At 35.2% G+C, this 1,075,800-nt stretch overlaps 68 protein-coding genes, 7 long non-coding RNA genes and 4 other non-coding genes across 152 annotated transcripts; 38 read left to right on the plus strand and 41 right to left on the minus strand.

Annotated features, from left to right (window-relative positions):
* The first annotated feature begins 1,262 nt into the window (after positions 1-1,262).
* On the plus strand, positions 1,263-3,287 carry LOC117205728 (dehydrogenase/reductase SDR family member 11-like). Its single transcript, XM_033444431.1, has 4 exons — positions 1,263-1,676; positions 2,065-2,329; positions 2,423-2,595; positions 2,680-3,287. The coding sequence occupies exons 1-4, from the start codon at positions 1,542-1,544 to the stop codon at positions 2,851-2,853; spliced, it is 747 nt and encodes a 248-aa protein (XP_033300322.1). The 5' UTR covers positions 1,263-1,541; the 3' UTR covers positions 2,854-3,287.
* A 478-nt stretch (positions 3,288-3,765) lies between these two features.
* Positions 3,766-6,828, minus strand: LOC117205730. The gene is made up of 2 exons (XR_004487283.1): positions 4,682-6,828; positions 3,766-4,576 (listed from the first exon to the last, which is right to left on the minus strand). It is a non-coding gene; the product is annotated as an uncharacterized LOC117205730 (long non-coding RNA).
* A 1,394-nt stretch (positions 6,829-8,222) lies between these two features.
* On the minus strand, positions 8,223-10,451 carry LOC117205727 (serine/arginine-rich splicing factor 1B). The gene is made up of 3 exons (XM_033444430.1): positions 10,029-10,451; positions 9,350-9,734; positions 8,223-8,485 (listed from the first exon to the last, which is right to left on the minus strand). Exons 1-3 carry the CDS (start codon positions 10,196-10,198, stop codon positions 8,294-8,296), a joined length of 747 nt encoding a protein of 248 aa, XP_033300321.1. The 5' UTR covers positions 10,199-10,451; the 3' UTR covers positions 8,223-8,293.
* Positions 10,452-10,878: 427 nt separating this feature from the next.
* LOC117205597 (uncharacterized protein MAL13P1.304) lies at positions 10,879-16,323 on the plus strand. Of its 2 annotated transcripts, none has more exons than XM_033444179.1 (9): positions 10,879-11,254; positions 11,342-11,706; positions 11,826-12,194; positions 12,302-12,418; positions 12,481-13,605; positions 13,686-13,863; positions 13,932-14,454; positions 14,544-14,664; positions 14,740-16,323. In XM_033444179.1, exons 1-9 carry the CDS (start codon positions 11,134-11,136, stop codon positions 15,037-15,039), a joined length of 3,219 nt encoding a protein of 1,072 aa, XP_033300070.1. In that variant the 5' UTR covers positions 10,879-11,133; the 3' UTR covers positions 15,040-16,323. The 2 variants fall into 2 exon arrangements, with proteins under 2 accessions (XP_033300070.1, XP_033300071.1); XM_033444180.1 differs by having other exon boundaries at positions 11,342-11,643.
* On the plus strand, positions 16,308-18,843 carry LOC117205598 (zinc finger protein 226-like). Its single transcript, XM_033444181.1, has 5 exons — positions 16,308-16,987; positions 17,075-17,251; positions 17,340-17,761; positions 17,827-18,014; positions 18,077-18,843. Exons 1-5 carry the CDS (start codon positions 16,336-16,338, stop codon positions 18,492-18,494), a joined length of 1,857 nt encoding a protein of 618 aa, XP_033300072.1. The 5' UTR covers positions 16,308-16,335; the 3' UTR covers positions 18,495-18,843.
* Positions 18,749-23,518, minus strand: LOC117205752 (leucine-rich repeat and guanylate kinase domain-containing protein-like). Its single transcript, XM_033444461.1, has 15 exons — positions 23,304-23,518; positions 22,983-23,210; positions 22,619-22,906; positions 22,252-22,550; positions 21,978-22,182; positions 21,709-21,912; positions 21,430-21,645; positions 21,222-21,375; positions 20,883-21,154; positions 20,426-20,812; positions 19,790-19,870; positions 19,562-19,726; positions 19,330-19,446; positions 19,076-19,242; positions 18,749-19,010 (listed from the first exon to the last, which is right to left on the minus strand). The coding sequence occupies exons 1-15, from the start codon at positions 23,316-23,318 to the stop codon at positions 18,893-18,895; spliced, it is 2,916 nt and encodes a 971-aa protein (XP_033300352.1). The 5' UTR covers positions 23,319-23,518; the 3' UTR covers positions 18,749-18,892.
* Positions 23,519-24,141: 623 nt separating this feature from the next.
* LOC117205609 (protein kinase 4-like) lies at positions 24,142-28,752 on the plus strand. Its single transcript, XM_033444215.1, has 5 exons — positions 24,142-24,335; positions 27,022-27,611; positions 27,688-27,854; positions 28,007-28,193; positions 28,303-28,752. The coding sequence occupies exons 1-5, from the start codon at positions 24,299-24,301 to the stop codon at positions 28,492-28,494; spliced, it is 1,173 nt and encodes a 390-aa protein (XP_033300106.1). The 5' UTR covers positions 24,142-24,298; the 3' UTR covers positions 28,495-28,752.
* Positions 28,753-29,034: 282 nt separating this feature from the next.
* LOC117205604 (succinate--CoA ligase [ADP-forming] subunit beta, mitochondrial-like) lies at positions 29,035-32,076 on the plus strand. Of its 2 annotated transcripts, none has more exons than XM_033444196.1 (6): positions 29,035-30,365; positions 30,439-30,601; positions 30,864-31,131; positions 31,212-31,516; positions 31,617-31,736; positions 31,808-32,076. In XM_033444196.1, exons 1-6 carry the CDS (start codon positions 29,986-29,988, stop codon positions 32,009-32,011), a joined length of 1,440 nt encoding a protein of 479 aa, XP_033300087.1. In that variant the 5' UTR covers positions 29,035-29,985; the 3' UTR covers positions 32,012-32,076. The 2 variants fall into 2 exon arrangements, with proteins under 2 accessions (XP_033300087.1, XP_033300088.1); XM_033444197.1 differs by having other exon boundaries at positions 31,790-31,941.
* Positions 32,077-32,721: 645 nt separating this feature from the next.
* LOC117205605 (succinate--CoA ligase [ADP-forming] subunit beta, mitochondrial-like) lies at positions 32,722-36,109 on the plus strand. Its single transcript, XM_033444198.1, has 7 exons — positions 32,722-32,881; positions 33,679-33,938; positions 34,011-34,173; positions 34,247-34,511; positions 34,592-34,896; positions 34,976-35,095; positions 35,177-36,109. The coding sequence occupies exons 1-7, from the start codon at positions 32,816-32,818 to the stop codon at positions 35,345-35,347; spliced, it is 1,350 nt and encodes a 449-aa protein (XP_033300089.1). The 5' UTR covers positions 32,722-32,815; the 3' UTR covers positions 35,348-36,109.
* A 625-nt stretch (positions 36,110-36,734) lies between these two features.
* On the plus strand, positions 36,735-37,570 carry LOC117205603 (PCNA-associated factor-like). The gene is made up of 4 exons (XM_033444194.1): positions 36,735-36,880; positions 37,110-37,181; positions 37,247-37,368; positions 37,434-37,570. Exons 1-4 carry the CDS (start codon positions 36,844-36,846, stop codon positions 37,482-37,484), a joined length of 282 nt encoding a protein of 93 aa, XP_033300085.1. The 5' UTR covers positions 36,735-36,843; the 3' UTR covers positions 37,485-37,570.
* Positions 37,571-38,059: 489 nt separating this feature from the next.
* On the plus strand, positions 38,060-44,146 carry LOC117205610 (cullin-associated NEDD8-dissociated protein 1). Of its 2 annotated transcripts, XM_033444216.1 has the most exons (17): positions 38,060-38,354; positions 38,924-39,093; positions 39,290-39,503; positions 39,606-39,898; positions 39,970-40,132; positions 40,219-40,492; positions 40,575-41,081; positions 41,160-41,443; positions 41,560-41,691; positions 41,756-41,924; positions 42,015-42,303; positions 42,367-42,565; positions 42,637-42,894; positions 42,960-43,148; positions 43,242-43,485; positions 43,551-43,697; positions 43,771-44,146. In XM_033444216.1, the coding sequence occupies exons 1-17, from the start codon at positions 38,313-38,315 to the stop codon at positions 43,902-43,904; spliced, it is 3,708 nt and encodes a 1,235-aa protein (XP_033300107.1). In that variant the 5' UTR covers positions 38,060-38,312; the 3' UTR covers positions 43,905-44,146. The 2 variants fall into 2 exon arrangements, with proteins under 2 accessions (XP_033300107.1, XP_033300108.1); XM_033444217.1 differs by lacking the exon at positions 38,060-38,354 and having other exon boundaries at positions 38,955-39,093; positions 39,272-39,503.
* A 1,211-nt stretch (positions 44,147-45,357) lies between these two features.
* LOC117205613 lies at positions 45,358-47,351 on the minus strand. Its single transcript, XR_004487260.1, has 3 exons — positions 47,205-47,351; positions 46,914-47,076; positions 45,358-46,382 (listed from the first exon to the last, which is right to left on the minus strand). It is a non-coding gene; the product is annotated as an uncharacterized LOC117205613 (long non-coding RNA).
* Positions 47,352-47,435: 84 nt separating this feature from the next.
* On the plus strand, positions 47,436-64,562 carry LOC117205612 (transmembrane protein 205). Its single transcript, XM_033444220.1, has 4 exons — positions 47,436-47,877; positions 63,052-63,242; positions 63,328-63,491; positions 63,923-64,562. Exons 1-4 carry the CDS (start codon positions 47,603-47,605, stop codon positions 64,208-64,210), a joined length of 918 nt encoding a protein of 305 aa, XP_033300111.1. The 5' UTR covers positions 47,436-47,602; the 3' UTR covers positions 64,211-64,562.
* A 584-nt stretch (positions 64,563-65,146) lies between these two features.
* Positions 65,147-68,244, minus strand: LOC117205611 (DDB1- and CUL4-associated factor 7). Its single transcript, XM_033444218.1, has 4 exons — positions 68,049-68,244; positions 67,538-67,812; positions 66,896-67,448; positions 65,147-66,800 (listed from the first exon to the last, which is right to left on the minus strand). The coding sequence occupies exons 2-4, from the start codon at positions 67,788-67,790 to the stop codon at positions 66,566-66,568; spliced, it is 1,041 nt and encodes a 346-aa protein (XP_033300109.1). The 5' UTR covers positions 67,791-67,812; positions 68,049-68,244; the 3' UTR covers positions 65,147-66,565.
* Positions 68,245-68,699: 455 nt separating this feature from the next.
* On the plus strand, positions 68,700-72,794 carry LOC117205694 (ribonucleoside-diphosphate reductase subunit M2). 3 transcript variants are annotated; one of them, XM_033444372.1, is made up of 8 exons: positions 68,700-68,919; positions 69,123-69,403; positions 70,456-70,515; positions 70,595-70,783; positions 70,855-71,090; positions 71,184-71,412; positions 71,609-71,827; positions 71,908-72,794. In XM_033444372.1, exons 2-8 carry the CDS (start codon positions 69,335-69,337, stop codon positions 72,058-72,060), a joined length of 1,155 nt encoding a protein of 384 aa, XP_033300263.1. In that variant the 5' UTR covers positions 68,700-68,919; positions 69,123-69,334; the 3' UTR covers positions 72,061-72,794. The 3 variants fall into 3 exon arrangements, with proteins under 3 accessions (XP_033300263.1, XP_033300265.1, XP_033300266.1); XM_033444374.1 differs by lacking the exons at positions 68,700-68,919; positions 69,123-69,403 and adding an exon at positions 69,858-69,901; XM_033444375.1 differs by lacking the exons at positions 68,700-68,919; positions 69,123-69,403 and adding an exon at positions 70,311-70,346.
* On the minus strand, positions 72,700-74,092 carry LOC117205696 (1,2-dihydroxy-3-keto-5-methylthiopentene dioxygenase). The gene is made up of 4 exons (XM_033444377.1): positions 73,744-74,092; positions 73,391-73,510; positions 73,126-73,305; positions 72,700-73,066 (listed from the first exon to the last, which is right to left on the minus strand). Exons 1-4 carry the CDS (start codon positions 73,864-73,866, stop codon positions 72,932-72,934), a joined length of 558 nt encoding a protein of 185 aa, XP_033300268.1. The 5' UTR covers positions 73,867-74,092; the 3' UTR covers positions 72,700-72,931.
* Positions 74,093-74,250: 158 nt separating this feature from the next.
* LOC117205692 lies at positions 74,251-77,272 on the plus strand. Its single transcript, XM_033444368.1, has one exon. It carries the CDS (start codon positions 74,396-74,398, stop codon positions 77,240-77,242), a length of 2,847 nt encoding a protein of 948 aa, XP_033300259.1. The 5' UTR covers positions 74,251-74,395; the 3' UTR covers positions 77,243-77,272.
* Positions 77,273-80,533: 3,261 nt separating this feature from the next.
* On the minus strand, positions 80,534-84,750 carry LOC117205697 (ras-related protein Rap-2a). Its single transcript, XM_033444378.1, has 2 exons — positions 84,518-84,750; positions 80,534-84,377 (listed from the first exon to the last, which is right to left on the minus strand). Exon 2 carries the CDS (start codon positions 84,243-84,245, stop codon positions 83,700-83,702), a length of 546 nt encoding a protein of 181 aa, XP_033300269.1. The 5' UTR covers positions 84,246-84,377; positions 84,518-84,750; the 3' UTR covers positions 80,534-83,699.
* A 235-nt stretch (positions 84,751-84,985) lies between these two features.
* Positions 84,986-98,477, plus strand: LOC117205693 (phospholipid scramblase 3-like). 3 transcript variants are annotated; one of them, XM_033444370.1, is made up of 8 exons: positions 84,999-85,122; positions 85,793-85,873; positions 89,599-90,346; positions 94,090-94,188; positions 94,299-94,516; positions 96,355-96,510; positions 96,617-96,778; positions 96,857-98,477. In XM_033444370.1, the coding sequence occupies exons 3-8, from the start codon at positions 89,674-89,676 to the stop codon at positions 96,899-96,901; spliced, it is 1,353 nt and encodes a 450-aa protein (XP_033300261.1). In that variant the 5' UTR covers positions 84,999-85,122; positions 85,793-85,873; positions 89,599-89,673; the 3' UTR covers positions 96,902-98,477. The 3 variants fall into 3 exon arrangements, with proteins under 3 accessions (XP_033300260.1, XP_033300261.1, XP_033300262.1); XM_033444369.1 differs by lacking the exon at positions 85,793-85,873 and having other exon boundaries at positions 84,986-85,122; XM_033444371.1 differs by lacking the exons at positions 84,999-85,122; positions 85,793-85,873 and adding an exon at positions 88,833-89,346.
* Positions 98,478-99,891: 1,414 nt separating this feature from the next.
* LOC117205695 (arginine kinase) lies at positions 99,892-111,529 on the minus strand. Its single transcript, XM_033444376.1, has 5 exons — positions 111,076-111,529; positions 109,784-110,258; positions 101,099-101,459; positions 100,467-100,841; positions 99,892-100,338 (listed from the first exon to the last, which is right to left on the minus strand). Exons 2-5 carry the CDS (start codon positions 109,822-109,824, stop codon positions 99,991-99,993), a joined length of 1,125 nt encoding a protein of 374 aa, XP_033300267.1. The 5' UTR covers positions 109,825-110,258; positions 111,076-111,529; the 3' UTR covers positions 99,892-99,990.
* A 14,621-nt stretch (positions 111,530-126,150) lies between these two features.
* On the minus strand, positions 126,151-128,230 carry LOC117205698. Its single transcript, XR_004487273.1, has 2 exons — positions 128,073-128,230; positions 126,151-126,231 (listed from the first exon to the last, which is right to left on the minus strand). It is a non-coding gene; the product is annotated as an uncharacterized LOC117205698 (long non-coding RNA).
* An 8,842-nt stretch (positions 128,231-137,072) lies between these two features.
* LOC117205823 lies at positions 137,073-149,294 on the minus strand. 2 transcript variants are annotated; one of them, XR_004487293.1, is made up of 2 exons: positions 148,242-149,294; positions 137,073-138,803 (listed from the first exon to the last, which is right to left on the minus strand). It is a non-coding gene; the product is annotated as an uncharacterized LOC117205823 (long non-coding RNA). The 2 variants fall into 2 exon arrangements; XR_004487292.1 differs by lacking the exon at positions 137,073-138,803 and adding an exon at positions 142,954-143,178.
* A 443-nt stretch (positions 149,295-149,737) lies between these two features.
* On the plus strand, positions 149,738-152,931 carry LOC117205822. Its single transcript, XM_033444587.1, has 2 exons — positions 149,738-150,614; positions 151,525-152,931. Exons 1-2 carry the CDS (start codon positions 150,503-150,505, stop codon positions 152,106-152,108), a joined length of 696 nt encoding a protein of 231 aa, XP_033300478.1. The 5' UTR covers positions 149,738-150,502; the 3' UTR covers positions 152,109-152,931.
* A 230-nt stretch (positions 152,932-153,161) lies between these two features.
* Positions 153,162-156,824, plus strand: LOC117205821 (retinal homeobox protein Rx2-like). Its single transcript, XM_033444586.1, has 4 exons — positions 153,162-153,884; positions 154,248-154,326; positions 154,590-154,813; positions 155,495-156,824. Exons 1-4 carry the CDS (start codon positions 153,485-153,487, stop codon positions 156,109-156,111), a joined length of 1,320 nt encoding a protein of 439 aa, XP_033300477.1. The 5' UTR covers positions 153,162-153,484; the 3' UTR covers positions 156,112-156,824.
* Positions 156,825-159,076: 2,252 nt separating this feature from the next.
* Positions 159,077-161,847, minus strand: LOC117205819 (transcription termination factor 5, mitochondrial). Of its 2 annotated transcripts, XM_033444585.1 has the most exons (7): positions 161,727-161,847; positions 161,276-161,563; positions 161,065-161,198; positions 160,639-160,957; positions 160,138-160,565; positions 159,825-160,046; positions 159,460-159,745 (listed from the first exon to the last, which is right to left on the minus strand). In XM_033444585.1, exons 2-7 carry the CDS (start codon positions 161,486-161,488, stop codon positions 159,460-159,462), a joined length of 1,602 nt encoding a protein of 533 aa, XP_033300476.1. In that variant the 5' UTR covers positions 161,489-161,563; positions 161,727-161,847. The 2 variants fall into 2 exon arrangements, with proteins under 2 accessions (XP_033300475.1, XP_033300476.1); XM_033444584.1 differs by having other exon boundaries at positions 159,077-159,745; positions 161,276-161,846.
* Positions 161,848-162,118: 271 nt separating this feature from the next.
* Positions 162,119-165,140, minus strand: LOC117205818 (translation initiation factor eIF-2B subunit delta). 2 transcript variants are annotated; one of them, XM_033444583.1, is made up of 7 exons: positions 165,014-165,140; positions 164,505-164,564; positions 163,419-164,368; positions 163,210-163,337; positions 162,953-163,130; positions 162,693-162,873; positions 162,119-162,572 (listed from the first exon to the last, which is right to left on the minus strand). In XM_033444583.1, exons 3-7 carry the CDS (start codon positions 164,325-164,327, stop codon positions 162,364-162,366), a joined length of 1,605 nt encoding a protein of 534 aa, XP_033300474.1. In that variant the 5' UTR covers positions 164,328-164,368; positions 164,505-164,564; positions 165,014-165,140; the 3' UTR covers positions 162,119-162,363. The 2 variants fall into 2 exon arrangements, with proteins under 2 accessions (XP_033300474.1, XP_033300473.1); XM_033444582.1 differs by having other exon boundaries at positions 164,442-164,564.
* A 492-nt stretch (positions 165,141-165,632) lies between these two features.
* On the minus strand, positions 165,633-166,915 carry LOC117205746 (60S ribosomal protein L19). Its single transcript, XM_033444457.1, has 4 exons — positions 166,817-166,915; positions 166,363-166,469; positions 166,121-166,284; positions 165,633-166,018 (listed from the first exon to the last, which is right to left on the minus strand). Exons 1-4 carry the CDS (start codon positions 166,819-166,821, stop codon positions 165,692-165,694), a joined length of 603 nt encoding a protein of 200 aa, XP_033300348.1. The 5' UTR covers positions 166,822-166,915; the 3' UTR covers positions 165,633-165,691.
* Positions 166,916-167,572: 657 nt separating this feature from the next.
* LOC117205742 (probable peroxisomal acyl-coenzyme A oxidase 1) lies at positions 167,573-174,851 on the plus strand. Its single transcript, XM_033444452.1, has 12 exons — positions 167,573-167,798; positions 168,288-168,441; positions 171,314-171,473; positions 171,755-171,923; positions 172,016-172,139; positions 172,221-172,340; positions 172,523-172,638; positions 172,792-172,961; positions 173,112-173,274; positions 173,343-173,686; positions 173,756-174,011; positions 174,131-174,851. Exons 2-12 carry the CDS (start codon positions 168,312-168,314, stop codon positions 174,389-174,391), a joined length of 2,013 nt encoding a protein of 670 aa, XP_033300343.1. The 5' UTR covers positions 167,573-167,798; positions 168,288-168,311; the 3' UTR covers positions 174,392-174,851.
* Positions 174,852-176,813: 1,962 nt separating this feature from the next.
* On the plus strand, positions 176,814-183,117 carry LOC117205743 (probable peroxisomal acyl-coenzyme A oxidase 1). The gene is made up of 12 exons (XM_033444454.1): positions 176,814-177,059; positions 178,444-178,603; positions 178,878-179,046; positions 179,139-179,262; positions 179,344-179,463; positions 179,657-179,772; positions 179,926-180,095; positions 180,310-180,472; positions 180,545-180,888; positions 180,958-181,213; positions 181,333-181,630; positions 183,105-183,117. The coding sequence occupies exons 1-11, from the start codon at positions 176,930-176,932 to the stop codon at positions 181,591-181,593; spliced, it is 2,013 nt and encodes a 670-aa protein (XP_033300345.1). The 5' UTR covers positions 176,814-176,929; the 3' UTR covers positions 181,594-181,630; positions 183,105-183,117.
* Positions 183,118-183,994: 877 nt separating this feature from the next.
* On the plus strand, positions 183,995-185,145 carry LOC117205747 (probable peroxisomal acyl-coenzyme A oxidase 1). The gene is given in 6 exon segments (XM_033444458.1): positions 183,995-184,099; positions 184,192-184,315; positions 184,397-184,516; positions 184,710-184,825; positions 184,979-185,063; positions 185,066-185,145. Coding segments are annotated over 6 exon segments (624 nt in total). The 5' UTR covers positions 183,995-184,000.
* A 4,626-nt stretch (positions 185,146-189,771) lies between these two features.
* On the plus strand, positions 189,772-195,442 carry LOC117205744 (probable peroxisomal acyl-coenzyme A oxidase 1). The gene is made up of 11 exons (XM_033444455.1): positions 189,772-189,927; positions 191,969-192,128; positions 192,366-192,534; positions 192,627-192,750; positions 192,832-192,951; positions 193,108-193,223; positions 193,520-193,689; positions 193,824-193,986; positions 194,059-194,402; positions 194,490-194,745; positions 194,865-195,442. The coding sequence occupies exons 1-11, from the start codon at positions 189,798-189,800 to the stop codon at positions 195,123-195,125; spliced, it is 2,013 nt and encodes a 670-aa protein (XP_033300346.1). The 5' UTR covers positions 189,772-189,797; the 3' UTR covers positions 195,126-195,442.
* Positions 195,443-196,363: 921 nt separating this feature from the next.
* Positions 196,364-437,316, minus strand: LOC117205745 (syndecan). The gene is made up of 5 exons (XM_033444456.1): positions 437,053-437,316; positions 206,199-206,382; positions 204,837-204,940; positions 203,958-204,126; positions 196,364-202,746 (listed from the first exon to the last, which is right to left on the minus strand). The coding sequence occupies exons 1-5, from the start codon at positions 437,122-437,124 to the stop codon at positions 202,565-202,567; spliced, it is 711 nt and encodes a 236-aa protein (XP_033300347.1). The 5' UTR covers positions 437,125-437,316; the 3' UTR covers positions 196,364-202,564.
* Positions 296,922-342,599, minus strand: LOC117205749. The gene is made up of 2 exons (XR_004487287.1): positions 342,525-342,599; positions 296,922-297,049 (listed from the first exon to the last, which is right to left on the minus strand). It is a non-coding gene; the product is annotated as an uncharacterized LOC117205749 (long non-coding RNA).
* Positions 372,918-373,834, minus strand: LOC117205748. The gene is made up of 3 exons (XR_004487286.1): positions 373,617-373,834; positions 373,392-373,527; positions 372,918-373,315 (listed from the first exon to the last, which is right to left on the minus strand). It is a non-coding gene; the product is annotated as an uncharacterized LOC117205748 (long non-coding RNA).
* A 795-nt stretch (positions 437,317-438,111) lies between the features above and the next one.
* LOC117205652 (protein scarlet-like) lies at positions 438,112-458,677 on the plus strand. Of its 7 annotated transcripts, none has more exons than XM_033444289.1 (14): positions 438,112-438,206; positions 448,247-448,412; positions 448,527-448,575; positions 449,991-450,040; positions 450,752-450,885; positions 452,589-452,741; positions 453,008-453,246; positions 453,516-453,612; positions 453,882-454,124; positions 455,854-456,087; positions 456,598-456,733; positions 457,317-457,422; positions 457,658-457,758; positions 458,153-458,677. In XM_033444289.1, exons 1-14 carry the CDS (start codon positions 438,204-438,206, stop codon positions 458,332-458,334), a joined length of 1,893 nt encoding a protein of 630 aa, XP_033300180.1. In that variant the 5' UTR covers positions 438,112-438,203; the 3' UTR covers positions 458,335-458,677. The 7 variants fall into 7 exon arrangements, with proteins under 7 accessions (XP_033300180.1, XP_033300177.1, XP_033300181.1 ...); XM_033444286.1 differs by lacking the exon at positions 438,112-438,206 and adding an exon at positions 445,978-446,533; XM_033444290.1 differs by lacking the exon at positions 438,112-438,206 and adding an exon at positions 445,978-446,135.
* Positions 438,344-438,930, minus strand: LOC117205656. Its single transcript, XM_033444296.1, has 3 exons — positions 438,875-438,930; positions 438,685-438,778; positions 438,344-438,622 (listed from the first exon to the last, which is right to left on the minus strand). The coding sequence occupies exons 1-3, from the start codon at positions 438,913-438,915 to the stop codon at positions 438,449-438,451; spliced, it is 309 nt and encodes a 102-aa protein (XP_033300187.1). The 5' UTR covers positions 438,916-438,930; the 3' UTR covers positions 438,344-438,448.
* LOC117205655 (ATPase inhibitor mai-2, mitochondrial) lies at positions 439,129-440,402 on the minus strand. Its single transcript, XM_033444294.1, has 3 exons — positions 440,260-440,402; positions 439,588-439,720; positions 439,129-439,450 (listed from the first exon to the last, which is right to left on the minus strand). Exons 1-3 carry the CDS (start codon positions 440,304-440,306, stop codon positions 439,319-439,321), a joined length of 312 nt encoding a protein of 103 aa, XP_033300185.1. The 5' UTR covers positions 440,307-440,402; the 3' UTR covers positions 439,129-439,318.
* On the minus strand, positions 458,614-464,963 carry LOC117205654 (protein brown-like). Of its 2 annotated transcripts, none has more exons than XM_033444292.1 (11): positions 464,720-464,936; positions 464,533-464,581; positions 463,993-464,173; positions 463,513-463,705; positions 462,967-463,156; positions 462,167-462,382; positions 461,962-462,064; positions 461,272-461,499; positions 460,358-460,599; positions 459,472-459,572; positions 458,614-458,866 (listed from the first exon to the last, which is right to left on the minus strand). In XM_033444292.1, the coding sequence occupies exons 1-11, from the start codon at positions 464,934-464,936 to the stop codon at positions 458,685-458,687; spliced, it is 1,902 nt and encodes a 633-aa protein (XP_033300183.1). In that variant the 3' UTR covers positions 458,614-458,684. The 2 variants fall into 2 exon arrangements, with proteins under 2 accessions (XP_033300183.1, XP_033300184.1); XM_033444293.1 differs by having other exon boundaries at positions 458,685-458,866; positions 461,278-461,499; positions 464,720-464,963.
* Positions 464,964-467,953: 2,990 nt separating this feature from the next.
* On the minus strand, positions 467,954-525,810 carry LOC117205620 (ras-related protein Rab-32). 3 transcript variants are annotated; one of them, XM_033444228.1, is made up of 6 exons: positions 485,242-485,941; positions 482,176-482,631; positions 479,124-479,695; positions 473,495-473,723; positions 471,459-471,784; positions 467,954-470,184 (listed from the first exon to the last, which is right to left on the minus strand). In XM_033444228.1, exons 1-6 carry the CDS (start codon positions 485,579-485,581, stop codon positions 470,071-470,073), a joined length of 2,037 nt encoding a protein of 678 aa, XP_033300119.1. In that variant the 5' UTR covers positions 485,582-485,941; the 3' UTR covers positions 467,954-470,070. The 3 variants fall into 3 exon arrangements, with proteins under 3 accessions (XP_033300119.1, XP_033300121.1, XP_033300120.1); XM_033444230.1 differs by lacking the exons at positions 479,124-479,695; positions 482,176-482,631; positions 485,242-485,941 and adding an exon at positions 525,493-525,810; XM_033444229.1 differs by lacking the exons at positions 479,124-479,695; positions 482,176-482,631; positions 485,242-485,941 and adding an exon at positions 501,902-502,111.
* Positions 525,811-526,885: 1,075 nt separating this feature from the next.
* Positions 526,886-640,141, minus strand: LOC117205540 (conserved oligomeric Golgi complex subunit 1). 4 transcript variants are annotated; one of them, XM_033444042.1, is made up of 12 exons: positions 593,599-593,709; positions 593,487-593,524; positions 593,186-593,340; positions 530,661-530,883; positions 530,299-530,466; positions 529,939-530,224; positions 529,662-529,863; positions 529,165-529,581; positions 528,181-529,084; positions 527,828-528,107; positions 527,533-527,742; positions 526,886-527,151 (listed from the first exon to the last, which is right to left on the minus strand). In XM_033444042.1, the coding sequence occupies exons 4-12, from the start codon at positions 530,792-530,794 to the stop codon at positions 527,035-527,037; spliced, it is 2,718 nt and encodes a 905-aa protein (XP_033299933.1). In that variant the 5' UTR covers positions 530,795-530,883; positions 593,186-593,340; positions 593,487-593,524; positions 593,599-593,709; the 3' UTR covers positions 526,886-527,034. The 4 variants fall into 4 exon arrangements, with proteins under 4 accessions (XP_033299933.1, XP_033299935.1, XP_033299934.1 ...); XM_033444044.1 differs by lacking the exons at positions 593,487-593,524; positions 593,599-593,709 and adding an exon at positions 639,962-640,141; XM_033444043.1 differs by lacking the exon at positions 593,487-593,524 and having other exon boundaries at positions 593,599-593,732.
* Positions 531,353-541,582, plus strand: LOC117205539. 5 transcript variants are annotated; one of them, XR_004487250.1, is made up of 19 exons: positions 531,353-531,764; positions 531,839-532,026; positions 532,102-532,278; positions 532,352-532,491; positions 532,579-532,775; positions 532,859-532,989; positions 533,102-533,212; positions 533,296-533,610; positions 533,682-533,775; positions 533,851-533,926; positions 534,004-534,267; positions 534,342-534,524; positions 534,987-535,139; positions 535,239-535,372; positions 535,446-535,781; positions 535,866-537,591; positions 537,724-538,449; positions 538,778-538,940; positions 540,055-540,186. XR_004487250.1 is itself a non-coding variant. In XM_033444039.1 (18 exons), exons 1-18 carry the CDS (start codon positions 531,507-531,509, stop codon positions 540,267-540,269), a joined length of 5,424 nt encoding a protein of 1,807 aa, XP_033299930.1. In that variant the 5' UTR covers positions 531,353-531,506; the 3' UTR covers positions 540,270-541,582. The 5 variants fall into 5 exon arrangements, 3 of the variants coding, with proteins under 3 accessions (XP_033299930.1, XP_033299932.1, XP_033299931.1); XR_004487251.1 differs by lacking the exon at positions 540,055-540,186 and adding an exon at positions 539,201-540,033; XM_033444039.1 differs by lacking the exon at positions 538,778-538,940 and having other exon boundaries at positions 540,055-541,582.
* On the plus strand, positions 583,824-587,997 carry LOC117205542 (E3 ubiquitin-protein ligase MARCH3-like). 2 transcript variants are annotated; one of them, XM_033444046.1, is made up of 6 exons: positions 583,824-584,051; positions 584,134-584,292; positions 584,689-584,860; positions 585,704-585,878; positions 586,312-586,502; positions 587,353-587,997. In XM_033444046.1, exons 1-6 carry the CDS (start codon positions 584,009-584,011, stop codon positions 587,546-587,548), a joined length of 936 nt encoding a protein of 311 aa, XP_033299937.1. In that variant the 5' UTR covers positions 583,824-584,008; the 3' UTR covers positions 587,549-587,997. The 2 variants fall into 2 exon arrangements, with proteins under 2 accessions (XP_033299937.1, XP_033299939.1); XM_033444048.1 differs by having other exon boundaries at positions 587,368-587,997.
* Trnah-gug lies at positions 603,823-603,894 on the minus strand. Its single transcript has one exon. It is a non-coding gene; the product is annotated as a tRNA-His (tRNA).
* Positions 640,142-700,165: 60,024 nt separating the features above from the next.
* LOC117205543 (fibroblast growth factor receptor homolog 1-like) lies at positions 700,166-813,801 on the plus strand. 7 transcript variants are annotated; one of them, XM_033444053.1, is made up of 12 exons: positions 700,166-701,494; positions 739,016-739,067; positions 778,122-778,260; positions 805,130-805,468; positions 806,050-806,442; positions 808,792-808,979; positions 809,603-809,735; positions 810,070-810,558; positions 810,774-811,272; positions 811,448-811,588; positions 811,677-811,782; positions 812,007-813,801. In XM_033444053.1, exons 3-12 carry the CDS (start codon positions 778,158-778,160, stop codon positions 812,112-812,114), a joined length of 2,499 nt encoding a protein of 832 aa, XP_033299944.1. In that variant the 5' UTR covers positions 700,166-701,494; positions 739,016-739,067; positions 778,122-778,157; the 3' UTR covers positions 812,115-813,801. The 7 variants fall into 7 exon arrangements, with proteins under 7 accessions (XP_033299944.1, XP_033299942.1, XP_033299945.1 ...); XM_033444051.1 differs by lacking the exon at positions 739,016-739,067; XM_033444054.1 differs by lacking the exons at positions 700,166-701,494; positions 739,016-739,067 and adding an exon at positions 735,592-735,696.
* A 642-nt stretch (positions 813,802-814,443) lies between these two features.
* Positions 814,444-817,164, plus strand: LOC117205661 (polycomb group RING finger protein 3). Its single transcript, XM_033444302.1, has 5 exons — positions 814,444-814,664; positions 815,012-815,302; positions 815,396-815,541; positions 815,617-815,760; positions 815,831-817,164. The coding sequence occupies exons 2-5, from the start codon at positions 815,026-815,028 to the stop codon at positions 815,954-815,956; spliced, it is 693 nt and encodes a 230-aa protein (XP_033300193.1). The 5' UTR covers positions 814,444-814,664; positions 815,012-815,025; the 3' UTR covers positions 815,957-817,164.
* Positions 817,165-818,489: 1,325 nt separating this feature from the next.
* Positions 818,490-827,495, plus strand: LOC117205562 (R3H and coiled-coil domain-containing protein 1). 6 transcript variants are annotated; one of them, XM_033444097.1, is made up of 9 exons: positions 818,543-818,696; positions 821,679-821,817; positions 822,913-823,059; positions 824,425-824,558; positions 824,640-824,760; positions 824,849-825,782; positions 825,865-826,105; positions 826,177-826,413; positions 826,506-827,495. In XM_033444097.1, exons 4-9 carry the CDS (start codon positions 824,495-824,497, stop codon positions 826,568-826,570), a joined length of 1,662 nt encoding a protein of 553 aa, XP_033299988.1. In that variant the 5' UTR covers positions 818,543-818,696; positions 821,679-821,817; positions 822,913-823,059; positions 824,425-824,494; the 3' UTR covers positions 826,571-827,495. The 6 variants fall into 6 exon arrangements, with proteins under 6 accessions (XP_033299986.1, XP_033299985.1, XP_033299988.1 ...); XM_033444096.1 differs by having other exon boundaries at positions 818,549-818,696; positions 821,555-821,817; XM_033444094.1 differs by lacking the exon at positions 821,679-821,817 and having other exon boundaries at positions 818,494-818,696.
* Positions 827,496-827,602: 107 nt separating this feature from the next.
* LOC117205561 (signal recognition particle subunit SRP72) lies at positions 827,603-830,511 on the minus strand. Its single transcript, XM_033444093.1, has 8 exons — positions 830,351-830,511; positions 830,121-830,238; positions 829,769-830,024; positions 829,214-829,693; positions 828,773-829,135; positions 828,398-828,702; positions 828,109-828,321; positions 827,603-828,026 (listed from the first exon to the last, which is right to left on the minus strand). The coding sequence occupies exons 1-8, from the start codon at positions 830,448-830,450 to the stop codon at positions 827,891-827,893; spliced, it is 1,971 nt and encodes a 656-aa protein (XP_033299984.1). The 5' UTR covers positions 830,451-830,511; the 3' UTR covers positions 827,603-827,890.
* Positions 830,512-831,402: 891 nt separating this feature from the next.
* LOC117205566 (general odorant-binding protein 56h-like) lies at positions 831,403-833,440 on the minus strand. The gene is made up of 5 exons (XM_033444103.1): positions 833,246-833,440; positions 832,609-832,684; positions 832,449-832,540; positions 831,777-831,885; positions 831,403-831,656 (listed from the first exon to the last, which is right to left on the minus strand). The coding sequence occupies exons 1-5, from the start codon at positions 833,291-833,293 to the stop codon at positions 831,580-831,582; spliced, it is 402 nt and encodes a 133-aa protein (XP_033299994.1). The 5' UTR covers positions 833,294-833,440; the 3' UTR covers positions 831,403-831,579.
* Positions 833,441-833,866: 426 nt separating this feature from the next.
* LOC117205565 lies at positions 833,867-837,615 on the minus strand. 2 transcript variants are annotated; one of them, XM_033444102.1, is made up of 6 exons: positions 837,485-837,615; positions 836,670-836,745; positions 836,504-836,595; positions 835,167-835,281; positions 834,805-834,947; positions 833,867-834,324 (listed from the first exon to the last, which is right to left on the minus strand). In XM_033444102.1, the coding sequence occupies exons 1-5, from the start codon at positions 837,530-837,532 to the stop codon at positions 834,835-834,837; spliced, it is 444 nt and encodes a 147-aa protein (XP_033299993.1). In that variant the 5' UTR covers positions 837,533-837,615; the 3' UTR covers positions 833,867-834,324; positions 834,805-834,834. The 2 variants fall into 2 exon arrangements, with proteins under 2 accessions (XP_033299993.1, XP_033299992.1); XM_033444101.1 differs by lacking the exon at positions 833,867-834,324 and having other exon boundaries at positions 834,639-834,947; positions 837,485-837,614.
* Positions 837,616-839,579: 1,964 nt separating this feature from the next.
* On the plus strand, positions 839,580-843,279 carry LOC117205629 (UPF0687 protein C20orf27 homolog). 2 transcript variants are annotated; one of them, XM_033444241.1, is made up of 5 exons: positions 839,580-839,807; positions 841,674-841,791; positions 841,908-842,045; positions 842,162-842,348; positions 842,420-843,279. In XM_033444241.1, the coding sequence occupies exons 1-5, from the start codon at positions 839,795-839,797 to the stop codon at positions 842,474-842,476; spliced, it is 513 nt and encodes a 170-aa protein (XP_033300132.1). In that variant the 5' UTR covers positions 839,580-839,794; the 3' UTR covers positions 842,477-843,279. The 2 variants fall into 2 exon arrangements, with proteins under 2 accessions (XP_033300132.1, XP_033300133.1); XM_033444242.1 differs by lacking the exon at positions 839,580-839,807 and adding an exon at positions 840,596-840,614.
* LOC117205628 lies at positions 842,824-849,440 on the minus strand. 3 transcript variants are annotated; one of them, XM_033444238.1, is made up of 6 exons: positions 848,838-849,440; positions 845,304-845,438; positions 844,897-845,174; positions 844,740-844,787; positions 844,431-844,664; positions 842,824-844,141 (listed from the first exon to the last, which is right to left on the minus strand). In XM_033444238.1, the coding sequence occupies exons 1-6, from the start codon at positions 848,908-848,910 to the stop codon at positions 843,671-843,673; spliced, it is 1,239 nt and encodes a 412-aa protein (XP_033300129.1). In that variant the 5' UTR covers positions 848,911-849,440; the 3' UTR covers positions 842,824-843,670. The 3 variants fall into 3 exon arrangements, with proteins under 3 accessions (XP_033300129.1, XP_033300131.1, XP_033300130.1); XM_033444240.1 differs by lacking the exon at positions 848,838-849,440 and adding an exon at positions 846,258-846,355; XM_033444239.1 differs by lacking the exon at positions 844,740-844,787 and having other exon boundaries at positions 848,838-849,439.
* A 2,310-nt stretch (positions 849,441-851,750) lies between these two features.
* LOC117205657 (RING finger protein 141-like) lies at positions 851,751-853,236 on the minus strand. Its single transcript, XM_033444297.1, has 3 exons — positions 852,804-853,236; positions 852,556-852,694; positions 851,751-852,447 (listed from the first exon to the last, which is right to left on the minus strand). Exons 1-3 carry the CDS (start codon positions 852,932-852,934, stop codon positions 852,406-852,408), a joined length of 312 nt encoding a protein of 103 aa, XP_033300188.1. The 5' UTR covers positions 852,935-853,236; the 3' UTR covers positions 851,751-852,405.
* A 619-nt stretch (positions 853,237-853,855) lies between these two features.
* On the minus strand, positions 853,856-857,661 carry LOC117205717 (cell death specification protein 2). 3 transcript variants are annotated; one of them, XM_033444411.1, is made up of 5 exons: positions 856,885-857,661; positions 856,589-856,701; positions 855,068-855,292; positions 854,591-854,772; positions 853,856-854,511 (listed from the first exon to the last, which is right to left on the minus strand). In XM_033444411.1, the coding sequence occupies exons 2-5, from the start codon at positions 856,695-856,697 to the stop codon at positions 854,302-854,304; spliced, it is 726 nt and encodes a 241-aa protein (XP_033300302.1). In that variant the 5' UTR covers positions 856,698-856,701; positions 856,885-857,661; the 3' UTR covers positions 853,856-854,301. The 3 variants fall into 3 exon arrangements, with proteins under 3 accessions (XP_033300302.1, XP_033300304.1, XP_033300303.1); XM_033444413.1 differs by lacking the exon at positions 856,885-857,661 and adding an exon at positions 856,072-856,292; XM_033444412.1 differs by lacking the exon at positions 856,885-857,661 and adding an exon at positions 856,066-856,292.
* Positions 854,903-854,975, minus strand: Trnam-cau. Its single transcript has one exon. It is a non-coding gene; the product is annotated as a tRNA-Met (tRNA).
* Trnar-ccu lies at positions 855,557-855,629 on the plus strand. Its single transcript has one exon. It is a non-coding gene; the product is annotated as a tRNA-Arg (tRNA).
* Trnah-gug lies at positions 856,097-856,168 on the minus strand. The gene has a single exon. It is a non-coding gene; the product is annotated as a tRNA-His (tRNA).
* Positions 857,662-863,898: 6,237 nt separating the features above from the next.
* Positions 863,899-866,607, minus strand: LOC117205763. Its single transcript, XM_033444470.1, has 4 exons — positions 866,440-866,607; positions 866,124-866,338; positions 865,873-866,032; positions 863,899-864,491 (listed from the first exon to the last, which is right to left on the minus strand). Exons 1-4 carry the CDS (start codon positions 866,502-866,504, stop codon positions 864,437-864,439), a joined length of 495 nt encoding a protein of 164 aa, XP_033300361.1. The 5' UTR covers positions 866,505-866,607; the 3' UTR covers positions 863,899-864,436.
* A 369-nt stretch (positions 866,608-866,976) lies between these two features.
* On the plus strand, positions 866,977-871,783 carry LOC117205524 (WD repeat-containing protein 60). The gene is made up of 16 exons (XM_033443996.1): positions 866,977-867,078; positions 867,403-868,131; positions 868,192-868,311; positions 868,390-868,559; positions 868,716-868,863; positions 868,933-869,073; positions 869,144-869,284; positions 869,343-869,654; positions 869,721-869,893; positions 869,966-870,182; positions 870,301-870,452; positions 870,524-870,672; positions 870,742-870,800; positions 870,869-871,023; positions 871,101-871,233; positions 871,295-871,783. The coding sequence occupies exons 1-16, from the start codon at positions 867,067-867,069 to the stop codon at positions 871,415-871,417; spliced, it is 2,934 nt and encodes a 977-aa protein (XP_033299887.1). The 5' UTR covers positions 866,977-867,066; the 3' UTR covers positions 871,418-871,783.
* Positions 871,782-880,998, minus strand: LOC117205526 (transferrin). Of its 6 annotated transcripts, none has more exons than XM_033443998.1 (16): positions 880,530-880,998; positions 879,564-879,715; positions 879,111-879,219; positions 878,308-878,441; positions 878,075-878,202; positions 877,070-877,214; positions 876,835-876,992; positions 876,211-876,332; positions 875,987-876,132; positions 875,280-875,526; positions 875,056-875,204; positions 874,576-874,737; positions 874,393-874,491; positions 874,193-874,296; positions 873,958-874,113; positions 871,869-872,054 (listed from the first exon to the last, which is right to left on the minus strand). In XM_033443998.1, the coding sequence occupies exons 2-16, from the start codon at positions 879,655-879,657 to the stop codon at positions 871,869-871,871; spliced, it is 2,139 nt and encodes a 712-aa protein (XP_033299889.1). In that variant the 5' UTR covers positions 879,658-879,715; positions 880,530-880,998. The 6 variants fall into 6 exon arrangements, with proteins under 6 accessions (XP_033299890.1, XP_033299892.1, XP_033299893.1 ...); XM_033444000.1 differs by lacking the exon at positions 871,869-872,054 and adding an exon at positions 873,190-873,487 and having other exon boundaries at positions 880,530-880,994; XM_033443999.1 differs by lacking the exon at positions 880,530-880,998 and having other exon boundaries at positions 871,782-872,054; positions 879,564-879,657.
* On the plus strand, positions 879,573-885,922 carry LOC117205530 (major facilitator superfamily domain-containing protein 6). Of its 4 annotated transcripts, none has more exons than XM_033444017.1 (11): positions 882,751-882,927; positions 883,016-883,215; positions 883,419-883,567; positions 883,641-883,939; positions 884,021-884,351; positions 884,426-884,616; positions 884,705-884,841; positions 884,959-885,074; positions 885,150-885,395; positions 885,550-885,696; positions 885,770-885,922. In XM_033444017.1, the coding sequence occupies exons 3-11, from the start codon at positions 883,510-883,512 to the stop codon at positions 885,838-885,840; spliced, it is 1,596 nt and encodes a 531-aa protein (XP_033299908.1). In that variant the 5' UTR covers positions 882,751-882,927; positions 883,016-883,215; positions 883,419-883,509; the 3' UTR covers positions 885,841-885,922. The 4 variants fall into 4 exon arrangements, with proteins under 4 accessions (XP_033299909.1, XP_033299908.1, XP_033299911.1 ...); XM_033444020.1 differs by having other exon boundaries at positions 882,773-882,927; positions 885,033-885,052; XM_033444018.1 differs by lacking the exons at positions 882,751-882,927; positions 883,016-883,215 and adding an exon at positions 879,573-879,675.
* A 120-nt stretch (positions 885,923-886,042) lies between these two features.
* Positions 886,043-889,130, plus strand: LOC117205531 (F-box/WD repeat-containing protein 4). Its single transcript, XM_033444021.1, has 7 exons — positions 886,043-886,315; positions 886,797-887,075; positions 887,166-887,316; positions 887,472-887,635; positions 887,714-887,842; positions 887,911-888,058; positions 888,165-889,130. The coding sequence occupies exons 1-7, from the start codon at positions 886,116-886,118 to the stop codon at positions 888,345-888,347; spliced, it is 1,254 nt and encodes a 417-aa protein (XP_033299912.1). The 5' UTR covers positions 886,043-886,115; the 3' UTR covers positions 888,348-889,130.
* LOC117205525 (cytoplasmic aconitate hydratase-like) lies at positions 888,883-899,932 on the minus strand. The gene is given in 16 exon segments (XM_033443997.1): positions 888,883-889,581; positions 889,691-889,857; positions 889,928-890,075; positions 890,165-890,301; positions 891,366-891,601; positions 891,669-891,825; positions 891,908-892,128; positions 892,587-892,746; positions 897,349-897,566; positions 897,646-897,792; positions 897,795-897,816; positions 897,916-898,309; positions 898,568-898,713; positions 898,787-898,953; positions 899,030-899,122; positions 899,801-899,932. Coding segments are annotated over 16 exon segments (2,673 nt in total). The 5' UTR covers positions 899,808-899,932; the 3' UTR covers positions 888,883-889,328.
* Positions 899,933-900,303: 371 nt separating this feature from the next.
* Positions 900,304-901,547, plus strand: LOC117205538. Its single transcript, XM_033444038.1, has 4 exons — positions 900,304-900,526; positions 900,873-900,934; positions 901,011-901,125; positions 901,290-901,547. Exons 1-4 carry the CDS (start codon positions 900,492-900,494, stop codon positions 901,351-901,353), a joined length of 276 nt encoding a protein of 91 aa, XP_033299929.1. The 5' UTR covers positions 900,304-900,491; the 3' UTR covers positions 901,354-901,547.
* LOC117205529 (protein RFT1 homolog) lies at positions 901,183-904,381 on the minus strand. 4 transcript variants are annotated; one of them, XM_033444014.1, is made up of 9 exons: positions 904,291-904,381; positions 903,904-904,060; positions 903,453-903,655; positions 903,191-903,377; positions 902,841-903,125; positions 902,655-902,786; positions 902,437-902,568; positions 901,865-902,365; positions 901,183-901,786 (listed from the first exon to the last, which is right to left on the minus strand). In XM_033444014.1, exons 2-9 carry the CDS (start codon positions 903,961-903,963, stop codon positions 901,628-901,630), a joined length of 1,659 nt encoding a protein of 552 aa, XP_033299905.1. In that variant the 5' UTR covers positions 903,964-904,060; positions 904,291-904,381; the 3' UTR covers positions 901,183-901,627. The 4 variants fall into 4 exon arrangements, with proteins under 4 accessions (XP_033299905.1, XP_033299904.1, XP_033299903.1 ...); XM_033444013.1 differs by having other exon boundaries at positions 904,155-904,291; XM_033444012.1 differs by lacking the exon at positions 904,291-904,381 and having other exon boundaries at positions 903,904-904,251.
* On the plus strand, positions 904,351-906,508 carry LOC117205534 (S-adenosylmethionine mitochondrial carrier protein-like). The gene is made up of 6 exons (XM_033444027.1): positions 904,351-904,750; positions 905,218-905,374; positions 905,451-905,560; positions 905,792-906,032; positions 906,117-906,255; positions 906,334-906,508. The coding sequence occupies exons 1-6, from the start codon at positions 904,685-904,687 to the stop codon at positions 906,443-906,445; spliced, it is 825 nt and encodes a 274-aa protein (XP_033299918.1). The 5' UTR covers positions 904,351-904,684; the 3' UTR covers positions 906,446-906,508.
* Positions 906,509-906,970: 462 nt separating this feature from the next.
* Positions 906,971-908,597, minus strand: LOC117205537 (ras-related protein Rab-24-like). 2 transcript variants are annotated; one of them, XM_033444037.1, is made up of 4 exons: positions 908,153-908,597; positions 907,686-907,774; positions 907,352-907,622; positions 906,971-907,279 (listed from the first exon to the last, which is right to left on the minus strand). In XM_033444037.1, exons 1-4 carry the CDS (start codon positions 908,264-908,266, stop codon positions 907,208-907,210), a joined length of 546 nt encoding a protein of 181 aa, XP_033299928.1. In that variant the 5' UTR covers positions 908,267-908,597; the 3' UTR covers positions 906,971-907,207. The 2 variants fall into 2 exon arrangements, with proteins under 2 accessions (XP_033299928.1, XP_033299927.1); XM_033444036.1 differs by having other exon boundaries at positions 907,348-907,622; positions 908,153-908,564.
* Positions 908,598-908,687: 90 nt separating this feature from the next.
* LOC117205532 (phosphoglycerate mutase 2) lies at positions 908,688-910,501 on the minus strand. Its single transcript, XM_033444022.1, has 3 exons — positions 910,213-910,501; positions 909,181-909,678; positions 908,688-909,104 (listed from the first exon to the last, which is right to left on the minus strand). Exons 1-3 carry the CDS (start codon positions 910,478-910,480, stop codon positions 908,938-908,940), a joined length of 933 nt encoding a protein of 310 aa, XP_033299913.1. The 5' UTR covers positions 910,481-910,501; the 3' UTR covers positions 908,688-908,937.
* Positions 910,502-910,603: 102 nt separating this feature from the next.
* On the plus strand, positions 910,604-912,197 carry LOC117205533. 3 transcript variants are annotated; one of them, XM_033444024.1, is made up of 4 exons: positions 910,604-910,707; positions 910,970-911,126; positions 911,386-911,662; positions 911,731-912,197. In XM_033444024.1, exons 2-4 carry the CDS (start codon positions 910,981-910,983, stop codon positions 912,160-912,162), a joined length of 855 nt encoding a protein of 284 aa, XP_033299915.1. In that variant the 5' UTR covers positions 910,604-910,707; positions 910,970-910,980; the 3' UTR covers positions 912,163-912,197. The 3 variants fall into 3 exon arrangements, with proteins under 3 accessions (XP_033299915.1, XP_033299914.1, XP_033299917.1); XM_033444023.1 differs by having other exon boundaries at positions 910,610-910,728; XM_033444026.1 differs by having other exon boundaries at positions 910,613-910,659.
* A 78-nt stretch (positions 912,198-912,275) lies between these two features.
* LOC117205535 (histone RNA hairpin-binding protein) lies at positions 912,276-913,898 on the minus strand. 3 transcript variants are annotated; one of them, XM_033444030.1, is made up of 3 exons: positions 913,672-913,898; positions 912,817-913,387; positions 912,276-912,740 (listed from the first exon to the last, which is right to left on the minus strand). In XM_033444030.1, exons 2-3 carry the CDS (start codon positions 913,350-913,352, stop codon positions 912,599-912,601), a joined length of 678 nt encoding a protein of 225 aa, XP_033299921.1. In that variant the 5' UTR covers positions 913,353-913,387; positions 913,672-913,898; the 3' UTR covers positions 912,276-912,598. The 3 variants fall into 3 exon arrangements, with proteins under 3 accessions (XP_033299921.1, XP_033299919.1, XP_033299920.1); XM_033444028.1 differs by having other exon boundaries at positions 913,472-913,898; XM_033444029.1 differs by lacking the exon at positions 913,672-913,898 and having other exon boundaries at positions 912,817-913,400.
* Positions 913,899-913,988: 90 nt separating this feature from the next.
* LOC117205536 lies at positions 913,989-922,377 on the plus strand. Of its 4 annotated transcripts, none has more exons than XM_033444032.1 (5): positions 913,989-914,366; positions 916,284-916,396; positions 919,079-919,116; positions 920,013-920,261; positions 921,857-922,377. In XM_033444032.1, the coding sequence occupies exons 1-5, from the start codon at positions 914,281-914,283 to the stop codon at positions 921,971-921,973; spliced, it is 603 nt and encodes a 200-aa protein (XP_033299923.1). In that variant the 5' UTR covers positions 913,989-914,280; the 3' UTR covers positions 921,974-922,377. The 4 variants fall into 4 exon arrangements, with proteins under 4 accessions (XP_033299923.1, XP_033299926.1, XP_033299922.1 ...); XM_033444035.1 differs by lacking the exon at positions 913,989-914,366 and adding an exon at positions 915,106-915,196; XM_033444031.1 differs by lacking the exon at positions 913,989-914,366 and adding an exon at positions 915,656-916,001.
* Positions 922,378-923,655: 1,278 nt separating this feature from the next.
* Positions 923,656-939,042, minus strand: LOC117205523 (myb-like protein O). 3 transcript variants are annotated; one of them, XM_033443993.1, is made up of 11 exons: positions 935,298-935,397; positions 929,349-929,473; positions 929,146-929,285; positions 928,846-928,975; positions 928,538-928,675; positions 928,215-928,391; positions 926,851-928,131; positions 926,632-926,780; positions 925,987-926,315; positions 925,626-925,892; positions 923,656-925,431 (listed from the first exon to the last, which is right to left on the minus strand). In XM_033443993.1, exons 1-11 carry the CDS (start codon positions 935,308-935,310, stop codon positions 924,053-924,055), a joined length of 4,128 nt encoding a protein of 1,375 aa, XP_033299884.1. In that variant the 5' UTR covers positions 935,311-935,397; the 3' UTR covers positions 923,656-924,052. The 3 variants fall into 3 exon arrangements, with proteins under 3 accessions (XP_033299884.1, XP_033299883.1, XP_033299885.1); XM_033443992.1 differs by having other exon boundaries at positions 925,987-926,318; XM_033443994.1 differs by lacking the exon at positions 935,298-935,397 and adding an exon at positions 938,863-939,042 and having other exon boundaries at positions 924,053-925,431; positions 925,987-926,318.
* LOC117205527 (pickpocket protein 28) lies at positions 930,427-938,136 on the plus strand. Of its 3 annotated transcripts, none has more exons than XM_033444007.1 (14): positions 930,427-930,735; positions 932,101-932,162; positions 932,764-933,040; positions 933,374-933,486; positions 933,555-933,671; positions 933,992-934,195; positions 934,422-934,539; positions 934,871-935,019; positions 935,215-935,416; positions 935,837-936,107; positions 936,316-936,436; positions 936,497-936,622; positions 936,761-936,852; positions 937,753-937,940. In XM_033444007.1, exons 3-14 carry the CDS (start codon positions 932,765-932,767, stop codon positions 937,938-937,940), a joined length of 1,977 nt encoding a protein of 658 aa, XP_033299898.1. In that variant the 5' UTR covers positions 930,427-930,735; positions 932,101-932,162; position 932,764. The 3 variants fall into 3 exon arrangements, with proteins under 3 accessions (XP_033299898.1, XP_033299899.1, XP_033299895.1); XM_033444008.1 differs by having other exon boundaries at positions 930,432-930,735; positions 932,881-933,040; positions 937,753-938,136; XM_033444004.1 differs by lacking the exons at positions 930,427-930,735; positions 932,101-932,162 and having other exon boundaries at positions 932,765-933,040; positions 937,753-938,136.
* A 3,759-nt stretch (positions 939,043-942,801) lies between the features above and the next one.
* LOC117205528 (zinc finger protein 665-like) lies at positions 942,802-950,307 on the minus strand. 3 transcript variants are annotated; one of them, XM_033444009.1, is made up of 9 exons: positions 949,594-950,307; positions 949,317-949,404; positions 949,001-949,111; positions 948,131-948,761; positions 947,838-947,930; positions 947,511-947,597; positions 946,343-946,501; positions 945,933-946,236; positions 942,802-945,852 (listed from the first exon to the last, which is right to left on the minus strand). In XM_033444009.1, coding segments are annotated over exons 1-9 (1,785 nt in total). In that variant the 5' UTR covers positions 949,596-950,307; the 3' UTR covers positions 942,802-945,542. The 3 variants fall into 3 exon arrangements, with proteins under 3 accessions (XP_033299900.1, XP_033299901.1, XP_033299902.1); XM_033444010.1 differs by lacking the exon at positions 947,511-947,597 and having other exon boundaries at positions 949,594-950,304; XM_033444011.1 differs by lacking the exon at positions 949,594-950,307 and having other exon boundaries at positions 949,263-949,403.
* A 25,327-nt stretch (positions 950,308-975,634) lies between these two features.
* On the plus strand, positions 975,635-985,880 carry LOC117205802. 2 transcript variants are annotated; one of them, XM_033444546.1, is made up of 6 exons: positions 975,635-977,673; positions 979,055-979,257; positions 979,602-979,949; positions 980,756-980,758; positions 980,997-981,077; positions 982,371-985,880. In XM_033444546.1, exons 1-6 carry the CDS (start codon positions 975,921-975,923, stop codon positions 982,569-982,571), a joined length of 2,589 nt encoding a protein of 862 aa, XP_033300437.1. In that variant the 5' UTR covers positions 975,635-975,920; the 3' UTR covers positions 982,572-985,880. The 2 variants fall into 2 exon arrangements, with proteins under 2 accessions (XP_033300437.1, XP_033300438.1); XM_033444547.1 differs by lacking the exon at positions 980,756-980,758 and having other exon boundaries at positions 975,636-977,673.
* A 2,978-nt stretch (positions 985,881-988,858) lies between these two features.
* Positions 988,859-1,040,709, minus strand: LOC117205803 (decaprenyl-diphosphate synthase subunit 1). Its single transcript, XM_033444548.1, has 8 exons — positions 1,040,449-1,040,709; positions 1,004,522-1,004,674; positions 999,717-999,850; positions 997,743-997,884; positions 990,213-990,302; positions 989,874-990,005; positions 989,527-989,721; positions 988,859-989,284 (listed from the first exon to the last, which is right to left on the minus strand). The coding sequence occupies exons 1-8, from the start codon at positions 1,040,602-1,040,604 to the stop codon at positions 989,063-989,065; spliced, it is 1,224 nt and encodes a 407-aa protein (XP_033300439.1). The 5' UTR covers positions 1,040,605-1,040,709; the 3' UTR covers positions 988,859-989,062.
* Positions 990,003-990,481, plus strand: LOC117205806. Its single transcript, XR_004487291.1, has 2 exons — positions 990,003-990,117; positions 990,193-990,481. It is a non-coding gene; the product is annotated as an uncharacterized LOC117205806 (long non-coding RNA).
* Positions 1,040,710-1,041,224: 515 nt separating the features above from the next.
* On the plus strand, positions 1,041,225-1,042,347 carry LOC117205805 (39S ribosomal protein L32, mitochondrial). Its single transcript, XM_033444552.1, has 4 exons — positions 1,041,225-1,041,360; positions 1,041,584-1,041,829; positions 1,041,912-1,042,054; positions 1,042,141-1,042,347. Exons 1-4 carry the CDS (start codon positions 1,041,243-1,041,245, stop codon positions 1,042,279-1,042,281), a joined length of 648 nt encoding a protein of 215 aa, XP_033300443.1. The 5' UTR covers positions 1,041,225-1,041,242; the 3' UTR covers positions 1,042,282-1,042,347.
* A 42-nt stretch (positions 1,042,348-1,042,389) lies between these two features.
* LOC117205804 (protein spindle-F) lies at positions 1,042,390-1,044,816 on the minus strand. Of its 3 annotated transcripts, none has more exons than XM_033444549.1 (6): positions 1,044,510-1,044,816; positions 1,044,150-1,044,432; positions 1,043,798-1,044,077; positions 1,043,633-1,043,724; positions 1,043,360-1,043,549; positions 1,042,390-1,043,031 (listed from the first exon to the last, which is right to left on the minus strand). In XM_033444549.1, the coding sequence occupies exons 2-6, from the start codon at positions 1,044,375-1,044,377 to the stop codon at positions 1,042,733-1,042,735; spliced, it is 1,089 nt and encodes a 362-aa protein (XP_033300440.1). In that variant the 5' UTR covers positions 1,044,378-1,044,432; positions 1,044,510-1,044,816; the 3' UTR covers positions 1,042,390-1,042,732. The 3 variants fall into 3 exon arrangements, with proteins under 3 accessions (XP_033300440.1, XP_033300441.1, XP_033300442.1); XM_033444550.1 differs by having other exon boundaries at positions 1,044,771-1,044,812; XM_033444551.1 differs by having other exon boundaries at positions 1,042,393-1,043,031; positions 1,043,798-1,044,065; positions 1,044,510-1,044,812.
* A 2,499-nt stretch (positions 1,044,817-1,047,315) lies between these two features.
* On the plus strand, positions 1,047,316-1,059,764 carry LOC117205576 (dnaJ homolog subfamily C member 9-like). Of its 2 annotated transcripts, XM_033444130.1 has the most exons (4): positions 1,047,316-1,047,519; positions 1,047,651-1,047,965; positions 1,048,048-1,048,214; positions 1,059,207-1,059,764. In XM_033444130.1, the coding sequence occupies exons 1-4, from the start codon at positions 1,047,426-1,047,428 to the stop codon at positions 1,059,462-1,059,464; spliced, it is 834 nt and encodes a 277-aa protein (XP_033300021.1). In that variant the 5' UTR covers positions 1,047,316-1,047,425; the 3' UTR covers positions 1,059,465-1,059,764. The 2 variants fall into 2 exon arrangements, with proteins under 2 accessions (XP_033300021.1, XP_033300020.1); XM_033444129.1 differs by lacking the exons at positions 1,047,316-1,047,519; positions 1,047,651-1,047,965; positions 1,048,048-1,048,214 and adding an exon at positions 1,048,891-1,051,160.
* Positions 1,059,765-1,075,800: the final 16,036 nt, after the last annotated feature.

Genomic DNA, 1,075,800 nt, shown 5'->3' on the forward strand with positions numbered 1-1,075,800 from the left:
ACTCCATTTATAGATACGATATGGCGATGCAATGCATGTTGGACGATAAACTCGACGCAGCAGTACGAATTGTATATAAAAGTAACCTAGCCAAGCACTATGCGGAGCCGTATATATTATTAGGCGATTACTTTCTGAAAAATAAGGATATCGATACAGCACTGAAGTCATACTTAAAATGCCGCGAAAAGATACGCGAGATGGAGTATCCGGTATCTCAAAAGACGATTGATCTGACAAAACGAATAATCGATATTCTAAACGATAAAGCAGAAATGGCGGTAAATAAGGGACATTCGAATCAGGCTATAGATATAACTACGCAAGCGCTTCAAATACTCGAGGAAGATAAAATACCATTGCAAGAATTACGCTTACAGCGTGGTCGTATCCTTCTTTATAAAGCTCGTGCCCTATTTCAGATCGAGAATAAACAGAATAAGCGAAAGAAACGAAGCTGTGAAATTGCAGCTGATAGTATGCGATTTGTTCGCGAACTAAATGCAGATCTATATCAAACTTTGTATAACGATAGAGATATCGAAAGTGTCATCGATCGATTTGCACCAACTCGGAAGCTACCGCGATCCTTGAAAATCCTTATGCAATTTTCTTAAGAAATATTGTTATATGAATATATTTTAAAAGAATTTTAAAGAAAGGTAAACTTAGAATATTTCAATGATTTGGAAGTATTATTTCGAGGCTAATAAATTACGGAGACGGCTAATAAATTAATGAAACAGAATGAAGCGATATTAAAAATACTCATCTGATGCAATATTTTGAAAACGTTACTCTCGAAGAAGATACCTGTATCTCCTTTTATCAGTATCCTTGATTGTATTATAGTAAACACATAGCACGTATTTAAAAAAAAAACATTCACATTAATGTATTTTCTTTGCACAAAATTAAAATCGTATCTGCAATTGTATGCTCTCAATAAAAAAGATTGCATAAAATAATATTGTATATCTATAATAATGTTTCTTATTCTTTATAACTAAACTATTAAAAAACTATTCCTCTTTTTATTCATAAATTTCTAATATCTCATGCAGTATAACATTCGATAAAGACATTATCACCGGTAAGATCACCGTTATTTTGTCAATTCATATATTTTGCTTTTCCAATTTATATATATTAAAAGAAACAAAGTTAAGTACTACAGATAATTACGCAAAATTTATTTCTCAAGGAAAGTGTCTTATATCAAAACACATCCTATCTGTAATAAACTGTCTAGCATCATAAAAGTATCAATATCCTGCATGATTTATTATTACAGTTTCCTGCAAATAATGCAATATCGTTTCAAATGTCAATATAAGAACAACCTACATAGTACCCATGATCGAAGAAAAGCTGACTGATATATTTCTGTCTGTCTGAAGATTAACGCGACCTCGGTAATCTTGGGCCACAATTTTACTCCGGTATAAAAAGAGGCGCCAGTGCTTTAAAATGCAGATACATTTTGTAACTTCAATTCCACAGTTCTTTCTCGTATAATCACACAAATCAAACACATCATCATGGAAGAACGTTGGGCTGACAAAGTTGCTTTGATTACTGGAGCCAACTGTAGCAGTGGCAAATGCCTAGCAGAATGTCTGGTTGGCAAGGGAATGAAAGTTATTGGCATTGCCTCACAGGTTGACAAAGTAAAGGTATGCTTCTTGTAAAAATTATTCTTTGAACAAGTAACAAGTAATACAACTTCATAATAAATAAAATTTCATTACTATAAAAAAAAGTCATCTTCATTTCTCATTGTGAGCTTCAAAAATATTTCATCACCTATTTATTGTTAGTAGATTTAAGGCAACTTCACTCTTCATTCTATTCAGCATTTTTACCTTCTTCTACATAGAAGTACTGTGGTCCATGATCATATCTTCAATGTTCAATAGTGTTGTTTAATTTTACATAAATCGCAAAATGTTTCATTTAGATAAACGTAGATTTAAAACAGTTTCTTTTCTTTTGTATCTTTACGTTTTTGTTTATAGAATAATTATATAGAATTCAAATGTTATTAACCCTAATTCTAAACAGGCACTTGCTGAGGAACTAAAGTCGAAGCCTGGAAAACTGTTTCCTCTACAGTGTGACCTTTCCAATCAGAATGACATCCTGCGTGTTTTGGAATGGGTTGAAAAGAATTTAGGAGCCATAGACATCCTCATCAATAACGCTGCTAATAACATAGATATCTCACTACAGTCTGGTGAAATGGAAGACTGGAAGAAAATGTTTGATGTAAACTTTCTTGGATTGACTTGGATGACCAAGGAAGCTCTGAAGTTAATGAAGAAGAAGGGTAGGTATTTCTAAAATGTAAAGAAGTCAAAGAAGTATGCTTCAGTGTCCAGGATGCAAATTTTTCGTATTCTCTTATTATTTTATTCTACAGGAATTGACAATGGTATTATTGTAAACATTAATGATGCTTCTTGGTTGAAAGCACCAATTAATTGTGATCGTCCAATATCCCCAGCTTACATAGCCAGCAAATTTGCTTTGAATTTCTTGACAGAAAGCCTTAGATCTGAATTAGCACAACTTGAATCTAACATCAAAGTCATTGTAAGTGTCCTACTATGTTTATTCTTGCTTCTGCAGCTACTATCTTTGAAATTCTATTCTTGATGATATGTTTTTTTATTATAGTCAATTTGTCCTGGTTTGGTGGAGAGTGAGATGACTGCTCAATGGTTAAAGGAAAATCCTCGTATGGCTTTGAAACCCAAAGATGTGTCTGATTGTGTTCTCTTTGCGTTACAATCTCCTGACTCAGTACTCATCAAAGAAATAGTTGTCTCACCAATCCGTGAAGCGATGTAAAAGAAAGATATATCGATTATTTTACTAACTGTTTAATGTAAAACGTGATAATTAACACTTGTAAATATAACAAATAAAAAATTTTGCAGTATATACATACATACAAATCAGTCGTTCTTCATAAAGTTTAATATTGCTTCATAAGATATTTGTATTGATCAAAGGCTGTTACAAACAACTCAGAATCAAGAAGAAAAATAATTTATTCATTGATCGTGTAACAAAGATATGATAAGATATATGATAAGAAAGAAAATAAAATTACTATATTTATGAAATAATAAAATTAAATATATTAGATATATATATCTAATATATGTAGAATATTTGTAACAAATATTAATTGCAATAATATTAGATACAACCGATCTTACAAAACGATTACTTCATAAATCCAAGCAGCGGAACTCTGCCCTCCTATTGATCCTTGATGGATCATCTGAACAGAACTGACAATAGATTAATAATATCACATTTTCTTCTTTTTCGTATTACTTACCTAAATTTCTTTGTTATTATAGACATTGGGAAACATTTCTTCACACTTTGTTAGTACCAATCGATTTTTATTATGCGTAACAAATATTTAAATAAAATGTTCTTTTTTAACATAAAAAAAGTATACTTAGACCATTCTTATTAGAAAATATATTTTTTGCTTTTATTAAACTTGTAATATCATGTTTTTAATATCATGTATTTCATTTGAACTTTAGAAGAAAATAATTCGCGAAAGAGGGTGAATCCATACTCACGTATATTTCCCTCTTGCTTCCTTGTACAAATACATAAAAAGAAATGTAAGATCGATCAATATTAGTTGTGTACTAAATTATAAAAATATATTACTTTTTTAACAATAAACATTAGTTGAGGAAAGGAATTCAGGATATATCCAGAAACACTATCAGCAATAAAACAATCAAACATCTTTTATTCCTGCTTCCTGAAACAGACATTGACGATCAGGAGTTTTATAAAATTCCTCTTATCGTCGTGAAGTAACAAACGTAAATGCGAAGGTCTCTAATTGAACAGGGTGACTGGGTAACTGGGTAACTATTAAGGAATAGTTAATACTACTATCAGGAAACGGACATTCACTCTTGTCAATAATTTTGTGAGAGAAACTTCTGTTTTCAGGATTGAAAAATATCTGTGTCTATATACGTATATAGGTGTGTAAGCTGAACATAAGGATGGTGATGAATGATTAATGTAACCACACTAAAACAGATCTTTCAAACAGACGAAATATTATATCTGTTACACACATTTTAAGTTAGTCTCTCAAAAAGGTGGATCTCTCTAATATCATTTTTCTGATTCTTTGACAGGGCATTTTTGGTATCGTTTAGAAGAATTGCATGCAGAACAAATGTATATATATCGAAGGAACGTCAGAGATATTAAACTTGAACAAATACCTTACAGCGAGTGTGTGCGAATCATCCGTTTTCGATCATCCGTGTGTTATCCGAAAAATGAGATATCCGACTATTTTTATTTATTATTTATATATACTTTTTTTTTTAATTCCTGTATTGATCCCGACAAGTGCAAGTCCAAATCCCGTATCTGACCTAGGCGATTATAATCCATGAAACCTATTTGACGTATAAACGAGCGCAGCCACAAGTTTTGCTTTCTTTTTTTTTATATAATTTATCGACATTTCGATAATCCAACTCCATCCAAACGGCATGAACACGGCGTATATATTCTGTCCGGTCAAAAGATCCAAGTAATCCGTTTATTTATAGAATCCAAGTAGAATATTTCCAGCCAATTTATCCGTTTATCCAAAATATCCATCATGAACACTAACTTTATATCCTGTCAGCATCCTAATCCAACACACCGTATCTCTGCCGAATCCTGTCTTTCTGTTTTATCATTTATTTTTTGTTTTCGTCCCGGGAGATCCTCTACAACTAGGGAGAGCCAGGTTCTTGTTATAAGATGAAGTATTCGTCTTATTTTCCAACCCAAACGTTAATATCCTCTTGCACCGCGCATCAAGTCCCGACGAACAAGGTGAAGTTCTTACTATACATATGTAGCACACGTATACAAATTGTATATACACACGGTGTCACGATCAATCGAAATATGCAATAAAAAAATCGAAATAACCGAGAGGAAGAGCAATCGGACGATTTTCAATCACGAGGTAGAAGGCAAACCCGTGAGAACACACTATTTTTTGCAACGCGAATTTTTTCTCAGAGGACCACTTGTTCGTTCTCCATGATCCTGAGGAACGCTAATCACGGAGTTAGATAGTTCGATATGGTATACCGCCTATGCTAATGATTATATTTGCACAAGTCGAACAAGAAACGAGGAAAATTTCTCAACCGAATCGATTTTCTCGCGTTGAATCAGTCACCAAGTCTTATATTCTTTCCGTGTAAGTTATCGCGAATCATCGATCACTGAACGCCGATGGGTGAGAATTATGATATATTTCTGGTTAATAGAGTATCTCTTTGAGAATGAGAATCAAAGTTATCATGTCGGTAATAATAAAAATAATTCTCGACTTACGAACATCTGACATACGAAGCTATAAGCGAGTACTTTCATATAAAATAAAACTTTTGCAATGTTGACATTCCATTACCAGTTTGTTTGCTCTTTTTTAGATCGTACAGAACGTAATAAAAAAATTGCAAAAATCACTCTCTTTCTTTCTCGCTTTATGTACGCGTAATTGTAATAGAACTGAAACACTGAAACGATTAAGAAATCTATACTACAACCACGTAATATGTCGAAGATGTTCATTCTGCGTTTTTCAATTACGGTATTATTATCTTTTTTCCGTTTAGTTTGTCAACGCAGAAGCACTGCTATGTCACGATTAAATAATTTTTTTTACGTTTGTTTAACGATTCGAAAGAGAAAAATATATTGAATCCTTGTAATGGATTTGCCAACGTTTTCTGATGAAAATCCAGCTAATTGAGAATCCTTGAATGAAACGGATTGTGTCTTTCATCCAATTCCTTTCCTGAATTCCTGATCCTGAATTTCCTCTTGAAAGTATCCTTAATGCCTCATTATTTTTGCATTCTCTTAATCCTTTTTTATAATATATGCTCCATACATAAATCCATCCAAAACGCATTCCATCTCATCCCACCGTCAAGCGAATGTGTATTATATCCATCCAAGAAGTAAGATCGTGTCGATTTCAGTTTTTCATTCATTGTGTTACAATCCAATCCAATATACAAAAGAAGAAAAAATACATTAGTCCCTTATACAATATGCATTAATATTATATATAAAATTTATCACTGCAAATGTAATCCCTGTGACTTACAATATTTGAGTAGTGTTTTATAAATTGAGCAAATACTATACAAAACAATGCATATTTGCTTACATTAAATTTAAATTTTCACATTTTTATATTTAGTGAATGAATGTAAATAACATAAAAAGGACACAAATATCACAGGATCAATTTGCAATAATAATGTTCTCAAGAATACACGAAATCATTGTTTTCCTTCAACATCTTTAATTTATGATTGAAAATTCTATAGTTTAGGCATGTATTGCAAAATTTCAAGAATTAGTCTGTGTAATTTTTAAAAGGAAAACGTTAAACGAGAAATGTGTAACAAATTTCCAAATGACTCATTTCATCATAAAAACACATTTCTCTCCAGATATGTCGTGTATAACTTAAAATTTAATTCCATATTTCACAAACATCCAAATAATTGTAACAAACATATTGTTATGGTCTTAATAATAATTTCAGTATGAGTTGTTTGATTTTTCACTTTAAAGTGATACATAACACACAGTTCTTTTTATCAAACCAAACAAATGGCCCAATGATCGTCGTTAAAGAACACTCAAATACATAAAACATTTTAAGCTAATTATTATACCGAATGAACAATATCAGTGCATAATAAATGATAGATAGATAGATATATATATATATATATATATATATATATATATATATATACACGTCAGCTTTCCCCAAAGCAAATTGGTCTTATGAATATTAATCTATTAGTAAAAAATAAATCTTTTGCTTATATTTATTAAATATTATGTCCTATATGCACTATCCGTTGACGAGTATCGATGTATTACATTATCTACGTATTAAGTGTTATATTTTCAGCAAATATAATATTTTGTATTGTCATCACTAGATAGCCAAAATTATCGTACTTAAATTTGCGTGGTAACTTAAACGACGACGAGCCGTGCAGACAACTTTGATGTATTTATTCATACATTAATTGTTTGTAAGAATTTATACTTTTCAATAATTCCTTTTAATATATTTCATTAAATTAATGTTTTAAAATCCAAATCCATAAAATTTATAGGATAATAAATATCAAATGGAATTATATATGGCGGAAAAAAAAAATTTTAGAATTCCTATAGCAAATAATTACAATAAAAAATGTTTTGATCAAGTATTGAATACAATATCCATTATGCAATATACTGTATTTTATCTTGCATAACATATGTGAGTGTTAAAAATATACGTTTTCCTCATTATCTATTATTTAGCATTTTAATTTATATGCACAATAATTTTCAGCTGTTAACAATAAGAAAAATGTTAGCTTTATGAACTTATATGATAAGCATTCAGCATTAGAAGCTTAAAAAAATTCCATGTTACATATGCTATAAAATGTGCTGTATTTATCACTGCAAATGTGATTAAATAAATGTGAAAAAACAAAGGCTATGTTCACATCAAGTTTTATAGTAGAGCTACCAATGATAAATATCATACAGTACAATGTGAATGATCATGTGTTAAATCAATAAATGAAGGCATTCACATTGAACATAGATTATATTGGCAGCTGTACAACAAATACTATTCACCAATGTGAACATTGATTAAATCACTGAAGTAATATGAGTTACTTCCTCTTAGATCCTCATTTGTAATATTTCAAAATTGTTACATATTTTAAATATAGTTGTAGTGACAAAACAAATTGCAAAATATAAAGGAATGTATTTTTAAACATAAAAGTAACTCTAATCAGTATATCTTGAACAGTAATATGCAATTAATATGAGCACGATTCCCCTTTTTCAAGACAAAAAATTAAGATAAAACTTGGTTAATATTTACTGTTGAAAAATCTACTCTTTCAGGTTTACACAAGTTAGAAATCTTTGAATTGATAGCAACAAGGTCTTTGATAAAACAGTTTTAGTATATGTAAAATGAACCGTGCTCTAACTATACATTAGGTATAATACAATTATTAAATTCAAGCAACACAGGAATAATTTTGTAATTTATACAAAATTGGTTTGGATTGGAAGGTGTCTTTAAGTGAAATTCAAATCAGTAATAATGAAACATGGTAAAGCAAATATTGATAAGCCTTTACTTATATTACCATGTGAAACATATACGTACACACTACTCGTATGAACGAGATCTGGAACGAGATCTTGATCGCGAGTAATTACGTCGCAATGGTGAATAGGTAGGTGAACCACGACGCCGTGGGCTATAGCTTCGTGAATGACTCCGACCTCTCTCCCTATCTTCACTACGTCCCCTATCGCCACTGTTATGATCTTCTTTCACTCGAATATAAGCTACTTCACCCTATAAACAAAAATAAAGTCATGTAAAAATAGTGTACAAATATAAAAAGTATTAACCCTTTGCGCTCGAGACGCGATTTTCAGTCGCCACAGCGTTTCATGCGGTAACTCGAGAGATAAGTGAAAAGCGACAACCTCTGTTTATTCTAGATTTCGACATCTCTAATCGATGAAAATACAGTATTGGTTCATAAATAGGTTCCTTAACTCTTTATGTTCTTTATTAAGAAGTGTAAAGTGTTACACTTTAAAATGGAGGTAAAATATTTCATCTCAAATTCCTCCGAAACTATAATTCTGACAACATCTCCAACATTAGTTCGGATTCGACGATCATGGCAAAAGTATTATAGTTTATATATAGCTCAAAATCAAATCAATAAATATATAAATTTATATATAAATCAAAATCAAAAAGAGTACTTTAAAATTAGGACCAAAGCTGGACCCGTCAGCTTTACTTAATATTTACAGATATATGCAAATTGATATTGCTAAACTATTGTATAGCAATGTATTAGTTGAAGTCCATGGAATTCATTGAACCCAACAGGAATGATATAGCTTTTGTAATTTTGCTATAAATTGAGGTCAAAGTTGAAAAATTGCAATCGTGTTGAACAATCTAATCTGACGCTGCACCGCCCCACGAAGCAGACTGTGCATTCGGGCGCCACCTCACAGAGAAAACCCTGAATATCGACGCTGGCGTCAACGTGTTAATTTGTAGGCCATTTTAGTAAGACCATTTTATGTTACCTATAAGACACTTGTTACATATGCGCAATATCATTTCAAGTTGCTACTTTGTCCGACTGAAAAAATCGTTGAGCGCAAAGAGTTAAGGATAATGGCATCATTATACCTCATGAGACCTAAATCTTGAATCATCTAACTTCTTCACAGCATACTTCATATCTTCATACCGTAAGAATTCAACAACTCCAGTACCATCTTTATAAACATCAGCAAAGCACACATCACCAGCTTCACGCATATGATCCTTTAAATCTTGCCAACTACCAGAAGGAGGTAAACCAGTAACAAGGACCCTGTATTGAGACCTTCTAGCAGGTGGGCCACGTCCTCGAGAGTTACTCATTTCACCTCGACCACCTCTTCCACTGTCGCCTGCTCCACGACCACCGCGAAAATTATTACTGGGACCACCACCTCTTGGAAATTCAACACGTAGTCTATAACCATCATAATCATATCCATCTCTTGCATGTACTGCATCTTCAGCATCTCTGAAAGAGATTACTTATAGTAACAATTCTTGTGTAATTTTTATGTAACATTAAGATGTCAACATCAAGTTTCACATATATAATAAAAATCATATATTTCTTAATATGAAATTAATCATTTCTAACTTAATAAAATTACAAACTTGGAATTTTCAAACAAAGATATTTTCTCATTTAATGAAAAAAAAAGTATTATAGAACAATAAGGATATATATTACGGAACAATCCAGTATTGTATAACTACATCTAAAAAATAAAAAATTTTTTATAGAATCATAAGTTATGGAAGGTACCTTGGATCATCGAATTCAACGAAAGCGAACGGTGGTCCTCTGCGATTTTTTAAATCAACGAAAATAACTTTACCGAACTTGTAGAAAAGATCTTGAATGTCTTTCGTTCTTATATCAGGGGGTAAATTGCCCACGTAAATTCTACATTCATTTCTACCACCGTGAGACATATTCACAGTTTTTGTTACAATTTATTGTTTTCAAGACACAAATAAAAACCACTTTAAAAAATTTCTAATCGTCTTTTAAGTCTTACACTCTCTTCATTGATGAAATAAACAAGATGGTGGTACCAGTCGAAGAGGAGCGTAATCACGAAACACAGAAAACCACAAACACTAAAGAAACCTGAACGAACCAATCAAATATTTTTCTACAATTAACAATCAATTATATATCATATTCTATATATTATTTGCCTTTTTTCTCACCGATCAGTAATCTAATTTTTTAAAATATAGCTTTCTTCAATTATGTATTTCAAATATATAGAATTAGTTAAATTAATTTATTTCTTGATAAAACATATATGAATTTCTCAAGTATCTAGAAATAAAACATTATGTTTTATATATAATATTTCTTCGATCATTTCCCATTTTTTTAAATAAATCATATATTCCACTTAATATTTATTTAATTTCAAAATTTGTCAATCTAAAATTTTTTAGATATACAAATAATTTATTAGAATTTGAGTATGAAACAATTCTAATACTTTTAGTTGTATAATTAAATTATTTAAAAAATAATTTTATTTAAATATTTTATTTGAATATTTAATTCATTCCACACGTTTTGAAATTAAATCCCATTGAAAACATTTGATGTACAAATGAATGAAATCTATAGACATAACTGAAATAGATAGTACTCTCTAGATATATCATATCTGTTAAATTTTGTTTATGTTTTCTTCTAACCTCCAAGATGTATAAAAACAATAAGTAGTGTTATATATTTGTAAATACCAGAATCATGAAGTTAATGACACAATTTGCGTTTACCACTTTTTATAATATTGTATTTCTAATTAATTAATAGTTATGAAATAGTAGCTAGAAGTAATGTGTGAATAGGCATCAACAGACTTGTAAATACATTAATGGCATTTTCATTTCGTATTGGCACCAAATGGTGTCATGATTTTCCAAAATTGGCAAAAGAATCTGGATTTTATTTCAATATGCATAGATCCAGAACACGTGTAGATTGGAATCGTATAAGTACGCAGTATAACAAATATATTCTTTACCATTATGATTTGTAAACAGATATATTTAATCCATACTTAAAATTCCCTTTTATTCTAGGTAACATAGATATAGATCGAATTATAAGAGAAAGAGATTTCCATTCCATTGATGATAATATAAATAATGTAATAGATTATTGTTTAGAAAGTGAATACGATGTTAAAATCTTAGATCCCAACTTTGTAAAACTCTTTTGTCTTGCACAGTTAGCAGTTGAATATTTATTATATTGTAAACAATATTTAGATCATAGTGTAATTATACTAAAAGATGAACTAAGATCAAAAATTGAAGAAAATGTTAAATTGAAAAAAGAAATAACTGCTTTAGAAGAAGTAGTGAAACATATGAAAGAGAAAGTAAAGGAAAAAAGTAAATTAATAGAAACTAAAATTGGAGATACTAATGGCGAAATTTACAAAGTAATAAAATTATGAATATGTATTAATTCTTGTTGAAATAATTTTTGTAATAACATTTTGTCCACAGAAAAATAGCTTTAATCATGCAAAAATTTTATTAAACTATTTTATTTTTCTAGTGTCCACATTGTCCAAAATCTTTTATATCTCCTATGTTTGTAAGTGCACATATTATTCGTCGTCATGCTTATGCATCAGAGTTATACATGCCTGCTTCTCCCATACATGAGCACTATCGCAGTGAAACTGAGAAGTTGCATAATGAAATAAAGAATTTAAAAGAAAGATTAAATGAAACAGAAAAGGTGATAAGGAATGAGTCTGAAAGGATTCCAGAGGAAAAAATATTAAGTTATAATAGAAGGCAAGCTGAGAGTGAAAATGAAAATTTTAGATACAATAGTAACAAATCTAAAGAACATTCAGAGTATAAAGAATATCAAGAAGAAATAAAAAATTTGAAGACCATGCTTTTTGATGAAATACATGTATGTATAAAGTAAATAAATATGAAAACTTCTTACTAATGATTTAAATGATAATATAAATATTCATATATATGTATACATGTATACACACATCAATATTTCAACAGAATTTAAGGCAAAAGGAAAAAACCATGCATGAACACACATCTGAAACAAACGTCCAAACATTCATAAATCAGCAAGAGAAAGAATTTCAAAAGCTAAAGAATCAATTACTTGACAAGGTAAGTAAAGTATACTTTTCATGAAATGAATTTTATTAATTTGTTTTGTAAACATTTTACAGCTTACTCCAGACATAGAAAGTATGCGTGCAAAATTACAAGCTCAGGAAAATTATTGGAAATCAAAAATAGAACATTTGGAGAATCAACATCAAAAAGATATCGAGAGTCTTATCGCAGAATTAAAATTAACACAAAGTGCAGCTGATGATATGAAAGCCAAGTATGAAACGAAAGTTAACGATTTAGAACGCCAAACTGCGAATCAGTTGGATATCTTATTGGAACAAAGCAAACAATTACAATCTCTATCACAGGAAATAAATGTTTCACAATTGAATGAAAAAAATAAAGATTTTGAAAATAATTCACTGAGAAGACGTAGTCCACCTTTAATATTAGACAAACTTAATGAAATTTTAAAAGCATCAGATGAAACTAATTCAAAACAAAATGGCACAAATACAAAAACTGAGCAAATTGCTGTTGGAAATAGTGTGATAGACACTACAATAAGTTCAAGTTTATCAAGTAAAGTGCTTCCATTAACAGTAGAAAATACTCATTTAAAGAAAGTTTCGAATTCCAGAAACAAATCCACTATTCATGAAAATAGAAGAAATATTAAGCAAAAAGATATAAAAAATAGAAATAATACAATATTTAATCCTGTGAAAACTATTGAAAAGGATTTAGAGTATTACAGTTCAAGTAATATTTCAGACACAGAAATTTCAGTGCCTGAAAAAGGAAATAATTATGAACACACAAAATATAATCGCGTAATTATAAAAAGTGACGAACTTGGCACAAGTAAGCCACAGGATATTTTTAATAAAAGCATATCTGATGAGTGTTTATCTAACAGTAAAAATACGAAAACATCAAAATCCTTAGAGGACAATGTATCATTTGCATCAAATTCAGAATCATTTGTTTCTGACTCAAGCACAGAAAGTGTTACTGCAATTCACAATAACTCCCCATTTCATGAACATAAAACACATTTACCTAAAAAAATAACAGGACATAGTTCATTTTATAAAAGATTACGAACTAGTTTAATGGAAACTTTTGAACAGAAATTAAGAGATTTAGGAGTAGATCCGGAATGGCAAGGAATACCAAAAGCAACATTCAAACAGAAAATGGACATTTTAAAGCATCATCACAAATTAACTGCAAAAGTAAGACAAATGCATATTAAATTTTTTATGTAATTTGTTATGTAAAAAATATTAACATCATTTTTTTTAATTTAACACAGAAGACTCCAAAATATCATCAGATTAAATTAAGGATAATTGAAGAAGTTCTTAATAAAATATCTAAAAAGAAAAAGGTTACTGAAAATGTGAAACAATTTAAAAACTCACCTCTACATAAACCAATAATCACTGTTAAATCAATGGTTGCAAAAGACCTTAATCATCAACATGATCCTGGTAATTACTATTATTCATATATGAATAAATTTCTCTGAAAAGAAATAACTCCAATAATTTTTTTTTAGGGCAAGCAACAACATCAAATAAATTTCATTCTATACCAGAAGATAAGGATTTTGCTAGAAATATACTCGAAAATAAATCAATGCCTACAAAGGCTACAAAAATTGCAAATTACGAAAGTATAGAAAAATTATTACAATTTTCTCCCAATTCAAAATCTTTGGAAAATATACAACATACAACAAATTCTCAAGAGATTTCAATAAGAAGAGATTCTTTCAACAAAATGAAATCTTTATTTACTCTTGAAACTCTTAAGATAATACCAAATGATAAAGATTTAGCTAATAACAAATCTATTGAAAACAGTAGTATAGATAATTCAAATGTGCAACAGGATTTACAAAGTATTTTCATATCTCCAAAACATAATAAAAGTGTTCTAAAATCTACAACTGGTTCAGCAAGTAGTTTGACAAAAAAAAAAGTTATTTTTGATTTAACTAATAATGAAAGTATAAAATCATCTTCCGATGATGTTACGGACAAAGAAGAGTTAAATGACAGTAATTGGAATTCTTCAAGGTACGTAAATTATCTATGCTCAATGTAGGAAATAAATAATATAGTACTATAGTAATTTTATAAATAATTTTAATTTTGCGTTTATGCAGTATGTTTGACAAGCAAAAACATTTGTCTCAATCAGAAGATTATAAAGGTTCAAATAATATTGTATTAAGGACTGCACAAAGTGATAAAATTGCGGAAATATCAAAAAAGCTTGAAGCACAGGTAAGAAAACCAGGTATTACAAAACTTGTTGTATTTAATGATATTAAACTATACTTAAACTATATTTTCTTTCAGCTAAATATGGTAAGACAAAAGCCTGTAGGATCAGTTGAAACAATATTTTCTTCAACATACATGCAAAATAAAGAGAATCAAATTAAGAGCAACGAACAAATAAATTCTACTAGTATAAATTCTCTTTTAGTAAATCCATTCCAAGCATCTGTAACAAATTCTAAAGAAATGAATGATTCGCTACCACAACCAGCACCGCGTAATTTAAGAGATAAAATGTCTAATACCTTAGATGCAGAATCTATATCAGAAATATCAGATTTAGATTCTGATATAGATCAAATTTTAAAATTAGAATAATTTTAAATTAAAATTTATATAATTAAATATATAAATATACTTTCTTTTTAGCAAAAAAAAAGATATTTGAAAAATATGATATATGTAATAACTTTTTGTTTATTTATTATAATCTAATCTATTAGACCAGAAAGACAATCATTACATAATGTAGTTGATATTTTATGTACTGTGTACAGAATTTTTATTTATGAAATGAATAAAAATAGAAACATTTTCTGCATCAACAAATTTTATTGCAGAATTATAACACAGGTTAGTTCAGCTACATGGGATCACCCAGGTATCTGCCTTATTTATTGTTGTATGAAAACACTTTCCTGGATAAATTTACGGTATCTCAAGGACCATGTGCAATGGTGGAAATATTATTTATCAATGATCGTTGTTTCATGAGATTTCAAGTTCATTGCCACTTTTTTTAATGGAACCATGTATCTATTTTCCATTATCCTTATACAGCATAAAAAAACAAATTCACCGAAGTTAATAAACATACCGTTCTCAACATTTAATCTTAAAATATTTGCGCTTGAAATGTATATACATATGGAATTAATTATTTCGAATTAACAGCAAAATGAATAAACTTCTTGATTCCTAGGCAGCATTTTTTAACTTACGAGAGCTCAAACGGATGTTTAGAACCTGTAGAATTAATTGAAATTAATTTTATTTAAATAATCTCGCTGGTTACTTAGTTTTAAACAGATTTAAAAAATTGTCCAGTTGGCGGGCTACTAAACACTACAATCATCTAGCGGTGAAAAAATCAAATCTGTAAAAGTACCCTATTTTGGACATGGTGATGCCACCTACCAGCGAAAATTTTTACTGCGATTAGTATCGCTAATTTTGCCTAGGAATCAAGAAATTTGGATTTTTTAATTTTACCACATGTCGATTAGTTTTACTTTTTCACCGCTAAATGCTTATAGTGTTTCATGTCCCACTATGGAATAATATGAAGAATTATATTTTGTAATTTATAATTTATGACTTGTAGTTGAAGAAACAAACATTAAATATATTTTATCAATTGTATGAGACACAGCACGATATCAAAATTATCCCGTACATAAAATTATTATCGATATGTTATGTCGCGGAGTATAGTAAAGGTTATATTTAAGATGCGCTGTCAAAGAATAATACACGATTATCGTACAAAATGGTCATATTTATATCTGTTATTTATTATAAAGTAACAACATATACTATTAAAAAAGAGTTAAGTAAAAGTAAGAGTTTAATAATCAATTAAACGTTTTGATCAACTTTTAATGGTAAAACAAAATGATGCCAATGTCTAATATATTTTGCTCAATATGCGATATGAAAATTGATCCTTCATCTTCTGTAAATATATTTTCTACATCTTTTCCTCGTCAAGGAGAATTGTTAGTAAATTTTGTATCACAAGTACTTCGTATAGCTACTTTTGAATTACAAGACCCTTACATTTGTCTACAATGTTACAATTTGTTTCAAATGTTAGAACAAGCACAGAAAACTGTTTTAAACATACGTTGTGAGATTTTGAAAATATATCATGCTTGTGAAAGAAGAAAAAATGTTAAACGATCAATGTACGATGGTACAAAATTGAATATCAGTACAAACATAGCATTAGAAGCAAAAAAATTATATAATAGTAATGAGAACTTAAAGAAGGTATTGAATTTACAAAATGCTACTCAAGTAGAGGAAATAGTACAAGAACAATGTGTTCAAGATAATACAATACTGCAAAATATAAGTATTTCAAATACAAAAGCAAAGAAACACTTAAGAAAGGAAACAATCAATTATAATGAAGCAGATAGCACAAAATCATTTGATTATAATATTTATGATGACATAAAAGATGAAATTTTAAAAAATGATATATTTCACAATTCAGTGGCATTAACTAATAGTGGTAATACATGTAATATTAATTCACAAGGTAAAGAGAGATTATTTAAATCAATAAAAATAAATATAAAATTAATAACAGAAATATATAGAAATATTTGTTGATATTTGTTTGCAGGAAATACACATGCATTAAAAATTCATGTTGCAGAAAAAAGCTGTATTTCACTGACAGATCCTGAAAGTGAATCAAAAAATACTGTAAAAACAGAATCTACATTTTCTGACAATATATTACAAATACAAAATGTTGAAAATATTATAAAAATAACAGAAAATACTGTGAACACAACAGGTGATATTTTATTTATTATTCATAAGGTTCCTTTTTTAAAATTATCTATTTATTACTTATTGTTTAAATCTTTATAATACATATATAGTGTCAGCAGTTGACCCAATAAAAATACCTATAAAATCAATAAAGATACCAAAGTATGATTTAAAATCATTAAAATATTCTTGTCCTATTTGTGGTAAAGTATGGAAAACATCGACTGAATTAAAAACACACATGAAAACTCATTCAACATTAAGACCATACATGTGTGAAAAATGTGGTCAGGCATATAAACATAAACATGCATTGGAAATACATGTTGGAATGCATAATGGAATAAATCCATTTCAATGTAATTTTTGTAAAAAGTGCTTTACACAAAAAGGAGCACTTATGAGGCATTTACCAATGCATACCGGTGAAATGCCCTATCAATGTGAACTGTGTGGTAAAAGATTCATACACCATACATCATACAATATGCACAGATTATCACATAGTGGTAAAAAATCTTATAAGTGTCAAGTAAGTAATACTTACATAGCATAGAAACATGATATACAAAACAGTTAAGTATTTCTGTGTTTTAGATGTGTGATTTGTCTTTGCTTTCAACATCTCATTTGAAAAGGCATATGCGAGTTCATACAGGTGAAAAACCATATAGCTGTACAGTGTGTGGAAAACGTTTTGCAGAACGATATAATTTGCTTGCCCATCAAAAAATTCATGATCCACATGAAAATAAGGCAAAAAAAGTTAAAGAAACGCAATTCCAGTAAGTATATTTAAAAGCTTGTAATTCCTACATAATACTTATCCTAATAACTTCATTTTCAGATGTAATCATTGTAATTTGATATTTGAACAGAAAAAAAGCTTAAATGATCATATGAAGTATCATTCTAATGTGAATAGCGAATCTGATTTTAAACAATCACAATGTACACTTCTTCAAGTTGAACCAGAACATCATGAACTATCAAAAAAGGTAGATTCTGAACACAGTGTATTACAAGAAACTTGGATTCAAATGAATCGTTCTAAATTAGACATTATTGATAATCAAACAAGATTTGTACTTCTACAAAATTCTTTACCTCAGATTGACGAAAATTCCTTTGCAGTTACATTTAGTGACCAAAAAATATCCTTGGGAAGTACAAACTATAATACAAATTTACATGTAATCATAGAACCATCAGATATATCACTTTTAAGCAATAATCTTCCTTCTATTGATAAAATGCATATGTGATTGAGCATTAAAACAGAAACTTTAGATTTCTAACAAATAATTACTTTATTAGAATATACTTGAAAAACGCTTTAAACAAATTAATTATTTTTTATCATATACATGTGTAACTATTATCATATTTTTTAAACTTAGCAGGATAATATATAAATCAACTCTGCATAAATAAGTAAAGCCATTATAAATATGTATTCTTATGTCAATTAAGAGTTCCTTGTATGAAAGTATTTCTAAAAAAATGTGTTCACTTTTTGTAATATATATATTACTATTTAAAAACAGACTGTTATCAATAAAATACATTGTACAAGATAATCATATAACCAGTAAAATGAAAACTTTAAAAAATTAATTATGAGTGGATTAACTAGTTTTATAACTGAACATTTATCTTGTACCTAATCAGCAACATCAGTTAAATCTTCTACTATTTGACTGGGCATCAAATCCTTCCATGAAGTAACACCATACATTCTCAACAAAGTTCTTCTTTGTAATATAGGCGTTGATAAAGATCTACAAATCAATAAATCCAAATGATATTACACATAGCAATTGATATAAAAAAAATTGGAACTTACTGTTTTATTTCATCAATAATGGGATCAACCATTGCCGGAATAGCAATCTTTGAAAAATGATTAAGTTCTGCTAAAAATGTAGGTTCTTGAAAAGAATAATTTGTGTATAATTCATAAATAAAATTAATTAATTTGTTAAATGCTTTAAAATAATCATCTGATAGTAGCTGAAAAATGATGATTATACAAAAGTTTTTCTAATGATAAATTATGAATTTGGCATTCTTAATTTACTTTTATCGAAGACATGTTACCACTAAGGAAAAAAATCCAGGCTTATTCACATGTTGATCTAGATACATTTTTCTTGACTTTAATATCAAGTCGGTATAGAAATCTTTCATATCTTCTGGTTTTTCCATTTCTGGCGACTTAAAATAAATTACAGATTTGTATTATTTTATACCTATATAATCTTATACATATATTAATTGAAAACAATGACACCCTGCCCGTCGAAAGAAAAGTAAATTATTCAATACAAACTCTTCTTGTTAATAGTTCTTCACTTGATTCACTAAGTTCATCTGTAAATAAAGGTACTATTCCTCGAATTAATGTATTACGACGCTGCAAAAGTTTTGCTTGATGTCTTTTACGCCTTAATTGTTCATCTTCCACTATAACATTTGAATGCTCATCTAAAATTACCTAAAAAAGAAAAAAATAAAATTACTTACAACTATTATGTGTTAGATTGAGGTATGCAAGAACCAGAAAATGTATGAAACCCGATAGTTGGAATGAAACAGAAACACATCGGATTGGGTCGAGTTCGCGAAAGTATCGGATTTCCTAAAAATATCCGGTATTCTCAAAAAATCACCTATATCAAGACCCGTTTTAATGAATAAGACCGTGTTCAAATTTTCTATTTTTTAGGCGTTTTCGGAAATCATATTATGAAATTTATTTATTTAGTTATTTTTACTTATTTGATTTATTAATATAAAATTATGAAATGTGGAAGATTGAGTGGAAATAGTGCACCAAATAAGTAATATCTAAATATAATATTTTATTTTGAAATCGCATGTAAAAATGTCAGTTTCTCCACAATTTCAAACAGTAGTCTTATCCTGTTCAGTGTAACAGTATTATTACACAATACTGTCTGAAAACGTAGAAAAATCAGCTATTTTACATGCGAATTTAAAATAAAATATATTTAGATATTACTTATTTGGTGCACTATTTCTACTCAATCTTCCACATTTCATAATTTTATATTAATAAATTAAATAAGTAAAAATAACTAAATAAATATATTTCATAATGTGATTTTCGAAAACACCTAAAAAATCAAAAATTCGAATCCACGATAGTATTCATTAAAGCGAATTTTGAAACGGGCTCTTGGATTTTTCGAAAATTCCAAGCATTTTCGGAAATCCCAACACTTTCGGGAAACCCGGACGTTCTCGGGAAACTTGTCAATTTCGAGAATTCCGAAAATTTCAATAACCGGTCCCGGTATAAAAAAAAATGCCCATCCAGATCCTGCATACCTCTAGTGCTAGATAAACTCAATACTCGTAATCCTTTATCATCAAAATGTGAATTAGTGTCTTGTTCCTGAAATTTAATATAATTTGATGTTTTGTCTTTCATTTCTGTTGTACCCTGCACAGCTTCATCATCAAATATTGTTACATTCCCCAATGTATTATGAGTTGTTTTATCATCAGTCTCTGTTGCCAGTGGAATTTTGGGAAGCAATTTAAGATCTCTTATAATCTATAAGCAAGTTTAAAATAATATTTGTAGCACTATGAATGGTATAATAAAGATATGAAATTGTTCATACATCATTTAAAATTTCTTTAATAAAATTTATATCACTTCCTATGGGTATTGCTGAACTTTCTTCAGATAATAAATTTTCTTTACTATCTTTAGTACATGTATAAACATAAAACCTTTCTTGTATCCATTCACGGTGGATTTCTTCATTTTTTGGGAGCACAAGAACTGCTCTACTATTGGAATACCGGTTAAGCATTTGAATGGTTGCATGTAAATCCGTTTGTGTTATACCAATTTTATTTCTTAATTTTAAGGAAGTAATTTGATTGTGATCTATATAAATATAAATAAAAGCATCTTGGAAGATATTTTTATAGAAAATTTAATTTATCTAACTAACGAAATCCATAGCTGTATCCTAATCTCTCTTGAATTGCTAAAAATTCTCCATGACGAGACATATCATTAAATTCTTCTCTGTCTACAAAAATGTAAAATTGATTTTCACTTTCATCTTCTGAGCTTTTTGTTGTATACCACTGACAATATTGGACCTGTGATAAATTATTATTTTAATCCGACATATTAAAAATGAATTAGAATATTACTTTTTTTGATAATGTTTGGGTCGCATGAAGAGCCAAAGATAATTTTCTCACTGCACTTGGACCTGTGAGTATTATTATAGGTGGGCTCACTTCATCATATGGTGTTACATGAAGATCAATTTTAGGAATATTTAATTGCTCTAATAAAGTTAGCTTTGTTATAGTGCGAGCAGCTGTTAAATTTACTGGTGGTGCAAATAGAGCAACTGCAGCAATCTATTTAAATAAATTCTTTAATAATTTATATAAGTTGATAATTATCAATACTTGATTATATACCTTTTCTGAAGTAGATACATTAACACCATCAATAATCTGTATACTTGGTATGGAAAATAGAAGTACAGCTTTATAATTAGGCCACTTTGTGCAACTATTACCTCTAAAATCTACTTCTTGTATTAAACCAGTGAGATTTAATAATTCTAATAAATCATTGATTCTATTAAACTTTAAATCTATCACACGTAAACTATATGCATCCTATAATTTTAAACACATTGTTACAGTTTAAATATTCATCTAATTATTAAATATGGAATTATTACCTTAAAAAATTCTAAAGTAGACAATTTATTGTATCCTAAATATAATTTCCGCAAATCAGATAAAGTACTTATGCCATATCCAGGAATGGCGGATTTATATGACAGTATACAGTTGCCCTCTAAATTTAGTTCTTGAATATTTAATCTATCCAAATTTTCAATGTACTCAATTAAGTTATATGATAAATTTAAATATTTCAAATATCTAAAAATAAAATACGTAATGTATAAATGAAGTCGTATTTTATTTAATTACATGAAAAGGCATGCTAACTTCAAATTTTGCAAACCAGTAATGGTTTCAATTGCATTATGTGACAAATCCAAGTGAACAATACTCCAGAAATCACTGATATCATACATTTTTGATATATAATTGTATGATAAATTTACATATGTCAAATACCAAGGAGGTGAAAAATTTAGAATAGTATTCATTCTGTTATGTGCTACATTTAAATACATTAAGTAGGGGACTCCTCCCAGGGGTGATAAATTTGTAATATAATTATATGCAAGATCAATATATTGTAAATAACGGTGGTAACTTAACATTGTAATATTTGATAGTGACTGCAAAAAGGTTGTTTTCATCATATTTGTTTTATAAAATATTATGTTTTTCATATATAATAATATACCATATTTCTCATAATACATTTGCTTAATATATAAAGACTATTTTCAGGAGATTTAGTCAAAAATGATTTTCCAACTCCTATTAGTCTGTCAGTAAGATATCCACAGAATTCTATATCATCAAATGATGTTTCTTTAAGATTTCTTAATTTCATAACTGGTGCTCTACCATCATCCCATAAACTGATATCTAGAGCATAACTACTCCAGTTGTTTTCAGTTGCACATTGTATTATTTTTTGATCTATTGAAAGTGATATTTGATCAAGCAATGAAAATGAAAGATTCGACTGTGAAAACGAATAAATTATAATTATTTCAATTATATTATAAAATAAAATTAGTTTTATATTAAGCAAAATTTACATTGGATGAAGACTTTGAAGTAGTTGATATAGAATCATTAGATGCAATTTCAAATAACATATATCTATCCTCCATAGTTTCCCAACTCATATCACTATGTGATAGCAAATCTGTATCATCATTTTCAATAACTGTATCATCCTTCTGCAAAGGTGCCTTTGGTACAGAAATCCTACCAATTGCATTTTGAGAAAGTAGTGGTTCAGAGGTAGAGAACAAATAAGAAAACTGTAATTATAAGCATAGAAATTAATTTTTGTATGAATGATATCAATTTTAATTTTATAAAACTAATCAATTTGAGCAGAAATATAATTTTACTCTTTTTTCATCCATTATTCTGCTTGAAACATTAATTATTTATCTTTGTGATAAATTATTTTCATATAAACCACTAATATACAATTTTCTATTGTTTCTTAACAACTGAATATACACAGGGTTACCAAATTATGTAAAGAAACCGCAATTTGTTATAAAGTTTGTTCATAACAATGTTATTTATATAACAATAATACCCCTATACAAGGAATTAACTTCCCAACGAAAAGGAATTTTGAATGGTCTGGACTCTAGACAGAGCTGCAAATATCATAATTCCTTTCAAATTCCTAAGGTCCTTGCGCTAGCACGTAACATTGTGCACGCATCATCCAATCAGCATTAAATATAATTAAAATTTTCCTTCTTCATAGAAATATAGGGCAAAAAGTTAAAATGAAATAAAATTACCTAAATATGAAATAAGATTTATTTTATAATAAATTATACCTAAATTTTTTAATATGCATTTTTAAAATACAATCTTTTTTTTATTTTTTTTAAGATAATTCACTTGCTATACTCATAAAGTAAAATGTATTTTTCTTGAATAATTATTAAATTTCTAATGTAAATCAATTTCCCATAAAATTTTCAATTCTTCATTATTCACCTCTTCAAATAGCAACGATATTGACAAAGGTGCAACAAAATATTCAAAGTGTCATATTCAAATTTAGTCGTTTCCTTAATTATGTTCATAAAAATATCAAAATGTATAAAAATCCGCAGTGTATTAATAAGAAAATCATCGGTAGCAACCGACCCATTCGGAATTTTCGCGGTGCGAAAGAAGCGACATCTTCCGGTACGATTTGGCAATTACTTCCTGTGAGTGACCATTTATGTTCATTCGCGATCCGTGCGTCGTGTGATATTGTTGCGTGTGGTCTGTGGTGACGTTACGGTGATAGTATTCGGGTGATTTATTTGCGGTCCTCGTGTATTTTTCGCGTTTGAAAGAATAACAAAGACAAAAACAGAACGAACGAAATATGTCTGAGATTGATGCGAAAGTGAACATGTCGCTTGGTAAGTGGCCAGAGTCTCGAAAATCTAGCAGTTTTGCTGATAGTCCTGGGTGAGCGTACGGCAACTGTTTCTTCCTTTGCACGAATTCAAAATGGCGATGAAAATTATACAACGTAGATATATATCCACATTTATTTTCGTTCATTTAACATCCAAAATGGTAAATAGATCTCTAAGAAAATAAAACAAAGAAACGTATCTGTGTCAGACGATGAATCAACTTTTGATACAGGATCGTTTCGTCTCCCTAATTAATTATTAAGCAAAAAAAAGGCAGACATATTTTAATCGATGTTTACTTATGAGAGGATGTATGGTGTCTTTTCTAATCGCTGGAAGAAAAATGTCTCCGCTATTTATACCGATGATCGAATAACCAAGTATATATGAATTCCGGACTTTTTCAAAAGAACCAATTCAATTTCAACGAAATAGAAACGAAATAGATAACAGGCTTCTACTAACGACAGTGGTAGTAAAGAAGAAGAAAGATATATCCGCCATGAAGAATTTATACATTCTGAGAAAAATACTATGATTTACGTAGGATTGGCGGTGAGGGGATTTCTTACAATTTTTGACCAATTACTCGAGAAATTTGTCGAATGGAAAATTTACGTACCTGAACATTTTTGGATAATAACACAACCGAAGTTATGATTCATGATTTACGGAAAAGAAGTCAACTTTCTCATTACGTGGGATATACGTTTGCATAACTTTAGTCGTATTTTTATCTCTTCTATATCATATTTCTCGAGTTTCTCTTTGTTCATCTGATGAACTTGAGAGATGCTACATACTATACGTGAGATAAAAACACGCTGAAAATTTTCAAATCGATTTTATTTTTGAACGCATTACGCGTTCTATGAAAGTATATGGAATGTCTGCGACAAATAATAATCGCCGTTGAATTCGAGAATTTAACTAAATTCTAAATGAAAATGGTATTTATGTATGTTACAAGTGTGCAATCCAGAATAATTTAAGTTTAAGATTAAATATGTTCGCAATTTGTCAATTAAAAACATGCATTCTATATAAATGAATACTTCATGATATGTCAAATGTTATTTAGAATTAACAGAAGCATTTTTATTAAACAAATTATTAAAGATAAAAAGCCCGACAGAGTGCGATCGTTTAAACAACCAAGATGTATAAAACTGCAAGAAGAAGCAACTATGTGATTAAATGTTATATCTAAATCAGTTATTAAATGACTTATTAGATAACTGGATTTTATTAATTTGATGTAAGACTCGAAGGCATCTACTTCAACAAATGAGAGAAATTTTTATGTAATCTACAAACTTTTGTCTACAAGCAACACATCAATGGAAGCAATATAATATTGGTTTATGATGCTTATGTAGTGGAAAATTTTGTGGATAACATACTAATTGCATAAGAGAAGTCAACTGGAAAAACTTTACCTTCAACTGAAAGTAGATATCTATCAGAAATAATGCCACTATGTTATTGTAAAACATCAATAATGGATCTATTCAATTATAATTTTGTTTAAATATAATTGATATAATAACCAATATTAATAGCAATATAGATAGTCTGTTTCCTTTGTCAATGAACAATGAATGACATGTTTTTGTTAAATTGAGATTGAAATGGAAGAACAGACTAAAACAGACAATATAATATAAAAATTATATTTTGAAGATATTCGTTGAATCAAGAGAAAAACTGAAATATGATAAACATGCAGATATAGAAAGTGTGAAGAATTACAAAAGTATGAAGAATCTTCAGTATGCAAGAAAGTACACATGACATTTATGTATCAGTGTATAAATAATTGAAACACTCACGGAAGATCACAATGAAAATAACACAGAGAGAAAGGACATTTATTAAGTACAGAAATAAAATAAAATAAACAATTTAATATGCACGAAGATTTAGTTTTAGTTAAAAATATCTTAAAGAAAAGAAAATAAAGAATATAATACATATGGAAATTTATTATTATTAATTAAATTAGCCAATAATACCTTTTATGTAGCAACAAATACTTCCTTTTCATAAGATGAAATCTTTTGTTACAAATATAATTCTAAAGTAATGCATTATGAAAGAAAAATATATGAAAATCATCTGATTAAACTTATTCCTATATATATATTATTTATTTTTATTACTTATTTATTTATTTTATACAAAACAATGGTATTTTAAAGTGTCCTTGTCATCTGCAGAAATACAGTGTTTCACTATGTCTGTTATTTTTTATTTAATATAGAATATGTGATTTTTATTGTTATTTTTTATTTGATATAATTTAAGGAATTAGTAACACATTTTAAACTTAAAGGCTGATCTATAAACACAGAAATTCCAAGTTATATTCTACTTAAGTTTCATTGTAATTAATTGATAGATGTATGTGTATACATAGACCATATACAGTGAGATTATTTTGAAAGTATATACACATATTGGAAGAAAATCAGGGAAACAATTCACAAAAATAAATATCGAAAAAGATCGATATACTTAAAAGAATTAAATAGAAACTGAATTAGCCATATTGAGTTGTCCTTCAACATCATCCATACAAGAGGAAATTTTTCACATATTCCAGATTAAAGCTTAACACAAATTAACTTCATGCACTGATAAGACTGTACGCTCACTAAACCTTGTGAATTTTCTTCCTTTTAAGATGAAATCATAAAGATGGAGAAAAAGGAGAAAAAGAAAAAGGCCGGGGCTACTAATGGAAAAACTGGTGCTAAACGCACTCGAGGAAGTGTGCGAGGGCGAAGTGGACTCAGAGGTAGAGGTACCAGAGTAAAGCGTAATGTTGGAACTGCTAAAAAAGAGCAAACATGGCAAGCTGGGCAAAATAACAATAATAACAACAATAATAATAATGTGCGTGGTGGTTTTGTGAGAAAACGATATAAGAAAAACAGTGGTTTAACTAGATCACGAAGTAATTTAACATTAAATCAGAAACCTAATACACGAGGAGCTTTTAATGTTCGCCGTGGTCGTGGTAATAGATTTGGTCTGACTCGAAGTAGAAGTCGCACAAACTTGACTTTTACACAAGGAGGCTTTTTTACAAATAATAAGACTCCATTAAAACGAACGAACAGTTTACCAAATTTACGTGATCCAACTTCGGTTCATAATCGACTGGGATATCAAAGCCCTGCTCAAATTGCTTACCGAAATCGTGTTAAAAGAGCAAAACAATTGCTGCTACAAAGACAGAACCAGAGATTATCCTTACAAAACCAATTCAGAGTAAGTTAATATTGTAGATAATAAATCATAAACGTAATTAATTTGACATTAATTTAATTATGTTCTTCTCTTGTAGATTCCACAAGCTGGGAAATCATTATTATCACTCCAACAAAGATCCACAGATAGAAGACAACAAATTTTAACTTCTCAACGTCGCTTTACTACTGGTGGATTACGATCAGATCAAATTGCCCGTGCACAAAGACGTGCACAATATGAACAAAAATTAATGAGAATGAAGTATGCTTAAATGTCTTCACATTTATTGTTTTAAGTAGCTTACAATTAAGTTCATATAATTTGAAATACTTTTTAGTAAATTATTTTTTATTTTCAATTACAAAATCTTATACTTTATATTGGGATTTTATTGAAATTATACAATGTTGTAGTTCCTCGCGATTAAATACAAACTCAAATGTAAACTTCATGTATACATTGGGAAATGAGTACAGTCCTAGCACGCATCAACGCCCTCTTACTCTTACCCCAAGCAGAAACGGAAGTGCTGTGAACAGTTTGCGCCCATTACCAAGAGGAAGGTCTCCATTTAGACAAAGTGTACAAAATTTGAATATGGTATGATAATAAAAATGATTAATAAGATATTACTGGTAGTTATAATTTAAAAAAAATCAAGTTTTGTGTAATTTATATAATTTAATATGGTGGAATTTATAAATTTCAGGTTGGTCGATCACCTATGTTTGGTCGACAACGTTCAAGGTCAAGATCGCGTTCCCGTTCTCGTACACGCAACACTCCTTCATCAGACGCAAGACCAGATGTCGATGATCGTACTTTCAGCGAAGTCATGTATAGCTTGTCCGGAAATCTCGGCGTTACAGGAAGAACGCTTAATGATAGATTTAGTTTTTAAATTGAAGAAGGAAAGTTTGTTTTGTATTTAGAATATAAGACTGTTGAGGCCAGAAATTTTATGCTTGAAATAGATACTAGGTATAATGTTTTCTTATCAATTGCATTAATATTAAAGTTACATCAAGTAGAAATCAATTTATTTAACTCGAATGTTCCCCATTTTTTCGTTTGTATATTAAAACTATATGAAAATTATTTTGAAGTTTTAAAGCATAAAACATTTAAGTTTGAAATATATTCCAAAATATTAACTACATAATTCATGATAAAATGAATTCATAATAAATTCGATGTCTAATATTACCTCATCATTAACTCATTATTAACTCATATTTGAGATTAAAAGTTTAATATAAATTGATTTGCATATGAAGATGAAATTTATAGTAAATTTTTGTATGAAAAGATAATTTGCAATATTTTTAATATTATATTATATATATATATAATATATATATATTTAATATTAAAAATAAATTTTAACTTTTTATAGATATTTCATTCTTTGTTACTTTATAAATATTTTAGTAACATTTTTATTTCGTTTTTATGTATATATTTCTATGCTGTAATAATAATTCGGCAGATTTATTTTTTTATCACACTTAATATATTTTATTGAAAAATGTGGCCTCAATTACGCGAGTTTAGTACATCTAGAGACAAAGTATAATATTATTAAAAAGAATGAACGCTATAACTATATTCGAATTATAAAAATTGTAGAAATTTTATTAGGGATGTTTAATTAGTTCTCAAAATAAGTATAAGTCTGAGTCGTGGAATAAGTTTTTAATATAGGTACGAGGATTATTCACATTTCGAATATACTGAACATGATATATCAATGAAATATAAATATAATGTAGAATGAATTTCTTTTCTTTATTATACGTATTTAATAGTTGTTATATAAGTGCTTATAAGGAAATCATAATCAGAGTATATATAGTATATACATAGAAATACAATATAAATTGAACTTTTTTATTTTACTTTATTAACATAATTTATATATATATCTTCTATCTATACACATATAAAAAGTAGGAGGATTTTTATTACACTATGAAAGTTATATTTAATCAAACATAATTTTATAGTTTATTGAAATTTACCATCCAACTACAGCGACGTGGTTTAGAATATAAATGCATAATTTTTATAAGAGTTAAAGAATTTATTACTGAAATACTTTTTGATTGTAAAAATATTGCTTTATAATGTAGTATTATAATTATAAATACAGTGTCTCTCAGAATTCAACATTCATCGCCTACTCGACTTAACTGAATTCGTCACATTTTTTATATAAGTTTACAAATTCAAGGTATAATACTTTTACAAGAAAAACATCCTATAACGTTCTGTACATTTACAATAATTGTTTCACACCCCTCTTGGAAAGCCAAACAATTTTCAATGTGAATGTGTTAGAAAAACTCATTTTGTATAGCAATAAAATTGTTTAAAATTATTTGCCGGCAATATGTCCATTAGACTCTCGTCTTTTACATCATTTTGTGTTAGAAAAATAGGAAGACAGGTAACAGTATTTATTTTAAGTAGTCACATACAACAAATGCAAATATATCAAAGAAAATATTTTCAGTTTTTAAATCGTACTTCTGTCATTGTTCAACAAACTCGACATTTACAAGTTCATGAACATATCGCATATACTTTATTGAAAAATAGTGGAATTCCAACTCCGCCTTTTGGAGTAGCCAAAACTCCAGACGAGGCTGCCAAGATAGCAGCTGATCTTAAGACAAAAGATATTGTTCTGAAAGCTCAAGTTCTTGCTGGAGGACGTGGAATGGGGCACTTTAAAGATACCAACGTTAGCGGTGTAGTTATGTGTGAAACGTGAGTCAATTAAATCACCTCTATTATAATGTTATTATATTTATGATACACTGTATTTGACATATATTTTTAGGCCTGAACAAGCAAAGACTTTGACTAATAATATGATAGGTAAATTGTTAATAACTAAACAAACTGGAGAAGCTGGTAGAATTTGTAATTCAGTAATGGTGACAACACGTATGTTCCCACGTAAAGAATATTATATGGCAGTAATGTTGGAACAATCTTTTGATGTAAATTGCAACGTTTCATTATAACTAGACTGTGGATCTTTGTACAAATTCATATTTTTATTGGTACAGATAAAGAGTTTTAACTTGAAAGAAGGTTTTATTTTCTGAATGTCATAACATTTGTTTTCCTTTTGATAATTTATGTAATTTTGTGTTTGTGCACATTCTTGTATAGCTTTATATAAGTGCATAAATATCTGCAGTCTAATTGTAACTATCGTTGAATTTATTATTAAAAGTAAAAATTAAATATGATTTTTAGGGTCCTGTTGTAATTGTATCTAAACAGGGCGGTGTAAATATCGAAGACATCGCTGCCACGAATCCGGAAGCTATATCGTATACACCAGTGAATATCATGAAAGGTTTATCACTTGAACAAATAAATCAAGTTGTGGATAACTTAGGTATAGAAGGAGAGGAGAGGAAGATTACATCGTTAATTATTTGTAATCTCTACGAGTTGTTCATCGAGAAAGATGCATTATTACTTGAAATTAATCCATTTGCATTAGATATTTGCGGAGAATGTATGTTGTAAAAAAGAATTCAATGAATTCATTTTATTAAATTAAAGATAGTTAATAACATAAGTATTACGTATTTTCAGATTTTGCCTTAGATTGTAAATGTTCTTTTGACGACAGTTCAGAGTTCAGACAAAAGGAACTATTTGCACTGCAAGATTTCACACAACTAGATCCTAACGAAGTCCAAGCATCTAAGTTTAATTTAAGCTATATAGCTTTAGATGGAAATATAGGGTGTATGGTAAATGGTGCTGGATTGGCGATGGCTACTATGGATTTAATAAAATACAATGGCGGTATGCCAGCTAATTTTTTAGATGTGGGTGGTAGTGCCACTGAAGAAGCTGTGATGGAAGCTTTTAAAATAATAATTTCTGATCCGAAGGTACTTAAAATTTAAAACAAGTAATATTCGAATTATATCTTTTGCCAGTAAGTTTGAAAATACGTAATGTAAGGTTTAAAACCATTTTACCAATTTTTAGGTAGAAGCAATTTTCGTAAATATATTTGGTGGTATTATGAGGTGTGATATAATCGCGAAAGGTATTATCAATGCGTCCAAAGAGTTACAGTTGAATATTCCCGTAGTTGTAAGACTGCAGGTAATTTATCACTAGTACATGAGGAAAAATTATACACAATTTTTTTATACTAGTCTAATCTAATCATATAGGGAACTAACGTAGAAGAAGCTCATCGATTGATACGGGAAGCACAATTGAAAGTTATTTCCGTAGATGATTTTGCTCAAGCTGCTGAATCGGTTGTAAAATTATCTTTAATAATAAAAGCTGCAAATTCTATGAACTTGGACATTTCTTTCACATCCAAAGAAACATCGGCAGAAAAGTCTAAAGTCGGAAGCAAGAAGAAGTAAAAGTGAAATAAATTTTTATATTTTTAGACACAATTTGAAAGATATATTACATACATAGATATAATTATTATGTTCGTTTTATTTTATATTTATTATTTTATATCTGACAACAAAAGTTGGATATTATAAAATATTAGATGTCTTTCCTTTTTGACCTTTTTTATATTATATAAATTTATGTGGATGTAAATATGTTTGTAAAGAATAAATATTTTTTTCGAAATTTATAATATAATAATTTATTCTAGTTTCGAATATAATATATTATCTATATTATTTTGTATCATAATTTCTAAGAATTGTAATCATGAAATTGTTACTGCCAGTACTAAAAATGGTTTACTTTTCTTTAAATTTATATAGATTTAGGTATTTTATAATTATATGAATAACAAAGAATGCTTAATCTTGACTCAAGACTACTGAAAGATAAAATAGAATAATACTAGTGTTTAAATGGCGACAATAGAATTAAATTAACTATACAAAACAAACTAAATATATTTTTTTTCACATATAAATATAATAACTTTTACAGAACTTGTACAATGAACTTATTATTGAAATGTCATATCTATAATTAAAATGTCCCAAAATTGGAATACAGTAGTAGAGAGAAATCGAATGAGTAATTAAATCAAAAAAAATTCAAATAAACATAAAGAAGTGCTGCCATCGCGGCATCACCGTGGAGTTTGCGTCATGTTTTTACAGGAAACATCAAGGAAGGTGGGGACATGAAGGCGTAGACAGCGCAGCTTACATTTGGCACTTTTGGCAGTCCACTGCCACTGCTTTAGTAAGATGGCCACCATGTTGTCTCGGACTATCTCAATCGTTGAAAATTTTACCCGATTCAATGGGTCAAAGGTACATTAAATATTCTATTTTTCGTGTCGTACTATATTATTTGTTCACGATAATTCCTATTCATTTATGTCATTTTATTCCATTTTCACGAATCCATCGATATTTACGCCAATAATTTATAAGTGGTATAATCACCATATTAGATATCTGTAGTCTGCTAAATTGAGCGCCAGGGTCAAGCGATTCGAAGCCAAAGATTGTGGCCTTGCACTAAACCAAGTTTTTTTTACGAAATATGAATATGACAGTTGTGCAATATGAGCGTGGACATTTTCACAATCAACCTTTGATTCGTTGGTCATTGACTCTGTTCTGTACATTCGTATTTAATTAATATTTATTCAATTACGTGAAAAATGACACTACTTGTCAAACTATCAAGAACTGTCATTCTTTTTGAAAATTTGAAATTCGAATAATCGATTATCATCACTATTGATTACTTCGTTTTGTTACGAAGTTACTCTTTTTTTTTTAAAAAAAGTGTTTTGGCATTTTTTTTATCATCTTCAGTATTCAATTTTATATCATTTGTTTTCAATAACTATACTCACTGTTTGTTATTTTCTCTTGTTTTGATTAGTTAGAGTATTTCTTTACCAAAGACAAAATAAAGTACAAGTGCCAAGTATGTGATTAGAAGTATGTGGGTCATTACCATTGATTGATCTTTGTACTTCTTTGCTCTTCTTCTTTATGTTCTTCTGTATTAAACAATTAATGTCTATTATTATCATATATGTTACACAAGCTTTATTTATTGTTATTGATCCATTTTTGCTATTTCATTTATATAGATACTGGGATGCAAAACCAACTTAGTAAAGCAATCAGTCAGGAATTTGAATGTTCATGAACACATCAGTTACAGTTTATTAAATGAAGCTGGAGTTCCAACTCCTAAATTTGGAGTTGCTAAAACTGCAGATGAAGCTGCCAAACTTGCTGCTGATTTGAAGACTAAAGATATTGTTTTGAAGGCACAAGTCTTAGCTGGTGGTAGAGGAAAGGGACATTTTAAAGGAACTAGCATTAGTGGTGTAAAGATGTGTGAAACGTAAGTTATTATGCTCAGGTGATGATAGATATGTATGCTTTGCATTACATTAATTTTTCTTTTTTTTTATAGACCAGAAGAAGCAAAAAAATTAGCCAGTCAAATGTTAGGTAAATTGCTAATTACTAAACAGACAGGTGAAGCAGGTAGGATATGCAATGCAGTGATGGTTACACAACGTATGTTTCCTCGTAAAGAATACTATCTTGCAGTTATGATGGAAAGAGCCTTTGGTGTAAGTTGCTAAATAAATGTAATTTCAATGAATGGAAGAGCAGCTTATACAATTAAAAAATTTTTTATTTGAGGGTCCAGTCATAATAGCTTCAAGTCAAGGTGGTGTAAATATTGAGGAGGTTGCTGCAACAAATCCTAGTGCTATCATGTATGAGCCCATTGATATACATAAGGGTATTACGAAAGAGCAAGCAGATCGAATTGTTGTTAAACTTGGACTTCAGAATGTTAAAGATTATATTTCTAACATCATCATGAACCTGTATAAGATGTTTCTTAAGAAAGATGCTCTTTTATTAGAAGTGAATCCTTTAGCAGAAGATGTTAATGGAGAATGTAAGTTCAATCTTAAAAATTTATAATTCACTATACATTATAAAGAGTAACATTTAAAAATTGCATTCTTTAATATACAGATTTTGCTTTGGACTGCAAGTGCAGATTTGATGATAATGCTGAATTTAGGCAAAAAGAACTATTTTCCTTAAGAGATTGGAGTCAGGAAGATACTAAAGAAGTTGAAGCTGCTAAATATGATTTAAATTACATTGCACTTGATGGTAACATTGGTTGTATGGTAAATGGAGCTGGTTTAGCTATGGCTACTATGGACATCATAAAATTGCATGGAGGTGAACCAGCTAATTTCTTAGATGTAGGCGGTGGTGCGTCTACATCTGCTGTGAAAGAAGCATTTAAAATAATTACATCAGATTCACGAGTGGGTTCACATAACATAGATTCTATTATTTCTAATATTGATAAGAGTGATAAATATTCTTTTTTTATATCAATTATAGGTCCACGCTCTTTTGGTTAACATATTTGGTGGAATAATGAGATGTGATGTTATCGCAGAGGGAATTATTGCTGCAACTAAAGAACTTAGCTTAAAAATTCCTGTTGTTGTTCGATTACAGGTATAATTCTAAATACATATTAATACTTTATTGGAGTAATTGACATAAATTTAATTTTATATGATTTTGTTGCCATTTCAGGGTACAAATGTAGACGAAGCAAAAGCTCTTATTGCAAATGCAGGTTTAAAAATTGTACCAATAGATGATCTTGATGAAGCTGCCCGAGTTGCGGTTAAATTATCAACGATTGTTAAATTAGCACAATCTGAAAATCTTAGCGTTAATTTTGAAATACCTTCGATTTCATAAATATAGTAAAAATTGTTATTTGCATATTATCAAAAGAACTTCGAGGGTATATTCATATTGCTAAATGTTTGGAACAACATTTGAAAGTAATAACTAGATTAATAATTTCGAATGTCACATCTGTGTTGTCTTTAGAATTACATTTGAGTACTTCACATATGTTTTTATTATAAGTGGAATGGAAAGAAAGTTCATTGAAGCTTTTGTTTTGCTCGATGTTTGAAACATTTATATTCTCTTTAAAAAGAGATGAATGTGATCGTAATTTTTAATTACGGATTTGTACATTTGAGAAAAAAAACTAAACCTGTATTTAATTACGATCTTCTACATCTAAAATATTGCAAAAAATACTAGACAATTGGATTACTTCCTTCTCAATGCAAGCACAAATTCGTTCCCAAGAAGTACGCAGACTTCTTCAAGAATGTAATTTATTGCTTACCCAATTAACGGGGGTTTCTGTGATTCAGTATTAAAATTAAGTTATACAATATACACTTACTGACATAGCTATATCTTTTGCACGAAAGTGTACTCGATATTCTTTCACAACTTACATATATGTTAACAAAAAGTACATGACTACTGCTGTCCAAAAAAAGGAAACCTTTTATATAATCATCCACAAAAAATTGTTATAATTGAGATATTACGCGAGATATGATTGTCATATCTCATTTGAAAAGAAAAAAGGGCCTGTTTAATGTAATATAGACATATGTAGTTATATGTATACATATATAAATTATTTTACGTAATTTTGATTTGTTTTTATTTTATTAATGAATCGAAAATAAGATGATGCTCACGTTTCTTGCTTCCCTGAAACATAATATCATTGCGAAATAATCAGATTACAACGTATCAGTATTATGATATGATATGGTGATGATATAGTAATGAAATAATTATGATATAGTATTGTTGCATCTATGTTTACATATATATGTATATAAATATATATATATATATATATTACAAAATATATCTCATCGTTAAATAAATTATATTATTATTTAATTTATTGGAAGAAATTTGTACAAAAAAGAAAGTTATCGATTAGTAAATGTAATATTATTTTAAATATAACATAAAAATATTTCAAATAAAATTTATCATATTCCTTCAAGTGTGAAATCTTTTAAAAGTATTTTTGCTTAAATGCAACTATTATGATTGGTAATAATTATTTTCTTCAATAAAAATATGCTATTATTATAAGACGACTGTTCTTTTCATTTATCTACAAATTTAATTTAAAGTATTTGAAAAGAAATATCAGAGGAAATATATAGTAACATTCGTAGTTCGTTTTTAATTTAAGATCTTTTGAAGTTGGCCTTCCTGTTTGACGCTCAATTTATTTGCGATTGGTAGTAACAATCAGGGACAGGGGTTATTCATTTTGAATATCGTGTAATGTATTATAACGAAATCTTCTAAAGTCGCTTATTTTCTTATATTTTTCAATTTGTATCCTTAATATTTACAAAATGGTGAGAACAAAGGCGGATCGCGTCCCTACAAGAGGTAAAACAAATTGTTAAAAATTCACCTTTTTTCAGTAAATTATTTAAAAAATTTCTTTCGTTTCTTTATTATTTCATTTCAGTTGGTTTTGATTGTTAATTTAAACTTGTATTATTATGTTTGATAAATATTTTGTACTTTTATTCAAGTTATATTATTATTTTTAATTGTTAGAGTACCAGAAGATAATTAATTTTACGAAAGTTTCATTAATATTTATTATTTGTAGCTGTTGGTAGCAAAGCACCACATAAAACTACGAAAAGTACACCAGTTAAGAAATCAGGTAGCAGTAGCAAAGGTAAGATTTATAATTTTATTAAATTAAAGGTATAGTTTCAAAATTTAAAACAATCGTAATTTTAGGAAAGAGTTATTCAGGTGGTAATCCGTATCATCCAAGGGAAACTCCAGAATGGCAGAAGCCTATTACATGTTTTCTCAACCAAGTTTCTGTGAATCAATCCGAAAATTTGTCAAAAGCTCAGGTATATAATGATGGTATTACTAATAAATATATTTAGATAATAAAACACATTATTTTAAATAATAGGGAGCTGCTGATGGAGGTCCTAGCCAAGTAGTAAAAAATGAGTCGGACTAAAGATGTGCAACATTGTTGTTAAATTGTTATGGTATTATCATAGTGTTATTTGTCAGTACAAAAGGTTATTTATTTCTTTAAACCAGTTTGGGTATAAGTATTTTATATTTTATTACAATGAACAGCAAAGAATTTTTAATTTAAACTAACATGAGACAAGTAAAAAGATAAGAATGAGCAACACAAGCATCTAAATGCTGAAAGTAGAATTAAATTAAATAAATTAAATACAAAGCAGACTAAATATATTTTTTTACTCAACATTTGAAATGTGATCAATATCATAAGTATAGTATTTATAATTTAAAAGACAATATTGTAGTATGTCTAAATAAAATTATCATAAATGAAGGATCATTTATTTTACAACCTAATAGGATTAACCTTTTTTATTTAACTCTTTAGATCGCAGATACAATTATCGTCATTCGAACTTGTAAAAGAATATCAAAGTGTAAAAAACCATTTAAGCGAAGTAGAGAGAAATGAACCAATGAACCAAATGAAGTCAGAGAGAAATGAACCAATCGTGAAGCTATATTGCGATGTTTCTTTTCAGCGGTTATTATTTGATAGAGTTTAGGAACGCAATTTCCTATCAAAATTTTGGCAGTCCAAGTTGCGGTAAAGTTTCGCAGTATTGAAATGCTGCCGACAGTGAAATTTCATTAAAATACAGTTTCTAACGCGATTTTCTATCGAATAAACGTAACCAAGTTCAGTGTCGTCTGCTTCGACGGAACTTCGTAATTTTTTTTTCTTTTCGTTTTATTATAACGTAAAATATTGGAACGACAATTGTAACCGGCTGTAAAAAAGTTTTCAATCATGGCTAGTGTTTCCTATCAAATTGCAAACCTGCTAGAAAAGGTATTTGACATATTTTTTGAAATATATGCTGAAAATCCTATCGTTTTTTATTCTGAGATAAAATTGATGAGGATGTTAACACTTGATCCGGTGATGATATTGAAGTTCTACATAACCTCGCTTTATTGTTTAAAAAAATATGCAATTATTCTTATAAGCAATGATTTTCTAATTTTGAGTACGAATAACGATATTATGCTTGTTCAATATTATTTTTTTTTTAATTACAATATAATATTTTGTCATTATATACTTTACATGGCCAAAAATGTACAGATTCATGAATTCATTGTCAGCAAGAAACAAAGGTGTTTTCAGCTGTCACTAAGATAATATTATATATGTATTGTTTTTATCTTTCATTGGAATAATCCAAAGTTTTATATATGTATAATGATTATTAGTTGATATATTGTTTATTATTAGTAATTTGATTAGTTTAATATATATTTTATTATCAAATGGAACAATACATTCTTTGCTTATTTTTATAAGTAATTTTAATTGCAAAATATTATTCATTGTTTTGGTTTTATATCGATGTTTTAACTCATATTTTATTGTCTTAGATGACATCCACCGATAAGGACTTCAGATTTATGGCAACCAATGATTTAATGAGCGAACTCCAAAAAGACAATATTAAACTGGATGATGATTCAGAACGTAAAGTTGTGAAAATGCTTCTAAAACTGTTAGAGGATAAAAATGGAGAAGTACAAAATCTTGCTGTAAAATGGTACACTTATATTTAGATTTAGATGTGAATTTTTTGGTTTGAAATTTCATAATAATATTGTGTGTTAATTTTTAGCATTAGTTGTTTTTCTTTAAAAATTGAATATATGTAATTGCTTGTGTGTTCGAAACGCATATTATGTTTGCAAGATTTTCTTTGTATTTGGACACGATTACAGAAACGTGTCCGATTTCAGTTTGGGCCCACTAGTCAATAAGGTAAAGGAGTACCAGGTGGAAACTATTGTAGATGCCTTATGCATTAACATGGTATCAGATAAAGAACAATTAAGGGATATTTCCAGTATTGGATTGAAGACTGTAATATCTGAGCTTCCTTTGGGATCCAGTGCACTTGTCGCGAATGTTTGTAAACGAATAACCGGCCGACTAAGTAGTGCTATAGAAAAAGTAATTAATGTTTTCAAACTTATAATAACTCATCTCAAAGTCGTTAATAATATTTTATATAACATATTCAGAATAAAAGAAATAATTCTTTATTACATACAGCAGGAGGATGTATCCGTACAACTCGAAGCACTCGATATTATGGCCGATTTATTGTCTCGATTTGGTGCTTTGCTAATTACGTTCCATTCCACTATTTTGGCCGCATTGTTGCCGCAACTTTCTTCTCCTCGTCAAGCAGTTAGAAAGCGTACTATAATAGCATTGAGTCACCTCCTAACTTCAAGCAACAATTATCTGTACAATAAACTAGTAGATCATCTACTTGAAGGACTTTATACTCAAACAGCAAAAAATGTAATACGTACTTATATACAATGCATTGCTTCCATTTGGTAAGTATTTTTATGACTAATCACTATGCATTTTTTTCTATATAAATCCTATTTTTATTGTCAAATTTCAGTCGTCAAGCAGGTCACAGATTTGGAGAGCAAATAGAAAAAGTTATGCCATTAATTGTACAGTATAGTAACGAGGATGATGATGAGTTGAGAGAGTATTGTTTGCAAGCATTTGAATCTTTTGTATACAGATGCCCTAAAGAAATTACTCCACATATAAATAAAGTGCGGACACTTTCTTAAGTAATTTTAACATTTTAGATTCATTAGAATTATTCATAAATTTGCGTTAAATTCTATTTCTTTGCTAGATTATAGAAATCTGTTTGGTTTACATTACATATGACCCAAATTACAATTACGATGATGATATGAACGAAATGTCCGATGCAGAAGATATTATGATGGAAGTAGAAGAAGATGGAGAAGAGGACGCGGAAGACGAATATTCAGATGATGATGACATGAGTTGGAAAGTTCGTAGGGCAGCTGCAAAGTGCCTGGAAGCTGTTGTGTCTAGTAGACGGGAGCTTCTTCCCGAACTTTATAAAGTTGTTTCTCCGGCTTTGATTTCAAGATTTAAAGGTATCTTTCACATACAGTAAAAACAGTTCAATAGAAAATTAATGTTATTTAAATTGTTACTAATACAGCTATATTTTTGTAGAAAGGGAGGAAAATGTAAAGTCTGATATTTTCCATGCATACATTGCACTTCTAAGACAAACAAGACCAGCTACTGGTGTGGCTCTTGATCCAGATGCAATGGAAGATGATGATGGACCTATTGCATTGCTACAGCAACAAGTCCCATTAATTGTGAAAGCTGTTCATCGTCAAATGAAAGAAAAAAGTATTAAAACGAGACAAGATTGTTTCTCACTGCTGAAAGAATTAGTGCTCGTATTGCCCGGTGCTTTAAGTAATCATATACCTGCGTTGATACCTGGTATACAATATTCTTTGGGAGACAAAAATTCTTCATCCAATATGAAGATTGATACATTGGCATTTGTACATACGTTATTGATAACTCATCAACCAGAAGTGTTTCACGCTCATATGGCAGTTTTAGCGCCACCGATTATATTAGCTGTCGGAGATCCATTTTATAAAATTACAGCAGAAGCATTGTTGGTATTACAACAACTTGTGCAAGTAATCAGGCCACATGGTAAACAAATCTGTTTGACTATATATTTATAAATGAATCAATAAAAAATTTATTTCGTTGTCATAAATATTATTTCAGATAAAACATGTTACTTTGATTTTACATCATTATCTGGGGAAATATATCGTTGCACGTTAATGAGACTGAGAACAGCAGACATCGATCAAGAAGTAAAGGAAAGAGCAATCGCATGCATGGGTCAAATTCTCGCACATTTTGGAGATACTTTGTCTGATGAATTGCATGTATGCCTTCCTATATTCCTGGATAGACTACGTAATGAGATCACTCGACTTACGACGGTGAAAGCCTTGACATGTATAGCAGCGTCTCCTCTAAGAGTAGATCTTAATCAAATTATGGTATGTACGCTATATTGTCTTTTACAGATTAATACTTCAGATTTTGTTTTGATAAACATTTTTATACTATTTTGATATTATTGTATTTGCTTCATTTTACTGTATTTTTTTTACAGGAAGAAGCAATTCCAATTCTTGGATCTTTTCTGAGAAAAAATCAACGGGCTTTAAAATTATGTTCTCTTCCACTTCTGGATACCTTGGTTCGAAACTATAGCTCTACTCTTCATGCTGATTTATTGGATAAGGTAATAAATAGGAAAATATTATAATAGAATATTTTTTTCATATTATAATAGAATATTTTATTAGGTTACTACAGAATTACCAGCATTATTAAACGAGACTGATTTACATATTGCGCAATTAACCCTTAATCTTCTCACCACCATAGCGAAGTTACATCCAGTTGCTCTTACAAGGGTTTCTGATAACATCCTTCCAGAAATATTAGTTCTGGTGAAGTCTCCACTTTTACAAGGTAATGTATATTTAAATACTTAATTAAAAAATATGTAAGATATATATGTATAATAAAAATATTAATAATGAATTCTTCTTCATGTGTTAGGTGTGGCTTTGAATTCGATGTTGGAATTTTTCCAAGCACTAGTACAAGCAGATATACCAGGTCTTGGTTACAGAGAATTGCTCTCAATGTTGTTAGCTCCTGTCAGTCAATCTGTACTTCACAAACAAGCTTATCATTCCCTCGCAAAATGTGCAGCTGCATTAACAATCACATGGCATCAAGAAGCTCAAGCGGTGGTCGAGCAATTTCTGAAAGACGTTCAAAATCCTCAAAGTGATGCGCAGCATATTTTTGCATTATTGGTTATTGGTGAAATAGGTAGACATGTGTAAGTATATATTATTATGTCGATTTCAAATTGTTCACGTCACTTAAATTATTTTCTATTTAGGGATTTGAGTGAAATCAGTTCTCTGAAACATATAATTTTGAATTCATTCTCTTCCCATTCAGAGGAGGTAAAATCAGCAGCTAGTTATACATTGGGTAACATAGCTGTTGGTAATCTTCCAAAATACTTGCCATTCATTTTGAAAGAAATCGAGGCACAACCAAAGCGTCAATATCTTCTTTTACATTCGTTGAAAGAGGTAACCTTCATTAAATATTTTAAGCTTTGTTTTATTTTCATTTAAAACTTTGAAAATTTAATGGCTTGCAGATAATTACATGTCAATCTGCTAGTCCATCCGGGGTGTCTCATTTGCAAAATTTCGTGCCTTCGATTTGGATGCTTTTGTATAGGCATTGTGAATGCACGGAAGAAGGTACCCGTAACGTTGTAGCAGAGTGCCTAGGAAAACTTACATTGATCGATCCCGCTACTTTACTGCCAAGATTACAAGAGTCATTAAAATCAACATCTGCTCTTTTGAGAACTACTACAGTTACTGCTGTTAAATTTACTATTTCTGACCAGGTATTTCATACATCGGTTTTACTTGTTAAAATAAATTACTTAATTCTTTATGAAATTCTTTGCAGCCACAACAAATCGATGCTATGTTAAAACAACGTATGGATAGTTTCTTAGTTGCTTTGGAAGATCCCGATTTGAATGTCAGAAGGGTAGCTTTAGTTGCATTTAATTCAGCAGCACACAATAAACCAATGCTCATAAGAGATTTATTAGATTCTGTGTTACCACATCTTTACGCTGAAACTAAGATAAAGGTATTCGACAAGGAACAATTTAATTAATTATCATTATTTAATTAATTATTTATTGAATAATTATTTTACGTGTATGAAATAATTTAAATGTAGAAAGAACTAATAAGAGAGGTGGAAATGGGTCCCTTCAAACATACAGTAGATGATGGCTTAGATCTCAGAAAGGCAGCATTCGAGTGCATGTATACATTACTCGACTCTTGTTTGGATCGTCTCGATGTTTTCGAATTTTTAAATCACGTTGAGAATGGTCTCAGAGATCATTATGACATTAAGATGTTAACTTATCTAATGACTGCGAGACTTGCTCAATTATGTCCTACAGCAGTTTTGCAGAGTAAGTATGTAGTATAAATTATAAATTGATTGATTTTTATTAATGAAATATTGAATCATATGTAGGGTTAGAACGATTAGTTGAACCATTAAAAAGCACTTGTACACTGAAGGTAAAAGCAAATTCGGTCAAACAGGAATATGAAAAACAAGATGAACTTAAACGTTCGGCATTAAGAGCCGTGGCAGCATTGTTAACTATTCCAGATGCTGGTAAAAAATCATTTTTTTACGCATCAGTATTAATTTTGTTGTTTGATTCCTTAATCTTTTTCTCTTTTCTTAGATAAAAATCCATCATTGAGCGAGTTTGTAACGCAGATCAAATCGACGCCCGACTTACAACCACTTTTTGAGATAATCCAAAAAGATTGTACTGGTAGTAATATGAATGAAACCAATGTGATGGATCAGAGCTAAAATGTCTATGATTTACTTTTTGTATTTTGCATAGATCGCTGTTAGCTAAGCATTCACGGTCATATTATTCATAGTTTATTTCTATACGTTATTTTTTCATTATTATCTTCGATCTGAACTGTAGTTTGAGATGAATGTGATTTCATGTAATACGTCATGTATAAATTATAAAATAAATTTGCCAATTGTAAGCATCTTATAATAATGATCTTTCCTTTAACAATAAATAATATGAAAAACAATGTTTTGGCTTAATTAATTCTGCTTTTATGAAGAAAAGAACACCAAAGATTGTTTTCCAATTGCACAAACCGACGTAAAAATTTATGATTAATGTGCTATCTTCTTACGCACGTATATGTTGCATTTGCTGACCTACTTATATGATTCATTAATAAATTTATTAGCAAGGCTAACTACTACTTTCCCTCCAAATAAACATGCATTTGCGAGCTGCAAGTTAAGAATCTTTAATTTTGGTAATTTAAAAATACATCACAAATTAATTACAATTCTCGCGTTAAAAAGTATACTTTGTACAAATATTATGCATGCCCATATGTTTCATGTAATGTTGAGTCATGCTATTAATATTATGATCGAAATGGAACATCTTTAGTGTCAGTAAAGACGTTCCAAAAATAAATGAAGCTTAAGGAATACACACTTCGGGGGTGGTACTTTGCCAAATATTTTGCGGTCGACAGCTTTTAATCTTACGTTACAGCTGTAATAATATAAAGCTTGATAATTTTGTCTTTAAGACCTGATAATAGTTACATTGATGGATAGTCATTCGATTTACCTGACATAATTGAAACTTCTTAATTTAAATATAATATGTTGAATCTAAAAAATAACGAAGATAAATTCATTTTTATATTTCTTTCTGCAATTATCTTTATCCTTGTGTAGTTAGAATTTCTTATAAATTTTCCTATCATTGTAAATTTATAAAATGTATTTTGAAAATAATTAGAAAAGATTTGAGAATTGTTCGTTTCTAGATTATAAGAAGCTTGGGTCAGTATTGCTATGTACCATATGGTAACTGTGAAAGCTCGCTGTATCATTGATTATTGAATCATTTAACGCAAGAGTCCAGATTTGTTTTTCTTGCGAGCTCGTGCGATGATCCTCATGCGTATGTAAGCTTCGTAATCCTTCACCTAATTCCGAAACCTGTTGCTAATCACGTTTCCGAAAATATTTTATTATCTTTAGAACATGCTTTTAATTTAAACAATATATGGTAAATATGTAGTATCATTACAGAAAAGTCTTTTGTTTATACTGAAAAGATTAGATTAATAATAAATAGCAAGTGGATAACTAATTAATGTATGTTTAAACAATTAGCAATGAAAGGCTATCGTTATAATATGAAAAAGAAATTACTAAGAAGAATTAATTACGCAATTTTTTATCGTGAAATCTATATTGGGCCATTACTTGGTATTTATATACGTGAGAACTGTATGGACTAGATATAAAAAAATTCTCCGAATCATAAGGCACCGAAATTTCTAACGTTGCAGGGAATCACGTAGCAACTCTACGCTGAGCCGCTTTTAACTCGGATGACGATGCCTAGCGTGTTTGTGTGATGCTATAGCGCACGTAAATCCAACCTGATGAATACTTAACCATCAATTATCTATATACCTTCCCATGGAACGTTAGACGCTCTATATGAGGTTTGTTTTCAAATAATATAATCATCATTGACTCATTCATACCGAATCGCTTCAAATAGCTATTTAACTCCCTAAAATATTTCAGTATTAGAAATTTCATAATTTTATCTAAGTTTGTTTAAATATACTACAATTTTTATAACATTTAAGAGCTATAGAGCTACGGAGTAATAGAAAATGAGCAACTTAATTTTAAAGTACATAATCTTCTCTTATGAAAAGGAAAGATGTTGGTCCCTTGGCCTCACTGATAGTGGTCACGTTTCACATCCTTTTTTCTTTTAGCCGTTTGTATTAATTTGTATTGCACAACAACTTGTCTTGTGTAACAAATTTATTGATAACTGAAAAAAAAGAAACAAAATCGAATTATTCAAATTTTATTTCATAATTATATTTTGCTAATATTTCATACTGATTGAAATTTAGGAAAAAGCAGATGACGCCCTTAGATTTGAAAGTCAAACTATGGTTTCTCGTGAGTGTCGCCGACTAAGGGACAGCATGGAAACATGTCTATTGCTCGAATATCTTTCATCACTATGTAGTTCGCCGGTGGTACCCCTTCATTTGAAATCAAGCGAGTAAAAAAACAGCAATTGCCGGATAACGCTAGTGCGCAGTCGAAACACGCCATCCAGCTCGTCCATTTCCTCCTCTTCTTTTTCCACGATCATTTCTTCTTCTTTGTAACACTGTTCTTATTTCTTCCATTCGAATAATGCACCGCTTTCTTCCCGCGAAGTTATCCCCGAATTTATCTTGTAAATTCATATCGAATCTAATGAAACGTATCACATTCTTAAATATGCAATTATATTCATAACAAATATACGAAGGATATAAATATCACTTGATTGATAATAATATGAGATGAAAAAATCTGGAATGTTACACAAACGATAATATTGAACGTTAAATATTGTCCGTCAGATAATTATAATGTAAAAGGAAAAATGCTAAAAACAAACCTACTTAATGAAATTTTCCATTGAATTTTATGTGACCTATAAATTGATTGGCAAAATAAATGATAAAAGGACGTTAACTCTGTCTTGTAGAAACGCTGCATGATCGTATATGATAAATCGAGATTTTATCAACCAGTGGCAGTCAATTAAGTCCAACGAATTTTTATCTCCCGCGCTTTTATGTAATTGGGAGGATATTTACAATTTGAACCCCTGTTTGGTTTGTTCGCCAAACGAAATGGAAAACATCCATATAAAGTAAAATATGTCATATCACGGTAAAGATGTTATTGTACATTATATTCTCGATCTATGTTAATATCTATAGAACCATAAAATACTTTCGACACACTTCAAAGCATTTAGTCCATTCTTAATACTATTATGTGTTTCAAATTGGTTACAAAGTAATAATAGTACTTATTCGTTCTTGGCTTAAGGACATGATTATTTCAACTGTAATCGATTCTTTTGTGTCGATTAATGACGTCAACGAGTACAATGCTGCAAAAAAGACAAAATCTGCATGATGCATTATAATAAATAGGAAATGAATCTTATGTAAAAGAATGAAATGACAGAAATTCTATATTATAACTATAGTATAGAAACTTAATCTTAAAGATACAAACCATAGAAAGTAGTTCCTTGATTTTATTTCAATGAGATAATTAAACAATAAGGATTACATTAAATCTTCATCACAGATCAGTGAACTCATCCCTCGTAAATTCAGGGTTTCTCGAATGGCAAACCCTTTCGATTACATGATCTCGTGATTGGCCGATTGTCGATCATTGGTGGGGAGTTATAAAAGGGGGTTTACTTCCACGGAGCGGCGCACTGTGCGACAGTACAACTTCGTCTACGCGTGCATTCGCGTCGCGATTTCCAAATTATTTCTGAAACGTTTGAGTCAAATTCGACGAGCCCTTCGTGCGTAATTGGTGTAAACGATTCGGCACGTTTCGAAGACTAATTTATTATCTTTTTATCACGCATAGGCGGTTATCAAAAGAAAGGAAGAAACATGTGTGTACGTACGTTGGTTGGTACCGAAAGTAGCGAGCCGGTAGTGGTATACAATAATCAGAACAAGCTCCAAAAAGCAAAAGAGAAGTACATGAAGCTGCACGATGATCTGGTCACTAAGGAATTGGAGATGCTCAAACAGCGGAAGACTCAGACAGTCTTCATACCAGAACTTGCTGATGACATCTTGAGAGCAAGCACCATAAACTATAGCTCACTTTTGAAAGCCTTGTCCAACTACTATGAAGTTATACAACAAACTAAGATTTTCAAGTAAGTCATCTTGGTATTTTTAATTCATTTAAATGGAAGTCAAACTGATCAATTTGATTTCATTTCTGATAAAATAAAACCTAAATGATATGTATTTTGATACTAAAATTATGAAAATTTTAAAAAGTGGTTCAGTTTGACTTTTGAATACTTCAATTGATTCTCTAGTTGTACAATTTATCGCAAATACTCGATCGATTAAATGCGTAACTGTAAACAAATATTTCTCTCCAGATTTATCTCACTTTTTCATCAGTCAGTACGATGGTAAAAAGTCCCATGTTGATCATTGAGCACAAAAATGTAACTAGTTCAATGTCAAAACGGAGTTAAAACACCGGTTACAATTTATATAGCGGTATTCGTATATAAATGAATTTCCTTAAGTGAAAGTTAACGTTGACATTTCGTTATCTTTATATTTAATCATTTAAAGGTGACGTGAGGGAATTTTAACCCTTCTCCCTTTTTTTTTAGCAAGGCACTTTTATTTTATATTCAGTTTCCACTATGTGTTTAACAGTCTAACCTATTAGCGATACAAAATATTTATAGATGACGTTAAATGATATTTTCGTCCAGCTAGTTTTAAAACAGTTTTAAATTGTATTTTATCTTATTTTGCCAATTATAATACGACGCATTCTCTTATATAGCAAAGCTCAACAAAATACAGGAAAATCTATAACCTAGTAAATCGTAACCTGCTAAATCACTCAGCTCAGACGTTAAACGTAGTGCAAATATTTAATGTTAATTTGGCAGGTGATAATTAAAATCGTGTGGCTAGCCGATAAATGGTAGTTCTCTCATACATAACACGATAAATTCATTTTTTTATCTATAATGCTTACTCGAACAAGTTGTTAAGGTTTTGAGTAGTTGCCTATAATTTTTAAACATAAATTACAATTTCACGTGTGAAATTTCGCGAAGTTAATAAACCAACGTTTTTGCCATATAGATGAACATAATCGTTATCGCGTAATAGATAATAAAATCAAAATTGTTTCTCTATTTGCTTTGTCGATAACGATCTAAATCATAATGCCATTTGAGTAGGTAACGATTCGAGACTATAGAGTGTATACATACTTTACATCCACTTCTCGCGTTTTTAAATGAATTCGAGTACGTGATCGTCACGAATTTGTCATGGTTCCTTTTCGTACTATCTTTCAAAATATCCAGTATAGCACACTATCATAATTAGCATGTGATATAATATTGAAATTTAATGCAATGCAAGAAAAATTGATATGGTAGGTTTCGTAAGCAACGAAAAAGTTACCAACATTATCGAACAGAAAGATTGATAAAATTGCGAATGCGATAATGGTAAAAACTTAAACAATTTTTGATTCTACTGTTTTTCTAAATTTTTTGCCTTTTAAAATTCTAAAATAATAGATGTATAAATGAATTCTTTCCGAAAATGAAACTTCCATTTCACACAAAAATCGGAAAGAATGCATTTTTACATCTAACATAAATACAAAAAATGTGTAATCTTATTTTTGTGGAAATAAATCTAACTTTGGTTTTGCATAAATATACATATATTAATTACATACAAATATACAATATACATGTACAAACATATAAATGTAACCGGTATCACAGTATACAAGCAATTGACATTAGAATTTACGATGTAAAATACAGATTGAATAACATGTCACGTTCGCCTAAAAAAATATTACGGTAGCTGATGAATGGCCGTTCTCAAGATCCTTGGAAGCGGTATAAAAAGGACAAGGAGAAAGGCAAACGGTACTGTAACGTACGTAAGTCTGCTGATTAATTCAAGGATTGTTTGATGTTATCATTGTAATCATAACAAAGTGAAAAAGAAATGTTCTGCAAAACGGAACTTAAAAGATCATTACGTTCATGCTGCGTGACTATATGCACAAATAAAAATGGCACTGAATACATAATTATGATACTGATATACGCTCGATCTGTATTTGGCAGTTAAAGAAATATTTGCTGATATATTATAGTTACAACATTATAAATCGTTTCAGTGTTTGAGAAGTCCTAATAGCTTTGAGGTTAAATAGAACGTTGCAAATATTCGTCGCAACTTATTTCAGAACACTGAAGAATTTAGAAAAAGGTACTTTCTAAGGTGGAAGTTTGATGTAGTAGTTATTACACTTAGGTTTCTGTTTGTATTATGTAACTAGTGAATAGAAGGAGAAATCATGAGAATAAGTTATCCCTATTTGCTTCACTACCGCAGCTTCTGTATATTCAACAACACATTAGAATACACAATTTGTTAAACTTTTTAGCGTCATTTGCATAATTTTTCGTGAAATACGAAATTTCAAATTGTGGGAAAGCTTTACGTAGATATCATTAGACGCAAAATTTAATTTACGCGTAATATAATCTTCCAATATGGATTTTTGTACGAAAAAAATACAAATCATTGCATACAGAATAGTGTACGAGAAATGGAACATACTTAACTCTGTGATTGCATTTACAACTAGGCACTGTAATTAATATTAAATGTTAATTAACATAAATCAGTCTCCATTATATTTTTCATGTTTGGCATATAAACATAAAGTAGACTTAGAAGATCATAAATCATCATCTCATCCAATCTTCATACGCAATTTATTGATCCAAGCACAGTTTCTCATCCATTTCCGCGATCAGATAAAAATAACCTTGATTAACAGCCGTCTTTCGATACATTATTTCAAATTACATTTATTTTGTCGTTGGAAATATATTACGTGAATAATAACGATATTTAGAATTCATTAAATATTGAAATAGTTATATGAACTATTTTGAAATAGTTATATGAGTATTTTCGGAATGTAATAAATATGTCAATAATGAATATGAACAGATTCTCTGAAGCTGCCACTATTATTACTACGTTAACGTTTGAACGGCATAAGCGTGCGTACTTGTCCGATATAAATACATATATGTAATATAGTTATATTTATCACATTTTGTTATTTAAAGTGCATTCACTTCCGACTAAGATTAGCAGTCGTGATTAATAATTATGTGTTCACCGGTGATTCCCAGCACGTGCGCGCCAACTCTGAGGAATGTAATGTTTCGCGCATGCGTGGAAAAAACGAGACAGATTGACATACATGCATTCGTTGCACGTGCGAAATATTCGTAATAATTACATAAGAAGTATAATTTTGGTAACATGTAATTCTATTTTTCAATTAATGAAAAACAGAATTTAAATCGATCAGATGCCAGTTATGCACTAAATCTGCTGAATTCTTTTTATGCAGGTATTAAAAGGTTATCATCTTCTCAGTAATGATATACGCGTGACGTTACAACAGCAAATAGAAAATGTATGTCGTGTAATACAAGACATAGAAGAAGCACATAAAAAAGATCCATGCACGTCAGTCTTGTATTACAATGGAGGGAAGAGACATCAAACATCATTTACAAATGTGAAAGCAAATTTTTATGTTCTTCGTTATAAGGTTTATATTGATTGTACAATTTTTACTGCTATCTATGAGTTTATAACCTCACAATATCTTGGACATTTTCTTATACAAAATTCTACCATGCCATTGCCATCTAAATTACACGCATATGTATTTCTGCAACTTCATATCATAGTATAATGTTTATGGAAATAGAACATTTTTCATGAATATTATTTTAGAATGTTTTAAGACATGAAACATCCCAATATTTTGGCTGGTATTCAAGTTCGAAAATACCCGTTTTCATGTGAAACGCACTGAGGTGACGGGAGAGAATTTTGTTTGTCATGTCATTGAAGATGCTGGAAAATTAGTCCAAGGGCTTCGGCAACCTTTTTGCTATCAAGTTTGGTATCTTTTTTATATCAAAAAACCTGGCATGTCTTTTTTCTCCTTGATTAGAATGCGGCTCTTTTAATCTTTCGCATAAAAGTTGAATGTTAATGTCAATTGATTATGAATGACGAGGCAAGAAAGGTTAGCGGTCCTTAGACGAAGTGAAAGTACGCGATTAAGTCAAACCTACATTTACTATACGTTATTTTTATAGGTAAATTTTAAATATGTGTACGATTTAACTAACATTATTACTTTTAGTTGTAATATCACGCGAAATTAACTAATTCATAACAATTTGCGGAAGTTTTTTCCTAGAACTGATTTATAGTAACACACTTGTCAAAGGATTTTCTACTAATGGTTATCCACACAGATCTCTACCTTTCTGTGTTTCTCTTCTGTAAATCACCGTTCTTTGGACCGTTGTTACTTGGCAAACCCATTAGTAGGCCCAAAGCGGAACACCCTTCATCAACTTCTTTTATTTTATTTTCTCATGCTTTATTTTCTTCCAACAGTATCTTAGCTATGCAGGAGTATTAGCAATACAAGGAATATTGTATTACAGTCTGTTACCACTCTATTATGAACTTATAGTAATATATAAAAACATTTATTTCTTTATGACGAATAAAGGGATTCGGTGTCATTATATAAATAAAATACATATTACAAATTTTAATCAAAAATGCTAAATACACAATCGGGGACAGAACATTGCAAATATCTTGAAAACTCTGATTTATTCTGCGCATAATTCTAAAATATCAGTCAATCGATTCGATTCGCTGATTATTCGAGTTATCTGAGAATTCAATAAAAAGCGTCAGCGTGTCAGAAAAGAATAAGGATGCGCATCAATCATGCCGACGGCGCGCTTTAATTTGTTTTTGATCACAGACGACACTGATTCATGAAAAAGTACGTGCATCAGGACGACACGGACAGGAAATTTCAAGGACCGGAATTATTCATGAAATTCCGGACTGCCCAATACTTTTTTCGGTTGACTGCCATTTCGGAAGAAAAAGCAGGTAGTTGCTCGAGAATTTTAATGGAAGTAATCCCCGAGGCACATTTGACTTTGATGCAGTTATTTGGCGTTCGGTCAAAAGACACATCATGAAATTTACAAGAAGAGATGAAAGTGAACGCGTGACATTGCAATAGCCATGAACGTCTACGCAGTTCAAATAACCCGCCAAAAATTGTCGACCTAGAATACAGTCAGTTCCCTTTGCCAATATATATCGTCACACGCCCACGCAAACGCGTATGCCAACTTTTTGCGCTCAATTGGAACTGTTGAAATAAATTACGTCGATCTGTCAGGACTGTACATTATCGTGTAAAAAGCAAACAGGATTTGTCAACACTTTTTGTAAATAAGATATGATAGTATGTCTTGCAAAATAATCGTCACAGTGTTCGCTGTGCTGAATCTCGTCAAGTATATAATGTATTGGCACGCTTTGTTAATCTCGATTTGTCGAGAAATTATAATAAACGAAGACGCACTTCCGCAAGACGGTTAATCTTATCGAAATCTGTCTATGGCAATTTGATTTTGATCTCTGCGATTATAGAGAAGATAGAAATACGACTTTGTAGGGAAAGTGGAATTCTTCTGTAGTGCCAAGCACTTGATGCAACAGCAAAAAGTTGGTGCGCTAGAAGTTGATGACCCGATATAACAATTAGTGGGATTATACATATAATAAAACTCAATATTTTTACAATTCTCTAACAGACCGATTCCTTATTTAAATATTTCTATTTCTACGGTCATTGAGTTATTATTAAACAAATTCTTGAATGTTTCGCCTATTTTAGTTCTGAGAATTGAAGCGGCCAAAATGTTTAAGTTTCGAGTGCTCAGAGCTTTAGACTTCCGCATCTTTAGAGTTTCACGGGCTCAAAATTTTAACATTCCAGAGTATTAAAAACTTTCGAGTTCTTGGGCGCCCAAATCTTTAGATTTCTCGAATGCTTGCAATTTTTAAATTCCACAGTATGTACTCGAAACATTAGCGTTCCACAAAGCTTGGAATTTTAAAATTCCCGAAATCTTCCATGCATTCTAAGTAGTCGAGTTACCAGATGTATGTTCAGACCGATAACATCACTTCCACTTGACTCGTAAAAGTGAAGTGCCCTCTCATCCAGGGCGGGCGCCGTCAGTTTCAATGTATAGACATACAAACTAAGAGGGTATTGTTTGATCAACGCTCAAATCAGGAAGGTGAAATTGCAAAGTGGTTGCATATGTATGCGGCTAGCGCGTGCGTGTAGTCCAAGCCATGGGCTGCGTGCCATCTCGCACGTTTCCCTCTTGATAACTGGTTCATAATACCCGGCGATTCTATACCTGCAGGCTTATGCTTTAGAATACGAGCGGACAGCTCGTTGGCTGGTCACGCGTCGAATTACCTCCATTCGGTTCCCTTTCGTAACTCGATGACCCATCCCCTCTACACCTGGAAAAGGAAGAAATAGTTGGGCGTAATTACTATGGGCTGAAACCCTAATTGTAGCCGATTAGAGAAATTTACTCGAGCATCGCACACAGTACCTGTTGACTCTTTGCAGCAATATTTTTTGCCAGATACAAATTTCGAGCCACGAGTAGCGTTGGTAACCTGTTGCATACGCTGGGTACGAAACGTATACCACCGCGTTTACTGTTACATTTATATATCAGTTGATTATTAATTTGTAAGCCAATCGACGCTTTGCATTTGACAGGCAAAAATTATTAATAGATAATAGTTAATTGATTAGTAGTGTAATTATAATAATAATAATAAAAATAATATAATAGATCCAATTATTATAGATTTCGTCTCATTTTTTAGTATTTCAGTGTTTTCATATGACTACCAAAATTTCATACCGTGGAAATAAAATGTAAGATCTAAGAGATAAAAGGCTTCGTTGGAAAATAAGGGTATAGTTAGTACATAAGAGTATATAAGGGTACGTGAATGGTTTTTCTTGCCACTGTATATTCAGTCAGACGTAGACTATCCTTCTTTCGCTGTTTTTTATTTCGATTATGAAATATTTAGCGTCGAACGAAAAGAAAAATTTGACCTGTATTGAATGTAACATCGGAATGAAGAAATTAGTTATTTACGGGTAAGAAAAACAGAGAGGAAAATTTGCTATAGAGTGGAATAAAAATGCCTTTGACCGACCTCGAATCCAGTTGTAAATAATTGATGTGAGACAAAGCTGATGTTGGCGCACCGTGCAATGATCGTGAATGATTGATGTAATCACGAAACATGCAAGATAATGTGATCTGTCGCAGACGGTCCTTATCAGTGCTGTCTATGGAGTTTCATTGACATTTAGATTATCGTTATCCCATCGATGTCCCTTTATATGTATCTGAAAATATTTTGGCAATTTATCTTAGTTGATATTCAAATTAAAAATCGATAAACCAATGATCGCAATATAACATTTTTCAGGAGCGGAAATAACATTTTTCCCAAGGAAGGAAATTCCATCGAATATTTTAAACTTAAATCAATATTTGTTCGAACGGTAATACGATGATAATAATCATAAAAGTGATTATTTTATAAATCGTAATTGAAATCCGAGTAAAGAGAATTTGCTGAGTTATTCTAAATGCATGTGTGGAACGTGTACAAATTTTACAAGTACATAGTTCTTCGACAGGAAGGTTCTTGACCCGAATAACTCTTCGCATACTATATCTATAGGACGATTCTTGGAATTTCAAAACAGGATTACATGACTTTCCAATTCGCCCAAAAGTTACGTATCATTTGTTCGATATATCACGTTTCGTTCAGTATTTATATTATACTTTTTCAGAAGAAATCCACGTTGGTTAAGAAACCTGATAATCAATTGCTTCGCGTTTTCAACGTTATAAATGTCGAGTACATATAACACGTATATATGTACATAAGTGGGTAAAAATTCCACTACTACAGTCTCTAAATCCTCACATGAGATGTTTGATCTTTTTTTCGTTAGTGATTTTTTCTAAGCAAAAGTATGCATTACAAGATTTGTAACTGAGCTTCTTTTTTACAATTAGTACATTAAACGTTTGCTTACGACTCAGTGGTGTTATGTCGTAATTAGTTTGCATCGTTAATGGTGTCATTTTGTAAGTTATTGCATTATTTATATTTATACGCCGTCTTCGTCACATCAGATGTTGATATGCATACACTGAAAGAGTCAATGATCGTTTATAGAAAGGTTAAATATATAACTAGCGAGTAGCTACCTACGTGGTCCATGTTTCTCGTTATTTCAAGGAGCAAATGATACTATACTTATTAACCCACTGCTACGGTGGTCAGTTTGTCACGTAGACAGTATACGTACTACGATATATACCCACAGGATATGACTCTCCTATTTCTTGATTAAGCGATTAAACGAAAAAGGTAACGTACATTTTTAAACTAATCAAATTATATATAATGCATATACTTTACTATATAAATTACGTATTGAATTAGTAGTGGATATGTTAAAGTTGTCCTACATTAACACTTACAGATTAACGTTAATCGCGTTTAATTTCGTGGTCAGTTATTACATGCAGAAGGCGTGATAACCACAGAGTCATGAGATATAGCGTAACTAATGATGAAAGGAGTGGCAAACAAATAGGAAATGACACCCAAATCAGCCAGTTCTAAGACAAGTGACGCGAAAGACGGACGTCATAAGAGTAATTTGACCGGCTTGAAACGTGATGTAATTTTCTTACGACGTACAATTGGTGATGTACAAAGTACCACGTATATACTTTATGTTCCATTCACGTCGCGAAATACACGTGATTTCTGATCGTATGAGTAACCATTCAAACATGGGTTCCATGACCTGAAATGCGATAGAAGAAGAATATGACGCTACAAATTTCGCGTTATACGGGACTCAGAGCGTACAAAGTTATTTTTTTTTTTTTTTTAATACACATGATACGCATTCTATTTTATATTTTAATTATATTTTACTTAAAATTTTCGTTATTAAGTATTACGCTATATATAAATGACTTAAAGCGTATAGAAGCAAGTGAAGCTAAAATCTAATCGCTCTCAGAATCGTTTAAAAAATTAAGTTCCATCGACATTACTTTTTGGCTGCTGGTATAATATGTTTGTCGGTTGAATTTTCTTCAGCTCCGGAATTTCTATGTTCATTATTTGGTATTATTTCCTTAATATCTCACTTTCATTGTTATTTTCCAGATCTCGTTAGATCGTGTCCTATAGTATATTGTGTTCTCAAGAGACACCACTGATGTATTGTTTCGAATGCTGTGAGTTATATTTAGCGACTTCGAAACGAATTCATTGAACGCTTGCGGGAACACGAGCGATGATGCAACCCATTAATGATTTTGTCTTATCGTCGCGACCGTTTGCCATCTCGATTCTCGCGTTATTTCGACGGATTTATCCCTTTCCGATCATTTTTTTTAATTTCAGTGAAAATCTCGTTCTTGCGAAAAACGTTCGATTTTTTCGTCAGTCAGCTTACAACGCAGAATTCTTCATTAAGCCAGCAAATCTTGTATTATTATTTGAAATCATCATCTTACGAAAATATTTTGAAACACCGTGTATAATATCATGGAGACCATATGGTATTTTGGAGCACATTGCGCAAGAGTTCTTTGCTCCGTGCTATAAATATACACATATTTTTTGTAATCATTGCCTTTGTGACGCACAGAAAAGAATTTGTCAGCTTACTTTCACACCCAGCGTTACAATACTTAAAATAACATATTCAGCAGGAAGTTCATTCCAAAGTAACAACTCATTGGGAATAACACGAGCCTACCTACTTATCGTGTTAACGATTTTACATCATTTGCTATGTTACACGACACCGATAGATATTTGTTAAACGTAACTTCGCTTCAGTTAAATTTCGCTGCAATAATATCGACAAAAATATTAAATCATAGTTTACAAATAGCATAGTTTACAAAGGGACATAGGGAACATTTGTAGACACGATAAAGTGGTACAGCATCCACCGAATAGGAGATGTAATGGATATCAATGAGCAAAACCTCAGACATAACGTATAACAAGACACAAAACATCCATTTAAGTACACGCAAACCACGTGTACCAACATCCTCGTGGACAGTGGTGTGCCTTGCTTTTTATAGCGCCAACTTTCCACGAATATTGCTGTTACCGACAAAACCTCTTTTCTTGCCACATTATGCTCCACTTGGATTCTCTTCGTAACATAATATCTGTATGTTATATCCATACGTGAAAGAATCATTCAACGAAAAATCGAAATAGAAAGCAGACAGGGATATTTAAATATCAAAAGTGGTCTGATTAAAAGTAGCCGAAAAATGAGTCTGTGAAACGAAATGGAAAGTTGAATTAAATTGCTGCATGGGTAGTCTCAATTTCCAATTTCTTGATACGTATTAGCTCTGATATTATTAATGTGTTCCGCTGAATTTATTTGCATAGCAATTAGAGAGATTTGATTCAAGTTTTTTAGCAGACGGATAAGAGGGATAAATATTATCGAAAAATGCCTGAATCAAAGTTCAGAGGGAGAAAAAAAAGAGGATTAATGCCTATAATTGATATCGCTGGAAAATATCTAAGTAACTTTCTAATCTGCTCACTCCGACATCAAATCTCCTCGCGAAAAAATTCCAAGAATCCAAGAAATCTGTATGCAGTTATCGAGCATTTCGTAACTTGATAAAATTTTTAAATATCTGTCTCTTATCGAAAATCCATAATGCTTATCTTTTAATACAAGGAATGTTTCGGGTATCTAAACGATTCTCTTGCAACTTTGAAAAATATTCTGTAATTTAATTGTACATATCGAGTTGCCGCACGAGAAATATTCTTAATAAGAATTCAGGAAATCGTGTGTTTAGCCAGTTTCCCGCAATTTGTACGATCTCAGCAGGATATTAGAAAGATATATTTGCAGTCTCTAACGAAACATTGGAGCATAACGGGATACCGCTTCTATCGCCTACGTGCGAATTGATTACTTCGATATGGAGGCAAATGCATCGCATGCTCTCGAGTATCTGGTAGGAGAGGTAGGATGAAAGGGATAAGTATTGAAAGGATCGAAAGGGACATTGCAAATATTCAAAAGACGAGAGATTTGCTCGTGATGATAATTTTTTTTTTTATTTCCTAACACCATTATTGCGTGCAGAATCGCGTGCAGTTTCAAGTCGTTGTTATTTCAAGCGTAACAATAACGCACGATTGAATTTTTCCTGTGGTAGAAGTAAAAGTTTTGGCAGTTTACTGAAACGTCGTACTACGTTGTATTACGTTGCACCGCACGAAGTACTGCCATTAGCAAGCAGCTCCTTCAACCTGAAGTACTACATCAGAACAGGTGTTTGTCCAGAAATGGTAATATGAAATGTCCGGTACCTTAGGTTTAATGCTTTTCCTTAGATTTAGTAGCGCGACAAATGCTTATGAATGTATCATTTATGGTAATTCAAGATTGTCTGGCTTTATAAGCTTCGCTTGTTGACTTTTTAATTTTACTGCGAATTGATATTGTATGTTCTCGTTAATTTTGATTAGTTTAAGAATTTCACTTGTTATTCTTTAGTTTGATAATTATCTTCGTTTTTAAACAGGTACCTTAAATAGGTCAATGAAATAAATAAATTTTGTTATATTTGTATTGTGATTCTAATATCTAAAAAAACAACATTAATATTATCCTGTTTTATCAGGCTATCCTATTCAATACAGCCAGTATATGAAAAGTTCTAAACTTCTAAAGAACACTTTTTTAAGAAACAAGAAATAAATAGGTAAATATAGAGAAATGTTTAGTACTGCTACGTACAGTTATAGCCTGACAACTAAGCTTTTCAATGTTATCAATTAAAAGTGAAATTATCATTTAGTTTTTGTTATATCTTATTCGAAAGGGAAATGTCCCTTTCCTTTCCACCTCTCACTTTCATCTTTTCACAAATATGTACCTCTACTTGTACTTTATTCGCAATTTTATTCCTGTAATATATTACCGCATTTTTTAAGATAGCATGCCACTTATCTTCCTTGATCCATATATTTTCCAGTTTCATAAGACGTTATAACATATTACAATCGATCTTATCTAGATCGATACAATTGGCAAATTCGTCATTCATGGTAAGCTGGCATTTGTTTAAAAAAAGAACGTTCGTCAAAGTCTTACGAGATCGCAGTGTTATTATTTTAGTCACTTCTTCTCTTATCGCTTCATCCTGATTTGGCAATATAAAGATTTGTTCTTATTCAATAATGGAGCTTCTTGAAGCTTAATAATTGAGCTTCTTGATAACTACATGTATACACCTGTCGATATCTTATATAATCATTTTATTTAGAGCCTGTAGTATATTTTTTGTGAAACAGTCTGACAATTCCTCACGATTAACTTCATTATTTTTTATTATTAATCTCTATGCTTCTCTTTCCGCCACCAACGTTATTCTGTAAGCAGAGGATGACCCATGACACGATTCAATTTAGAAGTAGGCGATAAATGAATTTGACTTTCGTGAAACATCGTTTCGTCTGGTGCTCTGGTACTGTCTGGTGCCCGAGACGATGATGATACTGGGTGAGTCCTGTGACTCTAACTTAACGGAGAACCGGATCCGATAATAAGATGTGGTCACGCGAGTAGCGTAAACCATTTCGATGATGAGGCTGGCGCATTCGTTGTCTGTCGATTCTAGGACTCAACCTGATCGAAATTGTTTCTTCTTTTTCTAAGACTATGTATTTAGCGTGCACGAACCAGAACATATACGGAATGGAAGAACTATCCTTTTTATTCTTATTCTTTTTCATGTGGATATCTCTTCAAAGAGTGGATATATACATCTTTTGTTACGTTATAATTTACAGATAACTTATAACATATTACCTTATAAATTAGTTATTATGAATTATACAATTTTTTAATACTATTTCGACGTGCGTTACGAAAAATAACACATTTCACTTGTCTTAGAAAGACACTAACACTCTGCTCTTTCTGGCCAAGAAAAACAACGTTTCGACTTTCGTCTCGAAAAATAGTACGTTTTCGTTCATGGCCACGAATAATAGTACGTTACGCTGTTTCGCGAGGGAAAGTCGCATATTTCGGTAGCTCGCTAAGAAAGATAGCACGTTCGTAGGTTGCTTACGATTCTATTGGAAAAATAAAGAGACAAAGGCTCTTTTTAGTGAAATAAACGTGTGTGACGATACAAATGAAACTTGATCAAGCATAGATTCGCATAAACTAATTTATTTAACTACCAATATCATTATAACATTGACTATATTTACTCGGTATAAGAACTTTAGACGCCTTCTCAAGGATCAATTTCAACCGTTTAAAGGAAATCTGCGTTGCAAAAAAAATTATACGATATATACCTATATGTTCTCTACATATCCTAAAATTCCATAATTTGTTGAATTTGCTCATTGTGGATCTTCTTGTTGGAATTTCTCCATTGTAATCGATTTTTTCATATTTTTTAGAAGAAAGCAAAATAATATATAAGTCTTAAACTTGATATCTATCTTTTATAGCAATTTAGTTTTGAAACAAAAATAACCATATTTTCCTTGTTATAATGAGAAAAGAAACATGACACGTTTTTGGTATAATATTGACAAAGATATTTATCTATTATTCACCAGCAGAAACTAGCATTACAAGAGTACCTTCCTCCTATACTACGTAATTTTCAATATTATTTTCTAAAGGTGCTGGACGAGACATATTACGATAGTTTCATCAATTTGCTCGTAATCTATAATTGTTTCATTTATTTAGCTAAACTCGTTTAAAGTTGATCAACGATATTTTTAAGTTTTGATCATCACAATGAACGAGCAATAAGCGACAATAAGATAACAGAAGGTTAACGACATCTCTTTGGAATCTGAAATATTCTATTCTCTGATAAATAAATGAAACATGCTACTTTTCGCTACAGCGTTTGAAATAAACTACTGCTCGTGGCGAAATGTGAATCGCTTGCTATCGCGGTATATCTGAAACGTGCTTGTTATCAGCAGAAACAGTAAAATATGCCTCTTCTCACGGTAGATCGAGTTATGCTACCCTTCGTAAAACAAATGAAACATTCTACTTTTCGTAACGCGTGCCGATTTATATTGTAAATTTTATTACAATTATTTATTTCTATTTGATTAATTTACTTCAATTTGATTGTATTTATATAAATTACAAGTACAATAATTTTTGATATTTCTGAAGAATTAATTTTACAAAGATTTAATATTCCTTAATTACGATTTACACTATGTTACTGGACTATTTTACACTGTCAGTATAAATGTAATGTTTGCTATGGAATATAAAATACAAATGTTTCTAGCTGTTAACTAACAAAGCAGCCGTTGTTCGAGTTCCAATTAGAAATTTTACAAAGATTTAATATTCCTTAATTACGATTTACACTATGTTACATGACTATTTTACACTGTCAGTATAAATGTAATGTTTGCTATGGAATATAAAATACAAATGTTTCTAGCAGTTAACTAACAAAGCAGCCGTTGTTCGAGTTCCAATTAGAAATTTTACAAAGATTTAATATTCCTTAATTACGATTTACATTATGTTACTGGACTATTTTACACTGTCAGTATAAATGTAATGTTTGCTATGGAATATAAAATACAAATGTTTCTAGCAGTTAACTAACAAAGCAGCCGTTGTTCGAGTTCCAATTAGAAATGCTCGAGGCTGTCGTAATTAATGGCTTTCTACGAACGATAGCAATGATGCTAACGATCACCCTTGTATTCTGAAATTATAGGTCTTTAACTCGTGAAATGATGCATCGATCGGGCCGATGCTCGACTTGCCATACAAATCTTCTTATCACCTGAAAAGCGTCGAAACAAATTACACTTTGCCAGAGGACTGCTCATATTATTTCATATGTCTGAAACAGTAACTTAGAGAAACATATGATAAAATGAAATAATGCAATTGTCAAAATTAAATCATCAACTTTGTACTGTCCTTAAATCATTTTGCAAAATTGTTACATGATATAATAACTTAAAAGACGAATCTTCTAAATAAAAAATATAGTTTTCGAAAATAATAATAATAATAATAATAATATAATAGCTGAAAATTATCAACTAAGTAAATTGTCTAACTAAATTATCAACTACCGTTACCGTTTTGCTTTGTTTTTTGTCCAGGACCTGCTATATCTATGATTCCAGATTCTAATATTAATATAAGTGAATAATTTTTGTTACAGAATTCTATTTTACACGACGCAACCGGCTCATGTAATTATGATCGCAGCAGTCCTATGCGTGACATCGGCTCTTGTACCAACTACTGACAGAATACACGTTAGTCATCCTCAATCGAGAATAGCAGCCTTTATTTACCTAGCTTCATTCGTGATGCATCTTGGTGCGCAAATTTGGATGACTTTTGTATCAGGTAATCACCATAGATGAGATAGAACTGGAAGAAATAATCACAATAAGATGACCGAATATTAAGAAATTCTTGTTTCGATACACAGGTCTTACCTTGTACTTCGCATTACCAAGACATACGTTTGGGGAGGTGCAGCGTATCCTGTTTCCAAGATACTTCACCATTAATGCATGCCTTAGTCTCACTACACTTCTTATTTTCGTCAAACATCATCCTATACACACATGGAACACTGAAATTGCCATTCAGGTTTGTAAAACAATTAACTGAAAGTTCAGAACGGTTATTACGCCATATAAAACAGATTAAGAATCGCGTTTCTGGAGAGTTTAAAAATGTGAGTTACGTGTAGTGTTTCAAAGTACAAGAAGTGTATTTATTTTTAAATCTTGCGTTATAGTGAAGAGATAAAACATTACACGATACAATTAGGTGTTTCCTATTTATATACTCGCCATTGTACCTTTTTAAAATTCTTTTTATTTCATGATATTCACTTTTTCGGACCAAATGCTTTGTCTTTAAATATCTTTTCGTATCATTAAAAACAACGGAAATATTTTCGATTCTAGTCTTGGGTAATTCACTCTATATACCCGTATAGAAGAAAATCATATATTTCATTTTTATATTATTTTAATTATTTTGCTCAATAATATATATAAATATATATTTTTCAGGTAGGTGGTATGTCCAGTGCCTTTTTTCTGGAGCTATTGATACGACTCTACTTGACTCCGCCTCTTCTACGGCTAATAGTACAGAAGAATACTCTGGAACGTGCTGCTGGTGTCGGCAACGAGATTGGTGTTCACAATCCTGGTTCTCTGAAACACTGCCCCCACTATTTAAAGATTCATCAAGCATTTAGACGCGTCCATGTTTATATAGCAATGGGAAACATGTTGACTATGGGATGTACGGTGTTACATCTCCATTATATAGCTAGTAAATTATGCTTTATTTAAAGACACCGTTAGTCCCCTAAGTAATGAGTTTTACTGAATATATCTGTATTCAGAATCTTCTGAAGAGTACTAGTACACTAGTACATTAGCAAAGAAACGCTAATATGTACTGCTTTCAACGTCATATAGTGTTTGCTTCTCAATACAGAAGATATTTAATGAAAATATCCGATATGTTCTTTGAAAGAAAAAGAGCAATTCATAAGGCTGATGAATATGCTTGTAAAAGAACGAAGTGAGTATTCTAAAACGCGTTTAGAATTCTCTACATATCCAAAAGGATTGAAAATACTGAACTTGATCTATATCCCTGTAGAACGAGCGTTCAGTAATTTAGGCATGACAGTAAAATTTATACTTTCTAGAATTCTCAAAAAAGAACATGATCTATTAATTTACTGTTAACGCGATGCATTAATTATAATAAAAATGTAACGATATACGAATGACGATAAACGTAACTCTTCTACGTTTAACCGTGAGATAATTACTGTTTTGTCGTTAATCACCTAATCTCTTATTTGTTCCTCTTTTTCTCCGGAAGAGAAGTGGAATGTGCGTGTTTGTGGTTCGTACGTGTGCCTTCAGTTAAAATGCAAGAGAATCACTTGGCTAAAGAATGAATGAATCATGGAACTAGTGAAAAAAACAAAATATACACTTTACAGTGAGATAAATTACATGTCATTAGCCCTTATTTTTTACATATATATACATATATATGAAATTTAATGGAATATTCCCAGCGAGAACAAGATAAAATAGGTCTTGCCAAAGTTTAATGTAAATTATTGATAGGGATAATATCTTTAAAATTTATTCGACGTAGCTATATGTATAAATATGCCTTTTAACTATTGACGTTAAATTGAGAAAAAGGAAAGAAACGTAAGATCTTTGACTATATTAAATAAATAGATAGTAAAAGGCTTGCTCTGCATCAGAGTTAGTGATATTTATTGAAATAGCGATAGCATTATAATAGTTTAATCCTATGTCTGTGTAAAGTTATCGGATATTTAATGGAAAACGAACGGGAGATTATCGTGAAAAATTAATGTATTAATTGACTAATATTTTGTCTCGCACACACATTTCATTATTGTAAATAATGCATCTCGCTCATTATGTAGTTATAAATTATAGAACACTTGAATACCAATATAAATCGTACTTTTCTAAAACATAAATTGTACTAATTATGAATCCTATCAGGTTATTCGGAATAGAGATAGTATGATCCTTAATTAACGCCTCTGTTATTAATTATGTTAAAAACTATCGAATTAAATTAATAACATATAAAAAGACTTATCTTCGATCAGAATTTTGATCGATAATTTCGTAAGTAAATATTTTATTACTAATACTAATATCACGAACGCTACTGCTATAACTTTTTTCATTTTAATAAAAGAACTCGAAAATTTTTGTTCCTTTATTAAAGTACAAATATGTATTGCATTTTATGTTAATAATTTTTGCATACATTTTCCAACAATACATATTATGAATGTAGTGAAAAGGTGTATGAAAAATTGATAGTTATATATCCTAATTATATAATCTTTTTCTACAAAATCAAGTAAATATGTAAGTATAAACATATATACAATTGTATAATGTAATGGATATATTTTATTTTGTTGCATTTCATGTAAAATGGTTATTTGAACGTTTCTTGAGTATTCTAGGATCACTGTAAGAAACAGACTGATTCGTTATTCCTGGAACCTCACCATGTACATATCACCACAAAATAAGATACATCGATTAATTCATTATACATTAATATAAATATACACGTGGTTCATCATTATTTATATATCGCACCCAGTTTTATGATACTACTTAACTTTTAGTTATTCAATGAGCTTTTTTAAATTTGTATGATTGTAGTCGGTCGCATGACAATTATTCGACAAACCTGAGGATCCCAAACCTTAGATACGTAAAATATCAGTGACACAATGATAAACCATTGTATTAAATTAACATGTACACATACTGGATATTTTCAAACCACTTAAGCCTTATTTATTCCAATAATTAAAATTGATAGTATTAATGAAATCATTTCGAATGAATTCTTTAAAAAAGATTAAAATTCATACAGACTTTTGATTAAAAAATACGCGCTAATCTTTTCAGATACTTCCAATATTTTAAAAAATATCTAGTATTTATACACGTCTATTTTACAGGTACAAAAAGAAGTATAAAAAAATCTTATGGCATAGGCGAAATTCTGTACAAATACCAAAGTCAAACGCATTTAATAAATTTAAGTAGATAATTTGCAAGAAAAATTTTGCTACACGCAGAGTGGCATAAACCTAATAAAAAATACTTTTTTTACACCCTGAGAATTTCCGCCGCTTTGTTATAACAAATTGCAATCCAGTCGGGTTGTGTGGCGCCCCATTGAATTTGATTCACTTCTCCTTCGGCAGCTGTGTAGGCAAGAATCGGATCCTCGATGGCTCGTGGCATTTGTTGTATGTCCCAAATTAATGCCTGATGATCATCTCCCGCCGTACAAATGTGGCAAGACGAATGTGGTGCCCAAGCAATACCATTAACGCTTGCTCTAAAAAGGAATATTAAAATTAAAATTTAATATGAAATGTATAAAATATGAGATCCAAATAAATATAACTAATACAATAAATACACGTTACATACCTATGATTATTAAGTCTTGCAACTGGTGTACATGGCACACGGACGTCTAAAATAATTACTTCACACGCGTCCATTGCGACCGTTGCAAGATAATTAGGGTCCTGCTTATTCCATGCAAGTCTCAAAAGCGGTGTATGTTGCGGGTCTTCATATATTATCGTCGAATGTTCCAAATGTCGTAAATCAAACATTCTCACAGAACCATCCGCACCAACAGATGCAAACATGTCACGACCACCACCAGCGCGGCTAAATGCTATGTCATATACTTCTTTATCGTGAGCAATTAACTGTGTCTTAACATGGCCAGTGACCATATTAACTCTACCCAAAACTTGACCAGTTTCCAATCCCCAAATAGTACATGTCGTGTCTATACTAGAAGTACCAATTAAATTTGGATCTACTTCATTCCAGTCAAAAGATGTAAGAGGAGCACAAAAATCTGAATTTTTATTATTATTTAAAACACATTCTAAACGAGTTTCTGGTTCAGCTGCTCTCCAAACTCTTAGATAGTCTCCAGATGTAGCTAAAAGATCTGGAAACAAACCTATGAACACAATAAAATATGCAAATGAAGATAAAAATAAGAATAATATCAATATGTAATTAAGATTTATTTCAATAATGTAATAATACCTTTACTATCCGGTATCCACATAATTTTTGTAGTTGGATAAGGATGATCAAATGTACTTTTGGCACTAAATTCAGAAGTCTCTTCATCCAATGAAACTATTTGTACTTTATTGTTATATTCTTCCACAAAACTACCAAGAGCCAAACGAAATCGCTTATCAGGTCTTACTGACCAATTAATACTATACAAAGGCCATGGTGCCTCATATTTATAGATTTCTTTTCTTTTTGGCGGTACACTATGTAACGCCATATTTTCCTCCTACGTTTTTCACCTAAAATAATTCATATTAAATGTACATCAAACAATATAAATATATATATATATATATATATATATAATTTTTAAATTGATATTTTTATGTGAATTGCGATATAACAAAAAGGATGAAATTAATTATATTTCCTAGCAAAACAGTATTTATAATATAATAATTGTGCTTCTACGTATCTATTATGATATAATCTCATAATATATAAACAAACAGATTACTTAGATTACGACACTAACCTCAAAATCTGAAGTGTTCAGAACGTAATCGCTTTTTAATGCAATTTATATCCAAGTTCTGAAAATTTATTCTTTCATAGTAAACATATTATCAAAACGAATATTTAATGCTAAAAATATTAACGAAAGGAAGTCAATATTTAAATCACGATATTTCATAAAGATATAGACTTAACCAAATCTTTTATGGTAAGATAAAATGGCGCTCTTTTAAATTTGACATTTTATTGTTATCATAATTTAATAATAATTAACAATAACATTTGATCAATATTTTTCAAAAATATACGAGGTAATATCAACATAATCTTAAACAAATTTGTAATTGTTATATTAAAATGTATCTTTACTTTTAATTTCCCATTTGCATGAATTTTATAAACTTACGTATTAAAAATTACAAATTCATTCATAAATACAGAATACATTTTTAATATCAATAAATATGTACGTATCTAAATATTGAATAAATTTGTGTTTTATGTTGATATTTTATACTGCTGCGTATGCGTCTTGATATACTGCAGAACAAGAAGAGTGGCGATAAGAACGAAATGTAGAAATACACGCAATTATGACGTGTATACATGCATAAAACGCTTCGCACACTGTATTCATATAACACAATATTATATATCAGTGCTTCGCTCTCATTGTCACTCTTATCATTTATTGCAGGTCCAATGTAAACGGACTCTAATATTCATATAATTTTTTAATCATTCGTTATTAAGCATGAAGTGGCAAAATAAAATAATTTGGAGTTCGAGATGTATCATTAAGACAAATAAAATAATGATCGAAGATAATAATTAGCTAGGAAACGATGGCCGTATGCTTTGAATCTCTTTGAATGACAGCATAACTTCTGGTATTAGGCCTTTCGTTGAAGATTATGCCTTATATTGATAATAATATTTCTCTTCCATAACATATTAAGAAATACGCGGGAAAAGCCAATGTCAATATATTATAATTTTCACTCTTATTGTCATTGTAGAATGCAGGATAACTATTTTTAAATATTTTCAAACAAATATCATTCACAAATATGTGCCTTTTATGATATTGTAGATGTGAAAACGTTTTTGGCGGTAACAGGTAATTATTCGATTGGTTGCCAGTAATTTGGCGCGAAGCAGAAGGAAATTATGGGTAAAGAATGTATACTTCTGGAATACTTATAGTTTACTCTGAGCATTTGGTTGGTTTTCGTAGAGTGCTGACAACTTTTTGAAACTTGTATTCTTTATTCACTTTTCCTGTAAGATTCGTTGAATTTTACGATGCCACTTCAAATTTCAACAAAGGAAAATATTCGTAGACATCTTGAAAAGTTTTCTTTGGAAGATAACGTAAGTTTATTTGTACTTTACAATCCTACTTTATAATCCTAATTTATCTGAAATCTTATATTCTAGATTGATTATTGCTTAGTTTTCTTTGTCAGTTATTTATTTTTTCTTAATTCTTTCTCAAGTTCTTTCTGAATTATTACTAAAGAATTTTTATCTAAGTTAATTACTAAAACTGTTATCAAGAAGAGGTTTTATTTCTTTTTTTGGTTCCATTTTTATTAATTATAACTTATATTTATTAATTATAATAAAAAAATTCAAATTATATCATACTATTTGTAGATATTCTACATATATTGAGAAACTAATTCGGCATAAAAGATAGCTATGTCGATTTGTTAGATATAAGTTATTAATTTTATAGTGACTTGTTTTTATAACGAATTGTAAATTTTATTAGATAATGAAAATCAGAACTTACAATATTAAATTACATGATATATTAACATATTAAATTATTTTTCCACATGTCAGTTCCACATGTCTAACACAGATGTAAGACATACTTCTGCTTTATTTTTCCATAGAAAAATTGTGATTTGTTATATTCAGCTTGTTATAAACAGATAAACATAATTCTGTTAAATATAATCGATTGAAAAAACCAAAAAAATACTGTTAATAATTAAATATTTATATTATAATTTGTGTTATGTTCTATAAAATTTCTCAGATTTATAATAAATTATAATGTATGAATATTAGCATATTAGTATACATAATAAAAAGGTGGAATATTGTGATATTTTGTGGATTACTTATTGTTTATAGTATTCTGATTAATGTTTTGTTTGGTAAGAAATGAATTCATACATAGGTTATCATAGCTTTTCTTGAATTGTGTAAATACTATTACATGTAATTATGTAATACAATAATATTTGTCATTTCATGATTTTCTATGTATTTCTGTTCTTCAAAATGCTATTAAATCTAATAGGTATATGACAAACAAACTATTTTTACTTATAACTCTTATTATTTGATACTGTGACTGTTAATTTAGCAAAATATCTTCCATGTATTAACTTTTATATTTCTGTTTTTAGACTTCTCCGAAGAAATTATGTATTTCTCCAATTATTTCACAAGAGAATGGTATCAAAAATGTAATACATAATTGTTTTGCATTTATATGATTAAGATGATTAATTATAAGATTTTTATAATATTTTTATGTATTTTCAGGGAACTAAAGCCAAAGATGTAAAAATGACAATTTTAAAAGAAAATGGATTCAATCCAGAATTAGAACCATTACTGAAAGAAAATCCACGTAGATTCGTTGTCTTTCCTATTCAATGGCCTGACATTTGGCAAATGTATAAAAAAGCTGAAGCATCATTTTGGACTGTTGAGGAAGTGGATCTTTCTAAAGTATAATTCTTCAAATAGTTGGACTTAAAAAGGAGCATATAAGTTAATAATTATATTATATATCTTCACAGGATGTATTTGACTGGAATCATTTAACTAGTGATGAGAAACATTTCATATCTCATGTCTTAGCATTCTTTGCGGCTTCTGATGGAATCGTTAATGAGAATCTTGTCGAACGATTTAGTCAGGAAGTACAAGTAACCGAGGCACGTTGTTTCTATGGTTTTCAAGTCGCCATAGAAAATGTGCACTCAGAAATGTACTCTATGTTGATTGATACATATATCACAGATACCAAAGAGAGGTAAATAATAAAGTATCTTTTTTATCAATTATTGAATGTTATTGTACAACTTTTATTTAAAAACTTTTATTCATTGATATTGTTTGTTCATAGAGACTTTCTGTTCAATGCGATTGAAAATTTACCATGCGTTGCGAAAAAAGCTAACTGGGCATTAAATTGGATAAATCATGAGAGTGCCACATTTCCTGAACGTGTGGTTGCATTTGCTGCAGTGGAAGGTATTTTCTTTAGCGGTAGTTTTGCCGCTATTTTCTGGTTGAAAAAAAGAGGTTTAATGCCAGGACTTACATTTAGTAATGAGCTTATTTCTAGAGATGAGGTTAGTATACAATTGTTTTAATACATAGTAAAAAAATCTGTGATATGCAGAATTAGAAAGAAGACGAGTGAAAAGAATACGCGTCCAGTTGATTATATAATCCTGTCAATCTTCTTTCCAACTTTGCATAATATATATGTGGGATGAGTACAAAAGTTACAGTACTACATAAAATCAACTAGTTTACTTAATTTAGGGATTACATTGTGATTTCGCATGTTTGATGTTCAAACATATTGTACAAAAACCGTCTTGCGATCGGGTCACATCAATTATTAAAGATGCCGTCAAAATTGAACAAGAATTTTTAACGGAAGCTTTACCTGTTCAAATGATAGGAATGAACTGTACACTTATGTGTCAATATATCGAATTTGTTGCTGATAGATTACTTACAGAATTAGGCTGTGAAAAGGTTTGTAAAAGTATTATAATTTTAATGCTAATATTGACCAAATTAATATGTATATTAATTTTAAATATTTTTATTTTCAGATTTATATGTCCGAAAATCCGTTTGATTTTATGGAGCACATCTCTTTAGAAGGTAAAACAAACTTTTTTGAAAAGAAAGTAGGAGAGTATCAAAAATGGGGAGTAATGCAAGATAAAGTTGAAAGCAATTTTACAGTTAATGCTGAATTTTAATTTACTAGATGACAGTAATAAGAAAATTGACTATCTCTCTTTTCTTTTTTTTAACAATAACAAGTTTGATTTGATTGTGTTTTATTTGTGTATGAAGCAAGAATGTTATATATGCTTTACTTATCTACGTAGATGGGAAACAATTTTCGTTGTTTCTTTTCTTTTCTCGTTGATTAAGACTACATTGTATATTACTAGAACCAAGATTGATAATTGTATTTATTTTTTGCTACAATTTTTATATTTTGACAATGATATTTAGAGTTCAATAACAACTAGATCTACTTCATTTATCACATTTCTTATGAAGTTATGATGAAGTGTATTGTACATTTATTGTGACATTTATTTTGAGTCTTGTTATATATTATATTCAATTATAGAAATAATTTTGCTTTAAAACGTGTCATGTATTGGCAATCAAAAGCTTATTATTTCATAAAACGACATGCAAATGAAATTTGTATAGGAATATAAAAGTTCAAATGGACCACAAGAATATTTAACAATTGAGACAAAACAATTCAGTATTTATATGAAGTTTATGTATATAGTGTAAAAAATATAATAATCTTTATTACAAGTAACAGGGGTAGGTAATTATCATGAATATAAGATTACTATGCAATTATATATATATATATGAAAAGTTTATATCTTTAATAACAATTGATAAATTTTATGAAATTTATACATTCATTTTATAAAAATTGGATGTTTTAGTGATACAACAATCTCAGAAAAAAGTATTTTTCATAATAGGCAGGAATGTGAATATGAATTGTGTGATTGTATGCTGTCTAAATCTATGTAAATTTTGCACAATTAGAATTTGTATATGTCTTCTATTCTATAAAGTTTATAGCAAACATTAAAGAGACTTTATTTGAAAGCCATTGTTTAAACGATTTAGGTAATTTTTACGGCATTCCATGCCGTCAGCTGGTCTATTGTATGGTAACCAAACAGGTTCGCCCACGAAATAACGTTTTGCTTTGATGTAATTCTGGAAAACCATAATGATGTAATTTTTAATAAAACTTAAAAATGTAACAGAATACTTACTTTAATATCCAAGGTAAACCTATGATATATTCCACTTGGAATAATTATCAAATCTCCAGCTTTAACTTCAATACGTATCCATTGGTCATTTTTGTCTCTAACATCAAAATATCCTGATCCATCCAAAATTAACCTTATTTCTTCATCAGTATGGAGATGTTCGGTGAAGAAATTTTTTATCTAAAAATTTAAGAAATAATTTGTATTACTTTATTTTGATAAATTATCATGGAAATTTATCGAAAGAAATAGAAATTGCACTTACTTTTTCCTCGTAATTCGGGAGACATTCCTTTGAACATTCTATTTCGTCTTCGTATGTATAACCACGTTCTGCTTTCAATACCGTCAACGTATTATCATTTTGATAGTTTTTGTAATCAATCTACATTAACATCAAGTTAAATATATAAATAAAATATGAAAAATGGAACGTTAAAACAACGTAATTTTTTCAATAACATATGAAGGTCAAATTTGAAGATAATTTCTTTTTTACATAATTTTTATTCAATGCGCACGAGCATAAAACGGAAGTAATACGATTACAAAATCACAATCGAGCGATAGATGTCAATAATGAAAAAATTTTACTGAAGTATACAAATGTGACCTAACCTTAAAATATTCAACGCCTGTTTTCTTGAACAAATCCTCAAGAGAAATATATTCAGGTAGTTCTTTATGGTGTTCTAACCGTTGATCGGCATCACTGTTATCCATGTACCACGCACGAACCATTTTTCTTCTGTGAACAAATCTGATTAACTCAGTTGTAGCTTTTATAACTTGTTATTCGCTAATGTCGTAACCTTAATGATAAAATTATCTATTATAGATGTAGTATACATTTTTCACTGGATTTTAAAGAAACGTATAAACTTATCTGAGCAACTGATATTGAAGCATAATTTTAAATTAAAAATTATATGCCTTTATTGTAATTATGTTTAAATATAAAGAATGAGTATATTGTCTTATTATTCTACTTATGGTAATGTTAATATTTTATGTATTTTTTATATATTTTTTATTTTTATGTTATGCAAGTCATTTGTTCTAATGTAGTTTGGATTATTTCATATATCATATATCATAGTTATTTATGTATATTGAATTCATATTTACTAATGCCATTTTAGTAATTGATATATTTAATAGCAATTGTGTTTAATTTTCAGAGGTCTTTATGTAAAGATGTACATATGAATCTCTATCGATAAAGGAAAGGCTTTCATGAAACAATATAGTCCTAATTAATTATACTAAGATGGAATGGTCAGACAAACTAAATGAATTTTACAAAAAGATTCAAATGTATCTAATGAAAATGAGTCAAGAATGTGGAGAATTGAAATTACTTACTTTGTGCATTACAACTGAGAATAATAATCATATTGAACACATATGTAAATCAATGAACAATATATTTAAAATCTATAATATACCTATAGAGGAAAAGACTTCAATAAATAATGAAAGATGTATACAGTCATATAAATACTTATTATTAAATACTAATTTTGAGAATCAAGAACGTTTGGCAGAAGATCTTGTCAGTGGTCACTTGGTTGATATGTGTCCACCTTTATCTCCATATTTGCTTATACAAATATTATGGAGTCTTGAGTATGAGGAGGTTTTAATTGAATCTCTTTTATATATGCCACTTGATCTGTGTACAGAGGTAGTGAAAACAGTTACAAAATGTATAGACAGATTACCCTTTCAAAGATTAGTTAAAGCTATATATCAATTGATACTAATCATATACACTAAATTCTCTCAATTAAAGGAATGTAGTGTACAGTCCAAGAATGTCGAGGAAAGCGTACAAAATTTATTAATGAGTTTTGAAGAATTCTTACTATTGTTAACAAATCCAAAGTTACCTTATTTAATGGAAGCATCAGGCTTAAAGAAATGTGAACAACATGGTATCATGTTAAAGAAGTTAATTTGTACAATAAGAAAATGTTTGGAAAGCAAAAATAAAAAAATATTGATTTCTAGTGAACTTGAAAAATTGTATAACATTACGTTTGGGCGAGAGGCACTTGTAAAGTGTGAAAGTACATTGATAGAAAATACTATATCGACATTAAATCAACAATTGGTAAACTTATTGCTGACTAAAATCAAAGAAGTTGATTGTAATATTTACTTAAGCTGGGCAGAGTTGGATGATCAAGAGAACAATATGATCTCTTTACAACGTTCCATTGGAATTGAATGTTATTACTTTATAGATTTTGTATCAAATGATAAGGAAATATCGGAGAACACGCATTTGATAGAATGTTTACAGCAATTATCATGTAAATCAGATCCTAAACAGTCGAGCTTTGCTTTAAGTCTATCAGAACTCTGTTGTGCCATACATAGTGGTAAAAAGGAGCTCATGAGAGAATTACTATGTAGGTACAAAGAATGGGACCGCATGGTGCTTGATTTCATTTATGACAATAGATCATTACTAGAAAAAAAAGACTGTTTAACACTGTTAGAATATCTTACTTTTGTTCTTATGCAATCAACAGAGGAAGATTTGAAAGAATTCAGTTACACTTTAGTTATAAAAATATTATCATGTCAAAGTGTAACAAATATTTACGAGGTTATAACGATGTATTTAACGAAATATGATGGTAAAAGTTATTTAGATTGTCCGCACACAGATGAAGCATTTCACGAGTTTATTATGCGAAACACAAATTTACAAACTTCCACAAATTTAAAAACGGTTTTACTGTTTCTTTTAAAAAATCCTAAAATGGTACTAATAGTACTTTTGAAAATTACTATTGGTCATTCTCATTATAGAAATATCATGATTTCTCCTAATGATTTACTTTTATTATCACCATTTATGCAAATAAGAGAAGGCAATAATCAAATATTATTAACAAGTGTGCTAAGAATTATTTGTATAGAAAATACAGAATGGAATGCTAAGAAATTCATGGACCTCGTGAATATCATGTTAGACAATTCTGTAATTAAAGTACATGACTTGATAAATAACGTTTATATACCATATTTAAGGCAAGATACCTTTAATGCATCAAACATAAGTTCTGTTCTTAATAGTATTCGCAAACTGCAGGTGAAATGTACCAAAGATACGAATATTAAAGAGTTGATAATAGTTCTTTCAAGAAGAATGTCATTCCTTCGAAAAAATACAAGCATCTCCAAATATGTAAGCAATGAAATATTTATTCAGATAACAAGAATATTGCCATATTTTTTGGAAAACAAAATTTTTCCTGTTAAAATAAGAAAAGACATTATTGATGGGATTGATTCTGTCATTGAACCAATAGACAAGTTACATTTCAGTTCCATTTGGTATTTTATACAAAAAGGCGTCAGTGTAATTTATATAATCGAAGATTATCAAAGACGTTGTTTTTTTGTATTGAACAGATTAAAAGAAGATCCAAAAACTTCAGAAAAATTGCGACATTATTTGTCTAATTTAAGTTTATTAAGAGAAGATTTTCTGCGCCATTTGATCATTCGTTCGACCGAAGAAGAATATCAGAGAATATGTTCTGAGCTTACTATAATTTATTGGATCGTTTTTGGATGGAATGACGAAATGGATGCATTCGATCATATTCTACGTGTGACGATAGAGGCGTGTTGTTTATCTCTAGAATATCCATCTATCGGTGGATGTGATTTATTCACATTTTTACTTAAATCTCTCACGCGTTTCTGTAGAACTTTTATATCGCTTGAAGAAATGGAAAATTATGAGCAAGTATACCAAGCATTAATTAAAAATATCAACCAACTCGATGGAAGCATAAGACATAGTCCTTATGCGGATCTATTCACTACCTGTATTACGCATTTAAATGATCAGACAGAAAATGATTCTGCAAATTTTCTGCAAGATGTTTTAAACACTTTAGATCATTTCAGTGATCAGTGCTTTGAATATAATAAGTACAATAAATATAGTGAAGCAACATATAAAATACCTCATTCTCTGAAAGTTTCAAATTGTTATATGACTTACGAAATAATTTCTGCTTGTCTGAAAGTACCTGCAACAGAAGCTTATGAATGTATTAGGAGAATGAACGATCTATTTGTCCCGAAATAAATAAAAGTGGGAATGGATTATGAATATTGATTCTTTGTTGAATTTAAACTACTTATATTTTAAGTCTACATTTATGTAATCTATTTCATTTTTTTACTATTAATAGATCTAAGTTGGCCTTTATCGATACCATCCTGAAACTTCACAAAATGCTAAAGCAGAAATTTAATATACTTCATGATATGCCACAATAGTTGCATTAGGTAAAATATATTGTATTTATAATATTAATATTAATACACAGGCTGTGGCAATAACTCTGATCATCTTGAGTATTTCCGTTATTTTTAGAGATATGGAAAAATTTTGATTACAAAAGTTGCATAGTGTGAAGGGGGTCATAATATAGCAGTAATAATCTTTTTGTAGGTGAAGCATTTTCAAAGATTTCAAGGTCACGTCCGTTCTTTTAAATTACTTTTTTATGCTTGGTAAAATATAGGATGTTTAGACGATCTCAACAACCCTTAATACAATGTCGTTTAACAATAAATAAAAGACACAAATCAAGACAGCAACAAATATTACGTCATGATGAAGTGGTGCAAATTTTGAAATCATCGAATTGCCGAAGCCTGTTCACTTATCATTTTCAAATTGATTGAGTCTTTGTTTCATGCTTAATAGCATTGTTAGCTTTTTTTGGTACACAGTATTTTTTAATATTTCCCACAGAAATCGAATCGTGTTTTTAATCATTAATAAATATCAGGAAGATAAGCTAGCCACGAAACTGACCCATCACGTCCTATCCATCGATTGAGGAAGATTCTATCAAGTAGTTTTTACCGTGCATAATGCATGAGACAGTAGCGTTATTGGTTACAAATGTAAATATGTCCAACGACTAATACAGGGAGAATATTACAAGATATGAAACGAAGACTCATTGCAGTATGTGCTACAATCAATCCGGAAATGACAACAAGTACACGGGCTTTGACAATTCGACGATTTCAAAGCTGCATCGATTTAAATGGACACCACTTCGAACATTTATTATGACGTAAGGTTTGTTCCTTACTGTTTTATTTCTTGTTGAATGACATTGAATTAGGAGTCGTCGAAATCATTCTCTACTCTACCAGTCACACCAAAGTATGGCACGGAATTTTAAAAAACGGAGGTAAACTTCAGATGTTTTTAAGTGATCAGAGATATTGCCGCACCCTATATTTGTAAATATGTATATAAATATATATACTTACCACTAATTCGTTACGCTATTTGTTCTCTTCTTGTTTGAGCCTACAGATTTTAGTTTTTGTGCGATTTTTATCGAATTATAAAGTATTTAAAAAATTATTTCCATAATAAACGATAAAACAACTAACGCAAACGGATATTAAATATTTTCACGATCAATAAATTTCTAATTCGATTATTCTATTGCTGAATCACTTATGTAAAAGAATTTATTAAAAATTTTACAAGTTTAAAAATTATAGGGATTTTTTATATGTATTTTCAATCCTTGTAACGAAAATTTTTTTACATCTTATTAAAATTTCCAACTTTTTATCTTTACGTCCTAAAGGAGTTTTTTATAATCAGTACTAAAGTAGTTGATTGTTTTTATTCTATATTATATTTGTGCGATATTTCCAAAATGCCAGTACAATGGTTAGTAATAAAAAAATGTGAAAAAATTGCATACAAAGAAAAAATGTGCACCAGTATTGAGACAGGCAAAAATCAAGTGGGTAGCTTCCTCTGGATAGTCTCAATGCTTTCATGGAAAAAAATTTGGTCTGCAATATGAGACAAAATTGCTGTATCAGCCTATCGTCTTTGAAATTAAATTACGATTTCTATCTTTAATCCACAAATATTAGATCCATGCTACATTATTTAGACTATATCAAAAAATTAATATTTAAAATAATTTCAATATAAAGAATCGATTTTTCATTAATTAGACAATAGGGTAGTACAGTCATGCCTTTCATAATAAAACCATTATTTTCTCCAAGTTAAGAACCATACATTTTTTCCATGTCATTGAGTTACAAGATTTCTATAGTGACTAGATTCTTATGTTGGTAATATAAACGGAATACAATACAACATTTGATAATTGAAAGTAGATTTTTGACAAATGAAAACGAAATCAAGAATGAGAATATTTTGTCACAAAAAAAGATACTCGTTTATTTTCACTCGCATTTTTAAAAAGGGAAATATACGAGTGGTACGTACTCTTATGTTCTACCTCTTTTTTTTCTCTCTCGCCACTGGTAAAAAATAACGCATGTTTTCGTTTCGCCTATTTCTCCTGCCTCTTTTATCGACGCGATTAACAAACATCTCAGGTGGAGAAAGAAAAAAAAGAATTCGAAATACCAGCGAGCAATTTTTGCGGATGGTGTCGTTTACAATCGAGTGGTCTCGAGTATCTGTTTCTTGTCTACCCAAGTGATATTATCGCTCGAACAGTATAGTTAATCCGATCAAAGAACAACGAACCAAAGAAAGACGGGCTAAAACAACAAAGAACATAACTATATCTCGCGAAGGTTGTTTGTCAATGAAATGCACATTTTTTTACTGTAAGCCATTCTCATTGTTGTCTTTTCGAATGTCAGATCAGTATTCCTTCAAAATTTTTTTTCCTTCATTAATATTAATATTATTATTAATTATTATTAATATTATTATTATATATAATTCGACGCTATAATATTTACAGATTCTTCACATTGTAAAAAATATAACGTATTTCGTACTCAATATCATACGCAGGTAGTACTGAAAGGCCGATATACATCTAAATCGTGGTGTTTCTCGAATTAATGTGACCCAGTTGCGTAACAAATCTGCATGTATACATATATATTGTATGTATATATATATATTTATATATTTATATTTATATCATTTATTTATTCATTCATTTATTTATATCTAATTATAAAATCGTATGCGAATCGTTTTTTTATAGGTGGTGAATTCTTGTGCTTTCTCTTTTCCTAATCTTTTTCCTTCTTTCACTTTTGTTATAAAAGAAATAAAAAAAAAAAAGAAACGATAGATAATACTAAAAAATATTTGCTGGCTGAGAAACAAGGGAACGAAACGTACCTGGTCCTTGACACTTGATATGCTCACTCAGGCGAAGCTCGATTTTTTTTCTTTTTCTATTTCTTTTTTTTTCTAGTATTTTCTTAATGCTCGATAGCTTTCCAAGTAAGAGGACAGTTTTTTTTATCATTATTATTAGTAGTAGTACTTTATCATCTTTTTTTTGCATTTTTCGTTTTTTTGGGTTTCTCTTCATTTTTTCTCTCTCTCTCTCTCTCTCTCGTGTACAAAAGTTTTCAGTGCATTCTTTAGAAAAATATTCTTAAAACGCGATCCCACGCCGGAGAAACGTGTGCGTGTACGTTCAGAAGCGATACAAATATAGAAACTTCTTTTTTCCTTTATTCCGTTCTTTTTTTTCGTGCATTTAGTGTGTATATAATGTACTTAGAAAGCTATCCCGCGGGCAGTCAATGAGCGTCCTTTACTTTTCCCCCACCCCTGTGTCCAACCCCTCACTCTACCAGTTTTCTTTCCTTTTTTCGTTCTTTCTTTTTTTATTATTCTCTTTGCCAATCTATGGTTTTCGCGAAGCACAAAAAACCCAGGAGGGCGAAAAAACGTAACGATAATAGAGCGAGAGCGATTACACGTTTCACAAAGAGGCCCTTTGATTCGCCGTTGAAAGGCTTCTATACGCGGTTATTATCGTCGCCTTTTAATAGAAAAACTGCGGTTATAATCTACGGGATCACAGCGAGACTATGAATTTTCCGAGTGATAAAATAGAGGATACGAATAATTATATCTGTGTTGCCACCTCCTGTTCCCCCCTCCCACTCACTTTTCCCCCTTTTTTCTTCTTTGTCTGTGTTTATATTATTTGAGTACAATAACGAAATATATTAAATGGCCGATTCGCTACGTCGGTATACGCTTCACCAATCTTAAACTGACGAAACGTATTAGCACCCTTCATTAGACGAATACGCGAGGCTACTTCGGATTCTCCCTCTATATACTCTACTGTATATTCGAGTACTTCGTTCCCCTAATGCATATACATATACATATACATATACATATGTGATGTATAATGGTTTCTAAAGTATCAAATTATAAATACTAATATTTTGGAATGAGACTAAAATGTAAAAAATAACAAATAATCGTTTAAACTTATAATATATAATTATCTAACGTGAAACGTATAATTAAACTTATTATGAGAAATTAAAAAAAACATAGAAATTTCCGAACCATGTATAATAGTTATTAACGCACAAAGTTAAATGCTTTGCGATGTTAGAAAGAAGAACATCCAGCCCCGCATATTCGCTACGAAACGACATTTCTAAAAGTGCACCGACAATTGGAGAGAACGAATTAAGTGTACGATCGATAACTCTTCCCAAGAATTCTATATCGTTGGACTCATTTCTTTTTTGTCCTTTCTAACTACCAATGATAGAAATACTGTACATCAGTTCGTTTGAAACTTTTCAGTTCGATATCGCGGCCCTTCGACACATTCGAATACGGGAAGCGCTGTCGGTCGTGTACAATTCAACATTCGTAATCGATCCGAAAGACAGATAATTGAGACGAACAAGTAGATATTATACAAACTATAAATTCACATTTTCTTTTGTTTTTATAAAATCAGGATTTAATATCCTCCCATTAAAATTTGTAAAAAAGAAAAAAAGAGAAGATAATCAAATTGAACAACCCTCATTTTTTTTTTATTAAGGTACGTTATGCAGTGATCACACGGAAATTAATGACTTCGATGGTGGCATTAAATAATAATGTATCGAGCTAATGTAATGACTGTTATGGTATAAAAGCGGTATTTAACATCGGATAATATGATTTTTTTTTGATCACACGAGAAAAATTACACACGACCTACTACTACTTATAAGGGAGTCCATTGCTTCTTTTTTTTTTCTTTTTTGTTACATCTATCTGTTTACATTCACAAACTCAATGATAATCAGTTTCGAAAGGAGATTTTTTGTTCGTACAAAGCAATGGATATATTGATTATTATGAGTACCACATACGTATTTTGCAGTTGAAGGGATCAATGTACCAGCAAGCCTTCGTGAAAAAACATTGCAAAGTCTCACCTCTCTCCTCTTGCTGGTTTCTTTTGTTTCAAATTGGCCATAAAACTTTTTGGAATTGTATAAAGATCTTGTATTTTTGTTTCTATTGTACACACTTTACCATGTAAATCCTATAATTATGTTTACGATTGATGTTATGCACTACTGTCCTTCTGTAATATTACTGCAATTTTCTTTCCTCTTCTTTTCTTTTGTTCCTTTTCATTTCATGCTTTGATCGATTAAAGCACTGGGTGTTACGCTTTCAGTTTTTATTCTGATCAAGGTAATTCTTATTGAAATAAGAATACACACAATATCTGGTATACTATGAAATCTTTTTGATATTTATATTTTGGTCTTAAATATAAAATTCTATTCATTAGTGACCATTCTCAATACTCCATCATGTTCACCTCAATAAAATGTATTTCTAATATTGGAACTGTACAATCAATACCAGTACCATTAACGACACACCATTCAAGCCATCTATATAATGTACTGCAGCCTCTGACATTGAGCATAGGTAACATATCATTAATGGAAATCATTGCACAATGTATCTAAAACGACCTATCTTCTTTCCAATTCTTGACTGTACATTGTAAACAACATTTATTCTAATGTTTCCAATTCTTTTTAATATTTCAAATGGCTGACCATCACAGTGATTCCTTCAATATCTGCAAAGAGTTTGAATGCTTTGTTAATCTAACCTGCGAGTAATAGAGGTTCATGGACTGGAACAAATACGCAATGGGTGTATCTTTTAGATTGAGCAGAAAGCTAGACGTATCGAGTTTGGTTTTGCTGTTAACAAGTAACAACTACTGCAGGGCAGTTCTGTTATCACCCTCGATGGTATCTGTGTCCTTTCCTATTCCATTTGCTATTCCCTTTTCTCATTCTTTCTCTCTCGAGTATTGGTCCTTTGCTGACGGAGTTACCTCTTTCATTGCCCACTTATATCTACTATTATATATTACAATAATATTACACATAATACTATCCATGTATATTAAAATATTTAACAGCCAGCCAAATAGCAGGCTATGATTTTCCAATAGAAAAAGAACCAAGAGAGACGGCATGAGTCTTTGACGTATTTTGAATTCACAAAAATCCAGGCATTACAATCATAATATTAGTCTTACAGATTGGCGAATTCACAGCACAAGCCCAACATTGAGCCTAAGAGAGAGAGCGTAGCCACTGGATGAATGAAATTTTCACCAAGTGTACCGCGATCCAGCCACTATATGCATTTCCTTCACCTAACATGGCTCAATTAGCCCACGGTTCAGGATTTTGATTAATTATTAGAGGATGCTGCAACAACAGTAGCTTTTCTTCTCTTTCTCAGGGCTGACGTTCATCTCGCGTACAATCTCCGCAAACACGTCGTTCACATTCGTGCGATGTTTTGCAGATGCTTCGACGAATGGGCAACCCCAGAGTTGCGCCAGAGCGTTACCCTCGGCGGTATCCACTTCGCGTTGATGCTCGAGATCAAGCTTGTTCGCAACGAGTAATACAGGTACTCTTTCGGTACCTTTAACGCGCGTTATCAATTCCTTCATCGCCTTGATATCTTGGAAAGTTTGATGATTCGTCAGACTATAAACTACGACGAATCCTTGGCCGTTCTTTATGTATAGATCGCGCATACTCGCGAACTGTTCGGTACCGGCGGTATCGAGGATCTCGAGTACACACGGCGAGTTGTCCACTTCGATCTCCTTTCGATAAAAGTCCTCGATCGTCGGATCATACTTCTCCATAAAACATCCCGAAACAAATTGCACAGTAAGTGCACTCTTGCCTACCCCGCCCGAGCCGAGGACGACTACCTTGAACTCGCGCATCTCTTTGGCAGTTCGCCTCCGTCTCCTCCGTCTCCTCCTCCTCCTCGACGTGTCCAGGACCGAGAGGAAGGTTCTCTCTCTCTCGAGTACCTTTTAGCCGATTATCGTTGCACGTTTGTTCTTTCTCGAACACTACAAAAATTGACTGCCGCTATATTAACTCTGTCTTCTTCGTATCGTTGAGACGATCGCGTTAGAACTAGAACGATTCTTATTGCCGGACAAAGGCATTGATGATATTATTAAACGATGAATCGTGCACAAGATTTTACCGTGATCGAAACGTAGCCGTTCTTAAGGTCCGAAGAAGACATGACAGCACCCGTATTCACACTCTCTGTCACACACCGCAGTCCCCTGGCGACGTTCGCCTGGCCTGCCTCCTTCCTGTCTTTCCTCTACCCCTCACTTCTTCCCTAGATCTGACGTGCGTGACGCCATCTTATCACACTTGGATTTTCTTTTCGTACCTCCTGCGCCGAACATCGGACCACTGCCTGAACTGCCTCTATCCGCTTTCAACCTATAACTAGTTTACGTCTACTCAATATATATCTTTCCAAAACTTATCTCGTAAGGGACTGAAAAATTGTGCTTTAAGACCTGTTTCCAAATTTTCCGGCATGGCTCCTTTTTACTTGATCGCACTGTTCTACGATTGGTGAATACCGATCGGGTCGGAAAAGTCGTAACGAATCGGAGCGCTCGATGAGGGGACTGACTGTTCGCTCTTTCTTTGTGTATAATCGTACACCCGAGGAAAATAGTAAGAGAGGAATCACGGAAACTCCCTTTACCGGATGCAAGTGTCATTCTCTTATCTTCCAGACAGCACTATCCACGATCTCAAAAGCCACGAACTCCCAAGCATTCATCAGTGAGTTTTATTAATATCACAAATCATTCTGTAAAATTTTGTTTTTTGTTTATTTTTGGTTTTTAATAAATTTTATAATAACAAAATTTTTTGTTCTAAGATGAGAATTGGAATAATCGTTATTTATATTAACTTATAATCATAGTTATTATAGTAATACATATATATGTAATAAATTGAAAAGCAATCAAAGTTGTATTAAACGTACATATTTGTAAGCAAAGATTGTACTAAGTTTTAATCCCCGTTACAATAAACGCAAATAACAACAGTAATAATAATTTGTATTAGCATAAATTTGATTGTTTATTAAAAATCATCGGAATTGCATACTTCCTTCTATAGTGGTTAAATAAAGGTACAACGTTATACCGGGTTTGTTAAATGATTCATAGAACACGAACCACTTTTCGTTGATGGTATTTGCAATTTTAATTGCTTTTTTCGCAAAGTCAATCGTATTGCGTCATTGAGCAATAGAAAAATAAGCGTTGTCTATTCGTTTATACAGAGTTTCTCACTTACATGAAAACACCGCATAAATACGATATTCCTAAAATAGATCAATAAAAAAAACACCTAAAGAGATGTGCGTGACAAGAAAATTCGATTTCTATTGAGCTTGTTGCTTCGTATGTTTTTATTGAATATTTCCCTTTCTTTTGCATAGTGTTGAAAAAAAAGAAAGATAGGGTTAGGGAGGGAGAAACAGGGAGAACAAGAAAAAGAAAGAGATAACGAGAAACTACAAGTAAGTTCATGTTTCGTTTTTCATCGTTAAAGGGCGTAGCTAATACTTTTCTGAAAAACCGGAAGCGCATGTTGCTACCGTATCTTGCGGTTTACAGAGACCTCCCGTTTCTTTTGTACTGGTGTATCCCCATGTAGATATACGTCATTCCTATAGTCAAGCACTAACGACCTTGTGGTATGCGAACGCAGACACATGTGAGACACGATGACATCATCCGATGAAAGTGTACATAACTGAACAATGCATCACTTTACGTAGTATTTGGTGACGAATGGTGATAATTAGTTACTAAAGGTTAATACTCATTAATCTTTTGAAAAGTCCCATCCTTCTGCGTATTAGAAGAATTATAGTTTAGTTAATTTTTATCTTCAGTACAAGAATTTTCATTTCTTTTTTTTTTAGGAATTATTTAATATCTAAATAAAAATAATATAATAATTTGATAAAAATAATTATACTGCAGTCATATTTTAATAATTTCAAATATATTATAGGTAGGTTTTATTTGCAAAATAATAAATTATACTTTATTAGAAATCTGTACAAATATATAATAACACATGTTACACATTTTTATACAATATAAACATGTTATGAATGTCGGTGCTTGGTAATATAATAAATAAACAGAATGTAAGCTAGAATTGATAATTGTACGAGCAAGTAAATGATTTATTTGGAAATATCATCGAATCAGCTATCGTTGAATATACAGAACAATGCACATGGTTCTTGAAACGCACGTGCACTTATCGCCACGCTTATCGATGATTTTCAGTGTCATTAATTGGAGCATCACCGAAATGTGGTTCGCTCCGATCGTGTAACGCTAATTCGTATAATTTGTCGTTCGTTCACCGTGAAAAGCGTAATCAGTGCGTGTTACGAGCGCGCACATTGAAAAAAGATCGTACGAACGAAAAGTTATCGAGGTTGTTCGTAACAAACGAGGAAACCGTCGATTAGGTCTCATGAAATCTAATTCAAGGCTATTAAAAAGTAGCGCATTCAATGAGGTTGAAACTAGATTAAGGTGTTATTTTTCTTTTCAATTCGCACTACACTTTCCTGCCTATTTTGCTGCATGTGTATTTTACCAACTATTTTTTCCTTTTCTTTTTCTTTTTTAAATTATATCGTGTTACATTATAATTTAATAAGACATAAGAACTCATAAGAATTTTAATTTATCCCATATTAAATATATTATAACCGTAAAAATGTATGTACATAACCTAAATAGAGCGAATAAAAGTGGAAATATAGAGTCCTTAGAAAAATATACACTGTGTTTTATATATAACGATAGATAGCGGATGTTTGTACGATTTTATATTTTTATAAACCTGACTAAAGAAATAGAGTCTATATAAAAATTTGTTTTGTCCATTGAATGTCATAATATATATGTCGGAGACAGGTTAGAATTTTTGGGCGTTCGATGAATCTTTACTTACTTTACCGTCGCGGATGTAGCTAATATTTATCGGTACAAATGTGGACACTACAAGAGGCTATGAGTAATGGCGATAGAATGGTCGAGATGATGGTGATAACGAATTCAGGTTCGATAACGAATCCACGGTCCACGGGATGACGAGTACCAACTCAATCAGCAATTCGTCCAACGACTAACTAACTCACTCACTTACTAACTCACTCACTCACTAACTCACTAACTAACTAACTAACTAACTAACTAACTAACTAATTAACTAACTAATTAACTAACTAATTAATTAACTCGTAATCCAAATGAAACTGCCCTTACATATTCCTGTCCTCACTTCTCGGGTCAATCTTTGTTTTTAATCCCTCCCGTTCCTCCCGTGACCGTGGCTATGTCTAGTGACCCGCTATGTCACTTCGAGCCCGAACCCATCGTCATAAAGCCAAATTAGAACATTAGAACTATTTTTTATTTTTATTACTTAAGTGTAGCTATAGTAAAAGTCTGTACTAGGGTATTGGGGATTTTCCGAACATTCCGGATGGGAAATCTCGATGTTTTTTCATCTCCGACATATATGTCGGTTCCTTCGGACAAAATGAGTACCAGCTATTGATGCATCTACCTACCTGCAGACTCGCTATAAAACCTAGGTTTTTGTTAATTAAGGTTCTTCAAACGGACAGACAGTCTTTGTCCCAAATTAACCAATTGACAGCAACGTCAATTTCCCTTACTTCCTGAACGAGGGCTATACTCGACGAATCCGATGATCTCGTGTCCTTAGACACACCCCATCATAGTTTTCCTCTGTGGCATCATTGGAACGAAGGGTCATTTCTTCTTGCGATCTCATCGACGAAGAGACTAGCGTCTTACGATCTGTGAGTATTATACGTTTGAGTTAGATTTTGTGAGCAAGTATATCTATCATTCCGTTGACCGCGGATTCGTTATCGAGCATAAGACCAACGTCACTAGTGTCGCGAGCGCCCAACCGCCGCGGTTGATTGTCAAGTCGGTAATATCCATACTTGTGTTAACAAACCGTACCTTTGTTATACCACAACGATGGCCAATTCCAACGAAGATTTATCAAACGCCCACAACCTTATTCCTGACGCTTCTCCGACATATATTCTACTTTGGATGTCTTTCACATTCTTGTATATATTATATGTATTTTGTAGATTTTTGGAAATTTACAGAAATCTTGAAAATTAAATTTCCCAAAAATGCAAACATCCGCAGTCTAGTAATGAAGTTACAAAATATAATCTTGGAAATTGTTAAAGACAATAACAAATTTTTTTTTTTTTTTGAATAATCTGATTGAGTAATCTGATTTGAGTTCTACGATTTATTGGAATCTTTCATAGGATACTCTTAAGGATGTTTTTGAACTGAGACACCAAAAAAGAATTTTGCTGTTACCCTTAATAATTCTTGAGATAACTATAAATCAGTATGCAAAACAATGAAAACGTGATGAATAATGTTTAATTGATGTATGGATAATGATAATGAAAAGATAAAAACAAATGCTACTATCATGCAATTATATGCTAATTGAATTTGTAATAGTATAGTTTATACTATGATTGAATTGGTATCTGACCAGCAATATCCGTGTAATTTATCGATCATAGACATATCGAGAGACAAAGGATTGTTATCAATGAAAGAATGGAAATTTATCGACTATAGTTCATACAGTTCATATCCTCCCATAAGTTACAACGACCTTTACGAGCGGACAATGACCTGACAATTTCAATAACATAAACAGTATTATACGATTAGAGTTTCGTCACCGCACGATCTTTTTCGTAACTACACTCAGTGCAACCGCTCTGTTGATAAGAAAGGTCGTTATACGAACAGCATTACCGACTAGGGGATATACACAAACATAACCTAGATACCGAAACAAAAAGTAAACAAAGCGAAGAGAAATGCTTTGATTGTTACCTTTTTACATAGAATTATATCACTTAATGTTTGTATAATACATACAGTAAGTTCTTCACAAAATACACATGCAAATGCGTATTTTTGTATGCATGTAATAAAATTACTTACATACTAAGAATACCATATACATACATATGTTACTAAATTTTAAAAGAATTCGAATTGTATGTTTGCAGCTTCTTTACTAAAATGATAAAATTAGATATTAAGCTTGATTTTTGATTTAATTGATTTTAATTTTAATTTTAATTGATTTTTGATTAAGATTGATTTTTAATCATGATTTTCTTTTTAGTTTCAGGGAAGATAGGAGTTTAAGAAGTTTTATCTTGTCGTGGATTTTAAGAAAGTAATTTATTTAAACAAAAAAATGCCGACTTTTGCTACTGCACCATTACCTGATGCATTTTCAATACCTCAACCTGGAATCCCACAACCCGGGATAGTACCTGGGATACCACAACCCGGGATAGTACCTGGGATACCACAACCCGGGATAGTACCTGGGATACCACAACCCGGGATAGTGCCTGGGATATCACAACCCGGGATAGTACCTGGGATACCACAACCCGGGATAGTACCTGGGATACCGCAACCCGGGATGACATCTGGGATACCACAACCCGGGATGGCACCTGAGATACCACAACCCGGGACGGCACCTGGGATACCACAACCCGGGACGGCACCTGGGATACCACAACCCGGGATGGCACCTGGGATATCACAACCCGGGATGGCACCTGGGATACCACGATCCGGGATGGCACCTGGGATATCACAACCCGGGATGGCACCTGGGATACCACGATCCGGGATGGCACCTGGGATACCACAACCCGGGATGGCACCTGGGATACCACGATGCGGGATGGCACCTGGGATACCACAACCCGGGATGGCACCTGGGATACCACAACCCGGGATGGCACCTGGGATACCACGATCCGGGATGGCACCTGGGATATCACGACCTGCACCACCACCATATGGGATATCAATGCCAGGACCTGAAGCACCACAACCAATGATGCCACAAGGTAAAATTATTTAAAATTTATTTTTCTAGTTCCTGTATCTATAAATATGGTTACCTATTTGTAAATGTTTAACATATATTTCTATAGGTTTCCGTTATTTAACAAAAATTTTCTCTGCTCGAAAATTTCAAACGATTACTCGGGATAATATAAAATTGTTGACGAGGTAGATATAAAATTCTTGATTAAAGCACCCTTGAGATATTCGCGTCTTATCAGATTCCGTCAAGATTATTTTTTATGTAGAATGTCTTCGATAAAAGACTTGTTGGCACAAACTGTACTTATATTAATCAGAAATAGATTATTAAAACGTTAATTCGAATATTTGAATTATCAAGAAATAATTAATACACAAGTAATAATACATCAATACAGAAGTAAATTATAAAACTTTTTTAACTAACTATAAATACCGAAGTCTAATGTCATATTCTTCGTACATTTGGATTACATATCATTTGAACAAATAGATAGAACGATCTATACTCATGATCTATACTACTGATCCATATTCATAAAATTAAATATACAATATATAAACGTTATATTATGTTTTTATTAAAGATTAACTTTAGAGTAATACTATAAAATATAATCCTTTCATAACAATCCTGTAGCTTTTTAAATACTTGCAAAGCTTCTTCACCATGTTCAGGTAGTAACTCGACTTTGAATTTATCACTCACTAATATTATCTGGGTACATACATATAGTAAGAGAAGAGAGGTTCGTAAACGAAGCACGATACAGCCGCTGTTTGCCGAGTGACGATCAGTAAGTAGATAATAGTCGTCTTCGTTGATGGAAGCGTCACGTATGCAGGATAAGTGACATCCAGTTTCGTGTTTTCGCTCGCATCGTTCTCTTATCGCTAGTAAATACTATTTGTGATCTTGATCGATTCCTAAATCTTTCTAAAAAAAGGTACAACGTAAATCAATTAATATGGTTCATCTATAGATCGTGCGTGTCGATACTTTAAATCAGTTAATATTATTTGTGATCAAGAAAAAAAACATATTATGTAAATACCGGTAGAGCAGTTACTTATAAGTGTTAAATATTGACCAGCTACTAATTATAAGTGTTATCAGTGATAAGCGTTTAATAAGAATCGTGAAAAATAAACATATTCATTAGTGAAATGTTATCACAGCGATATTATAGTAAATAATTAATGACCAGAGTTGATTTATAATATCTGGTTATGGATGAATGTATAAATTTATATATAATTACAATCAGAGTTGCTATGTGACTATTGCAAGCACTTCGTATACTTACTTTTCTATTATTGTACTTCTTTACGATTCTTTCTTTTACTTTGCGTGTAACGCGATACTTTTATTTATCGCTACACTGTGGATCATTATGCAAAATGTAAATTAATACTTAAGTTCAATTAAAGAAGCGAAACATACATAAACATACATATAGAAATTCAAAATCTCAAATATTGAAATATAGCAATGAGTATTTTACTTTGAATATTTTGTATATTTTTAGAATATTACATACTTTCCATATACTTTTACATTTTTGCATATTTCATTTTCTCTGAAATGTACAAATATTTTCAATCTGTTTATCACTGACTTGCCACTTCTTTATGTCCTTCGAGCAGTTTCATCGAGCAGATAGTCACTAAGAAATAAGACTATTACAAAAATGAATAAACTATTAATGATGGAGTTAGTAATTGAAGATGTTAAAAATTAACATTTCTTTTGAACTCATTAATTCCTTACAATTATTTCTACCATAAACAATTTTCAATAACATGTGGTTTTGTGATTCTCGATAAAAGAAAAATTATTTTATCTAAACGAAACTTTCGAAATAACCTTTGATTCTCGTGATGGTCGAGTAGTAAAATGGCAGTTGTGTATTATGGTTGTGTGCTAAAGTGATTCATGGGTAATTTATGGTACGCAAAGGTTAAGGAATATTCTGGCTAATTTATGAAACAACGAGTCGGAAATGTGTCGTCGGATTGACAATCTGCTACCGACGAAGGGCTGGATAATTATGTTGCATAAAATTTCACTTCGTGGCGCTATAAACACCTTCAATTTTGCTGTTCCCTTCTCTAACGCGACGCTTCTATTGTAATACTTTCTCAGAGTTTTGGCATAATCAAAATTTCCAATCGCATTTATTTTACAAGACAATAAAAAGGTTATTTAAAGAACTCAGTTTATGATTGTACTTGGAAGAAACACTTTGTGCAAAAAATCACATAAAATTTGAAAAACAATCTAGGAATAAAACATGTATATAAACAGAATTATCTTAAGAAGGTAAATAATATATGGAATAATCCATGGAAGATAAAGAAATGCGGAAAAATAAATAGAGTATAGGGAAAAGATTGGGATTATTTTAAGATACTATATTAAACAGTTGGAAAAGTTTTAACTCAGGGGGAGCATTTATTGTTTTCTTTATCTAGAAAGATAACGTGAAAAAGCAAACCGTTCTAACTAAAACTATCTTAAGGAAAGTACATAAGTTTTATCATTTTGCTGAGCAGAGGAAACTTGAGAAAATAGCCGACATTAGTATATTGAGTGCTGTCAAAGTTTCGGTATTCCGTAACGCGGTTTCACGTATCGCATAAATTCGTCAAGTACATGTCCATTCTTTCGAACGTTTCAAAATGCGGAAAAATAGAAAATTATTCGAAAATAGTATACACTGACGTATAAGTAAACAATTTTTGCTGAGACTAATAAACAATCTTAAATTATTGTTTATAATTCTAAAAAAAAAATAAGAGTGGGAATTTTGTCTGTGAGATGCATTTTTTATTTATACAAACGCTTGTTAGAAAATGAGAAAGAGTTAAGGAATGATCACTAGAAAATAGTACATATTGTAATGTTGATAGGAAATTTTTAGTGGAGCTAATAAGCAAGTTAGAAATGTTTATTACAATTATGAAAAGCAAAAGGTGAAGATTTTGGTTGTGGAAAAAGTGTGTGAGTGATGGAGTCGGAATATATTGAAACTTCCTGGAAGGGAAAGATACAACAGATTCGAAAACGGCTTCGTGCTTTGGTTAGAAACACGTTAAAGAGATATAGATCAAAGAAGAAGGGCTATACCAGATTCCTTACGGATGAGGAAAAGAGGTGATTCTATTACACGCTTGGACTGCCGATTTAATGGCCTGAAATTAAATTTATGGAGATCCTTCACCCGATAGAAATAAATTTGAAAATTTGATGGTTACAGATCGACTGAGACTAACGATCATTTTGTTTTTAAATTGAAGTTAGAATTTAAATTAACCCTGCCACAGTCTTCGCATTTCAACGTTGCGTTCTTGTTCTCGTCTAAAGGAATAGGAAATTAGTATTTTAGTCTTTATATATTTTTATAAATATCTTTTATAATCGATATTTTCTATAAATACTTTGCTTAGATATTTTTTTATAACTATTACTTTTTATAAATATTGTTATGGAAAACTTTGTCGTAAAAGAGGAGACAAGAAATTATATAATATATCTATTTCTTGTTATAATAAATATAAATATAATATATTTGTATTCTCCTAAAAACTTAAGAATTTTTTAACGATTAAAAAAAAGGACAATTGGATCGAAAATGATTCAAACGATGTATAGCTAAATTGGATTAAATCAATTTTTTTTAATATATTAAAAAATGGCCTATAATTAGAAGAAAACATAAAAAAAGAGGTAACTTAAATTTTAATAAATCTTTCATTTTAGGTGGTTGGTCACCGCGGAATACGACTTGTCCACCCGGCTTGGAATACCTTATAGTCCTTGATCGTCTGTACATACGGCAACAACTTGAACTATTGGAAGGTTAGTATTGTATCGTTCGAAACACAACATGCTGTATCTCTCTACTAAACAATGCAAATGTCCGTTGTAACAGTTGTCAATTTGTCAATGAACCAATTAAATAATTACAGTTGTTGTTGGATGGGAGACTGAGAACAAATACTTTGTAACGAATGCTAATGGCCAGCCACTGTTTTATATCATGGAAGAGTCAAATATATGCGCGCGTATGTGCCTGGGTACTCTACGTAATTGTATATTACACGTGGATGACACCAATCACAGGGAAGTCCTACGTATGGTTCGACCCTGCAGGTGTTCAGGTTGCTGTTGCTTTTGTTGCATGCAGGTATTTCATCCTTTAATATCAATCTGAGAATACGATTGAATACGTACAATGAGTAATCATACGGATAAATAGAATTGAGGTGTTAATATTATATCTAAAATTTGATACCTGATCTTAAATAACTTTAAGTATTATAAATACTTCTCTGCAAAGCTAATCATTCTGACATATACCCTTTCGGTCGCCTACTGGAAATATACAGAATGTCCTAGTTTTTTTTCGGCCATACGTTGTCAGTATATTCTAAAGATCAGAATAAGCAAAGATTGTGATATAGCATATGTCATTGGAAGTATTATTATGATACAAAAGAGTTATAACACAAAAAGGAATACGATATACGAAATGGATGGTAACGAATATGTGTTACTATATTTACTATAAAGTATGAATAGACAACAAATATCTACATCTACATATTTATCTTAAACTTAGTATTTAAATGTTTAGCAGGAATTCATAGTAAACAATTCTATTTTAATACTACCATATGCAATGCAGGATATATTCATTTCACATGTTTCTTTGAAATAATACACCGTGACGATATATTATACAAGCTTCGTCATGAGTTAGCCAATCAGTTAACGAAGGACACGTCTGGCAAGTGCGTTACTGTAATTTATAGCGGGCAGTAGATACGGTTTGCAAAACGTACGTCTGAGTTTCTTCTCCAACATGCTGTGCACACAACGCGCGAACTTTCTTCGCACGTGCGCACCATCTGTGACGATTACCTTTGACGAAAAGTTATTCGGCACATTAGAAAAGCCGGTCACGATCGATACTCTTTGACCAGTACCGCTCGTTGAAGCCGCTTTTGGATACGTCGTTTCGGCCTCTAGTGAAGAACCTCACTCACTCGATCCCCGTAGAAGAGCTCCTGTAAATAGAACCCTTTAATACAAATACTCCTCGAACGCACAGTCGTTACAGAAGAAAGTCGAACGGATAACTTATAATACATAATAACAAATATTTTTACAGGGGTTCAAACATCTGTCACTTCATCCATTCTGATTTATAAAGAAAGATATTTTTATATTAACACATTGTACTGACAAGCAAATTTTGTATATTTTACTTTGGGAGCTGCAATAGAGTAAAATATACTAAACTGTAATATTTAATTTGTGCAAAATATTAGTATATTGTATTTGCGCATTTTTTTCTGGCAATGTTATGTAAGTCATTCACATTATTGAAAATTTGTTAGTCCATGAAATTTATCTTATTCCAATCATTTAAAAAATCTGGTAACGTGCATCACTGATGACCATGCCTGCCAACGTGTTGAAACATACTAATTTTGTGATACTTTTTTATATTTTCAAAATTACTATTTGTAAATTTGAAAGAACTAATGTTTTGGATATAACGAGCATAACGTGGTTAATTGTAATACTTTATTTTTAAATTATTCCATTAGTTATCGCGAATGTTATTTTGTAGCTTTCATTTATGATTAAAAAGAAACACGTTTGAATTATGCATAGAGCAAGCACGCTATGCCGATTTTTGTGCATCTACCTTGCGCAACCTTGTAGAAGATAGAAACAGTCAGCATGCTGACCAAACCTTTTTTCACATTCTTTATACTCATGAATTCTTTGATTCAGATTTATTAATAGCAACGTATGAATATTTAGCAAAACGATATTGGACGTACTTAAATATTAAAACTAGAATCAGATTTATTCCCTTCCTTCAATCATTCCTCATAGTTGTTTTGAATTTCGAAATTACCGCCATTCTTTTTCCTAAAAGGTTATATATTTAAATTATTTAATTAAATTTAATTTAATTTAATTTGCATTTGAATTTGAATTTATTTTCAGATGCTAGAGGTGTATTCTGGAGAAATGCTTCTCGGTTCTGTAATAGAAGATTGCCATATTTTTAGGGCTTCGTTTTCTATTCGCGATGCATCTGGGGAAACAGTTTTAAAGATTACGGGACCATACTTTAGATTTTGCGGAAACGCGACATATAAGGTAGAACATTAATTGTAGTATATATTAATTGTAATAATAGTTACAGAACATCTTTTTAAAGATCATTTAACTAGTATTTACATAACTCTTTTCTCCTTTCCCTTAGATAAAGTCTGCTGATGGGCTACATAGAGTTGGAGAAATTAAAAAGAAATGGAGTGGTTTTACTACAGAATTTTTTACAGACGCTGATAATTTCAGCCTACATTTTCCTACGGATTTAGATGTTAAAATTAAAGCTGTTTTACTCGGTGCCTGTATTCTCATCGTAAGTTATCATATAGACAGATTTGTACATATATTAATATCAATAAATTTATCGATTTTACAAATATTTATGTTTTAGGATTTCATGTATTTCGAAGGAAACACCAAAAGGAACTCTATATAGAATTCGTAAAATGCTTAAAGGAATATTTACTGATCTGAAATGAATAGTTTATTGTTGTGCTCTATTATAATATAAGGTAAACAGCTTGCAATGAAGAATCACTGTTGTTGAAAGCTGTCAACTTTACCTAAACTTTTTCAGCTTAAAATTTGTCATATTTTTTATATCAAATTATTAATGAATACGTGTAATACTGTTAACAAATATGATGTACAAGTACTATTAAGCTATCAGCATCATTGCTATTTCTGTATTCAATGTTGGAACGAATTTATCGTATATTTTTATATTTGTATATATATTGCTCATCTTCCTATAAAGGGTATGTTCAGAAGTTTTCGAACAAATACGTTTTACGACTTTTATTACGAGATTTTCGCAATATTTCTAATATAACACGAACACGAATTATTAGGTTATAAGTTTTTAATTTACTTTAATGCAAATATATGTACACAGTATACAAATATTATACAGGGTATTTTTGAAATTATGATATAACCAGAAAGGAGGTGATTCCTCATGTAAAAGTAAGTTGAAAATATAGAATGAAATTTGCTCATATCTGCCTATTTCACTCAATCTGGTTAGTTGCCGTTACTTTTACTCATTTTTATGAATATCAATCGGGATTTAGTATAATTGTAACTAATATAGTTACTTTTAATGACTTATTTAATTTAATAGTTTATAAATTATTGAAAATGTCTTTGTATCACAGATAGATATTATGTACTTCCTTGGCGAATTAAAGAAGCATGGACTAATGATAATATGTTAATTCCTATATCTCACATTTCATATTTTTAATTGGATGACCCCGCATTAATGAATATTCAAACTCGATTTTCTCGAAGACGAAGCTCTATACGAAAATATTTTAATTATTCATTATCATATTATTTATTATCATATTTTCGATTTAGTTCTACATAAGGAATCACTTGCTTTCTGTTTATACTACTATTTCGGAAACACTGTATATACATAAGTTTTTATAATTGCGGGTTATATATACTCTTTTTATATTTTTGTGCATTTGCTTAAGGGCATTAAATATTTGAACTGCCTTAATATTTATCGGACAAATGTAATTACTCATCATAAATAATGTTAATCTTTTTGATAAAAGACTTAATTCTGTTGTATGATTAAAAGATCTCCTAATTGTCATTTAAAGATATCAAAAGGAATCAAATTAAATAAAGAAGGACAATTATTGTGTATGTCTTTATTCGTGTTTTAAATTCACATCTTCATACATCTGATAGTGGAGCTGTTACCGCCTCAGCTGCAGCACATAGTATGCTATATTTGTCGCAGATGTTCTTGGTTTTAGTAAAAAATGAGAATGGAAAAACAATATGTGTGTAACATCCTTTCCTACACACGTTAGAAAACGGCCACCGAGATGCTGCAGATATTGCACTCGTTGCGTTTTTTTAACACATCAAGGACCGGATTCACGCGCTAAATTTAGGTTTCAAAATGGAGACTTCACACTTCTTTGTCATATCTTCCAGTTTTTTAACGCTCGAGAATCTTCTCTTATTATTTTTCGCAATTTTTATAAAAAGAAAGATAATAAAATTTATACGCACACTAAACTGTCGCAATGATTGAGCGTAAATTCTTCCACTTTTGGCGAAAGATGAGATAATATTAATTTTAAAACATAAAAGGTTGTTAAAGCCAATACTTTCAAAAGAGTTTTGACAGTTCTCAAAATGGCGGCAGTTCAGATGTAGAATTATATAATTAAATCCAGATACTGTAATACTCTCGACAAAACGTTTCTTGCCTTTTTTTCATCCATACAAATTCGTCTTTTATATTGATATCAAACGACGCGACTTATTTCGTCGAAAATAGGGTCAAAAAGGATCGATTTCTCGTATGGAACACCGTACAAAAATCCAGGGCGTCCTCAACGTGTTAAGCAAAAGGTCTCACGACCCGTTTGTAGTTTTCGATCAATGTAAACGTCATACATAACGATACATCTTGTTTTTTTCCTCGTCATTAGACGTTATTACAAATGTTGAATTATTTCCATCGCGAGACAACATGGTGCAGATACAACGATACTTCCGGTTCATAGTGGTAGAAAGAGAAAAGCAAAAGGTTCGAGGCAAAACGAAGAAAGGAATGATAGAGAAAATGAAAGAATACTGCGTGTATTTTTTCTACATGCTGGATATTACATGTCCTTAGAAAAAAAAAGAAAGAAGAAAACAGGGTGAAATAAAATTAAAATACTGTTAAAGATATAATATAATGCGTATTATATAGAACTTATAATACAAGCTTTTTCTTCTCTTTTCCATTTTCTTTTTGTTCGTACGGATTGATACAAAGGAACTTGAGTCAACGTAAGAGACAATAATATAATAATAATAATAATAATAATAATAATATAACGGTAATAATATTAATTAATAATAATAATAGTAATCATATCGCGTGTGTAAAGAGGGAGGTGGAGACCGTAGAGACGTGCAAAAGTTCACCGTTCACGACAATTCTAGATATTTTTTCAAAAATTTAGGATATTTAAGATTCGATCTTTAGATTTTGACTAGGCTAGCTAGAATCAATAGCTAGATCAGAATCAATATAGCTAGAAAGCTATAGAATCAATTTTTATCGCGAACGACGCTTACATCGTCTCCGTTTGGAACTCTAAGAACGCGCTTTATAGCTGCGTGAAGAGATCTTAGCACATCGAGGACCAAAACCATATTATACCACCATTATTATACCACGTGACAAAAAGCGTGGATCAGAAATCCCAGAAATGCCCCATTGTCTTTTAGAAATTGTTTCTTTTTTTAGGATATCCTCCTATTATTCTTTAATTTCCTTCCTCACGTTTGAAAACGTGAACAAACTATAATACATTTTTATCTTTCTCTTCGATATACGCGTTTCTTTCAGTTTATGCGGGAAACAGTATGGACATTTCTTAAAGATGTTTGAATTTCGTTTTCGTTTTCCGAAGGAAAGGAGATCCTCGATGTATCAAGAACGTCTAAAGGGCGAATAAAAGAGGGAAATGATCGCATGGTTGCTTTTTTCTGGCGCGCTGTTTAAAGTTCTTTCTCGAGCTTGATCAGCTCGGCGATTCCATCGTGCATCTCCTTCACAGCCTGATACTCGGTCAGACCGAGACGTCGTTTGTTGGAAATGTCGTAGATACCACCCTCGGCCTCGGTGTGCTCTCCGCGAGTACCACGGACCTGGAGATTGAACTTTCCAGCAATTTCTTCAAGCTTCTCCCTGTTAGCGGCCAATTTAGGCAGTTTGATGTGTACAGAGGCACGGACAGTAGTACCTAAGTTGGTAGGGCAGAAGGTCAAGAAACCAAGACGGTCGTGGTGGGAGAAAGGAAGTCGTTTTTCGATCTCGTTCACGGCGCTCACCAGACGACGGTAGACCTTCAAGGAAAAGAATGTTAATTACTTAACTTGAAAGGCTATAGACTTTTTTGTTCCTACGATCATTGATATAGTCATTAGATTGCGGATATTTGTTTAATCATACTTCATTTAATTATTTTTTGTACCTGTCCAAGATCACCGCCCATCTGCATGGAAATGATACGGAGATGATCTTCCTCGTTGCACCAGACCAAGAAGGTCTTGGCATCGTTGTGGTAGATACCACGGCCAGTGGGCCAGAAGCGGCAAGCATTGGCAGCTTGCAAGAAGCGATCACCCTCCTTGAACAGGAAGTGGTCGTCGATCAGTTTCTGCTGAACTTCTTTGCTCATACCAGTTAGAGGATAGAAAGTTCCCTTGAGTTCGCCCTCTAAGCCAGACAGAGTGCTAGAGACTTTCTCTTCCATTTCTTTGTACTGAGCTTCAGTCAGGCAGGGGTTGAATGGATAGCCTTCCAGAGAACGGCCGCATCTTACACGGGTGGAGACGATGAACTCACCCTGGGAAGAATAAAGGATTAATCAATACTTTATATTTATTAAATTCTTGAGAGGAATGGTTATCTTAGAAGTAGCCTAGGAATCATTCTTCCACTACTACTGAACGAGTATGAATTTATTATAATTATAGTTTTATAGTTATTACCGAATAAAAATAAATTTGCAATAATATTTGCTATATTAATCTTAATCCTGTATGTTATAATAAATACTGTGCGTTTCATTGCATCTAAACTACAATCTAACTCAATACTAACAGCTGGGTCAAGGTTGCCAAGGCTATCGACGTCTCCAAAGTCTTTTGGTGGATGCTTGTCAGTCTTCTTGAAGCCACCATGGTAGTCTTCGATGATGGGATCGAAGAGGTCAGCAAAAACTGTGTAAGAATCAGCATCAGGCGCGTAGATACCGACACCAGAGTCCAGATTCTCCACTCCAGACTGGATCACATCAAGGAGGGTGGATCCAAAGGAAGTCTTCTTTGTCTTCAGTTGATCGAAGACCTCTTTGGACAGATACTTCTTCAGCAGAGATTTGCTGTCAGAGCCAGCCACTTTGGAGAAGCCAGCTTCCAGTTTGTCCAAAACTGCCTGGTCAACCATATTGCTATTTTTCTTGCTATAAACAATTAAATTACACTATAAATTAAGTATTAAGAACATACGATATGGAAAATAATTTTTAAAACAATTTGAACATTTTTTTAATGTTCTTGACTACTTTTAAAAATATAGTAGATTGAACCTAGAAATTTTGTTCAAATTAATCAATACAAGAATAAGACAGTAAGATAGTAAAATCACGAATGCAAAATGTAAAGTAATGCAATGGATCTACAAACAGATTTTTACACTTATAAGATAACCGTATTTTACATGAAGCAAAAGAATATCAAATAGATTAATAGGACCAGGAGAATTAGTCTTTCCTTCTTTGCTATTCGATACATAATGTTTTCCACTTCAATGATAGATTGGAAATCAATTATAGCGTAGACGGGACTTTTGTAACAAGGTCGTTTAATTTCTTATCAGTGTCTCTTATCGTGAAAAATTACGTGTTTATTTGCACGTATTATTCGTACCAGATCGTCTACGATAGTCATAACTGTCTGCTATATTACGATATACGCGATAGTACAATGGAATATATTTCGAGATTTTAGAAAATCCGCTGTATCGATATGCATACATAGTATCTGCCTTGTATAAAAATTGGTTTAACAGTCGCATTTTTATGTACATATCATAAATGTAGAAGCTTTTTGAAATTGGTGATAAGCAGCAAGATAGCCAGTGCAAATATTGAAGTTCTTAATTGCGGTGAAACAGAATTTAACTTTGAATATTTGCGATGAAGTATACTCTTTATTTCCCTCTTTTTTATTAAATATATTTTGCTAATTGATACTTAACAAAAGTTGTATTGTAATTAATACATTTGAAATATATGAATATGATATATCTAAAAAATTCTATTATCACTAAAAAGTATTTGTATATTATATTATAATGAATGAGTTACAACCACTAACACATTCTTTACATTCCACTATTCATATGTGCAGATATAATAATCTCAAGCTAATTACGTCTAATTTTTTCTTCTGGAATTAATTCGAACAAACTATTTAAAGTAATAAACGTAACTTATCAAAACACGTAGTTTACTAATATTTAAAAATTTAATGTTAAATAATGTTATAGAATAAAAAGTGCGCTAATAAACTATAAACAATTTTTATTACAACCTAATGTTCTATAAAAATTAAATATTATGGTGTACTATTGAAATATTAACGCGTTAACGCAATGTTTTACTTCATTTTTTGTTCAACCAATTTACATCATACAATCCTGTTCTTTTTTAACATTGCGACTACGAAAAAGATTCAATTCATTTTTCGTATCTTAATAATGATATATAAATTATTTTCATTTTCTTTATTTTTATTCTTTAGTTTTTACGTACTATGTACTATTTCACTATTCTGTTCTTAATTTGTTAATAAAAATAAATAATATAAAAATATTTATGCAACTTCTACGAATTTAATTAAACAAACGAAAAGGAGTAAGATATTAGATAAAGGTACTTTGGATATTTTGTATATTTCTGCCTATTATATATATATTCTATGAATTTTTGCATATTTAAATTTCTCATAAACGCATAAAAATCCATAGTCTACATATTATCCATTCCTAAAACATCCCCCACTATTCTCATCATTTTCCTTTGAGACACCTTGTATGTTGTACATAACCCATATAACTTTTACGTAACATCACCCTCATCGTAATGCAACTTTCACAACCCTCTTGCAACTCCATGATTACAAAACAATCTCATCGACGATGACGATGCTTCAACAAATTTCCCCATACACGCTCTATATACTAATTATTGTAACCATAATTAATTACAAGTTTTCTAACTATCACGAAACATCTGATGAGTAACAATAAGAAAATATAGAAAAATATAAAAGAAACATTTATTAAAATGTCAGTCGAATTCTCAAAACATACTCAAAACTCATCAATGATAACGATGCTTCAACAAAGAATGATAGTCGGAAAGTGGCAAAGTACCCCTTCAAGCACATACAAAATTCTAGTAAGACATCATTCTATAAGTCCTAATTGTATCATAAAAAGTACAATTACTTATGGCAAAAAAATATGAATTGGAACTTTCTGATTTCAAATGATCATAACTTGGAAATGTAAAAAAAATGTAAAATTTCAAACGCTATTTTACAAAGAAAAGTTGATACTAATATTGTTACTTAATAACAATAACACGCGACAAATTAAGGTAAAACATTACAATATAAATGTCCTATGAAACATGTTTGTTATTATATTATAACTTACTTCGAAAACAAATGGAATGTATTGAATACGAAGAGTTATTGTTACGTTTCATCCTTCTCTTCTTCGAAGTATGCAATGTGTGATGCCTTGTTAGAATATTAGGTGCCTGAAGGGATACAAATTTGTCACTTTTTCGCCATTTTTCTTCTCCCATATAAGCTCTACGAGGTTATTTCAATCATAATAAATCACAAGTTTTCTAACTATCATGAAACATCTAATAATTAACAATATGGCGATGTACAAACAATAAGGAAACGTATAAAAGTATGAAAGAAAAATTTGTTAGAAGTCAACCGAATATCCTTGGCGCTACTCACCAAGTTCCAAATAGTTTAATAGTTTGTCGGGAGATGGGATTAGCAAAGAGGCGAGCCAATGGTCTCACAAAGGTATCCTTTGATGCGGAGAGGGCTTTAAGGAGTTTAAACGAGCCTGACATCGAGAATTCCAATAGCAACAGCTGTCTTGTCGGATCTCATGCACTTTTCTATTGCGCTACCTCGTGAATCGAAAGGGCTCATCGTTACTCGTGTTTGTTAGGTTAGAATCGAATGAGGATAGGGCGCGTTCTCGAAACATGGCGTCGATTTTATACATGAATATGGGAACGAATATATACAAAACATAGTTCAAGCAGTTATAATAAAGCAGTAATACAGAGAATACCATTAGGCATTAAGTGTTTAATAATTTTTATGAATTAAAACATTGAAAACGTCCATCGTTTATGAAAAAATTGAGATAATAATACGATAAATAATGATACATCGTTAAGGAGATAAGATTGTGACATAAGAGGATATTATATTAACAAAGTGTATTTCCTTATTAATGTTATGACTGTATTGCAAGGTGTCAGATATATTGCTCAAAATAAGAAAACATTTGAAATCACGATAAAGCAACTATTTTATACTTTATCATTTTTAAAAACATAGAGTTGCTCAGATTAATTATTTTGTGCAAAATTGCAAAATGTACCTATTACACGATTAGTGACGTAGGCGTGACTCGTCGTTGGTGCACATTTTGAAACACATTTTGATACACATAATATTTCGCTCGAACTTTTCTTCATAATAATAGTGGCAGATTATATTTGGATTAAATACAAAATTCACGTGATTCTTCATCATCAGATACTGATATAAGGGGATAATGATACTACTTGAAATAAGAAATTCATTATCAATATACTTAATGGTATTTCAACGTATCTTTATAAGAATCTGTAAATCTCATATTACATGTATGTGTATCTATGCTCATAGAATTTTATTTGTAATCGCGATATTCTACATCTCTTAGATAATAATATGGATTAATCGCTGTACAATAATCACATTTAATCTTGAGTGATATTTTTATATAAAATAAAACAATTCTTTCGATTCTCAAATTACTCCTCTTCCGTGTCTTTATTTCACAAAACGGAGGAATTCCAACCTCGTCCAATTTCCACAATAATTATTAATAACTTCTACTTTATTTTTAAAAATGAAAAATCTCACAATCACAAGCTAAATGTTTCTCCTCTTTCAGATCACTTTCAATTATATTCGCTCATTCGAGTTCACTTTCTTATTACCGCAAAAAATTGCATAAAAGAGAGAAAGAGAAAATAACAATAAATTAACGGAATCCTTCTGCCTTTTTATTCGAGAACAGTGGTAAGCTGTGGTGTTTTTGTTCTTACTGTAATAGAGCAGATTTCAAGGTAAATTTAAAAAAATAGCATTTGCAACACCATTATTTCCCTCTGCCTTACGATTTATAAAATTAATCGATGTAGCTCCTGTTTAATGATAATTGCAGAATTTGTATTGCTCAACCCTTGGGTTGAAATGTAAAATAGAGAAAGTTCGAGCGAGACTGCAGATATTCGGACAGATGGTGGCTTTTTAACCGAGTCGAAACACTGCTTGTGCCAACCAGCAATACGTACTCGTCCTCGACGTTCGTTTCATCCGACTCGCATATGCCCAGCGACGTGCATACGCCCATTGTCGACGATTATGCGCCGATTATGCCTCGATTATCGCCCCGGGTTATGCGTCTATTTATAAGCGACACGAACAGTTAACGGTCGATCCTCTCTTTCTCTTATGAAACCGTGCATCCGTCGACGACGACGACCACGAGACGATGAGAAGGAAGAACTCAGCCAGACGCTAATCACAACGATGTCACTCGACGTCGACCAGGATTAGGATGACGCGATCCCATCGCGTCTCCAAAGCTTCGCCTCTCTGTTTTTCCCCCGCTATGTGAAAACAGATTCTCAGACACGAGATTTTTCTTCTCTTCCGTATTTCTTCTTCAAACGAGATTTTACGACACCGAGGATTTTATGGCGAATTAACCATTTTAGTGATTGAGAATTGAGTGACGATTTTTGTGCTTGAATTTTTAGTGCGACACTGCGTGTTCTCTCATATTTCCTTCAGTGGTTTCATATTTTCTTGGACTCATGTTCTTTATCGATATCGCTATAATTTCTATAGCTGTTTTTTATCTGTGCGGTAATATCGATCGATTGAAAAGCATCTGCTGGATGATGTGCGTTTTTGGTAATAAATGATAAGTGATTATTATATTTGGAAGGAGCTATCAAAAGACTTCTACAAAAGCATTTCATCGTCAGGAGTAATATGAAAGTTTGATAAATCTAGAGATTTGTATATTTTATATTGACTGTTTTGTTTAAATATATACGTAGAAGAAGGAGACGCTGTCTAATAAAAATTAACGATTGTTACCACAGTAATATAATAAACCTAGATACGATTTCAATCGATCATTAATCTTCCATCGATTTAATAAAAAAAAAAAATTACGAATGATAATGAATGATAAGATAAGGTGCTAAACAACAGACATTTTAACTTACGATCTTAATCAACATTTATATATATTTATAGATATTTTAGAAAAGTGAAGAAATCCCTTTCGTAAATTGTGTTGATCAAAACATTATACACGAAAATTTTATTAATATTATTATATATAAATATATAATATATATAATTAATATATATAACATAAATATATAATATATATAATTATAATAAAATATTATTCCACAAGCTACCGATCTGCAATTCTGTTCTAAACAAATAATTTAAAAGATTGAAATATTTCACGTGCATTTTTTTTAAATACACCGTGATATTAAAAAAAAAAAAAGGGAGAATTGAGAATATAAAAATGAAAATTAATTTCGGTCACTAATATGAGAAATAATTATACGTTAGTAGTTAATTTATTAAATCTTCATAAATACACAAAAGTAATTTTACTCGTATATTCTGAGATAGTTAACGGACAGATCCACGTTGATTAAGACTACTCAATTAATTATAATTAATAATTACATTCTTGAAACATCTTTTTTAATAGTCTGTACACATATTTATTTATACTCTCATATATGCCAGTGGAAATGACTTGCACTCTTATGTTGTCAGATAATATCTTTACCCATACCAAGTCCGATCAATTGTTGTCTTAAGTTTCCTTCTGATATTTTACGAATACGACGGACAACAGCAAACGATAAGGATCAAATAATGATCTGACAGTATTTTTTAATTTATCTCATCACGATATCTTTATTGAAATAGATTGAAATACTCATTATGCCAATTAAACTTACACTTAGTCATTACTAATTTCAATCAAAGTTTCTTACATTTATCGTGTGGCTAATTAACAGAAAGAAGTGTTTCCTTGCTCTGAAAAAATTGGAGATTCTTGTCCTCGACAGGTAAATAGAATTTATAGCAAAATCTAGTACGATTTCGACATTCTAAATATTTTTTCTAAAAATTCTATTCATTCTAAATTTAGAAATAATATTTTCGTTAGGGCGTAACTCAGTCAAAAAATTATTTTAAATATTACACAGGAACGTTATCAAAGAATTGTTTAAATTGAAGAATAAAAAATAAAATAAAAATTAAAAAGTGGGAAAAAGATGTTTTAAACGTTTTCCATCGAGCGCATTCTCCTTCTCATTGTAAATAGATGGAAAATTCGTTTTCACAAAATAATAAATGGGATCTATAATAAAATTTATTGTTCTTTTAAATTGCTAAATATTTTATTATCATTCTGTTATTTTATAAATTAAAAAAGAATATTGTCACTAGAGCATAATTCGTAGAAAATAATACTTTAAATTCTAAACATTAGCAATTCCTAAAAAAATATTTTTACTGAATGAAACAGTATTCTACAAATTGCAATAAAATATTACCACAGAGCTCTTTAGTCATTCCTCGTAAATCGGAAAAAAGAGGGAGAATTAAAAATTGCAAAAAAAAAGCCTTTGAAATATTTTCCAGCGAGCATATTTCATTCGGAAAGTGTAACAACGGTAACAAGGTAGGCGAAGTGAACATAGGCCGATATATCGTGCGAAATGCAAATAAAATTTTTCAGTCGACCTGTTTCTCGTCCACGCCCCTGCGTAAGGGCAGAGGGTTAACCCTTTTGTGTGAACCAACAGGGGTAGTCCCTACCCCACTATAAACGTCGGCTACACACTCGACCAAGCTCCTTTATAAGGAACTTAAGAGAACGTCCAAACAACACATTTAATTCTAAACCAATAGAATGAAATAAAAAAAAGGTAGAAAAAAAAAGTTCCCATTTAATATTTCTCTGAGAAACAATACAACGCTAATTAATAAAAATAAGTTTTTCTTATGATCCAGTATCGAGTAAATGAATAACTATACACTAATTATAGACATAGATAAATGGAAAAGCAGTTTCTAATTAATTTGATATTGGCGAATGAAACTGCTCCCTAACTCTTAGAGTCTAAGATAATAGACGCTAAAAGTTTCAGTCGAGAGGGATCTTTGACCTGTACATCAAACTTCGGAGGACATAAACTCTGTTGACGGTTCGATACTTAAAGTGTGGGAAACACGAAGGATAATGAAGTCCTGAGTAACTTGTAAGCAAGGTTTAACGATCGAGCGATGGGAACTTCGATGCTTTGCTGACGAATAACTCGAATTAAATCTGTTTTTTTTTTTTTTTCATAATACCGATACTACGAGTTTTATACGTAAAGCTTGTGTTTTTACACGACAAGTGATATTTTAGTCTTATATCTTGCACTCATATTTTTTGGAGATTTTTTTTTGAAATAATTTTGAGTTTGTCTTATGTTATTATTAAATAGGGAGAATGTATTTTGTATTTATACTTGTTACCAATTTGTTTTTAGAGATTTTTCAAACCAGCCCTGGTTCCTTTTCATCTTGCTACTGAATAGACAGATTGTATTCTGTTTTACATATTCTTTTTAGTTTCTATCTCTGCCTCTACTTCGTGTATTCATACTACTGAATAGATGCAGTATGTTTTATTTTACCAATATTTGTAGAAGTCTTTTAAAAAGATCCTGGTTATCCTTTATAGCGCTATTCAATAGATAGGGTGCATTTTACTTTGACGATTCTTTTTCAAATATTTGTGACCCATTCAGTACCAAATTTTTTTTTTATAATCTGAGAAAAATTTGTTCTAAATAATTATTAAGAATAAAGTCGTATCTCTTTTATGTCTCTGTAAGACTTTGACAGAACGTATTAAAATACCATTCCTTGTATTAATAAAATTAAAAAGAAACAATAGAAATATCTCTCCCCAATAAGATCACAATTTTCCCATACATAATAACTACACACTTCTAGATGACTCACTCGAGTCTTCGATGCATCAATTACGAATTCCATGAATGTCTGATCTGACGTCCTGCTACGTCACTAGGCGGGCACCGAGCCAAGTGACGTCACCGATGAACCCCTAAACCGACTCACACACATAATACAGCATTCTCCCAAAAAACCTAAAAACCCCAAATAATCTATCTTAAAATTTTTTATCCAACAACAATACATACGCAACGGACCCAAAAAAAAAATACTCATACAAATGTACACATAATGCATCATAATATATCTTTCTCACAAAAGATCAAACAAATCCTAAAAGTAATCGTTCTTACAAATTGCTCGCCGTAAATATTCAAGGAATACGTACTCGTCGTTCGACGTGGTATCCTTAGAGGTACATCCGCCCATGACGACGACGACGACGACAACGATGACGACGCCCCGGCGAGAGAGACAGCGAGCGAGAAACTGACAGAGAGCGGTGAACCTCGTGTGTTCACCTCTCGATAATCGAACTTCACCTCTTCACCACGTTTCTCCTTCCCCAACGTCCTGTAGGAGGATCTTCGAGACCGGAAGTTCACGGGGGGGAACAAGAGAGGGTGTGGGTGGCGGCACACTTCCTCGACGAGGCAAGATGGACGGAAAACGAACGCGTGTTATACACGGGACACGCTATACTTGTGTATGTAGCGTGTACTTCGAAGCACTTCCGGTTGTCCTTGGCGTCGACGGGGGGTAGTCACCCCTGGCAGAGAGTCAAAGGTCCTGTGTCTTGCCGATCGTTGTCCCCTTTCACGGGATTATCCGTCGAAATATTCTTCTTCTCGCGAATAAACTTTCTAATGATGGTTTAAAAAAGCTGAGAAGTCGATTGTCAGTCTCTTCCCCTCTTTCTTTCCAATTTTTATTTTAGTTAACATCACCGGGCAATTTAGTTAGAGAATTATAAATCGCAACTAGTAGTAAATGATTCACTGGATACTGTTATATATTATGTAAATAATAATGTTGTATATATAATTATTTATATATAAATATTACTCTTTAAATGATAGGTTATTTTAATACTTCCGTCGATTTAGATTAGTGAACACATAAATTCTCTAACTGTTCTTGAACGGTGCAGTTCCGGTCACACTGGCTGACTAGCGTAGTACGGAAGGCGCTGACAGAATCGTACACCGGCTACGGTCGATTGGAAAATTGATTATTCGCGCTGGTACGCGATCCTCGATCGTAAAGAATTCGTATTAGAGTTAGAATCGGTCGTGGGAGATAAGGAACGTTTGAGAACCGGTAAGAAGGAAAAATCGGCGAATGGGCGTCTGTTACTGGTAGCAATCGCGATCAATGCGTCTACACTCTATTATTATGTCTTTCCTGGTCGCGGGTGAAAATGAAAGCGGATTGCGTGTGTCCCGGGGAACCCTGACGGCCGTCAATCGATATCGAGTACGCAAACGTGAAGAAATTCTCGCGACTTCCGGTTGTAAAACTTCGCGATCCTTTTTAGGACGTATATCGTTCATATAACGCGCCAAAAAATATTGCAGTATAAAAATGTAATAAATAGATGGTAAAATAATAATTTACTATTATGTAAGAAGATATTGAAAAGGATTAGCCAGTGCAATCGATGTATGGTCTCTTACTCACCGTCTCGAAAGAAGGAAAGAGAACGATCAGAGAGCGCGGTTCGGCGAGAAAAATCCTCGCAAAAAGAACGCCTTCTAAAAATTAGTCACAGTCGTTAGGAATGTGCGTATATGGTCGTTGTTCCTTCGAAGGTAGATAGTGTCTTTTTTATACGAGAGAAGTATCCTTTTCGCTGGTACTTTATCTCTCTGTTCGCGTGTCCTTCGAACGGTCTGTCTCCTGCGTTGTCCTGTGCGTACGTATTATATATGTGTGCGTTTTGTCGAGATGGTCGCGCGCTCGCGCTCTTCTATATAATATGTATATACACGTTAAGTGTGTGCGTTTTGTAACGTATCCAATTATCGTGTCGCGGAATAGAACGATAATACTTTGGGCGCGCGTCGAACTTGCGAAAAATTCTCGGCGTGTCGCGTGTGATGTGAACACTACAGTCTCTACGCTATCACTAAGCAGGAGGCATTTCTGCGTGCCGTGATCTCTCTCTGTCTCGCTCCCTCGCTATCTGTCTCGCTCACTACCTCCCTCTCCCTCACTAGCTATGTCCTTGTCTTTTCAGACTACTATTCTCTCTCTTTCTCTCTCCGCGACTCTCCGTCCCTTTCTTCCTTTCGTCCACACGAATCTCCGCTTGCCCTCTCTTTTTACTCCTGTCACTCTGTCATTACTTCGCTCCTTCTCTCCCCTTAAACGACTTTCCCCCTTTTCGCGAATTCACGCTCCTCCTCTCTCTCTTTTTCCCGCTTTTCCCATCGGATCCACTTTTATTTTCCTCTTCTAAAGCCATCTCTGTTTTTTCCCGGTTCCACGGTGCTCCTCTGTCCCTTTTGTTCTCGCTCGCTGCATCTCTCGCTTCTCTTCGCTCGTGATCGTCTGTCCTTTTTGAACCTACCACTCGTGGCGCTAGTTGTCCTCGTCTCACTCGCTACGTATAGCGCTCTCTCTTGCACGCTACTCACTTCAGGGTGGGGCACACCGGCGTCCAGCACAGAAGGATACCCGGTCGATAGCACGCACCTACACCTACACCAGCCAGCAGCCTCCCGTGTTACGTATGCGTGGAAAATCACGCATACGCGTTTAACTCATTTGTACAGACGAGAAACTATACGCGTAGGCATAGAATGTGTCAGAATGGCAGTTTTCGGCCCTGCTTAAAAACGTATGACGTTCAATGTAACACCGCAATGCGTTTTAAACTTAAGTATGTTGGTATTAATTCAGATGTATACAAACGTATTTGTAATATCTTCCTTTGTTCTTTCTTTGGAATCTAAGTTGAGTGTGTTAATTAAATCTTTTACTACTGTTAACTACTTTTAATACAATTCAATTTTTCCAAAAGGAATGTGAATAGTAATATGGAAATCGATGTTTAAAATTAGGTAGTTTGCAATATTCCTTCTGAAAGGGTAGTAGACATGTCTCGGTTAACCCTTTTATAGGCAATGGGATTTATATACTTTTCCCACCAACTAAAGTCAAACGTGTAGGCAATATGAAAATGTATTCCCGTTATGAAAGTGTGTTACCATAGAAAACTGGAACCGTACAAATAACCACAGAGAAATTAAGATCAAATTTTATTAAATATTTGTTTTATATTAAATCTTGATTTAATAAAATGTATCCAATATAGTCGATGGGAATCACACTGGCCGCTTATCCCCCTATTTGCAAAGCGCCATACAAAGCAAAAATGAATATAAAAATTTATAAAAATAAAAATTTGTATTTTATAAAAATGAATATTATTGCTTTACTAAAATAAATCTGTATTCGCTTTAATATGCTCTGTATCAACATTTTTGCTTTTTGAGAAAAATTTAAGTTGTGTCCACGACAGAATTACATAAATGTGTCTACATAGACAATGAATCTAGTCGATAATGTCAATCCCATTGATTTTTCTTTTACGATTTCGAGACGCGTTTCCATGATGTCTATAGCAAGCGCTACTTTCTACATTTTTCGCGGAGATCGGGAAACGACGGAGAACCGGTGTATCGAGAAATTCTGGATCGAGCTGAGCCAGTCGAATTCAGCGAAACTTCACCCGAGAACAAAAAAAGAGGAACGACACTCGGTCACGTTTACTCGACCAATTTGCTCTCTGCATATTAATCTTTCGTAACACTTCGATTTTCGCATGAGCACGACGTAATCGAAATTAAAGATTAACATATCGGAAAGTTACATTAATCCTAACAACTATCAGCCTGACAAAATGACGAATGTTCACATCTTTATCTTTAAAGCTATTAAAATCATGTTAAGTATTTGACAAAATTAATATTGTCCTTTAGCGAGCTAGAAATATTTGCCTATTTTTATCATACTACTTTAATTATAATACAGTTACAATAATCTATAATTCTTCTTTGTTATTTCTAAATTTATTAATATATTATCTCAAATGATTTCAAATATTCTCAATAAAAAGTGAAACTCAAATATACATCTACTATTTTATTAAAATAAATTGAAACATCAAAGTACAAAAATACAGTAGCGATCAAAGAATAATTGATAAAAAGCAATAGTACCGTTCTATACAGGCTCCTAAACGCATCATATAGAATAAACAGCGAAGAATCTCCTTGTATATTTTAAAGAGCAGACGAGACTCTATTCCCTGGAATTTAATATTCGTCTCTCGTTACATATATGAGACTCAAATTACTTTAGGCAAGTACATTATGAATGTGTGCACGTATCACGATGAACAGAGCGACGAAAACCGATAATACAGGGGAACCTAATAAATGGTTCGACGTTTACTCGGGCCAACTACTCAGAAGCTGATGGCAGATTATGAACGCGTGAAAAACTCATGCACGCGTATTATATCGTGTTTCGTGAAATTGCTTTCATGAAGTCATAAATGCCAAGGAAAGTATAACTCATTCAATTATTGACATAATTTTGGTATAAAGGCGTCTTCTAATTGTTATATATACAGGGTGCTTGGTAACTGGTGCTACAAGCGGAAAGGGGGTGATTCTACGCGAAAAAGGAAGTCGAAAATATAGAATAAAAAATTTTCGTTCGAGGCTTTGTTTTCGAGAAAATCGACTTTGAATTTTCGCTCGGTACGCGTGCACTTTATCGCGTCTCGTTATAACCGATCTCACTGTAGATCGTTGTTTCCATGGAAAAATGAAAAAAAAAGAAAAAATTTTATTCTACATTTTCGACTTCTTTTTTCGCGTAGAATCACCCTCCCCCCTTTCCGTTTGTACCACCAGTTACCAACCACCCTGTATATTATATAAAGTCAATTTAAACTTACTGTATAAATCTAACAGTTCTTTCCAAATTTTCTACTAGACATATGTATTTTCTGCTAAATATATTTTCCAACATTCTCAAAAAAAAAAAAAAAAACTCTGAATTTCAAGGAACTTCTCTCTAAACTCATATCTATACTTTAATAGATCAGCAAAATTCTAGAATTTTATCTCGATCTACTTCCCACGATCTCTATACCTATTTCCAATTAAATAATAACTCTGAAACATATCTGAATCCCCTAACACACCATCGTTCCCATTGCAGAGGCTGTTTAATCATGATCGAAGCTGACTAACAGTGAATAAAATACCGCAACGAGGGGTCGTCCGCCAAGAGTGGAGAATCGAGTCAAGGTGCATCATCTCCCATTGCGTGCCATGTCTCTGTGCGAATACGCAATTTCACAGGGCGGAGAGGGATGCGGATTACCCGCTAGTAAGTGCATGATTATCCTACGAGAGGAACACGGCCTCGTGCAATAATGGAGGTGTGAACGATCGTAAGATGTCATTTTCTTCATTCACTTGTGTAATATTATGCATGCACTGGTACCTATACGTCACAAGTGCGCGCATACATTCTACGGTGACGAGCTTGTGAATGAAAGCGGGTTAAAAAGCGCATTCACTATGAACGTGTGTACTAAATATGTACCATGAGCTTCTCTAGCGCGTATCGTGGTTACGCTGTATTGTTCGCGATCCTTGTAATTCTGTAGAGTAAATTAGTTGGTTGTTCAAAGAGAGATCATTTTTGAAGACAAATAATGTCTTGTTTGTTAAAATTAATTATTTGGTAATGTCAATCGTTGGCTAATATAAATTATATTCTTCAATGTTTTATTGATATTATAGTTTTAGTATTAGCTATAAGTAGACTGCTGACTCTCTCCTTAGTTCGAGTTTGATTAATTCTTTAATGATCTTTTTATGATGTTTTTATTTGGTAGCGTCAATCGTAGGATAATATAAATTACGTTGTTCATAGCTTCATTGGTGTTAATTACATTTGCTTATAAGCAGACTGCGGACTTTCTCTTTACTCTGACTTTGATTAATTCTCTGATGAGTCTTTCACGATTCTAAGACAAACCTATTCTCAGAGTTTCACACCTGTCGCACGCACATTCCTGCCACGTGCTGTCAAATTTCCACATGTATTCTCGGAACTGATCCTTATTCGTACGTGACAATCGAGCTTAAACAGCCGCTTGATTACCGGTTGTCTGTTCTATTATTCTAACAACGGATAAATAATAATGGTGTTGAATATATTTGAAATATGAAACTGGATGATAACATAGAAAGTCGACACAGTCATACTAAATCATTTACAATGAGAATACCTTTGTCTATTTTTGGAAAATTTAGGGGAAACTGAATTTTACTTCAGAGGAGAAGCTTCATTAAGAAATCTTGAATTTCGTGCCTCTGAATTCCTACTTTTATGGAAAAATAGCTTGGCACATTTAACGTAACGAATAAATGTATAATCCAATACAGGCAGCGATAAGAATCTGAAAATGTTTTCAAACTTTTTGAAAGCCTAGCGTAGTAAAAAAGTTAGGCCTCGATCCAAAGGACCTAATTTGCGTAAAGTTTGGGTCGATACAGAAGAATATCAATTATGAATTTACAAATACATCCAAAGATGAGTCTTAACGTAACAAATTAGTACGAATATAAAACACCTAAAACAGCACAGAAAAATGAATATAAAATTTTGTCTATTTTCTTCGTCTTTCCTCTTGAATACACCACAAAAGACATTTTACCTCAAACATGTTAAAAGTCTTCAATTAATTTTCAGTACTTATATCTCTCGATACCGTAACATAGAAATTTCATCCCCTGAAACCTAGAACCACTGATGCAATTTAAAATACAAACTCGAATCAAACGCGATGAAAGCAAAGAGTAACGACTCGTCTTTTGGCTGCCCTTTCGAAGTTTTTTGCGCTAGCCTGAAAAGCCTGGACGAAGATGAAAGAACGACGAAGGGTGCGAACAGAAGCGCAACATGCAGCCCAGAGTAAACGTGGATACTTTGTTTTCATTGTTTCGACTTGTTGGCCGACTTGCGGCCACTTGTATCCTCGCCCTAGGCCCTGTGTAATTTTATCTTCTCTTTTCTTTTTTTTGTTTCTCCATCGAGGAACCCGTGATCACCTCAACGGATCTTTTTGATTAATTTACTGTCAAGGGCATCAATTAAACATCGAGCAGCCCTTCTGTGCCGGTCACTGAATGTTTTCTGTTCTTTTGAGGCATTTCAAGGCAAATCGGGCAACAGGAGAATTATTGGGGATGAGATGCATATGAATAGAAAATTTAATTAACGTGAAGATAAGATGCGTAGACTTTGATATTTGAGCTGAGTTTTGAGCTAAAGTTTTGATCTGATTGAAATTGTTTTATACTTAAATTGAGTAACGAACTGTGTGAAAAATACAAATATTTTTATTAGCGGATTCATTATCTTTGAAGTGCTTGAGTAATCGAGGTACTTAGTTAAATTACTTAAAAATTTGTTTAATGTAAAAGAATTTATCGGGAACTGAACGAATTTACCTGGAAGTGTTATAAAAGGGATATTATGGGAAACGGGAATTAAAAATATAAAAAGGTCTTATAGAAAGTATAAGATGATAGAACTAATAATAAAAATTTCTCTGAGTATCTCAAATTTTAGAAATACCATTATCTGTCATTCGATAATTTTCAAAAACGATCGTCAATTTCTTGGTAAAAGGGATATTATGGGAAACGGCTTAAAAATATAAAAAGGTCTTGTAGAAAGTATAAGATGATAGAACTAATGATAAAAATTTCTCTGAGTGTCTCAAATTTTAGAAATACCATTATCTGTCATTCGATAATTTTCAAAAACGATCGTCAATTTCTTGGTAAAAGGGATATTATCGAAAACGGCTTAAAAATATAAAAAGGTCTTATAGAAAATATAAGATGATAGAACTAATAATAAAAATTTCTCTGAGTATCTCAAATTTTAGAAATACCATTATCTGTCATTCGATAATTTTCAAAAACGATCGTCAATTTGTTGGTTACATAATGGTGCTCACAGAGAAATTTCGAGATATTCTATCAGGTGTAACGCGATACAATTCGAGGCTATTTGCGGGGTACAAATGAATCAAAAAGGACAACGATACGAAATGCGATTACGATTTGTATCGAGTTTCGAGAACGTCTCATCGTCTTAACCGATAAAACAATCGTAACACACTGTATTTCGTTATCTTGTTATAATAATCAGATAAGACGGACTTCGCAACACATGATTTCATTATTCGTTTTCCTCTCTCCACGTTAGAAAATTATAACCGAACGTGATAACGATCGACGGCCTTCGTGAGATAATAGAGTCTTTGGTATTTTTCCTCTGATTGATCCTACTTTTTTGAAAAACCAAGTTCAGCAAAATTATTGTCATGATTCTGAAACTTATATTAAATATTTCTCTTTGATAATGATTCAGTAATTTATTTACGTAAATTTGTAAATTTGATGAAAAATTGATGCAAATTTTTGCAGTTAAAGGAAGTATCTTTCTGTTACTTAAGAAATAAATTAAAAATTCTAAAAGAATATTTTACGACTGTAAGTACAAATGAATACGAAAAGTATACAACTTGCGAATTTACTATCTTGTACAAGTAAGGAAGATAACATTCAAAGATCGATATCTTGTAATCGATAACATTGATAAAAACATATTGTTGTAAGAATATCTGATAGGAAATTAATTTCTCGTAATCATGATCGTTGTATAGAAATTTATTCGAAAAATTGCTAGATTATAGAAGAGCTAATTAAATGGTCCGGTTGATATTTACAGAGGAATTATACTTTTATGTAACCTACTACTCTTTCAGAAAATTTAATTCAGCCACTCTTTTCATTAAAGGTTTCAATTATTCTCAAAGAAGTATAATTAAATTTTAATACGAGGAATTTTATTAAAAGTAAGGGACTACGTACGTACACACAAAATCTACTCGATTCCATCTAACTGAGTATCATTTGATCTTGTACACATGTAATCACTAATTATGTAGTTTTTGTCACTAATGACTTTATAATATACAGGGTGGTTGGTAACTGGTGGTACAAGCGGAAAGGGGGTGATTCTACGCGAAAAAAGAAGTCGAAAATATAGAATAACAATTTTTCGTTCGAGGCTTTGTTTTCGAGAAAATCGACTTTGAATTTTCGCTCGGTACGCGTGCACTTTATCGCGTCTCGTTATAACCGATCTCACTGTAGATCGTTGTTTCGATGGAAAAATGAAAAAAAAAGAAAAAATTTTATTCTACATTTTCGACTTCTTTTTTCGCGTAGAATCACCCCCCACTCCCCTTTCCGTTTGTACCACCAGTTACCAACCACCCTGTATAAAGGACCACCTTAAAATAAATCAAATAAATAAAGAAGTAAAATTGGATGTTTAAATCGATACTGAAGAGAGGAAAAAAGAAGATTGTGCAACGTGAATCATGAAAATTATGCGCGGTAAACATGACGATACCCGAGAACGTCGCTGCAACATCCTGTTACGTCATTGTCGCATTATTTCTGCCTTGAATCCGTTCAGAATATAAATTCTACCCAAGTGAATCCAGACGATCGGGATCTATGGGATGGTCGAATTGCAAAATCGCGACCGACCTTCCATAGGTGCCAAACAAAAGTAAAACAAACGTAATTCTACGAAACTGAGCTTGTTAACATCTTCAACTCAAAGATGGAAGAATTTTCTAGTGGTAGACGCTCGTAAATGGCATGTATCACGTTGAATATCGAATCTTGGAAATTATATAAATCGGATATTTCAAATAAGTGTTATGTTAATTTATCGATGATATTTAAAAATGAATCACTCGAAATGAAAAAGCGTATTTATAAATCATAGGTTACAAGCTTTAAGATTATTTATAAATATATAAAAGAATTTTTAATTCGAACGTTTTGAATATCATATTCTTTTATGCAATTTAGCTGATTTACAATTATTGAACGATTTGTACGTCTGTAGATGTCGTTTCATAAATTGCTAATTACAAAAATCATGAGAAGTAACGTTAACATTTTTCAATTAGTATAAACTGGAATGTATTAGTTTACAACTTGTAACGCTTTAAATATACCGTTTGAACGAGAATTAATAAGATTTAACAATGTAAGAACTAAGAGTTACGTAATATAAAATAAATTCCATTTAGTATGGATCCTATGAAAATTTTGGAAATAAGTTTGTGCGTGTGTATGTGTGTTAAAGACTCATATGTAACAAATACAAATGTCAATTGGATAAATATTATATTTTAGAGGTGAGGAAGTTGAGAACCACTGTTAACCTATACAGACAGTTAACGCCACTTTCTCCAGGCCCCGGTTAATACGCTTTGTTGATTTACGAACTAGGAGAATTCCATGTGAGTGGAATGATACCGTTTCACTGTTCGTATTCTACTCAATTTGCGAAACCTCGAAGCAAATAAGTCAGTCAAGATGACGATGAATTTAAACGATTATTTTGAGCAATTAAACTTGCAGAAATAATCGCGCGGAATTATAAGAGCAAGGAGCATCACGATCAAGATTTGTTTGCACGTCTCGTTTTGTTATCAATTGACAAATTCCCATGTTTATAGCGAGACACGCGATGCCAATATGCGTATGACTGATTTTTATTTTCTGCGACTTTAAATAATCTCGAGAATTATTCGAATAAATGAAAAAAATAATTGTCCTCAAATAAACGTAATTAATAATCTGGAGGAAATTATTTGCAAATTGCTCGATACCTGTCATTTGTCCTAATTGACATGTATGCTATATGCGTCGATGCAATGTTGTTTGGGCTTGTTTTGTTGTAATTATTATTATTAGTTGCTTGAAATATATAGACTAGATTTTTATTGTACGAAAGTAACACAATGAATTATCCTTATTTTTTGCTACTAGAATGTTGAGAGATAACCTAAAAATTAATTAAATTTTAATGTTATAAATGAGAAACCGTTAGCAGGTATTCGGAAATATTAATTTTCTGATTTATAAAATCAGTTTGGAGTATAAATAAATAATTTCTTTAACGTTTTTTTTATTTTAATAATAACAATATTTGTTTTTCCCCTTGTTAAATAATTAAAATTTTAGTAATTAATAATAAATAATTTTTAATAAATAATTTTTTAATTTTTTATAAGAAGCGCTATAGTTCATTTCCTAATAAATATTTTTTTAATATTTACTATTCTACGTTTGTTGTAAATTAAGCAAACTTTACTTTAAACAAGTCAGATGAAGTTATACTGAACGTATTTAATAAGAATAAATAATACAACAAACCCGATGAAAAATTCATAAGGTGTTAGAAATAATCAGCTTACGTTTTCCTTCCTTCGGTTAACTACAAATGATTGTGAATGAAAATAGAAATAATTATTCCGTGAAAAGTGAATCGACGCGGTTTCCAGAAGCGTTCATCGTCACGGTATAAAGTCTGACAATGAGTAATTGCACACTAGAGATGAGTATTGTGCGACAGACTTGTAGCAGAAAGTAAATATCAAGTCCATTTAAAAGGAACACGGTTTTATAAATAATATCATCGTCAAACGAGTTACGACACGGTTTTACTACGATTAAATATTTGTCCAAGATATTTTATCTGCAAATATCGCGCGATTTCAATTATCTGCCATTTGAATTTTTTCAGTGACGCTACGCCATATAACTTTTCACTTAGTTCATGTTCAATCGACTTAGAACGATGAACTGATATACACGGTTAATTATAAAATGAAGAAAAAGATTTGCAGAAATTATTCAAATTAGTGTCAAATAATTTAAAAAGATTAATACTACTTTGGAAAATTGTTATACAAAATGCAAAGATGGGGTTCAATGATATACATAAACTAATTACGAATATATAGTTGACATGTGAAAAATTAAATGTCTGCGATATTTCTAAAAAATGTTCTTCTCTACTTGTCCTTAAAAATAAAATATTCAAAAAGTTGTAAAAATATTAAAACTACTAAAATCACCTCGTTCTAAAAAATTCTAACTTCCATTGTAACTGTACGAACTGTGGAATCTTAGGCACTTTTTAAGTGTCTAATTTCTATGCAAGCATGGAGAGCAGTTCAAGTAAAACGAGAGAACCGAGTAAGAAGATATATATGATTATAAGTGGCTAGAAAATGGATGGACAAGTCATACATACAATTAGCCGGATGCCGGTCGTTCTGGTCGACTGCGTTAATTCTGGTATGGAATCGCGTAGAATTCTGCGAATTCGTCGAATATTTATCACTTTTATGATAATTGGCTTCGTATCCCCAATATTATTACGTATCTCAGATTTTAGATGCACAAAATTGTACACCATTAGTTAATTTAAGCTTAGTTCAATTTTAGAAGTATTTTATATAAAACAATGATGTAGAAATTTATATTTCCAATTCATAATTTTCTTTCTATGATATTTTTATATAATTTCTTTTATAAATTATATATTTTTAAGATAATCGTTGAAAAATGTACGATATTTTATGGTATTCAGTTCTTCGACTGGAATGCATGTCAATATCATCAAAATGGCGACTTAAGCGCCACCCTCGCAAATTTCTACCGGCTCGTTTCTGTGATTAGACAGTGTCCGGTTTCATGTTATATGAAGATAAATTGCCTACGACGTGTATCATGTGAGAACGAGAACAGTACGTGCAATAAGTTAATTATTAAGATGCAATTCAGGTTCTTCAATCGCAGTCATAATTAAAAATATTTGTTTAAATAAAAAAATATCAATAAATGTTTTTTTATATACATATCTCGTCTCTTTTCTATTTAATCATCTTTACCGATGTATTGATCGTAATTATTCCACCCGCATCGATTAGTGTCGCAATCTGTCGGCAACAGCTCGAAGCTACTTCCCCGCAAAGTCAGCGCGCGGTAACTCAAACTACGTTAATCGATAATCTTAAAAATTTACGAATGTAAAAATATATTTTTACCAGATTTTACACATACATATCTATTTAGAAATATCTTTTTATATCTGCATAATATAACAAAATATTTAAAACCATACATTTACGTAAAAAAAAGTAGATTTAAATTAGTTATTTTTAAAATGTAAGATACTTATTTCCCTTGAAAGATTTCATTAATGTAATAAACTTAAAATTTCAACGCGAATCAGGCTCTATTATTCGGTTGGCAACTAAGTGATTGCGGATTTTGTCAGTGCCACCTAATGACAAAATCCGCAATCACTTAGTTGCCAAGCCAATAGTTCCAACACTGATGCGGACATTTGATATGTCAAGTACTCGCACGAACTAAATATCTAAAAGGAGACGACGAGCAAACCATTCGCTGGTCACAACAAGAGTTAGCCAATTTGTATTTTTAAACTCCATGTAACTTCATCGCTGGCCTCAATTATTAGACTCGAGATTTTAACTTCTATAGGCACGCTCATTGTCACTTCAACAGCAATTGCGCTTTAACTCTACGAGTTTTAGTCTGAATCAATCTCAACCATGTTATTATTCATAGTTACAAAGCAAACAAATTTGTCAAATAGGAAATTATCCTAACCTAAAAGTAATTAAAAAATACGAAATATTTCATCGTGATAAAGTATTACAAAATAAAAAATTACCTAAACTTATGTTTACGAGAACTTCCATTTAAAATTATATTTTATATTATAAAAAAACTATTTGAAATTATACCTTGTATTCGAAAAGAATTATGCCAAATGCAAGCGTTAGATAACGTTCGCGTAAATCTTTCTTTATTGACGCTATCTAAATGAAGAAAACGTACGTACTTACATTTCTCTATAAGCCGAGTGTCGAGTGTCGCTTCTTTCCGCGAATCTTTCTAATCATTAATTCCAACGTAAGTTCCAGATAGTTCTAGGCGACTTGCACGTGCGTGCACGGCTAATGTCAAGGAGAAACTGAAATCTAAAGAGCCTACATGAATTATTAGGACGCGCTATAGTCAGCGATGCAAGAACCTTCGAGATCATAATTACAACGAGTCTTTAGAGCAATGCACATCAATTTCTGTACAACAGACACAGCGAAATATTTACTCCGACCAAGGTTAATCGATAATACCACATATGTATTTTTATTTCCGTGTGATAAAAATCTTCTACTTTTAATAATTGTGAACTACGATTAATTTTTCATTTATTTATCAAAGGTCTATTTTCAATTAAAATAAAAATTCAAGTATTAGAAATATATTATTCAGAGAAAGGAAATGGTCTAAATACAAATAATAAAATGGATAAAGAAGAAGAAGGCACAGCTTTTTATAATGAGATAGAAAGTAAAATGATTTAGTAGAATGATTTAAAATATGAATATACAATGCTGGAACGTGAAGATCGACTAGAGGAGATCCGGAAGCGTCTCCTCGAGAGTTCAAAGACCTTTTGAACAGAAATAATTGCACTCTAAATGAGCGTCGGAAAGCAGTCCAAGACACGTTTATTGTGATTAATAGTGGACACTGGTTAAGCACTATACTGTATTTAGTGATCATGTGAACAGAGTGGTTTACTGAAGTCAATATGTAGAACGTCGAAGAAACTTACTATAATGATATAATAATAGTAAAATAATATTCTTCGAAATGGGAAGGTATATAGAAAATCATTATATCTATTATAGTTGAAGGAAACATAGTTAATTTTATCAAATCAACGTCACTCGATTAAATCTAAATTTATCTTCAACAGTTTCATTGATATTCTCTTATGCAAGTATAATAAGTCGTAAAAGGTTTCCTTTATCCGATTATACGAGGCAAAGCGTGATTTTCATTCACCGTGAAATGGTCGAGTAAAAGAGTTAAATATCACAAGAGCGCCACATGAGAAAGGAAGATAACGCAAATCGATATCGGCAGTCGCTGCCGTAGAGTTGATCGTAATCAACTGTGTCTATACGATGTTAATAGCATCGTCATTCGTCCAAACAAACCACATCTGGTGTTAAAGAAACGAGGAACATGTTACTCGATATCTAGAATTAAACTCAGCTTCGTGTCACTGAATTGAACAAAAGATGAAACAATTTAAAAGATCTGAATTTCTATCATTCATAACGTAATAAGAAAAAAATATTGAAAGATGAAGTTCTAGATCCTTTACCGTTATACAGTTGGCACCTATGAAACGTTTCTGCAAAGTTGAATTTGGCGGACCAATCATATCCATTAAATAAAACAATAGTATGAAAACTAATTAGTTATTGAAGAAGAATATTAATTATGTAGAATCATTGTAATTAAAAGAAACTATGTGCGCTTACTGTTCTACATAAATGTCTGAAAAAAACAACATTTCATACATATGTATATACCAATCTAATAAAAGAGAAAATTAAAAGAGTTCATTGTAATATGTACTTAAATTTACATTCACACATGCAAAAACTGCTAGCATTAAGTAATTATTACAGTAATTATGCTAATCGCGTTAATTATAGCATCTTCGGAGTTATTTAAAAACTCAACACGCGATCGAGCAAGAGATACAGGGTTGTACTTGTGTGTCGCGAAGAATCGATCAAAGAGAAACATCGCCGGCAGACAGGCGTGCATTCCGGTTCTGTAATTGTGTGTACACGTTCGTATATGCACGCAAACGAACGTTGCGACGCGTTCCTTGCACGCAGAGCTCCGATCGGGAGACCGCCAACTATCAATTTCCGTTTTGAATTACCAAACGCCATAACGCATGCACGCGCCGCTCAAACGAATCTCCGGTCTTCTCTGGCATAACGAGCCTCCTACTAAGAAACGCATCGATGCACTTTCCTTTGCTAATAAGACGCCTCCTTCTTCCTTCTGTACAACACGTTTTTCGACCGACGATAAACCAGTTTCGCACGCTGCAACGAAAATTTTTACCGTTCGCCACCTCTTAGTATCCCCTTGAATTCTTAAAGCAGGTAGGTTGGATTATACTGAACTATAGTATTTTAATGTAATAATGATTGAACATAAACGTTGCAGAAGATTTTCAATTAAATTTTAAACTTTTAAAGCTTTTAAAGTTTGATTGATGTTAATTGATGGTTATAAACGAACCTGTTCTTAAAAGTTTGATAAGTTTAAGGTTATGTATAATTTTATACGTTCGCTATTTAAGGATATATCCCGAATACTTTAACTACTTTAATTTACATAAAAAAGAATATGTTTAGATGTTTCTGCTTTGTTTTTTTACAATAGCTTTTAAGGTTATCCTATAGATAAAATAAAAATATATATATACATAATTTTAATCATGGTGTGTTACTAGATACATATATTGAATTTTTACGAAATCAATGATAAAGTAATGAAGTACTTTTACGAAATAAAATTTTTAAGTGGTCAGTCGTGGAAACTACTATACACATGTACTATGTTTGTGTCTGATTAATGAAAACAACACGTCATCGGTTGACTGTAATGATCAAATAAAAACACTATTCATTGCCAAAAAAACAATGTTTATTTTAACCAACCTAAATGAAATTAAAAATAAAACATATTCAAGTACTAATAGTTTCATACTATCATTTAAGGCATTTAATATACCGAATGAAAAATATAATTAAATTTTTATGCATTGAACTACGTTATCTTGATATTTTAAATAAAAGATCGAGAATTAAAAAGAAGTTCGTTAGAAGGAGGAAATTGAGAATCACTGTGCATCCATGGCCTTACGTAATCATGCTGCACCCACTCGTTTTACTGTATAGTGGTCTGACCGTAATCTGTCAATTTACTTTTGACAGTATCCCTGCAACGGAAATCCGATGTAACGCACCTTGTGATTTGCATATTCGATATATTTTCAAATCATCAAATTCGATGCTGTTCATCAAGGTTATAGGGTTGGAAAATTGCATAACGATTTAGTTTTAACCGGAAACAAAACCGCGGCGCACTCTCGAATCTTTCCTGAAAACGTTCGCCGGAAATTGAGCCGATCGATTCACATTTGTACAATAATTACTGCGAACTATTATGTTAATGTATCAATTCAATGGATATATTTCATTATTACTTATAAAATAAACAAAAATTATATAAAAAAATATTTTATAATTTTTTCTAATAAATTTTCATTTACAGATATACAATGAAAGATATGTACATATTTGGTTAGGAATTTTTTCCTCCTTTGGTATTTTGTATACAAATATACGATTGATAATGTTACATGATCGATACTTCTAAAAATCTACAGACATTAATCTTTCTCTGTCAAGAATGAAAGCCAATAATATCGAAGAATGGGAGTTTCGCATCAGAAGAAGAACCACGAAGATATAATATAGTATTATCGAAGCCGAAGAAATAAGATCGATAGTAATGCAGCTATGTATATATGTATGTAAGTGTGTATGTATGTACAAACATAGTAAACACTGTTGTTGAAGAACAACCTCGAATTTAATACCGTTGAATCTTTGGAATTTCTTAATTCCAAATAATTTAAATGCCTAGATTGATATAATTGATATACAATGAATGAATACAATTTTAAATATAGATTTTGAACTGCGAGTTTTTATCTTTCGTAGTGCAAAATAATACAAACTGCAAATTATTATTTTTCGTAGTGTAAAATAATACATAACCTTGAAACACGAGAAGGAGAGCCTCGTGTTTTTTAGCGAGTCTCAATTTTCACTGTCAGTTATGAATTCTGCGATGCTTCTCACAAAACGGAGGTTACTAATTTTATTGAAATGTACGTTCACACGGCACAGAGGCAACTATCATTATGTCATACTAACATATATATCATATATTCATTCACAGAAACAATATATATAGATTTTCATTAAATTTTTGAAAATGATACCAGAATTAATTATTATATAATTATCTCAGTAGATTAAACTTGGTTAAGACTACTTTCGCTGTAAGGTGAAAGGAATAATCATCCGCCATTTCAATGAAAGTACCATCATGCAACTGAATATGTACTTAAACTATTCCTATTTCCAATATTTGCAATTTAATGTATCGAAAATTTAATTAGTATTAAATGTTAGAAATAGCATTAATTATATTCTATAAGATTATTTCCAACCTAAAATTATAAGTAATTTGTTATAAGAGAATATATCTGATATACTTGGTCGATCTTCGTCTAACCTAAAAACCGGTATCTGTTCGATGTAACAAAGCGTAACAACGCATATTACTCCCGAGATAATCGATGATCGTTTGTAATGATGAATCATTTCCCAAATATGCGGTAGACTACGCAAAAATTTCTATCCTCCTTAAATCTCAACAATCGTACCGTGAGAACAAGTGCCGATCTCCAACGGTCGCGACAATTAATTCTTCCACTGTTTACTGGTAACCGAATCTCCCTAAAATATTTCTCACGTGATATACTGATATTTCCTTCATAATTATTCTCAACATTTAACTATGATGTAATGAAATAATATTCAAATGGTCACAGGAAATAATATCGTGTATGACCGGCGAGAATATATTTTTATTTCTTATCCTAATCGGTATAAGTTTCACAGCGTGCTTTGAGAACAACGTCCTATAGATGTGTAAGTACACATGTTCATGTGAAAATACGAAAATATGGTAATACATATTGCTTACCTTTAGCAGACAAAAGAAAATCGAAGGATTTGTTCTGAGAGATAGTCCTCGGAGCACGTCGTACGCGTACACGAGTCGGAAACGAAGTGGCGCGGAATCAACTCGCCTCGCGACAGCCGAGAACCTCTCCTCTCTGCTTCGGCCAATCACATCCCTCCTTTGTACATATCCCCTCCCCGCCTCCCGATCCTCTCCTAGGGACGGTCCGCGGTCCAGCCACGTTCCTTCGTTCCGTTGTTTCTACGAGGACTCCGGTTGCTACCTCGACTTTTTTCGTCCTAATTATTATCCTCCGCCACATTCTTGCGGAAACAAACGAAGAAGTCATTACATACAATCGAATATACGGCGGGTTTCAAGGTCTTAATTATCGAGCCCTAATAAAGCTCTTATAGTACATGGACTTACACGATATTCGAAGTTTACAAAAATTGTGGACCAGTAACTATAAGGCTACAGAATATATGATAATTTTATGGGAATATTTACAGTAGTTACAAAAAGTATTTGTACACCGTTGTATTTATTATAGTATTTATTTACTAATCAATTAAGTCCAAATATATTAAGTTTCTTATCATTTGGTAGTACTTTCATGTAACGACTAAAAACTTGATACTATGAAAATGAAATGTGGGATCTAGTAAAAAAATGCTTCATTGGAAAACACAGGTATGTACAAATATCTTTCGTAGTTACTGTAGATGTAACTTTTGACAGGCGATTGAGAATGAGTATCTTGAGTACATATAAGAATTATTCTTTAGTTGTTAAAGATGATTTCGAGAGAATAACTGTCGGTGATTAATATCGATACCCGAATCGATGAGATCGGATGTGGCTCGAGCCAAATTCAGTTGGCTGGCCTTTGAGCAAAGCACTACGCGAAGAGTTGAATGTTTATGAGTGTTTGAAAGAAATATAAAGTATGTGTGAGAATGTTTTATGAGAAATGTTTTATGAAAATTGGTGGAACGATAGAACTTTAAACAACTATCGATGAGTATGTATTTTTCTAATTTTTTTTATTGATGAAACTCATCACATGAAATATTTCTTGTTGAATGAATATTAATCTTTTTAAACGTTACTCCTTGTTTATTCTTTTTTCATGATGTCAACGTAAAGCAAAATATTTGCAATATTATTCAATAGACGATGCAGTACAATGTGCACAATCGATAATCGATCTCGTTTAATTACACGATCGGCATATCGAAGTCAATGGCCTCGAAACAAAGAACCGACATAAAAGGAAGATAACTATTCGATTGTTATCCACCTCGAAAGATACAATAGAAATTTCTTTGATGCTTGTTTTAATTCTATTATAGTTCATTTCAAATAGTAAAAATAAGAAAAAAGTAAATATTGAAATAATTAACATTCGCAGAGTATGTTATTACAGATAAAGACTATTTTCCAATTTAATCATAATTTAATTCAGATCAGGGATCAATGAAAATTTATATCTAGGAATCAAAAGAGAAAAAGAGGTAAAGAATGATTAATCTCGAACGATTTATAAACTATAAGAGGTTCAGCAAAGTAACGTAAGATCCTTCTACAGAGGACAAGGTCTGCTCTCGATCTTATGAATCATAGCGTTGCTAAAGCGTATTCAGACCGTTCTTTCACCGTTCGTGCAAAAACGAGCATTGAAGTTCAGTGATCTGAAAAATGATTTCGACCAACTTCCGTGGAATTTCGAAATGACCGAACTATAATCAGAAACACGTTTATGCATTATATCTATGTATGCTTTCTATGCTTATTTGATATTTTAATCAGACCCTTGTACAAGTGTAAATGTGACGGTCTATAAATAACGGATGCCATATTCTCACCTGAGCTTCTTTAGCCGATTATGACGTCGTGTTTGTCGTCCGTGACACAACACGCGTATAAAAACACGTAATCTACTTGTAACGTCTGCGTCCATTTAATTCTGCTATCTCCCTGCACTTTCTAAAACCATAAAAATGACGTCACCTGTTAACATCGTTCTCAATCCCCTTACCTAATCCTTCAAAGGGTTATGATGTATTCCTGTTTAAAAAGATCAGATGTTTTTGAATGAAAGTTTAATATTTTTAAGACGATTAATTTCTTAATTTGAATTTTAAATTAAATTTTAATTACACGTTTACGATGACAGAATTTTTATTAATATATTTTGCATCATTATAATTGGGTTTTAACTTTATAGGATTGTTGTTTTTCTGTAGGTAAATACTTCAGAGTAATTTGTTCACTTGGAGTGCATTGGAATTGTTCCAAGATATTTATCCTTTTCACATTTTAAATTCGAAATTAGCCTAAATTACTGTCATTGAAATTACTGTCGATTTTGATTCAGAGGAATATTCTTAATTTTTAGGTTTGTTTGCTGAACTTTTGGTATGCTTTGCTTGTGGACGGTCCGTTTCCGCGTTGTTCCTTGGATTCCCCAGAATATATAGATCATGAAGCGTTTCCGGAGAACGGTGGAACTCCGGGAGTGTCGCCTGGCCGTTACGAAATCAGCTGTGCGCCTGTCGGTGCTTGTTGTAGGTCGCGTTCAGGACTCCCCTCGGCCTCCCTTCTGCTCTGTTCCTCTCATTCCATCTAACAGGAGGGTTAGAGGAGAGGGGATATTAAAGGTCGCCTCAACGTGGAGATCAATACGAAACCTACATACCTACCTTCCCTATCGGACCAATGGGAATGCCCAAAATGATCCCTTTCGTAACTATTAATTATCTTTTTATGTTCAAGACAGTCAGTTTGATATAATTGCCCAATTTGCTTACTTTCTTAAACCTAAACAAATAATTATTCTTCTATAGCCTTATCAATTAAATCCTTCCTCTCAAATTGGACAATTTATTATAATTATATGTGTCCGATACACAATTATATGCAGTACTTCATTAGATTATAGATATTTCTAATGCAGCAAGTAATGAGAAAACTTTTGATTTTTGATACAGGGAAATCATGGAAGAGGTATTTATTCAAATACATTTATTTCTTAAGTACTCAACACGATAATCAGGCTTTGGGAGATTTAGAGTGATATACAATCTACACAAACATCTTGTTTTTTTCTGATAAAGCTATACAAAGAATATTCCAGGATTTTTAATTTTTTTCTTTCAATTAATGAACACATTTCTTCCGGATTAACTCATCCTTTTGTTAAATCCTATTAGAAGGTTTAAACATCTAACAAGGTCAAATTTATAATAGAGTTCATATTGTTTAATTGGGAGTGTGTAATATGCTCGAAAAGGTAACATTTGTTTTCATTTTCTGTCTAAATTTTAATTGCAGTTAATATGCGTATCAATCATCTCTAGTATGGACTTCTTGAAGAATGGAATTGAGCAACAGTTGATGGTTATAATTAGACAATACATATGTATGTGTTTTTTTAAATAAGTTTCACTTCTTCGACTTCACTTTCCACCCAGTTCACGTCGTCAATGTCAGTTAGTGGTGGACAGCACGGAAACTTATTACCTGTAATCGATATGGCTGAAAATCGATCGGTTTCAAGGAACGATTATTGTGTTCGGGGAAGAGGTAAGCGTGTAATTATCAGCGACGCGACGATATGAACGAGGAAGTTACCGATTGAAATCGAGTCTCGAAACGAAGACAACTTTGCACACCGTTATTATTAAAAACATTCTAAAAATTCTGTCCCTCTATAACGTATTATCGTCATTAGAAGAATTATGTAACGCTTTGAGCTGGCCAGTCTGGTTGAGTTGACGAGAAAAGTTACGTCAATGGCCGGGGGGAAATTACTTTTCCTCGCTTGCCCGTTATTTTTATCCTAAGAACTGTTTCATGCCGTTTCCACCGTTATGGTTTAACGAGAACCAGACTCTTCCATTCAGTTCTCTAGCAAACAATCCTTTGCTTGTTTTGCAAACTTCAGAATGTCTAATTGTATATTATATATTAAATATCAGGTTCATACCTGCTGATTCTAAAAAAATTGTCATGAAACAATCGAAAAACATGAAGTAGTTGATATTACAATAAAATATACTCAGTAGATTGATATGGTAACTGGAATGAATTATAAATATAACATCGCCTTGTTCATACGAAATCAGTATTCCTCTTCTCGTATTTATCTATTCACTACTCACCTTCGACAAGTGTCGCCACAATAATCGTAACATGATATTGTAAAAAAAAAATGCTTCGGAATTATCTTCATGGACTCTTAAAGTATTATATTATATAAAGACATTAATATATTATTACAATAAAAATTACGAAAATATTCTATTAATACTTAATCAAACTCTCTATCCACTTCTTTTTCTTCATAATGAAATGTTTAAGTGATAAAGTAAATAAATTATTGTTACGTCTTTATTACAGATTCAAGGATTTTCGAAGCAAGTAAAAAAGCAGCTATAAAGCTAACTTGGCTTTATAATAAAAAGTAATCAAAATAGAATAGATTAGATCAAGATATGGAACTAAAAATCATCAAAAGGAAAAAGCTGGAAGACCAGTATAAATAGAAGAACTTTAAGATAATTACTATTGACCTTAAATCGCAAACAGTGACCTTGAAAAAGAGACCTCCTTGAACCAAATACTATTTCTGTATTCTAGCACAATCGTCTTATTGCATTACACGAGTTATAACTGTAAATACTATACTACTAGTCTCAATTACATAATTACATTTAATATCCACATTAAATACATATTAAACCATTTTTCTTTTATCGTACATAGGAATTTGATACTCTGGTTTCGTTCCTCATATATTCAAGGATATAAATATAATACACATACATGTATTTGAAAGAACGAGGAATATAAGAAGACGTGTAATTCATTTTTAAGGGAAATCAGGTATATCGTAGGCTAAGCAATGAGAAAATTGTCATTTGAATCGCATACGTAAGAACGTCGCGCTGCTTTAAATACAATACCATTATAACGACATTAATTCGCCGATTTAACCGTCTCAAGAGGCAAGCGACTTTATCGCGTGACTGGCACCGAGCACGGCAAATATTTGTCGTCCAGTTTCTTCAGTCAGCGTCACACCTATCAGAAAGATGGCCGTTTTTTGCGAAGAGCAGCAAACGAAAAACAAAATTGTAAATCCTTCGTGATCCATAAATACGTAGTACGAAAATGGTGTGCGATGTTCGACCGTTGACTAAGGGCAGTTCTCAATGTCAATGTCTCAGCAACGATCGAGCACCACTGACTGCTTCGTAATTTCGACACGTTCGCCGGGAGCAAATCACCGGTGACCACCGTTGATGGCCACCTTGCTTGTTTGTTGCATAATATTGGCCGACGATTCTGCTACGCCAGATATACATACATACTTGCTTTCCGTGGAAATGTTCGCTCGTGCCAAGATTATCTGCTGGCATCTCGAGCATGGAAAACATCCCTGCCAGACCGCTTCCTTATCGATCTTTTGCCGCGCTTTTATCGTTTTCGCTGAATCAATGCCATTCGATGGCTTACGTAGTTCCTCATTTCGAAAATAGTAAAACTGTCGTATTTAGTGTATGACGAGGACTTTATTGGTGACTTGGTCTATCTCGTTGGTTTTAATTTTCATCTGAAGGTGGAGGGGGTTCTAGTAAAGTGACACTGGCGTGCTAATGATGAGAAAACAAATAGTTTCAGATTTTACTTACTTCTTTACATGTAGATCTTTTGTATATTTTGCATGTTTCGAAAATTTCGTGTATTTTCTTTTTTTATCTGAATATCTGATATTTACACAACTTATCGATGAAGCAATTGAACTTGAATCCGAAAATTTTAACGAAGCGAAGTCTTATAAGTGAACGTGACGATCGGCACGTAAGACTTTTTACGCCATCAAAACAATAAAGTAGTTACGTATGATAAATATGAGTAATAAATTCTGTTAATGCAGTTTTATCAGTTATGTAATTTAACAGACATAATTCCGATCGAAAAATTTTTCGATTTCGTTCGTGGAAATCATTAAGCTTACTTACATTGAAAAAATTATAAAGATTATGTAAAGCTATTATGATAAGCTATTTCCAAAATTTTAAAAAATTTTAATGCGTATATATATATTTCTTTATTCTTCTTTATTTTTTAAATAGCTTTCCTTGATTGTTAGGAAAGTATAATAAGATTCTTTACTGTGAAATCTGTCCGCGGCAACCCGGTGAACTCATTCAGATCAATTGACGAGACCGAGTTGATATGCTGCCAATGAAATTAGCCAGGAGGACAATTAAGCGCATCGTTGAACAAATCCTAGACAAACTTGTCGCCGTTGATGGACACAAACTGTTGCCTATGACTAAAGGAAATTCTACTTGGCTCCACATCTTTCATCGGCTTTCTTCTACATTAAGCAATATGTCAATAACATAATGATTTCAATTCTATTGTTACAATACAATTATTGGAGAATTATTGAACGTATTTTGATTGAATTTTTATGAGAATGGAAATCTGTATTAAAGAAGGAATATGAATCATTAAAGGCAAAATTACTGAAATTCATTCCATGTTTCAGCTCAAGTCCACCACAACATGAATAGAAGACCGATGTTGAGGAGGAAGGTACAATCTTGTGCTCCAATTAACTACAGATTGTCATCTACACCCTGTTGTTCAACACTGCAATAATATTATCATCAAAGACTCAATTGAATCGTTTAAAGGAACACCTTACCAATAATACCCTGATGAAAAATTGCAAGTAATCAGCTGCATACGATTCATTATTTTAAGAAGCTGCTATCTCTTATGCAAACTGCAATTATCTAGCGGTTCAGCAAGGCTTAAATTTAGCGAGGAATTTCGCTAAGTCGACGGGACGTAAAGGCTGGAGGGCCCTGCCGGTGCTGGGACCGAAATACACGACGATTATACCGGCGACTCCTCGAATTGTTTCTCTGCATGTGGCTTTTTTCCCCTCACCGTTACAGATACGCCTCTGCAAATGTAAATCTTCGTGGCCGTGGTACAGTCAGGCATACAATTCCATCGTAAAGATTCTCTGTAGTCTTAAGGACATCTTCCGAGAGCAGTTTTCCGCTTGTGGTTTCCTCTGTGTATTATATTAAATTAACAGGATAATCACGTGTAACACGGATACATATATCATAGATAAATAATTATAAATAATATAGGTAATTTCGATTAATTTTAATTAATATGAAGATTCTACTCATAGCATAAAGAATATGAAAAGTAGAATAGTTACTGTTAAAGTGACTTTAGTTGAATTATTTTAATTTTTGTAATAGAGAGATTCTTTCTTGGATTATATACATATAATAAATGGAATTAATCAGTGAAAATATAAGTACATTAAGTCCACTGTTACTCAACTTAAATAATTTTGACATTATGTATGTCATAAGTAATTCACATATGTTTCTGTTTTGAACTTTAGAAACACAGGCGTTTGTCTAATTCTGACTGGCTCATTATATGTTTCCTGAGAATCTGTGAAATTTTAAGCACGGTGAGCAAACAATAGAGTAAAATCCAGTGGATCAATAATTATTTCAAAATCAATATATTATTACAATAAACCATAAATAACATGTAAATTCTTTATCTAAAAGTTGCAGGTAAGAATTATAAGCAAATGATGGATAACACTGACTAAGCTATTTACGTATGAATGGAACCATCCGTATATATAGTCTTTAACATTTTATACATCTTTCAATTACTTTATCAAGATGTATAATGAGTGTTCAACTTCTCAAAAAACAAGTTGCTTTCATAAATCCATTTATGGCAAGATGATATAAATGATTATAAATTTCAAGGTAAATTTTGAAAAATAGCATTCTCAGGATCAAAGTTTCTCTGTATATTTTAATTTATAGAGTTGATTAGTATGAATTTTGAATTCCTATATTGAAGAATCGAGATTATCAAAAAGCCCCATAAACGATGTAAGAGAAGCGAAGGATGGAACGGACGGTCGCTGTATTTTAGTAGTAAGCTGGCTGCAATAGTTTAAGGCTTAAGGCAAGTCATTTATGTCGCAAGGGATCTCGCGTCTTAAGACATCGCTCCCTCACTGTATAGTGACGCGAGTGGCCGTGAAATCGGCTACGTCGGCCATTCTAAAATCGTGCCAGAATTTCTTGCCAAATTTAATTGGAGCTCCGTCCTGTTTACCTGTGCGAACCCACGATCTTGAGCGTTTATCCATCTTTCCTTCTCTCTCTTTTTTTTCTTTTCATGCCTTTGCTGGCAAATTTTCGATACGAGACAATCAGACGAAACAATGACTCCTTGACAACATGCCAAGGAACCTGATATTGCAGAGCTTAGCTCAGTTATTTAGTTATTTCTGCGATTAACATTTTCTTGCACAATTGCAATGTTCTCGAGAATCGTAAAATTAATCGTTTTATTGTTTTGTTTGAAGATCGACAAGACATGACGAATGGCTGGAGAGGAACAACGGAATATTTTGATTTGGAGCCATTTTATATCTATTTCTTCAGATTGTTAACGATATAGATTGTAAGGACGTGCGTATCTTTGTCGGTCCCGGATCGATGCTTGTTAATTTTCACAGATGTAGCCCACACCTGTGAATTTTGGTCGCTTATCGCTCCATTTTTTATCGTTTGATAAGCTTCAAATTTAGGCAAATGTTTCCTGTCTCGTGATAAATCTTCAAGTATTTTCTGTTTTTCTTTTCATCGCGTTATTTTAGAACTGTTGAAACAATTTGTGAAAGTATGGAACAAGGTGTTTATAGATGAAGATATTATAATGACAGAAACGCAATTTCTGAGAATGAAAATAATTTTATATGAACAAATATCCACTTGTCAAATTATTTTTTGAGAGGTATTGGTAATACCACTTTTCTCATTTTATTATAAAACTCGATAACTACTTTTAACTGTTTTATGGAAAGAAGTAGGCACTCCTAGCCTTATTTTCAATTTCGTCTTATGAGAGATTAAACAGAGAGAAATGAGAAAATCAACACTCATTGATATTTTTATTAAAACACATCTAATTCTAAATTCTTTTGTAATAAAGTGAGTCTCCTTGGGTATTGTTTCTTACGTTAAATTCTAATAACAGTTTAAAAATGAAAAAGCCTTTGTAAAACGAAGAATATGGAAGCTATACTATTTTTGTGCTGGTTAGAGAGCTTATAACAAGTTGAAGCGACTTCGAAAAATCGTTAAATCGTACACGTGCACCTACTTGTATTACGTCAGTAGTTCACGTAATAACTGCTAAACGATAATGATTTGTTAGTTTACAGGCTGATTGCAGCTTCTGTTACCAGGCGAATTATTGGCAAAATGATGATTTAATAACATCCAAATGTAGATTGAATTTTTTTCAAATAAACATTTCATATAAAATAATCTAAAATGCTTAAAATTCGAACCCACTTTTTTGTTTATAGATATATTGCAATTATGATATTTAACAAACAGTTCATCATCGTTTAAAATGCTATTCTTACTTTATATAAAATATATGCTAAAGAAAACTTTTTAAAGTCTCTAAAAAGTATATCACCATATGTAATAGCGTTTATCACTAATACGCAAGATAGGAGCTTCAGACTATATCTGTAAATCAAAAAGATACAAGATAAGTGGCATTAAAAATCCGGAAGCTTATTTTTCAAAGCTTTCGAACGCTTTGAAGGTTTACGTTACGCAATCGTACATCGCTCAAAATAATCAGAAACTACGGCTTAAAATTTTATTACACGTTAAAACATTCCTGATACTTGAGAGAATCTTATATGTATTATCAATCCAAACAGCTGTAGACCACATTATTCGCCCGTAAAACAAATTAATTTTGTAAAATTAACAACTTGTATCTTTTATAGTATTTTTTATGAATACTTTTATTAAATTAAAACTTTCAATTTAATCGAGATTCCACCCAATTACAATAGCTTTATACTCTATTAAAAATTTCTTTTAACTTTTACAGAACTAAAACAAAATTAATCTTCTAAAACATGTTAACAAACATTTTGACTGGAATACTTCTCTTATTCTGTTAAAGTATTTGTTTTACTATTGCAAAAAAGTCTTGTAAATACTCATATCATATTCATAAAAAATATTTTGTTTAAACTCAACTAAACTAAATTATATTCATAAACACAATTAATTTATCTCAACTCAATTATTTCCTCAAACACAGCGAATGACTACATTTGTAAAAATTTTAAATAACGTGTATAACAATACTTATTCAAAGAAAGTGAATGTTCCTATATTACATACAAAAAATTGTTTTATGTTATATTTAAATTAAATCTATACGAAGCCAAAATTCTCGTAATATTCCTCAGTTTGTATCTCTCGTATTTATGATTCGCATAATAAATGCAGATTTTATCGTGGCCTTGCACGTTGCTCTTTCGGTGAAACGTGCCAAATAATGTTGTCATGTGCGACCAGGGTTTTGCGGAATCTCTGGTGTTTATAAACGTTTAATTATCCGTGGCCAAGACTTTTCGGTGAGCAGCGGGCTTGCCTATTACGATACACGTCGTTTGAAGTGCCGGGAAAGCTATGCGATCTATTTTCGAGCTTGAGGATTCGCTGTTGTCGGGCGGACACGCTCCGTCACTCGATCTTCCTCTTTCGATTCGAAGAAAGCTCGTCTTTCGCCGACTGCCTTCCTTTGCCACCCGCGAAAATCCTCTGGTCTATCTTTAGCAGTGTCTTCAAGGTTCTGGGAGAAGAGTGATAAAAAGATAAATTAATTCTTTGCATGTAGTGGCTAAAATTAATAATTGAAGTGATTAAAGATAATTTTAATAATAAATCAGATAAAGATTGATGATTTGAAGAAAGAATAATTGTGATTTGGATTTCTAACAGGAAAACTTATTCCAAATATCTTTATTACACTGTAGCCTGTCTTTGTAATCTATCAGAATATGTTATATTCGACAGAATCGTGTCTCTGATTTTTTTAAGTAAAGATATTTATATTATCCTTGTTAGAAATGGTTCTTACTTGTACGTGTTTGTACAACATAATTAAAATGACTATATATATGTATCTTAATTTTCTTCCGATTTTGTATAACAGTAATATTCCAATATTTTTTAGCTTCTTCAAAATATGATTTTGTGTGTGGTTTACTTCATCTTGTTTTAAATAATTCATTATTTTTCATTCCTTCTATTTCCTACAAGCACGAGGTAAAGGTAACATTTCTTTCTGAAAAGAGGTTAGTTTCTATCGTTTATAAAAAGTCTATCGTATTATCAAATATTCATGCTATGAAATATTTTTGTAATTATGCGTTTACATTTGCATTCATGTTTTCTTTGACTTGAAGTAGAAAATATTTTTTCTCTAGAGATGAGAGTTAAAGAAGATAATTTTGTAGTGGCCTGTAGGTCGAGTCAGACTTTCATCAGTAAAGGATGCACCGTGCTCCTTTTATTCTGTTATGCCACATTCACTAGCTGCATTCTATTTCTCCCTCTTCAGCTAATTTCACGAGAGCTCGGTGGACTGACCTCACAAATGTTTGTCGACGATTGGCTGTGGTATTTTAAGCGATAGCTATGTTTCTGCTACACTATACTTTATATGTACTTTAAAATTTATGACACTTTATGAATTGTATGCCAATTTATTATATAGCGTTTTATACAATTAAAACTTTGTGTTGAATGAAATTACAGGTAATAAATTGTATAGATTGCTACTATTATACGCTTAAAATTTCATTTTTCGAGTAAACAATTACATTTTGTTCATCCTCAATTATTATTTTTATACTCATTAATCAAGTATTATAATGTGGTATAAGCTATGGTATATAATTTTATGTAGGTTTTGTTTTATAAGTTGTAGCAAAATTTCAACAATTATTTCGAACTGTGATTGAATGAGAGCTTCGATTGTAATTATATGTACTGCTTCCAATATTTCATTCAAGCAAAGAAATATTTGAGAATGTAATGCAATTGAATGCAATTTTGAAAATGAGTTCCATACGACTTTTATGCACCTTGAGAGTCTACGATTACGATACTTTCGAAAGAATCGGTAGATGTCTCCACCGAACATTTTATTTCATTAAGAGGGTAATATAGATTTCTTCACACACTAAATTCGAACTGATCATGATCTCGCAATAAAATTAAAAAATATGCCTTTAAAATAATTTAAATCGATAGATAATAAGATTAAATTCGTAGATTAAATTCGTAGATTCATAGATTAAATTCATGGATTAGTATCTAATTTACTGAACTATAAATACATAAAGATTTATTTATTTAATCAAAGATGCTTCGAAGAGTTTAGTGAAGACGAAGATTCCAGTGAAGATGTTGGTTCATATTGAAAATACAATGAATTTATATTTATATATTATTAAGCTATACTTATTTTAATGTTGTTATTTTTCTTTGTAATTACTATGTATTTTAACATTAATTTACATCCTGGATAGTTTCACTAGAATTTCCAACAAACCTTACACAATAAAAATCCCTTTCAGTACCATTCATATTTTGTACCATTATAAAAGGGCTATTAATTTCATGGTGTTGTCATTGTGAAAAAATCTGAAGAGAGAATCCCGGAGTGGACGATTCCACGAATATCATTCCCTCACCAAAATCGAATTGACAATTAAGTATTTAGGGTGGCTGCGGGTCGCGTGTCAGGAAGAGTCATCTTCGCCAGCATGAACATACGTAAAAACATATGGTTCCTCGATGGGGTTCAGAGTGCAGAGTCCCTAAAGACACTCGACGAAACAATTTTCTACGGAGTCCTCGACTGTCGCTGCTTTCAATAGAGCATATCGTATTACATTTAACAAATATAAACATTTATAATTTCTTACAGTTTTCGATAACAAGAAATTAAAAGAAACGCACGAGGATCTTAATTATAATAAAATTATAATACAAAGAAGTTCAAGTAATTCCATTCATTTTTCTATTAGAAAATTGGTAGAATTGGTTGGTTATATACCAAAATATTTACCCTGTTACGTTTTGTTTGGTTATGTTGCCGTTAATTTTTGAATTTAGATTAAATGGTAGCGTTGTCTGATGTTTAATGCGATTGGCAATTAAACTCCACGTTTCGACTAACCTGCTACGCGCAGGAGTACTGGCACGGGAGAGGATTAAGGTTGGTGAAAATAAATGTTCGTTCGATCCTATTATATTATTAGACAAATATTCTCCATAACAAATGTTTATTCTAATTCTAATTGGGTACTGACAGAATTGTCTCGTTGTTGAGATTTCGAATACTCGAAGTTACAATCGTTCGCGATACGTTTTCACTCTTATTAATTACAAGATTTTAATTTGATTGATTTTCAATAATTTACAAATTGACAAATACAAACACGTCGATTAACAAAACTGACAAGAACTGGGAACTAATGAAACAAAGAACTAAAAGCTAAAGAACTAAAGGACTAAAGAACTTAACAACTGAGAGAAAAAAACTAAGAGCTAAAGGAACTAAGAGCTGAAAAACTAAGGAACTAAAGAATTGAAAGGCAAAGGAACTGAGAAATTAAGAGCTAAAGGAATTGAGTACTAATCGCTATGAACAATGAAATTACTTGCCAAGAATTGGGGAACTGATCGCCAAGAACCAAGGAATTAATCACCAAGAACTGTGCAATTAATCACACAGAACTGAGCAATTAACTACTCTGAACTGGTCTAGCTTGGTTCTGGAGACCTCTTCTACTTAAAGTAACAGGTACAACAAGATCGTTACACTTATCCAGAATTCTTACATTAAATAAACTCTTTCTCGTGATTGTGCGATGCTTAATACACGCGACAAATAGAATTAATGAACAAAGATATCAATATAATAATTGCCACTTTTCCTGTTAAATTCTTCCAAATACACGAATTGGACCATCACGAAATAAGTTCTCGACTCTGAGAACTACGCTTCTATTCGAACAAAGATGTCGATTTGGAGAACGATCTCGGAGGAAGATTAATCTTGACAGCGGCACTTTTATGCGACATTTCTGGATATGGGCGCAGTTTTCCACCGGTTTCCTGAACACCCAAAATTTCGTGTAATCAGATCTAAAGACGTCCTCGTAAATTCCCACCCGCAGTCCTGCTGTTATATTATTGTACATAGATGATCTTATGCGGGATGATCTAAACCTCGTAGCATGTATCAGAGTCCGAATTTCTCGTTCTCACGAAATATGGGGGCATAGGTCCTCGACTAATTGCTCGTCAATGTGCACTGTACCTTTTCACAACGAACGTGTTCGCCCTCGTTTTGCGTGAGAATCTCTAACTACGTACTTTAATATTTCATCTGTTCTTTTATCCATGCAGAGCTGCTCCGTAGACCTTGGTATTAGCGATGTTGGCTCATATTGACAATACAATGAATTTGCACCTTATTGTTCGGTCGAACCTATTTTAAATTTGTTATCTCAGTATCTATTAATCCGTTTAATAATGTCTATATAATAATTGATTATTAATTAATTATAATGATTTAGTAATCTCTATTAATCCATCTTCTAGATAGCGTGAAGAGTTTAATATATTGAATTAGTATGTTACTGTATGAGTGGTGCATTTTTGAGAAATTTGAATAATAAAATAACATTCTTTCGGATAGAAGCAGATGCGACCAATTTTTTGCATAGCAATATCTATCTATATACGATAAGAGGAACGTTAGAAAATAATTTGATTCTCACCAAATTTCGCAGACGATCTTTGACTGATTTTATAAAGAGATATAGGAAGAGTTATGATATAATTGTATATACTATAAAACATTTATGTACAAGTATATCACGGTGAATTAGAAAATGTATGAAATTAAGAAAGAATAAGGTCGCCCAGCGTAAATTTGAAGGGTATGATTCGTATCAGAGAATTTTAAATTGAAGTACGTAACTCTATAGACTGGTTTCAATATGTAAATCAAAGTATCATTACGAGAAACACCCTGCACGTGAATACAGAACGGGACAGCGACGGATGTGACTACGTCGGGTTAATAAGGATGCGACGTCATCAGGCTGCGACGTTACATTTTCTCCTTTGAATCACGATCTCCAAATCTAAAAGTGCAATTAAATACCAGCTTAATTATCATTACAATCAAACGAGACAATTTATGAAAAATTTCAACTACGAAATTCTAACAAATAAGATTATCAACAATTTAATTTAGTACATTCTATAACATTCCGCGATATACATTCTATAGCGTATATTACATAGCATATATCGTACGCCCCCTCAACCTTCACGTTTCATAATTAATAATCTAATCAATCTCATTCTACAGTGTACATTTCACTCCCTTTAACTCTCAAATTCGACCCTTGTAAATATCTTCAATCCTTTCATCAATAATCTAATTTAGCTCGTTCTACACCCTTCAATTCTCAAATCCTACTCTCTTCAATTCCACGACATCCTAATTCAGCTGTATTTTACATTCTTCGCGCGTTACTCTACTTCATTAACTCTACATCTCTGACTGATCTACATTTCATTGCTCGGCCACGTGATTACCACTGTACTTCTCGAAGAAACAAATTACGTCTGCCTCCAGTGTGGGCTTATCCCGGTATTGCGAGAAGATGAGATAAATAAGCGAAAAATTCGGAAGAAATTTCATAAAAATTGCAACATCCAACGCACGTCTTTTCTTCCTTTTAATTTACAGAGTTAACGGGTATAACTTCCGGACAATATAGTTATTGAAAGCCTTAATTTACATCTACTCAACAGGTAGCCTTCTACGAGCGATATACACCTGTTGCATGCGCTCAAGCCACGTGGTCGCATCCAGCATATTTCAAACGAGGAATTCATCTTCTGTATGAATCGAATCTCAGGTAGAATCGCAGCAACCATTGAATAGACAGTGCGCGTATATCGAAAATATCCAAGCTCTTTGTGTCCGATCGAGGGTGGGGATCGAGCAGCAGTATTTCTCCTCAAAATACGTATAGCACATATAAAAAAAGTCTTCGTCGTTGGCCATCTCTCTACGCTTTGACCCGTGAAATATACCAGCATGATATAAAGTGACTAATATCAATGACTGTTGCTTGTTCGCCAACGTTCCATGGGGGTGAAAAAAAGGGAAAAAAGCGAGAAAGGAACGTTTATTGTGATCTCGATCGGGAATCTCGCGACGCTCATGTGGGCACGTTAATTCTTGGGTCACGGCTGTCATAATTGCCTCCTCTGATGGCCATTATCCTGGTACCGGTGACGTTGTAATTTGTTTTACTCGGGGGAAGCTCAGAGAACATAAAGAGGGTGGAATTTTTCTGTCCGATATAAGGGCTGCTTTTTTTCATTTTTCGTTCATTTTTGTAGAAGCGATGAAATGGTTTGTCAAGTAGTGAATTTTTTATCATTTTTATGATGAAGATACCTATTGCTTTGTATGTTTGATTTGTTGTTTGATAATATAGTAGATATTACATAGCATAACCGTGTTAATATTGCAGCCAAGAATTATCTACTATAATTATGAAGTTTAAATGCTTCGACATAAGAATCGCGTTAAACAGCATCAAACCTATTTTATCTTTGATATTCGATTTTACTGAGATCATACCTTTTGCTTTGCATGTTTGATTTGTTGTTTGATAATATAGTAGATATTATAGCCATACATAGCATAACCGCGTTAATATCGCAGCCAAGAATTATCTACTATAATTATGAAGTTTAAATGCTTCGACATAAGAATCGCGTTAAACAGCATCAAACCTATTTTATCTTTGATATTCGATTTTATCTGAGATCATAACTATTGCTTTGTATGTTTGATTTGTTGTTTGATAATATAGTAGATATTATAGCCATACATAGCATAACCGCGTTAATATTGCAGCCAAGAATTATCTACTATAATTATGAAGTTTAAATGCTTCGACATAAGAATCGCGTTAAACAGCATCAAACCTATTTTATCTTTGATATTCGATTTTATCTGAGATCATACTTTTGCTTTGTATGTTTGATTTGTCGTTTAATAATATAGTAGATATTATAGCCATACATAGCATAACCGCGTTAATATCGCAGCCAAGAATTATCTGCTATAATTATGAAGTTTAAATGCTTCGACATAAGAATCGCGTTAAACAGCATCAAACCTATTTTATCTTTGATATTCGATTTTATCTGAGATCATACCCATTGCTTTGTATGTTTGATTTGTTGTTTGATAATATAGTAGATATTACATAGCATAACCGCGTTAATATCGCAGCCAAGAATTATCTGCTATAATTATGAAGTTTAAATGCTTCGACATAAGAATCGCGTTAAACAGCATCAAACCTATTTTATCTTTGATATTCGATTTTATCTGAGATCATACCCATTGCTTTGTATGTTTGATTTGTTGTTTGATAATATAGTAGATATTACATAGCATAACCGCGTTAATATCGCAGCCAAGAATTATCTGCTATAATTATGAAGTTTAAATGCTTCGACATAAGAATCGCGTTAAACAGCATCAAACCTATTTTATCTTTGATATTCGATTTTATCTGAGATCATACCTATTGCTTTGTATGTTTGATTTGTTGTTTGATAATATAGTAGATATTATAGCCATACATAGCATAACCGCGTTAATATTGCAGCCAAGAATTATCTACTATAATTATGAAGTTTAAATGCTTCGACATAAGAATCGCGTTAAACAGCATCAAACCTATTTTATCTTTGATATTCGATTTTATCTGAGATCATAACTATTGCTTTGTATGTTTGATTTGTCGTTTAATAATATAGTAGATATTATAGCCATACATAGCATAACCGCGTTAATATCGCAGCCAAGAATTATCTACTATAATTATGAAGTCTAAATGCTTCGACATAAGAATCGCGTTAAACAGCATCAAACCTATTTTATCTTTGATATTCGATTTTATCTGAGATCAAAGCTTTTGCTTTGTATGTTTGATTTGTCGTTTAATAATATAGTAGATATTATAGCCATACATAGCATAACCGCGTTAATATTGCAGCCAAGAATTATCTGCTATAATTATGAAGTTTAAACGCTTCGACATAAGAATCGCGTTAAACAGCATCAAACCTATTTTATCTTTGATATTCGATTTTATCTGAGATCATACCCATTGCTTTGTATGTTTGATTTGTTGTTTGATAATATAGTAGATATTACATAGCATAACCGCGTTAATATCGCAGCCAAGAATTATCTGCTATAATTATGAAGTTTAAATGCTTCGACATAAGAATCGCGTTAAACAGCATCAAACCTATTTTATCTTTGATATTCGATTTTATCTGAGATCATTTAGTGAGAAATTAAACAACTAATTCTACGAGATTACAATTTAACGGCTCTAGAGAAACATGGTAAATCTAGATAAAATAACGTTTTACCTAAAATAGTCAGAAAACTACGTCCCAAAAAGACTGCATGCCCAAATATTATCCCCATGTAAAACCAGTGTTTTAAACAATCTATGTACGAAATCAGTCTTGTACAACATTCCTCGATTATATCGAACTTATGTTTGGACTGTACTTTGAAGGAAGTCCTGTGAATACGGCGATATCAGCGCGAAAAGAGAAACGCGAGCATGGCCGGCGAACAGAGAGCGAAGGTTCCCCGTCGCCTTCGCGCAATTACGTCCAATTGAACTAATTCAGCTCAATTGACGTTAACAGGCTCAATTGGTCGGCCCTGCCAGCCTGGCCACACGGCAATACTATCCGGTCGGCATACCTACGACGTAAAAAAGAGCGGCTCGCGTGCAAAAAGTCGCTTCCAAACCCTCCTCTTCACCTCGTTTCCCTGTGTCGTTCGATCTAAATATACTTCTCAACAAGAGAGACTGTTTCCCTTTGTCTGCTTGTTATCAGCTCGTTGCGTTCTCCATATATGTAAAAGCTTGTGTACATTATATATGTATATACGTGGATTATATTAGTCTGTTCTGATCTAAAAAATAAATATGAAAATAAAATATCGCATACCGTAAAATATATAATATAAGAATAAAATATAGTGTAGGAACAAAGTTAGGAAAACGTGAATATTGGAAAGTAGAGAGAGGTTTCTAACTTGAGATAAACATTCTAAGATTCTAAGATTCTAATTTCGATAAAATTTCGATTATAGTATAAGGGAAGATATTTTGGAAAAATTGCTCTACTACGTTCGTTAATTAATATCGAAAAATAATAGTATTGTGTATTTGAATTGTGAATTAACTTTAGGAATTATAGATCAATTTTGTAAAAATTGTAAGACTACAGAGGGTTGTTGGGAAATTACTTTCTGGGTGTATGAGAGATGTAAACAGAAGTCTTAGGGGGTTGAAGAGCGAGGTACCTAAGTACAGTAAGTCAGAGTCAAATCGTCATCCACCGTTGAAGGAGGGTATTATCGGAAGGGGAAGAGGTGGAGCCGAGAAACTCCTTCTATTCTGCTGGTAGATGTGGTGGGGACGGAACGTATCGTGTCCATTTCGTTCTTATCTTTCCTCCAGGTCTATGCCCCTCTCTTGTCGCTTCGAAGTGGTTGGTGGGAGATAATTAGTCTATCTTCTCTTTCTTTAACCGCTGATATCCCCCACTTCGATATCAAGTCTTTCTCAGTTTGTTCAATGTTACATTTAATACATTACAATACATTACAATATAACATTTTTTAACGAACATTTAGTGGTATATTAAAAATATTCAAATTTAATATTGTAAGAAATAATAATAGTAAAAGTTTGGTAGAAGATTTTTAACTAACTTGTGAATATTAAATACAATTTACATATAGAAAGTCTTTTATTATATAAAAATCATATCTTCATATAAAATCTTGATAAAATTAGCACTTAAGGAATTTATACATGTAAAATATTGTTAGTGAATGATATACAAGAAATCTCAACAAGATAAAAGAATCATAACTTCATGGCTTAGATTAAATCATATCACTTGAATTCAAGATACGAGTATGCTTTGTCATAAAAAGATAGTTCAATATGTAACTTACAACGAACCATATCAGTTTCAAGTTAAGATATGTACTTATTTTTATCATACACAACGTCCAACAAAGAATTCTTCAACAATCACTACACACTTATAAGAACATTTTACTCACACGAACAACGCGATTCTTCGATCTTCGTTTCAAATTTGGCGCGCTCCGAGCTGTCACTTTCACCGGGCGCACGTGTTTCCTGTTGCACAGTCAGGGTAGCGTTACGGCTCGGCCAGGATCGGGCAACATCGTCCGTCAGACCTCGTGTACATCGAGAATCGTCTGTTTCTTCCGAGAGACTTCACCTTCCACAAAGTTTCACAAAACTAACCTAAAAAATGATTTCGTAAACAACGACAAACGTAGCAATTATGCAGAATGAACGCGTTTCTATGATTTAGATACGGATAGATGACACAGGACACGAAATTCTTGATAGTGTGAACGAGAAAAAGGGGTCGAAAAGAAAGTCGTGCAGAGGGTCAGTGCAGGAGGCGACCCGTTACTGCAGCCCGGCACCACCGGACCTTCACTTATATCGTCTCTCGGCTAATAACGCTAGTAATGTGATATGATTAGCTTAGTTGAGTTCAGTTTAGTTCGTATTCGTTCAATTTAGTGGTTCGCCAGCAAAATCACATCGAGTTAAACCCATTTAGGCCAGTTAAGTTACCGACTTCTCGCTCTTGCGCGTTTGCCATCATCCTCCCGGTCAGCCGCCTCCTGCATCCGCGGATATCCTGCAAGCATGAGTGCGCGCACGCTCGATCACCCGCATTCAATCACCTTCAACTTCATTGAAGTTTGATCCAGTCGGCTCAGTCTGGATATAGAGGAAATTGAAGATTCTTGAAACTTCTGCTACTTGGTTCATGAATTCTGTTTGAAGGTAGTTTAAGGTTAGATGAATCTTAGGAAGTCTGTGACAGAGAATGTTGGTTAGTGGCAGAGATTTTGTGTGAGATGGTATGAGTATGAAGATTTAGGGATGTATATTATTAAGTGATAATTATTTTGCTAAGGATTGTACTCTAGAATGGTAAGATTGATTGGTTGAAGTAACATTTAAGAAATATGGTAATGTACAAATATAATGTAACAGATATTTATTGTAGTATATCAAGAAGTGTTGCCAGTGTACATTTATTTGTTAGAATAAAAAGAAACTGTCAGGATATAACCTGGTAGGTAGGTAGGTAAGTAGGTAGGTAGGAAATTATTACCATGTAGTGTGACCACAAAATAATAGATTACTAATATGCTGTTATATTTTATTAATGTATCATTAACAACTTTTTTATATGGAAAAGTTTCATATTATGTTAGAAAACTCTGATCAATTATAATTATCTTTTCCCATGATCAAACGAAATTAAGGTTACAGATTACTAAACAATCATACAATAATCTGACTAAATAGTGGAATCTATTTATGAAAACTTTACTCAACAAACTCAGACAAAACGAGATCTATATTGATTTCTATATCCATCCACTTCGCGCAAAACCATCCCTAACCTCCAAAATCGCTCTAAAATCGTCTTTACTTATTTAATTAAATTTCCTCCGTTCTTCTGTCCAATCTTGTCGTTTCTAAATAACATCTAGTCACAAAGGTAGTCACGAGATCCATCGATTTGGAGTAAACAAACTCATTGACGAAAACGAGGAGACCAGGCGGCTGAAATGATGGCGCGATCGGTTTCGCGCGGCGCAACGGAAAAGATGCACCGTAAGGATGGTAGGGGAGGAAGTAAAGAGTGTCCGCGAGAGTGCAATTAAATCAGCGCGTGACAGGCGCGCGCTCGCGCGCGCTAATTACCGCCGATGAAATTAGCAGTTAATATACGCGTGTACACACGGAATGGGGGTAGTTTGATTGGGCCAATTCGAGGCAATTCCTGGCGATTGCTGGTTTCATTGAGCCTGCGCTTAAGAGCTCAGTGCCACGCTGCCGGTCAACGGACATGGATCTCTTGGAAAGTATAGGTACTCTTACCTTTCTCGTCCTTCCGATCGATCATCTTCTCATAAATCGATCGATCGATTCTAATCCGTTTCTAACCTCTCGATCCAAGTATATACCGGATACAACTGATACGAGGACGAATCGAAACGGTGTGGATGTAAAATTGCGGGACAATTCGAATCATTGATAGTGCATGGGACGCAAATCGATGGGAGGATCGTGCATTCGGTAGACAGAGGATCGGTGACGCGATGTACGCAAGTCGATCGTCGCCGAGTGCGCTCTGTGATCTCTCAAACCGTTTGATCGAGGTTCAAGGTTCCGGTTCAAGGACTTCTGCGAACAGAGACACGAGATGGATAGCTGATATGTTCGATGTGACTGAGGCTAGGGTGGAAACTAAGTGGAATTTATGGGAGTTGGGTTAGGTGGTACTTACTCGATGATGTGTGATGTTCAAGAACATGAATTTCATAGAAGATACAGCGATTTTAGGAAATGGAAATACGTGGACAGCAATTCAGGTAATGTGTTAATTATATTTTTGTTTACGAAAATTTGATTTCAGTATTTTAAGACTGACTTGTGTTAAATTGTGCGAGATTGTCTAGTTCTTTTTCTAAATACTTTTGCTCCTCACCTTTGTAACCTTTGTAATTTATAGAAGTAATAATTGTTCGAGTTATGCCTCGATCTCTATTTTTATTGTTCACCTGCTTATCTGTAAGTGATAAATCAAGTGTGATTAAAAAAATTATAAATAAGAAGTACATGTTTGAAACATGAACTATCAATAACTTATGACTTGGATAATTTCATGTATAAATAACGTCATTGTCGGAGTATGTTGCGTAAGCTGCTCCAACTTTCTGCATAAAACTATACAATGACTCGTATTGTCTTAAACGCAAATCTATTATATTTTACATATCTTTTTATGCTGTTTAATTAACAAAAATTTAGCTGCTAATAGATTTTTATAAAAATTATTCTTCTTTAAGGTTTATTTATTTTTCTATACGATGTTCAATTTCATATCTCCAATATCTATTTCTTGAAGTTATAAAACCCTAAAAGGGACTCTAGATAAGTCCTTTTACCAATATTTTGAAACTTCTTCCGAAAAGAAGTAGAACATAAATAGCATAATTTTTCCTAAATCTAAAACTCCAATGGTGCCAACAACCAACCAACCAAACCGAGAACCTTTATTTCCAGTATTCTGCGCTTCATCTTCATCCACACAGTCCAAAAATGCGAGGTACTCTTTTTCTTGAATTTAGAACTATACCAAAGAAATTTACATCATTAATTAAACAAAAAGTGTATTCTACGATGCTGTAACAAAGAAACAGAAAGTAGACAAATTAGATCATTATTAAATTTACTTTAGAAGCAAATTTTTCCTAAAACCACCTTATTTCCTCTAAACAGCGCACATCCAGCATTCTCTTCACCATGATCTCCGTTCCAAGAAACATAGAGGTCGCAGCGGGTCAAGCGCAGGTCGTCCATATTCGAAGTGGAATCGTGATGTACACGATTTTCCCATCGCGGTGGACCGTGCACAAGCCAACCCGCTCCGATTCCCACATGCCCCTCCAAGCTCCTCTGCAACATCACCTAACACACATCATAATATCGAGGCGGCGTTCTCCAACTTCTTCGCCGGGGGGCGGTCGCAATGGCGTGGCAGTGGCCACGAGACCAAAGAGAGACTCTCGGACCCTAACTTCAGACAGAGGAAACATAAACGACAAAGATGCAACGCACATATACCTCTATATACGTTCAGCCAATACCATGACGAACCATTTTATTTGGAGTGGTGGAGTGGTACCAGGCCAGAGAAAAGGCAAGAAAGCGAAAAAAGAAAAAGAAAGAATCAAAGAGATGAAAGAGCACATACAGAGAGAGAGAGAGAGAGAGAGAGAGAAAGAGAGACTGAGAGGGGAGGGGTGGGAGGGGGAAGTGACTCTTCTGTACAAGGGGGATTAAAAAGAGAGACAGACGGATGACTCTGGTGCAGAATGGAAAGGGAGAAAAAGAGAAAGAAAGAGGAAGAAATACAGGAGAACAGTATATACCGCGCCCGCATAAAACGGCCGTCCTCTCGTGGAGCACGTAACGCGTAGTAGGTGCTACAGGATTGGTTGGTTTCTATGTGTGGGGGCGGCCTGGCCAGCAACCCGTTGAAAATATAAGCGTGTGTGAGTGTCGGTTGATTAGCCAGAGTCAGAACGGATCGTCGCTTAGTGCGACAGTGTCCGGTTAGTTAGGCGGCTCTTGTTGTTTCGCGCGATCAACTCACCCGGTTGTCGATATATAGAAAATACAGCAAAAATCCGTTCAGTCGCAAGAGAAACAATATACGTAAACATTTGGAAAATCATTCGCCCTCTATTTCTTTTGTTTTCTTCTTTTTTTATTGCTGCTCTTATTTTGGAAATGTTTTCAAATTAACATTTGAGTATAGTTCCTCCGGTTCTCGAAAGTATAATTCGGATCGACTGGTTCAATCTGTTCGTGTGCCGACGACACGATGCTTGGCTCTCGCTTCGTTAGCTTGTACTAATCAAAATTAATCATAACCCGGGCAACAATTGATCGCAATTGGCTCGGATTCCATTACGGAGGACGCGCGAACGCCGCGACCGCCATCCTGCGCACCGCGCACGCCTTTTTGCATAATTGGCCAACCGGAGGTCTTCACGAAGAACCCGAGGAATCGGCGGTAATAAAGGGAGCAGGAAGTGAATGGGACACAGTTGTCTAGGGTATTTTAAACCCTGGCTGGATCATCGATCGACGAATTTTCATTTGTTACTACCGAGAAGAGAAGAAGATACAGAACAAAGTTGAAGAAACATCGAGGAAGAGGAAACTCTCATATACCTTGTATCGGAAATCCAAGCGAGGCATTCAATATTTATTTACTAATAGAAAGAAATGGTTCCTGTCGAGTTGCTCTAATTTTAAGCCTGTGAAGATTGAAGAAGAGAGATAATTGAAGTCAAAAAACTGTTGAACAAGAAGTGTATATAATTAAGAGGAAAAGAAATTGTATTCAGCGCACGGTGATCGAAGAAGAGAAAACACAATTGCAGTTTGTGAAACTATTAAAGAAAAGGAGCTACGAATTTATATTAGAGATTGAAAGAATTTGATATTTATGATATTTTTATTAAAAAAGAAGAGAAGTTCCTATCTGATTTTGATAACGAAACCACGTGTTTTTAAAACGTCAAGAGTTATCAAAGAAATACCGTGCCAATAATTGCATTTCAATTATTATTTGACACTAGAAAAATAATCTAACGTTGTTATTCATTACTTGAAGAATCGAAAGGAGAAAATAATTGAAATTTTTCAATCCTAAAAAAATTTATAAAAGATGGACGGAGGTCCCTTCGATGACCCGATCTTCTCTGACTTCGGTGGTCGAGGAGGTTCCGGAGTCCACAGTATTCAAGTGATGCTTGGCCTTCATGGTGGGCACCATGGTGGCGATTTAATGCCCACTGGAGGTCATCTGCACAAATTGGACTCTTCCAACAGTCCACCGCCACATCATCAAACGTCTCACCATCATCTGCAACAACAACAACAACAACAGAAAGAGCTGAAGGAATTGGAATTAGCTGGAATGTACGCACCACTTCCTCAGACGCAGGATGTCACCACGTCGACGTCCACTGCTGCGACGCCGACCTCGACGACGTTGCAGCAGGGTCTGCAGCTTGGAAATCCTTTAAAAAGGAAGCCAGAAGACCCGATGAACACTCTTGCTCCAGGTTAGTATTGTGCTTTCAGTGAATATTTCAATATTTGAAGTATTTGATGTTGAAAATTTTACAGGAAAATTTGGCTTAATAATTCGATATCTGTGGTGACTAATTGAGAATAAGAGTGATTCTATTAATTTGTTAAAGTACTTGTAAAATTTATATTGATATGTATATAAAGTGAAGAAATCGTTGAAAAAGTTAGCTTAAAAAGTGTTGTGAGATTTTGGATTGATGAGTAAATTGGTTTAAGGAAAGAATCATTATAGAATTAAATAGAATTATTAATTATGATCTTTTCCTTTAAGTGAAATGAGATTTATAGAAGGAATAATTGTTGAAATTTTACGTTACATTAATTTATATTTGTAGTCAGTAGCGAGGCTCAGCCAGCTAAGAAAGATTCCAAGAAGAAGACCGACAACAATGGAATCAAAAAGAAGAAAACCAGGTATATATTTCTTTAAAATTACTTAAAATTAGATTAACTGTTTATTACTTCCTGATGTTTTCTTCTAACTTTAATTTTGATCATATCTTTTTAAATATTAACAACAGGATCTTTATAAAAGCCTAGTTTAAAGTTAAAAATACTATAATATCTTCAACATTAGTCACGTTCCGCTGAAAGAGAAAATTACACAGTCTGAAGCTTCAACTATTATTACTATTCGATGATTATTTTAATTTTATTGTGCAAATTAATTATTGCAGAACGACATTTACTGCTTATCAATTGGAAGAATTGGAAAGAGCATTTGAACGTGCACCGTATCCTGATGTCTTCGCGAGAGAAGAGCTAGCTCTAAAACTCGCTTTGTCGGAGTCAAGGGTTCAAGTTTGGTTCCAGAATCGGCGTGCAAAATGGCGGAAGAGAGAACCTCCACGTAAAACCGCTGGATACATGGCTGCTGGTTCAGCAAGTCCCGGTTTATCAGGTAATCACAACAAAAATGATAACCGTCTTCTACCTATATTGTTTATTGCTATTCGTCAGTTTTATTAGAAATTATTATATTATTAAACTGTTAAACTATAAATTATTATACTAATAAAATAGTAGTTGTAGTACTTTACTATTTTTTTTATCAAAACAAGTAACTATAACAGACAATATTTTAGAATAAATAAAAGAAATTATTAATACATTACACAGAGGAAATTATTTGCTCTTTTGAAGATTTTATCTATTATTGATCGAGTGAAATTATTTAGCAAAGTTTAAAATAAAGAAAGAAAAAACAAAAGAACCAACCGCAGTTAATTCTTCGAGTTCTCGTTCACATACATACATACATAGTTATAAAGAATATCAATGCTTTCTGCAAAAATAAGCCAACTGCATCGTATTACAAAAATCTATAAAATAATCCTATATATTTGCAATTAATACTAGTTTAAAATCCACATAGATTACTATATTATTTCTAAAGATTTTTATAAAATTATACTTACACTTGGTACATTGATATAAGTAATGTTCTTGTTTATAAAAACTATAAGAAATATCAAATGTTATCCTAACAGTAACTATCACACTAAATTTAAAAATTTGTTTAAATTATTAAAATTATTTTTATACTTAAAAAAATTAATACAAGCAATTCTCTTTCCACCAGGATCATTTACCTCGCTGAATAATACCCTCAACCCCTTCGCCTCTCCAACAACAGCGACAGCACCGCCGGATGCTTGGGCGTATTCTCCAGCGTATGACCTGGCGCCACACCTGAATCTACTTAGCCCATCTAATTCCCCTTATTCCACCTCTTTCGGTGGACCGAGCAACAACGGGTCAGCATACTCGTACGCGACAATGCTTCCGCAACATGATGCCTCGTTATTTTCTACACCATCAGGGAACACGATGCGCGTACACCAGGACTACATGAACGCCAGTAACAGTCCCCCACCTCCTCTAACCCGCAACGATTATCAGACTATGGTGACCACGCATTCGCCACCCACTCACCTAGCTAACTCCATGTCAGAGGAAGAACATCAGCAGAATAAGCAATTGGATTATGTCAGTGGTCTCAGTCCAGCGGATAAGTATCAGCACGAACAATCTGATTACACGCAGCAGCAGCAACAACAGCAACAACAACAGGATCAGAAACAAGAATACGGGATGCACTCACCACAAGGACGCCAAGGAATGAAGGAACAGGTGATGGTGAAGAGCGAGCCAACCAACCAACAGAGCTATGTGCAGTTGCCTCCTTTTCTGAACTGACTCGAAACCTCCAGTCTAGATTTACTCTAGAACAACTGGCGGTTCCAGTTTGGAATGGATCTTTCTTGCCAAAGGAATTTCAGGGCTGAACGTAAAGTCTTGATAAGTTGTGCTTAGGAAGATTTATTAGCATTTGGATTAAGTTAAGGATAATAATGCAAGGTTTTGAGTTAATTAGAGTTATTATAATTTGTTATTCTAAAGACAGAAAGAAGTTTGGGAATAGAAGTCTTCAATAGAGTCCTTTGAGAGACCTTGAAAGTTTCTTTTATTTATGAAGTTTATTCTGTTCTCAATGTAATTCTATTTTGTATTATATAACTTTAAAAGATTCATGAAATTCATTGGAATTACATTTGTAAAAGAAAGTTTAACACTAAGAATACGATAATCGTTGATTCTTCTTAGTAAGAAAGCAGCCCTGGAAAAAATATGTTTTTTAATAATAAACGTATATCTGTAAGAAATAAAATATTTTAAGGGAAGCAATTAATTGAATGAGAGCATTCTAGTGCCTTAAAGGTGTAAGTTCGTATGAGGTGTGAGTACTTTTGTATTATTTGTCCCTTGTTCGTAGTTATTAAGAAAAACCGAATGAAAATGAACGTGTTGTGTTGTATTTTATTCAAATACTCTGTAGTGTATACGAAATCATGTACATATATAGAGAGAGTATAAAACATCACCTGAACTTGTAAAGTCTTTTACAGAGATATTTCGTGTGTATTTTGTACTCTGCCCATCTTTTTATGACGTTTGTAATTACTCGCATTTAAATACACTTAAAAATGAAAACATGTAATCAATTATTTGACGATAACGTGCCTTAAATAATTAACTCCTTTTGAGATATCTAAAAAATTCGACACAACTTATTGTAATTTTGTATGTTAATATTAAATTTGTATGCGAAAGTAATTTTTAATAAATATTCAAAATATATCACGAGAGGAATCTTGTTTCGATATATAATCCATACTATTAGATTGGCAACTAAGTGATTGCAGATTTTGTCAATAGGTGGTCTTAGCACATTCTTTTGTTTTGTCAACGTGTTCAAAGCATCTAACCTAATCATTTTTATATTTTTTGATGATTTTGGTTAACTTCCTAGTTGCGTTGTTCAGTTTGCGTTTGTCATCCGGTGTTCTATTGATCTGCCATACTCTTCTTAGTCTACGTCTTTCTGCGATTTTTTTTTAATATGTAATGGGGATATTCATGTTTGCTGATAGAAGTCTTAGTAGGTAGCGTTTATTATGCTCGTGTTTAAATATTTCGTGGCTGTTTCGATATCTTCATTTGTTTTTAGTGAAATTGAGGCTGAAGTTGAGTGATTAAAGACTTCTCTAAAGAGCTGCCAGTTGGTGAGTTGGTTATGGATTCTCGATAATTGTTGAACTGACTGTTGCTATAACGGGGGAATGGTTAGAAGAGACATCCGCCGAGGAATTGATTTGGACATATCTTGGCGAGATATTTTTAGTTATGAAGAAGTCAAGTAAGTCAGGTATTTTGTTAGTATCAGTGGGCCAGTATGTGGATTCATATGTGGTGAGGTAATTGAGATTGTTGGTGATTATGCTATTCAAGAGATTTTTGCCTCTTACTGTGACAAGTCTGCTGCCCCATTGGGTATGTTTGGTGTTATAGTCTTCTCCAACTATGAATTTATTGCGCAGAGCATCAAGGAAGTTATCAAAGTCTTCTGTAGCAATGGAGTGTCTGGGAGGGCAATGTACTGCTGAAGTGGTGATTGTACCATGGCAGTCTTCTATTGCTACGTTTGTAGCTTGGAGGTAGTCTTTCTGGAATGATAGAAGCTCATAATACTTAATGCTGGATTTGATAATGATTGGTACATTTGAAAATATGGTAGAAGTTATAACCGTTTATTTTCAGATACTTTTTGTCGGTGAAGTGGGTTTCAGATATGAGCATTACGTCGATTAGCTGTTGTTTTAGGAAGAGTTCTAGTTTGAATTTGTGTTGAGCTAGACCGTTGGCATTCCAAAGAGCTATGCGTCTTGGTTTTATTTTGTGTCGGGCGTATTAATTTATCCATGATGAGTGTTAATAATGATAGTAAGTTATTTATTTGTTCTGATTGTTTTTCGATTAATTTTTCAAGTCTAGAGAAGTTGTCTGTGTTTTGTGGATTGGGAATACTATTTTGAGAATGGTCCCTATGGGTTTTCGGATTATTTTGATTTCCTTGTACTGCTTGGGCATAGGAGATTGAAGTAGTAGTGAATTTTGGAGGACTGGGTATTTGATTGGTTGTGTCTTTGGCTCTGAGTTTAGGATACTTTTTTATGTATAGGGTTTTGTAGGCTGAGCAACCTTTGTAGTTAGCAGGATGGTCTCCTTAACAGTGGATGCACTTCACTGGGGTTTCTGGTGATTTAGTGCACTGCTCAGTGAGATGTGTACCTGTACATTTAACGCAGCGGAAATTATGATTGCAGTATTTCTGCGTATGACCGTACTTTTGGCACCTTTTACATTGCACTATCTCTTTTTTTTATTAAAGCAGATTCGATTTTTACTACCGAGATCATTAGTCGAGTTATGTTATAGATTTGTTTGTTATTAGGTTTTTGTTTGATAATGCAAAACCCCACACATTTTTGGTCACTCGTCAAAAATTATTGGAACTAGGTTGGGGTGTGTTGTCATATCCACCATATAGCCCTGACCTTGCGCCTTCAAATTACTATTTATTTCGTTCCATGCAAAACTCCTCAAATGGTAAAATTTTTAATGACGCTGATAATGTAAAATCACATTTAATTCAGTTTTTTGCTGGCAAAAATCAGAAGTTTTATGAACATGGAATTATGACACTGCCTGAAAGATGGCAAAAGGTCATCGACAAAAACAGACAATACCTAATTGAATAAAGTTATATTTTTAAGCAAAAATTTTGAATTTTCCTTCTTATTTAAAATATGTAATCACTTAATGACCAATCCATTAATAGCAAATTTATTGTAATCCACATATACATAAATCACATAAAGCATGACAATTGAAAATATGTACAACTAAACTGCAAAGGTTAACAGGCAAAAATAAAATATTTTTAGGCAAATCTTTAAATCAGTTTGTTTTAGAATATGGATTATGATTCAATTAAAATGTATTTTGGATAAAAAAGTATATACTACGTTGTTTAAACAACGTCAGTAATCTTGTAAAATCCTTATGATACTATCGCATATAAAATTGTTGAACCAAAGAGTTAGTTTCTAATTTTGCCTATTAGCAGATTTTACATTACTCATATTTCTAGAAATATTTAATTGTTATGCTCTATGAAACCCTTTATATATCTTTTACACGCACTTAGTATTGTAGTAAATGTTCAAGCCATGCTGCTCCATTTAAATTGATCACTTCGTTGTAACCATCATTTATACGATCAACAAGTTGATCAAGCTCACATCCATCCTCCAAAACATTTGGTTTGAAAACCGACGTTTCGACTTGCCACACTCCGTCCCCACTGAAATGATGTTTTTGTTCTAACTTGTACACGCATAATGCCAAATATTGTGTAGGAGTATAATTATATCCATCTTGTAAGGAACATTCTTTGTACAACAAATTTAATGTATTATCAATTGTCGACCTATATTAATATAATATGTATTTTAATATTTATATATAATATATTTCAATATTTTTAAATAATGTAAATATTTTCTCACGTTGGATAAAGTATAATCTGAATATTTTTACATATATCATCTATTGAAAAATGTTTCTTCAAATATTGTATTGTTTTATTGATGCGTGTCAGTGAAACATATTTCCAATAAACATGTCGTTGAATAGAAGACAAAACATGAACCTTGTCATGCCCTAGTTCTTTCCTTAAAATATATGCTAAATATTTTCCTGTTGCTGCATAAGTATCTCCTTCCAAAAATCTGAAATTATGAATTACTGTTAAAGAGTTTAAACATACATCATACTACAATTATTAATAACATTTATGTCCTATCTGATCAGAATGATTACCTCGAAAAGAATTTCTTATCTGATAAATATGTGTTAATATTTGCATTGTTCGTAAGGTTTAAATGTTTCAAATATGTTAAACGATTTATGACCAATTTGTAGAAATAAATCATAAACAAGATTCGTGGATGCTTCAACCATACAGCTAACTCTAAGTTATTTTCCATAGAAATATACCGTCTTAAAAACGTGTCTTTCCTCATTTTCAAACCTATCAATGTAGTATATAGAGATTCATGTGGTATTTCGAAGTTCTGGAAAATTTGTAATAATTCTTTTATTTCACTTGTATCACGAAACAGGATTCGGGGATATATTCTTATTATTTCAATTATATTTTTATTTTCTATTTTTAGGTATTTAAATTCATTTAAAAATTGTTCAACGTTATCAACATCCACATTTAGAAGGTAAAGGTGTTGTTTTAACTGTAAAAAATATTGTATTAGATTAGGCTATTTATAAATTAATGTATTTTTTTCTCCAAATAATTATACTTACGAATTCTTTATCAAACTGACATTTATGTTGCAGCACATCTAGCGTTCTGGACATTTCTGCAAGACTTAAATATTTCATTCTCTTCTGTTTATAAAACAATTCATCATGCAATTTCATATGATATGTTTTATGGTATACCACACACAATTGATAATAACTACCAATTCGCATACGAGACTCTTTTTTTAGCATTTTTTGATCAGGTATATCAACTTTAACGCCTACATTAGAAAATAAAGTTCTCATAATACTTTGACTAGATGAAATGTCATGTAACTTTTTGAACTGGTGCACAGATTTGTGCATTAATGCTGAAAACCTAAAATAAAGAAATAATTGTATACTATAACTTAAAATATATAGTTGCAAAATATTATATTTGAGCTTTAAAGTGTGACCTTATTTAGCTAAAAACAATTGACACACCGTCTAATATGAGATAAATCTACAGAGTCTATGCCCACTTCTTTAAGCACAAGAATTCTATTCTTCAAGAGTTTAGGATCGAGCATTAAGCATTCTAGCAAATATTCGTTCTTTTCTAATCTTATATCAAAATCCTAGGAGAAATTAACGAGTTATTAATAATATACAGATTGTGTAACATTCAATAATATTATGAATAAATCATACTTACGCGCAATGTTATACAATTCCGAACAAGTCTGTTTTTCGATATTTTTGTAATTTTACTCTTCTTTTCGTATTCATGAAGTGTTTCAATAGTATTATTATCGAGTTTTAAATATGTAGTTAATACGTCATCAATTTTTATTTGTGTTGAAAAAGGGGAAATTAATTTTCCGAATTGTTTTATGACATATTTTGTTGCAAATCTTTGGCTAAGCATTTTGATTTACATTTATTTACAATAATTAGCTAGACATCAGAAGAGGGAAAACAATTAAAATATTTGAAGGTTAACCTACAAAACAAAAATATTATTTTTATTCATTTAAACTATAAAATTCAGCTCAATTAAACGCATATATGAATAATTCAGAGTCATTTTAGATGTCACTGATTTGTATGATTATAAAAAATAATAATTATAATGTATGATAAAATGTTTTTTTCTATGTTATTACTTCTATGATATTCTAAAAACCATCATGAGGTTAGATGGATCTGAATCTTATCCATAAAACAATACCATAAAATTACGCACAAGTCCATAAAATTAATGAATTATAAATGGACTTTAAAATATTATATCCTTTTGATTTTTACTCTAGTTCATGAAGTAATAGAAAAAAAAGGAAGTATTTTAATTATTTGAAAAAAGTAATTATTTGTTTAAAATTTATGTGAATAGTAATTTTACAAATATAGAGATATCACAAAATTACAATTTTTTAATGTGGAGATGCCTTTTTCTTTCAATAAATTTAGTAGTATGTTATATTGTATCTTTCAGTTATCTCTTACAATGCTCTATTCTAATAGCACAGAAATATACTAACAAAATATAATTATACAATTAAGGTTTCAGAAATTTATTTTAAGGTATACAACATAATATACAATAATAGTATGTAAAATAATTACTTTAAAGGCATGAGTAAAAAAGCAGGTCGCAGTGTATATTTCCCTGTTCTTGAAGTGTTACAATTTTGAAAATTCGACTAAAAACAAATTTATATACACGGGTATAGAGGACGCGGTAATTACACGTTTTATATTGATATTTGAACGCTATGTGAAATAATCGAGGCATAGTAAAATTTATATCTCCGATGGCTTAATACGTAAAATCACAGGAACACTAGTGCATGGTAGAATAGCTAATTCTGTAACAACAGCTGTCACTAAATTAGCTGGTGTAACATCGTACATAATATTTAAAAGATTCAACGACTTTCTTGTTCTCCAGTTCGTTAATAATGATTTTTGCGCACCATTTCCATAATCTTGTACTAGCTCATCTGCATTTCCTATGAATGAATCACCAATAGAGAAAAAAATAAAAATATATACATACATTATATTAATATAGAATAATTATGAATAAATAAATTGGTGATATAAAAACACGCATAAAGTCTTCTGCTTACCTAATTCATTATAGACAATAGAATCTGTCTGTACGCGTTCGCAAGACTTATGAGTTTCGCAAGCGACTAACACTGGAATATTAAACGCTCTGGCCATTAAGGCAACCTGAGCGGTACCAACTCTCGACATTACCGCACCATTCGCTAATATCGCATGAGCACCAAGAAACACTTTGCTCACCTATTCAGTAGTCTTATTATTGTCAATAATCTTAAAAAGTATTTAAGTAATATAAAAATCATCTTTCAGTTCTGCTTACTTCAGGCATCACGTAACTTAAAGCATTAATTAAAATGTAAGAGCATTCAATTTCATGTTTCGCTAAACGCCTAAGTTGTTCTTTCCCTTCTAACCATGGTCTTCCATCCACGACAATAACACGAAATTCTTTACCCGCAGTGTGCGCGTCTAACAATATTTTATGTATCAGAGATGAACTGTAAACAATATAAATTTTATTGCAAATGTTGAAAATATACAGAGGCTTTCTAAGATGTCTTCAAAATAAGAACTCACTAGCCATAAGTTAAGATAACATCTCCATTGGATATTTTAGTTTGTATAGTTATCGATATTGCCTTATCAGCAAGTTCTATTTGCTCCCGTATATAAGTATCTATTGCATTACTTAATTTATTTTTTGCCTAAAACATACGACATTTTTATTTCATTTCAAAAATATCATCAAACATATATCAAACGAAAATGTGTATAAAATTACTCACATCCTCATCAGACAATGAAGAGGGAAACTGTGCCATTTGCCATTTTAAGTGCCTTAATGCATTCTGCATTGAAACAGCCAATGGCCTACAATGATGCAAGTAGGCTACAGATTCTTGCAAATTTGCTTCGAAACCTCGGATAAAGTCAGCCTGTGGTGGTCTTTCAAAGTCCTGAATAAGTTGCTTAACAGCAGCTAAAAGAGCAACGCATCTTGCGTTGCTGCCTACAATTACTTTGCTTGCATATTGCGTACCTAATCTAATTATTGCCGGGTGTATATTCGAATTGACAAAGGATACATCAGCAATGGCCTGTTCTCTTTCGTGATATAAATGTTTGAACAGATTTATTTCATGAGTGTTAATTTTTTGAATGATTTTTTTTTGTGTTGATACTTTTTTCACTATATCTGTCACACTGGTAGTGTGTGTTACAGGTTTATTACTATTATTATTATTATTTTCTTCCTTACTTCTAATTTTACTTTTTTCTGATAAAATTTGTTGTTTGGCTGCTCTTTGTGCTTCTTGCTTTGCTCTTCTTTCAGCTCGTAATACCGCTTTGCTCTTCCCTTCACTACCGCTTTCTGGTACTATTTTCTCATTTTTTTCACATGTATTTGGGGTCTTACTGATTACTGGTACTGGTACTGGTTCTGGTACCGGTACTAGTACTTCATTAGGAGATTCAATATTTTTGTTAGTTACAGTTTCTGGTATACCATTGCTTTTTTTAATCTTAGTACTATTGGAAGGGATAGGTTTATTATTATCGGAAGGGTCTTTGTTTGACGTTTTAGTCGATTTAGCCTTTGCCTTAGCATTAGCTTTAGCAGCTTTCTTTGCTTCGCGTTCTGCTTTTATTTCCTCTCTTGATTTTTCTGGAACAGTTCCTTTTTTGTTGGTCATTTTGATTGATGTAACTGCTGATCTTTCAAATTCAGTATCCTCTGCAAACAAATTTCATCAATTTCATGAATTTGAATTAATAATCTTCTCAATTACATAGGAAAATAATCGTACAATACGAAAAGAAAGGAATTAGAAATTCTTGTACTAAGTTGAAACATATAAATATTTACGGACATGTTCCTCTTGCTCCATCATCAGTGTATCAGTTCTCAGTAAGACATGAGGAGAATACAGCTGTAAACAATAATTCAACTTTAAAAAATCATAAACTATTGATTAAAATATCATTTTTCTTTGGAAATATTTATTCATTTATTAAAATAATTATCGTTCATGTAATACAAAATATTAAATATATCTCTTATATTACTTTTTAAATATAGACATGACGATTCGTTATACAATTTACATTACTTAAAATGTATTACGAAATAATATTTATTATTGAATAAGCCTATTTATTAGAATATATAAATTGCTTCATACGGGTGCAGCATACATACAATTTTGTAAAAATGTTATTTACTTTGGCAAACGATATTTTATTATCTTTTTTATTTCAAGATTTTATTATTTCGTACGCCTTAATTTCATGTTCCTAACCTATTGTGAGTGCTTTATTTTTAATGGACATCAGAATAAAATAATTCTTCATTTGAATATTCGAATATTGACATAAATACCTTTTATATTGTAATATATATTTCTTAAAAGCGTGCGTCGTTGAAAGAATGGTGTTTCTTAACTTTTAGTCAAATTTTGGTTATATACTCGATACTTTTGCTATATCCTATGGCTTTAGGAAATAATAGTGCTTCCATCTGCAGGCACAATTATATATTAGCTTTAAAAACAAATCCTTACTTTATGCTATAATTTTTACGGGAATTAAATTTATAGAAATATTAAATAAATATTCAGATTTCGATATATAAATTTGAACTACATATATAATTGATAGTTTCATTTATAAATATATTAGCAGTAAATAAACATTTATTTGAAGGAAATGTGATTCTTAATGTAAAAAATTTCATTAAAATATAAAATTAAAAGCATGTCAAACAAAAATTAAATATTCAAAACACGACTAATATCCCACTTCAGGTTATTATGATGAACAATTGGAATAATTAAAATAAACAATAATGGTAATATTAATAATTACTTAAAAAACCGTTCCACTATTATTGAGTAAAATGTAATGTTATATGAATTTATCTTTATGCATGTATTATATATGCAAATTATATATGTATCTCATATCTTTACAAAGAATAAAAATGGTAACCAGCAATCAGATTAAAAGAAGTAAATGTTTTTTAGATTTTATTTATACAACAATCTGTAAAATTGTTAGATCACTTTTTTTGCGCTGCTGCGGCTTCATCTTCACGCTGGTATGACTGCAGTAATTCTTGTTTCTTTGTAGCAATACGTTCTGCTCTGCGTTTACGTGCTTCCCTAACTTTAGTACGACGCGCCTCTGCTTGATCCGAAAGCATCTCTGCTCTCGCTTTCTCAGCCTTCTTTTTATGGATGAATTCCATTAAAACTCTCTTATTCTTGAACACGTTACCCTTAGCCTTCATGTACAGGGAATGATAGAGATGTCTATCAATCTTTTTTGTTTCACGATATTTCTTCAGGAGTCTACGAAGAACTCTCATTCTTTGGATCCAAAGATCCTGGAAAGAAATAATATAATTTATTTTTAGTACACTATTATAATTTATGTATGTAACGAAGAAATGATTTTCTAAAGGATAATTATGAAAATTTATATTTACCTTTTGAGGTGTACGAGCATTTGCTGTACCTTTCCTTTTACCAAAACCACAATGACGCCCTTTACGTCTAGCTTCTGTATTTTTGCGAACTCGAGCTCTTGAATGAACAGCAACAGGTTTCTTAATAATAAGACCGTCCTTAATCAGCTTTCTAATGCTTTGCCCTTAAGAAGAAAAATAAGTAAATAAAAACTTATATACATCGATTGAAGTCAGAATTTAATTTTCACAGAAGAACGTACGAGAATTTGTGTTTGCAATTTCGTTAATTTCATTGGGATCTAACCAGACCTTCTTTTTACCACATCGCATAACAGAGGCTGCAAGCCTCTTCTGTAGTTTTAACGAACTGTAACATCAAAAAGTGAGGTTATGTTGTGATAACTAATTATTAATATCAAATACAGTTTTTATCGCTTTAAAACGTCATTTTGATATGATTTATATACACAACAATTACTACAATTTAATTGTAATTTTCTAGACATGAAATTATACACCTAAAATACACAAATCTCAATCATGAAACCATGTGGTCAGTCGTCAACAAACTATTCAATATAAAATGTGTAAAATATAATAATTTCAACTAAATACTAGTTAATACAGATCTTTCTATTGATGTTGTAAATAATATGAATTAAATTTGAGTGAATATTGTTAAAATGTAGTTATAAATTTCTGGACGGCCCGTACCTCATAACGAAGTGTACAAGTTCCTTTCAGCAAAGAATTGCAAGATGGCGGAATCAACATTTCCTACGTATCGACATTAAGCGGAAGTAATAGAGAAGGACAATATTATTTTGAATAATTTTACAAATTCAGTACTATTGTATCGGTGATTATGAAAATAGTCTAAATTAAAAAAGCATCATTTATCATTTTTTTTTCATAGTGAAAAATATTTTTTAATATATGCATGTATTTCTTTTATTTTATGGTAACTGAGATAATAAGCTGATCTGTAATTTGTAATGTGTATCAAAGCTGAAGTTGATGGGGCCCCGAAAGGTGAATTGGAATTCTAACTTCAAATGACGATAATTTCGAAATGAATACATGAAATGTAAAAATCCAAACACTATTTTATAGAGGAATGTCTACATTTATATAATATGTAAAACATATCGCTCAGATTATTAAATAATAACAATAAAATGCGACAAATTAAGTTAAGGCATTATGATGTAAATATTCAATGAAATATGTTTCCAATCTAACTTACTTCTAAAACACGTTGGAATATATTGAATATAAAGCCTTGTTGTTATATTTTTGTCTCCTCTTTTTCAGTCTGATAACTTGTAATTTCTTACTTGAAAAAGTTTCAGTAATAATATTAGTTCAATTGTGTAAAGGGGTCCTGACATATGACCTGATATATGATCGAGACATATTCGAAATTATAATTTCCCGCCAAAAAGAGGGTTGGTCAATAAGCAAAGATGTGATATAGAATAGGTTATATCCTTTTTATGTTGTTATGTCGAATGTAGGTACCGTTTTTGTATCGATAAGATTGCAAGTACAGCGCAAGTGCAGTAGTAAGTTCGAATATTAATCATGCTTCATTTATAAGATGGAGAAATTGGTGGGAACAGATAGACATGAGGGTACATAAGGACTTAGTACTTTGGCCAGGACCGTACAAAAAAATGTGTAATACAAAATCAAGGTACTGTGTATACGTATAAAATATTTTATATATAATTTCTCAAAATAATGATATGAAGCTTTTCTAGTTGTAAATAAGAGACTGTCAGTTAGAAGTTATTACAAGTAATTATTACAAGCAAGTAAATCTTAAAGTAATACAAGCTATTACATAGGGACGGTTAGTCTTAAAATGCTAGACGGTACTGTAACTGATTATTTATTTTACAATTTACGATTTTTCTGCATCGTATGAACATATATATGTCGTAGCCCGTATTATAGAGAAAGACGGTGAATCAGTTATATATAAAGGTTCCAAGCTGTTACATACACATATAATATACAATTGTAGTGGAAATTTTAACGGGAATAACTACCATTAATGACATTCAGTTCATCACTGTGACGTATAACTATATTTATATATAAAATCGTACATTTGAGTAGCAGATAATATTAAGATAGATAAGTGCGTTGATCGATCTGGCATTCACTTTTACATTTGTAGACGGTATAAAGTAATCTCTATAACATGAAGCAGCAGAAAATGAACATGAACAAGGATCTACAATATGAACGAAGTAGATGTACGTTTGACCCTGTGGAAGTTACATATCTTTTCGATGGCAGTCCAGAAAAGACGAAACGACGCCGTGATCAAGGTATACGCAGTTTAAATTATTTATCTTCTTAGTTTAACACCAATTATTAAACATGACAAAGTGATTTCTTTCTTTTTCGCAATTATTAAGAACTAGCATAATTAATATTTCCTATTTTAGCAAAATTAATATTTGCTTTTAACGAGATCGAAATATAATTATATATTACTATTTTATTTGTAAAAATATAGAGTTTTAATACTGAAAATAAATGGAAAGAATGTTATTAGTTAACGAAGTTGGTAATTAAGTCATTTCAAAGTTCATTTCAGATTAGAGATATAAATCGATTCCTATAATCTATAACCACCTATACGTCGCGATAAAGTAGCACATTCTATAAATATTTTGACAATTTGTACATATGTACTAAATGTATCATTTCCGCTCAAAGATTTTTTATTGTACTTATAAATTATACAAAAAAGTTTTTATACATGTTCGAAGATCAAAAGTAATTAAATACATATATATTATGTAGAAATTGTAAAAATATTAAATTTCTGGGAATATCTTGAATTTGTACGCTATTATTTCGTTATGGAACGTAAATTGTAACTATAATCAGTGATAAAATTTTCTTATATTATCACTAATAAATTTATTGATATCTTTATCAAATTTATGTAATATCAGATAGTATATAAAATCTGCATTGGTTTTTGTGAGAAAACTGAAGTTTCGTTGATAGAATGAATAGATGAGAATTCTTAATAGAAAAATCCCTAGGTGATGTTCTAGGGATAATAAGTGATCTATTCTGTTTTTTAATATAACTGATCTATCAAGTTGATTCATGTTAAACAGATGTATTATTTACATTTTTTACTGTTAAATAGGATTCAGATCTATTAATCATTGCTAATTCACACAATTCAGTCACTACTAATCATCAGAATCAACTGCATCTAATTCATAATGAAAATTCTTCATACAAACGATCTTTATATTATGTGCTTTAATGCTTCTCATAATATCTCATAATGCTTCTCATAATTTAATGGTATTGTAATAATACATTTACAATGTTTTCAGTACGAATTTCTAAATTACAGATTAAAATTGTGCCACAATAATAATGATGAAAAAAATATTAAATAATCGAATCCAAATGTCTTTTTCGGCTTTGAGAAAAATTAGTTTTTATTAAGTGTATCAGTAATATAATTACACTTTATTTGGTAGGTTTTTTTTAATATGATAGCATGTTTAGTTAATTAGTAATTTTGAAAAGTACAGTGTTGCGCGTACGCAACACCGAACGTAAAAGAAATAATTTTATAGATTTTTTCATAAAATTTAGAGAAATTATTCTTAAGATATGTGCTTCTCAGAGAATGTAAGAAAAAAATTTATTTTATCAAAGAATTACAGTATCGAATACTATTGGTACATTCTTTAAAACGCAATGACTTTTTAAAAATAGGACCGATCGTGGCTTGAGTTTTTCTGAGTTACAAGGATTTGTTTATTAGATGATGTGTAAAAAATTTTTGATGAAATTATGGTTACATTATTATTATTATGAAAATTATGGAAACAGTAAACGTCGCTTTTTACAACTCTTTTATCTGAGTCTATAATAAAAATTTAAAAAATAAATTTTGTAGATTTATGTCATTTATACATGAATATATATGCTGAAAATTTCATTGAAATTGGTAATCGTTGCTATGATCTACGAACGGTTAGAAGTCATGCAAATCGTATTTTTCCGCGACTTCGGGTGTGTAACTGCAATACATCTATATGTATATCTATCTATCTTTTTTCACGTATCAATGTCTGTCATTTGTTCCTGCATCAACCGATTCCAATGAAGTTTTCAGCATGGATATAACTGACACAAATTTACAAAACGTATTGTTTACATTTTCATTACAGATTAAAATATGAAAGTTATAAAAAAACGCCGCTATTTTTTCGCGATTCTGATTTTTTAAAAATTATTGGATAATGTTGTGAAAAACCAGTTCTCAAATATTTTATTTTATTTGGAACTCTAGTATATGATGTAAATTCTAACAACCGTGTGGTGAACGGTATAGTTGAATTTCATATCAATCCGCACGTTATAATCTAAAAATATTTTTATCATAATTATTTATGTATGTACTTGTGATATGTTTCATTTATATGTGAAATTGAATTATTATAAACCAAAATTATTGTAAGCGACTAATGAACAATAAATTATTAAATGAATAAATAATTAAGCAGTAAATTATTGCTATGTATTATTTATTAATTATCTATAAATTGATTGACATTATTCTTTTCATTGTATCCCATTACGTTTAATATTTTCTTACTTTGTTACTGTATCACTGACACAATAACATTTGTTTAAATATATTTATTACACAATAAAAGTAGAAATCAGTTCTGTTGTAAAATAATTTACATAGTCCATATATTTCTACTAAGAATACTACTAAATTTGCTAAGACATAAACATTGACTTTAAACATTGAGTTTATCTTCATCTACATTGGAATGTATCCATACATATTAAACATTAAACGAAGTTACAATATAATACAATACAAGTTGGTATGCATTTGCAACTTACAACATAATCATTATGCAGTATGTACTACATTACATTTCATATGTATGTTAAACGTGAATACATATCTATTATATTCCTTGTATTTAATTCTGCAACAGTTAATGAATAATAGTAACTGTTAGTTATATAGTTATATAACTGTTAATAGTAAATGTTAAAAATTTTATACATTTATAACGTTCCCTAATAAAAATTGCACACATGTTTAATTGTTGTATTTTATTCTACTAGTGTTTCCATTTTTCTATTTTCTTTTTCATTATTTTATATGTGCTTATATATGACAATTTTTATTTTCAGAACAATATTTTTTGGATGATCTGGCATTAAAAGAAAATGTAGCAATGAAATATAAGAGTCATAAAGAAATATATGAAGATTCTTTACAAATTGCCTGCAATGTTCTTCACAAAGTTAGAGAATTGCAATGTTCAGGAAAAGAAGATATTGATCTTCTCTTGTAAGCATTTTAAAGTTCATCTCAAGGAAACTGTTACATAACCAAGCAAGTTCCAACATTTCTTATGTGACAAAAGAAATATTCCTACATTTTTAGATAAAACGAAATATGCAATGTCATATTTCTCAATGTTATGGAATAAGGGGATAATTATACTAAAGATTAAATTAGCTTCTTTCTATATCATTTAGATATTTTCTTCCAGTGTTAAAGGATAATAGGACTTCCTTGGTTATACAATAGCAAAAACAGAAAACATCCTCAATGTAGTACCTTTGCAGACATATCTTTGGAGCAAGACTTGGGTCTGCACTGTTCGAAGGTGGAAATCCATTGGTCCTGCATTATGCTATGTTTCTACCCTCTATTCTGGGACAAGCAAATTCTGAACAGCAAGCATATTGGATAAACAGAGCTTGGGCTGGCGATGTTATTGGAACATATGCACAGGTAATACGTAAGGGAGAACATTCTTTTTAAACAAGATGGTCACAGATTCTAAAAGTTTCTCAAGTAAATTTAATCTTGCACTTCTGCCTTAGACCGAACTAGGCCATGGAACGTTTCTCAGGGGTTTGGAAACTACAGCAACGTACGATCCGGAAACGAAAGAGTTCGTTTTGAATAGTCCAACTTTGACGTCCTACAAATGGTGGCCAGGCGGACGTAAGTATATTGCAATTGTTTAACATAATAATAATGTTGTTCACCAAAACAGTATGATTTATTTACAATTAAAATTTTCAGTGGGACACACTGCAAACCATGCAATAGTTGTTGCGCAATTATACACCCAGGGAGAATGTAGGGGAATTCATCCATTTATTGTACAATTAAGAGATGTGGAGACACACGAACCTTTAAAGGGTATACAAATAAATGTCGTAATCGTTTGTAATTAATTATATATTATATTGCAATGTGTAGGAAAGAGAACAAACTGTTCACATTATCAAACAACAATTATGAAATTAAACAACTTCCTTGTTTATAATTTGCTGGACAATAGATATAGCAAACAGTAAATTTAATCTGTATGTAATTCTTAGGCATTATAATTGGAGAAATTGGTACAAAATTGGGGATGAACGGCGTTAACAATGGGTTTCTCGGATTTCACGACTTTAGGATACCACGGGAGAATATGTTGATGAAGAATTCCAAGGTAAATTTTCATAAAAGTGCTGTAAGAAGTGCAATATCATGTGGTGGTTGTGAACTTGAAAGGAAAATTATGTTCGTAATCTGTATAAACAGAACTGTTCAGACATTATAATAATCATTAGAACAAATTGTAAAGTTACATTTCTTGTTGTAGGTACTAGAGGATGGAACATACATAAAATCTATGAATGATAAGTTAACGTACGGTACGATGGTGTTCGTTCGAGTAATGTTGCTGCAGGACCTCCTACACTATTTAATGAAAGCTGTTACTATTGCGGTTCGATACAGCGTAGTAAGACGTCAAGGTCAAATAAATCCGGAGTATGTTATGTTAAAAACAATTTCCAGTAACATCGACTGCCCTATGTCCCTTTATTAAAAAAATGCCTCCATTGGAAATGTTTCTTTTAATTAAAATTAAATCTCTCCTGCTGATACCAAATTAGTATTTGTTTTATTCTTTCCTTTTAGACAACCAGAGGTACAGATTCTCGATTACGTAACGCAACAATACAAAATCTTCCCTCATATTGCCACATGTTTCGCAATAAAAGTTACTGCCAGTTGGGTTTGGGATATGTATAATACGGTACAAAGTCAATTGCACCAGGCAGATTATGAAAAACTACCGGAGGTTGGTTTATACCCTTTATAGTAATATATTTTTCTTCATATTTCTAGATCTATTAATTTCTTTTGCAGTTACATTCTTTGTCATGTTGCCTAAAAGCAGTTGTATCTGCAGATACAGCAGCTGGAATAGAGCAACTTCGGTTATCTTGTGGTGGACATGGATACATGACTGCCAGCAATCTGCCAGGACTTTACGGATTGGCCACTGCAGTCTGTACTTACGAAGGAGAAAACACAGTCCTACTTTTGCAAACAGCTAGGTACCTCGTAAAATCATGGAAACAAGCTATGAATGGTGAACCATTGCCAGATTCTGTAGAGTATCTTAACGAAGCAGCAAAAGGAGTAAAACATCGTCGTTGGAGTAACGATTTGGAATGTCTGATTGATGCCTATGACGCGGTAGCCGCAGGGTATAATGCATACATTAAATATTGCTAAGTAATTGCATAGGTATTCTTATTATTCTTACCATTCCGTAGATTTGTTCGTTCAGCAGCAGAACATTTGGATCGCAGAATACGTGACGGAGTTCCGACGGAGGAGGCGTGGAACCAAACGGGCATCGAACTAGCTCAGTGTGCGGAAGCCCACGCTCGAGTTTTCATTGTAAAGACATTTGCAAAAGCTGTTAAACAGTTAAACTCGAAGTCTGAAGAATTTCGTCAAGTAATGTTTCAACTCTGCGAACTGTATATCGTATATTGGGCTTTGAGGAACGTTGGTAATTTTCTTCGGGTAAGTATTGATTTTTTTCGAAACTAATCACAGAGAACTGCGAGAGAAGAAAAAATTTATTACTATATACAGTAGGATAATTTAAATTCAAGAGTGATTCATCTCTTTCTCTTTTTTAGTTTTCTTCTATGCAGAAAGAGCATGTGGAGACACTTCATTCACGCTTGGAATATTTGCTGACGACAATCCGTCGAAATGCTGTAGGTATCGTTGACGGTTTCGATTTCGATGACCATATTCTTTGCTCGGCTTTGGGTGCTTACGATGGTAACGTTTACGAACGTTTGTTTGAAGAAGCCATGAAGAGTCCTCTGAACCGTGAAGCTGTGAACATATCTTTTGAAAAATACTTAAAACCATTTCTTAAGAGTAATTTATAGTGCAATCTTTTTAAAGGAAATATTTAATCATAATTATTATCTCGTATTTGTTTTGTGGCGATTGGATTGTTTGGGATATGTTGCATTTAGTTGTTATGGTAAGACGTATTTTGCATTTGTTATTAAATAATCGATTGAATGGTTTGTTGGGTATTGATTTATAAGATGTAACAACTGCAATATATCATATGAGCGATACCGAAGAGAGATATGCGTGCTCACTTGTCCATTTTACTGAGAGTTTATATTGAACAAGAAAGGAAGGATCGGACGTATTTTTATATCATTTCTATTCGCTGTCATTGTAAATGTGTAATTTATACAAAGAAGCATCGCTGTAATAATTGTGAATGAGTGTTTGATAGAGATTTTATATTTATAAAAAGCTTTCTGGAAATATGCTATCATTCTGAGATGAGACGTCTTAAATATGTAATGGGAAATGGTATTTTCTATACAGTTTTTATAATTAATAAAATAATATCTTGAACTAGAAAAATGTATATTTTTATTGTTGAACCTATAACGCATCAAAGAAAATTACATTTTAGAATTGAAAGGCTTTGATATGGAACAGTATTTATTTACGGAATAGAAGTGGTGACATACATGTAGTATTGTTTCTTGTACTAACATACTACAATTATTGTTAATTTCCTATCGTAATGGAATTAATACTATTTGTACAGGAATATAATGCAATTTGTGAGATTCATTGGTACCACTGCGGTACCAAGGTCTTGAATTATGATATATATTCGCTTCGTATGTTACATCCAACGAGTATCAAGTACGTAATATTTTGAAATAGGAATCGATTTAGAAGCAACGTGTGTCTATTATTAAAATTCTTTGCCTGCACGAATTAGCTGGACAAAATCGGACTCAAGATGTCTTTCATAACACAAACCTCTCGGTACATGGAAAAGTAGCATCTACTAAAGTAAACTTGTAAAGTAGCTATACATACCTTTGCTGTAAACAATCATTTAATTCCTTTTCCTTTTCTCTATCGTCATCTTCTAATCGTCATTTTATATCGCTATGTTTTTCTATAATTAAACGCCTCACACGCTTTCTTATTGACACTCACGTTGTTATCACTAGAATCTTCTTCACTGCTTCCATATAGATCACTTATATTTTTCGTATTTTTCCTCCTTCATAACATTAAGTTCCAATTAAATTTAACTTATATATAAGTTCCATTTTTCGGATTGCCTACTGCCGTGATTGTTTAGAATTTAACCGTTATCTGTCCTATCAAACTTCAGTAGATATGGCCCGAACATCATGAATTTGAGTCCGATCTTAATTACTGAATTAGATTGCTTGAGTCAGACTCGTGATATACATGTTTGGTCCAAAATTGTTAGTAACCGGTTTCTTTTCTTTGTTACAATATTTTCGGCACATGAAAAACACCGCTCCGACATTGCTACGTCAGCCGTGCATCATTCAAATGAATTTAATTGAAGCGTGATTGTACCTGTCATATCTAAACATTCTGATATCTAATTAAAAATGAAATACGGTGCGGACTAATATACGTGAAATTCTATAATTTCTGTACACGTGTACCCATGAACTTCAGTACAGATATTAAGATCCGAGTATTTCAATACCTGTGTACCCGTGTATTAAGAAATACACGAATTGAAACACGCGGGTATTAGCTACACCTGTATTTTCAGTAAACGTTCAATATCAGAAACTCTATTTTGGGGTACGTTATGGAAATCAAAATTTCAATCTTTTGCGTACGCATATAACCCGGCGCTAGGCCTTAGATTTGGAGAAATTTGCTAAGAGCTGCCGGTTCCAGTCCAGTATATCTCTGTCTATAGTTATGCGTCAACAATGGCAATTATGCAAAGGTGCCCTGACACATAACCTGAAACATATGACCGAGGAATGTTCGAAATTATACTGACCTGCGAAAGAGATCAATTAACAAGGGGTTTATGTTCCCTTTATGTTATTATGCCGAATGTATTCTTGTTTGAAATGGAGAAACAGGTAGAATCGAGGGTGCATTAGTACTCTGTTTAAGATCGTATTAAGAAATTTGTAGTACGGAGTCAAGATATTTCATATATTTTATTTCATATGTAATTTATGAAAGCAGTCATTTGAAGTCTTTCTAGTGATAAACAAAACATTGTTAATTAGGAATTATCACAACTAATTATGCATAATTCTAGAATATGAGATTATAGTTTTACCTGATTACTCGTATCTCGCTATAAATACCTTGCGTTATGTTGCATTTCAGTTGTTTGTGTTTGTGTTTGGATTTGGATTAGAAATGGAAATGGTGAATTAGGTAGGTGCAAAGGTTTGAAGCTATTGTACGCGGCAATATAAGAAATCCGCAGTGTGAACATGACATTCATATTCCGATCGTGACGCAGTATCCCATATTTATGTATAAAAGTCGGGCGTTTGAAAAGAAATTTATCTAGATAGATACGTGCGGCTACAGATTAGACAACCACACTCCTTTGTCAGTGATTAGTTTAAAGTAATCTACACAATATGAAGCAACAGAAAATGGTGGTAAACAAGGATTTACAATATGAACGAAGTAGATGTACGTTCGATCCTGTGGAAGTCACGTATTTCTTCGATGGTAGTGCAGAAAAAACGAGAAAACGCCGTGATCAAGGTATAGGTAGTTTTTGTTTATCCTCTTAGTTTAACGCCAATTATCGAGAAAATAATTTCAGTTTCTTTCGTTTTCACTGTTATTAAGAACTAAATAATTCTGGCAAAATTAATATTTCCTTTCCACGAGAACGAAATATAATTGTATATTGTTATTATATATATTTTTTAATGTAATCATTAAAAAAAATATTTGGATACGCATTAGAAATGTTCTTGGCTTAGAGTTACTATAGGTTTCTCACCAAAGAGTAACTGATATCGATCCTGAAGGATGTGAATACCAGCAGTTAGAAAACCGTTTCTCATAACAAATTTACAGTATTATAGAGATGGCCAATATTTGCAATGCATGGAAAGAAAATTATTAGTGAATGTGGTCGATAATGAAGTCAACAATGTTCGTTTCTGATTAGAAATATCGGTGCATCGTAGATAAATCTAAAGAACTGATAACAAAACTAAAATATTCTTCTGGTTCATTGCCAGATGCACCAATTTAAACATGCAGAGTAAAATAGTGCTATATAAAGCCTTATTAAAACTTGTTTGGACTTATGGGATCCAGGTATGGGGAACAGCGAGTAATACCAACATAGAAACTCTCCAAAGATTCCAATCAAAAGCTCTAAGATTCTTAATAGATGCACCTTGGTATGTTACCAACGAAACAATACATCGCGACCTGAAGATACCCACAGTTAAAGAAGAAATATCCAAATTCAGAAACAGATATAATATAAGAGTTAACAACGAACAAAATCTATTAGTTACCTAATTACTTGTCACGTCGGTTCGGATCCGCAGACTAAAAAGACAATATCCTTTAGATTGAAGCATTAGATTCAACTAGAATCAAACATACTATAAACTCTTATAATCCAACTTACTGTAAGATAATAAATTATTAAATGAATAAAATATTAGGCAGTAAATTGTATTATTTAATAACTTTCTATAAATTAATTCAGACATTATTCTTTTAATTATTTTCCGATATGTTTAATATTTCTTTATTTTGTTAGTATATCACTGATACTACTGCTTATATTTCTACTAGGAGTACTAATAAATTACTAGGTCATAAATGTCGTATTTTAAAGTTCAATATCATTCACACGGAAAAATGCTAATATCATATTTATGAATCACATTGCGGTATTAATAAGGAAAAGACAGAATATATTGCATGCAGAAGGCAGTATAAGCACCTGCAGTTTATGACATTATTATTTACTTGTATCCTAAACGTGAATACATAATTTGCCCATTTATAAAGTTTATTAATAAAAACTACAGATACGTCTTATTATTTCATTTTATTCTTGCAATATTTTCATTTCTGTATTATGTTTTATTATTTTTTGTTCATATTTCATTTTCAGAACAATATTTTTTGGATGATCTGGTGTTAAAAGAAAATCTAGCAATGAAATATAAGAGCCATAAAGAATTATATGAAGATAATGTTCGAATTACCCGCAATGTTATTCACAAAATTAGAGAATTGCAACGCTCAGGAAAAGCAGATATTGATCTTATTACGTAAGTATTTTAAACTTCACCTCAAGAAAACTGTTGCATAATATATCTTCTTATGTGAAAAAAAGATATTACTAGCTTTTCAGATGCAAAGAAATATGCAAATATTTACTACTTGCTCTCAATGTCGTCGAATGAGAAGATAACTATTAAGAGGATAACGTTATTCTTAACGATGAAATTAGTTTTTTTTTTATATTATTTAGATGCTAAAGGATAATAAAACTTCCTTGATTATACAATAGCAAAAAATATCTTCAATGTAGTGTATTTGCAGAAATATCCTCGTAGAAAGACTTGGGACTGCGCTATTCGAAGATGGAACTCCAATGCTCCTGCATTATGCTATGTTTCTACCCGCTTTTGCGGGACAAGCAAATTCTGAACAGCAAGCATATTGGTTAAACAGAGCTTGGGCTGGCGATGTTATAGGAACATATGCGCAGGTAATACGCAAGGGAGAACATTCTTTTTAAACAGGATGGTCACAGATTCTAAAAGTTTCTCAAGTAAATTTAATCTTGCACTTCTGCCTTAGACCGAACTAGGCCATGGAACGTTTCTCAGAGGTTTGGAAACTACAGCAACGTACGATCCGGAAACGAAAGAGTTCGTTTTGAATAGTCCAACTTTGACGTCCTACAAATGGTGGCCAGGCGGACGTAAGTATATTGCAATTGTTTAACATAATAATAATGTTGTTCACTAAAACAGTATGATTTATTTACAATTAAAATTTTCAGTGGGTCACACTGCAAACCATGCAATAGTCGTTGCGCAATTATACACCCAGGGAGAATGTAGGGGTATTCATCTGTTTGTTGTACAGTTAAGAGACGTGGAGACACACGAACCTTTAAAGGGTACACAAATAAATGTCTTAATCTTTTGTAATTAGTTATATATTATATTGCAATGTGTAGAAAAGAGAACAGGCTGTTCACATTATCAAACAACAATTATGAAATTAAACAATTTTTCTGTTTATAATCTGGATCAAATTTGCTGAACAATGGATATAGCAAAGTGTAAATTTAATCTGTATGTAATTCTTAGGCATTGTAATTGGAGAAATTGGTACAAAATTGGGGATGAACGGCGTTAATAATGGGTTTCTCGGATTTCGTGACTTTAGGATACCACGGGAGAATATGTTGATGAAGAATTCCAAGGTAAATTTTCATAAAATTGCTGTAAGAAGTGCAATATCATTTTGTAGCTGTGAACTTGAAAGAAAAATTATGTGCGTAACCTGTGTAAACAGAACTGTTCAGGCATCGTAATAATCATTAGAACAAATTGTAAAGTTACATTTCTTGTTGTAGGTACTAGAAGATGGAACATACGTAAAATCTACAAATGATAAGTTAAAGTATGGTACGATGGTGTTCATTCGAGTGAGGTTGCTGCGACTCCTCTTAAACTATTTAACGAAAGCTGTTACTATTGCGGTTCGATACAGCGTAGTAAGACGTCAGGGTCAAATAAATCCTGAGTATGTTCTGTTAAAATCATCTCTAGTAACATCGACTGCTCTATATCCTTTTTTAAAAATATCGTTTCATGGGAAATGTTACTTTGAATTAGAGTTTTAACTCTGTAGATAAACCTCTAATCTGTATTAGAGTTAAAACTCTAATCTAATCTGATAATAATCTGTATTATCTCTCCTACTAGTATTAAATTATCCTTGCCTTTCTTTTTTTTAGTCAACCAGAGGTACAGATTCTCGATTACGCAACTCAACAATACAAAATCTTCCCTCATATTGCCACATGTTTTGCAATAAAAGCTACTGCTAGTTGGGTTTGGAATATGTTTTATACGGTACAAAAGCAATTGCGCCAGGCTAATCATGAAAAAATACCGGAGGTTGGTACTTTTATACCCTTTATAATAATATACTTTTTTTCATATTTCTAGCTCTATTAATTTCTTTTGCAGTTACATTCTTTGTCATGTTGCCTAAAAGCAGTTGTATCTGCAGATACAGCAGCTGGAATAGAGCAACTTCGGTTATCTTGTGGTGGACATGGATACATGACTGCCAGCAATCTGCCAGGACTTTACGGATTGGCCACTGCAGTCTGTACTTACGAAGGAGAAAACACAGTCCTACTTTTGCAAACAGCTAAGTACCTCGTAAAATCATGGAAACAAGCTATGAATGGTGAACCATTGCCAGATTCTGTAGAGTATCTTAACGAAGCAGCAAAAGGAGTAAAACATCGTCGTTGGAGTAACGATTTGGAATGTCTGATTGATGCCTATGACGCGGTAGCCGCAGGGTATAATGCATACATTAAATATTGCTAAGTAATTGCATAGGTATTCTTATTATTCTTACCATTCCGTAGATTTGTTCGTTCAGCAGCAGAACATTTGGATCGCAGAATACGTGATGGAGTTCCGATGGAGGAGGCGTGGAACCAAACGGGCATCGAACTAGCTCAGTGTGCGGAAGCCCACGCTCGAGTTTTCATTGTAAAGACATTTGCAAAAGCTGTTAAACAGTTAAACTCGAAGTCTGAAGAATTTCGTCAAGTAATGTTTCAACTCTGCGAACTGTATATCGTATATTGGGCTTTGAGAAACGTTGGTAATTTTCTTCGGGTAAGTATTGGTTTTTTTCGAAACTAATCACAGAGAACTGCGAAAGAAGAAAAAATTTATTACTATATACAGTAGGATAATTTAAATTCCAGAGTGATTCATCTCTTTCTCTTTTTTAGTTTTCTTCTATGCAGAAAGAGCATGTGGAGACACTTCATTCACGCTTGGAATATTTGCTGACGACAATCCGTCGAAATGCTGTAGGAATCGTTGACGGTTTCGATTTCGATGACCATATTCTTTGCTCGGCTTTGGGTGCTTACGATGGTAACGTTTACGAACGATTGTTCCAAGATGCCATGAAGAATCCTCTTAATCGTGAAACTGTGAACATATCTTTTGAAAAATACTTAAAACCATTTCTTAAGAGTAATTTATAGTGTAATCTTTCTACATTTTTAAAGGAAAATGTAAATCGTGGTTATCTATATTGTATATCGCATGTGGTGATTGAACTTTGAACATTTTACAGTTTAATATCTTATTAATCGATATCCCATAAATAACATGGTTGCTCATTTAAAAATACAATTGTAACAGTGTATCATATGGGCAATATCGAAAGAAGGTGTACGCGTTCATTTATCCACTTTGCTGAGAGTTTGTTTTTAATGAAAAGAAGAAATCTGGTTTTGTATCGTTCTTATGGCTTCTCATAGATATTTAATTTCTATAATGGACTATCGCTGTAATAATTTCGACTGGACGTTTGATAGTGATTTTATTTTTAAGAGAAACGTTTTAGGATTGTGTGATCATTCTCGGATAAGATGTTTTAAATATGTTGTGAAAAATGACAGTTTTTGTAATTAGCGAAGTGATATTTTCAAATACACAAGTGTCTATCTTTCCTGTAACGCTTCAAAGAAAATTACATTTTACGAAATAAAAGTGGTAAAATACAAGTAGTATTGTGCATGTTTTTATTAGCCATATTTATTATAAAATGTATACATTTTATGGCGGTCGGCAATAGTACAACAGCACGAAGTTTATACGTCGAAAAATATCTCAATAGGACTATACTTATCGCAAACATATTTTACAAAATAGGTCAATAAATTGCGGGATACCGATACGTTAAAACCTGAGAGATGTATACAAAAAATTCAAGAAGAAAAAATCTTCGATGATCAGCTGTTTTGGAAACAGGTGGATCCGTCGAGGAGAATCTGTGCTTTCGCCTGTTGATATTTTTACCGATTTTTAATTGTCAATAATTAAAAAACAAGGCCGAAAACGTAATTTTTCTTATTCTTGATTTTTGTCTTATTTCAGCGTCAAGAATCAGCTCTTAAATTATGTTGAAATAGTAGCCGAAACTCCTATATACGTATATGTATGTGTTGGATAAGTAACAGAGTTCGCAGTTGATTTAGCAAAATTGAGAACTGTACAGTCAGTTTGTTATTAAAGATAGAGCAATATTATTCTATCCATTTTACGCTTTGAACTAGTGTGTTCTTACAACCATGTAATTCTTACAACCATGTGCCTAACGGTATAGTTGAATTTCATATCAATCCGCACATTGTAATCTAAAAATATTTTTATTATAATTATTTATGTATAAACTTATGATATGTATCACTTATATGTGTGAAATTAAATTATTATAAACCAAAATTATTGTAAGCGACTAATGAACAATAAATTATTAAATGAATAAATAATTAAGTAATGTACTGTTTGCTAGTCTTCGTTATGATTACGTTACTCCCTTCATTATTTCCCATTATGTTTAATATCTTTTTATTTTGTTACCATATCATTGATACAATAATATATTCTTTAATATATGTATTACGTAACAAAAGTCGAAATCAGTTCTACTGCAAAATAATTTACTTAGTCCTCATATATCTACCATGAATATTACTAACTTTGCTAGAATATAAATGTAACATATTGAAATATAACTTCCTTTACATAGTAAGATATACATATGTATTAAGTTTTTTATCAATGACGTTTAAATGTTAATGAGAAAAAAGGAACATGAACGTATAAGAGAGAATGTTTATTATTGCATATTTGTATGTACAAACTGTAAATATTTGCATTCACATTTAAAAATATAATTATTACGTAGCATGTAGTATACTACGTTTTAGTTATATAATATATGTGAAAATAGATCAATGTTCTTCCTATTCAATGCTGAAAATTAACTATTATAACGTTTACTAATAAAAATTACACGCGCGTTTAATTGTTGTATTTTGGTCTTCTAGTGTCTCTATTTAAAAATTTTTTTCATTATTTTATACGTGCTCTAGTATGTCTAAATGTTTAATCTCGCAATAATATTTTTTGGATGTTCTAGCGTTAACAGAAAACATAGCAGTGAGATATAAAAGCCATAAAAATATATATGAAGACGTTTTATGGATGTGTTCTTCACAATGTTCTTCACAAAATTAAAGAAGACTGCAATTAGCGAATTGCAACTCTCAGACGAGGAAGATAATCATTTTTTTACTGCAAAATGTTTTACAGATCTTGTCAAAGTCTATATCCTGTCACATAACAAACCCAGTTCCATTATTTGACAAAGAAAGAGTCATTGCTTGTTTCTTTTAAAGAAGAAAAAAATGCAAATATTTCATCCTACTCTCAATAACATTACGTATGAGCATAATTATAACTATACTAATGAGTAATTTGGTTTTCCTCTACACTATCTTTTTTCCAATGTTAAATAAAAGTAGAACTTTCTTGCTTACCAGATAGCACAGTAGTACCTTCAACGTAACCTTTCAGTAGAGATTGGCCCTGCATTATGCTATGTTTCTACCTTCTATTCTGGAACAAGCAAATTCTGAACAGCAAGCACATTAGATAAACAGAGCTTGGGCTGGCGATGTTATAGGAACATATGCACAGGTAATACGCAAGGGAGAACATTCTTTTTAAACAGGATGGCCACAGATTCTAAAAGTTTCTCAAGTAAATTTAATCTTGCACTTCTGCCTTAGACCGAACTAGGCCATGGAACGTTTCTCAGAGGTTTGGAAACTACTGCAACGTACGATCCGGAAACGAAAGAGTTCGTTTTGAATAGTCCAACTTTGACGTCCTACAAATGGTGGCCAGGCGGACGTAAGTATATTGCAATTGTTTAACATAATAATAATGTTGTTCACTAAAACAGTATGATTTATTTACAATTAAAATTTTCAGTGGGTCACACTGCAAACCATGCAATAGTCGTTGCGCAATTATACACCCAGGGAGAATGTAGGGGTATTCATCTGTTTGTTGTACAGTTAAGAGACGTGGAGACACACGAACCTTTAAAGGGTACACAAATAAATGTCTTAATCGTTTGTAATTAGTTATATATTATATCGCAATGTGTAGAAAAGAGAACATGCTGTTCACATTATCAAACAACAATTATGAAATCAAACAATTTTTCTGTTTATAATCTGGATCAAATTTGCTGAACAATGGATACAGTAAAGTGTAAATTTAATCTGTATGTAATTCTTAGGCATTGTAATTGGAGAAATTGGTACGAAATTGGGGTTGAACGGTGTTGATAATGGGTTTCTCGGATTTCGTGACTTTAGGATACCACGGGAGAATATGTTGATGAAGAATTACAAGGTAAATTTTCATAAAATTGCTGTAAGAAGTGCAATATCATCTTGTGACTGTGAACTTGAAAGAAAAATTATGTGCGTAACCTGTGTAAACAGAACTATTCAGACATCGTAATTATCATTAGAACAAATTGTAAAGTTACATTTCTTGTTGTAGGTACTAGAGGATGGAACATACATAAAATCTATGAATGATAAATTAACGTATGGTACGATGGTGTTCGTTCGAGTGAGGTTGCTGCAGGACAAGGTCAATTAATTCCGGAGTATGTTCTGTTAAAAACAATCTTCAGTAATATCGACTGCTGTATGTCTCTTTCTTAAAAAGTCGTCTCATGGCAAATGTTACTTTGTACTAGAGTCTTAACTACAGATTATCTCTTCTATTGATACTAAATTATTCTCGCGTTTCTTTTTTTTAATCAACCAGAGGTACGGATTCTCGATTACGTTACGCAACAGTACAAAATTTTTCCTCATAATGCCACATGTTTCGCAATAAAAGTTACTGTCATTTGGGTGTGGGGTATATATATAATAAGGTACGAAGTCAATCACATCAGGCTGATTATGGAAAACTACCGTAGGTTGATACTCCCTATGGTAATATACTTTTCTTCATATTTCTAGCTCTATTAATTTCTTTTGTCAGCAATCTGCCAACATTCCACGGAGTAGCGATCGCAGTCTGTACTTAAGAGGGGGAAAATACAGTCCAACTTTTGCAAACAGCTAGGTACGTCGTAAAATCATGGAAACAAGCTATGAATGGTGAACCATTGCCAGAATCTGTAGAGTATCTTAACGAAGCAGCAAAAGTCTCATTGATGCTTATAATGCCGTAGCCGCAGGGTATACTGCTTCTGAATACATTAAACATTGGTAAATAATTACATAGTCAATAATTCATGATCGATTTTTGCAAGAAGTCACGGAGGCTCCTCTGAATCGTGAAATTGTGAAGACGTCTTTTGAAAAATACTTTAAACCATTCTTTAGGAGTAATGCATAGTGCAATTTTTTACGTTTTGAAAGAAATTCATAAAACAATATTTCCAACTAAAATTCTAAAACGTATCTTTATAAATTGCTATTGTAAATATGTAAATTATACAACGCAGTACCGTCATAATAGTTAAATTTTTGGCAGAGATTTTATTTTTACAAAGATACGCTTTCGGAATTACGATGAGATGTTTCGAATATGTTATGAAAATGATATATTGTGTATAGTTTTTGCAGTTAATAAAGTGATGTAATAAAGGAAGAGACAGGGAAGCAATGTTTCATGGATGTAACGAGAAGAATGGGTGGTAGGAATTATGGGGAAAAAAAAAGTATGATAGGCAGAGGAGGAGGAAAGGGAGTTAAATTGAAGGGAAATATAGTAGGTACAGCGAGGAAAATAGAGACGTAATGCTCGTAAAGGAAGGAACAGAGCGGGAGGGGATGATAACATCCCACCCTTGCAGGATTCCGCGCCGAAGGACGGCCCTGCGCCGCCCTGGGTGGTCATAGGGGCCGACACACCTAGGAGGATCTGGATCTCCTCGGCCCAGGGGATAGCGTTGAGAGGGGTGGTTCCTCCCAAGGCCCGAACTAAGGAACGACTGCCTCAAACAGGAGAAGATGCAGGAGTGCTCCGGCGGTAATTCGAAGGAGGTCCCGGGGCATCCCAGCTGAGCGTCAGGCGGTCCACTTTGGGGTTTGAGTTCAACACTACCCCGCCGCTTCCCAGAAGAGCGATGGGGGTTGTCTATGAGGATTTCTCCACGTATGAAGAAAGAAGCGAGGAAAATAGAGGGGGGCAAAGCAGAAGATTAGGATGAAGTTCGGAACGAATATTGAAATTTGAATGAAGTGGGAACAAAGAAATGAATTGCTGAACAGGTTCTGGAAAGACATGGGTTGACAAACATTGTCAATTGTGTCAGTGATTAAAAAGAGAAGGAAAATAAAGTATGTCATTATCGAGAATGGACTGTTCAAGGTGCACTTGAAATTTTAATGGCGAAGAGGTTGGCGGAGATAGAGGAGGAAGGAATGACGATATACAGTCAAACAGGTTTCAGTAAGAAGAATTGGCGATGTTTAAATAGTCCACTTGTTAGTTCATATGCAAGTATTTGGGTGAATCTATACATGAGTATGTCTCTTGAACTTACATTTGGCCTTAGATCCAGTAAAAAGATTCCTACTGTACTAAGAGTTACTGAAGTAAAGTGTGAAGTACGCGCTGATCGAAAGATCGAAAGAAATATACACAAAGTGAAGCAGTGTGGAAAGAAAGGTAAGTGAAATTTTCTGTACAGAGAGTAGGTTCGGGCGGGATTGCCCATTGAATCTGTTGTTCTTCAACCTGCTGATAATGTGGTGAGGTTCCTGAGATGAGTGATGGGGAATGGGTTTATCACGTAGAAGATACAAGAAATCACGAAATTAATAGATCACTGGCGATCCCCTCGTAGTTCGAACGTTTTGTAAGTGAGTTTTGTGTTAACGGTTCAAAATTTTCCAATGGAGTGTGCCCAGTGCGGATTCTGGGTAGGTTTGTGTGCTAGGGTTTCAGCTCTCTGCAGGGGTTGTCGCCGGGCGTCGTGACGTCGGGGTATATGATGAGCGAGGAGATGAAGAGATCTAAGATGAGGTTAAAAGGGCGTAGGTTAGGGTTAGGTTTAACACATTGACGCCGGCGCCGATATTAACGGTTCTATCTGTGAGGCGGCGCCTGTCTGCACAGTCTGCTTCGAGGGGCGGCGCAGCGCCAGATTACACTGTTCAACACGATCGCAATTTTTCAACTTTGACCTTAATTTATAGCAAAATTACAAAAGCTATCCTGTCGGGTTCAATGAATTTCATGGACTTCAACTAATACATTGATATACAATAATTTGGAAATGAGGCGGATGAAAAGAGAGAGAGTGCGTTTCGTCCCGGGACTACCGGTGGACTCGTCAGTAAGGCTGTGCCCGGTAGTCCCTGCCTTAGACGTAGAGGGAGTCTCGCTAGGTGCGGTATTTATATCAATCGCTCGTATATTCGACCGTTAGCGAGTTAGACAGACAGACTCGTTGTCGTCGTAGCCCTCTAGTGTTGGCGGTTAGTACCCGCGGATCGCCCGGGAGGTATTGCGCCGCTTTGATGCCTCGACCTGTCGGCGTCCTGTTGATACCGATCCGCCACAGAAATATCAATTTGCATATAACTGTAAATTTTAAATAAAGCTGACGGGATCAGCTAATTTTGGAGTACTCTTTTCGATTTTTCTCAAAAAGTAGAGGTCTGACGCGAATTCTGACCATCGCACGCAATTCTGTGAACATTTTTCTATAAGAAATGTTCATAGCGCGACGAGCGAAATAGGACGTAGTGTAAGTACTGACCAAAAAACATTCACATTTCCTGCAGTCGTACCAAGGGCCCGTGAGTAAAACGAGACGGCGGTGTAAGCAATGTTATAAACGCATTTGTGGAATAAAAGGTAGGGAGTATGCCGCGAATAAAGCCAAAAAAGTAACATCGTATTATGATCGATGTAAGGGCCAGCCGGCATTCTGTCTAACATGTTTTAAAAAATTGCATGAAAAAAGCAAATAATTATGCTAAGTTTATAATATTGACTTGTTATGTTTTTACTATCGAACGTCTGTTTATAATGTTGAGATAAAATAACATAAAGCTATTTTGCCTTGCCTATTTTGTGAAATACAAGTATGACTCACCGTGACGCACCCCGCCTCACGGAACAGGCACGTGTGAGCCACCGGTGGTACACGCCGGCGTCAATGTATCAAGAAGAGAGTACAACGTAGTAGTAGAGGAAGTAAAGTGGTCAGGAAGGTGTTTACAAGGGATATAACCTAACAAACAGGAAGATGGTACCTCGCTGGGGGTAGCCACCCACATGCTATATTATTATACCACTAAGCTATAATATTTTACCAAATGTCCTACTGGACAAATTGTAAAATTTAAATAAATAAATAAAAAAAAAGGAAGGTGTTGAGATAGGCGAAGGGAAGGGAAAGAATGGAGGAAGAACTGTCTGGGTGGGAGGAATGAAGCAAAAAGTTTAGGGAAGGAGGAGGAATGAGAGCTGGGGAGGAAGAGGAATTTAAGAGGGTAGAGGGATGTAAGGAGAAGAAACAAGCGGAAGAAAGAGATAAGAAGATCAGATATTGGAGATTGAACTGATGCTATAAGCTGGTAAGTGTGGAAGAGTTACCTCAGTACCTAAGGAAAGGAGGGAGGGAGAATAAATGGAGACACGTGGTAAGATTCAGCTTTAGGAATGAGTTGTAGGATGCAAGGTACTGGAAGGAGGAAAAAAGAAAATTGTGCGGGAAATACGGATGGGGGGTGGTCACCTGAGTGCTAAATATGTCGGGGCGAGTGTGGAAGATATGAAGAGGAGGAAAAGGACTGGCAGGGAAGGATAAGGCTAATGATGATGATAAGAATAATGATATTAGGGATGGAGGGAAATGAGGAGGCGTGGATGGAGGATCGAGAGTAAGAGCAGGAGTTAAAACCTGGTAAAATCATAGATACAAGCTATTGATGCAAAGATCTGTAGAGTATCTCAATGACGCAGTAAAAATCGCGGCGATGTAGAGCATACTGTCTCTATATATATGAAATATTAATGAATAGTAAATGAAGAAGATACGATACTAAAAAACTAGAATAAAAAGTAGTAGAGTTAAACAATAACGATTAACGCCAACATTAATAAATATTAAATCAGATAATAAAATACAATGTAATAAAATATAAAATTGAAGAGATTAGATCACTAATAGGATCAATGTGTATCCGTAGTGTCATATGTATCGAAAATAGTAATAACAAAGTTCACAACCATGACGTAACACTGTATATTTATATACGAAGCTGTGCGTTTCCGTAGCACATTAATACAGATAAGTGCGGTAACACGTTTAACTTTTCATATAGACGGTAATTTGTACCATATGAAGCAACAAAGAATGGCCGTGCACAAAGATCTACAATATGAACGAAATAGGTGTACGTTTGATCCTGTGGAAGTTACCTATTTTCTCGATGGTAGTCCAGAAAAAACGAAGCAACGCCGTGATCGAGGTATAGTTGGAATTCCTTGTCTTTAAATTATAGCAATTAGAGAAACATTTTTCGCAAAAAATTGACATTATCGGATTGGAAAATGCTTAAAATACGCGAAAAAAGATGTATTCGGTCAGTGAAGTTGGTAATGAAATGAACGAAGTTAATATTAACTTAACTATAATATTTCGTATTAGAAATATAAATAAATCTCTGTGACTTTTGATCACCTACGCCGCGTGATTAAACGATAGCACGCTCCGTAAATTTAAAGAATTTAAAGATTTTTATTATATTTATGTCATAAGTTGAACAAAAAAATATCTTATATATTTTATTTATTATTTATTTATTTATTTATTTATTCTTAGTCCATACGTTTCGGCTTTGGACGACTTTCGATTTACATCTCTTATATAATATCTTTACATCACATATATTTCTCTGACTCTAATACTTCTATAATTATATACAACTGCTTATACCTATCTATTGCACCTTACTTGATTTATCTCTATGTACTAACTTACAATTAACACTTATAACTAAGTGCTCATTCCGTCTTTGGCTTTTGCTTCCATGCTGTGCTCCCTTCCTGTCGTTCCTCTGCTTCTTCTGCTACTCTTCTCTTCTCTATTATCGCTTTCAGTTCTGCCAGTCCTTCTCCCGTTCCATTTAATATTTCTACCATGTTCCTTGCTCCTCCTGTTATCTCACATTCCTCTAATATGTGTTTCAAGTCCTCCTCTCCTTTTTCGCATAATCTGCATCCTCTTTCCAGTGTTCCCTTGCCCTGGTTTCGTTACCACATCTAAATCTTGCTACCATACCTCTGTCCTTCCATTTCATCTTTCCTTCTAGATACTTTGGTAGCCCTTCTTTTGCTATGTTTCTGTAATATCTGTTGTACTTAGATTCCCTTATCCTTTTCTCCCTCTCCTCTGTTTCTCTCTTCCCTCTTTCTTCTATGATTTGGTTAGCTGTCATCCTTTCTTGTCTATCTCCTGCCTCTCCACTTGTGTCCTTCCCTCTCTCGTCTCCTCTAACCTCATCTTTTTGTTCCTTGCTCTTTTCCCTTCTTGGCCCTTTCCCCAATTCCTTTCTCTCTCCTTTATACACTCCTTTACTAATTCCATCTTCGATTCTAAGGCTTTCTCCTCATACCTTACTGCTCTTTTCAGTGCCTTTTCTCTTATTTCCTCTATCTTGCACTCCTCTCTCAGAATGTAATTCGGCGTTGTTGTGTCTAAGCCTAGAATCCATCTTACGCATCTGCTTTTTATCCTGTTCAGTCTCTCCTCTACGTTCCATCCCCACACCTCCGCTCCAAACAGCGCTACGCTCTCTACCAGTGCTCCAAACCTCTCTTGTAGTCCTTTTTAAATATTCTTTCTCCTACGCTCCATGTCCTCTTCATCGCAATTGTTACCCTCTTTTTTCTGTCTTGAATATGCTTCTCATCACTCCCATTTTTCTGCAGTATGTACCCTAAATACCTTATTTCGTCCACTTCTTCTAGTTCTTGCTCACCCCATCACCATTTCCTTTGTCTCCTATTGTTCCTTCTCTTTTCAGACACTACTACTTTCGTCTTTTCCGTATTCAATTCCAGTTCCACTTCCTTTAGGAATGTTTTAAATCTCTTCATCATTTCCTTTAACTCCTCTTCTCTGTCCGCTATCAATACAATGTCATCTGCATATGATAGTGACCATACCTTTCTGTCTCCTACCACTATACCTCCTATTTGACCTTTCCTTATTTCCTCTTCCAGCCCTGCCACATAGATGTTAAATAGTGTTGGGCTCAGCGGGCACCCTTGTCTCACTCCCCTCACTGTCCAAAACTCTTCTGTGTTACGGATCTTATATATTTTTAGACGTTCTAAGTAAGCATATTTATTACATAAAAATTATGAAACTATTAAATTTTCTGGGATGTGCTATCATTTTGCCGTGTAATCTGTAATTGTAACTGAAATCTGCGATAAAATTTGCTCACATTATTACCAAATAATTTATCGATAACTTTGTCAACTTGCATGAATGTTTATTTTCAGAACAATATTTTTCGGATGTTCTGGCGTTAAAAGAAGATATGTCAATGAGATATAAGAGCCATAAAGAAGTATATGAAGATTCTCTACGAATTACCCGGGATGTTCTTTCCAAAATTAAAAAATTACAACTCTCGAGAATGGAGGAATATGAGTTTGTTCTGTAAGATTTTCACATAACTTTTCACGGAGGAAAAACATTCCGTTCTTTCTTCTTAGAGGGAAACAAATACGCAAATGTTTCCACCTACATTAAATTCCATTGAATATGAGGATAATTATATTAACAAATAAATACGATTTTTCCTACATTATTTGGATATTCTCTTTCAATTTTAAGAAATAGTAGTATTTTCTCGGTTACCTGGTAACATAGTAACAACATATAGTAATTTTGCAGGAGCATCTTTGCGGCAAGACTTGGATCTGCACTGTTCCAAGATGGAAATCCAGTGGTCCTGCATTATGCTATGTTTCTACCCGCTCTTATGGGACAAGCAAATTCTGAACAGCAAGCATATTGGTTAAACAGAGCTTGGGCTGGCGATGTTATAGGAACATATGCGCAGGTAATACGCAAGGGAGAACATTCTTTTTAAACAGGATGGTCACAGATTCTAAAAGTTTCTCAAGTAAATTTAATCTTGCACTTCTGCCTTAGACCGAACTAGGCCATGGAACGTTTCTCAGGGGTTTAGAAACTACTGCAACGTACGATCCGGAAACGAAAGAGTTTGTTTTGAATAGTCCAACTTTGACTTCCTACAAATGGTGGCCAGGCGGGCGTAAGTATATTGCAATTGTTTGACATAATAATAATGTTGTTCACTAAAACTGTATGACTTATTTACAATTAAAATTTTCAGTGGGTCAGACCGCAAACCATGCAATAGTCGTTGCGCAATTATACACCCAGGGAGAATGTAGGGGAATTCATCCGTTTGTTGTACAATTAAGAGACGTGGAGACACATAAACCTTTAAAGGGTATACAATAATATTACTTAATCGTTTATAATTTGTTATAAAAAAATTATTCACGTTATCAAATAACAATGATTAAATAAAACAGCTTTCTTCTTTATTATTATTCTCTAATAGTAGATAAGGAAAGAGCGAAATTAATCTGTGTTTGATTTTTAGACATTATAATTGGTGAGATTGGTAGAAAGTTAGGAATGAACACTGCGAACAATGGATTTCTCGGATTTCGTAACTTTAGAATACCACGGGAGAATATGTTGATGAAAAATTCTAAGGTAAGGTAAAAGTTTCTACAAGAAAAGCAAATAGTCCTACTTTTCATCGGCGAAATTATACCGTTGCATTTGATAATACAAATAACGATAGTTAATAAGTAAAAGACTAGGGAAATTTTGCAAATGATGGCTCAATCCAATCTTGATTAATCGATGAATATTTGCATTTTTGATAAATCATTTTCTTGTTGCACTGAACATGGAAGAAAAATTATGTCTCGGTAGATCTCGGTAGATGGAACAGTACAGATGTCATAATTGCTATAAAAATCGTAAAGATACATTTCTTGCTGTAGGTGTTGGAAGATGGAACATACGTAAAATCTACAAATGACAAGTTAACGTATGGTACGATGGTGTTCGTCCGAGTAATGTTGCTGCGGGACCTGCAACACTATTTATCCAAAGCCGTTACGATCGCGGTTCGATACAGCGTAGTAAGACGTCAGGGTCAATTAAAACTGGAGTATGTTCTGTTAAAAATATCGACTGCTCTATTTCTCTTTATCTAAAAATGTCTCCATTGCAAATGTTACTTTTAATTAAAATTAAATCTCTCCTGCTGATACCAAATTATTCCTTGCCTTTCTTTCTTTTTAGACAACCAGAGCTGCAGATTATCGATTACGTAACGCAACAATACAAAATTTTCCCTCATATTGCCACATGTTTCGCGATACACGTTACTGCTAGTTGGGTTTTGGATATGTATTATACGGTACAAAGTCAATTGCACCAGGCTAATTATGAGAAACTACCGGAGGTTGGTACCTTTATACCCTTTATAGTAATATACTTTACTTCATATTTTTAGCTCTATTAATTTCTTTTGCAGTTGCATTCATTGTCATGTTGCCTAAAAGCAGTTGTATCTGCAGATACAGCAGCTGGAATAGAGCAACTTCGGTTATCTTGTGGTGGACATGGATACATGACTGTCAGCAATCTGCCAACACTTTACGGATTAGCGACCGCAGTTTGTACTTACGAAGGGGAAAATACAGTCCTACTTTTGCAAACAGCTAGGTACCTAGTAAAGTCATGGAAACAAGCTATGAATGGTGAATCATTGCCAGAATCTGTAGAGTATCTTAACGAAGCAGCAAAAGGAGTAAAGCATCGTCCTTGGAGTAACGATTTGGAATGTCTGATTGATGCTTATAATGCCGTAGCCGCAGGGTATACTGCTTCTGAATACATTAAATATTGCTGAATAATCGCATAGACATTCATCAGAATGTTTACGATATTCTTATTATTTCGTAGATCTATTCGTTTAGCAGCAGAACATCTGGATCGCAGAATACGTGACGGAGTTCCGATGGAGGAGGCGTGGAACCAAACGGGCACCGAACTAGCTCAGTGTGCGGAAGCTCACGCTCGAGTCTTCATGGTAAAAACATTTGCAAAAGCTGTTAAACAGTTAAACTCGAAGTCTGAAGAATTTCGTCAAGTAATGTTTCAACTCTGCGAACTGTATATCGTATATTGGGCTTTGAGAAACGTTGGTAATTTTCTTCGGGTGAGTATTGATTTTTTTCGAAACTAATCACAGAGGAGAACGAAAGAAAAAGAAATTTATTACTATATGCTGTAGGATAATTTAAATTCAAGAGTGATTCATCTCTTTCTCTTTTTTAGTTTTCTTCTATGCAGAAAGAGCATGTGGAGACACTTCATTCACGCTTGGAATATTTGCTGACGACAATCCGTCGAAATGCTGTAGGAATCGTTGACGGTTTCGATTTCGATGACCATATTCTTTGCTCGGCTTTGGGTGCTTACGATGGTAACGTTTACGAACGATTGTTTCAAGAAGCCATGAAGAGTCCTCTGAACCGTGAAGCTATGAACATATCTTTCGAAAAATACTTAAAACCATTTCTTAAGAGTAATTTATAGTGTAATCTTTTTAAAGGAAATATTTAATCATAATTATTATCTCGTATTTGTTTTGTGGCGATTGGATTGTTTGGAATATGTTGCATTTAGTTGTTATGTTAAGACGTATTTTGCATTTGTTATTCAATAATCGATTGAATGGTTTGTTGGGTATTGATTTGTAAGATGTAACAACTGCAACATATCATATGAGCGATATCGAAGAGAGATATGCGTGCTCACTTGTCCATTTTACTGAGAGTTTATATTGAACAAGAAAGGAAGGATCGAACGTATTTTTGTACCATTTCTATTTGCTGTTATTGTAAATGTGTAATTTATATAAAGAAGCATCGCTGTAATAATTGTGAATGAATGTTTGATAGAGAATTTATATTTATAAAAAGCTTCCTGGAAATATGCGATAATTCTGAGATGAGATGTCTTAAATATGTTATGGGAAATGGTATTTTCTATACAGTTTCTAGAATTAATAAAATAATATCTTGAACTAGAAAAGTGTATATTTTTATTGTTGAACCTATAACGCCTCAAAGAAAATTACATTTTAGAATTGAAGGGCTTTGAAACTTACGATGCTTACGATGGTAACGTTTACGAATTGTTCCAAGATGCCATGAAGAATCCTCTTAATCGTGAAACTGTGAACATATCTTTTGAAAAATACTTAAAACCATTTCTTAAGAGTAATTTATAGTGTAATCTTTCTACATTTTTAAAGGAAAATGTAAATCGTAGTTATCTATATTGTATATCGTATGTGGTGATTGAACTTTGAATATTTTACAGTTTAATATTTTATAAATCGATATCCCATAAATAACATGATTGGTCATTGAAAAATACAATTGTAACATTATATCATATTAGCAATATCGAAAGAATGTGTACGTGTTCATTCGCTCATTTTGCTGCGAGTTCGTATTTAACAAAAAAGAGAAGAACAAACGTAGTTTTCTATTATTCTTATGGGCTCTCATTGTAGATATTTAATTTATATAATGGACCATCGTTGTAAGAATTTCGAATGGACGTTTGCTAGAGATTTTATTTTTAAGAGAAACGTTTTAGGATTGTGTGATCATTCTCGGATAAGATGTTTTAAGTATGTTGTGAAAAATGACATGTTCCATACAGTTTTTGTAATTCGCAAAGTGATATTTTCAAGTAAACAAGTGTCTGTCTTTCTTGTTTAACCTGTAACGCATCAAAGAAAATTACATTTTAAAATTGAAAGGTTCTCATACGGCACAGTGTTTATTTACAGAATAGGAGCGATGACATACATTATTGTTCGTTATACTAACATAGTGCAATTATTGTTAATTTCTGTTAATAATAACGTGTCTGGTTAACTTAAACGCCCACAATGGAAATAACGCGATTTTTTCGCGAATGAAATGTAATTTGTGAGATTCATTGGTACCGTTGCGGTACCATGATCTACAGCTTTGATCAATTCGTGTATGTATAGCACATCCAACAAGTATCAAGTACGTAATATTACGAAATAGAAATATTCCAAGAACGTTCATTTATTCGCTATTTTTATGAGATATGATTATTGCTCATATAAGTAACGGAATTTCGAATATAAATAATAGAATAAACAAAGTTACGAAACAAATTCTTGGTCATTAATCCCTGTTCATTTTGAAAGTCAACAGATAATTAACATTCGCTAGGCAATGGCTACATTTATCTTATTATCTTGTTTATTTGCACCGACTTGTTGGACATACTACGTGTAGATCATAGGTCCTAGGAACTTCATGGATGGACCGATAGAATCGTCATACTCGTGTGTATACGTAGACCAAGAATGTAAAACAGTAGAAAAGAAAAAACTATAATTTATTGTTTCACCGGCGAGCGATTATCTTTTTTTAAAAACAAATACATATACATGTATATACTTATATATGTGTGCACTGACCACGAGTATATATACACATATATGTAATATATATTTCACGGATCCTCGAGGGCGATCCAGAAGGGGAGGAGCGGAGGTTAGACAATACGCATTCTTAAAAAATAATATTGTTAATTATCGTTATCATTAAATATTAATTATATTCACTTTTAAAATTATTATTCATTTGTCCACCTGGCCTATGGGATTTTTGTCTAGTTTTAGACAGACTTCTCATTACTAGGATAGCATTTTTTTACGGAATACATCCTCTTATAAAATAAGATCTCATTACAATTATATTTCTCGTCGCATAGAACATAGACGGCGCATTTCAAGTATTAAATGAGCCACGTGGAAATGCAACGAGCATTTTTTACTTTCGTTCCTTTTGTTGTCTAGGGTTCTCGTGTCGAATATAATATGTTCTTTCAATCGCGTCTAAATGCAAGCTTCTGTAAAGACATTTCTTCGTCATTCACGAACAGAATATTTTTTTCTTTAATAGATTATATATCAGTAAACGATAAAGATAGATAAAAAATGTCTAATTTTCTTTTTCAATAAATTACATTTTATTTATAAATATTCACATTCGTGGAAGGAAGAAACCCAAAATTTTTGTTCATTAAAAAAACAACAGTTTCGCGTTTGTTCGCATCACCGCACGGAGGATTAATTACTATCTAACAAACAATCCTTTGTCTATGTTGCGTACGATTATTATTACAATAAAGATTATGATTCGATCTCCAGATTCCTTTTCGTCAGTGCCAGGAGAGGAGAAGAAATTCTCGAGAGAGAAATGTCGAATAGAAAGAGAGGAGAGGATAAGGGGAATGAAGATGTTTCCAAAAGGCGAAGAAACGGAATATGTATCTAAAAATTGGTAGAACCGGTTCGACGTAGGAAAACACGGATGGTATACTTACAATTAGTTATTTTGACTAATTTTGATAATAAAATTACGACGTTTTTATTAATACAACAAGGATAAATTTCCTTTCAAACGATTCTCGAGTTAAAGGCAAAGCATAAAATTTGTATATATACTGCACGATTGATTTTTAGGTACTGCGGTAGTATTCCACTAATCTTGGGAGAAATAGAAGAGAGAATTAATTTCCATTCTATTTATTGCAAGTAACTTACCCTAAACACAATCATTTTTTTTTTCCAACACGTTATCGTATCGTAGCTCTTCAGACAGCTTTCATGACTTTTGCTTAGATATCGATATTTATTTGTGATCTTTGCTTCTCACATAACCTGTACATCGAACAGCCGCTTACTTAGATAGTTCCGTCTTCCAAGTCGACCCTATCAATACACTTATTCTGTTTTATTACTACCTGTTACAGTATCGTGCGTGTAGAGACGTTTAGATACTTTATTATATAAATAAACTTAAAAAATAGCTTCCAGCCATTTTACAAATCGATAAGATCGATTTAGAAGCAACGAGCGCCCATTATCGAAATGCGCTAATCGATGGAATTATCGGAGTCGTCTCAATGAAAAGAACACGCGATACCTGAAAACATATAAATCGACGTCGCAAGAAATAATTTCCATGATTCACGACCAACGTACGACTTTCGTTCGTATTTTATTTTCCTTACAAGCAGTTCAAAGAAAATCGCTTCCAGAGACATCGGCTATAAATACGTCGATTAAATTTAAACGCTTCGCCCGTAACGTTCAATGGTCGTATCGAAGTGGGACGAGACAAAGCATAGATTAGCAACGAATTACTGTGAAAAACATCCGGGGAAAAATCGCCATGGCGAAAAAAGAAAATTACCAGAGTTATCGTAGGCAATTGGTGTTTCTTATGTAATTAGTACATGGCAGTATCGACATGATATATTTTAGTTTTAACCCGACACATCGGACTTTATAAAAATGGCGCCCGTGTTCCTCCTACGCAGGTAGAACACAGATTTATGGTCATCTTACTGCTTAAATAAAACTTTCGCACGTTAAAAAATAGGATCCTAATAATTTTTTATTTATTTACATGAGAAAATAGAAATTTCTCTGTGTTCGCTATTTTCTTTTTGTCCACTACAAATTAATTTCTTTGATATTTTCAATACTTCTGGCGTCAGATTCTGCTTGTTTTAAACGATCGTTGCTTTATTTTATTTGTATTGGTCGATTCGGGCGATAATAAATGCAACGGCTAGTGTACGTAAAATTCATATTATTATTGCACAGGGTATAATAATGACATAACGTTATATATAAGATATTATCAAAGCTGTAACATCGTATATATAAGATTATTTTACCAAGTGTAGAAATTATTCGACATTCATATTTCTTCATCGGAAAGATTTAACATCAATTAATATCGCGATCTAACAGGGTAGTAAAAGATAGCGCTAGATCCTACAAATTGTTATCATTCGAAAGTGGAGGGAACATGGTGGAACAATGTATTCTAAATGGCGCGATTAAGAATTCAGACTATTAACGCTATGTTTCAATAGTATTAATAATAATAATAATAATAATAATAATAATAATAACGTTACAATGATATCGTTTAATTCGCTATTTCCTGAATAATTCTTTTTGTTTCTTTTCTTTTAACAATCCTGTTCTCTCAATCAATAGCATAATCAAATATATCCTCTGGCTAACAATTTCATCTAACAAAATCATATATAAAATAGACAATTTTAACGTTATAGTCTGACGATTAAAACATTGATTGCGTTCTACCTGGAAAGAGGCGAACGAGACGCCGAAAAAATCTCAAATAACTGTGGAGAGACAGTTAACGATTCACAGGATCACCGGAAGTATGAAGGAGGGGAAATTAAAAGGAAAATGTACAGGAAAGTTAGGAGGTGGAGATAGGGGAAGAAAGGGGAGTCGCTTGGTCCTACGTGAAAAAGTTAATAAATTATTACAACGTATTTCGCGATGCTGATCGTCCATAGGATAAATACCGCGGATGAAAATCTTGGAACAAATAGATATACACTTGTACGTGTGTGTGTCTGCGTGTGTACCTTTCATTTTCATATCATTTTCTTTCTTTTTTTTTTACTTCGTTTTTCAATATGGCATACGCGTGTCTCTTTGTAGTCGGAGATGAAAACCGTGTTTACGTATATAAATCTATGCGTGTACGTACGTGTGTTTCTTTCAAGATCGGAAGATGTGACGTCCTTGCGTACACGCAGCAAATTTAAACGTCTTTCTTTGTTTTTTCTTTTTTTGTCCATGGCAAATAGAAGTCTCTCTCGACTAGCAGAAGAAGCTTTTTCTCTCCTTAAGATACAAAATGTTTCTTAGTTTCCTTAAGGTGGAAGAAGGGAATGATCGTGAGGATACGTTGTGCTCAATTTATTGATAAAATGCGATCGATAAGTGAATCTCTTCTTTCACAAATATCGTTCGTTTCGCTCTCACGGAAGATCGACCAATCGGTTGTGGAGAACGTCGTCACTTAAGGTGGCTTAAAATGGCACGCCTAGTTTTTTATCCATTAATCGTAAGTGCATGGCAATCGATACAACCGCGTTCGACGAAGACACATTCGCCTGGCGGCTTCGGCTTAACTCTTATCATGAGCCTAATGAAACATGCGTTTTATTAATAAAACAGATTCTCTGATTTTAAATTAGGATTCGCACTACTGGTTTTTGAGAGTTTTCGTAAGTGAATCAATAATTTAAATAATTCACACGTTCGACGAATAAATATGATAAAAATCTCGAGATTAAGATTGGAACTATCATATGAAATTTTAAGTCTAATTATTCACGGAGATATCGATTTTATGTTAGTAACTCAGAAATAAATAATTGTCATATATATTAGAGAAGTATCTTATTAGGAAAACATTGCGACTATATTTGTGCCATATGACGTTCAATGAAGAACTATATATGTATATTAGAAAAAACAGGAGAAAGATTGAACTGCAAATCGATCTGATGTGACCAAATACCGATATGTAAGATTAGGAGATAAATTGTACGATTAACGTGATTTAACATACAAACATTTGAATACGTACCTAATTTAAATTAATCGATTTAATATGTATTCAATTTCCTCTAAATTTTCTTTTAATTAATGGTTAACGTTGTTTGCCTTCGCCAAAATGCAAACACGTTATAGTCATTTATTATAAACAATCCATTTAACTTACTGGATTATCTATTTAATTATCCTACGACATATCTAGGTATATTAATGACTTTTAAAAAATTAAGAACCTTAAGTTATTTTTAGCGTCTTTACCTATCACTTTCCCCGAATAGTCATCGCCTATTTCCTAATTTTTTATTTTTCTTACTATTATTATAATTCTATTACTCTCAACCTAGCGATTAAAATAAGTTACAGAATTTCTAAGACAGAAATAAACCTTAAAAAACAAGGACAATCTCATATTTTATAGAGTAGTTTTCCTCTAGCGATTGTAATGGGCACTGCAATTCCATAGAACCGGACTCGAGAAATGGGAAATGCGACAATGGATCAAAGTCCCTTGTGCGGTCATACTGTTAAAAACGTTTCTGCAAATCTGGAATACGATCATTAAATAGAAAACAAGAAGAAAGTGGATGAAAAACAAAGAAGGGAGAAAAAAACTAAGGGGAGAACAGCAGAGGAAACGCTGATAAACGAGGTCGTGGTTCAAGGGATTGGCGTCGAAGAGAAATCACGGTGGCGCAACGATCCTTCTTCCTTTCCCTCCTTCCACCGAGCCAGAATGATTAACGACATACCAGCAGCGTTTATCGCCCACGAATTTTCGCGCTCTCAGTCCTGTACAGGGAGGCGTATACGTACGCCTGGATACGCATACGCTTTGAAATACACGTTGTGTAAATGCATCTGGAATTGGCGCGACCTTGCCGACGAGTACTCACGACGGGGCGGTTCATCAGTCATCGCCCTCTCTCTCTAGTTCTATCAGCACACGATAGTTACGGAAGAAAGACAAACATCCAACAATGAACACCGACTTCGTACGAAAGTATAAAATAAGTTAAGTCAAAACCATTCTACGATTCTACGTTTCTACCTTCTACTCTCGGAGGTGGACTAATGCTTAACCCAGGAGACTACTCGCAGCGTGAGAGGGCACACGAGTAGGAAAATAGAGTGCTGTGGGGTTAAGGGAGGTTCCACCTCAGAAAGTGATCGGTTCAAAATGAAAAAAAAGGACAGGCGCCTATGATAAAACGCAGAATATTATCGAAACGAACAGATCATTAAGAGAATGAAGGCGCGTTTACATGAAAGGAAACAGGAGTATTGGGCAAATCTTTGATCGAAAGGTCAGAAAGAGATTAAGGTGGTTGGCTTGTCCCCGACGTGAAGGAAGTCTCTCTGTGGTCAGTGAACGAGGTGTTTCGCAAGATCCTCGTGGGAGATTCCGGATGTATCGTATCGTCGGCGGTGGCGCTTAATTCGGTTGAAGGACATCGTCTTTCTCAGCATGGTATCGTGGGACAAAACTGGGCGGTGCCAAAGCCAGATAAGCTTTGTCGCCTCAAGCGTAGAATTCTCGATTGTGATGCGGCGCACCGGGCTTAGGGAACGCCTGCGCCGCTGGTGATCTTCTTGGCTCATCCAGGGCGTACGAGCCCTCGTCCTTCTTGCGCATCCTATACACGATGAACATTACCACCAGGATTGCGCAAAGCAGGCCAACTACCGCTCCACCAATCACCGCTGCAAAAGATGAATTTTGATTAGTATAGAATATTAAACAAATAAATTAGATAAAAGTTATATAAAATATATAGAGGATTGCTTAATACTATGCTTACATTTATAAGCTGATGAATTAGGGTCAGAGTAAGTGATTTAATTAAGTAATTATAATAGCTGTTTATATGAAAATATCTGTGTACAACATTTACAAATTAACAAATAGTATTTTAATAAGTTCCTCGAATTTTAAGATCAGATTACTCCAAACCTATTTATCTATTTTTTCTCCTCTGTTAACTTTCTCAAAATACTATTTTGATTGTCTTCTAGCTTATTTCTTTATGATAGTAAATCTAGTTTTAACTGACTTTAAAGAGCGTCTCAAATCTAAAATATCTTAGGTAGCCGTACAAGCAGGATCAATTCATTATTCAGCGACGTTAAACCATTCAGGATGTTAATTATGTAGGGCATTTATTATGCGTAGCTGCTGATAAGTTAACTTAACCCAGAATTTCGTCGGAATTACCGAGTTCTCCTGAATAAATACCGTTTCCATGGAATGTTGATCCGCGTATTGCCCTTATACTTCGAATTTAATATTGAGGCAACGCGTTAATAAATAATGCGACCCTCTCGCGTAGTTTCGGTTCTGTAAACCCGGATTCTGATTTTCAAAGCGACTGCGTTTAGCGAATTCTATCACGATTAATCGTACAATGGTATATTTAATTATTTCACTTGCGTACAGCAAAAATTTAGGAATGAAAAGTTCTGGATACATAATGCTAGCGATACTGCATGCATTTCTGTACTCATTATTTGGGAAAAATATGGAACTTCCAAGTGAAATATTCCAAAATTGGAAGATTTGAAAGAAGCTTTAATTCAAATTTAAACATAATTTTTAGTCCAGTAGTTATAAACTAAAATTCTCGCTACTTTATGTAATTAAATATTATGGAGAAAAGTAATCTAATAGCTAATTAATATTAATATAATATAAGATTTGATATAATTTATAATATTACAATAATGTATTTGAAAGTTCTTAGTCTCTTATTTAAATTTATACAGTTATTCAAATAAAAACTAAAAAGTAGTTAAAAAGCTGACATTAAAACAATCTCTCAAGTTCTTAACCACGAATAATGTACGCTTATATATTTCATTCTTGGCTGCTTACAATTGTAAAACCAGTTACAAGAGCATGAGAAAGATAGACTTACCTGCCAGCACACCTGGCTGAGCAAAGAAAGAGCTGGCACGGTCCTCGTGTTTCGGGTTCATGATGTATACGTCGTGGTGGTCGTCGGTGCTTTCCGAGTCGTCCTCGACATCTAAGGGCTCGATTACATCGACCTCGTTGTCGGGTCGGTTTACGGGCTCGATGATCGTCTGCAATGGTACACCGCTTAATCAGTTTAATCCATTTAATTCGCAGGCTCGCTAGGACGTGTGTTTTCGAACAAATCTAATAACCCGCCTTAACGTCCACGCGTCTCGGTGGGCTTTCCCTTTGCGTAAAATTGGGGGAGAGAAGGTGTATCTTTTCATTGTTAAAAGGATCAATGAATGACAGTGTGGGTTATAGTGAACCGAAAGTGTCGGATAGTATTTCATTACACTAATTATAACAAAATAACACTTAAACCTGCTACGTTCTTCGAGTCATTTTCACTATGTTTCGTTTCTCTATTGTCAACAGATCTTTTCAATTGTAAAAAAAAAAAAAAAAAAAATGATATAGAATCGTTATTAATTTCTTGTTTGCATTTTATGCTAAACTCTCCTTTGAGATATCAAAAGTTCTCTTATTCATTAAAACAAGGGTGAAATTGAAATATAAAAATCAAAGAATCGCAGTAGATTAAAATACACATTTTCGCATGATGATATATTATGTACTGTTTTGATTAATTACTTTGTATTTTATTTTTTGATAGTGTATGAAATTTCCATTTGTAATATGATAAATTTGATAAGTTTAGAAAGGTGGGCGATGTAATAGTTTAGGAACTATAATAATAAATTAGAAGATTTTTAATCTTACAAAGACACCTTGATAGGAGTTTGTAATTAATCATAAAAACTTCAGCCATATTCACCTGTTCCTTAGTTTTAACACTTGGTTCGTTGACGGAGTATGGTACTTTTGGTTGGTCTACCGGCCTTTGAAGAGGCGGTTCTATCCTGTTGTTGGTATTAAAATCTGTAAGAGAAAAGAGGAAACAGTAATTCGCTCCTTATATTACCGTTAAATATTCTAAATAAAAGACTATAAGCAATTATCTCGCCAATTAAATAAAAAGCAAGAGCAAGAAATTGCAATCGCATTCAATTATACTGTGGATGTTCATGCATTTTTGCCTTTATTTATTTATCAAAATATATAAATGCAAAAATATGTAAAATATCTAAAGTATTTGCACTCAGTGAGCGAAGTAAATATCTTTAATTTCTTTAAGAAAAATATAAGTTTGCATAAAAATCCGCATTCTAAACGTAACAATGGCAAAAGGAATACCAAATATGTGAGTAATAAAAAAATTGTGCGTCACTTTTTCCCAGTACTTTTGATGGTCAAAGATGATCATTGGAACGATCGAGGGATTTGAATGGGAAAACGATAAAACGTGAAGCGTTTCCAGCTTGGCAATTTTGAAAAATGGAGACAAAAAAGAGGAAACGTTTCTGGGAATCGCGTGACGCGCACCGTTGGTGTGCCGCATACAATGCATTCCGCGAGCCACGCTTTTATTGAAAAATTTTCAGCAAAATAGAAGGACGTGAACTCTTCGGTGCCGTCGATCTCTGGGTGGTGCTTTTCGATCGTCGATGGAATTCGCACGGATGAGTAGCTTTTTGAAAAAAGCCGGGATGATGCTCGATTGTTTCGCAGCCCAAATACTCCAATATCCTTTTTTTTTTTTTTTATTTGTCTCTAAACTGAAATACTCACAATGAAAGGTAATTACGTCCTAGTCTGATGTGAAGTTTATCGATATCGAATTTCTCGGAACTTTTGTACGGAAGAATTAAAAAATAATTGTTCTACTTCTCCATATTTCTCGGAGTGACAATTCTATTAGAACAATTCTATCGGAGTGATTGCACTTCCTATAACACCGAAGTTAATGATTAGTATCACACTTTTTTCAATGAAACTTTGATAGCTATAAAATATCTACATTTTTGTTGTCTTGTTATATCCTGAAGGACGAGAACTAATAAATAGACTACAGATTTTTATGCGTCTATGGAAAATTAAAAGATTCAAATATACAGAATGCATATTATAAAATATATTACATGTAAATAGAAAATATCCAAAGTATAATGTTTAATGAATGGAACAAATTTCTCTTTAGGTCTTATTCTTTTAGTTGTATTAATAAAATTATAAATTTGCGTAAATGTTCACAGTCCATTGACAAAGTAAGAAATAAATAAATAAAAAATATATTCACCGTGATCGTCGTCGCCGTCCTCGTCGTCCGGTCCAAGGCCACTTCCGGATGCTTCAGTATCGCGACCTTCGCTGCCTCCTCGACCAGATCCCTCTAAAAACTCCTGGTCGTCCAAATAGATGTCGTCCGACGTGTTGTACGTCGAACTTCCTCCCGCTGTCCTCTCTTTTTCGTTTTGATCCTTCTGCAATAAAAAGAACAAAATTTTTTACTCTTCTATTTAAGTATCTTCCTGATAATTATAGAAAGAACTTAGAACAATCTTATTTTATTTAATATGCCTCTAGTGTGAAACAATATTTTAAGAGTACATAAATTTCTTGTATAGGCAGAAGATTAAAGGATCACGAAGAAAGTGAAAACGAGAAAAACACAGGGGATCTGTGTTCTATAACGAAACCATATGGACAGGTTCGTTTAGTCTCTTTCCTGGACCCTTTTTATACTTGGACGACACTCTTTGTGCCCCCAAATAGAATCCATTCCTGTAGACAAGCTCGTCTGTTCTGCTATCGAGTTACCCTACGCAACGCCGATGTCGTGAAAACCCGATTTTGTTCTTTATGTGGCTCTTTAACGTAGAACATCGTGTCTAACAAGAAAAAGGTACAAAAAGGAACATGCCATTTTCGTATCCCATGCTTCAACCATTTGTATAACACGGCCTTACAGCGAGTTAAACAAGAGCCACTTAAAATTATTCCATCGGATATTTTTCTATTTTAATGATTTTTTCACATTAAACCCTAATTGGTACCATGAGTGAAAGAACTACAAATTGAAAACTATGATACGAAGTCTCATATTATCTTTATAACGTACCATTCCATAAGTATCTTTTTTCTGTATTTTCCTGTATTTTATATTTGTCTACGAATAAGTGAGCGTTTTGAAGGAAATGTAGCTTTTATTTTATTTCTAATTAAGAAGAAATAATTATAATCTGACAGTGAGTGTGAAAATTCACCCATAGTACCATCCACATTGAGTTAACAATGAAACACTTTACCACAACTAAGGCAATAGAATTGTAATATTGAGAATAATTAGAATTGTAATAATATGGTGACAATGGGGTATAATAAGATCGATATAAAATAAAACATTACTGAACGCAATGATTAATAACAGTAAGCCTGCGGAACACGTCAAGGAAACTTCAAGCGGTGGTTTCCGGTTACTCAACGTTAGTGGAATGCTACAGTGACGTGCAATAAAGTCCAGAATAATAAATGATGCGATTATCGTGATTGTTCCCTGATCGATTAGCGATGTGTCTTCCATCTATTCATTTCAAACAAATATTTTTTCAACGAACTGAAATTAATTCACATAATAAGAAATTACATGATAAATTTTTATATTCTACCATTGTCTCCTAGCTAATAATACAAATGAATTATATGTTCTTATTTATCTCAAAATAATAAGATAATAGATAAATAATAAAACACATTGTGGCTTTAGCACCCATTTTTAAAAGACTTCTTCGAATTTTTATCAGACTATCCTCTTCCTCGACAATTTCGTATTAAAATATCCCTTTCCAGGTACCAAGTGGTGTAAAAGTAACAAAATCAACAAAAATGGACTTATACCTTTTTCGTGTGGTCTTCGATCAGCTATCGATGAGCTTTTTCTCCTCTTTCCTTTCTAAGTAATCAAAATAGTCCACTGAATCGTTGTATCTCTTGGAAACAGTGACACAGCGGGGAACAATCGATTGAAAGAGAAACACAAGTGTGCATACAGAATGCAACGTTTACATACACGTTGTACAATCAAATAGGAACGAGCATTCAACCAAACTCTCGAATTCCGAAATTTCGAACGTTACTAAAAGAAACTAATCACAGCCGCTGCGAAGCAGCCATCTGGTACGTCCGTGTTTACATAGACCGGCCGTTCAGCTACTGAAAAGAGCATTTGTTGAATGCAGCGGAGTATTATAACATGTATTCGATCGTACAATAGATTTCCGATCGAAAAGTTATTCGTTTATTGGTCATTTTAATTCGTTTTTATTTTATTACAATCGACAATTTTGTTATTATAGAAATTGACAATTATTTGATCGATGATATAATCTATATTAGCTTCTATTACTTTCTTATTTTTTTCTATTACCTTTCATTATTTTCTAAAATAAATATTTATATCTCACTTATCGTAGAAAGCATATTTGAACGTTAAGAGATTATACAATTGTACGATTATGTAAATAGTAGATAACAGAGAGCGAAATTGTGCAATGATACAAAGTATAAAAACTTTCGGTTTCGGTGTTTGCGGATAATTTCAATTTTATAGCGACCACCTTTTTACTTTCTCAACTGAAAATATCGTGGATTTCGCCACAGTTGTGACATACCGACCTAGCGTTGACTGAAAGAAGGGGAAACATGAAATTCCTCGAAGATTTAATTCCGAAGTGTGTAATAATCGTGCAGACTGTTTTGACGGCGGAAGGTAAGCAAAATAAATGATGGAACAGAGAAACTGTTATAAACAAAATTATATGCTGCTTGAGAATGTGAACATTAAAAAGATTATTAGGTGGATACGTATAATATGTAATCATTTTAAAGATATTCATCTTAACTTTACTTTCGATCACTACTTTATTAAATTTTGAATTATTCTATATTACATAGAATTAAATCGAGCATTGGCAATGCAGAAATACCCGGGATTACTATATGAATATTATAAAATTAAAATCGATAACGAAATATATTAGTCCTTTTCATGACTAATTTCATGCATAGGTACGATTTTAAAGCGACAATCCAGTGAATGGATCAAACTGCTCTCTTATATAATAATTCACTAATTAACAATATTAATGAATTTTGAAATTACGATGTGCAAGTCATAGACGATTTTATACTTTTACATCAAATAGAATATGTAGCTTGTAATTTGTAAAAATTACTTGTAAAATTTTATTCGTTTCTTTTACTACCATTTGTTATTATTAGATATTATACAAGTGAATTTAGTAGTATTGGTAACTTCTAACTAGTAGCTTGTAAAATTTCATTAATATTCCACTTCAGCATTTAATAACATTAAATTCAAATATGTAAGAGGGCGTTATGACGGTAGAATCTACTGAAAGAATTTTCTAGTATAACCTTGGGCCACAATTTTCATACACTAACCTGAGATTATTTTACAGAATCTGAAACCAACCAATCGAAATATTTGTCTACCATTATATCAATCACAGTATCACCAAGCATCGGCACTTATTGTTAGGGTTGCACAAAGTTGCAAGAGCAACGTCCGCGACCGATGCACCGGGTGCAGGCGATTGTGCGTACGGATACATCGGCGAGCGTGTCCCTCGCAGCTGATCGATAACACGAAATTCTTCCTCGACCTGGGCCAGCTACTCACCACGTCAAAACAATTATACGTAACCGTTCGGTTTAGCCTGTTTCTGGGGGACACGGTTGATTTTCGGTGTGTTTCGCTGGCGATATTTCACGTAGTCTGGCCTCACGCACAAATCCGCTTTCTCTTCCACTTTTTTCGCCCGCTGTCTGCGGAAGAAACGCAAGAATTGCGCGGGCGCGCGATGTTATCGACCTCTTTCGCGCATTCTACCGCATTACGCGTTTTTTTTTACTTTCTATTTCCTTTATTTTTTCCCCTCGTTTATCTTATTGTCGCGGCTGGAAAAGCGAACAATGCGGCTACGTTTGCATGCAAATGACTAAAGGCTAAGGTCAAGGCTCTCGAGATCCACTTGTCCCGCCTTTTTTTTACACGATTTTCGCGGCAAACGTAATTAATAAGTTTTGATGAGGACCGACCTTAGTCGGAATCAACAAAGGACTACAAGGTTACTTACAAGACTGTAGATGGAGGTGATGACGAGTGTCCTCGAATTTAACGTTGGGAATCGAGCAGTTTTTGGTAGATAAGACACGATACGCTTTTGAGGCAAGTGGTGACTGCACTGACGTAGTACGGGCTCGGGCCTGTAGACGGCACTGCTCCGGGCTACGCTATATAGCTCCTTTACACGTATAAAACGGGAGGACCTGGCCAGGACCGTACCACCAGATACCCTACTTTTATTCGAATTTTTTACCCCGCCTGATGGTCAATACGGTAGTGCCATCTTAACTGGCCCTTGCTAACCCCTTCGGTTTTTGGAAGTAATTTGGTAAAGCGACTCTTTGGCGTCGGATATTACATAAACCAAACAAATTTGTCAGATACTTGTATCTCACTTGAGAAGTAATATACAAGGAAGATATTAGAAATTTCCTAAAACCTTTCTTGATAACTAGGTAACGTGATCAATTAACCTGACTCTACTCTAGTTCATACTTAATTATGAGTACGAAATTGTTTAAAGAATCAATCATTTGGAATATACTAAGAATATACTCTATATCTTCTATATTACATTTTATTTCCAACCGTTAATGCATTTTTATTTTTTACCTCCTTTTTATCTCTTTGTGCAGACTCAGACGCTGAAGGATTCTCAAAGTCGATACATGATAGAGTTCGAGATATACGGTAAGTCGCACGATAAGGTGATCCGTTCGATATTCGTTCGTTGTAGGACTGTAGGATATTGAAATCCACCTGTTCGGTCAGAGCGCGCAACTACACGTACTCTACGTATCTACATGTGTCGCGCTCCCACAGCCAGTACCGCGTATTTGAATAAAATCGGAATCTTTCATATTGAATCCGCATTCGTGGATCTTAACTCGTCATGTGCAGTTTCCTTAGAGATCCGTTCGTATATAGTAGTATATATACATTGCTCGGCGTCAGTCACGCTCTCACGTCTGCTTTGTTTTACATAGTTTACATACGGAGAAGATAACACCGGATGTTTGAAAGACGACAAGGCGATGAATTTCCGGCGAGACAGATACCGTACAACGAAATAAATCAAACATCCTACAACTATGCAATTCCTACGTTGGTAGGAGTGAGGGGGACCAAGTAATCGAATATATACGAAAAACATAACCTCCACCTTCAATTTTTCGAAGTGGAAGCAAAATCAATTATTGTTCGAGCACAGAAAAATTGCTGGTCGATCAAGTCAGTCAACAGCTGTAGATGAATGGAAACTCAAATTGCGACCATTATTTCCCAATAATCGATGTGTCGAAAGCAAACCACGCGGGCTTTATGCGCAAAGCATGAATACGGTGAGGATAATTGCAAACGCGTTCTTTCTAATCTTAAAATATTCGATCGTTAATTGAGACACCTTTTATGAATATTGTAAAGTTTCATTAGCACTGTAATAACGTTTGTTTGTCATTATTATATTGGGAAATTTTGAAACATGTCTGAAGTTATACAGTCGGGGACAAAAATAAGTGAACACATAGTAGAAGTATACTTTGGTATATAACACTAGTATTGACTCGACTAAACCTCATTCATACTTATTTCCACTACTAGTACCTGTTCACATATTTTTATCCTCGATTGTAGAAGAAAGAAATTACAAAGGCAGAAAGTGAGAAAAAAGATAGAAACTAAGAAAATAGAAATTACAAAATATTTAGTACAGGCTTTACAGAGATCACAAATATATTTCATATTTATATTTCATTTTAGATTAGCCTCATAATGTTAAAAACATTGATGAAACGCAACAGTGTCTTTTTAAAATGTAACAATAAGATTCAAATATTGATAACCATGGAATTTCTGCAACAAGAGAATATTTAAACTGGGCGATTGCCGATGAAGTTGGTTTACTCAGGGAAAGCAGAAGACTTGTTCGTACTTGCAGAGGAGTGTCTGGCGTGCTTCTCCAGCCGAACTTCCTGGACGAAATTTCAACCGATTAGATTTCGTTCGGTTCTGGTACGAGAGAGATCGAATCTCCGGCAAAGGGAGCAGAAACGGTTCATTAGGTGCGTAACAGAGCAAATACATACTTCGAGAAGGAGAGTGGAAGACAAAGTGTACCTGGGTAAATGAGAAAATAAGTGCGTTCGCATGAAAGAAGAAAGGAAGAGGCTGTAGTTCGAAGTGGTAGCTTGCTTTCGAATTTTGTTTTACGCTTGATAGATTGTGTCTGAATCGTATCACCGGAAAATTTGGCGGTAAGTTGCGCTTGGCGTTGTCGTCTCTTCCATGAGTTCTATAACTGTCCTTTTTGTCTCGCTTGATATGTTTGTAAGAATATGCTGCGTTTGAAGCTTTAAAGTCACTGTTTTCTTCTATTTTGTCTTTTAGATTCTCAATTTTTATTTCGTTCAGAAATATTCGTAAACGGACAAAGTATGTACATACATCAACCAGTAACTTCCTTCAAAATATTCCTATGCATGGTAAATTCTATCCCTTCAGCAATGAAAGAAGTCGATTTACTTTCTTCCGATTGAATCTTTGTAAGTATGTATGTATATTACATGTGTGCTTGTATCAGGATAAAGCTGCTCTTAAAATCTCATTTCCATGAAACTCAAATAGAAATTCTAATATCCTTTTTAATAAATACAAAACTACTATTACTATATATTTCAACTAAAGCAAATATCAATCAGAATTTACGATGGTGTCAGAATTTTTTTATTTCATCAAGATGTAATTGCGTTCGTTATCCATCGTTGGCTTTTATTCGTAGTCGTGTCGCTTTCATAGGAACACTTAACACGCGGTTCATTGTTTCTCCATGACATTAAAATCGCTCGACTGAACCAGTCGATTCAATTAACAGCTGACGATAACGAGAGGTGTGGAATTTGTTTGCTGCTTTTTCTATCGGGTTTCACTTTCCCAATTCCGAATACAGTTTCCGGTTGAACAAATCGGTGGAAACGCGCGAAACAACCACATAGATTATCGTTTCGCGCCTCGACATGTCGGTAAAGTAAGGTGTCAAGTGCACAACACACGACCATCGACACTACCGCCCCCTCCCCTATTGGTTGTAACCGAGGATAAAGACGCCATCATTTCCATTCCACGGAATTAGCTAGTTCAGCATGAAATACAATTTCGTGTTGGTTAATTTCGGAGCTGCTTTGAATCGGGAATCACAACGTTTAACGATTCGTCGAGTTCCTACTACTGTGTAACTTATTAGACTTGCTTTCATGTACGCGAATACACCGGATGTGAATAATGGATTTGTTTGTAATGGTAAATAACAGTCAGCAAGAATAACGAGGTTAGTAACAAAAGGTATGAATGATATTAGTGGAATTTTTGTCATCTTTTGCAGATTGTCATTTAACTACTTTCGTACAAACAACGAATTATATACATTACACACATATTACGTTATACATACTATAGATACAAATGTAGCATATGTATATGTCTATGTGGATATTATATTTATATATGTGTTAATCCTAGACAATTTCAAAACTTATAAATATAAGAGAAACGCACATCAAATTCTTGTTTCTCTGTTATATTTCATAAACTAGGACGTAGATTAAGAAAGTAAATAAAACGATCAATATTCTATTGTAAAAATCATTTCTGTTAAAAAAAGCATAACGTTTCGTAGCTAGCAACCTCATAATATCATTTTAGGGTTAGATATGTTCTCGATCAGTGTTATATTTACGACGAGAAACAATTGGTACCGATTAGATTTTCTAGTAATATCCCCTGTAAATCTTCAACACGTATAATTTTTTATGTAATTTGTTTGTGAAACCTAATTTTGCAATCTAAATATTAAAATTTCCTTTCTAATTTTGCTCTTCCGGTTATACTTTTTAGCTAATTGAGCATAGGATGAGCTAAATTTTATGGCATACTTCTAAAAATATATCTTTTGCAGAAACAATAGCAAATAATTAATCATTCTCGTTACGCATCTTTTCAGGTTAGGAATTCGAGAAATATCCAAGGAACCGCGATGCTCGATTAAATTTCACATCGTAATTAGAGGGATTTGTACTTGACATGACCGCGGAATATTTTGACGGCGAAAAGCTATGTTCTGTTGACAGATCGTGAAAACCGTCGCTCTTTTTTCGCGAATCCTGTCCGTGAAAATCGAACATGGCTAGGCAACCTTTGTTACTGGACGTCCGGCTGGCATCAAAGGACGCCGCAGAAATAATTCAAGTATAAATGAAAAGGGGCAAGGGGGAAGAAAGATCAGGGGTTGTCGTCGACAAAGAGCCGGTCGACAGAGATAGATGGATGACGGAACGGAGATCGATATAGGGGTCATCAACTGCGGTGTGAAAAAGGATGCGCTCTAACAATGAGAATTAGAAATCGAATTCGCAGTAGAGAAAGAGATATATTGCATAGCATAGAGATACGATATAATATGTAATATCTGTACGATGCTGTTCAAACATCAATCTTTTATTTAATGAGAGGCTAGTTTGATATTTTTAATGAAAAAAGTATGAATTAGAGGATTTATTCTTTTTAAATATTTAATTAGTATATATAGTTATAAAGAATAAGTTGGGTTATTGTTTACTGGTATTTAAAGAAATTGTTAAATTGAATTAATTTTTAAACGATGTGAGGAAATGGAATATTAAAAATCATGCAAAGTTAGATTTATGCAGTCTACCTGGAAATATTTTTGTGCAGGCACATTATAAAGCTTGTCAATAAAAGACAGGTATAATTTGGTGTATGGTACATTCAATCTACATATGTACATGTATATTCGTTATAAAGGCATATATTGTTTATTTTATTGATATGTACATTTTTTCTATACTTATGTAAAGGATCTCTATTTTATAGTATGCATATAATGCACATTTACATACATATCTTAATGATAAAAGATTAACAAATGATCAAATACGCATACCTACTCTTTATCTTTATTGTTGGTTACTTTTATGATCGTTATAAGTATCGTAACCCTTCGTTATCGATATTAACGATAGAACGTTTATTAAATTGCAATGATGAAATTTTAATAAATTTTGTAAGATTGGTTTTTAACATTTTTTAAAGAACCATTGATAATTTGATAGAAGCATAATACTAGGAGCTCCGCTAAAGGATTTGCAACTGTGTACAACGTTTCAAAGGATACTTGCTGATTTATCTGGTAATTTCAGCGTTCATATGACCTTCACGAACCGCTGAGACACGCTAGATATTCGAGATCGAAATGTCGAGGAGCTGAGTCGGAAACTGAGTGAAGATTAAGATATCTACACGCAAGAAGAAGGAAAGTGGTCGCGGAGAAGGCGAGATGAAAATTTTCAACGGGACAAAACAAACGAAAATATCACCGGAGACATTGTGAAACCGCGGGATAGGTATCCTTGAATAAAGAAAATATATAAAAGAAAGGAAAACAAGACGATAAAAGATAATAAAAGACGGCGACAGAAGTAAACGGAGTGAAGAAGAAGTCTAGGGAAACCGAAATCCTCCAGGAAATGGAAAAATCAAGAAAAATCAGCTGGCTCTGAACACCTGCCGAGACTGTGAACTTTAAAAGGAGGAAACTGCGGAGACAGGAAGCGACTGCTGCTTGGAAAAATCCAGCTGCACTCTGGAGATTAAGGAAAGGGGCTGCGAAGTCGAAAGATTGGGTGTAACGGGTGGAAGAAGAAATTAAGGGGAGAACAAACCCAGATGGAACTTTATATAATAGAGGAAGGACAGAAAGATCATTTTATTGTTAGAGATAGAAAATGTTAATACACGATACTTTGTGATAAGTTGAATATAAATTTTAGAAACGAGGAAGTTTCAGCTCTGAAATAAAATAAATATCTACTATTAATTACAATTTATTGGTTATTTTAAAAGAAGTAAAGTATCTGTATCTACTATTAAGAAAAAGAATTCTAAAACGACTTGAATTTTTATAATACATACATTGGACGTAATATTTTTAAAGAGAAGAAATAATTGTTCTGTGACAACGAGGAAGACGAATTTCAATATCTCAATAACTGTGAAGAAGAAGAAATAATTCTAACAAAAAAGAAGAAGAGGAATTTTAATATTACAAGATATATTAAACGCTATCAAAACTAATTTTCATTACGATTCACAGAAACATCCACTTAAACTTTTCTTGTGCAAATTTTATTCTAATCGGTCGATTCTAAACCACTCGATTAATTTTGCCGGTCGCTTAAGAGACCATTATTCTCGCGTACTTTCTGCGTACAGATATCCTCTGGAAAATATAACAAAACAATTCCAGAAGCACGCTATAAACTTGCTCCTATTGTGTCCCGGGCAAAGAGAAGAGGTGTGGCGCTTTTCGACGCGCAGGAATACCATGGATGCGTGAATGAACAAAGAGAAGAGCCAGGAAGAGAAGTTAGGAGAGCAAGGAGCAAACGAAAGCCCGGGGGAATCCAGAAAATCCGCATCCAATGCCGTAGGAGCCGCAGAGGAGACTGCGTTGTAAAAAAAAAGGAAAACACGAAGAGGAAAAAGAAGAAGAGAAAAAGGGGACAGGGAATGGAAAGGTGTAATAGTTGGCAGGAAGGAAAAAGAAACGCGTAGCGTAAGAGGGAAAAAAGCAAACAGACCGCGTGAAACGCGTCAGACTAGACTCCCGCAATCGCGGTCCACTTTGCTAACGAGCTTCTGGAGATGCGTCGAAACGCATAAAGCGCGGACACACCGCGTGTCTCGGCAATTATCGCGATAATTATACCGCTGTTACAATGCAACAGACCGGCTGGCTGCGACGCTTTGCCCGAGGACAAAAAAGGATAACAGTAGTTTGAAGCTGACATGTTTTAATCTTCAGTAATGGACGGTTGGATGGGACTGGAATGGCAATTCGGTGGCGAAGTGTTAGTCGAGATAAGGAACAGTAGCTGATCTTGATTTGATAGCGACTGACGCGAGAAATACCAGGGGAACAGAGCGTGAAGAATAATTGTTTTTCGAGAACTGGAAATGAGGATTCTTCTTGAGAAATTGGGGTGCAGTTGAGGGTGAAAAGCTATTTTCCGTTGAAGTTGAAGATTTATGGAATATTCAGGTGGATTTGATGGTAGAGAATTATCTTTCTAAAGATTGGCGATTTATTGGAAATGTTGTAAAAATGACAAAGTCGGTAATGGAGAATTCCTTTGTTAAATATTGCCGTCTTTCTATACGGTCGATTATATATTAATTATTACAAATTTCTTTCTTTCGTCGGAGAATACCAACTACCAGGTGAATCTTCCACCAAGATGATTCCAGTGTTATTGTAGACGTGACAGACTTGCATTAAAGGTTTCCAGTCGATAGACAGCCCCTAAAGATCATTCAAGACCTCTGCAACTAAAGGCATATGAAGCTAGCAGGTACAAAGACTCTTTCAAGTAGAAGCAGCTCTCTCAACATTCTACCATATTTAAAGTTTTCTATTTCATTAGTTAATTTCATCAAGCACCCGAAGGTTTCATCAAGGACTTCCTCTAGCCTTATCAAAGATTTTTTTGAGGACTCCCTGAGCATATTGGCTTCACTTCGGTTCTAACTACCAAAGATTCTCGGATGCAAGCCTCGCTGCTTAACTCAAAGGGTTTTCTACGGTTTCTCAAAGGGACGCGGCTTACACACACCTGGAAGCTTCCTATCGACCTTGACTGGAAAGATTTATTTCGAATTCACCGGTTAAAACGTTTATACGCTTCCTTGAAGATCGTGTGTCGAGAGGCTGAGATTTTTCTCGCAGACGAGGGACATTAGCCAGCTAAACATTAAGGGGAATTACGCTAATGAATATCTAACCAGAAACCCCAACGTTAAAGGGAATTATGCTAATGAGCTTGGAGAGACACAGAGGGGGATGAGGGAAAGGGAGACGCCTGTGCGTCTTGTTGCATTATCCACGAGATATTCGGAAGAGGAACGGAGACTTAATTCGAGAGAAATGCTGGAAGAAATAAGAGAAGGAAGAGGAAGATCCCCAACTCGACTCGAGTTTTCATCTTTTGGTTTCGTAGACTGTTTCCTTCATTTATTATGGCTGCTGGGCACTCTGCTTGCATGCAGTCTTCATAAATTTTGGTAAGTTGTTGGAATGCAATTTTGTTTCTTCTGTAAGTAAATTTGATTTGCATTGCAAATTTGTTTTATGTACTTGTGCTGTTTTCGGAAATACTTAAGGAATGAATGGTTGGAGCTGTGAGAATGTTTTAATGACTCCTTTAATGATTCTCAAATTTTATTGTTTCAATTCATGTGCTTTGTTAATCCTCAAAATTTTAATCTATATTTATTGATATCTAACTTGCTCTGATACTCGACTTTTAATTTGGAAAATAGGTTGACTGATACTAATATGATGCAATTAAATAAAGTTTCTTATAAGATGGAAAATTTATAACGCTAAGCAACGAATTCTTCTATATTTTCTCCAGATATAAACGTTTTCATAAAATACGATTTGGTTGAAAATTACTCGAAGAACGTGGATCAACATAAAAAAATTAAGAAGGGAAAAGATACGATTTATATCGTTAGGAAGTAAGGCTCGAAGGGAGGTCTCTGACTGAGAGCTGTGAAGGATGTGCAAGGTAGTTCGGAGAGAAAGGGTCGTCGATTCACGTCAAGTATAGCGAATGGATCCTTTTTTACGCGTGGCCGCCAGCAATGTGGGGAAATATTTGCCTAATTCGTCGCTTAGCATGCAGAGAAGCAGAGTTGGCCAGGGTGAACTTTCTTTGCGGCTCGATTCCGCTTTTTTCCCCTCAACCCCTTCCCAGTCAATTTCTCTTTTCGTCCCCCTTTTTTTTGAGGGATCTAGATTCTTTGACATACGGGGTAGATATTAGGGCGAGGGTGGAATTAATTTGGTAACTTTTTGCATGACTTTTGCATCCCTTTTCGCTCGCCAGGTTATGGATTTCTTGTTGAAGAACGATGACTGAAACCTGCCGCGTTCTTTCGGTTATTTTCCACCCAATTGTATACTTCTAACGTTAAAAAATATCGAATTTCAACAACACTGAAATATACAAATTCGAGGATCACAGTAGATTTGGCGTTTTAACGTGAACGTTATACGTTAATCTAATATTTAATACAAAATTATTTAATACAAATTGATTGGATCATATATATATATATTATATTACATTGGCAATCGAAACAGTTTGAGTTTAATTTCAGATGGCTATCTCAATTTTGGAGTACTTATTTTTAAGTGATTTCGAAGTGTATAACGTATATAAATGTACAGACACACATGCGTGTAATAGTAAGTTTCCTCTTGGCTTCTTTTCTCGTAAAAAATTGTGATTTTCTTGATGAAGAGTGGAAAGTTGGTTGAAGAAGCGAGCAGAGGGTGTAAATCTTGGGGGTTCGTGACGCGACACGGAAGCGTTCGTTGGATATCATAAATTTCATGGTTTCTTAGATGGCACCATGGGGTAATGGGAATCTTTTGATGAAAGTTCAATCCCCGGCGTGTGGCTGGGAATGCAATAATAATGCGGAACCGAGTTTCATCGGCGAATGCATACCGGAGTTTGTTTTGGGAATATTCGCGAACGAAGTGGAAAGAATTTTTAATTATTCTTAGAATTCCCTGGAGTTTCACTCATATTTCTAGCGAAAAATATTTTTCAAATATTTGAAAACGGAAGTGTAGTCTTAGGTATTTGTAGAAAGATATTCTTTAGTTTGCTTATAGTTATATCGTATTGTAATAAATGTCAATTTCATTTACGTCTATCAATAATTTCAAATATAATTCAAATTTCATTTACATATCGATAATATCAATTGTAATTTCGATTTCATTTGTATTTGAATAATTTCAAGATCCATACACGAAATTATACATTTCTCGGTGTTCTCATTCTTCAAATATTTGCAAATAAAAATATCAAATTTCTAAGAAACATATTCCATATTCATATATATATTTTCCTACAATTTCGAAACAATTATTCGCCTCTAATTTATTCTATTTTCTCAAAACCGTGATGCTTCTGCAACCCGAAATTCCCATAAATGACGAATAAATAATTCAACAGGCAAATAGCAATAATCGGAACAAATACGTCCGCTTTAAAATGCCATTAAATTTACATTTCGACTCTCCGTACAATATTCTAACGAACGTAACAATGCAAATATTGCAACGATTCGGAACGTGCCGCTTGTATTTTCGTTAACATAATTTCCGCGAGGCGCAGATCTTTCAAGGTTTTATCGTGCAGCGTAATTTATCACGAAAATGCCACTATGAAATATTTATATTTTAGCAAGCCAAAACTGCGAGTCAGTTGTTTTCCTCGCTTCTGTCTTCACCCTCGTTGATGAATTATTAATGATGTGTGCGTTTTTAATTAATTTTAATCCGATCGAACGAAGGCGAATCGATAACGATAATTTATGAAGGTTATAAAAGGGACTCGTAGGCGAATTGTTTTTCAATTCGCCGATACGAATTAATCGAATCAATTATAGTCGGACAATTTTACCTGTATATGTTTAATTTGTTTAATTCATCGTCGAACAAACGCCGGAATGCAAAGTGTAATGGGACAAACAGGGTCGCTATAATTTCACAAAAACGGGTCTGTTCCATAGAAAATTTATTAAAAGGATTTTCATATTTTACAAGGTAAAACTGATAATCTTAACATACTGGGTGCAATTTCGATTGTTCGAAATGATCGCAACGGAAGGCAATTAGCAATTTACCAAATGTACGCGTCGTTTGTTTCATTCAACTGTTTCTTCTGTACGTTGAATAGATCTACGAGTTCTTTTACGAAAAACAGGATATTTGTATCGATCGTAGTATCTCAATTTCCTCGATGAAATGAATTCGACAATTGGAAAAAGGAAAATAAAGTATAAGATTGATTTTGCAAGAAGTAATTTTTGCAGCAGGTTATTCCAATTTCTTCGAAGAAATACACTCGACAAATAAATCTGTCATTTGATAAAATGGGACGAGAAGGCAGACCGGTTGTTTCAACAACTTCCACAATTAAATAATTCCTTTAATGAAATAAATTCGTCAGTTTGAAAAAAAGGGGGAAACAAAAAGACAGGTTAATGGTTTTGGTAACTTCCACAATTGACTTTGCCACATATTATTTCAATTTCTGTAACGAGATAAATTCGTCAATCTTAAACAAGAAGCAACGAAAAGTCTGACTAACGATTTTAACAACTTCTACAATTGATTTTGCAGGATATATTATCGCAATCTCTTCAATGAAATAAATTCGCCAATCTAAAGAGAGCGAGAGAACAAAGGGACAGGCGAATTACTATTTTACCAATTTTCACAATTGATCAATTTCTTCGATGAAATAAACTCGTCAACATAAAAAAGGAAAGTAGCAAAAGGACAAACCGGTTATTTCAACAACTTCCGCAATTCCCCTCGGTTACCAAACGTGACTGTACGCTAATTCCCATCGTCTGAAGGCCTGGCTGCCCTTCAGAATGCTTCCAGGAGGATCCTCCAGGAGTTCCCTAGCTAAACGAGCGTCGCAGGACGAATAGGGGGCTCTCTAAATGAGTAGGAAAAGGGCCGCGGGAGAAAAAGAAAAGACGAGCATCGCGACGTCGAGTGTCCGGACAAATTGGTCGGCCGTGAAGAAAAGACGAGGAAGTAGGCGAACAACGAAGGAGGAAAAGAAAAGGGAAAGGAAGAAAGAAAGAGGCGGGTCCTTTGTTGGATAAAAGGAGAATAGGATGCCTTTCTGCTCGATGAAGCTAATCAATTCCGAGTGGCCGTAGTTCGTTGAGGACGTACGACATTCGTCAGGTGCTCGTGCACGCATTTAATCCGTTCGAGTTCGCGTAGAATTGAAGGAAGTAGCAACGATGAAAGGACGGAAAGAAAAAGTTTGAAACGTCGTCGACAGAGAGACGACGAAGAAAGTTTGCTCGGAGTTTAATGAGATTCGTGGACAATTTAATTGAAAGTAATACGGGCGAGGCAAATAGAATGAGGAGATACTCGCCCTTTTCTCGTTCTCCGGATGGCGGAAGAAATGGATTGAACAGAACGGCGGGATATTCGTGTTTTCTGTTAATTAAACTACATAATAACTGGAAGCACGGGACAAAGGGAATTCTGTTTAACTTCGAGGAAACAGACGTTCTTTAGCCTCCTTTTATGTATGTAGGACAGTTTTTGTTCTTCTTCTTTGAGATCGTTGAAAGGATCGAGGAAATAGGAAGATGAAGGAGGAAGACGGGTTATTCGTTTCGCGAAGCAATTCGTTCATAACAGTGAGTTTTCATCGATAAGGTTGACAAGAAAACCTTTGGTACGATACTTGTGCAGACGAGTTTGGTCAGATGCGGAAAGATTACAGAAATAGGTGTTACAGGAAAGAAAATTATTGTTACAGGAAGGACAACTCTTTGGAAGAATCTTTTTTTTAAGCTGGAGTGTAGCTGAACGATAGTTAGTATAATATAGTTAAAGTTATGCATGTATTTAAGAGTTCATTTGATACGGTAACACGTTCATAATTATGAAACCGTCCAGCAAATTTTTTGAATGTACTTCAAATCAACATAATCACGATGGTCGTGCTTCGTTGTAGCGTTGACGAAGTTTTAAAGAGTTCTCGTAACTTGATAATTTCTTCTTTCATAAGAACAAAACTTTGTAATCAATACTTTTCCTTTATCTCCTTTATCTCGCACGTAAACGAAAATAAGAAAAATCTAGTTAAACGATAGAGTTAAAAGAATATGTAGCTAAAAATCTAAAAATGTCGCAGGCCGAAGGTCGAGATTAAAAATTCCACGGAACATCGGACAAAGAGATTACCGAATTCTGAGCTGATACCCAGAGATGCTTTTTACCAGGGGGGAGGGGGATGGAAAAGAAGTCGTTGCACCGGATGACACTTGACCTTAATAAGCCTTCGAGCGTCTCGAATTCGAGTCAAGCCGCGTTGTGCTCCTTTCTTCTCTTTCTCTTGCACCTTGTTCCACCACAGCTTGGTTTTGCCCGGTCACTCGTTCGATGGCCAATAAAAGCTTCGACCGACTTCGATGGCCGCATTGTTTCGAGTTTGGTCTTGATACGTGGGGGTGGTCAGCGCACGAGATCGACGAGGCAGACAAGGAACGAAAGCGACGAAAACACGATCGAGGCCTGATTCCTCTCTATCGGTGAACCGTAATTACGTGGAAATAACTATGTAAGCAGAGACCATCCCACCCAGGTACGTGACGATACATTGAACGATGAAAATGCTGCACCGAGAGATTTTCGAGCGTGATAAAATTTGACGAAGTATGAGAGTGTTTGGCCGAGTTTGAAGCAAAGGAGTGATCAGATAGGATGATGAAAATTTGGGGGATTTTCGGTAGAAAAATACCGAGAAATTTTAGAGCGTGATAATGTTTGACGAAGTATGAGAATTTCTGATAAAGCTTGAAATAGTAAATGACGAGTGAAACGATAAAAACTTTCGCGTGCAATTTGTGATTTTAATCCATTGTATACGAGCTGCCATTTCTGCATGTTTGTATTTGGCGCAAGAACTTGTCCTATTTATATATTTTCCACTCTGTATATATATATACGGATTAATGATGAATACACTGTGGATGTTCATGTATTCATGGTAGATTTAAAAGTACAAAAATGCACACTATGTAGAAAATATGCAGTCATATAAAAATATTCAAAATACTATTGTAATGTATAATTAACAGTGTTTTATGCAATCTCTGGTTAATGCAAATATCTTCTTTCTTGCACAATTATCATTGCAATCAGCTCTCAATAATTCCCCATCAATTTTTTTAGGTTCATCCCATCCTCCTAATACTTATGAAGCAATTTACATGAAGTTATTGACAACGAGGAGGTGTATTTGGATACTTGTACCTCCCAGACAGGATATAATTTAATCAGAAAATTACGCTGGTCGTTGACCTACGGATTGGCCCGGTCTTGATCTCTGGTCTCGCGAGCAGAATGAAGAACCGGTTCGATTCACCGGTGCAACATATTTATCGGTTGTTCAGCGTGGCCGATTCGAGAGGTTTCGACGCGGATGAGCACATCGTCCCGGAGCAGCACGCTTCGACTAGTCGCGCCTAAACGCGTGCACACCCGGAACGAATTAAAGGCCGACTCTTTTTCTGGCCGAACAAACCGCTCGCGTTCGTTTTGCTCGATTGAACGCTCGTTTAACGCTCGATCGGACGGTCTTGTCTCCGTTTCTCCCTCGAAAACCCGAGGTTCTCACTGATTCAACCGTTTATGTCCTCACGGTGCGATACTTTTTATATGTATTGGTTTATACCAATACATGATCGTAAATAAAAGTAAGGAATTAGTAGATTTAATTGATAGATTTGTTGAAAATTTGGCCCGGAATACTCTATTGATAGGGATACAGTCATTTATGCGACACATTATTTATTTACATTAACTCTTTCACGTTATTGCAAAGATATTTATAAAATTGTCATGATGTGGATGAAACTAAGGAATTGGTAGGTTTAATTGGTAGATTTATTGAAAGTTTGCTTCGAAACATCTCAACAACGTTAGAGTCATCCAAATGGAATATGTTTTGTTTATTCTAGTTCTTTCACGTTATTGCAAATATATAGAATATTCTTCAAACAAAACTTCTCAACGGTGCAACTATCAGAGTGGTAAAAATGATTAACTGCTAGCATTTCATAGAGTTTTATGACCTTTTTAGAAAACAAAAAACTTATCTGAATTCCATTGATCTTAACGAAGTTTTAAGTAGCGCTTGATTCAATAAACTCCTGATCGAATCCACTTATTTGAACTTGTATTATATGTATAAATGAAAAATAAATAGCGAGGAGAACCAGTAAATTTCCATTAAGTGTGTATACTTATGCATATGAATCGTTTGTCCCTTAATAGGACCATACAAATGGAATTCTACCGTATATCATGATATACGGTACACGAGACAGATAAAGACGTATTAAAATTGCAAAACAAATAGCTCCATGGTCTCTCCAAGTAACCTTCTTTATGAAAACTTCTCCTGTATCTAACTTATACGCATATATCATAACATATATTATAATATTATACTTTATATTATATTATATATACTATATTATTATACTGTAATACTATATTATATTTATATTTTATATATTTTGTATTATATATACTATAACATTATATTATATTATAATATCTTCTAAAGTTACATCAGAACCGGTAGAGTAATAGACGAAAGAAAAGGAAAGAGGAAAGGAAGATGATAAAAGGAAACACAGAGGACAAATATTGCAATACTGAACTGCATGAAACCTTCTATATGCAACGCATACAAATTTTATGAAAACTAATAGAACAGTAAGAGAAAGGACCGGAGAAACAATAAAAACAATATTACAGAAAAAAGTGGTAAAAGAAGTAAGCAGAAAAAAAGAGGATTTTCCATGACATTTCTGCGGTATCGTTTGTAAACTCGTTTCCCGTTTTGCTGTTCCCAAGGACGCCGACGTTTCTCAGACAAAACAATTCGAACCGATAATTAGCGTCATTAGCGAAACGTCCCCTCGTTAAATCAGGAGGGTTGCGTGCAGGCTACAAGGAGAGAGAGAGCGTGGAGAAACGTCGTGTGGAAAGAGGGTCGAAAGGGGTGGCAGGCCCTCGAAATCCGCACGATAATTCCGCCCATTCCGGATTCGGCCCCTCTGACTAAATCCTTTTCCGATTCTCAATGCTACTTATCCTTCGTTGCAGAGTCACTGACGAGAGAGAGAGAGAGAGAGAGAGAGAGAGAGAGAGAGAAAGAGGAAAAAAAGGGGGCGCGGTTCCGAGGGGTTGAAACGCGTCGACCCCGACTAAGCTCTCAGTTGAAAATTTCTCGCGAAAATACCATAGGAAGGGAAGAAAAAGAGGCAGAGAAAAAGTCCAGCCGATATTCGATACTTTTTTCCCCTGGAGTTCAGCAGCCTTCGTGAGCTAAGACCATAAAGATATAAAGATAAAGTACACGAGTCATACGTTACCGTGTAAGTGGATGCGATATGGGAACAGAAAGAGAACGTTGCATTGAGGTCCCACGTGTCCTTGTCTAATCAGACATGCACACTGACTATTGCACACTGACTTTCGTTGATCGTTGTTGCTCAACATGTTACTGTACAAAATGTACACGCGTTGGGTGTTAGACGAGGACACAGGGTACCTTTATACAACGTTCTCTTTCTGTTCCTATTTTTCAGCTTTTTCAGCTCGCTCACCGACTCTATCTTTATATCTCTATGGCCAGGACAGAGGATTGCTGTACAGAGGTCGTTTAACGTTTCATATTTTGTAGCTGGTTCGATTGTTACGCTGGATCGATATGGACAGAATTGTGTGTAAGATTTTCGAGCAGATTAGAGAGGCAGACGGATGTTTGTTTGGAGATAGTATAGATTGTGTGTTTAAGAGGGATGAGGTTGTCTGGCGTGTCTAAGCGTTGTGTAATTTATTTCTCTAATTGTTCTTCGATAGCGTCGATCTCAAATAGAATCTTCTCCTACGGAAGGAGATTTCCCTAAATTTCGTAGCTGCCTTTGTCGTTTTACAGCGAAAATAATTTATCAACGTTAGGTATGATTGAAAAATTTCCCAAGTTGCTAAACTTTTACTGTTTCCTGACGGATTAGTAGAAGATGCCAAGTGTCTGAGGGTTTCAAATTTAAGATAATCTGTGAAAATAAAACGCGTATTGTTAAAAGATGTTTACAAGTCGTCGAAACCCCAATGTACCATATCGCGTAAGAAAAAGATCCAAAGCGTTTTCAGTTTATAATTAAAAATCACCTATCGATATTGTAAAAGAATTTGTCAAATTCTACGAAATTCTGCAGCTTCCTGTAACGATAAACAAGTCTTCGAAACTCGTTAGATATCTTTTGAATTATTTAAAAATTACTAAAGGCAAATATTATTAAGATATTTGCCAAATTCTTCGAGAGGCAGAATGAAAGTGTTTCAAGCTCGCAATTAAAAATACCTTAGCAAAGTCAACTATTATTAAAACAAATCTCTGAGATTGCCCAAAATTCTAGTGTTCCATATGACGTTAAAGATTCTAAGCGTCTTCAGCCCATCGCTGCAAGTAGCTGGTCGAGGGAGAGTGGACCTTGTATTGATTCACAACTTCGCCCCTCCTGTCTCTTTTGGTATCCCGTAGAGAAACGGGAGGTGGACGAACGAGAGGGAATAAGGGTGCAAGTGGTAAGGGAAGACGGCCGTCAGCCCCTAAACATTGGCGTGGGATGTCGAACTATCGCATAAATTAGTCTGCAACCCATTTTGTAGCTGGCAATTGTATCTCATTCCTACGTCTTCTTTCTTTTTCTCTACCCTTTTCCCCCCTTCTTTTTCATCTTTTTTACTCACTTTCTCACCTTTTTTTTTCTTCTTTTCAGTTGGCACTTTTTACTCTGAACGCAAGAACGGTAAAAGTTGTGGGGAGAAGTTCTGAAATGTATGTCGAGAGGCATAAGAATGGGAAGTTCTCTGCGTCGACGAAGATACAGCGGTTGGCGTAGGATTCTCTTTTACATTTGATATTTCATGATTTTATGATATTTCATGACGTTATTAATGTTACTCTTTAATTTAATTTTATTAAGTTCCACGTGCTTTCAAGTGAATATTTCTTATAGGTGTTGGAATCGTACATTGTATTTGTATATATATATATTTATTTATTTATTTATTTTCTATCCATATGTTATATGTTATAGCTTTTGGATACAATCAAAATCGTATTAAACCCTAAAGGTAAAACCTAGGACACCTACAGCCTATAAATAGGTAGCTAACCGGTGATAAAAATATTCTTCTACCTGTTAAAATTATATTATCATTTTAAAGGAGATTATTAATGTTGCACGCTCTTTGATTTAATTTTATAATTTTGATACTGATTCGAATCTTTCATAGTTCTTAAAATAATACTAGTATTATTGCGATTTGAAATGTTCCTTTTATTTCTGTGTGCTATTGTTTTTCTTATTACGTATATTGACACATGTACACTTTCATCTTTAGTTTACTAGCTAGTAGAGTAAGTAGTTTTACTATTTGATGTTATTTTTCTCTGAGTATTCTTCACTTTTCTTTAATAACATTCCTGTAGACACAAACAGATCCAAAACTAAAATTTCATTATCTGTATAATTTAGTCAATTTTATAATTGATTGATTTTCCAACGTTTTCGATCCATTGAAAACTTCTCAAAGCCTGTGGATAGTCACAATAGGATGGTCGTTTCTTACTTTCACTATGGTTTACGTAATAAGACGAAAAGGTTAACGTTCAGAGAAGACGAGGATAGAAGCTAGAAATACCAGCAACGATGCTCTTTCGCGATTAACATCCTGTCGCCAGGAATTTCTACCTTTTCTTCTATCATATTGGCCGCTATTATGTCATATTACATATTTTACCATTATTTTTCACTGTCGTATGATTACCAATTATTATTATTATTAAACCTAGACTAATTTTATTGCACAAATAAATCCCTTAAATAAATTCCCCTTAATGTGAAAAACTGTCTATCATAATCTTTCGAAATCTCCTCGTGACCGTGAAAATATGTAACGATAAACTGTGTAAAGAAATTAAAAGGCAAAATGAATTTGCAAATTTCTCCGCAATACTTTCAAATTTCGTTCGATTAATTAACTAATCGCGAGTACTTGTATTAATTCTTTCCAGGTCTGATTAACATGCATCAATAAATTGTGCAATTGAAAGATCACAGCACGTGTTCCACGATAATAAAATAGCTGGACATAAAGTTACGTGCAATTCTTGGAATCTCGGAGACGTGAAAAACGACATACGAAAGAAATGACGTCTCTATGGACGTCTTTATGTGTTAAATAAATATTTTCACGATTTCTTATCGTAGGTCTAACCACTTTTCGTATCAAAAACTCGTTCGAGAGACAAGTAGAGTTAGGTAATCGCTTTCAACTTTTCCATTGAGGATTCGATTATCGTTTCCTCCGATGGAAATTTGCATTGGCCGCGAGACAGATCTATTACAATATTACATGGATAAGCGTGATCTATCCTCGTCCATTTCGCTGACCCAGGCAAAGAAAAGACACGTTTCAGTGTCCTTGCATTCTGTTCAGCTTCACGATCCGGCTGACACGTCCGTCTTCCATTACGATAAGAAAAATATATGGCCCGGACCGCGGATACATCGGCGATTTATTTCGCGAAATAAGCAGAAAACCGCCCACCTCGTTCCTCGTAGAATCTCCTCTCCGATCGGCCGACATTCTCTGTGTTATCAAATTTAATGTCCTTAGTTTTAGGTCGATTTTCCGTCTAAGATTAGATGTTAATATTATGTTCTCTTCAATATTATTTTCGAATGAATATCCTTTCTCTTTATTTAGGATTTAAATGGAACGTATTAATTAAGTTGCTTTATTGCTGTTAGTTTTCAAGAAATAGCCATTCCAAGGATTATCGTGTGCTGTCGCAGAAATCGCCAGATACGTCTAAGAAAATTGCCTTTTAATTTTGCTTTTCAATGGTCGATAGGCTTATCTGTATATCAATTAAGTTATAGCATCGCTGTTAATTTTCAGACAGTAGCCACTCGCGGAAAGAAATCTCAAAAAATATAGTGAAATAAAATCAGCTCCTAATCAGTCTTTTGAAAGTTTGACAGGCATATCGCAATTAATACGAATATATTAATATATTTATCATTGGATTCTCCATTTAGTTTCTTTTAGTATAGTTATATTATTTGTCCATCTTAAACCTACTTTTGTCTATTAAAAGTTCCCCAATATGATAAGGAAAATTTTACATAGCTGTAGTATCTGAAATTTAATAAATATAATTTCCATTCTTTTTTCATCGTTCTTTACTTTTCGCGTCATTATTATTACTATTGCACGATCTAGCCTCGCGTCTCAACTTTCACGATTTTAACGATTACTTTCAATGCAAAGTTTAACGATTTCCTTTTTCAATTGGATTTTTTTTCGCAAACGACGTCAACCGATAAATTTCAATCATCGATTTGATAGAGCCGCAGCGCACAGGCCTCGAGATACGCAACGTTTACGCGCCCAACTCCCAATTTTAATGGAAACCGATGATTACGTTCGATGATTAAATTAATGATTCAGCCGCGTTTCAACGTTTAATCTTGTAACAGCAATTCCACCAGACTTCCACGCTACTGATAATCTAGCCAATACTGTTAGTATAATTCCACGAGTTATCTCTGCAAAATGTACCTTTTATTTCTTCGATGATTTGTCGAGTCGCGAATTTTCATCAATTTCGTCAATGAATAGTAACTAAACGTGTATTGCTACCTACCAGCTACTAATTTCTCGTTTATGCTTTAATATTCTCTATATTAGATAATGTACATACAATTATTCTAATTGAAACGAATTTAATACCTCTGCTTGATTATAACTGCCAAATGAAATTCTAGTACATATCGAAATTGATAATTCGAGCATCGTTAATTTCATTATTACAATGAATTTATTATTAATTTGTACGCCCAGCTGATATTACACCTAATTGTCTATTTTTCGGTTTGATATGCTATTATACTGTATAACATATTGTCTCGTTAAATTCAGATCTTCCCTCTTTTAGTATATTATTTGAAATATATTTGCTAAAAATAGAAGAATAATTATCAATTAAAAGATAGATCCTCTATTTCTACTTTATGTAGTCTTCTCTCAGTATTCAAATTAGCAAATACTATTTTCTAATAGCTTTTAATTTCGATAGACAATCACAACTTAAAAGTCGTATTAAATGTTCCAGTTACATTTTTCTATTCTCTGAACCAGCCTACAATACAAGAGACGTAGTGAAGGTATTCAGACTGTTACTTGGACACAGAAGACTAACGCGGAAATTTTTGCTACGAAGAGAAACAGCAGAGCGCGAACCTTGCGACCTATCGCTCACAGTTCAACGCGTAATTCTGAAATGCAGCAAATTAGATGAACCACGGAACAGATTCAAGATCCCCAAGGAACTCAAGGAAGCATTCAGTACGGAACAAAGCAGAGAAATCCTCCTGGAATTCATAAAATCAATAGACATATAGGACGAGATCTGCAGACAAGAAATACCGTCGCTAATGACCGTGTTGTCGACACGATGTTAAAGAATGGAAGAAGAAAAGGAAGAAGAAGAAGAAGAAGAAGAGGAGTTATTTTTTCACGTAGTTCTTTTAAAATCTGATTTTATCAGCAAAGAAGAGTAAAGCTAATACTTGTTTCTTTCTTATAAAAATATAGTACCAAATGTCAGTATTGCGATCACTGCTTTTTTAATGTTCAATATTGAAAATTTTCCATAACGTTAGAAATGTAAAATCATTTCTCCTCGCGATCATCAACTTTGTAAGAATGACGTTCCAGAGACAAAATGGTATTCCGCGTTTGGCTTCTTTCCTCTATTACATTTTTCCTGATATTCTTAACTCGTTTATTATCTGAGCTTGTAACGAGCAAAAGCCTAACGTAATAACAATAATAATATCGCAAGTGCATCTAACGTCGCCTACCAAATTTCAAATCCTTATCAAGTAAAGGATAAGAGACAATTTTATATCGAATTAATCTGAAACGAAAGAGACATCGTTTGTGTTTTACGTACATAAAATACATTTCTTTGTACATGTTTCACTACAACTTCGATGCGTTGCGGATTTCTGTCAATGCTTCCTTTCAAAATATTACAGGTAGACGACACTACAAACCAGACGATAATAGGAGCATTTACCCTAATCAATAAGCAAGTAAGTAAATAAATAAATAAATAAATGGTTTCTCATGTACAATTACCGATCACATTAAATTTTCCATATTTCTCTTTCCTCTCTCAGCATCGAGCAAATAAATATGCATCTCGACAAGTTTCAACAAAGGATCCTCTCTTCAAGTTCCACAAAACTTCTCCCAATTTAGCCAGACGAGGCAGAGCCATCCGAAAACATTCGTCTGCCTGACTCTGAACGCACTTTTCCAATTGCGGAACAAAGGGAAGGAATTGTCTGCCGGCGAAAGTCCTGCGAGGAGGAGCAATTATCGCAACGTATTCCAGACACTATCGTTCTCATCTTTTTAACGGGGCCAGACGCGAAACGAAGCCAAGGGAACCTTAGCCAAGAAGACGATGCTTTATACGTTGACTAGCCGAGCCAGGATCCGGTTTATAGCTCACGAGAAGTCTTCGTTGTATTCTTAAAACTGTTCCAAAGGAACGCAAGTAAGTACGAACCGATGTATTTGTAAATGTGGCTGCGAATGACCTCGAATATTGCCGCTATCCTTCATCTTTGCTTCCTCACGAGGCAATAAGAATATGATAAAAAGTGTTTCCTCTTGGAACGGTTACTGTTTTTTGATTTATGTAGGTTTCAGTTAAACGGGGCGGTTTTTGGAAACGGTTCGGTGCTTAAGTGAAATTATTGTGAGTATTCTGAGTTAATTCGTGGGCGTTGGGAAATTGTCTTTTCTTAAGGTCGATCATGTGTACTAATATTTTCTTTTTTATTTGGATGAATTTTACAATCAATTCTCGTTGAGAATTATAAGTAAAGTGTACTAATATTGGCTTGGAATTTTCTTTTCCAAGTTCTTTAAAGTTTGACGCGTTTGGAAATTGTGTGATCATTGAGAGAGATCATTAAGTGTTACTTGGAGGATACGAAAAAATTCCTTCCTTCGGCGTTGCTTCTTTTGGCGGATTATGCGAATTAATATTGTCTCGAGTTTCCATTTCAAAATGCAGATGCTTTTTTTACAATTAGTGATATTTCTTCGCTAATAATCTATCGACTCTTTTTTGCCTGTTTTATAGTAATTCGTTTATTTATTTATCTATATAGAGTATTTGTTAACGCTTGGAATTATTTTTAAATAAATGCTTTTTCTTCGATTATCGTGATTACACAGACCCGAGGTAATTAAAAATTGTTTATTATATTTGTCCTGAATCGTAGAGTATTATAAATTGCTGAGTAATTATAGTAATCTATTTGTACTTTAGGCTCATAGCCTGTTACAAGGAGGTTGTTGGGTTCTTATTTCCAATTTTATTACATTATATCATATTTTTACATTGATCCTTCAATTAACACCATGAAAATATTTCATGACATTTTAATACTTGTAATATTTCATCCAACGAAGCCAAATTAGTTTTAAATAAATTTTGCTGTCCCATTATCGACATTTCAGAATAATCAGACGATTGAAAATTGTTTATTATATTTTCCCTAAATTGTTAAAAATGATAGAACGCATCTATATATCGTGCAAAGACATTTTTCATGAAAAATATTTCACGACTTGCGTATTTTTTCGAAAAGTTAGACGCTGTAAACAGGTTTCCCGATCTAACACATTTTTATCCCCCATCCTTTCTTCCCTTTATGTCTCCACATTTTTCCTCCATGTCTCCATTTTTTTACTTTATTGTTTGACTTGCTCTATTCAGCTCACGAATCCCCTTTCATCTATCAAATCCTTAATTCTTATATTTCTTTGCTTTTTTCATCTTCTGTTACTGTGTGCTCTAAAGATATCATCCCCGGTACCTGCTCGTTTCTTCTCCTCTTTTCTCGAGGCTCGTTTCCCCTTTTGTTCGTTTGTTGGCTACGTAATTCCTAGATTTAAGTCTAGAAGACTTGAAAGTCGACTCGCGAAACGTAATATTCACGGGAAACCATCGTACAATAATAATTAAACGATACGGATGCCCCTCTTTAATTATTTTGTTACGCAAGCCGACTGATCGTTTACAGTCTGTAATGCATGGTAATAATCAATCTCGTAGAAATTAATAAAAAAAAAAGAATTATTCGTTCAAGTAATATATTAAAAATTTCAATTCTTTTCGTCAATGTTTATTCTGTATGAAAACTATAATTTTCATCTTAGAGCGAACAATTAATAGTTATTTATCTAGTGAAAGATCTACTAATAGATGCTGGAATTTTACTTAAACACGTGTAACGAATTTTTCTTATAGCTGAAATTTCTTTTCGATATTTCATTTCGTCTTTTAAAAGTTAAAGTTTCTCATTTTTCGAGCTTGTACACCGTTTTTATTGCTGAAATTCGATTGTTTTTCTGATTACTGGAATTCCTTTTCGGTAACCCCACATACTCTTCTACCGTCAAAATTCCTTTTTTCCATCTTTCATATCTTTCCCCGTTGCTGAAATTCTTTTCTTTCTAATTTGACTGCTTTTCTCGTTGCTGGAATTCCTATTTGCTACCTTACTATTGAAACATCCAGTTTTAACGAACAGTTGCAATAATTCATACGAATAGTTTTGCTTCTTTTTTCTTATGTTGAGATAGATCGCTTTCCTCATTGCTGGAATTTCTTTTTGGTATCTATCTACACCAACTGTATTTCATTATTACAATTCCATTTTTGTCAGCCTTTACATCTGTTTTGTTGCTGCAATTCCTACTTATCCCCATACTACCAAAGCATACAGAGTTTTAACGAACAGTTGCAATCATTTTCAGCAATATTTTTGCTTCTTTTTCTTATGTTGAGATAGATCGCTTTCCTCATTGCTGGAATTTCTTTTTGGTATCTATCTACACCAATTGTATTTCGTTATTACAATTTCATTTTTGTCAGCCTTTACATCTGTTTTGTTGCTGCAATTCCTACTTATCACCATACTACCAAAGCATACAGAATTTTAACGAACAGTTGCAATAATTTTCAGCAATATTTTTGCTTCTTTTTCTTGTGCTGAAATGGATCGCTCTCGTTATTGCTGGAATTCCTCTCTGATATCCTTAGTTTAATCGTATAAATTCCTTCCCGATCATTTTTTCCATCTATCTTACTACTGAAATTACTTTTTACGTTTTAATTGCTAAAACGTCCAGAATTTTAACGAACAGTCGCAATAATTCACAGCAATAAAAGGGCTAAACGCTTTAACACAATCCCAGACGTAAGATTTCCCTTCGAACGATCATCATTCCGTTTTCGCTCGTTGCAGATGTATGCATGCGGGAAGTTTGTCGCGCGAATAAAGCGATTCCACCCTGCCAAGGGATGAGGACGGGGGTGAAAAAAATGGCCGTGGACGGGGAAAAGTTTTAAAAGTGAACGGAAGGCGGAGGGCGTGGGGGAAAAATTGAGTTTCTACCGCGCAGACGGCGAAAAAACTTCCTGCAGACTGAACAGGATTTCGACGCGGAAAGGAAACAGAGACGGAGAATGGCTCGCTGAATTCGAGGTAAGTCGAGGATCATTCTGCCGTTTCTTTTCTCTGTTGAAACAACCGAGAGAGTTGTTAGAAGCTGTAAGTTTGTTGCTGAAGTTGATCGTGTATATTTTGTGCACATAGGTATTGTTTAAGTCTATACTGTGCGATTCTAGTTAGAGTATTCTTATCAAGCTTTCTCTTTTTCATTTTTCAAGATATGCTGAAACATTTGAAACTTCCGCGTGTTTGTTTCTCATCCGCTATGGCAAGTTTTGTTATGTAGACCAGTTAGCAAATAAGGACGTAGATATTCTTAATCGAATGAAGGGGAAGAAAGATGGTACAAAGAAAATGATAAAACTTCAGGCCTTGTAGAGTTGGAATCGTTAGAAGTAGATGTCTGTGAAAATTGGTGAACGAGGCTTTCAGCTACATAGAAATTATTTTACATGCTGCAACCATAAAGAACGTCCAAAGGATTTCACTGCGTAACATAAACATACGAACTGTTAGATCTCCGTGAATCCTTGAACACAGGAGAATGAGCGAAAATTGTACAACGTTTAAAATAAAAATTAGCAGATATTCCAAAAATTAAGGGTTGTTAATATTAGAATTCTTAATTTAATTTAGAATTCATCCCACGTAAATTGATTATACTCAAAGTCAAGATTATCTCAAATTCGAAGAAGAAGCAATTTTTATTCTCGGCGAACTTTAACGAGATTTAGTCTTCTGAACATCAAGAAATTGAAAATAAAGGGATCAATATTTCGTTTCGATTTTGATGAAACGGCAAGATATATTAATGCCAGCGTGGAAAATGTTCTAATTTTCGGAGGCAGGCGGTCCAGTGGACATTTTGTGGTCGGAAGTCCGTAAAACGGCACAAAATGCTGGCTGGTCGGAAGCACTGGAACTGAAATCGGCCGATTTGCGCCACTCTCGGCGTGACAAAAGCGTACGCAACGCTCTCGAAACAGTTTAGATTAAACGTAGATATTTGTGAATTATGCGGCTACCGGGGTGTCCGTGTGTTCGTTAACAGCGAGTAATAAGAGTTGGGGTGGGCGGCAGCTAGAGAAACATTTCTGCGAATTATAATTGGCATTTCGAGTGTGAAACGCGATACATAATGCGTGGTTTCGTGTTTAATTAATATATACAGTAGGATTTAATTACGTGCATTGAGAAACAATCTGTGAAGAGAGAACGTGAAATTTAGAAAAAGAATTATTGGTATTTCTTCTTTAATTTTATACAGGGTCTCATCTGTTATCCACACATTCTGATTTACACGTTCCTTTATTTTTAACTATTGTCACACGTAGCGAAAAATCGAGTCAACTTTGTCTCTGTAAACGAAATCGTATGCTAGCCCGTGTAGACTTACATTTTCTATTAAAAAAAAAAAAAAAAAGCTATTAACCTACATTCATGCGGAAGAACTGTTAGTTTGATAAATAGCTGAACTTTTACATTGTAAAAATTATCGTATGAAAGACATTCGCCGCATTTCATACGATAGCCTCTACGATAGAAAAGTTAAAATATCTTTTAAACTAATGAATCTTTTATATACAGGGGTTGGTACTTTTTTTTTGTTTTTATAAAGAATGACGAAATAGACAATTCCATTTAAGAAGACAGTACTGTCCTCCACATAACTTTTACGCGTTCACCTTACAAAAAAAAAAGAGGTAATAACATTAGAATATGGCCACCTCGAAACTGTTCGACTTTTATCTGAAACATTTTTCGCTACGGGCAATAACAGCGACATGAATCACGAGCTCTATATCAGGTTTATGATTTCCCTGTATATGATTTCTGTAAAGACGTGTATTTGAGGAGAGCCTCGTTGTGAAGGTTTTATGGTATAGATGTGAATATAAGAAAAAATATGCTGTATTGGTAAGATATCTGACGGTGATATAACGTAAGAATACGTAGAAATAGGGAGAAGCAATAAATCACACACGAACAGTATAGCGTGTCATTAATATTTTATCATTATGATCTTATATTCACTCCTTTGTAATATCTCCCATCTAATTTTTATATTCTCGTGCAAACCGTTAACAAAAATCAACATTTCATATTCCTCTAAGAATATAGTAATGATCAATTTCCGTGGTTCGTGAGAATTTTATTAGTGCAATTGTTCTTACCATAGTCTTCGCGACTTCTTCTATCTTCTCAATCCATTAAGAATATCTTTTATCGTAGCTTTATCACAAGGATTAGAAAGGGAAATTGCACCAGGATTTATCTATTTGCAGTGCACGTAATCGTTTACTCGTGTCTTTTAAGCAGTGAGGAAATAATCGCGTTATTTTTGACAGGATAAGCTTTGATATTGTGCAGCTGTAAATAAGGCAACGTGCAATGATTATTTTGCGGGCAATTTACCGAATCGGTTAGAACTACAAGAATTAAGAGAGTCGTAATCTTTAGAAAATCTAAATTGGCGATTTTACGTATAAAAACTTTGTAAATTTATCTCTTAATCAATTAATTGTTAGGGATTTGAATATGTGTTTAAATATATGGACAGATGATCGTTTCTCTCCTTTGATTGAAGTATTTCTTCGTATACCTCTCATTTTCGGAATTTTCATAGTCGTCGACAATTCCAGTCCCAATGAAAAGATATAATTTTATAAGTAAGTGGTCCATCATACCTGTAACAGAAAAGAAAACACGAATTAGAAATCGAAATTTTACCTACGTATTTCTTGCTTTCTGATAATTAAACATAATGTCGTACACTTTGGAAATATTTAAATAGCAGCTATTCTTTTTTTCTTTTTAGAATCAAAATTCTTCGATAATTATTTTATATTATTTTAGAAAATCACATTCTACGCGTATAATGAGAAAGTTATATATCCGTGAAACGTGAGAACGAAGAGCAAAAACAATATTTGATAGAATGGATGTTAAAACTAAATATTCTTTGTTCATTGAATTCACTTGGAAAATGGATAGAACGAGGAGATGGTGAATTTTGATTGTATTTTAATGACGGCGAGGTAAAAGAGCGGCAGCGAACAACTTTATGAAATGTGAATTAATGTGTAGAAATTAAAGGAAGAAATTATTATACATTTTACCGGATGAATGTTAAAACAGTGAAATGTAGATAATTTTTATTGTATTTTCATAACTATTCCATGCAACTTGGTGTTTCATCGTGCAAAAAGGGACGCGCCTGTTTGAAATTCATTAAAACTTTATTACGTTTGTATTAACATACGTTTATTATAATGTAATTATGACAATGTTCTCGTTAATACCGCGTATTGAATATTAACATGAGATCTTGCAGCAACAAAATCTCCGAATATGCAAATATATCATATTTAGTAACATCGAATAATATTAAGGTATAATTTTTTAATAAATATCGAAATATTATGATTCTTCATTATACAAACGTACCAAACATAACCCTAACCTTAATGAAAAAGCTAGTAAGTCAGTAAGTCCTAATTTTTCAAAAGCAACAATTTACATAACCTACAAACGTACCAAACCTAATCCTAACCTTAATAAAAAAAGTTAGTACGTCAATAAGTTCTAATTTTACAAATATAACAATTTCCATAACCTACAAACGTAGCAAACCTAACCCTAACCTTAATAAACAAGTTAGTAAGTCAATAAGTCCTAATTTTTCGAAAGCAACAATTTACATAACCTACAAACGTACCAAACCTAATCCTAACCTTAATAAAAAAAGTTAGTACGTCAATAAGTTCTAATTTTACAAATATAACAATTTCCATAACCTACAAACGTAGCAAACCTAACCCTAACCTTAATAAACAAGTTAGTAAGTCAATAAGTCCTAATTTTTCGAAAGCAACAATTTACATAACCTACAAACGTATCAAACCTAACCCTAACCTTAATAAAAAAGTTAGTAAGTCAATAAGTTCTAATTTTACAAATGTAACAATTTCCATAACCTACAAACGTAGCAAACCTAACCCTAACCTTAATGAAAAAGTTAGTAAGTCAGTAAATCCCAATTTTACAAAATATAACAATTTACATAACCTACAAACGTACCAAACCTAATCCTAACCTTAATAAAAAAAGTTAGTACGTCAATAAGTTCTAATTTTACAAATATAACAATTTCCATAACCTACAAACGTAGCAAACCTAACCCTAACCTTAATAAAAAAGTTAGTAAGTCAGTAAATCCCAATTTTACAAAATATAACAATTTACATAACCTACAAACGTACCAAACCTAACCCTAACCTTAATAAAAAAGTTAGTAAGTCAATAAGTTGTAATTTTACAAATATAACAATTTCCATAACCTACAAACGTAGCAAACCTAACCCTAAGCTTAATAATAATAAAAAAGTTAGGGAATGGATAAATTCTAATTTTCCAGAAATAGGAATTCATCAACTTGACATGAACCGTGAACCGTGACGGTATTCGTACAATCATAATAATATGCCTAACCTACAAAACAAACTATATGAGCTTCAGAAACCCGTATACTCGAGTCACGAACCGATAGCAGAACGAAATCTTGGCTTGGATTCATTCGGTTGTGAGCGTGAACGTCGACGTTGCATTATACTACGGAGAAGATACCGACGCGGGGATATTGCACTCATCCGAGGTTGCGATGGGCGACGTTTCATAAGACAAGTCCCGTGTCAAGTCGGCGTATCATGTTCCTCCATACGCTTACGTGTACCGGAATTTAGACCCGGGTGTAATGATATCACAACCATCCTATGGCACCCACCACCCTCTCCAGTGAAACTTCTCTCACGGATTTAACCCTCTGCTGTTCGCCTTTCTTCGGTGAGAATGCAGGCGTTCACCGTGTCGTTGTATATACAATGGTAGCAAGTTTTTAGTGGGTCAACGTTGAACAACTAAGAGATAGCGGTGACAAAGTTTACGAAACCATATCGCTTGACATGCACGATAGACGTTCTATAATATATTACTTTTGTTGCATTTAGGCACAGAATAGAAGAAAATCTGCCATATCGAGTATATAATACAACAGCAGAATAGAAGACAGAAATTAAGCAAGTGTACAAGCATGAATATCAAGCAAGTTTTTAGTGGGTCAACGTCGAACAAGCAAGGGATAGCGTGACAAAGTTTTCGAAATCGTATCGCTTGACATAGATCATAGACGTTCTATAAAACAATATTTTGTTCTATTTAAGCACAAAATGGAAGAGAGCCTGTCGAATGTATGGTACAGGAGCAGAATAGAAAACAGATATTAGATATTAAGCAAGTGTCCAATGTAGATGAAGGAATTACGTGAAGGATATTAGCAAAAATAATGAATGGCCAGACATGTCAAAACGTAAATGAAATATTACCAGACGTGCACTTATGCGAACAAAGACTGAGACTTTGAGGCTCACCACGATAAATGATCCACGATAAAAATAATTTTTCGTATTCCAATTTGATATTCTAAGTTCATTACTCTAACAAATTTTACTTCATTCTATTGGATTGGCAACTAAATGATCGCGGATTTTGTCATTAGATGGTATTGACAAAATCTGCAATCACTTAGTTGCCAACCCAACATACGTTACGATTTCAATTATATACGGGTGCTTGACGAACGAGAGGGTCGTAACGATTCTTAGCAACAATTTAGAACGATTTTCAAGTATTACATACACTACTGCAATTATCATAAAACTCTAACAAACTTTACTTCGTTCGACGTTTAACATTACGATTATTTAACATTGTACAAAATAATAAAACACTACGATAGAAACACTGGAAAGCATTGAATTTCATTGATTTGAGAAATATTAATATTTAGAAGTTAACATCGTGAAGCGTGTACATAATCGTTCTACGCGAAAAAATCATTATAAATTTTCGCTTATATTCGAATGAACGAGTCAAAGCCACTTTAACAACCGTACAAAATACACACACAGTATACACACGTAGAAATCTTTGAAATACCCTCAGAACTAGTTCTCGAGGACAGGCTTGCACACAATCGAGTTTATATGGGTGAGAAGTGACCCGGGTGTTTGAAAGGAATTTTGGGAAGTGGATCGGAGGTTGGAACGATAGCGGTGTTTTGGGGCGGTTTAGAAGGGTCGAGCGAGGTTTCGCTAGGGTATTCTGAATGGTAACTCGCTTGGGGAGCTCGAGAGAAGGGTTTGAGAGAAGGGTTTCGAAGAGAGGGTCGGGATGTTAAGAACTGATTACTATTGAATCCTCCAAGAGGAGTTGTTTCTGCGGTTTCAAATTCTCCTCTACGTAAACGCGTATATACACTTCGATCGAGATAACTTTTCGTGTTTGGTGGTGGTTTGTTATTTTTGTTCAACCTTCTGTAACGATCGTTTGGGTCTTGTTTCATATGTCAGCGTAGAAACCAACAACGAGCAAAAGTTTTTCGGTCATTGGGTATAAAATATAATTTTTAACTGACTTTTAATCTAACTTGAACAAGTTTAAAGCAAGGAAATTTGATATCAGAAAAAGAAGAATGACTACGTGGATATATCAAATTGATCAATCAAGTAAATCAAAGTAAGTTGAAAATTCAAGATCTTTAGGTTTTAGACTTACACCATTTTCATAATCGACAGCATATCTCAAATATCAGCCTGTACTTTTATCATTAGACTAGATGCTTATGCAAGTTTATCGTGAATTTATTATAAATCTATATATTTTGAATACAACTGGAGAACTAGGAAGCATAGTGCATGGTTTTAGTCGATGTTGAAAATTTATGCTATTCTTATTCTATCTTCTGTAACCATAGTTTTATCCATTTGTGTCTAGAGTGTACATTGCGCACGTCTATGCAAATTTATACAGGATGGTTGGTAACTGGTGGTACGAGCGGAAAGGGGGTGATTCTACGCGAAAAAAGAAGTCGAAAATATAGAATAAAAATTTTTCGTTCGAGGCTTTGTTTTCGAGAAAATCGACTTTGAATTTTCGCTCGGTACGCGTGCACTTTATCGCGTCTCGTTATAACCGATCTCACTGTAGATCGTTGTCTCGATGGAAAAATTAAAAAAAAATTTTTATTCTACATTTTCTACTTTTTTCACGTAGAATCACCCCCTTTCCGCTTGTACCACCAGTTGTCAACTACCCTGTATATCACGAGCATAATTGAAGGGCTGAGAATCGTGAAGTTATGCGTTCGTTATCGTATAAAATTCAATTATTCGAATTTTTATCGCGAGAAAGATCGCAGGTCGCTTATGGGAGACAGAGATTTTATCAGAATATTTTACTTTGATCTACAATTTCGTGACTCTACGATCCCCCTCAGAATCTACGAATTTCCTAACAAAATTAACTTACTCTTTCATCATTAGATTAGAAAATTCTTTGCTTAAAAATCCAGCAAAATCAACGTTAATTTACCGCGTCGAAGTCTATTCATCGAACCATAATTATCTTCGATCTTCTACTTCCTCGACGTCCATTTCGATTAATTGAAATAAATCCAATGAAGAAACGATTTCCTCGGCCGTAACGTGCAAAACGGAATTATTTTCAATTATATGTTTTCCCGGCCTTCGTTTCGGTTAATTGAATTAACAGAAGCAATTGGAACTCGTCCCTTAATATCTAAGTCAAATATCATCGAGCGGAAATTTCCTCAACTTAATTTCTCGCGCTCTTCAGTCGTAAAAGAGAGTCGCTAGATGATGCTCATCGTCGACAGGGAAACAAAGGCTCGCGAAATAATTCCACGGAACTTCGGCGAGTCTATGGTTACGCTGGTGCAACCCCCTCGACGCACCACCCTCCAGCCACCCCTCTAAGTCTCGACTCTATCACTTTGTCAATAAGTCAGTCGCCGTGCACAACATTGTACCAGGGGATCGATATACACGTTGCTCCGCAGCTCGGCGAACTTATGCAATTCCTTAGCTTCTGTTGTCTCTTCTAGCCGGCAAATTGATAAATACAAAGGCTGGGTATCCAAAACGTTTCTTATCGATTTAAATGTAAGTAGACTTTAGGAATAATTTAACGTTGCGATTATGGAAATTGACATTAAATGGAAAATGCGACTCTAATCGTAGGAATAAGTTTGGAAATGGTGCGTATTTGAAAAATATTGATATTCTAATATCTCGGACAGCTAAATTGGAAAACTTGCGCATTCATAGAAATTGACAAATACGAAGTTTCAGAATGGAAACGTTTCTTACAGATACAAAAGCTGGGTATCCAAACGTTTCTTATCGATTTAAATGTAAATAGACTTTAGGGATAATTTAATGTGGTGCAATTGTAAAAATCGGAATCGAATGCAAGGAAGATTTTAATTGCCGGAGTTATTGAGTTTGGAAAGTTGTATATATTTTTAGAATATTGATTTTATAATGTTTAAAAAGGTGGAAAGGTGGAGGGACTCATTTGCAGATGTATAAATAGGTTTTAGGAATAATTTAACGTTGCGATTATGGAAATTGACATTAAATGGAAAATGCGACTCTAATCGTAGGAATAAGTTTGGAAAATGGTGCGTATTTGGAAAATAGTGATATTCTAATATCTCGGACAGCTAAATAGGAAAACTTGCGCATTTATAGAAATTGACAAATACGAAGTTTCAGAATGGAAACGTTTCTTACAGATACAAAGGCTGGGTATCCAAACGTTTCTTATCGATTTAAATGTAAGTAGACTTTAAGGATAATTTAATGTGGTGCAATTGTAAAAATCGGAATCGAATGCAAGGAAGATTTTAATTGCCGGAGTTATTGAGTTTGGAAAGTTGTATATATTTTTAGAATATTGATTTTATAATATTTAAAAAGGTGGAAAGGTGGAGGGACTCATTTGCAGATGTATAAATAGGTTTTAGGAATAATTTAACGTTGCGATTATGGAAATTGACATTAAATGGAAAATGCGACTCTAATCGTAGGAATAAGTTTGGAAAATGGTGCGTATTTGAAAAATATTGATATTCTAATATCTCGGACAGCTAAATTGGAAAACTTGCGCATTCATAGAAATTGACAAATACGAAGTTTCAGAATGGAAACGTTTCTTATCGATTTACGGAAACGTAACTGGAGTTTAGGGACAATTTAATGTCCTATAGCGACAGAAATTGAAATTCAACGGAAGTAAGATTGTAATTATAAGGCTGAGTTCGAAGATTGTTACGTATTTCGAGAATATTGATATCTTGATATTTATGAAAACTAAATAGGAAAACTTCCTAATGGATTTTATCTTAAACTTATGGATGTATAAAAGTTGGTAAATATGAAGGCCGGTTGATCGAAAGATTTCTTATTGAGTTAGAGAAATATAAATTGATTTCAGAAATAATTTCACGTTGTAAAATTGAGAGAATCGTGGAAATTTTAATTTCATGCTAATTCGAATGTTACTTAATTCTACGCAGAGTACCGATTTCATGAGCGCGCAAAATCGTAAATAGTGTTAGTGTAAAATTGTAAATTTGGCAGGGTGCGCTTTAGAAACTCAATTTTCTAAAACTACCAGCAGATATTTTAGAGCAGCGAAATCATGCAAACTTCATTTCTTGAATATCAAAGAAATATTTCAAATACTCAAATATACAGGGTGGTTGGTAATTGGTGGTACAAGCGGAAAGGGGGTGATTCTACGCGAAAAAAGAAGTAGAAAATGTAGAATAATAATTTGTTTTAATTTTTTTTTTTTATTTTTCCATCGAGACAACGATCTACAGTGAGATCGGTTATAACGAGACGCGATAAAGTGCACGCGTACCGAGCGAAAATTCAAAGTCGATTTTCTCAAAAACAAAGCCTCGAACGAAAAATTTTTATTCTATATTTTCGACTCCTTTTTTCGCGTAGAATCACTCCCTTTCCGCTTGTACCACCAATTACCAACCACCCTGTATATACTTTAACTATTCTTCAAAACAGTGCGAGTAGAGTAATCTAACTTCCATTGTATGGGAAATCAGCTCTATCGAGACAAAATTCCATTTATGGAAATGAAAAGAAAAGAAGTTTTCAGTGGAATGAACATTTTTTAAGCTTTAGAGTTTCTCGCGCGATTCGCAATTTCCTCGAAACATTTACCGTTTCGAACATTGAATAGCGTGATCGGTGTTGCGAAAAGAGAATCTTTCATGATTCGGATTTTTCGGGGTCAAACGGTTCATTTGCCACGTCTGGCGAATTCCACGGATTCGAAGTAACTTTCGGTTGAAAAGAGAGTGGAAAAAATTGACCCGAAAAGTTACGGGCGTGCCACGATCTAAAATATTCAAGAGATTCGAGAACTACGAAAGTGGAAATGGGTCAATTTCTTTTATCAAACTGTCTCCCTGATCTCTTTCAAAGAAACAGAAACGTGTTACTCATCCTGTCGTTGGAGAAAGGCCACTAAACTTTCTTTCAAATACCTACGACGATCCTTCGCAAGTAGTCAAACAAGCGTCACCCGAATATGGGTGACGCGGTAGTCGACGCGTTAAGCAGTTAACTGCGTCCGACGAGCGTACACGTCAAACCGAAACTTTAATGACGCTTATACTCGTCGCCGCTTGTATTTATTTACGCGCTCGATCACCTGTACACGTACGAACACTCGTACGAAGTTTCATCAAAATCGACGCGTATCAGTCACCGAGGTCCCTTTGTTAGACAAAAGACACGGACGTGTACGACTTCAGGAATACGAGTTCTTCGTACAACTGAAAACACGCTCGAGCGTAGTTCGAACAACAGAAGCTCGGTTACGAGTTCATATAACTGACGGCGAAGGAAAACTTCGCAGTTCTACTGTGTGTTTGTAAACCATGTGCAATTCCTGGCTGTGAGACGGAATAGATAAATAAATATTGTAGTATCGTGGACGAGGGACCTGCGGGGTGTCGGGCGAATTATAAACAAACGGTTGCGGAGCATGTGGTGGGGCTAAGACGAAAGACAAGGGGTTGCTAAGGAACGATAAACGAATGAACAGTCAGTGTTAAGTTGAGAAGCCAAAGATTGTGAGTTGAGAAGTCAGAGAGTGTGAGAGTGTTGTCGAGAGAGTGTGGTCCGCGTGAGAGAGAGAGAGCGTTGGATCCGTGGTGACGACAGTTGCAAATTGACCATCTAGTCGTCTTAATTGTAGTACGTTATTGTGATTGGTTCACGTTAAACAACCATCGTTTCCTGTTTAACCGACATCTGTTTAATCCATTTATCGTAAATAAACTAATTGTAGTAAGGATCCTACAATATATACAGGGTGTTTCATGGCAAGTGGACACGCGAAACAAGTTCACCTAAACGAGTACCAACGGTCGAAGAAGAAATCGGCAAGTACGCAGAAAAATACAAAGAAAGAACGGCGACACGTCCAAACCAGCTGGCAGCCAAAGCGAGCAAAACTCTCGTAAAAAGAAGACTAAAAAGAAAACACCCCACTGACCTCAGTGAAGAAATAAAATAGTCAAATTCGAAGATGGTATCCCGCTGAGGATAGCCATCCACGTGTTATTTAGCAATTAAGTTAGAAAAATTTACGAAATATCCAGCTGGACAAATTGTAAAGTACAAATTAAATAATAATAAAAAATATAAATGAGTGCTATTCGAATTTGTTTCAACCACTTTCGTCTTACGATAATCCGCTGGAAGATGCTGGAACTGACGGTCCTTGGCTCGTATGCAAGCTTGCAGTCGTCGTGTCAAAGAATTTCGCAATTTCTCAGAAATTCCACAGGAATGTCGGCGATCTCGTTGTACACGCGCACCAAGTATTTCAACAATTGTTTTCAAATGCAGAAATAAAAGTCAAGTGGGTTCAATGGGCAGTAAAAAGCTAATGGGCCAAATCTGGAGAATCTGCAGCAAAGTTCGCCGAACTTGCGAGGAAATCGCGAAGGTGAACGGCCGCGGATTGTTCAAACACCAAGGAGGCTACAACTTTGCAACAAGATCAAATGGGACACGCGTTTACGTGATCTTGTTTCCACATGTGCCGTACGTTATGAGACACCCTGTATACGTTTATTCCGTCTCACAGCCAAAAATGGGATTTGCTTCACAAATACGATAGAACGAAGGTTCTGCCTGTGACTTTGAAGCAAAAGATTAAATAGGACACGTGTTTACGTGATCTTGTCTCCACACGTGCCACGTGTTACGAAGTATCCTGTACGGGTTTATCCCGCCTCAAAGCCAAAAAATTTCTCTCGATCTACGAATACAGTAGAACGAAGGCTCATCCTATAACTTTGAAACGAGATCAAGTGCGACGCATATTCGTACGAACCTCTTCCGCTGTTTTCGTGTCTCTTCTAAACTTCCGAATTGGGCGTCACGTGTTACGATACACCCTGTACGTTGTATTATATTTTTTTGACGGTGTTTTCAGCTGTTTACAGTTTTATGGACGAACGCGCAACTACCAGTTAGTCAGCTACGAGTTGTTCCAACGTGAATAATCCGAGAAACATTAAAAAGCGGATCATAGCCGCATCGTGGTATGGGAATAGGCTTTGGGAAGATCTCGTATCCGAAGAAACGATTAATTCACTGGCCACTTTCGTTAAACCCGTGCTAAGATCTTCGCACCGCTCTTTTTCACCACTCGAACCACTTAGCGAAATAACGTTGCGGGCAATTGCAAGCCGTTTTACAATCGGCACTAAGCAAAGTCGATTGTTTCATCCTTCATTTGCATTGTAGGGCGGGCAGGATGAAAGGTTGGGCGAGATGAAACTCGCGAGGGATCAATCCTTTCCGCAAAACCAGCTCTTTTCTCTTGAAAACGATTAATTCACGAGCCACTTGCGTTACACGTTCGCTATTGCTATCAATGTCATCATGGTTTTGAGTGTTTCTCGAGAATTGTAAAATACGATTGCGTATTTTAATTTCATTTTAACGAGGGGTTTCGCTCATGTCGCGTTTCCATCGAATATCGTTGGAATTCATTTGCAATTCTTAAGCTGAAGATTCTGCGTAGATCATCGTAGATCGTACAAATTGGAAAATTAACTGATCGATAATTAACTGATTAACGAGAAGATAAAAATTGTATTAGTTACACGACGTACTTGAACTTTTGTTAATTTTTTATTTGCTAATTGAAAACGTTTAATGCAATACTCAATATGGTTGGTAGATTCGGCTATAATCGAGTTCGTGAGAGAAATTGTCCTCGGGAAAATGTTTAATCTCTTAGATAAGAACGCGTTCTAATAGTCGGAGGGTAGATTTGTTGATAGCGGAATTGATATCGTGAAGAATGATCTATACTCGATGATTTAACTATGCATAATTATTCTACGATATAGTTACAAGTACGCTCATATAAATGTTTACTTAGTTTTTATTAATACGAAGGAAACTTTGTTAAAAAAAAAAAAGAATCGCAACGTACCGAGCAGAAACGAAAGATGCCAACGAGATCTCTCAAGTTAAGAGACAGCGAACATCGTAATAAACGTGCGCTTACGCAAACAAATATCGTAGCCTGACTACATTAAAAAACAAGTAACAAAAGAGTAAAGAAATGAGAGAAATTATCTTGCTAACGAGTCCTTTAATCGTTGTTTAATAATTGAACTATTTGTACTTGAAGGCTACAGCCTATTACCTCAAGCAGGTTGTTGCTTTTTGTATTTCTAGTTTCTTACGTTTTATTATTATTACGACGATATTTGTCGGAGAGGGACAGCGACCATAAAAATCATAAGCGCTCGGCAGGCGAAAAATACGCGAGTGCAAGTGCAAAAGACGCCGTTGAAATCGCAAACTTTGCAGCGCAGACGTTCGTCGCCATCCGAGGAATTGCTTAGCCCGCGAGATTCGAAGCTTCCAAGCGACACGTCCATTTCCCTAAACAGTTCACTTGCTTTTAGAAACGAGACGAAGGAGGACGAGGAGCGAAAGAACGAACAGAAAGCGATGATAGTAAAAATCTTGACAGACGAATTGAAGGGGCAAAGTCGCGAGAGTTTCTACCCGGATTCCATTCCATTCATCGTTCGAACATCCACGAGGTGCTCGTAAATTTTCAAAAGGAGCAACAACAGCTCTCCCCTAACCTGGATAGAATAAACGTCGTATTGTTTGCTTGGAAAGGAACTGCACCTTCCTGGCTACCTTCGACTTCGAATCGAGCAACGGGAAAACCGATACGCACAGGAAGCAGGGTGTAAATCTTGCTGGGAGCCCGTTATTGGTGGTACGGGCGAAAAGAGGGTAATTCTTCATGAAGAAACAGGAAATAGGTCTTCTATACGATTCTTACACGGAGACGTTTGTTTTCCAGGCAAAGGAAAAATAAAGCGTTCGATAAATTCAAGTTAATCCCGCGATTACAATAACTATGATTCTGTGTCGTTATTTTAAGGAGCAGGTGTTTGCCTTCGGGCAATACGAGAAATTGAACGTTTCATTTGAACGTTGAATTTTTAGAAAAAGATTAAATTAAATAATATGTGATCGTATGTAAAGTAAAGTGTAAATCAATTTTTCATTCAGAAAGTAAGAGAATAGAGGAAGATCTTCTGATTACCATGGTGAATCAGATGGTTAGTCAGATCTCTATATATTACAACGAAAGTCACGTCATAAAGTTTCTCTATTGACGCTAGAAGAAATTTTCTGAATACCTAATTTCTACCAATATAGTGTTCTACGATATTCCAACTCTTCTCAGAAAACGTGCCTTTACTGGATAGAATTAAACTTATCTTTGCTTCTCAGATAGCTTTCCCAGTAGAAGTCTCTTGATTCCGTTTCTAGCATAATGGACTTATCTCCTTGGAGATAAAATGAAGCAAATGACTAACCAATTCTCTTGAATTTCAATACGATAGAAATCTTACTGATCAATTTCTCATCTGTAACTTTATCTTTATATGATCATCATCCGCGACGAGTATCTCTGCATAAATGTTTCTCGATTCACACAAAAACAATCTCACAGAGCTCCCAATTCAGCGCAGTTTTATAATGTCGCAACTTTCTTAGAAACATTGCCTTTTCCTGCATAAGATTAAACGTATCTCTGTCAGAAACTGGTACGTTGGTCATATATGAACTTCTTATAATTGTAAAAATTGAACGAAAATCGACAGTTAGGGCGTTTTGAATATAACCGATAAATAGAAGATACTTTGAAATAAAAAGTGCCCCATTGAGCGATTAAACATTTTTATTAGAACATCGATAGAAAAAAATGAGAACAAATCTTGCATCTAACGGTGCACTGTGTTTGCGTCCATATCTTTGAGGGGTAATCTACGAATATTATTATAAACACAGCTTAGAAAATAATCGTAAATGCTGCTTTATAATCGTATAATTGAAGTTAGAAGCGTGCACATACCTTGCTATTATATATAGAACGAGCAAATACCGTTTACTAATATCTTCTACACGTTTCAACCATATATTCTGCACGTTTTGCTAACGACGAAACGACGAATGCGAATGGTTTGTCGAAATAAACGAAGCCTCGTTATAATACGTCGCTATCGACTGTTAGCAAGGCGCCACGGTGGTCACCCGTGACCACCAATACGATAAACGGTCCATTGGGGAAGAATGTTGTCTTACATCGTGAATTTATTATTATTTTGCCATTATATGCTTCGAATAATAAAAATACTCCCGTGGCGTCCTGAGCGAAACGTGTGATTTCGTCAAAGTGTTTAAACAGAACATTCCTTCGCCTCTATCTATAGCATAATGAGCCTATCCCTTAATGACAATTAATAACCAAATTTCTTGAGTTCTATCACGATGGAACCCTTACTGCCCGATTCATCATCGTCATCATCATGAACTAGAGATATCCTTAGCCTCAACCGTAACAAATATCATGCCATAAACGTGCTCGATCGACGTAGGAAGAAAAGATCTCGCGAATTCTCTGTCTACCGCTGTTTCGTTACATCCCAGCTCCGGCTAGAAACTTGCTTCTTCAGGTTGGTAGACCTGTACCTATTAAAGCGAACAGTAGAGATGAACTTTCTGGTTAATTTGAATACCGTAGCCGTGGGTGAGGCCTGTTCAGGGTGGCAGAAAAAGAGGGAGGAGAGGAGGAGGAGGAGGAGAGAGAGAGAGAGAGAGAGAGAGTGAGTGGCGATGGCCAGCAGTAGTAAACCTTGGCGAAGTTAGTGGATAATTTCCGCGGATGTTCGAAATTAAAAAAGTTTACTCTCCGACGAGAGGATTTCCACGCTTCTTGCACGAGGCCACGTTAATCGCTGACTGCTCCTTTATCTTTCACCCCTGTCCATCTCTTTTTCTTTTTTTCCCGCCCTTTCGCAACCCACCCACCCACTCCCTTTTCCCTTGACCGTCTCTTTCCTAACGGAGAACAGAGCGAAAGAGACCGAACGCGATCCAAGAGGAACAGAGTAATCTGAATTGCTTATCTGGCGCCCATTCGGTGGCTCTGAGATATTCTTCGGGGCTTAACGCGGTATAATTAAGCCGGCAGAATTGATGGAACGCGGAATTGAGAGAGTCGCCGAGGAAAAAATTCCCGTTGAAAGGATTTCACGAAGAAATAAAATAATAAAAGTTTCTTCGATCCTTTTCACACATTTTCCTCCCGTTTCTCTTTCGCCGTTTCTTCGCGCCATTTTTATAATACAAAGTGGCTTTATCGAGCGGTTTTATAGCATCGATGAATAATAGCACCGTGCAGGTTCGAATAATACGTTCAATCTTCATTAACACTGGCTAAGTTCTTCTCGACATTTTTAATCCGATTGTAGTATTCTTGTCTTCTTCGACGGAATTTGATATTTTATTATTAGATCATCTTTAGACGCTGTATTTGTTGGATACTTCTTCGATGGAAGACGAGTTTCGAAGCAACTGAAACTTCGAAAGAACAGAACAGATACGCTAAATCTGTATGTTTGTTCAGATTTATATCATCGTATCGTTCTTATTTTTAGACAATATTTCGATATTATAATATACCCGTTACATAGAATTACAATTTCATTGGAGGATAAATGCAGAGATCAGTTATGGTCTTTTTTTTTTAATATTTATTACTTTGATTAGATTAATTTATCTTTCAGGTATGGACAGCAAATCACATTTCAATGCGTAATTATAATATTTATAGGAACATCTCACTGTACGATTGCAATCATTTTCAGTTCAATACATTTTGATGCATCCTACATTTACCAGTTAGCTGTGTTTCACGAGTATACTCGTCATAGCTTACTTTCTTGGAACTACTTTTTTGGAATCTACGTTCCAACGTAATAATCGTAATTTTGATAGAAAAATTCCAATGTCGAACAAAAATTCCATCTTCAGACGACGGTATAAACGTTGTTTTAAAATATTCCTTTGCTCCAATCCATTCGCATTAGTTTCATTGAAATTCAATTAATTATAAAGTACACACTTGTCAAAGACACCGCCAAGCGAGACTTCGATTTTTAAACAAAAACTACACATTTTGTTTGAAAATATTCCATTCCTTCAGCCCTTCCGCGTCAACTGAATTTCTCGATTATCGGAAATTAATCAATTTCGAAACACGCGTTTCTCAAAGCCACCGTATTGCAACTTTTACAGAAAAATCCCAATTTCAAACAACACGTCAATTTTCCTACAAAACTGTGAATTTTGTTTCGAAATAATTCTCTTCTTGCATCCTTCCACGTTGACTCGCTTTCTCCACGATTATCTCAAGTTTTTTTTTTTATTATTCAATTTGTACTTTACAATTTGTCCAGCTGGACATTTGGTAAATTTTTCTAACTTAATTGCCAAATAACACGCGGATGGCTACCCCCAGCGGGATATCATCGATGATCCCGAATGATCACTCTTTTTAACACACGCATTTCTCAAAGACGCTGTAACGACACAATGCGAAAGAACAATGAGGATAATTGCGTCGCAAGTATGGCACATGGGACGCAGACTTATTGCCGCGCGGGAAATAAAGAATTTCTTTTGAAAGACACTGGCGTCAGTGCGAAGTCTCCCTTTTACGTCGAAAACAGATTAACCTTGAACTGAATTTGAATCGCCCGACGTCCCTAAAATCCTGCCTAGCGAAGAGACCGGGTTCTGTTTGAATCCCGCGTTCCTAAAAGCTTCTCTCCTCCTCTTACGTGGCGGTTCTTTATACCCTCGGCTAGTCGTTAAAAAAGTAACGCGGGGTGCGAGGTTTTACGAGAAAATAAAGTCGTGAAAAACGTCGGCTAAGGAGAGAGAGAGAGAAAAAAAAATGGAATAAATATTCGCAAAGAAAAATCGATGTGCTTGCTATCGCACTGTTTTAAATTAAATTCCGCAGGATAATATTAAAGAAGAACGGAAAATAATCGGCAAAGTTTTCCTGCATGTTATTGAAATTTATTGATTTCGAAAATCGCTAAAACCAATCTGCTGGATCAACCTTGAAAGAAAATATCGTGGGAAATTTTCTTTTTCAATCAGAAATTCCGCCGCTGTTTGCTGGATTAGGTGCACCGTATGACATACCATTATGCTTGCACCGTATAATATACTCGAAAATATATTAAAGTAAACGTAGAATATAACAAATAAATTATAATCAATTAGAAATTATTTGCAGATGAATAATTCGAAATAAATATAATAAGAAGAACAATATAATAAAATATGAGCGAAACCTCTGGTCTCGTTACTTTTTTTAGACACGTCTCGTGAAAACAACGGCTGAAGAAGAATATCCGAGGGAAGAAGGAAAAGGAGGCAGAGGCTAATTTCAAGAGAAAAATGCGGAAATGTATAAGAGGGAAATCGTTTCTGGTCGAAAGAGAGAGAGAGAGAGAGAGAGAGAAAAGGAAATTTATTTTCTGTAGTTTAGAGATAGCCACCTTAGAACGCTTATTAAACGACTGCTATTAGGTTAGATTCTAAGGGAGAAAAACGCAGTAGTTGGTAGGATAAGTGGAAGCTGCGATAAGCTGGTTAAGAGTTCTGGAAAAAAGGAAAGCGTTAGAATATAGGTAACCAAGTAACTTTAAGCCAAAGATACGGGTTAAGCACGGTGTATATAGGTTAAGGGAAATAAAGATATACAGGGTGTTCGCGCTGTTAGTTCGCAAAGCTTTTGTAGCTTAAAGTACGAGGAAAAGGTGGAAGAGGAAAAAGATGGTTCAAAGCGAACTACGTGTTGGCGATAATATTTTTCCGATAATTTCTAGGTGCGAGAATATAAGCGCATTTTACAGTTGTGCTAGTTTCGTTGGATGCAAACCTTCCTTTTCTTTTTGTCTACATCCTCTGGTTATTCTATCCACAATAGACAGATCCACCGAGATAGACCAGATTCCATTTTCTTTAATTAGATCGAAAACACGAATTTGCGTAAACATTCGCAGTTTATTAACTGTTGAAGCGGTCACCACTTCTAAGAAAACTCTACATCTGGTCTTTTTAGTTTTCTCAGGCACCGAAGCCATCGACAGCGTATGGACAAAAGACTGGGACGAAGACAGACCATAAACAGTAGACAGGCGACGTTGGCTTCTGGGTTTTCAGCTATAGGGTAACACTGCTAGCGTGAGGATCTGGACCAGTTCAAATTATATTTCTACTCGTAATTACACTTCTGTATTGAAATATATGTGGTATGGTGTGACGTCAGGGAAAGACGTGGCTGGTTGTTCATAAACGTTGTCGAGATATGTTAACGTTGTCAAGGAGTGTTGCGAGCGTTACCAAGGTTTGTTAAGGGAAAAATGAGCGTGGTATTGCTGTCAGAGTTGAATTAATCGTGGTCGAGAGAAGTGTTCATCGTGTTGCTGTGACGTAGAAATAGTGATAAGCGAATTCGTGAAACGCGATATTATATTCGATTTTGTGAGAGTGTAACAATATTGTGTTTATCATACTATCTTTTCTGTTAATTTATAATAAACATTCCTACATATATTTTCTACCTTACAATTTATCCGCGCGTTTCTCTGTTTATACACCTAATGACCTCAACATTAACATGTACATACGTATGAATAAACAGTCGGTCATTGCTACAATGCGACTGCGCATGGCGTATGCCATCGACTTGGAATCTGTTCATGCAGCACGCACAAGAATCGCAATGTTCATTGTTGAGTGTTATAACGCGATGTACCGAGGATTCCGTTAGGCCAGAATCACGCGACGGTCAAGGACAACCGTTATTTTTACGATGTAGATTTCTAGCGTTACGACCATCCGCGTGCCAGCACTCGGCTGATACGCCAGCGATTTAGCAAATTTGCCATTGCGTGTATTTTGAACTTCTCTGTACTTTTCTATGCTACTTTCCCATAGCTCGATAACCGAGACTCTGTCGCAAGCTTGGACTTTCCAGACAGGAACCTAACGGCTGCCGCAACATAACTTGCATCCTCTGGAACATACCACAGGGTTGTGCGTTCCACCACTTCGACGCACACCTTCACACGGCACTCAGACTCGGTTCCTCTTGCAAAGGCACAACGTGTAATAGAAGGGAGGATACGAGGTGTGAAGAAGGCGGAAATAGACGATTTTCGGGGATAGAATCGTACGGAGTTTGAAGTATCGACAAAGTCACATGTACGAGAACTCGGTCACACGAGAATCTCGTGTGGAATAAGCAGAATCAGTCAGAACGGTGATGTCTGACTGACTGCTGTTCACGAGTAAGTTATTCCCCTCTCGAGGTGTCCCCACTTACGTTGGCTCGAGATATTAAGTAATTGCTTTCGTTTTTTATATTATTTTATATTATTTTATCGAATTACGTATGATCCATTTTGCTCTATCAAAATAAAGATCACAACGTTCGACGGATTAGGTTTCATGTTTGTATGAAGATGCGTCGTTGTAAAAGACGGGTCTGTGAAGAAAAGACACTTTTCGGACAACCTAATAGATAAACGAAAAAGCTGCGGGTGTGGTGGGAAAGATGCGTCGTTCTTGTCCCATGGCTCCACTGTCAACCTGAACCTCGTAGTAGGGGTACATCGGGAGGAGGAGAATAATTTATCTATAGTATATCTAAGAGCCGTGCAACGAGTGCGAGATATCAGCTATAAACAAAAGTTTGTATAAACATTGCCAGATAAACAGCTGCTTTTCTTCGATCGTCTCCAAATCTTCTCCAATTGTCTCCAAATCTTTTTCAATTGTCTCCAACCGTCTCCAAATCTTCTCCAATCGTCTCTAAATTTTCTTTAATTGTCTCTAAATCTTCTCCAATCTTCTCTAATCGTCTCCAACCGTCTCCAAATCTTCTCCAATCTTCTCCAATCTTCTCCAAATCTTCTGCAATCGTCTCCAAATTTTCTCCAACCGTCTCCAAATCTTCTCCAACCGTCTCCAAATCTTCTCCAATCTTCTCCAATCTTCTCCAAATCTTCTGCAATCGTCTCCAAATCTTCTCCAACCGTCTCCAAATCTTCTCCAATCTTCTCCAATCTTCTCCAATCTTCTGCAAATCTTCTGCAATCGTCTCCAAATCTTCTCCAACCGTCTCCAAATCTTCTCCAATCTTCTCCAAATCTTCTGCAATCGTCTCCAATCCTTCTCCAACCGTTTCCAAATCTTCTCCAATTTTCTCCAATCGTCTCCAACCGTCTCCAAATCTTCTCCAATCTTCTCCAAATCTTCTGCAATCGTCTCCAAATCTTCTCCAATCTTCTCCAATCGTCTCCAAATCTTCTCCAATTGTCTCCAAATCTTCTCCAATCTTTTGCAATCGTCTCCAATCGTCTCCAAATCTTCTGCAATCGTACACCTTTGACCGGATCTCGCCATGCTTCTAGCATTTTACCATATTGCATACCATAAACAGTGAGTCTTCCCCTTAATAAACTCTATTGCTATTATTATTATTATTACTATCACTATCTTTATCATTATTATCATTCTACGAAAATCTCTCGAAAGGCCGATGAACCGAACACGTTTCAAGACAGCGACGCGTGGCGATAAATCGAAATTAAACGATCAGTGGTACAGCAGATCGAATGGTCTTGCATTTAATTACGCGTTGGTTTCCGGCTGTGGCTCTGCTGTCTTTGGTGAGTAACGCCGGAACATTTTATTCCGTGCTATTAATTCCGTTTCGTGGCGGAACAACCGGATTAACCAGAGGAACGATGGCGCCCGTTGAAATCACCGAATCGATCGACGAGTGTTACACGACTCGTCCGCCATTGATCCCCGTCCCGGTTTTGTTTCCCACTGCAGGGAAAACCGGCGGAAAGAGGATTAGTCTAGTTCGCCTCTCGTCTCTGATAGCGACAGTTGTCGGCTATTTCACGGACAGCCCTCCGGATAATTGATGATCGAATCCATTCAAACTTATTCTCCAATGTTATCCTCTTCTTTTCCCTCTGGTCACTCGAACGGCTTTTTACAGCTTGTTATGGCGTTATTGTGCTAATTATTCCTTTAGTTAGAGTTCTTTCTATCGTCGTAGAATTATCGTTTTAACGATGTTCCTTCCTGTTTTTAGCAGTTGAGTATATTTCACGCGTATTAAACGCATCCATTTCTCGATTCATCGAACTTTACCTTTGCTACTTCAATCAGAGGATTCTTCTTCTTATCGTTGCGGAATTATTGTTTTAATGTTATTTGCTTATTCTCTGTAGTTGGACATTTCAATTCATTTCATTTTTAATGAGTATACCTGTACCTATAGTAATTGTATATATCAAAATATATAGCTGTATCGATGATCGACCCGATACAGACTCATTCTCCGGTCTTGTCTTTTTCTTTCGCTTTTGTCACTTTAGTGGTTTTTCCTCCTCTTATTATTATTATTATTATTATTATCGTGGAATTATCGTCTTAACGAAGTTTTTATTCTTTGTGATTGAATATTTCACCTGTATGAAACGTATCCATTTTCCAATTCGTTGAATTCTTCTTTCCATGTTTGAGTCAGAGGATTCTTCTTACTATCATTGTAGAATTATTGCTTTTAACTATGTCCTTGGTTCTTCAGGCTTGAATATTTCACGTACACAAAGGTATCCATTTCTCAATCTAACAATATCTGAATGTACAGAAGGGGTACGAAGATCGAAGTCGCTTTCTAAAGAATTTTTTTCCAAGAATTCTAATTTTTCTGCCATATAAATAAACAACGTGAGGATAGGTGATGTACGTTGAAAAATCCATCGACTATTTGCAGGAAAGTCCCGAAGGATTTTTCATCGGCGATTTCTCTTCTCCTCGTCAGAAACTCGATTCCCTGATAATTGATTCGCCATTTTCATTAGTATCGTGGCAGCGAGTCGTGCCATCTTTTTGTGCGTCCATTGTCGTTTCTGAATCGAACGAAGCTCGCGGAAGATCGAAGATAACAATCGAACCGGGTGAACACGATCCAGGCGCGGAACGACTACGAGGATAGGCTGGAAAAGGGAAGAAAACGCGGAGTCGCTTTTATCTGAAAAGGGAGAGGCCTCTGCGAACGACACGCCGCGGACAAAAGAAACGAACTTCCTCCCTCTGGTTCCCGATGGAGTGGCGAAAAAGGGAAGCGCAAGAAAAATGCTTCGTCCCTGCTTCGACGAGCCCTCTGAGCGACGTGCAAAAAAAGGGAAGAGAAAAAGGTAAAAGGGACGAGGGACTTTAGCCTCCGATAACAATAAGGTGTTAATTAAGCAGCTGATAAAGAGAGGCGGCTCGATTAATTCCGGAAGTTGAATGGAAATGGTCGACGTACAAAAGAGCCGCGTGCCAACCCCCTGCCAGGACACGTTTCTTCCTTTCACATTCTTTATTACCTGGGTATCGTCCATTTTTCAACCTTTCTCAGTTTTTCGGTCTTTCCTTTTGTGCTCTTTTGCCTGGGATTGAATTGCTAACTGAAAATTTTGAGAGTTGAAAGAAGATTGCGGAGGTTTGAGACGGTCCAGTCATTCTGTGAGTGCTATTTACATTGCTCTTGCCATTATCTTTTCTTCGATCTTCCTGTTTTTTAGTTTACTTTGGCTTGGTTTAGGTTTTGGAATGGAATTTTTGGGGTTGAAAGAGGATTGTGGGAGTTTGAGACGATTGAGTCATTCTGTGAGAGCTATTTAGGTTGCTCTTGCCATTATCTTTTCTTCGATCTTCCTGTTTTTTAATTTACTTTGGCTTGGTTTAGGTTTTGGAATGGAATTTTTGGGGTTGGAGGAGGATTGCGGAGGTTTGAGACGATCGACTCATTCTGTTAGTGCTATTTAGGTTACTGTTGATATTATCCTTTCTTCGATCTTCCTGTTGTTTAGTTTCTTTTGCCTTGGTTTAGGTTTTGGAATGGAATGTTTGGGGTTGGAGGAGGATTGCGGAGGTTTGAGACGATCGACTCATTCTGTTAGTGCTATTTAGGTTGCTCTTACTATTATCCTTTCTTCGATCTTCCTGTTGTTTAGTTTCTTTTGCCTTGGTTTAGGTTTTGGAATGGAATTTTTGGGGTTGAAAGAGGATTGTGGGAGTTTGAGACGATTGAGTCATTCTGTGAGAGCTATTTAGGTTACTGTTGCTATTCTTTCTTTGATCTTCCTATTGTTTAGTTTTTTTCGGCTTGGCTTAGGTTTTAGAATGGAATTTTTTGGTTTGGAAGAGGATTGCAGGAGTTTGGAATCTTAATAATTGTCAATGTAATTAATTATAACATAGATTCGAAAGAACAAGATAATAAAATTCCTAATAAACATCGAGGTTTGTTTATGTTCACGCTTAATTTTTCTAGATGGTTGTAGGCTGTCGAAAAGTCTGACAAAATACACTTAATGGTGTCTTCGCTACATCATACAATCGATTTTTATATCAAATGCGAATGAAAATGTAAATCAGATTTAAGATAAATCTTGTAAAACCTATGACACGGAAATTGCGTTACTTCTCAAGAATTCTCAAATCCACCAAGAATTCATGGAAGTTATATTATTAATTTCCAGTCTTGAAATTTCTACGACGCGACGTCCCACCCGAGTTTCCTGCTTTCATCGTTTTCGAATTTTCCTTCCTCCGCCATATCAACGTTTGCCAAGCGAGCTACGGGTTTGGTTGGGCAAACGGGCGGAATTTCTCGAAGCTCTTAGCTCTCCGATTCTCCAATCTTCTCCCCTCGTCCCAATGATCGTAATTTAATTGAACGTCAAACACTGTGGAAACACGAATCCATCTTTACAATTGCGATCGATTCGAGAATTTGGAAACTAAAGTAGCGATTCGTCGCGACAGAAGTCGCCTCCCATTCCACGAATTCTGCAATATAAAGATCGATCTTCCAAACAACAATTATATTATAATTATATGTAATATATTATATCAAAGATTATAGAATAATATCATATAAATAATATATTAATATTCATTAAAAAAAAGATTCAATTTGGTAGCAGCAGGTAACAAAATAACGATAACATTGCAAAGTTAATGGAGCACTTTGATAACAAATTAATATTACGATAAACAGTATAACACGCAGGTAATTATACATACGCAGTAATTGATACGCTGACTGAAACGCGAATTTCGTACATTTTGTCCTATCAGCCGCGATACATTAAAATATCTTACCCCGTAACTTTTTCCACAATTTCTACAAAATATTATACTCGTGCCTATTTTTTTCCAACAATTTCCCAACTCCATAAAATCTAATTTGTCTGCGCAAAAATTCTAAAATCCGTCAAATTTGATAAAACGCGGGTCACCGTGACGATCAACGTGTTAAATGATTCTTAGGCAAAGGGCAGGAAGCTAAAAGTCAGAAAAATATCACAAATCGTGGCAAAACTACGAAATAAATCGCGCATGCTTTCCGAACGGAAGTTCCTTTACGTATCCCGCCGGAAGTGGATAAAACGAGGGCGCAAGATGGTCGAAGGAAAACCGAACGAGATCAGTGAGTTTCACAGCGACCAACGTGTTCATCCTTATCTCGTTTTAACCTTTCCAACCTTTTTAACTGGCCGGATTTTTCCCCGTTGAACGTTCGCGAAACTTTCTAATCGTCGGACGTTCGTTGGGTCGAGCAAATAAGAATCGTCGATCGGTTGCTTTCGATTTTTCCTTTTCGCTCATTGGCGAAACTTTCCGATTGTCGGACGTTGCTCCGAGAAAAAGGGAATCTGTACGTTTCTTTTGTTCCGCGATTCACCGATCGAATCATCGATACTCTTATAATTTCCACGATTGTCTTGTCAGCGTCAGCCTGACTTCTGAAGCTGAGTATATCGTGTTGCGTCGATGTTCTTCGACACTTTGATTGCCACGATGGTCATTGGTGAGCTTGGACTTCTTACAATTGTAAAAATTGAACGAAAATCGACAGTTAGGGCGTTTTGAATATAACCGATAAATAGAAGATACTTTGAAATAAAAAGTGCCCCATTGAACGATTAAACATTTTTATTAGAACATCGATAAAAAAAAATGAGAACAAATCTTGCACCTAACGGTGCACTGTGTTTGCGTCCATATCTTTGAGGGGCAATCTACGAATATTATTATAAACACAGCTTAGAAAATAATCGTAAATGCTGCTTTATAATCGTATAATTGAAGTTAGAAGCGTGCACATACCTTGCTATTATATATAGAACGAGCAAATACCGTTTACTAATATCTTCTACACGTTTCAACCATATATTCTGCACGTTTTGCTAACGACGAAACGACGAATGCGAATGGTTTGTCGAAATAAACGAAGCCTCGTTATAATACGTCGCTATCGACTGTTAGCAAGGCGCCACGGTGGTCACCCGTGACCACCAATACGATAAACGGTCCATTGGGGAAGACTGTTGTCTCACATCGTCAATTTATTATTATTTTGCCATTATATGCTTCGAATAATAAAAATACTCCCGTGGCGTCCTGAGCGAAACGTGTGATTTCGTCGTGGCAGTCAAAGTGTTAAGGTCCAAGCGTTGTTGCTTGTATACAGTTAGTTAGTGGGAATCGTGTTGTGATCGGTCGAGCCAGGAACAGGTGTCGAATAATTAGAGCCAGGAAGACGATCTGCCAGATCGAACTGGAACACCAGTAGATAGGACAATAGTACTCCTTGCAACTGTTAATGTGGTTGGTGATGTTTCACGATTTGTATTGTCTCGCGATACTTTCTTGGAAAATGGTATAGTGTCATTGCTTTAATCATGGCTTTTTCCAAGTGCACGTGGTGCGTCATGTTCCTATAAGCTGTTCCGCTACGGTCGATTCTGTGGAATATCCTGAAGAATTGATCTGTGACGTTCACGAAACATCGGCTCACGAAGCAACACTACCGACGAATTTGTAGCGGCACGCGAGCAGGACAAATTCAAATCCTGTTGTTGTTTTGTTTCGGAGTATCATGCCCGTTAGGTCACAGGTATTGCAAGGAGTAATGAACTTCGAGCAAAACAATGTCGCCGCTACGTTCAACCGTCAAACGCAGTCGAGTTCAAACTTTCCGACTGTCCCCCGACCAGTATAAATAAACAAACGAAATGACGAGCGAGAAAGTTCAGCGATCGCAGCATAAGCGTACAGACGCATCAGACGTATATACGAAGTTTCTTGAGACTGCGCGTATTTATTTCGCGAAAGTTATTATATCTGGACTTGTGCTTTGTGTCAAATCAATTTTATAGACAATATATTTATCTTAAATAAATTGCTCACAAACAGTAATCTGTATTTCGTGATATCTGATAAGATCAATCCTCTACAAATTCATCGATATTTTTATTTTCGGTTCTCGTCACAGTACAGAAGAATCTAAGGTAACGAGTTGCTTGTAACATTTTTTAGGAAAAGCGAGACAATTGTCTCGATTATTCCTGGATTTTTAGTACCATTTTTGATTGTCGTGTTTATTTACATTTTTTCATCTGGCTTGCCATGACAGAGAGAGAGAGAGAGAGAGAGAGAGGGGGAGAGAGTGAATTTTATTTTTATTTCGTGTACATGGGGTGAACCATGGAACAAATTCTGTTGTATGTAACCTAACTGCTCTGAAACGCCACTATTTGCACCAGGAGCAATTACCATCACCACATTATTCCACTTCGATAATTCTCACATTTATCTTCGCATGCACTCAACCTTCTGCACCTACCCTTATCATCCCCTAAACTTTCCCAAGCCCATTCACAATCCTCTTCCACCTCTCTGTAAACCATATTTACTTTCTATTTCGCTCACACTATCTTCTTCCACCCTCGCCCCATACCATTTCATTTACACGATACGTCTAATTTCAAACATTTTCCTAGCTTTAAGTATGTACATCTCTCTCTCTCTCTCCCTCTCTATGCATTCATATGTATTTCGTGGTAATTAATTTGCATTAATTAATTGTTTACAGTAACAATTACAAATTAACAACGTCTAACTATAGTATTATATTTATAATTTGTATATAGCCAAACTGTATAATAGCATAACTGTATATAGCTAAATTTAGAGAGAGAGAGAGAGAGAGAGAGTTCCAGGGATTTAAAGAAAATATCAACTGAGAATGTCGTTTCTTTATGAAACTATTTAACGACAGATCTATCAAAAGTGAAAGAATTAATTTCCAAACTATCGACAATATACCGCAACATTCTCTTTCAAGTTGCAGATTTAACAATAAGCAAACTGGAACCGCCGAGAGGACAAGTTCCTTGATATTTCCCTGAAACGAAACGTAGTTAAAATACGGTGATAAATTTCCCAACAAGTATAAAATAAATATTCTAAATAGCGTTGCGTAAGAGCCTGTAAGTTTGGCTATAACGTAAACCAAATTCTGCAAGCAAATTTCCAACATCGCGAGCTTCCGGATTATCCCATTCGACGAAAAACGATTAAATTTCGAAGAAATTTAGATTTGCAACAGAGTGGCGCGTATAACTCGAATCGGATCGAATTAAAACGCGATTCTTAAAATTACAAAGTCCAGTGGAAGGATGCGACTGAAAGGCATAAACATAGAATTGAGTCAGCTGCGAAACGAGTACAGTCACCAACGATAAATATAAACGTTTGTCTCTGCTCGTGATTACGGTAATTAGCCGGCGAGCTAATTGAAAACTTTGAGTTACGTAATCGCTATATAATTCAAGTACGACGTATAATTAAATGAACATATACGCGACTAAATTACACCACTCTAATTGAATTAGAGAAACTACGATCAGCAACTCATCCATTCGCCGCTATTCACCGATACTTACTACAATTTACTAATTTCTTTACTAATACCGTTGATTATTAAACGTCACGTTATTAAACCTACACAACACGTGTGAGGATTTTTGATCAACGAATCGACGACACCCCTCTATTTGCACAATACGTCTAATTTCACAGACCCGATCGTTTCCCAAGCTTCTCTACAAATTTCTCTTGGAAACTGTGTAGCTGTGTATCCGTCACTCTGTTTCCAGACAGGGTTCATCCCCCTGTTCCTGGTCGTCGCCGGCGTCGTCTGCCACGCTTTAATCCCCTTTCGGTCTCGTTCTCAAAGCGGCATCCATATTTACGAACGGGCAACAGTCGAAAAAGGAGGAAAGGGAAACGAGGAAGGTGCGGGCGGTCAAATATTTGCCAGCCACGTTTCAACCCTTTATCGACCTGTTGACACGTCGGCATCCGGCCATTTTTATCGACAATATTGTCTCGATATCAAAAGGCAGCCTTCCATCCAACCCTCCGATGCTCGTATAATCCAAGCCGCCTTTGAACATCTCGAATTTCGCAATAATCCAGGATCACCCGTGTCTTCTTTTTTACTTTGCTGTTCCCTTGCTCGCTTTCCCGAATTTCGTTCCTCCCTTTTGCTTTCTTTAGCGCAGCCTAAACACCGGCGATGATTCGTTTATTAAGCGCTTGCCGAACATTTTACGCTTCAGGCGACTCGCTTCATTTCGTTCGCAGGAATTTTACCTAAGTTTCCAGTTATGTCCAGGAGAAAGTTTGATTTGAAACAGTTCTTTGTCAGGAGAAATTTATGCTTACCCATGTACAACAACATAAATGTTGTGCGTTTATTGTTTTCTTATAAAACGAAAGAAGCTTTTGACACGATACGTAAGCTACGTTTAAATGTAAAGGAGGAAGAAACACGAAGGTAAAAGCACCGAGAAGTAGATTTTACGCGTAGGCGTCGGATGAAACGCGACCCCTGCAGAGAGCTAAACGAAAAGAATCGAAAGACGCGGTTGGGTTTCCGGGTGCAGCGGCCGGAAGTCCCTAAAAGACAGCCTTAGCAGTATCTCGCTGATCGAAAGAAACTGGCAGTGGACACGTTCCTCTCGTTATCCTCGCTGCTCCCTTTTCGAAGCCGCGTTTGTCCTTTCATTTCGGTCACGTCCGACGTTTCGCGTGGCCCCACGTGCTGCATTATTCACGAGACACGGTCCTTCGAGGCCTGGCGAGTCCTCTCGATCCCCTCGAGAACGACGTACTTTCGATCGGCACCGGTTTTACCTTCTCCTCCTCGGCATCGTTTCGTTCAGTTGACGGCCGCGATTTTAATGATTAATGGTTTCAGGGGGAGATATTCGAAGATTGCCCACGCCGCTTCCATGGAATTTCATCCGCGGAATTTCAGTCTCCATGAATTTGATTAATTTTCCAAGCCAGGTTTAACGACGATCGCGATGTTATTGAAATAGCGTTCGAACGCTATTGGAAAAAACGTATAATTCGTTTCATGCGACGCGAGAATAATTTTTCTATTAATCGTTGTTCGTTCGTTTGTTCATTTGACGGACGCAGGCCGTGAAGTATCGATTTGCGCGATTTCTTACGAGCTGTAACGCGCACGTTTCGAAGAAGGTTACGCGCGCGTGAGAAAACTCGACGATTTCGCCGAGTGTCGTTCGCAGTTGACCAAAGTCTATCGATATAATCTGTTAACATAATTATCATCTAGGTCAGTCCGGTATTTAGCGATACGAAAGAGTTGCCTGCTCATAATGGCTATGATAGGAGATGGGTTTCATAGTCTAAACGTTTGAAGAGTTTCTGCTCGATTGACTAACCGATTGAGAATTTTAAAAACCAAGGTACGCTGTGGCTCTGCGCTATTTAAGAGCCAGCATACTCAAAGCGTTTAGAATATTTTCATAGTTGTGGCAAGCTTTGGGTATCGGTTTGTTAATCTGGAAGACGACGTATGTTGATTTAATTTTGTTATGTTTCTTTCTGAAATGTTAATAGTTAAGAGAACCATCGATTAGACAGGTATTAATTAAGATATCTTGGGATTAGAGACGATTTTTATAGAATTTTCTCGAAATTTCTATGTATTTGAATTACCCTTTTGATATTTCTGAATGATTGGAAAAATTAATTAGGCTAATTAATGTAGTAGGACAGAAGCGAGATTTTTATTTAATTTCGCTGAGCTGCTTGAATCAATGTAAGTGGTTATATAAATCTCGTTATACAGACGATGTTTTAATGCGCAGCGTTGCTTTCGGATACGAACAATCTTAGCGAAGTTACAAATTTGAAACTCGAAACTGCTAATGTGAAATTTGAAATTCAGCGTTCCACGCAGAAAATTTGAAATTTGATTGGAGCGGAGCCGAGTTGATCAGTTTGACTAGCGAGTGGCTCAATTTAACCCCTTGATACCGTGCTACGTAGCTCGTATCTAATTCATTTCACGACTTACCCGACCAAAATTGAAATACCAGACCGTTTCAACGACTTCATTTACGATGTTTCGATTTAGCGTTGCATTAACCGTACAGTAATTACCGCGTCATCTATTTCATAATGGATTATCGCAATTTTAATATTAGGAAATTAATTTAATTCGATTGAACATAAATGAAAAAGGCCAAGTGCCATTATATAATTAATTCATAAACGAACAAGTTTAAATTTTCATCGTCATTCGTCATCGTGAATCGCCCGATCAAGTCATTGTCTGATACTTTACGAACGCGAAATTACATTGTCGCTTACGGTTTGAAATTTCCAAAAGAAATTCCCAAAATGAGAATTTCCAAGATAATCGGACAAACCTAATTTCTTTCCCAACCTTTATTTCAATTTCCTGCGTCGTTATTTCCAGTCTCACTGAACAAACGCACTGTATGCACACGATCGTTCTTCAAATAAAAAGCTGTACATCGTAGGTAGAGATTTTTGCCTCAAAGAAAGAGGATCGTAGCTACTCCGACGACGCGATCCATCAACGTTTCCACCCTTGGAAAACCAAGGAAAAGCGATGAGAAGGGTGGCAATACTCGACGCATGTCCTGTTCCTAGCGAAGAACGAGAGAAACACGACTTCATGACTGAAAACACGTCGTGTACCCTTCGTGTTTTAGATAGAAAACGATAGAAGACCGACAGAGACGAAACTTTAGAGCGAAAGAGGTTAGGAAGAAACGATTTAATGTATGACGGTAACTCGAAAAACTCTTGGGCCTGTCATTAAATGGAAATTTTCCTCCTTAGATCTATCGTTATACCAACGATTCTACAATTCTAACTATACAACGATTCTAAGTACCTTTAATCGCACGTTAGAACGAAATCTAAACCTAACCTAAAAGTCGCGTTGAATTTCGTCATGTTTATTTATAAATTTGCGTAGCGTGCAAGCAAGCGACGTTAATTTACGATATTTAAAGATATCGTTCAAAAAGATGTTGCGAACGATTGCATTTTTCCTTTCATATGAAAACTAAAGCTGAGCTAACCTAAAACTCACGTTGAATCTTGTCGTTTTATTGCAGTACAAGTGGCATTATCAAGGTTTGAAAAGGTAAAATATCGTTTAAAAAGACGTTGAAAACGATCGTATGTATCTTTTGTATTATATTGAAACTAAACCTAAATCTAACCTAAAACTGTAATATGGAAATTGATCAATTATCGTTTATCTAGGTATTTACTGATGGCGACGCAGATGCTTATTAAGTTCCATTTGTTTTTCACTTATTATCTGTTTATTACCTCTTGTTATTCAAATTTATCATTAATAAACATCAAACTAAACTTCTGCTTTACTCGTTTACGCTCTGCCATTTAATTTGCGTTTATGCATGCAGCTATTTTTAGGTTAGGGCTTTCGTACGAAACTGAAAGTATGTACGTACTTAGAATTGTTTTTGACGTATTTTCTAACGACATTTTCTCTGCTTAAATCGCCCTTTTCAACATATTGAAGTTTAAGAAAAAATCGTAAAGTATATTACCAAATAAATTATTATTATTGGTACTACTGACTGCCAGTTCGTTTAGAGAACGAAGCCACTACACGGCTAGTAAACTGGCTCTTAAAATATCGAATATGGTCATGTACCTTCTATTAAGTCCCACGACACGTCTACAATTTCATTAAAACAACTCGCCCTTAAAATGGTTTAATCGTGCACGATCTGTATGGTAGTACGAAACATACACACGGACAAGAGAAATCGTGGAAACGTGGATAGTTTCCTTTTGCTTTTTGGATGGTAATACTCTGCTCTGCTCTCTGTTTCGAGTTGTTCGGTCCACGGGTTTGAATGGCCGTTAAACACACCGGGGACAAGGAATACACGAGGCACGTGCGCTCTGAGACGATCTTCGACAACATCTGGCGAAGATCTTTCGATGGTTTAATTAGCTTGCCCAAGAAATTACAACATCGAGCGTTAATTACAATATTAAAGCGCCAATTGGGGATGCTAACGGTGATGTTCGTAGAGAGGAAAAACGAAGGAAATTGGGGCGGCACACGAAAGTGGAAAAATCGAATCCTGCAGGATGTTGATAAATTTTCCAATGAAATTGATATTTTAATATATTAAATATATATCGATATATTAAATTCGTATGTTTTAAAACATCGAGAGGGTTCCGTACTTCGTAATATTAAGTTTGAAACTCTCGAATTTCGGGTGGAAATTTAACTTTCAAATTTGTAATTTAATAAGATTCACGTGTATAGGTACTACTACATCAATTTCCTCAGAATATTCTATCATTGATTTCCTTCGTGCATATCATACCACAATGTAATCACACGGTCCGATCGCTGTTTGCTTTTTCTAGTTCGTCTAAGAATCGAACGAAACGAAATTCATCGGATCGCTACATTTCATCGTTACATTTTAATTCTTCAATATATTGGAAAGCAAAGTATCGCAGAAGCTTGCAATACGTCTATTCGACAACATTCCAATTTCCTATCGCTTCGTCCTTTAAAAATATTTCCCAATTCTCTTCCATATTAGAATGTAATTTAAAAGCTCCACCACTACACATATATTTTGCCAGTCTATTAAAAAATCGAACGAATCGAATTTTTCCGCTCTATTCCATTTTCCCGCCATTATAGAAACCCATATTTTAATCCTTCCATGTACGTACATATATTTCGCAAAAATAAAAATTCTTTCGCCCCTTGCGATGTTCTCTTTTAAAATTCTGAATTCCGTCTACCCGTGTTATACTGTTCCAACAATCTGTCGACCATCCGTTTCTTTAAACATACTTCTCCCTATTCGATATCTTGTATCCTAAATAATATTTACGTGTATGTTTTACATTATAAATACAGCAGAATTACAGGAAACTGTCCTGGGGACAAGTTTCTTCATATAACCAGGTCGTTCATGTAACAGTGTCAGAGCTGCGCAGAATTACAATCGAATTATACTGCATAAATTGTAATTACAAAATAATCTAATTACTGTTCCACTACATCGCAATTCGTAATTCTGATCAACGCGATACAACTGCGTCTATTTCTCTGCATCTATGGTTTTTCGTTCGGATAATAGGAGTTCATGTTCGTATAAGAGGATTTCACGAAACATCTGCCCTTAAATACGAAATAATGTTGCAAACCTATATCGACTGTGAAACACGAGAGCGTATCGCATAACGCGTGCCTCTACTGTTTAGAGTTTAGACGCGTCTTATCGTTAAACGTTCGTATAAGTGGATCGGTATCGTCTCAGTTTCGTATAGTAGTTTCGTATAGTTTCGTTTGTTGCTGAGAGATAACGGCGATCTATATTCCAGTAACCAGTTCGTTTCGCGTAATTTCGCGTCAACCTGTTCTCTTTCAGCGAGTTTACTAGGGTCGTTTTTAATATCTTTTTCGTCGCTGTTTCTTCCACCTAAATTCTACCACGATGTGTACGTAGTACAATGTAAAGCTCCCAGTAAGCGTCTTTGTGTTTCGGCTAGTTTCGAGAATCAGTGGGCGGATTTTGATGCGGTTTCCGCTATTTTAAAACAGCTTTTCTCGAGTAAAGTGTAGACGCGTGAAACGCGACAAACGGAAGCGGAAGTCGAGAATACGAACCAGAGACAGTTAATATTCGCAACGCAACAGCGACCTTCCTCGTTGCGATCGTGTTTTGTCTGGAATCGCTGCGACGATATAGCGCGGCAATATGACGCCGTCTCCCAGCAACGTTTTTCATTTTTCGGCGTGCGGCACGTCAGCAGAAGCTTCGCGACCATCGGTGTATCGAGATTATATCGTGGCAGACACAGTATCCAGGTACAGGACGTTTATCGAGTCAATAGAAATTCGGGAAATCGTCAGAAATATTATTGAAAAACATTATACGAGGTTGTTAGGGAAGTGATACATTTACACTGTACATGAGAGTGTGTGTGTAAGGGTTAGAGGGCGTCAAGGACTCAGTGGAGACAAAAGACTGTTGCCAGATGTTAGAAGAATCTAGGCTAGTCGGTTGGCAACCAGCGTGCGTGCAAGACGTTCTTAGAGAGGAATATAGATGTATAACTGTGGTATGGGAAATATAGTCAATAATTTGTATTCCCAAATCCTCCAATTTCCTTAACAGAGGTGCTGGGAAAACACCGGATGCATCAGCTATTTTTATAAAATTTCAAAAAGTAAGAAACGTAATCGCGTGCAAAAATTCTCCTACAGATAGAGGTTGTCCACTTTACGTTCGAAAAGCGTTATTTTCAAGAATATTAAATGACACGGGGTTTTAAGTAAATTCGGAAACTTCGTCAGGATTTTTATGCAATTTAATAGAATAATAAATTTTCCTTAGTACCTTTCCAGCGGAGAAATTGTTTCAAGCATATCACGTTAAAAAACGTTACTGGAAGTATCTTTGAATATGCTCATTGACGTTAAAAAAAAAATATTACACTCGTTAAATGCTGCTGGGAAAGTTCGTTCGGATTTTTAACTCTTTGGTCGATGTAAAAAATCATATCGAAAAGTTTTTCGCCGAGAAACCTGAGAGCTTCCGGAAGCATGGTATATTCAAGTTGCGTGAAAGACGGAGAAAGCTTTCGGAACAAAATCGCACCCATGTAATTCAATGAATTTTTTTTTTATTTATTAAAATTTACAATCAATTCTCGCATTGAGAATTTTCAGTAATTTTTTCTGGCGTGGCGCAGTGACATGGCTAATTATTTATAATAAGTTAATACTTATTATAGATAAGTATGATTTACAAGTAAGTAATTCAATGAATGTACATGAAATTGAAACGTAAATCGAAACCAACTATCCCAGCGTCCCTTTCAATCATCTTTTTAATCACTTCAAAAACAAATTCAAATTGGAAATTCAGGCTATTTCGCACATTATGGATTTCGATAATTAAATCTCAATCCGCGACGACAAAAGATTATTTAAAGATGGTTCGTGGCAAACAGGAGGTTAAAAGCCGCTGCTGGACTATACATCATGTACCATAAATCTTTCTGAAAAAAGAATCGAGAAAAATGCAATTCGCTCAATTCCATTTTTCCACCGCTATCTCTCCACTGCTGTTCGCCTAAACGATCCACGTCCACCACTGAAAAAAAAAAAAAAAAAAAAAAAAGAAAAAAGCCACCAACCGCCACGTTCTCAGTGACGTTCCTCCCCCTAACGTTAACTAACGGCTAGTGGTACTCGTGACAGATATAACACGATTACAGCACGCGTTGCGAGTCTGCGAATAAAATTAGTAGCCACCACGGTGAAATGAATTTGGCCAGGTCAGAAGCTGTCGCGTCGTCGGTCTACGTCGCAGACCAATCTCTCAGGATGAAAGAGAATTTGCCGGGCCGTGCGAAATCTCAAAATTGCCAATTTGAATTAGTGGTCTGCAGCGTCGCTTTTCCAACGACCCGAAACCTACCTCTCTCCATTCTACTCCAATCTTTGATGAGTGTGTCCTGTCTGTTGGTTTTTTCCCCCCTCCAACTCTGCCACTTCCAACGACCCTCAACCCTTCCGTCCAACGTTTTATCATCGGCTGTGTTGTATCGTTGCCTCGCCACAGTCCTTCCAACAGCTACCACCCCTTCCCTGTCCTGGTCCAATGAATTTGTACATCGAAAGGGACGAGTTTCCAACTCTGTCGCTTTTTTTTTGTTTCTGTCTTTTTCTTTTTTGTAGTTGCGAAGTGATGAGGTTTAGTCGCTTCATTTGCGAAAGGCTTTTTTGATTGGAACTGAGGCGCAGTCGAGGTGGTTTATTGGAATTCGAGGGTTGTTGTCTGTTAATGGACAGGGGATCAAGGGATGATTCGACGGTTCAAGAACTGCACGGCCGAATAGGTTCGAAAGAGGCGAAGATCGTCGAATTTTTTAAATTTAATAAACATCAGATTTTAAAGTGCAGATTAAGCGTGTTTGAAGCATCGAGTTTGTTGTACGGTTCGTTTCGTCGAAGGGGCGGTTTTGACATTTTTCGAATATTTATTCTGTTACTCGCTCCATGCGAGGCGTGCGCGAGCAACACGACAATTGTCGTCGTGAAATGAAATGAATGAAATGGTCGAACGAAGCAAGTTCCGATTGGCTTTTAAACAACAGTAGAGGGTTGTATTTGGGTTGAAAAGTTACGTTCGATTAAAAGCAGAAAGTTGACGTTCGATGCGTTCTACGTACATTAAACTATCAATAATATGACGAGAAGCATGGAATCTGATGTTCGATACTTTCTACGTACCTTAAACTGACAAGAGCGCGACAAGAACTGCGAAATCTCGAACGAGTTGGCCGTATGTGTTTTCTATGCTTTTAGGTTGATGGTAAAACAGTGCGAGAAGAATCTGAACGCAACATGGCCCTTTGTTTGTTTTTCGAGAAATTAATAAGCTGTTGCTAGTTAACTCATTTTCTAAATTCTTTTAACATCGTAATATTACGCTTTCCTTAGCATTAAATTTCTACAATTCATTTTGATATTAATTTTCCATTATTTTTATTTATTACAATATTCCTCGATAAATTGTAAGCCGGAATTGTAATAAAAACGTTTCAAACATAGAAAAGTGTGGAAACGCAATTTTTCGGAAACAAAGGTCCAAGTTGCATTGAGATTCTTTTCGCACTGTTTTACCATCAACCTAAAGCATCGAATATACAGTGCACATACAGACAACTCGTTCGAGTTCTCGCCATCCCCTTGCAAGTAGTTCAACATAACTTCCGAAATTCCACACGGTTCCAGACACAATTTCGTGGGGAAATGACCGTAAAATTTGTGGCAAATGAATGGAAAGCGACGAAATTGTGTCACACTGTTTCGAATTTCGCAAGTTACGCTCACGCTGACTGCCACCTTGGACTACATCATTCCACGAAGCGGTGATACAGAAACTGATGTCCCGTTTTCACAAGTGTCCCCACAATGGTTAAATCTACGTAGCAAAGTACGTACTTTAGCAACCTAACCGACGTCAAAGGATTTGCTAATAGATTTCTGCTTTTCTTTGATGGCCAATCGGAACATGTACTTTCCGGATACGCCTCGTAATTTTGGAAGCGCTGATTCGAAATCCTTCCAACACTGGAAATCCTTCCATCCTTCTATAATTTCTTCTTTTCAATCGTTTCACATTTATTTGCTTACATTGCTCTACGTTCTTCCAATCTACAAACTTCTTCTGTTTCGGTCGCTCTAGTTATTATTTTTTAACTATTCTTTAAACAAACATTCTTTAGCAATTTTTTAACTATTTGCTAACTCACGTCCTAATCGACGATCGCTTCGTTCCCTTTGATTTTGATTTTCTCAAAGTATCGCGATCTTGTTGTTTTCCCTATCGCAGTATAACGCAATTTCTTTCATCTGCCAGTTTGTGTTTCTTCTCGATGCGAAGTTTTATCCATTGCCCATTTGTCGTCTCAGTCCTTCTGCGTCTTTTATTTCCTCCCCATCTCTCCAATCGTACCATATACTTGCCATTTGTGACCTTTTTCCAAATTCCATTCTGTTATACGCTTCGTCATTCGTTTATACCACACACGGATAAACCAAGATACAGATGACGAAAATACAGATGCTGTACACGTTTCGGTAAAACGAAAGAGCGTCCCTTGTCTTTTCCCCTGATCCCACGAACAGGATTTTCAGAGGAGATCTAATTGCTTCGTTCGAAAAAGGTTCTTTTTTTATTCGCATCGAAATGGATTTCAGATTTATTGGAACTCGACGGTTATTGTCTGCTAATGGAATGGATTACAAGACGATTGCGGGCTTTTAGAACCGCTAAATAGAGGTGGAAGAGGCGGTTCGAAATTTATCCAACTTTTCAATGTAACGCGAGTAACTCGTATGCCAAATTGTAGGATACCTTTCAAATATTCCTTTTCTTATATTCTATGCTTCACGAACGAAATACGAGCGCTTTTGTGCAGGCAAAGAGGCCCAAATTTCACGCTGATCTCTCTCTCTTCTTCTTTTATCCAGAGAAGAAAGTCTTTCGATTGAAACCGAGATGAAGTTAAGCCGCTTTATTGAAATTCCACGGTTATTGCGTGTTAATGGCGTAGATTGATCGAGGATCTCTAGGTTTCTAGAGCCGAGAGTGGACAAACGGGGACGAAACGATTAAATCGACGAATTTCGAATTTTTAACGAAATTCACGAAACCCGGGCAAGAGTTTAATTGCTTCGTTAAAAGATTTTCCGGCTGGAATTATCAATGGTTTATTGTGCGTTAACGCGGAAGAAACGAAGAATCGAAAGAAATTGAGAATTGCGAATAAAATTACACGCGACGGAATGAATAAAATTCATTAGAATTTCCTACCAGTTATTTTATTTATCCCGATTCGTATCTACATATTTTATTCGCACGCCAATTACATTTCAATGGTATAAAATCGTATTGCAATGCGATTTTAATCGACGCCAGCACGTGCATATAAGCCAATTATTAATCGCGAATTTGCCTTGCTTTTTTGCTTGCCTCGTTCGAAAGGCACTGTGTTTTTTATCGGAGCCAAGGTTGGTTTGTTAAAATTCAATTTGTCGCATGGTAATGGAAGAAGAAATTTTACGGGATATGGTCTTTAGCACGGCACAAATTTAATACAACAAAATCCTGTTATATTCGTAATCATTACATTGTGATAATTTTGCAATGGATAATTTTGACGATTCGATAGCAGGATTTTAATTCTCCGTCAAAGGGAATCGAAAAACACGCGTCCGCCACGAAATTAATTATTCCGCGATTAATTATCGCGTTCCATTCTCATCGAGAGGCACCGGCACGGCTCTCTTGTTTGCCTATATTTTATATTTAATAAAATTCATACTTCGATTGTCTAGTATCCTTGATTATGGTCGTAGAACGATTTCAGTTGAACAGGATGGAAAATGTAGAAAATAACGTGGAACATCGACGTCATTAAATTTAATTAATTTTCAGATTTTATACCGGCAACACGATACACGAGGTTTCCCTGTCCTTTTTTTTTTCTTTTTTTTTTATATTCTCGTCTCCTCGGCTTCATTTTTTCGCTGTTACGCTGCGGCTGTTTTTTGCCAATTTCATACACTGCAGTTAGCAGGATCTAATTGGTCGGAAAAATTCGCGGCGAAATCCTGTGAACGAATGATGATAACTTTTGGCGCCAATTCAACGATGTTTCGACGCTTTTTTAGTTGTGAATTTTTAGATCGCCAATTTATTGGATTTATGATTCGTCGGGACAGGTTCCAGTTAAAGCACGAAGTCTCTAGCGTTTCGAAAGTTTCGCTTTAAAAACTCGATTCGTTCATTTAAATTTCTGTTTGTGAATCTTTTATTTAATTCCCTTCGTGTTTTATATTTTTCATTTCGATAAAGTACCAGCTTCACCGACGAATTCCAACGGTTCGGTTTCGAAATTCAACGTTCGAAGATTTAAATTCGCGTCCGAAGCGCAAGCTTTCAGCTTCGCAAGGTCCGCGATTCGGATCTCGCGTGCGAAAGATTTGCATCTCGGTAATTCGCACTTGAAATTTCGTTCGACTCAGAGTGCAACAATTCGAGTTTCAGATTTTAGCCTTCGAAAGGCGACTGACAAAAATTCGATTGGCAGCGTCGCGTCTCGCTTAGAAATTCTGTAGTTTGAAGATTTGAATTTACATCTAAGCATCGACTCGAACGTTAAATTCGAGCTTCACCGATCCGGATTTCGATTCTCGAAGCTTTCCATCTCGTCGAGACATTAACGCGCCCAAAGATTCCAAGTTCAGCGACTCGATCCATCAACTCGCGAGCGTTCGCCTTCCGCCGATTCGGATTTCGACTTCGAACGTCTCGAATCTCGCCTATTGGAATTTGAAATCTCGAACGCACAAGATCCATCCTTGGCCAGTTTCCAGCTTGCAACTTTCACCGACAGATATCAAGTTTCCGACTTCCACTCTCAAATTCCAAACTTCGAATTTCATTCGCCGCCAACGCGAACGTGGAGCTGCTTCTGTCGTTAAATACGCGAAAAACGAAACTTTATTAGGTCGACGCGTATAAACGTGGTTTCCTCTTCTGAAATTCCAACTCCATTTTCTTCAATTTCCTGCCCTTCGTACACGCAGTGTCTCATTTTACTCGATTAACGAAAGTATCTTCCAAACTACATATTATTCGAGTTATTATTAATTAATTATTATTCAAATGTTTCTAACAAAAGTTACTACTTTCCGAGAGGAACATCTTAAGAAACTCATTTGGCTGGACGCGTGTTCGAGATTTCAAGGTGACATCCGTTTTTTTTAACGAAACTATACATCTTTTTGTCTAGTATTTTGTCTAGTGCGTAGACATTCAACGTGGTTTTTAATTGTTTACAAGAAAGCATCAAGGTAGATGAGTCGAAAAATGATTAATTCTGAAAGATGTTTCTTAAGGTTAATCTTGCGAAGCTTATGACAAGAACAGATAACGCAATGCTTTTATTTATGTTACATTTGCCCTTGTATTTTGTACACTAAATACGACGAGATTAACCAGTTAGTTGTTTCTGACGAGTATACTCGTCACGAAGAAATGGCGATATTTTCTGATATGAGCAACCCTGTCGGTATAATTACAAAACTAATTTATTTTGTAATTTTATAACAGTCATTTCGTTACAACTTAATTTTATATTATAACAGCTACATGTAATCTGTGTTTCACGAGTATATTCGTCATCGTTTACATTTTCCGACACGTTTTAGGTACACACTTTCCAAAGAGGATGCAACAGCTGACTGGTTAACATTGAAATATCTTTTGAACCAATTTTGAACCATTTTCACATCCAAGTATTTCGATATTCTTCTTTTTTTTTTTTTTTTTGTAGAGGATTAAACACTCCATTAAAAAGAAACAAAAGTCATCTCGATATGTCGAAAACGCCTCCTTTTTTTGGCCATAAGAAGTTCCCCCCTTGAAACAATTTGACCATAATTTGAAATAATTGACATAATAATTTGACATAAGCTTAGGAGATATCTTCTTGGATCGATTAAGATAATATATATATTTATAAGCGATCTTATTATACGTCCATCGATTACATTGATTACAACGATCATTGGTTATGTTTGCATATTATGTTTATAAATTATCTTGTCATTTGCTGGTAATTAGATTTGCTACGTAAATTCTTGGTTATATTTGCATGAAATATACGCGTGACATTATTGACATTTCTGATATTCTACGATATTTTATTATTCATTAGCGGGTGTATTATTGTTATTGAATATACAATAGCCATTGTCTATGAATAATGCATGCCAATGATTAGAATGATAATACATTATTAATTATTCTAATTTATGAATATTTTACATTATTCTACAACAATATGGTAATTCTAATCGGCACATATTCTACGAATAATATACAACTTATCATTTACGCGACATATTACATCGACGATTGTATCCTCCGATTGTCAAGACGTTGTATATCCACATCATAAATCTGCACAAACTTCGTACGAAATACGATCAACCTGTTTCACTTCGCTGAAACAACTGTTCGTCGATACTTTTTAACACTTTACCGACCGATAGCCGATTAATTGGTTTTTTCACGCCGACACTTACCGACCGATAGTCTATTAATCGGCTTTTTATCGTCGACGCTTACCGACCGATAGCCTATTAATCGACTTTTTGTCGCCGACAGTCTTTCTCATTATTTGAGCGATAATTTGTTATTTAGTACAATCTTTTTCGTTATTTGAACAATAATTTGTTATTTAGTACTAAGGTACCTTGCTCAGTTGCGTCAGTTACGTTGCTTTGTAAGCTCCCACAGTTTTATACCAATTTGAAGTATCGGAGAGTCTAAATCGAAACAGAGCCGGTGCCAGGGAGAATCGGCGTCTGAGTTGCCGGTCGGACGCGCGTATACTGTCGAACCGCTAGCGGTCGGTAGTGTTAAGGTATCGTACGAATATTAACTACGATCATTTATAATTACACAGGCTACTAGGATCGACTGTAAACTGATTCTATGGAAACAGAAAGTTGAAAATATGGAGCAAAATCGTTTCATACGTTTCGTTTGCAAAAAAATCGAGCTTCAGAATCCGACTATTTAAGGGGGTATTCTGGTCTAGAAATTTGAAAAAATCGAAAATTTTTTGTTCGTATTTCCAAAGTTTAGACATTCGAGAATATGCCCTTAAAAGGATTTGTCAAAATTTCAATTATTTTATGAGTTACAGCTATTTTTGTGACGCAGCATCTGCTTCGGTCCGACCGAAACAAACGAACAGTAGACGGTAGACGTTGTCCAGGTAAACTTGTCTCAAAACTTTAAACGCGTTTTTCTCGAAACTACTTTTTTCGAGTTGGCGTGCACGATATCTCAAGTTCTAATGAACCGATTTATTTGAAATTTGGTCTGAATATTCCTTATATACTCCTCTATCGTCCGGACCACGCTCAGCTCAAAATCTTTAATATTACTATTTTTTAAACGTTCGGAATTGTCAAAAAAACCTGCGAAATAAGAAATTTTTTTCAAACGGCCGTCATTTTGTGAAAAAATGTTGTATTGACTTTTCCAAGATTCGGACGGTAGCGGCATCCATACTAATTAAGAATCTGTTCGCTTTTTTTGTTTCAAATGACCAGAAGGGTTGATATCATGCACGCCACGACACCCCATTTTTTTTTGGCAGCACCCACTTTGCCAGCTCGCAACTTTTTAAACATTGAGTTTTTTTTTCAGTGAATTTTTTACGTAATCTCGAAATATCAATAAACAAATGCTAAAATGGAGGATAGCAAAAATATTTTTTGTTTCGCTTGTACAGAGCTTCAAAAATCGCCCGAAATTCATGCCTCTAGACCAGAATACCCCCTTAAACTGTTTCAACTTTCGAGCTGAACAAGCATAATTAATCGACAGGAGGTTTCGATTACGCGCGAGAATAAGTCGAAAGTGTGGAATACAATTTTTTCGTCGGGCGCTCCCTCCTCAAGAAAAATAAATTTGACAACGCGTCACGCGCCATGTGTACCGCATCAGTTCTTGACTAAACACGTTCCAACTTCTTCCTGTCCTTCGCGGGTACGTAGGTTCCAACGTCGTCGATTATTAGCGACGACGCGCGTCTTTCAGAAAAGGCAAAACGCCCGAAACCTGACTTTCATCACGGACAGTTTTTCGCTTTAAAGTTCCTTTGATCTGGCGTTTGCTGCCAGAGTAATTGTATTCAGGATGCCAATTTGCTAGGACGTGTTTGACGGTCATTTGACAAATTGCACGGTCGCCGCGGATTCCTAGGTTCCGACATTAGAAACTTGGCTTTCCCAAAAACGAGACCTCGAACGATTTAAAATTTTACTCCGCTTTTTCGACTTATTTCCTCACGTTCGACGATCTGTCGCCGCTCGTTTATTCAAACTTTGTCTCTACCTAGCGATGTTTGCGCTACTCTCGATCAATTTTCAAACTCGATTTCCTCCGAAACAAAGTGTTTTAGTCTGTTGATTTTCTTTCATTAAATACAGTTTTACTTATCTTTTTACTCATTAACCTTATTATTATTATTTGCCTATTAATTATTAATCATCGATCTATTTCCTCACGTAGAACCACCCAATGTAACCAGTTACGAATTATTAGGTCGTCCTGAAAGTTTCGTTTTATAAGCAAATAATGGATGCACAACATTTTCCGTTTTATATTATTTTATCGAACTAAAGAAGATATTAAGGATCACAACGTTCGACAGATTGGGTTTCATGTTCGTATAAAGATGCATCGTCGTAGAAGACGCGTTTGTAAAAGAAAGACACTTTTACCTAACCTAATATCTCTTATATATATAATTAATTAATTAAAAAATATATATATAATTTCATTATAACAATAACGAAATTCACAAGTTCGTATAAAATACAAGCGATCGGTTGGACTTTTCAGAAACGAAAAATTAATGATACGCAAAGATAAATATGATATATTTGCAGGAATACGTTGGAGGATAGCTATCTGTTCAAAAGTTATTTTATCGAAGATGCCCAGAAACACGCGAATTTAGTTTTCTCGTGTCAGCTTGGAAACTAAGTGATTGCGGATTTTGTCAATACCACCTAATGACAAAATCCGCAATCACTTAGTTGCCAACCCAATATTACGTACAATGTTTCGAAGGAAATGTCCACGTTAGTGGTAAATGTTTTGTACAAAAACAACGTTTCCTAATAAATTACGTATCGTTAACCGTATAGACGAGCATCGGAGCTTGATAGAAAAAAAAAAAAAAAAAAAAGGAAAAAGAAAGCAAAGGGATCGCGTTCGCGGTCCAACGACATCCATTGTCTGACGATCGGCCCTCCTGTTCCTCGTTGCCCTACGCGATAAACTCGAATGGAACGGCGTAAGCTCGGCGAAACTGTTCGATCGACCCTTGTTTTACTCCTTTCGACGCGACCCTGCTGCACGGCATTCAATTAAACTGCAGGTCACTCGATTTACCAAGCAAAAGGAACAAAGAGAAGGAAAGAAAAGCTGAACATCGATCGAATGGTTGGTTGCTGCAAGTGTTCTCAAACGAGGCATTTTATTAAATCTTTCTGCGAGCTTTTCGTCGAGAGGTGCTAGCAGCTGCTGCATCTTTTTTCGGGGATGGGGAATAACACAGGTTGAGGCGGAGTAACACGTTGCAGGCGGTTACGAAGTGACTTTTTATGAAAAGGCAACAAGCGAAAACGTGGAATAAGATTTTTTCATAGCGCGTCGTTTTTGGTTCTCCGGGAAATCGAGTTTGAAAATTTCTCCACCGCCGACTTGCCTACACGATTATCCTACGCGCGGAAAAAACAATAAAAACGCGTGGAATCGAGAAGACAGAGTTTTTAAACGCGTTCGGTTAAGAATCCAACTCGTACGATAAATTTTCAAAATTTGCTTCTCTCGGAAACAGAGCGTCTTGGGTGGGAAAATTGTATTCCACGTTCTCGATTTATCTTCGCGCGTGGAATAACCCGCCGTCGATTATTTATTCCCGTCCAGTGCGGAATTAGCCACGTTCGAGTATAGTTGGTAAATTTTCAAACTCGATTCCCTCGAAAACCAGGCGTCGTACGAGTAAACGTCGTCGAATATTTTCCTCTTGTCTTTTCACGTGCTATCGCTTCGTGTTTGCTTGCATACGTGTTATTCAACCGGTATAATAGGAATATAGAAAAGGCTTAAGAATTTCGTCGTAACCCGAAGCCGATTCTCGCGAGACAACGCTGTCTCATCGGGCAAAAGTAAACTCTGCACGGTGGCCGCGTTCTCGAAAGAGCATAATACGACGCGGCTAAGCTATTGTTAGTTTTTATCATTATTGCCGAGCCGCGTCGGCTCAGAATCGAAACGAGAACGCTACTTTCAAGCATAGGTCGTCCGAAAAGTTTCTTTCGTTTCGTAAGGTGATAATAGATGAACAACAATTTCTGTTTTATATTATTTTATTGAATTAGCTATGATCCATTTCGTTCTGTTTCTATTATTATGTTCGTGCATAATTCAAGAAACCAATATAAAACAAAAAGCATCGTGCGTTTGTTATTTCCTTATAAAACGAAAGAAACTTTTCGGACGACCTAATAACTCGGTTCGGTTCTTTCTTCGTATCTGTGTGTGTATGGAAAATACAAGTCGAAATAACATTTCTTCTTCCATCGAATACGATCGAAACGAATCAACTGTAACGAATATCTTTCTCACTTTCGAACGTATTATAAGTCCCATTCTTTAAAAGAAAATAATTTTCAATGTTTTTGCTTCTAGTACTTAAAAGTACCGTGTAAAAATCATATTTATACCAGTAAATATAATCTCTGTTGTACAACAACGACGGCTAGTCCGAACGAAGATTCGTTACACGATATTTTTCTTTTAACTGTGTTTTTTCGTTGCTAACATACCAAGGTGCATCTATCAAGGATCTTAGAGTTTTCGATTGCAATCGTTGAAGAATTTCTATGTTGGAATTACTCGCTGTTCCCCATCGTTGGATCCCATAGGTCCAAGCAAGTTTTAATATGACCTTATGTAGCATTATTTATCTGCACGCTTAAGTTGGAACGTCTGCCAATGAGCCAGTAGAATTTTTTAAATTTTGCCCCAAATTGTTTGGATTTATGTGTCGTTTCCATGTCATTCTTCTGTCCACAATCACGCCCAGATATCTGACTGAATCTTTCTTTGGGATTGGAATATCATTTATGGTCACCTGTGGGCAGGATTGGAAGATGGTGAGACAAAGAAAGTACCGAGACGCGTGCAAATTCGTATCGACGAAGATCCTGCAAATCGTTTACTAAATAAATCTAAAACTATTTTGCTTCAAATTGTTTGGATTTATCTACGATGTGTCGTTTCCATGTCATTCTTCTGTCCACAATCACGCCCAGATATCTGACTGAATCTTTCTTTGGAATTCGAATATCGTTTATGGTCACCTGCGGGCAGGATTGGAAGATGGCGAGACAAAGAAAGTACCGAGACGCGTGCAAATTCGTATCGACGAAGATCCTGCAAATCGTTTACTAAATAAATCTAAAACTATTTTAATACGAATTCTAAGTGTACTCTTAGCATCGCTTTACTTTTATTTCTCCAATTAAGATGCACAACTCTCAACAGTTATAAATGGCTTTCTAACTCCGTGGAAATTCTCCTAACACTGTCTAACACGGATCCTTAAATGGATTAACGAGGTTGGATGTCGGGGGCGCGGTGATCGATCCGGCATATTGCGTCTAATTAAAGTCTAATGCGCGAGGCTTCGGTTCGATTTCCGGTAGCTCGGCGTCACGCGGAATCCCGCTAATTGCACCACCAAAGCCACGTTCCTCTCTCACCCTCCCGTTTCCATCCCCTCGACGGTCTAATATTCCCGTTCATTTAGTTCCAAGCGTATCCTATCTACCTACCTACCTTGGCTTCGTATCGTCCGCAATACACGAAAATTCCTTTTGAGAACCGTCCACGAAGTTGCCCTACGCGAAGTATCTCGATAATTCCATTCGGCAGCCTCCTACGATTAGGATGCTCTTTCTACTCGTCCGCGATTACACGTAGATTCTGCAAGTTCGAAGGAAATTCCTTCCAGCACACGGTTCGATCTTCGAGTTCTTACAGCTTCGAGCCGAGCTCTGCCATTTCGAATAACGTAAATTGAATTAATCCGTTTCAGACGTTTGAATGTGGCTCGGTACGCGACGCACTCTGCTGCAAAAGGCAGCTGAAACTGCGGAAAAGTGTATTTTCATTTTCTCGTGTTCTTTTTTTTTTTTTTGAACAGGCAAAAGCGTGCACTTCGCAACGTGACCGACCGCAGTTTCCTCGAAAAATTATCGATCGCGGCAAATTCGACCGAACGCTTTGTTCGAACGCTTCGACCTTCGAGTTTTCGCTCCAGTTTCGCAGCTGAATTTTCTTTCACATTTTTATTCCAACGTCCCAATCGTTCCAACTTGCGCAGTTCAATGTTCTTTCGTAAATGGTGCCACGTTTCTTTATGGAGAATTTTGTCTTACGGAAACGACGATTGCAGCTTTTTAGTGCATAGCGTAGCGTATCACATTGGGCTGGCAACTAAGTGATTGCGGATTTTGTCATTAGGTGGTAATGACAAACCCCGCAATCGCTTAGTTGCCAATCCAATAGAACGAAGAATCCTGTCGTTTAGAATGAAGAATTGTTAATGCAATGTAAGTGTAGACTGAGGAACTTGAAATTTGTTATATATGTTGCTTATGCTTTGGGAGAAATTAGCATAATTTTTTAGTTTGAACGCGTATAGTAGGGAATAGGAGAATTCTTAAACTTTGAAAATGAAGTATTTTTATATTTTCGAAGACGTCGTGGTTAGACAATTTTTAGGATGAAAAATTATTACGTAATTGCAGATTAACTAACTCGAGATTTCTTACATATTTCGTCGATATGTTATATCGTATTAAAATTAGGTTGTCCGAAAAGTTTCTTTCGTTTTATAAGGAAATAATAGGCGCACGATGTTTTTTGTTTTATTTTAGTTTATCGAATTATGCACGAACAGAATAATAGAAATAGAATCAATAAAATAATATAAAACAGAAATTGTTATTCGTCTGTTATCACATTTAAAACGAAAGAAACTTTTCGGACAACCTGATATCATATATCTTAGTCATATTAGAAAGCACAGCGTTATTTTTCAGATTGAATGTATTAAACAATGGTGGGTAAAAGAATTTTTAAACTTCAAAGGAGATTGTTCTTATTTAAAGGCATCACGATTAGACAATTTTTATGACGAATTTGTAGATTAACACTAGAACTATCGATAGTCAAAATGACTGGTCTTTAAAAAATTCGTAATAATAGAATATTTGTATATTTATTGATTTATTACTTTCTTACAGAAGGAATTCCATGTTATGTGGTACATTTTTGGTATTATTAATCCATCTGGGATCCCTAAACGAGGGTTGACACATTTATAAAATTGTAGAACCAGTCATTTTCACTGACGTGGTATTTCTAGCGTTAGCATCTAGCGATGTAGCGATCGATTCGGAATTTTCCCGATAACCGATATCGTCATATCGAATGATACGCGGTAAAAATTTGAAAACGTGTGGCAAGTTGTACAAAACGGGGAAATTGGTTAATTGAGGTTCGATAAACAGATCGCAGGATCCTTTTACACTTTGACAAGTAGCGGTCATTTCGACTGTTATTGGTATAACTAGCTTTGATACAAAATTATTTTCAGTTTGAATACACAAAAAGCAAATTAAAATTCATTATATTATTCCTTTAATTATCGTTACGAAAGTCATTACGTCATTGCCTAAAAAAAGAATATAACATGAAGTAGGAATTTTTAAATAAAATTGTAATACCAGTCAATTTGACCGGTGTAGTAGTAGTTCTAGTGTTAAGGGGCTCGAAACTTTTTGTATATATTTGACTATGTTGTGAGAGAATATAGCATAATTTTTATGTAATTATCTCTGGTATTATTCAAGTTATTATAATTTTCCATGCAATTTTCAACGATTTCTATGATTTCAATATTGTCGTATCCATTTGAAATAGAAAACATGCATATAATCCTTGTTGGAGTTACGCGAAAAAGATATATTTTTAACATTATTATTTTCGATATTACCCATCAATTCACTACTATTACTAAGAATAGTGAACACACGTATATGTAAAAGTAAACGCAGATAAAAATAAATTCGCGAATTTGTTTAATTTACAGAAACAATCATGCAGAGGTTGAAATTTTAGTCGAATAATCGTATTTGACCGGAAAAATCGCTGGCATAAAATCGTTCGCTAAACTTGTGCCATAAATCCCTTTAATTTGTATAAATAATCCTAATAAAAAAGCTACCATGACAAAACTTCCGATTTAAATGTATTTCATTTACACGTTGAATCGCACAAAGGTAAACTTTCAACCTATTTGTTCCTATCAAAAAATACCAGCGTGAAAATAAAATTGCCAAATTAGAATTAAAAAGTTCATTTAATCTACGCAATTGGTCGTACCAATGTAAAATAGTAAATATGAAAATAATAGAACTAATTTATCGCCGGCGCGCCATATAAAATTAAAAATCAGCTTTATGCAAATTACGACATAAAGATAAATTTTCCATTAAGTTCAAAATGTAACCAACAGGAAACTTCCGCAACGATCCCATTGGGCGGCGAGAAAGGTTGAAAGAAAGGGTTCTGAGGGTCAATAGGAGATAGGCTGGTACTGCACATGGGCTGTACAGGAAATCCTTAGGGACCGTGTTAGGATAAGCGGCTTAGTTATGCTTAACCTTAGGGAACTGTGACTACATTTCTGAATCTCTCAGCTACGATTCTCTCTCCATGGCAAATACTGACCAACGAGAATTCGACGCGAACGTGCTTTTGGTAGATCACTGGCTATCGACAGAATGCTATACTTGTGTTATTTCGCTGTTAAACTGTTAAATTGTTACACGATAAAAAACGATAGAATGACGAAAATTGTAATTCGTAGAAACTGCGAGTAGTAGGAAATTGATAGAGAGATCGACATGTTTCTTCGACTTTTTAAATGAAAATTCCGTTTATCAAAGTGAAGTTCCCGTTTAAATCAACGTGTTGGAATTTTTTATCACGCGTAGCTTCGATACAAAGGGTTGGCGATTTGTAGAGAAAATTTCTCAAGTAAATTCCATTGTATCGGATAGAAGATATATCGTCTGCAAATAAAGTTATTATTTTTCGATGGCAATAAACTAACTGCGATTTGTACGAGAAAGTTGCGTTATATCGTATAAGCAGTTGAATGTTACAAAGTGTGCATGGGTTCTGACTTCTGACGAACTTCTGCACGATGTTCTTAAAATCCGGGGAGAAAAGAGTTCTTAAAACTTATTGCTATAATATAACTTATTACTATACTGTAGGAAACTTATTGTGTGTATGCTGGCCAGAAGAGTACGGCGAACTTCTACAAGAAAAATTTCATAAAAGGAATTTCCCAAGGTAAAAGGCAAGGCGCCACGTTGCGAGTACGTTGCAGCTCTACAAAAGGCTGTACGCAATGAAAAAAGAAACGCGAGAAAATTTAACGTTCGATATTATTTTCTATTAAATTGCACAATGTGTCAAAATGCTATCCAACTAAACTATAATAAAGACACAGACAATTCTCCAATTTTTTTCCCCTGTTTTTATTGATTGTTGAAGGGTTTAATAGGTTTGACGACAATCGATCATACAACAAAATTTCACGGATAGTACCATTGAATTCCAACTAAAAAGCGACCATTCCATATACATACATGGCCAATGAAAGCGATATACAGTGGTATGAAATAAAACTTTGAGTGGTTACAACCCATTGATCTAGGCTGGCGCTGTACACAGACAGCGCTGTCAGTTTTTCGAAATTCGTCCCGTAAAAGCAGAATGTGCCAGGATGGAAATTAAGCTTTTTCACATTGCAAAGGAATTATTTCCCAGTTGGCGATGATCCAGTCCTAATCAAGCCCGGACTGTGCATCTTCGTGTATTTTTATATTTTTATCTTCTACCAGCATAATTAAAGAAAAACAAGCTACGTTACTCGCTCTATTCCACTGAATGTTATCATGAAAATTTAACTTTGAAAATTCTACACGTTCTTGTAGATTACGTTCATTGCGCGCATTTTATCAACACGAAATATTTACGAACGTAATTAAAGAAAAGAAACGTAAACTACTTTGATCTACTAAATATTATAATGAATATTCTACTTCGAAAATTCTACACGTTTTCGCCTGTTACACGCGCTGTATGCATTTTCGTAGCTTCGAATATCCCACGTGTAGCATACAGATCCCTGAGAATTTGTAAAACTGTAACTTCTGATCGACTTCACCTAACTCTTTAATATTCTTAAAAAAGACGGAATAAGGGACCTATTACCCAGCCAAATGCGTTTGAATCTCCAGCATCGCAGGGAAAACGGCAAACCAACCAAACATCGTGGAGAAGACACCGAACTCAATTACACCGGAGGCAAATAGAATTTTCCGTAACGTAGAAAGTCGCGAGTCCCCTCTGTGTCGATGGAAGAGGGCTGTGTAAAGTCGACGTTAAGTCGGCGAAGTCGGCCGATGTAAGAGAAGACTAACCCGTATTTGCTAACGCGCGAATACATCCTTCCTAACAGAACGCTCTATTTCACTCTATTTCCATAATATACGGGGTGACCTGTAAATGAGATCGCCTAAAACATACATCGTCAAGATATGGAACGAGTAAACAAATAAACCGATTGAAATCTTGTAAAAGAGATTAGAGAAAATTATGTTCACGGTCTTTTATCTTCCCTTCTTCTTTCTTCTTATCCGAGTCTACCCAAACCTCAAAGTGGTCCTTAACATACTTTCCAAGTACATTTTTGGTAACAACAATTATTATTATTGAATTACCCGGTAAGTGCGTCTATTTTAAAAGTTGCATATCGATCAAAATTTTTAGCTTTTTGACAAAAAATATACGGTGCCCCTACGCTGTGCAAGCAGATCGCCAGAAATTGTACAGATTAAAAGTATACGACGATTTACAGCGGCATGGTACCGTGAGAAGGACTTCCATACAACTATAAATAAGATAGATATTCGGATGATCCTCGTTTACTCTGGGTCACCCTGTATCTCTTTCCACGTTTTGCGCGCCACTTCTGCCTTATCCGTCGCCTAAGATTCAGGAGAAGCGACAGAACCCAATTTCCACGATCCATATTCGGCTTAAACACATTAACGGGTCTGCAGCGGAGCGCAGAGCAAATATACAGCGTCGAGTTTCCTCTCTGTCTAGCCTATGTTCACTGGTTCGCGACACTAGCTCCTCCTATGCCGCTTACTTCGTCTACCGCTCTCGGTGCTTCTTCCAGGTAACCTCCTCCGTGGAAATGGAAGCCGAGACACAGATTACGCTTCTTGCCTGGGCACGCTGCTTTGATTTTCTGCCGAGGATTAAGTGGAACGACGCGAATATTCGCCTGGCTCTGGCATCTCTGTGTCAGATGTTTTATTAGGCGTTGCGCAGCATGATGGAACGATTGCAGGTGACAGTGCTGGGAATGATGGAGTACCTTGAAATCTTCGAAATATCATTCTTTTAAGGCTTTTAAGCCATCGAGCGTTTCATTTATTTCTAAATAAAACAATACCCCGTCTTACAATATCGTATATGTCGTGTACAATATATTATATTGTAAAAAAATTGTTTGGTCAGGCGTTGTTTCGGAACACGATGAAATAATTGGCGATAACGGGGCAATTTTTTGAAACTTTTTTTTTTTTTTTTGAGGTTTTGCTGCTCGTTGAAGGCTTGGCTCGCACCGATATGGAACAATACCTACGTGTTCCCATGTATTTTTTTTTTTTTATCCACGTCATGTAGCACGACGATATGTTTGATAATAATGGGATAACTTTCAAATGTTCGGAACCCGGCTCTTTTAAGGTTTTTAGCTCATTAAGGGCTTAGTTCATATCGGGGTAGAACAATAGCCGCAGGTTGCCAGCGTTTTAGTGCAATTTCGTTTATTAGACGTCGTGCAGCACGATGGACTAATTGGAAGTAACAGTATTGGGAATGACGGAATATTTTGAAACCTTCGAAACGCGATGTTTTAACGTTTTCAATTCAAATGGAGCTTCTAGTGAACTAGAATACCAACTATACTACGCCATTAATACTAATAATACGAATAATACTATGAATATCAAGGTAGAAGAATATGAATTGGAAACATTGGTGGTTCGCTGGGACAGTATATCGTGGTGTCCACGTTATTATTACACAACTATCGATTTTCTCGCTGCCTACTATTTTTGCATCTCCGTCTCGGTTCTTTGATCTTCGTTAACCCTAGAGACACGAAGTTTCCCGTACCATTTACCTTCCTCTGGTAATATTTCAACCCTTTCGCTCTATTCCTTACGCGCTCTAAAACACGTTGTCACGTTTCACCAATCGAAACTTGATTGATTCTACCAAGAATGAAATGATCCAATACTCTGGAATTCCCAAAAACTAAAGAAACGATAAAAATAAAAAAAGGACGAGATATTAATGCGTCTTGCAACGTGCATATAATTTATTCGGAAATTGAACTAATCAATTTCTATAGCTCGTTACATTCTACGGCTCGGAAACGAAACGATTTATCTGCACGGCGTTGATTACACTTTGTCTTACCGTGTGTCTCGTTTGCACACATTTGTACGGATAAATCAAAAACACGGCACACCCCTTGTTTCACAATGTTATTCATTTCTGTCTGCAGATATCGTGATTTAGTTAGCAAAGTTCGCTGCTTTTTTCCCCTGTCTGTTGCGTATATGCTCATTTATAACCATAAATAAATAGCATAACTTTTGACGAGTACAAATGTTGATCCACGCAATATCTGCTCCTATCACTGGAGATATCGAACCCTTAACCACACACAGTAGCAGGAAAAAAATATTCCCGTACACGCTCGTTTTTCAACCGAGGGTACCTTTTTCGTTCGTCGACTTTTACATTTCATTTTCACGGTATCGAATTTCTGCAGTCGCGTGAGAACACTGGCGAATGGGTTGGCAACTAAGTGATTGCGGATTTTGTCAATACCACCTAATGACAAAATCCGCGATCACTTAGTTGCCAAGCCAATATACCATGCTTCGAACTACTTGTCGTTGTTAATTTCTTTATGTCGAAGCGATCACCACTTCTAAGAAAGCTCTACATCTGGTCTTTTTAGTTTTCTCAACTGAAGCCATCGACAGCGTATGGACAAAAGACTGGGACGTGGGCAGACCATAAACAGTAGACAGGCGACGTTGGCTTTTCAGTTATAGGGTGACACTACTAGCGTGCGGATCTGGACCAGCTGAAATTGTATAATATTCTTACTTATAATTACACTTCTGTATTAAAATATATTTTCTACCTTACAATTTATCCACGAGTTTCTCTGTTACACATACATCAAATAACCCCAACACTTTACATAAAGTCGCATCCACCACTGTCCATGCAATGACCACGGTCGTTAGCGACTATTTGTACATTCGGTGGCTCGTTAAATTCCGTTCTTGATACTTCAGTTTCTTTACGCAAGTCGATAACCTCTTGCTGGCACGGGATCGATGTGTGAGAACATCCTTGAGATTATTGTCCACGCTACGCTTTTTCCCTTCTTCGTTGTACAGAGGACATCCCATGACTATACGACTGATCGATAGTCTCACGTCGCACACGTCGCATTTAACAGCAATATTTTCCATTATGTACAACGTACGTACGCGTGAGTACGTTGATCTCATCCTGGTTATCGTGGTCTGCTCTTTACACTGCGGATACGTTTTCGAATCACACAAGCTGGCAGTTCATTTATGGAGCGAGTTGAAACTACTTAATTACTATATAACCGGCATAATAAATACAATGGCGTGCGCAAATAGCTGTTATAACCACTGTCTGTGCGTTACCGTGAAATCGAGGTAATTTTATCGCGCGATAAACATTTCAATTCGAACTTCACGAATTGTGTGATTAAGTAATCGTAATTGAAGATTATTGAGAGAAAGCAGATTTCGTAACGATGCTTTTGTAACGTTTGGATTAAAAATAATTCCAAGTCTGAGAAAGAGGATAGAGTGATACGAGGATTCGGAAATCGCAAGCAAAGTCGGCGACATGCTCTACTGAATCGAGAAATCGATAGGTTCGTTTCCAAGACCTGTCGTAGCTATGGACAAATCGTTAGGCGTTGGCCAAGAACCAAAATATGCCAACTATTTACGGATCGATATCCATGGGCCCACGATTCAGTGTTACGTCCCTGTGCTACATTCGTTTTACCCTCGTGGCGATGTTCTCCCACCACATGAAAATTTGGCTGCGTTATGGCCAACGAGGGTAAGTTTGTTGATAAATATTCAGGCTTGAAAATGTAAATGTAAATTTCAAAGTTTGCTCGTATTTTTCTCATGCGGTGAATTTATATTGTCGGTACATCGATAGAATTTTTTTTTTTTACGTGGATAATTTTTCATTGTATTCTTTTCAATTACGTGTAATCAGTTTTGATTGTAAAAATTCAGTAACGAAAATAATTGTTAATTATATATAATGGTAACTGTGTTTATGAGAGAATAAAGTTATGGTGTCTATATAGTTAGGGTAGTTGTCTGCAAGGGTGATTTTTGTGATATGGATATTTAAATTGGGGATGGTGACCGAACAATTCTATTATGTTCCACCAATAATTTTCTATGATTGAATAATAATTTTAATTCGATGTTTACTTTACGTCTGCTGTTTAAAAGTTAATTTACATTTTCAGTGGAACGTCATTTTTTCGACTGATTCCTCTGGAAACTACGTATTTTCCAAAAAAGAATCTCGATCTTCCTACATTATCAATCGTAATATTTCTTCTTCCTAAGTTTCTAATTGACGTTTTAAAATTCTATCAAACGTCTATAAAAACTAATTTCACAAGAGACCCCTCAAAATTGATTACACCGATACGATGATCCTTCTGCTTGCGGATATTCCGCGATATAACTAACAACAAAAGAAATCCATACAACCAGGCAATTACACGACTGAAATAAGAAATCTCCTCGTAAAATTAATTTCATTTAACACCGAATACCTACAAGTGGAATGCAAAATTCGACTCGTTCGATAAAGACATGAAATGGAGCATTGATTTTGCAATAATTCTACGTGTTTCAAGCGACCAATCAATTGTAAAATGCGGTTGCAGAGCGCTCGGAACGGCTCGTTTATTTTACAGCAATTCTATCTACCGTAGAAATATTTCATCAATTTCTGGATAATTATCTTTATTAGAAGTTGCTCAGGCGTATAACAATTCAGTCTCTGTTAATATTACGACTACGTTCTACCTGTCTAAAGTAGCTTAGACGTTTTGTAACAATTATTGGATTTCATTTGAACCGTGTTCCAAACTGTGAACAATTATAATAATTGTAGAAATATTACAATGCAGATAAATATATAGCTATATATATATATATATATATATATATATATATATATATATATATATATATATATATATATATATATATAGGTACAGAGAGTTTATACCTGAGTAATTATGAAATTTCTGCCTTATCAAGTTAATTATTGCGATGTAGAGATTTCAATTAAACGCATTCATCGCCACTATCATTCCACGAAAATTATGTTATAATTCATATAAGTGCCCTTGATAGAAACTTGCACAGTGATGCTATAGGAAACTTGTCTAAAATTTTGTCAATTGACGACCAGCTAATTGCGTTCTGATCGAATTGCAACCTTCGAATGTTCGTTGGAAACCGTTGATTCTAAATTTATGACAAAATGTGGTATGTTTCTTTCGTGAGCAAAATCGTGGTTGCAGACAGTCGTAAAAAGAAAGCCATGTAAGGAACCTCGTTCTCTTTACGCTTTAGATACTTTAGCTTTGTTTTTATTTAAAAAAGAGCTAACGAAACTTCGTGTCGCGTTACGAATTTCCATCGTCCTCAAACTAGGAATGGTAAGACATTTTCAAGTCATCGAAATGAGATTTTAGAAGGCTTTCTGACTTTTTACAGTTGTTGCTGATTGTTTATTAAGAATATTTTGAACAGTTCTAAACTGATGCATTTGTTATTCGATTTAAGTGTTAAGAAATAATGTACAATTAAAAAATTACCTTCACAATTGTAGGTTCTATTTTTGGAAAAGTATCGCAACCATAAATCGTACTCGTATCGTAGCAAAACTGATATCGCGATATGCCTAGAACGCGAATCTCTGTAGAGTCTAATTTTCAGAGATACACTTGAAAGATCACGCTGATCCAGCCATTGTGCATCGTATTAGGTCGTCCGAAAAGTTTCTTTCGTTTTATAAGATGATAATAGATGAACGACAATTTCTGTTTTATATTATTTTATATAATTTTTTTATTATCATTTTATTCGTGAATAATTCAATAAATTAATATAAAACAAAAAAACATTGTGCGTCTATTATTTCCTCATAAGACGAAAGAAACTTTTCGGACGACCTAATACTTGGAAAATTACATCAACTTTCACTGTCATCTTGATATGAAAATAAAAAGCCTGCCATTCAAACAGAATCTCATTTGGCTAATTTAATTCAACGTTATACAAATGAACAGTTCGTAAGAAATTACGCAAAACCTTAATTATTCCAAATTATGTCAAACGTTAAACATTCCACCACGCAAGGTAAATGTTAAAAAGCTCGAGTTGCGCGTAATTTCTCTATCGGTTCACGCGTTTACCTAATTGTTACAGTCAGTGCCAAGGCTGCAGAAAGATCGAAAGGATATCCATGGAACAATGTAACAGTCGCAACATTTAACAAAACTGATGATACACTGTCGTACCGCATAATACTCAACACGTGGATCAAAATGTCCTCGCTATTTCATATTACGTTGTCCCAAAAGCTTGTTTCCTTTTCTCAGAAGCAAATATTAAATGCACAACATTTATTGTTTCATATTATTTCGTTCTATCTACAGGGTGGTCGGTAACTGGTGGTACAAGCGGAAAGGGGGTGATTCTACGCGAAAAAAGAAGTCGAAAATATGGAATAAAAATTTAAAAAATTAAAAAAATAACGTCAATCGAGACAACGATCTACAGTGAGATCGGTTATAACGAGACGCGATAAAGTGCACGCGTACTGAGCGAAAATTCAAAGTCGATTTTCTCGAAAACAAAGCGTCGAACGAAAAATTGTTATTCTATATTTTCGACTTCTTTTTTCGCGTAGAATCACCCCCTGTACCACCAGTTACCAATCACCCTGTATATCTTTGTAACGAAAGAAACTTCGGGACAACCTAGCACATCTATTTCACATATATTTCTATCACGGATACTCTGCAACGTATCTATTTCCTAAAGTACAGGTACACGTATTTCCCGAACGAAAATAATTTGCATTGCGAAACGCGAGAAGGGCACACGGAGCATCGCTTGTTCGCATCAAACTTAACAATCGACCTGCGACTTAAAATTCCAAAGGGACGCTGGCCATTGAGCCGGAAGTAACGCGGCTATTTCGTTAACTCGCCGGTTAATGAACGGCCAACTAAAAGGCGGAGGGTGAACGGGGGTGTGGGGTGGATACAGTTACTAATGCCCGTAATTAAGTGCAAGATACGAGATAGTAGGAAGGAAAAGGAAGGGTGGGCGACGTTAGCAGTTGCAGGAGGAGGAAGCTGGGCGACAAATTACAAACTTGGGAAATACGATTCGCGAAGCAGCAGAAAGAGGGAACGCGCGCTGGGGAAAGGGGTAAAAGGGTTGCTCGCGCTCGCGAGTCTAACAAAGCGTTTGTTCCCGCATCCAGCCTTGATACCCAAATTAAATCATTCTGCAGAGAACCAGGTCTGTTCCCGCTTTATGCAAATCAACGACACACTGCAGCGCGTTAATGTACCGCGATATTTCATTACCATGCGCGCGCGCGTACACGCGCAAGCGACAAAGAGAGGAGAGAGAGAGAGAGAGAGAGAGAGAAATGGGGGTAGTTCTGCGGATGAAGTCGCGAATGTGGGCAGTTGGGAATTTTTGCAAATTACCGGCATACCCTCTGGGCAAAATAATTCGTTCCTTCTGGGAACGTTTATGGTGAATGGACGCGGATAGTGTTAGATACTTTGATATATGCGATCTTGCTGTTTTCTCGATTTTTTTTTTTTCGCCAAATGTCGGTGTCTTTTATGGGACCAGGAGGTTTGGTACAGGATGAAACGATTGGAATTTTTCACAGTCTTTCTTTCACAGTCGTTTTCTGTTCTTGTTATTTTTTTTTGGGCAAATTTTGCAGGTTTTTGTTGGATCAGGAGACACTCGATATTTGTGAATTCTCGAAAGGAATCGTAGATAATATAATTTTGATTCCTGTTGGATTTTGGCGCTTGGATTTAGCGAAGAATACGAGAAGAATACACATGTTCGACCGAGCTTTAAAAAGAAATTAAAAGATATATCAAATGGTGGACGAAGGAAACAGAAAACGTTGGTGCTAGAGGGGAAGGAAAGAAAAAGAGGAAAGTAGGAGGAGATAAAACGCGGCCACGAAGCTAATTTCGATGCTGCATCCTGAACGCCGATACACCAGAGTCAATATTGTACTTGGACTTTCTCCGGAAAGTAAGCTCAGTTTTAAGCCCGTAAGAAAATCTACCCGAGGGGGAAAGCTGCTTAACAGTTTGGAAGAGCCTTCGTGTTCCACCGGGAGAAATTTATCGATTTCTTTTCTCTTTTTTCTCTCTCTTTTTTTTTTTTTTTTTTTGACGAGTAATCGTTCGTGTACCTTTCAGCCGTGATCGCGTCGACAATTATTATCCGCGTTACTCATGAATCATCCGCTAAATCCGAGTTAATTAGTTTGGCGTTACGTTGATCCTTACCTGAAACAGAAGATAGAATTTTGGTTAGTGGAGGATGAACTTCGATTTTGGAATTTTTAATTCGTTTGCGAGAGCAATATCATTTGTAATTTCTTTTCAACTTTGTCGCGCGAGATCTTCCAGTTATTATATTTTTAATGTTGTCCTGGTTCTAGCAAAGTAGGAGATTTGTAATTGTTTGAACGAGGAAAATACTTGTCATATAAAATTGAAAATGTATATATTGTACATAATAGTAATAATTATTCGTATCTTGTCTAAACCCGGTAACTTGGAGGTAATTTTTAATGTTAGAAAAGTATGGTTGGATAAATGTAATTAAACAAATAAGAATTGCAATTATTCCTTTTATTTAAAGCACAGAAGTACCCCGTCTATATTTAACGACAAACATCGATGGAAAATTACGATGCCACGGTACAACTTTAAAATTGCGCATTAAACTAGAACGATCTTTTATTGCGATTGAACAAATAAGAATTTATCGCTATTAGAATATAGAAATCAAAATATTCGAGTAATAGGAAGTAACTTTGAAACAAACAAGAGTCAGCATTACCGAAGTCATTAAAAAAAAGCAAGTGATTTTAAAATCGCTCGTGAAAATAAAACAACCCTTTTCGACCATTAAACAAACAAGAATCTCCATTATTGAAGCCATTAAAAAAATAGAAAATAATTTTCCAACAAACAAGAATCACCATTACCGGACCCATTAAAGGAAAGAAGTGATTTTAAAATCACGCGGCAAAATAACAAAAAAAAAAAAAAAAAAAAAACCCTCTACTACCACTAAATAAGCAAGAACCATCGTTATTGTAGCCATTAAAATATAGAAAGTAACTTTCAAACAAACAAGAATCGCCATTACCGAAGCTGTTAAAACAAACAAGTGATTTTAAAATTACGCGCCAAAATAAAAAAGGAAAAAAAGAAAAAGAACCCTCTACTACCACTGAATAAACAAGAATCATCATTATTGGTACCGTTAAAAACAAAAAAAAAAAACAAACAAAAAATAAAATAAAAAAGAAAGAAGAAAGAACACGAAAAGAAAAAGAAATAGAAAAAAACTTTTAAATGACAACGCCAACACAAAACAACCTTTCACCATCGCTGAACGAATCAAAACCACCATTAACGATGGCGTTAAAAATAAAATATAATGATCACACGATCGACCTAAAATAAAAAAAAAAAAAAAAAAGAAGAAACGAAGTAGATAAAAGAAATTCACGAGCACGTAATTTCTAAATCACAGGACATTGGAGAGAATTGAACTCGATGATCGAAATCTGGCCGGGATCCAGGCTCGTTCTCCAAATTTATCGTTTAATTGGCTTTGCCGGACAAGCGGCCTCGATAAGGAGCGGACAAAGGCGAGGCTCTCGTCGAGATTGCCGTCACGTTTCTTGGTTACCCAATCCCCCAGGTTGCTTCGATTGCGAATCGAACTAATAGGACTAATCACGCCGCGATGTAATCGATGCTAATAACGCGTGCTTATGGCTTACGGGCCTTGATAATTGAACGCGCTCGCTTGACCCATACCACCATAACTATCGACTATGCTATTCTTCTGAAAATTCCAGGGAATCCGATGCTTTGGTGAAATTTCATTTTCTCGTTTTTACGCGAAGCGTCGTTGCTGATAATCGAATTTTCATTATGTTCGAACGTTGCGAAATGGGAGTTTTAATTAAAAGAAAAGGATGAGAATGGCAGATATTTTTTGGTCGTTGATTTTTTGGGACAGGGAGATCTTTGTTCGTTCGGGATGATTTTCCAAGTTGCACGCAGTTCTTATCTTTGAAGCTTGGTAGTGCGTTGATAATCATCGCTTCTAATTACGATCGTGAATATTTTGGATAATTGATAATGATAATTTTATGCTTCCGAGTTGGACTGATTTCTTTCCTCGACATATTGAAAACTTACATTTTTTTTTTGTAATAAAAAGAAAGCTGCACTTCTTCGCGCCTCGATTTTCTTCCCTTTGTTTGTTATTATTTTTCTGTTTTTTTAAGGTCACGTCTATTTCTTTTCTTTCTTATATCTACTTTTTCTTTTGTGTCCCTTATTTCTCTTTTTTTTTTAGATCACGTCTATTCCGTTTTCCTCCTGTATTTAATTTCTCTTTTTTCTTCTTCGATATCTTTCGTTCAAACATATTATCTAATTTCAAAAATTGCTCTAAACTAATAATGCTCTATATATATAACCAAAAAATATTTCATCGTTTCTAATAATAAACCAAATAAATAACATTCTATTCCGATTAATGATAATCCACGACCAAACCCCCGAAAATGGCCAATCTCCAAAAAAGTGAAAAACATGGACCAATTATAAACACTGCAAACAACATCTGACCACAATCCTAACTACTGCGAGCATGGTTTCTAAATTGCAAAAATTCCTCAGTTTCTTGCCCAAGAACAATAATTAGCGAAACCCGAAAAGAATGGTCATAAATTTTCAATCTCCAAAAAAGCGAAAAATATCTAACAATCATAAATACTCGAAACAAAGATCGATAATTCCAACTGCTTCAAACATGGTGTCTAAATTACAAAAATCTCTCAATTTCTTTCCCAGAAACGATAACTAACGACACCGCAATGGAACGGTCAAAAATCTGCCAAAAATTAAAAAAAAAAAAAGAAAAATCTGACAATCATAAATGCTGGAAACAAACTGCTTCAAACACACGCTATAAATTTCCCCCATTACAAAACTATCTGAATTCCTCGTTGTCCCTTGCAAAAACACAGCCAAAGGGAATGAGAACGACAGAGGATCAGAATCGGGATAAAAGGACGGCAGCCAGGGGACAATAGGGCGGACAATAATTCGTTAACGTGCGATCCGTTCGTGTATCCGCTCGCACATACGTTTCAACGCACATGTACGAGCCGACGAACGAATCGAGTTACGCGGACTTTGCATAATGACATTTTCGACGTGACCGATTTTGCGCTTCTTCGCGTTGCCTTTAATCTCAGCCGGCGATTTAAACTAACGAGGCGTGTCACGACTGCCACGGGACCCCGCGACACTCGCTTTACTTTCCATAGGAAAATCTCGCCAAAGAGGCGAGACGTACCAAGTTTGCTGAAACGACCTCTCGTCGCTTGAAACGAGCCTCGACTTTCGCCACTTTCGCAGAACGTAGGCCTTGCAACGTGACTGACAAAATTTTCCTGCTCCTCGCTAGCACTTATCGCTAAAATTATCTCGCCAGCTTCCTTTCTCGTCGATGGATATTGCTTTACTTTCTTTCATCTTTTGGCTTTGTTTCTTTTCTCTTCCATTTTTGTAAACGATATCTATATCATATAGAACCTGTATATTATAATATTCTGATGATTAACCATGGTTGTACAGTGACAAGTAAATAAAATGAGGTTTCAAGACCATGAGAGTACAGACGCGTGAGTAATTCCTAATTAACATGATCCCATAGAGGGCTAGAAACTCGGAGCAGAGTGTTGAAGTTCTAATTTTCGTTACACCAAAATGTTTCGTTCTATATATCAACTACGTAATTATACATCGTCGTTAAAAATTACAATTACGATTATCATACCGCAATGGTCGCAAGTATCGCGAGAATTGAAGCTCGCAGTTGGAATTTTACTTGAAGTGCATAACCTTCTCTGAAACCGTGTTAATTAGCAGCGTGGAAGCTACGATTGATACGATTAAAAGCTACAATAAGTTTAGGATTATTCAAGAAAAATACAGACGCGTGTCTGTGTGTATGACACAGGCTGAAGATCGTACGTTGGAAGAAAAAGAATTATTATCATCGCTGAAAAAATCACTATTAATATGATCAGTATATTAGATGAGAATATTAAATGATCAGAATTACTCAAAAGAGGAGAGTAAAACCTACAAAATGCCTGAAAACTTCGAAGCAACGATATCGATTCACGTCAATTTTACCATGAAACGCGCTGTTCGCATAATTCTTCTTTTACCTAAAGCTACTCCAAGTTCACAGATGCAGGATAAAACAAACTCGACGCTTGGAAATTGTGCCGCGCGTATTAAAGTATCGAAAAGGTTGTAGGTTGCTCGGAATAGTTTCGATTGGACGACAATGGCCCTGGAAGCGATCGGATTCCCAGCCGGCATTGGCCCGGCAAAGAGAGATCGTATGCAAATCTCGTGGCCGTCGAATTCGACTCGGTCGGATGGCCGAGGATTTTCCGGCAAATCCGCGATCGCCGCTCATTCCCAATCGTCTCACGGTGACCAGCTTAATGGCGAATTATGCGTGCCGGGGCCTCTGCAACACAGAGCGAGCTCTGCCACCCGGAAACCGGACAGTCCATCGAGTATGCAGTTTACGCGCGAATTTCCCGCCACTGATATCTCCTCATCCTCCTTCACCGAAACTTTCATATTCTAACGTTAAGTATATTGTAGGTTAACGTAAATATATTGTAGGTTACTTATAATAGTATATACAGGGTGTATCATAACACGTGGCACTTAATTTAACACTTTGACTGGCACGCCGAAATCACACGTTTCGCTCAGGACGCCACGGGAGTATTTTTATTATTCGAAGCATATAATGGCAAAATAATAATAAATTCACGATGTAAGACAACATTGTTCCCCAATGGACCGTTTATCTTGTTGGTGGTCACGGGTAACCATCATGGCGTCTTGGTAACAGCTGATAGCGACATATTATAACGAGACTTCGTTTATTTCGACAAACCATTCGCATTCGTTGTTTCGTCGTTAGCAAAACGTGCAGAATATATGGTTGAAACGTGTAGAAGATATTAGTAAACGGTATTTGCTCGTTCTATATATAATAGCAAGGTATGTGCACACTTCTAACCTCAATTATACGATTATAAAGCAGCATTTACGATTATTTTCTAAGCTGTGTTTATAATAATATTCGTAGATTAGCCCTCAAGGATATGGACGCAAACACAGTGCACCGTTAGATGCAAGATTTGTTCTCATTTTTTTTTTTATTGATGTTCTAATAAAAATGTTTAATCGTACAATGGGGCACTTTTTATTTCAAAGTATCTTCTATTTATCGGTTATATTCAAAATGCCCTAAATGTCGATTTTCATACAATTTTTACAATTGTAAGAAGTTCAACCGCTCCGGACATCAATGACCACCGTGACGTCACAGGAGAAACCGTGGCCAACGTGGCAGTCAAAGTGTTAAAAGCACAAGAGGCAGAGAAAAACAATAGAAGATTCGATCGTAAGATCGTACGAACTTACCAGAGCTTGTTTCAGAGTCATAGACATTTTTGTGTTTCAATGGCAAGCAACTGCTTTGCAATGGAGTCATGCAAGACCTACTGTCTGACCTGCTCGTTCCTCGGATTTAAATCCAGTAGATTTTTTTATTTCTGCAGCTACTTCGAAGCAATTGTGCATTCGATGGCCATTGCCAGTGTTGAAATAGTTCGTGCACGTATACAACAAGGTTGCCAACAGATTCAACGAATAGCTGGAATTTTTTTCAATGTTGTGAAATTCTTTGATACTGACGACTGCAGGTTTGCATACAGTGCCGAGTGTGGCAGTCATTTTGAGCAGCTGCGGATCATCGGGACATCGAAATGACTCCAACTTTGAAACGAGACCAGATAGAAGAGCATGTGAACATTTTCCCTCAGTTTCCGTACTTTCTGTTCTGTTAGTAAGAATTAATGAAACTCGAATCACGAGCAAATATTTACAATTCCCATTGGTGGTGGCAACGCATATCAAATGCTGCTAATGAAATGTCAATTAACGTCATTTAGCGAGAAATATTCGTAAGGGCGTTTATACGATGGTTCCTCGAATCGAGACAACTATGTCACTGTCGATAAATTTTCCACTATGTTGGTAATTAATGGGCAATACGAACTTGTCAAACGCAGTAGCTTTACACGTTTGCTAGAGAAAACTATCCCTGCTAAACGTTGTATAAATAGAGAAGCATTTCGATTTTCGATGGTTCGACTATACCAAAATTTCCCCCTTCGAAACTAAATTTCACACGCATATTCTATTTTGAAAGAAAAATATCGAATAATCGAACAGAAGGAAAAAATATTAAATTCAAGTAAATATCGAATCGGATTGAATTTAATCGAAGTAAAACGTAAAGGAAAGCTTCCTCGTTTCTAGAAACTACCGTTCCCAACATTTCTTAAAATATGTGACATCAGACAACGTAGTATCAAGAAACCTTAACGTGGAAAGGGATAAAGGAAAAAAGCAGGGAATATTGAAAGCATCTTCCGATCTCTAAAAACTAGCTACTTCTTCCAAAATTCTCTAAAACCTTGGAAAATATCGATTTCTACAATACTCCACGCTATAATACACTAATAATAATAATAATAATAATAATAATAATAATGTTGGTCCTCAATGGTTTAATAGATACGCTCCTAATTTCTAACTTGAGACCTTTCTAACTTGGGCGTTCGCTAATAAATAGACCGCGGATTTTTATGCAAGTTCATACCTTGAAGAATGTAACTAAAAGAAGTAGTAGGTGAATTAATTCCGTCTACAATGGAGGACGAAAGAAAGTTTAAGAGATAAGCGACACAGATTCACAGAAAAAAGGAAAGAGTTTTACAATCGACAGAAACAATTACATTATAGTTAACATAAAATACAGATGATTGCTATCAACAAGCTAAAGAATATCTAGTACAACGAAGCTACCGCCGACGACACGGTGTCGTTATTACAAAGAAATACGATCTTCAAATTCTCTTTTCGCCGCAATCGCAATTTTGAACTTTCCAATTCCCTACATACCTGATAACAATAGTGCAATTACGCAAGAGATTCCATCATCCGGAAAAATCTTCCAAAAGCCAAACATAAAGCCATTAATTCCGCCGATAATTCGCTGGCACCTTTCCGAGGTTTGGAACGCCTGCGTTCGTCATGAAAATGCAAAGAGACTGTGGAGATCCTGAATAGGACAATGCGTTCCCATCAGTGGAACTAATTAAATTCCGCAGCAACCAGGTTCGCTCTCGAGATGACGACGTGCTAGCTTCTCTCTCTCTATCTCTCTCTCTCTCTCTCTTTCTCTCTTTCTCTCTCGAGTCCTTTGGATCGAGATCCTTCTCGTTCGTAGGAAGGATGAGGGCGAAACCTTGGCTGCACCGGCTCTCGAGGACGCTTTTCCATTTCCTGACTGTATGCCACGATAAGCTATCTGACCCGCGGCGACGTTCGAGGACGTTTCCAAGGCCCTAAATCTCTACGTCAGAGCCACACTGGCGGCGACGTCTCGGTGACGTGGTATGCTGCACCGGTATATATGCTCGCTAGCCAAGCCAGGAAATTGGGGAAATGAAAAGTGGCGGGCCACTGTCATCGACCTCTGACACGATCCTCTGCGTGTCTTGATGGAATCGGAAACTGTCTTTGCCAGAATTTGGCTTACGATGGTTATAGGCTGGCTTTCGCGATTACGCTCAAGATGTATGGCTTTCGGGAGAAATTTCGACGAAGGCTAGTGAAGGAAATGGATAATAGGATATCGTATTATATTAAACGTTATCGTATATTTCCGTTGTTAGAATTTTCATTGCACATGCGATGGTCGTCTAAGTGGGTTTCGCGATTATCGTCGAGATACGATGGATTATTTGGAAATTGACCGGGTTCAGTTCACTTTTGCGTTACTGATGCATCGCCAGCAAATAACAGAGGTACAACGTTCGCGAGAATAGAGGGATGCTGTTACGGGCTGCAGCTTTTTCAAGGCTTTAAAGCTCGCGGAAATTTTTATCAAAGCAATCTATATTTTATTATAAAGCAATCTATATACAATAATAATAATGCTGGTCCTCAATGGTTCAATAGATACGCTACAAATTTCTTCTAACTCGAGACCTGTAATAAGTCTAATAAGTAGACTGCAGATTTTTGCAATTTTTATGTAAGTTCATATTTTGAAGAATGCAACCAAAAAAAAGTAGTAGGTGAATTAATTCTGTTTACAATGGAGGATATTATACATATGTACATTATATTATTAAAAACATAAGAAAATAGTTTAGATCAAATGTATTTATTAGGATATTTACCGATCTTCCACAAAATAGGATCATTGAATTTTAGAATTTCGTATCTTTTTAAATAAGACCTTGGAAACTCGGATGTCCAAGAGTTTTGCACAAAATCAACAAATTCGTTGCTATATTTGGCAGCGAAAAATGAGCCACAAAAGAACCACAGATCATTATTCGTTCGGTTGTGCTCTTCACAGTATTTAGTATTTACAGGTATCTTGTATCGGTTCGATAGCTAGCACTATACCGTGTTCTGTGCAGAAAAATTGATGGAAAAAAAAAAGAAGGAAAAAGAGAGGTGAAAGGTGTTCGTGGAAGGGGAAAAGAGGCCGATGGAAGCTATCTATTTTTTCCTCCTCTTTTTTTCAGCGAGGAAAGCTATCGAGCCTGTCGCCGGAATATGATTCATAAACGGATCCAGAGGAACGTTTGACCCGGGCCGAAACGGTTCAATAAATTCTTCTTCCCACCCTTTCGCGTACAATCTTCGTTGCAGCTTCGACAGCTCGTCCCATTTCCAACAGAACAAACAATTATTTCCTCTGTCTGATTCCATTTGGAAAAACGACTCATCGACCAGAGGATGTTCGATAAACATCCCTTTTTCCTGGCTTTATCTATCCACGATACAACGATCGACCATCTTTCGAACGTAAGCGAAGTCGATACGTTTATATCGTTGTTTTTAGAGAGAATTTCGTCGTTCGTTTCGTTGGCGAATGCGACGCAAAGGGTTAAGGGATGATTTACAAGGAAAGGGATGAACAGAGAGTGTCGAGAGAGTATCGAGGGGGTGAGTTTCGAAATGTCGAAATCACATCATCGTGACATCGATAGTACGAGGTTGTGAAAATTGTCTGGGAATTTTGGAAATGTTTTTCTTCGACGCTTTACGAATGTAAGATAAGATAGAGAAGATTATGCAACAGCGGTGAGAGAGTTTCTGGAATTTCCAAACTATCAGGATGACAGCGAAAGGTGGAAATTTGGAAATTTTTAATATCGTATCGTCTATGTTCGATATTGTTGTCTAGAATTTGAAAAATTATATCATCGACCACGAATATTAACTTTGTACGAATATCGAACACCGTATGAAAAGTTAAATCGTTCAGGTGACAAAGATTATTCGAAACTTCGTACCATTATATCAGGTTGTCCGAAAAGTTTCTTTCGTTTGCTAAGGTGATGATAGATGAACAACAATTTCTGTTTTATATTATTTTATTAAATTATCTATGATCCGTTTCCTTCTATTTCTATTATTATGTTCGTGCATAATTCGATAAACCAATATAAAACAAAAAAACATTGTGCGTCTATTGTTTCCTTATAAAACGAAGAAACATTTCATAACATTTATTTCATCCTATTTTCCAGTTCGATTTTAGTAATACTTGGTTGTATTACGAAGCAGACTAAATTTATGAGAATCTCCTGACAGAAGTATCAAACTAAAAATCAAATGAATTGCAATATTTTTGTTGTTGGAAACAGGGTAGAACATTCCAGTTATATAAGGTTAAACAACAAAGAAGGAACCGCGATACATTACCAGGATTAATGGGGAAAGGAAAGATTTACTGCATCGAGAATTTTGAGCGTTTAGCGAGAGATATATAGGGGTGTGGGAATCTGTATCGGAAAATCTGGGTCGTTGGAAAGCTAGTGCTCGACACGTTGAAAGAGAGAACGTAGAACGCGGCTCGGTCTAAAGCAACAGGGAATAAGAACTTTACTGCATCGAAACTTTTGAAATACTGAGAAGATAAAACTTGTAATGTCTCAAAGATTAATCATATTTAGAAAGTATCGACGTACGTGTATCTACAGGCCATAACTTTGCATTGTCATCTTGACTATTTGAAAACTATAAATCTTACGAAAACCTTCTGTCTCTAATTTTTCCTGCTTGTCTTTTATGCTTATAAAAGGAGGAAAAATATAATTTTTAACACTAGAACTAACTCAAATCGACTGGTCTTACAATTTTATTTGAAAATTCTTACTCCGTGTTATATTCTTTTTTCAGGCAATGACGTAATGACTTTCGTAACGATAACTAAAAGAACAATATAATGAATTTTAATTTGCTTTTTGCGTATTCAAACTGAAAATAATTTTGTATCAAAGCTAGTTATACCAATGCCAGTCGAAATGACCGCTACTTGTCAAAGTGTAAAAGGATCCTGCGATCTGTTTATCGAACCTCAATTAACCAATTTCCCCGTTTTGTACAACTTGCCACACGTTTTCAAATTTTTAACGCGTATCATTCGATGTCGGTTATCAGGAAAATTCCGGATCGATCGCTACATCGTTAGATGCTAACGCTAGAAATACCACAGCAGTGAAAATGACTGGTTCTACAATTTTATAAACGTGTTAACCCTCGTTTAGGGATCCCAGATGGATTAATAATACCAAAAATGTACCACATAACATGGAATTCCTTCTGTAAGAAAGTAATAAATCAATAAATATAAAAATATTCCATTATTACGTATTTTTTAAAGACCAGTCATTTTGGCTGGTTTTTGATAGAAATAGTTTCGTGTTAACTATCGGTAGTTCTAGCGTTAAGCTAATATGTCGCGTAATATTAAACGAAACTAGTAAACTATTTGAATATTTCCGATTTCCTAATAATAGTAGCGGCAGTAGTATATATAAATCTTTGGAAATAAAACTTGGAAGAAGTTCTTCTTTCAGTACCTACTTCTTTGAAAATCTCCAACTTTCAACATTCTACTCTGCAATTACTCTTCTTTTCTTCTTCTCAATAGTCTACAATCGTTATTATTCCGAAACTTCTCCTTTCACTTTTCGTTCTTTGCAAAATTCGAATAATTTCTCTCTCCTCATTTTACGCATCACTCTTGAACTTGACTTATTTACGATCCTCTTCTTCTTAAGGTATCTTACCCGTTCGATTTTAATTTCTACTACCTTTTATTCGACTTGTTTCTTCTACTGTGAAGTAAAAAGGGCAGTGTATATTAAAAATTATTTCCGACCAATGTACCTTGTCTTTTCAGAAGCATCGCTGTACAATTGGAAACTCTATTAGGAAAACAATTGGCAATCTCTTCAAGAACTAAAATTTAGCAAATATCATCGATCGAGATTACCCAAATTAAAAATAAAATAAGATTGTAAAATAAATTCAGAAACACATCCTTTTTATATACCGAAGATGCTTCGAAATTTCTTCAGAATCAGCTTCTAATAATCATTTACGTAACAATAATATACAATAATAATGTTTGAAGACTTAAGATTCGGTCATCGATATCAAAAAAAATATTTCCATAAATCAGATTGTTGGCTGTGACGATTACACTTGTAGACAAAATTCTTCTATACACTAAGAATGCTTCGAAATTTTGCTAAGATCCGAAAGCTCCTTAAAACCAGTTTCCACGAGCATCTAGTAGAATTTCGAAACTTAAAACTTCGTCATCGATATAAGAAGAATATTCTGCAAAGCCTGAAGCACCTCGAAATCCTCTCGAAATTTAAAAATGCCGAAGAGCAACCCTCCTCGATATCCCAAGAACCATCCTTTAAGATCCTTTAAAACCTTTCCTCGACCCCGAAACAAAAGAAAATTCGGTGTACAACGCAACCATCCGACCGCATCGACGATAGCCGTCGGTCTGATATCGATAATCGCACAACAACATCCCGAATCATCTATCCCCGTAATAATTTAAATTATTTAATAATTAATTAAATCCCCGTAGTTAGTAATTTAATTGAATTAAACGATTCCGTCTTCTCGAGAATTACAAACGGCTAACCGAATATCGCAGTCGAAATTTGGTCGCCGGTACACGAAGAATACTCTTGCGAATGCGAAACATTCGAAAATGCCTTTGAAATCGAGAAATTCTGGAAAACTAGCGTAACTTCTCTGTGTCCGAAAATCCCGCCTTCCAACAGCCTAAAGCCGTCTTTCAACGGTGCGACAAAAAGTTCCTGTATTCAGCGTGATCGTCTCAGCTGGTGGCATCGACGACAGCCGACAGGGTAATATCGAATTCCATGTGGCACGCGATCCTTTTATTATTCCGTGAAAGCGAAAAACTTGCCTGGTATAGCAGGGACGCGCCCCTTCCGTCGACCTCGCCCCTTTTCGCCACCCTTACATATCCTCTCGCCCTACCTGCGCCTCCTCCTCAGCCATCTCTTGTCCCCCTTTTTCCTTCGTGGCTCGTCGCCGTAACGACAACGATCGCCGAGGTTTCAAGGCTTTCCCGTGACCCCCGCTACGCCCCTCTTCACCCCCTTTGTGTTATCCGGGGCCGGTTTTTAATTAATCCATCCACGCCGCTTATAAACGATCGATGCCCGTTCCCGTTTTACGATCAACGCTTCCGTTCGCCTCTAATCGACGTCGACCACCACGGATTCTCACCCCTTTTTCACCCCGTGGCTAAACGGAGACCGGGTTTCTAGGGCGGATCGTTGCGCTTCATACAGATGGTGAATGTGATGGTTGGTTGGTTGGTTGGTTGGCTGGTGGTGGTGGTGGTGTGGCGATGCTTTTTAAGATCTGCTTCTTTCTTTTTGCTTCTTATTTTTTTGTTTCTTCTTCTTTTATTATTTCTTCTTTTTTTCTTCTTGCGGAGGAAGACGGAGGGTTTGTTCGTTTTTCTTCGCACGAGGATCGTGCCTTTCCTATAGGTTTCTGACTCTTTGCCTTTCTCTTTGTGCGCTTCTATATTGTGTGAAGAAGCATTTCTTCTTTTCTTCGCTGTTTGTCTCTTCTTTTGATTTTTAATCGAGTACTCTGTATCTTTGTCTTCTTTCTGATTCTTCTTCGTTTTTCTTTGTGGAATGTGGCGGTGGTGGTTGGTTGGTTAATGGGGCAATTGGCAACTGCTTCCCTCTTTTTGCTTCTTTTTTCTTCTTTTTGCTTGTAAACGCATTCTTTGTTTTCTTTGGAATAATCCGTTTCCCGCTCGAGGACTGTGGTTTTCTGATTCTTTGTTTCGCTATATGCGCGAGTACTTTCTCTTCTTTTTAATCGGCTTGCTTCTTCCTTCTCTCTTTAATCGATTACTTTGTATCCTTTTTCGCTTGTCGTTTTCCTTTTCCTTGTTTTCTGAATCTTCTTCTTTTTTCTTTGCGCAATACCCACGGTTGGTTGGTTAGGTGACAGTATCGGTGCTGATGCTATTTTTTTTTTTTTTTTGTGAGGATACTCTTCCTTTCCATTGGGTTTCTTCGTTTCTCTTTGATCGACGGATCTTCTCTATGGTTTTCCGATTCTGTGTTCTCCTCTTTGTGTTTGAGTACACGATAAAAATTGTTGGTTTTCTCTTTCTTTTTTCTTCGGTCAGCTGCTTTTTTCCCTTTTCCCCCTTTTTATTCGGACACCTTACCCTTTCTTTGATTTCTCGATTCTTCCCTTTTTCGTGTGCGAACATTTTTTTCCCTCTTTCTTCTTTGTGCACGAGGAACAGGTACTTTCTCTTCTTTTTCTTTTTCCTTCGTTTTTTCGGTTTTCTTCTTTTTTCATACATTAAACGAATTAATTATCCACCTTTTTTCGTTACGCGCGTTACAAGTACTTTTTCTTCTTCCTCTCTAGTGGTCTTGATCTTCCTTCTTCTCTCGTACAATAATTGAATTTTTTAACGTACATATACAGGGTGTTTCCGAAATCTACTGTTTCCGAAGAACAAGTCGAACGTATACAATATAATTCTTCCACTTTCTTCTAACATCCAACAGCGGGTATTAGACGTTGTGTACAGAACATAGATCATGCGAATAGCATGAGAAGCGCTGTAAGAATCGTAGAATCTAATATACAACTTTGGGACTATTAAGTATGCCAAATGGAATATTGGAGCAGGAAAGAAGAAGAAAAAGAAGATGGTCTAAATAACGACATATTTCTCAGTACATCGTAAAAATGTACTTTTCTTATACACACACACATATATAGTTACAATCTTTCTCTTTTTTTTTAATATATTTATCTTCGCTTATAGCTGTAACTAGAAATACGCGAGGTACAGGGTATTCCTCTTCGATCAAAAATTTCTCGCCAATTCCAAAAAATCAAAGAATCCATCGGCGTAATTACCGATAAGCGATCGATAAACGAAAACAGAGACGGAGATAGAGACAGAGAGAGAGAGAGAGAGAGAGAGAGAGAGAGAGAGAGAGAGAGAGAGAGAGAGAGAGTGAGTGGCGAGGTGAACCGCTAATTGCAAGCAAAATCGATTGTTTCCCCGTATCAGAAATTCATAGGCTAACTCGGCCAACTATCAACGAGCTTTGCCAACTTTCAGTTGCGCCGAGTTGAAATCCTGCAAATGTTGCATCCATCGTGTCGGCGGAATCCAATTATCGATGAACATCGAACGAAAATGGTTAAATGGAAACACGAGCCTGATAGTATCTATAACGTGATCGTTATCCCAACTTTGGTGAAAAGATGCTTGCAATCGTTAATAGCGATTCTTTCAGGAGTAAAATTTGGCTCGGTAAAAGGACGTTTATAACAGTAATAAGAAAACTTGATAAATAAATCTTTTTAACTAATTGTTTGTGTTTAATCGTTGTGTTTTAATTTGTTCGCTTGATGGTGTTTGATACGTTTGACGTTTAAATAAAATGTGATATTACTTATTGTTGTACAATTAATCGTCTTTCAATGTTGTACAATTTATCGTGCAGTATGCTGTTGTGAGCGTTCCTTCTTTTCTTTTTCTTTTTTTTATTTTAACATTCTCTCGTTTTACGAACGTTTTTAATTAATTTCTCACAGCCGGGTATTCTTATTTTTCGAATGGATTATCGAACAAAAGGTTAGAATCGCCTTGTTATTTATTTTCCTCGCCATTGTTAAATACCTTCTAAATTGCTCAGATTATTTCAGGCGAGTCTCATATTTTTTGCGGCGTGCTGAATTTTTCTCTCTGTAATACTCTTCTTTTCGTCGGAGTGAAATTTTTCTATCAAAAATATTTACTTTATCGGCAATCTCTTCACAGTACGTAGAACGTTCGTCGTAATTAAAATTCCATTTCTCTTCCATCAGCAGCATAATTAATGGTCTAAGACACTCGTCTGTTATCAAATAACATTTCTACTTTACAAAACCACGATATTACTTACAATTTTTGTCCCAAAATTATCTATAGAAACTATTTGTTAATTAAAATCCACCCTCGACATTTATACGTTCCAAATCTGTTGTCTTCGTCTTAATTAAAATTGTCAAATATTCATCTCTTTGTAGATTATATAATTTGCAATATCCCGAATCTTCCACCCTCGCAGCAATTAAAATAAAAATATCTTGGCTACTTACAGAATTATAATTCGAAAGCTTGTTAGGTATAACGATATAATTGTCATTAAAAAATTCCAGGATATTCATTTCTCTCAAAATCACAATCCACCCCTTCACAACGTCTTGAATCATTCACCATCGCAGTAATTAAAATTAAACAAGCTTGTCTTTTCGAGAATCGCAGACCCAATCGAAAATCACAATCAGCTCTTAACAATATCGCGAATCATTCATCGCCCAGAGTAATTAAACTTAAGCGAGTTTGTCCTTTGCAGAGTTACAACGTATACCGGAAAAAACTCGAAACTTTTCACTCTGCAAATGTCATTAAAATTCCAAAATATCCACTTGCCTGAGAATCGCAATCTACCCGTAACAATATCCCAAATCATTCTCAACCCCTGTAACGAAACTTCGCAAGGCTTCATCAGAATTAAAATGCTCGCCCCTAGCAGCCAGGTCTTAAAATAACGAAACAAAATGACCTAGAAGATATACCTGGTGTCTCGGCTAAATGAGATCACCTAAATACCTGCCTTATCTACGATTGTATGAAAAAATCTTTATTTCATGGGGCGCGTGAAACGGTGGAACGAATTTTTTCTCGTTCATTTTTTTTTTTTTTAAGGAGATTCCAAGGCCAACGGTATATTTACGAATAGAACTTAATATACTCCTTTGCATCGGTGGATATGACTTTTCATTTTGTACAGTGAAAAGTATCAAGGTGCTTTGCGTTTGAAAACGCTTCGTTTAAAATACACCTTAATTTCGTGAAACTGGTGAAAAGTTTTCCGAAGGTTTGAGTACAAATACTCTTGCATTTACGTTTCCCTTTATTTCCCTTGATATTTTCATTCATACAAAGTATACAGAGCTGTGTATAAAAAGATTGAAAAGACCTTGAAATCCCCTGAAAGAAACGAGGTGAAAAAATTCTTTCCACCGTTACGCGTGCCCCTCCAAATTAGCTTAACTTTGCCCCGAACAATCTTTTTCGCGCAATCGTAAATAAGGCAAGACAGATTTAATATACGCGGTTTCGTTTATCCGAGACATCCTCCATCGTAATCCGTCTAATAAATTACGCTACAGCTGGTAAACATTATATCAGATGGTAAATTAAGACGGAGCTTTAAGAAATAAACTATGGCAGAAGCAGAACGTATCAAACGTGCACATGCTGAGAAAGGACAGCAATGGGCATAAGCTTCGCTGCAACGAACAAACGTCCACAACATACATAACATATATAGTGTATTAAGATACCAATATAATCTAACATAATACAATTAATTGAGAATACGATTAAAATTCTATTCGACCGAACTTGACCCTTTAACAAGCCTTCTAACAACCCTGAAAAATCCTTCAAACTCATCCAGCTGAACGTCACTGGCGTCCTCAAAAACCATCCTCTCCATCTGTCGACGCGTCCATCCAACATAATGCAAAAGCTTTTGTCTACGAGAGCGAGAGAACGAGACAAGATTCGCGTGTGATTACTAAAAGTTCGTCTCTCGTCTTTGCTGCGTTCTCGGTGGCCTCGTCCGACGCCAGTTCCCTCTCGTTTCGCTTATTCAGGGTTCGCTGCGACGAGCAACTGGCGCGCTTCGTCTTCTTCTTTTGATTGGTTCGTTAGCAGAGAGACCGGCGCCCATTCTACGTTACGTCGTGGAATCATAAAACGAACAGAGTGTAAAGATCAGGGAGAAAGCGGAAGGGATGAAAAGGCAGAAAGCCGGAGAGACCGAGAGAGGCGAGGCGAAGAGTCTTCTTCCGCGTCCTTGACTCCTAGAGTCCTCGTCTCTTCTTGCGCGAAGAAACCAACAGAAATTACAGGGAACAGCGATGACGCGGCGCTCCGCCAACATCATGCGAATGAGAGAACGGGATAGACACGTTTTGTTGCTTGCCAAGGTATTCGAATTCCTCTAGACATTTTTCTTGTTTCCGTTTTTTGGGAATATGTTGCGCGTCTTGTACGCAACAGCTCGAAATTTCGCTCGCAATATTGAAATCGAGTATCGCGATCGCGTTAGTAGACTATACGCGAAAAAAGAAGTCGGAAATATCGAATAAAAACGTTTTTTTTAATTTTTCCATCGAGACAACGATCTACAGTGAGATCCGTTATAACGAGACGCGATAAAGTGCACGCGTACCGAGCGAAAATTCAAAGTCGATTTCCTCGAAAACAAAGCCTCGAACGAAAAAATTTTATTCTATATTTTCGACTTCTTTTTTCGCGTAGAATCACCCCCTTTCAGCTTGTACCACCAGTTATCAACCACCCTGTATATTAGGCTGCAAAAAGTTTCTTTGGTTTTATGAGGAAACATTTTATCAGAAGCACAAGATCTTTTCTTTTATATCGTTTTATTGAATTATGCACGATCCATTTTGTTCTGTTTAAGATAAAAATACATTTATACAAGATTATACGAAAATGTTTGTCTAAAGATGCATCGTTGTAATAGTCGTGTTTGCAAAAGAGAGACACTTTTGGTACAATTTAACATATGGACGTTCCAATATATCTGTTACAAGCATACATTCTGTATTATTTATTAAGACATTGTGAGTTTTATATGGAACATTTTGAAATTTCATTGGCGGTATCGAAAATCGAGTATCGTGATCGTGCTGGTAGGAAACGAGCCTGGAAAATTGGTTTACCTACCACGTGTTACAGAAAGCACTATACTTTGGATGCTTCGTGTATCTCTTCACATTACGTGCATTCTGTGCAATTTTGTCCGCGCAAATTTCCTATAAAAATCCACGATCTACTCGTGATATTACTATCTTCTGCTATTTATTTTCTGTATCTTCTATGAGACGCTCGATATTTAACGTGTCTTCGTTAATTCCACGAGATACTGATGCAACGGTATTTATCGCTGATTGCTTACTCTGCTAGACTCTATAAATTTTCTCTGGCAAGCGTTCAAATACTTTCGCGACCCACTGTGTACAGAACAAAACGAGAGAATCGTAGGAGTCCAAGAAGCAGTTCGACTCGTCTTTTCCATAATAAGAACACGGTGAGCGGATCCTCCTCGAAGCGCACTCTGTTAACCAGTTAGCCGCGTTTGACGAGTATACACGTCCGACAAAAACCTCGTTCCGCTGCGTTTCACGCGTATGCTTGTCGTCGCTTGTATTTATTCACGCACTCTGTGACCCAACACGACCCCCGTGACAGATTTCTAAAACTAAATTCCGCTGTTGACTGGTTAAACACTTAACATTTAACGTGTCTTCGGTGTTCATTAACTCGCCGATAAAACATACTAATAGAAGAAAATAAAACGAACAAGCAAAAGAATACAAATGATCATCACGAAGCAGCTGTATACAACGCGAACAAAGTAGTTGTCCTTTGCTTTCTAACGCATTTTAGGGACACACTTTTCAAAGAGATCGCAACAACTAACCGGTTGGTAGTTAGTAATCGATCGGAAATAAAACGTTGTCAATGGAAGGTCGCGCGTAACGAACGATCGTCGACTAATTCCACAAGATGACGTACCGATGCAACCATCAACATACTGATCTATCGACGAACGCTTGGCCTGCTTACCCTGCTGGACTCCCCGTCTCTGGCAAGCGTTCAAATACTTTCGTGACCCAGTGTGTACGCAACAAAACAATACAATGGCAGCAGCGGCTTCCCAAGAAACGTAGGAGCCCGAGGAACTCATCCTCTCGATAGCAAGAACACCGTGCACCCTCCTCGAAGCGCGTATGAATTATCATTACGGATGGTCAGACACGAATAAGAGGCTGTGGAATCTCGAGGAAAAAGCCTGGCCAGGCCACTGGTCGAGTGTTTTCATGTATAATGGATGAGAGACAGGCGCCAGCCGACCTATGAGCAGGCCCGCAACCATGATCGCTGCGACATCCCGGTCGACAGCTGGCCGATTATTCTCAGCCAGACACCGAATCGACCTTCCTTCGTACTTGTCCCAACTGGCTCATCCACTTTCTGCTTATTCCTCGGCATTCTAATTCGCGTCCGCTCTCCACCAGGCTTCGCTCAACGTCGATCCGGATATCCGCACGTGCGCAGCAACGCGACGAATTTCCCAGTTTTCTTCTCGAAGACTCGTGAAATCGAGGCTCGAGATACATTCGAGCAAATGGAAACTCAACGAGTTTTCGCTGCGTCGAATGGAGAGGAGGATGATGGTTTTAACGATCCTTAGAGATGGCAGACTGCCAGTCGATCGGTTGCTGGCGATGGGGATAAATGGTTTCTTGGATGATCTGACGCGGATCGACCCGGCTCGTTATAACGTGGCGCAGATGTTACATGTGTAATGAATCGGCTGATTATCTTCTGCTCTTAGGGGAAATGAATATGAACGATCAATTCTGCTCGCTTCTGCTTCGTCTTTGCATTGTATTTCCCCGGACGTCTTCCTTTTCCGAATATCTTGTTGCTGCAAGACCGCAATATGTATAGACGCTAATGAAATTATGTTGGATATTAAAAGCAAATACTTGAGAGCTGTATATATATATATTTCGATGATATCCGTCGAAATATAACGTCCATTTTCGGTCATTTAGATTCGAGAGGACAGGTTTAGGCAGAGCTAATATTTGCAATTGTTACTTGCAAGAACTGCAGTACGTAATTAACTTGACATTCTCGGAATATTGACTTACAAAACATTTGCATATACTGCGTTGTTGTTTATCGTTATTGCCAAATATATATCGTTGTGTGTATTTGTATACACTAATTGGCATATTTGTGTTGTTATATTATTCTTATTATATCATTATACATTACTGTTATTTAAAAGAAGCGCACTATAAAATTATCTTCTTGACTAAGAAGATCGTTCACTCTTCCCTGGTGTGTGTGCATCTCAGAAAATGTTATAAAAACTGCGTATAATTTCTTCTTTTTTGAATTGAAGATACGTGTTACGATTATTCCCTGATCAAATGAATATTTTTATACATATATCGTTGTGTGCGTTTGTATACACTAATTGGTATACTTGTGTTGTTATATTATTCTTATTATATCATTATACATTACTGTTATTTAAAAGAAGCGCACTATAAAATTATCTTCTCGAGTAAGAAGATCGTTCACTCTTCCCTGGTGTGTGTGCATCTCAGAAAATGTTATAAAAACTGCGTATAATTTCTTCTTTTTTGAATTGAAGATACGTGTTACGATTATTCCCTGATCAAATGAATATTTTTATACATATATCGTTGTGTGCGTTTGTATACACTAATTGGTATACTTGTGTTGTTATAGTATTCTTATTATATCATTATACATTACTGTTATTTAAAAGAAGCGCACTATAAAATTATCTTCTTGAGTAAGAAGATCGTTCATTCTTCCCTGGTGTGTGTGCATCTCAAAAAATATTATAAAAACTGCGTATAATTTCTTCTTTTTTGAATTGAAGATACGTGTTACGATTATTCCCTGATCAAATGAATATTTTTATACATATATCGTTGTGTGCGTTTGTATACACTAATTGGTATACTTGTGTTGTTATAGTATTCTTATTATATCATTATACATTACTGTTATTTAAAAGAAGCGCACTATAAAATTATCTTCTTGAGTAAGAAGATCGTTCATTCTTCCCTGGTGTGTGTGCATCTCAAAAAATATTATAAAAACTGCGTATAATTTCTTCTTTTTTGAATTGAAGATACGTGTTACGATTATTCCCTGATCAAATGAATATTTTTATACATATATCGTTGTGTGCGTTTGTATACACTAATTGGTATATTTGTGTTGTTATATTATTCTTATTATATCACTATATATATTACTGTTATTTAAAAGAAGCGCACTATAAAATTATCTTCTTGAGTAAGAAGATCGTTCACTCTTCCCCGGTGTGTGTGCATCTCAGAAAATGTTATAAAAACTGCGTATAATTTCTTCTTTTTTGAATTGAAGATACGTGTTACGATTATTCCCTGATCAAATGAATATTTTTATACATATATCGTTGTGTGCGTTTGTATACACTAATTGGTATACTTGTGTTGTTATATTATTCTTATTATATCATTATACATTACTGTTATTTAAAAGAAGCGCACTATAAAATTATCTTCTTGAGTAAGAAGATCGTTCACTCTTCCCTAGTGTGTGTGCATCTCAAAAAATATTATAAAAACTGCGTATAATTTCTTCTTTTTTGAATTGAAGATACGTGTTACGATTATTCCCTGATCAAATGAATATTTTTATACATATATCGTTGTGTGCGTTTGTATACACTAATTGGTATACTTGTGTTGTTATATATTCTTATTATATCATTATACATTACTGTTATTTAAAAGAAGCGCACTATAAAATTATCTTCTTGAGTAAGAAGATCGTTCACTCTTCCCTAGTGTGTGTGCATCTCAAAAAATATTATAAAAACTGCGTATAATTTCTTCTTTTTTGAATTGAAGATACGTGTTACGATTATTCCCTGATCAAATGAATATTTTTATACATATATCGTTGTGTGCGTTTGTATACACTAATTGGTATACTTGTGTTGTTATATTATTCTTATTATATCATTATACATTACTGTTATTTAAAAGAAGCGCACTATAAAATTATCTTCTCGAGTAAGAAGATCGTTCACTCTTCCCTGGTGTGTGTGCATCTCAGAAAATATTATAAAAACTGCGTATAATTTCTTCTTTTTTGAATTGAAGATACGTGTTACGATTATTCCCTGATCAAATGAATATTTTTATACATATATCGTTGTGTGCGTTTGTATACACTAATTGGTATACTTGTGTTGTTATATTATTCTTATTATATCACTATATATATTACTGTTATTTAAAAGAAGCGCACTATAAAATTATCTTCTTGAGTAAGAAGATCGTTCACTCTTCCCTGGTGTGTGTGCATCTCAGAAAATGTTATAAAAACTGCGTATAATTTCTTCTTTTTTGAGTTGAAGATAGGATTATTCCCTGATCAAATGAATATTTTTATACATATATCGTTGTGTGCGTTTGTATACACTAATTGGTATACTTGTGTTGTTATATTATTCTTATTATATCACTATATATATTACTGTTATTTAAAAGAAGCGCACTATAAAATTATCTTCTTGAGTAAGAAGATCGTTCACTCTTCCCTAGTGTGTGTGCATCTCAGAAAATATTATAAAAACTGCGTATAATTTTTTCTTTTTTGAATTGAAGATACGTTGAAGATACGATTATTCCCTGATCAAATGAATATTTTTATATAAAGGTAATAACACTTGTCGTGTCGTTCTATGCGACATGCTAGGGAAACGCGAATGGATTTATCGCTCAGCCTAACACGTCGTAATCAAAATCTGCAAAATCGTAGTTCTCCTCCAATTAGCCTTATCAAAATCCATTTGTGCCGACAAACAACTTTGTTTGGTATGCAATTAAGCTTGTTGGATCGTACGAAGCCCTTGCAGCCCTTCCAAAGAGGGCTATCTATCCCAGGGAGAGCTAAACAAGACCTCTCATCAAAAATACCCCATTCGCTCAAAGAACTCGCAAACGTATACTACCCTTAACAAAGAGCTACGTGATTCGTTTCTAAAAATAAGAAAGGGAAAAAAAAATAGAAGAAGGAGAAAATAAAATGGTCTCACAAGATTTTCGTACCAACGTACGAGGGAGCAGCAGAAGAAGAAGAAAAAGAAGAAGGGGAGGAAAAAGAGTGTAGGAAAGAAGAAAGGGGTTGGCAGGCTCTTAATTGGAATTTATTAGAACGAGTATTCGAGTTCTGTGAAGCTGGTGGTTGGTATCAACGAGAACAGCAAAGGAATACTTCTACGTGATTCTAACTGTTTCTGTCTTCCATGTAGAGTACTGTGCAAAAGTCCCACGGAACTCACTCGCTTGCCAAACGTACGTACTTTATTGTTATTTTGCACGTTAATTTCCAACGTTTGGAAAAATTAATGGAACAGAGGGCTGGATTATTCGAAGCTCGATTATCCGAACCGACGTCTCATCGTCGTTATCAGCACCGGTTCTTGGAACTGGCAAGATTATTACTTTAAACAATAAACTTTCTTAACGTTAAGCAGTATGCAATTACTATGTATCGTACATATTTGGTTTTTGTTCTTTATTCGTGTAAGAGGATATACGTATCTATGTAATAAATAAAATGATAGGTATATCGTTGCTTCAAAGAATTTCTTCAGAAATGAATTAATATTATATTAAACGTGTTTTTTACAACAGTGCGCCTTCATACAAACGTGAAAGCGAGTGTGTGAAATGTCGCGGTGTTTATCTCAACAGAACGAAATGGATCGTACGTAATTCGGCAAAATAATATAAAACAAAAAAAACGTTGTGCGTCTATTATTTTTCCTCATAAGACGAAAGAAACTTGTCGGACAACCTAATAATATTTCGCGTGATATATACAGCGGTGATAGTCTTTTTACGGTTAATTCCTATGACTATTCATCGGATAAATAGATACATGTTTCATTATCCGAACAATTCGATTTTCCGAACCACCTCGGCCCCAATTCATTCGGATAATTAACGTTTAACTGTACATTAATAAAGAATATGATTAACATTGAAATATTAGTATTAATAAAGATACTGAATATTACATAGTTAATAGACAGATTAGATGAACAGTAAAATAATTCATGGTTAATATTAAACAAATAGACAGTAGATATGTAACGATAAAATAAGGTTGTATGTATGTGTGTTTGTGTGTGTAGATGATGAAATAAGAATACAAGGAAATAAGGAAAATAATCGTAAACCTAAGTAAAAAAAAAAAAAACTAAATAAAAATGAACTGCTAGTGCTACTATCACTGAATATTATCTTTAATTCGTCGCATAATTAATTAAGAAGAGCTTCGTTGAAGAATCAGAATCGACATGGTGAAAAGTACGCGAATATGCAATATTTGCTTATTCGTCACGATGAATCGGGCTACGTTACAACGTATAAGTTTTCTCTTTCCCCTGGAAAATTCGTTTTTTCTCACCTACAGTGTTCTCTGCAAGAACCTCTCGATTTTATGTTTCATAGAACAAAGTTATAAAAATGTAATAAATCGTCAAGTTAATATACGACAGAGAATTGGTGTTTTTTTTTTTCATATTTGCAATAAAAACTATCGTACTCCGACCAGCTATGCGAGAATTTCTTTTTCCGTCGTTTTCAAGCGCCTACGAACCGATTGCCATTTAAATCTCTCGGTATCGCCAGATTGCACCAGATTTCACCGAGTCTATCTTTCGATCGATGGTTACAACTCTGCTAATTTTATTTTGTACGAAACGCTGGCTTATTTGACACGATAAGAGCACTTTATTTACAGTTTTATTGTATTTTATCGCAGCAGAAGAACCACCAACGTGCTGTCCCGGTCGATTTCGCTTTTTCATTCGGAAACCTGTTGTATTCGTTCGAAATTCAATCAAACTTCCTAGTTGGCTGGCCTTGAACATCAAGAGTGCGCAATTATCGAAGTTGAACTTCGAAACTCGATAAGTGGATCGTGGAAACAGCGCTGTAATAATGTATCGTGTAATTTCGTATTCGGTTTTCGTAAATATAGCCTATAGTGACACGACTAAAGCACTATGAAACTCTAGAATTTTCGTAATAGAAGTTGTACAGTTTTAAAGAGCATTTCTATCAAAAACTTCACAAAGAGAAAAAAAAAAAAAAATAAAAAGAAGAAAAGAAGAAGAAAGACAGAGCACTTTATGGTGAGCTGTAATTTCGTTTAAATAATTGTCCATCTAAATTGTTCGTAGAAAGTCAATCGAGCGTGTGAAATCGCGAAACACTAACAAGGAAGGCGTCTCTCGCTGATTTTCTCTCGTTTCGAAATACGTTATAGCGAATGGACTGAAAAATAACGTATTTTTTTTTTTTTTTTTTTCAATTTTGTCGGCGGAAAAACATTTTAAGGGAGTGGAGCAAACCAGCGAAAATAAAATCGTCAGGCGTCGATTTCATTGTTTCACCTATACGAGCGCGGTACTCTTTTCACATGAAATCACCCGGAAAAATTGTATCGCAACAAGAGATAAAAGACACGATTTTGTTGAGCAATTTTTTTAGCCTAATCCCACAGCTCAACGATGGCCATATAACAATTTGTAAACGCAGATGAAATTGAAGCTGAAAAGTCTACATCTAAATACGTGTACTTTATGTAATATTGGCTTGGCAACTAAGCGATTGCGGATTTTGTCAATACCACCTGATGACAAAAGCCGCAATCACTTAGTTGCCAACCTGACACGAGAAAACTAAATTCGCGTGTTTCCGAATAAATCTTCAATAAAATAACTTTTGAACAGATAGCTATCCTCCAACGTATTTCGTCTCGTTCAAACGAGAAAATATAATAATTTACGACTTTTTTTTACCATTATGTAGCGTCCGTTAACAAAAAGTATATTTATGACGATTCGTTATGAACTCATCGGTATAGTAACAGAATATCGCAAAATTTTAGATTTTTAATTCGGCGGAAAAGGTCCCTCTCACGATGGTCATCGAACGGGACATTTTCCATTTACTTAGAAATCCCGAATTGTTTCATTTTCCATCGTCATCGATGTGCCTATTTTTGTAATGATACCGATGATACGACGATAGATTTTTGTAAAATGCCAATAAACATACTTTGTATTAATACACGCGACAAGAGAATGGTCCATTTCACAATACCATCGCCTCGATATCACGACAGAGAATATAATTTGAATGATCGGACTGGACGTTTAATCCTGTTTCGACTAGTTGATATCGCGCGCGATCAATGGAACGACAGAGTAAGCGTATTCGCTGGCGAATTGGCATTTCGCAGTCTTCTCCGTGAACGTGTTTTCCATACACGCCATTCTTAAACGCAACGTGATCCGATTAGGAGCACTCGTGCCGCAGCGTTTCTATCGTATAATGGCACTTTTGTAACACTTTCCAACGAGATCTCTTGGCTGGCTATCGCTCGTTGTCGACGAGTTTCGAGTACGCGGAATGGATACGCAAATGGAAGGATCGCGCGGTGGAAAGTCAGAAAATTTGCCTTTTTATTACTCGAATCATAATATTGATTATTGATCGATTGATATTTCATCAAATTTTTATATCAAATGTTTATCAAAACGCATCGAACCGAGACTGGAAAAGTTAACAACGTACGAAAATGCTTTTTCATTTTTTTCATTTTTTAACCAACAATTTTCAAATTAACGAGGCTCGATACTTGTAAACAACGAAAGAAAGAGAAATTACGAAAAATAATGAGCGCAGCTGGAATGAAAAAAGGCGAATGAAGTCAGAGAGCTTTGGAATATGATTTCATAATTGGCATTTAATGTTCTTTTATTCGTGAAAATTAAACAACGAAAATAATGAAAGAGAGAGAGAGAGAGAGAAATTTCGAAAGATGAAAAGCACAGCACGCGTTACGATGTTTCTAGTCTCGTTCGAAAATTTAAGCAGCTCTGGAATATAATTTCATAATCGGAATTTAATATCCTTTAATTCGTAACCGATAATTAAAAACAATGAAAGAGAGTGAAATTTCGGAAGACGAAAAGCACAGCAAGAGCTACAATCTTTCCAGTGTCGTTCGAGAATTTAAAGAGCTTTAGAACATGATTTCATAATTCCAATTCGATCTTTCTTAATTTACACTCGATAAATACAAAGAACAAAAGAAAACAAAATATAAGAAGAGGAAGAAAGAGAAATTTCGGATGATAAAAAACACAGCACGAGCTACAATCTTTCCAGCGTCGTTCGAGAATTTAAAGAGCTTTAGAACATGATTTCATAATTCCAATTCGATCTTTCTTAATTTACACTCGATAAATACAAAGAACAAAAGAAAACAAAACATAAGAAGAGGAAGAAAGAGAAATTTCGGATGATAAAAAACACAGCACGAACTATAATCTTTCCAGTGTCATTCGAGAATTTAAAGAGCTTTAGAACATGATTTCACAATTCCAATTCGATCTTTCTTAATTTACACTCGATAAATACAAAGAACAAAAGAAAACAAAATATAAGAAGAGGAAGAAAGAGAAATTTCGGATGATAAAAAGCACGGTACGAGCAAATAATCTTTCCAGTGTCATTCGAGAATTGAAAGAGCTTTAGAACATAATAATTTCATAATTCCAATTCGATCTTTCTTAATTTACACTCGATAAATACAAAGAACAAAAGAAAACAAAATATAAGAAGAGGAAGAAAGAGAAATTTCGGATGATAAAAAGCACGGTACGAGCAAATAATCTTCTTAGTCCCGTTCAGAAATTGAAAAACCTTTAGCACATAACTTCATAATGGAAATTTAATCTTTTTTAACTTACTATCGATATAATTACAAAGAAAGAAAGCAAGGGAAATTGCAAGAGATAAAAAACATAGTAAGAGTCCTAATGTCTTTGGTCTTGTTAAAAATATAACACAAAGCTTTGACATTGCATACCGTGCTTTTGTTTTAGGATAGTTAGGAATTCCCAAAGATTTATACGACGTTGTTCGAATCCGCGCAAAGCTAATATCGGTCGAGCGTTTCGCAATCATTTCGCCATTACAAAAATTATCTCCGTTTTATGGCGAGGATCCGTATAACGATCTCATCGTTTCCACCTATAACGACCTAATCGCGGCAAGAAATTATTTTTAATAAAATTTCCCGATAAAATTATCTTTTGAATATATTTCGCTAAAAAAAAAAATCTGCAAACTACGTACGAATTTTTATAAAAAATGGAAATTACGAACGTTACAAAATTATTCCTTCAATTTTTCACAATTATCCCCACGCAACAGAATTTCTATTATTTAATCATTTTATTTAATCCGCAAATCTTTGCGCCATCAGAGAAAATCTGCAATATGGGAAATTATTATTTTAGGAAGTTTTATCGGGATTAAGCTTTCGCGAACGTATTTTTATCAATCTTTGCCAATGTTTTCATCTATCTGTCCATTTATATCGATTTAAACGGCGAGTCGTCGGCGAAACCCAATATTTCCAACGTTCTAGAATTATTTTTAATATTCCCGGTATTTCCAAAAATCTGCTGTTCCTAACCGAAACCTCGTGAAATTAATTTGTACCATTGATCGTGGGAAATTTCACGAACGCATTTGCACGAAACGGAAAAGCTGTACGAAGGCCAATAAGGTCGATATTAACCGTGAAAAGTATCGTCCTGTTAATCTTTACACTCGGTAAAACAACCAAAAAGACCACGTGGTGAAAGACGCGTTTGCAAAAGAAAGCCACTTTTGGAACAACCTGATGCGAAATGAAATGAAACGGGAAGTATACGTTTGAAATTCGCAAAAAGCTGTACGTGTTTGTCAAGAAATGAGAAAAAACGAGCTTTCCGCGTATCGAACGAAACACAATGATTGCACAGAAATAAATTTCTATTGAGGAACGTAAGCAACGGAAAGATGTAGAAAATGAGACTCGAAAAAGGAAAAAAGATAGAAACCGTGGAAATAGGTCTTCTTGTTCACGCGTTTGTTGCTCAGCAAGATTTGAATGCAGGGCTTGAAAATTTTGGGTAAAATATGGTGTTCGCAGTGAGAAAGAAGCGTGGTAAATTTTCGCTTGGAATTTTTGTTGCCTTTTGCACGAAGCTATTTATTTCTCTTAAAAGCGTCTCCGCAGAAGTTCATTTCTACAGCTTTGACAAGTTGCGCAGCAGGCTACGAGGCAGCTTTCCACTCTTCAAGAGTTGTACAGTATCCTGTACGCTTTCGAATGAAGTGACATTTTTTAATTCTACCGTCCGAAAATGGCCCTGCAAACTAAGCGTGTTTCCTTCTTCAAAGAGAGAAAAAAAAAAAAGGAAAAAAAGAAAAATGGAATCATCTCTTTAATTTTATATCGTAGTTGGCGTAAAGGCCAATCGATAGCTGATATTTTTATGTACAAATTTACAAGAAAATATTTTTTACTTGATATCGGTTTGAGCCCCGACGTGAGTATTTGACCTCGACCGATTAGCAATCGAAGGCAATCGAACAAGTCAGTTTAAAGAAAGGAAAAAAGGACGTGCTGATTCCAAAAAATCTCGCCTTGACGGGTTTCCTTTGGCCATAAACTAAAGGTCAAAGGTCGATTACTGAAGCTATTTGAAAAGACGCGATCGTGTTGTTGCGCGGCGACAAAAATCATTATTAAACCTAATACGAACATATGGATTACAGATGCGGGACGTGGCAGCCAAGAGAAACATCAAAAAAATGGCCAACCTTCGATGCATCGTCTTATGATACATCTTGCACGCACGGTGGTTTGCAAGAAACTACGATACAAGGAAAACGTGAAAAGTGGAACGTGAAACATGTCTACATACAAAAAAAAAAAAAAAAATATCATACAAAAATACAAAAATCGCGTGAACCCATTCGTTAAAAACTGCTACCAAGTGCAACTGCTATTGTGCTAAAACTCTAACAAACGTACCAAGAAGACTCGAGAGAGAACACTGCTCCGATTTACCCAGACTCATACACTAACTACGTGTACACGTACAGAAATAGAATAGTTGCAGTGACTGCTGGTAATCGAGGAATTATTTGAAAAATAATATCCGCTGGTATCGTGTTTCACAGACATTCAAAGATGAAACTTCCTTTCGTTTATAAATTGTCGCGATATTTAACATTTTATCGATCGCTAGCGATTCAACAGCATACGCCCGGCAACTCTGGCGCGGATTCTCCCTGGCGCCGGCTCTGTTTCGGTTTAGACTCTCCGATACCATTCTTCTTGTTCATCGCGAACGGTACGTTCTTCAAATTGGTATAAAATTGTGGCAGCTCACAAAGCAACGCAACTGACGCAATTGAGCAAGGTACCTTAGTACTAAATAACAAATTACTGTTCAAATAACGAGAAAAATTGTCGGCGACAAAAGGCCGATTAATAGGCTATCGGTCGGTAAGCGTTGGTTACAAAAAACCGATTAATCGGCTATCGGTCGGTAAGCGTTGGTTACAAAAAACCGATTAATCGGCTATCAATCGGTAAAGTGTTAAAAGCAGTCTGATAAAATCACTGGTACAGCCGATGAGTCTGATAAACTTCGTTTTTAGCTGTGGAATAAGACGAGACCAAGAAAGATGAATTATTTGCTTGCATTGGATTGGCAACTAAGTGATTGCGGATTTTATCCATACCGCCTAATGACAAAATCCGCAATCACTTAGTTGCCAAGCCAATAGTGAAAAGATGACGGAGCTTTAAAATGAGATATTCCCGGACGCTCTGTTCTCGAATATCGAGTTTGTTAATCTTGCGTCGGTAAATTCAGAGTACAATTACGCTATCTAATTAAGTTCTAATGTGCGGGATATCTTATTAAACGCGCGTTTAAACGGATACGCGGAAACGCAAAGGAAAATGTGAGAGCTTTTTAAAATGCAGATAAAAATTTCATGGAATAGAAAATAAATACGAGAAGGAGATTATATTTGTAAGTTAATTCGATTCGAAATTGTATCGATAATGGAACAGATATTTACAGATTCGTGTTTTACATATTGGAATTTAATTTTCAATAATTTCTTGTAATTCCACGGCGTCAATTCCATTCGTATAATCACCTACGAGTTATGTAAATGTAGTAATCGTTAATTCTTGTACAGAAAAAATCCTGAACGTGAATTGACAATGCATTATACATCGAAATTATTGATATCGTTAAAGGCAGAGAAACATAGACTGGAAGAAATAAATGTTTATTCAAAAGTATCAGAATGAGGATTGATAAAAATTCTCTGACAATTTGCACGCGCTAAAATTGTTTTTGGAAATGTCTTTCTTGCGGTTTGGAAAATATTAAACCAAAAAAGGGAGTTTCTCGAGAAATGCGCGTAAAGTTGCTCGATTATATCTGAGTCCGCGCGATTCTTTTTAAACCGTTGAAAAAATGTAATTAATTGTGCTCGACCATTAAGAATATTAATGAAGGAGATAGAAAGAGAAAAAAAATTAAGCTTCGCAGAAACCAACATGTTCTTATGCATACAACTATTATTCAACTTTTTTTTTTAAATGAATCCAATTTGATGTTTCACGTAGAAATGTTATTTATTTATTTATGGAATTATTTTATAATAAACTCATTAACGTTAACAATAAACTCATTTGATCGCAAAAAAAAAAAAATACATAATTTGCCACTACGTGTTTGCAAGATCGAATAATATTTAATTACACGGAATCGAGTAGGTTTGTCTGTTTAAAAAGACTCCAATGCATTAGAAACGTTCTACGTAGAGATGTTTTTCTTTGTCGCAATTAACATTCCGCGAGTATTTCTTCCCAGAAGGGAATACAGATCCGATGGAGAATGAAAAATCTCTGTTGGGGCCAGCGATAAATTTGAATCGGTTCCAATGGCGAGTCGGTGACCGCGACAACGAAAATCGTTTCGGGATTCGAAGCTGGCACGGCGACGTTGCATTTACATTAAGCCAGTTTGTCGAATCGAATCGAATGGACGCCGTGCAGATGATCGAGGGTTAATGGACCGAGAAAAGCCAAGAATTGGCTGGAAAATTATATACCGTTCTCTTGATTATAGATCTCGCGTCGTTATTTCTTATTTTCGTTTTAACGTTGCTGCTTTGAGATTATCGTTCTCGTCTCTGAATCTTCTCAAAAGAATATCAAAGCAAATTGGTAATTTTTTCTAAAATATTCCCTCTTTCTCGTTCTTTGCTCATGTAAACTTTTGCTTCCGATTTGTCAAGTCTGATTTTCACAGTAAAATAATCGAAAGTACTTGAGAATAATTACGTACTAATCTACAAGCCATAATCTATCAATTCACAGATGATACTGAATTTAGTGATCTTCCAAAGTAAACAGAATCAGCGCTGTTATTAAAGGAATTTAATATTATGGAGAATTTACAAAATAAGTTTGACTTTACAAATTATACACGCCTGTGTGTTTTCTATTTATTTCTATTTATACTATCAACGAGCCTACATCTATGAAGAAAAGACCTAATGGACACCCTATATATTAGGTTGTTCGAAAAGTCTCTTTCGTTTCAAAAGCTGATAATAAATGAACAACAATTTCTGTTTTATATTATTTTATTGTATTAGGTATGACCCATTTCGTTATATTTCTATTATCATCCTCCATTATTTTATATAATTTTTTGTATTATCACGTTCGTGCATAATTCAATAAACTAATATAAAACAAAAAACATTGCGCGTCTATTATTTCCGTATAAAACGAAAGAAACTTTTCGGACAACCTAATATGTACATACATACATACATACACACATACATAGCAACATACTCTACACCATAATATGCTCGTGTTACGTCCGGTGACTCTTTACGTTCGAGGCGGCCACCAGCTGTGCACATAGAATTAAACGGACCGCAATAATCCTAAGGAAATGTCATAAAACGAGGCTTTTTGATTTACCGTTAGGTCCGTCAATTGGCATAAAACATCTTCCAGTCAAGAGGTTCCTTATGGTTATTGCTCCATCAGTTAAAAATAGAAGTTTCCAGGATACCACCCGCAAGCGACCAGTGGTGGGGCGATCACCATCGAACGAGAGTTTTCCTTCGCAACAGCATCGTCACCGGATTTCACTGGATCTACGGCTACAGATCAGTCGACATCCGTTGACTGATTCACCGAATTTAGAACAGTCAACATCTCTTTACCGGGTTTCCACCTGTCAATCATTCACCTACTTCTCTCATGCCTAACGCAACAGCGTTTTTCTTTTTTTTTTTATTTGGTAGATTATTTACAATCAATTCTCGTCGAGAATTTTAAGTAACTTCATTTGGCGTGGTACAATAACTTGGTTTATAATAATTTATATTATGTTGATTCTAGTTGGATCTAATGCTTCGATCTAAAGGGTATTTTCTTTTGAGTCTGCGGATCTGGTCCGTCGTGTCAAGTAGTTGGGTGACTAATGGGTTGTGGTGGTTGTTGACTCTTGTGCTATATCTGCTTCTCAACTTGTATATTTCTTCTTTGACTGTGGGATATCTAACGCAACGGCGCAGCTATCTTCTCTACAAAGTTCTTGGAAACATATATTATAATCTGTTAATCTCAGCGCTATACTGATTCAACCACCTGTATTATCCTAACCGAAATAGGCGATCGATCTCTGTTCGTGGCGTAGGTTATTCCAATCGTAACGGGAATTTACGACTCCCGTTGACGCGCTTCCTCGCGATCGCGTCTCTCCGCGACTGGTCGAATAAACAACTCGTATGCATGTCAAGAGAACGAACAAGGAAGAGAGAAGAAGAAATCGAGGTGGAGATATAGTTGTGGGTGATAGTGCTATTGCTGGTGTAGAGGCCGAGATAGGTTCTGCTGTTGGTGTAGATGTTGCTAAGATACTGCTGCTTTTCTTCTTAATTTGATGCCGTGGAATGAAAAATCGGACTACGGTCGTCGGGATTTGAACCCGGGTCCCGAACGTTCGTAACCTAAGGCGCTAACCACTGCGCTGTTTTTTTTTTTATAACGTTTATTGACCAGTAAATGAGTATTACATTTGAATGTTGTTCACAATAAACAATGAACTTGGGTTGTGGGGTGGTTTAGGCAAACGTACCGATACGTGACGGTACGACATAGCCATACAACGTTTTGTGTGTCGAAATTACATTTTTCAGCTTACTATTTTGAAATTAGATTCAAGTCGATGTAGAGCGGTGCTTATACAGGGTAGTCTAAAATATAGAATTGTTGAGAATTGTGGATCTTTGAATAATGTTTAGGAACACTAATTTTATACTGAGGATTAATATTAAAATAGTAATGTATTTATTTCATGGACGATTTCTTATATATTCATCGATACACACTTGCACGCGTCTCGGCACTTTCTTCTATACCCGACTGTTAACCGACTGACTAGTTTACACACACATACCTCCGCACACTGATATTCACATACAAGTATCTCTACTACACAGTTAACCCAGTCCAGCACAGAAAATTATACATATCTCAACAAGAATAAAAATTTTTTTTTTAATTTTTCCATCGAGACAACGATCTACAATGAGATCTGTTATAACGTACCGCACGCGTACCGAGCGAAAATTCAAAGTCGATTTTCTCGAAAACAAAGCCTCGAACGAAAAATTGTTATTCTATATTTTCGACTTCTTTTTTCGCGTAGAATCACCGCTTTTCCGCTTGTACCACCGGTTACCAACCACCCTGTATACGATATTGTTTTTCTCTTCCTATCTGTGTTCTGAAAACCTGGTCGCAAAAACAGGACAGTTAAACCACTGTGCTGCTGTAACATCGCCCAGAAGCCAGGAATCCGCCGACCTCAGGATATGCATATAACACCTGGTCACGCGATAGCAGTGAGAATAGACAGTAGCCGGATTCCCATCCGTGAGATATGTGAATCATAGTGAGGAGGTAAAGATCCCAGTCCTTTAGTCAGTAAGTCAGTCTGTATTTTGCTATTGAAGTGTAACTTCGCCTTGTGAATAAAGTATACGAACGGGCTATTGTTCATTCGCCTTTTTTTTATGTTATATATATGTCGGAGATGAAAGGACACCGGAGCCTTCCCTTTGGAACTTCGGGCAAATCCGTAAAATTGTAATTAAAGTTTACAGTTGTAATTAAACAATTTTTATTCTTTCCAATTGCACTTGTTTGCGATTTGTGATACTAAACTTGTGCTCAAGGAGACCATCAGTCGCCGAACGTAGCCTTTCATCTCCGACATATATATTACCTCGTCATTTATTACGTTACACTGCCGTCGTGCGACAACGATTGCTGTCGAGTGCCGCGACAAAATTATGGAAGAAAGCATTGAACGCCATATATGTATCACGATGACGCTGTTATTTGTCACTGAGAAGAGTGGAAACGTGAAATCGGTTTCGCTGGCGTACATGACATGACAGCTGGCAAGTCAGATCTTGGCGATTGCCGGTCGTTGCCGGTTCAGGATCAGAATTATACAGACATGATTTCGCGACCAAGGGGCTTGTCCGCTATTAATTCAAATGCAGCTCGTGGTTGGCGCGCGAGCGCTTCCGCGACGACAGCCTGCGATTATTATTGTGCAACCGGCGTAATTTGCATCTGAAAAAGCGGTACGTGCCTTCGGTTCTCGTTCCTTCTCTTGGATCTCTCTCTTTCTCTTTCGTTCTAACGTTCCTCTTTGTGCGTGCATACGCGCGAGTTACGAATCAGGGAATGAAAGCAGAGAGATAAAAGACAAAGGTTTTGTTATTAGTTACGTTCTCTTTCGTTTCGTTATTAGTTATACCGTATCTGTTTTGGGAAATTTTCCTTCCAATTTCCAAGGAGTTTTTTCTTTTTATTGATATATTTTTATATTATATTTAGTAATAGTATTTTTAGTATTTAGTGGTAATAATAATAATAAAATTTTCATCTACCTATCGAATGATAAATAAAAAGTCGAAATAATATTTTCCAATGGGCAACATTCGATAGCGTAATTGTCAAGAGTATGATTCTCGGAGATAGGAATCTTCATTTTGAAACATTCTGGGTAATTACGACGACGGCTTTTAGTTTGGTTTCCCATTAATTATGCGTTTTCGATTTATATCGTGACTCGTTTGTTCGATGCGAATGCGATTAACTGTTAGAGAGTAATTAATCCGTTTGAACGCGCTCCGTTTGTTCAAACAAAACTGTAGTTAGCGGGACTAAGTAAATTTCTGGCCACTGAATTCACTTTTCCTAACGTGAACTACTATTATAAGAAGGCGAAATCGTAAGTAGTACGAACCTAAGTATCTGTCGAACGACAGGTTAAAAAGAAAAAGAAAAAAGAAACGGGATTTTTAGAATAAATATAAATTACAGACGTTGTTAAATAAAATAACGCGAGCAATTGAATCAGTGATCGGAGTAAAACAGTACGTGGATGTGATTTTACATTGGAAAGTGAAAGAAAGTTGTGTGCGCGAAAACGCATTAATTTTCTAAATTATCGTTTAGAGTGGAGCCTCGTTATCTGAACAAGATATCTTTCAATAACAAATGCCTTGTTTCGCCGGAATTTAACGAAAATAGCAAAAATGCTGCGGATGACTGTGGACGTTGGAAAATCCACAGACGTTAAAACACAAAAGCGCGATATTGAAAATTATCCGAAGCGTGTAAATGTCTCGGATACTGGCAACAGTGACGAGAAGCTGAAATAGTCTGATTGTAACGAGACGGTTTCGTCGTGATAAAAGCGATAATTACGACGATTTTCTACAAATGGAAACAGAAAACGAAAGTGGCAAAGGAGAGGCGGTGGCTTCTCATTTCGAATTATTCGCGGCGTTCGAAAAAAAAAAGGATGGTTGCAAGTAGAAAAAGGAATGTAACTGTGTTGTAACAGTCAGCTGTGTTTCAAAAATTACGCGACTTAGCAAGCAGAAAGATACGAGGTCCGTAAGTATTTCGAGAATCTGTCAATTAATCTCAGCATGTGTAAATGAAATTTCACATGAGAAAAGCGATCCTTCTATTATCAGAAAATTCCATTATCCGAACAGTTTTGTCTGACTATTGGTTCGGACAAGCTACGTACTTCGATTTCATACCACCATCTTCGTCGTTCGATCTTCGCAGATTTGTACACGTTGCTCGCGATTTTCAGGATTCAATGGACGATGAGACGAGACTCTTAATTTTCATTCCTTCATTTCTTAACATTCACAGGTTCCAGGCTTCGCATCGCTTCATTTTCTTCCTTTTTTTTCTATTAAATAATATCGATTCAATTCTTGCGTGTATTTTTAGCTTTTATAGGTAATCACAGTTGCCTGGATGTTTTCAGATAAGATTCTGAGGAACAGGAAGAGGAATGTTCGAGGTGCCATTTATTCCACATCTACGTGGCTTGGCAAATATTGAATCTGTGAGACAGCACGGCAGAAACACCAGGTTAGCTTCCTATCGAGAGTTTCGCGAGTTTCTCCTGAGCGACACCGGGTATCCATGGACTTGGGAATTTCGTATAAACCTTGCTGCCTTTGATACATCTTCTTCTCCATTTTCAATTAACTGATTAATTTCCAATTCCATCGACGATTCCATTCCTTTTTACCAATCTCCTTTGATCGAATCGTTTTTTCTCTACTTCCACTTTATTTTATCGTATATTTAAAATATCACGTATTGCGTTCAAATACTACATTTTCTTCTACAGGGTGTACAAAATGGTCCGAGCAAGGCTTGTATCTATCAACGAGATCAAACAGATAAGAACAGTTCGTACAAATGTTTTATCGAAGAGTTACGAGTGTTCAAAGATTATTATTAATTTATTCATTGTTTCAGTTATAATAAACTTAAATAAAATTAAAAGGGAATTTCTTCCCTCTGCAAGAATGCAGACTTCCCATTCGTCGAACTCTATCGAATATTCCTGCCGTTGTTACATTCGTTTCGAATATATTCGCAAAGCCGAGTGGATTCTTCCGTTTCTATCGCATTTTCATAAACCAAGAACAACTTCCAGGGAAATCTTCGAACGCTTATACCTGCTCAATAAAACATTTCCAAACATAAGTTTATGGGAACTTTCTTACCTGCTTAACATCATTAACAAGTGGTACAAGTTTCGTTCCGAGCTTCTCGGACACCTGCTATACTATTGCGCTTGTCATATATTCGTACGCTTATATTAAAATATATTTTATTACATATTAGAAATTTGTATTTTTCTAAACAGTATAATAAAATAATTTAGAAGATAGTAACGTTTAGGCAGAGAAATGTATGTATTGTGCAAAGAACTGTATGTACTTTGAATAATTTTTACATTACAACATTACGTACATTATGAATTTTTGTATTTCCAAATTTCTCGTTTATACGCGTAGAAATCTGTCTGCAGCGTACGTGTTACACGGTAAAGTTTCATTTCTAATTTAATTATCCCTCATCGATATTATTTCGATTGTAAATTGTCTGATCGACGTTTATATCTGCATCTTACACGAGCAAATTTAACTTTATATCAGTCCGATAATATTTTGATCTTCGATAGCTCGAGTATTCCGCGAGAATTTTAATTTTGCAAAATTGAAAAGTACGACTTTAGCGTTTGGCTCGGTGTTCTTTTTGTTAGAAATCGTTTCGTAGAACGTTGGCGAGTATCGTGGTACTTGCGCGTGTTTAATGGCTGGCCCGATTCACATAACTTTGTTTCTAACAATTTTAGTACCTCTATTGACTCGTGTGTGCGCGTAGTATGTTACTTTTATTGAGTAATTAAAAGCTGTATATTTAACATGGTAAACTTAGCAATTTATCTTCTACGGTATATGATACGAATAGAAGGGAAGAAAATATGATCCGAGCAAGCACGTCGTCTCCTTTCTATAAATTATGTCAAATGAAATAAATAGGTGGCAATTAAGTTGTAAAAAATGCCGATGGGAAAAGGAATTATTGGAATATCTTCTAAATACGCTGTAAAATAAATTATTCTACTTGCAATACCGGCAATCTATTCTTGTAATCGAGTGGCAAATTTAAAAGAGTTAAGAGGCTCCAACAAAAATTGTTCATTCGTTCCGTGACCATAATTTCTTATAGAAAGCACCTGCAGAAAACTAACCCGAAGACGATCTATATGAAGAGTACCACGAATTAATTTTCCAGTTAGCATCATCGTCGTTCTTGCTGAATCACAGTGTGAAGATCAAAAATGTTCTAATAATTCCTACATTACTTTCAATCTCTTTTTCGTTTACCTTTCTTCTTTTTGCTCTTTTTATTTCATTCATATTTTTAAAAAAGTCACGCAGCAATTCCCAACTATTCGATTTTCTCTCTAATATTCGTTAATCTTCTATTTACTTTTTCCAACCTAGCACACATCTTTCTAATTCCTACACTATTTTTCATTTAACCGGTTTCTTCTTTCCCCGATCGTATCTTCGAAATGATCTCAATAATTCCTACGCTATTCTTCATTTTATTACGAATTTAATCCGTCTCTGTCTCGCCTAGTTCATATTTTCAAAACGATCACAGCGATTCCTAACTATCTAACCGCCTTTGCTGTCACTTTATCAACCATTAATCTCCATTTTCCCTGCCTAACTTCGTTCGCTTCTTCAAAAAGCTCTTAATAATTCGCACAATTACGACTTCTTCTTTCTATCTGTTTCTTCTTCTTTTTAGCTCGTTTCTATCTTCAAGGAAACATCGTGCAACACTACCTACACCTATTACTACCACTACCATTGCTTGCTTTCTATTGCGTCTGCAAAAAGATCTCGTGATAATTCCCATTCTATCTTTCGGCCTATTTCTTCCTTCTTCTTACTTCGCTCGCATCTTCCAAAATATCATCCGACTTGCTACGCTATTTTCCACTCTATTATCCAATCTGCCTTTCCCTCTATCTCGCTTCGCATCTTCTAGCCCAAACCAAGATCGAATCCTCTGCCACGTCCGACAGATCTAATTATCCAATTATGGAAGAAGCGCGACAGTGGTACACGTTGTCACGGCGATTTAGAACACATTAGACACGATGATAGCCGGTACGGTTTTCCGTCGTTTCGTCGGGACGAAAGGCCGCGGACACGAAAGTGACCTTCGCTCGAGCCGCCTCTAAGTGTCCAATCACGGTAATACTGTCCGGTCGGTTGACGTCACGGCCTCTAATTCCAGCAATTTCCCAATTGCCGATCAAAGTCGCCGGAATCGCAGATTGCATCTGCTCGGTGAGCACACGCCGTTACGAGCAAGAACCAGCAACTCGTGCGCAACAGGGAGGGAAAACGCTCTCGATGACCGGCATCGGGGACAACTTCCGTCACGGATCGACTTCCGCCACGGATCGACTTCCGCGAAAACAGAGACATCGACTATTCCGCGAATGGGTTTGGCGTGCCGCGTACATACGTACTCTGCCAAGGAATTCGTTACCGGGATTTTCGCCGACGTGTCTTCTATGAATTGTCTTCTTTGAAATGCAAAAATCCAAGGAATCTTTTTTCTACCGAGGAGAAATTAGTAGATTTGTAGGTTACATTCTTTTCTTTATTTCTTTTTTACTTGGTATATTACGTTAGGTATTTTTTCTTCACTTTTTTTTTATCGAAGTGGATTAAAGAAGTGGGATTGGTCAGCATGATTTTTAAGTTACAAATTGTTTCTTTTTTTATTTATTGCGAAGAGTTTCTTCTGCATGGAGGATCGAGGAATTTCTTCTTTATGGAGGATTGAAGAATTTCTTCTTTTTGGAGGTTTGAAGAGTTTCTTCTGTATGGAGGATTGAAGAATTTCTTCTTTATGGAGGATTGAAGAATTGGGATTGATGAGGATGATTTTTAAGTTACGAATGGTTTTTTCTTCTTTTTTCATTTATTGGGAAGGTCCGAAGAGTTTCTTCTTTATCAAGGATTGAAGAATTGGGATTGGTCAACATGATTTTTAAGTTACGAATTGTTTCTTTTTTTATTTATTGCGAAGGTTTGAAGAGTTTCTTCTGCATGGAGGATCGAGGAATTTCTTCTTTATGGAGGATTGAAGAATTTCTTCTTTTTGGAGGTTTGAAGAGTTTCTTCTGTATGGAGGATTGAAGAATTTCTTCTTTATGGAGGATTGAAGAATTGGGATTGATGAGGATGATTTTTAAGTTACGAATGGTTTTTTCTTCTTTTTTCATTTATTGGGAAGGTTCGAAGAATTTCTTCTTTATCAAGGATTGAAGAATTGGGATTGGTCAACATGATTTTTAAGTTACGAATTGTTTCTTTTTTTATTTATTGCGAAGGTTTGAAGAGTTTCTTCTGCATGGAGGATCGAGGAATTTCTTCTTTATGGAGGATTGAAGAATTTCTTCTTTTTGGAGGTTTGAAGAGTTTCTTCTGTATGGAGGATTGAAGAATTTCTTCTTTATGGAGGATTGAAGAATTGGGATTGATGAGGATGATTTTTAAGTTACGAATGGTTTTTTCTTCTTTTTTCATTTATTGGGAAGGTTCGAAGAATTTCTTCTTTATCAAGGATTGAAGAATTGGGATTGGTCAACATGATTTTTAAGTTACGAATTGTTTCTTTTTTTATTTATTGCGAAGGTTTGAAGAGTTTCTTCTGCATGGAGGGTCGAGGAATTTCTTCTTTATGGAGGATTGAAGAATTTCTTCTGTATGGAGGATTGAAGAATTTCTTCTTTATGGAGGATTGAAGAATTGGGATTGATGAGGATGATTTTTAAGTTACGAATGGTTTTTTCTTCTTTTTTCATTTATTGGGAAGGTTCGAAGAGTTTCTTCTTTATCAAGGATTGAAGAATTGGGATTGGTCAACGTGATTTTTAAGTTACGAATTGTTTTTTTCTAAATTTTTATTTATTGGGAAGATCTAAGGAGTTTCTTCTTCATGGAGGATTGAAGAATTTCTTCTTTATGGAGAATTAAAGAATTGGGATTGATCAGGATGATTCTTAAGTTACGAATCGTTTTCCCTTTTTTTTTTTTTTGTTTATTCGGAAGGTTTGAAGAATTTCTTCTTTATCGAAGATTGAAGAATTGAGATTGATCAGGATGATTTTTAAGTTACGAATTGTCTTCTTTTTATTTATTGGGAAAGTTTGAAGAATTTCTTCTTTATGGAGGATTGAAGAGTTGGGATTGGTCAGAACGATCTGTAATATAGTTTTTTAGCGTAAGGAAGTTAAAGAAGATCGAGGAATCGCCATTTGTTCGTGTTTTTTTCTGATAATGAACAAGTTTCGTCTGAATCCTTTCTCACATTCTCTCCAAAATTTCTACTCTAATTACAGCATACAATGAATTGTTCATATCGCGGTAAGAATGATAACAAAATAATAATGACAACAACAACAACAAACACAGGTATAAGAAAGAAAAAAAAAACAAGTATACTGGAAGAAGAAGAACAACAAAACGAACAAGAAGATGAACCAAAAATAAAAGGAGAACAAGGGCAAGAAGACTAAAGATAAGAAAGACAAGAGTAAGACGAAGAAATAAAAGGAAGGCGACTACACTTGGATAATCCCGTCGATATCTGCGGAGGAAAGGAGGATTCGATTGGAGCCGGCGAGATCCGCATTAACGTGGTGGCGGAAGCGGAGGAAACGCGGAGGACAAACGAGGACAGGCGCATTAACGAAAGTAGGCGCGGAAAGAAAGCTTCTCGAACAGAGTCGAAAGGAAGCCGTAACTTCGATGAAGCTGGAGCGAGCGAGCGCGAGGGAGAAAGAGTGAGAGAGAGAGAGAGAGAGAGGGGGGGGGGAGAAAGAAGAAAAAGGAAAGGACGAGGACAGGAAAAGCCGTGTCACGGTTGAGTGACGTCGAAATCGATGAAAACGAGGAAAAGAGAAATGGGAACAGAGCTGAAAGGACGTTGGGAGACGAAGAAGAAGGAGAAGAAGGCGAATCGAAGGGATGAGAAGGAACAGCCTTTCCGCTTTTCTGCTCGTTGCCAAATTGAGAATCGATGTTTCGCGCTCGATTCGACGGCCTGGAAGCTCCTGCTAGGCTTAAAAGGTACCAAACATTCACGTGTGCATCTACACGAGAAGCTATTGTTTCCAGATGATTCTAGTCTGGTACAGTGTCGGTCAGAGACTTTTAAATAGAAGCAGTGCGATACAGGAAGACTTTTGTGAATGGAAAATCGCGAAAGATCGCAATATCTTCTTTTGGTGTGATATTAGTATCAGAATTGTCGATGTGATTCTGATCTAGTGGAATTTATAGCCAGTTGAATTTTTGATGGGTAGGAAGACTTTTGGAGATTGGAAATCGTAGCGAGCCATAAGATATTCTATAGGATTTTTTTTTTTAGAATTCTTATCGAAAAACACATATCTGTATGAATATTTGACTTCGGATGTTGTAGATTAAATCAAATTTAATGTCCAATAAAGATACGGGGCTGAATGGATGTAAGACACGGAGTGGCGCGAAGATATGTCGTAAAACGAAGTGGCAAAAATTCCGATTCTCTCAAATAGCCATATCTTTCTCCCAAACCAAGCCAATTCTACAATTAATTAAACTTCCTGACGATTCTCGTGATTATTTCTCAATTCTCAAAATCTCGAATAATTCTCACGATTATTTCACGATTCTCGAAATCTCTAACACTTGGGCGTAGAGCTATTTGATAATTTTCAAAGTCTTCGACGATTCCCACAATCGTCGCGCGATGCCTAAAACCCCTAACGACTCTCATAAATAATCCATAGAATCCGTTTATCTTCTCCATTTATCTTCGCAAATTATACTATTCTTATACTGTATTATACGCACGATGCTCTTACTTCACCCCTTTTCAGTAAAGACATTTCAAAAAATAAGAAGAAATAAATAATTCTTCCAATTATTTCGTGATTCCAAAAATCTGTAACGTTTTGCGCGCTCATTTCACGATTCTCAAAATCACCGACAACTCTCTTAATCGTTGCACGAATTCTCCAAATTCCTAACGACCCTCGGACGATAAACCGTACAACAGGCCATTCTTCGTCTACTCTTCGTCACCTGTAGCAGGTGGATAGTATCTCCGAGTAGCGTCGTGTAATCGCAAAAGCCTCGTTCTTCGATAATCGAAAGTTGGAACGAAGCGAAAAGGCTTCGTTTGCGCGTAGCGGAGCCGCGAAATAGCGTCGCGTGGTCGAAACTCAGGATCCGAGCGATCAGTGCGGCATATTTGCAGCGAACAACGCCCGGAGGCTCATAATTAAATCGCGTTTCCAGGACAATAACGACGGCCGCGGCTCGACGAAGGGCGCTGGGGAAAAAAAAGCCGGGCGGGGCGACTTCCTTTCGCCGGCGCTGAGGCTATTTCCGGTGTGCTCGCGAGTCGTCACACAAAACGAGCTAGACAAAAAACAGCTACCGTAAAAACGTCGAATTTATATTCGCTTGCTGCGAGTGAACGTTATTGTGTCGCTTCGATGGCTTTTTACATCGGGTTGGCTTGCCAACGAGATGAATTTCTTCGAGATATCTCGTTCGATTTCCGTTCCACGTTGTTGCTCGGTTCTCCCCTTTGTTTCACAAATTCTTTCTCTTTTTTTCTCTCTTTCGTTCGCCGATTTTTCTGCGTATTTTTCTTTGATCGTCTGTGACAATAGGTTCTTGCATTCTGTAAATTTGATCGAAAGGATCGTTCGATGCTGATCTCTCAACACTTTCGCCGTTGCAAATTTTCTCGTCTTTCGTTCTCGGCAAGAAAAATCATTCTGAACGAAAGGGCAAATCGAACAGTTTTACGTAATGGAACTATTTTATTTTTCCTCGCGATATTCTGTCTCGTCTTAAGTAGCTGATCGAATTTTTCAATTGCCATCTATTTTCTTATCCATTTACGCGACGATTAAATTACACGGTGATTAAGTAATTAACAGTTACAATCTATACAGGGTTGGTGGTAACTGGTGGTACAAGCGGAAAGGGGGTGATTCTACGCGAAAAAAGAAGTCGAAAATATAGAATAAAAAATTTTTTTTTTAAATTTTTCCATCGAGACAACGATCTACAGTGAGATCCATTATAACGTACCGCAGCGAAAATTCAAAGTCGATTTTCTCGAAAACAAAGCCTCAAACGAAAAATTTTTATTCTATATTTTCGACTTCCTTTTTCGCGTAGATTCACCCCCTTTCCGCTTGTACCACCAGTTACCAACCACCCTGTATATCTTTCATTTTTTCGTTATATTTATTTGTTTGTCATTATTATTTCTCTTTTAGTTACGATTAATTTTAGATAATTTTTAAACAATTACAATTACTACTGCAGGTTAATTTTTTTATTAATTACGTATTTTAAAAGACGCAAAAATTTTACCATCCTATTATTTATACAATCTGTTTGGAAATATTTCATTGGTGATTTATTCAAATCTGCGCCGCATGTAATTTTTAGTAGACGACGAGTTGATATAATTTTTTGAAACAAGAAAAAAATTAACAGTATATATATTTATATATAAAAGAAAAACCTGCATTTTGCGCTGCAACCTGTCACTGTCTTTGGTTATTGGTTAGTTGTTACGTTCCAAGTCAATTCTCTCCCATCTCTTACCTAAACAAACGAAAACAAACGATTTATTAGATACTTGTCCGATAATATAATTATAACAATATTATTATTATTTCTTAGAAGCTATGACTCAGTACGTTTTGGTTGTCAGAAATAATGCAGAGTACGAGGCAATGATAATATTGGGTTGGCAACTAAGTGATTGCGGATTTTGTCATCAGATGGTATTGACGATATCCGCAATCATTTAGTTGCCAATCCAATAGAATTTTATGGAACAGGTTGAAAAGACAACACGCATTGACCGATGAAACTACACAGGAACCAGATCGAAAGTGTTTTGACATTAATTTTTAATGATAATTAAATACACGTGTCCCAATGAAAAAGACAATTGACGTAATCAAAACTAAGACAATTTAAAATAATAATTACTAACAATAATTGAGAAATTGATTGATCGAATAACATAAGAATTTACATCGAGCTACGTCAAGTTAACAAAAGAAATAACAATTTGAAATTAAATGTTCAACTATCAAAATTACAACCTAAGTTTCGAATTTATTATTACGTTCATTCTTGCTAATTTCTCACGAAATGATCTCGAGCTTGTCCACACGATCCGATAAATCCTCTTTGCTATACATCTTCATAAATCACGACGAAGACAAAAACCCGAAAACATTTTTTCTAATTTAATGAAAAATTCCATTTTTGTCACTGGACGTCGTTTACCGTTTCGACTGGTTGATTCGCCAAATATTTTTTCAGCGAGCAGAATGAACGGTATCTGGCGAGGAGACGAGGATCAAAGAGCGCAGGCACATAATTATTTGAGCAAAACTCGGGATTAGCCGAGTGGAAAGGCTCCTTTTCGCGAAAGCGACCCTGCCCCTGCTTCTGCACACCTCCATCCCTTTCTCCGCCCTTTCTAATTAAAACCGTGGACGAACGCGTGGCTTTTCGAGGGAATTTCTCGGTGTACTAATTATTCAGCATTCTGTGGACACGTCTCGTGCGCACACAGACACGCGTCACGTGGATATCAATAACGTCGCCACCCTCGATTAGAGGGGTGATTTCATTTTTCACGGTCGACCAGATGAAACGTGGTGTTCGACCATGTTACGTAAGATAATAAAGTGAAATAGTAAAGAGAAATAATAAAGAGGCTGAGAGAGAGAGAGAAAAGAAAAAAGAAAAAACAATGTTGTTTGTTCGATGGGGTGGATGATTCAGGGGGTTGAAATGGGATTTCGAGAACTAAGGTATCGTTTAATTGTTAAGGATCATTTCCAAGCTTATCCACTCTGCTGTTTTTCTATTTAATTTTCCCTTTTCCTCTGTCTAATTTCGTTAATCTTCGTTTCTCTTTTGAATCTTTAACGCAGCAAACTGTGAATCCTTGACCCAGAAAAAAGAAGCTGGACTTCTCATCAACATCGGCGAGATCGTCTTGCGAAACTATGATGAACAGTACGTCATAAGCACGAAAGCCATTATTTACTCGCACGGTGTAATTAATTTTTAATTTTTCTAGCTTTATTCCGGCAGGATATTCCGCCCACGAGTTTCTGCCATACACGAACTTTTAACGCTGAACGGTTCGATTCAAACAACGAGGCAGAACTCTGCTGTTTAAGAAGAACAAGAGAAAGGCGATCATCCCCGTCGAAGATATTCATCTCCGATACAATAATCGATTTTTCCTTTCATTTTTATCGCACATACGAGTCTGTAACATATTTCGATTCTGAACGACTGGAACCAACGCGAACTACAACGCAATTCGACGCAATACGATCGGAAACACGTGGAAGCAAAAATAACTTCCCACGAGATCACGCGGTAAAACCATGGTGCAACACGTCATCGATGTAAAATACCGCGATCTTACGATAAACGACGTTCGATTTCCCTTCTTATCCCGTTATTTTGCTCCTATTTTCCCATTACCTGGGAATCTTTAATGCGTCAACTCGAAGAACGATGCAAAATTTCGCACGCGAAATAAATCGAGAAACAACGCGAAAAGAGTGATCGTTGTCTGAGTATAGGAATCTTCTATACCGGCGACTCTGAACCGCGGACAAGTGAAACTAAAATAGAATGCGAAGCTCTTAAACCGAGAAGGGCGAAAAACAATATCCACGGGGTTATCGTGGAAAACCACGGTGCAACACGTCATCGATAGAAAAGCCACCATTTATCCGCAATTTGATCGCACGCGTCCGCGTGTGTCGCAGTTAGCTCGAGAAGGTTTGTACGTGGCGACCCGGCCAACAATTAAACAAGCGACACCGAATTTATCGCGGTATCGATAACCTTCTACTCCTGACAAATCATAGCCGACGATCGTTCGAAAGAGATGGGGTTGGGCTGTATGGCGAGACGGTGAAATTTATTGGAAAGACCACGGTGACGCGAGGTCGAATCCAGGAGATTTCAATTCACCGCCAACGATATGATCGCGCCACATCGATCGAACAGAGAGACTTTTGTCCGATCGGTGGCAACGTTACATCAGCGACAATCGACGAACGCGAACCATCGTTACATCACTGTCGAATTTGATCGCGCGCCGCCTTTCAAATCCATTTCATGCATTATTTCCGATCTTTCTCGTTCAATACCGATCTCGCCTCTCTACGTATGAAATTTCTTTATCGTTCGTTACTCGCGTCGGTCTCTTTCATTTTTGTCTTGGTCAATGGGATCGTCGCTTCATGCGTCATACAGAGTGTCCAATTTTCTAGGAATTTTGTGTCTAATTTTGTACGAGTGTCTATTGCTTTTTCATGCGATCTTTCCAGAGGCTTTGGAGATTTACAGCGATCTTTTGAGGGATTTCAGAGTTTTTACGGGATATTTCGTACGGACGAGCTTCGTCGATTTTATATTCTCTGACGATCTCTTCGATGTAGCGTCTGTATAAATTTCGTCTAATTTTTGTTACTTCTTTTATTCCCTGAAACTTTTGTTTCCTATTTTCCAAAGGGACGAAACGAACGATTATCTAGCACGATGGAAATTCAAGAGGTGCAATCTGGTCTTGCACTTTGATAGGATTAGCATCAGGGTTTCTGGAGTTCAGAAGGATCTTTGGAAAAATTTGAGAGCTTTTAGCGGACCGTCCGCACAGTTCGGCTGAAAATTTTCATTATTTCTAACTTGGCTGTGACGTTGAAACAACGTTCAAAATCCTGCAAAGTACACTTTGATTTTCAACTTTTAGATAGATAGACTTTTAATTCCCAAGTTACACACTTTTGTACAACTACTTTTTCAAACTACGTTTTACTATTCCGATTTATTTCCTCGGCAATTTTAACGCTTTCGTTATTTCACTTAACCTAATTGGATGGTAAACGAATGTTTGGACAAAAAGAAAAAAAGGACGATCATGCTTTTTTTCTCAATTAGTAAACAAGACTGCTGCCCGAAAATCGAGTCAACGTCGCGGAAAATTACTCGCTGAGAAGCGAGAAAACATGGTTTTCGGAAAATTTCCGAGGGAAAGGAAAGCTCTGTGCGTGGTGGTCCGCCCGAGAAAATTATCGTTGCGGTTTCCAGCCGGACTCGCATTAAGTCCGACAACATTCTACGACTTAACTTTCGTCACTCTGAGGGCAACTTAAATTCCCACTAAATACCCGGCTCTCATTGTCCCGGTTCTCCCTGTTTATTTCAACTGTGTCGCGCCGTTCTCCTGAATTTTCACTCCCTGAAATTCACGTGCTGCGAGATATCGAGAAAATTAATCGAAGCGTATTTAGCTCTCGACCATAGAATGCAAAGTTTGTAACGCTGTGCATAATTTTAAGTATCTGCGAATTTTGTCAATCTTCGACGTATTGAGAAGGTCTGTTTAAAAAGGTAAAATGCCACTAAGAAAAAAGAAGAAAGAAAATCGTGGCAGAAAATTGCAACTATTTTTAATTTCACGTTAAAATGAAGACATGACATCTCTCCAGGATGGAATTAATCGCTTGCCTAAAACAGATGTATCGAAGTTACAGAAAACAACGGCAGATATTGTACTTTGATCGAACAACTTGCTGATTTCTCAAATAAATTATCAGCTTCACTGACACATTTGCATTATTCGCCTGTACAGATAGTACACGCTATATTTACTCGTTTGTACAGTTAACGTGTATTCCATTTATTGTTCTTATTAAATATAAATCTGTCGTCTTCCTGGACTTTCTCTTTCGCGGAAATTCTTTCGTCCACTACTGCTGTATTACATCATTTCCATACAATAATTTGACGAATTCCAAATTCGTTTGAATACACTCGCGCGCACGTGCATGAAATAGAAAGAAAAAGAAAAAAAGAAGAACACGAAGAGGGGGAAAAATAAAGAAAAGAGGGGAGACATGGCCATTATGAAGAAACGAGTGCAACGTCCATATTCGTCGAAACGACGCGTCCGCTCGTTATATTCCGCTGGTCGTTTAACGATGCCTGGGTCGTCGACGCGTTTAGAAACGAATCGATCAGACCTGCCCGGTCGTCGACCATTTTTCCTGTCTGCGTTCGATCCCCCGATCGTCCCAGATGTGAACGCGCCACGTTGAATAATAAATCGACGAACCAGTTGACAGGGAAAAGGAACGAGAGCAAACGGGAGAGCCGAAAGAGAAGCAACCGAGGGAGAAACAGAGAAGAAAAATGAAGTTTGAGCCTCGTTGAAGTGTCATCCGTGTTATCGTGCGAGGAAGATCACGTTTATCTGAACGAGTCAAAGGCGAACGTTGGATTACTTGATTTTTATATTACACACGTACGTACTTGTTTTCGTTTGTATTTCTTTTTTCTTTTTTTGCAGTACACGTATTGAAAAATTGATAGATGACGACGTGTCGAATAAAAATAGGAATTACTGGTAAATATTAAGAAATAATTTAATATTTTCCTCTTTCTCGAGGAACGTTCACTCTACTTTTCATAATTTTGATTTGTCTTGTTGTTTGTATCTCTTAGAATTGCCCGTATTTAATTCTAAATAGATGGAGATTTCTGGTTACGTGATAGTTTAATATCTTCTTCTTCCAGGAAGATTCGCTCCAGTTTTTGTAATTTTTAATTTTCTTATCGTTTGTGTCACTTGGAGTGGCTTGTACTTAGTTTTACTGTAAATAGATAGCGACACACGCCATTGATGATAATAATATGTCGAAGATATCTGGTCAAGTTTAACATTTTAATGTTTTCTTCTTCTTCCAGGAAGATTCGCTCCAATCTTTGTAATTTTTATTTTTCTTGTCGCTTGTGTCACTTGGAGTGACTTGTACTTAGTTTTACTGTAAATAGATAGCGACACACGCCATTGATGATAATAATATGACGAAGATTTCTGGTCAAGTTTAACATTTTAATGTTTTCTTCTTCTTTCAGGAAGATTCGGTCCAATCTCTGCAATTTTTAATTTTCTTGTCGCTTGTGTCACTTGGAATGGTTTGTACTTAGTTTTACTGTAAATAGATAGCGACACGCGCCATTGATGATAATAATATGACGAAGATTTCTGGTCAAGTTTAACATTTTATTGTTTTCTTCTTCTTTCAGGAAGATTCGGTCCAATCTCTGCAATTTTTAATTTTCTTGTCGCTTGTGTCACTTGGAATGGTTTGTACTTAGTTTTACTGTAAATAGATAGCGACACGCGCCATTGATGATAATAATATGACGAAGATTTCTGGTCAAGTTTAACATTTTATTGTTTTCTTCTTCTTTCAGGAAGATTCGGTCCAATCTCTGCAATTTTTAATTTTCTTGTCGCTTGTGTCACTTGGAATGGTTTGTACTTAGTTTTACTGTAAATAGATAGCGACACGCGCCATTGATGATAATAATATGACGAAGATTTCTGGTCAAGTTTAACATTTTATTGTTTTCTTCTTCTTTCAGGAAGATTCGGTCCAATCTCTGCAATTTTTAATTTTCTTGTCGCTTGTGTCACTTGGAATGGTTTGTACTTAGTTTTACTGTAAATAGATAGCGACACGCGCCATTGATGACAATAATATGACGAAGATTTCTGGTCAATTTTAATATTTAATTTCTTCTTCATCTTCTTCTTCTTCCAAGAAGATTCATCGCAGACTTTGTAATTTTTGTTTTTCTTCATCCTACGATGATATCTCCTGGTACGATCTTCTCTGGTTTTTAAAATAATTTAAAATAAAGTAACTAAGTCTTGTGTAGTTTTCAAAATAATTTCAGTCGGTAACGCGAGGAAGAGAATCATGGAACGACCATGTAAAAGTTACTCTCTTCGAACAAGAAATAATTGACTTTTGTACTTCTTAAAACAATTATAACGATATATATATTAATATTCAATTATAATTTCCAGCAACTGCGTAACTCAATCATTTTTCTCTTCTTTTCCTATGTTATCTCCCTGAAAATGAATAAACTTACCGAAGACTATCATTCGTTTCTTCAGAATTAAACGTTAATCGCGTATTAGATTATTCAACGAACTTAGAAATTAATAAAAGGTAGAGTTATTTCGTTCTATTAATTTTAACTTCCAAAGTTAAACATTCGTTTGACACGCGTCAAAAATTGTTCAATCTCAGAGAAATGAATTAATAAATTCCTATCAATCTTCCACCGGTTAATTATCAATGGCAATAATTCGGTAATTCTTCCAATTTGGGAAACAATCCGACCGCGAGAAATACGTATCTCCGTTTAATTACAGGATCCCTAATAAAGGCTATCAATTTGGAAGCTGTTTGTCAGCGATAAGGTTATCAGCATTATGCCGAAACCGGTGTATTTGGTCGTGCAGTGATTAGAACACATACGTAATGAGCATCATGCGCCATTTGCTGCATGTTTCCATTAAAAGAGTCGAACCCGCTGTGTATCATCTAGGAAATACAATTGATTAAAATAACGACGATTCAAATGATATTTTTATTCCGTAGATCGTACATGATCTATAGGTGTTTCTGGAATTTATCAATGCTGAAGTTTCTACTTTATATGAATACCTCTTTATACTTTTTAAATCGTCCACTTGAGATCGAATAAAAATGTCCAACGTCTTTCTATTATTATGACTATGGTATTCAAACTTCTTTTAAAGTCTTCATTGTTGCAGTAACTTTGTGTATATGTAGCAGCTTTATCATCGTCTAAGCAAAGTTTTCTCACACAGTCAACCAATGAATGTAACTTCAAACTTCCATATACAATACGAACACACACTATTGTCATAGACTTATTTGCGAACCGATTTCCTAATCCATAAAATTAAACGAAACCTTCTTTTTTCTCCAAAATGTACTACCTTGTGTAAATTACGAGTTTAACAAGCTACCGCACTATATTTATTATTTTAAACGATAAACCTTGGCTTTGAACTAATATCGTTTAATTTAATAATCGCTACAAACTCTGTCGTCATAACTTAATTTGACCTTTTATGCTTTACGTAATAAGCGTCATTAATAATGATAATGTCTACCGTGCAGAAGGTGAATATTAACGAGCAGAAGATTAAATGAAACTACAGACTCTAGCATTAAGTATTATAAGCCGCCAACAAACATCCTCGCGCAAAAATCTTACCACAGCCACATTATGTTTTGTTCGACATTGGAAGAAGTTGCGGGCGAATTATACATTCTAACAATTCGTTTAACTTCGTATTTTAAACGACGAAGGAAGCGCGTATGCGACGTGTCAATAGTTTTATGAAAAAATACATAAAACTTAGAATTAGACCAAATATCACAATTTTATTAACCTTTTCAATCCAGGAAACTTTGGCAAGAACAAAAATGTTCGAAAATAATATTTTCCCATCAATATTCATTAATTTGAGATAATTTAGGATCCACCGATCAGCGTCGGCAGTGTCCCAGTGTCGGCACGAGATCCAGTTCCCGCCTTTCGCTGATAAATAACAAAAATAAATAACTACGCAAATAAACTTTCCCCGGGCTCAGTGAAAATATACAAAACGTATATATACGTCGCCCGGAATCTATCGAAATACACAGACGTATATATACGTCGCCTGAATTCTACCGGAATATACAAGACGCATATATACGTCGCACGGATTCCATCGAAATACACAGAACGTATATATACGTCGCCTGAATTCTATCGGAATATACAAGACGCATATATACGTCACACGAATTCTATCGAAATACACAGACGTATATATACGTCGCCTGAATTCTATCGGAATATACAAGACGCATATATACGTCGCACTGATTCTATCGAAATACACAGACGTATATATACGTCACCTGAATTCTATCGGAATATACAAGACGCATATATACGTCGCACGGATTCCATTGAAATACACAGACGTATATATACGTCGCCTGAATTCTATCGGAATATACAAGACGTATATATACGTTGCCCGGATTCGAAGAGTTAGAAATAGAGGACGTTTTAAGATTTGTGTACCGAAGTGTACATCGTCTAGTTTCGTTAAATATAGCGTCCTATAGTTCATATTATTACTACAGTATCATAGTCATAATAATGCTGTTAATTATTATATACGCCCTAATTTCATATAGTCATATTTCTCCACTTGCAACGTTCCCTATTTCACACACACCAAAAAATTTTCGTCAAAAAATTTCATTCGATATGAATAACTACTCTAGAATTCCTGTGACGACGACTCATTTGTCAGGTTCTAGAAAGACGGATGAAATTGGCTAGGAAATGAAACACAAAGGTAGTTGGACAGGGGGGAGGAAGGGGATGGAAGGGGTTGGACGGCGCATTTAGAAAGCAAGTACTGTTACAGCGGTTACGGGGCCAATTCGAGCTGCAACTCGCAACAAAGTTTCGAAGTTCAAGGGTCAACTCGATTTGCCGCGGCTGCAACGAGAACCGAAGTAAGTAGGTTCTCTTAAGCGCGGCTATAAATCGCGCAATGGGACCGTCTTTTGTTCACCATAGGGTGGAACCATGAGAAATAAGGAGGAAGGAAAAAAGGGGAGAAAAGAAAATCTTCCTCCTGAAGGGACGTCTTTGACGTACGATCGAACGTACCCATTGTGAGTACGCCAAATCTTTGTTCAAGTTTGGTATAAAAATTAACGGTTTAACTGTGGCTACAAAAAGTATTGGCATGCACCCTTGTTTTTCAAGGAAGCGTTCTTTCTATCACGTTTCATATATCTCATTTTCTCGGTATTAAATTTTTGCAACTATACGAGAATACTATTAAACGATACGAAATTTGATATATTTAGGCCAAATCGATTAGTATGTAAATGTTATAATAAATACAACGGTGTGGCAATACTTTCTGTAACTACCGTATGTGGGATTTTAGGATTTTGAAATCAGGGATTTATACGTACAGTGAGAATACGATGTTCGATTATGTTATAGTTGCAATAGTAATAGAAGAGACCACAATAATCATATCTGCTAATCTATATATGTATGTAAAAGTATATAAAAGGTAAAAATAGCTGACTCATTTACGTTTTAATACTCGTTGATATAACCATATATATTTGATATGGATGTAACGATTCGACAGCACGATTCTCAAATGTGTATGTAAGCATGTAAGTCCTAACCGGGGTTTACAGAACTATTCGAGTACTTGTATCGACGTACGAAAGCCCTTTACGCGTAAATGTTCAGTATTACACGTATTACAAAAAACTGTTCGAAACTTGTCATATACGTACGTAATAATGGTGTCTAATTGTGCCAATGAAGTTGCAAAATGTTTCCTATAATACACATAATGTACCCCTCAAAGCTTCCCGTACGAAGTGTTCAAATACTTTCACGAGTCACCGAATCTTCCAAATTGTTTGTAAAATTTCAATATAGCGCTCAATGAAATACCAAGATGTTTCCTTCCTATGACACAGACTATATACATTTACACATAGCTGAAAATTTTCCAAAGTGTGCAATTTCATGGGTGGCTGTACGATTGTTCAAATTATCTGTCAACGTTAAATGTAAATTTTTACAACGACAATAATAATTTGCGTCGTTTAGATGTTTAGAATCGCGGAACTGGGGGACAACCGCGAACTACACATCCTCGCGCCATTTTGTGCGCGCGCCTCGACAAAATGGAATCGATAATTCCCGCGGCGGTCAGGAAACAATTTCTGAAACGCGGTCGCAATTTTTCGTCGGCGAAACAACATTTCTAGGTAGCAGGCTAATGCTCCAAACTACCGGCCATTAACGAGTTAATGCGAATAATTTTTCAAACAAGTTGCAAAGCCTTTCGGAGGCTCGTTTCCACCGAGAAAGGAGAGAGGGTAAAGGCGCGTACATACGCGCGGACGATTGTTCCGCGTTTCAAACGCGGAACGCCGATTTTTTTTACGCAAACTCGAAACGTGTGAATTCGATTGTTTGCGGAGAAAACGTTAAACGCGCGTTTGAAACCGCAACCGGCCGTGTTGCAAAGGTTTTGTCGGCAACAATCTCGGTAGAAATTTGGTTGGATCGATCGTTTCCGCGGTTTCTTGAACGTTGCACGGGAGATTGGGTCGCTTTGAATCTGAAACAGATTCGATAATTTTTCTTTTTTCTTTTTTTCTTCACTTTCACGTAACAATTCACAGGTCCACTGACATTCTCGACAATCGTTCGTTAATACGAGGAATCGGCGAGAAAATGCATCATCGTCTCGACATAGCTATCCATTTTTTTGGGAATCGAACATTTAAAAGTGATCCTAAAATTGTTGCAGTTGTTGCAAACGTTGCTTCGAAGTATCGTTTCAATGTATCGTATATTTAGTTTAGGAAATAATTTGCAAGAACTGTACGTATAAGACGATGCAGGTTTCTCCTTATTTTAACAACGACGATATACAGTCTGCCTGTATCGAATTGCCGCAGACGTCGTTTTGCGAATCATTCAGCCGTAACATTGTTAGCCTTAAATTGCGATAATTCGGAGGTTTTCATTGAAAAGGCGTAAATACGCGACAGACGGTGCTTCGTCATCAGCGGCATTCTCGATTCTCATCGCTATTTTAAAGCAATGGAACTTTGACAGTCTTTTAGCTATTTAAAAGCGAAATTTCGTATGATACGTGTTAACATATGAATAGAGCTAGATGACTTTTACAAGCGTCGTTTTATATGGCTTCTATACGTAAAGGCGTATCACTTTCTGCACGAACCTCCTAATTAACCGGTGCGCAGATTTTTATGGAATTACACAAAATTTAAAGCTACGAAAATGGACAGAACGTACATGATGTGCAAAAACATAGAAAATATTCAAACAACAGTGCTATTTGTCATATCTAATATTGGATTGGATATTGATAAAATCCGCAATCACTTAGTTGCCAACCCAATAGGTCCTACACCCTACTCCTTTAATCGTATCCATGAAAATATGAATTTTCATATCAATCTGCAGTCTAGTAATCGCAAATATATTTATAATTATCAGGCAATATTATTCGTTATTAATATAATTATATTCAAAATTAATATTGGAGATGCGACTCTGTTTTTCCTAAAATTCGTTTCCTCCAAGCTTGTTTTACACGCTTCCTTTGCACTGTTTACTATTTCTACGCTATGTTTCTACCTTATTTCATTGCATTACCTTTCCTCCATTTTCTCTCGTTTCGTTTTCACCGTCATCTATCATTACCCGCATCTCCCGTTGTCTCGAGCTGCTTCCTTCGACTGTCCTAGCTCTTTCTTCTTTTTAAAGAAGACACGCAACTTTGTTTCATTTTTATTTTCTTCCAACTCGTGTAGCTTTTTATCATCGCACGTACCGCGCGACTTTTTCATTTTTTTTTCTTTTTTAAATTTCTTCCTTCCCTTTCTGTAATTCTTGCCGAGAAGCAAAATTCTCCTTAGGAAAGGAACATCGATTATTTCTCAACAGTTTTGTCCATTTCGATCAGATATTGCTTCATCCATTTTCTACGCTCTTTCTACGCTATCTTCGCCCCTTTTACAACCCTCCGCTGTCCTTTATCCCTTTTATCAACTACAATGCTATCTTACCCCCGTTCTCACATCCTCTTATCTTCTTTCGCCCCTGTTTCTCTCTTTCACCCCTTTCCATCCTCTCTCATCTTCCAACCTCTTGAACTTTCCTAATGGATTACTGATCGCTGGAGGATAACAGGAAATTCACCGACGAATTCGTGAATTTCTCTCCGGTTAAATCGAACTGTAGAACGTCTCCTTTATCATATCCTTTTCGCTCCATCTCGTCCGCACTATCAAATTTTCTTCTCTGTTTAATCTGGCTTTTTAATAAGATTCTTCCTTGAGTTTTCGTTCCCCTGCATTGTGCTTCTTCTATGTCTTCTTAAGGAACAACGAAACGAACGAAGAGATACGCGACTGTAAATGATTCTCGAAGGTAAATATTTTGTAAATAATAATTATTACATTCGTAGGTCAAATTTAGCTTTATGGGTCACTGTTAAGTTTACAATCATAGATTATTAATTAGAGATCAAATTTATTGGTATAGATTGTTTATCGAAAGGGGTTAAAATTGTCTCGTTATAGATCGTAGATAAATCGTAGTAGGAACAATGGAGAAATATTTGTGAAACCTCTTCGAGTTTCTGCGAGGGAAAATTTCAAATTTCCTCGGACATTTTCTGTCAAACGATCGGGCACGATTTTAATCAAATTTCCACTGAGAAGTCTATCGATATTTTCAAACAAGTTGGCTACATGTCTCCGTTTTACAAATTGCACGCAGGGAAAAGATGGCTGGAAAACAATTTACAAATTGCCATTTCAATTAAAATTTCGCTGTCGTGTCTACAGCGTCGCGCAGATTGAACGCGCGGTTCCTTTTTTACAAACTACAAGGGCCAAACAAAATTCTACAAACGTACTATTCGCGAAGAAAATGAATTTTTCGAACAATTCGAAATAGCAAAAATGCAACATCGCGAAGCCAACTCTGCTCTTCTCCTCAACTTCTTCTCGTTCCTGTATCTCTTCTTTTTCTCGATCGTTTTATTCGCGAGAAGCATGGAATACATGCAGAGGTAATAGCAAGACCAAATACTTAAAAACTATGTGAAATTTACCAACGTCTATCGAAACGTAACATTCATTTGGGACAGAAGAATTAAAAATTAGAAGGACAGAAGGATTAAAAAAATAACGCACGACAATCTCTTCTTCTCGTATCTGCAGAAATATCTTCAACAATTTATAGACGACAATTCAATTCGCTCGATGGATATCGTCATTTCCTTTCTTTTTAACAATCGATAAATTATCTTCTCAGAATAATCCATGGCAAGCACCGAACGCGATACGTAAGACGACACGGTACGCTTCTCGACTCCGTACGCTTCGACGTGCAATTATATCGTAGCGATATTCGATGCACTTATCGGAATCGTTCGAGTTAACCCCGTTGAAACGCCATTGAGAGCCGGTAACTTCGCCCTCCGGATGCAAACTTATCGCGAACGTAAACCCCCTTTGCTATTATCCCTCGAAACATTAAGCCGATATCGAAGGGATTAGCCGTGACGTGTTCTTCGGAGGCAATGGCCGGTTGAAACTTTCATCCGTCAGACAGCTCTGCGTAGTTGTAGATTGATCTGAGGTTCGAGAGTGATCGATTTCTTTTCTCTTTGCTCTTTTATAGTTCGTTACGAAGTTGCGAAAAGTAACTACTAGCCCATTCTCTTTTCGACTGGTTGGTCGATCGGCGTTGCGGTTTTTCGAATCCGAAAATTTGCAAATTTTTGAACATTTTGAAGATTCCGAATTTTCAAGCCCAGAACGTTCGTATTTCTCGAATATCCAAACTGTTAAGAATTCAAGATTTTCGTACCTTCCCCACACGCTCCAAATGGAATATCGAAATTTCGCAACGAATTTGGCGTACTTTCTAAAGTTGGAATATTCGAATTTATTTCAAGATCTAAGTCTCGATATTTGGAAATATTTTATTATTAAGTCTAGAAATCGATCGTTTTCCAAACGTTGGAATTATCAAACTCAGAACGTAGAATCTTCCTCCTTTGCTAAAAATAATCCCAAAGGCTTAACAAACCGTAGCACGTACGATGCTATAGAGATTAAAAACAGAGGTAGCAAAAATAACGAAGATTAAGACAAAAATACTGCAAGTATCGTACGTAGAGGCATGAAATATATCGATAGACGCAGGTCGGGCTGACGGATATTTTCTGCCGTTCCACTTCTGTCAAAGTTCGTCAGAGAAGCACGTGCGCGATATTCCATTTATCGAGAACCTGTTCGATTTCATTTATTTCTTTGCCGACCTGGTCATTAATGGGACAACTTCGACGCCCCCGTAAATTTCTACGACGCCTACGAGAAAAGGCGGTGGAATGACGCCCCGTTGGGAATGACTCGCGTTTCGTACCGATCTCCATGTCGAAACTCTTTCTAATTATCGTGTCTCTCTTTTTCCTAACTTGCCACTCGCTACTGCCGCTAAATATTAAACTTGTTATCTTTTCGATCGATACGATTGCTGATATTGTTTCAGATGAACATACGACATGGAACAATACATTTTTAGTTTGTCAATATTTAAAGAATATCCTGTCGTGTTAACTGAAAATCGAAAGGTAGTTAAGTAAAAAGAAAGGACGTATCAGCAACTTTCGATTAAATCGAGTCGTTGTTGCTAGGTAGCGTAAAAATATTTGGTTGGCAACTAAGTGATTACGGGTTTTGTCGTTACCACCTAATGACAAATCACTTAGTTGCCAAGCCAATAATTTTTCTACATGTACATCGAATAAGAAAATCCTTTCTGCATTGAAATTCATCGTAATAGTTTGAAAGATGTAACGGCTGTCTTTCTTTTTTTAGTCTGACCAGATACGTGAAATCGATACCTGGTTATTAAATATTAAAAGTCAATTTTCTCGAAACCACCTTCTCCTGGCAGATACGTCTGTGTGAATTAACAGGACAATATCGTGAGATATAAATAAATGGGAGATACAATTTATCTTATTGGAAATATAAATTTTATCTTTTTTTTTCCAACTGATATTATATATTGCTTTCTGTGTTTCTTCCTCCGTCCTATGCCGAATATTAAATTATTCGTTCGACAAGCTTCGCAAGTGGTAATTTTACTTTGATTTCGTTTTTACAGTGCTCCGATCAAACAACGTGTTCCGTGAAATAAGATCTAAAATGCAAAACAGCTTCCTCGCGCGTGAATCTCAAACTATCTATTTCAGAATGCTTCTGAATATCCTAACCTCTGTTCCACAAACTCGTCATCGTATCAAGATAAACTTGCAACTAGTAATAGGGGGTTACGGTAATCGATATCTCGAATATCGATACTTCTCAATTCTAACAGCGATATTTTGTATCGGTGTGACGATATATCGCGGTATCGATAGCCGGCTCATAAATGTCGAAATGGACCGATCAAATAACTCACTTCTGAGCAAACTAGCGACAAAAACATTGCCCGGTATCTCGTTACACCACCGCGCAATCGTCTCATTTCCGAATCATCGATTTTCTAACGTGTTCTCGGAAGCATGATTCTCGACGACTTTTTTTTCATAAATATTAACCCACGGACAGCAGTAGTTTCCGAGATATTCGTTAAAAAAGAAAAAAAAAAAAACTGCCACTGCTCCATTTGCGATACACATCACGTGTATCGATACTCCGAGTATCAATAGCGGTATCGATAGCAAATATCGATACGATACAAACGTACCACCATTTCTAGTCACAGCTGTAAATTTTTCATTGTAGAAAAATACCAAGCAATCATTTTCAGTTAACCGTACGTACCGGATTTCGAGAAGCTTTTAAATATCAACCTCTTTGAGTCAAAATTGCCATGTAATTTTTGAATTATTCAACAAATGATTCAGGAGATTGAAGACAGTGTGTAACATTTAACGAGTGGAATATTTGATAATAATAATAATACAAATCTATGTTGTATGTTATATCTATATATATTATAAATAATAAAATATAGAGAGATGTTGGTCATCTTCTTCCTGGTAAAATCAATTTTACTCGCATTATCGCTGATATTATTTTATATTTTGTATTATTTACTTTCAGCATCACTTGCTACATCCGACAAACACAGGCGCACAAATTTCTGCGCTATACTCAACGGACCGATCTTTTCCATCTTTTCACTGTTTTCTTCTCGTTACTAGACAAAAGGTTCTCGAAGAGTTTCGAAAATATCGGTAACGGTTTCTCGTTATTCAAGCGTCCAATGTAAAAACACATTCGTAATTCTTTGAATTTAACTTTGTTTCTAGCATCCATTGCTTTTTTTTCTTTACTGTTTTATTTGACATTTTTCATATCCTTGAAAAGTATGTAAGACACGAATTAACGTGTCAAAGTAACGCTGTACCACTGTAAAGGACACGATTAAAGGATTCTATCAAAATGTAAGAGAAATCTAGAAACTTCAAAAGAATCCTTAGACGCAACATCGTTAGAGAACAAGGTAACCATCGTAAAAATTCTTTATACAACGTGCTCTGAAATAACGATTTCTTTATTAAGGAAGCCATAAACCCTTCCCCGGGAGAAGATACAACGGTTAAGATGAAACGGGAAACGGAAACCGCGCGACGGAGCAGCGACGAAGATAACGAAGCCGTTCGAGCCAGGTACCACGTAACAGCCACTTTCAAGCAAATGCATTTAAGGGAATAAATGGATGGTCAGCGTGATGAGGCGCGTTAAGTGCCGCTCGCCAGGCGTAGCACACGTGTCAAAAGCAAACTACGAGTACGGCTCGTATATCGAAAAAATTACGGGCCGAAAGGAATATCATCGGGTATCCTTGGCAAGTCGAAATATCGAAAGATCACATATTTTTCTTTTTTTCTTTTAATTTGTATTTTTAAAATAGAATGGACGAAAATTTCTGCAGGCAGAAGAACTGACCAAAAAAAAAAAGAAAAAAAGAAACAAAAGTAGATTCTCTTTATTAATATTGAATATGCTTTTGAATTTGAAATTTCCAAGAACAACGTAGAGAAATTTCTTGGAGGATTTGTCAGTAGAGATCTTTTGTTTCCTTTTTTTCAGAAATTCGTTTGCACTTTTGAGAGAAAACGGGCAAATTCTGTATAAAATTCTGACTAATTCGAAAACTTCCGCCGGCGTTTTGCGATTGTTTCCTGGCACATCGACACTGTTTCGTCACGAACGATGTACTTTTTACTTCTAAGGAATCATCGAGTCTCTGCTTGTATTTTCCACAGTTCTCGAAGCTGTACTACAGCGTTTTGTTGATCGAGATATTTGGAACATTTTTGCCGCTCATTTCCCCCTTGAAATTTCATTAGAAATACAAAATTATGTTCCTGCGTTCTATGGCACAACGGTATACGGTAAAAACGCCACGAAAATAAATTGCTTGCTACTTTAAGAAAGAAGAGGAGCTACCTCGAATTTATTGTAACGACCAACGACAACAACCAAGAAACAAAAATTGGCGGAGAAAAAGAGATTAAATCAAATAGCAATTCTGCGTATATCGTCAGAGAGAATATGGCACGGGGTAGAAGCTTGGGTACAGTGTACGTGCGCAATGTAATAGATGGGCACGCGAAAGTTGTACCGGCTGGGCAACACAAGAACTTAATCATTTTCGATGTTATCGTGGTTAATTTAGATTAGGTGTAATATCGCATAGCGTATACGTATTTTACCCACGTCATTGGGCAAAAAAGAAAAAAGAAAAAATAAAGAGAAATAAAAGAACAGAAAGAGAAAAATAGAAGAAGCTTTCGTTTTATTGTTACTAAAATAGAACGTTTTATTTCCTCTGCTTGTTGCACATTATGGAACCGTCGAATAAATACAATTTGGTTCGCACAATTTGCTTTGCTAATTAGAAAGTTGTGTAAACTTCCACAGTTAAGTAGGTTTCGTACAGGTTCGCTCTACGTAGAAATTACCGGACGACGAAAAGTTTGTCGATGAAAAGCAGATGATATGTTTCTTAATTTTGGGGAAAAATCCGTTGGAATTTGTGGACGACCAAAGGTTTGACGAAAGAAATGAAATAGTTAAAAAAAAAAAAAAGAATGGAAAAATAAATATGCAGAAAATTTGCCAAAGACCTTGCAAATGGGAAACGAATAATATTGCGTTTAATTTGCAATTGCGAAAGGAAACGAATGAAAATTTCTGGGAATGGAAATGAAAAATGTCGGCGAAAGGGAGAAATTTTGTTGCTTTAGAAAGAATGCAATCCTTTCTCCTTAATCCTTTCGCAACGACCAAGCTGGCTAAAAAATGTGCAGCGGAGCACTGTGTGCGATTCCTTCCCACGAATGAGACATTAACTTGCAATTCCGTGGGTTATCTAAATTGTTTTACAACGCGGCATTCCACCGTTTTATTTAGTAAACTTCCGCCTTAACGGATAACGCACACGTGTGCTGTGTGTTTTTGCTAGAACGACAACTATCTGTTCACCTAATTGAGTAACTTCAACGAATAAGCCAGATATTCCTATATTTTTACATAAACGATAAAAACTAATTAAAAAGTAGATAAAACGTAACTAGAAAAGGAACGTTATAAACGAAGAGGAATTTACACAGCGTAGAAAATGAAAACGATTGGACTTTCTATTGTCAGAAAGACTTCGTACAATTTTTCAAATGAACAATTATTAACTAGCAAAAATGTATAATTTACTAAAAATATATAGTCACGATTGTATAGAATATAAGAATCGATAATAGTAAAATTCTGATCCTATTAATCAATATATACCGTGTACATATGTTTTTAACATTTAAGAACGGAAATACTGTTGCTCAACGGGCGTAAACAACTACATACGTTGATTCGTGGGATCGAGACGATACAGAGGAAGGAGAAATAAGATGAAAGAGCCAATGCATCAGTGGGAGCACGCGTGTACCGTTATATCGTTCGAAAAGGTAAGGAAACGTGCGCCGTAAACGTGTACAAGAATGCCCACGCGTGCCTCTATTCCGGTACACGTGTCGTTCACCATGCATCCAGAAGTTCAACGCACCACAAGAATAATTAGAGCTGAAAGTATCCCTTGAGCGATGAATTTTTCTTTGAATAAATCCATCTAAAATATTAGGTGAAGTAAAAAGTTCTGAGCGCTTTTTCGCTTTATTTCGACGATGAAATTAACATAGTCAAGATTATTCGATTTAGATTAAATATGCGCCGTTTTGTTCGATTACTTTTGTCCATTTTGAAGGCAATTTCATAATTCCGCGGTTGAAGAAGTCCTCGTCCCTATTGGTAAAAAACTTGACCAGCTCATTTTCACAAGCCTCTCTTGAGGCCAGTTTTGTACCATCAAGAAAATTTTGCAAAAACTTAAAAAGGTGATAATCGCTTGGTGCCAGGTCTGGACTGTACGGCGGATGCGATAGAACCTCCCAGCCAAGCTCTCGGAGCTTCTGACGCGTCGTTAAAGATGTGTGCGGCCTGGCGTTGTCTTGATGGAACACAACACCTTTCCTATTGGCCAATTCTGGCCGCTTCTGGTCGATCGCCTGCTTCAGTCTGGTCAGTTGTTGACAATAGAGGTCCGAATTAAGTGTTTGCCCCGATGGGAGCAGCTCATAATGGATGATTCCCTTCCAATCCCACCAAACACACAATAAAACCTTCTTGGCCGTTAATCCACGCTTGGCGATCGTTTGGGCCGGCCCACCGCGATTGGACCACGATCTTTTTCGGCTGTTGTTCTCGTATGTGACCCATTTTTCATCGCCAGTCACCATCCGCTTCAAAAATGGGTCGATTTCGTTACGTCTCAACAAAGAATCGCAGGCATCAATTCGGTCCAAAAGGTTCTTTTGCGTCAATTCATGTGGCACCCATACGTCGAGCTTCTTCTTGAGACCAGCCTTATGCAAATGGTTCCAAACGGTTTTCTGGCTAATCTTCAGTTCCTGGGCAATGGAATAAGTGCTCACATGCCGGTCCGACTCGACGATTTCCATGATTTTATCCACATTTTCGACGATTGGCCTACCAGAGCGTGCCTCATCTTCGACGTCCATATTACCAGAACGGAATCGTTGGAACCACCGCTTTGCTGTTGCATTCGATACTGTACTGGGTCCATAAACAGCACAAATTTTTTTGGCCGCCTGCTCCGCCTTTTCACCTTGGTCGTAGTGGTACTGAAGAATGTATCGAATTTTCTCTTTTTTTATCTCCATTTTCGAACGCTGTAACACACAACTGGCTTCACCGAACACAAAACTGACAAAGAACCTTTTTGATGCGTAATATCACCTTGAAATCGGTGTATACTATGACTCGATGCGATGTGCACATCGTGAGATATGGCTCACTAAAGACATCTAGCGAAAAACGCTCAGAACTTTTTACTTAACCTAATATCAATTTCATCATTCTTGTATGATATTGTACGTGTCGCACCTACGAATAATGTGAATAATTTAGATATAAGATTTTTTTTAAAAAAGCAAAATATTTAGCAAATCCCTTCCTCTTCTTCTTCGTCTTGCATTCTTTAACACGTCGTATCGACAATACGGTGATTAGCGATGATTTTACTCGTATCTGGTCTCGCAAGTCTGTCGATTTGATAAATTTCCCGAGATTTTCTCCACCTTCTTCCAAATCGAATATTCGCTCGTGTTCTTCGATGATTCTAAATCCGTCTTCATCTAATCTTGTACATTTTAGAATTATACTGCTGTTCGTAGATGCACTGATACTTGTGTTGCCGTATACGTTCGTGTACATGCACACGTTTCCTCTTACCTACCTTACGAATTATCTTCATGATAATTTCATCGATACCGTTTGTTAATAAATATACGTTTTAGCATCGTCGAAAAATAATATGCAGATCGCAGAGCAACGTGATAAATCCACGAGAAAGAAAGTAAATTTACAAAAGAACGCAAAGTAATGTAATTAGGCGAAATCCGTAAATACGCGAGTCTGCGGATATTTCTGGATGAGCGTGTGCTGCACTGTAAGTGGTAGGTGGCAGAGTTCACATCACGGAACAGCTTTTCTTCGTAATAGAAATTTGTGCGTTGGTCCTGTGTGTGCAATTAGTATGTAGTCTGAATAGCTCGATCTCTGCTATTTTATGTTGGTTCGGCAAGGGAGACTGGGATATCGCTCTGTTATTTCGTGTGGTTCCTCTGTCCACTTTTCGCGTAATTAGAAAGCAGCGGATTTGATCTTCCTTTTAATCAGAAATCTAACCAAAGACGGTTTTAACGAAGAATAGTTAGAAACGCAGGATATAAGAAACGATATTTCTGTCATATTATTAGATGCTTCAATTATAATAAATATTACTATTACTAAAGGGGAGGAGGGTAAGGTTAATTCGTACAAAATAAAGCATATTTTTATGAATTATTTCTGACGACACAGTTAAAATCTCTTTATCAAAACCTACCTAACGAACGAACTTTGATTTTTTGATTTCAGACGATCCAGCATTAAGTTATGAGCAATTCTACTTTTTTCCCAGACACGTCCGAATAATTGCTGCCATTGCCGTATTTTTTAATATTTCTCCGTGAAAATTTTATACAATATTCTTCGAATGTCATACTTTGATGTACTATTGGTTTTAATAAAGAGATTTTAACTGTGTCGTCAGAAATAATTCATAAAAACATGCCTTATTTTGTACGAATTAAGCTTACCCTCCACCCCCTTAAGATATTCTTTCCACCCGAAAAAATCGACCCAAAGCCACTGGATTTTCCTTCGTTAGCGACACGAAGGAAAACTACGAATGTCTAAAAGGTCGATATGACCGAGCAAAATTCTGCAACATTTGCAATTTCCATTGATTCGTCGATTGATCCAGAGAACAATAGTCCACGACGTACAGAAAAATTTCAACTATCGAAAGTCTGGCCTTCTAAAACATCGATACGAACCTCGGCCAAGAACCGCGAAATTTGAAATCTTTCGAAGAACGTAACCCGTCTGAAACTTGCTGCGTGTTACCGCAGAAAATCCGATTGTCGCAAATTTCACGGTGACCTCAATCACTTATTTGTAACTTTAACGTTACAGTATGTATGTATATATTGCGATTATGGTGGTATCATAATTTTCAAGTGAAATTCAGTAATTTCCAAGTAGGATGACGAGGCACGCGTTTCTCGTTACGTGACTGCATTCACGCGGCTGTTTATCGTAATGGACACGATTCAAGGGGAGCAATGACGGAAAATGATTAATCGGACGCGGTTGTTTAACTATAACGAAAGTTCTCGGTCACGTCTCACGGTGCGACCTCCACCACGGAAATGAGACACAGTTCCCTTCTAACTGTTGGAAACGTGTCTCGATCTTCTCTTTGAATGTCCCCTTTCAGGCTACAAGAACAACGAAACTCGTTATTTTATTATTTTCTCATTGACAAGCTAAACGAAACCAGTATATATTTCAATTATATAGTTATATATTCAATTATATAATTATATTGTCATTTATATATTTTTTTTTCATCAATATATTAGATTGTCCAAAAAGTTTTTCTCGTTTTATAAGCGATAAACAACATTTCTTGTTTTATATTATTTTATCGAATTATGTATGATCTATTTTGTTGTATTTGAAACTTTGAAACTTTCTTTGAAACCTTTCTGGGCAAACTAATATTTTGCATGCATAGCTTTCGCATAAAATTAATTGTTTTAAAGCCAAGTTAGCTTTACATCATAAACGTGAAACCTATAGCCTGTATGAAAGACAAAGACAAACATGAACACAAGAACGCCTCTTCGCTTGTCTTTCATACGACGAAATTAAAGTTAAAATATCTGCTAAACTAAGTTTTTCTATATAAATAGATTAATACTTCTTTATGTATTAAAAAACATATGGTTCCATAAAAAAAAAAATAAAGTTGACCATAAAGTCTCTCGTATTACTGTAAACAAATAATTTGCATCGTATGATGTCCCTCTTCGAACCAAAGAACTTTCGTTAAAACATTTTTGTCACAACTTTAATTTCTCGCGAGATACTCTATCGTTTCCAGTTGAACGAAACACCCTGTATATACACGAATTTTCATTTCTGTATGTATAACTCGATGCATAGTTAACCAGTGGCAACGACGTTTCTTTGCTTATGTGCTATTTGTATAATTTAATTTTAATGTAAGAATTCTAACATCGCATAATTTCTGAAAAATTGTAGATAGGAAGATGAATCTTTTTGTTAGATTTTCTGAGTTCTGTGATTTGATTTATATGATAAATAATTCATCTTCCATACGATTCGATACAAGTTTTTAATCCCTCCATGATTCATTACAAATTTGTCAATATTCTACGACTCGTTATAACTTTTCCATCCCACCACGCAATTCATTATATTTACGATTTATTATAAATTGTTCATTCCCCCTATAAATTTATTATACATTTATTATTTCAACGATTTGTTGCAACGAATGTTGCATATCCGCTCTATCGTGTGTTACAAATTTTTAATCACTTTACGATTTATTATACATTTTTCCATTCTTCCATAATCCCTTGTAAATATTTTTATCCTATAAATTGTTAAAAGCTTGTCATCCCTCCGTGTCATCGCTGATTTCATTCAAATTTTTTATTCTGTCTACGCAAGGATTAAGCAATTTCCATTCATCGCGACCCTCGAACGATTCGAGTCTGCCAAACTACGCCAACTATTTATAATAAAATTTCCACACCATCTACCAATCATTACAGATTTCTCAACCCTCGTATGATTCATAACTTTCAACGATTTACTAGAAATTTCTCAGCCCACTACGAACCGTTGCAAATTTTTCAATCCTCGTACGACTGGTTACGGATATTTCTACCCTTCAAACGATTCGTTGCGGATTTTTCAATGTTCAAACGACTTGCAGTGAATTTTTCAATGTTCGAACGACTTGCAGTGAATTTTTCAATGTTCGAACGATTTACAGTGAATTTTTCAAACGTCCAACGATTCATCGCAAATTTTCCAACCCTTAAATGACTGACGCCAAAATTTCTGTCGTACCATTTATTATTACAAAGTTTTGAACTTTCATGGATGGATAACTTTATTCTCTTGCTTTTCGGCCTTGAAAATGGGGTTGCCGCGTGATCGTGTCTACAGTCTACATTAATACGATGCTTTAAAGACTATCACAACACTTGAAAGAATTGTTGAGTTTCATTTAGCTAGCTCCTTTCGACTTTCTACTATTTTCCTCGTCCATCCGCTACTCTCTACTCTTCTGGATAATTCCTTTTCTCTTTCAACTTCTCTGCATTCTTCTATGAAGCGTAACATCCTTTCTTCAGCTTATCCACGCAATTTACAGTTTGTCTTTGCTTTTACCGGCAACCTATTGAGTCTCTCCTCGTTAGCGCATCTGAATCTCGTTATCATCATCGACTGATCCAACTGAATGTTTAAAGCAGCTAAATTTCGTTTCGCATTGCCTAAGATTGGTCCACGTTTATCCAGGCAAAATTCTCTCAATTGCGAAAAATAAAGTTATCATCGCATGAAAAATTTCAAGTAACTGACAATCTTTGTTTGGTAGGACATTACGGTTGGACAGAGGTGGACATATCGTGAGCAAAGAAATAATATTTGGTTTCCTCGTCATCTTCTACTCAACTACATCGGGTCTTCTTCAAACACTCTTCTTTCCTCCCTTAATTCCCTGTATTTCTCGTTACACCTTCCTGTCGCTATCTCGTCACATTGCGACTAAACTGCCCTGCCAATTTGTACAGGACTCCTGCACACGTTGTCCCGACCTCCCTTTATTACGTTTATCCCATTCTTCTCGTAGCGTGGTTTTACATATTTCACAGCGTTTGTTCGAAACTTCTCAACTTCCAAACGCGAGTGAAAATTCCCAAAGCTGGAACGGCTCGTAACAAATTTTTCGTCGTCCGCTTCGTCCGGAAGAAATATGGTTCGAAGTTTGATCCGCGCAGAAGGCATGGAGAAGCGGAAGTGAGCAGTGGTTTAAAGAAACGTGGAAAGAACAGTATAAATACCGAGACAACCCTTCAGACGCAGATATTACTAATGGACCTTTTTATATCGACTCTCTTTCACTGGCTCCAGCCAGTCGCTCAAGGGTGACGTGTCCTTTCTTCCCTTTTTCCTTCGACCTCCGTTCCGCCGTTGCAACCCTGCTGCCATCGGTCGTTATACCGATAAAATTACGAAAAGCCAGCAGCATAGTTAACGAACCGCGGCAAGTCATCGTAGTGTGGCGCGAATTCAAGCGATCCAAGAGCGTGTGTCAATTAAGGTAAAATTATTTTCATGGTTCTTAGCTTAATGGCCAGCTTTTACGGTTCAGGTAGAAGTGGTACACGCAGTTAAAAGCTACAGAATGTGCACGTCAACTGTCGCTCGTATAACTCCTGTGCATTGTTCCTGGTTATTAAGTCAAGGGAATTACTTCTTTGCTCTTTTATCTGAGATTCTTTCGCTAACAGACTTTGTGAATTTCACTTTACTTCGTTGGATATTTCGAAGGTTCGTTTACCATCTCATCGGTAAGCGAAGGTTTCTACGGAAATCTTTCTTACTTCCTGTTGCGTGTAATTTGCCACATTGCGTGCACGACAAGTGTCCACATTTTGCAACGTAACGTAAACAAAAAATGATCCACGTGGATTACACCCAGTGTTCAGTTAAAATACCAGTAGCTTTTTGCATTAATACGCTTGCGTATAGATCCAGCAGAATAAAAGTTGTATAAAATAATAAATCGATGAATACAAACTATAAAATGAAAAAACGCTAAAGGATGTAAAATAAACAAAGCAAATATACCATAAGTAGACCGCAGATTCTCATGTTTTGTCGTTTATGTTTTATTTATGGGAACGTTTAAAGAATGGGCATTTGCAAGAAATTTAAAAGTGCGAGGTAGAACATTTATTGTAATATTTGGTAGGTGAAATGCATCTTCGTTTAGCTATCGTTTTTTTAACGCGTTTACAAAAACATAATTTTGCATGAATACCACGCGATCTGATTATAAAATAAATTCTGCGCGTAAATACAAAATACGACAAAGAAACTACAGCAAAGAGAGGAAATCGAAGGACATCTATTTTGTGTGCGCGAAGGCACCGACCATAAGAGAACAAAACAGCGATCAAAGACAAACAACGGGTTCAACGACGGATACCGAAACAAAGACTTTGCAACTTCCGCGTCATCCGGTCCGCAAATTTTTTTCTTTTTTTTTTTTTTTGTTCTCTCGATGTAACGAGGGAAACGATTTTCCTCTACACTCGCTTCTACATATACGTCCGAAGAGAGGAGAAAAAAGAATCGGCGAAGAAGAAGAAGGAAGAAGAAAAAAAGAATATCGTCGTGGCACTTAACCACTTCCGGAGCCAACTGCAACGATAATCCAATAAATCGACGTATCCGCGATCAGCGGCCCCGTAGCTACCAGGCAAACACGTTTATCGGTTTTTAAGGAAAGCAAAGAGTCTCGTTCGATGGACGAATGGAAACAAGTTGAAATAAGTTGAAGGATAGGGAACACGGAAGAGGAATTAATAATCCTTCGTCCTTACTGTGACCAAGTTTGTTCTACAAAGATTTTTTCACAATTCTACTGCAGCGTGCTTCTACTGGAAAAAGGTTTTAAAATGAACGAGCGTTGTAACGAATGTTTCTTTTTTTTTTTTTTTTACGAGTATTTTGTCGTGACGAACACTTTTTACAAATAATATCAGAATCAAGATGTTACGACGAATACGGAAAAATATCATCGATTTGCTATTGACTTTCTTATTGCATTTACGACGAAAGAGAATTTGTTAATTTTTCTAATTAATTATTAAATCGTCTTCGTTATCGTTGGTGAAATTGATCAGGAATTTCGTTGAAGTATTTAGCGATTGAATATTTCTCAACGCAAAAATATTTCTGTTAAATATTTCGCCACGTAACGTTCGCCATGAATTGACAAAATATAGTGAGAAAAATATTGCAATAAATATGGAATTCGTGAAAGGGAAGCTCGGTGTCGAGCAACCAAGCTTTCTTCCCACCCCCTCGCGCTCAAGCCCGCCCCTTTATACAGAAGCGGAACATGTATATAAATAAAATAGAATAAAACAGAATAAATAAAGCAATATACACTATGAATGTATAATATCTACATATTATAATACGCATATATTACGCAAAATCTATAGAACAACAGAGCATAAAATAAATATGTTGCTCTTGATGTCAACTTAGAATTGCAAAAGAAACAAAATAAATCAGTGTCTCGAAAATGTGTTTAAATTTGCATAAATTAACTGAACGAGCAAAACTACAATAAATATGAAATTTATCAAAGGGAAATTCGGCGTCGAGCGACGAAGCTTTCTTTCCACCCCTTCGTAATATTGGGAATATAAATAAAAAAGAATAAATAAATGTATACTATGAACGTATAATATATGCATATTATAATGTACATTATAAAATCCATAGAACAAGACGATATAAAATAAATGTATTGTTCGTAACGCTACCCCAGAGTTGCAAGAAATAAATGTCCCCAAAACGTGTCTAAATTTCCGCGAACTAACGAACGAACAAAATTGCGATAAATATGAAATTCGCGAAAGGGAAGCTGGACGTGTACCAACGTTGCTTTCTTTCCACCCCCTTGCGCTTGGGCTCGCCCATTCGTAACGTAGGCAGGCGCAGTGTATGTAAGTCAAAATGGAATAAATAAAGCATTATAAAACAAACATATGTATGGTTCCTAGCGTTAACTCCGAACTGTAACAAATAAATCACCGTCACTGGAACGTGTCTGCGGAAATTTCTGCCAACTAATTGAACCAACAAAATCGCAACAAATATGAAACTCGTGAAAGGGAAGCTCGACGTGGATCAACCAAGTTTCCTTCCCATCCTCTCGCGCTCCAACTCTTCACGCTAATATAGACTAATGGAATACGTACGTAAATAAAATGAAGTGAAACGAAACAAACAAAGCGATATATACTACGAATGTATGGCATGCGCATGATGTATATTACGGCACGTACATTGTGAAACATTTATACGATAACACGGTATAAAGTAAATATATATGACTCTTAATGCCAACAGGTGTAAGAAATAAATGTTGCGAAAACGTGTTTCAGTTTCTGCGAACTGAACTAATTGAACGAACAAAATTGCGACAAATATGAAATTGGTCAAAGGCAAGATCAATGTGTGGGAACATATATATCTATACATTACACGTATAGAGCTTGGTTTGCAACGCAGCAAACTGTTGGAAACTGCCCCTTCACACGAGATAATTCCCAGGCAGGGCCCCGGTGAATTCTGCTAAGCATCGCGACGGTTAGCTTGGCTGACTGCCGGGGGTGGAGGCTGGCCGGAAGTCGCTGGGAAAAATGCATCGTGTGCAGACTGGGTCACGCGAGCGCACGTACGTCCCGAATTATTACTGACCTGGAGAGTGGCTGCCTTTACGGGACGCGCTCACGTTCGACCCATTTTCTTCCCAAGCAATATAACACGGTCTGTCGCGAAAATAACCGAGCTTCTTAAGACTAGGAAAACGCCAGTAGCGGCATCGATAAGAGACCGTGTAAGGTAAAAACACCGTTCGTTATCGCGTTATCGTGGATTTTGTCATGGCGGTTAAATCACTCGAAGCCAAATTACACGAAACGATTAACATCGGAGCAGAGATCGTTAGCGCGTCGGAAAAGACGCGCTTTTGTCGTATGGTGATGCATCGTACGGTTGCCGTAGCAGTTTCTCTCGAAGACGAATTGGTTAAGATGTTGCACCAGCCGCTCTACTCGCCAAATTTAGAACCGCGCAATTGCCTTTTTTTGTCTCCGCGGCTTAAAATAACAACGAAGGGGAGATGTTATGACAGCAGTCGAGACACGCGGAAGTCTGTGGCGAACATCCTCGAAGGAATTCCACGGAAAAGCACGCGACCATCGAGGTTGACGCGTCGGTTGCTCGTGAAAATCGTTGCACTTACTTCGAATAAAATAAGACGTTTCTTTCGATAAATTGCCCGTGTTTTGCTATTTTCGAGCATTTCGGTTATTTCTACGACGGATCGTATACAGGGTGTTCCGCAATATGTGACACCTGTTTCAGCGATGGGCGAGGGAAACGTGTTTTCCTATTTGAGATTGTTTCTCAGTTGCAGACATTTCTGCGTGCAATGGAACCTTGTTTATGTGAACTATCTATTATCAAGATTGCCAGTAAGCGTACTTTCGTAATACGTATAAACGCTTAGTCTTGTAACAAGTATGTTGATGCGTGAAATCATTTATTTTTGTTCGAAATGAGCTGTACGCGTTTAAGAAGAAACGCAGTTAAATTCTAATACCGAAACTAGATTAGGAAAAGCATAATTTGTGTCAGATTACTGAATTTCAGAGTATTTTATCTTGCATCTTATAATACTCTCGATGGTATGGATTAAATTGGATCAATGAATAAAACTAGCTGAGATTCGAGCAAAAATTAAATAATCTAACACTCGAGCCTAGATCCCTATGATAAGTATAATTAGACACGCGTAACCATGAAGATTATAAAAATTCTACCAATTTACGGCGTTTAACGCGAATAGAAATTAGGACAAAATAGTTAGAACATTCTGAAGGGTTCTAGGCTAAATTAGGGTTAATAATAGGATTATTAAAAATCCTCCCAACTTATGACACTCGACGATAGTACGAATTAAGAAGAAAATAACTAAAATACTCGGCGAGATCCCAGCGTAAAGTTAGAATTAATAATAGGATTAAAAAACCCCTACGAATTCGTGGCATTCAACGTGAAATGAAAATTAGGATAGAGATTAAATAAGAATTGAGAAACTGGTTTCCGGTTAAACAGCGCATTCGAAGGGAAGAGAAACGGTGTAACAGATACTGGCAGTACAAACTGAGGGCTATTTTACTACACGCGAGAGACAATGAAGATAAGAGCATTGTGTAGAAACGAATGAAAGGAATCCAGAGACACAGAACTATACACCGAACACGCCTTTGCTTAAGTGCACGTATGCGTAATACCAAATAGCTGCAAATCTAACCTAACCCCAGATTATAAAGGTCAATAGAAACGGGTTACCATGTTTTTAATAAATGCAAGAAGTAAGTTCGTAGCAACGAGCGTTTTCTGAATAAATTTGTTTAACTGTGTGTAAGATTCAGCGTAAGGATAAAAATAAACTTAATCAACTGTATGAAATTAAGCTAAGCAGCCTTCAAGGTTAGAAAACGAAGGAAAGTAAGATAAAAGGGAGGAATGTAATCCGCTCAGCGATATATATACAGCATATAATTGACAAATTATCGGTGATAAACTCTACCGCAATAAAGAACACCTATTTACAGATATGCGTGCAAATCATGGGCTTAAATTACAATATTTTAGGAATAAAAATCGGAACGGTGAGCGCAATTTCCAATCTTGTCGAGCGAACATCACCGTCGACCCGCCTTTATTAACTCATTGCTATTCTAATATCGAAATGCCTGGATCCTGGTTCGAGTCGCATTGCACTGGCGAACGCAATCACCTGCATACGTGGCGTCGAATGCCTTCCAACCCAGAATCGCAGATATCCCGCCATAGGGATACCGCACAATGCGCCATTTCCGCCTCGGTGTGCGCGCGTTTATGCGTCGCATCGCGCTATAACGTGTCACGCGCGCTCCTGAAATTTATGCCGACGATAGCTCATCCAGAATATTTTATATCTTCGTTTGTCCCGCCGTAATTATTTCTCTTACTGCTCTTTTATCGGTCGTTAGCTGGCTATCGTTTCTCCTCGAGTAGCAAAGTTGGCCATCCTATTCTTTCCTTTCGACTCGGTGGCGATCTACACGATCGATCGATCTTCGGATTTTTTTCTGATTTTCCTGTGGACTGATCGACGTTGTCTCGTAAAGAACAAGAATACATATACATGTAGTAGGTTTTCATCAACTAGATTTTTTAATGAAACTTTTCGTTACTTTCTCTTCTACTTGGAATTGATGACTCGTGCCTCTCAGAATCTTTTGTCTGATCGTCTTGTGGACTGGTCGACGTTGTTTTCGTAAAGAGCACTTTTTCTAGAATACACATGTGGTAGGTTTCTATTAAACGGATCTTTCTTACGGAATTTTCAGTTACTTCTCCTTTCCTTGAAATTGGTGATTTGCCGATCTGAGGGTCTTTTGTGACTTTTCTGTGAACTGCTTAATATTGTTCCGTAAAGAATGGTTCTCAGAATTTATAAATATGTATTCTATACAGATATATATACTGAATAGTGAGTCTCTATTAGACAGGTCCTTTTTACGAAATTTTCAGTTATCTTTCTTCTTGGACTCGATGAATTATGCATCCTCTCGTGAAAGAACTTTTACTAGAGTCGAGGGGCAAAAAATTTGGAAAGAACGAATAATACTACGAATAAAACTTTATAATTCTAAATATATTAATACGTAATACGTAACACGCAATGAATATATAAGAAACAATTAAAAAACTGAAAGAGGAAAAATATATTTATTTATTAAAACGGCACTACAACAAACGATATAATAGTAATATTACAAATGAATAACTATCTATTCCCAAGATTCACGATTTCCAACAGAGAATTCTAACCTAAATACCAACCTCGTCGACATAACCTTCAAATTTTACTTTGCTTACGACGTATCTATTCCTGATGCAATGATAGAGCTTAAACAGCTATAATTAACGATAAGCGATCGATAGTCTAGGTTAGAGAAGCTCGTGCTACGTAAATTCTACTAGCCGCTATTAACATAGATAACGTTAAATAAGAATAAGCAAAATTTCTTGTTCGCTCTTTAATCGAGCAAGGCGATCGTATAATCGTGAATTTTCAAATACGCTCGACGATTAGATGACGCACGTATTCGCGACTATTTCATTTTCAATCATCGAGTTTCGATGCACACGCGACCCGATCCAGTGAACTGGAATGCCGTAACGTTAATCTTACGATTATCATACAATAATAATAATTAACATATGACACGCGTAATTTTCATTCTTTGCCCTTCTCGCTACCGGCTTATTTACTTACTTATCGTCGGGGAATTAATCACGCGACACTAGCGCCGCCAGGCCACAAATCGATATGCGACTTCTAAATATAACGAACGACGTTGCGAAAATAATAATATCCAGATAAGACGTATCGTCGATCCGCTCAATAGAACCTCCAATTGCGGTCCAATTAACGTTCGTCGATCACTCGAATCATCGACTTAATTGCACGTTAACCTCTATTTCGTAACGATTACGCGACTCCGTCTCTTATCGAAATTCTCTCGTTAATTGTTTACCATTTCGTGAAAGTATGTTCCGCGGTTTCTTTTTCTACGCGACAGATTAATTTCGTTGCATTATATGGAAAAATGAAAAGGATCGTGATAATTTAGTCTTCGATGGATCTTCCAAGCGCTGCTACATTATATTATAGGTTAGGATACACAGAATGCTTCGAATGAAAATCCTTCCCCGAATGTTGTTTCTATAAAATTGTACGTATATCTCGTCGAAGCGATATCAATATGATTCAATGTAATTTCGCAACGATTAATTATTACAGTTTCGTTATTCCATATTCGTGATCACAGTCATGAATTTAATGGCGCGTGGTTTCTACGAAACGTCATGTATTTCATCAAAGCAATCTCCACGTGCTTCAATGCGCTTTATGATGAGTTATAAGCTACGCGTTCATACATGTATTTATAAAGCTTCATTGTCCTCGATTAATAGGAGCGGTCAATTCTAGAATTCAAAATTTTCAGTCACCGGAACACCGTGTATAGCGACAATCGAGTATCTTTTCTCTCGTTAAGACGACAAAATTGGACCGAGATATAAAAATTCGAGCTTCTCAAGGGCAAGTATATTTCTAAACGCGATAAAACAAAACGAAACGATCTGCCAACTTGGAAATAGATCTCGACGAGCTACCCCGGGTTGGCAACTAAGTAATTGCGGATTCTGTCATTAAGTGGCATTGACAAAATCCGCAATCACTTAGTTGCCAAGCCAATAAAACTTGACTCGTAGCGATGAAAGAATCTCGAGATCGATGGAATTTTGTTTTTAAATAAACTATATCCCCTCCATTGATTCTTTCTTTTTTTTCGCCCCCTCTATTGATCGAATTAAAAAGTGCAATAAAACATAGAGGAGGAGAAGGAAGGAAGGAAAGCAATCAACGCGAGGGAAAAACGAACGACGATTTTCCAGCCGAAAGGCCGATTCGCAACGCGGCCTTCCATTCGGCGATGTTGGAATTTAAATCCGTAACAAACCCGGTAACCAGCCAGATATTCGAATAAAAGAGCGTTTCATCGAAATATTCCGCGGCGGATAAACATCCGGCTGGTTTAAGCCGCTGTTTTTAAGCGCGTTTTCGCGTATCGTCGTATCGTCCCGCCAGCCGGCGAGCATCACGCTTTTCCCTACGAAAAAAAAAGAAGAAAAAAAATCATTTTTGGTAGGATGTTTTTCTCGACAGAAATAATCCACCGTAAAATGGCCTCGCGGAATGTTTCTCGCGTTGCGAGTTTCCTCCGTTTTATGCTCGCATTTTTTCTATCGAAGTTGAAGAATAATAAATCGACGAATGAATGCTTTCACTTAGCTGATTTCGTATTTGCAAAATACCTGCGTACGGTATGTCCGTTTGAAACGGCTACACGCGATTGTTTCCGTAAGTGTCAGAAACGCGAAAAAAACATTTCTCATGGAGGTTGTTTAACCTCGCGGAGAAAATACAGATATTTCGATATTTCTTAATAAGATATTTCGCTTGACTTTTTGCGTTGTTTAATTAGACAGATTCACATATTTTTATTTATATAATTTCTATATTTATATATTCCTATATTGGAGAAATGTATTTGCAACTCTGACGAGTAAAGAATAATTTTCAATAAAGCAAAGCAATAGAATTTGCTTGATCCTTCGTTCGACGACTACAACATTCTGATAACGTAATTAGAATGGAAATCTGCGAACGTTAGAATTAAAGGAAGATTTGGAGAGGGTAATACAGGTTTTCGAATGGAACAACAGAGAAGCGCACGAAGCCTGGCATCGTCGTTTGACTTTCGACTTCTCAGCTCCCTTCACGGATCGGATTCACGGAGATGAGATTCAGACGAGGGTGTGCCCGGTCGTGAATTTGCATCGAGATTATTCCGGCGTTGGCTCGAGGAGAAGTTCGACTGCGAAGGTACGTTATATATTTCGCGTAGAAATGGGACGGACGATGGGAAATGGAGAAAGAGAGATGTATATACGATAACACAGAAAGGTGGAGGGGAGGTATTTGCAAAAAAAAAAAAAAAAAAAAACGGGGAAGGAAAGAAAAGGAGAAATAAAAAGGGGACGAAACGATGTCACATATATTATATGTAAAATAGAATGGCAGAACGAGATGTGAGCGACAGTAAAGGTGAAAATGTTGGGAGAAATGGCGGAGAGTATGCTGGAAGATGAAAAGAAGAAAATTGGTAAATAAGATAAAACGAATGTACGGAGACAACGAAATGAGAATAAACAATTGATAAAATAACAAAATCGAAGCTCCGAAGAGGGAACACGTCGATGAACAGCTGGATGAAAAAAGGGAGGAAAATTTAGTAAAAAAAAAAAAAAAAGAAAAAGAGAGAAAGAAGCAAGGAATGGAAAAGTAGAAAAAGGTTTATAGAAATTGAATGATACGCGAAGATCAGGAAACGAGGAAATGCACTGAGCGAATGGGAAATTAAAGGGGATGATTGGAAGAAAATGAAAGAATTTTTTAACAATAGTGAGAAGTATCAAGGGATCGGATTTTTAACTGAAATGAAACACCTAAAAATCCAATCGGAAAAACCAGTAACAAGTAACAGGATACGAAAGAACCCTAACCACAGAGTATTGAACGAAAGCTCGCTAGACTAGACAATCGAAAAATTTTAAAAAGCAATTAACGCAAGAGTTCTCTGAAAAAACCATTTCAAAAGTAAAAAAAACTGTGAAAAAAAGAAGAAAGTGATAGCATTGAAAAGCGGAGATTTCTCAAACGGGGAACAAAAACCGGATAACCAAACAACTCTAATTTCAAAGTTCCCAATCGATACTCGCCTCGGCAAATAAATGGAGAAGAAGAAAAAAGATAATTAACAGAGGAATTCTGTGGAAAAGTCACGAAGGACAATTTAAAAAACAAGATAAAAGAACCGAGGACAGAAGTGACGGTATTAAAAAAACAGAGGATTTTTCGACAAAGAGCAAAAACAGAATAACAGTGCAACTCCGATCTCAAAGTTTGGGATCAAATCTTAGCGCACTGAGAAAACAGAGGAAAATTTTACAAGCTAGTGATTAACTCAAAAAACGGAGAAGAGCGATTTAAAGAACAAAAGAAATAAAACAACTGGAAAATGCTATTAAAAGGCCGAAATTGTCCTACGACGAACCGAAACACAACGAGGAAACAACTCCAATGGCAAAGTTTGCGATCAAAACTTGTCACACTAAACGAATAAAGAGGAAGCTACGAGTTAGCGATTAAACCCTGCCAAGGCGGACGTGGAATGTGTATTGGAAAATAGACTTTTACATCACAATGATAAGGTTTCTTCTATTTGTATTTTCCTTATCTCTTATCACAAATTACGATAATACGCGACATACAAATATTCAAAACGAAAAGACAACAGCTCAGGTTTCCAAGCAACCCCAAGACGATGATAAATAAAAATGAAGAGATAAAACAGTTCTTACAATTCTTAGAAGGCACAAGACTTTTCCAACTGATCGGACAATGGTCACAGAAAAATAACGACATTCGTTGCGACTGGCACGTGTTATAATTATACAAGTGTGTCCATTAATACGATACAAATATCGTACATATTTGCGACTGAACAACAACCTGTTGGTATAACATAATATCGTACAAGTCTATGAAACACAATAGTACCACTGTGGTGGTAAATAAACGTCGGGGTTGCATTCGATTCTAAATAAATAAATTAAAGAAGATGATATGCAATAATTCAAGGGAAGATTATACGATATTGCTGCGCCTCTATGTACAATTTCTTCTGAAAGAAGTTTTCAGCTTAACTATGTGAACATTACGTATAAATGGACGACATTCTTCACATTTATTCGCCTGTTCGTTGTCGTTCTCAAGGCAGAACGTAACATAGACAAAACGCTGACAATTTAACGCAGCAATTGTGTGAAACAGGCACAAGCAACGATTAAACAAAGTTGAATAAAGGCACGGAAGAAGAAAGAGATGCTATTAAAAAAGCGGAATTCTTCGACAAAGAGCAGAAACGGAATAACGAAACTGAACATCGCGGATGGAAAGCAACGGAGAACGAAAGTAAAAACGAGGGTGAACGAGGGACGAGACTAGCCAGAGAAGGCAAGGAAACATGGGCGAAAAGCCAGGCGGCTTTCCGCGAACGAAAGAGAAAATCCGGAGAACGATAGTATGGTAGAATTGTGTGGGGGGTTGGTTGAGAATGGCGAAGTCGAAAAGCGCTCTTTAATTACGCTCAAGTTCAACGTTTCGTCGTAATTAAATGAGTAGCGCGATAAATGAACGAGCAACGTCCGCCCGTGTTAGCCAACGAAGGCCTTTTGTGAATGGAAAGTAATCGTCGATTCATAACCGGCAGCCCTTTCTCGTTATATTACTGAAACCCACGACCGCGCCATATCGCTGCCATACTCCGCAGGATGAATCGTGTTCGAAATGATTTTGTTGGTTCTGTTTATTACGGTAGAGGCAGGATTTTTCAAACGTTCTTAACGTTTTATTCAAACGTTCGTACCTTTTATGCGAAGTTCGACTCTTCGAAAAAGGTTTTATCCGAACGTTCGATCACGCGAATATGTCTTTTGTTTGAACTTCGATCGTCAGAACAGCTTTCAACCGAACGTTCGATTATGCGAATACAAAGGGACTTTTCTGATAAGTCTTTGCAATTTCGTCGATATATTCGACTTTTTTTTCAAATTTCGATATACTGAAAAAGGCTATTTAAAAAGGTAAAATGTTACTTTAAGAAATGTTGCAATCGATTTAAGTATTATTCATTGAACAAATTAAACTAAATTTATAGCCTAGAGCTGACTATAATAAACGCGCATCAAGTGACAGAAAGTAAGCGGTAAATAATTAAAGAAGAAGTTTGATTTTATGTTTATTGGTGATAAATTGAAATAAGAAAAAACAAAGAATAAAATTAAAAAATGGAACTCGGTAGTCGTTTGGCTCGCTATGAGCATTTAGTTCGTTGTCCGCGGTCGGTAGCTTTCCGAGAACGAGTTTCAAAATTGAACATGAGTTTTAGGTTAGGTTTACGTTTCATTGAAATTTGAAATTAAAAGTACCTAGAACTGTTTACAACACTTTTTCTTACGAATATTTTACCTTTTCAAACATCGATAGTGACACTTGTTTGCACACTAAATGAAAAGGGCAAAATTCAACGTGAGTTTTAGGTTAGGTCTAGCTTCAGTTTTGATATGCAATTAAAGGTACTTACGGTTGTTTGCCACACCTTTCACAATGATATTTTATCTTTTCAAACATCGATGATGGGGCATTTGCTTGTGCACTGAACGAATTTCTCAATAAAAACGACGAAATTCAATGTGAATTTTAGGTTAGGTTCGGATTCAATTTTAATTTCAAATTAAACCTACTTACAATTTAATTTAAGATTACATTTTATCTCTTTACATAGTCCTAAAAAATTATTGTAAAACGTTATCCTTTGTAACATTAAAACCTACCAATGTCGTTTTTGGCACGGACTCTCCGCTCAACTTAATATACCTAACCAAAGATCCTCCTCTTAGAATAGCAAATTGGTCGGTGAATTTCCGTAATACCAATTTCTCGTAATCTTGAAACTCGAAAAATTTGCAAAGGATCGTTCTTATCAGGTAACAACACACTATGTCTAAGTCCCCTGATTCGTAACTAAGCATTGAATATCGAAGTTATGGCATGTTTTAAAGATCCTTGAGAGACATCGATTGAAAATCTTAGCTGTACAGTATAGTCGTGTTATGCGTGCACCTGTATAGTTACATTAGTTACGTCCATACCATGTATATCTAGAACACTGTATACAGAAGTGCATTAATTCCAGCTAGGAACGAGGGCGAACCACGAGACGTTGGAATCGAAGCGGCTTTAATATATCGATCGATCGATCCTCCGGCCAGGAATTCCTCTGGAATCCGCCTGGGACGATCTTTAATTGACCTGGACGATATTTCGCGAGAATGTCTCGCGCGATTCTAATTAATGCTCTGCTCGTAGCCACGGGATGAGGTTCTTGCGGTCTGCGGTCGGTCTTCGAGGTTTTCGGAGAATAACGATGGCTGCGACAGCAACCCTCTCTTATGCTTCAGCTAGATTACGAATAATGTGAATATCGTTCGTTCCTTTCTTTTTTTTTTTTCTCTCCGTCCAAGTCTGACAATTGCAGAATGGAAATAAACGACACTCTAAATGCCAAAACTAAAGTTTTCCGAGGAACAGCGTTTTGCTTGGCAAAGTGTTATTCATTGACAAAATAGAACACCACTTATTTGTTATACTGCTTTATACTACTTTACAATATTTTTATTTCGACGTTTCAAGGACCTGTCGATTGACTACAGTTTTATATTTTAAGAAAGTATGTTAGCCCATCATGTGGTTTCCTCAGAAAACCTGTGCCATGGATTTTTCCATTTATCGTATAAATATTAAAGAAGCAGATTTATCCGCGCACGTGTTCAAACACGAGTTAATTTAGCAAAGAAATCTTGTAACAATCTTGAAATGCTCAAAGCCGTATGAATTCCGTGATGATACCACGTCCATATTTAATGACATCAGCCTTCGCACGAGCAACCTTCTTAAGGAAAATTTTTCTTAAGAAGAATGTCTTTTTTTAAATAGTACGTAAGTATGCAACCTTTTCTACTCCCTACTACTCGTCCATTTGTTTCATAAATCTTGCTGAATAAATGAACAGACAAATTTGCCCAAGTAAGGACATTCGGTAAATTGGTTCATTGGCGTAGATTCGCGTAACGCGTAGACATTTATCCCAATAGAAACACGTCAGCTTGAATCGCGTTAGTGCAATTATGTTAATTATACATCGTGGAATTTGTAGTGATTTAATTGAACGCGTAGTCAGGGAAGAAGGTCAGTCGAGTGCTTTTCCGCGATCTCCTAGATTGATCAGACGTGTAAGCTTTGTATTCGCCTGGATATTATTATTACGTCTGTGTTTCGTGTCTTCGTTGTCGTCGAGCAGTCTTTGAACATGGCGAAGCAAGTATCGAGCATTGTGTTCTGGTCTTTTGGCCTGGCTTCTAGCGTCGCTTTGACTCTCATCTCTGGAGATTTGTTTGCACCAGAATCACCGCAGCGATACAAAAATTGTATACAGCTCTTACAGAGCTACCAGAATGACAGGAATTTTACCTACAGATTTTTACAGAACTGGCGGAGCAAATGAAAAATTTTGGAAATTCTTTCAGCACTCGAATGTCTCTTTTCAAACTACAATAAATATATATATATATATATATATAACTACATACTGTTTCCTGCATTCGTTACTATTATTCACGTAATTCATTATTCACACAATTAAAATTCTACTAAAAAAAAAACGCGAATCAAAAAACCTAAAATATATCGCTTCGTCAATCATTTGTCTTATTCTCATCGATCGCTAGACGTTTCAATTCAGCAGAGGCTACTAAATGGAAGAACATCCAAGAGGAAGAGTCCAAACGTAAGTGGCCAAACTTCCTGTTCGTTGCTCACTCGTTGGTTAATTAATTGATAACATCTCGCGGCTCACCGAGGAATCTGGGTCAGGTCTATCCCGAGGGACGTTAGAACGCTCTCCATCTCAGCGACAACAGGCCGATTTCCGTTTGCAATATCGATCCGCGTGCTACTTTTAGGACACCAACAAACTTTCCAACTTCGACTCGACTGCGATGCAACGCGTGTGCAACGTGGAACCGTGGAAATGATCCGATGGCACCGTTAAGGGTTGCTGTTCGCGTGTCTCGGGGTAGTTTTGATTCGGTGCGTTCAATTTGCTCGCGCGATATAACGAAAATTCGGGATGAAGTTCAGCTTTGCAGAGAAAATTCACAGACTTCGGATGAAGTAGGCATATTAGCAAAAAATCAGAAGAAAGTTCAGTGTTTCAGGCGTTTACGTTGATACGCTGGCCATTCGCGATTTTGATAATCGTTTGAAATAATTTTGCAAGAAGGAAGAAGTTCGTACAAGTTTTGGAAAAAATATCAGAAACTCCGTAGACACGCGACGACATCGTTTAAGGTTCAAGTTCGTTGCGTGTTTGGGATGGAACGCGTGATTATTATTTTTCTAGAGAAGATACGAAATCTGTATAAGAGATTTTGAAATGGAAAATTCGTAATTTCATTTGGAAATGAATCATTCGATAAAATGCTGACACGTGTTGTTTGTTCAGCGAAATTCCATATTAATATTGTATTTTCTTGTCAAGTGATACGCCCTATGGAATGATTCAAACGATGGCAAAATTTTCGCTTCTACGTATCGTCAAAGAGAAATTTCAGTTTCTCATTTTAGTTTCCATTTACGATACTATATCGTATTATATAAAGTACATTTGCAACAGTACATCGTATCGCATGAGATATTTCTTTTATTTGTAATGTAAAGAATTTCTCTTTCTTTCTTTTTTCTTTTTTTTTTTTTTTTTTTGTTGTGTCCTCTGTTGGACCGTACTGAGTTTCATTTTCACAATCAATCGAGCGAAAAATGAACATCAATCCGTAAAAGTATTTTTACGAAACGAAACTGGAGCGCAGGGTAAACCGAAAAACCAATTAAATTCGGTATCCCTTGGTATTTTTTAACGTCCGCGGAAAATACGCGATTTCGATCATTGATTCTCTTCCGCTTGTGCAGCCACGTTAATTAATTGATAATATCTTGCGGATTAACTATACCAAGTACGCCGAAATAATTCGCTGCTCGAAATAACTCGATACCACGAAACGTGATTTCATTGAACGTCTATCGGCGATCGCCGATTCCATACGTTCTTTAAATAAACAATCCACGTATAACGTTCTAAAATCGTAACCAATTTTTTGATCATGTTAATACAAGCTGCGCTATAAAAAGTAATTTAGGGAGGATCCACTGTAACCTATCAAGAAAATTGCCTCTATAAATAGTGGTCGGCAGAAGTCATGAACATGGAGAGAAGATTGCAGATATATCAGCAGAGGCAGCAACATTTACAACAGCATGGCATCGAAAATAATATTTGTGTGTAGCATATGCATGTGACGACAAAGGTAGTTATGACAGAAAACACGATGCTGGCGCAGTTTGAGAGTATTAGGTTGTCCGAAAAGTGTCTTTCTTTTACAGACACGTCTTTTACGACGATGCATCTTTAAACCTAATCTGTCGAACATTGTGATCTTCATCTTGATAGAAGAAAATGGATCGTACGTAATTCGATAAAATGTTGTGCATTGTTTTCTTGTAAAAGGAAAGAAACTTTTCGGACGACCTAATATTTCGATTTGCCAACGACTAAAACAATATTTTTAGGCTTTTATATAAAAATATATTACTGTGAAAAAAAATGATTGATTTTCGTACCTGTCCTAACAATTTTTTAAATACTTCAGATTATCATAATTGTATATTGATTAAAAAAAAGTTTAATCTATGAAGGACAAAACGCTATAACCACTTAGCAATGAAAAGATGGAACTAATTTCTTCATGACGTAATTAAAAAATTAAATTTCTCAGTCTACAAAGAAAATTCTTCAACTGTTTAGGAATTAAATTAAATGAAAGCTGTAACTGTGAGAAACTTCTCTTTGTACTATTACGCGGAACATGAAACAAGATCAGCCTCGAATATCGTAAAGCAGAAATATTAAAAAATGGCACCTGACAAACGCGACTGCCAACAACTTTAAAAAGAATAAATGTTAAAGAAAGATCATCCGGTGTAAGTGACTGTCAAGAAAAAACTTTCGTCGTAACTAGTGCTCGATAAATAAAAGTTATTGATGTAAAACAAGGAAAACCAGCGCCAAATACTAAGACACGAATATCGAAAGACGCGCCAGCTGACTAGCAAACTCTTGCACATAAAACCGTTAAAAAAGAGCTTCTTCAAGAACTCTAAAAAGAATAAACATGTTAAAGAAAGCAATCCATCTACTATGCTTCCACGGAACAAACTTTCTCTACCGCTAGTTCTCGATAAAGATCGCCGATATGAAACAAACAAAATTATCCCCAAATACTAATATTAAAAGATACCATCTGACGAGTCGACTATTGCATATAAAATCACTGAAAGAAACGCAAACTTTCCCAAAAACCGTAAAAAGAACACAGATATTAAGAAGAATCCGTCTACTCTACCCTCTCCAGGAAGCTACAGAAAATGGATAAAAAGTTGCCCGAGAATGCTACGCAGAATAAATGAGAAAAAGAATTCGTATCAAGAAAAATTCTGCAACAATTCCACGGACCATTCAGCGTAATAAACCAAGTTGACCATTCGACCGAAGCCAGCCAACAAACAGCTCTGTTAGTCTTCCGCCCTCTCGCGATCTTCCATTTCTCTTCAGCTCGTTCAACTCTTTTCCCTTCTTCGTACTGGCATATACGTTTCTGCGGCAGTCGTAAAGTCGTTGTAGCCAAGTGGTTGACAACAGTTTACCGGCCGGGATCGTAAACGTTTCCATCGACGAGGGAGGAAAAGGCGGAAGTGGTGGCCGCGTTGCAGCCCCGTTGCATTCGATATCTCGAGACAGCAGCCACGCAACGCGATTATCCTTCCTCTTACGAGAAAAGGAACGTCGTCGTAGCGTGCTGTTCGGTCCCTGAGAGACCGGAAACGCGGCAAACTCGCGTCTTCTCGTCTCTTCTGTTCCGGTTTAACCGTGGAAATAGCTTCTACGGGCAATCTTCTATATTCCATGGCTTTTCCGCCAAGTTCGTCGTTATACGCTGGATGCGGACGACCGGCGTTTTACCGTACAACGTCGTTGCGACGCTGTTGGAGCAACAGACAAACCAAGTTCTTCTGTTGCACAAAGGAAAGGGGGTACATGGATACGCGTTTGCTTGTTCTTGCAATCCGCTGCGGTGGTTCGCCGCAAATCGCTCGTCTGCGTCGCGGGCAAATTGGCGTTTATGGCGGATACTGTGATCGACGTATGAACACACGGACTAGCGGCGAAATTATACCGCTACTTGCTAATGATTCCCATGATTTGACTGTCATAGAGTTATCTGTACGATCTTTAGGATCATCTTGCCATAAAATCGGCTGCACCGCGGTTATTAACCCTTTGCGCTGGGAATTTTATTTCAATTTCGTTAGCAGCAGCTCTCAACGCTTCCAAGTGTTTTATTTGAAATTTAACTACAAAATAAGACAATTGAAATAAATAAAGGAAGAAAGAAATTCACTTAAATACCAGTTTCGTTCACACTATTGTTGTATTTTCTCATTTTTAAGTGTATGATATATCTTGAAACAATGTCCAGGATGCAATCCTGCTTTTCTTTCGCACGAGAAAGATGGGATTGAAAGAATGTCGACTGGGACTCGACGAAGGAACTCCTCAGATAAAAGCTGATGTCCAGTCACACTCGACATAGCAGTGCAGAGGGTTAAACATATATTATGGAAATAATTGTTCGTATTCGTCGTTACTAGCTTTATTTGCAGCTTGGATAGGTGCTAAAATAAAAAGTACAATGGAAGGGAGAGCAACAGAGATCAGACGCAGCGTGGCTGCTCGGTAGCTGTATCAGCTTGATGGTCTATTTCGTATAAATCTACGGTCAGGTGTCCGCGAAACGTAGCTTCGTAGAAGCTTAAACGTGGTTTATTGGATGCGACGATACGTCTACGCCGGTGTTCAGTCTACGAAATGTACACAAGCATACATTTGGTCTCGTTATTAAAACGAAGAGCGACGAGAAAGACACTTTCACCGCCACGTCACTGCACATATTCGTTTATGGCTGCAACGTACGGCTCGCTACCGACGTTGTTAGCGCCAGTCGTCGCGACGAAAACGCTCCGTTGTTGTTTCGTCGACAGGTGCACAGGTGCGCGTTACTTTACAGTGACCGCTACATGGGAGCGTACTGTTAGCAGCAACGCACCTAATGCGCGTCCCTGAAGCGACGCTTCGCGGACAGCGGCTCTCTATGAGGTTGATTTATCTTTTGCTGCCTTGTCGTCACTTGCTTTGGCGTTCGTCGAGCTGCGTATAATCGCGGCCAAACAACGAACGATCAAATCGAAGAAAAGAATTTCGTAAGACAATCGAGAGATTTTTCTATTTTCTCTTTCTTTCGATGAATTTCTCGTCAAACAGAGGCTATTTATTTATTTATTTGTTGATCCAATTAACGAACCGGAGTCCCGTCGGTACAAAACAGACGTGGAAAAAGTAGAGAATTAATGGAAAACAAGATACGGATATAAAAGTAGAGGCAGAGAAGCGAGCACAGTTTACTGGAAGAGCAGCAGAGTCAGTTTTATAATCGCTCGTCCGCGTTTATTGATTTACCCAGAGGAGATATCAACTCTGGTCGGCGATATTATTCGCGTAGTTGCATGTTCCAATGAATCGATGATAAGTCGTAGTGGATGAATCCGAGCTGTTAAAAAATCCGACACGGTAAGCAGGAGCGTTGCGTAAAGAACGTGTTTGTACATTGAAACTAATCAGCCGAAGTAGCTGGCTACGGACAACTATTAAGTTATTTATAATTTTGACAAGCAATGAAATGTCAGCTAGCTTTCTCCGGTGCTCGAGTGTTGGAATGTCGAGTCTATGGAGCGCAGCGTCGTAACTGCGAATATGCCAGCCTATGGAACGTGATACGAAACGCAGGAATTTACGTTGCGATCTTTCAACAGCCTGGACGTATTTAGCGTAACGCGACGACTATATCGCTGCTTCACGTTTATAGTGACATAACTGAAAACAGTGTACGCTTTAGAGCAGAGGCTTTGTGAAATTTACGAAGAAATCTTCGCGACTCGTTTCGACATCGTAAGGCTGACATAACGCGAGATATGCCACTGTTCGCGAAAGCACTGTAACCTTCCACTTGCCGCGTCGCGAAACGACCGAACATGAGCCAGCAAAATTTCTTGCAAAACTATGGCCACCTCGATAGCGGCGAAAGTATAATAATTTCACACTCCCAGACAAAATCGATGGTATTATAAATAGATAGTTTTGTGTGATAAAACAATGGAAACATAACGTTGATCTTTTATTCGATAGAAGAAAATTTGAGACTTCGTCGTGTCTCTGTGAACGACAGGCAGCGATATGACTGGAAGAAGCAAATTTCCTCCTCTGATCAATCTTTGTCGTTAAGTGTTGCAATCTATATGAGGCAATTTAGAATAGAAATGCAGCTAGTTAAGTAACAGCAAAGCGGAAGGAATTCGTCGTTTCCAAGCGTCTTTTGTGACGCTTCGTTTGCTCGCGAGTAAGTGCGCTACGTTATTTCTTAATTATTTATTATTATCTTTTAATTTACTATTATTCTTAACATCCGTTTTCTTAAATATCACTTTTTAACATACGAAGTGGTAATTCGACATTTAGACTACCTAAAGTATAAAGCAAGCGATCTAAAGTATCTAAGTAATCCCGTCATTTATTTTTCACTATGTGTAGTATATTGTTTCCATTTTCATATCTCAAAGTGGCGATCTCGTTGTGCCACTGATCCATTACAACTGGCAATTGCGTGGAAAGATCGCTTTGTGCCTAAATTTCGTCACAGATGGCTGGAGACGAAATTAGAAACGTGTTCTTCAGGAGGAAATTCGAAATAGAAATTGGAAACAGAATCATCGAGATGAAAATGTGGTCTGCTTCGTACGTGGCAATCGATTTTCGAACGATCCGAGGGGAAGAAAGTGGGTTAGATGCACCGCATGCTTCAGACGGTGAAACGAGCTGTGCACATCCGCATCGCGAATTAAAAAATTTGCATGTGACTTTTGTATACATTCGTCATTTTTCCTATCTACACACAGTTCCATATATACTATGCAATAATCGAAATATATAGAACTATATACAGGGTGGTTAGTAACTGGTGGTACAAGCGGAAAAAAGAAGTCGGAAATATAGAATAAAAATTTTTCGTTCGAGGCCTTGTTTTCGAGAAAATCGAAATCGTAGATCGTTGCCTCGATGGAAAAATTAAAAAAACAAATTTTATTCTATATTTTCGACTTCTTTTTTCGCGTAGAATCACCCCCTTTCCGCTTGTACCGCCAGTTACCAACTACCCTGTATACGAGACAAATAATAGATCAAATAAGACAAAATAATAGACAGTTTAACAACAGAACATATTTAAAGCACATCGAGGCGAACAATATAATCATTTCCTCGCTAAAAACTAAAGGGGACGAAATTAGCAGCACTTCTTTCAACAACCGAAAAACGTGTCTCTTCGCATACATATTTTTTACTCTGTTTGTATGGACCTTCGCAAAACATCGATTACACCTGTTCGTTACTAAGCTTCCAAGGTAACCGTACAAATTTCGTGGAATAAAAAATCCATTTACTCTTGGATAAATGCCAAGGAAGCATCCGTGGGACGAAATTTAGCTACCTCATCCTACAGAAGGTCTAACAACCAGACAACTGTACTGAGAGTTTCCAGTGTCACAGGATTTCTGAATTTCTTGCAAAAGTCTAAAGATAAAATCAAGTGACCTGTTTGTAGCGTTGACGATAGTTCGTAATATGCGCTGCGGCGAGCTTTATAGAGTCGGTAAGTAGCGGCGGCTAAAGCATCCAAATTACTCGGTAAACGAGTTACGAACGCGAAGAAGCAGTGGACCGACAGCAAAATGAGTAGAGAAAGACCTGCTCTCCTTCTTCGGGAATTAAAATTCAGCGTTCTCCCTTAAACGCGCGACCCCGTATCTGGTGGCCCGGTTGCAGAGCAAATACGTTCCGAGGACCGGTATAAAAGGGCTGAAATATAGCCGTGGCCCAAGGCGAGTTAATTCCATGAAACGTAGCGTGGAAAGAGCGGTCAGAGAATGAACGGGAATCGGGGCGAATCGTAAAACCAGCAGCGGTTCTCACTGCATCTTCGCCATTTCTAATGTCGTAGAAGAAGAAGAAATAAATTTCAATGTATCGAGTTCTCGCGTCGATCTTTTTCGTTTCGTTACGATTATAAGTTAACATTTTTACTGCCACGCCGAAATCACATGTTTCGCTCAGGACGTCACGAGAGTATTTTTATTATTCGAAGCATATAATGGCAAAATAATAATAAATTCACGATGTAAGACAACATTCTTCCCCAGGTGGTCACGGGTGACCACCGTGGCGCCTTGCTAACAGTCGATAGCGACGTATTATAACGAGGCTTCGTTTATTTCGACAAACCATTCGCATTCGTCGTTTCGTCGTTAGCAAAACGTGTAGAATATATGGTTGAAACGTGTAGAAGATATTAGTAAACGGTATTCGCTCGTTCTATATATAATAGCAAGGTATGTGCACGCTTCTAACTTCAATTATACGATTATAAAGCAGCATTTACGATTATTTTCTAAGCTGTGTTTATAATAATATTCGTAGATTACCCCTCAAAGATATGGACGCAAACACAGTGCACCGTTAGATGCAAGAGTTGTTCTCATTTTTTTTATCGATGCTCTAATAAAAATGTTTAATCGTTCAATGGGGCACTGTTTATTTCAAAGTATCTTCTATTTATCGGTTATATTCAAAATGCCCTAAATGTCGATTTTCATACAATTTTTACAATTGTAAGAAGTTGAAGCGCTCCGGTCGTCTATGACCCACGTGGCAGTCAAAGTGTTAAGTTATAATTTATCTTTCTGAGAACATCTTTCAATAGTCTTCAAATCCAGTCAATCGAAGCAGTCTTCTTCGGTTCTTTCATAGTGTAACAGGAGAGTGACTCGAGAGACACCGTATGTAATACGTATACTACGAACATCACGCGTAGAGTAGGATGTTATAGATAATAAATTGAAAATTTACAAAATTGGACACCATATATAATGAATGGAAATTCCACGCTAAATATAACAACAAATATACCGTGTAATTACTATGAGCTTCGCGTAGGGACTGGAAGCTTAAACGTTAAAAACGTTGAAAGTACGCGTGTTTTTCATGGGATGAGAAAGGCGAGGAATCTTCGGAATAAGGAAACAATTGTTTTGTAAATTGCTCGGTCTGAATTGCTCGTCGCAGAATTACGAAAACACGAAAGACGGCCAGGCGTGACTTAATCCGATTAAGAATCAAATCAGAAACGATTGAAACAAACAACGTCGAAACTTTCCTCCAAGATTAACCTTTGTCCGAGATGAACTTTTTAATCCGCTGCCTCCTAATAACTGTGTCACGTTCACCAAGGAGTTCAAAGTTCGATTATGACAAAGATAAACCGCATTCTTGCTGCATAATTAATTTAGTATATCACTCGTACCTACGTCATATGTATTTGCGACACTTTATTACGATATTACGTTTGTCGTGATTGATTAAATAAACGTTTCAGAAGATATTCTCCGTATTTTGATATTAGTTCATCGGAGAAATAAACGACAGCTTTTAGATAGGAAAAACGTGACATAGTAGACACTATACACTTAAACCGTACAAAGGCTGCACAAGAAACAGTCATCGATTCAATCGAACAACTGATGTTGAAGAAACATATTATTCGCCATTAATTAATTAATTAAAAATAGCCCAAAAAAAGAAGAAGAAATGTAATTCGAAGGATGGACAGATTTCTCTACTGTTTCTTAAACAGCAGAAAAGGATTCAACGTCCTTTAAAAATGTCCTCTTACCCTCGGAAGAAACAAATTCAAAAGAAGCAAACTCTGTCAATTTCAAATATACTGTAGACTAAAAAGAAACAAAACGAACTACCAGATAATCGTCGTTCCATTCAACAATCTAATAAGACAAAAGCAAATAATGGTTAAAATTACCGAAATTCTCAGAGAAAATAAAAAAAAAAAATAGAGAAGAAAAATCGACTGATTCCTTAAAAAAAAAGAAAAGAAAAAGAAAAAAAAAGACCGCAGAATCTGAAAAACGTTCCAGCCCTTAGCGCAACGTTTCCAAGATTACCATCGACAACTGTGTCTACACATAGAAGAACCGCTTTATTTCCGCGAGAATGTTCCTCGAAACGAGCGAGCGAACAAGCGAGAGAAAGAGAGAGAGAGAGAGAGAGAGAGAGAGAGAAGACAATTCCCGGAGACTTCGCCTCGGTCCGGTTACGAGGAAAATTTTGCTGGAAACCAGCCACTGGGATCCGATTAAGGGAAGTTCCGAGTTCGAGAAGGAGAGCCAGCCAACCAGGTGAAATATGAACGAATAGTTCGTACTGCAATGGTAGAATGAAAATACTTTATGGCGTCGGTGAAAACGGCTGGGATTTTAACCCTTTGGGACCATATTCGATTAGTTAACAGAATTGGTTGGTTGGTTTTTGTTCAACTGGCCGATGCTTGATCGTTGCAAGATCGCGCGAAGAAGCTTCAGCCCAGATACTTCGGCCAGTCGACGGAATTTGTATTTGAAGGCGAGTCGAGATTCTTCTCGAGCATCAAGTGACTTTCGTTCGCGAATTATACAGTGGTATTTTTGTGATTTAGGTGAATTTACAATTTTACACTCGATACGGGTTATACTCGTGCAGAATGTAAATTGTACGGTACAGCAGCGGACGAAAGAAAGTTCATCAAGTCAGAGATACGAAAAGACCGCGTAACTTTAGAAAATCGAGTTACATTTAATAGGAGCAACGAAAAAATATATTATTGGGTTGGCAACTAAATGATTGCGGATTTTGTCGTTGCCATCTAATAACATAATATTTAGTTTAGTTTAGTTAAATAACATAATATTTAGTTGCCGACCCAATATATACCGTAGAATAGATGACTGTTCCTAGCACGATGAAAGATCTTTGGTATGAAAGTTACTAAAATTCGTGGTGGATTTCACACTTTCTTTTACCTGCCATTGTATCTATCGCATATTATAAATTGTTGTACGTATTTGTATGTAATTTGTACATGGTAAACTGTTTGTTGTTCAACCGCTTGGTTCGTGATCTTTCAGACACCTCAATGATTAGTCAAATACGAAATCTTGAAATATTACATGTGTATAAATTCGTGTTTTCTAATGATTAATAAAACAATCGAAGATAAAATTAAAGTTTGTAGCAAATGCGATACGGAAATTATAATCTGAATGGTAGAAATCATATCTTTAAGGAGGAATCATTGATCTGCATGGCGAGTGTGTTTCGATATTGTAAACCAAGGGCTTAATTCTGAATTTAAACGTCGAGTTGGGTCATATTTGGTTAGCATATGAATTGCATATTGCAGTACATTATACATTATAAATTATTCGAAATTATACTGTATTATTTTAACCCTGGACTGATAGCGACCATGATACAACAAATTACTAAGCACTGTAAATTATATATCGTGTATCGAGATTAACAGTAATTTATTGTTACAAATAGTTAGCTATAGTGTGCTATATTAACTATCAATTTGTGCCGGGTGGAAAGCAACCAAAACAATTAGCTTAGGATTATTTCATTTTAATTTGAAATGTCTGTCTCGGGCGATCGCAAAATTCTATCTACCATGCATGAGCTATAAAATACAAAAATTAATACGATTACGTTAAATTGTTTCGGATAAAAATGAAATAATCTACATAAATCTGCAATTCGAATTTCTGTAAACCTAGTCGAGGGTTAAACTAATATAACAACGATTTCCTGTAACTATTAAACCTTTGTGTAGGGATTTAATTTTAATCGTAAGATTCAAAGTTACAAGAGATTAACAACGCGTGATTTATTAATTTCAAAGTTAAGAAGAAATCTGCGATTTTCCAATTTAAAGTTTCGTACAAATATCCGATAAACGATCTTCTACTCACGCTCCTTTCTACCTAAGTTCGACCATGGTTCGTGTGACACATACCTGTAACAGGAAAAAAATATAATTTGTCACCTGTCCGAGATATCAAACATCTTCGCGTTTAAATTTAATCCAGATTAAATTAAACGCGTAAATGTAAATTATCGTATGATCTACAACGGAAAAACGATATTTAACGGAAGCTATTGAAGTGGAGAAAAAGATGGAAATTCTTAATTCTGCCACGAATTATTTTAATCAACGCTTTACTTCTTCATTTACTAATTTTTTCTCCATTTATTACTGAAACTGATCGAGCTTCTTTGTAATGAAAAGCAAACAACAAAGCAGGAGAATATACGGCATATTGTTTACAAAATGCATTATACGTATAAATATTAATATACAGGGTGGTTGGTAACTGGCGGAAAATATAGAATAAAAATTTTCTTTTTATTTTTCTATCGAGACAACGATCTACAGTGAGATCCGTTATAACGAGACGTGATAAAGTGCAGGCGTACCGAGCGAAAATTCAAAGTCGATTTTCTCGAAAACAAAGCCCCAAACGAAAAATTTTTATTCTATATTTTCGACTTCTTTTTTCGCGTAGAATCACCCTCTTTCCGCTTGTACCACCAGTTACCAACCACCCTATATATATTGTATTATACGAATATTAATAAATATATTAAAATATTAATACATATTAACATACACATATACAAAATCCAAATATTTTATTACATAAAACATCATAATCGTAAATCCATAAACTGCTACATAATCGTGCTAAGATAACCGATTAAATTAAATAAAAACCAATTTGTTCTGACGAGTATTTCCATATCACAAACATGTGTACTAAATGGTTCAAAGAATGTTATACTGAGAAATGTATACAGAATGTACACTCTCAGATCATTAACAGAAATGTGTGTTATCCGAATGCAACAAACAACGCGTGAGTTGGTCGAACGACTGAAATCAGCGACAAACCGCGGAAAGTTTGAGAAGAACGAGTCACCTAGAGGAAAGAAGAAATCCAGTAAAGTGTTGGATCAGCCGAAAATCCTAGAAGGTAGCAAGTTCCATCATCAGGATCGCCTCGATAGAGGCTAATCCAGCCACGAGCCAGGGATTAAACAACGACCGGCTCGTGGAAATTAAATCCTTGCTCGTGCCAACAATGGCCTCGCCTCTTCCCCTGTAGCGTAAGTGCAGCGAAAAGTGAAAAAAGAGCCATTCGATGAAAATGAGAAACAGGCTGACGAATCTGGTGGAAAAACGCCACAGCAGAATCCTCGTGCGGAATGATCAAGTCAACTGAACCTCAAGTTACTTCCAGTTCGAATCGAATAAATAATAAGTTTAAATCAATTTCGAGGAAACTCCAAGTGTCACCTGAATTAAAGTTTCCACGAGTTCAAATCGAACAAGCGAGAGAGAGATCTAACGACCAACTTACAGATTGTAGGAAATATGCCAAGCTATGCAAGTATGTCGTGTACGTAATGTTCTGGTTAAAATGGAATTAAAACAATTGTATCTAAGTCTGTATCTGGGTCGGATAAAGTCTTACGGGCGGTTTGGTCAAGTCGCTTGGATTCGACCGACGCGACTGCAAACGACAATGACTCGCATGATGATAGTTGTCCGGGATACAGTTCCGATACAGATCGTGCGAACGTTAACCGGTTAACTGCGTTCGACGTGTATCCAGAACTTTATTTCAATACTCGGCGTGTAAAATACAAAATTACCATTTACTACAGACGCTCAAAATTTTAGTAAAAAGTAACATAACTGATATTTAGCGGTATGTTTCTTTTGTACTTGCAGTAAAGCTATTATGCATTTTATAAAAGAGAGTTCGATTATTTGATTATTCTCTTTGGTATATCGGTTAGACTGCGTATAACGTGTTGCTTACATAATTTTTATAAATTGAGTCTTTTTGACTTTTTCATCAATTATTTTCCCCAACACACCCGAAATTTGTCTATTTCACTGACTATTCCCTGAATTGTTCCGCAGTATTTCTTGACAATCTTCAAGTTTCTTATAACGATAGCTTTTCCAACAACAAATTGTTAATTTTTGATCCAACAGAAACGTAAACCTTGCTCGTGTCGCTGTGTTTCATTCGTAAAATTTCCAACAGAGGCATTGGTCCTGCGTTCGACGTGTATACTCGTCGTTGCTTCGTTTTAATTACCCACCCCACCCAAGAGATTTTTAAAACAAAATTCCGCAGTTGACGACCATCGAAGAGCCAAAATTTTCCATTTTTCACGAACGTGTCGTGAAAATCCACGATCCGCCAGCAACATCGTACACAAGACGTGTGGCTCGTCTGGCGTCGGTTAAATCGTTAAATCGCACGTCAAGGGATGAACAATGCCACACGGCGGTCGTCGAATCGATCGGTTGGACCGGCGTGGAAATGTGGAGGACGCGCGAGAAAACGAAAGTAGTAGAAGCCAACAGCGGCAGCTGTTCTCGCGGCCATTTCCATACCAATTTCTATTCTATTTCCGTTGACGTGGCAATGGCGTTCGATTATAGACTGCAATATCGAGAGGCACGTTCACCTAATAACTGCACGCCGGTTCTATCGATATCTCGGCCGGCTACGCGGCTGCCATTGGCTTCCACGACGATTCTACCCGGTTGTTCCTACGTCTGTCCCTCTTCCGCTTCCTCTTGCCGCTGAGTTTCGTAATTATCTCGAGCGGTACACTTCAGACGATCGAGTGCTCCCGTGTAATCGCGAAGAGAATTTCGCGTGCATTGAGATTCTTCTTCTTCTTTTTTGCTCTTCTCTTACCCTTTTCTTACTTTTTTTCCCGTGGAGGTTTTATTTGGTGTCAGAGAAACCGAAGTGAGTAGAAAGACTGAAATATGCTGAACTATCTCGTAGCTGCACAAAATGAATTTTCTCGGGTAATCGTGAACAGCGTGCAACCCTATTAATTAATCTGAAAACGAAGAGCAGATCGCATACAGTTGTTCGAGTGCGTTCATTTCGAGTGCGTTCATTATGGAATTGCAATCGTAATGTTGATACGTCATCCTGTGTTTCGATTTACGAGTTGCCAGGCTAAAAAATCTGTATTACACTCTTTCTATTAGACGCACCTATCTAACGTGGTGAAGAGATCAAACGACTAATGAAAAGACTCTGCGTGGCCTAACCAGAGTACGAAAAAGAATTGCCAACAAAATCCAGAGTTCTGTTGGATCCCGTAACAATGTGACCGTATGGTTGGACAAGTTCGATGAACCTGTGAGATGTGGGCCAAAATCGTATCACTAAGTCGCTAAGTGTAGAATGTAATTTTCTTTCATTTGATATTATAAAATCGTCAAAGGTGGATGCTTATTTGTTATATAAAAATGAAGAATAAAATTCTAACAGTAATTTTGGTAGTTAATTATAATTAATAATTGAGTCGTTCAGAAGCAGCGTTGACCAACTGCATGGACTGAGAAGCAGAAAGATGTGACGATGTTGTGAATGCTATTTTGTAAATTTACCTTGCAATTTTCTGTTATTTACCTCATCTTCTAGCAACAAATAAACTCGACGAACCAGATAATATACTTTTCACTGCAAACGAGATTCTGTCTTCTCTTATTCTTTCAGAATAACTGCACCTCTCAGAAGGCACTTAATTAATTCCACGTTTGGCGAATTTCTCCATGTCACTAAGTGCAGTACGAAACACGATGACTTCTCGTTTTTCTTCTTCTATCATCTTGTGCGTTAGTCGTCGAGCTCGATCCTTTCGTATCTGTAGATTCATTCGTCGTGGATTCATCAAGGAAGAAAAGACGTTGATTTAGTGCAATAAATTGGATACTGGATAAGGTATCCAACAAACTTCGTCTATACGTACATATGTTTAACAGGTTATTAAACATCCAAGCAAACCTAACATTTTGAGTAATCGGTTAAACTTGCTGTAACGGCGGAGAACAGTAAATAAGCTTGAGTTTGGCTTAAATTTCACTACATTGGACTGGGTTTGCCTAATAAGTTGGGTTTAAGTTTAGTACATATTGGGTTACTTGGGTTATTAATCACTCTCTCAGGATCTATTTTACAGATTATCTGTTGACACGTATCGTTTTAAATAACGCGAATAGTATGGTTAACAGATAGAACCGAAATAATATGTATTTTTATTATTCGATGTTTCTAATAGGAACGTGAAACGTCTTTACTATCCAAACAGACGTTTTCAGTCTGGTCTCCTGAGGTTAGAAACGAGAAACGTGGAATATTATCTTGACGTTCTGCTGGCGTTGGAAATGCGATATGATAATGAAGATTATAATGTACTCGTAAGTGTAGCCATTACGTTCGAATAAATAAATTAAGAGAAGAAGAAAATTGATAAAATGATTGGCTGAAGTAAACAAACAAATAATTATATGTTTAGTTATATAAGGCGTATCACGTTAAATAATACTTTATAAACAGCCACGTCATTATTAAAGGAAGGGATAGTCATTTTACGTTGCAAAATCGATTAAATATGAAGCCAAGCGATGACGAGGAATATAGTATACTGCGAAATGTAGCTATGACGATACATAACATTCGAATACATAATTTGAGAAAATAGTGCAATTGACAGAATGAACAGTGTTTCAAGAAAACAGATAAATAACTATTTAATTATATATATAGAGAAGAAGGAAAAGAAGAAATAGTCGTTTTATACAGTTGTCAATTAAATACGAAGCCAAGTGGTTATAATACAGAGAAATACGAAGCAACCAGTGAAGTTTCTTCCCACTCGAAGGCCAACGAGATCCGTGAACGAGATCGTTGTTTCCGGACACCGAAACGCTAGTTTGTTAGACGTTTCAGTCATTAAATCTTGCGGAAAAGACTGATGAAATGAAACAGAGGCCAAATTGCAATGAGAAACGAGACGACTGTAATAAAATCCTCACGATAACCACGAACCAAGATACCATTCATTAAGTTCAAGATGTAACTTCTGCTTCTTTGATTCAAAAAAGAGACATCGTTTTACGTGCATCTGATGTCCATCAGTTTATTCTGGAAATATTACAATTATCTTCGTTATTCTATTTCTCCCGTTTATTCTAAGGATTAATTAACAACAGACTATCGTTTGCTAATATTTATCTTTGAATTTACGATTATTTATGCTACCTTATTACGTGATCAATTTTTTAGATTACGCATTTTTGCATATTACGTACATTCAGTGCACTCTTGATCCTTTCAATACTCTACAAATATCTAAAAATTCACAATCCATTTAGAATGAAACCGAGTGCGATAAAACCCAATCGAAATCAATTTTCCAAAGCCATTTCATTTCCCATGAATCTGTAAAAATCGACGCTCTGCTTATCTAAACTCAATCAAACCTAGTAAAACCTAAGTCAAATCAATTTCTTAAAACCTCTTTTATCTCTTTTTCATAAATCCCTGAGACTCTACAGGATCTACTTACGTAACTCAAACTTAGACGAAATCAAACCTAATAAAACTACCACTTAACGTTCCTAACCTGTTTATTATCCAACCTAAAGCAACCCGATAAAACGCAAGCCCATGTTTTCCAACTTTTCAACTTTCCACAGGTACCAAAAACTCCACAGTCTGTTAATTTCAGCCTAACCTAACCTAAATCGAACGCGATAAAAACCACCATCTAATGTTTCTAACCTACAAAGTTCTAACCTTTCAAACGTCATCATACCTAACCTAACCGAGCTCAAAGCCAATCAACTAAACCAAGAAACCCGTGCGATCTCTGACGAATCTTCGAATTACACGCTCGATACACAATCCGCGAGTGCGTTCTTTCGTACACAAATCCTTTTCGCGGGGTTGGCTTTCATTTGACGATGTTGGCAGCTCTACCGTCAAAGGACAGAGGGTGAAAGAGTCAAGGAACAATGCCTCTGCTGGCCCCGTTTCCCATCACACGCGCCAGATACACCGGAATTAATTATATCCATGCGACAAAGGGCGAAAAGGGTTGTGGATAAGAGAGAAAGGGAAAACATAGAAACGGAGAACGAAAGGCAAGGATAGACGGACGAAACGGGGGAATACGTTGGTCACGGAGGCGGAAGAAACGGGAACCGAGAACAGAAGCGTTACGGGGCGAGGAAAACAGCTGGCGACACGCTGTGAATTTACGAGGCTCATCCATGGTGCATGATGAAACTCGAGTGGCTGAAGGGGGTCTCGAGTTTTTTGCAACTGACATTTCGTAGTCGAAGAAGCGTGGGCGTTTGATAAATTTCGATTAGGGAAACGAGTTGTGTACATGGTCGGCAATTGCAACTTGTTTTGCACAGTTCCGTAGCGTCGTTACGAGCAGGCAGTTTCAACGCTGCAATTTTTAACCTTTTTAATCCTGTTCGCGAATAAATAATAAAGTATCGCTTTAGATAGCTTCTTTCCAAATTTTACGCGATTCTACGTAAAAGGATGAGAACGAGTGAAATTTTGTCACTCGAGGCTCCGTTTCTCGGAAGATCGAGTTACAGAATCTTTTGAATTTCACTGTAGACTGTGTTTGCTTTTGAAGACCACGGCGAACACCACCGGACCACCAGCCCGTAGGGATTTAATTAGAAGAACATAATTATATATGCAAAAGTACGGACATCATTTTCAACGGTTTCCGAGTTAATAAAATTCTTGAACGGTAAGCACTTTCTCTTAATCTATGCTCTCGTCGTTCTGGTCGTCTGAAACTGTTAACTATTATTAGGAACCTGTTACAGTGAAATCCACTGAGTCGAGGCCCGGCTGAGTGCACGCGTACCCAACACATCTTCCAACTTGATTTTCTCGAAAACCAGGCCTCAAATGAACAAATTTTATTCTTTCTTTTCCACTTATTTTTTCGTCTAGAATCATCCTCTGTCCTGTTATACTACCAGTTATCAGACACCAGGTATACGGAAATAAATAATATCTATGTGGTGAAATATTCGTTCGGACGAAATATCTGCGAAGTGATATAAGGAAATTAAATAAGTGTACATACTCATGTTGCTATTTTAATGAAAATTGAGGCCCATTTACATCTACGTACATAAGAGAATTAAAATATGAATTATACCAATAAGTATGTTCCAACGATGACAGGAAATATGCACTAGTGACTCATGGATACGTGTGCAGCACTAAAACGGGACAATTACGTGATTGGAAAATTTCTACTACGCAAATACATAGAACTTGACATTTTGAATATATACTGTGGACGGAAGTACTTAAGTAGCTTGTGACGTCGCGTCTCATTTAACTTGCCTGAAATCACTTTCCAATTGAATATAGTCATCTGGATCATCCTCGGAGTAACTAGACGAATTGCAATACGAATTCTTCTTAAGAATACCAATATCGTAGCTTTTAAGAAGATTCAGGTTGAATTCTAAGAAAATACGTAGCGTATTATGACGATAAGATTTTTAATCGAAAGATAAAAGCTCCGAGGCGGTTACAGTGTTCTCTTCCCGTGAGAAGAAATTAAGATTCGTCCAATATCGTCTGAAAATGGTAGCCACTGTGTCTTCGAGTGAAGAGTACCGGGTCTAAATCCTATCACGTGCATACTGTTATCTTCTTGTCTATAAGTTCTAACTTGTACCAGCTCCTGCTACCTCTCAAGTAGATTTGGTAGTGCATTTAACTTGACTGACGTTGGAATTTAGAGTAAAACTAGCTGTACAGTGTGACCACCGAATAAACCTAAGCTGCATTTTGAATTAACAAATCTTTGGAATAAAATTTCATTTAATTGCCAGGGAGAAAATTCTCGCTTCCCTTCTTTCCACAGATTTATCATTTATATTGTTTGAAATTTTTCACAATTTTATTTCTTATCTCTTTTTTTTTGGTAGATCCAGTCTCCATAATGTAAAATGGTATTAGTTCACTAAAATTTAATTCCACTTATTCGATCCATTTAACTGGTTCTTCACTGAGAACTTACTGGTTTTGCTTACTGGTTACTGTTTTCTTTCTTTCGAATCGTCTATTATCTATTTCTCGATCCTATTTGTTCTACATTTGCTCAACAAAAATCTCCTTTTTTTACCCTATTTTCATTTCTACTTCCACCCACATTTTCCCCCTAGCTTTTCGTTATATTCTATCTTCCAACTGTCGACGTCCGTACTCCACAATATTCCGCACTTTTTCTACCTATTCTCATTTCCGCGTTTCGTCAAAACATTTCTCATCTGCCTTTCCCTTTGTGCTTCTCCCGTTAGTTGATCTTACTCGCTTACGCCCTGCTTTCTCTCGATTTTGCTCGTTTAATTGTTTAAACTGTAAATCTTCTTCACCTCTTTAACCGCGTTCCTTTTCTTCGCCAACTAACGCGCGATATTTTTCAACAATTTTATACCGTCCGTTATTTGCCTTGTTTTCCACGTCCATTCGTTTTTTCGCAGAGAACCTTCCGCCACTGTGTTTTCGTATCGCGTCTGTGTATTCTATCCGCGATCCTCCTCTCTCGGTTACCACGGTATTTCAAATTCATCTCTCTCGTTTGTCCTTGTAATTGGTGTATTCCATTTTCTTCCGCTTCAATTTATCCGCCGACGTTTCGTATTTTAATTTCTCTTTGTTCCCTTTTTCCTCGCCTCCTCCATTTTTCCTTCGTATTCGCCGGGAATTTTTACCGTCTGTTGCGAATCCGCCACGGTTTCAAACATTTGCCGACGAATTTTTTGAAAAATATGTGGCCACAGAATGAAGCATAATGCGTTGTTTGATTAGGGCTGGGAATTCCGAATCGCAGGAGTCTCAATTTTATTTTTATTCGCGAGTTTCCATTGCTGGCACTCGATTCTTACGTGTTTCGTTGGGATTTCGAAATTCGTTCAAAGGTTTCCGTAGGACTGTGTTTTTTAAATGTGCGGCGAAACGAGGGATAAAATTAAATAGAATTATTTAGGCGTGAGAGCAATTTTGACACGTGGCCAGAAATTAAAGCCAGTTCCAATGCAACACGGTTCCGCTTCGCGGCATTTTATTATCATTAATAATGGATGATGCCTTCATTTTCTCTTCATAACTTTTATCCTTTTTTCACTTTTTCATTGTGATAACATTACATGATTCCATTATAAAAAAAAAAAACTCTTTTGTACTACCAAGAGAGATTCTTCTCCCACGTGTATCTGAATTTTGACACTAAAATTTTATATGACTTTATTAATCCTGTTCGCCGTTGTATCGTTATAGAATATCTCTTTAAATATTTTCTTTCGGAAATATGAAACACTTTATTCGTGGAAAGCGTGGAGTACAAAAAAAAAAAGTAGAAAAATATGACGATATTGATAAAATAAAAGCAAATATTCCAAAACTACCCTGAGAGGCGTGGAATATATAAAAAGTGTATAAAACGTGAATATACCTATTGAATAAAATAAAACCAAATATTTAAAGACTATTCATATTTTGATAACATATACTGAATTAATAAAATCTTCGTTTCGGCTCGATGATCCTATTAATATAAGGAAAATAATTGGCTGAAGATACTCACGTTCATAGGAGCTGAAGCAACCGATTTCATTCAATTACTCGATAAACGAGTTACGAACGCGAAGAAGTATGAACCGATAGCGAAGCGAACAGAGAGAAGCCCGACACTACTTCACTTCTACTCCACGAGAATTAAAATTCACCGTGGCTGAAGGTGGTCTCGAGCTTTTTGCAATTCATATATCGTATCATAATTGAATTATAAAAAAAGAAAAGAAGAAAACACTTGTCCCTGCGTGTGTCTGAATTTCAACGCTAGGATATTAGATGATTTTAATCCTGTTCGCGTTTGTATCGTCATGAAGCATCGCTTTATACACTTTCTTTGCCAATTTTGAAACTCTCTGTTCGTGAAGATTTCCGAATACAAAGAACGTACTAAAACGCGAATCCACCTACTGGATAAAATAGAAGCAAATACCTGAAAATTATCTACACACGTAGGATTCGATGATAACGTCTGTTGAATTATTAAAATACTCACGTTTAGCTCGTTAGTGCTACAGCCATTAATCTTGATGATTGATGCTAGTCGAATAATATAAGGAAAACAGGAGCTGAACGATCGATTTCATTCGATTACGAGGTAAACGAGTTAGGAACGCGACAGAAGTATGCAAGAAGACATCGACCTTGCTGTAATGTTACATCTTAATGGACGTTACTCGAATCAGAATAGTCTTTAAATATTTGGTTTTGCTATTCCATTGAATTCTTTATACCTTTCATGTATTGCACGCGTTTTACGAATAAAATAATTAACGAGAGACGAAGATATCCGAAGAGAGAAGAAGAAGCGAAGAGAACAGCAAGTCTGAAGCGAGAAGAAACAGCTGCGACTCTTCTCCACGGTGGAGAATTAAAATTCTTCGTGGCTGAGGGTGGTCTCGAGCTTCTTGTAATTGATATTTCCTATCATAATCCAATTATAGAAAAAAAAGCAGGGAGAAAGAAAAAAGAAACTGTTCGTGGCATCAAGAGAAGCTGTTGCCCAGACGCTGCTGAATTTTACTTCGATGAGGCCGGTTTCACGCGGAGATACGCGTACGATCATACTGAATATAAATGTACGCTAATGGAAGCGTTCACGCGACGATTCTCGTGAGACGCGGTATCGCGGTACTCGTTTCGTGTATCTTGGCAACGATACATTTCGTACGAAGCCGGCAGACGAAACATTAAACTAACTGTATCGTAAAATGATTTTCTTAATATTTCTTTCAAATTCTCACGATTATTTCGCGTATTGTATATACTATACACTATTCGATATTTACAGACCAATTTCTTAGCAAAACGGACATATTCATCTTGCAAATGAAGAGTTTTTAATCCCCGTAATAAGTCGTTGGAAAGATGACTTTTCCACTAATTACGGAAGAACCGTTCTTGCAAACTCGTTTAAGAAAAACTGATACGTTGCGCAAAATGCTTGGCAGAATCTTTTTGCAAAAGCATTCAGTTCCAACCTCGCCGGGGAAAGGTAACGCGTCCTTTTCGTACGAACGTAACGTGAAATATACAGGATGTCCCAGCTTTTTCTCAACCAAACGTTACAAGTACGTTCTACGAGTCAAGATAAGTCGTACGAACACACGTCGTTGCAGACATTGTTAAAGAGTCACGGTGTTCGGAATTTTGAGTGGCTCATTCCCTTCTTTGGAAAATTCCGAATTACCTGTCCTCCCCGAGCTGTAAACCTAAGGACTCAAAGGTCAACGGCTGGTAGGGAGGACCAGCAACGTACTTGGACAGTTCATCATCAGACATCGTATCGTGAAATATTTCACTCTCAACAAGATCTAACCATCGCCGTGTTCATAACATCATGCTTTACTTTTATACAACAAGTGCAAATACAGTGCTAGATTACTCTAACACTCCATCTATTAAACCTGCTCCACCTTGAACGTTAAGTCACTCGAGGTACGCGATATCGACCGATGGGTTTGACCTGACCAGTTGCTCCTTGGTCGAGAATTCGCATGGCAAACGTCCATCACTTGGTCAGAAGGTATCAGAATACTGCCAACTTCGACAAGTGATAAACGAGATCTTCGATGAGCAAACAAATCCAATTCTTTGCGAATCTTCTACTGACAGGAACATTTTGGAATGGAGTCGTCGTTGAAGTCGTATCATACCTTCTCACTACTGACAGATGTAAATATTCCTCATCTGCATAGATACGCATCATACTTTGTACAAACGCAAGTTTGCCGCTAGTTTGGTATGTCGTTTTCTCGTTACAAGGCTTTACCAATGCCTGCAATGACACGTATGTTCGTACGACATTTTTCTTCTTATCTCCGCCTGTAGAACGCACTGACAACATTCGATCGGAGAAAACTGCGTCACCCTGTACAATATCGGTAAATTCGTCGTCCAAAACGTCGTACATTATAACGCGAAGTTGTCGTTCTCTTCATTTCTGAATTGCTCGTTAGCGTACGCGCGTGCAAAGTACAAACAACCGGGGAATATCTTCCTAGAAAAAGAAAGAGAGAGAGAGAGAGAGAAGCTGAGAACTGCGCGAAGGATAAGGCTTTCGAGTCTCAGAGTGTTTTACCTCGGAGGGACACTGTCGCGCTACAGACACCTTAAGAAGATTACAATGCACGTGCAGTTAAAATTTAAGGAAGCTTACAGGTGCTGAAGTTGAGATATCGAGCTCAAGGTTTCCATATTTAACGCGTCATCTCTGCATCAAGCCGTCGGCAACACGACATTCTTCTTCGTTACAGGCAAAATGAATTTTTCAAAAACCGTGTAAGAGAAATCTTAGGATACTCAAAGATCGACAGACCTAGCGACGTGGGAGAGCTAAGATCTTCGAGTGTTACAGAGGTTTCTCGACTTATCGAAATCGTCAAACGAAAATTCGACGTACGAAAGGCGCAATTACATTCAGCTTTTTGGAGACAGCAAGTGTATTAGCATCTCCGCTAACATCCGCTTGAAACACGTTTTGTTCAACGCGCACGGACGCAAAAATCAAGAGAAAGCTACCATCGGATTAGCGTGTGATCATAAGACGAAGAACATCTGACGTTTTTCGTGTCCACGTTATTCGGCACGATTCTAACGGTTGAAACAATGGTGACGATATCGAGCGATCGGTTTTGTGATGTCTTGTGACAGGCGGCAACAAACTTGCAGCCTCGGAGCGACGGAACTTCGACTTGTAGTGGTCTGGCTGTTCTAAGTTCGAGTTACGCAAGTCGAATAACGCAGCTGGACACGTGACAAATAATTCGAGTCAAAGCGAGTTTTATTTCGATCTGTAGAGGTTTTCGCAGCGAAACGGACGAGTGTAAAGCACGCATGTGCACAGATATAACGGTGTCGCGCGTAAAGCTGGCTTTACGTTGGTCCATTGCAGCGCTGTATCGTAACTGCAATAAGATAAACAATATGGCCATTGCAGAACAGCGTCGCCATTCCAGTAAGCGATCCTACTACTTCTCGATTCACTGTTTATTACCATCCAGAACACAACATTCCAACGTTACTGCAATCATCTAAACGGTTCGATATCCAGCGCTGGCTGAAGCTTGGTACAGTCCGTTGCTACTACGGTCCACCATCTTCGATGATATCAAACCACGCTGAGAACCAACGCATACATCGACCAGTTTCTAGTCAAACAACAGAAATGTAATCGCTGTCCATTCCAGCGACTGGATTAACGTGAACCCGGCTTAAGAGGCGAGGGCTAGCGCGTTCAGTTTTTCCAAAGAAGTTTCTTCCTCTTCGGCATACGCTCACCTACTGACACGTGCACTCTCTCTCTCTCTCTCTCTGTCTCTCTTTCTCTTACGCCTTGGCATGGTATACTTTTGCCAACGACTGTACTCGCAGAAATACCTTAAAACCAGCGGTATTCCTGCGCCGTCGTTTTCCTCCGGAGGAATTTCCACGGGCGTTTTAAAGGGCTGGGAAGAGAGAGAGAGAGAGAGAGAGAGAGAGGGAGGAAGAGAGAAACTAGTAGGTAGAGCTCGCGGGATTTTAAGCCGGCGCGATTTGTTTTGACGAGAGACTAACGAGACTGTCTCTCGCATGTTCTGCCCACGCTTCACTTCCCCGCTTTTCCATGTCGTTTCCTGTCTGTCTTACCGTTACGGTTCACCCTCTTTCCTCGTCTTTCCAACCACCTTTCCGTCGGCTTGGCCCCTTTCCACCCTTCGATGTTCCCGCCACTTTGCTGCATCCTCGTCGCCCCAGTTTCACATCCACGGTGCCGTCTTCCTCTTCCACTTTCGTTCCACCTTTCTGCTCGATTCTCCCCGTTTAATTGCTTCCTCCCTTTTGTACCTCAGCTTCTGCCTTCCTCCTCCATTGTTTCTTTGCGCGGTTTTGTTCATTCCTTTCGGCTCGCCCCGTTTTTCTTCCTTTTCGCTTTTATGCCCGGGCTTTGCTTGTTGGTTGACGTTTAAACGGACTTTTAAAACGTTTTTAAGGGATCGAGGTGCAAAGGCAAGCTGGCAATGTCCATTTTTAGTGGTTTCACCGAGTGCAATGTGTTTCGGTGTCGAGCACGAGCGGAATTTACTCTATGGAATTATCGTGCAAGTCAGACTGCAAAGGATTCGGGCAAACGGAAAAGAAACTTGCGAGAAATTGCTCGTCAGGTTTTTCTCGATCGCTCGCATCAACTTTGTCCGATTATATTCACATTCGCTACGGATTAAACAGCGATCATTTCGCGCCTGATTGATCAATAAATGTTGCGCGCTGTATAGCGAAATGGCAGCCAATAAAGCAAAATGAGATCTGTTTAGAAATTCCAATACAGAATGATATTATAGTTAATATTACTACTATACCTTTACTATTATTATCATCGATGCGACTATATTTCTCAATTAGAAATTATTAGCAGTGAAATTATTACTGTGAGTGACCAATTCTTATTATTCGGATGAATTTGGAAAAATAATAATAAATTCATATTATTTCTATAGTTAGATATTACATGGTAGCATAATTATATTATAATATAGTAATATTATACTCTATAATAATTGGAGAATTATCCTGCAAGGAGACAATTTCTTCGCACGATATTTTCCATTCTTCCTTTTCCGGCCGGTGGAAATGAAGAACAGAGAGCGTTTCGTCTGCGAATTTTTCATAAAAAGTAAAAGAAGAAGATGAAGCGAGGTCATTTGGATCTTACGCGTAGGGAAAATTTTTGGTGCAGGAGAGCTACGCCAGACGAGGATTCCTCGTTGCTACTTTGCTATGGAATTTTGATAAAAAAAAAAAAAATAAATAAACGGAGAGAAAAAGGTAGAGCGCGAGGCGCTCATCTACCTGGAACTTTGATGGAGAAACAAAGAAAACGGGTGTTGTGTTTAGATGTGAGAGTAGACAGGGATGGCTTGCTTATCTTGCGGAAAATTCTGATTAGAGAAAAGGAGAAAATGAAAAGAAATCGCCTCTGGCCCTCTATACGTGCGAATAAATTTTGTTCCGATATTTATGTAGCATATAATTGGTTCTTTAAAATTCCATAGATAATAGCAGCTACTTTTCCTTACTTTTTTTTTAGCCTTTTAGAGAAGCTTCTTTATTTAAAAGTTTCGGGGAACACTGATGAAACTCTTCATCGTATGAAGAATTCCCTTTTGCCAGAATTTATAGAAAAGCATGTGCTGCTTAAAAATTCGAAAGGATAGTAAGAAGCATGAGATATAACGATCATGTAAGAGTTAATTGATTCTACAAAATTAATGTATAACCGCAGAATTTACTTTTTCTTCTTCTCGAATTATTTAGAATAATCAAAGATGAACTCTTTTCGTCTCCTCGAACAGTAATTTATAAGAAAGAAGGGGAATTATTATACTGACATAATTTAGGGATTTGAATAAAACCGAGAAGAAGGGAAATTAATTTTTCTACCATAGACCTAATTAACTTATTTCATATGTAAAACACTTATCAGCGTAGACGTATCAATCGAAAAAACCATAGATACACCAATGTGGTGTAACAACCAAGGAACGACGAAACGAATAGATGATCGCGTTTTAAGATTACCTTTTAGCCTGACGAGAAAACGATATCTCTATTTCCACGAATTTTCATAAAGGAGAAGATTAAAATGTGAAAATGGGGATGTGGAACGCGTACTTTGTAGGATTACACGTAAGATGCCAGCATGCTGGAAAATTATACATCGAAAATAGTTTTATGTTCGCCGCGTTCTTCTCGTAGAAGGGGATCCTGTTAGGCAACGAACGAGGCTCGTTTCCAAGTACGCGGAAACTCTTTGTAACCGGTCGTGAGCCTTCCAAGATTTCCTATAATAACTTTTACGACGCTCGAAACTTTCTCAAAAAGAATGCAACGGCTCGCTTATGAATGAAAAAAGTAAGGGAGAAAAGAGACGAAGAGGGAGAAAGGAAAAAGATTTATACAGAACGGAAGGGCGTAAGAGGAAATAACGAGCATCGATTGTTCGTTTTGCGAAGCACGCGCAACATTCCATGCATCGCTCGCTTCCGGTTAATAGGCTGATTCTCCAGTGAAGTATGAAATACTATTACATTTTTGTGTGTGTTGACGATCGGAAGCTTCACAGAGGAAAATGTCCACTTAAAAATATTTTTACATTACAATTCCGTTGTTTTAGTACAAATGTAAACAGAATGGAGGAAACATCGGGCTATTGCCGTTTTACATACGTTTTCAAATGGCTGAAAGGTTTAAAATGTAACGAAAAATATTTCGAAAAACGTCGGAAATCTCGTCGTGCGTAAAATTCCAACAGACAATTCGACGGTCGTCAAATTGAAAAAAACAAATGGGACAACAAAGTTTCCTAAAAATTGGACAGGAATTATTTAGCGAGCGAAATATCCATACGATACACGAAAAGGCCATCATATCGCCAACTAGAAGAATCGCGCTCGTAAACGAGCAAAGTCTACGAAAGATTGGCCGCATCCTTCGAAAGTCGATCGAACGATGCTGACTATGTAAAAATTCGCCGAACGCCAGTTACATTGAAATTAGGAAAATTCGCAAACGTGACGAGTCTGTAACAGATTCACAAGAACGGAAGAAAAATTTCAAGCTTCGAGAAAAGACAATAATGTTTCTTCTTTTTAAGTCATATATAAAATTCCACTGATCTATAAACGCACGTATCGAACAAAGCAAAAAGGAAGATTATTTTTAAAAAAATGTAGCGTAACGATTCCACTTAAAAAAACGGAAGATCGTCTTAATATCTTGGAAAATATAAAGTACGTTAAGAAGATCAAACTTTATATTACCTGACCCAACAGTTATTTTATTATCTACCTTTCTTTTTATTTTTTTTTTTTTTTTGTACTTTCATTATTAAGAACCTATTACCTAACCCAACCATAAACCTGATATCAGACTCTTCGAATACGATAAATTTTATTTCCGACATCCTTCGATACAGTCGATTTCTACTATCAACTCAACTTGCGCATACAAAAGAAGTAAATTTCAAACTTAGCCAAGAAATGGCGAATCAATCTTCTTGTGGCTCGCTCGTCTCATGAGAAGATTTCACCAAGTCTGAAGGTTCGCGTACGCTATACCAGCTCTATGTTACAGGATAATTTAAGGCAGTTTGAAATAATACGCGAGACACGGTTCCGCCACGTCCTGGTGCCGCGCCTCCTCTAATTTCCCATTATGCAAATGGTCTCGCGGTGCTCGCGATACGCGACGAGAAACCGGAATTAATTAACCCCGCGCAACGACTTCGACTTTGTCTTGGAGCAGGGGTCGCTATCGAGCTCGTTTAACGCTGATAAAGTAATAACTGCGACGAAGAAACCACAAGACGAAGATTTGTTTGCAATTTAATTTCGCGTGACCAAAGTGCTCGTCTCCGTTCCATCTCCTTTTTTTATTTCTCTCTTCTCTCTACGTTCCTTCCTCTTAATGGCCCTCGAATTTTTTATCTTTTAATCTCGGTATAGTTGCAAGCGGAAAGAAACGTTTTAACGTTTGAGGACAATTTTTACTGCGGAATGTTCGGACGATAAATCACATTAATATGGTTCTCGGCGCGTGTACACAAAGAACCATCAAAACGGTTGTTCCATGTTTTTCTTAAACTCGTGGATGAGTTGAAGTCGCCATGCCGAGGGAAAGAAAATTACAGCGAAAATGACGATGAAAGTTCTCGGTTTGAAATATGTTTATGGCACTGGAAAGAGGACTCGAGATTGGCATGGACTCAACACGCTTTCGGCCACGGATATAATTCAATCAATAGGAACATGATCCAAGAATACGATTCGAACAGGAAGAACATAATTCAATATAGTCGAATGTATTAACGGAATTTGCTATAGCATCGAAGCAGACGTACGGTCTACGGATAATTTAAAAAAGAAATTACGCTTACGTTAATATCGTGTACTCTGTAATTGTTCGTACATAATTGGTTTTTAAATATATATAGAAAAATATAAATAGAAGAACAGAGGCGACAATTAAATTAATTAAGCGAAAATTCCCTCGTTCCAACAGTTACGTCTTGCGCATTAACTCGAATTTATAAATTCGCCAAATGTGAAAATTACTAAGAAAAAGAAATCTTTATACCGAAATCTTCTATGACGATTCTTTTTTAAGGATAATTCTCAATAAACACCCCTTGAGGATGACCCTCGTTCCAACAGCTACGTCTTGCGCATTAACTCGAATTTATAAATTCGCCAAATGTGAAAATTACTAAGAAAAAGAAATCTTTATACCGAAATCTTCTATGACGATTATTTTTTAAGGATAATTCTCAATAAACACCCCTTGAGGATGGCCCTCGTTCCAGCAGTTACGTCTTGCGCATTAACTCGAATATATATAAATTCGCCAAATGTGAAAATTACTAAGAAAAAAAAGGAAAAAATCTTTATACCGAAATCTTCTGTGACGATTCCTTTTTAAAGATAATTCTCAATAAACACCCCTTGAGGATGGCCCTCGTTCCAGCAGTTACGTCTTGCGCATTAACTCGAATATATATAAATTCGCCAAATGTGAAAATTACTAAGAAAAAAAAGGAAAAAATCTTTATACCGAAATCTTCTGTGACGATTCCTTTTTAAAGATAATTCTCAATAAACACCCCTTGAGGATGGCCCTCGTTCCAGCAGTTACGTCTTGCGCATTAACTCGAATATATATAAATTCGCCAAATGTGAAAATTACTAAGAAAAAAGAGGAAAGAAATCTTTATACCGCAATCTTCTATGATGATTCTCGCTAAAGATAATTCTCAATGAACACCCCTTGACGAAGGAACAGCCTAATTTCTTCCTTCTTCTCTCCCTTATATTCTCCTTTTGCTCTGCCTTTTTATTCCTCGTCAAAGGTAAGGATTCGAGGGATTTCCTTGGAGGAAATTCCTCGTAGGCGATACACCTACGAACGAACCTTTCATTTCTCTCGTTAACTTCCGACACGAGTGCCAGAGGCGCGAACGAATCGATACGCGTATCAGAACTGGCTGCCTGCAATCTTCCCTCGACTTTCTACCCTTTCATCTCTATTTCGTACGCGTGCCACGCCGATCGGGAATACCTTCAAGTTCATACGCCCGTAATACGGTGAAAAATTTCTCGTTGGAAGGCGACGACGATTCACCTTTCACTTCGATAATTCCTCTGCCAGATATAGTGGTTCGTCCTTTCAATCGTTCTCTATCATCCTCCTCGTAATTGTTTTCGATTGGCGATTTTTATGGTTGGAAAGGAGGATGATGGAAAAAAAGCAGCGAATTTGTACGCGGACAAAGTGCGGGTTCTGCGATTTGTTTTGCCTCCGGATTGTTCCAATTTCGTGAATTACGAGGAGCTATGACTCGCGTAAAAGGCAGAAGGAAAGATCTGTTCGGTACACGTTGCACGAAATTACGTCTCTTAATCGTCCTCGTCTCAACGTTACGACGGTATTATGCGCCGTTTCGCAGAGAGGTAGTAACAATAAAAGAAACAGCAAGATATAAGAAAGAAACGTAAAAAGATTGGGGTTGGGTATAGATTAATATTAGGTTAAAGATTATAACAGAAAGAAAGTTCGAAGTCCTTTTCGCTCCACCGTCAATTATTCGAAATTCTTCGAAACAGAACTGGAAACGTTCAAAAAATCGTATGAAAAATTACTTATACGGCCCTTTTATGAACAACGCAATTTTAAAAAATTTGAATAATTTATTGTAATATCATATCACGTGGTCAGGAATCCTTTTAGTTGTATTTTCATTCTCTCTCCCTCTTTCTCCTCTTTTTTATATATTTGTAAGATATTTTTTAATAATTGTTTGTATATTTGTATATTTAACAATTGTTTGTATATTTATAAAATATACAATTTGTAAAATATACAAACAATTATTAAATATACAAATATACAAACAATTATTAAAAAATATTTTACGATATATAAAAAAGAGGAGAAAGAGAGGGGGGAAGGAAGAAAATACGACTAAAAGGGTGATATGATATTACAATAAATTATTCAAATAATTATTGAAAGAATCTCGTCACAATATTTGAAAAAAAAAAAGGATCTTCGATTTGTCGTTATCCCGAAGAAAATGTCTACGCGTTTTAAAAAGTCTCCTCTTACGGGCTCGCTATAATACGTCACAATTGAACCGTCGCAGCGGAAGGAAAAATCGAAAGAAGGAGGAAAATAGAGGGAAAGGAAGAGAGGGTAGATGGTAGGAAAGAAAAGAAGAAAAAGAAACTGAAACATGAGCAATTCATAGCGTATCAAGCACGAAGGCATGTATTCAACGTGGAAAATTCACTGGCTAACGAGAGGGGGGCATCGCGACGGCTGCTTATTAAGGCCGATTCGCGTTGAACGGCTTCCACGAAATTTCAATGTTCTGAAAAAGCTCGATTCCACGCCGGCCAACCTGGTTGCAGGACGTTTAACGACGCATCGCTCGCGGAATACTTCAATTTCGTCCGAAAATTACCCTCCAACGCCGATACCACCCTTTTCTACTCTTTCCCTCTGTTCCTCTCTCTCTCTCTCTCTCTCTCTTCCGATTTTATGTCCCTTTTCTTCCCTTATCGCGTGCCGCGCGAACTGCGACGATTATTCGCGATACAAATCGACCCACTTGCGATCTTTCGTTGCAAACCTATTTACACGTGTTCTCTTTTTATCTTACGTTTCGTCCCCAATTGCGCGGCTTTCTTCGCATATTTTTCATTCATCGTAATCTCTCATTTATCGTGATCTATCGTTTATCGCCTTACGGCACAGGGCAGCTTGCGATTCACGTCGTATTTTCATTTATCGCTACCTTACCTGTACTAATATCCTAGTTTTTTGTATTATCTTATCTAAGTAAATGCACTCGAGTTACTTTTACAATTTCCTCTGTATCGCTGTTACACGACTTTCCTCGCCAATAACAAAAACAATCATGAAATCCGTTGATAACTTGCGTGTCGCGAGTCACAAAATCTGCATCGTCGTTCTGTGTCCTTTTTAATTGCAAGACAAATTGGCAAAGCTCGTTTCTATGCTAAATATGAGAAATTGTCGATTAGCAGGAAAAGGATGGAAGAGTGTCGCAGTAAAATTGAGGATATCCGATGTCGAAAATCTGCAAAGATTATTTTGCATAGAAGAAAGAATAATCTTTACGGATTATTTTCTATAGATAATAAATATTTAATTAAAAGAACGAAACTTTTAGTATGGACACTTGCTCGAATTCGACTACGTATTTCTAAAGGAACCAGGATTTCCCAAATCTACATGTAAATTTTCCACATTGGACTGCGTATTTCTTTCTCAAAGAGCACTTTTTACATAGAACTTAAATTAACCTTCGACGATTTTTTTACATAGCAGAAGCACACGTGTATCGAATTAAAATCACTACATCTAATTGAAATAAAAGAACCAAAGAATAAAATAAATAGACAAAATAAAAGAACCAAAAGATTTTGCAGATTCGATTACACATATTTTTTTCTCTTTTTAACAACCTTATTTCTTTATATTCTTTTTAAAAAAAGCAAAGGACACGATTAGATTGAAAACGATAGGAGAAGCGTGCAGCCAGGTTAATCCTGAGAAAATTCATGATTTTTATTCCTTTCTCTTCTCTTCCTTAGTCTTGTTCGAAGGATCCTTTTATTCGTGAAACGACAAAGTAGAAAGTAAATTGCTTGTCCCCTGTGAGTCGTGTGACGAAGGAAATTGGAGCGACGCTTGACGAGCGATTTAGATCCGCGAAAATACTGCCAGCGAATAATTATCTGTCACGAACAGTAGTTAAAGCTTGCTTAGAGCTAAACTGGTACTCGGACGCGCTATTTTCCATTTACCTTCCTTTTTCTTTTACTTTTACCTGATTGATAATGTTTGACACGGTCGACCTAGAAACCAAAATCGATGGCTCTTAAAAGAAAACCAGTCTGCAAATCAATTAGTTTCTTCGGTTCAACTTTTGTTTCTCTCTTCCGCTCTTTCCCTTTTGTGTAAACGTAAAGTGTGTTTGTTTCGTTTCACTCTCGTAATCTTTTCGTCATCGTCGTATTACATCGATCGGTATATGCGTCAAGTAATTTTTAGTTTTTCAAAAATTAGAAGAACAGTCGATATACGTTCTTACGTTTCCTTCTGTTTTATAAATATTCGTTTTCCTTTGACCCTCTTTAGTTGTTAATAATCTCGGCGGTGGTGTATCCTTTCGATACATTTTCGCTTTAGAAATCGGAGAATCGTACGGATAAAGCAAGAGGGAAAAAGACAGAGCCTCGTGTTGGCAAATTTGAGAAAAAGCCACGATAAGAACGACGTACTCGATTATTTAACTTTTATCGGAAAGCTCGATTGTATTGGCGAATGTTTAATCGATGTCGTGCAAAGAAAAACCATCATGTCGATTATTGATATCTTATCGACGTGCTTGTCGACGAATGTATTGAACTTATCAGCTTGTCGATAGTAAAAGCGCAAACAGAGAGAAACTTCGAATTTGCCACTGTATAGATACTTAAAACTTTTTCACGTTCGTCATTATTTACAGACACGATAGCGAGATTTTCTTTCCAATCTATCGACGTGTCGATTTCACATTCGAAACTGCGCGAACTTCTCGTTGCGAATACTAGTCGACTATCAATCTAACTATCTATGTAACTTCATCGTCATTTATATCACTCGATTCTGTTTAATTTCGTCGTTGGTTTCTGTTTGTCAAAATAGCTTAATTATATTTCAGATTATATGAAATTATTTCAGCGGAGAAGAACGACAGCCAATGGAGAATTTTTGCGTAGCTCAGCTACCAAAAATATTCGTTCTATAAATTCCAAGCAACTACAAAAGCGCATACCGTGAAAAGCACAAAAGAAAATCATAGAAAGGGGTAGTTGAATTATAAACTATAATTATAAAAAACGGGGAGAATATTTAATTATAAATTATAAACGGAGAGAATATTTACAAATTGATGAGATTTAACAAATTCCAATCCATTTTGTAAATAGATATTGATATATAAATATACATAAGAAATTATTATCTTTTTATTTCATGGAACCTACAGAACGACGTGCTATAAATATTTTTGCTGCCTGAGCTACACGCCAACTGATCATTTGCTGGCATCCTCCTTGAACAAATGATCAAAGAATTCGTCGTTTGACCATTGCCCTTGCGATTTTATGAACGTTAGAAAGCTTGGAGAAGGGCGTGAACGTCCCCTGGAAATTGGCTCGTTATTTTCCAGTTTTCGCAACGAATCCCGGAGGCTTGGAAAAACTTTCATCCATCTTGGCAGGCTCGTCCCACGGGCGACAACTTTTCTCGTCGTACTTCCCCGTTCTATCGCTTTCCCCATCGTCGTACAACCCTGTCCGCACCAGAAGGGACTGGCGGAAATTTTTGTTATACTTTATGTTCCTCTGAATTCCAGTGTTTGGAATTCTCGTCGATTGTGTTGCTCGGTCTCGCGTGAAATTAGAATAAACGCGATCAATTGTCATCACGAGAATAAAAGAGAATAAAGAATTGTAGCGCAGTGGCGGACAGATTCTTCGTGAATTCACGGTGGAACTGCATCAAAATTTGAGCAGAGTCGCATCTCGCACGCGAAATAACAGCCAGTTCTTGCGACAGAAGAATTTTATTTTGAATGAAAAGGATTAGTTGTTTGAACGATCGATAAAGGAACAAGCTTTTTCTCGGCTGGCAAACATTTGGATGGCTCGATGTTTTAAATTGAACTTCTGAATTCGTGCTACTTAGCATGAACGCGTGTTCTGTACAAGATACAGAGCCCAGCGTTAAGAGATTAGCGCGTTGAGTGCCACACAAATATACAGGGTGTCCAGGGCTTAAACGACTAAACGGCGAAGGCTTAATGTAGAAGCAGGAGAAAGAAGGGAAAAATGTTACGTACAGTTAGCGAACAAACGCTTCGTTACAGAGTTGTGTAACAAATATCGTAGATAGCGTATGAAATAAATAACGATAATTGCCACTCATTCAGGAAAATTCTTAGCCACTTTGTAACGCAATTAATTCCATCTCTCATCGAGGTCAAAAACTTGTATCCGAACTTGTAAGTACAACGTTTAGAAACGAGGGATTAAAATTGCACTTTCTGGGCAATCATTTTTATTATATTTCCTAATTATCGACCACACGGAATTGTTATCGCGTGATAAAAAACGAACCATGTAACTACGCCGACACAATAACGCAGTCAGCTTGTACGCGCTGTAATGGAAAACGCGTTGCCTATTTCCTGTGCACGATATTTTTCGTTATAACTCGGTAAAAAAGCGTTAATTGGCAAGCTTTGTGTAACGCTCCTGTTTCTTTCCTCCTGTTTATTAACATTGGGATCTTGTAATTTACCAGTTTATTTCACTTAATTTTTACAAAATATTATAGCGTATTTGCGTACTTTTCTCCAACAGTCTGACTATCTAAAATCATTCACATTGTTGAAACTTCACCGGTCCATGCAATTTATCTTATTTTAATCATTCTACAACGTTCGTCAAGGTGTGTGATCGCCACCGTGTGGCAGTGAACGCGTTAAACAGGAAAATGAAGCTGAGGAGAAAAAGGGAGAGAACATCATGGAAATTTGCAGGAATGAAATTTCAAATCTCTGCCGCGTCCCTTGCTGCTTCGCAGAATCGTTGGGCGAATCGGCAGAACAATACGTGCAGGGCAGACATAATTAGAATGCGACGGGCGGTCGCCATTGAATCAATAGTCGGCCAGAATTTATCTGATTTCATTGTCGATTTAAATCAGGACCATCGGGAAGTGAAACAATCCGCGACCAGTCTCGGCTACAAATAATTCCGCTCGATAGAGGGGAAGCAAAGAAAAGAAAAACAAAAAGGAAAAAATGCCGGGACCAGGCCTCCTCTCTTAATGCATATTTATGCGCCATAAAATGGCGAGATCACATTTTGCGTAGTATCGTGCGCCAACGACGAATCCTCCAACTCTTTTCGCTCCAACTCTGCCCGATCTTCCCAAAGATCCGCGATATCGCGTTAATCGATCTTCTCGTTTTTCCCATGGGACATCTTTCGAGTTTCAGTTGGATTAGCGTTCACGGGGTAAAGCGTGCGAGAGGCGAGCGTAATGCGCGTTGGGAATTGAAAGTTTATATTTGCGAATAGAAAAGTATAGAAATTGACCTGATCGAGTTTTCAAACGACCATTTATACGAAGTGTCTATTATTGCGAAGAATACATTGAAAATGTTTCCTCGCTGTTTCACCGTTCTTCTTTTCCAAGTTTTGCAACTTGAACCTATACGTACAGATCGTTCGCTATGAATCGAGTTTATCGATACGCAGCGTCCATTATTGTTGCGAAGATCGCGTTGAAAATGTTTTTCCACTGTCTGTTCTGGCTGTCTGATTCGCGAATCAATTTTATCGAGAGGAAGTGTCAATTATTACAGTTGCAATGATTATGTTACGATCTTTATACTTAAGGCGATATTCTAGCGTGAACCTTGGAAAAGGATCGATTCGTTTGTTGCATTTTCTTAAAGAACGTGAAATATTATTTAGGTGTAAAAAGCTATGTCTGAACATGTGAAACTAGCGAAGTTACGATTGTTTGAAAGATTAGGCGAATAATTGTTACCGTTATGCGCGACACTTTAAGCACGTTTTTCTCGGATCTATTGGCTTGGCAACTAAGTGATTGCGGGTTTTCTCATGACTGCCTAATGATAAAATCCGCAATCACTTAGTTGCCAAACCAATATGTTTTATTCTTTCAACGTGGTGTCCATGACGTTCTAAAATCCAGTCGGCCAATCGAATAAACATTTTCTGCGTATGTAACACTAAAGCCTGAATTATCTTAGAATTAGCCTCTCTCTTTTCTATTCTTTTAAGCCGCCTAAAATTAAAGGAACATGTAGAAAGTCGATGATTAAGCTTCATAGTAGCGCCATTCTTTTAATCAGCTACCGACTTTTCTCAAACCGAACTCATTCTAATTAATCTTCATAATAGATCAGTTTCGATCAGTAACGTTAAATAATTGTTCATTCTCCTAGCATTAAAAAAAAAGAAGTTAAGGCAACAGGCAAGCGATAGAAAACTGCAAACTTGTAAGAATATTCAAGAACTTTTCTGGGTTCTTTAAAAGCCAACAACCTAAAGAGAAATACTGCGTGAATTTAAACGACCTGGAGAGTAAAATAAGATTGCAGACAAAGATTAACACTTTGACTGCCACGCCGAAATCACATGTTTCGCTCAGGACGTCACGAGAGTATTTTTATTATTCGAAGCATATAATGGCAAAATAATAATAAATTCACGATGTAAGACAACATTCTTCCCCAATGGACCGTTTATCTTATTGGTGGTCACGGGTGACCACCGTGGCGCCTTGCTAACAGTCGATAGCGACGTATTATAACGAGGCTTCGTTTATTTCGACAAACCATTCGCATTCGTCGTTTCGTCGTAAGCAAAACGTGCAGAATATATGGTTGAAACGTGTAGAAGATATTAGTAAACGGTACTCGCTCGTTCTATATATAATAGCAAGGTATGTGCACGCTTCTAACTTCAATTATACGATTATAAAGCAGCATTTACGATTATTTTCTAAGCTGTGTTTACAATAATATTCGTAGATTACCCCTCAAAGATATGGATGCAAACACAGTGCACCGTTAGATGCAAGATTTGTTCTCATATTTTTTTATCGATGCTCTAATAAAAATGTTTAATCGTTCAATGGGGCACTGTTTATTTCAAAGTATCTTCTATTTATCGGTTATATTCAAAATGCCCTAACTGTCGATGTTCGTTCAATTTTTGCAATTGTAAGAAGTTCAAGCGCTCTGGTCACCAATGACCCCGTAGCATGAAGGAGACGTGGCAGTCAAAGTGTTAAGGATCACCTTGGGCTCATTTGTGTGTCGATTTTGATCTTCTCCCGGGAAAAATGACAAACATTGTTAAAACATATATATAATAATATGTTGACAGCGCGAAAAGTGTTACTGCAGCTTCTTCGTGAAAAAGACTGCCCCAACAATCCAAAAATTCTGCGTTAGAATACTCGCTTAAGAAGAATGAAAAAAGAAGCCAAGGGAAGAGTCAGAGATTAAAGGAATCTTTTGATGAAAAGAAAGGAAGGGAAAAGAAAGAAAATTCTGGGATCCTGCAGAAATAATGAAATTCAATGGAAGTTATTGGAGGATAGTTTGGTGTTCCGGCTGGAAGTTTGGCTGCTCGCGTGCGAAGGTAATTCGTCGTCGGGATAAAGGAAGAATTTATCGCGTCGTTCGAATTCATCGGCGTTCGCCTATGGATCGTTATTGAAAGCGGAGGGAAAAGTATAATCCTGTTAAATCCGCCGCTCCTGATTCGGGGATCCGTAGATTAAATTGAACCCTGCCAATCGAATTCTAGCGCGGCTCGTCTAATTTAATCGAGAACTTAGCCAGGATTGCCAGTTTTAAAATATAAAAAGCCCGCGAAACGATAGAACGTTTCTGTCTGCGCGCACGTTATTGCCAAGCGTGTAGAATAAATATTTAAAGAATCGCGCGATAAGTGTACGTATTCGTTTAGATGGCCTCGGTAGCTGCAACGATTCGAAAACCTCTACAAGATTAGAAGTTTGTTCGTTCCATTGCGCCTAAACCTGCGTAAGAACCTCCGCAAATCGAAATAAATATAAGCTTGCTCCGATTCCAATTGTTTTCTCCGCGTTTTCTTTCCTTTCTTTATTAAAACTTTCGACTCTTATCGGGAAACTGCGCGCCCAGTATGAAACATCTGATTTTAAAAGCTTCCCAGAAGGAGAAACTGCTTTCTTTTTCCAATGAAACTAGCGTCGAGATATGACGTAAAAATTAACGTTAAAATAAAATTAGCAGATATTCGTGTGTTAATAGTTGACTGTGCAAAAGTTTAAGCGTCTTGAAATCGTGGCAGGGATTGTAAACGAGAGTCAAATGCGGCGAATCAGGAAAATGGTACCTAACACGGAACGTCCAGGAAATTTACAAAGAAATGTAAAAAAGAAAATGTATTTTTGCTGTGAGAAATGAATACTGGATTTGAAGGAAAACAGCCGATAAACAAATATCTTGCATCTTTTAAACTTACATCATATTAATTCTCTTTGTCTTGTACACGTTGAACACGCGAATGGCGCACCTGAAGCACATCCTCCGTCAATATCAATGGAAACAACGAGGTACATTGGACACATTGTTCATTATTGTCTCTTTTGTAACTGCCGCCGGAAAATGAATATAATTTTATAGCGTCATCGTCATCGTGAGTAGCAGCATCGTTAAAATGTCCTACGTTACATACACCCACAACGTTGCATTTCGTATTTCAAGAGAAAAATAATAATTATACTAAGGAGACAAACGTAACAGTGAATTTCTTTTAAACACTGAAAGCAAACATATTTAATAATAAATCACGCGAAACTCATACAAATATTTATTAACTTGCCTTCGTTAAAAAATTTCGTTATTTAATTAGCCTACTCCAACGATTTCATACGCTCTAACATACAACGATCGACTGTATTCGACGAAAGCTTGCCAAGTGAAGCTCAAATATGAATATGTTTGTCTCTTCTAACGAAATATTCTACGCTATTGATCGATTTTGTTATTTACTTGCCGAGATTTCGCAATGTTCAATATTGGACACAGTTACGACCCGCTACAAGTAAATAACTGTAATAAAATGTATCGGGTGTTTTGAATAAAAAGCACTATAAAAGAAATACGTAACATATTGGTACATTTCTTTGACCCTTTAGCTGGAAAATAGAATTAAGAAAAACGAATTTTACGTATAAGGACCATTTTTGTCTGGAAGACCTTAAATCCGAGAATCGAGAACCGCGTCAGCACCAAAGATATTTTTGAAATTGTTTTCTCGCGATTAATGTTTATTGCAACGTTAGCAGCGACAGGAATGCCTGGATAATTAATTCCTCCGCGTTCGATGCAGCCGCGTGACTCGTGGGACGCCGATTGGGCGACTGTTGTTCGCCGTTTAAGAACTCGCCTTATATGGTCGCGTTGCTCGCGCCCAAAGAATCTTAAATCAACCGGCTGCGTTCGACGAAACCGCGCCGACACGAATTTTTTCGTAATACGACTTATATGTACTTCCTTTTGAGGGAAACTCGATCGATTTTTCCCACAATTGCTTGAGAAGTCGGAGCAACAATTCGTTGACAGTTAGGGGAAAAATTCCTTCCACGTTCTATAATATTTTCGTAACACTTGTCTCGCTAAGTCTCCTAATTTAAGACATTTCGTTTTACGTTCAGTCTTTCTCAGCTTTCCTCAATTATTAGTCTTCGCTTTGAAATACGAGTCTTTCTTTTGCTATTTTCGTGATAGTTCAGATATATATTCATTTTTCGATATGACTAAAATATTAAATTTGCAAATATTCCAAATTACACTGAAGATATTGAACGAAGTGTAAAGAATCAAGATGGAAATACAATTCGTAAGATAAAAAGAGATTTTCTATGCGTCTAACGCTGCTTAATTTTCTCTGTTTTTAATTCGAGATATAGGTGTCTGATTGTTTTGGAAAGTACTCGTCAACGGAATTCTTTTTCCTTTTTTTTTTTTTTTTTTTGTAATCTCTCTGACAGTTAAAATGTGTATTCGTTTCTCGATATGAATAAAATATTCGATATGCAAATGTTCGCTATTTTTAACTTACATTATAAATATTAAACGCGCTATAATTATATATACTAATTTATTCTAGATATTCACTACCTATCATCGTGCCGATAGAATTGCATTACCATAACTTCCATTGAAATTTTCGAATTTTTTAGAAATTCCTTTAGGGTGATACACGGACGAAAGAGCATAGTTCTATGATATTTTGCGATAGTATGCCCGAGAGTCTATCTACATGTACCTATTATCCAGCGCGAAAGTACGTTGCCCCAACCTGACCTAAGCTTGCTCAAACGAGTCGTCGTAAAAGGCCATTAACGTCCGTCGTTTAATATTCGTCGCGGTGAATTGGTGCCATTTCGACACTAAACGAGTCTACTATAGCACGCCATCTCGCTATTCGGCAGACAAGGTCACGCGAATTCTCCAGGCTGATTGACAAATTCGGGCGTTGCCCATCTTTTTCGTTAAAAATTTACTCTCGCTCGGAATTTTAATTAAAATGCTTTTAAGAACTTCAGCACGATAATATGTATTTTAATTTTCGATTACATAAATACTACTTTCTGGTACGAAAAGATAATTACGAAAAAATTATATTTTTCTAATTCACTTTCTGCGGTGTAGTGTTTTACGTGTTCATAATTATCATTTATAATCTGCTTATTTTAACAACGATATTTATTTTAATTCGAAAGAAACGTGAATTTTTGATTGATAATCGCAAGAATTGTCCATTGTCTCTGTAATCTTATAATATGCATATAACATTTCACGTTTTAATCTATCGTTTTCTACAATTAGCGTAGCGTCGAACGAAAATTTTCCAAATTTTACTAAAAAAAAAACATAGGAAAAATTTGAAAATTTTGCCAAAAAAATGAGAAAAATTGATTTTAGTATACATATGTATATATCTATATATAATTATTAATTATTAACATGTATATTTATAAATATAGATATCTATATTTAATAAATATACAAATTTATATTTAAATATGTATATTTAAGGCATAAGTTGAAAAAACTAATTAATACATAATCAAATATTTCAATATAATAATTAATATAAAATATTATTATTTTACAGAATGCAAACGATTCTCGTCGAGATTGTTCCTGATTAAAGAGACAATCGACTAAAAGAGGGGACTCGAGTCGAAAGTTCGAGATGACTCGTTTGGATATTAGAATGTAAATCGTTCGAAGAACGTGAGTAACCGGCATCTCTCTGTGAACACGCCGGCTACATAGAATTTTGAATGACATTAGACATCAATGGGAAGTGTTACTACACCGCGTTTCTAATGTATTCCATTGTAAATTTCCAGACAATGACCCATTGTCCTTCGACACCATGACCATCTTAGGAAATATACCGTGCTCGAGTATTATGAATAAACATTAATACAAGGTTAGAATAAATCATGGATATCAGAATGACAGGAATTGTATTAGCTGATAAAAAGAGAAACTTTGAAGACGGAAGCAGAACAGGAGAAATTTTGACATTTTCATAAAGAAGATAATCGGAATATTAATAGAAGATGTATTTGTCAATTTTAATACTTATATCGTTTACAATTAAACTCACGATCAGGTAAGTATAACTAAATCCAACAGATTTTCTACTCAATGTATTTTATTATTTAAACGATAATCCTGTGGAATTAATAAGACGATACTTAGCTGAGAAAATACCTATTTCCAAACTGGTTTTTAAAAACGTTACTATTATTTGAGAGAAGTTTATAAGAATTGATAGTTACATTCGAAGAAAAAATACAAGCTCCAAGCATACATTGATAACGAATAAATACGATTAATTACATACATGTTAGAAATTAATTACAGATAATTAAGAAATGAATAGAATGAGAATACTAAAATTCAGTGTGACAGATATTCGAAGAGTTTTGTAGTTCTGATTGTAAATATCTGATTGTAAATTCTGACTGTAAACACGCTAATAATTTTTTAAATATATATCTTGTCAATATTAATACACTATAATTTTAGAACTCTGTAGAGTTCCGTATGAGAAATAAAAAATCTGAAGATATTGTTTCGTAGGAAAAATAAGAAATCGTAGATTGACAGTGAATGGTAACATGCACTGTACGTGCGTAGGTATTTCTGTAGTTTGTGAATGATTTAAAGGTATTTAAAACGATAATCTCTACGAGTAACACTGTGCCTTTGATTTACATGCTGATTCATGCAAGTTAAATGCTTGACAACAATGGATTATCCTCTAGTAGAGGCAAACTGTTAGATAATGAAGCTAGAAAACGAGGGTACATAATTCAATCACGTCTCTTTATGAATTAGGAGCACGCGTATAAACGTTAGTCAACTGAAAATTATCTTACGCTTAAAATTCCTAATAAACAGTCATCCGTTGCATGGTACGTTGATATTAATCTTTGTTAACAATAAATAATGAAGTGATCCGCGAGTAAACAACACCACGATTACCTAAAAATATTTTTCTTTTTTTTTTTTTTTTTGCTTCAAAAGTAAAATTTAAAAGAAATCTATGTAATTGAATGAAAGTATCAGAATAAAATCAAGAAATTGGATAATATACATTACGGTTTAGAGTTAGGTTGGAGGTAGAGTTATTGTTGGGAAATAATTGAAAAATACAGAGGAGAAGTAAACTTGAAACAGATCGATCAGATTTAATTACGAAGAGTGGAAATAATTAACGAAACGATCAGGCTAACACGGCGTTAATTATTATTCCTGTTGGAAGGTTTGCGATTAATCTAAAGGTTGTTCAAGCTTGATTAACTCTCTAGTTAGAAGCTAATAACGTGTCCAATTTATCCAATGGCGATGTATTAAACGATCCAATTAAACGATGCCCCATTAAAGAATCGACTGTAAACAATGTTTCTGCGAATTTAATGGAAACAAAACTCGGTAAACACAGTTTTGGCAAATGACAACAGACACATTTGACAAACTGTTATCCACCTTACCTGTCGATTCTCGCCAGAAGAAATAGTTCGAACAATTTCGATTTTGATATAAGTCTAGTAGTTTCAATGGTATTAATTTCAGGGAATTTTAAATGAACGCATTGTTTCAGCCTAAAAGTACAGAAACGTCATTTTACTTCCTCGAATAGAGTACTTTATCCAATCATTACAATTTTTCAATTTCGTATCGATCTCTGGCAATTTGAAACTAGCGAGCTAATGGAACCGAAAAAACGAGAACCGAACGAGGACAAAAATATTCTATACAATTTGCCTTTAATAATTCCGCGCGTTTCTACGCGATGTAGAATGAAAGTCACAGATGAAAATGAAATTTTGTTTGAAAGTACGGTCGTTAAATTTCATTCCCAAAATCCCGGCCAATATACATAATTGAATATCATAAGGCAGGGGATTAAATTTGAAAAAAGTAGAAAAAACGAAAGCTCAGTTTTTACGTGGTATTTCGCAACGACGGAATATTAAATGTATACAGAATTTAAACAAAAGATTTGAACGCGATACGATGCAACACGCGTTCAACAATAATCCAAGGCAACAAAGAAAAAACGAATAAAAAATTAACAATTTTAATCAAGAATTCGTGTCCGGTTATATACTCGGGGAGGGGGAGGGGGAGGGGAATACAAAATAGAATGAAACGATGCAAACGAAAAACGAATAAATTGCCAAATGACTACACGGTTCGATATTCACGCGTCATAGAGAAGAATTATCGAGCAGAATAACTTCGATACTCAATTTCCATGCAACAAAGTAAGGTAAATAAAGGGACGGAATATGAAAATTGTTCAAACACCGGTTACTATGTTCCGTTCAATGTTCAAATGTAATAACAAGGAATAACTAAATTAGAGAAATAAGAAAAAGAGAAAATCGTAGAGAAAATCAATGAAAAAAAATTATTCATTTAAACACACACCATCAACAGTCAGATCAAGTTTCGTTTGATTCTAAAAAAAAATGAATTATTCGCTCCCATAAGTCTGTTTATTGCAAGTAAAACTGGCTGAATAAGCGATTTAATTTATTGACTAATTGTGTCGAAGCGAAATTCTAATTGTAACTACTAATTATTATTGTGATAAATGATACAGTAAGACGACCTTTGAACTCCGTTTATGATACTAAAATATGTATTTCATACTTCGGGTAGAACTTTCCATTTATTTCATTCGAAAAAGGAATATTACAAGAATTCTATGAAAATTACAAAATTTCAAAAGACGAAGAAACGATTAAAAACTTCACGTATATTGTAACGTTGTAATCAGATATGAATAAATAACAAATAATATTGATCTATTTAAATGCAAAAGAAACTGAAACAGCCATTACCGTGAATTAATGACCAGCACATCTACGAAACGAAAATAATTATATACTGGAAACTATGAGAGTAATTACTATAATTGTATCGAAGTATTGGCAAACAATTTTTAAGCAATGCAACACCATTTCCAAGAAGATGAACTTTTGTATATCGAGTAACCTTCGTAATCGAAATTACCAGAAAGAAATTAAAAAGATGACAAATGAAAAATATTATCATCGAAATGACGACAAGATGACACAATACAATCCAATAAACAGACAGATTGCAAATGCAGGCAAACTCATAGATGAACCGTGGCACTGTGTATGTCGTTGAATTTAATACGCCAACGAAAACAAGATTGCGGCTCGATCTCGAGATTACAGCAACCAGAAGAGATTTCTTTTTCTTCTCGGGCGCGGTTACGCAACGAGAATGCGTGGCGATACGATACGAATATTTATAAGCTGTTCGTTCTCTGTTACACCAAATGGCCGACATAACATAGCACGAACAACTCGCGTTTTCCACGCGCGAAGACAGCGTCATTATCACCGGTGATATTTCACGCGGCGAGTCTAACACCCACAGGCCTTTTAAAAGCGTTCTCGTTGCCGCCAGTTAAATTAAGGATTGGTCGGCAATTGGAAAACGCGACTCGATGTTGGTCGACGTCCTCTAAACCGATTTATGACGACCATCGGGGCCCATTTCTCTCCGTTTCAATCGCTTTTCTTTTACCTCTTACATCCTGTAATTAACTTCTCCAATTATTCTTGGGGAGCTTCAATATTATAAGAAAAAAAAAAAGAAATCCTTTCGTTTCTCCTTTCGAAACCTCTCTTGCACTTTTTATCATTAGTATACTTATTACTGAAGATCTTTGCAACGAAAGAGAATTTCTCTAAGTATATTACTAAGAAGCCTCGATTTTATAACGTAAAACGAATTTTTTAGTCTCTATCCTCCTTTTTTTTATTATTACTAACACGTGAATCTTCCAAAAATTAAGATGATTAAGCATCTCTAAGGCGGAAAAATTGCAGAAACTCCTAAAGTCGAAAACTTGCAGAAATTCTACTTGCAAAGGTAAAAAGTTGCAAAAATAACGTCTCCGAAGTGGAAGAGTTACAGAATGACAGAACCTCCCTGAAATGTTTTATATTTTAATAAAAACGCTATATGAATACCCAATACAAAATGTAAAATAAAGAATGTTCAGAGAAATGGTTAATACCATACCACGTTTTTCCATAAACTCAAAACGTCGGAAACTGGAATATACAAGAGAAGCAAAGGAAGAACGCCTGAAAGAAAACATTGGAAACCACCGTAAAACGCGGTACCAGGGGCGAATGTGTGGTTCATCAGACGAATCCTCGTTTAAGCTACGCTCGCTAGTGAATATCAGCGAGGGAACGTAGACAAGGGTAGGTTGCATCGTTGTACAAACGTCGCCATGTGGCTTTCGCAGCACCCTAACGAGCAAAAGTCCCCCCTAACGAGCCAAAGCCTCCCCCACCCCTTGAGAGCAGCCTGGGGCCTAACCCAGGGCTGTTTCACGACCGACGTGACTCACGAATTTTACGAATCGAATCGGAACCAAGGAACCGGGTCATCGTACCATCCAGACTCGGTTTTGCTCTTCGACGAGACATTACTACGTTATGCTATATACCACGGAAATTCTAGGGAGACTCAAAAGCAAAAAAAACACCCTATACACGATGACGATGATGATGATGATGATGATGATAATAATAATAACAATAATAGCAACAACATTAATAATAATAATAATAATAACAACAACAATACCACACCGTGGTGCACACAGTAATTTTCACAGGAAAATTACTCATCCCGACGACACAAGCAGAAATAAATTTGCACGTGTAAAATTCAAAAATTAATCTACGTACCACGTACCCTTGTGGCAAATTGTCCACAGCAAGCTTACACATTAATGGGAAAAAAAGGAGATATCACGTGTTTGCAGAAATATTTTCTGTTCCATTTAATCCATGGTATTATGTATAGACACTATAGCATTGTTTTTTTATAGTTAATTAATTAGAATATGGTATGATGGTAGATGGAATGATGGATATAGGCACTGTAGTATTGTTTTTTTTTTTATAGTTAGTTAATTAGAATATGGTATGATGTTAGGAACGTATTATATCTATGGAGTATCGTAATATGTATAATTAATTAGAAATAGTATGGATATAGTAATAATGGTGTTATACTGTGTCCGTAAAAGATTATGTCTGTAATTAATTGATAATAATGAGGATACACTGTATCCATGGAGTGGTAAGGATGAATTATGTTTGAAGAATATTATAGTGATGTTTGAAGAATACACATTACAGAATGTAGCAGTTGATTAGAAATATTATGAACACGTTATGATATTTATGTAATATTCATTGCATTAACTAGAGATTTTATCGATACAGTAATAGCGATAGTGCCTTCTATGAGATATTATAATATCTATTAGGTTGTCCGAAAAATGTCTTTCTTTCGCAAACGCGTCTCCCACAACAATGAACCTTCGTACAAACGTGAAACCAAGTCTGTAGAACGTCGCGGTGTTCATCTCAACAGAACGAAATGGATCATACGCAATTCGACAAAATAATATAAAACAAAAAACGTTGCGCGTCCACTACTTCCTCACAAAACGAAAGAAACCCTTCGGATAATCTCATACAATTGATCGAAAATATATTTGATAGCAATTTTTATGCAACTTGTTCCACGATTTGATTCGATGTAAGATCGAAATGAAGCGGAACGAAAATACCATGAAGCATGAAAACAATTCGTATCTTATAATCAGACTAAAAAAACTGACCGAAATAACCAAAGGTGGCTCTAGGGTCCGTTTTCTGCATTGGCCGATCTCGAATGCCGACGCGGTAGGACAATGCCTGGCAGGACAATGGAAAATGACCGAGGCGAGGGCTTTTAGGGCTTCTTGCCGTCACATCTCACCCGTACAATGTACATCGATTGCATTATACGCTCGATCATCGATCAACGACCCTGATATATTCGTTCTTTAGTCACGTTTTATAAGGTTAATTCACGGAGAAGGACCTAGTGTGGTGGCATCTTAGAGGCTGAAAGATTTGATGGTTGGACGTCGTTCGAATGAACAAAAATGGCAGTAACTGTTGATTCGTATCCAAAATAATACAATTATGGTTGTACTAACTTCAATTTTCTACGTCGAACAATCCAATCTCGCATTGTTCAATTTCCATAATACTTCACAATCTCGTTACAACAACATTTTAGCGATCACAGCACACGTTTATTCCGAACACCAATATTCCCCTTCAAAGTTTCAAAGAGAAATCTCCTAACGACATAATCCTTCGATTATTCTAAAGAACATCAACCTTCTAAGGATCAGATAAGATTACAATCGACTAACATGTGGCTATTACTAAAGTTGCAAGCGCACAGAGCAAGAAAGAGAGAGAGAGAGACGGATACAGCAGCGTAAAGTTTACCATGAAATAACGATAGCTCAGGGAAATCTGATTCGTTGGTCGTCGATGTAACAGCGTGAACCATCGATGGGATTTCATTGTGGACCAAGTTCGACTGGATCTTGTGCTGAACAGTGAGCGTACAAGTGCTACAGGTTACGGCCTTGCGAAACGGCCAATGAACGGAACTGTAGGGACATCGTTCTTCCGTGTCCATTTCCAACATCCCTTCCGGCCCGATTTCTACGTTTCTTTCGCGTAAAAACTACTTCACGTTCGAATAAAAGCATTCCAGCTTTACGATATGGGGGAATTTTTGCCGTACCTATGTTTTTGTTTTGTTATCTTTAGGCCCTTTGGAAAAAGGATTAAATAACAATGTTCACTGAAATATCATTTTCTTTTTTGGTATAAATTTCTAAATAATATTATTTAAATATAATCTTCTACTAAATAATATACCTTATTGCAAATATAATCTGTTGCTAAATACAATTATTCTTTCTTATTGTCAATAACGATATTTATATTATTTGCAATATTAGTAAAAGATTAAATAATGTAAAACGCTTGATATGTTATCAATCGGAAGATGAAACGATTGTAAATATTGTATGGAGTAATGTATCTACTTTACCTAACAATGGCAATTTGTATAAGTTTCAATCGAAAAAAGAAATTATCTAGTCAAAAGCACAAAACCTATAGAATATTGAGGAATAGATAAGTTCACGACCTTCCAGTTCACTGACCTGACTACTTCGATATACTCTGCGGGCCATTTTCATGAAAAAGTTATCTTCAACGATAAAAACCACCTACGTATGTTTAACGTACACCGTAGTTCTACAATAATTCTTAACGAACTAACATAAAATAAACGTAAACATTATATTTACAGCGAAATCCATGTCTAAATTTTTCCTAACACATGCTGAAAGCGTTTCACAGGAACAGCTTGAACCAACCTAACTGCGTATCATATAACGTATCTAATTTCAGTGTTTTTAAAGCAATATCGAATAAATTACACACGACGATAAGAAAAAATAAAAAGAATGCTTATTCTCCTTTCGAAGAATTAGAAACGAAGCAAATTTAAACTAAGCTATGTATCATGTAACGTGTCTAAATTTAGTATTAAATATTCATGAATTATTTATTAGAAATATCAAATGAAGTACATTGACATAAGAATAATAAAAGTAACGTTTACGCGTAAATTTTCACTTCGAAAAATTACGGATGAAGCAAACAAATCGAACATATCGGTGGATTTATCGGCACCAACGAGATTTTCAGTCAGTAACGCATTGCTTCCGTACAATGCAGTAATACCTTTAAGTAATAATACACGTAACATTGCGTAAATAAAGGGCTTTATTAATTTCAGCGAATTATAGGAGCGCATGTGTGCGTGAATCTGATTCGAACGAGTCACAAGAGCAAAAGGATCGAAACTTTCGTTTGGACGATGACTGGGGAACCAACCAGGGGCTTTTCATTGTTTACACGCAATAATTAACTAAAATGAATTCAATTAATACCCGCGATCCCGTCCCGTCGTAAATCAACACATGTGTACCGTCATTAATTTTTCCATCGACGATACGTTCATGTCGTCCTCAGCCCCGTTTGCAATTAAGGACCATGAACAAATATGACGAGTCCATTTTTATTGATTTCTTATTTTTACGTTATTTAATAATCAAAAAGAGGCACGTTTTTTTTTATATGAAATATCGTATTTACGAATACAGAACGATTAACGAACAAGATTACCAGTGTTGTAAGATCAAGTTTAGTCGAGAGAAAACGCTTGGAGAGAATTTGAAAGATGAGAAGGAGTTCGAATTTTTAAATCGAAGATCGCAGGAGGAAGGCATGATAGGCATATTTTTGTTCATTTTCTAATTATGATGTTATCTTATCATCGAACAAGATGATTTCAATAGAACATAATCGAAAACCAATACCTGTTATGTCTAACGATGTCTGTCTTAATTAAGTCTTTATTGCGTGTCTATTAAGACATTCTTATTAATTTAGAGATTAATAAGAAAGATATAGAGAGATGTCTTATTAAAAGTAGGCAGTGAGTGTAAGTTTTAAAGACCAAGTATATATTTATACGTAACAGTATAATTATTGACAAACAATATTTTATAGCGAGTAATATATATTTCCAAAACATTAAAGAATATGACAAAAATATGCTTAAATTCAAAACGGAATGAAAACTACTCTACTGTAATACTATGTGCGTGACCGACGATATACTGAATATAAAAAAAAGTAGAAGACCTAAGTTACCATGTTCTTCTCCTGTAGTCCTTAATCACTTTTTTTATAAAAGGCAGAGATATGACGTCACGTTTTAGCTATTAATTACCCATTCGTTAAGAATATATTTGTTCGATGATAAATCTCAATGAAACATACGCGTAATGTTTTTGATATTTTTCAACCGTCGATAGGTTCAACGAAGGGCTTCGTTCACCACGGCACCAATGTTGCTACAGTCGCCCGAACGATAGTCGAGAGTCTTTGCGAAAAGCAAGCAAAAAAAAAAAAAAAACAATGTATACAGGCCTGATGGTGTTGGCAAAGTTTCGAATTACTCGTCAACATCGGACAGAATATTTCTGGTCTCACGTTTTTGCGCCTCGTGGTCCGATACCTCGTCCACCGTGCGAGACGAGAGGATAAACAACGGTCCGACCGATTATGGTGCGAGAGAAAAAAAAACATGGTACAGTTGCTCACGGAAGTATTTGAACACCTACCATAAGAAATTTTTATATATCGTATATTATGTGGAATATACATATATAATGAGTAGATTATCGGTTTTAGTGCAAATTTATATTTTTGTGAATATAATTAAAAAAAAGTAGAACCCCGATGGAAAATTGGTTTAGCTACCAAGTATTATAGAAAGCACTTTGAACGTTATATATATCTTTCCACATTACATATGTGAATTTTGTGCAATCTCGCGCTATCAAATTTTATAATTTTTATTTTTATTATAAATTCAAAATTCATTTATTATAAATTTTTATAATAAATATATAGCCTAATAACGAGACACGGTTGTCATGATTATATTGGTAAAATTTGAATGCAGTCTGGAAATACATACAGTAAGGGACAAAAGTATTCGCACAGTTGGGATGTAGAAATAAAAGAATCAATATTGCCTATATTATTAAATACATGTTGTCACGCATTATTTGAAAACATTAATAATAACGTCAATATTTCTGTACATTTATTACACAATTATATCGTTTATATAAACGTCTGTTACAACATACAATTACAGTGTATATTTATTATTTGTATAAATATTTCAATGTGTTTAATAATATAGAAAATATTATTCCTTTTTATTTCTACATTTCAACTGTACGAATATTTTTTGTCTTTCGCTGTATACAGAAGCTCTGCAAACATATATTTAATCAAAATTAATGCACAACAAAAATAGTCATCTTAAACGCATAATGAGCGTTAAAAACAATCCCACTTAGCACCGAAATTTATTGATATAATGGATAATTGATTGTTTAAACACTTTCGATATCTCTGCAAAATATATACTTGTATTAATTTTCATATAATTTCTATATATATTCAAATTCGTTTAATGTTTGATGTTTTATTTTCAAATTTGTTTAAACGCTAAATGTAATCATGATAATCGCCTTTCATTATAGTGCTGATAAATTTCAAAATGTTTCATATAACGCACATACCTAAAGTATTTATAAAAAAATTCCTACAAGTGTTCGTATACTTTCATAGCCACTATAATGATCGGCCATATACGAGTGTGCAGAAGAATTCCTGTCCTGTCCTGTCGTAACGTAGGCTATCGAAGAGAACGAGACACCTCGCCACCCGTGATACAGTAAAAGTTTCGAAATAATAGATTCGCGGCACGCACCGCGTAGGGGCGTGTAATATCCCGTGATTTACCCTATTATGTAATTACGCCAGGTAAAAATGTCTTATAAGGCACCGCGCCTTCCGAGAAACAATTTACAACGAACTATTAACGTTAACACTCGTACCACCCGTCTTGGGTCTTTTCGAATCCCAAAATCAATTTTTTATCGATTTATTTCCTGTTTTAATTCGTTAGAAAGCTAAAGATGGTATTCGACGAAATTATTATATGGATGTGTTGCATTCATATAATAATAAACTATGTATATATATAGTAATAAATTAATTAAAATAATATTTTAAAAAGAGACGTGTATTTTTCTCTTTCTTTTTTTTTTCTTATATTCCAATGACCAATTAATTAATACAAAACACGAATTTTCTATGAAAGAAGTAAAAACGAATGAAAAATGACCGAAATCGATAATATTATTTCAAAATGTCACTAACTAAACGATAAACGTATCTATTTTCGATGAAGCTATTCCCAATTTTAGTACGCTACTGTGTCTCTTGTTCATAAAGATCAGAAAATACGTGTCTCTAATGTTAATACCTAAAAAACAAAAATTATTTTCTAAAATCTAAAAAACATCTAGTTCTGCAAGAGTTAACATATTGGAAACAGATACTAAGCAAGTCACTAGTATGCAATGGACCTATAAATAAGCAATTTGCTTCGACTACAAATAAGAAAGTATCACTTGCAGGTACCTACGAAAATTCGAGTATTATCCTCGAATTTTTATACTTTAATCTTGCTCGTTTTACGAAACAGACCAAATTTCTAATAATTTCATAGAATGTTCTATATGAAATTGAAACGAGAAAGCACGCATATAGTGGTAACCAGACTGCGGAAGTTTATGCAAATTCATAGTTTTATCAACACGATGTAAAAAATGAGATCTAAATAAAGATTTGTTTTACCTACTAAATATTATAATATGTGCATTACTCTGGATATTTTATATATTTTTCATACTAAATGCATCCTGAAAATTTTTCTATTTTCAAATATTCCCTAATTGCATAAACATGCTAGCCCGTTATAACAATTTATCCATATTTTGCACAAATTTGAGATACTCTTTAACATTATAAGAGTACAATTGGATCGACAATAACAAGTTTAAATTGTCCTAGTATCGGAGCAAAACCGAGTTTTGTCCACACGAGCACGCCACGACGAAACGAGTAAACAAATTCGTGCAATTGGTAATGGAGCGTAAACAACCGCTGCCTGAGTCGCGTCGTGCGGCGTCTGTTTAGGATTTGAACGTACACAAACTGGAGGATACATGTCATGTAAGAACGCGACACATCGATTATATGACGCATTCAAGTACATATTCAGGATAGAAATTCCATAAGTGGAAGTATTTCTAAGAAACAGACTCGTTCTATGAAAACACAAGACAAACACAAAAGTGAAGGACAGAGGCGCAGCACGTTTCTTTTTAAAACTAGTTGTAACGTACGTTCAACGAATTTGTTAGATTTATTTTATTTTATTTCATTATATTAGCGGTGTAATCAGAATACAATGTTATGAAATAATTTGCTGGCTTAGATACTGTCTACAGTACCACTTATAACGTGCTAAGTACTCAGATAAAATATCCTTTTAAAATAAATGTTGTTGAGTGATGACAAGATACGAAGGAAAAGGGGATCGAACGATCGTCGAAGGAGTGACAGAAGGGAGAAACAAGGCTACGAAAGCAAGTACTCACCTCGGTAGCGGCGTTGCATCCCGCGAGAACGACGGCCGTACTGATCAGGATCCAGTATATCCTCGGTTGCATCTTTTCCTTTGTAATTGCCGCTGGGCCCGTTCAAGAGCCCCCTGACCGATCACCGCGTCGGTTCTACGAAACCAAACGAAAAAAATTACGCGTACGTCCCAGCCAGGAAGAAACCACCAAAAATCCACCGGAGCAACAACGCGACACACACCACACTGATCGATGAACCGCGAGACACTGAGGGCGCGTCGATCGGTCACTTCCACCGCCGAGCTGCCGCCATTTTGAAATGAACGCAAGCGCGACCTAGTGGTTGATATGGGAAGTCTCTCTTCGGCGATTTTACGACGATGCGCGAAGTATTTGAATTTTAAACCAGTTTAAATTCGTTTGTAGTAACTAAGTAGGAGTTTTAATAGAGGAAAAATAAAATGTGCGGTGCTAGGTAAGTTGATTAGTGTCTAAATGTTATGTTATCTAATAAATTCGTATTTTTATATAGGATATGATATTTAGTTAATGATGTGTGTAATCTTTTTCTAGATATGGAAGGCTGAAAAGCATAATGATATCAGCCATTGATAGTTATCAGAAAATATGTTTCTGTGTTTATCGTTATAAGGAATGTATTGCTTTTTCACATTATGGAAATGCATCGCGATAGAGAAAAAAGTTATTGTTTAATTACGAAACTAACGAGATGACACTTTTAAGAATTAAAGTTAAAAATGCAAATTGCAAAAATGTTGACTTACACTGTTATAATTTTCAACCTGCCATATTGTTCTTTGCAAGTGAGGTGAGTTAGCTTTTTGTTCTTTTATTGAAAAGTTTCGATATGTGTATCTTTATATTCTTTCAATTACTTAATGGTTACTTGAATACTATTCGTATTACTTATGATATGTTCGTTCACTGCGTTTAATATACATAACATTTTTATAATATAACACTAAAAACTAGACAAACTTATTACTCAACTTAACACATAGATAGTTAAAAATTAGAAATAAAATAGAATTAACAAAGATGGTAAAAATTTTTTCGTCCCTCGTGTTTAGCTAAACTGGCATAAGGAGTAAAGAATATTGATGGAGACGAAAAAATAATGAGCGGGAAAATTGTACAAGAACGCCATAATGGTGAGTTCCATCTTTAAACGAGTTCGTATTCGTTTCACATAGTGGTAATAATTCATAAAATAAAGATTCAAGAAAGAACTACCGTATTTGTCAACCAACCATTTTTTAATCATAAGATATAAAGATTTAAGCCTGCATTAAACTTTCTTGCTTCTTGAATATGTATTTTCAACATTAATAAGTATCATTAGTAACTAATTACAATGTGTTTCACATTTTCGGAGAGAACTATCACAATAAAGCTATTTCTTATCGCTAGCCGATAAATCTTTCTCGAGACCTTTTAAAAATCGAAGATTTTCATTGATGGTACGATTATATTCTTCAATTTTATTACGCATTGATGTCACCTCGTCTTGCATGCATTTCACTTCCTCTTGCATTTTTTGTTTTAACATTTCTAACAATTCTTTATCCTGGGAAGTAAGCAAACAAACATTTCTTGATCGTGATTACTTTATATACTGAAAATTATTACCTGTCTGTAATAATATTCAGCTTCGTATGCAATATCGTTGTTCGAAGTTTTGTTTTTATTAGAATCACTGTATCTCCTTGTGAAATATCTGGAACTATTGAAACTGTCGTATGATTCCGATAAAATTGATATAACCAATAAAAATAATCGAGATGGTTTAATACACAAAATTTTTAAATGTCATACTTACCAGCTTTCAGGCGATAATCTTTGTAAAATATATCGAAACATTGTCTTCAATAATTTATAATATCATCAATTTTCCGAAAAAAATTCTTTCATAAATTGAAACAGAAATTTTGCGACTTTCTGTCACGAACAATGAAACATTTGAATGCAAACGTTATCGAAATATGATCGATATAATCGTATTGATATTAATGTTTCTTGAGACATATAAATAAGAGCTTTTACACAAGTACAAGAAAATAATTATTAGTTTAGAGCTTTTATTCAATATATATATATGTGTATATATTATTCTATATTATATTTGTGTATAATATTTAAAAAAAAGTACTGACATAAATGTCTACTATAATTGCTATTAGTAATAATATAACAGTTACATCATTAGAAAGAGCAGCATCATTCTTAGAAAGTATGCAGATATATTGATGTAAGATGAATTAGTTTATTTATCATCCATATCTGTGATTCTTTTTTTGTGACGGTTTATGGCTTCTTGATGGCGTTTGATTTGTTCCTCATGGAAAGAGATCTCATCGTGAAGGTCCTCTTTCAGCTTTTGAATTTGTTGCTTTTGCTAGAATCAAAATATTGATATTTCTAAGCAAATCATTATAGATTATGATATATGGAAACACAATGGAATAAAATCTTCTAGCAACTTTATGAACACCATAAGAATTCAATTAGTGCAGAGAAATGGGAGTAACAAACCAGATTATAGAAATATTGATCTTCATGAGCTGCTTCCATTTTTCCAAAAGCTCCACCAGCATCACGGATGCTTCCACCACTACCACCTCCTTTACCAGCTCCAGATCCACGTTCACCAATCATTTTTACTTGGCTGTAATAATCGAATGATTGAATCTTAATTAGTCTCCTAATGATTGTTGGTGCTAAAAAAAGCTGTGACATAGCAGCAAGTGTTAAAAATACACATTGTCCATTTATATCAGCAATACAAATAAACAGCTGAATAAAGAACATCGATTCAAACCATTCTACGCTTCAATCACAAATACTATAAATAAAAATAAATACAGAACAATGAAAACAATATTACAAAAATATTATAAACAATATTTTATAAGAACACAACCTATTACAGACTATTACATAAGTTAAGTACATATACCAAAAAGTCAATAATTCTCTACAAACTTATATAGTTTACAAAAAACATATATCTTAATTAACTGAACGAAAGATTTATTTCGATTATTGCAGATACATTTAAAAAAAGAGTTAAAATGCAACGTACGTTGCCTTTAACTACGTTGTGTGCAAATACTATAAAGAAGCCGGGGTCTATTTAATCTACGCAGAGAAAGAAAATCTACATAATTAACATTAACCATCCCTATGGAAAACATTCTTTTGTACCTCAATGAAGCCATATTTCGAGAAAACGTAGTAATAACTCGCTGCATTGTTCTCTGTTAAAATTTCAAAGTATAGCAAGTGGTGAAGATTCTAGTAGAAACCATACACTACTGCGAAGTGGAACACCACGTCGTGCAGATTCGGTAGAATTTCCGCGAGATGGCTGTCGTGACTCTTATTTGGCGGCAATATTAATTCAGTTTTTCCATAGAATTAAGTAATTTATCTATTTTATCATAATCGTCAACGTAAAAATACAAATTGCCGATGCAGGCGATAGATGTATTGTCCAGGATCATCTGCAACCTATCGTTTTCTGACGTGTATTCGATGAAACGATCCATATCCTCTTCGCTTCTCCTCGCTTTTTCGATTACCTCCCATATGTCCATGAACAAGATCGATGGAGGATTTTTGCTTGATTCTCTAGGACTCAGAGTCCAACTAATTTGGATTGTTATTTGTTATTTTTGTGGAGAAATGTTTATTGTATGGAACACAGATGCTTTGAGGTATCTCAATTTTTACGTGTTTTATATGAGAATGGCAAACAAATCTTTATTTCATTATCTCGTGTATTTTCGTGATAATGCAGATTAACGCATTTTAAAATAACAAAGTTGTATTTCTCAGTATAGATAAAGTTAGGTTATGTGTTACAGTTGCGTATTAGTCTGATGTAAGAGTTAGTGAAAAAGATACTTGTTTTTGTGTTTGTATAAGAGTATACAATATTCTTTAACTAAATCCGAATTTTATTTTTATAATCATCGTCAGTAGATGAAATTATGGTTTTAAACGCTAGAGATCTTTGAGTATGATCTTTGTATCAAATACACATATACGTAGAATATAATCTCTGACTCAACAAAGCTAATTTAGACTTAAAACTTATTTTACTTTAAAATGGAGATATGTATCTACATTACATATACGCGTGAATTTAAATACAAATGAAATATATTTTCACTTGAAACCCTCCAATATCAAAAACACGCTCGATAACGTGTAATCGTCTTCCACACGCTCAATCGATCGTCATCGTTTCTAATCAAATCCATAAAACAAGTAAAACTCGACAAACGATTAACCGTCTTAGCAAACTTATGTATCCCTACTCTGTCCTGTTCTTTCATTCTCCTTCATTAATCAATGAAAACAGAGCGCCTGTTTCTTCCGGGGATCAGTTCTGTGTCGTCTCTCGTCTCTTTAAACACACAGTGGTCGAATTCGAACACATCTTCGTCTGATTTTGACTTTATAACTGGCGTCGAAGTTTCTAATGGAAATTGATTGCTCGTTTGGTAGGCGACTTAATGAATCTCAACCGAATTCCACGATAGAGAAACGCACGCCTGTCAACTCACGTCGCGATTAGGTGACGTTTCGCTCGTTCATTTGTTTAAACGCTGGTTTAACACAGTCAGTTGTTTTACCGACGTCTACGCGAATATTATGTAAAGACTGATTGCCACGCGTCAAGTTCTCTTTTATTTTTAGCGATTCTTTCGATCATCAGATTCCATCGGTGGGTTTCCTCGTTTTTTGGGAACCTTTTCAATAACTACGTTTTATCGATTTTATAGAAACTCGAAGGTTTATGATTGTTGATTATTAGCTTCGTATATTTTTCTCTTTTAGCATTTACGAGATATTTTTCGGGTCCTATTAACATCACCGACACAGATATCAACGACACTGTTTCTCGATAATAATAACAGTTTTGGTAATTTGTAAGTGGACATGTGTTAGATTTAAATATTTTAATATTTTATCTTTTCTTATTATTTAATTGTTTATTTTTCATTTCTTTCTATAGTTTGTATGTATATGTTCATGTCAAGGGGATAACAGTTTCGGTAATTTGTGAAGTGTTCATATTTTATCATAGTGTTCATATATGGTCGAATTAATTAATTTGTTGCCACTAATTTAACACTAATTTATTTCCAATAAAAATCTATATTCCGCATAAGTAAATTCTATCTGCTCAAGAATATAATCGGAAAAAGGACGTGGATCAAAATAAGCTAGTAAACATTCTTTTGAGCAAAACAGTCCTAATAAATCGAGTTTCATCGCATTGTAGATTTCCAAATATCCAATAAACGCGAATATAGTGGCCAAATATCATGGATCCAAAAGAAGCTAAAGTATTCCACATTACGAAACTTAACATTCGATAAGTCTAATAAATTACACGAATACCGGTAGATCGTAAACGAGACCAAAATATCTCACAGAGATCGTTACAACTAGCCAACCTCTAAATCACGCTACAGAATCCGCAATCTTCAAAGATTTCCTCTTTCAACCCCCATCCACGATTTGTGCGATTGGAAGATTTACGACGCGCAGCGTCCAATGCGAAAAAATGCCTAAAAATGAAAAAATTCCTACGACTAAATTCTCTTAGAGGACCTTGAAATCTTGAAAAATTGTTTATTCCACCCCCCTTTTCAACACGATTTCGAGAGCCGTTAAAACAGGTCGAATGACATAACAAACGAATTATCGCCTGTACTATACTAAAAGAATTAATGATTAAGAATTAATGATTCGCGTTCGTGGAATTACCCAGCGCGGTTGTACGTTCAGTTAAATCGGAACTAAGGGATGACTAAACGTCAGCCATTTTGGCACGGTACTAGCTAGGCGCTCGATATTAACAAATCCTCGATTCCCAGCCGGGATGAAAGCGGCGAACGAGAAACAGAGACCGAGACGAGGTGAGCCAGGAACGAATAGGGGATGGATAGAAAGGGCAAGGGAGATGGGGATGATAGAGGGTGGAAGAGAGTTCCGCGCAACGCAAACATTGTTTCGTTTCATTTCGCGATCCGTCGCGGAATCATATTGCGCCGATTCCAATATTTCCATCGTTTTATTGCGATTGCGGTCGTTTCTCCGCCGATTTTGGACTTTCCTTCATTTACGTTTCTGCCCTGTCGTTTTTCGATCGCGCGATCATTGTTTTCATCGATCCTCGCGCCTCCATGCTGTTCTTCTTGCTTCGTTTTAAGGAAGAGGGCGAAAGAATTGGTGAGAAAGGTTTGGAAAAGTTGGTTCGTAGATTCGATCAGGTCTTGGGGTTTAAGTCTTGTTTCTTTTTTCTGTCTTGAAGTAAAATGTGGGAGGAAGGATGGAAAGGGGTTGCAAGAGATTGATTTGTAATTTTGGTAGATTCCTGCAATCCGGGCTATTACTTTCGTTCACTTCTTTTCAAGAACGTCTTCTTACAAAGAATTTAACAAGCCTCTTTAAGAGAACGGCGAAAGAAAGGCTGAAGATAATTTTGAGAAGATTCATTCTCGTATTTTTCACTGATTCTTGGAATCCAACGTGTTACTTTTGTTTTTGTCTTTTTGTGTTTTAGAGGAAAGAGTGAGAAAAAGGGTGGTTGTGCTTAGTAACAGTGGTTACTGCATGATTGTTGCGGGTTTATAGAGATATTTAAGTCGTGAAAACGATAAATTACTGAGCATGCAAGAACAAGAAATTGAAAGGGTTGATTTACAATTTCGATCGATCTTCACAATTGATGGTGCTACTTCTGTTTTTCCCTTTTTAAAGAGAAATCCGAGAGAAGTTTGAAAGGGCTGATTTATAGTTCGAAATTTTACAATTATTCTTATTGTGTGGGACAGAGTTATGAGCGAAGAGATTGATATTTATACGATATTATTTGAAGGTAGTATGACTAATTCACAAAAATTTTGAACGTATAGGAATAATCAAATACTAGGGAAGATAAAAAACAAGGCACACTGCGAATAATCATATTACGAAGGATAAAAAGAAGAATAAAGCATCGCAGAATTATTAAGTAAAAGAATCGATTCATTTGTTTCTTCTCTCGTTAACTATTCAGGATTGACGTGTGCAATTCACGATATCTTTGACATTCGATATCATAAAACCAAATAGCACTCAAAACTGTTAATCACGCGGACGTTAACAGACGTTTTCACAGACAGGACGCTTTTTTCCCCATGACAGTATTTTATTTGAAATATTTTTTATTACTACACAGATACATACATGCAGGAAGTTGAAACATTAGTTTATCCACGTGTATGTTTCATATTTTGATTCGTTTTTTATTCTATACATAAAATCGTTTACAGAAGTTTCTTCTTTTATTGGGAAATTTGTATTTCGCAAATGAAATATGAAATAACTTTTCAAATTTCTCAATTTTGTCACCGTTTAATTTACCTGATTATTTTTCAACCCTTTAGGAAACAAACGACTTGCTTTCATTTTACTTTCGTATTCATTGCAAAGAAATAACAGAAATAATCGTACATCCTGAAGCAAATTCCAAAGTAGAGTGTCGATAATTATAAATTTCAAAATGAATTTTAAAAAAATATAGTATTTGTAAAATCGGAATTTTTCAATCTTCAATATATGAATTTGATCAGCGTAGCTTGCAAGCAGATCAAATATATGCACGTTAGTCGAACGCACAAATGGGAGGGCTCTTACCAACTAAAAATTGAAACGTTTATCATATATGGAATCAATACTCGTCCAACAGATTGCTTCATTAAACCGTTCAGTGTATTTTAACATTTCTGCAAACTTTTCTCTTTTTAGATACACATGTAAATATGTAAACAACGATATGTCGGGTTCACATGTATAAATAAACAAACTGCAACGTAGCTTCATTAAATATACAACCGTATGCATCAACTCCTCATTTTCAGACTTGATGTCTATAAATCATTATAATATCGTTTCACAGTGAATAAAGCCTTGTTGTGAATTACAATCAACGAACGATGTTAAGAAAATAATTTAAAATGTTCTACAATATAACAAAATAGCGACACAAAAGCTTCCAATTATTTCTTATTATAATTTATTCGTTCGTGATCCAGAATCTACATAAAATGATCTTGTTGAATTTATATTCATAAAGACAAGTTAGGGTGATATTTCTTTATGTAGATAAATTATAGATCAGCTTAATCTATTTATCAATAATATGATTTTCTTATTACTATACGTAATTAATAATTATGATTTGTATTTGAAACTATACTAGAAATAAATTTGTATATAGAACTATACTATCAACACCCATTTTTAATTTACAAGAAGACCCAAATCAACTTCACCAAATGTTATTTCTAATTTACAAAAAAAAACATTACTATTTGATACACTACCATTTTATATCTTTGAAAACCTTAGAACTTTTGTAATAACAGATTTTTAAAAATTCCCATCAATTATTGTTCTTAATCTGTTCAACAGGGAATTTTACCTCACCAATTATCATTTACAAGAAAGGAAGTAATATTATTTTACTCGCTGTTATTTTTAATTGTAACAAAAATTATTTTTAATTCGCGAAAAATATTCTACCTTGACAATTATCATTTTTGATTTTCAAAAGAAAAGAACATGAAACGTACTACTCCACGTTTAGTACTAGCATTTGAAATTTTCGCCGCGACACAGCGTCACGTTATATCAATCTTCTGAATATGAGAAAAAAATAGAGCATGTATAAATAAGAGAGCCATTAACCATCCAACACACCCCATGAAAAGCAGCTTTTAACTCAACGCAAGATCCGCCAATCCGCTGCGGAATGCGTTAAAGCTCCTTTCCGTCGCGTAATCCTGTCACTGTTTCCACCAGTGAGTTTGTCGTATCATAGTTCTCGTTGTGTAACGGCCTTCCGTTGCATATAAGACAACACGCTCGCCTATTCCTCCACAAAACCACTCGCGATAGTATCGTGTTGTCGCGAACAACATTCGCCTCTGGTTACCACAATCCAACCAGCTTCTCTACAGTCAACCGAAACGCCATAACCAGACCCACGTACATACACGTTACTCTACACATCTTCCTCGGTATTCCATACCTTCCCATAAAAACCAGCATACACTTATAACCTTCGTTGCTGGTGAACTTAACAAGAAGCGTTGCACATTACATTAAAACGATAATATTTCAAGTTATATTATATGCAACACTGTTTCAATAATAGTAGGAGATTATTTAAGATGAGTGATTCTTGCAATTTCTTCTTTCTGTGTGAAGGCGATATGTAATGATGGTTTTCACAATCTATTGAGCTTTAAATTAATTGGAATTGTTGATGGAGTTTGTGGTTACGTTAGGTTTGAGTATTTTATGGGTTTGTTGGTCAGTATACATACAGTGGATACTTCGTGAGTGAATCGATGGATGCCTGTGGATCTATTTGTTATAGTGATTCAGCGGGATGATTTTCTACGATACGGTTAGAGTGAGTATACGTATACCTTGAAATGAGGTTTAATTCGATGGATAAATAAATGATAACCGTATTGTCAGAGTGTTCTTTTCTTCGTTCTAGAATCTAAATGATTTAATTAGTGATCGTTAATTAACTCTTTGCAGTCCGACACTTTTTAAGACCAAGGATTTTAGTTGAAAAAGGAAAAGGTGTGGAATGTTCGTAAATTTATTTACACGATGGTCTTCTTCCTTCTTTTCTATTTTTTATCGCTTAAAGTAATGCAGGAAATAATTTTCACGTTATCACCGTGGTGCTAGTAGCGTCGGTTAACACTCAAAGGGTTAGGTCCTTTGATTAACCAATGCAGGGGCATGTTAAACTGTTCACACATTCACTTACTCCATCCAGTACATAATCCATTTAATCCTTTCCTTTAGAACGCGATTCTCCATAAATAAATCAGACGCGATGAACACAATTTCCTAAAATAACGCACTGTTTACAAGAAAATTGGTTTCGGAAATGTACCAAATATCGAAGCGGATTTTACTCTTTCATCTCTTTCTGTAGAATCTATTATCTTATCAATGCGAGGTAAACAGAAGTAGTAGCGAACAGGAGAAAATGTTTATTAATGAGAGATGCTACCAAGGTCTACCAATTTATTGCTTACAATTAGAAATTATACACGCATACTCGATACACTTTCAGAGGCAATTCTCTTACGAAAACAAGTTGTTGTATTTAAATACATTTTATTCTTCATTTTCAAGTTATTTTCTTTTATACCGCAATTCGCAGGCCACTGTATATTTTACTTCACTTTATTTTAATTTAGGAGCCTGCTTTTTTGATAAGATGCGAATGTTTAACGTTGGGGTGACTAATAGACCACAGAGTCTAGATATTTGTATCTGTTCTTTTCCTGTGCACGTAATAGCCGGGCTTTACTTTATGTACGTTTCTTCTGAATTTATGTAGGGAACATCTAACAATAAGTACGATTGTACAAACTTATATAAGTATGAACAACAGCTAGCTAGTTCGATATGACGACACACAAGCTGGACATGTGTTTTATGTAATCGAATCTGACCTATAGGCACTTTAATGAGACGCTGTTAGTGGAAAGGTTCATTACTTGTAACGACGATCCTTGAATAACCACAAGCTCATCACTCTAAGAAACTATTTATATCTTCTTCCTCGACGATTTTCTCGCATTCCATACCCTCCGATTCGCTGTAATTTCGAATAATTACGATTGATCATTTCGAACACGCCAGCGATATCCATTTTCTAAACACGAAAATCGCATTGGAAGTTGAATGAACGTTACATCGATTTCGTTTCTATCCCTTCGTTCGTTCGGTTTTTGCTAGTTTCCTGGATTTTCCTAACTACGCTCGGGATTTCAAATTTTCGATTCATGGTTTCCAATTCGAGACGGTTATCTGAAAATGTTGGTAGTAATTTTGGTAAATCAATTTTTTTAAGAAAGGAGAGCAGAATGTTAGATCTATTAAACAGCTTCCGTGTATTTAGGAAAACTTTTGGAGAACATTTTTCATTGCAATGGATTTCATTCGTATTTTTATTCGTTCAATTTTATTAATAATTAGATTTTCTTCTAACAAACAGTGAAAATGAGCAAAGCAACGCATCGATAATTGAAAAAATACCTAAAGAAGAATATATATTGATTATATAAATATAATTGGGATTGATCTATTTTTCCAGATGACACGCAGTCTGGGATTTCCAACATTGCAGTCGAGTATACGAAAAGATTTGTGTCTGACTTGGAGGAACATTTCATATACGGTTGAGAGGAAGGTCAATGGCGGTAGTCTTCGAGCAATTTTCGGTCTGCAGCACACTGAATTCATTCGACTGCTCAATGGAGGTATAACTTCTACTAAAAAGATCAAGGAAATAATACTGAATATATATAATCCGCAACTATATTCTCTGGTGCTTTTATAATCCAAAAAGTATTAATTCTCTGATTTACTTCTAGTCAGTGGTATAGTTAATTCAGGAATGTTGATGGCGATTATGGGACCAAGGTAATCATCGTGAAATTTCTTGGAACCCTGGAATACTAAATAAATTACAAATTATTAATTTACATAAAAACACCGGTATATGGCGAATATAAGATATACAGATAACTACAGACATACTGATAGGACATTCAATTCTCGTCACATGTTCTGCAGATCATTTTCAAATGGAAATATCATTTACATTTGCGATTCATTTTCGACTTCTTCTTCTTTATCCATTTTTTCAACTTCACCACCTGTGCAGTTACGTATACTTATTTTTATTTTCATTTCACTGCTCTAACATTCTATCTATGTATGATATATTAGGTTGAGTCACAATTTGTTCACACTTATTTAACAAAATGTGAAAAGATCTATCTAATCAAGAAGTAACTCTACAGATATGTACGTACCTTCATTCACATAGGCGTATTTTTAAGTTCCAATGATTTGTATAACATTTTTCCAAATCCATACGAATTTGTTGCCCAATAAACTATTATGTATTAATATTATTTCGTTATTTGTTACGATTAATAATCAGTTAGTTATACAGGGTGTATTGTAACACGTGAGACCTACTTCAGTCGTGGACAGACACAAAAACAATGGAAAAAGTTCACTCGAACATATGCTACGTCTGACCTTGTGCCAAAGTTACCTCAAGCTTTCAACCTAACTCCAATCTTCACAGAAGGCTATAGCTACGATTCGCGGTCTGTACGTAAGCTTGTTGTTGTTGTATCAGAGAATTTCGCAATCTTTCAACAATTCCAGGTGTATGTCAAACAATACAAACCGAGGGTAGCATCTGCTGTGAAGATAAACACTGTATGGATTATTGACTTACACAAAGATGACTATAAATTTGAAACAGAGTAAGACAGAACACATGTTCACATGAACTTCTTTCATGCTCCCTGTCAACTCTTGAAGTGAATACCACAAGTTACGATACACCCTGTACATTGAAGATTGCCAGCTTTAGCGTTAACGCACTCACCTGAAACTTTATCCAACCTATGCAACCCAATAAAACATCCAGCCCCATAAAAAAGTTGTTTACTATCCTCTTAACTGTGTGATCATTAGTAAACTTTACGGATCATTAAATTTTTAATCAGCTCGTTGTTAGTAGCATATCTTCACATGTAAAATTTACGGATTACAGATGTTGCTGCCGTTAAACTTGCCGTATTAAGATTTTAACGTTCGTTTCTACCCTCTTTATCCCCGGCTTGAAGAACAGTTTGCTGATGCGTTTAATATTACAGTCTGCACCGTGAGGAGGAAGGCAGAGACGGAAATAAAATTGGATGTTCAGAGCATGGCTGACGAAAATTACGAGTGCTTAGTATTCCGGGGTTAATTGTTCCCAACGCGGGGATGGAACGTTCTTCTCCCTCACTGAAAAGAACTTGTCGTTTTTGCAGCGGCGCTGGGAAAACTACGTTACTCGCGACGATCAGCCGCCGTGTGAAAGGTTCATAAGTTTATCTTCCTCCATTTTTCACAATTTAATCCACCGCGATCAGAATGAAACGGTATTGTTAATGGTAGAACTACCAACGAATGAAATTTGTATCAAAGAAGATCGAAATGATAGGTACCTATATGAAAAAATACGGCAAAAGTTTCAAATCATGTTCTTTGGCGTGCTTATATGTATATTATACTTATAACTGTTCTGTTAATACTTAGACTTCTGTTAATTTTCATTATTAATTCGAGATGGCCTGATAATTAACGATAGCAATAGTGATTTTCTTTATTTTGATAGATTTTTGACAAAATAATTTATTAAGGTAATAGAAGAATCTAATCTGATCAGATGTGTTCTAAAGACAGAATATGTTTCTAGTGTTACCTTAATAGTTCAATTTTGATATTGTTTTATATTTTGCATAATTCGATTTCTAACTTTATCAGGGAAACATAATCAATCTTTTATATATTACAATAACTATATTAATAAAATCAGTAATATAACATTACAAAATTTCTAGACCTTCGTTGCAGAAAATTTCTTCTCTTTTCTTTGTAGCTATAGTTTGAACAGTTCGCAGATGATTTACATTTAAATATATTTTTGCTGATATAGATAGAAATAAAAAGAGAAATATCCTCTGCCCTTTTACTATTTTTAAAATCAAAACGAGCAGATCACTGATCAGCGTGCATTTTTAATCGATAGGAGAAGCGACAGGTGACGTTCTGTTAAATGGCAAGCCTATCGATACCGACCAGATGATAAGGATATCTGGATTCGTTCCACAAATGGACCTGGCCATCGAATCGCTGACAATCCTAGAGCACATGGAATTCATGGTTCGTTCAATTACATTGCTCTAATTTACTTCAATCCTTCTATATCCAATCAAGTCTCTATTTCCTCCCAAAAATGTCTTGTTTCTTATTATGTTCTTATGATGTTTCTTATTATCTCTATTAATAAGTCACATTTTTCAAAGTTACAAGATTTTGGTATTTTAGAATTAAACGATTATGGACTTACAGAGTTACAGAACCATAAAACTATAGAATTATAGAATGAAAAAAAACTTTTTTCCTAATATGACTTAATAACAAATAAATATCGGTCCACCAGATAAAAATATAAATTTATTTTTCAATAATCTACATATGCAAACGCAAAATAAATTTTTCCATTGGCTCCCCGAATTCTTATTCCTTAAATTATATAGATCTTCCTCGCCACAAGAAATTTATGAACGTACCAAGAAACGAAATGAAAACTAGTGGATATATTATAACTATCATAACGTCGTTGAAAGCATTTGTTGGATATATTTTATCGTCGATGATAGATATCATGAATCGTTCTTGATTAATCATACTCGTTTCAATGGACGGCGGCAATCGATCTCTACTAACACCGATCGAATAATGGTTACCCAGTAGCTAGTAAAAGTTTATGGGGCAGTTCACGGTACAGTGAGCAGAATAATCGTTCGATAAACTCGCGTCGATTGGCAGTTGGCGGTTTTAAATAATTGCCTTTTATTCGCCATCAGTTTGTCAAGCTCGTAATCGAGATCGATAAACCGACTGATATCAGTACAGATTATCATTCTTGTGTAACGAGAAGGAGTTCTGTGTTTCGATAGATCAATTCTTAAATCGAATGAAACATAATGGAACGGTGATTTCTTTGTGAAACACCTGCTTTTACACTTTGTCCGATGTTTGATTGAAAATATTTATTGGGGATGGCTTATCATCGTTAGATATCAAATTGTAATCTAAGCCTTTCAGAGCTGATTTCTTCATAATCTATAAGAAAGATTATTTTTTGTTAATTATTTACTTAGAAAAAATATTATTTAATATGTGACACAAAATTGTGCGTGTAGACTGCACGCGTTTACGTAATTTCATATTCTTAACTTTCCAATTTTCAAGTTACTAATTTTCCATCTATGTATAAACGTTTCTTGTCCTTTTTGTGATGCTTATGATTCGTATTTGTACTATGACATTCATGGTTTTTATTTTTTACATCTTTCACGATATTTATGACTTTTACTATTTGTATTGTGATTTACACGATTTTTATGTTTCTTATGGTTTTCATGATTTGCATGTTTCTCTATTCTCTGATTTGCGTGACTTTTATCTTTATTACGACTTGCGTGATTGTTGTGGTTCTTATTCTATTAATTTTACTTTAACTTCCGTGATCTCCATATTATTCACGACCTTCGTAATTTTTATACGCGGTACGATTTCCATGTCCATCATAATTTATAATCTCGCCCCAATAATGCGACGCTGAGTTTCAAGCATGCAATCTGAAATCTGTTAAAAATCAATCTCGTATCTTTCATCAAAAGAACTACTCTTCAAAGGCTTATTTCGCGTTTAAGCGAAACCGAATCTCATTTCAAACTTTCGCTGAAAACGCTTTTCCAATGCGCATCTGACCGTCGACGTCGTGTAATTCGCTTAAACGTCGAATGATTGGGTTCCGCAGCCATTAAAACTTGGCGATTGTTCTTGATTTGATCAAGGCGTGCATGAAAATGGACAGGAGGCTGAGGGCCAACGTCAGAAGGCAACGCATAATGATGCTGCTTGGTGAACTTGGACTAGGAAAATGTATCACCACAAAATTATCTGCCCTTTCTGGCGGAGAGAGGAAACGCGTCACCCTGGCTGTTCAAGTAAGATCTTGAAACATTTTTCTTAAATAAAAACATATATAGACAAATGAATTTTTCAAGCTTTTTAACTATTTTTGATAATTCGTGTTTTAATTACACATGTTTTCGGTCATTGACTTGGTTGAAATTTTAAATACCGATAAATTTTGTCGTTCTATTGATAAAAATATATATCTTATGAGATATTATAATAATGACAATATTCATTTATTTTGACCCGTAATTTCTTTCATATGAGATACACATAGAGTAGAAAATCTTTCTAGTTGCTCACTGAACCGAGCATTCTCTTCTGCGACGAGCCAACTACAGGGTTGGATAGTTATGGGGCGATGACTGTGGTGAAGACGTTGAGGGACGTCGCGGCCAGCGGAAGGATAGTCATATGCACGTTGCATCAACCTGCTTCCGGTTTGTTAGACATCTTCCATGAAGTTCTGCTACTTTCCAGCGGCAGGGTCGCTTTTCAAGGTTCTTCTATCGACGCTATGAAATTCTTCGATAGGTTTGATTATTTATTTATTTATTTATTTATTTATTTATTTAGATACCGGCTCAACGCCTCATTTCATTTTTAATCAGATTTTGAGATAAATAAGGTTTATTTGTAATTCTATTTTATATTATTATTTACATTATCGTTCTATAATGTTTTTACACAAGATTTACAAATTTACATTCATGTATACAAGATTCCAAAGAATTCAAACTCCTTGCCATTCAACCAATACATGGTTCACACACCATTTCACAAAAATGGAACGCAACTTTCAGCTTGGACCTACGTTGTCCTCCAACTTTCAACAGCGCTGAGTTCTTCGTTTCTCAACTATCCATCGTCCGTGGCAGGGAAGCTGAAAGTTATAGAAAGGTACTGTAAACAAAATCTTTTGAAGAATTTTGAACGACGTGAATGATTTTGACAAACATGATATTTAGCCAAAAATTAAATGTTGTAGCGTAGTGTATTTCAATCTTTGTGGCTCTCAGGGCGAAATATATAAAACTCGTGGGGTAAAATATGTATTAAGTATATCAAATATATAAAATTTTGTCAACGTGTTAACAAAAGAAAAAAAAGAACAAAGAAAAGAGAAACGGAAACAGAACTTTCTGGACAAACTCGATGATCCTGCATAGGTAAATTGGATCTGCGATCAGTACGAGAAATCGAAACACAGCCAGAAGATGTCGAAACTGATCGACTACTCCTGCTTCATGGATTCCGGTGAGCTACCAGCAATATTCTCACAGATCTCCTTATCTCCGAAAGATTTCAAAAAAGCACGTACACTGACGCAGCTTCGCTGGCTCACGTGGCGAACTTACGTCGATTACAAGAGGAACTCAGCCTCTCTTCTCTTGCGATTCGCAACGTACATGGTGAGACATTGGACTCTGTCCTGCAACAAGCTTTTCCTTTGACCACGATAAGCTGTCTGATCCCCTTTCGCCTTGTTTCTCCTCCTTTGTGCTTTAATCGTTCCCGTATCGTAGCCGCACGGTCATTGTTTCATATGTTTCAGAGTTTCGGATGGTCGTGGATTAAATTGCAAGTTGTCGGGAAATTTGAAGGGAAAAGTTGCGAGATAAGATAGTTCGAAGTCAAATGGTTAGAGACGAATGTTGCATTCACACAATGTTTCACGTATACGTAATTTTCCTCTTTTATCCTTTCAGTTAATTTATATTATCTCTGGTTTCTTCTTTTTTCCAATCAATTTATATTATTGAATTTCGATTTTCGATACTAGGTTTACGAAAAGGAATTCGAAGGAATTTGATTTTGCATTTTTTTTCTTTTACCGAGATCCTGCAACTTTATAATGTTCGATCAAGATAGATTATTGTGATTCCTTGAATCCTATTTTCAATTAAATCTTTTTACAATTATTATATCTTGATGAGTATATTTTTACTAAGTTGAAATTTAGAATACCTTCTAGTCCATATAATTTAGCATTCTTCTAGGTAAATTAAATTGTCTTGATCTTCTTTGAAACTTTCCTCATTTCTAATAAACTTTTGTACTCGATATTCCATAACTTTCTCTTTTTAAGCTTTCTTTTTTCGAAATTCCAATTTTTCCCGAAGACATTCGATAATTTTATATACCTTAACTGTACTAACACCATGTAAATATTTTCTCCTTGCGATTCGTATCGCTTCTTAATGTTAGATTGTGAAATCGTTTGGGTACTTTTTAATCGTCTCCTCAGGATAGGCTGGCTGTGTAGATTATTTGCTAAAGTAATTGGACGGTTAGATAGCCTGTTTTCTTTTAACATGGTTTGCGATTACTTTCGAAACCGGTTCTATCTCCATGTCTTTTCTGAGCTCTTAATTTCTAATGTACCATGGAGCATGGACTATTGTCCATAAAGTGCTTGATTGTAATGCTTCGATCTTCTTGATGCGGCTGTTAGCTGCTGTACCCTAGAGCTCAATCCTATAAGTTCAGATTGGTCTCACAATTGTTGTACTTTGTAGATTAGAAGTTCGTTTTTCGCATTTATAGTTTTGAATTGCAATATACTTCCTGCTAGGTATCCCATGTTTCCTCTTTTGTTTCCAATTTCTTCTACCTTTTACCGAGTGCGATGCTTCCAAGCGAGTCTGCTACACAAGCGCATTCCCAAGTTCTTAACTGTATCGGTTTTATTGTTCGGTGATATTGCACGGGCTGCCTGTTTCCTTCGAGTGAAAGTTATGTGCTTGCATTTCTCCTCGTTCGCTATAATTTGTTACACTTCTCGAGTCACGATTCCAGTGTAATTAACTTTTTTCTTGTCATAGTTACTATAACTTTCGATTTCCAACACTGAACCCTGAGTCTCTCCTGATACTTTGCAATTTAGCATCGATCAATAGCCTCCAAATGTTCCCCAAAAAAAGCAGAATTTACTATCCTTTCTGGTATTTTTAAAATATAATATTCTCAAATTATATAAATTGCCATAAATTCTAATGTAATCAATGTTCTTGTCGACTCCACTGTGTCTCTGGCTCGATTTTGCTCCAACCAATCATCCGCTTTCTATTCGGTTTCCCACTTTTCCTAAATTTCATTAAACTCCAAATAATCCAAAAATCGACAAACGCGCGTCTAAAGTTTATAGGATTGCTGATAGCGTTGCCGTATATGAACATCACGGGACAAGCGTTGAATCAGGGTGGCATACAGAATATGCAAGGTCTCCTCTACTTGGTGGTCGTCGAAACTGTATTCACGTTCAATTATGCTGTTTTCTACACATTCCCGCGAGAACTGCCGCTTCTACTGCGCGACATCGCCAGTGGACTATATGACCCGACGCCGTATTACATGAGCAAGGTTATCGTCCTGGTGAGATAAGTTGATTATTAATAAGTCCTTTACCAGTACCGAAAATTGTATCTAATCTTGTTACAATCTCTGTATAGAATATTAATAGATGTGAAAGTACATTTTTCCTAACAACGAAATACACACAGATGAAATTTAAGGAAATAATATTTAGAAGATTTTGTTGCAGACATTGAAACTTTTGTGTCCACCTACTTTTGGTGAAGGTATTCTTATTAATTAAAAAATGAGAACATTTAAAGTAATGATTATGCTAATTAGTAACATTAACATCAAGATATTTGTTGAATTATTGGATTAGTAAAAAACGTTTTTATCTTGTTTCATTGTCGTTGGAAATTTTTCTGACCCAAGGAAAATAAGGTTTCGAAGCGATCGCACTCTGGCTATTATTTAATTGTATACTGGTTTTTATGCTTTCGAGATATATTACATTTCTGGATGAATAGCGGCGAAATCCAATCTCCAGTTTCAATGTACGGATATAGTGGATTCTGTGGAAATTTTCAGATACCCGGGGCGATAATACAGCCATTGCTGTACGCGGCTTTCATATTCGCAATCACGGGGCTGAAGGGTGGACTTTTAGGATTCGTTTACTTTGCGCTGCCTGTAGTTGTCTGCGCCGTTTCAGCCTCCGCTCTTGGTGAGGATCTTCCCAGTAGAAAAAATAAGACAGAAGAAAACAAAAATTCCCAACTATTATAAGAATACCATATATTTTTTGTTACTAAAACAGTATAACTGAAATTGTTGTAAGTCCCAGAGACACAGACGGACAAAGAGAAAATTATTAATTATATTTATTACATAATTGAAGGTAGATCGCCGATTTTTCTACATTTTTTCTACAAATTGCATACAGTACATAAAAATATATAAAATGTTCAGAACGGAATACTCTGTATAATTTTTACCAGATGGAACAAACTTCTATGTTCCATTCCCTTATCGTCAAATCTTAGTTTTTGTTCACAAATACATGAAATTACATAAAAATCAGCACTCTACGTAAAAGTATGGTAAAGGTAATCTTTGATTCACTGTAGTTTTATAAATTAACTATGGAACAGTAGAATGTCTCAGTAGCGTCAAAGAATCGCCGAAATTATTCAACAACGGGAGTCTTGCATTTTTTATTAAATTATCTCAATTTATTGGCTTCTCCGGGCGTGCAAAGGTGGATATTTTAAGTAGAAACACACAAGAACCGTCTGATTTCTCGACAGGTTTATTTCTATCGGCGTCGTTCCAATCGGTAAACACAGCCTCCCTATTTTCTGTGCCGTTGGACTTCCTTGGCCTGATGTTCTGCGGAATTTATTTGCATCTCGGGTGAGGAGAACGATTACAAGCTTCGATTAAATTTAACGTACTCATGGTCGAATGCTCATTCGCGAGTAGAAAATTAAATTCCACATTCAACAACACGCAGTTTAAAATAGCTTGTTTCTAAGTTCCTAAAATATTTGAAAAATACACTCACGGCGATCAAGAATATATATAGATATAAGTTTAATTAAAACGAGCGTGTATAGGTTCGATGCGTTCTCTTACAAATATTTTTCAGCTATCTAGCGCCTGGTATCGCGTGGCTCAAATATCTATCCCAGTTCTATTATGGCCTAGAGGCGGTTTCCTTGACGCAATGGCCTCTAATCGATCACATAAGTACGTAATTATCTGTTGAACTTGATCACATTTGTCTTCACATTTTATTCCATTACATGCATCGTTATACGTTCTAAGGAAATTAAACAGGAAGAAAGTGTTTCATTATTTTAAATTGCTTTTCGCAAATTGTATTTTTCATGCGAGAAAATACTTGAAATAAAAGTTGTTAGGTTTCTAGTTTTCTTTATGTTCGATGCAAGTTTGAAGTCCTTTCTAACTTCTTTCAATCTTTAGTCGGACTGTAAAGTCTTCTTTATTTTATTTTCTTTCTTTTTTAATGAAAAGTATAATACAATATCGAATTAAAAATTGTGAAATAAAATTGCAGAATATAAATAAAATCAGCAAACGTTCTTCCACGCTTTTTACATAAGAATCTTTCATGTTAAAGACTGTTCGCCGGATCCGGAAGAGCCGTGTGTCTCCAGCGGACGAGAAGTTTTGGAGAAGTACGGCTACTCACCAAACCATTACACCATGGATATAATCGGCCTCTTGGTCATTTTTGGGATTTGCCATTTCGCTGGTTTTCTGGTGATCAGACACAGAAGTCGCAAAGAACCTGTCTATTAAATTAATTTCCAGTTGTTAATTAAGTTAATCTCCAATTTCATTCATTTTACAACTTTTCTTTCTAAAAAAAAAAATCTAAATAAAAGAAAATCTATGCACAAATGTTTCCTTGCTACCGTTGTTTTTCAATTTGTAAACTTAAATATTTTGTTATCTCGGATCGATCGACGTAATCACCTTTGATCTCATGAAATTAACAATTCACAGATTCTCGATATTAACGCTAATATCAATAGATATTTAGGGAATACAAAGATAATATTAAGTTATACGAGTAACTTTAAGTAAGTTGATATGTATTATATGCTCGTTATAAATTCTGTTATGTAAACGAATGGTGGAATTGTTATTCACAAAAATGTTCTAATTTTCCTTCTCCTTTGTAGACCAAAGTATCCAAGAATATTCATTGCGATTGTTAAGGATAGAAGACCACTGAAGTCCCAGATGAGATTTGTCTTCTCGAATCCATATTCAGATAGCACTTGTTCTCCATTTCGTAGACAAGGAAAGTCACTGGATGCTAGACATTCTAAAAGACAAATTAATAATTAATTATATTTAAATCGTTGTAAAGTAAATTACATATATTAAATTTTTTCCGAGTCGAAATTTCAATCGATTTATCCGAAAGTAATTAGTTGTCGAAATAAATTACTAGATTTCCGATCTGTCAAAGGAAAACGCAGTCGCATAATGATTTTGATTTTACAACATTCATCTTGTTGAGAAACTTTATTAACTCGTTTAAAGTTCGTTCAATTAATATCTTACGTTTATTCTTTAATTCAGAGTTTATTTAATTAATATGTTGGGATTATTTGTACGAATTCTAAAATCCATTAATTTTACGATTAAATACTTTTATTTTAGTGAAGCTAAAATTTATATTCCACCAAAATGTAAAAAAAAAAGACAGAAAAAGGTAGAACTGATATTGGAGTTAGATTAAGGTTTTTACTGAACCACGTGAAAAACTGAATTAAATTTTCATCAGATCGATATCTCTGACTTCAGATACGTTCTTTCAAGAAGATTTTCAAAACTGATCTTCTACGTTTGCGATTGATTGTTCGACGGGTACTCGAGATATCGCTAGAAGTTGGTGCAATCTATTTAAGAAATCATTGTGCTCACCAATGTCCTCTATTCGTGACCAGTAAATTATGGAAAGAGCTTCGTTCAGGTAAAAGAATATCGAGAAATATTTAAAACACGTCAGATACTTGGGCAGCGACCTGAAACCGTCAAACACCCATTACTTTTATAGCCTGTTGACCCGTGAAGAAAATACAGCTCATTTCCGATCTGCTTCTAAAATATTTATGGTCTAGTTAAATTCGAACATTGCACTCGAGTAGATTTTACATTTTTGAATAACGTTTCTCCAATATACTTTAAATAAGAAAGTTAAATAAAAGATATAAATCTTATGTACAAAATTTGAGTGCCATTCTCTCTTTATTCTATTTAATTTTGAGCCATTATATTCTCAAAATTTAAAAATGTGTATTTTCGTTTAAGAAATTGTTTCTTTATTTTCTTTCGTTTCTGTGCCAGCCTATTCTCAATATATTGTGCCTTTTATTTTTTTTTTAATTCTTAAAGGCAATATTGACAATGTCTGAGTGATATTTCTCTCGTCTCATTTAATTTTAAGCGTACCAACCATTTATTTCAAGCAATTTCTTTGTTTTCTATGTCTTCTCATTTTTTTTTCATATTTTCTATTGTGCTTTTTATTCCGTTTAATTTTCATTGTCACCCCGATAAAATTTGAGCGGTATTTTCTTCGTTTCAGTCAAAATTTGAGCATTACAAGTGTCAATTTCAATTTTTCTTTCTTCCTTTTTTTTTTTTTTTTAATCTTGGGCTTTAAATACTATATACCCCCGATTAACTGAAGTTATAGCTATCTAATTAAATAATTTCCAAAAAATAAATACCAAATATTGTTTCAGTGTCGTTTACGAGGCTTTTAACGGCAAAGCTATAATTTGTATTTATTTAAAACATATAATACCTGAGATTATAGAACATCCCAGCAGTTAATAAGAAGAGCACGTCTATAGGTACCATGATTGACGTAATAACATCGACATTCTCGATCCAAATGGAAAACACTAGACCGTACGCTATGCTACAAATCGCAGCCACTGATGTTGTCAAGCAGTAAAATAAAAAATTGGACAAATTGATTTGAGTGATCAGGATGAAGTATATAACTGTTGTGAAGAGTATGGCCTTCAGGACTGCTATTGGTATCTGAAAAATATTTTTTTCTTTGTTAGTGACTCAGTTTTAAAATGTTTTTAATTGATAACAATAGAACAGAAAGAATTTCCATTTTTAGAGGACAAAGTTAAGTGCTGGTAGTTTTAGCTAAATTGAATTTTAAAATGCCAAAACTGACTGAAATGATTCTGTGACATTCCATATTTGTTCTTCTCATAACAACTTCGTAATTCTATAAGATTTACATTTGTACGAATATAATTGGAAAAGTGGAACTGAGATAGAAGCATCTTTGAAATATCAAATATTTTAAAGAGTATTATTCTTAGCATATTACGTGCATTTTTGCATCTTGAAATTTCTCACAAATGTACGAAAATACGCCATCTAATTATGACTATTATAAGACACTGCGATGTCAGTTTTCATGTGACAATGTTCCACGTTTACCATCATAAAGAGTTGACTATATTTCTTCGAATCACAGAAACGTACCAGGACGGAGGAAAATAATTTTTGTAACGTAATTAATTATGCAGCTAAAGCAGGATACTGGTTTAAAGCTTGATATACGCGAGTAAATAAAAATTCTCAAAATCTTGATGTTTGCGATCAGAAACATTTTGAGGTGCGTTAAAAGTTAGTTGCTTTAACGTTACACGAACTTAGGCCTGGTTAGAAAAGTTGAAAGCAAAATCATACTGTTACCAGACCGCAGAACGTGGCGACGTAATAGGGGCCGCTGCCATAAACGCCGTCCTCGCGAAGATAAATCAAAAGCTGGCTAGGAAATTCGTAAATCACGGAGTAGGCGACCGTGAACGAAATTTCAGAGCTCATCATGTACAACGCGCCTCTCGCGTTCTGCACACCCACCTGCGTGTGCGAATTAATCCCCGTGTAAAAAGTGGCCACCGCCGCCATGGAGAGCTGCGATTAATTTCAATTACAATAATTTTCCTTTTTTTTCGTAAAACTCGATAGAATTTGATGAGCAGTCGTCATTATCAATTGTCAGTTATTCAGAATAACGAACAAAAGTAAACACATAAATTTCTTATCTAGAACTCTTGAGACATTCCACAAAATGGAAAATTTGACGTTTCTTCTCTCAAAGGTCGTTTTCATCCCCTAAAATTGTACTACAGCACTGACAAAGGATAAATTCGTGTCATAAATATTTTCTTTGTACAGACAGTTTCACGATATCTCGCAAACTTTCCAAATTTTCTCAATTTCTAAATTTCTTTCGTTAGTGTACGCGCTTCACAAAAATTCTTATCAACGAGTGATTTCTACCCCAAATTTCCCATTAGTTACCTTTCGTTCGACACTTGAGTTAGTGTTTACCAATGTTGGTTACTAATGTTCAAATCGATTGAAATAACTCACGAAATAAGAAAGCCACGAAATCCATCCTTGAAAGATCTTCCTGCGACTTTCAACCCATATCCTCCACGTCAACCAAGAAAACTGTATCGCGCATCCGGGTTTTCTAAAAATTATTTCTATTGCAACAGAAGGATCTCTTCGTACATTTCAATAAACCACCTTTCTCCTTTTTTTCTGTTTTCCGTTCGAAAATATTTTTTATTACCTCTGCGGTTGGATCTCCAGGTCTTTGCTCTTGGTGATTTTGGGAATCCTCGAGAGAGGAGATCGCGAGAATGCCCGACATATCTTATCGATAAGTTCTTCGGCTCCAGCGTCCTCGCGATTCGGATTTGTCGTGGTCGTTTCGGTTTTTCGCCGAGATAAGAGCTTTACGTAGTACTCAGACTCGTCGAAACCAACTGGGCATTCGTAACCTAAACTGTGTTTGTTCCGCATTTAGAATTGTGTTATCTCAGATGAATTTTAATCGATTTTTCATATAATATTTCAGAGAAATTTTTATTCAATTTTATATAACATTATTCGAGCTTTATTTGATTTTATTGAAATTGCAAGCTAACAATGTTTCTGGAAATTTCAATTAGAAATGGTATTTTCAATTGAATTATTTATTTCAAGTATTCGTAGCTTAGACTGTGTTTGTTCGACATTTAGAATTTTATTAACCCTTCAGCCAAATTTTACTCGAAATTTCATGTAATATATGAAACATTTTTTTTTGTTTGATATTATGCAGTTTCATTTAAACGTTATTTGATTTTATTGGAGGCAGAATTTAATAATGTTTCAAGTGATTTCAGTCAGAAGTGAACATCTTTAATTAATTAGTTATTTGAAGCAACTTTGACTTTGATAGTATTTATTTAATTATTCCTGTGATTATAGGAAGAAGATTTATCTTCAAAGATTGTTGGTATTAATTTTTTGACGGTATAATTTCTGTTTCTTTTTGAAATAGAAAATATCATGGATAATAAAAGTTATCAGACGTTAATTAGCTACCTGAGGAAGAACTGTGTAGCGTTCTCCAAAGTCCCAAAGTAACCCGTTTTTCCATCAGACAGCAATAACACATGAGAAAAAAGATTGTATACGTCCATTCCTGGTTGATGAATAGTACAAAAGACTATAGATTCGTGACTTATAGTCGTCAATGCCTCTACCACTTGCTTCGCAGAGAATATGTCCAAACCTAGGATTTAATTATGGAAATTTTCATTACAGTTTCTACATTAAAACATTGAAAATTAATACGAGAAGAAATCCAAAAGTAAAAAAAAAAGAAAGAAATAAAACGCAGAAAAGTAGAAAAATAGGTGAAAGCAGTTTTAAATCCACGTTAAATAAAACAGTATAAAATTTTACGTTCCAAATATGCTAACAAAATAAAAAGAAGAAAAATAAAGAAATGTAGCATTGATAATTGAGAATTAAAAATTTCCAATTATATTTCAATAATATTCAATCACTGGAAAATATCATAATCATCCATAACGCTACTCTATTTCACGAACCCTTAAATCGATATATCCTGTAACTTTCTCTTACCAGTAGTCGGCTCGTCGAGGAAAAGTATCTTTGGCCTGGTAATCAATTCACCAGCCAAGGAAAGTCGTTTTCTCTGTCCACCAGACAAATTGGATATCAACACGTCTCTACAATCGATCAGGCCCATCTCCGTCGATAATTTCATTGACAAAAATTTCCTTTGTACACTGTTGACGTTCATCTTCAACGCGTACTGAACAAACCAACTGATTTATCGTGAATTATCTTCAGTATAAATAACGACGAGCGCACTTAAGTAAGATGATGAAAATTAATATTTATTCATTTATTATTAAATGCTGAATATTATTTGTAATGTAATAAATTTAATATATAATAAATGATAATATAGAATATGTAATAATTAAATTCGCAATATAATTATTTATAATATTAATTATATAATACAAACTAATGTTTATTTATTTCTCATAATTTTAGTTGAGTATCGTTAATTATCAAAGTAAAGCAACTAATCACCGAGAACAGTAAATATTCCTCCACGGTGAGAGACGTTGGCAGAGCATTAAATTGTGGCAGGTAACTGGATATCTTCGACATGATCATTTGTGAAACGATTTGCCCATTTATTGACACCGATCCAGCCGCCGGTTCAATTTTCCCAGCTAGAGCCGCTAAAAGCGTTGTTTTTCCAGCGCCACTGGAAAAGAATGATTGTTGTGGTCATTTTTAGGTTTGGCATTCTACGACGTTAGTGATTCGTGTCGATCATTTAATTCGTAATTGTACAGTTTCTTCTGTCGTGAAGATAAACCAATTTAATATTTTGAAAGCGTTCTAACACTTACTAGAATATACAATAAAAAATGTAAGTTCTTTCTTATAAATTTTCTCTTATCGATTAATTTCGTATGGATTAAAAAGTAAAAAAAAAAGTTAAATAATTAATTATAATCAACAGTTCTAAGCTTAAGAATTCGCGATTCCTCCTTCTTCAAATTTCATTACATCGAGTACTTTGTTCTTCCTATATTTATTTCTATGGTAACTTTTCTGTACCTTGGTCCCATTATGGCAATCAGATTCCCCGTCACAGCATAACCAGACACTATAATCCACACAGATTTCTGTTACTTCACATTTGATAAAAAAAGTTCCTTAAATAATCCGTAAATCAATTAAAGAAATAGAAATTTTTGTGAACAGGAAAGTAATAAACAAATGAAACATTTTCCTTCGATGTCACCTCCTTTCAAGATGGACAAATTTTCTTCGTAACGTCTTCTTCGAAACTTTTTCCATAAAATCTTCAAGAAATCTCTTTCCCGAGGGACGTTCACTGTCAAATTATCCCAAACAATTGTATCTGCAACATTTTTCAATTCTTCTAACATTGTCAGGTTGGATAGGTCGCGGGAAATCTGTATACTACGAAGACACGTAACAACTGCAATCAATTTCATGAACTGGTTCGCCTCTTCGTGACGCTTATCATCGTTATCTAAGCAGTTCCATGACGAAAATATCTCTTCAATAAATTCAGAATAATGATATCTTTGCATGCGTAGAAGGTAGAAGGCAAACTAATTAAGAGATTAAATTTCAGACTGCAATACATGCGATGCGTCTCTTTATTTTACGCTTCCTTTTCTGTTGCTCTATCAACAACTACTACTGTCAGGATTTTTCATTGGTAATAAACATTTCAGTGGGTGACAGTGACAACGAATTTGGTGGAGATTCCAGTAAATAGAAAATAAAGAAACGAAAATTAGTCATAGTTAACGATTGTCTGTGTTTTATAAATTTATGTATAATAATATCACGATATAATGTGATAATTCTAATAATTTTCAATGGTATTTAAATAACGCAATTTAAATACTATTTAAAGAAGTAGATTCTTCCAAATCTAATTTCACAGTGTTCTATAAACGACAAACTAGAATAGAGAATACTAAATAAACAATAAAACGCTAAAGAGTAAAATAGAAAATGGAACATGTACAGAACACTAATTAAATAATGGGATAATAAAATACTAAAATATAAAATGAAAAATAGCACGAGTTTGAGGTAGGAAAGAGGCATTAAAAAATTATTAAACAAATCCACTATCCGTTCGGAAAATGGAAGAAAATTTTCGGACAAGAAACAATGGCAATAAATTATTTCATTTCAAGTTACCGCGTTCTTTACGTAATCTTTACTTTTCTACGCTATTTTAAGAATATACTGCTTAATTTTTTAGAAACAAAGTCCACGAAGCATCAAATTAAAAAGCACTTCGGACAATGAACAGTTGAAAAAGAACTCCGGCTCGCTAGTGCCATTTACTCAACAACGTTTGCACGGTACGATGACTATGAAATCGCGAATGAGTGACCAAGGAGCAGAAGAGTTTCATCATGAAGAATTGTTCTCTGATGGCAATCAACCTTGAACAAAATTTCTTACGATGAATTTTCCGAGAAACGATACAAGAATTCTTTTTGCTATTTGTCATCTATCAGATTTGATGGTACATGGATTTGTAGTCTCACTGACGATGGAATTGATGCGCCTGTTCGTAGTAAGAACAAGATAACAATATGCGTAATTTATATCGATTTTATATCCTGATGATAGAAATTAATTTATACACGAATGACATAAATTTTTCAGTCGGATTTTTATGGAGAAGAAACTTAAGAAGATGCTGATTTCACGAAGATTATATAAATTCGAGGACTGCGACGTGATTGGATACTGGTTGATTGTAGTAGTGGACAGTTTAATAGCATCGCAGAAAGTGAGAGTACATTCTACGTAACGTTATGATAGTAGGATCGTCTAAGGACACCTGTGTCCTGCACTACGTAATATTCATTGTCTAATGCATAGTTGAGCAACTCGAGTGGGACAAGAGTGAAATTATTAAGCTATTTGCACTGCATCCAGTTATCTGTCTACAAATTGAATTTAATTAATTTAGGACAAATATGCGGATGTATATTTTCCAATATTTTCCTATCCTTTCTCGTCGGTATATGAATGAACGAAGTACGAGCGAAAGTTTCATTTAAACTATTATCAAATGATAGTCTCAAGAAACGAAGGAAAAATTATTTGTCTACGAATTGAATTTAATTAACTGGAGATACATTGAAACAGGGATATATGGATTTATATTTTTCTGTTAAAATATTTTTTTCTCCTTTTTCCTTTTTTCTCTCCGTGTGAATTAGTAAACCAAGAATGGAATTGCTCTAAAAATACGTGGCAGAAATGAAGGAAAAATAAAATGCTTTGCAACAGGCCATTATATTGAATCTCAATCACTTTACTATAAATTATATGTATATATAACATGCTTCTTATACATATAAATACAATCTGTATATAATATATAATACGTACGAACAACGTATTTTCGTCTTAATAAAAAAGGAGAAACGATAAAAGAGACAGGAAAACACGTGGCACCACGTCATTTTTCCATAGAAAAACGCAGAAACTCACGACATTTCCTCTGTTAAATACATATATCGTGGACATTAATAATTACTCGTATAAAAAACTCTACTTAGGTCGACGTTATTATATAGAAAATGAAACGTTTTCCAAGCAGTCAGGCTTTCAACGTGGAACACAGTTTTAGTTTTCATCGACGGACCAAAATTCGTTGAAGAACGATCAATAATGATCATACTACCCATTCATTAGTATCTGGACATTTAGACTTAGTACGTCAATTTTTGCTTGATAATAGACACACGAGTAATGAAATGTAGATCAATGGAAAAGATTTAATGAAATATTTATGAATTTAATGGAATTGTAAATCAATGGAGATTAGGTAAATCGAAATGATTCATTTAAAAACTTGCTAATGGTACGCATACTAGTAAATACCGATGAAAATTATTACTAATTTTATTAATGAGTACAGTTCTTTGTAAATATTGTAAATGTTGAAATAATAGCAAGCTTCTGTCAATTGACCTTTTACATAACTAATCGCTTACGTTTAAAAACAAAAACAAATAGAAACTTTGGTGCTTCTAATCTTTATATTATATCTATATTGTATCTTTGAATTTCCATAACATCTTATTTTCATATTTTGTTTATCTGACTTAAGAGACTTTTGACTTTGAAGATTAGTATCTAGAAATAAATTTGTCGTAGAATATTCTGCTTTTGGCAACTAACTTCATTGTAACGTTTTATAATATCATAACAGCGATTACAATAAAGAATTAAACCAACGTAAGCTTCTTCTTCGTCTTACGATTAAGTCGCAATCTATCAAGAGTACATAAATAAATGCCCAGATACTTTTGAGCGGTAATATATGTAAACTAGACTTATTATAGTAAGTGATCGATAGTCGGCTAACATAGTTTAGCTACCTTTTCAGTTCGATTAGAATAAGTCGCGGCCAGTGTCCATAAAGGTCAGTGTCGTCGTCACTCGTTAATTAAAAAAAGCAGGAAACTAGAAGTAAATTTGTTTTCTTAATTCTTAATGTTACATCTAACGATCGACAGGTTGTTAATTCGTTGTTTAATTCGTGAACGCTGTTAATCGTCGACGTGAATTGTCACTATATTCTTTTTTCTTAATAAAAAAACAAACAAACAAACAAACAAAAATAAAATAAAAATAAAGAGAAAACAGGTAGAACTTAAGATTTAGAATTGATATAAAAATCGCTGGAACGTCAGAGTGGTTTATTTCGTTAGGCTTACGTTAGCATAGTCTTCTAAGACCAAGAGGTGGAGACAGAAAACGAAGTACGAATGTAAAAATTACAGAAGAATAGTTACTGAATAAAAATGAACAAAAATCCAAGATACCTAACAAATGCAAATTACTTTACAGTCGAATTGTACATTTCAAGTATTCGTTAATCCACCTCTCAGACATTTATCCATTATGTCGAAATTATTTATTATAGCTGTCCTTATTCGTGTTTCTAAAACTTTCGCGTTCAATACTGTACAGCAATAACGAAATATAGAATTAAGGTAATGAAAACGATCTTTTGGAATGGTAAGAGTCGCAAAGTTCGAGCAGGAGCGTTTTCACAGGCTCTTTCAGCGACGGATACATCGATTATTCATCGTAGTAGTCTCGCGTTAACGAAAACGTCCTGTAAGCGGTGCTGGCTTTCGATCAACCTTCATCCGTTCACAATCTTCTTATCATTCTTTTGTTTCTTTCTGATGGAAGCCATAATTATGAAGATTTAGAAGAATGGTGAGCTCAGAATGCCGAGACGAATCACGTTCGCATAAAAGTTGAAACATTCCAAATTTTCTTTTTACAAAAGTAAGGAGCGATATAAGTGGACTATAAAATGATTGGAATCGAACAATGGATACTTGGAAAACATACAGAACACGTTGTAAGTAAAGACACGGAGGACGATAACGTTAAAATTGTTTAAAAGCAGATGAAGGAATTCAGTGTAGTTGGGTATTTAGTGTAGAACTCAAGGGAAGATGTTAAGTCTATCTTGAATGTTTAATTTGCTATTTGCTATTTACTATTCGTCTTATAAATGACACTCTCGATTGTCTACTCTTAACTTGTCTTCGATCTCAAAGGAATTAAAATGAGAAGTATAGGAAGAAACGTAACGCAAGGAAACAGAATACATTCATATACAGTAGAAAAAGAATCGTTCAAATCCCTTGAGAACTACAAAAGAAAATCTATAAAATCATTGTGAATTCTCAACACTTTGATGAAGAATTAGTCAGCCTGACTACGTCTAAGAATTCCAATATTTTAAAAACTCTACTTTCTCCACGCTTATTCAGCATTCCAAGTTTCACCTTCTTCGACAAACCCAGCCGAACCTCCGACAAACGTGAATCACAAACAGTTGTGATCAAAAGAAAGTTTAAAATTGCAACCTGTACACGCTTAGACTGGAGATTTTTATACAAATTAATATTGTTGAGGATATAATCAAAAGAGTGGAATCTCGATGGAAAAGTGTTATGCGAAGCACTATAGCGTGGATCATATTATGTGCATTCCGTGCAATTTTGCACCTTCCTATAAATGTATAAAAACCCTCAGTCCATGATATACGAGTATTGGTAACTTCGTACTGGATGCTTTTCACCATTTTGGTAACAATCACATTCTTTGAATATATATATCGCCTCTATTCATCGTACTCGTAAAATAGAATTCCGCTTTCTAAAACTCGAATAAAGTCATAATAAAACAGTATCGTTTAAACTTTCTTTCGTCCGTCATTGTATATATATATATATGTATGCATATTTACAAAGATCAAATGGAAGAATTATGCTCGATTTTCATAAATTCTCAATCAGTAACCATGTACGACGATGTACGAGGAAGCATCGAAATCTTACAAAAGATGACTTTGATCGATGGAATGATCGTTATTATGGTTCGTTTCTCAGGGAGGAAATTGGTTACACGATCGAGACGAGATCCAACGACGACGGCGATGGTCGACGTGGACCAAGCAGAACTGCACTCTCGTGTCATGGCACCGATGGCTAAACGGTGATGGCAGGACCACGATAACGGACCCGACGATCCTGCTATCGGTTGGTTACCGATTCGTCAGCAGGAACAGGATTTCTTTGAACTCGTTGGCGTTTGATTCAGTGCGAACCGCTCGCCATCTGTCTGATCCTGGGAGCCATTGCCTTTCATCATCTGGTCGTTCTGAAGTATCTGCAAGAAGAAAGCAAACAGGTTTGTTAACGAAGTTGAAGAGCAGATTTTCCCTGCGAATTTTATCGTTTCCCTCGTTTCGTACCACTTTTATACGAGCCATTCGCAGAGGCCATCTTTTTGACATTCTTTTCTGCGTCTTTTCAAATTATTGTCTCTCGTGTATCGCACCCACTATTATTATTTCAGCCATCTACGAATTAGAGTGATCGATAATTATGTTCTTTGACATTTGTTTAACGTACTTTCGCCTCGTTGCCTCCCCTTTTCGTACCATTTTTATATTCGCAGACCAAAGAAATTTATGAATGCATTTTTCGAAATTTTTCACTTGTGTCGATTGACGCTTATGTTTTATATATAAATTTCGACAATTTTCTTTAATTTTTGTTTTGCGAAGTTGAACGATGTGGAAGAAAGATGTCAAATAGACGCTGTCACGGCTTTGAATTAATTTCAGTTAACGAACAACAATTAAATATGCACCGTAAGACGATCACCCGGACGCGAAAATGCGTCATTGATAAATCCATCGAGCTTGTACGTATGTTAATGAGGAGGGCAATATGATATTCCATAAATAACTCGGGCGACGTATCTTCGTCAATTGAATTCCGCGGTTAGATGAAGGAAAACAACGGCAGAGAATATCCAATAGAGTATTTTCTTTCTCATGTTTAAGAGCTACACTCGTTTACTTAATTTCATTATTACGTTTTATTCATCGTATTATAATAAAATGATACTCTTCGAACGACGAATTTTTGTATTTTCATTTTGCAATGAAAAGTTTCCTTGAGCTTTCGACTGATTTCAATAAACAATCATTAATAAATTTGACTTGAATTTTATTAATGAAAAATCGTCTATCTTCGTAACAATATCGCGTGAAATTAGTGGTGAAACGTATGAAAAGAATATTGCATAAATAATCGACGATAAAAGTCTAATAAAAAATTACTAATTTTCTGTTCGATCTATTAACACGGAATGAAAGATAGTGTCAGTTTCTTTGCGACGATTCTTCAAAATTTGTTCATTTCAAAAAATAATTATAATTGCATAAAACAATTATTTCTTTAACCCTAATAACAACTAAATAATCCGTTAACCAATGATTTTTCTAATGATCTAACGAATCTTCAAAATCCTGGCTTAGTCTAGATAATAAAACAATTTCTTTAAATTAATCATTCGCTACAAAAAATGGAAAAAGTTAGCCTTGTAATCTCATTAACAAATAGATACAGAATCTGTCAATCATTTTTACTCACTTTATTGACAAGAAATCGTGCAGCCTCCTCGATATTAATATTCTCCTTGGCCGAAGTCTCGAACCATCCGGCGAAATTCTTCTCTTTACAGTATTCGTCCATTTTCGCTGGTGAATTCACTAGACCCTCCTTCTGCTGGTCACATTTGTTCGCAAGAAGGACGCAAGGTATTTGTGAACCGTCAGGAAGTTGCACTTTCGAGTCCAAATCTTGTTTCCATTTCACCACTGCGTCTAAGGTCGCGCTTCTCGTCACGTCGAATACTATAAACGCGCCCACTGCTTCTTTGTAATACACTCTCGTCATGTTGCCAAACCTCTCTTGACCTGGACAGTAGTAAACACAAGGTGGACGTAATTATTGGTTGGTGTACAACGCTAATTCAACAATTGGTTGTACAACACTGATTCAACAATTAGTTATACAACATTAATTCAGCCATTAAGTATACTATGCCAATTCGAGGATTAGTTATACGGTACTGATTCAACAATTACTTATACGATACTGGTTCGATAATTAGTTACACAGCACTACTACAACGATTAGGTATACAATACTAATTCGAGGATTAGTTATACGACACTGGTTCAACAATTAGTTATATGACATTAAGTCAAATCATTAGGTATACAATACTAATTCGAGGATTAGTTATGCGACACTGATTCAACAATCAGTTATACAACACTAATACAACTATCTCTTGACCTGGATAGTAGTAAACAATTAATTAATTGTTATAATTATTAGTTGGTGTACAACGCTACTTCAACAATTGGTTGTACAACACTGATTCAACAATTACTTGTACAACATTAATTCAACCATTAGGTATACAATACTAATTCGAGGATTAGTTATGCGACACTGATTCAACAATTAGTTATACAACACTAATACAACAATCTCTTGACCTGGACAGGAGTAAACAATTAATTGGTTGTTGTACAACGCTAGTTCAATTGGTTATACAACACTGATTCAACAATTAGTTATACAACATTGATTCAACCATTAGGTACACAATACTAATTCGAGGATTAGTTATACTACACTGATTCAACAATTAATTATACAACACTAATGCAACAATCTCTTGATTTGGACAGTAGCAAACAGGAAGGTAGGCTTGATTATCGTTGTTGCACTGATTCAATAATTAGTTCTACAACGCTAATAGCAATAATGACCAATTACTGTTGACCTGGTCAGTAGTAAACAGAAAGGTAGACTTGCTTAGTGTCGTTGTATAATGTTAAAGTTTACTCAAGTGTTTATATTGGAATGAATTTATTCAATGTGTTGCAACATGATGTCGTTCATACGACAAACGTTTTCTGCGCTTGTTTCTATTAGAAAAAAGAGACTTCGACGAAACTTCTGCATAGGCGGTGTGCTCAGTGGCGCCAAGTTTATTTTTACTAATATCTCATTTTACGAATTATTCTTCTACGAGCAATCTCAGTTAAACGACTGCATACGTCATAGATATATATAAATAATTTGATTGTTGTATTATATTTTATAATTAGGTATATGTACACGTATTTTAATTCAATGGCATACAATTTCACAATGGCAGAATATTTTTAACGAAATATTCTGTTGCTTTTTAACATGACATGGGATTTTATGAAAGAAACTAAATTCCGATGATCTTCATCATGCAACATTTCGTTAATATATTATTAGAAGATTATCCGACGTAAAATTTCGCTAATCAATTGCTTTTTTTAATATCACAAGATATATCCGATAAACGACTGGAATTCTAATTTATTCTTTCTCCATAACAATAATCATGCAAAATAAGTTCGTTTACCATTATCCAGTCATCGACTTTGAAGTTTTAAAGAAATAATTCATACGGCACGAAGAGTACAGAGATAAAGAAAACAAAAGGAAGAATAAAAAGACGTAAGAAGATCAAAGACGTAAGGATTAACAATTCACGAAAGAAACGAACAAGAAAAAGGGAAGAAGCTTAAAGAAACTAAATAAAGAAAAAAGAAAGAAAGAAGGAGAAGACTAACCTGCGATATCCCATAACTGCAGCCTTATGATCGTGTGCGGGTCCCAGTTCAACACTTTCAGTGCGAAGTCAACGCCAATCGTCGCGCGATAATGTTGCGAGAAGAATTGATGAACGTATCTCTTGATAATGGACGTCTTTCCAGCGCCCAGCTCGCCAATTACCAGGATTTTATACAAGTGTTCTCGTTTATCGCCTAATCCGGCATTCGGCGCATTGTTCTGTGACGACTGTGCAAACAGAAAGCAAAATTCCATTGCCATTAATCGCCAATTCTTCGACAATCTATCGTTTATAAACGATTTCTTGTTGTTTAATTTTTATTACTATGTTTCGATTATTATTAACACCAGACCTCATCATTAATATCATTCGTATCAATGTTGAACTTAAATTATAAAATGGTAACGTTGTTTCGAAGAGATAGAATCTTCTTCTATTATTATTCGAAACACGTTCCATTTTTGGAAAATTTATTACGAGGAGAAACTCCAAAATTTCTTTCTATTATTATTATATCGTCGTCGTAACGATTTTTTGACGTTTTAACGACATAAAGAATTTTTAGACCGACTATGTTATCTTATATCTTATTTATTATCAGTTATTCGAATAGCATCCTTGTTGTGTAAAATTCTATAAGTATTATAATTATTTCTTTTGGAAATTTATCCTGTTTGAAGTACGTTGAAGGCACCTAATTTCCTGCTCACTTAGTTGCCTGCTAACTGGCAACGTTGTTTAGTGATTTAAAAAAATTATCCAGGTCGAGTTATAAATAAAGGCTTATTATAGTACTTATCTCAAACACTCATTATTCTCTGTCTGATATTCTCAAACGAATAATACCATTTTTATTACTTTTCTCTTTCTCTTATCTTCGTTATGCAACTATTTTCTTCGCTATTTGACACAATTATACAATAATCATTATGCGTACTCGTGTAACAAAATTAGCATTCTAAAACGTACGAAAAGGAAAAAAGAAAGATTACAATTCACTGTAGTATTTTACTTCGATTCGAAATTAAGCTGATTCTTACGAATATCGCAGAATCTTTTAAACAATCGGTGAAATTTGAAATCGCATATACGTGGTGCATGTAACTTTCAAGTTTGCATTTGAATTGTAATTTCGACTTTACTTGTACGTCGTCATAGAAAGTTGAATACGCGTTAATTTATCTTAATATCGAGTATAATTCGTGAAGATGTTACGTTTCACGATTTCATGCAACCATGTTGCGTCTCTACGTTTTCTCGCAACTTTACTTATCTTATCGAGCTACGAGCAAAGAAGAAAGCGACAAGTAGCAAGTAAAGCACGTAATGGAAGCATAATAAAACGATCCAACAACTCCCAATGCAAATATTACCGAGTCTGATTTACGATGTTGTTTTCTCTTCTTAATTTACATTCGTCGTTGCTTTCACTGCACAATATTATTAACTAACTCTAGACACTAATAAACGAACACAATAATGATCAAACATCGAATCACATGATCAATAAAAAGGAAAAAAAGAAGAAGAAGAAAGAAATAGTTAAAGATAATTAAAGAACTAACCCTGCACCATCTCCAATTTTTCGAATTATCTTTCGATTCAGAGATATTCAGAAACGATACAGTCTTCTTGTTCTTCTTTTTCACGCCCATATTGCTTCTGATTAATGTTCTACTTAAAATGCTACTGCAAATGCGTTCAGCCTGACCGATGTTCACTCATTACCAGGTTCGTCTAAACTAACGAGAATCAAAGTTTCTTCGGCATTACGAACCGATCGATGAACTCTAAGCGGATGATTCACCGGTGATAATCATTTTAGAATGTAAATTCGTCAATAGAAAGCTACCGTGACGTACGACAATGTTTTATCAAACGCTAGTTAATTTAATTCTCACATTATTTATTTACATTTTTACTCCTTCAAAAATGTGTGAGCAGATGAGCGTAGCTTTGTTCGAATTATCGTAGTTTGTTATATACAAAAGTAATTTCTTATTTTATTTTTATAACAGATTTGAATTACGTTATAAGCGAGGATCATTTTGCTCTAAACGTTTACAAAAATATTCAATTTAGTTGAAATCGTTAGGGCTGTGCCAAAATTAACGATTGTAGTTTATCGGTACACCATAATGATATTAATCGATATATTTCTGAAAATCGCTAGTTGCTAAATTCTTCATAGCGATAGGATAGTATTGTAACAAATTATAATCTTTTCTGCAAGCAAATAATATCGTAATATGTTATAATCTCTTTCTGTCACGTTCTAATTGTAGATAATTACACATTTCATAAATAATACAGCGTGTTTCCATATTTTATTACTTTTAAGTATTACTTTTAGGAGTTACCATTCAGTATGCTTACACTAGCATAATTTGCTATTATGATATCGCCACCAATTTAATTAATAATAATATCAATTTATAATAAAGTATGCTTACACTACATACTATACTAGCATAATGTGCTATTATGATATTGCCATCAATTTAATTAATAATAATATCAATTTATAATATCATTAATATTAACAATATAATATAATATAAATATTAATGATATCATTAATTAATAATATAAATAATAATTTATTTGCAGCGGTTATTAATCTCTATTTCTGCTTATTAGAATTATAATAAATAAATATAATCAATCATAATCAACCATAATTTTCTTCTCTTACAAACAAGCAAAATTCTACGTCTTAATAAGTAAATTATTAATTGACCAAAAGATTCGAAATTGGAACAAAAAGAAACATCGCCTAATACTAATGTAGCATAAACAGAATCATCGTGTATTCTACAAAATAAAACGACTATTAGAAATATGATAGGTGTGACGTATGGTTACACTCAGCAGGATAATCTGCCATGGAAAATACCGCACGAAGCCGTAACCATAAACTATAGTGTGCTGTAAAGGTAGAAGCCATAACGTTGCCAGTTGTACAATGCTCCATAATGCAGCAACATCGCTATGGTACACTGCGTTTAATGGCAGCTAAGTTTCGTTTAAAAACAACATGCATTATCACACTTAGAAATTTCCTCACATCTGGCGATTTCGTAAGTTTGAAAATTATGTCATCGTAACATCACGTTCATCTTCATCTTCATCTTCAGTTACATCTTTAGATAATAACAAAATTTAATAACGAAACTTTTTGGAGAAATGTCGATGTTAAGATGGAAAGATTTACAGACTTGAACGTTAGAATTAGAATCACAAATTCTGTATAATTCTCTGTGTATAGAGCATGTGCTATAGAGCAAAATAAATATATATTAATTTTAGATAAATATTAATTTTCCAAGCTGAATTAAAAGCGCCAGGTTTTCGTTAGAAACATTTAAATTTTCTACTTGAAAAATTGTTTCGTGTTTTCGTTTAAATTACCCGGCATACGATGACAAATACCAATTTTGTATGCTAATCATAAATTATATTTGTACAGAATTGTAAATATTATCACAAGATCAAGTCACTATACGTGAAGTAACTAGGCAGTGGAATATTTAAGGGGCTAACTTGGCGCCTTTAAAGAAGATATCTTTATGTTTTGGAATTTTTGCCTGTTTACTAATCGTGAGTAACGTTGACGAGGAAGCCTTACTTCAAATTTTCCACAACACACCGATACAATATAATTTTCTTCGCGTAGAATTTGGAATTCTAAATTGAAATTTCAATTGGAATTCCACCACGGCGAAATGCTTGCACAAGATCCACAATCGTCGACACATTTTTCTATCTCTTGAAACTTTCATCCCATCCCATTTTTCTATCGTGTGCACTAACTGGAAGCGGATAACAGGTGAAGCGCGTTACATCGATCGGAACAGGTGGCAATCCAAAGGATTAATGTCTCTAAGGAATCAGCTGGTTGCCGCAGGACGTCCAAGACTCGTTACAAGCTCGTGTCTTTTGTCATAGAAGCAGCGTACGGCCTGGCGTTATCGCGCAGCAATTTCACGGATCGTCCTCCTTCGTCAAGTCCCTGACGATTGCAACTTGTCTAGAGACGCAACGTTATTCCGCGATGGAGTTGACCATTCGACGAATCAAAGTTACACGAATACTTTGAACGAACAACTTGCAGTATTTTCCCTTCGAATAAACACTTTGTGTTTCGCTAGCAAACTTGGATTATTCGTTTTTGCACCTGATAGCATCCTCGTGTAAGAAAATTTGATACGATGGAAATGAAACGATGTACAAAGCTGGAAATAGAAACGCTACATTGAAAACTTTCCGTATTTCCGTATTAAACATTCCATGAGAAACAGTCGATGAGAAATAATAAATCAGGTATTCGTTCGACTAATCGTCTTTTCAGCTCTCTATTACGCTATATAGAAGTTGAGATAGAAGACGCCACTGTTGAGATAAAGCACGGCAGGCGACGTAACTCGAGAGCATCGGTCGTTGCAGGGGTTGGTCGAGTGAAAAATACACGGGACAAAAGCGAAGAGAGCGGGTTCGACGCGCGGCAACCGCAAATCCTAACCGCAGAACGAGACTACCTTATGATTCCTGCGTCGTAGGATTACAGGTTTCTACGGGCGAACAGATGCAAAGAAACGTTCGCGGTGTTTTGAAATTGTGTCGGGTGTCGATATCGAGAAAGGGAAACCTGATTATGCAAATGACGACGGGAATCCAAAGAGAGAAAAATATTAGAGCCGAGTACACGAGTTTTAACGAGTATCGAGTTCGGTGTCTTTACTCCAAGTCGAAGAAAGATCTTGTATTTTTGCGGATGGTCGGTTCAGGTTGGGGCAGGTTAGGGGACTTGTTTACGGCCAAGTGGAGTAATTCGCTCCAATACTTTGTACGTTTTAAATATGCAAACGCTCTTTCATATTGTATATAATTGGACTAACGTGGCTAGTGAAATTTTGCAAAACCGCAAATTTTGCGAACTACAAGTCAGAAAAGAGCGAGAATGTGTTGAATGTTCAAAGAGAAAAGCTTCCTAGAAGGAGCGAAACATAAAGATATTTACTATAAAAATGTTTTAAAAATAAGAAAAAGATCATCAGCAACATTACTGCACCAAAGAAAGAAACCGAGTGAAATATTCCAAAGCAGAAGAGAAGTGAAAACTCAGAGAGAAATGCATCAAAGAAATCGTAGAGACAAAGATAGTAAGAAAAAAAGACACCCAATGCAATAAAACATTCAAACTTAAAAGAGAAAAACGCAGAAATGTTCCCTATAGTGTCACCAAAAAACCAGAAATAAACGAACGGATATAAAAATAAAAATAATAATAATAATAATAGGAATATACAGATAAATAAACTAAATATTGTAATAATAAATATAGACATGTATAAGAGAAAAAAAAACAGAAAAATTACGGTCACTATACAAGTTCTCACCGCATATCGAAGCCATATCAAAATAAATAAATATTATAATAAGAAAACTAAACCAAAGGAAGAGCCACAAGAAAATAAAGCAACTACGGTGACCACGCAAGTAGTTTCTCGCCATACTATCCATATTAAAGTACATAAATAAATAAATAAATATTACAATAATGGAAAATAAGAGAAGAGCCATTAAAAGACAGAAAAACTACGGTGGGTACACAAGTAGTTCCTCACCATGCTATCCTGACTGACGACCTTGCTCTTCTCCGCGTTGTCGGCCATCATCGACCCCACAGTAGCCAGGTAACTATCGTGCTGTCTATCGTAGCTCTCGGTATAATCCTCCTCGATACCAGCCAGATAGCCAACTCCAGTCTCCTCGTCGAACGTACCCTCGAACGTGGAGAACGTGTCGAACTTTTTCACACTGATATGCCTCGCCTTCTTCTTCGTTTGATTTTCCTCTCGTTTCTCCTTCTCCGTCACTGACGGCGATTTATCGTCGTCGTCGACGGTAACAGCGATCACTGTCTCGCCCGAATCCGTGTCACGAGTAGTTTCGAACAAACGACGCTGAAAAATCGCCCGTTTCTCCTCCAATAAGGACAATTTTCGTCTAACCTCGCGAGGGGACGATTTTGGTATTCCAGACTCGGACTCGGATTTCGTGTTCAATTTGGATTTTCTAGGTGGTTCGGTCGACGTTGGTTTCGGCGGCTTTTGCTCCGCCCATTTTGAAAGCGCATAGGGAAGCGCCGAGCTGCACCGAGCTTCCAGACGAGGAGATTTCTCCGAGGATTGGGAATCTGCGCACGCGGATAATCGCACCAGGTTCATTCGTCGGATTCGCAGGGTTCGTTCAATGGCAATTTCAGGTGATGATGGTGGTGATTGTCATGGTGGTGATGATGATGATGATGATGATGATGATGATGATGTGGCGGTCTTTGAGAGTCGAGACGACGACATCTTCGAACGTAGGTTACAGGATGTTAGTACGTAGCGGTTCAAGTTTCGTATTATGCGGTATGATGAGGATATAGTTGAATGTCAAAGAATAGTAGATGTTGAGGTTGAAATTCAATGGTTGAGTTAAAGCGTCAGGGCTGTAGAACAGCAAGCATGAACTAAACTTCAACTTTGATGGTTGAGTTAGAGCGTGTAAAAAGATAAGACTCAAGATGGATGTTGAACAGTGATGTGGTTGTGGATGTTGAAGTTGATATTCAACGGTCGAGTTAAAGTGTGAGTGTTGTAAAAAGATGAGACTCAAGATGGATGTTGAACAGTGATGTGGTTGTGGATGTTGAAGTTGATATTCAACGGTCGAGTTAAAGTGTGAGTGTTGTAAAAAGATGAGACTCAAGATGGATGTTGAACAGTGATGTGGTTGTGGATGTTGAAGTTGATATTCAACGGTCGAGTTAAAGTGTGAGTGTTGTAAAAAGATGAGACTCAAGATGGATGTTGAACAGTGATGTGGTTGTGGATGTTGAAGTTGATATTCAACGGTCGAGTTAAAGTGTGAGTGTTGTAAAAAGATGAGACTCAAGATGGATGTTGAATAGTGATGGGGTTGTGGATGTTGAAGTTGATATTCAACGGACGAGTTAAAGTGTGAGTGTTGTTAGAAAATACGATTCAAGATGGATGTTGAACAGCGATGTGGTTGTGGATGTTGAGGTTGAAATCGGATGGTTAAATTAAATAAAATGTTAGTGTAATGTAAAACAGTAAAAATAAAAGTGGATGTTGAAGTTATCAGAACTAAGTATTTAATTATCCTGAAGCCTAGATCGAGTACTTGAGTCAGATAGAATAACTCGTTGTAACTTGAGCCGACTTATTCCACGTTAATTATATTTCCTAGTATTGGAAATTCAGTTGAGTTAATTAAAGAGTGGCTGCTCATTGAACTGAAACTAATTAGCTAATAAATCCTATTAAAGTTAAATCGTATTTGGATCAGAGCAGTTAAGTTAATTATTCTTAACACCTCGAATCATGCACTCGAGTGCTAATGGTATTACATGGCGTTAATTAATTTAAAAGATTTGGAAAAATACAAAATAATTAACAAGTAGAAAAACCAAAACCGAAACTAAAACCGCTTGTCGCAGTCTGATGATTTACATTACAACACGTAAATTAATTCCAAGATATTAAGAGAATGTCCGTTTATCATATTATAATGAATTTTCTAGAACTTTCTAGAATTTTCTAGAATTTACGAGCACAATAATGAAACGACGATTACTATAATGTGTATAATACTATCAGTGTCTGTCAGATTTATTAAAACCTGACATAAAGCAGAACCAATTGAATCATATTATTTTAATCCGTGCCATTCATCAGTGACTAACAGTGACATTAATCAAATCCCTCGATCAAAATAGAACCAACCACCATAAAGAACCATAATGCAAAGAGATCTCATAAACTTCTAAAAAGCATTATTTTACCAATTACAAGTTATAGACTCCACTTGATCATCAGTCATAGAGTAACCGTAAATCATTCCATATTATAATGTATCATACATATATGTATATAAATATAATTATATGATTCAATACATGTATGAATGATTGATAGACTATAATACAGAATTTTTATGTACCTACAATAATTGGCAATTACTATTTGATTGACGATTTCAATGTATAGAATGTAAATTTTGTACTTAAAATTCAGTACATTCCGCATGCTACACGTTCAATGTGCAGCACAAATTCCATGTCAATTCTATGGATTTTATACGCGTACAATTCAAGTTCCATATAAATTTCATACACAAAATTCTATGTATTAGACATAGAACGTAGATATTCCACGCATTCTATACAATAACTTTTACATAATATAAGATTCTATTTATATGTAGAATAGAAATTCCATGTAATCTTTGTAAGTAAGTAAAATTCTATTCACCCAGAGTACAAATCCCATATAACTCCATATATAAAATTCTCTATGCAGACTAGAAATTCCACGTAAACTTTACACGTAGAATACAAATTCCACGTAAACTCTACGCAAAATTCTCCACATAATGTAAAATGCAAACCCTTCTCGCATCCCCCATCCAACATTCCGTACACGTAACTCGCAACTCAACAACCATCAATTTTTCCACGATCCTAACCCAAATCAGGAACCAACCCCAAGCCAGGAATCAATGGACTAAGAAAAAATGAGTGACAGTGAAAGAGAGTGCATGTATGTGTGAGTGCGAGAGAGAGAGAGAGAGAGAGAGAGAGAGAGAGAGAGGGGGATCGCTCACCGTACTGACTCTTCGTGGAAAAGCTCCTGATGGTTAACGACGGCGACTTGCGCTGCACTACGGTCACCGTGCTCACCGGTTTCTCCGTCGGTTTCTCCGGTTTCCTCGGCTCTCCCTTCTCCCTGTCCACGTCGTATAACGTGTCAGGCTGCTCGTCGGCCTCGTATCCGTCGCGATGGCCAAGCCTCTCGATCTCTTGCCCCTTCCTCGCGGTCTTCGACGGGCTGTCGGAGAGGCTAGACAATTCCTGCGACGATTGGCTCTGTGATCGACTGCTGTCACCACCCTCGGGCGTGTGCCTCGGCTCCTGCTCCGTCGACAGACGAAATTTGTTCAGGCTCAGTTTGCGCACCAACGAGTTCGACTTTTTCTTCTTCTTCTTCAAGACCGTCGATGGACCAACGACGACCTTGCGGTCGTCCTCCTCCTCCACTGAACTCCGCTTCCGACCCGTTTCTGTCGCGTGAGACAGACAGAGGATCTTTGGTCAGAGAATAGATTTTCTTCCGGGGGGATTTTTTCCCTTTTTTCTCTTTTTTTTTCTTTCTTTCTTTCTTTATGGAGTTTATGATAGAGCTCGATGGAAGTGGAAGCTTAAGCTTGATGGTTTATCGGTGAGCGATGGGTTTATTAAAGATCATTACAGGATTTTCGGGGATGTCGAATCGATGATTATTAGACTGCGAACTTTTATGCAAACGAATATTTTTGTAAGCGTTATAAGCGTGGTAGATGTTATAATTATCGTAAGATTTATTCTGTGTCGGATATTTCAGGTATTTTTCTATTTTGAATTTCGTGTATTACGAGTGCATAAAAATCAGCGATCTAGTGCATATAGTTTGTTATGGATTTTATTCAGCTACGATAAGCATGATAAATGTGGTTGCTATGGTAAATGTAGCAGATACGATTGATCGATTAAATAATGCAATCGAGTAGAGTAACAGATACACCGGATACAGTACGTGTAACAGTAGCAGATTACAATAAAATGTTTAAAATGAATACAACAGAGATATCACGTGCATAAATCCTACAAAAGCGATACAGTAGAGGCGCGGTGGTTGCAGTAAGTAGAACAGGGCAGATGTAAGTCAGCCTTGTGAATATCATGAATATATCATAATATATATCACAAATAAATAGCAAAAATATAATAGTTACAGTAGATGTACCAAATATAAAGAAAGAAGGTATAGTAAATATCATTTCCATAGAAGCGAGTACATAAAAATATAGAAAACTATAATTAGCATAGGACATACAGTTGGTATACGAATATAACAAATACAGCAGCTCATCGAACAGATGAGTTGAATACACTTCTAACTGTAGTAACTTAGAATATGTCTAGCTGTCATAGTATATTAGGAGGCGTGGTCCCTCCTGACGGCCAAATCGACAGGAAGGGCTCCCCAGAATACCCGGGGAGTAGACGAAGGAGTGCCCCGGCAGTAATTCGAAGGAGGCCCCAGGACACTCCTGCCAAACGTCAGGATAGCCACCGTGGGGTTTTAGTCGGTTTGTGTCCGACACTGAACACGTGTCCAGCGTGGATTTCCCCACGATAAAAAAAAAGAGCTGTTATAGTATACGATAGATACATAAAAAGTATTGAATATAATGAATATCATTGGTATAGAAAATATTGTTTAAAATAAATCAAATTGAAAAGACAAGTATTTCATGTGTAATCAATTTAAAATGATTTTGTGGATTTATAAGGGAGAAAAACAATCTTTTATAAAGATAGACTTGTCTATCTTTACAAAGATCTTTCAGTAAAGCACGTAATGTGTACATATGTCAAAAGATTTAGTAGCATGTGTCTTTCGTTTTAGCAAGACGTAAATACGTTGAAGAATTTGATAACTGAATGCCAAGTCACCCGAAGTTAATTGAGATTGAGATAGGCCATGAATTACGATGACGACGAAATTCAAGGAGGATCTCTGAATTTGTTACACATAGTCATCTATTCGAATGATCGAAATCGTGGTTCTCACGGTTATTATAACTTTCGCGTGTCAGATTCGTATCAGACGTTATGTAAATTGGTCTTGAAAGGACGAGCTGGTTCTATAAATCCTTTGTAATTAACGAGAGCTCGTTGGCTTTCAGTAATTGGCCAGCTACCGTGTAGCTATTAAGAAGATTAACATCTTAAGGAATCTGTTCATAGATCCAGAACAGTGTCCTGCCGATTACTTTACGTGTCGAGTATCACAGCGATTAAAATCAGTGTCTGAACAACGGGCAGGAAACTCTATAATCTATTGTTGCTAAGATAAGGCAATTTTATTTTAAAAATCAATAAAGTAGAATACAAATAGAGTAGAGTGTAAACTGTAAAAAGGCACATACGGAAGACTTCGAATATTTTTACCAATAAGTTCATAGAAATCTATCGATAAAAGTAAAGATCGACGATTAAGAGAAACAAGTAGAATGAAGTAGAAAAAGAAACCACATACCGCTCGTGAATAATCATTCGACGAAGCCTTAGAACAACCGTAACCAGTCACCACCAGTTATCTCAATACTAATCGGCATAACCTCGATAGAAACCAATAAAACAACGTCTACGAATTCTAATTTCTCCAAACTTTGCCAAACTTTGTTAACAAAATCGAGATTTTGAAAGAAACACGAGCTGAGAACACGTCGAGTAGATTAATCCTTAACCAAACAGACGTTTCTATTTTTATCATTACTACAAACAATTTTCTACGTTGCTTGGCGATCTACTGCTCTTAAATCACTGTGTGATAAAAGTTAATCTATCAGTTCGATAAAGATTATCGAAATTATTGCAAATTTGCAAACTCTCCTCTACGTAAATACCAATTACAGTCGATGTGTGTCTAACGCAGAGAGACACGACCCTGAGAAAAACAACCCTTCGAACAACACGTAACCTAAAACCAGGAAGAAAAGAAGAAGAACTTCAGCAACCACAAGAATAAACTTCCCATAACCACAATCCTGTTCGAGCGCAAACAACTCAAAGAGAGAGAGAGAGAGAGAGAGAGAGAGAAAGAGGCACAAGCCAAATAAATAAACCTTTTTCCTCGACATCCAGCTCAGGCTCGGCAGCCGATTCGTCCAGCTGCCTGTTCTTCCTCCTAATCTTGAACAATCCTCCCTCCTTCCGGAAGCTGCTCTTCAAAGCTCCGAATCTTCCCTTTTTCTTATCGTCTACGGCCGGTGGGTCACCGGTGGCCACGTTCGTCGTCGTTCCAACGCTCGTGACCGTGTCTACGCTGGAGCTGCTGTCACCTACGGTCACGTATTCGCCGGAAGTGCTACACGCGAACCTGTTCCGCTCCTCTTCGGACGAGGAGCGCGCGATCACCGTGTCCGGCGAGCTTCCGCCCTCGTTTGCGCTCTCGTTACGATCCATCCTCGTAGAAGGGGCGAAGAAAGTGGTAGGAGTATAACGTATGTAGCGTACGTTTGCACACCGGTGTCGATTTTTAACGACGTTTAACGATCCACAACGACGGATTCTTGGCCTGATGATTTTGTGTCTCACTCTGTCAAGGCACGAGCCAGTCCACGGGCTGGCTTCCTACGCCAAACGCGGAAACCTTAGAACAACCGCCTTTCTAGGTCCGATCAGGCCGGCCGCCGGATAATCCGACACGTTTCCCCCTCCTTTCTCTATTCTTTTCATATGTTGCTGTTTCAAAGAACGAATACGATGTCTGTTCAGGGAGGAGCTATGGCGAAAAAGTAAGAGAGGGAGAGACAGTGAGATTTGTAGGTTGAGATTCATTCGCCTTTTCATAAAAGAACGAGAACCACGTTAGATTGATTAATAAGTTAGTTAATTCATTAATTTTCGTAAGAGAATCTACTGTTAAATATTCCAAAATCTTTCCCTTTTTATCCCATTTCTTTGTTTCACATTTTTCGTTCGAAAATTTGCATACAAGTCTCTTTACATTTTTTAAACAATGGGTTTCCCTTTTAGTCGTCTTTTACGACACGCAGGGATTACGTTGGTTCTGTTCTTGTTCCGAAACCGCAGACGATGTTATTAATATATATTAGAAACGTAATCATACATTGTGGGCAAACTATGTATAGTTTAATTAAGGAGAGTAAAAGAGAATGTTTTCAATGAAAATTCTATATAGGAAGGGGAAATATCGGGAACCTAACTGCTACCATATTGGCATTTGTTTGAATTTTATTTTTCCCAATTCCATATGATAGAATAAAATTCCATACGATACAACTCTATTTATCGAAACGAAATTTTAGTCAGCGTCTGATTGTATGTCGACCGAATCTACTTGTTCGAACGTGGTGCCGACTGAATCTACTTATCTGAATGTAAACTATTGACTGTTCTACTTATCTGAATGTAAACTACCCACTGAATCTACTTATCTGAATGTGAATTCCTACTGCACGAACTAAACGTTGTAGATACAATGCAACTTTACCTATTCGCACGAAATTCTAGTTTCTGTCCGATTATGTATCGATTGAATCTACTTGTCTGAACGTGGATCGCTGTCTGAATTTTCTCCTGCACGAACGACAAATTATAGGTACAAAATGAAACTCTACTTACATATCGAACAAAATGTTATTTAGTGTCTGACTAAACGATTTCCTGTGTACCGAATCTACTTATCTGAACGTGAATTCCCATTACGTGAGAAAATTTGAGGCAATGCAGACAGTCGGTCGATGCTTATACTACGTGAATTATGTGCATTTTATTGTTTGTTCCCTAACGTGGTCAGATGAATGTAATTATACGCACGGATACGAGTTGAAGTTTCCTATTATTTTCCTTTGTTATTTCGTACATATCTGTTCTGACTGTAATTTCAAGTTTCTACTTTCTTGCTCTGTCACTTGAATGATTAATAGAAAAGCTATGGGTGTTGGTTGAAAGCAACGCCTTGTAGGTTCGATAAACCGTACAGTCGAATGGAGATGAAAGATAGATACCAAGTGAAACGGAGAAGCCTGGGAATCGCAGGATGAAGTAGAATTCGTGATTTGTTTTCTGAGCACAGTGGTAGAGGGTTTCTGGGTTCTTCGACACACTGTGTGACATTCCAGGAGAGGTCATTGATCGGACATTGTGTATGAAATATTCAAATCGACCACTGTCTTGGTACATGTATCTCAACACGTGAAATCAATATTTTATCCTCTGAAGTTAAATTCCAACTTTCAGGATTTTAGTCCTCTGTTGTGGCTAAGTTTCCAAAATCGAGTGAAAACAGAAAGTAAATTTGTTGAAGATATCGTAGCAGAACTTTCGTTTTACGATTGTTACATTATTCCAAACGTTCAAAATTAATTTTAGATCTTTACAACTATAACTATTATGAAACATCTTTAGTAAAATTAAAACTCAGAACTTTCTTACTGTTGGCTAAATGTTTCAAGTATATCAGCGGAGATTTTAGCTTCGAAAAAAAATACTTGCAGAGGTTCTTCTCCAGAATCCAGCGTTCGAATATTGAATACTGTACCGTATACAGTTTCCCCGAATGGAAAATTGATTGGAGGAATCTTGACCCCTATCTCTATGTAAAAGTTAAGGGGCTGTAAATGAGTCGAAATATTGCTCGGTCCTTTTTACACGGAACAGGAACTGAAGAGTCTGTTTGAAGAGTCGGAGGAATAATAAATGAATGAATCTATAATGAAACATCTGATATCTGTCCGTGTCATAGATTCTACGAGAATCTTGCCATCGTTTTTCCTTACGAAATTTAATCATCCAGTTAGAGAGATATTAATACTTCGCGCATTACAAGACCACGTGTTTCGTAAGTGATATGTCTACGTCTAGATTTCTTGTTTATTTCGTATCAATTCACCATTGTATCGCTGTATTTTATTGCTCTATATTCTAGTTGTATCTCTATGGATCGCTGGTGCCAAATATTCTACCCGTATCGATCAATAATTTCAAACTCCGAAGAAACAGGGACAAGCCAAAATTTCTTTCCTCGTAACCAAATGAAATTCCAGTTACGCGTAAAGAGGATGACAAACCGACGATCCAGTCACCCAGCTCGATCCACGAAGCTTCGATGGTACGCAACAACCTTCCTCGAAGGTGTCCACCGATGGAAATCGTTCAGGAATTCGATCGGTTCGATCATTCATCGTCGCGCGCACTTCTCATCTCGCAAGCGCGTGTACGCGTGCGCCCGCACTTGGAAAGCTTGGCGAAAGCACTTCAAAAGAATGAAACTTGGGAAGAAAGAAAAATTCGCTACTCGAAAGGGGAAGGAAAACGAAAAATAAAAATATTGAGAAAAAGAAATTGAGGATAAAAAAGGATCGATATTTAGAGGAAATAAAAATGAAAGCACATGAGAGATGAAAGAAGTCACTGTTTGGGAGAAATTAAGACGAACAGGTAGAAGATAAGACGAATCGCTACGTATGCAAAAAGGATAGAAATAAAAAGACGTGAAAGGGAAATCGAAAGAGATTCACGACACTGCTGGTTGTATGCGCGGAACCACACTAAAAGCTCGCGTAAAAATGCCTAAAGGAGGACAATACACGGAGGAGGAGCATGATGGTGCCCCTCCACTTGTACGCGAGAACGCATTTGTTCGCGCGTTAACCAGCCTCGAGACGAGTTTTCCGCGCGTTTCTTGCTCTCTTCCTCTCTGGCTAGACGAGATCCATGGTACCGTGACAACACGTAGGCGTAACACGAGCGCCGAGTTGGGACCTAGCGCGCGGTTAGCCGCAAGACCCCGTCATGCCAGCATCGTCCCCTCACTGCTTACGGTTCGGCTCCACCTCGACGAACAACTAGCACGTTACGTAACCGCTCGATTTTGTAGAATTAATTGTTTTGGGTTACATGGAGCGTGATTTGCCTTTTGGTTGCTGGCAGGTCCTGTTTACGTGGAGGAATTTTCTCCAAGTAGAATGGGTACAATGCGAGGCAGACAGACATTAGGAAAATTGTGTTCAAACTGCGAAAAGTATCGTGTCAGATTCGGAGGATGCGAAATTGAAGTTTCGTGAATCTTGGTTGCTGGTAAATTTTGCTTGTGGTACACGGTGGAATCGAGAAAAAGTAGAATAGATACGACGTAAGGCAGACAGAAATTAAGAATTTCGAATTGTGAAAAATATCGTATTGGATTTGGAGCACGTGAAATCTATATTTTGCAATATAATTCAAGGATTTTGATCGATGGTGGCTTCTGTTCGACAGCGGAATGTAGCGAAAGTAGAATAGGCGCGACGCGAGCCAGACACAAATAAATCAGGATTTCTGGAAACTACTACATTGGATTCGAAGCATGTGAAATTTCAGTTTTGTAATAAATTTCCTGAATTTTGGTTGACAGTAGCTTCCGTTTGGCACATTGGTACCATTTCGTTCGTTTGGTACACAACGGTCGGAGTAGAATAGGTACAACGTAAGGCAAACAGAAATTAAACGCTTGAAATTGTACGAACCTTAGATTTGCAGCACGCGAAGTTGATATTTCCAATGAATTTTGTGGATGTTGATAGATAGTGCGAGTATGATTTATTGTAACAGTGTACAGATTTTTAGATGTTTATCATTGTTGATTTGTAGGAAGATCATTGCTATTTTATGAATGGCGATAGGAGGAACCGGTTTGAAGCTTTTGGACAGTTTGTTCGTGTTAAGTAAGTTGATGTTTTTGAGCAGTTTGTTCGTGATAAATGGAAGAATTATTGACAGTGGAATAATTGTTGAGGTTTGTGGATTCCAATAGGTGGGTTTCGGTATGTCTGGTATTCTTGAATATGTTCGTGTTAAAACAATCATTGGTGTATGATAGGTAACTGGAAGAGAATCAAGTGAAAAGGTATGATATTGGTAATGCGACAGGATTGCTGATCGAATTTATTCATCAAAACTATAGGGAGAAAAGATTGAAATTCGAAAAATCTAAAATTTGTTGACGAAGAAGAGTTAGACTGCCTTAATGGAATTTAACGTTTGAAATTTATTTAACTTATATTCTAGAGGTTAAAGATGGTTGTCCATTCAGATTAAGATTGTTTTGAATAAATGAAGCAATTCTTAGAACTGATTGATACAATAGGAAGATAAGATACATGAAGTAGACTACGTATTGGAAAGATATAAAGAGAATATGAGTCAGTTGATCAAATTGATAGCGAGGTATTGAGTAACCGAGCTATTCAATCGACCATGGCTATCTTCTCTCTGAATCTGTAATCTCGTGACTGTGACTACACACTGAACTTGATATCTAAATGCTAAAAATATATCGATTGCTTTTTCAAGCAAATATACTCATCTTTCAGCAATAAAATTCGCTAAAACAGATATATCTGATACAAACGTCTAAGATGAACACGTTTACACGATGTTCACGATTAAACGAAACATTCTTTTGGATGCGTAACACCCAAGGATTAAGAATGATTAAATAAGCTTCGCAAGTGTATTAACTTTTGAATGATTATTTCCCTTTAAATGCGATAAAAATAGTATCATAAGTCTATGTTTATCTTTGTTTATCAAAATATTCATGATAATAAGATAAGGAAATCAACGTTCTCGATATAAAAATTTTCTGATAATCTCATCTTAACTTAATCTCGCCAAACGTTAAACCTTCCTTGGGTGCTGGTAATTACTTTAAAATTACAGCAAAAGCAAATATCAAAATCATATTGTACTTTCGTAAAGCTTACACGTAACGAAAATATCAACAAATTTCCTGCCGCGATATAATCGCTACGGCAAACATTTGCATTTTGTTTTGTATCTCGGACGACGATCAATGATTTTCTTTATAGAATAATAGTTCTGCTCTGTTTAATGCACAGACACAGAGACGATAATAGAACCCGTCTTATGCGAAACAGCATCTTGCAGTCACTTTTCATGCACTAATTACGTGTCGCCGGCTGGCGTGCTGCAGGCCACTGGTAATTCCATTAATTAATTAACAGCGAACCAGGGATGAGCCAGTGATAAAGTTCAAAATCGAGCTCGCAACAAAATGGACGAGTTCGGATCTAACCAGAGGGAGATTAAAACTGATTTCTCTTCCCCTAATCTTAATTGACAAACGCACGCCAATCTTTCTAATTGACCAAAAGCATTATCTGCTTTCTTCTTCAGATTTATTATTTCGTTATACAATAGTCGTCAACTATATTGATAAATTTTTTAACGTAACTGCTGGAGGATTTGTTTCTATGGATGTTTTGTACGCTATTTTATATTGTACACTATTTTTGCATCTTTCGAAATCTTTCAATTTCTTACAAATCTGCATACGTGTACATCCACCATCTCGTTTCCAGTTTTCTCCTTCTCTCCATGTTGACGTGTATACTCGTCGTAGCTTGTATTTATTTACGCACTCCATGACCTAACCCCACGACCAAAGACACGCTCTAAGACTAAATTCCCCAATTAACTGGTTAATAACAATAATAAGAAAAAAATAACACTCAATTGTTGAAAATAATTTTGACAAGAATAAATCAGATTATTGCCGCTGAAACAAACCGAATCCCACTGAACCGGATACCACGAAAGGGACATTCGGCGCGTAAAGCCATCACCGGATCACGAGATTGCAGATCCTCCGTGAATCCGCGTGGAATTCGCGGGTTACATAAGTTTCTAAGCGTGCCACATACCATCGTGTATCCTCTCACCGCGCTTATGTAAACCGCTCTTAAGCGCAACCGGTGTAAGACGGAGCTGTACACGTTATTATCAAGTCGGATCGTAATTTTCTGGCCACGGTTGCCCATTATCGGCCAAGGTCGTGGTCGTTTGTCAACATGTTCGTCGTAATTACTGCGGAAGACTTTAGCCCATTAACCGAGGAAGATCAATGAACTCGCTTTACCTGTACAAACCAGTGGTTGGTGTTACAACTATTGGGATGGCAACTAAGTGATTGCGGATTTTGTCAATACCATCTAATGACAAAATCCGCAATCACTTAGTTGCCAACCCAATAGATACTTGGCTATTCGATTCTTCGCTTTCCGAAGCCGGTATACAAATTCAAGCAAATCTGAGAAATTTACTTGATCATTCGTGTCCTCGAAATTATATAACGATTTAATAGGAAACGCAGTATTTGCAGGCAAAGGTACGAAAGCAGGTTTAGTCAACGTATTTTTACGATCCGGTCAGCCTGTTTTTCCCATTCGAGTCATGTAATTAGCTTCATCGATTAGCGATCGTTTGCTTGGTCTGTGCGACGTATCAAGGACGATGGAGCATCGTACATCCTTTAAGGACGACCTCGATGTCTACGATTCTCCCGTCATCGTCATCATTATGTCGTCGTTCTCTCGTGGGGTGCTTTATGTAAGATACTGGTTTTCTTCGCGGTTCTGAAAAATTCGCACGGCCTCTATGGTCGCCACGCCATATGAATTCTGCGATTATCACGCGACAGCCAGGACGAATTTTTCTCTTTTTTTCTTTTCGATTCTTTTCTTTCAATTGCCTTGGATCTGATTTATAAATCGAAGTGGATGCTGAGATTTTAACGATAATTTGCCATTTGTTTATTTACGAAAAGAAGCTTATATTGTAAAATAAAAAGTACAGAAAGACACCATGATTTTATAAATTTACATTTAGTAAGAGCAATATCGTGTACGAAATATTATAAATATCGCATGTATTGCATATAAATAATTGTAAATATTGTATATATCACAGGACAAATGTTATCAACATGGTAAAACATTTATAATACAAATGTTACTAAAATTCACAGTTTTTTTTTTTATTTAGTTGTTTACATTCACAATTTGTCCGATTTGGACATTTGGTAGAATAAAATTCACAGTGTATCAATTTTACACTTTCTTTCATTCGCCACTGTATTTTCATACGAATTTAAATTGCGTTTTTCTTGCTTTCTATGGATTAATCGATTATTTGACTTTCACGTAGTTTTTCATCTTTTAAAATTCATTTTTGTAAACGTGAGAGGATTTTGTAATTTCAGGTTGAAAGTGTTCGATCTTCTATATTTTGAATGTAGTCCATATTTTTACTTCATACGTAGCTCAGTCGTACATTGCTCAAGCTTCACATGCTTTTTAACTTTTAACGCAAGGAAAACGCCATTAGGTCAATAATAAAAGACAACAATAATAAAAGAACTTGCAGGATTAATAATCGTGCTATCTTCTTAAAATGTTCGCAGTTCCTTGAGCCATATAATAATCGACATATTAATCAACACCGTATATAGATCAATTTTGTTAATTTTCAGAGTTTCTAACTGTCCTTTTACAATGACAAATGATTTTGTCGATGCTAACAAATTCTCTTGATAAACTAATACGAATTTTTATATCAACTTGTGATTGTAAGTTAAGATAGTAGAAACTAGAGTTTCTACATTTAAAGAGCAACTTTTTTATTGCACCAAGCTAGAAAACATCGAAGGACGAAATTAAAACTTATAATTTCCAGTCTGTTTACGGGAAATCCTTTTTCCACGTTAATCACGAAGATATGAATTTTAATTTGCCTTCGTAACGAAGATCGAACAACGTGTCACGTAAACGATTATGCAAATCGACACAGAAACAACAATCTTCCATCCCCATATGAAGATGTTTGTCAACGATCCATCGACAGCGTACTAATGGCAGAAGCTTATTTCTACGTGAAAAACAACGATCGTTTTTAAGATTACAGACAAGTTGATCGATCAAATGGTAAAATTATGCGACGCATAATATGCATATTACATGGAAAATGAACATATTAAATCTCGAAATGCCGCGTGTTCCTTTGAATTTGATTTCAATTGTAAAACAGTATGCCTTGCGAATAGAATTCCTAGTTAGTCGTGAAACATCGTACACAACTATGAATTATTGTTAGATAATTATGAATATGTGAATCGTAGGTAATTACGGATAATGTGTTTATCGTTTACGTTGTTATTTATTTTTAATGAAAATAAATGTCAGATTTATTCAATCGAAGACTTTTGATATGAAGTTACAAAGCATTTTCGTATTTGAAAAATGAAATAATTATTATTATTATTACTGTCAATTATTATTATCATTATCTGTTTATCGTAGTGAGCCTTAAAGACTGGCACAGTCTATGCTACAAATGTGTACATTTAATATAATTCAAAAAAATAAAATGACAGATATTTCAATTTCACGAAATTGAAGCATTGTCCTGTAAACTTAAAAAAAGGACATACGAGCACTATAGTTTGTACACTATGTCAAATCAAAAATATCGTGTTTGAGACAAGATAGAGAGAGCTCGTAACTTCCTAAAGTATGTGAAACATGCAAGATAATATTTTACAAATTTCAAGATACGCGTTTTTCAGTACACAGTTACAGAAGTTAGAAAGTTCGTTTATAAAGCAAAGAATCATGGAAATTTGTCAAAAGAATCGCAAGATATTAATAAGAATAATTATCGCAGATGTCGACGATGCTAGAGACATTTTCGACAGTTGATTAATTTATCGTCAAGAGAGAAGGTTTCCAAGTCAACGCGCTTGAAATGAAGAAAAGAAATGTTCTAAGGAACAAACGATCGATAGACCACGATGATCGCCACATGGTCCATTAATTCGCCGTGTTATGTCGATCAAAAGAAGAATTTCGAGCCTGACGATATTAATTAGACGGTAAACTAGAGTAATTATGGATTTATACGAGAAAACAGAGTTCCCTTTCTCTTCGTGAAACCGTTCGTGATCAACAGTGAAAATTACGATTCGAGAAAGAACTAAAGTCTTAAAAGTCTATATTTTGTGATATCCAGAAAATTCGAATTTTTATGTTTGAAATCCAAAATTCTACGAAATGTCGTGCAAAAGTTTCCATTCCATGAAATCAGTGCGTATGGAACAGCGGCTCTTTTCGTTCGATTTAGAGAATTTTGTATTTGAATCGAAATCCTGTGTGACTATGAAACAAATTATCGAAGAAAATATTGAGATTGCGAATAAAATGGACACAAACAGCTGAATAGAAAAGAATACGTTTCACTTGGTTTAACAACCGTTATACCACTTATCGATCCATCCAAACCATTTGACCTTTTAAGGCTTATTAGCTTTGAAACCCTGACCCGAAGAAATCTTTGATCCAGATTCGCAAGTCTCACGAAACTTGGAACACTATTAGGTATTAATGCTGTCTACCTGCAATCAGCCTGCCATTTGCATCGGCGCAATTTCACTTATAACAGTTGCAAATTACACTCCTCGAAATATATTCTTTTGGTTCTACGAATTACGAGCAGTATACAGTTGGTTATACAACTTTTCTAAAATTAAAATCTAGACTCTTTAAGTAAGAATGTAAACGTAAATATTTTCCAAATTTTCATTGGACTTAATTTTATTATTACTAAAAATTTCAGCCAACGTCCGTACGATATTTTTTTTATACTTTAAACATTTTATTTATTATTTATCATGTATCATCTATTTATTTCTATTTTTATTAAATAACAATATTTTATTAATCTTAACGATAAGGAGAACTTGTATCGTATATTTCTTTTAAGTAAGCAAAATCACTGAAGTTATTTAATTGAAAATAAGTCAATGTTGTCGTTCTTTTCTTTCGTTTATTTTGCAAAATTAATATCGTTTCCTCAAAGAAAAATTATAATCGCAAATCCTGTTTTTCAAAGTCGGGAGGCAAAAAAAAAAAAAAAATACACGGCTCAGTTTAAACTTTCGGTCATACAAAAACACAATGAAACTTATTTTCATGGCTTTACTTTATTATATTTACCAATTTTAATTAACAGACTGTAATAGGTATAAGCCTCGATAGAATACAATACAATACAATACGCTACAAATTTTAATGAATCATTAGCTCGTTACTAAAGTTTCACTCCATATAAGAAAATATTAAAGTGAATTTTGCAAACTTATAATTATAATATCAAACAAATTATAATATCTATATTTCCATCACATTTTCACCTGACTTTGCTACGACAAACTTTTACCGCGACGATTACAAAGCAAATGATAAAAATGATTTTGGAAATCGGTCGATTGAAATCTAATTGTGGACGCAATTCCCTCGCGACAGCAATGTCAGGGAATTATCTCCAGGGAACAGGGACGAGTGTTGTAATCGCAAATTAACGAGGATTAACACTCGCAAGAACCTACACCTACGTTACGTATGTATTGGAACGTACGATGTACGATTGACGTTCTACAAGTTGAATAAAATGACGAATTCTCTATAAAAAAAAATCTATGCGATTCAAAGTATACGTGATTGATGAGAAAAACAGATGAAAAGGGCAATGTTGTTCAAATTTTCGATTTCAATTCACTTAATTGTGTATTTTTCTTCAATAATTTAACGAATAAAGCGAATACTATAATGTTTTTCCAGTAAATACAAATGCACATGGAATAATAAAAATATGATTTTTCATGGAATTAACTTTTTTTTTTAGCTTGTTTTTTGATAGAAGCCGAAGAAAAGATAGTGGTTTTATAAATACATATATGACGTAACGTTTCATCAGAATTATGATTAGACCATTTTGTCCGATTAATCTGACGAGAAAGATTCTGTAAGTAATCTCCGAATTGAAGAACGTAAGCATGCAAAAAAGAAAGAGTGTAGCAGAAATAAAGAACTACGAGCGATTATTTACGAACGAGTTTATGTAATTTTGATATCCGGCTGCATATCTTGGAAACAGCAGCAAATAAAATTATGCAACATTCAGATAACGTTATCAAATAGATTGAATTAAGGTGATAGCTTTAATTCGAAGAAGATTCGTGAGATTTCGTTAATCGCACGATGTCCGATGCTAATTTCATAATAAAACTCAAATTAGTTCTCTCGTTGTCAATCGCCGAAGAAATTATTAAAAATAGTTTCACGATTATTTATCATAAATTTAAGAAAATATCTCTACAACAGCCTAATTTCATTCGCCACTCGGCATCTACGTTCTCGCAATGACACCTCAGCGCACCGTACAATTCCAATTCTCAATGAAACCTTAAAATTCTATTTTTTTTTTTTTTTTTTTGTTTTTAATGTAATTTTAGGAATCTCAAGAATTTAAGAAACCTTAGGAATTTTATGTCAATCGCGCTTTACCGCAGAATTAAAAAAGAAACAATTAGATCGCTAGATTTACTCGGAAATAAATACCTGCGCATCTCGCACACCATAGTTTCAAATTAATCAGCGAAGAAATTATTAAAAATAGTCTCTCGATTATTTATCATAAATTTAAGAAAATATCTCTACAACAGCCTAATTTCATTCGCCACTCGGCATCTACGTTCTCGCAATGACATCTCAGCGCACCGTACGATTCCAATTCTCAATGAAACCTTAAAATTCTATTTTTTTTTGTTTCTAATGTAATTTTAGGAATCTCAAGAATTTAAGAAACCTTAGGAATTTTATGTCAATCGCGCTTTACCGCAGAATTAAAAAAGAAACAATTAGATCGTTAGATTTACTCGGAAATAAATACCTGAGCATCTCGCACACCAAAGTTTCAAATTAATCAGCGAAGAAATTATTAAAAATAGTCTCTCGATTATTTATCATAAATTTAAGAAAATATCTCTACAACAGCCTAATTTCATTCGCCACTCGGCATCTACGTTCTCGCAATGACATCTCAGCGCACCGTACGATTCCAATTCTCAATAAAACCTTAAAATTCTATTTTTTTTTTTTGTTTCTAATGTAATTTTAGGAATCTCAAGAATTTAAGAAACCTTAGGAATTTTACGTCAATCGCGCTTTACCGCAAAATTAAAAAAGAAACAATTAGATCGTTAGATTTACTCGGAAATAAATACCTGAGCATCTCGCACACCAAAGTTTCAAATTAACCATGTCGTAGTGACTCTCCACGTTTATCTGACACGTGTTGACGCTATATTTTACCCTATATTTCTACGAACACAAAGCGTCTTAGAACAGACAGATGAATTTTTGCAGAATGAACTACGTACAGTCACGGTGAAAACTTACATTCTCGCGACGATAATGGCGATTCGTCTGTTCGCGGTTCGACAGCAACCAAGAGAGAAGGATGGCTGGCGGTGAAAGCTCTGCTAAAAGGTTGACAGTAAGCCAAATTACGAGCGACGTGCAGCCTCGTTGCTTCCAAGGGGAGAATCCTATGAATATCTGAGACTGTTGACTGACGAGACATCCTACAAGTTCTGTCTCGTTACTCTACGCTACTGTCCTTTTCTCCAGGCACACGCATTCTTATACAGGGTGTCTCAAAGTAAATCAGATCACCTAAATATCTGCCTTATTTACGATTGTACGAAGAACCTTCTCCGGGAAAAGTGAAGCAATCTCAAGGTTATCGGTGTTTCTTTAAAGGAAATCTTACATTTTCTTATCCATCGATTGATGTGTCTTTTCTTCATTGTCAAAAGTATCAAGGTACTTGTTGTGCGTGAAGACAATTCGTTCGAAAGATACTTCGATCTCAATTTTGTGAAGTTTGACGTACGAAGAGGACGTATGAAAAAGACGTATGAAAGGAAAGACGGAAAACGATAGTCCTGCGTTCATTTGGTGAAATTAAAATGGAAATATTTCTCTTAAATTATCCATTCGTAATATTTTTGTATTTTTGTATAGACAATAACTTTCTTTTTGTGAAATACGAACAAGGATTTTCATAGAATAAAAATAAATGATACTATAAGATTCCTTTCGAGGAAATATGAAATTTCAATTTCTGGATTCTATGAAATTTGTAAAATTCTAGATTCTTAAAAATCTTATAAAATCTTATAAAAGCTTTAAAAAACCATATAATGTCTACAAAATCCCAGATTTTACAAAATGTCCTACAAAAATCTCTTCTATAAAATGAACCTAAGAATCGATTCGATTGCAGGACGTTCTGGACTTATTGTGTCTCGTGGTTCTATCGTTAACACATATTTTATAAACCACATTTATAAATTATATTACAATTTAGAAAGCTATTTTCGAAGCATAATTTCAAGACTAATGAAACATAACGTCCTAAAGTAGCATTGAAAAGGCAATTTTCAAGGCAATTTGCTTGGTCCACTTTTTTCCTTCAACTTTAAGTGCATTACGATCATTATCATCATATTACTGCGTACGTTCATTTACAAAAAGAAAAGAAAACCCTATCTCGAAGGAATTAGAAATAATTCACTGGAAAAATAAAAATTCGCCCAAAATATTTAACCACACAAAAATTTCACAAAAACAACTTGAATATTCAGAATTTATGTACGCTAAATGAAAGTAAAATCCCAATTCTATAAAGCAGCTACGTGTACAACTGTCGTTTATTAAAAAAATCGACAATTTGTAAGTAGCAATTATTTTCACGAAGAAAATAAACGAGGAAGCTTTTCCGGTTGAACAGTTAGTCCTCGATAATTTACGTTTGATTTATTGGCAATTATCGCGATAAATGTTTGACAAGGCGGTTAATTACCGGCGGTAGACGAATAATGGCACCGGAAAGAGATGTCAAATTGTCGCTGTTACGAAACGAATTATATCGTTTCCGGTATTCTCCGGCTGCGCCTCTAAACCTAATTATTTTCGCTCGGTTTCATTGAACCGAGATTCTCTCACGGCGATACTAAGTCGGAGAAAGTGAAATAACTCGGTCTTAGAGAACACATCTATGATACTCTTCTTCTCACGCATCCTATTTATCCATGGGATCAAGTTTATTCACTCTGTCGTCTATTCTTCTCTTAAAGTTCATTGTATTTCCAAAAGCACAATTTTCATAATCTATATACATTTTAATATATTCGATAACCGTACACTTATAACGAATTTATAATTCTCATATTTCAATAAATTTATTATCGTCTCAAAACGATCATCGTCAAAGAAATTTTTGTTACCTTCAGATAAAAAATATTAATAATCTATGCATTTTAGTATATTCGATAACTGTATATTAATAACGAATTTATAATTCACATATTTCAATAAATTTATTATCGTCTCAAAACGATCACCCTCAAAGAAATGTTTGTTACCTTCAGATAAAAAATATTAATAATCTATACATTTTAGTATATTCGATAACTGTACATTAATAACGAATTTATAATTCACATATTTCAATAAATTTATTATCGTCTCAAAACGATCACCCTCAAAGAAATGTTTGTTACCTTCAGATAAAAAATATTAATAATCTATACATTTTAGTATATTCGATAACTGTACGTTAATAACGAATTTATAATTCACATATTTCAATAAATTTATTATCGTCTCAAAACGATCATCGTCAAAGAAATTTTTGTTACCTTCAGATAAAAAATATTAATAATCTATGCATTTTAGTATATTCGATAACTGTATATTAATAACGAATTTATAATTCACATATTTCAATAAATTTATTATCGTCTCAAAACGATCACCCTCAAAGAAATGTTTGTTACCTTCAGATAAAAAATATTAATAATCTATACATTTTAGTATATTCGATAACTGTACGTTAATAACGAATTTATAATTCAATATTTCAATAAATTTATTATCGTCTCAAAACGATCACCCTCAAAGAAATGTTTGTTACCTTCAGATAAAAAATATTAATAATCTATACATTTTAGTATATTCGATAACTGTACGTTAATAACGAATTTATAATTCACATATTTCAATAAATTTATTATCGTCTCAAAACGATCACCCTCAAAGAAATGTTTGTTACCTTCAGATAAAAAATATTAATAATCTATACATTTTAGTATATTCGATAACTGTACGTTAATAACGAATTTATAATTCACATATTTCAATAAATTTATTATCGTCTCAAAGCGATCACCCTCAAAGAAATGTTTGTTACCTTCAGATAAAAAATATTAATAATCTATGCATTTTAGTATATTCGACAACCGTACACTTATAACGAATTTATAATTCTCATATTTCTATAAATTTATTATCGTCTCAAAGCGATCACCCTCAAAGAAATGTTTGTTACCTTCAGATAAAAAATATTAATAATCTATACATTTTAGTATATTCGACAACCGTACACTTATAACGAATTTATAATTCTCATATTTCAATAAATTTATTATCATCTCAAAACGATCACCCTCAAAGAAATGTTTGTTACCTTCAGATAAAAAATATTAATAATCTATACATTTTAGTATATTCGATAACTGTACGTTAATAACGAATTTATAATTCAATATTTCAATAAATTTATTATCGTCTCAAAACGATCACCCTCAAAGAAATGTTTGTTACCTTCAGATAAAAAATATTAATAATCTATACATTTTAGTATATTCGATAACTGTACGTTAATAACGAATTTATAATTCAATATTTCAATAAATTTATTATCGTCTCAAAGCGATCACCCTCAAAGAAATGTTTGTTACCTTCAGATAAAAAATATTAATAATCTATGCATTTTAGTATATTCGACAACCGTACACTTATAACGAATTTATAATTCTCATATTTCAATAAATTTATTATCATCTCAAAACGATCACCCTCAAAGAAATGTTTGTTACCTTCAGATAAAAAATATTCTTTTCTAAATATCAATCCTTCTCCTAATCAGCGCAAGAAACGAATTGATATTCCAACAAAGACAGACGAAAGTCTGAAGATTTTGACGAGAGTAGCAGTAACAATACCAAAAAAAGCCTACCTTTCTCGTTCTGGTGGGCTGTTGCTTAGTGTTCTCGCTGAAGTTCATGTTCAGATCGATGTACAGGTAATTGTTATTGAGCAACTGCGGCGGTGGTTCCATCGGTGGCGGATTCGCCTCCTTTTTGTGTCTCAAACGTCTTTCAGTCCTGTCTTGTCTGGTTCGAAGAACCAACACCACGTTACGATCCAACATTTTCAAAAACGAGGAACTTTACGTCCCAATACTGTCGATGGATATCTCGTTACGTTCAATCTGTTGCGAATAATCAACTTGGTAACCAGTGGCTCGAGAAGGCCACGAAAATCTCAATATTTTTTATCGTTCGATGTGCGCAGATATTTTCAATTGGCTTCTACGTCGATGCAGAATTCTATGATCTTTAGAATTACGACATTTACGACGGTCTGTGTATATTTAAAGAGATTCTAATTAGTTTCTGTCGTATACCGATAAGATTCGATTTCTGTAGAATTTCTCTTTAATACACGTTTTCTTGACTCTTCTTCGATAAAGTATTATCGATAACTTTGAATATCTGTTACTTTGATTGGAGCTGTGCAATATTTAGAGTGGCTCTAACCGGTTTTTACTGTATCGATAATAAGTTTCGATACTGCTAGAATATTTGTTCTTCTTTAACTTTTCTTTTTTGTAAAATATTATTAATAATTTGGAATATGTGTAAGTTTGATCAAAGCATCGTATCTGGAGAGGCTCCGATTTTAATATACTGTCCAATTTTATTTGCTAGAGTTTCGATATTTAATTCAACTCTTTACTAGTACACAAAATTACCTTTTCAATTATCTAGTAAAAAGATTGCACTTTCAATATTTTATATCTGCCACTTTGCTCGATTCTCAATTATTTTCTACTACAATTATAAGCGAGACTTACTCTCGAGGAAGCAATACAACCTTTCAATATGGTCTTCTTAGAAAACTTCCTGAAAACAAGCTCGGAACAAAACCTTCCTCGACTTTCATCTTCCGCAGAGCACCGGTGATCATTCGAACAGCTTCAAGGTTCAAGTTATTATACTATAGCGTCTACTATCGCTTCTAAACACGACAGTTCTCCAGCTTGCTCGAGCAACGCTATCAATCCAACAATATTTGGGAAACTCACTTTGGAACAGTACAAAGTTGATCATTCGATATTAGCTGATTGTCTCTGCGCTCTGAACGCTAATTATTTAGTAACTGATATCAAATAACAAAACAACACAAAATCTCCATAAACAGCACTTCTCTCGTTTCTGTTAAAAGTACCATACAAATTCTGAAAATACTCACAGATCGTCTTCCATTAATAAATCACCGAAATTCACAGAATGTTCATGAAAAATCTTGTAATCCGCACCAACAGCCACCAACGCCGGTTCAATTCGATACAACGTTCAGACGACACTACTCGTTCAGCAAATTAAATTACTTGGTAATTATGTATAATTCGTGCATTTTACAAATATCGATAATATCTTCGAATAGAAAAATCTTCCGGGATTGCTTCATATTTGGCTTCGAAGGTCTACGTTCCAGTCGATGATGGAACGAGCTGGATCCGATCGGAATTGAAGAAGAGGCAAAAGAAGATGAGTGGGAGAAGCGTGAATTTGTGAAACGACCGCGTGGATTGTGCGCTACTCGGAGGCAAAGTCCCAGCATTTATTGGTCCCGGGGTTAGTCTGGGAAACGTTATCGTTGGCGACACGTTATCGTCTGTTGACGATAGAAAAAAATGATGGTGCCTAGGCGTCGTCGTGCAGCCACAGTTTCTTTTCGATGCGCGGAAATACAAGACGCACAAATCGGTCGCGTGGCCATTCTTATCTTATTATTAAATCTTCTTCTTCAGTGTATAGAATAGCGATATCTCTCGTAGAATATTCTGGGTTTTGGGAGGAGCAACGTATATTTGTAACGCGTTTCGCGAGACCACGTTCGTCAGAGTATCGTCGATGTTGAATTTTAACATCGGAGAAAATTCCGAATGTGAGGAAAGTCGTGAATTTTGAAGGCGATGAAAGCTCTAGATCGAAGATGGCCTGAATTTTTTAAAGATCTGCAGGAATTTCTGCGATTCGTGAGAAAATCTGTAGGAAGAGCCTGTATTTCAGAAGCTCTGAATTTTTGTCGAGATTCGTAGAATGATCCGAATTGGAGGGGTCCTGGATTTTTCTGAAATTTAGAAGAAGCGAAGAAGTCTTAGATCCCGACGGAAGGAAGAACTCGTGAATTTAACAAGTGCTGAATTTTAGCGAAACTTGGAGGAAATTCTGAACCAAACAGGTCATGAATTTTTGTAACATTTGAAGATTTGTTGTAGTCATTCCATCGAATTAAATCCTGACTTTTGAGCTTTTTCAAACTTTGAAAGCGAAAGAAAGTATTGATTCTTAGACTTCAGCAAGGTTTGGAGATTGAATGGGGTTCCGATTCTTGAATTTTAGTGAAACTTCAAACATCTTCTTTGGAATTCTGTCTTAAATTTCGATGAAATTTGGAGGAGATTGATCAGACTCCTGACTAATCTTCTAATTCTAAGAATTGAGATTTTGGGGGGAAAACAATAAGATTTGAAACTTCAAGTTGTCAATTGATTAAAAAGTTACTAATAAATTAATTACTAAAGTTACTAATAAATTAGTCAGAAAATAAGTATCAACAAAAGATAGGTGAAACTTTCAGTAAGACAGTTTAAAACAAAACCAGGCAGCAATCATTCTAAACATTGACTAGATATAAAAAAGTACTAGAAGCAAGAAGATGAAAATAAAAGTGTGGATCGCGAGTTTCAGTCTAACTCACGTTGACGAAATAACGCTGCAAGTGCCAGACTTGTCCGACGAACCTTTGAACGCTTAAAATCGCTGTAGCTTAAAAGCTCTCTTCCCCAAGGCAAGTAGTATACAGAAACGCAGTGACTTTTTTGTTCTCGTAAGCAGTCGTCGTGTCTCCATTTTTAAGGGATAAGAAAAATTCAATGTCATAATTTCGAAAATAACGAGAACTCGGTCGAACAACTTCGCACGTTTTGACGAGACTTTGTGATTTTTTATTGTTTGTGATAAATCAGGAAATTCTTCGAAAATTTTACATTTTTCTGTGTTTTAAAAATTTCACAAACATTGGCAGAAAATCGTGTCGAGCTACGACTAAAAATACTAATCACCAAGCGATAATTTCACAATTCACTTATTTATCAATTTACGCTAACATTTGATGTGTTATGAATTCAGCCTTGTAAAATTGTTTAGTGATTTGAAAAACAGATATTCATGAAAATAAAATTCTCTTGACGTAAGCAGCTTCTGTCTTGTCATTCGTTCATTTTATCTGTTTCCTGTTTTTTATCACTGTCATCACATTTCCTATGCAGTCCTCTATTTTCACTGATTCTTTACTGTTCTGAATGACTCGTCAACTTCCATTCACAATCCTTGTCCTAACCGATATTTTACCGCGAAACAATTATGAAAGAATTTATTTTAATTTATATATTAATATATATATATGTGAGTGTGCGTTTATTCAGCCTCACGGTCAAGAAATATTTTACCTACAGAAGATTATTCAAACCTCGTTGTTCCGCAAGTTGCGGAATTAAACTTCGATCGAAGTAAATAAATTCCATAAAGCAAATTGCAAGTCCAACTTTAACTTTGAAATTCAACTCTGTACCGTTCGTCTTTTATTATACTTTAACTCTGAAAGTGAACACACACAAGTGACTGAATTGCATAAAGGTGTGTAAATGAAGATATTAATTTCTATAGAAAACTATTACTTAGCCTGGCACGATAAACTCTGTTGTTAATATAATTAAATCGTGGATTCGTGAAATTCTATGCATTCTTGCGTAGCATGTATTTAATATGCAAAACACATACAAAGTACAGTACTTTTTACAATATTCAGTACATAGCACAACATTTTCTGCTCAAGATCCACTCTTTTATTCTTCTCATAAGAATCCGAAGTTTTGCATAAATATTCACGATCTAATTATAATATTTCGCCCCTGAACGTGTGCACAGTACACACACGAAAATACTCGCTTTAGGCGCGCGTGCAATTAAAAAACAAATTCTTCTCGTCATTTTAAGATACCAATTTTTGTACCTGTATATTCACCATCTAATTATAATAATTCAACCGCAAAACGTGTACACAGTACACGCCAGACCACTTGCTCTACATACGCATGTAATTAAAAAACAAATTTTTCCATCTGAAAGTTCTATTTTCTCGTCATTTTAAGGTACGAATTTTTGCACCTGTATAGTCACCATCTAATATTATAATACAATAATTCAATGCTAAACGTGTGCACAGTACACACCACTATACTTGCTCTGCACAGTCGTACAATTAAAAAAACAAATTTTTGTATACCGAGACATCTAATCGAACAGCATCAAGCTCGTTCCACAAACAAATCGCAAATTTCCTCATTCTCGTGACGTATATGCGTATCAGCGTGGAACATCGACACGGATCGCGATTCGTGTCAGTAAATTTCAACTCGATTGCAGAGTGCTTTTCTCATGGCAGCGCTTCGCGTACGCAGTTGTTAAACCATCGCGTCGGTTCATTGCGACGAGTATCGATTGTAGCTTGATCCAAGTACCGGAAGCCTTACTCGTTGCATCCTTACCTGTGTCGTCCGTACACGAATCGGACAATTGAGTTTCAGCTCGTCGACAAATCAGCTACACGTCGTATGGTGGTGGCTTATCGTATGGTGAAAAAATGTTAAAGATATTCAACGAACGAGAGTCTCGATTCCAGATGCTTTCACATGGCCTGGGTTATCGCTAGATTACGGATTTTTCGTCAAATTCCTATTTTTATAAACACAGGATGAAGAAATAGAACTGAACGTCGTTACGATCGTCGATTTTTTACGCGCCAGTCTTGCTCTTATTTCAGCAAATATTGGTAATATTTTTGCAAGGTGATCGATTAAAAGCGAAGAATCAAGCGCACGAACAGGAATCTTCTCATATTTTATTCAAATCTGAGATATCTTCGAGATGTTGGAAAAATCAGAATAATTTAAATTTGTTTAAATCAGAATAAATTTGTTTAATTTATTTGGAATTATAACAAATACTCTGTTTCGAATATTCTATATAGTTTTCAATATCATATGCATTTTGTACATTTTTGCATCTTGTCCTCCTTCATTCTAAAGGTTTTTTTCAATTTAAATTCGACTATGTATTTCTATGCTAATACCAATACTAATTAATTGCATCCAAATATATTAGATTACCCGTTGTTTAATAATGCTTTCATACGACCGCAGGAATTTTTGCAAAACTCCATTCGTCTAAACTTCTAAGGAAACAAACAGTTTATACATATAACTGGAGATGATCAATTTTCCTCGATAAATATTATTTTTTGTTCGCGATTGACTGGAGCTCGCGTTCGTACAAGCGACTTCAACCGGTAAAAGCTATCAATTAAAATTTCATCTCAATAAACGCGATTGAGATAAATAGAGTTACGCTGTGCTACGAGAGTGAAATATAGAACCTCGTGAAAAAAATACTTCATTGGAAAATAGGAATATATGTGGTGTCATGATATGTTTGTAGTATACTTGATGATATCTTTGTAGTATACTTTTGTGCTTTATATTACGTGATATATTACGGAATATATGTGGTGTCATGATATATTTGTAGTATACTTGATGATATTTTTGTAATATACTTTTGTGCCTTATATTACGTGATATATTACGGAATATATGTGGTGTCATGATATATTTGTAGTATACTTGATGATATTTTTGTAGTATATTATATTTTGTGTCTTATATTACGTGATATATAACGGAATATATGTGGTGTCATGATATGTTTGTAGTATACTTGATGATATCTTTGTAGTATACTTTTGTGCTTTATATTACGTGATATATTACGGAATATATGTGGTGTCATAATATATTTGTAGTATACTTGATGATATCTTTGTAGTATACTTTTGTGCTTTATATTACGTGATATATTACGGAATATATGTGGTGTCATAATATATTTGTAGTATACTTGATGATATTCTTGTAGTATACTTGCTGTGCCTTATATTACGTGATATATTACGGAATATGTGTGGTGTCATGATATATTTGTAGTATACTTGATGATATTTTTGTAGTATATTATATTTTGTGTTTTATATTATGTGATATATAACGGAATATATGCGATGTCATGATATATTTGTAGTATACTTGATGATATTCTTGTAGTATACTTTTATGCCTTATATAACGTGATATATTACGGAATATATGTAGTTTCATGATATATTTGTAGTATACTTGATGGTATACTTGATGGTATTCTTGTAATATACTTTTGTGCCTTATATTATGTGATATATTACGGAATATATGTGGTATCATAATATATTTGAAGTATACTTGATGATATTCTTGTAGTATACTTTTGTGCCTTATATTACGTGATATATTACGGAATATATGTGGTGTCATGATATATTTGTAGTATATTTTTGTGCCTTATATTACGTGACAGTATAATGTCATAATACAGCAAACAATGATAGAGTAACACGGTTCTGTAGGTGCACGAAAATTGAATCTCATGCTGGTATAGCAATCTAAAATCGAGCCATCTCGAACCGTAATTTAAAATATAATATTGGAACTAGAAACTAGTCGAAAGAGATAAATAATTCTATTGGGATTTGGTCAATCACAGAAGATGCTCGAAACTAAAACAATGATCGTTATTTAGGATTTTTAATCAAAACAGGAAGACAAATATAGACGCATATTATCGCATTGGTTAACATTAATGATAATAAAACTCTTGGATGATAATAAATCATTCGTGATAACGAAAACGCGGATTTTAACCGGATCGATCGCGATTTCTCTTAACCCAGAAACGACCCGTGATAACATTTCCACGCGACGATTCTCAGATTAGACTTTTTCTAGACAAAATAGTATGAAATAGACTTAGAAATAATTTTGATTTCGTTGCTTGTACTTCACTGTCCCTTTTGAAGTTTCTTGAAGTTTCCTAAATCTTCCATTTCGAATTAGATTTTGCAGTATCTTTAAACGTATTTAGGTTACTCTAAACTTTTGCAATTCCTTAACCCTCTTAATTATGAGCTTTAACGATGCATTGTTGCAAGTATCTGTCGTTGTTGCGAGAAGAAATTTCCTCCTATTTTCATTTAAAACAGTTCTAGTTTCCCTAGTTTATCTGTGTGTTACTAAAGTCTCAGTTTTTTTTTTTTTTCAAATCTTCTATTACAGAAAAATAAATGAATCGATTAATTTTAACTAATTCATCTATTAAAGTAATAATATTACTCGTATTCGCTCAAATTTCAATTTATTCAACGCAACAAAGTGAAAAAGCTTAACTACGTGATCGTTACATGTATTTAACAAACCCATTGTTAATTTCAATGAAGCATTTCCCATAAATGGTCAAGAAGGCATCGCTGTACCGAAAAGTGATTAAAACTGAAACCAAAAAAACATTGAAAAAGCGAAAAAGAATAGAGAAACAAAGAACACGATCTTGATTGAATAATCGTATTCCGATTGAACAAACGGAATAAACATGATCGAACAGCGACGATCGAAAACAAACTGTATTCATGTATTCAGAGTTTCGATTGATCGCGAGTATCGCAGTTTTGTAAAACAAAGATTGCCTTCCGCCTGTAAAGATAGCCAACAAAACTTTGGACGATTATTTTCATGTTTTATCTGCGGTACACGGTTCAACAGTCGTGCGCGTGTAACCGAAACATAAAAAGACGGGAAAAATAAAAATTCACGGATTCGATAAAAAAAGACAAAAGAAGAAAAAGAATAGGAGAAAATATACGAAAGAATTTTCGTTTCAAAGTTTCTACCGATTATCAGTGGCGTTCAATGACATTTTTCGGCTGGCTGTTGTCGTTTTGTGGGAAGGGAAAAGGATGGAAGAAGAACGATTGAACGTTTCTCGCGAATTTACGATGCAACGCCTGCCATAAATCGGCAAATTGGCGTTGCAGAACAAATTGAAACTCGTCTCGATATATGGAAATTGAACGGGCCACGTTTATTTCGCGAAACGCGTATTTCTTTCTTCGCGAGCAAGATTTACAGATGTTCTCTGTAGAAACAGAATATTTTCTCTGAATATTTTCCTGATGAAATGATGTTCGATGCGACGTGTAGCATACAATCGCGTTTTACTTTCTTGAACATTCAGAAATGTTCCCAGAGAAACAGAGTGTTTTCGTGATGAAACTACATTTAACGTGATATTTTATTTTTTTCTTTTTTTTAAATTTACAATTACTTGTTTTACGAATTTAGAGACTTAACATGTTGACTGTAAAGTCCAAGTCCAATGGACATTCGACGTGACTGAGGGTTCTGTTTTCTTAATACGTTGAGTACTGGTGACTCCACTGTGGAGTCATTCGATCAATGATTTTTCAAAATCAATTTTACTCTACCCATAACTGTTTTATAGACGCAGAATGTTTTCTAGAAATATTTCTATAATAACTGCCTATGAAATCTGCGAAATCTATGAAATTTATAATGTTTTAAATTATGTTTAAATAATTAACGTATATATTGTACGATGAATATCTATGAAATATCTGTGAAATTTATAATCTTTGAAATTTTCACTTAATCATCTACACACACACACATCCATCCACTCATACAGGTAACTTTATTTTACCTTTATTTTACTGTTACACATCTATTGTTTATGATCAATCTAATTACCGACTATTATTACAAAACAGAGTATTTGTTATAATATCTGGCAAATGAAACAAATCTCCATTTGAATTTCATTTCTGTAGGCGTGTCCAGAAAGATATAAAAATATATAAAAATCCACAGATCATTTTATTATCTAATTTGAAGATAGAAATTTATTTAGCAACGAATATTTGTTAGCTTCTTCCCCAGCACCCTTCGCCTTCATGACTACACATTTTCATTGACATTCCATGACTAAGAACAATTTAAAGACGCGAAAAATACGTAGAACGCGCATCATATACAAGAATATAAAAAAAAAAATACCCAAAGTAGAGTATTTGTTATGATAAACACATTTGCGAATAAGATCGATTTTGTCTGTGCTTCTACTCAACATTTTTATAGATATCAAGCTATACGCACTGTTTAGATCATGTTTTTAGTTGTCGTATTTTTGTCGTTGCGTTATATTTTTATTTCACGTTGCTTAATATCTATCGCTCTTTTTCTCCTTTCTCGTTGCTTTTCTCCTTTTATTTATGTTCTTGTTTTTCACGTATATATACGTATGGACATTTATTTCGTATGTATATGTTGTATTATATTTAGTATTGTATTACATATAAAGAAGTCGAAAATATAGAATAAAAATTTTTCGTTCGAGGCTTTGTTTTCGAGAAAATCGACTTTGAATTTTCGCTCGGTACGCGTGCACTTTATCGCGTCTCGTTATAACCGATCTCACTGTAGATCCTTGTCTCGATTGAGGTTATTTTTTTAATTTTTTAAATTTTTATTCTATATTTTCGACTTCTTTTTTCGCGTAGAATCACCCCCTTTCCACGTCTACCACCAGTTACCAACCACCCTGTATATATACATTGGACTTATATCTTTTCTATCATATAATAAATAGTAATTAATATTAACAAATAATCATTCTCAATGGATAAAACGAATCCCTATTTAAAAGTTCTAATTGCTCCCATAAATATGTCAATTTGCATAAAATCCGCACTCTATTCATGATGAACCATCGATCGTTTGCCATTTGATACAACGCAACGTTGACCGCTGTTATTTGCAAACGAAATTGCAACAGCGAAAAACAGTAATTACCATTTCTCATTCTCTTGTTTCCTCGTTCTCAGTCTCGTCGTTATTATCCCCGTCGTGTTTTTCGCTAAAAATTCATCTCGTTATCGACGTAATTAGCGTGTGGCTTATCGATCGGAAGTCGCGAAAGGTCGAGACTAATTCCGTGAAGTCATTAGGTTCGTCCGCTTTTTAAATCGTCTTATCGATCGTTTAATTTCTGAACGTCGCAAATTTGGTTAATTAAGGTAGATAGCGAGTTCGATTTTGATTAATCGTTCAGACGCTACCATGTTTTGCATGTTAAGAGGACGTTTTTTGTAGTTCGTTTAATTGCTCGATTGCGAAATTGCTTGTTGACAGCGTAACGAGATTAAACGCGGCGCCTATGTTATTTGGGTTTCTAAGAAACAGCGAACGATCTGACTCCGATTTGAACGAAACTTTTCAAAAAAACAGCCGATAATCGTAGATTTCTCTTTTCTAGACGCGCTCCTTTTTAGCTCCGCTGACACAGATTTAAGGGGTGAAACCACCCTCCCGAGTTCCATTCCTTAAGAGCTATCTTGGTAACTGTTACAGATGGGAAAAATTTCGTCAACAAAAGTTGAACGATTGTTGACATATTGGAAGAAAATACTGGTCAACGAGCAATTTTCATATTAAAATTTCGTATAAAAAGATTTGCGACCTTCGCGTTCGTTCGAAAAAATCAACGAATGTGCACACCAATGAATTTATCGAAAACTAATGAAAATGTACATTTTGTTTATCTGTAACTCGTTGTAAATCAAATTAGATCTAAAATTTTGCTGATTGTAAAAATTTCGTTAGAGACGTGCAGTATCAGCGATCAGGATTTCAATTGAATTTAAACCACAATTAAAAAAGAAAAGATTATATACTTTTTGAAACAAAATCCTCGTTATCTGGATAATTAATTTTTCCAAATTTAATAACAAATCTCGTGGATGATGAAACGGTGGTCGTACAAATTGTACCAAATTTCAGATTGGTTTATCTCGAAGATTCTTGCGTCAGAGCTTCCTACATTACATTTTTAAGAAGAAAATGCCGTAAATCTTTTATCGGTTAGTAACAGAGGACCGATGGTGTTTTACTGATAAATCATGGTTATAAGAAACGGATTCGTGATTACACCATTAAGCGGGGTCAAGCTTGATAGCGAGTGATAACGAACACGTCGATAATCTTCGAGAACCGAGAAACAGAACACGAAAATTTACGCCGTTCGAAAGTTTCGATTGATCGGCTTTCGACCAAATCGTATCTTTTCGAGCGGAAGGTACGCTGTGCGTATTTTTGTTTTATTTAATTTTTAAGATGGTTCAATCTTTTCCTTTGAAAATTTCCTTCTGCACTTGGGCCTTGGAAAATAATAATTTCATGTTTCAGACCGATCATTAGCAATTAGAAATTGGAAACTGATAAAAGGATGAGGCAATTGGTAGTTGATACTTTATAAACCGAATCTGGTAAAGAAAAACTGATAGTTGAAGTTAAAAGTATAAACATTTTACAGTACAAAGACTAACGGAATATTAGATAGTGATGAGATCGCACACCGAACGATCGAATTAAAGTTTCAAGTTAAAAATCGTAAACCTCGACACAATTGCATCGCGCTGAAGTTCCAATTCTTGGAAAGTGCTTTCGATGCAACGAAAATCGGCAGTCAATTGCGCTGCAGGTTTCTTGCGAATCGACGTGTCACGCGATTGCATTCTACTCGAGAAATACGTGTTTCCTTGGCGTGTTTCGAGTGGAAACGGCTGCGTTGGTCGTTCGTCGGTGTTTGCTCTCCATTCACTATCGTGAATTTTATCTGGTCGCTGCACCGCCTTGATATCAGTGACGATTTCCGATTTTTCATTTCGAAACACAAAAACGTCAAGAACTACGAGTTATGATTCAAGATGATTGATTCAAGAATCAAGATTAATTTCGATTTATTTATGAAGAACGAATCTATTAAAACATGCAATATTATGTTTCTTATTATAAGTTGCAAAATATTTATTATAAATTACGTTCACATATACATATTACACATATATATTAATACAATTATTATACAGTTAATACAATTAATACAAATACGCACAGCATGTCATTATAGTAATTGTTGAGATACAAATGTATGCTGGAGAATGATAAATAAATTTTTGTAGAAAGCTTACTGTAACGATTAGGATATTTCGTATTGATTATGATACACGTGTATGTGAATTTCACATACATTTCATGGACATTCCAATATTGCAAGGCCAAGAGTGGACAGTATGAACCGATGACATGTAAAAAGAATGGATCTACCATAGTGTTTGGTGAAACAACAATTAACATCAACTACTACACGCTACAATCAGTGTTATGATAATTATTAATTTTCTCGTCTTTGATCTTGTCGTTTCAGAAAATTTTCTGATTTTTATTCATGCGACTGTTAATATTGGCAATTTTTCACACGTTCAAGATCTCTGTGCTTTGGAGCAATTTCTTGAAAGCCTAAATCTCGTATTTTTGGAACATCTTTAACTATCGATTAGAAGCATAAATAACGTGTAATTCGGGTTAATCGTTTTTTTTATAGTTTAAGGACTTTTGTGATTTAGAACGATTTCTTGAAAGTCTAAATCTCGTATTTTGGAACCTCGTTTGATTATTTCGAGATATTTTGATTATTACGAATTCTGATTAGAAGTGGAATTTGTCTAAATTCAAGCTAATAATTTTTCATATTTTAAGGAGCTTTGTGCTTCTAAAAACATTTCTCGAAGTCCAGAATTTACGTACACTGTGGCCAATGCTATTGGATTCTCGTTGCGTTACCTTTGATGACGATATACAGTGGCTTAAACAAGCACAGCCCAACTAATCATCATTGAAGTGGGATGTGCTAACAGTTACACGTTACACGCCTCGTTAAACATATTTATCGGATTACAACGTTATAATAAGTGCTTTATTATTGGCACACGTGTTTCTTGCTTCGACAATGTGCCTGTGGACGTCAATGGACATCCATCGATCGACTTACATAATAGAAATCCAAAAATAAAGATCGATATCCAATTAGAAGAATCGAATAGATTCTATTTTAAAAGCAAAAATTCCGAATAAAAATTTTCTTTGCAATTTTAATCAACACGTTACTGTTAAATTAAAATTTTGACTGAAAGCTAAAAAGTGTAAATTAAAAGCTGGAAATTAAAATTGACGAAAAATATCTGATCGAAACTTCGAGACGTTTTCGACGAAATAAATGACAAATAAATATTGGAGTTACAGTGAAATTAAGAGGAGCTAAATATCGGTGGTAAAATTTCATTTCAATCAAAATTTCACATCGATGCACGCGGTCGGGTTCATTTAATTCGATTTAAAATCACTGCGGAACTTTCCAGTAGTATTACCCGCGTGTGTGATCAGACTGTCTGGAATCAATTGGCTCGGACTAACGGAGCGAACAAACGATGCTTCGTGATTCAATTTGTTTCATTTCTCTGTGTTAAACGAAAAGTAACGATGTGCAAATATTATCAAGCATTCATTTCAATGTTTAACAATTGCTGTTAATACTTGTCAGGATATAAAGCACAGTTGTTACATAGGATTAAAGTTATTTGTAATACCGGTTGATATTTGCCTTTTTACGTATTTTCCAAATTTTCCTTAAGTCACAAAGGCAATCTTACAATTGATTTCATTGTCTTTGTGGATCTTTCAACATTCTTTTCGTACAACTTTTGATGTCAGTTTCTTCGCGTATATCGATTCCTCTTCGATGTTCTTTAAACGAATCTAAGGTACAATGTCCGAAGAAAAATAAGAAAATTAAAATTAAAAAATCGAGTAATAAAACAACGTGCAACGAATAAACTTTCCTAACTGTAAAATTATTGAACAACGTAAATAAGATAACGTATACGTATATCGTTTTTTGAAGTCAAAGGAGAATCTCTTTCGCAGAGGGTGAGCTGGAAAAATCGATAGAAATGAAGGAAACGCGGCAGGAAATAGAAAAGTCGAAAGCATTGAAACTTTGAATGGTTCGAAGAGCAGACAAGATGTGCAAAAATCAGGAATAAGGATGAATCAGAAGCATTGACACGATAACAAATACTCGATGATCAAACGGTAGCAAGGCTGGTCGAGTGATAACGATAAGGATCCGGTCGAAATGTTTATTTGACGAAATAGTTTTGCAATTGTCTCTTTTGTGAGTCACTGGATGCTATTTGTGCGATTATTGGATCAATTGAGAAATTCTTACGCCACTGCTTGCAGGTTGGCAATTTCATTTGCAAACTTTCACTAATCAAGAACTTGAATTCTATTTTGATCATGGAAAAACGATGCAATTTTTCCACTGAAAATTTGAACACCAAATTGTTCTATAATAAATATATCAAGTGTCAGTGGAATTAAAAAATTGTTAAATTTTTAATAACTTTCTAAATAGATATTTTAACGAATATTTTTTCCATCATTTTTTTAAATAAATACATTTACGAAGCATAGTTTCTTCTTTCTATGGAATATTTTTCGACAATCGGACGTGCTTCAATTTCCCGGCTGCATCCGTCTGATAAATTTTTCAAATCGACAAATCGATAGGTAGCTTTACTTCACGGCGCTGTACGAGTGTTTTACCTCTCGTGCTTTTAAAGTCTACTTTTAAAATATTAAACCCGGCAGCGCAATAACGCACAGTCGGTTACATGTAAATGTACATCCATTTACATAAATATATATTATACGTAGTATCTGCAAACATCGATATTTCAGCGGTTCGATCACCAGCGATACGACCACTCGAATATTTCAATATCTCAACATTTTATAACACACCATTGAAAAACTATAATATCTACGCTCGTATAAAATATTAAAAATTGCAGTTTTTCAAATATATTTCCATTTTGTTACTATATAACAAAGATCTATAAAAGTATTTCGTGAAATAGAATCTCTTCCGTATGACCCTAATCGTTTCACGATTAATTCAAATGAAATTTTCTCCGCGGATATTTTTAAGAGGGGCGGTTTCGCGTCGTCGACACGTCGAAATAACCACAAACCCGATTCGATCTGGGTCAGTCGACGTCGTTCACGACGAAACTCGATCGCTTTTCGTATTCTCGCGACACCTTCGATCCGGTCGACTTTAATCCGACCGGCTGGAATAGAGGCGCGACAAAAAGAAACAAGCAGCGGTTATGCAAGCCTTTCTTTTTTAAGCCTGTTCCTCGCGTCTAGCCGATAATATCGCGATTAACGTCGAAGAATCGTAGCTAATCGCTGTGACAACTCATGAAAAAGATTCTGTAAAATCCATCTTGACGGTCCTCTGTTACTACAACTTATTAATTTCACTAATTCCATTGTTTGATCACGTTCTTTACGCGATACTCTGGCCTTCCGCGTTGACTTCTCGGTTTGGTCTCAGATTTTGTGATCCCATCGCCGGAATATGCAAAATAATATTTGCGAACGAGACGATCTCTCCTCTGGATCTTGCCATTAAGCCAAGGCGATCGACGTCGCAGTTCCTTATTTTCTAACGTGTCGTTATAATACAATTTTCTTTATTCTTCTCTTTTCCCCTTTTTCTGTTTCTTACACGAAGTATCAGCGAAATCACTGTACAAGCGATCGGGTGATGATTCTACGTGGAAGAATAAGTCGATAAAAAAGAGTAACGTTTCTTCGTTTAAGGCTTCGTTTTCGAGAAAAATGTGTTTGAAGATCCGCCAGGTACACGCGTACTAAGTCTCGAGATATCCGACTTCTCTTTCTGTTCAAGTTGATAATAATCTGATTAGACGAGCAGAGCGAAGAACGTAGGCAACATTTTGAACACTCGTTACGTTAACGAAATGAATTTTTAAATATATATCCTCATTTTTAAATAGTAAACTCGTTATCCTTATTTATGAAACCATTCCAAATATGGACACTGTGGACGTAAGATAACGGTAATGATAGGAAGCAAATGCTGACATTGTCCATGTTTATAAATATCAACACGAGCAAAAAGAGAAGTCGGATAGCTCGAAACTTAGAATCAGTACACGTGCACCTGACGGATCTTCAGGCTCTTTTTTCTCGGAAAAGAAACCTCGAACGAAAAAATGTTATTCTTTTTTTTTCCACTTATTTTTCCACACGACAACGCGTGCCACGCTTTTCGGAGACACCCTGTATACTTACGCGTTTTTTTTTACCTTTGTTATATATTTATATTCCTTTTTTTTATTTTCGTCTTTTTTGTTTCACATTTATTACTTTCACTGCGGTAACAACTTTTCTTCCTCGTGCCATACGGCTCGTGTTCGTGATTTGCTAAATAAATAGATAAATAAATCAAGCCTCTGCGTGAAATTAACTGATTACTCAAGAAACATTATACCGAGTGAGAGATTGTACAAAGTATAAATAAGGAAAATATTGTAACTGTACGGATTCTCAGAGATTAAGAAGCTTCTTTCGTGAAATTAAACTTTAAATTACACAGCTGATGATTAATCAATAATAATTTCTATTTAGGACTTGCTCTACTCCATTTAGGAAGTTTTCTATTGAGGATTGGCTAATTTCTTTAAAGTCTGTAATATACAGATCAAAGAGAGGATAAGAGTGTTAAAGGGGAAATTTTGCATAATTTTTTAATGAACAACTTTGCGATAAATTTCCAGTGTCTTCTATTGAATGTTTGCTAATTTTGATATGGAAACGGTAACATGGATGGAGAAAAAGATAGGAGTGTAAGAGAGGGAATTTTGAAATTATTTATCTTCAAGTAACTTCAAAGTAACTGTGTCTGAAATGTTTTATCTTAATTTCCAAAGTCTATTAACCATCGATCATATCAGCTACAATATACTTGTATTCTTTAGAAGATGAAGGAATTTGTAATTATTGTACAATTGGAAGAACACAAAGGGCCAGTGTAAAAATGAAATGTTTCATACTAAGTAAATGGAGGCAAACAATTATTTGTATGGCTGGAAACAAAGACAGGCAATACTGGCGAAAACAAGTGGCGATAAGCCGAGAACGGATCATAATAAATTAAAAAGGCAGCCTTGATAGAACATAAAACTGGCTATAGCTGGAAGAGATACAGATTGAAACAATTTAACTCGTAAGCCTTCAGAAACCAATGAGAAAAGACTAAAAAAGATAATCAACCATTAATTACACTATAAAAAGAAGGAAAAATGTTAAATGTTCGAGATAAAACATCCTCCCATTCTTCGTTCGCAAGTAACAAAATTAAAAATTTCAAAGGGGGCTGAACCAAAATAGAGAAAGGTAAAAAATTCATTTTTATCAAATTCGTCCCCCATTTCTTGATTGTGAAGAGAAAAAAACGAAAGGAAGACCCAGAGATGAAAACAAGAGAGAAAGTAAAATTTCCAAGAATCAAAAGTATCTTTCCATTCGTCTTCCAGGAATTTTCATCAAATTAAAAGGAATCGATCCATCAAACTGTTCAGTCAATACTCACTTGACCAATCGTCGAACGATACGAGGGAGTCATCGATAAGTTAGTCATCGATAATCTCAATTTCTAATCGTTTATCAAACGCTGCAAACTCTCATTCTCTCTCTCTCTCTCTCTCTCTCTATCTATCTATCTTCTCAAGACTTTTCAATTCATCCTATCACGTTCCACGGTATTCGAATACGGCAACAATCTACCGACCGATTAGATAAAACAAAGCCACCTCGGGAATTATCGAGACGAAACATCGTCACGATATAAAACTTTCTCGGCCAGGTATTAAGCCTGTGGCTACCGGTGAAAGTTCGATCGATCGTCGAGTTCAGTTTTCTTCATCTGGAAACCATAGAAATCCGCAATGTGTTCGTACGAAGGTGTGAACAATTCAAGCGGTGTTTCTACGAGATCAGATCGAAGGAAAATGACAAAACTAACTACGCTTCAGGCTCTTTGTACGTTAGATATTGACATCTGAAGATCAAGTAAAATGTCGAGACGCAGAATGAGGGAGAATGACGCTTAAAAATAATTCGAGAAATTGACATTAAAAATAGACAAATGCTTGCTTAACTTTGATCTTCCACAGCCATCGAAGCAATAACCAGATAGTAACAGAATAGCCGCGTCTGATATACAGTCGACGATAACCTCTCCAGAGGGACCAAACCTTAGTATAAAAACTGCCAAATCAGCACTCAACACATTTTTTGTTATAACACTCTGAACCGTCACTCTGTTGGATTCGTAGAATAAATTTTACTATCATATCTAATTTTCTGATTTCCTGTGTTACCTGAATTCGAATAACTTGAATTCAAATTCGCCCTCGTACAAGTCAAGTTATTTCTAAGTTCAAGCTCAAGTTACTTTCCTTGTCGCGAGTCCAGCCTTTAAGCTCAGGTAATCTGACTTCGACTAAGTATTTCGTTTAAGATACATATCTAAGAGTGCCATGGGTCGATCAATAATCGTCATAATATAATATCGACAATATCGTATCGACGATACATATTCATCATTTTAGGTGAAAACCTTGAAATATCATATATTAGATGTATATGGGTATAATGTTCAAATAATTAAAATGTGAAGAAAACATGCAACAGTTGCCACTCTTTCACAAAGATCACCAAGCTTTCTTTAAAACTAAGATGAGAAGCCTCGGAAAAGATCTTTGGAAAAAAGCATCTCCATGCAACATACGCGAGACACGTACAAATATATTTGACAAAATTCCGGCAATTATTTTTAATAAAAAATAACAAGTTCTTCATTCTCACTTGACTTAGAATTGGACACATTAAACTGACACGCTGTCATCTTCTAAGATATGAGCCAAATAAGTGCAATAACTTAGTAAAAAGTAACAGTATTCTAGTCTATATACATCGTGTTATTTAATTATAGTAACGTCTCGCAATAAAAAATTAAATTCCGTCTTTCAAATAAGATTCAGACGTGTTTAAATAGTGAAACACATCGCGAAAATCTTCTCTAGAAATCTTTCTCAAACATATTAATTTCTATCGCCAAATTATGACATTGTAAACTACCGACTGTGTCTCAACATACACCGTATCATACTAATTTTGAATTTAAGTTAACCGTACTGTATTGTACGGTAATTGCACTATATATGATATATGTTCAAGATATACAGATACTGTTATCTAAGCTTGTAATTTACCTTACTGTACTTTGCACTTTGTATTTTACATATCCTATTTTTGTATTATGTTAATCGCGGCAGCTAATGATCATAGGAAATAATTGACGCGACTTTAACTGAAATCAAGAATAATAATAATAATAATAATAATAATAATAATAATAATAATAATAATAATAATAATATATGTGTGTGACGCGTGTTAGTCCTGAACAATATAATTGTATTATTAATTAAACTCAGGTACGTGTATAATCCGAAATGTAATTAAAAGGAAAGGTAGGGCAGATTTATAACAGCGACGATGTTTGTTTGAGCAGATTAGGTTTCGTTTTCCATTAGACAGTTACACGATGATTGGTTTTTAGGGGTGGTTTTATTGGTTCTACAATATAGCGATAATGGAACGAAAATTAACAGTAGATTGGATTCCTTGCTACACTATACTGATTAATACGAATCTCTCTCATATAGTTACTTTAATTAATTAATATATATATCAATAAATCTTTTAATTTTGTGTCACGTAAATCATCTTCATCAATTATTAGTTAATGATAGGACGATCCTTTTTACGATTACAATAATATGCATATACATAAATCAATAATAAAACAATAAGTAATTTCAGATATAGAAATTGGAATAATTAACACGGATAACTGCTCCCTTCCAGGTCCATTCAATATCATTCAATCTGCCATCTAACATCATATCTTCGAGCTAACATCTTATCTTCCATGTAAGATAGTACCACAATTAATTAAACCTAACTTCATAATAACTCAGGAAACGAAGATAACAGATTCACAATAAATAACAGAAATGTCCACGTGCGACCACGACACAAGTAAAACAAACTTTTAGGTAAATTTACAGGGCAAATTTGTTAATAATGATATGTATATGGACAAACTGTGAGGTAATAAAATTAGCTGTTGACCCGGTGATTTTCTTCAGCGATAAGCAAATAAGCTACAATCTGAACTGCGACCAATGAGAATGGCTCCATCTAATAGAAATCCTCTGTAACCGATCATTTTCTGTAATGATACGCCATGGAAATCGTCGTTCCATGGGGAAACTAAATTACACCTGTTCGTACTTTATAATGGTAACATTATAGGAAACGTCCCATCGGACGGATTTTTATGCTCGATAATGCGCAAGTAAATACACTATCATTGAAAAGTATCTGAACACTTACTTATCTTCGGCAGGACGTAATTCAATTACGAAATTATAGATTCGATATTTTATTCTTTATTCCTGCGATGGCTATATCTCATCGGATATTACGATGGAGTCAAATTAGACCTGCTTTTGTTGGAAATTTCAAATTCACGTCAGATATTACGTATTATAGTTTCGGCTACAGATACGGGCAATTGCAGTTCGTTCTAAGCTCGATATTTTATTATCTTTATTTTTCTGATCACCGCGTTTAATGAAATATCACGAAGGGGTGAAAAGGTAGGTCTGGTTTTGTTGAAGATGTAAAATTAACACCAGATTTCACGTATTATAGGTAGATGTGGGTCATAATATAGTTGTTTTTGAGGTTCTTCCTAAGCTTGTTATTTCATTATTTATTTGTATGATTGCTATATTTATTGGAATATTCCGATAGCGTCAAGTATTGTTTACTTTTGTTGGAAATGTAAGATTGACGTCAGATATTTTGTGTAGATATTATAATTTTGTCAGATACGAGATACAGTTTAGTTACTATTGGAGTTCTTTCTAAGCTCTGTGATCTAGATATAAGAATTTTTCTAATCTGACAGCGATTAGTTGAGAGAGGGACGCCGAATTGTGTATTTACTTTTGATAAGAATCGAGAAAGGTTTTGGAGAACTGATTTACAAATATTTAAAAACTCTCGATAAATAATTCGTAAATTAATATTGCTTTTAGTTAACTTATTTATTTATACATTCCACTAATTTCAAATCGATGACGGTATTCTGATTCTTATGGACAGAGATGTGGAAAAAAGTGGTTAATAAATTTAAAAATGTATTCCCTAGGAATTATCACAAATTTTTAGCAACGCGTCATTTGAATGAAAAATTACAGTGGAAGATTATCTGAAAAGGTAGGATAAATAAGATCATTTTTTAAGAGATTACTCAATTCTGCATAAGTGTTTTAACGTAATTGCAAACGTAACAGAAATTTCAAAATTGATACCTCGTCGAGTCAGCTCTCGTTTCCGTAAATCGACACTAAAAACTCGACGATGCAACAGGTGATTTCGATAAAACGATTTTTTCCTGACTACGGAATCATATTTCAAACAATTGGGCGAAGAGAAAATCTAGTAAAATGAAAAATAGTGTTTTCAATCATCAGACTTAAATACTAAAAGAAACAAAAAAAAAAAAGATGTGTTATTTTTGACTAATGAAAATAATTTTACAACTTGTACATTGTTAACTAAATTTCCTCGATCAATTTCTTACAACAATCTCCGTCAGACTGTCTTTTTTCTCAACCATCCTGTGCAACGCAACTGAAGGAAAAGAAGATTAATGTACTACTTGTTTGTGGTAAACGTTGCCAAGTGGAAAGAAAAATACTCTAGAGTTGGTCTTCGCAGTCTATTTTTCTAGAAGCGATTAAAGAAGTTGAAGAACCGGAGCTGGTCAATTTACAATGGAGATAAAAAAGAGAAACGATTATGATAACAATTTGCAAATGAAAATCCTATACATACGTATACATACACGTACAAATGTATCTATCTCTCTATAAATTTGTGCTCACCATGTACTTTATTGGGGCGTAAAAAGTAGGATTATAAGATTCTTTAACGAAATCTCGTGTTATTTAATTTTAATTTAGGAGACTTATAATGAAATATTTGTAGAACTATTTCAGTAGATTATTGCAATAAAGTGAAAGATATGTCATATCTACTTTGTTTTACAGTGAGAAATAAAACGTACTATCAATGAGAAAAGTATATCTAGAAATATTTATTTGCATTACACAAATGTATCAGAAAAATATTTTTTCCGTAATATTTATATCCAATAAAATCATATTTCTTTATACTATGATATAGAAACTTATCGGTTAATTAGCAAACAGCAAAGAGATTACGTTTCACAAAAGATAATATTAAAACAAACTTCTTATATGCATACGTATAAATGCATAGCAGCGTAAGCAGAAAAACAGAATAATAAAAAGACAAATGGAGATCTGCTATTAAAATCTACCACGCGATTCAATGGACGTACTTCCTTTTTCTCAGACGGCAAAGGTGAAATGTAACGTTTCACCGGGGAAACGACCGCGCGCTGCCGCATCGCGACTGTTTCCGCTCAATATCACAAGTGCAAAGAGTTTTTTGTTCTCGCGATGCAGCCTACCGTGGAGTTGGCCTTTGTCCAATCTGCCGTCATTTGTTTTGATGGCGATTTTTGCCATCCCGTGTTAAGAAAAATCGTCAGCCGGCCTAAACGTTTCTTATCGGTCAGGTTTTTAACCCCACACGCCATAAATCAGCGCAAAAGCTTCCAGATTAATTACAACTTATCATACGACACCAAATTTTTTCTTGATGAAGAGCTATTAAAAGAAGCAAACAATACATTTTATTCTACGACTACTACAAGAAGGACTTCACTTGTTTGTCTTAAGAGAAATAAAAAAAAAAAAAACAATCTCTTAAGAATGCACTCCAAGGAATTTTAAATATTTATAATTTATTGCGAAATAAATTTTGATCACGCAACAAGAACCACGCGCGAAGTTAATCCGGAAATTCTGTTCAAACGGTTCCTACTTTAAGTTTGGAACGATATTAATGCATACGTATCAATCTCCTGCACGCGTATCACATTCCACAGATGGTACATCATCATTTACATAAATCATAATCCGGCGAAAAATTCTTGATGGACTCGTGGCCGATGTGAAAATAAATCTACGAGAAAGCTGTATTACAGTTCTGCACAAATTAACCAAGAGAGTAAACGATAAAACACGTTGATCAAAACATTACGACTTTAACTTATCGCCGCCTCAAAACATTTAAACAACCTTAATCTTACGTAAGCACGCTACTCTACGAGATTAACAATTTCTCATTTCTTATAAATGATCTCCGGCCATCGTACTTTATTCTTTTTATATATTAATTTATACATTAACTGATTTAACTGATTTCATATTCGACTAATTTGTATCTTATTTATTTATATTTTAAATATACCTATATATGTACGGAATAATTTTAAGTTTTCAGAGAAGAGCACTCGAGGGTTTTCAAGGCGGTTCAGCGATTCAAAGTCGATAATTATTTCATGGCGATTTTCAACTTTAACGTGTAATTTCATATGGTGGAACCACCATATAGCAGACGACCCTCGGAACACAGCGAATTCCCGGGTAGTCTGCTAGAGTTTGAAAAACAGCGCGCGAAACGTCGCACGCATCAAGCCGCGTGTATTTCCAGCGAGCGGCAAACGGGAATTAAAAAGTATTTTCACTTACCATTTGATGTATATAAGGGTTTTGCTTGTCCCAGCGGTACTCCTGAAGTTGAACGGTTTCGTATCGTTGTTTTTTCTTCAAGTGCGAACGAGAACGTCTCACGACCGATATCACCACAGCTGGGCCCATCCAGCCATCTTGCCGTATACCAAAACGTGTACTACACTGCGCTGGCGTATTTTGCTACTCGTCTTTCCCTCTCGCCCCCTCGTTCAGGGTAATTGCGTAACTGCCGCGAATGCCCGCGACACTGTCAGTCACGGTCGTATACACAGATCTGGCAACTGGCGTGGTAGGGGTAAGACTCTTAATGTCATAAGGTGTGCTTTACAAATCGGCCGCCAGCCATAGAGCGCTGCGATCTCTGGAACATGAAAACAATAAATAGTTATGCACCACAGTCGTATTCCACATGTACATATGTATACGACTATATAACTTGCGCATGCAACTCATATCTAATGATTGGAAGCGCTTTACTACTCAGTGGACAAACTGAGAAACTTTTGCCGTTCGCTAGGAGCTTTACCCCACCACGGGAGTTGTTAGACATGTGTATACGAGCGTACTTCCAATCGTGCTGTTTATCTTCTTCCAATTACTGTAACGCCCTCTCTTCTCTGTCTTTATCACTGTTGGCGGCGCCAGCGACGCTACAGAAATTTGAAACGACGCGTTGCGCTGGACGATCAAAATGGTACTGAGCTCACGTGTCGCGCGGAGCATAATCACCTGGTCGAATTTATGTTCGATCGGGAAATTTCAACTGCTTCGTTCGTTTTTCTCATTCAAGAAGATGAACAACTTTTATTCGTCTCTATCGTATAGGCTGTTATATCTGAAATTACTTCGGCATATGTAAGGTACGATAAAGTCGTGTTTGTTGATGTTTATTGGGTGTGAACTGATATTTCTTGTACGTTACTTACGGGATATTGAATAGTTGGATAGTTGTTTGTGGTTTTATGATGTTTTTGTTGGGTGAAAGTTGGACGATCTCGGGTATCGGTCGGTGACATTTAAATGTTAGTACGAGGGCGCGACGCCTGTGGTGCTAGTGTGCAGTGTTACCTATGTGTATCTGAACAAACGTTTTCAAATCAGATAGGCGGAATTTTATAAAATTTCAGTAGGTAAGACTTGCTCTTACATTACGAATATTTATGCATTTAAAACAGATTTAAAGGTACAAATGCATACAAGCTATATATAGTATTCGTTACAACATCTGATGAGTGAAACATTCTATTTCTTTGGGCATATTAATAAAGATATAAAATAGCATAAACATTCGTAGTTTATTTATTATTTAATATCTTACTATTGTTTACAAAATCTGAATATATAATAAACAATCGTACGATTAAAATTGCCTAAGAAACCGTAATAAGAATTTAAAGATTGTATAAAATATTTTATTCAATACTGACAACACTGTCAAAAAGGCAATTCAATATTATAGTATTTACATGAACATACCTAGCGCGTATATACATATACAGTAAAGTATTTACAATTTTTATATCGAATTAAATAAATAAATTAACTACTACCAAACCAATCCGAGCCCATCGCTCCGAAAAATGCCGCTGCGCCAGATTTGATCGTAGCCCCAGTTGAATCACTTTTCGTATTTTCTTTGCTAGTGGTCTTTTTACGCTATATCAACACATATGAAAAATTGAATTAAATCTTGATACTATTTATGTGGAAAACTAAAAAATTAAATACATTATTATATTATATCAACCTATATATATGAACTTCAACTAATATATATTATATTCTACAACATTATATTATTTGCTATAACAAAAGCTACATTTCATATAATTAACACATCACAAGCATGTGCTTGGTTAATCTGTTAATTAAAAAACCATATAAGCGGAAAACGTAACATCGTTTCCTTACCGGGATCAAATGCACGAACTATCTTATCTGAATACCCTGGCAATCTAAGGCTACATACGCATTTAAATGGAATTTAAAGAGATATATTTAGAAAGTTTTTAAATTTAAAGGTAAGATCCCCCCTACCTGTGTCTTTTCTGGCATGGGTACGGTAACAAGTGGCAAATTTCTTGCTGGAGCAGTTACTGTTAAAGGCGGGAACCATGGCGCTCCCGTACATAAAGCCAGGACTGAAGGCAAATCTGATTTCACGCCTTCAGCGTTATTGTATTCGCTTCGTGCTCCTAAAATTGTGTGTAACTGTTCCAAATGAGGTACTAGATTTCCTAATATGAGCTAATATCAAGAAATAAAATGATTATAATGTGTTTATATACATATATTGATTAGTAAAATATTTTCGAATTAGACAAATATTCACCAGTGATCTTTGAACACTTTTCTTTACGTTAGTATGAATGAAAGGGTTGAAAACATCGTAATCGAATGGATCGATTTTTGATAACACACTGTCACAAGCTTTGGTTGATAAATCTGACAGAATTTTATTTTCACGGGGTATCATAAGCAGACTAGAATATTTTATATCAAATAATACTTGAAGGGCTTGCTTTTGTGAAAGTCTAGCATTGCCAGGTGCAGTTAGATAATAATTTAATAATTCCGTCACAACGTCCTCTATAATTTCATGCAGCACTTTCCTATGACAAAAAATTAAAATTTTAGAAATGTATAGAATTCAATTTATATAAATTTCAATAACACAGGACTTACTTTGGAAGAGTGTGCGGTATTACTTTATTTAAATCTTTATTAATAGCAGTTAAAAACTTCTGCAGTTGTATAGATGGTTGATATGGTACTAAAATTTCTGACTTTATTCTTCTCCCCTCTCCAGAGTCCTCTTCGATGATCACTTTCTCCCATTCTGATATAACTAAATGTATTGGATAACCATCTAGAGATTCCTTAGATATAAACCTTTCCCTATGCTCACTTATCTTAATTTTATACGTTTTAGCCCAAATTGACCAAACAAAAGTACTTTCTTCTTTCAATTTATCACAAACCGACTGCCATCTGGCATTTGTAATAGTCAATCCCGACACTTTTGAGAGTGTGAAACATTTATTTAAGTTTGAACTTAACGTTGTCAATGCTAAAAGAAACCTTGCTGTTATAACAGCATTTATATCACGTTGACCATATTCAGGCTTATTATTTGTACACGTCTTTGCAAAATTGATAAAATCTTCGATCATACTGATACTGACAGTTTGCAAATGTTCTTGAATCTCTGCGCGATCAGAGAATGAATCCGAAATTAAATATATATTTGTAGATAATAAATTGTCCTTGATAGACATTACGCGTTCTGTTTCATATAAGTATTGTTCAAGATCTTCGAGCAAAGCGTGTAAACTTGAGTCAAAATTTTCGCACAATTTGAGAATATTCGGCGAATATCCTTTGGTTTTCATTAATAGGGATCTTTTATTATCTAGGCCACCATTTTTGGTGAGCTTCTGAGGAATATCACTTGGAGAGTCTTTCCAGACAAACCATCGCAAATCGTGTTCTGGATACTCAAATTTATCATGAATCACTTTCCCCAATAGTTCGATTATGTCAGATTTTAACGCAATAGTAGTTTCCATCCATTTGTCGTCTATGATACCTAATAAAATATTAACAGTGTTACTACTTTCAATTCAGTAACAATAAATATATTTTATATTGTTTGTTTGTGTTACATACGTTTTACTCTGTGAGATATTAAAGGTTGAAAAAATTCCACCCAAAAGGTTATTCTTGGAAGAGAAAGCTCCTCCCATATCGAATTCCAATTCTCAGGCAGATTAATGCTAACAGCTTCTTCACGAACGTAATACAAGCCTTTTATGGATATTATTAAATCGAGAAGTTTCGTAATCTCGTGATTGCAAAACTCAGCTACCCATTCGAGCCAAGATTTGATACTTTTTTGAAGATCTGGTACACAAAAGTTTTCAAAACTGTTTGCGGCAAATGGTTTGTGCTGTTTAGTCACAAGAGGAAGAAATTCCTTTAATAATTCTTGATTGAAGTCCAACTGGGAGAGCAAAGAGTATGCTTCTTGATCTTGAATTTTTGTTAAATATTGTGAAACAAGACCACCTGATTTTCCGTCTGAATCTGTAATTAATTAATATTTAATACTGTATCATAGCACAATATGTTCTATATTTATATATCATTTATATATCATTACATACTTATGAAGCAAGAATAAATTAAACTAATTGTTTGAATCAATATTTCAATACATGATTTTATTTTCTTTTTAACACTGTTGTCATTTTCGTCTGTAACAATAGATTTAACTGCATGGTTACGCAATGATATTAATTTATCCAACAAATCTGAGAATGAAGATCCATTTAACAATACAAGTGCTGCCAGACAATTTGCTATGCTCTAAAATGAAATTTAATACCTTATTAGAAGGATAAATTGTATAATGGAACAAAATTTTATAATAGGTATACTAACCCCTGATTCTACACTTAATGATTGTAACACATTATTACATTCAGTAAATATGATATTCTTGAATTGACTAATAACATCCCATTGCTTAGACACAATTGGGTACTTAAGTGCTAAATCTGTATTTCCCACTTCAAATAACAGGCTATAATTTATATGTTGAGCTACCAAATACAATTGTGTAGCAAATAATAAATCCTTGTTTTCAATATTCGACCAGATATATTGGGGTATGTCCATCAAGATTTTTATTTGAATGATGACAGAATTCTGACTTGTTTCAATATTTCTGTAAAAGAATATAAATATTATAAACAAGAAAATTATGTACTTTATTTTTAAAAAGTTACTATAGAGAAATACCTATCATCTTCATTCTGAACCGAATCTATTTTAAATCCAATAAGGTACTTTTTCTGTAATTCCCTAAATTTGTCCTCAATGTTAGTTATCCTTGAAATAACTCTCTCAGAAGTTATCTTCATTTTCCCAATTGTGTCTGCAGCCAATATAAGATCACGGTACCTTTCCCTAAAAGTATTTAATCGCCTAATAAGTACACTAGTAGATCAGATTAATAACCTTTTAGCAACAATAGATATACATATAAAACTCTCTTGTTTAACAACTGTTTAACAACTAAGCAGATACATGAATATCAATTTATATAGAAAATAAAGGACAGTAACAAGCAATTACTTTAAGTCATTAAAACAGAACTTTACCCAACCAAAGTTCTAAGCTCGATTTTTTTCCTGTCACTCTCATGTTGAATCTTCTTCTGGATCCCCTCGATCTCCTTTATTGTGTACTCCTCGAACAATTTGTTAATGTCCAAATCCAAGTAATTCGTTGTCATTTTCTTGACAATTCTCCTCCACGTATCTTGATGTTCCCACGTAGCAAGGAATCGGCTCGTATTTACATCGCATTCTTATCTGCAGTGTTCTACAAAACATTGTCAATTATTAATCGGATACCAGATGGCGCCACATACAGTTTCCTCCTTGTCTCAAGCGATAATGTAATGCACATACCTTGCCCCCTCTTTTTTCAATTCTATAATATACAATCAAAGAAATTACTGAGATAACTCCCATTTATTTTACTCTATTATGCAAACAACTATACATTTCAAGCCATTAACGAGAATCATTCGTAGAGAAATATATTAATAAATATATTAACATTATCGAAAACAAATATTCGACTGCACCTAATTTGCTTTCGTATTTAAATTCCTTACGATGTGCCTGAATGTCTAGTTTTTTTCATTTTAACGAAATGCTCGTTTTTAGCGAAGGTTTTAAGAAAAGATCTAGTCGATCGAGAACGTGTTATGGCGAACACGTTCGCACGCAATCGCCGAAGCACGTCACCTCACGACGAGACGTTGAACTATGGGATGAGCACGCGAGACGCCATATTGAGCGAATGTTGATTGAATGCAGCTTAGGTGTTTACGCGGTTCCAAGAAAAACCCGTGAATATACGCATCAATTATCGTTCAGCCCGATTTAGGTATCGGCAAACGATAGGTCGGTGTGGCAGCGGTATCACGCGAAGACAGAATGAGCGGCAGCGACGGCGAGGGCGGTCAGTGCAACGGGACGATAGAAAGCAACGTAGTAGCGATGGATGACGTTCTTGTTAAGAAACACACTGACGACATTCTCTGCGATGGATGTGTTACCGTCGAAGGCGATTTCACGCGACAGGGAAGCAAACGGACTATTAATTACACAGAGGATGCTGTTAGCTCTCCCGTTGTTGCGGACTCGATCCCTGTCGCGGACTCGATCCCAGTCGCGGACTCGGTTCCTGTCGCGGTATGTTTTCTTCTAGCGAACACCGTTTCATCCCGCATCAACAATCGTCAACCACGAACACGTTCTACTTGCAGAGCGTGACACTTGACGAAAGCGTAGTGGATGAGTTTATCAAGGGCGCGAGGGTTTCCCATAGCATGGAACTGAATGCGATGCAAACGAGGCCTGAGTCGCTTGTCGAAAGTCCAAGTACCGCTGTGAACATAGACAACCCTTTCAGGGGTAAGGAAATGTGTTCATGCGATGTATGCAAAGCAAAAAGGTAATTGTTGTATTGTCAATGAATGGGGAGTGATCCGGTACTGGTGGATGGCATTAACGGTTGGCTTTAACGCAGAGAACTACTTAGAGAGGAGTTACATAAAGCGATGAAGTTCCAAAATTTATGGGCAGAGTTACGTCAACATATAAGGGGTTCCTTTAATGTTGCCTTAGAAGCTTCTTGTTTCCTTGGAGGTTTAGAGTTTCAACAAACTCCATTTTCAGCGGATGATACGCACAAGATCGTTTTGCAGTAAGTTTAATAGTTGATGTGAGAACAATTACTGAGTGTGATTTATGAAGCTAAATATAGAATTTTTTTTCAGACTGTGTAAAAGGAATCCTCATCAATTATTTATGAGACTAGTAAGCCTGGCACAGGAGTTTGTTGTAGAAATAAAAGTTCGATTATTAAATCTTTTACAACATCTTAGTGTAAATAATTTACCAGAAATTTTTCTTATAGGTTAATATAAATATAATACTATACCGGTAATTAAATAATTTGTCTCTGCTAGTTGATGCAAATAGTTCCATGTATCTCTTTTTATAGGCCTTTTAGATGATTATGATGCATTAATAACAACAGCTGTGAAAATTTCTGAATTTGTAAAACTTTTAAAAGATCATTTGGGCAAGTTCAATTATAAATTTCCTTTACCATGGGCTGCTTTTATTAAGAAATTGTATCAGATTTATATATATGATGATCCATTTATACAAAACAGTTTGTCACCTTTTATTGGCCAGGTAAAGGAACTTATAGTGTTTTCATATTTTAATTTATTTATAATGTCCAATAGATGCTAAAATACATATCTTATGTTTTACAGTTAAAGAAAGTTTTGCCCTTAAAAAGCTCGGAATACCAGCGTCTTTTCCATCGGTATTTATGGTTTGAGAAAGAAATGACAGTAATTAGAGATCTATGGGCAGAAACTGAATCGTGGATGGACAAGTACAAGTAAGTGATTATATGAATTATATTTTAACAATAACACAACTATATATCAACTGATCACAATCCCAGGAAAGAAAATCTATGAACAAAGTTTCATAAGCGGTGCGTATTTCAGTGCAGAACAAGCATGTCGAATGACCCATCTTAGGCAAGTAAGGGAAGTGTTCACAGCAACTAGGAAACTTATGGAACCACGTATGTTAAATAAATGGACCGACGTTGAAAAGTATGTTCATATAAAAATAAAATACTGCATATTGCCTTGTATATATTTACGAATCAATGGTTTGATGTCTTCTTTTATTGCAGTGAATTGCATGAAGCGAATGGCCAACTTTCGACGATTACTTCACAAGAAAAAGTTGGCGTATCAGAGGTGGATAGCAGGCCTTTAAGTCCTACACCGGATTTAAGTTTGGATTCACCCATTATGCCTCCAAGTATCGAGATATTACAAATTTTATTGGATGACTGGAGCAAGGTTGTAAAGTCTTTACGTCAGAAATTATCTGATGTAACAGACGCACAACCGACCACGGACATTTATACTAATGGGCAGGAAGATTTCTTTGATTATGCTTGCGCAACTTGCCATTTAGTACAGTCTGCAATGAGATCAGTCAGGTACTTCTTATTATATCTATGAGAATTATAAGCATTTTGAATTCTTATTAATCTATGGATTCTTTTTAAAGGGCTCATATTGAAGGAACTTGTTTAGAAAATAATATAGAAGAAGAAAAAAGCTGTGAATGTCATATGTGTATAGGACCTGCGATATCTTCTAGTGTAAGACTATTTTTGTTTCTTTATTGTTACTTTTTTATTAATATAACATCAATAATTAACCGAATTAACTTACAGATTAATAAAAGTGACACAGAAAATATACTATTACCATTAGAAAATCCTTTTCCACAACTTACAAATGGATTCTTAGGTAAAAATCCTTACAACATGGAAAATAGTGGAATTTATGCCAAATATATTATTTAATATCATTTATTTTTATTTTAGAAGATACAGCTAATTTTTCGGCAACGCAAGTAAAGAAAAAAATAGAGGATCTGGAGATAAAGGAAATAAAGAGCGACGGCAATGAAATAAGAAACGAAAATGAAGATGTTGATTTAAGGGCGCCCGATCCACAACTTTGTTCATGTGTATATCAGCACGTGAAAGAAATAACAGAGAGAAAAGTGGTGCTAGAAAATCCACCTTGTTTGTGTTTACTAAACTCCAAACGGAAGATATGGGACACTTGTCCATGCCTAACAAAATGTAAGAGCAATAAAGTAAAAAGAATCTTATTTTTTATTGCGATAAAAATCTTGATATGTTTTATAATATTATAGCTGTACCTGAACCAGTTGCACTGAATGATCATCCAAAGCCACCGTCGCCTTCTATCGTGAAGGCTAATCAGGAACCAAATAAACCTGCAGTAAAAACTGGTTCTACGCAGTCTGCTCAAACACAGACGAGACATTCTACAACGCAGACACCGAACACCGCTCACAATCATACAACGCATCAGGGTAAATATACATAATGAGTCATTACAGCTTGTAGAGTCAAAATTAAAAATTTTTGTTTTTTCTATTGGAAAATGTTTACATACCAATGAAAATACTGTGGTACAGAATTTAAGTGCCATTTCCCTTTCTAAATAGTTATTAATATTGCTAGAAAATGTAGAGAAAAATATAAATGCCAATAAATTCAACATTTAATTTTTTTTATAATTAACAAGTGGCACATACAGGGTTGTTCTACAAATGTACTTTTCTTTTCCATGAACTTGGACTACATTAGTCTCCATATTCTTCCTTTGCCTCTTAAAAATTTTTTTCTTGGCACTCAGTGTTTTCTACAAACATTTTTCAATTAATAATCATTTAGTGTTCAACTTTTTAAGTACTCGTCGAAATTTAAATAATTTATTTTTTTTAATCTCATGAGCTTATATGTATATACGTGTATTTTTTGGACTTCTATAGGTACCACTCATTCACACACACATGGGTCCCTTCCAGACTTGGTAAAAAACACGGGTCCTACCCATAGATCTCATAGTCACAGCAATCATTCGTCGCACGCCTGTCACAAACAAGCTAATGTCGAGCACATTAAAAGAGTCTCATGCAACGACTGTCAGTATTTGTTGAACTATTTTTAAAGATTTTTATTTCATGATTATTTTTTCATTTTACCAGAAAAATAATGTATATGAAATTTCTGCATCATTTTAGTAAGTTCCGGAGATGGGGATTGTTCGGATTCCGGGAGTAGTCAGGAAGACTCTTGTTCTACCAGCAGTTCCGCGCAAAGGGATTCCAGTAGACATTGCGACTGTTGTTATTGCGAAGTATTTGGCCATGGAGTTGTAAGTAGTCTTTGTTATTTGGAGTTAACATATAACCTACTGCGTTATATTATGAATGAATATTTTTCTTCAGCCTTCGGTAGCACCAGTTAGTAGAAATTATAATGAAATGAGAGAACGGTTACGGCAATTACTAACCAAGAAAAAAGCTAGGAAGTGTAAATCAACGTGTAGCCCTTCAAAAAGTCCCTCAGAATCGGTGGTATCTGATACAAGTACAGAAACGAAGGCAGCGACAAATGCAGCCCCGAGATTGAATACTCCAATTTCGACTGTTCCTGCGATACAAGTGGATCAACGAGATCAAAGAGATCTGGAAGAGTTGCTTGAGTTCATTGAGGGCAATCAGAATGGAAAGAAAGATAATAATAAAAAAGCCGAGAAAAAAGCTAGGCAGAAGCAACGTAAGGTGAATATAAACAGAGGTTAACGTTTTATTTTCTTTGGATATTTGCGTAAGATTAATCAACTTTTGATCATTTATTTGTTACAGCTGGAAGAAAAGCTTAAAAGAGATAGGCAAGAAGCAGAAAAATTGAAACTGATAGAGCTACAAAAAAAGACACCGGAAGTAACGATCACCGTCGTAGACCCGCAAAAACCTGTTCCACAAAGATTATTACCTCAGTGTAACCTACCCGAAGTATCTATTTTACCTACGTCACCCCCAGTAACATTGCCGACTGTAAAGCAATTAAGTAATAAAAAGAAAGACAAACAAGAAGTCTGTAGCAATAGTAGTAACACTAGTAGCAGTAGCTGTAGCAGCAGTAGTAGTAGTACCAGTAGTATAAATAGTAAAACGAAGACTGCACCTGTGAATACCAATGTAAAGAACAAAAGTATTAGTAAAGCGGAGAAATTGATGATCTCTGGTCAGGTGAACAATAAAGCGGCGATCAAAAGCGATAAAGCTGAAGTTAGCAATAAAAGTAACAAAATACAGACAAACAATAGCAATAGCACAAATGTGAAAAATAACGCAATGGACAAATCACTGACTGTCGACTTGGATGATAAAAACTTGACGAAGAAAGAAAGGAAAAAATTGAAAAAGAAAATGAAAAAAATGGAGGAGGTGAAGGCAAAAGAGGAGACAAAGAAACCGGTTCAGACGGAGACTCAACCGCAGATCGTAACAATTAAGAGAGTCATGGAGTCTAATAGCGCGGAACCGACAGTCACGATCACGTTGAAAGGTCAAACACCGGCTGAAGATAAAGTTCTATTCACTTTGGTGAATGGTCAGACGAAAGAAGTAACCGGCTTGAAACTGGAGAACGAACAAAGTCAGAACGTCTACGGGAAGAAAAAGAAAACCAAAGCAAATAATAATAATAACAACAATAATAATACTAGTAATAATAACAATAATTCGTTGCAACAGGGAAACAAGCAGCAGCAAACGAACAATTCGAAACAGCAAACGCAGAATAAAATTTGTGACAGCAAGAACAATATGAAACAACAGTCGAACAATGAAAAGAGCAAAGGGAAGCAAGTAGACGAGAAAAAGATTCAACAGCAGAATATTACTGAAATAAAAACGAAGTCTAAGAAAGATAAGAAAAATATAGAAAACAAGGAGAATGTGCTGCAACAGAACGTCGTAAATAAGAATAAGAATCAATCACAGAACGTAAGTGGAAAGAAACAGAATAAAGTTAATACCCCACCTCAAACTCCAGTTTCGCAAAAGCCATCACAGAACTTCAATATCAATATTGACAACAAAAAAGCGAAGATACAGTCACAAGAGAGAAATGGGCAATTGAGTTCCAACAAAAGCAGTAAGAACACATCTGCTAGTATTACTATTAAACAAATGAAAGGCGACAACCAAAAAATTCAAAGTAAATTAATAAATCAGACGACGATTAAACAACGACAGGAATTGCATTCGGCATCCACGGAAAGAATTAATTCGCCATTGAGCAGTCAGTTCAAAGATATTGGCGCAAATTCGAAGATTAACATAGAGAATTTAAAACTGCCACCTGGTATTACGATAACTAAAGTTGACGCTCCTGCGAAACCCTTGCCAATCAGATCAGCGCCACTGCCTAAACCAGTAAATCCGCCTAAGCAAACTACGATAATTGCAGCACCGATGAGCGGCGTTCAATCAAGTTACGCGAGTTCTCAGGCGGGTGGTAATGTAATAGTAGTGGACACTGGAAAATTGAAGCAGGATCTATTACCTAAACCGGCAGAAAAAGGTGAGATAATAAATATTCTATATTCTATTTCTAATATTTCATCTAACTTTACTAGTTGTTTCATAGTATTTAATAATAGCTTATAATAATATAATTATATATCTTCGTAATAATAACGATATCTTATCCTAGATGTTGCTAAAGAAACGCAACAAAGTCAGAGCACTACCAACAAGAAGAAGAAAAAGAAGAATAAAAACGGATTAAATTCTAGCAACACGTCACATCAACCAACAATGCAAAATAATGATCCTTTCGTGAACGATCATGTTGATGAGCCTGCCAGAATACTTCACAACCCAAGTACCAATATGGTAACCATAAGGAACCCGGCGTTTGGCCCGATGAAGGTGCCACCTACCCAACAGGCGGCAATCATAAAAGTATCAGAGAATGGTATGGTCACCATTAGGAGTCCTGCGTTGCAACAGGCGATCAACGCAGGCCTTACATCCCCTCCAAAACCAGATTACATCGTGAAAGGTGATCTGTCGTCGAAAACGTCGATGGAAAACTCAAGCTTGAAACACACTAATGGCATTATCCCGTCGAGTTTGGCGGAGCTGAGGAGTAGACTGACGCCAGACTGTACAACTCTAAGTGGTTTGGCTAATATACAAATCAGTAAAGTAACGAATGGTCAACCTATACCGGAGAACGGAATCAACCTAAAGGGGACTAGCGTGACGTTGACGAAAGTGAGGACGGAACCGTGCATGGAGGATGTGCAGTGCGCAAAAACGGCGGTTCGTGAAGCGATAAACGCCTCGATAGCGGCATCGTCTAGCGGCAAGAGCAAGAAAAAGAAGAAGCGCGGTACCGGCACAAGACAATGCGGAGATGACTGGAACCTCGTTGGTGAGAAACAACAATAATCAGAATTTAACATGTAAATTTGCTTCTTTCATTTTTTTGTTTTCCTTAACACACACCCGGGCTGCATTTCTCGCTCCCGGTATGAGACAAAACTGTTCTCTTTTTGTTTATTTTTATTTTCTTCTTTGTCTTCTGTTTCTATCTAAAGAATGAAAGATTAGCATATACTATAAGGAAACATTGATTAGAGATAATATGTATATATCGTACATAGCCGACATGTAAAAAGTATTTTAAACAATTGGACGTGTAAGATCGTTAGGCTAAGTCAAACTGACGACGGTTTTTCTTTCGTTTCGTTTTCCGTCAGGAGTGGACAGTGTACCGCGTTAGGACCCAAGTCTCGGTCGCAGGCTATAGTTCGAAAGAGAGAAAATTTAATCGAATGTACCGGGGATGTGTACACTTCGGGATCTCCTCAAATTGGCCGCCACGAATTTCTCGGGGGATTGTCCGGAAGAGAACTTTAGCCAGTGAGCACTATCTTTTCTTTATTTTCCTTCGCGCGCCCCAACTTCATGTTTTCTGTTTGACCAATCAGGTGACTACTGATCCATCGAACTTTGTATTGTAGTGATCACATCCGCCACATAACAAACTACTACTATTTGATCTTAGGATAGTTTGTAGTCCTTTCTTCTCTTTATATTTTAGAGACGTCTCGTTTACATACATCTTTTGTATTATACTTCCTCTGGTATTGTATTATATTTTTTCTTTGTTTCCTTTCTAGTTACGTATCCTCGAACGATGTAATAAGTCGCGAGACACATTTCGATGCTGAGTATGACGTTTTTAGAGAGAATACGTTGCGCGTATTAGACGATTAGATGCGAACGGAAGCTTTTAATTGATCTTGTATTAGGAAACAGAGAAAAGGAAAAAGGTGAAAGATAAAGAAAAGATACGTAGATCACTCGAGAGATTGACGATCTGTCAAGTTCGTTGACCATGACAACGAGTTCTACATATGACTACTATTTATCTAAAATTACAAATTGTGGTATGTTTGACTAATCCTAAGTGATCGATAACAAAGTATACGAAATCGTTTTTTGATAACGCATTTCAATAAAATTATGATATTTTTCCAATATCACGATCTCTTATTTCTTGTTGTGTTTCGAGAACCGCTATGTTACCAAACAATCGAAAACAAGCCGTTGGCATGCTTATGGATCACGTGAAGCGTTCTCTTTTGTCATCGCCGACAACGATGTCTTTAGAAATTGACTGGTCTCTTCAGTTCTTGCTACGTTTCCTCTCAAATCTTTAATCGAAATTTGCCTCTTGCTCTATTTCATACGTCTTATCGTAATTCCATCAAGATTCTATCTATTTTTAAGTTAAGTTTCTTTACTTTTATTCTATTCAAGTGTTATCGCTATTTATTTATATCTTTATTGCATACCTACAATTTGTCACGGTTCAAATACATTGAAATCAATAGTTATTAGAAAAGAAAGATAACTTGAAATGCGAGAAATTCCAAAGAAACAGCCAAAATAAAAAAAAAAAACAGACTTTTTCTCCATTACCCTGCGTTAGGTCCATCAATGTCTAGTATTCAGAGCGTGTCTTTTGCAGAGAGCGTATTCACGCCCAAAGATATAGACCTCGAGGACGGGGAAATGGACGACGCGGAGCGTGAACTAGAGGCGTTCAAGAGGTTTTGCCTGCAGTCAGTGCCGCCGCCGCGCAAGGAGAAGGTCAATCTCAACATCAAGGACATCGTACTAAAGAAGAAGTCATCCTCGTCGTCGTCCTCCTCGGCGGCTGCCGCTGTGATAGCCGCGAATTGATTTCTCTTTCGACTAACATTAGATGTCCCCTATCACTACCACTATCGCCACTACCATTATCACGGCTGCTATGGTCGCGCAAGCGCGTGTGCGTGTGTTGTTGACCTCACACGGAATTAAAGAGAGATTTTGAAAGCCGCTGGATTCTTCTTTTCTTTGGATAAAACAAAAGGAAACTTTATTATAGATCAGACAATAATATATTATACTATATTGTTAAATTGTCTGCTGATTATCTTCTTTGAGGATGTACAACCTCTGCGCGACGAACATTGGTCTTAGTTCTGAAGAGATATTCGTATCAACGCGTTATCCGTTTACGCAGCACGGTTGATTTTAACTCGTGGGTGCGCACGCCGGTGTACACGCGTAGAGCCGATCTCGAGGCCGCGATTTACCATAAAAAATAGTTGTATCGCGTTTTTCATGCATCACAAGTAAGAAAGAACACGTAACGTGTTCTTTCGCGTGATTAGCCGTTAAGAGAATTCCGCTATTTTTGCCACGGCCGATGCGCGTGAACACACGACGAACCGGAATCAATCGACGACAGAGTTGCGCCTAATTGTTACGAACGATCATCATACGACAAAAAAAGATATGCTACGAGACGAACGAATAATACAAGGACAGCCACAGTAGTTCGGCAACGACGTTGGCAACGTTGTAACGAGGAGGAGTGTCGGCGCCTAGTCGACTACGTATTTTTAATATATTACTTCACGGGCGTACTATGTTCGTGTTTCTCCTCTTCGGTATACGGAACAGACGAACAGCGAAAAATTGATACTAATAGGTAGAATGTTCGCGAGAGAGAAAGAGTGAGAGTGAGAGTGAGAGAGTGAGGGGTGGATGACGCGTGGCATTTTTCTCGAGACACAGCGAGCCGTAGATATATAATATGTTATATAAATATAAAGTGTATGTATGTATATGTATATCTATAAATATAGTAGGAACGAATTTTCCCGTCGAAGAGGTCGATATTGTAAAAACAATGGCCCAACGACACGTAATCGCGAGAACGATCATGGCGGCTGTGACGCACATAGTGCCCGACGCAAATACCTGCCCGAATCATGGATCGATCAACCGAATCGTTTTCTCTGTGTGACCCAGTAAAGATCGATAATGACGCGAGACGTTTCTCGTCGCATCGCGTCGCCACGATCGTCATCGCCAGCTTAAGAGCACAGTTCTTGATCGACGATCTTTATTGTCTGATAAGCGATACCATATTACACACGGAGACACCTTTTCTCTTTGAATCTTTTTTTTTTTTTCAATAAAAGCAGATATGCATTTTTACCAAAGATCTTGCTTTTTTATGTCCTTCCTTGTCTTTATAGAAGAAACGGTATTTTTCTAACGAATTTCAAGCAATTTGTCTCAGTAGCGTTGGAGATTTCATAAAAATGGAGGGGTACTAGCTTGGAAACTGAAAAGTGGTTTATTAGATAATTTGTTACATCGTGTGTTGCGTACGATTACCAAAGATAGAATTAATTTAAATATATTTCCAGAAACTGGTACCTTCGCCGCTTTCTCTTTAGTATAATACTCTGTTCTAAATAATTACAAGTATGTTCGAGAGTTTCGATAGTTTACAACGTTCCAACTTATTTCACTTTACTTTTCTTTCGCTGTTAAGGCGCTCACCAAATCGTCCAAAATCACATGTAGACCCCGATAGTGCTGCCTTATAGCATCCTAAAAAGATTATTCAAACAGTTGATTAAGAAATCACGTACATATATATTTTCATTTATCCAAACATCAAATAAACGAGGATCGTTCTAAACATATGTTCTTTCAATTATGTATATTGATGTAAGAGCGTGTAAGAAACGATGGACACCAAGGAAATCGACGTAATTACTAGAGACGTTACTAGAGACATGCCATTAGGAATAAACAAAGAGACTATACAGGGATTTCGTGTAGTCACGATCCGTACAATTTGTATGCATCGCGGAACAGATCGATCTGACATATTCTCGATGATCAGGCGCCAGATCGGCGGCGCTGCGATTTCTCATGCCAGCGCCGTTGCCGCTATCCTCAGGTGCATGAATTATTTCACAGGGCGGGACGCTCGCTCGTCGATGGATCGAATCGAGGCGACACGCTATACCGGGTTTCCGGTTTCGCGGAAAATGCGACTCTCGTAGCAGTGTTGCATAACTACGAATGAGGTCGCTGCTCTCGATCTGTCGTACGATTTTGAAACCAACTTAATTCGACATTTTCGTACACGCGTCGATATTTGGGACGCAATTTAAAATTGTAAAACACGATTCGCATTTTATTTCAATGTCTACTGGATTTAACTGCCTCTGATAACGAGCAATTTACGAAGTCGATTTGATTTAAATTACGATACTAATTATTGTATTTCACCATCTCTGTAATTCTATAATTGCTAGGAATTTATTAATCTCTACGTAAAGTAATTCAGAGGTATATATCCGGTGTAACTATATTTATTTGCCATTTATGAGGATCACTAGCTCTTGGAATGGTAATCAATGTACTTTCATAAAGCAAATAAAGATATTGATTACAGAAGATTAAATTATTTGTAGTGACATATTTCACGGACTATTTAGCTATAAACAAAACAGACGAGAAATATAGACGAGATTGTCGAAACGTAGCAACTATTAGAATGTTAAGTAACTGTTAAGTAAACTTGATCGTCGAAATTACCGTTAGAAACTGTTACTTCACTTTGAATTATGATTAGATAACGCCAAGTCCGAATTCGAGCCGCTGAATCCAATGATTGCATAAAATTTCGAAGGTACAAGGATCTCCAACGGAAGTTAGCACATTGTAACGAGCTAGCGCCGGAAAGGAGATCAACGATGCGTGGAATATTAGACATTGGCATGCACCTTAGCGTAGATATTCGCATCGCGTGCAACCGCCATGCACCCACGCGCATTACGCATTACGAATTTACGTCAGTCGGAAGACACGTTAAGTCGTTGACTTATCGGACACTGTTGGACTAACCCTTGGGCTACTTCGGTAATTGTTTGTAATTTTAAAAGAGAAGAGGACAATTTCGAAAAACATGTATTAACCTCTTTTCTTTTTTCTTTTTTTTTTTATGAAAGAGTAGTTTCCGAATTTTAAATTGAAATAATTAATATAATTAATAAATTGAGTTCTTTGAAAAATTATAGCTCGTTGGAAGATTCTAAGAAAAGTATGAAGCTTCTTATATTTCTCAAAATTATTTTTTATTCGCGAAAGTTCCTTTTTATATCGATACAATTTAGGTAATGGAGAAAGTGCTGTATCTTGCGAAAAGGATATAGTTGGAATTCTAAAATAAAATGTTTGCTATTAGATAAGAAAAATCGATGATGCGTAAACCGAGTCTATATAGCGGCACGTTCGTGGTTTTAATTACGGTTATCTATGCACTCTATAAGCCTGTCATACATATATGACGTATGGTAATATGTAGCGGTCTTTCTAGTTAACATCCGCTGCCGCTAGATGGTGCAACTGTTTCTATAATTCACGCGCTAAACACATCTAACGGATGTTCAAAAACTTCCCACTCCTACTTCAATAAGGCTTACTTTAAAGAACTTATTTTACCATTCAAGATCGATACAATTAAATGAAACGACGCATATATTACAGCTGAATCATAAATCTCCAATTACTAGAAATTTCAACATACAAACACAATACATAATACTTTCCTCAACATTCACAGTTCATATGAATAATTCCTTTCCAATAAATGAATTTCTATAAAGAAAAAGAAAAAGACCAGGTTTTAAATTTCCACAAAATGTTCATTTTAAGAGACTTATCTTACCACTGAAAATTAATGCATATATACAAATTAATACATATATAACATATTATACAAACACGATACATATTACTTCTCCAAACACCCAAAGTCCATATGAATAGTTCCTTTCCAACGAAACAATTTCTTTAAAAAAAAAGTGCTCCGAATTAATTTCTACATAATTTGAATCAATTCCGACGTACGAAAATCCAACGATAAATAGATTAAAATGATATGCAACAATTTATACAAGCACACGGATATTAAAAGATACCTCTCGTTCCGCCCAAACCACTAAACAACGTTCGCGTTTAAAAGTACAATTAACGACTGCTCGTCGCGAGATCAAAACTTCGTTGGAGAAGAGGCGCAATGAAAAAAATGCAGAGGAGAGAAGAAAGAGAGCATCGCGAATGGCGTGCGGCCTTACTATTTCAAGCGAGATCAAACGAGCCAGATTTGTGTGCCCATCGGCATTTCTGCAGCACTGGCAAAGAGAAAGAACGGCGTATTATTCGTAGAATGACGAACCGTCGCACTTTATATCGACTTTTCTCCTCTGTTCCTTTGCGAACACTCTGAGAGGAACAACCACTTCTGTTCCTCGTCTTTCTTAGGAACTTTCCCATCTATGTGTTTCTACATTTATCATTAATCATGTTAGGTTGTCGAAAAAATGTTTCTTTCGTTTTATAAGAAAATAATAGACGCAGAATGTTTTTCGTTTTATAGCAATTTATTGAATTATGCACGAACATAATAATAGAAATAGAACGAAATGGATCTCATACCTAATTCAATAAAATAATACAAAACAGAAATTGTTGTTCGTCTATCATCACCTTATGAAACGAAAGAAACTTTTCGGACAACCTAATACATCTCATTTTGGCGATTTTCTGTCCAGAGAAGGTTAATTTAGTGTGTGACATGTTTGTTTCACACAATTTCAGTGAAAATTCTTCTTAAAGAGGTTGCGACAATTCGAGTTGGAGGAGAATTCTGTATAGGCACATATATAGTATGCAGTGATAAATTAAAAGTTACTAGATCTAGAGAATTCCTTTTGTAATAATACGTAGATCGCAGATTATTATGGAAATTTATATTTCTGTGATCATAATAACGGAATTAATTGCCTGATTTATGAAACGTTACGGAGGCTTTCACACTCTGCATATTTTATATATTTTTGTAAATTATGGATTTGCGCGATTTCAAATATCTCATAAATGAATACAAAAGGCCGCAATGTTGCGATATGTTATCTGTTCGTACGACGCACGACAAAAAGATACTCCTTCCAAAATCGAAGTTTTACGCTTCTAGATCACGCTACTTCTTTATTCCTTTAACGTACCATTGATTATTTACTGTTGAGGTTGACCGACGAAAGAACGAGTGGACGAATTTCTAATAGAAAAATATTGAAATAAATAAAGGTATAAGTATAAGTATAATGTATAAGTTTATGCTGATCCAGATCCTTACTCTTTTAGTGTTACAATACAATAGAATCGATCAGGAGCACGTTCATATATTCATAGCAGAAGGACATTAGCGAAAAAGTTAAGCTTATAGATCTAGCTAAAGATTACAAGGAACATAAATAGAAAACTATTTATTATTTCCCATGTTCCTATACGTTGTAACATAATTTATATTTCAAAACATAATTTATATTCAAGGGCACAATATTATGGACCTCTCCTTATTTACAATATTTTTGTCTCACTAAATTCTATTTTCCGCGTAATCGAGGTCTCCAGGTCGCGGATATACATAAATAAAGATGTAGAGTTTTTCTTCAAGTAATTACTTCGACATTTAGAAATAATTATTCGTCAATCTTTCGTTTGCCGAATCGAGCTGAATAGAACGTTCAATTTTACCCTTCAATTGATCCTCATCTATTAACGTAAATTGCAAAGAGCATAAGAAAATAATCACGAGGAAACAATTCAATTGATCAACCAACCAATGTAACTCATCAAAGAAACTTTTCTAGTAACTTCCACGCGTTCATTGGAGGGGAAAAAAACCTGTTGCGGAGCAACGTTTCTCCGATTCAAGATTCATAACGAAACGACGACCGGTTGCTTGGTAACAACTGGATTTAAACCGATGCACTCCGCTGCGCATTGCAATGCACTATTGCGGAAGAACAATTAACGAGTTCATTTAACCTGGCTGCAGTGTTCCGCGGCTCTATTAGCCAGTTCTCAACGGAGACTTGTGGAATCATCGTATTCCGAGCTATCCGAACGAAAAGCCACGTGTTTCGCCAGCTTTTTTCCACCCTGACATTCCTCCGTTTCTTTCCGCGAGTCGTGAGCGCGACGAAACGGTTTTGCCAGCATCGGCAATTTACTCTTGTTTCGACGTAATCGTTGGAATGCAGGTGATGCATGAAGTGAAGAGCAATCTTGTGAATTCCAGATAACTATCGGACTTGAAATTTCTCTGGATAATGGACGAATAGCGTAATCGTTAATAAGAATGGTCAAATAACTTGTAATTTGTAAAATGTATCGGCAAAATTTTATCTCTCTTCATTATCGAAATAGTTTCTTTTTCTCGAGGATTGGTAACTTGGAGTTAGTCACTTGTAAAGTTTCAATAATAATATTGGTAAATATGCAAGATGACAATTATGCGAAAGAGAGAGAGAGAGAAAGAGAAAGAGATGTTATTAAATAGAACGATCGAATAACTCGCAATTTGCAAAATGCATCAGCAAAGTTTTATATTTTTTTGGTTGGTTGTAACTAGCAATTTATTCTCCGTGACTTGTAAAATTTCTGTTAATGTATACTAGTATACAATCCTGTAAGAGATGCCGACATTATCCTTTTATTGTTCTATTAAAAAATCAATAATTACAAATTTCCATGAAAAACATTAAAAAGCTTGAGTTTAACGCTTTGTAATAATTTTATGCTAAATCTTACGTACTTTAAAAAAATCAAGTAACGAATTATTGAATCATATTGATTTGAACCGAAGTTTACAAAAAAGAAAAAAAAAAAAAAAAAGAAAAAGAAACCTAAGCTGAAAGATCTCCTAGAAATCCGCGTATGAATAAAAAATTTCACTTCCAAGGAACGTTAATACAGTTAATGATCGCCGTGGATAAACATCTGTTGGGAATTTAAACAGATAATTTCTCCGACGACAACCTCGGCAAATATCAGTGAACATTTGACAATTTTACGTGAAAGCGGCTCGCGTTTTATCTTCTTCTATCATCCGTGACATTCCTACGCTTCTTCTTCTTAACTTACCAGCGTGACATAACGACGATTTTGTCGGCCACCGTGCAATCCACCCTTCGTAATTTTAGCGCGTTCGCAGATCTATGAGCGGTGCCGTATAAGCGAGAAGCGATCGTCATCTGCGCTAGGGGGAAAAAAAAGGTACCAGGGAACGCGGGAGCGTGCAACTTCGCTCGACGCGGCTTTAGATTGCTCTCGAGATGCTACGAATGCTCCGCGCAACTCCCAAAGGGACTAAACAAACATTATTACTCGGAATTGCGATATTTTATCCAGCCAGACGTTTCTCCATGAAGAAACTTTTCAAGGAAGAAGGAATTCCTATGAACAGGTGCGCAAACTTGTAGAATTACCCCTCGATTTCCATGTTTCTAAATGGGAAAGGTTATTTCTTGCGTTACGAATACAATTTGTTCGCAAGGATTTACAAGGATTATGCAAGCAGCTTGATACAACGAATTTATCAATAGCCAGAGACAGAGAGTTTAAAATAATAGTTATTTTAAACATTTGTTTTTTTAGAGAAAAATTGATTTTTATTCAAATGAAAGCTGGTCATAGATAAATGTCGAAGAAATTTCTCGGAAAAAAAAAATGGTATGATTAAAAAATATTAATTTTCAATTGTTCTGATTATGAATAATCATTGTGGATGATTAAAGTATTTTTGGCAACCAGTAACCATTACCGACGATGGGAATTTAATTTTCATTACCAATAAGCAACATAAACGACGGAAGTTTGTTTTGGTTACCAGTAACCATTACCGACGATACGAATTTTGTTTTGGTTACCGATAACCATTATCGACGGAGAAAATATTTTCTGGTTACGTTCGATTGCCTGTCATTTCGTTTAATTTGAGGTATTCTTTCAAGTTTCAAGCGAGATTGAGAATCTTCCAACTGTTGCTTAATTTGAAACTAGGAGTCTAGTGATTAATTATTAGATAATGATATTTCTAGTTTCGTACTTGGTAACATTGCTTTGATAAAGGTTCACACAAACGTTGTTTTGGATAACTATTTTCCATTACCGTAGGTAACCACATAAGCGTCAATTACTCGAATTCAAGTAATTTCAAATCTTGACTCTCGCTTTCTAACTAACTTCAGTTGTACGAACAGAAACTTGTAATTAAATGACCAAATTCAAGTAATTTAAATAAACGGGGCTTGGTACGATATTTATTGAAATATATAGTTACTTGAAACGTAAAAGCATTCGTTGTTCGATATTATTCATCGAGCAAGAAATTATGATCGAGCTCCAATAACGTTATTCATTAACAGTGTTAATTTTATTCATTGCATAAAAAATTGTTGACAGGAACGAAACTCGAGTAATAAACCTTTCCTGTATATGAACTAAAAACTCGATCAACATTAAACCGAAGGAATTTTATCAAAGAATTGCTGTATGTAAATGATCGTAAAACTAATTGTATTAAAATCAACAAACCTTACAAGGCTTATCGTGTCGATTTTATAGCGTCGCGTACTCACACACCACGTCGTAGTCACTTTATTGCGGCATAAAAGTTGCCGAGCGCGTGGGAAATTCGCGGGAATCCTGGGGACGCGGTTGTAAAACAAACCGGCTCGACTTTCGAAACGATCGATTCTCACACCAGGTTATTTCGCAATTAGATACAGTTTCCGAGAATCTGGTGAAACGTGACGAGAGGGAAAATCGCGTGAAAGTGGAGAGAAAATCGTTGCTCGAAGTGCGCCGAGAGCTTCCCAATCGAATGAATTCCAGGTGAGGAGAGAGGAAGAGGTGAGACAAGAAAACGCGAAAAGAAATATGCCAGCAGCCATAATTCGAGACTAACATAATCTGGACAGCAGTTTGTTTGACGCGCTTCCTTTATAACGCTTCTATTTACGACTTCCTTCCTAGATTCATCACGGCCACCATAGAAAATTCTTAATCGTACGCGCGATTTTTCTTGTTACGTCCTGAGTTATGCTATTCGGATGTTGTTAGGTATGGTTTACCATGTACAAGTTTTGGTAAGTATAGTAAATTCAGCTTGCAAAGGACGGAAGTAATTACAGATGAGAAATGCGAGTATTTTTCATTCGGTAACAATGTTATAATACTAGCTCGTTCGTAATTTCATTATATCGTATAATTAGGATTATTCCTATAAGAAAACCATATATATATTACACATACAGAGATACGTATATATATGTGTGTTAAATCATGTGTTGTTACATAACCTTACATTTATGGTGATATACGCATATATACACATATATTAAGTTGTCCCAAAAGTTTCTTCCGTTTTATAAGAAAATAATAAATGCACAACACTTTTTGTTCTATTGGAACACGATGGACTATACATAATTCAATAAAATAATATAAAACAAAAAATGTAACACCGTAAATGTAAGGTTATGTAACAACACGTGATCTAGCATGTATATTACATTGTTTAATGTATGTATATAATGCATGTATGTATATTATGTATCTATGTACATATGTATGTGGATATATATATACTAGATCATGTGCTGTTACATAACCTTACATTTATGGCGCATGAATTTTCGCGAAGAATTTTAATGCACTTTGAGTTAATCATTTTTTTACTTCCGACGTCTAAAATGTATATCCATCGTGTGGGTTTCACGAAAAAGTCTAACGCAACTGAAATTAGTAGTTCTGTGACTCTTAACCTTTAAGGTAGATACATAACCCCACATGCATCGTATACGTTCTACTAGAAATTCTAGCACTCATCAAACTGATAATCCTTCAATTTCTAATCTCTAATATATCTCCATAAGTTGATATCCATGTTGCAAATGTCACTATAAATTCTGAAGCTCCTTAAATCGGTAGTTCTTCATAATTCCTAACCTACAAAATTCCTCTATAATCTTACATTCATCGTACAAGTTTCGCTAGAAATTCTAACGCAGTTCAATTTGACAATTGAAAGGATTGCTACAACAAGGAGGTAATGCTACTTTCCAACAATTTAGATAAAACAACAAAACTTCAATTCTTTTTTTTTTTGCGAACTCTTCAACTTCTAGTCTCCAAAATAACTTTACAGAAATACCATTAAACGAAGCAGTACATATCCTGGAATTATTCACCAGTGATCAGACAACATCCACGTACAACAACATACAACAACTGCACCCGATATTCCGTACATCAAAGGTACTCAAACACCGAAGTTCTGTTCATTAATTTATCCAAGGTAGCTGACGGTAGTGTAGCAATCAATTAAACGTCGAAAATTCTGTCTGAGCGAGGCAGAGTTCCGCGTTCTAGCTCGTTACTCGCGCCAGCGCGGAAATCGCCGGACTGTTAGGTGAATTTTCATCAGAAACTCTCATTAGGGACGTTTGTCAGTCACCTCTCTCCTCTTCACCCTCTCTGTCTTTTTCTCCCGACCTCCCTCCTCCCCCTTTTCTCCGTGGTTGATTTTCCAAAGACTATTCTCGCACCCTCATTATGTTTCCGCCGAGCTAAAAGGAGCCAAACACTCGCGCCAGAACATCGACCCCGTGGCCACGAAACGTTTGTTCGCTTCTCGAGGCCACCGGTGTCGTGGCTTAACGAGAACAAAAGAGATTGAGCCCGTAAAAACAAGGAAAGTCGAGGACGATAATTAGAACGAGAAGCGTTGAAGCTCGCAAGCACTCAAAATAACAGTACAAAGGACTGTTGAAGCTTTGACATTGTTTTAGATCCAAGTTTTTGATCTTCTTCTTTTTTTTTTAATATCTTGACTATCACGGTAGCCATCGATGACTCAGGTTAATACATCTTTTAGAATGATTACAATGTTTTGTTAAAATTACATTTACGTGCACAATTACGGTGTAGTGTAATATATTTCAATCCATTTGTAGGGGAAATTTAATTTTTTTCGTTCTTGACAGAATTTTAAGAGGTATTATGCATAATATTGTGAGAGTTGAAAAATTTTGTGATGATAATGTGGGGAAAGGAAATATGGCCAACTATTAGTTCAAGATATTTTTGGTCTCCAAAAAGGAAGGAAATTAAGTGCGGCTCGATTTTCACACACAGATGACGACGTCGCTAATTAAGATTCACGCTACTCTGAACTCCAACACCACCCTCCAGAACTAGTAAAAAGTTCGGAAAAAAATTGTTTCGAAATGCGATGCATCCTTGGTTATATTTAAATTCTAAAACGTAGAGGGTGGGAAATTTCCCTTCTGCGTTTTCTCTTTTTTCTATGGGAAATTTTCAAACACAAAATAGTAGACACTAGTATTCAAAACTTTCAGAAAGAAAATAATTTTTGCGATGCTTCGTGAATCATAAAAAGAATCTTTGAACAGAAATTCTTGATTCATAAATATTTCAGGCAAATTATTTTTCCTATTTTTATTTTAATCGATCATCGATATTTTCATACTTTAAACTTGAAAATTGAAAACAGTATTCAATTCACAAAATCAATTTAGAAAATCATTACCCTCCACCTACATTGAAATTTCTATAAAATCTCAACAAAGATGTCGATTTCCAATTTTTCCTAAAAACTCGAATACCAAAATGTTCGCAGCGTTTTTACTTACAAAGTTGTTCAATGCCGTTTCTCAACAGCTCAAACGAGAGATGATTCGCTTTTATGATCCCGTAACCTTCGGGAGTTAAATGGCCCCAGATCCTTGGCGGATCGGACGATTATTCGATTAATAAGTCTCAGCTATTTCGGTGACACGAAAGAGAATCCTCGACGAGGGTCGACAGTAGGCAAAGAAGAAACATCGATTTCATGGAGTAGGACAAGGAACAGGCCCTTTTCCTGGAATTCGTGGTCCGTCTAAATTCAAACCTGAAGGGCAGACAGGACAAGGTCTTGAACAGACAAACCGTCTAGCAGGGAGCCCCGCGACATTAACGCCGTTTCTTTTTTTTCACCCAGCAGGAAGAAATCAGGGGAACGAATGTCGTCCCGATCTTTTAACCCTTTTAGTACATGTCCAGACGGCACAGGACTTTAATACACATGTGTTTCCTATTTTTCATTATTCTACAATTTTTTACACACTGTTACATAGTAGCATTGGTTAAAATTATTTAAGATACCGCTTTTGGAATAGAAATTGACAAATTTATTTAACTAAAAACTTTTGTAAAAGACCACTGTATATAATTAATTGTCAGAGGAAGTGATTTATCATTTTGAAGACTTGTATCATATAGAGCCATTTTTCATTTCGATTGGCAATATAATAATGTACGTATGAATTTTAGTTCACTTGAAAACAAAATGGTAACGAAAACTGAGTTATTTGACTTTATTCATTTTTAATGCTGCGATTATAGAATCCTTCGGTTAAGAAGGTGATCTAATTAACGACGCCATGAGCCAGAAATTTCTAAGATGGAAGTACCACAAAGTTCAGAGTTGGTTAGATCAGTTTATTTATAATTGAATGACTCCTACAATGTAGAATAAAAAAAATCACGAAGCTCGAGGCTATTATCGACAGCAAACTTGACCGTAGAGCACAAAGTGAAGCCACTAGAAGCAACTGAAGATTTAGAACAAACCTGGCGTACCGTAAACTTCGGAATTTATTAGACCTCTTCTTTCTTTAAAAAATTCAAACGTAGATGCAAAAAATCAATGACACAGTGTTCAGCCTACCATCGTCAAAAAATTTGCCCATAGAACGCAAAGTGAAGCAGCTAGGAGCAACTTAAGATTTAGAATACATTAGTATCCATAAGCTTCAGAATTTATTGCGTTAGCTTGTTTAAAATCCAAAGATAGGTGCAAAAAGTCGGAGACACAAACCTGGAGGCTCGCATCGCCACAGTTGGGCCAGGTGTGCCGACTAAAGCACGAAAAATCGCTAGAAAGGAGGAGCAAGAAGCGTGGAATGAGCTGCGAACGCGTGTGCACACCTTCAACGGAGCACGTGTTCCCTCGCGCAGCACGTGCTGCATGCTGATTTACGTGGACGCGGATTTAGCAACGGTTCTTGTGCTCGCCGCTTTATCGTGGGAGTCCAGGGAGGAGGCAGTGCTCGCGCGGATGCTTGTGTACCTCGCTTCTTGCTTCTTTTTGCCCGACCAAGCGGAGGAGGATTTGGAGGTTAGGATGTAGGAGTTGTTAGCACAGCACCGGAGAATGGTATTTCATGGTGTAACTACGGCTGCCTGTGTAACTGGTATGTCGCGTGGAACATGGTGTGCACCGAGTGTAGGTTGGAATGCGCCGTTTTCTGCGTGTTTGTTCAACTCTGGCTTACTCTGCTCCGAGGATTTAGGAGTTAGGGTGATTGGACAGTTTGGTTGTTGAACTTGGGTAAATATAGAGAAAATTGATATTTGCGATTTATTACGTTGTTTTGCTAATTTTCGGAGGAAATTTTTAGAAACACTGCGTCTTGTACGGACATAAGGCGTAAGCTGTTTGGGCGCCAATTTTCGTTTCAGACGTTGCTGATCCCAAGATCCCAAGTATACGCGCAGAAAATTGGTATTTGGAATTACGCTGTATTTTTTTTTTTTTTTTTTTTTTCGAAGTAATTTCGAAAGACAAGTTTGAGGAAGGTCGCGTGTTATATGGACATTATCGGACACAGGGAGCAAGTCTTTTTAGGCACCAATTCTGATTTAAAACGCTATTGAACTTGGGTTTACTTAGAGAAAATTGATGTTGGGGAATTTATTACGCTATCCGACTAATTTTGAGGGGAAAGTTTGAGAATGATCGTGTATTATATGGACATATAGCGTAAGTCATTTCGAGCGACAATTTTGATATTTCCTAGAAATCTTCTGTGATTTTAATAGCGTTACACGGATTTGTAGTAATTTTATACATGCAGAGCATTGAACTTACTCGACTTAGGTCATTCAAGATTCAGATATTCTTATTACAAAGATTTGTCGAGGCTCCACGGCCCGCTGAACCTAATAATATTCTAGTAAAGCGTGCAATTCAGACGACGGTGTTTAAAAATTGTAATATTGCCAAACTTGTAAGGTTAGTCGTCCGTTTCAACACACCTGTAATTTAGAAAAATAGCGTAATTTATACTTTGAAAGCTAGAATTTGACCATAAAGCAAAACCACTACCAGAAGGGACTTAAAATTTAGAATATATCGGTGTACCATAAAGTTCAGAATTTATTAGACTAGCTTCCTTAGGATTTAATGACTCCCACCACGTAGACACAGCAAGTCAGTGACACGAAGCTTCGGGCTATTATTTAGCTACATTACAAAGTATAAAAGAGGAGAATAGCGGTTGTGGAACGTATAATTTGTCTCTAGACTCTGTAACTCATTAGGTTGTGTTCTATGGATTTATTGGAGAGTTGGTAACTAGAATTCAGTGTGTTGTTATCCTACACAGAGCCATGACCATATGCAGCGCTGGCTAACTGAGTTTATAGTTTAGCGTCCAGTTGCTCCTGCTGTGTGGATTTATTAGAGTTCTGGTAGCACTGAACTTAGAGGTGTTATTAAACTGCGCGTAATGTCCAGCCAAGATTCTACGCTCCGGAGATACCGAGATCCGATCCACCGAGCAGATACTACGAGCCTTACGGACAGATTATTTTTATTATCCAATTTATAGGGTATACTAACAGACGTTACATTACCGTAGCAATGTCTCTTTATCTAATCAGATGATCAGTATGCCAGTTTAGATTCCTTCCTGGCCGTATTATGCTAGTAAAGTAGCTCGTGCTGCTCTTATCACAATTAATGCAAAGCTATTTCTCAACACATCCCAAGTATAAATTGCTTCCACTGTTCGCGAATATTGTTAAACTTTCGATGGAATATTACAAACGTCGTCTATTTAAGAAAGAATCTTCATTGACTATATGCGTTTTTCATATTTAAACCTTCACCATGATTAGGTGGTATACAGTAACAAGATTGAATGAGGTTTAAAACACAGTCAGATGAAACGATAATTTTCGACGATGAGATTATAATTAACAAAAAACTAATGAATATCGTAGAGAAAGTGATCGTTTCTCGACGAAGTGAGCTATTTCTAACACGACAATTACTGATTTTTATGTATAGAGGTAGTTCAATTTTCCTTAGTGCCGCCAGTGTATTTATGGTTCTCTTCGATTGTGCTTTTCATAGTACATTGCACTTTGTCCCCGATGTTTCGTGAATTTTCCAGTTTACTCCTTCAAAGTAATTTTTGTCTAATCTACATATGTCAAAGAAACTTTTTTTAATCCTGCTGATTCTTGAATTTCGATACTTCAATTCCGCTTCAGCTTTATCAAACAACAAGAACTTGCGAAGAATTCCAAATTGTACATTCATCGTAATTTCATTCGTTGTTATCTGATTAATCAATTTCTCAATTTTTGTTGATATAAGAATTTACATAAAGCTGGAAGAACAAAAGAAATAACGATCAACGTACAATTTTAAATTCGATTTCGAAACCGGTCATTTGACCAGCCTAGGCAAGCTCAGCGTTAAAAACATAAAATTGACATAATTAATGCACAACTTCGTTACAGGTTGACTAAAAATCTTTTCATATTCTCCAATTCTCGACGTTAAAAAGATACAATAGGATGGAAAAATGACTGCAAGAAGGTACCACGGTTGATAAAGGTCAGCAGAACGATACTGTCAAATATTTGAACAGTTTAAAAGCTTCGTTGTTATTTTTACTTTGAATGATAGATCCAGAAACGAATCGGAGAATTCACGATGGTCATCAAATGCGCAAGAATTAATCGATTTGGTCGGTTTACGCGCAAAACATTCGACACGCGCGTTCGAGCGTGAGCGTGTGCATGCTATAAACCGGCACAATGATTTACGGGACAGCGGATTTAGACCAGTGGCAGCGTTCGTTCGCCGCGAACCTACACGGAGTTCCTTAAATAAAACGCCACGAGGCTTTTAGGATCAACTGCCACGCGAGTATCGGCCACTCGAATATCGGTATTCGCGGTTACGTCGTGAGGACACACGACACTGAAAACGATCCTATTTTGGGTCCGTGAGGCACACACTTACGCGTGTCTGTATCGTTGTATAGTCACCGATGATACACAACGACATCGCGACACAGAGATTGCAATATTTTAGTAAGACGAACGTTATGAGAATTTAAAGAAATTATTATTCTCTTACGATTAAGCGTTTGTGTAATTTTATACACGTAAACTGAAGCCTTTTTATGTTCAATTTTGACCACCTGAGAAAGCTGAATGGAATGTTTGTACAGTCACATAAATGGAAACTGAAGTGTAATTTTTGTGCCTTTAATTTTGAGCACTTAGAAGCTTAATCGAAATTGTTTGTACAATTTGTACAGTCTTTTTATGTTCAATTTTGACGACCTGAGGAAGCTGAATGAAATGTTTGTACAGTCACGTAAATGTAAACTGCAGTGTAATTTTTGTGTCTTTAATTTTGAGTACTTAGAAGCTTAATCGGAATTATTTGTACAATTTGTACAGTCTTTTTATGTTCAATTTTGACGACCTGAGGAAGCTGAATGAAATGTTTGTACAGTCACGTAAATGTAAACTGCAGTGTAATTTTTGTGTCTTTAATTTTGAGCACTTAGGAGCTTAATCGAAATTGTTTGTACAATTTCATAAATACCAACTTGAGTCTGCACGATCTTTATATCTTCAACTGTGGGGACTTACGATCTTAATTGAAATATTTGTACAACTTCATAAACGTAAACTGTATCGTAATTTTTTGTATTATTTGCTTCGAGAAATTACGAGCCACAATGAAAATCAAGGATTTTGATGTTGTAATAAAATTCTGCAATTCTGTATTTTTGAATATGATTCCCTAAATCCACGTATAGACTTTCTTAACTTTACGAGAAACACAATCCTGCGCTTTAGAGTACGTTCTATTCTAAAACACATTCATCAACATTATCGAAGTAAACCAGGCCGATCAGAAAATTGTGGAAATGAGAAAATGCAGAAACGATGAGATTCAAAATGAACGAGCTGGAATTTCAAACCAAACGAAGAAATCCATCGCAACGTGACGACTCTGCAAAGATCGCACGCGTCCACTGGAATAATCTTTTTCTAACAAAATCATCACACGAAAGGTCACGACCACTATGTCTGTCACGTCCAAAAACTACATGGGCAGATCGATCCCGGATCGATCCGAGATCCAGTTTCAGTTCCAGCTGCGTCGGCTCAATAAAGACATCATGCAACGTTAGAACGTTGTTTCTCTTAGTCCATTTGAGGCAAAAGAAAGAGAATAAGAGGCCTCGACTTCCTGGAAGTCGATGGACCTTACCCGTGAGATTTCTTTTTTAACAAGAAACGTCGAAGCCTCTTACCACGATCCACATCGTTCACATTAAAAGTAATGACGGTAATAAGATCTGTGCAGCGATGATTCTCGAACGTGACACAAGACTCGTGTCCTTCCTGGGATCGACGATTGCTCCATCGTTGGTCGATTCGTGCGGCGAAACATTCTCAAATCGTCCGTTTCCTCCTGCAAATTCTCAGCTACTGTTTCTCTTGGTTTCCACTTAATGAGACACGAATCCACGTTTTTAGATGGTTTTCGTTATTTTGACGCAGGTAAACAGGTAAACAGGTAAGTCGATCGATGGTTACGCGCAAGGTCGCGACGCAAGGAGAGAAAAATTGGATTTGTAACAAGAAGTTTCGTGGGACGAAGAAAATTGGCCAGACAGTCGAGTAAACCACGAGCGAAGATTAAAATGGAATCCCAAGCGTTCTACGAGAATCGAAGATAACTAGAGGCATTTATCAATTTTTGAGCGAGGAAGAACAGAAACAAACTGTGAATTCGATTTTATAAAATAACGAGTTAGTATTCTCTTCTCGATCGCCATTTCTCTCGGTTTTCATTTAATGATATACGGACTGACGTTCTCGGAAGAGCCTTGTTCCTGTGACGCAGGTAAACAGGTAAACTGGTTGGCTGTTAGGTGAGGTGGAAGAAGGAAATTGGTTACAGAGATGCGGTTGCATTTGTAACAAGAACTTCCATAAAATGGAAAAAGAAACTGTTTATACAGACTGATCCATACGTCGTTTTCCCATTGAAAAGATTCCTATATATAAAAAAAAAACATAGTATACTTCTAAATTTTCGTGTCAGCTTTGTGAAGTTTATTTTCTTGGAAATTTACAATGAAAAAATTCACAGTAGAACAACGAGCAACTCTTCGAGCTTATTTTAGATTTCATAGTGTTGGAACATGTTTGTTATTGGAAACTGGCCGAGGATACAAGCGAGAAAAGAATATTCATTTCCTTTTTCTCTTTGTCGATAGTTTTCTTTTTTGATAAACAAGCGACTCGTATAACTCTTCACGAGAAAAATTGACTAAAGTAACAGATTGTAGGAAACGTGTAAATAATAGGATGAAGTAAAAATTGGTGAGGATATAAATATAACACGCGAGAAGACATACAAATAAAACAACATATAATAAGACACGTCAGAGTTGGTCCTGGGGGGGCACAAGATATGGGACAAGAGATTCTCAGAGGAACTGAGAAGAAATGCGAAAGAATAGGGAATAGTTTCATAATTCTTAGCTTTACATTATATTTTCGTATTCTTATATCCTATATTGTCACAGGTTCGTATTTTATGTTTCTGGTTAGATCGCTATCTTATCGAAGTTTAGACGCTGTGAGAATATGAGTAACAAAAGTAGAGAGAATAAGGTAAGAATAACATAGATGTACATTTTTAGGTCAAGTTTAAGTGTAGACGCTGAGTCTAAATATCAAGTACAAGAGATGTTAAGCTCAATGGTTGAAAAGATAGACCGTAAACGTGAACCAACGAGAAATGTAACTGCCAGTTCGTCCCAATGTGTGCCAAATTTCAGCTTTCTAGCTGGTAGTTTCGCGTACAAAATTCCACCCAACAAACAAACAGAAAAATACACCAGATGATAGAAATAATTAAGAACGAACAATAAATCAAAGAATTCGTTAATGAACGAATCAATGTACCACGAATGAATGGAAGAAAGAAATTGTCAGCCGTGACGTTGGCCTTTGTAGAGGGTAAAATTCCCTCATGCTGCACGAAAACATACTGCGGCAACGATAACACTAAAAAAGATGAAACAATAGCATCGACAAGCCCGCAGGTAGCTTGGTAGATCTAAACACGGCGGAACAGGGCAACGGCCAGTGAACCACGGAATTTATAGTCGTTGGGGACGATGGCGTTGCCTAGACGCGTCCGAGTTTCCTCGTAGCGTTTCGCCATCTGAAATAGACGACACCGAGCCGATTCTAAATGTGGCCGGGTCCGATGCAACCCAATGGAAACACGGCGTGTGTGTCATCGTCTGGTCACGCCGTTACGCTTTCTCTGCGTAACAAACGTTGCGAATGTTACCCTGCAACATTTGTTCGCCAGGAATACACGTAACGAGGAGCTGGAACACTACGAGAGACCGAACTGTCGTTTTCTCAGCCGTTTCGACTCGCTGCAGACCGACCTGCGACTGCCACTGCACTCTGGCCTCCCTGCAAGCTTTGCAATTGGTTGCAGGAAGAGCTGCTGATTGTTTGACGTTTGTTATATGGGTATTTTGGTTGTGGTTTTGTCGGACAGCTTTGGCGAGCTTAGAATACGTTATATGGTTATACTGTTACGTTGCATAGCCAAGCTTCCGAGTACTCTGGACTCGAATTCCTTTAAAGGGAACTCGAGGAAACTCCTTTAAACGATGCGTGATTTGTTGGAATTATCGAAATTCAAAGTGCAAAGTATTATGCTCTGTATGCATCACGGCAAACGTAAACTGATTAATTCAGCCGGATTATCGCTGTAAAAATTCTTATGCGCAAAATTACAGGGAAATATTACGAAGTTTGGAATGGAAATTCACGTACTCTACGTACTCTCAACAGAAATGTAACATTAAACTAAACAGACGAAGTATATTTTTTTTACTTGAGATATAACAGCGGTGCATATAGAAATGTTGTAAAAAAGTTGAAGTTGAAGAAAACGTAGATTAGAATTTGAACGTTAATTACGATGCTAAATATTCAGATTTGTTCTTTCCAAGACTATGTACTATCAAAAATCGAACGAACGTAAACACAAATCATTCACTCTGTTTTATTCTCCTATATCTGGAATTCTGTTCTACGAATTGTTTCGCCATGTTTCACGGATGACTCGCAAGGTTTATCCAATTTCATGGGTTAAATTTAGCGAAAACCAGGCAGAATCTGTGTTGCATCGAAAAACAAAGCAGCAAGAGGATCCTGTAGCCTCGATTTTCCGAGGTTTCGCTACGTAACCGTGGCGATACTCGTGACAAACGCCACACAATCCTATTTTTGCGGATGCACCAGACAGTTGGACGTCTCCTCCGGCGTTTCTATTTACGTATCATCGCTGGGACCAACGATACCAACGACGTACCGGCACTTTCGTCACGTATCCTGTTGTTGTTCGTGACTGACACGCGTCTGTTCGCGGTTGGTCCAGTCAAATGCACCTAGCGAATTGCCTTAACGAACCCTAATTGCAATTACGTTACACACATATAACATTCGTTAAACTATTCCGTTAATCTGTATTTTGTCATAATTCGTCTAAAAATGACTTAGTTAATATTTCAATAATGATCTTTCTACATTTGAAGTTTCTTCGTGTATTGGTTATTTGAATTAACTGGTCTAAAAACGAGGCAATTAAAATTCGAACAATGATCTTCTACGTTCGAAGTTTGTGGGGTCGATGGACATTTAAGTTTCTTAATTCGATCCACTGCTATTTTTCAGAAGACAGTGTTCTCTGTTTAACGCTATAAAACATTCGTTATATTTTTTCAAGCCACGAAGACGTAACCAACGCTAAATAAAGTTATCGTTTAATTAATTATAAAAGTGAAGGAATGATTTAAAACTTAAAAAGGTGAAAATACTATGCAAACAAAAAGTCTGAAAATCGTGACTTGCGTCAATATGATTGTCAGCCTTCCATTTCTGTGCAGGATATCCCGTTTATTATGCGTTCAATTTGTACCTAATGAAAGAATGCTTTTAAAGATTTTTAAAAGAAGAGGATGGAACGTGTGGAACGTTTACGACGATATAAGTTGATAGGTTTAACGATTGTGGGCAATATTGATCATAATGAATGCCCCTGCATTTGATAAAACTGAAAACGAAACTCGTTTGTAAATTTAGCTTATACGAAAAAAACTTTATTGAACTCGCCGCGTAACGCGATGATAAGATACAATAGCTTCTTATAAATAAGTACATCGAAGTAATGGCTATTACTTCGGATGCATTTAAAGCCGACCTCTTCGCTCTCGATCCGGCAATCTACACTTAAATCCTCACTTCGTTAAAATCGGTTGCCTCGATACTGCTCGACTTTTTATCTTCAATTTGCGAGTTTCATCAAAGCTTTACGAGCTATTCGCTATTCTTTCACGGTCGGTTACATTATCACAGTAATATCTAGTTAAAGAATATTAAAATATTTTGCAGCTAACTCGTGCTGATTTTGTACAATCGTTCATTTTACATAATGAAATTAATTCTTTGATGGAAACTTTTGTAATTTCACCTTAACCACCAGCGAGCATTTTCTTCGATTCTAACTCCGGTAGAAAGCTAAATAATTATTAAATTTCTATCAAGATTTTGTTTAATTGTAACTTCGATGGCACTGATCATTTTAGCTGATTTCTATACTGACGAAATAACAAAGTTTCGTTAACTACAGGGGACAAATTCAATCTCGCTTTGCTACACGTAGATTGACACGGGCAGTTCGTGTTGAATGTTACAGTACAGAAGGACTTTAATCTGACAAACTGTCCGATAGGAGTTTCGATTACACAAGAAAGCATGATGGATTCGATGTCTGGAGGAGAGAAGCGTGAAAGTTGATTTACAGCATGTGCTGCGTGACATTTATTAGAATGGAACAGCCAATCGTAAATCACGGCTTCCACCGAGCTATGATATCAAAATTTTCATACTCAGCAGGAGTGAAAGTACGAACCTGATAAAATCCAATAAAACGAGAGCTCTAGCGATACGTGATTTGACTGAAAACTCATCGAATTTTTTAAATATTTTCTACACGGCAAAAAAAAAAAAATATAAATTTTCTCCTTCGTATTTAATCAATTTTTATTCTTGCACAATATTTGACTAATTATTATTAATTAAAATTGGTTTACACAGGTTTCGATTCTGCCTTGTTCTCTGTGTCTTTTTTCACTGTTAAAAAGTTTTCCAAGTCTAAAGAAAATACGCCAAAAATGTTACTTATTTACAGATTTCTTTCAGTTATACGTTAAACATATTAACATTAAGCGTGTTCGTATTTGTTGAAACAAAACTAATATACTGAGATGTAAAAACTGAGTCTTCAACAGAGGGTTAATACTCTCGTTGAAATTTTTACTAACATGCTCATAAAGTAGTTCTTTCGGTGGAGAAAAATTCTCAGAAGTGTTGTCTGCAAAACATAACAAATTTCCATCGAGTGTCATCTCACCGCAAAAAGTGAGCCAACTGCTTCGCTTGTGATCGTGTTAGCTGGGAAGCATCGACAACAAGAAGAGATCTACCTCGAATGTCCATTATTCCTACGGTTAAGGTACGTTTTCACGTGACGATAACCCGTGGCTTTTAAGAGTACAGGAGAGACAAAAGTACAAGTAGTAAAAAACCATGTGACTAACTACGAGATATACAAGTTCCTAAGGCGGAAAAGAAAATAAATGAAAACGATAGTGATCTATAAAATTCAATAAGCAATAAACTATAATACGTAGAAACGAGTGACCGGTGGAAGAAGCAAGCGAAAAGGAAATGAAGCAACAGAAAGAGAGTATAAAGTAGTATAAACAGCGCATAATCGATACGCTGTTGCAAAAAGAATATGTAATTGTAATGTAAAGGATATGCTTGAAAAATGTTATAGTATGTTATAGTTAATACAAAGCTAAAAATTTTATACTTCCATGTTATATATTTTACATATGTGCACGTGTGACAGAAAACCCACTTCAGGAGCTGATTGCACACTTAAAAAGAATGCAAAAAACGATTCGATTACGAGATATAACAAAATTTCTGCTCTGATTTTCTCTTGTGTATTCGGTTGACAACTAAGTGATTGCGGATTTTGTCATTAGGTGGTACAAGACAAAATCCGCAATCACTTAGTTGCCAACACAACAGTTACTTTTACGAAAGACATTCGGAATGGCCACGTTGCGTTTCAAGGCAAATAGACGTGTTCATGTCAGGGATCCGGTTACGCTCTGAATGCTTCCTGGTGTTTCCCGAATTTGTTGAAAAGCTTGTTCCACTCTGAAACTTAGTATTTTGACATTTTCAACAGATGTTGCTCTGTGTACAAAATTTGTTGCATCTCACGCACCAAGGCAGACAGAGCATATGTTTATACGAACTTTTCTCGTTGTTTAGGTGTACAAACAGCTCTCAAAGTGGATCGCACATGTTCTGTTACACTATGTATGTTATACTACACAGTATGTTAAGCTGCACCAAGTTTGAGTTTAACAGGTATAAATTAAATAAGACTACGAAGAGTAATAGAGTGTAATATGTGTTAGAATACAGTTGAAGATAAGGCAAAGGATCAAGTTATCTTTGTATGTGAAATTAAGTGGAATAACTTGAATGTAAGTTAGAATTTGCAAAGTGGAAATGCTTAAGCCCCTTAAGGGAGTTTGCGGTTTATCTGGCAGATGCATGCAAAATCTAATTCTAAATATTTTCCATAATGGTTTATTCCTGATATTTAAATTAGTAGTTATGTATTTTATACGTACTATAAATATACCTACGTATTATATTTTGCATTAATTTTAGTAAAAGTTACTGTATCTCTCAGACAAATCGCGACCTCCTCATCGTTAGAAACAAACGTGCTTAGATAATATCAAAGATATCGTTACCATACGATCGTAACTAAGATATGGCGTGGCAGTGGTTGTTTTCTGTTGGGCAACATCAGAACAGGTTGTCCTCGAAAAACCTCATTTTTTTTTTAACTAAAAACGTAATCCAACAGAGATAATAAATAAAAAGTTCGAAATTCCTAATTTTTACGACCATGACACTAACTGCTATGATTTTCGTCGTCCTGAAAACGTTCGATTAAACTTGATAAACTTTCTCGAAAACTAAGCCTCGGAGGAAAAAATTTTGTTCTATATTCCTTTCTTATTTCTTTACAAGGAGTCACTTCCCACTCGTTTGTCACGTTATTCGACCGCGTTCTGTGTGAACAGGTCTCGACACACGTGTACTAAAAGCATGGAAGAAATCGTGCGAAAATTAAGCGGTGAAAAATCAACGTAGAAGACTTCTACCGTCACGTGAAAACGTACCTTTAAGATCCGCGATTGGCAAGTACGCGCCTCAAACCGTGACTGCATGCACGGTCAGCACAGGCAGTTAAATAAATCACCGGGACAAATGGTAAAAATGTCTGACGCAGAATCTTTACAAGACGATCGATCGATCGTTCCTCTTTTCCATGAATCGTACATCGAGCCTTGGTAAATGATTTTTTAATCCGCTGTTCCACCCCTCCAACAGTTCCATCGATATTTTCTTTTCTCTGTCTCTTTTTTTGGAATCAGTAATTTGCGAGATTCAAGTTAAGGTAGGTTGTTAGGGTAGCTAACGTTTTCCTTTTACTTTGGTATGTCGTCCGTCCCTCCAATGGTTTCATTGATATTCTGCTACTGTAAATTCAAATGTGGAAATGTCTATTTTATTATGCCGTGTTCTTCTTTTCCTTATTTTAGCAAAGATCTATCTCTCCTTTCCGCATCTTAAGTAGTTAATTCCGGTCATTGCTGTCTATTTTATTACCAAGTGAAGATGTTCGTTTCTCTGCGTCGTAACTTTTTCAAGAGTACACGCACTGCCTTTAACAGTTAATTCCAGTGATTCTTGTCTACGCTTGTGTTTCGATTACTGACGTTTCGAAATCGTAAATTCTCCTGGAAAAGACTATTTTATTCGACAGTATTCTGCCATTATTCTCAGGATACAGATATTCATTTCCCTTCGTCGCAATTTTCAATAGTAAACGTAGTGGTCCTTTCTACTTAATTCCAATTATGTTTCTTTATTTCTATCTCGATCATATTAATAAATGGAAAACTTACATAAACGCAGAAGCAGTCCGTATTCTCAAAAGCCGTGCTTCATATGCTCTTGGTACAAAGTTCTATATTTTTTTTTTTTTTTGGTTCATCCATCCCTTTTTTGAAGTCCTTTATGCCGAGGATTCGAACTCGCGACGCGTCGTCTTCAGTTCTGGGCTTTAACGAACGTAGCTGGCTGCTCCGCATATTATAAATTTTATTTGCTATTCTACATAGTTGGCCTTGAATAATTACAGCAGGATCATTTATGAATTTAGATGGCAAATTCATTTATCATTATATGTATCATATATATAATAGATAAATGAATTTATCATTATAAATAAATAAATAAATGCAAATATAAATAAACTATAAATTTATTTATCTATTGTATATATGATAAATATAATGACAAATGAATTTGCCATCTAAATTCATAAATAATCCTGTTGTAATTATTCAAGCCCAACTATGTGGAATAGCAAATAAAACATTCCTATAAACATTCCTCTTAAGAATCTTATGGGACCCTCGAACGATCAATGCATATTGTCAGTGCAAGTTATCGAACGTACGAGGAAAACACAGCTTGCCAATAAACACTGATAATATTGACAATGTGTATGGTCAATATTTATTGAGAAACCGCGACGATGTTCAGAAGCCTGACGTATTGACGATATTATCGATCGTTTAAGAGAACCTTTACGCACGACATTGCAAGCAAGAAGAAAACTGTTTTTACACTATTATCATCCCTCTTACACCGTTTTACGTAGACCCACAAGAAGGCATCTTATTATAACGACCCACCATATATATCCTCCATACATTTACCACTATTCACCTGCAGTAGCCTTCTTCAGTAAACCAACCGAACAACAAAGATTCCAGCACACCGTCATCGATCACTAACGATGCCTTAACCTTCCTTAACGAGGATAAACTGGCGCAAAGCATCGTATTAAGAAAAAGATGCTTCAATAAGTCCACGAGCCTTCGCTTTTTCTCAATAGGTGGAATTCAATCGAGTCCAATTTCGTCTGCAACGATTCAGAGACTCAGGTGAAAGCGGCAGACCGAGGACCGGCCCTTTTTGCCCTCGTGGAGGCTGCGTCGAGGCCGGCTGCGCCAGCACAGATGCATGTCACTTTACGAGCTGCTGCTTTTTTGCCGTCTGTGTTTGCGTTCGTCGTGTAAACGACGCGAGAGCCGTGTCCAACGACACGCGGGTGGCATTTATCGCCTGAACCGGGCTGTTAAGACCCGCGAATAAATCCAAGCTAGCCGGTGATCCTAAACGGGTATCGCGGCTGGTCGCCTTGAAAGCCTCCAAGTTGGTTGGCTGATGCCACCGAGTACAAGAGACGTGGATGGACGAATTTATACACAGCGAGTAACGAAAGTGTTCCAACGTATTCTTGCTAATGTACGGCTCTATCGTAAGATCGTGCCATCGTGTTTGGACGTGTGGGATAACGAATGGATAAATTTGATGTAAAAATTCAACTGGAAATTTCAAACTTCGAATGAAGGAAACGTAATATTCCTGCTAACTGAAGAGCGCTGTCTTTTTCTTCAGCTTTGCCATACTTTTTCGATCATTGGAATAATGGAATTTATACATATAAAATGAGAAAGATATAAATAGAAAATTAATAAAAAGAAAATTTCATACAATACAAACTAAAAGTTTGAACTCAAAGTTGAGATACGAACTGAAACTTGAAATAAAAGGAACGTAAATATTGCTGCCGAAGTATGGCTCCTTCGCGAAACTAATGCAAAAATTCAACCTCGAACTTCGAACTTCAAATGAAGGAAACTTAATATTCTTGCTAATGAACGACTGCTTCGTGGAAGTCTACCATTTCCTTTGGACGATTGGAATAATGAATGAACAAGACTAATATAAAAATTCTACCCCAAGTTTCAAACTTCAAATGAAGGAAACCTAATATTATCGTTGATGTACGTTCCTTTCGTCGAACTGTACTCATTTTCTTTGGACGATGGGGGTAACGACTGAGCAAAATTAATGTAAGAAGTCAAATTTAAACTTGAAACAAAAGCTGAAGCTTGGAACAGAGGAAGCCTAATATTCCTGCTAATTTACAGTTCTTTCGCCGACCTGTAGCGTATTTTTGGGCGATTGGAACGACGAACGAGCGAAACTGATATAAAAATACAAACTCGAACTTCGACTGAAGGAAACTTAGTATTCTAACTAGTATACTGTTCGTGGACTCTTTCGTGGAAACGTTGTTAGACGATTAGAATAACAAATAGACGAGAAACTGATATAAAAATGAAATCAATCGACACCTAAACGTGACCTAAAAGAGACCTAACGTTATTTATAAAAACATGATGACAGGAGAAAATTCACAGCGAATCTGAGTCGATAAGACTATCAAGAATAAAAACAACACATATTTGTTTAACCATATTGCTGTATCCTAATTCTCTATATTATAATCTCACCTTTATTTCGATCATACAAATATTCATACAAATATATATAAAATCTGCAGCGTAAATTTGAAACGAGAAATCGTATCAATAACGATTCCTCGAACTGAACAATTTTTCTAACGAATAGAAAAATATGACTCGATGAAAAATGATTGAACGAACGCTGTAGAGTTGAAAATCAGATTGTAGACAATTGAATGGTCCCTAATAATCGATCGAAAAATGAGTCGACCAAACTCCAGCGAAATACGAGTGACGAAAAATACAAGTTGGAGGTGTCCGATCGAGACTCAGATCGTCACGATGGCCACGTTGCAATGTAAGTACAACGAGTGGCGACAAAGCGACGACACAGAGGCTGTTGTTAGTACAGCGGACGGAACATTAACAGGAAGTGCTCGGCCACGTGAGCCGACGTGCGTTTTCGTCCCGGTTCCCTTTAAGCATTAGCAACGGCGCGTTGCGTTACGTGATTCAATTGCTTACTAGCTTGCCCGTGCTTTCCACGGAATATTGATCCGATAATGGGTGTGCATCGATTGATCCGCTATCTATCCATCGATCTACCGATCGATCGTCTTGCCAGTTTCCCTATCTATCGTAATAAGATTAGGAAGAAGCTTGGCTCTCGATATTTCTACAACTTTCATGAAATCGGTGTTCTGGCTTGAAATTGATTCGATTAATTTCTTGTTACTGAAAAATAAGTCGTGTACAAATTCACCGATAATATCAGTTTAATTAAGCAGAGCCTCTAAACGACTAATAAACTATAATTGTAGCCTATAATTGTAGATATCACATAAATTTATCTTGTCAAGTCGGAGAAAGAAAATGATCGTTCTAACACATAGGCGGAATTTTTATTCAAACTCGTATCTTCGCCAATATATTAGGTCGTCCGAAAAGTGTCTTTCGTTTTATAAAGAAATAATGTATGCACAACGTTTTTCGTTTTACATTATCTTCTCGGATTACGTACGATCCGGTTTGTTCCATCAAAATAAAGATCACAATATTCGACAGATTAGGTTTCACGTTTGTATAAAGATGCGTCGTTGTAAAACACGTGTCTGTAAAAGAAAGACACTCCCCGGACAAGCTAATAATTCAAAGGTATAGATCCATGTAGAAATTTGTTCTACCCGTTAGAATACTATGAAAAGTACTGTACTTTGGATATTTTATATATTTTTGCCCATTATGCGCATTCACGTCTCCCACAATTGCACACAAATTTCCTGTCTTCGTGTAATATCCTCTTTGAGCGTTTTCTGCCGAATGACTGAGAGATACATTCGAATTTATTATTCCGAATTAATAATTATCTCGTGTATCAGTTTATCCGATCACACGGTCATCTACCTCCGTCCATTAACTAAATGATCTCCGTGTAGAGAATCGAGTGCACGTATGATCGATAACCGACGACTCCAAACAACAAAATACAGAGATCTCGTCTAGTGGACAATTTTTTAATTGGTCGTGTTTTGTTAACACGCGAAGCAAGTGTTTGGTCTCTGGTCAAGCGACCTTGAAGTCGACATCGATCGATCGTAGTTCCCTCGAGGATCGTATTTTAGCCGGGTCCAAGAGATCGATCGTGTCGTACGGATGGACAATTGACTGATCGAGTTGATCTGTACGCCGATCTCCCTGATTAGTCATAATTAATGATCGATTAATGATAGTAACATTTGTTAAAGTACCATTTGTTTAGGCACATGCATGTTATATCTTATCAAATAGAATAATTTACATTTGTAGCGCATGAGAAAACCGAACGATGCTCGATCATTGCACAGTGCTTTCTAACACGAACAGTTTGTCATTTAAATTACAGTGGCCGGCAAAAAGGAAGTTTAAAAGTCATACTCGCATAATAAGTGCACTACGTTAATAGTAACTTTGTAGTAAACAGGTTTTACCACGTTGATAGCGCTCACGCGTTCTGCGGATATACGTATTGTGTTTTCTCGTTATTTAATTGCTCCTGTCAAATACAATTCCGCTTTCTACAACTGTGTCTTTCGTGCCGTTTATTCTATTCGACATTCTTTCATACACCGCTCTATTACATCACTATACTGTTACGTTATTATACTATTATTATGTATATTTATGGGGAGGTTTACACAGGAGAAATTTACACAGTTCGATCGTCTCGTCGATGTATCGTGTTGCGTGTCTTGGCGAGATGGGAAACTGATTTTCGAGTACAAACCTTCAATCAACCGACCAACCCATAGATCTCGAAATTACACGTAATATGGTGATTTAAAAAAAAATGTAATAAAGTACGTAAATGTAATTTTCTTTATAAGAATAAATTACAACAGTTGGCAAATCTACATCGCATAAATTCTTATGGCCACTACATCGTATCCATCATTGGAATAACAGGTATGTTCGTGAACCAGTTAAAAATCGAAACAGATCCAAGAGAAATCCAAACCTCAGAAATTACGAATAATACGTATAATTTAATATTCAATTATCGATCCACTATAATTACCGTGGTTTTCAATATACCAATCGAAAGAGTTCCATCATGTGTTCACAAAAAAAAAAAAAAAAAAACTGCAATTAATGGAAAGAACAGTATCATAAACAACTACCATTATTCACAACTACATTTCCTTTCGAATATCTTTAATCGATGAATCAAAGAGTATTTTATATCTCAAAAATCACCGAAACGATCGCGGAAAGATGTACGACCATTATTCGTCCATTGAAATCTAGTTCGTTTAATTTCCTTATAGAAGAATTTCCATTCAACGAATGGCAGTCATTTAACGAGAAAAGATGAAGCACATGCTCGTGTACGATCGATTTACTCATTGACGAAACGATTTATATTTTACAGCGGATCTCGTTCACATGGACGAGCGACGTTTCGTATTTTTTTTCTTTTTTTTTTTTTTTTTGTAGGGAAAAGAAAAGGGAAAGCGAAAAATTGAAGGGAAAGGGGATAGGATCGAGCAACCAGTGGTTCACCTTCGTTTCGTTTTAATGGGACCGTTCCCAGCCCGGAATCTCTCAATTAACGTAAACGTCTGCATCTTGTGAACAAAGAAACGCATACGTATTTTTATCAAAGTCACGAAAATCAGAAATTAAGACCAACGAGATAAATATTGATTTTCGAGCGGAGGATCTTGTCGGTCGTGTGCTTAGGATTAGGATTTTCCATAGTTCGATCGGAGTTGGAATTTCAGGATTAGGCGAAGACCAATGCGAGCGAAAGAGAGAAAATTACTACGTTATGGACTGGATTAATGAGAAGTGTGTTTATTTGAATAGAAAACTGCCGATTTCGCTGTTTCACTAATTGCGGACGATCGAAATTGTTTTAGTTTGTACTTTTTTCTTACACGCTAATTTGCCAACTACGTAATGATATTAGTGGCTTGATAGGTTACAACTGGTTCTAGATTTTTCTTCTCCTTGTGATATTACAATTTCACGTCAAAATAGAAGTTGTAACGTATGAAAACTTGCTCGTGGAATATCATTCGTTTTATCGTCAGTCACTGATACTATTTTACCAGGAAAAACTTGTAACTTCTGGCTTGTAGAGTTGCATTAGTGACGCTAGTCGCGCAAAAACAGCCGAGTTTTATCTATCTCATTCTTGCAATGATTTCATAGAAGCTACGATGGCACAAAATATTAGGTCGTCCGAAAAGTTTCTTTCGTTTTATAAGGAAACAATGGATGCACAACATTTTGTATTATTTTATCGAATTACGTATGATCCATTTTCTTCTATCAAAATGAAGATCTCAACTTTCGACGGATTAGGTTTCATGTTTGTATAAAGATGCGTCGTTGAAAAAGACGTGTCTGTAAAAGAAAGACACTTTTCGGACAATCTAATAGTTTACGACGTAAACCATTGTTAGCTTTCTGCGACGAAAAATGTATGCCGCAGCTAAATCTGATTTTTCAAATTCAAATAAAACGGATCGAACTTGTACAACTCTGGCCAGCGAACGCTCTAGTTCTTTAAAATTCAAACGAATTTTCCACTGTTTTAAAACCTGTAAACCGACGTAAAATTCGATAAAATTCACAAAATTCCTGGCATCTGTTAACGAGGATACGTAGAAGCAGGGTCGGAGCCAAGTAAGGCTTAACTAAATAAGAGATAATGATCATCTAACGAGGCCTACACCAGAATCCAGCGTTTCTTACGTTGAGAAACGGGACGAGAGAACAAACAACCAGCGGATTGTTTCCAACTGGTGACGTCCATTCTAATTACGATGCAATCGTCGGTTTTTTCCCCTGTACCGCGAGATAAAAGCAAGAGGATCGCTTTTACGACTAACCACGTCCATTCTAATTGCGAACCAATCATCGTTTTCCGCAAAAGAGCCTCGTCCACCGTTCTCGTGGTCTTTCTATTCCTCTGTGCTTCTTCTTTATCTTTTTCTTTTTTGTCTCTTCATCTTCCCCTCTTGCCGCTTGTCTTTTCCTTTTCGAGAGACGCCAATAGGTCGGTTGCCTCCAATTAAAGCTCGTATTTAGAGGATAACGACTGGTAATTAATATCGATTGGCCTTCCATTTTTATCCCGTTTTCCTGGCCTTCGATTCGCGTTTTTAATCGCCTTAATAGTGGAAATTTGAAGGATTTTACGAATTACGAATTTGCGAATTCGAAACGATTTGGCCGGACTTGGACTTCAGCCAATTCAAAGAATTTTGAGGATTTTACGAGACAGGGGCGTGAGGAATTTCAGGGATTCTTCGAATTTAAGGAATTTTATGGACTGGGAAAACTTTGTAATTTTGTAATTTTGAGAATTTTTCGGGTCTCGCGACTTAGAGATTTGCGAATTCAAAGAATTTTAGGGATTTTACGAACCTAAGGGATTTCTGATTTGAGGAATTTGGGGCATTGCAATTTTGAGATTTTTTAATTCACAGAATCTTAGGCTCCTTTCGAATTAGAATTGTAACAGTTTAAGAAATTTTCGCGACCGTATCAGCGCGAGGAATTTTACGATAGAAAATGTCGGTAATTTTTAAGAATTTTACGAATTAGGGATCTAAATATTTGAAGAATCTTAAAGATTTTTTGAACTTAAGGGATTTTGGAACGGAGTAATTTTATCAACTGAAAACTTACTGATTTGAAGAATTTTGAAGGATTGCAATTTTGAGATTTTTTAATTCAAAGAATCTTAGGCTTCCGAATTAGAATTGTAACAGTTTAAGAAATTTTCGCGACCGTATCAACGTGAGGAATTTTGCGACAGAGAACGTCGGTAATTGTTAAAAATTTTAGGGATTCTACGATGCAGACATTTGCAGATTCGAAGAATTTTAGAGATTTTACCAATGAATGATGTAAATTCTTACATCATTTAAAGAGAAGTTGTTGGCAAGATTAAGTAAACCCGGATAGACATTTTCCCATAAGAACTCTGGAAGAATGTTTTGTTTCTTTCATCGGTTGAAGATCGTGTTTGATACTATCAAGATAGTTATAATTAGTCGCGTTCGACTTCGAAGCATGAGCGCGTACGTATTAAGAAACTGGATGTAATTTAAAAGCCATTAAAACCGGGTTCGTCACTATGATTTTTCTCAATGGTAGGCCTAACATTAAAAGAGCATCTGTAACATCTGTAGATACTTTTTCAAAGCGGCAGGATTTATAAAAATAATAAAATAAGTAATACAAATATTCTTTAAAGTCCCATATACTACAGTACTGATAGTACTCCGATAATAATTCTTATACTAGACATTTTTACCATTTTAATAACAATTTTACTCTACAGTTATTTCCTATTTTCTATTTTAAAATGTTCATAAAATATACGAGATAAATATACAATCCACATGACCAGATGTCTCACTTCGCTTTATCACCTGAAATAGCTTGCTCATTTTTTATAATATCAAATAACGTTTCAGAAACTTGTTGAATGGTTCAGCGGAAGACATAACTTGACACGACTAGTTTTATCGTAGGTAAACGCGTACAGAACATACGAAGAACGTCCAAGCTTTTCTAAATGGATCGTATATTTTTTAATACATTAGCCGATCCAGCTGGACATTCTCTATCGTCATTGAGCGTTATCCAAGTTGCTTTCAACTTCGCCATAACTCTTTTAGCACTAGGAGTACGAAGGCGTAAATAGTCAGATATCGTGAAGATCCGATGATGAAGTATTAATTAAACCCAAATACATCTCACGTGATTATATCATCAAAATGTGTTCTATGATTTTATGATACGATTTCCAAACCAGACTTTTCCCTATTACCCGAGTTTTCCATCATCCGACCCACATCACCTCGGAAAATCGAGCTTCTGTTTGTTTAACTATCTACATGATTAATTTAAATTAACCCAAGAGGAGCTCGAGCAGAAATAAAAGACGCGTGACACGAAGCTGAAGGGTTGAAAGCATCCATCATTTCCTCAGTCATTCGTCTTTTCCCGCCATTTTCCATTTCCTTCGCGCACCCTTAGTTATTCCTGGTTTCTACCAGTGAAATCTGCCTGGTGGCAGGCAAGGTGACAGGTGCGGAGTGCTTCTATAAATTGCGATCTGGAAAGAGGGAGAAAACGAGAAAGGGAAAACCGCGTGCGGATCGAGGGCCGCGCTATCTTTAGAGGGCAGCACCCATTGCACGTTACATTCAACACTCCGCTTCAATTTCTCCTCTTTTGTACCTAGACCCTTGTTCGAAAGCTTTACAGCGTCAGAACAATCGCTGCATGTACATGAGAACTGCAAGATATCGAGCAACTCTAAGAATACACGAAGCATCGCGTTAACGTTAGCCTGACACTTTGTACGGCAAAGGAACCTTCGAATGTTAATTAATCAACGTTGATCGATCTTTGCAAAGAAGCTTTCGAAGCAACGACTACGACTAAATTTACGTATGACAAAACGCTGCGAGAATAATTCTAGCAAATCTTGCTTGCTCGTTGCCACAGCAGTCAATTTACGCAAATTGAGAAAGCGTGTTAGATTTTTTAATGTGCAATTAAAATGCAATTTATAGGGCGTTTTTATATTCCACATGTAAGAATAATAGTTCTGTAAATGTTAACAAATATCACAGTTACGTCTACTTACAGCCTATCCAGATTAGGAAATAGAAAATAATTTATTCGTATTTATATCTTCATAATATAATTAATACGTTGCAATATACGATGCAGTAGATATATGTGATACATCTAACACACGTAAAATATAGCTCTATCGCGTGCGACGATATTACGAATGAAAAGGTTCGAGTTTAGAACCCACGTGGATTATTTTCCTAAGAATAGTCAACGTTATAATCTGAAGCAACTTAAGCGACTTTTGTGCGCGAATGTACACAGTACGTATAATGGACCAAGTCGATATAACGTGTACTTGCACCGTCTGTTTTCGGTTTAAACGGATTCCTGTTCGTTCCATTGGCTTATGGTATTTCGGTGGAATTTCGTGTAGCGAGCATACGTCAAAGCTCGGTCGATTTTAGCAACGGCGTTCGAACACGCGAATCGTTCGTGCAAATTCCATTCGGCTAAGTATAGCTGTCGAGTGTCGTTCGAGATCGTAATGCATCGTTTCTTAATAGTTTTGCTCGATGCATGGACATCGACATTTCGACGTACCCTTTCCGGTCGTTCTACCAGTTGCAAGCGATTTCGTGGAGCAGGAAAGAGAAGAGAACTCGAATTCCTTGAATTCAATCGCTATTTACATTATTCTTAGACTATTTATTTGAATTTCTTCTTTTAAATATCTTCTATGATTTTCTCCAACAGCGACGCTTTCGTTAATTTATGATCCTTCACTTCCTTCTTTTTTTATTTTATTTAACAGAGATTGTTTAGCTCAAGTCTTAAAAGTTATGGCATAAAAATCAATATCTTTCTTTAATTATGATTTAATTTAATTATGATTTTGATTCTGAATAACTATGATAAAGAGGTAAAATTTTGTTGCTCACTGGTAATCACTGTAGACAACAGAAATCATTTTGTGGTTACATCACTGACAACAGGAATTGTTTTTAGATTATTTGATTATTTGGTAACCAAAAAATAATTTTCGCCAAGGACAACGATTGCCCTTAACCGCATGATTAATCCAATGATTAGCAGTAAAGAAAAAAATTCCAGCATTCATAATGGTTATTCACAACCAAAATAGATAAATCTCAATATTTCTTGATTATTTCACAGTCCGCAAAATTTCTGCAAGATTTGAATGGCTTCCATAAATAAATAAAAATGAACTTCCACTCAATGATCCTTTATCGAAAATTTTGTTTACGGGTTCCTTTTTCTTTCATCGTTTATCGCATCAATCGTTTGCATGGATCATTAACGACGACAGAGAATAGGAAGTTGTTTCAATTGAATTAATTTGGATTATTTTATTGGATTAAATTACTATTTTAATTATTCGATAGTTAAAAAAGATGCCCCGTAGATTGCATTAGAGCGGTGGATTTCTGAAGAGTTCAGCTGTTTAGATGTGTAAAAGGTCATTCACACTGGAGGATCGGTGCTCAATGGGCTCGTGTTGGCACTGTTGACCGAATGGAATCACATAGATAAGTATATCGATTATGAATGGGCCTCCAGGTCCATTCAGTTTGAACGTGACCCAGCCTTGGTCCATCCTCGTCTAGGAGTCCGGTCGCTTTCATTCTGCCACAGTTGACAACTTAGGCTTCTGTTAGAACTACGTATGTTACACGTAATAACTGTCTTCGCATATTGTCATTTTTAATCTCCTCTTGTCGTGGAATAATTGATAAAAAATTAACGTTAGACGATATCTTATACATTTATGGGATATATTCGTGTATAACAGAACTTCTGTAGAGATTAGATTCATACGAGCTAAAAATATAGAACTCGATCGATTAATATTTCGCTATACATTTGGGAAATTTCCATTCTAAGGCCTATCTATATTAATATACAAATTAAAGTTTGAAGTAATTCAATCTTTGGTTTTACAAACTTTCGTCAAAAATCACCACCCCTCTTCAAACGAGAGAACACGAACCAATTGATGAAATATATATATCAAATGGAGAATAAACTAAGCAAAGGAAAATAACACAGCCTCAAGATCAACAAACCGAACTAAACGATAAATTAATCCGATAGAAAGAAAGCAAACCTAAATGATAATCTATTTGTCAAGCTATAGCTAACTTATCGAGCACACGGTACAAAGAAAGAAGGAGGAGCTAACAAAAGCCCAACTAAAAAACAAAAATCCAAGGAAACAAGCTACAAGAGCAAATCGAGCTGATTCATAGATGAGATCCAAGGTCCTAACAGCGATCTAAAGCTCGAGAGATCGTGTTTGTTCGTGGAAAAAAGATAACACGACTGGATTAACATCTCGTGTTGCACCACCAAATCGTTGTCCACCCAAGAACCCCCCCCCCCCTCCCATTCAACATTCGCGGTTTGATGGCCAGCGTTCGTAACTATTTCCAGACGGATTTAATTAATCTTGAACCAAAAACGTCCAGTGGGAAATGGTGGCCTGGCCAACCAGCTCGCCACCTGGCAGAAATAGCAGGACTGTGAAAATGCAACTTGACGTTTCCCCCTTGGTCAGCGACGATCGGAAAGGGGCGAGAACGATGTAAAGGGAGAAACACGCGAAAAATAAACACAGACTTGGCACCTGCCCTCTCCATTAAACCTCTTTACGCGCCACTGTGTTACAATCCAAGTGGTATGAGAAAATGGAATTTTCCAAATTTCTTACAGAAGAATTCTTACTTTTCTTCTTCTTTAGAATTTCATTTTTTCAGATACTTTGAGTTTGAGGTCAGTTAGAAAAAGATTGATACAAAATTTTAAAAAGGGAATTTAATCTCATGATTCTCAATGAACGAAACAGTATATTTTTGTACTTTGTACAATACAACGGTGTGTAATTGGCTGAAATTTTTGGCGATGAATGAATTGTCAATCGATAAGTGACAGAAGAATCATCTTAGATCTGTGTTTCTGTTTTATTTTGTTTCTATCCTTTTAGAATATCCTGCAATTCTGCCTGTATATTTCAATGAAAGACTCACGCAAGTATTCACAAAAGAATAGTGTCTTCCTATGATTTCTAAACAATTGGTGTTACAGCCAATAATAAACTATTGTAACGTATCGATATTCTGCAATAAATAGATATCAACAATTTTCAGAATTAAATACCAGAATACGCTTTGCCACTTGTTTGCTATAGAGGAAGACACTCTAAATTCAAGCTAACGTTAAAATGTGCAAACAGAGTCACTCCAAATATTAAGCTACATCCATCCAGAAGTTCCTACTTAATCTTACAATTTTTCAAAAAAGAAGAAAAAGCACAAAATGAATAAAACTTAATATACTATAGAAGATCAAACTCTAAATTATTCTAACTATATACAGGGTGGTTGGTGACTGGCGGTACAAGCGGAAAGGGGGTGATTCTACGCGAAAAAAGAAGTCGAAAATATACAATAAAAATTTTTCGTTTTTTTTTAATTTTTAAAATTTTTCAATTTTTCAATTTTTATACACCCCCTTTCCGCTTGTACCACCAGTTACCAACCACCCTGTATATAACACATCTGACAATACTATTTAAAACAACCTATCCAATCTATCTGAAAACATTCATCAAAGTTTGCAATAAAATAAAACGAACAAGTTCCATATACGTCATTCGATCGTCGTGAGAATTAAAAATTTTAAGCTGTTGCAGTTGATTAAATATGTAAAGCTAGCGAATTAATTTGCATAGCTAATGATATAATTAAATAATACGACTACTAGTAATAGTCATATTATTAGAACACAATTATCAGTAGCGGTGATTATGTTATAAGATAATTACTAATACGAGCCTACTAATTACCGAGCACGTGAAATTAATCAGCGGAAACATGGAAATTGGGATTCCGGAAGCCGCTGGTCAACCGTTCTAATAATAAAATTCGCAAATTTAATTCACCGGAAACTCATTTCGAAATACCATGGACGCTAGACTGCGGAAGCGTTAAAAGCTCGACGGACACGCTGAAATCTCGTGGCGTGATCCGTTCATCAGGTGCACGCATGAGATTTCGGGAAATTGCGGTAATCGTTTTAGCCACGACGATTTATAGTGGCCACGCGCCGCCACTTCCTGTTCGAGATTTGTCCGACCACGAACCTAATTAGCCTTACCAAACTATATCAGAGTGAAACGGGTTTTCCTTATTATTTATACTATCGAATCTTCTTTGCTTGTGTTATGAATTCGAAAGTCATTCTTGCTCGAGGACATTCTCGCAATTTTACTCGCAGTCGTATTCACAATGACAAAAATTGTAATCATTCTGTTATTATTTTCTTCTTTGTGTGATACTGCTTGACGTATTCGTTTCTTGTTACTCTCTTTTGATATCATTAATTTTAACTCGCAACGCAGTTGCTACTAACAAGTTTGCGCTTCTTGTTCTTATGAATACGTCGCGCTTCACTCCGTCGTTTTGCGAATATTCCAGTTCGCTTCATCGGAACTAAGACAGAAGGATGTGAAGTGAAGGGGAACATTTAAGAAACGACGGGACAAAACGCAAAGTAATTAAGCTGTCCGAAAAGTTTCCTTCGTTTTATAAGGAAGTAACGTAGATGCACAACGTTTTTCCTTTTATATTATTTTATTGAATTATGTATGATCCATTTTGTAGTAATACAACGAGATATAAAGCAGAAAATGTTGTACGCCTCTTTATTATTTCTTTGTAAGACGAAAGAGACCTTTGGGACAACCCAATACTAACAAAAACACGAACAAAATCCGTGAAAGCACAAATACGTGATCTGACCATCGCGAGGGTTTCAAGTTTTAAGGTGTTGTACTTGATTAAATACAAAGCTAGCGAATTAATTTGCATAGCTATTGATACAATTAAATAATACGATTACTAGTAATAATAATATTATTAGAACACAATTTGTTATAACATAATTACTAAATTTTCCTTGTTTTCCATAAACCACATTTCACGTACTGGGTGTAATAAAAAATTAAATAAAACTTTAATTAATTTGAAACTTTATTTAATTTCTCTAAGCAAAGCTGGCAAACCTCGTTCCTGCAACGATAAATTCCAAAAATTCCAATTCGGTGGACGAAAAAGCTACAAAGAAGAAACGTGTAGCACTTTGAAAGCCAGGAATAAATCATTGAGAACACCTTCATCGATCAAAAGGACAATTATAAATTGCTAACCGTGATAAGTATATCTCCTTTATATCTTAATTCACCCCTACTGTTCAATGGTAGTATTTACGTCATGCGACAAGATTTTCTTGCAAATGCGACCAGGCGGTAGGATGAAGTTGCATTACAAGACTTGATTGCAATTTATACAAGATGAGACGTCGATAGCTAGCCCCGTACATGCTACGTTTTGTACTTTGCATACCATCAATTCGCTACGTGACACGGTTGCAAGACTTTTTCCATCACTGGCAACGCCCAAAGTTGCCAAACAAGATCATGTTTCTATGGGTTTGATTGGTCGTGCTTTCGATGCGTAAGTGCATGCTTTCTCACGATAATTAGTTATCGACGAATCGTAGCAAGTCGATACGCCTGTCATTGACGCTATGTTAAAAGATTGCCACCTTCTGCGGAAAATCGCTTGCAAGTTGCGTGACTGCATTATATCGGTTTAGATTACACGCGTAAATTAGGCTTTATGCGCGAATCCCATTATCTCAATGAGCAGATTAATCTGTTGCTAGTCTTTTTCTTTTTTTTTTTTTTTTAGTCTTTACCGTATAATAACGGAATATCATGAGATAAGGTTGCAAATTTATATGCGAGCGAAATACGTAGGTGGATTTTATGGGATGAAACTTCGATGACTCAAATCACTCTGAGACAATTTCATGAGGTAACATTAAATGATTTTGAAGGAACACACGGTTTAACGAATATGCCTGTGTGCTGCAAGTGGAGGCTTTCAAACAATTTTAAGGTACATTTTTCTTTTTTCAAATCAGACTACAGATCTTCTTAACTACAGAACTTCTGTTTGAGAATAATTTACAAAATATTTCAAGTTCAATTTTGACAAATGTAGTATACATATAGAAAAAAAGGAAAGTTTAGTAATTACTAGAATTCAGTAATATTGCTATTAATATAGCATATTATAATATAACATACAATATAATATTGCTCTGCTTTAAATTAAAATTTCTTTTCGTCGGTTTGCTTGCTCTACAACGAAAGCATCACGTAACTCAATGTCGCTGGCCATTTCGAAAATTATCTTTCAAAAGACAACAAATTAATTGGTTCATCTAATAACTGTTAAGTAAAGTATCTGACACATGCTATTAAATGTAATACGTGGAAAATCTAATTGTGCATGAGACACTCTGTATATTTGCTCAACTATGATGAACTGATACGTCAGGTTTGTATATATGTTGAATAAATCAGCTCGAGAGTCAATGCTAAAATTACAGATTACCTCAGAATTCGAGTTATGTCGAAGCAATTAAAAGAGACGACGTTATTAAGTTTTTATACCGGTGTGTACGTGACTGAATGCGATGACGGTACTGCGTGACTTAACACGATGACAATATTATTTGTCATCGCGTCAATGTAGCTCGTAAAATCTTGCCTGACCAGGTTGCAAGAAACTGGATGGATCAGAACGGTTTCGCGAAAGCTTTCTTTTCGTAGTATGTATAGGGCTTAATAGGGCAACAATGGGATTTAATCTCCAGCGGGTCGGAATGTGAATACAATGGTAATGTGACTACCAGATAGCGTATCGAGGATGCAAATCTCCCTACAGACCGTAACTGAATCGCCAGATTCTTTTTTCAAGCGTGAATGCAGCTTTACATAGCATTTGAAGTTTAACTAAGTAGATAAAAGCAACATTATCATGGATAATATCGCAACCTTATACTATCGAAACTTTTATGTTTCCGTTATAACATTCTCTCTTAAGCGTGAATAAGGCTTTATTTCTCGATGATCAAATTATCAATATTAGTAGGTATTACCAATATTATCATATTAATATACTATAATGCGTGTGCATTATTAACATGATATAAGGAAATGCAACCTACATACATGAAAATTTATTTCACCTATTAAATATTGTAATATGTACATCACTTTGAATATCTTTTATGCTTTGCACATGGCAAGCATTTTGTGTATTTTTGCAATTTGAAATTTCTCATAAATGCATAACAATCGACAGTCTAATTACAGCATATTAGTATAACGTGTTGATGATTCACGTCACATGATCTTTCTAAAAAATACCGAATTCAACGTCACATGTTTGAACTCTATTTCCAAGTGCGAACGTGGCCTTACTCGGTACTTCAATTCCATGAAATTAACGCACGGAATGTCAGTATTATTATTATTAGACAGTAATATAGAATTCATGTTAATTCTTACATAAATTATCCACTGAAATTTACATAGTATTATTTCGTTTCTTTCAAGCGCGAACAGGACTTTAATCTATACTCAAACTCCACAGAAACATGATATACGGGCTTGGATAATGTTGCAAGACTAATATAACGAATTATAACATACATCATGCGAATTTTAATATAAATCTCTAACTCGTTTTACACATTATTAACCTGTTTTTTCCCAGAATAAATACGGCTTTACTTGATTTTTAATTTTAATGAATTATGATGTGCGCCTTTCATATTACTACAGATTTTTTCCACATCACAGTATTACACGTAAGTTATGCGAAGTTTAGTATAATCTTCTCACTTAAATTTGTATACGAACCATCAATTTACCTTTCGTAGGCGTGAGCGAAACTTTAGTCAGTAATGAGATAGTCGTTAAATCATAATTTCAATGGTATACCAACTGCAGAATTACTACAAGCTTCTACAATCTCAAACTATAATATTTAGATTCGACAATAAAACGCGTAAACCTTAACTCTACATTAAGCGCCATTAATCTTCCGTTGCTAAGCGCAAATGAGACTCTACTTAGAAATAACATAAATAGTATCGAATCGCGAAGTTGATAGTACATCGAATTTGATGTTACTACGTGATCCTACTATATTAAACTACGACAAATAAATCTGCAATTTTCCACTCAAGGAACCTATATATAATTTCATTCATTTCAGTTCTTCTATTTAGTAATAAAATACGATCGCAACATCAAATTACAACATTGATAGTATACAGTTAATATACTACAATAATGCTGCAATGAAGCTATATTGTATCAAACTGTAACTCGTAAATTCCATGAATCTCAATATAAATCTTAGTTCAACCCTATGTACCATCGATTCGTCTCGTGTCAAACGTGAATGAGGCTTTACCCAATAACGAAATAAATACCATCGACTCGCTAAAATCGAATTAACGCGTATAAATTTCCGTTTCAAACTCAGTTGCCACTTTTCTTGTTTTTCATACCAACTGCCTCGGTATAATAACTCATTTTTCCAATTGGAAAATTAACAAGTCATCGTTATACCGCCACTTTCGTTTCTCCCACGTGTGAAGGGGGCTTTACTCTTCGACGCTGAGTTTTACGACGATGAAAAGAGCATTTTAAATAGATTTTAGTAATTTGTACAAACTTTCGATCTCACTCCTTTCTCTTTAAACTTTCTCTTACTCTTGATTTCTGCCACGTGTGAACAGGCCTTTACTCTCCATTCTCGCTTTCGTTGAGCCTTCAACTGTCGCATCAGGTGCGGCGAGTTTCGTGACGGTTAAAAGATGGATTCACTGAGTCCGACGTTGCGGTAGGTACAAAATCACGATACGAGATCCAGGACGAATCAGTCCTGATGCACCGTTCGAAATAAAGCAGCAGGACTGATCGCGATCGCGACAGACAACCAGCGGCGAAAAATTCACGGCTCCACGGCCCGACACAATGACGCAGCCGCCTTTTTGATGTCAAACGATCAGCCTGATGACGCCGCCGCCAACGATACAGGTTAGGACAACGATTCGATCGACCATCTCACGGACGCGGGCCATTCTCAACCCGTTTCGGGGCTCGCGTCATCTCGTTTCAGATCTGTCTACGGATAAGCAAATCCTGTTGCAAAATCTCGGTGGTAAACGATCGTGTGTCGAGGCTGTGACGTCCGGCCACAAAGCTTCTATCGAGCAAAGAACGAGGGACGAAGGAGGCGTAAAGAGAAGCTTGGCCGATCAGAAAGGGAGCGATGATGGTAGGTTCATGGTAATATGGAGCAGGTGATGATTTTTTTTAAGTTTCAATCGAAGTACATTCCAGGCATCACGGTTTCGAAGATGTACATTTCTTTCAAGATGTCAATTTCGTACATTTCTTCTTCTATCCTATAAAAAGTTTATTAATTATTTTTACGACAAGCTACACTTTAAAATAGGCAAATTGCTAAATGTACTATATTATGTAAACAAGTGATCTATTATACTATAACTATGTTATTTTGTTTTGTTTCCTCGATATGAAGCTTTCTATCGTTTCTATTAGTTTTCTCTGCAATCATCTTCTTTCCATTATTTTTCCATATTATTATAACGAACACGTTTTACATAAAGAATCTTATTATTTCCAAAAAATATCCAAAAATTCTTTATAGAGTCTCGGGTGTCCGGAGATATTTGTCGAATATGCCACATGGGCAGTTTCTCAACGGTCGACGAGAATCGAGCCAGTTACGAAAGACAGAACCAACCTATTCGTGGAGTTGACAGTCAAACGTCGACATTATCGTCCTACGCGTATCTCGGCCCTTTGATCTCAGCTTGCAAGTGAGCTTATCGATGTCCACTACAATTTATCTGTCCGGCTAATCGGATTCCTACACTGCATCTTGTAATAACAGGAATACATAGTTTCAGTCACATCTAGATTAAGATATTATCAGGTTCGATCTACCGAATGCTTAACTCTTTTCCATAGACTAACATCGATGCTCTGATGCAATTATAAAATCAGAAATATATTTCTGATTTGCCAAGAGAATGATTCAGAGAATATGTCGATGTATCCGTTAGTAGAATTTCTGAAATTGAAATTGTGTTGCATTTTTCTCGCGTTTTTTAAAAATTTATTTAAAAATTTCTTACATTTGACGGAAATTTTAGATACTTCGAGCTACTAATTATTCAACTTCCCGTTTTCCTGATACTTTTCAGTGTTCAAGGATTTCTTATCTCCGCCTTTTATTTTCGATTATCTAATTTTTCTGTCAACAGTCTCGAGTAAGAATTTTCTTTCTTGCGATACGTTGCAAGAACTTCTGTAGCTTCAAATTGATTTGCTAAATGTAATGTATTAGTAAGTTATCGATTGGTAAACGTTTCAATAGGAATTATTTATTCAAACGAAAAAGACTTACATGATTGATGATTCTCGGTTAAATAATATCTTGATCCATTTATTATTTCATTCTCAACTGTTTTTATTCTCAGGTAAGAATGTTTTCAAGCTTCAAACTGATTTACTAAATGTACTGTATTAATAGATTATCGATTGGTAAATGTTTCAATAATTCAATGAAATTATTTATTCAAAGCAAAGAATCTTACGTGATCGATGACTCTTGATATAGAATATTTAAATGCATTTATTATTTTGGATAAACGTGACAGGTGTCGTGGGACAGTAGCGCTGGTACACGTAGAATGTCTTGAAAGATGGCTGACAGAATCGGGTCACTCTAGATGCGAGCTTTGCGGCTACAAGTACGCCACTAAAAGAGTACCACGTCACAACATCATCCGTAGTGTTGTAATATGGTTCAATACCGTGATAGTGACTCGACAAGTAAGACATATTCATCGTTCACCATTCACCTAAAGATGATCCACATTATCATTATTTCATAAGTCAATAATTCTCATAATATTCCATATTTTTATGAGAAACATCAAAGTATTCTTTGAATCAATTAATTGTACGCTATGATACCACTTTCACTTTCATTTTCCCCACTATGTTCTTTCAAATTCTTTCACAGAATTCATTATCCTTCTTTTCCAGAAAAATTTTGACAAAATATCATCTTTAGAAAAAATAATTGCAATTCAATTTCTGATTAAAAATAACTCTTTGAAGTAATACAAATGTTATGCTAATATGTTTCTGAATATGCTCTGTTACAGAGCTTTTTGCCTTTGAAATCAAATCAAATTGTCTCGAAGAATACAAACTCTTGTCCCAAATATAATTCATTGAAAGGAAAACGCTATATTTCCAGATGCTTCTAGATATATTGTATCTAGTAGTCACCACGCCATTAGCCCTGTTTTCCTGCTACATCTGTGTCCTGGCTCTAAGAATGTTGCTAAAACGAGGCCTGCAAGAGATGCCCTGGATGATCGTTGCCATGCTTCCCACTTGTTCCCTTACTCTAATCGCTTACTGGGGTTGGATAATTACTCTGGCCAGGTGTGTTCATTACCATTTTCCTTTCCTCCGTTTCTACATCTCACGTATTATATTATATTCCCCCCAAAAAACCAAAAAAGAAAAAAGAAATTCCCAGGCCACACAAAATGAACATAGATATTTGTACACATAATCGAACAGAATCAATCACATTTCATTTCACCATGGGGTTGTATAGTAATTCGGCCAAGTGTTCCAAAATGCTAACACTGGACGTATCATCGAACCCTAAAAAACGACGGATTTTAGATTTGCTTCTTTTTACAATTACCGCAAGCATACAGATAATTTTGCAGAAATCAATATTGATTCTGATTTACATAGAGACACAATTATATAGAATTATCTATTTGAATTAATATCATTTGAATCATACAGAACATTTATTACGCGAGCAGTAGCTCTAGCGTTAATTACCACATGCCTGCATTTTCACGATGATATTACGTTACCTGAAAAGAAGTTCGCAAACCATAATCCATACAAATACTTATATACATAGTCGAAGAAAATTAATCTGACTGTGATGGCGAATTCCATCAAACAACTCGCTCTTCCACTCGCATCATTCTTTTTTCCGTTTCGAATCGCTTTACCTCGCCTTCGCCTCCAACTACAATATTGTCATTTATTCACTATTCTAGCAAAACTATCATTTAGTGGCGTATTACCATTAAATAAAAATATTATGCCAATTCAATGCAGATTTATCGTATCGAGTTTCGTTAACTAAATCACGCTCGTAATCAGGTTCTTATCTTATTTACCAGTCCTGTTCTATAAATCTATCTGGTTAATAATTTACCGATACAACTTAATAACCTGGTTAAGCGACCGTGTAAATTATCAGACTGCACGGGCGTAGATGGCGCCGTTATTGGAGGAGCAATTTCGTCATACGTTTGGTTCCTGACGACTTCAACAACGCTGAGACGAATTCGAGGCAAGAAAGGACCATCGATAACCATCTTCACCAGCAGAGGCCGTACGCGGACGACGAGACGATGGAAATACGCGACGTCACGTCGATCGATCGGTCCGAATGAATCTACACGCAAGATTTAATTGCTGGTAATTTGGTTTCATTAAAAGGCGGCTCTAATCGAGCTGGTTACTAACCATCGAGGACAATTAATCGCATCAAACTGCATGAGTTTCCACGTCGCTTCCGGTTGTCTGTTATCTTCGTATGAGAATAAATCGGAAAGTTGATATAATTTATAAAAATCAGCTGTCAGCATCATGTTCGCCATTATTCTTGCAATAGTGTTATTTATAATTTTGGTTCATCTTATGATAACGATCAATAGTGACTTGCTCAAGATTGTTGTGAAATTTCAAATAGCTGCGCTGTTACTAATAAAACATTAATTCTACTAATTAGGCTGTTACTAATAAAACAATTCCATTGTACGATGGCTTGCTTCTTTTTATTTCGCTGTTATTGTGAGTAATCTTTGCAGGAAGAAGTAGTTCTCTTTTCGTTTTCTGATTTCTGCAAATTGAATAAATTAAAACATGTTAGAGTAAAGATCACTGTTTTCTCATTTTCATATTATTAAATGTTTTAAATTAGAAAATAGTTTCTTAGAAGTTTCTTAATGTACAAAGATTTACGCTTTGTGCATCGAGGAAGATGAAGAACCAGAAAGAGTTGCGTAAGCGAAGAAGATTCAACATAAAGACGAACGAAAGTGAGGATGGAATTTAAATGGAAAATACAGAAGGGAAAAGTTCGAAAATATTTCCTTGCTCTTGTAGAAAGTTATGAGAGTAAAAATAAAAGTTAACTGGGTAAACCAGGTTCCAGAAGTTGTCCACGATTAAAGGTACCGTTGCAGTTCACTTTCGATAGATCGAAAGTTATTACAAGAGAGACGCGTCACGATTTAATTCGGCTAACCCAAAAGAGGGATGATTTTAATTTCTTGCAGTCGGAAACAGCGATGAAAGCAATTCATTTTCATGAATTTTTTTTTAAGTTAACTACTGGTTATATAAGAACAGACTTTTCAGAATGTAAATATAGTTTTCAAGTAGAAATGTAATTTTTGTTATTTCAGTTCTTCTTATTGTTTATCAAGTTTTTGAACGGTCACGTTTAATCATTTTTTTTTAGACTGGCGTGTACGATAACTGAAAAGCCAATTGATATAATATCTTTCTAAACAATACAAATTCAATTTATCTATGGAAAGAAGAATATTTTTCTTCTAAATGCTAGGACTTTCTCATTCTTTTTTCCAAAAACAGATTCAATCCCGGGGTAAACTATCTAACTCTAAATTACATTTTCAAGTGCTTGAATTTTAAATCTTCAGAATATTCGAGTTTTCAAAGTGTCAGATTTACAAATATTTAATGCTAATATCCAAGCTTCTAAATTCCCGAAAGTTCGTCAATTTCTCAACTTGTTAATTTTCATTTTCTCATTCTTCTCATCGCTGTTCCCAATTTTGCAAACTGTTTCTTCTACCAGAAACATTTAACGTTCCACAAAATTCCACGCTTTTATTCTTCCCAGTTTCGCGCTCGTTCGGTCATCGGAGATTCCAATTCCCATCGAAATTAACTCTCTTCTCTCCCAAAAATTCATCCTCTCGATCGAACAAGCGCAACAGGTTCAATCCACGAAGCACCAAAAATGAGCAAGTCTCTCGCAAATACGAATCGTCTCCGATGTTCAATTTTGCGAAAAAAAAATAAATAAATGTTCCGTAAGCATGTGCATCGCATTATCTCATACGAGATACGCGAGAAAAAAGAGGATAGCAGAGGTCATTAAACCACAACCAGCTCTGAATCCTTCGGTTTGCTCTCTTTGCACCACCTACTGTCGTGTATTCCATCTTTGAGCCTCGTCGTTTATTTTTCGGAACCGGCATTTCCCGCTGGCTCTGTCCTCTTATTTCACCAGCACATGCCTCGCAGAAACCAAGAAACTCAATTTTCTGCCCGTTTCACGTGAAATTAGCGGCGATAAAGCGGCTGCGTTTTAATAAGCATTCGTATAATTGCACGCTCCCCTCTCGACGGACAGCTAAGCCGTTTCTGCTCTTTCTACAATGTTTATTGGATTGGCGTTTATCTCGTTAGATAACGTTGTTCGACCTCGAGAAGCCTCGCCATACACACGCCTTGTGATTTCTTTTTAATAAAACCGCTTCTCGCGTTAATGCGAACGAAGGCGGGATTTTTAAATAACAGGGACGTCTTAAGGTTCTGAAGAGTTGCAGGTCTACTTTCAAGAAAAATGGTTTATGAAGTGTGTATGATTCGTGGGATGAGGCGGGCGAAGCTTGCTTTTGAAGTTATATAGGGTGATTTAGAAAATTGTAAGAAAAGATAAATAGTACGGGATAATAAACAGGGTGTCTCACCTGGCTCTGCCACCTTTGATTACTGTCTATCTGCGACGATGCTTGTGCGGTATCGAGGTGGACGTACTGTGCTTTTTTATCTATTCGACCTGTCGATAATTTTAAAACGTCCTGTAAAGGTGGTTTAATCAATACGTCCATTCTTTATTACATATTCTCGTAACTGATATTCAGACGTTTTCGAAACACTACAAACTCACGTCTGTTTTGTATTATCCACTGTGGAGAAAGAAACTTTAAAATTTACAAATCTTAATGTCACTTTTAATGGACGTTGCAAGACCTTTGCAAGATCGAATGGACAAAAGCACAGGTACCGTACAACTTTTGTCTGGAACACTTTTCTGTATCGCCACAAATATGAGAGTATCTGAGGTGGCGGCGTTAGGTGAGACACCCTGTATATGTATGAATTGATATACGAGGTTGGATTAGGTAGAGATTAAGATGCTAAGATTAGATTCTATGGTTTTTCATGAACCAAAATGCGTTCTTTGGTTCTTTCAGGAGGGCAGGTCAAGTTTAAGACTTAGAATCTTGAAGAAGTGAATAAATTAAAAAACCAATTTTTATGTTGTTTGGTGTACTGTATATGTATCTGTAATACGTATAATTTATTTGATGCGACGATTAATATTATATAAATAAATATAATTGGTTTCGAAGGTGGTTGAGAGGCTATAACGAAGATATAAAATATTGCAGTGATCGTATACTACAATATCGAATAACATTCCATCCCGTGAATCGCAAGAAACTAATTAGCAATAGCAGTCTCACTCCGTGAAATCAAGATATGTACAATTTTTCCAGAAAATAACTAAGAACAGGGAAAAGTAAAAGAAGAACATAAAGGCAGTTTATAGAATCTTCTAACTGCAGAAACTATAAATATCAAACATCATTACAGGAATAACGAACGCCCTTAAATTACATAGAAAACTCGTATCAGACATACATATAGCGTGGCAGGTGCAAGTAAGAAGCGAGTCTAACTTTCTAAGAAAATAAAAGAATCCTTATCGGTAACGAAGGGTACATATAAGTACATAAAATCCTAAATAAAAGAAACTTATACACATCGTTCAAATAAATAGATACTCCGATGTCTGTATCAATGGCCATTTGAAAAAACGTTACAACTTAATCCGAGCAATTTCAGAAACTACGCCCCTCTTTCTAATAACAATTACCATTTGCATACGTAAGTTTGAAGCGTCTTGTACCCTTTAATAGCGTTTTTATCTTAATTCCCACCCATGTACACTTGCAACGTACCAGCTCCCACATTCATTTTTCTCTAATAAAACTTCGATTCGGATGTTTCGATGGAAAGTAGATTTACATAATACGCTCATTTGTATTCAGGAAACATAGATAACTTTATCGTTATCGTTGGCAACTGTTTGCGGACTCCTAGGGTCTTCTAGATTTTAGATGGTACCCGGATAGTAGTTATACAGGATTAGTTCATGTAGACGACGACGACACTTCCTGCTTCCACTTGACACGCAAGGTTAGACCTGACACGCAATGCATTTCGTTCTGATGATTAAAGTCTGAATGTTTGAAGTTCTACGACTCACCTTTTGCAATTTCCTTCCCCATTTAGTTTTCACAGGTTTAACACTAAAACGTTACCAGGCTCGATTTCAAAATTTGATTTTAAATCGTACATTCATTGTTATTTCTTTTGTTCGTCTAACTTTATGTAAATTCTTATATTAACAAAAATTGAGAAACTGATTAATCGGATAATATAAGAATTAACACAAAGTTGTATGAACAAAAGAAGTAACAATGAATGTACAATTTTAAATTAAATTTTGGGACCGGTCATTTCTTCGGGCCTTGTAATGTTAAAATGCAGATTTCGAAGCCTTGAAGTTTCATTCTTGAAGGTTGAGCTCTCCCAGCTTGGAGAAACTTCAAAATGTATCTTCCTATATTTTAACATTTAACTTTGAAAGCTTTAAAACTCTAGTTCACGAAGCTTTGCGTTTTAGAACCTGTCAAAGTTCAAGCAAGCAAATGTACGATAATCCTATGATATATCATGAATATTTTCTTACAAACAATAACTTTAAGCTAATTAGGATACACGATCTTGAAAAGCAGATAGATGTATATTAATCCGATCCTCTTTTCTTTTTACGATTAAATTACCAATCATTGAGTTAAGAATTACCATGAATATTCAATTAAGAAAATTACATTCTAATAAATTTTAATTTGTAACCTTATAAATCATTTAGCTACCTAACTGCGTAATCACGATCGCAAGTAACCAGCTCAGATTACTTGCTGCACATATTGTATAATTCATAACCATGACACGGTGATATAATTAAAAATAAGTATACATCAAACTTTATCACATTGATGCAATTAATAATTGTATATCAAATGATGATTGTCCATTTATGAGCAAAAATTAATGTTTAATTTCAAACATCAATTTAGAAACAAATTCTCCTTTTGATGTATGTTCGCAAAATGATTAACTTAATTACTATACAAAGTGATTGATTTAATCACTAGGAAAAATGATTAAATTAATCATGTAAAACGATTAATTTATTCATTTATTCATTAATTAAATAAATTTTCAAATTCAAAGTTCAAATTAAATTTTTAACTACTTGTATAACTCTGTATGAGACTTTATTTCATTTATTTATAACATAAAGATTGTAAATATTATTTCCTCATTAGAATAAAAATTTAGTATAACTGATATTTAAAATAAATTAAGAAAGTGAAATATCTCTCATAAAGAATTATGTTATTTTATCTACTTAATTACGTATCTATTTTCTACTTATCTACTTTATACTTCTTTATTTACTTAAATATCACTCTTAATTATGCATACGTTAATTACCAATCTATTTGTATAGAAATAAATTAAATAGCAACTTAGATAAGTTAGATTAGTAGGTAGATACGTACTAATATTATAATTTGACAATGAATCAATAAAAAGTGGATATAAACGTATGCATACCGTCGTCTTACTTAACTGTTCTAACTTCATTTTCATAAAAATATAATTAACCAATTCAACCATGCCTCATTGGTATACGGAATACGAATTCATGATAATATTATGAAAACTCTACTAAGAAAGAAAAAATATTCAGTCTTTTTCTGCTACTACATATCGAGTAGGTATCGAGCTTCATGAATTTTAAATACAGTTCTCTCAATTTACAAAACTATATAGTGTAGATAGAACAGTTAAAAACTAGAACTACTAAACGTCTATCTGTGTTATACATATCATCAAAATGCAAACATTACCAAATCCTGCGTGAAATGTTAACGGGTTGACTGTAAATCATCAATGGCGTCTCTACTGGCCTCCACAAATTTGCTTTATCGATCATAGATCACCTGCGACGTCCATATTGCAAACTCCTATTCTCTCAATTTCACCCATGCAACCAGCCGACAATCTGCACAAAACAAAACCAACAGTTTAAAGCAAATTTACGATAAACCAATAATTAGCAATTATTAAAATCAATTATATAAAAATAAAACAATAATCGAATTCAAAAGCTCGTTGTACAAGGCACTTATAATTGGCGGTGACTCTAACCTTCAAATATGGCCACCGATGCAACACCAACGGAAAAACTATAACAATATATCGAATAACTACTTGACTTTACGATAATAATAGTTAAAGGAACGATTAAACATATACGTACTAAGGAAATGAAGTTAATCGTAGCGTAGAAATGGTTGCAAAGTCGAAATTGAATTACTACGTAATTAATGAATATGACATACTTCCAACGTGGTAATACATCCTAACGCAATGATTTTCGGCAGAAGAATAAACCCCTGCGCAACAGGTTCGCGTCGCTATAGGGTGGGGAGAGGGAGGGGAGAGATGGCACGAGCCGACACGAACAGGACTCGGTCGATTTCCGATAAGCAAAGCGTCCTTATGTATATACATACTTTTATGTATACTTTCGCGCGCTAATTTAATTTTCTCTCTCGGTCAAATGAGTGTAATTTTAAAATTAGCTATGTTCACCGTAAACAATTTGAGATATTTATGGATTTTAATTTTTAAATATTTAAAGTAAAATTTTAAACATATCTTCTGCAAAATATAGTACTAATATTTATTAATTGAAATTATCATTCAAAAATGAAAAAGAATTACTTTTATAATTTTTGAAATATTAGCTACAAACTAAATATATTTGTTGCATAATTAAATATAATTGCAAAATAAATCCAGTAATTATTTAATATAATTAATGATAAGAGTTAGTTATTAAAATGAAAACTTTACATAGTATTCAAGTTGAGTCATGCATTGATAAAAAGATTGAAATAGCTGTAGAAAATAAGTAATGCAAAGTACAGATAGGATATTCTTTCTTCGACATTAAACAGAAGTTTAGATAAGAGTTTAGAATTGTTAGAACAGTTAGACCTTACTCCTGCTTTCTTCACACAGTTAACGCGTTTCAAAATCATGAACCAAATCTATAGCCGCGCCATCAATTACGTTTTCATAATAAAGAAAATTATTAATATTTCGGCAGTCATTATCATGTCACAAGTCTATCAGCATCAGATAATTTCTTAACATTAGCTCTTGGTACATATGTATATCGGTTTTATTGATTCTCATAGGTTCAATTTATATTAATATATAGCTAGTTCTGTCAACGTTATAAATGGTAATTTTTAAGATTGAGTTTGAAATAGCCCGGTGATACTACTGCAAGACAAGACAAGTTTTGGTATGAGATAGACATGGGGACGTTTGAAACTGAATTGAATGTGGACATGACAATTTAGACTGGTCTTTGACACAGTAAAATCGGGAATGTCAGAGAAACAGATTGTAATAAATATTTCAATATTTTTCAAAAATCGGTATACTAAATTTCGATACTATAGCTCTCAAATAAAGTTTACTAAATAGATTCATGAATACACATAGAATATAACGAAAGATGATGCTTCTATGATACGTTTAATTTGTAATACAGAATGCAACTATGTCTCTTAGTGGAAAATTTTAATTGTATGTTATAATTAATTTTTATTAACAGCGAACATACCGTATACTATGCACATTAAACGTACGCAATCTTACGCATATTTTCGCGTGCTAATTCAATTCTCTCTCTTGGTCAAATAAAGTTTACAAGATAAGCAGAGGATATAATGAAAGATAAGGCTTTCGCAACACAGAATACAATTATATTTTCTGAAGTGGAGAATGTTAATTATATTTATATATAATTTACACATTACATAAGTGTTTGTATGTAATTGTACCAGCATTTTTAATCAATGAATTTGAATTTGAAAGATTTGTATCTCATGTATACTAATACATGTATGAGGATGTTTGTATGGAAATATTACAATAAAGGATCTTTTTATGTGTAATTAAAGTCGATAATTGAATTGAATCTATTATTAAGTAATTCCTACGATTATTGTTTTAAATTCATCTTTACGCGAAGGGGATAAGAAAATCTGATGTTTCTAACGGTTTGTACTTCAGAACATGTAACACAAATTCTCACGTTATACCTCGCTTGTAGCTGTATCTCTGTTTTACTGGAAAAAGCATTGGGACGACGCGTGGTCTTCTATTCATATGGAAATTAGTAAAAGTGATAATTTATGAAACGGTTGTAGGGTGGTGTACTGGTTTCTAATTTTTGTTATTAAATTGCAGTGGCTGCATGTTGTTGCGTTGCCAGGACGAGATACACAGGCGCGATAAGTAAATGTAGAAAATAAGATATGGATAACCAGTAAAGTAAGAAATTGGACAGATATATTGAAGTCGTTCTCACGAACTGAATTTTATTATTGGTCTTTACTGACTTTTATTACTAAATTATGATATAATATAGCGTAATATGTACTTCATAAATTAATTATTTTAATCGGAATGATCTAACTACATAAATACATATTATATGGTCCCCTTTCGCAAACATTTATACCAATTAAATAGCCACATTCTTCCTGCTTCAATTACGCCATCAATCATGGTAAATCAAATAAGCCAAACAAATCCAAGCTATCCACCAGCAAGTGAAATGCAAGAACCGGACTCATCATAAGCGCACACCTGAACAAGCACCTAAGTTAAAAAAGAAAAAAAAAGAAAGAGGAAATGGAAGGGAAAACAGAAAGAGCCAAAGAAATAACACATCGAAAAGAAAGAAAACAATCTACGTGAATGATCGCTTCCACGAAATTGATATTTCTTCAAACTCCGCTATAAAATATCAAAAAAACTAGTTATAAAATGCTGGTAACATGACGAAATGAATAAGCAATTTAAAAAAAAAAAAAAGAAAAAAAAGAGAGGGGTATGAACGATGGAAGTGTAACAACGCGCTAGCGTAGTTCGACAATCGAGGGTACAGATGAAAATAGAAGACCGAGAGTCTCTTCTCTTTCCACGTGGATACGAAGCGAGGAAGAAATGAATCTTTTACGCGCCATCACCGCGAATGCATCCGGTTCTTCCAGATTCTCGAGCGGCACGTGACGCTTCTAGCCTCCTAGACGATCGGGGGAAAAAACGTCGGGACGAACGACACAAGATGAGTGGATGAAGCCTCCGCCGGGGTAAATTCGAAAGGGTAAAAACAGGATGACACCCATAGGGGGACACAAATTATTGGCTCGTGACGCATCGAACGTCTGCTCCTTGCCTTTGCAGGAGTACGCAGGGAAAAGAATCTATCTATTAAAATAGTTAGAAATACACGGTGTTTTGTGAAATAATTTTTCAAGCTTCTCGTTTTTCTAAATGTGAACAATTGGAAATTTGGAAATAGGAAATACCGAATATCTCGGAATTTAAAAATCTGCGAGTGTAAGGATCTCTCGGGACTGAGAAATTTGGAGATTTTTATTTGAAACTTGGAGAACGCTGGAACTAGAAAATTTTAATTAAGCGCTTTGGAAATTAAAATATTGAAAGATTCGGAAGTTTGGAACTTCGGAAATTTAGATTTCTGCAACCGCGAAATCTGGAAATTTAGATTTGAAGGTTCGAAAATTCTACAATCCGACAACTTGAAATTTTAACATTCTAAACTTTTGATAAAACTTGAAATCCCTTGAAATCTGGAACGTTTTAGAATTTTCGAAGCAGCACTTATGCCGTGGTATCACAAAAGAAGGACAAGGAATGAAAGCTGCGGTGGGCGTGAAGGACGAGGCCACGGTCTTCCTTTACGACAGGATACGCAACGCATTCTTGGACGATTAACCGCAAATCGGGGGCAGAAACGCGTGAAATTTCTGCATAAATAATACGGCTTTCTAATCCTATGACTTTCGTCCGGACAAGCGTCGGTCTCGTATTTTTTAACCCTCGTTAGAAGGTATGTCGAGCGAGATAAAACGGTCGATAGATGACTATCGATCTATTCAAGCGGCTTTTATTACAGCCGGAACGATATGGCTCGAATGATATATTGAGATCGATAAAAGCGAATGATTCGCTTTGCAACAGTATTAAACTTGTATGGTCTTTAAATTTAGATAAGTAATTTGAAATTGAATATTAATCTCATGAATCATCTTTCGGAAAAATTGCTGACTTACGTTACACAACATTAATAATGTTCGAAGAATCACGTAATAAGAAACCTGATTATATTTATAAAATGAATATCTTTGTTACTCTGGTGCTTTCTTCAGGTTTGATTGCTTGATCTAAAGTTTGTGTTCACACGCGTGCAATTTAAGCTACCTAAGTTGAAGTTGTTTGAGTTCAAGCAACCTAGTCTCAAGTAATGGATAACTTAAACTAGAATTTCAAGAAATGCTGCATGTTCAAATATGTGTAACAATGGCAGAGATGATTAAAAAGACAATATTACAAAAGCATGGTTCATTGAGACAAGGAAATATGATGTCAGAAAAAATTGTTTGATATAATTGGAATCTGACATTCGGCTAAAATAAGTAGCTACAGAAGAGAAGAAAGAAACTCTTCCCTGCTGAAGTGTAATGCTCCCGGTACGATTGAACACAAAGTTCTCCTAGTTCACTTAGTTTATTTTAGCAACAACAGCATGAACGATACTACGACCATGAGGGAACAGTTGAAAGAAGCTCGATTTCGCTTGAATCTCGAAACGATATTTCAAATGAAGAGCAGTATTTAAAGTAGATCTCAAATTACTTGAAGTAAAATTCGAGTAACGTGACTAACCCGAGCGAACCGTGTAATAACAGCTTCGTGAACTCTTTTCAGGCAATGAGGTCAGGTTACAGATAATAAATGGAAATGCAGCGTAAACGCACTGTATGAAATTGTTCTTACCTTCATGCACGTTCATAAATACAAACTACACGGCCACCTAGAGCTTTACTGGATTAGTATCCATTAAATAAACGTCAATTTAGACTGCACATCGATCGATCTCACTATCGAACCCCTCAATTTCCTTCGACCTTCTGTCCAAGCCATTCTACCCACCAGTAATAATTCTGTCGTCCGTGCCCTCCATTAAATCGGCTTGAACGCCCTCGAGCGCACGTTTAAATTTTCCCTAGCATGCGCGCGCGATAACTCATCTCGTCGACGACGGAAAAACGCACCTTTATTTCCCTGCCCGCCATAAGAAACCATGATTTACGAACGATTTGCAAACGCTGATTGAGCCATAAAGATATTCTGCGACAAGTTCTGTTCGCCGTCTGCTCGGCTGATAAATTCCAGCAATTTTCCGCAGTACGCTCTTTGTGACTCTAAAGTTACTTATAATAATACGTTACTTTTGTCTTGACCATCAGTAATAAAAGGATGCTTATCTGCAATTACCATGGCCTCCTAATCGACTTGCGATCGATAATCGCCTCACGATCGGATAATTGCGTTTGAATTACTCGGCGTTTCGCGCCAAAACTGACCAGCCGCTTTTCTCTCTCTCTCTTTTTTTTTTTTTTTTTTTAATGGAAAACGATGACGATGGTAAGAACTATATAAGCCAAAGACATCGAGATGAATTTATAGCATCTGCAGCTTGCAATTTAGAACTTGTACTGTCTGCGGGAAAAATGAGGAAAAGGAGGTATATATACGGTTTTATACGGTTTCGTTACAGGCGTGTTGCTTGTAGTTGCGTGTAATCGCGGCGTCTTGTAGTATCTTATTTTCTTGTCACTAGACGTTGGAAACTGGATTAGATGTATTAGACATGGTGTATTTATGTTTGTTGAATGACCGTGCTAAAAAGTGTACAGCCGATTGCGTAGCTGGATGCATTATATTTCACGTCTGATTGCAGCCGAATGATAGAGGAGAAAGTTGAATAGTTTCGAGTTACCTCGATTTGTATGGATGAATTTTGTAGATATACAACGAGATTATATGGAAACAGATATTGTCAGATCGATAATCCCTCTTCTTTTTGATCTTATTTATTCTGGGCACGAATTTGTCCATTTGTAATATTCCTGCAAAGATATTCGATTCTTTTGTCTATTCAGTACAATCTCTTGGCGCAATCTTTAAAGAATGTAACTCGATCAAAATACACTGCATTCTATAGAATTGTACATACGCCAAACGACACTAGCGCCACCACGGACTAGAACTCGTCGGCCATTTAATGTTCCAAATCTGCTGACATTATGCATCCGAAAGGAGCATAATTACCACGTTCATTGCCCTTTAATTTAACTAAATTTAAAGAAACAATTAAAGAATACAATGCAATCGCAATATCTAAGATGCACCTCAAATTATGCGGCAAGAAGAAGCAATTTAAAAGACATCACGTGCATTTGCTCCGATGAAAATACGTCATCATACGTAATATGATACGTAGGACACTAGCGCCGCCACAGACAAGAATTCCCCGGGACGCCAAGCTTCCAATTCTCCTCGCATTATGTACCGAAAAGGAATGTAATCTGCACGTCCAATCCCCTGCAATCACACAGTCTTGAACCCATCATTCTCCAACAACTTTTGTTTCTCTCCTTGCCTCCTTTCTAACCTAAGATTCCAGCTTCCAAGATACAACACCCAAGATACCCAGAGCACATCTCGAAACGGTGTGCCGTACAAACGTCTCAATTTGTACAGATCGCGAAAAAGAAGAAGAGGAGGGACAAAGAAGAATAAGACGAGGCAGAATTCGTTCCCTTTAACGGCTGTATCGCAACTATACGGTTGTACATGCGTAGGTACAGTGCGCGATGATCTCGACGGTGGATCGTGAATCGACAGGCTCGTTTCTCGCGGCTGTTCCTACCCGTGAATTATTGCCAATTACAAACGCGCGGACCCTTTCTATCGGGGCGCTGCCGAAATTTATAGTCGATGATAAAGGTATCTGGCCGCGGTCGTGCCGCTGTAAAGCCGGCTTAACAAGCACCACCCGTTGCCCTCCAACACGCGAGCCAATAAATCGGCCGGCAGTCTTCCTCTACTCTCATCGAATCACTTTCTTCGCCCCCTTTTTTCCGCGACGTTCGCCCCCACTCTAACCAAACCTAACCTCACAAATAGAAGCATGTTTGCACGAGTGTACGTGAACGTCGCTCCTGGCGGTCCAGCCGACTTATAATTGCTTCATGATACTTATTTATCGAGGTTATTAATAAACAAACGATAGCTACACCGGACGCCTCGTCTCGTAAATATCGTAATTAATGCTCGCGATAATTTTCGAGCTGCACCGCCATTAATTTTCAAACCACTCTCGGTACGCCCCCCACTCTTTCATTCTTCTACTCTTTTACGACGGTGTTCGAATTATATCCCCGGTATGTTCTCTTTCGTATTTTTCCTTTTTAATTTTCGGATTTTTGTTTCCTTGATTTAGCGTCGTATTTTTGTATAATATCGACGAGGACTCGAGTACAGCTGCGTGATCTAATTAGCATGGGAGCTTCGTAAGGTTGACACGTGAACGAAATTTGGGGAAGACCTAACCTTCTTTTGAGCTGAATTTTACTCGAGAGAAGGTAAAAACTAATGTCAAAATTTGGAAGATTATGATACGACAATCAAATTTAGGAAATACAGATTGAAAATTCTACCAAACATAAATAAATATCCAACTTCTATAATCCCACGTAATTCATAGTTGTTCGCTAACAGGAAAGAAAAATTGATTTACCGAGGATAAATTTATTTTTCTATTATATCCCATAAACGTAACGTATCTATCCATCGACAAGTTTATTTTAAACGTTAACGTTTGAGAGTTGGCGGTTTTAATATCGGTTAAAATCGAACGTGGTTGTGTCTCGACCATTCTGAAAATAGAAAACGAGTACTAAAACAGGCGAGGAGTGATTTATGCTCCTTTATCGCAACAGTTTTGGGGCACGAAGGTGTTAGGGGTACCAGAAATATCGCGGCATAATGCGGTGTGCGTGCGACAAGATTGAAAATCGAGCTGCACGAGGATAATAACGTATGTTGGCCACGGGAACGAACACGATGGAACTGTGCCAACCAACACGGTACTTTAGCGTTCATATTGCACGCGTTGAACGATGGCATCGATCGACAACGTAGCAGATATATTTAGAATTTTTCTTGCAGGATCCTATGTTTTGTGTTTGAAAGATTCGAGATAAATTTCCGTGTCTGCAAGATTTTTGTGTTAATAATTTACTTAATAACGCGTTTCCCTCTTGAGTATTAGAATTGTTTCAGAATCCTAGATATCTTGATCATATGTTTGTTTATAAATTAATCTATTAAGCGGCACATTTTCATAAGTTATTTCCTCTAAATGCAGAAAAGATGAAAAATACAATATCATTATCAATATAATTGAAGTGAACCTATTTGTGAGAAGCGGTTACACAGAAATAGAAATATTCGTCTCGCGGAAAGAAAGTGCAGGATAAATACAAAATTATAACTATTGATACAGCAGAGTAATCATAAAACAGAATGGTCGATAATTTCTTCGAACTATCGCCTTTCGGCCGCAGTTGTAATTTACGAGAATCTCAATTCACTGGCTTTTTATAACAGCCGTATTTAAAGGGTTAAAGGCCAAATAAATTATCATCGAGAAATATGATGAAGCAATGTAAGATTGTCGATCCTCATCTTTCGTTCAATTTTCAAACTGCTGGCATTTTCAATTCGTAAAACTCTCAAATCCTGAACTTGCGTCTGCTTCAATGTCTCCGGAGACCTTCGATGCTTTTTCACGATCCTGTCCAACTTTCAATTCTCCTTCTTCAAACAGCTTGCGAATTTTATGCATTCGTCTCCTACAGCGCTGTACATTCCAACTTCCTTCTATTTCCCGAAAACTTTCGAACAGCCTTACGAAACAGAAAGATATCCACACGAGCTCATTCTTTTAACCAAGTTCCGAGAAGTTTCTTTTCCGTGGTTATTTACGATTCACGATGTAACCGGCGTCTAAATATTATGGTAAAAACTGCAATGAAATTCCAGTCGAAATTCCAGCTAGTATTATCAGAAACGTTCTATGATATTTAAATGAATTTATTGCCAGCAGATTGCGACATAGGGCACAGATGTACTCGTATGTATTGGAATCTGAGTTACATGGAATTTTCATTATGGTTCCGCGAAACAGGCGGAGAACGTTTCTCGTGGCGAATATTGGACTCGTGAGATTTATCGTTCTCGTGACAAGGACCTACCGCAACGCGCTACACGTTCCACTGGACCTGTCACGTTGTGGTTTAGCGTGCTGGCGAAGTCGTGTAAAGATCGAACGAGGGACTTCCTGTTGATCCGCGGGGAAGTTCCTTGAACCGGAGTTTTACTGTTGCAAACGCCACGTTTTCTTACGTTTAACAAGCTACGATATTCACGAAATTTTAGTCGATTAATAATTTGAAATCTCGTAAATCTTTGCATCTTCTGGTGTGAGTTTAATCGAATTAATGGCAGTAGAGATTTTTAGTCGATTATTATTCGAGTCTATAAAATAGATTTTCCTCGTTCACATTTGTTTGTTTATAGTAATTAGATGCAAAAAAAATTAGCGATAATGGAGCATGAAATTGAGGTTCTGTACAAACGTTTATCATGTCCGAATAATTAAATGTATAGAAATATTTGCAACGTCATTAGAAACTATCACGTACAATATTCAATGTTGTTTAAAAAATGTTGCTGTATTTATGTATGAGCATTGTTACTTCGACTACTTTTCCACAAGTTCTATGCATAAGCAGAAGAATAAATTATAAGTAAATACATTTGAATTGATTTTACCTCTTCAATAGAATTTTGATGAAACAATTCTTCTATAAATAAAACTTCAATTTTGAGTATTGTATGAAATTACTTTGATGAAATATCTGGATACGCGTTAGACAGAACTTTTTCTTTCTCTTAATTTAACTAGTCCATCGAGCTGCACTCGTTACAAAAAACGAATATAATAGAAAACTTGTATCGTTATCGTTCGCTTATGTCACATATTTCTACGAGTTATATCAGATGTAGGACTATTCCAGATTGATCTGAGTGACATTCATACGACAAATATTAATTATATTATCATATGAATTTTAAAATAATTCAGGATTCAATTTTATTTGGAAATCCCCAGTAAGAAATCTTATCATCCTTTGCTCGACGAAAAATTTCAGAGCATTCAAATTCATAGAATTATTTTTGAAAAAAATTTTATCATGATCTTTCAATGTTCTAACACATTTAGAACAATAATATGCAAATTACAGTAATAGTAAAATATATTTCCTTTGCTAATACAAATTCCAGTCAATTACTTCATTGGTCACCAATTTACGAACTGTCACGAGCAAATCAACAAGAGAATCGTAATTCTATCGAAAATTTTTATTTTTGTTAATACCGAGCTAAGAAAACTTTTGAGAAAATTAAATAAAAAAGAAAAAAAAATAAACCTCCACCGTGACAATGTGCCTTGGCACATTGCCGTGACCAGGATTCGAACCTGGGTTACTACGGCCACAACGTAGGGTCCTAACCACTAGACGATCACGGCTATTGGAGTATTATGTCTGGAACATTCTGGAAGGTCGATGATAACTACCAGCAATGACCAAGTTGGTCCATCAACCGTGAAGATCTTTCTACTCTGATACAATTGTGATTAATTCATTCATCTATAATTCAAACTGGCTGTAATTATATTAATCAAATTATATGCATATATATGTACGTACATTTATGATTTATGAATTCTAGAGACACAATGAGATTATTATGAAAGGAACGTAATATCGTTTTCACGTTAAGACTAACATTTATTATCGTCAAATATTTATGCGATCCCTTGTGATCCGAATATTATTAATACATTTTTCATTAACCGGTATCATAATGCAACATTTGCAATTATTATTTTTGTATTAAGAGCGAATTTGTACACAGCATTTTATAATCATAAATTCCGCAAAATGTGAATCAAATTGAAGAATTAACCTCTTACATATTTCTTTGATTTATTGGGTTGGCAACTAAGTGATTGCGGGTTTTTTCATTAGGTGGTAATGATAAAATCCGCAATCACTTAGTTGCCAACCCAATATATTACCTGTATCAACAGACTAAAGAATTTCTTACATTGCGCTAATGTTATAATTATTTTGTAAGCAACTGCAACGGTATCGATTGATGAAACTTTATAAAATGTTGAAAATATCGTTTGGAAATTAATGCAATGTAAAATTACTGTAATATAGCGAGTAGCTTATTAATCTCTTATCTGCACGCACTCGACTAGATAGAGTGCAGAGACGATAATCGTTAGATAACGAGAACGCAGCTCATTTGTACGAATATTAGCAGCCCTTCACAGAATTTTTCGGATTATTTATTATCCAAAATAATATTATAACGTAAGCGCAACGTGAAAAATTCTTTATTTTGTGTTAATACAGGTAATGTACACTAAACAAATATATCAGAACTAATATTTCTTAATTCTTAAATTTGATTCACATTTGTGAAATTTATGATTATAAAATGCTGTGTACAAAAATAACCAATGGTAAATATTGTGCAAGTAAACAGCCGCCTGAAACAGGTCAAGTTTCCCTTGGTTAATTAGAACCTCGCTGCCATTACGTGAATTATAATGAATTAATTGACGAAAAAGTAATTAAGGTCTTATGCAAATGCTAACATGGAGAGGGATCTTGAATCCACCAAATTGTCATTTGCTGATCAATAACTGGAATAAGATAAATGTTGTGATAAACGAAGTTTCCAATTATGGAGATTCTAGTGTTAATAAATTAGGATATAATAGCATAATAGCTATTGCCATATCGTTTATTCGATATTCAAATTAATAAACATTTATTAATTTGCTCGTTATTCTTTATTATATATCACTGGTTCTCTTTCATAACATTTCTTGTCATTCTTGTTTATTAAATTCTTCCCTTCTTAATTTTAAACATTTCTTTTAGCAAATAGAAGAGTTTGCAATTTTATTTCTCTTCTTTACAAAGTTGCAGAATTCCTGAGTTATCAAAATCCTCTTTTCCTTGAATTTATGAACATTTTTCAAAGATTCCCGAGCTCTTCCCAAATTGCCAAACTGCTTTTCTACAAATTTTCTAGTCTCATATAAATTTTCAATTTCTTTCATTTAAAAGATGTCGATTCTCTTCGTTCATAAAATTTCCAAGCATCGAAATCTCAATATCCTCTCATTAAACTTAACAAAGACGTATTTTATTAAAAATTCAATAAAAAGATCGTATTCTTTACACGAGATCTTGTAGCGTAGACATATTTCTTCGTCACCGTGTATATTATTAGCTACAGAATTACAAAACAGGAACCAACCACTACACGCACGTGCGACCAACACTTTGTTTAACCTGTTAATTGGTAAAAGGTAGAAACCCTTCCGCGGGATCAACGTGTCTTCCTGTCGAAAACGCGATGCGGAAACCCGGTCACGTTTCCTTGCCACGTGGACGGAAAAGATAAAGAGCGTCATAACGGAAAATCTGATGCCACGGAAACACCCCGGAAACGCGTGTAACAAGCAAATCCCAGTTAGCTTCTGACACGCTAATACCACGTGTGATCCTCAGAAGATCAGATTGTCATCCCCGAAACACTGTTTCTCTGTTCCCATTACCACCAGTTCTACGCTTCTGACAGTTTAAATCGATTTCTAGATGGTATGGCAACTTCATTATACTTTCTCAATGTAACTTTGAAATTTAACAAATATTTCGAAATGAGAAAAATTGTAAAATTATTTACGCGATAGGCCATCTTCCTTTCTTTTTTCACTTCTTCGTTGATGAAAATAATACAAGACACAAGTTTTCATTAATTCCAGTGTGCTAGTGTTATTAGTATAGCGACTATTATAATATGAAAAAATAACATCGTTGCATAATAATTCAAGATTACAACGACAATTTCAAGAAAATTTCATATCGATAGTATCCAGTTCGTTTGATTTATTGAAGTCTTCGTTTGCATTTACTATCGTTTGATGTTAAATAATATCGTAAAATATATTCAACGTATTTTCGTAGCGCTATGATGCACTAAATGGTAATAAAAAATAGTCTTCAAAGATATAGGTAAGACAAATTACTTGAACAAAAGTTAATCAATGCAGAATTGCAAATAATTTTGGAATAAAGAGAGAAATTTTTGGAATAAAAAACAAAAATTATTTTCAGCCAGCCGATGCTAGTTTTGTTTTAATCTGTCAATGAAAATCCCATTGCGCAAGTATGTATATAATTGGATCGTATTTAAGCGTGAAAATACATGCCGGTCGGTCGTTAGCGAAGCACTGATACGTGAGCAACGCGATAAGCGTGTTTTTCCAGTGCATTTCGCGGCAGATAGAGGAAAGGCACGCAGAAGAGGTGACGGCCGCTCGTTAAATCGCGTTAACCTTCACCTTCTGAACATTGCGCTGCGAGCGATACCGATCTTAAGTTCGCGGCGTGGCGTTTCGTCGCCGCATTTACAGGGAACGTCGCACGTTAGATACGCCGATTAGGCAGAAAACAAATTGGTTGGTAATGCAGGTACAACGATGCTTCAGTGCATCGTTTTCTTGTGGTTTATTCATTACGTTATTGTTATAATTCCGTTGTGCGGTTGGTCGTAAACAGTTGGTCGTAAAAAACGAATAGAAAAGAAGAGGAAATTATTATTACAGGTTGAAGAGTATGGATATACAACAGCGTGTAAGAAATAAAATATCGTAAATAACGGTGTTTTCTTCGAAATAATGATGAACTTTTTTAAAGTTAAATAAGATTTTCGATGCGTTACAAATTTTTCCAAGACCTTAAGAAAATTCTTTTTCATTGTTTTAAAAATAGCCTGGGGAATTAGAAGCTGCGTGTTGTCCAGAATTTGTTTTATCCAAATTGTTATAGAACTTGGTAACGTTTAATCAGAAATATCTTCTCTTTCAGTCTGTTTAGTGGAAGAATATTTCACAGAAGAGCGTTAAATATTTATTAAATATTTATATAGTCTGCTTTGATACTACTGCTTTGGATATATCGTACTGCGTATCAGGATATTAATGGATTTGCAAATGTACTTCGATCATGTGGTCAATGAGTAGTGGAGTATTGGAATATTCGCCATGCCAGGTACACAGAGATATTTCATTCAACGTAATCAAATATATATTTGTAAACACGCACACAGGAATTGGATACATTTCGCTGTTTTAATATTTGCAATTATTAAACCTTGAAATATTCGAAGAAGCAACGATCTAAGGCGTTACATGCAGCTAAAATCGAAGCTATATACATGCTGGAAATACTTTAATTAAGCATTTACTTCGCACTTCGAAGATACCATATCAAATCGATCGAGTGTTTACAATATCAGGCATTTGAAATATACGCGCAATTAAAACACAGGTACGAACCTGCGTTATCGATGTATCGGCATTTAAATAGGCTCCGTCGCCATTCTGAAAATTCTCCAATATAAAGATGTAAAATATATTAGCCAAGATATCCGGCTGTCAATTACCTATCAGAATTTCAGATACCGCGATATAGACCACGCACTCGTATAGTTGTATCCCTGTAAAATTCGAGACGCCTCAATTTGATAACGCTATCGAACTTAAAGCATTTCGCTTCGTTCTAGCCAACACCAATATCAACAGCGATTAACAACATTAAAAACAACAAGACGATGTTAAATTCAATCGATTTCTTCTGACTTTGAAATATCGATCCGCCGAGATCTTATATCTTTTCGAGATACTAGATAGCGGCACACCATCTACCGACTATTTATTCATCCGAGACGATGCTTGAGACGTTAATAGCGCTGAGTACAAGGACAAGGTACCGTAGTCAGAGGTGTGCGGCTGTTTGGGATCGCTGAGGCTCGCGAAAGCTTCCCTCGGGTTGCCTTGCACCGGCCACCTGTTAAAAAGCTTATCGAAATCGTAGGAAAAACGCTTGACGTTTTCAAGACATCCTCTATATCCCCAGGGCTGTTGCAGGACACAAAATTCATGGAATATCAGCGACGTACAAGCGAGGCGGAGACCCAAGGGAATGGGCTGAATGTGGGAAATTATGAAACCGAGTGTTTCGTATAAATAGACGACAGGCTTGGGCATATTCTATTTGAAAAAGTAACGATTTGAAGCAATTAAATATATCGACTAATTTGTTATTTTGAAAACAACAGAGAAAAAGATTCACTTTGTGCTTGGGTATGTTCTATTTGAAAAAGTAACGATTTGAAGCAACGAAATATATCGACTAATTTGTTATTCTTATTTTGGAAGCAACAGAGAAAAAGATTCACTTTGTGTGGAAATGTAAATAGATGGTTTTCAAGTAATACCTGATCAGAGCGAATCAAATCAGTCGAATAAAACGTATAACAAGTAATAGGATTACCTGTTATTTTATTTGAACGAACTGACTTCTATTTGACCAGAGCAAATACTGAAATTTACAGTCCATGAATTTTTATAAGCCGAGCGCTGAAATAAAATTCTAGACGCCTGCCGGCGAGGTGTGCAATATATTGTTGGAATTCTGTAGAATAGATCTTAAAGAGTTGAATAGGTCCTGGCTAGCTAGCGCCAATGCCAGGTACTTAAGATTGTGGGCGTGTGCCCATAGCACTTGCACTTTTAGGTTCGATACAGACGAGTGGTTGGCGGCAAATTACCGCAGCGGCAGCGGGTTGGAAGAACAAGAAGAAGAAGAAAAAAAAGAAACGCCGTCCGAAGCGAAATCTTTCCAGCTACAAACAATACCTGGCATCGGTGCCAGCTAGCCAAGCTCTATTCAGCTCTTTAAGAAGATCCATTCATTGATGGACGTTCATTGACGAGCGAAATTATCCATTCGAGTGGTGAGAATAAGGAACACGTATGGGATTCTTCAAATTACTATGCTGGATAAATACATATATTATACAGTGATAATATCTTGCAATATTATAATGCCTTTACTATATAATACTATTTCGCTATTTTTTAATCTTTTCGCTATAAAATACTAGACACTTCCGGGATTATTTTACGAACTTTGGGAAGATATTCAATTTAGAAGATTATTAGGCGCGAGCTTTGCATTGAAAAGTATTTTTCTCACTAAATGTTCTCGCGTGATCGATTCGTAAAGCACGACGCATCAGGCATATTTAGAAAATAAATAATCGAGTATCATTAGGATAGTATCAAGTAGGAAAATAAAATACCAAGTACGAAAATGACGATAAGGATTCAAGGATAATCAATTTAATGATCGAGATAACGTTTCGACGAGGAGATATTCCTAATCCCACTATATACCATTCCTGTCAACTATACAAGTTCTTAATTCTCTAATTTATACATTGGTCGTTCTATTTTCAAAGAATTTGCAGGATTTAATGGTGAAAGTTCACGTATAATAAATTTCTCGCAATTTCTGGCCACAGTTACGTATATCTCATTGCAACGTCTCTAATAACGTTCCACTAAATTTCACAATCGCTGTTCCTCTATCCGATTTATTATCCCTGCCCGTTTATGCGAACAGTGCCATTTACGCGTGAGTATCGTGAGATTGCGCGATATCGGCGTGAATATCGCCATTTCACGGATACGCAGCAATTTAATCGACCAGCAATCCAGCAATCCGCCGATACCGCAGATCTACGTAACAAGCTCGTGATGCGATATATTAATCGCACGATCGATCATGTCTGCTCCTCCGCGAGTTAGGCTACCACCGATCAATGGGAAATCGTTAAACGTATTTATGGATTTTCCACGGGAACGATATTTCTGGGACACGATAACCTGACGTTATAACGTAATTAAAGCTTCACGTTCGTCGCGTCGAATCGCATCTATTTGATACACGCGGTATTCGTGCGTGAGACGCGCATCAGAAAGTTTAATTGGCCAATTCGAGCTTGGTTACGTTCAGGCGCTTAGATCCTTTATTTATCCGAACGTTTCACGGTTATATTCCGCGACACTCTCTTTAAAATGTTGTCTTCTCTGGTATACTGGGTGTTTCAGAATTTCTACTCGATAGTGTAGATTAAGCATGTTATTAACGAGCAAGATTTTGTATGTGTAATGATTGATAGAAATATCCTTATATTACATTTTTACGAATATATTTCGTGCGTTGCACGACACTTTTTGAAATTTCGTTAGCGCTGTAAAGAGACACGGCTGTCATGATTATATCGGTAAAATTTGCAACCAATCCGAAAATGTATATAGAAGTCACAAGACATTGCAAACATACACTTAGCGAAAAATTAGCATAAACACTGTAACTACTGTATCAATAGGACGATAGTTTTAAACATATTATACAATCAGAACTGAAGATCGACTCACTAAATGTAGTGGTTTATTCATATAGCAAATAATCGATTGCTCCAACTCTGGTGATATTTGCCAAGTATATGCTTCTAGTAAATATTTTGTAAGTTCTATACACATTTCCAGATCTGTTTCTAATTTTACCAGCATAATCACGACAGCTGTGTCTCTTTACAGCGCTAACGAGACGCTTGAAAATGTTCTGCATAATATATAAATAAAGTGCTTTTACGACTAAGTAGCTACTGTAGCTTCATCAGACAAGAATTCTTTCCCTCATTATCTTGTACCATCTTCTACCTAATTAACCCACAATTGAAGATGTACAGCGATACAAGTAGCTCCAATACTCAAATTGTATTTATACAGAAAGAAAGGTATATTAGAAAATTGCATGGTTTATCATTGCAGATATATGAAATTATAGTACGTTTGGAAAAGTGATTGTGTTTGATCTTGAACTAGTTTCTGTAACTTTGCAACAAATTATTGCAGCAGCTTTATCGATTCTGGAACATCCTACACGCTCTCTCGCTGCCTGAGAACCGACATATAAATGAAAAACACCAACCATTTACCCGCAAGATACATAGTTAGCTCGGCAAATTTTTCAATTCTTTAACATTCTATACATATTGTAGCTTTCCGTCTGAGAACCACCGACCACAAAATATATATATTTACTGCAAACAGTTCCTTAACTTCCAAAACATCTTACAGACACTGCCGCTTTCTATTTGAAAACCACCGACCATTTACTCACAAAATATACAATTAGCGCAACAATTCCTTAAATTCCGAATTATCTAACTCAAATCTTTGTGGCTTGAAGGCTGCCGCCTTCTGTTTGAAGACCACCGTATAAATAAAAAACCTCGACCATTCGCAATTTACACGCTCGCTAGGTACGTAGTTGGCACAGCAACTCGTTGATTTCGGTTCTGAAACGTCTTATACACACCGTTGCTCCCCGTTTGAAAATCACCGTATACATCTAAGTGGAAAACAGCAACCAGTTGCATTCGCATTAAAGCAATTTTACAATTTCCAGCCACAGCCGCTCGACTAATTTTATCCTTGCGAAGTCTCGAATATCTCAATTTCTCATGAGTTCGTATTTTCATAAGTTTAATATCAGCGCGAAGACACGTCTCAAAGTTGACGATTCGGTGTCGAGATATCGAGTTTCACTCTTGGCATAACGTAATAAAATGATAAAGTATGGCACTTGCTGTCTCTCGATATCCTCCAACGTTCTACCCTTTCGGCGTTGCAGTAAATTCAACCTCTAATTGGTCGGCCAGGTGACAGCAGGATCGCGGATTAGCTGTTTGAATGAGCTCGGATATCCTTGTATCGGTTGTCCTCGCTGCTTGAATAAATTAGCGACTTAAAAACGACGCAGATATCTGGTCTCGATATATCAGAGCCTCGATGCTTCAAGGCACAATGGATGCAAACGTGTCTGCCGAGATGTCGATATTCGACGATTGGCCTTTTACGTACAGCGTGGCCCGCTATATTTTGTACAATTTGTATATTCTGTTATTACTCGAAGGTTGTACTTTGCTTTTTATTTATTTTCCATAATCCTTGCCTTCCGGGATACGACGAATTTCCAGTTAGATTTCTCTTTGGCTGCGGCTCATGGTTTACCTTTCCAACCAACAAGCTTAACATATCTCGTACTTAACACGAAGCCTGTACGTTTTGCAAGACTGAAATAGCAATTTGAAATACGCATATAAGTAAACTGCGGATATTCATAGAATTTCATATTTTTATACATATGTAGAGGAATAAAAGAATGGAATTTAGAATTTACTCACGTCGATAGCTGCTATTTTATCGATAGCTCTGATAATACAATTATTGATAACTCCAATTGTAGATTGAATTATGTCTGCTGTTTACACATTCTTCGCAGTTCACAGTTCACAGTTTACAAATTCTTACCCTATCCATTTTTCAATACCATGTTGTTATTTAAACAGACCGTACGTTTTTCTGTATTAACGCGTATTAAAATCAAGGACATTACAGGGAATTGTATAGAAAAGAAAAGTATACAAATTATAATGCAATACGGTGTCTTAATGTAACGTTGAATATACAATAAAATAGCGTAAACATGAAAAACTAAACTACAAGAGAGGACAAAGAAAGGTTAATAGCGTTAGAGCAACGCTAAAAATAGGAAAATGTAAACAGGATTATTAAAGGTTGGCCATTATACGAGGTATAAAGCTGTTGAATTATGTACTCCTTAATAACTGTGAGATACTCAAAGTTAAAAATAAAGTTTCAATCTCTAGATGGGATTTTTTTTTTATTTATGAAAGAGAGCCGCCGTTTTCCCGGACCCTCTCTATGTTAGAAGGTACAAATTAGACTGTTCCCCTTTCACAACCCCTTTCTTTCGGTCTTGTGCGACGACAAGGAGCACAGCCTCCGAAAATATCCACGCGTTGCAATATGAAACCAGAAGTAACCAGCCGCAGGAACCTTCCATCTGGCGTTATTTTATAAACGCGTGTATGTACATTTTTTCTCACATTCTCGAATATCCTTGTTCTTGTTATATAATGTATCGTTATAAATAAATCGAAAAATGAATACGTAGATACTTTATAGGTATTACAATACAAAAATAAAAGTATAGTAAAATTTCCTTGATCTTAATGAAGAGTAATTTTGTAACGAAATTAGAATTAATCAAATTAATTCTCAGTCCACTTTCATGAATTAAGTTTTCATTTTCTTCAGTGACCAATTGTCAATGGCAATGGCAATGGCAATTGGTATTTAATTATCTGTTCCATAACAAAACATGCTCTTCATATTCCATAATAAAATATTCCATGAAATAGATAAGAAAGTACTGGTCAAACCAAATCCCAATCACTCCAAACCCAACATTTCCTAGATACGTGCCATTTGTACTATTAATAACGTTGTTTATAACACTTCGTAGGTATAACCATTTGTAACATTAACCCTATCATTCATAGTCGTCCGGCAAGCATTATCATCTGTGGTACGAAGCCTATTATTCACAGTCGCTTCATCGATATTATCGTGCGCGATATTAACACTATTATTTATACTGTCCTCGTGCACCGAGTACGATCACCTCTGAAGTCTTCTTTATACGCTTCCACTATGATCATTTTTCTTGTCCGCCTCCTCTTCCATTTGTCATGTCTATCTAACGTCTGACCAAAAAATCGGAAAATCTCGATATAAAATTGCAGCGTAGGTATATCCACGTTCCTCCTCCTGCCGAAACAGAATTCTGCGCGATAACAGCGAATTATTTCTCACGAGTGACAGCTGTTCATTTAAAAAGGGGGTAACATTCAATTCATCACGCGATATCGACTATACGATTGAATAAATAATTAATCGGATGAAATAGCGCCGCTGGACGAGCATTACGATCGCCGTATGAATTATCGGCGAATCGCACGATACCTTCTATTACGCGACGCGATCTCGCGGCTAGCTACGTGGAATATGATAATGATACACGAGGCGTCGTAAATCCGCTCGATCGCCGAAGGCTGACCATCTATTTCTAAGCCTTTATTAGCCCTCTCATCTTTTTCGATGCGCGACGCCACGCCTGTAAGCTACTCGCGACACACACACACAGGCGTACGTACGACCGACCACGTTTTAACGATCTCTCGAGGGACTGAACGGCATCTAACCGAGGGTACTACTATACACTTTGAAAAAGTTTAACGAGTTTGATTATGGCCAATTGCTGAGAATCAATGAACTTGTTGGTCTTCGGAAGAAATGGATTTTTCTGACGTTCGTTGTGAACGACGAGAGAAAAAGTGGCATTGCCCAGGTGGAAATTGAATTTGATTAGCTTTACCATCGAGCCTGTCCAACTCTTCTTTTTCAAATATGCTCGTGTCCGAGTTACTTCAACGCCATGGAAAGATGAACTTACGGACGACGTGAGTTATCGCTTTAACAACGAATTATACTTGTTTGGCGGAGATTGGTGTTCCAATGAAACGGGATTTTAATAGAATACAATTCAAGGCATAGTGGATTCATCGGATTGGCTATGGTAGCGATCTGGTTGAATTATTCTTTTCGAGATGCGCTAGTTTTCCAGTCACTTCAATGGGGGTAGAAAAATGAATTTACCGGTGATGAGTTGGAGCTTCCGAGGGATAAATTATTTTTTCTGGGAGAAATTTGTTTTCCCAATCAAACGGAATTTAATAGATAGAGTATAGTGGGTTCATCGAGTTAGGAATCGAATCGGATTAGCTTTAGCGGCGATTTATTAGATTGCCCGAAAAGTTGACGAAAGAAAGACGCTTTTCAGGCAATCTAATAGTTGCGTTGCTCTTTTTCAAATATTCTAATTTTCGAGAGCAAACTTATTGGCGACCAGTCAAGTTACTTTTTCCGGAAGATTTTCGTCGGAAATGGGGTTTGATGCAGTGGGAAATGTAATGGATTCGTCAAATTAGAAGTAGAATTGCATTAGCTTTGGTGATGAATTATTCCTTTTGGGAGACGCTAATTTTCAAGTTGCTGAATTGGATTAGCTTTGGTAATGAGTTACTCTGTTTGAGATATGCTACTTTTCAAGTTACTCGTTTGAGCGTAATAGAGAAGTCAGTTTATTGGGTGAGAAATGAATTACTGTTTGACCAATTGGTCTTGCAGTTGATAGAATGTAGCAGAAAATACGTTTTTATAAAAGATATTTGACGATTTAGAAATAAAGAATGATTCACATTAAAGTGACTAGAGAGAGAGCAACATCTGTTTGCCTTTTGCAATTACAGAGAACGACATGGGAACTTCAAAACGGTGAAGTTTAAGCTTTTTTTCATTGAAATTATGGAATCTTTTAGAATAACATGAAACATAAACGAGGAAGGTACGAGGAAACTACAGATGCTTCTCACATGTGCAACGCCCAATGCGCAATATTAAACCAACTGTTACGTTCGATGCAAAGGGCTTTTCTTAAAATGTTCGAAGGAAGAACTTCGAACGAATTGAAAGAAGTAACGATCAAAACGAAAAATAAAAGAAACAAGAAAATAATATATCAAAAGAAAAACAAATATCCCATAAAAAAATGGAAGAAGCTTCAGACATCGAGAAACAGAGAAAGGAGATGACTAGATTGACTTTATGTAACACGTATCTCTTATGGTGTCTTCTTCTAAATAATATCAATCAAACTTGTAAGATTATCAATATACCGGGTGGGACGATAATCTTATATAATTGTACGTGAAAAAATAAGAAGAAAATTTCACGCGACATTTTTTCATCTCAGGTTTTGTCTTCGAGAAGATCGACTTGCAAGATTTGACAAGTACATTTAAATTTGGTTAATTCGGAACCGCGCAAGAGCAAACAATCGATAGAGATTTAAACTACACTAAAAAATAAGTCGAAAATGTAGAACGAGATTTTTTCATAAGATGTTTCGTTTTCGAGAAAAATAAATTTGAAAATGTATGGCGTACACATCAGACACCAGTTCGTCTTCGCTGAAACACGTCCAACGCATTATTTTCTCGAAAACGAGGCCTTCAACGAAAACACTGTATTGTACGCTTTTGACTTATTCCCTCCTCTTATATGATAACCTCCTGCTGATTGTTTACTCATATCTAGCTGGTACTTTTTCACATCAAACTATACTAAACAAATCTTCAAACTCGATTTTCAAAAAAAAAAAAAAAAAAAAAAAAACGACGCGTCGTATGTAAAAATATTATTCCCTATTTCCGACTTATTTTTTAGAATCACCCCTTGTACCACGATTACCACCCCACCCTGCCAATATTTATTACCAAACCGCATTATAGTCGAAAACCATGGAATATTGACAATATGTGTTATATGACAACCTCCTGCTGATTGTTTACTCATATCCAGCTGGTACTTTTTCACATCAAACTATACTAAACAAATCTTCGAACTCGATTTTCCAAAAAAAACGACGCGTCGTATGTAAAAATATTATTCCCTATTTCAAACTTATTTTTCACGTAGAATCACCCCTTGTACCACGATTACCGATATTTACTAACAAAGCACATTATCGTCGAAAACCATAGAATATTGACAATATCATTTTGAGAGCACCCTAACGCTGATCAAGCTTGTGATCCGAAAACTGATCAAAGCACTTCCTAACAAAAGAAAATAAAAAGAAAGAAAGAAAGAAAAGGGAGGAAAGTAGATGGAAGAAGGAGTATAAATGGACGTTTACAGGAATTCTCGAAAATGAGATGTATATAGCCGTGGTTAGCAAAGGGGTTAAGGCCTAATCATAGATCGCGACTGAAGGCGAGTATCCAACCGTTATAACGAGTACCTCTTTTCTACGGTCGAATAGGAGGAGGGCCGGGTACCAGGCGAAGAAAGATCGAGGCTTCTGCAAATTTATTCGATTGCCGGCCACGACTAACTTCCACCATACCCGCATGCGGCCTCCTAACCCCCTATGGCGTTTATTTATCTCGAGTGCACCAGGCCTATCGTCCAATTTGCGCTCGCGAGCACACACGCGAGCACCGAGAATTTTCGCTCGTTACCGCCGCTACTATATCACGCCAGATATACTAATCTTTCGTCGGCCGACCCTACGTTGGTCAGTTCCTGGTATTCTCGTCTGCTTTTATATGTACATATATACTTTGTTGTGGTCTTTTTTCTGCCAGGTTTATATGGTGTTTTAGGGACGAGGAGCAGATGAAAGCATTTGGAGATCGCTGGTCGAGACGTTCACTGCCATGGTGGTCATCAGTGACGCATATTTTACTCGATTTCTTAGAATGATCAAAATAAGATCGATTTTATAAACCAATAAACTTTCTTCATAATGCGATCATGACTTACAGGGGATTCTCAAGCCGCAAATTCTACAAATTATAGGACTTTGAGGATATGTGAAGAATATATCGTAGTATCGTGGACGAGGGGCCTGGGGGGTGGTCGTTGCTGAGCATGTGCGTGCGTGGGGCTGAGACAAAAGATACGAGGCTAAGACAAAAGACAAGGGGTTGCTAAGGGACATAAACGAATTAAAACAGCAGTGTTAGTTGAGAAGCCAAAGACTGCGAATTGCGTTATCGAGATAGTGTTGCCAGCATTGTCGAGAGACAGTCGAATCCGTGATGACGAGAATTGCGAATTAATTATCTAGTTGTCTTAATTATAATACGTTACTGTGATTAGTGCACGTTAAACAATCATCGTTTCCTGTTTAATCCATTCATTGTAAATAAACCAATCATAGTAGTCTAAGATACTACAATATGCAGGGTGGTTGGTAACTGGTGGTACAAGCGCAAAGGGGGTGATTCTACGCGAAAAAAGAAGTCGAAAATATAGAATAAAAATTTTTCGTTCGAGGCTTTGTTTTCGAGAAAATCGACTTTGAATTTGCGTGCGGTACGTTATAACGGATCTCACTGTAGATCGAAAAATTAAAAAAAAAAATTTTATTCTATATTTTCAACTTCTTTTTTCGCGTAGAATCACCCCCTTTCCGCTTGTACCACCAGTTACCAACCACCCTGTAGATAGATGTTTATTGCAATTACAGTTGCCAGGGTATGAACGTACCATGAAAGACACGTTCCATGGAATGTACTTGGTTTATAATATCGTTTAGACATTCGACCATTCACGCCATGCTCATATCGCACTCTGATCTGCATTTTACATAGTGTCATTGGTCTTGTTTCTTCTTATCTGCCTCCTCGCCTCACCTCTTGGTATTAACATTCATTAACATCCACATAGAATTACAGAGTATAACGAGAAATTTGAAAAAGGTACAAATAAACGAGCCAGGGAACGCAAATATCGTGCAATTTCTTTTCTGCTTAAATTCACCCCAAGAGGGTGAAAGTGAACTCTGAAATTTCCAATTTTGCGCCATAACTCACGGTCTGTAAGAGATAGAAAAAAAGTTCTCAGTCGCAAGTTGCTGCTTCCATCATCGGGGCTGTCTTTTGGTAAAAAATTGATCGCTTTTATGGCGAGATATAACGCAAAATTGAAAAGAAGCAGATTTTCAAGAAATTACACAGTACACGTATGTCCTGAAAGTTTGACGAATCTTCTCTTCGACGATCTTCTCTTGTTAGACGACATTCTCGGAAAAAGTGAACTATTGCAATACGACGTAACATTTTGCAAAACTTAAATCCTATGGTATCGCGCATTTCGGGGCAAAATATAGAAAATTATTGTGTTACACAGTTAGTTACTCAGATGCTGGATCGACTACGCTACCCTCCGTCTGACCCTGCAGGTCATCTCCACGGCGACTAATTTTAACATTGTCCCGCGATCTATTTGCGAATCTCTAGCACCCAATCCTATTATTCACACCACACCACCACCATTATGTTGCTCACCCTAAGTTCGATTTTCAACGACACTTGACACTGTTTTCAGTGCCCAACCCTAAAACGTGTCTAACTGGTCGCACTCGTAAATCTCTAACAATACTGCAGCATCCACTACGACCAAAATCGTCAGTCCAATCTATGTATCGCTGATTGAGCGAAAACCTCGCTGATGAATCGCAAAGCTCGACCGAATTTAAGGCGTCGACCCTTACAGTCAGAATGTAATCCTGACAATTTGTGTTAGTTCTTAAATTACAAAAAATACAAAAATAATTCCAAAAGTACAAAAAATAATTCCAGTCCTCCGTGTTTGAATGTCCCATTATCTGTAACCTTCTTCAATTATCACTTATCAATTGTTATTACATCAATTGTCAATACAAAAGCGTGACTGTGCTTCTAAAGTCTGAGACTTTGGTATATCGAATAAATAGATCTTCAAGGATTAAGTAAATCCATCTGGAACTAGTAAAAAAAAAAAAAAAAAAAAAAAAAATGTAGGCAGGAAAGCAAATAGAATCATTGAAACATCGCGATATCTGGCTACTTCAATTTTGCAGATTCATGAAACGATTGTTCTCGACTCGTGCTCGCGAAGTAAGAGAGACTTCCGATAGAAGCGACAATCAGACACGGCCAATTGTTTCTTCGTTTCAGGAAACACTCGTGCACGGGTGGTGGTGATCTATGGGGTCAAGGGTCGTCAACCTCCAGAAAGTACGTACGCGTCGTTGGATGATAGAGTGACAGTCATTATGTTAAATGGCAATCAGAATAATGCCGTCATCAGCGTTCGTACTAGGCAATAACTATAATACTGTCATTGCGGACACTCCCGCGTAATCTTGGCTTTTCATTGGCCACTACCGGGTAGCGCTGCCAAAATTGTATCGCTTTTCCAAGATGCTAACACGCGCGTATTCTTCTTCTATCTTCATCCTCTTCAGCTCGATAGTAATCTCAAAAGATACAACGAGCGAGCGTTTTCCATCGAATGAATCTTACAGCGAATATTTCTTCAAATTATGGAATTGTTATTCGCGCGAAGCAACTGTCGCGAGTAATGAAATGACTCGAGTAACTCTTTCAAGTATCAAGTAATTTAATTACGAACGTAGATCCGACAGATACGAAATTCTTTCAAGGATGACTAACGAATGTTCTACACGTAGTTACATTTTGTACACGCGTTAGAATTTCTTGGAATAATAAAAAAGCGATAATAAATGGACTTACTCCTTATACATTTGTTCCTGAAGAATCATATTCTATTTGACGTTGCCTCTCGTCTGATGGATATTACTTTGCAAGTGCGTAAATCAATCAGCGTTGAAGACACCTGTTGCTGCTGCTGCATACATAATAACAACTATGATTTCCTATTCTAGGAATAAATTATTACCTGCTCAGCGATCTTTCTGCGAATAAATAACCAATGCTCTTACATCTATCGCGAATTAAACGGAATGGATTAAGATTTCCTTAATTTCACAAATTAAAGTAATAAAAAACAAATGGAAAACAAACCGTCCATTCAATTTTACATAGACAAATCCATACCAAGTACAAGCTCATTCTTAGGTCAATCGAATTTTCATCCGACCAACCATGGAATTTAATAAAATTAATTAACATCTGCTTACTTTATCCGCCAACGATATCAGCTAATCTGATCAACGTACAATTTACATAATTACGTTAATATCCTGGTACAGCATCGTACATTTCACGACTGGATATCAGTTTGCGTTCCACATTTTTATATAAACATTGTACCTTCCTTTAATCGATTCTACGGTCGAGAAAATACCTGTAGCTTTTAATTACAACTTCCTAATTGGATTCGATGATCGTTAACGTTAGCCTAACACGAAATTCGCGGCTCCAATCAAATTCACCTCACGTATTCGTCTTCCACGTTGCAATTATCGTTGTCGATGATCTACGGCCAGTTAGCCATAGAAAACGGCTGGTAGATAACTGTATCTGCGGATATTTTGCGCGCATCAAAATTACTGTTACTCGTTCGTCATTCACCGATCGATTCCAAACGCGTGCATCGGCCATCGACGATCGTTTCGTATTCGTCACCACGAACGACAATTAACCGCTGCGATTAACCCTGTTTGGCAACTGCAACAAGACCTGCTGCAGCAGGTCGACCGTGGTCGTTCATTTTCTAGTTCTCATGGGAACGTCACATTATTCTTTGGTCAGCGTAGTTTCTTTAAAACTCCTTTGCGTCCGTCGTTTCAATATTTTCAGATCGATCGATAAGCTTCGTTACGATGATCGAGACGTTTACCGATAGTCAACTTCGTGTTTGTCGCTTTTCCGGAACGTAGGGAGTTGGAAAATAAATTTTGAAAATTTACTACCGCCACTTTAGCAATTTACGTTTATCGAAATCTTTTCGTTTCACGTTTAGGAAGCTGAAAAGTTGGGCAACTTTAGAAGCTTCATTTTGGAATGGTAATTTATATTCGTAGACGCGGAAGCTTCTTAGGAGAGAAATTTCCAGATACGGGAAATTTGGAAGCTTGAGAAGTTTGGCATTGAAAATTGAACAAATTATACCTTCGCATAACTTTTATGTTCTCTTTTTAATTCACAGATTCTAAAGGTTTGATATTTGAAAGTATCTCGATACGCAAATGTTGATATGTTTCCGTCTAAAAATGTCGAAAATTAAGGATCCGAAATATCTTAGAAACGTGGTGCGAACAATTCGATGGTGCTAACATTAATATCAAGATCGAGGAATTTAGAATGTTAGAAACCTTGGAAATTTAGCGAGTCGAATAAACATCTGAATTTATGAAACTTTCGAAATTTTATTGAAAGAGAAACTGAGCGAATAAAATTATTTAAACATGCTGAAAAACAACAACGTAGAAGTAAACTCGGAGATAGCGAAGTTTCTCGCTTCCTTAATTCCTTTCGTAGCTATCTAAACAATTTTACATTACATCGGGACATATTTTTATTCGAAACATATTCGCCAAGAATTTTCATAACGTTCTACGTTTAAACGTGACAAGATTTGGTATAAACGAATAAAATAGTATTTATAACGATGCTCGGTATGTTGTATGTTACTTCATACTATAACAACTTCCTACTAACAGAAGATTTTATGAATATCAGATGCTGTTATAGCTCTCGTAACTAACCTAACCCGAGTTCTGCTGCGTAAGCCTGGCTAATGAATCCAACTATGTTACAAACTGCCGACAGAATATGCAAATTCATCTTAAAATAGGCAGAACAAAAAGTGCAGTTCGTTATGTCTAGCACGCCTGTTATAAGCTTATCTCGGCTTATTACGCTTATTACGAATGGCAAAATGAAATGAAAAAGAATTTTTTAATCAAACATTTTTATATCTGCCGACAAACTGTTGCTCGTTAACGAAACGAATGTTCAATCCATTAGAAAAAGAGAAGCTTAATCGTTTTCGCGATCTAAATCAAAAAGTGACAAATCAAAATTAAATCGCGAAAGATCGTGACCGACAATGGACGCTGTTCAACATCATTCATCTTGTTTCAAAGTTTCGAAAAACGATAACAGCACGTAATAAATTACTCTGTTAACTCGATCCAAGTCAGTTCTCATAGCGTTTCGCTTGCAGCGTACGATAAGAATAAAAATTTCCCAAGAGGAATGCGAACTGTTTTTAAATACCACAAGCATATGAGATTTATCAGAGTAACGGAATTTCAAATATCCAATCTTTGGGCTTTTTCTAATATAAAATTTAGTATTGCACGAGGAGGTAGTCGGTGATCAATTATGGTAGAAACCAATAGTAAAATCTTCATCGAGAGAAAAATCCAGCTATTTATTTTTTCCCAATGAAACGTATTAATGTAAAAAAAGATCGAATCATTAAGATTTAATTGGTACCACGTGTGGAAATTCGCCAGCGGCAGATATAAATTAAACGCTATATTTCCAAGCTGAATTCTACTTGAATTTAGCCGAATGTGATCTAACATTTTGTTAATTAAATATCCCTGTGTTTCAATTGTTTCTAGCAATAAATTTAACGTATTCTTACAACTTAAGAAAATAATCACAATTGTAAGGTAGACAGAAATTCGCCAGAAAACAAAATTTGAAATTTGCAATAGTCTAATACCCAACTGTTTGCTCATAAAATCTTCGTTGTCTTCCTAAAATCCATCCATCGCTTGTAATTGCTCTGACGAAACGTTAGGGAGCTACACACGGTCAAAGTCCGCCGTAAGAAACCGCAAGTACTAGAAACCAACTATCAGAAGTCACGGAAGATCGATCGAATTAATTGCGTGGTCGACTGTCAATTAACTAATTCTATTAGCGTGCGTCAAAGCGATATTTACGATGATTAATTGTAGACATAGACGACGGTACCGTTAATCGCGCGCATCGGCCACCAACGGTCGTTAAAGGCCCGTTCACAATCGCGTAGTTTCGCCGTGAAAGGAACGGCTCCGTGACGTGATACGCGCTTCGTAATTTCTATAGCAAGTATACGTAATACATCGCGGCACAGCTGCTTCCGGATGCGATCGGTCTCGCTGCCGGAAGTGCCGCCGCGTACATTTTTACGAGCGCAATTTATGCACGTGCGCGGCGATTTATACGCGGCTCGTATTGCGCACGCGCACTCGCCGATTCGCGTTTTACGCGGCGATCAAGGGCGAGATTTTCCCGGGGAAACGCTTTATCGAAATGTTTAATAATAGGGAAAATGAAAAGATGATGGGATAAAGTAGGGAGCGGATAATGTTTATAATAACAGGCATGTAAATTTTAAGGCGGAAATTATGAGCAAAAAATATTACGAAAATGTATGTAAGATATATGTAGCGATAAAACGGAGAATTTCCTCGGAAGGAAATAAATAATATCGTAATATAATTTAAGGGTAGGTAGAATATTTAACAAGGAAGAAACAGGGAGATAATAATAAAATAGGAAGTGGATAATGTTTGTAATAGCGAGGATGTAAAGTTTTAGATGGGAATTACGAAGAAAATATTACGAAAATATATGTGATATATATGTAACGATAAAACGGAGAATTTCCTCGGAAGGAAATAAATAATATCGTAATATAATTTAAGGGTAGGTAGAATATTTAACAAGGAGGAAAATAAAGAGATAATAATAAAACAGAACGTGGATAATATTTATAATAATGAGAATGTACTAGTTTTAGGTGGAAATTAAACAAGGAACGTTATGGAAATATTATAACGACAAAATAATAAATATTCTCTGTAGGAAATACGTGATGTAATATGTGTAACATAGGGAATGCTATGTTTCTTAAGGATATGTTTAATAAGGACAGAAATAGAGAGATGATATAATAAAACAGAAAGTGGATAATGTTTGTAATAGCGAGGATGTAAAGTTTTAGATGGGAATTACGAAGAAAATATATGTAATATATATGTAGCGATAAAACAGAGAATTTCTTCGGAAGGAAATAAATAATATCGTAATACAATTTAAGGGTAAGTAGAATATTTAACAAGGAGGAAAATAAAGAGATAATAATAAAACAGAACGTGGATAATATTTATAATAATGCGAATGTACTAGTTTTAGGTGGAAATTAAACAAGGAACGTTATGGAAATATTATAACGACAAAATAAAAAATATTCTCTGTAGGAAATACGTGATGTTGTAATATGTGTAACATAGGGAATGCTATGTTTCATAAGGATGTGTTTAATAAGGAAAGAAGTAGGGAAATGATAATAAAATATGAAGTAAATAATATTTATAATAAGTACAGTGTGATCATATAGTCAGAGAATCAAGGAGACACATTAGAGAAAAATAATAAGAGAGAAAGAAATATTTCAAAACTGGATGGTATTCTAATTTAGTGGCACATGAGTCAACAGAAGATTCGAATCGGGAGAGACTCACATTTTTGTGCCTTGGAGTGTCAACGTTGTTTTGGTTTGCTAGGTTCAAAGGTAAACGAACTCCGGACAAAACATTATCGCCGTTATTTGTAATCGTCAATCGGAGTTACATTTAGACTTTTTGTACAATAATAACACCGGTTGATACAAATAGACGAACGTGCTCTTTAGGACGTTCATTATACCGAGTTATACAGTTGAATGGGCGTAGAGTGGAACAGTAGCATTGAGCGAGCGATGATAACGACTATCTCTGTACTTGTATTTAAGGTTATTTTAATATACATTGACTATTACAATTTTATCACTTTAATAAAATAAATTTATCTCTTTAATAAACCAAAACGTATAATAATCCACCTAACTAATATTAGATAGAGAGTGCGCGTTTCCTTTCTTTTTAGGTTTGTATTGTTTTAAAGTAGCGAATAGGATACATAAGAAAAAGAAAACAAGATATTATAGGTAAACCATAAATGGAAAATAATGAAGAAAAATAGCGAGGACAACGCTCCGTTCGCGAAACCTCCCTTCTTTCGTTCGAAGAGCAACCCTGCGCGATTAATCATCGTTGAAAATAAGCTACCGTATGTACCGATGTACTTAACCACCGTGAAAACGGGGAAAAATTCCAACTGATCACAGATAGCTTGATAAATTGCTTCACGGAATACAATTCGACAATCTATTTCATGGTATTGTATTTAAATTCTATTCGTAATGTAAAGGGGGCAACACAATGCTTGAAATACGACATTGTTACATATCGATTGTTCGTTCGTTTATTATTAATCCTTCGGTATATTCTTTAAATTATTTTGTCGTTAGAGTGAATTAATTTGCTTTCAATTTTCTATCGACGATCATAGATCAACCATCGAATACTTCTTCCTAACACGCATGGTTGTACATTATCATCATTCTTTCTGTTCAAAGCCAATAATCAAACACACTGATTACATTTCTCTTCAATTTAGATCTTTCGCAATCCTTAAAATCAGTAGGCATCGAAACCATTGTATCAGTCTATAGTATCATTAAACGCTGTAATCGACGACCATAGTGCTATTTTTATACAGCTTCGTTGCTTTCTAATCTCTGAAACAATCATACGCCAATCTTAACCGTCGAAGCAATCCAAACCACGTGGATTATATGGCTTCTCAATTTAATTCCTTTCTAATCTACTAACCAACCATTAACATCAATCGTTCTTACACCTCAAACCATACGATCAACCATCATGAGGCTATTTCTATTTAGTTTCACTTCCTTTCAAAATTTCATACGATTAAGTAATTGACCGTCATATAAATCATCCACCAAATCATTCTTCTCCAAAGAGGAAAGTAAACTAATTCGCGAACATCAATTCTGAATTGATTGAAAATCAATTACTACAATTTTCCAATCTACCATACGATCATACACCATCGTCAAACCATCGACTACCGCGTCGATCATCATAAAATTTCTCTAATCAATTAACCTCTCAACATGCAAACGCGTCTGGCAAACGTCGTTCCATTCGTATTCGTTATTTTCAACGTTGACGTGTCCGAGACGCCACGAACAGTACATACTTTTGCGTTGAACCATATCAAATGGTATTTTTAGCGCTCATCGAGTCCTATTTCATTTATATGTCAAGGGGTTAAACAGTCGCGTATCAACCACCATAACGTTTCTATCTAGTCATCATTTCTACCTAATTTCAATCGTTCTCAATCTTTCACACAATCGAATCTATGATGAAATCTCAAACCTGCAATCTTTCGTACAATCCTAGTAATTACACGATCGGCTACTACAGAGCGTTCCATTTTTATTTAATTATCCCTCAATCTGCCAATCCTAAAATACGTCATGAAATGATCACAACATAATTAATCAATTTCTCAATTTTTGTTAATATGGTTAATTTACATAGTTTCAAATGAAATTTTGGCCGGGCCTTTGGTAAGGTCAATGTCAAACATCTTTTTAAAACATTAGAAATTCCTTTCTGTCAAAGATATTATATTTTGCAGATATATAGAGCTCTTCCAACATAGAAACACTTTGAGATTCCTCTGTCGTATTCTAGTTAGACCAATATTGCGACGTGGATCCATAATCTGAACAACATGCTTTAGCAATCATGTTGCATCGCTTGGAAGGGTTTGGCACAGGTGTTCACGTACAGTTATCATGCCTTTTACATGCAATGATTATCGAGCCATAATGTTTACTCTTGATCTTACGTCACTGGAATGTAGAAGAATAGCTCACTGCATCCTGTTTGCTCACAGAGTGTTCAATGGCCTTAAATGTGAACATTGCGCTGAAATAATCGAGTATTTTAAAATGAATGTCTATTAGAAACTTACGACGTTACAATCTTCTGTATGTACAGTCTCAGAGTACATCGCTTGGGTACCTTACCGCACTCAACCGCATTGCCTTAAATATCAACAATCTATTGTTATATCTTCTCAAACTTGTCGAGCAATTAGGAACTTTGTATACCGTGCTTAATCCTAGTTCGTAATGAAATCGTAACTTACATCGCCTAATTCAATATTGAATATTCTAGTCTGTCTAACCATCAAAGATCTGCATATCTCTCATAAATAGTTTCGACGTATCTCTCAGAGTTCTCGCAGGGCATTCAGTTTTCTGTAAGTCTTCAGTTCTTTCCTCGACTTGTAAAACCTAATCTTCACCGAAACACAGCCTAAAAGCGGACCAAAGACGTAGCTACGTAGGGAAGAAAACCGCACGAAAATCGGTTCGACGGTTCCCGAGCTACAAGGTAGCAAAGAAGCAAACAGACAGACAGAGAGACGTTGCGTTTTAGATGACGTAGAGATGACACGTCTGGTCTTAAATTACATTGAGATTGACATTGAAATTGAAGAGCGAAATATAGAAACTCGGGGATCGAAGTATAGAAATTGGAGGACCGAAACGTACAAGTCCGTAGCTACAACGTCGTAGGTAGAAGACGGGGCTAAACACGAAATCCAACGAAACGAACGCGTCGCTTCCTCGCGTTTCCTCCGCTTGCCAGAACTCTAGGAAAAGATTAATCAGCGTCGTGCCGTCTTATCTCTTCGCCACGATAAACTCTACACGAGTACAAGTCCGTAACAATAAGAAACGAGTACCCAATTGCGAGTATCTCCTTTACGTTCACGGGAATCCCCATGAAACGCATAAAGGCGCAGCGGGGGAACTCGCGGATGGGTCAGGTGTTTTAGGGGGAATGGCGGTATTTAAGCGACTAAGAAACGTTGGCCGCGGTAGCCGAGGGTGGAGAATAGGCGATGCCAGATGGACGAAAGGATAAGATTCTTTATGGTCGGAGATAGACAGATACAAACAGTTTCACGGTGAGTCGGTAACAAGCCGGCCGGTGATCGATGCGAGCGTCCTGCGATGATTTAACTATCCTCGCCGACGCGTCGGAAAATAAATGCTGAATTACTAGCAATGCAACGTGTTAAGCCCCGTTCACACCTGGCGGATCTTCGTGGATATGAATGGTGAAGAGCCAATCCGATTTTGTTCGATTCCATCGTGATTCTATGTCGAACTAGATTCCAAATTACATTTGTGTAAGTTTCTTTTATTTGTAGCATACAACGTTATACTTTAACCGGTTATTAAACAACGAAATGATAAACATACATATATATTTGTTTTTGGTGAAATTAGTTAGAATTTTAATGTTGTTGCTTCGTTACTGTTATTTTAATGTAATTACTGTCGTATCGATAAGGAAAGTCGTTATGCAGGTTCATGGTTTCGTCCATTTAAGGAAAGTTGGTTAAAATACGCGAAGAAGAGCTGCATGCGATAGGATGCAGGTCTTGAGAGTCAGCAAGAATCGCAGTCTTTATTACGCGGTTCGAAACAAAAAGAAAATAAATCAAAGATAGAGAAAGTACGAGAAAAGCAAAAGCAGGATTGCACGTGCAACGCCTGGCTCGCTCGATTTTTAACGTCGAAACGATCACATCGCCCGATTACGTCGCACCGCGCGTACGTTTTTCCAACAATCGTATTGTATCTTGTTTAGAAAAATATCGGATAAAAATGCGCTTTTACTGTCAGTAATTCGTAAACAAAAGCTTTTTACCGCAGTCAGGAAAGCATTTGATCTTGAAAGGGTTAGGAGCCTAAACGAGTCTTATGAAAATACGTCAACGTGGATGGCTCGTTGGATCGAAGAATTTCAAGTTACATTTCCTGAGTTCACTGAAATTATGAGACGTTGGAACACGATAACAGAACAAAGGAAGAGCGGTAAAAAAAGGATAAAGGGACTGGCGATTCAAAAGTATTGGGCGAGTAGAAAATTTCATTTCCAGGTAGATCAAACGCAACATTTCCATTTAACAAGTGTAAACGAGGCTTTACGTCGCTGCCTCTGGAAAAGCCCCGAGCGTAATGCAAGCTTATCTGCGAGCTAGAACTAGTATTTATTGCGATGCTGACGCAGGCTGCGTCGTGTTTGACGTTAAGTACCGAGCTGGGAATAAATGTTAATAAAGCGGTCGGTGGTTGGAATACGCGATGAAATGAGTTGGGAATGTTAGGCCATAGTGAATTCCAGTGCTTGTGATACTTTGGTACTCGGTGACAGCAGTTGGATTAAAGTGTGTCGTTTCTTCCACCGAGAATAAATGCTTCAATAATTGATTGAAAGGGACAGGAAGAAACAGGTTGAGGATCATTGGACGATGGCTCCTGGTAGTTAGGGACAGTCATTGGAGACAGATAGTAGTTTTTCGAAGTTGCAGCGGATGCTAATAGAGCAACAGATGGTTGAGATGCTTGCTATTACTGAATAGTTTTCACTCTTAAGTGTATTACTGGCGCAACGCAAATTTATATTGAATACCATTAAAGTCATCTTTAAACCATATTTAATCACATACCTCTAAATCAATTAAAATTTCCAAAGCATTTTTTTCAAATTAATTAGAAGCGAGAAATTAATTAAAATCTAGAGGAAATGAAGCGTAATATACGAATAGCAATACGAGTAGCTTCTAAAGATACATAACTCTGGCAAATCAATAAAAACCGTAAGGGTATTCTTTCCAAATAAATTAAAAGCGAGAAATTAATTAAAACCAAGGCAGACAACGGACGTACACGGATAACAACGATAATTCAATAGCATTAAAATCAGCCCCAAACGATCACATCCAATACGTGCCTCTATTAAATTAATTAAAACTCTAGAAATATCCTTCCTACTATAATACAAACTATCATCTACCTAATGTAAGAAAAAAGGACTCGTCGATCTAAGAAAGAAGCTTCAGTTTACAAAAAAGAAAAAGAAGAAGCTTCGCGTGACAAAGGACGGAAAGAAGAAAGAGAAACATAACGCGACATTCCATACTCTACACTTCTCCTAAGAATAATTCTCTCTGTCCCATCCCTAAACGACCATACTCGATCGGATACCTCTGCCATCTTCGCTCGTAAAAACTTATATTTAATCAGTAAGCCGCTACCGCGAGCGGGACGCTTTACGATTTATCCCGAGTCGTTTGATTGAACGCTTTACGACAATCTTTCCTCTTCTCCAGTGCCTGCACTCTCGTTCGCTCTCTTTATCCTTCTTTCCTGGTCGATTTAATTCCCTGTCGGAACGCTGGAAGATGGGGTCGGTTCGTTATCGCGAAACACCGGCGTTGAGAGCGAAATAATGCGTCGTGGGCGCAGATAACCGGTTTTACACGCGTGTCAACGATAGTCAAAGCCCCGCCTTAATCATTCTAATGTGCCCTGAACCTCCTTCGTTCACCGTTCACGGCTTCTTATTTCCCAAGACGGCCCCGGACCGTCGAAAATTACGATAACAGGGTAATCGTTCTCGATGCGACACGAGCCGGCCTCCAATGCTTACCCCCTATGGTAAAATGGCGCCGTTTTATCGGCCATTCAGAGGAGGCCACGTGAAACCCGAATGACGGTTTAGCAAACTGTATGGCTGGAAAAAAGTTCCAATTAAATTTTATGTTTCATTAGGCCAGCTTGAGTAGATTGCTTATAGCCGAGGAATTTATAATTTCTCTTCCCTTACATATTTGGAAATTTAATGAAGATTTCACATTTTTTTTTTTCATTTCGCGTGCTTCTTCAATAATATGCAGTTATGGTACGTATGCCCGTGTAATAAAGATGATATGTGTGATATGGTTTATCTGCGCCAAGATAAATAAAGGACATAGTTCGATGTAAAGTAGTTCTTCTATCTTTCGTTAATTACGATTTTATTGATTCGACGATTGTAAATCGTAGGATCGTAAATAAAGCGTAATTAGTAGCGCGGTAACTACAGAGAGCATATATCCTTATTTTACAAGCGAAGCATTTTCTTATCAGCTTCTATATTGCCTTCCAGTAACATCAAATTTGTGTATCCTTCTAAAAGCATACTATATTATAATATAATGGTAATAATAATATTAAAAGATACTATATTTGGATCTAGTTAATTAATATATAGATGCTGTAATAAATGCGATGCCAGCAACTGTATAGACAGTTCGAAGTTGTTCCTTTTTATGAAAGAACAATTACAAATAAACATCTTCGATCCCATTCTCGTTGCAACTTCGAATAGCTGATAATGTCGAAGTGGTCGTAATGCAATGAACTGACCACACGTTGATGTAATGAGATTGAAAGTTGAAAGTGTAGAAGAAGGATGCACGCGGTATTGGCTTCAGCAATGTTGCGAAAGAAACGAATTTTCAAAAGCACCGAACGCGGATGCCCAGACGATAATTTATAGCGTATCGAGATCGAGGCAACACCGATCGCGATAAATCTCGATCTTTATGGTGATCTGATGCGCGCACGCCACATGCTCTATGGTTATATCCGCCCACTTTCGACCCCATCGACATCCGCCCTCTCGCGATACATGCTATTTATTTTCCCATCTTGGCCCCCACGACGCGCCTTTCTTTTTCTCTTCTTTCCTTCTTTTCCTCCTCTCTTCGAACGCTCGACTCGTCGAGATTTGCCGGAAGATCGCGGATCCCTCCGTTTATTTTCACCGTTTCGTTTCGTCCATTGTGTGCCACGTGCAGAAAGTGTCAACGGTCTTTGTGCTATTGCGGTTATTGCGCAGGTACATTAGTCGAGCGACGGTGAATTGAAAATTATCTTGTACACTGTTTTACATATATTTGTATATCGTCATTTTGCATATATTTTGCACATAATTATATTGTGTCTATATGTATGTATATATAATATATACAATATAACATATAATATATGTGTACAATATATACAACATATTTATATATATAATAATTGTATATATGCAAATATTAATATACAGTATAATAATGCAATATATATACACACACACAATCATATTGCATCTCGTGGCTTTAAATCACTAGGACCTACACATAGGCCATAAACGTTCTTTCATAGTAACACTAACACACTCCTAATATTGTACTGTCCACTGACCAGGCCCATTTTGGAATATGACTGTATTATCCGATCGTCTTACTGGAAATCGCGTAGTTGTAAAATTGGGAGTGTTCGACATAAATTCCTTAGACTCGGTGCTAAACGACTGGAGTCTGTCCTACGTCTGCTGTTTCTCGCATTTATGACGCGGTTCTTAGCGATTTGAATCTTCAATCATTGAGCAGTAAAGGGACAACGTATGCTATCATTTGTGTTTGTGAGATATTCAAGATAGTCGGCAACAGTTGGCACATGTTTGCCACTTATTTTACTACAAATCTACACGAGCTACATATAAGACAAACCCACGTAACGGAAACCGGTAAATAATGTCAAATTTATTAGAATGTTGGAATAAACGTGCAAACGAGTAGATCCTCGCTACCTACATCTACCTGACAGTGTAACGCTCGATATATACACTGGAACCTAACTTCAAAGGATCCTCCAAGAGATATAATTCCACTTATAATACCATTACTCAAAATCCAGCCACCTGCAAGATCTCGCGTACAGCCTGCAACTAAAAGAACAAAGTGGGGAAAAAAGGCAAGTTACAAGGAGCAAAAAAGAAATCACTTTTCGTGAGATTCAAGTTGGGAACGATTCAAACCTGATCTCGAACGGTTGGAGAGGAAGCGCAACCGCATAGGCGCGGACAAATTACACGGCGGTGCTCACGGCGGTGCATCGATTTATGTCGACGCAAACAGTGTAACAGTTAAGCCTTAACTGTTAAGGTCTCGCTGGCATTAGCATAATACGTTGGCCGATCGATTATTTCAATAAATGTAATCGGAACCGGCATTTAGCGGAACTCACTGCATCAGATAAGCTCGGATGGGGAATAATGAACCGCGTTTTAAATTCCCCGCATCCTCTTTTTCTACTCCTTTACATATTCATTGACGCTATCACCAACACACGTGGTCCATTCGACGTTTTTCAATCTTCTAGATGGCAATTCATCATGACGTTTCGAAATTCTGGAATTTTCCCTTGCTTTGATAATGTACCTATGTATGTGTTCTTTATCGTAATTTGGAATATCTGTTACAATTTGCCAGTTACGCGTATACTTCAAAGTTGCACGCTTTACACTTACTTTCTTTCTATTTGCTTATCTATGATGCGAAGTTCCAGAGTTTAGCTTTCATTTTGAATTATATTGATATAACAAGGGAAAATAAATTTTCATCCCCTTGTTATGTTAATCTGGTCGAGCATCGTAGGTAAAAATTGAAAATGTATGAACTGTTATATATTCGATTGATATTTACTGTTTAATAAATTCTAGCAATATAATTGTGATATTACTGATATCATGTACTGGCGTCTTTTACTAATATCATAAATCAGTAACAAACGAGCTTCGAAAATTATTTATTGATTTTTCATTAGCTGCTAATGACTTTCAGAAATGAGAATTAAAACCAAATAGACCATTAAATACACGAGTTAACAGCTACTAAATCGCAATAATATAATCGTACCCGTTAATACTAATACATAATATTATACGTTCTCGTAAAATACACCTATTAATACCATCAGTAGTTATCAAACGAGCCTTGTAATGTAACCTCCTGTACAGTGAAATAGTTACTTGAAATAATTACTTGCTCGCCATTTTTCTCGACTTGGCAAAATATGCACTGATAAACATACAGCTAATTAATGTTTAATATCTAGAATAAATCGTAGCAAAAGCAATGTAACGTGTTCCGATGGAATTCGCCTATTAATACCATAAACCAATATCAAACGAGCCTTGAAAATTCTTTGCTAATTTCCACAATGAGAATTAGAAATATTTAGATCATTAAAGGTACGAACCGATATCTGGTGAATCGTAATAACAAAATTGTACCTATTAATGCGTAATATCGCATAATGTTACATACCTTCGTAAAATACACGTATTAATAGCATCAGTGGTTATCAAACGACCGTTAAAATATGACCTGCGCGTTGAAAGCGTTAATTCAAGAATCTTGTCCGATCGCATAAAAAGAACGTCATTGAGAACGCGGCTGAAGATATATCGCCGTGAAGCTCGGCTCGTCCGGCGTTTCACGAGATCTTTAAATCAAATCGAAGCTTTGGCGGTGTCAGGACGGGCAAGATGCATCCCCCTTCAAACCGGAAGGAAGCATTTCGCGCGTTCGTTTTCACGCGTTCACGATCGAGCTTAACTACCTCCTCGCGGTTCACAGTCGACTATGAATTTTAATTTTTATAGCGTGATCAAAACGATCGTTGGCTACTAACAAAGCCGCGAATACGAGTTGCTTGGTCTATTATAAAGTGGCTGACGTTTGAAAGATACAGGAAGTTCTCCGCTTTATTCGTAGCGCTATAGTGGAAACAGAGTAGGACTAAAATAGAAAGAGTAGAGTAGAAATAGCTAATCGCAAGGGTAAGATGCGGAAATGTGGAGGAGGGAAATTGTTACTGATCGGAAAAGGCGAATAAGCAAACCGTACACGTATTTTATCTAGTTTAGATGTAGACGCCTTAAAAGTCTCGTAAAACGTTGCTATAGCTTAGATGCTACTAAGAGAGGAATATATGGCAGATAAGTAAACCGACGATAAACTGATCAAGAGGTTTGCAGGAAAATCGTAAGAATAGTATAGGTAGCCAACTAATGGTAAGTCACAGGTATATATGTAACAGGTAACATATAAGTTAAATATAGGATAGTACATAGTATATAGTATATAGTACATTATACGACAGTATAATAATAGTAGTAGTATAATAGACAGTATAATAAATAAAATAAAGATATACGTATATGTTTAATTTTTAGTACTGGATATAACGTGGTATGTGTTTGGGATGGGAATGCGAGTGGGTGTGGGTTATTGTATGTGGTAAATGGTCTAAGAATCGTACTGCGATGAGTGGGAGTTGGAAATGTGTAAACCGAGTGCATTTTGTGGCCTGTGAAATCGAAAACTGAATAAGTTGCATTACTACTGGGATAGAAATAAATCTGAAGAGGATGGCGTTCGCTGTGATTCACATACATATGTAACCTAATTAAGAAGAAAGATATGCCATAATTGTATTTAGAATTCTAGAAGATTTATTAATTATAGTATTTTATCGGAAATTTTATACAAAGGTAAATTTACTATAACAAAGTGAATAATTAATTCATGAAAAATAGTACGCTACATATTAATTATATCAATTAATTGATCATTATATTGAAATTATAATTAACTTATAGGGAGGCTTGTAATTACCTTTATAATGATTGTATTTTATGTCTCTAAAATAATTATAGTATTGCTAAAAAAAAATGAATAAAAGCAAGACACGAATGCTCTCGCCCTTTATGATCTCGCGTAATTTTCAGTGAATGGAATAATTACAGACAATGGTGTTTTTTATTCAATCCGCGTAGTAATTATCGCTCCAGTTTACGACTGTATGAAATTTCTAATAAAACGCACAGTTACCGTAATTACACTCAAGGAGTTTCAACTCCGTTAATTTGTGATAAATTAGGTATGAAATTATTTTAGAGGTTTATAGATACTCGTGCTATTAATATCCACACACATACTCATAAATTGGCCCGTATCATTTACTGTTGCCCTATGAAAATTTTCTCGATAATCTAAACCAACTTAGAGAAAAAACCATACTTTCAACAATAACTACAATGCATAAATATATATAAGGAAATGACATATATTTTCGTAACACGTCTAAGAAACTAGGAATGACTTAACATCTGCATTTATATGCAACTAAATGAACGTAATGTTCCATTTATATCGTTATATCAGTAATCAACACGCGCTTCTACATTCGTCTCTAATTAAAATTCAGAAATAACTCAATTACTTCGATCTTATGCCTGCTAACCACGTACTACCGACGAACCTTGCCTTGAAATATCCTGTTATATAATCTAACCACAGCGTAGGCATGTAATATCATTATACAACTAAAAACGTGATACAGGATTGTAGAAATTTTGATTGAAAATTCTTCAGGCAGAAATTTCTTTACAAGTAAGAAAGAAAAGTATTACAATTTTCACTGACTCCAGAATTAATAACGTTCTTCTTTTACTGTACACGCCAGAATCCTCTTCCACAATAATTTGATGGAAAATCAATGGTGCCAAAGTTGCAAAGTGTATGTTGTGAAAATCTAAAAGGTAGAAAAATGTAAAAAATATTCAACTATACTGCTTCAGTTATGTTAACAAAAATATGAAGGCACATAAAAATTCACAATGTATCCACAAACCTCTTATTCACGATTTTAGTATATCTTATTTTATTGTATTTTAATCCAATGCATATTTATGTTATTGAAGTTTATTTGTCAAATGATATAAGCACATACCTTGTAACTTGTAACAATTATTTATAAAAATCCGTTTCTTTCATTATCAGGCTTGTTGCTGTTCTCAAGATAATTTATTCCTATCGATAATTTGTAATTTCACTTGTAAAATTTCACTAACAAAATTATACTTGGACTGTGTTCGAATTTCGAATATTACTTATTGCAGAAGACTTTCCATTAAAATTGCTCGTATTAATACGTGGAAGAAAACGAAGGAAGGAAAAAAAGGACAAGATTTTTCACCTGATCGGCGTCGCTATTAAGCTTCCAATTAGGGTCATGTTGTACAACGCTCGGAATAATTAGGGGATCGAGTTCTTACGATCTATACGATCAGATACGAAGTGTGTAGTATACGACACGTTACACAATTTTGTGGATCGTTTAACTCGTTCAGGATCGCACTGAATTTTTTGTTGGAAAATTACATCCAACGACACGGTTCTCCAAGAGTTGTTAACTTATTTTTTATTATTACCTCCATTTAAATGTTATGTAAAACGCACGAGAGACGATCACTGTGACACGTTAACGAAGCGATAAAAATAATATTCTCTAACGAGTATGATTATCCGCTAGAAATTTTTGGCTTTAAAAAAGACAAGTGCGTTTTCTAGATTTTAATAGAAAAATAATAGTTGGAATTGTTTCAACCTATAATAAATTAGTTCGATAAATTATCTATAGTACAGAGAAGAAAATCTATGTCTTAAGGAATATTTAATAATAAACTGTAAAAGTTTAGAAATAAAAACTGTAAAATAAAAATTGTATAAAGTTTAGAAATAGCTTTTCAACAATGTACAACGCAAAGATTAATTCTGAACTGAAGACTCGAACGACACTTTCCTAATTTCCAAACAAAGATTCAGCCTGAAATTTGCAATCGGTAGAAACTCCAACTTGAAATCCACGATAAATATTCTATGACGATATGTTCTTTGAAGCAATACACTCCTCATCCGGTAATCTTAATCAGACAGACAATAAATCTACGCGATACATTAATTCGATTCTTGATAAGTAATTTGTTCCTCTGCATGTACAATACTTCAGCCATGGATCGGTATCATTCATCATTCTAAATGTAATCGTTTCATCTTCTTGTTCGTATAATTACGAAATATCTTGTACTGAAGGAAGTGATGGGAAAAATTTCTTTTTTAATTTAATTCTTAATATTTATGACAGCAAAGGCGTGAAATAAAATGAATTGTTGGGATTTTCGAGATTGGTAGAAACTTCGCGTGTATTCAACGACATAATGTTGATATATATTGTAAGAAACAATTTTTTAGGATGAAATATTATTCTTCGCAAACGATATAATAAAACGTAAGAGCCTATTTAATAAATGAAAATACATACTGCTTAATTTTGCCAAATAGAACCAAGCCATTAAATGTTAATAAAAAGAAATTTGAATTCCAAGAATCATTCATTGGAATTTTATTCATATTGAATTGTACGAATGCATAAAAATCAGATAAAATAATATGATATAGACAAACATTGAAGAAAAACACGCTTGGAAAGGAAAAATATAAAGTATCAGGAATAACTGGTTTAATAAATTATTACAATTTCCATATCAAATTTCTATGTGTAAAAAAAGATACTGAAGCAATAATTACAAAAGCTATTAAATCCATTACATGGCCTGTTCTTCAGTTAATAATATTGTGCAGCGAAGAATTTTGCGAGCGAACGGTACAGCATTAACAAGCACAATTTTCAATATGTATAATCTAAACTAGTTTACAATTAGAGTAAACCAAGATATCAGACTCCTTCTTTGGAATCAAGGTCATCCAGTAAACGTAGAAAAAATTAAGTATTAAAAATCTAATTACAAGCTCTGATGAAAGCATTAAGTACACAGTCCTCCTTTTTCAACTCATTTATAATCAATAATTATGTTGGTGGGGCATTAAAATCTCTAACTTCTCTTTAACCATAAAAAAGATAGAAAAAGATAAAAAAAAAAGATCATCTCAATAGGTAAAAGGTAAGAATTTAAAGAGATAGCACAGAGTTACATAGCAATATCGTTCCTTTCTTAATTGAAAGTAAATTATAACATTAGTATAATGAGCCCCTTTCTTTTATTCAGTTCTCGTCTGAGAATCAAAAAGCTAACAAACAATCAAATATTCTCTGCTTTCCATTCTACAGAATTTCCTAATCGAGCCCATTAAATCTAAAAGACATACCATAGTAGCCATATCAAGATCGTCAAGCTACACTCAATGGGCAGCCAGACCAATGTTTCATCCAGACGAACGAAGAAGGACCGAGGAGCAAAGACAGCAAAGGCTACTAAACCTATCAAACGCTTCCTTTTTTCCAAAGAATTTACCAATTAAAGGAAACTCTGAAGGACGCGGTAAATTAACAATATCAAGATCATCAAGCTCGCTCAATGGGTAGGCGGATCGATTCTTCATTCAGGCCAACGAAGAAGGACCGAGGAACAAAGACAGCAAAAGCTACTAAACCTATCAAATATTTCCTTCTCTCCAAAGAATTTTCCAATTAAGGGGAAATCTGAAAGACGCGTTAAATTAACAATATCAAGCTCGTTCAATGAGCAGGCAGATCGATCTTCCATCCAAGCTAACGAACAAGTACCGAGTAACAAAGGAGGCAAAAGCTCTACTTAACTTATCAAATACTTCCTTGTTCCCAAAGAGTTTCCCAATCAACGCCATTCAAATGTGAAAGACGCGCTAAATTAACAATATCAGGATCAACGAGCTCGCTGAATGGCCAGCCATACGAATCCTTCATCCAAGCCAACGAAGATGTACTGAGGTGGAAAGAAGGCAAAAAGTTACTCATCCTAGCCAGTGAAAAAAGACTAACGAAGAATGAAACAGTGAGACAAAGTAAAACAAGTTTCGTTCTAAAATGAAGAAAAAGAGGGGGAGTGGAGGGGGGGGGGGAGAGGCAAAAAGGAACGACGAGGCAAGTTCTCGTTTTCTATATTCTTCCTAGCGACTGTACTCACCTTCTAGCACCCTCGTAGGGACCCAGTCACGTTTTTACCTGTGCCTCTCTGCTCCCTCGTGTCCCGGTGCTCTCTATCCGTCTCTCTTCGCGCGATGCCAGTCACCGGCCCTGACTCCTGCCGGCTCGCCGTTACGCTGTTAAACGAGCGAATCGCCAGTAGCTATCGGCTCGGCCGCATCTGGAAAGAATAAAGTACACGTTACGAAGGGTAAGCAAGCAGTCGTGCAGCAATGCAAGCCGGGACTAACGTAGACTGCATAAGTAATAGGGCCGCGGGCTGACTACGCTTCTCTTCTTTCCGCTAGCGGATATACACGGCTGAAACCCGACCAAGGATCGAACTCCGTCATCCCTCGATCGTTTCCGTGACCGAGTAACCCTCCAGGTGCAGTTGGAGGCGTTCTAGTCGACTTGTTATACGGATTGAAATGTGAGCACGTAAGTTAAATGACAGGAGCGAGTGTGCGAGCACGTCTGACGATGTGGATAGTTGTTTGGGTACATGTTGCGAGTGTTATCAAGTGGAAGAGAAGGTTTTCAGGATTTTTGGTTTGGTTTGGCTTTGCATATGGTAGAGTTTCGTTGATCTGAATTTATCGAGAACCAAGCGGTTAGTATAACAGGATTCCATTGATTTTTCATGCGTGTAATCGAGATCGTCAAATAGATGGATTTTATTCGTTGATAGAAATTCATCTGATCAAATTTACTAATAAAATTTTACTGAAGATGAGTTCAGAGATGGTAGATGTTGAAAGTTGGCTTGTGATTATTGGTTAATGTTGATTATCGTACAATTTGTTTCGCGATCACTGGTTAAGAACTGGAACAGTTTCAGCTGTAACGTTCTGATTTCAATGTATCACTTGCCATATTTCAATAAGAAATCATAACACATTCAAGTTTACAAGCCCAGGTAGCAGATTCATTATCGTAAAATTATGCATATCGAATCTCAGGATTTACCGTAATTTAAAATCTTCTCGCGGAAGGATATACAATGATAGCAAAATACTGCCAAGGGCAAATTCCATAGAAAATACTTTTATTTTAAATAGAAATTTTTTTAACCGCGGGAAATTGCAGTAGATCAAACTGCTTGAGACTTCAGAATACCATCATGATCTATCATTTTCTCCACAAAGTATACGCAGCCACGACATAAAAACGCCACAGGCAAATTACACGAAGAACATTTTCATTTTAATTCGAGGTATTACATAAAAATTCATTTGCCCATACGACGCGGCATTTTCAAAAAATTCCAATTCGTTAGCATAAGACTGCCTCGAACCTCGGAATACCACCACGATCTATCATTTTACCGAGAATGAATATACAATGACTGGCCTACGACGCCAAAGGGAAATTATATTGCCCGCGAACTAGAATACGCGCACGAACAACTAAATGGAGACTTCAACGAGTGGAGACGAAGAATTCGCTCGCGGTCGAGTAGTATCAACAAGACGATATTCCAGAATCATGCTAGGTAATGATTTCAGGCATCTCTGCTACCACAAGCAAACAACCGAAAGCGTACTTCATTTCCATTCAAATGACTTCGTTCTCGGACTATAGTACACTGATTTCTGACCTGGCTCAATCTTTTTCCATGGTTATTTCGAGTCATTTGACGAAAATGATGTGAACGTGAAGATAGCGCAGTTTTGTTGAGGTAATAATATGAGACAGGTTTTTGTTCAATGAAAATTGTATCACGTAGCAAAAGGATTGTGGCGACGTAATGGTAACCACACATACCTATCGAAATAATTTTATGGCAGCTCTTGTGGTTTCAAGGATAATTTTATGGCGGATTTTATTGCGTGCTACACCGCAAGAATTTCATTGGTACACAAGTGTTCACCTATGGGACTCGGATCGTAATTTCTGGATTATTAGCCCAAGCCTGACGAGTCTATAGATTTTATGAATATCGAGGATTCAAAACGTTTCTAGGATATCTAGTATTTTAAGGACTCTACGAATTTTTACAGTTAAAATCAAAATCCATACAACTAGGATTATAAAGATCTCTTTTATTTAGGTACCTTACAGAAATATACATGAAATAATCAGATCAATTAGATCTAATCTTCAAAAATTGCTTATAAACGTTTACCTATTACGAATACTAATTACAGCTAAAATGACAGCAAAACTTCCAGGTAAAACGCTTTTCAAATACATCATTCGATCTGAACTTCACCATTTCAGCATCTACGACAGGAAGCTATTATGGAAACCCTTGTAACGAGTGCACAAATAGATTCCAAACAGAACGCCAGTCTACCTTGCTCTTTCTTCTCATCCATTTCTTTTCTTCTCACTCCTTCGTTCCTCCTTCTCTCGGTTTAATTACAACGCCACACCCTAATCGGTAAACGTCTGACACTTAAACGCCACAGAAAAACGGTGTTTCGCCCATCAGCAACCGCGAATCCATCATTGCACCCATCAGTGCATTACTTCGATCCCTTCATTTAATCCAATTACCCGAAAGATGCTGCAGATATCCGATCCCCTAATTGTTTCCAGCGTCATAGATCAAGACGCTTTCACACTGCTTTGCAACGGTGCCACCCTTGCAACTGGCGTGAACGATTTACGCGACACGGACAGAGAAGCAAGCTTCACAATGAAACGTGTGATTACCGATTTCAAGACCAGACTAACGTACGGTGGCTGTTTCCGAAGATCGCTGAGAATCGAGTAATCAACCGCGTGATTACCGGCATGAAGATCGAAGATAATACGCGAAGCGGGTAATTCCTATCCGGGAAAATCATCAGCCGACGAAGGCGTGCGTTCTGGCAGGAAAGCACCGGCATGGGACTAATCATCATAGCGTCAAGTTTCATCCGTGAAATCACTGTGAAATGCTCGATGAAAAGATAGAGAGGTCATGTGCTTTACTATACTTGATCTACGCTACATCATCGGTCATCACTCTTCGCGAACGTCATCGTTCGCTGCGTTACAATCGTTGACTAGTTAGCCTCGATGCGCAAAGAATCGATACTTAAACCTGTTACGAATTTCTATTCTTCAACGTTGCTCTGAATTTAGCTGACTTGTAATTTTGTAACGTTAACGAGGACCAAAGGTGGATGCGCGAGATTCGTTTAAAACATTCTTACGCCTATGTTGGATAAATTGAAAATTGAAGGAAAGGATACCGAGTACGTTGGAATTCAAATTAATGGCAAAAGAACATAAGTTAAGAAACATCGCTCTTGTAAAGCGTATGCGCTCACTTCTTGTACTTTCACTGTGAATCTACGGTAGAACCTGGATCATGCGAAGCGACGTGGACCGGGCCTATTTCGGATAATGGGAAACTCGCCTAATACGGGAAATACGCGTGTAACAGATGCAGAAATCCAGAGAAGGCGCATGAAAATATAGAGTACGCCTAAATTATAGCGCTTGTAAATATTCAACAGGCGAGATACAATCATCTAGATCGCAGATATTAGATTTCATTTCCTTAATTGTTCTTGGAAAAAATATGAATTTGCATGAACATTCTACCCTCTACCTTTTTATTAACGACATCCACAAGATGCAGGCACTTATGAGACATAAAATAACAATGGCTAGGAATTCCGCACGTGCCATTAACGTTTGCGATTCGCGCGTGATTCCTGCTGCCGCAGGCGCTTCGATCCTCCATGTATAAGCGTGGTTCCGCGCGGCGGGACGATTTTCTAGCGCGTTGGTTAGAACACACCGGAACCGGCTGGTTCTCGCGTATTCATCGCGCGTTATTGCTACGCGTATCGCATACTCGCGAGTATTTAAGCGAGCTACGTTCAAAGCGGAGAGGACGGTGGAAATTACTGTTCGCCTCGTAAATCGATGCAACGTGCAATTTACACCGCGAAACGGCGCTCCTTGCCGCCGTAAAGGCCCATTACGACGTTGCGCGAGCCCGGCTGATATTAAAGCCAACATCTGCTTCGGGGCGTGCATCGATACACGGCTCACCCTTTTAAAGAATATTCCGAGGATATTCTATATCATACTGCTCCTTTCTTCTGATTTTTCCTATACTCTTATCGCCTTAAGTGCCTCGTACGTTATATACTCGGGTGTTTTAGCCGTTACGTTAGTAGACTATAAATTATAAGCGATAGCGGGCAAGTTTGGTTTTGAAGAATCAGTGAAGTAGACAAACGAAGCGTGTGGATCGGTCGACTTTAATTATAACGAGGTAATTTGAAAGGTGGGCTGAGATCGCAGCAGCTATCTGCTGCCGCCGGGTATCGATACTTGGAAAATCTTGGAATTTCTTATCATTTTTCACGCATTCTTATCGTATCTGGTACATTACACACACTCAGGTGTTTAGTGATTAAGTGAGTAGACTATATATTGTAAGTAGTTATATATATGTATATTTCTATGTGCATATATGATAAGCATTTATGAACATAATTAAAGAAGTGGAATGGAAATAGAAATTTATCTACTTTAAACCTTGTACGTATTTTTATATTTTTAAGATATATCTTTAAAATACGCGTAAACATCGTCTAATTACAAGCAAAGGTGGGCAATTTCGGTTTTGAGGAATTAGCTAAGCGGGTAAATGATACTAGTTGATAATATCAGTTGGTGAATTTAAATCACGGTGTTTGAAAGAATTTAGGTTGATGTCAAAAGCAGCCACCTGGTTCAGGGCGTGCATCGATACCTGGGGAACCCTTTGAAAGTATATTCCAAGGCTACTCTACATCATACTCTTCCTTTTGACATACTTCTATCGCCCTAAGCGTCTAGTACATTACGTACTCAGGTGTTTAATGGCCAGGTCAATGGACTATAAATTATAAGCAAAAGTGATCAAGTTTCGTTTTGAAAAATGAATAAAGTAGATAAATGGAGGATACTTGTCGCTGGGTTTTGATTATATCAGGTGTTTGGGAGTTAAGATGACGCTTGAGCTTGTAAATGAAGATAATCAGGTTTAATTTGAAAAAAAATAATCAGGAAAAGCTAAATGCATAGAGCAACGCGTCAAGATTTATCGAGTTCAAACTTTTAAAATCGATTTTCTCGAAAACCAGGCTGCAAATGGAGAAACCTGTATCCTTCTTTTGCAACTTGTTTTCATGTGACAAAATGATTCGATCAGTTTTAATGATTTCAGTATTTTACGTCTTAATGCATTCCGCCACTTTTCTTACGCTGAAACAACTTCATAAAATATAATCAGATAAACAAGTTTTACCTCGTTCGAATTTCAAGTACATATATTAAACACATAGTTACAACACGTATAACATAGTATATAATCCTAATTGGTTAGACCCGTTTTACAATGTACAAGATATTTTACGGCCTATATGCATAATATATATATAAATTTATATATATTTATATATATATTTAGAGACCAATGAAATATTCAATTCTGCAACCCCGAAACTTATTACGAACACACACCTGCAGTACCTATAATGTGTACGTAATTCTAATTGTAAATTGATCAAGTACATGTAAGATACAACGTATATTATAATCAATAAGAAACGATTATTTTCCTATAATTCATTTTTTAAATCGGTTTGATATTCATTTTCACAACCGTGCGCTTCCTCGCAAAATACAATATATATGTATATACTCAACCGAGAACATTTATAACAGACCTCTCTTACTAATCTCATCACTGGTAATGACGACCCTAAACCTACTACTGCCGCTATAAATAATTTATTTCCACGACCAGAAGCAAGACCATGGTACCGAGTTGCACTAATTACGTAGCAAGCAACGATCATAAGCAAAATGTTGCGAACGCCATCTGTGATAGCCGCTGTCCGGGCCCGTATTAATCACACAGACGATCGTAATTTCCACTAATTACGCTTACGATTATAACCGAAACGGGACGCGAAACTAATTACTCTCGCAACCGTAAGCAGAAATAAATGTACGTTTGCAGTGAAACCGCGCGGCGGCAATCTACGTTTGCTACGTTAATTATTCCTACGATCACGAGCGAAACGATTGAATTACACCGCACAGATGCCACTTCAAAAGATGGCGAATCTCATTTTCCTAGCAGTAGTATTTAAGTAATTCCATTTGAGACAAAACCAGATAACCTGTTACCATCGAGAACTTAAGCTCCTCGAGATACGTGTGATTCTATCGTCTCGCTTGGAATATATGAAGATCAGAGAGGGCTTCTCGAAGATACAAAATATATTTGCTTATCTCATAGAAGCATTTAAGGTTTCAGATTAATTAATGCGATTGTGAAATCAATTTACGTGTTTAAGGTAGGAAATTTGATCAGAGCTAATTTATGGGGATTCGTGTGAAAAGCAGGATACAAAATAGACTTTTTTTCATTTCTAGAAAATACACGTAGTACATGGCTACGTTGACAAATATTTTAAAAAAAATGAGCTCACATTTGGCTTAAGTTTAGGTTAGGTAATATAAAGAAGGGAGTTGCGGAATTCCAAAAAGCGACTGTTTCGTGATAGGTTAGGATTAAGTTCCGTTTCTCAAAGAAATTATTTTAATCTTCGTATTGCACACGTTTGTGTTACAACCCGATAAAATTTGATTGTTAAAGAAAATATATATATAAATGGCTACCCATAATAATTGTAAGGTTAACGAAAGGTTACAGAAGGTGGTACACTCGTCCAGTGTCACATCATTTTTCAGAAACTTTTCCACTTTCCTAAAACGGAGAATCTCCACGAAACAACTCTATTAAACTTTTCAAAAGCCAAAATATCATTACTTTGGAATCCTAAAAGGCGACTCTCGCGCAAAATTAATAACTCGAGGCGAAAAATCGGCCACTCTCCCCTCCTAACCTCTAAAAAGAATTTTCATGAATAATTCATGATGAGACTCGATAATGGTACTTGTCGCGTAAAGATACGGAGAGATAATTAAGCAGACGTTAAACGAGAGTGTCAGTGGCAAATACCCAATGATTATTCGTAAATTACTGAAGTGATGGTTATTGATGATCGTGAGGGTGCCGCTTACGGTCTATTTTTCACAGAATCGACGATATCGTTCCGTTCGAAAGAGATTCGATCTCGCGTGGGTATCGATCGAACGTAAATTAGGGTTAGGTAGCGTCGATACGATGATCACGATTCCAGGAGTCGATGAAATCGTTTCGAGATGAGAGATGATCGGAGCTTAGAGAGAGGCTCGCGCGCTCGTTTTGAAATTGTCGGTTCTGTGAGATGGCAATCTTCGAGTTTCCAAAGGGTAAATGATGATTTCATACGCGATAGTCTCGGATACTTATAGGTTAGGTATGCAGGATTTAGAGATAAAGATGTTCCGGGATTGAGTTGGCACTTTTGAATCCATAATGTGAAAGTAATTTTGTAAGATTATGAAAATGATACCTAGTTATGGAACAAGGTTGTCGATAGTTATTTTTGCGTTATAAAGTTTCCCCGCGTTGGGAAAGATAAGAAAGACATTTATGTACGTTCTCAATAAATGAAATACCCTGTATCTCTGCGGAATATGATTATAGATGTCCACGATAAATGAAATACCCTGTATCTATGTAGAATAATTTTTTCTAGGATAAAGTGTAGAATAATCAAGATAAAGAATAACAAAGATAGTTATAAATGTCCATGATAAATGGAATATCCTATACATATATCTCTGTACAATAATTCTATCCAAGATAAAACGTATAATAATCAAAACATCATTTTCTTCAAGATCTACCATCCAAACTTTATATCGTTCGAAATAAAAAAATTACTTTTGTAACCATCATAAATGAAACACGCTATACACGAACCTAACCAAAGATGTGCTCAACCTTCTATTCGGAATCTACAACTTTTTCCTCCAGAACTTCTCCGAGATTACTAAGAGGACATTTTTGTAGCCTCAATAAATGAAACATCCTGTATGCTCCCTAACCTAAAACCCGAACATTCATTCGCTTAGAAACTTCAACTTTCATATCATTTCATATCATTGATAACAAAAGAAATGTTTCTGTAACCATACTAAATGAGACACCCTATATTCCTAATGTATACAGTAAACATGTATTTCATTCGCAATGAAACATACTTATAACATCATTCACGCTGCATCTATTTCCACTTACTAATAAACTGAAACAACCAGATTATCCTCGTACCTTACCACAGAAGTTCTAATATCGTCTCCTTATTATCATGTTCCACAATATCGTACTTCAACTACAACACGCTTAACAATACACACATCCCATTATGAAACAGGCGTTAATTCACATTCACTATTCCAAACGAGTTTCTGAAAGCTGACACATTCATCTTCGCCTCACACTATTCTATAAACACACTATAAAGGTAAATTATCTCGCATGTTCGAGTGTTTGGTGGAAAATTCGCGGATCGTCTTGAACAGTGATTGTTCAAATCACGGTGATTTGCGATTCACGCGTAAACGTCGAGGGAACGCGTGACAAAAATTCAGGCCGCGTGCGGCCGCTCGTAAATTTCCGGGACGAGCTGGGATAATATATAGAATGGGACGAGAATTTATCGCGGACCATGCTGGACAAGGATTCTGCGTCAACGGAAAGCGTTGTTTCCCGAAATAATATGCTCGAAGCCAACCTCTGGTGCAACTATGTTACACATGTTGCAGCAAAGGATTTCTTAATAAAGGAAGATGACGACTAATGATTTTGGCAGACGTGGAAATTTTGGAAACTTGCACATGAAGGAAGATAATTGACTTTTATTATCTTCACGTGTCGTTTCTATATTCTTTCTATATAGTTTAATTAATTTATGTTGCTTTTTACTCTTAATAATAATTTTTTATATGGTCTATTTAATTTCTTTTGAAGAAATGAAAAATTTGTGAATGAAGAACGAATGATAATTGGAAATTTTGATTGATGCGTGAAATTTTGGAAATTACAATTTTCTATCTAAAATTCTTAGGTTTTCGATGCATATTACATTATAAATAATAATCGATAATTTTAATAATCAAACTTTGACATCATCTTCTTTAAAGCTTAGGTAAATATATAAAAGCAAGATTTCTAATTGAATATAATAATTATAAACAGTACATCTGCATATTTATTCAGAACATAACCTTTCACTGTTCTCTATTATTTTCGAAGAAATATTATCAGTACTGTCCATAAAAACACCCAACTTAAATCATGCAACAAACACTTCTACCGCGAAAGGAAACGATGATAATCACGTAAGCAATATTTCTTCGACCGAGAAATTGAATTTCGATGGGATATAAATTTTCCAGACAGCACCTTTTTAACAGGTTAATCATTTCTCGCCATTGAATGGAGTCATGAAACCGCGAGAAACGTGCGAGAAATCAAAAGGATCAAAAGTCTTGGAAGGTGTCCATACGAGAATTAAGATTGCACAGGCATCGTGTAAGTTTCGTACAAGGAGCAAAAAAATATGGATACCTAAATGTCATCGTAAATCTGCGGTAGCTGACGCGGCCCTGCCCACCAAGCGTGCCTGCAAAATATACACTGACGATAATTTACTCGACGCGGATCCGTTTCCATGTAACTCTTCCGACGAAAACATGTAATAGCCCCTCGTTTCAAATCCGTGGAAATAGTTGCAAATTATCATAGACAATACACGATGTCTTTACGAGCACCAAAAGTTTGTTATGAGGACGTTAACTCTGATCACTATTGTATGTATGTCTTTTATAGGTTATGTTATAAATTTATGTAAATAATAATCTTGTTTATAAATGACATTAAAAAGTATATGTCCATATGAATATTATTTATGTAAAAGTGATATATGTATTTTAAAACAAATCTGCTTTTTGCTGGTATTCTAGAATCTTACAAAATTACTAAACAGAAGCTTACTATGTAAAATAACTTACAGAATCACCAAATGCAAGATAAATCACTAAAAAGAGATATGAAGTTCTTTGTATAATCTTTATTAGAAAACCTTTATTAGATCCTAAAGAAGGTTGAAATGTAAAACCTTATAAAATTATTACATTGAATTTTACCATAAACTAACCTATAGAATTACCAAAAACATAATATGTAAATCTCATGTGAAACTCTCTATGGACTATCACCAACATTCTCTTTATTAGATTCTAAAAAAGATTTTAATATAAGACCTCATAGAACAAATAAACTGAACTTCTCTCTTAAAATCTCTCTCTTATAAATGAGTTCTATATAAAACATTGTACCAAATCTCTAAATTAAAATCTGCCATATAAAACAACCTATAGAAATGCAAACAAAAAAAATATAATCTAATCTTATATAAAATTTTCTATACTACCTGTAACAACTAAATTTTGTCAGATACCTTAAATATATTTTCCAACAGAATGCTTATGTAAGTACCTATCCTCTTAAAGAATCTTCCTGTCAATGTAACATCCTATACCAGGATTTTTAGCCTCAAAGAAATACTAAAAAAAATAAAGAAGGAACGCCATATATACCTTGAGTTTCATTCGTAAACACATCGTTGCAGACAGTGAGTTTTGCTCGGTGAAGTTGAGTCAAAGGGATACGCACGCTTCCTGTTCGATTCCACGGATTGCAATAAATGATTATTACTTCATCCCCGTACGCCTGTCTAGAATTTGAATTGTTTCCGAGTGCGTCGTGTGTGGTGGCGGCAAATCGACGCCATTAAAATTGCACGAACGAAGCATATAGGCAACCACTGAAACAACTCGCGGCTGTGAGAACAATCTCTGTCGAAGTTCGATAGCCCACAGCGTTCATCTTTGTCTGCGTATCGCGTATCCTTTGATTGAATCTCGCCCGGCACTTTTGTATTTTTACGAGTCGAAGTCGGAAGATAGATACAATCGAAAAGTCGGCTTGTACCAGCTACACAGGGGAAGCTACGCTTGAATGTTTTTCTGATTTATTGCGAGCGATTGCAGCGCCCTCATCAAGTTCTGTTCACCATAATGGAAGATTCTATACATTGTTGTGATATTATTGTTTTATACACTAATAATATCGAAATCATAGTATTAATAGACTTCGTTTTAATTGTATTGAAAAATATGTAAAATTGGTATTTATATATACGTTTTTCTTATTTCATTTGTTATGTCTACTTTTTTGAAAACAATAAAAGATATTTGAATATTAAAAAGATATTACTGAATAATACTACTTTAGGACATTGCTAAACTACAAAGACTGATGTATAAAATATATCGTATTGTTACGCATCTTCTATGTGTGGAATGTAATGTAATTATGTATACATAGAGGGATACTAAATATTAAGGTTAAGGTTATGTGGTGCTTTAATTAGAACTTAATTTATGGGCTATCCTTATGCATTTTTAATTCATTCTTTATTTATTCCAATCTAATCATTCAAATTTAATTTGTGTTTGTTTGATTTAACTCAATTTTTGTGATATTGGTAGGAACTTCTGTTTCATAAAAGACACTGTCTTTCATTGAGGTGGATTGTAAAGTAATTACATCTGAACTTATAAAAAATGAAATTGATGATACACAGAGATAAGACAAATGCAACACCATATCACAAAGGTTTTCAGAGCCATAGAAGCTCAGATATGAAAAAGATATTTTGAACATTAACATCATATTTTATAGTTTATCTTATTGGCAAGACTTCACAATTTTTCAAACAGGACAACCAGTTATTAAAGGAAATGCTCGCATGATCAATAAAAACAGGTTTGTGCAAAAAATACTTCTAACCAAACGTAACCTAACTTCTTCCGTTCATCAAAGAATCTAAGGCTTTAATCATAGTCATGAATATCAATTTTCTCCAATACAATTCCTTAATTACTCTCTAACCGCTTATCAGTCCCACTGAACAAACAATCATTCATTTTGGTTAACATAACTTCAACCGCGCTTTAAAAGCAATTATAATCGATCGACACGATATTTCAACCGAACGACTCGTGAAACGATACTAACGAGCGCAAGGACAGATCATGTTAAAATAGTCAGAGATATCCGCGTTGTATTTGCATTTAATCGCGGGTATTTCGTTTATCATTAACAATCTTGTCCTCTCGAGACCAGTGTACGATATTAATTGTACAGTAAGACGTATATTAATAATGGTTACCGGTTATATGCACAAAGATAGCACTAGCCATGTAATTAGCGACAGTTTGATGGTAATGCACCTGACCAAGAGGTATCGTAAAGATGAGGAATCCGTTCTTCCCCGACGGCGATCCATTCAGATACTTGCTGATTATAAATTACCTTAGTCTACGCGTATTATTGTTTCCGCTGTAACAGAAGAAGCCCATGCAAATCAGCCTTTATTAATCATTTCAGTGTTACACGGTAATATAGAATATATGGAAAAGTAAAGTAAAATCAAATAATAAAATTATTGCTGTTGAAGTGCATTATATCTATATGAATACACGTAATTTACTAACCGAATTAATGATCCTTCACTATTCTCTGTTTTATGATTATGATGGAAAATTTGATTCTGATTATAATTTTATGATATAAAATATGTATAATAGTATTAATAGCTTGTAGTATTAGGTGGTTTAGATCTTCATGAAATTAAGTTTAGTCATTGCTTCGATCATTCCAATTTTTCATAATCTCTCCGGTAAAATTAGAAATTTTTTATACATTAAGCAAAATCACGTTTTCAAGTTTATTGAACTAAACTAAGACTTTGACTACTTTCATAATTCTGAATTATGTTCAACTATCTAATATCGCAAATATTAATCAAGAAATAAAATTCTCAAGCTTGATAAACTCTGTGTGTAGTATCAAACGCAGCGTGCCTTGAAATATCCATCAAAGTAAATATCCGTTTATTTCTTCATACATACCGCTTTTTCATAACCTGTTACGTCAAACACGAACAACCGAAAACAACTCAAACGCTCTATTTCAACCACTCACTGCAACCAAAATTTCGAACCAGAAGTCACACGATGCGTCGCAAACGAATTCTAGCCTCTTAGTCATGCATATCCCGCGAGAACAAAATAAAAAGAACGAAAAGAAAGTTAAGTGAACAAAGTCGAACACAAAGTTGGCGTAAGCACATGTGGTGGCGTGCGTGGCGGACACCTCGAGATCGAATAAGTCCGGCTCGTTAATTACAAGTTTAATTAGTTACGCCGCGGTCGCGGTGTAACGAGCGGTTTGTATGGCAATAGAGCCGGGCGTCGCAAAAACCTTCTTGAATTTGCATAAAAGCGTACCTACGACGTAGCACGCGGACGGCTGCAATTATGGGCGAATTTATTAGGGAAGTGGATGGTTGGCGCGCCGGCGCGAGCGCGCGCGCAACGTCGCGCTTAATGGCGCGCGTTTTCTAAATATAGGACGCGAACGAAGGCGAACGAGGACGACAGGAAGAGGTGTACGACGAACGTGTCGTAGGAAGGCTTCCTGCGATTCACTCGGGCCGGAATCAGGCGTTATTCGTATGACTGGACATGTGTCTGCCCTTCCATTGTGATCGGCCACCACTAACACTGGTTGCTACTGTTGCCCGTGAGAAACGACCCGGCGGCTTAATTAAAGGATTTACTTTCGCCACGAGCCACGCGTTCGCATCTTCGCTACGTGCTGTGGATCGTGAAACGTCGAATCGATCGTGGGGTCCCGGTTGTCGTATATCGGTGCATAGAGGAAATCGATGGTTTGGGTGAGGTGAAGCGCGCGGAAAGCTACGCTGAGCTAAATTTAACTTCTAGTGAAAACAATTCCGCACCTTTGTATCGAAGTAAATATTTTTAAGCTTAGTACAGCGTAACTTTGATTTCAGGTGGATGCCAGGCTTTAGGCGTTTCAATTAGTGGGCCGAAAATTGGTAGAATTGTAGAATGCTTGGTAGCTGGTGTTTAGTATTTTGTATTTTATTTGTACTTTATAATATATAGGCGAAATACCCGGTACGTAGTGAACAGTGAGACTTAATGAAGTTCGTAAATTCTGTTGATGGTAAGTGGATGCTAAAAGTAGGTAGTTGAATATTTTGCTGATATTTTTCATTAGCGAATAAGTATACAGCAATGATAAGTAATTTCTAGAAGATCTCAGTGAACAGATATTTTTAATTTTTAAATATTTCAGAAATTATTAAATTGATGTCTAAATATGAATTTTGATAAGGAACTCCCTTCGAGTCGTTACGAGCCGCAGCGCAATCCGTTGATTTATAGACTCTGCTAATTAACAGAAGCAGGAAATCACGAGAGAATTACTTGAAATTCTGTCAAATGTAATGAGAACAATATAAATGGTGCCATTAATACGATTTTCTACATAAATGTAAATTATTACACTAATCACTCGAATCACGTGAGGTACTCACACCTGGAGGAACTGTGTGTGCGAAGTCGCATATCCTCTGTTGCTATTGCAGAAGGAAACAATTCTTTGCGATGACTTGATGCTTTCTTGAAAATTGGTCAAAAGGAGAAACGGTATATTAATTCATTACGAAGAAGTTTGGTTGTTCTAATTGTGATTCGACTCATGCGGTTTAATTACAAGAATATAATTGTATCCCTGATAAAATTCGAAAAAAGAACCAGAATATTATTTTACCTTCGATAGAATTAAAAGAACATAGTTAGTTTAAAAGAATTAGTTCAAAAATTTATTTGAAAGAAAGAATTGGAAGAAAGACGAAATGTTTGGTTTTAGTAGTTTTGGCAATGGACGCTGTCACGTTTGGGACACGTTTTGAAATCTCCAATCGAGCCTAAACGCTCACGTGCAAAGAAGAGAGTCCTCGTGTACGCGAGGAATAATTAATTAAGCGACGGTCGTTTCGGCAATCGAAAACAAAGATGGACGTTTGTATCCGTCGACTGGTAAGAACGTCTCGTGCATCTTAATTGCCACCTTCCTGTATCGAAACATTAACTAAAAACGTCGTAACTATATCACGTGCCTGCTCGAGCTCGTAACTTTAATCCCATGTAATTTCCTTGTAGTTATGATTATGCTTATGACTGTTTTATAATTCTCTTTTTACATTTTCCCCATCGTATCACGTTTTTAATCATTGTTTGCTTAATCGTTGATCTTATCTGCTAACTGTAACGTTGTAAAAGACGTTAATGATTATGACTGGGAAGAATAGCAATTTTGTTTAAAGTTTGCTTTGCTTCTTAATGAGGTAGAACAGAAAACAGGTAATACGCGTCCCATTGACGAAACTAATTTCAAACGAGTCAGGGGAAAAATGGAAATTTCTATGGCTATTTGTATTTATAAAATCAATATTCATAAGGATAAATTTCTTCGGGTTGAGAAGCATTTGCAAAATGAATCGACGAATTGAATTCGTCCATAGATGGGTAAAATACACCCAATGAAATATTCCATAAAAAGATTGCGTAAATAAATTGCATCAAGAGTAGTAGCCTTAAGAACCAATAATCTCAATAACGTTAAAAGAAGCAGAAATATTTAAAGTAAATATTATAATAAATATAACTATGTTGATTAGGAACTAACTAAACAACAAACAAGTAAAATTTCCCTTCTTCATAGTACTTAATTTTTCAAACGAAAATACTAAAGAAGTAGTCATCGCTTATGATAGACGATCGAAAGGGCAAAATACCGCATACAAAGATAATAATTTTATAAAAGAATATTCTAAATAATATATCACATATTTTCATCAGAATGCGAATTTAATCAGAATGCGAAAAGAACGTGGCGTCTCTTTCGGTCGTAGTCTCAATTTCTTTAAACAACTAAATACCGAAGAATGCAACATTCACAATCAAAGAAATATCCTCACTAAAAAAAAAAAAAAGAAAAAAATAGAAAACCTAAATGACAGCAAACCCTTATCGTTTGAATAATATAACGGATAATTATGAAAAGTATCACGCGTCGACGACGTCCACGAAATCGTCTCGCGAAAGCAGCAACGTCGCTGGCAGATTGGTGTAACGAAAATGGCCGCGCATCCGGCGCTGGCTGATTCCGAATTCCGCGCGACCAACGACCACCGTTGACATCTTGATTTTCGAGTGGCCCTCCGCTCCGACCCCTTCCACGAACCGATGAATCCTGATTTCCAATTCGAAGGGGTTGACTCGGTCGACGTGATGATCCTTCCGATCTCGTCCTCGTCTTCTTCTTCGTCGTCTTCGTCGTCGTCGCCGTCGTCGAGAGAGATCGTCACGAGATCGTTCTTCCATCCACGAGCCTGAGAGGAATGCTCAAGGACGAATTATATTTAGCCAACGAGGAGACACACTTCCAAGGATGCGATTTATATTGACGCATCGTATATAATTTTGCATACTGCCCGTGACCATTCGACTCGATTCCGATCTGCGCTCTCACAATAAAGCTTCGGGAATAATTCATTGGAGTTACGTTCGTTGGGTCATTTTTAATCCGATTGTGTTTCTTATGTCGTTAAGAAATTCTATAATTGTCGGTTAGCGGCCAATAAAATCTTGAATTTGAATACTTAAGTTTGTCGAGGCTGTTGGTTAGGGCTTGGTGCATATCATTAAAATACTCGTCTAAGATATTAATTTAATTTTTCTTCGTGTTCGTTGATGATAGTGTTCATCGCGAATGAGACGCAAAATGTAAAGGAAATCTATTAGATTGAAAAAAAAAAATGGAATTTATGGTCACCAGTGTTCTAATAATACTAGTTGAGCGTTAAGTTTGAAGAAAGTATGAAAAAGTCGTTATTAAGATGCGCGCTACCATACAAATTGTAGCTTAATGATTTAACGATACGAAGGCTATGGAAATTTGCATCTTTAATTATTATAATTGAAACTCTCGAGGTCTGTAATTTTTCTGACAATTTCAAAATGCAATCTTTTGCAATAAATTGTAATTTGAGGGTGTCACGTGTTCTGCTTCGTATAAATCTTGTTTCTCAATTAAAATTAAGGTCCTTCAGTTGAAGAAAGTTTTTACTCTGGCAAATTTTATTCTGTCCTCGAGCTCTGGAGTCAAGGACAACTTGAATCACGCCAGATTTAGGATTTATTCGAGCGTTTTCGGCATCGAAGGGGCTGCGCCTTGAAAGAGCATGGTGGGTCGTTATACGTCGTAAATCTTGGCTCACCCACGTGAAATCCTACGGGAAGGTCCCTCGAATATAGGGAGAAGAAACACGGAAATAGAATCGCGAATAATTACGGTCGGCCATGTCGATTTTTTATCCACTGTCAAAAGTGTCAGGGAGTGGCATCGAGTCCTTGAACTCGCTCTCTTTTAGACATAATTCACGAGATAGAAATATTTAAAAAGTTGCCATTTTCCAATGAATGAACGACCATGAATTTAAATAATAAGAAGAATCGTCTACTTGGAAATTTTATTTTTACTTTTAAACATTTATTTATTACATTTTTTATTACATTTTATTGCATTTCTCCTTCTGATTACGATTTATATCAATAATCACATTAACACGTATATAATAATTTCTCAGTTAATTATCTCTGTTAATACGTGCAATCGTTCACGCTTGGAAACCACCGTTCTCAATGCCATTTTCTAATTACAATTTACTGCGTGTCTACTCCAGTTTCAAATGGAAGATTACCATTGAAGATGCAACGTTCAACGATAGCCTCTTTCATTGCCACTTTCTAATTGCGATTTATTATATAACCCGAATTAACATGACGCAAAACTATCCAACCTCATCGGTTTACACGACAGACGCGCTAACTGCCTCGTGTTCGTTGCTACACTTCCGCTTGAAAGTAACACGCTCGATGGCGCACTCTTTATTAGTCATGCATTGCTGGAGATCTTTTTTCTGTTCTTTTCTTTCGAAGCAATAGATCTTTCAAGAGTAAAATTGGTCTCGGTATGCAAAAAGATAAAAAGTTGAGGTTTCCAAGGATGCACGATAGGACTATGAAAAGGATCTAAATTTGGATATTTGGCAAAATTGGTATCAAATTAATTCATCCAATTCGACATTCCTCTCAACCGATCATTCGGTATAATTTCTCTATAATTGACGTCTCAATAACCTCGACTAACAGAACCTATCGACCTCTGTGACAATTCCATGTAATCACGAAAGTGTTATTTCACGAACGTCCAGTTGGAAAACGCCTGCGTCTCTCGCTTACAAAACATTCTCTCGCCGTATCTACCTGCTGTATCTCTGGCTGAAAACTTCTCCGAGAAGGTTCACGACACTTGTTCAGCGAATCAACGCACCAGTGGTAAACATTCTCACGACATTCCTGTCCTGTTTCAATTTTTCCCCGGAACACGATCACGACAGGTTGAATTTTCCCGTGAATAAAAGCGTGCAACAGGGTAACACGACGTCGAACAGGCCGCTATTTCAACTGATTTACGGCTTCGCCACCACTCTATAATCATTGTGTGTTGGTTATAGTCGCTGTCAATGAGGTGCTCACCTTAACTCGTCGTTCGATTTTATCGCCGCGGCGTAAAACCTAACCGATCGCCGCGCACCGACTGGGCAGAGCAATTACGCGGCTTGCGCGGCGCTAGGAATCGCTTTGAAGGAATTCGAGACGTCGAATGTCGATGCAATTTGCGAGCCTGTTGCGCGCGATAAATTCGACGCGCACGCTAGATTCTATCGAGGAGATTGTTTAAGAAGCTACGACCGCGGCTGATTTACAACTTGGGCCGCGGTCGCGTCTGCTTACACAAAGTTTCAAAACTGAGGGTCGATATTTAAGCGCCGATATAAAAATCCCGTAGTCGACGATCGTACCAGCGCTGAAACCACTCGTTCCTGCTTCACGATCACTGTTATTTAGCTGACAGCGATAACGCAGCTGACAATTATTTCGCGGACGACGTAATAAAATACTTGCGTAAACGGCGTACACGAACAGGTGCGGAAGAAGGTGTAAAATCGAAAATAACGAAGGGCACTTCGGCGCAGTGTTCTCTTTCTCCAGCGAGTGCGCGAGACAATATCGCGCGCCAACTACACGCACACGTTACAAATAATACAAAAATTGGAACATTCAATTGAATATATAAATTGAACATGCAACTTGAACACGTCGGAAACGACTAACCTGCGATAAATTATTACACGGTATTACAAATCTTTCAGGTTATAATTTAGCATTTAAATATCAACGTTGGTTATCGTATGATAATTTATTCCTAACATGTACAAAGACCGATAATTAAGCTATCGTTTAGTCTAGAAAGTTATCATTCTTTTAATTATTTTTCTTAACTGTTTCCTTGCGGTATTAGCACGAGAGTCGAGAATGTGATATTAACTAAAAAATGAACTGTATACCAATAATTAATTATAATGGTGGGTTGAGCTTCTAAGACTGGACAGATGCTACAAACTGTGATATATCAAATGCCTTTATATATTCAGTTCTGGTCGAGAATGTGATATTAACTAAAAAATGGACTGTATACCAATAATTAATTATAATGGTAGGTTGAGCTTCTAAGACTGGACAGATGCTACAAACTGTGATATTATATCAAATGCCTTTATATATTCAGTTCTGGATGTATAAATGTACAAATTGTTGTTACTATTTTCTAATAAAAATTTGTTATACGAAGAAAAGAAAATTAATCGTTCAATCACGAAAGTTAAGCAGAGCTGAAAACGGATGATGGACTTGGATGGATAAGAGCTCTAGGGAAGTCCAAGTATCGTTGGCATATAGTCGCTAATGACGATAATGACCATGGTAGGCGACTTTAAGTATAACAAAGAAAATGTCTCAAGTATACATTAAGGGGCGTCTAACGTATTAGGAAATCGAAAATACAGGTTCTCAGTATACAAATTAATTACACGTTTCAATATTCCGATGCAAGAATTTTGAATTCCTAATTGATGAAATTTGAATTCTACGAATGAATTTTTAACGAATGTGTCATTTGTTTCAACGTAGCATTTACATACTAAATTGCTTTACTTTTTGCATTTACGAAACTGAGATTAGTTTTCCACCAACCTGATAATAAGAAGTTACGTTTGCTGTAAATTCTTTGGGTTTTATACAGTTTATTTATAGGTGTAGGTTTCTATATATAGCTCCTATTTACAGGTTTCTTTATATGCACGGTAGGTTCGTTTATAGACCATGTTTCAGAATTATATCTCCATTGGATAATCATTAGAGGAAGATCAAAGGAAAGATGATTTTACTTGTCGAATAAATATCAAGTTTTGCTGGTCTTATTTGTTAGCGATTTAGAAAGAGCGTTAACATGTTTATCGCGTATTATTCAGCGTATAGTTCGAATGTATTTGATTTAACGCACGCAGCACGCTAATAAGTTTCTTATCGGATAATGAAAGATGATGGGATTGCGTCATTTAAATTTAAACGAAACAGCAGCTCTGTTGAAATTCGAGAGATCACCACTGTGGTAATGTAGGAAATTTGCGTTCAAATACCATACTTTATACCGCTATTACTATTATTAAGTCAAATATATAATCAAAAATAAAGTCAACCGATCACAATTCGATTTGCATCCACTTCTCGAATACATCTCGCAAATTAAACGCGTAATTCATTGGCTGGTTCGAGCCAATTAAATTGCAAATCGTACATGATATACTAGCGACCATTTTAAACAACTTTTCGAAGATAAAGACGAAACGTGAACACGAGGTTTATAGAGCAACGAGTCGGTTTCTGTCCCGATGGGACAGGTTTTTTCCCTACGTTCGCCGGTCACAAGGAACATCTGCCTTCCGCGCAAATAATGGAAACTTATGAAAGCCACGTCCTTCGTAGCCGTCGCGAAACTGAAGTAGGGGACCCTCTTCTTCGCGAGGACAGGTCGTTTTTGCTCTTAGAAAATGTCACGCGATCCGGTCGCTCTTCCATCTTCTTAACCAGTGGCCTATGGCGACTTTAGAAAAAGATTGAAAGGTGTCCCGGTGTTGAGAATTGGTTTTTTACTTGCTTCAGATGTTTGGAGACGCGACGGTTTTGTTTTACCAGTGGGGTTTCTTCTATTTCTGTGTAAAGAGTTTTATTTTCTACGCTCGTTCTTCGCCAATTCTTTACGCTGTTGTAGAAGTTTTTATCGCGGTTTTATTTCGTTTCCTATTATCGCGATTGCTATTTTATTGGCTAAACTGTTTTCATCTTGTCGATAGAGAATTATATTCCCTTTGTGATAAAAAAGATTATGTATTTTACACGAATAAGACAAAATTACAATTCTGACAGTCTCCTCCCTTTGAGTCTTCGAAGATGACATCGAACCAATCGTAGATGACAACGTTTAATGTTAAGATGAATAATAATACGAATTATACAAATATATTAGGTCGTCCGAAAAGTTTCTTTCGTTTTATAAGGAAATAATCGCGTATGACCCATTTTGTCCTGTCAAAATAAAGATCACAACGTTCGACAGATTAGCTTTCACGTTTGTACAAAGATGCATCGTTGTAAAAGACGTGTCTGTAAGAGAAAAAGACACTTTTCGAACAATCTAATAGATACTCTGTTGATTGCATTTAGTAGCCACGATTATTCATAATATTATGTATTATAAGAATGTAACACATTATAATCCTCTAACTATATTCCGAATGAAACAGTAGTAGCCACAATTAGCTCAGAAGCAGTTGGAGCAGCAAAACCCATGACCTATGCTCTACTGAGAACTTGCGTGTCCCGTCAAACTCCACCAACCATAACCTCGCCCCAACGTCCTCGAACGATAGGCGGAAGAACTATAGATGCGAAGAACGTAAGAACATTCGTATCGCCCTAACCGATCAAGGTCTGCACCGTTCAACTATACATTGTCTTTCTTACGATCGAATTTAATTTGCGACTAGTAAGTATACAGGGTGAGCCGATAAAAAGTGCTCCATATAAAATAACTCGTTACCTATTGGTTTTACGGAGAAATATGTTGAACGAGTTACGTCGCATTTCAAGGCATTCGTCGAACGAATTCAATTTCATTTTTTTTTTTTTTTTACATTTGACAGACAAGGTTTTTCTTAAATGGTACATTTTTTACAATACCAATCGATTCAGCCGGATATTCTTTGCAAAAAGAGTCAATATTCTTGTTAGAAAATATTAGGTTGTTTTTCTTTTACAGACACGTCTTTTACAACGACGCATCTTTATACAAACATGAAACCTAGTCTGTCGAACGTTGTGATCTTTATTTTGATAGAACAAAATGGATCATACGTAATTCGATAAAAATATATAAAAACTGAAAATGTTGTGCGTCCATTATTTCCTCATACAACGAAAGAAACTTTTCGAACGACCTAATAGATGTACGTACATGTGTATCGTACGAGGAATGAAAGAGAGGAAGACAAAAGGAAAACGCCATGAGAAGAGCGCATCGCGTATGTGTTGAATGAATGAATAAAACAAATTCTTTCCTGTTTGAGATGTACACGAGTATAGACCGCTGTTCGTTAATATTTCAAGTTATCATGTTATATATGTTGAGGTTATTTGACGTATAAACAGAGAAACTCGTGGATAAATTGTAATTGTAGAAAGCATATTTTAATACAGGAGTATAATTATAAGTAAGAATACAAATTGAGCTGGTCCAGATCCGCACGCTAGCAGTGTTACCCTATAACTGAAAACCCCGAAGCCAACGTCGCCTGTCTACTGTTACGCTGTCAATGGCTTCGGTGCTTGAGAAAACTAAAAAGACCAGATGTAGAGTTTTCTTGGAAGTGGCAACCACTTCAACAATATATAAAATAGTTATATTCTGTTCTAATAAATTTTCTATTTAATAAAACGTTATACAGGGTGGTTGGTGGTACAAGCGGAAAGGGGGTGATTCTACGCGAAAAAAGAAGTCGAAAATATAGAATAACAATTTTTCGTTCGAGGCTTTGTTTTCGAGAAAATCGACTTTGAATTTTCGCTCGGTACGCGTGCACTTTATCGCGTCTCGTTATAACGGATCTCACTGTAGATCGTTGTCTCGATGAAAAAAGTAAAAAAAAAAGAAAAAAATTAAAAAAAAAATTTTATACACCGCTTGTACCACCAGTTACCAACCACCCTGTACAATATTACTTTAACAATTCTGAACAACCTTTTCCTATACGTGTTACCTTTAATTTCCGAGATATTCGCGAAAGATTCCGTTTCGACGACGATACGATTTTGCTACTCGAACAGTGCCATTTTCAGTATCACAGTTGAAGTGTTACTATTCAATTTCAATTCTTATTAATTGTCCAGGCGAAACCTGGCCGGTTTATGTTTCTTTCTTATGCGGAGTGACAATGATCATCGAAGATGAGCTAAGTTCTGGTTATATAGAAACACAGACACCTGTCGTCTATGCCACCAGAATGAAATGTCCCGAAGACTAAAGGCAAGCGACACGATGGCAACGTGTAGAGGGAAAAGTTGCTCAGATTATTAACCTTGACAACGTATTTCAAGGTGGTTGAAATCGGTGAGGTCGGCCACTTTGTAGACAAGCAATTTATCTGCCTTTGTTTTATACCAATTTACTCAATTTACCAACTAACATTCCGTGTGTTCAAAAAATTTGAAGCTCGCTAGCTTGGCGTGCTTCGTAATCGTAATATTACCCCGATATTTATTCGCATAATTATCTCTACTAACACACCGAACAAGCGAACAAATTTGAAACTCGTTATTCCGACCAGTGTTTCATAATTCTACTACGGTGGAACGCCCCTTTGTGCAAACACCCTATTAACCGAATGCCCTATCATCCGAACGTTCTATCATCCAAACACGATATTTCCCAGTAGCGGATGCTTTTCCCCGTTTCAAATATCTACATATTTCATTAGCGTTCGTGTACGATGTATTCTTTCCTTAATTCGATCGAGTAAATTCTGATTATGAGAATATAACATGAAACTAATGGCGTTCTACCTGTCGGGGAACAGAGTACCACGTGGTTGGAAAAAAGCCGAAAGCGGTGGAAGCGCGGCGGAATTAGCAAAAGTACGCGATGTCGGAAAAGCCGGAGCCGCGGCTATTGTAAATGAAAAACACGATATTGAAAATTAGCCGAAGGACGTGGATCGCTGTGATGCTGGCTATGGCGGCAAAAACCTTAGACACACCGATGTAATGAAACGGTTTCGTTGCGATAAAGTCGATAATAATGACGATTTTATAGAAATGGCGACAGCAAACGGAAGTGCTAATGGCTTCTCATGGCGAAGCGTTCGTGGTATTAGGAAAAACAGCTTCGATGATTCGAGGTACAAAAAGAACGTAACCGTGTGCAGCCACCTATGTTGAAAAAATTATGCGACTTAGCAACCGAAAAGATATGTGGCATCCGTAAATATCTTGATAATCCACATTCGAATAGATGAAATTTCATTCGAGAAAACTGATCGTTCTATTGTACGAAAATTCCATTATATCAATAATTCTCTCTAAGCACAAGTATTTGCACATTGTATTAACAAATCTCTCCATTGGTTGCGCACAATCGCTGGATATAGCTGCTATGCGAGATTACACGAACGAAAAGATTTGAAAGACGCGATCGTGTAAAATTAACCGAGCAAGTGACCTTCGCGTGTTTAAAAATTTTGAAACTCATTACTCTCTTGCGTTTCATCGTTCCAACGTTAATCAGATCCTCGTTCACGCGGCTATCTCTACTAATACATAACGCGAACCGAAAAATTTCAATCTCGTTATTCTCACGTGTTCTCATAATTCCACTCACAGATCTACGTTCCCGTATCTCCTCTTAAACGTTGAAAGTAAGGCCGCGTATCGGCTGTGATTTACACTAATTAAACAGGCCGGCTGACAATGACTGTCGAGAGAGGAGGTCAACCGGACGATCACGGAAGGTAAACGCGCGCGACGTAATCGCACGCGCGTAATTACACGTGCGTAATTGCGAGCGCACGCGAGCACCAGGCAGTTCATCCTCGTGCTTTCTGTTTCGTCAGGCAGCTGTGCTCGCGGCGCGTACGAGAAGGGTATTATCGTCGAGCATGACGCGATAATTACTGTTGCTCGCTCACCTGTTCCCCGCGTTTCTTTCAGCCACCCACCAGACATGCATCGAGAAATCTAGCCGTCTTTGCTCTGTTATAACGTGTCCCGGGGGGTGCCGAGTGGGAGGAACACGCTTTAGAGGTTAATTAAGGATTTTTTTTTTTTTCGTTTCTTTCGTTTCCTTCGATGCCAGCCATTTGAACAAATATCGAGAATTTCACGAGAACACGAGAATTTCAATATCGAAAGTGTGCTCGTTCTCGCGTCAGACTGACATTTTCATTTATTCGTTGCTCGTTATTTCATTATTCATTATTATTATATTATAATATTCATTTGAAATTTGATTCAAGCGTTGGAGATGTGCTTTTGGCAAGATAAAGCAAGATAAATTATTTATTTGGTGATTGTTGATATAGGATGAGTAGAGAGAAATGGATACAGTGGTTACAGAAAGTATTTGCACATCTCGTTGTATTTATCGTAGTGTCCTATGGTGACGTATATTAATCGATCAGCACCGAATACAGGGTGGTTGGTAATTGGTGGTACAAGCGGAAAGGGGGTGATTCTACGCGAAAAAAGAAGTCGAAAATATAGAATAAAATTTTTTTTTTTAATTTTTTTAAAAATCTACAGTGAGATCCGTTATAACGAGGCGCGATAAAGTGCACGCGTACCGAGCGAAAATTCAAAGTCGATTTTCTCGAAAACAAAGCTTCGAACGAAAAATTGTTATTCTATATTTTCGACTTCTTTTTTCGCGTAGAATCACCCCCCTTTCCGCTTGTACCACCAGTTACCAACCACCCTGTATATTCAATTTCGTATCATTTGGTGGTACTTTTATATCACCGCAGACTGTTTGATAATGTGAAAATGAAATGTATGGAATCTGATAAAGAAATGCTGGTATTGAGACAGAGGAAAAAGATATTGGAGATTAATTCGTAATTCCTTATAAACGCGTTTCAGAAATAAATATCGAAGGACGAATGGAAGATCGCGAGCTTGAAAATGCTAGGCAAAATACGATACCTGAAATTCTGAATGCAAAAGGGCCAAGATATATTAAGTTTCAAGTACTTTGATTACAAATAGCCATCATAAACCATTTTGTTGGTCACCGACAACCATTATCGATGTCGTACGTTTAAATTGCTTTTAATTATCATACGAATAACAAGTATCGGCGATTGAAATTATTTGCGGTTACCGATAACCATCATCCATGTCGTATATTCAAATCGATTTTAATTATCATACGAATAACCAGCGTTGGTGGTAGAAATTATTTGTGGTCACCGATAGTCATTATCGATGTCGTATAGCCAAATTGTTTTTAATCGCCAGTATTGGCGATAGAAATTATTTGTGGTTACCTATAACCATTATCGATGTCGTACGCGCAAATTGTTTTTAATTATCGTACTAATAACCAGTATTGGCGATATAAATTATTTCTGATTATCGACATACATCGTCGATGTCGTGCGTCCAAATTGTTTTTAATTGCCACACAAATAACCATCATTATTGGTAATAGAAATTATTTCTGATTATCGATAAACATTATCGATGTCGTACGTCTAAATCGTTTTTAACTGTCATACAAATAACAAGTACTGTTTTTGCCAGAGAAATTATCTTTTTCTCTTTGTTGGTCGTCGATGATCGATTTCACTGTAACTTAAAATCGCTCGACCAACTTACAATTCTCATTAACTTGCCGAGTATGCAACATCGTCTACACTATCGTTTCAACCAGCTTGAAAGACAGTTGAAACCTGTCAACCATCGAGCTCAACATGGGACCGTAACAAATGCGTTTCACTTTGGTTGCACGAGCCAAGCAAAATAGTTAATCAGCGTGATCCGATCAGCGGAGCTCGGGTCGCGGAGGAAACATGTAATATTTGTAAAACATGCGAACGGAAGCCGGTGGTTGGAGCTGATTTCAACGTTGTTAAAAGAGAGGGAGAGATTAATTCCGTGGCGCGAGCTTGTTCTCCTGGTGTTTCCAGCGAAGGAAAAAATCTCGCCCTGCCAACCTGCAATTAGCTTGCAAATTAAAATGAGCATCTATGAAACGAACGTTCTACTCCAGGCGCGTCATTAATGAGATCTGTTTTTAACCTTTTTATATCCGTTTTTATTCGCTCGCGATAGATTTACATTGTAAATCTAACGAGATCGCGTGTAACATTGTAACGAAAGAGCCGGTCGTCTCAAAAAACAAAGAAGCATATTTTTTAATGAATTATGCGTGTACGTTTCTCGGCTTGTCTGTGCGTGTCGATCAATTTTACTTGTATTTGTTTCCCTTCGTTTCACACTTTCAATTTTCTCCTGAATTTATATTCAATTTACGTCTCTTCTTTCGTATTTATAACCCGAGGATCTTTAACACTGCGTTCAGTAAGTTTATTCAAATTCTTTCAAAAGAGCGTCCAGTCGTTACTTTTACATATTTACATAAAATTTATCTAATCAGGAACAATAAACTACGTTGATAACGTCGTTTCTTGACAAATATTCAAATACGCGTGTGTTTGAATTTTTTATACAATTTTTATAACATTCTTCGAAATGGCCACGTTAGCGAAAAACGAACGAGCTTTTCGCTCGATTCTCGAGTCGTAGTCTCGGAGCTTCAGTAGACTTGGGAATTCTGATTTCTTAAATATGTACCCGGTGTCGAAAACGTACATACGCTCTACCTATGAAAGTTATCTTGTTAATAACGTTTTAACGAACAATCTGCAACGGCTAGAATATTTCGAAGGTCATTCAGCAGGATGGCCTTGATAATGTACGTGAAGGAGGAAGTCATTTTGCAGATGGATCCCACGATCACCACGTTTATCGACATAGATACCTACTTCCGTGTGAAAGAAAGCTAATTTTTCTGTCTAATCGAAACCACAAATAAGATGACCTTCGTGAATAAATTAATTTACATATAAATGGGAATTTTACTAAAATTTCACCTAAGTGCAAAATACTATTCACAATTACTTGCAACAGACGTAACTGTTACAAAATAAATTGTAAACCTTATCGTATAAGAGTTAATATTTGTAATTAAAAAAATATTCCTTAGGAAATTTAATTTCGTTTACTGATAGCTACTATCGATGGCAAAAACTGACAGCCAAAAAAGAAAAGACAAATCTAATCATTCGCAATGGTAATTCGTAATCTGAATAATTAAAAATGAATATTTTCTAAACATTCCAATTGTCGAAAAATTTCCTTGACATTTATTACATTATAAACTTATTTATTTAAACTGGACTAGTTTAGTTTAAACTATATTTTAAACCAAATTTATTATATTATATATTATATTATATTTATTATAAACAACAATTAATTTTTGCTCGTGTTACGAGTATATCGTTTCACGCTTAATAGCATTTTTCTAAACAATGTCTAAAACAATTGTTATATTCTATCTATTATTATATTATATTATGTCTATCATAGATTATTATATCAATATAATATAAATATAATATGATAACTACTATATAAATATAACAATCTATTATAGAATATTATATTAATTATATTATATAATGACAATTATAGTATCTAATTAAATTACACGCAGGATTTTACTACAAAACGTATATTATGTACTTACATACAAAAGTATTACTACAGGAAAGACAGAAGAAAACGACGGTGAAGTATGAAATTCGACACGTTTCTGCTTCTGTAGATCGTTGGTGGAATATCTTCGATATTGAGAAAAACTAACGGGAAACGTTAGGAGCTCGAACGAAACGTATCCGGGTGATGACAACAACGTGACGATTGCCATACTGCGACAGCTTTACACTTTCGACGTGTTTACCCTCGCGACACGCCGATCATTTCCGATTTCTATAAATTAGTTCGTGAACGTTTCACCTTCTGCCGTGACTTTCGAGCGTAGAATAATATTTTCCCTACTGCGGCTACGGTTAGAACGAGTTTCACGCAGTAACGCGAGTGCCTGCTGTACGGTAAGTAACGTTTCATAATCCTGATATATCTGATAATTTTAGAAATGTTAATAATCTCGAAGATTCTCGTAATTCTAATGATTGTTAACGGTTTTGTATTTATATCGATAATTCTAATAATTAGATTGATTGAAATTTTAATAATTCTAACAATTTTAATAATTTTATTAATGATAATAATTTTGATAATTCTGACCATTCTGACAGATATGATAATTCCTATGATTTCGTATTTTATATTTCTCGAAACTTATAAATTTATAGAAGACTTCGCAAAGAAATCTTTAAATTATTATAATAGTTTACGAATACTCTAGGAATTGTTATAATGCTTTGATATAAATATCCGTTGTTAATAATTATTGTGAATGAATTTACGAAACAATCAAATAATTTATAAGTCTAATAAAAATATGTGCTTTGTATTTTACAACGTCAAATTTTATTTTACGTACTGCATATATATATATATGGAGGCATATTTAATTCTTAGAAAGGAGAACAAAGACTGATTCAAATTTTAATAATTCTGACAATTTTAATAATTCCATTAATGACAATAATTTTGATAATTCTGAGCATTTTAACAGATCTGATAATTCTTATGATTTTGTACTTATATTTCTCGAAGCTTATATATTTATAGAAAGAAGCAATCAAATAATTTATAAACTTAAAAAAATATGTGCTTTGTATTTTTCAACGTCAAATTTTATTTTACGTACTGCATATATATATATATTATATTTAATTCTTAGGCATATTTAATTTTTAGAAAGGGGAACAAAGACTGATGAAATTTTTGTAGAACTTTGGTGTCACGTGCTTTTTGCCTCGGCTGTTCCGGAATTTTTTGAAAGATTGCGCAATTAGAGAAGGTTTTCCGGCCCGGTGCAGAATCACAGTTAACAGTTGGTTGGCCAAGAGACGGGTGTTGCGCGTTCTTTATGGGAAAAATTTTCTCCCACACGGAAGAATATACGATACGCCCACAGAATCTCACGGTTCGAACTGTGAAAATTGGAAAAAGCTCGAGAATCCTCTATTTTCGTATTCTTTCCCGTAGGAAGTAAAACAGAATTTTCCAAAAATTCCTGGCACATCGGCGTTAATTAATTCACAATTAATTAAATCGAAGCATATTAAATTTCTAAAACAATTTGATATTACTCAAATGAGACAAACATAAAATTCGATACAAAGATATTTCATTGACAAATAAAAACAAGAATACTTTTTGCAGCCACAGTATTTTAAATCAATGAAAAATTGAAAGACAAAATTCAACTTCGTCTTGAAATTAGATCAAATTCTACGCACGTACGTAACTAACAGATCAAACCTATTAATTTCAATTTATTTCAAATCGAATCTTTTAGCCATTTGCTGAAATCGACGTCACTGAAGGTCAAAGTAGTTCTTAGATTTTTTTTATTATTATTTAATCTGTACTTTACAATTTGTCCAGCTGGACATTTGGTAAATTATTCTTAGATGAACGTCAAAATTCAAGGCTACTCCCAAACCTCGAGCAAAATTAGTTTGAAGCGCGAGAAATCCCTGTGTAAAATCAAGAATTAATTTGTCATACAGTCGTCAAGAAATTATTAATAGAAATCGGTGCATTTTAACACAGCGACACATGTCGGATTTGGAAAAACAGGGTTTCAGCTCTACATTTTTCTACCGAAACAAAAAAACAGTATCTGAGAATAGTATTAAAATTTGCATACAGTTACATCGAAACTCTATGAAGTGTATTTCCTAATTCCTGTAGAACCACATGCTTGTAGTTTCTTTTTAAATGCTAATGAAAAAATAGATTTGCATAGAGCAGCCGACGTACGTATATGCATAAACATAAATATATTTAAATATTCGAATAACGAGCGAAGATCCATTGAAATACACCAATTTCCTTAATTAAAGCTAATTCCGTGAGAAAAATAAACGTAGCTCGCTAAAAAAGACTATAATTGTTTCAAATTCAAATGAAGTCTCAGTCGTATTAATTATCCGGCATTAATCAGGTGTGCTGTTTCGATTAATTACGCCAGTCGATTTAATATTCTATCCTCGTGCTGTAATTATTTACACTAACATTTAACTGGTTAAAACACAAACGATATCGGAAATTATTAACGTTATTTCCATAATATCCTTTATATATATTCATCAATTATTAATCAATTTCAATTTCAGAAGAAACTAACTGTCTAGAAACTACCTCGAACCTTAAACGACCATCTCTGTCACGTGTTGTACTACAGACGAGTTTTCCTTGCAGGTTACTAACGTGGCAAGGTTCTACTGTAAACGTGAAACGCAAGGACGTGTCATAGAGACAGGCACGAGCCTCTGTCTGCCTCTTGCAGAAGGCTTCGTCTCCTCAGGAGTATCCTCACGAAGTCCCAAGGACACTCCCAGGCTATGCTCGATCCCAGGCAACGCAAAGAAACGCAGCTCTCGAACTCGTAGGGGAGGCATCAACCGGAAGCGATGCATCTTCACGGATATGACTGCTGCATCGCAATAAGACCGAAAATTTTCTCCCCTTCCTCTTCCCTTTCTCCACCTTCTACGGTTGGATTTGAAATTCGTAAGGACACGTCGTGTCTTCGTCTTCTCTCACGGTTTTCGACCGCAGCTATACATATTCACGATACGACTATCAAGATAGTTGTATAATCGTTCGCGGAATTTATTCCTATCTTTGCAGGGATAATCTTATTTCTTTTCTATCTTTCGATGAAATTTTCAATTGGGACAGTTGTGCGGTCTTTTATTGCATTGTTTATTGTATCGTTGATTTAGCGTGTGCATAGTCGGTATACGATAAACTGGACTGCGTGTGTTTAGGTAAATTCATATCTTCACGAGAATCAGGTTGTCCGAAAAGTGTCTTTCTTTCACAGACACGTCTTTTACAACGATGCATCTTTGTACAAACATGAAACCTAATCTGTCGAACGTTGTGGTCTTTATTTTGATAGAAGAAAATGGATCTACGTAATTCGATAAAATAATATAGAATAATATAGAATATTGTGCATCCATTATTTCCTTATAAAACGAAAGAAACTTTTCGAGCGACCTAATATAATTAACAGTGGAACCACACCAGTCAAATTGACCGGTTTTACAATTTTATTTTAAAATTCCTACTTCGTGTTATATTTTTTTCCGCAATGATGTAATGACTTTAATAATGTAACTAAAAGAATAGTATAATGAATTTTATTTTGTTTTTTATGTACTGAAACTGAAAATAATTTTGTATCAAGGCTACTTATACCAATGCCAGTCAAAATGACTGGTACTTGTCAAAGTGTAAAAGGGTCCTGCGATCTGTTTATCGAACCTCGATTAACAAGCTTCCTCGTTTCGTACAACTTGCCACGCGTTTTTTAAATTTTCGCCAGATCGCCTAGATCGCCAGATACTGACACTAGAAATACCAAATAACAGTGAAAATGACTGGTTCTACAATTTAATAAATTCGTCAACTCTCGTTTAAAGATCATGGTCCCAGATGGATTAATAATACCAAAAATGTACTACATAACATGGAATTCGTAAGAAATTAAGAAATCAATAAATATACAAATATTCTATTATTACGTATTTTTTAAAGACCAGTCATTTTCATTGGTTTGATAGAAATAGCTTCGTCTTAACTAGCGGTAGTTCTAGGTTTTAAAGATAGAAAATTCTCTCGCTTATCAAATAGAAGAATATTCGTAAAGGGAACTTTGCTTATTTTGCACAACCTCGTTGAAGATGAAGAAATACGTGAAATTGACACGACCGTATGAATTAATCGAACGAACGGAATATTCAAGCAGAATTTAATGCGACATCCTGCGATATCAACGAAGAGATAGATAATCAAATTAAATCATTCTGTGATTAGAAATTAACAAATGTACGAGACCGAGAATGAACGAATGAATATTCTGGCTTAATTTAAATGAGTAATTGACATCGTGCGAAGCTGATAGGAAAAATTGTAGCGGGTCAAAGAGACACGTGACAAATCGCTGCGAGCGGAAGCATCGACAGCGGAACCTAAGCCGAAGCTTTCTTCCGTTTCTGTTTCGCCGAGTGAATCCGCGCGTTTATTATTAACTCATTCGAATTGAAACATATATCCCTTTGAAGAGAGCTCGCCTCGTCGCCGCCGTAACAGACTAAACACCGATTCCAGGTATCGAGTTCATGAAAAAAAAAAAAAAAAAAATAAAAAAGAAGAAGAAGAAAAAAAAACGGTTGGTTTTTAGCGCGTGTAAACGCTGTCATAATATTCCGCGGATATTCAGGAACCTCCTCCGACGTTCCAAGAAACCGGCGTTCTCGCCGTTGACGAACGTTTTCGATGAATTCGTAAACGATCTCGACACGTGAAAATAATCACTGGGAAATTCTTTATCCTCCTTCGGATCATTCGGCCAGTTTATTCTTTTACCGAGCTGCTCATTTTCCCACGTATCCATTTTCTCCTAACAGAGGAGAAGAATTGCAGTTGGCTGCAACGAAAGTTCTGGACGAGTAGGTGGACGAACGATGCATCTGGTTAATAAAAATCAAATGTTTGATCGAGGAACACGTGGAGAACGTTGACGTTCTTCATTCGAAGAAAGATTTTGAATGATAAGACGTGGTTTAGTGGGCAGCGATTTTCAACGAAAAGAGAGAAACGTGCGATGACGAAGAAAGGGCACGGAAGTGGGAGTTGGTTTAGGGAGGAATTTTAAATTGAAAAGTCGAAGATCGAAGGTTAACTTCGATGCGAAAATCGCTGGTGAAGAATTTCGTTAAATTTCAAATTTTCAAGATTGAGCGGGTGTTGTTTTTGCTGTGGCGTTAATCAATTCGGAATTTGATTCTGTTTCTACCATAGTTAACGTTCACGAACACATGGTATTTAAAAGCAGCGATATGCTTCAAATAACGCAATAAATTTTTTATTTCTTTACTATGTTACGAGTACCGAAGAAAACCTCGTCTTCCTTATCTCGTAATTTATAATCAGACTACGGTCATTTATGCAAATTCGCACCTTTATGGAGGTAATTAAAAGAACGGAAGCTAGGTAAAAAATCGTTTTACGTACTAAATACTATGGCTACTATGGATATTTTATACGCGTTTGGACATCACGCGCATTCTCTGCGATTTTCCACGATTCCAGCGTCCACCATAAATGCATGAAAATTCGCGCTATATTTATAATCTAACTATATATATCATAACTACAACGTAAGTCCGTTTGACGACCTACGACGAATTAAAACGTGCCAGCCAGTCTGCACGAGGAAAATCTACGAACGCGTATTTTTCGTTTTACGAATGAAAACTATTTGAAAAAATGTTGCGGTATTATGGACCTATTCGGCTTATTCGAGCGTGAAATCGCTTCCTGTTTCACCCGTATGATAGAAGCTGGTCCATCAACGAGTACGCGTTTAGATTGGCACGATTTTCCCATGAGGCTGATCGTATGCGATTCACCTGAGCGTGGACGCCATGGGGGCCGAGTCATTAACGATGGAAGGAAGCAACGAGGATGACCGGAAGCCACGCACGGAGATGTGACTCGCGGCTATACGTCGATCGTTCATCGACGTGCAACGGTCAACAACCGAACGTATCGTGCGCTGTTTTATTATTTCTTAGTTCGTTCGATCGATGGTTTAGTTTCGCATAGGCATAAAGACCGTGTGGTTATTGGTTTCTGTATTGATGCATTTTATCGAGTTTGAAGGGCAATTTACATATAGCGGATTTACCTTTATGATACGTTATATCTTTTTCTTTTCTTTTTTTCTAAAACTATCGCGGCAATTTTAATCTAATTTCGATTAAGTACTGTATTTTGTTCCGCGATTATCTATGGATCTACACTGCCTACAGGAAGTATTTGCATATGGCTGTATTCTTCAACGAAATGTATCTTCATCAGCTTTCGTCGTGCATTTCGAGTATTGCACTCTCATCTGACATTTAATTCCAATTTAATTCAATTGATTAATTACATTCTTTAATCTAATTTCGATCGGGTACTGTATTTTATTCCGTCTACACTGCCTACAGGAAGTATTTGCATATGGCTGTATTCTTCAACGAAATGTATTTTCATCAGCTTCCATCGTGTATTTCTAGTATTGCACTTTCGTCTGACATTTAATTCCAATTTAATTCAATTGATTAATTACATTTTTAATCTAATTTCGATCGGGTACTGTATTTTATTCCGCGATTATCTATGGATCTACACTGCCTACAGGAAGTATTTGCATATGGCTGTATTCTTCAACGAAATGTATTTTCATCAACTTTTATCGTGTATTTCTAGTATTGCACTTTCGTCTAACATTTAATTCCAATTTAATTCAATTGATTAATTACATTTTTACGGTCGTACGAAAGTACCGTTCGACGATGCTGCAGATATTTTTCACAGCCACTGTATACGTCAAATATAAATTTCTCCGCAGCAATGGAATTTCTCTGTGAGAATTTCTTGTTGCAATTCTTCGTCGATTTATTCCTCGGAGTAAACAGTATGGAATATTTGCATTAGTCTACAACTTCTACTTATAACTCCGTTGATTACAGACATTTGCAGCGTTTGATCAAAGGTAAAATTAGATACAAAGTATTGACGCGGTGCAAATAAGCAAAGAAATACGAGTAGGCGATCGAAAATGTCAGTTTGTTATTCTCCTAATACGTTTGAAATTAACTTAATGCATTTTCATGTGGAAATGATCTTATAAAAATAGATATCATAAATTATATTAAATAATATGGCGAAGAAATGAAAGAAACGTGCGTGAATCATGAAAAATATATCTCATAAATATTCTCAATCCCATTCGTTGATACACAGATGCAGACTGTCGCTAGAAATTCTCTCGGTCTATCCACAATTGTTCCTGAGTCGCGTCCAGTCGTTTCAACGAATGTCACTGAACCAAGCTCGCTCTAAGCCAGCAATGAGCCATGATTTCACGGCTCATTAAATCGCAGCCGACAGTATAATCATTGTCATTCTCCGTTACTCGCGTGTCGGCACGTGCGCCGATCAATCCCCGCGAAAATAACCAGCCGACTAGCTAGAAACTCTCGGTTAACCGACTGTTTGGCTTCCAACGCTATTCGCGAACCCCTGTTTGTATGGCAAATGGAAATAACGAAATAATTCACTTGTTAAATAGTTGACTAATAACGGATGGAAAAGTAATTGTAAAAATATAGAAAATAAAATTGGAGAATTTCATAGAGTACTGTAGTATCGTGGAAATTAAGATATACATTTTTTCCCGATTACTTACAATTTATTAATAATGAATTGAATATACAGGTATTAATTGGACAGAAAACGATGTTTGTTTAACTGAAACTAAATGCGATACTCGTACCTATCTCAAATAACTTTACAGTTATTTGGCAACTCTCGTCACAACGAATCTAACACACTCTCTCTCTCTCTCTCTCTCTCTCTCTCTGTCTCCCCCCCCCTCTCTCTCCCCCCCACCGACTCTGACCATCCCTTGCAAAGAGAAATTTCGTTTGCAAATTTTCCAGTGCCTGCTTTAGGGTAATATTTGTTATACTTACACAGATGCATATATTACCGACAGATTTAGATTTTTCGGTAAGCTTCGCGAACTTTTGCGTCCATATTTACAGAACCTTTATCCCTTTCTGGCGTCCTCTTTCGCCAAGTCGTCGCCAATTTCTCAACAGTCGTCAAAACAATGGCGACGCGACGTCGACAGTCACGCCGAATTTATGGAAAATAAAAGCTTCTAGAGTGCAATTTATCGGCGAAAATACAGTTGTTGTCGCCTCGTGAAACAAGAAGAAAACGCATTACGTCACGTACTTTATGCCTCATTCTGTGCGGTCGAGATTCACCATTTCACTCGTCCATATATCTTCTCTCTTGAAGGGGCACGAACAGTTCATAACTTTGAATGTATAATTTAGTTATAGCAACTAAACAAACTTCATTCCTTTTATTTATTTTTTTTTCTTTAACCGTAGATTTATCACTAACATTTATATGGTTTTATTTTCAAAATTCATTTTCAAATTCATTATTTATATCTTCGAGCTTGCCAGATTATAGTCTGTTACCTATCTCATATTAACGCTTTGACTGCCACGCCGAAATCACGGAGTATTTTTATTATTCAAAGCATATAATGGCAAAATAATAATAAATTGACGATGTAGGACAACATTCTTCCCCAATGGACCGTTTATCTTGTTGGTGGTCACGGGTAACCATCATGGCGGCCTGGTAACAGCTGATAGCGACATATTATAACGAGGCTTCGTTTGTTTCAACAAATCATTCGCGTTCGTTGTTTCGTCGTAAACAAAACGTCCGGAATATATCGTTGAAACGTGTAGAAGATATTAGTAAACGGTATTTGCTCGTTCTATATATAATAGTAAGGTATGTTCACACTTCTAACCTCAATTATATGATTATAAAGCAGCATTTACGATTATTTTCTAAGCTGTGTTTATAATAATATTCGTAGATTACCCCTCAAAGATATGGACGCAAACACAGTGCACCGTTAGATGCAAGATTTGTTCTCTTTTTTTTTTTATCGATGTTCTAATAAAAATGTTTAATCGTTCAATGGGGCACTTTTTATTTCAAAGTATCTTCTATTCATCGGTTGTATTCAAAATACCCTAACTGTCGATTTTCATACAATCTTTACAATTGTAAGAAGTTGAAGCTCTCCGGTCACCAGTGACCAACGTGGCAGTCAAAGTGTTAAAGTATCCTTGTTTTTTTAGCCATCGAATATTATCATATTTTTCTTGTATCTATTTATTCTTCTATTTTTCTGTCTATTTATTTACTCATTTTTTCATAATTCACTTCTCTACTCTTCCAACCACCAAATTTAACATCATTCGTATTTAACATTTACACTTGAAATCTTAAAAACTCAAATTTAAGCGCAACCTTACGCATATTTTTCTCGTGTGATTTTACAGCGATCGCGCTAAAGTCTCCTTTATCCGAACACTCGTTATCCGAATATCCTATTATCCTATTAATATTAAAATAATATTTCCATAATACGTTTTCATAATATTTATAATTGCATGTAACAAACAAGTCGGATGCTGTTTCTCGTTTTAAACGTCTTACGTTCGTGTCCGTGCACAATGTATTCTTTCCTTAATTCGATCGAGTAAATACTGATTACAAGAATATGGTGTGTAATTGAAGAAACTGGGAAATGGTATAAGTGCGAGAGAAGAAACGTAGATACGCGACGTTGGGAAAGCCACAGACATTAAAAAATGTAAAACGCGATATGGAAAATTATCTAAAGCGCGTAGATACCTGAATGCTGGCAACAGTAGCAAAAAGCCTGGATATACTGATATAATGAAACGGTTTCGTTACGATAAAGACGATAGTAACGACGATTTTATACAAATGGAAAGAGAAAACGAAAGTGGCAATGGAGAAGCGCCTTCTTACGTCGGAGCACTCGAAGTACAAAAAGGATGTAATTGTATGCAGTTACTGGCGTTGAAAAAATCATGCTACTCAGCAGCCAAAAGAATACGGGATCCATAAATATTTCAAGAATCCGTCGATCGTAGTTCGTATCCGAGTGAGTGAAGTTTCGTATCGCGAAAGTGATTCTTCTGTTAACATAATGACAATTTTATTATAATTAAATTTCATTCGAACCTTTTAAGCTCTAAATCAAAGATGATCGTTTCATCGATATCGTCTTTTGCCCGCAATTGTTACACTTGTACGCCATGTGTTATCGTCGATTATGCATATTTTAATCGATTAGGTCGTCCGAAAAGTTTCTTTAGTTTTATAAGAAAATAATTGGCGCACAACATTTTCCGTTTTATATTATTTTATCGAACTACGTATGATCCATTTTCTTCTACCAAAATAAAGATCACAACGTTCGATAGATTATTAGGTCAGGGCCGGTGTAACCTTTTTCGGGGCCAGGTTCGAAAATGTTGTTCTCAATACACATTGAAATCCTACACGTAAATTTTACAACGAGGAATTATTTATCTACAAATGCTGTTACATATTATATATTTTTTATAGGCACTTTTTTAAACAAATCCAAGTAATATTTTTTCGCATGCATAATTCGCCTTCAAGGGACAAAAAATTCAATGAAAGTAGAAAATCTGTAATTATGTATAACTTTTGCAAAAAACTATTGATGTAGTTTAATTTCTCCAAAAATTACATTTCTCTGGATTTTTTTTTTATCTAAAGTAGTTTCCAGAATACGAAGACTTTACGGAGTTACACTGAACTTTCACGATTTCGCTACTAAAAAAATGTCTTGCATCTGTTAATGGTATCATCATTCTGTAAAAAGTTAATAAAAATCGGTGCTTTCTAATTGGGTAATTTAATAATTCTAATTAGGACCGCGGAGCCTCTCAAAACTCGGAGCCAGGATCCAGCGAACGCGCTCAAGGTTTCATGTCTGTATAAAGATACATCGTTGTAAAAGACGCGTCTGTAAGAGAAAAAGACACTTTCCGGACAACCTCACACATATTATTTTACACGATATTTCTTATGATTCGGACAAAACTTGCTTCTTATCATCTCCCGGCAGAGAAGATAACTGAAAACAAGTAACGATCATACGTACACCGTGTAACAGAGAATCATCTACTCTACGTATATTACGAAGTGAAATCAATGGTGAACCATCGCTCTGAAAACATTTAAGCTGATCCCAATCTAACTTCGTTTCAAACAGAAACGAGTACGAGTGAAATTAGATGTTTCAGGACCCTCCGCCCACGCGTTTCATCTACTACAGCTACCCCTCCATTAAAACTTTCACAAGACAATTCAGGGTGATGACCTAGAAACCGTGAAAGAATTACGAGAATCGGAGATGGCTCGCTTTTCGTAAATATTTCCTGATACAACTTGCGTTTATTAACGAAGCAACAGTACGTGGTAGTGACATTTTTCCTTTCCTCTTTATTTTCTCAAGCAAACGAATTTTTACAAAGGAGTTTATTGAGCCCAGAAAATACAGATTTTAAGTGCATTATTCACAATAAACATGAATTTTTGTAATGGTATGTTAGGCAAAGGTACCGAAAGGTACGACGTAGCCATGCTGTATTATGTGTCTGCGCTTTACATTTTTTTGTTGTATGATGCGGTTTTTGGATTTAAGCCTCTGGGGAGCGGAGCTTTTTTTTTTTATTTTCTTTTTTCTGCCCTGAAAAACTTGGTCGCAAAACAGGACGCTTCGGCTCAAGCGAACGAATGTTTAGATACGCGTGACTAATCATACGATAACATATGACGACAGATATAGATAATAGTCGTTGGAAAAACAGGATCCCGATCAAATGATCGTCGATGATTTCAACCTATCGATAAATAAACATTGCCAGCGAGGTCGATGTCGATGTGAAATCGTGTCGATGAACACATTATGGATGGATCGTCGGTGATTTTAAGGTAACCCAGCTCCACTGTACTTTGCAAACTTCATCTTCAAGTTGAGTTACGTATCCAGGTAAGCTGTGCCCTTTAAACATTCTACGCGATGGATCTTGATACAAAACCATTGAAAATATCGTTTGTTGTAACGACTTCGTCAAGTTGGACCATCCTGTTCGCGTATTTGCATAATTTACATAACAGTATTATCGAATCTTGCTTTCCCCGGCGATCGGCGTGCATGAAAACACACGTTACGCTCCATCATCGCGTGTCGATCAGCCGTCATCGCGGCTGCCTCCCAGCCACGGAAACTTCTTCGTCTACTCGGTTACCTCGAGGCTGACGAAAATGGAAACGCAATAAAATCGAAGGCTGAGCGGCTGTATCGAGCGGAATCGCGGCGCCCCGCGTAAATTTAGAACACATTGTTTTTCGCTGCTCGCGTGAATTCCTGCGCGAGCAATCGTCTCGTAAATCCGGACTCGGCCTAATCCACCTTGCGACACTTTCTCTCTTTTCACGAAACACGCGCGATTGTCGGTTAAACCGCGCTTCGGTTTCTTCCACCTAATCCTGTGTCTTGCTCGGTTCGTTCGATTTTTCAAAGTTTCTCAATCTCGAGACAGATATAAAGCAGATCTTACCAAGGAAAGTTTGTATAACATCTGGTAATTTAGGGATTAGGAAGAGAAGCGCGCGTGTATTTTGGGTATTGAAAATGTTTTTTTTAATCTGACGCTGCTTTTGTCGTTAGCGTAATTATATTGTTGCGTTTCGTTTGGTTCGTTTTGGTTGTGTTGCCGTTAATTTTTGAATTCAGATTAAATTGTAGCGTTGTCTGTTGTTTAATGCGATTGGCAATTAAACTCCACGTTTCGCTTAATCCTATCATATTATTAGACAAATATTGTTCACAAAAAATGTTTATTCGTATTCTAATTGGATATTGACAGAATTGAATACTCGAAATTACAATCGTTCGCAATACGTTTTCACTCTTATTAATTACAAGATTTTAATTTGATAGATTTTCGATAATTTACAAATTGACAAATACAAACACGTCGATTAACAAGACTAACAAGAACTGGGAACTAATGAAACAAAGAACTAAAAGCTAAAGAACTAAAGGACTAAAGAACTTAAGAACTGAAAGCAAAAAACTAAGAGCTAAAGGAACTAAGAGCTGAAAAGCTAAGGAACTAAAGAATTGAAAGGCAAAGGAACTGAGAAATTAAGAGCCAAAGGAATTGAGAATTAATCGCTATGAACAAAGAAATTACTTGCCAGGAATTGGGGAACTGATCGCCAAGAACCAACAAGAAATTAATCACCAAGAACTGAGGAACTAATCAGGACAGAACTGAGGAATTAATTACTCTGAACTAAGGAATTATTTTTCTATCTTCTATGTCGCTACGCTTATTTATATTTGGGTCTACTGTGGAGGGGTCGTCATGTGACGGGTTATTCCGTGAGGGTTGTGAGGCTCGAATTTGGTTTCTATACAAATTGTTAAAATTTATTTAAATTTCAAATTGGAACGCTCACTCGCGCTATTGGTAGTTTTATACAATACAATACAATACAATACAATATTATATTGTGTTAACATTATGTTAATGTTCTATTGCATTGGAAACTAAGTGATTGCGGCTTTTGTGATTAGGTGGTAATGAAAAATACCGCAATCACTTAGTTGCCAATCCCGATATTATGTCGTAGTATTCGTTTCAGTGCGCAAGAGTGGCGACGAAAAAATTTGTTTAATGGGAAAATCAGATGCAAACGTAGCTTCGACGTGGCACTGCTTAACGACACGACGAATTCTAAAATCGATCGTCTATCGAATTCGAGAAACGTGAAACGATGGTACGTACGAGCAACCCTATCGAAAGCTGTCAAATCTCCTGTTTTTAAATTTCTACAATTTTCAGCGCATTAGTCGAAATTTAATTCTTACTTCATTTTCCAATTTAATTAACATATCTAAATCGCTTGCTTCTAAACTTCCTTGAAACTCTCCATTTTCTCTAGAAATAGCACAAAATTCATCGAATGATCCTTAGTATTTACTATGCCATCGGTCGAATATATTTCACAATTCTACGTGAAAACCGTACGCGCAGTTCACTAGGCTAACTACATTTCCAACGTATCCTTAGTTGTTGAAAAATCATGTAATATACAAGGTGTGCCAGATCGTAACGTAGGTCGTTTCAAGCTTCGTTGAAGGCTTCTGACAGAAACACCGATGATGGTTATCGATGACGAGAATAACGATAAGGATACTCAAGAAAGATTCCGATCATTTACGTCGATTATTGGCAACCAAAATAAAATTCCCGTCATCAATAATGACTATTCGTAGCCAAAGTAAAATTCTCCTTATCGATAACGTCTATTCGTGACCAAAATAAAATTCTGATCATCGATTATGATTATCGACGAATAACAGAATTTTAATCGTTCGCAACGGTTACTCGTAACGAAAATTTGTCAATTTGTTAGCTTTTAAAATTTGTCTTAAAACAGTTGCGACGTGTGTGTGATTCTTACGTTATAATACGCGGCAAACCTGCCACTGTTTCCTTCCTATTTCTGTTATAATTTTCCGAACGAAGCCTCGAACGATCCACGTTTCTGCAACATTTTTGTAAAACACACTGACAACGTTTCGTCGTTAAAACCTGGCACACCCTGTAGAGCAAACCTACGAACCTACAAGCGAGAACGTACGAACTTACGTAAACGTAATTTGTATATACCGGGATCGATAAGAACGATATCGTGACTGGCGAAGCATGTTATGTAGATACTTGCACATATTTACGAGTATGATTAAGTCGAAATTAATTACCGATTTGTCGATTTATACAAAAATCAACACCCCACGGGTTCCAGTTTCTCTATTTCTTTCTTCGGTTTCCTCGTTGTTTTGTATGCGCGAGGGAACGAGGCGAAGCATTTACAATTAAGACCACGAGCTGAACCTGAAAACTGGTTTCCTTGTTAATTGCTGGCGATCGCGTTGATTAGCCGTATACGATGTCTACACTCGCCAGACTCTCGATAATCGCTTTTCTTTCCTCGTTACCTTGCCCTTCTTTGTCTCTTTTCTCTTCCCTTTATCTATCCGTGCAATCTTATTCGACGCGGGAGTATTAAGTGGAAATAAAATCGAATCTCCTACAAAGTTACAAATACCACGAACGTAGTAACTGGCGTATAATAATGAATTTCGACGTTTCGGACAATTCATTGGAAAATCGAGGATACAACAAAAATTTTAATCAACTCCGTTTCTTCTTTTCTTTTCTTCTTCTTTTCACGATAATACGCCCACTAGGAATTACGATAGCGATGCAACAAGTGGATTCGAAGAAAAGTATTCGTAACGAGGCTCGGTTGGAATTCTATCTTTAACTTGGGTCCTTGAAGAGATTGAGATTTGGCAAATACGAGTCGCCTATCGTACGATAAAATTATTTTCTCTCGTGCAATCAGACGGATGATGGTGGAAAGAACTATGGAAAAGTACGTGCAACGAATAAATAAAAATAAATGTACCAGACAATTGGCAAAATTATTCTATCAAAAGCCGATGTATGTGATGGGGATTTTTTATTGAATTACAGCAAGCACGTCATTTAATCGCGAGGAATTAAAGTTAGAAAACGGGGCACCGGAAGTTTTCCAAGGAAATGAATGGCGAGAGTTCGATTCTGACGTTCTTAAGCCGGCAATTGTTACTATTCTATGTTTAAAGTAATAAACAGGCGATTCTGTTACCGTTTCGCCACTGAAAATAACCGTAGATTTGATTCAATTTCCCGCGGCGAAGGGTAAGCACGTCGGATCGGCGGCCGGCATTCATCGTAAATTAGCAGCAGAACTAATCGTGTTTGATTCTGCTCTTGAATGAAATCGGCCAACCATTGTTTCTCAATTCCGTGATATTTTCGGAACGTTAAATATATCAAACCTGTAACCTGTGCCGGTCGATTCTCGTAAAACTTTACGCGATATTTTCATTCCGATCGCAACGTGAAATTTCCCTAATTTTAGACGAAACAACGGTTAATTGACACATAGTTAACGATAAGGAAAATCTTCCAAAGCAACGGAAAGACAAAATTCATAAAAAAGAGAAAAAATAATTTGACAAATACTAAATAGAAAAATACTTCGTATTATACGAATAGAATAAAAAATTAGAATAGAATAAAAGATCGTTAGGAAGCAGACGAACTCATGCTGTAAAAGTTATATCAAATTGGCTGTTACGCTCGCCATTTTAGGATTTACTTGATAATAAAATCACAGTGTTCAAAGTACACGCCGCTATTAATTACATTTTCAATTCGATCCACTTCTTCATGTTGCGACTATAATCACTGAATATTCTTCTTTCCAGCGTCGAATCGTAAATGAAGATTTCCAGGCGAGGTGGATACGAAGGATACAAGTTCCCTTCTGCAACAGAATCTCGGCCGAATGAAAACGTCGAGATAGAGTTAACGCGAAACCGAATGTTAAGAACGATTATTATCGAAGATGGGACGCGAAGTGGCCACTTCGCGTTTAAACGTATGTGCGTTTCAAGCACGGTTCTTTTTCCATCGAGGTTTCAAGTGGCCCAGCATCCGCTGTTAATTACATCCTGCGATCGTTTCAACGAACATGCTATACGACGAATTCTTCTCGGTTTCTGCGATTTGCATTTTCATTGCTTCATTCAATTGGTTGCAGCTTCGATCCAAACGAACTAGCAACTTTCTACGCTCGGATTCTCTTCTCTTTAATAGGCATCCCAATTAATTTTCCATTCTTTGTAACAGAATCGCTGTTGTTTCCTCTATTTGCTACATTAATTTTCATTCTACGCTAAATTCTCACGTGAGCGATAGAACTGCACGCTATCGCGATAGATCGTCAGAGTCCCGATACGAGGACGTTGATCGTTCGAAGCTGAATCTATTCGAAATAAACGTGGGCGGATACAAAATTCCTCAAAGCAAAGTCGTTCCGGTCCCTTAGAAAAATAAGAATCGTAAGAAGCGACGGGAAGAAGCGAGAAACGCGTGTCCCACGAGCGTGAGACAATTCATGGTTTCGACCCGATGACAGTCCAACAGCCATCAACTGTCCTACTGAAAGATTTTCCTTCCTTTCGGCCTCTCTTCTCCCTTATGGATTCTTCGAACGATTTTTCTGACGCTTCCGAAACTACCGCTGCGTCGATTCGTGGAGAGAAAACAGGGAATATCCGTGAGCAGAACGGAGCGTGACATCGAATCACGGGATTGGAGAGCGGAGTTAAGGTCAGCGGGGCGCTAGTTGCATCTAAGGTTCCTGCAGCGTATATTTTGGAATCATAGAGCTACGCTTCTCAGAGGATATTTTTTACGTATGATACTTTATGGTGCGGCTACCGGGAAGAAGTTCGCCGAGTATTCGTTGAAGATAATTTCTGTACTGGTTGCATGGAGGTGACTGGAAGATCATAAAACTTTGGTGTTTCTGAAAATTTCGATATATTACGCTTATTTGACGAATATTTTTTAGAAATAATAATAATAGTACTTTGAAATTTTACATTGGAAATTGTGCAAGGTTTTGTTGAGGATTGGTGGTTATTGTTTGGAAGATGGAATTTTAGACGTACATTTCTCGGAGAATATTTTTTTTATTATAATATTCTATGGTGCTGAGAAGAAGTTTGGCGAGTATTTGTTGAAAATAATTTCTGTACTGGTTGCATGGAGGTGACTGGAAGATCATAAAACTTTGGTGTTTCTGAAAATTTCGATATATTACGCTTATTTGACGAATATTTTTTAGAAATAATAATAATAGTACTTTGAAATTTTACATTGGAAATTGTGCAAGGTTTTGTTGAGGATTGGTGGTTATTGTTTGGAAGATGGAATTTTAGACGTACATTTCTCGGAGAATATTTTTTTTATTATAATATTCTATGGTGCTGAGAAGAAGTTTGGCGAGTATTTGTTGAAAATAATTTCTGTACTGGTTGCGTGTAGGTAAGTGGAAGATCGTAAAACTTTGGTGTTTCTGAAAATTTCGATATATTACGCTTATTTGACGAATATTTTTTAGAGATATTAATAACAGTACTTTGAAATTTTACATTGGAAATTGTGCAAGGTTTTGTTGAGGATTGGTGGTTATTGTTTGGAAGATGGAATTTTAGACGTACATTTCTCGGAGAATATTTTTTTTATTATAATATTCTATGGTGCTGAGGAGAAGTTTGGCGAGTATTTGTTGAAAATAATTTCTGTACTGGTTGCGTGTAGGTAAGTGGAAGATCGTAAAACTTTGGTGTTTCTGAAAATTCCAAGATATTACGCTTATTTGACGAATATTTTTTAGAAATATTGCCCATGTAAATTGTGTTGAAATAAGTATCAAAATGAATGAAGAATAATAACAGTGGTTTAGAATTTTACATTAGAAATTGTGCAAGGTTTTGTTGAGGACTGGTGGTTATTGTTTGGAAGATAGAATTTTAGACGTACATTTCTCGGAGAATATTTTTTTATCATAATATTCTATGATGCTGAGGGGAAGTTTTGTGAATATTCGTTGAAAATAATTTCTGTACTGGCTGCGTTATTCAAACTCGAAGATGGTATCCCACTGGGGGTAGCCATCCACGTGTTATTTAGCAATTAAGTTAGAAAAATTTACCAAATGTCCAGCTGGACAAATTGTAAAGTACAAATTAAATAATAAAAAAAGAAAAAAGCTGGCAGCGTGGAGGTAAGTGGAAGATCATAAAACCTTGGTGTTTCTGAAAATTCCAATATATTACACTTATTTGACGAATATTTTTTAGAAATATTGCCCATGTAAATTGTGTTAAAATAAATATCAAAACGAATAAAGAATAATAACAGTACTTTGGTATTTTACATTAGAAATTGTGCAACATTTTGTTGAGGATTGGTGTTTATTGTTTAGAAAATAGAATTTAGACGTACATTTCTCAGAGAATATTTTTTTTTACTATAATATTCTATGGTACTGAGAAGAAGTTTGGCGAGTGTTCCTTGAAAATATTTTTCCTCATAAACTACCTATATTATTTATCGCAGTGAAGCTTAAAGCTCAGTATAATCTTCATTTACACAAATGCACTTTCAGTAAGACTTTACGTTTTAACGCGCAGCGTTTCTCATCTTCAATTTTGATCATTTTCTCAAAAGATTTTCTCGTCAGATATAGAATACAATGCATATACACCATTATCCCGAGAGAATTCTTCATTTTGAAGTCATTAGTCATCATATACGAGAAACGTACTCGCCTTCGCTCGATGTGATTCACTGTCACGCATTCCATGGCATCGCCACGTTACTATTTATACTGACGGCTAATTCGTTTCCACCGGTGAACTCGAATGACTGTGTGCACTGTATGGGAGGCCGTGGATTTAAGGTGTTTTCGATCAGTGACAACGACGAATCGTTCACGTCGACTCAGAGCAGCTTCGTATCAGCTGCTCCTGTCTTCCGACGTATACTAATTAATAGGATAAAGTGGAGCCGATAATCGCCGTGGAAAAGGTCTGGAGAAAACGCGTCGAATTTCTGAAGAACAGTCTTCTTCCCGGAAAAACACTTTTGATATTTTCTTTTTGGTAGAATACATTTACATCGTCGCAACATCTTTGAAATTTACACAGTTTTCGAAATACTTAATATTTTGTAGATTTTTGGAATCTTCCCCTATTTATGCTATTTACTGTTTCCCTTCGTTTTTGAAGCTTAGCCAGTTTTTGTAAATTGTGAAAAATCTTAGGAAGAAACTTTTAGGAATTTTGGAATTATTGGAAGAATCGTTAGGGTTTTATAGAATCGAAGTACGTTTATCGTTCGAGTTTCTAAAACTTTATAGGTATCTTCATCATTTCCTACGCTTTCAAACTTCTAAAACGTTTCAAATGACGAGAACTTTTTAAAGCTCTACGATAGCGGAGATTCGAGATTTATAAAATCTTCGTTCTCGTAAGTTTCCACTATTTTTAGAATTTTTTCCAGGGTTTCAACCCTTTTGAAAAAGATTTTTTTTTCGTTGAGGTTCACTGACAAAAGAATCAGTGGATGAATTTGTAATAGAAAAATATATTGAAATAAATGAAGGTATAAGTATAATATACAAGTGTAAATTTATGCTGATCCAGATCCTTACTCTCTTGGTGTCACAAGACAATGGAAAAATACTCTTTGAACCTTTTTGAAAAGATTTCTTTTCTGTTGAGGTTCACTGATAGAAGAACCACTGGATGAATTTGTAATAGAAAAATATATTGAAATAAATGAAGGTATAAGTATAATATATAAGTGTAAGTTTATGCTGATCCAGATCCTTACTCTCTTGGTGTCACAAGACAATGGAAAAATACTCTTTGAACCCTTTTGAAGAGATTTCTTTTCTGTTGAGGTTCACTGATAGAAGAACCACTGGATGAATTTGTAATAGAAAAATATATTGAAATAAATGAAGGTATAAGTATAATATACAAGTGTAAATTTATGCTGATCCAGATCCTTACTCTCTTGGTGTCACAAGACAATGGAAAAATACTCTTTGAACCTTTTTGAAAAGATTTCTTTTCTGTTGAGGTTCACTGATAGAAGAACCACTGGATGAATTTGTAATAGAAAAATATATTGAAATAAATGAAGGTATAAGTATAATATACAAGTGTAAATTTATGCTGATCCAGATCCTTACTCTCTTGGTGTCACAAGACAATGGAAAAATACTCTTTGAACCTTTTTGAAAAGATTTCTTTTCTGTTGAGGTTCACTGATAGAAGAACCACTGGATGAATTTGTAATAGAAAAATATATTGAAATAAATGAAGGTATAAGTATAAGTTTATGCTGATTGACCTCCTTACTCTCTTAGTGTTACAATACAATAGAATCGATAGGGAGCACGTTCATATATTTGTAGCAAAAGGACATTACCAAAAAAGTTAACCTTATAGCTTTAGTTAAAGGCTACAAGGAACATAAATACAAATCTGTTTATTAGTTCCTTTGTTCCTAGACCTTGTTCCTTGTAACCCAAAAAATAATGTATATTCAAGGGCACAATAATATGGACCCCTCCTTATTTAGAATATTTTTCTTTCACTAAATTCTATTTTCTGTGTAATAGCGGTATCCAGGTCACGAATATACATAAACAAAGATGCAGAGTTTTTCTTGAAGTAGTTACTTCAACATTTTTCGAATTCAAAAAAATGTTTTCTTTTTTTATTTGGAAGAATTTTACAATCAATTGAGAATCATAACCAAATTATTCTAGCGTGGTACTATAACGTGAATAATAAGTGTTTAACTCTGTTATTCTGATTCTGTATTTAAAAATGCATACACGAAATGGTAAGTGTTGTCGATGTTTTCCGAATTAGAAAGGAAGAGGAAGAGGGAGGATACGTTCCGCATCCCCTTTTTTCGCGCGGTTCCTGGGAACAGCTGGAAGTCGTAAAAGCAGACAATACTATCTACGTCAAGATACGTAAAACGATACCAAACTCGACCTTTCGGCAATTTCATTAGGTCAACTTTCACCTTATTTGTACCCCGTAGGGTTTCCGGTCAAACATTGAGAAAGGAAAACACTTATGGGGACCGATCGCGAGTCCCGAGCAGCGTACGAGTTGTAAAAATCATTTCGAATCTCTCTATCGCTGATTATGATACAAATTTATTTTATTCTCCCTCCGATTAAAATTTGATTGAATTATTAAAATAACCAGAAATTAAGTACATCGATTAGAATCTTTCACTTCGCTTTGGAAACTGGAATTTTCCAAAAAAATTTCGTGCGCGTAGAAAACAAGATAACAGAAAATTACGAAAAGTAATAAAATAATATATAGCAAGATAGAAAAATAATAAATGATAAATACATTACACGAACAAAAGTAACAAATGATAAATAAAAGATGTAAAGATGGAAGAAGAATATTCTTACGCGTAAAATAAATTTTGCCGGCGTTAATTTGATAAATTTTGCGAAAGTACAAGGTGGCAGAGTAACGAAGCGTAAAAATGATCGTATGCAGGTGAACGAGATCGAAAGACAACTGTCCCTCTCTGTACTCGTCGTGCGCTTGATGGATTCGATACGCCTGATTTCACGAAAAATTACAGGACAATCGAAAGACGAACGAACGATCGCTTCGAACAGCTCGCAAGAATCGAGCAAAAAAAAAAAGAAGAAGAAAACTTCGTAGATTTCCATACGAGAAAATAACAACACTCCTTGCGTGGCACTCGTAGTTATCAACGTCGTGACTATCAGGTAGCAGGTTGCATAATACGCTGCTAGGAAAAATCGACCAAATCGAAGGTAACTGAATAATTAAACCTCTTAGAGGGAAGTTAATCTGATCGACTGCGCTTTTTGCTAATTTCTTAATTTCATTAGTCAACGTAAAACGACTTACTTTCGTGAGTTCATTAATTGCTAGAAAATGACGTAAATAATAATAAATCCGAAGGTGAATTTAAAAGACCAGCTTACACGATGCTGATCAATTTTATTTCCAGACGGTTTAATTAGCACGATTAATGCATCGAGTAATTTAAAGTGGCGGCCAAATGTAAATCTGCCATCTCATCTGAATAGAATTTCCATTTACCTTTGCTTTACTTTCCTTTATTTTTACTCTGTGGTTTAATCGAAGAAATTTTTACCCGCGCGACTCGTACGAGCGAATAGCCGGATACGTAACTCAGCTCGAAGATGAAGTTTTTAAAGTACAATGGAGTCGGAATTATCGTTAAATCAGCGACGATCGATTCGTCGACACGATTTCACACCGAAGCCGGCCAATGTTTATTTATCGACACGCTGAAATCATCGACGATCATTTCATCGAGATCCTGTTCCGCCGACGACTATCATCCATATTTCCCGTCATACGTTATCGTACGACTACTCACGTGTATGTAAACATTCACTTGCCCGCACAAAAAAAGAAACGAAAAAAAAAAAAAAAAGTAAAGAGGAAACGGAAAATGATAAAAGTTACTACGACGTACTGTTGCTGTATTAATTAACATAAGTTGCATAAGTAAGCACATTCACGAATATCACGAGCCATCTCCGATTTCCATAACTCTTTTAATACTTTGTCGAGGTCATCAGCCTGAATTCTCTTGTGAAAGTTGTAACGGGGGAAGGAGGGGGTAGCTATAGTAAATCAAATGCGTGGGCGAAGGCTGTGCCTCGAGAAAAATCCAACTTCACCCACATTCGTTTCTGTTTGATATAAAATTAGAGTGGGATTGGCTCAAATCTTTTCAGGCTGTCGGTTCCGTATTTCGATGCTCGCGTACGAACGCGCACACGAATTTCAAAACTCGCGTGTATTTTCAACCGCGCGTTCCAGCTCAGAAACTCTAGTTTCGTTCGAACGTGCGTTAGGATAATCACGCGTGTACCATTCAAATGACTCAGAGCGACAGAGAAGATCCTACCGCTTAAAATTCATTTCTTAATTATTTATTTCTCGTACAACGTATGATACAATTATGTTAATTTATTCAGTCACGATATCAAGCAACGCACGATTCGTCCTTTGCCCTATTCGTCTTATTAAAGGCAATCCGCGCTCGTTCCTCTCAACGTACCAATTCCATTCACTTAATCCTTCGCTAGAAATATAATCTGAAAGCGCTTTGAAACCTACGATTCCCCACTAAATCTTTATGGGTCGCTCGTAAAGTCATCATCTCCAATGGCCACCCCTTTTCTAGCTTACAAAGGAACCACTCGGTGTCGCACTTGAGGAATTTACTTTACGATCGATCGTTACTGCACGAGCTGCTACGGAATGGAAGAAAGGATTTTCTAATGCTCGGTTGATAGAGGCATTAATTCTACGGTACGAAACGTTTTAGAACGCCTCGTTTACCCCTCGTATTTCATCGAAATTTCTGGCATTAGCGAGGGGTGGCGTTGAAGTTCGACTTTTTTCTCCGTTTGATTTGCTCGCTTCGGCTCTCGTCTCGTTTAAATGGCAGCTTTATAAGCTCACGGTCTCTAGTTGTAACACGATGATTTGTGGCTTAACCGCGGCTGGCTACTGGGAATCTCGAGTCGCTGGTTATCGATTGCTATCGTTTCTTCCGAGTATTTATTTTTTTCTCCTGGATATTTCATACGGCATGTAAAACGATCGAGTATCATTCCTTTGATAATGTGATATTTCTTTCTCATTGGAGCTTAATAATTATTTTTCTAACTTTTGATATTGCAAAGGATATCTTGAATAATTCGTCAGCGTACTAGTGGCTTCTGAAAAATGCTGTTTAATTATTATTGCTTAACAATACTCTCTCGAATATGGAACAAATTATACTGGCAGATAAAAAAGTACTTAACGTACGATTAATACGATTTAACGATTAAGCGATCTTTCGTGCGACGATCTAACGCAACAAAGGAAATTTTCGAAACATTTCATCTAACCAAATCCATTTCCGCAAATCAAAAAAAAAAAAAAAAACACCGTAGGAAGCCACAGATTTACAAAAGTACAACAACCTAATGTTCTCAATTTTTCAATTACCCGATCGATTACTCGAAACACTGTCTAAAAATTGCACGATTTCTTAAATAACGGATACTTAATTTTACGCGAGAACAAAAAGACACAAAGTTAACGGAAGATTTACAAGCTCGGAACGAGAATAATCCTCTTTCGTATCTACGTAACATAGAATTTACACGACTGAATAAACCTTTAAGCCGCTATTACGCTGACAAATCGCTCCTCTGTTTTCAAACCATAAAATAACAAGGAAAAACAGGAAGAGACATTAGCCATTCGATTGCGTCCTAGATAAATCCGTGGACAATTACGGACATAGTAGAAGTTAGTTGGAATAGGATGGTTAAAATAAATCAATGAATCATCATGGATAATCACGAGGATCTCTTAACGGGATTAACCAGCGGGCAGATGAATTGCAAGCGTGGCTATGTTCGCGAGCTAGTGCCGTGCCACGAGTTAATTAACCATTTTTCTTCTTTTTTTTTTTTTTTTTTTTACAATGTTACCGAAGAGAAACTGGTTCTCGAGTGCGCTGAAGAACCCCGGAGAAAGCCAGTGGCAGGTAGAAGTTGGAATTGCAGGGAATCGAACGTACATATATAGTGTACTTATAAGTATCAAGTGCGCTCGAAGTTCTGTCGAATCGTACACTTTGAGATCTGTCTTTCTTTTTATTTTTGTCTTTTTTTTTTTTTTACTTTGTAACGAGGAAGTTTTACGCGTCGCAGGGACGAGATCGCGTAGCGATTCTACGATGGAAAATGTATTTCAATTTCCGTAGAATATTATTATTTTAGGGTTTCGTGGCAGATAACGTTGGAACACGGTGATCATTTTCATTTTGTAAGCTGCGTGTTTCAGGTATAGACAGAGGCGACGTGAATCTCGTCTGTGGGGTGTATTTCAATTTTTCTAGTAAAATGTAGTAAAAAAGTAGTAAAATGTATCTCAATTTGTGCGAATTGTTTCGGAGGGCTTTGTGGAACATGAAAATGGATAAAACGCTTTTTCATTTTATAACGCGGCAGTTTTGTATAATACAGAGGCGTAACGAACCTCGTGTACAATGTAGTTGAATCTTTGTAAAATTGTAGCGTAGACTTAGTAAAATCTTTGTAGTGTGGACGTTTTATATGATACAGGGTCAAAAAGAGCCCATTGCAGGTTGTATTTTAATTTCAGTGAAACACCTGAGAGATGAAATAGATATTTGAAGATACAGATGAATTAAGTCCCCGTTTTGTTTCACCATGCACAAGCCTCATGTAGCACAGAAACAAAGTGAACGTAACGCGGAATGTGTTTCAATTTCTGTAAAATATCTCGCAGAATTTCCAAAAGACGAAACTGATATTTCACGACGAAAGCGAATTATTAAAAGTTATGATCTAAATAGAAAGACTTTACGACCCTCCATTAACGTTTTTATCGATCAATTGCAAAGAGAATCACAGCCGTCTAAGCATCAAACAACATCGATCGAAAACAAAGAAAAAATCGACTAATAACAAACAAGAATAATTAATAGAATAAATTAATAAAGTAAATAATAAAAAAAAGAACAATTATTACGCATATCGTATCATATCAATATTACGCATATTCGTTTCTGTAAATCATACGTAGCGTGAAATGTTATTTTACAACGAGAGAATCTTCACGTACAAAACAACCGGACAAACATGGCTTTATCGGATGCGGAATGTATTTCAATTTCTGCAAAATATTTCGCAGAATTTCCAAAAGACAAAGCGGATATTTCACGACGAAAGCGAATTAAAAAACAAAACAAAAAACAACATCGATCGAAAACAAAGAAAACATCGACTAATAACAAACAAGAATAATTAATAGAATAAATTAATAAAATAAATAATAAAAAAAAAGAACAATTATTACGCATATCGTACCATATCAATATTACGCATATTCGTTTCTGTAAATCATACGTAGCGTGAAATGTTATTTTACAACGAGAGAATCTTCACGTACAAAACAACCGGACAAACATGGCTTTATCGGATGCGGAATGTATTTCAATTTCTGCAAAATATTTCGCAGAATTTCCAAAAGACAAAGCGGATATTTCACGACGAAAGCGAATTAAAAAACAAAACAAAAAACAACATCGATCGAAAACAAAGAAAACATCGACTAATAACAAACAAGAATAATTAATAGAATAAATTAATAAAATAAATAATAAAAAAAAAGAACAATTATTACGCATATCGTACCATATCAATATTACGCATATTCGTTTCTGTAAATCATACGTAGTTATTAGAAATGTTATTTTACAACGAGAGAATCTTCACATACAAAACAACCGGACAAACATGGCTTGATCGATCGAACGGATGCGGAATTACTTAGTCGCCAGTAGCGTCTATTTGAAACGTCGTTCGATCGATCAATTATATCGCCGTTATTACCCGTAGCCAGCAACCGTGCCAACAGCGGATCGTTGTTTTCCAGCAATCATCATCGATAGATACGGCAATCTACTAGCATAGATTGAATAACCACCGTGTTTGCGAACCTGCAATCCTAATTCAACGGTGATCAGTATAATCGTAGCTACCGCTTAACTAACGATGATTTCAAAGAGGAAGTTCGTGGCTTATAACGCGTATCGGTAAATATAAAAACGTTGACAGATTTGACGTAGTAATATTTGCAGTTATGAGTTTCTACGATTTTATCGAGGTGTAATTAGAAAGCAGACGGATTAATTCGAGGAAGAAGATAAAGCTCGATATTTTGAACCTGCTAAAAGTATATTAGAAATGGTACGAGATTGGAATAGAAAGAAACGAACTACTGATTAAAGCGGATGAAGGATAAAGTGTCAAACGAATCATATTATATATACATATATATATATATATTAAAATGAAATAGATTTAACTACAGTTTCAGTGAGATTTGTATTAATTAGAAAGTGGATGAAGTAATTTAAGGAAGAAGATGATAAGATTCGGCATTTTTAATCCACCGCGTGAATTGGAAATAGCACGAGATTGGAATAGGAAGAAATGAACTATTGATTAAAGCAGATGAAGTATAAAGTGTCAAAGTAATCATTCGTTGAAACGAAACACGTTTAATCGTACTTTTAGTGGGGTTTCTATTGGTTAGAAAGTGGACGAAGTAATTTAAAGAGGAAGATGATAAGGTTCGGCATTTTTAATCCACCGCGTGAATTGAAAATGGCACGAGATTGGAATAGGAAGAAATGAACTAAAGCAGATTTTTAATTAATTTTAAAAGCAAATTAAAAAAAATGATTAAAGCAGATGAAGCGTAAAGTGTCAAAGGAATCATACGTTAAAACGAAACAGATTTAACCATCCTTATAGTGACATTTATTTTGGTTAAAAAGTGGACAAAGTAATTTAAGGAAGATGATGAAGTTCGACATTTTTAATCCACCGCGTGAATTGGAAATGGCACGAGATTAGAAAAGAAAGGAAAGAACGAATGATTAAAGCAGATGAAGCATAAAGTGTCAAGGGAATGATACGTTAAAAAGGAAACAGATTTAACTACAGTTTTAGTGAGATTTATATTGGTTGGAAAGTGGACGAAGTAATTTAAGGAAGATGATAAAGTTCGACATTTTTAATCCACCGCGTGAATTGGAAATGGCACGAGATTGGAATAGAAAGAAATGAACTGAAGCAGATTAATTTTAAAAGCAAATTAAAAAAAAATGATTAAGATTAAAAAATGAAGCGTAAAGTGTCAAAGGAATCATACGTTAAAAAGGAAACAGATTTAACCATACTTTTAGTGAGATTTATTTTGGTTAGAAAGTGGACGAAGTAATTTAAGAAAGATGATAATGTTCGGCATTTTTAATCCACCGTGTAAATTGGAAATGGCACCAGATTAGAAAGGAAAGGAAAGAACGAATGATTAAAGCAGATGAAGCATAAAGTGTCAAGGGAATGATACGTTAAAAAGGAAACAGATTTAACTACAGTTTCAGTGAGATTTATATTGGTTGGAAAGTGGACGAAGTAATTTAAAGAGGAAGATGATAAAGTTCGACATTTTTAATCCACCGCGTGAATTGGAAATGGCACGAGATTGGAATAGAAAGTAAGGAACTAGTGATTAAAGCAGACGAAAGATAGAAAATGGAAAGGATCGGGCATTAAAACGGAACAGATTTAACTGGACTTTTAGTGTTTTAGTTTCAGAAAGAAGATAAAATTGACATTTCGATTCGACGAAATAAAGCGAGGATGACATAAAATGAAACTACCAGCATTAAAGTTCTCCAACCCTCTCATTCTCCGTCTCATCTTCGTCTCCGTTTTCATTTCCCTGTTAGAACCGCAGTAAATTCCACTCTCTGCCTCGGTATCTCGCTCAATGGCGCGAAAACTCCCTGACGCACGTGCACGCGCGACCACGTACCATTCTCAGCCAAGAAGAAGAAGAAATAGAAGCAGACGAGGAATCAGAAGAATCATCCTGCAGCAAGAAGAAGAAGAAGAAGAAGAAGAAGAATAAGAAGTAAAAGAAGGAGAACATGCAACAACGATATCAAGCTTGGCTAGAGAGAAGACTAACGCGCGACGATCTAGTACACGCAGAGACCTGTATCTTGCAAATACACGATTTCCCGTAGCTGAAATTTTACACTTGACGCGTGCTATTTTGTCCGACGATACTCGACAAATCTCATCCCGCTCGACCACCAGTCCCATTTCGAATAATATCGTCGAACGTTAATTAGAATTGTTCGTTAAAATCGACAGAAATCTGTGAGGGGAATCGTCGAAAGTTTCGAATCGCAACGAAGACATGCGCGTGACGAAGAATTCGAATCACTGCGAATAGAATTCGGCGGTGTAGGATTCTCGAAAGCGTTGAAATTCCAAGACTCGCGAGATTTTTGCGCGTACGAAAAGTCTTGAGAACTTCTCTTTATTATGACGTTACAACGAGCAAAGAAACAAAAGTTTGAGAGCTTTTGCCATGCACGGTTCTGTTAATTATTAAGCATTAAAGAGGGACTCTGTTCTCCGATAACTTGAAGAGAAAAATATCGAATAAAGCGTGATTATTTTAATTCGTTCGTTAGGAAAGCGCGAAGTAGTTTTGGAAAATTACTTGACGCCGTATGTCGTAATCAGTTCTATCGGAATTTTCACGCAGGCTAATTATGCGCTATACGGTGAAAGCATAAAGTAAATCATTCTTATCGTCGCCATTGAGAAAATACGAGGTGTACTTCAATATGACGGAAACCGGAAGAAATATGTATATTAATGGACGTTCGTTAGTAATTTGTCATGGAAGAAAGGCAAGACGCTGCAATCTATCGCGGATACGTTATCGTTGGAAAGGTCTACTTGCCTTTACGTTCGGAATATATCGACGTGTGTTACGAAAAGCGATGTATTCCATTTGTCTTACGAAGAATAGCGCGCTTCGGTCTATCGCGAAAAGAAGCACGTTTCAATGTTTCTGCCGATAACAAGCGCGTTTCGAATAAATCACGATAGCAAACGCGATTCACATTGCCGCGAGCAGTAGCTTGTTTGAAACGCTGCAACGAAAAGTAGCTTGTTTGAAACGCTGCGATGAAAAGTAGCACGTTTCATTTGATTCCAGAGAGTAGGATACTTTAATTTCCAAACGGCTGACATTGATCTTCTCTGGCTACCGGTTGTCTTCACCGTCGCTCGTTGCTTGTTCATCGTCATAGAAAGTAATTACGTTTACGACGTTTAATAGCGAACACGATGATCGTGGGTATTCGATACTCTAAAAGTCTTGAAAGCGTTGATAGCTCAAGACTTGCAATACTTGCAAGACTTTCAAGAATTCCAAGACTTTCAAGACTTTCGAAACTTTCAAAGTATCGAATCCTATTCTGTAAACTTGAAGTCTTGAAAGTTCAAGATTTGCAAGATCTCCGAGACTTGCAAGAATTCCAAGATTTTTAAGACTTTCAAGACTTTCAAGAGCTTTAAGATGTAGAATCCTATTTTGCGAATTTAAAGTCTTGAAAATTCAAGACCTCCAAGATTTATAGGACTAGCAAGAATTCCAAGACTTTCAAGACTTTCAAGAGCTTTAAGATATCGAATTCTATTTCGCGAATTTAAAGTTCCAAAAATTCAAGACTTCGAAAATTTACAGGACTTGCAGGAATTCCAAGACTTGCAAGAATTCCAAGATTTTCAAGACTTTCAAGAGCTTTAAGATATCGAATCCTATTTTGCGAATTTAAAGTCTCGAAAATCCAAGACCTCCAAGATTTATAGGACTAGCAAGACTTTCAAGACTTTCAAGACTTTCAGGAGTTTTAAGATATCGAATCCTACTTCGCGAATTTAAAGTCCCAAAAATCCAAGACTTCCAAGATTTACAGGACTTGCAGGAATTCCAAGACTTGCAAGAATTCCAAGACTTTCAAGAATTCCAGCGCTTTCAAGACTTTCAACACTCACAGTATCGAACCCTATTCCGTAAACTTAAATACTTGAAAGTCCAAGATTTCCGAGACTTTCAAAACTTTCAAGAGTTTTAGGGCGTCGAATTCTATTTCGTAAATCCAAAGTATCGAAAGTCAAACACCTCCGAGACTTCCAAGACTTTCAAGACTTTCAAGATTTCCAAGAGTCTTAAGGTATCGAAGGCTACTCCGCGAATCTAAAGTTTCGGCGTTCGAAAACTTGCAAGATTTCCAAGACTTTCCAGACTTTCAGCGGTTTTGGTCTATCGAACGTCGTTCGAAGTGTTTCGAATTTTGACAGTCTCGAGAAACAGAATCTTTGGAATCGTTTGGAAACTGAGATTCAAATGTCCGTTGCCGGACGACAGTGCACATACGTGAATAAGCAAGGAAGAAACGGAACGTAGGCAAAACGGACGAAGAAAGAAGGAAAAAGCATAGTGGGGCTGTGTGACGAGAGAGTTTAGCCGGTGCAGCTAGCCTCTGAATCCAGAGAGTGGGGAGAGGAACTATGAGAGCGGCCACGGGGGTTGGCGGAGGGAGAGCTCGTGGACGAGCGGTTATTTCAAGCGACGACTCTTCTGGCACTTCGCCCCGAGCTTTCCTCGAGCGCATCCTCTCGCCTCGGAACGCGTTCTCGTGTCAGTGTCGCCGCGACGCCAGCCACAGTCAAGTTACTCACTCAGTGGACAGTCGATTCTAAGTCGACAGTCGATCCCGATCATCGACATTTCCAAAGGATTACGAATATCAGGACAGTCGATTATTTCCAAGTTTCTTTCTCTTTGGTTACTGATGTTCAGTGATTAGTTGCTACGACAAGTAGTGGACAGTTGTAATTTTGAAGAATTACGATTGAAATTTACTTTGACGATTTAAGGATCTTAACGTTGCTTTGGTTTTGCTAGATTGTGGTGGACAGTTGATAGTCAGTGAACAGTCGATCGACACGACTGTAAGTTTCGTGCAGTAGTTCTGGAAAATCGTGGCAGTACGATCGTGGAAAAATCCTAGAAAATTGCGAATTTTCAGAAAATTGCGAAAATTCAGAGGAAAACCTTGGAAAATTGAAAAATAAACGAATCGTCGTCGAAAGAGTGCAAACAAACTTGTAACCTCGAAATATCCCAAGCTAGTGAAATTAACGAAGGTTCCATGGAACTTTGAAATCTTAAAAATTTTCAAAATCACCGCCATAGAGGTTGCCAAAGGGCCTAACGAAGCGGAACCTTCGCAAGGTAAGCTACCAAACGTTCGAAACAAGAAGATTCTCCTGTCTTCGGCAAATCAGTGACGGACCAAAGTTTGAAAGGATTCGCGCGGAAAGTTGACCGGAAGTGCATCTCTCGGGGTGATCAGTGCGCATGTGAACCTAGAGAACAGGTGTTTACCAAGCGCGCTAGTGTTTTCAAACAAACGTCTGACCAAACGCACAACACACCGACGAACATCCCCTTGGCGCAACAAAAAAAGAAAAGAAAGAAACAGCACACGAACAACAACGAGAAAAAGTGTCAGATCTTTTCGTCCCCTGCTTAAATCGTGCGTACGGTTTTCGCGGATCGAAACAAGTTGGGAACAAGTTGGAAAAGCGGGGTGATCGCGGATGAAGATGGAACCGTCGTGGAAAGAAGAGGAGGAGGATTTATAACTCGACTCGCCTGAAATAACAAGAGGAATGCGCGCGCGGTGAATCAGCTTCCTCCGCGAGAGTGCGAATTTCCTGACAGCGGCCACGCGATCCAGGATCGACCGACACACTGCTGCAGGATCTCTGGATCGTGTTGGAGCGTGCGCGCGAGCGCGTGCACCTTGAGAAAAGCCAGAAACGCCAGAAGCTCGGCGAGGGGGACGAGAGAGGCGTCCGCGAATAGGGAACGGTTTTTCTTGGAAAGGAGTCGCGACTGGTGAGTAGCAGCTTTCAGATGAGACGTTCCCGACAAGACGCGGTTTCGCGGAAAAATTCCGATTCTCGCGAAAACTGCCGAGCAAATTGCGCAGCTACCGAAAATTCTGTTTGATCGTGGAGTTTTAGGGCGGTGGAGGGGAGATGTTTTGCTTGGATGCCGTGAAACGAGTCTTTGTAAGAAGATTCGTAACGTTGTTGCAGCGTTGAGACGTTGTTTATAGGTTAGGTTAGCTTGAGATTGTAATCGTGGGCGGATAGTTATCGATCAGATGGTAGGGTTAGGTTGGTCGCTTTGTTTATTTGTTTCATTCGCCAGAATAGAGAAGAATTTTCGACCGATGTAGTTTCCAATTTATTCGAGTTTATATACTTGGGATTTATGGAAACGTGGTACGCGGGATGGACGATATTTGGCAGGGCGTCTGTTAAGATCGAGAGGTTCGGTTCCTGCGAAGAGGAAGGTTGACGATCGGAGCTTTCAGTCGACGATAGCTAATAATAGAACGATCTAATTACAATTTTAGAAATAGTGTACGAGCTTCTCTGACTACGAAGAGTGTTGATCTCTCATTTTTAGAAGAAGATTCAGTCGATGTCTGATAACGTCTAATTTACAAAGAAAGAAACGTTAGAAAGGAACACAGTTGCCAAGATCGATGACAAGTAGTCATCGAGAGATCGGATTACAATTGATCGGCTGTCATCGATCTTGGCAACTGTATCACTTCGTAATATTTTTAATGACTAACCGAAAATAATAAGCAGACTCAAGCTGACCAGTAATGAACTTTTGCTTTTGAAAAAGCTTAAATTCCAAGGTTTAACGATGAAAAGAAGCGAGCGTGATTGTCGAGAATGTTTGAACAGGCTGTTAAAGGAGAGAGATGGACGCGCGAAAAGTGCGTTTCCGGCGGCGAGTGCGCATTTCCGGCCAGTCAGGCAGCAATTTCTCGATCGAAATGCGCCGGTATGGGACGAAAATTCGTGCGTCACTCGGCTAACGATTTATAGATCGGATGGAATGATCCCTGACGTTGTTGATTGATCGGTTGGAACGCGTGTACGTGCAGTGTACAAACACGAATCACGTGTTTGGCTATCCGCTACTGAATTACGTGGTATTCAAACCAACAAACGTGACCTCGCAGTAGAATTCGAAATTTCTTTTCGTATAAATTAAAATTGCCTGACGTGAGCCGAAGTGTGGCTAGAAATTTTCATCTTCTTCTATATTTTCTCTTTTCATATTTTTTATTCTATATATTCTTTTAATAAACTTTACGTTTCCTTTTCGTTTATTTAATCGTCATATTATTTTTTTTTTTAAATTATATACCGTGATAGATCAGTTGTAATTGTTGTATTTTTTTTTTTTTATATCTAATAGTTAGTTATTTAATGTTTGCTGATTATCAGTGACCAGATTACGGTTATCGGTGTGCGGGTACGTGTACGGTTTACGACGCAATATAATTATATTTTACGACGTCATTTTATGACATGAATGACATCCTTATTGACGATAAATCGCAAGTTTAATCGATCGATCAATTTTCTTTGTTACACTTGGATTCTTTGTTCATCTTTATTCGAGTTATGCGAATTATTCGACTTCCCGAGGTTATCGCAGAAATAGGATCGTGGTGCATTAAAGACGAATTCGAGGTTCATTGCAATTCCTCGAAGCTTTGTTCTAAGAATGAAAGTTCTGTTATAGGCGATTCGTTTTAGTATACTCGAACTGTTGATTTATTAGACGAAGCTAGGAATTCCCACTTACGACTCCGTATAATTGGTAACCTACTTTAAATAACAATAAATAGAGCAGATTGAAATAGAATTATAAACTCTTCGTATTTATAACCAACCTATAAGTCACCATTTACTTCTAATCTTTCCGTCAGTATAGTCGTGAATAATAAATTAACGTGACAGGAATATTTAAAACCTTGTTAATAAAAATAGGGACACCTTCTCAGCTGGATTTATACGCTTAAAATTCAATATTTAAAATCAGCAAAATACGTCTTTCTCCTAAATAAACGCTATAGCTTTTGCAAATTTGATTTGCAAGATTTTAAGAAAACGATCGAACTTATCGAGAGATCGGAAAGATCGATAACATTGCTAAGAAATTCTTAACAAATCCACTGTTTTATACAAAATAAGCTGCAAATAGAGGGAATCTTCTTGATGGAAGCTTCATCGATGCCAAACGACTACGAGACAGACATTTTCTCGCGCGAAACTTTATTTCCCAAGAAAGATCGACTTTTCCAAGGCAAAGATCTATCTTCACTTTCGTCTTCCGTTTTCCGCTTTCAATTTTCTCTTATTGACTGGTCCGTATATCGCACGGTATCACAGTTTATCTGAATAGAACAATCGTGTCACGGACGATTTCCGATCCATTCAAATGCCGATCAAATCGTTCCGTATGCGAAGAAAGGAGCGAATCGCGTTGTACGGACGAATGTTAAAAAAAAAAGAAAGAAAAAGAGAGAAAAAAGGAAACGACGAAAGACAATCGAAGGAAAAAACGCGAGTACATGTGTCTGTACGCTTTATACAATGGCCTCTCATGAATATAACGCGTTTATCATTCGTCGATGTAATGCTCTATGTCTGTCGGTTGGATTCTGGTCGTCATCTATCGCGTTCGCGGATCTACGATCGATGATCCAACCAGAACGAGCACCGCCTCGACAGATCGCGCATCGTCATCGATTCGCGATTTTCTATGCAGCTTTTTAACGACCTTCTTTGTCACTCGTATGCTCTATGGTCGAACATAAATCGTCAACTCGAATGATTGATTAGATCTCTTGTTTGTTTTCTGTTTTCTTTTTCTGGATAAAATAGAGAAATGAGACTAGAATTTAATAACAACGTGACATTGCCCGAGGAATTTCTTTGAATTGGCAATGTAAGTAACTTCGAATGTTTGATGAATTTTTATATAACTTGCATGCGTGTCTGTTATTTATTGTAGCCAGGCTTAAGGCCTAGTACAGTCTTTGTTTACACAAGTACACGTTTAGTAGGATTTCGTTTGCTTCTTTTTTAGCATGTTTCCCATGTCTACGTTGCAGTGTCTCCAATGTAATTTCGATAACTTATATAACAAGTCTTGCATTACTATATTACAATACATTTGTACTATCAGTTACCATATAATTTGCTATATATCGTTAAAATTAAACTATAACATGTTTAAATATCACGTTGTACTTGATGTGAAATTACATACTTAACTATGTATCTCAGTATCACAATGTGTCGTCATATGTTTGTTAAGTCTGTGATTTCTTTGGTTCTGTGAAACAGCTGATATCGCAACTGGATCTTCGTTTATTTAACAGAAAATCAGAAACATGGAAGCATATCAGACTTACAAAGATCGTAGCGTTTATTTAGAAGAAATGGCATATCTTGAATGTTTCAGGTGTTTAAATCAACGTTGATGTTTTAAGAGTTGACGTTAAGAGTTTCTAAAGTTGGTGTCCCTTTAATTAATTCGATTGCTTGGCTGACTTGCTTATTAATATTCCTCGATCGACATTCTATCGTGACATTGATAGGGAAGTGATGGTGATCTGCAGCATAGTAAATCGAATTTACATGAAACAACGAGATAATATAAAAACGTAACAGTTTTTACGAAATATCATTAGCAAGAACACGCTTACGAAAGTCTATTAAATCAATGAAATGGATGCAGATTATATAGCTATTGGTGTAATATACGAAAAGGTAGCAATTAACGTGTAAACAAGTATAATTGCTCGAAGAAATTCTGCTCGAACGTGTAATTAAGCTATCTGTAATTAGAATATGTCATGCTTATGCATATATAACTGATGAATATCGCTATTATATAAATGCGTCATACGATCTCTGTCTGTACGATACAAATCGTAGGAATTTTACTTCGCTTTGATGGTACAATGCTTTGATGAAAATGATTGCTTTCTTTGTATTAAAGCGTTACACGTACCACGCTTGATACGGTTTGTGCTGAATTCTAAAAGGAAATTTCTAAAGAGAGCGTTTCATTTTTGGACGTAAATTCGCAAAGATTAACCGTAACGCGTTTATCTTCCTTTTGGATCTTTCTACTAATGTATTTATCAGTTATATATCATAAACATTAGGATCCATCACGTTGAAAGAAAAATAATTTCTTCGCTTAAAAGTGCGAATTGCAACATTCTCGACAAGACGCCTTCATATTCCAGCCAAGTCAAATTACTTCGAGTAAAAGTGATTATTCTAAAAAAATTACCATTTTTCATTCCGAATATCTTTGCACATTTGAATTTCCTATTGATGTATTTGAAGAACAAAAAAAATTACGATCTTCTTCTAAATATAACGTTTAAATAATATCGAAAAATAAATCGTGTTCCTCTAGCATATTTATGGACAATTAAAAATATACTTCTAAGAGAATATTGTTTACTAAACATATAAAAAAAGTAATTTATCTTATAAAAATAGTATTATCTCCAACACGCTTTTATTTATGAAGTAATTAATTTCCTGATAATATCGAAAAATAAATCTAACATATTTATGGACAATTAAAAATATACTTCTAAGAGAATATTGTTTACTAAACATATAAAAAATGTAATTTGTCTTATAAAAACAGTATTATCTCCAACACGCTTTTATTTATGAAATAATTAATTTCCTGATAATATCGAAAAATAAATCTAACATATTTATGGACAATTAAAAATATACTTCTAAGAGAATATTGTTTACTAAATATATAAAAAAGTAATTTGTCTTATAAAAATAGTATTATCTCCAACACGCTTTTATTTATGAAATAATTAATTTCCTGATAATATCGAAAAATAAATCTAACATATTTATGGACAATTAAAAATATACTTCTAAGAGAATATTGTTTACTAAATATATAAAAAAGTAATTTGTCTTATAAAAATAGTATTATCTCCAACACGCTTTTATTTATGAAATAATTAATTTCCTGATAATATCGAAAAATAAATCTAACATATTTATGGACAATTAAAAATATACTTCTAAGAGAATATTGTTTACTAAACATATAAAAAAAGTAATTTGTCTTATAAAAATAGTATTATCTCCAACACGCTTTTATTTATGAAATAATTAATTTCCTGATAATATCGAAAAATAAATCTAACATATTTATGGACAATTAAAAATATACTTCTAAGAGAATATTGTTTACTAAACATATAAAAAAAGTAATTTGTTTTATAAAAGTAATATTACCTCTAACACGCTCTTATTTATGAAATAATTAATTTCCCGATCAACTTCCACCAATACGAATAATTAAATGAACAATAATATTCCTATAGAACCACATTGGATATTTCATACGTTTTATACAAGCTCATTCTGTGCACCTTCACATTGAAATTTCACGTTGAAGTTTAGATGCATAAAACTTCACAGTTCGTTGGTGAAACGTTCGTCTGATTAATTTCACGCGATTAATTCGTCGCGTAATTTCATCGGCTGGAGGACGACGCGTGTGTGCGTCCGGCAAGATTTCGGTGGCCGGTCGTTTGCATGGAAAGTATACGACGAAATTACCCCAATTCTCGTCGTTTAACCGGGCTACTGCCTGCGAACTGTTGCACCAGAGTGACAAAGAAAGAGCAACGTGGCGTGGAAAGAGAGAAGAAACGGAGGGAGGATAATTTATTCCGGCTTTATTTAATCTCTTCCCTCGCGTCTCGACGACGCGACTTGCTAAGCTTCTTTTAATCCAGATTCCACATCGACAGAGAGAGAAAAAGACGGAGCAAAGGCGTGTTTGCGTTAGTCTGCGCCTGTGGAAGGCCGGTAATTTGTTTGTTCTAATCCCCGCGTTACTTTTCACGTTGCTACTGTAACTTGGAATTAAACGTAGCTGCTTGGAGAATATCGATGGAAATTCGAGTAAATTTCATGGAAATCGTTATTATTTCTTGAAATATTTCTGTATAATTAATCCTTCTTTAACTGGTCGCTTCGTTTAACGGATCGCTCGAGGCCTGTACATCGAATAAGAAATAATAATAATTATTCGCTCAACGTATTATTAGAACTTTAGCAGAGTGAAAGAGAAACGAGGGAATATTCTCGACGAGTCGTTATTGTAAATCCACTTGACGAGTTTTATTATTTTATTAGCTTGTCCGAATGGATTCTTTCGTTTTATAAGGAAATAATAGACGCACAATGTTTTCTTGTTTGATATTAGTTTATTGAATTACGCACGAACGTAATAATAGAAATACAACGAAATGGATCGTACTTAGTTCGATAAAATAATATAAAACAGAAATTGCTGTTCGTCTATCATCATCTTATGAAACGAAAGAACTTTTCGGGCGACCTAATAATTTAACTATTAAAAAATTTATAGTAGAATTTTACGAATTTCTCCTCTTTTATTTTTTTTTTTTTTTTTATTTTTTTAGAATTTCATCTACGTTAGAATTTCTATGTTGAAAATTGAAAATTTTCAGTAGCATGTAATAAGAAGTAGAAGTATGTGGTAAGAAGGAACGCGCAAGGTAGTTTAGAATCGGTGGTTAAAGCACTGTTTACTTATCGGTACTAATTTCATAACTTCCAAGACACTTTGATTAACTTAGAACGACGTGCAATTATCGATGATTTGAGGGCTCGCGGCGAACTCGTACGATACAACTGGACGATACGGAAAGATGCAAACTACCTTGGAATAACAGTAATATGCAGTTCAACTGTGAAGCTCCGTTTTCGCGAATTAAAATTCCGGCGCATCCGGTGTTGAAAGGTTAATGGCAGTGACGAGGTGAAGATTCTCCGGCGAGGTAGCATCTCTTTTTACTTCCTTCCACTTCCTACCGTGTTTCTTATTTACTTTCATAAACTCGGAAACTTCATTTCATTGGTAAAAATCAACCTACTGCAAGGTAGGTATTCGCGCAAAGAAATGGCCTGTTGCGTTCAAAAACGTGGTAATTCGTTATTACAGAAGCAGAACATTGTGCTGCGTGATATCGTGGTAATACCGACGCTGGAAAATTATGATCGTGCAAGAATATAACTTTTAGAAACGTCACTGTGACGGCGCCAATAGTAATAAACGCTAAGTAGATAATATTCTAAAAATATATTACCGGAAACTCATGGAAATCGACATTGTCGCGACAATAATAATGAATATTATGTAAATAATATTTCACAGCCATAAACGCGACAGTATGTACATAGTGTGTAATATCGGCACCGATAATGCACCAATCATAATAAATATTAAATAAATAATATTGGAAAGCTGTAATCGAGAGAATAGGTACATAGTCTTTGGCATTGACGCGTCAATAATAATAAATATTAAACAAATAATATTGCTGAGCCATAATCAGGCGAAATTATTTGGACAGTGTCGCGCCAATAACAATAAATGTTAAATACGTAACGTTGCAGAGCCATAATTGCGCGAAAACTCTTCAGGATCGACTATTCGCGCGCGTATAATAATAAACGATAAATAAACAATATTGCGGAGACACGATTACGAGAATAATCGTTGTAAGTGTAATGGCACGGGAATGGTCCTTAAAACCGATACTGTCGCGTCAATTATAATAAATATTAAATAAACGATATTGCAGAACGATAATCGCGCGTAAGCTCCTTAAAATCAACGTTGGCGCGCCAATAATAATGAGTATTTAAATATATAATATTACGGGGCTTTTTAAAATCGCCACTGACGCGTTGGTAATAAAGAAGATTAAATAAATCGCGTAGCAGAGCCATAATCGCTGTCAGAGTAATCTGGAATATCGATATTAACGTGGCAAAGTTATAATCGCGTACAGATAGTCCTTAAAACCTTAAAACCAATATTGACGCGTGAATAATAAGAAAGATTAAGTAAATCGTGTAAATCGTATGGCGGAAGCGCAGTGGCGAGAAAACTTTTTAAAGTCGATGTGGACGCTCGGATGATAATAATAATAATAATCAACATCGAGCGAATAATATTGCCGAGCCGTAACCGCGAAAGCTGCTTAAAATCGACGTTGACGCGCCAATCGTAACGAATGCCCTGTCAGTAACGGAATGAAAAAATACAAAAGTAAAACAGTCGTTCCCTGACAACTTAATTCTACGTTACAACAGCCACGCTCTTACACTCGTCGTCGCTTACCTTACCTTTTCCGACACGTTTCACGTGCACACCTTTCGAAGCGGTCGTAACAGCTAACTGGTGAAAAGCAGCCATAAACGTGGGATATGATCGGAAAGTCTTGGCGAATTCGACGCGACGACTTTACACGCCGTTTACTTCCGTTGTTTGTGCGGCGCACGAGTGAGAGCGAGAAGCACGCGAATAATAATATACAGACGAGACACGCTACGCAGCGATCACGTGGAACGTGGGTTACCAGCTTCCGGTAGCAGAAGAGACGGATTAAAGTAGAAGAGAAGAAAGCGAAGAGACGTATTGGCTTGGCAACTAAGTGATCGCGGAGTCTGCCATTAGATGGTAATGAGAAAATCCGCGATCACTTAGTTGCCAAGCCAATAGAATGCACGAAAACATAAATCATCGGCATAATTGAAGCAGGCGTTTCTTTTTTTCCTCCGTCGTTGTGTTTGCTCGCGCTAGATTAGATGCTGCGTGCAACTGGCACGGTGAGAAATACGAGCAAAAGAATGTACCAGCTTATTGGTTAACGACGATTCGCGAGCTTCGAATTAGTTTCGTTGGTGTTGGAAGCAGCGGTTGATGGATGGATAATCATCGGACGGTCGTTTGAAAGAGATTTATCGAAACGTACCGGATGTAGTTTGTTCGGCCAAGATGCACTCCGAGCATGCTATCGGCCATTTACAAGATTTATAAAATATATTTCGTCGGACGAGATTCGTTAAATCGTAGTTGAAGCGACGACGAAATTGTATCGCGTGGTGATTGATCGGAAAATTTGCGAACATACGACGCAACATTAAGGCAAAATTAAAGCACATCGGACGTAATTGATGCGATGTTTGTTAAGGTTGCGGAGAATCGTTAGAGAAATATCTGAGATACGATGATAATAATAATAGGGGAAATATATGGTAAAATTAAATAGCAATTTGCCATTCCAACGTACTGAATCGTAATTTCGAGAAGCATATCGGACGTAACCGATGTAATTGTTTATTAGAGAAAATGTCAAAGTGTTGTAGTCGTGTTCGACTCACGTCGGGGTTATCAACGTAGAAGATTGTAAATGACGATTGTTGGAATAACGAAGTGACTCGTTGTCGAAACCGTCAAGCGTATTTAGAATAATTAATAAATAAATAATTACAGGCAATATCGTTAAGACGCTCGTACTAGCAAATTCGCTAAGACAGTGATCTACGAGTATCTAGCAGTTACCAACGAGCGATTATGCACTGTCTTAGCGAATTTGTTAGTACGAGCGTCTTAACGACACTACCTGTAATTATTCATTTCTTAATTATTTTAAATACACTTGACGGTTCCAACAACGAGTTACTTCGTTATTCCAACGATCATTTACAATCCTCTGCGGTGTTGTTGACAATTGTTGGAAAAGTCGTACACGGATATATGACGAACGGTAAAATTAAATAGCAACGGATCGTAACGATGTTGGTTAAAGGGAATTCTAAAGCGTCGTCGATGATCAGAGTTTCGATGAGACACGAGATGTTAATTGATAACTCGTAAAATATCGTTCATGCTAAAAGCGAGGTCGATCGAATCTGATTTGATGAACAAACGAACCAGATAACAGTATAGTAATCGAAGGGAAGCATCGTGGCCAAGGAGGAAGGCACGAAATCGGTGCGATTTTTATTGTCAGGAAGAGATTAACGGAACTGCGATGATGAATTAACTTTGGTACAGGTTTAAGACCAGGAACTTACATTAAAGACGCAATTTAAATACCACGCTCTTCGTTTTATTAAACGTCGCTATGCTTTTGCCTACCTAGGTCAAGAAGAAGCGTAGCTTGGCACGAAAAAAAAAGAAAAAAAAAGAAAAGGGAAATTTAATAACGAAAAGCGACCGACAAGCCAACGAGCCAAGGAATAAAATGCAGGTATCATTTGCTTTAGTCGAAGGTAATTTAATTCCATAAACCTTTACGACGTTCCTTAATAAACCAATATTTAAACAACGTGTAACCCGCAATAAGAGCAACGATAAATACCATAAAATCAATCTTCCTGTTACAAGAAGCTATACGGTTAATATCGCACGATTCCGGCGGAACTGGCGATTCTCGCGTGTATCGCTGGAAAGCCATCGCGTGGTTAATATTACACGAGAGTTGTCGATTTTTTACGTTTCATTCGTACGACTCGCGAAAGAACCAGTTACGACTCGTTGCACGAATCACGCTAATTCCGAAACGTGTATCGCTTTACTTCACACTTGGGACCCTTCTTTCTCGCGGTTACAGGCGCGCACATAAAGTACATAAACGCAGCAGCTAAGCAATCGTAACGTCCCGGCGCAACCGTTGCAGCTTCCACTTTTTGTGGGTATAAAAAATGAAGGCGATTGGTAATGCGCGGCTCGTTACAGGGGCCGCTGTTGGCGCTCGCTTCCGGCGATAAACTCCGGCCATTTGCAATTTGCCATGATTTTTCTCGATAAAGATTACACAGAGCTCGCGCCACGTCGAGGAAATTTAATGTCGATGAAGGTGCAGGCCGCGGACACCGGCGGAATAAAAGAAAAGCGACAGGGGAAAGAGCCAGTACAACGGATAATTATTGTTCTTTTAAACAGATAATAAATTACGAAGGAGAGCAGCTTCGTGTAACTCACGCCTAACTGGAACTAATTAGGAGACTCGCCCAGGAAATCGCTTCACTGTGTCCTGCGCAAGAAAGCAAGTTGAATCAGAGTCGGCGAAGCGGAGGAAGAAATGGCGAAAGGAAAAGTTGGCCGCTGGAATTCACGAAAAAAAAAAAAAAAAAAAAAAAACAGAAGAAATTACAGGGACGAACTGTTCGTCCTTTTTAGGGCCTCTCTCGCTTCCTTTTTGCTAGTAGGATTAATAACGCTTAAGCGATGTAATCGGTCTATTGCCTACCATAACGATTCAGCAACGATCAAGAGTTTTTAATTTACTGTTAATCTTGTTGTAATTATTGTTAGTCGGTCTTGGGCGGGTTAATAATCGACGATTTCTCCTTGTTCGTTTTTCCTCGGTTTTTTGCAATTAATGTGAGTCGATCCTTTCGGAGGAGTTTAGCGGAGTTCCTTTGAATTTAGTGGAATTGACTGACGCGGTCATTAACTGGATCATTAGCACGAGTAACGTCTAATTAAAGGTTCTAACTACGCGCAGGGAAGTTACGACTAATTGGACGCGCTGAAAAGTGGATTTTTATCGTTTGCGACAATACGCGCCGAGAAGGGTAGAGCACAACGTACAAATAGAATGTAGGAGACACAATTTCTCCCTAGTAAGATATTCGAAAGTGAATCAAACTACTTGCGAAGAAGTGAAGAAAGGGAACTGGAAGGGAGTATAATGACAGAAATATATCTTAGAGAACGTACGAAGTTCTAGCAACTGAAAGGAGACACCTCGTTTGGTAAAAAGCGTAGAAGACGTTCAGGGGACGAGAGAAAATTTGAGAAAAGAACTGAAAGTCCTGGGAACCAGAGTACCGTATAAATATTCTATTTCGAAAAGCAAAAACAGCGACATAAAGGAAAGGTACACGGGAGATGCAAAGAAGACAACATTTATAGGAAAAACGATTCTGAAAAAATAAAGAGGAAAGAACAATCAAACGATACTAAAACGTAGCAAAAGGTATTAGGAAAGTACCAAAAATATTAAAAACTTTGATAGGAAAAATGAGACTTTTCAACCTAACGTCTTCTGGGCCGCGTTCAATCCGCTTTCTTCTCGTTCACAAAGCCAATTTATCGGATGTAAGTATGCAACATCGTATAAATCGCGCGTCTTCGAGCCGAGGGAAAATGATGGATGGAAAGACACAGTGGAACGCATTGTGAGTTGCATTCCGTGTCTCCTTTTAATCCTGCATCTCTGCTACCAGAGCACCGCGTACAAAACGAATCTTCTCTTCTTCTTTCGTTTCTTAACAGAACCATGTTTCATTTCATGAACTCGAGCTAGAAGAAGAGTGGCAGCGTTCTAGTATACGTAGAAAAAGACGAAAATCGTACGGCTTTGTACGGCCGAGTCGTGGAGAAGGAGAGAAGAGAAAAGGGACGATGTCGGGTAAGTAAGCTGGTAAGAAACGAGCTACGATTTATTTGACAGATCGCACCGACCGCCAGCGTTACAGTGGTTTATTTTATAAGGCCAGATTGCCGGCCTCACTTCGTCGGAATAGAATAATGGACGTTTCTATCCCCCGTTTGTACGACCGACCTCCACCCCGCAGCGACCGATGCCCATCCTCCTCTTTTCATTCTTTCTGGCCTTCGCGTCTCGAAAGTCAAGTGCAGTTAAGCAGCACTTTTCGTCAGACAGCATCTGAACCCAAGAGACGACGGTGTTCAGGTTTAGGAGACGGTTCGCATGTGCCAAGGTACACGTTCTCGTTGCTCGTGAGAAAAAGTCGGCAGATGCCGTGCCGATAATCCAAAATTTCGTAAATTTCGTGCAGAAGAGAGAAGAAGAAATTTCTCGCGATACCGCAGGATTAGGAGGATTTCTGGATAAACGTGGTTTACGTTGAGCATGTTGGACAATTATCAGGCAACAGATTGTTCAGAGGTTTCGCAACTCGAGGAATTTTCTATTCGCGATAAGCGGCGATTTTCGGGAGAATTTTGAAGAACTACAGAATCCTCTGCGCGAGTTTCGCGATAGTGGAAGATTGTCAGGAAATTTTCTGAGACGACAGAGGATTCTCTGGAGGAATTTTGCAATATCTTGAGCACTTTTCAGGTAACTTCGAGGCGCTACAGGATGTCGTAAATTTCGCGATAATCGAAAATTTCATAGACGAAGTTGGCGGCAATCGAGGGTTTCAGATGACGAAGGATCGTTTTTATGGAAACTTTGAGAAGATAGCGACGCGATTTCGAAGGACGATCGCCAGAAATAACAGGCTACCGATCGGTAGATCGAATCTACGCTGGAAATTAATCGGCGCCGTTGGTAGCCGAGTTAATTGCCGCTCGTACCACGAGCACGCGAGTTTTTCTCATCTGCGACCGATTCTCGACATAATCTCACGCCGATCACAGGAAGAGCGGCAAAGAAACCAAGCGTCTAGACTACTCTGGACGCGATCATCGCCGATGAAAGTTCAGAGAAGGCTGACGACGTTTTTAACGAACTACTATTTGCGTATAACTTTTCCTTTTTTACTTTTATCTACATCGGCTCTTCCTTCTTTTTTCGTTTATTGCAATGTATGCGGGTCGGAGACTGTTTATTTTGTTTCGTGAAAATGGAAAATGGTAAAAAAAACTCGATGCGTATTCTGCTTGTAATTCCATCTACGAATCGACCAATATACGTCGACTTGGAAATATTTTTCTATTCTTATATCGAAATGTATGCGGGTCGAAGGATGTTCCCTTCCTTTTCCATAGATTTTCTCATGTTTGAGAATTTGCGATATCGAAGGATCGACGATGGCGAGGATAAAGGGAAACGTGAGTCACCGATTCGGTGAGACGAGCACGAGACAGGTTGTACAAAAGGAAATGAAGAGCTCGTGCGTTCGACCAGTTAATCGACCGTTATCGTACGGCTCGATGGAGTAGGTCATGGTTTACGCTTTGTCGGAGTGGCTTGTTCGGTTCACCTGTCTGGAAGAACGACCAAGGTAGCCTGATTCTTTCGTGGAATTTTTATATCATTGTTCACTTAGCTTCTAAATAATCTTAGACTCTCGAAAGAATGAACAGTTCGCTGGTAAAATATCCAAATTCTATCAAATATATATAATCGATCATCGTAATTAGCCGTGACAAGAATCGTCAATGAAATATCTTCACTTCAAATAGTATTTTCTTCTAAACGTAGCGTAGTAATTAATTAAAATTCTTTTCAATTGCTTTGGAAAAAAGTGGAGGGAAGAGCTGTAAGGAACTGAGAATCGCTGTGTAATATCTGGCGTAATATTCCGAGGAATAAAATTCCTCGTTGTCGAAAGGAATGTTAAACCACTGTTTAATGATTCGTATCATTAAGAAGGCGACTTCGAAACAGCACGGGTACTTCTAAGATACCTCTCTATCGCATACCAAAAGCAAGAAACACCTGGTAAGAATCACCTCGTAAATCAGCTTCCTCGAACTCGTCTTAACCTCGAGAAAACGTGAAACATGAACGAGAAGACAGCGTGAAAAGATATAGCAGCCGTGCAAACGCATCTGTACACCTTCTCCCCGAGGTCTCGAACACGCGGATGTCCCTAGAAAAAAATCCTCGTCTCCGAGAAATGTGTTGAAACATGGTTGCACGCCGAGAGATTTACGCCTGCTAGCGCGAGAAACGTGAAACGAGACACTTGAAAGCGTTCCGATGGAAAAATCTGGTCAATTTCTACTTTCCTTCCTTATTTTACGAACAATTACTTTCTTAATTAAATTTCTATCTTTATCTTTCTGTTTCTATCGAGTTTCCTGACGAAAGAGATTCTTTGCCTTTATAGATCGTTGGATTATTAAATTTAATTATAAAACTAACATAATTTGTAGAGATATATTACTGTAGAAAATTTCGTAAGTTTTCGCGGAGGTCACGAGCCTTCGGAAAACCTGTCTTTTTCGTAATGGGCGTAGAAACTTGAATACGAGCAAAGTAAAAATAAAATAAAATCGATAAAACGTACAACGCAGTATCATTTAATTAATTAATTAATTACGCACGTATATGTACCTATCAACGATCCAACAAATTATTTAAATGATAATTTAAAACCGATTGCTCGTGGTTCACGAACTTCCATTGAAAACAAAAATATATCAATGAAATATAGTCAAACTTCGTAGTCCGTACTGATGATATAACATTTTCCTTAAAAACTGAAGATATACTCATCGAATATACTAAAAGATATAATAAAACAATATAATAATATCTAATACCACATAATAAAATTCCACTAGTTCTTCCTTCTTTCGCTGTTTATTATTCGTATAATCGGAGTTAATTTTTATATTACTGTATTATACTAAGCTGGAATTTGTAAATACCAATATGTTACATTACTTAAACGTTACACATATAAACCACTGAATATTTATAAATATCATCAGTTAAGGTCCTGTTAGTTTATCAACAAATAAAATATTGTTTTTGTGAATTACGAGTGGTCCCGCGAGAGCTGTTAGCTTTAAGAACATTGATACCCACTTAAGTCACATTGACACAACCATTACAGACATTGTAAAAATATTTGTAATATATTTTCTTCTGACAAATAAACGCAAAAAAGAAAGAATAAGAATCCAGAAACATACAGCGGAACTCAGTTTATACGAACCGATCGGATGACAAAGTGGTCAGTTTCTATAATAGGAAACTAGCTATTTCGTTCTGTTAATAGGAGTTCATGTTCATGTAACAGGATTCCAGGAAATGTTTGCTCCTATATACATAATAATCCTACAAACTTGAATCGACTGCAAGTCATGAGAATGCGTCCCAGAACTTGCATTTATACTGTTGCATTTTATTGTTCAACGTCCTCATAAAAAAATTGACGGTCGGAGGTATAGCGCAGATAATAAGAACTCAGCTAAAGTTCAAATAACAGAAGCTCGGCTAAGGTTCAGACAGTTGGATCTCAGTTAAAGTTCAGGTAACAGGAGCTCGGCTAAGGTTCAAGTAATAGGAGCATACTTGAAGTTCAGATAACAGGAGCTCGGCTAAGGTTCAAGTAATAGGAGCATACTTGAAGTTCAGATAACAGGAGCTCGGCTAAGGTTTAAGTAATAGGAGCTTACTTGAAGTTCAGGTAACAGAAGCTCGGTTAAAGTTCAGGTAATAAGAGCTTACTTGAAGTTTAGATAACAGAAGCTCGGTTTAAGTTCAAGTAATAGGAGCTTGCTTGAAGTTTAGATAACAGAAGCTCGGTTTAAGTTCAAGTAATAGGAGCTTACTTGAAGTTCAAATAACAGGATCACAGTTAAAGTTCAAATAACAGAAGCTCGGCTAAGGTTTAAGTAATAGGAGCATACTTGAAGTTCAGACAACAGGAGCTCGGTTAAGGTTCAAGTAATAGGAGCTTACTCAGAGTTCAGATAATAGGAGATCGGTTACAGTTCAAGTAATAGGAGCTTCCTTAAAATTCAGACAATAGAATTACAGTTAAAGTTCTGATAACAAGAGCTCAGCTGAGATTCCAATACTAGGATCACAGTTAAAGTTCAGATAACAAAAGCTCCGCTAAGGTTCAAGTAATAGGAGCTTACTTGAAGTTCAGAGAGAAGGAACTCGGTTAAAGTTGAAGTAATAGGAGCTTCCTTAGAGTTCAGATAATAGGATTTCAGTTAAAGTTCAGTTAACAGAAGCTCGGCTAAGATTCAAGTAATAGGAAGTTGCTTGAAGTTCAGATAACAGGAGCTCGGTTATGGTTCAAGTAATAGAAGCTTACTTGAAGTTCAGATAACAGGATCTCGGTTAAAGTTCAAGCAATAAGAGCTTACTTGAAGGTCAGGCAATAGGATCTCAGTTAAAGTTCAAGCAATAGGAGCTTACTTGAAGTTCAGATAATAGGATCTCAGTTAAAGTTCAAGTAATAGGATATCAGCGAAAGTTCGGACAACAGGATTTCAGTCAAAGTTCAGATAATAAAAGCTTGCTTCAAGTTGAGATAACGGGAGCTCGGCTAAAGTTCGATTAACCAGGCGCTGCAAAAGTTTCGTTCGTATAAATGAAGTTCGTATAAACGGAATTCCACTGTATTCGGTAAATCGAGCATTGTGACGACATCAGTTCGAATAAACAGAACTCGGATAACCGGAGTCCCGTTGTATATCCAAATATAGTGAAATACATCGTACGAAACTGGTGATCAATTCCAGAGAAAAATCGTGTAAACAAGATTCCTCAGAAGCGACTTAACGAAGATTTAGGTTGTTAAGAACGAATCGCGTTGCTTTCTGTGTAACAGCGGGGGTACACGAGGTCGATCGTGTCCTGAGGTTAATGAAAACGCGCGACTGCCGGTTAAGACGCGTGTGGGCAGTCGCCGGTTTTTCTTCTGAGAATCCATCGTGCACACGGTGGCCGGTTAACGGGCTCGGTTATTAATAAATTTCACGCCGGCGCGCGGTTTATTCTCAACGCCACAAATCTCGCGATACGGCCAATTAAAAAGGGCCGACGCGTTAAAAACCTGCCTTAATTGATACCTAACGAGGTGCTAGAAAGACGAATCGACTCACTCGGCCCCTCGGCTCCATCGTCATTGATGTTTCCAACGTAACGTTCGGTTTTTCGATTTCTCCACTTTCTTCGTACATTAGAATAATATTACGGAATCGATTAAGATTTATCGATCGGTGACGTTGTTTAGTTAATGAGCATTTTTTAAGCAGAGTAGACTTTTTGGACGCGCGGTGCTCGACGTTTGCCCTTGTCAAGAACGAAACTAAAATTCTAAGATTGATGAATGGTTTTTCAAGTTAGCTCGAAGAAATTTTCGTAACGAGTTGTTCGCCTCGCTGCGGCAGAAAATAAGATCTTCAGGTGGGTGAGTAATGTCTTAGGCCCGGTGCATTTTTCGAATATATTCAAGCGGATTTTAGTATTCTTAATATTCTTAGCGCGTGTTACGGTCTTCGTTAACGATATAACCGATACAATTCCTGGAATCGACCGGTGGGTTTTCGAGCGTGATATATTTTTTGAATAGATAAAACAAACTTAGCGATCGGATTTATACACTTCGTCGCGGACAGAAATAAAATCCGCCGATAAATAAACGATATTCCCAGTACTGTGCATTATTCCATCAGATTGAACGAATCACTGAAACGTGTTATTTACTTCAACGATTCGGAAAAATTCTACAGACATATACAGAGGTATCATACGGGCTAAAGAGGAATGAAATAAAAGGAAAACGATGGAAAGGACAATAAACGAAAAACCACATTCTCCCCCGGTAGAAGAACAAAAACTCTTTGCCTTAATTGCTATGCACAGCGTTCACCGGCCATCAAACGAGATTCGCATCGGCACTTGCACTGATATTCACGCTGATTTTGCTCGCGGCACAACTTTCAACGTGTCTATCTTTGGCTTATCAAACGACTAATACTACGTGTCACAATGTACGCGCAAATGACGCGGCAAAATGCACGCGATGGTTTCATGGCGAACAAAAAATATGTTTGTCAGTGTCGATCGATGCCATTAATCATCCGTGGAAAAGGAGAAAGCCTTGGAGTGGATCTACGATCGAGTGGATGCAGCTGAACGTTTTCACGCAACGAGTCTATTAATCGGCCAACAGGGAAGACGGACAGCCGTTTGTCGGGGAATTAAAACGTTTCGCGGACGTGACGGTTAAATCAGAAGTCATCTGTCTTCGCTTATAAAGTGTTTTATTGCTGTGCAGGGTCATGCTGCATAAACGAAACCTCATCGATGCGATCGCTATTGCGATCACGGTACATGACCATGCACATTTCTCTCCTCTTTGTGACCAGAGAAAATAGCCGTGAAAAATCCTTCTTTGATACCTGCTGATAGGAGGGAAAAAATTTTGACAAACGAGTAGAGCAGGAATTTTGCCATATAAATGCAACGGCAATCTTGAGAAACAAATGGACCAGAGATTTTGAGAAATAAGCGGAGCAGGAATTTTCAGCGGTAAATAGATGATGAAGATATACAAAGGAATTTTCTAAAGGTAGATTGCAATTGCAGGAGAGAACGATGCTTGTGTTTCTTTAGAGATGACGTAAAGTTGAGAATGCTATTATTGCTTGTCGTTAACAATATTTTAGTAATACGTGCTTTTTATTTTAAGATTAATAAAATAGTATATTAAAAGAAAATTTGATGCTGCAAAAGTTAACGATAGACGTCAAATAATTATCTGATAATTAATTAATTTGATAATTAATAATAATATAAATACAGTATTTTCAGTGTTACATTTTCAGTTTACAGTGTTAGTAACATACTAACAGCGGCAGTTTCTCGAAAATGATATCGGTAGGGAATAAAAATTTAATAAAATTTCAACGCAAAATTTTCTATAAAAATCTCCATCTTCGAGTCTAATAAATATACCGCAAATGATCAACATGCAAATTACCAGGAATCAGTTTGGCAGTGATTCCGACTAAACACGATCGGCATTCAATTCGCTCGCGGGCAGAAATCTCGCGAGATGTTCTTGCAGCATCCGCGTCATCCACGAGCTTATCGTCGAGACGAAACGCGAGAAATTAAAGATTTTAATAAAAGATCTCCCCGCGAGATCATTGTGTAAAGTACAGCTAACTTGGTTAAACGGAGCAGGAAAATAGGCAAAAAAAGAAAGGTAAATTGGCTGCGCGATCGAAAATGCTATTTCGAAATTCGAATAGCGAATTGACGTCATCGAGCTTCGCCCGCTGCCAAAAACGAAGAACAAGCTCGAGTTCTCGGCTCTATAAGCGAGCATTTAGAGCTTCGTTTCTACTTACGTTTGCGGAAATAATGAAAGGAATTATTGAGGAAAACCGTTGCGGAAAACTGTTCGAACCTGATGGCTAAATCAACGTTCATAAATTGCGAAATTGGTTGCAACGAGTGAAAATTCCGCTCGAACATCTTTGCACGTTTGTTCGAAAATTCCAAATTTCTTTTATTTCATACTGTTTCATCGAATTTCGAATCAAGTCTAATTTCTTCCATTTACGAATACGGATTGTGAAGATTCCAGTAATAATTATAAACAGATGATTGTTATACGAAATTAAAAAGAAATGAAATTGTCATATGAAACTAAAGAATTTGATGCTTGTCAGAGGTGTTCGATCTTACTCGATGTCTGACTAACTAAACTGTCGCCGACCGAATCTACTTCTCCGAATGTATCGGCTCGACAAATAAGCGATTGCGGATTTTGTCAATACCAGCTAATGGCAAACCCCGCAATCACTTAGTTGCCAATATATCCGTACGCCGCTGTATGAAAGAAAAAGTGGAAAAATGAAGGAGACAGGCAGCGAAGAGAATCGTTGTACGAACTTCTAAATTCTACGATTAGATGAAAAATTTATAACTTGATTAACTATGAAGAAATTCAGACGAATAGCCGCATCGTGTAACGATCGGATACAGTTAAAAAGTGGAATGATCCATTCGGTAGGAACAAATAGCGTATTAACATGATTTCGCGGAATGTTGGTACGCATGATAGAGTATCGTCACGAGTGGAAATGTATGTATCCTGGCGTGCGGCTGCACGTGCACGCGCATACGCAGCCATGCGAGCTACGGCACGAACCTTCGCGGTTTAATTTATCGGCTGAAATCTGGATTCGCTAATTATCGCGGTCGATGCGCACGGCAGCCGTGCGTGCGAGACAACACGGATCAAGGCGGACCCTAAATGATGAAGTAGAAAAAGAAACCGTAGAAAAAACGGCGGTTTTTCCATAAAACGCCATTTTTCGTAGGTAGTTAGGCACGTGGAAGTCTATGGCTGGGTTAGGCGAGTCGTTAAGGGAACAGGACCATATTGTTCGTAATATTTCGTCGTCTTCTTTTTCTGATGTTGATTTACAGGCGAACCACCGAGAAGAAGTTTGTGTGTTTTTGGTGTGCAAGTATGGCTAATTGTATAAAATTAAAAGCTTTTCAAGATTTGCCAGCCTTAATTAATTAGAAGATTGATTAACGAACGAACCTTTTTGGAGATGTTCTTTTAGGAAGATAATCTTAATATGTGGTTTTTTATGAGATCCAACAGCAACAGAGAGGAAAGTGGCTGTCGGGCCAATTTAATTGGATCAAGTAATTAGCATTTAGATAATGCTACGAAATTACGAAACTGTTAACGATCTTCTTCCGATCATCTCGTCGCTATCTCGAGACGTTACGAACAATTATATTGCAAGCGAGTACTAATTAAACAGCCGCGTTTACGACAGTTCGAATTTAAATATAAAACGTTCAACGTAATCGTAGCAGTCGTGCGGATGTTTCTCGAAGATTAAGCCGAAAATGAACAAATTTTGTCGTATCTTGTTGATCTGAGAATTTTACCATTTTATTGAGAGGCTTGGTTCGAGGATCTATGACCACTTTCGTTTCATGTTCTTCTTAATTTTCCACGAAGTATCGCGTCTCTGTATAACACACACGAACATCAAATTTTACTACGACAAGCGAAATGGTGTCCTCCTAAAGCGTACGAAGACTTTTATGGCCGACTGTATACGTTACACGCAGTTAAGCAGATAAACGAAAAATTAGCTAAAACGACAGTAGCCAGCGTAGAATCAATATACAACGCTTCGCGCCGCATTTACACGGTACAAAGGCCGCTCACTGAAAGAATCTCGTTACATTTCTCTGCCAGGTGGGCCTCGTCACGCGCTACTTTCCACACCAGCCGAAAAAAGAAAAAAAAGAGAGAGAAAAGAAAACGGCGACGCGTGCCACGAGAGAGAACGATCCCTTCTTCCCGTGTTAACCCTTCGTTGCAGCCATCCAAGAGCCATTTTATGGAGCTGCAGTGAAACAAACGAACACTCGCCACGTCGAACAAGTTCAGCGAGTTCACGATTAACTTGGAAGAATTTGTTTGGACAAGGATTATCGTTCGTGGAAGTACATCGAAAGCAGAGAGCGTATTTTCCAGGGAATCAGCGTAAACAATGTTACGAAGGTTTATTGCTTCTCGCCAATTTTTTTTCCTCTTCTTATTCGCGGAATAAAACGAAGTTCGCTTTCGCGTAATGTTACGCGTGCCTGCGATTAACACGAGTTCGACGATGAATTTTACATATTTTGCTCCGGCAGCAACGATAAATTCGACCATGCTACAGCAAGTAACAACTTGATTTTTTAGAAAATATTACAGTATATTCTTTTCCGTTATCTAATATTTGAATTAAGACCGACGCTCGTGCAAGTTCACGTGTTAACACTAGAACTACAACACCAGTCAAATTGACTGGTTTCACAATTTTTTAAAATTTCTACAGTATGCTATATTTTTTTCCACAGTGATATAGTGACTTTCGCAACGATAACCAAAGGAATAATATAATGAATTTTATCTTGTTTTTTATGCATCCAAGCTCGAAATAATTTTGTATCAAGGCTACTTATACCAACACCAATCAAAATGGCTGGTACTTGTCAAAGTGTAAAAGGGTTCTGCAATTTATTTATCGAACTCCAATAACCAGTTTCCTCGTCTTGTACAACTTCCCACGCGTTTTTGACATTTTTACGATCGATCGATTACGAGGATCGATCGCTAGATCGCTAGATGCTAACACTAGAAATACCACAGCAGTGAAAATGACTGGTTCTACAGTTTTATAAATTTGTCAAGCCTCGTTTAAGGATCATAGTCTCAGATGGATTAATAATACCAAAAATGTATTACGTAACGTGGAATTGCTTCCGTAAGAAATTAATAATTCAATAAATATACAAATATTCTATCATTACGTATTTTTTAAAGACCAGTCATTTTCACTGATTTTGGTAGAAATAGCTTCGCGTTAACCATCGGTAGTTCTAGTGTTAATCGAAAGGACCAGGTTTCTAGTATCGAAATTTTTCTCCAAATTGGACTACACGTGTATTTCTTGCTCTCCTTACTGCGATACAGGGCTGGTGTATTTTTAATGGCCAGCCTTCTATCGAGTACACGAGATCGGTTACACGGTATAACGCCGTAAAGCGAGTAAGTCGGACCACTGAGCGGAACAACAACACGCGACACGTTGCAGATAGGGCTGATAACGCGGCCGGGTTATGTTGCACTTTCGGTGCTTCTTTTTCCTGTTATCCATGTTTTCGTTGCTTTTTGAAACGCACCTCTTCCTCTGTGCTTCATTGTAGATCGTATCGATAGAGACGTTGCAGAATTTTAATATAACAGTTTCGCATTGAAGAAATACGTCGACGATAGTGGTAACAGTGGAAACAATGTAGAGCCAGTAGTGTAGCTCAATGTATTAGTTGTATAATAGTGGAACAGCGTACAGCGTGGTATCGTAGTTTCGTGTATTAGAGAAATATCGTAATAAGATAAGATTGAAGAGAGAATTCTGATAGTACATTTGCAACGAAATAGCCTGGTAATTTGATAATATGTTTTGGTCGAGCAAATAGAATAAAGTATCGATTGAAATATTTTAAATACGTATGACTGGTGATACTAAGAGATTCGAGTAATAGAATAATAAAGTCTCAGCCATAGTTGCGCTAATGTAGTGCATTAAATAATGATGGCAAAAAGTAGAGTATAAAAGTACGGTAATATAGTGTAATGTGGTATAATAGTAATACGCCAAGATACACGCCGTATACCTTCGTATATCAACGTTAAAGAGATCGTTCCAATTACCAGAGAATTTCGCTCGGCTCGACAAACAGATTCCACGAAACATAGCGTGGCAACGAACGCGATCCACGTTTACTCAAGCGTGCCGTGTATCGCGATTAATCGACTTCCTAGTCGACTGTGATCGAATGAAACACACAAACACGATCTATTCTACTTCGTTTGGTCTATTGCCTGAATTAATCGATTTATACATACAGGAACTTAAAAAAAGAAGAAGAAAAACAGAAAGACAGTACACGTTAAACCTTTCAGCGAGTGTACGTTTGTAGTAAACGAAATTACAATACATTTCCAGACTCGTTCTATATTTTAATTTGGCGAGAAAGGCCAAAAGAAATTGTTCTAGTTCTATAAATATATTCTACTGCAAGACGATAGTACGATATTCTTAACAAGATGAAAAACAAAAGTTCTTCTTCGGTTATTTAAAAATTGTTACGCTAGTACGCGTAATATGTTCGCAAAAGTTTTCTATGTTGTTTGCAATATTTTTCTGAGCCACTGTATACGTAACATACAAAGGAGAAAGATCCATAGCTAGGGAATATCAAAATACATTTGCAGACTCGTTTTATATTTTAATTTAGCGAAAAAAATCAAAAGAAATTGTTTTAGTTCTATAGATATATTCTACTGCTGTTGGAATAATTTTATTTAATCACTGCAAGACGATAGTACGATATTCTTAAGAAACTGAAAGACAAAAGCTCTTCTTCGGTTTTTATTTTTTATTTGGTTCGGTTTTTATGTTTCAATTTTTATGCTAGTACGCGTAATATATTCGCAAAAGTCTTCTATGTTGTTTGCAATATTTTTCTGAGCCACTGTATACGTAACATACGAAGGAGAAAGATCCATAGCGAGGGAATATCAAAATACATTTGCAGACTCGTTTAATATTTTAATTTAGCGAAAAAAATCAAAAGAAATTGTTTTAGTTCTATAGATATATTCTACTGCTGTTGGAATAATTTTATTTAATCACTGCAAGACGATAGTACGATATTCTTAACAAAATGAAAAACAAAAGCTTCTCTTTGGTTATTTAAAAATTCTTATACTAGTACACGTAATATATTCGCAAAAGTTTTCTTTGGCGTTTGCAATATTTTTCTGAGCCACTGTATACGTAACATGCGAAGGAGAAAGATCCATAGCGAGGGAATATCAAAATACATTTGCAGACTCGTTTTATATTTTAATTTAGCGAAAAAAACCAAAAGAAATTGTTTTAGTTCTATGGATATATTCTACTGCTGTTGGAATAATTTTATTTAATTACTGCAAGACGATAGTACGATATTCTTAACAAAATGAAAAACGAAAGCTTCTCTTTGGTTATTTAAAAATTCTTATACTAGTACACGTAATATATTCGCAAAAGTTTTCTTTGGCGTTTGCAATATTTTTCTGAACCACTATATACGTAACATACGAAGAAGGAAGATTCGTCGCGAAGGAATATCAAAGCAACAATTTTCTCTTGCTATAGGTCATCAATATTTATAGCTGGCGGCCACTAGCAACGCCTTATGAAGCTATTTGCAGGGACCGATAATACGGCCCCTAATCGTCTGATTGCATAATAATGCTAACCGCAGCTGCGGTGAACCGCAAATAAGAGATGCCCTGATGACTACTCAACAACTACTTTCATTTTCCTTTTGCGCCTTTATTTGTCATTCCTACCGTCACGTTTTCGTTCTCCTGTGATTAGGTTGACCGACTTCCAGATGAAGACGACAGATAAATTCCAAAATTATGACATATTAACTCTGCCACGAACTTTCTCAGAATCTTCCTCCTAATGCAGCTATATCTTTAAGGCCGTTTACAAAGATATCGAACAAGCTGTGTTCTTCGTGGCTAAACATCTATATTATTCGTTGTTTTATTTGGGAAAATTTGAAAAGAAATAGAAAATCATTTATTTAGTCTTAACACAGAACAATATTACTTTCTCTATATTCTTCCTAAAATAAAAATAATAAAATAATCGCTGGAAAACCACTTAATGGATCTTAATTGAAATTAAGCTTAGTTTCCCTGTATCGTTTCTAGAACAGAAACAGTACAGTAGATCTGCATAATAAAATCTTCTACCCTATTCTATCTTCCTTTTTGCCTCATCTTCTCTTCTATTTTTCTTCCAAATGAAGTTCATCGAAATTTCGTAGACACATTTAAGTAACTGTCTTTGAATTTTCTCAAGCTTCTTTCAGCCTCGTATATCGAACGAAAAACTCAAAATCGAACACGAAAGACTCGGCTCGCCTGTGAGAATGTGTCACGCGCGTCTGTCAAGGATTGCCGATTCTACTGCAATGAAATCCGTACGGACGTTTGCTAGGAAATTAATTCATAGAAGAAACAGAATTGCAACGCGATTACAGGGTATCGTGTGGATCAAATAGAAGGCCGAAGGCACGAAGGAACTTGACGAAGAGACTCGCCAATCACTCGACCTCGTTGCGCTCATTCCGCCAATTACTAGACGACGATGCGTGGCTCGATCATGCGCGCAAGACAAAAGGATCTGTATCAACCGTCCTGAAAAGATTCTCCGCGCGATTATAACTCGCGCGACCAACCACGAACGAGAACAGGCTCTTCTATTTGGTCTGCCTTCGATATAATCTGAGCAAGAGTAATTGGGATCGAATTGAAATCGTTGCTATTGCCTGTTTAACATTAACTGAATTCGATTTCTTTATTCTGATCGCAAATCGTCTGTTAATATCTTTTGCGCGGTTTCATAGGTACAATTTATTTTTTAATCTATGTTTAAGATAAAAGAAAAGAGAATATCTTGAAGAAAGAGTTAACTTGGATCTAAATTCTTAGTGTTACGAAACATTTTATATTACATCTTTGATTTTTATTCTTCTCACTATGTACCTTGCCCTGTCATTGTTCCTCTATGAAAGAAATTCCTCTATAAGCCATTAATCCTCGACCATCCAATTAGAAAATGGAACCACCAGTCTCCCAGCGACGTGTCTCCTCGTAGATCGAAGAGTTTCGTCTGACTACGAAAGAAAATGATCGGAGAGAAGGGAAAGCATTTGCCAACAATAACAAAGAAGCACAGTACATCGTCGTAAAAGCTGCACGTCCATTTAAACCGAAGAATCCATCGAATTTGTCACGAGGATGACCGATTAACGCTCGAATCTCGGCTCCATTATTGAAAATCCGCGTTGACTACCGGCGGATACCTCCCAGAAGGGTCCCTTTTCCTCCGCGTGTTTCGTCTCTCAGATAAAATCTCAGCCTAAGCGTCGGAGGACGCGGTCTTTCGTTTGGGAAACGAAAAGGACACGGAGGAGCAGGAGAAATAAAAAGTGAAAAATGAAACGAAAGGGAAAAGAGGAGAAATAAAGAGCAGCAGCAGGAGGAAGAAAATATGTGTGGTAGCCAGTGCCGTGTTATTCGATGCCAATCGAGATTAAGGGTGTACAATCTCCGACGTAGAACGGCCTCATTATTTCGTGGCCAGCGACTTCAACCGGTGCCAAGCTGGGCTTAATGATGATTAATGCAAACCCCCGTTGCTTGTTTCATCGTTTTAGAGAAAACAGTCCGAGGGTGAACGAGAAATACGCGTGGCTATGTTCGTAAAACCGTGCCACGAAACCCGTATTATCGCGATTCCTTAAACGGTCATCGGCCAATCACCGCTCCGCCATGATCCTTCGTCCCCGAAGATGACTGATGAGCTTCCATCCAGCTCCTTCCATTATGCTCCGTTGTACCGATCTTCATTCTTCGAACGATCTTTGTTCCTGGAAATTTGCGATCTCGAGATTTCCAGATTACGTCTGGCACGAAGGTTTCCTGACTTTGCAGACTCGTCAATTTTTTAGGAATCTTTAGACGACGTTTCGAAGTGGTGGAATTTTGCTATTTCGAGGGCTTGAAGATGACACGATTGTAGAATTTATGGTTGTGGAGTTGGATCTTGGTATTTTAAGGATACCGGACTGGTTGTGACTTGATTTTCAGGACTTCAAGACTTTAGATTTGTTCGTGTATTTTGAATTTCTACATTGCTAAGGAATTTGGAGGAGTTTGCAGAGGCTTGTTTGCAGAGGACGTTGTCTGTCTTTTCGTGACGATAGGTGGTTGATAGATGTTGGAATTTCTTTTCTTTTTGCAAGCAGAATGTTTTCTCGCGCTTCTTTCTCATTAGTTTATTGTGGGTCGCTTTAACGTTTATTCAAAGTGGAACACAGCTCCGTCGAAGGTTAAAAGTTAATCGCCGCTGCAAGCGAAATTGCGGTCGTCGCTTTGAAGATTTCAATGTCCCTCGTAAAAGAACGTAGCGTATCCTACGAGAAAATGAATTTCTAGCCATCAGAGTCTTAATAAAACGATAAAGAGAGCGTGTTTGACTCATAAAAATCAGCTGAATCTATCCAAGACATTATTACGTGCCAAGTTATGTAGTTATTTCCCAAATATCTGAAAAACGTATGGTACCATCTCGTCCCGTTAAGGACCGAACTATGATGATTTATCGTACCATTCCAAATATCTCAATTTCTTTAAATTTGACAGAGTCGTAAGATCTAAACGGAACAGTGACGAGGAAGAACCCTTGGATTCTGTCTCATAGTTACATATTCTTCCTCATAGTAAGACAATAAAGTCAAAAGACCATTTCAAATATCTCGATTTCTTTAAATTTAACAAAGTCGTAAGATCTAAACGGAATTAAACAGCGACGAGGAAGGTCTCATAGTCGCATATTCTTCCTCATAGTAAGACAACAAAGTCAAAAAACCATTCCAAATATCTCAATTTTTTTTAATTGACAAAGTCGTAAGATCTAAACGGAACAGTGACGAGGAAGAATCTTTGGATTCTGTCTCATAGTTACATATTCTTCCTCATAGTAAGACAACAAAGTCAAAAAACCATTCCAAATATCTCGATTTCTTTAAATTTAACAAAGTCGTAAGATCTAAACGGAATTAAACAGCGACGAGGAAGGTCTCATAGTCGCATATTCTTCCTCATAGTAAGACAACAAAGTCAAAAAACCATTCCAAATATCTCAATTTTTTTTAATTGACAAAGTCGTAAGATCTAAACGGAACAGTGACGAGGAAGAATCTTTGGATTCTGTCTCATAGTTACATATTCTTCCTCATAGTAAGACAACAAAGTCAAAAAACCATTCCAAATATCTCGATTTCTTTAAATTTAACAAAGTCGTAAGATCTAAACGGAATTAAACAGCGACGAGGAAGGTCTCATAGTCGCATATTCTTCCTCATAGTAAAACAACAAAATCAAAAGACCATTCCAAATATCTCGATTTCTTTAAATTTGACAAAGTCGTGAGATCTAAACGGAACAGTGACGAGGAAGAACCCTTGGATTCTGTCTCATAGCAGCATATTCTTCTTTCTCATAGTAAGACGCCAAAGTTGGATGGCAGAAACGGGCCGCAAGGAGTTGCAAATTAAATGACGCGTTATCTGAACGTTGGCCATCGACAAGTCGAGAAGGAGGCCAATAATAACCGAAGAAACTACGCTAAATTAATTTTCTCTGTGGATAATTAAATACAATACTCTGGCATATCTCTGCTGCGTAATAATAAATGAATGGTTGTTTCGCTTAAAAACCGACCACTCTACCCCGATAATCCTGCACATAATTCTACCCTCGCTTCTTATTTGCGTTCATGCAAATGATCAATTTCGTTAATCAAGTACCGTTCCGCAAAACCAATTTCAATCGGCAATAAAAGCAACGAGAGATCGACCGAGTAATTCTATACCGATCCGAAGGATCGAGGGCGTTGGTCTGCACGTGGCCGGAGTAAATTGAATCCTCCACGCGAGCCAAAATGCGTATGGACGTCCGACGAAAAACGACGAGTTAAATGTTTTCTTTTCGTCGCCGTAGATAGGCGCGTCTGTCGATCATAATTCACTTCCTCGTTGTTTGTTCGAGAGGATTAAAGAAACAGTGAGATGGAGAAGAGGGTGGAGGAGGGGGAAAAGAAGAAGAAAAAAGAAATGCAAAGGCAGGAGGAGGAACACACACACACATACACACGCACATGGTCGAGGTGTTGCGCACCGCGAAACGGACTCTCCGCGCAATCTTTTCTAATTATCTCGTTCCAGTGCACATTGCGACCCGTAATCGGATATGCTAATGAGGAACAGGGAAACGCAACGATGTTACCTATCCTTTTATGTCGCCTCGTACACCCTGCAACCGACCGACCTCCCCCTATACAGGGTGTCTCGTGCAATTTATTTCCTGGAATGTAGCACACGTAAAAATAATTGGGCAAATATGGCAAGGGAAGTAGGTATCGACGTTGGTTTCGTTAAACAGGTCTCGTTTACGTACGGACAGGTACATAGTAATTTCAATTATTTACTGGCTGATCTATATACTGCGGAGATATACGCGTAACGAGTGGAACTTAAGTACATTACTCTGATACTAAATAGTTTGATTAGAAACTTTGATATCTATTAGGTAGTCCGAAAAGTTTCTTTGGTTTTATGAGGAAATAATAGACGCACAACGTGTTTTGTTTTGTATTATTTTGTTATTATTATTTTATATTATTTTTTCCTCGCGTTTGTATGAAGCTGCACCGTTGTAAAAAACACGTTTGCGGAAGAAAGACACTTTCCGGACAACCTAATAATTAGTTTATCTGTTCGTGTATTTTTGCCCTCGACTGTATGCGAAGAGTTGATTGGGAGAAAAGGGTGAGGAGAAATTTTGTAGGATTTTTGGGAAAACGAAAATTTATTTCTCGATATACAACGTGGCAATTTCGTATCTTCTCGTGGATATCGTATCGAAATAAAATACTTCATTCTTCGTGTTATTTTGTTAAAATGTAAAAAAAGGAAAAGTACGTTGACGTAGCTTGATTTCTTATAACCAGGCATCGTAAAATTCGGGACGATTTTTGTAAAAAATTAACACGACACGGTAAGCAACGAAAAACACGCGCAGAAGCGTACGAAAGCTCGTAGAAGTCCAATTTTTCGTTAAGATTGGCATTTCTTCTTTTTCCCGTGGACTCTTCTGTGTCTAACATTTCGAAGGCGAGGAATATTCAAATTACTTTATTATCTTCTTTGTGTGGTTTTTGCTTCTTTTCATCGAGATTGAAATATCTAGTCGTTATCGCGTAACAGCGTGAATAATGTAACTTGAAAGGTGAAGAAAAGGTGAAGAAAACAGGAAATTTCAAGTATTTCGATGTATCTTGAACGATGAAAGAATTCTAGATAGGAGATGCTAATTAAGTAGAATAGTACGATGCTACGAATGAAAATCCTTAATTAGATTGCAGATAGAGGGGAAAAGTAGTCCTACATCCGATTTTATATCGTTTGTTTATGAAAAAAGAATTGTAATAATTTATACTGGAACTAACGTTAACCTAACCAGGCCCGGTCAAACGACCGATTTCAAAATTTAATTTAAGATTGTACTTTTATTCGTCCAAGCGTATGCAAATTATCAAATGAACAAAAATCGAGAAATTGATTAATCGGATAATATAAGAATTTACGTAAACCGAGACGAACAAATAAAATAACAACTACGATTGTATAAACAACAATGTATTTTACAATTTTCAATTAAATTTTGAAACCGGTCATTCGACCGGGCCTGGTTAACCTTCTCTGTCTGACCAATAAAATGCAGAAAATCGTTCGAAGATGCCTATCGTTGAAGTTACAGCGCTGAGACGCTGTCTCAGCGTTCGTATTTCTCATAAAAGGTACGAGAGCGACCTTACTGATTCGATTGCTGTGTCTCGATTTTCTAAACAAATACAAATTTTATAAATTCTACGACTCTATAACTTCGATAAATTCGATAAAATTTATATTCACAACGCAGAGTACGTGTATCATTACACATAACATTATTATATTATTACACAGTTCTAAAAATCATAAAATTCCCAATTTAAAGTTCAGCAGAATATTTCGTCAAAAATCTACGCCTATATTTCAGTCTTTAATTTTCGAATTGCACGTCCAAATTCGAAGCATCGTTCATCTTTACCCAAAAATTTTAATTTCTACGGTTAATTTGTAATAAAGTAACTGTCGTGATTCGTCGTCGATGTTAATGTACAATTTGTACAATGATATACAACTAAGTGATTGCGGATTTTGTCATTAGATGGTATTGACAAAATCCGCAATTACTTAGTTACCAACCCAATATACAGGATGGTTGGTAACTGGTGGTATTACAAGCGGAAAGGGGGTGATTCTACGCGAAAAAGAAATCGAAAATACGGAATAAAAAATTTTTTTTTAATTTTTCCATCGAGACAACGATCTACAGTGAGATCCGTTATAACGAGACGCGATAAAGTGCACGCGTACCGAGCGAACATTCAAAGTCGATTTTCTCGAAAACAAAGCCTCGAACGAAAAATTTTTATTCTATATTTTCGACTTCTTTTTTCGCGTAGAATCACCCCCTTTCCGCTTGTACCACCAGTTACCAACCACCCTGTATACAGTTAGAATAATTTAGAGTTTGATCTTCTATAATATATTAAGTTTTATTCATTTTGTGCTTTTTCTTCTTTTTCGAAAAATTGTAAGATTAAGTAGGAACTTCTCGATGGATATAGCTTAATATTTGGAGTGACTCTGTTTGCACATTTTAACGTTAGCTTGAATTTAGAGTGTCTTCCTCTATAGCAAACGAGTGGCAAAGCGTATTCTGGTATTTAATTCTGAAAATTGTTGATATCTATTTATTGCAGAATATCGATACGTTACAATAGTTTATTATTGGCTGTAACACCAATTGTTTAGAAATCATAGGAAGACACTATTCTTTTGTGAATACTCGCGTGAGTCTTTCATAGAAATATACAGGCAGAATTGCAGGATATTCTAAAAGGATAGAAACAAAATAAAACAGAAACACAGATCTAAGATGATTCTTCTGTCACTTATCGATTGACAATTCATTCATCGCCAAAAATTTCAGCCAATTACACACTGTTGTATTGCACAAAGTACAAAAATATACTGTTTCGTTCATTAAGAATCATGAGATTAAATTCCCTTTTTAAAATTTTGTATCAATCTTTTCCTAACTGACCTCAAACTCAAAGTATCTGAAAAAATGAAATTCTAAAGAAGAAGAAAAGTAAGAATTCTTCTGTAAGAAATTTGGAAAATTCCATTTTCTCATACCACTTGGATTGTAACACAGTGGCGTAGAATCACCCCTTTTCCGCTTGTACCACCAGTTAACAACCACCCTGTATACTTCAGTATACATATTAGGTTGTTCGAAAAGTTCCTCTCGTTTAATAAGGAAACAATAGACTTACAATGTTTTTTGTTTTATATTAGTTTATTGAATTATGCACGAATATAATATATAACGAAATACATGATATCTAATTCAATAAAATAATATAAAACAGAAATTGTTATCCATCTATTATCATCTTATGAAACAAGAAAGAAACTTTTCGGACGACCTAATACATAACACGTAATACTACTTTTTATAAATTTCTCCACGTGTCTGTCCATACGACAAACTCACTGTCCTTCCAATCTTCAACCCTTTGCAACATTGGCAAATCATCTTAACCACGCTGGACACCCAGTATAGCCACGTCCTTGTCTTCGCGAGCATTGGGTGCGGTTGGGTGGCGTTGCTCAGCGGCTCGCGACTCTGCACGATGCACGATCGAAAGAAATATGGTTGCCAAAGTAATAACCGTATCCGTAAATAACAACCGTTGCGTCTGGCCAGACGATGCAGATCCTCGCGAGATCCTTTGCGATAATTAACCTTCGATATGATGTATTATCGCGTCGCCATCATAACCGTCTTCTGTGCTCGAGTTTTTTCCCTTGCGTTAATTAGAGCGGTGCTCGATTAACCAGCGAATTACCGCTACTTACGTGAACGTATCAATCAAAGTGTGAGAAGGAAAACCAAGATCCACATAGTTACTTATTGGATCTTTCAATGTTCGATGATGAATCATTGGAGAAGAGTCTTTGCGGCTTTTGGAGCGATAGCTCGAATAGGAGGAGCACGATCGTCTTGTCGTGTTGTTTTTACCAGAGTCGGAGTAATAATTGGAGAGAGAAACGATGGTCGAGAAGATTGAAGGTCTTGAGACGAAGATCCGAGGAATTTGTTTAATAAGACGTAATTACGGTGCAAGGAGGAATGTAAAAGGAGGAATTGGTTTTACTTAAATTTTAGTCTTAGAATAATAAAGATTAGCTTGCAGAGGCGTTGATAACGATTAGAACGTTCAATTGAATTTTCAATGGCGAATAATTACTAATAAATCTCAGCCATTATCGTAATTACCAAAGTAACGTTAATTAACTCGACGGAAGATCCAAGAGTTACACAAAGTGCCATTACTCAGTTGAAAACCTTGACAGCAAACTCGCATCAACAAGCGTACTTCAGCAGATACCTTTATCTTAATTTGATCTGTCTGATATATCAAATATATGTATACAGGTTGCCAGGTGTAACTACTGATCTACATTCGTGCTTATAACCAAAGCACGAGTTAGGGGAGTGACTTGTACACACGCTATATGTGCAGAATAATGGCCGTATAACGTAAGTACAGTGGCTACAAAAAGTATCTCTACGTGCTTATTTTCCAACGAAGAGTTTTTGCCTCGATCCTCGCATTTTCATGGTACGACATTTTTGTAATCTATGAAAATGTACAAACGTTACAAACACTTGCGAACGTAATTAGCAACTGTCATTAGCCGATAAGATACTTCGCTACAAATTAGAACTTTAAATCTTTCTTAAGCCTGCTACTAAGTTCTTTCCATTATTTTCGATACAATTACATTTGTCCAATGTTGCAAAATATCTTCGCCATTCGAACGAAATACGAGGAAGATCCATACGCGTTTGCTTGTTTCAATTTTATTTGAAATATCTTCCTGCAACATCGCAAATACTTTCTCTTTTCTAACACGAGAGTAAGATTGAGAAACAAAAGTTGAAAGATCGTAGCAGGATTAAATTTCGCTGCGAACTTTCCAACAACCGGGCGCGACATCCTGCCATAAATAATGTCCAACAAAATGCGAAAGCGCGAGGTGAAGGAGAATCTTAAGAAATGGCCATTTTTGCGTCTCCTTGGCGGACGAAAAATCCTTGCGGGAAATGAAAAAGCATCAGCCAGAAGAAATCTATCCGTTTATCCAGCTACGGAATAATCGTTCATCGGTATCCGCGCGATCATCCTTCGCAAACTCTGCTGACAAATCGATGGAAGTTTGAAACCGAGCAAATAACGCGAGAACGATAGCCAACAGCGGCGTCCAAATTTCGATCGATTTACCAGCAGAATATTCACCGAATTATTTCGTCGACGTATTGGTAAATTCTTCGATTGCTGCCACCTTTTTTTCATCTTCGCGCTCGTCTTTCTCAACCATTCCATCGCGTTTCGGCTAAATTGCATTTGCAGTTTCTCGAGAGATGCTCTCAAACGTGGATCTTTCGTGCTGCAGAAGTTTTTCTTTTTTCGTTCGCCAGGAGATTGAAAAATGGCCATTTTTCGACGTGCTGTTTCCAACGACGAGAATGCGACAGCCGAGTGCTTACGTGCACGTACCAAAGATACACGAGGGACAGGAGCGAGCAGTAATTAAGCGATCGTGGGGTGGTGCATCGATTATCTCGGTTAAAGAGCAGCGTGAACGAGAAACGCGGCGATAATAATTCCAGCTGAATCACCGTGACAATCTTACACCGATTCGAATCCAACCTACGTCTCTTTACTCTTATCACAATATACGTACGTTCGTGACAATCCTTCGTGTAGCAGCCGCCATTGATAAGATCGATGCTCCTTTTCTCTCTCGCGTAATATAGCGACGAATCTTTCGAGATTTCACGTCGTCCCGCGTCTTATCGCCGCTACACGGGCTACCCTTTTCGCGATTACATTACCGCGAGCCTGTGTTGCCGATCGAAACCGATTGCCCCTGGCTGGAAAGCTGTGCCGTTGCAAGGCAGCCGTAACTGCACCTGACTTGCAGAATAATTGCCTGGAACGCGATACGATCTACTTAGACTCGTTCTCTTTCCTTCTTGTCCGTGAATCGTCGTTCATTTTAACGCGGCAGCCTTTTCTCGTTCTACGTTTCCTTTCTTCGTCCCTGCCTTTTTCCCTTTTTTCCTTTTCTTTCGCTCGTCGTTTCTTCAGTTTGTTTGTTTCTCTTCTTTCTGCTTTTTTTCTTCTTAATTGGCCAAGCGGCTCGAGAGCGATTCTCTTCCTCCTCTTCTCTTTCTTTTTTTAATTGGCCGGCCGATTTGAAATTCAATCGAGGGATCGAGCGTGGTCGTGGGCTCGATAGCTTTATGGCTGCACGTACGGGGATGGTAATTAGTTGCAGGGGGGGGGGGCATCGCTGGAAATTAAGAAAATAAAGGATACGACCGGGGAAACGAGCCGGGGCACGCGCGTTTCTTTTCGCCGAGCGCGTGGTTACCAACTTTTCGGATGTCCAGTCCCCCCGCCTTCTTCGCTCGCCCGTCTCCCAACGATGATTCCTTCGAAGATCCTTCGACACGGTCCACTGATCTCAGAAAGCCAGCTTCTTTTACTCGTTTCTTACACTTGTAAGTAGATTCATATTCAATCGTCAAGAAGCTAATTAACTGCATTTCGTTGATTCGACGCGAGGAGATAAATCGGCCGAAGGTTAAACGATAATAAAAAAATATTTCTGCTCAAGACTCGATACGTTTAGAGCGTTAGAAATAGTCAACAACCTTACAGTACGATGTGTGTTTCTTTTTAATCGTAGGGAGCAGCGACTTTGTCCAATATTCAGATCGCTATCGATCAGAGTACGAGACATCGATCCATGTACAGAAAAAGAAAGAGAAGAAACGTTCTTGCACCTTGAGGTCACAAGACGACAAATGACAGGACCGTGTCGTGAACACGTCTGCTTAATATTCCACCCCTCGAGCTCGTCGTGTTTCGTTCGTCGTAATTCGTGGCGGTGAGACCGATACAAACGCGTCTGTCGATTCTATGCAAATCAGACGATTTCTACCGATCGATGTTTCGGTGTGCCAGATATCAAAGCGTGACGTTACTATTTCTGAAGGACTCGCCGTGATCAGAGCATGATTCGACCGATAGTTGGAATATTTTCCGACAGACGGTCCGGCTTATGGCACTTTAATACGCCTTCCGATAAAAATATACCTCGCCTCGTGCGCGACGAGCGTCTCGTTAGATCGTAACATGGGAAATATTCGATTTTTAATCGAATTTCGAATGTCATGGCCACCTAATGACAAAATCCGCAATCACTTAGTTGCCAACCCACTACAAAAAGAGACGTTTGTACACGCGAGAGGTAAAAATCTTAGACGTACGTGAAAGAGAAAACTCTGGATTTTAAAACGATACGTGAAGATAGAACTATTCGTTAAGAAGAGGAAAAGGAAGATTAGATTAAATCGATAAAGCGAATTTAGGCATGTAGTTGCTGTGTCAGAGAAATTGACTCGTTAGAATCTTAAAAAATATACACGTGCGTACGTGTAAAGCGAGTAATTCTCGATTTTATAGCAATGCGTAAAACGATACGAACAAATCTGCTTGCTAACAGAAAGAGGAAGCTCCAGAGAATCGATACGATATTAAATTAAACATTTTGAAAATAATAGGAACTTGTTGATAAGGAGGAAGACTTCGACAATTGATAAACCGAAATTAGACTTTTATATGTAATTCTAATGTTAAAGAAATTAGCATGATTCTTAAATATACTAACATAAGTCAATACCCAAGATAAATACAAAGATATTCGAGGAGATTTCGAAAACTGATACAATGAAATTATATATACGATACAATAATAAACTTGAGATACGTATTTGCATGTTCTAGAATTGAGGGTTAATCCTGGATCAACCAAAACCATGCTATCTCCATTTATATCGTAAGCCTCTTTTTATTTAGAAAAAAAAAAAAGAAGAAGGAGAAGAAGATTGTTCTCGTCCGATCAGACCAGGGACCACGATGATATTTCGGTTTCACGAAGGTTTCCTGGTGGGTCGCGTGACAACGTTGGGTCGCGTCACCTCATGGTAACGAGCGCTTATTTATCCGACTCGCGATCTGCCGGACCACCGCGACGAAAACTGGTTTCTCTCGATGAATGAACGAAGAGGATACGCGCGCCGCGATCGTGCACCGGTTTCGTCCACCACGTTCCATCGCGAAAACCGTAACCAATCCGACCTGCTTTTCGTTAAATAACCCGGTCACGTTTCGAGGTGTCCTGATTCGAAGGATGAAACGTTGCGCGAAAGGGTTGAAAGATAAGACAATTTGATTCAGCGTTTGTTGCAATTGCAATGGATACAGAACACGAGCAAAGAGATGGAACTTAAAATGGAAATTTTGCTCGCGCTGTGTAGATGTGGCGACTCTTGACGAGTCAGCCGCTACGCTAGAATCGAAAAAGAAATGATAGAAAATTTATATAAAAGGCGAAACATAAAAGAGTCGATTCAGCCATGAAATAGAAATCTCTCAGATTTATTATATAGCTAAATTATTAATCGATCGTACGATCACTGTATTTGTCTCTTGTAAAGTCGATTTCAAGTTTTACCAAGATTTATCTTTTGCTGTGAAACCGTAAGAGGAAATATCTATAAATATATAATTAGTAATTAGTGAAAGACAATTTCTGTCGTCGATTAAAAAAAGGTTGGATTCTGAAAGGGACGAAGAATTTTATCGCGAATTATTTTGATTACTTTTGTGTTCGTCCTTGATCCGGATCCATTATCGTTTTAGATTCTGGCACAGGACAAAATCGCGATTTCCACGGGAGGAACAGGTTCTAAAATATTTTCTCACGTGTATCTGTGTGGTGGTTGAATCGTCGTTTGTTCATTGTGCCGGCAAACAAGCGCGCATTGTCGCATCGGAGCGCGACCGTGAATTGTGTCATTGTGGGGCGTTACGCGGGCAACGCGACGCTTGTGTCGCATGTGGGCTCATTCTAATGTAAAAGCCTGATTTTACGGTTCATTGTCGCGCGATGAGAAACGAGCCACTCTATGTTGTACGCCGATTAAAGCCAGAGGAACGAAGTATGGAAATTGACTGTCCGAGCTATGCGTAGTACACTTAGGTTTTGTTCTTTCCAGATACATATTTCAATCACGTAAAAGAAAAAATTGATGGTTTATGGCGAAGCTGTGCATATAACGAATCGAACAAGGTGGAATTTTTATGAATTTCCCGAATTACGAATAAATTTTCCATCGGATCTTTCAGCTCGTATCTCGCATTTTATTACACGACGATTTATAGCGATCGTGACTGAAATACGATTCTAATCGATGGAATATTTCAAAATTAACTACATCGTGTCTCAGCTCTTTGCCAACGCTGAAAGAACACGAACAACAAAATATCAGGAAATTTAGTGGAATTCTAAAAAATCTAAACATTGTATTATACCCAATCTTTTTGTCGTCTCTTTACCAATTGGTAAAACAACATTGCACCCTTGAATGGAAGAGAAATATCCTAAAACACCAAAGATCTCAACTCCCAACTCGACTGTTCCTTCTCTCTTGCTTCCATCTTCGGACTCCGCAAGAACCGTCAAAAATTCCCCAAGCCAATATCTATATACTTAGATATATTTGCTTGCTTCTCAAAGAACTCGAGTGTTCGACTCCAACGACTTCCTCATAAACTTTCTACGCTTTCAAGCCAACGTACTCGAGCTTATCCAAACGTCGAGAGACACGCGAAGCTGACTTCCTACGACAAGAACGTTCGAAGGCAAGAACAAAAGCCTATTACAAGTCGAGGGATCGTTGGTGAAATTGCACGTGGCGTTAAATCATAGGCTGGAACGGTGCGTGAAGCACGGTAAAGAGGCAGGCGTGCGTGAAGGAGAGCGTTTGACAGCGTTAGAAAGATCGCCGCGACAAATGATCTCCGTCTCACGGAGCGGCTATCTCTGTGGCCGAGGCTACCAACCTTCGTTTCCTCTGCTTGTAAACGGCTTGTCGTCCGCTGACAACAGTATTTGTCTCTGCAGCCCCGATCGGCCAGATTTATACCCGTCGGGCAGACGGCACTACCTATATACGGGGTGTTCGTTTTATCCTATCCAACAGCAAAAAGTCAGCGCTTCTTTTTTCATCGTTGAAGGAACGCTCGTGCGGCGACAATTTAGATCTATCGATCGTTCGAGCATTCTTCGTGGCAGACATGGGTATTTATTGTTAATGGGATGTCGCGTTTAGAGATGGTCGAGCGTGTGAAGTATCGCAGCCTTTGACACTCGGATCGAATGACACACGTTTTGTTTCAACAGAGTTTGATTTTCAGGAGTTTACTGATACTGGCAGACGATTCATGGCGATATTGTAATACATGTACTGTACACGAGCTGTTCGTTTTAATTGGAATTTTTATCTTCTATCGTTACATGTTTCTACCACGACGATTTAGGTTCTTCGATTCTTTAAGAATTTAATAGCATAAATGGGTATCTGTTGTTAATAGGATGTGGCGTTTCGATCGAATAGAGTTCGATTTTGGGAAATTTAGCAATTCTAACGGGTGATTGTATTACATGTGGCGATATCACGTTACGTGTACTGTATACGGGCTGTTCGTTTTAATTGGAATTTTTCATCTTTTATCGTTGCACGTTTCTACCACGACGATTTAGGTTCTTCGATTCTTTAAGAATTTAATAGCATAAATGGGTATCTGTTGTTAATAGGATGTGGCGTTTCGATCGAATAGAGTTCGATTTTGGGAAATTTAGCAATTCTAACGGGTGATTGTATTATAATACATGTGGCGATATCACGTTACGTGTACTGTATACGGGCTGTTCGTTTTAATTGGAATTTTTCATCTTTTATCGTTGCACGTTTCTACCACGACGATTTAGGTTCATCGATTCTTTAGGAATTTGATAGCGCGTACGGGTATTTATTGTTAATGGAGCGTCGCGTTTAGAGATGATCGATCAAGGATTGGAAATGTTGGAATAGTATTTGAAATTTGGATCGAGTAGGACAGGTTTTGGCTAAATGGAAATCGATTGTTAGGAATTTAGTAATTCTAAGAGATAATTGTTCCAAGTTATACAGAATTTCACTAATTCTCAGAATGAGAAAAAATACGTTAAACACAGTACAGATCCCGTAATTTTGTGATCTTCATTTTGCAAAAGATCACCAAAGAAATACTCTTACATTATATAATTATTAAAATTACCAAGTCGTAGTGGTATCTTAAACTCGTAATTATTTTAGCAGAAAATTTGCAAACCACATACCTTGTCAATTCTATTATTCGCCATTGAAAAACATAGTAAAAGAGCAAGAACAACTAAAATAAATCCGATAGAAGGAAGTTATCTTCGTATAAAAATTAAAATCTTCCAACTAAATTGACTTAATATAAGATCATTGAGGGTTGCTAGCTTTCTGCATAACTTGGCTCAATTATGGCAATGTTATATATTATACGAATATACGGGTCTGTTCGCTTTAACGTATCGGATAGCCAGAATTTGTTCTCTTTTATTCTTAGAGATTTCTACGACGACGATTCAACCGTATCGATTCTTCAAGTATTTAATGGTAGACGTGAATATTTATCGTTAATTTGATGTTGTATTTAGAGATGGTCAAACATCTGAAATATTCGAGTGTCTAAAATGTTGATCGAGTAAGAATTTCATTGTCAAGGGACAAATCAGGCAGACTGTTATTTTAATAAACGTCGTCGAACATCCCATCTGCCACGTTCTTTCTTCGTATTCGAGCTTCTTAATAATTTTATGGAAATTAGCGTTACAGTATGTGTATGACGTTAGTCGAAGGATGTGACGAGTACGTGACGCACAATGGCGAATGAACTCCACCAGGAAGCGTTTTGCATGCCTCTAAAGGAAACCTCGAGGTAATCGCTTACAACACTGCTAAATTAGGTATTGATTGTTTACGACATTGCTTCGAGCAAATCGCGCAGGATACAGTAAATCTGCTCACTGAATAAATTAAAGCTTTCAACCTTCCTCGTTTGTTAGAACGTGAGATAATAAACGTTCCGTGTATCCGCATTATTATCCACGTATAAAATTATATCAAATGTATATTTGTATGTATTGTATGTATGTATATTTACGTACAGGCGCAAAATCTGAATAAAATTGTTGCAGATGGAATTTATTTACAACTTGCTTCGAGAACCAAAATTCGCATCCACACTATTTTCATCAAGGAAATTTTATAATTTCGTTTGTAATTAAATAATCACAGAGATGTACCGAATTTTACAATGCCAGTCGAAAGATTCTTTTGCTAAGATCGACGTAAATAGCGCTAACGATAAAAACTAATCAATTCACTGCATTGTCGTATTTTCTGTATTTTCTATACCTTCTGACAAAAAGCTAATGTAAACCGTGCTGTGCGCACTCGACTAATAAACACTCGGCTCTTTTTAGGAGAAAAGAACAAACAATAAAAATAACGCAGCTCAAGCTGAACATTATAGAGACAAGAAATACACCCTGTATAAGAAAAGAGCACGGAACGAATAGTAGCGAAACGGACACAGAGGGTTTCATCTCAATTGGCGATAATACAGCAGTCGAGTGAAAGCTTGACCATATCACGATCCGTTAGAGCGAGAATTTTTCTCTACTGTCGGTGGTCCTCGGCAAAACGTTACGCTTGATTAACATGAAACGCCCACCGTGAGCTCCCTGTGCGTCTTATCGTAAGCCAGTTCGCGAAGTCACGGCCCGATTAAGCTAAATTCTTTCGACAAGCGGCCAACCACGTCGATTATCTCTCAGACGTCGGCAGAAAAGAACGTGAACACCGTTGGCGCGGCTTTGTTTTACGAGACACCGTTTACGAGGGGAAAGTGGGTGTTTCAGGAGGAGACTTGTGGGACACTATCAGAGGAAATAAGTTACGTACTGAGATCTATTTGTTATAGCAAAGTTGCCGCGTACTGTTTAATTGACTGCCACGCCAAAATCACATGTTTCACTCAGGACGCCACGAGAGTATATTTTTTTTATTCGAAGCATATAATGGCAAAATAATAATAAATTGACGATGTAAGACAACATTCTTCCCCAATGGACCGTTTATCTTGTTGGTGGTCACGGGTAACCATCATGGCGGCCTGGTAACAGCTGATAGCGACATATTATAACGAGGCTTCGTTTATTTCAACAAACCATTCGCATTCGTTGTTTCGTCGTAAATAAAACGTGCAGAATATATGGTTGAAACGTGTGGAAGATATTAGTAAACGGTATTTGCTCGTTCTATATATAATAGTAAGGTATGTGCACACTTCTAACCTCAATTATATGATTATAAAGCAGCATTTACGATTATTTTCTAAGCTGTGTTCATAATAATATTCGTAGATTACCTCTCAAAGATATGGACGCGAACACAGTGCACCGTTAGATGCAAGATTTGCTCTCATTTTTTTTTTTTTTTTTATTGATGTTCTAATAAAAATGTTTAATCGTTCAATGGGGCACTTTTTATTTCAAGGTATCTTCTATTTATCGGTTATATTCAAAATGCCCTAGCTATCGATTTTCGTTCAATTTTTACAATTGTAAGAAGTTGAAACCAATGACCACCGTGGCAGTCAAAGTGTTAAAAGAATAATTTAAAACCAGCTAATCACTGAATTTCAAATGCTACGCGATGAACATAGGCTGGAAATGTGTGATCGTATTTTGAGCTCGATAACAGTCGACGAATAGGATATATGAGTTTGCGTCTTTAATAATTGTGAAAAAAGGAGAGTGAAATCATTTTGAGGGATTTAACGTTTCTATGCCAATGATCTACGATACGATAGGATAATTTAACGTTGAAAATAATTTTAAACGAACCGATCGCTAAACTGCGAATGCTATGTGATGAGAAAATGAAACAGAAATATACGAAGATATTTTTAATAGTTGAAAGAAGGAGATGGGAATTCATCATTTCGAAGGATTCGACGTTTCTATGCCAATGATTTACGGTACGATAAGATAATTTCAAATTGAAAATAGTTTTAAACGAACCGATCGCTAAACTGAAAATGCTACGATGAGAAAAATGAAATAGAAATATACAAAGATATTTTGAGCTAGCTGAAAGTTAACATTAATTATCAGACTTGTATACGTTCGCGTCTTTAGTAACCGTAAAAAGAGGAAATAGAAATCCATCATTTCGAAGGATTTGACGTTTATACGCCAATGATTTACGATACGATAAGATAATTTCAAATTGAAAATAATTTTAAACGAACCGATCGCTAAACTGAGGATGCTACGATGAGAAAAATGAAATAGAAATATACGAAGATATTTTGAGCTCGCTAAGGGTTAACATTAATTATCAAAGATATATAGGCTCGCGTCTTTAGTAATTGCAAAGAAAAGAAACTGGGATCGATCATTTTGAAGGATTTAAAATTGTGGCCTGTAAAATTGATGAGAATGCAATAGAAATATACGATCGTATTTTATGCTCGCTAAGAGCTAACATTAATTATCAAAGATATATAGGTTCACATCTTTAGTAATCGTAAAAACGAAGAAACTGGAATACATCGTTTTGAAGGAGTTAGAAACATGGCGTGGAAAATTGATGGGAATGTAATAGAAACGTATGATCATATTTTGAGCCTGTTAAGAGTTAACATTAATTATCGAAGATGTATAGGTTCATATTTTTCGTAATCGCAAAAACGAGGAGACTGGAACCTGTCATTTCGAAGGAAATGTGTTCGAAATTTATATACCAACGATTTACGACATAATTAAGTAATTGATAATCGAAGTTAATTGGAAAGTTTCTTCATTGTAAGCGAATAATTTATCGATGCAACGATATCTCGTGAAAGTATCTTTTTCTCCATATTTTCTGAACGAACCTTGCATTTTTCACACGCCACTGTATATTTTCATTTTCATATTTCCGAGCTACAAGTGAAAGAACGATATACACGACGTATACGCAGAAGAATAATATCGTGTATCACGTAGTTGCACTGTTTCATCATAAAATTGCAAATTGCGTGTCAAAGCCAATTACGATGAAAATTAAATTCCACTGATTGTAATATATGTAGAATCATGAACGTAGGAAACGGTTGATAAAATTACAACGGCTTTCTTAGAAGCTGTGATAAATGTACATGAAACCTGTCATTGGTGTCAAAAATGTGAATCAGTGTACGTACGTATACACACGCACGATAGTTTTATATTTGGCCGAAAGAAGTTCATGGCGATCAAACGAAGACTTTAATCGAGTCTCTCGTGCGTGAAAATGTATAGACGTTGCACGTCAATTAGGTGTGCGATCTACAACGATTTCTCGTCGTTTAGACGCTATAAGCTAAAGCTTGGACAAATGGGTTGGCCGCTATCTAATGATTACCTAGAGGCAACGCTAACTAAATCTGAACGCCAGGCAAGAAAATTCATTTTTCCACGAGATTATTATACCACGAGGTAATGACAAAATTATCGTATTTTTATACATTTTAATCATACTCCTAAGTGTTATACATAGTACATAAAACATAATGAAACATAGATAATATAGAAAAAATATTGAAATATTATACATATTATGAACGATTAATACTAATTTAATACTATTATACCTAATTTGCAATTGACACTCCCCTAAACTTTTAACGACTATCGTATACGTTTTAACACTTCTTAATTCGTAGCCAGAAGCGTTCTAGCTTGTCACAACATTTATTTAACCACGAAGGTAAGTACGATTAGAAGTAACAGTTTTACCAGTCATCATCCAGCTAATCGACGTGAACGCGATACACGGCGCGTCGTAACGAACGTTACGAGACACAAAAAGTCCGCGTGCGTTGAAACCGTCGCCTTATCTCTGACTCGGATTCGGTTAGAATCAAACATACGATAGTCACTTGTTATTCACGTTATAGTGCCACGCCGGAATAATTTACTTATAATTCTCAATGAGAATTGATTGTAAAATTCCTCCAAATAGAAAAAAAAAGATCTCTAACTGTTGAAATTCCTGAGCGTTTCCAACGATCGGAAGCAACCACGACAAGCTAATAGAAGGAGCTATAAAGAATCCTGCTGAACAAACGTTTAAAAAGAAGACAAAAGCGGCAACGAGACAGCGATAGAAACGGCAGCAAGCCGTCGTATTGGATTTTTCTACGGTGTCCCTTGTGCCACGAATGATTCAGAATAAAAATTCGAAGAAACGGCCAAAGGTACCGAAGAAGCCGTCGTTGCCGGAAAGATCATCGACGACGTCGCGGGCCTCCCGTCGCGGAGGAAGTCCTCTAACGAACGAAACGTTCGTTGCCTCGTTCGAATAATACGCAGCAGATGCCAACCGTTCCTCTCGTCCCTTTTGCAAAGCAGAATTTTATCTCGAATTACCCGATCGGAGATTCTCGTGTAACTCGCAGTTAAGATACGCCACGCATCCGTAGAGCGGCGAATCGCCATCGATTAGCCGGCTTTTAGCCTCCCCTTACCTGATAAACGATCGATGTACTTTTCTTGTTTCACGCCGAGCAATCGGAATTAATTGGAGAGGACGTGCTCATAAGCGGCATTTTCGTTCTCTTTCCTCCTTTTCTCTTGCTCCTTTGTGTTGTTTTTTTTTTTTTTTGGTGGACTCGGGAAAGGTGGAGCATCGATGGCGATGCCGTGATGTTAGGTTATGTGGAATATTAATGGGTCATTAAGGGACAGCGTTGTTTGGTTTCGTTCGGTTCTTTCTTGCCTTCTTTCCTCCTTTTTCAAAGTCGGCAGTTTCGTGCAAGTAAACAAGTAGGTTTATTTCCATGTTTTATTAAGTACAGTTTATCTCATATTCGTTTAACCCTTCCTGTTTTGCTTAGATTTATATGATCCAATTAATTGCCTCTTTAATTCAGTCTGACTTTTTCATATCGAACTTTCCTCGAACTGGTTTTAGAACGTTCTTCCTTTTTGTCTTCTTTTCTTCTTTTCATATGCTGTATACCAGGACACGCGAACGAATTTATAGGTTTGTTGGATTTGTATCTTTGTTTATGAAGGTTGTAGCACTTGTAAAGGATGTGGTCGACGATTACCTGTATAGCATAATTGGTGTAAATTTTTCCACACGTAACAGAGGAGTTATGTCTTTCAATTTACCGTCCTCCGATATCGAACTAGATTTATAACACGGATTATACGTATTTCCAACAACGGCAGATATTATCCCAGAAACACGCGTTTTATTCAGTTTATCCGTCTTCGATTTCGATGTTTCAACGGTTAACCCTCTTTCGCAAAAGATAATCGCAGATATATTCTTCGAGAGACTCGTAACTCAGCTAAATTGAGAAATTGAGAATAGTCTAATCCCACCGAGACACTTGTAACACTCGTAAAACTTGTTGAAGATTGAAAAATAAAAGATCCACCTTCTAATCTCGAGCATAGAAGAATAATAGAAAAGAAGCTTTTCTCACCCGATTCTGTCCTCCTCTTAATTTCAATCTCAACGCTGTTCCACGGTAAAACATCGTGACGAAGATGAGCCAGTCGTGAGACGAAGCGAGCGAACGTCTCTTCGTTTCGTAAAATCGATTCCGCGAAGACGAGAAACGATTTCTGGAAAACGCTGGTGGATCAGTTACAACCGCTGCAAGTCCCCCATCCGATCGATTCTCGAACGGAACCCTACGAGCAGCATTTTCAACGAGACTTCAATGAAACCCGGGTGGCGGCGACGTTATCGCCGTTTGATCTCGTAAAAGGCCATTGTTGAATGCGTTCACGTAATTCAGGAAACGTGTACGTGTCCGTTTCGTGTCGGGCATATCATCGACGATAGTCGTTGTTCGTCGACCGTAGTAGCGTTTTCTCTCGTCCCGCGCCTCCGGGGCACCAGAATGCACCGCAGCGGAAGTACGTCGTGATTTGCCGCAGCGCCGGAAACGGCGCACGTGCGTCGTCGTTTTTGTAATTCATTCAGTCGCGTTCCGGGAACCCGTTCGGGGATGCTGTTCATTTTTCAACGGACAATGAACGTCTCCGAAATCGTCGTCGGCGGACAGTTGAGGTAATTTGTAGCGGGACGATACTCGATGGGTAACCGAAAAATTAATGGAAACGAGGTTGAAACGCGTTTGTGGAAAACAACGCGGCTGCCAAAATTCGAAAGGTTTTTGATTTTTTCGTGGAGACTGTTAGGCGTATGAATTAGAATACCGTAGGATATAATTTAAACGCGATTTCCCTTCCTACGTAGTTATTAATAATGCTAGAACATGGTTTCGCAACGTTGTCTCTATGGACGGAGATACAAGCACCGATAAACGTTGGTTAATTGTTTCTTGACTTTTGTCTCCGTCATCCGTCTGAGTGAATGGAGCGTGGAGTTGTTTTTTCAAACTAACAGGCGGCACATACAGCGTTCTCTATGGGTACACTTTCCCTTTTCGTGAATTTGGAGTACGTTCGTGAGTACATAAATTTTCTTCCCCTCCTGAAAAACTAGTTTCTTGGCATTTGCTTTTGCTGCTTTTCGCGAACACTCTCCGCATTATCTTTATGGAGAAACAGAATTAAAAGGATAGGAAGAGTTCGCGTCAAACTGAACTAAAAATGGGAATTGTGAACGGGTACAGAACTGAAGGAGAAGCTGACACACTGTAGATGAGTCGAAACGCTATGAGGGCCACAAAAGTGCTTGTCAAAAAGGTTAATCAGAATTACAGAAAATACGTTTGTTAGTATGCAAAGACTGGGATAAAAATCTTAGCTCGAATATTCGATACGTTCATTGAGCACTGAATTGTAAAGTAACTAAAAATATAGTATCATCCTATATGTGAATTTTCAAACTACTAAGAATGTGGCTTCTTCCGATTGAGTTTTAAAATTATGGAAAGCTCGTTTTTGAAAAGTTTTTACCCTCGTTCGAGGAAATCGAATGCATTTACGAAGAAGGACATCGAAATCTAGCGATTCTGTGATCGAAAATTGAGTAAGAAAAGAACAGAGATAGATTGTTAATAAACTAACAATTGCGTAGTAAAAAGAAAGAAAGGTCGTTCACCGATTAATTGCATTGTTCAGCTAGGTCAAGAGGAACGCCAACGTCGTTCAATGGCGACTAAGAGGAATTAACAGTTCGCACCTTTCGCAAGCTGACAATAAAAGTGGTCGTTCGACGCAGTGTAATCGAGCCACGCAAACATGGCGTGCGTAATGCTCGTTACAAAACGAATCACACTCGGTCTTCCCATTTATGTCGATATATCCCGACTGTGGTATGTATGATCGTCAGTGTTTGACAAATATCGTGCCTAGAAAGATCGTGTAACGGAAGAGATAATTGTTACGAGCAATAGAGACCATTTTTAAGTGAAAAATATAGGTAGAACAACAAAGGATGGGTAGAACAAAGGATGAGTCAGTCGATTTACTGGACACTTAATGGAAAATAATTCTTTTTACGTTAGTAGCATTATTGCAAAACAGCAGTAAAGAAGATTTTAAAATGAAAAGTATGAAGTGGATGACATTTACTTAATTTATTCGATGCTTAATGGAAGAATCTATTTTTAGTAACATACAGCATCAACATAAAATGAAATATACGTACATATGTAACATGGGACTAAAGTTCGATTAACCTACTTGACATTTAGTCGAAAGATTTTTTGTTCTTGATGATATAATACGCCCTTTATTATTCGTAAGAAAATCGAAGGTTATAAAAATAAAAATCAATAAGATACAGTAAAGACAAATTTTGACCATCATTGTATTAAACGTTAAAAATTTTCTGTCACACAAACTTGTATCTATAGATGTATTATTACACGTTATATATGTATGTATACAATAATTTACAATACAATAATTTAGCATGTATTGCAAACGAGACTTTCTCATGTCGGTTTCCAAAGTTTTGTTAGCAGTGCTTGTAATTTTATTGGAAATCGTTGACTCGAACTCGTCAACTTCCGACGAGATCCTGCAGCTTTAATTGATCAACTTATTTCAGTATGAATGAAGATAATTATACCCGTGGCGAAATGTTCGAAACTCGTTCTCGATGAACGGTATAAATCTCTTAGCAGTTGATTCGGATCAACCGGACTCCGATCAAGTGTAACTGAGTATGACATAACTGAGTAACCAAACATATGTTAATGCCAAGACAGGTGCCAGTTGCTTCGGGTATCAACGTTACGGATTATAGAATCGATTAGTAACTCGAGTATACGGACAAAAGATTCGTGTTTCAATCTCCGATCGAGATATTCTAGTCAAAATCCGTATGTTAAGTTTGTTTGACATAATAGCGTTACATATGTAAGTAGACTACTTAGGCGATGCTTGTTCAAAATGAATCGCTGATTTCGTTTCGATAACCGAGAGGAGAGAGTTTCTAGATTCACTGAAATGCTAAACGCAATCTAGGATTGGAAGAATTAAACGGTAACTCTATCTTGAAGTACTTAAGAGATGCTTAAGAGATGAATATTGAACATTTGAAGATACAGAAAGTATGACAGTTGCAAAATCGTTACACGCCTAATTTGAAAATCGTCCCAACGTGAAAAGTCTATTTCTCAATTTATTCATACCAAATTCCTGCTAATTCTATAACGCTCCAATGAGTCAACAACTCCGTTACATAAAAACGTGGGCACCCAAAAGCCAAAAGACTGTGTAAATTAGCTGAAATAAAAATAACCGATCTCTTCATCTACTCACGCATACATCTTTACGATATTAACAATTCTTCGCCGCGAAATTACACATAAGGCAACTACTATATAAAAGAATTATACCTCCCATACCACTCATCCTTACGTTTAACGCCAAACAAGTCCTACACGGTAAAGGACTGAATTTATTCGTACCAAGTTTCTCGTAATTTTATCGCGCACCGATAATTTTATCAATAACTCCATTACGTCGAAACGTGAACACCCAAAAGCCAAAAATTTCCTCAGATTCTCGCAGAACTAACTCAACCCCGCACCCACTCGTAGCCACCCTCGCAAATCTCTGACAAGTCGCTCACCCCACACGTGAACTATCGCACGAAGTTCGAAGTCGCAAGCACCTACTTACCCCCACTCACGTGACGCACGGGAACCCGCGCACGTGAGTCGAACCGCGTGTAGGACCGATCAATGAGTGGCCAATCAGGTTGCACGGCGCGCGAGCGTAGGGACGCGCATGCGCAGCTGCAAGTACGACACGCGGCGCGGGCCGCTGGCTGTCAGACGAAAACGTGCCACCGGCAAACAAGCATCGTGCCGTCTCAGTGGTGTGTTTCTGTTAGCTGTGTGTTGTCGCGGGTTTCTTGGCCGACGGCTGAACAACGAGACGCCCCGACACGGGGTCAAGAGACCGTGTCGCGTTCTGTCTGTCAGTCTGTCTGTCTCGCGTCGCTTCTTGTGACTCTGTCCTTGTCGCGCTCGCACAGTTTGCCCATCAATGGGCCCGCGGTTTCTGTATCTACTCGATCGCTCGTACGGGCGACGTCTGCCCAGGAAACTGTCCATTACGGGCAGCGGAGAACGCGTCTAGCGGAGTGAGGAAACAGAGAAATGTGCGTGTAGTTCTCTTTGGTTCGACATGATTTCAGCCTGTGTTTGTTAAGTATTAGTGAGACTTACCGACGTGCCGGCTACATTGCAAGTCGATCGTCGTCGATTATTGTTTGGTGGTAAGTAGACAAATTTTTAGATATAACTTCTTGGGGGTGAATTGAGGTTACGGGGACGAGAGTTCGTTGAAATTTCGGTTCTCCGATCTGTTTAATTTTAACGAATGGTAGTCGATTCTTTGTGCAAATTCGAAATATTCTGTGTTAATTCTTAGCTTCAAAAGTGTTAACAAGTATTGATAGAGAAAATATTTTTCAATAGTAGAATGATGCTTTTTTTGAAACTTAAAGGAAGCTTCTTATGGAGTATCTTTAAATTTGTCAAAAGAAATTTTTCAAGTGTTTTGATCTTAATATTCGATTCTCAAGAAACAATTTATTTCCATAAGTTATATTTTTACAAATAAACGACGTGAACAAAAAAGATTCCGAAATAGATTAAAAAAAAATAATTTATTATATGATCACGTTCCTCTACCTTCTGATTGCTCTTAATTAAATAAATAATCAATTTGGCTTTCGATCAGCTCATATATATAATTATACCATCGACTCTTACAGCGGAACAAAATAAATTTCAACGCAAACATTTCAATATGAAAACTAGAAATTTCCTTGAACGAAGCAATTTCACCGCACTTGTATCTTTCTTCTCTAAGCCCTTATTTTGATCCGATCGAAGTCAGCAGGGCGCAAAAATAAAGTTCTCTATCGAGTAAACCGAGTAAAAAGCAAAACCTCGTGTATCACGTTCGATCGGATTTATCTATCTTTACAGCTAACGAAAGGAAAAAGGAAAAACAAATTGGAAGTCGAAGCGCCGGTATTTACATTTAATTGACAGTAAGTCGATGATTTACTCGGCCGTAGCGAGCCGTAGTTGTAAAATTTCCTCGAACGCCCGGATATTCTTGTCCCTGCTACCGAGTGTTTTATTAAGCGGGCATATTGCTCGCTTCTTGCGACCAGTCAGCCGATAAGAAAGTATCAAGTGGTCTGGGAAAAAGCTGGGAGTGCCGTTAAATTAAGTCACACTTTTCCACCGGTCTTTTCCACTTGCTTGCTGTCTAACCATAACTAACTCTGAATGGTCACGTTTGATCGTGATACGATTTTATACTATTTTATATTTATATAGTCTCGTTTGTACTTGCAAATTTCCACGCCACTAAGCTGTAAGAAACGATTAGAGTGGCTGTCGAACACGAGTTATGTATCGTTTCCTTACTTTACGATTTTGCCCGCTGTGTTTATTGTATGCTTACTTTTACGATTACGACATATTAATTCTTTAGCTATGATACCTTCACAAGCGTTTGTAGTGTATCGATCAGAACAGTTTTTTTTTTTTTAGTAATATCGAGAAACGTATTTTATGTTTACATGAAATTATTAGTCGAATTTTTGAATATCGGATCATGGGATGAAAGTAATTCTACGTTATAGAGAGCATTTACGTGTAATTAAACTTGCGATATTTATGCAAATCCATATTTTTACGAGAAATGGTAATTACGGTAATTATAATGAAAGTGGCATGAAGTTCTAAGAACTGCATTGCGTTCGTGCAATTTATGTAAATGTTTAATCTACGTTCGATGATTTAAACGAATTCCTTGTATCGAATCCACGACTTCTCTATAAAATTTCCGATCATTTTTTGTAGTGCAAAACGACATTCTCAATGTGAGAAGCAACTCTTGTCTAATAATTTAAAACATTTCATAAAATTCAAACATAATTTCGCTCGATATTGCCAACTTAAACTGACGTTGTTTCACAAAGTAATCTATATCTTACGATTTAAACCATAAACTGAACAACTGATTTTAATAAATTAGTAATAAATTTGACAAATCTTAAACATAGCGAGACTGAGACACAGACTGACTTCGTTGTGTCTTCAATTAATCCAACGATTCAGACTACTTCGTGAAATCCGTACGAAACTTTCTTGCAAACCTTCCTACCAGTTTCTTCAACTGAGAATAGAACGATAGAACCCTAACGACATTCCTAAGCCGAATTCGTACATTGTTTCACCATGGAATCGCAAATGGAACGAGGATGAAAGTGGCTGCGTTCATCGACCACGCTCCTCCAAAAACAGCGTGACAACGTAAATTCTGTTTTACGGAAGTTTCCCACGAAACTTCCAAGCAGCCTGAATTTTTCTAGCTCGAAAATAGCGTCTCCTCGTTTACCGAAGCATCCTGTAGGCTGGACACTTAAAAGTCGACGAGCCGCTTGAAACCATGTGACTCGCGAGTGCGTCCTTACGAGTGCGGAAGCGAGATAGGTTTTTGCAGAGGACGCGATCTGCTCAGCCGAAATTCATTTTACGCGCTGCGGCGCCTCGTGGGCCTCGTTTCAGGGAAGTGCCTTTGTGACCTGGCCCCCTTCCTCTCTCTTTCGCTCCTGTCACCCGAAACATCTGCTCAACGGGAGCACTAGAAACATTTCTTTCCTTTTTTCTTCATCGCGCAGCCTCCGTATTGGAACAGTGCGCGCCTTATGTCCCCCACGGACCCCCATGGAAAAAATACAAATCACTTCGTTAACTGACGAAAATTTATATTCCTCTCGACATCGTTAACAACCATAGCAGGACGAAGAGACACGCTCTTTTTCTTCCTTGTTCTTTTATGTTAATTGTTTTTGAGAAAGAAGGGGGAAGCGTCGCGACGAAAATTTACTGGATATTTTGGAGGGAATTAATTGGAGAATCGAGTGTTTAGTCTTTTCATAGATAAGATTAGCTAACGAATAATAATCAGGCAATTAATAATTAATGTACAGATAAGTCGCACATACGCTGTGAATTTTCGAAAACGCGTTACCAGAGGTCCACACGAAAATTCTTGTGCTAGGCTGATAACGTTATCGAATATTATCCAACCGTCCTAACGAAAACGTACCTGCAACCGTGAACAGTCCCTCGTTGCTGATAAAAGCCCAAAGATAAAACGTACTTGAGCAAACCGAAGGTAAAAGTTTTTGATAAAGAACGTTACTTCTCGTTATCGTGCAGCGGAGGGTGAAAGACTGACATTTCTCTGATTGACCATTTTCTACATGATCACCTTCACATTCCATCCCATACGACGACACATCGTGTCACATCTCGTACAGAAAGATAAAACCGGAACAGGTTTATCATCTTCGTGTATGTAAATTACCAAATAAAATCACAAAATAAGAATAAAAATTGCAATAACAAATATGCATGTTCCTTCATATAAAATACCTTCCAAGATTCTGAATTAAACCAATGCTGAACGTAGTACAAATATAATACAGAGCAAAATCAAAGATATTCAATTTTCCGGAATAATAATCCTAAACAAAATAGTCTCTATCTTCTTCCGCTTCCAACTTATACCATTTATAACTAACTTATTCCAACTCCAAGTTCTCAAGCAATTTCTCCTCCCACTAATTCCAAGAACATGTACTGACATTTCTATTAATATCTTCAACGCACCGCAGCAATTAAAAGTAATGATAAAAATTCTGTCAAACAGCCACACGTCAAACACAAATCGATTACCATAAATCAACCAGGTGAATGCTTAAGAGATCCATTACATAACCTCTGCTTCAATCAGAATTGAATAACAAAACCTCTCTCCCCGGTCATTATTAATTTTACGACAACAGAAAGCAATTGTCTGAAAGTTGGTGCTATATAAACAAGCAGTCATCGATTATAACAGAAAACAAAATATGTAAAAAAGAGAAGAAGAAGAAGATGCGTCGATTGCAAGCAGTTAGGAGAGGCGTTGAAGGAGCTTGTGAAACGCCTGCTTTCCGCTTAATTCGCCGGTGAATTCACCACGCGATCACACATTGACGATCGTGGGCACAAAATGAATATTCCACTATCACGCGCCGCACTTCCCTGTTCACCGTACCCTTCGCTGGTTTCTCTTCTGGACGCGGCGCACGTTCCATCAGCCTTTTGTTATTCACGCGGCTGTACGCTGGTGTGTCCCTTTTTAGCTACCCATGCCAGCTAAACTATCACCGACGCGTCCTTCTTATTCTTCTTTTTTCTTCTGCTTCTTCTTCCCCCGCGTCGGAATAAAACGCTGCATAGAACGAGATTCTCCTGCTCTTCGATCTCCACTTCGTCGTTGCTACTTAATTTCTTGGCTGTTTTGGCGAGTTTGAGGTTAGGTTTCGCGATGGGGTGAGCTTTTGTTCTCTTTGTGGATTACGTTCGTCCGTGGAACGAGATTCTCCTGCTCTTCGATCTCCTCTTTGAAGTGCTCGCTTAATTTTTTTCCATATATTGGCGATTTTGAGGTTAGGTTTGGCGATGGGGTGAGTTTTTGGCGTTTTTGTGGGTGGCGTTTGGGGAAATCGGAAGGGTGGGAGTTCGGGGTATTTAGAGATCGTAGAAACGCGACATTTTAAAGGCTGATTGGATGAATCGTTGGAAGCGGAGAGTTTTTCATTTTGTAACAGTGGTTCGAGTTATCTGGGATGGTAAAGGTAGCTGTGTCGAGGTTCGTAGTTTGAGGGTTTTGAGATTTTAATTGGTTTTGGAACATTGGCCTGAATTTTTTGAAATGGTACATTGACGTGTAAAGTTTCGACTTATTCAAAATTTAAAGATCGGGAAGTTTGAATTAACTACTTTATTAAAAGGAGCAAGTGTGAAAGTTCAGAATAGCATTTCAACTTACGAGCTAATTAAGGCGGCTATGTCAGTGTCAAAAATAAAGAGTCGATTAGTTCAGTGAAAATACTAAATTCGTGAATTATCTTTGTAACTTTTACATTTACATTTTTAAAAATTATAGAAATTACTCATGAAAGATCAATTTATTATATACCGAAATGTTTGGGACTTGCGAATAATATTGCAGGTATAAATCACATAAAACAGGCACCATAACATTTACCCAGGCAGAGTACCTATCATAGGATCGACACAAAGGTACAGAATAATCGAGTTACAATCACACAAACCCTCGAAACGGGATCCCTCGGTATTCACCGCGCGTGTTCATCGTGTGAAATGAAACCTCCAAAAATCCCCTTTCTTTCACCAAAACCATCCTATTATTCCGCACACGATCGTTTCCGATAGAATCGGGCACCGTTTCTCCCGAAGTGAACTCGCAGCCCACAAAAGGAACCTCCTTACGATTCCCATAAAAAACGACACACGCGCATACTCCACTCTAACAACTTTCTTACGTAGCCTGAAAACATTTCAATGTCGACATACCGTCCCACGTAAACCGTCCCTACAAAAGCGTAAAAAGAGAACAAGAAGCGAGAAAGAAAAAATATCCGAGAAATTCTCCAAGTCTACTAAATCCAAGTCACCGTTCCTTGAAATTCCATGGTATAACTTAAAGCTACGTATACAACACATACACGGAGCTAGTTTCTATAAAGAGACGACGTCTATTGGAAGGCGTATTGGAACATAAGGGGAGGACTGGAAGGCTGGACGAAATCATTCTTACGTAATAGACAGCTACTGTCACAGTATGTCGATAAATGGCATTAAAACAATCTGCTCGTAGCTGTACGAAGCCTATTCGGTCTCGACGGATTCGCCAAGTTCGATCGAAGATCTCCTTGTTCGGCGGTTCTCGCGATCGTCCAACGACGATAGAGAAGCCCGTGATGCGCATAGCGATACGTTTTGGGAACGTGCTGCGCCTCGCGAGCTTTTAACCACAAAGGAGTGGGGGCACAGAGGAGACGGAGTGGGGGGACGCGCACGTCCCTGGAATATTTTAATCGCGAACGAACGTTTGGGATCGCAGTCGAGCCGCGACGGTTCGCGCGTTAATGGTAGTCTATTTTGTCGTCTGTAATGCTGTTTTCTAGGTAAACATCGGAGATTCGTGGAGGGAATGACGATAACATCGTGGGTGTAATCTGTATGAGCAGCTCGTTACTTTGCGTGGCGCTAGCATGTATAATTTTCTTCTCGCTAGAAAGTTTTGGCTTTTGTTCGTTGATCTCATCCGGTGATACTGTTAGGAAGTACTGCGTGTGTATTGGTTGTATCGTTAGGTTGCTGATTGTACGACGATCGATAAGCAGTTTGTTTCAGACTTGTAACTTTATAATCGTAATATAATATAACGTTGCGTTACGAGGCGCGACTTTGTTCTACGTATTTGTTAAAATTTATCTTACTTCGCTGATGAGGATAATGGCACTTGATATACCAACGTTGTAAATTGGAAACATGACGTTTTGCATTTGTTGGAATATTGAGAGTTACGAAGAGTCGTTAGAAATGTCGCGTGTAAATTATTCACGAGTATGATCTTCAAAGATACAAGTATTGCTTGTGGAAATCTTGCGATTAAATTGCTATCGTGCGTTCGATGATAAACATTCTAATACGTATGCTAATAGTAAATATGGTAAATGTTGTTACAAGAATAACGATTAAACCAAATACAAACGTAGCTGGATCTCTGTATGGCAGTTGCGTTTACATTGTGGTTACACTTGGATTTTTATACGCTCGTAAAATGCACATTACACTCTCTATATATGCAAAACTCTTAACACATACTGTTTACAGTGACCCTTGTCTTAAGCTGCGTGGTACACATTTTTATGCACAGATCCCCTTGTCGCTCGGAATACTCGTACGACAACTCGAGGCTCTTTAAATCCTAGTTTCTATTCTTCTTACCTGGTCACTGACAGAAAAAATATCACGACCTTTTCCTCCTCCGATTCATCTCGCAATTTACGAATATTTATTACAACGATATTCGCGGTTATTTATGATAAATAAATTCACGGAACTAATTTTGCTTGTTCTTCGAAAAATTCCACGTTGATTATGCAGGATATTTGGACGATGAAACGTAGAAGTTTACAGAGAGAAATTTAGCTTGCGAGAGGCTCGTAATATAATTGAAATATTTCTCTTGGCCCTTCGTAATGTAACGACTAATTTTATGACGAAAATGATGAGTAATTTTTAACAACAACGTACGTGCTTCATCGAGCCTTCGAGAAATCACGAAAATATCTGGAAATAAATTGAAATGACCACGTCGAGAGGACGAGAAGTGGTAAAGACCGCTTTTTCGGCAACGTTCGCGTTAAGCTGGCGTACGCTGACTTCATCCTCGCCGGCCATAATTCATTACACCATTTCGGCCGCGTATATTACACACCGGGACGCCTTGTTCCGAGTCGACCTCTCCCTAATTTAATGCCGGTATTTAGTCTACGGTTCGCAGCACGCGCTGAACAAAACCGTGAGCCGAAAATCAAGACCAGACGTGAAATTACCGAAAACGTGCTTGGAAACGAACCGTACTGCTCTTGTTTCGACTTCGATTCGCATGTGAAGAGCTTTGTTTCCTAGTCCGCGTAGGCTGAAATTGTTGCCCTTGGAGGATGAAAGCAGAAACTCGTTCACGCGAAACGCGCGTCTCTTAATCGGAAATTAAATTCGGAAAAATTTCCAGCTGGAATATCCAGAGATAAGAACATTCTTTGTAATATTACGAATTTTTAATACAAATTACGATACGATTATTTCGGTTCTGAATTAACATTACACCCTCCCTCAAAGGATCTTTCTTTTCATAGAAGACCTTGCAACGCGATGAAAATTCTCTGCCATAGAAATGCGCATTCTCCGCTCTAATTTGCCAAATTAGCTGGACAAATTGTAAAGTACAAATTATATAATAAAAAAAAAAAATTCTCCGCTCTAACCTCAAGCCAAAAATGAAACGAAAAGCAGGAAAGAAAACGAAGGAGAACTCCCCTTGATTAATATGATTTTGAATTGAAATTACACGATAAAATCCTTACACGAAACACTTTGCAACAAGATGAAAATCAAGATTAAAAGAAAACCAGAAAATCGGGCAAGATCAAAAGAATTCTAAACACCGCATATACACAGGAGACATCGCCTAAGAACGAATGGACCCACGGAAGGCCAGAAGGAACAAATTTCACCGGCGTTTCCAATGGCCGTTCTGTCGCGAGATACAAACAGAATCCATCGTTAATTCCCGCCATAAAATCGTCCGTATCATCGAAGGGAATTCTAAATGTTTCTACCGTTACCATACAATCCTTTTTACGATTCGAACCGCCATTCTCTGCCTCCTTTCTCTACTCTTCCTTTCAGTCTCGTCTTATTCCGCCTTCTTTTTTTCCACGATTTTTACGAGCTCCTGTTAAAAGCATCTCGCCTAACAAAATATAAAAGTGGCGCGGGAAGCGAAACGCGTGCGGCGTGAAAATTCTTGCGGTACGCGCACGTGAAAGGCTTCATCCCAGAGGTTGTTGTTCGCTGTCTTTGTTCATTGGCGACCGGTGGAACAGCTCAAATATTGATCGAGAGAACACGTTCGAGCTTCTCGTCTTGACGAGTCGAATCTCCTATTCTTCCAGTAAAGAATATTGTTCAGTGGATCAGGATGGCGAGGTTGAAGATACATTCCGTAGCAGAGTGCACGGTAAATATGGCAACGAGTCACTGCAAACACGCAGTCGAAGATGATGAGGTCATTGCAACGTCTTCGTTTGCCATCGCAAACCGTGCAGTAACAATTGGAAAATTCGATTGCATTGCATTTGAGAATTTTGCGAAGATCGATATGACTTTGTTTTCCTGGCTTTTGCCCGAGACAGCGAACGTCGAGACACTGGAATTTTTCGAGTCTTTGGACGATCCAGATATCGTTTAATCATTGTGGAAGATTAAGGTGACTTTTTGGTTGATCTCTGGCCGAGAAAGTGAAAATCGAGCATTGCAGTTTCTTTTGGATGATACTTGGTCATCGTAGAAGATGGGAGTAAGTTGTTGGATGCTCTCTGAATTAGTTGGAAGATTGGAAAAACGAGGATTGGAATACTCTGGTTATTTTTAGTGACGTTTAAATGAAAATTGAAAAGTCGACTAGACAGAAGATAACAAACCGGGGGAAATATTTCTTTCATCCGGTGAAATCGTGAAAGAAAAATATTCAGACCACCCACGAGACCTCGCAACTTTCCCCATACGAGCAGAATCCCATAGAGTTAGAAGGGATATCTACAGTAAGCGGCTTACTGCAAAGATCGACACCCTTCCGGATATTTTAGGACAACACTAACCTGACGCAACCTTTCTCAGTATAATTTGTCGATACAATCGGTTTCCGTTTCTCGTGCTTTCCTATGTCTTTCAAGCATATGACAAAATTTCCAAATTTTTATCTCGATCAATAATTATAAACCGAACTATGTTAAGTTTCCAGCTAAATTAAGTTGAAATTTGAAGTTTAATATATTCTGCCATTTCTTTCATATACGTGAGTTTCAATGCCAATTTCATCTAACCCCCGTATATACTGGAGCACTTAAAATAACGTTTAACAGATCCTACGGAGATTCTGGAGTTTCGACTATTATAATTTTACCCCGAAACAGCGCGTGATATCTCAGCAATCTCCGATCAAGTCAAAGTTCCAACATAAGTCTGCTACGTTTTCATCCAACCACATTTATCTAACGTTGGAAGATATCTTCATAGTCTGAACAAAATATGAGAAAATATCGATATTTTCTCACGGCATTGCAGATCCTCTTAGCTCGCAGCAATGAGAACGATCGATACCAAATTCGCGGACTATAACGAACTAAAATTTCGTTATTGAAATATCTGCGAAACTTGTCAGCAGGTTTTTTCTTTTTTTTTTTATTATTTAATTTGTACTTTACAATTTGTCCAGCTGGACATTTGGTAAATATTTCTAACTTAATTGCTAAATAACTGCTACCTTGCTGGCTACCCCCAGCGGGATGCCATCATCAGCAAATTGATTCAATTTCGTGCTACCAATCAAGGAATAAACAACATCGAAGAGAAATAGAACGAAAAGACGAAATAAACGAGAACTACTACCCAGTCCTCGACGAAACCAGAAGAAGAAGAAGAGACTCGTTTAAGAAAGTGTACCACCTTCCCAGCGCGAAGAAAGAAAAACGAAGAAGGCGAGCACCATAGCGAGGCAACGTCAAGACTATATGAAAAGTTGCTCTCAAAGGGACACTGAGAAGCGAATTGTCGCGGCCGTGTAGTATGTATAGTCCACGTAGATTTACAAAAGGGAGCGTAGAATCGTAGCAGCGGTCGGACAATCGAAAGAAAAGATTCGCTGGTGGCGCGCGTTGGCGTGAAATAGCGACGTCGATGGACGTGGCGTGGGGCTGTGGCGGAGCACGTGCTTCCGGTTTACGGCTCACCCAGTTCTACGGTTTATGGTGGAGGATTTATGGGCCGGGACACGGTTCACGGGAGCGTTGCCTTCCAGAAAACCAGGCTGCACCTTCCACAGACCCCTTTACCCTTCTTTCTTTCCTTTTTTTTTCCCCTTCCTCTTCCTTTTTCTTCTTTTCCCTTTCTCGTTTTCTTCCTCCGCGCTTCCCTCTTTTGATCCAACGCCGACAAACACGCGCACGCGGTGGGTGGATGGGATTTCTTGACCGCGAGAAACGACTTCGATTAGACTCCCGAGTCGAGGGAACGATGCTCCACCCCCGCCTTCCAATCGCTTCGTAAATTCTACTAACAATAAGGACGTGCTTTGTGCTCGGAAATCGATACCATTCTTTACGACTTGGCACCTTATTTCCTTTTTCATTTTTTTTTTTTTTCGATGTTCTCGCGGCGAGGATAGGCCTCGTGTCGGTCGGAGATCGTTTCGGTATTCGTTTCTCGAGGTTTTCGGGGTCTTTTCGACTGGAAGATACGTACAGAGCGTGCGCTATTTGTAGCATGAGATAAGCTGAACGTTGAATTTACGAAGTATGGAAATCGATAAGTATAATACAGCGATATAATAAAATACAATAACGCGATTGGCGCGTGTAATTGATATTGGGTTGGCAACTAAGTGATTGCGGATTTTTTCATTGCCATCTAATGACAAGACCCGCAACCACTTAGTTGCCAACCCAATATAACGAGATATTCACAATGAGGTATTAAGCAACGAATTAATTGTTCCTTTAATTAGGAAGTGTCTGTTTGCTGGATATAACGGTAAGTCGACTTACTACTACTTAATTAGATAATATCCAGTGGTTTGTATAATTATACCATCGCTTTGTGAAAGATTCTTAATGTTATCTTTCTAGAAAAAAAGCTGGTGTTAATTGAAAAAGATACTCCGTACATTGCTAATAATTGTACGTGTGTTAGAAACCCTTGGAGGAATTACTTTTCCTTCGATTAATACAGGGTGGTTGGTAACTGGTGGTACAAGCGGAAAGGGGGTGATTCTACGCGAAAAAAGAAATCGAAATTATAGAATAAAATTTTTTTTTTAAATTTTTTTAAAAATCTACGGTGAGATCCGTTATAACGGGACGCGATAAAGTGCACGCGTACCGAGCGAAAATTCAAAGTCGATTTTCTCGAAAACAAAGCCTCGAACGAAAAATTTTTATTCTATAATTTCGATTTCTTTTTTCGCGTAGAATCACCCCCTTTCCGCTTGTACCACCAGTTACCAACCACCCTGTATAACGAGATAGTAGGTTGTTGTTCCTAATTGCTAACTCATTATCAATTTGTTCGCTTTGATATAAATGAATAATTTAACTATGGAATTCGCATACCTCTGTAGGAGAGTGGAGTATCGCGCGATACCTGTTTTCACCTTAGCCATACGACTGGAAAACGGGAACTCGGTCGAGTTCAACATCAGAATTTTAATTCGTTGTCCGACAGTCCTAGAGAATAGACATTACGATGCACATGGTTCGAGACGAGGATAGTAATGCCAGAGTGGAAGCTTCGAACTATCAATTTCTTCCCGCGCTTCATTTAAATAATATGGAAATGAAAGAAGACGGAGGCCGTGGGATGACTGTAATTTCAAAGGATTCCAATTTTTTGATCACAAAAGAGCGCAGCTAAATCTCTGTGATGGTGAAAGGTTGCGCCCTCGAGAATCGGTAATTAAGGGTTTCGAATTTTAACACTTTCAGCTGAGCTTTTACGGCCACACAAATTTCTATAGCCAGTCTTTTAAATTGTTTCTGCACACGTTATTCTGTTTCTCCTCCTCCTTTTTTTCCTTTTAATCGAGTAAATACAGTTTATGAAATTACATGCATTACAAACGATCGATAGTTCGATTTATTTTTGTGCTAATGAAAGTTTCAGTACCGAATTTGGAAAATATTTCTACGTGTCTCTGGTTTTTCGAAAATCAAATTAATACAGTTTACTTAAATCGTCTGTATCGTAACGTTTATTTAAAGCAACATATTTATTACCGTAAATGTGTGTATATCGAATATTTCTAAGTACTAAAATAATAAAATAAATAAATAATTTTGAAGGACGAAATAAGAATATCTTCGAATTATTTAAATTAAATGGAAATATTTGTAGGAATAACAACCTCTGCTCTGGATATATAGGAAAACTGATTCCAGGAATCCTCATCTCTCTAAGCATCGAACGAACGTAATTTCCCAGCGAACACTTGAGGGGCTAAAAAATTCTTTACCCTCCTACACAAAATTTAGCTGAAGCCAAGAAAAAGAAACAATTACGGAACAGTAATAAAAGAAGAACATTCAGAGTTTCAACTTTGCTCCACAAAATACTCCTTTTAACTACCAAAACAAATTCCCCCTGTTTCTCCCATAAAATGCTAGAATTTCCATCCAACTGACTCCTACCTATAAACATAACCTAGACCAGGCGCCAAGCCTCCCCTTAGTCGCCATTAAACCTGTAAAACTCGATTTAAACACAAATATCCATCGAAGGAAACGCAATTAGCCAAAAAACCTTTACTACCTGGTGTCCAATTAACGAAACAATGAAGCTAATGCTGTTTCCGTGTAAACTAACCTCTCACGATAACGCGAGCGCGCGTAAATTCAAAAGACCGGAGACGAAGGAATACCAGAGAAGGTTAAAGGGGAAGAAACCAACGAAAGAACAGAAAAACCAAATTTTCTCGTACGGATTAAGGCCATAAAATTGCCTTCGCGCGGCTCTCTTGTGGAAAAGTCATTGATTTACGCGCGGACCTTTTCTCTTTTTACCTTTTACGTTTCTATGGTAATCGTTCCTCGAGCCGCGGCCATTTTAATGAACAATACAATAGATATTTCTGACGTAAAGTAAAATTAGTTGTAATTTAAAAAAATGACACATTGAATGAGACTTTCGCGAGTTTGGAAATGTATCTGGAAAATGTCACGATTCGAGATAATTCAGTTTAGAAAATCACAAAGATGATATTGCGACCATTTTTATAATTCCTTTTACCAACATTGTGCGTTTAATAATTAACAAGTAATTTTGTTTGCAAGCTTCCATAAACAATATTTCGTCTTTCGCGAGTATTCGTGAAAGTTGTATTATTTTCAAGATGCGCACATGTGCGATACAAAAAAGAACACGTATGTAATTCCATCGTCGATAGAATAGCGTTCCTCGAAAGGAAAAACTCTTCAGGCGGAAAATCACAAACGCGTGGAGGGGATGCGTACGGTTTACTGGTTGAGACAAGGCGTATTTCGAGGCTGGACAAATTGAATGAAATCGCTTGAACCTGTTCCTTGGCCTCCGGGGACCACCCGTAATTATAGTGACGTAGGTCAGGATTTTGATGGCATCCGGCAAGGTAGTAATTTGAAGGTCGACGCCGACACTCTCTCGCTCATTCCTCCGAGTATTTATTAGCTGCGCGCCTTCGAATTAATTCCTAAGACCGATAAAGTGTAAAAAGAGAAATTCTAACATTAAGGAAGCTTGGGAACTGTGATTTTAGGTGATTTATGAGGAAATGGGGAAGAGCGTTTTTCTTTGTTTCTCTCCGTTTTGGGGCATGTGGAGATTATCTTGAGGAATGACAGATTTAATACCAGGAATACTACGGTGCTTGAAAAAAGCAATTCGTAACTTTCTTCAAGTAGAGAAATTAGAGATTCTAGAGATTTCACGATGAAATTGAGCGAATTTTTGGCCACTTGAATCACTTTTCACGAAGCTTGTTTTTTGCATTGCTTTTCATTTTGACTTCCTATCAAGCGTTAAAAGTACCTGCGACGAAACCTTGTGTAACAATAATTCAATTTTAAATTGCCACATATGGAAATTGCATTTTGTATTATTCCTCGATGTTACGCGAGTCGAATATGATTAATTGCGCTCATTTGTAAATTATTTAATCGTCGTGTTTGCCTAGTAAATTATAGTAATATCTCTTCATCAAATATCGCTAATTACTAAATATCATATTCCATGAATAATATATAATAAACGGAAGGAACAATTTTTATGAAAATTAATTATGTTACAAAATTGGAAGTCGACTTGTTACGATGTGCTAAAAAATAAATGGTGAAATACCGACGCAAAACACCGCAACGAAACGCTATAGAAATCGAAAATGCTGTAATAAAGAAGATGAAAACCGAAACGAACGCATACGAACGTAAAAGCTGAAATAAAAAGCGTTGCAGCGCATCGTCAAAAATGCTGTAAAGAAACGTGAAAACAGGATAGAAAATAGAACGAAAAGAGAAATAAACACGTCGTTAACCGATGGGAAAACGTGCCCGACTCGCTACTTCTTTTCTCCACCGCCTCCGCCTTTCGAGAACCTCGATCTCCAGCGGCGATCCTGGCGATCGGCCAGATCGGCTTCGAAAAACGTGTTCGCTGGTCACGAGGAACCTTTCGTTCGTGCCAAATTGAAATACGGTCCTGGAAAAATGATTTCTAGCGTGTGCTTCGCAAACGAGAACAACGTTTAGCACGTCACGCAGACGACCACGTAAATTTTTAATAGACCAGAGGCGTGTCAATTGAACGTACATCATCATCCCTTCCTTGCGTCTCGTCTGTCTTCGTGTCAATAAGATTTATAAGACAATAAGTTGTACCACTTTCTTTTGATTTTAGCACGTTTGAACAAATTTTTCAGGCATATTTTAGCCATGCTTGATCCTTAATTAGCAAAGCCATGCCACGCACGTGGAGCTGCCACTGTGAATTCTATCAACGTCACCAGCCACTTTGTCGCTCTACAAATTTTTTCCAATTTCCTTTCTTTTTCTTTCCAACGACAATTGGACGATATAAAATTTTCGACAAGCAATAATCGTTATATCCATTGGGTGGCGAGTTTATTACCGAACAATCGATCAAAAGCTATCGTCATAAAGCGAGTCTTCCAAACGAATCCAATCAAAGGTGACAATTATCTTAGCCTTGGCAGCCTTATGCGAACTGATTCCAATAAAATCACCATAAACGCGACCCCTCGAACTTGTCTCGTGAATATTTCTTTTTTCTTTTCTTTTTTCTTCGTCGTTAACGATCCCTTCGAGGATTCTTCTAGGAGATTGTTTTCTTTTCAGCGACCCAACGACGCGCCAAGGTACGTTTTCACCCTAACTTCGGAAAACGTCAGTTGGCCGAGGCTGAGAAAGGGCGAAAAAAAGAAAATTATGAATCTACAGGCGGACGATTAATATTCCTCGGACGCTATCTAAAAGTCGAGAGAAGTTCCTTTCCCCCTCGAGTTTCAGGACAGGGACTTTCTTCGGATCCTGTCACTTGTTTCACACTCTGCGGAGAGAAAACACACGCGTGTAACGTGTATCTGGTTTCGTTTTTCTCGAAGGAAACGTAAACGTAAGAAAACTCCTGGGACGTCGTGGGTTCGATGGAAAACGAGGTAGAAAGGGGCGAGTCGAGTCTCGGAATTTTTGCAGGTCTACGTGCTCCTTTGGCGTTTATGGCAAAAATCTGGTCGCCAGATTGCGTTGGAACGCGTGGAGGAAGGTTCCTCTGTGCTCGGCAAATTGACAATTTCAGGAGTGTACAGGAAACGTATAGCACAGCGTGTGAAGAGAAAATTTTGAAAGATTTATCAAAGGAATATTAAAAGAATAATTGGAAATAGAACGAGTACAATTAATTTGTAGGAGAATTTTGACATTTTAGCGTCTGTAGAGTATTTTCAATGCTACGGCTACTCGTGAAAGATATTTTTTATTCGATTCTCGAACCAGTTCATCTTCCAATATGCTTTCATTTTGTAAGCGATTGGTAGAAATTTGGTCTGAAAAATTTCAACGCCTAAGGAAGCTTCCCGCTCTTAGAGGAAGACGGACGTGAAAACGTGCAAGATAGAAAAAGGAACGATAGGAAGTAAGAAAAACCGACAGATCAAATTGGAACATTCGCGATAGATAGCTTACAATTAAATTGGTAGAAATTTGGTCTGAAAAATTTCAACGTCTAAGGAAGCTTCCCGCTCTTAGAGGAAGACGGACGTGAAAACGTGCAAGATAGAAAAAGAAACGAAAGTAGTAAAGTAAGTAGAAAGTAAGAAAAACCGACAGATCAAATTGGAACATTCGCGATAGAAAGCTTACAATTAAAGAGGAAGCTAAGAAAGGAAAGGCGCCCTTAACTCGCTCTCTTCTTGCCAACAAAGCGTCGCTAATCGAATTAAGAAGACTTCGCGAAAGCCAGATATATCGCCAAACGCGTGTCCAAAAATAAAAATCCAACGCCCATCTTCTCTCGCCATTACCAGAGGATCTAACCGAATTAAAAAAGATTCGGCGGAAGAAAGGGATCCACTTAAGGGTGCGATGGAAGACGCAATAAAGAGTTCTTTATACTTCCTGAAGGAGCAACACATCGTAGCAACGATAGGATAATATGACAGGACCAGAGTCACGGTCATCCCTTGAGGAATTCAAATTTACAGGCAGCCCGATCTTAAGCGGACCACCCGAGGGGTTTGCTTAGCATAAATTTCGGGGATGGGCAGGTTCTTCCTTCTCCCTCCTCCTCCTCCCCACCTCCTCCCTTCCTTTCTTCTTTCGAGATTTGTCGAAGGAAATCGGCTGATTTACGCATGCAGCCACATCAAAGCCAGCTCACCGAGTCAAGAAAATATATTCCACCCTTGTACAACAATTAACGGTGATTTATCACGTGGAAAAAGATTCGATTTCTTCGGTGCGTGAGGACAAATTGAAAGTTATTCTCTGCGACGGTCTATCATTTCGGTGCGAGAAATATGGGAGGAGATGGAAGTTTGGTTACTTCGTTTTTTCGATCCTACGAACGTTTACATTCGCCAATTTCCATAGTTTCGGATTGTTTAATCTTGGAAACCTGAGAACACTGTGACTTTCGAATTTTGAAACCTTCGAATCGTTATATTTTCAAGCGTTGCAATTTTTGATTCTTAAAACCTTTGGGTATACGAAGTTCAAAATCGTGAAACTTTCGAGGTGGTAGATTTCCAAATGTACTTTTTTAATTTCGAAAATTTCGGATATTAGAAGTTTCCAGCTTCTGCAACCCTCGGACTGTTAATTTTCCAAATGCTTCGATTCCTCGATCTCAGGACTCTCGGCTATTCCAAGTTTTCCATCTAGAAACTTTCGGATTGTCAAATCTTCGAACCTACCAACATCTTCCTGAACCTTCCAACATCCAAACTTGCAAATTTTGGGATTTTCGAATGTTCACATGTCAAAACGTTCCAATTCCAAGCAGGTCGAAATTGCCGGACTTTTACAATCCGCGTCTCTTTCGATCGCTAAACTCCGAAACGTCGAAACTTTGAAATTTCCAAACTTTCCAATTTCTAAATTACCAAACGTCCGAGCTTGGAAACCTGCCGCCATTCCACGACTTCAACCCCCACAGACAAATAAATCCTCGCGCTATTTCAAAACACCGTAACCGCAACAGAGACCAGTTTCGTCACGCGCAACCAACGAACCCGCAAACTGCTGCACCTCCAGCCACAAACATCTCCTTCAGCCTGAATTTTTCAATTTTAGAAGAGGCGCGTGGGCATGGAAACCGCGAACGAGCCCCGGCAACTTAACCTTCGCCATTCGATCATTACCATTTCGCAAGGTAACATCAAATAGCTACAACGATAAACGTCATTGGCATCTCGTTAATCAGCCGCCAATCGTGATGAATATTACGTCGATGATTTGAAAGGCGACTGAGAGACATTTACGTTGTTCTCTTCTGTACGATTCGAAACCTACGTCACGTTGGTCTCCATGAATGAGACGGTCACGCTGGTTTTTTAATCTTATCAGATAGTAGAGACGAGAGAAGGAGAGACAGAGAGAGAGAGAGGGTGGAGGGGGGGGAGAGAAAGAGAGAATATAGAGACAGGATCGAATACATTATCTTATTTACCGGACAGCTTTGGAGAATTGAACGCTCGATAAAGCGTGAACGCATAAATAAGCGGACGAAATATTCGGTTTCCGTGACGCGATTATCGAGCAAGTGACTGGGCTCGAGAGCCCACGTGAAACAGAATTTTAATTTCCGGGGATGGTCGGTTGGTTGACGACACGAATTTTCTTTTTAATTTATCCCTGCCTGCTCGTGTTAATTTACGTATGTAAATTAAATATGTAAATTATTCGAACGAATCTCTTTTTTTCTTTCGTTTTATCGTCGTTTTCTCTTCTTCGAGATTGAATGGAATAAATTTCGAGACGAGTTCGTTGATTAACGCTAAGAAGAAGCGGCAAGACAGTCACTGATCGTGGTTTGAAGAATTATTGGAGCGAAGGTGGTGGATACGTTGGTGTAATGAAAGTAATCGAGTAAGCGGAGAATATTGGAAAATTGGATTGCCTACGTGTTCCTCTTCCTTGTCGCCTATTTGAGATAATGGAGTAAGTCGATTGTTGGACATTAAGCTTTCACGAAGTGGTACAGAGTACAGTTAGAACAAGTTCGCAGAGGATTAGATTCTGTGAAATCGTTTGTTGAAGTTTGTTCTCTTCTTAACGCGTTCTATTCCGAGTTCCAATAATAAATTGTAATAAACGTCTTTATATATTTCTATAACTATATTACAGCCGATTAGTAGACGTTAAGCTTCTATGAAGAGGTTCGAAATGCAGTTTGATAATGTTTGTAGAGGATGAAGTTTCCTAGCGTCATAGTTTATTCTTTTACCAAATCTTTTCGGTTCCAGTTTCAATAATAAACTGAAAGAAACATTTGTATACGTTTATATAATTTTATCGCAGTCGATTGTTATTGTTGAAGCTTCCACGAGGTGGTTGAAAATAGTGTTGGATGAAGTTTATAAAGGATTTCATTTTCTACAAAATTGTTTCGTCTCGACTTTTCACAATAAACTGGAATAAACACTTTTATATATTTCTAGGATTTTGTTACAGTCGATTAATAGACGTCAAACTTCGATGACGAGGTTTAAGATGCAGTTTGATAATGTTTGCAAAGGATTAGATTTTGTAGAATCATACTTTGTTCCTTTAAATTGTTTCGTCTTGTCTTGTAATGACAAACTGCAATGAACATTTTGATACATTTCTGTAACTTTATTACAGTCGATCAGTAGACGTTAAGCTTCTATGAAGAGGTTCGAAATGCAGTTTGATAATGTTTGTAGAGGATGAAGTTTCCTAGCGTCATAGTTTATTCTTTTACCAAATCTTTTCGGTTCCAGTTTCAATAATAAACTGAAATAAACATTTGTATACGTTTCTATAATTTTATCGCAGTCGATTGTTATTATTGAAGCTTCCACGAGGTGGTTGAAAATAGAGTTGGATGAAGTTTATAAAGGATTTAATTTTCTACAAAATTGTTTCGTTTCGACTTTTCACAATAAACTGGAATAAACACTTTTATATATTTCTAGGATTTTGTTACAGTCGATTAGTAGACGTCAAACTTCGATGACGAGGTTTAAGATGCAGTTTGATAATGTTTGCAAAGGATTAGATTTTGTAGAATCATACTTTGTTCCTTTAAATTGTTTCGTCTTGTCTTCTAATGACAAACTGCAATGAACATTTTGATATATTTCTGTAACTTTTTTACAGTCGATCAGTAGACGTTAAGCTTTTATGAAGAGGTTCGAAATGCAGTTTGATAATGTTTGTAGAGGATGAAGTTTCCTAGCGTCATAGTTTATTCTTTTACCAAATCTTTTCGGTTCCAGTTTCAATAATAAACTGAAATAAACATTTGTATACGTTTCTATAATTTTATCGCAGTCGATTGTTATTGTTGAAGCTTCCACGAGGTGGTTGAAAATAGTGTTGGATGAAGTTTATAAAGGATTTAATTTTCTACAAAATTGTTTCGTTTCGACTTTTCACAATAACCTGGAATAAACACTTTTATATATCCTTTCCACGATAAACTTACGAGGCCAAGTAATTTCTTCTTTGAACGTCTTATTATTATTATCATCATCATTATTATTATTACTAACGCTTTACTATTTTCATAAACTTATGGAACTGAGCCATTTCTTTTTCTTTTTTTTTTTCTTTTGTCAAAATTCAACATTGATGATACACAACAGCCGCATAATAAAGCTATAAAACTTGCACAAAGTGGAATCGCATGTGCGATAGCGATAAGGTAACTGCGGAACGCATCGCGTATTTCTCTAAACCGTCCAAAATTATATTACACCTGCCACGTAAATTAGAATACGAACCACCGACGAAACAATAGCACATAGAACTTTATTATACGGTTCGTGTCAGAACGTAGCCTAACTTGTAGCCTGGCGAGGTGCAGTTCATCGCGCGCAATTTGCAACGTGTAAGTATAAATACTTGGCGGTGAACGGTTCAACTCTCAGGAATAGACGCTCTGAACGCGTTACATACAATGTGTCTTTTCGCCTAACGAGCACGAAGCAATGGGTAGCGCGAGTAAATCTGCTTTCGGAATTTAACGCTTGAAAATGGTGGTTTATGCGTTTCCGGATGTCGTTAATGCAACTCTTGCGAACCCTAGGATGACCAGTCTTTATAATATGTCTACTAAACGAGCAACATGATTTTTCTCACTCGACGACATATGTTTGAATCTTCGAATAATTCTCAATCAACTTAGAATATTCGCTGACTGATTTGTTTGGTATTTCGTTGGTCGTTTACATTTGGCGTACAATGACGGACCACTTGTTGCGATTGTGCTTTATGGTCGTGGTTTCTAGGACGAAATCAGAAGCCAGGTTGAATTATTACGAATTGTCTGTACTTTTCGCGATATACAGTGGCTTACGAAAGTGTTCGGACATTTTAGAAACTCTTTACGCGTTATAGAAAACAATTGTCGCTATTGGGAAGATCTTTTTGATCTGAGAATATACAGTACATCGAAGTCCATCCACGATATTTGGTAGTAGAACGTGTTTCATATTGATTGTACTTTTAGGGCTGATCGTACGTTCGCGATAAATGTACTTGCAACTTCTGTGTACATTTCCGAATTGGTTTCAAGTTTTATTATTGTAAGGACGATACTCGTGTCTCGTTACAGAGCTCGTGAAATTTCACAAAAATTTGGATACAACGCTCGTGATGTATTGGTAGAAAAGAATCTGTGGTAAGTCTTGGAATATTTTCTCGTTCTAATAGAAAGAGTTTCCAAAATATCGCGCTACTAGCTGAAAAATAAAGATAGAATTTATGTTACGTAAGAAAAGAGAGCCGAAGCACGCGATTGAATGTCGCTGTTCGAACGTTTATTCGGAAAAATTCAAAAATATTTATCGCTGCACTGCAGATGTTTATGCAAGGACATATTTTAATATATTTGCATATGGCATATGTTTTGCATAGTATTTTAGTTGTTAAGCACACGCACATATATTATGTTAAATATGTATTTATTTCATATTCATCTCATCGTGTTTCATTGCTATCATAGATGACTAGCTATAAAGCATAGTGTGTGCGTAACATCGGGCAACCGCTTGGTCATTGGATTCTGCACACGAGAACCACAAGAAAGGTTTATATAAATATACGTCTTATTTGATCTTGTTTTCCAGTTATAGCGAGCTTCTTCTTAGGCAAAGAATTTACATTACATCTGCATACACGCAGGTTCAAGGGATATTCAAAATGACGTGCTTACATCCGAACAGAAAACAAAACTGTTGTTCGTCGCTTTTATCTCTTTTATCATTGACTCTCATATTCTCTACGTTTCACCAGGTATTGTTCGTTGACTATCGAGTTGCCTTTGTAAATAGATAGATTTAATTAACTATTCCGATTATTCGAGCGAATTATTTCTATATAAAATAAATTTCTGTATAAAATATGGTTTCATGTGCAGAATCCACCACCGAAGCTACTTCCACTACTAGTCGACTACTAATACACGGAAGAGTTTCTGAGCAGATGAATTTTTACGATTAAAATTCCCAGCTGATTTTTCGTGATGAAAGATATTGATTTGTAAGAAGGTTCGATTTCAGAACAAACACGATCGATGAACAATAACCATCGTGTTGCTTGACCTCTACCAAGCATGCCAGCGCGTACAGCTCAGATGCCGGGCTATTTCTCAGCTTCTACGAAACGAATCGAGATGATACATACCCCATTTTCTTTGCCGGGCACTAAGCTATACAACAGAGAAAATCCCATCAAGATCTATTGAGTAGCTTTTACGTGATGCGAGTACAAACAGACAGGCAAAAGTTCTAAAGATTAGTTTTTTCGACTTCATAGCTTATAAGCTGTTCCAGCATCACTGTTTTATTTTTTTTCTTTTTTTATTTTATTCGATACACAGACACAACCCTTCTACTGTTTTATATTATACGTATATGGACTATTCGATGTATGGATGCAGCTCTTCTACTGTTTTATTATGTCTATGTAGACTATTCAATGTATAGACACAGCTCTTGTATTATTTTATTATATGTATATGTAGAACGTTCAATGTATAGACACAGCTCTTGTATTATTTTACTATATGTATATGTAGAATGTTCAATGTATAGACACAGCTCTTGTATCATTTTATTATATGTATATGTAGAATGTTCAATGTATAGACACAGCTCTTGTATTATTTTATTATATGTATATGTAGAATGTTCAATGTATAGACACAATCCTTCTACTGTTTTATTGTGTATAATAATAATCTATTATATTATTGTTTACTATTTGTATAGTGTAGAATAATCTATAGACTATAGAAGATCTATATACATAAGTATACAGATCATCTAGTAGATACATATAGTATATAGATCTTCTATAGTCTATAGATTATTCTATACTGTACAAATAGTGAACAATAATATAATAGATTGTTATTATACTATATGTATATAGATCTTCTATAGTCTGTAGATTATTCTATTCTATTTAATAGATTATTCTATTATAGATTATAGATATTCTATATGCATTGCTCTATATACTATAGAATAATCTATATATAAATTATTCAGTCTAAGGACACAATCCTTCTACTGTTTTATTATATATACAGAATATTCAAAGTATAGACAAAATCCTTCTGTTTTATTATACATACAAATCGTTCAACGTGGGAAGACAATGTACAACCCTTCCACTGTTTCACATATTCTTTTTTGCTCTTTATCTCTATCTTTTATTTCAATTATTTACACGTATAGATCATTCAACGTACAGCCATAATTCTTCTATCGTATTTATTTCATCGTTTGCATAGATGTACGTATAGAGCAAGTGAAAATGTAGATGGACGCGATTCTAAAAAGAGGATCCTGTTTCGTCTGAAATATATTCAGCTACGTCGCCTCATCGTTTAAAAATTCAATTAAAAACCAAGCTTCTCAGAAACGTAGCTCACGTTCTCTAGAAACCAAGTTCTCTATTACACGTTCCCCCGAGCCTAATCTGAAGAAACTACGAGCAACAGATCCGGCGAGGTTGCGGCCGAAGAGCGAGTTGGTGCAACGTGGTTGATCTATGGGGTCGAGTGCAAGGATGCACGCCGGACGTGTTCTGGCGTTCGAAATCCTCTGACACGGCCATGTGTTCCTTTTCTAGCCCGGCCCTGGCGATAGTACAGTCTATTATACTTTATGGGAAAGACACCGTGCATCCCGATAGTACTCCATAAAGCGTCCCGTCGTTTTCGATCGGATTTATGACGATTCGCCACACGCGCCGCTTTGCCGAGAAGGGAAAAAGAATAGAAGAAAGAAAAGAAAACGAAAATGGAAAGACGCGATTCCGTGATGTTACTTTATGGGACCCCTTGTAAACCGGTCCGATGGTTACTTTTAAACACCTCTATTTATTAAAGAACCAGGTTGCCCAACGATTTTTGTCGATCGTTTTCGAAGGATTTGGCGAGTGTGTAGGCGCTACGGTGTTCTTCGTTTTGCTTTTGCTTTTCGCAGTTTTCTTTTCCTCTGCTGTTCGATGCGCAGGTTTCGTCCGCAGGTTTCGTTCTGTTTGGAACAGTGGTTGTTTGTTTGTGCTGGGCATTAGGAGTTTGTAGTTTGATAGCAGCTAATTAATTGCCGGCCATTAGGAGTTTGTTGTTAGATAAGAGGCGCTAGGAATTTGGGCAGAGCTTCGGGAGGTTTGGAGTGGAAATTGTTGCATGTTACGATGCCCACGAAAAGTATTTACGTGTACGCTTAATCCTTGATACAGTGTATCTTTCTTTCGTATCAAACTTTTCTAGGAAAATTATCGACAAATGATACCAACTTTGATATACTTGAACTCAATTATCATGCAAATGCAATATCACGCAAATACTTTTTATAGTATGAAATTGTTGGAACAGGAGAATTTTCACAATGTAAGTTTAATCGATGGCTATTGAATTCTAAAACTGCTCTGTCGCAAATAATGGAAAATATGATTTATTTATTGTATTCTTTCCCTATACAGCGATTAAAAAATAAAAATCCTAATTTTCGATTAAAAAAATAGAAATCCTAATTAATACCAGAACTACCAAAATAATCACAACGATTGATTTTGAAATAAAAATTTGATCTTCATAGAAATTTTTAGTTATCTAAATTAAGTAATATTCACTTATTTATATAATACTTACTTATAAATTATACTTATCTAAGTATTAACTTATTATAAATAATCAGCCATGTCACTGCGCCACGCCAGAAAAATTACTGAAAATTCTCAACGCGAGAATTGATTGTAATTCTAATAAATAAATAAAAAAAAAAAAAATAGAAATTTGACGTTCGACACTCGAGACAGTATCGTTTCCAAGTATTCGAATGACTTTTCGTCAAACGTATGGAAGAAACTTGTCATCAAATAAGATTTCATTTTTTAAGGAAGAAAATATCTTTCTTACGTTGTAAAACAAGTGAAACTACTCGAAACAACTCGAAACGTTCAAAGATCGATGAACCGGATTAACAAATGGATCAGCGGATTAACAAATGTTTTTTCTGTTACAGAAAGTCATCGATGCCGCGCCACTAGATATTCGTATTATGGTCGAAGCAGTCGGGATGGCGATCGTGAAATGTCTTATCGTTGGGATACTCCTGATGTTGGAGATCGATCGAACTACCCAAGGACAGCTGGTTCGACTAGGTGAGAACTTATAATCGCGCTGGCTCGTACACGATTTACCCGTGTAACATGGCACGAGCGGATTTTTCTGATAGCTTTATAAAGATTTTATCTAATATTATACGTTATACTACACTGCCAGACGCGTATATCATTTACATGCTATAGTTATTTATATTTACAACGATCCACGATCCTTGTATTATAATATACGACAGAGTGTGTGCTACGAGAACGTCGATTAACGACCTGAACGACCATTAATGGACCATTTAACCACGACCTGTTATTGAAAATTGAAACGAGCCTGTAATTAGTCGATTCAAAATGCGATAAGTGAAAAATCATAAAGTAAATACGACAAGCGAGCACGCACGTACTTTACGTGGTACAACGACCTCGGAAAGAATTTCTATTTCAAGAATAACCCCATAAAGGAAGGGAAAAGCGTTAAAAGCGAAGCACGAAGTGAAAAATTGCTGGAATCACGCGGATAGCGATCGTCGTCGCGATTCCACGCAGGATGAAAGGCGAAAAATGCTAAAAATACACGGAAACCGCCGGAGGATTCGTTTTCGCCGGCGAACGCGATTAAGTGTAACGGTCGAACGTTTACTTTCCTCGTCTCTTCTCGGCTACTAAATTTCTCCGCCTCTTTTCATCCAACTTTCGCACGTTTACAAACTCGTAGAAAGTAGAGAACGTAAAGAAAGCAGAACAACGTCGTTTTTCAAGGGCTCCCTTGAACCCTTTCGAGACTAACGCGACGAGTTTCGAGATAATATTTTCAAAGATCGCTGAATTATTACGATCTTTCCCGACAACACTCAGGCCAATCGCACTATACGATCGTACGATGAACAGAACCACGTGTTCTATTTAAAAAATTCTCCTTTTGAAAAATTCCTTTTTCAGCGAAGTATAACCCATCGTACCACCGCGTGTGAAACAAAAATTCGTGTTGATAGGAAAGAGACTTTGGATTTGTCAGAGGATCAAAGAAATATTCGCGATATTTTCATTTGTAGCGAGAAAAATGAGAATAGTAGAGTCGTAAGAGGGCGAAGGAAAAAGGAACTTCGAGACACGAGGGTGAAATAGGTGGGGCTGGATGGAAGAGGAACGTAAAAGAAAGAAATGGAGGGAAGATCGGAGGGAGGAAGAACTTGGGAAATATTCGAGGATGATGGAAGATGACGGGTCTCGATCGTAAGAAAGTCTATCGTACAGCTTCTTCGCGCCAGAGTATTTTTAATTCCGCTCGTTCGAGCAGGAGGAAGCAATTTTCTCGTCTGGAGCGTCGAAAGAAATGGAAAATCGTATCTTCGTCTTTCGATCTGCCCGTGCACCCTCGAAAAATCAAAAATTAGATTTCTTTAAAAAAAAAAAAAAGGGGGTGTACGGATGTATTCTATCGAAGAAAAGGCTGGAAATAATTGCCCTGAAAAATTCACCCTAAACACTCGGCACAGTTGTCCCAAACGTTGGACAAAAAGGAAAAAAAGAAGGAGAAAAGACTGGTGGAAGAACAAAGGTTAGCCATTATTGCGAGCTTTTCTTTCAACGAGTGCTCTTCGACTGCTCGTACCTCCGTCATCGGACTTTTTTCGGTCGTTGGAACGCGGTGAAAGAGGTACAGGCCTTAGCCATATGCTACGTGGTGGAATTTTGAGAAATCAACGTGTCGAAACCGAACCCATAAGCGTATGTGACTCTTTGTCCATCTTGAATCCTGGCTCTTTTCCAGTCACGTAATTCCTAGCCCATACCAGGAATTATGGCCTACAATTTTATTAACGCAGCATTGCCATAGAAAAATGTATTCTCCTTCGAATTTACGTTCTGCTTTACGTCTAGCAGTTGACGATACAACTCACAAATAATCGCCATTCTCACTGGAAACATGGATCGATCGAATGAGATTTTTCTATCAGTTTACGTTATCTTCTGTTTGTGAAATTAAAATAGAAAAGTAAAAAAGAAAAAAAAGAAGGAAAACGTTGTTCGTTCACGAAAGAACGAAGAGCTGATTTGGAGATTGAGAATCGAATGGTTCGAAGCTTCTGACGTTTCAGAGGTTCAGAGGAGTCTGTGACGGCTAGACAGACGATTCATGAGCGAATAGAGTATTTTTAAAACGTAAAAAGGGGATAGAAGGCAGACGAAAATAAAAGACAAAGTCTTTTTTAGAGAGGTTGGCGAGAAATTCCATTTACGAGCTATGGCAAAGTCACGGGGATTTTTCTGCACTTGAAAAAATATCCTCAACATCGTCTCGTTTTTCTAGACAACTGTTCGATCGATAGAACCAATGGGAAACGTTACAATTATCCGAAATTTTTTACGAAACGTGAAAGTATAGAGAGTTCAATTTCCAGGGATTCTCGAAATTATAAATCATGCGAAATTCTAAATTAATTAATCCGAATTTGAAGAAGATTTATGGATCATATTTATTTCATATACCATCACAGATACGATTTTGAAAATTATAAGCAGAAGGTCATTAACCAAATCTCAACTCGAATCTCCAGTTTCATAAAATTATGTTTAACGTCTAAGTAACATTAAAAGTAAATAACACGACGAAATCGATCGATTAAATAACGTCTAATCTTGTCGATGATCTTATCGTAACCATGGAGCATATGTATGTAGCGCGTATCTTGATTGATGAGAAATTATACGCAATATCGTTGAGTTAACTTGTGGAAAATAAAAATTCATTTTACTAGATATGAATCGCTGCAGAAAATTTCACATTTACTTTTGTATTTGTTTAACTCGAATCAGTTTGGGTCTCGTCACTTATTATCTCGACGTTTCGACGAATTATGGTGTCGACGATCGAGATCGAAAGTAAATTTGAATTTTTACACTCAGACCTCCAAATTTGAACGTTTACTTCGATCATATCCACTTCGTACATTTGAATGTTACAATTTAGAGTTTGAAATTCCGCTTGAATCTCTATATTTCGATATTTCGGGCTTCGTTCTCCATTCTGTCGATCTAAATTTCTAGGCTACAATTTCTCTGAATTGAAGTTTGTATTTTTAATCGAAGATATTCGGACGTTGTCTTATTTAAAACTTACAATCTCGTTCTATCGGAGATAATAACTTGTGAAGAATATACAAGCGTTAACAAAGACTGGGAAAGATGAAATATAATTCATCAAAAACTCGTAACTTTTTCCCTCGAGTGCTTAGGTTCCTTTGAAATTGAATGATAACGTAAAACTCCTCTGATCTTCTCAATTCTCTTAATTCACTAAAATTCATTTCTATTGTAAAATCTAACTGAATTAAAATTGGCAAGCTTGATCAACGATATAAAATTAATATTAAACGTAATGATAGACTAAAAATGAGATAAAATCATTAAATTCACATCAATATGATGGTTGGCCAACAGCGCCAGAAATTTAATGATTATTACAATAATAAATTAAATAACAAAGAACACGGCGATATAAAAATTTCAAAAACTCCAAAATTCAGTCTAAAATTCGCCTTTGCTCTAAAATCCAACTAAACTAAAATGGACAAGCTTGATCAACTATATAAAATTAATATTGAACATAATTGTAACCATTAAATTTACATCAACATGATGGTTGGCCAACAACGCCAGAAATTTAATGATTATTACAATAATAAATTAAATAACAAAGAACACGGCGATATAAAAATTTCAAAAACTCCAAAATTCAGTCTAAAATTCGCCTTTGCTCTAAAATCCAACTAAACTAAAATGGACAAGCTTGATCAACTATATAAAATTAATATTGAACATAATGATAACCATTAAATTTACATCAATATGATGGTTGGCCAACAACGCCAGAAATTTAATGTTTATTACAATAATAAATTAAATAACAAAGAACACGGCGATATAAAAATTTCAAAAACTCCAAAATTCAGTCTAAAATTCGCTTTTGTTCTAAAACCTAACTGAATTGAAATGGACAAGCTTGATCAACTATATAAAATTAATCTTGAACATAATGATAACCATTAAATTTACATCAATATGATGGTTGGCCAACAACGCCAGTAATTTAATGTTTATTACAATAATAAATTAAATAACAAAGAACAGGGCGATATAAAAATTTCAAAAACTCCAAAATTCAGTCTAAAATTCGCCTTTGCTCTAAAATCTAACTAAACTAAAATGGACAAGCTTGATCAACTATATAAAATTAATCTTGAACATAATTGTAACCATTAAATTTACATCAATATGATGGTTGGCCAACAGCGCCAGAAATTTAATGATTATTACAATAATAAATTAAATAACAAAGAACAGGGCGATATAAAAATTTCAAAAACTCCAAAATTCAGTCTAAAATTCGCCTTTGCTCTAAAATCTAACTAAACTAAAATGGACAAGCTTGATCAACTATATAAAATTAATATTGAACATAATTGTAACCATTAAATTTACATCAACATGATGGTTGGCCAACAACGCCAGAAATTTAATGTTTATTACAATAATAAATTAAATAACAAAGAACAGGGCGATATAAAAATTTCAAAAATTCCAAAATTCAGTCTAAAATTCGCTTTTGCTCTAAAATCTAACTAAACTAAAATGGACAAGCTTGATCAACTATATAAAATTAATATTGAACATAATTGTAACCATTAAATTTACATCAACATGATGGTTGGCCAACAACGCCAGAAATTTAATGTTTATTACAATAATAAATTAAATAACAAAGAACAGGGCGATATAAAAATTTCAAAAATTCCAAAATTCAGTCTAAAATTCGCTTTTGCTCTAAAATCTAACTAAACTAAAATGGACAAGCTTGATCAACTATATAAAATTAATATTGAACATAATTGTAACCATTAAATTTACATCAACATGATGGTTGGCCAACAACGCCAGAAATTTAATGATTATTACAATAATAAATTAAATAACAAAGAACAGGGCGATATAAAAATTTCAAAAACTCCAAAATTCAGTCTAAAATTCACCTTTGCTCTAAAATCTAACTAAACTAAAATGGACAAGCTTGATCAACTATATAAAATTAATATTGAACATAATTGTAACCATTAAATTTACATCAACATGATGGTTGGCCAACAACGCCAGAAATTTAATGATTATTACAATAATAAATTAAATAACAAAGAACAGGGCGATATAAAAATTTCAAAAACTCCAAAATTCAGTCTAAAATTCACCTTTGCTCTAAAATCTAACTAAACTAAAATGGACAAGCTTGATCAACTATATAAAATTAATCTTGAACATAATTGTAACCATTAAATTTACATCAATATGATGGTTGGCCAACAGCGCCAGAAATTTAATGATTATTACAATAATAAATTAAATAACAAAGAACAGGGCGATATAAAAATTTCAAAAACTCCAAAATTCAGTCTAAAATTCGCCTTTGCTCTAAAATCTAACTAAACTAAAATGGACAAGCTTGATCAACTATATAAAATTAATATTGAACATAATTGTAACCATTAAATTTACATCAATATGATGGTTGGCCAACAGCGCCAGAAATTTAATGATTATTACAATAATAAATTAAATAACAAAGAACACGACGATATAAAAATATCAAAAATTCCAAAATTCAGCTACATGGAAAGTAACCCTTAATGAATACGTTTCGTTAGCCTGCGCCTCTATTACCGAATTCCATTAAGGTTTCCACGCAACAATGGAAACGTCAGTTTCTAGGAAGCTGGTCAAAGTCGAATTTCACTGGCCGACCGATGGAAAACACGACAACATCTGGTGAACAGATTCCGATGCGGGTTCTACGCGTCCTATTAAACGCTTTCTCCAAACGGTATTTTACTGGAAGCCGTCGTTTCCTTGGAATTTCCGGCAATTGCACACGTGCGATCGTTAATAAGTAAAGCAATAAGGAGGCGTTGCTTGCTAAAGGACTAACTACCGACTACCTGAGAACCTCCAGTTATTTTATCATCTTTCCTACGTGGTAGAAATCTCGAAACGTGCGTACTTGCTTCCGTAGGCTATTTAAAGGAAATACTCACGATCTTTTACTCTTAGATTTACGTAGATTCTTTTTGTATCGTTGCTGTTCGTGCAGTGATTATCCTCGTATCATGTAAACGACAGCGTTTCAGAATTTTCAAGTATCAGCGTTTCAAGTATCAGAACTTTTACAACACGGTTCCAAAATCCTTTAGAAATTGTAAGAAATCTTCCAAAATAGTCGTAAGATCCTTTAAAAATTCTGAAAAATCGGAGCCTTCGCAAGTTTCATGCCTTCCATGTTTGCTTTGCCTAAATCAATCTTCCAAAATTCCTTAAAATCACTTCAAAAGTCCTTTGGACGGTGTTTTGAACACGTCCAACATTTTTCTAAATATTTACAATTCTCTATTCTTTTCACGTTTACGTGCATTCTTATCTATCGTTGTTCATATACTGGTTATCTATATATCATGCAAGAGCAACATCCGTGCAAACGTCGGAATTCTTTCAAAGTAGTTCGAAAATCCCTTGGATACTGTAAAAAATCAGAACCTTTGCAAGTTCCGTGTTTGCTTCGCCTAAATCAATCATCCAAAATTCTTTAAAAACACTTCGGAACTCGCTTAAAAACTATTTCGCACACGTGCGAAATCTCTTTGAAAACTCTTCCAAATGTCTCTCAGACGTGTCTCCAAACTTCCACCACTCCGTTCCCCATTTTTCTACGTTCGAAGCAGTTCGAAATTATCGCAGAAGCCTCGCCTAAAAACGTCGCTAAAAGATTTTTACTGAAACCTGTTCAAACTTCAAATTTTTCCCCAAAGTCTTGTTTCAAACCCTTTCAAATCTCTTCCGCAATCTTCTCCAAATTTCCACTTTTCCAATCTCCGCGATTCTACGTACAAACCAATTTAATATAATTCCAGAAGCGTCTAAAAAGCCTGGGAAAAATTGCTCACGAAAACCTCTGCAAACTTGTAGTTTTTACCGCCAGTCTCTGCCCACCTGGCGTTCGTCCCAATGAAATCACCGAAAGCGATGTTCCAGCTCCAGATGTTCCGATTCTTCGTCTTTCGACTCGCACAGACGGATAGAATGGGACTAAATTCGACGTAAACGCGACAACGAGTAGAAAGAGAGAAGAGTAGACGAAGAACGAATAGAAACGGGCGAAATCAGGACGCGACCGGTGAATTTACTTTCCGGCAAGTGAATTTATTGATAACCGGCCGAAACGCTCGCGTTGCAACGATCCATATATATGTGTATTATTATGATTGAGCTCAATTGTCCAATTGGCCGGTCATTGAATGCCATATGCGCGGGCCAGGCTCGGCCCGTTATTAGCGGCCCGTCGTCCACATGGAATAATAATTCTCAACCCGACGTCGGCCGCGTTTCCACGGGCCCGACCAGGGCCGTGTGCCACGTATTCTTCTCGCGCTGCGAAATTGAGAGCCTCTGCCAATCCTTTGTCTATTAAATGTATTCAACAGGGTAATAGCGGCTGACATTACCAATTGGACAATGAAAGAGATGGCAGCGTAGCGCGATTTCTAAAGGGGGATCCGTTCAACGCCAGCGAGGATTTTTCGACAGGAGCCAATCTTCTTGATGACAGAATCCACGTTTGTCTTTCGTTTTAACAGCCACCATCGGCGAAGGATCAATCTCAGAGAGGTTTTGCAAAATGCAACGATATGGTTAACGAGCAGGATGATACTTGGTCGCTTGGAAATTTCGTTTCTCGGTGGTTTGGCCTGAGAGAAATTTCGCTCAGAATGGTATTGCTAATGGAAAGTATAAATTTGTTGGTCGTTCGGAGATCTAGTTTCTACGAGAGTTATCAAAATATCAATATCGAATATGAAATCCTGTTGTTTGGAAATGTTCGGTTCTTCTTGCGCATCTTCTTGTTTGCATGTTGAGAGATTCGATCTAGAATAACCCTGGCGTGAAATTACTTCAACTGAGAATATCGTTAAGGTATCTGTAAGATCCATGTTTCTGTGTACTCCGAGAAGAAAAAGTACCGATCTTCGCGATGGTTTATTTCAGCAGAAATATATCTGAAAAGATTGAACGCTCCTTTACGATGCAAAAAAAGAAAAGCTGATAGTACCCAGTCTCCAGCAACGATTCCACTTACTTCAACGACAATACACGCACGAAACTTATCCTACACAACGAGACAAACGTTGCTGTTCGCATTTAGTTATTTTAGCAAGCACTCGACCAAGGCTTTAATCACTGCCTCCATACTGCATCCAAATATAATCCATAGCAGCCAGTGAGCAGACATGCTTAACGCACAACTCGTGGCTGAAGAAGGAGCCAGGCAAAAGCGTACGCAGTGAAAGAAGCATACTTGACCTCGGCCAAAGCCGTTGCAGCTTAATTACGATTGTCTGGCATCGAAGCGGGGCTGCGTACACTCATTAAGATAGCAGCCGGTCTTGAGCAGTGTCCCTTAATCTCTCGAAAGGGATCATCCTTTTTAAGGTATAATTATGCAGCCGGGATAGGCTGTTTCTCTGTCTGTTCGTTTTGTACCTGAAACAGCCCAGTGCGCCAGTTGAATCTCCCGCCGTCAAACCATCCAACGTTTCTATCTGTCAGGCCGTGCCTATCCTTTTTTTCATTCGAGTATCGTTCTATCCGCGCTGTTGTTTTATATCAAAGAGACAGGAGGAGGCCCCTCGAGACCAGCGTGGAATCTTAATTAGAACGTCCGAGTCGTCTGGAAACAGGACACGAATTCGACTATCTCTTCCAACTAAATAGATGCACCCAGTCTTTCGGGCACCTCTCGATCTAACCTTGCCCCCTGCCCCTTTTTCCAAACCCTTTGATAGGGTAGTAAGATGCGACAGGATCGCTACGAAAGGGTTCGGTAGAAACATACACCTGTTGTTCTTTCGTGCGTTGATGTTCTTGCTTTTTTCCTTTTGTTTTATTTTCTAGACTTCGCTTGCCACGCATTATGGTAGAGGGTCGTCGTTCAAGGTGAAGGTGAAGGATTATTGGGTGAGGAGGAAGAGAGAAGAAGAGAAGGTTCAAAGGGGTGGATTAGGAGAATTTGGAGAGATGGTCTCTGATGATGGAAAAAAGTAAATTATCGAGAAGCAGAGTCGATTTTAGGAAGATGATATTTGATGGAAATTATGAACCTTAAATTGTCCACTTTTCCTTGAGAATTAATTAGCACGGTATCTTAAAGCTTCTGTCTCATAACGTGTCAAATTATATTCTATTTCTATATTTTTATGCAGACTAAGAATCTTAAATTGCAGATGCATTGCTTGGAGAAGTTATTGATACAGCATCAGATTAAACAATTTTCCCATATCTACCAACGATTAGTTAACTTTCATCGATTTAGAAGACAAAGTTTGCTTTATCGTCTAATCTTTCGTGCTGGCAAATCTACCAAAACGTTTTTATTACTTTGCCCTAATCTACTTAAATCTGAGAGAATTCTGAAGCTCTTATCGACGCTTCCACTTTACTACAGAGTCGTTCGTTAAGACAACAATTAAGAAGATAGGGAAATCAGAGGTGAACCGTGCGAACTAACTCATTAAGTAGACTTAGAGCTAATGGTAATTGGTTGTCAAGCAAGGGAACCTTGCACAGGGAATACATATGTAAATTATAGGGGTTGGTTGAGGTATTCAGATTGGTGCCACTGATGAAATTGAAATGGAAATGGAAAGCATTCGATGCTTCATTGACCTGAGCACGGTGGTTCGAACGTAGAATATGTAAATTAAATAAAATTGTAAAACATACTCAATAAAGACGTTATATATATATAATACATACAATTTGAGTGAAATTGGAGCAACGTTGATGGTACGTGATATTTCATTGTCGAATAAGAATGGTAAATGGACATTTGAATTTTGAGAAGATCGAAAGTTCTTTATATTCAGATTTACGAGGGCACGAAATTATTTCAGATCAAATATCAAAGATTTCGAACAACGACGAATCGAATTCCTGTTGTAATTCTATACGAGTAATATTTATTTGAAAGAAATTATCGCAGAGGAGATATGATGGAAAAAAATAAGAAGATAAAGATAAAATAGAAACGACTCAACCTTTTCCAGACATTATCGACGATTAATTGTTTATTACCCGTGTTTCGCGTGATTCACAAGCGATAATAACACAACTCTCTAGATTATTTAAACGAGAACAATGGTACATGGTAATTAGCCTTGATCGGCGTGAATTTTACGATCTCGTATTATCGACGACGTCGAAACGCAGAAAATATTATTTCGTCAGAGCGATAAACCGTGTTAATATCGTTCGGCGAAGAAAAGCGAGCTCATAAAAGGATTGTACGATCGGTTTCCCCTTGTCAAGAATTAACACGATCTTTATAATCCGCTTGACGCATCAATTAATCCTTCTGGATCTTAAATTTCATCCGAACGTGTAGCTCTTACAGCGTCGAAGCGCAAGAAATTATTTCGTCAGCAGATATAACTGATCCTATTGTTTCTTTGGATTTCTAAAGTTGACTCGATTTCTACCACACGGTCCATGTTTGCTTTTTGACTTGCAACTAACGCTATACTTTGTTTCTTTAAAAATACGTTGTTGTATGTATCTTCGTTGATCCTCTGTTCTCGATTATCAGTAGATACGTCTGAACGAAAGTGGAGAAGGAAAGTATTTTCCTTCGAACTTTCCCTTCCTATAATTTCTACCTTTCCTCGCATAATTATCTATCGAGCATTTGCGAGCTTATCAGGTCACCGTTTACAACTAAGAAGCCACCGATCGTGTCACGCTTAGCTGAATCTTGGAAAATATACATTTCCACAGTAAAATCACGCACACGTGAATGAACAAATTTTCCCTCTTTTAAACTGATAAACAATGATGAAACAATACGAAGAATAGATTCAAGATATAGTATAAAGATAAAGTTCTCACTTTTAAAACCACATATAAAATAATGCAAAAGTCAAATTCAAAATATCACATAGAAATGAAACAAGAAGACAAAAATAGTTGAAACAAAGTACAAGAAAAGAACTTCGAAAACATCCCTGTCCCTATGTCAAAATCGAATAATGATAATTAACCAATTAACTAACTCCAGAACCTTTTACCTCCACGTACAAGTAGATCTTCCCTTGCACGATACCCAGAAGCTAATTTCTCGTCGCACACCCCAATATCAATTTCCACCCTCCTTCAATTTCAACCTCGAAAGGGATAAATTCTTCGAGTTCATCGACTCGTGTAACGTTCTAGTGGCCAGATTAATTCGTCTTCGGTCGTCCTAATTTTTCACCTCGACTCGAGCAACAAAGAGCTCGTACAAAAGGGGGTAACAGAGAATTCGATGGCTCGCCGTGGTTTCGGATTACGGCGATCCCACGCGGTTAGATCGTATCTCAATCGTCTTAATCCGACGATCTGACCCAGAGAAGGCTCTTTTTCGCGTTCCACTAGCCGATGTACCAACCGGATTAAGTGTACGGTATTAATTCTACAAAGCGGGAACACGATACTCTTTCTTCAACTCTTTTCGTGTCTCCCCGCCGCCTTTTTTGTCGCGGAACCAGTGGATCGATCGTCGAGCTTCTGCGTCGTTTCCGACCAAATCACTTTCGCCGTTTCGGCAGCGACGCGTTAAGATGACGCGTTAATTGGTTTAGTAATTAACGAAATTGTGAATTAGTCGCAGAGAGAAAGAATTTAGATTTACTTGAGAACAAGTTTCACCGTTTGTCATTTGCATCTTTTGCATATTTTTATTTATTATTATATTACTACTATTTTTTATGTATATTATTATTTATTATGTATATTGCTATATTTATTTGGCGGGGCAGCCAGCTACGCTCGTTTAGACTCCTTACTGAACACGACGCGTCGCGAGTTCGAATCCCTCTGGCCCGGAATATATTTTCAAGGGATGGAAAACTCAAAAAAAGAAACTATATTTGTTTTTCTGTCCTCCTTTGCGAGGAGACGCAAGGAATTTTCTGTTTCGATTTTCTGTTGCCTAATTACCTTCGCAGAAATGGTCCGTTTCAAGGCAAGCCTGTAGAGACGACCTTTCACGAGTTTCCTGGTGTATATCCTGAGCTTGTTGAGAATTTGTTGACAAGCTCTACTCTGAAGCTTAGTATTTCAACATTTCGACTGGCTGCTCTGTTAACAAGATTCGTTGTATCCCGTAAACGAAGACAGACACGTAGCACAGGTTCGGATGAAGTTTTTCCATTGTCTTTAGGCGTAGAATCAGCTGGCGAGTCTCACGTGCTCCGCTACGTCTGGTGTATCTTTATTTTCGACTTCAACAGCCGAGAAACGGACTTGGCTTTCACAGAGCTGCAAAGTGTCTGATTCATATTTCGCCATGCGTATTTATCGAACGCGTTTGGTATCAAGAGATTGCTATAAATATCAATTAGAAATCGATGAAATTGAGATTAGAATTAATATAAAATAGTTTGATATGTAATTATTAGAAAACTGGGATTAATTACAGGAAAAAACACTTGATTCTTTGCGGTGAAAATTGGCGATTTGCGTTGGATTGTTTGGGCAAAAAGGTAAGTGGAATTTATCTACGACAGTGCGACGTCATTAACGATCGGTTTAAAGATCGACGAAATAAAAATGTAACGGTTGAAAAATGGGACTCGATGACCTTCGTCCTTTCATCACGAAATTCAAAAATGAAATATCATCGCGATATGTATTAGGTAAAGAAAGAATGTTTCGTAACTGATAGCAGGTAAATCAGCGTTTCGAATAATTCTCAGCTCTCTGCTAATGATTCTCGTTATGTTAGGCGATCTACCTTTAGCTTATTTCTATCGAAATCCAATAAATCCTCTGGCCTGACAAGCCTGCTACCATTTTAAGCGATGTAATTACCTTTCAGATATAAATCTTTGCGATTCAATCCGCCGCTTTTCTCGATACCAATAAACCAGCTACTGAGAAGCGCTTCAGTTGAATGCAGCAGCTTCTAAAGAACGAGGAGTCTGAGATAAGCGAGAACAGCTTCTGCCTGGAAGGTGGCAAAGGGGCGTGCAATTAAAGCAACATAAATCACCAAGCTGTCCTCTAGCTAGCCCTACGATAGTTATATCTCGTTATAGCTCGACTCCTGGCTATTTTCGAAGCAAATCGCTTTCAAACACGTTCCTTTTGCCACACGCTTAAGAGATGATCTTCAAACTTGATTTTACGTTCGGTCAGAGTATTTGTGTTTAGCGATCATTGATTTATTTGGAAATTATCCAGATAAGAAGAACGTCAAACGTGGCACAGAATATATACTGGCATTTATACGTAGCAAGTTCTTATGTAATTTGTTTCTTTGTCGACGCTAGAACGCTTGGCAAGTGGTCGAATTTTGCGTTCAAAATTCCCTTCGTTTCCAGTTACTTCTCCTTACACCGTTGTGTTTTATCCGAACTTTTGTTTTATTCGAAAAGACTTTTTTTTCTTTTTTTTAAATAGAACCTAACAGAAATAAATAACGAGGTGTATTCCGGATAAAAGTAAAATAAGCAGATAGTATTAAATCATTTCTAGATAATATCTACGAACCTAGAATAATTCCGTAATTAATAACATTAGAAAATTATTATTTTTCGATGGAATAGCTTTTCTTAAAAGATCGAATAACGTTCCAGTGAAAATTTATTATTACATATTTATTATCAGAGAATTATTCTCCTTTAAAACATTGAGTTATCTTTCCAAAGAATCCAATTGTCTTCTTCCAAATAATTCACTCCAAGTCCTACAAATTTGAGTTTACGTCCTCACTGCACATCTTTAAACAAACTTAAATTATCTCTAAATTCCCAAGAAGTCCAACCATTGTTCCTTCGAGAATTTTTCTAATTACAGCTATTTCCAAAAAATCGAATTTCCTTCGGAACCGAATTAATTTTTTTTTTTTATTAAAATTTACAATCAATTCTCGCATTGAGAATTTTCAGTAATTTTTCCTGGCGTGGCGCAGTGACATGGCTAATTATTTATGATAAATTAATACTTATTATAGGTAATAATTAATTTGCCGAGAAATCATCGCAAGTAAATGCCACGACAAAAATCCTACCATTTCGTAGGCGAATAATTTCGTAATTTGGCGTATTTCGAGACAAGGTGTGTTGTTCACTTTGGTGCGAACGAACTCAACCAAAATCGTAAAACCGAAGAATCATCTATGTATATATTACTTCGTCAGGATCCCCCTGAAACTGACGAAGTAACGAAACGAAATCGATTCGTTGCCCATCGCTTGTTGATGTTTGTGAGCCAGATGAAAGAACGTGGTTGCACGAGAACTTCTGAATATTTTTGGAGTGCTGTTTACGCGGTTGGATACGCGTTTCGCGGTAACTGCCGTGTCCCTGAACGTTATTTCCAAGTGGTTGCTTTCTAGAATACGCTTTTCATCTCTGACTCGTTTCAAAATTTTATCGATATCACGCTTGGAAAGATTTTATCGAGATTTTATCAATGCACCGTAAGAAATGTCATCAGCCGCAAATTCATCGTTTTAAGAAAATTCTTCATCCTTAGCAGCAGTAGACAATTTTATGCAATTTCATCGACGATCTTCGACTGACGTTTCAATCGATTGCTCTGTCAACGAAACAAACAACCGCGGGGAAAGAAAAATATTACAGTGACCGAGGTTGCAACAGTTCCAAACGTGGAAGAATCGCAAAGGAAAACTGCGCGAAGTTCCCTCGGGAGCCGCGCTCCGTGCAGCCTCAAATGGAGAAGATTCTCTTCGAACAGTTCCGCCGTACTTGGCACTCGTTTTTCTATCTTTCTGTCTCGTGTATATTTTTTTTATCGTCCCGACAAGACACGGGCAACCGTCCTACAAAATACGACGGTTCATTCGTTGCTCGTTATGTCGAAAGCGTGTTAAGCGAAATCGAAACGGCGTGACGAAGACAATCGTTGCTTGGCATCGACAGCGGCGCAACTCGCAACGCGTAAATTCTACACGAGTTTTCTAACATTTAGATTTTCGGAAATATCGAACACAGATTTTATTAACGCGTGCGTTAGATCGAAGACGAAATTTTATTTCGATACGGTTGACGCTGTATACTCGTCGCGTGAGATAAAATATCAGGTGCATTTATGGGAAGTTTAAATATAGGAAAACGCAGAGAATTCGCATAGTGCGCAAAAATATGGGCCGTTTATTTTGAAAGCGGTGTACGTCTATTTTCCTTCGTTTTGAAATATTGAAGTGTTTGCGCTTCCATCGATTGAAAAATCCTGATAAACATTTACTCGGTTTGTCCGCGTCTCTATGCGTTCAAGCATAGATGTAAATTCGTTATACAAATAGCTTCCTTGAGAATTAAGTACATGAATATCATTTTTCAGGGACACGAATGAGACTTTCAATCTTTTTCATAAACTTGGCAATTTTTGTATACCAATTTATACCACGTCTAACACAAATTGTACAACTCGTTAAATTTGTATCGTTCGACGTTTCTGATTTATATTATTTTACGTGTACACTTTTCTTCGCGAATATCTATACGAAATTAATATCCGTTTGAAAATGAATGTAATAAAATTAAGTAAATTATAATTATCGTGATGTTATTACGTTGAACTGTAGTAAACATACCTGTGTCAGATTCTAATGTTAATACGAGGTTATTCATTGAGAAAAGAAAAACCAAGATAACGCCAATGTACTTCCTTTGATCTTGGGTTTGCACTTTCATACGACCCGGTATAAGTGTGAAATATTGTTAATTTAATAATGCTTTGAGCGTAACAATAATTACGTTTAATTACAACGATTTACTTGAATCACGCCAGCAGCAATGTAACAAATGTAATAATAATTTCCCAGTATATTAGCGCGTTTAAAACAACTTGTTCCCATTCGTACGTGCAATATTATGTCAGATACAGAGTGTTAGATTATATTCGCTATCATTTGTGTTTGATTATTGGTGCCTGGACTGTTTGGACAGATTACAGGAAATGGACCTGCACCACTTTCAAAGCAAATGATCCTGCAATTTCATTTATTAACGAAATTTCAATCGATTACAACGAACGAACGATCTTAAGATGCAAATTATAAATTGTTCATGAACAAAAGACGTTCACCTCGCAGTGTAAATGTTTTCAGAAAGATTAATTTTCGAAATAAAAAAATCACCTCGTCAGAGTCTCGTTCCACTCTGTTGGTGAAAATGTAAATTTCTTTTTCCTTTTTCTTTCTCGCGGACACCTACAGCCGACTAATTGTATCGTATTTTCTTCAGCAACGCGTTAATTATCGACGAATTCGAACTGGCTAGCGCCGATAGAAAATCGGCGGGAAGCACGAAGAAGGGCGGCCCGTTTCAAAAATAGACGCGTGTCTGGTAAACGCGCACAGATTTTGTTTCCACGTTGCTGTTGCATGTTGGCTCACGTGCACGCGCGTTTCCGCCAGCGTGGTGCCGCCGTTTCACGATATATTTGAGGAGATTTAACGCGCCAACTCTAGGCTCCAGCCTATCCACGGAATCCAAGCCGATTTACAATTATCTCGATATAGGGAAAACACGCGGTAAATTACTTTCGTCATGAAAGTTCCACTGGCTCGCGAAAAGAACGACTTCAAGAGCGAAATATATATTTGTGAATTTAACAACGCCAGGGTCAGAGCGATATTTATAAATCGCTGGATTTTATACGGACTGGAAGTGAATAGGGAACATACCTGTTCATTGATCTTTAATTAATGTTTAAGAAAATGCGTAACCACGCAGCCGTGTTTCCAGCTATCGTTTATTGACTTTTAATTAACGTTTAGGAAGGCGCGTAGCCACGCAGCTATGTTTGTAACTATCGTTCATTGATTTTTAATTGACATTCAGAAAATAGCGTAACCATGCAGCCATATTTCTGGCTGTCGTTTATCGGCTTTTGATTAACATTTAAGAAAACATGCAGCCACGCAGCTATATCTGTAGCTATCGTTCGTTGACTTTTAATTAATGCTTAGGAAAATGTGCAACCGTGCAGCCACATTCGTAGCTATCGTTCATTGATTTTTAATTAACATTTAGGAAAATGTGCAACCGTGCAGCCACATTCGCAGCTATCGTTCATTGGTTTTTAATTAACGTTTAGGAAACAGCGTAACCATGCAGCTATATTTCCAGCTGTCGTTTACTGGCTTTCGATTAACATCCAAGAAAACATGCAGCCACGCAGCTACATCTGTAGCTATCGTTCGTTGATTTTTAATTGATATTTGGGAAAATGTGCAGTTACATTTGTAGCTATCGTTGCGGAGTAACAATCATATCGACGGTGAGAGTATAATACATTTTTGCGAACATTGACTCACCAGAAAATGATGGAATCGTGGAAGGCGGCTGAAGTACGTCGAAATACACGCAGATTTTCTGTGCTCAGGCCACGCTGAAACTGTTTGCGGAGCACGTGTATCTGGAACATTGAAACAGTTCGTTAAATTAGTTGAGAAGCAGTCGAGGTGAACTTGTTTTTTAAAGGTGAGCCGCGCAGTCAGAAATAGCTTGGTCGTGTAAATAAGAAGAAGAGTTGTTTTCAGTTCATTAAAATAGTTTTAAGAGTATATTGACCGAGGGCCGGCTGTAACGAAATGCTATGCCGATTCTAAACAGACGCTAGTGTGTCTGGAAATTGTAAGCTATGGTGTAAACCATCGATTTTGATTGTTGCTTTTACGGTGTTCGGTCAAGCGCTCCCTAGGATCTTCGTGGATTAGTTTCATACAGAATTCACTCCGAGATTAAGAACCAAATTTCCAACGTGGCGGTACATTTATCGATAAGCATGCGTCTTCCAAACTTTTATTTTTGAACATCAGAAGACGTTGCGATTCTTCTTTGACAATTTGAGTGATTTTTGGTAACATACATATGTATACAGGGTGGTTGGTAACTGGTGGTACAAGCGGAAAGGGGGCGATTCTACGCGAAAAAAGAAGTCGAAAATGTAGAATAAACATTTTTCGTTCGAGGCTTTGTTTTCGAGAAAATCGACTTTGAATTTTCGCTCGGTACGCGTGCACTTCATCGCGTCTCATTATAACGGATCTCACTGTAGATCGTTGTCTCGATGGAAAAATTAAAAAAAAATTTAAAAAAGAATTTTTATTTTATATTTTCGACTTCTTTTTTCGCCTAGAATCACCCCCTTTCCGCTTGTATCACCACTTACCAACCACCCTGTATATTAATATGTCTGTACATAGAGATTTGTCATTACTTTACACTCTTTCAGTGTACTTCTCATTTATAATTTATTCAATACAAGTTTCGTAGGCCACAATTGCAAGGCAAAAGACGGGAGTCTTAATGGGCCATAGATCGTCGACAACAATAAGTACGTCTACTAAATCGGTATAATTTCATGTTTGAAAATATTTTAACAGCCGTTCGCTGCCGCCGTTGACCACGCGAAAACTTTGGAATTAATTTACGAGCGGCGCGTGCTATTCACGATGAAGCACGAGCCAACAACCATAAGAGGTTCCATAGCATCGAACGCAGCGAAAGGTGTGCAAAGAAGGCTTTTTCAGACGATCCGCAGATTTATTAGACGGAATTAATGCTCCGTGCGATCGTTACATGGTTCAACGTTGTCGAAACGGTCTCGCGGCCGATAATAATTATTTCCAATGATTCCGCGCGAAATGTCGCTGGCTAATTTAGTGGAACGAACTGAGAACGTTCTATATAGAGATTGAAACCGACAGTCGTAAATTACACGAGTAGCCCAGGTAACAGCGCTACGTTGCTTCCGGCGGGAATCGAGTTCTCGTTGCCTCGATCGAAAAAATCTTGTTCTCTTTTTTAATTTCGTTGCCTGCGCAGATCACGTGGTTTATTAAGCGTGAAATTCGTGCAAGTCCGCGACGGTAGCGTTAAAGGTAATTACGTATTTCTTTGGGCGTTGCTTTCTCGCTTTCGTTACGCTCTTGCAACATTCCTATCGCAATCTTGGTTTAGAAATTTGGTAAGCAAACGAATCGTTAAACGCGTCTAAATTGCTAAACACGTAATTTCTTTGATTACGAGGAAGCTATTGTAATCGAAGGATGCTCGTAGAAAATACTGTATATGGCAAAACTGGAGAATTTTGATTCTCTTTATTGTTGAGGAAAATATTAGGTTGGTATGATCACTGGTTCCTACATGCAAAGTTGGTACGACTTCTAACGACGCTCTTTTGTTTTTGGCGTCCGCCATGTGTTAATTATCTGAGTTCATGTGGCTGTACATGGTGGTGAAATATAGAATATATTCTGTATTTCATATCTCTGTGAATCAATTAAATATCGAACTCCAAAACCTACTTAATAACATTTATCGGAAGATGATCGAAGTAGCAATAAGAATACTGTGGTACAGAGTTTAAGTGCCACAGACAGATATTAAGTGCGATGGATAGAATGAAAAGTCGATAGAAACAAATTGATTTCAAGTAGTTGAACTTTAGTTCTTACGAATATAGTCATAATATAATTTACGAGACAATCGATTTTTAACAGAAATACTATGAAACGGTATTACAAGACAGGAGATCTATATATTATTTAGAATTTGTCCAGCTGGACATTTGGTAAATTTTTCTAACTTTATTGCTAAGTAACATGTGGATGGCTATTCCCAGTGGGATACCATCTCCGAGTTTCGCTATTTTATTTCTTTAGTGAGGTCAGTGGGGTGTTTTCTTCTTAGTCTTCTTCCTGTGAGAGTTTTGCTCGTTTCAGCAGCCAGCTGGTTTCGATGTTCTTTCCTTGATCTATAAATGAAGAAATTTTCTAGTCGAAATGTTGGAAATCTGAGTGACGAGTTAACTCGTTTTAGCCCAAAATAATAGGTGATATTTTAAGAAATGCTTCGGTAGGAAATTATAATTTGGGATTAAATTGTATATTGCTTCTTCACCGTAGAAATCCTTTGACGACGAGGCTAAAGGGGAAAATGGAAGAAAAGTCGGGCCACCGCATAATGGCACCGTAAAAGGGTGCACGTCTCACCCCAGACACGAATAAATAAACGTGGAAGCTCGCTCGCGTGGACAAACGAGGGATATTTAGGTCCCTGCCATTTAACTAAATGGCTAGTGCTCCCCAAACGAAATCACTATGATTTCTCACGTCCTATTCTAGCTATGTAGATCATACACGCGATCAATCATCGAATTTGCTGCCTACTATGCAATTGTTAATTCCGACGTCGACCAAGAATTATTGTGAATTATCTTGAAAATTGAAGAGACTGACGTCGGGATGAAATATCATTACGCAGAACGATATTTATCCGGTGAAATATAAAATGCAAAATAGAATTCGAACAGACTAATCGACCCTAAAAAAATATTCCACTCCCATTCTGTGGTTTTAGTTTCCTCGTCAAGACAATTCATCGTATAAAACGTAGAATAAAATTGTATCGGGATACAACTGATTTTAAAAATAGCTAATGTCCATTTGCATTTTGTACATTTCAATTTGCGAAGATAAGTATCGTAAAGACTATTTTTAGAAGATTGGCAACCAGAATATATTTAATTTGAATTTTCCCATTGAAATATTGTTAATGGTACGTACTGGATAAAATAAAAAATCGTCGAATTAAGATTTGACGAAGCTGGTGGATTTTATTTTATTTTATTTTATTAGGAAATTTCCTCGCTACCTGCATATTTTATTTTGTGTTTAATATCAAGAACGATCTTCCCAGCATAAAATACAGAACACAAATCAGAGTCGAACGATTTAATTTCAAACGCAACTTCAAACTATTGTGACCGCATATGACACAACGATGTCAGTCAAAGGATTAAAGAAAATGGAGGTTCGAGTCGCTCGCCAGAAATTGTTTACAACGATTCTCGTATTCGCGGATGGCCTTTCGTCCGAGTAAACCCGCCAGAAGCAGCGAGCTTTGACGAAAATGTAAAGGAGGAAGGAGAGGATCGAGAGAAAAGACAAAGAAGCCTCTCGGAATGTTTGTAGCTATTCGTGGCGCCTGGAACGAAACAGATGGCTGCGCGCGTGATGTCATACGCAGAAATCGAACTCCGTTCTACCAGTCAATAATCGATATTTTCTATTTCTCACACTTTCGAAAGTCTTCCGATCGATTTTTCTAACAATGTTGATATCTCATCGATTACTATGCGCTGTATTACAGAAATTATCTGAGATAAAAATAACGTTTAGTAATAAGAATTTTCCTTATATTATTAAGCAAAGAAGATAAGATATCGAGGATTTTTTTAATTCCCCGCTGGACTGTGACAATTAAACAACTTCTCTTAAACACGCCTGACCAATATAATTTTATTGCCAAGACGAAACAATGAAATTTTCAGCGCCTATACAAACCAGCGCGAACCTTCAAAATGTATCGCTTAAATTCTTTTTACGGATCCAGATAAAAAAAGATATAAAAAATGATCTTTGCTGTCCCGTTCGCGATTCCGACCAATCGCAACGTTTTCGAAATTTCTTTTACGCTTCGCCTGCTAAAATAATCCTTCGAACTTGTCGAGAAAGCTCGAGTTGCTGCGTTCGATTTGAAGAAAAAAGCAATAGAACTTAACGTCCGAGTATCAATGGCAGTGACTGCGTATTGAACGTTATTTGCAGATTTAATAGGAGAACCGAAAGAAAGAGAAGAAAATACGAGAATCAACGATCCACGCAACGAAGCAATTTTCAGACGCAGAAACAGAGAAAAGTAAAGGGAAGATCCTATTTCCATTCGAAGATTTCAATGCGCAAACCGGAAACTATCCGAATATCCGAAGATAAAATAAAACGCTCGCTTGGACATTGAGAAGCAGCGAACAAGCTACGTAAGTAACGAGTCGTCTGTTTGCTCGTGTGGTGTCTCCTCGGTCAAACAATCGGAGAACGTCCACGAGGCATCAAGTACAGCACGTGAGGACGCGTGTCCGAAAAAAGAAGCGGGAACGGAACTCGCAAAGACAATAAACTCGATGAACTTCCGTCGAGGGAAAAGAGAGCTCTCACGGACAATTAGTCGTTTGTACACGAACGCCGAGGATGTTTGGAGATAAGACAAAAGAAACGGAGAAAGCAAGGAGACGAAGATGCAACTGGAGTAGCTGCGGCTACGAAGCGCAGCAACATCGACTCCAGGAAATGGTGGGCGAGATGGAATTCGTTCTATGCTTCTAAAGACCAGATGATAAATAGTCTTTCAACGTGGCTAATTGCAGACACGTTTCGAGCATTTTGCAAGGTATTCGCGACTGTTGCTGTTGTAACGACGTAAATTAGGCAAATTGGCTAATTTCGTAGCTGTGACGGAGCAAGCGGAATTTATTAAAACGACGATTTCCACGTTTATCGCTCGAGATCGACGTTAATTGAAATAGTTAGGGTGGCCATTGAAAGGTATGTCAGGAGACTGAGTAGCATCGAGCAGGATACACGGTTTGCCATTTTGGTAAATAAAACGCGACTTTTGGAAAAATTGTCCGTTTCCGAAGGTAGAATTGTACGGGCGTTTAACGTCGATATCGATCGATTGAAATTTCTAATAGGTGTAAAGCATATGAAATCGGTAAAATGACAGATACTAATGGAGAAAAATATGTTGAGAAATATAAATGTTAAATGTACGTACCTCGAGAACACTTGGTACGTTCTCGTCATGATCGTCCGACGTTCAAACAAGTAAATTCGACGTGTCGAAATTCACTCAGTCGAATACCAATGATAGTTTCATGCCACGTGATAGTTAAATCAAGACGAAATATTCAAATTCTTCCTACGATTATTTGATTTTATTTCGCGTTACGACCGATAAGTAATCGACTGAATGATAGCTAAATACTCAAGTAGAAGCTGCGATTTTATTACAAATACAACCATCCTTACCTCACTTTGGTTACGCTATTTTGTCTTTCAAGGTGCCTGGTAGAAAGAGCGAGAAAGCTACTGTTTGCTTCGAAGAGTTTCATAACGAGTAGTTAAATAGAACCTAATTACCAAGAGTTAGCAACTAATAAAATACGAACGAAAACAACGAAACGAACGAGATGCAAAGTGTTTTAAAAAATATAAAACAGTATAACAGCGTATAAAACGTGTATACATCTGATATCGAATTAGCGATTAATAATCGATAATTAACAGAATTCCATCGGCATCGTCGCACTTGAAAGGCGCGAACAGACGTTCTATTCGAAACGATGGCGCGACCCGTGGCGGAGACGAGAGGATCGGCACAGACACCCTCGACAGATCTCTAAATTTAGTTAGACGCGTTTTACTGACGGGGAAGAGAGAACGGATCAACGTCGACGCAAACGAACGGAGAGGAAGAGGACACGATGGGACGTGGTTCCAGATGAAACGTCGGAAGGGGCAGTGTCGCGATTCTCGCCTGGCCAACGTCCAAATGGCGATACCTCGATCGCCCAAATGTCATGAATGGGTCGACCTGGTAAACGTTTCCCCGTGACCAGATTCTCGAAAGAGAAAGAGCTCGAACCGAGCCAAGTCCACGGCTCTCCGGTCGCGCCGAAGTTCAATCGATGTTCAAGGTTGAGAAATCGAGGAACGACGCTGACCGATTTTGCATCGCGCGATCGTCGTGTCAGCGGTTCACGCTTGCGATTAAAACGGAAAATTGTATTTCACGCCTTCTACTTTGTTATCGATTTTTGATGTAAGGTGGTGGAAATCGGTGTAAGGTATCGCGGAAATAAAAATCTGCGTTGCAGGAATATCAACGAGAGAAGTTCCAGGGTCGAAGAAAGTCTATCGGGGGCCTTCTGTTTCTTGAGAAAAGCGAGATTAAACGCGTTACTCTTTGAAATTTCCTGTCGAGTTTGAAGTCGTTTATTCTTACGGTTGAATAAATTTGTAGAAGCAGATCGAAGCAGATTCTAATTGATTCGTTAGTAAGCGTTGGTACGTGTTCCAGTAACGTAACCGACGTGGTGATATCTGTTTAATGGCGAGAACGTATTCCTTTAATTAAATAAAACAACGCATTACATAGATTGGCATCAGTCAATAACGAAAAAGTATTGGGTGGAATGAAACACACCGTCAGGATATGGTAAACGATGAAGGAAATAGAAGAGAACAGAGTCGTATGACAAATGATATCTATGAAACTGAGTAATGAAACGCCAGCGAACATCATTTTTCAGTTACAAATATTCTCGACAAGCTGTATTATTGAACGAGCAATAAAATATCCTAAGGATTAAAACTGATATGTTTTACTGGCAGGAGTAAAGGAACAACCACCACCTTGCTGTAATATATTACAAGACCAAAGAAATTCCATCGGACCGTAGAATAAAAACAGTTGTTAAATCTTAGCAACAACGATGCACTCGATGTCGCGAGAATCGATACGTTATCGTTCGATCGTCGTATCGTCGAAAATTTAATTTCAATTAAATCTATCACGCCGCCCGAAGGATTTAATTACCAACGATCAAAGATAAAATGGATTAAAAGGCTATGATGATCGCGCGGCACGACGATATCGGGCAATTACTTCTCATCTACGTGAGCTGTAATTCTAGAAAAATCGTTGCAGAACTAATAATTACAAGGCTCGAGCCATCAATTTATAAGAGAAATCGATCGACAATTTGTTACAGTGAACGAAGCCCGTGTAATTGAATATTAGCAGAGGATGGAGAAAATAAATTTCTGAAATTGCGGTTAATATCCATTAACCGCGGTTAACGAGTCGACGATAACTAGGACGAGGTTGTTGTGACAACTGGAAGCGGTTACGATCGATGATCGAGGTTTCCTCGGAGGCGGAGAAAGGATATGATTGATGAATCGGTGGTAGAGACGAAGCGCATATCGTAAATAGCTGTCGATCTGACTAGGAAGTTTCAAACAGCTAAAACTGCAGTTAATGGAAATTCGTATTTTTCTGAATACGTAATACTGAAAGAATCCTCGTCAGATATTCCTCTTGCACGCTGTATATTATTATTATTATTTGTTTATCGCAACGAGATTCAAAGTCTGGTACGATCTCTGTTACAAACGTGCACGTTTGACATAATTGTAATGAAATATAGGGAAATATGACGTGATATTAATATACTGTATAACACGATAAATAACCTGATATAATATATCGTAGTATAGCATAGTGAATTTCAGGTTCGACTTTGGTCTTTGTATATTAATTGCAGATCTTTTTATTGCTTGAGCTTTCTTTGTTTCTAACTTGGCCAAGAGGATACTCCTGTTAGATTGTTTGTTTGCTTTTTTTTTACGAAGAAAACTGTAACAGTGTTTGCAATGAAACTTGCAGAGTATATTTTTGCATATGTCAATAGCATGTGTCATTTTTCTTGTCGAGAAGAAATTAAAATTGACGGCATTGTATGCCCTCGTACGCAATTGGCAAAAGGACCTCGTCTCATGGAGTCCACGATTGCGGTCGTTCTAGTCGTTTAAAATAAAAAATTCAAGGAGATCGTTAATTAGGATGAGTTTGACTGTATCGCGAAACTAGGACGAAAGCAAAAAGTCGATAATTAAAAGAACGACGACCCTATCAAGTTCGATCGTCGATCTTCTCCATGTTTCTTTAACATTCAAAGGCTTAAATAAACAGAAAAAAGGAAGGTATGGAATTTGTTCTTGTTCAGACTATAGCGATATACGCGTGGAAGATTCACACCAAATCTTGAGCCAATTGGTCGAGTAGATTTTATGGTACCGTGAACGCCGTGTTGAAAAATAACAGACCTGAGAGAAACGTGTTTAAAATGTTGTGTATCGATGATAATTATTCTAAAAATCTTTCGAACGTTCGTAACTTCGTTGATTAATCTTACATTTCTCAGAAATCCATAAAAATCTACGGCTTACTCGTAGACGCTCTAAATAAGAAAGAAAATGATTCTTGGAAGAATTGAAGTTTTCCAAAAATGGTACTGCGTCCTCGAATTAGAAGTAGCGGTTTTTAATTAACATACAACACGATGTACGTATACGTATGTTGCTTCTTAAAGAGAAGCTAATTACGACTCAGCGAAGATCAAACTGAGATGCAAAAATTCAGAAGGTCGCGTTATCCTTCGTTTGGCATTTGTTTGGCGGATCATTTTCAGAACGTCCCTTCTGTGAAGATACCACGTGTCCGCTATTAAGTACGCATCGCAATGGAGAATTGCTTTCCTAAATAAAGGATTCTACGCGTAAGTTGTGCGTAGCTAAGAGAATCGACGTGAAATATCGAATTGCGATACTTTGGCGCAATTTTAGCGGCGTTTATTACGGCCACGATTCGCGGAAGAATCGAATTAGAATCCGCGTTAGGCTGCCAAGTAGCGAAAGCTGTCGGTTTATCTTTCGTGAACTTGGTGCCGAGGAAGCGTACTACGAGCCATGTTTCGCGTCTGTGGCGCTAAATAATCTGGATAGAATCCCATTAATACAGCTTTCACGTGTTTTGCTGAAGAGATACCTAACGATCTTCGCATCGTCGTACGACAAGCTTGTAATTTCATTGCGAAACTTCGAATTACATCGCTCGATACAATTAACACTAGAACTACCACGCCACTCAAATTGACTGGTTTTACAATTTTATTTTAAAATTCCTACTTTATGCTACATTTTTTCCACAGTGATGTAATGACTTTCGCAACGATAACTAAAAGAATAATATAATGAACTTTATTTCGTATTTTATGTATTCAAACCTGACATAATTTTGTATCAAGGCTACTTTTACCAATGCGACCTAATAATAAATAAATGATAATATGAATTTTTTTTAATAAAACATATGAAATATGAATTGTCTTCGTTTCACAGATCTGAATCATCCCGACACGGTGATTGTGTCAATCGGTGAGAAGCTGATCCTACGATGCTCGTCGAGTTCGAACGCGGAGACGATTTGGTACAAAGGCGACGATATTTTCCGACCATCGTCGCCAAGAATTCGATTAATGAAACAGACGCTGAGGTTCAAGTACATCGAGCCCGAGGACGCAGATTCGTACAGTTGCCTGGTTGGATCAAACATGACGAACGAATGGAGGAACGTGACGATACGAATAGAATTGTTGCAGAACGACGAATACCAGCACGAAACCGAGAGACTGGAAAGACACGAGGAGGAAACGAACGAATTGGAAATCGAAGCGAGAAGTTAGTACTCGGATTTTCTTCGCTTTTCAACCTTGGACAGTTGTTCGTACTTTGTATCGACGATATCAAACAAAATTTGATTAAAAATTCGCGATCGCTTATTAGTTACATTTTCTACGTAATTTGTTATTTATAATTTGAAAGTTATAGCGCAAGAATCGATAATAATATTCCTTAGCTCTGCAAAAGGATAATAACGTTACCTATCCTGCGCCTCTTTCGTCAGTTAATTCTAAATCACCTTCATATCGTTGGAAATCTCTAAAAATTCCAAACAGCTTCAAAATATCTTTGGAAACCCTTCGTTTTAAATAATTTAGGAATTCGTAGAAATAATTTCGTTTCGCTCTTCCTGCATTGTATCATCCATAAAATTGAAGAAGTCAGATTACTTCAAAAATCCACTCCCTTTAATGCGAAATTCCAATCGATGTTTCTTCCCTTTCCAAAAGTCCCTTTTCAAGTATTACAAGTTTAACCTGACGCTGCTATCTTTCGTTTAAACGAGTCAATTCTAGATCCTCCAGTTAATTTGTCGAATTAATTCTGAATGAAAGAGAACACGAATCTCGGTGTCACAGATTTGCCAGAAACGCGATCGTTGCACCTGGAAAGCGAAAACGCGGAGGTCGACCTGGACAACGAGAAACTGGAGAACGAAACAGCCGGTGAACACAACAACACCGCTCCCGTACGAGCACCGTCGTTCAATAAAAGCGTAGAGATGCCAAACGTGGTCGTGAAACCTGCTGGCAACATGTTACGTTTACGGTGTCCAAGCTTTGGCAACCCAAGGCCGAACATCACATGGTACAAGAACAACGAAGAACCAAAAAGAACGCTTGGCACGGTGGTTATGTCTAAGTGGACCTTTAGATTGGAGGATCTAGTGCCTGAAGACAGCGGCAATTACACTTGCGTGGTGTGCAACGAGCTGGGATGCATCAATCGCACGTCCAAAGTTGAAATTGTCGGTGAGTATCGTATTTTTTATCTTTCTATTTACTAAAACGTACAGCGTAATGGAGAAGTAAGAGTAACGTTGAAATGAAAAAGTAAAGTGTAATGTTGAAATTGTCAGTGAGCCGCGTTCAGTGCATCGTGCTTTTTATTTATTTTTCTTTTTTCTTATTTATTGGAAGGATGCTATGTATAATGGGAAAGCGAATGTAGCCTTGAAATTGTCAGTGAGTAAACGAGTGTCTCATTTTTTTCTTCTATTTATTGGAAAGATCTCTCGTCTGTTTTCTTTTCATTAAAGCAATTCGGGGAACGATAGTACAATGGGGAAGCAAAAATTTGTGTTTTCTGTTAGTTAGCTTTTGTTGAATTAGCTGCGACGAAGTTAGAATAAACGAAGTAAGCTGTAGTGGAACGATGTTGTAGGTTTTAAAATGAAAAAAGAATCGCGGTATTCAGCGACCAGGAAGTTTCTAAATTTCGCAATATCGTTTTATATTATCATTTGCTATATGTTCTTCGATGGAAAATATTACGACATATTCAGTGATTATGTAAAGAAAGAAGGTTTCTTAAACCCATACAATTTGCACCTATTTTTCATTGGGAACAGTAACAATCAACGATAACAATCGAAGAAGGATATTTCGAAGAAGGACATTAACGACCATTAATCACTGTGCAATTTCTATGTTCGGTCAAATGATTTTAAATTACCATTTGCACCTTCTCCAATGGAAATACCAACCATTGAAAGATTCCTATGACACCGGGTAGCACGAAGAAATGAATCACGACGTTGGATCATTGCAAACTTATCAAATCTCATAACATTTCTCACGTTACTATCTACCATCCATCTTTCACTGGAAATGCCATCGATTAGAAATTTCCAGCGATCGCGTTGCGTAAAAGAAGAACATTTCTAAAGGAAAGTTTCTAAAAATTCCATATCTTTTTACATTATCGCTTGCTACACGTTCTTCGCTCGACGAAAGGAATCAGCACATTAGATTGTCATAAGTAAACTGCGGATCTTTATACATTTATGAGCAATTTGATACATTGAAAGTGTAATTTTTACTGAGTAAAACAATTCTCTACTGGGGTTTTATTTTTTAAATTAAGTATAAATATCCACAGTCTAGCCATGATTAACATAAACGTGCTCCGCTGGAAATACTATCGATGAGAAATTTCCAACGACCGCCTAGCATAGAAAAGAAGGGATCACGACATTAAACAGTCGTGAATTTTCATTGCATCTATAGAGCGTTTCCCTCATAAACCATACATCAACGTGGATTTCCCGAAGAACGTAACCGCGGCGGTGAACAGCACGGTGACGTTCAAGTGTCCGATCGTGTCCGATCTCGAACCGTATATACAATGGCTGAAAGTAGTCGAGTACCCTGGTGACCAGGAGAATTCACCGACCGGCATTCTTCTTCAGGTACAGACAGACCGGATTGCTTAGATGGTGGAGGTTCCTGTGTCTTCTCGATGGATTCATAATCATCGCTTTAATTCTCCACTTTCGAATAAGAACTGTACATATTGTTTAGGTGGTGGAGGTTCTTGTGTCTTCTCCATGGATCTTTAATTATCGCTCTAATTCTTGATTTTTAATTAAACACTACTTGTATAAAATGATTATGTATAATAATGTATACAAGGTTTTATGTAAAACAAGACAGATTCCAAGGGATTCTGGTGATATGTGAACTGTCTGCGGCGATTTTTAAATAATATCCTAGTGACTAACGATACGGTGAAGGAAACATGTGCCGTTTGGTATTTCAGGTGCTGCCACGTGGATTGTTTCATTTTGTTCTTTTTTTACGTTTTAATAATGTCATGTTGCTGTATTCTATCTTCTTTTTTCTTCCGATCTGTTTCTTCGATATTCGACGATCGAGGTCTCTTGAGATCAAGCTTACTTGTAGAAAGATCGTAATAGAAGAAACTGACATGATGTAATAGACATTTTTTACGTGTTATTTCATTCCTTGCTTCTTAATGAATTAAAAAGTACTCGAACTAACTAATATTCCACACAAACGCGCACAAAATTTCTTTAAATTTTCTTCGTTCTTGATTACTTTGAAATTATTTGAATGTCTTTGAGAATCTTCAAAAATGATGAGAAAAATTGTACAACCTTAATTCTCGAAATCTTAGAAATATAATCATAGAATTCCTTAAACCATGAAAATAATTATAATCGTTATTAATAATATTCGATCTCTGTAATACAAGTTTGATGCAATAGTTTGATCTCGAGAGATTTCTTTTCATCTCTTTCTATTCTCTGATACACTGGAGCTTGGTAAAAAAGGTGGTTGGGTCTATTTTTCCTGTAGAGAGCGTGAAACATCGGCCGATACTGACCAGGCCTCCAAGAAACACGACCGTTCTGATAGGAGGCAACGTTACTATGACCTGCGAGGTTCTGTCGGACGCGCATCGTCATCTTGAATGGTATCACGGTTATCACACGTCTTTCGACACTGTCAACAAAACCAATCAAAGTTTCCGGGTGGAGGTCAAGGTGGGCACGTAGAACTACTTGAAATTGCATGCAACACACTCTTATTTTCGTTTATACGCTTCCGCTTCTTATGTCGTCAATAGATCAAAATTAATTTAAAGTTTAAATGTGGCTAAAGCTATTTTTCAAGTTTCCTTGTTTGCGATCCTAATAACACTTTCTTTAACTCTAACTTTTTCTTATCCGATGTTCTTCGATTTTGCATTGGTTCTGTTAAAGTCTGAGCTACTATTACATAAACGTCAGTTTTGCATTTTAAACATAGTGTTATTCTTCTCATTGCTATGAAACGTAGAATTATGGAACAGAATATTACTTTCATCAGAAGATCTAAATTGCACAGTATGATAAGATTGCAAGTAAATTTCATTTTATTTACAAGCTATCTTTGTACGTTTTCAAGTATCAGAATCGCTTAATTTTCATTCAATTGCAGTTAGCTTCATATTTATAAAGAAGATCATTTCTCTGTAGTTCTTTAAACTGAAACTATGCCATAACTAAAATCGAAGACAACCTTACAACCATTTGCTAAATCATCCCCTTACTTAATCATCTCCTACTCAAAGCAACGAAGCTGTAATCCTCCATTTCTCTAAATCCTACTGAATTCTTTCCAACAGGCGGAAGGCGCGGACAATCCAGAAGTACTGAAGCTATACAACGTGACACAGAAGGACGAGGGGTGGTACACCTGCATAGCGCAGAACGCGTTGGGAGAAACCTTCAGCAGTGCCTATCTCCGAGTAGTCGAATGTACTTGAAACTTTTTGTAATAATAAAAATCCCTTTTCCTTAGTTTTGTTCCTTAGTTATGTTTAGAAGGAGATATAATTGACATCTTTGCAATGGATTCTGCTCTTTCTCAAAATTGTCCAATAAACTTCATTATCTTGCTATATTTGCAAGAAGATTATCGCGTTCTGCCTAAAAACAGAAACAGTAAAAATTTCTCTATAAAATTAAAGAAGTATCTCTAGTATTCTAAACGTATACCAAGAAATTTGCATACTCAAACACCTTATAACAATCTTGCCTTTTTGGTCTGTCCATCGTCCCCAATTCTAATAAACATTTCTTCATTCTCCAGCTTTGGAGGACCATGGAATACCATTGACAGCGAAACCACAAATTCTCGTGAACGTTCTCGCCGCTGTCCTCTTCATCTTCTTCGCCGTGGGCGTGGTGGTGGTAATATACATTTTCCATCGTCTGAAACGCGAGAAAATGAAGAAGCTGCTGGCCATAGAGACGGCACGTGCCGCAGTCGTGACTCAATGGACGAAGAAAGTGATCGTGGAGAAGCAGAACTTAGTAAACGCGCAGAACGTTCAAGAACCGTTGCTGATGCCCGTGGTGAAGATCGAGAAACAAAAGTCGACTGTCGCCGCGGAGGACAGCAATGGAGGAAGTATCTCGGAGTACGAACTTCCGGTGGACAGTGCTTGGGAGTTGCCACGAGAACATTTGACTTTGGGAAACACCCTGGGCGAAGGCGCATTTGGAAAAGTCGTGAGGGCGCAAACAAATACTGGAAAACCCGGGATTCCTTGCGTCGTAGCTGTGAAGATGCTGAAAGGTAGACGCTTTATCCGACGCTTCGTTCTGATCTGATCGAAGTTGCTTGAATTCCTCGTTATGATTTTGCTAGCTTCGCTCCTTCTTCACGTTTTTCATTCTTTCTCGCTCGAACTCCTTTTTCATTCGATTTTCATCAAAACTATCTAAAAATGATTCTAATCCATGCAAAAAATCTAATTTGACCTAATTACCCAGTGACTAATTTCTCCACAGAGGGTCATACCGACGCGGAAATGATGGACTTGGTATCTGAGATGGAGATGATGAAGATGATCGGCAAGCACGTGAACATAATCAATCTGTTAGGAGCCTGTACACAAGGCGGGCCATTGTACGTGGTCGTAGAATTCGCTCCGCATGGAAACCTTCGTGATTTTCTACGGGATCACAGACCTTCCTCTGGATACGAACCGACCATTGGCCAAGAACCAAAAGAGAAAAAGACTCTCACCCAAAAGGACCTAGTATCGTTCGCCTATCAGGTAGCTAGAGGGATGGAATATTTAGCGAGCAGAAGGTGTATCCACAGGGATTTGGCTGCCAGGAATGTTTTAGTCAGTGATGAATATGTTTTGAAGATCGCTGACTTTGGTCTCGCTAGAGACATACACTGTCACGACTACTACAGGAAAACCACAGACGGAAGACTTCCAGTTAAGTGGATGGCACCCGAAGCTCTCTTCCATCGAGTTTATACCACTCAGTCCGACGTGTGAGTATAAGAAATATTCTTAGTAATTGGATAAATATTCATTTGTTGTAAAGAATTATTTATCTTTTCGAAAGTATAAAATCGAATGAGTCTGATAACGTCTAACAAAGTGTCCCTAACACTGGTATCATTTATATTCGTTGACTAATTTGAGTCTATCGTCGTAATGTTTCAGATGGTCGTACGGGATTCTGTTGTGGGAGATCATGACACTGGGTGGTACCCCATATCCGTCCGTACCATCCGTAGAAAAATTGTTCCAGTTGCTAAGAACTGGCCATCGAATGGAGAAACCACCGTGTTGCTCCATCGAAATGTAAATGCAACTTTTACAATTTACCATGCGTTTTTCATCGTGACGGAATACTAATACGCGATACTAATAAAACGAAACAACGTTGCAGATACATGTTGATGAGGGATTGCTGGAGTTACCAGCCTAACGAACGACCAATGTTTGGGGAACTGGTCGAGGATCTCGATAGGATATTAACGATAACTGCGAACGAGGTAAGAAACTCGAAATATTCTCTGAAAACCGAGACTGAGATTTTGAAGTTCCTTTCAAGCAGAAGAGAATTTCCAAGCTTCAATGATTTACATAATCATTCGTTTGCCTTGCGCGAGAATTACTCGGTCGTTCGATTATTTCTTCCAATCTTCGAATCTCAGTTATATTCAAAATAATCCTAATGTGTTTGGAATTTGAGGAACGATGTAACGTATCGTTTTAGGAATACTTGGACCTTGGCCTCCCGCAGCTAGACACGCCGCCGTCCAGTCAAGAGTCCAGCGAAGCCGACGACGACGAGGGCGAAGAAAAATTCCCTTACCTACTGTGAAAATCCCACGAACGATCGGTTTTCGCCGAAGATTGTGTAAAAACTCTGAGAAAGATCCGGAATGGACAACGAACGAAAGAAGCGCAGAAGATAGAAGCACGAGAAGGACGAGGGGTCAGATGCGAAGAAGAGAACGAACGAAGATCACGAAGAAGAGAAAGCTATTTTATAGTCGAAGAACGCTGGTGAACGAAAGTCGATCTACCGACTGACCTAGCGAACACGCCAAATAATATAAATCAGTATTGAATTGTTTAGCGCGTATTCCGTAGAATTTAAGGAAGAAGAAAAAGAAGAAGGAAGAAAGTAACGATCGAGGAAGAAAACTCCGGCCTTCGAGGAGACTGATTTTCTTACGAACAACATTGTATTTATTTTCCTGTTATCTTTATATCCTGGGAAATCGATTACTATTATGGAACGTGCGTTTGTTCCACGTGATTCACGTACACGCGTTTCTCAGGTTTCTGTCGTAACAGAATCGTATCGAAGACTTTTGCTGCACACCTGAACTACTATGGCAGCCGAAGCGTGAGATATATAATAAAGAATAAAATTTCTTACAAAATATTCACGTCCAATTTTGTACATGTTATACTACCGTGCCATTGATAAGTGCCTTGGGAAGATGAATGAAAAGAGAATGAGAGAGAGAGAGAGAGAGGAGATGGAAGGAAAGTTCCGCCAGGGCTTCTTGTATTCGTTAATATGAAGAGAAGAAGAAACACGTACATATATATGTATATGGTGCATCAGGTTTGCACAGAAGAGATACCTGATCTACAGGATCATCTCGAAAAGTGTTTGTAACTAGTCAATTAATAAAACCTGTACGTTTCTCTGTAACATAGCTCGAACTCGGTTATTAAAGTATAATGATATGTATTATGTTAGCGTTTCTACGTGAATGGACTCTAGTGGACAACGAGCGCGAATCTTCGAATTTTTGTAGAAAGATGGAAGAAGATTGTAGATTGTAAGTGAATGATACGATTCGTCGAGTTTTTAATCGTCTTTTCTTTTTTTTTTTTTTTTTAACACGCGAGTTTCTACGTTGTGATCCGAACGGGAGTGTCTTCGTCGAGGAGGGACGAGAACGATTCAAAGGATATTGTACAGTTTCTTGACAATACGACGGAAGACAATTTTGCACATGACAAATGTTAAAAAAAAAAAAAAAATAAGAAGAAGAAGGAATTGAAAAAAAGAAGATAGAGAAGAAGATGATGGAGAGAAAATTCATTGCATCGTCCACGTGGATGTAAAATGCATAAAGATGTATAAATGGTGCATGCGAGAGGTGCTTAGTAGTAGATAATTTATTTCTCTGTATATTGTTACTTAGGATGTATTTTAGGATGTCGTTAACACTATTGTTTTTTTTTTTTTGTATTATTATAGAACGAATGAGGCGAGATACGTGTAAAATATAGAATGGAGATTAATCAATTGATCAACGAAAATAATATACAAAAATGAGAGAAGATTCTTTGTACATAGCACCGATCTGTTTATTTAAAAGTTTTTCTCAACTTTTTCTTTTTCGTTTCGTTACCCAGCACCTAAAGGTAGCCAGTAAATCAGCATTTACCAAGGTAGATTGTATGTATAGTCTGCATAAATATTGGATTATTATTGTAACGTGAGTTTCGTCTCGAATAAATCACTGGAAACTGTACCCACATTACTCAATGTCTACATTTATTATTTCCAGACGTTTTCGCATGGTTTTTGCAATTTTCACGGTTCTTATTAATTTTAGATGTTACAAACTTGGGATTCTGAGAAGGATTGAGAAACGTCGAACGAATTTTCACAATCTAAATATATATCGTCATTCTAAATCGAATCTTTGCAATTACTAAATTATTATTTTTGAGAAAATTCCCTAGGGTTATTGTAATTAGTGGGCTGAAAATCATAATGCTATAGGTTGCTTCAATGCTATTTTTCTTTTAATGTTATATACATAATAATCGGTTATAAAAACATTTCGTAGCAGAAAACGAAATTATAACTAATAAACTATATTAATTATTTAATTAAGGTTGAACAATGAACTAAGCTAAAAACCGTATGACTAACTCATATTTATTAAATGTTTACGATTAAGAAAAGAAACAAATACAAAATCCTTTCAAGTATCTCTAATTAATATAGGTTGAAATCAAACGAGTCACGCGCGCGTAAAAAATAGATATGCATGCATCGACACGGTTAAACGAATAAACAAATTAGTTTATGATTGATCGAGGACATATTGAGGGCATTGGAGAACTCCCCACCACCAAACGAAACCGCGTGTCCAGAGATGAGCTAACCCATAAGACAAACGATGGCGCTGAGATCAGTTCGTTTTGTTGTCATGAGTCACATTTACACTAAGTTGTTTTTACCAGGTTTTTAGTCGAACATTTAATTTTGTATTCCTCCATTTCGCTTCGATTCAACGACAAAACATGCCAAGAATAATACGGACCATTCGAATGAATCTTCCTAACGAATAACACGAGTGATAGTTGCCATTGTGTGCTAACACTCGACATTCAGGTTAGAATCCGATAACCCACTTTTTACTGAGCTCAGTACTTATTTTCTCCTTCAGATCGTTGTGTAATAACCTTTATTTTATTTCCTTACAAATTTTAAACGATTTAAACCATGTGTCAGTAGAACGAATTCTATGAGTTTTACGTATTGCCAAATTTTGGCCATTTCTATAATAATGTTATTCGTGTACCATTATGTCAACAGTTACTTTGGAGCTTTTCTTTTTTTTTTTTTTTTGGAAAATAATAGTATCGTGAATTACTGTGTAAGATTTTAGTCTTATAAAGTAACAGGTTTAGAACGATTTGATAGCATTGAAATCTGATCGCATTTGTATGATGTCTCAGGTAATATTTATTAAATGGTGATTACCAGTGCCATGGAGAGGAGAATCAAGTTGAAAACACTAAACAGCCACATAACGTGCAAGATATGCAAGGGATACTTGATAGATGCCACTACTGTTACCGAGTGTTTACACACATTTTGCAAAAGCTGTCTAGTAAAACATTTAGAAGAGAAGCATACCTGTCCAACATGCCAAATTGTCATACATCAGTCACATCCCCTCCAATATATTAGCTTTGACAGAACTATGCAGGATATTGTCTACAAATTAGTTCCTGATCTTCAAGAGAGTTAGCATTGTCTTACCATTAATAAAACTGATAAGATAACTTAAAAATTCTCTATAACTGACAACACGATTAATCTGGTATATTTATCTTCAGATGAAATTAAAAGGGAAAGAGAATTTTATAGAGCCAGAGGTTTACCTTGCCCTAAAGATATCCTACCAAATGCTGGAGATGTTGAGGAAGAAAAGGCAACAGCTGATGCACATGCAGAATCAGACTATCACCGTACTGATGAGCAGGTAAAGAGAGATAAAAATTGTTTACTCTATATTTGAATAAGTTTTGATAATTATAAACAGCAAATGTTTTCACAGGTTAACGTATGTTTGGAATGCATAAATACAAGCTTGAAAACTTTAAAACGAAGATTTATTAGGTGCTCTGCCCAAGCAACCATTACACATTTGAAAAAGTTTATTGCCAAGAAAGTGTTAAATGGAATGGAAAAATATCGGGATGTGAGTAAAAATTATGAAAAATTCATATCATAATTTATATTGCATTACTAATTAATGATGCTCTTTGCAGATTGATATATTGTGCAATGATGAATTATTAGGCAAGGACCACACGTTGAAATTTGTTTATGTAACAAGATGGAGGTTCCGGGACCCACCTTTAAGGTTACAATATAGACCACGAATAGACATATAAGACTAATATCTCTATGTTCGATATGCGATGAAAATCACAAAAAATCTTGTACCTATTTTATACATTTGCTAGTTCTATCCGTGTATTGCTCGTCATAGTACTTATTTCTGTGTTTTTGGCACAGTAAAGAAATTTAATTCCGAGAATAATTTCCTGCGACGAAACAGAGTTGCTTTACACCTGCAATTTTCTATCCCAGCAATAGAAAGAATTGCTTTAACCAGATTACCAATAATCATTAACACGGCATATTGTTACAATAGCAATTCTATACATTCGATTATCATTTTATTCCTTTCTAGTTAAAGTTTGGGATCGTTTGCATATTATCTTCGATTGAGTTACATTAACTCGCCTTTCTTATGTTCGTTACGAATTATTGATCTATATTTGTGTAACGCATAAATATAAGTAGATGAAGAAATCATAGCGACACTGTGACAACGAGAAGGTAACTTTTTCGTTCGCTGGCAGTATCGCTAAATGCGATTCTAAATATTTAGTTTTATATTACCGTGACGCACCTTGCGTGTTCTCGTATCGATCCTTTATAAGTAATGTTTTTAGTTCGGAGATACAGAAATAGCAATCGGTATGTGTCACGGATAAAAATTTGTTGCTTTCCCGCGCATGGCAACGGAACAAAAGATCATCTTTCTTATTGTAATCTTAAGACGTAGATTTCTTTTTATACATACCCTAATTGTATATAGAATATTTTTGACAGAATCCCGAATATTTGACAGAATATTGCGCGTAGACACAGCTTTGTATTAGAGAGAGGGGAAAAAATGGAAAAAATAACCTGGGTCTAAGTACTGGAAGATTTGGACCCTTTTAACTTTGTATGTTTATGCGCTGTACACATTCTAATTCAGGCCCCAAGTTTCACTCAATACCAGGATACAAAAGAATTTTATCAAACATATTTTCTCGAGGGATTTGATAAGGACAACGATGCGTTGAGTGAAACAGGCAGGGCCACATATCGCTTAGTAGTTGAATGAACTTGTTTTGGCGAACAGTGTAAAGTGAAGGAAACAAAGTCGTGTGATTGTATATAAATATTCTAGAGGGAAGAAATAAATAAAGTACAGTTTACTTTACAAAGTAACGGCATTTTATGTATGCCAAGACTTGTATGTTGTACACTATGTGTGTATCTCCATAAATTATTAAATAAATATTATGTTTTGTACAGTATCAACTGAATCGATTAACAAGAATTCAATTATCATCAAAAAAATAAGAAACTTATAAACTGCGAATGTTTATGCAAATTTATATCTTTGTATGCAGTGGCTACAAAAAATATTTGCATATATTCTTATTTTCCAATGAAACATCTTTTTATCAGGTTCTATATTTAATTGTTATTATACTAACTTTTGTAGTCATATGAAAGTATCACTAAATAATATGAACCTTACTGTGCTTGCATTTAATTAATTAATATATAAATACTATAACAAATATAATGTGCAAATTCAGGGTGATTTATAGATGTATGTTAGTATTTCAGAAAATGAATCTACATAATAAAATAAATAATGAAATTTATATGAACATTTGCTCTACGTATCTTGGTTTTTGAGTTCATATGATGTGTTTTACTTATTTTAATGTGTAGATTCGTCCCTTAAAGTATTGACACTTATCAGTCACTTTTTATAGTTACTGTTTGAATATTTTATATATTTTTGAACATTACGTGTATTTTGTACATTATTACATCTATAAATTTGTATAATATATGCATAAACATCTGTAGTCTAGTTGCAAAATTCTTTCAAATATCTTAGTCTGTTGAAATGATGTAACGAATTTTTTGAATCGTATTACAGACAAAATGGCGGTAAATTATTATCTAACATTGCGTGGCCACCAAACAGATGCTAAGAAGGTTTATTCACAGAATACTAATTCCATCCGAATAATACAAAGCTACCTTGCCCCACTATTTAGAAAGTCTCTATACACCTTTCAAATATTTTCAAAAGAATGAGAGAACTTGAATCATACAGTTATGCAATAATGATGTTCACGTAAAAAACCATGCAATCCTTAGTTTCTCGATCGATAACACATTTCATATTTTTCAGTCAAAAAATTCGTTATAAGTGCTTGCAATTCCATTTTACGAAACAATATTACGATATCAATAGATTAGAGTACACAAACTTACATTAATTTTTCAGACGAAACGCATAGAAAGAAACACCACATTTACGCAGGTAAAATTTTGCACCAAACTAAGCTAATTTCATCATCAAAACACATTTCATGTTACCAAATCTAAGAAGATTCCTTACAAATGCTTACAATTCCATTTTACAAAAAGATATTACGAAATTAATGAATTAGAATGTAAAACTTATATTAATTTCGATACGATACTTCCGCGCGTAAAATTTCGCATCAAAATGGTTTCGCGATTTAAAAAGGTACGCCTGCGCAGTAGCTATACAGGCAGAAGCAAATGAACGCATGCGCGATACATTCTAAGATAGTTTATGGTCAATGTGCGTCGAGTAGAGACCGTGGCTGCACTGCAGCAACACGGTAAACGTGGATTCGTTGAACTCTGAGTTTTTATGAATTTAATTCTGAGTATCAGTAATTTTCTCGTATGTCCGATCTGCGCGCAGTTTCGCAGATAAATGAGCTTGCAAGATAGCCTTTTCTCCGAGGACGTGGAGCACGACGTGACTCTATTTTCAAGGGACAAGAAACGGAAAAGGTAGGAGAGCCAAACGATCACATTTCCTGATGCAACGACGCGCCTTTAAAGGTTAGATCACACGGTCTTTTCACAACGTGTCTTCAAACATTTTTCACTTTCAATTTCTACGAACGTCTATGATACTACAACGTAAAGTTTTCTCCGAGGAATCATCGGTATTAAATCTCTTAAAGATATATCTCAACAATGTAAAAGTACTTGACGTTTGTCAATCACGCAAGAAAATGAGATAATATACGCTGTCATAAATAGAATCGATTTGATAGCCCGCAATTTTTATTGGCGATTTAGTTTAGAATGTTAGCAGAGACGCGTTATGTTAAATTTATTTGTATCCTTGACATACAATCTGAAATTCAAAGGCAATTAGAATTAACTTTATAACCTAAATGATTTAGGATACCATAGAACTGTTGAAAAGTGTTCAATGTGTTTGTTATTGATGTGTTTTATGGCCTCTGTGCGGTATTTATAAATATCTTGCACTAAAGGTAAGTGGTTGATATCGTCGTCTTCCAGACAACGTATATTGGTCTGTATTACTGCAAGTGATTAAAATATTCGGAAATTAAGGTATACATATACATAGGCTACTTTGACTTTGAAAAAATATAAATTTCATACTAAATACAAATTTGAACGCTGATTAATTTATTTGCGCTTTTAAGACAATCGTAAATATGCATTTTGACTATAAACCAATACTTCTTGTTTGCACTGAAGATCTTTACATCATTTACACTCCTGAACAAGAAAATAGCACAATGTGTAAATTCGTAAAACTTTATTCGATAATGAAGAAAAATAGAAAAATAATAAAATTCTTTTGAATGTAAACTTACAATATGAAATGCTCTCGGAGTATAAATACGTTTTTCTTACCCGTAAAATTAAAAAACTACAAGAATTCAATGAGTCAAACTGATAGCACATACTACGAAAAAATGAAAATTTACTTATATTTACTGAAAATAATACAATGTTCGTATTTTGTGGAGCCCCCTTTCTGTAAACCGTTCTTGCAAGCTCTCCCCAATAATTTTCAATTCAGAAGATCTTGCTGTCCGTTGCAGAACGCCCATTTTTTTTTTTTTTTTATCAACAAAATATTTTATAACTATCTGTTGAACGACAGTACTATCTTACTGGAATATACAATTTTTATCAGTACTTGTTACTGCATGTGTTTGTATCTTCAGTTCAATATACCTTTAACTATTCATGCAACTTTATACAAAGACAATTTTCGTTTTTCTATGATAACCAATACCTGCCCATACCATGATGCTTCCTTAGCATCTTAGTTGTCGGCTGCTTGAAACTTTTTCTTCTGTCCATACATCGTGGTAATAATATTTACATCTATCAGGGCCATGTGAAATTATTATGCTATCTTTTTGTTCATTCGAAGAAGTACAATGTTTACATCTAAGGATTACTAACATCGACTCAAAAAGCTTGTTTTACAAGATGTACATAAGAAAGACTGTATTTCCATACATATCTCACACATATTATCAAAGTTACAAAATGTGTTATCTTTTTGTCTGCGAGTGTAACATTTCGATTCTTCAATTATTAATGATATAAAATCGAAATTCTTTCGTAAATTAACTTGATATAAATTAAGTAGTGTAAAAAAATGAAACGAGATCACAATCAATTGTCGCGTGATAAAAATATTCATACATTTTCTTGTTTATAACTAATAGATTGTTTCATTCCATCCTCAGATTGTTCCATTACATTAGACCGTTTTTTCTTTTCTCACATTCCCCGCGCATTTCAAACGTTTACGCGTTTTATTTTTCGCTGTACATTTATATTTTTAGCAAACTACATAGTGTTTTGAGAAACATAAAAGAACTGTGACGCATTGGCAGGTTGCCTGAAGAAAATAAGAATGCGTTTCATAGATGTCAATAGTTCTAATTAACATTTCTGTTTTTAATTAACATCATATGGTTCCTTGCACTTGATTTAGAATATTGCAGTAAGATGGGAACACATAATAAGTTTTTAAGTTGCGGTTATTGGTTAATTAGCCCTCCGTAGATGGCGGAAGTTGCGTACGTCGTTAGATAAAAAAAGAAAATTTCTACGAAACGTAAATTTTAATGGAACGTATTATCTCCATCAACGACAACGAAAATAATGTACCATGCGGTTACACAAGATTAACTGTCACTACAAACACATATTATATAAGAATACCGTAATATGTACAGTTCTTTGATTATTCAATATGCAGTTCCAATATTTCATAAATATTTCATGGACCGTTCGTATTTAAACATATTCTATCCTTAAAGCTTTTAAAATACAATTTGTAGATATTTTATCGATAAAAAATGTTTAATGTCATAATTACTTTGCTTAAGAAATAAGATAATAAAAAGGAAAGGAAAGAAGGCCCCGATGGTCCGCCATATTGAATAATTGTTTACGTTTAGATGAGAAATAGGAAAATTTATTTCTTTTGGCGAAAATTTTGCTATAATTAAAAAAATAGAACGCAAACTACTCGGAAGATTAACTAACTCTATAAAATTTTCAATATCTCTGAAGGTAGTAAATATTAGAAGCCCAATAACGACGATGTAAGCGTCAAAAATATCATACGTGTGTTAACCCAAAAAATCCTCACCTCTTTCACTTACGTCATTTGCCACCTAAACTCGTTAATTATTGAAATCACGCGTCAGGGGGACAGATGGTCGATTTTGAATGGCACGAATAATTGTTAATCTATGGAGTGCAACCGGTCTCTCGTCGTATGTCGCTCACGTATACGCATGATTACGTGAACCACGCAACACTTACGAGTCGCACGGGACTCTGTTTCTTCTTTGTAGTTCAAGGCTCGTCGATTTAGTCGTCTCTGAAACGTAATTAACATAGATCTTACTCTTGGAACGACGATTCATCAACCGGATCAGACGATAGCGTGGAACGGTTGTTTTGTTCGGTCTGTTGCAGTCGATTTCTTTTTCTTCTCGGCTTTCATATCTGGCTATAAGAGAAAGAGAAGCGCAGAGAACCCCGATTTATCACGCTACATGGTTCGTTCCACCTGAACGGTTGGCATGTAATTTAACTATCGTGAAACGACGTTAAGGTGAGAATTTTATCTTGTTTTCCAGCATCCATATTGGTCTAGATAGTTTTATTTATCTACCGAGACTGAAATTGCCCTCCACTAGATCTTGAGTGTTCGTTTCCTATTTCCTACTTTTTGTGTATTGCTTGCGCCTGTTCTAATGCTCTCAATGCTTTCTAAAAACATCCGGTTACGACGTTACACATAATAAATTCCGCCTTTATCCGACCGTTTTATTCCGGTTGAACGTAATAGCCGGTTTCCATGAAATCTGATTATGTATGTGAAATGTAACACGGTTGTAACGGCGGTAATGTCGGCGCATAATGGAGAATTTGTATCGGAAAGTTGGCCAAAAGTCGATTTCAAAAATTTTGTTTCGCTTGCAAAATTTTCATTCACAAAAAGAATCGGATACATTACGAATAAATTATTAACGACCTTTTTCTTTGTACGTACGGCATTGAAGTACTTCGAAAGTTTACAGTTGAGTCATTCGATTGCTCTACGAAATAGCATAAAGATAAATTTGGAGAGCCTTAAGCAAATAGTATTAAATTAGGAGAATTATTCAGAGGAAGCATTTAGGCATGAAATATCTTATATAAAATCAGAGTTTAAATATAGATAGTTATGTAAGTTGCAAGGAGAAAATTTTCGAAATAAATGATGAAAGAATAATCAAGAAATTGTTTTTTACATGATCCATAATTTTAATATCGTAACAAGTAATCATTGTTTAATTAAAAATCAAACAATATTGATAAAGTTAATCGATGTGGCTTGTATATGATCCGAGCGAAAATATTTTTAAAATAATATTTTTTTACTAAAAAGTTGTCCTACATCTTTGCCCAACTTTTTCATGCAAATATCCGTATTATGTGTCTGTGGAATGGTCGAAATGATACATGATTATTCGGACCAAGGATGGCTCTAATTTTAAGAAAATCACAGAAGGAGAAAGTGAAATGTTATGTAAAAGTTAGCCTGCCTGTGTTCATCTGACAGGATACGAGCAAAGTGGCCCGGGGCAAGGCGGTTACGTTCACCCGTCCTCAGTCCAGTCTCACTTTCAGCCGTGATCGTAACGCGTTCTTTTCACTTTTGCAGGGTACTCGTCTTTCCACCTGTAAACAACTATCGAAGATATATTATACACCAGCTGGTGCAGGACCGTTTTGCCGATCTGCATACATTCTCGATCGGCCAGGGTTCTGCCAGACGGACAGTCGTGTGTTACAAAAGTGACGTGATAAGGTATCGAAGTGCCTATTGTTATGATACATGTATTATATGTATAGTGACATTGCTTCGTTAAGTGGCCGTTGCTATCCCCACCACTCCGATCTTGCTTCGTGAAGTGAGCCTTTGATGTTGCGTACAGTCCATCACAAAGGTCTTCGTTCGTCATCACCATCAAGTTCGAAGTATTCTAATCAAGATGTTAGATCCTACAATATTTTTGGTATCCAATTCTGTATTAATTGCAGTTAAATGTATATTTAAATAAATATCACAGTTCCTTACGTCTTTATTTAAAAAAGAAAAAAACCGAAGAAATACAAAATATATAAATGTATATACGTATGTCTATAGGTACGTTATAGCTCTCTATAGGTATCAATTGCAGTTTACTATCTTTTTAGCAGTAATGGAATTAAAGGTTTTGTAATTACTGGTATAACCGTTTTAAGATCTTCGTAATCTAAATATTTATGATTTCTTAAATTCTTCAAGAATTACATTAGTATACTGAGCATAATGAGAACTATTTTGTATTGATATGTAAGTATAGATGATTCTGTAGCAAAGTTTATTTTTCATTTCCTTTGTGATTACAATTGTGTCTATAGACTTTTACAACTGACTGTATATAATATAAACAAGCACATACATGCCTCTCTCGATAACTGACTAGATACAATCCTGTGGTCATTTAGCAAAGTGCTATTACATTCAATCGTTTCAGTGATATATCACCTGAACAAATCACAAAGTGTAGGATTTCATTATTTCCTGTTGTGAATCATTTAATGATGCCCCTCCATCGATAACCTATCAATAAAGAAGACATTCTGATAACAATTATAGTTCAGCGATTTCTGTAATAATTGTGGATAAATATATAGTGTTTGTGTTAAATTGGAGAAAAAATTGTTACTATATTTTAATAGTATATTTTATGAAGTGGATTTTATGTAAAAATGGATTAATTTTTAATAGATTTATTATAAAGTTAGTAAAAGTACTAAATTATAAACTCTCAATGTTTTTGTATCACGGAATACACCTATTTCTTCGCATAAGATGCAATATCATTTTAACGCGATTAATTTAAAAACGATTATATTAATGCTCGATTCCTTCGAAAGTAGAACTCGTTCTAGATTGAATCAGATTTACGCGAAATTCACAGACGATTCTAATACTGTTACGAAATGAGTTTACAAGAATGAAATTCTTACGACGTAGCAGCAGTAAACGAAAGTGAAACTGACCGGCTCAAGGTCGCGTGACGTAGTACTCAGACGCGTCAGAGAACTATTTAACCGACTTAAAAAAGAAGTATTAAACTAATTATAAAATAACAAGGTTATAATATTTTATTTTTCAATATTCAAGGGACCCAAAATTGAATGGTGAACAGTGTACAACAAGTTGTATAACGAAAGGTACTGGTACCTTGTTCGAGATGGGCGTTGAAGGTCGACGATCGCCCTCTGCATCTCCAGAACGCGTACGAATTCAAAGACAAGGTAATTAAAAACTTATATTGAAAACTTCATATCTGAAAAAGATAGTGTAAAGTTAATTAAATTTGTCATTCGAACTTTTAGTAAAATCAACGCCAACGGTTGAAATCTATAGGCCGCCAGCTGCTAGGAGGGCCAGAAATGAACTTCAAACAAATATGGACCAAGTTCAAATACAAGCAGCTGCAGATTCATCTAGTGCAAAGTAAGAAATTGTAAAAATACTTCCGTCTATTTACTTTCTTATAATTCAAAGAATAAATTGTAAATATCTTTAACTGAATTTTATTAAGATCTTCTCGTCAGAGAAGGCCAGATCGCGCAGTTTATGTACCAAGACATCGTAGAAGTTTGGAAACAGAAGGGAGTCCTCAGCCAGTAGAATCTATTCGTGTGAGTCGTTCAGTTAAGGACAATCCGTCCTCTGCTTCTCATGGCCAATCAAAATCAAGTTTAGATATCAAAGAAACAGATTCTAGTTTACAACAAAGTATAGAATGTGAACAAAAGGAACTAAATACGTGTTTTGATGATAATCAAAGTAATGATGAATCTGAAATTAATATCTGTCTGCAAGAAGATCCAAAGGACCCGACTTCTTCTGTTATTCCAGAAGGACTTACGATGGAAACTAGTGATAAAATAACAACTAAGCAGTTAGATAATCTAAATGAAGATGTGCCAAATGATACAGATGGTACTACTGCTCCTGAAACTAAATGTGAGACAACTGATACATTTCATTCAGGAATTATTGAAGAACAAGAAATCTCTAGTAATTCTAGTGAAGATAACAATAACTTAGACTCAGTTGAGACATGTATATATAGTGAAGTTAATGTTAATGAAGAAATAGACAGATCTGATAAATGTAATAACGATATTGTTGTAACTAATTCAAATGCAAATAACAAACAACATTCGGAAATTTCAAATAAGGACGAGATAACAAACCAAAAGAACACGCAAATGATGCGTCGAAATATGGTATCAAACGTGCTGATTATCTCAGATAGTGTACAGAAAGAACCACAACAACCTAATAAGGAAGTTATTCCTATTCCTACAGCACTACCAGAGAAGAAAGTAAAAAAGGTTGTGCGGCAGAAAAGTAAACCTGCACCTCCACCTTCTCCACCAATTAAAAAGATTAATAGGGATGAATGTGACTGGGACAGTTTATTCGACGATAATGGTGATTGTCTAGATCCAACTCTTATCGAGGAGGCAAGTATTTATGAATTTACCATTCGCCAACATAAAACAACAAAACTATGTACTTTTTTAATGTTAATTACTTTTATTTCAGTTAACAGCGGCTGTTGGTAATGTTGTGATAGAACAACCAAAAAGCGATTACAAACCGTACACTAAACACATCGAGGTATCTAGCGACGAATTTGCTCATGTTGTTGAAATTTACAATTTTCCATCAGAATTTAAAACCAGCGATTTAGCAGCTGTTTTTAGTCCTTTTAAGAATGGTGGGTTTGAACTAAAGTGGGTAGATGACACACACTGTCTTGGAGTCTTCAGTAGTCCTCTTGTTGGTAATTAGAAACGAGTCAAAATTACACCGACATTATCAGTAACAAGTGCTCACCCGTTAAATCGGTTTTAGCTGCTGAAGTATTGGCTTCGGACCATCCATTTGTTAAAACACGACCCTTGAGCGAGGCCACAGCCTTGAGTAAAACAAAAGCAAAAAGGAGCGCGCAATTTTTACAGCCGTACAGAAGTCGTCCAGAAACTTGCGCGGCATTAGCTAGACGACTGGTTACGGGTGCTTTAGGTGTAAAATTAGCTACTGCTAGGCAAGAACGCGAACATGAGAAAAATGTATTACGTGAGGCTAAAGGTAAGTATTATTTACACAAAACACTTCTCACAGTTTGAAGCTTAAAAAAGCTTTAAAAAAGCAGAAATAAGTTGTTTTTTCTTTGTTTCTAGAAAAACGTAGATTAGCCAACAAACAGCGAGAAGATGCCTGGGAAGGCATTATACCTGAAAAGTAGCATTATTGGAAATATAATGTTCATACATTGAGAATTATTTACATCATTATGTAAGTGTTTTATAGCATTTACATGAATTTGTGCCTTACTCATCTATTCTCATTTTTGACAAACTCATTTTTGTCGAACTGATTTGGCGATTGGTTTTGGGAACACGGGAAATTGCTTGCCAATAGATGAGTGTGGCATGACAAAAGTATCAATTAACGGATATACTTGTTTAGGACTGGTAAAATGAACTTTCCAGTGCTTGTTTATTTTCTACGTATTATGCATATCATAATATTCAGACCAGTTGAATGAGCGTGCCTGTTGTACTATTTTCTAATGGAAGGGTATTAAAGGGTATTTTAACTAAACATCTAGATGAGGGCGATTTACAGCCTTGATATATTAGGAAACTATATAAAAAAGAACACAGATGTAGAAGCGTTTTATGATATACATATACGGTTACTCTTACCTCAACAGTTGCCTCTTTGTTATAAATTTATATATACACGATAAACAATGCTGTGTTGTGCAATTGTAATACAAGACAATAAGTTAGAATGATATAAACCGAGGATATCCTTTTACACAAGCACGCGTGCGTGGACATACATCGATATGCTACAATGACATGTAATCACAGCGTGTCTTCACAGAGTTATGATCTTAGGGTAATGAATTTTACTGAAATATGAAGTGGCATTTTATTATTATATACAATGTAAGATTATTGTAGTTACGAATTATGCCACTTATTATATTACATATACATATATAAATCTGTTACATGAATGTTAAAGATTTGACGCACAATCACAATATATCAACAGGAATTACAGATTTACTAAGAGAAAAAAATAAATTTGACACAGATTGTATTTTTATATACAATTGTTACCAACAGAGAAATAAAGATTTGTATTGCCAAATCCTAGTCAATGTATGCAAGGAATATGTTACCTATATTGTATATTATATTGCAGAATTTTGTCAAAAATTGACAAGAGGATTAAAAGAAAAAGGGAATAAAAATATTTTATATATCATTCTTTTGTATATATTTTCAATCCTGGTAGAACCTAGTTACATTTTAATCTAATGACAAATTCAGAAGTTAAAAATTTACAATGATGAAACGATACTAGTATAAAGTAGTACGTTCGTTTAAAAATGGCAGTATTTTTTACTGTACATATGTACAGCGATAAAAAATATATGTATAATTGAAAAAGTTATACAACTTGTCAATGAGATGTATCGTTCAATCATCCATCTTTCTAGCAATATTGAAATATTATACATGTTCTGGACAAATACGAATTGCTTGTTTTACCATTTTCCTCCTTTCTTTTTCTTTTTTTGTTGAACCTTACGTTGCTGTTGTCGTGGACCGGAACTTTCTACCGCTGGACTATGTCGAGGGTTGGGAGAAGGTTTCGCATTTGTAGGCATCTTAGTAATATCACTGTAACGATAAGTGATAATAAAAGTTATTAATTGTATGTATATTTTTAAATTAAATAATAAATGTGTGAATTAATACATACTACATATCACTAGCTACAGCTGCAGCACCTTGTGTGCCCTTCATCGCAGCATCTCGATTTCTCCTATCTCGTTTCTTCCTAAATCCACTACGTTCGTGTCTGGGTAACCATCGTTCAGGATCAGGTGGAACATTTGGATCATAGTTCTTAGGTAACTTTCCTTTACGTTTACGTTTTTTCTTTTTCTTTTGTGTTATATCGACAACGGGTTTGCTACACAATAGAGTTATAATTATTAATTTTATTGAGAATTTTATTATCGAGACTATATTAAGAGAATAATACTTACCCAGGAGATGGTTCTATCTTCTTCTTGGTCATTTTGGTACCAATTACCCAGTTACTGTTCTCCAAAGCATCAACGTCGATCGTTTCAGAAAGGTCATGTAACGGTGGCAGACGTTTTGATAGCAATTGTGCCTTTTCTGGACGAAATTGCACATAAGCCACCACCAATTGCGCTAATGTCTTAGTATCGCAAGGCGCAGCATCTACCATTTCTTGTAAAATATCAGCTGCCATTTTAATTTCTCCTCCGCGTAGATAAAAATCAGCGGCTTGTCGCCATAATTCTCCTAAATTAGCAGTAGCATCCTAAAATTGAATATCAAAGGTTATACTAAATCGAGTTGAAAAAGAAAGAAATTAGATTAAATGCACCTACCTTATTTTTCTTGTAATAGTTAACTGCATTTTTTAGAGCATCTGATGCTTTTTCACGATTATTATTAGCCATATGAAGAGTTACAAGTGCGCTGACTATGCCAGGTAATGATCTGTCTCTTTCACTCAGATTTTCAAGAATATCAATTGCCTCTTGTCTTTCATCCTGACTCAATAAGAGTTGCACACAAACCAGTTTCATTTGCAATTCTTTATCTCCAACTGCATACTGTATTAATAACTTTGCTGCTTCCTTTGCTTTACCCTCTTTACCAAGTTGTACTGCCTTAACAAACATTGCATCCACAGCCAGTGCAGGATGATCCTTAGCTAGTTTATTGCAAAGTTGCTGACACTGGTCTGCCTGCAAGGACATAAGTTATAGAATAATGATATGTGAACAATGATCAATAAAACAGTGTATTACTAATTGAGTTTATACCTGATCAGTGTATAAAGCTAACAAGCACTGATTGTATGCAATGTTCCGTCTCTGTCTAGAAGTTAATTTATGTTCTAAGCTATCATGAGTAGCGCTTTTCATTCTTTTTTTACTATCAAATACGTTTTGATCTTTATTAAGGCACACAAGGTTATTGCTTGCAACTGCTACTAGAGCTATGTCATCTGGTTTTGCTTTCAAAGCAGAAATGTACAATGCTTGAGCTTCTTTCTCGCGACCCTGAAGCTGAAGACAATATCCAAGTTGAACTCTAATAATTCCTAATTCATCTTCTATTTCTTCTTCAGCAACTCCATCTTCCTCTAAATTTTCTTTACACTTTTTCTCAGCTGCTCTAAGCTTTTTTTCTGCCTCAATCAAGATGGCTTTATCACCTTTGCTACCTTGTGCAATTAAACCACAAGCTGTATTATATATTAATTCATATGTATCTTCGCGTAATGCAGGAACTTCTAAGTTCTGTTAAAAAAAATATAAATTACAATAAATATAAATTAACATATACTTAAATAACATTAACTGTTAAGGACTTACAGAATCCTCAATTGCTAAATTTACAACCACTGCTGCAAGATTAGCTTCCCTTTCATCTTCATATTCATCGTGAGAATTTTTTATAATGTCTCTGTACACAGAGAAACATTCTTCATATTTTTCTAGCCTATACAGTATCTGAGCCTTCAGTTCCTTGAGTTTCAATGAAGGATTTGAAACATTTTCTACTACCTTCAAAGCGTCCTGCACTTGATTCAATCTATATAAACAATATGCTTTCTCGAAATCTAAATTGCTAAAAAATATTTATTTGTTATTAGAATTGTACGAAGTGAATATTAATTAAAATAGAAAAGTTTTAACACTAATATATAATAAATGGATGACATACCCTGATAGTTTTGGATTCTTAGTAATAAACTGGAGTGCATCATTGAATTTAGATAATTGAATATAGCAAATAACTTTACAATGGAAAGCTGCTTCTTCATCCTGGGAAATACCTAAAACTGAAAAATTTTCTATTGTTGAGAATATGTTGTTCTTCGTAAATGGGACACAGGTTATGTTGATAGTAAACTCGTAGAATTGAAAGCAATTTGTAAGATCACGAAAACTCACTCTTATTAGCAATTTTTATTGCCCGCTCGTATTCACCATTTTGCCCTAATTTATTTAATTCTCCGTATAATACAGGAAAATTGTTTTCCTTTGTGGCCATGTTGCTCACTTTGCGGTCATGTCCAACGTGGAACTAATTTATGACTACCGAATACAGCATAATGTTCCAAGAACAATTTTAATAAAAGTTATTGCTTATAAAGTATAGTTTATGTACCTATTTGAAAGAATTAGACATTGTTTAAAATATTTGATAGTAATTAAACAATGTATAGCAAACAAATTTAATTAAATTAAATTTATTTATTAATACTACTCAAATTTTTTTTTAAAGCATTCAAAGATTAGGTAATTACAATATTTAATTTCAGTTGAAGTAATATAATAATACTTGTGTATAATCTAACTGAAGATAATACCACTTCGATATTAGTCTTAAAATTATATTAGAAATGCAATAAAAAAGTTTTATTTGTCGGAAGTGAGAAATGTAAGAACAAAGGAATAAAAAAGAATGAGTTAAATTTCCATGTTACTCAAATGCTTATTCATTTCATTAAAATTATATATATACACATACGTTAGAATTATGTACAATTTACAATTTTCAGTTCAGCATATACATACATAGCATAGAACTAACACCATAAACGTAATATAAAATAGATTTTATGTCTTATAGAAATTTGTGTTGTTATCATATTATATGTTCTGCAATACCAAAGCTGGTAATACCTACTTTAAATGGTAATCAGAATGTTTTTTACGCCCTCTGCGAATTATTGCGGTGAACAAAGGAATTATACACTTATTTATACTTCAATAAAATATCGATATTTAAGTTATCGATACAAATTTAAATTTCAATGGCTCATCAAATTTAAAACATTGCATGAGAATTATTCTGCTTTTTATTACAATTGCAATTTAAATTCAAACTACCATTCATTCTAACTATTTTCATAATTAACAAAATGATTTATATTCTAACATAAATTTTAAAATGGAAGTAGATAATTACAGTAGATAAATAACACTTGGAGACACGAGAACAAGATGGTGAAACAACTTGTATTTTGACTATGCGAACAAAGATTTAAGTGTCAAATAATGATATGTACATTATTATAATTTATTAATTTAAATCTATAAATATTTTGTGCAAAATAAATTACGAAATGCATCGAGTTGCAAATTAAACCATTTCATTTCAGCAGTTTGATTTTTAGTTAGAATATGTATAAACTCCTGATCTCCAGGAAACACTGTATCAAGTTACTAGCTTGCTTACATTCGTTGCCACCAGCTAAAATGACAATGAGTAAAGATTATTAAATTACTCTTTTTAAATAGCAAATAATTTACAAAAAATTTTGTTTAATATTTAAAATAAAGTCAGATTTCTTAGTAACAATTTTTTATTCACCGATGTTTTTGCATTTATTGACCATTTCATCAGCCATTAGCGCGTCAGCTCCATAGGTTATTAACTGTCTCTTGGCAATGTTTACCCAAAGGCGTCCATTCTCTTCTACCTGTGTTATGGAAATAAAAATGTTTTTTCTTTACTTCCTTCCATATGCGGGATGTTATAAGAAAAGAATTTAACACATCAGTTATAATTCACAGAAAAGAGTAAGAGATGCCTTATCAACATACAAATCATAAAATCAATACTTTCGATGTTAGGTTAATTTTGTACTCATAACCTATTCTAATTAATGTGAAACGATCTAAATCGAACTTTTCATAAAAGTTTGATAGAACGAGAATGTCTAATAGGATTTCTTCTTATGACAAAGTTTAAACACTTTTTTCCCATTTGCACCGATAAACGATATAGTCAACTATCGACGATGAATAATATAGTTATATAAAATGCGTATCTCGTGTAATACGAAATATGGGAAAATATTTGAAAAAGTGTTCTTGTATTGATATGTTCTTCACCTTTTTCTGCTCTTCATCGAAACGATTGATTTTAGAAAGTATGTTGATAGGCATTATAAGTTTACAAAATCGTGGAACTTGTTTCATTTATGTAATTTAATTCAAAGAATACTTTGTATGATATGACTTAAATAATTTCGTTACTTACGATTCCCTTTTTCCTCAGCATACAGTACGTGTAACAACCAAGTCTCTCGTCTGCCTTAGATATAATGCCTTCCTTAGCACCCTGTATTAATTCTGAAGTTTGATTAATATTGACTAAGGTTTTCTATTGTTTGCAATTTATTTCGTTGTTTGCTACTTACTTGGATCGATACTAGTCTCTGTGATACAAGATGCCCTGAAACGTTCCACCTTGGCTTTTATGCTATTTGAAAATGCCTGGAAATATTACAACACGTTATAAAGACTTTAAAATATAAATAAATATTGAGTGAAATGTTGTTAATAGTTTAACTATAAATGATTCAAGCTTGCAGGTTGTAAATATACAATCAGAATATAAATAAACTTTTTCGATATTATAGTTAACTTTTTAATCGTAGTATGCGAGAATCCGGAAGTATCTCGTAATTCGAGATATTTTCACATACTAAGAGCATCAAAGAGAAGAAATTTTAAGATCGAATTATTATATTTCTCTTATTTTAGATATTAAAAGAGTCCTGGTTTTACAATCAATGAATTCTTTCTTATATATCGTTTTAATCATAAAATAACAAGCCACGAAATTATCGTTTTATTCGATTAAAAATAATGAGATTATATTATCCATCTATGACGATATTTACAATGAATTTCCAACACCGAAATATTTACGAATTATAATAATCGAGACAAAAATATAAGAATTTAAAACATTGATACATATCATATATGAAAGAAAGAAACAGTCCTATTAAACAAATTAGATGATTGCAATCAAGTAATGTCGAAATTTACCAAAGTCCCGACGAAGCAGAAGGCAAAGACAATAGCGAGGATCTTCATCTTCCTTACTGAGTTGTCGAGGAGCTCGGGTAAGAAAGATCTATATTGAATGTTCACTAAGAACTAAGTACGCGTTAAATGTTGCTCGAGTTTTTATAGTTATAGGTACAATCATTAATAATAACACGTCCCGTAATTTCTCCCTCCATTGTGTACGGACAAACGATACTGTATTTTCTGGATGGAAGCTCGCCGAAACTGAAGCTCAGATTGGACTCGGATGTGGCACAGCTTGGGCTCGTTGTGACCGCTTTATAAAGAGCTTTAAACGTTAACCAGATCCTAAAGACTCGATAAAATCGCACAGTGAAATTCCTTCCGCCTTGATATCCGTGAGACAACTCTAATGCAATGACGAAACATTCTTTTTTCTTTAATATTTCATTAATGAAAATGAGATCAAATAACATATGGTTTTAAAATTCAGTTATGTTGATTTTGCTTATGAATTTCCCTTTTTCGATTGCTGGTCGGTTGGTCGGTTGGTTCTAACTGTTAGAACATAGTCCTATGATTTTTAGGGCGTTTCAAGAATAATATAAATAGACACGAACATAATACATCATAGGATACTAATCCTTTCTTCTTCTCTTTCTTTGTCTTGTGTCATCATCTTTAATTTTCTTTTTATTTATTGTTCATCGTCATATCCGCTGGTAAGATATTCGTGACTACAGTTACATGTATTGTATAAATTTATAAATGTTAAAAAATATTTACATGCTTAATTTGCATCTATATTCTACTAGTTAGAAATGATCATATATTGTCGAATATCTTTAAGTTGCACCTTGTGTCCTTGAATTTGGTGCAGTGTAGAGCAAATATAGCAAAGTAAATGTCCGATGGTGTTGTTGGTGTTGCAGTATTCACAGGGCACCGGATTCTGTTTTCTGATAAGATGAGAATGTGTGATGTTGGAGCGACTTATCCTGAGCTTGATTATTCTTGTGAAAGACATAGCCGGACTTATTTCATATGCGTTTTTCCAAGCCTGCTCCGTGGTCATAATTTCGTATATCCATACACACCTAGTAAGTACAAAATCCTTCTGAATTTGTTAACGAGCTATCTCCACTATTCCACGAAACTAATCGCTCGAAACAATTCCCGGTGTTACCTATGATTTGTACCAACGGGACGATAACGCAATTATTAATGAACTGCCGAAACAAAAAACGTACTTTTGCTTTTATACTTTTTATTTCATTGTTATAACATAACTTCAGTTGGATTGTTCAAATTTTTACTAACAAAATGATGCTGATCATGACTATATAAAATATATCTATCGATATATCCTAACGTATGTACTTTCATTGTAATATTGAAATTAAAATTAAAATTTTGCATTTTTTACATTATTGTATTTTGTTTCATATAAGTCGTATGCTTTACGTTTCTAATACAAATGTTAAAATATTTTGTATGCTATAATCATAATTATGTAGTATATGTACATACGTGACATACGCCATCAAAGCGCATGCGCAGAAAGAGTTGTTATATACCTGTTCGTAGTACATAAAATCGTAGACATCTTATTCATTAGAACTTAGCAGTTTAGTAATATGTAGAAGTCTCTTATAGGAGCTCTTGTTCTTCATGAAACACCCTACTAAGTTACTAGCTTTCTTACATTCGTTGGCACCAGCTGAAATAACCATAAATAGGAATCATTAAATTATACATTTCAAGTGGTAACTAATTTACTAAAAATTTTATTTAATAATTAAAATGAAGAATTAAACTTTTTGCTTATTATTAACAAGTTAAATTTTTTCATGAGTGTTTAAATGGAAAGCAATTTGTTAAAAATTTTATATAATATTTAAAATACAGACGGATTTTGTAATAACAATTTTTTACTCACTGATGTTTTGACATTTTTTGACAAGTTTACTAGCTGTATGCCAGGGGCTTCCCCAGACTATCAGCTGGTGTCTGGCAACATTATTTTTTATCCAGAGGTTTCCATTCTCCTCTACCTGTATTGCAGAAATAAAAATAATATTTTTTTCACTTTCTTCTCTATAAGAGAACTTAAGACTTCATTTATAATTTATAAAGGAGAGTAAAAGATGCCTTATCAACATAGAAATCCTGGAATCAATCTTTTCGATATTAGTTTAATTTTTGTATTCATAACCTTTTCTAATTAATGTAAAAGAATGTAAATCGAACTCTTTATAAAAAATGGATAGGGCGAGAATGTCTAATGGGATTCCTTTCTGTGACAATATTTAAATACTTTTCTCTATTTATGTTGATAAACAAAATAGTCAACTAACGATAAAGAATGTACTTATATAAAATGTGTATCTTATGTAAGACGAAATATGAAACAAAATTTGAAGAAATATTTTTGTATTGATATAAACGGAAAAAACATCGAACATCTGTCATAGATATTTTCTTCATCACTTCCACTGACCTCGATCTTCATACATGTTATCGAGTCCTGTGTGATCTTCAAAAGGCTTTAGCTGTCGCGTTGTCTTTTAAAAAGCTATTTGCGCTTCGTGTGAAAAGGGAATACAAATGCTAAGTCTATAATTGTCTTTTTTCATATGAACTAGGGTTCAATAAAAATGTTCAAACCTAACCCCAATCTATTTATAATAATGTACTTACAATAAAATATTTATAGGCATTCCCGTAGTTTACGCGCGCTTTCTTGAATTTTTCCCACGTTGAAATTCAGAGCACTGAGCAGAAGTCACATCGCGTTTTCTGGTGAAGTTTGAAATACTTTTCGGGATTACTCCTGTGTTTTTTTCGTTCGCAATTCCTGGGATTTTGTGCGTTTCTTTCTCTGACATGGAGGAGGTTTGGGTAGTAATTTAAATTGCGCAGCAGACAATGAACAAACTAACCCAAACCTAACCCAAAAACAAAACGATAAGTGTGGGAGTATCTGTATACAACACACATGTATATACTACGTGTTGACTTGTTAAATGTGTACTCAGCGTCGAAAAGGTACGTTTTACTTATAAAAGTTATTTTATTAATGTGTTTTTAAAAAACAACAAGCGGCGGCTAAAGCTTTATAAACGTTAACCAGGAGGATAACTTTCATAACTTATGTGAAGTTCAAGGTCACTGGAGGTTAGTCCCCTAAACAGAAGTTTTACCTCTTTTTTTTTTTATATAATTTAATTTAAAGAATATTTTGTATAATTTGATTGAAATAATTCCGTTACTTACGATACCCATCTTCCTCAGAATACAGTAGGTGAAACAGCCAAGTCTCCCGTCGTTCATAGGTATAGTTTGTCTCTTCACGTCTTCTATTAACTCTGAAAACCGAATAATATTGACTAAGGCTTTCCATTTATTTTAGTTAAAATTTATTTTGTTGTTTGCTACTTACGTAGATTAATGCTAGTTTCTATGGCGCAAGATGTCCTAAATCGTGCCAATTGGGCTTTTTTGAGATCTGAGAGAGCCTGAAAATATTAGGATATATCATAAAGGCTCTAAAATATAAATAAATATTTGGTGAAATGTTATTAATAGTCTGTTTAAATGATTAGAGTTTGCAGCTTGTGAACATATAATTCGAATATGAATAACTTTTTTCGATAAGATAGTTAACTTTTTAGTCGAGAGAACCCGAAAATTTCGGACCGAGAATTTTTCTCGGGATCAAGTCGAATTCCTGATACTTTCGAGTTTTCACACGTCTCTACTTTTTGGAGTTATTAGATCCTTTCAGAAAATCAAAGAGAAGAAATTTTATGATCGAATTGTTATATTTCTCTTATTTTAGATATTAAAAGAGTCCTGGTTTTACAATCGATGAATTGTTTTTTACACATCGTTTTAATCATAAAATAACAAGCCACGAAATTATCGTTCAATTCGATTAAAAATAGTGAGATTATATTATCTATTTTACGACGATATTTGCAATGAATTTCCAACACCGAAATAATTATGAATTATAATACTCGAAATTTAATTTTTTCAGAAAGTAATTCAGTAAAAATTAATAAGATTACATTTACAAAGAAACGATTAAAATTAATAAGATTACTATGCAACGATTACGACAAAAATATAAGAATTTAAAACATTGATACAGATTATATATGAAAGAAAGAAACAGTCTATTAAAAAGATTAGATGATTGCAACCAAGACGATGACAGAAGGAACGAGAAAAGTAAAAAATGTCAAAATTTACCAATGCTCCGACTAAGCAGAAGGCAAAGACGACAACGAGAGTCTTCATCTTCCTTTTGAAGTTGTCGTAGAGCTCGAGTAAGAAAGATGTATATTGAATGTTCACTAAGAACTAAGTACGCATTATATGTTGCTTGAGTTTTTATAGTTATAGGTACAATCATTAATAATGACACGTCCTATAATTTCTCCCTCCATTGGGTGCCCGCAAGCGGTACTGTATTTTTCGGATGGAAGTATACCGATATTTCGCCTCCTGCCAGCTATCAGAATACATCTGCTAGAAAAGAGAACGGTTGTTAACATCTAAAGAAGAACAAAAATATATCTAGATAATTTATTCCGTTTTTAGAAGCATTTGAGTAGCCTCATAAAAGAGTAGCTTCTCTTAGATAAAGGGATGATGTGAACAAAGCTGAATTTTATTTAAATAATTGTTTGCTTTTTGATACTTGTAATTTTAGATTTTACAAGCTTGCTGTATAGGTTGATCTTGATGAGCACGATCGGCAAAGCCTGCATAATAATTTGTTGCACAATACACTTTCCTGAATTTCATCGCACTCACTGTCATTGTCGCTTTCATTGTCTGGCATACGGTTTTTATTCTCTATCCGAAGTGAAGATCCTAAGATCACGGTGAAGAATCGCTATGTAGAATGATCGCTGGTGGCTTTATTCACTAAATTTTACGTCTTAATTAATTAAGTATTTAATTTACATACATTTTAATTTACGTACATTTAAATTACAATATTTAATGAAAATTCAAGTAAGCGAATAATCAAAGTATAGATAGTATACTTTCATAATTCTCATGGCTATAGCAAATACGAGTCTATGATCTTATAAATTAACACGAAAGGAAGGCCAAAGTTAGAGTGCCAAAAGAGAATATCTCAAATTGATTCAATTCTTAATACACTGACGTATAATGAAACTGCAAATTGAATAGCTCTTTTTGTTATGCGGCATTAACTCGTAACCGATAAGGATGAATGAAACTATGCACTGGAATAATACTGAAAAAATTTTTTCTATTTTGTTCTAGGATGATAATAGTATATTATTTTTATGCAAGTGGATTCATGGGAAGAACCGATAGGGAGAGTTTGAGGTAATTTCTCGAGATTCAGCCATTGCACAGGAGAAATGACAAATGTAATTGTACAATATAAACGATTTCATCTTGTGGAATTGGAAAAGGCAGAAATTACATTTACCATCCTTGTCAAGATACTGAGATGAATTATAAACTTAAAATTATGTATAATAACAGTGGCATAAATGTATCATAATGGTGCGTTTAGCATAGTTTACACCAAGCCAATGCTCGTAAATGAACCCTCGCTGTTTTCCCCACTTTAATAAAATATAAAATAAAAACCATTCGGTTATGCCTTTATGACGAAAGAAACTGTCATTTAAAGTGAACAGAACGGAAAGTGAAGCTGTCATTCGAACGTAACCAAACATGTGCAAGAATGCGCCATGAAATCATACGCTTATTCATTCGGTGAACACATGCTCGCTTACGCTTTTATTCTTTAATTTTAGTAGAGTGGGGAGAGAACAAGCATTCGTTCGTTTAGTGAGGCTTGATCTAAACTATGACACGATCGTGGTCTAAAGTAGTCTAAACCACCTAAACCACCTAAACCACAGTCTAAACGTATCATAACTCTTTGTGGCTGGATAAGCACCAGCAAAACAGTGACATGAACGTACATAAAATATTCATTTTAAATAGTTCTTTGAATCAATTGAAGTGAACTACAAGCAACAAAAGTTTAAATAGAAATACATTTATATTTAATAATACGTTATCGTACGGACATTTCCTACATATTCTGCGATATAAAGTGAATATAGATCAATGTTGGAAGCTTTTATTTTAATTGTCATTGTTATTACTCTCCAATTTTCTATCATTTTATGAATAACTTTTATTTTTCGACTAATGAAATCCTTCTCGTTTGAACAATATACGTCAATACCATAATTAACTTATAGATTATTGTTTATTTATTATTAACTCAACTTAGGATTTCCATTTCGTCAAAGATCTTCTCCGGTATATTCTGTTACGTTATTTAAAAAAAAAAGTGGTAAAATATGAGAACAGGATTCTTTTAAATGACAGAAAACAGTGCTGCCATCAGTATCGAGGGTTCCAACTATTTGATGCGTTAAGACGTCTATGCTCATACATGCACCAATACATTAAAGAATAGCTTAGTCGTTGCATTACAGAATATTAAATTAGTTGTGTGTAGTATGAAAGTACAACTGCCACATTGCCTTATAAAACATGGGAGATAAAGGTAAAAAATTTTTACTTTGATACATAAGCATTTCTCCTTTGTACAGTCATTTTTATCACTATTAAGGTTCATCCTTTTATATTCTTTACAGTACGAATGTATACCATTGAAACTTGGCGAGAGTTAATTAATTAATCTTTTAAATAACCGAAATATCATTATGCTCATTACAGATTGAAATTTTCGTAGAATATCCTATGTTTCGATAGTTTGTTCAAAGCCGGTCAGTGGTTGGCGTATTAGGTTATGATACGTTCCTAATTGGGTCATTTGAAAGCGCGCCACTTCGAAAGTATGGTGTATCTAATATCGAAAGGACTTTATACTGTTTATGCATTCGAAACATTTCGATTTGTCTTTCTTTTTTTAGGCTTTCCCACTTTTATTTTCTATACTTGTCAAGGTTAATTCCTTTTATTATGTAACCTTATATAATTTACTACACCTTGGCCAACAGCTGATATCTAATCAGCATTCGAGTTTTATCACTCCATAAATTGAAAAATTGATCTAACTGTTATAACGCGATAAATATTGTACATTATCGAATAAAAAGTAAATGTTCGTCACATCCACACTTCACGATAGTGTAGACAGAAATGATGTCACCTGAGTATAACAGTATATGTAGATATGAATTAAATAATACTTATATTCATGTACTTCTAATACGATTTTTGTGGCTAATAAATAGCATATTATATTTTGTCTTGATATTGTGTACTATTGATAATATTAATTCGTTGAAATCAATGTATGTACATATTAAGGTTACTCATAACCTTATATTTTTTATACCTCGGAATTGTACGTCGCTAATATAAAATTTCATTTGTTACCTGTATATCATATCTTATATACACAGTTTCACATAATATTTGATTTGTTGTATGTCTGTTTCTTTGAAATGTTTTAAATTCTATATCGGAAATTAACAATAATACATACATACATATATGCATCAGTATTAAATGATAAAGTTCAAACGAAAATTTACATCATGTAAACCATTATAAGGTGTCCAGCTGTTCAATACATTTTTTTAATTTTTTATTTTAGAAATTAATGAAGTTAGGCAAATGCAATTAAATATTTTATTATTGAAGGTAGAAAAGTTATTGATTTCAGTTACTAATAATATTGTGATAACATTACAGGACAATAATGTTAAAACAAAATTCACATGGGGCCAAATTTTGTTCATTTAAGTTTTAATATATAAAATGCAGATTTATCTTAGTATTTTATAATGTATAATTTATTGAAAAATTTGTATTGAAGATTTATAATTTGCTATACAAAACTGTATATACAAATAGCTATAAGAAAATTTAAAATATGTTATTTTGTTCGAAAATGTCGACTAACATATTTCCCCTATTTATGTTTACGTAATTACCTACCTAATTGTCTAATTATATTATCATATTGTCTTATTAACAACAAACATGTTTTCATTCCAATAAATTTCTCGATCTCCGGCAGATCAATAATAAATAAGAGACCGGCTTTTATATACAAATATACGTAAAGGATTTCATTTCAATATAATAGATCCTAATAATAGACTGTATATTATAAATAAATATAATTTTCTTAAATTGATACCGTATTATGTGTATTAATATTAGTATATAACGCCTAATATATTAACATTACGTTAATATTTGTTTACTACAAAATAAATATGTTCACATTTCATTGTATTAAAATAAAAAGAGATCTCACGCACAGAATCGTTTCACAATCGTTTTTCGGAAAAATAAACGATAACGAATTGAATTTACATAATTTACACAAGATATATAACAGATGCGTACATGTTATTCTTATTAAAACCTATTGTTTATTAAAACTTATGTTTAGAGCATCATGTGCACTTCAGTGGAGGAAGTAGCCTCGGGAAAGATAACAATATTATGGTACAACCGCAACGACATGGACAGATAGATGCTCATCTCGGATTTCTACAACTTTATCACAGGTTACATTTTCTTTTTATATACATGTATCCAAATTATATAATAAAAACTTAAATAACTAAATTCTATTTTGAAATTTTTTCAACATTATAATTTATTCTGTAACTACTTGTTCTAGATATCACGTAGAATTCTTGATACCTTGGAACTTGTGTACACATAAGGAACGGAAGAGTTCCGTACCGGCAATAGTTACCGGAACTCACAATCCTAATTGCCATATTGTAGACTTGATAAGTGAAAAGGAAAGCCTAAAGTAAATCATTATATAAGCATATTTAAGATTTTATGCTTTTGTAAACAAACTACCATTATTTCTTTTTATAACAAAGTCTCTAATTTTAATTATAATATGCTTTTTTTCTGCGACAGATTAAAAATAGAATTGCTAGCATATAAAGAAAAGATCTTAAAGGAAGAGGTGCAAATATTGTGCTGTAAGAGTGGAAGTCCACTGAAGATTCAACTGAACAGTCGTGTATTGGGACAAGACAAGGGCAGACCATTGTTAAGGAACGGGATACGCAGTGTCGGCGTGGAGCAATCGAACGAAGATGAGGTCTCCGAGTAGATCTCGTTGATAATGATATTATTGTTCGAATATCTAAGAGTCGAGTGTTTTTTTCACAGGTGCTGGGTACGAAATTGAGGGCATCTTTAAGCATGCAAAGCAAACAGAGTCTCTGAAGAAATTCCGAGCTCGATGCATACCAAGAAGCGCACGTATCCAGTCGAGGACGTATAATGTAACAGAGGATAAAACTTGATGCACGAGAACGTTCCTTATTTCGAAATTTAATCATGCAAAACGCAGGATTGCGTTGCAGCGAAATTCGTCGTTGCGGTCAATTATCAATGATCACTGTTTTAATCGTAAAAGAATCACATGTGCACGTCACGTTCAATCTCAAGCATAGCGCAAGCAATGTTTTATCTATCGAGATTAATTTAACTACACAGCCTGTTCCAAGCTGCACGATATAACTTTCGAAATATGCGATGTTCAGTAAAAAAAGAAAGAGCTTTTCTTTGAATTTATTGCATCTGGTCTGATTGTACAGGCCTATATCACAACCGCAAGAGTTCTTTCCCCTTCTGCATCGAGTATTATTATTGCGATAATCTCGATGCAAGAAATGAAGTGTTCCTTTAATCGGCCTTTTTTTTTGAAGGATCACATCGATATACATGTATGTGTAATTACGAATTACCGCTAAGTACCGCATTTGCCTACTGTTCCTTCTTAAACGAAAACGTATCACGCAATGCCTATATATATATATATATAAATCTATTACATCTTTTAATATCTATCGTCGATCTATCCGCAATAACAAAATTGTATTTTATTATCGTTTTACATTGAGCGTAGATTTTAAACGATAAGGATATATCACTAATCAAAAGCAAGTTTCGCAATGAATGATGATGCTGTTTTCTAATATCTTGCTAAGCTGACACGAATTATTAAAATGAACAATTTCAACGAACATTTTTTTTTTATTAACGATCATTCCATATTAAACCTTGTTTGTACCTTACACTCGACGATCAAAGTTATAGTTTATTCAAAATTAATTTGCTGTTCAAGATCAAGAAGAAATTTCTATCATTTAGGAACAACTCTTATAGTATATTAATTTCAGTAATCAACTGATTTTGAGGAAACTATAATTTCTTCACGTCTGTGGTATTCCTATATGCATTGTACTAATCGTATTAAAATCCAATACTTTTTACGTTCAGAAACGAGATTACTTAAGACATTCCCTACCATATGTGACATGTAATATTTCATTACTTTTAATATTTATTGTCGCAATTCCTCTCAATATTATTTTTTACAACAGCAGCGAATATGTTAAAAAATTCTAATTATCGTTAGCATCGGAAGTTTGACTGTTTCATGGGAATACCAGTTGGTCCGTCAACAAATTCGCAAATGTTGAAACCAAGTCTAGCCAAAGGATGACAGTTACTTCTAGGATTACCCCACTTGCCTCTAAAAGTCATCCAACTGGGTAAGATGTTGTTGTCCTCTTTTAGAAGCAATTCTATCTTCTTCCATGTGGGCCAAGCGGTACCAAAACCACTCTCATCGTAGAGGCGAGGTAATCTGACAAATTTATGCTTCCCTGGCGCCGTCCAAAGTCCATGAGATCCTCTCGCGCTAAATAATATCGGATGAGAGCCACCAGCAGTGAAAACTCTTTCGGGAAATATAGGTTTTTGAAAGATGCCTTTTCGTGTTTCTTGGCTTTCGTAAACGAAGGTTCCACTTCGTAAATCGTATCGGTAAAACGCGCCTGCGTCATGGGCGGACACGTACATGGCTGAAGGATAATTCGCATCCTGAATTAAAAAAAAGTAAATGGTTTTATATGGGAAAATAAAAATATTGTATTGTATAAATATAATTAAACATAATCTCTAAAACATTCCGATCTATACTGAGATTTCATATGATCTTCTTCAATACGCACGAAAAATTTGATTAAAAAGGAAACAATAATTCAAAATGCGAAAAATATACGTATTTATCAATTTTTAGACTCATGTCATTTAAAAAAAACATTTGAAAATGCTTTTCAGAACAAAATAAGAGTATTTGTTTTCATCGAATGAGCATGACTTCACCTACCTTAAAATAAAGACTCATGTGTTCCCAATCGCCCACGTGGTTGCCATATTCCTTGAGTATTCCAAGGCATATCCCACCCACCGTGGGTATCGGCCAGCTACCAAAAAATCCAAGATCCAGAACGCAGACTGCCTTTCCCTCACTGAACGGATAGAACATCCAATAGGTCACGTGAAAGTGCAGCTTCCGGAACTTGTTTCCTTTTTTCTTCTTTTTTTCAAAATCACCATGTTTCTACAAACAATTCCATAAATATTTATTGGATCAACTAATCGACAGAATAATTTCCAAGAATCTCCTACACACTACCCTCAGAATATTTTCAAACGTCTGAATCTTTATTTTAGGAGCCACCATCTAGATTAAAGAACAGAAACTTTCTTTTTTTATGTCGTTCTTTTAACATCTCTACTTTTCTCTCTGTTATAGCTATTGCTGTGTAAGAATTCCTGTTCAGTATATGTACCTCTAAACTCTGTTTCCCATCGCCCTTCCAAATCTTTCCTGGAAGATCGTTAGTGAGGATCATGGACGAGCCGAAATCGTCGATCTGCACGTTCCTCGATGCTATCAACGTCTCGTCCCCTTTTCTTCGCGACTTTCTTTCGTCTCTGACGGTCTTTAAGCTTATCACGTCCGCAGAAACGTCTGGTACAATGCAGTTCTTGATCACAGCGTAAACCGGTACTGTGCCCCCTGGTTTTCGGCCGTATAGGAACGACGATCGATTCCTCAACAGTACTTCTACCGACATAAAATCATTCCATAAAATAAATTTTCCATGCATTTTATAAAAATTCATTAAAATCGATTGTATCAGTTTTGGATCTCTTCGAATGTAATTTTAAGATTTTTTTGTCATTTGTCATTTACCTACGTCGACTCTAGTGCGAAGATAATCATCGTCGGATTGCATGTTATCCAAGAATTCAGGTACCCCAAGGGGTAAAAATAGTTCGCCAGGTGCAAGCCATACTAGAGGCGCCCAGTCTCGTACTAGTTCTTTTACTGCAATTTAATTTAATGAAAATAACATGAAATTATGATGAAAATAAGTTGTAACATAAATTTATCCGTTTTCTATATGCGTATGTGTAATATATGCATTACATATATTGTATAAAAACAAGATGAATTTATATTACAGCCCAATATTTTATAAAACTAAATAAATAAAAAGTTAGGAATTATTTTGATGATTATACTTAGATAATTCTTTTTTCACTATCTTTTTTATGTTGCAAACAAAAGTAATATTAATTTCCACAAATATAACATAAATTTACTGTACTATACTAAAATATCAGTGGCAGAACTATGATTAAAATTACAAAGATTGAAACTATATTATTACATACAGCTTGCGATATTCTAAACCTATAATAACAATAATTCTACCGTGGAGGTAAAATTATAAATTAAACACTATAAATGATGCCAAATAATACCTACAGGAAGTTGAACACGTATATAGGTGCGTGCTTATATAAAGTTGAAAGTAAAAGATAATGTATCGTCCCTATAAAACGATTTAAACGTACAATATAGTGGAAAATAAACGCGAAGGTACGGACATAATATTGTACCCGTACGTCAATGACGATTATTGATGCTAATGACGTTACCGATGATAACATAATATGTTTATTAGAAAGCCAGTTTGTTCGAGCTGCTAGCTTCAGTATGTGCCACATATATTTAGGTAGAAAAAAGGAAAAGCCTAGGGGGATTCTGCTTTCATTTCATTTTGAGTGAGAAGAATTGTGAATGTATGCATCTTCGTTCCACACATTCTCACATTTCAACCTTGATCAAACAGTTATGTACCATCGTTTAAAGCGGCGTATCGTATGAGTCGTTAAAGATCTCGAAACCTCCTTACAAGCTCGATCCAAGTTGTAATAATTCGCAGATCTTTATGAAAAATATTGTAAATTTTCTTTCACAAAATCTCGCTACAAATTAGCAAATCTTTATGAAAAATTTCATAAATTATTTTCTCATAACCTTGTTACAAGTACGATGGAAGTCGTAATAATTCATTCGTATAATATAAATCATTATGAAAAATTTCATCAATTTTTCCTTTCCATTTCATTTTCTTCTCCGATTAAACGTAAAATTTCATTCTGATGGAATCTTCAAATATTCGAATTCTATTGAAAAAAAAGAAATATTTTTTAAGATTGAAGAACAATGAGTAGCGCAAAGGGATTTTCATTTCATCATTACAGACGGGAAAAGCTTTCACCCTTGGCATCCACGTGTCGATTCATATCTTGACATCGAAATCATAATTATTATGTAGGACCGATACATGGCGTTGCCATATTTGGTGTTACGGCATGTTTCCCATTATACTTCCGCAATTAAAGAACAGGCGCCGTGAACGGGAACAAGTTTCTGTTTGTTTTTACTTTAATGCGGCGCTTACGTTGTCACTGGGATAATTATCCCGTTGTTTAGATTTGCCCAAGATAATTTAATTGCTATTTGTTTCGAATGACAATCGTTTCTTAGATTTTTTCACCATGATAAATATGTTGGACCTTTCTTATAACTAAACTGGAACCACAGCTTTAAAACTGTAAAGGATTGACAAAAATTTCATCAACAAAATTAGGTTGTCTTTTTTATCATTATATCGACCAGCGGATTTAATAGATGGTTGAATGGTAATCGTCAGTTTATGAGTTTTCATCACAACATATACATATGGTACATAGACAGTATCTAGCCAACAAATTAGCTCATAGAATTGTATTCTGATTGCTAGTATAACAAAATAAAAAAGAATTATTATGATGCTCCTAGAGATCCTTAAGGTTTATAGGAAAAATTAAATAGTTTCGAATAGTACATCATTTAATATATGTATGTATGTACTCATGTGATTATTTCGAAATTGAAGTTTCAAAAATTTCAGGATCACCTCGGTTTACTAATACCACGTAATAAACTACTCGAAGCCATTTAATTTTGTCTAATGAAATTTTCGTATATCTTCTACTGTTTTAGAACTATGGCTTCGTCCTGTTGCGGAAGATCCTGTAGAATCTTGTTACGGTACTCCGGAGTAATTAACCATGATATACGCTAACAATTCATGTTTCTTGTTAATATCCATGTCCATACTAATATAGTACAAAGAAAGTAGAATCATTTTAGACAAGATCTTCCCGTTACATTCTACACACTCACGATCCTTAGGTAACACAAGATCGCCATAGATTACAAATATCTTTGAATCCTTAACATAGATTTACATGTCACGAGGAAGAGAGCCAATTTCACCATGGAAACGGACTTTCCTACAAAAAGAGGAGTAATACGGGGGCGCTAGGTAGCCGAGATGGAATTCGTTTAATTATTTTCTACGCATGCGTGTAATACAGGCGAAATCGAAGATTAATGGAAACTCGTTTTGGTCTGCTTGACAATCGTCAAACCGGTCCAGAGAAATGGGACAATCGATTTTCAACCTTGATCAGCGATTCAAAGCCATAAGTTTTATCCCCAGAAAATAGATCGATCGATCTCACAGGAGTACGATCATTGTAACATATATTAACAACACGTTCATGCTAAATAGACACGTGATAATACGCGTGATCGTTTCGACGAGACAATTTCACCGTTAATCCAACAGTCGCAGCTTTGACTGGTTACCATGTAGACTGTGTCCCGATTCACCACGCTTTGGTGCTACTTTTACGAGCTTGCCGTCGCCTTTATAGTAAACATTTCTTCGATGGTAATTCGTGTAGTGACCGAGCATGAACTTCTTTGCATATGCCCGTTATAATTACATAATTGTAATCATATCGAAATAAATAACTTTACGAAATAAATAAGTTTCCAAACGGTGACTATCGTGATTCGAATAAGCAAATTAGTGTTTAAATTAATCCATTTTATGCACTTAAGTTATTGTACTACGGCCTTGTTACAATTTATCCTCATTACATTTCTTTGAGTCAAAATTGTAAAAAATGGAGAAGGTGAAGGACGAATAAAATGAATTCATGTTGTGCGTTTGCTAACTTCAATTTCTTTACTTATTGTTAGTCTTCTTTTGCTTGATTCTTCAGAATTACAAGTACAATATACCAATATGAATTTAAACAATTTAACTGGATCATATCAGAAACCTATACCGATTATCTATTCTGCGATCTCTTTAATTTTGTCAAAATCCAATCACCATAAACTTACGGCGTTTCACATGAATAATAAATACGTTATTTTAACTCCACCAACTCCACGTAAATATGTTTCTATTACATTTTACGAATCTTTCAGATATTTAATAAAGTTTAGACAAATTTAGAAGAGCTGATCTGTCTATCGTGAATCAAATGCAGAAAATAATTGACAATGACAATCGTTTAAACTTGAAGTTCTTACCTCGTTCTTCGTCGGTGGTTTCCGAAGTCACGATCATGTGAATGATACACAGAATCAACAGCAGACACTGCATCGTATTCGACTTGTTCACACATTTTGATAATCGAGTGCCGGAAAAGCCGCGAAACTCGAAACTTTTTAAGTGTTGCTCATCCTCGATGCGCTGTTTCCCGCCACCTTTATATCCCCACGTGCTACCGTTGCTGTGGATCTACCAGATATACCGTGTCACAGAAGAATTCTGAGGTTAACGATCGTCCTGCTACCAGCTACAGTGTTTCTCAGGTAACTGACCGGTTCTCTACGTTCCCCGTGCCGCTCACTGGACAAACATTATCGTCGCTCACGGCCATTGTGCACGCAGTTACGAGGATGCGGGGGGAGACCGTAAACGTAACGAGTTAACCCTTCTATCGAATTGAAAGTTTAAAATTACGGTCTCGCGCTTTTCATTTTAACTACACTGACCTACGCGCATGTGTGTATTACGTATGTGAATACGGAGAAATTATATATATACAAAGAGAGTGCTTTTTATATAATAGATAACTTGATTTTTCTTGATCGCCATTTTTACTTATAGCGTCGTTATTACTTTTAGTTTAATGATAATGCAGTTCGAATGTTAATGATTCATTATCAATAAAATACGAATTTTTATGCATTTATAGGAAATTTGAAAGTACAAAGTTACCAATAACAGTAACATTCTGTTATCAATAACAGAATGCATATAATATGAAATAATATAAGTAATATAGTACTTTTTATAATATTTGGTAAGTAAAACAACCTTCGACACAGGTTTTATTTTTTAAATTATATTCTCAAAAATATAAATTTACACAGAAATCCGTAGTCCAACTATAAAGCATTCAACGTTATAATAATAAAGTTATATGAAAAACATGCCATATTATTGTAATATTTTATATTAAATAACATTATTAGTCTGATTAATTTTTTTATGAATCTTAATTGTATAAATGTGTATATATTTCTTATTATATAACTTTTCATAAATAATACTAATATCTTGTTAATTAGTTAATCGTTATATGATCATGCGATATTTTATTACGCAAGCAAATAATACATGTATATATGTGCGTATCTGTCTGTCAAAGATTGCTTACATTTTCAATGTATGAGAATTTACTGATAAAAGAAAGATTCGTTAGTAAAAATAGTTCATACTATAGACTTTATAAAAACCATTGACATGAAATAAAAATAAAAAGAATAGAAAGTGGTCATAAATTACGACTGCGGTTGCGAAAGGGATACAAATCGGGCGAACAGGAAACCGCGGAAGCCATTTACGATTAGTGAAAAGAAAAGCGCTCTGCATGTAGCATAATCATAAGAATTACATTTGTAAATGCTATATTTCCGACGTTGTCGTTCATGTGTACAATACTTTTAATGTTTTCGTATATAATTTCGTATTTTCGCTAACTTTTTACATTTTACCCTTTTTTTGTCGAAGTAATGAAAGGTTTTATAAATATTTCAAATGATGCAAAATTACTGTAATAGTCTGTCAAAGTTCGTGATATTACTTTCATTTCTATGAAATGTACATTGCCAAGGATGATTATTATACATACAAAAATGACAAAACTGTCAATGTCTACATATTAATGCAAATGACAAGGTAGATGAGAATTAATGTTTTATAATACTTGCTTATTTATTTAAGAACTATATTTACTTTATTCATTCTTCACACAGAAACATATTCTACATTTTATATTTACATTATTCGTAACAAGCTTTATAAACACTTATTCATAAATTATACATAAGGTAATCACAATTTATATGTTTGAATATCACACTTTTCAAAGCTTTTTTGTTACTTAATTCTATAACTCTATAAAAACAGCTGATTAGATAAACAAAATTTCAACAATGTGAATGAAAAATTACGCGTGAAAGTTATTAATTTACGAAATATATGTAGTGATAATTTAGGAGCCTTTTATCACAAAGTGCTTATTGCTATCACTTTAATCAAAAGTATTACATTGTAATGTCAAATACATGCAGTGTTATAAGAATAAAACAATAATTATATATTTATCGTTTACATAACCTTTTAAGAAAATTCGCAATATGGCAGGAGAATCCACTTTTTATATGTATGTCATTAATTTTCATATTTAGAATTTATAACAGAGAAACATAAGAGGAACTGAAATTTGATTTACTAATTACTTTTATCAAATGGAATATTAAAAATAATAATTTTAATCAATTAAATAATGTATAACATTGCTTATGACAGTGTATAATAAACTGTATAATGGAGTGAATAATAAATTGTAAAATGGAGCTTGGAGAATATTTGCAGCTGCACTATACATAATATTAAGAATAGGGGTGTGCGGATACTTGAGTCTAAGTTCAGGTCAAACACTGGTCAAATTAATTCGTATGGGATTGGGGTTCTTGGAGTTTATTATATTTAGATACTCGGGCATACTTATGTGGTTACGAACTTTCAGAATCCCAATCCTACATCAAGGATCCAATCCAAATGTACTTTTGAATATTTGAACACCCCTAATTACGAGTATCACACACAGCACCTATTAACACTTTTACTGCCAGCCGGTCGATATGTTACCCCTTGGTGCTTATGCGAGAACCGTCACTGACTGGTATGTCGACCATGTTTGTTTACGTTTAGACTCTCTCCTCCGAGTGCGATATTTTTCACATATATCAGGTATTTGAAGCTAGCAGTATGAGGGTTAATAAGTCTGAAGTTATGTTATAATTAATTAATATATCACCATTTAAAGTACCATTTGCTATATGCAAACAAAGTTTCAGAATTTGATATAATTCTTCTTCATTATAATTCCTTATATAATGAAAACAATGATAACAAAAACATATATTTTCATAGGATCATGAATTTTGCATTTTAAGAATAATGAGTTATACAGTTTGTGTAAAAATTTCCTTACATTTCTATATAATATTATACATGATTTTATAAAACAGTGCTCCTATGTAAATTGTTTAGAAAGAGGAAGATGCATTTTATAAAATGCTCGTATTTAAAGCAAATTTTAAACTCAAAGGTAGATCATAAATATTTCATTTTTTCATTAATCACTTCAGTTTCAAAATGCACTGTTTTAAACAATTGTAAATGATACTTTCATATATTTGTATATTTATTCTATATTGTGAAAATATACATATATAATTAAATTTGTCCAGCTGAATAAATCACAGCATAAGGCACAGCTGTATATGTACTATATCAAAAAGATAAGACATGCAACTGTACTATCGTATCTTTATCGTAAATACAAGGAAGCAGCAAAACTTTGATCTCATATGTAACATCTTCTGTTTTGTCTTTCTAAATTTGGATAATTACTTTATTCTCCAAGTAGAACAGTTTATCTTAGTAGATAATTGTATAGTTATTTGTAAAAAATTTAATTGCAATGTGAATTTGATGTTTAACAAACATATTTTTCAGTTTCAATAAAGTACAAAAAATATTGTACTGATCGAAACATGTTTCTTATTAAATCTGGCAGTCTTATGTAAATGGAGATCTGCAGAGTGGGCACAACGCTCGATGCTGTAAGATCAAGTGTGATTTAAATTCGTTAATTTAAATTTTGATGAAATTAAAAAGATCTGCGATCATGAAGTTTGTGCGTAATACTGTATTGTTAATGTTACTTACCCCTTGAGCTTGATGTCTCCATTCATCAATGCAGTTCTTATGAAATTGATGTTTGCAAGGTAGGATGTATGTAGCTTTATTTATCAATGGTAATAGACATATTGAACATTCTTCAGAATCAAATAATCTATTGGGCCGTCTATTATCATTGAGAAAAAAGTTATTTGTTATTTAATTATGTAACACTTATTTACGTAGTTATACTTCTACTATACACTTATATTTAGATCATGTTTAAAAAAACTTACTCTGAATGATAATCGTACGCATGTTCATAGTATTGCTGCGCAGTTCTTGGCTTATTAGTTCCAAACATAAAATAGAGAACCGTAGCTACGGTAACTCCGATGAGTATAGTTACGAAACCTGCATGCGGCATCTTTCTGGTATTGACAGTTCAACTAACAACAATCAACAAATTCGACGAACTAACTTTGAATATCCCATTCGCTCAAACTTATGAAACTAATGTTGATCTACAGCTTTCAGCAAGAATACGTAAAAAGTACGACGAAACCCGTGAAATCCCCGCGGCATAAACAATGAAAAGATCGAAACGTTGCCTACTTCGACGGTATCGATTCTTCGTTTGGACGTCTGGACAGAACAAAACACTATTATAACTTTACATCGCGGTCATATAAACAGACCTCGATACTCGCTAGGGAAAACCATCCCAAAATTGAATCGTGAAAAATAAACATGGAAGATAACAAAGTTCTCGTTCTTGCGAGACAGATAGAGATGAGTAAAGAGTCTCTGTCTCTATTTGAAACATTTACACCATATCACACATGCGCAGAACGCGAACTTCCTTGTCTTCCATCTTAACTTTCATGACTCAATTTTCGAACGGTTTCTTCTATGCTTTCGGTTAGAGTGATAAGCCTGCTTATATGATCGTGATCGTGGTTTGTACATAAGAGCAAACAGGCTGGCTAACAGAAGTTTTGCCAACTTACATATCAAACATAATCGTTAAAAATAATATATATTGTAAATCTCAACTTTGATTAAAATTACTACTAATATATGCCTGATATGAAAATAAGTGTATTGAAATTATGACAGTGTGTGATATTAAATTATTAATAACGATGCAATTACATTTATCTTATGAGTTGTTATTTAGTGTCTTTTACTGAAGACGACTGGGGACATTTGACATATATATGTCAAATTTTCGATAATATCGTCATATAATATAGTAAGTACTCATAAATTTAGTAAGTATAATATAGTAAGTTATCATTTACTTTCATTTTATTTTTGTAATGGATAGATTTTCATTTTTCAACAGTTATAAAATGATACATTTATTGCTATTTACATTAATATTCCTAAAAATGACTAAAAGAAATGACGAAACAATATTAGGTCTTTTTCACTTTGAAAGATACTCGTAAAAAGAGTCGTCAATATAATTTTGTGTTAATGCTTTGCATTCAAATTTAAAAATTTCTCTCAACAATTCTTAAATTAAAACAATACATTGCCTCATTTGAATAAATTTATGAGGAGTGAAATCTTTTCACCTGCATGTTTTAAACTGCATGTTTTAACATGCATTGATTAGTCGTAAATAAAACTAATGGCATTAATAAAATTTAAACCTTCATAACACAACAGATCTAAACAAGTAATATCACTCCTTGAGAATGATGCGTTCGCCAAAGTAACCCTCCCAAGTTATTTCTTTGATTATGAGAAATTACATCTTTATCGTCCTCTTATTAATGGCATATTTCAAATCTGGTAATCTAAAGTTGCTGTAGAATGAGGGGGTGATAATGTAACAGGTGTCATAGAAGAAACTGTACGATTGATAGATTGTAGTGGTGGTGCTTGCTGTTTTATTAACATGTGCCGCAGACATTGTGCTTCCTCTCGAAGCGTTATCACTTGTGCCCTCAAAATTGCATTTTCATGCTCCAAAATAGTTGCGCGTAATGCAATCTACAATAACATTTTAACAATTTGATACATTATAAATATTTTCTTGTTCTTGTAGCAATATAATTCAACTTTTACTCACGTTATCTTCTCGTATTTTTCGGGCGTCACGAGATTTTTTCGCAGCTTGATTATTACGTTTACGTCTTTCGTAATATTTCTCGTCCTTCTGATCATCTGGAATGGGTTTCTTTTCGCTTCTGGGCCGTCTGTGTACGCTTGCAATGTTATTCGCCCCCAAAAAGTGACGATTTATCATAGTACCTGTTTTACCGACAGATTAAATGTTTCATTAATCATTGCACTTCATACTTACATATTTATGAAACATTATAAATGTAAAATTATGCATCAATGTTTAATCAATAATACTTAGCGAAAAATACAAAAGTTTTGCCCCGGGTGAGGATCGAACTCACGACCTTAAGATTATGAGACTTACGCGCTGCCTACTGCGCTACCGAGGCACTTAGTAACACAATTGAATAATAATAAATAATAACTCTCAATTTGTACAAGCATTTTCCTTACTAAGTAATTGAGACAAATATTCACTTACTTGTATTGCTATTTGAAAATGCTGGGGGCACACTTATGGTTTGTATTAAAGGTTGCATAGTAGTTACGAAGGGTGGTTGAAGCAAAGATCCTGGAAGTGAAAACGTTGTTGACAACGGTGAAGGTGTTCGGCCGATTACAGTATCCGGTGTATTCGAACTTTCTAAAATGTCGATATTTCTAAAGTTGTAGTCTTTGGAATTGTATGGTTCGTATCTGCACAGATCTACAAAATTAATATAATTTTATTATAATTTCCTATATTATATTTTTAATAATAAGGAGAAGATATTGCAAACTAGCTTCTAGTTTTATTTTGAGAAATGTATCTAGCAATAAAATTTCGCAGTACTTATTTATGAATTTCAATTTATCTAATTTAATTATTTTGGAAGATATTGCTGGTATAGTAATGAAATAATTAATGTGTATAAAATTTGTTACATAGTGACAAGAATATATATGGTTTTTAAAAAACGAAGTAACAACCGCCCCTGTGGCCTAATGGATAAGGCATCGGTCTCCTAAACCGGGGATTGTGGGTTCGAGTCCCACCAGGGGTAATGTGAAAACAATTCATTTTTTGTTTCCAATTCTTATAGATTATTTCTTTTTGTCCTTATTTAGTACTGCATTTAAAAAAGCAACACAGCTATGTAATTCAATGAAATTAGTAAAAATTTAACGTCACTCTAAAGGGGATGAATTAAAAATAAAGAAATTGTGTCTTATTTCATTTTAAAAATACAACTTTAACAACATACAGTAAACTTACGTGTATGATTGATTTTAACGTATTGTATGTTTTCACAAAATTCTTGTCGATTCACTGTGAATACTATATTATAATTAACCTTCCTAAATATTTCTGCCCAGACTGATTTTACCTTTTTCACTTACCCCTCTAATTATTCCTACGATATTAATAACATAATAACAAGGGTATTCTATCATTTTAAATGCGAAAGAAGTAAAAGAAGTAAAAATTGCAAAAAAAACCTCTACCGTGACAATGTGTCAAATAGCACATTGCCGTGACCAGGATTCGAACCTGGGTTACTACGGCCACAACGTAGGGTCCTAACCACTAGACGATCACGGCTACTTGAGGTGTTGTAAACCGTTCGGAAATCGCCTAAATTCAAACATCATGCTGGTCAACATATTCATCTATCCATGAACTGGTTCACTTGTTCTTTAACTAAACAAAATGCCAAATTACAAAACTGAAAAAGACGTAATAAACACAAAATGAAATTATATATGTCAATTTAAACAATAAATAAATGTAATAATGTACAAATACAAATAAATATATTAGTAACAGAGATACAGTACAGTTCATTGTTACTATGCTCTTATTGTATAAAAAATAAAAAATTTAAGTGCTTATAAATAGAAATTAAACGCTTTTATCAAAAAAAAAAAATTGTATTTTATGATTATGAAGAAAATTGATATCGAAATAAGAAGATGCAGATTTCTGATTAATCAATAAAGAATCCAAAATCCATAAAAGTACCTGAAGTTGGCGCGAACAGGCTATAGCTTCTCAAGAAATGCAACGCAGAAACCGCGCCTGACACTGCGCTTCCGCTACAAATTGTCCTTGCATGCGCGTGAGAGCTCATTCCTCTAAAACAGATAGAAACTATAAACACCAATGAAACCACGTGCAGCACTTTCAAAGACGGTCAAATTATTTTCATTCCAAATGAATCAAATAAATCACCGATATTTCTATTTGATAAAAATTCTTCGAAGCATCCTATCAACTTCTATGAAACCATTCCTAATCTTGAATTAATTGAAACTTACAATTTATCGCGTTCATCAGACGTTCTTCACTTATCCACAAATGTTAAATTTACAACCTCTTCTTGATCTCTTCAATCTGTATAATTTCGATTAATTGTAAAATAAAACTCAGTTTCTTTTCTTTTGATGTTGCCACGTTTCACAAAATTAGTTGTTCCCGTATTCACTGACCATAAATTCAATAATAATTTAGAAATATTGAGAAATATTAGTTATATGTTTAGAGACGCCATTAAGTGATTAAAAGGAATTTCGACTTCTTCGCGACGTAACTTCTTTCTCCTCATAACTTTCCGTCAGGTCTGTTGATGTTCCTTATCACGTGCTTCGTTACCGCATACCTTCTCACAGAAAGGATCCGCAATTCGTCGCCATCAGGGATGGTTCCGCCTCTCTGTACATGCGCAACGTAGAAGCTAGCTACTGTTCCGCCCCTGAATCGTTAGGGGTGAGTACCTGGCTGGTATTTTAAGTGGTCAAGCAAGGCAAAAACGTAACCCTGGGCGGCCAATCCCCGGGTATGGGGCCCGCAAGCGATAATCGCTCAACCTTACGCACGTATCACGACCCTAATCTCTAGATCTATTGTTATAATAGGTCGCTGGGCTCTTCGTATCTTGCATGATTGAATGATGGAGATTAGCATCGGCATCGCGTTGAAAGTTGTTACTGACGGACGTTACTGTTTATGAAACACGCATTTACGCTCTTTTTCTTTTGGCCATATCGTTGCTTCACTTCTGCGTGCCTCGAATTAATGTTGGAGCCACAATTTTTTCTGTAAATATAATGTCACTAATAATTATTGCATAGCTTCTGGTATAAACCATTGCAAAGTAAAATAAACTTAAATTTTCAATTTTTAAACATTATTAAATACCTTAGATTTTACTAGTATTATCTGTAGGAAATACACTTTTAAAAATCTATATTTCGTATATGCAGTTAAAACTGCTCTTTCTGACGCTACTTTAAAACCGACAATTCTATCCAGTCTGTTTGCTGGAAAGGAATTACCTTGGTACCTACAAGAAATACAAAAGTCTCGTTATGTCGATAAGGACTCGGGAGCACCTTTGTTATTCTTTGCCTGTTATTTTTTATCTCTACATATAGGATATTTCAACGTAGTAAATCTCCTTCAAGTGTCGAAAAACCATAAACATGCAGACAGAAATATAAATATAAACATAGACAGAGACACTAATTATGTTTATACTAGACAATATGTTTATACAATATTTTTAATGATATAATATATTACCTTTATATTATATTAATAGAGTTCCTCGTATTATTCCTAATTCGTATTTTATTCACTGTTTGGCCGATCTATTTGGCAGAGGCTCTCATATTTTCAGAAAGCTTAAGTGTCACTTTTGGCAAATTATTTTATGGCATTTATCTTCATCTGTCTATGCTTACATACATATGTACATATAGACATACAAGAACATTGGCAGGCTATGTTAATCTAGCAGACAAGAACCACCTACCTACGCGTTTCTAATGTCTCTGGGACAATCGGCAGCTGACACTTTCATGTTACCTACGAATGTTTAATGCGTTGGTAATTATTATGAAGTAAATTACACGACCGTGTAGGCAATATCGAATGGGGGAACTGCAACATTGATGAGGCTGACTCGTGCCTTAAAATTGTTTCTATTCGACCTCATCAATGTTGCAATCCACGCCGTCCGTACGACATGGATGGCAATTAATGGTCAAAAGATCGATTGCTTTTCGCGGGAGTTAGCCGTACTGCAATAGAACAACCAGGTCCTTTGACCTTCGCGTGTCTGTAGCTGTGTATTGCGAAGCATAATCGGCACAGAACGATCAGAAAATATGAATAATATTAGTAATTCGATCAGTAAATACTTTCCAATTGTTCAATTAACTGCCGTACGCTGTATAACACTAAACACGCTTTTCAATTTGCAATGCGAGAATCTTAAGAAATATTAATATAAAAATATCTAAAAGTTTAGAAATATAGATGTAGTCAAATGATCGAAAATTTTACATCAATGTTTACGTATAGCTTTTCTCAACGCTTAAAAGAAGTAATTGTTCTGTTTGAAAAAGATATTTGTATATGCGTAAAGAAAATTATTTCAAGGATTATTCAACTAGTGCTTCAAATAGTGCTTAATTTCTTCCTGCTAAATTAAATAATATTCTTAAGCAGTTAAAAAATTCTGCTTTCAACGAATTCGCTATATTTGTGATATCCTTAACTTTGTCTATGTTCGCAGCATTAAATCTTCTTCCTTTCTTTAACACAAGTTGTGCACTAATAGCGGTAAATGTAATTGCACGAAAGAAAATTGGAGGTGCGACGGTGATTTACGGAATAGCGTGTCGTTTTCGTACGCGAAAAAAGGGGATGAGCAGCATGGATTATATTGCCTGTTCAAATTTAACTCGGGGACGGGGGCGCACCGCGGGTTAAATAACGCCATTTGTTATCGTAATATCTAATTTAGCGTTGAAGGGTGATGCGCCAACAGCCATGTGGTCGTGATCTCACGAGGCCACGGTACAGGTGTCTTAGGAACAACAGTTTAGCTTCCATAAGTTCGCCAGGTGTACCTGTAAGAAACAAAATGATTCATTCCCAGACCTGCTTTTAAACATGAACTATACTCCCTGGCATTTTTTACAATACTTATTCTACATTTACATATTTTTTAAGTTAAGAAAAGATATCCTTATCATTGGGATCTTCTTCAATAAATGTAGATGTCATTTTAAAGTATACCTTCTATCATCCAAATGAATATATTTTTTAGATTGTTGAAGAAATTGGATTGAGGTTTACTTAAGTATCAAAAACTACTGCCGATAAATATTTTAGACATACTACTCCTACTAATTTTTACAATATGTATATTTTACCAATATATACCTCCATGATAATTTTTTCATTCTTGTTAAGAGATCACATAAGGAATCTTAAAAAGAATACTCCTATTAGTATTAAAATAAATGTAATTTTGAATTTTGCTTAAGATGCTTAAGATTACCTGAGATTACTTAAGATTACTTAAAATATTTAGAAGAAGTACTGATTGTTAATTGATAAAAAATTAGTCTCCTTGGAAGTTTTCAATTTCCTTTTCAAAATTCAATTTTTTACTTCTACATATGCAAAGAAAATGGACAACTTAGTAATATAATGATATAATATACATATAATGGTAATCATTCCTTTATAATGATACCAATGAAAGCCAAACCTGCCAATCGATCTGATCAAGTCTGACGTTTTCACAGAGAAGCAAAAATAATCAACGAGACCTGTCCTTACATTACGAACCGCGTTCTCGTCGCTCTGTCGGCCGCTCGTTATCATTATGCGGCTGGATTCGCGATAGCGAACGCCCCCGCGGCTCTTGCTCGCTTGGTCTCTGCTCGTGCGAACCCAAACACCTGCCCGCGACCAACGAGTAACGTGACATCACGTCATGTGACCTCCTAAGCCCCGGATGCGCCCCGAAACCCCTTAGATCCCAATGACACCGCGCGACCTCCGACTAATCTGCGTAATCGCAGTCCTGGAAAACGACGGATTACACACTCCGACCATATCTTCGTGCCGCCATCGCACTTTCCTCATCGTACCCTCTGTCCTTTTTAATCCTATTTTTAAAGTAACCAGAGTTCCCCTTTGGTTCCTTTAAACATATTTGTTTTATAAGCGGAAGCAATTATTTTAAAGATTGGCCTATTGTGGTATCAAAATTTCTGCTTAATTCTTTTAGGTATACTTTTGTTATACCTAATGATTAGTCAGGTTTGTCATGGTTTTAAACTTAAGATATTACAAAGATATGGTATAGTAGTTATTAATGTTATAAACAGTTACCGATTCATTGTAGATATTGTTGCAGGTATTTTGACCTATTTACTTGTTTCCTTTAGTGATCATGTTTGGTAACAATCTTAATTCTGTTAATCTGTTTTGAAAAATATAATTGTAGTGTCACTTTATAGAATAAACCTTTCTTAAATGAAATTACTTACTTTAAAAATGAAATAATACAATACCTAAGTATTTTACATAATCAACATTTTTACCTTCACATTTTATCTAATCTATCAGTTGGAACTCAATTATGCCAATATAAGACAAAATCTAGCAGATCCTAAGTCTCCAAGTTCTTCAGAGCTTAAGGCATGAACGATTCATTTGAAGAAGCTTCAACAAGTATTTTTCATCGTTCCACGAGTAAAATGTTTGTTCTCCTTGTTCGTAAGTGATGAATACGAAGGAAGATCACGCATGATTCCATGTATCGTACACCTAGAAGCGACATCATGGCGAAAGGGTCGCGTGTCTAGCCATTAATTTCATCCACCGTTTACCATCTTCGCGTAGGAAGCACGGATTGCTCTTTCACCCTTGCACGAAGTCACGTATTCGTGACGCCCATTGTTTCACAACCGAAGCAAAGTTATCTCATCAAGTCGTCACGAGGACGCCCCTCTTCTTTGGCAAAAGACGTGATTAAACTTTTCTTACTTCGCTCGGTTTGCCTATTTACCACTGACTTCCGACTACGTTCTGCGTTCCTTCTACGTGTTTCGTGTCAGGTGTGTACTGATTAGCAGATTTCCGTTTTCGTTACTTCGTTTACGCTTCCCTTATGCGGGAAGTATCGCCTGCGATGAAAGATTAACGTACCAGCTTTTGCTTTTCTTCCTTTGGGTTACCTGACTTTTTTCAAGCAACCTGCATCGTTTCATTTTTAGTCCCATGAAGTAACTTTTGAATTCGCGTGATTTCTAGATTTATATTTGAGCCGTTCACAACTCAACATATGCAATTTTTCAATTAAAATTGAATTGAATGAAAATTCTCAAGTTTGGTGCTTATTATATATATATAATTTCATCAATTTTCTCTATTTTTGTTTTATGGAATGAACTCATTTGGCAAATAAGTGGTTTATCTGATCCTTGGAGAATTCAGAATGAATATGTGTTAACAAATTAATGTGCTCACTCCACACGTTTCTAAAAATCGCAATATTTTGAAAAGTAAATTTTAATAAATAATTTAATAAAGCACATCATGTAGAAATAATGGATACAAGATAAAAGTTATACAATTTTATATAAAAATTCTATATACTGAATGGTTCTTCTCTAGTCTACCATTGTCCGATTCTTACAGTTTTCCAGATTCTTTTGTTCGTAGATTCTTTGCCCTAGTTCCTTCATTGAATGAGTTAACGTAAATGCTTCTTGTTCCATTAAGAAATACTAGAAAATATAATAAGAGATACCGTAATTCTTCCATAACCAGAACTTAATCATTTAGACTTAGGGTTTGGTCCCGTGAGGTATGGAAGGAGTATACAGCCCTTCGTTTCCCAGGCTGTTGGCAAATTGTGGCTTACCGCGCTGGCACGGTTCTTATCCGCACTCGTCCAGGTAATTCTTAGCCAGTAAGCTCGTCGTTATCAGATACGAAACAACCATCAATAGTTTTGCGAAATTCTAAAAGAAACAACGGAAAAATTCAGATGTAATCGTACTCTGACTACGATTCTTGGTACATTTCTTTTTAAGCGTTCTTTCTTAAATGTTTATTTATAGATTCTATTTATAGAAATTCTATTTATAGAAATTCTGTTCATAAAGATTCTATTTAATAATTCTGTAATGATTTTCTCTTGGAATAAAATTATTTTTACATAAAGAAAGATATTATTAGGATTGAATACTTAACGAAAATTGTTTTTCTAAATTCTTAATCAATGAAAAGTTTGCTACCGTATAACTATTCTTATTCTTTTACAATACAAATACAAGATAGATGTGAAAAGGTAGATTTAAATATGAAAGAGGAAAACTACGCTGTAGAAAGTCAACTTGCATAACGAAAATGGAAGAGAGCAATATATAATTTCATTATACATTACATTATTGAAATAAAAGCATGTTGTTTCCGTGTACGAACCGACATTGCTTCTTATTAATATTTTACTCATACGGTTCTCCCTCCAGCGATCAAATGCTCCTCCTATTTTTTCCTCTTCAGACCAACACACCGCCCACTTACCATATAGCATGTTCATGTACTGTTATTTCAATTGCAAATCGATACTGACGCATGGAAAACACAGTTACAGAGGTAACTCCAGGCAAGATGGATTTCATATGTCTTGGAAAATGGAATGATCTGGCCTTTTATTTAATTATATTGCTGGACTTTATGCTTTACAATACTAATATATAATAATAACTATCGTTATTATTATTTAAATATTAACAAATCCTATGGTATACTGTTCTTTCACACGATGATCTACAATGGTTAAAAATATGGTAATTACGTAGTAAATATAAATGGTGAATGCTAGAAATAAAATTCTTATTGGAAAAATAGTGTTATTTTTTACATTATTATCATAAATAAATATTCTGAGTTCTATTGAAATTCTACCGAATTTGTTTATTAAAAGAAATATCTGAACATTCGTAATTTATTCTAAATGTATTGTTACCGTATACGGCATCCTTCAAGATAATTCACTTCGATGACATCTCGATAAACGATAATCTTCAAATTCACACGCTCGATACAAATACGTGTTGCTTTTTCTAAATTTTACATGCTTTCTTACTGGATCATTTACTTTGAATATGGAGAATTCAAGATCAGGAACATTATCAGACGCAGAGGCAAACAGAATGTTAAATGAAATCCTTGATGAAGACAGGGAAGAGAATTTAGACGATGACGACGAAGATGACGATGAAGGCGATGAATCAGAGTGTACAGCAGCTTGCGCAGGAGATCCTGCTGTTAAAAAGGTCTAATATATACTAATATATATAAGAAAATGATCTTTTAAAAAATTCAATAAAATGTTTCCTTTTTTAAGTCCATCATCTTCTTGAAATCAACTTTGGTAATTACAATTTTTCAAAGTTCTTTAATCTTCAACTTTGTCATAACATATTCAAACTAAATAATAAACTATAATATCCTCATCTTCCTGAAACCATCCTTCGTCAATTCCAACTTCACAAAACCTTCTTCATTCTCAACTTTCTATTACAATATTTAACATAAGTAATAGGCCATGAAATATAAAACATCAAATTCAATCTTAATCAGAACAGCAGTCTTAACGTCATTCATCGTCATACAATTTCTTTCTTTTTGCAGAGACTCTGCGAGTGTATGCGTATCGCAGAAAACTCTTCGAGGTTCTCCTTGCGCGTGATGGAGGCGATGAGGTTGTTGCAGCGCAGAGAAGACCGTCTGCTACCGACATCCACCGCAGAGGATATCGTCGACTATATTCAAGCAACTTATCACGACGATGGTGACCTTTACGCTCAGGTGCGAACCACGCTGAAACAGGTCTGTTCCCAAGGGTTAGTTCTACGTCAAACAGAGCGAAACAGCCGGTGTAGGCGAAAATTGTGTCTCGCGTGAGACACGATCGCGTTTCAAGGCAACTGCAAAACCGTTTATCTCGCTCGTAGACCGTGCATCTATCGACCAGTTTCGTTTACAGTTCAACTGTTAACTGTAACGCTTCCATCGGTTCGTTTCACTTGATGAACAATCAAATCTTTTCCTGTAAATGAAATTTAGGAGATTTCGCAAGGATCTATTAGTGACTGGGACTTCTAAGACCGTTATGGAAAATAAATAAAGTGCAATTATTTGTTTTTCTATAAAACTATACAAACTATAGTGCTATAGTTGTAAAAAGCTATGATTATGTTTCATAGAAAATTGTATTTTCTATTAAAAAATAAAATATATTACGTTTATTATTGAAATTAATAACAAAATAGTTCATTTTCTATTAACAGTTTTTATCTATTTTATATTCTATCATTATATATATTACTAATGTTAAGTAAATAGTTACAGGATTTTAAAAAATATTAAGAGAGCGACAATGAATTTCCAAATAATTACTCTTATGACGTAGTACAGAATAGCATTCTTTTTTCGCCTCAAAAGTTAAGATAACTTATCGATAAATTTCTATCCTAGATTCGTTATGGAATTGTTAGAAAACGAGTATCATTTAATCGGACCAAATGCGATCTCGATGAACCAAGCCACTTGCACGAAAGGTCGAAGGGATTGCGCGTTGTCTTCGCCAGTTAAGACACCAAAACTTCGCAGGAAACGCGATGATAATGGTGACGATTGCGACTGTAAAACGACAACTGACGAAGAACTAGAACCTACGAGCAAAAGTCGAAGAGTATGGATCAATAAATCAAAAAGAAATACTCGAAGGCAACACGAAAAACATGAAGAGAATGTTGCAGCTAGAGAAGTACCAGAATGCTCTTGTAATATGACTGACGAAGACGTAGGAGAAGATGAATGTGTATGCGAAGATCAAGTGCAAAGAAACGCTAGATATAATAATAATACAAGAGTGCAAGAAAGAGAAGATGTGCAAGAAAATGATCACAAAAGAATAAATGAAGAAAGACAAACGAGACCAGTTCGGGATTTCTCGATAGAGTCCTCAAGAAGAAAAAATGTTCAGGGAAGGAATAGAACGATGGAAATTGTTGATAGAACAACGATAGGAAACAATAGATCAAACAAAGCATTATCAGATAACGTGGACAATTTTTACAGTAAATTACAAGGAAAGATTTTGTCTTCTGGGGACAAAAAGCGAGAAAGAGAATTAAAAGCGTGGATTAAACGTTGTCAAGAAGAATGTAAACGACAAGAGAATCGACGAAACAGAAATAATTAAATTTTTCGTTGAGCTCGTGACTCTGCTAAACGTGACTTTGATCTAAATTATTAATAAATAACTACTCCAAGTGGAGTGCTCTTTTGAATGATAAAAAATTATTTTTGAATGGAATATTTTTCATCAAATGTGTAATAAAATTTTATCAAATGTGTAATAAATAGACCTTCGTACCTTTTATTCCGTTTTTACTTGCTTTTTTTTTTGTATCATTATATATTACCTTTTTATTAGTTTATACGTATTATTTTTATTTTTCGTTGAAAATAGTGCCAAACATGGGGAAAGTTGTAGAAATCTTCCGGTACGATCGATGGGGATTAAATAACCAGAATGCACCGCGAAAGAAAGTGCTTCACTTACATAAGATCTTAATTTGTTATCTAAAATGCCAAATATCACAAGTATAGAGATTTTATATCACTTACATTAGTAAATTACATCGAAAAAATATAATTCATATTAAACTTATACCTGTATTTGAGTTTCTGCGCGAATGGATGTTTCTCTTTCTTGCGTTTCTTCTTCGAAATCTATTACATGCATTATTACGTTGTTTTCGAACGCTATCGGTGTACGCGATCTTCCTTAAATATTTATACACCAAATCGGAAACCGTTGATTTCTGATCATGGCGTCGTAGAGGATTTTGCTCCCTATTTCTATTATTTTTGTTCCGAGATACCAATCTATTCATAGTTATGCATTATTCGAGAAAATTAAGGAAGAGAAGTGCGAATTTAAAAGATTTAAACGTTACAGAATCATCCACTACACTAATTTCTTTTACCTGACTTCCTTAGTTTCTTCCTTTCTTGTTATTTTATATCGATAACCTCTGTTTTCTAATGTCATTTTAGTTATCTTATAACATTAGATTCATTAAATAGGGAAAGAATTTAAAAGGGTATATTTGTGCCATTACATACCATTATTTAATTTAACATCATTTTTTTAAAAGGAGAATTACGTATTTCGTTCGTTAGACATGATGCATATATATATGTATAAACGAATTCGTCTGCTATGTCAATTCATAAACATGTGGTCAAATGCAAAATTTATTTATAATTTTTACCAATAGATGATACAAATATTTTCTATTACATATTGACTTTCCTATACATAGTTTGTGCTTTTATACGTAGTATTACTAGAGAATAGTATCAAGTAGAGATTAAATCTATCAGTATTAACTAAATACAAGATTAAGTCCTGTATTGAGTTAATATTTATAGTAGTTTTTGATAAATGATATGATAATTTATCTATACCTTTTTACCAGTAGATGGTACACACATTTCTTATAGTGTGTTATTTTCTAAAACAGCTACATGTAGCGCTGTAACAACAACGATGATAGTTTACATCATGGTGGTTTTGTAATAACTGTCAACATCAATTAATCAAAAGGATAATGTCTCATAAGGTGGTATTTCATTATATTTAAAAAATCAACCTCTCATTTTTACATTTTTACGTTGGCCACATTTAAATGTTCGTCATTGCTTAAATATTCAATTCTCATACTTGATCATTATAATTTCATGATCCTGACATTTCAACTTTAGTGTGCATATTAACTGACAACCTCGAATTTATCGACTTTTTTTAGACAGTATGCAATGAACGCGTAAATAAAATAACATTAATTTCACATTTTGTGAAATGAAAATGAAAAATAAAATTCTCTGATTTTCAAATAAGATTTAAAAAATTATGAAAGTATTTTAATGTATAAATTATATTTCAGGGAACTATTAGAAAGGAATCTGTCAGGAATGGACATCAGTCAAATGTTAAAGCAAAATCTAAAAGTTCATCATCTTATGCAGACTCAGAGAATTCTGAAAAAGTAGATTTAAAATTGATAAGAATGTCTCAAACTCTTGAAAAAAGAAAAGAGGATGACAGTCACTCAAGATTAACACAAAATTTACAAACAAGCAGAAATAGTACGAAACATCCTATTAAATCCTCTAAAAGTGTTCCTGTTAAGGAAAGTTTTTCCTCAGCATCCAAATCAAATATTAACAAGTCTAGAATAGCATCAAAAAGTATTTTAACAACTAAAACACAGACTGAACTTATGAAGAAGTCAGATATCAATGCTGTAAAAAGCAGTAAAAGTAGTAGTGGAAGAATACAGAGTAATTATTCAGAAAAGAGAGGACAGAGTACAATATTTATACCACAATCACTTACAACTAAACTCAATGCTAAATTATCTGATAAAAGCATTAGCTCTGTATCAAAAAATGGAAAAGAAGTTAAAACATATTCAAGTTCATCAGAAACAACTGAATCAAAACCAAGGTCTAGGCAACGTAGACTATCTAGAACATTAAGTCCAAGTGAAGTAAAAATGTTACATTCTGCTAATAATAGATCAGATCCTTTACAGAAAATGGACCAGAAGAAAAAGGAGAAAATAGAGGTACTTCAGACAGATAATGAATATGATTATGAAGATGATTTTGAGGTAAAATACTGTAGTTTATGCACAATTTATAATTTAGGTCTAATTTAAACTATTTCATAGGATTATGAATCTGATTTTCAAGAATGCACAGATAGTGAAACATCTGAAGTTAGTGAAGAAACAAGCATTAATCATATTAATGTACCACTGGATCCAATTGAACTGCATACTGCAAAACAAGTATTGATATTTATTTTATCATAGAATAGTATCAAAAGCAGTAATATTTTTTTATTTCAAGTTATCACTTTACTGTAGCGCAAAATTGTGAACAGTGCCGAACAAAAGGAAGAAGAACATATGCATGATTCTGGTCATTATGAGCTTACAGAAGCAAGAAAGAGAGCTGCAAGAATAGACTCAATTGCAAATGATTCAAAGCTATCTTCTCTTCTTGAAATAAAACAACCAGTTAATAAATCATTTAGGTTTGTTCTAAGCAAAATCAAGTTTCAAAATAATTAAATAATTTTTATTGTGCAAATTGTACTGTTTTCAATAATTATATATAAATGATTGCAAAAATAATATTGATTTACATAAATAAAAATTTAATATATGCACGTGTACGCATTTTTATATAGTGAGGATAGATCGGAAAATAAATCGTTACCATTATCTACTGATGAAGGATTCGAAGATAGTCGTTCGGGTGATTTTGCAAAAACACCACCGCTCTCACAAATTTCGTTCATTGATTTCCGTAAAACCAAAGAGGAACAAAAACCAAAGGTAGTAAATTGATAAATTAACGAAATAGTGAAACTTTTTATTAATAATTTTATTTATTATTGCTTTCAGAAACCCAAAAAGAGTTTAAGTAGAGGTGAAGAGCTATTAGAAATGATAAAATTAGATGTTATGGAGTGGTCTGTTCTGGAATGTTCACCTATACCATATGAAGAATTTATTAGAAATTATGGAAAATTAAATGCTCAACAAGTATAGTGATTGTCTATTAATAATACTACATCGTGTTATTAATTGAAAAATTAATGCGTTCGATTTTTAGATATCTACGCAAACTGGTGAAGATAATATTGACATAGAAACACAAACGGAGGAAATAACATTTAGAAATAAATGGACTCAATTTCCAATAGCTTGCAGACAAAATTTACAAACCAAAGAAGATTTAGACTTATTTCGTATGGTACATACACTTATCACTTTTTACTGATTAATCTTTATCTTAAATATCACATTTTTAGGATCAAATTGGGGTCGGTAGTGACAATGATAATGATATAGAAACTATAAGCTCTATGTTACCGCAACCCTTTGATATATTGCGATTAAATGATTTCATGAGTCGCGCAGGAAAGGTAATGTTATCGTTATTGGAAGAAAGACGATCTGGTGGCAATGTGTTTAAAAATGAAGAAGAAATACCATTCAGTGACGGTGTTGTCAAACTTTCTATAAATTCCATAACATTTTTGGCTGGTAGAGCAGTAACGATAATCCATTATTCAGAAGTCTTAAATAAAATCCTATTGACTATTCATTCTCCAGCTGAAGAAGTACGAATTATTTACTGAAGTACCAAATATAATCTATAGCAGTAAAACGTGTAATATTTTATTCAGGAAATCGAGACATCCAGCAAACAAGATTACATAACCGATTGTTGTATTGGATGCGTTTGGAATATTTCTGAACCATCGATGCCGATTAAATTATTGTACTCTACTTGCCCTATTACTTCATGTTGTTTTCATTCAACGAATTATAACATCGTATTTGCTGGACTTCAGGATGGGTATAATATTTTATTACTTTCAATTGTTGTACAATTTACTATATAAAAATAAATAAATATATTGAACAATAGATCGATAAGTCTCTGGGATTTAAAGGAAGATGAAATGTGGCATCAGAAAGTGACAGATAAAGAAAACAATTTAGATTGGACAATACGGATGCCTACATATACAACAGCAACAAATGTAGAAACAAATCATACAGCACAAATTGTTGCAATACGTATACTATCTAAAATTGAAGAAAAGTCAGTAGAACAATATAACAATAAATTTGTACCAATACAGGTTTGTTAAAATTATTGTACGCATTATATGTTGTCATGTATATAATGATTTAGTTATTAATGTTATTTGCATCAGTTATTTGTTTAACTTTAATTGTGAATATTACTTGTACTAATAGATATGTAGCTTAAGTGAAAATGGTTCAGTTGTTATATGGAGTGTTTTGCACAATATGGGCAAAAATGTCGACGATTTAGGACTATCATTTTGGGGTAGTGTAAAACTTATTAAAAGTCAAGAACTATTTTTACAACCTAACTATAAAAAAAAGTAAATATTCCCTAATAACATGTTTATTACCTATCAAACTTCAACTTTACTAAAGTCTTTTAACTCTCTAGAAAGATCATTGCAGCTACGTTCATTGATATGCATGTGGATTGCATTGATAGTAATAATCTTTATATTGCCACTAACAGTAGCAGTATTTTGCATGGTACTTGTATTGGTAACAAAGCTAATCCTGCTGTATATACAAAGTTGGATACTAGTAAGTTATTAATAACACATCAATTTTAATTAGTTCATTGTAATTTCAATACTTCATTTGATGTTTCAGATGACTGTGGAAACGTAACTTGCATAGAAATCTGTCCATTTGGATATTCGTTTTTCTTGGTAATATTTTTACTTACATTCACTCTCTTGGATTGTTTCGTTGTTCCTAAAGCAGTTTTCTAATACAGGTTAGCTGTGATGATGGAACAATTCGATTGCACTCTTTAGATATTAAGAAACCAATTTTACAATTAAAAGATGAAGACAATACATACATTATTAGATCGGTACAGTGGTCAAGGTCGAAACCATTTACACTTTTTGTACTAGACAATAAATCATGGTAAGAAAAACTAACAAAATGAATATTGATTTAAACGAAGTAAGCAATTGAAATAACTTTTGTATATGGTATTTTAGTATACATATATGGGATTTAAGTAACAGTGATATATATCCAACATACAAAATAAATATGCGAAATAGTGGACATATAAAAACTATGCAATTATCATATTGCAAAACAAAACGAGATATGTCTCATCAGTACTTGGTATGTTTTTTTTTTCACGCATAATAATTTGTAAAAATTCTATATGTGTTATTTTTTCCAGGCGTTTGGTACAGAATGCGGGCACGTAGAAATACACAAGCTAAAAATGAATTTTTATCATTCAAAGGAAGAAGACTATTTACAGGAATTAAATGCTTTCATGCGATACGTTGCGATTTTATAAATAAGATAAAATCATCAATAAGGTCAATACTGTTCAAGGAAATTGACACATTTTTTATACTTCCGGTGAATTGAAACGGACTTTGTATGCCTTGGATATACATTTGTATTTTCAAAGTGAATGATACATACTTAAATAATATTTAAGGACAATCCTATAATCATAATGTATGTGTCCACTGAAAAGCATTTTTTAAACTGGTGTATCACTTTAAGGCAAAACTAGAAGTTTGCACAAAACTATTATTATTTATTGTACACATTATTCACTGTAACGCACAAAACTGAAACCGTCCACGAATTGTATACAATCCAAAATTTTATAATGTAAAAAGATATTTAAATAATATACCTCAATGAAAACATTCTTCAGTAATAATTTCTTTATTATTCTAAATATCACTTTATCAAAACATAGACTTATATAATGATGTAAGGAAAGACATTTATGCTCAAGTAATTTGTAATTTACTTAACATAACGATCAAAATATATATAACCTTCATGTAACTATAATGGAAATTCAAATATGCCGCGCCGTTGCAATTAACTTGTTTTACAAGATCATCAATAATAACAGGGTAACTCGCTACACGTTGAATTTGGTGAACTTCTAACTGTAGATGTTGAGTTTCGTCCTGTAAAAAAAAGGGCATTTGCATTTGTTTTAAATAATATAAATCTACATTAATAAACCTATTCATCATCGTAAAATTTTACGTTATTTATTCACAATGTGCGATTATTGTTCTTGGATTGATCAAATTTTAGCGAGGATCAGATCTGAGGCAAAGCCAGATAAAAAAAAACGTCGTAGCTATGTTGATCCAGTTATAGTAGTTCATGGAGGCGCGGGAAAAGTTCCACGAACGAAACGTAAACACATACTCTTTGAGGTTTGAAAAATATTATATACTTTTAATTTAAAATTAACTAATATTATTTTCAAAAAAATGTTTATAAATAAATTACTATAACATTAATTACAGAAATAAAAAGTAATTATTTATAAAACATACCTGATAGCTAGTAAACCTTTTTGTAAATAATTATTAAATGAAGATCCTTATTCATACAAATAGGTTAAAAATGCCGCCATTGAAGCATATAGTGATCTTATCAATGGTCGATCAGCAGTGGATGCGGTAGAAAAAGGAATCGTTTATATGGAAAGTAAGCCGTTTTTTAATTGTGCGAAAGGTGGTTCTTTGGACGTTAACGATGAAATTGTCACGGATGCTGCTATAATGACGATACGCGACGCTGGATGTGTAGGCGCTGTTCGTGACATAGAACATCCTATTTCTTTAGGTATATATTTTATCTAACAAATCAGTGTACGGTTAAAAACATTTCCAGTTAACGATCTACCCTAATTTCCAATTTCAATTTCTAATTATAGCACGGAAGGTATTAGAGAAAACGGAACATGTTCTAATCGTCGAAAATGGAGCTCAAAAATTTGCCTTGGATAACGGAATTTCAATTTTACCGCCAGGAAGTTTAAACATATCCGAATCATTAATGTCAAATTTTGAATCGTTAACATGTTGTACGAATGAAGAACAGGAAGAAAGTGAATGGAGAAATGATGCTAAGGGTGAAAAAAAAGAATGCGATTCGGATTGTTTTATAAATCGACCTCAAGACGGTGAAGCATATCCATATTGTGTTTTATCTACTGATTTAGACTGGGATGATCCGATAACTGTACAGGTGTGTTTTCTATGGCACCATTATTTTATAATACTATTAGACTCTAGACACATTATGAAATCATAAATTACAATTTTTATTTAATCCTAAACTGTGTTTCTCTGTTAGTATATCTACAAAAGGATAAACAAAGATCTAATAGCTACTATAAGTCCTCAAGTTTCATAAAATATAGTTAGAAAATATGAATATTAGGTTAGCGCGGTTGGAGTAGTAGCATACGATCGTAAGAAACGGCTTGCAAGCGGAACATCGACAGCTGGAGAACCTCGAAAGCCGGTTGGTTCCATCAGCTCAATCGGTACGGTAATTGGTTGCGGCATTTACACAGATGAACATGGCTGTGCCTCTGTATCTGGTAACGATACAAGCATCTATTGCTATGCACCAGCACGGAGAATAGTTAAAAAATTATCTGAAGATATATCGATTAACACCGCAGTAAACACAGTGCTACAGAACTTCGAAAATGAAACCGGGGAATCTCACATAGGTGCCATTGCGTTAGACGCAAAAGGCGAGCCTTGCGTTTCCTTCAATTGCACACATTTCCCATGGGCTTTCTGCCAGAAAGGTTACGTTTATTACGGGATGGCGCAAAACGAGAAGTATTGGGAAAAAATAACTATATTAGAGCGACCTTTAGATTGCATGTGTATAAGTTCCGACGATGAGGATTAGAGAAATGTTAAATATTTCATTTTATATGTGTTATACTAGACGAATTTAACTGTATAAATGTCTATTTTTAACAATGTTAATATTTGTACCTATAGCAATATTAGTATCTTATTATTTTAAAGTTAATATTATGCTTTTACATACCGGAAATATAATACTATGATTTGAATCATATATTCCATACATGGAGAACGCAGGCGTTGGGCCCTTGAAAGTAATTCCGAAAAGCTTGTCCATTTCCAAAAGCATCGAGTAGATTTCTTCTCGTCTTACGTCTGTTATATTTTCATGTGTTATCACCTGGAAGTAATGTTTACAAAAATATTTAATGTCGTTGCTTTTAATACTTTTAACATTATTTTTCTCATAAGAGAATTACCATGCCTAACGGAGCCCACGTAAGCAAACATGTTTCATCCGAATCGACCTCATTAAGGCATAGGGTTCGGTACTTGTTATTCCTCGTCTGATAGCCAGGATTGCCTAAAATAGAGAAGCAACAAGTTTAAAATGAGGCACAAGAAAAATATGATTATATACTCACTGATATTTTTATAAAATAGTGACGAATTAACATACCAATTTTCCCCTCGATGTTCTTTAAATCAACAAAAGCCACGTCTCCAACATCAGACATCATGCAGTCAAAGGCAATCAAATCTTTCCCAACTCCGTTCGCTACAAATCACATTGTTTTCTTGTTTAATCAGCACACAAATCATGCTACGCGATTTTATTATCACGCCACGTGTAAATACACACCTTGGATATTCAAGGCATGTAAATTATATGGCATTTGGCCGTCACTGTCACTCAGACCAACAACGGAACTCTCTGTAAAAAAGTTAGCAACTGCTTCTGTGTCCGAGCAATAAGACTTTGTACCTGATATATTCTTCAGAGCAGCCACAAAAGCGTACCACCCTACGAAAATGTGTTTTGGCCGTCATTAAACAATTTTGGAAGAGTTTAAAAATATTTTAAATTATTTATATTGCTAAACATATAGAAATCAATTGAAAATATTTAAAGAAAAATTAACCGATATGATATCAAGAATATTAATAAGTATTATTTATATTTTTCATTATTTCATAACAATGTGCAATAATTAAATTTCTATTTATTGATTAACAGGAACATTGAGGATTTTGTTTAACAACTTTATCTATAAATATGAAATAAGACTCATCTAAAGATCACTATTCGATAGAATCATTCAAAAAATGGAAATATTCTCACCAACGTCTCGATATCCCGTGAAACACGCCTTGACTCCTTTCAAGTCTCTCAAACTCTTGATCCATGAATCCTGTTGGACGATAGCCGCAATTCTAACGAAGTCATTGTTCCTCTTGGGTACCACCTGCACGATCGTTTTTAGACCCATTCTGAAACAATATCCTAAACACTGTAACCACTATCATCTCTATCCACAACTTTATGCAACTTGAATGTTTACTTACTTTCTGGCGTCAAACAGCTCCTCCGGCTTTGCAACGAATATATCCGCACGCTCGGTCTTGAGAGTCTTTAAACAACCTGCTCTGCTCAATTCCTGGATACACGAAATTGCTGGTTCCACACCATACACGATCGAAGCTTCCCTGAGCCACCGACACTTATTCTCTTCCAAATTGGACGCGACGCACCATTTCACTCTTCTCGATGGATGACACGTTGCACGATTATTAGCGGTCATGAAACGAGGAACTGTGGTCAAGTGTTACTATTGTTATTATTGCAGAAACAAAATCTTATAATTTAACTTTTTCATAGTGCAATATGAAAGAAATTCGAGCAAACTCCTCTATGTACCTTGGAAGTCATTATTTTCCTATTTCTTATTATCTTATTACGCTATGAAAAAGTTAATCTTTAATTAATAAGATATTACATATAGTGATATATGATGAATAGACTGCGAATTTTTACTTATGAGAGATTTAAGGATGTAAAAATGCACAGAATGTTCATAAGATGTAAACATAGATTTGCACAAGCATCCACAGTCTAATGACAAATTAATGAAAATCATTTTAAAAAATCAATTCTGTCTGATTAGTTAGAAAATGAACACAATAAGAAAACTTCTTTAATAGAATTTTTAAATAAATTTTTTCTTGAAAAGGATCGAGCGTTGTTCATGTTGTAATTAATCGTCGCTAATTACATCTTGTTAGGAAGTCCTCCGGCGTTTCCAGAGTATCTGTGCTCACCGGCGTTGGATGATAATTTTCCAACAATTGGCGTAGTATCGAACTGAACTTGTCCATTTTCAAGGAGCTCATCATCTTCTCCACCTTTTCTGCTACCTCTCTGGTAAAAAGCAAACATCACTTAAAAGATACATTACTCCATCAAATCCTTTTTATTAAAGTCTCTTCTTTTACTAACGATCTAGCGACGACCATCGGCCATGGTTTTGTTATCCATACGCATGGTTTGTCAAGTTTCACGGGCCTCGTCGTACCATCCGGACAAAGATACTTGTAATTTTCTTTACTGATCCGTTCCGTCTAATTTCATACATGGTTTCGTTAACAAACTGCTTGAAGTTGTTATATCACGCTACTCAAAATAATTAACACGTTCCATAGCAGACAAAAATTAGCATGTTTCTCTATTTAAACATTCATAGGCGAGTATAAAAATATTTCTTGATCTACTGCAAAAAAGCATGAAAATGTCAAGAACTCACCTTTCTTTTTTTTTTTTTTTTAAGTTACATAATTCACTTTTACAGTTCAATCAATCGTTTATTTTATATCTTAATACTCTATTCTAAGTTTACATACTATTCTGAACTTTAGAATCTCAGGCGAAAAGGCGATTATTCTGATATTGATTATTGGACATATACTGTCCAAAAAGTTAAGATTTCGCGTTTTAAGATAATAGCTTCGTTTCTGCTATTTATGGAACATGTTTAAAAAGGGACAATATTTCGACCCTTTCATTTTTCTTCATTCTTTGATTATTTCGAATAGTCATTTGTTTATCTGAGATTAATTCTTCTACCTTAAAATGCAGCAGAGTATCATTTAATCTAACCCAGGCAATGTCACCTGCGTTATCAGTGAGGCAGAATAAAGCACCTTCGCGACCGTAATAGGCATCATTCGTATAACAGCCGACTGGATTATCGCACGCGGCGCAAAGATTCCTATACTTCGATTCTACGAGCAAGAAGGTGGGAATGGAGTAACTACATTGTATATTATTTTCAATTTGCTTCAACTGTACAAATACTTACTTAATTTACTATCATATGTAGTATCGGCGGTCCAAACGCCAGCAATACAAGCTGCTTCGAAGAAATTCGACAAACCGTCCATTCGATTCTCCAACAACGTCTTATCCGGATCACATTTTCTCAATATTACCCATTCGTCAAAGTACTACAATTGTGATACAGGTATGTAAATGTTTTGATAGTTCATTTGTATTTTTAAGTAATACTATTTTGTATGACCAATTTTATATTTATGTTCAATTATATTATTGGATGCTATAAAGGCCTTAGCATCACATGTTAATTTGAAGTAAACTGTACCCAAAAATTGTTGTATGCAGTGATTACTTTCTACGGCATCTAAAAAAATAATATTTCTCTTTTGATATTTGATTTTCATAATAAAAATTATGTAATAAATTAATTGCAATTTTCATACATTTTTCCATAAGAAAAAAGAATTGTAAACAACACTATTTATTTATATTACTTGATATTTGTGTAATATTTGAAAAAATTACGATTCCCAAAATGTGTGTCAAAATAATGATTCTATTATGTAGAGGTTCTAGATAAGAGTTAGATCCCACTGTTAACATAAGTCGGTCAATATTGAATCACAAAATTTAATATAACTTGATGAAAACATAGTAACGAAGTTTATAGGTAATATGTAAGAAAAGAATGAATAATTTATTGATGCGTTTCATGAACACAGAAGAGTTTTGAGTGTTCTAAGGCCATTTTTGCATCCAGCTATACAACTGTAATTAGTTATTAAAGAGGAAGTTCATATCGTGAATTCTAATTGACTGTATTTTATATAAAGTAATTAATATTTTTAATAGAATTCTTCTCAGAAGAAGTGATTTATATACATATAAATAGCAAGAAGCAAATTATCTTCTCTGATACTCCAGTACTTATAATCTTATTTTGAACGATTGGGTTATATTATCTGAGAAAAATAACATCTTTTATAGAACACAGACACGGTAAACAAGGAGTAGTTATAAGAAAATTAACCGTAGAAAATGCATTGGTCCAATCATCGGTGGTATCCAGTCCAGGATGACAGAATCTCTTACCCTTAACGTCCCATATATTCCTCACATCCTTAGATACTATGACTACCATCTCATAACGTTGCTTCTCTACCAAAAGATAATATAACATCGAAGAAACGTGAATTTCAACTTCTCACGTGATGGCAACTGATAAAATAATTTTAATCGCTATTCGATTTACTTTGTAATTACCATCTGGAAGCATTCTTAGCTCGTTCGTGACTAGAATGTTGTATTCGTTGTACGCGGATGCTGCGACCAGATCTTCCGGTTCCATTACGGTAAAGTCGGCTTTGGCCATGGTCAATCGCCGCAGGCAATTAAACCTGTGTAATCGATGTGCCGTTAAAAAAACAACAAGACGCGAAACGCGGAGAAAGGAATCGATCAATACTCTTCAAAAAGTATAAAGTAGCATTCAGACGATCATTATTATTGTCAATATTTCAAATTCTCAACATTGCATTGATAATTATGTCTTGATCGCCCACAAGGTGTCTTATGTACAATAATGGTGAGTATCTTAACTATTGATACTAATATTGATAATAATATTAATAATATCGATATTGTCAATATTACAGGGTTCTCAACATTATCGTACATAGGAGACCCTCTAGAGCCAAAACAGTCAATTTTTTTTGCCAGTACAATATTGTCAATATTTATTGACAAACTGCATTTTCCTCATACATTCAATATTATTGATAATACATTCAATTTCGCGTTAGCGTTTAACGATGTCAAATCACAAGAAAGCATGTTCAGTCATTACATATTTCAACATTATCAACGAAAGAAGATAAGAACGTATGGAACACAATTATTTTTCATCAAACCACCTCGACAATATTCGAAATATTGATAATACTTCTCTATAGTAATATTAGAAGATCTCTATAATGTTGAGAACCCTGAAATATTGACAATAATATTAATAATCTGAATACTCTTTAAAAGATTTATCGATCTTTCTATAAATTTGTTATACTCGCCTATCATTTCCTATAACACACTCTACCTGACTCCCTGAGATTACCAACTGCTTGCAAAGTTCGCGGACCCTTTTTGTTGTATGAATGCTCTCGACCACGCATAGTTTCACTGAAACGACGGTGTTTCTATTTTTTTTTTTCTCTTGCAAAACTCTTTCTCCTCCTCTCGAGCAAAGGGGAAATCATGACTACATAATTCGTTACCAATGACGAACAAATTGCTCGCCGCTCAAAGTAACTGGAGGGATCGTGTTAACGCAGCTTTCTATAATACTCTACATTATTCTCTTATGATACTTGAGTATTTTAAAATCCTATTGTTATCTTTAGCGATGAATTATTAAAGGCATTGCATGGATTTAAAGAAGAATTTTTAATATCTATTTTTTAGCTTGTATATTTTGTAGAATATTGATGTTACGGGGATCGTGGATATTAATTAAAATTACTTACAATTTTCAGCGTTGATACTTTGATGAACAAACGCGAAGAAGAAGAGTAAAACAAATAATCGAATATCCATCTTTGACGACCTTTCCACCGGCATCCTCTTCAAGGACGTATCGTAAGCGTTTGATTTTCACTCTTTCACAAGATTCTTCAAACTAATTATCAAAAACTAATACACGATATTTTTCCATGTAATGTTTCATACCGAAAACACACTGATGTACAGGAATAGAGTGTGCAAGGGTTTCATTATTTATAACAATAATTACACTTGTCGCACCGTTATAGTTGACGAGGTAAACGCTAGTTTAATGAATATGCAGACACATTAATCAGTAACGGAACTAACGGTGTTACGCATCAACTTCAATGAAACTTCGAGTACAAACAGAAAATCAACAAACATTTTATTAATTTTTTATTGTGTATAATTGCATCTATAAATACTCGGTGATTTAAAAGATATTTAGCAACAAAGATCGAGTTTCATCTATTGATACAATCAATCGGGTTTGCCTGTTACACCTTCTCTTTTGTTATACTATCTACTTTTCTTCATTCTCGTATCGCTACTATTAGCGTTATTATTACGCGCGTAGATTGAGCAAACTTTAATTAATATTCCATGAATAATTCTATTCGAAGTTTCATTGAAATCGACGCGTAATGCTTCACGCAGTCTGGTCGTCAGTTTTCCTCGATTCTGATGTAAATTGACGAAAATCATTGAGAGACAATTAATACGGACGCCGAAATGAAGACAGAAACGACCTATTCACGATCACAGATAACGAAATCCACAACGATAATTATTCATGTCTGTTTACGAGACAACTTGATGAATCAACGCAAGGATCTTCTTACAATCTTTATAAAAAGTTCTTCGTCATTTATGAAATGACATCATCGGCTGAATCTTCAATTATCACGAAAAGAAGTATTATTCGACTGTTTCCTAACAACACGTACCTTCACCTTTCAATCAGTGCACCAAATTCTCTTGATATACAATGAAGTACTCTCTCGGCAGAGTGCTAAGGACAGATGTCCGACAATCGAAATAGAAGACAGTAGCGGGTAGACAACAGGCACGGTCTGTTTCGAGGGGAATGAGTGTGAATTATGTGAAAAAGGTCAGCCGGTTCGGCTGCATGAATAACTCGTTTCAGCAGAGTCTTTGGAGATGTAAAGAACAACGATCGACGAATTTACCACATGGCGCCCGGTACACGAGGAGGTGGATTTCTTTGCATTCGATGCGTCTACCTCTACATGTAACTCCACGCAGACTGGATTAAATTGAAACTGGCTGCTGATACGACCAATAGTCCAGTAGGGAACTGGAATTATTGAGGCTGGTGGGGGCTCATGCGTAATATAACATGTTGGTACAGTAGATGACGTTAATGTTCATGAACAATCCGAAACGAATTTAATCAACATTTTGCACAAGTGAATTTTTATGTGACGCATACTATTTAGTAAATTGTAAAAACTGTGAATTATAATTGATTAAGAGTTATTACTGGATTTGATGCACATGTGAAAGGAGAAGAACAGGACTGATGTTTCTTACTGATGATAATTTACATCCTCCTACACAGTGGCTGCATGTGTGCCTCTGTTATATTTTCCGCGTATTTTCTCAACGAGTCTTGTTGTCGTTATATAAACGGAAAATCCAGAGAATTGAATTAATCGTGGGTTAATTCAACGAATCAGTTAATTTCAATCAGATTTGAAACAATCTTCGTGTAGCTGTTGTTAACTTCTTGATAATCATAGTAGGTTTTTATTTGATACCTTTAACTTTACTCTTTCTGTTCAAGTTTCATCACTCATGTCATTTTAATTAAAACAAAAATTCGATTAATCGTATAATATACACAGCACTTCATCAATATTTACATTATTATCAGTATTATCAGTATCATTTTATTGATTAGGATTAAAGAATGTCATAAATACAAGCTATGCTATTTGCAAAAACAATAACGTATTCATAGAACATGAATTATTCACCATGTTCTCTATCAATCATCATAATTTAATTATTTTAGCAATTATATTGTTTCGTGTATTTAATCATTCTATAGTTATACTATTAAACATATAATTCGAAAAGAATAGCTACACATATCTTCCACGAATTTAATTAATTGAAAAATAACACAAGATCCGAAATCTTAAACTTTTCTTGTAACTGTGATTTCTCTATGCATGCTCCTTACGTAGAGGTCTAAGTCATGCTACAATTGCTACTGAATTATTTTGTTAGTAAGTGTAGGAACGAAGATTGCTAGCAAATTATTATTATTGTTACGCAGTATCATTTCTCTTAAAGCATATACATCGTCATCATCACAAAATATTTTCCAACAAAGCCCTCTAAAATTGCAAAAGAATAAATTCGTGAAAATTTAAATATTAAATATTCCATCTTTTTTAACTATCACAAGAAATTTTTATTATTATTATTATTTATTATTATATATTTATTATATTATATTTATATATTATTATATATTTATTATATATATATATATTTATTACTCTATTAGAGAATATTTGAATAAATTAAAAAAATTGTTAAGGTATTCAAATAATCAAACATCCAATACAACTTTGCGCAAAAAGTTTTACTCGATTTAAAGTTATAGTATCCACTGCATAAAAATTACAAATGGCATATACACGCATGTTTGATGATAAGCCTTGTTCGACCAAGATAACTAATCAACATTGATAGAAGACTATATATAAGTACTAAAAATGACTGATTAATATTTGTGAAATATTTCAACTACTCGTATCATTTTTTTACGACGTAGTGATTTTTTATAAAACGTAATTAATCAATTCTTTTGTAACCGTAAAGATTAAATTAATATTCATATAATAATCTAACAGTACTGGTTATGAAAAACTCACTTTTCAATATAATTTCTTAAATAGTCTTTTTCATAACATGTGTTAGGATAGATAAAATCTTCTCTGTAAATACGAAGATTTTGTCATATGATCAAATATGAGTTATCATAAAGTGTATCTTATGCATACATATGTGTGCATCTGTCATATGGATGACCTTGAGACGCTCACATCTATACATATGTGCATATATATGTGTGTCCATATCGAAGATAAAAGTATCTCGAACTTCGAACTCGAAGCTTCACACTTGACACAATCAGTAGTTAGTAGCGCTAGTATAGCTGTATGTGAAGGAGGTATGTTAAGTCCATGTGATTCGCTGTCAAAACATCAGTATACAGCCTCCGTACTTCATGTCAGTACGTTCAGTACTTTCCTTCTGTGATATTGACGATATGGAAGGAGAACAAATAATCAGGAGAAACAACTCTAGGTTCTATGCATTGTATTATTAATATTATTCAGTGTAATATGATATATTGAATTTATTCTCTTACGAACAATAATCCTTTTTATTGTAGAAAAATAAGTCGTATTAATATTATTGAAGATGCAGATAAAGTATATCATCCGATAATGCAGAGGGTGTTTATTGCGTCGTTATTTATATAAAGTACAAATATAGAGGAATCACATGTAGGGGCAAATTCACTGAACGTGGTTAGTTCGATACAGTGAACTTTCACAGATTAGAATGCTATTTTTTAATGTTTGTTATAAAGTAGGCAACATAATTTTTATTGAATATTTACAATGTTACTTCTAAATTATATCTATAGATATATGTGATAAGTTATCTTTTTCGTACCAGTGTTTCCTCTGTTATCTTACTTTATATTCGTTCTATGTATTTATTGTTTTCATTTATATATGTGTCTGGAATGTTTCTAATTAGTTATGTATATTAATATATTTTGATTTCAGAAAACAATGCTGAATTTAAGTATTGTTCCCCAGACTGAAATATTTAAGACAATATTTTTCTGATGTATTGGTTACTGTAACATCACAAAAAATGAAGCTGAATTACACACAGTTGCCTATCAAGGCACATTATTTCTTCTTTATGGCAGGTAAGTCCAATTAATTAAGTTGAAATACATCTTTCTTTATTGTGTAATTCTTTTATATTATTTCTGATTGCAGCTATGGGACCAATTCTTCCATTTTTACCAGTTTATGGTAAACAACTTGGTATTTCAGCATTAGTTATGGGCAGTATAACAGCTATTCTACCAATCTTGTTCTTAATTGCTAAACCAACTTTTGGTTTTCTCGTGGATTATTTTTATACCTGGAGAAAAACAATTTTTATCGCATTATTAGCAGTAACAAGTGGTTGCTATATTTGTATGTACTTCTTACCAGTACTTCCAGGTCCAGTTTTTTCAGACTATAGTTTTAGCAATGTATCTTGTGATTTGTTACCATATTGTAAACTAGAGGTACTTTATTATTGATTTGTAATAATATAATTTGAACACTCCCAACTTTTATAAATTATCAGTTTTTATTTTCTATTTCAGGATATTTCTAAGCCATATTTATGTACTGGAGTAAAGAATGCTATATGCCATTGGACCTGTATAGATAAAAATTTCTCTATATCAATACAATTCCAAGCACTTAATGAAGAAATAAGCTTTTCCTCAAATTCAACGTGCTTAATTGATAAGAATAGTACCTTATATTGTTCTAAACATAGCAACTGCAATGTTATTTGTGATAACTTGTATGATAGTTATTGCCTATATACATCTGTTACTTTTTGGGGTTTTGTTTTATTAATGTCTCTTGGTAATATTGGTTTCAATGTATGTAATTGCATGAGTGATGCAATTTGTTTTGATATATTAGGTATGACGTAATTTCCTTCTCTTTTCATTTCAGTTTATTAGTGATAGCAGCAAATATTATATTTATTTTTCTAGGTGAAGGTGGTCAAATGGGGTATGGTAGACAACGTGTTTGGGGAACTATAGGTTTTGGAATTTCTGCCTTTTTGGCTGGCTACACAGTAGATTATTGGTCTAAAGGAGAAATTATTAAAATATACACACCTGCGTTCTTACTTGTTTTCATATTCACACTCATTGATCTATTCTGTTGTAAAAAATTAGACGTGAGTACCTATCATAAAATCTCAAAAATAAGAAATATTTGTTTTTAATATATTTAATTACACTACTTATTAAAACTACTTTTTGCAGCTGCCAGTAATGACAGGATCGGCAGATATACTGAAAGACATTATGAAACTTTTGAGGTTGAAACCTATAATTATATTTCTCTGTTTTGCAACGATTGCCGGCATTCTCGATAGCTTTATGATTTATTTCTTATTTTGGTAAAGTCTTATTTCGATAAAATATTAAATTTTTAATATTTCAGTATAAATTTTTAAAAATGTGATACATAAATTACAAGAGCAAAATGAAATTCGCAAATAATACGTTTCAAATAGGTATTTAGAAGACCTCGCTATGGCAACTAATTGCGTGAGAGAGATTAAATTAATAGAAGGTTTAATCGTTGCAGCAGAAACTTTGGGCGGCGAAGTAATTTTTTTTTTGTTGTCTGGTATATTACTTATTTATTTAAGTAATCTTATTTTTTGTATTATTTTTTATTTTTTAATCGGTTTCTCCTTAATAGGTAAGATCCTAAAGAAACTAGGATTCGGATATAGCTTTACATTGTGTTTCGTATGCTATGCTTTACGACTTGGACTGATTTCTTTGGCATTGAATCCGTGGTGGGTAATACCAATAGAACTGTTTATGCAAGGACCTACTTATGCACTTTGTTACGCGACAATAGTCGCTTATGCAAGTAAAGTTGCACCGCCCGGAACATCAGCTACTGTTCAAGGAATCGTAGCTGGCATGGATGACGGTTTTGGTAATGAAAGTTTATGATATGGATGTACCGTTGTTTAAATATAATACACATAATATGCATTTGTATTATTCTAATCGATGTTTACGCAAAATTATTCAAAGATATTACTCAAGTATACTTAATAGTTTTACTATATTATTATTTATTGCTCCAGGTTTTGCAATTGGTAGCTTGATAGGCGGAATCTTATACAAATTATTTGGAGGTGTAACAACGTTACGGATATTTTCATCAATTGCCGCTATAACAGCATTCATATACCTCATTTTATACGTATTATATTTAAAAGACATAATACCAGGTAGTAAAACTAATAGTCATTAGACATTTAATTTTTTGTATGCTGCTGTGGTTAAATCAATCTCTTATTATAGATACAAAGAACAATGTAGAGTGGGAAACACCAGAGGAAGCTCAAAAGAAATGTACAGTTGCAGAAAGCTGACTACACAAAAATTTAAATCAAAAATATTTGAATATTTTACTGCAAATGAATATTATTGTTAATAATATAATTATCGTTTTATTAACCGATTTGTTTATTACCAATTGATAATTTATAAATAAAATTTGACATATTTTTCTTATTGGTCTAATTCTTATCACGTGTATTTCCGTTTAAGAATTTGAAAAGAAAAAAAAAATGTTTATATAGTTCAGGTGACGGTAAAGTTTAACAGCTGTTGTACCCGCGGTTGCCACGTGATTGGTTTGATAAAGATGACAGATGCGTGGCGTTTAGATACTTTACCATCTGACGTTTTGATTTTAATTTTCGATTATTGTCATGCATTTGATTTGGTACGACTTAGCGAAGTTTGTACACGGTTCCATGATATTATACAGGAAGACACACTTTGGATCAAGAAGAGTAAGCTGCCGATTGTGACGAATCAAACTTCAAATAAGTTTCGCGAAAGGTATGATAGGTTACGGTTAAATATTTTTTTCTGTATATAACATATTATTTTTGTCGCTGTTTTTAGTTATCGTCCGTGAGGTGATTTTATTTGCACAATTCTGTGTGTTGCAAAGTTCATAATATGTGTTGATTCAAAAGACAAGAAGCTTTTACCTTAACATACATATGTACGAAATCTAAAAAGCTTCAGGTGGTTCCCAATTGTTCCATAGTACTAACAGTTAACTGTATATTTTATATTTATGTCATATATATTATACATTATATTATGTATTACATATTGATAATTAACATAACAAATAAATTGAAGGATCACTTACATTTTTTAGAAATAAATTACACTGTTATTAATCATATTACTACTAATTATATTACTATTAATTATAAATTTAAGTTATAATTGTAGTATAATATAACATATTAGTAAAGTTATGTATTAAACAGAATTTTATTAAAGTTCCAATATCTCAATTTAACAGGTGCATTTCATTACTAAATTTACGTGCAAAATGGCATGTTTCAAACAATTGGCAATGTGGCAAATACGAGAAGAAAGCTTTCTTCTCTCAAAATGCAAAAGTTATACCGCATATTCAATTAACCAAAGATATTTTATGGTGGAGTGGTGGAAATCAATTGTATGGTTTTAGACGTACTGAACCATATCCACATAATAACCGATTTTTTATTCATGATAATATTACGAGTACTATTTCCAAATTTATTGTCAGGAATGATTATATTATTACAGGCCATAGGTATTTAGCCATAGGCTTCGTATTAATCAAGATAATAGCAAAGCTGACATCTTATAAAATATTATTTTATATACGTGCCATTTTTTACAGAGATGGAAGTATGCGATTTTGGACAAAGCCACAAATTAACCGAAACATAGATTTTTACTTTAGTATAGAACAAGCACATTCTAGAAGTCTAAATGCATTGGATGAAACATTTTCAGCTATTATATCAGGTGCCGGTGATGGTACCGTGAAGGTATAATCTTAAATATTACTTCAAAAAGTATATAATTAATCCTTTCTGGTCGTAATTTCTGAGGGCATTGATCTCGCCAATACTTCAATGCCTGGCAATACCCAGACTTCGACTGGAAAGAGTTAACATTCGAATAATATTATAATAATATCTAGATTTGGACACCTCTTGGACAAGGGATCTCAAATGTACCTTTAGCAACGATAAATATTGCACAGTGGGTATGCTCTCTTTCAATTGATCCAATGAATGAAAAGGTTGCCGTAGGTACTGCTGGTAGTTGTGATATACCTCATCTTCATGTATTTAATCTTGGACAGTAAGCTATTATTTAAATAAACGCAAATTGAAGCTCCGAGAACGCCTATATAAAATTTATGTTTCATAATAATTTCAGTTATACCAAATTTGATACGTTAAAGACAAATAGAAAAGTACATGCAGGGACATTAGATATGGTTTGGGATAGCCCACAAACTTTACTTACCTGTGGATATGAGACTTATATTCGGAAATGGGACTTGAGGTAAATATAAATATTTCTTATCCTAAAATAATAGCATCATTATTTTTACTGAAAAATAATTATTCTAGGACTGGAACATGTGTATATTCGTGGCGAGAACCAACAGATGCAACTTTATACTGTATATCATCAGACTATCAGTACACTATGATTACTGGAACTAAATTTAACTGTAAGGCTGTTCTCTGGGATCAAAGACAAAGAAATTATATACAGGTCAGTACTGTCGTTATTCTTATACGATATTCGATATAATATGCAGTTTATATATCGTATACAATAACATTAAATTATATTTATAACATGTTTTTGCTTTTTACAGATCTACTTCATGAATCTTCGTAGAATGTCCAGTCCTACTTATTCTGTCAGCTTTGATAGTACACATTTATATGGGGCAACAGATCAACATTTAGTCGAACTAAACTTCTCAGGATATTCGTACAAAAAATCCAATTACAAAGAAATTCTGAAATATGAATACACAGAACCAGTTACTAGCTGAAACTGTATCGTGTAAAATGAACGTGTAATATTAAGTACACTAACATGCAGGAATATTTGGACCCTTTCAGATTGTTGCAAATATATACTCATATTATTTGCAAAAATGTTATTGCAAAAAAAATACTCTTCAAAGAAAGCTTTTTAATTTAATTTTGGCCTCTGATTTTATCTCAAACAATCATATATAGTTAAAAACAATAAATAAATTATTAAAATAATAGTTAATATTAATTACTATAAATAAAGGAGCAAAAATTTTAAGTGGGTTAAAATTGTATTTGTTTAATATTAAAACAAACATCAGTTATGGCAAGAAACAAAAAATTAACAGTAGAGAAATATTATTCTATCATAATGTCAAAAATATAATAGAAATATCAATATTTTGATTGGCTTGTACCAGAGGTCCAAATAATTATGCACGGCAGTGTATATAAAATAAGAAACACTATACGACTGATATAGATTAAGATATTTTACTATTTAAATTATTGACAAATTTAATTGTAAATTAAAAAGCACATCACATTTGCAATAATTATTAACACTTTATTATATCAACAGGTATTAATTTCTGCAAAACTCTTTTTCTTTTAAATAATCGTTATAAAATGTAAAGAATTTGATTTAATGCACGCATAATTATACAATTCATTAGTAAATTCGTCAGGAACATTTTTTGGTTTTCAACCTGAAGTATATAAGAAACTATCCGCAATTTAATAACACTAGGAAAAAAGAAATTGTAATACGTAAAACTAAATATATTTATTCAAACTGATTTAATGCGTTTGTTCCTTCGCCCTTTTATATTTCATAATACAGAAACTATTTTTGTTACAATTAACTTCTCTTGTTATAAATAAGGATATGGATACATTCAGACATTAGATGTTGCAAATCCAAACCCAAAATTAAGTATTGCGTTAAGTAACTTCTTATGATAATCTATACCTCACCTGTCCTTGAAATAATCCTATCAAAGCATTTTTCTAATCATATAGTTTAGAATACCACCGTGTTTATAATACGTTAAATCTACTTCGGTATCGAATCGTAGGATTACTTCGAACCTTTTACCATCATCCGTAGTAATGGTAATTAGTTGACCAGGTTGAGAATTCTCAGGGACTACTATATCATACATTTCATAACCTGTCAATCCTAGGGTCTCTGCGTTTTGCCCAGGTAGGTACTGTAGTGGAATAATACCCATACCTACCAAGTTTGACCTGGAAAATAGCAATGACAGTAAAATGTATATAAGGTACTCTCCTTTACATTTTGAAGGTTCTCTACAATGTAAAATTTTCTCTGATTTATTTTGTAATAAACAGTTACCTATGTATTCTTTCATATGACTCAGCTATAACCGCTCGAATTCCAAGAAGATATGGTCCTTTCGCAGCCCAATCTCGTGATGATCCAGATCCGTATTCTTTGCCGACAAGAAGTATTAAGGGTGTTTGATCTTTTGCATATTTTTCAGCTGCGTCGAAAATATCCATCTAGAAACATACAGTTATGTTCAAAGATATTATAGAGACTAGTTTATTTGATTTTAATATGTCTACAAACCTCTTCCTTAGTAGGAATGTAAATTGTACGTGGTCCAGTTTTTGTTAGAAATTTGTTTACCAAACGAATGTTAGCGAACGTACCTCGTGCCATTACTTCATCGTTACCTCTACGTGAACCGTAAGAATTGAATTCTTTTGGTGTCAATCTAAAAACGGAAACGTAACAAATGGATCAAATAAAAGATTTATTTATCTTCTTTACTCTTATCCTTCTTTACTTGTACTTTAAACGTACCCACGACCTGCGAGATATCGTGCTGCCGGGGAATTGCGTGCAATACTGCCAGCTGGACTAATATGATCTGTTGTAACAGAGTCGCCAAGATTCAGAAGAACGCGTGCTTTGGTAATTGGTTTGATTTTTGTTAATTCCTAATTACAATAAAAATAATCTCAATTAATTCTAACTTACTTATCAAATATAAAATAACGTGTCTCTAAAAATTAATAGATCTATGAAGTTTTATATAGGTACGTAATTTAGTGAACAAACTTTGCCAATGTGTTCTATAGATAAAATAAGACTAAAATGTGACAAAAATATGAAATGCAATAAACATTGATCCTCTTTCTTTTAATTTAATACAGGATAAGGCAGGATATATACATAATATTTGTAGTACTTTTGTGTTGATACAAGATACATATTCGTTCCAGTTTCGTTCTTGCGAAGTCGGAAGTCACGATTTTCAGAATGTAACAAATATTTATACGAATCATGAGTATAAAGATGTGCATTTCGTTTACGAATTGCGTGCCGAAAGTTCTAGAAGTGTCGTTAGAAAACATCAAGAAATGTTCTTTAATAAAAGAGTAACACGTCACATAGTGTTCGTCTACAATAAATTTATACTGATAAAATAGCTTTATACTGATAAAAGCGGACGATACTTCGAAATATACACATTTATAAGTATTGGGAATACCAACGGTCAAGGAGGAGATTAACAGAAGTGCAAGAAGGTACAGAGAAAGAATAGCAACGCACCCGAACCGGCTGACAGCGGAAACGGTCAGCGCATCAAACATAAAAAGAAGATTAAAAAGGAAACACCCAACAAATCTCATAAAGGACGTAATCTAACATACAAATACTTACCACACTAAACAAATAAATCAATCAAATTCGAAGATGGTATCCCACTGGGGATAGCCATCCACATGCTATATTGCTATTTCACTAAGCTATAATATTTTACCAAATGTCCTACTGGACAAATTGTAAAATGTAAATAAATAATAAAAAAAAATTTATAAGTATGTATAGGTTTACGTTTCATATTTTTGTTATAATCTTCCAATGTAGCTATGGGCTGAAGGATGAATTTATGAACTTTTTGCTACATAACTTGTTGTAGGCTTGTTTTTATTTATAAAACATACTGGCAAAGTTTGTACACTAAACTACGGGATGATGTTTATAATATAATATTCACCTTTTGCAAATTTTCGAAGTATGGTGGACTCTTTATGTAGGTGGAACTTGCATCCCATGGATATAATGTAGAATCTGGAGCTAGCAAGTTTGCCCAGCTAGAGCTACCCTGTTTAATTTTACTATAAACTTCTGTAAACATTGCCGGAATTACGAATTTTTGCTCGACAATTTGAATTTCTGATCTAGTAGGCCAAATATCTTGTAGGTATATGGGAGTGCCATCCGCTCGACGACCTGAATATTATGAGCATTATTATGAAATTTTTTAAAGACCATAAAATTAATTAAATCATTCATTTACCAAGTGGTTCTTTTTCAAAGTCTATATCTACCGTTCCAGCAATGGCATAAGCAATTACCAAGAGCGGTGATGCTAGGTAATTTGCTCGTGTGTGCGGATGAATTCTGCCCTCGAAATTTCGATTACCGGACAATATACCACAACATACAAGTGCGTTCTATTTAAGTAAAACAAATAATTAGAAGAGATAGAAATTATTTACGTGGTACAGGAGTTGAAGACATTTAATATATTATTACCTTTTCAATACTTTCAACAATAACATCTGGAAGAGGACCGCTATTGCCGATACAAGTCATGCATCCGTAACCGACAACATCAAATCCTAATTTTGTTAAATATGGAATCACTCCACTTTCCTCCAAATAATAAGTAACAACTCCAGATCCCGGAGACAATGATGTTTTAATATAAGGCGCAACGCATAAACCAGCTTCAACAGCATTTTTTGCAAGGAGACCTAAGGTTATAAGATTCTATTCTACTAAAAATATTCAATTTTTAAATATGAAATTTTAATTATTTTGATAATATATCTTAGAACAGCAGTTCCCAACTTTTATGCTACTACGCCTTTCCGATAAAACCTTTTTCCGTGCTCGCCTATCTTTTATTTTTTTAATAGATATGATAATAGAGGCAATCATAATATAGACATTAAATAATAAAAACTGTATTACAAAAAAAAAAAAAAACTGAAAACTACAATTAACAGAATAATAACAAGGTTGTGCTATAACATATACGTGATATTATAATATGAAAAATAATATTTTATTAGAAAATTTTGGGGCCTCCCCTGGCAATAGTCCGCGCTTCCCAAGTTAGAAAGCGCTGACTAAGAACGTGAATTGTTCTTTATGTTTCAATAGGTAATAAATAAACGTCAAGGTGAACATATTTTGTAAAAGAAATTACCTGCTCCAAGCATGACACTGGGGTTGCTAGTATTAGTACAACTAGTAATGGCAGCAATGACCACCGAACCATGCCTTAATTTGTAGTCTTTCCCTCCATACTCAAACATACTTACGGTATCTACTTTCTCAGGGCTTAAACCATACCCTTTGAATCCTACCTGAAAATAAAAATAATTTATTAATAATATGCTTTCCTACTATTCAATAAAACAAGATTGAGGTATAAAATAAAAAAATATATAGAAGTATAGCATACATAAACAATTAGTTTTTGTAGATAGGTTTAAAGAAGTTTATATGAAAATATAAAAATGAAAAATCATTTTTTCGCATCATAGATTGTTTCAAGGAATGACAATCTAAATCCTTTCGTACATCAATACACGAAAGTTTGATGACCTACGAGCATGATTGCACGTAGAATTCATTGTCCGATGATTTGCTGAAGGCGCAGTCTTATATCGCAAAACGGCAGGTCCCTAACTGTTTCGACATTCAATGTCCAATATATAAAGCTTTATTTTTATTTCATTCGTATGTAATTATTTATCTTACACGTTTAGAAATAAATAGGATGTTTCATGAATAGTGAGCTAGAATTTTAGTATAAATTCAAGAGATTGGGCATCGAAGCAAGTAAATAAATTTATATAATCACATGTTCATGAACAGATTTCTCAACGCGAGAATTGATTGTAATTTTAATAAATAAAAAAAAAATGTGGACAGATATATAATATATAATAATATATAAAGATAAAAATTAAATAATCTACTTATATAAAGTATCATTATAAAATGTTCATACATTTGGCACGAACATCACTCTAATAACGATTATAATATGAATCCTAAATTAAATTATAATTAATAAAACTTTAGACAATATCTATATATGTATACATATATATACATTTTTGTTCAATTTTTTTAAATTACTGAAAATTCTCAACGCGAGAATTGATTGTAATTTTAATAAATAAATAAAAAAAAAAAATTTTTTTTAAGACACCCTATATATTGTTATAGTAGTTTCACCAATATAATAAAATTCCATAAATTCACAGAACAATAATCCGAAGACAATTAGTGACATTTTCCTTCGGAAACACAGCTGTTCGAATATTCTTAATGACGTCTCCGTTTACCGAGGCTCTTAAGGTCACTGTAATTACTTTTGGAACTTTGGAATCGTAAACACATTGTCGATGCCTAAATTCTTGAAGACCCTTTAGCATGGAATACGCATTATTTCAGACAATTACCGGCAACGTTATCGTCCGAACTTTCCCTTGCATTTAGGGATTACTTCCAGAAATTCTATACGGACGAAACAGTTATTTACAATTACCTATAGGTTCACGAAACCTAGGACCCAAAACCTAAAATCTAATCTCTACTAGAAAATATTTTCTATAATATGAGTTTCAAAATAATGTATTACTGAAAATTCTCAACGCGAGAATTGATCGTAATTTTAATAAATAAAATAAAAAAAAAATAATATGAATTTTTTATAATATGATATATGTTATTGTAGAAAAAAAATGTAAGCAAAGTTTGTACAAAATTCATCAGATATTAGAAATTTTATTTTTTATCTGAAGGGACTGCAGTAAAGAAACAGCTTCAGTACTAAGTAACTTGATCACACCAATAAAAAATTAATCAAAATCAAATCACTCTTTCAAACATGCTAACATTAACTCAAAATAGTTTTACTCTTTCAAACATGCTATACATTCATAACAACGAACTTTCGCATTTTTGAAAATACAGGATTTTTAAATATAAAATGCTCCTATACCTATACCTGTACTTCTTCTTCTCTTCCAATAAATACAATTTAAATACTAAAACTGTCTTCTTATTGCTACAAACTCTTTAATTGCTATGCATATGATAGAAAGGGATTTTACAGAAATAATTTCAGTAGAGAGAACAAGACCAATCGTTTGCAATATAAGGCACGGCGAATATCTGTACATAAGACGGTGGTATGCAACAAAATGCGTGAGCTTTGCAAAATGAATGGATGTTGTATCAGCAATTTCAGCGAGGTTGCACGTCGTTCGTAGCCTCATCGAAAACAGTCGCCCGTGCTCTCCGCGAAATTCAAGATCGATCGATCATCGGTACGTATAAAATATTTTTTATATACGGAGATCGGTTGCGGTTGCAATTGTTATAACATTATCATCAGCCGTACATATGTAAATTCTTTACAGCCTCTCAATGACAAAGATATTCTAATTTGATATCTGACTTCTTTGTTTTTAAGAATAATGTATATAAAATTAAATTTTTAAAAAATTATATTATGTTACCCAATCAAGGTTCTATAAAAGACATAATATTTTCAAATATAAATCAACTTTTGCTTTTAAATAAATTTATCAATTTCATTTGTAACTTGAAAATCTCTAAGTACGTATTTTGAGAAATTCTAATTATCCTATTCTCTTCTCAATTTTAGTTCTTTAATTTTCCCTTTTCTTTTTATTTGAAAATCGTTTGATACCGATACTCGTGGATTAAGTCTTCGATTGATATTGATACTCGTAATTTCTTACGATTCTTTCAGAAAGAAACGGTATAGTTCTTGGGCCGCATCCATCATGGCCGAGTCAAAAATCCGACGACAAAAGGGCGTTGAATTTCATGACACGGATGAACAGTCAGCTCTCTATGATTCACGTGGATGAGTTTTCAGCAAATGTCCTTACTGTGATAGCATAGTAATGCGATTCCGATGTTGAACATCTTTCAATAGAAATCGATCGGTCCCTTGTTTTTAAAATCATGCGAGCTTGTTGTTGCTTCATCACGTTCGCACGATTATCGTTACTGCTTTTGACCAATATTTATGTCGTTAACCATTAACCATTAACATATAATAATCTAAAGTATACAATGACTGGATCATGTACATAAACGCAACTCATTTTCAAACTAGCAATAAATGAAGGTTGTTCATGTAAATATTGCGCGATTTGAAAAAGGATAACACTGCTTTATAACTGTCATTTTTAAAATCATCCGCTGAAAACATTTATTAAGAACTATTTATCTTGTGAATCGACTGCGGGTTCTTGTGCAAATTCATATTTCTAAAAATATAATTAAAAAAATAAAATCTCAGTAGAAAATTATTTTACCTACCAAGTATCATAGCAAGCTCAATACTTTGGATTTTTATATTGCCTACATTGCGTGTACGTTTTTCACTTTCAACTTTCATATAAATGCATAAAAATCCACGATCTACTTATAAATAATTTACTAAATATTTTTTTCTTATTGTTCAACAAACGATTAAGTTAATCAACTCAGTAATTATAATTATATTTATTTTATACTAAATAATAACCATAGAACTATAAGATTTGTTTTTGCCAATATTTCTATGTTATTCCTGAAAACAATACGTGATTTCATTTTAGTTGTTTGCAGGGAAACATTGTATGCACAATGACCTCATCGAAAAATCTTTGTCTACCTGAGGAAGGTATAGGAAGTTCATGGAATGTTCACCAGGTTGGTCGGCATTGCTTAAGGAAAGAGGGTGGGGGTACCTCTAGGGAACATATAAATGAGACAGACGAGCGTAAAGGGTCATTAGTGTGCAGTTAACAAGTGCGGATGACTAGTTTAGTGGCTTCAACTTCAACTTCGAGCAAAAATTAATTTTCGTAAAACATACTACATATCGTGGGAGTTAAAATCATTACTGCTTCGTCTTTGTGATAAACTGTTCTTGAACTATTAGTGATCTGTTATTAATCTTAAGATTTATTGACGATCGGTATAGTCATTTTGCTCGTATTCATCCCCCAGTATAACATTCGTACCAGTTAAAGAATGTTCGGCAGAAGAAACATCCTACATGCTTGAAGAACAATATGGAGGCTGCTATCGGATGAAATCTCGTCCGGTGTGGTTGAGAAAGAAGCCTCACCGGGTAGGATTCATCCAGTGTCCGCCTCCGTTCTCCAATTGTTATTAAGAGATATTTACGAAACGTATACTCTCGTTATTAGGGACGAAGTATTCATCTAGTACTACGTTGCAAAGAAATCGTGACTAGATCGAAATACTCGTCTTCAATAGCGAGATTCATCATCCACAAGTGTGTTCGTCCAACTTCAACATTTCTACCAAATCGTCTCGTTTATTTTTCCTTGGTGATCTATTTATATGGTGAATCGAAAGGCCATAAAGCTAGACCAGCAAGGTGGGATATACGAGACATATCTTCATGTAACATAGTGAAGCATAATGATTATATACCAAGGTACGAGGTAACAGGATCTCTCTCCAAATATTTCAAAATCGCGCTTTGTGAACTCATATACACGCCACAGATAGTCGTCTTTTAGATGAAAGGATCCCAAGGAACTCTGCTGTGATGTGTCGCCCTAAGAGATTCATATCACAGCAGTAGTTACCTAGGATTCTTTCGCCTTTCTCCACTGGGAAACTTTAGTAAGCACATATCACGCTTCGAAATAGCACGCAGAACGACGCGCTTGGGAAGACGCAGAAAAATGCACATACTTTCAAGTACAGCATGGGATAAACATAATCCTGTTTGACGTTAATAATTAATCGTCACTGGGTTTTGTTTGTCCCATACAAGTACTGACCAATCATCGCTATTGCATGTTACTACACAATCAAATGCCCTGCACAGCGGATGTTAATAAATTGGCACAATAGCATTCTATGGTAAGAATATTATGATAACTTAAAAATCCTACCTTATTAGTAAGGCACTTCCTGAAGTCTGCCTTCATATCTACGACAGACACTCGATCGTGAGGTCTCTTAGGACCACTAACGCTAGATACAACACTTGCTAAATCCAAAGTGACTGTCTCTGAGAAGACCGGATCTTGGTTTGGGTCGTCATAGTTCCTTAACATGCGTACACTAGTAAGATATTTCTCTATCATATTAATATGTTCGTCAGTTCGTCCTATACAAGAATTTTATACGTGAATTGGATTGTAGAGGTGTTATTGCCAAGTTTAATATTCTTCTTATAGTTTGTATACCTGTTTGCTTTAAGTATGCTAAACTCTGCTGGTCAATAGGGAAGAATCCAACCGTTGCACCATATTCTGGGCACATGTTCGAGATTGTTGCGCGATCTGCAATACTCAATTGAGAAACGCCTGGACCAAAGAATTCTACAAATTTTCAACAACTCCAATCTGACGAAGGTGCTGCAATTATATGAATAAATTATTATATAAATAAATTATAAATCTTTTGTATTATTAGATTCACAAATATTTTTTTAAAACTAGGAAATTTTCTGCTACCTTAGTAATTGTAAGAACAAGATCTGTTGAAGTCGCATATTGATTCAAGACTCCTTCTAATCTATATCCCACTACTTTTGGTACTACCATTGATATCGCCTGGCCTAACATAACAGCCTCAGCCTCAATTCCTCCAACACCCCATCCAAGTACACCAAGACCATTGATCATAGTTGTATGGGAATCTGTCCCAACTACACTATCAGGGTACAACATATTGTTCGTATCAAATACAACTCTGGCTAGGTATTCCAAATTTACTTGATGTACTATTCCACTTCCCGGAGGTACGATTAACATATTTTGAAACGCTTTGGCACCCCATTTTAAGAACATAAATCGTTCCTTGTTTCTTTCAAATTCGAGATCTTCATTTTTTTTCAAGGCATCTTTGCTGGAAAAAATCACTGTTATCAGAGCTATGTTATCTTTATTACCCAATATAAAGCTATTATCGCTATTTTAAATATTCGTGTAATATCGTTCATATTGATTCTAAAAGAAAAAAAGAAACAAAAATAGATTTAGAGTTGGCATTATTATGTAATCATATTACACAAAAATACAAAATTATCTTTTTGATTCGATAAGTACACACTTTATACTTTACTTTTTTTGTCAAATTAAATATGTAGGAAAATTATTCATTTACCTTCTAATAAAGTCAACTTGTATTGAATGATCAATAACAAGATCAGATGGACAAATAGGATTTATTTTCTTTGGATCAGATCTTAGTCTTTTCACAGCATCTCTCATAGCTGCAAAATCCACAACTGCTGGCACTCCAGTAAAGTCCTATTTAAAATGGAACTTAAGTCACTAACAAAATCATAAACACATAAAAGTTGTCTTTTATAAAACTATTTACCTGTAATATTACCCTAGCTGGTTTAAAAGCCACTTCTGTTCCTTCTTCAAGAGCCTGATTATGTTCCCAATCTGAAATCTTTTCAACATCAGATTTCTTTACCTGGAAATTATCACAATTTCTAATTGCACTTTCCAAGAGTACTCTAATCGAGAAAGGTAATCTGTCTGTAAAAATATCCATCTTAAAAAATTGTAATTCTTTTATATGAAATGATATGTTTAACAATTCATTGATACATACCATATTTTTTTCCAATATTAGTAATATCAAAATACTTATATTCCTTAAGTCCAATTTTAATGGACTTCATTAAATGATTGTATGGATTTTCGTCTGAAAATAATTTGCCATATTAAAATTGCATTAAATAAAGATATTATTTATTTCCTGAAATAGAAAATATTGATTTTGAAATTAGAATATATACAAAATTATAAAACAATCATATACTCTCTATAAAATAAATATTTAGTATGTAGCATATAATATCAAATTTCTTTTCAAATCTTCAATTCTTCATTCATAAAACATAAATCGAATGATAGCTGTCCAGAAATTTTCATTTAATTTTCTTTCTTCAACTATTGAGGCATTTTAAACAAGAGAATGTGTAAAAAATATTCATGCAATGCAGTTGTCAAATATAACAGGTGTCATAAAATTATAATCAATGTCACATTGTATTTTCTACTTAAAATAAATTTACTTGACTTTATATATCGAAATGACTAATTTAAGATTCTCATGTATTGTCATGAAAAAATAACATAGCAAAATGAAATTTGAAAAGATTGTTTTTCCCGGTGATTTCTTAAATTAGGGCAATACATACATAATATTATGCAAATTTCATATTGTAATAAATTACGAAACATTTTCTTTCAACAGAATATAAAAAGGTGAAATTAAAACAATAAATTATAGTGTAAATGCGTTTTTCATTTTTTTTTAATTATTGTAAATCTATTTTAAAAATAAATGAAAATAGACAAAGCAGATCTTGACACTTACCAGCCATGATTGTCACTGTACCAGTCACGTCGTCCAATTCGCTTACGATGTGATATTATTTATACAGGGTGACGAACACATACGTTACAAAAACATTCTTTTTTTAGAGAAATTTGTTTGCCTACATTTTAATATTCTATAATAAAGATAATAATTATATTAAATTATAATAGATTACAGTATATTATTCAATATAATTCATATATTATTTTCCTTTATAGAAATTAAAAATCATATAAAAATATTATTTTATAATAATATGAGAAATTATCTACTTGCTTATGAAACATGTGATTTACATTTGATGAATAACAATTTTTATGCAGTTGTAACGAAACAACTTATTATAATAATAAAATTCTTACACGTTGTTGTTTACTTGTAAAAGTATATTTTGTAAATTTTTATGTAGTACAATTTTTTTTCAAAATGAATGTAATAAATGTATTTTACAAGAATACTGTTTTTTGTAACACCATCTAGAAATGGTAATCGATACAGAATATGTGACGATTGCGATATATCGAATCGTTCGATTAAACTTGTTGCAGTAACTGAGTACTCCGACTTGCGAATGTATACAAAACTGTGCAATTATGATAAACGTCAAAACGACGAATTCTTTTTAACGAACACCTAATTAATGCAAATTATTTTTTAACGAGCGTGTTTTGTAATTTAATTCCTTGAAATGGAAAAGAATTTAGAAAAAACATTAGATGACGTGTAAGTTTTATACAAGAATTTTCTCATATATCTTCATCATATATCTCATATATGACAAAGCGATTATCTAAATTGATGTTTGTTTTAGTGCTACTGATACAAATATTTTGCAAAATGTAATATTCTCATTAACATTTAATATTCATATACCATTATTTTATATTCTTATTACTGTGCAACTAAATATAACCCTTACACTTAATAACTTAAATTGTGATACAATATGAAGAATTCTATTAATTTTGATGTCTATTGATATAACAATACATTTAAAAAATTTATTATAAAATACATTTAAAATGTAAAAATTAGCAAATTATTGATTAAATTTAATATTTTTTGATAGTAATAATACTGAAGGTATTATTGGCTGCATCTTGGCTGATCATGCCGGATTATGTTTAGGAGGTATTTCTAGCTAATTTTATTTACATTATACACTAAACATTATCTGGAAGAATAAGAATGAAACAACTATTTTCAGCCAAAGGAAATGCATCTACTGATAGTGCAGGAATAATTGCAGCTATTGCAGATCAAGTTGCAAAGCTAGAACCTAAATCACCAGCTCCAGTTATTTCTCTTCAAAATGATAGCAAGTAATGTCTTTTTATTGATTTTGTTTCGTTTTGTACTGTTAAAATTAAGATACAAAATTATTAATCAACAAATTTATTAAACAACTTTGAAACTCAACATGTCTTTAACTAATCTTTGAACTTGCACTAAATTAATATTAAAAACATTATAAATTATTTTGTAGGAAATGCCTTATACAACGCCAAGGTGCAGTAGTAGGTGCCATTTATAAGGATATTTCTATGTAAAATAGTTTTGTTATATAAATGAATAATATTGTTTGTATGTAAACTAAGCTCTATTATGTTTGTTATTTTGTTAATTATATATAAACTTTAAATATATAGGTGGCTTTTTAACACATCCTCATGAGATAGTAGAACTTGTACTTGATTCTGATTGTAACAGTATAGAAAATACATGATTATTAAATTTTACAAGACTTATAAGAGTTCGTTATAGCACCTTTGTAGATAGTTTGTAGGTAAATATCAATAAATCACCATTAAAACATATCTAAGGTCAGTCACTTTTCTTATGTCTGTTACTTCTTTCATACCATTTGTTTGTACCAAGTCTAATTAAATCATGGTGTTCATATATCCAAGAGACAAGTACTATCATAAACATTATCACTCCAATAATTAAGTGCAATAATTTTTCATCTGGAAAAAAGTAAGCCTGAAACATAAAAATTTCGAGTTGTAATACTACATTTTCTATTAATATATGGAATAATGAAAAGTATTACTCCATTACATGAGAGACATTAGTGATCAATGCTGCTATTAGAAGAGAAGCAGAAAACATAGGCTTTGGCACTAATCCACGTAATGGACGGTACATTGTATCTTTGTATCTTTTATTGATAAACATAGTAGAATGCACAATTCTTAAACTCATGTTTACACAGTTTCCAAAAATGAAACCAACTGGTCCAAACCAAATAGCAAATAAATAGGATGCACACAGAAATGCGATCGATTCGTAAATCATAATCAAATTGCTCTTATTTATAGTCGCACTATCGGCCGTTGCATTGCTGTAACATTCTGTTACTCCATTTATTCCCAAAAGGAGGATAGCTAGACAATGTGCTCGCATTAAGAGTACTGGCAGATGTGAAATTAATTTAGTACCACCATATAACCATAAAAGTGTGCTTGAATATGACTGTCCAAACACTAAAACAACTAACCCAATCGACATAACAGCTGAACATAAATGTGTTAGCACATTTACGCTTTCTTGTATTTTTACCTTTAAAGGAAACTTATTTTTAATAATTTGTAGTATATGAATACATGAAAAATGTTTCATATAATACTTACAGGATTTTGGTCATTAACTGGTTTGTCTCGTTTTACCATTTGAGTAAAATAGAAATATCCACTTTCTTCTATTGGACGGAAAATAAACCTTGCTGCTAAAGAACCTAAATTATTTATAATTTCGTATGTTCCCTTTAAACATATGAAAATAAAATGAAATAGAAAAGAATTAATTTAATGAACTTATATATAAATACTTATTATAATTGATTAAATACCTGTTCAGTAAATGTTAATACTGGCATTACTGTCATAATTAGCCTTTCTCCTTCTGTTAAAATTTGCTTTAGAATTCCTTGTCTAAAGAAACTCCATGTAAGAATAGTCAACTTTTTATCTAGATATGATTCCTAAAAATGACAGTCTGTATACATAATACACAAAAGATCCATCTTAATACATACTTTGTTTGTCAATTGCCCAGGCAAAAAGTCCTTCACTGTTTTGAAAGGAAATTCTCTCACAACATACTCGTCAGTACTGTCTTTTAATGACATACGCCTCTTTAACTTATACTTGTTAAGCTTTTTAATATAATAATGAAAGTATAAATAGTGACTAGCAGTATAAAATATTGCTGCAACTAGTTGAGCTACACCAAATGCTAACAATGCATTCTCTGGATTTTGGAGTATCAATGGAACAAATGTTATAGTACGAATAGCAATCATGATAGAATCAAGTATAATCTAAAAAAATTCAATAACTAATTATAAGTACAATTTCCCATACTATCTTTAATTCAAAATCTTACTTTCAACCTAACAAATAAAAATGCACTAGCGACCAGTTGAACGATTAAAGATGATAATTCAATAATACAAGACAAAGCAACTGCCCAAACTGCAAATGTATAATATGATGGTAATGCCTCAGATGTTGTTAAAACAGAAAGCCAAATATATCCAAACAGTAAGGACATTAAGAAACATATAGGAACCCTGAAAAAATATTTACCATCTAAGTATTTATGTAGGTTTCATTTATATTATAATTAATCACTTTTAGAAACGAACGTCATCCATAATAAATTTACAACTTGAGCCCAATTATGTTCTGCTGTGTTGGTTAAACATGCTTTCATAAATGGTTCTCGAGACAGAAACAAAATCATTGATTCCAATAATAGTAGTCTCACATTTATGACTCCTAGAACAGCTTGACCCACATACCGAACAACGAAGGCATTTAAAATAAAAGTGACTCCTCTGCATAATATCTAAAAAGAAATTGATTATAATTATTTTTCTCATATATATCTTAGTTTATTGACATGTTAGAAGCTATCAGATATTAATAAAAACAATATAACTTTTTTAAATATAAGCAAATAAAGGTATTGTAATCGCGAATAATAGCAGCAGAATTTGTATTTATATAAATGATATAATTTTTCTCATAGATAGAGAATGATGTTTTTTGCCATGAAATACTTAAATTTTAAAAGTGTTGTGTTATTGTATATACCTGAAATACAATATTGAACGAAGCTGTTTCCACGCTGCTTTTCAAAATATTTTGTGACATTTTTATGGACGATCAAATGAAAATATAAATGTTTCGAGATTCCCGCCCAAAGGGGTGATCAATGAAATTCAAGGTTATGTAAACACTTTAACGGTATCTAAAACATCAAGTCGATCATTTTTCAGTAATTTCATTCGCGCTCCTAACTAATCGGAACATAGCAAATACAAAAGCCAAGAATTTCTTCATACTGCATGAAACGGTTTTCATGACGTAATTGCGTTAATTTTCTATATATATGCATTGGGTCTAGTAATTTTGTGTCATGCATCTTCATCTATTCTTCCTAGTGGAAAACTGTTTTCAAAACAAAAGCTTTTTCCTAACCTTGGTGACACAGAATTTTGACATACATGAGATAAGGTTAGGTTTCACCTAGCAGACTATCACAGTAGAATCAGAGATTGTAGCGTAAGTAGACAATGATTAACTTGTGAAGTGATGTCATTACGCAATAATGTCCATGTGGTCTTTTCATTTCATACCTATACTTCACGGATACAAAATGTTAAATTTCTAAAATAGGTATCTCTGATCGCTTTCGTTCATTTAACAAATATTCTACGATGATTAAACTATCACATACACGATGACTCTTTAGTTATTAATTAAACGAAACGAAACATAATAATATTAAATATTTAATTATTTTTTAAATTTTTCTATCAATGTTCGATAATGTTAATACAGTAAAGAAAATCAAAAATTGTACTAATCGAAAATGTTACAAGAAAGTAATCCAACAGCCACCACAGGTGCGAAAAACGTTTTCGTTACTTCGTTAATCGTAAGTAAATTATTGTGTAATGAGTATATGATGAAATAACATGCATGCCTCTATTATCATTAATACACATGGCAATTCTTTACATTATTATAAAAAATTATAAAACTTACTTGATAATCATTTTATATAAATTTGTATTAATGTTAATATCCTTCCAATCTTTTTAAAAAAGTTTTTATAGTTTATTTACTTAAAAATAACAAATATATTAAATAGCGCCAATTTTTTAAAACAGAAATTATTTTTTTCTTGAAAATTAGCGTATATAATATTATTTTATAACATTTATTTATGAATTTACGGTTAACAATTCATGGATATTTTTGCAACTTAAAGTTATATTTTTATGATATACGTATTTTTAATATATATTGTATATCTACTATATATAATCTAAGAGCAGTTAGATTTTTAAGTCAACATCTACACATGCAATTGTAAGAAAAATAATATTTAATCGACGATAGTCAGGTGCTCTCGCAGGAACTATGTGCGATTTTATATCATTTCCTTTGGATACGCTTAAAACGCGATTACAAAGTCAACATGGTTTCTTAAAATCTGGTGGTTTTAGACAATTGTATAAGGGTTTAGGCCCCGTAATGATAGGATCCGCACCATCAGGTAAACTTAAGATAACAATTTATCCTTTAATACATTTTAAAAATAAAAATAATATTGATAAAAATATTCTTTGCAGCTTCGTTATTTTTTATAACTTATGAAACTTTAAAAATAATGTTTCAACCTCAAATACCTGAACAATATCACGTGTTTATACATATGACTGCCGCGTCAGTCGGAGAAATGGTAATTTATATCTTATTAATGTTATATGTAAATAATAACAGTAATAATAATCAATATATACAATTTAAGGGTGTGTGGGTACTCGGTATCTCAGGTTCGGATCAGGTCAGGCTCACGATTTCGAATACCTGCACACCCCTAATATAATCAATATACAAAGCATAAACGATCCTTTTTACCTCTAAACATACAATTACAAGCAGTTTAGTAATGCTGAGATGTTACTAATAGGTTGCATGTCTTATTCGAGTCCCAGTAGAAGTAGTGAAACAAAGGAGACAAGCATTTTTAAGCGATGCCCACAAATTACCTTTGAGAGCTTTATATCGTGGTTACGGAAGTACTGTGATTAGAGATTTACCGTTCGGTTTAATTCAGATGCCACTCTGGGAATATTTTAAACTTTATTGGAAAAAGCACGTGAAACGTGAGTGTACGCCTATGGAGGGTGCTATCTGCGGATCGACGTCAGGTAGAAAAATAAAAAAAAGTTAATTAAATCACGGGTATGCATTAACATTGTATATTTTATTATTACGAACATTGATTTTTATAGTTGCCATATCTGCGGCCCTAACGACACCTTTAGACGTTGCAAAAACTAGAATAATGTTGTCGAATGTGACGGTAGGGAAAGATGAAATAAAAATATCCGCGATGTTAAGCAAAATTTACCACGATCATGGTTTTAAAGGGTACAGAACAAGCTTGTCTCTTAAATATTCGATTCTACTTGTTATCCTACAAACACAATAATCGATAAATATTTTCAGACTTTTTGCAGGCTTTGTACCAAGAGTGTGTGGTTTTACTATTAGCGGATTCGTATTTTTCGGTGTTTACGAAAAAGTTAAAGAAATATGTACTGCGGTTTTGCCACCATAATGTTGTGAAAGATACATTTATAAATATAAATCATGGTTAATATTTTGTCAAATGATACTACCATAGAGTCAAAATAGAAAGAAAATTGAGATAGAAGTTAATTTCGTATGTATTTGGTAGTAATTTTATCATAAATATTGCATGTTAATCTTTCATCAGCAATATAATATATTAATGAATAAGAAAATTTTTTTAAACTTTTTTTATAATCACATTTCATTTGTTATAACATATTTTATTACTTTTTCTATTTCTACTACCTTTACCTACTCTTATTACTTTTCAGATTTCGAAGAGAATGAGTATTTACGTTACATTGAATTTTACTCATGACATAGAAAAGTAGAAAATGAAAATACAATTGCATTTATATTTTAATTATTAATAGAAAGATACTGTAGTCTTTACCGCAAATTTTGCATTTAAATTGTAATAATTAAAAATGAGAAAGCACACTTTTATTCCACAATATATCTAAATGAATGTGAGCATGCACGTATCAGGAAAGAAATAAAGAACACAAAGAAATGTAAAATATAAAGTATATTTAAAAATAATCAACAAACATGAAAATTTTCCTTACATTTACATATAATAATGTGTTGACTTATAATATACTGCACATTAATTTATATTCGTGATATTCACTTGTACAAAATAATATAAAATATGATAAATAAGAAAATTATGGTAATTTTTAATACTGACTTTGTTATATTCATTAACAACAATATGTTACTTTGGGTTCGTTACTTATATCAATTACCTCTTCAATTTTTTGTACATTATTTGGATCAGACATAAAATCTTGTGCAATTTCATTAAACAATTCAGCTACAAAATTAACTTAATAAATATCGCACATTATAACAATAATGAGAGTGTATAATATATATCCTTACCAACATTTTCTCCAGTTTTACTAGATGTTATAAACAATTTAGCTCGAATACCAGCAGTATATGTTTTTACAACATCTATATTAGGAGATGGAACTGCACCATGCGCTAAAATATCATTTTTTGTTGCACAAATGTATATTTTACATCCTTCTTCAACTTCCCTAAGCTCCCTTATCCAGAATTTTGCTCTTTGAAATGTATTTGATTTTGTGATATCATAACAGATAACAGCAGCCTTCGCACCACGGTAATATATCCTACTCATAGCATCATATCTAAAAATATATAATTTATGACAATCAACATTCTTGAATTTTTCATTTTTGAAGATTACTTACTTCTCACTGCCTGCTGTATCCCATATTCCCATGATAAGCCTTTTCCCATTGACTTGCATTTGCTTAGCTGCAAACGCAGCGCCTATAGTCTAAGGAAATTGGAACTGGGTTAATTTGTTTTGTGACGCATCTCTTAGATGATTCTCAGTGCAAATCTTAATAACTTTATTTTACAATATTCCTTCCACTTCGCGGACTAAGAGGAACAAGACAGACTAAATCAGTATAGTCCCTAAGTCATTCCAATATGAATTGTACAATTGACAAACAAGAATCTAGAAACAAGTTCTTTATAATCTGATATCTCTAGAGAAATTGGATATACAGACTAAATTTTCCTTATTTGTTGTACATATTACGTTAAATGATTAAAGAAAAGATAAAGAAAACAATTTCGAACATTTATTTAATTTATTACATTATATAAAGTAATGTATAATATACACGTTGTATGTGATTGTACTTACGTTTTGGTAAGATAGACCTTCATTAAACCTTTCATTTACGAAACGTTCGACGAGACTCGTTTTTCCTACAGCTGAGTTACCCAATAAAACCACTTTCAAATCGACGCGATTCATCCCTAAATAATGAAACTTCCTCAGTGTAATAATGCTACGAAATAAGTACTAGTCCTTTTTGTACCATTTAGGTTAGAGTAATTGTTTATTTTTTATATTAAAGAGTAACTACTGTTTAATATTTGTAGAAGATAAATCTGAAGGTGACTACAATGCCCTTTGATACGAAAGACGTCATCAAGAATTCAGTACAATGTCTATTCCAAGAAAAACTGGTAAACTTGCATATAAATACGTAACTAAATAAATACTCTATCAAGCATTTATTACTTATTACTTGTCACAGATGGCGCTTTTATATTTTTACTATCTCATTGTATATCACATCTGATCATACCTACTTTAAATTCAATTTGTATTTTATATATATTTATGTTAATATTAGGTAAGATCTCAAGGACAAATAATTACATTTAATATCTTTTAATAATTTTATATTTGTAATTTTATAATTATTTTCAATAAATATTTGTTTGAATAAATTACAACACATAGAAACTTGTAATATTAGTGAAAACTTATGTTATTTTTCTATTTTTCTTCTGTTGTAAACATTTTTATTTAAATGTATCTTCCAATAATAAAATAATTCTTCAACAATGCCAAAACTAAAAATTGACATCTTCTGTTTGTATATAATAATATAAATTTTGTAATGAATTTCTTTAATTTTACTTAGCTTTCCCTTGTGCAGCAACTGCAGCCATTGCAGCTTTTACAGTTTCTTCGTCACCTAAGAATTTCATAGATACAACAGGCTTGAAGTTTTCATCTAATTCATAGACAAATGGAATACCAGTTGGTAAATTTAATCCCATGATTTGATCATTGCTCATTTCTAAAAAAAGAAACACATGATTATTAATATAATAAATAAACAGAATTGGTTGTGCTTTGAGAAAATAATAACTGACGATCTAAGTGTTTAACTATGCCACGTAAACTATTTCCATGAGCAGCAATGATAATCCTTTTCCCTTCCTTCAATTGTGGAATAATAGTATCATTCCAATATGGCAATGTCCTCTCAATTGTCAATTTTAAAGATTCAAATTTAGGGAATTCTTCTGGTTTTGGTCCATCTGCATATCTTGGGTCTTTTACTATTGTTTCATAATACTTGTGGTCTGATTCCATTGGTGGAGGAGGTACATCAAAAGATCTTCTCCAAATTTGAACTTGTTCTTCACCATACTTAGCAGCAGTTTCTGCTTTATTCATACCAGTCAGTCCTCCATAATGACGTTCATTTAAACGCCATGTCTTTTGAACAGGAATGTTTTCTTGACCACTTTCTTTAAGAATTGATTTTAAAGTTTCTTGAGCTCTTGTCAACAATGATGTATGAGCGATATCAAACTTAAGGCCTGCCTGTTTGATTGCTTTTCCAGCTGAAAGTGCTTCAGTTTTACCTATAATAAACATATATATATCAAACAATAGCATAATTTTGAAAATAATAAATTTCATATCATTACATAAACTATAGATTATTTTATTTTTTTGACCATGTGACATATTTATAGGATAATTGAAATCATGGATAGCTGTAATTTAGTGATAATGTCACTATCATGACTTAGGTGCAAATTTTTATACAAATTTATATTGTTAAGGACATAATTAAAGCGATAAAAGTTGAATAAAATTGGAGTTTTACTTATTAAAAATTATTAAAAATTATAACGAGTATTCTATTGTAGGTATATCCTATGCTTCTGTATGCGTATTCTATGCATTTTTGCATCTCCAGATTTTGTATAATTGCATAAATATCCGCTACCTAATCATGACACTTATTCATTAATTTATCTTTTTCTCTATAGATATACGTCTTTAAAATAAAGAAACTTAACCAATGAAACATGGTTAACATCACATTCGAAATATTTGACCTTTTGCCCTTGGAGTTTATTCTCAGAATTTCCTTTTAAAAAATGACTTACCCTTGTCGGATAAATCGGCGTCATACCATCCGCAAAATAGATTCAATTTATTCCATTCGCTCTCTCCATGACGTACCATAACAATTGTATATTTCGACATTTTTTTATTGTAGGAGCTAACTGCACGCAAAGACGAAAGACGATTCGTAAACGGCGATTTACTCTGTTCAATATCCTTGCACAACTGCTTTAATCGAAAGCCCCCGTCCCCACCACCTGTCACATCTAATCGTGTAAGCACTTTATTCAAAATTTTACATGGATACATTCTAACATTTATTGTTTATGCTTTCACTTACTTTCGTTATATCGGCTAAAAAATTTTTTCTATTCAAGAATATAACTAAACTAGCGGCATATATTTACAACCGTTGGTATTTTGACTTTGTTCCTCATTCATTTATTCACGTAATAACACATTTCGCGCCATTGCAAGTAGTTCTCATTGTACGTTATATTAGCTGCAACACGTATGAAAACTCGATCAGTTTGAGTGTTAGTTAATAAATATATGAAGTAAATAATTATTTCTGATTGAAAGTTTTTATACGTTAATAATTAATTGCAAGATTTTCTAAAGGAGAGTCTCTGCTCGAATGAAGTGAAACATAAATATAACCTTCATGAAAATGAAGTGTACTAATACGAATTTGAAATCTAATTTAAAATGACATTACGAAAATAACGAACGCAAGTTCTTATCGTTGGGCTGATAATACATGTTAATCTATTTAAAGAATTTTCATTCTGTTTAAAGAATTGCATATAATGGAACTTTCAGATCAGCAAGTTGATGATTCTTCCTTGTCATTAGATACGAATTATTTACAAATCTCGTGCAACTGGAAAATCAGCAATAATAAACAGCTTCGTGATGCTTTCACATTAGAAGCTTCGTCTCTAAAATTTATGAAGTAATCCAAATATTTACATATTAAAATATATTAATTTTTTTCATATAATAATTATATATATATACACTTATTCCTCTATATACACTGTATACTTATGTGTTACTTATAAATACACTAGATTTGTGTATTTAAAGTAATATAAAACCTGGAAAATATAAAGTATTATAAATATCCTAATTTACTATCAGATCTTGCCATATTTCTTTGTTATTTTAATTTATATTCACATTTTTATAAATAAGTATGAATTTTTTTATAGAACTAACTTCGAAGACATAGTTTCTTTAAGTACATGTATATCTTTACAACCAATTGAATCCAACAATGAACCATGTATGCTAGATGTAAGATTAACTAATGGGCAGAGAATTTCCCAGATTGCTGTAGTTTCTGAAGCTTATGTATTAGAATTTTTCAAACAATTTGGGGAATATGAAACAACAAAGTTTGCTGAATTTGTAGATGAATTTGAAGACAATTCAGTCTACTTTGCAGAGACAGCAATTTTTCCACATGCTACAGAAGCTAGCATTAAGGTATAGAGAATACATACAATGGATTTAATTTACAAAAATGTATATTTAATTCAAAATTTCTATTTTAGTTTACAAAAACAAAAAGTAAAAATTCAGTTATGTGGATATATGGTATAAAGCTCTATGTAACAGAATCAATTAATGAACCTAAGAGTTTTTCCACAGAAATATTTAATCCTGAAATAATAAGAAATTTCTTAACTAAACTTAGTTTTAACAATGAAGAGAACAATATCACGAATGACGTTCAGTCATGTTACATGAATATTTTGAATTTATCAAAAAATAAAGGTGTTCAGAAAAACAATGAAGAAGAAGTGGCACAATCTGCGATTGATAGCACTGTGTCAAATAATATAGATATTGTGACATATATTGATAAGAAATTTGAAGATATGGAAGGAAGATTAATGAAAAAAATTGATGAAATGGAACAAAAAACAAATGAAAAACTTGATACTATTTTAAGACAATTAGAAACTCGATGTAGTGTCAAGTGACCTTTCATTTATATAATTTAAAAGCATATTTGTAAATAATGACAATATATATTTAATTCTGTATGGAATATATATATAAAATATACACATATAAAAAATTTTGAAGATAATAGTTTTTCTTAAAAAGGGTTTTATTCCTAAGTGTTTCCTGAATATCTATTTACACATTTTTGAACCTTCACATATAGTGATGTCAAGTCTTGTATATTTTGACTATCAGTTACATGTACCTTTTATTTCTCATTTTTGTATTGCAATTGAACCTTTTAAATACATGTAAATATTCATATGTAAGAACATACCAAGAATTATATTACACTTCATCTAATTCTGTTCTTTCTATAAAATTTTATACAGATATAAAAATCACGGAACTATGATGCACAGAAAGATATATTTGCATAATAAAGTAAAATGTTGGTAACATAAGGTTATTTTAATCAGAATTATTGCTATCTTGTGGAGGATCCCATTGATGAAGTTGTTTCCTCCACAATCTTACCATGCTATCCCATCCTCTTCTACTATATTTAATATATTTTGGTGGTGTTCTTGGATGCTCTCTTGTACGTTTTTCTCTAAAATATGTGTAACCAATGTAATATTTTTCAACATAAATATTTCTGACCATATCGTAATAAACAATATTCTTACTTAGGCACAGCCTGTATGTATCTATCATATCCAATAGTATTTTTTCCATAATCTATTTCTTTTTGTCTACGAGCTAATACTTTAGGATCTGTTTCATATTCTACCCGTCTCTTATTACTATCTGAAGAATTAGTAGTAGAACTTGAATCACTATTGTGTCTAGTTCGAGAAACTTTTGCATCCTCATCATTTATTTGATTTTCCCTAGCTCGTTTGCGAAAACCATCATCATGCTGCTTGTTCCTTACATTATCTTCATAACTTATACTGACTGCATTGTTTCTTTGATTTTCTCTGAATTTAGACATGTTATCAATTTCTACATTTGAACTAATATCTTCTTCCTTTTTTTGTTCACTATTAATATGTGTCTTAGCTGCACAAGAATTAGTTTCTAAAAAATTCTCCCTCTTTGCATCCTTATTAGAGTCTACTATTTTGGTCAATTCATGTGAACTCATGCAAATGGCTTCATTAAGAAGAGCATCATCTTCCTCTGTTAATTGAGTCCACGAAGTATGCATGTCTAATTCCATTTTATTTCGATCGTAGAAAAGCTTTGTAACACAATCTACGAGATAAAACTAACGTCAAGCCAAATAAACAGTTTAACCTTAAACCGACGAGAAAAACCAACAAATAAATAGTATCTCACCTAACAAGAATAACCTAAATGAATAAAACAACTTTTGTATTAGAACATAGAAGGAAATTATTAATTGTGCGTTTTCGTAATAAATAGAAGAATTCGTGAAATATAATTATTATTTTGTGATCACTAAACATCGAAGTTTCGAACACGCGATGAAATTGCACTTAATTTTAAACAAATTTATAAAATAAGTTCATTCTTACAATTGTTACGAATTCTGCAATGCGCGCCTTTTCTGATAATCTAACATTTGCGCACCTTAAGCAACTTTTCAAGTTCAACTTAGGTTAAAAGATTTGAAACTTTTTTCGTTGTTGATCTTTGTAGAACATATATGTTACGAGTACGAGAGCAACGATCGTCCAAAATTTCATTTCTTAATAATCGTTCCATGCATATCGCTCTAAGATTCTATCGCATTTTCTTTATTTTAAACTCACTATCGTTTTCGTAAAATTGAATATTACAAGATGTCGGCGATAATCTAGCGCTTTTTGTTTGACAAGTTCGCATCCCCGCATCGGTTTCTAAATATCTTTGATGGGCGCGCAAAAGGGTATAAATCAAATTTTAATCAAAACAGAATAAGTATGCTTATATATATTGTCATTGTTGTTTCTTACTTGGTTTTAATATACAAGTTAATTTTATTTCTTTCCTGTTCTTTTACCTAAGACTTCATTAGTATATGTAAAAAATAATAGTAATTTTTATTCTTTTATACATTTTTTAAGGTTAAAAGGCAAATGCAATAAGATTACAAAACATGTATAGAATTTACAGATCTTTAGGTTCCAAATGATTTTGTAAAGATGTGTATGACTTTAAAAAGTAAAAACCATTGTTTTAGTTGGATTGAAGTACTTGAGGTTGCAATGGAATTTATGAAAGAGAATGGGTATGTTTATGTATATTATGATTATACTTGTAGAAATAGTAAAACTTTATTTTAACTCATGTTATAATATTGATTACAATATAATTTTCATTTTAGTATTGATGCTTCTATAAGACAAATCATTTTGATGTTTGATTTTAATCAGAAGCGGATATTATTACACAATTTTAAACAGATGCAATTGTAGATACCATTTCTGCAGAAAACACTAAGTTAATCACAATGTAAATATTTATTTTAACATCATTATACAAATTATTATATATAATTTAATTCTATAATTTTATTATTTAGATAAGAGAACTATTTCAACTAGTCTTAAAATTAGTGAAATTTTTCTTAAAGATGTCCATGAAAAGGTTTCATCTATTAGACTATAGTTATTTTTATAACTATAGTTATTATAGACTATAGTTATTATTGTGGATCACTATGAAATTTATTTACTAGACTAATAGCAAACATATAATATTTGATAAGGCTATATTGAATTTGAAATTTTCAAATACAAACATAAAAAAAGCCAAGTATATATATTATTACACCTTAGAGTTACTTGGTAAAAAATATCAATTGCTTCTTATATTAAAGTAAGGAGATACTGTGAAACAAGAAATCATTTATATGTATTATGTTATATGTAATAGTTACAGTTTAATATTCTTATTTTTTTTAAATAGACACCAAAAGATTTTGAGCATGGTAAAAGGCCAGAGGTAATTTAAAACTCCAGACTAAAAAGGAATACTTAGATAGATAGACAGTTCCTTATGCAAAGTATGATATTCAAAAAGGATACAAATATAAAGGAGCTTTTATTTCAGTATTTGGTATATATTAATTTGTTTTTACTAATATAAATATTATAGATGTTCATCATAATACATATATTTTATTTTACAAATAATATATATAAGATATATATAAGAATTCTTTATATATATATTGAAAGTAACATTGTTTGTGATCATAAAAATATGATTATATATTTTATTTAGAAGTGAGAAGAAACAACAAGATAATATGCAGATCAATGATAATATTAATACCAAAGTGTTTATTAAAAGATAGAACATAGCTGATATTGAAACTAATTTGTATAAAGAATTACTTTTGTTTCTGGATTTCTCAGATATTGATTTTGATGAATTGGTATAACAAGAAATAAGATAACAGATGTTACTATATATACATATGTACGTATTTGAATATGTATCTAATATGTTCTATTCATATTTTAGGCTGCTATTATATAACTTCTTCAACTCGTTTACAGTATTTTAAGTACCCATCTAATAAAGTTTAATCGGATTATATTTGAAATAATAATTTTACTTTTTGTACGAGATATCTCGTACTTTCAAGCTATGTGTGAAAGAAAAATATGCGATATATTTTGTATACGCGCAAAGAACAAATATTATGCTAAAAGAATCGTGAAATAAAATTCTGTGCGACAACGAACTTCTTGCGAATTCCTAATTAGAAGACGTTCGACCCTCAGAATGAAGCCCACCAGAAACTGATGACATTATCGAACCTGAATATGGAAATGACGAGGCCTCCTGCCCACCTAACACCCACTCCATTCCTCATCAAATTCTCCGAAACTGTCTATCAAACAACAGTACCACAGTAACGATTGTACATTTCTATACATTTTATATATTATAAAATATATCTATACAAGGATGTTCTTAACAATGAGTACTTGGCATTAGTCATTGCATTTTAAACCTCTCTTGTAAAAGGAAGATTATTTTTTCCAAGATAAGGTTTTTCTTTAGACATATTTTATTCAAAATATCTTATTCTTTATGCTCTTTCTGTGAGAGGTTTAGATTCCATAGTTGCGTGGATACTGTTAGTCCTATGGTTTTGATACATCCTGTATAACGTAACGGCACTCACTTTCAGTACGAGTGCCTGCGGTGAGCGCGAATCCGGTGCAATCTCAGTCAACGAAGAGACGCCGTCTCGCGTAGATCAACAGGTGCTCTTTCCCGTGCAGAACACGTTCACCAGCATGGGTAAGTTTCAATCCTGTTTGCGCCAACTTATTCGAAACGGACAAACTTAAAGCTGCTTGCCGCGCTCAATTCTGAAACGCTGCAACGTATTGAAGCTTGTTTCGGCAGCGAAAGCAATAAATCAAAGGTGAAACCCACGCAGTGATGCCTTGCGTCTTCGTTTAGGTATGCAGGATGAGACACACGAGTACATTAGACTCTGTGCTTATGCGTCTTTGCTGACATAACAATAATGTTGCGTATTTTCCATGTTGACGTATCATCAATAATAAATTTTATAATAATTACATTTATTATAAAATTTATCTGCTAACGCTGGATTTGAATATTAATTTTTGAATCTATTGTATGGTTCTGTCTTAATCGTGCAAAGGATAGCTACAAGTTCAATGAATTTAAATAATGACTAAATCTGAAATTATAGATATCTACGATTGTATTGTTGCGTTCAAAATAATTCAAGAATTACTCACGTGACTGATCGGTATCGGTATGGTATTCGCTACTTAAAAGGCTTTGGTACGTCGTTTAAGTCTTACGTTCACTAAAAATATCACCATACTGAGATTTTTACAGTTATGGTAATTATCTTCTGAACTATTAATAAGTATATTATTTTTTCTAAGAATTTAAGCGATATTTAAGGTAGCGGAAGATCAGTTAAAAGTAAAGATACAATCCTAAGCTATGGAAGGACAAATTAGCAACTTTATGCTTACTACGGTGAATGAACTAGATCTTAAATGTCATAGACAAATGTCAAGGAGGAAATGTTACATCAAAATGCATCTCGTTGCATATTTTGAAGATTCCAGACTGTACTGTCTGGATCGTTTTTCGTTAGAAATTACAATCAATAATAGTTGTGTTTAATTTCTGACAAACGATGAGTCAGCGATCACTTTCGCAATTCTTATGCTTTTACACCTCGTTAAACATTGACCTAGAAAAGAATACCATCACGATTAGGAAATAGGAATCAGCTGTTTGGGAGATAAGTCACATATGCCTTCTTTAATTCTAATTCTTAGATTTTTATATATAAACAACCTGCTCAATTTATTTTTATGTTTGGAAATCAATACGTTTTATTATATCAATATATTAAGTTAATAGAATTCCATTAAATTAATATTCTGTGTTAAGTAATCTTTATACTTTTCATTTTTATATACGCAATTTTATTTTACTTGCAGGCATCATAACTAGAAACATCGATTCATCCAAGATTAGCTTTATAGATTTACATAAACGGCATTTTAACATTTTTATAAATATGCCATCATTTATAAGATGAATTAAAAGGGGATGGATGAAATTTGATTGATCATTCTTATTTCTATTCACGAGTGTCGCATGGTGTCAACAAAATGTCAGGAGGGTATCGGTTCAACGAGATCAGTATCTTGAAACAGGAGCAAGCCGATCGAATGCACCACACGGAACCATACCGACCTCGTCGTCCTTGCAGAAATGCGCTTGAATGCTGCCTAGATCGACAGTAGATTATCCAACGGATAAAAATAATGTCTGTCCGACTGTATCCTCCCATTACTCACGTACAATTAAAGATAAATCCAAAGCAAAGATCGGTTTAAGAGAACGATTACAATTTCTCTTGATTCATATCATTATGCTCTTTATGTAAATGTAAATGTATTCTTGAAGATGTTTCTTTGAGAAACAAGTATCTCTGTTTTTCTTCTTTATCATCTTCTTCAAATTTTTGAAAAATAAACAAATATTTCCTACGTCGGTTTTAGAATAGTGGAGTTTTAGAGAATTGGAAGGAATTTTTTTCATATTGGTCGAATTGGTTGTTCTTTCTTCCTTTTTATTCTACCTTTCCTCTTTTATTGATAATTTATTTATTCTCTTTTCTATTTTCCATTGTATGAAAATCCAAAGAAAAGCTATTGGTATTGAAGTACTATTTGCTGTTAAACAACTCTCTTTTTAGTCTTTGTTGTTGTAATCTCAAAAATATAAGTGTAGAAGATATTCCTTTTCGAAATTTTTTTTGCAGCCATGGGTTACAATAATTCAGTTAATAATTTAATAAAGTCGAACGACAATACCGTAAGTAAATTCAATTGAAAGAAGAAGAATCGTGTCGAGCGTATAATGAACATGCATGGCATTGACTCCTTTTCTTCGCGGCCCAGTTTTTATCGTTTACGTTCATTTAATAATGAACCATGTCCACAAGCCAACTTGCGTAAGTTTCCATGCCCAGAATGAAACTTTTTGCTCTGTCCCAATAGTGCCCCGCCTTTTAAGTATGAAACCGATCTCTTTTTCATTTCTTCATTTCGTTTGGAGTTATATATATAGTAGTTCTCCTTTCTCTCATCTCCCCTTTTCTAAATTACATATACTTGTTAGTTTCGCATATTATTTTTATTATTATTTCACATAATCCTTAATAAGTAACGCATATTAATTGCACCTTATCAATTTATTTTATTAAAATAATAATTTTTTCAGGCATTGCAAACTATTCTATTTCCTTAAAAAATCACACCCATTGTCATACTTTCTTTCTTTTTTCTAGAACAATATATTTCTTCATCTTCTTAAGATCCGTATATATTTTTATTTCCTTATTTTTAACTTTTCTATCATTTTTGTTATTTTTCATACGTTTCTCATTTCACAAAAATCATCCTTTTCTTTTTTCAGGAATCGCATACGCTTGTAGTGTGGTGGCTATGCTTGCCGTAAGTATATCAGATATATCACGGTTTCTTATGCTTCCTGCTTTTCACACTTCCGGAACTAATCACGAATGCATTGTACATAATTCGTTGCTGGCGAACCGATGAATCGGAGAAATCGTCCATCGTGAGAGGAAAGATTATACTTTACTTTTTTCATACCTAAGTTCAACGGCTTACACAGAATCCCGAATTATTTTTGTATCATTTTCTTTCTTCTTTTGTTATTGATTCCATATAACTCTACTTGAACTTTATAAGAAATCGCACGCAAATTGCGCACTTTGCTTTCTTGCGTAAAACTCGCGAACTCGGAGTCGAAGAATATCGATCCTTTCACAAATGGAAAGTGCAGTTAATGACGTATGAATCATATCAAATGAGATGAAGATTGACATAAACTGTAACGATCTTTTAAAACAGGAATGTTTTCTTTAGCTTGTAAAGTAAAAATACTTGGTAAAAAAATGCCTAAAAAATGAGATATAGAGCTTTATGTAATTCTATTTATGTGTCTTAGAATTTTGAAATGTCTTTTTATAATTTGGAAAAGCATAATTTTTTTCAGTAACTTACTTAAATGACTAGAACTTCTAATATATATTATAGCAGATTTTGTTACATAAGTAAGTTTCTAAAAGATATTATGCTTTTTTAATTTTAACAACATATCATTGTTAAATACTTTTGTTTATAGGTAATATTTTCATTTACGAAAGTATTTAAAAATATAAATTCCTCGATCGCTATTTAACATATCAATTATTCTTAGATGATTGCAAAGAAAGCTTACGTGAATGATTCCAATAATTAAAATAATTACTTAAAAATTAAAAAAAGAGATTGAAGATTCTCTAACTAGAGAACAATTAGAATAATAAAGAAATTGTTCTTAATAGGTAATCCTTCTAACAGTGGAGGCTGGTGACATGATGCGGAAGAGCATTGTTTTCGACAAAAATACTCCAGATGTGTTCTACTGCCCGCAACAGAAACCGACTGGTTTCCAGAAGATGATCGTGAACGCGAAACCGTTGTCAAGGCTTTGCCAATTCGAGGGGAAACCGATCCCACCCGATTACAAGAGCGACTGTTACAACGACGTGGACGAGACCGAATACGCGTGCAAAGAGAAGTACAGAATTATGGTGAGTCATCGTCGAGGTCATGGGCCTCGAAATTTCTCACCGAAAGCGGTCAAACCTCGGGAAAATCTTGGAACGCGTATGAACAGAGAACAAGGTGTACTCAAGTGCAACCAGCTGGGACGAATCAGATGAATAAGACAGAAACAGCAATGTTTTGATTGAATTGTTAAAGAGGAGCTTATGCGCTTCAGCTGCATTTTACGCGTTCTACGTTAACGCGATTAAACCTTTCTGTAACGAGGTTTAACTGGAAGTCGAAAACGCGAGAATGGAAACAGTTACTTACATTAATGTGCGAAAGTTTCCAGATAGACTTTTCAATTTATGTTCCAACGGAGTTTTCCAAAAAAATTTCAAATGTGGCCTGATTTAGGCCTGTTTTAAAATTCAAGTTTACTTCTTTAGTTTAATCTATAATCTCTAACGTCTATCTTGTATGTTAAAGAATCTCTATTAATGATTTTACATTTAATTAATAAAATAAAATGCTTCCAATTGAACTTCAGAGAATCACACGGAAAAAGTAAGCTAAGCTAAGTTTTACTAGTGATGCACGCATCATCCGATCATCATGAACGTAACATCATGTCCATCACGTGTAACGCGACTGGTGTCGGTTTTGTTTTCTTGCAGAAGCGATTCAGAAACAAAGCAGAGGGAGATGAGAACACCGTGGATGACTACGTCGACAAATAGATGAGAAATTGGTGCTGCACGATCAAGCAATGCGTGCAATTTTGCAAATGGGTCCCTCCACTAATGCTCAAGCTTGCAACCTCCAGTCCTATAATTACAAAACATTTTTCTTCCCCAAATTCAAACGTCCAATTAAATAGTTTATAGATACGATCAGTTTAAGAAGGAAACGTAGACTAACTAGTTAAATTATTCATGTTAACATTTAAAATGTTATCATGCCACGTGACAATATTAGAATATATATTTATAATGAATTCACTTTCTTATATAATTTTCTTTTTTAATTTTCATTGTAAGTGATATAAAATATTTAATGCTTCATCTTTTTCTATTTTTTATTGTAAGATCCAATCTTACCGGTGCTATTTTGTTGTTTCCGTGCTTGGTGACCGGAATTTGTAATATCTTTTACGTAATAACATTAATAAAACTAACAAAGGAGTTGGGCAAATTGATCATTAATTCTTCAAATGTAGCTTCGACGGCTGATACTTTGATAACCGATTGCACACTAACTTTGCATCATCTTGTTTCGTTTGATTCATTTGTGCACGTCTAAATTGTCAGATGGATATTCTATGATAAAATGTAAATTATAATTGTGACAAAAATTTGGAATGTCTTTTATATCTTCTATGTGACAAAATTACGTTTATCTGTACTTGTGAAAATATAACTTGTTAATTAACTGAAATTATTTGCCAAAATATTAATTCATTCTTGAACTTCATCAATCATGAAACGAACCTGAAGACTTCATCAAACATGTATATTGTGGTAGGTAGTATTTCATTCATGATGTTTGACCAAATTATAAAAGATAATTATTAATTTAAAAGTCTGGAATCTTTTTTTTATATACATATATTATTTTTATAAATGCATGTCTGTTTTAGATGCGACTACATCCACCAGGAAGTGAAACACCATATAATGGTTCACGTTTAACAAAATTCCTAGCTTTTGATAAAGATATCTATAAGAAAAGGAATCAAATTGAAGATAGTGATTAATAAGAAAAATTTATCATATATGACATAATGGCATTCTTCTAGGGCAATTATTGGCGAATATTCTAATACCAATTTAATATTTTTTTATATTCTAATTGCTTTAGCCATCTTTTTAATTTACTTGTAATTTAATTTTTTAATTTCCTTGAAGTGTGTCTTTTTCTTAATTGATTTTATCGTAGTGATAAGATTCATACAATCTTTCATAATATCAATTGTAAATAATTCAAGTTACTTTGTGATTGATGGTTAAAAAGAACACATGCTCATTATTAATTGAAATGTTTAACGTTCCTATTCACTGTAAAGTGTACAAAGCTTATTTAACATATTTTTGTAATATATTTGTAATATATGCGCCAGAGCTTGTAAAGCGAGAAAATAATATATACCAACGAGTACTATTTTCGACTTTGTAAATTATTACATGTAAAATAAAAAACAATTTCATATATTACATTTTCAGTTTGTGACCCTCTTTTTTAAATATAGTAATATAATTTGTAGTATGAGATTTAAGGTATATAATTAATAATTACGATTAATATTATATATATAACTATATTTTTAACGATTTAACGTTGTTCAAATAAACTAATTTGTTAATATATTTAATTTAAAGATAATATAACTTTTTTATGTTTGTCAAAAGCAGTATTTCATGTACTTCATAAAATTCATCGTTCTAAGTGAGAACAAAAAAATTATACTGTTCTGGTGCAATGAATTTCTGATTTATACATGAAGTAATATCAACGATCTATGCATTGGGTAATAAATAATACAGAAGAGCATTACAATGCCCTGTAATTATATTTCACATCAAGAACTATGGGTAAATTAGTTATTAATAAATATGTTTTGAGACATAATTAGAAATGAAAATTAAATATATCTCATACAACTTATTTGCATTTATTCCTTTGTTAGTTTAGATAATGTAATTAATCCAATTATTTATTCACTGCAAATGAGTTGTATATATTTGTAGTGATTTGTACAGTACTAAATCTTTAACTTCGTAAGTTTTATATATTCGAATTTACTAACTTTCAATAAGCTTTATAATTGTATTTATAATTATAATTATAATTATAAAGCTTATATTTATAATTATATATTATAATTATATTATAATATAGCTTTTTTTATAATTCAGGTTACGCGCGAATGATGTCTTAATAATTATTTTATTTATGTAGAATATTATTTACATGTTATATTAGTGACCTAAAAAATGCATGTTATTCAATAATAATACGTATTTATGATATCATTCGAAGTTGAACAGTATATAAAATACTCATCTTCGCAATTCATCCTGTGAACAATAACGTTTTACCACAGTCCGTAAGTGCATCATTTCAATGTTTGGTTTAAATCCGAATCATGGCAAAAATTACCAATTCATAAATATAATTTATAAACGAAACATTCTAAACACGTATATTATTAATTATACAAAATATAATGGCGCTATCTTGTAATGTCTTGCTTAAGTGTTTTAAGCTTGATTTAAGCCCGAAAAAAATTGATGTTTTGTTAACATTTCCGATCTATTTGTATAATACAAATATTGTTTTAACATAGCGTAACAAAAATATATGAAAATTGTTGTAGACATCACAGGTCTCGAGTATCATTCTAACGTTACAATGTGGGAAGAGAAATATTCGAAAAGATACAATATTTAGAATATGTTTAATGTATTCATATATGCATGTCTAATGTGTTAAGATTTTCCTTCTTTTTTATTTGAATAGATAAATGCATAAAATCCCTTATGTCTTCCTTAAGATCTTCATAAGCATAAAGTGAAATGATTCAGGAATAAACTCATCCAATAATAGTCAAAGTAACACTTAAAATACAGATGGTTTCATTATCTTAAAATAGTGTATAGAAATTTTTGATATTCGCGTACAAATTGGTACAAAATGCTCCAGAATGCTCCAGATATTATCATACAGATCTTTGTTGTAGGAACATCAATTTCGAAGATATATACGTGAACCAGAGATCACGAATATATTCTATTCATTCTATGAAAGATTTTGAAGTTAGAATTAAAATAATGTCTTACAAGATCAGCTTCCCACCGTTCGAAGCTCGAATCTGTGCGACCTGTTCAGGAGTCAGAATCAGCTTGCTTCCGTTCGGCAATGCTAAGGCATAATGGCTTCCAGTTTCGTTTACAACTACTACCAACTGTGTATTGGCATTTTGAACAGGTGGTGTGGGTTTGACTGGTGTTATAGAGATCCCTCCTTGATTCATGCGTTGTATTATCTGTGGAGGAATCACACCTTTCGTTGGTACCTCCGTGACGTTTGACGTGAGTGTTGACTTTTGCTTAGTCTGCACAATGTTTCTCCTAGATGTATTCTTTGCTTTTTCTGCTTCAGTCTCAGGACCGGTCTTCTCGGTAATTATCATCTCAATTTCATCATCGCTGTCGCTGAGAACGATCAAAGAAGTAGTCTTCTGACCGGTGTTTTCCAAAGATGTGGTTGGTTTCTTCGGTTTCTGCATCCTAACAGGGGTGCGTTGCTGTTGAACGTTTTTCATGACCCTGGAAATATTGAGTCGCGGTGTATTTCCTCTTATGGACATACTACTTCTTATAACAACTCCATTAGGATGTGGATAGCTCTGTCTTGGCACTGAATACCTGTTTTGCAAAGGTTTAGTTACTGAAGTAGGATTAGATTGAACTGAAAACGGAGGATTTTGGGGCATTTCTTGCGAAAGAATTTGTTGACCGGTAGTTATATATCCAGTTGGGGGTTGAGTAGTCGCTACCATGTAAGGTACATAACCAGGATGGTTGACAAATTGTTGTGGAGCTATCATTTGTGGTCCTTGAGGTTGGAATGGCTGGGAAGGTACGAAATTGGTTTGTGAATTTTGGATAATGTAATTTTGCCCCCCTTGTACGTAATAACCTTGTTGAATCGGTGGTATAATACTTGAGACCATTGGGCCAGATTGCACGATTGCACTTTGTGGAACGACAGTTGCAGAATTTGATTGCATCACATAATAATTCATCGGATTCGGTTCAGTTTTGAGCATCACATAATTAGAATTAACCGTGTAACAGCTATCGAACTGATTCGGTGTAGAATCATAGATCGGGCCTTCGTCTTTGATGTCCAACTCCGAATGCACGCTTGCAATAGTTTCTACTTTGCAACTTATTTCTGTAGAAGGCACTGTTTCTCTAGATTTACTTTCAACTACAGCCTCTTGTTTGTCTGCTGTATTGTTGTTGTTAGGGGATTCTGAGTTGGTCAGTTTCTTTGGTTTGCATATTTGGATTTCTCTGATTCTAGGAAGTTCCCTTTTACTGTTGAGTTTGGTGGAAGAGGTTACTTTTGATTCTGCCGCGTCTTGAAGAGCATTAATTTTGATGCTTTGTAACTTGTGTTGGAAAGACTTTAATCTTCTATTGGCAGCTACAAATTATAATTTGCATTGATTATTCTTTATGATAATATGTAATATGTAATATATAATTTGCATTATTATAATTTGCATTGATTATTCCTTATGCTAATATATAATATATAATAATGCTCTATAATACTTTTAAAAAATTGGTAAAGTTACTGAAGTGTTGATTATAATAATTTCACGTTGTTATACTAACATGGACGTTTATTTTTCCTTTTGCGAGAGCTTGGTAAAATCCAATCTTGGTCTGAGTCCTCCTCCTCGTTTGTCCGATCGTCAGAGTATCTGACTTTCGGAGTAAGGTATGAAGTGGATGGACCTGTCTGTGTGCTGGGAGCCGCGTACACGGCCTCAACGTCGGTCCATTCTTCCAGCTCGTTCTCTTCGATCTCATCGTCTGAATAAAGTTGTTCTGTATATGAGGAAATGCCCCGAGCTCGTAACACTCTTCGCGTTTGTTGTTCTAGTTTCATAATAAAATGAAATTTTTTATTAATATTAATGATTTTGTTAAAATTAAAACATTTTATTGTCATTTCACTGCCTCTTATTTATACCTTCTTCGCTTGAATCTTCTTTTGTCTCTTCTTCAATTCCTGCGTTCTTGTGACTGTTGCCTTCGTCTCTTTCAGATTGTTCTCTTTGCGTTTCGTTTTGTAAACTTTCATCTTGAGATTCTGTGCATTCTTTTTTATTGTGTTCTGCGTGACTAACGGATACCTCTTCGATCTTGTTGGAGACGTTTTGGGAGCCAGCTGGGGATATGGTAGGCTGCGGTAACGTTTGTAACGTTGCGTCTCCGGAAGTTGACAATTGACAGCCCTGCGATCCAAGAATCCACCAATTAGAGCCAAGACCCTCCCCAGATGAGTCCTGATCCTCCGCACTGCTACAACATACAGCAACTTGTCTGTCATACATACTCAATAATGAAAGCAACGTTACTGAAAGAAGGTGGATGAGTTCCACTTTACAGATCATATATAGATTGTAGCAAGTTTAAGAGGTTTCAGGCAGGATGAACTTTTGATCTGGGAGTATTAAGTGCAAAAAATTGTGCAAACAAATTATCAGATATACATGTTTTGTTTTTCAGATATACATGTCTTTCAAAATTATTATTGTTACTCCCAGATGAAATTCGATGAGATCTGATATTGTGGATGATATTGTATGCTTTAATATAAATGAAATATATATACCCTTCCTTAAAATTAGTCCATTCCTTTTGGAGCTTCCCTCTAGCTCTTTTCATCGACTCTTGCAAAGCCGGTTCCATTTCCTCTAAAGAAGATAGCAACTCTGTCATCCTTTTTACCAATTTTACTTCACATGGAGATATAAGTTCGGTCTGAGGAAATATATAAATTAAAAAAAGGCTAAAAGAAAATAATTTTAGATAAAATAAAGACATTACGTACTTCACCGTCAGTATCAGTACTTAGACTACCATTTTTTGGTGAAAAGGTAGAAATAAGGTCTCTTAGTGAATTAACACTGTCAGCCACAAGTTGAAATTTTGAAACACTAAGCTCTGAAAGCATCGTATTAAAATCCTCCGTTTCCTGTTTCCATTCTTTCGTTTTCAGGTGATTTAATTTTCTAAGATTGTATTTAATCTCACTATTCTCGTCAAAAGAAAAATCATCCTCCATCGCTTCTTTTTGTAACATACTTCTCAATTCGCTCAAAGAAAGATCTTTATCATCAGAAGATGTTGTCTCATTTTTAATTATTTGGTTTGACTGCTCGTTATTCGATTTCTGTTCTTTAGCGAGCCTTCCATTTCGTCTGAGAATCCTATTTTCCACTTTGTCCTCAGATAAGCTAGTATCATTTTGTTGCTTTCGAACGTGAGTCCTCGTTTCATTTAATTTTTCATCGTCGGATTTCGACGTGATAGATGTTTGATGTGTTTCTCTAACACCATGCATGTTGTCCGGATTTTTATCGTTCAATTTCAAATTTTCTGCACTGATAATTTCATTCAGTTTTTCATCATCTGTTTTTGAGGTACTAGACAAATTATCAATAGTTCTATCGACAGAATCACCTTTGTTTATATGTACATCCATCGCATCTAAATATGATTGCTTCGTTGGATTTATCTTCAATTTATCTTGCGAAACTTGTGTCAAAGATATGTCGTTATTTTCTGTGGCCTTTTCCTCGACAGTTTCGCATTTTAAACCGCTCAAAATCCCATTGATTATATCTATATTACACTTAATGTTATTACTACTGTCAGAAAATCCTTTGAACATTTTTTGAGATGACTTCTTACCAGGAATATTTCGAACAGAATTATTTGTATCGTAACCACTCGACTTTGTACTTTTACATGTTTTATCGGACATAGTGCTTACTTCTGAACATTTCGACAAACTTTCCGACCTTTCGACGTTGATAGTATTTAAGTTAATATTATTATTATTACTACTGTTATTATTGTTATTACTACAGATGCTTGTACTACTAAAATTCGTGTCCTCGTTTATCAATGAGCCTATTGCACTGTCGCTACTGCACTTGCAATCGTTCAGATGTTTATCATCACTTTTACTTGGCTTTCTCCTTGTTTTCGGTGGTAATCCATTACTCCATCGCGATTTTCTTTTTCTATGTTTCGTTTTCCTTTTCATTAAATCGTTTGAAACCAATGCTTTGTTCTCTAACTGCGTTTTTATTTTCGGCTTAATCGGCTGAAATAGAAATAATATTAGTAAGAACATAAATGATACAATGAAGAAAGAAAGTGAACTAAAAATTGTTAGTGATTGGATACCTTTACTGTTGATAAAATGTTGTTATCAAGACAATGTCTGTAAACTCTCAGATCACTTTTAAGAAACTGAGGAAAGTATATGTATCTTGCCCCATAACGATCGGTGCCTAGAACGGTTTCAAATTGGTTTTCCCATGGTTGCTTGGCTATTTCCTCTTGCACAGTTTTTCTAGTGTGCTAAAAATTATATTTTGTAGCAACAACTAAAGAATTTATTAATTAAATTAAATGAATTTCTAAACTTCTAATCCTTAAAGTTTGATTTTTATCATGCATGGGACGCTTTTTTTTAATTTTTTTCTTTTTGTTGTATTTTTTCATACCATGACTGTATCACAGACTGTTTTCAGAAGCCAAACTTTCTGTCTGAAGGTCAACTCTTCAAAATCCTTGCCATTTAACAGAGGAGCATCGGGGAAAACATTCCAGAACTCAGGTTCCACACCAATAGTTTCTAGAACCTAAAAATCTTTCATCACATTTATAATCACTGTAATACAAAATGTCCATGTATAAAATTAATTTATTTAAGCAGACAATGATAGTTGTACACGCGATACAATGCTTTGTAATAAGTGACAACATTGAAGCAACATTATCATTATCAAGCACAAAAACGACAAACTCTCACCTTTACCGCATTCTGATGTTTAGCTTCGTAAATTTTGAACCAGCTCTTCATCTTGTATGCAAGAATATTTGTCCAGAATTCGTACGGCATCGGTGGTATTTTTCTCAACTTTGCTTTGAATACGGGGGAACTAAAACCAAAAGTATTATTAATTTCAGGAAAGAGTTGATAAGATTACAAAAATATTTGGAATATTTAATATTTCATTTGCTTTATTTAATTCATTTTTATATAGAACAATATTGGAAGGAAATCTAAAATGTTTGAATTCTTCTTTTGCGATTCTAAATTCTACTTTACCTTAACAACGACGTCATGATATTTGCCAATTGTCTGGAAGCTCTTGGTATCAAAAGCATTCGTTCCATCTCATACATGGACAAATGAGGTATGTTCAGAGCTTCTTTTGTCAGATGAAGAAAATGGAATATTTGTGGAATCTGTAAACAATTAAACGTTACAAAAGAGGATTTATGAATGGAATAAGTAACAGAAATATGTACCTCCCACATGAATTCCATCTCATTTCTTATTTCTTCTGTAAGAATGTTCTCCCGTTCCCAATCGATCATCGATTGCTCCTCCTCCTCCAATTTCCGTTTCCTATTTTTCTTCGTCATTTCTGTAACTTAAATGAAGAAAAAAACATGCTCGAATCTAACTTTTTCGAAATACAATTAACTAACTCAACAAATCTATTTCCCTCTATAATTAAAATTATTTTCAAATGTTCCAATCATTAAGAAAAGAAAAATCCGTAAACCTTCCAATCATACGGCAAAAAATAATTAAGATTCTTGCGCTAATTGCAAAGTGACCTATTTCTTACTTTTACTTGAGAATTATATAATATTACTTATTCAAACCTGCTAGTGTGTTTAATGTGATATTATTGCAAATGTACCATTAATTAGATAGAATCGTACGTAATTTAAAAAACTGCCGCCGTTTCGCAATCACTGTCATCTCTTGCAACGTTTTTTAACACAATGCAAACAACGATGACCTACTATCGACCAACGAGTGTCAATGTAAATAATTTCACACACAAGTGCATGCTCACCCCCCTCAACGTTACAGTTACATATCCTTTAGATTAGGTCTGTTTCATACGTTTCATAAAAATTTCATGCTGCTCGTTTTCGCGTTTGAATGTCGAAGGTAATATTTGCACGATAACGCGAATAAATGTTGCTTAATCGCGTACTACGCTAGTTCTGCAAACATTTGCACTTCGCAATCAACAACAGAACCTTCCACCGTGTAGATAATTGTTGTATACACCTTTCAAGTATGCAGCTGAGTGATTACTATAAGATACGATTATCGTAATTATATGTATGCTAGACAAAATGAAAAAATTGTCTCTGAATATGGATATATTATTCGTTTACATTGCACCCATGTAAATGAACGAAAAACCACTTGATATTAAAATTATTAAAATTTCATTAAATAATTCAGTCGCAGGCTATTCTATTTTAATCCTATTTTACAGCAAGATATATTACAGAATATTTGTGATTTTTAGTAGACATCCATGGAATTTAAATAGAAATTATTATTACTAACAGTTGATATGCAATTCTTAATAGATCTCTACAAGATGCACGGTAATTATTAATAAAGAATAAAATACATTTCGCAGTACGTACATACAATAATTTCTTTTTATCGCTTCTTTCACTATTATATCTGAAAACCATAAGTTATACAAATATGTGATCATGTGTATAGTTGTTTAATATTGATCAGACGATGTTCTTTCTACAATTATACTTTGGTCTCAACAGTTGGTGAAAGGAACACCGACACGACTTCCCTTTCCTATCTCATTGAAAAATCGCGCCCCATCAAGATCATCTTCGCTGCTCAGTATTCGTATAACGTGTAAGTACGTTCTTCGAATGGCCTTGTGTCTCGTTTCCATCATTGTGTAAGTCTCGTCTCGAGAAACGTCTAGAATATGGCGTTCAGTATGGAATAGAGTCTAGCTTTTTATGTTTGACAAAAATAAATTGAGTTGGATTAAATAAATTCTACTGTTACTTTAACAAATAATTATTCTGGTATTATATGTTTTATGTTAAATGTTACAGTTAACAATTTTATATTGGTTCGTTACTTTAAACGAGAAGTAAAGTAAACTGCAAATGAAAGTTCCAGAAGAAAGAAAGACGATTAATCATGTACAAGCTTTCCTTCATTAGTGAACACAATTTTGATTGGAGAGGCTTAAAACTATGGTTCCTTAAATATCAAAGACATTCTAACGTTCCCCTACATTCAAGAATTCTAAATTAATCCATTAATTTCTAACCAAAGTATGTTTCTCAAGTAAAAGATTCTTCGCTAGAATGTTTTAAAACACTACGCTTGTGTTTTTACATTTTGTAAACTCCAAATGGAAATCATAGTAGCTAATGAGTTTATCAATTTATCCAGTTTACGGTTGCATTCATATTGCGCAAATTCAAACAAATATTGTAAGAACTATTTGCATACAATATCAATATCAATATCAATATCAACATCAACAACAATAACAACAATAACAACAACAATAACAACAACAACGATAATAATAACATACTTTTAATATATATAAAAGAAGGAAAAGAAAAGGAAAAAGTACGCGTAATATTGAAAAAGGAAACGCATAGAAGCGGCACTTCCGCGAATCAAATTTTCCATCATTTTTCAACCGAACTATACGAAATAGATCTCCTTCGCAGTACGATAAAACAGTCATTTAAAATTATCTGTGTCATCGCGTTGGCATACACTAAAGACAACAGACAACCAATGGCACGTGAGGATCCTGTCCAAGCGAGTTAAAAGGATGTCCATGTCGGTGCCCACCCCCAGTCGGTTGACAGACATCCTTCATCGATAGTTGGAAGGACCGGTGAAAATACATTGTATACCATCCTTCGCCAAGCTAACACACTTTTCAGTCGGTCTAATTGCGCGAAAAAACATCACTCGACAAGACGTAAAGCTCTCCATAGCGAAATTATTCTTTTAGCATATCTCTAGTTAGAGATTACGCTTTTAGTACCCCACTTTTGGCGATTATAGGCGCCTATTACATCATTCTGTAGATATTATAATCATTTTTTGCAAATCTAGGAAAGTGGAAATTTCATTTTTGTCGTTCACATAAATAATTCAATTCTCAATTAATTTTTCCTGTGATAAATAATATATATATATATAGAGAGAGATTTTTGTATTTTGTCGATATTTCTTTAGAGGATGCTGTTCAGAGAGTGAAATGTGAAGAATTATGGAGTTTCTATGAAATAAAGAACAGGGTAAGTCACTGTGGTTTGTTTTTTTTAAGGGATCGATACGACTGCTTATACAGGATGACTTTTTGTAAATTAATACAGTAGTAATATAGAAACAATGGTTATTTTGTACGGAATTTCATTTCGAAAGAAACTTGTTTTAAACGTACGAAGTACTACGTCTTTTCATAAAAAATTCTGCGTTTTTATCGGTTGGCATTCTTTACGACGTCTGAAGTTTCAACAGTTGACATCTTTTCGTAAAGAAAAATTATACTCGGCTGTTATAACTCCTCTTGTAAAGAATTATTTTATAAACGATACATTATTCCTGTTTAAATTAAAGATACGACTTTTATATAAGAATTTTTGATAAAAAGATGTTTTGTTAAAAATGATCTTGCACTCTTTATTGCAAACACGTTAGGATCTGCTTGCTATGATATTGAAATACAGTAATACCCTGCTGTACCTTTTTTTTTAAAACAATTTCAAATCATCGTAGAAGATGTCAAAAATAGTATTAATGGAAGAAATCAGACTAAAGCTTGAGGAAATGATAACTATAGTCAAAAGTCGATTATAAAATCGTTGAGAATGTGAATTTTTTGTGATAATGATGCAGTATGGATAGCAATCGGGCAATTCAAGATATCAATGCAATGCCGGTAAAGCTGTACTATCGGAATTATTCGAAACCAGAGGACGAGAATAAGGCAGAACCGATCGAAACCGTTTACAGGACCACTGACAGGGCCACGCTGAAATATTTGAAGAATCACGATCCTAATATACCTTATTCCATCAACACTGTACATCTACAGGACCCGTACAAACATCCTCTTAGATTAGAAGGATACGCCACTGCAGACATTTTCAAAGTTCGACCAGCCTCGTTCAAGGTAATAGAATTAAAAGCTCCATGCATTTGGAACGAAACTTTAATTACTATGTAGTTACATGTATAATCGAACTTCTTGCTAAGAGATTCGTTCCATGCATTTAAACGTCAACTCCTGTTATTTGTGAACAAAAGATGAAATTAGTTAGAAGTTTGTTCAAATCTTAGGTTTCTCGTTGTTGTAATAGTTGCTTGTAGAAAACACTATAAGCATCAACATTGAAAAATTTGATCCCTTATCGGAAAAGGTTCTACATGTAGTAGTATATTGTCTTCTATTTGGGATGAAAATTTTTACAAATTTTTCTTTCATGCGAATTAATCTTTTCACAAGATTATGTATCGATCGAAGGATACGACGTTAAGGTCTAGGCACAGCAAGAACGCGCACGCCAAGAGAGAAAGTCCTCTGATGCATTATGACAATGACGACGACAAGAGTATAAGGTAATAATAGATAAGGTAATAATATACCAGAGATGGAAATAAATATTCAAATATGTTTGTGAATTTAGTAAAAGTGAAAATCAACGATGCATAAGGATTACGAACATTATGAAGCAATATTGTACAAATAGTACTCTTCATGGCTTACGTTATATCGGAGATTCGAATTTGTCAATTGTCGAGAGGTAATTCTGTGCAGTTTGAATTAATATTATGATTTCATTTAATACACGAACAAATTTTTAGGCTCAGAATAATAAATGTTACTTGAGAAAATTTTACATTTTCTTTGACTTGACTTTTAATGTTAATACAATTCTACGACATCTTAATTTTTGTCTTAAATGAAAATTTGTTCGTTTGAGCATTTATCTGTATTGACTTTTGAACATAATGTTTGATATAATTTTGTATTATTTTTTGTAAATACTTATCTTCGAATATTAAGAAGGTACAAGCACCTATTACACTATAACAAACTAAAAATCTAATACCTCCTTCACAGAATCTTCTGGGTAATTTCCTTTACACTAGCGGTTCTAACAGCCGCTTATTATATTTGGTTTCTATATCGAAAGTGGGTTTCGACACCCATTATCATTGCTCTCAGTCCAGAATCGGTGTCCCTGGACCAGTTTCCGTTCCCCTCAGTTACCATTTGTAACATGAACAACGTAAAAAAAAGCGAGGCAGTTCGTATAAACGCTGGGTGAGTTCTCAAGCAACTGATAAAAAGATCTACCAAAAAATTTCTTTTAATAACAAAATATTAAAGGAATTGCATATTTTTATTAAAATAGCTAAATAATATATTTTATTTAATACTGTTTATATCTTAATTAAGAGTTAAGCAATTCAATCTTCACCTTATATTTTGTTAAAATATCATCGAAAGCTAAATTAAACATTTATTACAACGAACCATTCAACAACAGGAACGATATACGAAAGAAGCTGTTATTGGAGGATATGTGTCGTCTTGAAAGTATGTCGCCTCGCAGTTTCAACGAGAGCACGATAACTTGGGATAACGTCCTGCGTTTTATGATCAACGTATGTAACACACAATGGAATTTCACATACGGTTTATGAGATTGTCATGATAACAATGTTAGATCTTATTCATATATCTCTGTAGTCTACTTGTCTTATGATGTCCCAAGATAAAGAGTACTTTCAATCTCATTTTACGAATTATACATATATTATTACCTTATTTCTCGCGCAATTAAAGAAGCGAATAAAAAGTTCTACAGGAACACAGGAATGATTATAATTCGAAGTACTGAAAATAATCTATAAATGTCGACTATAGTAAAAGCACTGAAATATTCATTTAAATATTTATAATTAAATCTGTACATCATTAATTATTCTTCAATAGGTGTCGCAATCTTGCACAGACATGCTGCATTTGTGCAAATGGCACGGGAATGTTACTGATTGCGAGAAGATATTTAATCCCACCATGACAGATGAAGGGATGTGTTGCAATTTCAATTCTGTCGACAGAAAGTACCTGTTTTATAATCCGTAAGTAAATTCCAGAAATAACAGTTTTTGATAGTTTCATTTTTAGATTTTCAAACATCCGATGTTTGACCAAGTCTTTCGTGATCTTTAATAATTTCTACATTCCTGAAAATTCTTCTATTGTATTAATTTAATATTAATTTGATGGTGTTCGAAATAGTCTTCCATATTCGATAAATTGAATTTTGCTTGCAGACGAGATTGGTCCGACATCAACATGACGTTCCCATTTAACAACATCGATTGGAATCCTGAAACCGGATACGATGAAAACGTACCTCCAGATTCCATTCCATGGAGACCATACGGTGCTGGACAATACTATGGTCTGACTCTGGTTCTTGATGTAGACGTCGATGAATATTACTGTTCGTCCACTGCCAGTGTTGGTTTCAAGGTACTTTATCTCAGATCATGAAATTGATCTGGATAGTATTACAAACTACTACTATACATTAATCGTTCATCTAACAACTATTACAATCTAAAATCATACCATAATTAATGTAACATTGAATTTAATAAAAATATCGTAAAGAACATAAGAGAAGCAAAGAATTATGAACCATTTTTTAAGCACTAGGTATCAATTTTATTCTGTTGCATTCTTTCGATTACTTCCGACCTAAATTGAAAAATAGCCCGAGTTTCGACCAAATATGAAAAAATTCTTATTATACGTACCGTTGAAACATCTTTTTACAACGTCAGAAATATTTTCTGTTTGTTAAAATGTGAGCAGGATTGAAATATACATAACATTGCAAATGAAAGGATATACGATATTTAGCGATAGAATAAGAATATGTTTTCACAGATGCTGCTGCATAACCCGGTGGAGACACCAAAGATCGCCGAATTTGCGTTCACCGTGACTCCGGGCGAGGAGACTAGAGTGATCATAGCGCCCCGGATATTGTCCGCCAGCAAGTCGATAATCTCTGTTCCCCTAAAGAAGAGGAAGTGCTTCTTCACCTCGGAGAGAAAGCTACGTTACTACAGAACCTACACGCAGAAGAACTGCATCCTCGAATGCGAGGCGAATTTCACGCAGAAAATCTGTCATTGCGTCCAGTATTACATGCCCAGTAATTTTTGAGATGAATTTCTTTTAGTAATTTTTAAATGATCTTTCAAGTATGGTCTTTTGGTAAAATTGAATTGAATAATTACGTTTATCTTATTGTGAAGTAACATGAATACCTTTATGATGTATGAGTACATATGTCCTCTCTTCAATATCAAAAGCTAAAACATAAAAGTTAATTCTAAATTAGATTCACCATTTGTTTCCAGAATCCTCTAACACGTTAATCTGTGAGAAGAAAGACGATACATGTGCGATGAAAGCTCGCAGAGCAATGGAAGTTAAACTTTACGACGATGACATTGGGATAGCCTTAAACGTCTCTGAAACGTAAGCTTCTCTCGTCAGAAGATTCCGACAAAACAAGAGTTAAAATCATATCTTTTACAGGCCCAGTTGCAACTGCTACCCCGGATGCTTCGAGATCGGTTATAACGTGGAAATCTCACAGAGCAAACTGGTGTCCTCTTTCATTGTTCCTGACAGTTACGTGAAGAAAAGCAAAGAATACTTCTCGTAATTTTATTTGTTCCTTTAACTTAAGAACATTATTATTTAATATTTATTCATAATACACATTAATATAGTAAACAGTAATAATTTTTTATACTAATGATTAGTCATAAAATAATTGGAACGATTTTTCTTTATTAGTACCAACATGGCGGTGGTCCACCTGTTCTTCGTCGATTCCCAATTCACTAAGTATATGAAGAACGAGTTGTTTGGTTTTACAGAATTTCTATGTAAGTAGATCTTAATCTTTGTTACGTAATATATGATTCATATTAACGAAATTTTTTAATTAAAATGGCGACCAAAATGTTGACTTTGGGTCTAGACGATAAATGGCTTTCCAGTGCTATCTATTGCCGTATGTTTCTATCTAATGCTTTCTTGATTCATGTAGATCCTTTGGGTTCAGCTCTAATATCGATCTGATTAATTTTTTATGATAGTAGTAATTTAACAGTATATAAACATACTTATCAAAGAAGATAAATCAAATCGTCAACACATTTTTTTTACATTACAAACGTATAGTATATTTTCCTATAAAAACAACAAAGGAGCATAAATTTACTGATACCTTTGGTCACAAATTTTTGGCTTTTAACTGTTCTCTTCTTGTTTGTTCCATTCTGTCTTTTACAACAATATGTGACAGGGCTTGGGATGGCTTTATGAGAATAATTTTTTACATAATATATAGTATTCTACTTTCATTAGGGTTTAAACACATGGTGACACTAAAATATAATGTAATAAAGCGTTATCAATCGAAGGTTTTAATTGAGTAATATGAATCAGTTAAAAAATCAAACACGAAAGATAATAAAAATGAAATAATATAAAGATCTAATACTTCTAAATTTTATCAACTACAATTATCGTAAATATTAATTACAATTGAAATAAATTTTTAATTTACAACTCCATTAAACATTTAAAAATTGCGTTTGAACAACAGTGGTACACATATATAAGACGCTCTTCAGTTGTTTATAACACTAATGAAGTCATAAGGTACCGTAAGATTAGTGAAACACTGGAATTGTTAAAATTTGAACAAAAGCATATGATTTACAATTATAAAAAGTTTTGTAAAGTTCAAGGATCTCAATTACATAATTGTTTGTATACAGCTAATACTGGTGGCTTGTTGGGTCTCTTCATGGGCTTTAGTTTCCTCTCTTTGGTGGAAATCATGTACTTCGCGACATTGCGGTTCTGGTGCCGCATATACAAAAAGAGGCATGTTTCTCGCGATAATACTCTTCACGTGCAACCATTCGACTCTAATACTAACCTCGTTTATCCCTTTGTACAATGATCTATCTATTCTCACTTTTTTCAAGAAACTTACTCATTTTTGACAAAAGTTTTATTGTCGTTAATCGTTAGTATATAAATTGCATGTAAATAGATGTTTGATCCACAAAAATGTGCGATATTATGTAATTTATGAGTTTTTGAATGTACTGTGAAGAAATATATTTGAGAATATAATGTGCTTCTCAACTAGTGTACTCAATTCCTTTTGTTATTCATTATTCAACTTTTCTATTGTTCCATACTTAGAATGGATTAATAACTAACCGTAGATATACTGACAATAAGTGTTCCATCCAAATGGTCCACCAATATGTTTAAAATACATTTTTCAATTCTTTGATTTTTAATAAATTACATTAAATAGTTTGCAGAATGGACTAGATAGAATATAAAATCTCTTATGTTTCTTTAATACAAATTTATAATTTGGATTGGTTCTAAGTAGATATATGCAGTTATCTGTAAGTACATATGTTATATATTAATTTTAAAATTATATGTCAAAGTGGTATCGGTTTTGGTAATTATAATTTCTAGTTTTATGTTATTGAAATAAAGTAAATAATCATTACTCTTACTATGTTTAAAACAGGTAATTGTATTTTGTATATAGTATTTAATTGAATTGTATATATTAAATCTTTACTTTACTATTATTCAATTAAAGAATAATTTCATATATATCTTTGCATATTCACGATATTAAACTATGTATATGCCGCATACGGCAACTACCATACTGTGTTAGAAACAATTACAATCTGTCATTGCAACATAACAACAAGAACACATAATAAACTAAAATTATCAAATTTTTATTTATTTATAATAACATAAAATTATCATTTTTCTGAATAAGCTACTATCGCTTTAACAAAACATGTTATTTCGAAAGGCATGCACCTTGTTAAATGACTTACCTTTTGGTGTGGAATTCTCAATGAAACTTTAACCGTAGTCGGGTAACATCCTCAGGAACATGTCAACGTGATGACAAAATACTGTAGTAACTGAAAAATCGCCGCACTACACAATCTCAGACATTCAGTCACTAAACACAATTCGATATTCTCTACGACGCCATGTTTATTGAACTACAGTACGGGTGTAACTAAATTCACTCGTCGTGCGATGTCGAGGACTAGAGTCACGTCGTTCTAGAATCACGAACAGTCTCTGCGCAAGTGCATCGCGATACGCGCGAATTTTCAAATTTGAATTTCTCTATCTTTCAAATTTTTCATTTATTTTTATTGAATCATCGATTTTACTGAAGTTAATTATTAGTGAACATAGACATTTATTATAAAATCTATCGAAATTCGATATTAAAAATATATATGTATGAAATAGTAATTTGAAAAATATGTGAATATTTTGTAAAAGTTGGCGAATAAAAATAAGGTTTTCGGTATCAAAAATATATAAAAGTTATCTTGATTGAATGAAAACAATCAACTGTTTAAAGTATCGTAGCTCGGGCGTACTGGTCTTGCACACGCATATCTACTGAATAAAATTGACGTGTCTTCAAAAATGAAAATGTCCCGTGGACATCATTTATTATTATACCTAAAGTCTGATATAATCGTGCGCTAACTTTTTAATCGGTACGGTTTTCTTATCTAGGCAATAATCAGTATGATACATATTACATTCAAAATTATAATTCTAGTTATATTGACAGCAGACTAATCTAAAGTGACAATCTTTTTTTCCTTTACGACTGTTCTTTTTCATACAAAACGGTGTTCGAGCGTGCGCACCTGGTTATTTTGTACACACGCATTTTATAAGTTTCTTCGGAGTGGCTTCACCCACCGCATACTATTTTTATCGTTTATTGTTTAGCTTCGTTTTGTAAATGATACTCTTTTTTTTCTTTCAATATTGTTCGAATTAAAAAATATTTAAATTCATTTTTCTCACAATATTAGACAGACTTGAAAAGAAAAGCTCGCGCGGAAGTCGAAGCCAAAGGAAAACGAAAGATTGAAACTTAATTTTAAAAGAGCGCATCGCGGAATACAATTCGCTTCATCTATAACGTGTTACATGATAAAAGTAAAATTTTTTGTTCTTCTTTAACTACAATCCTCTGTTTCCGGCATTATCATGTGACAGATAATAAAAATACCGAGATCATTCGTTCGTCATTTACAATATTCATGGAACAAAGTGTTCCCAGTATTCTTACGAACTCGACGATGAAAATACCAGCTAAAAATGATCGAGGTCCCCCGTGAAAAAGACGAAAATAATAATTCATCTCTCTTAATCATCATTACGATAATCATATCACTATCATTATCGTCATCTTACAATTTTTATATATAACTTTACATTCCTACTATAGTTTAGCTTATTAGAAAGTGCGTAGATTTTCAAAAATTTTTTTACAATGGCAAATGAAAAAATATCTCGATAGATACCCTGAAAATAAATTATTACGTTAAATATACAGTCTCACGTCGTTAGATTCGCGTTTAACAATGTTCCTTTTTTTTCCTCTAATTTTCTTGTCGTCATGATAGAAAATTACAAGACTTCTTTATTTTATTTTTTCTCCTATCCTCCCATTTTATTTTCTTGCTTCTTGTATTATTATTTATTATTATGTTTTTTTTCTCTTCAAAGTAGGATGTCTCCTTATTATCTTACAAAGAGGCCATTTTCAACTCTTCCCTTGCATCTTCTTCTACCCCATAGTCTATTATCCTCAGAACATTGTCTCCTTTTTTCTTTCTTCTTTTTCTTTCCTTCCAAACGCCCCGCTTCACAAGACTTAACAATACGACAATGAACAGATAATTTAATAGGAACGTGTTTTATTATCAAAAATTCGTATGATCAGCATTATTGCCCATACAACATGGTGTCATGTAAAAATTAATCTATATCGCGATAGGACTGCATATTTCCTTGTTTTTCATTCCGTTTATCCTTCCTCTTCTTTTTCTTCCTTATTTATTTTTTTTAAATTAAGAAATTTCATAAAATTGCACGCTATACCTAGGCTTCATTCATGATTTCCATCCTTCTCTCTTCCACGATTTTTCTCCATTTTAAATATTTACGAATATGTTCCTACGTTAATTGCGGTATAGTCAGTACCGTATACCGTGTACTCGTAATGTTTTCTCCACTTCCGTTTATTTTTCTACTTTCTACCTTCCTTTTCGCTTGTTCTTTCTTTTTTGGCTAGACGACGAATATTGTTATCAAAAGGAGGGAGAAAAATAAAAAGAACGCGAACCGGAAAAAAGGAAGAGAATCGCGAAAGTCCGTTTTTCCTTTGCGTGTGTCTGCAGTGTTTTAACGAGGATAGTTTTGTACAAAAACCCTTCGTCTTTCCTTCGAACACGGACGAAAAAACTGTACACGTTACAAGACTTATACAATATATACTTATACAAAGTTTTGTTTTTACGTATATTCACCTCGATATGCCTGCTTAATCCTTATCTGGACATTGACATCAGTGTGTTACCGTTTATATTATAAAATACTGTTACGTTAAGAGCCTTTCTTTGTTTTCGTTCTTTAAAATCCAGATAAGAATTAATCATTGAGTGAATGGCATGCGCAAATTCATTAAGCCGTCAGTACTTCAAAATCAACGCGGTCGCAAAAGGGTCGAACGTTTTAAGGACACTGATCGTCTTCGATGATTCTTATCGTCGAAAAAAATCGTACATTTTCTGGCGCTTCAATAATCCTTCTCAATGCGATTACAAAGAAATTGCCGGGTTACATGATGGTCCTGAAACCTCGACCCTTAATTCCTCAAACGATCAAGGAAGGATTCCATGATTACGTAAATTGATCGATACGTTTCGAACGCAATATAGAACAAAGTAATTTCATTTCTTTCTTCCCTTTAAGTTCATTTGCGATTTGAATTCGTGAGCTTATGTACAACCGAACATAGGTCAGAATATATTCTCGCGAGGCTCAGGAAGACGCTTCCAGGCGTTTTGATTAAAATGGAAGCTCCGAATTTTCATTTCGTACGCAGAATATTATCTAAGGAGCCTGATAAAAAAAATTACCAGATTTTGCAAGGGAGCGAAGAAGGGGTACGTCAGTACTTAAAATGGCCAATTTGAAAAAAGAAACAGAAAAGGAAAACAGAAATATTTATTCATAAATGGCACTGATTAGCAATTTATTGAATATCACGATTTATGGGGTTGCTTTATGAACAGTTCCGTATCTCCTTCGATAATTTCTACGACGCGAACCCTAAAATTACTTATTCACCTAGTTACTTACAATCCTTATAAACCTTTCTCGGTGATAGGTCTCCTATTTAACGTAGGTACAATATTATAAAAGTGCGTTAGTTCGTTCGAACAAAAGGGCCCGATAATCTTCCTAATTTATAACCAGCAATTCGGAACTGCTCAAAACAATTATGGGAGTCGCTCATGTGAATCAGATTCTGAAAAAATCAATCGAAACGTAGAAATAATCGAAAACAAAGAAAAAAGGAAATTACAAATTTTAAAAACATTGAATCTTTCCAATTGGAAATTTTAGAAAATTGAATACTTTACCAGAATCCTTCTAACATTTGATTCCGTAATTATTTCGAGCAGTTTTTCCCATCAAATCGCATCTAAGACATTACAATTTCAAGCTCTCGCCTTGGGATTCGACAGATTAAGAATCGTGTTTGTCTTTCTTCTAATTTTTTCATGCTTTCACTCGCTTAATCGAACGAAAGTGAGTCGTTTTGTAAAACGCTACGATTAGAGCCCTCCTCTTCGACCTGGAGACATCGTATAATTATTAATACATATATTTACAAACTCTGTTTTTCCTCGGGAACTGTAGATCACTGTCATACAAAGAAGTAACAGAGGAAATGTCGTTTATTTCAAACACTCTAACTTGGGTGATCATTTACAAGTTTTTACTATTCTCGACTAAAGTGGCTGAGTTTTAATTAAAGGAACAATAGAAAATTCAAGAATATCGACGATTACTATTCGAAGTACTACAATTACATAGTTTTACACAATTAATTTAAACAATAATTTAAGAAGAAATCATTGCACTGGCATGCTAAGGCGAAGCATACCGTTAAGACAACTAAACTGTGTACCACTCAGTCTTAGGAAAATAGAAACGAAAACGTAGTTTTGTGGAAAGCGTTGAAACTTGTAAAGGACTGTGTGACTAAAAAAAGAAAGAAAAAATATATAATATAATCAAAAAGCATCAGATGAACGGAAAATTCAGGGAACACCGAAGAGAAAAGTTTTTCTAATCTAATCGAAAATACTGTAGCAGGTATTATGACCACATTAAAAGTAAATTAAACATAATAGTATTATCTTTATTTTACAAGTTATAGCGATAAAAACAAAGTAATCCCCAATCCCAGATTTTCTTTGAAAAAATTCTCCATTACTGATCAACGATTTGATTGCAGAGGGTAGATCACTTTGTGATCACCTATTTCGTTTCGATAGCGTTTCTCCGTTAATACTTAAATAATCAGTTTATATACTGTATAAAAAAAAACGATTCTTGGGACATCACCGAGCCATATAGTCGTATGTTCGCCGTATACGTTTTAGGATTCATTTATTACAATAATTATTTACTTTATTCGTTTCGTTTTCGTACAAAAACAGTTTGAATATCAAGTTGATATAGCTATTGAAAAATTAAGTTTCATTGTTAATGGTTCCTATTAGCGACAATTTGTTTAGTGAAGTTAAGAAAAAAGAGCGAAAAGAAATATTTAATTTCATTAATTATTCTCGACAAAGACGAAATAGGGGGATTATACAAAAGTTATTCGAAACAATTAAGAGATATCAAAAAAGAAAATTTTATATGGCGGAAAAAATATACAGTTGATGTAGATGTCCGAGGAACAGTGTGTTTCTTTGCCTCAAAATGGCGTATGTGGCATCCTGATCATTGCCGTTATCAAAAGTTACAGACCAGTTGGTAAGTGTGAAACCGTTGATGTCTTTTTTTTAAAAATTACAATCGAACCGATTTCAGATTCACCGCTATTTTAAGAGTTCGCAGCGATGGTGTTTGGCCATCGTCCTTAACAAATGGGGATATAAAAATTAATTATGTATATATTGTATAGATAATCTAGCCAACTATTTTGCTGTTACAAACTAGCAACTATTTTAGTAACTGATATCCATTATAGTCCACGGTCTTAAAATTATAAAACAGATTAGTCTGCCCGTCGATATTCACTATTATTTATTGCAACTCCGTGTGAGATAGAAATCCTCTTCGCGTGACACGTTACCTTTGTCATCACCATATTCCTCTTTTTTATTTTGTTAAATCGTGGTCGTTGTCATTGCAATAACGCAATAATTAGTTTTTTCTTGTGATCCCGAATGACTGGACGGAAGAGGGCTCGCTCAAATCGCGATATCGTTCCGTACCACGACTTCAGTTTCATAACATAAAGACGTATGCAAAAATGACAATAGCTTCCCTTTTCGATGACGATTTACATGTTTTCTTTGTCATATTTTAATTTTAACATTCCTATTTTTTCTTCATTTTATTCTTTTTTTTTTGCTTAAGTTAATTCTTGATTTCAATTTGTAAGAACAAACAAGATTACCATATAATATGTATAAATCAATATTCATCATTCTCATTTTTTCACTTAAACAATAATAAACAAGGGCCGAGGTTCAGGCATTTAAAATAAATCTGTCGTTTCGCTACAAACTTATTGACATTTGTATTTTTTAGATCCGTTTCTGAAACATTTAGCTACGACGTTAATAAAATGCATAGCATGCATAGTATTAGAGTGATCAGATTACTGTCACTTCCTGCTTAGCCAAGATACACTCGAAGCTATCACATGTGTTTTTTATCGTTCAATGAGTCACAGAACCTGTATATATATAATTACGTTCACTATAACCTTTTTGTATTAAACTTTGTTCAGAGCGACGGGTATGACCCACGAATACACAAGAAAAAAAAAGAAACAAAAATTAATTTGCAATTTGGCATTCACAAACCAATGGAAGTAACTACAATATCGTTAGAAACGATTCTAATGATGTTATTTGATCCGATGTTAATGTTTCTAAATAATGCATCTATCTCAAGTGAGAAAATATAAAGTAGATTTATTAATATTTCTTCTTTACTTCATTCTTCCCTTTAATATCGCTCCGGATTCATTCACAAAAAATTTGTCTTTGTTACTACCGGTGGTCGGGAGAGTGTTTCGATTTTTTACGAGCCGTACTCTTCCGAGTCACATCCTATGAAAATTACTCACTCGCGTAAACTATCGCTGAGTCTCTCTTTTTTTTTTTAATCATATCCCCTTTCCATGCGTATTTATTTAAGATATACCCGACTGTCACCAAATAATCCTCCCACAGAATGTGCACATAAAATGTGCTGCCAGTCACTCTGGAAACCTGTCTCCTCATCAATGTTATCCATATCTCCTTTTACATTTTTTTTGCATACGTTCACATGTACGTTGCATTTTCAATGTTAATTACTTTTTATTTGTTTGTTTAAAAAGGTTAAAAGATTAACCCCTTTACCAGCTCCTGAAAGGTATTCTCTAGCTGAATCATTTAGGCTCTGGGAAGGTCACCTGACACTTGTAGACTTCTTCGAGCATTACCGCTTGCCCTTGACCTTGACTTACGGTAACAGGAGTCGTGGCATTCACTACGACAACCTGTTGACCTTGCTGTGCTTGTTGAGGCTGCTGCTGCTGCTGCTGCTGCTGTTGCTGCTGATTACTCGCGTTCGCTTGCTGTGCGTTACTTGGATTATTCGCATTCTGACTTCGGGCAGTTTGACCGTACTTTTCATGAATTGCACGATGACGCTTTAATGCGAAGCGATCGGAAAATCCGATCTCACATATATCACATCTGTAGGAAGAACGATATTGATTAGATGTTTAAATTGAAAATGAAATAACGAAGTATTAAAAGTACATGCTATATATTACCTATGAGGCTTTTCACCAGTGTGAACCTTCGCGTGATTTTTCAGATGTGTAGCTTGATTAAAGGCCGAACCGCATATATTACATCTATAAGGTTTTTCACCAGTATGAATTCTTCTGTGATTCCAAAGGGTCGAATGTCTGGCGAATGTTTTTTCACACACTTCACACTGATAAGGACGTTCACCAGAATGAATTCTCTCATGATTCTTTAAATGAGGACTTTGCGAAAACTGCATACCACAAACACTACATTTAAACGGTTTTTCACCAGTATGCACTCGTCCATGATTTTTTAGATAAGCAGCTATAAATGTAAAAATAAATAGCGTGAATGTAAAAATAAGTTGACAGTGTACATTATGATCTTTTAGAACAAGTTACCATAATTTGCATGATTCTATTTTATTCACCTTTTGCGAAAGCTAAGCCACAAACTTCGCACTTGAAAGGTTTGTCTCCAGAATGAAGTCTCTTATGGGACCAAAGTGACGAATATCTGGAGAATGTTCCATCACATACGTTGCAATGAAACGGCTTCTCTGCCTGATTTTGACTGTTCTGTTTACCGCCTGTAAATAAAAGAACATCCGATTTCTTAGTTTTCCTCGAAGGGCCAGTTCTACAAAAAGATATGCTTCGAGATGATTGAGTAAATGCTTTGAAGAATTAGAGACACTGGATTGTGTATGGTTCTTTGAAAAATATACTCTTTGTTGATATATCCAAAAGGGGATTTCAATATAGAAAAGAGAAATTCTACATTATAGCACCAATAAATCATTTTATGATGCAAAACTAATGCTTTGGACAAAATGTAACAATATTATGTAGAAATTTGAACATGCGGGTTATGGAAGTTAGTGCAGAAAATAAGAAATGAGGTATGATAAGATGTTTTAAATCTGATGATTTTTGGATCATTATATATATGTATAGAATGATTAGTTATATTCAGAGTATCAAAATAAGTTCCTTATTGCCTATGTCTTGAAATAAAGAAAGAATGAACTATATGAACTGAAATCTAAAATAACTTTTCCATATTAATAATGCTAAAGTTTAGTGAATCAAATTCATAAAACTGTCCCTTAGGGGAGATTTTATTCCGTGCAATGATTCTTAAATGTAAATATCGACAATGCTACCAAAAAGAAAACAGAATTGATGCAACCAAAATTCAAAATTTTTAATATTGGGAAAAACCAGCAGTGCTGAAGACTTTTGTCTATCTACAACAAATCCATGCAAATAAAATATGGTAGGTACTATAAACAATGAAAGAAGCTTATGGTACTAAATTTTTGCAGCATTAAACACTTATTTTTTTGCTATAAATTCGAGAAAGAAGCAAAACAAATAACGACGAAATGATTCTAAATATTATTTTTTCGAAACGGTGATATAACGGTATTTATTTATTTTTTTTTCAAGTAAGGTATAAGAAGGTATAATGACTTTTAAAACTTTTATAATTGGTAGACAAATTTAAATGATATTATCCAATTATTAATAGACGGTTCTAAAATATACTATGAAATATAAATCCCTTATTCTTTGGCTTTAATTTCTCCGACTTACTTCCTATGATGATGCGGCCTGTTGCCTTGCAGCCGCCACACTTTGCGAGGGAACTGATTCCAGAATCTAGTTTTTCGTCGTGTTTACCTACCATACACCACCCGATGTACGATCATGATAGTAATGAAATGATAGTAGTACAGGAAAGATGATTATGGTTTAGTAAGAAAAATGTTTCTTTTATCTTATTAATTTTTATACGTGTTAATATTATATATATTAATATAATATAATATATTACTTTAAAACAATAGAGAATCTAATTTTTCATAGCAAACATTTTTCTTCTATTCTGCATGAAGCATGGCAATGGTAATTTTTACTTACCAATAAAAATTATTCCTGTGCCATTACATTTATGACACTTAGTAACACTGGTGACGCCCCTTCGTTTCACAGGATGATGACCAGGTTTGATAGCTATAAAAACAAAAATACATTTGAAGTATTTATTAGATACAGAATATTAAAATATACTATAAATCAAAGTAATTATTTAAAGTTTCTGTAAAAGTTAAAGCCAAATAACATTCATATTACCACTTATATTAACACTTTATATGTTGTTACATGCTACAATGGAAAATATTTTTACAGTAAATAATGAATGATGAACATACTCTTTTTAATTTTAGTAGGATGATGTTCACAAGGGTCTTCACTGCCACAATCTTCACAAATCTGCACCTTTGGTTTTTGGTGCATATTTGTCTTATGGCTCTTTAATTCTCCTGGTAATGCAAAACAAGCTCCACACACATCACAGGTATATGGTCTTTCTGGTGTAGTTGCAACAGTAACTGTTGTAGGTGTTTGTACAACAACTTGCTGTGGTTGTTGCTGAAGATTACTAGGTGTTGTATTATGAATCCGTTTATGATGATTCAGCAAACTCATATGCCCAAAGACCAAACCACAAATATCACATTTGAAGGTTGCATTGGTAGCAGCCGCAATACTCATCTGATTCAATAATGTGTTATAACCGACAGGTTGAACATCAAAACGATAACAACCCTTGTCATCGGTTGTAATTGCACCGATTGTGCTCACTGCATTTGTTTGAACCTTTTGGAGCATGTTGACATTGTAATAGAAAGGGAAGTCTGCAGTTGCAGATTGCTGCTGGGATTTATCCTCTTTCTTATCTGTTGTAACATACATCTGCTGAGATTGTTGCTGTTGCGATTGTTGACCTTGAGCAGCTTGCTGCTGCTGTATTTGTTGTGGGTCAAACATAGCTGCTTGTTGCTGTAAATTAATATTGTAAATAACAATTTCTTATATTTAATATAATAAATACGGAGATAGGTAAATACATTATTGATTAAAAATTTATATAACAGATCTATGTAAAAAGGAAGTAAAATATAGAAACTTATTTAATGAAAGATATTATACATATTTAAGGATATGATCTACTTATACACTGTTCCTTCTTAAATCAGATGTAAAAACCTATCTCTGTTTATAGTTTCAAAAGTAGTAACCTGTCTCTGATCGCCGTAGCTCGAATTACTCTGCTCCGTTTGAGTAAAACTATTGGTTTGCTCAGTTTGAGTAAACATGGAACACTTCACTGGCTGTTCGATTGGTTGGCTCTGTTAAGCGGTAATTATTGTTAGATATTACGAGTCTTGTACTACATCCACAAAAAACAGTGACATTCTATATGGCTTTGTTTAAATCAACGTGCTATACACATTGGTATACGTTATGCGTATTAAGCATCAATGAGAAGCTAATAAATACCAATGGAGAAAACTCGTTCCTTTTTTACGTCGTGCTGGTATACAAGCTGCATACCTGTTGTATTTGATCAGGACGGGTTGTGTTCAACCACACCACGTTGCTGCCATTTGATTCTAGGGCCATTGATGTGTTGCCTTTGACCCTGCACAATAAGTAGGCATTCATTAAATGGAAACAAAACAGGAGCTGTATGTGATACATCTAGATATGTAACGGAGCCACACCAAAGTAGCTAGGGATAACTTTTATAGATAAATATAAAAAGAAAAGAATGATAGAATAAAGGTAAGAAACAAGGGCTCCAAGTATAACCGCGACATACGATACTCACATGTGATAGTCTACACGGGCGCCGCGGGTTACATGTCTGGGTGCCAAACGGATGATCTTCTAGTTGCCATGACTGCGGCGCGGAATGCCGCGCAGCTGGTCACTACTATTCCTGGTGATCGTGATACCTTAATAACTAATTTATATGTTTCGTCCTATACAACATCCGAGAAACAAATTCCTCGTGTCGGTAGGGCCGTGGTCGCGACGGAAAAATCAATGGCGATCGATTTAGTGCTTTGATACACCTTTTTAATACGTTAGATCCCGTTAAAATTAACACTGGGCACAACGCCGGTCAGATTTCGCCTGTTGTGGATGCCGCGAAATCAGTTTTGAGTTACACGCTTGTCAATGAGCAGCGTTGACCCGCGCAGATCATGTCGTCCAAGCGCGGTGGCGGTTGCGGCGACTGGTATACGAAGCGCGGGTTTCTCGGTTGCATAAAATTGGCGGTACCTCAGCGTTAAAGCTCTCTTTGATTTTGTTTCCGTAAGGTTGGGCCACGTCGCCGCGTACCGTGGCTCAGGATAGGCCGATGCGCGAACAAGCAGACCGAGCACCGTCAACAAACTCTACGGTAGCCATTACACGCGACGAGGATAACAATGGGCGACACGAACGCGCGCTGCCCCCGATGCCTTTTTCCGAAGCGTTTTCGGGCGCCTTCCGTGAATGCAGCCGCAGCCAAGCGCCGCCAAGGTCAGCTCCCGGTGACGCTCCACAGACGCTAATAGCCGTTACACCAAGCGATTTCATTGGTCCATGACCTACTGTCCTCGCTTCTTATTGGTCTCTACGTTCTCTACGTGACAGTCTTAGAAATCATCATTTATCTCTTCCTATTAACATTACACTTTTTTTCATGAGATTTAAAGAAATATTCTCGAGTCTTTCTTAAATATTTACAAGTATTTTATTTTTATTTGGAATAAGTTTTTTTGTTTGGTTTTTTTATGAGAATAAGTATGTTATTTTAGGATGAAACTATATACTGGAATTGTAAAAATAATAAGTAATATTAAACTACTAAGTAGTTATAATTTTATATTTACTATATACATGTTTTAGGTGTAAAAGTGTCTTTTGTATCTGTGAAGTATGTAGTTGACGTGGAAATCTAGCTTGAGAGTTTACATTCATAAGTAATTCAGCTGTCCGATGTAAGATGGCGCTGCTGAGTTTCCGAGATCCACACAGGTATTTGAAGCTTTACCCGTTGCGTATAATCGTCCATACATTATCGAGGAAAATGGTCGCTCGTTTATAATTAATTTGAAATTGAACCACGTGATATTTATTAACGATTTCCAGTCTCCAACGGTTCATGGAAACGTGATGGATATATATCAGCAATCGGTTCTAAAATTTGGCATATATTTTATTTTGCATATTTTCACTACCTTACCGATTCATATACTGTGGCGTTTTTTATAACTAATTGATACAATTGAAAAATAAGGGATCCGTTTAACGTACATCACATTGTCGGTTTAAAGAAGTAAAAAAATTTTATTGTTCGTATGATTTCTTCAAGTTATGTATGGTTTATATATGGAATATATTATTATTTTCCAAGATAATTTAGAAATCATACGCTATCCATTTTCATTTATTCTATATTAGAAGATCTATTTTTGTTTAAGTCTACATAAAAGATATATTTCTCTATCTGAATTATTGTTACCGATGAGCGCCAACTAACAAAACCTGCCAAACATTATAATAAACGACGTTGCATATGATTCCACTATCTCGTGATTTATAAATAATGGGCAATATATAAGGACAAAGTTTAAATGTTGTCTAATAAGCCTTGTCTTTAAACCTTACCAAATAGTCACTCAATAAAATAAATTTTCATTACAAATGAACAGTAGATATGTTATAATAAAATTTAGTAAATAATACTGATGTTAAAAAGTGATGTTTAACAAGCTTTTTTCAGATAAAGATGCGGTACTAGAGAAATTTCGTTGACAAGTCATGCAAAATATTTCCTTGAGGACATCGTATCAAATGGGTCAGCCTTCTATGAAAGGACGAGAGATTAAAGTCATGTGTGTGCATAGCTCTATACATACAAATGCGGCTGGAACATCGTGAATTACGTACTCATATTGACGACGCGTACAATACTAATTTTCCTGATAAATTTCAGAACATCAATTTCTCTCTTCCCAAAATCGTTATTCCAAAATTATTCTCCTTCCCAAATTATTCCTTTATTTATCATCTTAGGGAAAACTTAAAGCAATCAAAGTAACAAAATATTCAGTTGCTGGCGCAGTTAAGTTGATGTAAAGGATTAACTCTTCTATTTCCTTGCCATATTATTCAAAGGTATTTCACCTTTCAAAACTTTTAACATCGAGTAGGTACGTGTTCCGCGTAAAATGTACAAATTCCTCTGGATAGTGTAATTTCCGCAGTACAAGTTACAAATGAAATTACCGCGAACAAAGCGATCTACTCAGTCATTTTACGGTTTCAAGAGCATGGATTTTGCAATATTTTAAAATTACAAAGATTAAAGCTATTAAACGCTATTAAAAGTTGAAAATTTTCACGGCTCCTTATACGAAGATCATGTAATTACTTTCAAATAAATGAGGAAACGACCGAATATAGGATATGAAGATTTTCAGCATAATTAGGAGAATCTCGACACTTTCAGCTTTAAAAATTCCTAAAAATAGTTAATTCATTAAAATATATCTTGCTACAGCGTCGAAATAAATGATTTTAATATCCCTCATTCCTTTCCTCAGGAATAATCATCAAGGTATAATCGAGAACTATTCTTGGCCCGGAAATTTATACTCTTCTCTCATTAGTTTTCTCAAAATAGTATTTTCATATGAATGTACATTTTTTCCACGTCTAAATATAGCCAGTATCGTTGCTGGCTTATTTCGTGGTTATGGTTTGCTCGTGCTTTTGAAATGGTATCGTGTAATCCAGAAAGCAACCCTTTCGCTTTTATGTAAACGGCATACCAGAGTCAAGCTTGTATCAAAAGTCGAACAGAGCACATGTATCACTGTAATTATGCCATTTTATAAGTCAAACTACTCCACGGTCCTATTTTCCCCAATTTTCAAATCTTGGGAAAACTCGAATTCAGCTGTCTGATCTTGCGTTCGTTCGTTCTTCGAGTACTTAAGAATTACTAAAATCATAATTCTATCATCACTTACCGTACGAGAGACTAAAAAATTGCTCCTTTCTAATACCTTTGATTTTTGTGATTTTAGAAGATTCCAAGTTTCACCAGAGTCGCAACTTCACCGCTATTTCCGTAAGAGTAAATTTTCAATAGTTTCTTTCTCGTAACTCTGAAAAACTTGAAGTTTCTTTAAAACAACAACTTCATCGCTATCTGCATAGAAATACTTGTATCCATATCTGATTTTACACTTGATCGATGTCGCGAAACATACTGCGAAATTGTATACACTGGCAAACAGACCATCCTCTCGATCTTCTTTCAGCTTGTCTAAATACGCGTTGAAGCGTGGGAGGCATCGCTTTAACCGACTATTAACGGTGTCGCAGGATATCGCGTTGCGAAATTCGTCGTGCCACTGTCATTTTTACGCAGCAGCATCGCCAAAACGACATCCTCAATTTTGATAAATGGCCTAGGAGAATAGCCTTTCGAGAATAGAATTTTCCATTAACAATAGAATCGCATGCTATTTGTGTTAGGAGCTGGACTTGCCTTCTCGAATAATGGATATAAATGATTCTGATACGATGTACGTTTTTAGCTTCGGTATAGGTTTTTATTTCGAGTGTTTGTTTGATGCGATTTTAAAAGTTCCCTCGGACGCGCAATCGATATAGGTGACCCACTTCGAGATCGTTCTGCGTTGGAACATCTCTTTTCCCAGCAAAGAGCGCTTCTTGTTCACGAAGCAATGAAGATTCAGAGACGGAGGGTCCGAAAGATCAGATTTTCTACGGTGAAGAGGATTCTATGCTGGACTATCGAATATTTCGTGAGATTTCGTGAATTGGTCGTTCGAGTGGTATGCGATATTCGCGATTTAAAAATATTTCAGCGATATTTGCTCGCTGTAAGAAGCATCGATACAGATATCGTTTCTTCAATGTACTGCATTCGATTGTACACGAACATCTAGTGACAATAATAAGGGTATTTCAAAAGTATTCTAATTAAAAAATAAGATCTTCTATGCGCGTCAAATTTCACTTAAATGTTAATTTTCGAAGACGTAATCTAAAAGAAATTGGAAAATATCCTCTTGGATAGCACAGTTTATCTCAATTTAATAAAATTGAAGATTAGACCTCATTGATGTACATCAAATTTCTCCCGAGTCTTAATCTTCAAAAACATAATTTAATAGGAATTGTAGAATATCGAAAAAGCGTAACTTACCTCAGTATCTCAAATTGGTCTCGTTTGCGTTTTAACACAGTTCTTAATATATTCGAGACAAATATGTTTCCTAATACCATTATCCCATCGACGAGACGAGTACATCGTGTTTTATGTTCCCTGCAAGTTGTTGTCGCACTAAATTACATAAGCCAGATGAATTTTTAAGTAGCCAGTACGGCCCTGTAAATCGTAGCGCCCGTTTCAAAATGCCTCGTCGCCCGGCACCAGTCTCACTCAGTCAGTTGGCGTCGCGACGCCGTCGCCAGAGGTATTCGAGAGCCACGTACGATACAGTTCCCGGGTTTTCTCTGTTCCTGACACAAACAGGGAGAATTACTGAAAGGGACGCGCAGTGCACGCGAACAGTGAACACCGCGATTCCATTCTCGCAATTAGCCAAGCTCTAACAAATAATTTCTTCACAGACGAGACAGCAAATATTTATAAAATTAAGCAAATATTAAATCATTAAATACCTAGGGAAAATAAAGGAGGAAATAAAAATAAAGCAACGTGAGATAATATAGTGATACAAAGCTTTGGGCAGATGTGAATCGTTGAATATAATTTTCAAGAGGATCGAAATAACAAACCTTCTCTCCAAATAACAAATTTTCGTATTTGCGAATCTTTGCATACAGCTTCCAAGAGGATGAAATAATAAAATAAATAATAAAATTTGAATGTTCGGACGCAGCTTCCAACAGGACCGGAGTAACCAATTTTCTTTCGAAATAACAATTGGAAGTCAGAAATTGAACTGAGCGCTATGTAAATTCTGTTGGTAGTGCAGTATTGATGAGCCACGAGCTTCCTAGTTTTGTACAAATTGTCGTTGGGAGGAGAGCTAAACGCGATCGTTGCCAGAAAGTGAATTAAACGCAATCGTCCCGCACAAAGGATACAAATGACGCGCTGGAGGATAACGGAGGCTGACACGATCATGTTCCCGATCAGAGTGAAATGACGAACGAGCCTCGTGGTTCCTTCGAGAAGCGAGAAACGAAGGAATAAGATAAGTCAGGCAGCGAACGAAAGGATTCTTCCTGTCGAGGGGTACTCTGCTGGAGGAAAGTGGAAAGTGGCAGCCACTGGATTTATCAGACACGTAATACGTTATCGATGATAGCTTGTGAAATTACTCGAATCCACGTTATGCTTTCATTCGATCATTATAATCTCCCTAACATTAAACAAGAAGGAACAAATATTAAATATATTCTATTTAATAAGATTCCCTGTAAATAGGTTACAATTTGATAAAATTTCTAGTGAATAGGTTGCAGTTTGATAAAATTCTCGCGAATTTGGGGCGAATAGTAAATGCAAAAAGTCTTAGCGAAGCGACGAGGAACGAATTTCTGCTAGCCTAAGCGTAGTACTCGTTCGATGACTCGATTGGACGAGTGGCTAATTAAGAAATAAGTGGACTGGAAATTTCACTCCCAAGGAACCTCGAAAAACTGCGTTAAAGTGCGCGTTGATTTTAAAACGACAAGTCCTTGAAGAAATATCGAGTTGCATCGTTGAACGAAGAAGCTGTACTCGGTCGGCGGTTCGTACGATTCCTCCAACGAGAAAAGAGATTTTACCGAACGAAGCATCCTCTTTAATCCTTTACTCGATCATCGAAAGTACTTTCGTCGCAACTAGCAACGTTCCTCTGGGATTCAATTGATTTCATTCTTTCCTCGATTTCTTTACTATTAAATAAAAATCATCTTTTTAACCGTTCACACCTCGTCGTAGACGCTTCCTCGTTCTTTATTTTAGAAAGTAAGCGTGAGTTTGATAAATCAGTTAATTAGAAGAGGCGCACGAACTATTCGTGTACCTGATACTTAAATTCGTCGACACGTTCGCGGACAGTCGATCTATTTATTGCTAAGATGCATCTCATCCGGGGTCACTGACTCGTGGTATGTCGCTCGAATAATTTTAGGCAGCCACGAAATTGGAAATCAACCGAGCCACCAAGTTCGAGATTGAACAGGAGGAGCACGGTCAAGATCAACGAGTACCATGTGTACGCGTTCGTCGCTGCTTTCTAATCACATACCTTAGAGCTTTATATTCGACCCTCGTGTTCTCCTTTTGTAAACTCGAGGAAATTTGCCCCTCGTCACTCCGTTTCACTCCTGCGACGTTGAAGTGAAAAGAGAGAAATTTCTGAGTGAATACTTGTTACGTCCTTTTCCAACAAGTTCCAACAAGGATGTTATCTAAATAAAGATTCCCAACTGGATCCCACTGGATAGTGACTTATCTCGTGATTTCTCTGAGACCTGGAAGGATCGCAGTTCGAAAAAGGACAATTTCTTACCGAATATTTATTATATTTTGCCAACAAATTCCAAGGAATGTTGTTACGCAGAAAGATATTATATGTGATTAAGGAATTCCATTTCAACTGGATTTCGCCATAGTGGTGACATTTTTTTGAGTTTTGGCAGAGTGGTGGTTTGATTTAGTAGCATACCAGCTAATCCGGATTATCCGGGACGCGATGGCTCTATGATAAATTAAGAGTCGTTCTAGACGAGGGTTCGAGTATCTTGGAATACAGCCGGCTGTAAATTCACGGCAAACGTGTCCGATTGTCCGACGACCCTATTTCTGTGTTAAATTCCGCGTGGAATTAAGACATAGCTAACCATTTGCCTACCGAATCTACATCAGCATTTATTTATACGCGTGTTCTCGGATCTAACGATATTGGAAACACCGAGAAGGAAGTCTTGATGCTGTTCGAAGCACAAATATATATTAATACGCACTCGATCTTCAGTGATACGTAACACCAAGTAGAAACTACAGTGTTAAAGCACAAAAAAGAGAGAGACAGAGTGATGACCGACTGTGATAGTTCTAGGTGATTCTAAAGGATTTCTAAGATACTTTAAGAAAGCTTAATCGTCATAAACTACGAGCTTTCATTTTATTTTATTTTATTTTATTTTTTTTTTCGACGACGAAAGAAGAAGCCTTAAAGGAATGTCAAATTCGCCGGATGGGCGGCAGGCGCCGCCCCCGAGATTGAAGATTCAACTTCCGATACCGGGTCAATTCTATCCACAACCGGGTATGGGGTACGTACCAACACCGTACGGCCAAACCCCCATGCCGATGACTCCTGTTTCCGGCCAACCACGGGTGATTTACGCGAACAAGGCCAGCGAGTTCGTCTTCAGCCAGTTCCAGGGGATCAAGGATCTGACCAAGTCTGGCCTAAGTGTCGGCGAGAAGAGCGCGTTCTGGCTTTACGAGAAGGTCCGCGTTAAATGATTTCGCGTGTGTGTTCTTGTTGTATATTCGCGTCAAGATGGCTAGTACTGATATCGGTATTACGAATTTCTGCACAGGTCAGTTCCTGGAGCAGACGATGGTTCACGCACATTTTCTTATTTGTTATCGTGCTTTTGTACAGTATCGGGGGCGCGATGATATTCGTCACGATCGAGGGAACCAACGAGGATATGGCGCACGGAAACATTCGAAAGGAGAGGTGGGTGCACAGATACGAAGCTTCACGATTGGTTTTTTTTAAATGCCGCCTTTTAGTTTTCTGATATTTTTGATTATCCTTAACCCTAGCGTATTGTCCTTTTTTTTTGTCGTTAACAAATGATCGAAGACAACGTTTTTTTGCCAGGGATTCCATTAAAAAGTTAAAGCACTTTTCGTTTTTGAAAACGAGAGAACGGCTCGGAAAGATATACAGCGCTGTTCGAAAGTTCGAGGACAGTCGTGTTTCGAAATTTGAAAAATCCAAGTAATTGTAAAGATATAATAAAACTATTGTTACGCTTGATACTTTGTACGATAAGGAAAGTAGCTAATGTACTATGTATATATTAAAAAGTTGATTAAAAATTGCAAATAACAAAAAATAATTTTGAATTCGTAATTAATTTGGGATACTGAAGTTCGGTGGAGCATATGAGATAAGAATCGTTTATATTTTGTTACAATATATGATATAATACGATAAATATATACAATTTTTACGTTACATAATCGTGGCAAGCTTCGTTAGCACGTTTAAACGAACTTTAGTAAATTCGTGTAACTTCGTATCAGGCGAGATATAAATCAAACTCAACTGTGAATCAACAGTAAACTTAAACGTATTATATCAGACTAACCTAGATCTGCGATTCATAGTCGTATCTATAGTTTATATCCCGGAAGGACTTGCTTAGAAAAGCGGACACATTTAAAAAGAACTGTATCCCTTTAATATTCTATACGAGATGATAGAGAACAGGGTAGAACGTTTCTTTCTGCCGTTCTTCTTTTCTTTCTTTTCATTCGAGACGCTAGTTCCGCGTTTGTTTAATCGTGCGATGAAGCTTATGATTTATTATTTCTAGTGGAACGAGAGCGAAATTTTTTGCACTCGCCGGTCCATTAATAATTCTATTTTACATTTATCACGTGCGATATTAGCTTATCCTTTCGACTAGGAGAGGTATAATAATCTCTATATATTTCTACGTTCTACGTACATATTGACGGTTTGACCTTGATTCCAAGGAAAATGGGCTTAAAGAATAAGCACAAACGCGACGATCATACACACGTTAATATCGGTTTCATCGGGAAACACCAGATCGACAATACTAGTGGAAAATGTAGGACGATCGAACGTGTATTAAAACAAACACGAGCCACGGAAATATAGTGCATATAATAATATCATTTTGTCGTACTTCGGTACCTTTGTTCATCCAAATTAATTGACATTTTCTTTCATACCTCGCGATATTATTATTAACGAACTTGTGCTTACGTTTGCGTGCCTGTGATCGATTTTCATACGAATTATTCTTCGCTTTTATTGCGTTTAAAACATTAAAAAATTATTAGAACTCACCGTTTAACCATTAGGTTGTTCCGAAGGTTTCTTTCGTTTTATATTTTGTTCTATTATCACAAAATGGATGGATAATTCAATAAAATAATATAAAACAAAAAATGTTGTGCCTCTATTATTTCCTTATAAAACGAAAGAAACTTTCGCAGCAACCTAATACTTACACAATTAGAAAATAAACTTGGTATCTTCAATATTATTCACTGTACATCTACAGGTTTTTTTTTCAGAAAACTTTTTAATTGTTTTATGAAAAATAAAGACTGAATGTTCCATATATCCAGGCGTAAGAAAATTCGCGCGTTAATTATTTCATATGACGTAGATACGATATAACGAAGATGCCTATGACGTAGTAAGGAAAAAGAAAAATAAACACTTCTCGTAGTAACAGTGTTTCTATCTTTGTTGATGCTGTCGAAAAAGAAAATTGCTGCTCTCAAGAATAGCGATAGAATTTTCCTTTTCTCGTTAACTAGGACAGGCCTTTGTTAACTAACAAAAGTTTCGATGCAAAGTATCGGTACAAAACGTCATTCTAATATTTGACAGTAATTATGTTATTTCGCAATTTGATTAAATTCGTTCGTTTTATTCATTCACGCGAATTAATATGAAAATAGATAGAACTAGTTTATTTTAGCCGACTGTAATGAAAACTGGTACGTTTACGGGAACATTTGAACCGTTAACTATACCTAAATCCTAATCTAATGATGCCGCAGCTCTTTTGTCATGCGAGCGTGTTTCAAATTATCGCGATAACGTTTTACATTGACACAGTATGCATCCCTTACATCTTTCGTCTCTTTGCAATTGCAAGGAAATACTCTTTATAGACATTCGTATAACTCATGGAAAAGTTCATCTTCTATGGTGTCACTGGAGCTGTCCACGTATAAATTAGCTTTTCTTACAAATTATTTCTGTATTGTAATTTCCATCGAATCTCTTCGTATCTTCGATTATGCTCTTGGCCACAATACAAGTAACATTGAGACATTCGCAGTTAGTTTATTGCACGAGAAAGTAAGTATTACCGACTGCAAGCCAAAATTGTCCTTTAACAAAAGTCGTCTTGCCCAAAACTCTGCTTTTATTGAAATTTAAACGAGCTTAACTACAATCTTTTGGCAAAAGTGAAGGAAGTTTCAAGATAACTTGTACGATATGATATTTAGCGATTATTTACTGATATCTATCGTTGAAGTTGATTCTAATTTCAATTTGCTCTCAAATACGTGTACGGTTCTTTCGAATGTTATTATACCATACTACCATAAACTAACTACTACTGTTACAATCTATTACATTCCAAATTCAATCAAAAAGCAAGCTTAGAATGTTCAATAACAATAGAGTAGGGAAACAGCCACAATTACCAAGAATGAAATAATCTTTAGATACTCTTAATTCAATAAGCCCATCTCACAATGTCTTGTAATCTCTATACATTTATACTATACATTTTCATCATGCTAGTCTCCCATTGTAATGGTCATCAAGTTTCAAAAAGTTTTATATAACGTACGCATGTAATTGTGGATATAAAATATATAATATAGAGTGTACAAGTACTTTCGCGAACCAGTGTACATGGAAATTATAATAACGTCGACGCTTTCCTTGACTTATTCCACTTATCGGCAGCGATTTCGTCTGGTCCGAAGGCAAATCGATTTTTCCACCATACTTTCGTCGTGTAGGATCGATTGACCTTAAAGTGAAGGTCAGGTTTAGCTTAGAATTTGCTTCTGACCTCTCTTCTATTCGTATAAAAATTTGCCGGTGGCGTGACCAATCCGATAGAAAGAAGGGAAATGAAGTACGTGTCGGAGACCAAGTACTCGGCCGGTGTAACTATAATCTTTGTAAATCATTTCCCTTTCCAGTGTGTAAACAATCTGTGTTTCTCCGTGAACATGCGAACTTCGATCAGAGGCGTGTGGTGTTAATTGAAAGGAAAAGGGGAGAAAAAACGAAGTAAGTTTCAAGGTGCTGTTTAAATTCTGCGCGTGGTATAATAAGTGTATCGCAGTTTACTTAAAAATAACCAGAGGGTCGGGGCATTGAATAATTCGAAGAAGCAAATTTAAATGCATATAATTAGAGTGATTTGCGAGAAAAATATTAGTCACCCAGATTTCGTTCGCAGCTTTCTTTAAAGTAATTTTCCCGTGGTTATTGGTCACTTAGAATTCTTTCTCATGTCTAAAATCATTTTATCTATTAAATCGTTCGCGCTTAAAACTCAACGATGGATATATCTTTCGTCGATAAACGTTTAACTATTTTTAGTACGTTAAAGTTTCAAAAATCTTTGAAGCTTGAATATTTTGACGAGGGGAATATATTTTTAGTTATCGAACTTTTTTGGTATCGTAATGCCCTTATAATAAAATTCTTGACACTTAAGTTGCGATTTTTTACAAAATTTTCGACATAACTTTTTAATTTCTGTTTGGTTTATCAAATATTTTATCTTTCTGACATATTAATACTTTTTAAAGACGCAATAAATTATCCGTATAATAAGATTATTGAGCAAAGTAATTTTCTGATTTTTTCTATTAGTTGTTGGTTGTTGGAACAATTTATCAGTAAGGGAAATAAAGGAAAGCTTGTAATATCATCGACGACCCTTAGTCTAGACAGAATCGAGTCGTCTGGCTGCGTCTGTCAGCTCGTTTCACCGCCCCTCCAATAATCCAGGACGTTCGAGCCATTTATTCGAATCAAGAGCGAATCAACACGCAAAAGAAAACCGGTGATTCGATTGCTCTGTAGTTATCTAATAAAAAAAGAACGATAGAACGAGAAGGGAGTGAAACGTATCGAGTAATCATAGTTGAAAAATAATTCCAACAACAAACACGTATCTTCTCCTTTAAATTACAAAATGTTCTATTTTCTCGCGAAGCACGCTCTTTATTATTTCACTCGTATATTTCTTCCTTTTTATTTTCGTTTCTTTCCTTTCTATTTGTTTGTTTCTTCTGTATCTTTTTATATTTGTATAAATATCTCGACCATGCGGAAAGAGAGTGGATGGTGTTACTAACTTTTTTTTGCATATAAAAAATGTCGTTTCTGACTTTTTAGAAAATAAAATGACTCGATAAATAAAACTACTGGATGAAATAGTTTTCCCGATTTTCTATAGCGCTTCCACCATTCTCTATTTATCGACGATCTGCGATAAATATTAAGAGGTCTACTACCATCATTCATCGAACAAAAATATTTGTCATTTCGATATCAAGACACGTAAGGAAGAAGATGAAATTTTTTTGATTGTCAGCTTACTCTGGAATTTCTTAAGTGATCTCGTGCGACCCATTTCTATAGTTCCATTGAAAACTTTGGACTTCAAGCTCAAGCTGTAACTTGGATATATCCGAATGCAAAGTTTCGCCGCGTATAATATCTCGGCATAATATCTGGCATGTTTTTCTTATCGTATTCAGTCAGAAGAACGAAGAAAATATTTCTAAATGTTTATATGTCACAGAAACAAGACACTGACCACGATTCGAGAGTTGTGCGACGACCAGGTATTGGCTTCGAATCCAGAACTTTGGAATGGGCGGGCGAGGAACGAACTGATGGAATACGAGGAACATTTGTACGAGTTCTACAAGCGCGGGTTAACGGATCGTGGAGAAAAGGTGTGGACCTTCTGGAATGCTGTATTCTACTGCGGCACCATTTACACCACCATAGGTGAGTCACGCTATCCAACCGGTACTTTTGGACAAATTTTCCGAAACTTATACGGGATCTTCCGCCTTATCTTATTTAAGTTAAAACAACTTTTGTTTGGGCTGTACAATTATATGTATACGATATATATATATCCTTGAAACATAAAGCCATGCATATTTATTTTTGATTTATAATATACGCGAGAAGGGGACGAAGAGACAATTAATAAAATCTACGTAAAAGAGAGAGTTTATGAAATGTCTTCTATGATATATTAGTACAAAATATTTCTAAGGAATATCATGTATCGTGCATCAATGTGCTACTGATTTTTGGGACAAAAGCAAATCGAACACGTCGCAACGATCCACAAGCTCTCTTGTTGATTAAAAAAAAAAAAAAAAAGAAAGAAGAAAGAAAGTAATTGAATTCATAAATGGACCGAAGCTTGTATCAATATCAATCGATGAAAACGAAATCAAACCAATTATTGTTTCCCGTCGAAAAAAAAAAGAACAGAAACTTTTTTAGTCGATGTTACTCGACACTCGGCAGATTATCTTCTAATAGTTGAGTAAAATCACCTGTCCATTTTATGGGGGAACTTGAAATATGTTTATGAACTGTGACACATCACGATAAATTATTATTTACTATTACTTCACTATCACTATTGTTATTAGTGATAAATAAATCCTTTAGTACGCACAGCTTAATTTCTAATGTAATTATTTGTTAGTATAGAAAAATTCTGTAGAGAAGAATGCTAGCAAAACAAATTAGTCGATTGGCAGAAATTATTCACACGGATAAAAATCATATTAAACTGATATTGTCGAAACACCACGTACGATATGACGATGTTTCCTCTCCTGTGAAAACAAAGGAAACGAAAAAGAGTAGAACGCCTTCGCTTTATGGAATATATACACGTCAACCTGGGAGATGGCCTAATTTATTTATTCACATCTTCCTGATATAGCGTTTGTTTTCCTTCCACCTTGGCTTCCGACTTGCTAATCGATCGTATCTCGAAACACGCGCGAAAATACTGTTCCGTTTATTTGTAGATGACGTTGCACCGATAGTCGATTCTTGCAACTGCTGATGATAGATTGCATTTCGCTAAAAGAACTCGCGCGGAACAAGGCTTCAAAGGAAGTTTGAAACAAAGCGATCATGAAAGAATAACGAAGTTTTTCCCGTAATGAAATTTCATTCTCTAGCAAATTTCAATTACGACGTTTTGAAAATTTATTCCGAACTCTAACTTTGAAATTAAGTTAACAAGCTTCGTTATTGCAAAAATAAAAGCTTACATGCATATATAACAATTGCCTCATCAGCAAAATGTGCATTGGCACAAAAAATTCTGTTCTTCGTGCGATCAAGATGTAGTCATCGAAGTCGATCGTACCTTTTACCCCAACCTAAGCCTTAAGCTTATTTATGATTCACGTTGGTCTAGTGGTATCCCAGCTATTGGATTGCAACTTGAGTAACATAAATAATATTTCCATCGCAGTACAGTGCCTTCGTTCCAGCGAGTAATTCAATCAAACGACTGGATCGAAATTCTACTTTTTCGATTCGGTGTTTACCCTCGCTATCGTGAACACAATATTCCAGCGTTACTGGAATCGTCCAGACCAGCGGTTCTTAATCCTTTGTTTATCAAGGATCTTTGTTAAAGGTCTTTTCGTTATCACGAACGCTCAAGACTTAGCTCAAAATTTAAATCCTCGATGTGTCAAATACGTAATATACTTGAAACGATCATCAACTGCTCGTCGACGATCTTTCAGGGAAGAAAAGATTCGTTATGAATAAAGAAATACACGCACTACAGATTTTTTATTCGAACAACGGAATATCAACTTGCGCGTGTAAGGACTTTGGCTCCGCGGAAGTCCGCGGATTACAGGCTAAGAAGCGCTGCTCTAGATGGTTCAATATTCCATGTTAGCTGAAGCGTACACGTATTGTTTTATCCGCCTTTTGCGCGAATCCATTACAACTGCTGTCTGCCACTTTCAATGACCCAAGAAAGACTGGAATAATGTGGCCATCGACCGACTTCCAGTCGAACCATTGAAATATACTCGCTTGAGTTAGCGACTGGATTAACGTAGACCCAGCTTTAACCTCGCCAAATTTTCATCTAAACATTCGCGCAAACCTCTACCCAAGCCCTCGCCCAGGGCTTAAGCTTTGGTATTTTAAACATAAATAACAACTCTTCTAAAATATATTCGCTAAAATTTAAAATTCACGCAAACCTCCACCCAAGTGAATATTCAAAACCTCATTGAAGCCCATATCCAAGTCTTAGCCTTAACCACGGATATTTTATATAAATAATAACTTTTCAAAAATATTATATTCTATCTAAATTATTATCTAAATTATATTCTATCTAAAATATTATATCTATTATAAAAATTATATTATAATTTTATAATGGATAAAATATTATCACTCAACCACTCACCGAAGCCCTCATCTACGGGTGTTTTATATAAATAGCAATTACTCTCAAATTTGTAATTCCCTCTGCTCGTAGAAACGTTTCCAATTAAATCGAACGCCGCCAAAGATAATCGAATATTCGTGCTCTTTTAAGTCTTAAATGTGTGCCTGTTCGGGCTTTGTGGTGTTTCGGTGTTACAAATTTATATTCATTTTTATCAGTCGCTTACGTATGTATAATCTTAAAATCAATGTACTTCGGAGCGGCAGCGTGTGTGTATCGAGGAAACGGGCACGTTGCGATTCTCCGCAGTTTCCACGCCAAAGGGGTGGAAAGTCTGATGCACTCCTCGTGACCTACATACTATCTCGATAAAGTGACTATTATCCTTTCACCCTGTTTAACCGCAACTTTCAACGACTTTGTTGGGCGAAGGATGTGGCTGACTCCGATGTCGTTAAATTGATCTATACACGCCAGCTTCCGAGATAGTATTTACGAAACTGAGATCCATGGTCATTGGTTCGTTGGCTGACGCTCTGGGTGGAAATCGACGTCGATAAATCAACGGCAAGGAAATAAACTGCGGAACTCGAACAATGCAATCTTTCGCATAAACTACTGAGACAGTGTTTCTACCACGACACGATGTCGTTGATGTATTTTCGGTGGCGTCGACTGCTGCTGGTCGTCGACCGGGAATTTTTATATTTTACAGCTGTGAAACATAGCACGATAGTTACAAACTTTTATGCAGCAATTACGTAGACCGATGGTTTTCGAAGTTTGAAACGTACGCGCAGAACATACAGATACACGTGCCATTTCCAATTTTTCTTTATCTTCCTCGAAGAGAAGTAACGCGCGAATAACCTTATCCTTCTCTACTTACACAATGGAAATTATCTTCATTATTATTATTATTATTATTATTATCGTACGAGTACAGTAACCAGTACAAAAGAATACAATGGTAAGCGTACAACGAGAAAAGAAAGAGAAAATGACATCATTATCACGCGATAAGAGGATATTGTGGAGTTTCGTTTTAAATGCGGATAAGCGTCCAGAGAGAAAGTCGACATTTCCAGCGTATCGATTTGCTAATTTAGTAATTCTATTTAATGGATCTGCGGAGCCACAGCATATTTTGCTACTTGACAGCAAAAATTCTTCGGCGAAATCCTAATGCATCGAGGTGGTGTATATAGATCGATTCGCTCTAAAACAGACATAGGGTTCATTTTACCATTAATAATTTTCGATAGGAACGAAAGGTTTGCTAGAATTCTGCGATTTTCGAGGATAGATAGGCGAATATTATTCAAAATAGATAGTTATGATTATGAGACGACATTCTAATGCCCAACTTAAAAGCAGCAATAGGATTATGCATTGTATTTGTATATTGTATTGTATGTATTTCATATACTGGAGATCAAATAGTTGGTGCGTATCCTAATCGTCGATCTTCGTTGCTTTTTTCCCTCGGTCTTTTAAATAATTGTTTCGCACAATTTTTCATTAGATATTTGGACGTATAGCAAACAAATTCATATACAAATTTCGAATACTAATTATTATTTGTATATTATCATTATGCTTCAGTTCGGACATCTTTTGACAAAAGTTGCACATATTTGAGAGGATTTTCAGGAACATCCCACAAATTGTGAAACAGATGTATCTTTAGCGCACATTCAACAATTTCCTACGATCAGTTTTTGTGTTAGAAAACGTTGGAATTAAGCCGTTTTAATTACTCGACTAATTTAATACTAAGGGTTAGATTAGGATTAAGAGTAATGTAACACTTGGCTAATTAACTTATTTGTCGGGTAGTTAAGTATGCGAGTATTCAGCTTGGAAACCATCTGCCAACGAGACAGGGACAGTTCGCGCATAATACTGCAGCATGCAGCATTTTAGCCATTCGTGTCCTGAATTATGTCGTTACTTTTTACGACTATTCTTGTTCTGGATATTTCCTGGTATTTTGAAACGACTCGTTAATAAAATGATATCAACAAAAATTGTGCTTCTGATACAAATGAAAAAAAGGATTGGTATTTGACAAGATACAATATTCTGTAGCGCAGTTGAAGATTGGAATTATACGAGCTTCTCAGAAGTCAAACAAATTAACAGGTTGCGAATTTTCTTGTATTTATGAATAATTTAAAAATGCAAAAGTACATAGCAACGTGGAAAAATATATGCAATATCCAAGGTATGGTGATCGCAATAATAAGTGAAGCAAATCACTATTCAGATTCCATTTCTCGAGTTCTATTCGTAAAAATATCAATTTACATAAACATACGTAGTTCAATTGGAGCTAAAGATTTAGAAACTTAGAAAACCTGACTACACGCTAGGTAATAGAAACAGATCATAAAATATCTAGAAACTTGAAAAGGCCAAAAATTAGATGGTAGAAATAAATCGTAAAAGATCTAGAAACTTAAAGAAGCCAAAGATATCGAATAACAGAAAACGATAAAAGTTAGAATTTTTTCTTAATCAAACATTCGTTTTCAATCGTCGTCGTTGTGAGTAGAAATGCGGGATGCCTAGTCCATTTGACACACCGATAGCTGTGCAAGATACGCGTCGACTGCAATGGGATCTACTGAAATTAATAATGCACCGTATATGACCTCATTTTTTCGTACAGGCCTCGGTTATTAGACGCTGACTCTCGTTTTTCGTGCACACATTGTTCTACTGTTTCATTTTGTCACCTCGCAAAACGGGGATGCAGAAAGGGGACGGAAAATTTGCGAGACGAGTTGGTCGACGAAGATGAGCCCGGGACGATGATCGCGACCATAAGAACAAAACATCTTTTTCGCGTCGACGGAATGTGCCCACGCGTACTATTTCGAGAGGAACACGACTTACGTAAGGGTGGAAGAGGAGACGTAGGTGACGCTCGTGGGAAGATGTGGCTCCCATCGTTTTCGCAATTCTCGACGAGGAATGGTCTCTTTCAAAACAACCATCGACGAGAGGTCGTTTCTTTTTTTTTTTTTCTTTTTTTAAACAGCTTTCGACAAGGAAGAGAAACGAGGTTCCGACAAGAAATCGTAAACCCTACGATTCCTAACACTTTATGCGAAGAGAATAAAATTTGGTGATAGCTGATGGTGGAAGGTTGTTAAAAGGCTTAAACATTCTGCTACTTTTCCTTTGTCGAGGAAGGAACGTTAATTTACTTATGCTGAGATTGAGCTTTCTTTAATTTTCTCTCGTTTCAGATCTACTTGGATTTTCGATCTGTTTAAGTGAATTGAGGCTTTCTAGATCGCGCGTGAAACTTTTTGCATCTAAGAACTGTATGTTTCCATTCTTTGCAAGAGAGAAAGTTAATCTTGAGACGTAATGTTAGCACGATTAAATTGGGTCTCTTAAATTCGCCCATTTTTAAACATCTATTTAAATTTTAGTAATATTTAATGGAGATTTCGTGGTTCTTGGAAGGCTTGAGAGTCTTTTTCTCTCAAGTTTTCATAAATTCTTATAAATTCTCTTGTAAAACATTTCGTAGAAGATTTATAAACTCCTTTTTCTCCTTTGCGACAGAGGAATAAGTTAATTTTAGCGATATGACTAATTTGAAATTTTGAAGAACTTTTCTTCGAACTTAGTCATCTTTAATTAACTTCTGCCATGTTTTTTAAAGCTTCTTGGAAGACTTAAGAATTCCCCTTTTTCTACTTTCTCCTTTACCAAGAAGAAAACTAACTTTTTGTTGAAAAGCAACAATATTTTGAAATTAATTTCTTTTTAATTAATTATTCAGTGACATTGATACGACGATGAAACGTTGCATGATATTATTTTCAATGATATTCGAAGTTCCTCTGATCTTCCGAATATTCGTATGGAATTTCATAGCTTGTTCTCGTTTCTCCGTTTGTTACACAACTGAAGTGTTTAAATGGGCCAATAAAACGGCAATCAGAGTGCTCTTAAGAGCATCGTTCTCTGGTTATTGTTCTTCGAAATATAAACAACGAAAATCTTCCAGATTCACGTCCACGCCCAATCAAACGGGGAACAAAACACTATTAACCATTTTGTACTTTACATTTCTAAATCAAGCAGTGCTTGTCGAATGCTCGAAATAAATACGTAAAATTGAAAATATTCCAATCGTGAAAGCAAAGAGAGATAACGCGAAACAAAATAAAACGTGGAAAACTTTTTGTTCGAAAATATTTCTATCTTCGTCAAATTATATTGTTAATTCGAAATGAAAGGCGATGTAGTTCGTTAAATAAAGCTGAGAGGTGTCGTACAATTCGGTTTGTGTCACGGCGAACGTAAGTAAAATATAGGAAAAGAATATTCAAAGAATCGTTACGGAAGGAATCGTAGGATAAAATCCAGTGTTGGTTGCGAGTGAATTAAATTGTCTGGCAGCCTGTGAAACTTCGTCGTTCGTTTAGCGATGTTTCGCGTTTCGATTCTATTTCGAACGTGTTCAAGCGATTTATAACACGCTCGCGATCTCCGAATGTCGCGTTTCACGCAGAATAGAAATAAATACACCTGAATGGCGTCAGAAAAGAGCGCTTGGGAAAATCGCGAGAAAGGCGCCAACGCGTTTACATTGAATTTCAACGGAATTCATATTTTTATGTATACCTTTAGGAATATACGTTAAAAACCACAGAACCTGCATGGAAAATTGTTTCGCTTATCAAATATTAGTTCAGAAAATATTTTATTTTCCATATTAGCTCAGAAGGTATTTTAATTTAGACGTTATTAGAAAGTGTTTCACTTTCGATATTATATAGTTTTTTTTTTGCATATTATGTATAATTTATGGATTTTTACAAATGAAAATCTTTCACATACGGAAACTTATAACAAATTAAAATTGGGTTTTTACTGTGTAATGATAAATCGTTTTGGACTTCAATATCATTATTTAGTTGAAGCAAAATCGCTCTAATTCTACTTATTATTCAGAGTTTTAGTCTTCTTAAAGTTTTACTTTTCCTAGATTACCTTTCTGTAGATTTGCATTGTATACGAAACAAGGTTTAGAGTGACTTCTTAGCATAGTATATAAGCTTCGTAGAACTTTATAAAAAGTATAAAATATTTTAATTTCAGCCTTAATCCCAGAGGATAATTTTAACATTTAGCAGAATGAACGATGGTTCTTCTTTCATTTAGTTCCCGTACATCATCTCTATAGAAGCACTCAGACGATCAACATCATCATCAACATTATTGTTCGTGTTATTGTCAACATTTAAGGTTCTCAGTACTATCGTGAACAAGAGACTCTCTAGACGATCAATGTACATATGTTTATTGTCCGTACGATGTTGAGAATCTTAAATATTGACAATGATATCGATCAAACTCCTTTTCAAGCTTCCGACGTATTTGAATAAATAAAGATTAAAGGATCTTAGAGAGGAACATAGTTCGACTTAGTAAACTTTGACAAGAAGTACATACATACAGCGTTCTGACAATTTTGGTTTCGAAAGATTAAGTTCTTCTTTCGCATAGTTTTCACTCATAATTTCAACGCAACTTTATAATAAGAATCAACAATTTTGAAATGATAATTAATTAAGAATTAAGAAGCTCAAAATTACGGCTATTCTTATCGTACGATTGTACTACGAATTTTTATGCATTCACGAGTAGTGCAGGTAATATGCGAAACTATATTAAAATATATACTACTCATTATCATAGTTGGTAACTAAAACAATTTTATACTTAAGTTCTACTTCTTTACTACTATTCCTAAAAATATAATAAAAATACGCAGTTCACTTATAATGAATGATTATAGAATTCTCTACAGTAGCCAGATATATCTTCACTATTTAGCATCACAATTGCGAATAAAATTTGCGTTACAAATATATATATATATGTACAAATGAGTATACGACATTAATCAATCGATAATTAGATTACGCGCCATTGAACCGTGTCTTCCATCAGATTCTCGAAATGATGAATCAGCGGTGTCAAAACGGGTGATAATTAGTCATGATCAGTTTAATTCTGCAAGCACAAAGAAACCGCTTCGTCGATCGGTCATTTTATTTTCGGTAGCGGTGCGTTTGCCGAAGTTTCTTTGTATTCGAGTTGGTAACTTTCCAAAAAATCTATTTGCATGTGATCATCTTTATTTTTGTGTGTTTTATAATCCACTTAAATCGAGTCATTACGCCGAAGCCAATGGCACGCGTGTTATCAGATTGTTCCACGGAACAGCTTCATTTTGGATGAACGACCTCTTCTTCCTTTGGATCCATACAATTTTACTTTATACGTACAGTGACTCGCGAAAGTAATCGAACAATCATCACAGACGCTTTCTATACGCTGAATATATTACGTGGTTTCTTGCAATTTCGTTAGCACTGCGACCAGATGCGACTGTCGCGATTACAATAGAAAAACTTGAAATATTTAGTATTCCAACATTTATCACACAGGCTTTTTGTAAATAAATTATGTGCATTGTATGAAACATGTTGCAATTTCGTTAGCACTGCGACCAGATGCGACTGTCGCGATTACAATAGAAAAATTTGAAATCGTATTCCAACATTTATCACACAGACTTTTTGTAAATAAATTATGTGCATTGTACGAAACATGTTGCAATTTCGTTGGCGCTGTAACGAGATCCGATTAATATCGCGATTATAATTACTAAAATTTGGAATCGAATCGAAAATGAAAATTACGAGGCGTTTATTGCAAATATACGCTTAGTGAAAAATTAGTCCACTTAGCGTAGCGAATGTATCGTTAGCATACTCGGCATTACTAAATTAGTATAATTGGCACGAATAGAAGTTTTAAGCACACAATTCGCGTTAAAAATGGTTTCGTTAAATATCGCGGTTTCTTACCATAGTAAGTAATAATCGTTTGTTCAAATATTTTGCTGATTTCTGCATACCTTCCAATAAATATCCTGTATCTTCTATATACATTATCAGATATGTTTCACATTTTACTAATACAATCACGACAGTCGTGTCTCGTTACTGTGCTAACGAGATTTCAAAATGTTTTGTACAATAGATTGTACGGAACGTTTACTGTATAGCAGATTAATATTCGTTAATTTCTTTCAAAATATAGAAGTGCTATACTTTTAGGAGAATCAAATAAGAACTTTGATTCGGTGCTAATATTACGCGAGACAGGTAAAAGAGAGACGATAAGAGGAACGAAGATTTGCGTTTTAGAAGTTGATGCAGCAGGTGTTTAATCTGTTAGCCATTCTTGATTCTATTGTACGTGTAAATTGAGCCACCTCGAAGGTAGCGCACTTGCCTTTTAGGGACTTATCGATCCAATTTTTCTCGTTCATTTTAACGACCCGTGAAAAGCTCTCAGCTTCGTGAACAGCTCGTTTTATTTCTTTCTCTTCTCTCTTTCTCTTTTTCGCACACTTTCATCTTCATAATATTTTCCGCTCTCTTTTTCCTCTAGTTTGAACAACGTACACATACACCTTTCGTTTGAAAGCGAGTAAAAATTAAACATTAGGAAAATAAAGCTTTTGGGGGAAATAGTAGTTAAATTTTGCCACAAACTTTTCATGTAGAAAACATTGTATAAAGTTTCAAGACTTTTTAAACTTCTTTTAAAGTCGATTTTCCTTATCTCGAATGGCAGCAGAGATAACACGTGCATCGGACAATACGAAGAAAGGAATGAAATTGTTCACAATGCGACGGTGGATTATTTATCATGACTTATTTATTATGATTTAATTATTATTATTTATTATGATTTATTATTATTAATGTGTAACAAAAATAGGTAATTCATACTTTTCGCGGAGAATGAAAAGTTACACCGATTAATGTAACCAAAGGTACAGGGTTGGCTCCGAAGAAAGGGGAATGATATTGCTGTTTTCAGGAGTAACGATGCATAGAAACGCGTAAAATTAACTTCATGGAATATGCTTCATTCCACGCCATTTCGTTTCACCTTGTTACATTTCTTCCCATCTCTAGCTAACTATGTTAAAGATGCAATTTGCCACGGCTGCCTTGAATATATTTGCATTCCTTCGAATATTTTTATTTCTGTTAATTTATTACGTGTTCTAACTTTATTTTCTAACAGTAATTTTATGAACGCGGTGAGTCAGACAACGCGGAATTCCTTCCGAGGACGTCGAAGACGGAACGACGAGTATAAAACGCGATTCGAAGGACACAGGTCAAAGAAGATTATCGCTTTATTGAGTCGATGTCCATAAAGGAAGACTATAATCGTATGAACGCAGGATCCTTGATAAATACAGACGAAGCACGAAGCTTCCGTTAACGCACTCACAAATTAAGCTTCTTCCGCAGGGATACTTATATAAAAAAAGAAAAATCGTTTGATAAAGTAGAAACTCACGTTCACGACGAGGGAAAAGAAGATAATAAAAGATAAGGATAAGTCAGAGACAGCAGAGGGTCGAAGATAAATTGGGCGAATGTCGGGGAAACCGAATCGAGGACGGAAAAATAAGAAGATCACAGTAAGAAATAGTATTTCATTATCATGAACCGAAATCGCAATATGAAAAGACGCGAAAGTTAAATTACCAAGAAAATCCGCAAGGTGAAGTGAAAACAGATTTAAGTTGAAAACTAGCATTTCGCTGAAATGATGCGATTTAATTCCGCGTTAATTTAAGCAAAGATGCTCCAAATGAGAAAATCTTGATGGCCGGAAAGTTTCAAAGTTTCAAACATATATGATATGAGAAGAAAGTGTGAAGTAATTTTAAATTGATTGCGAGACGAAGGGTGGGGATCTTGAAAACTCCTTTTTTTTACCGAAACAGTGGTCAGATAGAATTCAACGATGCTTTTAATTTTATGTTAAGTTCGTCACAATTTCAACTTGGAAAACATCTATAGAATAACACGTATAAAATGATGTAAATGCCTTATCGCTAATTAACAAACAAAACATTGTTTAATTATTAAATAAAATAAATTTCAGCAGATATTTTATGAAAATCGACATTTAATATTTCCAGTTAAAAGCCACGACAGTCATTTCGATGAAAGGAATATTTAAGTGGTATCTATTTAACGTTCGTTGTAAAATTTTTATAACGCTTTTCATGATATCTAAATAAAAAAGCAATTAAGTAAATCGTTCTGACATTTGTGAACAGTTACGCGCCTTCTTCGTGCGATTATGCTAACTAGAAAGCTTGAAAAAATGTTAAAATTTTATGCTGATCATGTAGAGATCATAAAAGTTTGCCAGCGTAGGTTAATCTTGTTCTGAACTGACATTTAAGAGTATAACTATGTAAAAACTTCTGTGATTTGATTTAGGAAAATTGCTACGATCATATCTTCTAGTCCAGTCAGATTTATATAATTAAAAAATATGGCACACATTGAGAAACTAATATTCGTAATGTTTTACCTCCGAGTAAGCGTGCGACTTCTAAGAATCACGAGAATCATGAAACTTCCACGAAAAGTTCCAAGGATCGTTATAAATAAATTCTTTCTTATATTATGTCTGTGCAAATCAATTCTTCTGTAACGTTAAATTAGGTTCTGTCACATTTCAATCTTTTTTACATTTTGTTTTATACATACGCTTAATAAACATCATGTTCAATAGCCATAAAATTATTCTGCAGACTAGTAATCTGATATATTGAAATTTTGCATATAGAATTTAGATCGCAACATATGCTTTTGTTCTTTTTACATGTAAGGATACACATACTATAGAGTTTCTTCTCAATTGCGCTTTTACTTCGGTAAAACGGATCGTTGAAAGCACCTGTGCCGTTTAAATAATCGTTTCATTCTTTATAATGCGTGTACGCAGTATTCTGCTTCAACAAATGATCAGATAAAGAAACAGAAAATGTGTCTATTTTTAACTAAACCAGTCTGGAATTTCAACGTGTCTTTACGAAAGCATATCAGAACAAAATTTCTCTATTATAATCGTATACAACAATTGATAAAAAACAAATTCTCATAGACATAAAAAAAGCTAGGTTTCTATTATAACCTACGCGGTAATTGATAACAACAATTTGCCCCATAGTCATAAAAAACTTCATTTTTACTATCATAATAATATAATACCCGATAACAGACAATTTCCTGCATACCCATAGAGAAACTATGTTCGTATTACAAACTGTAAAGAAAACTATATTTCCAAAAAAACCATATCCAATAACCCACAAGAGAACGACTTTTTCTATAGTTTAGAAAAAAGTTATTCTAAAAAGAACACGTACAAAAGTACTAAATCTTTTACAGTCTTCTCGGTAACATCTTCAAGTACCCATAAACCTTGGCTTATCCCCCAAGCAATGCTTCGTACGATCTACTACACAGCTAACACCGTGACAATAGCATACTTAGCGTAATATTTTTCTTTCCTCGAAACCGTCGAACCCCTAAAATCATGTTCCATGACGTCAATCGCTTGATAACGTTACGCCTCGGGTAGCCTCGAAGAAAGCTCCGCATAGCGGTTGGAGAGAGTGGTGGTAACAGTAACCGATTGCAGGTTCGGGTGGCGTTGAACGGGTTGCAGTAGCTGCAGGGCCGGCACCGCGACGCCCGAGCGTCGTTGGCCTCCTGGTTGCGCGCGATTCGCGTGGCGCCTTCGCTCGATACCCGCTGCGGCAAAACCATCTGGTTCCGTTGGTAGCGCGTGGTGGGAGCAGCCTCTGTTTTATTTCTGTCTCGGTGTCCGTCTGCACCGGGGCCAACCAAGACGCAATCGTGCAGTTTTCGCGTCAAACCAACAGTTCGATTTTGTCCCGCGTTCCATCTGTACCGATTCTCCGTGTCCTGAGACATGGAGGACAGTTACACAGTACACAGGCGGCGCAAAGCCGCGGCCAGAAGGCGCGAGAAGACACCGGACCCTTCCTCGAGGAACCAACGATTGGTGGAAACTTCCGACGACGAGGAAGAGGCGAGACGCGCCAGGATGGAGCAGATGGCGGAGGATGCTGAGCGGGCCGAGTTGGAGGATCGGGAGAAGAGAAGCAAGGAGGAAGATTTGCAGCTGAAGGTCGAGGAGAGAAAGAAGAGGAGTCCAAGCAAGGTCAAGGACGCTGATGGTAGAAAGGTGAGCGAAGAGAAGAAGAGTTCTGCTTCTCCTCAGAAAGAATCGCAAGCACGTGAGAGTGACGCTAAAGATGAGACCACTGCACAGTCGGTAAGGAAGGAATTGGCTAGCCAAGTGGATAACGGAAGTCCAGTGAAGGAAGCGACCAAGAGTGGAGAAGTTGTTACGAAGTATCAGGATGCTATACCGAGCTCAAAGGATATTGATGGTGATATAGATCAACCGATTGAACCGAGGAAGGTGGAAAGACGTTTGAAGAAGAAGTCGAGGGAAAGAATGGAGAGACACGGTCAGTCGACTGACTCTAGCGATATGGAGGATATAGACAGGCATCCGAGAAGAACTAAATCGCCGGAAACAGGGAGATTTAGAATAAAGAAGAGTTCCTCGAAGAAAATTAGCAGCGGTGATTCCGAAGTTGGAGTAAAAGAGGCGATCGAGAAGCCTCCAAGGGAGAAGAAGTCCAGTAAACAGAAGCTTGAGGGAGACGATCAAGCGAAACCTGAAAGAGGACGTTCTAGAGTTCATAGTCAAACTGACGATACCGACGAGGATCGTAAAATGAAGAAAAGCGAATCTTTCCCTCGGCAGACGGAAGAAATCTCGATGAAGAGATCCTCCTCTGACATAAAGAAGCAGATAATTCCTTTGAGTAACGACAGTCTAATGAAAGATTTCGCTAGAGCCCAAGAGGAATATCTGAAGAGAGAGCAGAACATCCTCGATGCCGATATTCCGGATGTGTTCGAGGATGCTCAAGAAGAAAAGTCGCTGAGAAGAAGAAAATTCAGTACACCGCTCACAGAGACGGAACAAGAAGCCATCGAGAAATCTATCGAGAAGCTGAAAGAGTCTGAGAGAAGAAAAGGTTGGTTTTCTTGGCTGCCATTCTTTGGCAAGAAAAAGGAAGACAAAGAAGACGATGACCCGGAGAAGAAAGAAGACCACGGAGAACCAGAGAAAGTCAAACCACCAAAACAAAAGGAAGAACCGACAAAAGTTAAAAGAGAAGACAAATTCTTAGAAGTAAGACTGGACCAACCGGCGAAAGTCACTTTCATGGACTTTTTAAGGGCAATGAAAGACGTGGTTGCAGAGTTTAAGGCGTTCGTCGCGCAAAATCCTCGGGAAGCACAAATTGTAAGAGGATTGAGAAATCGTTGCTTGTCAGAATTAATGTTGGTGATGATCTACTGTGGTTTGGGCGCGTTTATTTTCCGGTTCACCGAGGGTGCATTCGAGACGTTCTACAAATGCGGCGTGAAACGCGTGAAACGAGATTTCCTGGATAGTTTGTGGAACTACAGTCACAATCTGAGGGAAGACGACTGGAAGAGCATGGCTCGCCGGAAGTTAATGGAGTTTGAGGAGCAGTTGCACACTGCTCACGAAGCGGGCGTTCATACATACAGCGGGCAAAGAAGTTGGAGCTTTCTCAACGCTGTCGTGTACTGTCTGACAGTAATAACCACTATCGGTGAGAAAATGCGGATAGCTCTGGGATAACAGGAAATATCGAAGGAAAATATAAAATCGATGTGCGACGATGTGAAGAGATATGGTTATCGCAAAAGCTCTTATAAGTTCCGTATTGATTTTCCTAACTGGCTGATATAGTCGTACAGACGATGATTGTGGGTTGTATACTTCATTGTCAAAAGCTGAATGCGCACGCGTTTCGTGTCAGCGACCTAAATTTTTCAAGAATGATAAGTTCGTAGGGGACTTTGGGAATTTATTACATTCTGGAAAGGAATATCGTGATTTTGAAACTTCTGACGATTTGGTGCCATGGAGGGATACGTTGTTGTTAAATATTAGTAATAGAATGGATATCTAACAGATTTCGTGTTTAGATTAACAATGACTATGAAACACGGTTTTTGAGAGTAGTTTGATATCACGATATTTGATATCTCTTTAATCTAATTTCACAAAATATTTCATAGTAAAATTGGCAATTTCCAGGGAAACGAAATTCAAACATTCATGATGCAATGAATTAAGCGAAGTTATAATTCGGCTTTTATGTTTAGTCTCTTAGAAATTACTAATCAGTAGAAATCTAATTAATCTAATATGGGAAGCAACGAATGGTTTCTAATTTACATAATCTTTTCAATCATATTTAATAAGAAGACGACAATTAAAGCTGGAAATTATCTGTGAAATGAAATATTGCCGATAAGTTGAATGCTCCATATTTTATATTTGGATTGTTAATAACCCTTAATTAGTAAAAACGTAATATTACAATATTGCTAACAGATTGAATATTAAATTAAATCTAACAACGTTATACAATAATTCATTTTTCGTACTTACGATCTTACAAATCTTTAATCAGTAGAAATTTAATATTAAATTTATATGATATGCGTAATCATTTGAATCTAGATCAATGTGATGAGCACAAAGCCAGCAATTATCGATAAATCGAAATACAAATTACATCGGCTATCCGATCGATTCGAATTTAACAAACAGAAAATCAAATTTCATAATATTTCGTTTCATCGAAACGAACGATCCCAAAGTTCATGAGGAACAGACAGTTCGAAATAATAATCGTTTACATAAACGAGATACTTGAAAGGAAAGTTCTATTATCGAAGAATTCGACCACTTTATGAGCAAACGACCGCCAAATTGTACCACTAAAATTGCTAAACTTAGACCGAACACCACCGCGTATTTAGTATCTCTCGGGTTTATTTTTGTCCCATAGAAATATATGTATAGAGATGTGAAACTCTCGAGGTTCGACCCTAAAATTTTAATTCTCATTACCGAATATGAATCATGCGATTCCAGTCGTTACAGTACCTCAACTTTACGAATCTGTCGCTCTATTTTAGGATACGGACATATTTCACCTAGTACCACCACCGGAAGAGCCATCACAATAGTTTACGCTATCTTCGGTATCCCGATGTTTCTGATAATATTAGCCGATTTTGGCAAATTATTCACGCGTGGTATCAAGTTCCTCTGGGCGTTCGTCCGAAGGGTGTATTATACCGGAAGTTGTCGCAAGGTTCGTCGAACCGTACCTGTTCAGGTAAGATCTCAAAATCATAGAGAACGATCGTCTTGTGACTTTTGGTTCCTATTCGTTTTATTTCCATCCCAAAAGGAAAAGCAATTTTCCACTCTTAACCACTCTTTGTTGCATTTTCTAATATATCATCGTAATCATAGAAAAAAAGAATAAATTTTATCGAGACAATTAAAATTAAAGTCAAATTCTGCAAGAAGTCAATGCACAGCATTGTCGCAATAATCGAATATCACGTGTTCTACCTTCTGACCTTGTATCTCGCGAGCTCACCAAGCTTATACCAAGCTTCTATCGACTGCAACATTGTGATTTCTAATTTCACTGATTAAGTCTTCGGTAAACAGGAAGTGATGAAAGGCGTGCAATTAGTTTACGACCTAGCAACGTTTAAGAGGCCCTCGCAGATTAACCCAGAGGATATCGAAGAAATACAAAAGCAGGCTCCGCAATCTCAAACGGTGCTCAACTTGGATGGAAACGTGCCTGACACACCAGGAACACCGGCGATGTCCGCGTTCGCCATCGACGACGAATTTAATCTACCGATCTCTGTTGCCATCTTCATTCTACTCGGTTACATTTTCATAGGCGCCACATTGTTCTGTTTATCGGAAGGATGGGGCTTCTTCGAGAGCTTCTACTTCGTTTTCATCTCCATGAGCACTATCGGCTTCGGCGATTACGTGCCAAAGGTGAAAATTCTTCGCATTCTTTTTTTTTTTTTTTTTTGTTTTTACTTCGACGATATTTTACTTCGTCGTTTTTATATCTTGCATCACGCCCCGCTCGTTTCGCCTTCCCTAAACGACGAGATCGATTCGATCGTTGCTAGACTGATTCCAAGAGACACGTTCGATCGAACAGTTAACTTTCCTTCTAACTCAAAGCTGGATACGCAGCGTTTAGTCATATCGTGTGAGAGAATTTTCAGAATTTTGTAAGCTGGGACAACGTTACGTAATCCATGGATAGCGGTATAAATTTTGATTTATGCAATGTTAGTATTTGTTCTATTTCGTCGAACTTTTAACTCAAAGAAATTTGGAAAAGAAACGGTAAGAATTTCTATGTAATGAAATTCGGGGAAAAGGAAGGAACTTTACGAATCCTAGAAGCTTACTATTTTACATCATTTGTCCTTATCTTTTTATTTACCTTAATAAGCGATTCGTTGAATTAAACAATCTTAATCTTACTTTAACCGAGAGCAAATTTAATTAATTATTAGTTATTAATTTTTCTCTGTACAAACGAATAGAGGAAATTCGATATTACGCGGTATTACGAAGTATCGTTATACAACGTGGCTGAAATTTACCAATTTTAACTTACCAAATTCAGAACGTGTCTCTTCGATGTACATTCTTCGATTTTCATTTGCGATTAGCGTTTTCTTTATATTTGACCGATGGAATGTACCTTTGTCCCCAAGATTCGTATTCAGTGAGCTATATAATTAACTTATTCTTTTGCTTGTCCCTTTCACGGTGGCGTTCAGACGGTAAGCTTTGAAAATCAAAAAGTTAATCAAGAAACAGACAAACAAACACAAATTCTAAAGAGAACTAATAATGCACATCACCGTATATACACACTATTTCGTACATGCTTTTCGCATAAATCTCACTTCGGCACAATTGCACGTGTTTTCTTAGAGAAAATTAAAACAAAAAAAAAAAAACCGCCGATGACAGAATACACGCGCACACATTAACAAATTGATTGGTTGGTTGATCTAGCATCCCATATACATGATGTGTTCGATAATATACCTGGTGTTCGGCCTGGCCCTCACGTCTATGTGCATCAACGTCGTACAGGTACGCATTTTTCACTAATTATTTGAGGTGGTATAGTGATAGGTGCGTAAGGAACTACTCTTGGTGTTTTACGAATAACAGTTTATTAGAACTAATCAACAATCAGAGTTAACAATTAATAATCAACAATAACACTTAACGGACAACAGGTAACAACTAACAAATAACGATAGACACCGAGATGTCGTTCGACGCGTTGCTATCAAAAAAGACCAAGGAGTTACACTTTTAATGACGCAAGACAGACTGATTCTGCTTTTTGTTTTTCTTCGCGCAGATCCTTCCCTTCGTAGCCCATCGATATCCCCACTAGCGTGCATTCATTAGATGTGCCGCCTGTGCTGGCGCGTGTGTGCTCTTCCGAGAATTCGGCGGAAAGAGTATGAAGATATCGATGATACATTGGGCACGTCGGTGTTGCGCTTTGGCGGCGTCGCGCTTTGTATCCGGAGCCGTTGAAAAGTTCCGTGGCCCGTGCCGCCACATATTTTCCAAAGAAATAGAAAAATCTAATAATCCGATCTAACCTGAGATAATCTAAATCTCATAATCCAATGTAAATTACCAAATTTTCGAAATCTCTTATAATAGTAATATTTTCTAATCTAATGAAAATCTAGTAATCCAATCTAATCCATAGTATAATATAACAATGTGATATAAATGGTATAACATAATGTACATATAATTTATATACAATAATCCAATTTAATTTTATAGTTAATAATATACAGGGTGGTTGGTAACTGGTGGTACAAGCGGAAAGGGGGTGATTCTACGCGAAAAAAGAAGTCGAAAATATAGAATAAACATTTTTCGTTTGAGGCTTTGTTTTCGAGAAAATCGATTTTGAATTTTCGCTCGGTACGCGTGCACTTTATCGCGTCTCGTTATAACGGATCTCACTGTAGATCGTTGTCTCGATGGAAGAATTAAAAAAGGAAAAATTTTTATTTTATATTTTCGACTTCTCTTTTCGCGTAGAATCACCCCCTTTCCGCTTGTACCACTAGTTACCAACCACCCTGTATATGCATGTACACGTAAATAACCTGTCCCATAATAATCTAAATTTTCTAACCGAATATAAATTAAATAGAAGATCGACTTTTCTAAGCTTTTTCTACACTTTACTAATCCAGCGTACCTTCAATAACAACATAATTTAATTTAGAATATCGAAGAAATATTAACTTCTATTATACCTAACACATTCTACTCTTTATTATTCCTACATCTATAGCTCCCCATACTATCGCGCTTTTAACGCTTGACAATTAATCTGGTCAACAGGTGATGCTATCAGACTCATTCAAACAGGCGAGTCAGAAGATTGGAGCGACGATTGGCTTCGAGATTGCGGAAGAGGATCAATCAGTGAATCCAGCGGTTCCTCCGCCGGTCGAAGTCGCTGACGTTCACACTACCATCAAAGAGTCCGACAGTGGTGAAAAGGTTGCACCAAAGGCCAAGCAGGAAGACGTCGACTTATAAATAAGAACTTTCTACCAAAAGCCAAAAAAATCCAAAGGAACAAAAAAGAAAAAAAAAAAGAACTAGTCGAGTTATCCGATTGATCGCTGCGTTCGCACACCGAGCACCGTTAACACGCGCGTTTTCGCCTTTAAAACAATAAGTCTTGTTCGTCCGGTCGCTTAAACAGGCAACGACGAGTCTCAATTCGACTCGATTCGGTTATCAGTCGAGGTCGCGGAGAAACGAAATCGATAAAAATTACACGCATACGAATAATTCACTTTGAAATTGGTGCTTGAATTTTCAACGATCGTTCACGATCATCGTCCCGATCGATCGTGGTACCCTGGACAGGGTGTACAGTGGCGTGAAAAAATTTACTACCAGACTGAATTTTTAACTTCGTATTTGAAGAGCGATATCTGGAAAAGCTTCAAGTAATATCGGGATACGCAAACGTCGTATAGTTTATCCACGATATTGCCTGAAACTCTTTAAAATATCGTTTTTGAAATATAAGGTGGGAAATGTATTTGGCCGGAAAACTTTGCACGCCACTGTAGATCGCGTTTCTGGTCGCCGTAGAAACGGCTAATCGAAACTTTCATGCTCCGTATGGGACACACAGGAATGCTAAATGAGCCGCTTATTTGGCAAATCGGTTTAGTCCATGAAACAAAACACAGAGAAAATTGACGAAATTATACATTTATATAAGGATCGATCGAATGCTTTGGCGCGAAAAATTTCAAAAATTTCTCAAATTCGAGTTAACCACTTTCAGGTCACTTTGATCGAACGGCTCGAGTCATAGGATCTACCAGTTACTAAGACTCTCGCTGGCTGCACCGTAGTCGCCACAGAAAACGCACCTGATTACGAATTCCTTCGTGTCTGGTAGGAAGCCAACCTTGGAGCGTATTCTGAGAGCGAACGTTACGCTGACAACGCGATTAGAATGTGATCGATTTAGACATGGATAGAGAAGCGCGGAGTATTATTCTTTTAAGCGCGATTCTTTTAACGAGGAATGATTGAAATTGGCATCTTAAAATTAACGAGTTCCGTGCCGTATGGTTCATTCGACGACGAAACGATTCTTATGACAGAAAGTAGAATTTTTATCAGAGATTTAATAGTATTCTTTTCGCCTTTCAAAATGTCAGAGATTCAGAGAAATCGCTACTTTTCTATAACTGATTACTTTAAACTAACTTTTGACTATGCTTTGAGATTAATGTGTGAAATAAAAAAAAAAAAGAAAAATAAGAGAGAAAAATGGAAATGATTAAAATACACGATAAAATTCTTTTAAGGAATAGAAGTTACTTCAAACATGGTTACATTCTGATGAATTCATTTTGATGAATGAAAAATGTAAGAATCTCGAGGAACTAATTAAAGAAATCTTATATCGGTAAGGCAGAAAATATGAACGTTACCATCATCGATACGAATTACAGATGATATCGAGGACTGATTCACGTGACCAATTCTAGAAAGTGATAAGGATATCTTGTAATTTGTGACGATTTAAATGGATAGTACTCTAGTTTCAGTAGATGCGAAATTACAATAAAGAGAAGCTTGCTTGCAATAAAGAAAAACTTGATTACAAAGAATCGCCGCCTATTTTCTACGCGTATCTAGATATTCTACGATAAATTCTCTTTACTTTAAAACTTCACCGACACTTTCAATTTTCACCCGGCACGGAACGTGTTAATATTTTCCAGAACTATGAGCGTTCAACCTCAAATTTTCAATTTACAATCAAAATTCGCAGAAAATTTAAAATCCATCTCGTGCGGTTCGTGTCAGGTGTCGAACGTTATTTTTATCGAGCGAACGACACTGCACGCGAATGCGAACTAATCAATCCGCATAACACAAAAAAAGAAAATCTTATCGTTCCTCGCGATATAAACGGCTGATTGTCACAAGCGTAACGTAAGAAGGAGGATATCCGGTTGTTTTTAGTTCGATGATAAGAAAAGACGTATAGTAATTCTGCGATTGTTCGCAGACCAGACACAGCAGTTGCGATTTATTTGTCGTAGTCTACTGTCGACAATAAATACAGCCCTGTACTTTGTATATTTTGTAGATTTGTCGTGTTGCTATATTCTTTTTTCTTTTTTAAGTTGTTTTTATATTACGTACATACGAGTATAATGAAGCTTTCGGATAGACACACCTGTACCGACTGAGTAGCTTTTAAATTTTCAGTCTCTGAGTTCTGTTCGAACGTTTCGTCCATATAAAGAAAAGATGTGTGATCTTATTGTTTAAACAATCCTCCAGTTGCATTCGTAAAACATTCAGTGAAGAGTGTGGAGATGCATATTTTTATTCGATGTTAATCTGAACAGCGTTCTCCAATCTAAAGTACATACGATGAATATAAAAATCAATAACTACATAATAGGTAGATTTTAGTACAATGAAACGTTATATTGATACATTGAGATGTTATACCTATATTTAAACTTGTTTAATTATTCAAATATTATTGTTGTAATTACTTCACTTTTGAGCGTATTCAATAATCGTACATAAAACTATGTTTATTACTTTTTGTCCTTTTTATGCACAGCTTTTGATGGGAATTTTCTTCAATTTTTAATAGATATATAACGTATTTAAATGTATTTAATTATTTGTTATAAACATTATCAAATATGAAAACTATTTTACCATGTTATGTCAAAAAAGAAAGGAAATTACCAATTGATGAGTTCGTCGGTAAAACAGTGATTCATGGAACTTTTTTTTAACAATGAATGTTAAAATTGTTAATATTTATCACATAACAAACCAAAATGATGCACTACTAAAAAAATCGATTGCAGAATGGCGAACGATGTTGTAGAAGGAGAGAAGAAGGTGTTTGACGATCGAACTGGGGGATTGAAATAAATTTTCGTCGCGGGAAGAGGAAAAAAACTTGTGCCTTTTTAAGAATGAACTGCGTTAGCTATTTACATTTTATCAGATACGATAAGAATTCCTGTAACGCGATTAAATTATAGAAACAGAGAAAAAATGATATATAACGTATATACTCGTTGCTACTTAAGTGACAAAAATATACTTCCTTTTTCCAACGATTGAAAAGGAACAAAAGATATGACAGATCGCTTAATGTCTATACCATATGTCTTTGCAATTTTATTACACGTTATAAATTCACGTAACAGAAATAAAAAGAAACGAAATAAGCGAGCAAATTGATTATGGGTAACGAGTACTTGTTATTATTAATATGATCATAATAATGACATCATTGTGAACTTTATTTACAAATAAATGTTTCAGATATTAGGATTTTTTCACCTTTATTTTAACCACTTTTCTTATACAGGCTGTCTCTTGCAACTAAGACGCACGCATCCCGTGACTCACAGAAAAAAATTATTTTATTCATGACCGAAATTGAAATTAATTTTACTGTGAAATTATGACCACTATAATGGCGATAATGGTTTGCCATTGCAATACGAATACTTCTACTTGGAACAAATTATTCATCTTAGAACAACATTAGATGTAGAATTTAATATAGTGCAAATTAAATGATAACTCATTAAATTTCTGTACACGATACTTTGCTCAGATTAGAACGAAACTATTTGATAAATGTTCTAACTACATCCAATTGCGATCGTAGCCAATTAGCTCGCATTATTTGTTGCATATATAATTCATAATTCTATTACTTATAGTAATGCAATTAATAATTGTATATCAAACAATACGATTACCTATGTCTCACCACATGGAGGTACGGGAAAACACTACGTAGTTGAAATCACGCATTTCAAAAAATGATACATCTTGATACCACTCACAATTCAACAGCACAATGACGCTCCGCGCCAAAATTTTGCCTAGCTGTCTCCCGATTAGCTGTAGCGGAATGGTTCCTGATTCGTTTAAAGTTGCGCGTACAATTGAAATACTGTACGCTGGAAAACTTGTTTCAGTCAAGGATCTATGATAGTTTCAGAACGGATAACGTACATGAACGATATTGCATCGCCCGTCTACACCGATCACGTCGCTGTCGCTCATGTGCATCGGATTTTATGTGCGTAACCTATCACTGTTGTCAGCTGTCAGTTACGTGTCGTGAGAAATTTACTTTCGAGAGTTTAATAAGCGAAGATCTTTTCGTAGCTATTGATTTTATCATCTTTGACGATTAAGTCGAATTTGAATATAATATCAGACGAATTGTTTGCACGGTTGTAACCGTGCTATTTATATTGATGTTATAAAATGAAAAATGGATTCGCATGTTCTGCATTTTTTCACTATAGGATAGTATTGTATACTTCACTAAAATTTACATTAAGGGAATATACATTAATGTTATTTATTCATATAATGAAAAAAGGACTAATCTGATCCATTTAAGCATGTAATAGAAAAAGATATTTATTAAAATTTTTCTATATTAACTGATGTATAAGGAACCTTGAAGATAAGATCTGTTTTGAGTTTTAACATAACATTTATATTAAAAGAAAATTATATAACATGGATTTAGTGTTCCCCAATATAACAAATAAGATAAAGAACCTTATGGTTTACAATTTATTAATAATGAAGCTAATCGATCTATATTACAATTTAGTTCTGACATAAGAATCTAAAAGATCATGCATTTACATGTGTTTTCTATATGTGTGTATTTGTAATGATTATTAAGAGCACCCATGGTCTTGGCTTTTTTATATTAACTTTCTTCCAAAAACTACAATCATTAACTATATACGTGTTCATAACAATAACGAATATTTCATTTTTGTTCAGAATTTGTAACTATACTACTTTGTCTATGGATTATGTGCATAGGCTAAATAAATTGTAAATAATAATTTTAATATGTGCAGGAGATCGAAAGCTTCATTTACTTCTATTCTCCATACCAAACGAATGTCTTTATCTTAATATACATCTACGTTTGATCATAATTACATTTTTGTATTTGTTTTATTAATAATTTTACAGCAATGATTTATGTTACCTTAAAGAGCAATTATATACATTAATTCATGTTATAAATAAAAGTTATTATACAATTATATCTATATGTTCAGTTATGTAGCAAATAGTATTTTGAGCAGTTTTTTTATTCAAGAAGAATGTAATACATTATGGAAAATGGTATTCCACTTTTATTAGATATCTTTTTGAATAAAAAACAATATGAATAATTTTATGCATATATAAAAACTTAATAATTTTTCATGATTTATAACATTCCAATCAATAATAAACAATTCTTATTGTGTTTGATGAATCGAAAATACTTTTTCCATGCAAGTGGAAGAATCAAGACCATATGGTCTTCTTTGGCAGGTATTCTTCGCACACTTTAAACAAAATATTAAATTATGCTATTAATTAGTATTGGTATTCTTGCGATTGTTACTTTCGATACTGATATATATGTAGATTTACTCTTTTACGTAATAATAACATGCATTAAATCACCCGATTACATTTAGAAAGAAGTTAATTTACGCAAAATTTAATAGCTATGCCAATTTTCTGTTTTAGAGTAATCGCATTGTTATAGTATACCGAATTATAACATTATAATCGAGTTAATCTGATGTAATACTGTCGTGGAAAGTTTTTCACATTGCTTGTCACTTATTAAATGAATTTAGTTACACAGTACCACAGTTCCAGTGGTTCCAGCAAAACAACAATCTGGCAGATTTACCAATTCTAATACATTACAATTACTCCTATAAATCATTTTATTTACACTTATGATTGGCTAGCGACAATATCGATAAAATCAGGTCATATGTGCACTATAGAGCGAAATAAACGTTATCGTTCATTTCTTTACATTCTCTTATACGTTGTATCTCCCGTTTGCAAGATGTACTTGGGCACTTAGTGAGTGATCTCTCGCTTATTATTACATAGTATTCGGTAACGTTTAAACACGATTAGAGTAACATCGTAGTGATATCGCTCGTACTTATTGTTGCATATTGCCTTATAGACATGAGGCACCTCTTATTACGTTACATCTGAAATTTATAAAAATAATATCCTGCTAATCTTCCCATTTCTTTTTTTTCTCATAAAATTACCACATCGTTAACAATATCGCAAATATAAACATCTTGAACTTTTATGTTACAAACGTACAAGTTTAAATATAGAATTATAAGTACCATTAATAATAATCGAACACATTCGTCATGAGTGCGTTTAACATGAGTGTCGCGATCATCTACGCCTACGCATTTGTTCGATATTCTTTTTTTTCTCTCTCCCTCTCTCTCTCTACAATCAGTATAATCTGTCGTATCAGCGGCACATTATTTCCTTGTTCACTGTAATTGTAATTGTAATTAAATTAATCGGCGTTCCTCGTGGCCAACATTAATTCTCTTGCGACTACCAGTTTGTTTTTCCAAAACGTTTCATCGTACCCCTTTTACTTTCGTATACAGTTCCTATCGTTTTTCCTCATATCGCTACTTCATACGATTCAATACTAAATCGCAGACCACTTGCAGACCTTTTTGGTACGGGCTCTCGGCTAAAGACTGTGCAAGTTTCATGGCCTCGATGCAATGCTTCCGCGCCAAAAATTTCGTTTGGTCCAGGCCCTGCGACTTGTGCACCAGCTCGAACGCTTTCTCCACGTCTCCTGGCTCTTGAAATCGGCGCATGATCATCGCGTTCAATTCTGGATACTATGATAGAAAAACGAAGGAGGTGAGTCAGAAATTGAAAGGTCAAATCGTGATATTAAAAAGCGAAAGAATATAGCAATTTATATTATGTTCAACTACGATTTATGAATTATTTATTGAACTACTATCTATAAATATAAGTTTCATTCTGTACGAGTCGTATAATACGAAGTGGATTATAGTAAGTCCTGATTCTAAAACGTATTTACCAATTAATTTATGTACTTTTTTCATTTTCTTACCCGTTCACAGGCGAAAAGAACTGGAGCAGTTGCAAGACCTAACTTCAAATCTGCTGCGGTAGGTTTGCCCATTGTTGACAAAGACGACACGAAATCCAAAAGATCGTCGACTAATTGAAATGCTAAACCGATGTTTCTACCGTATTGGAAGGCTAATTCGACCAGCTGTTCATCACCACCAGCTAGCATAGTCACCTACGTTCAAAATATATTTATTAATGATATATTATTTGTTAAATTAATCGTATTTATATTCACATTAATTAGAAGACATAATTCTTCATATTAGAAACTGTTTCGACCTGTACGAAAGGATTAAATATCAAGATCAACATGACAGTACATACCGCTTTCAAGGAATTAGCAACTAAGCTGGCCGTCTTGCGATACGTTTTTGTGAGGTAATGCGCGAATCTCTCGTTTTCCGTCTCCTTAGAGCCAAGCTGCATAAATTCACCCTGCACCAGGTCCGTCACGACCTGGAAAGCACCTGGACTTGTCAATACTTATCATCAGGGTTATATCAGGATCCTAGAGCATGTGAATACTCTTACGTATCCGTACAAATATCAACGTATTAATTAACAGCACGTAAATACTTCTTTACTAAAAGTTATTCTATCTATCGCATTAAATATTCTATAGTTAAAAATATTCATATTGTAGATATGGTTTGTGGACTTTACCTGACTGAGCGTGAGGGTGACATCGTCATTTTGCAGTTGAGCTATCATAATTGACGCGACTGCCAGAACATAATCTCCTGTCATGGTCACCTGAAAATTGAGCAACAAATCATGAAAACATACATTAAGATATTTTTCCAGAGGATAAAAATACGGAGAAGTTTCTTTAAGATTAAGTAAAATGAAATGATCCGATCTTTCTCGTGGAAAGTAATCCTGGCATTTTAATTGCCAAAATGCGCAGTCGCTCAATAAAGACAATTAACGAAGGTAATATACTATGACTTGGAAACAAAATCTTCCCAAATAATATACTTTGATGTGTATATATATATATTTATTTATAAATATCTAATTATACATTTATAAATATACAAATAAATATACTGTAAATTCCGGAAGATTTTGCAGATAATTTTATCGTTCAGCTTCCATTGTATTATTAACGATAAATTGCGAGCCTTTCGTAGGTTGTAAAAGTTAAGAAAGATGAAACGGCTATGCACGATTAAAGAACGTGTTTCCTTTCACTGAATATCTTTCGAAATAGAAGCAGACAAGTTAGATCTGGCAAATGTTCGATATTGATGGATGACACGTGCGTTTGCTCTCGTAATAGTTCCCTCTCCCCTCTTATTTTTATTTAAATAGCACATCAAAACGATACACATTGATCGAGATACGTTTGCATATTAATTAATTTATCGCAATGAAGATCTTTCCACTTGTCTGGTTTTATACGAACAACTCGATGATCTTACTGGGTAATCGAGGCTTGGCAATGCGAGAGGAGGCCACTTTCTTTTGTTAGTCTTACACATGGACACAGTTTGGGCCTACGATTAAGGTAAAAGCGTATACAGAAAGCGTAAAATGAACGAATATAGTGAAAAACTTTTCAAACACGTCAGAAAGTGATTTTCATTATGATTCTACTGAAAAAAGAAAGAAAGAAATGTTCGCCTCAACGTTTTTTCATCTACATCACATATTGAATATTAAATATATTATTAAAATATAGAATATTAAAAAATAGAGTATTAAAAAATTAATTGTTATTAATATATTAAAAAATAGAATATACGAAATATTTCTTCAAAGTATAATTTATATAAAATTGAATTTCTATTTATGGCATCATGTATGTTTTTTGTGTATTTTTTTTTTATTCAAGATAGATATCAATAATTTTATAAACTTAACCCCCTGAATTTAGAGAGAATTTAGAGAGAAATTTTCTGTATTTTTTATATTTCTCAGACATAAAAAATACACGTTCTCAGCTTAGGAATAAATTAATAATCTTTCGTTATTCTGGCATGGCATTAAAATTCAATAAAAACAGATTTATAAAACGTTTAAATTTGACGCTGATTACAACTTCAAAATTCTTCAGATTGTGCAGCTTTCTAGTATATTTAATATATAATTTCGCATCAGTCACAACGGCAAATAACCGATAATCGTTCGAAGAGCTACTTAAAGAATGCTTATAAGGCACAGCGTTAACCGTCTATTTTTGAAGAGAAACACTTTATGAAAATTGACACAACCTAAAGAGATTTCAGTGCCTTTTAAGTACTTCCTATTGACTATTTATCTACGACTTTTTAACTATCGAGTTAGTAGTTCCAGTCCATTAGATCGAGCTTGGCTCGACCCATAATGTTACGTACAGTAACAAGATAAAAATGATCCTTTGACTAGCAAGAAATGGAAGAAATCTTACTATTGTTGTTAATTAGGCGTTAAAGAAGCTGTCGAACGCGGTTGGAATATCAGATACAGAGTGACGCCAGGAAACCAGAGAATAGCGTCTGCCGATGTTAAAAGCTATTGGAAATCAAAGGTTTCAGAGTATTGTAGCTTGGATACGACGGATATTCATCGGCGGTTTTCCTTGCTCACCACCGGGATAACCGCAAACATATGCATCGAAATCGAAACGCTTGTCGTGGTCGCATCGCCGTCGACGACCTATTCTACCATTCGACGATTTAACGCGTGCTTATTCCGGCCCTTATTTGCATTGCAGCGACTTTCTAGCCACGTAGAATAGAACAACGGCATGCAAGATATTCTACCTCGTTTCTTCGATCGAAATAGGAAAGTGCATGGAAAAGATTAACGCGAAGGACGATCATTTCAATTGTGATCTCTCTAATGTACAATTACAATCGTTGCCTCTATTTCGAAATTAACACGTTGTCAATCATGCCGCGTTCTTCGAACTTTCTTACGACTCGACCTCGCTTTAGTTTTAATCGAGAAACAGATGTTTCGTGTTTCAAAGAAAATCATTAGTATACAATTTGACCGAGAGATCAATATCAATAACGATTATATCGTTTTGTCAATGTCTTTGTGAAATTGAAAAATCTTCTAATGACGAGGGATAAGATCCTAAATAAGAGAATGACAGAAAAATAATTTACATTTGGAAACCTACAGTCTGAAGAAGAATCGATTATGTGGTTAGTGCTGTCTTTGTTCAATGATACGATATAAATAAGACAGGCGATTAATAAATTGGTTAAGAGTTAGCAATGTGGATGAAATATCAAGTCGTTGCATTATAAATAGACGTGCGTGTGATTGAATTATAACGTTGAAATTACATTTTTTTTCGAATAATTAACAATCAATTTTCAACGTAGAGATTCGAGATATTATATGTATAGGATCTTTCGGAATTTTATCAATTTTAAAAATGAAAGTATTCATAGGAATTACATAAATGATCATACACGTATTTTACATGTTTTTAGATTCGTAATATGCCCCGTTAAATTAGGATGAATAATATGAATCAAAATGGTCAAATTTTCTCTCTTTTCAGTTCCATCTCTTCACCTTGAACTTTCACAAGCAAAAAAGAAAACGGGAGAGGAACTCATTGATTATGCGGGAACGAAATATCCTAGGAGCCTATCAGTGCGAATGTACGATGTCGTATATCAAATATTCAATACGTGTCATGTCATTTCGGCGAAGCTTTAACTTTAAATAGAATTGGACGCTGAAGGCCGCGTGAAATGTCGACAGATGTTGTCTTAACAATAAAAATCACGGCGATTAAAATCTTTATGTTCTCTGTAAAAAGAAGGAAGTAATTGTACATCTTACATGTTTCGAATTTTGGGAAAAATTTCTCTCATGGATATTCGACCTATATATATTTACAATCTCCAAATAAAATTCGCTATTCGGCTACGAAAACTAGACAATAGACCTTCGTCGTTATTTCGTAGATCTTTTATAAAAAAGGAAGTTTCGTAAAAAGGGAGTTCTACGAACGAACGCAAGTATATTTTAGAAAACAATTATCTCGTTCGCTGGAGCTCGTCCACTTTGGCTACTATCTCTATGAAATTTGTTAAAAACCTAGTTTTCTATACGGAAACGTACCTTCAATCCTTCCCAAACAAACCATTTCAACATTTCCGCATTTCCAAGTATAATTTATCAATTTTACATTCACACTGGAACCATCTTCGCCATCATCTATTCCAATGCTTTCACTACAAGTCACTTCTCCCGCTTTTGACAAGAATTTCAAAAGAACAACCTCTTCTCTATGTAATTTGTATCTCAAAAATAATCTAACTCATCTTTACCATCTAAAAAAAAAAAAAAAAAGAAAGAAGAAAGAAAGAGAACGCGCTACTAGAGATCAACCGAAACTCAATGGAACTTAGTGCTAACTCCATCGTAACTAATTCCAGGAAACGTTTCGACTCGTTGTCTCGCCTGACAATGGTTCGAGACGAACGCGTCGTAATTTCGAGTTTCACATCCGGCATCTTCGTCGCTTGTTTTTCACGCGTGTCACCCAACAAAACGGCCGTGAGCTTTCCTTTCGAAAACACCGTGTTCTCGCCACTTTATCGACGTACCGACGATTATTGCGAAAGGCAGAGAGTTTCGCAAAGCGAACGTGAATCAGCGCGGTGGGCACCAGGGCGCAGCCCCAGCTAACGAAAAGTCTGATACGTTCCTTCGGCAAATAACTTTCGATCAATGATACGGATCGAAACTGTCGGCCGTCCATTATCGCTGCCAAGAAATCGAATTATAACAGCGCTGGTTTGCCTGAAAATAGCGAAATAATCGCGCCACGTAGAAGTTTCGTTAACGTCATCGAATAGTTATGGTAAAAATATATACGCAGAATGCAGAGATATACGTGTACGTGGAAACGAAGGGTATGTGTAAGTAGAGTTTTTTTCCGGAAGAAAGGAATGCTTCTTTTAATAGAGAGTTAACGAACTGTGTATTGTAGCGCGGGGATTCGAGTTTAATTGGTGGGAATTGGCAATTCAGAAAGCCAGGCGCTCCGATTATCATTTGGAATATGACGAGTAGAAAATTGGTCGGCGAACCGCGTGCTTCTGATTTTCTGCGATTTTTGGAAGAAATGTTTAGAATGTCTATATGTGTCTGTAGGTGTAAAGTAATATTTTACCATTTAAGTGACAAAATACAAAGACCACACAGTGAAGATTCCTTGCAACTTGTATAATAACTCTTCCTTATCTTTATATAATATTTACACTTTTCATCTATGCACTTAGAAATTGGCAAATTTATATATGCAGCGACGTACAGAATATACATAATATCCAAAATTAAGTGTACAAAATTTCTTCTAGTTACGACACATACCTCTATGCAAGTTTTGTTTCTTCATTTTCCGTAGTATTCGTAAAAATATGAATTTTCACGAATCACGAAGAGAATCAAATGACCATTGGTCGTAAAAATCGATACATATCGGAGCAAAAATGTTCTTGGAATGGTAACATTTACAGAATATAGAACTCGAGGTTACTTTGTTCACGGCCTCGTTATCTGCATGTAACCCAGCGATAACTATTATACGTATATACATACGCAACAGCTCCTTCAATTAGTGTCCCGTTAATACACCGGTGTTACGCAATTTGTTAGCCCAATGCTCCTTCCAGTGTTCAGTGGGCGACTTTCGTAGCCATCTCGACGGCTTTCCATTTCTTTGCAACTCGTTAATTCGTTCGTCAAGGCCGTCACACTTCTCAAACTTCCTAACAAATCGCGTTATACCTAGTACATGTGTTTACAACGCGGTGAACGCGTTTCCATCGATCGCGTACGATCGATCACCTCTCCAGCTGTGAAACGAAATTTAATATTGCAATTTTCAAAGATATTCAAAAGTTAACGCCGTTATAATCGCGATGATACGACTTTGCTATTTTCGTTCCGAATTTTATAGTTAGCTTTCGTAATTAGCTTAGATAATTATAATATTTTACGATACTCGTGAGTTTCATTATCTCATTTTGTATTTTATTTACTTATCTCATTACGCGACTAATACACAGAGAAATAATGTTACACACTGTGAGACATAAAAGTGGCTAATTAATAGTCCAATTGATTTCGATCGTGAGAATCTTGGAAATTAAAAAAATATTTCCTAGGGTTGGAGATCTGAAGGAGAAAATTTGCTATGTGCTATAAATAAAAAAAAGTAATTACCATAATTTATCATAGCCCGTTTGATTTCGATTGTGAGAATCATGGACATTAAAAAATATTTCCTACGATGGGAAGTCTAAAAGAAATTTCTTGAGAATGTAAAACAAAAAGAAGATTGATCCTATCGCCAAAGTGCGAATACAGGTGAACGCAACATCTTGATTCTTCTCGTGTGTGCCATGTAGGTCATTTAGGCATTGCCCAATTGGATTGGTGTAACAGTTGGTGGATTATTACGATATGGCAACTCTTCTTTTGGCAATGACAAATCGTTTGTATTTTGCGTCTTAACGATCATATTGATCATTTCTCTAGAACGTGGATTTTCAATCTGTGGGTTGTAACCTTTAAAGGTAATTTAAGTTGCAAATAGATATTTTGTGTAAGTTAAATCATTTTTGCAATGGTTAAGATAGAAGTACTCGAGTTTTAAAATACACGCAAGAAAAATAAAGATCTCTAAGATAAATATTAGTTCGACCTATGAACTTTCTAAATCATCCTGGTCAACCTTTTTTACCTAGTCGAGCTATCGCAACAGTTGACCAATTAACGATCGTTATTTATATCATTAATATTGAATTATGCCATATTGTTGGATATTTAAGGTGTTCCTGTAGCAAATGTCAAAGATTGCATAAGCAGTTTCTGAAATTTGCAGTGTTCGACTAAATAAGAATTCTTGACCAACTTCCCAACGATCTGCAACCTTTCTCACGTTCACATGCGGACATAGACATTTTGTAACAAGGCATAATTACGTACGATATTACAGCCGCGGGTAAGATCGGAGCGCTTGGAAATTTTAAAACATCGAGTTTCGCTGAAGCTATGAAGCTATGCATGCGCCGGTTTCGTAAAGTCCCGTGGCTTAACTCGACAGCGATGGTTACCCTTTTGTAGTGCATTATACGTCTCTTTTAGTCCAACAATTTCTATCTTTACTTTAACGAACGAATAAAAATATTTCGAGGACACGTCTTCTATTTATCTTACGAAAAGATCGCGATAAGAGCCCTGTGTGATAAAAAACTTGATAAAAAAAAAAGAAATCTAAATAGCGATTTGTTTCACCTACTAAATAATTATATTATAATTATATTTACTTTCGCATCTTAAAATATTCCATCAACACACGAACATCCGCGGTCTAATAATAAGAAGGTTTCGTAAAAGTCGTAATAAGAATTCCTCGCTACAAATGTTCTTTACGCAATTGTGAAACAAAGAGCGTTCAGGTAGATTCTTGGCCCTAATACCAGATAGCTACCAGGAAACCTAATCGAGAAGGTGATCAACTTTCAAATTAATTTCATTCTACTCTTTCTAATGCATCATTAATCGCGCAGCCAATTTTCTTCGTGCGTCGAAAGGAAGCGACTGAACGTCAACTCCTCTTTTTGAAATCTCGCCGCCGGATCGTACGTAAGCCGAAAGAAGATGGCCCGTTTCCGCTTGCAGACCAGGAAAGCGTGCACGGTCAGCGTCAGCGTACAGTCACGAATCGCATTAGCCTCCTTCCCCTCTCTCTCTCTTTCTCTCTCCTACGGTATTTCAGAGAGAGTTTCAGTTTCCATCGATCAACGCGAGCCGGCCGATAGACGAGAAGATATCGAAATTCACGGTGCATCGTACGAAACGTCCACGTGTTCAAGATGTTCAAACGATCAGATAGAAATCGACAGGTCGATACGTTTCGTTAAAAAAAGGAAGAACTAGGAAACACGAGAAAGATAGAAACAGAACGATTGCCTGAGAAGTGATCGTTCACCTTTTCAAGTATGAAATCATTCTTCATCTTTATGATAATATTTATTTTTACAATAATATTTCATACTTCAAGGTACACTATTCTTGAGCGAACGCTTAGTCATTGATCATATTATAGAACAAAAAGGAAAAAAAAGAAAGAAATGAATCTTGAACGAGTGTTCGAACCATAGAGTTTACCCGCTTATATCTACTTAGCTTGGACTTTGGTTGAACGTGGGAGTGGGTTGTTTCACTTACCTTCTTTTGACTCCAGACGACGTTGATAGAAGGTTTGCCACGGCGGAAGTCTGGCTGGTCGATTACGTCGTCGTGGATCAAGGAAGCGTTGTGGATCATCTCGGAGATCATCGCCACTTGTCGCTGCGAATCCAAGAGACCACTGAAACCAATCGAGCACCCTTGATTTAATCCTTTGCTGCTTCGATGCTTTGATCTACGCGTCGAGTTCCTATTAGTCACGATTAATAGAAAGCAATATTTCTGATAGAATTTCAGGAAGAACTGGATCCTGAAAGAATTAAGTATATAGGTAGATCTCATTGATTGAATCGCCCAGAAGCCATATTCGACTCTATCAATGAAAAAGAAAAGAATGGAGACAAATATTCTTTAACATTGGTCTTAGAATTTACGATTATTTGTGTCACCGTCTTACGAGTACCGAATAAATTTATACAAGTAAGTAATTTTTCATTTGTTCAAAAAGCTGAACGCCGATCGTTTGTTTACGCAAATAGAAAAATTAAGAAATGTATAAAAGCGTATTTGATCAGTTTGATCTTTTACAGAGGCCCGATCGTAAGATCAACTATGATTCGATTTGACGATAGAAAATTATAAATACGTGTAGGTATTGCTAACACGAAATTTGTAGATGTGACTATCGGATAAAATGTATTACAATGAATGAACTCGTCAGAACGTTGAACGATCTAGCAAAGACCAGAGTCGATCGTATAAGTCGTTGACAAGTAATTGTATAGATCTTTTCGTGAGACGTGGGTTTATCTTTGGCACATCTTGGAACGCGAAGTCACGCTCACCACTATTTACGATTCTTCAAGCATATGTGATAGCGTACGTTACACTAGTTCTCATTCACGGGACATCTCATTCATATTCATTGTAGTCAGTTCACCACACAACGACAAGTAATTACTTTCAAAGCGATTTATGAATTAGAAAGAGAGGAAACTAGCCAGTTGCATTCTTTCGATGCTTTCTAAACGTTTGGTGAAGTTACTTTTTCTTGCGACCATCGGCAAATGAAAAAGCACGCCCCTATTAACATATATTTACATGGCATAATAATAAACCATGTACATCGACTATTATATTTCCCGTTTTCTACGTTTCTTTTCCTTGTTTTTTTTTCATCTTGCACTGTTCAATTTCACGAGCCCGACAGTAAAAATGAAATTTATAAGTCGCGTTCTTTCTCTCGAAAGTACAACTCAGGTGTCACGAGATTTCAATGCCACGAGTCTTCCCTATTAGCTTTTTAGAATGCATACGTCTCCAAAAATATTAGAATATCAAAATAAAATATAAAATAATATTAATTAGAACGGTATCCTTTATGAAATAATTATTTAAAAACAACGATCCTCTCTGAAATAATGTTCGTGTGCAACAGAGTCAAGTTTAAATAAAAATTGTCGACTTATGTACATTGGCATTTCAGCCATTCGAATATCCCTGGCAGGCATGTACGTATCAATAATTTAAAATACACGCTGATAGGCATTCTTCTCGCAAAAGATTCTACAACGTCGTACTTCGTAAGCTATGTAACAGATTTTCTTTAGCCAGAGATTTCTGGCAGCCGTTTGTATAATGAGTTACTAATATCGAGCCATAATCTTTATTTAATCCTGCGAAGGTCGTGGTTATTCTTACAGATAGATACATAGGAAATCTTCTTATAAGTATTTTCTAACAAACATATATTCGAAATAACAAAACATCAATGGCTCGTAAAACTATAATTACCGATTGTGCAACAAAAGGAAAAATTGCTCTTTCATTGAGCCAACCTTTAGCCTGCCTTACACCTCTGAAGGCAAATCCTCTCGATGAGATGAATTGAACAGTACGGATTCTTTGGAATATAATTCGTTTGGGCGTAATTTGGTTGATTGAGAAAATTCACATGATTATCAACGGCGAACTTGTAAGAATCCGCACAGAGGCGTGCCTCTCACAACTCACTTTCTTTCCTTGTGGTAATTGATAGCCCGTGCCATGAGAATTGCTACCATCGGCCGCAACGCCTTTCCCTTACCGTCGAAGTAGTACGTCGCTATAGTTTGCAGCTCCTTTTGCGTCGTGTTCCTGATGAGTACCTGCAACAATAGCAAACGTAACCTTGACTTCGAACGGTGAAAAGGAATTCACCCGTGAATGTTAAAGAAGCCGCGACACGCTTCTGTTCGTTTCTTGTTAAAATTATCCATCTGTTTGCTCCACTAAATCGTCGCTTTACTCACTTTACTTCATTTAGTTTAGATGTTAATCCCGTCGTGATTAATCCGTTTCAAAATCGCTTTTACAACGATCGTTCGATTGTTATCATTTTTCTGCCATCATTGAAATCTATTGGGACATAAAATTCTATCGTAAATGGAACTACAATTTAAAAAAATGATGGATGCTTAATTTAGATTTTGTCAGATTTGTAAGTAGCTGGCCTTATGATAAGCCCTGTAATATTATATTATGTTGAGTATGCACGAGTGCGAGTGGAATATTCATAAGACCTAAAACCTTGAACTATGTCACTGTTGGTTATTTAGCATCGTTTTTAAATAATTGGTGATATACAGATCGCGTTACCATAATCGTTAGAAATTAATTCAAATTTCAAAATAATCTACATTATTTTTTATTCCGCCATTTACGTCAATTACATAACGACGTGTGTAATAATTTATCGTATACGTATCGAGGTTGAATGAGAAGGCTAATGAGGAATCTATGTATGTAGATCAATCTCATTTTGCAGTCAGTAGGGAAAATTTTATTTTTAAATTAATGAAATACATACATGAAATATATATAGTGAGGCGAATATAAAAAGAAACGAAAAAATCCAAAAGAATAAAAAAGCTTGAAAAAGAAGAGAATATAAAGAAAAACAAAAGGATGCAGAGGAGCTGAAGATTCGTGAAAACTTAAAAATACAAGAGACTCTATCGCATACAATAACATTTCTAATCCTAATTTAAATATCGCGTCTCTAACAGCAAACGCGTAGCACCGTTGCCTTTTACAACTAAAGCATTTTACCTTTATCCTAATTATCATCATTATCGCGTTACAATATCGCCAGTCAATGACCCAGTCTCTGCGTTAAATGATAGTGCAGTTACTCCCGCGAAGGAGAACGTGGTATTAGAACGTCTGTTCGAAATACCGTTCCAGCTGACAAGCTCGTACAAATCGGTCCTCGTTCCACGTTACACATTTATTTCGATTCAATACAGGCGTTACATATCTTATTCCAGAGCGATTTATCAGCGACTGGTTGGGCCACGCATAGACAATCGATGCCCATAACACGATGATGATGAAGCATACGTGACGAAACGAATCACAGGCGACGGACTTTGTTGCAAGCACCCGATAGAAGGAAGAGGTCGAGCAGGCTAAAAAGGCGAGGACCGATTCGCTTTGAATTCCAACCTCGATACACGGCTGAAAGTTCGTCCTGGAATTTGGCCAAAGTCGAAAGGAACGCTCGTTACCAGAACACGTTTCGCAAGCTTACGTCAGAGACACTTTCCGCGTGATCGTTTCGCACACGTGAGCGGAAGTTCACCATGTAAGGACCAATGCACTTCGAGCTTTACCCTCTGAACTTTCCACATTTTTTTTATGGCTAGCGAATTGCGAGATTTTTAGCATTCATGGGAGACTTGGAGATACCGAAAGCCAGCAAACGCACGTAATATGCAAAAATGTGGAAAATGTCGAAAGTAGGATTTCCAACAAATTTCAAACAAATCGGCAAAATATTCAAATGAATCGCGATAATTTGAGGGACATACACAGAACTCGCAAATATGCGATAAAAGTTCTCGCGTTCTCACACGAAGAAGTTATGCAAATTTATCTTAATATAGAATCGTATCAAACGTATAATAAACTTGTACGTCGAGTTTAGTTTCTAACGGACAATATGGAAATATCTCGAGTTAAGTAACTCACGAGGACATTATGCTGATTGATTTCGTGAAGATTTTGCAGAATGTTTCAACGTACGGATAAAACCGATCGTAAATTTCCTTGGACCGAAATATTCGGATCCGTCGCGTTTGAAATTTGTGTCTCTGTCTATTAACCTGAAGAAAGTAGAGCGAAACGAAAAGTCGCATTCTTCTGAAGCATTAGAGCCGACGAATCCACGTTCTACTCTTAAGAAGCGGAAGACAGAGGTACTCACGCGCCTCCTCCTGCCTCCTTTTACAATTTCTCTTAGAGAAAAAAAGCAACGTTCTGGAACTTGCCAACTTCATGCTTCTCACATGCTAATCTACAATAATTCTAATCCTTGTGTCCTTTTGCTTTATTTCAGAGACACGTTCGATACGAAAAAATAGTTTACGTAAAAGCTAAGATAAATGTTCGTTCTTTGTAACTTTGTCACGAAAACCTAAACTTACAGAATAACAAATTCTCAATCAATCAATCAATCAATTTCTGACAGTCAATGTAACAATACAAAAGAATAAAAATGATATAACGAAAATTAATAATATACGGTCATTCACGAAAATCTTCGTACGTACTATAAGAAGTTCCGTACTAAATTCATTCAATGGAACAAGCGTACGCAGATTGCGAGCAAATTAACCACGAAAAATCGGGTACAAAGATGACACCACAGCGATGGCATGTAATTGCGTGGCGAGTCAGTATTATCACGTTCCATTGTCGCGGCGAGAAAAAGTGCTTTCTAAACGCGCTTGCACGTGCATACGCAAATACAATTGTTGTAGAACCTAAACAGTCAACTATAAGTAAAAGTTCTACTCTCGGCCATATATGCAGACCGTGAAGTCGCGGGCTGCTTTCGCTAGACGTTCGAAGACACAAGCCGACTATTCATGAAAACACCGTTCTTTGCTATAAATATTTATAATTGCGTGTTGCTAAACGATTCTGCATAGATAATTCACATAAGCGGTATTTCCAACAATTCAATTATTTCGATGATTTGTTACGGAGAATATTTTCAAGAAATATTCATCTTCAAATTGAAAAGGATCTTTTGTGCCGTCTATAGAACCATACAAAACTGTACTAATCCGCCAAACCAGCTAATAGCTAGCTAATTATTTGCCAATTAACGGCACTAAGTAAGCCAACCGTGCCGAATTAAACTTGTAAATACTATTTAAATCCACGTAATTGTAGTTATTAGTACCTTACCAGGGTACGCGAACGAAAAACAATAAATAAAAAGACAAATGAAACTAATCTTCAAACTATCGTGTATAAGTAGATATTAAATAAATTAAGGCATCGAGATATTTATATTAACCATCCACAATCCAATTTTTTGCGAGAAGAAAAATTACGATTGACACGTCAATGGAAAATTCAACGATTAATGTTTGTTGTGGATGGACTGTTTAATAAACGAAATAGCAATACGATAAAGTAGTGTAGTGTAGTGTATATGTTTAATTAAAATATAATCCTTCGTTAATCCTTATGTTCGTAAATACAATACTTGTAGAAAAAAAGCAACGATTGACAAGAATCGATCATCGTTATTGTTACGATCTCTCCAATTATAAATAATTGTAGAAGTCAACGAACTCCTATTCGAATTCCTAATCGAACGAACGATTCAATTTCTTGAATTGCTTGTTTGCATATTCTCGACGAAGGAATTTTACCATATCTCATAACAATAAGGAAAGTCCGATGACAACGATGACGTAAATCGATGGATCCATATACTCTCCCTTGTACGGGCGATTACGCGTGATACTTGGCGTTCTTTTCTTCCGGATTTGAACCACCTTCTTCCTGTTGAAATGTCGTGACGGAAGTACTTGGCGATTCGAGGCGAATCGATACGGTTTGTACCGAAAATGGTAGCAGGAAATCGATTTCAATGAGTTGTTGGACTTGGCTCGAAGAAACGCGATATGTGAGAGTGGATAAGACTACAGATTCTTGCGAAGTCGAGAGAAATTTATCGTGATTTCGTTGCGCCACCTAAACTATTCGGAGATTCGAGTTGATTTCGTTCAAAGTATCCGCGGCACTTCTTGAAATTTTTTACGCTCGATCCATCTTCAAATTTTACTGCCAACTACTGCCTGTCGAAAGTCTCCACTGTATCTTCGTTATACTTTTAAAACAATGAATTTTTGCGAAACACGATCTTATTCGATTTTGTTTACTAAGAATTTTGATAATGGATGTTTGAATCATGTAATGTAATGGATGTACGAATCAATGGCAAATTAATGGCTAGGAACGATATTTACTACGCTAATACATGTTATAGATCTTATACACTTACCGTTACACATACTACTACATTGTTATACATTTGTACAACGAAAATTGTTTAGAACTGTATCGTATCTAACCATTATCATTTCGAGAATTTTGTAATATAAATAAAAAAGGCTAGCTATTTAGCAACAGTGGTTAATTACTGACGGCTACGCGATCACAATTAAAATTTCCATGATTCTTTCATAGCTGTTTCTCAAACATATAATTTTTCTTGCCAATTTCTGTTGTAATTCCTCGCAAAAAACTATATAATAGTTCTGTCTAAGGAATTCGACTTCCACGTTTTCCCGACTAACTAAACTGGTCTGCCTGCAAAGAGAGGCGCGTTCTTCTATAGAAAGTGAACACGTGAAACGCGTAATATCTCGATAAAACATAAAAGGAAAGAAGAAACAGTCTTTAATTAGTATGATGATGTTATTGCGCAGATCATGAAGGATTATTGCATTATGGGTGAATCATACAGATTAACTGACCTCTCGTATATTATCGTAGACATCTTTAAGGTCATCTTCGAGAAGTCGGTAAGGGTCGATTTGATAATCATGCAAGGATCCAGGCAGTTGTGTCTGCATAGAACTCATCATCCTTGCGACGTTCGTCCTGCAGTCCCGCGTGCTCGTTCTACTCTGCATGGAAAAAGAAGAATTCATTAATAATGGAAGGGAAGATCTCGCACGCGATAGAAAGCTTGAACGTGATTTGAAAGACCTGACTTGGAATTTGGATACGTTCTTTGATGCCTTAGTGGCTATAAAGGATTCGGATGACATAGTATGAGTATTTATTAAAATCTATTAAATACAATTGTAAAATGAAATATTTTATTTTTCATGTGAAATATTTTACAAGTATATTAATGTTAGGAATTGGAAATATTAGGAAATTGCAAAAGAAATTTCTCTATTGCAATTGAAATCGATAATTTCAGTGAAATTCGTTTATCAAAATTCGAAATTCCACGTGAAGAATTATTTACGCTTCAACATTTTTACATTATTATTCTTTAACTAAGTAATATCATTAGAACTAAAATGCATCATAAATATTGTAATTTGGATACACGTTCCACGAGATAGAAGAATTGTAAAACATAAAAGAACATATTTTATCGGTATACTACGTTATTTCAATTCCCAATAGAAATAAAAAAAGAAGAAGAAATTAAAAAATAATAATATCAGTAATTTTCCTTTCCTAATGCTTTCGCAATAATTTCCTATTTATATCGACGAATATTAATAAGACAAATTTTTATCGGATAATCATGATACATAGTACGCAAAAAGCAAACGAAGTTCATGCTACTTGAACGATCATATAATTATATTTCCAGTAGCTAACAGTAATCGGAACGTGTAATCGTGTTAATAAAGCGGTTTCATTCTTGTACACGCATGAGGATAATATACTACATAAACAAACCACGTGAACTATAACGATTCAATATAGAATTACGTATGCTCGTAACTATCAAACGTTGACATGGCAAATCGTTGAGAATAAAACGGTTGTACCGGTGTAGCTAGTGGAACGTTCGTTTTATGAATGTGTTGAACACATCGCGTGATAGTAATAACGATAGTAGTAATAGATAGCAGCGCGTCATTAGTCTGATCATATATTGTCAATTACTACTTGTTGTGGCTTGCCGCATGTATTATTGATTTTACTACTTGCAGGACGGTATAACAGGATATTCGCCTACTTCCTTCAATGAGCTACACGAAATCTATAATTTTCTGAATACTTTATACACGAGATCGACGATGAAACATTATTTTACTGCAATTGAATTGTGCGTGTCAAAGTTTAATTGTCTTACTGTTCTAGGTTTGCAAAATTGATATGAGAAATTTTTCCAAGGAAATTTTAGCTCCAAAATAAGTCACGTTCGAGATATTAAATCAAAGCAAGTGAAAAGAGAGGAGGAAGTTATTGGTGTTCATAGAGGATATCCCGGTGAGTGGAAATGTTTCAATTTTTAAGAAACAACATACGTTTCGTACGTAAAAGCGTAGAGTATAAAATTTGTAGATTATAAAGCTAAAGATACAGAATTTTTTCTGCAATTAACACGTGTATATCTGTTCTAGGGTCATTATTTTCTTCAAACTAGGTTGCTTTTAATTCGACCAATTATTTTACTCATTTATCTTCACAAGCCCAAACTACGAGATCTCTCGTATGCAAAATATCTATGTAACATGCAACAGACATATCGTACAATCATTTTCATTATTGTGGTAATTCTTTGTTATCATGAAAGAATTTAATCGTTCTTACTACTGAAGCAAGAATGAATCAGCAAGAGACCTGCATTCCTATATTCTTTCCGGTCTTTCTACTCTGGTAACCCTTGAAATTCACCTAGTTCTCGACGATTTCTCGCCGACGAGACAACGCGGAATACGTAATACGGCGTTTCAGAAAGTTGCAACTCTTATTTGCAAGATCCGTCATTCCTGTGACTGTTTACGTTTCGTGGGCACGTAATGGTCGTAATGGGCTACCGCGGCGACGACGCGACGTCTCTCCTTCCCAGTTCTCGCCACTTTAACGACGATGTGCCAGGACGACATTCTTTCGCTCGACGTACATCGATGCCTACTTTCGTCATCGAAACTCGATTCTGATTTCCAACGATTTCTTAGCATTCGTCGAGCATTGATCTACCGTGAACGGCGACCACAAAGGAGACAGGCTTAGTCACAGGCACAGGTACTGTTAGTCGAGGAGATACGGCGATCTTCACGAAGTTGGCAAGAAGCTGAGGCCTCAGGTAAATTATGACCCAAGCATCAGCAATGAGTAGAGATTGTATAAACGTTATTGAAAAATTAAATAAAGATTGATCAAATTAAATGGTATAACTTATGTGCTATGCAAGCGAAATAAAAAAGAGTGTATTAAAATAACAGGTACTTCAAAAATTCTCGCAACTAAGCTTCTACAAATAAGAAATCTCTGCAGCCAGTTTGTTCGTTTTAGCGTGTCTTATTGTTCTTCAAATTCTTCAAACTTTGTAGAACTGTAGGATCTAGGCGAGAGAAGAAATAACGACGAAAAGAAAGTCAATAGTAGAGTTCGACAATGTAAATTCACCTATAACAAGTCCCAAATGAAATATTGCGTCAACGCAATACTGACTTTTACAAAATTATTGACTTGGGTTAAAGTTCACATGCGTTGAAACTCGGAACGACAATTTTAGTTATGTACCCATATAGAGGAACGTATAAGACATTCAGAAGTCAGACTGATTATCTTTATAAATAAATTAAACGGTACAGTAATAAATTAACCACCTTGCGTGTGTGTAAACCATTCCCATGTACTAAAAAAACTTATAGAAATAACTCAGTTGTTCCTTAAAGATTAAATATTAATTCTGTGACCTACTGAATGGGATTGAGAAATCTACAAAGTCGAAGATGATCAAAATATCAATAAAGTTTGTCAGATAGAATTTAGACAACAGCTTAAATAATATAAATCCTATTATTTTCTTTTTTAAACCCAGTACTGTTATTAGCTCTGATTAGCTTGTTCGGTATCGTCATCTTCCTACAGATTTATGACTTAATGCTTTAATTTATGTCCATTACTTCGTCACATCTCTTTCATTAACAGCACACACGTACGGTGTTTCTCGATGGTTTGCAGCCTGTGAGATCAGAGGATTGGGCATGTCAGGATGCAAGTAAATGGCAGTAACGTTGTTTCACAAGTTCGCATCTTTACCGGTGGATTAATCGAGGTCACGACAAGCAAATAACACTCGTGTCCGTTAGGGACGCGTTAGACACGATGCCTGTGCAATTGCATTGTGGTTAAAGGTTCACCATTCCACTTTTAAATTAAGCTAAACATTTGCGGCGATATATGTACATATATACTAATTTTTTTTAACTTATCTCTTCTCCCTTTTGCTACGATATTTTTCTTAATCTATTAATCGAATTATCTGTTAATGAAGGAATTTTTGTAATCATGAAATTAAAGGTTAACGAAGACGAAGTTACATGGTAAATGTTCTTTATAATTCATGCGTTTTGTGCATACTTGATCGATAACGATGTACATAGATAAGAACGTTTATAATTCTTTCTCTCATCCAGACGATTTTCGTGCAAACGAGACAATCGATTAATCAAAGTGTTTCTAATACGTCAATACAAGGGAATAAAAAAAGCGAGGCTGTTTCTCGCTTCATTCTTCACAAGTATAATGAAGCAAGTTATGTTCATATTACTAATTTCATCTTTTCTTAAATTCTCACAGAAACGTTCAGCCAGTCGATAAGAAACGTAGTTATTTAAACGAAATTTTTCTTGCAATTAGTACCAGCAATTATTTAACACGAAATTCCACTATGTAAAGTAAATAACGTAAATAATAAAAAAGATCAATGAATTGTATGCACTCCAGTTAGATGAACTGCGTGTATTCATTCGTTGACAGTTTAGGATAACTAGAGTTCAACAGTAAGTTTTTGTTCACAAGCCAACAAGACGGATGTCCATCCAGACGCAGAAAAACATCCTCTACGTGTTTGAAATACATCTGCCAATGTCCTACAAACATCTTAGAGACGTCCTCCAAACTTGCCGTGTCATAAACCAGGACATCTTATTATCAGTTCAGTTTTACTGCTGTACAACAATGTTTCGAGATATTTGAAGATATTTAGCTATCTCGTACTATTAGAAAAAGTAACGATTAATCTTCTAACCCGGTCATTCTCGAAGCATAATTATCTCCTTTCTATAATTATAGCACTAATAGTAAAGACAAATCGATTTCCTCTGCGCTTTAGATTTTAGTTCTTGCGAATCTATGAATATGATATTATTTATATTTAATAGAAATGAAACCATCGTTATATTCGAAAGATTAACAATTCCAGTAGTGAATCAGCTCATCATCCCTGCTTAGTGATAATTGTATCGCAAATATAATTACTTAATAAGCAAATCTTTGTTTTCTCATCCTCTTTGCCGGACGTTCAAATTAAATTTCAGAATGTTTACATTTAAAATAGACGTGGGATTTACGTCTCTAAAGTTATCGTCATATCCTCTGAACATGGAAAATCCAAGGAATATTGATTTTATATAATATTGCGAAATCCTTGTTGCAGCGTGTAACATTGAACAGCTGAAAGCAATGAGACATTCTGAGAGAGCGTCGTTAGATCATTCGTTACTGATACATTACGTACACTTTAGAATACGATCACTCATAAAAATGAAGTTAAAACAGTGCGTGGTAGTTACAGCGCTATAGTTCGTGTCTCTTTGAAACTTGCTTTGTTCGACGATGACAAACGAGGTTAGTTTCACGGTTGCAAACGTGCTACAGGTGAATCTAATATGAAGCAGCCAATATGTTTATTGGAGGATATGCAACATTGAGCAATGACCGTGTTCGATGTGTGTCCATGCGTGTCATGTGATTTCCATGGCACGATATCCGCTTATTACATTCTTCGATAACTAGTTTCGTGGTAGAAGGCAAGTTCACTACCCCACTTTTACCTCTTCTATGCGCTGCTTGGTTACTCAAGGCCAACCTACAAGAAACTAACGCATCAAACAAAACCATGGAAACGCAAAGTTGCGGCGTGCACCAGATTCCAGTTTTCCTGTTACATGCTATTTTTGCGTCATCAATGGTACGTGCTCCTTGTTTATTTTATTTCCTATTAACGGGATTTCAGCCGCTTACGGAGTGCAAAGGCTAATGAATTAACGTTTAGAGTGGAGCATGCATAATGTGATGTTCATTCACGTGCTTCGATTATTTTAACCCTGCTGCTATTCCAACGTTTCATCTTCTTTCTACAGTCGTTTCTATTTCACTCTCTTTAGACCGATTACTTCGTTGTCGACGAGAAAACAACATATACGATGTGGCCAGAAGGAAGTTTGAGAAATAAAACGAGAAAAAATAATTTTACGAAGCTGAATTATAGTTGATGAGACAAATGTATAATAGTACGTCCTATAACGGACGAGTGTTTATCACAGACTAAATTTTACTTTATATTCGCATACACAAGTATCAACTTAACGTTCCACTTAATGCAATGAATTATGCAAATAATCGTGAACGACATCATACGCAATGATTTCAGTAAAGAAATTATGAGAATTTGGACTATCGACAGCAAAAGAACGATTACGGTTCCTTTGTTTTATCTCGTTGCTAAAATTGAACAAATTCTAATTTACTTTCTCCATTGGATAATAAGTCTATCGCTATAATCTTATCACTATAAACGTGCATAACGCACGTTTCACCTTCTGACTTCAGTTTATTACACATACATATCTATTAATTATAACACCTGGCAGACAGGTGTGCCGTACTTTCACCAATTTGTATCCAATTCCCTTAAATAATCTTGAAAATTATTCATGACGACGAGAAAAACACGATGCAGGATCCGATACGAAATTACAGCTGGTAGAAATTTTGGTATCTGAGACCATCGTCCGATGATCCGTCTGAAAGTTGAACAAGTGGGATGTGAACTCAAAAAATGTGAAAGTACGTGACGAGCCTTCCTCGATTTAGTATAAAATCTTGTCCATGTATGTAGAAATGTTATATTATAGGTTAACAGAAAATAGTATGATAAATACCATATCGTTGCACTCTCACAAAATATAATACCGCGTTTCGCGTATTTGTTTCTCGCTAATTCTACGTCACAACAACACAACGAACTTCACTCGACCACGATAAATTCAACTCTGACAGCATTTCCCATGCTCATCTTTCCCTTAACAAACCTTGGTAACGCTCACGACACTCCTTGACAACATTAACATATCTTGACAACGTTTATAAACAATTACCCCTCATGCCACGTCCTTCCCTGACGTCACACTATCCCACATGTGTTTACTCGTCCATAAAGTTTATTGAGATTTCTTAGTCGAAAAATCAATGATTTTCATAAATCACTTCGTTCGTACCGTTAACTGCATTTACTAACAGTACATTTATGAATATTAAATGACAAATACAAGATCAGAAGATATTTTGAAATGGTTGAGAAAGATTAACATTAAGAGGCAGAAGTTTCATAAGCAACTTTGTGCGTTCCTTCTTTCTTATATTAAATTATACATAATTGCCAAGATTCCAAATCATTGCCATATTATTCATGTATAAGTCAAAATTCAATTTTAAGAAGTTTCTCTTTTTTTACGATAAATCTAGTGTAGTTCACAAAGATGTAAGGGGTATTATAAGAAACAATAATACTGTTTTACATAAAGGCAAAAAGATATTACGCGGATCACATAAAGATACATTATAAGAAATATCTACAACGAAGAAGCGTAACAAAGATGTGAGGACACTGAAATACTATAAAGACACGAACACGCTACGATATACTATAAACTATATATCAATTGTCAAATTATTAAATTTGTCTAAGATATTTTCGAAAGGAGAACCGTGCTTCCTGGGCATTCATCATTAAGTAAATCATTAAGTCGATGTTAATGAACCCCATTTTTCATTAATCAGAACTTTCTTAATTCTTAATTCTTTCGATAAAATTCTCGTCGTTGCCGAACGACAGACTTTCATTTAATTCCATTTGCTATCAAATGTATGGCATATATTAGATATATAAATAGATGAACCTAACAACTTAACACGATACTCTATCACATATCTTCTCTGACATTCTTGAATAAAATTCTACGTGCTATCCAATACGTACCAGAATTTCTAAGTAGCCTGATCTTTGATATACGCGATCTTCCCGCGCGAAATCTCTTTCTTAAAAATCTTACCGGTCAAATTTATTCGCTAAAACGATCGTTCGTTGAATTGCTAATCTCTTAACCAGTGAAAGTGTCCGTCAAATATTTTTCGAATTTCGCACAGTGTCTTTCAAACAAGCGAAAACAGAAAGACGCTTCGCAGCCAATATTGATTTGTGCCAAAAATGAACATGTTTTTGAAACAAATACCAAACGTTCTTTGACCCTGTTCCTTATATTGTTACGAGGATCGACGATAATCACGTAACATCGCTAAACGTGTAATGTGTGAAGTAAATTTAGTTACCAGCCGCCGATTTTATTTACAAACTAATTCCGAGTTTTGCCCCGTTTCACGCCCGTATGTATTATAATTTTTATCGTCATCATTGCCGTTCTACGAACGACACTTTACTTCATTTTCTGCTCGTTAATCACCGTTCTACGATTAACATACGATTCTTTTTTTCTTTTTTCTCCACCCATTACCCGTTTCCTTGCCCCACAAACACGCGTATGTTGCAATCGAAGATGACGGCTAAGAGTATAATTAAATAATAACTCGTGCAAAAAGGTAGAAAGGTGGTTAACCCTGAAATACCATGGTATATAGAGTACCGTGAATTTCGCATTTCTTTTTGCAGTTCACAAGAGATTGCACGTTATCGTTACATTGTTCCAAGACCTCTTGCATGCTAATTTACCAACTAATAAACGAGTCACGAGTTCTGCGTTATAGACTTCTTTTTCACAATTTTATGACTCTATGTTAAATAGGAAAATTAGTAGAGAGTAGATTTTTATGTATTTATAGAAGACGAAAAATTGCGAAAATACAGAAAATGCAGAGATGCAAACAAATGTTGAATGTTATGGTACTTATCGTAATATTCAATGAATGAAATGAGTTGCCACTTAGGTTTAATTTCTTTAATTAGATTTATAAAAATCCGCAGTCTAGTAATTAGATAAGATCGTAATTTGTACAAAGGCTTCGATGTGGAAAGATCAAGACTTTGCAATAGACTGACTTATACGCACGCTAATAAAATTGTATTCTTTAAATAGAAAAGAATTTTTCTTTAAATTGAAATTATCTTTAGCATTAATAATTCGGCGAGTAGCGTGACGACTCTGCATATTTTCGAATATATAGGAAAATATTAGAAGACAAAATTCTAACAAGTGAATAAATCTGTATTCTGAAATACAACTTACCGCTGCACAAAAAGGCAAACATTTAGTACTTTTAAGATGTTTATTCAGGTTTGAGATACTTTTAAAAATTGGGTCCATTTCCCGGAATTATTCAACAAGTGCAGTATCAGAGAATCCGAAACCAATCCGTTTGACCGGTTAATTTATTCGATGTAAAAGTCAAGGATCAGTCACGTGTTCAGGATTTCGAGAACTAAAGTAACCGCCTTGGATGCACGTGATTTGAATGGAACTCCTAAGATTTCTGTCTCATACCTTAGTTCGATAGCCTATAGATTTTCTTAATTTACAAGAAGTTTGACCAATAAATCGACCGACTATGTTAATCTTGGGCATTATATCGTTATAATTACAAGTCGCAATATCGTCGAAGAAACTTCCTCTTTCGCTTCAAATAAACGTTTCTTCTTGGAATTATTTGCTGTTCCATTACTTTGTCTGTGGCGTTTCAATCGTCAACCGTAAATGTACCCAAAGTATTTGAGCATTATTGTCAGTAAAAAAGGTAGACCCTTTTCGTTTTTCGCTTTTCAAGAATTTTCAAGAAGATTCTAATAAGTTGAACGTCGTGGCAGAGTATACTCCACGCAATTGTGAAGATGCAACTTATGCTAACTGCGCTTATATTTTTTACATTGTTTAAAGTTATAATTAAAATATCCTCTGAGTTAATCCAACGATTTAATCTTTTATTCTCAGCAACCCGGGGAAGGTTAAACAAAAAGAAAAAAAAAGAGAGAAAAAGAAAGAGAAAGAAAAATAACCTCGAGACTGAAGCCAATAATGCTGTTGCAATTTAAGAATAATATCGAATTTTAATCGTGTTAACTTTATACTGGACGGGGCTATTTAACTGTTCGTTAATATTCATTGCTGTTTCGGGGAATGAACGAGACGTTAATTACAATTAGTGACGCTGCAAGAAAGGTAGATGAAAATCACGGTGAAGACGCGTGAAACTTCGTAGCTGAGATATACGTGATATCAATTAGACAGAAGCATCCGTTCTGAAGTTTCATGAAGATTATTTTACTATTCGCTTTATTCCTAGCTGATTCAATTACGAAATTTTAGTCACACAGCAAATAAAGTGTACGGCTACTGGCTCAGGCGAATTTCTAATGCGATGAGTAGTATAATTAATTAGTTGTATCATGAGACTGGAATAATTTTCTTTGTTTATTCGGTACTAACTTCTGTATTGAAAGTAACAGGAATCTTCTTGTGATTCATAACTAGCCTTTGTTTGCGATCAAATTTTGTAAAGAGGCTTACAGTGACGTTTTAATAATTATTGAAGTATTTATCGTAGTTTTTAATAAGTTTTAGTATTATTATGGTATTTACTGAAGGTAAGGTAAGATTAATAAAAATAATAAAATAGAGGTTATTAATTGATTCTGTCATATTATTACACTTATTTAATCGTTATTTTATGTTTTTTTCGATCTGTATCTTTCATTGCAGTATTAATTTTCTTTTTTATTCGTAAAGCATAAAATACATGTAGTATCTACAAGTATAACTTGTGGTGATATCAACACTTAAAAAAATAACCTACAAGTAGTAACAAATCAGTTTTTAAGCCGTACGCGCTCTAGAAGGACAATAAGGCGCTTTTTCTAAAAACGAGTAAGAAATTCTTACGACGATGATCTGAAGAAATGCGTATAAGGAATGGCGTAAGACTGCATGCTTCGTGCAAGTGCTTCTGTCGCAAGACACCTCTCAACCCACGTCGTTATTCAAAGGAAACTACAAAAACTTAAAAAAAAAAGTATGTCGCTCTACATTCTTGAAAAAAAAAACAAATAAAATATAAAAATATAAAATTGTAAAATATTTAGCTTAAAGCGAATACGAAGCCATTCCGTTTCGTTAAATGAAAATTCAAAAATTAGAAAGTTCAGAATTAAAAGAATTCTCAGTTTCCGATCGCTCATTCTGAAATTTTTTTTTTGTTATCACGAGTTAATTAATACGAATTTTATTGGAAACTTGCGTAGCGAGAAATAAAAGTATCTAAGCTTCGAACGCAATATCCTGCAGTCGCTAACATGGCACAAGTTATAAAAATTGCAGAATTATTAGAAAAATCACAGAAGGTGTGTTATAAAAGTAAATTTAAGCGAAAAAGCAATCATCCGTATCCGAGATCAAACATTCTCGTTTTCCTTAACAGTTTACCAATGTCGACGTTTAAACGTAAAGGATAATTATGTGTCTTAAGGTATTAAGCAAACATATATAATTGTTCGCATGAATTCATTTAACTAACAAAAAAAAGGCATGAATTAGAAAGTATTTCTACAGTTCATGTGCGAATAAAGTAAGAAAATAACCTCCTTTACTAAAAAAAAACCTATAAATTGTTATATTGCTCCATATAGCAACAGTGTTATTAATACACTGTAGCAATCTGATATAATAATAAAGTTAGATATAATATGTACATTTAATTAATAATTAACTAGTAAAATTAATAGGATAGATAATTTTTCAATAGATGTAAACATTTATCGGTGAATATTTTATTTTTCCATCTTCTTTTATAAATTCGTGAGGAAATATGAAACATAGAATGTGACACGAGTGGACTGTAAGACTTAAATAAATAAATTGAATAAAGTTCTATGTAAAAATGGAATATGAAATAAATGAAACTTAAAAGTATGGAAAGATCGAAATACCACATAAAAATTTGACGAAATACTAAAAAATAGAATATTACCGTTATCAGATTAAAATGAAAGATACACGAACAAAGTACACGATACAAGCGAAAAGCCAAGCTCTTATCCGCGTAGTTTACAAGAAAGAATCGTTCAAATCCCGAAGAAAATTCGATAATAAACCTCTAAAATTTCCGTGAAAACCACTCTGTTGGAAAAGTTTACTTTCTAATAATTCTAATGTCGATTACAAAAATACTCAACTACCCTATGACTAACTTAAACGCACCACTTCTTTTCTTTTTACCATCGTGAAAGCTTTCGACACAATTAAACGCATACATATACAAAATCCGGAAATAGATCTCCTATCTGAACTTCTCAATCTTCAAAAATTCCTCTGTCCGCCAATCAATAATTAAATATAGCTAAGTATTATATGGTTACACCATATGATACTTCTTCGAACTGACAAACGTCCGCAACCACGTTACATCATGGAGAGATCTTACACGTTTATATGTTACCATGTATGATCGAAGAGAAAAACTCGAGGGACTGGGTGACACTATCTGCGATCGTCCTAAATCGAATAAATCCAGTTCGGTGTTTCTGTAAAAGGAGAAAGTGCGGTTACATGGCCGGACTACTCGACTCCACAGTATAGACTCGGGGAACTGGTATCGTTGATCGACAGTAGCACAAAGTTTGTCAAGAACAGATATCATAAACTGTTAATCATAAACGAGTTCATTAGTGGTCGTGCTCATAGCAATTGTACATGCGCATGTTCAACGAGATAATGATAATGCCTGCATGTCTAGATATTGACTGGATGTTGACTAAGTAATTAATAACGAAGTAATTACCATACATAACAGTTACACTAATTGTAAACAACTGGTAATAAACTGACTACCGATAACAAACAGTGTTGTTACCGGTAATAAATTAGAGATAATCTTCACGCAAAGGATCTTCTTGCCTTTTACAACTGTTACTTTTTTTTAATAACAATAAGTCGTCTGTTTTACTCTTATGTAATTTTTATCACAACTCCGCTCTCTTTTAGCTCTGACTGAATACTTTAATCTAGCAACGAGATATTTCGCATCCTCTGATCAAACTGCAGGAAGATAACTTTCAAAGTACCTAAGTTCTACAAATGTTAAATTATGTGTGCGCTTAATTTAGGTCAAGTAACAGAAAGAAACACAGACTCGTTGCGAATCGCTGAATTTATACTAACTAAAAAAAATTTTCGGATAAAAACAGAAAGTTTCTCTCGCGATATTCAAAAACTGTGAAAAGTGAACATTAACAGTGAACATTAAATTAATAAAGGAACCAAAAGCAAAAACTGTCTAAATTACCGCATACGCGGTTCTATATAGTCTTACAGATACTCTCGCGCGAAAGATTGATTAATCGCCTCGATGAGACACGCGCCATACAAGGTTGCTCGTTTCGTTCGATAACAATGTCAGAAAGAAAGGCTGCAGCATCCTACCGGGCCGCTAATGAAAAGAATTTGCAAAAATTTTGATTTAACAGCGACACGCGATGGCGATAATTGCCACGTATGAATCAGCAGTTCGAACCTTGTAAAATCTATGGAAAGCCTTGAGAAACGAACGCTTTCTCACGATCGCTTCCATATTTAGAAATTTACGCGATAGTAATCGCTTCTACTTTTGATGCCTTTGTGCGAAATTTGGAGGTGTAAAACCGAATAGAACGCGCATGATATGCAAAAATATATAAAATATCCATAACTACAAACGTAGTCGTGTAGAAACGTTGAAACTATTAGAAGCTTCTCGTAAAATTAATTACTTCATAAACGCACCAAATACGTAGAAAATATCACAAGTAGATTGCATATATTTTTACGTATTTATGAAAAATTTACGAACGCAAAAATACATCTACAGAATGCACGTACGTAAAGAGCGAAGAATATAAAGAACATCCAACTATAGTGCACGTTATAATATTTTCTAACCAAAACAATCCCCTATCTAGGTTCCATATTTTAATTATATTCATATATCAATGAAAATACAAGTCGTTATAAATATTCGCGGTGCAGTAATCGCGCTGGAACATCGATTCGTTTCGTTAATCGCTGTTCCATACGAATTGAAAAATTTCGCTAGTCACGCGAGATGTTTAAAATTGGGCAAAAGCATTGTGTCGCAAGAATTATGGCAAAGTAAAGAAAGAGAAGTTGCACGCGTGTGCATCACAAATAAATACGTGACGGCTGTTTGCGAAAGCAGTTGCAGTGATCGCGGTGATAATTCATTTCTAACGTTACGCGTGCTTCGGTTGACCGACGAATATTTATTAACTTGGACGCCAATTGATTTTTAAATCAAGTTTCTATAAATGTAAAGGAAAGTACATATTTGGTAGATATAAAAAACGGAAGTGATATATTTTCGTCTGAAAAGTGAAGGCATATCATGGGTGATAATCATCGATTCTTCTTTCTTTCTCGAATACTTACACTTGTATTATTCAGTTCATGAAATTAATATACGCTGCGTCTGGTAATTATAAAATAAGCAGAAACTTTCAATTTTTACGCGTACCTTGTGTTATATACCCCTATACGTTAACGTGATACGGAATGCAATAAAGTGTATTTATTTTATTAAGAAAGAATTCATTCTTTTTCTTTTCATTCTACGAAAAGAAACACAAAATCGATTATATTAAACAAAAAAAAAAAAAAAAAAAAGAAGAAGAAAAGAGAAAGAAAGGAAACTAGTAGAAACTTAATTTATTCTCGTTACATAACTATGGCACTCTGTGGCATAACAGAATGCTTTATCGTGCCAAAATCCAACTCAAAATACAGTAAAATAAAATTGTATCGATAATTTCTACAAGTTAAACGGCTTGATTTTGCTCTCTTAAAGAAGTTTTATAGTCATGAGACTTTGAGTATGTCGTTGATACTTTTTTCACACACCTTTCATTGCATTAGAAAGTATCTTTCTATCTAAATCTTTTCGACAATCTTAACTGTTTAATTTAGCCGTGCCCGGTTGACCGAACGACGTACAGACTAAACGCTGAAAAGGTTAATTTAGGCCCGGCTGACCTAAATTGTTCCGCGGTCCACCTGGAACAACTGAACTTTCTTCGAGCTCCTTACTAAACAAAATAATATTTCAAAGATTAGAACAATCAGAAATCATGGCAAATAGCATAAACGCGTCAAACATCGTAGTGCAAATAGAGAAACTGATTCCGATAGATAAATGAATGTTCTTCGAGGTATAAATGGTACACTGTTCATAGTATGTATACTGTTAGCAGCTAACTATGCAAAACACGTTCAGCATCTTGAGAAGATGACGTGGCCGAAGTTCAATTTTGATGACAAAGAAACGACATTTGTCAAGTCAGTTAGCCGACAATCTTCGGTTTCATCGTTTCCAAGCGAAGGACGCTTTCACCCTGTCATTAGAATCGACAAACGCACGACGACCGCTGCTCGAGAAAAAAATCTGCATACTTCGATGAGTGAAAGAATCGATGAGTTATGTAATTAAAAGAGTCGCGTCACCAAAAAGGTTACGGTAGGAGAAAAACATTTTTATTGAATTATTATTTAATATTTTAGTTAAAAATTGAGAATATCAAACGAAGTGGCACGTATAAAAATTATGGGAGAATATTCGAAAGATTTCGAGATCTTGTTAGAAGAGTAAGAGACTGGTAATAGATGTAGAAGCTGTGAAGTATAGATTCCACGTGACAAAGATGTAGATATTAATTTCTATTATTTACTAAGTAATCTACGTACCGGACTAATTGAATGAATTAATTGTATTAAACTTCATTAACCACTAACATTATCTCTGATTCTATCGTACGTTTAAATTATGCGATTTAACGTATAATGTAATTGAAATTCATTCCTATAGCATTTCGCAAAAAAATAAAGTTTCGCAGAATCGGAAATGATGGAAATCGAGTGAAAGATGGTAACAAGAAACGGTTCGGTAATTCAATGAAAAAGGGAAATTCATTTTTACCGAGCTGCGAAAAGCAAGCACTCTTGGACACTTGAACCGTGTCGTTGCCAAATCTTTGGAATACAAGCAGCCGCGCCTGTTTACCTAGCAGAAAAACTTTCACTCCTTTGCCGAAGAGTATTTCTGAAGAATCACAGATAAGAATCACGTTTCCGAGCAAAAGCGTACAAATTCTATTTCTTTTCCTTCCTATTCTCGATCTTCTAATTATATGAAATTAATTATTCTGGAATTTATTTCCCAGTTATTTAACGTTGTCACGAAACTCCATCCCCTCTCTGTTGAAATCACAAACTTCCCAAATAAATATCAAATTCCTTTCGTTAGTACGATACATGAAAATACGAAAGTCCTTTTTGCTCCGCTGTATTGTTAACCATACACTATCTTGAACCTCTTAATGTCCGGATATAATTTCTATATTTATTTAATAATAAATTACACGTACCAGGTTTTGAAGTCATTGTCGCGTTGGAAGTAAAAATTGTTTAATAACTCCAATTTTGTAACGCTGACTTCTACATTGTTTTTTAAAATATTTGAATACTTATATTCACCTAGAATATCAACTACGAAAACGAGATTTACAGTGTTGTTTGTAACCATACATCCCACGACATTGTAGAACGTCGATCTTTAATATTTCTGAGTTGGATTTGCCCTGGACGTAGCGGCGTCCATTCAATCCAAATACGTCGTATTTGCTTTCATCTGAGAATAGAACTTTATTAGAAATATACCAGAAAGTAGTATATTTATTTATGAATTGATTACTTTCCATATCTTAAACGTCTGGTTCGATTCGTCTTGTTAATGAATGTCAGTTAGTTTTTCTGATCCGCATGTACGTTGTCTGTTTGTAACTATTTCCTCCGTACAACGTATCGTAAACACGTTTCTATCTAATAATTTGTCGATCTGCTTATATTTCCATCTTTGTGTATCCGCTTTGTCTATCTCAATGTTAATATCGATTTCCTCTCCAATATCCGTGTTTCTGATCTTCTGTAACTCCTTGTCAACGCACAAACCAATATTATTCGTAGCGAAGCCTGAAGCTCGTTACACGATGTTTCTACAATTAAGTCGATCAATGTTTCCATCGTGCGTACAAAAATGTGTACAAACTTTTGCTCGCTTAACGTTTTTTCGACGTCCGATTACTTCTGCGACCTTGTTTTTATACATCATTAGAACGTTTCACAATGTTTACAAATGTTATCGGCTTCGTTTCAATTGTTAGACTATATAATTTTGACATTTGTATTTTATAGTAATTAGAACAATGTTTTCAGGTCTTCAGTCTCAGGTCAGTGTTTGCAACTTTAACGACGAACGTTCGAATATTTTCGCCAGTCACTCTATATATTTATATTACTAATATTTATTTATTATACGTAGAAAATTCTGCAGAGATCGTGATAAAAACTGGTATGTCAACCCAGAGTTAGGTATGAATACAGTGAAAGCATTATACGAGCAATAATGTCCAACGAACCACATATGACTTTTTTTCTCTCCTCTGTTTCTCTCCGTTAAAAGATCAGAGTACACACGATACGAGCGTAGTTAGAAATGCAAAATACATAGTACAAATCAGGAATTGCGAAAGGAAATAGAATTTCTGTGGTAGCAGCTCGTACCACGCGTGTTCTTAATTCATAAAGATGCTATAAATGCATCAGTCGCATTACGTACGCCCATCGATATTTGTTTAGAATCGTTTAGCGATGATACTTTAATGTCACGAGGGAAAGAAAGTTTTTGTTCTTATCACATTATGATCATCATTGGCAACATTATGGTCGCTTATCATTTCATTAGGAATGTAATATCTACGAGACTGATCTGCCACATTGAAAATAAGCGTCTCACATGAGTATTAAATGTTCTTAAATATTCAGAGATCTGTCGGATAACGCTTATCGTATTAAGCTTACGAATATCGTAATTATTATATATATTATAGATGAAATTATTCGCTACGTGTAATAGGATTCGTGTGTCATCGAACTAGAGTAGAATTCTGTTCGTTGAAGCGAAACTTTATTTAGTGCTCTGGTTAACCAAATATCCGCCAATTAAATCCACTTACTTGATCGTGCTGGCTTGTACTATTTGAATAAGAAATCATAAGCAGTGGAGAGAATCAATGAACTTTCATCGCACAAATTTTATTTATGGCGATTAACAAATGTAGATTACGATAAGTAAAGTTCGAATGTGTATCGCTTCGATTACGAAATGACAAGACGTCTTTTAAGAGATAAGAAGCGAAGAGGAAAACAGAAGTAAATTATAGTTCTCATAGTTCCTCTATTTCTTCTTTTACTTTTTGAAGACGACCTTGTATTAAATTTGTGTTTTCGCTATGAATGAAACGTAAACGTGCTAAAGATATCGAGAACAAGACGTATATTCATATGATAATCCGTTTACCTAGCATAGTTTTTACCTTGCGAAATCAGTCCCATGAAATTGTTTACATTCATACTGAGACGTCTCGTATACACGCTCTTTGTAGTTAAACAATTATTATAAAAGAAACGCAGATACATTTAGGTACTTTGTATGGATAACTGAAATGCAGTATATATATATACATGCAGTATACATATGTGAGAAAAAAAAAGAAGAATGGTTCCATGTTATTCACAATGCATACATTGTTAGCATATTGATTGTGTGATTTGTGAGAACATATACATTCAGCAGGGTGACAAATAGATATCCAGGGTTCACGTTTTATTCAAAAATGACAATCAAAATATGAAGTGTAAAGAAAACGTATTAGCTTTTCTTTTAAACCAGTACAAGGCCATATACAGTTATCTACTTTAAGCCGGTTCCATAATAAAATTACTTAAAATACTTTTTTGCTTTATTCCTTCAAAAAATACAAAAATTTTATTGACTTCCATCTCGATAGATTTAAAAGATATCCCCATATTTCCCACGAAAGAATACATTGATATAATCTTAATAAAAAGCATAAATTTTCCTTCCTCTATGTGCCTTAATTTACACAAAATTCATTTTTATAACTGCAAATAGCGGTACATTATATTTCACAAAATTACACATTCAATTCTAAATATCGTACGTTCTTTCCAAAAAACATTCTTCGGCAACTATAACTGTAAAAAAAAGAATAATTTTCCACGGTACTTCAACGCGTTTTACGGGAGAAAAATACGTTAAATAACACGTAATTGGTACTTTCTTAATAATAATTTGTTCGTACTATTCTATGAACAATCACCGTATGAATTTTAATAGCAGAACCGTTTAATCAATTTGTGAACGCAGTATTGCGCATTCACCTTTTACCAATTAAAGCATTACGCTGAACGTAAGTTGCATAAAACCAATTTGAAACCAGTTATGGACGAAACGAATCCTCAAAGCCATCGCTACAAGCGTGCAGCGAACTTTGGCAAATGCTCGAAAACGTCTCGGCAGTGTTGTGAGAGCGACCTTGATTCCCTTGGCTGGATTTATTTCGCTTGGAGTACGCGGTCGAAGCGTTCATCGACGGTCATCAGCATCCATGAACGCGACTCTGAGCGATTCCAAAATGTGGGTCGGCCAGAATCGTCGGAGAAAGTGTATTTTCTCACTCCATATGCCTCTTGACATTCGATATCGTTCCTTGAACACTCGTAGCCTATGTTCACCGGTGCAACTCGTGTCTGACATTAACGTGTAAAACGCGATGAACAGATCCAGAGACGCATAGATCTTGTTCAAATATAAGTTCAAATATACGGCGTGTTTAATACCTTAGGTAGTTTTTTTTCAGATAAAACTTTAATTATACGTAATTTCTTCGCGATATTGTATATCCAATTAAAGTAATTCCCATTTTAACGACCAATTATATTGTACAGTGGCTATAAAAAGGATACACCACGTCATGGATTTATCGTTGCATTAATAAATGCTTTTATTATTGCACTTTTCTACCGATTAATTAGATCCGACTGTAGTAAATTTCGTATCACTGAAACAATATTTTCGTGCGAAAAAAAGTTTCATATTACGGAAATGAAAACTATACTAGCACCTAGTTACTTAGATCTGACTATAACAAATTTCGTATCATTTCGTGCGATTATAGAAATTTGTTTCTATGGAAATTAAATGTAGAACCTAATAATAATAATAATAATAAAAAAGGAAGATTCGTTGAAAAATGAGGATAGGTACAAATACTTTTTATAGACACCGTAGTTCGCAACTTCAAACGTATAATGTTCAAATATATACCATTGACAATAAGAATTGTCAATTCTAAAACTTCCAAATTCTCGAATTCCTGTGTTGAGTATATCAATACACATGTACCCATGAATCTTCAAAAGACAAGAATTACGGATTTCGTACAATTATCTGTATATTAAGAATAGCAATTTTCAATTTTCTCGTATGTATCTTCCATACACGTGCAATTTTAATACAAATTGAGCAACATAGACTGTGGTACACGTACACCATAAACGTGTTAACTCGAAAGAGAAATGTTACTCAAATTATCACCGATACTTAACTCCAACAAAAATTACGCGCGGAGTATGTTCATTTTAAGAATTCTATTATCAGAATTGTCCAAGAACCTTGGTGCTATAACCACGCAACTGCATCGTAACAATCGACAGAACCAGAAAGTCCAATATCAACTGCCCAACGATTTGTTGACTAACGTTCAAGAAAATAGGAGAAGGACAAAGACGCAATGACCTGTGGTGAACCTAATCGCCCGCTTTATTTCCGCTCATTCATCGTTCGACGTCGTGCTACTTATTGCTCGGCCTATTTGGGAAAGGAAAAGTGGATGACGACGATTGTCAGCCACGATAGAACCTTCGTGGAAAGTTGTTGTGAAATGCCCACTGACCTTGATTGTTCGAGCTCTGTTGTGTTATCTATCGTAGTGCTGGTCGATGGTCTTTGGAGTTTGTCCAATCGCTAATTATTCGTATCATATAATAATTGATTACATGTGCCAGATTTGGATCCGAATAACGAACTCAGGTTCGATCGTGAGTTTTATTGATCGAGATGAAGGTGAGAAAAGATAGCGAGATCGATGAATTGTTGGCTAAACGCCAATTCGTCTGTGACATTTGCGTAATGACTGATATGATCGACAGAGAATCGTATTTCACGTGGATCATGCATTGTGCAATAAGAGATGTTGCAACAACGTTAGATACACTTGGTACCTGTAAAGTCTTTTCAATAAAATACCAACAAATATTCCCAGAATACTTTTTTACGATTTATGGTACTTCGATTCTTGTAAATATGGAACAGGTATACGAAGAAAGTTTTGAATCTCTTAAAGTCTCTTGAACTCTTTTCATTCGACTCTTTTCAGGTTTTCTATAAAAGTTATTTAACAGGATATGTTATGGTAATTTAAAATAAATAGGAGAAGATTTCAATCAGCAGTGAATCGATACAGTGAATACAGAATCGATCAGAACGAGTTTCTGCCACTAAAATTGCCAATTACCAATCAGGATTTCAAAGGCCATAAAATATCTAAACGTTGGACCATTCAACGCGATCATTCCTGTCACCCTCTAGATCCAGTTTCCAAACAAGGACAGCAGCCTCGTTCAGAATCAGGAAACTAATGGACACGGCCATCGAATAACAGTTATACGCTTTAGTAACTTCTCACTAATTGAGCAAGCTATCAAATTCGCAATCATGTTCGCAATCATTCGCAAAAATTCGTGAGGTATTTTTGACACTAGGATTTCGACACGATAGCCAATGAAGGAAACACGACCGTGAGATAAAACGATAGGTGCAGGTGTCCCATTTGCCAAAAGGGCTCGCGTTCTTGACCTAAATGTTCGACCTCGACTGAAACCGAAAGGTCTTTGACCATCACGGCCGTATTAGACTTCGAATATTCGATGGACAGACGAGTATTGTATCGACAATCAGAAACGGTGTACGTAAGTATGTATATTGAGTAAGGAGAGGGTAAACAGGTTCAAAGAAAGTTTCTTCGCAGTTTCGAGAGGGGAGAAAGATATATGGCTGTGAACGCTCGAAAGGAATCCAAAGAGAGTCTTCACGAAACTCTTTCGTTGCTCCATTATACGCGAAATTTATGGAATAGAATGTTACTTCAGTTCGAGAAGAAAATGGAAAACCAAGGTTAAGAGGAAACTCTGTGCGTTAGGTTAAATAGAATGCAATTCTAAGAAAATACTGAACATTGTAGAAACCATTCAGTATATTGACCACGGTTAGATTGTCAATTTCGTGGCTTTAATAAGTTTTCTATTTAGAAATCACCTATAGTGGCTGCAAAAAGTATTTATATCTCTATTTTTCAACGAAGCGTTTTTTTTATTAAAAAATAAAATTTCATTCTCATAGTGATATGATCTCATAGATAACATGAAAGTAGTTAAGTATAAATATACCTTAATATACTCAAGCTTGAATTAATTAACATGTAAATATTATAATAAATTATATACAAGTACTTTTCGTAGCCACACTGTATCTTTTTCACGTGTCGTCCATTCTTATTAAAAATAAATCTTATCGTCCTTCCATTTACAAGAAATAGAAACACTCGGATTAAAATTAATTTCCCTTCAGATACAAAATCTTAATGCTGTAACTATAGAAGATTTCTTCGATAAATTATTCTACAACTATTTTTGTCCACGATTGATCACTTATCTATTTATCCTTCGTTAAAATATGCTGTCATCACGTGTAATCGTAATATTATCGGCGAAGGAAGCAACAGGTTTCTAAACGAGCGTAAGTAGTTTCAGCCAAGCCACGGATGTCTGATCTTCGTCGGATTCTACTACTTCCTCGATACTTGATAGGTGCACGCACGCAATATTGCATGCAGGTTTGCAAGGCTGTTCGACCAAGACTCGCTCCATTATGGGAAAGTGGCGTACGTGCCGAAAAGAACATATACATAGGCATGAATTTGAGTCCAGCGACCTTGACATATCAGAAATCCCCTTTCCAATCGGACAGAAAAAGCCGCCAGAAATTAATCAACAGCGTCATCATCGCACTTAAATATAATTCTTTTTTTTCGTCATTTATTTCAGTTGGATAAAGATACGATACTTAGATAAAGATTTCAATCATAAGCTTAAATTACAAATTGTAGGTTGTTCATTTCTTTCGTTCTATAGATCATTGACTGTGGATTATCGATTCTTTTTACGATATTTCGACGAATATGATAATGGAGACAAGTTGTAAAATTTACTGACAAAATTCCAATTCGTTTAATTATTAAATTTATCACTGCTGTGTAAAGGTAGATATTTCTTAACAAATGTCACGTAACTTGTCAAATTTCGTTAATAATAATAAGTTTAATAGCGCAAGATAATCCAGACAAGATGTGAACTTTTTCATATTTCTGGCAATTTCGATTTCCATATCGTATCTTCATTGCAATTTGAATGAGACTCTAATCAATACCTGGACAATTCGGTCTTTTCCAGTTTCTTCTGTGGAATTGACGTATCGACTGGATACTAAATGTTGAAAGCCGAAACGGTGTTTGGCTGCTTATCTTAATTTAAAAGTAGATGCGACGATTTCACGTTGTGCGCTTGCACAATGTCTCGAGATTATACAGAACGCACGAAAATGTCAAAAATTTCTGAAAGCTAGTTTTGAAATGTATATTTTAACAAAATTTTACGTTCTTCGATGTTATCTTTAAAATAAACATCTTTCTGATGAAAAGATAAGTACACGGAGTAGAAGTAGTCTAGAAGTAGTACATTTTACTAGCAACTATCGCATTAACCGAATTATTCTGATGACCCATTTCGCAAATTCACTCCACGATTCACTGATCTTGTAAGCATGATCTTTTTTTTGAAAATCTACCTTGAAACTTGATGTAATAATAATTATATTTCGTAACACTAATAACATCATACCATACCACGTTCTCATGGAAAATTATGAAATTATATACGTAGTCTATCTGGGTTAACAAAATTCATATCGTAGATCTGTTGAAACTTACAAAAATCTACAAAAAGTGGAATTGATCAATGTGTCTTCTGAGAAGTTCAATTGTGTCGTTATATGGGACAGTACTATATCAAAGGCCAACATATCGTCGCTTATCGGATAAAACCGATAAGCCAAATCCTTAAGATACATCAATATACGTGAAATCTTCGTATCTTTCGTTTGCGATCTCTCCAGATAAGGAATCGATCGTTTTTTGTGGAAACGGTTCAGCAACGTCCAAAGAATCGCCCATCAAATCGATAAAAGATCGTGCAACAATCGCAAGAGCCGGGTCGGCTGGTAGACACCACGAATGTAAGTACGTAGCACGTAATCACGTTCAACTTTTACCGTGATTCGCATTTGGGTATCGAGGGCACCTGTACGCCGTTCCCGAGCCAGAGAAACCGCTCGTTCCGTTGCGTTGTCTCGGGAGAAGGAAGAAACGTTAACTTGTTACAGTCATTGTACCGTGCTCGCTCTAAAAATACGTCTGAACGTTAAATTCGATTAATAAGTTCCTTCGAATGGCAAGACGCACCAGTAGTGTCCTATTTATAGATACGGTCTATGATTAACCTGATTACATGACGACGTTGAATAATTCAAAACACGGTGACAAGAGAAAAATTTGGCAATACGAAAGTTTGGAATTCGATTTTGGATTCTTCACCGAGGTGGCGGAATCTTCAGTTCTTTTTTCTTTTTCTGATCGTGGGTTTGCGGAATTTTTAAAGGTGTTTTAAACGTATGAAGTATGTTTGTTAGAAGTATGTTTGACAGTGGCTCCTTTTCCTTTTGATTGAAGTGTGTGAGAGTTGTTGGGACGAAAGATTCATTGTAACATAGAAGAGACAGAAAATGAGAGATGTTCTGACTTTTTTTTTTTCAAATGACGTCCCAAACATCTATTCACGGAGGCTAGAAAGAGTCAACGACCAATGTTCACGACTCTACTAAACCACAGTGGAGAAAGCAACTGCTACCCAAATTACACTTACCTACTTCGATACAAGAATAATTTTGTTTATGTCAAGGTTGCGGCAATGTAGATACTTAGACACGGAGAAAGTAAATAACGAGCATCGTTAAGTGTTTTAATCGTTGTGCAAAAACGTGTTTCTATAGTTTAAGTTTCAACATAGGTAAAACTCAACTACCTGTGGAAACGCCAATTATGCCTATTTGTGGAAATCCTAATTATAACTATATATGGAAATCCTAATTATGGTTATATGTAGAAATCCCAAAACAAGATTATGAACAAATATCCAAGCGAAACTTAGCGGCAGAACATTTCGATTAAAACAATAAAAAACCTAATAATGATCTAAATAGACAAATAACCCGATAATACATAAAAGTATACAATACTCTTTATATTAATTAGAGGATGAAAGAAATCTGCATTAGGTTCTCGTTCCATCGCCTGCACTCACGAGTCTATAAATCTCAATAAGTATCCACGATATCTTAATTTATTCTTATCTCGATCTATTCTCGAAATTCATTTTCAAACGTGCAACTCTCGCAATTCCTGGTATTTCAACTGAACCCGCTGCCAACACAAAGAATACCATCGGAATATAAAAATCAGCGATCCTGTGTACGAATGCGCGCAGCTTGTGCGATACATTATAAAAGCGCATCCGAACGTATTGTATAAAATCGGAAAATCAAACGAGCCGCTATCTGGACGAGAGTAAAATTGAAAGGCATTTCGAGAGATCCTTTGAACTAGCCAATCGCGTGAAACCTTTCTTCTTCTCTGTTGTCCCCTCCCCAAAAAGAGAATATATTTCTGGACACAGCGAATGAATTTACGAGACAGGACGTGACAGAGAACTCTTTCAGACCTTGGTAGTTAGAGCCATTGTTCGACTACGAATGAGACTCCGCGTTATCATCGTATATGCGCGATGCGACGTCTCCTTCGGCTTCGACGCCTACAGGATAACTTGCCGCGCAAACCATACCGCGGATTTGCATTTCAAAAAATGCGGAAGACACTGTACGGGAAGTCTCGCGTGTTGATATCAACAACAAATCAGCCGTATCTTTTTAAGGGGATGAATAAAGTAGAATTAAACGATTGGTCAAGGAGTGGAGAATTATTTATGAAGTCATTGAGTAGAAGGATGGATCTTTTGAGAATGAGGATGATAAAGCGTGCGAGAGATATCAGGAGAAATTGATAAGAAAATTGGAAAAAGTTAAACGTGTCACACGGAAGAAAAATAAAGGAAAGAAATTTGGTGTTCGAAAGACCAAAATTACATTCCGTTCTTTGCATCGTGGTATCTTTGGATTCGAAAATATTCTATTCATAGATAAGAAGTATCTTCATTTATAGTAAAATAACTTAGAACACAAGAAATATAGATTTGTTTCGACATATCGATTGTGAAAGAGTTAAGAATCCTTTCGAAGAATTTCGAAGAACGAATTTCGTTAATTGTACTTGCTGAGATATAAAATTCTAGATTCAGTTCACTAAAGTATTATTAAATCGCAAATACTTTAGGATTTTTGAATCGAAGTAACACATAATTTAATAAGTGTTCTTCAGTTCTTCTCGCCTCTGTATTAATTCTATTTCTATAAAAATGCATGTATCTTTCCTATTCATGGTTCTTCATAACTTAGAGTTTTCCATAACTTCAAGTACAATAGTATAATTAATTCGCGATTATTTCTCGGTTAGGGCACGCATGAGAACTTGTAACTGTAAAACTGCTCATCGATTCTGACACAACGCTTCTCAACAGGGTGTGGACGTGGCCGGAAGTAAAGATTAGATTAGAAGCAACGGCGTAAATAATGAGTACATGCGCACACGTATATACGTACAAACGTTACTTCGTAAAGATTAAAAAAACGCTAAGAAAAGATTTGTTTTTTAACCTTTGCCGAATTGTCCTATTAACTTTTCAATGAACGCAATAAAATAATAGTACACACTATAAATACACTTACTATATACTATAAATCCTATATTATATATACTGTATAATACTATAAATCCTCTTTTATATCTAAATTTATTAATTCCCCTTTTAAGTTTTTATACCTACATATTTCGAGGTCTTTACATTTTTTATTCTTACATGGGCTAAGAAGAATATATTCCTGAATTTCTGGGAAGGTCTATTTTTAAACTATCCAAATGTGAGACACATATAACTCGAAGGAATACTTAGACATTTTAAATCATTGTAGACCACATCATCGATAAACGAAAAAAAACCGGATGGGATTTGCAAGTATAATACCAGAGGACACAGCATCGTAGCTAGAATTCATAACCAACTCCAAAAATAGTGTAATTTTTAGATACTTGATTTGTGTGTCAGATTACAGTACATTTTTAGCATATTGAATTTTTATACAATCCTGAACAGGTGTTAGAGCCAATGAGTCGATAGTAAAACTTCAAATAGGAGATATTAATGTATGGATATTATTAATGTATCATGTATGTAAATTTGTACGAACAATTTAACGTGGAAACTATAAGAGTTAACTAGTCAAACTTCTGTTAAAATAAAATTTCTTTCTTCAGATGAATTAAATTTTCACTTTCGATTAGATTTCAATGAAAGTTCTTATGAAGTATTTATGAATTATAAAACATGTCGTTGTAATAGATAAATTTTTACCAACAGTATTTCTAATATTATTTTTTAAAAATATTATGACTACGCATCTCATAAAACAGCACTGCTACATTTTCCATTTTCACAGCTAATGTTACTAAACAGAAAATTTAATGCTATTTAAATATTATTTCAATTCGATATCGTATTTAATTTATACTTTTTATTTCCAAAACAATTTTTCTACTGCTAATAATCCCCAAAGAATTTGTACAGCGAAGTCAGTCTTTATACCACAAATACATCGACCAAACTATTTCTTTCAATAAAAGTAAATGATGCTCCTCCGAATACAATCTAAACGAATCCTACTGGAGTGAACACCCTGTGAGTTAGAATTGAATAATAACTGTTACAAGACATATGTAAATTATTATACAGGATATATGTCGTTAGTTACCATTGAATGAAGATCATCGAGTAATTAGGAAGGTATCATACGTCACAAATACGTTTATAGAATACAAGTTTGGCTTTGACATTGTAACCGTATGATTTTAAAGAATTCGATTGACCGGAGGACACGGCCGAACCTTCGTAATCTCGACACGATCCTGCTATTATCGTCCCGTTATGTCATAAGAACATTAGGAAGCAAGATGAATGCCGAATTCCAGCCTGTGAATGAATGACCGGTGTTCCTCGCAGAAACATTCTCTCGCGAATTGATTTACTGAATTTTTCCTCGCTAATAGAATTACAAATTCATGGTTGGCGAATATTTTTTCGATGGGATAAGCTGTGACTTCTTAGTTACTTCCTGGAATCAAGGTGAGGCGCTATAAGATGGAAAAATATTTCGAGCGTTGAAGATATCTTAGTATAATTAATTCGCGTTTTGCCATGAGAAATGATGAAGTAAGGAAATTTGAATAATAATGTTAATAATTAAGGATAATCGACTGAGAAGAAAAATAACTGTTAATTCGATAATAACGTTAATAAATAATTGAGAAAAATACGACTGGACAAAAACTGAAATATACATAACGAAGAGGAGTGAATCACTTGCAAAAAATTATCATTGTTCTCTTAAAAAATAAGGGAAACACGATGTAAGAAGTTTTACATAGATTTGCATACTCGAGTTATTCGTAGTGAAACCAATTATCTAAAATTAGACTACGCTTAAGAACAAAAGGAAACAACTGCTTCATCCCTAACAGGAAAAAATAATAGAACGTACTGATAAGAATAAATAAGTACAAGAATTATTTACGGATTCGTTCATTCATTCACTTCTCGGAACTATTTCCACTTTCAAGGAAACAACTTCATTGTCGACAAGAATTTTTTGAATTAAAATTAAATATACCATAAGCTGCCTTACGGCGAGGATATCTAATAATACATCTGATTGTTAGGAATGTAGCTACATCGACGAGAAATCGTTATGTAAAAATCGCGTACTTAATTTATTCACGATCAACTTGCAATATTCCATAACAGTATTTTGCAATCATTCTGATGCGCGGCCCTTCGTTAATATGCGAGTCTTGCGATCAAGATCCGTGAATTTCATCGTTCTCCACAGCTTCGGCACATCCATAGACATTGTACTCATTCATGCAAGAAACGTCTCAATTGACGCAGTGCGCGAGAACCGCGGATGATTCACAAACGTTCCCTGAATGAAAATCTTATCACGCGTCGATCTCCTTTTGAAACTCCTCCGATTACTAGATCGCGGATTTTTATGCATTTATAGTATAGCAGGTTTATTTGAGTCATGCAAGCTTCGCCGTTTTTAAATTCAATCTTGATCTTCTACAAGTTTGAATTGTATAGAATGATCAAACTTGTTATGTATTACGAAACATCGTTACTTTTTAATACAATAACGAAAGAATGAGAAAATATGGTGTACTTTAGGTTCGGGTATTTTGAAGTATTCGAGTGAGTTAATGAGGAGTTATTAGTTATCAAGAGAGACGTAGAATCTAGGGAATACAGTGAGACATTGTCTTTGGATGGAAACTCTGTTCATATGTCACGCCAAGTAGTAGTGCCATAATTTGTCCGATCATAAGGAGAACTGGGTCCAGTAGACAGACACAAGTTTAATTTCGTTAAATGGTATATAATATATAGATATCAGTTGCCTGTTCCTAAAGAGGTTTAGACAGACACAAACGCGAGTAGTAGGAGATCTCGACTCGGTAGACAGACACAAGTTGTTCCTTGGATCTCCAAAGACACCAGGTGGCAATAGCTTGAAAGAATAATTCAAAAGGACATCTAGTTCTTCAAATTTAATTAACTCCATCCTCGGATATCTCTATCATCTTCCATCGCCTTTTTATCAATATTCAATCTAGTACTTTTCTCGTTTTCAATCTTGTCGATATCCTATCTCAAACACAACCTCTAACTCCTTAAAGAACTGGAACAACCGTTAAAAGAACTGGTCAAATGGACATGAACCAGTAGTTGCCAAGCAACGTTACGTGAAATCGATATATAATTCTTTGAACCAGGATGCATACAAATGATCTGATCAGGGAGGGATCACGAATCGTTAGTCGAACATATGGAAACGTTTGGTCACCATCGATAAAAGGATCTGTCTTCGTAATAATTTACAAGCGAAGAAGATCTTTTAATAACTCGATTAAAGCCGCATTGATGCTAGTTTCTCGTGGGGAACAGGTGTGCCACATACCTCTGTACATCGCGGACATTCTCTTCAATTGCGTCTCAAGCCAGAGGTCGACCTCAAAGCTTGCGTTACTGTAAATTATACCGCGATAGTAAAGATCCACAGGAAATCATGTGTTCGGTAACATTTCTCGTCCTTCCACGGCAATTATCTCATATTGTCGTTTGGATAATCAGGGTTTCATTAAATAGGGATCTTTAATGTTACTTAAATTGCACTTATCGTTGTATTCGAAGTGCGTGAAATGTATTGCTTTAATGACCAATTTAACCATGTTATTGCGAGATTGTTGGATCATCAGATAGACATCAAGGATTTACCGGAAGGTTTTTTTTGTTAGACCTTGTGTCATCAGATTGGATTAAGATGTGGTTAACTGCACGTAATGCCGATGATCATTGTTACTCTCAAGATTTTTCGAGAACATTTTTCTACTAGGCTGCTGAGAAATAAATTATAATTTTTGATAAATACATATCGATCGTGTGAAAAAGCGCAAAAGGCAATTACACGTTTTCAAAACTTCACGATATGATTATGTGCGAATGTAACCTCTATTCTAACGTTTACTTTCATAGACGAAGAACATGAATGCAATCGAAATATGTTAATACGGTTGCCACATAGAATAGCAATTAGATCAGATCGATCACTATTATTAATGAAGTTTCAATACCAATCTAGATATATTAAACAGATTTTTATTTTGAAGACTATCGAACAACTCTATCTCTTTAATTATATTCATAAGAATATAAATTTTTGCATAAACACCGTCGATTTGCCGATAAGTCCATCAAAAACCACTGTTCTCGTCTAAGTTGCAGAAACTTCGCAGAAAAAGTAACGAGAAAAATCCTATGTGACAACTTTCCGAGAAAGAAGCAAGGCGATAACATGTAGTTCGATGAATGACCTAGTATCGATAATGTTACCTAAGCAGCCATCGTAGACGTCAGACAAGCTTCTAGACGAAGTGGACGTTGATCTCAACGACGCTAGTACCGCTTCTGTTCTCACGCAAAAACACGGAGGCGAAAGGTGTGTTATGCAGTACAAAGGAGCACGGAATCTGGATTCAAACCGATGACTTACATTTCGTACTTTTCGCCGTTACGCGTATTGTCCTCCGCGAACCTGTGAATTTCATGCTCCATGGCTATGATTCGATTATGTAAAACTATGGCGCGAAAAAGTAGGTGCTCGATGTGAAATTAAAAAGTTGTTTCGTGTTATGGCCAGTGATCAGGTAACGTTTTTGAAAAGTTTTATACGTGGCTCGTAGCGCCGTGTTAAGAAATTAGCAGTAAAATTGTGAAAATTTAATGAAATTCTATTCCATGAAATCAAACGATATGCGATGAATACAGATGAAACGAGATATTCGACGAATAACAAAAATATTTAATAACTTGGCTGATCCTTGACGAAAATAGTCAATCGCTAATGATATTTAAGTCGTCATAGTGTTAAGAACAAAATGACTGTCAAAAGCTTTTCTAACCGATATTTCCTTACGCAACGTAGCGTAACGCAAGCGAAAGAATTTTTCTCCTCCATGGATCACGTTGAGAATCATATTTCTCGAAAGCTATTTCCTTTCGTCTGATCCACGTACTTACATATGTAGTTAATCTTACCGCGAGTATCTATGCACGCTCAACTACAACGTTCGTGTCAACATTCGAGATCTTCCTTCGACGTTGTATCGATGAAAGGCGATCTTCCAAATGTTTCTACAAGGCTAGCATTTTGGTTCACCGATTCGCCAGTCTCGCAATATTTGCCCCAGCTTGCGAAAGCATCGTTATTTACATGATGCACATTGATCACTACGTTCGTGAGCAACGTTGATCGGATCTATAATTCGTCATGCTGGAATTACGAAGGCACAGGTAGAATGTAGGCTACCGTTTACGTTTCCCACGTCCCCGGCCTATCTTTCATCGACTTCTCTTTCTTTATATTCACATTTTTACGTTTGAACTCTTTGCAAGAAATGAATTTATTATTATTCATTTGAATCAGTGGTTTCTCCATTAACTGTTTACGGTATATTATGGTATTTGTTTTTTGCTATATATTACCAGTGAATACTGAATTATACAAAATAGATACAATTGTCGCAGATTACAGCCATTCACAAAAATGGATATGTAGGTTCGTAAGTTATATTTTTTTAATTATATCGGTAAAGGTATGAATCTGTACAAACACTCGCAGTGAGTTCGCATACTTTGTAAAGAGAATATTTTCATTGAAATAAAACAGGCTGATTAATTTCAATAGGCGTGTAATGTATCCGCGTAATGCAACAAACGTAATGAAAAATCTAATAATACAAGTGTCGAGATTCACCAGTGATGAAAAGAAAAATATATAGATCAGAAAGGATTTCATTGTTTTTAAATAGAATTGATGAAAATGTTATTACACGAGGCTGTTATTTTATTACAACAAATAGATTTTATTTTACTACAATCAATTCTTTATATCGAATGATTCCAAAAACGATCCCAGAAAAGATAATCGCAGATTTTTCTACTGCCCTTTCGAGGTTTCCCTTAGTTTTTGTGAATGTCCCAGTACTTATGAATTATGAACGTGATTGTATCCTAATTTGTACACTACATCAGAATACGTCACTATCGTCGCAGGTGTAAGGTGACTAGTCTTCCGCCCCAAATGACAGTCCCCCCAGGGAATATGTAATTAGTTTCTATTGAGCAACATCCCGGAATGTTTCTTATATCCTTCTAGGAAATTCACGCCACGCAACACCCATGGCCAACGTGCTCTACTAATTTCAACGTATCGATGCTTTCCATAAGTACCTGTTACAGAAGGATTAAAAAAATCAAATATCAGTAGACCGGTTCTCCCACATCGAAACAATCCACAACCTACCTCGTTATTAAAATACTATTAACGATTGGCTAATTGTAACGTACATAGTTTCACGGAGCGGAAATCGCGTTTAATTCTATAAATTCTACGTGTTTTGGTATGTAGATTGGTGGCTCGTTTTCGAAATGTGCCTTGGAAACTTTACAATTTTATTTGTAAGTGAATGACCTTAGCATGGCATCGATCGCCAATGGCCTTAACATGTGAAGCTGGACAGTATATACAAAAGAAGTAGTCAGATATAACATTGACATAAACAACATGAAATACGACATTATACATTTACAGGAAGCATTTCTATAGTTAAAGAAATGTTTCAAGAAATATATTTGTATCAATTTTCCCATTCTTCGTACAATATAATATGAATTTACTACAGCTAATTAATGGCATGTATGTGTAATGAAATTAGGCCGAACGAATCAAAAAAGCCGACGTAGGTTCTCTATGTTAATTTATTGGCTGGCTCATCCAATGCAGTGCGCAGTAATTTAACAATAATCGCATTGTAAAACTATTCATGCATTCCTGTGCGTGCGTACACACGTGCAATGTTCACGAGAGTAGAATGCCAAAAGCATAGACGCCGTGCGTCAATGAAGGAAATCTCCCTTATTGTACGCAAGATATGGAGAGTGACGATCATTGGGAAATAGGATTTGCAAATCGAACCAATGTTAATGACCTTACATTTGCATTTGCGAAATTTGTTAGTCTAACTCTATGGCTAATACTCGTTTCAGTCAATAAAAGGATCTTCGACGATATTATCGATAAGTCACGGTAAAATCGATTCTCATTGTTGTGATACTATTTCAATACTATAACAACAACACAAATAATGATTATTACCATTAAGGTGTATAAAAACATAGAGACTTGTAGATGGTAGAAAATAAAATTCGACTCTACTCATCATTCATCTGTATCTATAATGTTTGAATAATTAATGCAATGTCTATATTATTAAAAACATCCATAAATCGGACGATAATAAAAAAATCTACCTAAAAAGTCCCTGTAATTCATATTGTTATACTGTAATGAATCATTACATTAGCAATGATAATGTCACGTCCCGCGCTCCGCGCGATCCGTAGCGCGAAAGTAAAATTGGTAATTTCTTTCAAATCAAGATAATTTAAAACGTTTATTTGAAACCGTGTTTACAGTATTTGAAGTGAAAGGCAGTTAAAGCTGCTAAAAGCTATATCTTGTGAAAACTTATCTAACTATGTTTCTATATTTACCTAACTATGTTTCTATAACAATATTAAGACAATTTAAACTGTAAACAAAGTCGGCAGTTTGAACAAACGTTGGAGATCTTCCTAAACATTTTCAGAAGAAAGACCCCGACGTTTTTTCATCTCCGACAGATATAAATAAATGAATAATTAATTACCGTTCGTCTATCGAGTAATAATTAATTACCGTTCATCAACCGAATAATTACCATTGTCTATCGAAAAGTTAGTTATCATTTTGTCTATCGAAGAGTTAGTTATCATTTTGTCAACCGAAGAATTTTATATCCGTCAGTCTGTCAGTCAATTGTCAATATCGACATCGAGTAAGTTTTGAATAAATCATTACATATTGTTAATTTACTTTCGAACAACTTTAATCCTCTCCCGTGCCAGTATTCCCGCACATAGCAGGTTAGCCGAAAGTGGAACTTACTGCCAGTTGCATTAAACGTCAGTTAACGCTACCGAACGCGGCAACTAAATAGGACGTGACAGATAAAACTCTAATCAATAAATAACATACAATGACTATTGGGTTATAACATAAGTAAGTTCAGTTAAACTCAATACATTTCCTTTATTATAACCGAACTTATTTATGTTAATCTAATTAATCCAATATAGTCAAAGAAATAATTAAATTTAAAGCATTCTGGATTTGAAGGAAGTCTTACAAGAAGCGTAAATTCTTGATTGAAGAATCAGTAAGTAAGAGCCAACATTTATATATCTACGTAGAATACTACACCGAACAAGCCGAGAAAGTCAAGAACGTGGATTCCATGGGTTAACCATGCTCGAAGAAGGATATCTGACGGGCCAGTTAGCCTACTTACGAAGACTTGAAATTCGCCCAGACTCGATGTCATCATGACCGGTTCTCACTTATTTCGATAATACTGCCCAGCAATGGCCCATGAAATCTAAGGAAAGGTTTCCTATGCGATCAGCGCCCAACCAACGAGTCACAATTTACCTAAGACTTGCGTAATAATTATGGACGACATCGCCGACGTGCCGAACTCGTGTCTTCGATTTGCCAGGTATTGAAAGAGATTTCAAAATCCGGTCTCTGTGTCACTTTCGAACAGAGAAAGTCGTGCAATTCATTTTGCCGTTCGTAGAACGATTTATAGAAAACTTTCGTTAGAGATTGCTAAGACACTTAGAAATTGAAGCGCGAATAGAAATTGTTCAAATGGAATATTAATGTTCCCAATGCATGAAATTATTATTATTAATGATATTATTAATTTTAAATAATGTTTTGTATTTGTTTCTTTCGATATAATAATGATTTAATATAGTTTAGTGATCTTCAATGTTCGCATTACACAGAACATGAACGAAAAAGTTAAATTTGACTATTGCGCATGCGTTTCGCGGTCTTACGCCGCTTATATTGTCGATATAATGTTTAAACAACATTGTAAATATAATAATACGATGTTATGGTAAAAATAGTAAATTATAATATAAAATATGATTTTTTGTAATATTTTTTATATGAATTACTAAATTTTCTAACACAATACTGTTTTACAGTTGTAATATGACTAACGTCAGTAGCAGACGGCAGCTAAGTCGTCTGCTAGAAACAGCTGACAGTTCTGATGCATAAAAACGTGGTTATAAGAAATTTATTTAGACTATTATGAATCTCTCATCCTTAGTTTTACGAATTTACATGTATAGCATGAAAATAAAACCGCTCGTATGAAAAATCACTGTTTACTTTCCGATATCTCACATAAATTTCTCGGTAAAGAAACACCGATTTACCGACACATTTTAGTAGACATTATGTAATTTACAAAATCTACGAAACACTATAATTCCTTCTCTTATACATTTCGTTATTATTGTCTATCACCTTATCTTCCTTTTCATATATACACGTAAGAATTAAACAAAATATATTATATGTGAGGGCGCGAAAAGATTTTTATGCCCGAAACGAATAGTAGGTTATGTTACTAACAACAGAAGAATTACTCGAATATCTGACTGAAAGTGCACGAAATAAAGAAAATTTTCGCTTGCATCACAAAATACTAATACTATGATGATCAGAACTATGATTTGTAATTGCATCGTGACTATGCTGATTCTAGATAACATTATACAAAACGTAACAGTGCCAAGAAGTAAATTTAACGTACCTGACAATGTTGAACCAAGGTACTGGTCGGATGTTCGATTCTAGGTCGTGACTTGACACATGTCGTTGAAACTTTCCTTCGTAATTGGGCGAGATGTCTGAACTGGCACAATTTCTCTGCACGAGCACAGAGCCTACTCGACCCTATACACGCCATAGCGAAAACTGTAGTGAGCCGAGTCACACGACTTACGAAGACTTTCGAGTTCCACTAGCCCCACCGACACTTCAAAATCACTTCCCCACCCACTTTTCCCTTTCCCGTCCCCACCTGTAAATACACCTGCTACACGCGACATTAGTCGGAACAGAACTATACATTATAAATTATAAGTAAAATATTAATCATTGAGTATTCTCCAACAAAATATTGGTAGACTTTCAGAAGAATGCTAAATTCAAAGTCTATTAGCGACCTCTAATTGATGCTTCTATTATTTACTTTCCAAATTCTTATATATAAATTATTTAATGGTTGCTTTCTTTCACTATTTACAGCGTACATTTCCAAATAAGCGTACACTTAAAACAGTTTCTGTGAATCAGAATATATTCTGCAGCGATTCATTTTAATTTTCATAGTATTAATCTCTGTTAAATTTCGTAATAATTTTGTTCTTTGATTATAATGAATAAGGTGATTGCAAGGTTTGTAAGGTACACTAAAGATTTGAATAAAGTGAAGCTATATATGGGAATTAAAAAAAAAAGTTATTAAATTTCGTGACCTTTTGCGTTTTAAGAATAAATCTTAACAATACATGTTCATCTTGATTTTACTCTGTGTTAATCTTTATGATCTATGGGGTACATACTTTAAACATGGCGAACGGTATTTTGAGTAGACTTTATGGAGCATTTAAAGCATTTAATCAAGTAGTTGATATTATATTACGTCGTGGCTTTCCATCAGGTAATAAGAAGGATATTCTTATATTGTACTTACATTTAGGTATTATACATAACTCAGAAGTGAAATATTTATATCCTTTATTGTCCCTAACCTCTTCAAAATATTACGAGTTTAAATTGTTTATTATTATTGAAAATTGTTAATGTCATGCAAACAGTAGAATAGTATATGTTTGCATATCTAATCTATTATTATTATCAAATACCATTTGCTTTTGATTTAGGTAATTTATACGCGATTGAATGTAACGCTGTAAATGTGCAGACCATTAATTTTCCTGGACGTTCTATAAAGGATGTTTTAAATGAAACAATTTTATGGGCCGTACCTAAGAAACGACGAACTATAGAAAAACGTCTTTGTAGAAGATTTGGCATTCCTGAATATATTTGGAAACCCCATGTACCAAAAACAAATATCTTAATGTGTAAAAAATGTGGTCACGATTATGAAGCTGGTACACTTTGCGGTAAGATATATAATTTTGAAAAGAACTATGATTTATTGCAACACTAACTTATGATATATTTGGCCTTTTCCAATTTTTATAGGATACTGCTATGAAATAGTAAAAAAGGAAACAAAAGAAATACAGAAAGCTATACAAGATTCATTGGGATTGCAACCTGTTGAACAGGATGTTATAGTATTATATGAAGGAGAAAAAGAACAATTACGAGATAACTTTTGGAAGGTATTTACATAATGTTACATATCTAAGATGAAATATTTCATTTTATTATTATTGTGCATATAATTTACGATTATGTCTTTTTATAGAAACAAAGAATCGTAGAATTACCTAAAAAGAGGCCTGATTGGTTCAATCCAAATTTACTTCAGCCAACAATAAAAGAATTAGCTGATTCAAAACAAGAAGAATTAGAAACTGAAGTTTCGGAAGATGTTAAGGATAAGTGAATAATTATTTTATATTGATAAGATATTTTTGTTCATATTAAATAAATTTAAACAAAGTAAACTATTGATAATTCTTGTTTTATTTAAAAATGTGACATTATTACAATTATAAATATTGTGTTAATATTTTAAATCTCTCCTATATTTCTATGGTTCATGAACATAAAAATAGGTCTAATATCAATAACAGTCACTTTTTTTACTATTTATGTAGTTTCATTATTTTTATACATGATAGTTCGCTTTTATTAAATCTTTTCTGAATCAACGATTTATAAAATTCAATAATGAAAAACATTTCTAGTTCTATTATGATTAATACACTTCACAAAAGTTGGTCGTATTTATATTTACCATTCTCCTATTAAAAAAGCCACAAAGATATATAAAATTCTCTATAAAATCAAAGGTACTTCATTGTTTATACCATAACCCTCATCCTGTACAATTATTAGTGAACAATTTCAAACCCATCTACAGATACTTCTTTATTAAAGTGGCTCAGAACATGTTCATGAAAATCTGCAAATGTGACAGCTTTTCCATAAAATGATCCACATAATGGACAAATTTTATTGTTTTGATCTGCATTATCTGCTATATTTGAACACTTTTCCAAAGATAGGCTTGTAGTTTGAAGACTGGTTTGAGTTGCACCATGCTCTTTAATACTTTCATTGAAATTAAATTGAGTACCTGCTTGACACATTTCTTTATTCGCATTTGTACGGCAATTATTACACATTAAGCCTATAAAATTATATTTGAAGTTAATTCCTTAAAATATATAAATAGACGTATTTTCATCCTGCTTAGTAGACGCAAAAGTATCCATAGTGTCTTCACTGAACAATATTATCAAAATATGAAAAATAGTTTGTATATTTTAAAATTTATAATTATGTGACTATATTGTAATGAAATAACCTAGGTTTCTTCTTTAAATGATACTAAACACGACCGTATTAAAATGAATTGAAATTAAACGAGATACACGTGATATATTTAGGAAATGAACAAATTACTAACAAACCCGAATGTTTACTAAGCGAGGATACCAATAATTCTTTATTTATACCTCCTTTTTTCTTCTTGAAGTTTTGCAGTGCCCTTTTCAGTTTTGCCTGTTGTGCCAATAAAGTGTTTTTCATTTGCGAGAGTCTAGTATCATGCTGTTTTAATAATTCTAAATCTGTATCTGAATCCTCAGGATAAGTAAAGCCAATATTTCGTAAGTCTAGTTCAGTACCATTTTGTAATTCAACCATCTAATTAAATAATTATTGTATAAAAGCAATTATTAATTATAAAAAAGTTTTATTGTCTTGCCTTATCTTATCTTCTTGCTTACCTCTGCATACTGTTGTTCTAGATCTGACTTTTCTAACATAATACTGTTTATAAGTCTAAGTGATATCTCTTCTAGACTTTGTTCTTTCTCACCTAGATCAAGATGTAATACCATAATTTTTGTTAAACATACAACCCAATTAAAAAATGAATATTGAATACATACCATTGTTTGTGGTTAATGTACATTGCTGATTATTATCTTCTTTAACAGAGCTAGAGATATCACGGAAACTATAGGACACAATGTCTAACGGTTGCGCTGCAGAATGTTGCTTAAGTGTATCGGAAATTTTTGTCAATTGACTTCCTAAGGACTTATTGGTTCTTATTAATTTAGTCAATCTATTCCATAACTGTCGGTTTTCTCCTGCTACCATAAAGACTTGGTGAGTAAGTTGGGATTTCTGTTTCTTGAGCTCTTCTATTTTTTCCTGTCGATCAAACTATATTAAAGTATAAGACATTAAAATGTAAAATACATACATTCTATGCATTACTATATATGTTATACAAACCTTCAAGGTTTGTACAATAGTTTTTTCATTATCATTAGCTTTTATAATGACTGCAGATTCATCCTTTCCACATTCAAGTCTCAAACACATATTTTCTTCCTCAACAGTAGCTAATCTTGTTTCCAATTGTTGACAACGTTCGTTCATAGTTTTAAATGCAACTAACAAGGCATAATAGTTGCCACATTTTTCAGTATCCACATTCTCAGATTGTTCCATATCACTCATGTTGTAAAAATGCAATTAGCAAAAGTGAAAATACAATTTCACAATTTGATAATTACTAAAAAGTATAACAGCATTTGTATTAACCAATTGTATATAATCAATAAACACTTGATATTCTTTCTGTTTCCTTACATTTCGATATAACAGAACATTCCATATGAATTTCAAAGAATTTCAAATAATAAGTAATAATTAAGTTCATAAATAAGACAATGAGATTGTCAAATTAGGTTAAGTTGCTACATATTTTAACACTTTGAAACTTAACACGATTTGTTAATAATTTCGGATTTTGACATTGAGATACGTATAATAAATACAATTACTCAACGTAAATTTGTTAGTTTGGGGTAGTCCCCGTTAACATTATCTATTATCTATTAGCGATATTACCGATTGGACGTAGAAAAGGTTGCCATAAGAACAGTCGAGGTATTGACGTTTGTGTGTAGTACTGTTTTGAATTGTTGAAATCACATGCATTGAATTTGCAGAACATAATCTTAGTATATATTACAAAATAAAAATTGTATAATCTATACATCAATTAATAATAAAATGAACAATAATAAGTTATTTTTAATTAAAGAAATTTCTCTTTTTGTGATAGGACTTTTTCTCCAGGACTATTCTAAACTGCTAATTATTAACAATTTTTGCACATTATATATGTTTTTAATAACGACATTCATAAAGCAGGATAGAACAATTTTCTCAACTTCTATATTTAGTAATAATAATATTATGAATAATTAAACAATATACCATAATGGTATTTTTATTAATACATATCATATTTTATGTAATAATAGCAACTTCAATCGTGTAACATATAAAGGCTTATCGTTAGGAATATAATTTTGTTCGTAATTGTTAACGAATATTGTCTTAAATATGTTTTCTATTTCTCAATTTCATCAATTTGGCTATTTGAATAGATCAAATTTACGCGCGCTCGTATGTAAGAAACCCAAACGCTTCTATTGGCGCAATATATTGTAAAGCCAAATCGACTGTTTCTATTGGTGCAGAATGTTGTCAAATCAAATCGAGCGTTTCTATTGGTGCAAAATATTGTCAAGTCAAATCAAACGTTTCTATTGGTGTGAAATATTGCGAAGTCCTTGTCGCCAGTAATTCGTTGGAGAAGGGCGTCGCGGGACGGCATTCTACTGTTCAAATTTGTGGAACGAGAGTTCGTTGCGTCACTGCATCATTATTACATTTTCATTTCGTCTTTATCATCATTTCTACACTTCTATCTGCTTCAGTTAAATAGTACGTTTTTATTTCATCACTTATTGACCATCATTTTAGTAAAATTAAGAAGTATTCTGCATTCTTTTTGTACTTTTATCGTTGACGTATACTTGACGGTTAGAATCACATTATCGATCTTTGAGCAGAATTTGGGTTCTATTATCCCTTAGTTTCACTGTAATTGGTTTAATTATTATAAGTTATTGGTTTTCATACAGTTACTTAAAATTGTCGATTTTCTTTTGTACAGATTATTGGCTGGTCACGTGATTGAAAGAATAGGGGTTCACAGCATAGACGCCACAGACGATTAATAATCGATAATTTATACTGGTACGAAATGAACGCCACGGATGATTAAAATCAATTTGTTGATTTTTCATGCAGTTAAACTCCTTAACTTACTTACCTTACCTTAAACTTACCTTAAACAATGAACGATATATTTTTAAGAACAAATTATAATATTTCACATGTTTTGTTTCAGTTTTTTTATAACTCCTATTTTTTCCTGTGCTTCAAAACTGAGCATGTAAGAATTTTTGCTTTAATTATTATTAATTAAAAAATAAGATTTGATTTTGAACTTTAATATCAGAATTCCAATCGTTATAGTATTTAGAGTATACTAGCAATTTAACTTTTGTATTATTAATAGAGTTTAAAGTTTGCATAGAGTTTCCTATTTCATTATCTCAAAATTTTTGTTCGATCATCAGCTAGTTTTCAAAATAAATTATTCATATAAAAAAATGATTCACTCATTCATACTATTTATATATAATAATTCATATCTTGTTAAAAGTTTATTACTCTTTACTCTTCCTCTTATTTCCTGAAAAGAACTTAGCAGTGCTTCAAAAGCTTAGAATGTAAGTAATTTTGTAATCTGTGCTTCATTTAATTTTATTCTTTGTATTTAAATTTGTCATTTTTGAATTGAATATTGCCTTCAAAATTTGAATTAATAGAGATTAATTTTCCACTACTTCAAATTTTCCAAATTATTAACGTTATGTTTAAGAACAAATTATAATATTTCATGCCTTGTTACAGATTTTTTCCATGGGATTGCCTGCCTTCTCTTTAGTGACAGCCTTCACGATTGCTTTCCTTGGGCTACCGCAGCATCGATGACCATCGATTTCCTTTTTTTTTTTGTCAATAGCAAATTAAATAGTATTGGAAATATTATAAAGCACTCCTCGCGATTTATTTTGAGAAATTTTTGTTTTATAATTATAGATTTAATAAATTAGCGTTGCGAAATAGAAAAATATTCCACTCGCGGTTTGTTCGGGACTTTATCGAGTGGATCGCCCTTCTGGCTATTGGACCTATTTCTTTTTCAGCATCCCTCTGGACGTTTGTTAATGGAAATACTGTTGAACAATATATCTGTTCGATGCTGATGAATATTTATAATTCTGGTTGTATTACTTAAATGACATATAATTACTAATTGTGCCATATTATATGATACAATTATGAATTATATAGCAAATAATATGAGCTAATTGGTTGCTACCGTGATTATATTTTTATAAGAATGAAATGGCAGGTATAAATCGTTTTAACAATGATGGCAATTACGAGGAAAAAGTGATTGGACGTCGATAATATGGATATTATCTAACATGTACAAGTAACTCTAGATGTCGCGAACTACACGAAATTATTTGAATGTATCCCACTGAAAATAAGCGCGAAAACGTATAACCTTGTAGTTCTGTCACTTGGTGTAGTGTGTAACAATATTTATTAGTGAGTAGTTAAAAACTCAAAATCATGACAAGTTTATTAGATCTTTGTGAGCAATATTTTGGAGCTCGTGATTTTTACGAAGTTTTAAAAATTTCAAGAAAAGCTACCGATAAACAAGGTACGTAGACATAACCTATTTATGCAAACTATGATTCTAAACAAAACATTTTTTAGTGTAACGTTCTTCTTAAACGAAAGTTAGAATTGCATTTATATATCAGATAACAATTATTCTTAACTTTTTTCTAGTGAAAAAAGCATATCATCAATTATCTCTCCTTGTACATCCTGATCGTGTTGAGGAGGATATCAAGGCAGAAGCAACAGAAAAGTTCAAAGTTCTTGGACGAATTTATTCTATTCTCAGTGACAATGAGAAGCGTAAGATTTATGACCAGTCTGGACAATATGACGAAGAAAGCGAAGAAGTTATGATGAGAAATTGGGCAGACTACTGGAAGTCGCTCTTCAAAAAAATCTCAGTTGAAGATATTAATAATTATGAAAAGAATTACAAAGGGTCTGAAATAGAAATCAAAGATTTGAAGCGAGCTTATATGGACAGTAAGTAAATCTTCTATAATTTTTACAAGGAAATTACATTAGTAAATTTAGTTTATTAAAACAATAAAATTACTTTGTATAGGTAAAGGAGATATGGATTATATCTTAGAAACTGTCCCATTTACTAGTTGTGATGATGAACCAAGGTTACATAGTATTATCCAAGGTCTTATAGAGAAGGGTGAAGTTCCAGAATACAAAGCTTTTACAGAAGAAAATGACAAGAAGAAGCAACGTAGAAAACGCAAGGTAAGTACCAAACAAGCAGAATATAAAATGTTACCTATGAATTTCGTTCATATAATTAAATTACAAATAGTTATGCAGATTTATACTTTTATGAACACAAGTAGAGAAATGAAACGTCAGCAGAAATTTAATTTCACATATTAGATATTATAATAAACACTCATTTAGATATCTCACATATTTTTGCGTATCGTGCATATTCTGTGTATTTTGGTATCTTTAAAAATCTGCAGTTAAAATCTTATGAAACAGAAATTTTTAATACTTTAAATATTTCTATATGATTACATTTAAAACCTATGTAATATGTTAATAAGTTAAACTATGATCTAAAAATTATACTTACATATAATTACTTAACGTAAGTAAGTACTCCGTTTTTTACATACTTCCATTGTGCATACCTAACAAGTGTAATTTTCTCGATGTCAAATTTGTCGAAAGTAAACGATGTGCATTCGAATGGCAACGTGCTCGTAAATTTAAACGCGGCACCTCACCCCTTCAATTCCGCTATAGATCACTTTAGAGATCTGATGAACAAGTGAGCAGTACGTTATTTTCAAGCTTTTCTATTTTTATCAATACATAGTACTGGTTCACGATTGGAAGCAGTAGTAGGAGGTGGACTAGTAGTACGATTGGGAGGGGGGAATACTAGTAAATAAGTAAAGAGGGAACGCAAGAGAGGATTCAGTCTACAGAACAATTAGATCGATTCTAGCTGATCGCTAGACGTCGCAGAATTTTCGGCTAAAATCCCTACCACGATGACTGCGATTCTTTAAGTTATTCAAACATATGAGAGCAAAATAATGATATTCATATAAAACTTTAATTAAAACGTATGATATTTTAAACAGTGCAATTGTATATTAATTCAAAATTAACAAAAATGGTTGGCATCGTCGGTCTATTCCTATGCGCTTTATTGTGTGCTAGTGTTAGTGATGTACAAGGGGCGTGCAAGCAGTTAAAGAACGATGACATGATAGAATATTCCTGTACGGGTGGACATTTGTCTGATTTGGACAATCTTCCTGCATCGACTGGAAAAATTCGAATTTCTCACATGCCAATTCAACGAATAACTGCGGATACCTTTTCAAGGTTTGGTTTGGATCTCTGGGTCCTAGGATGTTCCTACTGTGGTATAATGGACATTGAACCGGGAGCCTTTGAACATCTAAGTAACCTTCAACAATTAAGCTTTGACAACAACCATTTAACCACTATAAAGGTGTCTTGGTTCAGAAAATTAAATTACTTGACGTACTTGGACCTGAATTACAATAACATAGAGTCTATTGAGGATGGCTTGTTCAAAAATCTACCCAGCCTTGTCGACCTAAGACTATCTGGTAATCGTTTAGAATGCCTAAATCTTGTAGACATGTCACATTTAAAGGGATTAAAAAGAATCTTTCTGAGTGAAAATTCTGAATTCAAGTGTCCAAAAGCTGTCAGTGCTTTTCTCGAGAAGCGTGGAGTAAGTTTCGATAGCGATCCAGAATGGAGTAGAATTCCAAACGATTTAATTTATCCGGAAATACCATACGATTACGATGAAGAGAGCAGCATAGAGGGACAGAGTATAGAGGAGCAGTCCACGCCACTACCTGCTCACCGCGAAAGATTGCATCCAACTATAACACCATCTCCAATTGCAACAACACAATATACCCCACCACCGTTCCGTACAACCGAAGAAGTAGTTTATCGTCCACATAATTCTCCAGATTGGAGAACAACTCCAAGAACAGATGCAGACCCCTACGAAAGCAGAGCAAAAACTACAGTTTCACCATACGACATCAACATGATATATCACCAATCAATCCCAGAGGAATATTGGAGAACAACTACAATCTTGTACGGAAGTGGAGGAGAAGCTACAAATCCATCATATGACGAAGATACAAGAGCACCATATATTCCACCAAGAACCGTTGCACCAATCGAACGAGTAACATATCCACAACGTGAAACGACGGACTACAGCGGCCAAGACATAACGACCTTGAGTTCTTGGCCAAGAACCTCGGAATCCGTCGGTGCTGGTGGCGAATACGAGGTCTATCCACCCTACAGAAACCAAGACAAACATTACACAGAACAGCCGGATTATTCAAACCCACCTAACTCAGTCCTTTTGGCATCGAGCCAAATACCACCTCATGTGGAGCTTAACACAGAGCGTTCTATGGATCCCTACTCTGGTTGGTCTGCAAAGAATAGTATACCATCAAACGAGAAGTATCCACCTACATCTGTACCCAATATCGAAAACAAAGCATCAGAAATTTCGGTTCCTTCTTCATACACGACTCAATCCATTCACTCTATCCCACATATACCAACTGTAATGGTTCAACCTGCTCATCCTGAAAATGTCTATCAACCGCCGTACTACGACCCCGCGGTCACTGTTCATTCACCGCCATCGGTGAATAATTGGCCACAGCAGGAGGAAGGGACATCGGCAATCGTGCAAATTGAAACGACTACCGATAAGCCATTGCCTAATTGTACAACCAGGAGTTTATCATCGTCGAGCCAGAGCTCCATCACGATGATCATCGTTTCCGTTCTTCTTGCGATTCGCGTCCTTGTGGAGGGATTTTAGTCTCGTTAAGCTATTTAATATTTATTTGTATATTCTGATGGAATCTCCGACAATGAATCAAGTTTTCGTTGACGAATCGAATGTTTGCGTGAACCTGTGCGGATGTATTTGCTCTCGCAAGCACCGAACTAGAGTTGAACGGAAGGACGTTTATCTAATCGCAGACTATAGATCGGGTGATTTTATAAGTGCTGTTGGTTTCGTTCGTTTTCGGTTTTGGATCAACTTTCAAGACTTTGTTTATCGCGATTCGCTGTCAGAGGAACCAAACGAATTGATCGATTCTTCAGAAGTACCGCGGAGCCTGCAAAACCCAAAGCGTATGTATAGTATACTGCAATCTTGTTGTTTGTGGTTTCATTGACTTAATTTTGGTCTGTTGTAGACGAACTACGTGATCTTATTGTTATTCTGTACAGGTGAAGAAACTGTATGGTTTGGTACATTAATGTTTTTAATGATGCAATGCACAGGAATGTGTATAATTTACCAAATCATACAGCATCATTGTTGTGAAATTACAACCATGTCACATTGGTCGTGTTGTCGGACCTTAAGCGGTTTATTTGCTAGTTCTGCACGCTCTAAAACCTATCGAGAAGATGTGCATCGTTTGTTTGCCAAGGAGGAACGCCAAATATGATATCTACGGGGCGCGATGCTGAATATCAATTGAAACAGTAACAAGCGACGAGGGCCAATGCAATGTATCCGGTGTGCTAATGAAATAATTACTAATGTCGTTCAATCTAATGCTGAGCGTTATGTAACGACCTTGACTGGTGTACTTTATCGAGATGTGCTGCGTTTCGTGTTTTGTCAAAGAGCTTAACCCTTTCATATCTGTGACGAGATATCTCAGCAATATACGGCGATGCTTACATGCGATGCTTTGAACCGTACGTTATATCTTGCGTGTTTTTCTTTCTTCTTTAACTCATTAATGGTCGAAGTAATGGTGAAGTAAAGCGTAAATTGCGTAAATGTACATGTAGTAACTTACATGTTGATTTCTGAGAAATCAGAGATGTTTAGCTAAAGTATTTTGTATAGCTTAAACGAATTACCTTAGGATTACATTGTCATCTTTCGCAGATCTCAAAAATTTGTTCTTTTTTCATATTAGGAGAAAAGTTGTGAATCAGAAGTCACTCTAGGTCGAAGGATTAGGGTTAAGTACAGTTAGAAACTATATATTGATTTGTACAGGTAAAAAAGTATTAGGATAGTAAATATTTTGCAGATGTTTAATTTATAAGTCAGAGATTGGAACGAAAAAATTTTCATGATTGAAAAAGAAGAGTTTGAATTGAATGAACGGATGAAATATCGACTCATAACAGGGCAAGGTACGACGTAACTTATCCATAGATTGGGGTAAAAATCAATTCGCGAAACACCTCGTGCGCAGATGCGAAGGGGTTAACGGTGCTAAGGGTAGAGCATATTGTACTGTCAAAAAAAAAAAAAAAAAATATTCATATTCGTATTGGATATTAAGGAGATACTCCATTTTTTAAAGAATCAGTCCGTTTTTATACTCGTTTTTCCGAGATGCTATAATTTTTCTTGCATCATTGAGATCTGTTGAGTTTCCACCACAACAAATGGAATTATATATTCCATTAGAAAAATTATGTGTAATTTTTTCAAAATTCAATGTATTTTATTTTATGTTGTTATGTTATTACGTTTCTGTAAATTACGTAATAGAAATTAATGTGTAATATTAATTCTTACAATTAATTGCGAAAGAATTAATTTATTAAAACTATACACAACTGGAAAAGCTATTTGTATTCAACATTAAATTCGCGTTCTCTTCGTTGCAACAGGTGTATTTCACTCGTGTTAACTGATCGATGCTCTCTTGACAGCTCTAAACAGTAAACAGGCATCGAGAGCGCTTGTCGGAAGTCCCGATTGCGACATTCGAATCTTGAAGCGTATCGGTTGAAGGGTCCATCATGGACTCGGTATCTATCGATCTGAACAAGTGCATGCACGTGCATTCATAATGAGCGTAATAGCAATGACGTCGTGAAAACTGAGGAAACTGATAGGAAATGCGAGTTAGAGTACAGTACAAAACACGGTTTGATTTCTACGTTTTGTATTTTTTTTTTTTTTTTTTTTTTTTCGTAGACGTATCAACAATTAGTAGAATTTATTTTGGTTTACTTTTTATTATCTTTTTCTTTTTTCCAAGAATTTTAAAGAATTTCTTTTTTGATCATTTTCGAGATTATAGTTAGCGAGGTCTTTCTATGAGATTTTTCGATTTTATATCGATATTTTATATATATTTAGAAGTTTTATGATATCGTTATCGTATATTGTAGACTGGTATAAGGTTTTTAGAAGGAGTGATATAACTTTGGTTTTCTGGTTTTTTGATCTTATTTTTGTAATCTTCTGATCGATCTGTAAACAACGGCTCTTGACAGATTCTTAGAATCTTTTTCTGATGGATTTCTTTCAGTTTACAGGTAGATTGACATTCCATTAATTTGTCAAATTGAACAGAAGTTCGAAATTTGATGAATTATTTCATCGATCAAATTTCTCCTTTCTTTTAAAATAATAAACAAATCCAATGTCTGTATGAGTAATATTAAGAGTATCACAAATATACACGAAAACTAATAGTTTATATCGTTTGTTTAAAAATTGGAATTTGTTGATTAGATTTTGAATCTGATTGACCAGGCATTTATTGGTAGGGTACCCACTATTCGAGTAAATCTCCCATTTTCTGAAGCATCATTCGTAAGAAACGATCTCTCATTTATTGCAAACAATCTTGTTCAAAAATACCGTCAAATAGACGTTGCCAGTATCATTTTTAATTTTTAACTTAAGTGTAGTTTCGAAAAACTTGTACAATTTCATGTTGTCCATCATGCGATTTAAGAAAGACAAAAACCCATAAAACAGATAAATTCCAACCTTCGCTCCTATGTAAGAAAATATATGTGTTTTGTCAAGATTAAAATATCTTCCAAACTAGTGATTTTTCGACATAAATATTATAATGCTATTTTGCAAGAAATAATAAACTGCATCGATTATGCATGAAAAATTGCATACATGATCTACAAATTTAAAAAAAGCGTATGTTATCTTGTATTACGTATACGCGTCCATCTGTGGAACAACTAATTATAGCAGATTGTGTTCCCCTCGAAATCATTCGCTTTCTTCTTTGTCTGAACTATTTCTTTATGTAGCAGATAATTTATCAATAATTTATAGATTAAAATTGGACACCCTGTATATGCATTACCATCTACAAGTCATCGGACATTTGTCTACTTTGAGCAAAACGACTGTTAGAATGTCTACAAATACGATACTTTCGACGTTACGTAATTTCAACATTTGACGTAAAAACTAACTTTAGCTAACTTTATCTCGTAATAAAAATTAATGGTAGTATAAACTCGTGCATATTTTAATTCGACTGACTGACTTATGGGTAGACGGTAAAAATCAGTTCGGAAGATCGTATCTACGTGCTAACAATCATTTTGCCCAAAATAAACAAGTGTCCAGTGACCTACGGACCGGAGTGTAAATGGTTGCTCCAATAAAATTTGTCTCGACTTAACGGAACGCTTCGTTTTTGCGATAGCTAAATCGATCGATAATACATTGTGGCGAGTTATTTGCGAATGAAAGGTGTGCCAAAATATCCACGTTTGACGTGCACACGCGTGCATCCGAGCGAGTGCAGAGGGTCGCGCTTCCGCAACCTTGAATTACCTCGTCTCCCAGTGTCTAGAGCGAACGATACATCTGGCCGCGAGCCTGGCGCTCCGGAAATCACTCGAATCACGAAATAATTGAAAATAGTCATCGGGTTCGAGGCAGCGCGCACCGTTGCATAACGAATTTCCTTCGAGACCAGTCATCGTTCTGGAATTTTGTGAGAATTAACCCTGCTAACGTTCTCGATGATCTAGAGCCATCGATGTTACGACTGCTGCTACTCGTTTAACAACGCGTTAATATTATCCGGTGATAATGACAGACCTTCGTTTCAATCTTCCTCGATGATGTTTACACGACGTGACGCATCTTTGACCTTTCTTCGACATGGTTAATTATTGCTTCAATAACACGAATATGTTTGAAAAAAAAAAAAAAAAAGAAAAGGAAAGGAAATAGCTATGGTAATTACATGGATGTTATCATCAAGCGATGGTTTATGAATGGGTCTCTGGTTTTCTTCAAGATTAATTTCAGCTGAAAGATCGTTTTCTTACCTTGTTCCATTGTTTGATATTATATATTGTATGTATGTTAATATACACTGTTGGCTGTAAGTATCAGGGCACCTACTAATATTTGGGACAAATTGAATGTTTTTCATTGCTTTTATTTTTTAGGTATTTTATAATATAAGATACCAAATAAAATAAAACCTGTTTTTCAATAAATATAGTAAGTAGGCACCGTAATCCTTATGGTCGACAGCGTATCTTCATCGTTCTATTTTAATTCATAATTCAAATGCAACGCGCTTCACAAGGAAGTGAGGACAAACGAGGCATTATGATCAGCTAGCTTCGCATCTGGTGGTTGAGGTTTAACATTGGCATGTATCGAGCTGCATTTCAATTCCTACCAGTAATAATAATAGTTCCTTCGCCGCTTGACGTTTGAATCATGCAGCTCGCTCGAATACTTAAACAAATATATCACAGTCCTTTTAGACTCCATCTTAAAATTGTAACAGAGATACAGAAGAAGAAGTAGTTCATCGCGAAGGAGCCACATTTATTCCCACGTTGCATTTGTCGAGTAAATAAATAATTATTTTTCAAATAAGAAAGAGAGAGAGAAAATAAAAGCGAATAATTTACGAAAATGGAATGTTGGTGATATGAGATAAAATATGGGAAATGTGACTGAAAATATTTGGAACTAAAAATCTAATCAGCAAAGACAAATTGATCATCCGTCGCACTTTCTTAAATCATTATTACATAACAAACGTATTTGTTTAGTTGCACGAATCTTTGCATGAAAATAACAATGATGTCAACGGGTCGGAAATAAATCTTCCTATCTTGATCTAAAAATTGTTTCAAAGTGTTGGTATCATCACACGTACAATTAGATCAGACAAGGGGAACGAATCTAGGTAAAAGCAACAAGATTTTGCCGATTAGATCACTGCCTAACTGTGGTAATACAACAAGCGAAACCAGAGAAGCTACGATTACGAACTATTACATGATTTAGAATGTTTTAGTTAATTTGGTAGTTCTTGTAGTGATTTATGATTCTCCAAATTGTCCTCTACAATGGATCTATTAAATTCTCGTCTATAGGTAGAATATTTCCTGCATTGAAAAATGAGGTGCTCTATTATGTTTGCAGCAATTGGTACTTATGATTGTTCAATACGTAGAAATCTAAAATTGTCTTATTTGCTCGCCTTTTCTTCGAGAATGTCTCCTCTTACATACGATTAGCCATTTTTGCATAGATGCAGAAAACGCGTTATGAAAAGGGTAACGGTGGCGCGAGTTTATTGGACAAATAAATATATTTTTTTTATACAATTTTATTAACCGCTTTGTAGATAATCAAAATATTGGGATTACTTAACAAGCCCTGAAGTAAATTCTAGACTCGGAACTTTATATTTATATCGAATATCTGTATTTAAAATTTTGATATTTATTTCTCGGGTTGCGATATTTCCATTCACAGCTTTAATATCTAAAACTTCGTATAAATTTCGATGTAAAAATATGCGAAGGATGGGAATTTGCCGCGATGTTATATATTCACTAGGAAGTAAAAGATTGTAGAAAGAAATATATTTATGCGAATAATTCACGCACTTAATACAACCCTCTGATAAATTTACTATGTATACGAGTCTATCTTTTGTACTCCGCGCTTTTCATGAATAAACTATAGATAAGCGATATATGAAGAAGAAGTAAAAGGAATAACTTGCGTCAGGTCGATCTGTCAATTTGTCACTGCCTTCGTAGTTGGGCCAGGCCAATTCTCAAACAATGGATTTGTGTTCTCTCATCGAATTTCAAGTCGAATGTCATTTCGATAAGCGAGTGCATTTAAAATTTCGCGAAGCGTTGTGTAATCGCCTAACATTAGGCCGCTCCTCGGATGTACTTGCCAGAAATTATAAATAACGGAATTTCCTCAGCACCGAATTATGGAGTAGGTCACTGGGAATATGGAACATCATCAACAAGCATGAACCATGAACAGTCGCGTCTACTTTTAATGAGACAGGCGTGTGTTATGCTTCAAAGATTATAGGAACCCCACTATTTATAAGGCTCTGTTCCTTTTAACTAAACAACAAATTATGTATAGGCAGTTTTGTGTATTTTGGTGCGAACATGAAACTGATGATTCCGCAATGCAACTTAGGTTGAATATTGTAATAAATTTGTCGAAACGTAGAGATTAATCAGTTGAGATTGCGGGTGATCTGGACAAGCTATTATACATTGATATATTGGTTTTGTCTATAATCCGTACTGTCTAAAAGAATTATCTTTAACAGTATACTATGTGTGTTATACGAAATATTTTGAAATTTCGTTAGTATCACAGTGAAACTCGACTGTCATCGTTATATTGGCAAGATTTGAAGGGAATCGGAAAACGTATGTAGACGTTCAAAGATATTTATTGCAAGTGTACATTTCACAAATATTGTCGAACTATTTGGACAGTAAATTATCGTATATTAATGAGAAGCCAGCTATATTAATATTATATATTTGAGACAACTATGTTTTCATATTGTATCAATTTTTCGCCAAATTTATGTTTGCAATAACTCTCTTATGAGTTCTATATACATTCTCAGCTTGTGTTTAAATTTTACCAATATAATGATGGCAGTTGTGTCTCATTATAGTGTTAATGAAATTTGAAAATGATTTATGTATATATGTATATAGAAGCTTTTTATGGTAAGTGTCCAATGCTTCCATGAATCATTATATATTGATTTATTCTACTGGTAGATCGTAAAGATATTCCTTGGATGTGTACATATAAAATACATAAATACTTTTTCAATTAATCTTAAGCTGTCTAATTAATTTATACGCTTCTATAATAATCGTGAATTACGAATGACTGATATTTGCAAGGTGTTCCAAATAGTTGGAGTCAAATTACAGTAGCATGTAATACTCATCAGAACAGGCAAAGAAGTCTTAATAACTACAGGTCCCAATATCATCAGTAGACTGCGGATTTCTATGCATTTATAAAAAATATAAAATTGTAAAAATGCACATAGTATACAAAAATGTACAAAATATTCAAAGTATAGTAGTTAGTAGATATTTAATTTCCACTTAATAGACTTCATTTGTTTAATTAGAATTATTTATAGAAATAGAAATTTGTATAAAAAGAGCCGAAGCGTAATCATTAGTTTCGAAATTATTACATCCATTTAATGAGTTAATAAGAAGCTCGATTAACTAGCAGCAACAGATACCAAGAGATCGATAAATTTGAAGCTGTGCAGCTCCAGTACACTTATTAAATAAGTTAATTACGCGCACTTGACGACACGCGTAACCCTATTTTCGATGCCTAGCCATACGCCTATCCTCGAGATTATCGGAACCGGTTGCCTTTCTACTTCGTTTCTGCTCGTCAGCGAGCACAAGTTAATTTTAACGAGGGGTCATCAAAAGTGGAAGATAATAAAGAATCTGGTTCCTCGATTCGACTTCTGGCGGAATACCGATCGTTTCTATTTTCTACGCGAAAATTTTTCAAGTCCGTGATTTTTGCGTACACTTCGCACTCCACATCAGAAGTGTTCGATGTTTCCGATGAAATTATTATTCGCTCTGTACACTGTTTGAATAATATTGCAGTCAGAGTCAAGAATTAGAATTGAAAATTGAGACGGTTATTATACTTGGTTGAGAGCAGCGGTGTTGGATACAAATCGATAGAAATTTGCAATTTGATCATAATTGGTTAATTTAGAAATGTGGATCGAATTTGGGGAGAATGAAGCGTTCATCAAAATAAGGAAAAAGGTCTTAAGATACACGAATTCCAATAGTTAGATTTTGTCTCTTTTCTAATAAAAATATCTAATTTCTAGACTGTAATAGATATTTTTACATTTTATTACGTTATTCCATAACGAAATATTAAATTTGTGAAAAGAAATGTTTTATTCTTTAAATAACTCCAAATAATAATTATTCCACAAACGAATGAATCGATTTTCTAACAAAATATATTAAAAATATATGTCGATAAAATATATAAATTAATTATGAAAATTATTGCATATTATCAAGGAAATTAATGGCGTTCATTTTTATTTCCAGTGGGCGAAAGAAGCAGAGGAAGCTGAACGTCTAGAAAAGATGCTGAAGATCGAAAACGAGGAAAACGCAGCTGCAAACAATTTGGCGTTGGCGATTCAGAGCCGTAACGAGGCCAGAGCGAGTCAATCTGACAAATTCTTCGATTCTCTGATCGACAAATACGCGAACATGGCTGGAAAATCGACGAAGAAGAACTCGTCAGCTATGAAAACCGTAAAAACCACGAAAAGTACGAAGAAAACAAAGAAGAAGACGTAGGACGATAGAGATTTTTCGCACGAATCTCTCCCTCCACATTAGAATATTCGCGCGACTTTTATAACTTAAGTATCATTATAACTTCAGTGATCGAGAAGAGCCATTTTATTGTACATCTTTTTTAAAGGAGGAAGGAATGATCATATTTAAGTTTTGTAAATTTGAAACGTGTATATCATCTTTTGAAGCCATTGTACTGATTAGAAATCCATAAATCAGTGATGGAATTCTTTGTAATTATATGTAGGTATGTCCCACTCAAATATAAAATTGAAATATATATATTAATTTTAAAATTTACTACAGAAAATATAAAACTATTGAATGTGATTGATAATAAAAAGAAAAGAAAATATGACTAAAGTCATATACCAGTATACAATCGGTCATTTATACATAATCAGACAATTTATTATACATAAATAATGCATGTTAATTAATGATTTATTAAGTTAATTTCAAGACAGGTCCACCTATTTCAGCGGTCGATATTTACAAGAGAATTCTTACCACTCTATGGTGATGTGTATTCTACATTATCGACCAGACCTGTAATACGATTTGCGGATTTCTTCCATATTATGCCTCACGGGGTAAAACTGTTTCAGTAGTTCTCATTTCTTTTTAATTGTCAATTTAAATTTCACTATCGATACAATCATCGATTTTAGATAATATAAGTATATCAGAATGAAAACAAAAATAAGAATTTTACAAGTACTAACAGGAATTAGGAGCTACTAATGTAACAATACATCAAAAATTCACATCATTCATCTTGAAATAAAGATAAAAACATTTTTATCGATTATGTTAACATCACCATTGAAGTAATCGATCTGTCACATCACTGATCGTTGGTCATTAGTTGTTAGACTAGATCGACCATAGTGTCAAAGACAAATAAGAGAAAGGAGAAGATGAGAAAAAGAAGCAGGCGTTGGCCTACCTGTTTTCTCGCTCTCGTTAGGCTTAAATTTGATAAGCCGTGATAGCGATGGCAGCGAGGATCGTGTGTTAGTGCTTTCTGGTCGGTGTTAGTGGACATGGTATATATCCGGCATCATAAGTGGCCACCTCATATGGTCAATCTCGTATTACGTCTGGGCTAACTCGGACAACACACTACACATCGGGTGACACACTTTAAGGTAAACGGTACATCACATTTTTCCTTAGTATAGTCCAGAACGCTCCTTATGGAGGAGATTTTTAAATCTATTAATTATGGAATCGTAGATTATCGTTTTGCTAATGACTATTAATGGCGTGTATTCATTATATCGATAAAAAGTTATTAAAGAATAAAGATACAACACGCATTTTTAACGAAATAAGTTACTTACGAAAAGGATTTTTAAGATCTGCGACTGTTTAATAAAAATGTAATAAAAGTACCGATTTCCAAAGTTTTGAATTTTGTCACTAAAGCAATATAAATTTCCTAATATTAAAAATTATTTAGAAAGCCTGAAAAAGCTTGATTATATTCAATTTTAGATTAACCTAATGGAATATTCTGAACCATATATTTTTTACAGTCAGTCAGAAGTCGCGGGGATTTTAAATCGTAAATTTCGAAAGGTGTCACCCGTTGTGCACGTAATCGACGCACACCTTCGTGCAATCAGCAACGGGCGACCATCTTATTACGGGTGTGTGGTACAAACATGGGTAGCAAAGTGTAAACCACCATTATTATTAGCGAAACGTGTAATAAGAGACATTCTGCGCCAGTTCGAGAAAGAATACCGAAACACAATGGGGATATTGCAGACGCTGCCTTGAACAATATTTTTCGAGGTTAGGCATAAACATCAATTAGATCGAAATTGTTGCTTTTAAAAGAATAATCCACCATGGATGGCCGATTGTTTCCATCAATATCGATTCGATCTCAATGGCGTCAAACAACGATGAAATTACAAAGCAAAAGGAGAAGATTGGTATCACGCAAAACATCCTGCCGAAGTGGTAAGCCAACGGAGCGTAAAATGAAACATTGTTCGTGGTACCAATTTGCTGGGAATTAATTAAATACAAATTTAACACTTTGAAGGGAAAAGAGAACCCGAAGCCAAAAAACAGGTTAAGTGGTTACATTGTTCTTTGTTAAATGGAATCGCGATGGTCGCATCGATGACGCATCATTCTTGTTACATTTTAACATACACTAATAATACTTTTATTAATTTAGATCTTTCCATCTTTCTTTATATGAGTTAGGAATATTTTCTTATTATTTAGTTTATTGTTAGATTTATTATAGGTATAATTTATTATTTAAAATATTAATTATTTTTTACTGTTTCCTTCACCATATTTATTTTGTTCATGATTATTAATAAATATTCGCCTTGAAAAGTAGATAAGAAATACATATAAAATTGTTGTTAACATTTTTTAAGCTTTGGCGAACTTATCTTAACGTACTTTACTAATAAATATATTTTTATGCTTTTATAGAGATGCTTTTATAAATATACTTTTATAATTGTATATATCTAAGTTATAATATCTAATTAATATGATCAGTAAGTATTTAACTCTCATATTGAATTTATCACATAAACTTATATACTTATATACTTGTGTGTGTATGTTTCATTGAGAGATGAAAGGAGAATGAAAGGTTTTAAGAATTGAAGCTCTTGGTCAGTGGATTCACATGGTATAAACCTGCTACGGGGAATCCTAATGTTGCACCTAGTGCAATAAATACACGGCAACACAGCAAGCACGAACGTTTATAGATGAATGATAGTAACAAGATAATGTCACAATGGACCAAAAGGTCTTTGTCGCGTAAAGTTATATAATCAGCGAGCTATAAAGAATTCACGGTCGTAAACCATTGTGCGTATCTTACTCAACGTTTAACTCTCCCGCGATTCACGCGTAGTTTCTTGTTTATGGATCAATAAATTTGGCGAAGTGGAGAGGAATGGAAGGGATAAATGAAATCTAACATCGACCATGACATTTACTGGAGTCACACTTTCGGAATTATCGGTTCAATTACAACGCTTTCCCTTCTATTGCTTTTTTCTCAATTATTATTATTTATTTTTAGTATTTATTTAATATCCTAAATTTTCATTTTTAATGGAGAAACACAGAATTCAAACTGTATATGTATTTAGAATAATTCTTCCGTGTTAGCAAATAAACGAAATAAACCAAATTTTCAAACTAAACCGAGTGTTGCAACGATAGTTTGTTTTAGCAATTCCCATGCCTGGTGAGGGATCAGCGGCGGAAAAAAAAAGAAACAGAGGAGGAACGACTACAATGCTTAGACCACGATCAACGCGCCAATATTTTAAACACGGCCCCTTAACTTCGCAGGTTCTTCTTTTCCCATATGCACTCCTAATCACGAGTCGCATCGGCAGATATAGCGTGTACCACGATGCACCCCGTTAAATCTCGAGAGGGAATCAAGGGAGAGAGCGAGGGAGAGTCGAAAAGGGAGAAAGGAAGGAAAGACGAGGAGGAAGAGAGAAGTAAAAGAGATAGAATGGGAAGAGCCGGGGTTGTAAGCGACACGATAGAAGGAGAGAGAGGACATGGTGGCTCGAGGAGGAACGTTGGGGCAACGTAAGAGGAGGAGGTGGTGGCGGTCGTATCGGAGGAGGTGAAGGAGGAGGAGACGGTGGAGGAGCAGAACAGAAGGAGAAGGGGAGAGCGACATTCCAGAAGGCGGCGGCGGCGGTGGTTCTCGTGGGAAACCAAAGAGAGAGAGAGGAGAGAGATCTCGTCTCGAGGAGAGGTTGCGAGCCTTAAGGCACCGTTCTCATCTCCCGACAAGCGCGACAAGACCGCCACAGAGAGACTCCTGCCTCCGATGCCGCCGACAATCGTCGAATTTATGATTTCATAGAGACACCTGGTTTGGCCTGGTAACGTATATACGAAATCTTCTGATCCGCTTAACGAAGAACTAAGAACCTAAATGCACTCTAAAGAATCTAAATGCACGTACAAGTACTTTTACACGGATATATATGTACAGGTTTCGGAGGAGTGTTTGCGTCGAAGACTGACAAGGTATCCGAAGGTAATAGAATTTCAGGCATTCGTCCTGGGAATTTATCGTTCCATTAACTCAAATGCCCTGTAAAGGAAATTGGATATAGCATTATTCAGTGTTCCGAGCCGCGCGAACATTTATGGGTACATATGATATATTAGTGGCAACAAGCGATAGCTGCACCCTCGAATGCGTTCACTTCTTCTGTTTATTAAGCAAGGATCGACTACTGCGTTATTCCTCGCCGATAAAGCGGCATCGATGCACCGGGTTGGTCGAACGTAACGTGATTCTTCGCTGCAGAACGAAGAAAAAAAAAGTGATTACGATAAGGAGCCTGGGCCTCGAACGCGTTGCTTGCAAGAACGAACTAGATCGATGGATCGAGATTACGTCAAACGTGTTGAAACACGTGTATATGTATAAAATAATTTATTTGAAACAAGTTGCAGATTCGTTTGTATCAGGTTTCTTTGTAAGGTAAAATGCTATTTAAATGTGTTGATTGGAGTACATTTAGGTTTATACGTTGTACAAGATTGAACGAGGAAGCTCTAACAAGATGTTACAGAGACTCTGTGAATCGACCCTTAGGGTGAATCTTCACGAAGCACGGGACAAGTGATTTCAAGCCAAACGAACACACGAGGAGAGGATGATGTTTAAGCCCACGAGGTTTTGGATCATCGCGAATGATCGAAGCTCGTCTGTCCCCCGGCATAATTTTCCCACAGGGTTCTTTTCAGGAATGAATCGACAAAAAATTTAATTTTTACTGAATACATAAGCCTTTTTGTATGCCATTTACAATTTTTTTTAGCGAATCTCCATTCCTAGTTTCCAACAAATCTACACGCTTTATTCTACAGAAAGAAAGAATGTGAAACAAGCCAAAAGAAAACAAAACAATGATGAAACAAAACTTAAACAATGACGAATGAATAGATACACACGAAACTAATAAAGATAAGGAACAAATTGTATTTAAAGTAAACGTCTTTAACACATTATTTCATTGAAACAATTAAGATAAGATACATGAAACACATCCATAGAACTCGATCACACAGCAGCAACTGTTTGATTCTTAATACATTAATTACTCGTTTAATGTGTGGCTGTATCGTGATAGGCAGCTGGGACATTTTAAATAACAGTCTCTTTATCTCATGCATGGTTACCCGCCATGCAATGACATCAGAATTGACAACAACTTGTCGTCGTGACGGTTGGATGTTATATAGTGGCAATAAAGCAGCTCATTATTATTATTACGATCGTAAGTCAAACTAGGCGTCTGAACTGCGTGCTTTATAGCACGATAATCGGTCAGCGTGCGTATCGGTATCGCCAACGACATGCACGCGCTTGATTATGCGAAAGGATAACGTCCAGTTAAACGACGTTCAGAAATTCAACACCGATTCATTGTCGGGAATATCCATTTCTCTGACCGTTGACGTCGCACTACCGTATCCTGAGTCTTCATCCTTGCTCTTGTCGAGTGGCGATCGCTCTGCTCATACTTCCGTGAAACCTTCGTCAGGAAATATTATTGATCATAGCGAGTATTATTAGCTATTATTGCTATCAATACATAGGAAAATTACTCGTATTATGCATGAAAAATTAATTGGGATCGCATCATTGAAGTTAAGGTGACTATTATACATTGACTCTTATATTGATAAGAAAATATTGACCTTTTTAATATCATGCTATATTCATTAATTTTTATAGGATTGAAAGCAAGTAGCTGCTAATTCTTATATGATTTCTTCAGAAAATTACTTGTTCAAATCTACGAGGAGCAATTAAATATTCAACTTGTAATTTGCTTTGAAGTATTCTGTAAAAAGTGCACAAATTCTACCTTTTTCACTATTCCCTTACATATATAAATATACTTATATTATATAAAGTAAACTTATACTTTCAAATATGTAATCACATATTCCAAAAATTTCATTACTCCAAAGGATACAGGTATTAACAATTAAAAGCTACTAAAGTCTCCAAAGAAATACATATCCTTGAAAATCTAAAATACTACTAACATTCCACGTCGTTAACCAGTTTCCAGAAAGTTCCTGCATCCCTTCATCAAACATTCGCAGCATTCTCCTCGTCAAGTTCAGGACACGAAGTTTCGTCAACGATGTCACCGGAACACTTCGGATGAGACAAAGGTGTGTCCAGGTTGTGCAATGAACATTTTTGACAAGGGTCACGGTGATACGTGCGCGTGCAGACGAACACCCTGTATAAGGCAGGGCGCAGAGGCACGCCGGGCAGCGCGATGAGATGAAGAAGGAGGGAAGAAGGTGGAGAGTTAATTGAATCCGAGCAGCGTATAAGTGGAATGGCCTATTCCTCCTCTGGTTCGCTCCTCTTATTCTTCTTTCTTCCCGCGTGCCTCTTCTCCTCCCATACCCTTCTTCTTCTACCGTGTCTCCCTTGCCTTGCCTCGCGTCGTCCTTCGTAGCTCCTTGTACCCCCTTCGAACGGGGTACCGAGGTAGATCGGTAGGTGGAAGGACGCCGGAGGACGGAGGGAGGAAGCATTCCTTTGTCTCTGCGCGCACGGACCTAGATCATATAGTATATAATGCGTATAATGTGCATAAGGATCTGCAACTATGTAAAGTGCAACTTGACTGCATTGCACGTGTCTCTGGGTACCTGGTTGCGACCAGAATCGCGTAATTTGTCGAGTCGAAGAGAAATTTTGAATTTAGATGTGCTTTGAAGTACAAGGAATAAAAGAAGGATATTTGTAACACCTGCTTTTGTATTGTAGATTATTTCTATTCTATTCTATTTTTTTGTATTGTATTATTTCTCGACATATAAATCTGATATCCAAATCTTTGTACATTTTTTTGAAAACATACTGTATATTTTAAACTAATTCTCCTTCCTATTTCCAGATACCTGAAATTCCCTTCGTGCTGTCAAAGAAGCGTACTCCAGTGAGTAAGACATAAGCCACGTTCACCAAATTTATATTCGTCCTTTTTAAAGCGTTCAATATACTCCAAAGTAATTTTCATTCCCACTTCTAGTTACCAGAAGTTTCCTTGATCCTGTCAGAAACGCGTGTTTCAGCGAGCAAGACGTAAGTCACGTTCACATCGTCGAGGAGTCCGGTACCCGCGAACACCATACCGCGACACAATACCTCACGGATACACGCACACGTACGCGTGCTTTTAAAACAGTTGTGCCGCCTATATTCCCTCCGGGAAGAATCCAGAGGGAGTCGGTAAGGTTGGCGTGCGACGGGCTTCGTCGCGAATTGGACTTTCAACCATATGTTTCTATGTGTCCTTAAAGATCGCTGGACGTTCTCCATGTAGGACTGGATGCGGGACTCCACACGCCAGCTCCTCTATCGGCAAAAATCCACCCGGTTCTCGGATGTGGACGTCTCTGCAAATGATTTTTGTCGATGACAGTGCTGCTGGGTTCTCACCGTGGGTGCTCACCGGTGAGCATCCCTCGCACACGCACTCCGCGTATTTGCGTACCCCGAAATAGCCGTACCCTCCTCCCTGCTTCGTCAGACGGCCCAGGGGACGAGGATGAGGACGCTGAAGAGGTGGACCAAGCAGCGAGGCCGGGGCGAGGGGGTAGGAACCGAGCGTGTATACCGCAAAACCAGTTCGCTGGTGAGTAAACAAAAAACGAGAAGAAGCCAACGCCGCGGCACGGCCTCGTTGTCCGTCGCGAGGGGAAGAGAATCACTGCTTTATTGCTAATTCGAAGACATTCGCCCGGCAGAAATGAAATTTTATAGTCCGCCTTGCGGACCGGGAGGGGCATCCGCGTCACCGAACATACGTGGGAGCTGCTATACATCGGGCGCCCGGCCCCACGGCTACGGTCCTGCCAGGACAAATGCCTCCGCTACGTGGATCACTCCGATGTGAGTCTCTTCGAATCTCGAAATAGGATCCGTTATCGTTACCTACGCGCCCTTGCCATCTACATATAGGTAAACGGTTTGGACATGTATTATAACACTCGGTTTTCAGAAGCTCGAAACTCTCGAGCAAATAAGATCACCGATAAAATAGAAGGGAAGCGGACAATTGTGAGATAGGAGATAGTAAGGCTGATATTTAACAAGAGAGATAGTAAAATCGTCGGGTTGATGGGTTTTAGATTTTCCGTTTTTGAGATTTGTGGAGATGAGATTAGTGGAGACTTGCTGGATTGGGATCATGATCATATGTCATCATAGCTTGATTATAGTCATCTATATATATTATAATATATATAGATAGATATTGTTTGTTGCCTTATGTTGTTGCTATTCTGTTTCATCTGTTGTATTTTTTCACTAGACTTGCTATTGCTATGCTAAGAAACAATTATCAACACTGGTAATATGTAATTTGTGAATGTTTAATTACCATTTCGATGCCTGAATCTAGAACATGCCTTTAAATTTCAATAACGTAAAGAAGTACCGAGTCACAAAGTTCGAAGATCTTCGAATTACGAGGGGAATGTTACTGAGAAATCTGACGATTATTTTCTCCGAAATCGTTCTCGGTTTCCAGCACGATCTCGAGCGAGAAGACCCAGCGGGTGGCTCGCGTCACGAGAATGCAGCTCGTAGCGGCGAAGCTCATTACGTTGACGTGTGCGTAAGAACTTCGTACACGCGATGTAATCGCGCTGATGAAACTGACGCGCGGAATGATGCGCTACACGGCTCGTCATATTGGTGAGAAACGTTTGTCTCCTTATTGTTAATAAAAGAAAACTAGACAAACATAAGATAAAATACGAATAAGGTTTCTTTTTAAAAACAATCTTAAAGTAATTGGTCTTAAACAATTTGAAACATTCTTAGAAACAATAGAAAAAGGAGGAAAGAAAAAAATGGCAGCGGTGTATGGAGAGTATCTATCTCGAAGCGCGGAACGGTGCTGGTTTAAATCGCGCAGGAAGATCGGCCAGAGATTACGTCGCGTACGGCAGCCACTCAAGTGTCGCAGTTGCACGTCGTTAATGCGAGGCAGGTGCTAACGCGGAGAGAAAGAGACGACAGGGAGAAGGTGGCGGTGAAGGAGAAGAAGAGAAGATGCGCCCGGATCCCGTCCTCCCCCTAATTGACAAATTGGAATCTTATTAGAAGCTCGTGATGCCGGAGGTACCCGAGGCAGGAGGAGCCTCGAGGCCTCTCTCGTTGGCAGGGAAGAGAAAGACCGAGTAGCGTAAAGGAGATAGAGAAAGTGAGACAGGTAGCGACAGAGTAGCCGTGAAAGACGAGGAAAGAACGAGGGGCATAATGCGTGGATGGCACGACACTAACAGGTTGTACGGCCCACAGTGGAACGGAGAGAAGAAGTACCTTATGCTCGGCCTGCCGGCCGGCAGGCGAATGCCACCCAGGAAGCGTTCGCGCGTGCGCGATCTGTGTGGCCTCGGCTGGACTCGACCACCGGGCCCAGCCGAGGACGCACGAGCTGGGCCGATTTAGCACGAGGACGCCCGAAGCCGACGTGTGCTGGCCCACCCGGTAGAGCGCGCGCGTGCCGCGTCCTGTGTGGTCTTACGTTCGCTTCTTCGCTCTTCCTATTCTTCCTTACTGGCTCTTCCCTCTCCGTTACGCTCTCGTCGCGTCCTTTTTCTCGCTCCTCTCTCTCGGTTTCACCTTCCTCCTTCTCTGTCTTTCCCGCATTCCATTTTTTTTCTTACTCCTCGCGTCGTCCCTCTTTTTTTTTTCTTCTTTTGTTTCTTGTGCGCACTCTTTTTTCTCTTTTTCTACGGATTCACCGCGTTTTTCTCGTTTTCTCGCTGCTTGCACGTCTCTCCTCTCTTTCCACCATGGAATTCTTGCTTGTTCCACTGCGAGAACTTCTTGCTCAACTTCGCTCTCCTTCCCAGCCGACTGCTGCTCTTCGCTGCTCCGAGACACGGCTACGTGCTCGTCGTCCTTTCTCTCCTGGCGGATCGCGGGGTTCGCCCCCACCTTCTCCTTCGACTGCGACGCTGCTACACATGGTCCACGCTGTCTCTTGGCTCCGTCCGGGCCGCGAAGATGAGGTGGCCCCGAAGACGAACACTGAAGGAGGGTGGAGGTGCTGACAGTGGCGTAAGTAACGAAGGATCGTGTAGATCGCGCGATATTGCCGCCGACAGGACCGCGAAATGGAATTCTAATTAGGTGGCCTCCTCGTTACCAACCATGAAACGGGACAGTCAGCCTGGGAATCCAAACGGCCGGGCCAATTTGTATACGATCATGGAGTTATTGTATACTTTTCCATTGTGTCGCGTCAATAGAAGTTGACTCTCAAAGGATTTATCGAATTTGTTTTCTATTAGTAGAAAAGGGATCCCATTCGGTAGCCCTTTTGTTGTTTTTCATGTTTCACTTCTTCCGTGGAATATTTTTCAGGTCTAATGTGGTGATCTACGTAAAAGAGCTACGCTTGAAAGGGGCCATGCGTCTCCATTATTGCTATTCGTCGCGAGAAACGGTTCCTCGTGTCACGTTCACAAGAGCCATGTAGAATTTTATCTACGTCAGTGGGCAAAGAAAGGAGATGAGGTGGTAAGCCCACTCGACTCGTTCCACCTCTCCTTTCCCGCTTCTCGGTTTCCTTCGCACGGCTCGACTCGACCACGTGCTAACTTACGAGCTACGATCTCTGTACCCTTCCACCTTTCTTTCCTCTTTTATCCTTCTTGCTAGTTGTCTCTTTCTTGTCTCTGTAACCTGCCTCTGTCTTTTTACTTTTCCATGAGGGAGCACGGCTCCCTCTGCCAGTTTTTTATCTCTGTTTGTCTTTTTATGTCTCCTATGTCTCTCCTTAGGTTCCGATCCAAGCTCTGCGCCGTCTTGCTTTTTCACTCCCCTCGGAACTTCTCGGATTATTAATCCAGCGACGAGAGAGGATCCGTGGCGTTCGCGGAGATTATGGGCTCGAGAGCATGGTCAAGGTGCTGCTACGTTAACAAGCATCAATAGGCCGAAAGAGGAACGAGAAGGCGCAGGGATCGTAAAATGTGATTCCGAGGATGAAAGATCGCGCTTTGCTCTGTCCCTTTATCTACGCGATATCCCTTCGACAAAGTAGTGAAACGGGAGTATACGTGCAAAATTGATCCGTAGGCGGTACACCGAATCGATTTGATTTTATAAATGGCTTTTGGATTCTTCGTTGGCCATGTATGTATTATTTTCTTACTGGTTAGAATTTAGTTTTTTTTGGTTCTGATTGAATTCTCTATTTGTAGATTATTGTGAACAGATGTAATGTATTTAGGAGAGAACAATCGTATGGAAGATACGAGGAAATAATAAAACCATTAAGAAAGATTCTGCTAAACAACATCTATTCCACTGGCGAAGAAATTAGATTCAATAACTTAATACTTATTGGACATAAGGCATAGAGTTTCATGTTATGTTAATTTTTTTTTCAAATTGAATATTGTATAATACCTGAACCAAATGGAAAATCTTCACTTCTATTTGTGTGTAAGTAAGGAATATCCAGTTATTTTTCTAATACTCAAATTCTTTTTCTCTTTGTTTTATTACATTTTGTTTCATTCATAATTTATCTTTTATTTATAGTCATATTCCAATTATCATATTCACCTATAATACAAACCAAGAGTAAACAAATAGTAATTCAATATTATTACTCATCATTCTAACGTACTATTACTATTTCATATTTTGATTTAACTTTCCATAATCAGGCTGCAATTTTTCCATCTTGTCCCATTCCATCAGTATACATCATCTGAGATTTCCTTGTCATTAACACAATTCCAGGCATACGCATTCCCTTTCGTTCACCTTTCACATTCCACACATCACCTTCTTCTCATCACAATATCCATAAAAAACCTATAAATTCGGAACAAATCTATTTCGAAAAAACAATGATGCAGCTTCAATATTTAGATTGTATCTATCGGAGCAAAAAGGAAGGTGTAGGTTTTTATATTAAAAATATAGTGTAAAAGTCTGTCGTTACGAAGATTAGTCGACTATGAACTTATAACACGTTTGTAAAAGTGATTTAATTTCGGTTAATGTTTTAGCTGTTTTTTATTAATTTATTCTAATCATAGGAAAGTGAAGGTGCCTTCTTGTTGCAGCATCCTTTCAATTTCTTAACAAGCTAAGAATGAACAATATATTCGATCGAGCCGCGATCTATCATCGAAACGCGCGAACAGATGCGTTCCCCGTGGCGATTCGCACGGTACGAGCTCTTGTTCGTCTGGATCGCGAGGGCAGCGTGCGCGCGTGACGCGGATAAACTGTCAGGATGGGGCGCGATGATTGGCCCCGGCCCGTAAAGCGTATTTTCGCGTGTAAAATGTAAATGGCGCTGTTCTGTGTTCCTGGATCCGCTCGGCCAGTTTCCCGTCTGTACGTGTGCGTGTGCACACGAGGAAGAAGCGTGGAACTCGTGGAAAGGAGAAATGTAGTCGAGCTTGTCAAAGGAAGAACGAAGAGATGGTTGAAGAAAGAAAGAGACGAAGAAGGTTCAAAGAGCCGACAGTGGTTAAAGAGCCTTCTTCCTCTCTCCATCTCGACACGCACAAGTACAAGGCGCAACCTTTCGAGCTACCCAGAAGAGTATCATCCTTCTACCTTTCTCCCTCCTTCCATCTCGTCGCCCCTCTTCGCCGCTTTCCATCCTTATTTATCTCGCTACCTCGACTCTCCTCGTTCCTTACCCTGCTGGCAGAGCAAATTTATTTCACGTTCCTGCCTTTTCTGGACCTTTCACAATATTTGGCCGTGCTTTGGCATCCAGCACCGGTCACGGCGGGCACCGGTCACCAGAAGATACGGCTTTGAGCCCTCGGTGATGGATGGTTCGCTCTCCAGCCCGCCACGAATTGCTGCTTCTACTCTCATCCCATCTCTCTTCTGCTTACACATTCACCATCCTTCTTCATCCATCTAAGTTCGTTCCTCTTGCTCGCACCGTGAGCCCCTTGCCGGGCTCTTCTTCCCTCTGTAGAGGATGCTAGACCGCCGCTGATGGGGTCCAGGGCCGGTCAGTCCTAAGGTGTATACACGTGAAGTTCCTTGTCGTGATCGGTCGATCTACCTCGCCTCTACCTTGGAGGTTTCGGTTATCCGAGCTTAAGTCCCCAACCGAGATTCATTATGTTCGTCATCTTCGATCAAGGTTCTCCAACTTGTTACAAGTTACATTCACGAAGATCACACGCCACGCTTAGGTGTCAAATAGTTCAGTGACCGCGCGTGAATGGGAAATCGATCCATGCTGTTGGTAAACCGTTTGAGCTAACAGAGAGGGAGTAAATCGAGGTTAAACGCGGTCGAAGAAGGAAATGAATCGTGGAAGAATGGGCCCTCTGTTCGGCTATTGCAACAAGCCGTCCCTGGGTCCGTGGACCCGCAGCCCCGGGACCGTTCCACCGAGTTCGTGCAGGTATATAAATTCTGGTGCTATTATTGGGGTTTGTGCCTTCTCACAGAGCCCTCTGGGGCCCGCGGCGGTCCCTTTGAGCTACTCTTTCTACCTCTGTCGTTTTCCCCTTCGTCTTGCTCTTACACTGTCGTTTCTACTCTCGCTCTCTTTCTCTCTCTACCTTGCTGGCCCCCTCTCCTCTTGTAGACCTTATCCTACCACTACCTCCTTTCCTCTGTCTTCATCCTCCTCCTCCACCTCCACCTCCTTGGATCACCCTTTAACTCGCCCGCCCTACCCTTTTACGTACCCATTCTCCACCTCGCTGCCGATCCTTACACCGCCCCTGAGACTTGTTTGTTTTCCCTTCGCGTCGTCTTCCGTTTGCTAAACGCACCTTAAATTACGCGGCCGATGATAAATATTTGAGCCGTCCATTACGCGAAAGGGCCACTACGGACAGAGGTCCGAACCGGTGTTACCTTCTTCGAGCTGGCGCAGCTTCCTCCGTGGATCGTGTTACTTTGTAAAAGGGACACCCGGGACCCGGATAGCCCGCGATGGTGTCGTCACATGGAATTTTTTTTTTTTCCTCTCGTCTTTCTTCTTTTGTTTCATTGAGGATGATCGTGCAGTTTGTGGATTCAGTTGCGGTTACTTTTTGATGTTTGGTTTCTTCTAGATTTTGTTAGACACTATGTTCATTCATTGAACAATTGTTGTACACGAAACGCAATGTCGATCCTTATTGGCTTAAAGTAATTTTAGCCATGTCAAGAGAGAGTTTACAATTGAGAAAATAGCTCGAATAGACTAATGGCTTAGTAGTTTAGTATATGACAATTATTCTGCAAACTTGAAATTCGAGACATTAAAGTGAAATAGAGTTTTCTAACTTAATGTCGATTCTTATAAATTACCTATGACTCAACGATCAAAAAGGAAATTCCAATTGAAAAAGCGATCCGCGTAACAATTTAAATCACCATCTTTTGCGTAACCCAATGATGCTAACTGATGGTTAACTCCATATACGAAAGGGGATTTCAAATAAGAAATTATCCAAACAGTAATTCAAATAATTGCATTTAGCGTTCGATGGTAATGGTGGATCGAAATTATCCCGCGAATTTCAAACGTAGTGCATTATAACGAAACGTTTTCTAACTTAATTGAAATTCTTGCAGATTGGCCACAACCCAATGATGCAAACTGAGGGTTAGTTCCAACATCGAGAAAGAGATTTCAAACAATGATTTTATCTCGTCTGGCATACAATTGCATAGTAATCGTGGATCGAAATAATCCCGTGAAATTCGAATGTAAAGCGTCTTCTAATTTAATTTAAAATTTTGTAAACCAAAGGTTAAGCCCTCTTCCAGACAGAATAGTCCCGATAAAGGAACAATTCGTTCTCTTATCTAGCGTTCAACTAGCGTTCAATAGTGACCGCGGAACGAAATAATGCCGCGAAATTCAAATACAACGCGTCTTTGGAATGCGCGGCAACAGAGCGTTGGTGTTACTCGCGTCTTGATAGCGCACTTTTATTTCCGCCACTGTAGCCGCCACAAAAGTCAAAGTGCCTCGTAACAGGATTATGAAATGTTCCGGAGTAGCGTTCCACGGATGTTTACAACTATCGCGAATACTCGTTACCTTTTATTGCCGGCGGGTTTCAGCGATTCTGGCATCGGCTTCGTTAACGAGCGACGTTTATGCTTTCATTCGGCCGTAATTCTACCCCCTCGTGTCTCTCCCTACGATTCGTTGTACATATGCCTACACGTCATAACGCCGACTACATATTGGTTTTCCATAGGTCATTCATGCCGATTCATTCTCACGCTTTCCAGGCGAATCCTATTAATACAAGCGTGTCTGCCGATTCTTCGACACGAAAGCGTGTTTGTGAGTTTGATGGGTTCTTGGTTACGTGGTTCGTCGAAGGGGTTTGTTTGGCGAACACCGTCTTTATCTACGCAGGTCAGCCACACTAATCTCTGGTCAGTCTGTTGTCTTCGCCTTTGCTTGCTCCAACAGTTGCTGGTGTTGTTACTATTGTTAGAGGATCTTTTCAGGTTGTTTCTCGATGCTTATGAATGTTTTAGTTTCTGGAAAGCATACCGTATGAAGATTCTGTTGTCTGGTCACGTTTCTAGTTTATAGGGTGATTTTTCGACAGAAGGATTTTTTAATGGCATTTACATAGCATTGTCTCGAAGTTATTTAACGTACTCTTTCTGAGTTCTGAGTGTGGTTCGAGTTTCGAAAAAAATTGAGTGAAAGTTATACGAAGCAAAATCTGTATCCTCATTCCATATTGAGAAATTAAGCTGTAAATATCGTTATTTTCAGTAGCTCGAGCAACATATCGGTAATGCGAAGAATTCGTACAATTCGATAGAAAGCCTCGTACGCAGAAATGTTAAAAATTTTGTCCGACATGTGTAGCTACATGCTGTAAAGTCTAAGAGCAATTGACTATATCGTTCACTGACTTCTAAAGAAGATTCTTTCTGTTTGAAAATTTCCTCTCATATTCTTCTTCGAATAGTACACGTTCTACAGAATATAATTCCTTTTGGCGCTTGCGTTATCAGAGAAACTATTATTCTTTAATATTCATCGCATTGCGACAAATTTTTCAAAATCGGTTCACAATAAATCATAGTTGTATAACTACATATTTTCGAAAGAAAAATTTTTAATCGCTTATCCGGTGTCGTAAGGTTTTACATGGATGAATTTCTCATATAGAAACTTAATTATTTCCTAATTTATAACTATATAATAGGCTGTTACTTTCTATTTAATTCTTACGAAATTTTCATTTTCTCTTCTCGCACAAATTTTCCCCAAAACGGCGATTTTTA

The sequence above is a fragment of the Bombus bifarius genome, unplaced genomic scaffold (genome assembly GCF_011952205.1).
Source record: "Bombus bifarius isolate JDL3187 unplaced genomic scaffold, Bbif_JDL3187 scf7180000007992, whole genome shotgun sequence".
NCBI classification, from domain to species: Eukaryota; Metazoa; Arthropoda; class Insecta; order Hymenoptera; family Apidae; genus Bombus; species Bombus bifarius.

Coding starts and splice junctions, on each gene's coding strand:
- LOC117205526 (XM_033443999.1), bottom strand. CDS start 879,657: ATGCCGGTGGAAAGGTCGTCAAAGATGGATATTCGATTATTTGTTTTA. Junction 878,203..878,307: donor GCTAAGAATGCTTCCAGATG/GTAATTACAAAG, acceptor ATCTTTTGGTAG/AGAAGCAACGTTATGAGATG. Junction 874,738..875,055: donor CACGGGATATCGAGACGTTG/GTGAGAATATTT, acceptor ACATTTTCGTAG/GGTGGTACGCTTTTGTGGCT.
- LOC117205819 (XM_033444584.1), bottom strand. CDS start 161,488: ATGCTTAGCCAAAGATTTGCAACAAAATATGTCATAAAACAATTCGGA. Junction 160,566..160,638: donor GTCAGTTTGATAAAGAATTC/GTAAGTATAATT, acceptor TATTTTTTACAG/TTAAAACAACACCTTTACCT. Junction 159,746..159,824: donor CAGATTATACTTTATCCAAC/GTGAGAAAATAT, acceptor ATATTAATATAG/GTCGACAATTGATAATACAT.
- LOC117205533 (XM_033444024.1), top strand. CDS start 910,981: ATGGAACTTTCAGATCAGCAAGTTGATGATTCTTCCTTGTCATTAGAT. Junction 911,127..911,385: donor TCGTCTCTAAAATTTATGAA/GTAATCCAAATA, acceptor ATTTTTTTATAG/AACTAACTTCGAAGACATAG. Junction 911,663..911,730: donor CTACAGAAGCTAGCATTAAG/GTATAGAGAATA, acceptor TTTCTATTTTAG/TTTACAAAAACAAAAAGTAA.
- LOC117205523 (XM_033443992.1), bottom strand. Junction 929,286..929,348: donor AGATGGAATTCATGTGGGAG/GTACATATTTCT, acceptor AATTGTTTACAG/ATTCCACAAATATTCCATTT. Junction 926,781..926,850: donor GTACTGATACTGACGGTGAA/GTACGTAATGTC, acceptor ATATTTCCTCAG/ACCGAACTTATATCTCCATG.
- LOC117205717 (XM_033444411.1), bottom strand. CDS start 856,697: ATGAGCTCTCACGCGCATGCAAGGACAATTTGTAGCGGAAGCGCAGTG. Junction 855,293..856,588: donor CCTGTTCGCGCCAACTTCAG/GTACTTTTATGG, acceptor TTAATTTTGTAG/ATCTGTGCAGATACGAACCA. Junction 854,773..855,067: donor ATTTTCAAATAGCAATACAA/GTAAGTGAATAT, acceptor TCGGTAAAACAG/GTACTATGATAAATCGTCAC.
- LOC117205610 (XM_033444216.1), top strand. CDS start 38,313: ATGGCTAGTGTTTCCTATCAAATTGCAAACCTGCTAGAAAAG. Junction 38,355..38,923: donor TTGCAAACCTGCTAGAAAAG/GTATTTGACATA, acceptor TTATTGTCTTAG/ATGACATCCACCGATAAGGA. Junction 39,899..39,969: donor CAATGCATTGCTTCCATTTG/GTAAGTATTTTT, acceptor GTCAAATTTCAG/TCGTCAAGCAGGTCACAGAT.
- LOC117205531 (XM_033444021.1), top strand. CDS start 886,116: ATGACAGATGCGTGGCGTTTAGATACTTTACCATCTGACGTTTTGATT. Junction 887,317..887,471: donor CCGGTGATGGTACCGTGAAG/GTATAATCTTAA, acceptor AATAATATCTAG/ATTTGGACACCTCTTGGACA. Junction 887,636..887,713: donor CATGTATTTAATCTTGGACA/GTAAGCTATTAT, acceptor TAATAATTTCAG/TTATACCAAATTTGATACGT.
- LOC117205746 (XM_033444457.1), bottom strand. Junction 166,285..166,362: donor AATTGCAAACACAAATTCTC/GTACGTTCTTCT, acceptor TTTCTTCTTAAG/GGCAAAGCATTAGAAAGCTG. Junction 166,019..166,120: donor ATGCTCGTACACCTCAAAAG/GTAAATATAAAT, acceptor ATTTCTTTCCAG/GATCTTTGGATCCAAAGAAT.
- LOC117205527 (XM_033444007.1), top strand. CDS start 932,765: ATGGATAGCAATCGGGCAATTCAAGATATCAATGCAATGCCGGTAAAG. Junction 934,540..934,870: donor TCCTGCGTTTTATGATCAAC/GTATGTAACACA, acceptor ATTCTTCAATAG/GTGTCGCAATCTTGCACAGA. Junction 936,437..936,496: donor GCCTTAAACGTCTCTGAAAC/GTAAGCTTCTCT, acceptor TATCTTTTACAG/GCCCAGTTGCAACTGCTACC.
- LOC117205565 (XM_033444102.1), bottom strand. CDS start 837,532: ATGAAGACTCTCGTTGTCGTCTTTGCCTTCTGCTTAGTCGGAGCATTG. Junction 836,596..836,669: donor AGAAACTAGCATTAATCTAC/GTAAGTAGCAAA, acceptor TTCGGTTTTCAG/AGTTAATAGAAGACGTGAAG. Junction 834,948..835,166: donor CAAAAAATGTCAAAACATCA/GTGAGTAAAAAA, acceptor TGGTTATTTCAG/CTGGTGCCAACGAATGTAAG.
- LOC117205530 (XM_033444018.1), top strand. CDS start 883,510: ATGAAGCTGAATTACACACAGTTGCCTATCAAGGCACATTATTTCTTC. Junction 884,352..884,425: donor AATTTGTTTTGATATATTAG/GTATGACGTAAT, acceptor TTATTTTTCTAG/GTGAAGGTGGTCAAATGGGG. Junction 885,697..885,769: donor TTTAAAAGACATAATACCAG/GTAGTAAAACTA, acceptor CTCTTATTATAG/ATACAAAGAACAATGTAGAG.
- LOC117205821 (XM_033444586.1), top strand. CDS start 153,485: ATGGACGGAGGTCCCTTCGATGACCCGATCTTCTCTGACTTCGGTGGT. Junction 154,327..154,589: donor ATCAAAAAGAAGAAAACCAG/GTATATATTTCT, acceptor TAATTATTGCAG/AACGACATTTACTGCTTATC. Junction 154,814..155,494: donor AGCAAGTCCCGGTTTATCAG/GTAATCACAACA, acceptor TCTTTCCACCAG/GATCATTTACCTCGCTGAAT.
- LOC117205661 (XM_033444302.1), top strand. CDS start 815,026: ATGGTGATTACCAGTGCCATGGAGAGGAGAATCAAGTTGAAAACACTA. Junction 815,303..815,395: donor AGTTCCTGATCTTCAAGAGA/GTTAGCATTGTC, acceptor ATTTATCTTCAG/ATGAAATTAAAAGGGAAAGA. Junction 815,761..815,830: donor GAATGGAAAAATATCGGGAT/GTGAGTAAAAAT, acceptor TGCTCTTTGCAG/ATTGATATATTGTGCAATGA.
- LOC117205743 (XM_033444454.1), top strand. CDS start 176,930: ATGAAGCAACAGAAAATGGTGGTAAACAAGGATTTACAATATGAACGA. Junction 178,604..178,877: donor GCAGATATTGATCTTATTAC/GTAAGTATTTTA, acceptor GTGTATTTGCAG/AAATATCCTCGTAGAAAGAC. Junction 179,773..179,925: donor TGTTGATGAAGAATTCCAAG/GTAAATTTTCAT, acceptor TTCTTGTTGTAG/GTACTAGAAGATGGAACATA.
- LOC117205697 (XM_033444378.1), bottom strand. CDS start 84,245: ATGCGCGAGTTCAAGGTAGTCGTCCTCGGCTCGGGCGGGGTAGGCAAG.
- LOC117205693 (XM_033444369.1), top strand. CDS start 89,674: ATGCCGACTTTTGCTACTGCACCATTACCTGATGCATTTTCAATACCT. Junction 94,189..94,298: donor ACAACTTGAACTATTGGAAG/GTTAGTATTGTA, acceptor AAATAATTACAG/TTGTTGTTGGATGGGAGACT. Junction 96,779..96,856: donor TCGGTGCCTGTATTCTCATC/GTAAGTTATCAT, acceptor TTTATGTTTTAG/GATTTCATGTATTTCGAAGG.
- LOC117205536 (XM_033444031.1), top strand. CDS start 915,892: ATGACATTATCGAACCTGAATATGGAAATGACGAGGCCTCCTGCCCAC. Junction 916,397..919,078: donor GAACACGTTCACCAGCATGG/GTAAGTTTCAAT, acceptor TTCTTTTTTCAG/GAATCGCATACGCTTGTAGT. Junction 919,117..920,012: donor GTGTGGTGGCTATGCTTGCC/GTAAGTATATCA, acceptor TGTTCTTAATAG/GTAATCCTTCTAACAGTGGA.
- LOC117205535 (XM_033444030.1), bottom strand. CDS start 913,352: ATGGAATTAGACATGCATACTTCGTGGACTCAATTAACAGAGGAAGAT. Junction 912,741..912,816: donor TACATACAGGCTGTGCCTAA/GTAAGAATATTG, acceptor CACATATTTTAG/AGAAAAACGTACAAGAGAGC.
- LOC117205692 (XM_033444368.1), top strand. CDS start 74,396: ATGGAATGGTCAGACAAACTAAATGAATTTTACAAAAAGATTCAAATG.
- LOC117205727 (XM_033444430.1), bottom strand. CDS start 10,198: ATGTCTCACGGTGGTAGAAATGAATGTAGAATTTACGTGGGCAATTTA. Junction 9,735..10,028: donor GTTGAATTCGATGATCCAAG/GTACCTTCCATA, acceptor AATCTCTTTCAG/AGATGCTGAAGATGCAGTAC. Junction 8,486..9,349: donor CAAGATTTAGGTCTCATGAG/GTATAATGATGC, acceptor TTTTGTTTATAG/GGTGAAGTAGCTTATATTCG.
- LOC117205744 (XM_033444455.1), top strand. CDS start 189,798: ATGAAGCAACAAAGAATGGCCGTGCACAAAGATCTACAATATGAACGA. Junction 189,928..191,968: donor GAAGCAACGCCGTGATCGAG/GTATAGTTGGAA, acceptor GTTTATTTTCAG/AACAATATTTTTCGGATGTT. Junction 193,690..193,823: donor CAGGGTCAATTAAAACTGGA/GTATGTTCTGTT, acceptor CTTTCTTTTTAG/ACAACCAGAGCTGCAGATTA.
- LOC117205537 (XM_033444036.1), bottom strand. CDS start 908,266: ATGAATCGCGTCGATTTGAAAGTGGTTTTATTGGGTAACTCAGCTGTA. Junction 907,775..908,152: donor AAGGTCTATCTTACCAAAAC/GTAAGTACAATC, acceptor CAATTTCCTTAG/ACTATAGGCGCTGCGTTTGC. Junction 907,280..907,347: donor TAAAACTGGAGAAAATGTTG/GTAAGGATATAT, acceptor TTAATTTTGTAG/CTGAATTGTTTAATGAAATT.
- LOC117205805 (XM_033444552.1), top strand. CDS start 1,041,243: ATGATCTATGGGGTACATACTTTAAACATGGCGAACGGTATTTTGAGT. Junction 1,041,361..1,041,583: donor ACGTCGTGGCTTTCCATCAG/GTAATAAGAAGG, acceptor CTTTTGATTTAG/GTAATTTATACGCGATTGAA. Junction 1,042,055..1,042,140: donor TACGAGATAACTTTTGGAAG/GTATTTACATAA, acceptor GTCTTTTTATAG/AAACAAAGAATCGTAGAATT.
- LOC117205538 (XM_033444038.1), top strand. CDS start 900,492: ATGGAAAAGAATTTAGAAAAAACATTAGATGACGT. Junction 900,527..900,872: donor GAAAAAACATTAGATGACGT/GTAAGTTTTATA, acceptor ATTTTTTGATAG/TAATAATACTGAAGGTATTA. Junction 901,126..901,289: donor TCTCTTCAAAATGATAGCAA/GTAATGTCTTTT, acceptor ATTATTTTGTAG/GAAATGCCTTATACAACGCC.
- LOC117205539 (XM_033444039.1), top strand. CDS start 531,507: ATGAGCGGCAGCGACGGCGAGGGCGGTCAGTGCAACGGGACGATAGAA. Junction 532,776..532,858: donor TGTCACCTTTTATTGGCCAG/GTAAAGGAACTT, acceptor TATGTTTTACAG/TTAAAGAAAGTTTTGCCCTT. Junction 532,990..533,101: donor TCGTGGATGGACAAGTACAA/GTAAGTGATTAT, acceptor TGCGTATTTCAG/TGCAGAACAAGCATGTCGAA.
- LOC117205534 (XM_033444027.1), top strand. CDS start 904,685: ATGTTACAAGAAAGTAATCCAACAGCCACCACAGGTGCGAAAAACGTT. Junction 905,561..905,791: donor CCGCGTCAGTCGGAGAAATG/GTAATTTATATC, acceptor TGTTACTAATAG/GTTGCATGTCTTATTCGAGT. Junction 906,256..906,333: donor CACGATCATGGTTTTAAAGG/GTACAGAACAAG, acceptor AAATATTTTCAG/ACTTTTTGCAGGCTTTGTAC.
- LOC117205818 (XM_033444583.1), bottom strand. CDS start 164,327: ATGACCAACAAAAAAGGAACTGTTCCAGAAAAATCAAGAGAGGAAATA. Junction 163,131..163,209: donor GTTATCTTAACTTATGGCTA/GTGAGTTCTTAT, acceptor TATTGTTTACAG/TTCATCTCTGATACATAAAA. Junction 162,874..162,952: donor TAAGTTACGTGATGCCTGAA/GTAAGCAGAACT, acceptor ACTACTGAATAG/GTGAGCAAAGTGTTTCTTGG.
- LOC117205540 (XM_033444044.1), bottom strand. CDS start 530,794: ATGACAACGAATTACTTGGATTTGGACATTAACAAATTGTTCGAGGAG. Junction 530,467..530,660: donor GAGCTTAGAACTTTGGTTGG/GTAAAGTTCTGT, acceptor AAATACTTTTAG/GGAAAGGTACCGTGATCTTA. Junction 529,864..529,938: donor CATTAAGTGTAGAATCAGGG/GTTAGTATACCT, acceptor ATTTCATTTTAG/AGCATAGCAAATTGTCTGGC.
- LOC117205803 (XM_033444548.1), bottom strand. CDS start 1,040,604: ATGGCGTGTATAGGGTCGAGTAGGCTCTGTGCTCGTGCAGAGAAATTG. Junction 990,303..997,742: donor TCGTCTGGAGTCAAAAGAAG/GTAAGTGAAACA, acceptor CTCAATTTTCAG/GTGACCATGACAGGAGATTA. Junction 989,285..989,526: donor TTCTTTTCGCCTGTGAACGG/GTAAGAAAATGA, acceptor TTTCTATCATAG/TATCCAGAATTGAACGCGAT.
- LOC117205612 (XM_033444220.1), top strand. CDS start 47,603: ATGTGTGTACGTACGTTGGTTGGTACCGAAAGTAGCGAGCCGGTAGTG. Junction 47,878..63,051: donor CAACAAACTAAGATTTTCAA/GTAAGTCATCTT, acceptor TTTTTGTTACAG/AATTCTATTTTACACGACGC. Junction 63,492..63,922: donor ACACTGAAATTGCCATTCAG/GTTTGTAAAACA, acceptor TATATTTTTCAG/GTAGGTGGTATGTCCAGTGC.
- LOC117205656 (XM_033444296.1), bottom strand. CDS start 438,915: ATGTTTCGATATATTTTACAAAGATTATCGCCTGAAAGCTG. Junction 438,779..438,874: donor AGATTATCGCCTGAAAGCTG/GTAAGTATGACA, acceptor CAGTTTCAATAG/TTCCAGATATTTCACAAGGA. Junction 438,623..438,684: donor CTGAATATTATTACAGACAG/GTAATAATTTTC, acceptor CTTACTTCCCAG/GATAAAGAATTGTTAGAAAT.
- LOC117205822 (XM_033444587.1), top strand. CDS start 150,503: ATGGGAGTTGGGTTAGGTGGTACTTACTCGATGATGTGTGATGTTCAA. Junction 150,615..151,524: donor ATACGTGGACAGCAATTCAG/GTAATGTGTTAA, acceptor TCCTCTAAACAG/CGCACATCCAGCATTCTCTT.
- LOC117205529 (XM_033444014.1), bottom strand. CDS start 903,963: ATGTCACAAAATATTTTGAAAAGCAGCGTGGAAACAGCTTCGTTCAAT. Junction 903,656..903,903: donor CGTTCAATATTGTATTTCAG/GTATATACAATA, acceptor ATTTCTTTTTAG/ATATTATGCAGAGGAGTCAC. Junction 902,366..902,436: donor CAGTTAATGACCAAAATCCT/GTAAGTATTATA, acceptor TTTCCTTTAAAG/GTAAAAATACAAGAAAGCGT.
- LOC117205528 (XM_033444009.1), bottom strand. Junction 947,598..947,837: donor CACAGGAATAATTTTTATTG/GTAAGTAAAAAT, acceptor GGTGTATGGTAG/GTAAACACGACGAAAAACTA. Junction 945,853..945,932: donor ACTGGTGAAAAGCCTCATAG/GTAATATATAGC, acceptor TTCTTCCTACAG/ATGTGATATATGTGAGATCG.
- LOC117205598 (XM_033444181.1), top strand. CDS start 16,336: ATGATGCCAATGTCTAATATATTTTGCTCAATATGCGATATGAAAATT. Junction 16,988..17,074: donor ATGTAATATTAATTCACAAG/GTAAAGAGAGAT, acceptor ATTTGTTTGCAG/GAAATACACATGCATTAAAA. Junction 18,015..18,076: donor GTTAAAGAAACGCAATTCCA/GTAAGTATATTT, acceptor CTTCATTTTCAG/ATGTAATCATTGTAATTTGA.
- LOC117205524 (XM_033443996.1), top strand. Junction 868,864..868,932: donor AAGAGGAACAAAAACCAAAG/GTAGTAAATTGA, acceptor TATTGCTTTCAG/AAACCCAAAAAGAGTTTAAG. Junction 869,655..869,720: donor TTCATTCTCCAGCTGAAGAA/GTACGAATTATT, acceptor TATTTTATTCAG/GAAATCGAGACATCCAGCAA.
- LOC117205605 (XM_033444198.1), top strand. CDS start 32,816: ATGGCCACCATGTTGTCTCGGACTATCTCAATCGTTGAAAATTTTACC. Junction 32,882..33,678: donor CCCGATTCAATGGGTCAAAG/GTACATTAAATA, acceptor TCATTTATATAG/ATACTGGGATGCAAAACCAA. Junction 34,897..34,975: donor TAATTACATCAGATTCACGA/GTGGGTTCACAT, acceptor TATCAATTATAG/GTCCACGCTCTTTTGGTTAA.
- LOC117205542 (XM_033444046.1), top strand. CDS start 584,009: ATGTCAAACGATCAGCCTGATGACGCCGCCGCCAACGATACAG. Junction 584,052..584,133: donor CGCCGCCGCCAACGATACAG/GTTAGGACAACG, acceptor ATCTCGTTTCAG/ATCTGTCTACGGATAAGCAA. Junction 585,879..586,311: donor CCGTGATAGTGACTCGACAA/GTAAGACATATT, acceptor CTATATTTCCAG/ATGCTTCTAGATATATTGTA.
- LOC117205576 (XM_033444129.1), top strand. CDS start 1,049,110: ATGGTTGGCATCGTCGGTCTATTCCTATGCGCTTTATTGTGTGCTAGT.
- LOC117205655 (XM_033444294.1), bottom strand. CDS start 440,306: ATGCAGCGAGTTATTACTACGTTTTCTCGAAATATGGCTTCATTGAG. Junction 439,721..440,259: donor CGAAATATGGCTTCATTGAG/GTACAAAAGAAT, acceptor CGATTATTACAG/CCAAGTAAAAATGATTGGTG. Junction 439,451..439,587: donor ATCAATATTTCTATAATCTG/GTTTGTTACTCC, acceptor TTTTGATTCTAG/CAAAAGCAACAAATTCAAAA.
- LOC117205657 (XM_033444297.1), bottom strand. CDS start 852,934: ATGCCGCATGCAGGTTTCGTAACTATACTCATCGGAGTTACCGTAGCT. Junction 852,695..852,803: donor GCGTACGATTATCATTCAGA/GTAAGTTTTTTT, acceptor CAATGATAATAG/ACGGCCCAATAGATTATTTG. Junction 852,448..852,555: donor GGAGACATCAAGCTCAAGGG/GTAAGTAACATT, acceptor TTGATCTTACAG/CATCGAGCGTTGTGCCCACT.
- LOC117205611 (XM_033444218.1), bottom strand. CDS start 67,790: ATGGCGTTACATAGTGTACCGCCAAAAAGAAAAGAAATCTATAAATAT. Junction 67,449..67,537: donor GTGGATACCGGATAGTAAAG/GTATTATTACAT, acceptor TTGTGTTCATAG/GTTTGTTTCCAGATCTTTTA. Junction 66,801..66,895: donor GCAAGACTTAATAATCATAG/GTATGTAACGTG, acceptor ATTCCTTTTTAG/AGCAAGCGTTAATGGTATTG.
- LOC117205609 (XM_033444215.1), top strand. CDS start 24,299: ATGTCTGAGATTGATGCGAAAGTGAACATGTCGCTTG. Junction 27,612..27,687: donor CCTTACAAAACCAATTCAGA/GTAAGTTAATAT, acceptor CTTCTCTTGTAG/ATTCCACAAGCTGGGAAATC. Junction 28,194..28,302: donor GTGTACAAAATTTGAATATG/GTATGATAATAA, acceptor TATAAATTTCAG/GTTGGTCGATCACCTATGTT.
- LOC117205562 (XM_033444094.1), top strand. CDS start 818,617: ATGAGCTTGCAAGATAGCCTTTTCTCCGAGGACGTGGAGCACGACGTG. Junction 818,697..822,912: donor AGGGACAAGAAACGGAAAAG/GTAGGAGAGCCA, acceptor TCACTTTTGCAG/GGTACTCGTCTTTCCACCTG. Junction 826,106..826,176: donor CTTCAGTAGTCCTCTTGTTG/GTAATTAGAAAC, acceptor AATCGGTTTTAG/CTGCTGAAGTATTGGCTTCG.
- LOC117205695 (XM_033444376.1), bottom strand. CDS start 109,824: ATGGGCGGATGTACCTCTAAGGATACCACGTCGAACGACGA. Junction 101,460..109,783: donor GATACCACGTCGAACGACGA/GTACGTATTCCT, acceptor AATTGTTTATAG/CAAGAAAAATAGCAATATGG. Junction 100,339..100,466: donor TGGGCGGTGATCTTGGACAG/GTACAAAAAATA, acceptor TTTTCCTTGAAG/GTCTACCGTCGTCTGGTGAG.
- LOC117205802 (XM_033444546.1), top strand. CDS start 975,921: ATGGAGGACAGTTACACAGTACACAGGCGGCGCAAAGCCGCGGCCAGA. Junction 977,674..979,054: donor GACAGTAATAACCACTATCG/GTGAGAAAATGC, acceptor GCTCTATTTTAG/GATACGGACATATTTCACCT. Junction 981,078..982,370: donor TGTGCATCAACGTCGTACAG/GTACGCATTTTT, acceptor TCTGGTCAACAG/GTGATGCTATCAGACTCATT.
- LOC117205763 (XM_033444470.1), bottom strand. CDS start 866,504: ATGACATTAGAAAACAGAGGTTATCGATATAAAATAACAAGAAAGGAA. Junction 866,033..866,123: donor GCGCAGAAACTCAAATACAG/GTATAAGTTTAA, acceptor TTGGCATTTTAG/ATAACAAATTAAGATCTTAT. Junction 864,492..865,872: donor ACGTATAAACTAATAAAAAG/GTAATATATAAT, acceptor TTTCATTTACAG/GAAAAGATTTGATTGTTCAT.
- LOC117205543 (XM_033444049.1), top strand. Junction 805,469..806,049: donor ATTGGAAATCGAAGCGAGAA/GTTAGTACTCGG, acceptor TCGGTGTCACAG/ATTTGCCAGAAACGCGATCG. Junction 808,980..809,602: donor GTTTCCGGGTGGAGGTCAAG/GTGGGCACGTAG, acceptor TCTTTCCAACAG/GCGGAAGGCGCGGACAATCC.
- LOC117205742 (XM_033444452.1), top strand. CDS start 168,312: ATGAAGCAGCAGAAAATGAACATGAACAAGGATCTACAATATGAACGA. Junction 168,442..171,313: donor GAAACGACGCCGTGATCAAG/GTATACGCAGTT, acceptor TTTTATTTTCAG/AACAATATTTTTTGGATGAT. Junction 173,687..173,755: donor TATGACGCGGTAGCCGCAGG/GTATAATGCATA, acceptor ACCATTCCGTAG/ATTTGTTCGTTCAGCAGCAG.
- LOC117205654 (XM_033444292.1), bottom strand. CDS start 464,936: ATGAAATTGATTGCAGTTGTTACGTGTCTTCGTAGTATACAGATTTCC. Junction 464,582..464,719: donor TTTGTCCATCTTGAAAGGAG/GTGACATCGAAG, acceptor TGTGGATTATAG/TGTCTGGTTATGCTGTGACG. Junction 462,065..462,166: donor CTGGAGATCCAACCGCAGAG/GTAATAAAAAAT, acceptor AATAATTTTTAG/AAAACCCGGATGCGCGATAC.
- LOC117205728 (XM_033444431.1), top strand. CDS start 1,542: ATGGAAGAACGTTGGGCTGACAAAGTTGCTTTGATTACTGGAGCCAAC. Junction 1,677..2,064: donor CACAGGTTGACAAAGTAAAG/GTATGCTTCTTG, acceptor AATTCTAAACAG/GCACTTGCTGAGGAACTAAA. Junction 2,330..2,422: donor GAAGTTAATGAAGAAGAAGG/GTAGGTATTTCT, acceptor TTTATTCTACAG/GAATTGACAATGGTATTATT.
- LOC117205628 (XM_033444238.1), bottom strand. CDS start 848,910: ATGCAGTGTCTGCTGTTGATTCTGTGTATCATTCACATGATCGTGACT. Junction 845,175..845,303: donor TCGCACTAGAGTCGACGTAG/GTAAATGACAAA, acceptor TTATGTCGGTAG/AAGTACTGTTGAGGAATCGA. Junction 844,142..844,430: donor ACATGAGTCTTTATTTTAAG/GTAGGTGAAGTC, acceptor TTTTTAATTCAG/GATGCGAATTATCCTTCAGC.
- LOC117205620 (XM_033444228.1), bottom strand. CDS start 485,581: ATGGATCGTAACGAGAGCGCAAACGAGGGCGGAAGCTCGCCGGACACG. Junction 479,696..482,175: donor TTCCACGAAGAGTCAGTACG/GTGAGCGATCCC, acceptor CCGCGTGCGCAG/ATTCCCAATCCTCGGAGAAA. Junction 470,185..471,458: donor CACGATTTCTTGTCAATAAA/GTGAGTAAAAAT, acceptor TTCTTCTTGCAG/ATACTTCAGAACGACCAGAT.
- LOC117205603 (XM_033444194.1), top strand. CDS start 36,844: ATGGTGAGAACAAAGGCGGATCGCGTCCCTACAAGAG. Junction 36,881..37,109: donor GGATCGCGTCCCTACAAGAG/GTAAAACAAATT, acceptor TATTATTTGTAG/CTGTTGGTAGCAAAGCACCA. Junction 37,369..37,433: donor AAAATTTGTCAAAAGCTCAG/GTATATAATGAT, acceptor TTTAAATAATAG/GGAGCTGCTGATGGAGGTCC.
- LOC117205532 (XM_033444022.1), bottom strand. CDS start 910,480: ATGTATCCATGTAAAATTTTGAATAAAGTGCTTACACGATTAGATGTG. Junction 909,679..910,212: donor CGCCGATTTATCCGACAAGG/GTAAGTCATTTT, acceptor TGTTTATTATAG/GTAAAACTGAAGCACTTTCA. Junction 909,105..909,180: donor CATAGTTAAACACTTAGATC/GTCAGTTATTAT, acceptor TTCTTTTTTTAG/AAATGAGCAATGATCAAATC.
- LOC117205804 (XM_033444549.1), bottom strand. CDS start 1,044,377: ATGAGTGATATGGAACAATCTGAGAATGTGGATACTGAAAAATGTGGC. Junction 1,044,078..1,044,149: donor CTATTGTACAAACCTTGAAG/GTTTGTATAACA, acceptor ACTTTAATATAG/TTTGATCGACAGGAAAAAAT. Junction 1,043,725..1,043,797: donor TACATTAACCACAAACAATG/GTATGTATTCAA, acceptor ATCTTGATCTAG/GTGAGAAAGAACAAAGTCTA.
- LOC117205566 (XM_033444103.1), bottom strand. CDS start 833,293: ATGAAGATCCTCGCTATTGTCTTTGCCTTCTGCTTCGTCGGGACTTTG. Junction 832,541..832,608: donor AGAGACTAGTATCGATCCAA/GTAAGTAGCAAA, acceptor ATCAAACTTCAG/AATTAATACAGGGTGCTAAG. Junction 831,886..832,448: donor TGCTGAGGAAAAAGGGAATC/GTAAGTAACGAA, acceptor TCCATAACACAG/GTAGAAGAGAATGGACGCCT.
- LOC117205696 (XM_033444377.1), bottom strand. CDS start 73,866: ATGGTTCGTGCGTGGTACATGGATAACAGTGATGCCGATCAACGGTTA. Junction 73,511..73,743: donor CAGGCGTTGAATATTTTAAG/GTTAGGTCACAT, acceptor ATGTTAATGTAG/ATTGATTACAAAAACTATCA. Junction 73,306..73,390: donor TCCCGAATTACGAGGAAAAA/GTAAGTGCAATT, acceptor TTAAATTTTTAG/ATAAAAAATTTCTTCACCGA.
- LOC117205561 (XM_033444093.1), bottom strand. CDS start 830,450: ATGGCCACAAAGGAAAACAATTTTCCTGTATTATACGGAGAATTAAAT. Junction 828,703..828,772: donor ACTATTACAAGAAAAATAAG/GTAGGTGCATTT, acceptor ATTCAATTTTAG/GATGCTACTGCTAATTTAGG. Junction 828,027..828,108: donor GCTGTAGCTAGTGATATGTA/GTATGTATTAAT, acceptor TTATCGTTACAG/TGATATTACTAAGATGCCTA.
- LOC117205597 (XM_033444179.1), top strand. CDS start 11,134: ATGGCATTTTCATTTCGTATTGGCACCAAATGGTGTCATGATTTTCCA. Junction 11,707..11,825: donor CTAATGGCGAAATTTACAAA/GTAATAAAATTA, acceptor TTATTTTTCTAG/TGTCCACATTGTCCAAAATC. Junction 12,419..12,480: donor AGAATCAATTACTTGACAAG/GTAAGTAAAGTA, acceptor AACATTTTACAG/CTTACTCCAGACATAGAAAG.
- LOC117205604 (XM_033444196.1), top strand. CDS start 29,986: ATGTCCATTAGACTCTCGTCTTTTACATCATTTTGTGTTAGAAAAATA. Junction 31,132..31,211: donor ATTAGATATTTGCGGAGAAT/GTATGTTGTAAA, acceptor ACGTATTTTCAG/ATTTTGCCTTAGATTGTAAA. Junction 31,737..31,807: donor CCGTAGTTGTAAGACTGCAG/GTAATTTATCAC, acceptor CTAATCATATAG/GGAACTAACGTAGAAGAAGC.
- LOC117205629 (XM_033444241.1), top strand. Junction 841,792..841,907: donor TTTCTACAACTTTATCACAG/GTTACATTTTCT, acceptor TACTTGTTCTAG/ATATCACGTAGAATTCTTGA. Junction 842,046..842,161: donor AGTGAAAAGGAAAGCCTAAA/GTAAATCATTAT, acceptor TTTCTGCGACAG/ATTAAAAATAGAATTGCTAG.
- LOC117205752 (XM_033444461.1), bottom strand. Junction 22,551..22,618: donor AATGTATTATGAGAAATATG/GTATATTATTAT, acceptor ACCTTTTTGCAG/TCACTATCAAATATTACAAT. Junction 19,011..19,075: donor ATTATTGATGAAATAAAACA/GTAAGTTCCAAT, acceptor ATTGATTTGTAG/ATCTTTATCAACGCCTATAT.
- LOC117205694 (XM_033444372.1), top strand. CDS start 69,335: ATGCCACTTCAAATTTCAACAAAGGAAAATATTCGTAGACATCTTGAA. Junction 69,404..70,455: donor AGTTTTCTTTGGAAGATAAC/GTAAGTTTATTT, acceptor TTCTGTTTTTAG/ACTTCTCCGAAGAAATTATG. Junction 71,828..71,907: donor CAGAATTAGGCTGTGAAAAG/GTTTGTAAAAGT, acceptor TTTTATTTTCAG/ATTTATATGTCCGAAAATCC.
- LOC117205745 (XM_033444456.1), bottom strand. CDS start 437,124: ATGCAACCGAGGATATACTGGATCCTGATCAGTACGGCCGTCGTTCTC. Junction 206,383..437,052: donor GATGCAACGCCGCTACCGAG/GTGAGTACTTGC, acceptor TTTTTATTGCAG/AAGGATCAAAACGAAAAAGA. Junction 204,941..206,198: donor GGACGGCGACGACGATCACG/GTGAATATATTT, acceptor TTTCTCTTACAG/ATTTTAATACCAACAACAGG.
- LOC117205652 (XM_033444285.1), top strand. CDS start 447,936: ATGGTTTCCAATTCGAGACGGTTATCTGAAAAT. Junction 456,088..456,597: donor TGAGCAAGGTTATCGTCCTG/GTGAGATAAGTT, acceptor GGAAATTTTCAG/ATACCCGGGGCGATAATACA. Junction 457,759..458,152: donor GCCTCTAATCGATCACATAA/GTACGTAATTAT, acceptor TTCATGTTAAAG/ACTGTTCGCCGGATCCGGAA.